The following is a 1,153,433-nucleotide window of genomic DNA, read 5'->3' as shown; positions in this document are numbered from 1 at the left end:
GCAATATTTTCCATGATATTGAAAATGTTGCAAAGCTTAAACAAATGACTAAAGAAGAGTTGATAAGATGTCCACATGGGACTCTAAATGCATTGCTTTTCTTTTTTTAATTTAAATACTTTATTGTTTAAAGTATTACATATGTCTTCCTTTTCTCCCATTGACCTCTCCCCTAGCACGTGCCCTCACCCACCTACTGTCTGTGTCCATTTGTTATATGTATGCATACAGGTCTTTTGGTTGATCTCTAACCACCTTCTACCCCCACCCCTGCCACACACACACACACACACACACCCTCCCCTGCCTTCCCTCTGAGGTTTGACGGTCTGTTCAATGCTTCTCTGTCTCTGGATCTATTTTTGTTCATCAGTTTATATTGTTCATTATATTCCATAAATGAGTGAGATCATGTGATATTTATCTTTCTCTGACTGGCTTATATCTTGCATTTCTTCTCAAGAGTTACTTGGGCTTATATTAAAACTAGAGGCCTGGTGCACAAAATTCGTGCAACCGGCGGGGGGGGGGGGGTTGTCTCTCAGCCCAGCCTTCACCCTCTCCAATCCAGGACCCCTAGGGGGATGTCCAACTGCTGGTTTAGGCCTGATCCCACAGGGATCACCTGCCTGCCTGCCTCATTGCCCCTAACTGTCTCTGCTTGCTGGCCTGATTGCCCCCTAACTGCCCACCTATTGGCCTGGTCAGCCCCTAACTGCCCCCCTGCAGGCATGATCTCCCCTTACCACCTCTACCTCTGCCCTCGTCATCGTGGCTTTGTCTAGAAGGATGTCCATCCAGAAGATGTCCGGTGTAATTAGCATATTACCCTTTTATTAGTATAGATCATAAAGTTCAATCTAACATGTGTGTATGTTTAAAGTCTTGTTCAAAGTGATTATTAGAATATTTATTTGTGAATCATTTGAGGATGAGAATGCCCAGTATTTAATTTCTACAGTTATGTAATTACTAGTGGCCTGGTGCATGAAATTTGTGCACTCAGGGGTTAGGGGGTCCCCTAGTCTGGCCTGTGCCCTGTCACAGTGCGGGAGCCCTGTGATCCATAACGACAAAGAGGTAGGCCCCGCCCACCTATCCAGGGCTCTTCAATCAATTGCCCCAAAGAGGTAGGCCAGAGCCGGGGGTCCCACCTCCACGCTATGTGGAGCCACAGGACCCCTAGGCCTCACCACGCAGAGCCAAGGGACCTCCAGGCCCTCCCTCTGGGCCGGTCCGTGCGGAGGCCTCCAGAACCCTGGCAGAGCTGTGCAGAGGCCTCCGCTGGGCCCCAGGCCTCCTGGTGATGGACTGTGACAGCATGACGCAAGTTCCCAATGCTGCAAGTCCCTGCCCACTCGCGCCTGCTGCGCACGCAGCCTCCTGCTGATCTGTCCTTACACATGAGGGCGTCCCGACAATTTGCATATTACCCTTTTATTAGTATAGATTCAAATAAGGGATTGCTATCCCAAGATTCATGGAGCATTAGAGGATTCATGGATAGCCTGGGAGTGAATGCAATAAATAAGTCCCCTGGATTTGTGGGTGTGTGTACATGTGCTATTTTGTGAGGAGAGGGACTATCACACTAGTCAAATTTAAAAAGTATAGCATTGGCCACAAAATTTTAAGATATGCATAAAGTGTAGCCAATTGGCTAAAAATCTAAATAATCAAAGGCCATTGAAGGAAAATTCCCTGACTTAGCCTAGTGCATAACAAGCTAACTTTCAAGATGTGGTCATTTATTCTATATCTGTATTAACTCATACTTTTCATAATGTGACATACTTTTGGAAATGAATTATTTGCAATTAAAATTTTATTTAAATTTGTTTACTTGATATATTCACATGATAAATGTCTTTTTAAAAAATAGTTGACACTATTACAGATGTCTCCCATTTTTCCCTCTTTGCCCCCTCTACGTGGCTCCACCTCCATCTTCACCACAATGTTGTCTGTGCCCATTTATTAAATAAAGAACATATATGTTGTTTGGCTAATCTTTTCTAGTACCCCCCACTCCCTCCCCTCTGAGATCTGTCAGTCTGTTCCACGTATCCATGCCTCTGTTTCTATTATATCTGTCAGTTTAAATGTCTTTTTTAAAATGCAAAAAGATTTAGAATGAAAAGGGTGGTATTCCCATCCAGTCACCAAGAAGGCAGTCACTGATTTGAGTTCCTGAGTGTCCTTTTCTCTTTCTCATTAAAATTATAACATATTATAGCCGAAACCGGTTTGGCTCAGTGGATAGAGCGTTGGCCTGCGGACTGAGGGGTCCCAGGTTTGATTCCGGTCAAGGGCATGAACCTGGGTTGCGGGCACATCCCCAGTGGGAGATGTGCAGGAGGTAGCTGATCGATGTTTCTCTCCCATCGATGTTTCTAACTCTCTATCTCTCTCCCTTCCTCTCTGGAAAAAATAAATAAAATATATTTTTTAAAAAATTATAACATATTATAGACACAAAAAAATGTGCCTTGCTTTTTAAATTTAGAAATAAGCTTTAAATCTCAGTCCACATCAGTACATATAGAACTAACCTCTCCCTTTTAAGGTCTGCAAGTAATCCATTGCAGGTGTGGAACATGGTTATTTAACCTATGCAGTATTAACAGTCACTTAGATTGCTTTCAACCATTTGCTGCTGCAAGGGATGATGCAAAGAATACATGTGAACATGGTAAACTTACAGATTCAATGCCTTGAAATGGCATTGCTGCTTTAAATGGTGCATACATATTTAATTTTCATATGTTAGAAGAATTATCCTCTATAGCAAATGTTAGCAAATTATCCTCTAGACAACACTAACTTACACTTCATATGAGTATAATAATGCAAACTTTTGGGACTCAGCACCATCTACCATTTACTTTGGTTTTGCCAAACAAACCCAGTTGTTTGTGTTACATGCAGCTGAAACTTCTAGTGAACTTCTTGGTGTAGTTGAAGAACTGAGGGCTTCTTGTTTCAGATCTCTGCAAGTCCCTTCAAATGCCTTATACTTTAGAAAATTCCGTGGTTGTTGTGCCAAATATTTCATTGAAATCGTATGATTGTTGGGTACAATACAATCTAATTCTTCTTAGCCTAATAGTTCTATTACTATTTTAATTGATTAATTACTAAAATGTCCATTGATGGCCCTGGCTGGTTTTGCTCAGTGGTTAGACTGTCAGCTCATGGACTGAAGGGTTGCAGGTTCATTCCTGGTCAAGGGCACATACCTTGGTTGCAGGCTTGATCCCCAGCCCCAGACTGTGGTCCTTGCAAGAGACAAGCAATCGATGTGTCTCTTTCACATTGATCTTCTTCTCTTTCCCTTCCTCCACCCTCCCCTCCACTGTCTCTAAAAACCAAATAGTTATTTAAACTATAAACTAAAAGGGAAACATCTCTAGACCTATTTAAAAAAATTTTAAAGATAATAGCCATTTGGAGTTTTAAAGTTAAGCTAAAAATATCTGAAATGAATAAGAACCAAATTGTGTATGAGAAAAGAATCAAATATTTTTATTGCTTCAGTGTGTTCTTTATTTGCCTATAAATAAAAGTGCCAAACTAATCCAGAAAATGTTGTGTTTTTGCAGAATTTCAACCCTGGACCTAATCAGGAAGCACTAATAATGCTCATGAAAATTATATTCCACAAATTAACTGAAATTCACACATGGTTAAATAAGTAATCTAACATGCCTAAGCAAACATTTTATATGGTTTTGCATTATCAAACCTTCCAGACAAATTCATTGAAGTAGTTTGTTATCACCCACTGAAGTTATAGTCCTTGGTAAACCACAAGAGAGGAGCTACCAGTGGACACTGAGCTCATAGACCTTTGCAATCAACATGTATAAATCAAATGTTTTCACAATATAAAAGAAATAGGTCTCTTTTGACAAGAATGCATAATTGCAAGATCAGCATCCATCTGTGTATATATTTTTTCTTTTAGCTTATGTTAATAGCTTTATTTGGCAACTTAATGTTTTCCTTTTTCCTCCTAACAGCAGGTGAAAGAATTCATAAATCTGCCATGAACAGTTGCCAATGAATATTCATATCTAGGATGTCTGATTGTAGCAGTTTGACATTTTTATTTTATTTCCATCAAGAAAAAGAAATGCTTTGTTTTTTAATACATAATGCATTCTAATTGGTTCCTGCACATTATACCACTGGTTAAGTCATTGTAATTGTCAATATCAAACAACTAACTTATAAAATAAGACTATTTGATATGATCCAGAAAAGTGACTAAAAATTAATCGCACAAACTCATCTGTGTGTGTGTTTCTTTTATAATTTATTTTTAAAAAAATCATCCATACTGAGTGCCTTCATTTGCTAATCCAGAATGCATGTTTCGCGGTAGTGCTGATATCGCCTACTGGATGAGCTGACCAGGTCTCTATTACATGGGAGCCCTATAAGCTAATAACATAAACTTAATGGTATATATGTCCTAAAAAAAATCATTGTCATGTGAATAAAAAGACATAATTGGTTCAACCAGAGCCAATATAGGTTTGATACAATTTTAGCAGATATTTGTGGTTATTTGCCAAAATCAAGACATTCACAGCAGCAAGATGACTTTTTTAATTAATTGAAATGTACCTTTAGATAGTTCTGTCTTTAGATTGATTCTTTACCCCAATCTTCCTTAAGTTAAGGTTACCCAAGAACTATCTGGAAAGCTTGCTAAAATATAGATTCCTAAGCCATATCCCTAGTGATTCTTATTCAGTATATTTGGGGTGTTGCCTAATAATTTTTATTTTAAAATATATTTTTATTGATTTCAGAGAGGAAGGGAGAGGGAGAGAGAGTTAGAAACATCAATGATGAGAGAGAATCATTGATCAGCTGCCTCTTTCATGCCCTTTACTGTGGATTTAGCCCACAACCTGGGCATGTGCCCTTGACTGGAATCGAACCATATAAATGATAATGGTTCGATTCCAGTCATGTGCTGGTGCTCTGCAGGCTGATGCCCTATCCACTGAACAAAAGTTTTAACAACTTTTTAGGCAGTTCTGACACTCCTCTACCACACTATTGTTAAGCATTTTATAGTGTTCGCTACCTATTGGTCATCTATAAAATATGCATATTCTTCCAGATGAAATCATTAAGAAGCCTGTACTGGCAGACAGATTGCAGGAATTGTATGGGGTGGAGGGGTCAGAACAACATACACATTCAATAAGCCAACAGAGCAAGTGTTCTCTCCAACCGTGGTTCTGCAGAGTTGGCATATGGTATACATTACATGCAAGGAGTTGAAAACTAAGCAAGAATTTATGCTTTTAATCCTCTTATGAAGTAGCATCTGCATTCCCCAGCTCTACTTTCCTGTTGAAAAACTAAGCATAATGTAACAGTAAGTTAATGCATAACTATTCTTAATTATCTTGAAATAAAATACAAGTGGAAAGTATATAACAGAGTAGAAGAGAAAACCATGGAAATTAGAGGGCATTTACCTAGTCTGCTATTGAACTCAAAGGATTTATTTTCACTTGCATTTTGTGAAATGCTGATCTCCGTGTTTTGTAAAGAGGGCACATATTTTATGAATTTTTTTTATTTTAATACATCTTCACTACCAAAAACAATTTTGTTGGCCGTTCGGGTTTCAGCCCTGAAAATGAACAAAAGTTTTAATTTTTTGTGTGGTGGTTTTTTAAAGCAGTAATTGTTTTCCCAAGACTTTGTGAAAGATCCCAATTCCTAACATGTTTTCTCTACTTCATTCCCATTCCCTTAAAGACATTTTCAACTTTGCTGCCAGGTCTCTTTTAAAACACAAATATGATCATGCAACTCGTTATCTTAATTAAAACCTTTTTACAGCTTCCCATTGCTTTCAGCATAAAATGAACATTCCTCAGCCCTGTTCACAAGGCCCCTCATAATCTGACCCAGCCCACCTCTTTAGTTTTATAATTTAACCTTCTATTCTAGGCATAAAAAATAACTTACAAATTCTTTAAAACACCATGTGTTCTTAATCTAATGATCCCTGTGCCTAAAACATCTTCATCCCTTATCTTTCCCACTTAATTCCTATTCAACTTTTTAAATAATTATTTTATTTTTCAATTACAGTTGATGTACAATATTATATTAGTTCAGGTGTACAGCCTTCTATTTGTCTTTTAACACTCAGTTCATTCTTCTACTCCTTTTGGAAGTTTTCATTTGTGGCCCGTTCTCTAAATTCTTGTTGTCAAGATCCCCATGATGTGCCTCATATACTTCTAGCGCAGCACTAGCTGCACTGTTCATCTGCCTCACTGTAGGTGTTAAGTTCCTGAAGAAAGGACTGTGCTATTCATATTAATGTTTATCATGGTGTCAACATAACAGCAATTCAATAAATGCATTTTTAATCATGAGTAATAAGAAGTAAGATTTGATATTTTAAGGCCAAATTATAGAGGGCCTTCTAAGAACTATTACAGTGTTTTGAATGGGAAATTGACACAGTACAAACAATGATTTAGAAAAATGAAGAGACTCTATTTAAGCTGTTTCAATAGTACAGATGTGGGATGAGAAAAATCCACATATGTGTTGTTAGGATTGATGAAGCAGTGAGATATGTTGAATGCAGGGTTTAATAATACCAAGATTTCTGTCTTGAAAGATAAATCATGATAGCAGTGTTATTGGAAATAATGAGAAGGAAAGCCATGTGTTTCATAGAAGATGATGCGATTTTTAGAAATATCATGCTTAGCTAGAGGTTAATAAAAAGTAAGGAAAATTTATAAGCAATGACAAATAAGAATCATTGATGTAAATGAGGTTCTGAGGCCACATTGTGAATATTGGTACCAGCTGCAAAACATTGGTGGGATTGACTCCATGAGCACTAAGCATCTATCTACTTTGTCAGACGGAGAGCAAAAGGAGAAGTCAGAGGGTGAAGGGCTGTGTTAGGGAATTGAAGGAGAAGAGATGTTGACCAAAAGGTGTATGACTTTCAAAAGAGGAAGTCCAATATTACCAAGACAGAATATCCAAAACTTTTATCTTTGTGTGCAATACATTTTTAGTCATGTATGTTAGAAATTTTAAATACATGCAAGTGTGAAATTTCATTGTGAATAGCTCTCATGTGTGTTCTTGGATGTGGGGGTTCTGAATGATTTTTCTACTGTACTGCTGTGGGTTTAACCCAGGTATCCTAGTCCAAGTAGAGTATGTGAAGCATCACCCTCTGATGCTTCTTACCTCTCTAGAACGCTTTTCTCCCTCCTATCTCAGCCTCTTCTGCTTGCTTCATATCTCTTCATTTTCCATCTCCATTGTGTCTGCCTTCCTGCCCTGGCATATTATTTTACTTGTCTCCAGAGTGTTCCACCATGGGGGTCCTTAAGGATGTTGTGAGACCACATGGGGAAATAAAAAATATACATATTTTTCAGAACTGAACTGAAACTTCCTCAGCCACAACCTCCAGCAATATCTTTTCCTTCCTGACAGTGGTGGCCATGCATCATCTTGATATTCTGCTGGGTAGCATATGACATATAACTGTACAGCAGAGGCATGATCCCCTAGAGCACTTCCTCTGTTCACAGTACTGCCTTGCAGTTTAAAATTAAATGTGACTCATCAGAAAACTAAGGAAACCAGATGTGACATTTGTGGTAATTCTACCTCTCACTACTCCTGAGATAGTTGAACATGATTGATATTCATTATTTCATAGGCTATTTTTATTTTCTATTACAAATGATATTTCATGATTCCCAAAAGAATTGCTTGCCCTTGTGTAGTGATATATATTATAAAGTCATTTCATATAAATTATTTACTCCAATCAATAAAGAAGTCTTTGAGCTAAGGATAATCATCCTCATTTTAAAAAGGAAGTGATCAAGTTTCAATGTTTGAATAATTTGCTTGAAGTGACACCCCGTAAGCGTGGCAGAGTGGACATGTGGTGTGGCTGGTGCTATTCCCAGTACACAACCTGACTGATGGCGTTCTCCAATAATGATAAATGCATGCAGCATATTCTTTCCTCAAAGGCTTTATTTTATTTTTATTTTTAAAAAGAACATGGTTTCAGTTCCATTTTACAAATCAGAAAATTAAGCTGACATAATTCTAAAGAAGATGAGTTCTTTCAATGAATTTGGGGTAGAGCTAATTCTAGAGAAAGGAGCCAGGCTTCATGATAATTATCCCCATACTCTTTTCATGGTGGGTGTTGTCTGCTGGGTCTTTTTTTTGGTTTTGTTTCTTTTCTTTGGTCTCAGAAGATACTTAAGAATGAATTACTTTCAGGCGTAAATTTCACGAGGAAATTTACATTCATCTGCTCAATACTAATTGTGTTACATGGCCTATTCATGTCATTGTCAGCCACCTTTTCTTGCAACTTGGCCTATTAGTTTTCCATCTTTCTCCTGCATTTTTAAGCAATCTGCTGACCTCTTCACTACACGTGATAAACTATATGTCAGTCTCTATGGTCTAACAACAAACTGAAAACTCCTTTGTCCCTAGTTTCTCCTCACATTCTCTCACCTTTAATTCACAAATGAATGATATGCCCTTCTCTCTATTTCCTTATCCATCCTTTAGTTTTTAAAAACTGCACTGTGTGTGTGTGTGTGTGTGTGTGTGTGTGTGTGTGTGTGTGTAAGATATAAGGAAGGCATGAGTTTTCTCTTTAGCCCATCCATATCAAACTTTGACCCACATTCCACAAAGGGGGCTCTCAGCAATGTCGTTGGTGATCTCTAAAATGTCAAATCTAATCACCTCTACTTGGCCCTCTTCTTCTAACTTCTCTGCAGTTAGTAATAACCAACAACTTCATCATTTTTAAATCCTCACATTTTCTATTTCATTATAACATTCTGAGTTTCTTCATAACCTTTTCAACGTCGCTATCTATTTTGAGGAAAAAGGGAGACATAGTGAAGAGCAAGGACACTGGAGCCAGACTATTGGGCACCACCACTAAAGGAGTAATATTGGGCAACTTACTTAACTTCTTTGTGCCTGTTTCCTTTAAAATGAGAATAATAATAATAATAGTCTCTATCTTATGAATTAGGTAATAACTTATAGGGCTGTTTTAAGGACTAAAAATGTTAATACTTCACGCACTTATGGCAATGCATGGCATATAGTAATTGCTTAGTAAATTATTCTATCACTACTTTTATTGCTACTGTCACCACCACGAACAACAGCACCACGACTTTTATTTCCTCTTGCTCCTCCTCTCTTCTTGCACCCACAGTTTGGATATTGATGATCCCTACAGTCCTTTTCTCAGCTCTCTTATCTTCTCTGAGTACTATCCTTGGGCCATCATATCTATTATCAAGTCTTCACATGTGCACATATATTTTTATACCTCTAAAATCTCTATATCCAAGTGCTTCAGACTAGTAAATATAACTACCTACTGGACCATATCTTTTTGATGTCACTCTATTATGTTAAAGTCAAAATATCTAAATGATAGTGTCTAGTGATAGTATTTTTTCTTAAAATTTTATTTAAAATTTTCTTTTTATTAAGGTCGGCAATCATCCAAACTAGAAATCTCAACTTGATTTTTCCCTTGCTTCCACTTCTAATTGCTGTATTGTTAGAAAGAGATTTTACTGTAAGTAGCAGAGACCTCAGGTAGAAATGGCTCAAATGTGATCATTTATTTTGTTTTATTTACATTCTCTGAGACTTGGTTCTTGTAATGCACTGCTCTTCATCTCGAAAATGGAGACTTCAAGAAAAGCAGATGGAGGTTCAGCAATCACACCTGTACTCTGGCAGCAATTAAAAGGAAGAAAAAATAATTATATTTTTTAAACGAACATCCTTCATGTTGTAGGTAGGAATTGTTTCCTAAAGTTGCTACATAGTATAATTTCTCTAACCTCCCATTACCCAGGAGTTAGTCACATGGTACATGTAACTGCATACAAAGCCGGGAAATGGCATCTTTATACTTGATGGCCAGTTCTCATCTAAAAATCAATATCTATATATATATGTATATATACATATATATACACATATACATACATATATATACACACATATATACATATATATAATAAAGAAGATAAAGAATTATATTTTAAAATTTTAGCTATGTTGAAGTATAATTGACATAAAAATTATATATTTTAAGTGTACATTATGTGGATTGATATATGTATACTAGAGGCCTGGTGCACGAATTCGTCCACCGGTGGGGTTCCTTGGAGTGACCTGCAGGGGATTAGGCCCCAGTTTGTGCCACCATGGCCTGGCACTGCCCACTCACCTTCTCCACCATCCCGCCTGCCAGGCAATTAATCAGGGCCAGGTCCCCCACCTGGCTCCCTCAGCACCTGGGAGACGGGTGGCAGCCCTGCCCCCTGTTGCCACCGCTGGTCCCCATTTGTGGGGTGATTAGACCCCGCTCACACCCACCTTGGCCTGGCGCCACCAGCTCACCTGCTCCATCACCCCACCGCGGTCCTGCTGTCATTGGGGCCCATTGGGGTTGGCAGTGCCTCCACTGCTGCCTGTTGCGGGCGCTGTGTCGCCAACACCCACCATGTTCTGCACATCATAGCAAGTGGTCAGCGCACATCATAGCAAGTGGTTGAACTCTTGGTAGAACAATTTGCATATTAGGCTTTTATTATATAGGATATTGTGAAAGGATTCCCCTCACCTAATTAATTAATTCATCACCTCAACTATTAATATTATCTGTGATTTAATAAGTGGTCTCTAATAACTGTTATCTTATAAGTAATAACTTTAATAATTTCTCATATTCTTTCTCTTCTCCATTGCTATTATTTAGTTTAATGTCATCATTCCAAAAATATAAATGCTATGAAGCTTGGTCTCTATGTTGCCAATGAAGTCAACTTTCTAGAACATACATATTATTAGTTCAAAATTATTTCTTAACTGTTTCATATTATAACATCTAATTTTTTGTTAGAAAAGGTAAAAATTATATTCTGTAATGCAGATTAACCTAATTACATAATCTTTGCTCCAAACATTCAGACACATCAAATTATTTGCAACCTCTTACTGTTCATTTATTTCTCTTTGTGGGTGTGTACATGCTGTTTCTTTTGTGTGAAACATTTCTCTTGCCTTTCAGTCTTGTGAATGTCAATGTGTCCTTCAAGATCAGTTCTGACATTACTCTCTTACGAAGTTTGTTTTTCTTAAATTAGGGTGAGTTGCCCACTTGTACTTTCACACCCTGATAGAACACTGTTAATTATATGCATCATACATTCTAGTAGACAACTTATTCTCTTGTATTGTAAGTAGAATCCTATATAATAAAAGGGTAATATGCAAATCAACCTAATGGCTGAACAATGGGTCATTATGACATGCACTGACCACCAGGGGGCAGACACTCAATGCAGGAGCTGCCCCTGGTGGTCAGTGCACTCCCACAGGGGGAGCACCACTCAGCCAGAAGCCCAGAAACCAGGCTCATGGTTGGCGAGTAGAGTGGCGGTGACAGGAGTCTCTCCAGCCTCCACAGCAGCACTAAGGATGTCCGACTGCCAGCTTAGGCCCCCTCTCCCAAAACTCACATCCTATTGCCCTTGAAGTCAGCTCCTGGAGCATATTATCTGTAAACCAAGAGCTGTTGCAGTAGAATTGCTGTTGCCCTCTGTGAATGATCCCCAGGAGGGGTGCTTGGGGTGAACCCCCACAGAAGTCAAGGGTCACCATTTTAGTGAAGGCAAAGAACACCCATCCCCAAACAGAGTGGTTGTACTGCCTCATGGAAGCCACAGAGGTTCAATACAGGGGAGGTCCCAGAGGAAAAAAAATATTGTGATTCACCACCATCTACTGGAATATAGTAGAAAGACCTCTTCAGAAATAAATGTGAAAACAGGAGGACAGCAAATACCATGAAGAATCACAGTAACAAAGATGACCAGAAAGAAAGTGAAAAATCCCCAAAAAGTAGGATGGAACACATAGAAATATGTGACATAATGACAGAGATTTCAAGATTACAGTTCTGAAACAACTCAGTGAGATGTGAGAAAATACTGACAGGCAATTCAGTACACTCAGAAAACAAATCAATGAACAAAATGAGTATTTCTCCAAGGAAATTAAAACTCTATAAAAGAATCAACCAGAAATTCTGGAAATGAAGCATGCAATTACTGGTAGAAAGAGTAAGAGTAAACTTCTGAGCATAGAAAACAGAACCAATCAGTTAGAAGAAAGAACTAGCGATATTGAATATCAGAATCAATAAATGATGCAGAGGGAAAAAGAGACTTGAGAATAAAGAAAAATGAAAGAACTCTACAAGACCTGACTCCATCAGAAAAAGCAATATTAGAATTATAAGCATTGTGGAAGAGAACGAGAGGGAGAGTCTATTAAAACAAATAGTGGGTGAGAATTTCCCAAATCTATGGGAAGCACTATATCCTCAAACTAAAAAAGCAAACACAGTATCTAGTTACCTCAACCCAAAGAAGCCTTCTCCAAGGCACTTGGTATTGAAGTTGTCAAAAATTAATGACAAAGAAAAAAATTCTCAAAGCTGCCAGGGAAAAGAAGGAAGTGACCTACAAAATAAAACCCATCAGGATTTCATTCAACTTCTCAGCAGAAACAACAAGCCAAAAGAGAGTGGAACCAAATATTCAATTGTCTGAAACAGAGAAATTACCAGCCACAAATAATATATCCAGCAAAATTATTCTTTAAATATGAAGGAGAAATAAAAATGTTCCCAGACATACAAAAGCTGAGGGGTTTTATCACCAGAAAACCTCCATTGTAGGAAATACTCAAGGGAGTTATTCTACTTGAAACAATGAACATAGGAACATCAAACAGACTGTCAAACATCAGAGGGAAGGCAAAGTAGGGTAGAGGAGGAGGGGGGGAAGAGATCAATCAATGAACTCATATGTGTATATGCATAACCCATAGATATAGACAATAAGGTGGTGAAGGCTTGGGTTGGGGGAGGGAGAAGATAATGGGGGGAAAAGGAGACAGATGTAACACTTTCAACAATAAATTTTTATTTTAAAAAAAAGAACATAAGGTCATAACACTACAAATATGACCACCAAAAAATTTACACATAAGCAGGGATAATTTGTGACAACAAAAATATACAAGGGGAGTATGGGGAAAGGTGTGAACTGGTAAAGGAAATTGAAGATGCACTCAAAAAGGAAAAATCATACAGCATAAATGCAACTTCGTTTTTTATAAACCTAATGGTAACCATACACAAAAATCTTCAAACAAGAATATATAGCTTCAAAAAAGAGAAAACAGAGAAAAAATGTATGGAACCACCAAACAAAAACAACAGACATAAACATAGAGGAAAAGAACCAATGGCAGCAGAGAGCTACCAGAAAACAAAAGATAAAATGGCTATAAGAAATCCTCATACATCAATAATCACCCTAAATGTAAAGGGTCTGAATTAACCAGTAAAGAGACAGAGTAGCAGAGTGGATCAAAAAACAAAACCCAGCCATATGCTGTCTACACAAGACACATCAAAGCTACAAAGACAAAGGTAGTAAAAGGGAAGAAATTTTTCTCCAAGCAAATAATATCCGCAAAAAAGCAGTTGTAGCCGTACTTATATCTGGCAAAATAGATTTCAAGATTGTAAGAGACAAAAATGGACACTTTATAAAGATAAAGGGAACACTACATCAAGAAAACATAACACTTCTTAATTTAAATGCACCCAACCAGGGAGCACCAAAATATTTAAAACAACTACTCACAAAACTAAAAGGAGGAACAGATCAAAACACAATAAAAAAGTTGGAACATTTAATACTCCATTGATAGGTCTAGACAGATCAAATAAACAAAAAATCAATGAAGAAATATCAGCCTTAGATGGAACACTAAATGAAATGGACACACTTGATCTATAATCATAAAAGTACAATATGCTAATTAGACTGGACAAGCTTCTGGATGAATCTGGGTCTGCAAGGGAAGCCCAGGTCCCGGGAACCTGCCGGTGGCTGGAGGGAAGCCCGGGTCCCTGGTGCCAGAGGGAAGCCAGTGCTGGCAACTGGGGAAAGGAAGGCCTACTCTTATACAAATTTCGTGCATCAGGCCTCTAGTATTTACATAACATTTCATCCCAGAACATCAGATTATACATACTTTTGTATGATACAATAAAAATGAATTACTAGAAAAATAAAATAAAAAGACAAAGTCATAGGAGTTAAATCTACCAATTCTTAAAACTATTATTAGTTTCAGCAGTATCAAGTAGCTGTCAAATTGCCATCAATGCTTATTCTTAAATTCTGTACTTGTATACAGACTGGGAACAGGTAGTTTGTGGACCAGGACTGACCTATGGACCACAATTGGAGTAGCACTGCCTTACCTAGAATACAAACTCTACAGCACACACTTACTCAGAGTTAGTTATTTATGTTCTAGCACAGTCTAGGGTACTTTAAGAGTGAGGATCCAATCTCAAAGACCATACTTAGATTTGTTACACTGATCTTACCATGTTATTCCAGATTAAAGGCCCAGTGCACGAATTTGGACACAGGTAGAGTTCCTAGGCCTGGCCCGCTATCAGGGCTGATCTGTGGGGTGACTGGCGAGGTGATCAGGGGCCCACACTCACAACCACCTTGGACTGGCATCACCTGCTCACCAGCCCCGACCTGCACTGCTGCCACCTCTGGTTAGAGCCTGTGGGCTGAGGCCAGCTCCTGCATTGAGCATCTGCCCCCTGGTGGTTAGTGCATGTCATAATGAGTGGTCATTCTGCTGTTCAGTCTATTTGCATATTAGAGTTTTATATAGATAGACTAGAGGCCCGGTGCACAAAAATTTGTGCACTCAGGAGGCAGGGGTTCCCTCAGCCCAGCCTGTGCCCTCTTGCAGTCTAGGACCCCTCAGGGGATGACCACCTGCTGGCTTAGGCCCACTCCCCAGGGGATTGGGCCTAAGCTGGCAGTCAGACATCCCTCTGGCAGCCCGGGAGCCCTCGGGGGATGTCCACTTGCCAGCAGGGAGCAGACCTAAACTGCAGTTGGACATCCTTAGCGCTGCTGAGGAGGCAGGAGAGGCTCCCACCACCACCGCTGTGCTGGCAGCCTTCAGCCTGGCTTGTGGCTGAGCAAAGCTCCTCCCATGTGAGAGTGCCCTGACCACCAGAGGGCAGCTCCAGCATTGAGCATCTGCCCCCTGATGGTCAGTGTGTGTCATAGTGACCCGTCATTCCCAGTCATTCTGCTGTTAGGGTCAGTTTGCATATTACCCTTTTACTATATAGGATAGAGGCTCGGTGCATAGGTGGGGGCTGGTGGTTTGCCCTGAAGGGTGTCCTGGATCAGGGTGGGGGTCCCGCTGGAGTGTCTGGCCAGCCTGGATTAGGGGATGATGGCTGTTTGCAGCTGGTCACACTCCCTTCAGGGTGGGGGTCCCCACTGGGGTGCCTGGCCAGTCTGGGTGAGGGGCTGAGGGCCGTTTTCAGGCTGGCGGGTGACTGAAGCTCCCAACCTCTCCTTTTTTTTCTTTTTTTTTTATTCTGGGATTTACTTACCTTCTATGACTGTCACTGGAACTGAGAGCTGGCTTTAGCTCTGAGGCTCGGCTCCAGCTCTCAGACCTCGACTGCTGAAAGCAGGTATCTGGGTTTGTTTTGCTTCTATAATTGAAACACTGTTGCAGCTCCAGCTCCGAGGCCAGCTGGCTGAAAGCAGGTTTCTGGGGTTTGTTTAGCTTCCATAATTGCAAGATTGTTTCTTAGACTGGAGCTCAGAGGCCAGCTGCGGCAGGCAGGGAACCTTGGCTTCCTCCATCCCTGGAGCAAGCAAGCCTCCTGTTCACTTCAGCTGCCTGGCTGCCAGCCACCATCTTGATTGGCAGTTAATTTGCATATGGCCCTGATTAGCCAATGGGAAGTGTGTCGGAGGTACGGTTAATTACCATGTTTGTCTATTATTAGATAGGATTACCAAATAAGAGTACCAATATTTTTGTTACTAATATTGGTTGGACTTGGCCCATCAGAGGGAAAGAAAATTTTGTTTAATTAAAGGGATTAAATGAAAAATTTTAAAACTATAAGGAATATCCTACTATACCCACAAGATTATTTCAAATGAGGCTGATCTAATTCATTCCTTGTAGAAATGCTATTTACATTTTTGAATTAAGAAGCATTTTTTTTATACTGTAGGTAAAATTTTTGGATTAATTAGAGATACCTTGTATTTTACTAGTTACTTCAGCATGATTATATTAATTTAAACATAAAAATCAGGCTACTTATGCAGGAGTTGAAGCATGAAAGATCTTCTCAATAGGCTCCTTATTTTAAGCCTTACCAGACAAATTACGGTGTGATTGCTTTTATTTGATCTTTTCCTATCTTAAGGATGCATGTTTCATGCCATTTAATTTGATCAAAGAAAGGAAAGTCCATGAGTTTCCAAAGAACTTTCAGATTCAAAGTGGTAAAGAATATTTTGCATAATTTTACTACTCCATATAGAAAAGTAATTTAAACTTTTGTTTAAGGAAGAAAGAAAAGAAACAAAATGGATGCACATATTACTTAGCTTTGCAATAAAGTTATATAACTTTACTAGAGGCCCAGTGCATGGATTCGTGCACTAGTGGAGGGCATGGCCTGCAGGGATCTGCCCACTGTGGGAGTGCTGCTCATCCTGGTCAGCCAAGCGGTTGTGAACCCACCCTCTGAGTGGCCGCTGAATGAGGAAATTAGTCTGAGCTGATATTCCGGGGTAATGTCTTGTGTAAAGGCATGTTCTGTGTCCTAGAGGAACCTGGTGGAGAGCTTTGCACCCCAAAGCCACTCGGTGAATGTCCTTGATGTGTGATGCCAGGTCAGTGACACCATCAGGGATGTTCAGGGCAGCCATGATCCAGGATCCTCAGCCATCAGGACAGCCTCCCCAGGGGTTCCACAGTCACATCCCCTCTTTCCATCCACCTATGCCAGCTCCCCATGCTCCTTTTAGAAAATACCTTAGAGGGCCTGAATCAGCTGGTGGGGTCAGGCCAGAGTCTGGATTGTCTCAGGTATTTGATAGGTGTAGAGACTTGGCCTCACCCTGGGCCTGCTAGTGGCTGCTCCCACTGTAGGAGCAGCGGCTCATCCCGGTCACCTGAGTGGCACTCCCACTGTGGAAGCACAGTGACCACCAGGGGGAAGGTCCTGTGTTGAGGGTCTGCCCCCTGGTGGTCAGTGTGCATCTTAGCAACTGGTAGACTGGTTGTTCTGGTCCTTCTGCCTTTCGGTCTCTGAGCTTTTATATATATATAGATATTTTGAACAAACACTAGTTTATTTTTACTATGTGTAATATTGTTATTATTATAAAACATAGTTGTCAAACTTTAATGACATGCTAAAAAGTTGGTTCTATTAATTTACATTAAGATAAAATTAAGCTATTTAGGAACTAATAATAATAAATTTAGCACCATCCAAAACTCCAAGTTGAAGAAATATTGATGAATCTGTTAGTTAATCATTTTAAGTATCTCACCTCTGTTTCTTCTTTGCATTTAATTCTAAAATTATTTTTAAGTGTTTAAAACCTCAAACCAGCATTTGTGCTATAAATCTTTTCTGCTATAAATCTGGCAGTTATTTTATTTTATTTAGTATTTTATTTTTGGCAAGTAAAAAACAAATGAAAAATGAGATAATTGTTTACACTTAATCAGATTGAATAAGAGAAAAGTAGGATAATTTTCACAATCCACACTAGTGATAAGTAGATGCACCTGCATATCTCAACAGCTCCTTCCCAGGACCCTGGGGTCTTCTCAAGGGTGTGATCTTACTCATTTAATGAGCCATATGTTAATAGTTGAGCCATTTCTAGTGACTTACCGGGTTGATGTCACCAAGTGACTGGGAATATATAGTAGACTGTCTCACAGCTAGATAGTGGCTACATTTTAACTGAAATTGGTGACTACACTTATTTTTAAGCAAGGAAAGGGGAAGGGCATTGGTTCAATTCAACAGACATTAAGTGTTCACAAATTGAAGAGGATTAACACTAGCCTAGATTATTGTTATTTTGTAAGACAGGGAGAAATGGAATATAATGGACTATCAGCTAGACCTTTGTTCTCCAGGGAAGTCTAACTCAGTGAAAAACTTGTAATTGGACTGTCATAAGGCTCCCACTTCTTATTTTAGTAAGGAACGTAGGTTAATCGGTCATCTACCCACTATATGCACGAGTCTCACTCTCGTGCTCTGAGGCATACATGCTCAGAGATCATCTTCCATAGGAAACCGTTTCCTAAGAAACTCATGTACAGTAGAATGTAGTGGATTATTTTTGCTTTCTTTCTTTTGATTTTAGCTTGGATTTAAGAAAAACTTAAACTGTAGAAATGTGAACTTTAAAAGGCCACACGAATATTCCTGAAGCTCAGTTGTGGAGGCACTTTTACTTAATGCTGCTCCCAGGATAGAAAAGCAACAGGGATAAACTTGAGCATCCATTTTCTTTATAATAGAATTCAGACTTGTTATAGAAAACTAAAAATACAGAAGAAACTGAAAACAGTGAAACTAAAAATTATTCAAAACTCTAACACTCAGAAAAAAGTTGGTCCTTTGCAGTTACTAGTTAAAACCCTTTTAATTTTCATTTTGGTCTTTAGAAATTAAGGAATTCCACATATTGGAAAGAGATATGTAAGCTAACCAAGACCAATACTTTTTAAATTCTTATAATATTTTCAAATTATTTATTGAATTCTAAGAAGATAATTCAATAGCCAAACTCTTTCTGTGTTTGTAAAAACTTGACATCAATAAGACCACAATCTGTGTAAGCTTTAGTGAGAAATAAATCCTATGACATTGGAAAACATTTTCCATATGTTTCCTATAAGTTTGAAATTAGAACTGAGGTCCTTTCTGGGTAGCTTTGTTGGAGCATCATCCTGATAAGCCATGGTTTCAGGTTGGATCTACATTCAGGGCACATACAAGAATCAATGAATGCATAAATAAGTAGCTCAACAAATTGATTTCTCTCTCTCTCTCTCTCTCTCTCTCTCTCTCTCTCTCTCTCTCTCTCTCTCTCATCAATAAAGAAAAATTAAAAGTGAAAAAAAATAATTAGAACCAAGTGCATCTTTAACACCAAGTTTGGTTATGTTAACAACATCCATATTTGTATATTTAAGGCAGAAGTTTTCAGTCTTTTCCATCTCATGGCATACATAAGCCTATTACTAAAATTCTTGGGCACACCAAAAAATAAATTATATTTTTTCCATCTGGCACAAAAATAAGTATACTTTTGATTAACTCACACCAAACAGCTATTGTGTTAGCTATTGTCATCTTTTTTTCTTATTTGACAATCTAAGGGTCAGTACCCCTAACTAAATAATCAGGTAGTGCATGTTTCAAAAATTCTTGTAGCACACCAGTAAAAAATCATTGATCTAAGTTTGGGAATATATTTCTGCTTTTATAAAATAAATAAATTTACTATTAAGTCTTTCTGCATGATTTCTTCTGTTACCTTCGTTTGCATCTGTCAAGTATTTTATGTATTTACTAGAGGCCCAGGGCACAGATTTGCGCACATTGAAAGTAAATTAATTAGAAGGTAGCCAGCAGGGAGGGACTGGGTAAGATGGCCCAGACATGCCCTGGAGCCAACCTCCAGTGGCCCGGGTCCCTCCGGGCCAGCAGCACCTGGGGCGGTGCCCAGGCTTGAAGGGTGTCTGGAGTGAGCAGGGTCCCTCCAGCAAATGGGGTCCCTCAGCCTGGCCTGCAGGGCTTGGCTCGAAACTGGCAGTCTGACATCCCCTGAGGGTTCCTATGGTGCAAGAAGGCACTCTGCAAAGCTGCTGTCTCTCTACAAGTCCTTCATTGAGTGTCTGCCCCCTAGTGGTCAGTGCGTGGTCTGCTGGTCGCTTAGATATATATATATATGTAGCCAGAGTCATCAATGTGGGCTGGGTTGCAAAATAATTCATTATATTAAAGTGAGCAATAGCAGTATGAAAGTCCTAAATATTCTTAGATGGTAACAATTTCAAGAATGTAATGTGTAAGCAGTGTTCTGCTCTGTCCATTCAAAGAATGAACATAAATTTTGATTTTTTTAAATATATTTTTATTGATTTCAGAGAGGAAGAGAGAGGGAGAGAGAGATAGAACCATCAATGATGAGAGAGAATCACTGATCAGCTGCCTCCTGCATGCCCCACACTGGGGATCGAGCCCGCACCCTGGGCATGTGCCATGACCGGGAATCGAACCGGTGACCTCTCGGTTCCTGGGTCGACACTCAACCACTGAGCTACACCCAGCTGGGCAAATTTTGATATATTTTACAAGATAAACAAGTCTTGTGTGTGTGTGTGTGTGTATATATATATATATATATATATATATATATATATATATATATTTGATTTTTTAAAGAGAGGAAGGGAGCGGGATAGAGTTAGAAACATCGATGAGAGAGGAACATTGATCAGCTGCCTCCTGCACACTCCCTACTGTGTATGTGCCCGCAACCAAGGTGCATGCCCTTGACTGGAATTGAACCTGGGACCCTTGAGTCCACAGGCTGACACTCTATCCACTGAGCCAAACCGGTTAGGGCAAGTCTTGTATTTTTAATTCTTACTTTACTAAAAAATACCCAGAATCTTTTTATTCTTCAGAAGAGTAATGTTAAACTGAGATTACTTTTATTGAACATTAAACATTACAAAGTTTAATAAATGACACATTACCATGAGTCAGTCAATAAACCTCTTCTAAGGCAAAGTTCATGTATTCTATGGCAAGGAAAAAAACTTCATACATATTTTAATTATTTCAGACCTGGAATAAGGGTGTATTGAATGGCTTGTGACCATACAAATTACTATTTTTCATGTAGTGTCTGGAGTTAATACTGACTCCTGAGGACATTCAGCATTTTAGAAACAGCAAATCATCTATAATCAGGAAACACAACTTTGTTACAAATTTATTTTATAAAATGTTCTTCGAATTAGGGGATAACTTGAACAATTTGCTTTCTGGAAACTTGTGGCATTTCTCTACTTCTGTAGATTGCCTTGTGCTAACGCAACAGTGGCAGCAGCAAACACTTTGAAAACACACTTTGTTCTGAAAGCTTTCTCACAGCATTTCTCATCTGGCGAAGAGCTGCCAATGCAAGAAGAGTTTATCTTTCCACTCCTTCTTTCCAATTGCTAGAGGCAGACAGGGTATTCTGAAGTTTACTACCCAGAAACACAAGGCTTAGGTCTCCTCCTAATTTGATTATTGACCCTGGTGGCCTTGAAATAGAGAATGGCACTAGTTAAGATAAATAGAATGGAGAAAGAACCAAACAGAAGCCTGACAGAAGTAAGCTAAAGAATGTCAATTTCCCTGAGACCCCAAATTAGAGAGGAGAGCAGGTTAGTGGTCCAGCCAAGGTTGATTGACTGAGGAGATAAGTCACCCTGGGAATTTGAGAAAAGGAATTTAAGTGCCATTAGGTTAAACAAAGGCTTTAAGTTAAACACTTCATGTAAAAGTTGGTTGTTGGTTTTCAGACCAATAAAAAAAAAAGTGTCTTTGACTTCCAAGAGACATTAACTCTGTTTTTGTTAGCTCATGCATACTTGAACCCATTATGAATCTTCAAAAGCCCAACTGGAAACAAGTCATTTCACCTTCAAGATGCCATCAAGTTTCTCAATGCATTTCCTCATTTAATTAATTATTCATTTAGTTTATTTAATGAATTAATTATTCCATTTTGATTTATTATTCTTGTCCAGAAATCTGCTCAAGAAATTCATAAGGTGCTCCTTATTTATTCTCAAACAGTTTGAGGATGGGTTGGTATGATTTTGTTTTCAATTAGATTTTCTAAGCCAGCAGGATCCTCATGATATGATTCTCAGCCAATGGAGAGGCCATGGTGCCTCCACTTCCACCACTGCCCATCACAGACGTTCATATCAAAGGCTCAGGGTGAGGAGAAAATGATGATTATTTGAAAAGACATCATTAAAGTGCTTATTTTATCCATAATTCAAGCAACTGAAATTAAAGTTCATTAAAATCTACATAGAAGATGAATGGGAAAATCCTTGAAAGGGTCATCAAATTAGTAAAGAAAATCTGACATGATGATGTTGTTTAATTTCTCCACATGCAAGAAGAGGCATGTGGTCCAGACAGGTGAAGAGACTTCCTAAAATAACCCAGTTAGTCAGTGACAGAGCTAAGATAAGAGCACTGATAACATAGCCCAGTGGAAATCCTTGATGGAGATGCTGCATATGTAAGAGAATTCAATCTCTCTGTGATTTGTTTAATGATTTAACATGAGAATCCTTTCCTTACTATGTGTAGTGTGATAGGTTCTGATTGCTGCTATAACAAATTATTAAAATGTTGGTGGTTTAAAACAACAGACATTTAGTGTATTACCATTATGGAGTTCCAAAGTCCAAAATGGGTTTTAAAGTGCTAAAATCAAGTTATCAGCAAAGCTGCATTCCTTCTAGAAACTCTAAGTAGAAGGTCCACTACTCGCTTTTCTTTCAGTGTCTAGACATTGCCCGCATTTTTGACTTATGGCCATCTCACTCTCAACTCCGCAAAAATAAATGCCCAAGTGTTCAATGGAATAAGACCCTAACCAGAATCATTTCTTGTAAGAAGTAAAATTCATGAAACGCTTGCTACTTCACTACAATTAGAAGCTGCTAACATTTGCTTTCAGAGCACTATATTTGGCAGCCAAAGTACAAATAGTTGCTGTTTTCATCCTAAAATGTAAATAAATGGATTTCTACCAGATACTATCCTTTTTAAAACATTCAAATTTAGAAAAAAAATCCAAATTCTATGAAGATATTCTATATTTTCCATAAAATTAAAAAACACTGAATATTTTCATGTTTTCCAAGACTATCAATTTTGGACATAAACATGTAATGTAACTTAGAATTACTTTTTCAGTTGAAGGTTAGAGTTTCTAACTTTTTTTAAAATTTAAATTATTTATTGTTGAAAGTATTACGTATGTCTCTTTTTCCTCCATTGAACTCTCCCCAGTCGCTCGCGCCCCCCAGCACATGCCCTCGCCCCCTAGTGTCTGTGTCCATTGATTATGCTTACATGAATGCATATATGTCCTTTGGTTAATCACTTATGCCCCCCCACCCCCCGCCCCCAATCCCACCCTCTCCTGCCTTCCCTCTGAGATTGGACATTCTGTTTGATGCTTCTCTGTCTCTGAATCTACTTATGTTCATCAGATTTTCTTGTTCATTATAATCCACAAATGAGTGAGATCATGTGATATTTATCTTTCTCTGACTGGCTTATTTCACTTAGCATAGTGCTCTCTAGGTCCTCCCATGCTGTTGCAAATGGTAAGAGTTCTTTCTTTTTTTACAGCAGCATAGTATTCCATTGTGTAAATGCACCACTGTTTTTAAATCCACATATCTGCTGATGGGCACTTAGGCTGTTTCCAAATTGTACCTATTGTAAACTGTGCTGCTATGAACATAAGTGTGCATATATTTTTTCTGATTAGCGTTTCTGATTTCTTGGGATATATTCCTAGAAGTGGGATTACTGGGTCAAATGGGAAGTCCATTTTTAATTTTTTGAGGAAAATCCATACTCTTTTCCACAGTGGCTACACCAGTCTGCATTAGCAGTGTCTGTGGGTATATTTTCCTCCACATCCTCTCTAGCACTTGTCACTTGTTGATGTTAGCCATTCTGACCAGTGTTGAGATGATACCTCTTTGTTGTTTTGATATGCATCTCTTGGATGATTAGTGACTTTGAGCATTTTTTCATATGCCTCTTGGCTTTCTGTATATATACACTTTTGAAAAGTGTCTATTTAAGTCCTTTGACTATTTTTATTTTATTGGATTGTTCATCTTCTTTTTGTTAAATTATAAAAGTTACCTATAAATTTTGGAGATTAAACCCTTATTCGATATCACATTGACAAATATGTTCTCCCATGCAGTGGGCTCTCTTGTTCTTTTATTGGTGGTTTCTTTTGCTGTGCAGAAGCTTTTTAATTTCATGTAGTCACATTTGTTTATTTTCTTCTTAGTTTCCATTGTCCTAGCAGAAGTATCAGTAAAGATATTGCTATGACATATGTCTGATATTATTCTGCCTATGGATTCTTCTAAGATTTTTATGGTTTCCCATCTTACATTTCAGTCTTTTATCCATTTTGAGTTTATTTTTGTTTATGGAGTAAGTTGGTGGTCTAGTATGATTTTTCACATGCATCTGTCCAATTTTCCCAACACTATTCACTGAAGAGACTATCTTGACTCCATTGTATGCTCTTGCCTCCTTTGTCAAGTATTAATTGAGCATAATGGCTTGGGTCGATTTCTGGGTTCTCTGTTCTGTTCCATTGATTTATATGTCTGTTCTTGAGCCATTACCAGGCATTTTTGAAAACAATGGCTTTGTAATACAGCTTGATATCTGATATTGAGATCCCTCCTACTTTGTTCTTCTTTCTCAGGATTGCTGCAGCTATTTGGGGTCTCTTTTTATTCCATATGAATTTTTTGGAGAGTTTGTTCTACGTCTGTGAAGCATGCCATTGGTATTTTAATGGGGAGTGCATTGAATCTATAGATTGCTTTGGGTAGTATGGACATCCTGATGGTGTTGATTCTACCAATCCATGAACATGGTGTGTTCTTCCATTTGTTTATGTCTTCCTCTATCTCTTTTTTTAGTGTCCTGTAGTTTTCTGAGTATAAGTCTTTTACCTCCTTAGTTAAGTTTATTCCTAGGTATGTTAATTTTTTTGGTGTGATGGTAAATGGGATTGTTTTTTTAGTCTCTCTTTCTGTAAGTTCACTATTGGTGTATAGAAATGACATAGATTTCTTGGTGTTAATTTTGTATCCTGTTACATTTCCAAATTCATTTATTAAGTCTAATAATTTTTTTTTATGGAGTCTTTATGATTTTCTATATACAGTATCATGTCATCTGCCAGTAATGACAGTTTTACAACTTCTTTTCCCATTTGGATACCTTTTATTTCTTCTTCTTGTCTAATTGCTAGGGCTAGCATTTCCAGAACTATGTCTAACAGGAATGGTGAAAGTGGGCATCCCTGTCTCTATCCTGTTCTTAGGTGAAATGATTTTAGTTTTTGAGTATGATGTTGGTGAAGGTTTGTCATATAAGACTTTTATTATGTTGAGGTATGATCACTCTATTCCCATTTTGCTGAGGGTTTTTATTAAGAAAGCATGTTGGAATTTGCTAAATGCTTTTTCTGCATCAATTGATATGATTATGTGATTTTTATCTCTCAATTTGTTTATGTGATATATCACATTTATTGATTTGCGGATATTTTACCATCATTGCATCCCTGGAATAAATCCTACTTGGTCATGCTATATCATCTTTCTGATGTAATGCTGGATCCAATTTGCTAGAATTTTTTGAGGATTTTGGCACTCATGTTCATGAGAATTATATTGGCCTATAATTCTCTTTCATTGTGTTGTCTTTATCTGGTTTTGGAATTAGGGTAATTCTGATTACATAGAATGAGCTTGGAAGTGTTCCTTCCTCTTGAATTTTTTGGAATAATCTGAGGAGGATAGGTTTAAGTTCTTCCTTGAATGTTTGGTAAAACTTCCCTGTGAAGTCATCTGGCCCTGGGCTTTTGTTTGCTGGAAGCTTTTTGATGACTGCTTCAATTTCTTCCATAGTTATTGGCCTATTGAGATTTTTAGATTCTTCCTGATTGAGTTTTGGAATGTTTTATTTTTCTAGGAGTATGTCCCATTTCCTCCAGATTGTCTAATTTGTTGGAATAGTATTTTTTAACAATTTTTTTGTTTGTTTCTGGAGGGTCTGTTCTTATTCTCCTCTTTCATTTCTGATTTTGTTTATTTGGGTCCTCTCTCTTTGCTTCTTGGTGAGCCTGGCTAGAGGTTCATCAATCTTGTTTATCCTTTCAAAGAACCAGTTCTTGGTTTCGTTGATCTTTTGTATTGTTTTGTTTTTGGTCTCTATGTTATTTATTTCTGCTCTGATCTTTATTATCTCCTTCCTTCTGCTCACTCTGGGCTTTTCTTGTTGCTCTCTTTCTAACTTTTTGAGTTGTAGAGTTAGATGATTTATCACAATTTTTTTTTTTTTTTTTTGAGGTAGGCCTGTAGTGCTACAAACTTCCCTCTCAGGACTGCTTTAATTGTGTCCCATAGATTTTGAATTGTTGTATTTTCATTATCATTCATTTCCAGGATATTTTTAATTTCTTCTTTTACCTCTTTGGTTACCCAATCATTGTTTAATAGCATGCTATTCAGCCTCCAAGTGTTTGAATTTTTTATTGTTTTTATTGTAGTTTATTTCTAATATTATGCCATTGTGGTCTGAGAAGATGTTTGATATGATTTCAATCTTCTTGAATTTGGAGAGACTTTGCCTGTGACTCAATATGTGATCTATCTTTAAAAATGTCCCTTGTGCTCTTGAGATGAACGTATATTCCATAGCTTTGGGGTGCAATATTTTGAAGATGTCAATTAAGTCAATCTAATGAGTCTTTTAGGATTGATGTTTCTTTGCTGATTTTTTTGTCTAGATGATTTATCCAGTGATGTCAGTGGGGCATTATAGTCCCTACTATGATTGTATTGTTGTCAGTCTCTCCCTTGGTATCTTCCAGAAGTTTTTTATGTATTTGGGTGCTCCTGCATTGGGTGCATATATGTTTATCAGGGTTATATCCTCTTGTTTTTTCGATCCCTTTAGTATTATGAAGTGGCCTTCCTTATCTCTTGTTATGGCCTTCACTTTGAGGTCTATTTTGTCAGATATAAGTATTGCTACTCCAGCTTTGTTTTTCATTTCCATTTGCCTAAAAGATATTTTTCCATCCCTTTACTTTCATTCTGCATGAGTACCTTATTCTGAGATGAGTCTCTTATAGACAGCATATACTGGTATATGGGTCTTGTTTTTTTATCCATTGAGCCACTCAATGTCTTTGATTGAAGTGTTTGGTCCATTTATGTTTAAAGTTATTATTGATAGGTACTTGTTTGTAGCCATTTTTATTCTTTATGCCTATGTTCCTTGTTCCCTTTCTATTTCTTCTTTTTATAGCAGTCTCTTTAGTATTTCTTGCATTGCTGGCTTAGTTGTATGCCAGAAGCCAGTCCACCCTTGCTGCTTGACACAGTCGCTGCAGGGAAGAAACATCTGCACAGCTTATGTTTCAAGGGACCTGGCATATATGGCATATGGTTTGCTCCCCCTCTTAGTGCTATGTGTTTTAAACAGGACCAGCTCCCCAAGAAAGGTTGTTTCCCCAGGTGGGGAATTTTCCCTGGAGTTAGGGAGGGAATAAAACCCCTTAATTAAGTGCCAGGCGGGTAAATAATCACTTTAACTACGAATAATCATGCTTAAGCTACATAATATTTACTTAGGATAATCTCCTTCAGTTACTTCCTTGTAGCTTAATAGAACAATAGAGTAACCTTGGAATGGAGATAAGAAACGCCCTAACCTTTGGAATAGAATGGATAGGATTAAAATCAACTGGTATAAATACAGATGTAACAGGACAATAAACACAGAACCTGGCTAGAGAACCTTGTTATGCTGATCAACTGAACATTATTTCTGTGTCCTTCATTCTTAGCCGACTCCGTCCACACCTTTGGGAACCCCTGGACCTGCTGGGGTTGGACCCCAACAGTTGTAATAAACTCCCTTAGCCTTTTTTTTGTCTGTAAATCTCCTTATTTCACCTTCAATTTGAATGATAGCCTTGCTGGATAGAGTATTCTTGGATTCAGCCTCTTGCTTTGAATCACTTTACATATTTTATTCCATTCCCTTCTGGTCTGATGTGTTTCTGATGAGAAATCAGTTGATAGTCTAATGGGAGATCCCTTGTAGATAACTTTCTGTCTCTCTCTGGCAGCCTTTAAGATTCTTACTTTGTCATTGATGTTTGCCAATTTAGTTACAATGTGTGTTGCTGTTGGTCTTTTGGGGTTTATCTTGTTTGGGAATCTGTGTGCTTCTGGACTTGTATCACCTTTTTCTTCCCCAAGTCAAGAAATTTTTCTCTCGTTATTTCTTTAAGCAAGTTTTCTATTCCTTGTCCAGTTTCCTCTCCTGGCACCCCTATAATGTGGATGTTGCTTCATTTCATGTTGTCCTAAAGTTCCCTTAGACTCTCCTCCTGCTTTTTCAGTTTTGTTTTGTTTTTTCCAGTTGCTTCTCTGCATGGGTATTTTTCTACTTTATCTTCTAACTATATGATTTAGTCTTCAGCTTCTTGTCTACTGTGGAAACCTTCCATTGTGTTTTTTATTGCACCTATGTCATTCTTCATTTCCTCCTGATTCTTACACATGTTGGTGAATTTCTTATTCTGCCTCTGACAGATTGCTTTCCTCCATTTCATTTCCTTTTCTGGTGATTCCTCCTTTTCTTTCATATGGGGGTTGTTTCTTTGTCTTCCCATTTTTGCTATTCCTTTGTGATTGTTTCTATGTATTAAAACACACTGCTATGTCATCCAGATTTTTTGAATTTGTCTTATGTAATAGATGTTTTCTGGGGTCCAGTGGTACATAATCTCAGGTATTCAAGGGATGCCCCCTACTTGAGTTATTGGGGTTCTCTTGATGTAGCTGTGTCTTGAATGTTATTGTCCCATTTTTGGATGGAGTTTCCTCTCAGGGTGTCTGGTTATATGGCTCGCTCTCTACCACATCATCCCAACTGTTGTTGAGGTGCTGACCAAACAGCACAAAATAAAACACAGCAAGACATGACACAAAAGAAACAGAACACGAATGTACACAAGACACTTATAACCCCAGTAAAAGTGACCACCAGAGAATAGAATTAGTAGAGAGAAAAGAGAGCAAAGAAATTATCAAGAAAAATGAAAAAGGAAAGAAGTAAAAAGAAAAATCAAAAGGAAAAGAAAATGAAAGAAAAAATATGGGAAGATAATACCACAAAACAAACAAATAAATCAAAAAGTGCAAAGAAAAAACACCCAGAAAAGGGGGTGGTGGTTAGAATCTGTAGAGGCTGAGCTTAAATACAGAAACTAAGGTTAAGGAATTATATGAGTAGGGGAAGGACCACAGTTTAGGGAAGAGGAGGTAGAAAGAGAATGAATGGATAAGAAGGGAAAAATCAAACAAACCGAAAATTTCAAAACTTATTTATTTATTTATTCATTTATTTATTTACTTTTTAAAAGAGAATAGATGTAAGATCAGATAGGCTTGAATTTAGGAAGTGAAATTAATTTAAAAATTAGGAGAAGAAATGAGCAAGAGAGGAAGGGGCAAAATAATTGACTAGCGAGAAACAAGAGCAGGAGACGGAGTGGCAGCAGGGAAGAGAAAATTAGATATATGAATAAGTCAACAGAGGCTACAATAATAATACATCAATATGGCAGATAAAGAAGATCAACTTTTAACAAGGGGTAAAAAGAAAATGAAGAAAAAAACGAAAGCAGGGACAGAAGAAAAAAAACAGGATGAAAAAGGGAGACACGAGGAGGAAAAATGTGAAAATAAGAAGAAAATAAGGTAAAATAAAAATAAAAATCTATATGTATATAAAGAGCCAGGGGCCATCACAACCGAAAGGACAACCAAAGAGGCTGAGTGGGGCGACAAGACTGGCAGGGGGGTTAGTGAGGGATGACCAAACAGCTAAGCAGCAGGCTGTGTGGGGTGACCAAGCCAGCGGGGGGGGGGGGGGGGGGGGGGTTAGTGAGGAACAACCAAACAACTGAACAAGCAGGCTGCTTGGGGTGACCAGGCCAGCAGGGGGGTTAGTGAGGGATGCCCAAATGATTAAATACCAGGCTGTGTAGGGCAACCAGGCCAGCATTGGGGTTAGTGAAGGACAACCAAACAACTGAACAGCAGGCTGCATGGGGTGACCAGACTGGCAGGGGGTTTAGTGAGGGATGACCAAACAATTGAACAGCAGCTGTGTGAGGCAAACAGGCCAGCAGAAGAAGTTAGTGAGGGACGACCAGGCCAGCAGGGGGCATAGTTGGAGACAACCAGGCTGGCAGAAGGGGGCTTTTGGGGGTGACCAGGCCTGCAGGGGGGGGGGCAGTAAGTGGTGACCATGCTGGTGCGGGGGGAAGTTAGGGGCAACCAGGCTGGCGGGGGGGGCAGCTGGGGGGCGACCATGTTGGCGGGGGGGGGGGCAGTTGGGGGATACCAAGCTGGCAGGCAGAGGTGGTTAGGGGTGATCAGGCTGGCAGGGGGCCAGTAGGGGCAATCAGGCAGGCAGGCAGGTGAGCAGTTAGGAGACAGCGGTCCTAGATTGTGAGAGGGATGTCCGACTGGAGTTGGACATCCCCCGAGGGGTCCAGGATTGGAGAGGGTGCAGGCTGGGCTGAGGGGACGCCCCCCCTCCCTCATGCACAAATTTCATGCACTGAGCCTCTAGTAAAAATAGAATAAAGAAAAAATAATACTATAATTTTAATAATTAAATAAATTAAAAAAGTGAAGTGCCATTTGCTTTAGCTGAGTTTTAATGCCACATGGGGACTGGTTTCATATCCCTCTCTTCTGTTCTGTCTGTCAATTCTGGGCTTCCTGTAGGTAGTTAGGTGCTAACCACTGTCAGGAACTGTCGTTGGTGGTTAGCAACAAATGATCCACTGCTCCTCTGTTTGTGTCTTTCTCTACAGGCCTTGGCTGCAAGCAGGCCGGACCAATCAGCCCACTTTGCCTATCAATCTTAATCATTTAAGTGTCTGTTTCCCACAGGACTTTAAGTGGGGGTGGTGCTGTTTTGCTTACAGGGAATCAGACAGATATTTCTTCCCTGATCCTGAGTTACTCTTCTGCCAGTGGCCCAAAATATTACTCTGTTCTTAATTGGTTAGAGATCCTTGTATTGAGACCAGTGGTGATGGCTGGCAACCTGGAGTTTTTAATCAGTCTGGGTCCCAGAATATTGGGGCTGAACTGGCTCCTCTTCCAACCAGTCACTTAGAGCTCTCTGGGGCTAGTCAGAGCCTTTGTTCCCTTTGTGTAGCTCAAAAGGGAGGCAGGGTGTGGCAGGCTGTATTACCTACCTTGAGGCTACTGGGAGGGGCTGGCTCTTCAGGAGAAAAATGGCTGCTTGGGTTTAGGAATGTCCCAATGCCAGATTCCTGGTCACATCTCCCTGCCCTGTTTCCCTCCACAGCCTCTCCGCAGGCTCCAGAAATCTGTGCCTCTACCTACACCACAGCCTCAGGTGATTGTTTGAAAAGTCCTACAAACAGAGTTTAGAGAATAAAAGCAAAGACAAAACAAAGGCAAAACAACCACGAAACTGCAGGTTTCTCTCCCACCAGCACCGTGCTGCTTGGGTCACTTTTCAGGCCACCTTTCTGGATACAGCCTTGCACAGCTGTAGTCTTAGATCTAGATTCCCCAGCTGCCAGCAGCCCTGTGACTTTTCCAAAGGAACGCAGCTTTGGTGCATGCAGGTTCCTCCTCACCCTCTTGGCCCAGTAGTTGTGTGTCCCTCTCCAGCCCAGATCCCCTCTCCTACTCTTCTTCAGGTGTCCTCTACCCTTCCTGGTTGTGAATTGTCTCCTCAGCTGTGTCTAATGTGTTAATTCTGAGTGGATGATCTCTGATTTAGTTGTTTTTCCAGTCTGGCCCAGGAGTAGGTGCATGACATATCTGTCTATTTTTTGTTTTCCTAAAGTTATAAGTTCTAATAGCAGTATCATTGAACAGGAAATGTGATAATAAACTTTCTCTGTACAAACCAGTTTAATGTTAGGTTAAAGGTGTCTTTTGAAATACTGTGGTTCTGGTCAAATGATGGTATTCTGAATCATATGCAAAGAATAGACACCTGAACTCAATTTTCTTTCAGTATAATAAGCTGTCAGGCCAGAAATCAAGCCTAATTAATTTTACATTCTGTGCTTTAAGATCGTGTAGTTCTGGAATACTAACCAGTCAAGGGGGAAATGAAAACCATGTTTTAGTACTGTGAGGTGGGGACGAAGGGGAGATGGTGGAGAAGGCTGACAAATAGAAACCTAGTATAGTTAATACACAATTCTATAGTGCATTTTTACTTATGATTTTCTTAATAACATTTTGTTTTCTATATCTTACTGTATGGTAAGACTGCAATATGTACAACATATAACATAAAAACGTGCCAGTCAACTGTTTATGTTATTGGTAAAGCTTCTGGTCTACAGTAGGGTATTAGCAGTTAACTATGAAGTAAGTTATGAGGCAGGTTTGTTTCCTGTTGTGTTTTTAACCACTTTTATCTACTTTGTATTCTTAAAAGTTCTATGACACAGTAGACATTCTATAAATATCATCTGCCTTAGTCAGCTCCAGCTGCCATAACAAAATACCATAAATTGTTTGGCTTAAACAACAAAATTTATTTCATTATGGTTCTGGAGGCTCAAATCTGAGATCAGAGTGTCAGCATGATAATGTTCTGGTGAGATCTCTCTTCCTGACTTCTCTCTCTCTTTCTCTCTCTCTCTTTCCCTTTCTCTCTTTCTTTCTCTTCTTAAAAGGACAACTAGACACCCGGTGCACAACAATTTGTGCACTCAGGAGGATCCCTCAGCCCCAGCCTGTGCCCTCTCACAGTATAGGACCCCTCGGGGGATGACCACCTGCTGGCTTAGGCCCACTCTCCTGGGGATTGGGCCTAAGCTGGCAGTCAGACATCCATCTGGCAGACCAGGAGCCCTCGGGGGATGTCCACTTACCAGCAGGGACCAGGCCTAAGCTGCAGTCAGACATCCTTAGTGCTGCTGAGGAGGCGGGAGAGGGTCTCACCACCACCGCTGTACTGGCAGTCATCAGCCTGGCTTGTGGCTGATCAGAGCTCCCCCTGTGGGAGCACACTGAATACCAGGGGGGCAGCTCCTACATTGAGCGTCTGCCCCCTGGTGGTCAGTGTGTGTCATAGTGACCAGTCATTCCCAGTTGTTCTGCTGTTAGGGTCAATTTGCATATTACCCTTTTATTATATAGAACTAGAGGCCCGGTGCACAAAAATTTGTGTACTGGCGGGGGGGTGTCCCTCAGCCCCACTTGTGCCCTCTCACAGTCTGGGACCCCTCAGGAGATAACGACCTGCTGGCTGAGGCCCGCTCCCGGGTGGCAGAGGAAAGGCCCAATCCCTAGGTACAACCCTTGGTTGGGCTCAGAGCAGGGCCGATAGGGGAGTTGGGGCACCATCCCCTGTCACACACAGAGCAGGGCCAATCAGGGGGTTGGGGAGCTCCCCCCTATCAGGCACAGAATAGGGCTGATCAGGGGGTTGTGGCCCCATCCCCTGTCACACACAGAGCCACAGGGTGATCAGGGGGTTTGGGCGCTGCCCCTGTCATGCTGCTCCAAGGGCCAGGAGGCCTCGCTGCTCCGCTGATCCCGGTGCTGGGAGGCATATTACCCTTTTACTATATAGGATAGAGGCCTGGTGCACGGGTGGGGGCCAGCTGGTTTGCCCTGAAGGGTGTTCTGGATCAGGGTGGGGGTCCCGCTTGGGTGCCTGGCCAGCCTGGGTGAGGGGATGATGGCTATTTGCAGCTGGTCACACCCCCTTCAGGGTGGGGCTCCCCACTGGGGTGCCTGGCCAGTCTGGGTGAGGGGCTGAGGGCTGTTTTCAGGCTGGCGGGTGACTGAAGCTCCCAACCTTTCCTTTTTTTCTTTTTTTTTTTTCTTATTCTGGGATTTATTTACCTTCTATGGCTGTCACTGGAACTGAGAGCTGGCTTTAGCTCTGAGACCTCAGCTGCTGATCTGGGTTTGTTTGGCTTCTATAATTGAAACACTGTTTCAGCTCCAGCTCGGAGACCACAGGCTGAAAGCAGGTTTCTGGGGTTTTTTTAGCTTCTATAATTGCAACATTGTTTCTTAGAGTGCAAGCTCAGAGGCTGGCAGCAGCAGGTAGGGAACCTTGGCTTCCTCTATTCCTGGATCAAGCAAGCCTCCTGTTCACTTCAGCTGCCTGGCTGCCGGCCGCCTTCTTGGTTGGCAGTTAATTTGCATATCTCGCTGATTAGCCAATGGGAAGGGTAGCAAAGTTATGGTTAATTACCATGCTTCTCTATTATTAGATAGGATAGGCTCTTCATCCATTGATAGCCCAATCATACTCTTGGTACTTTCTTCACAACATGCTTCCTCATTTTGTTGACAGAAAACATTACTGATAACATAAGCAGTCAATTAACACATTTTAATCTTATCTAATCTAATAAAAGACAAATAGGGTAATTAACCGTACCTCCGATACGCTTCCCATTGGCTAATCAGGATGATTTGCAAATTAACTGTCAACAAAGATGGCGGTTAACCGTCAACAAAGATGGCAGTTGATTTGCATACATAGGCGGCAAGAAATGGAGCGAAGCCGGCAAGCCCAGGGCAGGAGCAGCGAGCGAAGGCAGGCGAGTCGAGGTGAGCGAAGAGCAAAGAGGAGGGCCCACACACTGCAGGCTGGAGGGATTCTTAGTTAAGTGCCCTGGCCAGTAAGGCCCGCCCTCAGAAGCCTCAGCAGCGGGTCTTGCCTTGGGGCTGGGGAACTGCCCATCAGCGGGTCCAGGCTGCTGCAAGGCAAGGCCCGCCCCCAGAAGCCCCAGCTACTTTAAAAATAGAGGGATCTCCTTTTGAACCAATCTGTTTAGATTCATGATTAGTAAAACAGTATGGAACTAATGAAATACAGTGATAGGAATTAGGAAGTGTGACACTGATGGTTCTGGGCATGTGAAGGGTGAGGGACAGAAGGGTACACACGGTCTTCCCTTCAGTTCTGCTGGAGAGATGAGCTCTGAGGGCCAGAGCTGCTCCATGCCCAGAGGAGGTGGGTGTGGTCAGTGGCTCTGTTTCAGAACTTCTTGCCACGCAGAGACCTTACCCGACCCACAGGAACCTTTTTCCTCCAGAAAACAGAAACAGCCAGTTCCCAATGTGCATGGGAAAACCAGTGTCCCCTCCTGTGCACTGTGTCCTGATGGGGTGATGGGGGAGGTGGGCGAGGGGAGCAGTGCAGAGTTGTTAGGCAGCTGGAGTAGGAGTGGAAAGGCCAAGAAATGTCCACAGTCCTGGCTGTGCCCACGGCCTGGGCTGCTCCTCCAGGCCCTGGCTGAGGGATTAGGGCTGATTCTTTCGGGAAGGGAATATTCCATGGGTGAAAGATTTACAGGCTCAGGGTGGGCTGTGTGTTAGTTTGGGGCAAATCCCTCAACATTCCTGCTGCCAAGCCCTCAAAGGAATGAGGCAGAGGCACCCCTCACCCCCAAGACCCCTTCGTGGACATTTTAGCATCTACATGATTTTTAACCCCTTCAGGGAGACTTTCTATCCTGCAGTCCCATCCCACCCCACTGTTGCTGTTTGTCTGCCAGCTGGGTCAAGCATCAAGGGGAAGGGGGCTTAATACTCACTGAAAGACTACTGATCCTACCGGGAAACCAACCTGTTTACTGTACTGTTGTAAATATCATACCCTTTATATCCTGTATATTGGCTTCTTTTAAATAAATTGAAATGTCTTAGAAAAAAAGAAAAAAAAAAAAAGGCAAGGCAGGGCGGGACCCAGAAGACCCAGAAGCCGCCTGATATGGTAGTAACTCTCTCAGTAAGCACTCTGAAAGTCAGTGGCATAAATGCACCAATTAAAGGACAGATTATGAGGGTGAATCAAAAACAGAACCCACTTTAAATATAAAGACACATATAGATTAAAAGTAAATGAATTAAGCTGAAGCCTGTTTTGCTCAGTGGATAGAGCATTAGCCCGTGGACTGAAGGGTCCCAGGTTCAATTCCATTCAAGGGCATGTACCTCAGTTGCTGGCTTGATCCCCAGTCCCTATCAAAGCATGTGCAGGACGCAACCAATCAATGTGTCTCTCCCTTTCCCTTCACTCTCTCTAAAATTCAATGGAAAAATATCCTTGAGTGAAGATTAACAAAAGCAAAGTAAATGGATTAAGTAACATTAAAGAGATTATAAGAAAAATATATTCCAAATTCTGTTAGTTGTATAATGGTTATGTTTAAATTATTAACACCTAAAAAATTGGGTGAAGGGTACATATAATATGCTGTAGTATTTTATAGTTTTTTTAGATGTATGAGATTATTTCAAATTAAAATATTAAAATATAAAATATTAATTGAAATGTATCTGCATTACATAAAAAAATCTCCTAATTGTTTCTAGCATAATTTATTAAATTGCACTAAAATTTACAAGGGTTCAATTAAAAAATATCTTAATTCTAAATGATATAATAGAAAATATATAATAGTGCAGTTATAAGCACTTATCTGAAAATACAAATTTAAAGAAGTGAATTTAAAGAAAGGATTAGCCAAAGAAAATATATGCACAACCCATGGACACAGACAACAGTATGGTGATGGCCAGAGCGAAGTGGGGGGGCAAGAGCTGGGTAGAGGGGGCAACAGGGGGGAAATAGGGACATCCTATATAATAATAATAATAAAAGGCTAATATGCACATTGACTGAACGGCAGAATGACCAGTTGCTATGATGCACACTGGCCACTAGGGGGCAGACGCCCAATGCAGGAGCTGCCCCCTGGTGGTCAGTGCACTTCCATATGGGGAGTGCCACTCAGCCAGAAGCTGGCTCATGACTGGCCAGTGCAGAGGTGGTGGCAGGAGCCTCTCCCACCTCTGTGGCAGCACTAAGATTGTCCAACTAACGGTTTAGACCTGATCCCTTGGGGGCCTAAGCCTTTAGTCGGACATCCCCGAGGGCTCCCTGGCTGCTAGAAGGATGTCTGACTGCAAGCTTAAGCCTGATCCCCTGGGGAGCGGGCCTAAGTCGATGGGTGGACATTCACCAAGGGGTCCTGGACTGTGAATGGGTGCAGGCTGAGCTGAGGGACCACCCACCCCGCCCGAGTGCACAAATTTTTGTGCACCCGGCCTCTAGTCTATATATATATAAAACCCTAATATGCAAATATACCAAACAGCGGAACAATCAAACAACCAAACAACCTGTTGCTATGATGTGCGCTGACCACCAGAGGGCATGTGCAAAACATGGCAGGCATCAGCAGCAGGCAGCAGAGCAAAGAACATGGCAGGCATCAGCTGCAGCAGGATGGTGGAGCAGATGAGTGGGGCCACCAGACCAAAGGCAGGTTGCTGTCATCTGAGTGAGCCTCTGGTGGCTACTGAAAATTCTTCGCTCCCATGCACTGTGGCCCCGCTGGTGCTTGCACCTGCTGCTGGCACTGGCTGCGCTCGCACCTGCTGCCAGTACCAGAGCCACTGCTCACACCTTAGGGATCCTCCACCTCCCCCTGCTCCTGAGGGGCGATCAGGGCCAGCAGCTGCCTCTCGCACCCACCAGCCCCAATTGCTGCATGCTGTCAGCAGATGTGAGTGGGGCTGGCGCCATCAGCACGTGGGAGCAGTGGGGGTGGGATCGGGCTGCTGGCAGACAGGGGATCGGGGACTGCGATGGGAGGGGCTGGGTTGGGGCATGGAGGATGGGCTGAGACCTGCCCCTGTGCCCACCGCAGCCTCAGAGCCCACAGTTCCTACCAAGGTGCACGAATTGATGCACTGGGCCCTAGTATGTATTATATTTTATTTTTACTGTAAGGTAATTTATAGAAAATAAAATGTTATTAAGAAATACCTAAGGAAGAGAAATACATTTATAATATTTATTGAAAAAAATCCATGTATCAGTGGATTGGCACAGTTCAATCCTGTGTTGTTCAAGAGTCAACTATTCATTTTTAAACCAGCATCTATTTGGTGGTTTCTGCATTGCTTCTAAAACTTTAATGTGCATTTGGATCACCTGGGATCTTGTTCAAGTAAAACTTCTGATTCAGCAGTTCCAGGGTGGAAGTTTAAGACTCTGCATTTTTTTTTTCAATATGTATTTTATTGATTTTTTACAGAGAGGAAGGGAGAGAGATAGAGAGTTAGAAACATCGATGAGAGAGAAACATCGATCAGCTGCCTCCTGCACATCTTCCACTGGGGATGTGCCCGCAACCCTGGTACATGCCCTTGACCGGAATCGAACCCGGGACCTTTCAGTCCGCAGGCCGACACTCTATCCACTGAGCCAAACCGGTTTCGGCAAGACTCTGCATTTTTAACAAGCATATAGGTAAGGTCCATAGGCATCACTTTGAGTATAAGAGTGCTAGAAAACAAGTAACAGTGGGAAATCTGAACAAACCTAGTAAGCATAACATCTTTCACGGAAAAAGTAAGAAGAGGAAATATAATAAAATTTAAAGGACAATAGAAAGACATAGCAATAGCCTTAGTCAGTCTGGCTCAGTGGATAGAATGTTGGCCCGTGAACTGAGAAGTACTGGGTTCGATTCCCAGTCAAGGGCACATGCCTGTGTTCAGACTCGATCCCCAGTAGGGGGCATGCAGGAGGCAGCCAATCAATGAGCCTCTCTCATCATTGATGTTTCTATCTCTTTCTCCTCCCTTCCTCTCTGAGATCAATAAAATTATATTTTAAAAAAGACATATCAATGAAATAAAACTCAACAAAAAGAATGTATCTTTATAAGCTCTAAGGTTATTTCAACTCTAGAAGACCATGGCTAACAAATAAGATCAATAAGCCGGAGCTAGGATAACAGAACAAACCTAATAAAAGCTGTATCTGAAGTGAATTGTTCTGAAGCATTCATTTAATAATAATGATAATATGATAATAACAATAAAACCAATATTTTATTGCACCTTTTTTTGTCTTGGATTATAATTATCAAAAAATCTGAACTGTTCAACATATGTCCTTATGAACAAGGTATACTATTAAGAAGATGAAAGCAAAAATAAATTGGAAATAGGATATAATATATGTCATATTTGATCAAGTCAATTTTTATTTAGAATATAAATGCATTGGGATTCTGATGCAAATTATTCATTATAAGACAGAGAAAAATAATAGAAGTAGTTCTCAAAGTAATGATTTAGAGCTTGAATTTTACATGTTTACCAAGGGCCTTTATGACTATAAATAATTCATGAATCTGTATTTCTGTAATGTTTGAGATTTCCCCCACCATTAAAAGTGTCTTTTAATGATTAGGTCACATGGCCAGAGCAGTCCTTTAATGGCTCTCTTTTTCCTGGTTTATCATTTTTCCATTTTGCTTAGGAATACATTAGCCTTTGCTACATACCCTCAAAACATTTACTTTTGCAATCAGCTTGGAACAGAAAATGAGCAGTGGGACCTAATTGAATATTATGTATTTAAGATGGCTAAAATGGATATAATTTTGAAATGAAAAATGCATATACATACACACAATAAAGATTAAAAGATGATCAGCACAGAATAGCAGGTTGCATGCCAGCTGAACATATTTCAGTGTGTAGCCAAAAGGACCCATTGAGTATAAAAAATAATGCTGCCCTGAAATGACGGCAAGGTTTCTACATGAAAACCACAGCAGTTTCACTATATAATAATCAGAACATTTTCAGTTATAAATAGTTCATCAGGCATGCTAGAATGGTTTTATTAGGAAAAGTGGGGTTTGGAGGTCTTTTTTAAAAAATTCTAGAAATGTAGACATAAATATAATGTTGGTGATCTTTGTTTTACCTAGAAAATCATTACTTCTGGTTCCCATACAGCTACAAATTGTTTGATACTACTTGGGAAATAGAGAAAAACAATCCTTTCTGATTACAATGAATGAAAACATTTAGGAGTACAGTTAATTTTTAAAAATACGCTACAGAACAAACTAAATATGGGTATATTAATGCATTCTTAAGAGTTTGGACTCAGTCACACTTCATTAACACAGACTTTTAAAAATAGGACTTTTGAAAGAATCTTATTTAGTTTCTTGCTCAGCCTTTCCTCTACTGGGAGTTTTCCTCTATTAATTGCTTCTGTGCTCAGATGCTTCTAATTATTAACCTGCAGGTGTCTCTAATCACTGTGTCTTCCAGCAGAGTTTTATTGGAGGGCCATTAGATGTGATGCTTAATTGCAACACCCTGTACCTAGTTTTGTGTATGTTTGATCTTTCAGATGGCTTCCCAGACCTCGGAAAATAGTCATTGGCAATCACTTTCTACAATTAACCACATTTCCTGTATCTTTCTCTATTGTTAAATTGGATCAGAGTGTATAGAATTACACATGCGCTAAGCCTTAAAACTAGATATTGGTTCTAATGATGTTTAGATTCTAGAATATTCAAAGCAAAGAATGTAGATTTATTCCTATATTTTAAAATCTGAAATATGTATAAAAATATATAAAGTCACTGAATCTTAAAGCATGCAGGGTCCTGAGAAATGCATGAGTTATTGCATTTTAAAATGAGAGAAACATGGTTGCCATAGACTTCAGCATAAGACTTTATTTCTGAGTCTCATATGCTACGTTGCATTGTTTGACCAATTCATTTCCCACACCATTTTCAAAAGTTTCAGTTATATGTCAAGTCGGAATAATTCAAATAGTGTCAATATTAGGACATAGTCCTGTTGCAAAATTATTCTAGAACTACAAACTATGTATCTTCTGTTTCACATCAGAATAAATTACATGTTGAATAAAAATTGAACATGCAAATAAAGATGATCATAGGTCAATAGTTTCCTTCTACTCAGAGTACATATTTGGATCTCTGAATATGTCTTTTGACCCAGACATGTCATCTAAGTGGGGCACTGTGATTATGGCCCTGATTATAGCAACAAGCATGGAGGCAGAGCCTGATGTGTGATCAAACATAGCTCTGCCTAATGTTTCCATGTTCACCCTCATAATAACTGTTTGGTTGGACTCGGCAGGATCATCAGGGAAGTTTTTCATGGTATATTGGTTTTCTTTGTGGGTTTATGGTTGTTGTGTTTTGTTTTGTTTTCATTTTTGATTTGTTGGTTGTAGGTTTAAGTTTTATTGCTTTTATTATCGGAATTGTGATTTCAACAATACAAATTCTTATAGACGTAAAGCCAGTATGCTGTCAGTCTGTTATAGTCACATTCAAAATTAGAAATATTTAATATGTTACATGCTTAATTCACTAGCCTGGGTCTCACCTCTGGATATAAAGTGAATCTTCAGCATATTTGAAAATACAATGTCATCACTTCCCTCTATAAATAATTCAATTTTCCCTCTGCCCCATTTTTTCCTCTGAAATCTGGAATAATTTTAGAGCATCAAAATAGATTTTAAAAACACTTTGTATTTTTTTTTTTCATGAAAATAGCATTAGTATTTTTGGCACTTTCAGCATCTGTTACCTGTGGCATGCTAAGCAAAAAGTACTTCCATGTAACAAAAAATAAAATTAGCAAAACACACAGTTTTGATATAAATTAAAAAAAATTTAGAATATGATTATATTATTTTCAAAATCTATCAAGCTCTTTCTTGGAAAAGAAGGTAGTTATATTTATTTATTTATAGTTATTTTTTATATTTGTTTACTGTTCATTTTTTCTGCCCATGTATGAAATTGAAAGAAACTTATTCTTGTGCTTCTATTATACTGGAAACTCAAGATATTTATAGAAACTCTAAGCTGCTCTGTCTGTAATGAAGAATTTTGAGGATTAATAACTCTTAAACATGATACTTGAAATGGTGTTGGGTTCATAGTCTTAATTAGTTTCCATTATCAATTTGTTATGTCCCTGTTAGGAACACTCATATCTGCAAAAGGACATTAACCCGGCATTCTGCTCACAGGAAGGAGAATGGCCTTCTCTGCTTACATGATCCCAAACAAAAATATTATCATCATCCATTAGATTACTTATTTCATAAAGCATTTATCAGCCATATTAGAACTAGTTAAATGGAAACTTAATTGCTTTTCCTGAAATAATTGCCTAGAACCATGAAAGATTACCACACATATAATTTGCTCCGTAATACATGTAAGTATAAATGGCTGAATTAAAATCTTCATTAAAATTTCTTATATATTTTTCTTTTACTCTAGTTCCATAGTCTACCACATCAAATTTATTGCTTCATGAGCTCACAAGAGGAAAAGCATGTAAGAAATCTTAAAATATTATTGAAACATATTCCTATTCACTTAACACTACTATCATGTTCACAGTTTGTGACTTATATAAATGATTCTAAACTCTGCAGTCATTAGCAAAGCCATCTAATATGCTGGGAAAACAATCTACAGACCTGTTATCTCAGTTCTTTAGTCTAATCTTCCTGAATAATGAGGCGACTTCAGTATATTAATAGTGTCATTTTCTGGTTTTTATCCTCAACAGAGGCATATGATGGAAATCATTTATCTCAAACCAATTAAGCACCACACTGTGGAAGACAGTAAATGGAAGAAGTCTTGTAGCATGATTTATTTCATGCCATATGATCTAAGGTTGCTAACTATCCATTTTATCTGGTATACAATACAAGATTGCCTAATTAAGTTCTGATGTCCAAGGAGAAGCTGTTATTAAGCCAATGTTTTCCATAGATTGTTAAAAATAGTTAGTATAGAATTTGTGCTGGAACATGTTGTTCAACAATGTTCTCTTTCAAGATTTCATTAGAAAATTTTCATAAGAGAATCTTCAATTTAATTATTCAAGTTGAAGCTATATTGTGACTACAGAACAAGGCAATGAGAAAAATTCAATTCTTGAACTAGACACTGGCTGACTTTAAATGACCCATTATGTATTGTCTTTGTTATCTATAGCACATCCATAATAATTAATAAACATTTATCAAGGCTCTGTGTGAGCACACTAGGGGGTTTAATTATGTCTTCTTGCTTAGTATGAGTATAAACAATATTATGAATCATTTCAGTGGCACAACTTCACTGTTTTCATGAAAGACAAAAACCTTCTTATTAGAAATGAAGTTTAAATTCAGAATAATTCTGCTTTATAATATTACAAATATGAAATAAGCACAAATAATCCCGTTGCCAGTTAATGGAGTTTAATCTTACATATTTTGAAAGAATTGTAAGAATTGATAAGATTTCATGTAGAAACATGCATAACTTAAAAGTTGTTTGTCATCATTTCTTTAAACATTTATTGAGGGCTATTATCCACTAAATTGTGCTGGACATTGGATATGAAGATGAGAGAGACTCTGTTCCCATAGAGCTCACTCCCTAGTGTTGGGACCATAGAGAAACATGGCGAAGGAGCCTTTCGAGGATGGCCAGTTTGTCAAATCAGGTCTCACCACACAGGGCTCCCCTACCACCATGACCACCATTTAAGGTCTAGGAACAAACATTTGTCGGCAACTGAAAGGTCAAATCAAGGAAACAGACTTTTGCTTAGCAAATTACAAAAAAACAAAACAAAAAAAACCTCTTTCATTTATTTATTGTTTATTTCATGCCATTGTTCCTAATACCATACTATTAGATTATATTTTAATTTCTATTTTTAGTTATAATGCTTGTGCCTCTGTAAAGGGACAAAGCATATATCCAAATGGGAGACAGCTTTAGAGAATGCCTCAGTGTCACATCTCCCCAAACAGAAATGACAAATATGAAAAACTGCTTGACAATAGCATAAAGAGGGTGAAGTCAAAGGGCACAGGAGAGATGGTTAATCTTTTTTAGAAGCTCAGTCAAGGTGAGCCACATACCTAATTTAATGCTATTTATTAAAAAATAATAATTGCTCAACAAACAACAAGTGTTGGAGAGGATGTGGAGAAAAAGGAACCCTTCTGCACTGCTGGTGGGAATGCAGACTGGTGCAGCCACTGTGGAGAACAGTATGGAGTTTCCTCAGAAAACTAAAAATGGAACTCCCATTCGACCCAGTGATCCCACTTCTAGGAATATATCCCAAGAAGCCAGAAACACCAATCAGAAAGGATATATGCACCCCTATGTTCATAGCAGCACAATTCACTATAGCTAAGATTTGGAAACAGCCTATGTGCCCATCAGCAGATGAGTGGATTAAAAAAACTGTGGTACATCTACACAATGGAATACTATGCTGCGGTAAAAAAGAAGGAACTCTTGCCATTTGCAACAGCATGGATGGAACTGGAGAGCATTATGCTAAGTGAAATAAGCCAGTCAGAGAAAGATAAATATTACATGATCTCACTCATTTGCGGAATATAGAGAACAACATAGACTGATGAACAGGGACAGATCCAAAGACAGAGAAACAGTGATCAGACTATCAATCCCCAGAGGGAAAGTAGGGGAAGGTGAGGGTAAGGGGAAGAGATCAACTAAAGGACTTGTATGCATGCATATAAGCCAAACCAATGGACACGGACAACAGGGGGATAAGAGCCTGAGTGGGGCAGGTGGGGGAGGGGTGGGGATTAATGGGGGGATGAGGACACATTTGTAATACCTTAACCAATAAAGAAATTAAAGATTAAAAAAAAAAGAAAAAAAATTGCAAGTAAGCAAGAAAGTTAAAAGAAAAATTGACCAAATAAATGGGCAAATTATTTTAAGGCTTTCTTAAATTTGGAACCACATAGGAAATGCTGACAAGCCAAAAGTTAGAGGATTTTATATAGGTTTGTATAAACAAACTATGTATATGTAAAATTATTTCTAGTGGGTGATATAAATTAATTTCATAGGTAATTTTGACTGTCCTCAATGTTTGCCCTGCAAAGGGACTCAATAACTTAAACTTGAGTAAGAGGCAACTATGCAATACCGTTTTTTAAAGAAAGGGTGACTTTTGAATTGAGGCTTGAGGGTACATAAAATCTTGTTGAATGGAAAAGCAAAAGGACACTTCAGATTGATGGAATGCAAGTTATCTAACAAATATAAAAAAGAGTTCTTTAAAGAGTATAAGATTTCAAGAGCAAGCTGTCAAAAATAAAGTTTGTATTAAAATCATCATAATTCTTTAATACCATAGTTATTAGGTAAGTCAGAACAGTATTCATACTCAAACTATCACAGGATGTGGATTATCTAAAATATATCATTACTTGTACATTCACTATCCATAATTACCCCATTGCAAAAATAGAACTAAAATTACAGGCCATTTGTAAACCACCCTTGAGTGCTAAAGTCAGAGAAGACAGAAGGAAGTGGATGGTACTTGTGTACTATATCAGATGCCTGCTAGTGACATCTAAGAACCTCTTAGTGGTATCTCTCTCTCTGAGGCCATTGGACACTATCTCATTCCATATACTACCTCAACTATGGACTCGGTGTGGGTCAACTTGACTGCATCTCACTTTATACCAACATGTGCACTTTGCCTTCCTATTTAATATTTTCTTATTGTTTCTGAGACAGGAGATATCATGGACACATTAGGACTTGCTAGCTTGTAACCTGGAAGTGTGTGTGGTCTGTACCCTTTGCTTTCTCCATCTGTCTTCACACTTTAATCAAAGCAGTCAGGTTATTACACTGAGATTCCTACTGTTGCTTCATTAAAAAATGTTTTGCTACCAAAACTGCTAATTTTTTTTCTCTCTAAAGTCTTTTCTGAGATTCTCTAGTTCAGTGAAACCTGGATTGCAGCACCAGTAATCTCCAGTCATCACATTATTTGGGACTCAAGTTCATGTTTTCTATGATATACATTTATTTGTCAAACCTCAGGAGTCCATTTGAGGTACATAATTACAGGCTGAGAGTCCTGTCATAAACCCCCTTTGATTGCTATCTGCATAAAATGCAACTAGGGAATGGTTTGAAGGATAATATTTATTACCTAAGGGTAAGAACAAACCCTGAGTGTGGGGAATACTAATATATAACTACCTCTAAATATTTGTAACTAAAGATTTATCTTCATCTAACATTAAGGATTTGAAATATTTGGTGACTTTACTTATGTTTAAGTTAAAATAGCTTTGTTAATTGATACAAAATGAATTGAGTTAACTATTGTGGTTAGGTGCATCAGTAGAACCAGAGTTAATAATAATTTCCTAACAAGCATAATACAGATAATCAGAAAATGGGTATGAGAATCCAATTAAAATAATTATAACTATAAATTAGATAAATTGTATAACAACTTCAGCCAATTTAATAGGTGTTCTCCATCAGGAAAAATAATTAAAGCAATATATGGGAAGAATCGTGTTATCTAGGTTTTGTTTCCCATATGACACCATAGTCTTTACCACGTATAAATTACTATATACTCTAAAAACCACCTTTGATTATCTCAATGCACTGGAAGATTTTGGTTCTAGGTTGTAATCAGGGCCAGCAAGAAGTAAGGAAACTGCTTCATTGGCTCATTTTCTGGTGTGAATGTCCCCCCATGTATAATGTTTTACTAGTAAATCCTGAACTCTCCATGGAGCCTCTCTAGTTCAGGCTTTCTTCAGAAAATGTTATCTGGTGAGGACTAATAACTTTTAACATAAAGCCAATTTTTTCTGGATCTTGTAATTTTTCCAAAAGTTGACAGATCATTTTCGTCAGAATTTTGAAAAAAATTCATCATTTTTACTTATTTTCCATGCTATTTATACACCATAATGTCTCCTCTGTTGGGCCCAGGCCTACACAACTTTCTATGCTCTCCAAATCATAGCTGGGCCCTGAGGCTTGACTGATGATAGGTGTTGAGAATCTGGTACATACTCCCAGCGATAGAGACAAACCCTTTATCAAACCCAAATGCTGACTGAGATGGGCTGGCTCGCTTGCTCAGTGTAGGTACTGAGGCTGATTTTGTAGTCTAGGCATTTGAACCTCAGTAACTCATGGGAAAGAGATTTGAAATATAGGCATAGTTTAAAAACTATTTTGACTTGTTAAAGTATAGAATATTAAAGAAATGAATATCAAGAAATGCTAAGGGGAGATCTACTGGGATATTTAATAGTTCAGGGTAATCAAGGATCATCACATCTAGAAGGTAGTTTTTCTATGCTAGAAATTAAAAGGAGGAAAATATAAAGTCACCATAAAAATATGCCAATAAAACATGACATCTTTTAATATTTAAGAGTTGGAATATTAACAGATAGAAATAAATTCAATAGGCCCGTTTCTTAGTGGTAATATTTGGATAATAATTACAGTCATGCCACAAATATTCAGTGAATATATATGCTATTCCAGGTAGACACTGTCCTAAGTACTGGGAAGAGGACAGAGGAAAATGAATGAACATCCCTGTCCCAATTTAGATTAGCCTTTATTAAGAAAGGCAATAATAGATACTTATGTAAAATACTAGAGGCCCGGTGCACAAAATTTGTGCACTCGGGGTGGAGCGGGGTGCCATCAGTCCAGATTGCAAGAGGGCGCAGGCCAGGCCAAGGGACCCCACGGATGCATGATTGGGGCCGGGGAGGGATGTGGGAGGTTGGCCAGCTGGGGAGGGACTATGGGAGGACTCTAGGACATGTCCAGCCCGTCTTGCTCAGTCCCGATCTGCCATACCCCAGCAGCAAGCTAACCTACTGGTCAGAGCGTGTACCCCCTGGTGGTCAGTGCACGTCATAACAACTGGTCAACTGGTCGACTGTCCCCTGGTGGTCAGTGTACATTATAGTGAGCGGTTGAGTGGCCTTAGCATATCATTAGCATATTATGCTTTGATTGGTTGAATGGACGAGTGGACGACCAAACACTTAGCATATTAGGCCTTTATTATATAGGATCACGCCTATTACATAGTGCCACGACAAAACAATTTTTGAAGAAAATGGGAATTTAGAGTGCTCAGAGTAAGGATTTTGTAATTTGATTTTCAATTTTAGATCAGATAATCAATACAGGTTTTTGCAAAAAGATGACATTTGAACAAATAGAAGAAGGATGTAAGGTAGTGAATTTAGAGCAGAGAGCCACAAACAGAGGAACAAACTCAAGTTTCCTGAGAGAGAAGTAGGATGGAATAGAACAAGAGAGGAAGCACGGGACCAAATTGTAAAAGGTCATTTACCAGTGGTCGGCAAACTGCGGCTTGCAAGCCACATGCGGCTCTTTGGCCCCTTGAGTGTGGCTCTTCCACAAAATACCATGTGTGGGCATGCATGTACAGTGTGATTGAAACTTCGTGGCCCATGTGCAGAAGTCAGTATTTTGTGGAAGAGCCACACTCAAGGGGCCAAAGAGCCGCATGTGGCTCGCAAGCCGCAGTTTGCCGACCACTGATTTAGGCCATAGTAAGGGTTTTGCTTTCACTCTGCATGTAATAGGAAAGAACTGAAGGATTCTGAGTCAAATATTGTTTTCTGATTTAATTTTTAACGGGATCACTTTGCGTTAAGCAAAAAACTAAATAGAGCCAAGAGGAGCAATAGGGAGAACAGTTAGAAAGATGTTGTACTACTCTGTGAGAAATAAAAATGCTTCTGGAATTCTGAAAAATTACTTTGCACCAGAGGTTGCACTAAGAAATTTATTTGTCACATCTCACTCTATTCTAACAATAGTATAATACAGATAGATATTCTTATCATTATTTTTGTTAAGAATTGAGATTGTGTAACAGGACAGTGAAATTAATAAACCGCCTGGTATATTGTACAGTCAGGATTTGGACACAGTTCATGTTTCCAGAGTCCACGTGATTCACCACTATACCTCATTAGCTAAAATCAAGTGAAAGCCACTACTAGACAAAGTAGTTTTAAAGAGGGACTATCAAGGATGTTCTGCCTGAACCTCTAGTACCTCTACTTAAGGACTTGCCCTTACTCTGTTTAGACTAGCCTCTCCCAAGATTTTGATAGAGGGCTTAAAAATTTTTAGGTTGATTTATAAGTATTTCATATATTTTTTATTCCTAGGGTAAATTAAACATTTTCTCTAATATTTTATTTTATTGATCATTTATAATGTTACTGTTTCTATGTCGATCTTATAACTCTGCCACTTACTGACACTCCAGCCAGTTTTAATAAAATAATACTTGTATTTAATTATTTTTTCTTATCTAAGCAGGAACTATCATTAAATTATTCCTATTTTGTGTCTATTTTTTCCCATTAGTCACTCTTATTTATCCTTCTTGCCTGTTGCACTGTTAAGTCAGGGATAATGGAATCCCTATCTCATTGCTCACCTGAGTGGTATTGTTTCTAATACTTCACCATGATGTCTGTTGAAGGTTTCTGGGAGATGCTTTTTATCAAATCAAGAGAGCACTTTATTCTCCAAGCTTGCTAAACAATTTAAAAACTCTGGAATGTTTTTTGAATGTTATCAAATGCTTTTTCAATGTCAAAGTCTCATGTTTTATTCTTTCACTTTTTATTCAATATTATTGCTGACATTTATGTAATTCCTAATATTTAGCCACCTCTGTACATATTTTTTTATATTTTTGGAGCATATTTGCCTGTGTTGTTTAGAATTTTATACTTATAATTCACATGAATTATCTTCATGATATTGAATAATAGTTTTAATTCACACTATTATTATCCAGCTTGGGTATTAAAAATATACTACTGTAACAGATTTCTATATTTTTCTAACTCTGGATAGGTTTGACTAACTTTAGGAATTGTTAGTTTTGATTTTTGTTAAAAATCAATATAAAACCATTAAAACTTGATGACTTTTAGGAGTGGATATCTGACTACTTTTCCAGTGTTTTCTGTGGGTTTCTTGGTTCTCCCACCTCTTTTTTGGTTGATATGGATATTGAAATGCAGGAATTTTGACAGGAGTAGTGTTGGAGGGAAAGAGAGAGTTTGGGGGCAAGTGCCAGTTGATAATATTCCAAGACAAAAAAGAGAATGACAGAAAAGTCCCAGAATTTCCAAAACAAGAACTATTGGTAGATGGTTGGATTGAATGGCATAAGTTTCATAAAACTGAAAAAATTGGGGGAGAGAGAGGAAGAAGTAATGGTCTGAATCTCAGTGAGGAGGAAGGAAGACATCTAAACCACCTGAGCTCAAGGAAGAAGGTTGTAGGAGAAGAAAAATTTTCCGTTTAGCAAGAGATCAGCAGAAGCAATGTTTTCACCATAAAAAAAGTATTTTAGTTCCCTAACAGTCAGAGGAGAAGATGATGACCCTGGAGGATTTTGGTGATGGGGTGGCATGAGTTCCAGAGATTGCAGTAGAAGGATGTGGGGGTCAGGAGAGGAGAAAGATTAGGTGAATTTAGGGAGTGTGCATATAAGGATGAAAACTTCTGTGTTGACAGATGGCCTGGCAGTTGAGTTTCTGGTGGGGATTAATGTAATAAAGAAATATAGAACATTATGACATTGACTTGATGCAATTTTAGGAAGACTGTGACAGTACAACTATGAATATTAGCATTTTTCCAGAGATGGGAAGGTGGGAAATGAATTGCAGGACTAGGCAGCATTCTGTTGCAGTTTCTGGTTCAGTTCCCAGTCCCTGTGTGGCGACCTCACAAGAAAGGAGTATCACAAAAACCTGTACTCCTAAGCAACTTCATCATGAGCACTAAGGGTATTTTAAATCTCTGTGACTATGATATCCACCAGCACAATACATCCAGCACTGTAGCAGTCTGGTTTCCTGGGCTCTGACTCCAGTTATTTTTATCTTTCATCTCTTCTGCCCAGTCTTTTTAGGTAATCTCAAATCAAGCATTCCACTCTTACCTGTCATTTCCTATCTGTCCTGTTCATCTGATTAGGTGACCAGATGCCATCAAATTCAAACCTTTCAGATTTCTAATTCAGACTCATTGTCTGACACTCTCACAGGACCTTTAATTCTCTCCTTACTTGACTGAAATTTTCTGGTGTAACATAATAATCACTCCCTCAAATACATCCTGCCCTAGTTTGCAACATTTCATTTAATCTGTTCTACTCATGTGGCCAAAATGCAGCTCTTGTTAATTTCTTCACTTGCATATTGAAGAGAAACACACAACCAAACTGGCTTTATTCATTTTAAATTATGACCAATGCCCTCCAATGGAGCCAAGAACTCCTTCATTTTTTTAGTCAATTCATTTCTCTCTTCCCAAGATGAATATTTCACACCTTTTACACTCTTCTTGAATCTATAAGGTCCTCTCCACTCTGTTACTAAGCATATTACATTGCTTCTTATTTCATTAAGGAAATAGAAGCAAAGGAAATTTCTATATGATCCAACAGAGCTTTGACCTGTACTTCCCCCTTTACCTGTATTTTGTAATCAACCTCCTACCTCAAAAGATAAATAACTATTCTGGTTTCTGCCTGAGGCCAACTCCTTGATTCAAATACTGAATTCTATCCCATCCCCAGGTATATCTGACATTTTCTTAATTAAAATTGCAATGGTCTTTTTGAAAATAATAATAAACACTATTCTTTGAGTTATTTTTGCAATATTATTATCATCCCTTCTCCCTTGACAAGTTACTTGCATGCAGGAATTCATTTAATAATTTCTATATCATTTGAGAGGAGCAGGATAGTCAAGGTTAACCGTGGGGATGGGAAAGAAGAAATCCTTCAAAATCATAATATCTAATTGAACATACTGATTGTTTTCTCCCGACCTAGTTCATTTTTATTTTTTATAAAGAAAAATTAAATATTTATTCCAGTATATAAAGCCTACAAGTTGACAAAAAGTTCTAACTAATATAGAAGTTTCATTTTTTTATAGTGAGAATAAATACAGAATTAACTTGTGCAGTGCTATTTCTTTTAGAGATCTTGGGCTATATTTAAGCTTTTAGGTAGTGGTGCCCATTATCTCTAGGATGAAAAAAAATCTCTTTTTCTTGTTTCACTAAATCTATTACTATTACTTGCATAACAACTTGTTAATTCAATGCATTTTAGATTCCATGAGGTTTTTGTATGAAATTGTGACTTAGTGAATGTTTTGATCTTTCAAAATTTCATTTCTGTAGATCAAAAGTATGATAACTGAATTACCTATCTATTAATATTGCTGTGGATCAGGCTGTTGACTTCTAAAATTGGTAAATAAATGCCTATTTCTAATTCCTATGATTTTGTATATTTTACTATCTTGAATTGGTATGTCAAAATATGTAAGAATGACATTGCTTTGATGTATTTTTATAGGTAAAATATCTTCATTTATTATATTCCATTAAAGAATGATATAAGCATCTGAAAAACAGATCTATTTACTCTTGCCTGCCATTAGCAGTGTTGTCTTATGAAAGAGATCGCTGAGAACAAAATACCTTATGCCTTATGCTAAAGTAGTCATAGTAAATTATCTTGGTTCTCATTGAAATCGTTCTAGGCTTCTGAATTGCTTCGTAACTACAATGAACTTCTAGTCAATTTAATCTTGCTCAGACACATGAAAACATATTTTCTCTGTACATCAGAGTCCGAGTTCCTGGAGAACACGATTGTGTAACTCTAGTAATTTTATTTTTCTCTGAATCATTTCCCCAGTTTGACTTAGTTAAACTATATTAACTAAGAGAAACCCCCCTCCTTTTTTTATTTTTATTTTCTTAATTCAACTGAAACAAATGGAATTGTATTTATAGGGAAGAACTGGGATAGTTTTCTTTTAGATAACTTAGTTTTAGATTTTGCCCGTTAGAACTATATGAAAAATTACTGTGTTAATTCTTCCATAGACAGCATGTTAGTAAAAATTAAAACCCTAAAAGCAAAATATAGGATTTTAGCTTTGAGGTGCAGTGGTTCTGCCGTGGGAAAATATGTTTATGGTTTCTCCTTCTGCGCTTTTCTTCTGCTTCCTACTCTTTGTCATATGTGTTTTCCTTCTCTTTTCTACATTCTCTTCTTGAAGTATCTTGGCGAGCACTTAAACTTTCTAATGTTTTGATTCTAATGCTGTCTGTTTTGAAAAAGTAAACAACAAAATAAATTTACCAAATAATTATCTCAAGTCAAATAAATATGTGCTATTGGTAGTATGCAAAGAATCCATTTGATATTTTTCTGTACTCGAAATGTATTGTACCCAAATCATTATAATGTTTCAAGTAATTTAAAATTTACAGTAGTTCAAACAGAGGCCAGAGCATCACAGGTTTGGTGCCATAAACATATAATTCTATTTTACTTACAATTATAAAATTAAATTACCATATATTCTTTATTTATTAACATTTGTAACAATATATTTATAACACAGTGCTATATAATTTTTTAGTGACTCTTGGGTGAAATCTATCTAATTGGGACCAATTCCATGTTCTTATAATATTTTTTTTAATACCTTTGAGAATAGTAGTAGGAAACTCCACTTTGAATTCATTAGTAGGAGAGCTGAGTTCTTGGGCGTCTGTAATAGTAAGCTCAGAATAGCTAAATAACTTCAAAATATGGATACTTACATCTAAGAGCAACTAAAGAAAATGTTTCATGTGTCTGTTTAAGAAGTTTCATTTACTTGAGCTTGGTTATTTTATGGTTATTTTATTTTCTGATTTGGAATAAGACATTTTTAAGTAATTTCATTTTAGCATCTCAATTTCTCCCAACATTTCCTTAGGTATTGCTTCACTTTGGCCAAACCTCACTTCTTGTTTACTTCACCTTTTGCACTTGGGAAGGAGGGGAGCCTTTCCTTTTGCTTTGTGGACAACTTGGCATGCCTTCTAACCCGCCCTGACCGCTGAGGGGGGCTTCAGCACTGCTTGGAATCCTGTACCTGCCCTGCCCCAGGGGCTCAGTGTTTTAATTGCCGTGTCACTGCCAATTTGGTGTATTTAGATAGTGAACTGCCTCCTCTATCTCTAGTAGATAGAAAGCCCCATCCCTAACCTTTCCCTTCATACAAACTTCTTATTCCTACAATTAACATTACGTATACTATCGATATCTGAGGGTGAGACATCAAAATTTCTGTTTAGAGAATGAGATTATGTCCTTTAGTATTAAGTCAATCTTTAAATATAAAGAATTAAACTACTGTATCTCCTTGCAAAACTGAATAAACAATCTTTTCAGTCAAAATAGTAAAAGCAACCACAAACTTTGAGTTTTTTATTATACTACTTGATTTTAGAATTTTAGAACTTTTTGTTTATTGAAATTTTGAGGGTATATTAATCAACTGAATTTCACATTGCATGTAAAAATATACAAATATTCACAAAACAAAAATAATAAAAGGAGAATTTTTTTATTTTAAATAAATGCTATAGGTGAATAGATTTGATATAGATAATGATGCACCTTTATGTATTTAAATTTTTTTCTTTATATTAAATTTATTGGGATGACACTGGTTAACCAGCATTATACAGACTTCAGGAGCACAAATTCTACAACACATCATCTGTACACTGTATTGTGTGTTTGCCACCCCAAGTCAAGTCTCCATCCATCACCATTTATCCCCCCATACCTTCCTTCAACTCCATCCACCCTCCTGCCCCCCAGCAATCACCACACTGCTTTCAGTGTCCATGAGCTTTTTCTCTTTTGTTCAATCCCTCATCCCCCTCCTCACTCACCCACTAACAGATCAGTCTGCTCCCTATGAATGTGTCACTATTTTCTTTGTTCATTTTGTTCATTAGAGTCCACATATAAGTGAGATAATATGACACTTATCTTTCTCTGACTGGCTTATTTCACTAACCATATTATATAGGTTCATTCATGCTGTTGCAAAGGGTAAGATTTCCTTCTTTTTTTACAGCCACTTAGTATTCCATTGTGTAAATGTACCAGGGCTTTTTTATCCACTTATCTATTGATAGACACTTGGGCTGCTTCCAAATCTTTGCTATTATAAATAATACCACTATAAACATAGGGGTGCACCTATTCTTTTGAATTAGTGTTTTGAGTTTCTTCAGACAAATTTCCAGAAGTGGAATTGCTAGGTTCATGTATATAAATTTAAATACTTATATTTTCAATTTTTAAATCTTAGAATACCTCCTATTTAGTTGATAGAATTAGTAATTAGAATTTTATCAAGTCTATGAATTAAAATTATAATGTTGAAATTATGGCTTATATAACTTGATATAGTTTTTTTATTCTGATAATATTGTTGATAGGGACTTTTTCATATCTCCATTAAACCATCTTAACTGTTAAGATTTAAATTTTGGGGGGGCTTGAGCCCTATGATTTTGATGATAAATAATTGAGAACTTTCAGGAGAATTTTTAGACTTTTGGGGAATTTATGGGTACTTTAAAAATATGATTTTTAAGCTTTAAAATTTGGAATATACAGAAATCAAATCTTGACCACTTTTGCTGTAAATTCCTGTATCATTGGTGATTGAGGCAAGGGATGCTAAATTACACTTAGGATTTAGTCCACAGTGTAGAAAGCTGTCACTACTGTGTGTGATAAGTAAGCATTCTACCCCTACAATCCTTTCAGATCTTTTAGTTATAGATGGTTCTAAAAATATGATGGACTATGTGTCCGAATATGAATACCTAGTTTGCATATGGTACATAAGCAATATGCAAAGCTGTTTTTACTTCCATTTCATATTTATGATGGATCTATCAGTAGTTGGAATAGGATTGAAATTTAGATACACATTAAAAATGCTAATTATATTCTTGCGTAACTGCATAACATCAGAAAACAGCTGCCTTTGCAAAAAGTGCTGGCTTTAACTTACATTAAAGAGAGTTTCAGCAATTTTGTAAAACTTTGGAACATCTATCACATTTTTTGATGAGTTGTATGAGGCTTGGAAATTCTATACATGAAATTGTCTAAGACACAGGAGACACATCTTCTTAAAAAAGCAAAACAGAGGGTATGGTACTGACATCATTACCAAGCACACAGAAAAATCACACTCTGCTGTAAGTGCAGATGTCCATCTAAAGTGCAGACATGGTAAACCAACGTACATGACTTGAGTCTAAACAGACAAGTGCCAGGAAAATAAAGTTACCAGTTAGAGCCAGAGGACCTGAAGATCAAATCAATCTTGTGCACAGGTGTCCTAGTTTCCTGGTTACACTGAAAGGCCTTCAAGAACAGAGTAGTCACTCATTTTTCTTTTTATTTTTAAGAGTGAATTTGAAATAATGAGTTAAAATATTGTTGAGCAAATTTTTAATAAATAACATGGAACCTTTCACTTCAATTGATGTCCAATAGAAATATCCACTGTCGACAACAGGTTGTCATATTTTAACTACAGTTAAACAATGATGATAAACAACAAAAACTACTCATAACTGACTCACTATAAAATTTTCAGTATAGTTTTTATACCTTTGTAGTTATTTTATCTAGGCTTCTTTTCTGAGATGTCACATCAGCATGCTCCTGATAGTGAGATGACTACTTCACCATGAAGGAGTGAGTAGAATTGTGTGCATTGTCTCCCTAAAAGGACATGAGGGCTCATTCATCTCTCCCATGGAATAATGGCAGCAGGTATCACATATTGCTGGGTATTTTGATATACTTTAATATTTAATTTAAATTATTTTATCTCATGGAGAAAACACAGGATAAAACACCTATAAAATAAATATATATTATAAAAATTACATGTATGTCTTACTTATATAAAGGATATGTTTTAAAAGCATTATTTTATCATTTGAGCTGTTTTTGCACTTTTAGTAGAACTTTAACACCATTAAATCACATAAGTCATCCCAAATAATAAGACAAATGAACAATGCCAACAGGTCAAATTCAATAAATTAATATAAAAATAAATACTAAATTATAATTTTAAAGCACCTATACTTAAGAAGATACATAGAATTTATAGGTAAGGAACATAGTGAAAAATTTAATACACATAAAGTCTAATTCATTATATAAATGTCAATTGCTATGTTCTGAAAAAAATCATTGTGAAATAATAATGATTTACATGCTAAGACCCTATATTTAGTGATTTTGTGATTTTTACTAATGAACATTAACAATTTTACATTTAAGTTTAGAAAAAAATTATATCTGTTGATTTATATATATATACCCCCACATAATTTAGTTCTAGGGGGAGTTTTAGTTAGTCTTAATCAATTTAGTTATTCTCTTACATTTGTTTGAGAACAGCATGTTTTATTCCCGCTGTACATATGGTGGTGTGAAGAACCATTAATTTAAATTTCTCTGTATATTTAGGGTTACCTAAGTTCTTTAGTAATATAAATAATTCTTAGAAATATATACTTTACTATATACAGTTTAGAAAGGTAGAGAGTTTTTCTAGCTGGCATTGATTCTATTCCAATGATGGAGGGGTGGGGCAGATTCCATGCTAGGAGCAGCGGGCATTTAAGAACAGAGCCCTCTCTTCCATGTGTTTGAGAGAGAAGAATGGATTAACTGGCAACCCTATGATGTGGAAGAAGGGGAAGTGGACACCCATAATATGTGTTTCCAAAATCACCGATGCCAAATTCGAGATGAGTGCAACCATTCCTCTGATTTACTCAAAAGGAAAATCTTTTTTATAGTCAATCTAATGTAGCACTGTAAATGAAAACAGATTATTTTCAGGGCAGGAGTGGAGAACTTTTGATAGAGCTCTTGATCCATCATTTATAAGTCTGTACACAACTTTTTTCTTAATTGTTATCTGTTAAAAAAAATTAGGAGGCATGAAGAAAGCAACACCTAATCTAATTATTATGTCAAAAACATGTAAGCTCATATATGTGAAGATGCTTGTTGAGTAAATGAAGACAAACTCAAAGTATAATAACAACACCAATGTAAAATGATTTTCCATTTAAATACCTCCTGCTTAGGATCTGGAAATTAAATTATTTCTTAGACTTATGCCTTATTTCACAAGCATTTGATGATGCACTAAATTATGCTTTTTAAATTATTCAATTTCTTTGATAATTATTTTTTCCATAGAAAAGATGATCATTTAAATCACGAGGGCATGACCCTGACATCTACACAGATTTATTTGACTGGGCAGGTACTGGTTTTTGTTTTAGTCAAGCTTTTACCTCACACCTCTTGAGTGTGAGGCTTTGTTCAAAGTGAACTACTTGGAGAGCCGCCACCCTCGTCCAGCTTGCATTCTCTTCCTTTCTCTGGGGTGCGATTAATTTCACATCTTTTCATTTCATAGTTGTACATAATTATTTAGAATTGGATAAATGTTAATTATTATAATTACTGCTAAATTTTATGCAATAATACATATTTTTGAAGCGTAAGGGAAGATTTAATTCTCTGGAGCTAGATTAATAGCAGATTGTATGAATCTCTAAGTGGAAATGTTCCCTACGTCTGTCTGACTAACTTTCAGTTGATTAGTTGGAGGAGGTTCTTTTGTCATTTTTCACTAAAAGGTATATCACTTCAGATGGTGTCATAATGTGACAATGTGCATCATAAGGAAGTTGGGCCAAATCATTACAATTATTATCGATGTAAACAAATTCTGGATTGTCATAATTTTCTCAAGACTCTGGAAGATTATTTTTTTCATAGCCTTTGACAAGAGTTAGAGAGATAATTAACATTGGTAATTTTAAAATTCCCGTAGAGAAAGTGACCTGAGGCTAGGGCTGGAATTTGGACCAATACTGCTGGCCCATATGTAAAACAAAACAGCCCATGGCAAGAGATGCTGCTGCTGATTATTAGGAAATAAACATTCCTGTGGTTCATTTGAAGGCAAATCTGCGGTCGTCAGCAGAGGACACATGTGACTACATCTGAGGCCTGGAAATTTCCAGTTTCTGTGTGCACGGAGAAACGACCGCATGGCTATCAGATGGTGGTGCCGAGCTGTTGTTTCCCTTCCATCTGGTGTTTTACAGAAGCTACGCTCACATGTGCTCTTAAAGGGAAATAGAATGAAGAAAAATACATGTGCACTTTTGTGTTGCTTAGGCTGAATACTTTATGCCACATTATTGCTTAAGAATAAATTAATATTGAATCAAACAGGGTCCAAACATAAGTAAGATACACTCGAGGCAAACTTCTTACTGTATGAACTCCTGAGCTAATTTGACTTGCCCGGGAGCAACAAGCTAATGATACCAGTCTTAAGTATGAGCAGTAACATGCATTTTGCCTTTTTCACCCTGTATTAAATTGCAGTACCCCTAGTATTCACTACCACTTTCCCTAATTTATTTTTATCTGTAAAATGTATCCCTAGATAACATATTGTATGTTTAACTTTTTTATTTTTGTTTATATTCTTCTCTCTGGCACTGGAATATAAGCTTCACAAGGGCAAAGACTTTGAAATGCTTTCTTCCATTTTAAATCCTTGTATTATAGTAAACACTCAACATTTATCTGATAAAGTAATAAGAAATTAACTATCTCTATTTAAATATAACATAGGGGTTTGATACAATGTACAGTGCAAAAAAATTTTTATTCCAGATATAGTCTAGATAAAGAAGACACTTTCAAGGACTAAAAGTGGGTTGTTAATTATCCCTTTTTAAAATCCAAGTGCTTGAGATATGATTGTATCCTTTTAAGACACTTTTTAATGCAATTTGACTCCTTAATAAAATGTTCAGATATGTAACTTACATATTTGCATACATTTAATGGCATGTAAGTTTCTAGTACAGATTTTTTTTTCCTTTTTTCCTATTTCACTTGGTTCAACCCTAAACTTTTTCTTCCTGATCCCACCTAAGGACACCATAAATTTTATATTTTCTATAGAGAAGAATAATGTACTTTTTGTTATATTTTAAGCTTTTTTAAGGGTTAGCTTCCAAATGACCTTGCTGAAAAAACTTTATTTCGCTCTAAAAGATATATGCATAGTTATGCTAGGGTAAAGATATGATCCAGCCCTAGCCGGTTTGGCTCAGTGGATAGAACATCGGCCTGAGGACTGAAGGGTCCCAGGTTTGATTCTGGTCAATGGCACATGCCCGGGTTGCAGGCTGCACCTCCAGTTGGGGTCATGCAAGAGGCAGCTGATCAATGATTCTCTCTCATCATTGATGTTTCTATCTCTCTAAAATCAATAAAAAATATTTTAAAAAATATATATGATCTAATAATGAAATTAAAGAAATTTCTCATCACACAGAGACTGCAGCAAAATGTGTGGGCTATGAAAAACACTATTCTCCAAATTTGTTTCAATGCATTTTCTCATATTAATATTGCTAAATATAGCTATTAGATTTCTAGGTAAGCTGGCAAAATCTATTAACCAAGGTATAATTGAGATATTTTCTCATCTAATAATGTTTAATACTAAAAATCTAGCTAAAGGAATGACTCTATAAAATATCCCCCCCCCCCCAGTTATGGTTGGTACCTATCTTTTTAGTCATAGAACCTGACAATTCCAAGCTTTTCTCACTGCCTCCACCTGCTGGCAAAAGAGGTTGCAATTCTCCATCCCTTAGCTCATAGAGTCTAGGATTTAAGAACTGACTCTTGTAATCCATTTAGGCTAAGGATACATCTTAGTTTGGTCCTGAATCTTTGATCTGCCTGATCTTTTATCTGCATTTTCCCATAAGCATGAGCCTTCAAGGGCAGCAAAAATCTTATCTTTTGTATCACCAGAACATATTGTTGCTCGGTGTGTTTGTGACTGAATTTTTTATTGCCTTTCTGCTGCCACCAGCTGTTATTTCTGCCTCTTATTTCCCCTGCCCATGACTAGCCCTGGTAAAGGTGCCCTTATAACTTTTTATTTTTTTCTCCCAAGTAGATATTTCTTTAAGAGTTTTTAAATATGTCCTCTCTAAGTAAAGGAAAATATTTCTTTAGAAAACATACAAGCTACCTCCAAAGATTTTTTTGATTTTTTTTAAGAGAAATAAAAACTAAATATCAGAGTTTTACTTAATTTCAGCCTATCCTGGACAATAATTTACAAAGATTTGGGTACAATAAATGGAGTGAGAATGTATTGAAGAAATCAATGATGCAGCCAGCACTGTGTAGAAGACAATAGAGCAGGAAGCCATGATTTTCCGCTTTGTTCTTTAGTTGTTCCTACACACGGGAAAAAGAAGGCATTATAGTTGGGATGATGAGGGTAATGAGAAGAGAAAGGGCAAGGCAGCTATGTATTGGGGCACATGAAAGAGAGGGCATAGGAAAATGCCAGTTAAGACTGTATTCTCTCTCATCTCTCTATGGATATCTCTCAGTTTGACTGCAAGTGTATTAAATGATTAATTTTAGATTTTTAAGCCTATTTGGTTAAGATTCTGTTAGACTTCAGAGTAATTTTGATTTTATTAAAAAGTTAGTATTTAAGTTAATTCCATGCCTTTCCTACATGAAGACAATAGTTTCCCTCAATAAAACAAATATTTTAGATTGTTACTGTATAATAAATTTACATTTCTGAATTTTTTTACCTCTTTTATCTTTTGTCCTTCCTCTCTCTTTTTCAGTGTTTCATTTTGTAGCCAATAACAGATAAATTTAACCAAGGTAATGAGTGTAAGAGATGTAGTCTTCCACCATAGATAGACAATATAGACAAAATTAAAATTTTGATTTCTCAAAGATTCATTTAATACTTTAATAATATTATTGAATGGCTACTATGTGCTGAGAAATCTATTAGATACTGAAGCTAGAATAAGGAGCAGAAATTCACATAATTACCATTGTAATGGAGCAGTCTAATAGAGGACAACGTCGTTAATTAAATTGTTAAAGAAAATGACCCTCACAGATACATAGCCTTCACATTTTTTAAAAATATTTTTTATTGGTTTCAGAGAGGAAGGAAGACAGAAAGAGATATAGAAACATCAGTGATGAGAGAGAGTCATTGATTGGCTGCCTCCTGCATGCCCCACACTGGGAATCTGGCCTGTAACCCGGGCATGTGCCCTGACCTGGAATCAAACTGTGACCTCCTGGTTCATAGGCTGATGCTCAATCACTGAGCCATACCCAGTGGGGCTGACCTTCACATTTTAATACCATGTTTCAAATAATTTAAAAGTCATAGATAAGTTGTCAACCCTAAATTTTTAAAAATATGTCTCTAATATTTTCTTTTGTAACATTAATTTATTTCTTTGGGACAATGTTTTATGGGTAAAATTAGCATTGAAATTTTAATATGTAGCTACAACTTGGCAACCCAAACATTTTGGTACTATTCCAACTTTAATTCTTGACTAAAATTAAAGCAGCATTCTTAGCATATACCCAGATATATCAGTCATTGGTCTTACAGCATCTTATCGGAAAAGAACTAGATGATCAGTTTGACTAAATGTCAGAGTAGAATGATTACCAAAACCACAGACCTGACAAGTTTATCAACTTATACTCAAGTGGTGCATTAAGCAATTTACTTAGATTATGTTTTTATGTGTAGCTTCGACTCAAGAAGCACAGAGAAATCAATACTAGAGGTGAAAGATTAATTTTGGAAAAAGAATTAGATAAATTATAAATATATGTGAAAGGTATAATTAAACTTTCTTCTTAGGGACTTTAGTTATTCTACTCTTCCTGTTTCATATATACTTGTTTATGAGGAACCTGTTTACAAGGAAAGTTGAAGGGAGTCATACCTTTCAGCAGAGGAGTCAATGTTCAAATAAAGGATTTGGTAAATAAAATCAAGATAACTGATTTATCTCTTCCCCTGGGTAAAGTGAAATTATATCTTATTAATTTTCAAAATTGTATTACTTTTAGTCTTTAAATTATTAAAAGTCTTATTAATATTTAATTTTTTCTAGTTTAATTGAAATAATTTTTGAACTTATAACTTTTGAGTATTGACCTACTATAGCCCTATCTAAGCAAATAGAAAGGATTCCAACAAGATTTTTATTTATTGAAATACACACACACACAGTGACAATAATATGCTGGGACAATGGAAACGAGGATATAAAAATCAATGGAATGTGACCTCAACTAAATTCGGTCTCATTGTAATGCCCTTCCCTATTCAATAATTCCTTATACCTTTATGTAAATTGACATTTTTAAATTAACATCTTTTGAAACCCTTTTAATACTTGCGTCTTCTAGTTCAAAATTATAGTCTCATAAATCTAGATTATTAAACTCAAAATTTAAGGCAAATTTTACCTTACATAAAATGTTCATTTAGTCTTTGAAAGAGACAAGATGTAAAGATTCAAGGAGAAATAAAATGCATTTTTACACTTTCTTCTTATTGTCATACAATTTACCTGGAAGCTCTGGACTTAAAATTGTGTGTGTGTGTGGGGGGGGGGGGGGGAATTCCTAGATTTTTCTCTCAAGAGCTGTGTACACTTAAGCAATTTACTTAATTTCTCCAAGCTCTCTTTTCTTCCTACTATTTTTGTAAAGAGCTAAAATCATTATGGAATCAAGTTATTGAACACCAGTACAAAACTAATACATGAACATTAATAGTATAATATATGTAAGAATAAGTCCAAGTGGTCATAAACTTTCCTCATCGCATGTACTCATTGGTCACATTAGAAGGGCATTTTTCAGTGCCTTCTTCAAGGTGTTTTGATAATCTGGTTGGAACAATGTTCTAAAAGTCTGTAGTTCTTATTAACCCATTAGCTGCTATAAAAATCATTAAATGTAAAGAAACTGATACAATATGAACAACCTGTGGATGAGTCTGTTGAACATTAGTCAACATGAGTCTATTTCTTTTTTTTTTTAATATTTTTTTATTGATTAAAATATTACATATGTGTACCCTCTACCCCCTCCCCCCCCCCCCCCGCCCGCTCATCCCCTCACCCCCCCGTTGTCCGTGTCCATTGGTTAGGCCTATATGCTTGCATATAAGTCCTTTGGTTGATCCTTCCCCCTTGCCCCCACCCTCCCCTACCTTCCCTCCAAGGCCCGACAGTCCAATCAATGCCTCTCCGTCTCTGGATCAGTCCTTGTTCATCAGTTTATGTTGTTCATTATATTCCACAAATAAGTGAGATCTTGTGGTATTTATCCGCTCTCCAGTTCCATCGATGCTGTGGCAAATGGTAAGAGTTCCTTTTTCTTCTTCCTCTTCTTAAAGAATACCTTTCAGCATTTCATATAATGCTGGTTTGGTGGTGATGAACTCCTTTAGCTTTTTCTTATCCGTGAAGCTCTTTATCTGACCTTCCATTCTGAATGATAGCTTTGCTGGATAAAGTAATCTTGGTTGCAGGTTCTTGCTATTCATCTCTTTGAATATTTCTTGCCACTCTCTTCTGGCCTGCATGGTTTCTGTTGAGAAATCAGCTGACAGTCGGATGGGTACTCCCTTGTAGGTAACTGACTGTCTTTCTCTTGCTGCTTTTAAGATTCTCTCTTTGTCTTTTGCTCTTGGCATTTTAATTATGATGTGTCTTGGTGTGGTCCTCTTTGGATTCCTTTTGTTTGGGGTTCTCTGCACTTCCTGGACTTGTAAGTCCATTTCTTTCACCAGGTGGGGGAAGTTTTCTGTCATTATTTCTTCAAAAAGGTTTTCAATATCTTGCCCTCTCTCTCCTTCTGGTACCCCTATAATTCTGATGTTGGTACGCTTGAAGTTGTCCCAGAGGTTCCTTACACTATCTTCATATTTTTTGAATCTCTTTTCTTTTTTTCTTTTTCGGTTGGGTATTTTTTGTTTCTTTGTATTTCAAATCTTTGACTTGATTCTTGGGATCCTCTTGTCTGCTGTTGGATCTCTGTAAATTATTCTTTATTTCAGTCAGTGTATGCTTAATTTCTAGTTGGTCCTTTTTCATGTCCTCCATGGTCTCACTATACTCCTTGAGGGATTCATTAAATTTATCGGCGGTTTCCATAAAATTCTTGACAAACCTTATAAACGTGGCCTTGAACTCTATATCCAGTCGTCTGTCCTCCTCCGTTTCTGCCAATTGTGACCTGTTTCTTTGTCTCCGCATTTTGGCTGCTTCCCTGTGTTGATAGAGTGGCCCTGCATGCCAGGTGTCCTGTAGGGCCCAGTGGCTCAGCCTCCCCAGTTACCTGGGGTGGACACTCTTGGTGCACTCTTGGTGCCTTGGTTGTTGTAGGATCACTGGGAGGAATTGACCTCCAGGCCAATTGGCTGTGGGAAGCAGCTGACGTGGGAGAATGGTCCCCCTCTGACCACTGGGTACAGTGGCTCCTGGATCTAAGGAGGTGCTAATTCAGCCCCTGCCTGAGGCCACACAGCCGGAGCCGCCACTAAGAGGCTCAGCTGTGAAGCAATGCAAGCCGCTGTGGGGCCTTGGGCCTTCTCTTGGAAGTTCCGGGTCTGCTTGGCTAGGCTGTAGTTAGGTACATTCATATGCAAAAGCCTCTGCCGCAGCCTGGGTGGGGCGGGGTCTCAGGGAGTCAAAAGGGCGGAGAAAGAAGCTATGGCTGATTCTCCGCGCCCAGAGTCGCGCGTCTCAGTGTCCCGGTAATGGCTGCAAGCACCTCTGAGGGAAATCCGCCCTCAAGTTCGCCCGCTGCTGCCTGAGAGAGCAGCCTCTCCCCGTATGTGTCCTGGGTCCCCAGAGACTTCCCAGAACCGGAGATCAGAGCAGTCGGGAGCTTGTGATTCAAAAAGACAGCCGCGTCCTCAGGTGCCACCCCCTTTCCGCGCGGGCGAGCCACCGCCGTACCTCTGCACTCAGCCTCCGCAGCTCCTCTGGCTCTCAGCGTGCTTTTCTTTTCTTCTAGTTGTAGAAATTACACTCAGCCAGCCTTCCTGTTGTTCTGGGCAGTGTTTGCTCCGTCCTTTGGGATATTTCTCAATTGTTGTGGGAGGCGACTATTTCCCGGTGTTTATCTATGCCGCCATCTTAGTTTCTCCACGAGTCTATTTCTTCTTTATACACTTATGAAATGATGGAAAACAGAAAAACTTTGGTTTGAATCAAGGCTAAGAAAAAGGGAGCTTTTAGAAATCATACACATTGTTACAATAAATGAATATACATATCATAGATCATTTATAATTAAAAAATGTTTTCATAGCATTTCTTCTAAAGAAGGGACAAGAATCATGTACTTATTTCAAAAAGAGGTCCTTGGAGTACAAGTTTGTCATTGATGGTTATTGCTTCCTAGTCCTTTAAGTAGTATACTTAAATGTGCTTCACAAGATTGTCCCTTAAATGATTCCAAGAAAAATGCATGGTTTTAATAACGTGTGTGTGTTGGCAGGCATTTGGAAAGGACCTATAAATACCACCTGCACTCCTAAGATAAACAAGTAAGAGAAAGTAGTTTAGCAACTAAGATGGAATTTACTATAAGAAATGAAAATGTGTAGTGCTTGCTGGTAATTTCATTTTCTAGATCAAAAACACTGTTGTGACAGACAACAAGGTCCTTTCTGAGGAAATGGAAATTAATGTCAACAAGTAGTATACTATCTATTGCTAACACAAGTCATGTAAACTTCTCTTTTTATCTTGTAATAATGTGTTTGCATCTTTGTGAAATTCATTACCACTTTGTATTTGCAAGGAGTACTGAAAACTCTTTCCTGAATATATATTTTACTCCCTTTAGATCATAGGGAAAACATGGCCATGAATTTAAAATTTGAACCAAAACACACCAAAAAGTTAGAGTTGAATCTATTTAAAGAATAACAAATTGGTGAGAAGTAACTCAAGCAAACCTAACTATGATTAAGTGATGAAAACACAAGGTGAATCAGCCAGGTGAAGAAAACTGTTATCCTATATAATAAAGAAGTAATATGCAAATTAATCCTCATGCCCTCACAAGATGGCTGCCTACGACCAGGCTGGCAGGGGGATTAGTGAGGGACAACCAAACGACTGAGCAGCAGGCTGCGTGGGGCAACCAGGTCGGCAGGGGGCTTAGTGAGGAACGACCAGGCTAGCAGAGGGGGACAGTTGGGTGTGACCAGGCAAGCAGGCAGGTGAATGATTAGGAGCCAGTGGTCCAGGATTGTGAGAGGGATGTCGAACTGCCGGTTTAGGCCCAATCCTAAACCGGCAGTCGGACATCCCTCAAGGGGTCCCAGATTGGACAGGGTGCAGTCTGGGCTGAGGTATCCCCTCCTCCCCCCACATGCATGAATTTTGTGCACCAGGCCTCTAGTTTTATATAAGGGTTACTTTTTTTACATTTTGTAAAATAAAGCTTTACAATGAGTTGTACCCAATTATGCAACTCATTGGAGTCACCAGTGCCTTTCACTATAGATGTGTTTTTTGCTAAAAATGGTGGTTCATATCCTCAAATTATGTGCTATTACATTCTCCAAATTTGAAATTTTTTTAATTTTTTTCATGAATATTTAAATAGAAAATATTTTAACCAGGTACATATACAATGTATATATTAGAATATTGTAGAAGTTTTTCGTAAAGGCAATAAAGAACTAAACACTCTTCTAATTAATCTTTAAGAAGATTTCCCAAGCACAGATAAAATATCATGCAAAATTTCTGATTATTATACCACTAGTCAATTCTGAATGCATAGAGAATAAGACAGTGAAAACTAGACATAAGACTCATGCTTATTGAGTTATGAACTCTGTGACTTGACCGGATTACTTCTCTGTATTTTTTTTCTTCTCTGTGATGAGAAATAACAGAATTAGATGATCCCCCAAATTGCATCAATTATTAAAGAACTCCTATCCCAAAAATCATAACTGGAAGACTTTTAGTTCTGCTGATACAATAAGGCTTATATTTAGACATAAGAAAGATATAGACAGATAAGAAAACTATATTAATTTCCTTTCAGAAGTAATGATCCTCTTTCTTGTAAATTTAAAAAAATAATAAAAATCACTGGAAAAAACAACAACATAAGTTGCCCAAGAATATCTATCAAGAAACGTAAGTTGTTTAGAAGACTAAAATTTAATTTGGTAGATAAAATAATTATCAAACCTGTCTACTTTATCAGCACAAGAAAACAGTAGTCAATTAACTTCCTAGATGTTCTTGTAGTTCTCAATCAATAACATCCAATTGCTCTATTTTCCAATTAATGATTCTCCAATTAATTATCCAAATAAAACTTCAAAAATAAGTAGAAGTAAAATTATATTAAAAAACAACCTCATACTTATTTTATTAGAGGATACTTTATAGATAAAACTTATGTTTGACTGAACTAAAGTTCATTAGGCAGTCTGTATTTAACCTTAGGTAATAAAGCCTTTTAAACAAGAAGTGTATTTTTTCGGTTTTTGCTCTGAACTGGGAGGAGATTATTATGATGAATTACTTTCACTCTTTCCTCTGAGATTTCTCAGTGTAAGAGAGAAATACAATGATATAGTCCAGAATCCAGTCAGCAAAGGTTACATTCTTTGTACAGAGGGAGTTTAAAAAAATAGGTCCTATATGTCCAAAGGATACACAGATAAGTTCTGAGTAACTCAAATATAAACAGGAAAGAAATGTGATAGGAAACCTTGGTGGTGGTCCAGAGCAGATTCTAATTACTGCTGCTCCTTGTGCAGGATTTTGCATCAATAAGGTAGGAGTGCGAAGGGAAAGTGAAGCACGCGAGCCTTTCAACCTAAAATCTGAAACCTTGACCCTCTTTCAAAATGGGCCTCTCCTCATGAAACTGTCTGAGTTGATGTATGAATGAGTATTTTATGTGGTGGGAGAGGTCTTAAAGAGATATTCCTCTGATCATTTTACCTGTGTTGAAGAGCATCATTATATACACAGCCAGGCTCCCCCTACTCATGGAAAACATGCAGGGTTCTAAGGGCATAGCTTTCAATCACTCACAGGTGCTAATTTAAGTGAAAAATTATTTGTGTCTGTTTAGCATCAATTATATACATGTTTCTACCTACATTCTGTATATTGTATATACTTTATGTATGCAGATTTCTTAAAACATTATGTCTATGTATTTTCAGTGCTATAATATAGCCAAGAAATCTGTTATTAAACATTTTAAGATAATTTTTATTACAGAGACTAGAGGCCCAGTGCACGAAATTCATGCACGGGGGAGGGGGTGTCCCTCAGCCCAGCCTGCACTCTCTCCAATCTGGGACCCCTCGAGGGATGTCTGACTGTCTGTTTAGGCCTGGTCCTACCAGGATCGGGCCTAAACGGGCAGTCGGATATCCCTCTCACAGTCCAGGACTACTGGCTCTCAACCACTTGCCTGCCTGATTTCCCTTAACCACTCCCCTGCCAGCCTGATCAATGCCTAACTGCCCTCCCCTGCAGGCCTTGTCCCTCCCAACTGCCCTCTTCTGGTGTCCCGGTCACACCTAACTGCCCTCCCTTGCCAGCCTGGTTGCCCCTGACTGCCCTCCCCTGCCAGCCTGGTTGCCCCTAACTGCCCTCCCCTGCAGGCCTGATCACCCACAACTGCCCTCCCCTGCACATGGGGGCTGCCATCTTGTGTGCTGGAGTGATGGTCAATTTGCATATCACTCTTTTATTAGATAGGATAATTAAACTCTCTAATAAGATTTTTAAGCTATTCAATCTGGTGAATAAGCAAATCAATGCATTGTATACATTTAAAAGATTTACTTTATTCTGCCCAGAAATACTATGGCAATTATTTCAAATCAGTGATTCATTTCTTGGGCCACTACAACCTCCAGCTGGTGAATAGTTCCCCTTGAGATTAGTAAGTATAAAACAAATCGAAATTCAATTGGGTTCCTCATGTAATATTATGGACTAAAATAACTTAAACATCATAACTTTTACCAAAGCATTTTACGTTGGGAGTTGGTGACAATTACACTCAAATAGTACATATCAGCCAGCATCACACAGATTCCCCTGATAAGAGCCTCCTGAATTTACCATTAAGAGTAAAATCTTTCCACGTTGACTAACCTTTTGGAATTAAAATGCAAAGATAAGACATAATCTCAGAACTTCGCTGCTTACATATACATAAGAGAAAGTAGCAGAGAAAGAGGAAAACCTTGCCTCTGTTTAATATATTAACATTTATTAGTACTTTATCTTATTATTAATATTGTGAGTAACTGTTACTTATGTGTACTATGAATAAATGCTCATTCTTCTGAAGAACCACAAAGAGAAATAATTTTTAAATCTTGGTGCTAAGAAAACCTGTGACACTTCTCAATAGTTAATATAGGGTGTCACCCCTAAAAATGTATGCACACACTTTGAGTAATTATAAAGGCAATGTCTATTAAAATACATTTCATTTTCAAAATTGATCTATCAGCTGTTAAATTGTGTATACATTTTTGTGGGCCACCCTGTATGTTTGGTACTCAATTTTTGGTTAATATTGTGTCTTTCTCTTTTAGAGTTGCTAGGTTAAGGGCCTTAATTGGGGCAAGGTTATACAATGGTGCAGTGCATTTTGGTATATATTTCAGTATATACTAGTAAACTGATATTACATTGACCACATCAAGTTCAAGGAAAATAATATTGCATGTAGTTTAGTAAGCTTTCTCAATTTGGTTATAGGACAAGGTAAAAAGTGCATGTGTTGGAAACAAAGAAAGCAAAGAGTAAGAATTTCAACAAATGAAAAACAGGAGAGTTGTATTTCACAGTTTGCACTTCATTTTTGTTTATTTCTTGTTGGTCTCTCTCAACTACTGGGCAGTAGGGTCCATGACAGCAGGGATGATGCTTGCTTCACTCGCCACTTAATTCCCAGTGCTCAGCCATGTCTAGTAAGTAATTAGACATACTAGTATATGTGTTAAATACATGAATGCTGTGTCTTCTGTGTACTGAGAAACCCATTATGAAAACATAAGGACAGAATATGAAATCGTTCTAGTTGTAGTACTGTTATGGGCAAAGGCATTAAGAATGAAGAGAAGGCCCGGCCGGTGTGGCTTAGTTGGTTCGATTCCTGGTCAGGGCACATGCCATTGTTGCTGCTCAATCCCCAGTACGGGGTGTGCAGGAAGCAGCCAACCAATATTTCTATCTCTCGCCCTTCTCCCTTCCTCTCGCTCTGAAATCAATTAAGAAAACATTTTTAAAAAAGAAAGAAAAGAAAAACTCTGGAGGCAGCTCTGTGACTTCCTTGTCCTTTCCTGCTTACAGCTAAGGTACTACTGTCTTAGTCATTGTGGGCTGTTTTAGCAAAAGACGATACAATGGGTTGTTTAAACAACAGACATTTATTTCTGACAGTGCTAGAGGATGGAAAGTTTAAGATTAAGGTGCCAGTTAGCTTGTGCCTGGAAAGGATTCTCTTTCCAGCTCGCAGACAGCTATTGTCTCATATCCTCACGTGGCAGAGAACAAAGACAGAGAACAAACTCTCTCACGCCTTCATATCAGGGCACTAATCCCATTCATGAGAGTTCCATTCTCATGTCCTAATTACTACCCAATAGCTCCTAATACATCGAAGGTTAGAATTTTAACATATGCGTTTTGAGGGCACACAAACATTTAGTGCGTACCAGGTATGGAAAAGGTTGTAAAATGTAACAGCGGCTGGTAGTTCTTTTGAATAAAGACTGGGTTGCTTTAACAGAGTCATCTTGTATTTGACCTTTTGATATGAATTACACAGACACTTTCACCTGAATGAGGAATGTGTCTGCAACAATCTTTACTTTGGTGAACAAAATCTGATCAAAGCAAGTAAAATTATTAGAAAATGGAAATAAAAGAGACTTTATAGACAGATCCATTTTTGTACATTAATACAATTTTGTAAGATTGATTACATTAAAACATATATATGTGCAGTAGTAGAAGCCAGAATGATTTTTAGTAGACATTTGAAATTAAATAAAAATAGCAAATTATCTAGTATCATAACATTTCTTTCTAATGATGGTTCAAAAGGAAAATAAAGAAGAATAAACCCAAAGGAATTATGTGCGTTAACACAGGAGTGTGAGAGCAAGAGGTCTTGACTCTCACTGTTATTTTGAGCCACTATCTATGTAAATTATTTTAAATTAATAGGGGTTTATAATAAAAGCTAATATATTTGAAAAATAGAGAGATTCTAGATTTTTTTTATTAACTTTGTAGTTAATTGTCAGGTTATCCTTTTCCAAAAACAACATATTGGCTAGAAAAGCAGATATGAGTGATCTCAAAGAGGGACCTTTACATTTTAGTGGCTGGTAAAGACAGACATTCGTAATGATAGCTGACAAAGCAAGGCTGAGGTTCATGGACAATATGGTACCCATACCTAGAGGAAAAAACTCTGCAGCTTTGCATCAGTGCTGTAATGTTCCTGCTTCATTTTAATGTCCTGCCGATGGTAATCCAGAGTGCCATTAAAGTAAAGAATGAAGTCTGGTAGTCTGTTGCTTATTATACACTGGATCATTGCTATTTGTCTTTTCCATAATGGTGATTTCTTTGCTGTCAAGACTTGTAGACTTTTCCAAGGAAATTCTTACCTTGAGAGGATTCAAAAACTGCAGTAACTTCAGGCAACACTTAACATGGATACAAAAGAAATGAGGTTCTTACTGACAAGAAAAATGATTGATAAGTGTCTGCTGAGAAAACCGTGAAAACATTAGGAAACACAAGAAAACTATTCAGTGGAATCAGCTATATGTAAATGATATCAAAATTTGCATATTTCCTTTTCCTGCTTCATACATTAAGAGGCCCCAGGTGGTGCTGAAAGAGGAGTGCAGTTTGCTTTAGGATTCTGTAACAATTTCTTTTGCTCATTCACCAGCTGTGTCAAATATGGTGAATGATGGCTCATTAGGACCTTCTCAATGAGGGGGAAAAAAGAGTTATTTTTAAAATCTGCTCAGGACAGTCATATAAGTGCATAATATCTGGTGAGCTGGGAAACCATGACTTAGAGCTTAAACCTAGGGTTCTATTCTAAAAAAAAAAAAAAGAAAGAAAGAAATTGGCCCAGCCAGCTTGGCTCAGTAGTTGAATATCCACCTATGAACCAGGAGGTCAGGGCACATGCCCCTATTACGGGCTGATCTCCAATGGGGGATGTACAGAAGGAAGCCGATCAATGGTTCTCTCTGATTACTGATGTTTCTATCTCTCCCTTGCTTTCTAAAATATATATATTGAAATTGGCTCTCTTATCTCTGGAAAATAGTAGCAGGTATGAAGAAAGTTATATAATTAAGGGGAACAAAGGCAGTGGAAAAACAGAGAGAGATAGCACAATAAGGAAACAGCACTATATTATCCTTTCTAAATATTAAGATGAATACAAATGAAAACACCACACTTACCTGTTTATTTTAATTAAGAACACTGGGCGTAAAAGAATGATTTGGGGAAGGTTACATCATTTGTAGAATATGATGCAAAATGAGAATATGGAGAACCTTGTTCAAAAAGCAGGAGAAAAAAATACACTTAAAGGTACAAAGTTATGACTCAATTTTGAAAAATATCTTATCACTTATAAAACATGAAGGGGTAATATGCGTAAACTTAGAAATTGCAAAAAATGATACTTTGGTGTCATAATTTTATATGTTACAGTAACCCATTGTTAATATATCTTGATTCATCATGATTTTTTGGCTAATTTTTCTATTAATTTATTTGTCATCAACATTTATACTTTTAACAATTCCATTTTGAATCAACATTATTGAAAGTAATGTCAGTTACTCTAGGCAAATGTTTGATATAACTTTTTGATAATATTCATTTTAAAACTATCATTCTGAAGATACAATTGTTTAGAATATTTTATAGACTGACAGTATTGGGATAAGTTTCTGATACATTAGTTCAAAGTGAAAGTTTTGGTACATATGGAACTGTTGATTTTTATGGATAATTTTTTCTAAAAAGATTTATCTCTTCATACATCAAATTCACATTCATTGGAATTTAATTTTAAATGTAAATTTATACAATGCATTTTTTTCAAACTACTCTTTTATATATATATATATACTAGAGGCCCCGTGCACAAAAATTTGTGCACTCGGGGGGGAGGGAACAGAGTTGCTCAGCCCGGCCTGTGCCCTCTCGCAGTCTGGGACCCCTTGGGAGATAACGACCTGCTGGCTTAGGCCTGCTCCCGGGTGGCAGAGGGCAGGCCCAATCCCTAGGTGCAGACCCTGTTCGGGCTCAGAGCTGGGCCGACTGGGGAGTTGGGGCGCCGCCCCCTGTCATGCACAGAGTAGGGCGGATTGGGAGGTTGCGATGCCACCCTCAGTCATGCTCAGGGTAGGGCTGATTGGGGGGTTGGGGCACCACCCCCTGTCGCCCTCAAGGCAGGGTCGATGTGGAGGTTGCGGCGCCACCCCCTGTCACGCACAGAGCAGGGCCAATCAGGGTATTGGGGAGTTCCACCCTGTCACGCACAAAGCAGGGCCCATCAAGGGGTTGAGGAGCTCCCCCCTGTCACTCACAGAGTAGGGCCAATAGGGGAGTTGGGGCACCGCCCCCTGTCACACACAGAGCAGGGTGGATCAGGGGGTTGGGGCTCCGCCATCTATCACCCACAGAGCAGGGCCAATCAGGGGGTTGGGGCGCCGCCACTGTCAAACTCAGGGCAGGGCCCATGAGGAGGTTATGGCTCTACCCCGTCACACACAGAGCAGGGCCCGTGGGGGGTGGGGTTCGGGACCCGCACCCTGTCACACACAGAGCCGCAGGATATCAGGGGGTTGGGGAGCTCCCCCGTATCAGGCACAAGCAGGGCCGATCAGGGGGTTGGGAGCCTTCCCCTGTCAGGAACAGAGCAGGACCGATAGGGAGGTTCTGGCCCCGCCCCCGTCACACACAGAGCTGCAGGGCGATCAGGGGGTTTGGGCGCTGCCCCCTGTCACGTTGATCCCGGTGCCGGGAGGCCTCGCAGCTCCGCTTATCCCAGTGCTGGGAGGCATATTACCCTTTTGCTATATAGAATAGAGGCCTGGTGCACAGCTGGGAGCTGGCTGGTTTGCCCTGAAGGGTGTCCTGGCTCAGGGTGGTGGTCCCCACTGGGGTGCCTGGCCATCCTGGGTGAGGGGATGATGGCTGTTTGCAGCTGGTCACACACCCTTCAGGGTGGGGGTCCCCACTGAGAGCCTGGCCAGGGCCAGTCTGGGTGAGGGGCTGAGGGCTGTTTTCAGGCTGGGACTGAAGCTCCCAACTGCTCCTTTTTTTCTTTTTTTCTTTTTTTTTATTCTGGGCCAGCTTTAGCTCTGACTCCAGCTCTGAGGCCTCAATTGCTGAAAGCAGGTATCTGGTTTTTTTAGGTTCTGTGATTGAAACTCTGTATCAACTCCAGCTCTGAGATCCCGGCCGGCTGAAAGCTGGTTTCAGGGGTTTTGTTTAGCTTCTATGTTTGTTACAATGTTTCTTAAACTGCAAGCTCAGAGGCCCACAAGGCAGGCGGGGAACGTTGGAGTCCTCCGTCACTGAAGCAAGCAAGCCTCATGTTCAGTTTAAGCTGCCTGGCTGCCGCTGCCATCTTGGCTGGCAGTTAATTTGCATATCTCCCTGATTAGCCAATGGGAAGGGTAGCGGTCGTACGCCAATTACCATGTTTCTCTTTTATTAGATAGGATATAATGCATTTTTTAATGTTTCCTCTGACATTTTCTGTAACTTGTAGAGGTTATACAAGAAACCAAAAATGGATTCATGATTTGTATGTAATTCATAGTCTATCCACTATATCTCAAATTGCAAGGAAAACAAATTAATTATCATCTCCCTTAATAACTGTTCATTCAAAATTCATAGTGATAATACTGTTATTCTTTATAATTCTTAAATCTTTAAATTTAATCTATAGTTTTAAGCCTATGGCTATTCCCCTTGTATGGTTGCAGCAGTTTTCAGAACCAGAGATTCTAAAGTCTCTGAAGAATTCTAAATCGTGTACTCCAAGGCAGACTTCAGTGCAGTGTCACATGTGTACTTCTATTTTGTATTAATTTACTGGCAAAGTATACTTTCAAATATTAAGATGAATAAAAGATAACTTCCCATTAACCTGTTTTTTTTTTCTAATTAAGAAAACTGAACACACAGACTTTGATTAGAGAAGGCTACGTTATTCATTAAACCTAGAACAAAACAAAAATGTATTCAAAAAGCAGGATAAAATAGTGCAGAAATCCAAAATCCAGTAAATCCAGGGAACTCTTGCCAAGGAATCCATCATTTGGTTTTCAGTTATTTCATTTTTCCCCTGTGATTTAAGGATACTTTTTCTTCTTGAGAAGACATACAAGAGCTTAGCCAAAACTCTTAATATTATAATAGAAAATACAGATCTCCAGAATTTATCCATCTAGCATTAAAAAACAGCAAATTTATACTCATTGAGCAACAAATTCCAATTCCCTTTGTGCTATACCCCCTGGCAATCACCATTCTATTCAGTGTTTCTATGAGTTCTACTATTTTATTTATTTTTTTATTGAATTTCTTGATCTCGCTTATATGTGGAATCTAATGAACAACATAAGCTAACAAACAAAATAGAAACAGAGGTATGGTTACATGGAGTTCTTAGATACTTCATGCAAGTGAAATCATGCTTTGTTTATTGCACTGTGAGTGGATTATTTCATTTAACATAATGTCCTCTAGGTTCATCCATGTTGTCTCAAATGGCAGGATTTTTTTTCTTCTTTTTTTAACCCTTACTCAATGACATGTTTTTACTGATTTTAGAGAGAGAGGAAATGAGAGGGAGATAGAGATATGAGAAACATTGATCGGCAGCATCCCATATGGGTCCTGAACAGGAATCGAACCTGAAACCTACGTATGTGCCCTGACCAGGAATCAAACCCACAATCTTTTTGGTGCACAGGACTATGTTCCAACTGAGCCACATCAGCCAGTGCAGAATTTTCTTCTTTTTTAATGCTGAATAGTATTCCATTGTATGTATATGCCACATTTTCTTTACCCAACAATCTGATGATGGACATTGGGTTGTTTCCACATCTTGTCTGTGTATTAGTACCTATAGTATCTATAGTTAACAATACAGTAATATGCACTTTAAAATATATTAAAAGAATAGATCTCATGTTAAGTGTCTTTAAAACACACACACACACACACACACACACGCCAAAGAACACAGGACACAAGTACATTTGGGAGGTAATGGTATGGGGATGTTTAGTACTCTGATTGTGATTATGGTAACATCAATGCATGTATATGTCCAAACTTATCAAGATATATCTATATATATTAAATATGTGTAATTTTTATTATAAATTATACATCAATAAAGCATAAAATGAGAAAAATGATAACATTTATTAGAACGTGACATTTAGAGATATCAAAATTCACTTCTTTTAGCTTATTTATAAAACATCCTCAAATGGAGAGAGTTTAGAAGCAATATTATTAATAAGTATGCTACCATCAACTATATCATATTTGGAGGTAATTTTTCTACAATTTGTGGTCTATAGAAACAACAAAGTTTTTATTGTATACAGAAATGGAGTTTAAAAGTTCGCCTGTCCTAGTCTCAGTTTGAACTTTATTGTTTTTAATATTTTATAAACCAGAAAATCTTAGGTTCATAATATATAGTAACCTAAAAATTTGTTCATTTGGTGCTGTGGCTACTGAGTCAACCTAATAATTTTGAAACTTAAATCAGAGTCTAAAGTGCTTTTGTCAATTAAAGCTCTATCTTACTTACAAACATTGCAAGTTACAATAACATGATCTTTGACACCAATGTGAATTCTGTTTTTAAAGGTTACATATTACATATGTTCAACATCAGTATGTATTAATTAAACTACTTAAGTTCAAACCTTTTAAAAAGAAGAAACATTCTCATTAATTTTTGATTTAAAAAATGGGCAAATTTTTATAAAATAAATTTTAAATAAAAATGCAGTAGATGTTTGACAAAATCCAACACCCTTTCTTGATAAAAACCCTCAGCAAAGAGGGAATAGAGGGATCATACCTCAACATAATAAAAGCCTTATATAACAAACCTACAGCCAACATCATACTCAATGGGCAAAAACTAAAACCATTTTACCCAAGAACAGAATAAGACAGGGATGCCCACTTTCAACACTCCTGTTTGACATAGTACTAGAAGTACTAGAAGTACTAGCCATAGCAATTAGACAAGAAGAAATAAAAGGTATCCAAATTGGAAAAGAAGATGTAAAATTGTCATTATTTGCAGATGATATGATACTGTACAAAGAAAACCCTAAAGACTCCATAAAAAAATTATTAGACTTAATAGATGAATTTGGCAATGCAGCAGGACACAAAATACACACCCAGAAAATATGGCATTTTTATACACCAATAGTGAGCTTATAGAAAGAGATTTAAAAAACAATCTTATTTACCATTGCACCAAAAAAAAAAATTAATATACCTAGGAATAAACTTAACTAAAGAGGTAAAAGACCTGTACTCACAAAATGAGAGGACACTGAAAAAAGAGATAGAGGAAGACATAAACAGATGGAAGAACATACCATGTTCATGGATTGGTAGAATTAACATCATTAAAGTGTCCATACTACCCAAAGGAATCTATAGATTCAATGCACTCCCCATTAAAATACCAATGGCAGCCCTGACTGGTTTGGCTCAGTGGATAGAGTGTCAGCCTGTGGAATGGAGGGTCCCAGGTTCGATTCCTGTCAAGGGCATGTACTTTGGTTGCGGGCACATTCCCAGAAGGAGGTGTGCAGGAGGCAGCTGATTGATATTTATCTCTCATTGATGTTTCTAACTCTTTATCCCTCTCCCTTCCTCTCTGTAAAAAATCATAAAATATATTTTTAAAAAATAAAATATCAATGGCATACTCCACAGACCTAGAACGAACTCTCCAAAAATTTATCTGGAGTAAAAAAAGACCCCAAATAGCCACAGCAATGCTGAGAAAGAAGAACAAAGTAGGAGGGATCTCAAAACCAGATATCAAGCTGTATCACAAAGCCACTGTTCTCAAAAATGCCTGGTACTGGCACAAGAACGGACATTTAGACCAATGGAATAGAATAGAGAGAACCCAGAAATTGACCCAAACCAATATGCTCAATTAATACTTGACAAAAGAGGCAAGACCATACAATTGAGTCAAGATAGTCTCTTCAATAAATGGTGTTGGGAAAATTGGACAGATACATGCAAAAAAATGAAACTCAACAACCAAATTATACCATACACAAAAATAAACTCAAAATAGATGAAGGACTTAAACCTAAGAAAGGAAACCATAGAAATCTTAGAGGAATCCACAGACAGCAAAATCTCAGAAATATACCGAAGCAATATCTTCACTGACACATCTCCTAGGGCAATGGAAACTAAAGAGAATAAACAAATAGGACTACATCAAAGTAAAAAGCTTCTTCACAGCAAAATAAACCATCAACAAAACAACAAGAAAGCCCACTGCATGGGAGAACATATTTGTCAATGTTGTCTTTGATAAGGGTTTAATCTCCAACATTTACAAGGAACTCATGCAACTTAAAAAAAGGAAGATAAACAACCCAATCAAAAAATGGGCAACGGACCTAAACAGACACTTTTCGAAAGAGGGCGTACAGAAAGCCAAGAGACATATAAAAACATGCTCAAAATTACTAATCATCTGAGAGATGCAAAACAAAACGACAATGATGTACCATCTTACACCTGTCAGAATGGCTATCATCAACAAATCAAGAAATGACAAGTGTTGGTGAGTATGTGGAGAAAAAGGAACGCTCCTGCACTGCTGGTGGGAATGCAGACTGGTGCAGCCACTGTGGAGAACAGTATGGAGTTTCCTCAAAAAACTAAAAATGGAATTCCCATTTGACCCAGTGATTCCACTTCTAGGGATATATCCCAAGAAACTAGAAACACCAATCAGAAAAGATATATGCACCCCTATATTCATAGCAGCACAATTTACCATAACTAAGATTTGGAGACAACCTAAGTGCCCATCAGCAGATGAGTGGTTTAAAAAACTGTGGTACATCTACACAATGGAATACTACGATGCTGTAAAAAGGAAGGAATTCCTACCATTTACAACAGCGTGGATGGAACTGGAGAGCATTATGCTAAGCAAAATAAGTGAATCAGAGAAAGATAAATATCACATGATCTCACTCATTTGTGGAATATAATGAACAACATTATCTGATGAACAAAAACAGATCCAGAGACAGAGAAGCATTGATCAGACCATCAAACCTCAGAAGGAAGGTAGGGGAGGGTGAGGGTAAGGGGGAGAGATCAACCAAAGGACTTGTATGCATGCATATAAGCATAACCAATGGACACAGACACCAGGGGGGTGAGGGCATGAGTGAGGGGCCTGGGGGCAATGCGAGGATAAGGACACATATGTAATAACTTAATCAGTAAAGAAAAAAATTAATTAATTTTTAAAAATGCAGTAGGTGAAATGAAAGCTAAAACACAGCAATGGTTTTAATAAAGGCTCATTAAAAACTGTAATTCTTGGCAAGCATGAACTTTACTACGTTAAACTGTAAAATCTACATGTTCAGAGGGCAAACAGTATTCCCTTTGTTGAGCCAGAGAAAGGGGAAAAAACTATTTTAAGCTACGCTAATAAATTTTTAGTGAGTCTTTTCAGGTATGTTGCCAAAACATTAGACTGGTTTAGGGGAATGTTTGGCTGCAAATGGATCCATATAAATTGATTGATGTCATCACTTGAATATATGTTTCTATGGTTGGTGATTTAAGATATATTACAGTTGGATATGTATTTGACCTGTCAAGAATTTTTCTTGTGAATTTACTTAAAATACAAAGATAAATAAAGAAAATTATAAATGATAAATATCCATAATAAGAATACCCAATTTTGCTACATTCAATCTCAAATATTTGTAGTGATAATGTTTAATGTTTTTTTAGTTGATTTCAGAGAAAGAAAGGGAGAGGGAGAGAGAGAAACATCAATGATGAGATGTGTAGAATCTGCCTCCTACACATCCCCTAATGGGGATGGAGTCCACAACCCAGGCATGTGCCCTGACAGAGAATTGAACCATGACTTCCTGATTCATAGTTCGATGCTCAACCACTGAGCCACACTAACTGGGTTTGTAGGGATAATTTTTAAAGCATTGAGTGATGATTGTGTATCAAGCACCATTTGGGTCACTTGAAATACTCCAGTGAACAAAAATAGACCATAAGTCAATCCTGAGATAGTCATATTGTTGCTATAGTTCTAAAAGAAAATGAGAGTTATAATAGAATTATTACAATCATATCTCACTTTGGGGGATCATGTGAGTTTGGGTAAATATCCAGTTGTTTTTATTTTAAATTGTGTTGATATTTGAGCATACATGCTAGTTGAACCAGATAATCTTGTGGTTTCCTAAAAAACAGACTAAAATAAAGATCAAAATACTTTTATATGAACAAATAAAAATATAAATAGGACAGAGTCACAACAAATTATTTAACTATCAGAGGCCTGGTGCACAAAATTTGTGCATGGCGGAGGGGGGGGTGGTCCTTCAGCCCTGTTTGCACCCTCTCACAATCCAGGACGTTTGCCTGCCAGCCTTCCTGATTGCCCCTAACCACTCTGCCTGCCTGATTTCCCCAACTGCTCACCTGCCTGCCTGATCACCCCTAACTGCCTCTGCCTGCCTGATCACCCCTAACTGCCTCTGCCTGCCTGCCTGATCATTCCTAACGGCCTCTGCCTCTGCCCCACCACCACAGCTTCGTCTGGAAGGATGTTTGGAATGATGTCCAGAAGGTCGTTTGGCTATCCAGTCTAATTATCATATTACACTTTTATTATTATAGATAGTTGCCTTGCTCCAAGCTGTAAGGACCTGCTTGTCATAGAGATAGAAAAGCTTTAATTTTACTCTTGATTATGGCAATTAACTAACACAGATGGCCACCAGAAAGGTGACTTACCAGAGGGTGTAAAGCAAACGGTGCTGTTAAGTCCTCTTCCGCAAAAACGTGCGTGGTGTGCATTGTATCTGCCTGGCTACATAAAAGAGTGAAGTTTCTGTCTGTCTTGGCAATCATAGGAGCGAATTGTCTGAGACCCCAGCCCAGTCTGGTTTGGTGCTCACAGAATAATAGAGGTCTTTTTTTTTTCTTTGCTCCATTGGTGGAGATTTCCTAGAAGTTGCAGGATATCTTCCTTTTAATTTTTCCTCCACACTCTGACTTTACTTATGTCTCTCACCTTTGCTTTCCCTCCATCCCCCACCGGCAATAGTAACTTGCTCCAGGCTCACTTCGCTCCAGTGTCTGGGAGATCACACAATGCGTCTGCCACCAGAACTACAATTCCCAGCACCCCTAGTGCTCCCCACACTCTTGGTTTCCGCTTCCGGTCCAGGGGCTGCAGAAACCAAAAGACTGGGAACTCCAACCGCATTCTGTCCACTGGGTCTCTGTCCGCTGGGCTGGGGGTGAGCCCCAAGCAGCGCGACAGTGGCTCAGAGCATACCCCCAGCCCAGCAGCCCTGTGTTGTGTCTGCAGCCCTTCCCTTCCTCCGTGGGGGGGCACTATAGGCACCACCTTCTTTGTTGCTGAGTGATGGTTAATTTGCATATTGCCTTTTATTAGATTTGATTACAGAAATTGTGCCATGAAGTTATTTTGATGAAACTAGAAAATATAAAGCTGAAAGAGACACGCCTGCATTTAGGTAGTTGAAAACCCATTCCTCTATTAACCAAATGCCTGAAAAAGACAAGGAGATGATGATAATTGTAGCTTTAGGAACTAACTTGGCATAAATCGTAAAGCTCAGGCCTGGTCCACTGCATTCAACAGAAACAACTTCCCACCTTTGTTCTTGAAGTATGAGAAGAGTGAGGAGAAGGCATTTTTTTTGAGATGAGAGGTGCCATATTTAAGGGCATTGGGCCAGGAAAGCCCTCCTTGAAATGACAAGTAAAAACGTATGTTGTCTTTCTAGCTTGCTGGATCTGAAGGTTTCCTCTTGTCAGCATCACACAGACTTTGAGCGTTAGAAGCTAGAGGTTAGTCCTCATTACTTCCCTCGTCACCAGATTTCAATGGACAGGCTTTTGGACAGTAGCCTTCCAGAGACCCACGACTCAACACAGAGCTTTTGGTTCAGTTGCAGCCATGTTGAGTCGGCACTGCGCATTGAGCTGTTATTATTTCATCTGGTCACTGGCACTAGGCTTTCTAGATTTCCTGTCAGAGTGCAAAACTGACATGTCTTCAGCCTTCTCATAATCAGGAACTCATTTTTGTCCTCTCGATGAAAGAAAGCTTGTTCCTGAAAAACACAGTTATGGTGGGGATGTTTATATGTATTTCTTTTTCTGGCTGTTGCATGGTTGCTTCTGGATCACAGGGCAGATTATATAGGCTCCATTCCTTCTGGTGCCCCAGGATTTACATCTTCATCCAGATAGAACATGGTTGCCAAGACAGAGACAAAGCTTAACTCATTCAGAGCTATCAAAACTATGAATCACTGCTGGAAGCTCAGAGGGAGCTGCTCCCTGCCATTTAGTTTCTGAATGCCATTATTGTCCTTTCAGAAAATAGTGGATAATTTTACCTCATAAAATTCTATGTTGGAAAGTCAATCTTTCTGTTTTAAATTTTACATGATTTACTCTAAAAGGTATACATGTGTGCAAACAGACATGTATTGTAACTACAAGTATAGTATAGTTAAAATGGCATATGAATATATATATATATATATATATATATATATATATATATATATATTATGATGATGATTATTAGCAATAATATAGTCCCTATTTTATCAAATGGGCTCCATTCAAGCTCAGTGAACTGAAGGAAATGACCATACTGAGAAAAGTAAATGCTAATGGATTTTGCCCCTTTTTGGTTTTCAATCACAGTTCTTCTGGCTCATTGGCTGAACTCATTGGCCAGGAATGAGAAAAAAAAGAGCTAGTAACTACTGGTAATCATTCTGTCCCACCAAGTGTTATTGGTGCATCAGAAAGATTAATTGCAGAAACATTATGTCCTGCCTACTACTGTGCGGACAGCCTGAAACTAAGCAGTCATGCTACTGAATCACACTGGAAGGGTTTCTGGCAGCCTGACCTTTCCTCCTGTGCTTCTCCCAAGTTCAGAGCTAAAAGATGAATGAGAAAATACAATGGCATGAAGAACTGAAAAATGTGAACATGAGTTTGTATGACCTGGAAGTGGATCATTTCTTCTTAATATATTCTCCAGAAACCAAAACTGAGATAAACTAGAAACTAGAATATTATAGGTTACAGTTGTATTTTACTTTAGATAACCATTTATAGCTCTATTTTAGGTTCAATCTTCTTTTTCCATTTCTCAATGGACAAAACATTTAAGAAATTGTAAGAAGGTATTTAGGCTTTCAAGTTATAATTTCACCTAAACAAGATTTTATATAATCTACTAGAGGCCTGGTGCATGAAAATTCATGCACTCTTGGGGGGAGGGGGTGCTCAGCCCGGCCTGCACCCTCTCACAGTCTAGGGCCCCTCAGGGGATGTCCACCTGCCAGCTTAGGCCAGCTCCCTGGGGGATTGGGCCTAAGCTATCAGTCAGACATCCTTAGGGAGCAGGCCTAAGCCATCAGTTGGACATCCTTAGTGATGCTGAAGAGGTGGAAGAGGCTCCCGCCACCCCCACTGAGCTCACAGCCATCAGCCAGCTTGTGGCTGAGCAGATCTCTCCCTGTGGGAGTGCACTGACCACCAGGGGGCAGCTCCTGTGTTGAGCGTCTACCCTCTGGTGGTCAGTGTGCGTCATAGCTCCCGGTTGCTCCTGGTCATTCCACTGTTAGGGTCAATTTGTATATTACCCTTTTATTATATAGGAGGATAGATTTATATCTATTTTGTTTCATAACATTCTTCTTTGTATTGCTATATATTTATGTATACATCTACATTATCACTTTTATAAACTAAAGGCTAATTAAGCCAGATTCCACATTGGATTTATATATCCAGAATGCATACACTCCTGTGCTTTGCACAAACTTGGTACATAAGACTGAGGCATCATTGTAGTACTTACATTCAAGAAATTTACCTTTTAGAATGCCATATATTGGAATACCTTTGACAGTTGAGTCCCATCTGACACTTAGACTCTCAGAGCTTTGTTTCTTCACCTGAAAAATAGGGATGGTAAGTCAAACCCAGAATTATTAAAATTATGAAGTGAGTTTACATGTGTGAAATGTAAAATATAATGATACACACACATACACACAATTCTAGTTCACTTTTCGTCCAAGCATCAGTTAATACTTGTTGGTTAGATAAATAAATGAAAGACTATAAAGACCCTACAGATTCTGATTTGTCTTTTGGTTGCTTTTTATACTTGCCTAATAGTTATTCATGAATGTTGAAACTTTGGAAGACATTGTTCCAATTTTTACATTTGAATATATGAAAAGTTAAAAATATTTTAAAAATCAGTTTCACTAAAACACCAGTATTTAAATGTCTTCCATATAAAAATGTTAATCATACTAAAATATTAAAATTAGCTCACATGTATTTTTTGAAAAGATTCCTAAACAACATAGTAGACATCTCTTTAATTGACTAAAAGGCACAGAATCACATGCGCTATTAAATGCATAATTTGTGGGAGGGAACTAAGATGGTGAGGGAGGGGCCTTCTGGAAGTGCTACTTGAGCTAGAGCAAATCCAACCCCAGAATATTGAATCACCTAGGAAAGAGAACTAGCTGAAATGACAAAGATCTCATGACTGAGACATGTATCACCAAGTCATAGTGAATTCATTCATTTATCAAAAAGAAAATTTGAATAAGTGACAATTATGTTTCTTATGTAAAGGCAGATCAGAAAAAAAGAGAGTATAATCCTCTGATAAAGGAAAGATCAATTTGTCCTTCATAAGTGGGGTCAGTAGAATGACTGGTTTGTCTTAAATGGCTATACATTCCTCTTCTATAATGATTATCTTAAAAACTTCCATGCTGCCAACTGGTCTCTAGACAGTATCTTTTGATTTCTTTTTTAAGTAAATCTAGTTACTGAAGTTCTAAGTCAGAATTTCACATTTTCTAGTTTGATTCAAATTGATTTCCTTTCTCTAGAGATTCAAAGTCGCTGTCTCATAGAAGTGTGACAATGTCTAAATGATATGAAATTCACAATCAATTGTGGCTGCATTTCTTAGACTCCAGTTTTGAATTTCCTTTGGTTGTATTAACATTTTGGCTTCTTGTTGGGAATGAAGATATTTAACCCCTACAGTGCCAGGGATTGCGCTCCTCCTGTCTTTCGCCAAAAGTGCTGGGAGCGCTATCAAAGCTTCGAAATGGCGTCCAGTTCTAAGTCTGCTTTTATTAGTGATGATGATATTGCTAAATATGTCAATGTAGTAAAGGTTTCCTTAAGTTTTTGAATATGTAACTTCATTTACTTGCGATTCATATTTTTTTTCCTAAACTGCTGTAAAATCAGCAAAAATGCCTTGGCAATTTTAGCATAGTTCCTAGGATATTGGTTGGCACTCAAAGGGTTAAGCAAAGGAGTTAACACAAAGGGTGATGGAATTTCAATGCTGTGTGAAGAATCAGAGGAAACTTACTCTAGGAGCTAATTATGGAAATGTGTCTTCAGGATCCTTTACTGGACAGGAGCCACCGGACTCTTCTACAAATCTCTTTGGGTTTCCTTGGAGAATGTTTATCTTTGTGTTAATTTTTCTTTAGAAATGTCATTAGAATAATGCATTTGAAATATCTTAAAAGTATATTGTCACTAGCAGCTTCACTACGTATTTTATAGAGCTCAGTTTCTTCTTTCTCATATCCATAAATAAATCCCTTCACTGAAGTGGCTGTGTATGTAACAGTCCTAATGAGAGAGAATTAGAGTAGTTTCTTGAAGAAACAAGGTTAAATCCTGTACTTCAAAATAGTGGAAGTTTGATTAGTTTGAAATTGTCAACAGTATGAACTGAGCTAAATCTAGAAGGGAGTTAAATAACTAACTCATCAATAAAAACTACCACAAATAATCAATTGTTGAGGGCAGTCTAGTTCAAAGAAATGCTGTTAGCTAACTCATTTTTATTTAAACACTGAAGGAGATAAATCATTTTTGAAACATTTAAAATCCAGCTGAAAATAATTAAAACTATTATTCTATCCCAAATAATTTGCTATAGTAAAATTTGTTGACCTCTTCTTGCACTGAATCTTTGCAGACCTTAAATTACTGAGAATGCAGCAGCATTTTGGGGGGCATTGCTGGGCTCTGAGTTGTTATTTCTTTTTTATTTTTCTTATTCTTCTCCCATGGTACAGAACACTTAAGAGATGACCAAGAAATTATAATTGGATTTAAGTAGACAGAACTCATATCTTCACAGAATTACATTATTAAATGCATCTCTATAATGTTTGTTAGAAAACTGTCCTCTCCCAAACAACAACAATAAAAATATCCTTGGCCTAGATTTTTCCCAGTAAGTTCTTCCAAATTTCTAAACAATGTTTAAGATAACTTCCATAAAATACAAAGTATGTTAAATTATATATGGTTCTCTTCCAGTTTTTCATTATTACAGACAACACAGCAATGGACATATTTATATATAAACGAGGGGTCCAGTGCACAGATTTGTGCACCTTGAAAGGAACTGTGGGCCTCAAGGCTGCAGTAGTCACAGGGGTGGGTCTCAGCCCATCCTCCATGCCTCTGCTTGGCCCCTTCTGCTGCAGCCCATGTTCCCTGTCTGCCAGCAGCCTCATTCCCATTGCCCCTGCTCCTATGCGCTGATGGCGCTGGCCCCGCTTACATCCGCTGTCAACAGAGGGCGATTGGAGCTGGCGCCAGCAGTAGGTGTGAGCAGGGCTGGCATCATCAGTGGGTGCCAGCAGTGGCTGCTGCCCCAATCACCCCTCAGGATCAGGGGAAGGTTGAGAAGCCCTCAGGGGTGATCAGGGCTAGCAACCACCATTTGCCCCCACTGATGGCTCCAAGCAATTGGTACCAGCACCAGCTGTGGGTGTGAGCGGGGCACCAGCTGTGGGTGTGAGCAGGGCCAGGGCTGGCAGCAGGTGTGAGTGCTGAGTGGAACTGTGGTACGGAGCAAAGAATTTTCACTAACCACCATAGGCTCACCCTGATGATGGCGACTGGTGCCCCCCCCTTGGGTTGGCACCCCCACTCACCTGCTCCACCATCCCGCTGTGGCCAATGCCTACCATGTTAAATGCACGCCCCCTGGTGGTCAGCACACGTCATAGTGACTGGTTGTTCAGTTGTTCGGTTGTTCCACTATTTGATCTATTTGCATATTAGCCTTTTATTATATAGGATCGTTGATATCTCTATTATTTTCTATGAATAGATTCCTAAAAGTGGGATGATTAGGATAATGACTAAATAATATTTAATGTTTTTGCTACATATTAAGTTATTGTACAGAAGGGAAATACCATCCTATCTAATAAAAGAGAAACATGGTAATTAGTGTATGACCGCTACCCTTCCCATTGGCTAATCAGGGAGATATGCAAATTAACTGCCAGCCAAAATGGCGGCCGGCAGCCAGGCAGCTTGAAACTAACATGAGGCTTGCTTGCTTCAGTGACGGAGGACTCCAACGTTCCCCGCCTGCCTTGCCAGCCTCTGAGCCTGCAGTTTAAGAAACATTGTAACAAACATAGAAGCTAAACAAAAGCCCAGAAACCTGCTTTCAGCCAGCCAGGATCTCAGAGCTGGAGTTATACATTGTTTTGATTATAGAACCCAAACCCAGATACCTGCTTTCAGCAGCAGAAGCCTCAGAGCTGGAGCCAGAGCTAAACCTGGCCCAGAATAAGAAAAGAAAAAGAAAAAAAGGAGGAGTTGGGAGCTTCAGTCCCAGCCTGAAAACAGCCCTCAGCCCCTCACCCAGACTGGCCAGGCACTCCAATGGGGACCCCCACCCTGATCCAGGACACACTTCAGGGCAAACCAGCCAGCCCCACCCATGCACCAGGCCTCTATCCTATATAGTAAAAGGGTAATATGCCGCCCAGCACCGGAATCAGCGGAGCTGCGAGGCCTCCCGGCACCGGGATCAGCGTGACAGGGGGCAGCGCCCAAACCCCCTGATCGCCCTGCGGCTCTGTGTGTGACAGGGGGCGGGGCCACAACCTCCCTATCCACCCTGCTCTGTTCATGACAGGGGAAGGCGCCCCAACCTCCTGATCAGCCCTGCTCTGTGCCTGATAGGGGGGAGCTCCCCAACCCCCTGATCACCCTGCAGCTCTGTGTGTGACAGGGTGCGGCTCCCAAATCCCCCCCCCCAAAGGGCCCTGCTCTGTGTGTGACGGGGTAGAGCCATAACCTCCCCATCGGCCCTGCCCTGAGTGTGAGAGTGGCGGTGCCCCAACCCCCTGATCGGCCCTGCTCTGTGGGTGATAGAGGGCGGAGCCCGAACCCCCTGATCCGCTCTTCCCTGAGTGTGACAGGGGGCGGTGCCCCAACTCCCCTATTGGCCCTACTCTGTGAGTGACAGGGGGGAGCTCCTCAACCCCTTTATCGGCCCTGCTCTGTGCATGACAGGGGGGAGCTCCCCAACCCCCTGATTGACCCTGCTCTGTGCGTGACAGGGTACGGAGCCCCAACCCCCCTGATGGGCCCTGCTCTGTGCATGACAGGGTATGGAGCCCCAACCCCCCTGATGGGCCCTGCTCTGTGAGTGACAGGGGGCATCATTCCAACTCCCTGATTGGCCCTGCTCTGTGCATGACAGGGGGTGGCGCCACGACTTCCCCATTGACCCTGCCTTGATTGTGACAGGGGGCGGTGCCCCAACCCCTCAATCGGCCCTACCCTGAGTGTGACTGAGGGTGGCATCGCAACCTCCCAGTTGCCCTGCTCTGTGCATGACAGGGGGCAGCGCCCCAACTCCCCAATTGGCCCTGCTCTGAGCCCAACCAGGGGCTGCACCTAGGGATTGGGCCTGCCCTCTGCCACCCAGGAGCAGGCCTAAGCCAGCAGGTCGTTATCTCCCGAGGGGTCCCAGACTGCGAGAGGGCACAGGCCGGGCTGAGGCACCCCACCTCCTCCCCGAGTTCACAAATTTTTGTGCACTGGGCCTCTAGTCTATAATAATAAAAGCATAATATGCTATTTAGACTGGAAAACCTCCAGACGAAGCCAGGGCTGTGAGGGAAGCCTGGTCCTGGGTTCCCGAGGGATGCTGGTGCTGGCAGCTGGGGAAGGAAGGCCTATTCTTGCACGAATTTCATGCATTGGGCCTCTAGTATTATATATAATATGTTTAAAAATACTTTTTCATCTAAATATCTTTGACTTTGCCAATATAAAGGGCATAACTTGTTTTTTAAAATATACATTTTTTTCAAAAATAGAGAAAAGTAATAAAGCCAAAAAATGAAAAATTTGCAGTGATCATCTTTGCATTATGGAATTGCATAAACTTTATTTTTCTATTTTTGAATCTTTGAGGGGAGCAAACTCATTATATACTTCATCCTCGTCCTCCATAATCACTTCATTTCCCTCTAACAGCACCCGCATCTAAGCTCCTGTTTCCAAAATTGCTCCTTCCTCCTTCAAAACAACAGTCAAGATAACCCCTCAAAAATGAACTCACAATGTGAAGCACTGTTCAGAACACAGCAGCGGCTTCAGATCTCACATAGAGTAGAAGTTAAAATGCTTATAGTGGTCTCCATATGTTTGTGAGTTTACCTCTTACTGTTCTTTTTCTCACTTGCTATACACAGGCCTGTTTGTTGTTCTTTAAACATGTCAGACACATGTCAGAGAATATTTATGTCTGGACTACTCTTCACCCCTCCTTGTGCATGGTTTTCTCTCTCAATAACCTCAAACCTCTTCTCAAGTGTTGATTGTGAAGTTTTAGCTGACACCATATCCAAATGTACAACTACTGTTGCTCCAGACACTTCCTACCCACCCTCCTTGCAAATTATTTCATATCACTGTCTAACACCAGACATTTTACTTAATTATCAAGATATCATCTTATTTTTTTCCACTAAAATGTAAGCTCTGTGAGTGTTGGGATTTTTGTCAGTTTTCACTGTTGTATCCTTGGTCTTGCCAACAGCGCCTGGCAAAAAAGTAAGAGCTTAATGAATTAATGATTAAAAGCAGGGGCAAGGGCAACAAAGAGAGGAAAGCTTTCTATTAGTATCTTGCAAAGCTCAGAGATTTCTAGTTTTGAACCTGTATATGATCCTTTGTTTTATTTAAGGTTAAAATGATGTTTACAATTTAAACTCACTGATGTATTCATGGGTTGAAGGTTTAAAAAAACTGTAAGTCAATTAAGAAAAAAATTTGAGATTAGTGAAATAAATAAGCAAAACTTAATAAATTTGTATTTTATATTAAGAAATACATTGTCATTTTAGTTTTTATTTTATTTTACTTCAGGAAGCAAAATAGTGAAAGCTATTGGGTTTCATTTAATTTCCATTCAACATAAGTTTACTGCAGGTCAAGAAAACACATACAGCTTTTGATTCTTTTAAGTAATATAATTTACCTAAATATTTCTATTGCATTTAAAAATGTAATACCACCATGTCTTTGTATGCTTTATAAAAGAGACACACACATAAGAGCTTTTAGCATTAAGCTTATTATATTGTCAGTGTCATCAGCAATATTTTCAAATATATTTTATTAGCTAAGTACTGTATTTACAAGGATGTTAAACACATATTTTAAGCTACGTATAAATGCCAAGATCTCCATTGAGAATCATCATGCGAAAGCTTTAAAGTGGTTTATATGGTTGTAACAACTCTCAACATGCAGTTGTTTTTCAACCTTTCCCAGGACTTCTAAACATAGAACACAAATAAAAACTTTTTATTGCGTGTAAGAAATATGAAGTAAGGTAGCACTCTTGCTTTGGAATTAGTGTTCTACTAGAAGACATAAAAAGGAATATAAAATTTTAAGAAAATACAAAAAACTGAAAAAGATGTCATACATTCATTTAATACATTTAATAGCTCAGTATCTTCATATTAATTTAAAATAAACATTTAGTCTAGGCCATAAAAATTGCAAAAGTTAAATAGAAATAATATCCTATAACCACAAAGAGGAAATGATCCTATCTCCTATGTTTTTATGCACATGTTTAGAAACACAAACACATACCCTGAAAAGAAATGTAAATCACAAGTTCATGTTGCAACTGTAATTCCCAGTGTATCATGGAATATCTCTATTTTTCACTCTACATATGTTATACTTTTTTTTTCCTCTTCCCTTGCACTACAAAGAATCTTATGGCCAAAAAAACCTCCAGCAATTTATTTCTGATTATTGCCAAGAAGTGCACTAAAAAAATATCAATTTCAAAGAAAACAGTCCTTCATTCTAATATTTCATATTTGTTTAAGAAGACTGCCTAAGCAAAAATTGCTAAACTGTCAAGAAAGTCAGTACTTATATGTCATAGCGTGAAGAAGACATGGAAAAATTAATCTTTCACATTTCACTTTCAAAGTAAAATTGTAACCTAGGCATATCCCTGAAAGCAATTTTCCAAGTTCTCTAAGTTTTGAATCTTATCTACTCTCATGTTCACAGGAAGTGGGCACACAGGTAAAGGTAATGAGTTCACCTCCCTGAACGATCTATTACCTTCAGTATTCAAGGCTGAATTGAGGGATCCTAGACAAACAGATTTTGTGTTTCTAATTAAACTCATTTTGATAGGATGGGGATTTTCTTTTTTAAAGCTCTGCAACTGAAACTAGATTTGAGGAAGGGAATAGGAAATGAAACAAAATAATATTCATAAAAATGAAAAATGCTAAATAGTCAAAATAATGTCATGGTATTAACATAATCACCAAGTGTGTTATAATCCTTCAACTCTCATTAATTTTTCTATATTCATTTTCAATATAGCCCTCAAAAGTATTAACATAAAGTGGGAAATATTTAGTTCCACTTAACTCACTGCGTGTGTGTTTTTTATTTACTACCACAGCAAACCTACTACTTATCCTGTCATCCCGAGTAATGAGTTGTGTTTCTTAAATGAACTAGTTCCAATGACTTCAGCACATTGTTAGCATTTAATTGTTTGTCTTTTGGGAAAGCAATGCTCTATGAAAAATTTCAGTAACTTCATAGAGTTATCTATATAATTTGCTGGTGTCAATTGCTTTAATGATGAATATTAGAGTCTAAATATTAATGAAACATTTCCGTTCAAAATAAAAATATGAGCAACGCTGAAATTGATTGATAGTCATTTGTGATCATGGCTTGCTTTGGATTAAATTTCAGAAGTCAGCTTGTAGCAATGATTTCACACTTGGCTAAAAGGACTTCCCCCTCTAAGTTTGGATTGTTGAACTCATACATTATGTATTATCTTTAATGACCCACATAGCCAAGGGATGGCACTTTAAATTGATGAGGGTTGTATATTCATATGTAGAACAAATTAGGTTAGGGACAAATGAAGAATAGATGTGCAGTTGAGCTGGCATGAACTGTTACAATTACAGTGATTATTATAACCACAGTCTAATACCTTCCAGACATTAGCTATCATTACGTTGTCTCTATCATAAAGACACAATCCTATCTCTCCTAAAATCATATTACAGGAATAGTATTTATATAAAATAGTTTGACGCTACCAGTATTTCATGTCAATCCACTACTTTCAGGAGTTTAATATTCAGTAGCATAAAATTTGCTTTAAGGCATATTTAGGATGACAATTTATCCATTTAAAAGCTTTTGCTGTCCTGTGATTTAGAAACTTTGTTTTGAGAATGATTCTTAAACATAATAATTTCACTTTAGTCAACATAAATTACTACCTCACCACCATGTTTTCATATACTTAGCAATTGACTCATATATGACAAAAATGTCAGATATCTACTGCACATGTGCCAGATTTGTGGAACATAATTCTACATATTAACATAAATGTTATGAGAAAAGTTATGCAAGAAAGTGAAAACACCCCCCAAAAATCCCTAATCTGCCACCATAAAAATTTATTAAAGTCATATTAGAATATATACTTCTAGTTTTTAACTTTTTTAAAAAATCGTAGGTACAATCATAGTCTATTGTATTCTGTTCTTGACTTTGACTTATAAGTATATTTTCTTTTTCTTGCTTAGTTTATTATTCTGATTAGAAAATAATGCATGCTTCATTTGGACAATTTAAAAATAAAAAAGCCAGTGAAATAAAATAATAACCTCTAATTCCACCAAACAAAACCACCTTTACATATTTGATATCAAAATAAATATATGATTGTATATTTTTAGCCTTTATGTTAAACTCAATGCATGTATGCAAAATGAGTTTGTAATATTAAGTGTTGTTGCTGTAATAGTATTCATTCTGGCTTCAATTCTTCAATATTATGCATAAGGCTCCATGGCCAACTTTGTACATACTTTGTTGTCCTAACTACCCATGCATACACATTTGGGAATATTTAGTTAACACCATTTCTTGGTCTATTTGAAAAACTAAATTCAAACTAGCTCAAGTAAAAGTCAGGTGAAACTGGATGCTCTTGGTCAATAGGTGGATAAAGAAAATATTATGGATAAGCCAAACCAGTGGACACGGACAACAGGGGGATGGGAGCATGAGTGTGCGGGGCGGGGGGGGGGGGAGGTTAGGGGTTAATGGGGGGGGGATGAGGACACATTTCTAATACCTTAACTAATAATACTAATAATAAAAAAGAAAATATTATGGAACCTATAAGTGTTAAGCACAAACAGAACTCATACAATGGGAACCTGAAAACTAGTCAGCTATCAAGGTAGCTTTTTTACCTTGAGGCAACACACTATTTTCTTCACTGTATTTCTTTACTCTTTTAAGGATCTGCTTCCCTTCTTAATGGACTCTGCTTCTTTTCTTAGATTTTGAACCTAAATGGACTACCAGCCTTCACTAGGCTCCTCTCAGCTGATTCCTCATGTTTGAACTTTTACAGCTCTAGAAATTGGTAGATGGTCAGCTCATATGAATGAGGCCGTATGTACCACAGGTGGCTCACCAACTAATCCTCCATTCTTCCTGAGGACTGTTGGCCACACGGAAATCAATCAATAGTCATCCCTGAGCACACACAGACACAGCAACAACAACAGCAAACAGGCTTGTAAGGTATTTTTCTGAATAGAAAGCAATGTACAGAACTGTTTAAGTTCGAAGGAGAAGCGGCTAAGGCAGAAAACTGAAAGATGGGATCTGTGATTGATTTGGTATAATGAGTTAAAGGTGCATGACTCTGTTTTAGATATTTTATGATGATAAGTACATAGAAGAAGAGAAAAGAATTGCCCTATACTTAGCACTAATTAGGTTTTCAAAATATGTTTATTTTCCACTAACTTTTCTTAAGGTTTTAGAGATTTCTTGATAAATCTTCATGGTAACATATATGTGAAAATAGATATGTTTATTCTGTGATTTGGTGGAATGAATTTTCAAAATTCTAGTTTTTCTAATTTGGTAAAACTTAGAATGAGTAAAAACATCTAATAAATAAAGAACCAATACCAGTGATGAGCCATATGATTTCTTTCTTGTAATATATTTTCTCCAAAATCTAAACACTTAGGAACATATGGCAGAGTGTACAATAGCCCCATTTTCTCACCATTATGCATAATAAGTCACACCTCAACTAATTCTGTAGTTGACTAAATCTTTTATAGGGACTAATTTTAACACTGTAAGTTTCTAGACCAATTTGTGTATCAGCATTTTATTTTTATTTCATTTATTTATTTTATTTTTTTGCTTTCATAACTTTAATTTCTTTTTGAATATCAAATGACACTATACAAGTGAGTCTATTTCTGAGTTCCTCACTCCCTAGTTCCATTAGAGTATTTGTCAGTCTTTATGCCAATAACTCACTGTCTGTATAGTCTAGCTTTATAATAATTCTGAAAGTCAAATAGCCGAAGTCCTTCAACTTTGTTCTTCTGTTTTCAAAATTCTCTTAAATTTTCTAGGTTCTTTACCATTATATATAAATTATAGAATATACTTGTCAATTTCTACATAAAAAACCTGGTAGTATTATGATAGGGATTGTGTCAAATCTATACAGTTTGGGGAAAATTCACATCTAAACAATATTGGACCTTTTAATCCATGAATATGAGTCATTTCTCCATTCACTTATTTTTATTATTTATTTTTTCAGCATTTTATTTAGGGGGGGGTGGAAGATGAGGAATTCTGAAACTGCCAAATATAACTGCTGATTTTAAAGGGTTCTTTATTTAGCAAAATGGAAGATTGAATGGCTTTTATCAAGTTAATGTAAGTGTTGTTCTCAAACATTTTCTCAATACAGGTCCAACAATAATTTGGTCAAGTTAGGGAAGCTATTATAATTATCTATAAAACAAAACTTAATTTATCTGTTTGTTTCATGAATGTGTTATACTAAATCTTGCTTTTCTTTGATGGTATTCAGTTTAGTCGAATGACCCTTTCTGTGTCATTCACACTGACTCTACTTTAATTATCCCCGGATTAATACAATAGCCATCAATCTACAGAGTTCTTGCTACTCAGATTTGAAAGGAGATTGAATACCCTTAGTAACATTTAAACAAAATAGGCATCAATCTTAGATATAGCAGATCTCACTAACTAGGTTCTTATTTCCCTTTTCACTCTCTCCCAGGTGACCCCACCATTCCAATGGCTTTAAGTCCATTTACAGATTTCTTCCAAATCCCTTTTCTGAGTTTCAGAGTTGTATATCCAACCGCCTGCTTGTCCCTTAATTTCCCCCCAAAATATTTCCTATTCTTAATTTATTTTACTTTTCAGGAAATGATTCCTTCAACCATGCTTTTCCTGAAGGATAAAGCTTAGGAGTCACTCCAGTATGTTCTTCAGCCCCATCATTAAATGTTGTCAATTTAATTCTCCAAACTGTCTCAACTGAGTGCACTCTTCTTGATCTATTTTACCACCCTCTTTTCCAAGTCAAAATTACAGTATAATTTGGGTCCTTGGTTTCACTTTTACCTTCCTTTACTACTTTCTCTTCACAACTCATGAAGGGAGAATTTTAAAATAAGTCATTCTATGTAATTTTAAATCTTTATGTTACTGGTTTATTGTAAATATTTAGAATGTACCCAATTATAAGATTAATTCTTCGTAGACTAACAAGGTTATTTATAATCTGACCTTTGCCTTCCTTTCCAGGGCAATATTATGCAAGGATCTCCCTAACTCTCCAAGCTTCAAGTAGATGGCCATTTTTTAAAGCCTGGATTAAGCCGAATTCATGTAAAGCTGAGTCTCACACAGGCTGATCTCTCCACTTGGAAGCTTCCTCTTTTACTTGGCTAATTCTTGAATTGTGCTATAATCTGTAGTTATGTAAATAATAATCTCTTATATCCAGTAACCTTCCCCTTCATAGAACTTAACTCTTTGTGATTATCTCTCTTCCTCACTTGTCTATAATTTTTGAGAGGGCATTGCTAGAGCACTGGAGCTGATCTCTGCTGTACTATTGGAGCTTAACATGATGTTTGATCCATAATAATTGGCTAACAAACTTCTTTTGATTGACCAAGAAAATTTTAAAATACATGATACTTTAAAAATAGAGAATAGTATCTCGTCCACTTTAGGAAAGGGACTATCTTTCTTAGAATATAATCTGTAGGTTATTAATAAGTTTTAAATGAATGATATTATTACTAAAAGTTATCTAAAAGGAAACATATTTCCTTGACTTATTTATAACAATGTTGTGGTTCAATTTTGTAGAAAGATCCTGCTACCTACTTTATTTCTGAAAGTTATACTAAATCATTGTGGTATGAAAGAAACACATGCATATGAAGAATTATTTAAGTTATAATATAAAAAAATATAATTATTTAGAAATCAAAGATTTAAACGATTTAGTAGTTCCTACTTTAAACTTTTTCCTGTTGGAACTCAGTGATTTGTTTTCCTTCTCATCTTTCAACCCAGCAGCTCTAAATTTGACACTTTTATCACCCCAGTGGAATGCCTGGTTTTCATTTGCAAAGCACACCTCATTTTTACAAGTGAAACATTTCACTTTTACAAGTGAAACATCATGGCCTAAGAAGCACAAGCAAATCTAACAACCAGCTCTGCTTTATTGCTCTGCTCTCCGTTAACACAGACCCAAATTTCTCATAAGATAAGATTGTGTTACAGAAGCAAAATACTTTCCAATTTAGAAAAGGAAGGCTGTCCACTGAACTTGCTTCTGTATCTTTTCATGGGAAGCGCCACTGGTTTTAGAGTGGCCGCCTCACTTATCTCCATGCTGATGATAGCTGCTTGTGAAGTGCAGAAGCTCATGTGTGCCTCAGTATGTTTTCTACACTCAGTTTTATTGGCTATACAAACCCATTTCCCTGGCTCCAGGGGACAGACAAAATAGAAACACATCAATTGACTCAGAGAAAACACGGGCCACTGGGAGACCAGAAGTCTAGTTTAAGTTCTAATTCCAACTCCAATGGCCTCTTTGACACTGAGCAGTTCTGTTAATTCTCCATTTCAGTCTCTAATCTATAAAATATGGAATTGGCTGGATGGACTCAGTCTTTTAACTCTCACTTTCTGTTACTTTATTTTTCCATCTCTAAACTGAAAACACATTAACTTTATTGAAATACTAACCTTTATTTTCTTAATTTTTGTTGAACACCAAACTGTAGCAAGGTCATAGTCCTCTTCATTTAAACTCCTAAGATGCATACTTTTATTATCTTATACAGGGTGTCCCCCCAAAATGTATATGCACTTCAACAGCTGATAGCTCAATTTTGAAAATTAAATGCAGATTAATAAAAGTGCTTTTATAATTATTCAAAGGGTGTGTATGTGTTTTGGGGGGACACCCTGTATATCTTTGTGACATTATTTACTTTTTATCTATCAAAAATACTTTGAGGAGACTTAGACTTTAAGGCAATGCTCCTCTTTCAATGTCTGCCTAACCTCAGATGAGTATTTCAGCTGTGTGTGGAGAGGTGGAGGATGTATTTGAAAATAGTAACAAAATGTGCTTTCAAATTTATGTTACATTTCTTCAGCAGATTGGCTTTGAGTTTTTCCTTTCCCAGAAATCCATATCATGGCTTACTGAAGGGGCTACCTCAGAGGGCTGGCATTTGTGTTTGGGAAATTCCCTTCCATGTCCTCTGACCTCCTTTATCTGGAGCTTCACATACCACTCATTGCTCTTTGTTAGTAGCTTTGTTAGTCTGCAGACCTGGGAAGAACCCTTAATTATTGCTAATGTTGTCATTCAACTATTATGCTTTTTCTCCTATTTCCTTAGTGATGCCAAACTTGCCATGGGATGGAATTTTGAATTAGATCTTTAAGGAGGTCAGAAAAATGTATAGTAAGTTTCTGTAAAACATATTGGAGGATACCATGTAAAGTTACTGCTTCTTTATAGTTGAAGTCAATTACTAAACTAAAAGTAATGACCATATTTTATAACTTGGTTTTGCACAATGAATTTTGATAACTAAAATACATATTTACAGCTAAATACAGATATCACATCATTAAAAGGAGACAGAACATTTTTTGTTTCAGTTTTTTCTACTGGTTCCTTAAAATTTAGAAAAGTTTTCTAACATTTAGGTTACTTTTTCTTTCACGTATCTTTACAGAATTTATTGTCCTACCGTGTGCTGAATGACTTTAGTTTATGTCTATGCTGTGTCGTTTGATCCTCAGGGGAAACCAGGGGACGGATAGTGTAGTTCCCACTTTACAAACAAAGAGAAAACTAAACTATGATAACACAGCTATTGAACTGGGAGACAATAATTCAAACTGGGCTTAGTTGTCTAACTCAAAGTTGTTTATTTTTTGTTTTAAAATAGTAGTTTGACTAATTGAAGAAAAACTTTGGTAAATTTATAGAAAGTCAAAAGTATTTTTAAACTCTTAGTTTTAAAGTTTCAAATAAATACAATTAGAATGAACACAGCAGTTAAAGAACTTTCCCAATAAAAAGGTCTGTTTATGTTAAACTCCCATTTGTCTCATTATAAATACTTACTTCTACAGTCAGTGAGTCATTGAAAACATAATACTATTCTAGGCACTTTGTGTACATATTGCAGATTCCTATTTTACTTTATTGAGCAATTATATTTTATAGATGGTAAAAAGATAAATGCTAGAATTACCCTGAATAAATTACCACAAATTTTAAAAGTTAAAGTTAACAAAGTTAATTGCAACTTAATTATAGTTCAAACAAAATTAAATAAATTGTACTTTCTTTATCAACAAAGAGAAATATTTGGCATTTTAAAAAAATAAACTTTTCTTAAAAAATAGTGTGGGGGCCCAGGTCTTAAGAAATCATAAATTTCTTACATATTACAAGCATTAATTAAAATTGATTATTAATTTTTCTTAATGTTATTATTATCTACATCAAAATGAAGAGAAACTAAAGATTGAGCTTTTCATCTTTCTGATGCTTCTTATAAAATTAAAGCTGAAACCTGGAGCATGCTATTACAAATTATTGAATTTATTTGGCTGTGAATACATGCTTAGGGTACTTAGAGCTCCCTGGTTCTGTGAATTTTTAGTTTTCATCAAATTTGGGGAAAAAATTGGTAATTTTCCCTTTAAATATGTATTTTGCCCCACCCAAACATATCTCCTTTTTTTTTTTTTTTTTTTTTGAGAGAGACAATTACATGCAAATCAGCTATGGAAGTTCCTCCATAGCTCAAATGCTTTGTTAGTCATTCTTTAGTCTTTTCCCCTTCTGTGCTTCATTTTGAAGAATTTTTATTATCTTCAAAAGCATTAATCTTTTTTTCTAAAATGTCATATTGGCTATTATTCTAATATCACACATTTTATTTTCACCTCTACAAGTTAAATTTGATCTATTTATTTTATATCTTTTATATTTATAATTAATGTATTCAGTCTTTCCTCAGCCTTTGAACATGTGGAATACTATATAATAAAAGGGTAATATGCAAATTGACCCTAACAGCTGAATGACCAGGTACGACTGGCAACAACCAGTTGCTATGATGTGCACTGACCACCAGGGGGCAGATGCTCAACGCAGGAGTTGCCCACTGGTGGTGAGTGTGCTCCCACAAGGTGAGTTCCACTCAGCCACGAACTGAGCTGATGGCTGCGAGCGCAGGAGCCTCTCCCACCTCCTCGGCAGTGCTAAGGATGTCCGACTGCAGCTTAGGCCTGCTCCATAGGGGGAGTGGACCTAAGCCACTGTCGGATATCCCCCAAGGGGTTCTGGACTATGAAAGGACACAGGCCGGGCTGGGGGACCCCTCTGAGTGCTCAAATTTTTGTGTACCAGGCCTCTAGTCTATATAATAAAAGCCTAAGCAACCATTATGGTGGAATAACCAGAGCAACCTGTCACTATGATGCACACTGACCATCAGGGGCAGATGCACAATGCAGGAGCTGCCCCCTGGTGGTCAGTGCACTCCCACAGGCCAGATGCCAGGCTCACGGTTGGTGAGCACAGTGGAGGTGGCAGGAGCATCTCCCGCCTCTGCGGCAGCGCTAAGGAGCAGTGAGCCAAGCAGTAAGGAATGAGCTGAGGGGTAAGGAGTGAGCAGGCGGGCGATAAGGAGCAAGGGATCCTTGATTGCGAGAGGGATGTCCAACTGCTGGGGGGATCAGGCCTAAGCCAACAGTCGGACATCCCCAGAGGGGTCTTGGACTGTGAGAGGGCTCAGGCTGGGCTGAGGGACTCCCCTCCAGTGCACGAATTTTGTGCACCAGGCCTCCAGTAGTTATTATAACTGCTTTAATATCATTATCGACTAAGTCTAACATCAATATAATTTCCGAGTTGGTGTTAGTGGTTGATGTTTTTGTTTGTTTTATACATTATGAGTCATATTCTCTTTCTTCTTTGCATGCCTGGTAATTTTCTTATTGGATGTCAGATATTGAGAATTTTACCATTTTAGGTGCTAGGTATTTTTATATTCCTATAAATATTCTTTTTTTTCCCCAATGACATATGGGGAAGGGGGGACCTGTGTGATCTAGTCCCCATTACTCCTCTGACCACATCTCCTCCTCCTACTTCTTTTTTTTAGTAGGAAGAGTGGCATTTTATTCTTTTAATCTGTATTGTTGAAAATATTACACATATCCTCTATTTTCTTAATCTGTTCTGAAATGTGGCTAAGTCTCTTGATCCTATGTGGTCTTGGTTTTAAGCTTTGTTAGGCAGGACCAGAGCAGTGTTTAGTCTAGGGCTAATTATTTCTGTAGTGAAGTAAAACCTTCTGAGTACTCTACCAACTATCTTTTTATTTATAAGGTTTTCTACTCAGGCTGGCTGGATCAAAAACTATTCCTAACCCTTTGTGATCACCAAGAACTTTTTCCTCTAAATTTTTTGAGGGTTCTTTGTCTAATGGCGGGAATTTGATCATATACATACACTGATTACTATTCAACTGAGTGGTTGAAGAGGGCTCACTCCAGACCTCCCAAATTCTCTGTGCAGCTCTTTTTCTCTGGAACCTTTTCCTATGAACATTAGCCCCAAGCCTCCCTAAGCTCCCAGTCCATCTCCTCATCTTAGAAGACTGCTAGGTTCTAACCAGATTCCCCTTCCTGTACCTGCCTACGAATTCTCTCCAGTTGTAAACTGGGACAAATATAGAGATAATTTTTATTTTTTCCCCACTACTCAGAAATTAATGTCTTTATTTGCTTGATGTTAAATGTCTTGAAAAGAATTGTTTCATATCTTTAGTATGATGTTTTAATAGTTTCAGATGGAAAGATACATAAAGTTTCTATTATTCCATCTTGCTATGAAGTAGAATTTGAAAGCTATTATTCTCATCATTCAAAAATCACTGCATAATAACATTTTCTTTTTTTAAAAAAAATATATTTTATTAATTTTTTTACAGAGAGGAAGGGAGAGGGACAGAGAGTTAGAAACATAGATGAGAGAGAAACATCGATCAGCTGCCTCCTGCACACCTCCCCCTGGGGATGTGCCCACAACCAACGTACATGCCCTTGACCGGAATCGAACCTGGGACCCTTCAGTCCACAGGCCAATGCTCTACCCACTGAGCCAAACCAGTCAGGGCAACATTTTCTTATATTTTATAAGCTTATTGGTATATTTAACATCTTTATCATAAATCAAGAAAAAATAATATATTATAATCATTGACTCAGATAGTATTTTTCAGAAGAAATATTATGCTATACCTAACTTAGTAGCTAAATGCTTTTGATGAGAAAATATATAAACAGCCATCCAACCTACACATTATACCTGTAGAGGCCAGAAAATTATTTTTTAAGATGAAGTCCATTCTCTTTTAGAGTAATAGGCTTGATAGAACAAAATTTTTTCTTTACATTTTTTTTCTGAAATCTGTGCTTCGTTGTTCGTTGATCTACTCCTACTGGGATTTAAAATAAAATATAAGTGGTCTAGTACATGACAACATTTAAAATTACTTATAGTATATTTCATTTTCTCAAAGTTGTGTCTTTTCTTGGATAACAGGTTCAAGTTGCTTAAATTAATTGCATACGAAATTGCTTTTTGCTAAGTCATTATTCTCATCTATAAACAATACTTTTTACTTCAATTCATCTCATTGTGTTGTTTTACTAGGGTGTTTAACCAACTAAAATTAGAAAATATTGTATTGCTTCATAATCAATGCTGGTTTTTATTTTCCTACATGTTTTTTAATATCCATAATCATTATTACTGCATTTCATAGGATATTTTTATTTTGTTTTTGAGAAAAAATCATTAGAATTTCTTTTCTTCAAAGATTATGGATGGTCAATTCTCAGTGTAAAATTATCTGATAGCTCCTTTATCCATCATTCTCAAATGATTGTTTAACAAAACATAAAAATTTTAGTTGACACCTAACTTTATTCATGTTGAAAAGTGAATAAACAGTATAATTTTCATTCCTGATAGATAATCTAGTTTTTCTCTCGGCTTACAAAGCCGTTCTGCAGTTTGACTTTGTTGTTTGTAGGTTTAGATTTGTTTTTACTTTTCCTTCTTGTGATTTGTTTTGTTTCATAAATCAGAAGATTTATTACTTCCATCAACACTGGAATTTCTCTAATATAGTTTCCTTCATTAGTTTTTTCTGAAATTATAATAAAGTATATATTAAAACTTTTTCCCTATTTTTATCTTAGCTATTCATACGTTATAATCTTCATCTTTCACTGCTACATTCTGATCCTTTAAATCATCTAAATCATGATCTATCTTTCCATTTTTATTTTCCTATTATTTGAGCTCTTCATTGACAATTTTATGATTATAACTTCAATTTTTATTTCTCCATATTTACTTTTGACTTTATTGAGAGCATTTTTTTAGTTTTGTTTTTTTTAATTTTTATTGTTGAGATTATTACAGATGTCCCTCTTTTTTCCCCCCATAGCTCCCCTCCACCCAGTACCCACCCCAGGCCCTTGCCACCCTATTGTCTGTGTTCATAGGTACTGCATACATGCATATAAGATCTTTGTCTAATCTTTTCCCACACCCCACACACACCCTTCCCTCTGAGAATCGTCAGTCTGTTTCATTTCCATGCCCCTGATTCTATTCCATTCACCTGTTTATTCTGTTCATCAGATTTTTTATTCATTTGATTTTTAGATTCACTTGTTGATAGATAAGTATTTGTTGTCACTTTGTTGTTCATAATTTTTTATCTTTAGTTTTTTCTTCTTCTTCCTCGTCTTAGAGAATACCCTTCAGCATTTCATATAATTCTGGTTTGGTGGTGATGAACTCCTTTAGATTTTCTTGTCTGTGAAGCTCTTTATCTGACCTTCAATTCTAAATGATAGCTTTGCTGGGTAGAGTATTCTTGGTTGTAGGTTCTTGCTATTCATCACTTTGAATATTTCTTGCCACTCCCTTCTGGCTTGCATTATTTCTATTGAGAAATCAGCTGACAGTTGCGTGGGTACTTCCTTGTAGGTAACTGTTTTTGTTGTTGTTTTTTTCTTGCTGCTTTTAAGATTCTCTCTTTGTCTTTTGCCCTTGGCATTTTAATTATGATGTGTCTTGGTGTGGTCCTCTTTGGATTTCTCTTGTTTGGGGTTCTCTGTGCTTCCTGGACTTGTAAGTCTATTTCTTTCACCAGGTAGGGAAAGTTTTCTGTCATTATTTCTTCAAATAGGTTTTCAATATCTTGCTTTCTCTTTTCTTCTGGCACTCCCATAATTTGGATGTTGGTATGCTTGAAGTTGTCCCAGAGGCTCCTTACATTCTCTTCATATTTTTGGATTCTTTTTTCTTTTTGTTCTTCTGGTTGGGTGTTTTTTACTTCCTCATATTTCAAATCACTGATTTGATTCTTGGGATCCTCTAGTCTACTGTTGAGTCCCTGTATATTATTCTTTACTTCAGTCAGTGTATGCTTAATATCTGACTGGTCCTTTTCCATTTATTTATTTATTTATTTATTTATTTATTTATTTATTTATTTTTGGCATTCTCACTAAGATCCTTGAAGATCTCACTAAGTTTCTCAGAGATTTCTAGAAGATTCTTGAGTAACCTTATAACTGTGGTTTTGAACTCTATATCCAGTAATTTGCTTTCTTCCATTTCTTTCATTTGTGACATGCATCTTTGTCTCTGCATTTTGGCTGCTTCCTTGTGTTTGTTTCTATGTATTGGGTAGCTGCTAAGTCTCCGTGAGTTGATAGAGTAGTCTTATGTAGTAGGTGTCCTATAGGGCCCAGTGGCTCAGCCTCCCCAGTCACCTGAGATGGATGATCTTGGTGCACCCCTTTGTGGGCTGTGTGCACAGTCTTGTTATAGTTGAGCCTTGATTGCTGTTGGTATCACTGTGAGGAATTGACCTCCAGGCCAATTGGCTGTGGGGACCAGCTGTGACTACAGTGGAAAAGCTGCTGTGCAGGAGACACCCCTATGGGGCAGGACTTGATTCAGTGGGGCTTTGGTGCTCACTGAGTCTGCCCCTGGAGTGTATCACTTATGGATGTGAAGAATTTTAATCTGGTATGGTTTCACAATGACCACTGGGTACACTGGCCCTTGGATCTCCAAGGAATTGCAAAGTCAGCCACTCCCTTGGTCCATCCAGCAGGAGCTACAGTGAGATCTTCATATTCCTCCTCTTTGTATTGGGTTTGGAAGTGCCCAGACAAGGCCCAGCTGTGAAGCAAGGCAGGCTGGTGCTGGTGCCAGCTGTGGGCCTTTTATTGATAGGTTTGGGGCTCCCTGACCCAGGTTCAGCTTTTTCAACAGGTTTTAGGGTGAGAAAGGACAGGCCATTCATATGCAAAAGCTGCTGCGCTCAGCTTGGGTAGGGTTGTAAATTGGGTGGGGAAGTGTCTCAGGGACTCTCCAGGGCAGGGTGAACAGAAATGTCTGCCAGTCAGCCCTGCACTAGGAGATCCCGGCATGGGAACAATGACCACTGAGAGCACCTCTGTCTGTAAGAAATCCACCCCCCAGTTCCTACCCCAATGCCAGACAGTCCAGTTTCTCCTCGTATCTGTCGGGGTCCCCCAGTGCCTGACCCTGCACTGGAGCTCAGACTAAGCAGGAACTTGTAAATTCATTTCATGGTGCTGGCCTCTTAAGAGGAGCAGCTGAATCTATAGCAGCCTGTGTGTCACTCAGCCCCAATCCGCACTGGTTTTCACAGTCCATAGTTCTTACTGCCAGTAGATACTTTTTTCTGAAGCTATGGAACCCTGGGCTGGGGGGCTGGTGTGGGGCTGGGACTCCTTGCTCCTTCAGGTGGCCTCCAAAGAGGCGATCTCCCTCTCGATTAAAAAACGGCACACCCGGGTACCGGACCAGCCTGTTCCACGTCTCCGCACCTCCTACCAGTCTCAATGTGCTTTCTTCTTTACCTCTCTAGTTGTAGTACTTCCACTCAGCCAGCTTTCCTGCGGTTCTGGGTGATAGCTGTTCTGTATTTTAGTTGTAATCTTGTACAGGCTGTACAGGCGTTTACCTATGCCACCATCTTGGTTCTTCTTTCAAGAGCAATTTTTTCTTGATTCATATTTTAAAAACCTTCTGTATTCCTCTAAATACAGGTATCTCTTGCTTTCTGAAAGTTTGCATTCTGCCACTTTGCTTTTACAAAGTATCTACATCAGTTTGATAACATTTTTTTTTTTTGTAAAACCAATAATTCTGTTCAGATTTCTTTTAGGTAATGAAAACAGTACTAGTGTATGTCTTTCATAAAAGTGAAGTGACGAAATGTTAACTTTCAGAAAATGAGATACTCTTCACTTTATGCCATTTTGACTTATGAAAGTTCTCATAAGAATGCTCTACTCTCACATAGTGGGGGAAACTTGTATTATAAATAAACATAAGTTATGGTCCTATCAGATAATTTCAAAACCTAAAGTCCTTGAGGAACCATTCCTGCTTTTGATGTAGTTGCTTGTACTCATATTGGTTTTTGTCTCCTAATGAGTTTTGCAATATTGAATAAACCATGTTGTGTTTCATCAGAATCCTGCAAGTTCTACTTTGATAATGAGTTGTTCCAGAGAGAATTCAATTTGTTTTTCATCTAGCCCCACATTATCCCCTACTCAGTGTTAATAGTGAGTAACACTTTTAGATAATTTATTGATTCTAAGTTTTCTGGATGAAGCAGAAAGAATACATTTAAACTCCAAACTAAAGGAAAGGTAGGAATACAATTATGAATTCTCAGAAAGCCTTTTTTTTTTTTTTCCCATTCCAGAGGTTAGGTGGAGTCTGGCAGGCTTCCCATCTGTTTCTAATTCTTAGTAGATGGATATTGCTTTTGAGTACATTTACTTTTCACTGAGTGTATAGTCCTTCAAGGACCCTGAATTTAATGGAACCAGATTGTTTACCTTGTGGGGCCCAGCGTATTGCCTCTTGTCCTCAAGATGGTCCTTAAAATATGTCACATTAGGGTGTTGAGATTGTTAAACATTCACAGGGCAGCTGTAGTTCTCATGAAGAGATTTTTAATCAGCTTTTTTGCTGCTACTTTTTTTGACTATTGAGGATTCCCTTTATTATCTTACAAATATTTTAAAATCCTAATTATATTATTTTAGCAAATATTTCCAAGGTTTGAGAAAGTCTTTCAGGTTTACTATTCCAAATACTGCCTTATCTTTCACTAGAGGCCTGGTGCATGGATTCGTGTACAGTGGGGTCCCTCAGCCTGCCCTGTGCCCTCTCACAATTCGGGACTCCTCACGGGATGTTGGAGAGCCAGTTTAAGCCCCATCTCTGCAGGCCAGGCCGAGGGACCCCACCAGTGCACGAATTCATGCACCAGGCCTCTAGTATGCAAGATCTTTGGTTAATCTCTTCCCACCCTCCCCACTTTCCTCTGAGATTCATCAGTTTATTCCATGTGTCCATGCCTGTGCAATGAGCGTCTTCCCCCTGGTGGTCAGTGCATGTCATAGCTAACGATTGAAAGGTCATATATATATATATATATATATATCTGAAAGGTCAGATATATATATAATTTCTCCCAAGTCATTTGGAAACATGCTTACTGTGACAAAGGTAAACATGAAGAATTATACTGCATTTAATTGAGAACTTTGTGCTATCCTATTTAATAAAGAGGGAATACGCTAATTGACCCTCACACCATTGCAAAGATGGCAGCGCCCACAGCCAATAAGGAGGGAATATGCTAATTAACTGCGCCACCCTCAAACATGGCGGCACCCACAGCCACAACATGGCTGGCAGGGGAGGGCAGTTGGGGGCGACCAGGCCAGCAGGGGAAGACAGTTAGGGTCGCCTGGCCCGGCAGGAGAGGGAGGGCAGTTGGGGGCGATTGGGCCAGCAGGGAAGCAGTTAGGCGTCGATCAGGCTGGCAGGGGAGTTGTTAGGGTATGATCAGGCTGGCAGGCAGAAGCGGTTAGGGGCAATCAGGCAGGCAGGCACGCAGGCAAGCGGTTGGGAGCCAGCAGTCCCGGATTGTGAGAGGGATGTCCGACTGCCGGTTTAGGCACGATTCCACAGAGATCAGGCCTAAACCAGCAGTAGGACATCCCCGGAGGGGTCCCAGATTGGAGAGGGTTCAGGCTGGGCCGAGGGACACCCCTTCCCTCAGTGCACAGATTTCATGCTCCGGGCCTCTAGTTTAACAATAATTACAAAGCTTAATTATGGCCACTGTATTGTTTGTCTTTACATTAATTCCATATTTCTTTATCTTGTCCCCAAGTAAAAATAAATAGGCCACCAATGTTCAGATGTACTGGATATAGTCAGGATTCTTTCCCTTTTAATGATGGAATCTCAAATCAAAACTTCTTAAGCCAGAAATCAGACTTAATTGGGTAATACTTGACAAGTCCAATAGCTAAACTAGCTAATTTACCATGAGCTAATAATATCACCAAGATTTTCTTCATGTTTCAAATCTATTCTTCTAATATTGATTTTGTTCTTCCCTGAAAAGTGGTAGAATAGCAAGTAGCTTACTCTTACCAATTTGGCAAGCCCAGCAGAAGTAGATTTTTCTCTTTTCTAATAGTTCCCCCTAAAATCCCATGTATCACCCCTATTTGTTTGTATATAAAATATCAATCCTTGTATCAAGAGTATAAAGTTAGTTCCATTAAAGAACATGAATTAGAAGAGGAGGCAGGCCAGATTCCCAAAGAAAGAATAGAATCTGATACTACCACAGGGAAGACTATGCAAGGAAAATCACCAGATTCCACTGCATTGTGTTCTCTATTTTTGTGCTCTAGCTATCTAAATACATTGAAATGAAGAGAAGAGATTATTCTAAAGTCACTTCTTCTTAGTATATCATATTGGGACATAGTTAAGTATTGCTTTTCTCAATAAGTTAACAAACCATTTTAGTATGATTACCAAAACCTATTATCTCCCACTTTATAAAATCAGAATGACACATATATTTTTAGTATCCCTCTTTTGTCATGAATTCTCCAAAATCTCCCAAATTGGTTTGGTGGTCATCTTTTCAGTAATCTGGAATGCAATTCACGGAGGCTAGTTTTCCTTGGTTTTCTTCTTTCTCTAATAGAATCAAAATCACCTTTATATTGCTTAGTATTGTGTAAGTATCAATTCCTAAGTGAGTAACATATTTGCACATGAACCTCATTTTCTAGGCCAGTGATTCTCATTCTGAAGACATATGTGATGAAACAAGTTTTATTATTATTTTTCCAAACCTCATGGATTTTGTAAAACATATCAAAAGTGAATTATTAGAAAAATGATTACATGCTAGGAGATGACAACCTGAACTGTGCCATGAAGGTATCTAAACTGTTACTTATAATACCTGTACTCATCTGATGGCAGTAAAGTGAAATTTTCTTTTATTTCCATATCATTACTCTTGCCATTCCATATAGAACAGAAAGAATGTTCTATTTAATGGTTTTGTCTTCTTTGTACTTCCTTAGTTAATTAAAACTTTTCTTTGTAAACCCTGATGACCTGTTTAAAAACGTGTTCTTCTATCTCTACATGAGATTTGAACCATTCTTAGTCTAATATAAACCATAATTTTAAAAAATCTCCATTCTCACACTTTTGCATAGTTAACTTCTATACCTTCAGATCTTTTTCTCATTCCAAAGGCCCAAACAATGCATATAAATTGCCATTGATACCATGAAACTCTTGACCTCTCCAATTGTCACATTAAGTTTTCAGTGGCAGTCTTTCCCCAACTTTGTTCTGCAAAACATAAAATGCATTCTTTAGTACACATGGTCCATGATTACATAACTTTGGTAAATTGAATCTAGCAGTTTATTTTGGCAAGTAATGTATTCTTCTGAATCAGCATAAGTCAATAGGATGTGAGATTGATGACTTTCAGTTGGCCTTCCATCATATACATAGTCAATATATTCTGTGTGAACATAGCCCAGTGATGGCTAACCTATGACATGTGTGTCAGAGGTGACACGCGAACTCATTTTTTCGTTGATTTTTTTTTGTAAAATGGCATTTAAATATATAAAATAAATATCAAAAATATGTCTTTGTTTTACTATGGTTGCAAATATCAAAATATTTCTATATGTGACATGGCACCAGAGTTAAGTTAGGGTTTTTCAAAATGCTGACACACCAAGCTCAAAAGGTTTGCCATCACTGACATAGCTTATATTCTCATTGACTATATGTACTAATATTTTTTAAGTGACTGGTACTGTAGTTGATTGTTAACACACACATAAATAATTACTTCAACAGGGCATGGCAAAACAACTCTATTATAGGCTACTTTTATATCTCAACTGTGAAAAACATTTTTATAGAGTCATACAATTATCACATATGGCATTATTTCATCCTCAATATAATATATTAGTATATATCTTTAGGAGTTTATGTATGTATATACTAGATGCCCAGTGCACAAAATTAGTGCAAAGATAGGATCCTTAGGCCTGGCCAACAATCAGGGCCAATCTGTGGGGTGATCTGGGGGCCCCTCGCTGGCACCTGTCTTGGCTGGCCTGGGGCCTGCGGGCTGGGGACAGCTCTTGCATTGAGCATCTGCCCCCTGGTGGTGTCATAGCCACAAGTTGTTCCACAGGTTGTTCTGCCATTCAGTCAATTTGCATATTGGGCTTTTATTATATAGAATTTACATACAAAATATTCAATCATTATATTTGTAATAAGTAATACAATTTAAATCTTATCTTTTGCTACAGCATGGATGGACCTGGACAATATTACATGAAATGAAATAAGCCAGTCAGAGAAAGTACCATATAATTTCATTTATATGTGGAATTTAATGAACAAAATAAATTAACAAACAAAATAGAATCAGACTCATAGATACAGAGAACAGACTGACAGCTGTCAGAGGAGAAGGGGGTTAAGGACTGGGTGAAAAGGTAAAAAGATTAAGCAAAGAAAAAAACTCATAGACACAGGCAATATGGTGATTACGAGAGGAAAATGAGGGTGAGGGGAGAAGAGAGTAAAGGAGGAATAAATGGTAATGGAAAGAGACTTGCTTTGGGTGGTGAAAACACAACACAATATACAGATGATGTATTATAGAATTGTGCACCACAAACCTATATAATTTTATTAACCAATATCACCCCAATAGATTCAATTAAAAAAGTAATAATCCATTAAAAATAAGCTATATTTGCTTCTACCCTGGCATGTTCAGCAAGAAGAATTTTCATCAAATTACATTTTCAGATTCTATTTTAATTTGTACAGATGTCATTTTAAAAATATTTGTTGACTAAAATGTGCACACATCATACAAACTTCTGCCAAATGGCAGTTAGTAATGCTATCCTTTTAATGCAACCCCAAACCAGGGACATTTGACAATATTCACCACAAAATCAGTAGAAAATTTTTCCATCTGTTACCATTCTGACAAAAAATTAGGGCAAAATACTAATGTTAAAATTTTAATAATTTCTAGATAGAAAAATAAATACAAATCTTAGCCTTTTTAAAAAATGATTTGAATTAACTTCTCTTCATCCCTGAAAAAAATATATATACATATATATAAATAATCAGGCTAATATGCAAAGTGTTCCCTTGGGAGTTCCATTGCTCACTATGACGTGTGCTGACCACCAGGGGGTGGTGTGGAACAAAGGAAGGCCCTGGCTGGCAGCTGGAAGACCCCGTTCAGCCCTGATCACTGGCCAGGCCTAGGGACCCTACCCGTGCACGAATTTAGTGCACCAGACCTCTAGTCTTACTATAATAGACAACTTTGTAGAAGATGATGCTGCATATTTTGGCTGCCTGCTACTTGTGAAGGCCACCCATCTTGAGAGTCACAAAAAACTTTTGGTAGTTGAGAATTTTAGTTTAGTAACAAATAGATGATGGCTGTTACCAACTTGATGTAATTTAAATGATTACACTAAGCCAGATATATATGCAACAGCTCAATCAAGAGTTTCATGCTTAGTGATGGCAAGAATAGAACAGAGTGTGCAAATGCTATGGTAGCTTACCTAGGCAGCTTTAAGGTGCAAACAGGACTTGAGGACATTTAACTCAATTTTGTCCTGAATTACAAAGATCAGACCTAAAAAGCTGAAAATCTATTCTATATACTCAATGATACCAATGTCCTACTGGTATTAATTCAATTCAACATACTTTCAATTTAGCAAGCACTCTGCCCTGATAGAATGTTGAATTTCACTTTGGAGATTAACTTTTACAACAAAATGGTTCTTTCAACCTATATTTCTGATTAAGCACATACAGGATATATCAAGCATCATTTTTTAGTTATGTTCGGTAGGGAACCTGGTTAACTGTGAGGAGAGACTGTCCTAGATGTGTGCATGTGTACCTGTACTAGAGTGTGTGCACACTCGCGTCAGCGCACATGCACGCGTGTGCGCGCACACACACACACACACACACAACTCCCTTCCTCACTCCTTAATCTCAGTAGGTCAACATAAAAGACCGTATGCTCCTTTCTTAATATGTGATAGTATCTATGTATATTACCATTTCAGATTTAGAGGCTGGCAGCTTCTGTTCCACTAAAGTAAGTCTGTACTCAAGCGTGCCTTTGCTGCAGGGAATTTTTAAATGCCTATAGCTGTAGTCTTAACCTTGACTGTCTTTTATGCTCAAATATCTACTCAGTTCTATATGCTGAGCGACTTACAATGAAGTGAGGGGGAATTCAGTAACTTGACATTTACAGGTCCCAACTAGTTTGTTTGTTTATTCAACAGAGTAAATATTTAGGCACCAGAATTAAATTGGAAAATGTTTCTCAAATTTAAAACCACCTTTCTTTCAATTTATAAAACATAAACCCAGAGGCCGTGGCATAGGGAAATTTATCTACAAATGTGCCCTACAGAGAAAGACGCATTTAAATGACCCAATAGGTTTATATCAGCCACTAGCTTGTTTGGAAAACGTCCGCCATTATTTTAGGACAGTGCTATTGAAATCACACTTAATAAGACATAACTTACATACACTTATTAATCATTTAATACTATCTTTCAAAGCAAGAAGTCCTCTAAATGTATTTTCTCACTCTACTTCAGTCTAGTTAAGCTGTTACACCTGAAGGGCCTATTTTTCCTTCATCACATGTAACACCGTGTCTGTCTCTACACACTTAGGAGCAGATTAGCTCCAAAACCATGACCACAACCAGAAGGCAGACTCCTAAAAGCAGAGTCTCACCACAAAAGCAGAATGAAAATAAACAAAGTTTGGTGTTTCTGCTTCTAATTAAGTAGTATGGGTAAGCTAACTAAAGAATATTACCCAGAAAAATACAATTTCCAATGGTTTACTGTCATTAAGGCCATCCTATAATCATATTATGCAAATGATCTTTAAAATCTGTACATACAGTGATATTACATTATCGTGATGGACAAAATTACAAAACTAACTTTTGCATCAAAGTCAGAAAGATATCGCAGTTTCTATGGACATACTAAAAACTATATATATATATATATATATATACAAAATTTATCATCTTAATTTTTAACTGTATTATTCAATGGCATTAATAACATTCTCAATGTTGCACAATCATCATTACTCTGTTTCCAAACATTTTTCTTACCCCAAGCAGAAACTATACCCTTTAAGCAATAACTCCCTATACTCCAACCCCAGAACCATTGAAATAAAATGTCCAGGGGATCATGAAAAGAAATTACATTTTTACCAACATAACAAAAGAACCTTATGATTAGGCAAGTTTAGGAAATGGGAGGGGGGCATATTGTGAAGTGTTGTTCTAAGATAATCTCAACTAACAGTTACATGATTCCAAAGTCACAGATTTAAAAAACATGATTCCAACTGATAATCTATTGTGCCCTGAAAATAGAATCTAAACATTTGTATCAAATTCCATATTTAAGAATATGTATGTTTAATATCTGAATTTAAATATAACATCTGCTTACAAGATATCAATATTTTTGTGAAAAAACTATTGAAATGTTTTAGTCTGTTACTGGGGTTTTGTGTTTCCAGTAATAAAAATAAAAACATATCTCTACCAGATAAATGGTAGGAGAATCTATTTGTATTATGATTTTTATTTGCTAATTATTATTTTATTTATTATTTCCATTTTGCTTTCAATTTTCTCACGTTCAGAAAACCCAGTTTAAGTCCTTGTATAAACTTTTCCTGTCACTCATGTCAACATAAGAAACATTCAAACCTGTGAGGAATTTCTGTGAGTTTATTTGAGTCCAAACTGTCAACAATTGCTGGGAAGGAAACTCTCAACATATTGAGATAATGCTCTTGAGAATGGCAGTTTTTCACCTTATTTTATATGTTAAATCAGAAGAGGAGATATAAGTGGGCTACATGAAAACCTTTGGTGATGGATAAGGGAGGCAGGAGAAGCAAAACGGAGAAACCTCTGGGATTGGATAAAAAGTCAAATGATAGAGACAAGCTTCTTTTACATAGGAGTGTCCAGGATCATTAGCAGTCAACAATTAACTCAATGACAATGAGGGGATCTGTGGTCTCCCCAGAGCAGCTGCCTGTGCTTTGAGGGGTACAGAAAAAGGAAAGTTACTTTGACATTACAACAATACGTTATCCTACATGCAAAAAGATGATAGGCTCAGTTAAGCTAAAAATTGACCTTTGTCTGGAAAGATACCAGCCTAGGACATGACTACCCACTATAAACTACTTTCAGTTAAAAATGTTTTAATTTCAGACCATCCTTTGTTATTACTTTAGGTTTCTGAGTTTGTAAGGCCACTATGCAGGCATTCCCTGAATTTGTCAGGTTAGCATGTGGCCCCTTTCATCATACTCCCATTCTCAAAAGTGTGCTTTGCCACCATTTCATCAACATTATGTATCCAATAAATCCAATATTAATTACCTTAGATGTATTAGAATACATCTAAGGTATTTTACTGGACTTGGGATGTTTTTGTGATATTTGGATAAACATTATCTGTTTTTTCCAGCTAATTCATAAAAAATAAAAGTAGCTTTAATACATACAGGTATCTATTGCTTCTGATAAAATTAACCATTTTAGGTTAAAAAACACACACACTAAAATTTAACTCTGGATGAACTTGAATTGAACCTGAGTACATTATCTCAGAAACACAGATTAGAAAAAAATAGTGGGGGGGGGGGGGGGGGATTAAATGGTGGCCGCATAGACAGACATAACCCGAGCCTTGTCCAGAGCAGATAGGGTGAGCAGCTGAAACGAGTAACATCCAGCCTGAATTGGTGAAAGAGACTCAGCTGGGAGACGGTTTGCAGCTGGGAAGGGCCGAGGATCCATGGAGAAAGGTAAAACCAAGATTCTGGGCAGGAGAGTCTGCCAGATCTCTGAGCCCAGAGCATCAGAGGGAATCCGCACAGAATCAGCACCAAGCCATGTCCCTGGGGACAGGCACAGTGTCTGACTGTGGAAAGAAGGACCACAGAACTGCTGGATGGCATGGGGATTCTAGATCTGGGTCCACAGTCAGGAAAGGCTGAACACAGAGAGGGTGACCTGGAGGGCTGACCAGACCATGCAGTGCTGGCAGGAGAGGAGCGCACAGAGACGAAGAGGCCTTTCTTCACTGAGCCTAGGTCATAGGCCCTTTTGGATACAGACACTTACCTGTGGCTAAAGTCTGGGAGAAGGTGTGGACTTGTGGAATCTGGGGAGAGAGGGGAGTCCAGGAGAAGCAGCAGTGAGTCTGGTGCTGAGTCATGCCTGAGCCCAAGACCTGGGCAGCCATTTTTCCTGAAGAGATAGCTCTTCCCTGCAGTGTCCAGGCAACCAATACAGCCACACCCAGATTCTACCCTGAATAGTACAAAGGATTAAAAAAAAAAATCTAAATAGTCCCTGAGAGTCCAAAGGGACTGGCCTAAAGAGAGATCTTCAGTCCCAGCAACAAGAACCTGAGAAACAGTACAGTACAGAAGACTGGTATCTTAAGCCAGCCAAAGGAACACTTCACTTTTAAATTTTTATTTTTTAATTATTATTTTGTTATCTCTTTTTTCTTTGTTTTCCTCTTTTTGTCTGTTGCTTTATTTTCTATTTCTTTTCGCATTACTTTTCCACCACTCTATTTTATTTTATTTGCTATTTTTTATACCATTTTGAAAATCAATTTTTTTTGTAAATTTATTATTATTATTTTCTTCTCGTTCTCTTTCCTCTTATCCACCCATTCCATTTCTACTTCCTCTACACTGAACTGAGGTCCTCCCCATATTCATCTAATTCTTAACCTTATTTTCTGTATATAAGCTCAGCCTTTACAAATTCTGCCCCCACCCTCTTTGCTGCGGGTTCGGTGTTTGTATTTTTTTGTTTGTCTGTTTGTTTATCTATTGGTTCAGTGGTGTTTTCCATATATATATGGAAATATATATATATGGAAATATATATATATATATATATATATATATATATATATATACTCTCCCTTTTCTTCCTTTTTCTTTTCTCTCTTATCTTTTTCTCTACCTTCGATATCATTTATGCTCTCTTTTCTCTCCCCTAATTCTCTTTTCTCAGGTGGTCACATATAGTGGGGTTGTTGTTGTGAGTACATTCGTGCTTTGTTCCCTTTGTGTTGTGTCTTGTCGAGGAGAGTTTTATTCTGTCTGGACAGGTGCTAGAGAGCGAGCCTCATAACCAGACACCTAGAGAGGAAACTCCATCCACGAACGGGTCAATAACACCCCAGACCCAATCACTGAGACAGGAAGAAAGCAGCAGTGAGGGAGAGAGTGTGAGTGAGTAAGGGAGCAAAAGATGAGTGTGTGGTCATGTGGGGGGGGTGTGTGTATGTGAGTGAGGCACAGTTAGATCCCACAAGACCTTTGGGGGCAGGCTAACTGGGTTCGCCTAATTAGGCAGCCTGTGATACCATTGTAAACAGTACCAGGAGGCTAGCTCATCCTCAGAGGTCTAGCTAGTCTTTTGAAGGGAAAAGCTGCTGTAACTGGGAGCCCAGCCTCACCTCCAACCAGGGTGCCCTCAGATAACACCTGGGACTCTACAGCCACCCCTGTCAGGGACCTGCTACCTCAGCTATGGTCCCAGAGTCAACAAGCCTCCAGCCACACTGGGCACAGGTTCCTGTGAGTTCTGAAGCGTGCTCCCCTCTGACCAGCCCAATGCTTTAGCCCAGGGCACTGCAACCATGTGAGCAGCAGACACATGAGCAGCCTGCTCCTGTCCAAGGAGCAGCAACCCCGAGGGTAGCTTGCCTCAGGCCTAAGAATGGAAGCATTACGTAGCCTGCCCCTGTCCAAAGAGAAGCAGTTGTGTGAGCAGCCTGCCCCCCATCCAAGGAGCAGCAACTACGTGAGCAGTCCACCCTGTCAAGGAGCAGCAGCTGCATGAGCAGCCTGCCCATAATAGAGGAGCGGCAGCCCAGTGCAGCCCAGCCCTGTCCAAAGAGCAGCAGCTGCATGCTGCATGCAGCCCGCACCCTGTACCTGTCTGAGGAGCAGCAGCTGTGCGAGCAACCTGCCCCCATTTGAGGAGCAGCAGCTGTCTGAGGAGCCCACCCACGTACAAGAAACAGCAGCGCCTCGAACAGCCTGACCCATTTGAGGAGCAGCAGCCACATGAGCAGACTGTCCACGTCTGAGAAGCAGCAGCCCTACGTAATCCGCACTGGTCTGAGGAGCACCAGCCACACACAGCCTGCACCTGTCCAACAAGCAGCAACTGGGTGAACAGCTTGCCCCCGTCTGAGGCACAACAGCCACACATGCAGCTCACTCCTGCCCGAGGAGCAGCAGCTGCACAAGCATCCGACCCCGATCAGAGGAACAGGAGCTGCATGAGCAGCTGCATCCATACGAGGAGGAGTAGCCCTGTAAACAACCTGCCCCTGTTCAAGAAGTGGCAGCCTCACGAGCAGCCCGCCCCATCTGAGGAACAGCAGCAGTGTGTAGCCAGCCCTGATCCAAGGAGCAGCAGCCGTATGAGCAGTCTGGCCCTGTCAAGGAACAGAAGCCAAATGAACACCCCACCCTCGTCCAAGGAGCAGCAGCCGTGCTCAGTCTGCACCCATATGAGGAGCAGCAGCCTCGTTATCAGCCCACCCCTGTCCAAGGAACAGCAGCTGTGCAAGCAGCCTCTCCCACCAGCCAGGGGAGACACCACTGCTGCGAACAGCACCCACCAGAGGAGCTGCTACCAATTGAGGAACAGTCACTTCTGTGACCACCCGAGGAGTTACCACAGCCTGAGGAGCCACGGCCACCCAAGGAGCAGCCCCTGCACAATTCGACATCTAGATCAATTTGTGAGACCAAAAATGGGTAGACAAAGAAACCCCCAAAGGAAAGAAAAGGAGGACTCACCAGAAAAGCAGCTTAGTGAAACAGAGGCATGCAATATGTCAGAAAAAGAATTCAGAATAAGGATCCTAGAGTGCATAAACAGGAAGGAGGAAAATATCAACAACTTAAGCAAGAATCAAGAAGAAATGAACGAAAAAAATCAACAACTTATGTAAGAATCAAGAAGAAATGAAGAGTGATATAGCTGCAATAAAAAACACCATGGAAAGTTTCAAAAGTAGACTAGGAGAAGCGGAGGACCGAATTAGCGAATTAGAAGACAGGGAAGAAAAACACACCCAAAGTGAACTGCAGTTGGAGAAAAAAATTAAAAGACAGGAGGAGAGCCTAAAGGAGCTATGGGAAAACATGAAACGAAGCAACATATGAATAATAGAGGTAACAGAACAACAGGAAGAGGAACAAGGGTTAGAAAACCTATTTGAAGAAATAATATCAGAAAACTTCCCTGGGGTGAGGAAGAAAAAAGTCGCACAAGCACAGAGTCCCAAACAGGATGAACCCAAAAAGACCCACACCAAGACACATCATAATTATGATGGCAAATGTTCAGGTCAAAGAGAGAATCTTAAAGGCTGGCAGAGAGAGACAGAAAGTTACATACAAGGGATCTACCATTAGATTATCCAATGATTTCTCAACAGAAACACATCAGGCCATAAAAGAACGGAAGAATATTTACAAAGTGATGCCAAGCAAGGGACTGAATCCAAGAATACTCTATCCAGCAAGGCTATCATTCAAAATTGAAGGGGAAATAAGAAGCTTCACAGACAAAAAAAAAAAAAAAACTAAGGGAGTATATCACCAGCAAGCCAGCAATATAAAAAAATGCTAAAGGGACCAGTGTAAAGAGAAGAAATAAAAAGCTAAGAAAGAAAACAGGCACAAAAAATAAAAATGGCTACAAAGAAGTATCTTTCAATAATAACTTTAAACATAAATGGACTAAATGCTCCAATAAAAGGACATCAAGTGGCTGAATAGATAAGGAAACATGACCCATATATATGCTCTCTACAAGAGACCTACCTCAGAACAAGGAACCCACATATACTGAAAGTGAAGGGATGGAAAAATATCTTTCAGGCAAATGGAAATGAAAAAAAAAAGGTGGGGTACCAATACTTATATCTGACAAAATAGATCTCAAAGTGAAGGCCATAACAAGAGATAAGGAAGGCCACTTCATAATACTAAAGGGATCGATACAACAAGAGGATATAACCCTGATAAACATATATGCACCCAATGCAGGAGTACTCAAATACATTAAAAAAAAAAAAAAACTCCTGGAAGATAACAAGGGAGAGATTGACAATAATACAATCATAATAGGGGACTTTAATACACCACTGACATCATTGGATAAATCCTCTAGACAAAAAATCAGCAAAGAAACATCAATCCTAAATGACTCACTAGATAAAATGGACTTAATTGACATTTTCAGAACATTTCACCCCAGAGCCATGAAATATACATTCTTCTCAAGTGCACATGATACATTTTCAACAATAGACCACATATTGAGTCACAAGCAAAGTCTCCCCAAATTAAGAAGATTGAAATCATACCAAACATCTACTCAGACCACAATGGCATAATATTAGAAATAAACTACAATAAAAACAATTCAAAAAAAATCAAACATTTGGAAGGTGAAAAAGCATGCTATTAAACAATGATTGGGATACCAAAGAGATCAAAGAAGAAGTTGAAAACATCCTGGAAACTAATGATGATGAAAACACAACAATCTAAAATCTGTGGGACACAATGAAAGCAGTCCTTAGAGGGAAGTTTATAGCTCTACAAGCCTACCTCAAAAAATAAGAAAAAAATGGTAGTAAATCATCTAACTCTACAACTCAAAGAATTAGAAAGAGAGCAACAAGAAAAGCTCACAGTATCCAGAAGGAAGGAAATAATAAAGATCAGAGGAGAAATAAGTGACATAGAGACCAAAAAAAAAAAAAAAATACAGAAGATCAATGAAACCAAGAGCTGGTTCTTTGAAAAGATAAACAAGATTGATGAACCTTTGGCCAGGCTTACCCAGAAGTAAAGACAGAGGACCCAAATAAAGATAATCAGAAATGTAAGAGGCAAAATAACAACAGACCCCACAGAAATACAAAGGGTTGTTAAAAAATACTATGGACAACTCTATTCTAACAAATTAGACAACTTGGAGGAAATGGACATATTCCTAGAAAAATACGACCTTCCAAAACTCAATCAGATGTATTCTAAAAATTTCAATAGGCCAATAACTATGGAAGAAATTGAAGCAGTCATCAAAAAGCTTCCAACAAACAAAAGCCTGGGCCCAGATGGCTTCACAGGGGAGATTTACCAAACATTCAAGGAAGAACTAAAACCTATCCTCCTCAGACTATTTCAAAAACTTCAAGAGGAAGAAACACGTCCAAGCTCATTCTATGAAGCCAGCATCACCCTAATATCAAAACCAGATAAAGACAATACAATTTCTTCACTGATACTGCTCCTAGGGCAATGGAAACTAAAGAGAAAATAAACAAATGGGATTACATAAAAATAAAAAGCTTCTGCATAGCAAAAGAAACCATCAACAAAACAACAAGAAAGCCCACTGCATGGGAAAACATATTTGCAAATTTTATCACCGATAAGATTTTTATCTCCAACATTACAGGGGACTCATACAACTTAACAAGAGGAAGATAAACAACCCAATCAAAAGATGGTCAACGGACCTAAATAGATACTTTTTGAAAGAATATGGAAGAAAGGCCAAAAGAATTATGAAAACATGCTCAAAGTCACTAATCATCTGAGAGATGCAAATCACAATAATGCGGTACCATCTCACACCTATCAGAATGGCTATCATCAACAGATCAACAAAGGACAAGTGGTGGCAAGGATGTGGAGAAAAAGGAACCCTTTTGCACTGTTGGTGGGAATGCAGACTGGTGTAGCCACTGTGGAGAACAGTATGGAGTTTCCTCAAAAAACTAAAAACAGAACTTTCATTTGACCCAGTAATCCCACTTCTAATAATATGTTCCAAAAAACTGGAAACACTAATTAGAAAGGATATATGCACCCCTATGTTCATAGCAGCACAATTCACCACAGCTAAGATTTGGAAACAACCTAAGTGCCCATCAGTAGATGAATGGATTAGAAAACTGTGGTACATCTACACAATGGAATACTATGCTGCATTAAAAACGAAGGAGTTTTTACCATTTGCAACAGCATGAATGGAACTGGAGAGCATTATGCTAAATGAAATAAGCCAGTCAGCGAAAGATAAATATCATATGATCTCACTCATTTATGGAATATAATGAACAACATAAACTGATGAATAGAAACAGATCCAGAGACAGAGAAGCATCAATCAGACTGTCAAACCTCAGAGGGAAGGTAGGGGAAGTTGGGGATAAGGGGGAGAGATCAACCAAAGGATTTATATGCAAGCATATAGGCCTAACCAATGTACACAGACAACAGGGGCATGAGAGCATGAGTTGGGGAGATGGGGGATAATGTGGGAATAAGGACACATATGTAATAATTTAATCAATAAAGAAATTATTAAAAAATAAATATCTGTAAAAAAAAAAAAGTGGGGTCTTAGATGCCATGGCTCTGTGGTTAGCACATCAGCCACACACTGAAGGGTCACAGATTCCATTCCCTGTCAAGGGCACAAACCTGGGTTGCAGGTTTGATCCCCTACCCCAGAGGGTTGTGTGCAGGAGGCAACCAAGCCATGTGTCTCTCTCATCAACGTTTCTTTCTCTCCCTCTCTAAAAGTCAAATATCCTTGGGTGAGGATTAACTAGCAAAAAAGAAAAAATAACAAAAAGAAAACTAGCAGGGTTTTTCCACAGTGAAGTCCTCTGTGGGGCATCGAAACCCAAGTGAAGGAGTTCCCTCAGCTTTTCATATCTCCTCCTTCTCTCCTTTTTTTTTCTTTCTTCCTGAGAGTTTTCCTTCAAAAGTGGAATTGTGGGTGAAATGTTTCCCTTTTGAATATCCTGTATACTAAAGAGGTAATATGCAAATTGACCATCATGCCCTCGCACAAGATGGCCGCCCCCATGTGGTCACAAGATGGCCACCACAATATGGCCAGCAGTGGAGGGCAGTTGGGGGTGACCAGGCCTGCAGTGGATGGCAGTTGGAGGCAATCAGGCCAGCAGGGGAGCAGTTAGACTTTGATCAGGCTGGCAGGGGAGTGGTTAGGGGGTGATCAGGCTGGCAGGCAGAAGCAGTTAGGGGCAATCAGGCAGGCAGGCTGGCGAGCAGTTGGGAGCCAGCAGTCCCGGATTGTGAGAGGGATGTCTGAGATTGGAAAGGGTGCAGACTGGGCTGAGGGACAACCCCTCTGCCCCCATCAGTACATGAATTTCATGCACCAGGCCTCTAGTGAACATATTAAAGAATAAATATTAGTTTCTTCACTGTAGTAAATTAAATACTCTAGACCAGCCGTGGGCAAACTACGGCCCCCAGGCCGGATCCGGCCGGTTTGGAATGAATAAAACTAAAAAAAAAAGACCGTACCCTTTTATGTAATGATGTTTACTTTGAATTTATATTAGTTCACACAAACACTCCATCCATGCTTTTGTTCTGGCTCTCCGGTCCAGTTTAAGAACCCATTGTGGCCCTCGAGTCAAAAAGTTTGCCCACCCCTGCTCTAGACTAAGAGCTTTGTCCCAGCATTGCCACCATTGTATACTAAGAGTTTCCAATGAATAAATGAAGGTAACCTGAGGTTTTAAATTACCATCCGATTTCTAAGTATTTACCTCCCAACCCACAGTAAAACAAGGAATCTCTGCTGGGAATATAGTTTATGATTTTTTTCTATCTGCACTTTCTCTGTCAGTTCAAGTGTAGCATCAAATTGAACTGAGTATACACATTAGAAATCACAATTCAGCTCTGCTGTAGCAATTCAGTCTGGAATGCTGTGTTATCAAGCTTCCCACCCCCAGTTTTGTAGATTAACTTTGCTTGTGGAATCTCAACTGTCTCAGAATTTTAAGAAGGGCATATTTTACTACAGATTTCTGAAGTTGCATTTTATCACAGCCCTAACATGGACCCTGGAGCAATTGCCAAACTATAGCTTGTGCATTTAGAATGATTTTTAAAGCTATGTGTTGAATTTAGTGCCAGTTTGCATTACAATGAAGTGGTCAGGTTTTATCCATATAATCAGTTGATGCAGCTAAATATAAAGCCAATGCAAGAAGCTAAAACAACATCCATTTTGTGCCTGGTGTATTCACATATGTTTTCTGGAAGTGGTTGTGGGTAAGATGTTTACCTTTTCGCTACCATCTCAATTATTGACATAATTGATATTCTCCTTTTCTTCAATACAATTCCTTCCCCACCTCTTCTAGGTCAGACATACATTATCTCCATAGCAACATTCCCATATAATAGAAAGATACATCTTCTGAATGGCTAGCAATACAACATTAACTGTTAAAACGTAACATTTTTCATGTTGGAAACATCTGGAATTCACAACCAACCAAAATGTATAAAAATGTCTGTAGCTCTTTAACGGTCTCCCAAGGCTGAGTTTTCTTGCTTTATTAGAATTCATTTACAAACAACTCTTATTAACCAGCTATGTGGCATAATAAAACTAGGCTTTATTTCAACATCAAAAAAAAAGTTTAATTTACAAGTAAAGTTGCTTATAAAGACTCAAATTGCCCTTTGCGGAAAAGAGTTTACGATAGATTTGGGCTGTATTACCAACCTATTACTAGTGCACTAATACCTCTATTTACTGGCTGATTATGTCCTCTGGCAAAATTCGGAACTGTCTACTACTCTGGTGCAAACTAATCAGTTTTCAAAATTAGTTATTGATTTCAGACCCATTGTGGAGGACCAATTTACTGGCTGGTTCATTGAGTAGTGAAGTGACACTGTTTGTCTGAGTAAGAGAAAAGTCAGAGCACATACAGTGTTCAAAGACAGTGCTCAAAGGTGGTTTTCTATAGCAGAGAATTGACAAATACTTCAAGGATGTTAAATGTCTTTCATTAGAGATTAATGGTGCAGGTGCCTCCTTGCCAGTGAATGTATGTTTCTCATATGTACGTTTCTTAGTCACATCCGGAACTTAAGTAAGTAATTGGTGGTAAGTCATTTAAAAAATTCCTAAGGAAAATATTTCCTTCTGTTACTTCAAACTTAATTTTTTAATTTTAATTTATGTGAAAGTGACTAAAAGTAATGATTACTTTATAAGTGATTCTTTGCTGATAGCTTATGAAGGAAAATGCTAGAAAAAGAAAGCCAGAAACAATGAGTTTAAAATACATCAATGCATACATTCCACTTCATAATGTATATTCTTTTTGTTTTTCTGACTATTTTTCATATTTCTTTTAGAAATAATATCTTAATGATTTGCTTTCTATACTTTGTTTCAAGAAATATTGCAGAAACTTGAGATTCTACATAGTTTTCTGCCTATCTCAGAAAAACAAAATTATGAATTATATCACATGGCTGGTTACATAGATTAAATTACATATAAACTTGTTCTTGAGTGTTCTTATGAATTTGATGTTCCTGAAGATAGGTTAATCTTAGCAGTTAAGATGCAAAATTTACACACAAAACCTCAAATAAGAATGGCTTAGTTTTAGCTATAGTTATTTTCTTAAAATACGTTCCATGAGGGCATTATAAGAATGGACACCAACACAGTAACATAGATCAAATTGAGAAGTAACTTAGACATGGTTACAGCAGAAATATATTTTTATTTTTTATTAGTGTGGGTTGTTAATCATTTTCTAATTACTTAGACTTCCAGCAATACACAGAGAAATTAAATTAATCCCTTACTAGATGGCAAATATGTTCTCCCATTCAGTGTGTTCCCTTTTCATTTTGTTGATTTTTTTTTTTCCTGCAGAAGCTCTTTAGTTAGACATCTGGTATTGTGATTCTTTCCAATTTTGTTCTTCTTTCTTAAGATTGCTGAGGCTATGTGAGGTCTTTTTCATTCCAAATAATTTTTTGGAATATTTGTTCTAGTTTGCAAAATATGTCTTTGTTATTTTAATAGGAATTTCATTGAACCTATAGCCTGCTTTTGGTAATATGGACATTTTAATGTTAATTCTTCCAATCCGTGAACATGGCATATGCTTCCACTTACTAGTATCTTCCTCAATTTCTTTCTTCAGTATCCTATAATTTTCCAAGTACAGGTCGTTTACCTCCTTGGTAAAATTTATTCCTAGGTACTTGATTTGTTTTTGTTTTGCTACAATAGTAAATGGAATTATTTTCTTAATTTAATTTCTCTTTCTGATAGTTCATTGTTGGTGTATAAGAATGCAGCCAATGTCTGAATATTAATTTTGTATCCTTCTACTTTGCTGAATTCATTTATTAGACTTAGTAGATTTTTAGTGGAGTCTTTAGGGATTTCTACATACAATATCATACTATCTGTGAATGACAGTTTTACTTTCTCTTTTCCAGTTTGCATGCCTTTTATGTTTTCTTCTTTTCTAATTGCTATGACTAGGACTTCCAGTACTATGTTGAATAATAGTAGTGAAAGCAGACATCCTATCTTGTTCCTGATTTTAGGAGAAACACTTTTAGATTTTGCCCATTGAGTATGATGTTGGCTGTGGGTGTGTCAGATATGGCCTTTATTATGTTGAGGTATGATCCCTCTAGTCTCACTTTGCTGAGAGTTTTTTTATCATAAATGGGTGCTGAATTTTATCAAATATTTTTCTGCATCTATTGATATGATCCCTTGATTTTTACCCTTCATTGTGTTTATGTGATAGCCAAGCTTTGGAAACAGCCCGAGTGCCCATCAGTAGATAAGTGATAAAACAAATGAACAAGCAAACAAACAAAAACTGTGGTCCATTTACACAATGGAATACAGAATACTACTCTGCCATAAAAAAGGAAATAGTAACTATTGGAACAGTATGAATGGATCTGGAGATTATTATGCCAAGTGAAATAAGGCAGTTATAGAAAAACAAATAACACATGTTCTCACTTATATGTAGAATCTAACGAACAAAATAAACTGATGAACAAAATAGAAACAAAGGGGCATAGATACATGGAATAGACTGATAGCTGTCAGAGGGGAAGGCAGTTGAAGGACTGGATGAAAGTAGGTGAAGGGATTAAGCAATAAAGCATATATATATTCTATATAATAAAAGCCCAGAGGCATAAGACCAGAACAACCAGAGACTAGAACCACCATGCTGGCCCTGCCCCCACAGCAAGCAGGTAGGGGTGATCAGGCAGGCAGGCAGAGTGGTTAGGGGTGATCAGGTAGTCAGGTGAGTTGTTAGGGGCAATCAGGTAGGCAGGAGAATGGTTAGGGGCAATCAGGTAGGCAGATGACCCCTCACAGGGCTGGCCCTTCCCTCCAGCAAGTGGTTAGGTGCCATCAGGCAGGCAGACAAATGGTTAGGGGTGATGAGGCAGGCAGGCAGAGCCCCGCTATCAATTGCCTCAAAGAGGGAGACCCAGGCCACAGCCTGTGAGAGGAACACTCGGAGGCTGCCACGGGAGGCGCTGGCAGGAGTGGATGCTGCAGGGCGGGCTGGCGCTACTGCGGCTCCTGAGCGGGCATGGCGCCTGCAGCCTGGCCCAGGCCCCAGGGTCACAGCCTCCCCCTGTGGCTTCTGCAGGGCTGGACTGCCACTCCTCCTGCTATGATGCCTGGGCAGATCTCGGACCCTTCAGTGACTGCAGGCTCTCTGCCAGGGCTCAGTCCCCTGACCGGATTCCCCAGTTAGGCCCTGACTGCAGAGAAGCTGAAATATGCTGACATCTGCCACATTGGGGCCATGATCGCCCCTTTGCACTTCTTGGAGGTGAAACTTGGCAAGAGGCCTCAACCTGTGAAAAGTGAGCTAGATGAGAAAGAGGAGCAGAGGAAAAGGCACCTGGAACAGAACAAAGTGGTGGCTGTCCGATGCCGGAACAAGAAGGAGCGGACGGAGTTTCCGCAGCGAGAATCCGAGTGGCTGGAGCTCATGAATGCGGAGCCGAACACCCAGATGGAGGAGCTGAAGCAGGAGCGGCAGCAGCTCATCCTGATGCTCAGCCGGCATCGCCCCACCTGCATCGTCAGGAACGACAGCGTTAAGACCCCGACTCAGAAGGCAGCCCACTGCTGGAGCAGCTGGAGAAGTGATCATGGGCTGGGAGGAGGGAGAGGCGGAGGGGATGCAGAGAAGGTGGAGGAGGAGGGTCCCAGAGGGCTCTTCCTTGCTGCATGAAAAACTCTTCAATGAGGCTCAGCACAGCCAGCATCGGCCAGGCTTTTTTGTGAAACTCAGATTAGCCACACCAGGGGAAGAAACCCAGGCTGATGAAACCCAGGACCAAGCGCTGAGACCACAGTAGTCCTGAGGGAGGCCTGTTCTGCCTGGGGCCAGGCTTGCAGGAGGCAGGACAGAGTTCTGGGCCAGAGAGACGCCCAACCAAGCAGCTGTGGGCACTTCTCCGGCCTCTCCGCCAGGGCACCAACCGAAAGGACCTCCCAAAGGAGCAGCCGCCAGGAAAAGCCATGAGTTGCAACCAGAATTAGACTGAGTATGGAACTCAGAGTAAAACTACAATCTGCCTCTCCCAGCCTTAACCCTGACCCTGATCCTAATGCAAGGCTGGAGAAGGGCACGGTGCCAGGCCCTGATGTACCCACCCACCGTAGGCCAGCTCAGTCCTGCTCGGAGTGGCAGCCGGGTGCACCCTCACTGGCCCTGCTGGAGTTGCTGTGGGCCCGAGGCAGGGGCGCCCTTCCAAAGCACATACTCACTGAATGTTTACAGACTGGATGTCCTGGCAGGGCAGGGCCAGGGTGTGGTGCATTTCCATCCTGGTCAGCCCTTCGTAGTACTCAGTTCTGTATCTCTCAGTAAACATTTCGTACTTTAAAAAAAAAACAAAAAACAGGAGGCTCAGGCCACCAGCTGGCGACACTGTGGTGGGTGTGCAGCTGGCCAGCGATCACCCCACAGAGGGAGGCCCAGGCCAGCCAAGTCATCGCACACCATACCTGCCACCTTCAGAGGGAGGCAACCAGTGGCGGGGGGGGGGGGGGGGGCGGGCAGCGCTGCACAGATGGCAAGCAGTGACAGCAGTGGGGCAGGGCCAGCTGCCTGCAGCTGGGGGAAGGAAAGCCCTGATAGACCCTGATCTCAGGCCAGGCCTAGAGACCCCTACCCGAGGGGTCCAGGATTGTGAGAGGGTGCAGGCAGGCTGATGAACCCCCCTGAGTGCATGAATATATTCATATTCACATAGAGACAAGTGTGGTAATAGACTGAGGGAAAGGGTATAGCGGTTCTCAACCTGTGGGTCGCGACCATTGGAAAACACATATAGCATATCAGATATTTACATTACGATTCATAATAGTAGCAAAATTACAGTTATGAAGTAGCAATGAAAATAATTTTATGGTTGGGAGTCACCACAACATGAAGAACTGTATTAAGTGGTCACGGCATTAGGAAGGTTGAGAACCACTGGGTTAGATGGAGGTGTGCAAAATGAGGGGAGAATGGGGACAGAAAGAGACTTTGCTTGGTGCAGTGGGAGTGCAATGCAGGTATAAATGATGTTTTGTTGAGTTGTAAACTTGAAACCTGTACTCCACTAAGTTTAATCTATATAAATAAAAATGTAAATGTTTGTTCAAAATCTTAAATCTCAGTAAGTTCTTTCTGATTGCTTTGAAATTTTGACACAACATTGCATTCGAATACACATGTGTTTTTATATACCTATATTATATAGATGTCACACCTGTGACAGGTAAAAACATGCTTTTTTTGAAAAACAATGCCATCTGTTGGACATAAAAGCAACACACTCTATACTAAATATTTTACGATTCCATTTCAATGTTTCTGATTACGATCCATTTACAATTTCCAAATTTCCCATTTTACGATTCCATTTCAATGTTTCCGATTGCATTGTTAAATTGAATTTTCATAGATTTCGATTTATTTTCATTTTTATTTAATTATTTCATGTAACATTGCGTTGGAATTGAGCTGTGTCATTTATCATAGCGTTCATGCCATTTCAATTTAAGAGATTGCAATTCCCAATTCGATTGGCATTTGCAATCACCATCAACAAAGCTCAGGGCCAATCTTTAGAATTGTGCGGTTTAGATCTAGACACGGATTCCTTCTCACATGAACAATTATATGTTGCATAATCTAGAGTCGGCAAACCAGACAATCTCTATATCTGCATAGACAATGGAACAACAAAAAATATTGTATACCCACAAGCATTGTGAAATTAAACATATTAGAAAGATGCGCTTTCTCTTTTCTTTCTTTTACATTTAACCAGACTGAGCCATAGCAACGCATGGCCAGGTACAGCTAGTTAAAAATAAATAAGTAAATAATTAATCTATTTATATAAAAACCATGGGTGATGTTAGTCACATACAGACGAACAGCCATGACCGAGTGGAAGGAAGTCAGTCCTACAGGGGTTGTCTTGGCAACGGCTGCACCTTCCCCCAGGCTGTTTCCCCGGAGCTGTTTCCTGTAAGGCAGAGTTTGAGGCAGGAACCCACCCTGGGAGCTTGGAGGCAGATCTTTCTAAAGTGTACCACGCCAGCACGGGTGAACCTGAGTGGGGCGGCTGAAAGGCTTAGAAAAGACAGACAAGAGAATGAAAGCCGGGTCTCGTGGGACACTGCTTCTCTGAGAGACAGCGACCATTCCTGCAGCCATGCCTTTAGTTTATAGCAGATGCTACGAGGCAAAGTAAGGGCGTGACCAAGATGTTTACAAACATTCTCATGGGTTTCAATCCTACTCAACTACATGCACCTGAATTCTATCAAGCCCACATCACTCAGGCATGTGTTTGGACCATAGGTTCAAGCTTACAACTACAACTGTTGGCTATAATTGTGCTGGGAGGGCCCTGCCCTCCAAGCTGGGACTTTCACATGGCAATGAGAGGACTGTGCCCTCTCATCAGTCCAAAGCTTGAACCTGTCCAAAACACTGTAGCGGCTCCCCACAATAAAGTTTTAATTCTGTTTCTTTGTTACTGATGTGGCCCCACCCCATAACAAAGAAACAAAGAAAAATTTCCCCATCGAATTTCTGAATAGTATTACTCCTTCTAGAATGCCATGTCACAAATTAAAATTGAAAGTGGTTTCAATCATCATGCTATTGAGACATCTCAATAGTAAATGGGTTCTTTGTAATGGTACCAGATTTATTGTCAAAACATTATGACCTAACATTATCGAAGCTGAAGTATAAACAGGATCTGCAGAGGGAGAGGCTGTTCTGATTCCAAGAATTAATTTGTCCCCATCTGACACTGGCCTCCCATTTAAATTGATTCGATGACGGTTTTTCGTGATGTCAGCATTTGTGATGACTATTAATAAATCACAAGGACAAACTCTAGACAGAGTAGGCATGTTCCTACCTGAACCTGTTTTTGCACATGGTCAGTTATATGTTGCTTTCTCTCGAGTTTGAAGAGCATGTGATGTTACAGTTAAAGTTCTAAGTACTTCATCACAAGAGAAATTAGTCAAGCACTCTGAAAGTGTTTTCACTCTTAATGTGGTGTACAGGGAGATATTAGAATAAGTTTAATCACTTTATCAGTCATTGTTTGCATCACTGTTGTTTTTATATCATGTTTTTGTTGTTTTCATATCATGTTTTTGTCGTTTTTATATCATGCCTCTGTTGTTGTTATATCCTTTTGTTACTGTTTATTTATTAATAAATTTATATATTATTTTCATATACATTTTACTAATTTCCTTTCATCTCTCACATTTCTATTATAGAGAAAGGGCAAATAGCAATGTTAAAATATCTCTGCTAATTAATTCCCTTTTTTAAAAAAATATATTTTATTGATTTTTTACAGAGAGGAATGGAGAGGGATAGAGAGTTAGAAACATAGATGAGAGAGAAACATCGATCAGCTGCCTCCTGCACACTCCCCACTGGGGATGTGCCCGCAACCAAGGTACATGCCCTTGACCGGAATCGAACCTGGGACCCTTGAGTCTGCAGGCTGATGCTCTATCCACTGAGCCAAACTGGTTAGGGCAATTAATTCCCTTTTAATGTGCACGAATTTTGTGCACCGGGCTACTAGTATGTAAAATAAATGCAGAAATAGTTTTATATAAAAATTTCAGAAAGCACACAGAACCATAATTATGCACATAATTAAAAATACCTTTACCACAAAAGGAACTTAGCATTGATGAAACTCCAGGTGATTCTAATGAAGAAAAGTTCTTTAAAATATATATAAGTCTCTTCTGTGGACCTGTTGCTATTAAATATTTCACAGAAAATTTGACAAATGTGCTCATTGGACTTTTCATCTCCGCTCATATCAACACTACTTAAACTTATATAGACAATAAACAATAGATAGTATAATGATAGGCAACAAGAAAAATAATTGTCCAAATAACTTTTTCTGTTCATCTTTGTTTTCCTTTGTTTTTCCAAATAATCCTTAGAGCAAAAGTCCATGAAGCAAAAATACCTGAATTATCAAAGTGCTACAAAAAGCTACAGAGAGATATGAAGATTTAAAGTTTTAAGCATAAAGTCTATGAAGACCAGTCAAAGAAACAAAAAGTCACACCGAGTTTAAGATTCTGTATTTTATTCTCTCCTTGCCTCCAGGGCCAACTGAACTCAAGTCTAATTATAATACAGAGACAAAGGATGATATACTTCACTGAGAGCAGAAAAAAACACACAGAAAAAAAATATGGTTTAGAGTTCAACTTTAAGGGTGAATATCAGATTAGGGAAGTTTTCCATAAAATAAAAAGTTAAAAAGTGAACTATGACATTGTGAAGGTTATTAATGTTCTTTGGAAATGTTGAAAAAATGTATGTCACTGAAGTTGGCATTGGTTTTAATTTACATTTAGGTTTGAATGATTGATCAAATTATTTGATGACCTTTTGAATTTGATCCAGCTCTTAATATACTCCAAATATATCATCTTCATTGCTCTAGTTGTCATCTAAGTAAAATAATGTGGTTTGACTAGATGACTGATATAGGTTCTATCATATTCTATTTTTCCCTTTGCAATGATAGTAATTTTTGTTTTCTATACTGTGTAGTGGCACTGTTTCTAATATTTCCACTTTTTTGGGTGTTTTTGTTGTTGTTTCTGGTGCTCTAAGGCCGTGGTCAGCAAACTGCGGCTCTCGAGCCACATGCGGCTCTTTGGCCCCTTGGGTGTGGCTCTTCCTAAGCCTTAGGAGCACCCTAATTAAGTTAATAACAATGTACCTACCTATATAGTTTAATTTTTAAAAATTTGGCTCTCAAAAAAAATTTCAATCATTGTACTGTTGGTATTTGGCTCTGTTGACTAATGAGTTTGCCGACCACTGCTCTAAGGAACTGGGTATCACTTAAAATAATGGGCTTCAAGCACTTTAGACTTACTGTTGTGATTTGTAGTTATTATAACAACTAGAAACTAATAGTGGCTTACCTCTTTAATGACTGAAAAACATTTCCATGGGACACTTTGTAATTAATTATTATTAAGATGTCATCTCTACATGTCATTGATTAAGCTCCTTTCTTTTGGTATTTTCAAAAGTGCTTCTACTGTTCTGCATAGCACAAGTGCTGCAGGGGGGAAGGGATACAAGAGAAAGAAGTAGACATAAGCACTGAGTCAGCAAAAGGCTTGAGCCAACAGCGTGCTTTAATGAGAGCGGTGAAACAGGAATGCAAAGCAGGGTCTTCAGCTTATCAACCTGAGCTACCACTCATCTTCTGTGTTATAGTTGAGTTACTGCCAAGAGAACCCAGACAACTTGGGTATCAATGCCATGGGCAAAGGTGACCCGTGCTCTGGCAAGATGACCTCTGGAATTGAAATAGGACTATGGGTGTCTAAAGCTACATCTGGGAGGGTAGTAGCCTCAGCCTTCCCTAATCTCCTTGCCTTTTCATTTGCTTTGTTTTCATATTCAACTGCAAATGTTCCCATTACTGTTCCTCAGTCATTGCAAAGCTACATTGCAGAATTAGTTTCCCACCAAGGGGAAGTTGTGCATTCTTATTCTTGTGTGAGGAGAAAGATTAGAACAACAGGAAGATTATATGTCTCAAAATCCAAATTCTTTCTTTGACAACTAATAGTTGTATAAGCTTAGGCAATAAGTTAAAGTCTCTGAATTTGCTCTTTCACATCTATAAAAATGAAATGTGAAAAGTCTTACTTTGCTGGGTTATTGTACATTTACAGAATGGAATACTATCTATACCAGCCGTGGGCAAACTATGGCCCGCGGGCCGGATCTGGCCCGTTTGAAATGAATAAAACTAAAAAAAAAAAGACTGTACCCTTTTATGTAATGATGTTTACTTTGAATTTATATTAGTTCACACAAACACTCCATCCATGCTTTTGTTCCGGCCCTCCGGTCCAGTTTAAGAACCCATTGTGGCCCTTGAGTCAAAAAGTTTGCCCACCCCTGATCTACACTAATAAAAGAGAAACACGGTAATTGGCATACGACCGCTACCCTTTTCATTGGCTAATCAGCGAGATATGCAAATTAACTGTCAGCCAAGATGGCAGCCGGCAGACAGGCAGCTTGAAACTAACATGAGGCTTGCTTGCCTCAGTGACGGAGGAAACCAACGTTCCCCACCTGCGGCTGCAGGCCTCTGAGCGGGCAGTTTAAGAAACATTGTAACAAATACCGCCGGACTTCAGCCAGCAGATTCGCAACATTGTAAGCAAAGGCCAGAAACCTACTTTCAGCTACGGAGGCCTAAGAGCTGGAGCTAAGCCTCAAGGTAAAGCTGGCCCAGAATAAAAAAAAAAAAGGAAAAAAGGAGCGTTTGGGAGTTCAGGTACCACCAGCCTGAAAACAGCCCTCAGCCCCTCACCCAGACTGACCAGGCACCCGAGTGGGGACCCCCACCTTGAAGGGTGTGTGACCAGCTGCAAACAGCCATCATCTCCTCACCCAGGCTGGCCAGGCACCCCAGTAGGGACCCCCACCCTGATCCAGGACACCCTTCAGGGCAAACCAGCCAGCCCCACCCATGCACCAGGCCTCTACCCTATGTAGTAAAAGGGTAATATGCCTCCCAACACCGGGATCAGCATGACAGGGGGCAGCGCCCAAACCCCCTGATTGGCCCTGCTCTGTGTGTGACAGGGTGCTGCACCCCAACACCCGCCCCCCCCCCGGCCCTGCTCTGTGTGTGATGGGGTAGAGCCATAACCTCCCCATCGGCCCTGCCCTGAGTGTGAGAGTGGTGGTGCCCCAACCCCCTGATTGGCCCTGCTCTGTGGGTGATAGAGGGTGGCACCCCAACCCCCTCTCCGCCCCCCACGGGCCCTGTTCTGTGTGTGACGGGGTAGAGCCATAACTTCCCCATCAGCCCTGCCCTGAGTGTGAGAGTGGCGGAGCCCCAACCCCCTGATCGGCCCTGCTCTGTGGGTGATAGAGGGCAGGACCCCAACCCACTGATCTGCCCTGCTCTGTGTGTGACAGGGGACGGTGCCCCAACTCCCCTATCGGACCTACTCTGTGAGTGACAAGGGGGAGCTCCTCAACGCCCTGATGGGCCCTGCTCTGTGCATGACAGGGTATGGATCCCCAACCCCCCTGATGGGCCCTGCTCTGTGTGTGACGGGGGCAGTGCCCCAACCCCCAGATTGGCCCTGCTCTGTGCGTGAAAGGGGGTCGCGCCGCAACCTCTCCATCGACCCTGCCTTGAGTGTGACAGGGGGTGGTGCCCCAACCCCCCAATCAGCCCTGCTCTGAGCCCGACCAGGGGCTGTACCTCGGGATTGGGCCTGCCCTCTGCCACCCGGGAGCAGGCCTAAGCCAGCGGGTCGTTATCTCCCGAGGGGTCCCAGACTGCGAGAGGGCACAGGCCGGGCTGAGGGACTCCCCCTTCCCCCCGAGTGCACAAATTTTTGTGCACCGGGCCTCTAGTCTACACTAATAAAAGGGTAATATGCTAATTAGACCAGGTCAACCAGACATCTTCTGGTCATCTGGTCCTCTTTCCATACAAAACCACGGTGATGGGGGTCAAGGCAGAGGCGTTTAGGGGAGATCAGACTGGCATGGGAGCTGTTAGGGGTGATCAGGCTGGCAGGCAGAGGCAATTAAAGGCTATCAGGCAGGCAGGCAGGTAAGCAGTTAGAAGCCTGCAGTCCCAGGTTGCAAGAGGGATGTCTGACTCTCGGTTAAGGGATCAGATTTAAACTGGCAGTTGGCAATCCCCTTAGGGGTCCCAGATTGGAGAGGGTGCAGGCCAGGCTGAGGAATACCCCCCCTCCCCCATGCATGAATTTTTGTCACCTAGCCTCTAGTGCAGCTATAAAAAGAAGGATCTATTACCCTTTGAGACAGCATGGAGGGACCTGGAAATGAAAATGCTAAGTGAAATAAACCAGTCAGAGAAAGATAAATATCACATGATCTCACTTATATGTGGAATCAAGTAAACATAATAAACTGATGAATAAAATAGAGCCAGAAGCATGGAAATATGGAACAGACTGGCGAATCTCAGAGGGAAAGGCATCAAGAGAACTACCAAATAATTTATATGCATACTAGAGGCCCGGTGCACAAAAATTTGTGCACTCGGGGGGGAGGAGGGGTTCCCTCAGCCTGGCCTGTGCCCTCTCGCAGTCTGGGACCTCTCGGGAGATAACTACCTGCTGGCTTAGGCCTGCTCCCGGGTGGCAGAGGGCAGGCCTAATCCCGAGGTGCAGCCCCTGGTCGGGCTCAGAGCAGGGCCGATTGGGGAGTTGGGGTGCCGCCCCCTGTCACACTCAAGGCAGGGTCGATGGGGAGGTTGAGGCGCCACCCCCGTCACCCACAGAGCAGGGCCAATCAGGGGGTTGGGACGCTGCCCCCTGTCACGCACAGAGCAGGGCAGATCAGGGGGTTGGGGCACCGCCATTCTCACACTCAGGGCAGGGCCAATGGATGGGGAGGTTATGGCTCTACCCCGTCACACACAGAGCAGGGCCCGTGGGGCGGGGGGGGCGGTTGGGGTGCCGCACCCTGTCACACACAGAGCAGGGCCTATCAGGGGGTTGGGGTGCCGCACCTGTCACACAAAGAGCCGCAGGGTGATCAGGGGGTTGGGGAGCTCCCCTCTATCAGGCACAGAGCAGGGCTGATCAGGAGGTTGGGGGCGCCTTCCCCTGTCACGAACAGAGCAGGGCGGATAGGGAAGTTGTGGCCCCACCCCCTGTCACACACAGAGCCGCAGAGTGATCAGGGGGTTTTGGCGCTGCCCCCTGTCACACTGATCCCTGTGCCAGGAGGCATATTACCCTTTTACTATATAGGTTAGAGGCCTGTTGCATGGGTGGGGGCTGGCTGGTTTGCCCTGAAGTGTGTCCTGGATCAGGGTGGGGGTCCCCACTGGGGTGCCTGGCCAGCCTGGGTGAGGGGATGATGGCTGTTTTCAGCTGGTCATACACCTTTCATGGTGGGGGTCCCCACTGGGGTGCCTGGTCAGTCTGGGTGAGGGGCTGAGGGCTGTTTTCAGGCTGGTGGGTGACTGAAGCTCCCAACTGCTCCTTTTTTTCTTTCTTTTTTTTTTATTCTGGGCCAGCTTTAGCTCTGGCTCCAGCTCTGAGGCCTCTGCTCCTGAAAGCAGGTATCTGGTTTGTTTGGGTTCTACAATCGAAACATTGTATCAACTCCAGCTCTGAGATCCCGGCAGGCTGAAAGCAGGTTTCTGGGGTTTTGTTTAGCTTCTATATTTGTAACAATGTTTCAAACTGCAAGCGCAGAGGCCGGCAGCAGCAGGCGGGGAACGTTGGTTTCCTCCATCACTGAAGCAAGCGAGCCTCATGTTAGCTTCAAGCTGCCTGGCTGCTGGCTGCTATCTTGGCTGGCAGTTAATTTGCATATCTTGCTGATTAGCCAATGAGAAGGGTAGCGGATGTACGCTAATTACCATGTTTCTCTTTTATTAGATAGGATATTCATTACCTATGGACACAAACAATAGGATGGTGAACACTTTGGTTGGGGCAAAGGAGAAAAAGGGGGCACGTCAGTAGTACTCTCAACACTAAAAATTAAATGAATAAGTATGACTCTATCATCAAAGAAAATGAATAAAAAATATCTGTAAAAAAATGTCTGTAAAGAAACTTCCACAATGTCATTATGCAAAAGGTAATTGCTAAGTCAATACTTATTATTTTCATACTAATTTTTATTCTTTTTGTAGACACTAGTGTAGAACTATCTATAAGTTATTCCTACTTGAAATTTTTTACATATATTTAAGTAGGCAAGACTTTTAATTGACTCATAAAGATGGTTTAAAATGCTCAAACTAATGGTTTATTCACACAAAGCTATAAATGATACATAATGTAATATTTATTGAGCTCCTAACATGTGCTGGCCTTGTAATCACAGTTTTACCTGTGTTATTTCATTTTTCCCACTTTATAGTGAGAAATTGAGTCATAGTACAGTTAAGTAAAATTTTCCAAGATCTTAAGCTAATTAATGGCAAAGCCAGAGCTTAAGACCATGTATGCTTTAAATCTTTCTATTGTAATGCCTCTGTCTGTGTCTGATATTGGGGTCCTAATAACAAGTGTAAGGATGCAGGGAAGAGAGAAATGAATGAATACATAACTGATAAATGGGAGGATAAGAGGTGGAAGAGTTTATGGTTTAAAGGTAAGAGCTTAGTCACTGCTATTATTGTATGGATTTGAATACTAACTCTTCACTTGCCAGCTATGTGACTTTTTAATATTTTTCATCTACTTTTATTGATTTCAGAGAGGAAGGGAGAGGAAGAGAGAGATAGAAACATTAATGATGAGAATCATTGATCTGCTGCTTCCTGCATGCTTCCTACTAGGGATTGAGCCCACAAATGGGGCATATGCCCCGATCGGAAATCAAATGGTGACCTCCCTGTTCATAAGTCTATACTCAACCACTGAGCTACATTGGCGTGGCCCGCTGTCACGACTTTAAACTACTCCTCCAACTGCCCTCCAGTTTTTAGTATTTTCTTCTGTAATATGAGCTTAATGGTAATGCCTCTATCTTGGGATTCTTGTGAGGGTTAAATGAAATAAAATATCTGGTACACAGGAAACAATCAAACAGTATTGGTTATATTTACCATGGGTGCAAAAAGAGGATGTTTAAGTGGTAGAGGAAAATATTCATCTACACATCACAAATGTGTTTGAGACACCTTGGTAATGGGACTGCATTAAGTGCAAGGTCACCGCAACATCAATCAGCATGCACTCATATAGCAAGCACAGAGAATATGTAACATTGAATCTATTATTGATTAAGTGTTTATCACAGCCCAGACCTTTTGTTGGACACTTTGTAAAACACAAGCCCTCTAATCCTCACATTAGACTCGTCAGGTACCTACTATTGTGTTCATCTTACAGACAGAGACACTGATGAATGTAAAGGTAAAGGGACATACCAGAATTACACATACACACATATTTCATTAGCAAAACCTAGAAAAACATTGAATTTAGACTTATCTTACAATACCTTTTCCCACTTCTGAAGATTGCTTATTTCCACTTTAGATACTGACAAAGGTAAATGAGTCTCAAGGGTCTTACATTGTCAGTGGTGCTAGAAATGTGGCCAAGATTCTTCCATGTCTTGACTTTGGAAGTTTACATATTGTTGTCTTTTTGTTGTTGTTTGCTTTTTTTATATTTTTTCTTCTGATATTTGAAGTGAATTAAAAGGTGCTTGACAGAAGTTGAATATCTAAATTTCTCATTGCACTCAAACATTATGTGTTATTTAAAAATATTTATAGTAATTTTTAAATATTTCTAATACTCATTCAATAATTATTGAGAGAGAACTTATTAATGGCAAACTAGGCTAAGGTAAATTTCTCCAAACCACATATAAAGCATAGTGTTTTTTAGATTGGCCTTGTAGATGTGTCTTATATTTATGAAATTTCTAACATCATTATATGTAACTATGTGTTCCAGAAGCCATCTACATCATTGTAATTAAAGCAGAATGTATAGTAATAACATATATTATTAACATATAGGATGGGGAAAAAGTAGATTTTAACATCTTAGTATGAAAAATAATACAATTAATAAATAACAATATAAAAATAAACTGTGTTTCACATGTTCAGAACTGTAAACCTACTTTTGCCCCGCCCTGTATATAACATATTAATATGTTACAGAACTCTCACAATGATCTAATCTATATCCCCTTTCAGGGAATTTGTTTGAGTATAATATGCATAAAAGCAATAGTTAAATTATTGTTTCTCATTTTATAAGTCTTATATATATATGTTCATGTGAAATTAAAATAAAATATCTGATATTCTAGTTAAAAGTCAATGATTATGGCAATGATTCAAACATAATATTTTTTCTAGACATTTTTGATAAGTTGTTCTACTAGTTTCCAGTGAATAATACATTTTGAATATTTCATTTTTTAAAATTGAAGATGGTAAACTATTGTAATCAAGTTTTCATCAAGTTTGTATTGTGTGCCTTGAAACCATATAAATATTATAATTTCATCACTTCTTGATGGATACTGTCAGCTTAATATGTGACATTCTCTGGTGATCAGTAGGTTATTCTTTTTAGAGCAAGGTTTATATTTTAGAATGCTGTTTTGGTGATTTACATTGTTCAAGAGTTTATATTTCCAATTTAATCATTTTTAAAAGTTAATTTATAGACAGCTGCATAACTGCGTGATCAGTCTCTGTTTGATTCTGCCCAGCATGAAAAGTTTTTCATTAATTTATTTTTTAATCTAGGTAATGTGTGTCTTGATACTGTAGCATTTGGAAATTTATACATTTACTAAACAAAGACAAGAAGCAAGTTAAGGGCATTTCCTTCACTGTAAGGTGGAGCTATCAACTGGTTCAATGAGATTTGAAAATAAGTGAAAACAACAGAATTCACTAAGGTATTTAGGAAATTTGACCTTACCTATTGCAGATTTTTAGAATCAATACAAAAACATGTTAATATAGAAAAAAATGTTAAAGTATTCCTTCTGGAAAATAACGATGCTTTGAAATTTAATGATTAACTGAAATACCAGTCCTCTTTTGTGTGACTGTGGCTTCTCTCATTATACTAGCCAGAAATTGAACTAGACTGCAAGGCACAGATAGAGGGTCTTTGCGGGACCTGTCTTTTTGTAGGAGACTCTCCAAGCTCCAACAAATTGTTTCAATAGTTTAATCTTATTAGTTTAGAGAATGTGATGTTCTCTGTCTCTCAGTACCAAAAAGAAAAAAAACCAGCATATTTGCTGAATCATATATCAAGAAAATAGTTGTTAAAAATAATTCTTTTTTGAAGAATATATTCAGCTTCAATTGTATATCCTCAACTGGCCACATGCTGGTTTCCTCTCTGATTTCTACCCTTTTAGCTTGCCCTTTGTCTTCTTCCTAGTTATAAAGAGAGCATTGCAGCCTCACATAATAACTTACAAGCTTTATAATAAATTAATGGAAGCCTTGGAGATATAACAAAGAGGACTGTTTTTTCTTAAACTGTGATAGGACCAATCATATCAGAAAGACGGGTGTGTGTGTGTGTGTGTGTGTGTGTGTGTGTGTTTGCTAATTGTAGAATTTTTTGAAACAAGACGTTTTTTCTTTGAAAATCATTGCATCATTAATTTTTAAGAACAAAATTATAGCATGTATTATAAGAGTACCTTGCAAATCTCTCCAAAGGGACAAGATAAAGCCAACATAGTTCAAAAGTTCAGATTCGAAGCTTCAAAGTGTAAGCCTGGAAGAAAGGAAATTCCTCTGGGAACACTATCATTTTCTTACATTCCCACCAATGCTTTGCTGGTTTGTTCTGAAGAACCATTTTCTACAGACCCCTCATTACAATTTCTGCTGCGACTAGCCACAGTAGCTTAAAGCATAGTGTTAAAAGACAAGGTATTTATCCATGTTGTCATTTTGCTTCTCTGTGGCCAGGGGATTAATCACTTTCTCAAGGGGCCAACTCTACCATTTCCTTTACTTTCGGGAAGGGAGGTTTTAAGAAAATGCCACTGTATGACCACAACTTATTCTTTAAAAAGAATGTAATATATCCTTTAAAGAAAGAAAATTACCCAGAGATAATTTTAGCCAGAATTCAGTTATTTAATTCATATTTGAGAGGTGACCTCACTTCAGAGCCAAATCAGGACTAGCAGTACCCTTCTAAACATGATGAAACACTAATGTCTTCATACAAGTGAGCCTTGTGGCCTGGCTGGGTGACAAGCATTTGATTGGCTTCTGTTTTCACCAGCTTAAATCTACAAGCTGGAAAGTGACAGGAGAATCTTTTCAGGAAACAAAACTGGTTAGGATGCATGAGGACTCATGCTTTGGCTCAGGCAAGAAATCAATGTAGTAAACTCAATATTAGTATTTCAAATGTCCAAGTTAGAATGCTTAAACCAATAACATTGCACTAAAATATAGAAATACCAAATAAGTACTTAGGAACAGATAATTTCTAAAGAAGAAATTTATCACATATTAACACCTTCCATATTAGTTTCTTTAGATTAACTTATTTTTATTAAATCTCGCTAACCACACAATATCACATATATCACCTCATTATTTTTCAGAGAAAACTTATGAAATATATGTGGGTGTTATTTTTATGTTATGGACAAGAAAAACTGAGTCAAAATAGAATTAAGAAACATTGGCTGCTTTTATATATTTAATGAATTTATTACCCAGAATTAAGTTCAGATCTGTCTTATTCTCAATCCATATTTTTGTCATTACACCATGAAGTTTGTGTATTTGACATCTATATATAAATTAATGTATATTGATTTATTTGTATATACTTACCAATAGTAATAAATTACTCATGAAAAATTGCACTGAGAAATATTCTTTTATGCCTTTAAAAAAGGAAAATGTCCTTTATATTCTAAATTAATCTATTATTTATTGTCCACAATTTTCTCTTGATATCTTTACCTCTCAAACTATAATTGACATAGATGAGTTGCTTCCATTAATATGTAAATCATTGTAATAGGGTTAAAAATCCTTACATAGAAGAAAAAATATAGCAAATATTCCAGAATGTTGTTTTTTTTATATATATTGCTTTGATTACACAGAGGAAGAGATAGGTAGAAACATCAATGATGAGAAAGAATCATTGATCAACTCCCTTCTGCACACCTGCTACCAGAGATCCAGCCTTCAACCTGAGCATGTGCCCTGACCAGCAATTGAACTGTGACATCCTGGTTCATAGGTCAACGCTCAACTCCTGAGCCACACTGGCTGGCAGAATGCTTGGATCTAAATATATTGAATCTAAAAACAGCAGTTTGGATCGCCACCGCAGACACCATCCCAGAGTGGTCAGCAAGACAAAAGCCAGAGGGACTCCAAGCACGTGCAGATGACACCTGTGGGACCAGTTCTGTTGGGGAAAGGAGTACATCTCAGAACAGAGTCAACCAAGATGAGAGATTCAAGGCAGACCCAGCCTCTGGTCTAAGGAGTCCCTGGCCACTGAACAGTTGGCACAATGACATTGAGGTGTAGCCTCACTGGTAGCAAGTTGGAGGATAGATCCCTCCCACAAATAGGACTTAAACAATCAAATCTCAATTATAAATGGAGAGCCCAAATAATGCACACAAGGGGGCATTCCTAGAGCATCTAGCTCAGATGGATAAAGAGACTACACCACTGGGCCCCTCAAGACACTCTCTAAATTAGGTCAGCCTACAAATACTGTCAAGCATAGCAGTTCTAATATATAGAAGCAAATACAAGGAGACAGCTAAAATGAGGAGACAAAGAAACAACCCCCAAATGAGAGAAAAGAATCTCCAGGAAAAGAACTAAATGAAATGGAAGTAAGCAACCTATCAGACATAGAGTTCAAAGCAACAGTTATAAAGATATTTAAAGAACTTAGTGCAAATTACAACAGCATGTAAAGGGAAATAGAGAATATTAACAAGAACCAGACAGGAATGATGAAAAGTATATCTGACATGAAGAACACACTGGAAAGGATTAAAAGTTGATTGGATGAAGCAGAGGACAAAATCAGTGATTTGGAAGACCAGGTAGAAATAAATACCCATTTAGAGCAGCAAATGGAAAAAAATATAAAAAGCAGAAGATATCTTAAGGGAGGTCTGGGACAACATAAAATGTAATAACATCCACATTACAAGAATACCAGAATGGCAGAGGATGAGCAAGGAACAGAGAATCTATTTAAAGAAATAATGACCAAAAACTTCCTAAACTAGGTGAGGAAAAATGTCACACAAGTTCAGGAGGCACAGAGAGTCCCAATCAAAACAAAGAGACCCAAACTTAGACACATAATTAAAATGACAAACATTAAAGACAAAGAAAGAATCTTAAAAACAGCAAGAGAGAGAAAGAAAATTACATACAAAGTAGTGCCCGTTAGAATTAGAACTGACTTCTCAAGAGAAACACTTCAGGCCAGAAGGGTGTGGCATGAAGTACTTGAAGTCATGAAAAGCAAAGACCTAAATCCAAGACTACTATATCCAGTGAAATTTAAAATGAAGTGAAATAAAAAATATTCCAGGTAAAAAAAGGTTAAAGGAATACATTACCACCAAATCAGGAAAGCAAGAAATGTTAAAGGGACTGCTTTAAGAAAAAGAAAAGGACAGAGAGAAGATCATAGCCATAAAGAAAATAAAAATAGCAATAAGTAAATACCTATAAGTAATAACCTTAAATGTAAATGGCTTAAACGCTCCAATCAAAAGACACAGACTGACTGAATGAATAAGAAGACATGACCCATATATATGCTGTTTACAAGAGAACCACCTCAGAACATAAGATACATAGATTGAAAGTGATGGATACATAGATTGAGAAGGGATGGAAAAATATAGTCCATACAAATGGAAATATTTTTAAAAAGCTAGAGTACCAATACTCATATCATACAAAATAAACTTCAAAACAAAGGTGATAACAAGAGAAAAAAAAAGGCCACTTCATAATACTAAAGGGAATGATTCAATAAGAAAATATATGCACCCAATATAGGAGCACCCAAGTACATTAAAAAGTCTGGATGGACTTTAAGGGAGATATTGACAGCAATATAGTCATAGTGTAGGATTTTAACATCCAACTGACATAGCTGGATAGATCTTCCAGACAAAAAAATTAACAAGGATACAGAGAACTTTAAATGACACACTAGATAAGATGGATCTAACCGATATTTACAGAACATTTCACCCCAATGCAACAGAGTATACATTCTTCTAAAGTGCACATGGAACATTATCAAAGATAGACCACACTCTAGGGCACAAAACAAGTTTATACAAATTCAAGAAGATTGATATAATACCAACCATCTTCTCAGATCACAATGGCAATGAAGTTAGAAATCAACTACAATAAAAAAATTCAAATATATTCAAACACATGCAGGCTAAATAGGATGTTATTAAAAAATGAATGGGTTACCAAGAGATCAAGCGAGAAATTAAAAACTTCCTGGAAACAAATGAAATGAACACACAACCACCCAAAACCTAGAGGACACAACAAAAGCAGTCCTGATAAGAAAGTTCATAGCATTACAATCCTACCACAAGAAACATGAAAAAGGACTAATAAAATATCTAACCATACAATTAAATAAACTAGAAAGAGAAGAGCAAGAAAAGCCCAGATGAAGTAGAAGAAAGTAAATAATAAAGATCAGAGAGGAAATAAATGACATAGAATCTAAAAAAGCAGTACAAAATATCAATAAATTCAAGAGCTGGTTCTTCTAAAAGATAAAAAAGATTGATGAACCCCTAGCCAGACTCATCAAGAAATAAAAAGAGTGGACTCAAATCAGTAAAATCAGAAATGAAAGAGGCAATATACCAACAGACACGCAGGAATACAAAGGATTGTAAGCAAATGCTATGAACAAATATATGCCAACAAACTAGACAACCTGCATGAAATGGACAAATTCCTAGAAACATACAATCTTCCTAAACTCAATCAGGAAGAATCAGAAAACTGGAGTAGGCCAATAACAGTAGATGAAATTGAAGCAGTAATTTAAAAACTGCTTTTAAAAATATTTCCATTTGTATGTACAGTTTTTTCCATTTGTACTCCCAGCAAACAAAAGTCCTAGACTGGATGGATTTACAGGTGAATTTTACCAAGCATTCAAAGAACTAACACTTATCCTCCTCAAACTATTCCAAAAAATTCAAGAGGAAGGAACACTTCCAAGCTCTTTTTATGAGGCTAGTGTTATCCTAATTTCAAAATCACATAAAGATGCTACAAAGAAAGAAAATTACAGGCCAATATCCCCAATGAAAACATATACTGAAATACTCAACAAAATGTTAGTAAATCAGATCCAGAAATATATTAAAAAGATCATATACCATGATCTGGTGGGATTTATTCCAGGGATGCAGGCTGGTACAATACATGCAAATCAATGTGATACATCACATAAACAAATTGAAAAATAAAAACCACATGATCATATCAATAGATGAGAAAAAGCAATTGACAAAATTCAGCACCCTTTTTTGATAAAAACTCTCAGTAAAATGGGAATAGAGACATCATATTTCAACATAATAAAGGCCATATACAACAAACCTATAGCCAACATAATACTCAATGGGCAAAAACTAAAAGCATTTCCCTTATGAACAGGAACAAGACAAGGATGTCTGCTTTCACCACTCTTATTCAACATAGCACTGGAAGTCCTAGCCACAGCAATTAGACAAGAAGAAGAGATAAAAGGCATCCAAATAGGAAGGGAGGAAGTAAAACTGTCATTATTTACAGATTACATGATATTGTACATAAAACATCAAAAAGACTACTAGACTTAATGCATGAATTTGGCAAGGTAGCAGGATCAACATACACACATTGATGGCATTTTTATACACCAATAATGAACTCTCAGAAAGAGAAACTAAAAAAGCAATCCTATTCACCATTGCAACAACAACAAAAAATACAGGAGTAAATTTAACCAAGGAGGTAAAAGACCAATACTTGGAAAACTATAGGACATTGAAAAAAAATAGAGGAAGATAAAAACAAATGGAAGCATATACCATGTGCATAGATTGGAAGAATAAACATCATTAAAATGTCTATACTACCCAAAGCAATCTACAGATTCAATGCAATCCCTATTAAAATACTAATGACATATTCACAGAGCTAGAACAAATACTCCAAAAATTTATGTGGAACCATAAAAGACCCCAAATAGCTGCATCAATATTGAGAAAGAAGAATGAAGTAGGAGGGATCACAATACCAGATATCAAACTATACCACAAAGTCATTGTAACCAAAACATTTTGATACTGGCACAAGAACAGGCATATAACCAAAGAATCAGAACACAGAACACGTAACTTGACCCCACACCATATGGTCAGTTAATATTTGACAAAGGAGGCAAGAACATACAATGGAGTCAAGACAGTCTCTTCAATAAATGGTGCTGGGAAAACTGGACAGACACATGCAAAAAGATTAAACTAGACTACCAACTTACACCATACACAAGAATAAACTCAAAATGAATAAAAAAGTAAATGTAAGGCATGAAACCATAAAAATCTTATAAAGAACATTGGCAGTAAAATCTCAGACATCTCATGTAGTGATATGTTTACAGATACATCTCCTAAAGCAAAGGAAACTAAGGGAAAATTAAACAAATGGGACTACATCAAAATAAAACGCTTCTGTATAGTAAAAGAAACTACCATAAAATTTAAAAGGGAACTCTGAAAGGGAGAACATATTTGCCAATGATACATTTGATAAAGGGTTAATATCCAAAAAATATAAAGTACTCATACAACTCAACAAAAAGAAGACAAACAATTCAATTTTAAAAAATGGGCAGAAGACCTGAGTAGATATTTCTTCAAAGAAGACATACAAATGGCCACGAGACACAGGAAAAAATGTTCAGTCACTAATCATCAGAGAAATGCAAATTGAAACCACAATGAGATATCACCTCACATCTGTCAGTTATCACCAATAAATCAACAAACAGCAAGTGCTGGCAAGGATGTGGGGAAAAGGGAATACTAGTTCACTGCTGGTGGGAAAACAGACTGATGCAGCCATTATGGAAAACAGTATGGAGTTTCCTCAAAAAAAAATTAAAAATAGAACTTCCTGTTGACCTGGCGATCCCACTACTGGAAACATATCCTAAAAACCCTAATATACCAATCAGAAAGAATATATGCACCCCTATGTTCATAGCAGTGTTATACAATAGCTAAGATTTGGAAATAGCCCAAGTGCCCATCAGTAGATCAATGGATAAAAAAAGCTGTGGAACATTCACACTATGGAATACTACTCTGCTATAAAAAAGGGATCTCTTACTCTTTGGGACAGCATTGATTGACCTGGAAAAATATTATGCTATGTGAAATAAGCCAAACTGAGAAATACAAATATTACATGATCTCACTTATTTGTGGAATGTAATGAACAAAAAGAACTGGCCAACAAAATAAAACCCAAAGCAGGGAGGCATGGAACAGACTGAGATACCTCGATGTATGGTTGGGGGAACAAGAATAGATAAACCAAATAACTTATATACTTACTAGGGGCCCAGTGCACGAATTCGTGCACCTTGAAAGGAACTGTGGGCCGCAAGGCTGCAGTGGGCACAGGGACAGGTCTTGGCCCATCCTCCATGCCCCTGCCTGGCCCATCCCACTGTGGCTCCCATTCCCCTGTCTGCCAGCAGCCCTGCTCCCGCACCGCTGCTCCCATGTGCTGATAGCTCTGGCCCTGCTTGCACCCGCTGATGGCATGGAGTGATTTGGGCCAGCACCAGCAGTGGGGGTGAGCGGCGGCTCTAGAGCCAGCAGCAGTGCAAGCAAGACCAACATCGGCAGCAGGTGCAAGTGCCAGACGGGACTGCAGTGCGGAGGAGCAAAGAACTTTCAGTAACTACCAGAGGCTCGTCCTGATGACAGTGAGCAGCGCCCCACCTTTGTCTGGCACACCCACTCATCTACTCCACCATCCTACCACTGCTGACTCCCACCGTGTTCCGTGCTCTGCCTCCTGCTGCCAACACATGCCATGCTGCACACTGTGCTGCCTGCTGCCAATGCCCACCATGTTCTGCATGCACCCCCCTGGTGGTCAGCGTATGTCATAGCGATCAGTTGTTCGGTTGGTCCACCATTCAGTCTATTTGCATATTAGCCTTTTATTATATAGGGCAGGCATAGATCAGGGATATGGGCAACAGGGAGGTAAAAACCTGAGAGGGTGGATATGCCCTGGGAGGAGGGGAGGTAAGGGGGAGGAAATGGGAGCTATTTGTAATACTATCAACAATAAAAAATATATTTATAAAAATCTAAAAGATTTTACATTAAAAAAATAAAATAAATAAATAATAAATTTAACTTGAAAAGGTTCAAGTTGCCTAATGTCTATATAAACTGAATTTATATACCTAGGTTTAACTATCAATATGGGCACTATTGAATTAACATAAGTTAGATTTTATATGTAGGATACATTAAAACATAAAGGATAAACACATATTTGGCAGGAATAAATGTGTCCATTTTTTTCTTTAAAATGAGCAAAATAAAAAGGCCATACACTGTGACTGCATCAGGTGTGTGCTATATAGTTTAGGTTGATTGATACATGATAGTTCAGAAAGATGAAATGAAAATGATAACATTTACATTTTTGCATGTGGTTTATAATTCAAAAGATCTCTTTTGGGGGACAAATTATTGAGCAAAACTAAGAGATGACAGATTCAGTTAAGATCCTATTACCTTGATTCAACACAACATATGGTGGTGTACTAGGCTCTTAGCAATTGCTGAGTAAGGGAGCCTATGGCAGATAGTGCAGAGGTGAGCAGGACCTAACCTGGAAATTCAATCATAAGGCTGATTATCTGGTTTAACATATACACATTGGCCCTAGCTAGTTTGGCTCAGTGGATAGAGAATTGGCCTGTGGACTGAAGGGTCCCAGCTTCGATTTTGGTCAAGGCACATGCCCAGGTTGCGGGCTCAATCCCCAGCAGGGCATGCAGGAGGCAGCCAATCAATGACTCCTTATCATCACTGATGTTTCTCTCTCTCTCTCTCCCTCTCCCTTCCTCTTTGCAATAAAAATAAATAAATAAATAAATATATACACACATATATACTCAGTGAACTTTTTTTGACCATAGAGTGCATGTTCTGATAATTTCACCATTTAGTATCAGAGTTAGGTTTCCCAAATAACCTTAATTGAGATTATATTTTTCTTCTTTCCAACTTTAACTCAAATGACCCAGAAGAACTATGACTAATATATTAACAAATACTGTAAGAAAATTGCTGGAGAAACTCTTTTTTTTTTTTACCCAATGAGATGTAAAACAAAAACTTAATTAATTTTTTGTAGTCTTCACAGAAATATCAACTGCTTGGTTGGATCTCATTTTTTACAAAGCATATTGTGATTGGAAATGAACCATATTTCTCTACCTGCCATTCAAAAAGAATCTTTATCTGGTGATTTTCTTTATGAAAATCGGTTGTTGAAAAATATATTTTTAAAGTCTATTAACCTGGAAAGTACTCTGGTTTCTAAGTGTTTCTGATTTCCAAGTGGTTTTGAATATATAGAGAAGTGTTAATTATATTTTATTAGTAGTAAGGATCATGACTGAGGCTCTTTCTTTGTACACATTCATGAAAATATGTTCATATATGCACATGTTATGCACATAAATGTAAGTGATGCTTCTTACATTAAGAATGACTAAGAGCAAAATAGCATACTCAACTACTAACACGTCAGATAAGAAAACTTGCTATTTGTCGTTTTTGTTTTTGTTTTGTTTTTACTTTTTCTTATCCTTAAAGTTTTATTTAAAGCTCTTTAGTTGTGTAATAGGTTGTGTTTATAGTTCACAAGTTACAAAACAAATGTTCAGCAAACCTATCCTTGGCCTGTTGACCTGAGAGGCCTCTGGGAACAGAGTTTATTTGCCTCCTTTTACAAGAAGATAAGCTGAGACCCAAGTTCAACTTTGTCAAAGTCTAAATTTGTATTTCTTCAAGCTAGGGCTTTTTTCCTCCCTTTATTCTTCCATTCGTACCTAAACTCTTCCTATTCCCAATGACAAAAATCTTAGACCAATTCAGTGGGCAACATGGTTCAGTAGTCCACTGAAAATTATATCCATACTATTTTCTGCCTGGGGGTGGGGGGGAGAGGTATTTACACAATTTTTGCCTACATCTCACCACCAAGGATGAAAATAAGCATTAAAAAATCCTTTGGAAAAAAAGCATTGCAGAATTCAAATCAGTAAATGTAACATTACATTAATAAGAACACCACAAAAAGAATAATTATAATATTCATAGTATTATTTAATTTAATGATTAATGTACAGCCTATAGCTACAACTTCAGTAAAGAAAAAAAAAGTCTATCTTGTTTTCATATGCATTGGACACCATATTTCAGCATGCCCAATAATTAACACCTTGTCTATTAACTACAGTTATAAAATACATGACATGTCATTTTCTAAATAATAGATTTCAAAATTAAATGTAATAATAAACATTTACTGAGTTCTAACTATGATGAGACCTTTTGCTAGGAACACAATGAGTAAGATAATAAAATATGAATTTGACATTGCCTTACCCTACCCACCCCAGAGGTCTCCCAGTCTAGCTCAAGATTTAATAGACAATATTATCTTATAATGGGGCTTTCACTGAATTTGTTAAGAGTAGATTGGGGAAAATGGTATGGAAAAACCAAGAGAAAGCACATACTAAAACAATGAATTTAGGATGAGTAGTGGCAGTACAAGAAGTTTTAAGGCTCTCTTGAGAAGATAACAGACAAAATTCCATAACACTTTTATTTTTAAATTTTGATGATTGTGTTAATACATATCATAATTTCCCTTTCTAGAAAAGTCTTTCTTGCATGGATTATCCTTTTCATAATCATATAGCAAAAAAGTTTAAACAATTGGTAGCAATATTGAAAACACAAAAACTATAATAAACTGCCCCTTTTTGGATATATTAATACTGGTTGCAAAGATTTTGAAATTATTTTTAAGCCTTTCAAGATTGTTTTTGTTGTTGTTTTGTTTTGTTTTGTTTGTATTCTATTATTTGGGGTAGGTGGAATGTTTGGTGAACAGCTGACCAGAAACTATTATAATATTCTCACCAATTAACTAATTTGAACTTCACAAAATAGATATTGTATTTAACCTGGGATTGCAGATTAGAGACTTAACTTGCCCCTAGTTAAACAGAGGAGCCTGAAGGATTGTAATGCAGGTGATCTGTGACCGAGCTCATGTTTCTCAAAAGCCTTGTTGTTTATTTAATTTCCTCTGACAAGTCCTCTGTAGTGTTCCAGGGACCTCCTTGATATTGCATTTGCTTTTTATGGCTTTCATTTTAAGTTTCATTTTCTATATCCCTGCAAATCTGTTGCTTGAAATATACCTTTTTTATTTAGTCTTTGGAAATATCTATTCTTAGAAATGTTTTTGGCCTCTCTCCCCCAGCTATTGGAAGCCCTTCAAGAGCTTTGTGGGATGGTAATTGTTTACTACAGTTGGCTAAATAACACCATCCAGAAAACAAAAGTAGTGCATAGACTAAGGCAGCTAAGATATGTCTTCATCTTCCCATCTTTCAAAACAGTCTGTCCTCATTCTGTATGAGGATTTTTTAAATGAAAAATGAAATTAAATCCCCATGTTATAGTAATAGTACTTCATGGGAAAGAACAACAAAATGCTTGGAATGCAGAACATGATTTAATATGACTTTGTATCTTATGTAATGTAGAAGAAAAGCAGTGGTATGTACATGGAGATGACATTGTTCTTTAGTTGACAGTAACTGCTTGTTCTGCACATGTGTTCTTGGCTTTTTCAACAATTCTCATCACTCCTCCTAAGAGTGCCCAGATCACAGGCTGGGTATGGCTGGTGTGACCATTGTTATTTCATCTCTTTTTATTATCTAGTCTCAGTTTGACATTTCATATAACAGTGACAATGATGTCAAAATGGTTCTATTTTCTTTCTTTCCTAATTTACTTTTGCCAGAAACCATTACTCTTTGTCTTGAAAAGTATCTTCTGATTTATATTATTTTTAAATTATGCCCTTTAACCACAGTCATTTTATCACTCTGATTATAAAATTATCAATAATTTTTGAAATCCACATATATAGGGTGTCCGTCTAAAATGTATACACACTTTAAATAATTACAAAGGCAATGGTTATTAAAATACATATTGTTTTAAAAAATTGAGCTATAAGCTGTTAAAGTGTGTATACGTTTTTTGGACACCCTGTATTTTAAATCAATTTTCTTAATATTTAAAATAGAAAATTAATGTTTCCAAACAGTACCTCCAAAACTGTCTTTACAGGAATCCTTTAAATTATATACATATATTAATTATGCAAGTTAAGGCATGATTTAACTATGATATAGATGTAACTAAAATTCAAATATGCTAGATTAATGATTATGTAAAATACATTCCTAAAGTGGGCAGGTAAGAAATGGGCATATAAATGTCTCGTCTGCCACTGATTTAAAATTTTTGAAAAGAAACTTAACCTAGTTTGTTAAGTATGTTATTTTTTCATAATGTTTTGGTCAAAGTATATTATTTTTTCATACTATTTTGATGAGAAGTTCATAGAGAATACAAATGGCAATATGTCACCAATAACTAACCTAAAGGCTCACCTGATAAAATCTGAAAGAAAGGGGTAGAAATTTGAAAATGCAATTAGTCAACATGACAGCATGCAGAACAGACATTTTCCAGGCAAATGAAACACGGAACTATATTGAACTGGAGGACTATCTACATGCTATTTTAGAGGTTCTATTCCAATATCCCATACTGTTAGGTCATTATCCTATACAATAAAGAGGTAATATGCAAAGTGACCATCACTCCAACACACAAGATGGCTGTCCCCATATGAACACAAGATGGCCCATGGGGAGGGTAGTTGTAAGGGACCAGCCTGCAGGGAAGGGCAGTTGGGGGGACCAGGCCTGCAGGGGAGGGCAGTTAGGGTGACCAGGCCGGCAGGGCATGGCAGTTAGGGGCAATCGGGCCGGCAGGGGAGCAGTTAGGCATCAATCAGGCTGGCAGGGGAGTGGTTAGGGGGTGGTCACTGGCAGGCAGGCGAGCGGTTGGGAGCCAGCAGGATCAGGCCTAAATGGGCAGTTGGACATCCCTCGAGGGGTCCCAGATTGGAGAGGGTGCAGGCTGGGCTGAGGGACACACCTGCCTCGTGCATGAATATTGTGCACAGGGCCTCTAGTTTTACAATAATAAAAAGTATTCTTTATCAGACTGAATAACATTTTCACATAAGCACACAGATGTCCATTCCTATTAACATAAGTTTTGTTAGTTTGTTTTAATCCTGTGATGGGGAGTGTAGTACTTTTTCTAAATCATATAAAAATGACAGTATTTTATATTTAATATTTAGATTATATTTTTAGAATCTCACATTATACAGAATGGCTAGTAAGTGAGCCCATGTGACATGAATGGTGGCATTTTATAATAGTCAGTAACCTTGTCTATACAACAGAAAAACCCCACCTGCCTGCCATGGGCCCAGACAGGACATATGATGGCTCTCTATTGATTGCCATTGAATCACATGTACTTGCAAGCTGATTAAATGAATGATTTGTCTGAGAATATGGTGGGATGTTTAGTAAAGTTAATTCATGAAAACAAACATACTAGTAAACATTTTTACTTTGTTTTATAAATTTCATTGCTAAGAGGAATTTCATTTCAGGAAATGCAAAATACGTAAATGTCATGTTGAACCTGAGTGAAAGTGATTAGTGACTTTGCCTTATGATATTACTGCAAACCAAAGTCTAACAAATAATTGCATCAGAATATAAATTCAATGTTCACTTTAATAATACATGACTCTTTTTTGCTACTGAACATTTGCTTCTGAAAAACACAATTTATTTTCCAGACTTGTATATTTGGATGGCTTTGTCTGCTGTTCATGCTGGAAATGACATCTCTATGCAAATGCTTTCATGCAAATTTGAAACTGAAGCCAAATATCAGAGAGGGAGTAAGCAGTGAATGGATTAATAAGGGGTAAACTCTCCTGTGTAGCTCAACACTTTTGGCAGTTCACTATGTATATACTGTTTCCCCACCAGTGTCAAGTTCACTATTCATTATGGATTGCATTATAATCAACATTTTAAATAAAAAACTTTACAGAGGAAGGTGATTCAATAAGGAGTACAAGTCAACTTTGGTTATGATTTCTGAAAATCCTAATTGATCTTGTGGGAAGTTGATGGTATATTTTTTATAACATCTAAAAAGATTACTCAATGAATTGTAGAGAATTGGGGTATTTTTATATGTAAATTTAAATAAGAAAATTATTGTATCTAAGGCTATACTAAACCTGATGCTAATGCAAAGGAAAGTTTGTAATGGATTAAGCAGTATTCTTTGGGAGTATTTAAAAATGGAACTAGTGCTCACTAGGAGCAAGCTTTGATTTACTTGAGAAGTCAAAACAACTAGCACCATATATTCTTTTAATTCATTATCAAACTTCTAATAAGAGGAAAGCTATAATGTTCTGCTAAACACGACACTTTCTGCTTTGCTGAAAACTATAGTCAAATTGATTCATATCAAATGTATCTGTTTTAGACTGTCAAACTACAGCAGGAAGGCCGGGGAGGGGGGTGCTGGGGGGGGGGGGTAAGAGATCAACTGAAGGACTTGTACGCATGCATATAAGCATAACCAATGGACATAACACACTGGGGGGTAGGGGAGGCCAGAGGATTGTCAAGGGCTGGGGGAAAAAAAGGAGACATATGTAATACTCTTTGTAATACTTTAAGCAATAAAAAAAAATGTATCTGTTTTGATGTAGAGTATTTCACAGTCATGTAGAATTAGGATCAAATTTAGCACATGTTTAACAATAGTACTTTGTAAAGATAGGAAAATACTCTGTAAATTTCACATAATTATAATAATATAGCTACATCAAAAAATAAATATACATACAATAATGAATATGTTTAATATAAATCAGTTTATATTTACATTTTCCTAAGAGATTCTTTGGTGATATTCTAAAATATATGAATTTTTGTGCACCCATTCAGAACTCACATTCCAAACCTCAGCATTATTCCATTTAATTATGAGCTGTATGTGACCCAGAAACTGTTCTTTGTGATACCTATGGCTATTTTTTAAACTTTGTTAAAAATAAATGACTTTATAAAGTAATTAAAAATCCTAACCTAAATAAAGCAGGTAATCTAGCTGAAGATAGTGAGATTACATACATGTTTAAGACTCTGATCAGGTTTTCATTTTACATTATAAACCTATTTTTGTTGAGTAAGCCATAACTGCAATATATGAAAGATTAATTTATGCATCAGTCTTATGGTCAGTATCAGAATAAAAATACTCATGTAAAACAGAGCACTCTTTTCTACAATTTCTTGTCAAAATACATATTGACTTTTTTTATTTGAAAGAAAGAATATCAAGAGTTCTCTTAATAACTTGAGATCTATAGGAGTGTATTTGAGTATCTTTCAACAACGAATAAATGCTATGAAATCTTATAAATTGCCAAATTTACTTCTCTGTTGCCAGGTGGAAACTATATTGCTCACAAAATAACAATGAATAACCAGAGAAATCAATACTTCTTGGACTTAAATGAAAGACAGGATATTTTCAAGGTTCTTAAAAAAATGAGTTGTTTATGCCTCAGAAAAATAAAATAAGTAACCAGATGCTTGACTAGTTTTGAGAAGAGAAACTGCTGCCATATAATTAAAGGTGGGATTAAAGTATGTTATCACCCTGTTGAGGTTCCACACACAAACACACCAAATATGCACTCCTGGTTTTTAAAGGAAATTGTTCAAGCAAAGACTTGGAAGGGTATTTCAGAGTTCTGAGGGCTCTGTTTAGTTTCTGCCTTGTTTTCATTTTTCAATATGCTGGGAAAGGGAACAACTTCCTCCAATTGCTTTTCTTAGAGATGCACACACACACATATTTTAAAATCTTCATTTCCCCATGTATTTTGTATTATCTTCCTGGTGTTCTCTTTTATTCTGTGAAAACTCACTGCATGACAATTTGAGGAGTTTTTTGAAAACAAGGCTTTTCTTAAGGTCAAGGACTAAACAAGAAGCAATTATAGTCATGGACAAATAAAGAACTCCCTGCTCTGAACGCTGACCGAGAGACCCAGTGGACATTTTTTGCTGCTGAATTGCTGACTGAGTTCATAAAGGAAGTAAGTTTCGCAATATTTAGGGATTATGCCAGAAGGACACACATCTGGTCTCAAACTCCAAGAAATAACTCACTTTGATTCATGAGAAGGTGGTGAAGTTCAAGAAAGATGATACATAAAACTCAGCAAGAGGAGAGATGCTTTCCATGCTCATGGCTACCTTTTGGCTTTCAAAGTTGTTTTATATGAAGTATACATATCTTCCTCTCAAGGGCTTTCCTTGAACATTGGTGGCTAAATCACATTGTGCCTACGTAGGTATAAATAGCACTGCCTCACTCCTTAGCCTATTGAAGGCATGCTGGCTTCCTAAATCTATCAAAGCCGTCTAAATGTTGTCACTTAGAAAGCATCAGCTACTGTATGACATTAAGGGTATGCTAGAAACAAGGTAGCTGGAAGATGAACTTTCGTTCCTCTGCTTTCAGGCTGGAGATTCTAAGTAGAATAGCAAAGATCACATTAATGTGATAGTATAAAAAGCAACAACAAAAACAGTGTTTCTTATGAGTGGAAAAAAAATGCCTGTCTACCAAGATTTCAAACAGTTTCAACTAGCCATTTTTAGAAGCAGATTGAACATTATCATTAAAGTGTTTTTTATTTGGCACAACTTTGAGATATAATTTACATTTCACAAGATTCTCCCATTTAAAATGTACAGCACAATGCATTTTGTTTGTTTAGTATATCCACAGAGTTGTGAAAAAAAATCACCCCTATCAGTTTTAGACCATTTTCATCACACTCAAAAGAACCCCTCCAATCCCCATTCCCAATCCACTCTTCCTCCCCCAGGAGTAGGCAACCACTGATGTACTTTCTAAATACATATAGAATTTCCTATTCTCAGGCATTTTCTATAAAAGGATGTCTTCCTTTGTACTGTATTCTTCCACTCAGCCCAACTTTTCCAGAGTCATCCACACTGTAGTACTTATCAGTTCCTAACTAGTAACATCCAATTGCATATATAATTTGTCTATTTGCCAATTGGTGAACATTTAGGTTATTTCCACATTTTTTTTTTTGCTATTATAAATAATGACTAGTAGCCCGGTGCACAAAAATTTGTGCACTGGGGCGGGGGTGGGGGGGATCCCTCAGTTATTAAACATTTATCAGCACAACACTGACCACATTGGTAGTGGTGGTGGTCTTGTCAGAATGTTATATTATGCAGATGAAAATCTATTTAAACAAACTTGATATAGATATTTTCAAAGATGGAAGAATTGTCCCTGTCAACTATTTTAGTTGATTCATATCTTCAGTAATTGTCATCATTGCAAAGTTTTCAGTCCCCATATGGATTGCTGGATATAATAGGTCATGCGCTGTCCCTGTCCTTTGTAGCCTTTGTGACCTTAGGGAGGACTCTAGTTTTCCATTTATATGTTTAAATACCAACCTTACTGGCTTAAGAAAGTAAGCTTTTAATACTGCTTTCTCTGTTCCGTATCTTTCCAATGAAAAGTGGAGTTGGGTTGCAGCACAGGAGAGAAATTCAGAAGGGGAATATTGAAGTAATGACTGCAGTAGGAGAAGAGGGAACCTATTTCCCTGGCCACAGGCACTGGCGCCCTGGACAACAGGGCTGGCAGCTTCTCTGGGTGGCTGTAGCCTGGGACCTCAGGTGGGTGGCTTGTCCATCTCCTGGGCTGCAGCCAGCTGCAGGCGCTGGCGCCTGGACCAAAGGTGGGCGGCTTCCTCTTCTGGCAGCTTCTTCTTCTTCTGTGCTTCCAAGGAGGGCAGTCAGTTATGTGTATATGTGTGTGCATGCAAACATAGGTGTGTACACATGTGTGTATGTGGAAATCTGCTGGGCAAGTCAAAACCATAGAAGAGTTGCCCCTTATCTCTTGAATCTTCCAGAGATATCCCCCACTTTTTTATTCTATCACTATTGCAGACTCAGTATTTGCAGCCAGCAAGCCAGTAACTCTCTCAGTGTCTGTCTATGACTTCTTTTCCTGTCTGTCTTCCAACCCCTAATCATATTTCCACCTGGATGCATCATATTTACTCCCAATATGCTGTATAGAGAAGGAGTCAGGATGCTGTCTTCCCTTGAATAATACTCAGTAACAAACCAATTCCATTTAGAGTTGGGCAATGCCCCTACCCACCCTTCAAATCCCTTCACCATGCATTTCTGTTTCCCTTTTTGTTGATTGGATTTTTCTGCTGCTCCTTCTCCTCACCCCACCACCCTTGGATCATAATGTAAAATTCTTTTACATTGTCAAGAAATTATTAAAAATACAGGTACTTTGAAAAAAAAAAAATACTGGTACTTTTCCGATCACTGGCAGGGGTGGGAGGGGGGAGGCAGAGAAGAGGCGGCTGCTGGCCCCCCAAGATCTATGTGGCAGCACATAGAAGCCAGGACCCATTCTCATGGGTTTTACCCAAGCAGTTTGAAAGGTGCTCGCGATCTATGTGGCGGCCAGGACCCGGTCTCAGGGGCTTTGCAGTTTGAAAGGTGCTTGCAATGCAGGTGGTTGCCAGGACCCTGTCTTAGGGGGTTTTACCTGTGCAGTTTGAAAGGTGCTTGAGATCTACTTGGTGGTCAGGACCCGGTCTCATGGGGTTTGCAGTTTGCAAGGTGCTCGCGATCTACATGGTGGTCAGGACCCGGTCTCCAGGGGTTTTACCCGCTCAGTTTTAAAGGTGCTCGCAATCTACATGGCGGTCGGGACCCGGTCTCAGGGGGTTTGCAATTTTAAAGGTGCTACTGATCTACTTAGGTGTCAGTGCTGCCTCTTCCCTGCCCCGCATGACTTCTCCTATATGGCTGGGGGGCAGGGTAAAGGCCCCTGTTCTCAGATCACAGCTGAGGGTCGGGCCAAGTTCCCCGCTTCTCTGATCGCAGCTGGGGGTCGGGCAAAGGCCCCTGCTTCTCCGATCGCGGCTGGGGGTAGGGCAAAGGCCCCCGTTTCTGCGATCATGGCTGGGAGTCACTGGGAGGTAGGGCAAAGGCGGCCGTTTCTTCCCGGCCACCTGGGTTTCCGAACACCGACTGCTGCAGGCGCCTCCCAGCATCGCACCTACATATGCAAATTAACCGCCATCTTTTTGGTGGTTAATTTGCATATCACCCTGTTTAACCAATGGGAAGCATGTCAGAAGCACGGTTAATTACCATGTTTGTCTATTATTAGATAGGATGTTATGAACATTTATGTATAAAGTGTAAATGTTATTGGTGGAGAGATTTCCTCATCCCCACCACTTGCCAGGGGATGTGGACATCTTGTGATGTCACAAGAAAAATAATTTTCCGAGACTTGCATGGAAGAAAGAGCTATTGTAGAAAGCTTTATTTCTGTGAAATCAAACACCTGAGTTTCCAAGGCCCTATTTCCCTTTGTCCAGCCAAGGAGAAAGTCCAGCTATTCCTTGAGCATGGCTAGGATTCAAGTTTTTGCCCAGAGTTCCCACTCCATGTCTGCAGACTCCAGTCAAGCATTAGGCTGGATTAGTTTGTGGTCCCAGCTTTAGTCCATCAGTCCATTGTGTGTGTGTGTGTGTGGGGGGGTGGTCCACATGGCTATGGAGGGAACATGGGAGAATGCAAGAAAGCCACAGAGCCAAGAGAACCATGAGCACCAAGAGAGTGAGCTCTTTTTTGGGGGGGGGGGGTGTGAATTTCCAAATTTTTCTGGGCTTTCCTTGACTCTACCCTCTCTAGTCAATGATCTCTGTTTCCAGTTTTGACTGGCAGCAAGCACCCTACATCATCCTGACTCACTGCACATGCTCCCATCTTCCCCTTTGTCCAGCCCTTTACCCCATTGATTTGCAGGAAATAGATGGATGGTTTCCTGGGGAGTTTTTGAAATTTGAAGCTATCTAAATGGCCATGCTTATAATGTTTGGCCTTCCATTCACTCCCATCCTCTAATTAATAACTAGCTAATTACAAAGGGAAAGAATTGCTGGGTAAAATGGTAACTCTATGTTTCATCTTTTTAGGAACTGCCTAGCTGTTTTCCAAAGTGGCTGCACTACTTTACATTTCTAGTAGTAGCATATGAGGGTTCCATTATCTTCAAATTCTCAGTGACACTAGGTGTGAAGTGGTACGTCATTGAGGTTTTGATTTGTATTTCCCTAATGGCTATGATGCTGAAGATCTTTTCATGGGCTTATTGCTCATTTGTATATATTCTTTGAAGAAATATATATTCAGATCTGCCATTTTATAATTGGATGATTTGATTTTTTATTAATGATTTGTAATGATTTTATTCTCTTATATTCTAGATATAAGTCCCCTGGCCTATAAGACTTAAGATGTGTAAAAATTTTCTCCCAGCCTGTGGGTTGTCTCTTCACTTTCTTAAACATATCCTTTGAAGTATAGAAGTTTTTAATTTTGATAAAGTCTAATTTATCTATTTTAATTTTTGTTTTGATTTCATATTTTAAAAACTACTACCAAATTTAAGATTACTAATACTTACCTTTATATTTTCTTCTAAGTTTAGCTTTTACATGTTGGTCTTAATTCATTTTGAGTTAGTTTTTGTATATGCTATGAAAGAGGTACCCAAATTTGTGAAACACAGAAATCAAACTGAAATGCTTGGTTTTCCTCTGGGCAGGAGGCAAAGGTGATTTCCCAGCTTCTTGTCCAGGTGCATTTGAAGAATGAAGCCACAGACAAAAGGTGGTATAGGAAAAGGTGGACATTTACTGGGAAACAAGCACAGACTCCCACGTGGGCAGGGGTTCCAAAGGGGTAGCCCACTCAGTTCCTCTTTCCTAGGGTTTATAAAGGCTTTGTGTCCTGATATCCCCTCTGATTGGTCACTATAGCAGCTTCAGAGCTCCAACCCCACGTGGGATTCCCCTGTACCTCTCCCCCTCAGTGGTAGAACTCTCTATCCCTGTGAAAATATGTTTTCCTCTTTCTCCTGTTTGTTTTTTTACTCCCTGTGGCTTTCCCTGTCTTCTGTAAATGGGTGTCTTCCTTCCCCTTTAGGCTATGGTGCCTTTAGTTCGTTGTGAATATATGCCTTTTGGCAGCTCCTAGCCCCACAGTTTTGCAGTCCTCCCCAATGGACCCTCTTTATTTCTAAAACTCCCTAAACCTGCCTATTTTACCCCTAAAAACTCTTTCATTTGTTCTTTTGGATGTGGCTATCAGTTGTTCTAGCTTTATTTGTTTAAAAGTTACTCTTTTCCAATTAAGTATTATTACAATATTATTGAACATCAGTTGATGGTGGATATGAAGGTTTCTCTTTACTCTGAATTATAGTTCATTGATCCATATGGTCATCTTTATGTAAGTACTACATTGGTTATTATTCCCTTCATTTTTCCAGCTCTATTAAGATATAATTAACATATAACACTGTGTAAGTTTAAGGTATACAACATGATTAGATACACATATATATTAAATGATTACCACAATAAAGTTAGTTAACACATCCATCACCTCATATAATTACATTTTTGTAATGAGAAGATTTAAGATCTACTCTCTTAGCAACTTTCGAATATATAATACTGTTACAGAATTTACCAGGCGACCAAAAAATGGAGGTCCAGGATAAACCCATTTATTTTCAGATGTTTCACATACACTAGTACAGTGACTCAGGTGGCCAGTTCTCCAAACCCCTGAGTAAGCCAATATAGAGGAAGCTTTCTCTTTATACCCTTTGGTTTCTTTGTTTTTTATCTGTTTCTTAACTACCAGGCTTTTGTGGTGGGCTTCCACAGCCCCTCCTGAGTCAGTTAGAATGGGGAAGTTAGATTATATCTAAACTAGGGGTCCGGTACACGAAGATTTGTGCACTGGGGGGGTGGGGGTGGGGGTGGAAGGGGAGGTCCCTCAGCTCAACCTGCACCCTCTCCAATCTGGGAGCCCTCTCCAATCCGGGAGTTTCTGTCTGTCTTTGCAGTCATATGAACAAATTGTCTGAGACCCCCCCCCAACCCAGTTTGGTTTGTTGCTCACAGAATAATAGAGGCTTTTTTTTTTTTCTTTGCTCCATTGGTGGAGATTTCCTGGAAGTTTTAGGATATTTTCCCTTTAATTTTTCCTAGACACTCTGATTTTACTTATGTTTCTCACCTTTACTTTCCCTCCATCCCCAACCACAACAGTGCTCCAGGCTCACTTTGCTCAGTGTCTAGGAGAGCTGTCTGCCACCAGAACTATGATTCCCAGCATTCCTGGTGCTCCCCACTCCCGCTCGCTCTGGGCTTCCGCTTCCGGTCCTGGGGCTGCCACCAAAACTACTATTCCAAGAATTCCGGGTGCTCCCCATTCTCTGGGTTTTTTCAGACCGAGGGAGCCACGACCCTCCAAGCTACCAGCTCTCCCACTCTGCTCTGTGTATGCAAATTACAAATTACCCACCATCTTAGTCGGGTTAATTTGCATACCCACTCCTCATTGGCTAGTAGGCATGGCTTGGGCGTGGCTTGAGCATAATGGAAGGATGCTAATTAGCATGTTTCTCTTTTATTATATAGGACTAGAGGCCCGGTGCACAAAACTTTGTGCACTCGGTGGGGCGGGAGTTCGTCAGCCCAGCCTGTGCCCTCTTGCAGTCTGGGACCCCTCGGGGGATGACCACTTGCCGGCTTAGGCCTGCTCCCCGGGGGATTGGGCCTAAGATGGCAATCAGACATCCCTCTGGCAGCCCAGCAGCCCTCGGGGAATGTCCACTTGCCAGTGGGGAGCAGGCCTAAACTGCAGTCGGACATCTTTAGCGCTGCTGAGGAGGCAGGAGAGGCTCCCACCACCACCACTATACTGGCAACAATCAGCCTGGCTTGTGGCTGAACAGAGCTCCTCCCATGTGAGAGTGCCCTGACCACCAGAGGGCAGCTCCTCCATTGAGCGTCTGCCCGCTGGTGGTCAGTGTGTGTCGTAGTGACCAGTCATCCCCAGTCTTTCTGCTGTTAGGGTCAGTTTGCATATTACCCTTTTACTATATAGGATAGAGGCCTGGTGCATGGGTGGGGGCCGGCTGGTTTGCCCTGAAGGGTGTCCCAGATCAGGGTGGGGGTTCCGCTGGGGTGCCTGGCCAGCCTGGATGAGGGGATGATGGCTGTTTGCAGCTGGTCACACCCCCTCCAGGGTGGGGGTCCCCACTGGGGTGCCTCGCCAGTCTGGGTGAGGGCCTGAGGGCCATTTTCAGGCTGGCGGGCGACTGAAGCTCCCAACCTCTCCTTTTTTTCTTCTTTTTTTTTTTTATTCTTGGATGTATTTACCTTCTATGGCTGTCACTGGAGCTGAGAGCCGGCTTTAGCTCTGAGGCTCGGCTCCAGCTTGAAGCCTCCGCTGCTGAAAGCAGGTATCTGGGCTTGTTTGGCTTCTATAATTGAAACACTGTTGCAGCTCCAGCTCTGAGGCCAGGCTGGCTGAAAGCAGGTTTCTGGGGTTTGTTTAGCTTCTATAATTGCTTCATTGTTTCTTAGAGTGCAGCTCAGAGGCCAGCAGCGGCAGGTGGGGAACCTTGGCTTCCTCCATCACTGGAGCAAACAAGCCTCCTGTTCGCTTCAGCTGCCTGGCTGCCGGCCACCATCTTGGTTGGCAGTTAATTTGCATATCGCCCTGATTAGCCAATGAGAAGCATGTCAGAAGCATGGTTAATTACCATGTTTATCTATTATTAGATAGGATGCCTGGTCTGGGTGGTGTCAGTGACCTCCCCTGTAGCTAAGCTATTCCATTCTTTGTTTATGACCCCTTTATAAATTGGGAATAATTTGGAAAACAGGTCTTACTAAACCAGATTGTGGAGAAAGGGTCAGTGACTTAATTATAGGCTATCAAGAATGTACATTAGGTTACTGGCACAGATTCAGATTGCTAGCCCACCAAAAATGTCTTCTTTTCCCCATCAATACCATATAATTAACTATAGTAATTATGCTGTATTTTAAATCCCATAACTTATTTATTTCTTATCTGAGAATTTGTACATTTTCACCAATATTTCCTCATTTCTCCAACTCTGTAGCCTCTGGTAACTATCATTCTGCTCTCTTTTTTATGAGTTTGACTCTTATAGATTCTATATGTACACGATAGCATACACTATTTGTCTTTCTTGGTCTGACTTATTTCACTTAGCCTAATGCTCTCAGGGCCCATCTGTACTTTTGCAAATGGCAGCATTTCTTTCTTTCTCATTGGTAAATAATATTTTGTTAAACATACACCCTTTTTTATTTTTTCCAAGATTTATTGAGATATAATTGATATACAACATGATGTAAGTTCAAGGTATAGAATATAAATAATGATTTGATATACATGCATTATACTACATTTTCTTTATCCATTCATCCATCCATGAACATTTAGGTTGCTTCTATATCTTGGTCATTGTGAATAATGTTACAATGAATATAGAAATATGGATATCTTTTCTAGATAATGGTTTTATCTCCTAAACATATATAACCAGAAATGAGATTGCTAGATCATATAGTAGCTCTATTTTTAATTTTTTGAGGAACCTCCATACGGTTTTTCATAATAACTACACCAATTTCCATCCCTACCAACAGTGCACTAGGGTTTTTCTTTTTCTGCCCATTCTTGACCACACTTTTTATCTCTTGTCTTTTTGGCAATAGTCATTCTAACATGTATGGAATGGTATCTCATTGTGGTTTTAATTTGCATTCACCTGATAATTAGTGATTTTGAGCACCTTTTTGTACCTGACCATCTGTATGTCTTCTTTGGAAAAGCATCTCCTTAAGTCCTCTGACCATTTTTAATCTGATTATTTGGTTTCTCTGCTACTGAGTTGTATTGAGTATTGTATATTTTGGACATTAGCCCCTATGTGATACATGTTTTGAAATATTTTTGTCATTTCATAAGTCCCTCTTCATTCTGTTGCTTATTTCTTTGGCATTAAGAGTACATTATCTTAATTAGTGTAGATTTGTAGTACATTTTCTAGTTGGCAGTGACTCTTCAATTTTTGTTATTTTTCAATAATATTTTGGCTATTCTGGCCCCCTTAAATTTCCACATGAATTTTTAAGGCCAACATGTCAGTATTTGCAGAAGTACATTTTTATCACATGAAGATGTGTTGTGAAGCAAAATAAAATGAAACAAACTGTGAGGAAGGTGTATATCCTGTTAATTTATACCTATTGTTTGTCATTACATAAGAATAATCTCAAATATAATTTTCAGATATGACTATTCTGTGCAACATTAAATATATATTAAAATTATACTGAAAATTGATTTTTTATATTAGGAGCATTAATTTGCATTTGTTCTATTCTTAAAATACTTCATTAGGAGAATCTCTAAGAATCTATGCCCATTAGAATTATTTTTATTTATTCGCATTAAAAATTCATACCCAAGCAACACAATATTCAGGTTCAATAATTGTTAAATAACTTAAAAAAAATTTAACATTGCTATTTATCACAATTCCATGCTTAATTATGAAATGTACATATTTAATATTTAGAAGAAAGAATAAGGATCACTAGATTAGCAATTCACAAATTTTCTCAAGGATTTGAAAGGCATATGCTACATTTTTATAGAAAACACTAGAGTCCCGGTGCACAAAATTCATGCACTGGGGAGAGGGGTTGTCCCTCAGCCCAGCCTGCACCTTCTCCAATCTGGGACCCCTTGAGGGATATCTGACTGCCCGTTTAGGCCCGATCCCAAGGCATTCGGACATCCTTCTCACAATTCAGGACTACTGGCTCCCAAACCATTTGCCTGCCTGCCTACCTGATTGCCCCTAACTGCTTCTGCCTGCCAGCCTGATCACTCCCTAACCATTCTCCTGCCGGCCCGATCACACCCAACTGCCCTGCCCTGCCGGCCTGGTCGCCCCCAATGGCCCTCTCCTGCTGGCCCGGTCACCCCCAATGGCCCTCCCCTGCAGGCCTGGTCACCCCCAACTGTCCTCCCCTGCAGGCCATCTTGTGGCCACATGGGGGTGGCCATCTTTGAGCACATGGGGGCAGCCATCTTGTGTGTTGGAATGATGACCAATTTGCATATTACCTCTTTATTATATAGGATGATTTAATGAATACATTTATCTAAACCAAATATAAGTATAAATTCAAAAGATAAATTATACATATTAATAAAATTCATCCAGCCCAGTTGGTGTGGCTCAGTAGTTGATCCTCTACCTATGAACCAGGAGGTCACCATTAGATTCCCAGTCATGGTATATGCCCAGTTTGGGCTCCAACCCCCATTAGCAGGCATGCAAGAGGAAGCCTATCAATGATTCTTTCTTATCATTGATGCTTCAATCAAGTTCTCTCTCTCTCTCCCTTCTGAAATCAATAAAAATATATTTTAAAAAGAAAAAAAAATCATCCAGGATTTTGATGATGCCCATATTGATTTCTTTGATGCTTTCTTTTCACCAAATCTTAGAGTCTGATTTTATGTGAGAATAAATGTCCAAAGTACCTACTTAAACAATAATATTGATTTGGTTAAACAAATTTGATAGATCTTATTTAAAGATTTGTTTTGAAAATATTTATTGAGCTTCTATTTTGTAGTAGATAAAAGTGACTTCATGGTCACATTTAATTCACTCTGTAGAGATAATAATAATGTGTCCCCACTTTCTTAAAATTAGAAAAAATTTTCCCTACAAGTTTAAGTGACTTAACCAAGATCAGCTAAGTAACTGGTAGAGAGTGGATTAATGTTCATGTTACAAAACGCTAAATCTAATTTTCTTTAGACTTTGTTTGTCTCTCTTTTCTCCAAATTCTTTTTTTTTTTAACTTGAACTACTAACTTGGAACTTATACCAGCTACTCAGGCTCTCTCTTTATTGCAGCTCATTTTTTTTTCTGAAACCTAATATAATAGGAGATCAAACTGTTTAAGTATAGAGATATTAGGAGAGATTGGAAAAAATTCAAAAGAAGCAAAGTCAGGTCCATGACCCATGCTAAACCTACATTCCTCCAAGGACCCAACCACAAAGATATCTATTTTCTGTCAGACTCATGTGTGGTTTGGCTCCAGGGAAGATAGAATACTTTACCATTATCCAAAGAGGGTTTGGACCCTTTTACTTTAAATTAAACATTCTGCTAAAATAAGTTTGAAAAATGCATGGAGATGTTGTGGGAAATGCAGTACCTAAAAACAACAATGATATTCATAAAATATAAAAAGAAAGATAAAATTGACTTACATAGAATAGATTATATTTGGCTCCAGGTAGCATAGAAAGAATAAAAAAAGAAAATTGAGGGAGTGAAGTAATAGAGTAGTAGAATAAAGGGACAAGTATATATATATATATATATGAAAACTATTTTATGGTACTATAATTTAATACAAAATTTATTTAACAAAATTACATATATGCCCTAGCTGCTTTGGCTCGGTGGATAGAGCATCAGCCTTCAGACTGAAGAGTCCTGGGTTTGATTCATTCAGGGCACATGCCTGAGTGGCAGGCTCGATCCCTACGAGGGGGCGTGCAGGAGGTAGCCAATCAATGATTCTCTCTCATTATTGATCTTTCAAGCTCTCCCTCTCCCTTCCTCTCTGAAATCAATAAAAATATTTTTTAAAAATTACATATATTCTTTCATTTTTAATTTTTCAATTTCACACAAAAATATGTTATGTTGAAAACAGTTTACTGTAATAGAAACTAAATTTATAATTTATTTCCAAACTAAAATAATGCATTAAGAATTATTAATGTAAAATTAATGCAAGTTAAATAATACTATAATTATTAATCAACTAGAGGCCCAGCACATGATTAAAATATCACAAGGGGGCACCCCACCTCCTGCCGTGTGAGGCGGCAACCCGAGGGCCGTGGGAGTCAGGCCAGACCCACGCCGCAGGCAGCCGGGACCTGCGACTGACTCGCTAAGTGCTGGGGCTGCCATAGTAGTCTTAGTTTATGCTGAAGCATACTTTTCTCCTGCCCTGGTTTTATTTATCTTTTGTTCAAGTTCAGTCTCTTTCATAAGACCTAGTACACTGAATTACTGGGCTCAACATTTTAAATGTTAGACTTTTAACTAATGTTTGTAATTCATCTGAATTTTATTAAACATTAGAAATAATCTAAAATTGATATGTATTATATTGAATGACTTTAAAATACCTGTTTTAAGAAAAAGTTGGCTTGCAAAATTGTAAAAAGAAGATAATGTATATTTGCTTAGAAATTATAGCAGTTCATTTCTCTCTAAGGAGACATAATCAATTTGATAATTATTGCTAATAATAGCTAATATCCTTCAGAAATTTTTCCACTCAACTTTAACTCAGCAGGTGGGATATAACTCAAGCAACCGTAAAGGAACCATAAAGGAACAGAGGGCTATATCTATAGTTTTCACAGTTACATACAATGCCAGTATTTCCTGAGGATTAATGATCAACTGGAAGAGCCTGTGGTCCTAGGGCCATTAACTCCATGTGGCCATTAATTTTGTTGAAATATCTTATAATAAGGACATTTGTAACAATTACTTCCCTTCTTTTAATACAATTTTTGGGCAAGGAGTTTTAATCTTTTCATTTTTTGAAGATGCTCTTTTATTACCACTCTGAAAAAAATATCAGTGACTTTGTGATAGGCATTTAAACAGTTTCAAATTGTGCTATTTTATGTGTTGTGTATATATTGGCATTGTTTTCTTTCTTATAACACCACAAAGGCAAAGCCGTATTGTCTCTTCATTAATCTAATGGTTCCCTGCAATTTAAAGCCAATACACCTATATACACAGTTTGCTGTATAGTGTGGATTGGCTGATGATAAAATTTATAAAAATCCAAACTACAAAATGTAGAGTATCTTTAGGATTGCTTCCTATAGATTAAACTTCTGAGGAGTTGCCACTACTTTAAAGTTTTGCTACTGCTTTCAAGATGCAGGTCAAATTCAAGGTGAAGTTCTGGTACATTGCTTTATTTGGGTTCTATAAACCATAATTTCTACCAAAAATATATTTTTAATTTTTTAATAGCAGAAAACAGTGTGTTAATTTCCTGAAACTCATTGCCATATTGCCTATGAAAATACTAATGTTCTATAAACTAAACGTCTTAATTTTCAGAGATATAGAATAAATAATATTTAATTATCATTAAAACATGAAAATATCAGAAATTTTTTAAAGGCAGACTCTATCTAAATAACACTGTAAAATGACATGGATGTGTATGAAAATATTAATCAACACCACTAGAAAATATAATATTAAGACTACATATTTGCAGTTGGTTATGCTATTTGTATAATAGTATGGAATTCAGTATGTTACTAGAAATTTTTATATTACACATACGTAGGAAATAACCTACATCTTTACTTGATATATATTATTGAAACCAAGAGATAAAATAGTAAGAAAATCCGAAGATGAAACAAGCAATTGAAAAGACTATGTTAAATTAAGGCAAAGTAAATCATACAGTGCCTAAAATGAACACGATGTTATAAAAAACTGATGTCACGTCTTGTTGGCAATACCAGTGCCAAAAGCATGCATGTTATTTTAGAGCTAACCTAATTGGAGGATGTGTTTGAAGTACAGTAACAGAAGCAGGCGCTAATCTCTGTCATGATACGCTATGTCACCACTACTTCAAATTCCGTTGGGTAATATTAACTGAAGCAGAGATCTGAGTTACTAATAAATGAGGCAAATTTAGTCAATTACTAATTTCATGCTTTTATGATTAGGGATTTAGCTAGATAAAATCTGCAATTTAATACACTGCCCTCTAGAGATTTTGACCATTTACCAAGAGCATGTTTTCACAGACTTATTTGCACCCTTCACTTAAAGTTCCACATTCCATGGAGGGTCAGGGCCAGCCTAGGCCACAATGTTATTTTCTTTCTCAATGCTACAGTCCATGTGTGACTTCCCTTTGATGGAGATCTTCATCAGGGTTTATAGCTGAATTCCTGCCCTCTAGTAGTATTTACTTGGCTCTATTTCTCTTTTGGGAAAAGTCATAAAAGACAAAACAAAACCTATGTATTAATAAATTTCACGGTAATGCTGAAAGGATTTTATGCCATCAATAATTCATGCACTTTAAAAAAAATTAGTTTGATCTTTCACATTCTTATAAAGCCAATTATATTTTAAGTTCAAATCAGTAATTCTAAATTCCTTTCTTCTACATCTCACCCCAAAATAGTATACTAATTCTCATATATTTTTGTATCACTGCTGATTACCAGTTTAATTTGTGCATAAATAGGTATCCCCCTGGGAATAATTTAAAGTTCCCCCAAATATGTATCCCATTTAGAATTTTTTGCATAAAAAACATCTAACGAATTAAAAGTATACTTTAATATTTAAAAGATTTAACCCTGCCACCTATAGATAATACAGAAATAAAGCAGTATCATAATATCTATGAAAATCATTTGTCAGCATATAAGCTTTTATTTTTCAAAAGTATACATTTCTTACTTTAAGAATGCAAGTATATAGGCTATGCTTTATTTGATTGAATGGCAATAATAAGACAAACTAAAATTCATGCAACCTATTTACTGATATGATCATTACAGATGCTCATTTCATTTCCTATTAGAAAAGCAGAGTTTTGATTTAACCATATGAAGTATTCATCTGTACCGAATCTGAAGGTAGGACTGTAAGCCTATTTTTGCAATTTTCACCAAGGACCAAATAAAAATATAGTTTAAATCAAGTCTTTCCATCTGTGGTTAACCTGATTAGAAAGAGGTCAGTAGCAGAATGGATGGTTGCCAAAAATCCTCTTTGCCCAAGTCCCCACCCCCAAAGTGATGTAGTAAATTGAGAATTGAGTCAATTATGTGAATAAGTCATGCTAAAAAGCACTTCCACAGAACTCTATCAATAATTTACCTAAGTTGTGGTGTGGGAGTTTGGGCCATGATCAAGGTCAGAACCTAGAAGAGGAGAGAATATTTTTATTTTCCCTTTCCTTCCTTCCTTCCTTCCTTCCTTCCTTCCTTCCTTCCTTCCTTCCTTCCTTCCTTCCTTCCTTCTATATTTTTTTCTTTTTCCTTTCTTTCCTCCTTTCCACCATCTCTCCCTTCTTCCTTCCTGCCTGCCTTTCTTCCTTCCTGCCTTCCTGACTCCTGCCCTCCTGCATTTTTTTATTAAGTTATCTTAATAGGTCTTTATTTTCCACTTCACTCTGCTGGCATAGGCCTTACTTCTAATACCCTGTTATTCTCAGTGGAGTAATTTTCTATGTTATGTTAAACTGAGACTTGCATGCCTCAGATTCTTTGTTCTGACAACAAAGCCTAAAACAACTTCCCTCTGAACTGCAATTTGTGCTCTGTGATCAAGAAGTGAATAATATCAGCAAAACGGAGCCTCACCCTACATTTTACTCCCCATCTTGCCCTGGTGCTACACATCTAGAGACCCACTGTAATACGAAGCTTCAAATGTTCCGACTCTGCAATTTAGGAAATTTAAAGATATAGCATAAAATATGATGCCATAATTCAGGATTTGTAGAAGAGATGGCCGTCCCATCTCTTCCTATTTATTAACTCTCTACTATCCTTATTAATATGATGAATAAGCATTTGCTAAATATCAACACTTTTCCATTCTTCACTGACCAACAACAATAAAAAGGATAGTTTAACAATAAGAAAGTCATTTAATGTGAAATTGCTGAAATATTAGGAAAATTAATTCATAGAGTGAAAATATTTGGTAATATTAATTGAACACATTATACTTAACATAGTTTAAGTGTTTTACATGAAATGTTACATCCATTTTGTGGATCAGGAAACTGGGACACAAAAAGTTATGTAAACTGACCAATGAAACCAAATAGCTTTTGAATCTGTACAGACTGATTTCACTTTTCACCACTCTGCTATGGGCTAGTGAATATGAACATATGTTATGATAAGACAAAAAATACTATTTTTATTTCCCATTATCAAGTTAGTAGTTTGGGAGTCATTTAGTTTTAAAGTTGATCCATATTTTAGGCAACATTTGGAAGGTTTGTTATTAATGTCATTTTTAGGATAATATCTGAAACTAAAGATAATAACTGCATTGAGTGTTATGCTATTGAAATTGAGTAATACCAATTTAATTTTTAAATTATTCCTTGTTGGGAGAATGTTTCCTTCTGGGTTCCCTGATTTTTCACCTTACTGCAATCCCAATATTTCAGTAAGACTCAGCACTTGGTATTAGAACGCTGATACAAGACTGTGGAGAGAAATCTGGCAGGATATTTGAGACAAAGCATTATAAGGAGTTATAATGTAGATGAAAAAAGTTTCTTACATGGTGCATGTGTATTTCTGTACACATGCCCATAGGCATGTGGGCATGCGTGAACAAAAAGGACACACTTGTGTTTCTTTCCCACTTAAAAGACTTACTATTCATCTTTCTTCATCCTGAATCATATTATTAGCATTAAGCTTATGGATTTAAATTAATGAATGGTTTAAATTTATATTTTTTTAATCTTTTGAGATCTAATAAATATGAGAATGGTAAGACTATTTCATTCTTCCCAAACCCAGTAACTTATTTTATGAGACTAATTGAAAAATACTTTTATGTTAACTTCCCTCACTCTCCCTACTTATTTAAAAAAGTAAATAAAATGTAAAAAGGTAATAAGGAAGTTTAGGATACCTATTATCAACTGCATGTAGTTCATCTTGATTTATTTTATTTTTTATCTTTCTTAAAAGTATTGTTCTGAAAGCCTTCCCAAAGGCTTTCTTTCTTCAGCTTAACTAGGTAGCTTTTCTGTCCATATACTAGTATGGTCACACGAATATACCACATATGCAAAATTATTAACAATAGAAAAATGAAACATGTGAAGTAACAAAGGTATTTAATGTCCAAGTTTTTCATGACTTTAACAAATAGGAAATCAACATATTAAAGTTAATAAATGCTTGCTCTACCCAATATTGACAATTTTTTAAAAACCCTATAATTCAGCATATTACTCAAGGCTATTAACATTACCAAATAATAGATATTGAAACTTAAGGTTATTTTTTCCTATGGGAGATGATGGTTAAGAGTTCCTTCAAACCATGTGTACTATCATCTATTACAACATTATAAATAATATAAGTAATTAATCTAAATGCAATATCATCCCGTGGTATGTTTTGTTTTCTAGTTTTCACTTTCTGTGTGCAGTTTGAAGTTATCAATACCAATTGCAATGAAATGTAGCTCATATTTTAATAACCACTGTCAGCTAAAATCTCTATGTTTGTTCAAGAGGTTTATATAAATTATGGTTCCACAATGTTGTTTCTTTGTTTAATCATGGGGTTTATTGAGTTTTGAGAATTTTGACGAGAAAATAAATTGGCAATGCAAGAAAAAGAAATTTCTTTAACTATAGAAAATATAAAGCCTTAATGTTAGATTAACATACAATGCTTTTAGTATATTAATATGCAGAGCATAAATATCCTGACATTTATTGATTTGCAATAAGAATCCAAGTGAATAGATCATTAGTGGAAGTAGAAAGGCTTTAACTATCAGAGAAAATAGAGTATGGCAGAGTTCAAAAAGCTCTGAATTTGTGTTTTTCATTCCAGTAAGGCTATTGACCCCAGCCTGGAGACATATATCCTCAAAAGCAGGGTTATTTGAAAAGCTTTTAATCAGATATTCACCCTGCTCTACATAGGGAAAACTATATAAATTTAAAGGGGTTGCCCCTTATAAATTTCAATGGCCAAATAGAACTTCCAATCCTTCAAAACTGAGGCTTGTTTTTAGTATGAGTGTGAAATTTATGTCATGCAGAACATGGACCTTCTTGTTTTAAGAAAAAAAAAATATTTACTGTCCTACAGTGTAAGCAAAAAAAATCTTTAGAAATAGATTTACCCTCCCACAAAATTATTCATTCTATGCTAAAACATATAAGGACATATAAGACAGAGAAGGCATGGGAGCAGTGGAATTAATGGCTTTTCACTTCTAGGATAATGGTCTTCATATATTCTTGCATGCCCTGTCAACCATTCTAAAGAAGTGGTCTATATCCCCAAGTTAGTAAATGTATATTCAATTTAACATTAGTAAACAAATTTAAAACTCTGATCTCCTAAATTTAACTTCATTCATCGATCAGATCGTCAAACCTCAGAAGGAAGGTAGGGGAGGGTGGGGTGAAGGGGAGAGATCACCCAAAAGACTTGTATGCATGCATAAGCCTAACCAATGGACACAGACACCAAGGTGGTGAGGGCATGAGTATGGTGGTGGTGGTGGGGGGGAGGGCAATGGGCGATAAGAACACATATGTAATACCTTAATCAATAAAGAAAAAAATAAAATAAAATAAAAGCAGACCTTAGAAAGATAAAAAATAAATAAATTTAACTTTAGTGTTTTAGATTTAACTTTAGTAAAAATCATTTGTAAACAAGGAAAGCTTTGCTTCCCTAAATGACAGCTACATGTCACCATTGCTGAGACACATCAATGAGGAAGACAATAGAACTCTGGTAAAAATAGCAACTGGTATTTAAAATCATATATTCTGAGAAACTTGGTGAGAGAAAGCAATATGCTCGTACCAATTTTTTTTTATGAGAAACACGTTCATGAGAAAATAATTTTTTGCGAGAGAATTATATGAAATTTTGGCATTTTATATATCACATTTTTCCTTAAAAATATGGAAAATATTTTTTTATACACAGCCTGATGTGTCTGTCACAAAACCCCACCTTCCCCTGCCAGGAGTAATTCAGAGCCACAAAATATGAGATAAGCTATGTATGGGTTTAGTTTTCAGTTTTTTAGAGAAAAAAAATTACTGCCATTACCATTCAAAAAAAAAGAAGAATTAAAAGGTTATTTTGGCTACAAAAGCAAAGTTTTGAGAAAAATCAAAGCATTTCTTGATTTCAATGTGTTTGACTTCCAGGCAACATCCTGTTAATCAATTTCTGTTCTACCTATCTCCTAATAAGAGATACCAATATAATTTCACTGAGAAATATTATTTTTTCAAAACAAGTTCAGATAAAATGAATAATAACAACCTGGGCAACTGTCTTGAAAAATAAAGAAATAAAGAATTTCTGAAATTAGAAGATAGTGCAAAGGAAACAATACCCCAAGTCATTCAAAATAAAGCTTTATTATTCTAGCTAACCATTCCAAAATGTCTTCACTCACATCATCTTTATTTTTAACCTTACTTTGAAATAGTGCCTAAAATTATTTCAACTAAAGTTCAGTTTGGCTAATGATCTCCTTTAAAAATACAAATGCAAATATCTCTCTTGAACCTTGTTAAAAAACCTTCAGTTATTCCTACCTCAATGTGAATTGCTTTAATTAGCATGTTTCCTTCTTAATTGCTCTATTTAAACATGAAGAGGAAAGAAGGTAAGTTATATCTCATACTTTGATAGACAGAGCTCCTGAGACTTCTTGGGACCCTAAAGAAGGACAAATTTTTAAAAATTAAAAAAGCTGATAAGTGAGCCCAAAGACAATCCTATCTAATAAAGAGGGAATGTGCTAATTGACCCTCAAGCCATTGCAAAGTGGCAGCACTCACAGCCAATAAAGAGGGAATATGCTAATTGACTGCCACACCCTCAAAGATGATGGTGCCCACAGCCAAAGATGGTTGGCAGGGGAGGGTAGTTAGGAGTTACCAGGCCTACAGGGGAGGGCAGTTGGGGGCAACCAGGCCAGCAGGGAAGGCAGTTGGGGGGGACCAGGCCAGCAGGGAAGGGCAGTTGGGGGCAATCGGGCCAGCAGGGGAGCAGTTAGGCATTGATCAGGCTGGCAAGGGAGTGGTTAGGAGGTGATCAGGCTGGCAGGCAGAAGTGGTTAGGAGCAATAAGGCAAGCAGCCAGGCGAGCAGTCCCAGATTATGAGTGGGATGTCCGACTGCTGATTTAGGACCGATCTTACAGGGATCGGGCCTAAATGGGCAGTCGGACATCCCCTGAGAAGTCCCAGATTGTAGAGGGTGCAGGCTGGGCTGAGGGACATCCCTCCCCAGTGCACAAATTTCATGCACTGGGCCTCTAGTCATATATATATATCTACGCTAATAAACTACAAACATGCGAATTTACCATACTTTTTCTATGCCTTAAGCCATGCCCACCAGCCAATCAGAGTGACTATATGCAAATTAACCTAACCAAGATGGCGGCCGGCAGTCACAGAGCTGGAGCAAGCAGGAGGCTTGGTTACCCCAATGATGGAGGAAGCCAAGCTTCCCGCCTGCCGCAGTGGTTCTAAGCTCCACTCAAAGCAACAAAGTTTCAATTAGAGAAGATAAATAAACCCTAGAAATCTGTTTTCAGCCGGCCATGGTCACGGAGCTGGAGGGAGCAGCAGGCTTCCCTCCCTCCCGCCCTGGCTGGCTCTGAGCTCCTCTCAAGGCTATAAAGTTTCAATTATAGAAGGTAAATAAATCCCAGAATAAAAAAGAAAAAAAGGAGAGGCTGGGAGCTTCTGTCGCTGGGGGGGCTTGACCAGCCTGAAAATTGCCCTCAGCCCCTCACCCAGACTGGCCAGGCACCACAGTGGGGACCCCCACCCTGAAGGGGGTGTGACCAGCTGCAAACACCCATCAGTCCCTCAGCCAGGCTGGCTAGGCACCCCAGTGGGGACCCCCACTCTGATCCAGGACACCCTTCAGGGCAAACCAGCTGGCCCCCACCCATGCACCAGGCCTCTATCTTATATAATAAAAGGGTAATATGCAAACTGACCCTAACAGCAGAACGACTGGAAATGACTGGTCACTATGATATACACTGACCAGCAGGGGGCAGATGCTCAATGCAGGAGCTTCCCCGTGGTGGTCAGTGCGTTCCCACAGCGGGAGCTCTGCTCAGCCACAAGCCAGGCTGACAGCTGCCAGTACAGCAGTGGTGGTGGGAGTCTCTCCCACCTCCTCAGCAGCGCTAAGGATATCCGACTGCAGCTTAGGCCTGCTCCCCGCTGGCAAGTGGACATCCCCCAAGGGCTCCCGGGCTGCCAGAGGGATGTCTGACTGCCAGGTTTGGCCCCATCCCCCAGGGATCAGGCCTAAGCCAGCAGGTGGACATCCTCCAAGGGGTCCCAGACTGCAAGAGGACATAGGCCGGGCTGAGGGACTCCCCCGAATGCACAAATTTTTGTGCACTGGGCCTCTAGCATATATACTACCTTGGACAACCTTATTATAAAAAAAAAGAGAGAGAGAGAGAAAGTCTTGTTCTTGCTGTATTGTGTGTCCTGCAACTCTGTGAACTTGGAATTTAGACTTGTTCCATTAGTAATATAATTTAGCTATGTAATAATCAAGTAGGAATTTGTGTTCCGCACCAGCAATCTAATTATTTCAAATGTTTTTTTCTATGGTAAAGCACATATTGAGTTCCCAAATACGAACTTTAAACTTTTTAAAGTCATTGTGTAAGTTGGAAACTGCTTTTATTGGTCATCCTTCCTTTTCTAATTGTAAATGGTTGACACTAAAATAATAACAATGAGCAAACAGAATCTATACTTATAATAGGGTAATTCGCAAATTGGTCTGGGATGCCATCATGTAACGACCCAACAGCAGGAGGGTGGGGCAGTGAGCTACAAGCAGCAGAGAGCTATAGGAGGGTGGAACAGCGAGCTATGTGCAGTAGAGAGCTATACGCGGCGGTGGGCGGGGCAGCCAGCTCAGGCAAGTGACAGCGAGCTACTTGCGACAGATTTGTTCATAGGGCCACTAGTAAGTATAATAAAAGTATAGTAATAACAAAATGTTTGTCCTATAACTTCCCCTGAAATTTTATTCTAAAACCTCCTTAACGACTGATTCAAGATTGCTAGTAAGTTATTTATTCTATCTTTTAGCAAATATTATGTGCCAGATAGTGTGCATGGCTCTATAGTACCATGCTAAGAAACAGGTAACTTGACATCTTCCCATAGAAAGATTACACTTTTGTGAAATCATATCCTCAGTTTTCCTGAAGAAACCTATAATTATATTTTGTCCTCACCCTCCCATAAACCATAGAAATGTATAAAAAATTTCCACATTTTATCAACAACTAAACAAAGCATTATAGTGAACAGTATAATGAAAACATACCTAAGCCAGAAAAAAATTATTAATGAATGAGTCTCATTTTTTAAATTGAAAAAATATTACTAATAAATCTATCTCAAATATTAATATTGGGTAAAGTTCTTAGTAATTGAGAATTAGAAATAATTTAAGCCTAAAGCTGAAGTTTACATTTATACCAAATATAAATAAACTAGCAAAATAAGAAAAAATATATAAATTATTACAACAATTTTTGAAAGAGAACCCATTGATGCATTTGGCTACATTCTGCATTGTTGCATGCCCTTGAAATTAATCTCTTTGAAAACAATTTGTAATCAGCCATTGTTAATTCAGATTGATCTTCCTTCGATGTTCAGCAGACTTTTTAAGTATTTTTAGGTTGAAAGATAATAGATTCTCTAAGATAGTTTAACAAAATAAGCTAGTCCTTATTTTATTTTATTTTATTTTCTCTAATTCTTATTTTATTTCACTAATCTTGAATAATTATTACCTTTTGGTGGCTTCTTGGCCTGATGTTTGTGTATGGTTGAAAAAACTGACAGTTTCTATCATTATTACAATCAGACTAGATGCCTTGTGCACAAAATTTGTGCATGGGGGAGGGGGTCCTTCAACCCAGCCTGCACCCTCTCTAATCCGGGACCCCTTGGGGGATGTCCCTCTTGCAATCCGAGACCACTAGCTCCTAACTGCTCATCTGCCTGTCAGCCTGATCGCCCCTAACCACCTCTGCCTCACCCCTGCCATCGTGGTTTTGTTCAGAAGGACATCCAGAAGATGTCTGGTCTAATTAGCATATTACCCTTATTAGTATAGATATATAATCTAATATGTGACTGTCAGTGTGTCTGCCCAGTACTAATGATCTTCTTACTGTCTTCTATAAATTAAGACTTCATTGTTTTTAAGTAATTTTAGATTCACAGAAAAATTGAGGTGAAAGTAGAGAGATTTCTCATATATCCCCTGCCCCACACATGCATATCCTCATTATGCTTCTTGTCTTTTTTGTGAATAAATCAATAAGATGAGTAAAAACTAGTATGCAGATATAATTTATGTGTACAAGCTGTTTATGTGCATTATTTCATTCTGATTATTTGGACATAAACCATTTCAGCCTTTTAAAATTCCATACTTACATGCTAGTTCATTTTTCATAGAAAGTTTCATTTTGGTAGTATAAAATAGGAAAAATATTACTGTTTCTAAGTATGCATAAGAAACACAGACACACATTTTTCATATATATCTCTCACTTTAAAATGTGGATAATTTTAACACATGTGAATGAGCTTGATAAAGCATCTGTAACATTTAATTTGATTTGATAATATAATTGATTTGATAATAGAACTGATTTGATAATAGAATTTGATTTGATAATAGAATTGATAATCTTACACCTTCATAAAAGTTAATTTCTCCTAAATTTGTATTTTTGATACTGCTATAATTAGCTAGTTATTAAGAATAGAAAAGGAGCAAAGGGAAGGCCAGACATAATAGGCATGTCATTTGGGCAGCTTCATCAGTGTAATTTCACACTTCCCCATTCCCTACAGATTATTGGGGGGAAGGGACTGGACAAAGGGGAGATGGGCAAATGAGCAGTGAAGCTGGAGTGGCATAGGGGAAATGCCTGTAAGTCAAACCCAGGAACAGCGATCATTGGCAGAGTAGGCAGGGTCAAAGCAAGCCTGAAAAAATTTGGAAATAGCTAATCCCCCAAACCAAGGAGCTAGTTCTCTGGGTGCTCTTGGTTCTTGTGGTTCTCTTGTACTCACCCATGTTCCCTCCACAGCCATGTGACCCTGCAAACCCTACATGTAATGGACTGATGAATTACAGCTGGGAACATAAATTTAGCTAGCCTGCTGATGTATTAAACTGTGCACTCATGGAATAGAAGCTCTGGATACTGGCTTTGATTCTACTGAAGCCACAGCTACACTTCTTCCTTGGTGGAACAAAATGAATTGAGACCTTGGAAACTCGGGGATTTAATTCCATACAAATATAAATCACTTGCTCTCCCATGTGAGCCTCAGAAAATTATTTTGCTTGTGATATCACAAGGAGACCACCCCCAAAAGCAACAGGGGAACCCAATAACATTTTCAATTAAAGAATAGTATTTACTGAATAATGTAATATGTGAGTTCAATTAGGAGGAAAACTGGTGCTCTTTAATATTTATTAATGACTTGTCCATTCATTGAGAGCATGCTCACTCTAGATATCATCAAATCAAAAGGGTTTCCTAAATTATTTGAGCACATGTAGATAATTCAAAATGGTCTTCAAAGATCAGAGAACTGTTTCATGAAAACAATCTATACTAATAAAAGGGTAATATGCTAATTAGACAGGGTAGACTGGACATCTTCTGGTCATCTGGTCCTCCTCAGGACAAAGCCATGGTAGCAGGGGCCTAGGCAGAGGCAGTTAGGGGTGATCAGACTGGCAGGGCAGGGCAGTTAGGAAGATCAGGCCATTAGGGAAGGGTGGTTAGGGGTGATAAGGCCAGCAGGGGAGGGTGGTTAGGGGCAATCAGGCAGGGAGAGGCAGTTAGGGGCGTTCAGGCAGGCAGGCAGGCTATCACTTAGGAACCAGCGGTCCCAGGTTGTGAGAGGGTGCAGGACAGGCTGATGGATCCCACACACACATGAATTTCATGCACTGGGCCTCTAGTGTAATTATAATGGGACAAGTGAAAGGTATTCTGATAGTGTGAATAAAAACAGAATCAATAATGACATGTGAGCCTGGCTGGAGTGTCGCAATCATTGAGCATCAACCTTTGAACCAGATAATGATTCTATTCCCCTTCAGGGCACATGCCCAGATTGTGGGCTTGATCTCCACTAGGGGGAGTAAAGGAGGCAGCTAATTAATGATTCTCTCTCATCATTGATGTTTTTATCTCTCTCTCCCTCTTCCTTTCTCTATGAAGTAAATAAAAATATATTTTTTAAAAAGAAAAATGAATGACATGAAAGAGATTATATGAGTTGAACCTTTAATGCATTAGTTCTGTATTATTACCATTGGTAGGTGTATCAATTAGGTTTTTGCCTCATAGCTATTTTTGTTTATTTGTCCATAGTGTATTGATAATATTACAGCACAAAAAAAAAGATTTAAATGGCTCCACAAGGTGTTTTGAAATTCATCACAAATGTAGGCTGAGTGACATGCAGATTGGACAGACTGCCAAAGTCCAAGAGCTTCAGCATTTCCTTAGTGTCATGCCAGGGTTCTTGTCCCAGCATTAAGAAGGGTTCGGGAATCTGGAGAAGGCTGTGCATAGATTAAATAGGAGTCCAGAGATGAAATATAATTTTGAAAGGCATTTGGGGGTCAGAGGAGCTTAGTTTAAAGGAAATTAAGATCTAAATTCTAAGTTCTCCTCATCTCAGGACCCCATGCTTTTTATTAACACAACTTGTCCTGAGGCGAGGCAGAGATATACACTTCAAAGGGTATACACAAGCATTGTCAGAATGGGGGAATTAGCCTACAGCTGTTCAGGTGTTTGGCCAGTAAGAGGCAATAACATGTAGATTAAGATGCCCTGAGCTGTCTGGCAGCAACCAACCATCCCTTTTCAGGTTTGGGGAAATGCCCTCAGCCATTCCCAACAGGTGTGATCAACCCTGTTGAGTCCCCAAGTTCCATCAAACTTTTGAAGAAACTCTTGAAATTATGACATGCTGGAATTGGTCTCCGGCAGTGTCAGGATCAACTTCAATGATCTCCGGATACAGGGCTGAGACCTCGGGGACATAGTTATCTCTCCTCTCCCTCCCCTCTTCCTGCAGCTTTATGGAGATGTCGCTCATGGGGCCTCTCTGAATCTGCTTCATCAGATGTATGACATAGCCCGTGAACTTGTTGCTGAGGATAATGGGAATCTTCTTGCACACGCACTTGTTGGTGTGGAAGTCATTGCCCAGGCGCCTGTAGTACTTCTTGATGATGACCTGTGCCTCCTTCTTTGTGGTCTTAGTGCGCATGTGGCCCATGTCATAACTATTGACAATAAAACTTAGCCGCTCAAAACAATTGCCATTTTATTTTGTATACAAAAATTTAAGATTAGCTCAATTGGGTGGTTTTTCTGAACTCGATAGGGCTTTCTCATCCTCTGTAGGCAGCTGCATTATGAGCTGGAAAATTGCTTAAAATGACCTCCAGCTGGAGGGCTTATGTCTGCCCCAATGTGGTTTCTCATTATCCAGGGTGCTAGTCAGGGATTATTCATATTTTGGTGCAGGGTTCCAAGAGGAAGCACAAGAATGTAAGGCCTCTTGAGTCCAGGGCTCAAAATGGCTTCAATATCACTTCCATTGCATTCTATTGGTCAAAGCAAGTCACACAAGACCAGCTCAAACTCAAGGACAGAGCACCTCCATCTTTTTATAAGAGATTCCAAAAGATAAATGTGGTCAGTTTTACAATCTGGTAGAGAAAACTTAATCTATACTGGCCTAGATATCATGAAGTGTTGAGAGTTGCTTATTTTAGGACAAAAAAGAAATTGAGGGTACTTTTCAAGAAATCTGTACTGCAAATATAGACAAATTTTCCATTCTTGCATACTATTAACAATGCTTAGCATACACAAAATATTGTTTAGAGTCTCAGTACAAACTTTCACATATATGTTATGTGCACCTGAGAAAAATAATGTATATGTGATCCTCATAATAATCAGTAGGACAAATATTATATCTCAAAATTTATAGAATGGAAATTGAGGCTCATAATACACTGTGCATAGTGATTATTTTAAATATATTTTAGGGGAAAAGTTATACAGATAACTGAATACAAAAGCCTTTCACACCTTGTTATTCTCAAGTGAGTGTACAACTAGCGTATGACTAGTTTTCATGCATAGGTGGTGACTAATGAAGCCAACCTGCTGGCAGTTCTCTGGGAGGGTTGAATTGAGTTCCCTACTCACACACACTGTAAGATTTGTGAAGTATATTGAGAGTGTAAGCCTCGTTGTAGGAAACATTTTTATTTGCCTAAGAAAACAGGTTTTAAAATATCTTCATAAACTTACCTATTTATTGAAGCAGTTGCAGCAAGTTTTCAACTTGTAAGTATTTAATTAGCTCAAATTAATGTTTACATTAAAGATCAATGAAACAATATTAAAATTCATACTGACCTTTCTCCAAATTAGCCCAAATTTACAAGGTTTTCTGAGTTTCATAGTTAATCTTACTGCTCAGAGTGATGATGTTGCTTATATAGTACATTTTCAATTGCCTATTAATGAAAAGAAGAAAAATTTTTACTGCGAAACAGGCAACAATCTCAAACAACTGTTCTTTGTTATGATATATAATGTTTCTCCATTCAGACTCAGGATTAACACTGTTGCCTGCAGCCTAGGTGGCTCTCAATATGACCATGTGTGAGTATCAAAGTACACTCAGGGTTATCAAAAGAAAGGCAATTACCCTCCCTCTTTAGATAATTGGGAGTACCTAGAAGGCCCTTTCACCAGTTGACAGTGCCCTTTGACTAAAGGCAAAAAATGTCCACTGTGTCCACTGTTATTTACGTATATTTTGTAGCCTATGTCCTTACAATTCAACAGAGCCAAATGCTTTTGTTGAGTAACTCCTTGTTAAAATAACATTACATAATCTAAAACTGTCATTCTTGTTTTATCCCCTGGAGACATCATCTTCTAGTTAATGGTTCTCCACCTAGTAATTATTACAGGAATTCTATTTTTGACCCCAAACAGAAAAGACACGCATTTACCAAGAAATGTGTACCAAGACTGATAACATACATGAGAGGCCCCTTGAATTTGTATAAAAGATGTTTTTTAAGAGTTGTGTGCTTTCTGCCAGTGTTAAGGCTCCTAGTGTAGGCTTTAATTCATAGCTATGACCTTCAGTATTTAAGTATGTGCTTTCCCAATTCAGAATCAAACCATATGTCTTTGTGTTCTCTGTTTCATATTTTGTGTTCTTTATGAATCAATAAATTTGTAGATACAGATAAATTTCAGTGATTTTTCACTGTAGTAAACACAATGTAACTAATACACAATAGGTGTTCAACATATATTTCCTGGTAATTTCTGACTATATATTCCCTGTAACTCCCAACATTTCCAAACTTATCTCATTACTCCTTTATATTACACTTCTACCTGGGACAAGATGACCTAATTAGTATCCACTGAGAGAGAAAAAAAAAAAGATTCAATATTTGATTTTGGCTAACAATACTGCCCCAGATCTTTAAGAAACTTCCCATTAGAAATAGGCCACTGAGGAAGAATAACAGAAACTATGGTCAGATGTGAATGAAATCTCTGAACATCAGTGACTCACTTCATTGATACTAGGCATGACGTGATACAAACATGTTCCCGAAGGTCTTTGGGTCCTATAAGAATTGTTAAAACAGCACATATTAAATACCAAAAACCTATCATATACACACCCTACCTCTAGAGTTCACTCAGGCTCTCAATCTGAACACCTTTTCCTCTATTTATCTACTTATTCAAGATTCTGATTCTCCTGTTGCGTTCCACTTAAGCTAAGCCTTTGCTGCTCATTTCAGGCCAGAGTGATCATTTCCTCTCCTGAACCCTTTCTATATTTATTTTTGCAAACACTCTTTAGGAACATATTTATGGAAGGCTGCTATTTTTTCCCCTCTGCCTATGTATTCAAATATCTCAAAACTTCCTGAGGTGTTTGGGAAGTGAGAGGAGGAATGGGAGGAGCTAAATGGATTTTAAGAGCAGTTAAAATAGTCTGTATAATACTATCATGGAGAATTCATGTCATTATAAATTTGTCAAACCCATAGAATGTACAACACTAAGAGTAAATCCTAGTATAAACTATGAACTTTGGGTGACTGATAGAAAAGAAAAAACCCTCAAGCACAGGAATTATATCTTCTATCTTTGAAGTACACAATTCCTGAAACAACTTTTTTTTAAAAAAATTGCAGATAACTGCTAAACATTTGTTAATGATAATGCTAATCTATTGGAGGAGGTATCTTGAATGGGAGGAAGTAAAATGAGGGGAGGGAACTGCATATACAAAGTGATATTAAAATAAAGTAATAAAATATTATCATTTACATCTAAAATGCTCTTTAGTTTAAAAGTATATTTGAAGAAACCATCTGATTTGTTATATACATTTACAAAATATGGATAATGAATTGTTTTTCATACAGAGACACTCTCCAAAACCTGACATGCCATGCTAGGGATGTTAATCTATCCATTTTAGAACCATATATTGAAAAGAAAGGACAAGGTTTGACAAGTGTACTCAACAGACATGTTTTGGTGCCTGCTAAATTTCTGGAAATGAGCACAAAGTCCAAAACAGAGAATGCTGGCTTCGCCGAAGAACAAAGAAGCAACAGTGCAGCCCCATTTCTTTTTCCTCCTAAAGTTATGTTCCATAAATGAAATCCGATCCTACTTTGAGCAAAAGTAGGGCAAAAAGCGAGCTATAACTTTAGAACAGACTCATTTTCAAGCAGAAATCCAAATTGGAAAGTCAACTAATGCCAGTAGTAACAGAGTTTTGGCTACAAAACAACCAGTTTACACACTTATTAACAGTTCATAAAATGTATGGTATTGTTCTGGTTCTTGTCACTGGTGAACATATGCTCTCAATTTGCAACAGACTGAAGCACCATTCCATAAATTTTAAAATAGTTGTGAGCATCACAATGGAAATGTCTCAAACATTAGAAATATGATTCTTATTCTAAGAGCAGTAGATCCTTTCAGACATGATCAGTGATTAATAACACTGCAGGTACATGTAGAGGGAGTTTTGAGAGGGGAATTTGAATGAGGATATTTGAGGTCTTCTAAATGATGAAAATTGTAACTTCTCAATTTCATAAGTACATGATAAACCCTAGCCTGTTTCAAATTTCCAGTTCTTCTAGACCAGAGTTCTGAATCGGCTACTGGTGCCAAGATTCTTTATGTATGGGCAAAGTTGTCCTCAGAATATCAAACAATAATATCACTTAAGAACATCTTTCTAATCCTGAATGAGCTAACAGTTTTATTACTATGAAGTTACTCCTGTCTTTTTGCTGCAAAAACACTTGTAGTTAATACAAGTGTGTGACTCTCATCCTACATGTAACGAGCTACTGAATGTTAGAGATCCTGTCTTTTTTGTGTGCTCTCTTTCCGCCTGCTATCTCCACAATACATCAAAACTAATCAGTATTTGTGAATGATCAAAAGCATATTAAATCTATTATATTATTGGAGAGACTATTGGAAATATATTTGCGGATATATATATATATATATATATATATATATATATGAATCTTCTATTACTAATTATCATGCATGAATTTATCTTTTAAAATGAGCTTTACCTTTTAACCACACTAACATTATGATTTCTACATTTCTTAGTGTTCAAAGTAATGCTTTATTTTATATTTCCTTAGATTATCACTTTCAAATGACTTTTATATTCCATACTAGAAGCCTGGTGCACGAAATTCATGCACTGGGGGAGGGGAGGGTGTCCCTCAGCCTGGCCTGCACCCTCTCCAATCTGGGACACCTCAGAGGATGTCCACCTGTGGGATCAGGCCTAAACCTGCAGTCGGACATCCCTCTCACAATCTGGGACTGCTGGCTTCCAACCACTCGCCTGCCTGCCTGACTGATTGTCCCTAACCACTCCCCTGCCAGCCTGATCAAAGCCTAACTGCTCCCCTGCTGGCCTGATTGCCCCAACAGCTCTCCCCAGCAGGCCCAGTCACCCCCAACTGCCCTCCCCTGCTGGCCTGATCGCCCACAACTGCCCTCCCCTGCCAGCCATCTTGTGACCACATGGGGGTGGCCATCTTGGGTGAGGGAATGACAATCAATTTGCATATTACCTCTTTATTATATAGGATTATGGGATTGATGACAAATTAATTATTACTTTATTAATGTAATTAGTATTTCATAATTTATACATCAAATAAAATTGTGTTTTTTCTCTGAACATTTTATCCTAATGCTTATATATTTTCAAAATCTAAATCTTAAGGACCTTGGCTTTATTTAAAGGCATGAATTCTATTGATAATGTATTATTTTTATATCAAAATGTCATATTCTGGCATTGTCTATTTTATAATCATGGACAATTATTTAAGATTCTAAAATTGATGCTTTATTAAAGTAGCTCAAAACTTTTCAGATGTCCAAATAATACTAGAATAATAGGATAGTCATGATTCTACTTATAAATAACATATTGTTGAAAAGGGACATCTTTAGTTACTAAGAACACCTAACACACAAATATAAGAACACTTTCAGCTTTGAAGTCTGTAGTCTTGTTTAAACACTAGCAAAGGATTTCAATTTGGATTTCAGTTCTTGATGTCATTTTTTGTCTTAATCTCTAAATCCAACCCATAGATAATTATTAATTTAGTTGTGGTTTATGTTACCTTTTAATGTTTTTCTTTTTGATCTGGCACAGCCATGAAAGCCAGAGAAATATTACAATGATATTTACTTAGTGCATGTCCAGAATACATATTAAATAAGGATAGAAATACCTCCTCAAACATTCATGTATAATGACAAGATCAAAGCGCTCTGCAGGTTGACCATACATACAGAAATACATTATAATTAAGTGGAGGAACAGAAAAATCCCCTCAGAATCTTTATTGTATAACCACAAGGGAAAATAAAAGAAAGAAGTAAACTATCTTTTGAGTATATTGACTATCATTATCTATATTCATAGATTTTGTCTAATGTTTTTCTCTACAGATCTGTGAATATGATAGATGCTTAATAAGTGTTCTTTGTTGTGCAGCACTTGCATAATTTCTTAACAAGCAATAACCTCTATGATATAATAATCAGCACATCACTTCAATAGATTCAGAAGGACGTGGATCCCATGATAACTATTGTCTCTATAGCTGGAGAAATGTGGGGAGCAAGAGACATCCACATACAGGAGTAACCCAGGGGGACAATGTAACAATACATTTCTTTCAGGGGAACACTTTAATGATGTTACCTAACTCATAGGCTGTGAGGATAAGTGCAACAGTACTGGTTAATTATTTAAGTACATTGTACATAATAAATGCTCACAAAAAGAAAAATTATTATCACCATTAGTTTTTGTTCCTTTTCAAGCCACTTCTCTACCCAGTTCAACTAACTGCAGAACAGGCTTCCTAGAGATGGAGATCCTGTCATCAGATCATGTGGCTTCTTCCTGAGAAAGGTGTAAAATGCATCTTTTCTCTCTCAGCATGGAATTGATCTAGCTGGCTGGTTCAGTAGCTTCTCTTTATGAACTTGGCAGCCTCAGACTATATAGCTAAACTTAAAAAATGTGTTTTTACATAGAAATTTATGTTTACTTAATAATTGGTTAATTGAGTTCAGCGGATAAAACAGGGTTTTTTTAAAAGCCTTGAAAATTGCAATTTAAATTCTTATTTGAGTCAAAGATAATTTGTATTCTGTTTATAATAAGCTTCTATATAATTAACTCTGAGCACTTTTTAAAATTTGCACCAATAACAGAATTATTTTGTTTTCATATTAAACTTTTTAGAAATTTCAGGATTTAATGGCTATTGACATTAATACAATTTTCATAGTTATTTATTTTACTTTTTAAAATATATGTTTATTGATTTCATAGAAGGGGGAGAGAGAGAGAGAGAGAGAGAGAGAGAGAGAGAGAGAGAGAGAGAGAGAGAGAGAGAGAGACATCAATAATGAGAGAGAATCATTGATTGGCTGCCTCTTGCATGCCCCTAATGGGGATCAGAGCCCACGACCTGGGCTTGTGTCCTGACCTGGAATTGAACTGTGACCTCCTGGTTCATGGGAGCCACTGAGCCACACTGGCCAGGCCAGTCTCCATAGCTTTTTAGATTGGCTTTTCAAATACAGAAATAAGCTCTGTGGCTTGTAATTCTGCCAATGGTGTGAATAAAGACACAGAGAAAATCTATAGGCAACGATGGTTTCAGCTTTTAGATCTTTGTTCCTTGCTGGCAACTAGGTGAGTAATAGTTCAGGATTGAAAGCAGAGACGAGACTGTAATTGAGCTACACCTACTCCCACATTTTACTCCCTCTGAAAATAGGAACTGTGTTAAGTCAATCCCTTGCCTGGAGCTATACAACATCCGTGGTATTTCTAACTTATCCAGGGAAGCAATCTAAACCAAATGTCTACATTCATTTGAAAGCTGCTAATCATCAAAGTTGTCATTCATGCTTTGTGGACAAGAGTGGTTATTGAGAGAACAGAGTCAGAAGAAAGCCCCATTTTATAGACTTCGCCTTCAGTAAAATGTTTTGACACTGGTATTTGTTTCTTCAGATATTTTGCAGGTGATTATCTAAAGTAATATCATGGTGATGGTATAACCTTTTATTTTTATAAAGTTAGACTCTATATACCTTAACAGCTTTACCAGCATTCTCCCCAGGAAGTCCAAATCGTGCACATTTCAGAGTCAACAGGCCCTAAAACACCATGCCTTTCGCATAGGCTTTCCACATTGTTGTCCTCGACTTCCTTCTCACTGCCCAGATCTTGCAAACCTCTCTCCATTAAACGCCACCACCACTGGAAAGTCTTTCCTAACTCCCATGGCTAGTTGTTCTTCTTTGCTGCCTGGCACTGCCTTTTAAATATCTGAAAATAGTTTGCTCCCAACTTCTCTGGGAGCTTCTTAAGGCCAGAGCTCACATTTCCTTTACATTTTTAGCGACAGCAGGAAGCATAGTTTCTGGATCAGATTTAATGCACCTCACTATCCTGTTAACTGACAGGAGTTTATTATTTATTTGCCATATAATTTCTTATATTTGTTTTTCAACATATTTTAGAAGTAAAATTGACTTATGTTATAAAGGCAGGTATGATTCAGCACCGATGAACTAATTTCATTTGTGGTTCAAGTGGACTTACTATTTAATAATGTTGATGAGCTAGGTGGAAAGGAAAGGTGCTTTGTTGAAGGAATTTGTACACATTTGTATCCCTTGTGAGAATTAATAAAAATGTACTTAATAGAGTAAAAGAAACAAGCATGATATAAATGAGAGCAGAAGATTGAAAGGAGACTAGACTAGCAACTAATGAATTGGAAGACGGATGTTGATTCTGTCACGATAATGGATTATTTATGGTTTTTATACGTGACTCAGAGGAAAATTGAACAAGAATGTGAATTTGCTTTCTGTAAATGTCCTACTCTAATTTTAAAGAAGATTATTCCATGAAAAAATGATGGACTCATTTCTCTTCTAAGCAGATCCTTGTTTACACCAGAACTTGAATACTGCAAATATATTGTTTCTTTGTCTTTCAAAAAATTGATTGGTTTTCTGAATTTTTATTTTTTAATGAGTTGTTTATTAGACTACATGCTTTTATGGAGTGATAAATTTAGTGATAATCTTCTATTATATATTATGTAGAAAATCAGGATAGTTTCACTTGGGCTGTAAATATATTTGCTTGCAAACTTTTCTCAGATTCCTTTGACTATCAATTAATCCTTACCTCATAACAGGTGAGGATAATCACTTCTGTAGTAAGCCAGACATGGACAGGTTGTGAATAGTTATTACCAAAGATGAACCAAGAATATTTCTAGGTAATGAAGTTATAGTAATTAATAAAAAAGACAAAATATCTGTTCACGATCTTTAAGGATATAAACCATAAGAATGCCTATTCGGGAAAGTAAGGGCAACAGAAGATTTAAAATAACACAAACTGAAGAAAGCTGCACATGGCTTCAGAAAAGCAATAGTTGCAGCTCAGACACCATATAATGTCATGATTTAATTGGTCAGTATAAACCAGTGATGGCGAACCTTTTGAGCTCGGCATGTCAGCATTTTGAAAAACCCTAACTTAACTCTGGTGCTGTGTAACATATAGAAATTTTTTGATATTTGCAACCATAGTAAAACAAAGACTTATATTTTGATATTTATTTTATATATTTAAATGCCATTTAACAAAGAAAAATCAACCAAAAAAATGAGTTCGCTTGTCACCTCTGACACGTGTGTCATAGGTTCGCCATCACTGGTATAGACAGTTGGGTCCAGCCATGGTAAAGGAGCACATCAGCCTACTAGGAAAAGCATCATCAAAACTCCCAGATAACTACCACGCCCCTCCCACAAACAAAGGTGAACTAGAAAGACTACATAATCAGTCACAATGGGCCCCTCTCTGAAATACAGGAGGTAGCTCCTCTTAGATGAAAAGGAGGAGTGAGTTGGAGGGGAGACTGATGAAAGAATTAAGAGGTGAGTATAAAATGACTTTGTCCAGATATTTTCTCTTTTTGATGAAAACCACTTGCCATGAGGTGATGTATGGGTCTTAGGAGAACACACTAAGAAGAGTTCACATGTCCCAAGGCTAGAACATGGTTAGTGGTGATCAGCACCTGTCATGACTATTAGGTTGGTTAAGGATTCATGTTACTTTTAGGTTTCAAACATTATCCAACCAGGACCCTGTACAAAATTAATACAAGTATAAAAATCAAAGATAAATACATAAGATAAATATTTATTGGTCAAATGTCAGTGATGAAAATTAAAAATAGAATGTGTGTGTTGGTCCAGAAAGCTATATAGTTTAAACATTTCCCTGAAAAGTTCTGATGTGCATCCAAGTTTGAGGAAAATTAAAGGAAAGATAAAGAAAGTAGGAGGAATGCTACGACAAAGTAAGATTTTTGAAGTTATTTTAGAAAAATACCTGTGAAAGTGACAAAGGAAATCAGGAAGTAGCCATGTAGTGTGATGAGAAGAACAAGAGGATAAATGATTTAGGTTCAGATAATCTGAGGTTTACATTGACTGACAGTAATTAAGTACAACTCTCTTGATATCTCTTAGTTTCCTTTTTGTAAAATGTATGTAATAAGAGCAATTTGATAAAATTCGTAAAAGTGTTCCAAGGAAAAATGTCTAAGATTGTACCTTATAATGATAAAGCACTCTTAAAATATTTATAATCATTGCTTTATAGTGAGAGGGGAAAAATGAAATTTAGAGAAATGACTTTAGAGGTCTAAATTCTAGGCATAAGAGAATAAAAACTTTAAAGGAAGAATAAAGACGTTTCAACTAAGATCATAAAACTGATATAATGACAAAGGCATAACTGACAAAAATATGGAAAGAAAAATTATAAAAATAAGTTAAGTATTAATAAATATACCAGGAAGTACGGTAATTGCTTTATGATATTTGTTATTTTAAAAAACTTCCAAAAACAGTATAACTCACTTAGAAGCAATGAGGACAATATATAAAAGTTAAGTATAAGGGCAAAGGGAATCTGTACCTTAATTTATTAAAAGTTTAAAGCAGCCCTAGGCAGTTTTGTTCAGTGGGTAGAGTGTTGGCTCACAAAGGGTACCGGGTTCAGTTCCGACACAGCAAGGGCACGTACTTCGGCTGCAGGCTCAACTCCCAGCCCTGTTTGGGCACATGTAGGCAGCAGCCAATCTATGCGTCTCTCTCACATCGATGATGCTATCTTTCTCTCTGTCTCTGTCTTTCCCCTCCACTTTCTCTCCCTAAATAAACAAAAACAAAACAAAAAAATAAACACACACAAAAAACTTTAAAGCAATAGTCATAAGTAAGATAGATACGAATTAATTCAAGTTCCCAAAATAGAAACCATACTTTCTTTTTTTTAATTTTCTTTATTGATTAAGGTATTACATATGTGTCCTTATCCCCTCCCGCATTACCCCCCACACCCCCACTCATGCCCTCACCTCCCTGGTGTCCGTGTCCATTGGTTTGGCTTATATGCATGCATACAAGTTCTTTGGTTGATCTCTCTCCCTTACCCCCACCCTCCCCTACCTTCCCTCTGGGGTTTGACAGTCTGATCTGAACCATACTTTCTTAGTCAACCTGGAAGGCTTACACGAGGGGATAGAATATACAGCCAATGGCTACAAGAGCCACATTGATGAAAGTGGGGATTGCTTCCTTCCAACTAACACCTGAAAAGCTGGGGTGAGGAAAAGTGCTCCAAATCAAATCTACTCTTAAAGATGTGATTTTGTAACTGTTAACATTTTGTATGACCATGTTATGGCACATGAAGTTATTCAATTTAGGAGATAGTACTTATGAATTCATAAAAAACTCAATACATATTTCTGCATTATTTACTTTCATTATATACATTTCTTCTGCCTTTTCCACCAATTCTTCATTGTATAAAATATCAAAATTGTGAACATCCATCTTCATACCATCCACCATTCCAACTATATTTCTCCGAGATGGAGCCTCTGTGTCTATCATGTTCTCTGCATTTACTTAACACGCACATGCACAGACATATTTATATGTTTTATTTTATTAAACAAAATTAAGATTTTACTAAAGATATTCTATAACTTGCTTTTAAAAAGTTTTTGAAATGTTTTCATGCCATTCTATAGTATATATATATATATATATATATATATATATATATATATATATATCCCATGTTCAAAGGCTGTTAAATTGTGTTCTTTACCCATATCTTCAGAAAAAAATCACTTCTACTGTTGTGGTAAACAACCTGCTTCCCTATTTATAATGGTTTGGCCTTCTAGAAACTTCAGCACAAAATTATAGCTAATTTGCCTACAAACATCAGGTGGTCATAATAATCTGGCCACTCAATGTATATAAATCTACTACATTTTTAAGTAGTTGCATAGTATTCCATATCATGGATATATCATAAGTTACCCATTTCTGTAACTCTGGATTGTTAAGTTTGATCCAATTTTCTATATTGGAACAAATCCTGCAGCGCATTTGTATGTACATCTTTACACATATCTGTGGTATACATTTTGGTAGCATATATTCCTAGAGGGAAATCATTGAGTCTAAATACATAAACTATTTTTACAATGTTAGTCAGTACTAAAACTATTCTCCAAAACGACTTTACTAATTTACATTAGAATGTTAATGTTTACTAAGAATTATGTAAAACATCATTATTTTTTTTTATTATTTTTTTATTTTATTTTTTTTTTACACCAAGAAACTTACAGGGCTACTGCTTCAAAACATCATTATTTTTTAATATATTTTTATTGATTTCAGGGAGGACAGGAGAGGGAAAGAGAGATAGAAACATCGATGATGAGAGAGAATCTTTGATCAGACACCTCCTGCACACCCTCCACTTGGGATCTAGCCTGCAACCTGGGCATGTGCCCTAACTGGGAATTGAACCATGACCTTCTGGTTCATAGGTCAATGCTCACCCACTGAGCCATGACATCATTATTGCAAATGGATTTCAACACTGGCTGATTTATTCAATCTGATATATATTATTATCAGCATATATGGTTTATGCTAATATTATATATTTTTACATTTTTGTATATCATACAAAAAATTTATTTCCCATCAAGAAATTTCAGAAACTATCATAAAGCTTAAGGCCACATTCCTGGTACTTCAACACACTATTAAAATTATAGCTTAATTTTGTTCTAAGAAGAGCCACCAGAAAAAAAATAGTAGGAAAGTTTAGTTCCTTGAATTTGTAATCTAAAACAAACAAACCCAATCCAAATTTGATTAAATATGGTCTTTTCACAATCATTGTTACAAAAAATTCAACTGATATTGGCTATTGTAAATAATACTGTAATTGTGTCAACAATAAAAGTTAAGAAAAAATTCCTATGGACACAGACAATAGAGTGGTAAAGGGCTGGGATGGGGCAGGAACTGGGTGGAGGGGATCAATGGGAGAAAAAAGAGGACATTTAATATATATTTGTGTTAATTAAAATATAAATAAAGATTTAAAAATAAATAAATAACAAGAAAAAAATTTAATTGAGACCACTAATATGGGAAAGAGAGAGTAGTATCTTTTTATTTGAGAACAAGTGTTTGTTTATAGAAAGTGATTCTCAAAGTGAAATACATCATCTGTGTATGATTATTCTTATTGTATGTATGTGTGTGTGTGACAGATTTATAGATAAAGATGGTAAAATCTACAGTTTTTGACCAATTAGGTCAAGTGAGGGAAAAATATATGTGAATGCTAACTTCAACTTTTTTCCTTTGTGATTGAAAGAACAGTGATACTATTTGTTGAGACACATTTTAAAAAGGAGAGATAACATTTTATTGAGACTTTAGACACTTTGCATCTGAGAAGATGATGCATCATATATATAGATAACACAGAGGGTGTATAGAAACAGTCATAGCAGTTATTACCAAATATCAGTCAAGAACATTTCTAGAAACTGAAGTTATAGTAATGAATAAAACAGAAGAAATCTCTTTTCATGATCTCTAGGCATATAACCCACTGGAAAGCCAATTCTGAAAAGTAATCACAGAACAGCCTACAAAACATAAACCATAGAAAGTTATTCATGATTTCAGAAAAGCACTTGTTACTTTTAATTTTCAGGTCTGTCACATCTAGGCTTTGGATACAGAACTAGAAAACCTCAGTCCAGATATGAATATTAGGGCATTATTTCAGACTTTCATGAAATCAGCTGAAGGAAAATAGAATAGAAACTAAGCAGACAATTTAAAGGAGCTGATTGGGGAAGCTCCACAAAGGTTGAGGGTTTGGGTGGTGTTTTTTTTATTTATTTTTATTTATTTATTGTCTAAAGTTTTACATATGTATCCTTTTTCCCGATTGATACCACCCACCACAGCCATTCCCACCCTGGGCAAGCCCCCTCCTCCCCGCCCCAGTGTCTGTGTCCATTGGTTATGCTAATATGCATGCATGCAAGTCCTTTGATTGCTCTCTAACCCCCTCCCCCCTTCTGCCATTTGTTTCTGGATCTATTCTTGTTCATCAAATTATGTTGATCATTATATCCCACATATGAGTGAGATCATGTGATATTTATCTTTCCCTGACTGGCTTATTTAGCTTAGCATAATGCTCTCCAGTTCCATCTATGGGTGGTGTTTTTTTGGTCTTGTTTTCTTCATTGCTTTTTCCCTGGCATCAGAAAATATGTATCACACAAGACAGAAATGAAATAAAGATCTGCTGAGTAGGTGTATAAACTATTGTTAAGCCTTTGAAAAGTAATGATAAATGCATTACAATAAAATCAGCAATAGGGACACTTAAGCATACTGGCTGTGTGATCAATTTCTTCATCTGTCCATGAAGAGAAATTGACACATTTCAAAAAGAGGAAGATTAAACAAGATAATCTATTTAAAATACTTAGTCCAGTAATGATTTATAATAAGCACAATATTGGTAGCTTTTGATAGTATCATTAATGTTAAACCGTGGACGAAGAATTAAGAGTTTGTGAATACTTGTCCTCCCTCTACCAATAATTTAGTCAACCACTGAGAAAATTCATTGAGGGTTTCAATTGTTTTCCCTTTCAATAAATCACATTAACCAGACTAACTTATTTAAAAGTTAGGATAAATTTTTAACAATAAGTCAAACCAAATTTTCAAATAATTTAGAAAAAGAAAAAACTCTAATCCAATGTTGTTTATATTCTTAATAATTGGATCAGCCAAAAGAACCTCGGAGGGTAAAGGAACATTTTTTGCCCTTTAATCTCTCTACAACTTGATCTTTAAACAACATGGGAATTAGGGGCACTGACACCCCCTGCCCAATAAAAATCCATACGTAACTTTGTCTCCCTCAAAACTTGACTATTAATAGCCCACTGTTGACTGGAAGCCTTTCTAGTAACATAAGCAGTCAATTAACACTGGTATGCTATATAGACTATATCCTGTATTCTTACAATAAAGTCAGCTAGAGAGAAAAATCATAAGGAACAGAAAATACATTTTCAAAATTTATTTTAAAAAATCTATGCATAACTGGACCTGTGCAATTTAAAACCCTCTTGTTCAAGGGACAACTGTGTGACTGCATCTGTAGGTGTGTGTATATGAATGACTATATGAAGGAAATATGAATACATAAAATGTTTATTACATAATATATATTTGTGTTAATTAAAGTATAAATAAATAAATTTGTGTTAAAATATAAATAAATAAAATAAATTTGATACTTCAGGGACATGCACAGTTTATCCTGCAGTTTTCTAAACCCCTGGGCTACTACTGCATATCATAAAATTACTAATGGTCCATTTTGAGATTTATGACTTCAAAGCAAAGATACACCAAACAATGGACATTTGTAAGTTTGTGTTTTGAGATCTTACCTCTTTTATTAGCTTCCTGTTTCAAGATTTCATAATTACAAAAGTTGATTGACTATCAGAATTACCCAATCAACTTTAAAATACAGGTTTTCAGGACATGGTCCAGAAGTACCAAATTCAAATTGCTTCCAGAGAAATGGATTTCTCCATCACTAGTGTGAGTGGGGTTCTTATGATAGAATATGAATTTTCTAAGACTCGTATGAAAAAGTGAATTTTTTTAATATTGTTCAGATTATTACAGATGTTCCTCTTTTTTTCCCCCATAGCTACCCTCCACCCGGTTCCCACCCCACTCCAGGCCTTCCACCCCCACCCCACCCCCCACTGATCTCATCCATAGGTGTAAGCTTTGTCCAGTCTTTTCCTGCACCCCCCACACCCCTTTCCCCCTGAGAATTGTCAGTCTGCTCCCTTTCCATGCCCTTGATTCTATTACATTCACCAGTCTGTTCTGTTCATCAGGTTTTTTATTCATTTGATTTTTAGGTTCACTTGTTGATAGCTATGTATTTGTTGTCACTTTGTTGTTCATAAGTTTTTATCTTTACCTTTTTCTTCTTCTTCCTCTTCCTAGAGAATACCCTTCAGCATTTCATATAATACTGATTTGGTGGTGATGAACTCCTTTAGCTTTTTCTTGTCTGTGAAGCTCTTTATATGACCTTCCATTCTAAATGATAGCTTTGCTGGGTAGAGTAATCTTGGTTGTAGGTTCTTGCTATTCATCACTTTGTATATTTCTTGCCACTCCCTTCTGGCCTGCATAGTTCCTGTTGAGAAATCAACTGATAGTCATATGGGTACTCCCTTGTAGGTAACTAACTATTTTTCTCTTGCTGCTTTTAAGATTCTCTCTTTGTCTATTGCCCTTGGCATTTTAATTATGATATGTCTTGGTGTGGTCCTTTTTGGATTCCTCTTGTTTGGGGTTCTCTGTGCTTCCTGGACTTGTAAGTCTATTTCTTTCACCAGGTAGGGAAAGTTTTCTTTCATTATTTCTTCAAATAGGTTTTCAATATCTTGCTCTCTCTTCTTCTGGCACCCCCATAATTCAGATGTTGGTACGCTTGAAGTTGTCCCAGAGGCTCGTTACACTATCTTCATATTTTTGGATTCTTTTTTCTTTTTGCTTTTCCTGTTGGGTGTTTTTTGCTTCTTCATATTTCAAATCATTGACTTGATTCTTTTTTTTTTTTTTCTTTTTTTCCTTCTTTTTAATAGTCATATGCTTTTATTTCCAATAGTAAATAAAAACTGGCTTCTTTGCTTCCAGGTAGCAAGTTGATGTACTCATTCTTTTTTTTTTTTTTTAAATATTTTTTATTGATTAAGATATTACATATGTGTACCCTCTACCCCCCCTCTCCCCGCTCACCCCCTCACCCCCCCGTTGTCCGTGTCCATTGGTTAGGCCTATATGCTTGCATATAAGTCTTTTGGTTGATCTTTCCCCCTTGCCCCCACCCTCCCCTACCTTCCCTCCAAGGCCCGACAGTCCAATCAATGCCTCTCCATCTCTGGATCAGTCCTTGTTCATCACTTTATGTTGTTCATTATATTCCACAAATAAGTGAGATCTTGTGGTATTTATCTGCTCTCCAGTTCCATCCATGCTGTGGCAAATGGTAAGAGTTCCTTTTTCTTCTTCCTCTTCTTAAAGAATACCTTTCAGCATTTCATATAATACTGGTTTGGTGGTGATGAACTCCTTTAGCTTTTTCTTATCCGTGAAGCTCTTTATCTGACCTTCCATTCTGAATGATAGCTTTGCTGGATAAAGTAATCTTGGTTGCAGGTTCTTGCTATTCATCTCTTTGAATATTTCTTGCCACTCTCTTCTGGCCTGCATGGTTTCTGTTGAGAAATCAGCTGACAGTCGGATGGGTACTCCCTTGTAGGTAACTGACTGTCTTTCTCTTGCTGCTTTTAAGATTCTCTCTTTATCTTTTGCTCTTGGCATTTTAATTATGATGTGTCTTGGTGTGGTCCTCTTTGGATTCCTTTTGTTTGGGGTTCTCTGCGCTTCCTGGACTTGTAGGTCCATTTCTTTCACCAGGTGGGGGAAGTTTTCTGTCATTATTTCTTCAAAAAGGTTTTCAATATCTTGCCCTCTCTCTCCTTCTGGTACCCCTATAATTCTGATGTTGGTACGCTTGAAGTTGTCCCAGAGGTTCCTTACACTATCTTCATATTTTTTGAATCTCTTTTCTTTTTTCTTTTTCGGTTGGGTATTTTTTGTTTCTTTGCATTTCAAATCTTTGACTTGATTCTTGGGATCCTCTTGTCTGCTGTTGGATCTCTGTAAAGTATTCTTTATTTCAGTCAGTGTATGCATAATTTCTAATTGGTCCTTTTTCATGACCTCCATGGTCTCACCATACTCCTTGAGGGATTCATTAAATTTATCGGCGGTTTCCATAAAATTCTTGACAAACCTTATAAACGTGGCCTTGAACTCTATATCCAGTCGTCTGGCCTCCTCCGTTTCTGCCAATTGTGACCTGTTTCTTTGTCTCCGCATTTTGGCTGCTTCCCTGTGTTGATAGTGTGGCCCTGCGCGCCAGGTGTCCTGTAGGGCCCAGTGGCTCAGCCTCCCCAGTTACCTGGGGTGGACACTCTTGGTGCACTCTTGGTGCCTCGGTTGTTGTAGGATAGGAATTGACCTCCAGGCCAATTGGCTGTGGGAAGCAGCTGTGTCTGAAGTGGGAGAATGGTCCCCCTCTGACCACTGGGTACAGTGGCTCCTGGATCTAAGGAGGTGCTAATTCAGCCCCTGCCTGAGGCCACACAGCAGGAACTACGAAGAGGCTCAGCTGTGAAGCAATGCAAGCCGCTGCGGGGCCTTGGGCCTTCTCTTGGAAGTTCCGGGTCTGGCTGGCCAGGCTGCAGTTAGGTAATTATCAGGTTGCAAAGGGCCGGGGCATTCACATGCAAAAGCCTCTGCCGCAGCCTGGGTGGGGCGTGGTCTCAGGGAGTCAAAAGGCCGGAGAAAGAAGCAATGGCTGATTCTCCGCGCCCCGAGTCGCACGTCTCAGTGTCCCGGTAAGGGCTGCAAGCACCTCTGAGGGAAAGCGGCCCTCAAGTTCGCCCGCTGCCGCCTGAGAGAGCCGCCTCTCCCTGTATGTGTCCTAAGTCCCCAGAGACTTCCCAGGACCGGAGATCAGAGCAGTCGGGAGCTTGTGATTCAAAAAGCCAGCCGCGTCCTCAGGTGCCACCCCCGTTCCGCGCGCCCGCGCCGCCGCCGTACCTCTGCACTCAGCCTCCGCAGCTCCTCTGGCTCTCAGCGTGCTTTTCTTTTCTTCTAGTTGTAGAAATTACACTCAGCCAGCCTTCCTGTTGTTTTGGACGATGTTTGCTCCGTCCTTTGGGCTAATTTTCAATTGTTGTGGGAGGCGACTATTTCCCGGTGTTTATCTATGCCGCCATCTTAGTTTCTCCTCCATTGACTTGATTCTTGGGATCCTCTAGTCTGCTGTTGGATCTCTGTATATTATTCTTTATTTCAGTCAGTGTAAGCTTAATTTCTGATTGGTCCTTTTTCATATCCTTGAGGGTCTCACTAAATTTCTGAGGTTTCTAGAAGATTCTTGAGTAACTTTATAACCGTGGTTTTTGAACTCTATATCCAGTATTTTGTTTTCATTATTTTTCATTCATTTGTGATTTGTTTCTTTGTCTCCACATTTGGGCTGCTTCCCTGTGTTTGTTTCTATGTACTGGGTTGCTGCTAAGTCTCCTTGAGTTGATAGTGTGGCCTTGTGTGATAGGTGTCCTATAGGGCCTAGTGCAGGGGTGGGCAAACTTTTTGACTCGAGGGCCACAATGCGTTCTTAAATTGGACCGGAGGGCCAGAACAAAAGCATGGATGGAGTGTTTGTGTGAACTAATATAAATTCAAAGTAAACATCATTACATAAAAGGGTACGGTCTTTTTTTTTTTTTAGTTTTATTCATTTCAAACGGGCGGGATCCGGCCCACGGGCCGTAGTTTGCCCATGCCTGGCCTAGTGGCTTAGCTTCCCCCGTCACCTGAGATGGATGCTCTTGGTGCACCCCTTTGTGGGCTGTGTGCACAGTCTTGTTATAGTTGAGCCTTGATTGCTGTTGGTATCACTGGGAGGAAATGACCTCCAGGTCAACTGGCTGTGTCTACACTGGAAGATCTGTTGTGCAGGAAACACCCTTATGGGGCAGGACTTGATTCAGTGGGGCTTTGATTCTCACTGAGTCTGCCCCTTGAGTGTGTCTCTTAAGCATGTGAAGAGTTGTAATCCGGTTTGGTCTCACTCTTACCACTGGGTACACTGGCTCTTGGATCTCCAACAAGGTGCAAGGTCAGCCACTGTCTGGGGCCACCCAGGAGGAGCTACAGAGACATCTGCAGATTCCTCCTCTTTGATGGGGTTTGGAAGTGCCCAGACGAGGCCCAGCTGTGAAGCAAGGCAGGCTTCTGTTGGAAGCTCTGGGGCTCTCTGACCCAGCTGCAGTTTGACAGATTTTAGGTGGATAAAGGACAAGCCATTCACATGCAAAAGCCTATGCGCACAGCTTAGGTGGGGTTGTAAATTGGGTGGGGCAGGGTCTTTGGGAATCACCAGGCAGAGCAAACAGCAATGGCTGCCAGTCAGCCCTGCACCAGAGAGGTTCCTGGGTCTCTGCTTCCAGCGCCCCCGTGCCGGAACAATGATCGCTGCGAGCACCTCTGCGAGAAAGACGCCCTCGCATTCCAGCCTGATGCCAGACCATCCTGCCCCCCCCCCACACCCGTATGTGTCTGGGTCCCCCAGAGTCTTGCCCGGAACTGGAGTTCAGAGCAAGCAAGAGCTTGTATCTCCCTCCCGATTAAAAGAGCAGCACATCCAGGTGCCAGCACTTTCCGCGCCTCTGCACCTCTTACCAGTCTCAATGTGCTTTCTTCACCTCTCTAGCTGTGGAACTTCTACTCAGCCAACTTTCCCATGGTTCTGGGTTGTCATCGTTCTGCCTTTTAATTGTAATTTTAATGTAGTTGTGAGAGGCAGCAAGTATAGGTGTTTACCTATGCCGCCATCTTTGTTGGTTTTTATTGGTGTGGAATTATATTTCTCAGGTTGCAAAGTCCCATTGTCCTTAAACCAACCCTGGAAAATATGTAGCTGGGGCTCCAGTAGAGCCAAAGTAGGGTCATGGTGGAGTTCAGTCCAATGTACCATAAATAAAGTTCACTAGTCCATTGTGTGGGTCCCACATGGCCATGAGACAGGTGGGTGAATGCAGAGGAGGATGCCCCAGCAACAGGAGTCCCAGGAGTGGAAGCAAGCAGGAGAGGCAAGAGAGAGAACTCCCTTTGTTCAGGAATTTAAATATTCAATCTTCCCAAGTTTGCAATGGCCATGCCTATTCTGGCCACTGACTTGTTCCTAGGCATGACTGGCAGATAAGCACCTTCTCATGTCACCCTTACTGGGCATGCATCTATATTCATTCCTTTCCAGTTAAGTAATAACCCATTTTATTATAATGTTATCAAAATGTCTAGGAGTTGGTTTGGTAATCTTTATGGCAATAACCTTGGGTTCTCCTGATTATCAACTATTCAGGATTGCTTTCTGTGGAGTCTTCCTAAATTTGCTTCAGTTCTATATTCCTTTGCATGAGCAGCTTTCTATTAATTTCACTTTTGCATTTGCAGATTTCAGTTACTAATTACATTTTACTGCTTGATTTCAGTTTCTTTAATAGAATCACTTTTTTTAGAAAGAGAGAAAAAGTGTTTCTATTTTGATCTCAGATGCAAAAATAAGAATTAGAAAATATCCTTGACTGAAGATATATTCATTTAAGAAATTTAAGTTTATAGAAAAAGCCTTTTAACTTTAAGCATTAGCCCATATTAGTGTTTTAATACAATTTGCAATCACTAGACATCTTATCACTAATCTAATAGGATTGAAATATTTTTAAAGGAAAGTAGAAAAATAATGATAAAATAAATTCAATTATAGATGAACCTTAATTTATAAGATAAATGTGTTTCTTAAAGATTGTCTGTTGAGGTAATTTCTATTAATCAATTACATTTTCTCATTGACATGGGCTAATCATTGCAAAAGCATGATTCTCTCTAGCATCAAGAGAATGTAGTCTTGATGGTAAAAGAGAAAACAAGCATAACTTGGATGTAAAGTTATTTTTAAAATCATATATTTAAAGGTATATTAAAGATGTTGGTACAATAATAATACTTAAGCATGTCAAGAAATAGTGTACCTCAATTCCATGTATTTAAGATTTTAGGCTTACATGAATGATATTAAATCTATAAGGAGAAACAGACTCCATAAAGCAAATTGTTGCTTCTTTCCTGTTGGGTTAATGTAGTATCTCTGTATCTCTAGAAATGATGGCCTTCTTAAATATTCTAAACGTAAAACAAATTTTAATTGGCACTGATGTCTCAATTATTTTTTTTGCACTAAGAAATGTAAGACTGTGAAAATTAAGGAGCTGTAGTAGGAACAGTGTTTCTAAAAGCTGGTTTTTAAAAATGCGTTTCCAGTAACCTAGAACCTATTGTAATATCAGTTTCCCAGGTTTAGTATTTTGATAAGTATTAGTTTCTCAATGCTTACTTTCCTTTCAGTGAGGTCTGCCCAAATAATTCAAGATTTGGGTTGTGTGAAATCTCATTTTCTTTAGTTTTGAGCCTGAATTTTACAGTGCATAAACATTTGGTCTCACAGACTCTTAACTTTTAATGCATTAAAGTTATTTAATGGCTGCTAAAATCACCTTGCATCTGATTCCACATTTTTCACACAGACACCTAATGGATTGCTTTTTCATTTGGCATTCCTCTCTCCCAAGCAACTTAGGTAATTTGTTCACTGGAAGAGTTTGTAAAACTCTGTTTAAGCTCTGCTTAAGAATAGCAGACAGTGGGATCCAGTCCTTCCCCACCTAGAGCTGTGCATGAACAGGGAGCTGAGGAGACACAAGGTAAACTGCATGAGTGTGTGACGCCAGTGGGGCTGCAACCCTGAGATACAGATCACAGCAGTTTTCACACTTCCTAAAATGTGAAATCCCTGAGAACCGTGATATTGGGTTAAAAGTCCTCATCATCAGTCTCCTACATCTCTACTTAAATTGTGAAGTTGCCTGTTCAATTAAAATGTGAGGTGCTATAACAGAAAAAACACACAACTGGTTTTATTAAGGGAGTGAACAATCAGGGACAGCTGGAGACTGAGGGTGGTCAAAGACCACCTAAGTTTACCCTATTGTCACAGAGAAGCAAAGAAGTTGTGGGCTGATGGGCCACTGGAGGAAGAGAGAGAGAGAGAGACAGAGAGAGAAAGAGAGACAGAGAAAGAGAGAGAGAGAGAGAGAGAGACCGAGACCTAAATGAATGAGTATAGCCTCATTCAATATATTCGTTTCTGCTTTCTTAGACATTTGCTGAATAATGAATCTTTTATTCTATTATTTTTTCTGTATTAAATTTGTCATGTTTATATTATCAAAATCATAGTTTATAGTCATACATATATAATGATTCTAATGAACTTATTGTTAAAGATACTTTACTTTCTAAATTGTATCCTTTCTACATATTAAGTTCAGCCTTTAAAAAGTACCTTAAGAAAGGAAGTATTCATTTTGGAAAAGAAGGAAATATGTTTCTAGCCAGTATATCAGGAGAAATCTTGTAATTTCTCTCCCATGTAACTCATCACAAAAGCTCTAAGGAAATAGTGTTTAAAATCACTTAACCAAAAAGGCCAAAAATCAATTTAATAAGAGTTAGTTAATGTTTTACTAAAGTGAACTCTCTTTTCTTTAAACATGATTAATATCATTTAGAATTTGTTATTAGTGGTGTCCACTTCTAAAAAGTGTGACCAATTTGCAATGAAAGAACTTTTGTGTACACATACGGGATTTATGGTTAGCACAGAAATTTAACATGATATTAGTTATTACATCTTTTCCTTGCTTTTTATATTTTAAGAGAACACTCTATTTTTACTCTGTCTCCTTGGAATGACTAATGAAAGGTCACTGAAGGGTAAAAAATACTTAACTTACAAGTAGCTATGATTAAAAAAAACTCTATGCCCTAACCAGTTTGGCTCAGTGGACAGAGTGTAGGCCTGCGGACTGAAAGGTCCCAGGTTCGATTCTGGTCAAGGGCATGTACCTTGGTTGCAAGCACATCCCCAGTGGGAGGTGTGCAGGAGGCAGCTGATCGAAGTTTCTCTCTCATCAATGTTTCTAACTCTCTATCCCTCTCTCTTTCTCTCTGTAAAAAATCGATAAAATATATATTTTTTTAAAACTATGTAAATTATATTCTAGGATGACATTTAAGAATGTTAATAGTGGGTAAAAATCATAAAAATCAATGAATTTTAGAGTTAGAAGGGGCTAAGCAATATAGACCAGTAATTTTCAAACCATTTTTAACAGTTTGTTTCTTTTAAGAACCTCAAGATATGCAAATGTTTAACATGCACCTGCTATGACTGAGGAGGCCTGGTGTGTAAGCAGGGCCTACTGGGTTTCCCCATCATCATAGTCCCTCCCCCAGCCCAAACACACAATTGAAAACCAGACCTGTTCACTTATATGATCTCTTACTTTAGCATAGTAGCATAGTCATACATCTGAAATGTAACTTGATCCATGTCTGGTGTTAATACTATTATTTATTTATGCACTTATTTATTTATTTATTTTGCTTCTCACTATCCACATGCTAATATGTTTTTTTCACCTACAGAGTTGCACTTTATATTAATTTGCTTTGCCAGATCATGGTGCTATTGTGAATAAGATCCACACATAAAACTATGTCTGTTCTTAAAAGAGAGAGAGAGAGAGAGAGAGAGAGAGAGAGAGAGAGAGAGAGAGAGAGAAAATGTTTTACTGTTGGTTGTGGCTAAAACTCTTTCTTTTTTAAAAAAAAAATTTTTTATTGATTTCAAAGAGGAAGGGAGAGGTAGAGAGAGATAGAAACATCAATGATGAGAGAGAATCACTGATGGGCTGCCTCCTGCACACCACCCACCGGGGGCTGAGCCCACAACCCAGGCATGTGCCCTTGACTGGAATAAAAACTGGGATGCTTTAGTCTGCAGGCCAACACTCTATCCACTGAGCCAAACCAGCTAGGGCACACTTTCTTTATGTTTATATGCATAGAAGTTTCCCAGCCACCAAAAACTGTATCATGTTTATGTTTGCAAGTCCAATTCCTGGGAATAGTAATGTTAATACCAATAGTTACGGAACTGAGATAGTTCCTTCATATACATTAGATTGAATCATTTGAAGTAGGCAGTATTTAAAGTTTTTAATCTGCAGAAACATGTTCCTGTGACAACCTAATACCAATTAATGACAGCTTGGTAATCCTTTCTCTCTTAGTAAGGAAAATGGGTTTACAGAGAAGAGTTTGCCCAAGGCCAAACTGCTGGGATTATTAAAGTGGGGATTTGGCTAAACACATCTGTCTAAGTCTCATGACTTTTCTCATGCACCGAGCTGCCCTATATATTCAGATCATTTGATTGTATAGGGAGCAAGTTTATTAGAAGTAGAACATAATTCCAGGAATGCGTGAGAATAGGAAACATTAATCTCAGAATATATTTGTGTATGAACTAAGCTAATTTTCATATATTAAAAATAAATTACTAAAATTGTGATTAGATATCAGTGGTATAAATTGTCTGATACTTTTTAGGCTATCTCTTAAGCCATTATCAGCTGTCAATCTTCCTTATATGTACAATAATCTTACCCCATGTTATCAAACCAGGAGATCTTTACTTTGTCTAGAATTTTGAACTAAAATAAAAACATATCAAGCTAAACACAACGAAAGAGGACAATTAAAATGTGAGAATGTTTCCTTAGAAATTGTATCTAATTTCAGAAACTGTTAGGTGGAAAAATATCAGACTTTGTATCAATGTCCAATTATCTTTTATTTTATTTTTTTATTTATTTATTTTTTAATTTGGAAATGTCAGGGAGCCAGGCGGGCAAGTCCAACTCAAGGAGAGAGAGACTTCCCCCCGATGCTCTGGCTGCTCCAACCTTTTATTTGGTCTGGGGTAGCCCTAGGGTAAGGATGTTTGTCTGGGGTAGCCCTAGGGTACGGAGGTTTCAATGACACACAGATTAGGTCATAACATGACCCTTAGGCAATTTACATGATTAAAGGTAGGGAGGTTGCTTCAGCTACAGTTATCTAGATTAACTGGGTGGTATATAGATTAACTGGGTGGTACACAGCCCTGACCTTTGCTAGGGCTTCAAGGTTACTAACTTTTGGGGTCTCTGTCTATACTCAGCTAATAAAGACAGTAAATGGTTTCCAGCATCTCCCCCTTATTTTTTCTTTAAAAAATCTAGAAATAAGAACAAGTCCCAATTTCAATGTCCAACAGTTCTGAGTCCAAGTTTCAATGTCTGACAGTTCCTGTGTACATGCCAGCAATGAGATGCTGGTTCTGGATGGTGGACAAACAGTGGTAATGCAGGTCCGGTCCTTTCTGGTCTGGTCCTGGGCACCCTGCAGCGACGAACAGCTGCTGACTGCTAGCATGGCAAGGCGTCTTCACCATCTCCATCTCTGAACTGTCTCTCCTGTCTTTGTGGCTGGAGCAATTCCCTCTGGGATTCGTTGTCGCAGGAATCCACATGGTCTTGAAGCTGTTCTCTAAAAGTATACAAACGTATTCTCGACCAAAGGTTAATAAAGGAAACCTTACTAGGGGTTCTTTCTTTAAAATGATCTTCCCTGGCTTACCCTGGCATCATGTGTGTTCTTCCTGGGTGTCTCGCTATTAGCATTATAAACGAAAACATTTTATTTAAATGTAATTTAGTTATAGGATCTATTTCCTTACATGACATTTTATTTTTGTGCAAAAAAGTTATCTAGACTGCATTATAAATTCTCCAAAAAGTCTCCTAATTAAATTTAAAAATAAAAAAAGTGGGGGGGGGGGCAATTATCTTTTAAATTAAAAGAAAAAGAGCTTAAAACAAAATAAACACAACAGAAAACTTTCTACTATAAAATGAAGATAAAATAAATAGATGGGGGACATAATACTGACTTATGAAGAGATTATTTTACCCCATCAGCAATAACATCAAATGGCTCTCAGGACCCAAGAAAGTTTTATTTTTATTTTATTTTATTTTTTTAATATATATATTTTATTTACTTTTTTTATTGATTTTTTACAGAGAGGAAGGGAGAGGGATAGAGAGAGTCAGAAACATCGATGAGAGAGAAACATTGATCAGCTGCCTCCTGCACACCCCCCACTGGGGATGTGCCTGCAACCAAGGTACATGCCCTTGACCGGAATCGAACCTGAGACCCTTGAGTCCGCAAGGCAACGCTCTATCCACTGAGCCAAACCGGTCAGGGCGCCAAGAAAGTTTTAAATATTCATTCCATGGTATTAATTCAATGAAAGTATACAATAGCTGTTTAAGCTGAAACAAAATAAGAAAAATTTAACATTTTATTACATTTGGTTCTATCCTTAGAAAAAAGACTTTTAGGCATCATACGTAAACCATTTTTACATTTTTTAAAGGCAACATAAAAAATGAGATACCAGAAAGAAGCATAAATCCATGAAGATTCTCATAGCACTTATTATACATTTTGCATGCTTTTATTTATTTAATTAATTTTGTTTGGATATGTATCTGAGATGCAGACAGATTTGGATTTAAACCACAACTCTACCATTTCTAACTGGTAGATTTGGTGATAGAGATTAATGTTAATGGGAAGTGGTATAGAGAATGCAAAGGACCTTCATCAAGTTCATGTATGTAAAATGTTTAGCACAGCAATCATAAAGCACAATCATTAATTCTGGTCATTATGCTTTTCAAAATATTGTTAGAATTCTTAAAAAGGACTTTGCTATTTTTACACAGTAGAAAAAGGAATGATTATAAATAAATGAAAATTAAATAGGTTTTTTAAAATAAAATTTAGATGTTTACCTCACTCCAAATTCACAGAGAACACATGTTGATTTTTTCTAGCTACATATAAAAATAAAACCAGAAAAAAATGCAGTACACCTGAGAACTGAATAATGTAACCAATATCTGGATGGAGAAAGTTTTCTATATTTAAAAGCAGTTAAATACACAGTCCTATTCATGGCTTGTGAGAGTGTAAATGTTTTCTGTTTTCTCAGAAATATTTTTGCAGTGCATACTAAAAACCTTAAAAATATCCATGCCCTTTGAGTCAGTAAAGCAGTCCATTTAAGCAAACACTTAAATTCTAATGAAGAAATAACAAATGTGGACAAGGTTTATAGAAAAAATGTGATCAAATTAGTGTTGTTCCTAAAAGGAGACAAAGAATAATCCTGAAAATAGCCTAACTGTCCAATAATAAAGTAATATTAAATAAATGTGGTATTCCATACTATACAATATCACAAGCCATAGAAAATAGTGTTTATAAGTTTAATGACATAGGAAAGTTTTATTTTTCAACATTAAATGGAAGAAAAGCAGCTTCTCATAAATATTAAGCTTTCAACTATAAAGAATATGCAGAGAACAATGCAAATACATGGAAATATTAAGTGTTTTTTCCCCCCTGAATGATGAGATTATGAATTGTATGAATGTTTTTCTTTATACTTCTCAGTATTTAAATGTTTCCTATAATTAACAGCTACTTACCAAAGATAACTTTTAAGTTAATATTTTTAATTGTGGTAAAGTACACCATAAAATAAAATTAAATCATTGTAGCTTAACATAAAATTTACCACTTTAAACATTTTAAACGATATACGCCAGTGTATTTAGTACATTCACATTGTTGTGCAACAATCATCACCATTCATCACCAGAACTTTTTTGTATCCAAACGGAAACTCTGCACCCATTCTCTCCTCCCTTCTGCCCCTGGCAACCACCAACAGAAAACTTTCTACTATAAAAGGAAGATAAACTAAATAGATGGGGGACATAATACTGATTTATGAAGAGATTATTTGACCCCATCAGCAATAACATCAAATGGCTCTCAGGACCCAATAAATGTTTAAATAATCATTCCATGGTATTAGTTCAATAAAAGTATACAATAGCTGTTTAAGTTGAAACAAAATGAGAAAAATTTAACATTTTATTACATTCTACTTACTGTCTTTATGAATTTGCTACTGTAGGAACCTGATAGAGGGGAATTATACCATGTTTGTCCTTTTATGACTATCTGGAGAATTAATATTTTTGTAAATCCTTGTTTGTTTTGTTTTATTTTCCTCTCCAGGAATGTAATAGAAGTAAACCAAATGGTGAATAAGGAAATAAAATCATAAAAGGTTAAATAGGCTCTAAAAGATTTTAAAAAAATAGTAATATATAATAATTTTAATAACCATTTATATGTCAAAGGTTTTAGTATTTTTGAATTCAAGGAATTCAGACACTGTTGAAAGGATACAGCCTCTTATAGTGACAAGCATGAAAAGGAACCTAATTACCCTCTTATCAACAAAGAATCATTTTAAAACACTTCTTTCAAACATAAAACTAGACAGAAACAAAAAAAATCTGCCTTGCCCTGACTGGTTTGGCTCAGTGAATAGAGCATCGGCCTGGGGACTAAAAGGTCCCAGGTTCGATTCCAGTCAAGGACGTGTACCTTGGTTGTGGGCACATCTCCAGTAGGGGGTGTGCAGGAGGAAGCTGATCAATGTTTCTCTCTCATTGATGTTTCTGACTCTCTATCCCTCTCTCTTCCTCTCTGTAAGAAATCAATAAAATATATTTTTTTAAAAATCTGCCTATACTAGTGAAACTTCCTTGACAAAAACTGCCTTCTCAGTTTAATGAGTCTCTTCGTCTAAGATATCTACAGCCAAAACCATTTTTAGAAACATTCTGATTGTACTTAGATTACAAAATATATATAAAATAATTCAATACAAGAATTATATCTATGTTTGAAAGTTAAGAGTTTCTATAGTATGTTTTATAGTTAGCCACTTAATTCGGCTGCTTGAAGCACAAAAATGTGATATTTAATATGATATTCTCTTCAACTCTAAAAATTCAAATTCTCTGTCATGTACACTTATTAAAAATACTAGAGGCCCAATGCACAAAATTCGTGCAAGAGTAGACCTTCCTTCCCTTAGCTGCTGGCACTGGCTTCCCTCTGGTACCCAGGACCCAGGCTTCCCTTGGGCCACCCGCAGGTGCCCGGGACCTGGGCTGGCTTCCCTCCAGCCCCAGCTTCGTCAGGAAGGACATCCAGTCTAATTAGCATATTACCCCTTTATTATTATAGATAATAATAATTAAATGTCAGTTTTACATAGAGGGAACATGCAGCTGACATGGATTCATGTGGTTGTCATAAGTTCTCAACATGGATTCATGTGGTTGTCATAAGTTCTCAACATTGATCCCAAAGTACTGCTTTATAGTTTGGCTTAGTTAGTGTGCCTCTACCCAGTTAAACTTTTGACTTTAAGGTAGGCAGAAAATTGTGTCAACACTTCAGCATAGATTGATTTATTATCTCAGAAATCCTTAAGAGGGGATCAGATGAAAGAAGACACAAGAAGGGTAAGTTTGAGTCTCGGGGATATCAGCTGGAAAGACCTTAAGCCCTCTATGTTTATTGTTTTGAATATTAGTTTCACTGCAGAAACTGGTCTAGCATTGAGTGAAATAACAATGCAAAGTGATGCAATGAAGCAGGTACCTTGATGGAGAGGGACAAGGACCAGCAAAATAGAAAGAGATAAAGAAATTGTTAGTGCATCCATTTACAGAATCGTATATAGTACTATGACTCACTGTATAGAGAAAATGGTATACTTAGAGTAAAAGTTCAAGTTGGATTTGTAGACTCTAACTATACTAAGGGATGGGATGAAACTGAAATATGGGTGTCTGAGTCTGAGTTTGTAGTCTCGTGAAATTGAAGAATGAAGTAGCGGACAAAAATAGTGGAACCAAAGTTTACTGAGAGCATCCATGCGAACGAAAGTAAATCCATGTGTAGAGTCCCATATGGCCATAAGCCACGTGGGCCCAGTGATGTGCTCCCCCGCCACAGGGTCAGGAACCCATTGCGTGCTAGGAAGAAGGGAGAGTGAGAGGAAGTGCGTACTTTTTAACTTAGGGGTTGGAGAGAGCCTTGCTAGCTCCTAATTGGTCTTTTCAAAGAATCCTGCCTTAATAACATTCTTGGGATTGGTTATATACACCTCACTGCCTTGTGATTGGTTATCTGCAAGCTGCCTGGCTTAGCAACATTCATACATTTTATCTTTATTTTTTTAATATATTTTTATTTATTTCAGAGAGGAAGGGAGAGGGAGAGATGAAAACATCATTGATGAGAGAGAATCATTGATGGGCTGCCTCCTGAACACTCCCCACTGGGGATTGAGCCCACAACCCTGACATGTGCCCTGACTGGAATTGAATCCGGGACCCTTTAGTCTGCAGGCTGACACTCTAACCACTGACCCAAACCAGCTAGGGCAACATTCATACATTTTAAAGCTCACGCCTCTCAGGGGTGCCCTTCCTTCCTCATCCAGTTGGGGTGTCTTAGTGACTCAACCTAGCTAGGTTCCTGGTTTTACTTCCTCCTTCCCACCCCTCCTCCTGCCCGCTCCGGCCCCCCACCACGGTCCCAGTCCCTGTCTGCCTAACTTCATTCTGTCTGCTCTTTAATTCTGAACTCCTTACTTAGAGAAATAACTAACAGTTGTGGAAACTCTGTCCCTACCAGTTATTATGAATTGCATTTTAAATAATAATGAAGCAAAAAAAGAAAAAGTAAGAAATTTGAAATTTACTTTTATAACCTGAATCTTAGTGCCACCATTTTGGAACATTTTCATATAACTAACTATTGCTCAAAAAATTCACACCTTTCTTTTGGACTGGTGACTTAATACCATGCTGGGAGAGGGGAAGACATGATTTGGAATCCATGAATACCTTAAAGTGAAGACATTGAAACATTAACGAAGTGACCACTGGTTTGAATTTTTTCTGTTTTTTTTTGTTTTGTTTTTCCTCTTGGACTTTTTTGAAAAGACAGGAGGTCTATCCTCTGGCAGTATATTAATTTAGTGTGCTTTCTTTAAAAGGCAGGAGACAGGGTGGCTAGCTGGTCTCTTGAGAATGTTTGAGTGATGTTGAAAAGAAGTGGCCATAAACCTCTATCACAAAACAATTTACTCTAATGAAAACAATTCTTTCAATTTTTGTTATTAGATGTATTTAGGTCCATTAATGTCATCTTTATTCCAACTTTTAGTTATTATTTTGGGCTTGTCTTTACTAATGACTGCTTAAATCTGCCATCAGCTCATAAGACTGCTCCAAAATTGTTCTTTTTTATTTAAAGTTCTGTTATGATGTTGCACCTTAAAAACAAAATATAATCAAATGTGTCCAAAATAGCATCACTAATTAAATTTGTAAAAGTTTTCCATTCACTTGGGGTAAAAAATTCAAATATAGATTTATTTCTAAGGTCAAAACTAAATTAATGTCCTGCAGGGACTTGGAAATTTAGTTAACATGATAACTAACAAAAGTTTCTGAAAGAATAGACAAATTGCTCCCAACTGAACATAAAAGGGGATGACATACGGTTAGACAAAAGATTCATGATTTAAGTGAATTTCTTTTGAAATGCAAACAGCCTCAAGAATCTTTACAGCTGTCTTAGAGGAAATCTCCTGGGTGGTATCATTTGTGCTGAGGGGTCTTAGAATGGGCGAGTGGCGTGCTAATGGCAAGCACTGTGCTCTCAGAGTTTAGGGATTGGTACCGAGGAATCCCCAGAGCGTTTACTGAAGATGCCCTCATACATCTCTGCATCCCTCCTTGAGAAGCATTTTCTGTGTTGTTGCTTTTAGCTTGATGTTTCACTAAGTTTTATTTTTTAAGAGACACCTGATAAGTAAATAGCCTCAACAGTATCTACATGCAGGCACAATCCTGCTATTAGCACCTCAGTGTTTCAATTTATTCATTTAAAAAATTGGCTTCATCATGATTGCCAGAACCACTGTCGACTCAACAGTGAAAATAAACATTCATCGTAAAGAGATAACTCTAGCAACAGAAATACATATGCTCATACTTAGATTTAAGTCTCTGTTCCTTGTTTTATCATGAGATTCTAATGAGTCTCCTTCAGTCATATTGATATATAACACAACTCTGTGGAATCCCTTAATATCCAGGGATAAATTCCGACCTTTATGATATCCAAATCTATGTTATTATAAGCTGTGCTATATCAGAGATGCTAGAATCCCATTTTATTTTATCCACCGAGCCAAACCAGTTAGGATTTAGAATGTTTTGATATTAGAAGAAGTCAGGTACATTAGTCACTTGTAATGGAACAGATGAACCAGCTACCAGGAATGACCACAAATTTTCAGTCTACACTTGGCCCTGAAGAAAATCAATAACACGTGCCAGTGAAAGACCAGCAAAATAAACACCACATCATATCACATCTTTCAAAGGAACCTTATTTCACAGAACCTCAAACGTAAAGTAATGATTCTTTATCTGCAAAGGGCTCAGACCCGATTATTGATGCAAGAGCTTAAGTCCTTGGGCATGACAGAATGTCTGTTCTTAGAGGGACTAGTCTTTAGAAGTCACTCATCCAGCTCTTTCATTTTACAGATGAAGGAACTAAAATCCAGAGAGGCAATGTGTGTTTAGGAGGCAGATGTTATTCCTGCGGTAGCCGGGCATATAACAGCACTCAATAAAAGTTTGTTGAGTGAATTGAACAAATGAATCACGGTGCTTGCCATTAGCACACCCCCAATCTTTATTCCAACCACTGAAGTTTTTTATGCCTAAGAGACCTCTCCAGAAATAGGTGCAGGTGTTTTGACAGACAATATATCCAGTGTTAGTCTTTGGCACAAAAGCTACTGTTATAAAGCATCTTTTTAGGGAAGAGGCTAATGGACTTGTAACTAAGAGAATACAGTCCTACTGCTACTTAGCAAACATTCAGATACGAAACTAAATCACATCAGCAGTGAAAAGTCATGGAGCTCAAACATCAATCCTAATTTAAAAGCATTTCTGGAGACAAGGCAAAATAGAATTCTATTCTCCGGTTGAGAATTTCCCATTTCAAGGGAAATTAATATAGAAGCCTGACAAACAATAATGTTAACAATCCCCTTATATGTCTTTCTGATGACAATAGTGATGACAGCATCTTATTACAAAAGGAAATCTCAGTCTGAGGGAACAAGTCGGAAGAATCTCCCTGAAGCTCCCAGTGCAGTTAGGCCAATTGTCAGGCTGATGGTCTGAACACTCAGAAAGTGACATCTCCAGTGGGACTGACACTGTGTATGCGAGAGAGGCCGATACTGAATTGTTGAATGAACTATTGCTTCCAAAGTTCAAACAAAAATGCACAGACATTACCAACTTGATATTCAAGAAGGCATATAGTGCAGCAAAATAAATTGGACAATAAATGTAAAATGGAATTCTGAGTAGGAAATGGTACATGGCACTCATTAAGTTGCTTTTACTCTTAATATTGTATGATAGGAACTGTTAAAAAATTCTTTGCCACATTTATATCACAAGGTAATTTACTTAACTACAACAGTTAGTGCAGCCCTCCAGGAACTGAGCACCATGGAGGGTCAATCTCAGAGTTCTGGTAGGGGTATTAGCCAAGTACTCCTCTCTGACCCACTCAGCATATTTAATTAAGTGGGGGTGGGAGGAAATAACAGCCAAATTGGCTCAAGAGTCGTAGTGTCAACAAATGAGGCCACGTCTCAGCTTTCTTACAAGACAAGAGTGAAATGGGTAGAAAAATAAAAACAATCAGGAAGAATACTTGATAAGAGCTACAAAGAGAAATGAGAAGCCCAAAGCATATGGAAGCCCCTCTTTATCTCCAGCTTTTGTTTCCGTGAAACCGAACTGATCTAGCTCTTCTGTGCTTCCCCACTCCCTTGCTTCCTGTCCTCCCACCTCTGTTTTCCTTCTCTTCCCTTTCATTTCCTCATTCCTTTTCACGTCTGATTGAGGCAAAATAGACAAAGCTGCGCCTGAAACCCTCTAGTTCGTTAACTGCCAATGATTTTTCTCAAGTTAAAATGTTCCACACACCCTCTCCACAGCCAGAAAACAATGATTAACATTTAAATTAGTGAACAGGGTTTTGTGGAAATAAAATGGATTCTGATGTCAATCGGGTCTCAGCACTCATTTATTTTTGTCCTCTTTTGTTAAAGCAACTTTACTTCTTAGAATCTCAATGTTTTATCGTTCATAATAGATATTTCTTCTTCTCTAATCTGTTTTAAGTCCTCTGAAAGCTGTATTCCGCTATCTGACACCCTGCTCCACTTTTTCCCCCGGTTCTGTGCATCCGAGGCTTCTCACTTTCTTCCACCTTTGGCTCCGTGCTACTGTGGACGAAAGGGGCCACATGCTAACCTGACAGGCTCAGGGGTGGCCTGCATGCCAATCTTGCAAACTTCGAGACCTAAAGTAACCACAAAGGATGGTCTGAAATTAAGCTTTAACTAAAAGCAGTTATGGTGGGTAGTTACATCCTAGGCCGGTATCTTCACTGACAAGGTCAACCTTTACCTTAACTGAGCCTGTCTGTCTTTTTGCATCTATAATAACATACCCATGAAATGTCTGGGTAACTTGTAACTTCCCTTTTTCTCGACCCCTTGGGGCACAACCTAATGTGCTGGGCGCCAGGACAGATGCCACAGATTCCTTCATTATCATGTTAATTGTTCCTGTGCCCACCTAAGTATGTGTCCATCATTTTACTTTTTATCCAATCCCAGGGGTTTCCCCCAATCCCTCCGCTTTGCTTTCTCCTGCCTCTCTAATCTATCACCAGTGGATTTCATGTAACCCACTTATGTCCCTTTCCTTTTATTGCAATGCATAAATACAGATGTAACCCGCCATTATCTCAATACATTGAGGTTCTGCTTCTTGGCATATGTCGACAGTTTGGCTCAAATAAACTCAAAAATTCTTTACAGGTTTCAATGGTTTTTTTTACGTTAACACTACTATAGACAGGGCTGAATGTTTGTGAATGTGATCTGGCCTTTCAAAATGTTCTAACATCTGACTGCTATGTTTTCTTGCTTTGGTGAGCATAAGACAACCCATCCTTTCTTTCTTCTTTCCAGCGCCTCCCTTTCACACCAAGGTTTTGGTGCAACACAAAGCACTGAGTTCTGTGGGAAGTACGGCACCTCTGATTACCATAGCTATTTAAGAATGTGGCTCAAGTCGCTGGTCTTGATTTCCTGTATGTTTCTCTGTATAAATATAGCTTCTGATACATTTAAATCGTCATTACAGATGTTGCTTTAGTTTGAAAGTAATATACTGATGGGATTATGCATTTTTTAACTTGATGTAAGAGGCCCAGCATTGTGTGTGTGCATGCATGCATGTGTTTGTGTGTGTGTTGCTACTTGTTAATGATTATGATTAGGGCTAATGTACATGTGAACGAGTTGTCAAGGTAGGTCAAATGTTCAGTAATTTGGGGAGATTCTACTTTTAGAGTGTATTTTGTTTTTTAGATTTTTAATTGAATGAAGAAATGTGGAAAATGGGCTTATTAATAACATAGAAATTGAAATTTGGCTAATTCTATTCTTTACTTTTAAAATAGGGAAGCTGGCCTTAACCAGTTTGGCTCAGTGGATAGAACATCAGCCTGCAGACTGAAAGGTCCCAGGTTCGATTCAGGTCAAGGGCATGTACCTTTATTGTGGGCACATCCCCAGTGGGAGGTGTGCAAGAGGCAGCTGATCGATGTTTCTCTCTCATTGATGTTTCTAACTCTCTAGCCCTCTCCCTTCCTCTCTGTAAAAAATCAATAAAATATATTTAAAAAATAAAATAAAATAGGAAAGCTGTTGTAAAAATGAGTGTTAAGCCTTTTGATCTCTACATTAAATAAATCAACAGAGAAAACAACTTGAGACTTCTATTTACTGTCATCAGCAATTGTGTAAAACTGGTTCTGTGATAACCCTTACTACATTTTGCAAGAGGCATTTTGTAAAAAACATCAAAAAACCCCAAGTGTGAATATCCTATATAATAAAAAGGCTAATATGCAAATTTTCCCCTTGGGAGTTCGACTGAGCAGGAGTTTGAGCGCTTGCTATGACCTATGGTGACCACCAGGGGGCAGCACAAAACAAAGGAAGGCCCTGGTCAGCAGCTGGCAGCAGGGGAAAGGACGGTCCCAATAGGCCTTGATCACCAGCCAGGCGTGGGACCCACCTATGCACAAATTTCATGCACCAGGCCTCTAGTTTATTTAATATTTATTTGTTTTTATTTTATGATTATTTTTTTAAATATATTTTATTGACTTTTTACAGAGAGTAAGGGAGAGGGATAGAGAGTTAGAAACATCGATGAGAGAGAAACATCCATCAGCTGCCTCCTGCACACTCCCCACTGGGGATGTGCCCGCAAACAAGGTACATGCCCTCGACCAGAATCGAACCTGGGACCCTTGAGTCCTCAGGCTGATGTTCTATCCATTGAGCCAAACCAGTTAGGGCTTATTTAATATTTATTAATATGTAATATAGCATAGTATTATTTAGTATTTCTTCTAATATTTTCATTTTTACAAATTTGATTTTAGAGAGAGGAAGGGGGAGAAACATCAATATGTGAGAGAAACATTGGTTGCCTCCCGCACATGCCTTGATGGGTATCAAATCCAAAACCTGGATATATGCCCTGACCTGGAATCAAACATACCACCTTTTGGTGTTCAGTACCACACTCCAACCAACTGAGACACACCAGCCAGCTCTCTAGTATTTTCATAGTATAGAGTTACTTTTATATATTTATATGATTCAAATTATGTAAAGAATTTTAAATGTGCTAATATGTATATAATTTTAATAAGAAACCACTGGCAGTAGCAATAACAATGAAAGGCAATATCTAAATTCTAAAATTGCCTAGGTGAAATTAATATAAATTTTAAAAGACTAATTCATGATAAGGTAAAGTATCTATTATTAATTTAAAATTACCTCCTATCTTTGAGCTATACAATCCTATATAATAAAAGCCTAATATGCAAATTGTCCCCTCAACCGGGAGTTCAGCTGGAATTTCGACCACTTGACCAGTTGCTATGATGTGCACTGACCACCAGGGGGCAGACACTCCAACCAATAGGTTAGCTTGCTGCAGGCGCTGGTGAGCTGGACTGGAAAGTGAGGTGTGAGGTGAGAGCCATCAGGAAGCTCCTGGGGTTTGGCCCAAGCCCCAGGCAGAGGCAGGCAGGGGCGGGAGCCAGGAGAGAGCCGGTGGTGCAGGAGGCTGCTACATGTGATCCGAGAGCCGGGGACTGTGCAGCCCTACACAGCCTGTGGCGTTCTCAGTGTGCAATTTATAATCTTCAGAGCTGCTTCTTTTTATTTGTTAAGCTTCACTAACTACTCCAAGAGAGTGGGTAGCACCAGAGCCAGACTTGCCTGCCTGAGGCCAAGGGGTGGCCTCAGGCTCCCGTGGACACAGCAGAGAGGGGCGGGGCTGAGTCAGAGAAACAGTATAAAACTTGAAAGGAAGAGGGAGGTAGCGAGGGGCGGTGGGCGACAACTGCGCAGAGGCCTAGCAAAGCTGCTGGGTGGGGGCAGCCGAGGAGCCCAGTGCCTCTCCCATGGGACAGGCTCCGTGTCCCTCCCTCCTCCTCCCCATGACCCACCATCATCACCACAGCTCTGTTTAGAGGCCCTGCCTGGGCTGCCCAGCACAGCTCTGCACCGCTGCACAGTCCCACCCCGCTCCACACAGAACCGCCCCACACAGCCTTTGGGGAGCTCCAGCCCCGGGAGAGAAAGGGGGAGGCTGCAGACAGGAGGTCGCAGGAGGAGGGTCAGAGTAGGGCCCACCAAGTTAGGTGGAGAGGAGGGCGGGAGGGAGAGACCCCACAGGACTGAGGACAGAAATGGGTGGGGAAGGAGGGCCCAGTGGAAGCATCGCCCTTGGCTGAAGTAGAAATCCTGACCCCATTTTACAGACCCCAGCAGACTGTTGTGTGTGTCGGGGGGTTGAAGACAAAAGAGGGCGTGAGGGGACTGGGTGGATGGAGAGCAGCGATGTTTGATTCATGGCTTATTTATTTTTATTTTTGTTAATATATTTTTATTGATTTCAGAGAGGAAGGCAGAGGGAGAGAGAGATAGAAACATCAATGATGAGAGAGAATGGATCTGCTGCCACCCGCATACCTCCTACTGGGGATTGAGCCCACAACCCAGGAATGTGCCCTTGACCGAAATTGAACCCAGGACCCTTCAGTCCGCAGCCACAGCCGTGGCTCTATCCACGGAGCCAAACCATCTAGGGCAGGGGTTCTCAACCTGTGGGTCACGACCCCTTTGGGGGTTGAACGACCCTTTCACCCTTTCACAAGGGTCACCTAAGACCATCAGAAAACACATATATAATTACATATTGTTTTTGTGATTAATCACTATGCTTTAATTATGTTCAATTTGCAACAATGAAAATACATCCTGCATATCAGATATTTACATTACGATTCATAACAGTAGCAAAATTACAGTTATGAAGTAGCAACGAAAATAACTTTATGGTTGGGGGTCACCACAGCATGAGGAACTGTATTAAAGGGTCACGGCATTAGGAAGGTTGAGAACCACTGATCTAGGGCGAGCCATGGCCTATTTAAAACCACTGCAGTAGGCTGAGTCAGGGTCTTACCACGATGGTGTGACCTGATAATGAGGGTGTCTCTCCTTGTGTTGGGGTAATCAGAACTGCAGTGAAGTAAAGACACACCCATGGAGCCTGCAAAGGGTTTCCAGGCACAGGATGCAATTTACTTCGTGTGGCAGCTGAAGAGGGTGAGCAGAGCCTTGGAAGGACATGAGGTCTCCAAGACCAAGGGCTGGAGGGAAAGTGCATGCCAAGCATCCTCACCATGAGTTACAATATATATAAAGGCCTAATATGCTAAGTGTTTGACCCAGGGGTTGATGGACTGGTCACTATAATGTGCACTGACCACCAGGGAATAGACGCTCCAACCAGTAGGTTAGCTTGCTGCTGGGGTTTGGCCGATCGGGACTGAGCAAGATGGGGCTGGACCTGCCCTAGAGCCCTCCTGTGGCCCCTCCCGGGGTCCCTCCCTGGCCACTGGCCTCTAACAGCCCCGATCGGGACTGGGCGAGATGGCCCTGATAGGCCCCCATCGCTGGCTAGGCGAAGGGACCCTACCAATAAACGAATTTCGTGCACTGGGCCTCTAGTTAGATTATAATAGATGATCTTGATACCATTCCACTCTGAAATTTTGAAATACTAGATCTTTTAAAGTAAACTTTTTAAATTTAAATTTTTCCTGTTTTATTTTGTTTGTTTGTTTTCTCTGTATTTAGATATGCTTGTGTCTATTTGTGTGTGTGCACATGTATGATAAACTTTTTATTTAAATGGATTTAAAATGTGTATTACCATTTTTTCCCAAGGCTTTTACTAGTTTATCATTCATCTACTTGGCTTTTAATAAATAAAAAAGTTATTTTTCCATTGTTATTTAAAACAGGTGATGACTACATTAATTTTCTAGGGCTGCCATGACAAACTACCGCAAACTTAATGGCTTAAAACAGCAGAAATATATTCCCTCACCATGCTAGAGACTAGAAGGTCAAGGTGTTGACAGGGCTGTGCTCCTCCTGAAGGCTCTCGGGAAGAACTTTTTCAGGTCTGGTGGTCCCAGGTATTCCTTGGATCTTGCAGCAGGACTCCAATTTCTACTATTGTCTTCACATAGCTGTCTTTTCCTATTGGCTTCAGTGTCTGTGTCCATACTTCATTCTTCTTACAAAGACACTAGTCATTAGATTAGGGCCCAACCCAATCCAGTATGAACTCACTGTAACTTAATTATATTTGCAAAAAGCCCAATTCCAAATCAGGTCACATTCTGAGGTTCTTGGTAGACATGAGTTTGAGGGGAACTACTCACCCAGTATAGGAACATATAATAATCAGATTTTCTCTTCAGCCTAAAATAACCCATATTGCCATGACACATTTGAATAATTCCTTACAAAAGAAGATAATTTCACAGGAAGTGAATATGTGGGATAGTAAATACGGCTGGTCAATAATATTTCCAGCTTTCTCCCATCCATGAAGAGGTAGTGGGATGGGCTTGTGTCTTGTTTTGGTGATTAAATATAAGAAATAGTTTAACTTGTTTCCAGCCAAAGGATGTTGCTGCCATAATCTGCTTTTTAATTTTTTCAGAAAATGAGTGCATCGTCAACATTAGTTGATGATGCAGAGCAGGGTGCCCAGGAGACTCACAGTATAATAAGAACAACCTTTTTTGCTTGATATTTTGGACTTGTTTGTATTTGTGGAATATGCATCCTCAATTGGATATTGGGGGCAAAAATAAATTTTAATATCTGTGGTGTTAAAATTACTTGGGGAGGTGATTAGGACAAAAATGTTCAAAAATGTTCCTAAAGGAGCAAAAATAAAAATAAAAATCTCTGAGAAATGCTGCAGTAGAATAATCTAGCCTATCCTGGGTGATAGCATAAGCTTTGCTGACATAGGATATGAATCTCGGCTTCAATAATGACACTTTCAAAGTTTTGTCATCAATTTGAGTTTTTATGGACTATCCTGAATTATGGGGCTAAAAATAATACTTCCCTCATATGCCTTCTGATAATTAAATAGACCACTAATGTAAAAGTTTTACTGCAATGCTTTCCACATAGTAATTGCTTTTAAAAGTTAGGTATTATTATAATATTAATCATGATTTAATATCCTGTAAAGAAATAACATTTCCATTCAAACCTTAGGCAATATTCAAAGTAACTGATTATATTTGTCAGGACAGGCTAAGTACTAAAACAAAGAATACTAAGCATTTGAGAGAGAGTGAGATAATCTGCTTTACACATTCCTGCTGGGACTCATTTATTCCATCCAGCAGCTTGGTGCTTTCTGCTGGAGTTGGCATTCCAATGAATGACAAAACAGTCAGAGCACTGGGATGATGTGGGAGGCACCTGAGAGACTAACCTAAGTGCCTGCATTTCACTGACCAGATTCCAACATAGTCTATTCTAATACTACAAGGGAGGCTAGGAAGTTTTGCCAAGCTCTTTGTGGAAGAAAAAAAATGATTCTAGGTTAACATATAGTTTGTCACTGTCATCATGCTGTACACTGTCATCATTAGTACACTCCAATGACCCAAGCATTGGAAACCATTAAAATGTACAGTGTGCCAAGTTCTTTAAACAAATCATCCAAAAAACCCTTCTGAGTAGGCACTGTTACCTTTGTTTTATGGTGGTTAAGGCAGTTGTTCCGATCACACTGTAAGTAGCAGAACCAAGATTAGAATCCAGATCTACTTGATGCAGAGCTCTAGCTCTTCGTTAGTAGGCTCTATGATGTCCCCATCTAGTCACTCATTTATTTTCCCTTCTTTGGGCAGAGATAATGAAGTGAAATGCTATTCCTAGTTAGATTGGAAAAGACCAAAAATTTCCTGATGCCAAGTAAACGGTTTACTTAAGAATGTCAGATAGTCCCTAGAAATCTTTAAAATAAGTTTTCATCTTTTTAAATATAATTTAAACATGATTTAGAATGAAGGCTGAAAAATAGGACTATAGCTTTGAGTTATAATGTCTTTTTAATGTGTGTGTTTGGTGAGGAGAAGGGAGAAACAAAATAATAGGTAAGTAATTACCTGGATTTAAGCCAACTGTAGAGACAAGATTAAATAACACATACACACACACACACACACACACACACACACACACACCCCAAAATAACAAAACAAAACAAAACAAAAAACCCTCAATGCTCATCATGTCACATAATTTTAATTGACTGTGTTTATAGCAATCAGTACTTCAAATAATCATGTTTGCCAAACTGCTGCTGCTTAGGAAAAAGAGAAATTAAAATATAGAGATTTGGTGAAACTTTTCTCTCATTGCTAAAAACCATAATTTAATTTAGATCCTCAATATATTGTTTATTAGATGCTATGTAAATGTATTTACATTTCATATTCCTACTGCATATAAGGAACTAGTCATTAAAATAAAGAAAGTATATTAAACATAAAAACAAGCCAAAATGTAATAGGGAGTCTGTACAATTTGTATCATATTGTCAAAAACTGCACCAGCATTTTTCAGTCTTAACCATTTGGTCTCTATTTTTTTACATTAGTACTAGTACCCAGAGAACAAAGATGACTTATTCCTATATTCCTTTTTGTTAATTAGTAGAAACTATTTTGATACGAAGTGTTTTATATGTTATATTATCCCTTTATTTGCAGTTTGTCTATTAACTTGGATTATAATGATTTCTTCCACATATTTAATTTTATCACTTAAAGTAGGAAATGTGTATTTACATTTCTCATTTTTTAAACAAAATTGTATTATTTAGATGCCCTCCTGGTATGTAACAACTAAAAAATTAGTATTTGTTGTACAAAGAATTTCAAGTACTCCACAGGCAGTCAAAAGTAATTTATCAGGCAGAAATAAGATCATTTGGATATTGGAAAAGAATCAGAATCTGTGCCCAAACACATTAGTTCTTCTGTATGATAGAACCATAGGCAGTTCAATCGGATTACATGTGCCCTTGGATTAATTCCACAGTATTACTGTTAGGAGGAATAAGCAACTTCTTTTTAATTTGAAGAATCCATTATTAACTATATCTAAAACGAGTCAGTGAGCAGATAAATTTCAAAATCTGGGACCTATTGATATGATGAGCCTTTCCCTGAAACTTGAACATTCCTATTTTTTAAGAACAACAAAAGTTCTGTTTTGGATTTTAAAGAATAAATCTTCCTATAAGGATTATAGTTATGTGTTGCTAAAATTCAATTATACAAAGCCCAGATTAGAGCAGACAGACTTGGGATAGTTTGGAAAAGAATCAAAAGGACTTTCTTGGGTTTATGAAACTGTGTTGTAAAAATAGCAAAAAGTATATTACTTAACATCATTGAAATTAGGCTATATACTAAAATAAGAACAAGAAAAGCTTTAAATAGAGATGACAAAATAATGAGCAGAAAAAAAACATTGGCACATATGAGGCCTAGCCTGTTTTGATTCAAGACCACACGGATAGAGTTGCACTTGTAGAATATCTGTGTTTTTGTGAGGTTGACAACTTTGCTTATTTTTAAAAACACTTTCCCAAACTGGATGAGAGATTATCTTCCCTACCAAAGACCTACTTTTTAACTATGTGAGAGGTTGAGGTCTCTTTCATTAAGATGGAGGGAGGGGGGAATGGACTTTCTCAGAATGAGGAGTACTGATGAAGAGAAAAATCTCATCAATGAATTCTGAGCTACCTTTATGTGTTTTTAAAAATTTCAAGTTTTAATGTATATGCACTTGAAAAAATTATGCCTAGATATTATGACTTATTATACTTTGTTATTTCTTCAAAAGCTGTGTTAACTTTGAAAGCACCGCTGAACTTCTCAATCAAGTTAGAAATTTTAAGAAAAAAATCTGAATTTGATTATGTAGTCAGATTTGAATTCAAACTAATTTTAAGAAAAAAAAAATCCTTTTGACCACAAGTGATGGAATTTGGCCAAAAATACTTTATTTTTGTGAAATATTGCTACATTTTAGTCAACTTAAATCTCAGATCTCTACAAATAAAATATTTTAATAACTCCAGGTAATGTACCAAAGGTACTAATCATAGATAGGTACATTTATAGGCACTCTTATTACACAGAGAAAAGTATTAAATGAATACTTGGAAATGAGTTGATTGAAATCAGATATTTAGAACATATTTCAAAAGAACAATATGCAGTTTATCTTGGCTCACTCAAATAATTTTTGGAACAAGGTGGAGTGTAATTAAAAAAAATAAAAAAATACCTAGGAGGGAATGACTCATCCTCCTCTGATCTGAATTTTTAATGCTTCACTTACTTTTATTGTCCTGTGTCCTTTGTAGATAATGACCCATACATTTCATCTAAATATGTTGTTATTATGGTGTTTCTATGTAGTACCGTAAGGCAATCTTACTGGAAAATTCAAACTGAACAGATAATAGGTGATGATTTGGGGGCTTTAAAAGATTCTTCAGCCGAAACCGGTTTGGCTCAGTGGATAGAGCGTCAGCCTGGGGACTGAAGGGTCCCAGGTTCGATTCCGGTCAAGGGCATGTACCTGGGTTGCAGGCACATCCCCGGTGGGGGATGTGCAGGAGGCGGCTGATCGATGTTTCTCTCCCATCGATGTTTCTGACTCTCTGTCTCTCTCCCTTCCTCTCTGTAAAAAATCAATAAAATATTTTAAAAAAAAAAAAGATTCTTCAATTTTGAAAACAAAAACTGATCACATATTTCTGTATGTTTTGTTTTTTCAGGAGTTTCCTTAAATTGATCAATCAAAGTGATTCATTAGAGTGTTACAATACTTTTACAATGTGGAAGATAGCCTGACATTTAGGAACATGGATTATGTGGTCAGATTTGGATTCAAAGGAAGATTGCATATTTTATTAACTTGGGTTAGATATCTAACCTCCAGTTTTCTCATCTGTACAATAGGAATGATATCAATCACATAAGGCTCTTACAGGAATCAAATGATATAATGAATTTTTTTTAAAACCAAAACAACCCCTGAAATATAGTAAGTGGTAGTAGATATTAAATTATCATGGATCAAACCTTTGATTTGCATATATATATATATATATATATATATATATATATATGATATGTATATAGGTGATATATATAGGTGATATATATATCACCTTCAGTTAAGAGAGCATGTTAGAAAGAACAAAAATGGTGGACTGGGTTGCTTGATTTATACTATATCCTTGGGGAATATGGTATGGAAAATAAATATCCAATATTGTGAAGATTGTCTTCAGATGATATTTTTTGGTTCTCCAGGAATGCCAATTCAGAAGTATTATCATAAAGAAGGCCATTTAACCACCTTCCCAAATTAGGGTTAACTATAGTCTCTTACACACAGTCACCTTCAGATGAATTAAAATATACATTTATCTGGTAGGCACATTTTGAGCACATAATACCATTGCAAGTTTTACGTAAAAGAAACTTAGATTTCCATGTACATTTCCCTATTTGGTGACTTGTTTAAAGAAGGAAACATAATTTATATTATGGAAAATACTGAGGCCAACGCCCACTTGGTTTTCTCTTTCTTAAACCATGTGATTAGGCCATGGCGGGCTTCACTGCTCTGAGCCATTTCTGGCCTTTTGTCTTCCTGAAAACCTCAACAAAATGTTTACGCTAAAGCACTGCTGAGATGGAATTTTGAACTTGTACTACAATGTTCAGATTTTAAGGATTTTTAAACAGAAAAACTTAGAGTGAGACATTCATTTCTTCCATAAACAATGCTCAAAAAAGTTTGTTCAATTTAGTTAAAAAATACATATTTCTCTATACACATCTATGAATCTCCCAGAAATTGTTTCCCTTGGACTTAATGTCCATATCGCATCTGTTGACTCTTCCTAGTACTGTTATTGTTGCTGACTTAGTGTTAGAGTTTGGTCAGAATCTTAAACTATCACTGAGTATGAGATTCTTATAAAATCATAAGTTTTCCTTGAACTGATATGACATTTCATATCAATTGAGACACCAATTATTTTTTGTTTATTTATTTATTTGTTTTGTTAATTCTCACCCAATGACATTCTTCCCATTGCTTTTTTAAAGAGAGTGGAAGGGAGGGTGGGAGGGGGAGAAAGAGAGAAACATCCATGTGAAAGAGGCACATGGATCAGAGGCCTTCAGCATGCACCCCGCTGGGCTGGGAATGGAACCTGCAACCCAGGTACATGCCCTTGACTGGGAATTGAACCTGAGACCCTCCAGGGTGTGGTCTGATGCTCTAACTACTTAGAAATACCATCCAGGGTCAAAGTATTTTTAAACTTATTTTCAAGAAAAGCATAGAACATAAACTCCAAATTATCTTTGCTATAGATATCCTCTGTAATAAAAGCATAATATGCAGATCAACTGAACGGTGGAACAACTGATATCCACCAGGGGGCACACACTCAATGCAGGAGCTGCCCACTGCCTGCAGGCCCCAGATCAGCTAAGGCGGGTACCAGCGGGGGCCCCCAGATCGCCCCGCCAGTCGCCCTACAGATTGGCCATGATCGTCAGCCAGGCCTAGGGACCCTACCTGTGCATGAATTTTGTGCACCGGGCCTCTGGTTGTTACATAATGTAGGTAATACATGGAGAAAAGGTGGCACCAGATTGAAATCAGTGGTGACCTTTGTTACTTTTAGTAGGTAAAGCAGGAAACTGATGATGCTTGGCCCCAAATACCAAATAAATAGTATAACCAGAGATGCCTCTTAAATAAGCTTTTTTGGGGGGTCACTTGCCATACTCTACATAAGAACAACTGTAGTATATGAGACAGCATTTTTATGCCCTAGGGCAACATTTGGTAGGTCATTCTCCTCCAACCTAGTGCCCCTACTTCCCACACATAACACTTTCTGTCTCTAAGTGATTTTATAGTCAATGATTTGTTAATTTCTGCATTACTTTATTTTTTAAAAAAATATATTTTATTGATATTTTACAGAGAGGAAGGGAGAGGGAGAGTTAGAAACATCGATGAGAGAGAAACATTGACCAGCTGCCTCCTGCACACCCCCCACTGGGGATGTGCCCACAACCAAGGTACATGCCCTTGACTGGAATCGAACCTGGGACCCTTGAGTCCGCAGGCTGACGCTCTATCCACTGAGCCAAACCGGTTAGGGCTGCATTACTTTATTAAGAAGACTATTTTCAGAATATTTTTAATGCACACTTCTAAGGAAATTTGACAGATAGAGATTGGGGTGTGGTGGTACATTATTTAAAGGAATAAGGTAGACTTTGTTATCCCTGGACCTAATCAGAATGTTTAAAATGAACATTTTAACGAATTATCAGTTATTTTCCAGTATTACAGATAGATAAGAAAAATTTTAATCCAATGAATTTGGGTGTTTTTTGTTTTTTTTTTGAGACCATGGCATTAACTTAAACTTGGTCCTTTGAAGAAAAAATTAAGCATATGAACTTTAGTTGTTTTTTCATAGTGACAAAACAATACATTCAGGAATATTGCTGTGGAAATTCAAGTGATTTAATTTCATTCAGCACACTAATGCACGGTTTTTTGTTTTTGTTTTCCATAACTGAATAATCAAAAGTGTGGTGAAATTACTCTTAATGCTTCACAGGAAGAATGGCTTGTTTGATTCTTTTGCAGGACTGTTTCATTGCTGTAATTTTCAAGAATGCTGAGGTGCCATAAGAACTCTCCTGATGGCTCCAAGGTAGCTGGCCATTTTTTTTTAATACACAATATCAGGTACACAATAGGCAAGGGAGAGCTAAATTAAGTGGCAACACCAAAATGTATCCACCAAACAAAAGGTTCTTCCTCCAAGAACCTCAAAGGGCCTCATCAAAGAGAAAGTCTTTCCTAATATTGTCCAGTAGGGGGAACTAAAGACTCACCTTCTAGCATTTGGCTCAGCTCTGGGAACGCATGAGTTCTTATAACCCGCCTTCTAATCACCAGAACCGGCATCAAACAACTACCAGGGAGCCTGTGATCACACGTGGGCCCGGCCGCACTGGCCACACCGGCGGCACCGCAGACTCTGGCATCCCTTTGATCCAACGTGTCTTTCCTCAATCATCCCCGTTCCTGAATGGCATACGCTGGGTGGGTGGTGGTGGTGGTGGTGGTGGTGGGGGGGGGGGGGCGGGGGGGGGGTTGCCTTAATTTTCAGGGTTTTGTCATCTTTGGGCTGGAATCCGGTCTTTTTGAGCTTCTATTAGCTCGGCTGGGTTTTCAGCTTTCCCCATCCTTCGTTTTCGGATTTTTCTTTCAAGAGGTACCCTCCTTACTCTGGAGGGTAAGGGGTTCGGGTACCACCACCCTCTCCCCCCACCCCCTACCGCCAAGCTCTCTGATTCCTGCTCCCATCTTAAGCGTCTTCGGTGCAACTCCCTTGCATCCCACAATCAGCATCAAACTCACCTTTCAGGGGTCAGAAGGCAACCGAGTGATAGAAGAGGAGATGCCATCCCTTCCTCCGGCGCTCCCTCCCCCCGGGGTTCCTCGAGGGGCCATAGATCTTGGCTAGAACAAGCCGGTAGAGGCTAGAGATTTCTGTACACCACCCTCCCTTTTTCTTGTACCTTTTTAATGACATAGGAAGCACCCACACACAACCTTTCCGCTCCAAAAGGTGGTTATATTTTGTTTCCGTTCCTCTTTGCCCTGTAGCTTCCTCATTTTGCTAAAAGGTGAAGTGTACTTGTGCGATTTTAACCGGTAATGAGGCTGTGCCCTGGGTCCTGGAGGATGGAATTTTTCCAGAAAGCGCGTGCATCTCTGGCAGGAGGAGAGCTGAATAATTAGGAAGGGCTTCCATGAAATCACTCACCGAGAAAATTACCTGCCCATTACGCGGGCCGCCGAGGAGCGGGGGCTGGAGCCCACCTATCCCTCCCGAGGCGGGAAGGAGGGGACGAGGAGGCCCAGACAAGAGGAAGGAGTTGACCAGTGTCCGCGGCTCCGAATTAGTGGATGTCCGTCCCCCTCGGGCCCCGGGCTCCCGCGCTGGCCCCTTCCTCGGCACCGCGCGGCCGCTGGCGCCCCTGCACCGGAGGGTGGCGGAGTGTGGAGGCGGAGGGCTCACCGCACCCCTCACCCCCCCCCCCCCCCCACCCCGGAGGCCGACTCCTAGCAGCTTTCATTCCTTCCCTCTCCTCCCGCCTCCTCGCTTCCCCGCCTCTAAGTCTTTCCACCGCCCGCAGCTGTAGGAGGAGGCAGACGCTGTGCTGCGGGTGGCGGGCGCGGCGGCGGCTGGAGCGGGGACTGGCGGCGGCTGGACCGCGCGCTCCCTTCCTCCCCGGCTCCGCCCGCGGCTCCCGGGCTCACTCTCCGGCTCCGCGCCTCCCGCAGCCGCCGGCGTTCCCCGCCGCTCAGGGGCGGCCCGCGGGGTGGCCGCGGCCTCAGCCCTGCCCCTCCCTCCCTCCCTCCCTCCCTGCCGCCCTGCCGCCCTACCACGTAGGAGTTCACCTTCGCCACCGAGGCGTCTAGATTTCCTTTGCTTCTCTGGAAACGACAGAGGTGGAGGGAGGCGACGCGGCTGCCAAGGAGAGGCTCGCCAAGGCGGCCCGGCCCGCCTGCAAAGTGTTGCTTTGACACCTCCTGGCTGTGGAAGTTGAGGGGAAAAACTCCGGACGCGGAGCTGCTGCCCAGACGGAGACCGGGGAAGGAAACCAGTAGGCAGGCCAATGGTTTTCCGGCAGCGCGCTGGCAAGTTTGTGGAACACTTTCTAGGAATTAGATCTTCGTCCTCTCCCTTCCTCGTCCTGACTTCTGAAGAAAGAACTTGGTTTTGGATTGCAGTGGAGCCCGAGGAGTGAGGGTTAGACACACTAATAGTCCCTCCGACGGGGCTGCATTTGTGGGAATTTAGGAAGCCCGAGTGGAAATACAGCAGCCTTTGGTGCACCCTCTGTTCATTTGGATGAATCTAAATGTGCCCCATCCAGGACCGCTCCACTAAGCCCTCTCATCTTGCGATTTGCTCTCCTTGACTTTAATTAGCATCTAGGAAAGTCTGAACTTTGGACCTACCTCTTCTTTTGATACTTATTTTTGTACTTTTGCTCTCTGGGATTGGTTTCTTAAAACAATCTGGATCCTTTTTAATATGTCAAAATGAGTCGGCTGATGTTTACACAACTACTGCTCTGTGGATTTTTATATGTTCCCGTTGATGGTAAGTTAAAAATGCTTTTATCCTCCCCCACCAAAAAAATACACTTTTCTTTCTGAGGGGGATGTGGGCTCTAAATAAAATGACTTTGTATGTGTAAGTCCCTTTTGGCCAGGTGTGGGTCTTTAGGGGGCAGTGATTTTAAGTCTTTTGTTTCTAAACAGCTGCAAGTGGAACACATTAGTAGTCGCCTACTGTTGTTTCTTTAATTAATTGAGGAGTTGGACAATAAATGATGGGATCTTAGTTTTGTTAGAAGAGAATTATTAAAGGAAATCTCTCGAAAGAGTCTAATACTGTGGTACTGCTCTGTTTGGTGTTTGTTCTTGTATCTGAACTTTGACTTAGACATTCAAGTGAAGAAAATTAGTAATGGATGTTGTACTGAAGGTTCATTGAGTTAGGAATGTGGGACGAGGTCTCTCAGGGAAAAAAGTGTGTATCACCTTCATGCTGGCCAGTGCCCTCCTAGTGTGAAATCAGAATGAAGAGTTTAGATCATAGGGAGGAAACTGTCAAAAGGGGACTGACTGGGCCAGACTCCAACAAGGGGAAACATAAGCTCCGGGCCTGCTGGGGGCAGCTCTGTCCCCTGTGGCAGACACAATGCGATCGGAAACAGGTGCTGGCTGTGTCTCCCTCTAGGCTGAGTCAGTGTGTCAAGCAGCCAGCATTCTGCCTCTGATTCTCCTGTCTTTTGTTCAGATTTGGTTTCCTGGTACATTTTCTTTGGATGTCAGTTTCTTGTGAGAGAATTGCAAAATCCTTTTTAGGAGCCGTTTTGAATGACAAGTGGAAGTAATCATTAATATCTTTTATTGTGTGTTCAAAGAAGGAAATCCAGAGGATATTTGGTATTAACCTTCTAGGGACTTTAATTTTTACATCAATGGAAAGAATTGGTCTAAGGAGAAGACTGTAGCTTGCCACCTCCCCCTCCCGAAAATGGGGATTATAGTACTTTAGTTTTTTAAATGCTGTACTTGTAAAGAATTGGAGGTGTGTTGGTCCAAACATTTGAGCCATCATGGTTGTTTGTTGCTACATAAACTTTCCTCCAGCATATGCATTGTGGGCAAATCCATTACTTGGGACACTGCGCATTTTTGCCCGCCTATAGGAGCTAACTTTGTCCTTGGCAGCTGCGATGCACAGAACCCAACATATTGGACTCAGAGAGGAAGCCTTTCTATAAACATGAGGCAATACAGATTAATTTACCTACTGTCAAGTGGCGGTTTTCAATCCTGGACTACATAAGTACCTTTGCCTCACAGCGTTAGTAGGCAAGGCATTCATGTGGGCACACTGCTTCTCTCTTCCCCCTTCCAAGTAGTAGATGTTTAGGAATTAATCACTGTGAATTATAGCGTGGCAATATCTATAGTCATATCTAATAATTCACCATGCATTTTCTTTAATACATTTCCCTCTACAATACATTTACATTTCCATTACAAAAAGTTTTACATATTTTTTCCCAAATGTGTTTGAGTATGAGGATGAGAAGACTTGGATATAAGTTTTTGGGTAATATGTTCTCATAAGACATGAATTTACATTTTTCAATACCAGAAATACATGTAAAAGCTATATATTAGCCTACAGGATTATTGCCAAGTTTTGTTGTTGTTGTTTTATTTTTTGTTTTGAATCAGTGTGTAGCTAGGAGGAATACAATTAAATTGCTCAGTGGAAGTGACAGAGGGAATCAGAAGAGCTTGGTGTTACAGAATGTAATTAATGTACCACAGTGTTTGGAGGTATATGAAACAAATGCAATTAACCAGCTCGCTGGAACAGCAGTAGCAAGACATCATTTCTTTCCTGTCCTCCCTCCCTCCTGTCCTGCCTCCCTCACTTCTTTCCCTCTCTCCCTTCTTTCCTTCTCCCCCACCCCCACCTCCCGCCTTCCCTAGGGACACATGTAGGACTTTCATTCTGATATAATTTTATAGGATAAGGGCGGGGGGATTTGTGTCTGACCCACAATTATGCAGCCAAATTCATAGTAATGTAGCAAAAAAATGCCTAGGGTAGAGTAATTGAAAAGGTAACATTCATTTTTTTCTGTGTTAAACTAATTTTTGTATTTAGTATCTAATATGTCAAAAGCAAATAAAACTGTGGACACTTAGTGAGTTCCTATGTAAATCATACTGTTGACATTGGATTGCCTTTGGTTTACTCCAGAACGATGACAGCCTCTCCATGGGGACTGCTGGAAATTTGGGATGTAGACAACACTGCCCTCTAGGCTATTTCAACACGGGGACTGAGTGTTCACATGTATAATGAGGGAGTGGGCTGCTCGGCTCTTTAAGCTTTCTTACTCTTCCAGGATTCCAGGATTTCTATTTGCTTATTATCCTTCTTATAAGTGTGTGCTCATTCTCCCCATGAATTTCAAATTTAGAGAGGCTTGTACCGTTTCAAAGATATACTGACTATCCATGTGCTAGACACAAAAATTAATTTTATTCAGTGACAAATGATACATAGATTTGCATTGAAATTTGCTTGGTGGGTTATTTATATGTGCATTTTTATGGCATGTGAAGAATGTTAGCGTTTTGCCTTCTCGTAGAAGGTATATGCTAATATTTACGATTGTTCAGTATCATGTGTCTGTAGGAATCCATAGAAAATAAATATTAAGTTAGTTGATAACTACATGCAAACTTTTCTATTTGGGATGTCCATGCAGATTTTCTCATTTGATAGAGATTAATCAAATGCAGATTTTCCTTTACTATTAATAGGAGATTATGTAATGAACTTAGCCTTTGTTCTCCAGATTTTCTTTATTTTTAAATAAGGATATGGTTTCCCAGTCATTTACAGGGAACTGATATAAACCATCACAAGACTTTTAATTATATTTATATACCATACATTCTGTCAATTCAATAATTTTATGATACTTTAATACTTGTAAAAGGATACTTTTAAAATGAGAATAGTTTTCTTATCTAAGCCTTAACTAGTTTTTTTTCCACTGTTGTTTCTTTTAATGAACCCCATCTCCCTGAAGGTGATGCGGGTAGCTAGGTGGTGGCAAGAGGTGTTCACTTCAAGATTCTGCCCTGATTGAAGGCTTTGCCCGCACGCAGCCTTAACTATTCCTAAATGGAAATGACACACATGGTATTTGGGGAGATAAAGATGATGTGTGTGCACAGTGCAGATATATAATCTCATACAGGTTTATACATTTTGCTAAAGTGCTTCTTTTAATAATGGGCTCATTATTGTAGCCATATGTAGTCCATTTCAGAACTTAAATTGCATATAAGTAACCTGAAATTTGTTCTTGGGACTCTGCAGTAATATGAGGTTTGAATTGGCTTTGTTTGAATAACCTTTGTGTCTAGGCAACATGTGGACCATAAACCAAAAGGATTTCTTAGAACATCAAAAAGACTATCTTAAAGGGGGGGGGAAAGTCATGGTTATACAAAGAACAATTCTGGCCATCTCATCCCTGAGCAGCCTGTGTAAAATAGCATTTTGATAATAAAAATATGGATATGTAAGCACATTGAATACATTTGGATGCTTTTATAATAATGAAGGGAGCTCATGTATGTGGGATGAGTGTCCAGTGAAATCTGCTTCAGTAGTTCCTGCATTCTGTAGGAGATACGTTTACTTCCTATGTGCAATTTGGTTTTGAAGAGTATTTGGAAGAAAAATTTTTCTTTTACTTATTTCTTCTCCTAGTCTTCCTCTTCTCCTCCTTCTTTTTTGAACCTGATGTAAGGAATTATAAAAGTATTTGAAGAGTAAAGAAAATAGGTGAGGTTGTTTCTTAAATAATAATTTAGAACATCTACATTTAAAGGAGATATGTTAATCATGTTTTACTTTTGGGTATATCCAATTGGGTCCTCAACTTTATCATTTTTATTTTCTAATACTATATAGCTTTATGGAAACTTATTTTGTATAGATCCTATCTTTTTTTCAGTTTAGACAGACAGAAGTCTACAGATTGGAGTTCAAGCAGACAATGGAAACTTATAGAGTATCATTTTATTGATTAATTTTTAAAGAAAATATTGTTATGTTTCTTATAGCATCTCCATGTATGGACCTATCAACCTAAATCAATACATTAATATTGATTTTTTTTCTTCTTTTTAATTATTGACTAAAACATAGTCAATATGTTTTCCCCCTTTTAGGGGAAATTCCCATATACTTTTTAAAATGTATCAACAGTGAGATATATTATAATAGAGATCTCATATAGCATTTAAAGTGTGTTAGTCTCAAAATAAATAAAGTGTAGCAATCTCACCCAAAATACATATCCGTAACTCAAAACAGCATTACTCCTAGAGAGAGGAGTAATCTAGGGCTCAAACCTTAGTGTTTTCTTCTGCATTTGCATCTAATACTTAAGATCGTTCATCCCGTTGCTGATACTTCTTACATTGCCCAGTCACTGTGTGGAAGAATCTAAGGTCCATGAGTTTGGCTCTTATACCATTGTAGTTCCAGTGCCTGGAGCAGTGCTGGACACATCTGGCTGGCTGTTTGACACCTTTGCATGATAGCTAATAAGAATATATCAAACTGAAGCCTGGGATAGAATCTGCTCCTTTTTCTTGTCATCTCCAGCTCAGTAAATGGCATCACTATTCCCAGAGTTTTTCGTGATCCCAAACTAGGGATCATTCTTGGCTGGTACTCACAGCCCATATTCAAATTGTTAGTGAACTCTGTTGACTATAAACAAACTCAGCCAGATACTTCTTCAGCAAAATGGGTTTATTTGAGAGCAACTAGAAATTTCAATCTGCTACATGCAACCACAGTGAGGCTTGTGAAAGTTCGCTAAAACAAAGAAGGGGAAATCTTTGATAGAGGGTAAAAAGGAGTTAGAAAGGTCTATTACAAACAGTTTCCCTTGTTTTGCCTCATGATTGAGTTAGGGTGGGAGAGCTTCCCATTCTGGCCTCCCTACTTCACTTTAAATGAGGTTTCTGTTATTAATTTTTACAACCTTTTGAAATATATTCTGGTACCAACAATTTTATTTGTGTGTTTGTGATTTTCAAATATATAGCAACATTGAAATAATTGTACAATGAACACTTAGGTTTTCCCACTTGCCCAGCTGGTGTGGCTTAGTAGTTGAGTGTCACAGTTCGATTCCAAGCCTGGGTTGCAGGCTTGATCCTCTGTGTGGTGTGTGCAGGGGGCAGCCAATCAATGATTTTCTCTCATCATTGATGTTTCTATCTCTCTCTCTCTTCTCTTCCTCTCTGAAATCAATAAAAATATATAGTACATATATTTTTAGAAAAAAGATATCCTCACCTAGATTCTACCATTATTTGACTTTTCTTAATTGCCATCTATTTATCCATTTATCCACCCACTCTTTTATTGTTTTGATGCATTTTCAGATAATTAGATACCAAATGTTTCTTACTCAACCACTACAATCCTGGGCAAAACCTGGACTATTACATTAGCCTGATAAATGATCATTTGTTTAATTCCTGCTTGTCCTATCCCTGCATCTTACCCCATCCCAGTTTCTTCTCTACACAGTAGCCAGAAGGACCTTGTAAAAGCATGTAAGATCATGACAGCTCTTTGCTCTCAACTTTCTAATGGCTTCTATGCAGAACCCTTCATAACAGTCTACAAGGCAGTTCAAGTTCAAGCCCCTCTCTTCTTACCTAACCTCATCTCTTCACACTCCCTACCTAGAGCCTAGATTTAGAACATTCTTTTTGATGTTCTGTTTCTGACTCAGGGCTTTTGCATTTGTTCTTTCATCTACTTGAAATGCGCTTCCCCAGATCTCTGCATGGGTATGTCCTTTAATTGATTTAATAAGTCCCTACCCCAAAATCATCTCTTCAGAAATATGGGCCATCCTATCTAAAATTGCTCCCCTTACAACACTATTGGGCTGCCCCTATTACCTGTCTTAATTTTTTATAGCACTTGCCACCTCCTAGAAGTGTTAGAGTACCTGTGTGTATGTGTGTGTGTGTTGTGTGTACATCAACAACTGTGAAGGGATTGACATCTTATCCTACTTGCAAGCTAAGAAGTTAGACTGCCACAACTGGATGAGTGCTGGCAGGAGACATGAGATTCCTGGGTGAGAGATGATGGACTTCATTAGTCATGCCACAGCAAGCAGCATGACTTTATGTGTGTATCGATTTACCTTGACCCTGAAGTCCATTGGGGGCAATATACTGGGTCCCAAGTAGTCATAGTGGGTTAGCCTCACAGCTGAGGAACCAACCATGAGTGTGGGAACCTAGATATTTTATAATGGGAAATGAAGAAACTTGCCTAATCTTTACCCTGGGGGAAAACATTATCTTGACTATATTCGACAGTAAAAAGTCTGCCTTCTGCTCTCAAAGGAGACTACCTCTGTTACACAAGACTGCTTGCTATATACATAGCTTTGAAAAGGTAGTTTGGAATGAAAGAGTAGTTAGTTCTTCTGCTAGCAAATCATGCAGAAACATGAGCATCCCATGGAGAATTTCACTCAGGTATAGACAGAGATGTTTGTTGACTGTCTGACTCTAATACTGAGCTTCTATAGCAGGGACTTAGCTTTGTTTGCCATGTTTACCAATGTTCTAACAGTGCCTGGAGCACACGATGACACATAATAGATATTCAAATATTTGTTAAGTGTATGAAAACGTGCTTATGGAGTACTTTTGAGATGTTTGTTTTCATGCCCTACCCCAACACAGGAAACATTGTTCATTTGAACTAGGTTAATTTATAATTTGGGGTATGTGCGTATATAAGTAGACAGGCAGAAAGTCAGACAGATAGAGAGGGTTATCAAACATGCATATTTTGACACAAAGGACATCATGATTCCTGGTGATTTAATATTCTGCCTTTCACCTGTCAGGAGGTATAGAATTGTTGATACACTTTAATATGCCTCTCTTTTTCTAACCAAGAATATTTTCTATAATTGTGGTTTTCATGGCCACTCTGCCCCGGTACCCACAAACACTGCTGTGCTGTGCTTTTTATCACACTGTTGTTGGGGTGTATATTTTGACAGGGCGCTCCTTCAGATGATGCTGATGTACCATGACAGGACCACTGCACTAAGGAATGTTGACTTATATGATGATATCCAGTCCAGAAACTAATACTTTTTCTACATTTAAGGCAGCTTTCCCTTTCAGCTTTAGCAACAGGTAAAACTGATTATTCTGGTACCAAGACAGAATTAAATTGCTTACTTCTAAAATTAATCTCCAAATGTATGGATCTCTAATAATTGACAACTAAGAGGAGGATTGAAAGTAGTAATTTTGCAAATCCTACCTGCTGTTGCAAACATCATGGCCAGGCCCTGTTTACTATCACTGACAATAAACTGAGATAAACTCAGGAATTTGGCAGGTAGGACCATCTTTATACACCTACTTTTGATTTTAAGAAAATATCTTAAAGCAGTGGTTGGCAAACTGCGCCCCTGTGAGTGTGGTTCTTCCACAAAATACCACGTGCAGGCGCACACATACAGTGCGATTGAAACTTCGTGGCCACACTCAAGGGGCCAAAGAGGCGCGTGTGGTTCATGAGCCGCAGTTTGCCGACCACTGGCTTAAAGGAATCAACTAAAAATATATCTATATTTTTAAAAACATTGAGATAAAGGTCAACATATACATTCTCTAAATTTTGCTACTTAAATATTTTCTCCCACTTTATTGAGATATAATTCACATATCATACAATTTGCCCATGTGAAATTTACAAAGAAGTTTTTTCCGTTGTTGTTAATCCTCTCCAGAGGATATTTTTCCATTGATTTGCAGAGAATGGAAGGAAGGTGGAGAGACAAAGAGAGAGAAACATCATTGATTGGTTGCCTCCTGCACTGTCCCAACCACGGCTGGGGAATCAAATCTGCAACCAAGGTAGTGCCCTTGACCGGAATTGAACCTGGGACCCTTCAGTCCTCTAGTCAATGCTCCATCCACTGAACCAAACCTACTACGGTACAAAGCAGTGGTTTAATTCATGGAGTTATGCAGCCATCACTAGAATCTAATTTTAGAACTTTTTCATATCAAAATAAATAAATAAATAAATAAATAAAAAAATACCTGTATCATGTATTGAAACTTAGTGGCCACACTCAAGGGGCCAAAGAGCCGCATGTGACTCTTATCTACTACCCCTTCCCAGCCCTAAAAAAACACTAGTCTATTTTCTATCTCTATAGATTTGTTTATTCTGGACATCTTATATAATAAAACCCTAATATGCAAATCCACCGAATGGTGGAACAACTGGCAGAACCACCAGTCGCTATGATGCACACTGACTACCAGGGGGCAGATGCTAAATGCAGGAGCTGCCCCCTGGTGGTCAGTGCACTCCCATAGGGGGAGCACTGCTCAGCCAGAGGTCGGGCTCACTGCTGGCAAGTACAGCAGGGGTGGTGGTGGGAGCCTTTCCTGCCTCCACTGCAGGCAGGGGGTAAGGAGCTAGGAGTCCTGCACTGTGAGAGAGCACAGGCCAGGCTGAGGGACCTCCTCCCAGTTCATGAATTTCATGCACCAGGCTTCTAGTTTCATATAAAGAGAATCATACAATTTTTGGTCTTTTTGACTAGTTTTTTTCCCCTTAGTCTAATGTTTTTAAGGGTCATCCATATTCTACCATGTATCAGTGCTTCATTCCTTTTCGTTGCTGAATAGTATTCCATATCACTTATCCCTTGAATGATCAGTTTGTGGGTAGTTAGGTTGTTCTTACTTTTGGTTATTATAAATATTTCTGCTATGAACATTCATGTATTAATCTTTGTGTGCACATATGTTTTTATTTCTCTTGAGTGGAATTGCTAGGTCATTTGGTAATACTATGTTTAACCTTTTGTGGAACTGCAAAACTGTGTTCCAAAGTAGATGAATCATTTTACATTTCCACTTGCCAGGTATGTGGTAAATTTATTCTTTTAAATCAACTTGAAAAGAAAACATTGAATAACCTTTATGAGTTCAATGTGTTTTGTAGTGAAGTCATTTTATATAATAACTAGAGGCCTGGTGCACAAAATTTGTGCAGTGGGGGGGTGTCCCTCAGCCCAGCCTGCACCCTCTCCAATCTGGGACCCCTCGGGGGATGTCCAACTGCTGGGTTAGGCCTGATCCCTGTGGCAGTCGGACATGCCTCTCACAATCTGGGACTGCTGGCTCCCAACTGCTTGTCTGCCTGCCTGCCTGATTGCCCCTAACTGCTTCTGCCTGCCAGCTTGATCATCCCCTAACCCAGGGGTGGGCACACTTTTTGACTCGAGGGCCACAATGGGTTCTTAAACTGGACCGGAGGGCCGGAACAAAAGCATGGATGGAGTGTTTGTGTGAACTAATATAAATTCAAAGTAAACATCATTACATAAAAGGGTACGGTCTTTTTTTTTTTTTTTTTAGTTTTATTCATTTCAAACAGGCCGGATCTGGCCCGCGGGCCGTAGTTTGCCCACGGCTGCCCTAACCACTCCCCTGCCAGCCTGATCGATGCCTAACTGCTCCCCTGCCAGCCCAATCGCCCCCAACTGCCCTCCCCTGCAGGTCTGGTCGCCCCCAACTGCCCTCCCCTGCTGGCCTGGTCACTCCCAACTGCCTTCCCCTGCTGGCCTGATCACCCCTAACTGCCCTCCCCTGCCAGCCATCTTGTGAAGGCCATCTTGTGACCACATGGGGGCAGCCATCTTGTGACGAGAAGGAATTGATGTATTTCCAGATGGCGCAAACTGGGAAGGGTCAATTCTAAATGGGTCACTTAACCTGGGCCTTCAAAGATGAATGGAGTTTTATTAGCGAGGGAGAGTGGAAATTAGCTTTCAGGAATAACAGGATAAATGGCATGGAGATGACAGGTATGCTAGGGGAAAGGCAAGAAGGCTAGTTTAATAGTAACATAGTTTGTTCACAGGGGAAGAAGTGTGAGATGATTATTGAAAGGCAATCAGTCAATGAACATTGCTGAACAAGTTTGAGCAAATAATTTAATGTTTCCATGCCTCAGTGTCCTTATTTGTAAAGTGGGCATGGTAACATTGTCTATCTCATACAGTTGCTACAAGGGATACATTAATATATAAATGAAAAATATATGTATATATGTATTACACATATATAGAAATATATGCTTATATGTAATATATATATATTCTATATGTAAATTATATATAAAATACTCTGAATAGTACCAGGTACTTAATAAGCACCACTGAAATATTATTTGTCTCTATATTAATTATTAGTAGTAATTTTACTATTATTTCCTTCAGAGTATAGAAGTAAAGTTTAGAGGAATTTGGAAATCAGGTCACTTATGTATTACATGATCATTTAATTATAATTTTCATATAATCTTTCAAGCATGAGACTTCAGGTGATTGATTAAGAACTTTTGCCTCACCCTAGCTGGTTTTGCTCAGTGGATAGAGCATCGGCCTGTGGACTGAAGGGTCCCAGGTTTGATTCCAGTCAAGGGCACATGCCCGGGTTGCAGGCTCAATCCCCAGTAGGGGGCGTGCAGGAGGCAGCTAATTAATGATTCTCATCACTGATGTTTCTCTCTCTCTCTCCCTCTCCCTTCCTCTCTGAAATCAATAAAAATATATTTTAAAAAAGAACTTTTGCCTTTTAAGGGGACTCATCTGTGGTCACACCTATGTAATTGCGACAAAAGTTCTATCACATGTGTGTTTCCATTGCATCATGTGCTGGTTACAGAACAAATGGGAGTCCCAAGTGAGTGGTATTATGAATTCAAAGAGTAAAAAGAGAGGCATACTACAAATAGTAATTTGTTAACAAATAAAACAGGCTTTTTAAGTCTGCATTCTGGTTCATGTTGATTGATTTACATTTTATCATTTTATCATTTAAAATATATATTATATATTTTATTTGGTGCTCTTGATATAAAGTGCCATGAAGATAAATCTTGTATAAGACAAACTTAATGGATTCTAAGTAAACATTCCTAATTTTCTAAAAATTGTATAAGACTCCACTCACATTTTTTCTAGATAGTCCACTTTACTTTTTTTTCATTCAATATAGAAATTGAGTTTAATAATTTTTGTAATTACCCATTAATAAGATTTTCATGAATGGTTGTGTATATCAGAAAAGATAACCCAAATACAACGATATCATTGTTACTGTAGAAGGAATACCCATTAGGTGGTCAGAAGCTCTGGACTCCAATTTTAGCTTTTCTTTTTAATTAATTATATAATTTTAATCCTTATAAAAACAAACACACACAAAAACAAAAAAAGCATAAAACACTAAAATGTAAGATTTGACTGTAATCTCCAATGTCTCATTCAGCCTTAAATTCTATTGTTGTAAGTTATTTAATTAAATGTCCTATCATTGATTATTATGTTTGAGTACAGTTGAGGGAGAAACTTTAACCTGGAAAAAATTATAGAAAACCCTAAATGTCCATCTCTGAACACAATCATTCTTCATTGTCCAATCTGCATGGGTTATATTTCTGTATTTTCTGTGGGCTTAATGACGTGAATATGACTGACAGGCAACATTCACTAAGTCTCATGATTCACATCCACTTTCATTCATTAATGACCAATGGTGCTTATTGTTACTTTATGAATAAATGGAATTTTTAAAAAATAATACTAAGAAAACACTAGTCTTAAGCCAATATGCTTAGTTTATGGCCACTGTAACTAGAACCATATGCAACATAGCAATTTTAGCTCAGGAGAGGGGGGTTAATAGCCACTTTTTAATTTCTGTTGTAAAGATTGATGTGGGATCCTTTCCCCTGGTTCTTGGTCCCATGCCTTTTTGGACATGAGCCGGAGGACATGGAATATAACTCAACTGTTCCATTACACTGCTTTTCGAGTTTAAACAAGAAACACCCAGTTGAAATCATTTGGAATTTAAAGGATTTGTCCAAAGCCTGTGTGGCAGTTATAACCAACTAACATATTCATAAGATCAAAAAGGGGAGAACTTTTGACTTGTGTTTTCTTTATAAAGAAAAGGTTGTAAATCAAGGTTATAGCAGACTTTGAAAGCTTTACAATATTTATTTCCAAATATTAGCAAATGCTATAATATAGTTAATTTGTTTAGGTATATCTGATAATTATGGAATGTAGTTTACGGGGTTATATTAAATTAAGGGAAATTCAGGATGAACCTAGCCAAAGACATTCTAATTTGTGTTTTATATCTTAAAACTAACTTTAATGTATTGACAAATAACAGTGTAGTTATTGAAAGCGAAGTCCATTGTTGATTTGTTAAACTAGAGAAGGCATTTTACCTTCCCCTTCTAAAATGAGCAACAGCTGTCTGTTCTAACATACCTTTGCATAGCAACAACTTCAGGAAGAAGCCATCACCCAAATAGCAATTATGTGAACCCCTACGCACTGTGCCACTGACTGTAGGAGAAACTGAGTAAGAAGAAAATGCCTGCTAACTTAACACCCCTCAGCTTCCCCGCCCCCATGCAAAATGGACAGTGAGGAGTTATAGCAGCAATTTTTAATCTTTTTAATTTCATGGCACACTTAAACTAATTACTAAAACTCTGAGGCACACTAAAAAAAAAAACATATTTTTTGTTGATCTGACAAAAAATTGGTATAATTTTAATTCATTCACACTAAATGGTTATTGTTATGTTGGCTGTTGTCTTTTTTTTTTTTTTTTTGACAATCCTGACTAAATAGTCAGGTATTGCATGAGTTAAAAATTCTTGTGGCACACTAGCTGATAATCACTGAGTTAAAACATTGAATTTGATGGTGTCAGAACTACTTTTTTCACTGCAGTGATAATGTCAAGAGTTAAAAACTAATACCAAGCTGTCATTTAGTTGAGATTTATAGCCTCTTTTCTTCTCACAAATGCTGTTTAATAACTTCACCATAAAAGAAGTGCTAACACATTTAACTGGCCAGTTCCTCACTGGCTATCATGAAAACATGTAGGTGATTTTGTGACTAAGTATGTTTTTAAGTGTTTCAATCCGCCTTTGTGATTGAGAGCCTGGATCATGTCAACTTGTAATACAAAATGAAAGAAAAAAGAACGGGAAAATATGTACAACATGTAGATACAAATTTGGGGCAAAGCTATGTCTTACCCCCCACACCATACACACATGGCTGTAAGGTATACATAAACTTCTGAGTTGTTTGATGCCTGCCCTCCACTCACAATCCAACTGACAACTTTTATTTTAAGAAGAACATTTTCCAGGCTATGAATTATTGTACTTTTATGTTAAACTGTAACACCTGTGATGTTCATCAGCTGGGTCTTATGAAATGCTCTCCAGATTTTTGAAACACTCAGTAAATGTGTGTCATCGTGTTAAATTTAAATTCTGAGTTCGTTCAACTTTTCAGAGAGCGTTTTTATCTCTCTAAGCAGCAGCAAAATATGGCATGCAAATAAGACAGCTAGAGGATTGCTTTTATAGTCTTAGAATGCAATTCTAAGCTTTTCAACATGGATGCTATAGGAGTTTATGCATAATCTTTGCATTCAAAATAGTCCAGGAGGTGTAAAGTTCTGCCTGGGAGGGACACTCTCTATGAACAATGAGCAGGGTGATGTTGGAAAAGTGAAAAACTGAATGTTTGAATGAAATGAATTGGACCAGCATTTTAAATTACTATATATACCAAGTAGACAAGCTAATATTTAGTTCTATGGATTGTTAACATTCACATAAAGCAGAATGATTTAGCATTTACTGAATCCTTTCAGTCCTAATCAATTTGGGATCAAATGCAAAAGAACATGTGTCTGGCTTTGTATGACCCCAAATTCTTCCATTTTCCTTTGAGCAGATGACATGCCTTTTTTGCTGACTGATATTGGTTGCTAGGAGAAGTGCACTGGTCTGGTCTCCTCTTGTCCAGCAGTAAAACTAAAGAGTGTATTGAGTAAGAGAAAGAGAGGCAGAACACAGTACAGGCCATGAATCATGACTTGTCTCCAGTATGTCCACCTTCCTCCCATTGCTTTTCCCTTTAAAAACTTTTGTTTTTACCAATGATGCTTTCTTTCAGCTGCTATCTATAATCCTTTTGAAGCCTGAGGGGATGAGGGTTGCTAAAGGGAGGCTGTGCTGCTAAGAGTCCACTCAGAGCAATAATAAAAGCCTTGAGAGTTATTCATGGAGCCACATTAGTGAGAAGGCCCTACCCAGTGAATAGCATCAGTCAGCTGCTTTTGAAATCGGGTGATTAATACCTTCTGTTTTTAATGGGGGGAAAAGGCAGACAAGAAAGGTCTTCATACTACTTTGGCTCTTTTGCAAATTAGCTCTTATACATTGTCAAAGCTTTTGACGAAGAACTCGCTAAATTTTCAATACCTGCAGAAGTCTTTTTTTTTTTTTTTTAAAATAGTGTTTCATGAACTGTTCACTGTGGTTACTGTCAAGATAAAATTGAAATGGTAAAAAATATCCCAAATGAACATATAAAATATTACTTAGCCATTCTTATATTTTGGCAATGTTTGTGATGACTAGGAAGCTAAAAACATGATGTTAGCAAATATATTCAAAACGTGTCTAAGCTGATCTATTTCACAGCATCCAAATCACATTTTTGTGTGTGTTTTTTAATAAAGAAACCAATTACAATACTCTTGAGATTTTAGAAAAGCATCTAATGAGAAAGTGTTAAGGGTGGCAGGTGTTTATTTCCCATGAGCACTTCGATGTAAGGGACAGTCTGTAATTTACAAATAAGGTGTCATATATATACAGGTTTATATCTATAGTCTAGTTTAGCATAAGGAGTTAGAGATACTACCTTTATAATCCCCATTACCTCTTGTCATATCTTTTTTTTCTTGTTGTTAATTTTCACCCGAGGATATTTTTCCATTGATTTTTACAGAGAGTGGGAGAGAGAGGGAAAGACAGAGAAACATCAATGTGAGAGAAACACATCCATTGGTTGCCTCCTGCCGGAGACCCGATCAGGGCCCAGGCCAAGGAGGAGCCTGCAACCAAGGTATGGGCCCTTGACCAGAATCGAATCCGCGACCCTTTGGTCCTCAGGCCAACACTCTATCCACTGAGCCAAACCGTCTACGGCTCCTTATATCTCTTGATTACATTAGGTACTTGTCATAGTTCAAAGAAAATTTCTTAAGGTTTCAGAACCTTGTCAATCATCTGAGATGCACAGATAGGAAAACTTCCTGTTTGAAAGTTTCAAAAAATACAAGATGATGCTTTTCCATACAGCTTGTCAACATGATTCTAATGTCATGCAGGCATATTTAGATGGTAAATTAAGCTAAAACTTGGTGTTCTTTAAAATTATTCTTATTCTGCAGTTCATTTTACAGTTATTTTTTATATAGCTGCCTAGTTGTCCCTCTGTCTAGACCAGTGATGGCGAACCTTTCGAGCTCGGCGTGTCAGCATTTTGAAAAATCCTAACTTAACTCTGGTGCCATGTCACATATAGAAATTTTTTGATATTTGCAACCATAGTAAAACAAAGACTTATATTTTTGATATTTATTTTATATATTTAAATGCCATTTAACAAAGAAAAATCAACCAAAAAATGAGTTTGCATGTCACCTCTAACATGCGTGTCATAGGTGCGCCATCACTGGTCCATGTTCACTGAAAAGGCTTTACTGTAGTCAGAATATGAGAGCAAACATTTAAAGGACTCTGCATGAAGCTTCCTAGAACCTGTTTTTCACTATGTGGAAGTGAAATATCTTGTTAAGAGGTGGTAATACCCAAGGGCAATCAGAGATGAAAATGTAACGATTTGGTGGGTGATGTCTAGAGATCAGCTTCAAGTGAGGTCTGATTTAACATCTTTATTAGTGATATAGCAAAGGGAACAAAATGATGAAGAAATCATGTATCCCAAACTTAGAAATCTATCAAATTTTTTTTTTTCCTTTATACACCCGCCCCACCTCCCGTGAACATAGACATAATTTATAAAAAAAATTAGGCAGCAAAAAATCTTAGCAGAGTAAGAACAAATGCTATATCTGGTATATAAATGTTAACTAATTCTTCAGGGAAATAATCTGAAATCTAGATATCTAACTAGAGGGAGAAGACAGCAAAGCAATAAAACTGAAAGGGCCCAAGGGATAAAGGTGTGAGCGGGGCAAAGAGAGAACGTGATTCAGATTAGGAGTGTTATGTCCAGTTTAAAGGTCAGGAGATTTTAGCACTCATTTAGGGAGTATTGCACCAGTGACTAGAGACACCCTCTTCCAGTGAACATGGCTTAAGCACAATTGATTTTGCACTTCCTTGTCAGAACATGAGAGTGGGGGCAAGATTTTGGCAGAATAGAAGCAGGAGCGAGTACAGAAATTCATTTGGAAGATACTTGTCAATTTAAAGCTAGGGAAGGGTGCACTTACTGTCTCTGTATACCTTGGCCTATACAGATGAGAAACAATATTAAGATGTACCCTATTAAACCTTTCTAAATATTAAAGGAAACAATTGACAAAAATGCAACCATGTTTAAAATATTTCACCAGCCAGTTTTCATGACCGAGTCAGAAAAACTTGAAGCAATGAATTGTGTTTAGGTGTTCTTATTTTAAAAGAATTGTTGCCTTAAATTATAGGAGCTGCTTAATATAAAGTTGCATTATATTTCAAAGGAAAGGTAGTAAACAATATGAGTCTGCTAGGTAAGTAGACAAGAATTATAACAGACTCAATGGCTGAACAGGGTGCAGAACATATTTCTCTTACTACTTTCAACATTAGTGTGGTCTTACTAGACATGCTTCTTTTGGGGCTATACAACTTAAGGGAAATGTGAAAAATTTGATAGTCTTTGTTCTGTAGAGAGCTCTAAAATCATAACAGGAGTAGAAAATAATACCTAAAACTGACTACATTAGTTTGAGTACTTTTTGGTGTGTTTTTCTTCTAATTTTATTATTTGAAATAAATTATTTGTAGAGGGCAGAACAATATCCTATCATTAGATTAAAAAAATCACACTTCTTGATTTAAAACATTTTCAATTGTTTGATAGGCATTGCATGCAACTGAGAATCTGAAATTTGGTGATTATTTTATTTCCTTAATAACAAGCCCACGAAAACAGAAAGAATGCAGAACTGCTTGCCAAGGTTCATCAATGCCATCATCATTTTGCAGGCTCCTGGGACCTCTCCGTTAGTTAGTGAAGGGAGTGCAATACTATAGACTGGGTGTCCCAAAACTTTAAGGGCCAGATAGTAACTATTGCTGGCTTTACTGCCCATAGGCCTCCTGCTTCACAATGACTCCACTTGGCTTTTGTAGAAGAAAGTGGCCATAAACAATATGTAAATAAATGAGCAGAGCTGCGTTTCAATAATATTTTATTTATGTACACAGAAATTTTTATTTTTATAATTTTTGTCATAAAATAGTTTTTTTTTGAACATTTTTTCTATGATTTAAAAGTGAAAAAATAGTCTCATCCATAGGTTATAAAAAGCAAGGGGTGGGCCAGATTTGGCCTGAGGGTTATAGTTGCTATAGAACATAAAATATTGCCTTTTTATTAGAGGAGCAGAAGAAAGAATGTGCTAGGAGGGGCAAGCAACAGATGGAGCAGAAGATAGATATTCTACACCTACACTACCCCCAAATATTATTTCTCTATCAGTCTTCATCTATTCATTCAGTATACATTTAGAGTGCATCTACTATGTGCAGTTAATTGAGCTCTTTATATAAGGTCATGTAGATAAGGTCATTGTCCTCAGTGCCGCTACCATGGAGGTATTTGTGTACAGTTTGTTGAGAACATGAAAGGGTCTCTAGGTAGAGCCTTGTCAGAAAACTTTATACCTGGCAGGTAACTTGAGCAGAGTCTTAAGTAGAGAAGGAATATTGTGACTGCCATTTGGACAAGTGGTTGTCGTGCTAGGCATAAGATAAATAGGGTATTTAAGGCATGAATTTAATAGATACGGTGTTTCTGGTTGAAGTACAGGAGCAGGGAGGAGATTCCTCTCTGGGAAATGGGGTTAGTGTTTCTTGAGAAAGATTCGGTCACAGAAGGAAGGCAATACAAACCCATCTAGAGGTTTTAAAGTGGGTTAATGTTATTAAAAATACAATATGTGGCATCTCTGAAGGTATCATTAAAGGCAAAATGACCGCCGAAACCGGTTTGGCTCAGTTGATAGAGCGTCGGCTTGCAGACTGAAAGGTCCCAGGTTCGATTCCGGTCAGGGGCATGTACCTGGGTTGCGGGCACATCCCCAGTAGGAGATGTGCAGGAGGCAGCTGATCGATGTTTCTCTCTCATCGATGTTTCTAACTCTCTATCTCTCTCCCTTCCTCTCTGTAAAAAATCAATAAAATTTATTAAAAAAAAAAAAGGCAAAATGACCAAAGGCAGAGAGAGGCAGTTTCGGGATAAAATGGTGAGGGTATAAACAAGGGAATTGTCAGTAGATGTGAAGAGAAATAGACTAATTAAAAAACTGTAATGGAGGTAGATTTGACAGAATTGGACTTGAATTGGGAATTTCAGTTGAGTCCAGTTAAATTACTGTCAAATGTATTTGTCATAATAATTTTTCAGACTGTCCAAGGGAAGATTTTTCTTCATGTCCTTCCTTTCTGTGTCTCTAAAGTTAAAGAAATTGGCAGTTCTTTTGCCATGTGTGATTTCTTGTTTGGTGGGTATATATTTGAACTCAGCTCAAGATTTGTAGGTAATTTTGAAGTATGATATCAGTTTCTAAATACATGTTTTCCTTTGAAAAGTTCAAACAGTACCATTTGTATGGAGAATACAGCATCTTCAACATCAAAACCAAATTCACAGAGCTTTCCAAGAGAAATCTCTACCTGTCAGTATTCAGCAAGGCCCATCTTTATATCTTGGTCACTTTATACCTGCTAAAAGAAAATGTATGGCTCAATTAATGTTGGATGAATTAAACTTACCCTTTATAGACAGTTTCTTAAATTTAGAAGCCAACACAATTTTTGTTATCTGACCCCAAATATGTTGAAGAGTAAAACCTCTTGTTGAAATTAGGTATCTTGTTTCCTTCAGTAAAAGAAGAAATTGTTGAATGAAGGGAGGAAGCCTGAACAATGACTCCTTAAAGTAAACGTGTCCTCTGCAGCGACTCGGTGGGGAATAAGCCACTTGGCCTGAGGATTAAGCTGCAGGGGAGACTGTACAAGTGAGATCCTCTGCTTTCTGTACAAATATGTGCTTACTCCATTCCCTTGTCCTTGGACTTCTCATGTGAGAGAGTGATAGACAGAAATAGAGCCAGTATCTCAGTAATATGAAAGTAAAGAATAAGTTAAGATAGACAGTGAGGTGATAGAGGCCAGTTCCTAGAGTTTCTAATTGGTTCTATTTGTTAATCTTTTGTTTCTGTCATGCTTTAGGGGCACATGATTGCTAATATTTGAAAGCATATGGGCACTGTGCCATAACTCACTGCAACTGGAGACTAAGTAGTCTAACTCTGCAAAATTTGGTCAAAAATCTCTATCTCTATAAAAAGCCAGTGACTGGAACGCCTTAACGATTGGAAGGACCAGTCGCTATGACACCTACTGCAGCCAGCGAACCTGGAAGGACCAGTAGCTATGATACCCACTGCAGCCAGCGAACCAGCCCTATCAGGGGGTGGGGCTGGCTGGCCAACCTCCTGCAGCCCCTCCCCCTGGCTGGACCCACCCCCTATGGGACCCCACCACCCCAATCAGTCCACAGCCCCTCCCCCCAGTCAGCTCCACCCGGGATCTGCCCCCCCACTCCAATCAGGGGCAGGGCCAGCAGGCCAACCACCCATGGCCTCTCCCCCAGGCCGCTGGCCCCCAATCGGCTCCCCACCCCCTTTGGGGGCGGAGCCAGCTGGACCACCACCCACAGCCCCTCCCCATGGCAGGCCCCACCCCCGATCAGCCCCATGGCCCCTCCTCCCAGCCAGCTCTGCCCTTGATTGGCCCTCCCCATACCAATTGGGGGTGGGGCTTTCCAGCCAACTTTCCATGGCCTCTTCCTCCTGCCACTGACCCCAAATCGGCCCCCTTATCCCAATCGGGGGTGGGCTTGCTGGCCAATCACCCTCAGCTTCTCCCCTCAGCCAGCCTGACCCTGATTGGTCCCCAATCAGGGCGGGCTGGCTGGCAGACCTCCCGCCATCTCCTCCTCCCGACAGGCCCAGCCCTGATCTTTCCTGAGTGGGGCCAGGCCAGCTGGATCCCACCCATGTATGAATTTGTGCACTGGGCCTCTACTACATATATAGTATATATATGTAGTAATAATAATAAAAGCATAATATGCAAATGGGCCAAACTGCTGAACAGCAGAATGACCATCTGGACGACCACTATGACACGCACTGGCACCAGGCCAGCCAAGGCAGGTACAATGCGATTGGTCAGGGGGCCCACCATCGCCCCACAATTGCCCCACAGAGGGAGGCTCAGTTTGTTGGCTGGTGGGGCAATTGATTGGGGGGTTCTGTGATTGCCCCAAAGAGGGAGACCTAGGCTACCTTCTGCAGAGTGATCAATTGGGGGGCTCCACGATTGGTCACCCTAAAGAGGGAGGGCCAGGCCACCTATCGATGGGCTGTGGTGGGTGGGCGGGGTCTGCCTCTGCAGGGTGAGCAATCACGGGGCTCCTGGACTGCGAGTGGGTACAGACTGGGCTGAGGGTCCCCTCCCCTGAGTGCATGAATTTTGTGCACTGGGCCTCTAGTCCTATATAATAAAAGGGTAATATGCAAATTGACTCTAATAGAGGAACAACCAGAATGACTGGTCACTGTGACGCGCACTGACCACCAGGGGAAGACGCTCAATGAAGAAGCTGCCCCCTGGTGGACAGTGTGCTTCTATAGGGGGAGCACTGCTCAGCCAGAAGCCAGCTCATGGCTGGCTAGCACAGCAGCAGTGGCGAGAGCCTCTCCTACCTCCACTGCAGTGCTAAGGATGTCAACTAACGGCTTAGGGGAGTGGGCCTAAACCATTAGTTGGACATCCCCTGAGGGATCCCAGGTTGCCAGAGGGATGTCTGACTGCTAGCTTATGCCCAATCCCCTAGGGAGTAGGCCTAAGCTGGCAGGTGGACATCCCCTGAGGGGTCTTGAACTGTGAGAGGGTTCAGGCCGGGCTGAGGTTACTCCCTCCCCCCACACCCTATGTTCATAACTTTTTTTGCACCAGGCCTCCAGTATACATATATTTGCTTAAAGTATACTAGTAATATATTGGTAATGAGATAAGTGTTCTAATAATTGAGTGCCTACACATTAAGTTAGAAGTTATGGAGCAGAAATAACTAGATAGGCATTTGTTCTCTTTCAGAAATAACGTATGTAAGATTATTCACCTGGAATTCACCCTTCTATAACTTTAATACACTACTGTTATAGTTACTTTTCTTTTTTTTAGATTTTCTCTTTTATTCAACTTCCACTGCTTCTTTTCACTAATATTAAACCCTTTTGCATGTAGTAACACAGAGCCCATAATATTGAAAGGGATGGCCCTGAAATGAGGAGTCTTTGCATAAAGTTAATTATCCAGGTTTTGTTATTGGGTCAATAAATCATGCATAATATTAAGGAAGGAGCTTTCAATCTTATAATAGTCTTTAAACTCATGAAGGACTACTTTGCTATTTAAATGAAAGAACTAGAGGCATATATAAATCACTAGAAATATAGAAAAATCTCAAAATGAATCTAGAATAAAAATATAGATAAATACAAAAGAAAATACAAAAGCCACAGAAAATATGGTAGAGTTATTCTACATTTTTCCCCTCTGCATCATGATTTCCTAACATGCTATCCTAGTGTGATATTTTGAGTACCTTTAATTTCATGTGAAGTTATAGTGAGTTGAAGAAAAAGTATATTTTGAGGAGTTATTTAAAAACAATATGTCTATGTATAAACTGATAAAAAGTAGGATTGGACTGTAACATGTATGATATAAATATAAGTAAACTACATTTTTGTACTCTTAAAGATCTTGTCAAAACCAGTAGGTAACTTCATTGCACACAATCCCAATCAGTTTATTTCTGTAAATTTGTATAACTGCCAGATCATTTTATACTTTTCCCTCTGTAATTTCAAGTTTTAAATTAATCAAAATAATGTTTATAACATGAACTTCATTTGGCAAAATGGTGACTGTTATAAAACACAACTTTTAAGACGCATGAATGCATTAAATTAAAAAGGTAAATAGAGCAGTTGAACTGTCTTTATAACTGAGAAAATGTCACTAATAATGCCTTTAGGGAGAGGATTAGGACATGTTTTGTAGGCATTAATCTCACACAAAGAGGAAAGTTTCCTTCTGTGGGAAAGCATTAGATCACAGGAAGGCCTTAAATATGTGGGTAACAACTTTGGGAAGCCACACTCAGTCTAAACAAGTTCCAACAAGACAGAGTCCTAGAAGGAGGAAAAAGGATGATAGCCACAAAGACCTACCACTTTGTTTCCCAGTATTTTCTGTAATGTAACTGAGATGGTCTTTGATTAAATCGTCCTTTCTAGATCCATCTAAGCAAAAACTTATTCTCCCTCTCTCCTTTTTTCAAGGGAGGTGGTATTTAGCAAAGTTGATAGAGCTTATAAAGACTCAATTTTGTTTGATGAGATTCATTAGGATTAGGCAACAAAAATGAAGATGTATATTTGTAAATAAAAGTTCTTACTGTGTATTATTAATAGGTTAATTGATGATGTGCTTTTATTCATAAGATGTGAATGCCATATAACATTTTAGTTAGAAGTAGGAGACACTAGTAGTCTCCCATTTCTTGAAATTAATGGGCAACTTAAAAAATTAAGGACCGGAAAATACTGGGAACGGAACATGGAAAAAAATATGGTATATTTAGAGAAATTTTCACAGCTCTAAATGTACAGGTAACTCAAAACTTAAAAGACACAATATCTTTGACAATTGTATTTTGTTGTAGACATGATAACATAAAAATAACTAGTTATTTTTTTCAAATATATTTCTTAATATCCTAACTTGAAACATAAAATAGTTGAGTTGAGGTCATAATTGTAATCAATAATATATGCAACATGTTTTGTAGATTAAGGAATATACATGTACCCTATGTTGATAATATATGTATATAGACATATAAATGTGTGTATAAAAGCACACATAGATACACTTAAATGCATGTATGCACACATACACATAAATGCTTATAATTTAGTTAAAAATGTACACAACCGAATTAAAAGGTTTTGGCACTTCTATCCTTTTGTTTTAATATTTCTATGAGTTAGTTAATAGCCTGCAAGCCATCCTTTTTTGCTTTGTATTTTATAATTTTTTTTAAAGTTATGTACTTGGATTAGGATTATAATTGAATTTTGTCATTAGATTTGTCTGTGCGTGTGTGTCTGTCTGTGTGTGTTGTTTTTACCATCAGAAAAATCAACTTACATTTCTTCCTAACTTGATATTAAGAAAATTCTATTACAAAATCAGGAACAAGGAATATCTTCAATATCTTTTATTAAACTTTCAAATATCACCTAAATAGAATATGTGTATAAAAAACTTTGGGTATAGATGATTTTAGCTTTATAGTATATCTTGATTCATTTCCTTGAGGCAAAACTCATACGGAAATTAAAGCTACAATGCTCTAATGTTTATTTACCTGGGAAATTCCTACTGAATGTAAGCAGTACTCACAATAGATTTGTTATTGTGATTTAAAATATATATTGTATTTATCTTATATAGCCTGCTCCATAACATCCCCAAGGATAAGTTTACAACTCTTCTCAGGGTTAGTGAAGACCTCAAGATACATAGTTAGTACTCTTGAAAAAGTAAAGGAAAAAGTGAATCTGTGGAATATGGCACTAACGGATAAATTGCTGTAGTTTTTCTTTAAATTCATCTTATTTTGCTATTTCCAAGTTTATGACTTATGAGTAGTTCAAATTGTAGCACAGATGCACATTTATTCATTAATTCCTCCAAAAATATTTGCTGAACATCCGTCTTGTGCTTGTAATAGTGTGGTGAACTTTCAGTTTAGTGGGAAAGATCTTTATATATAAAAGACTAATATGCAAAGTGTCCCCTTGGGAGTTTGACCGGGAGACTGGGAGTTTGATGGCTTGCAATGACATGCCCTGACCATGAGGGGGCAGTGCGGAATGAAGGAAGGCCCCAGCTGGCAGCCAGCAGATGGCAGCCAGGGAAGGCCCTGGCCAGCAGCCAGAAGGCCCCAATTGGCCCCTAATTGCCAGCCAGGCCTAGGGACCCTACCTGTGCATGAATTTAGTGCTCATAACTGAATTTCAGTCTTATAAAGCAAAAGTATTGAATGTCATGAATAGATTTAAAGATCTACAAAATTTAGATTGTTGGACCTGGAGGCCTGCAGGGGAAGTAATATCTAAGCTGAGGCCTGTGAGATTAGAGATAATCATCTAAGGGGGGAGGGGGATCTTGGAAGAACATCTCTGGCTGAGAGAAGGTCCTAGAAAGAGTGAGTAGGGGAGAACCTGGGGATATCTTGGGCTGAGTCCAGAGTAACCACAGAACAGTTACATTGAAACAGCTGGGAGTTGATGCTGGGTGTGTGTGTTATGATGTGGTTTTGATGTGCATGCAGGGTGATAGTGAGAATTTAAGGAATTAATACAGGAAGAAGGGCCCAAGGAATTGGAAGTCAGTTGGTGAGACTGGAGCAAAGTGGGCCAAGACAGGATGAGTTAGAGATATACCTAGGAGTTTGGCAAAAATTAATGAATGAATGATAAACATGTTTCAAATATATGCTGCAGTTAGGGAAACGAATGAAAGCTATCTTTAAACACTTCTATTTCATTAAATCCCATAATTGTTTCTTCCTCTTCCTGGATTATATTTTACTTTAATTGAATTGCAATAATTTATGTATGTGCTTTATGAATCACACTTATGCGAGGCTACTTTATGTCAGAAGCAGTTTCCTCCTTCCTTGTTATTTCTTGTTGTGGACGGCAGAGAACCTCACACATAAAAAGTGTTCAGTAACTAAATTCAATGGGCCACTTAATTCGGCTCTTCTTTACTTTTTGTGGACTCAGCAAAATCTGCTTTTTATCCTCCTTGGTTTATCTGAATTTATCAATAATGTGGGCAGATTCAAAATGATATATTCATCACTTCTGGAATATATATAATTTATATAATACATACTGAATTTGATTGGATTAACTCTTATCTCTATGTGATTAAATCTAAGTTCTCAGGAATATTCATAATATACACTTTGTATTGTAATTGTAAATTTGCTTACCTAAATAGAAGTGCACACCTATTTTTATGTTAACGTTAAAGCCTGCAGAAAAATTTATATGCTTACATTACTATTATTAAGCTTTCTATTATGTAATGTCATAAAGGAAAGTGCCTGAGTTCACTGTTTTCATTTATTATCATTTTTTTTAAAATAAACAGTTTATTTTATTTAAAAAATTACCTTAAAAAAAGAATGTATTAAACTATGTCAGTTTACTTCTTTCAAAAAAAGGAATTAAGGTAAAAAGATTAGTTTATATAGTTCATAGGTTAGTTTATAAAGAGTTGACTATATTTTAAATATTACCTTTAATGACAATATATTAGAACTTCATCTAAGAAAGAAGGTTAAAGTATAAAGATTAGCTTATAAGAGTTGGTAAAATAAGAGTCAAGTATATGAAACATTAGTAGTAAAATACATTTTATATAAAATTCAATTTCATATTAACATAGTTTAATCAATTAAATAGTTGAATGCTAATGATATTTCAAAATATAATAAAATATACTTTATTCCACAATAAAAGTACATTTGTAACAATTTAAAAATTTGTGACATAAGGACTTGAATCAGAAGCCAATTTATATAATAACTAGAGGCCTGGTGCACAAAAATTTGTGCACTCGGGGGGAGGGGCGGTCCCTCAGCCCAGCCTGTGCCCTCTCGCAGTCTGGGACCCCTCAGGAGATAACGACCTGCTGGCTTAGGCCTTCTCCCAGGTGGCAGAGGGCAGGCCCAATCCCTAGGTGCAGCCTCTGGTTGGGCTCAGAGCAGGGCTGATTGGGGGGTTGGGGCATTGCCCCCTGTCACACTTAAGGCAGGGTCGATGGAGAGGTTGCGGTGCCACCCCCTGTCATGCACAGAGCAGGGCAAATCTGGGGGTTGGGTGCTGACCCCTGTCACTCACAGAGCAGGGCCCTACAGGGGGGTTGGGGCTCCGTACCCTGTCATGCACAGAGCAGGGTCGATCAGGGGGTGGAGGAGCTCCCCCCTGTCATGCACAGAGCAGGGCCCATCAGGGGGTTGAGGAGCTCCCCCTGTCACTCACAGAGTAGGGCCAATAGGGGAGTTGGGGCACTGCCCCCTGTCACACACAGAGCAGGGCGGATCAGGGGGTTGGGGCGCCGCACCCTGTCACACTCAGGGCAGGGCTGATGGGAAGCTTATGGCTCTACCCCGTCACACACAGAGCAGGGCCCGTGGGGGGGGGGGGGCGCGGTTGGGGCGCCGCCCTCTATCACCCACAGAGCAGGGCGGATAGGGAGGTTGTGGCCTCGCCCCCTGTCACTCACAGAGTAGGGCCAATAGGGGAGTTGGGGCACTGCCCCCTGTCACACACAGAGCAGGGCGGATCAGGGGGTTGGGGCGCCGCACCCTGTCACACTCAGGGCAGGGCTGATGGGGAGGTTATGGCTCTACCCTGTCACACACAGAGCAGGGCCCGTGGGCGGGGGTGGGGGGGGGGGGTTGGGCGCCACACCCTTTCACGAACAGAGCAGGGCTGTGTTATGGGTTGGCTCAACGAGATAGACCACTGACTCAGAATTTAAATTTAAGAGCCTTTTATTAAGCTGGCCAGCTGACCACAGCACCTATCTCCCCCTCTGGGAGATTCGGAGCATGTGGCAGAGATCAAGGGTGCAGTATGATCCTTTATAGCAAAACAGTGTTAGAAAAAAAATACAAAGCATTTCATTAGCTGTTCCTTAGAAGTTCACAGAAAGTTCATAAGCACAAAGGGGGGGGGGGTAAACAGAGTCACACCTGGCTGGGGTGTATCATACACATTGTTTTTCTAAGACAATCTAGCAATTTTTCTTCTATGGTTCCTAACCCTGACACAATCCTCCATACGTCAGTCCCCCCTCCCAGCACATTCAATTTCTCATGTCCCATTTCCTCCCCTTAGCATATTCTGTAACATTCTGTAACCCTTCTATGCCGCAGTCCCTCACCCTAGCACATTCCCTACTGGTCTTATGCCCGAATCAAATCTTTGATTCAGTGCCCTCCTCTATGATATGAAATTGAGGAGGCATTTGGCAATGTAGGGTCGAGCCACCGGGGAAGCGTCTGGCATTTGATGGTGAAGAATTGGCTCGGCCGCTGACATAGAGTCTTAGTTCCCATGTCTTTCTTCTTCCCATTGGTCAGTTCACCAGGTGAGAGGCATGAGGAGGATGGGGTTACAATTTCCAGTGCCTCTTTCCTGCGACTTTGATGGCAGTTGGAGTGCTCAGCACCACCTGGTAGGGTCCATCCCATCTAGGTTCCAGGCTGTGAGGGTCGTGGCGCTGCACCCAGACGAGATCACCCAGAGAGAAGGCAGGCTGTGTTGGACTGGATCTCAGCACGTCCTCCTCCCGTATGGCTCTCACCACCCGTTGTGCTGACGTGGCGCTGCTCTGCAAAGCCTGTAAGGACTTAAGCAAATTTTGGGTAGGCAGCCGGGCAATTTTTTCCTCCCTTAGGTGGGGAAGAAGAGGTGGCGGCCTGCCAAACATAATTTCAAAAGGGGTGAGTCCTTTTATATACGGAGTACACCTAGCTCTGAGGAGGGCAAAAGGAAGGAGACTTACCCAGTTTTCACCAGTCTCTAATTTTAACTTAGTTAATGTTTTCTTTAAGATCCAATTTATCCTCTACCTGTCCAGAACTCTGTGGTCTATAAACACAATGCAATTTCTAAGTAACTTGCAGGGCCTTAACTATGGATTGTAACTTTGGCGATAAACGCCGGGCCATCGTCGGACCCCATATATAGTGGTAGGCTAAACCGGGGGACAATTTTAGTGAGGAGTTTTCTAACTACTACCTGTGCTGTCTCTGCCTTGGTTGGGTATGCCTCAGGCCAGCCAGAGAAGGTATTAATGAAAACCAGCAAGTATTTATACCCTCTTTGTCCTCCTGGTATCTCGGTGAAGTCCACCTCCCAGTGTTCTCCGGGGTTCTGACCTCGGAATCGCTGTCTCGGTGCGGCCACAACAGGGGGCCCTTGATTCACCCGGGAACACACTTGACACCTTCTAGCCAAGTCTTGGGATATTTTCTGGAGCCCTGGGATGTAAAATTCTCTTCCTAGTAGTTCTGATAGCTTCGTTCCCCCCAGGTGGGTGCTTTGGTGGGTCTGGGAAACGATGGTCCGCCCTAGGGCTTCTGTCACTATAGGCCTCCCGTCTGGCAGAATTAGCCATCCAGCCTCTCCTTCCCGGGCCCTTAGTTTCTCAGCTAGCCTCTGCTCCCCCATCACATAAGTAGACTTCTCTGGGAGCCTTTGTGCTGGCAGGGCTACGAGAACTTCTAGGGGCCCTACTGGTCTTTTAGCCACTTCCTTGGTCTCCTGTAAGGGCATTGTGAGGAGATATATCCTTGCAGTCCCTGGTAAGTCTGACAGAGCCAGTGCCAGGGTGCTCACCAGGGCTTCTTAGATCTCCCCTGGCTCCTCCTCATGTCACTACTGCCGCCCCGCATACCGCATACCGGGTACCTTCCTCTACGAAGCTGCTCCCGTAGGTGTAGAGGGTCTCATCCAGATTCTGCAGGGGCTGGTCCACAAGGTCCTCGCGGAGGGAAGTGAGGGTAGTCAGTGTCTCCTCGAAGTCATGCAAAGGGGCCTCTGCCTTCTCGTCAGAGAGGAGTGTGGCCGGGTTCAAGGCAGCTGTTTTTAGGAAGCTACATTTTTTCCCTTTGCCCATCAGAGGGCCTGAGTGAGTGCTATGAGTTCCACAAGGAAGTCCACCTTTTGGCCCCCCACTGTCAGGGTCATTCTGGGCTCCTGGGGGCCAGCTGAGCCCCGACAACCCCAATCCACCTCCTCCACCAGCATGGGAGGGAGTCGGTTCCCCTGTACGTTCAGGGCACTCCCTTTTCCAATGTCCTTCCTTTCTGCAAAATGCACATTGATTTTCCCCAAGCTTGGGTTGGACTCCTTTTCTTCTGCAAGGCTTTTCTTTGCCCTTGTTGTCTCTCCGGCCCCTTGGGCCTCCCTCCTCGCTCAGGGCCAGGAGGACCTTGGCCATCCGGGTGTTTAAACCTGCCATCGGGTCCTTCTGATTGTCAAAAACCTTCTGGGCCACCTCAACCAACTTAGAGATTGATTTCCCCTCAAAGCCTTCTAACTTCTGTCATTTTTTTCTAATATTTGGGGCCGACTGGGAAACAAATGCAACATTGACAGCCCTCCGACTTTCCGGGGCATCAGGATTAGGCCCCTGGACTGTCTCTGTCACCTTAGAGAGGTTTGTGGGTCTCCAAGCAGCAGCTCGGATGCCCTCTAATAGAGTCTGGCGATACCGATCGAGAGCCTCCTTTCCCCTGTCACTATAGGGGTTCCAGTTGGGTTGCCTGGAGGGAAACACAGCCTTTAATCTGTACTAAAGGAGCTTTATTTCCTTATAGGGTCTTACATGTCACAGGACCTCACAGGGTCTGTAATTCCTGTAACAGAGGGCTAGTATTCATCACTTTATTAACCCCCTCTGTTCTAGACAGGCCTTTCCCAGTTTCCTACAGTTGAGGTTTTGTGCCACCCCTGACATGGGCATGGTCGCACAGGCCTGTAAGACAGTATACAGGTTGCTAACTGTCAACTGTCTCTCAATAGAGACCAAAATTTAATGGGTATTCTTTGCCCACCTGGGCAACTGCCCTCTCAGCAGCTAGACACCTTTTACCTTTTGGGTTCACCCTACATAGCCTTCTTCCAGGACAGTTTACACATAGGCCAGTTCTTCTTTCTAGCCACAAATACAGTTTGTCCAATTTCCTTAAGATGTATTCTGGCACAGGAGAAAGTTGTTTTGCTGTACATAGGTAGCTTAACCCCTATACAACTGGGCTCGGAACTCTGCCTAGCATATTGCAGTCTACAAGTTCAATATGCAGTCTCCGGTCCTCCTAACCCAATGAGGTTTCGGCCAGTCTCTGAGTCAGACTTCTCCTCTCTTGGAGAATTTCAAAGTCCTGATGGCTCCCAGGTCCAGGGAGAGTGCCCTTTTCTTAACTCTGTTTATTAGTTACAGGGCCCTGCTTTCCTTGTCTTCCCACCAGTCCCCTTTATGGCAGAGCAGAGACCAGGCCTCTTTGAAGGGAGTGCACTGGAAGGGGATATCAGCCCCTCCTCTTCCAGCAGCAACAGGTACTAAACCCTTTCAGTACACTTGTAAGCAGGGAGCTTTTACTTGCTCTATCTGCAGTTTTCATAGATCTCAGGCTTGCTACTCTATTTCTGGGGCTGTAGGAAGGCTAGTACCAGTCACTGGCTTATGGCTTAACTGCTGTAGCCTGCAAGCCAAAGGCCCAAGTACTTTCTCGCTGTTGCTGCTGCTTCTCTTTTTAGGGCCACTGCAGGCAGCTCAGGCATCCAGCCCCCCTTCTTTGATCATTTACTCCCCAATTTGGTCTGGAGCTGGGAATAGCGCCTCGGTCTGCCTTGCTTCCCCAGAGGGCTGCCTGTCTAGCCCCAGATCTAGAGGGCCGGCCTGCCGTAGTGGCCACATAGGAACTGCAGGACTGGCGGATGTCGCAAGGTCCTGCAGGTTCTCCCCCTCTCTCCCTGAAGGACCGGGGGAGCCTTTCCCTTCTGGGGCCCAGCCAAAAGAATTGTCTGTCTCTATCCCAATTTTCTCCTCGGGAGGCAAGCCCTCATCCACCGGGGTTTCTTGGACAATATGTCAACCCAAACCTGAATATAAGGAATTTGATTAGGGTGCCCTGGGCGGCCGTATATGACATAATGGACCCGGTAGGCAGCGGTCAGATCAAAAGACCCTGCATCCGGCCACCCCTCCTGGAAAGTGGGCCACTCCCATTCACAGAATCGCTGTAAATCAAAAGCATTAACATTATAACTTTTAAATCTACCCCAGAACTTCAGTTTAATACAGTAAATTACAACCCAGGTAAGAGCAACTGATTGACAGAAATCTTTATTAACTAAGTAGGCTGATTCCCCTTTAACAGTGAGCAAAAGACTCTGAGAAAAAATAATTCTCGCAGCTGCAAGAGGCTTTGAAGACTCTTAAAGGGGGCAGCCCAAACGTTCAGCCAAGCGTATCAACAGAAAGCAGAATAAATCAAAGTAGCTTTTACTTTACACAGACCAGTAATGATTTACACTTTCTTAGTAGACCAGCCCAGGCTGGAGCTGTATCTAGTCCTTCTTCTCTGTAGTAATTTAGCTAGTCCCACACAAACAAACTTTGTCCCGACCCCATGATGATCGGTGGCGAGAGACAGACAAGGGAGGGGGTGACCTGTTTTCACAGATCCTCACGCAGATGCCCGCCTGGCCGCGTCCCTTGGGAGCTTAGATTCGTCGTAGCTAAGGTGCACCCGTATAAACCCCGGGCCTGGTCACCTCCGCATGGGGGTGAGTCACCGTTATGCCATATGACGAATCGCGGAACCGCAGGTTGGGGCCCACTCGGACTCCGTAACCGAAGTCGTGGAGCCACACAAAGGAGAGGAGAGGGCAGGCCCCCTCCCTCCACACTCACACACTTTCACCAGACATTCACTCAGAGTTTAAACAATCCACCCAATTCCTAACAATTTCCCAATTCCTGAGGGAGCTCTATAGCTTCCCGGGAGGTGATCAAGCTCCCCTTCCACTCACCTGGAGTGGGCCTGACTGATAGGGGGTCGATGAAGATGACTGACCCTATCCCATTTGACAAAGACAAAGACAACAAAGAACAAAGACAAAATAAATCAGCCAAATGCAACCCAAGGTTGCCCGGAACCTGCAGCTTGCTCCCTGAAGTCCTGAAAATTTTCAAAAAACATTGCAGCAGGGTGTACACAGAAGCAGACAACTTTTTGACAATAAACACCAAGACAAACAAATACCAGACAGACAAACCCAGTGCAGCCTACAGCCACACAAACCAGGGACCCCGGCCACCATCGTGGCCGCGGGTCAGGACCAGGAGTACCACTGCGTCCAGCCCTCCATATAGGTCCTTCCGTGGGACGTCCCAATTCCTGTTTAACGACCGGTCTCTTACCTTTCTCGAGAGTCCAGGTGGCTCAGTTTCCAAATAGAAAGTTTTTGGGTGGACTGGAGGCCTCCTTGGTAGTCGTTCTCCACAGGTGTGGGGTATCTCGCTGAGTGCCCGGCGACAAGTGGGGGAGAGCCTCCTGCCTTGAATAGGGGGTCCCTCTCACCACTGCTGGGGGAGAGCCTCCTGCCCTAATCAAGGGGTCCCTCTCACCCCTGCTGGGGGAGAGCCTCCTGCCTTGAATAGGGGGTCCCTCTCCTCCCCGCCAGGGGAGAGCCTCCAGCCCTAAACAAGTGGTCCCTCTCCTCCCTGCCGGGTATCTCGCTGCGGGCCGCCAAATGTTATGGGTTGGCTCAACGAGATAGACCACTGACTCAGAATTTAAATTTAAGAGCCTTTTATTAAGCTGGCCAGCTGACCACAGCACCTATCTCCCCCTCTGGGAGATTCGGAGCATGTGGCAGAGATCAAGGGTGCAGTATGATCCTTTATAGCAAAACAGTGTTAGAAAAAAAATACAAAGCATTTCATTAGCTGTTCCTTAGAAGTTCACAGAAAGTTCATAAGCACAAAGGGGGGGGGGGGTAAACAGAGTCACACCTGGCTGGGGTGTATCATACACATTGTTTTTCTAAGACAATCTAGCAATTTTTCTTCTATGGTTCCTAACCCTGACACAATCCTCCATACGTCAGTCCCCCCTCCCAGCACATTCAATTTCTCATGTCCCATTTCCTCCCCTTAGCATATTCTGTAACATTCTGTAACCCTTCCATGCCGCAGTCCCTCACCCTAGCACAGCGGATAGGGAGGTTGTGGCCTCGCCCCATGTCACACACAGAGCCACAGGGTGATCAGGGGGTTGGGGTGCTCCCCCTGTCACGCTGATCCCGGTGCCGGGAGGCATATTACCCTTTTACTATATAGGATAGAGGCCTGGCGCACAGGTGGGGGCCGGCTGGTTTGCCCTGAAGGGTGTCCTGGATCAGGGTGGGGGTCCCCACTGGGGTGCCTGGCCAGCCTGGATGAGGGGATGATGGCTGTTTGTAGCTGGTCACACACCCTTCAGGATGGGGGTCTCCACTGGGGTGCCTGGTCAGTCTGGGTGAGGGGCTGAGGGCTGTTTTCAGGCTGGTGGGTGAATGAAGCTCCCAACCTCTCCTTTTTTTCTTTTTATTCTGGGCCAGCTTTAGCTCTGAGGCTTGGCTCCAGCTCTTAGGCCTCCGCTGCTGAAAGCAGGTATCTGGTTTGTTTGGGTTCTATAATCGAAACACTGTTTCAACTCCAGCTCTGAGATCCCGGCTGGCTGAAAGCAGGTTTCTGGGGTTTTGTTTAACTTGTATATTTGTAACAATGTTTCAAACTGCAAGCTCAGAGGCCGGCAGCGGCAGGCGGGGAACGTTGGAGTCCTCTGTCACTGAAGCAAGCAAGCCTCATGTTAGCTTCAAGCTGCCTGGCTGCCGGCTTCCATCTTGGCTGGCAGTTAATTTGCATATCACCCTGATTAGCCAATGGGAAGGGTAGCAGATGTATGGCTAATTACCATGTTTGTCTTTTATTAGATAGGACTAGGGGCCCGGTGCACGAAATTCGTGCACTGGGTGTGTGGGGGGGGTGTCCCTCAGCCCAGCCTGCCCCCTCTCACATACTGGGAGCCCTCAGGCGTTGACCCCCATCACCCTCCAATTGCAGGATCGGCCCCTTGCCCAGGCCGGACGCCTCTGGCTGAGGCGTCCGGCCCGGGCAGCGGAGACCCGCAGCTGCAGCTGCCCCGCAATCGTGGGCTCCGCTTTAGGCCCAGGCAAGGGACCCCTAGCTCCTGGGACTGCCAGCTTTGACCGTGCTCAGCTCCCATCGCTGGCTCCACCCCTACTTCCTGCTATCACTGGCCATGGCGGAAAAGGCACCTGATTCTCTGATCATGGCTGGGGGGCAGGGCAAAGGGGGCCCCAGGACCGCCTTTGCCCTGCCCCCCAGCTCTTAGCTCCCCCCTGGGTTTCCGATCAATGTCAGTGGCAGGGGGCTTTTTCCTGCTTTCCCTTTCGCCTCCCTGCATTGTGCCTACATGTGCAAATTAAACCGCCATCTTGTTGGCAGTTAACTGCCAATCTTAGTTGGCAGTTAATTTGCATATAGCCCTGATTAGCCAATGAAAAGGGTAGCGTCGTACACCAATTACCATTTTTCTCTTTTATTAGTGTAGATAATTTGTGATTTCTCAAACAAATATTTTAATTTTTTTCCTGAGGAAAAAGGAGGGTGAATTACTTTCTCTGATCAAATATTTGCAATAATGATTCGCCAATGTTTTCATTTTCCATTTTTCCACAAGGTCGAAGACCACTGGACAGATATGGAGGTCCTGATAGCATTAATACTCAGCTGAAGGAAAGGAATGGGTTTTCTGGGAAGTGACCAGAATTGTGTGTTTTCCCATTGGGGTGCAGGGTTGCTTACAATGTATTTTTTTTTAGTGATTTAAATGCAAGGTGGATCTGTCTTAATCAAAGTCATCAAATTCGTTTAGGAAAGTAACATTCAAAGTAACTATATGTAAAAGAATAATTATCACAATAATGTTTATTATATTATCCCACTCTTTCCCTAAGGAATTTGCAGTGCTTGGCAATCATCTCATTAATTCTCCCAAGCTCTCTGGGAAGTAGTGGAGCAGTAAGTCGCATGTTGAAGAGAGCTATTTAAAATAGGTTTATGTAGGAATAGTTGCATTCTTAATACATATAGGTTGGTCAACAAAGCTTGCAACTCATTTGTATAGAATAAACATAATTTTTGATTATAAGAATGAAAGCCCAACCAAAAACTTTCAAAAGTAATTGTAAAAAAAAAAAAAGCTCATAGTTTCCCTATGTATTTTCATTTAAACCTAATTAGCTATCATTCCTATGACCTATTTTCAAAATTCCATTAAAGTCAGCAAGTAACAAGACTCTTAGCAATCTTTAGTCAGGTGTCATTTGACTATCGGTGATCTAGATTGAGAGCAACTTAAATGAGGAGCTTCAATCAATGGCCATCAACCATACTATTGATTAAACACTTTCTTACCTTAGCAATGGCCTAAATTTTAAACATTTATTAGAATTTGTTAATCTTAAGGCACAAGTAAAATAGTAAAATAATATCACTGTTTGCAAAATTAATTGAAAAATTAATGAATGTGAAGGTAAATATATGTTTCTCTTTGAAAATAGTGCCTTATGGTATTATTGCATATACAGATGACCTTTCTACTCTGAGGTCAGAGTTCAAATTAAGCCTTAGGTCCTAAGTAAATTGAGATGAATGGTTTGGCCTTTGTCCCTGATGGAAAATAGTCCATATCACAGAATCTTCATACATCTGTTTTTGCAAAATTGGCATAATTGGCATTCTCTTGGGATTTTGTTGGCATTGAAGTTGAAGCTATTTCCTACTACATAGAAAGATTCTTGTTCAGGTCATGGGCTTTTTTAAATGTCTATAAAAAGTGGCCTAGAATTTGACCATTCACTTTTGAAAAGGGAAAATTATGTCTTATTATAATCTATTTGGTAATTGATAACAGTAACAATCCAGTAAGCTAAGAACACCTCTGGGAAATGACAAGATAAAAAGTTGGATAATTTTGAAGAGGCTACCTTTTTGATCTTTTTAGCAGTTTTATAACTACTTTCACTCAATTATACTGAGAAAAATAAATATTACCTTTATATTTTAATAAATATTGTATTTATTATCAAATATAAATGCATAGGTATGATTTTATATGCCAAAAGATACTGGACAATAATATAAAAATACAAACTGACAATATTAATTGCAGGAGGGGATAATGCTGGTTTCAAAATCAACTTTTTGTTCCATAGGTTGCTGTGTTAATAATAAATAATCTGTATAATTTCTCAAAAGTTTTATTATGCACATTAACATATACCGATTTAGAAAAGTTCCTTAGCCAGAAAAACTCTGTGTCAGTAAGTGTTTGTATATAGTGTCACACTGTAAATCATACAACAATGTGTAAACAATAAATTAAAGGACTAAGAACAGGAAAAATAAGCAAATGTATAGAGATGTATACATAAATGTTAAAGAAACTCATGTTTCCATTACATAGTCGAATTAATTGTGTTAATCTAGATTTTTTGGGGGGAATGGTTGTTTTATTTTTGTTTTTAAACAGTTTTTGATGGTACAAGCGGACAATCTAATTTGTGAGGAATGATTGCTTAGTGGTACATATTGAAAAGTTATAATAAAACATACAACAGTTACCCCCATTATCCATCCATTTACTCAAAATAAAACAAACAAATTATTAGTATCCTTTCAGTAATTTAAGATATTAACACTCATGTTTGGGTTAGCAAATTTTTTAAAATTTTATTTTAAAAAATATTTTTATTGTTGATAGTGTTACAGATATCTCTCATTTTCTCTCCAGCCTCTACTCCCCTCAAGGTTAGCATTATAAATGCTTCATTTTCTTTAGGTTTCTATATCATTTTTAAGAAAAAGAATCTCTTCCTTTCCCCCTCACAACATACACAAACACACACACACACACCCCAAAGCAAAATCACAAAACAGCTTGCATTTCTTGCATGCAAAGATTTCAGGTATCATCTCTGCTTTCTTATTAATGACTACCAAGGTTGTAGTATTAGATTAATCAAGCATCATTCCCTTTGCAAATCATACTGACTAAAGTCAGGATCCTTCTAAACATATATAAATAATAGGAGAATTTCTAGCATGGTGGGCACTAGTTCTCTCATAAGTTGAATTATATACTCACTAAAAGTTTTGTTTATTCTCAAACTTTTTATTTTTATTTTTAATCAATATTTTATCAACCTTTTGAAACAAAGTAAAGCCAATGAAAAACTGTGAGTAAAGAAAGGAAAAGTTTTATCCATATATACTAAATTTAAAATAATTGATATATGAATCTCTAAATAAGCTACTTTTGAGCTGGATAGGAGTTATAGGCTACAAAGATATGAGATGTCATGGGATTTTTGTGAGAACATTAACCAAGGTAACACATGACAAGTAGAAGGATGTTTGGTATAGACTCAGTGCTGAATTGAATATTTGTTTCTTCTTTTCATAAATTATTTGAGGAAGGTCATCTGTTATTTATTGAGATAGTATCTTTAACCCAAGTATATAAACCTTTAGAAAGTAGGTAGAAAAAATGAGACTTCTGTTAATATGAAATTTCTGGGAATTAATCCTACATGTCATGTTTTCATTCACAATTGCAAGATTATCTCAATTTTAATGAGATAGAGTTGCTTTAAAACTTTTTTTCATTTTATTGACAATGACTTCACATATTGATTTAAGTTATCGTTACTAACTTCTTACAAAGAACACCTGTTGAAGAGATATTCTTCAACTCTATAACCAAATCTAAATCTTTGATTTACTTGTGTTTCTCTTTGTGTTAATTTTCATTATGTCTTTTCTTGACACGTTTAGTTCTCACAGTAATGATGTGTGCATTTGCTAAATTTTCCGCAGAGACACCGTTAGCTTCATTGTTGATGTTATGGTGTCATAGCTAGAGAGACAAGGTGGTCCTGTATTGGAGTTCTATTTTTTTTTCTCAGCCTTGGAAATACACAGGCTTCTTGGTTAGTATTTATATTAAGAGTGTGAACTTGATTTATATGAGAAAACATATTTTTATAATGAAAGAAAGCTGTCAGTCTTATGTGTTGGAAGCAAAGCGTCAAATTAAGACAGCATTGGCAAAGATGTTTCCTTCTGTTGTGCCATTATTTCCCAAGGGAAGGATAGAAGCCATTTGGTTTTTCCTTTTACAATGAGAATGAACAAATCACCCTATTGAGGGTAACCTTTATTTATATGAACATTGTATAGAATAAAACATAATTGTTTCTTCCATTGCTAATTTCTGAAACCTGTTACCATCCATCACTTAATAGTCAAGTTTAATATTCACTCTAAAAAGAAATATATGCTGAAAATACGATTTAAGTACATTGTTCATTTGTGAGAGAGAGTGAAAGGCATCAAAACAGCATGAGAGAAGGTAGAATTGGAAGTCAACTATGCAAATAAAGGCTTTATGTTTTTTTGAACATTAAATTCAATATAATTCCACAGTATGATACACAACTCATTTCTACAAGCTTTTGTGTTCCTCGGTTTATCGACCACATTATTTGATGTATAAGTGGGCACATTGCCGCCTAGTCAAAGCCAAAAATATTCACTGTCTAGCTCTTTAAAAACACTTTGCTGACCTCTGATTTAAAATAAAGGAGGTGATACTTGTGCTCTAGTGTGTACTGTTAGACTATATACAAAAATGATGAATTTTAAGACAGTAATGAACAAAATGTAATTTATTTAAGGAGATTGCTTAGGCGAGAGGAGGAGGGCTAAAATGGGTTTTAAACATGGCATGCACAATGATTGAAGAATGATGACACCTTGTCAGAAAAAGAAGCTGATTCATATAACAGTAATCTTCAAATATCCACTATCATGTGGGGCAGTTATTAGACTTACTGTATTTAATGCAAAGGTATAAAGTTGGAGTCAGAGATCACCATAACCAGTATGACCATATCTCCATCCATACCTTAATTATTTCTGCAAAGACTTTCTTTTTCCAAATAAGGTCACATTGGGGATTCTGGGTGGCCATGAATTTTTTTGTGTGGGGAGGGACACTAGTCCATCCGTAGAGAGCTGATATACCCATAGAGTTGCCAGCAAGGGGATGGGGTGATACAAAAAGAAGGCAGAGAAAGCAAGGGATGGCATAGACAGGGTATTATAGATTCTGGTGAGAAGTTTAGAATATATAGCAAATCCCTTGGAGGGTTTTAAGCACACAAATAGCATGGTTAGATCTACATTTTAAAGGGGTATCTCTGGATAGTGTGTAGAGGATGGGCTGCAATGGGACAAGAGTAGAAATAAGCAGAAGCTTGTTTGGCCTGTGGATAGGAGTGCCAAGGTGCTCAGCACTAATGGGATGTGGGGCCTATTTTGGAAGACATGTTGACGGATTGGATATAAATCAAGATATTCATGAGAGGTGTATTACAGAGAGAGGAGAAATCATGGGTGGTTGCCTTATTGTTTGTTTGCTTATTTGTTTACTAGGGGCCCTGTGCATGAATTCATGCACCTTAAAAGAAACTGTGGGCCATGAGGCTGCAGTGGGCACAGGGGCAGGTCTCAGCCTATCCTCCATGTGCCTGCCTGGCCCCTCCCGCCATGATCCCTGGTCCCCTCTCTACTGTCAGCCCCACTCTTGCCACCACCTTTGAAGGTGCTGGCCTCGCTTGCACCAGCTGACAGCGCAGAGTGATTGGGGCTGGCGCCGTCAACCTGTATGAGCAGCGGCTGCTGCCCTGATCACGCCTCAGGAGCAGTGGGAGGTGGAGAAGCCCTCAGGGGTGATCAGGGCCGGCAGCCGCCGCTTGCACCAGCTGACGGCACTGAGTGATCAGGACCAGCACTAGGCGCTGGCAGTGGGTGCAAGCAGTAGCTCTGGCACTGGCAGCAGGTGTGAGTAGGGTTGTCACCAGCAGCGGTTGGGAGGGGTGGCTGCTGGCCCTTATTGCCCCTCAGGAGTGGGGGTTGGGTAGAGAAGCCCTGAAGGATGATTGGGACCAGCAGCCACCACTCACACCCACTGATGGTGCCGGCTGTTGGCAGTGGGTGCGAGCGCCAGGCGGTACTGCAGCATGTGCAGGAGCAAAGAGTTTTCAGTAACCACCAAAGGCTCGCCCCAATGATGACAACCAGGGCTCCACCTTGGTCTGGTGCCCCCACTCACCTGCTCCACCACCCCGCTGCTGCCAATGCCTACCATGTTCCACGCACACCCTCTGGTGGTCAGTGCGCATCATAGCGACTGGTTGTTCGGTTGTTTCGCCATTTGTTGTATTTGCATATTAGTGTTTTATATATAGATTAGAGGCCCAGTGCACAAAAATTTGTGTACTCGGGGGGGGGATGGGGGTCCCTCAGCCTGGCCTGTGCCCTCTCACAGTCTGGGACCCCTCAGGGGATGACCACCTGCTGGCTTAGGCCCGCTCGCCAGGGGATTGGGCTCAAGATGGCAATCAGACATCCCTCTGGCAGCCCGGCAGCCCTTGGGGGATGTCCACTTGCCAGCGGGGAGCAGGCCTAAACTGCAGTTGGACACTCTTAGCGCTGCTGAGGAGGCAGGAGAGGCTCCCACCACCACCACCGTACTGGCAGCCATCAGCCTGGCTTGTGGCTGAGCAGAGCTCCTCCCATGTGAGAGCTCCTTGACCACCAGAGGGCAGCTTCTGCATTGAGCGTCTGCCCCCTGGGAGTCAGTATGTGTCATAGTGATCAATCATTCCCAGTCCTTCTGCTGTTAGGGTCAGTTTCCATATTACCCATTTACTATATAGGATAGAGGCCTGGTGCACGTGTGGGGGCCGACTGGTTTGCCCTGAAGGGTGTCCCGGATCAGGGTGGGGGTCCTTCTTGGGTGCCTGGCTAGGCTGGATGATGGGATGATGACTGTTTGCAGCTGGTCACACCCCCTTCACGGTGGGGGTCCCACTTGGGTGCCTGGCCAGCCTGGATGAGGGGATGATGGCTGTTTGCAGCTGGTCACACCCCCTTCAGGGTGGGGTTCCCCACTGGGGTGCTTGGCCAGTCTGGGTGAGGGACTGAGGGCTGTTTTTAGGCTGGTGGGTGACTGAAGCTCTCAGCCTCTCCTTTTTTTCTTTTTTCTTTTTATTCTGGGATTAAATTACCTTCTATAGCTGTCACTGGAGCTGAGAGCAGGCTCCAGCTCTGAGGCCGTTGCTAGCTGAAAGCAGGTACCTGGGTTTGTTTAGATTCTATAATTGAAACTCTGTTGCCATCACTGGCCTCTCTAAGCTCTGAGGCTGCGCTGGCTGAAAGCAGGTTTCTGGGGTTTGTTTAGGTTCTATAATTGCAACATTGTTTCATCTGGAGCTCAGAGCTGAGCTGCGGCAGGTGGGGAACGTTGACTTCCTCCATCACTGGAGTAAGCAAGCCTCATGTTCATGTTTGCTTCAGCTGCCTGGCTGCCGGCCGCCATCTTGGCTGGCAGTTAATTTGCATATCTCGCTGATTAGCCAATGGGAAGGGTAGCAAAGTTATGGTTAATTACCATGTTTCTCTATTATTAGATAGGACTAGAGGCCCAGTGCACAAAAATTTGTGCACTCTGTGGGGGGGTCCCTCAGCCCGGCCTATGCCCTCTTGCAGTCTGGAACCCCTTGGAGGATGTCCACCTGCTGGTTTAGGCCTGCTCCCTGGGGAAACGGACCCAGGCTGGCAGTCAGACATCCCTCTGGCAGCCCGGCAGCCCTCGGGGGATGTCCACTTGCCAGCGGGGAGCAGGCCTAAGCTGCAGTCGGACATCCTTAGCGCTGCTGAGGAGGCAGGAGAGGCTCCCACCACCACCACCGTACTGGCAGCCATCAGCCTGGCTTGTCGCTGAGCAGAGCTCCCCCTGTGGGAGCGCACTGACCACCAGGGGACATCTCCTGCATTGAGCGTCTGCTCCCTGGTGGTCAGTGTGTGTCATAGTGACCAGTCATGCCCAGTCTTTCTGCTGTTAGGGTCAGTTTGCTTATTACCCTTTTATTATATAGGATAGAGGCCTGGTGCATGGGTGGGGGCCAGTTGGTTTGCCCTGAAGGGTGTCCTGGATCAGGGTGGGGGTCCCACTGTGGTGCCTGGCCATGCTGGGTGAGGGGCTGATGGCTGTTTGCAGGCTGATCGGGCCCCCCAGTGGGGACCCTCACCCCATAGAGGTTTGGCCAGCCTGGGTGAGGGGCTGATGACTGTTTTTAGGCTGGCCACACCCCCTTTAGTGTGTGGGGGGTTCCCCACTGGGGTGCCTGACCAGTCTGGGTGAGGGGCTGAGGGCTGTTTTCAGGCTGGCCAAGCCCCCCGGCAATGGAAGCTCCCAGCCTCTCCTGTTTTTCTTTTTTCTTTTTTATTCTGGGATTTATTTACCTTCTATAATTGAAACTTTGTAGCCTTGAAAGGAGCTCAGAGCTGGCCAGGGTGGGCTCCAGCTCAGTGGCCACGGCCAGCTGAAAGCAGGTACCTGGGGTTTATTTACCTTCCATAATTGAAACTTCGTTGCTTTGAGTGGAGCTCAGAGCCCGCCATGGCAAGCGGTAAGGTTGGCTTCCTCCATCATTGGGGCAGCCAAGCCTCCTGCTTGCTCCATCTCCGTGGCTGTCGTCCGCCATATTGGTTGGGTTAATTTGCATATAGCCTCTCTGATTGGCTAGTGGGCGTGGCTTAAGGTATAGCGAAGGTATGGTCAATTTGCATGTTTGTCTTTTATTAGATTAGATCAGCCGTGGGCAAACTACGGCCCGTGGGCTGGATCCGGCCCGTTTGAAATGAATAAAACTAAAAAAAAAAAAAAAAAAGACCGTACCCTTTTATGTAATGATGTTTACTTTGAATTTACATTAGTTCACACAAACACTCCATCCATGCTTTTGTTCCGACCCTCTGGTCCAGTTTAAGAACCCATTGTGGCCCTCGAGTCAAAAAGTTTGCCCACCCATGGATTAGATAATAGTACTAGCAGACTGTAGATTGGAAGCTACAGAAGGTTATACTGAGAAGAAACACTCCCACCCCACCCTGGATCCCAGTCTCTACTCTAGGAAAAAAAACACTGTTAGCAGTTTTATCTACATCCTCTGAGGACGTATTTCTATGCATTTTCCTTCTAAAATGACATGCATTGCCTACTAAACTATAGCTATTCCTTTTCCATAAAACCCAGTTAGTGATTAGCTTTCCAGGCCAGAAAACATATTCTGGAAAGTGCACTTTCCAGAATCACCTGTTCATTCAGTTACTATATGTCAGTATACACTAAAATAGGATGCAATTTGCCCTCGCTGGTTTTGCTCAGTTTATAGAGCATCAGCCTGTGGACTGAAGGGTCCTGGGTTTGATTCCAGTCAAGGGCCCATGCCCAAGTTGTGGACTTGATTCTCAGTAGGGGGCATGCAGGAGGCAGCCAATCAAGATTCTTTCACATCATTGATGTTTCTATCTCTCTCTCCCTCTCCCTTCTTCTCTGAAATCAATAAAAAATATACATATTAAAAGCATAGGATTCAATTAAAATGAAGCCAGTAGTTTTTGTATGAAGATCCTTTGTATTTTTGCATAATGAACATATGTGAAGTTGCCTAAAACTTCATAGCCTAGGCTTTCCCCCAGAAATAAGAACACCTCCTCCCTCACTTGCTAAACTCGTAAATGAAAAATGAAATGGACTTTCTGATCCAGTGTTCCTCCTCTCACTTTGAAATGAGTGATGGTGTTTTGGGAAGCATGGCCATTAAGCAGCTTGCCCAAGGGACAAAATGAGGCCCCAGCAGAGTCCATCTGAGGTGACGGCGAGGGTCGGTGGTGTGTGTAGATGCTCCCTCCTGAGAGCTACTGTTGTCTTTGTGCCCGTTTCAGGGTCTTTCCAGGCCATTTAAAAAATAATTAGGAAATCATTGGCTTCCTGTGGCAAAGGGATTGAAAATAAAATTTCTTTCCTAACATGAAACTGAGATCTTTGAAAATGTGAACCAGATTATGTTAGTTTCCATAGATGTTTAAAATGCTTCAATGGTTTTTCTTAAATTTATGATAAACTTCTAATAATAAATATGGCCTTATACATTCCTGCATGGTCATGGCCCTTCTTACCTACTTTTAAAACATTCATTTATTCTTTTTGTTGCCCTAACCCTACCTAGGTTGATATTATTTCAGGTTTTAGAACTGTCAACCAGTGGTTGTTGGCACCAATTCAACACCAACAGGAATCCCCAATTCAGGGTGCAGTGAAGGAAACAATTAGGGCAAATCACTAGATTTTGATACAGCAGAGCTGTGAGGAGTCCCTGGGGTAAGCTCCCTCTCCAGCTAGACAGCTCTGGTCTGCTCTGGTCTGTCTGGTCTTCTCCCCTCCGCTTTGTGCCCATCTGCTCCTGCTCTGCCTTGCTCTGCTCCACCTGCTTTTCTCTGCTCTGGACCAGTGAGACATCTTTGGTGTTTCAGCTCCAGCCAGGGAAACAACCTTCTCTGAAAGGGTAAGTGCTTCCTGAGCCAGAGAGGAGCTGACTTACTTAGAGAGAAGTCCCTGTCCCTGGTCTATAATTGGTTGGTCCTCATGCTTCTTGATTGGTCCAAAAGGCACCCTGATTGGTTGGTGAAGATGCTAATGAGGATATAGCTGCTCAGCTTCAATTGAATGGAGAAAGTCTCAGTTCTATTGGTTGAAATACAATTCCAGGAACTCCTTTATAAGGACTGGCTCAGATTTCAGTTAGTGATTAGAACAGTGCAGGAAGGCAGCTCAGTTCAGGCTCTTCTCTAAAGTATGGCTTGTATGAGAGCAGAACCCCTGTTTAGAAACAGCTACATACCAAGGCCTTTCCCATTTAAGAGAATGCCTATGTTGGATATTCTGCCAGGAATGTTCTTTCCCAGTTCTTACTTTGGTGAGTTCCATTCATTTTTCAGGACTCTGCTTAAGAGTTATTTACTTAGAGAAGATTTTCTTGCCAATACTCCAAATTAGGTATTCCTGTTACATTCTTCTCTATGGCATTTACATAATTGTAAACATATTTGTATATACTACATACATTTTATACCACCAATGAGATGGTGATTTCCAATGTCTCTGATTTGTTCACCAGTACATACCCAGTGCCAATCTGTTAGTAAGTGCTCAAAGCATATATTTGTGAACAAATATATTTGATGCTAAATGTGTACTAGAGATTGTAAACATTAATAGTCCTTAAAGTTTGTGTACTTTGAGGCTGTGTCCCACATGAATCTGTTATTATTTAAGTTCAGGATTGAATTTATATTTATTTGCTGTAAATAAAACACAGTGAAGTTGTTTTTATTTTATTTTATTTTCATGGAAGAGCTGTTAGGCCATCATGATTTAATTAAATACAATGATTACCAGAAGTCAAAAGGGAAATCATTTTTAAAAACATGATCAGGAAATGAATCTGCTAAGCTTTATTATGTTTGTAATATTGTAGCTTTTGAGTGGTTTTGTAGATAGGTTTTGAGAAAAATGCTTAATAGATATGAAAACAATTGCCCTTTAAAATTACTTGAACAATATTTAATCCAATGGGGGTTAATAAATTGCTCAAGGGAAAAGGGTTGTAATTATATTTAATGACTATCATTAAAGATAGTCTTTAATAGGTTGGATGCTTTTAACTCAGCATTCTGAATACCAGGTAAGCATCGACCATTATTTTTCTAATGTTTACTTTGTCATGAAAAAATGAGCAGAGTGAGAGGAACACATTTTTATTTGCTAAGAGAAAAAAAAAGGATGCTGTTTCTGAAATCGCCTATAGGGTGAAGTAAATAGGAGAGGATATATTCTTTATAATTGTTTAAAATTCATTGAAAAGATTGCTTTTCTATACAAAAGTGGGGGAAAGGTTTTAAGAGTCACATTACAGAAAACAAAGATCAATGGGACAATATGATTAATTTGAAGTTAAAGTAAGGAAGGTCTCTCATTTGTCAGCCAGTGCCACTTTGCAGTAGACCTTAGCATTTCATCAAAGGCTTGCTGCTGAACTACTTTACAGCAGTCAGCTTTCCTGGAACTGGGACCTAGGGCCTTCCTGAGTCCTCTTTGAGAGCAGAGGCCCATGATTAATCTTCTCTTCTGTCAACATGAATATTAAGTGATTTCCTCCCTAATGCATTATTAAGTTGTCTTATTTAATGTTACTTTCTGAGGACTATACCGCTTGACCCCCACACTGAGGGTGAACAGATAGGTTGTCCTGTGGGCATGGTGTTCTTTTCTTTAAATGTGAAATTATGCAGTCATGCACCTTATGCCTATTTGGAGATGATGGCTTGAAAACATATACAGAGAAAGGGAGAAAATGAAGTTTGTTAACTAGCTCATACATTTTAACTTATTTAAAACGAGTTATTTTGATAACCATTTTTGATATACTGTATATTGCTTAATGCAAATGTAAGTGTATAACATTACATAACAAATTAAAATCCTGTGTAGTACAAATGAATATATTCTCATTAGATAGGTAATGTTAATGTTTCATTTTTTCACTAGCACTATGAACTTTTATGAAATTGTAAATACAGATTTAAGTGTATCTATAGCATAAAATTCACGTATGCTCTTTTTTTCTACAAATATTATTTTGAATGTAAAAAATTACATGTTCTGTTCTCCACAACTGTGAGGACTACTTTTAAAATGTTACAGTATCATCCTAACTTACATTCTTTCATTTTTCTTTTCTTTCATGATCATTTTTAAAATAGGTCCCACCCACCTATAACTGCTATAACTGTAGGATATATTAGAATTAGTTAGGAACACATGAGTTTTATTTTATTTTTTAATGTATCTTGTTTCCTTGCAAATGTCTACTAAAGCAATTAGTTCCATTCCTGAGAGGGTTTTTGTATCTATTATATATGGAACAAATCAAGCCATACTCTTTTCTAACACATTAAGGTGTTTATTAGTTCAGCTGCTTCACTGACAGATGTTTCTTTTAGGATGAAAGAAGAACTAATAGAGCTAGTTCAATAAAGAACACCAAAACGAAGTTATACCCTGGGCAAGTTGATGCCTTTGTCTTACTCTCTAATTTTTAGAGTAATCCTTCTTAGAGAAAGCATCACTTTTATTGTTTTTGTTCCTTCTGTGATGTGTATTAGTCACTGGAACATTACCTAGGAGTAAATATAGGATAAATGAATGAATAAATACAATCCTTTGAAGAAATAATGTTATTTTGGCACAGGATAAATGTCCCCAAGGACAGGATGAGATGATGGTGTAGCAAGCTTAACTCCAAAAAAAGTACTCCTTCTGAGTATTTAAACTGCTTTATTTTTCTTTACTCGATCTTAAGAAGAAACACCTAAAAATGTCAAAATTTGTATTTTCATCGTTTTCAAATAAAGGTTGCTGTTATGTTTCCATTATACCACTTAAATTTTCATAATTGGAAAGTTGGATACATGAAAGTCTGGCGTATGGAAAACAAGCCAGAGTAGAAGGGAGAAGTCATTTTGCCTGTGGTCAGTGAAAAGTACACAGGCATACAAGTAAAAATGCATTTCTTTATATGGTAGCATTATAATTTATATATTAGCATTCTATATTAGCATTGTAGAATGACCAGCCAGGCTTATTAGCGGTCTTTTCTTTCCTTTATAATTTCACCTGAGATTTTTTTCTGGTGGGGGTTCATGAAGGTACAGTAAATGGAGTGCTGTGTAGAAACAGGAACACCCAGATGAGTATACTGATGCATTTCAGAAATAAAGGAAACTGGGAACATCAGTAATACTTTAAAGTTGAGGGTATTGCTTTCCCTCTCTCATCAAGGCTGGCACTACCTGCTGAGATAATTTGAGATTCCTACTCATGTGTTAGGAGACTTTGACCTGGAGGTGAGTGGGAGGGGTGCTCTGAGATGGTCACTGTGTCAGGGTTGGGACTTATTCTCTGTGTTTGTTGTTTTTTTTTTAAATATATATATTTTTTATTTCAGAGAGGAAAGGAGAGGGAGAGAGAGATAGAAACATCAATGATGAGAGAGAATCATTGATTGGTCGCCTCCTGCACATCCCCCACTGGGGATCGAGCCTGCAACCCAGGCATGTGCCCTTGACTGGAATTGAACCTGGGACCCTTTAGTCAGCAGGCCAACACTTTATCCATTGAGCCAAACCAGCTAGGGCTGTTTCTTTTTCTTTCTTTCTTTCTTTTTTATTTTTTTATCAGAACCCCCTTATGAGAATAACTAACAGAAAAAGTAACTTCCTTTTGCATTGCTATGGTAAAATATGTACCATATATTTTCTATAAGAGGAATGCTTTATTTATGTACTACTGTTTTTTTCTGGAAAGCTAATAGAATTTAAAATTACTTTTCTTTGTGGAGGTTAGAAAATGGCAGTGGTTTGACAGCAGTTTGAAAACTCAAGCAGATTTTGTTATTTTGCAGTTTTATTTATGAGCTCACTTTATTTTTATAATTTCTTTTCTGACTGTATCATAAGATATAATATATAAATTCTATATTACTTTTCTTATACTATGGTTATTGTACCCATTTTATTGTGTTTTCTTCTGAATCCTGCTTTGTTTTATGAATGTTATAATTTTAGAGATTAAATTAGACCTAAATATATCATAGCATATTTTAAGTTCCTAAATATTTAATATTTATTTGGGGGAATGGACATATAGTAAAAAAGTACCTAACAATAAGTTGTGTGTGTTTTTGCTTAAAGTTTGCTTTTCTAGCCCTAGCTGGTTTGCCTCAGTGGATAGAGTGTTGGCCTGCAGACTGGGTTCAGTTCTGGTCAAGGGCACATGCCTGGGTTGCGGGCTGGATCCCTAGTAGGGGGCTTGCAGGAGGCAGCCAATCAATGATTCTTTCTCATCACTGATGTTTCTATCTCTCTTTCCCTCTCCCTTCTTCTCTGAAATCAATAAAAATGTATTTTTAAAGTTTGCTTTTCTAAGTGATAAGAGATTTAAACCGTAAAGAAAACAAGTACAACTAGAGGGACCACCTATATTTTTTTCAAAATGTAGCTATTTAAAATCTTTACAAATGATTGCCTTAAAAACTAAACTTCAAAAATTAGTTATTATTTCTATTATAAATAATGTAGCAGTTTGAATCACGTATACCTCACTATCATTTACAAATAAATCTACATGAAGCATTAATAATTTACCTTAATTAAAGCTATAGGTTTGGCATTTATAGTGAATTTTGAGTTTTGAATACATTTGTTCTCTGAAAAAGAATTCAAAATTCTGAGCTTTTAATATTGGCTTAAAGATTTTTGCAAACTCATAGTTATCAATACAAATTTTGTGTTGACTATCTAGGAGAGAAAAATATTTTTCTCTCCCTTCCATCTACCCTTCCTAATTCTTGGCTGGGCCTCCTTTAGCAAAAGGTCAGTTGAAACAGGCTCTAAAGGAAAGGGTGGGGAAATTCAGGCAGTTAGCATGAAAGTGGAGATAAGTTCTTCCGGAATATGGAGGCAGCAAAGCAGTTCTAGACAACAAGGATTATTTCTTATTTAGAGATGGTGACATTCTTGGAAAGTAGGCTGAAATAAATCACCACTGAAATGGCATCTTATGAAGCTGCCCATTCCACTGAAGTTCTGCAACATTCCATGGTGTAAATAATACAATGTCTCTCTTTTATAATAAACCAATGACACCAAAGTAGTGACACTCAGTGTCTCTTTTTTTCTTTCTTTTCTTTTCTTTTTCCCCCATCACCATTTATCTTCCCTATGCCCTCTTCAACCTCCCCCCCACCCCCTCAATCACCACCCTATTGTCCGTGTCCATGAGTTCTTTCTATTTCTTTTTCTTTTTCTTTTTTTTAACCAACCCCGCCCCACTACACTCTTCCACCAGAGCTGTCTGCCTGCTCTCTCTGAGTCTGTCTCTATTTTGCTTTTTAGTTTGTTCATTAGATTCCATATGAGTGAAATCGTATTATACTATCTCTGACTGTCTTATTTCACTTAGGATAATGTTCTCCAGGTCTATCCATGTTGTAGTAGAGGGTAAAATTTTCTTCCTTTTTACAGCTGAGTAGTATTCTATTGTTTAAATGTACCATAGCTTTTTTATCCATTCATCTACTGATTAGAGTGGTTCTAAATCTTGACTATTGTAAATAATGCTGCGATGAACACAGGGGTGCCTATATTCACTAAAGAAAGAAACTGAAGAAGATACAAATATAAGTGTAAACATATACCATGTTCAAGGATAGGAATAAATAACATCATTAAAATATCCATACTACCCAAAGCAATCTACAGATTCAATATGATTATTATCAAGATGCCAATGGCATATTTCACAGAACTAGAACAAATATTCCAAAAATGTATATGGAATTACACAAGTCCCTGAATAGCAACAGTGATCTTGAGAAAGAAGAACAGATTTGGAGGTATGACGATACCTGATATCAAACTATACCACAAGGCCATAGTGAGCAAAACAACATGGTTCTGACATAAAAACAGACATATAGATCAGAACATTGGAACAGAATAGAGAGCCCATAAAAAACCCATGCCTTTATAGCCAATTAATACTTGACAAAGGAGGTAAAAACATACCATGAGTTAAGATAGTCTATTCAATAAATGGTATTGAAAAAATTGGACAGATACCAAAAAAAAAAAAAAGAAAGAAAGAAAGAAAAGAAACTAGATGATCTTCTTACACCACACACAAGAATAAACTCAAAATGGATTGAATGCTAGACTTGAAACCATAAAAATCCAAGAAGGAAACATAGGCAGTAAAAGCTCAGACATTTCTTGTAGCAATATTTTTTTCTGATATATCTCCTCATGCAAGGAAAACAAAAGATAAAAATGAACAAATTGTACAACATCAAACTAAAATGTTTTTGCACATAAAAAAAATCATCAGCAAAATATAAAGACAACTCACTGAATAGGAGAACAAATTTGCCAATAAAAAGAACTTATAAAACTCAACACCAAAAACAAACAGACAATCCTATTAAACAATGGGCAAAGACTTGAATAGATACTCTTCCAAGAGGACATACAGATGGTCAGTAGACATATGAAAAGATGCTCAACTTACTAATTATCAGAGAGATGCAAATTAGAACCACAATGAGAGATCACCTCACACCTGTCAGAATGGTTATCATAAAAAAAATCAACAAGCAGCAAGCGCTGGGAAGATGTGGAGGAAAGGAAACCCTGTGCACTGCTGATGGGAACGCAGATTGGGGCAGCCCCTGTGGAAAGCAGTATGAAGTTACCTCAGTAATTGAAAGTGGAACTGCCTTATGACTCATTCAGTTTATCGTAAAATTTAGTTTCATTGTACTGATACAAACATTTTCAAGTACAAATATATGTTAAAAATCAAGAGAAAAACATAAAAATTTATTTAATATAGTTTTATGTGACATGGGGCACTTCATAAGGAAATGAAGACCCAAAAAATCAGCTCAGCTGCAGTATTTCCATGCTAGACATGATGAAGAGTGGAAAGTCACAGGGCAAAGGGTATGAAGTAGGTGTAAGAAACTAGAAAGCTTGGCAAGGCCTGTTTGCCCAGATTCCTCTCTCTTTGTCCCTTAGTTGGGATAAGGATGCTCCCTTCCTCTAGGAGGGCCTCTCCCACATGAGGGTTTTGTGACCTGCTTCAGGGGAGAAGGGAAAGGTGAGAAAGTCCTTCCTTGCCTACCATTTCTAAAATTTCTTCAGCTTGAAATAGTCGATATGCCAAAGTGTGCCTATTTTCAGAATATCCTGACCCCCATCAAACATTTAGAGTTGTCAGTGCTCAGGTTTTTAAGGAAGGAACTTAATAGTGGGGCGCTTCAAAGATGATCCTGCAGTAGCTCACTTAGGGTTCTCTACTGACAAATATATGTCTCCAAAGCAAAAATCTTCAGCAAAAATGCCACACACACAATGATCACACAGCACATGTGAAGCATATATTCCTGCTCTTTGAAAAACAGGGTACAGAAATTTTCTATTATGTTTGATCACTTTGAGTACTGTGGATATGGATTATATACAAGCTATGAAATTCTTACATTCCAAAAATATAACAGGAGTTATACTGAGGATGAAATGAAATCATTTTTGTAAAGCACCCAGTGCCTACAAATCAACAAAATATAGCTATAGTGCTCATTTCTGTTATTATTAAATGTTGTTTTATTGAAAATGAGTTAATGTTTCTTAGACATGCATACATACCAGGGTACTATTCTAGACACCAAAAATACTTAAATATTGCAATAGAAACAAGACCTATAGAGAGGTAACCAAAATTCCAGAAAATAATTGATAAAATACCTCTTTTACTCATATATACAAATTACCAGCAAGTCTGGTCAATTCTGGTTTCAATTAGGGCAGATGATTGCTTAGGGTAGGGCTTGGCACCAAGATGTCACTGGTAAAATGTTAGAAATGATTGCATCAGCTGGGACTTTGATAACAAGAAAGCTGGGCCTATGGTTTTTCTTCAAGTAGACCCTCCAATCTTATCTAGATTGTCAAAGATTTTAGTCTTCAGAGGAGCAGATGGTCCTTTAGTTATTATTATGTATTATATGATTATAATATAGACAGGGGTGGGCAAAGTCGATTTATAGTTCACATGGAAATAAGTCAAATAAATAACTCAATAATAAGTAATAATACAGGAATAAAATCTTTCACATGCTCATGACTCCAATCTACTTTTTCCCACCCTGTATTATGCTGTTACATATTTGAGGCCAGTATATATCAGGGGCCATGTACTATATGCTGTATATTAGGGGCCATCATATATGAAGGGCCATTATTCACTGTAGTAGAGATGTCGCACAGACAGGGTTTACAGGTGGCCAGCCAAGTGTAGAATTATTCCTATATGTTCGAGGATCTCTGCCAGTTTCTCTAACTTTCTCCTTGAAGCCACGATTAGGAGAGTGGGCTTTTGATCAATACTTTTACAATTCTGAGGCAGTTATATGAGTCTCCTCGGTAGTGAAGAAAGCACATGACTTGTCTGCTTCGGAAATGTTACTGTCCAGAAAGGAATAGCTGTTTAATCAAAGTGCCAGGGCACGAGACTCTGAACTCCTGGTGGTGGGGACTCCCTCCCTCTAATACAGTGCCTGGCACATGGTACACAGGTGTGTATTTCAGTAGTTACTGATATGATTAGGTCACTGTGTTTTCATATGAGAGCCAATTAAAAGTACTTTATAAACCATATTTTCTTTCAACTCTATAGATAGATCTTATTGCAGCACTTGAAATAATTATATTACTACTTAGTTTACCTTTTTTATTTTTATATTTGTTTATTTATTTATTATTTTTATTTTTTAAAATTAAGAGAATTTATTGTCAACAGTCCTGCACTATAAGAAATGTGAAAGGAAATTATTCAAGTAGAAATTTGAATCTATACCAAAAAAATTAAGTAAATAAGAACACTGGAAATGTATAGATGAAAGTAAGTATAAAATCATTTCTTCTTATTTTTAATTATTCTAAACATAACTGACTGAAGCAAAGATAGTGCAATTCATTCTATGTTTATACCATTTGTAAAAGTAAATATGTATGACCACATCAGCACAAACAATGGGAGAAAGGCATTGGGAGTATACTTTTACTGTAGGGTCCTTACTTTACAAATAACTGATATAATATTATTTGAGGGCAGAATATGATTAGTTAAATATGTATACTATAAATGCTATAGTATCCATTAAATTTTTAAAAGAGTACTTTATATATTTTGGATATTAACCCTTTATCAGATGTATCCTTTTTTTTTTTTTAATGAACACCATTGAGATATATTTGAGAACTTACAATACAAAGGCAGCTTCGTTAACTTTTATCTTTTAGCTGACACATGTTTTCAGGGCACACTTTATCCTAGCAATACATGTAAGCATATCATATAGAGTAACTCATTTTCTTCTTGTAACATAGGGTAGGAGATACCACCCTTTTACACTGACATACTGAGAGGGTTAGTAATTTGCCCATGGTTATCCAACTCCTAAGTCCAGATCTCAAATAGAATTCATGTGTTGTTTTTTTTAAAAAATATATTTTATTGATTTTTTTTACAGAGAGGAAAGGAAAGGGATAGAGAGTTAGAAACATCGATGAGAGAGAAACATCGATCAGCTGCCTCCTGCACATCCCCTATTGGGGATGTGCCTGCAACCAAGGTACATGCCCTTGACCAGAATCGAACCTGGGACCCTTCTGTCCGCAGGCCGACGCTCTATCCACTGAGCCAAACCGGTCAGGGCATAGAGTTCATGTTTTTAATGGCCCTGCTGCACTGCCTGATATTTACATGGGGCCCTAGAATTTGAAAAGGTGGTTTACATGTATGATATGTTTCATCCTTAACACAGTGTGTAGAAGCAGATGTAATTTTCAATGCACTTCACAGAGGAAATAACTGAGGCTCAGAGCATCAAATGTGACTGAGTTAAGTTCGTAGATGGTTGGCTTTATCCAGGGGGCAGTTGTGTGTCACTGCCTCTCACCCTGTAGAGATGGCGAGATAGAGCAGTGTCTCCAGCCACTCCTGGGTTCACCAGTTCTACCAGTTTCCCAGGAGGCCCAGTGGCATTGCCCTCTGACTTCCACTGGTTTTCTCTGTCTAATTTAGATACCCAGAGCCTCATCTTATATATCTTTACTCAGAATTATAGAAATAGAGTCTACATTCAGATATTTAATCTGTTTACACTGTATAGTATGCTTTATGGAGGCATTTTGACATGTTCCTGGTTCATAATGTTAGTAAGAGTTACTTATTAAGCTTTCTTCATACCAGATAGACCATGTTCTAGAAGAAATGTTTTTCTAGGCTAATTTTTTCCAGTTTTCCTAATAGCAAAAGTCTTCCTGAGGCCAATTCCTTATGTGGCAACACTGAACACTTTAATATTTCTATTTATAATGCCTTGAAATTTGGAAAAATATTTAAATATATTATCAAGACACACTGTGTAAGAAGTATGACTATAAATTAATAAAAACCAATTTCACATGACAATCAACTTCATCTCAAAGGAGTTCTATATAGTGTTTGTCTATTTGTCCTCGTCCTTTATTTATTTACATTCTTGCTAACTACTGTGTCCAGTCTGCTCATAGGGGAATATGTAAATCGTGACATTAATTGGGGATCACAGTGGAACTTCTACAGGAGTGAGTGTCAGTGCAGGCCAGAGGTTGTGCTGTTTATAGCACAAATTATGCTCCAGTGGATACATCAGAGCATAGTTCCCGAATTCAAAAGGTTATTTTAGGAGTATATTTGTTAACCAAAGTTTGGTCTCAGTATCATTTTAATGATTATACAAAAGGGTTCTAATCCCCTAGCATTCAGAAGGTAGCTTTTTAGAACAAACAATATTAAATAATATTCTCACCCTATGTTTGTTAACCTAAACAGGAGACAGATGGAATAGTAAGCCCCTTTGACAAATGAGCACATTTTATTCTCTTCCTGTAGTTTTCTTCTCTAGGCTTCTGGGTCCAGTGTTCCTTCCCAAGCAGTGTTATGCAAATGAACCAATTAGTGATAGATAAAATGGTCTTCCTCCCTGGCTGAGTTTGTAACTGGAAGGGCAACACCCTGAGTCACGTACCTATTCAGCAGATCCTGTAGGCCACTGCGAGGTCTGATTAGCTTGACTGGGGAAGACAATCACAGAGGCATCTGCTCTGTTAATTCTGAGAGAAAATTTACCAGATGGAGGCTGAAGATTTAAGTGATTAGAAGGTAGTAGATTGGAATACAAATTGGATTAAAAGAAATTAGATTGATATAAATCGAATTGAGTCACAACAGTTTGTGTTGTTCGTACCAAGGGGCAGTGGATTATGGGAGAAGCAGATGCTCCAATGAGATAGGAATTAATGTGGCTTTGACAGTCCATCTGCGAAGGTCTGAATATCGAGTACATCACTAATCTCTCTCTCCATTTATCAATGCCATGATGTTAATTAGTACTTCATTCATTAAGTTACTTACAGAAGAAAAAATTCTCACCCCCATTCCCTCTCTGCTTGAGAATTTGTTGTTCTGCCAAGAACTGGGAAGCTCCCTTTAGCTGACTAGCTGCAGTTGACTGTGAGGGTAGACCTGGGTCCCTTTCCTCATGCGCCCAACTGCCTATGACACAAGTGCGGTAAGCTTGAAAATCTGCTCATATACTTCTCTTCATAAATATATAGCTATTGGAAGTCTTGCATTACTGACTCAGCACAGTTCCAGTAAAATGAGTGACTATATTAATCCAACAATTATGGTTTTTAAAAGATATTTACTGGAGTTATATGCTTTGCTTAATGACTCAAATATTTGGCATTAATGTAGAGTGGTAGATTTCTCCTTAAAGAGAAAAATGTGAAATATTTTTGTACTTACAATTCTGTGACTGTGTTTGTCCCTGTGTGTGTGTGTGTATGTGTGTGTGTCTGTGTGTGTTTGGGGGGAGGGGTTGGGGTATGTGTACTAGTTCATGAAAAATTGCAGATTACTGACTCTATGGTCCATTCTGTTGGTATATAGTGTTTGGACCTGAGTGTTAAAGAAAAAAGTTGAATAAAACAAAATTAAGAGAAACCCATCTTTTTAAATGCTTGAGCTTAGAGTGGGAATAAGACCCTTTGAAATCCAAGGGGTATTGCTTCGGGAACCTTATTATTACAGCCTTGGCCACACCAGTGAAATCCAGCATAAGGCAGCTCTGTCTTGGACCTCACCCAAGGGAACTGAGCCAGCGGAGATCCAAAGGTGATCTCACCTCCAAGGCAGCCCACGGTGTGGACTCTGAGCACAGCCATGCAGGAATGCCCCTGTGTATTAGTAATAATCAGGCAAATGCAACTCCTGGAGACTAAATGATGAGGTAGGCAAAAATGGAACATCGAATCCTGTGATGCAAGAAGCATATCGTTAAAGGTTGTGCCAAGTCATTCAGAAATAATCATAGTACAGGAAAACGTGGGCTGCCTGCCAGTATGCAAGCAGGAAGAATTTCTCTTTTTATTATGTGGTAGAAGGCAGTGGCTTGTGCAAAAGTGTATTAAGTGTTTTAAAAAGTTTGTTTTATCAATAAAAATTCTATGGACAATGAGTTGTTTAGGCACTGTTCTTAATATAGGAATACAATATCCTATCTAATAAAAGCCTAATATGCAAATTGCTCCCTTGGGTGGGAGTTTGATCAACTGGAAGTTCGACCGTTTGCTATGATGTGTGCTGACCACCAGGGGTTGGCATGGAATATGGCAGGCGTCAGGGATGAGGCACTGGCAGCTGGCAGCAGTGGAGGCCCTGCCGGCCCTGATGGGTCCCAACAAGAGTGGGACTGTGGCAGGATGGTGGAGCAGGTGAGTGGGTGGTGCCAGGCCAAGGTGGGTGTGAGCAGGGGCCTGGCTGTCCCACCAATGGCCCCGCAGATGGAAACAAGCAGTGGCGGTGAGAGGTGGTGTGAGCAGGCAGTGTCAGGGCAAGGCGGGGTGCAAGACGAGCTGTGGGGCTGCGAGGCTGGGGGCGTGAGCTAGGGCCCGATCTCCACAGGCCACCCTGAGGGACCCCCCATGCACAACTTTCGTGCACCGGGCCTCTAGTATATCTTATATCTTATACTAGAGGCCCAGTGCACGAAAGTTGTGCATGGGGGGTGATGTCCCTCAGACTGCCTGCACTCCTTGCAATCTGGGACCCCTAGGCTAGGGTCCCTAGGCCTGGCTGGTGATCAGGGCCTATCAGGGCTTTCCTTCCCCCAGCTGCCAGCAGCTGGCCCTGCCTCCACTGCTGCCACTGCTTGCTATCTGTGCGGTGCTCTTCCCCACCCCACCACCAGTTGCCTTGCTCTGCAGGTGACAGGTGTGGGGTGTGATTGCTTGGCTGGCCTGAGCCTCCCTCTGCTGGGTGATCGATAGCCTGCCTCACACAGAGTCACTGGCCAGTGGTCTGGGCCTCCCTCTGTGGGGTGATCAATCACGGAGCCCCCAGATCGATCGCCCCACAGAGGAAGGCCCTGCACACTTGCCGCAGTGCCGCCAGATGGGTGACCTGGGCCTCCCTCTATGGGGCGATCGATCACGGAGCCCCCTCTTCGATCTGCCCGCAGAGGTTGGCCTGGGCCTCCCTCTGTGGGGTGATCATGAGGCAATGGTGGGAACCCCCCCTCCCCCAATCAATTGCATCACACCTGCCTTGTCTGGTCTGGAGCCAGTGTGTGTCATAGTGTGTTCTTCCGGAAGGTCATCCAGATGGTCATTCTGCTGTTTGGTCATTTGGTCGATTTACATATAGTGCTTTTATTATTTAAATACTAGAGGCCTGGTGCACAAAAATTTGTGCACTTGGGGGGGTCCCTCAGCCCGACCTGTGCCCTCGCGCAGTTGGGACCCCTCAGGGGATGTCCAACTTCTGGCTTAGGCCTGCTCCCTGAGGGATCAGGCCTAAGCTGGCAATCAGACATCCTTCTGGCAGCCCAGGAGATGTCCACTTGCCAGTGGGGACCAGGCCTAAGCTGCCGTCAGACATCCTTAGCACTGCTGAGGAGGCGGGAGAGGTTCCCGCCATCACTGCTGTGCTGGCAGCCGTCAACCTGGCTTGTGGCTGAGCAGAGCTCCCCCTGTGGGAGCACACTGACCACCAGGGGACATCTCCTGCATTGAGCGTCTGCCCCCTGGTGGTCAGTGTGTGTCATAGTGACCAGTCATTCCCAGTTGTTCTGCTGTTAGGGTCAGTTTGCATGTTACCCTTTTATTACATAGGATAGAGGCCTGGTGCATGGGTGGGGGCTGGCTGGTTTGCCCTGAAGGGTGTCCCAGATCAGGGTGGGGGTCCCGCTTGGGTGCCTGGCCAGCCTGGGTGAGGGGCTGAGGGCCGTTTTTAGACTGGCCACACCCCCTTTAGGGTGGGGGTCCCTGCTGGAGTGCCTGGCCAGCCTGGGTGAGGAGCTGAGGACCGTTTTCAGTCTGGCCACACCCCATCAGGGAGGGGGCTCCTGCTGGGGTGCCTGGCCAGCCTGGGTGAGGGGCTGAGGGCTATTTGCAGGCTGGTCACACCCTCCAGCAGGGACCCTCACTCCTTGAGGATGTGGCCAGCCTGGGTGAGGGGCTGATGGTTGTTTGCAGGCTGGCCATGGCCCCCAGCCACCCAAGCTCCCAGTGGAGGCTGGCTGGAGGAAGGTATCTGGAATTTATTTATCTTCTATAATTGAAACTTTGTTACCTTTAGTGGAGGCCACAACCATCCAGGACAGGTGGAAAGCTTGGCTTCCTCCATCACCAGGGCAACCAAGGCTCCTGCTTGCTCCAGCTCCGTGGCTGCCATCTTGTTTGGGTTAATTTGCATATAGTCGCTCTGATTGGCTGGTGGTCATGGGTTGGGATGTAGCGAAGTTATGGTCAATTTGCATGTTTATATATATATATATATATATATATATATATATATATATATATATATATCCTGTATATGGTATATTTATATAAATGGCCATTCTATCCCCAGGTTGACTGACCCGGGGTTCTTCTACATCCTCTCCAGACTCCAATTCTAGGATTATTTTTGTAGTCCCCCCTAATACTGGCTGAAGAATCTGATTCCCATATCTTCTACTGCAGACATAACCTGCCCTCTAGGAGCCAGGATTGAAACTGAGGTCTGTCTGAATCCAGAATCTATGAACTATCTGCTTAGGTCCTATAACACTATGTGTGGCCTACCGTATATCTCTAGTATGCACTCTTCAATACAAGTTGACCATAATGAGAGAGTATATCAAGCTATATTCCATTCAAATTTAGAAGTGGAAAAAAAGCTAAGATGTAAGCCTGGGACATGAAGTGTAAAGCAGAATTTCTCATTTCAGTAAAGAGCAATCATTTGCCTTTTGCTCTTGTAAGAGTGGTTAAATGCCACCTAAAAATAATTTAGTATTCAGGGGTCAGTCTCTTGTTCCTGTTTTGACAATTCAGTTTTCAACATAATTGTCAGTTGTCTAATTGGTGGCTGTTGTCTTCATTAAGAGCCATCAGTACATCAAGGTGGTACTTATTGAGCCTGCCAAAGTCAGACACTCTGCTCTTATTCATGCCTTTGTTTCTGTGACTTAATATCTTGTTGAGCCCCGAGGAGGATAATTAAAGAAATCACTAGGTTGTAAACTAATGACAGCAGATATACAAACACCTTATTTCTTGGTTGTTGATAGGCTTTAGACAATGGACATAATTTTGCTGCCAATTGTGTTTACGTCTTTTTGTGCATTTGAGTTCAAATTGCACATATTAGACATATAAACACTGAGGTAGGTGAATGTGTTTTAACTACATCAATGCTACCACACTTTTTTTTGGCTAATCATCTCACAAGGAATGTTCAGATATTTATTGGAGACCCCTATTTACTAGATAATATTTCTTTATTTTACTTTTAAAGGCACTGATAAGCCAAATAGAAAAAAATCAGCAAGATTTTATCAATGCTCGCATCATCATTTCAGGATTCATACAAGGCAGTTGTTGCACAGGTCTGTTTTCAATGTGGGCACTTTAGATAAATATATCAGGTATAAGCTACCTCAATAAAAGGGAGCATTCTGCATGTCATTTATCCCCATGCTGTCAACATATTTTTTTTCACATTTTCAGTGAACTCAGAAAATGGAAAAATAGGGCCAATTTTGAATGTAGGAAGTTATGTTCTGGCACCTTTGACTGTAAATAAGTGTTTCCAAGACGTCACAGCAGCGTGAGTAAATGAGGTCTAAGTAAAGGCTGAGACTTGGCGTGATGGGTCTGGGTTTTCTGCTTCAACATAAGACTCACGAGGCAATTTGCTTAATCCTGGCTACGTAAGCTGGATGTATAAAGGCACAATTTGTAATTCAGCCGGCTGAATAAACGGATTTCTCCTGCCCAAGGGCGTGAGAAGAAGTTAGAACACTCCATGACAGTTTGAAAAAATGTATTACTTCTTTGTTTGTTTAAAGAAAAGTTGCACTTTGCTCTCTAACATCCGAGTATATTTTTTCCTAGGTATGGAGTGATGAGGGAAAGGAATTTAAACTATATTTCGAACAGAGAAACTGAAACTTTTCACATAATGATAGTGTGAAATTGAGTCTAGGGAGGGATGGAACTGACACAGACATAAAGTGAAAGAAAAAAGAATCCATAGGAATCTGTTCTAAAGGGATATGCAAGAAATCAAAGAGTTAAACTGTACAACTGCGATTTTTAGTGCTAGGGACCTGAAGAAAGATGGAATTATGTTGGGAAGGAGAGAGGGATGAGGTATGGAACAAAGAGAAAGGTGAAGGATCTATTTTGAGATCTATTTTGAGGTTATGACTGAACATTCAAGTGGGCACCTGATCAGGTCTAGAGCTTTCCATAACTGGAGACACTAAACTAGAGATTTGGCTCTTGTTGTCATAGAAATAACTGGTGCACACGAGGGGATGCGTTTCCTGTGGATAGCACTCAGGAGAGCAGCAGAAGTCTAAAAGCAGACTCCTTATGGAGTCAGACATTGTTAGTTCAATAGTTTACATATAACTCAGATATTTTTTCTTTCATGTGTTATTGAAACTTATAACAAAAATAGCAATGATTTTTATTTTTTCATGTTAACAGCAATTTTATACTGCTTAAAAACAAAACACCGTTATTGTCTCCTTTGAAAGTTGTATACCTACACTGAATATTAAGCACACATCATTATACTTTTCAAAATTCATATATTTTTTATTTTCTTCCTTATTTTTAGTTGTAGCTTCTGTATAAAACCCAGCTTGTCAATTTCATGTTTTATGTACTTGACTGTAAAATCAACTTCCTACTTTAAAAAAATACCACCCTATCATTAAGCTATCATTATGCTTGTCTATTAGGATTGCTCTAATTCTATACATTGGAATTTCCCCACTTGTCAGTGTTTTCTTTCCCTTCGGCGTCATCAGAATAATTCTGTTAGTTCCACTCTTTTTGCTTGGTGACAAGAAAGCACTGCATTTTGAGAGTGGCTGGCTGGAAGTTAATTCCATGTCACATGGTAGGAACCTGGGAAAACCCTGGGATGACTGGTTCATTTGATCCCTCATCTGATAAGACTTCCAAGTAAATGAACTGAGTGGAAAATAAGTTTTATAAGTTTTTTTTTAAAAAACCTTCAGTTTTTTTTGAGAGACCTGAGGAATTGAGTCTTTGGCATATTTTAGTGAAATGTAATTCAAGCAGAAAAAGATCATTTAAAAACATTTATAGCACTTCCATTTGCTGCTTTTCTCCATTCAGCAGAAAGAAGGCTCTTTTTTTTCTCTTTGCACACAGAATCTTTTAACTGAAAACTACACTCAGTATTTGTTGCAGAAGTGATGTTATCTGGGGGTCATTTTGCTCTGAAACAGAAGACATTCCTTGAAAGCAAACTTAAAGTTGTATTAAATCATTCACGTTTTAAAGGTAATAGTAGAGCCAGATAGCATAAGTAGACAGAAATGAACGCAAAATAGATCCCCAAATGAAAAGTATCCTGATAATTAATGTAACTCATGTTCTTTATTCACTAGACTAAAGCAACTCTGATTTTCAGTCTAAATTTAGCCAACCATTTGCAGAACCTGAGGGCAGATGTCATATCACAATCATTATGATTTATCAAATAAAACTGGATGAAATGTATTTATTAAAGATATTAAATTATCAATTTTATTTTTATTTTAATGCCTTGCATAAAGTGAGGGCAAAATGTTAAAATCGAAATTTTTCTACAGTATCCTAAAAATTTTTAAACATTTAATTCCAAGTTTAAGAGCTATTTGCAGCTGATTAAATGTGGCCTCTTTTTCAACCTATTCTGGATAAAAATCTTGTCTAAGGTGCATTTAGTGGAGTAAATATTTTAAAAATACATTTAGGTGTATATCCTGCAAAGACCTCCACACAAATGTGATGCTGTCACTTCCGTTCAGTTTGGTCAACTGTGAAAGCCCATTCATTCTGAGCATGAAAATCAAAGACAAAGCAACAAGTACAAGTTGGACTCAGCTACTTTATAAACCTCCTTTACTCTCCAAGGTACAGGGTTGAGAAAAAGAATTCCAACATATCATTGTACAATATAGAGAAAACTAAATACAATATGGCCATCCCACTATTCAAGAGAAAATCTTGTTTTTCATCTTTGGGATCCCTATACTCATCTTTGACTTGGGTCTTTATTGTAAGAAATTTAGCCTTATTTAATTTTTTCCCAAGTAATAGCCGTTTTAATATATTTACTTTGCAATTTATTCTTACCTATATCCTGCCAAACCCAAACAAAAATAAATTGGAGGAATATAAAGAACATATAATTTTACAACTTGCTTTTGTACTTAATAAAATTATGACCATGTTTCATATAAATAAGTGCTTTTTACACTATAAATCCATAATTTAGAAACTTCAAAGAAAAGCGTGTTGCTTTAAAAGGGAAAAAATGATTTTGTTATCACTGAGTCCTTAAACTATTAGTAAAAGTTAATCGCAGACAGTGTTCTGATAATGCTCTTGTTCCTGTCATGTCATTTAACTTGTTAGGATAATATGCCCTCACAATACCTCTTCTTATATTCCTTAACCCTTTTTCAACTAATAATGGAAAAGCAACAAAAAAACTGAAGCTTCCAATGTATTCATTATACATTGGTTTCAGGATTTTTAAAAGAAAAATCATCACTATTAGTATAACCTATTTCAATAAAATATGTAGGTGGACAGAAAGAGTTTTTAAGCATCAATATTTGATTAAGTTCCAGTGAATATAATTTATGAATAATTTCTTATGCATGCATAGAGTAGTGTCTGGTATTAAAGTCCCACACATTCAATTTGTCATGAAGCACAGTAGACTCAGTCTTTAGCTGTTATAGGGTGTGTGTGTGTTTTATAATGTGTGTTTTTAATAAAAAGGTTAGCTACCTATCACTCTATCAACAGAATCACAAAAGTGTATATATTCATGAATTTTTATATAATATATTGGTTGAGCACCTAGTATTGTCATCTTTGGAACTTAGAGTATGTGGCAAATCTGACTAAGTTGCAGAGTTGTTGAAAACATGAAACCTTCAGAGAAATGTAAGGTATATCGTACAGAATGACTTTTACTTTGCTAGGTAGGAGCAGGCAGTAATAGAATATCACAGTAAGAGATCAACTAAAGGACTTGTATGCATGCATATAAGCATAACCAGTGGACGTAAGACATTGGGGGATAGGGGAGGCTAGGGGACTGTCTAGGGCGGGGGGATAAAATGGACACATATGTAATACCCTTTGTAATACTTTAAGCAATAAAAAAAAAAGAATATCACAGTAGAGAAATAGGCAGAAGCTGTATTTTGAATGGCCTACTATCGCATAAAAAGACTATCTTACAGAGGGTAGGCAGTCCTTTATCCTTATAGGGTCAGAGTTCCTGTGAATATAGTAGTAGAGGTTACACAATTAAAGAATTGCACATTATAAAGCACTAGTAGAAGTGAATATTTACTGCATGCTCAGTACATGGAAAAATCTCATTCAGTCATCACAGCAATATTATTGGCTTAATACTGCTATGTTTTATAGATAAGTAAACCAAGATGTGAAGCGGGTAAGAAATTTGCCAGCATTTGGATAATACCAATTTCAATTCACAGGGTTCTTGTTCACAAAGAATCTATTAATGGACAATGATGTAACTTATCATTTCTTAAAAAGCCCCATGCACACATGGCCACAAAATATAACATTTAATTTCTGAGGTGTTATTACTCACTTCCATTCCACATAAGCCAATCCATGGTTTAAGGATCACATTTAAAAAAAGATGAAGTACTGCAATGAGATTCATATGTTAGGTCAACTTCTTAAGTAGCTGAATGTTGATTGTAAACAAGCCTAAAATCAGTCATTGCGTGTATTACTACTTAGACATGATTGAGCTAATGTATTTGGTTCGTGGCAGTTACGATTTTTTAGGTGATGTTTTAGCCCATATTCTCTTTAAAAACACTGGATTGTACTAACATTTTCAATTCTTTTAAAAAAATCATATAATATATATATATATATATATATATATATATATATATATATATATATAGTAAAAAAAAGTTTGACTACAATTTTAACTAGGATCATTGAATCTCAATTTAACTTTATAAACAAACTAGAGGCCCGGTGCATGGATTCGTGCACTAGTGGGGTCCCTCAGCCTGGCCTGCAGCCTCTCACAATTTGGGACCCCCTCTGGGGATGTCAGACTGCCGGTTTCAGCCCGAATCTGTGCACTGGGTCTCTAGTATGCATATAAGATTTTTGGTTACTCTCTTCCCACCCTCCCCCCTTCCCTCTGAGATTCATCAGTCTGTCCCATGTTTCCATCTGCCCCCTGGTGGTCATTGTGTGTCATAGCTACTGGTTGAATGGGTGAATGGTCGCTTAGGCATATATATATATATATATATATATATTTTCAGGTTAGAGGAAAATATATCAAGAGTTCTAAGAAAATTTATCAAAAGCTAAATGTTTAGCAAAGCTTAGCACACGTGTAAAATCCTAGTGCTGGTAGGAATGGTGTTTTGACACTGACTGGAACCTTTGACCTCTGCAATTACTAAGATTAATGCTACTACAGTATTTTCAGAATATATTCTTTCATAAATAGAAGGTCAATATGTTTCCACTCCATTAGGAGTTTACATAAGTAGAATGCCATTTTTTAGAAATCCATTCATAATCTCTACCCAATGAATGTGGATGGTTTTTAGAAAATTAAACATTGTAAAACAATTAAATGAGTTTTAAGATTGTTTTGTTTAATCATCTTTTGTAAAGCCAAATGCAGTATATCAATATATTATAAATATGGCAATAAGAAGCTCAATTTCAAAGATATCTTCCTGGAAAAGAGAGTGCTTTTGTCATTATAAGGCAGATCTGCATAACCAATGTAAACTTCTGATTTGGTGGCAAATCACTCTTTAAAGAATGATTTCAACCAAGGTAAGGTGTAGCAAATTGATTTGAAACAGTATTGGATGAATGTCCAGGTTAATACATCGGTTCCTCACTGAAGTGTTGAAAAATGAATTTATAAAGTGGCAAGTTAATTACTTATTCAAGAGGAAAAGCAACTAAAAATTTACTGGAAACCTTTCAGATTTGCAGTTTCAAAATCTCTCTTAGATGTTATGTAGCTACTAGAGGCCCGGTGCACAAAATTTGTGCACTGGGAGGGGGGGGGGTTCAGCCTGGCTGGCCTGCACCCTCTAGCAGTCCGGGAGCCTTGGGAGGATGCCCTACTGATGGATTAGTGGGCCTAAGCCATTAGTTGGACATCCTTAGCATTGCTATAGAGGCGGGAGAGGCTCCCACCATTGTCGCTGTGCTCACCAGCCGTGAGCCTGGCTTCTGGCTGAGCGGCACTCCCCCTGTGGGAGCACACTGACCACCAGGGGGCAGCTCCTGCGTTGAGTGTCTGCCCCCTGGTGGTCAGGACGCATCATAGTGACCGGTCATTCCACCATTGGGTCATATGTATATTAGCCTTTTATTATGTAGGATACGCTGTAGATGAGGCCCCCTAGAACCATAAGAAATGCAAAAAAATTCACTGTTAACTCATTCTCGAATTACCCCATTTAAAATCAAATTGCCCCCCCACCCCACCCCGTGGGGCGTGTGCTGCACCTTGGGAACCACTGGGCTTGACACTCTTCCTCTCTGAGCTTCATTTCTGAATACATACGCATATACCATGGGAATTGTAATCTCTTCTCTGCCTACCTCACTGGGCTGTCATGAGGAGATTCTGAGCTAATAACCCTAGAAATGTTTCATCAAGTAAGTGATGTCTAAACAGGAAGGGATTGTTATTTTTAAGCCCACGGGTACCCTCACAGGTAGCAGGTGCTGATTAGGGGAGGAGGGCATGATTGTTTCCTGGGACTGTAGCTATGGAAGCTTTGCAGCGGGTTCAGCAGGCCCAGGAGGGGTGGGCTCTAGCCAGCAGCCCTGTAGCAGTGGTGGTCCCTGGAGGCACTGGTCGGGGGCAGGGAGTTGGGGGGGGGCTCTAGGGGGGCGGCAAGGCCAAAGGGGGAGTAACTTTCAAACCTTCCCGCTTGGCGCCATTCTTTAAATTGTTCGAGGCTGTTTTGCAGCTGTACCTGCTCAGGGCAGGGCTCCAATCTCCTGGAGCGGTGTGGGGGCCGGGCCAGGGCAGAGCCAGACAGGCTAGGAGGGCGGGTTTAGCCGAGCCCCCAGTGAGGTTCAGTGCACTCCCTCTATGGAGACAGCGCTGCTGCTGGGGGGGGGGGGGGAGGAGGAGGTTCTGACCCTGGGGGGTTGCTCAGGACTGCCTCCACCTGGGTCTGGAGTTGTAGGGAGGAGAGGCGTGCCTGGCCCCAGCAGAGGGGGCCCAGCAGCGGCAGGCCACAGGCCTTGGGTACCTCGGGGGCGCTGAGAGGTTGTCACAGGCGTGCTATTGTTGTGGGTGCCCCTGGAGGGGGGTGGTGGGGAAGAGATTGGGAGTTGGAGGTGCGAGCTGCATCTACCCCCAAGGCTGGGTCTTCTCCCCATCCCGTCCCCCCAGGGGTGCACGGGCTTGGGTAGGGTGTCCATCCGTCCCCCTGGGAGTACGGGGGCTGGGATAGGGTGTCCGTGCAGGGGGATTGGAAGAGCTCCCCGTGGCCACTTCCTCTTTCTTCTTTGCAGTCCCGGCTCCTGTCAGGTGCTCTCCTCAGACCCCCAGGAACTTTGCTCCAGCCGCCCGCCCCCTGCTGCATATGTATCAATATGCAAAGTGGTCATTACAGGGACACAGGGGACACCGTAACGGCAATTAGCATATTACCTCTTTATATGTATAGAGTTCCATGTGTCCATCCCTGATTTTGATTGCTTTTGGTTACTGGTTCTAACCTACCTAAAGCAGTACTGCCCTCCTGGTGGATGCTGGTATTGTCTCCTGGGCACACCTGTTCAGGTAAGGTCAGTGTCCCAGTGAATTTGATGTAGGCATCCACAAAATGAAGTATTATAAATAGTAATTAAAACTTAGTTAATTAAGGTACTGAATAAAATAGGGGGGAAAAAGAGGGAAAGTGTGTTCAACTTTTAACATTTTCAGCAACTTCTGTTAGGCTACAAAAATAAAGGTCTGAAGTACAATTGTAAAATTCTGAGAAAAAAACTTTTATGAATCTGTTTTAATTACCTTCTCCTGAAGTAGTAACCTGCTCACTCTGGAAAAGGAACATTTAAATATCTTGACTAATGTTATATAATAGATAAAATATTTACTTTTAAGATCAATATGTATGCATTGCTAGTTGACTGTAAAAATATTTTTATTGACTTTTAGAGAGAGAATAAGGGAGAGGGAGAGAAAGTGAGAAAGGTCATTGTGAGAGCATAACATCGATCAGCTTCCTCCTGCACTCCACCTACCAGGGATCAAGCCCACAACCCAGGCATGTGCCCTGACCCGGAATCAAATCAATTACCTTTTGATACATGGGATGATGCTTAATCAACTGATCCGCACCAGCCAGGGCTACCAGTTGGACTTTGGTTTAAGTGATTTATAGAACTGTGTACTTTTTGGCAATGTGAATGAATTATATAGAAAAGTAAGCATAAATTCCAAGTATTACATGAGCTATTTTTTAAACAAAAGCTTTTAAGTGTTAACTTTTGGAGGGTTCTCCAAGAAGGCATTTTGATAACCTTTGCTTTTGATAGTAGACACAAGACCTACCAAGGGCAAACACTTGTAGTGAACATTAATAGAAAATACGTATCTTCCAAAAATTTGCTCTTTTAAGCGAAATAAGTTAGACAGAAAAAGACAAATACTGTATTACCTCATGTATATCTGCAATAGTATAAAAAACACTCATAGAAAAATGATCAGACCACTTGTGGTTATCAGCTTTGGGGATGGTGGGGGCAGAAGGGGTTGGGGAGGGGGAATTGGAGGAGGAAGGTGGTCAAAGGTACATCCAGTTATAAGATCAGTAAGTTCTTTGGTTCTCTATTTGTTTTTTTTTCTCTTTATCTGTAAAATGGGGGTTTGGAACAAGAGGATTTCTGGTAGCACAACCTTCTGTCTATTGTGCCCGGAAGACTGGGCGATAGGGGTGCTGCTAGATGCATGTTACACAACTGGAACTTTTGGAAGCAAAGCTGCCTGTTGGATAAGACACATTTTTTATATTTGTCAATTGCCTTTCATAGCATTGACCCTTTAGTTTTTTTACATTAAAAAGCCATGTAGAAAATTGTAATAAGTAAGTAGTAATTCTTGGCCTCAATTTTGATGTCATTTCTAATTTAAACTTATTTTTAACATGGCACTGCCATGCTTCCAGAAGGAATGAGAATCTTATAAACTTTCTAAGCCATTGTCAAATTAGATAGTCTGCTGAGAGAGTTTCACTAAGGCTCACATGAATGAAATAGTCTTTATGCTTTCCAAACTATGGCTTTCTCACTATATCTGATCATATAATGGGACCTCTAGAGGGGAAAAATTTTGTCTCACAGCCGTTTTCTATTCCCGCTCCCTCAAAAGGAAAGTACACTAGAATTTAGTCAGCATGAAAAAGTCAAGAATGGAAAAGTTGTAAGGACAGACTTGATGGAGTGATTGATTAGTTTCATTTTATCACAAATTATGTTAGCTCAATCATTGGTAGCAGCACTGAGAAAAAAAATTTCATGCAGAGCATTTTGAGTAGGGTTGATTTTGGTAAAATAAAAACTGGTAACAACTTTCAAACGTAAGGGGAAAATTTTGGAAAGTATGTTTGTGATTGTTTGTAGGAGGGAAAAATAAGATATACTGAATGTTTACTACATGTATATATGGTGATCTGTGTATATGATTCCTTTTCATCATCTAAAACAACTGATGAGACATTGGTGTTAAGATTTGTACCTGATAAAAGTGAGGCATAATATTTGTTAATGAATAACCCATATCCATTATTCCTACGAGACTGCCCTCTTCTTATTCTGACGGGTCAAGCAGCTTACATTTTTCATATTGCTCTGTGTGCCTCTCACCGTGGGGAGGTGGGGGAGTGATAACTTTGGGAGCTGTCTGGTCACATTTAGAATTAGTGTCATAGATAATCTTCCTGGCTTAATTTTTCTAGGAGATTTTTTTGGAAAGTTTTTTGTTAAAATATACATAGTTATGATAAACTAGTTCACAGTATTTATATACATTTTTGGAAAAAGAAAAACTGACACCACATAGATATTTTGCTGGGGTGGGGGAGGGAGGGGGCATTGTATTGCACAGTCTCTAATTAATTGGCCAAGAATTTCTTCTGCCCTTGAAAAAATTCAGAAAAGTGTGAAGTGTGTTGCTTAACTTAACCAGATATGGTTATCTAGTATGTGAATCAAAAGTAAATCTTAGTTGAAAGAAATACTACATTCTACTGAATAATGAGACAGGAAGAGTTTACTTTGAAATGAATTATAACATTAAAAGTGTTCTTCTAGGTCAGTGGTTCTCAACCTTCTGGCCCTTTAAATACAGTTCCTCATGTTGTGACCCAACCATAAAATTATTTTCGTTGCTACTTCATAACTGTAATGTTGCTACTGTTATGAATCGTAATGTAAATATCTGATATGCAGGATGGTCTTAGGCGACCCCTGTGAAAGGGTCGTTCGACTGCCAAAGGGGTCGTGACCCACAGGTTGAGAATCACTGTTCTAGGCGCTTTATCGTCCTTAATTTTATTACTAGAGGCCCAGTGCACAAAATTTGTGCACAGGTAGGGTCCCTAGCGGCTGCCAGCTGCCAGGGGGCGTGGATCCCTTCCCCAGGTTGTCTGCTGCTGCTGCTGGCCAGGATGGTTGGCCGGACAGCCCTGCCCCCTGGTTGTACTCCTACTCAAACACCCAGTCGAGGGGACAGTTTGCATATTAGGCTTTTATTATATAGGACTAGAGGCCCAGTGCACAAAATTCATGCACGGCGCTTGGCCCTCACAGTTGCAGCAGCTTGCCTCGGCCCTTGCAGCCCCGGCTTCACCAGGAAGGTCGTCTGGAAGGATGTCTGGAAGGTCGTTCAGCTGTACAATCTAATCAGCATATTATGCTTTTATTATTAAAGAGATGTAATTGAAATGACTTTCTGAACACAAGTTTCTGTACCACTCACTGCTGATGGAAGGTTATAGCTTAATACAACTACATTTTAATACATTCACAAATTATGATTTTAAACTTCACCTCCAAATCTCTAAAATTTGAAGAGCTAGCATACTACTCAATTTGCTTTCTTATTAAATATTTTACCAAAAATCATTACAAAATCATTGTTTGGGAGCCTCTGAGAAGCAGAAGTAATCCATTATGTAAATTTGGGTACTTAGAACATTAGTGGAAGATGCATCTGCATGCAGCTGAGGAATTTCATATTTCTGTGGGATGCTTTCATCTCACCAGTCTAAGTGCATGACATGCTCAAGGTGCAGCTTCTTAGACCCTTCCCCTTGTAACTTCCAATGCATCTGGTTGGTTTTAGAGACCAAGAATCTGAATTTAAAGTAATATTCCAAGTGATTCTAAGACATGTAGTCTGAGGGTCATATTTTGACAAAGAAGGAAGATATTTTCTGGCTACATTATGACAGGAGGCATTCATTTGACTCATTTTATGGAAATCAACTTAGAAGAGGGTTTAGGAATTAGCATAATGGTAATGTGCATTCTTTCTTACTCTTCCATCCATTTTTTTAAAATGCCTGCCACATTTTGGATTAAAGGTCTTGAGTTCTAATTCTGCTTCAACTAGCTATTCAGTTATGAACAAGTAACTTTACTATTTTATAGCTTACTTTCTTGGACAGTAAAAATAAACATTTGGATGCTCATCTTTAGAACTGTGTGACTGATTTCCATTGTCTTTTTATAAAATAGCTAAGGGCACTTAAATAAAAACAGGGCAGTTTAAAATTAAAACTAGACTATCTGATGGCCCAGTTAATAATTGAGATATAAAAAGAGGTTTACACTGTCAGCCGGGAGAAAGGATATAATTGCAGATAGTAATTTGGATACCTTGCTTAGCCTATGTGTTCATATAAGAATCCTGAACATTTATTACACAAACAATATTAAGATTTCTGTCAAAGTTTTTTTTTTTTGTATTTTTGTTTTTTTGTGTTTTTTTTTTCTTTTTCATCTGGAATCTGGAGAAAACAGTTTTGTAGTCTTATAAGAGGGATATAAATTTAAAAACTGAAGTTATTAATGTAAAGTGATAAACAGGTACTCTACAGCAAGACTGGCAAACTTTTTCTCTAAATGATCAGATAGCAGATATTACAAGCATTTTATTTTTTAAATTTTGTTTTATTGCTTAAACTATTACAAAGAGTATTACATATGTCTCCTTTTTATTTTTTTCCCCCGTGACCTTCCTCCGGCCTCACCTACCCCCCAGTGTCTTGTGTCCATTGGTTATGCTTATATGCATGCATACAAGTCCTTCGGTTGATCTCTTACCCACCCCGCTCACCCCCCCAACCCTCCCCAGCTTTCCCGCTGTAGTTTGACAGTCTGTTAGATGCTGCTCTGCTTCTGTCTCTATTTTTGTTCATCAGTTTATAATGGTCTTTAGTATCCATAAATGAGTGAGATCATGTGGTATTTTTCTTTCATTGACTGACTCATTTCACTTAGCATAATGCTCTCCAGTTACATCCATGCTGTTGCAAATGGTAAGAATTCCTTCTTTTTTACAGTAGCATAATATTCCAAAAATTGGACAGATACATGCAAAAAAATGAAACTAGATCACCAACTTACACCATACACAAAAATGAACTCAAAATTGATAAAGGACTTAAATGTTAGATGGGAAACCATAAAAATGCTAAAGGAATCCAAAGGCAACAAAATCTCAGACATATGCCAAAGCAATTTCTTCACTGATACAGCTCTTAGGGCATTGGAAACTAAAGAGAAAATAAACAAATGGGACTACATCAAAATAAAAAGCTTCTGCACAGCAAAAGAAACCATCAACAAAACAACAAGAAAGCCCACTGCATGGGAGAACATATTTGCCAATGTTACCACTGATAAGGGTTTAATCTCCAACATTTATAGGGAACTCATACAACTTAACAAAAGGAAGATAAACAATCCAATCAAAAAATGAGCAAAGGACCTACATAGACACTTTTCAAAAGAGGACATTCAGAAAGCCAAGAGACATATGAAAACATGCTCAAAGTCACTATTACAAGCATTTTAGAGCACATGGGGTCTCTTTATTTTTCCCTTTTCTTCCTCCTTTTCTTGTTCCTCAGTCTTCTAACATTTAAAAAATGTGAAAACATCCTTAGCTCAGGGCAAAACAGAAAGTGGTTAGAGCATTGCTTCTCAGACTATAACAAGCACATGCCTTCTTCAGGGGAATCTTGTCAAAATGCTGATTCTGATTCGGCAGCTCTCCTGCTGGCCCGGCATCCTGTATTTCAAAATATGCCTCTGGGTATCCAAGCTCTTGAAGTTAAGTTGTTTGAGGGCACTTCATGTGATGGACAGCCCCCTCTACTGTTGGGATTTGAATTCCCAATGAGTTTGGTTGAAAGTTTAGCTTTTTTGTTTGTTTGTTTAACCAAATGATGGTGTTGTTTTGGTCCAATACCATAGTAGTTTAATAATTTAGTGGTCCTTCATAATTTTATGGCCCAGAACCTCTTTGGAAATTTGATGAAAGCTACGGTGCCCCTCACCACTTCTTCATCTGGCTCACACATGAATACACATTTTTATACATAATTGCAAAGAATTCAAGGATCTACCTAAGGCCTATCCATTCTAAGGGTCACTGCTTTGCTATAGTTGTGTAATGTCTAATTTTCCTATTTTATTCTATTTATCTTTATTGCTGAAAGTAGTACAAATGTACTCTTTTTTCCCCCATTGACTCCTTCTAGCTTGCCCCCCTCCTCCACCCCAGGCCTCTCCCACACTATTGCTGTGTTCATGGGTTATGCAAATATTCATTCAAGTTCTTTGGTTAATCTCTTCCCACCCACCCACCTTCCCTCTGAGATGTCTGATTTTAAAGGAGCTCAGAATTAATCTCCTCACTTTGAATAACATCAAAACGTTTAGATTATAGCTTTATTTTGCTCATCTGTCATCTATCTATCATCTATCATCTATCTATCTATCATCTATCTATCTATCTATCTATCTATCTATCTATCTATCTATCATCTATCTATCTATTATCTATCTATCTATCACCTATCTGTCAATCTATCATCTATCTATCTATCTATCTATCTATCTATCTATCTATCTATCATCTATCTATCTATCTATTATCTATCTATCTATCACCTATCTATCAATCTATCATCTATCTATCTATCTATCTATCTATCTATCTATCTATCTATCTCTATCAACAATCATCTGGCTAGTAAGACCTTCCAACTTTAGTTTATGCTCTATGAGTAGCTATTGCTGGCCTGAAGATTAAATCGAAAACCTAAAATTATAAATGAGGCAAATAACCTAACTGTTGGTTAGAGTAAACACAGATTGTTACAACGCCTTATATTAAATTTGTTCACAGTGCTTCGACTCATAACTTTTCAAAGACTTCTTTATAGAAATATGATTCATATACCATACAGTCCACCCATTTAAAGTGTACAATATAATACTTTTTAACTTCATAGCACTGTGCAACCAACATAATCTATTTTAGAATGTTTTCATCACCCTGAGAGATTCCCAGTCTCCCTTCATCCCTGACCCCATCATCCACAGTAGAAAACCAATAATTTACTTTCTGCTCTAAGGATTTTCGTTCTCTGGACATTTCATAAGAATGGAATCATATACTATGTGATCTTTTGTGACTAGCTTCTTTGACTTAACATGTTTTCTAGGTTCATCTATGTTGTAGTGTTTATCAGTACTTCATTCCCATTTATTGCTGAATAATATCCCATTATGTAGATATGCATCATTTATCTACTCATAAGTTGATGGACATTTTTTTCGACTTTTTTGTTATTATCAATAATGCTGTTATGAACATTATATTGTATTCATGTACAAGTTTTTGTGTGGACATAAGTAAGGTTCTTTGTCTTGGATGTATACCCAGCAGTGGAATTTCTGGGTTATACATTAATTCTAAAACACTTTGAGGAACTCCAGATTATTTTCAAAAGTGGCTGCAAATATTTTATATTCCCAGTAGCAATGTATGAGACTTTCAATTTTTCCACATCCCTGACAATATTTATTTTACATTTTTTCATGATTGCCACCCTAAAGTTTTAAAGTATATCTCATTGTGGTTTTTGATTTGCATTTCTCTTATAGCTAATAATGTTGAGCATCTTTTGATGTGCTTATTGGCCATTGGGTTAGCTTTCTAGGATAAATGTCTATTTACATCATTTGTCCAATTCTACATTTGGTTACTTCTATTTTTATTTAATTATATGATATTTTAAAATATAATCTAGCTATAACTCTCCTATCAGATATATGATTTATAAATATTTTTCTTGATTCTGTGGGTTGCCTTTTCATATTTCATGTGTTTTTTTCAAGCACAAACATACTTAAATTTAATGAAGTCCAGTTTATCTATTCCTTTGTTTGCCACTTGTAATCTTGGTGTAATAACTACGGAAGTTTTCTCTAACTTGAGGTCATGAAAATTTACTCCTACAATTTCTTCTAATTGTTTCATAGTTTTACCTCTTACATTTAGGTTGTAGATGTTCTTTTGAAATTTTTATAATAGTAGAAATAAAGTTAATAAAAATTATCTAAATGTAACAATACTAAAATAGTTTATATATCTATAATAATAAAAGGGCAATATGCTAATTAGACCAGACGTCATTCTGGACATCCTTCCTGATGAAGCTGGGGCCTAGGGAAGCCAGCTCGGGTCCCGGGTGCCTGCAGGCAGCTGGAGGAGGAGAGCAGCCCGGGTCCTGGGTGCCAGAGGGAAGCCAGTGCTGGCAGCCGGGGGAAGGAAGGCCTATTTTTGCACAAATTTTCATGCATTGGGCCTCTAGTATTATAGATAAATGAGTAAAATTCTCTGAGTTGAATGTACTGATTCAGTTTGTCTATTTTGCCTCTTTTTCTCTTATAAGTATACTAGAGGCCCGGTGCACAAAAATTTGTGCACCCGGGGGGGGGGAGGGGGCTCCCTCAGCCCAGCCTGTGCCCTCTCGCAGTCTGGGACCCCTCGGGAGATAACAACCTGCTGGCTTAGGCCTGCTCCCGGGTGGCAGAGGGCAGGCCCAATGCCTAGGTGCAGCCCCTGGTCGGGCTCAGAGAGGGCCGATTGGGGAGTTGGGGTGCCGCCCTGTCATGCACAGAGCAGGGAAGATTGGGAGGTTGTGATGCCACCCTCAGTCACGCTCAGGGTAGGGCCAATTGGGGGGTTGGGGCACCGCCCCCTGTCACACTCAAGGCAGGGTTGATGGGGAGGTTGCGGCGCCACCCCCTGTCACGCACAGAGCAGGGCCAATCAGGGGGTTGGGGCACCGCCCTCTATCACCCACAGAGCAGGGCCGATCAGGGGGTTGGGGCGCCGCCACTCTCACACTCAGGGCAGGGCCGATGGGGAGATTATGGCTCTACCCCATCACACACAGACCAGGGCCTGTGGGGGGGGGCTTGGGGAGCTCCCCCCTCTCAGGCACAGAGCAGGGCTGCTCAGGGGGTTGGGTCCCCGCCCCCTGTCACACACAGAGTCGCAGGGCGATCAGGGGGTTTGGGCGCTGCCCCCTGTAAGGCTGATCCTGGTGCCGGGAGGCATATTACCCTTTTACTATATAGGGTAGAGGCCTGGTGCATGGGTGGGGCCGGCTGGTTTGCCCTGAAGGGTGTCCTGGATCAGGGTGGGGGTCCCCACTGGGGTGCCTGGCCAGTCTGGGTGAGGGGCTGAGGGCTGTTTTCAGGCTGGGAGTGACTGAAGTTCCCAACCACTCCTTTATTTCTTTTTTTTTTTATTCTGGGCCAGCTTTACCTTGAAGCTTGGCTCCAGCTCTTAGGCCTCCATGGCTGGAAGTAGGTTTCTGGCCTTTGCTTACAATATTGCGAATCTGCTGGCTGAAGCCCGGCGGTATTTGTTACAATGTTTCTTAAACTGCCCGGTCAGAGGCCTGCAGCCGCAGGCGGGGAACGTTGGTTTCCTCAGTCACTGAGGCAACCAAGCCTCATGTTAGTTTCAAGCTGCCTGGCTGCCGGCCGCCATCTTGGCTGACAGTTAATTTGCATATCTCGCTGATTAGCCAATAAAAAGAGTAGCGGTCGTATGCCAATTACCATGTTTCTCTTTTATTAGTGTAGACTAGAGGCCCAGTGCATGAATTCATGCACAGGTGGAGTCCCTCGGCCTAGCTGGCTATTGGAGTCGATTGGGGCCATCTCACCCATTCCAGCGGGAGGGACTGCAGGAGGTTGCCTGTGGGAGAGCACTAACCACCATGGGCCAGCTTCTGCGTTTAGCGTCTGCCCCCAGTGGTCAGTGTGTATCATACCGACTGGTCGAGTAGTTATAATGTTCGCTTAGGCTTTTATATATATACTAGAGGCCCGGTGCACAAAAATTTGTGCACTTGGGGGGAAGGGGGGTCCCTCAGCCCGGCCTGTGCCCTCTCCCAGTCTGGGACCCCTTGGGAGATAACGCCCTGCTGGCTTAGGCCTGCTCCCGGGTGGCAGAGGGCAGGCCCAATCCCTAGGTGCAGCCCCTGGTTGGGCTCAGAGCAGGGCCGATTGGGGAGTTGGGGCACCGCCCCCTGTCATGTACAGAGCAGGGCGGATTGGGAGGTTGCGATGCCACCCTCAGTCACACACAGGGTAGGGCCGATTGGGGGGTTGGGGCACCGCCCCCTGTCACACTCAAGGCAGGGTTGATGGGGAGGTTGTGGCGCCACCCCCTGTCACGCACAGAGCAGGGCCAATCAGGGGGTTGGGACGCTGCCCCCTGTCATGCACAGAGCAGGGCCCATCAGGGGGTTGAGGAGCTCCCCTCTGTCACTCAGAGAGTAGGGCCGATAGGGGAGTTGGGGCACTGCCCCCTGTCACACGCAGAGCAGGGCGGGTCAGGGGGTTGGGGCGCCACCCTCTATCACCCACAGAGCAGGGCCGATCAGGGAGTTGGGGCACCACCACTTTCACACTCAGGGCAGGGCCGATGGGGAGATTATGGCTCTACCCTGTCACACACAGAGCAGGGTCCATGGGGGTGGGGGGGTTGGGGCACCGCACCCTGTCACACACAGAGCAGGGCCGATCAGGGGGTTAGGGCGCCGAACCCTGTCACACACAGAGCTGCAGGGCGATCAGGGGGTTTGGACGCTGCCCCCTGTCACTCTGATCCCGGTGTGGGAGGCCTTGCGGCTCCACTGATCCCGGTGCTGGGAGGCATATTACCCTTTTACTATATAGGATAGAGGCCTGGTGCATGGGTGGGGCTGGCTGGTTTGCCCTGAAGGGTGTTCTGGATCAGGGTGGGGTTCCCCACTGGGGTGCCTGGCCAGCCTGGGTGAGGGGCTGAGGGCTGTTTTCTGGCTGGGGGGTGACGGAAGCTCCCAACCGCTCCTTTTTTTCTTTTTTTTTAAAATTCTGGGCCAGCTTTAGCTCTGAGGCTCCAGCTCTTAGGCCTCCGCTGCTAAAAGTAGGTAATCGAAACAATGTATAACTCCAGCTCTGACTCCAGCTCTGAGATTCCAGCTCGCTGAAAGCTGGTTTCTGGGTTTTTTTTTAGCTTCTATATTTGTTAAAATGTTTCAAACTGCAGGCTCAGAGGCCGGCAAGGCAGGCGGGGAACGTTAGAATCCTCCGTCACTGAAGCAAGCAAGCCTCATGTTAGTTTCAAGCTGCCTGGCTGCCGGCCGCCATCTTGGCTGACAGTTAATTTGCATATATCCCTGATTAGCCAATGGGAAGGGTAGCGGTCGTACGCCAATTACCATGTTTCTCTTTTATTTGATTAGACTAGAGGCCTGGTGCATGAAATTCATGCACGGGGGTGTGTGTCCCTCAGCCCAGCCTGCACCCTTTCCAATCTGTGACATCCCTCTCACAATGCAGAATTACTGGTTCCCAAATGCTCACCTGCCTGCCTGCCTGATTGCCCCTAACCACTTCTGCCTGCCAGCCTGGTCACCCGCTAACCACTCCCCTGCCAATCTGATAGATGCCTAACTGCTCCCCTGCTGGCCCAATTGACCCTAACTGCCCTCTTCTGCCAGCCTGGTCACCCCTAACTGCCCTTCCCCGCAGGCCTGGTCACCCCTAACTGCCCTCCCTTGCAAGCCTGGTCCCCCCCAACTACCCTTCCCTACCAACCTTGTCCTTCCCAACTGCCTTCCCCTGCAGGTCTGCCCCCCCACCCCCCGCAACTGCCCCAGGCCTGGTCACCCCTAACTTCCCTCCCCTGCAGGCCTAGTCGCCCCTAACTGCTCTCCCTTCCAGGCCTGGTCCCTCCCAACTGCCCTCCCCTGCTGGCCATCTTTGACCACATGGGGGTGGCCATCTTGTATGTTGGAGTGATGGTCAATTTGCATATTACCTCTTTATTCGACAGAATATTATTTAAATGTTATTTGATTAAGTATTAATAAGCAGGGGGGCAAATGTAGATTTACAGTTGTGAGTATGCTAAACTCTAAGTTTATTCTTGTATTTTTATAATTGTTGTACTATTTTTTTCATATAAACAACTGAACGTACTTTTTCCAACCCTGTACTTAAGGTCTTACCCAGGCCTTACCCAGGCCAAGTGCTTAATAAGGTAGGGAACTACTTGATATAGTAAATAACAGTCTTATAACATGGACGATTGACTTTCTTAGTTTTAATAATAGAACATCTTTGACAGGAGAATGTAGATGATGGCATATGGGAGGTTAGAGAACAAGGAGGCTATCTAAACAAGATGATTGCAGCCTACCATATGTCTATTACATGAAAAGCAAAATACAACTCTTGATGCATTTCAGGATTAGAGTCTATGGCTGTGTGTCCAGACATTTACATTTGGGAATATGCTACTATTTGCAAACTATGATTAGCCCTTTATATTTAAACTAGAGGCCCAGTGCATGAAATTTGTGCACTGTTAGGGTTCCTAGCATCTGCCAGCTGCCAGCCAGCTACTCCCTCTCTTCCTCTGGCTGCCTGCTACCACCAGGACCTCCCTCCCTTTCCCTACCCGCTCCCTCCCCCCACCCCCGGTCAAACTCTGGATAACTTTCGGTTGAAGGGACAATTTGCATAGAGTACTATGCTTTTATTATATAGGATACTTTGAGATATTTCTTGATTATTGCTTTTTAAAATAATTCTTATTTTTTACAGACAGCAAATTCCTCATGTGCTTTAGGACCTCAGTACTTAAATATGTGTCTTCCTATATTACTGTGATATATGATGTACCTGTCCATATTTAAATGCTTTGGGGTTCTTTAGTACTTTTTTGTTTTTTAATTCTCACCTGTGTACTGTGAATTACTCTTTTGCTGTAGGTACCTAGCACATTCAATGTGTAAGTTCCTTCTTGGATCTGATGAGATTACAAATGGTAATCAGCAACCTTTAAATGTTAAATCTTTTCAGAAAAGAAAATGTTTATTTACTACCAAATTAAATTCCCTCTGTAAAAGTAAAATATTAAATTTTAATTAATATTGAATATAAATAAACACTACTGAGAAATAAATATTACTTCTGTGTATTGGGCAGAGATGTGCTAATATTAGGTGATTGGCTGGAAAATTTTAAGAACAAACTTTTAAAATCTCATATGTACATTATCATTGTCCTCAGATGTCGTTATTTCTTCCAGCATCTCCTTTGGATTTATTTTGCAGTTGCTGGTAGTGGCCATTGGCACTTTATAAATTAAAAATATTCAAAACAATATGTTATGTAAATGGTTCATTTAAAAATACCAACAGGACTTTCTCTTGGTATGTCTTATTTTCCTTAGTAGCCTTACTTTCATCACAGTCACAAGGAAATTGTTGGTACCTATCACTCTTCCTTGCTATATGGTGATATACCAAATTCTATCAAGCATCTATAGCAGTGATGGTGAACCTTTTGAGCTCGGCGTGTCAGCATTTTGAAAAACCCTAACTCTGGTGCAGTGTCACATATAGAAATTTTTTGATATTTGCAACCATAGTAAAACAAAGACTTATATTTTTGATATTTATTTTATATTTTTAAATGCCATTTAACAAAGAAAAATCAACCAAAAAAATGAGTTTGTGTGTCACATTTGACACGCGTGTCATAGGTTCGCCATCACTGATCTATACTAATAAAAGGGTAATAGGCTAATTAGACCAGATGTCTTCCTGACATCCTTCCAGACAAAGCCGCAGCAGCTTCAAGGTCCGAGGGCCAGTGGTGCGGGAGAGGTGACAGTGTGGGCCAGTCCAGCACCAGGGCCCCTTCGGCAGAGGCAGCGGGAGAGGGGGCTGCACAGTCCCAGTCCCAGTGCTGACTCTTCTGCAGAGGCAGCCGCAGAGGCAGCGGCTCGGGCTTGGTCCTGGCGTCACGCCTCCACAGAGGCTGGACAGGGTGCTACTTGCTGTGCCCCAACCTCCCACAGCCCCTCCCCCACCTGACCTGGTCTCAGATCGCCCCCCCACCCACCAGTGGATGGGGGGCAGGGCCGGTGCTAAGAAGCGAGGGCTGAGTGCTGGCAGCTGCGGCAGCCAGCATTGGCAGCAGCAGTTGGGTGATGGGGGTGACGCCTTCCCCTGATTATCCCTGTCACATCACGCAGAGGGAGGCCATCAGGGACATCCCCTGAGGGCCCCCAAACTGTGAGAGAGGGAAGGCCGGGCTGAAGGATCCCCACCCCCAGTGCACGAATTTTCATGTACCCGGCCTCTAGTTGTTTTATAATATGCCTTATATCTTTCTCTTTTTTATACTTCAGCATTATTTCTCAAGGTCAGGTTTTTTGTCCTTTTGTTTGTTTTGATTGTTCTCTGGGGTATTTCAACAACTCTTAACTGTCTTTTTGCCTTCATTGCTACCAATCTTTTACACTACAGACCCTGAGTGTCTTTCTAATACACAGGTAGTCAAGGTACTGTTCCTTCAAAATCTCTCAGCTTATAGACTAAAATTCACACTCCTTAGCATGGTATTTAAAGCCCTTTTGTCTCAGGCTCCAAGACTACCTTTTATACTCACCTACCACATCAACTTTTTCCCTGATTATGAAATGTACTGTAAATGTGGTCTAATTTCTCTCTTCTTTTGCTTATGTTGTTTCTTCAATCTGAATGCCTTTCTCCCATATTGACATATTTTTATTCTTTACAGCTCAAGTTAAATGCCACTGTTTTTGGGAAGAGACTTCTTAATATGTTCTAGTTAGAGTTAATATTTTGCTTCTAATTTTCTTTCAATAATGCATTTCTTTTTCCTTTATGCAATACTTATTTCATTTTAACATAGTGATTTATGCTTGAGGTCCTCAGTCAGACATATCTGGATGTAAATACTGTCTCTGCTGCTTATTTCCTCTACATTCTTGGGCAATCAATTTAATTTCCTAAGCTTCTTTCTTATCTGTTAAATTGAGCTAATATTTGCACTTAATGTGGGTCTCTTTTTATGTTAAGTCTGATAACAGCACATCAGCATGATAAACGGTATCTATATATGTGTTCTAGGTACTTGGGCACTTGGCTTTCTCCCCCAGAGATAGTAAGCACTTCGAGGATGGGAAATTGTTTTACTTGTTACCAGTCCAGCCTGCTCTCTTGGTTTTGTTGGTCATGATTCATGAGACATTGACTATAACTTATTAGAATTAACATTAAGTTATTGTTATATTGTCTCATTACACAAAGGAATGGGGATGACTTATGAGATATATAAAGAACAAAAGAGTGAAACAAATAAAATAGTAATAAGTGCATTTTGAATAAAGAGTTTCATTTCACCAATGTCAACCTAGATCAAACAAAAGCTATCACTAAGAAAATATCAAAGCTTGTCTTTATTCTGTCATGTTTTTAGGATCTCGTCTTCGTCAGGAAGACTTTCCCCCACGGATTGTGGAGCACCCCTCAGATGTCATTGTTTCCAAGGGAGAGCCCACCACATTGAACTGTAAGGCAGAGGGCCGGCCAACACCCACCATTGAGTGGTATAAAGATGGTGAGCGGGTGGAGACTGACAAGGATGATCCGCGCTCCCACAGGATGCTGCTGCCCAGCGGGTCCTTGTTCTTCTTGCGCATTGTGCACGGTCGCAGAAGTAAGCCTGATGAAGGAAGCTACGTTTGCGTTGCAAGAAACTACCTTGGTGAAGCAGTGAGTCGGAATGCATCTCTGGAAGTGGCATGTAAGTGAACACAATGAACCTCATAAATGGCATGCGCATTTACTTTGATTTATTTGTAGTAAGCTTTGTTCCCATGGATGCTTAATACCCAAAGAATAAAACAATTAAAATGCTCTGCATAATTTTACTTTGTCTTCTCTAGAGAAAGCTAGTCAAAATAATGCCAAGCCAGGGTGTTGCAGTAAATTTATTTAGATTACAGCACCATGATGATTGTTACTATATTACAGCAAGGAGGCGATGCTACTCATATTTAAAATTTGAGTTATTACTGAGAGATATAATCAAGTATTAAAGTTGGCAGTGTTAAATGAAAAGTTTGTGTCTACCATGTCAGCAAATACAAGGAATGCATTCAATATTATACCAATTTCTATTACCTATTTATAACTAATATACTGTATATATGTATAAATCTAAATTTTATCAGACAATTTCTGATAAAGGAATCATTACTCTAGGCATGCCTGGAAGAACACGCCAACAATAATTCCAACTATACTTTCTTTGTTTAATAGAAAATTCATCATAGAAGATATCTTAATTCTGTAGAGACAGAATGTTCACACATCAGAGGGTCTATGTTTTGGGAATCAGCAGTAGCTAAGGATTTGCCCTGACTTTGACATTGAAAAAATATATTTATTAAGCAGATAACCCAAATAACACTAGTAAATCATGATATCAATGCTTTGTAGCAATTTTTACATTAATTCCAAAACTTCATGAATTATTTTCCAGAACAAAATAAAAAATATGATAGATTTTTTTTTTTCTGGTTTACAGCGAGGATTTGGTATGGTAATTTAAACAGCATGATACATTTTTTTATATTATTTATTTTGAGGAAATGTTTTATCTATAATTAATTGTGAAAAAGACGGAAAAAGATGGATCTTTAAAAAGTTTGTACTTTTCAATTTTCTGCTTATACCATAGGGTCTCAAGATAAGAGAATTTAGGCATGAGTTTTATTTATATGTCTTGAAGGGTTGTGCTAAATAATAGCTCATGGTCTCATGTCTGTAATTAATGTTGATATTTTTACTTACATTCTAAATTTATTATACCAGATTATAAAACTTGTGTATTTGTGTTCTAAAATTCTTAACAATATATCACTACCTGTTATCATTACTTTTAGACATGAAAACATCTTTTAGTAAACAAAATCATACTATTTCTTATTCAGCTACCCCAATGACAGTTTTTGTTATCAAGTGTCCAGTCTTTTTCTTTTAATTTAAAAAAGAATATATTTCTTTATTGATTTCAGAGAGGAAGGGAGAAGGAGAGAGAGATAGAAACATCAATGATGAGAGAGAATCATGATCGGCTGCCTCCTGCACACCCCTTACTGGGGATTGAACCTGCAACCCAGGCACGTGCCCTTGGCCAGAATCGAGCCTGGGACCCTTCAGTCCACAGGCTGACGCTCTATCCACTGAGCCAAGCCGGCCAGGGCAAGTGTCCAGTCTTTTGATTTATAGTTCATACCAGGAAATCTGGAACCCACAGATGCTTGAAATGTGTATGTCCAATAGGAACAGATTAGAAGAATCCTAAACCCGAATTTGTTTTGTGAAAGACCTCAATATATGAGCATTAGAACCTTAGCTAGCAATGCCATTTTGCCTGAACACCAGGTGATTTACTTTTCATAAATTATTTTAAAAAGCAGTTAAATTAATTTTAGTGAGATTTGAAACATACACATAACCTTAAGAATGCAAATATTCCTAACTTCCATTTTTTATTTTGAAATATTTTATTTCTGAAACTTTTCAAAAATATTGAAATAATTCAATGTCAAATTCTATTGATCTTTTTTCTACCAGGTCCCTTTATAGTAAATATAATAGGCATTATTTTCCCTTTTATAGATAAAATGATATCTTAGTTAACAAACTGATATTGAAACAAGTTAATGGGGAATTCAAGATCATATCTGGGTTCTTTTAATTTTCAGTTAGAAAATTGTGCCATATTTGGTACAACTAAAATAAAATCTGGACTATTTTATACAAATAAAAATTACAAATTTTGAGTTTTTTAATTTTTTCTTTTATCTACTTAACAGCAAATAACTATTTTTATTGATGTTTAGAGAGAGAGAAAGGGAGAGGGAAAGAGAAAGAAATATTGATGTGTGAGCAAAACATTAATCAGCTGCCACCTACACTCCCCTACCAGGGATTGAACCCCTCAACCCAGACCTGTGCCTTGACTGCAAATCAAACCGGCAACCTTTCAATGCCCGGTAGAATGCTCAACCAACTGAGTCACACCAGCCCAGGCAGCAATTAACTATTTTTAACCTTAACTAACCTTTCTTCTCAATATTACAATTTATCAAAATTGGCCAGTCATTTTATTGTTGGGCGATATAAGGTTATAATTTCTTTTACAAAGCCTTAGTTTTGTTAAAATTGCTCTCAATAAACATGCATCTTGTATTTTTATTTAGTAACCTGAAGGATTGCTTTCTTTCCTAATTCCATCATTAATAATGAATCAAACTGTTTTAAGCGGAAGATTTTAAATAATGACTTTTTTCCTGTAATATGACAGTAGCTTTTAAAAAAATTTTAAATCAATGAGCTTTGAGAAATGCTAAAAATATTTCTGACCTAGAGAGGAAAACACAAGTCTTCAAAATTGAATTTAGCTAGTGAATAAAATTCTTTCTTCTAATGCCATGTCAACAGTTCATGCCATTCAAGGCAACACAAGATCAAATAGTATTCATTTATATGCATCTTTTTCGCATTAGCTCATAAGTATTCTGTCTTTCCTTGTGTTTCATAAAAAGTATTAATATGGAAATTAGGGTCAAAACATTGAGATTTTTCAATAATATTGTAACCAATGTATTTTTATAAAATGGTATAAATTATATGTGTTCCTCTACCAGATTATAAAAATTCTTGATCTTCATATTTTTGAATGCCTAACATAAAGGCTCAATTTTAGAACATCATTTTTAAAAAAAAAACACATTAAAGGAACGAGTGGAAACCAAAACACATTGTGTATTTGGAGAAATTCAGGTGGTTTGATATGAGGTTGGTGGGCAGCATAAGTTTGAAAGGTAGGCAAATGCTGATTCATAAAATCTAGTCATTTTTGTTCTGTAAAATGAGAGACTTTGAAATGAAAGAGAAATAAAGATTGGTTTAAAGGAATGATGATTGAAATCAGAGAGGAATTATGAAGCTGCCAAATAACTCAGAAGAGGGTATATGTTAGATTTTAAACTTAAAGTAGCAGTGAAGATTAAAAAGAAGCAAATAGTTTGAATCACATTAAGAAATTATAAATCATATCACTTTATGGTCAATTTGTGAGATAATATATATGTTTGGCAGATTGACTGAATATATTGCTGGCATCTCTAGGAATGGCAGCTACAGGACAAATAACTAGTAGGAACCGGAAGCTGAACTTACTTTGGCTGTGTTATTTGCCAGAACAATGAGATAAGAAGGTGAAACTACCTCATGTTCCATTTTTTAAAAAAGCTTCTGGAATTGAGAAGAAAGGTCTTTCCCAGATAGAGGTCGAAGCCATGGGAGTAAATAGAAGTAGACATGATTGCCCAGGCAGGCTGTGTGCCGGTAGTTAATAAGGGCCAAGACCACTTCCACTGCCTCGAACCCCAATATTTAATGAGCAAAGGAAAGACGTGTCGGTGCAGGAGGCTCAGAAGAGGTTTCAGAGTTTATGGGGTATCAACAGTGAAGCGACAAGAAAAGGAAGGCAATAATTTCAGAATGAAAAGTCATTGGCAATGTAAATGCCACATGATGGTCAAGTAAAAGGTGTCTCTGGGCTCTAGGAAAATGAGTAGGTGTTGGGGTTGGAGTGCTAACTGCTACCTGTTCTTCCAAGAAATTAGCTCTGAAGTGTGTGAGGGAACTGGAGCAGGTAATTTCTTTGTTGTGGAGATTTGTGCTGTGCATTGTAGGATATTTAGCAGCATCTCTGGTGTTTGCTGAGGACCCTCCAACCCCACTATGACAACCAAAAATGTCTCCAGACACTCCCAAATTCCCTGGGGCAGGAGGGTAAAGGGACTTGAATTCAGTTAAGAATTAGAGATTTAAGTGCATCTGGCTTGTCAAAAATATATAGATAAGTAGGAAATAAACTTGTTATGACTTTAATTGTGAAATGATTAATTATAAAATTATGATTTTTTTTACACTCTTTGCTTCACCTTGGTTTTCATTTTTAATTTAAATCTTAGTTTCTGCTGTCTTGGCTGGTTGTATAGAAGTCCCCCGGTTCCTCAAAAAATTAAAAATGGAACTCCCATTTGACCCAATAATCCCACTTTTAGGAATATATCCCAAGAAATCAGAATCACCAATCTGAAAGGATATATGCACCCCTATGTTCATAGCAGCACAATTAACAATAGCTAAGATTTGGAAACAGCCTAAGTGCCCATCAGGAGATGAGTGGATTAAAAAAACTGTGGTACATCTACACAATGGAATACTATGCTGCTGTAAAAAAGAACGGATTCTTACCATTTGCAACAGCATGGATGGACCTGGAGAGCTTTATGCTAAATGAAATAAGCCAGTCAGAGAAAGATAAATATCACATGATCTCACTCATTTGTGGAATATAATGAACAACATAAACTGATGAACAAAAATAGATCCAGGGACATAAAAGCATCGAATAGACGGTCCAACCTCAGAGGGAAGGCGATGGGGGGAGGGCGGTAAGAGATCAACCAAAGGACTTATATGCATGCATTGAAGCATAACCCATGGACACAGACAGTAGCGGGGGTAAGGGTATGTGCTGAAGGGTGGGAGTGGCTGGATAGAGGCCAATGGGGGAAAAAAGGAGACATATGTAATACTTTTAAACAATACGGAATTAAAAAAAAAAAAAGAAGTCCCCCTTTTCTTTACCATACTGTATTCTCATCTTTGTTTTTCTTTAGTACATACTTCAATTTTGTGTAAGGGAACAAGATAGTGGGGTAAAAAAATATACAGACCCAATCATTGTAATGTAGATTTGAATCACTTACCTCATATCTGCTTTCCCACTTTGGTTTTTCTTTGGTGGGGGGAGAGGTTAGGGGCGGCAGGAAGCAATCCAGAAAGTACTTTCCAATAAGTTGAACTGAAGGAAGGTCTCTGGCAAAAGTTTTACATATTTAAAAACAGAATCACAGGGTCCATAGTAAGGCTTGAGGCACTGAAGAAGTTAATGCAGTTTTCCAGTGGGATCACCAATGGGCCCACGCTCGGCCAGTGCAGATAGGATTTCAGTTTGAACACCGGTGCGCCTGTGTTTGGAGCAGAGGGAGCAGGGGGCCCGCACACAGATTGTGGCCGCCTGTGATGCAGCCTGAGTCAGCGGCAGCCCCCAGAGATAGCAGCTGTAGCCCCAGGTGGTAAATATATGACAGCAGCTTGATCTATCGACCAGGGTGAAAGGGAGTTCTGGCCTAAATGAAAATTCATGAAAAATTGATGAAGTCCCAGATTATTTTTTCCGTTTTCTTTCCTCAGCACTCTTCAGAGAGAAGAGATTAAGGTGCTGCCTGCTTAGTGGCAAGGAGGTTTTGGTGTTGTGGTTCAAAGTTCAGGGGTCACATAGAAACTGATCTTTGTTTTTTCTGCTTTCCTTACTTCTAAAGCAAAATACAAGAGCTTTTCATAATAGCTATGATTTACCTTTGCTTTGATAAAAATAAAATAAAATAAAAAGATAAAAATAAAATGGCTAAATATCTAAAAGTTGGCTTTTGATGCAACTACTAAAGAGAGGATAGATGGGATTCACAATGTAATTGGGAGCCAGAAATATATTAAATTCCGTGACTGCAGGGTGGTTTCTTTTTTTTCTTTTCTTTTTGGTTTCCATGTATCAAGACTCATGTTGCAAGAAAGTCATTTAGAGAAGGAAAAGGTCTTGCATTATTTATAGGTCACAGATTGCTAGAATAGCAAAGCTATGGGACACCCTACAAACATAATGATCGTGTTTGCTTTAAATCCCAAACTAAATTGATGTTTTATCTATATCAGGAAGGGAGGTTACAAAAGTAGACTGACTTCAGTAAACAGAGGTTACAGGTGGCATTAAAAATGAACACAAAGGAAATAGTTTCTTTCATATTTCAACTTAATAAATATGTATTTTTCCTTTCTAAAACATATTTTTAGCTATAAATGAGTGTTATACAGGGAAAAATACCTTTATGTTTCATAAAAATAAAAGGTAAATTAAGTTGAAAAACAGACTGAGAGCCATGGAGAGCTTTTAAAAAATGCTTTATTGACATATAATTCATATGCCATATAATTTACCCATTTAAAGTATACAATTCAGTGTTTTACAGTATATTCACAGAGTTGTTCAACTAACGCCACAATCTAATTTAGGACATTTTCTCTACTCCTAAAAAAATTCTATACTCATTATCATTCAATTCCCATTCCCTTGGAAACTGTCCCAGTCCTAGGCAAACACTAATCTACTTTCTGTCCTTATACATTTGCCTCTTTCAGACTTCTTTACAAATGGAATCATATAATATATAGTCCTCTTTGACTACTTCCTTTTCCTTAGTATAATGTTTCCACAGATCATCCTTGTAGCATGTATCAGTACTTCATTTCTTCATATTGCCGAATAATATTGCATTGTATATATATACCACATCTTATTCATGCATTCCTCAGTTAATATGTATTTGGGTTGTTTCTACTTTTTTTCTACTATGAATGATGCTGCTATCAAAATTCCTAAACAAATTTTGTGTAACTATGGTTTAATTTGCAACTTCTCTTGGTTATAAATTTAGGAGTAGCTTTTTTTTAAATATATTTTTTATTGATTAAGATATTACATATGTGTCCTTATCCCCACGTTACCCCCTACCCCTCCCCACCCCCCGCTCATGCCCTCACCCCCCCGTTGTCCATGTCCATTGGTTAGGCCTATATGCTTGCATATAAGTCCTTTGGTTGATCTTTCCCCCTTACCCCCACCCTCCCCTACCTTCCCTCCAAGGCCCGACAGTCCAATCAATGCCTCTCCATCTCTGGATCAGTCCTTGTTCATCAGTTTATGTTGTTCAGTATATTCCACAAATGAGTGAGATCATGTGGTATTTATCCACTCTCCAGTTCCATCCATGCTGTGGCAAATGGTAAGAGTTCCTTTTTCTTCTTCCTCTTCTTAAAGAATACCTTTCAGCATTTCATATAATGCTGGTTTGGTGGTGATGAACTCCTTTAGCTTTTTCTTATCCGTGAAGCTCTTTATCTGACCTTCTATTCTGAATGATAGCTTTGCTGGATAAAGTAATCTTGGTTGCAGGTTCTTGGTATTCATCACTTTGAATATTTCTTGCCACTCCCTTCTGGCCTGCATGGTTTCTGTTGAGAAATCAGCTGGCAGTCGTATGGGTACTCTCTTGTAGGTAACTGACTGTCTTTCTCTTGCTGCTTTTAAGATTCTCTCTTTGTCTTTTGCTCTTGGCATTTTAATTATGATGTGTCTTGGTGTGGTCCTCTTTGGGTTCCTTTTGTTTGGGGTTCTCTGCGCTTCCTGGACTTGTAAGTCTATTTCTTTCACCAGGTAGGGGAAGTTTTCTGTCATTATTTCTTCAAATAGGTTTTCAATATCTTGCCCTCTGTCTTCTTCTGGTACCCCTATAATTCTGATGTTGGTACGCTTGAAGTTATCCCAGAGGCTCCTCACACTATCTTTATATTTTTGGAATCTTTTTTCTTTTTTCTTTTTCAGTTGGGTATTTTTTGTTTCTTTGTATTTCAAATCTTTGACTTGATTCTTGGGATCCTCTTGTCTGCCGTTGGATCTCTGTATATTATTCTTTATTTTAGTCAGTGTATGCTTAATTTCTAGTTGGTCTTTTTTCATATCCTCCAGGGTCTCACTAAATTTATCGGCGGTTTCCATAAAATTCTTGAAAAACCTTATAAACGTGGTTTTGAACTCTATATCCAGTCGTTTGCTTTCCTCCATTTCTGTCATTTGTGACCTGTTTCTTTGTCTCCGCATTTTTTGTGCTTCCCTGTGTTGGTAGAGTGGTTTTGTGTGCTAGGTGTCTTGTAGGGCCCAGTGGCTCAGCCTCCCCAGTTACCTGAGGTGGACACTCTTGGTGCACCCCCTTGTGGGCTTTGTGCACAGTCTTGTTGTAGTTATGCCTTGATTGTTGTAGGATCACTGGGAGGAATTGACCTCCAGCCAATTGGCAGTGAGAATCAGCTGTGTCTGCAGTGGGAGGACTTCTGTGCTGAAGACACCCTTCTGGGGCAAGACTTGTTTCAGTGGGGCTTTGGTGCTCACTGAGTCTGCGCCCTGAGTGTGTCCCTTATGGATCTGAGGAGTTGTCATCTGGATTGTCTCCCTCTGACCACTGGGTACACTGGCTCTTGGATCTAAGGAAGTGCTAATTTAGCCTCGGCCTGAGGTTACCCGGCAGGAGCTACGAAAAGAACTACAGATTCCTCTTCCTTTTTTGGAGTTTGGAGGTGCCCTGATGAGGCCCAGCTGTGAAGCAATGCAAGCTGCTGTGGGGCCTTGGGCCTTCTCTTGGAAGTTCTGGGTCTGTCTGGCCCAGCTTCAATTTTTTAGGTAATTTTCAGGTTGCAAAGGGCCGGGGATTCATATGCAAAAGCCTCTCCTGCAGCCTGGGTGGGGCAGGGTCTCAGGGAATCAAAGGGCGGAGAAAGCAGCTATGGAAGATCTTCAGCCCTGCCCTAAGGGGCTGCGTCTCAGTGTCCCGGTAATTGCTGCAAGCACCTCTGAGAGAAAGCCACCCTCAAGTTCAGAGTTCTGCCTGCTGCCAGACAGTCCAGTTTCTCCCCATATGAGTCCTGGGTCCCCAGAGACTTCCCGGAACCAGAGTTCAGAGCAGTCGGGAGCTTGTGACTCCCTCCCGATTCAAAAAGACACCTGCGTCCTCAGGTGCCAGTCCCTTCCCGCACGCGCGCGAGCCTCCGTACCTTTGCACTTTACTTCCGCAGCTCCTCTGGCTCTCAGTGTGCTTTTCTTTCCTTCTAGTTGTAGAATCTCCACTCAGACAGCCTTCCTGTAGTTCTGGATGATGTCTGTTTTGTCTTTTCATTGTATTTTTGAAGTTGTTGTGGGAGGCAGCAATTTCCCGGTATTTACCTATGCCGCCATCTTAGTTTCTCCTCTGAAAAAACCAGGAGTAGCTTTTTTGTCATAACATAATTCTATTTAACTTTTTGAGGAATTTATATGTAATTTTAAGTATAGAATAAACAGTATTTATTATTGCCATTGAATTAACTGTATCTAACTTCCCTGTCAGTAAAAAGCACAGCTAAGAAACATTGACAGTGTTTGATAAATATTATATGTTACACTACCTGTGTCATATGTCCATATCCTATATAATGAAAGGCTAATATGAAAATTGACCGAACGGCAGAACGACCGGTCGCTATGACTGCACTGACCACCAGGGGGAAGATGCTCAATGCAGGAGCTGCCCCCTGATGGTCAGTGTGATCTCACAGGGGGTCGCCGCTCACCCAGAAGCTGGGCTCACGGCTGGCCAGTGCAGCAGTGGTGGTGGGAGCCTCTCCCACCTCCGTAGCAACACTAAGTATGTCCAACTGCAAGGAGCGGCCTAAGCCGTCAGTTGGACATCCCACGAGGGCTTCCAGACTGTGAGAGGGCGCAAGCCCAGCTGAGGCACCCCCTTGAGTGCACGAATTTCATGCACTGGGCCTCTAGTTTAAAAATAAGGTTAAATTGCTAAAATATAAAATAATTAACTATATGAAAATATAGAATTACCACAAAGTCTCTATTTTTTAGACCCAGTTATTTAATTCAAGTAGGTATGATTTGATGGAATAAATTCTGAAATTACTTCTACTAGAACATGCTGACTTTGGCCCCATTTAAGTTGAATAATCTTGCTGTTTGAGTCTTTACTCCATAGCATATTTTTATGTAACAAGTTTGTTTTCTACTTATCTATATACTTCTGTCATATTTGTATTTGTCCTAAGAGGAGGCAATGTTCTGACATCTCAGGAGATGATAATACCTTTCCCTAGAATAACTAACATCACCTTTTCCTTCACAGTTGCTTATCCTTCCAAATGTCTTAGTTGTTTTTGTTTTGTTTTCTTCTTCACTTGTAATGTTTACAATAAGAAATTAATGACAAATTATAATAGAAGTTGAGTTAAGTAATTTCAGGACTGGGGAAACAGACATGTCATGACTTTCCTAAAACACATAAACATGCAAACAAATCTGCCCATTGAAATGCATACAAGACCATGAGTTGAACTGGAACTCATGGTCATAGATTTTGACCATAAAGAACATAGAAGTAACTGGCTTTTTTCATGATTCCTGTAGTTGTATTTCTAAAAATTTTAAGAGAAAAATTCAGAGTTTTTGTTAGGATGAGTCAGATATACAAACAATTGAAAAACACTTATAACTCAAGGTACTTAGGCCACATTATGGGCTGAGTTCTGCCCCCTGTGAATTTCATACGCTGAAGCCCTAATCCCTACTACATCAGAATGGGACTGGACTTGGACATAGGTCCAAATGGTAAAATTAAAATGGTGCAATTCCAAATTTAGGTTTTAGTGTGGGCCATGATTTAACCTGACCCGTGTTCTTATAAGAGAAAGTTTGGACATATAAAGAAACAACAAGGATGCATATGCATAAAGGAAAGACACAGGGAGAAGATGGCCATCTGCAAGCCTGGGAGAGAGGTATCAGAAAAAACTAAACCTGCCAACTTTAAACATGGACTTCCAGCCTCTAGAGCTGAGAGAAAATAAGTATCTTGTTTAAGCCACCTAGTCTGTGATACTTCGTTATGGCAGCCCTAGCAAGCTAGTGCAGGCTATTAATTTTCCAATGTGAGTAACACAAAGTCATAGTTTGTGTTAAGAGGGAAGTAGGTGATGAGTATCATATATTGCTTGCACTCATCAGATTTTGTACTTCCCTGAATCCACAATGTTGGTCTGAGGCTCTTTTAAATAAAATCTGTAAACTCAATTGAAAGCATTATAAGCCATGAATCTGTCAGCATCAAGGAATCAATCTAAAACATATTTACCTGTAAACAAAAGACCAAGTGGAAAACATTTTGGTATTAGAAAACAGATAATCTTAGAAGATATGTATGTATTCTCATGCATACATCTGTGTTATTTGGGTTGTTTTGTGTGTATACCTTTTAATTTTGTGATACTTCATCACATTCTTTTAAATACAGGCTTCTATTTTAGTCTTTACAACTGAAGATGCAAAGTTGCAATGCCTGGGGAACATGTTTGAACTTATGATCTATCCTATATAATAAAAGCCTAATATGCAAATCAACCGAATGGGGAATGACTGATGGAAAGACCAGTCGCTATGATGCACACTGACCACCAGGGGGCAGACATTCAATGCAGGAGCTGCCCCCAGCCTGCAGGCCCCAGGCCAGCCAAGGCGAGTGCCAGCAGGGGCCTCCCGGTCGCCCCACCGGTTGTCCCACAGATCAGCCCTGATTACCGGCCAGGCCTAGGGACCCTACCCATGCATGATTTTGTGCATTGGGCCTCTATTTTAAATATATATTAGGCTGAATTTTTATATCAGATTTCTGTTGATTGAATTAACTGTGTCCAATCCTTCTTAGCAGAAGTCTCAAGTTACTATTCACTCAGATTAGCCTGAACTAAGTCTGATTCCAAAGAAAATACATAATGAAGTGAAATCTTGATGTTCTCTACTTTTCAAAAGATTGTTTCCAAAGACAGTATTATCCTGATCTCTGCAGACATATAAATTCTATCCATGGAATGATAGACAAAAATATTCATAGTGTTACGAGGTGTATCAATACAAGAGATTTTGAAGTTAGCTCTTGTTTTCAACTCCAGAAATCTTTTTTAGATAAAGTTAAGAATATTCAAGGTTTTGGAGGGTTTCTCATCTACAAACCTTCAATTCTATTTTAATTGGTGTATAAATAGAAATTGATTTTACTGAAAATGTATACAAGTTGACATTATTATTAGGAATTGTAATTTTGTGCTGCAATGTGTATGTTTTTCTCAAAATTTGTGTTTCAGCAAAATGACAGGTCTCCTATTTTAGTTCTTTAGTTTGAATTTCTTTCTGATAATTATAATAAACATCTTTCAATTTTTCTTGCAACCCCCATAAGGTTTCTATAATTATATGACGGAGTTTGTCATTATTTCATGCATGAATCTGTGTATTTGGTAAGCTCTTTGCAGGAATGTAGAAGTGAAAAAAAAGTAGGTGAAATTTTGTACAATTCTGGAAATTTCTTTTTGTATAGAAGTTGCTAACAGCCTGTTGCTTAACTGTTGAAGGGTGAGGCTCAATTTTCTTTCCAATCTATATCATTGAAATTGTTTCTTTATTTCACTTAGGAGATGTTAAAAAGCAAAACAACACTTCCAACCACCCATTTTTTCAAATTAGAAGATAGGCATACATTTCTGTCAATGGGATACACATTTAAAAAGAAAGAATCTGGGAAAGCAATATTGGGAACCTGCTTCGGGTCATTTCTGTAAACTCACTGAAGTTCTCTAGTAGTACCCTCCTGGGGCTGCTCAGACATCAATAGTTTGGTGTCTCTGGCCTTTGGAAAGAAGTCAAGCAAGGATTGTAAGAGAGGCAGGTGTTTTCATGATGTGACAGATATATAGCCCCAGAACTGGTGAATGCCAACAGGATTTTTGTATGTATATTTTCTTTTGATTTTTTGTTTTTGCTGAAAGTCTACCACTCAAAATAGCCATTTCTTCGTTGGTTGGTCTAATCCTGTTATTCAATTGATCCTCAAAACGCCAGCAAACAAGGCTGTCAGGCTGGGTTATAGGCAGCAAAAAGAGTCTGATTGGCTGATGCCATTGGTCCATTGATTAACATAGCAAGTAGAGCCTGGAAATTGAGCTTAAATTGACATCTAAGAAGACACGTACTTTTTTTAAATCACCTATATGTTTGTTTGTTTTTTTCTGAGCATCAAGGTATTTCCCAGTTATAAAAGTACTTCTTAGTATTTAGAAAGGCAATTATTAAATTTTTTAAGTTGTCATCTAACATTGAAATCTGTACCAAAAACATTTAGGACAGACTTTACACCGTGTGTGTGTGTAAACATAATGTGACTATTTCCAAATATAAGTCACATTTAATATAGTTATTTTATATATATCAAACTGCCTCATTTTCCTCCTTATTTTCTTCTTCTTGGCTTATTTACATTGAATGAGGACATTCAATGTTTTGTTCTTTAAATCAATTTAAAGTCTATATTGGGTTTCCTAGTTATTAGGAATAAAAAGTGGCTTAAGAGATTATGCCTTCAAAGTTGCTTGTGTTATGAGTGGAAAACCCTGCAGCTTCATCAGGCGACAGCTAACCTTCTACTGTGCTGTGTGGCAAGGGTCTCAGATAGGACCTGCAGCAGGAGTTAAAAAGAGTGGCACCGAGTGCTTGTGGATGAATATGATTGAAAAGTGGCCGTAGGAAACTGGAAATGAACATAAAAGCAACAGCCTGAGACTGTGTTTGGTCAGTTTCAGGGTACATGATTATATTCATTGAATGGAGACTGTAAGTAAGGGGGTAGAGATTGGAAATGACTAGGTAGTCTAAGGAGCTTGCATGGTATCCTAGAAGACTGAAGAAAACCCTTCAGTGTTTTTTTATTTGGGAATGTTACTTATAAGGTATGAAAGGATACACGATAAACACAGTGTGAGGTGTATTGGAGCATGGAAGAATGTGGAAGTAAAAGATCTATTACAAATTAAAGTATAGTAAGATGAGGGTTGAGTTAATTTGATGAGTTCATCTGATATCAGAAAAAGAGGAGATGGCATGAAAAATGAAATTTATAGGAATTTAAGAAATGAATTTGTGGTTCAAGAGATGATATAAATGTAGTTTGCTATATTGTTGTACAGTACCTTCTAACTGCAAGGTACTGAACTTCAGCTAGATGCTGAGGATATCGATACTTAGAACAAGAGTTGTTTAATGATACAGGGTTTCAGTTCTGCAGCATGAAAAAGTCCTTGAGATCTGTTGTACAACATTGTGAATATACTAAATACTATCTAACCACACACTAAAATGTTAAGATGGTATATTTTGTTATTTTTTTTTACCTCAATTAAAAACAAACAAACAAAAAAATCCACCCATAAAACAGAGTAAGGCATGACTCATAACATCAAATAGTGTTCAACAAAATGGAAAAAATGTGGTAAGTTCTAAGGCAAGGAACAACTTACATGTAGTAGAAATTCAGAGGAATAAGAGGTTGATTCTGCCAAGGATATTGTGAAACAAGTAACATGATTTCCGTAGATAGGAAATGAGTAATAATAATCACGGTGTTTACTAAATGCCAGGCTTTTTATGTGTTTTCTACATATGGCTTATTAATTTTTTTAAACAACCCTATTACTTTCTCTGTATTGCATCTGAGGCCCAAAGAGCAATTTTTACACAGCAAGGAGAGTTAAGATTTGAACCTGGTCAGCCTTCTTCTAGAGTAGAACCTGCTTTCTTAACCACTATGCTAAGAGTCCTCATAGGTTCCTTTAAGTAAATGAGAAAAATCATTTCACCCTTAGAAGAAATTATTAACATTTCTTCTAGGTATTTTACCAAGAAGTAGTTATCCAATTGTATATACACAGTGAGGATGCTGGACTAGAGGAAACCTAATGCTTTGTTGCGGTGCTAAAATTCTGTGATTCATGGGGTATTAAAGAAAAGAAACAACAGAATTGTCTTTTTATTTTTTTATTTAGTTATATATTGACATTTGAGAGCTCATTAGTTTATTCAAGTAATTTGATTTTCTCTGTACAGTTCCTAGTTGTCAAATATCAGTATCAGAAAAATCCATCACTTTCGGTTCTTATTGACATGTTTCTAGGCCAAAGCAGCTTGGAGATTAAGAATCCAATTTATAGGACAAGTCATCTGTCATCTAATAGCTAAAGATAACTTGACTAAGTTTCATGGACAGGAGTATGATAATATCAATGATACCTTTATAATAAGTTCAAGAGTTTATTAATTAACATATTTATGTGCATTATTTCATAGTATATGTATTTGTAGACATTTGCTGACTTTGATAGTTTATTTCAAAGTTCAGTACATGGTATACTTAACATTGATCAATTTGGCTTTGAAATAAGAATTTATTTTTAATTTATACATGAATTAAAAGAGGAAGAATAGTCTTTCAACAAATGATACTGGGGCAATTGGATATCCATAGGCAAAATAAGTAAATAAATAAACTTTGACTTAGACCTCACACATTATACAAATATGAATTCAAAATGGGTACAGAGAGTGTTTCTCTCTCTCTCTCTCCCTCCCTCTCCTTCTCCCTCCCCCTCCTCTCCCTCTCCCTCCCTCACTCCCTTCCACTCTCTTGAAAAGCAATGAAAAAAATATCCTCTGGTGAGGATTAACCAAATGAGTACAGATTTAAATGTAAAGCATAAAACTATACAATTTTAGAAGACAGGTGAAATCATCGATGCCTAGGGTTTGATGAAGAGTTCTCAGACATGATGCCAGAACACAAACCAAAAAAACCAAAATAATAGATTTAAATTCATCAAAAAGAGAAACTTTTATTCTCTTAAGGGCACATGAAGAGATGTCAAACATCAGTCATTGTGGGAGAATACCCACTAAGACTGTGATGAGCTATCACTACATATCTTTAGAATGGCCAGAATAAAAAAAAAAAAAAAAGTGACATTACCAAATGCTGGTGAGGATGTGGAGAAACTGGAACTCTCATATATTACCTATGGGACTGTACAACTGTACAGCCACTCTGGAAAAATATTGAGAGTTTCTTAAAATGCTAACTATACACTTAACATACAGTTTCATTCCTGGCAACTTATTTCAGAGAAAGGATAACTTATTTCTGCACAAAAACTTGTGTATAATTTTTAGCAGCAGTTTTATTTGTAATAGGAAAAAAATGGAAATAACTACTAAGATGTCCCTTAGTTGGTGAATAGCTAAACAAACTATGCTACATCCATACTTGAAATAGTACTCCACAATAAAAATGAATGAGTTCCTGACACACACAATGACTTGAATGAACCTCAAAGACATTATTCTGAGTGAAATAAAAACTATTTCAAATGGTCACACATTGTATAATTCCATTTATATAATCTTCTCAACATGACAGAATTATAGCGATGGAAAACAGATTTGTGGTTGCTGAGGGTTAAAGGTGCTGGGAGAGAGAGGCGTGGTTGTGACGACAAAGGGAGAGCACAGGGGTGAACTTTGTAGTGATGAAGTAGGTGTGTGTCTTTATTGTGATGGCGGTTACACAAATGTGCACATGTGATAAAATGACATAGAACTACATACACACCTTGTATCAATGTCAATTTCCTGGTTTTTGAATCGTACTATAATTACATAAGATTGGGGGAAACCTGAGTAAAGGGTACATAAGACATCTCTATATTAGCTTTACAACTTCCTATAAATCTATAATTATTTCAAAATAAAAGTTCAAACTAGTGAGCTGTCTAACTATGTTAAGTAGACATTAAAATATAAATTAAAATGTCTTATTAGGAACTGAAAAATTATTTTATACCTTCTTAATATATGTGTTTTGCTTAAATGTTGATGAATTCATATCTTATTAAATGTCCATGATTTGTTAACATTCACTTGTTCAGATTCACAAATGCATTGTTTGAAATTTATAAGTTCAACTTAGGTGCATTCTACATGCAGTTCTATAGATTTACCTTTTTAACTTTTGCCTCATCATTGTTTTTGAGTTTAATAATAGGCTTCTTTTTCTAAGGCAAAGGAGAGGTTAAAGTATAAGGGGAGTGGTTGTTCATGGGAGTAAAGTCTGAGTTCTCAATACATGACCTAATGAATAGGGTCCATTATATAACTCTAAAAATTACCTTACTAAATTGCAATAATAGTTCAAATTAAGAAATTAATCCAGTTTGGTTCTTTGCTGATAAAACTATGTGTGGAATATCAGTAGTTCTGAGTATCTGTTTAATTATACCATTATACTGGAATACCACCGTAAGAGAAAGATCAAAGATTTAAGGCTGTCACAGGTAGGAAAGTGGAAGAAATTGGTATTATTGAGCTAAGAGTGATTGAAGACATTGGTATTTCTTGCCAAACATATCAAGAGCAGTCATGCCAAAGAGAAAACATTTTTGTTTCATGTGACCTTAGAGAAAACGAAAAGACCACTGGATAGAAGTTAGAGATTTTGTCTCAGCAGCTGGACAGTTATCATGGTGTATGTGTTCTTTCTTGGGATTTTAAGAAATTACAGGCAAATCAAAACTAAGATGATGATGTAATCAGAAAGGAACCTTAGAAGTTACATACAACAATATGTTTAAGTATAGATTTGTGTTATGTTTTTCCCTTAAAGGAAAAATCAGTCCCCATGCTTAATGTAATAGGTAACAAAACTTAGTACTGGTGACTTAGTCAGTTGCAAAAATAATTCTCATCACTTTCCTATTCATAAGGAATTACATAAATTGGAAACGATTTTCTTAAATTTAGTATTGTGTTTCATAAAAAGTCCTTGGAAAAACCCCATTTGTGTATATGTCTTACACGTCTTATGTTAAAATCCCTTGAGATTATAAGCAATTAAATTAATTTCATTTTGTAGTCTATCCCCTCATTTATAACATGTAATTCCCCAGGACCCATACGTCCATATTCAAGAACAGCTTGATAGAAAGGCTGATTTATTTTTGTTTTCTTCCTGGATCTGCTTTGAATATTCTTTAAAGAGGGAGAAAAATGCTGTGTTTAATATTCATATAGGATTTTATTTTAAAAGCAGCTTCTCTCAAAAGCCTATTTTTAAACAGGACTATTTAGAAAGGGGTCAACTTGCAAAATCCTTCCTAAGTACTTGTTTGGTTCTTTTGGATTGATGGATAAGCTGATAGAATCTAATCTTCAAATGTGTGTGTCATTAATAGAGATGTAAGAATCTCAATTTACTTTGTCTTTTTCTTTTCTATCACATCATAAGGAAAATCTTTACTAATGAAGTGCCCAATGGTAATAACCCATTATATGCTAGAATCTCTCTTTATATCAGATGACATGCAAATGAACTATTCTATTTCTATGGAGATAGAGAGACAAGGAGTGGTCTAGTTAATCATACTTGAGGGCTGCCATCCTTGTCTTCTGGGAAATATTATCATTATTCATTCTTATTTAAGGGTCCTTATCCTGTGCATAAGAAAATCTCTCATTCATTCCATTTGGGTTTGATGTTAATTACAGGGGCATTAATGGAAGCTTTCTCATAAGAAATGAATGCAGGATTAAGTAAGCGGGGGGAGCAAGGTTTGGCTGAATCAGGTCATCATAAAACTGTGCCTGTGGAAGCTGGCAGGTGGGAGGAACGTGAGAGACCCTCGGACCCCTTGTTGTTCAGATGTAGAAACTGAGGCTCTGAGACTTGAATTTACTTAATCAAAGCCTCCAGTTGATAAGAGGGAGTTTGGCATGAGGAATGAAGGAGCCAATTTCATCAGACAGCAATGTAGGGAAAGATAATCCTAGGAATCTCCTTTACCTGAAAGGACCAAGGTCTGGACCTTCTCTACTGTTTAAACAGTTCTGTGATTTTGGGAAAACCTTTAAACTCCGTGGGTCTGTTTTCTTGAATTTAAAGTAAGAGGAATAGACTAGATCACTTGTCTTTCAGAAAAGTGGGTCTCTAATTGAGCTAAAATAGAGGGTCAGTGTGCAATTAGTTGATGAAGTGCATTTCAATAAATATATTCCCAACATATATATTTGACATCTAGAATCTGAAATATTTCTCACCAAAATATTTTCAGCTAACCTTGGATACCAAGTAAATTTAGTGGCAGTTTTTTTAACTGGCCTTTCCTCAGTCTGTAAATAATGCACCTGTTTTGTTTCTTTCAATTTTTAAATATGAATTCTCGGTGACAATGGTAATTGATAATATTGCTGGTAAAATTAGGTTTTTCCTTAATATTCTATGTTTTTTAAGGAATTAACTGATCAAATATCCATTTCTATGAAGTCCCTCATCACCTACTCACCATGTAATTAATTTTTTTTTTTATTTCAAGGGGATATTCCCGTCGAAGGAAATGTTTTTTTGTTTGTTTTAAATTAGGTACATTTTAGGTCAGGATTCTGTATCTTGAAGTTTATTGTAAACAAGTATAAATTTCTAGTCTGTAAGATGTATCTCCTTTTATTTCTCTAAAACATGCATGAAGTAAATAAGCTAACTTTTGACATATATTTGACTTAGTGTGCGTTTTATTAGGAAAAATGTATGCCTGCTACTTATCAAAGTAAATTCATTCAAATTTTATAATTATGCACATAAGCAGTCATATATTAGACCAACATTACATTCTCTTTTCTTTGGATTTAAACTACCATAATGACTACTGTATATGTCTTTTTGTTTATTGTTTTACTTTTTAAATTTTATCTTTTATTTCTATATAGTTTTTGTTATATGTTATATATTATTATTTTAAGAATGTTTAAAGCTGTAGAAGAGCAGAAAAGAAAAATTACTACCAGAAATAAACATCACTACTCTGTGTGTTTTTTTTAATTGTCAGCAGTATCACTTCAATAATTGAAAATCTGTAAAGTGGATTCAGTTTTGTTTAGAAATTAAATAAAATAAAAGATCAAAATACTACATATGCAAATAAATAGTTCTATAATTTTGTCAAATTGGATAAGCTCTAACATAATTTAAGTTTTTATTTCTTCAAAGAACATTCAGAAATCTCATAATAATGGCTTGCACATTACTCAGGAAATAGAAATAACCTATATTGCAAACATGATTATTAAGTCCTTCCAAATTCTAACATTGTGGTTTCTTGAAAGTTTTTCTATAATAGTCTTAGTGCAAAATATTTTATATTATCTCTGTAAAATAAGTTAAAATCATTAATTTTTCTGCCTCAAAAATCTTGTCTTTCAGCTTCCTATTCAGTGATGCGTTTGTGAATACTAACTAGCCCTTCTTCCACCATTTTAACCAACTAACATATGTACAATAGGCCAGAGTTTCCATGGTAAAAATCAGTAAAGTGAATGTTAATTTATGGATTAACTAGACTATTATGGCCCCTTTTAAAATGTTTATTTTTTTGCTTGAATGTTTAGAGATAGTTTAGTCTTTATTTCTTAAAACTATCTATTTGAATACATAGATGTATTTGGGATTAGAGAGCAAAATTACAATAGTTTTGTATTTATATGTGATGTCAGTTCTGAGAAAAATCAGTTTATTTCATCCAACTAGTTTTCCTTTACCTACACCAGAGTCCTCAGTTGCAGTGACCTTTGGAGTGACTGGTGTCTTGAGTGATGTAGTTAATTAGATCTAGTGACATCATGACCCTGACCCCTTCATGGCCTGGCTCCTCTCATTCATCTTCTTAACCCCACAGGCTGAGTCAGTGTGTAGAATCAAGATTAAATAAGTGTGAATAAACAAGTTCAAGAGTATTCTGTCATGGCTGCCAGCCACATGGCAGTGGCAAATTTAGACATAGAGAACTTAATACTGTACCTACATGAGTCCTATTGGAGAAATCACTACTGTTTGTGATCAGTGCAGTAGTGTGGTCTAATCTTCTCAGTTTGCTCTATCCCTGGACAGTGATGGCAGTTGGCCTTTAAAATCACATAGCTGTTGGCACATTTAATGGAAGGATGGCTGATCTATCACTTACCCAATGTCACACGTTACTAAAGCTTTTATCTCATTAACAATGATTAATGTTTGTATGGAATGGGTTTGTCATGTAACTTCATATTCAGCAATTTTGAATCCCTTAGCTTAGTGGAATGCTGAAGGGTATTTCTCTTTTCAGAGGAGAGCCTTATCTGAGGGACCGAGAGAGGCCTTATTCACAAATCACTATTGCCACATGGCTTTCCACGTTACTGGCATTTAGTGTGTTCTCTGTCATTTAGCTTGGGATCTTTATATAACTGCATTTTAATTGAAGCACATGAAGAGTTTGGCTTACATAGAAAATAATAGAAGGAATGCAGTAAAACTTTAAGGACTCATTTGTCTAGTACTTCTTAGCATTAGCCTAAAAGTGCTTTTCTAATCTGATTGCCACTTACGTCTGTTTTCTCAAAGTGAGATATTAAAGGGTAGACGTAAAAGATGCAGTTACTCTTTTGCCCAGGGCTGTGGTTCTTGCTTTATCTGTTCTACATTTGACAAGTTCTTCACCTTAGCCCAGGGCAGCATTTGATAAGTTGGCCAGTCAGTGATTAAACATATTTATTTAGTTCAGTGGGTCAGAGCTATTGCGACAGATAGAAAATTACTGATGGATTATCAATTTTTAGCACCTCTGACATCTGGCCTCAGTGTAGTCCATCATCTGAGGATTCATAACACACTTGCTTGAACAGTAATATGCTCAGTTACCTGTGTGACCACAAACTGGATATTGGAAATATTTTGTCCAGAATTAATAACACAGAAGTTGCTAAAATTAGAAAAGTTCTATACCCACACTTGAAAACTTAAAACACCCAGTAGTTTACACTGTTTCAGGCTGGGATAAGATTTGACTTGTATTTTAAATATGCTTTGCTGAGTTTGGTGGTGTTTTTGTAATTTCCTTAACAAGCACATTTTAAAACTGATGAAATAGGTATATGAAAATACTTTGGAAATAGTATTACAGGTAAAAAGATTACTTATGTCAAAACACACTATTTAAAAATTGTAATGAATTAAAATAATGGCCCTAAATTTGTGATCTACTGAAGTTATGAAATTACCAAACTAATACCCCAATTCAATTACCTAATTTTCTACCAAGTTCTTTTGTAATTATAAATAAGATTTAAATAGGATTTGTAAAAACCTTTTTTTCTGTGTATTGTTACTGTCAAGTGGTTCTTTTATCCTAAGTGAATTCTAATAGTAAAGAATAAGGGCCTTGGAACAAATGTTAATCTAACATGGAAATGTATTCTACTCCTCTGTCCATTCGACTAAAATTATTCCAATACAATTTTCTTCACTTGTTTCAAACTTTTACATGAAACGTAATAATAACCTTGTGATTAGTTTTTAAAATAAACATGAATTAGGTGAGCAGTTTGTTTTATGTTCATACTAATGGCGCAGTGCACAAATTCATGCACCGATGGGGTCCCTCGGCTTGGCTGGTGATCTGCGCTGATCAGACAGATCGGGGCCTGCTAGCCAGGGGGCGGGACCGCTGGAGGTTGGCCAGCCGCAGGAGGTTGGCTGTGGGAGCGCAGTGACCACCAGGGGGCAGGTCCTGAATTAAGTGTCTGCCCCCTGATGGTCAGTGTATTGTCAACCAGTTGAGCAGTAGATTGGTTGTAAAGGTCACTTAGGCTTTTATATATATAGATATTTAAAAAACTGGCCACATTTGTTGAAAAATTAGTAGATCATCACATATATTAAACTTTAACTTTTATTTTGCCTTTACTTTAATTGGCAAATATTTCATGTGATTATCCTTATATCTTTATATCCCATGTGCCTAATGCCCTACTTTATAGTGATCTCACATTTCATATTTATGTGTGCTGTCATAAAAATATTCATGAAGCTGAAAATTGTTCTGAATCTTCAAAGAGCTCATTTTTCACATTAGAAATGTACTCTCTCCTCACAAAATAAAGATTGAGCTCCTTGACATCATAGTTTATATTTATTTGTTATATCCATACCAGAGCTATTTGACATAAAACTGACAGGCCCTTTGGAATGTCCAGCACTTTTATAATGTGAGATAACTTGGCAAAATTACAGGTAATAATAGGTCATTTTTATAGCTAAAGACTTCCTGATTTGTCTTAGAATTAAGTGACATTTCTTCTATAAATCCTGGGAAACCCCTATGTAGTTGACCGTAGCATTTAATTAACCCATCTTTCCTTAGACAACTCCGAGTTGGCTTGGAAATTTCTTGGATGAATCGTTATGGCAGGATTCTATCTGGAATGTATATGCGTGAATCAGAAAAACTGTCATGGATATTCAGTTAAGGCACAATTGGGACATCTGAATGTGATCTGAAGAATTGTTTTGAGCAGCTACAGGGAACCCATTTTTAACATTTCCTTAAAGAACATCCCTTCTAAGTACCAGAACACTCCACATCTGTCATTTGCTTTAATCCTTACATATGATGCCTAGCACTTAATGCTTCTTCAGACATATTACACTGTGCCTTTTAAAATTGGGTGTATTCACTATGTGCTCTATATTTTTATTAACTTAAATGACTGTTTGTCTTTCTCTTTTATTCTACATCACCTACTTCTCTCTGAAATAACATAAAATTTTTAAGTTGTAATTTCTGGCATATAAACTGTATATAAGTTGCCTGGAGCACATCAACGTATATTTCCTAATAAAACAAGAAAGCGATAATGGAACAGTGATTTTTGGATTGAAGATCACATGGATCAATCAAAATTTGTAATTCTGTCTAAATGAAATGAATCAGTTTAGATGAAGATATTCATTGATATGAGGTGTGTGTTAAAGTTTCTTTGGATAAAGGACCATTTGTATGTTAGATTGCCAGGTGTGTTCAACTGTTACCTCACAGCAAGACTAAGACATTTAGCCAAGAAATGCATGTGAATATGCCTTATAAACTATAAAGAGATCTAATAATGTGAAATATGTTATTTTAATGTTGGGTGCGTTTGTTGGAGCAGAGATAGTAAGTACACAATGATCCATTCTTAGATGCTTCTTTGACAACAGTCTAAGACTTATGGCCATACAGAATTCATATTGACATGTAATGATTTTTCATGTAAGGACATTAACATTGGCCAATTTTATGTACTAACATGTAATTCAAAAAGATGCTCAGGATCACAGTTTTAATAATACTGCCTCCTACATCGATCTTGTAATCATTTGAATTAGTAATTTGGAATGACTTTCATCCTGGACCATTATCCCCCATAAATACTTTTAAGAATCAGTAATATTTTTCACTGTTTTACATTGTTGGATTAGTACCTTGCATCAACAATCTTGTTTTCTGCATTTAAATTCCATTATTAAAGCATGGTGATGAAAAACAAAGGTAACACGTGGATGAAAGAATGATTTATTTGAACTTGTGACATGCATTGGCACTTATTCTAATGAATCTAGCATGTGCATTTCTTGTAAAAATGTGAAAGATATTTTGGGAAAATATGGAAAAGAACTGAGTCTATGATGTTGATACAGTGATCTAATAACTGTACTTTGGTGATTTAAAAGGATGTGGACACTGGGGAAATTTGGCAAAGAATAAATCTTCTAAAATGTATGCTGAAGGGATTCAAGCTAAATCACATTATATCCCTGATTTGTATAAATTCATAGTTAATTATACTATGAGTTTAATATTAACATACTAAATTGATAGTTGAAGGTTGATAGTAAAATTTTATATGTGGAGTAGCTACATGAAATATGGAAGGAAAGTTTGCCTTTATTCTGTGATTTTAAGTTTAGCCAGGTATGATTATGATTTCTAGCAGTTATAAAGATAGAATTCGATGGAATAACTGGAATTACAGTGACAACATTGACTTTGAAAAAAAGCTAACTTTGCCAGCTAAATATATTGCCCTCCTCTGCATTCAGAATATTATACAGTCTAGCTAAACTTGAATACAGACTTAAAAAAATACCTAAGAAAAAGCAATTAAGCAATTTTTATACTGAGTTGAACAGACAGTTTAAAACTTAGAATCTGATAGCCATCATTGCTTGGCACATTCCTTATTCTTAGGAACCCCAAAGACTTCTTATTAATCAGTGCTTGGGCAAATTAATAGGGGAGATGTTGCAGATTTTAGCATTATTATGCCAGCATGGATATATGCTCAGGTTTTGATATTTTCCAGAGTTTTTTGATATTCTGTTAGCAGAAAATTTGACCAATGTCAATTTCACTGTCAATCCATATAAGCCCTTCATTTGTTGAAATTGAGTGAAAAATGGGACATTCTGCTTTAAGTATTTTCTAGTTTACTCAGTTAAACCCCATTTCTTTGATTTGTTTTAGCCATAATATTCTGTTAAAAATCATTTTTAAGTTTTATGTTATGTATTTGTTGGAATTTTGGGGGTAATTAAAGTCTTATCAGCATAGTAATAGTGACCATTAGTTCTCATATTATAAAACCTCAAAAATACTGTGGTAGTACAGTGAAAATTTCAGCCTTCACATAAATTGAACACTAAATATATTTTGGAAACTTTTTATATACCCTGTCATATTCACTTTAGGCCACTGATGTTTAGGATATCATTTTCTTTTTCTCTTTGTGAGGAAATTAAATGGCAGAAATCCTTCTTTTTTACAACTGCATGGTATTCCAAGGTGTAGGAGGGGGTCAATGGGGAACGAAAGGATGTCTGTAATATTTACAACAATAAAGATAAATTTAAAAATATAAATGACAAGTTAAATAAAAACCTTGCTCAAAGCCAGACAGCTAGCCAGAGGAGGTTTTTAAATTCCTGTGTGTCAGTTCAATGATCTGGATTACTTTTCACTTAAAACAATAGTTAGAGTGTTTGACTAAGGGCAAATTCTTAGGATTGATCTCTTTGTGAATATGACCTGCAAGGAGCAATTCAGATTTGGTGAGAGTTTGAGGATCACAGTTTATTGAGGTGTAATTCTTTCTATGTAGATGAAGGATTAACTGTTCCCAATGCTGGAGTGTTTGTGAGTGTATGTGTGTGTTTGTGTGTCTGTGTATGTATGTGTGTATATGTGGGAAGCAAAAGCAAAAGTGTATTCAATTATAACCTTCTCCCCAGGGCTATTTGCTTTGTAGTTACAAATATGGACACTTTTTGTTTGTTTTGAAATTTCAGACTAGTGCCCCTTGCTACGTAATGCTACAGATATAAACTTAGTGGCTGACCATACGGATATATAAATGAATAAGCATTAGCCCTGGCCCAGTAGCTCAATTAGTTAGAGCAGGGTCCTCAAACTTTTTAAACAGGGGGCCAGTTCACTGTCCCTCAGACCGTTGGAGGGCCGGACTATAGTTTAAAAAAAAAACTATGAACAAATTCCTATGCACACTGCACATATCTTATTTTGAAGTACAAAAACAAAATGGGAACAAATACAATATTTGTATTTGCATGTGGCCCGCGGGCCGTAGTTTGAGGACCCCTGAGTTAGAGCATCATCCGGATATGCCAAAATTGTGGGTTCGATCTCCAGTCAGGGCACATTTGAGAATTAACTAATGAACGCAGAAGTAAGTGGAACAACAAATCAATGTTTCTCTCTAAATTATTTTAAAAATGAATAAGCATTACCTAGGCAAGAAGTTGAAGTTATAATTTAATTGTCACTGGCCCTTTCCTTTGGTGTGGACTAAAATAGCAAGCACCATATACATTTTTTATAGCTTTTGTATTCAAAGAATATTTAGAAATCCACCAAGTTTGCTAATTTAAACTCAGGTTATTGCTACACCAGTGCTAACCTCACAGAGAATGACCACTTGTGAAGGTGAAGTCCAGTCAGATATCTTTTTTACAGTGATGACAACATAAAAAATGAACCTATGATGCTTTCCTCACAGCTTCCTCCTCAGAACTATTCCACATGTGATGTTGTGGTAATATTGTGAGCAGTGAAGTATTAAAACAGTTTTGTCTTGTGTTTTTTCATTCTGACAGGCCAATGACATAATGTTGACAAGCCATGTCTGATAGATTCAGAATTAAAAGTGCATGCCCCGTCTCTTTTCCTAGCTCGTGCCTAATGGCCTTTGAGGCAATGTGCCATTTCATTGCATCTAACATGCAGTCTTCCATAGCAAGTTTGGGAGTAGCATGTGAGGGCCTTTTCTCGGGCTGCGAAGGATGGTATGATCTAAGCCATAATACTTTGTTATTAAAAAAGAAGAATGGAGAGGAAACAGCAACAAAAACAAGGCTAGTTCAGGATATGAACTCTGAAAAGTGCTTGGTTGATGAAGCTATAATCTATCTATATACAGTTTAATACTTTAGTAAAACATAAATAATGCTGTAGGGCAGTAGGGGTTGTTTCTTTCTTGAATCTTCAGAGTTCAAATGGGTAGAAACCATTTTCATAGGATACCATGGGGGCCTGAACTAAATGTGGGCTATCAGCTAGAGAAGTTGAAGCCTTCTTTATTAGAGCAATATTTTTGAACTAAAAAAAAAAAAAAAATCAAAAAATTGAAGAAGGGAACATGGGGCACAGCAGAAAGGAAGAACCTTGTGATGGCAGAAACCTGGAGTCAGGAAGAAATAGTAGTCTTTGAGGGGCTGTAAGAAGACCAGTCTTGCAGAAGCAGAGTTTATTACATTGATTTATGAGGTCCTAGGTCAGGTGGAGCCAAGTTAACAGGAGCCAGAAATCTTAGGCAGAGAGTTTTTGGTCTATCCAGGAGGTAATATGAGTATTTTTAGAACCTTTGAAAATAGCCATGACACAATATGAGTATGTTTTAGAACCTTTGAAAATAGCCATGACACAATGAAATCAGTTCATTGTCTATGTTCTATGATGTAACATTTGGTGGAGTTGTAGGAATGGATTATTGTGTAAAATGAAATTGAAATAGAAGAAACTGGAGGTGCTTGTTTGATTCTTGTGTTCACTGTTGGTAAAAGGAATACGGACTCTTGGATTAGTAGTGAAGTTACCTTTTTGTTTTGCACTGTATGTTAGTCATAAAATAAGTGTATACCTGGCATATGTCATATTTAAGCTACAGTCTTCATGCCCAGTTAACAGTACCAAGTTGATTATTCATTATGGATACTTACAGCTAAGGACTTACCTTTCTCCTTCCTTCCCGTCCTTGATCTTTTCTCTCTTTTTATATTCTACTAGAGGCCCGGTACACAAAATTCATGCACTCAAGAGGGGGCGGGTCCCTCAGCCTGGCCTGTGCCTTCTGACAGTCCAGGAGCCCTCTGGAGGCTGCCGCCACCCCCGTTGCACTTGCCAGTCATGAGCCTGGCTCTGGGCTTCTGGCTGAGCAGCACTCCCCCTGTGGGAGCACACTGACCACAAGGGGACAGCCCTGGTAGTCAATGAGCATCATAGCGACTGGTCCTTCTGCTGTTTGCTCAATTTACATATTAGCCTTTTATTATATAGGATAATTATTCTCCATTTTGCTCTGATTTCCTCCTTTCTTTTCCTTCTTTTCTTCTTTCTGTATCTCTGCCATACAGGATATTGGCATTTTAATTATTATATTATAAATATTAAACTTATATGATAAGATATCCTCATGATACAGGAATATCAGTGTTGAAAAAGGGAAAATCCAGACACTTTTCAAATTTTTAATTTAAAGAAGGACAGGTCTCTGCTTTTATTCCTTTTCTATTCAGTGGTTAAATGCCACCTTCATTTGTTATGAAACCTGGGATTACAATAAAATTGAGGCCAAATATCCACACTTAGTGGGAAAGCATCTTAGCTGTAACAGCTATGGTCTGTCTGCAAAATGTCACAATTATGGTCACATGAGTTTTTCTGGTTTACTAGCTCTCATGGGGCTGGTTAGGTAGATCCAGGTGATTATGTTGAAGGAATAGATGTGCCTTTGAAATGTAAATTACTACTATTTTGACATTTCCAGGAACTTAGATAATCTATTGGTGTTGGTTTCATTAATTACTTTGCATTTCATTCAGAAATTATGCTATTGTTTTAATATGTTAATACTAGAGGATCTCAGCCTGGCCTGTGCCCTCTTGCAATCAGGGACCCCTTGGGGGATGTAGGACTGCCAGTTTTGGCCTGATCCCCAGTCGGGCCGAAATCGGCAGTCTTACATCCCCCGAGGGATGTAGTAGTGTGCAAAGCTTCAGGTGGCCGGAGAGGTGCCCAGACACAGCACCTGCTGCTGCCACTAGGTAACAATGCTGCCACAGAGGCGGGATAGGCTTAGGTGGGAGAGGCTCCTGCCACTGCAGCTGTGCTCGCCAGCCAGCCTTGAGCCCAGTGTCTGGAGCCCTTGGGTCAGCTGAGCAGTGATCCCGCTGTGGGAGCACACTGACCACCAGGGCACAGCTCCTGCGTTGAGCCCCTGCCCCCTGGTGGTCAGTGTGTGTCATAGCAATCAGTAGACCTTTCAGTCACTTAAGCTTTTATATATATAGATGAATGCTGATTTTGGAGCTCTAGGTCTCTGTCCCTCGCTTTATTGATATGCATTTACTTCTCTCTTTAACAGACAAAATATTGAGAAGGGAAAGAAAACAGATACTGTTCAAGCTGCATTTGTGTGCTTATGTCAAGGTGTGATGTGAATAAATCTAAACTTCATTACAAGGATATATGAAAGAATATTTTGGATATAGAAAGAGTTTCCTTTGCCAAAATTATAATTTTAATAACTGAATTTACCAGTTATTTTGTATATAATAATTTTTATGAAGTTTTTCTTATGTGTAAAACGGTTAGCAACTGATTTTACAGAGTGAAATTGTTAGAAACTGACATCACAGTATAAAATGTATACACTTGTCATAACAATATGCTTACATTTAGTTCATTACTACTTCTGAAGTACTACTAGTCGTTTGGCTTTCATAAGTAAAGGAAAACAGGTTAGCAAAATCTATAGCCTACAAATTCAAAACAGGCTATTATTATTTATTCAGCTCCCAGCGATTGCACACATTTGACCCTAAATGACAAAGTAAATGAAAGCTCTTTTTCAAAGTAATACAATCAGTTCAAAAAATATTGTGCTAATAAAGTTATATATTCTAATGGAAAGATTGATGGCAATCCATTTAGTTGTTACTAGGTTATTTGTGACAGACAGATGCAGAGTAACCTCATTACAGTCAGAATTGTGATGACTTGTAGCTGAAGAGAGGAATAAAGCTTTGAACCACTGTCACAGTCCATTTCCAAAATGTAGTCAGAAGGTGATTTAAAAGAAAATATTCCATCATTAAATATAAGTTTGAATTAGTTACCTAGCAGTATTATTACAGAAGGAATGAAGTAATCATCTGTTTGATCTGTAATTGGCCTACTTAAAATTCACAAATCAGATTTACAAATTGAAATTTATGTAAGAGAAATGCAGAAACAAACACTGGATTAAAAATATTATCCCTTGTGGCTTGATATTCCCAGTTTATATTTTTAGTTGTTTTGTTCTTGATCATTAAGTCTCTATCAGTTTATTTTAGACATTTCTGTCCACAATTAACAGTTAATGATAAATATCTCATCATTTTAAAAAATACTATTTTTATTGATTTCAGAGAGGTAGGGAGTAGGAGAGAGCAATAGAAATATCAATGATGAGAGAGAATCATTGATCAGCTGCCTCTTGCACACTCCCTACTGGGCATCGAGCCCACAACCTGAGCATGTGCCCTGAATAGGAATCATACCATGACCTACTGGTTCATAGGTTGGCTCTCAACCACTTGAGCCATGCTGGCTGGGCTATTAAGCACTTTTCATTTGTATGTTACCCAGTAGTTTAATGTCAGCCTTTCAGCACAAGTACTCCAGGGAATTCTTATCAACATTTTAAAGTTGCGTGGTGTGGGAACCATGCCAGAGTTGCCAGACAGCCAAGGCCACTCAGAGTGTGAAAGGCCCTGTTGATAGTATGCTGAATGGCCAAGTCCACTCTGAACACAGCTGCAAGCCACAGCGATCTCATGGTGTGCTGTGCCCTTCTATAGCCCAATATAATTGATGTGACTATTGTCAGGACGCCTTTGTCTAAGGAGTAATATACAGGTTACTGACCAGCTAGTCTGCTAGAGTGTGAAGTATGCTGGAGAGAGTAGCTGAGATCTGGTACTGCTACAATGTAAGTTTAAGAGCTCATAGAGACCTCAGATATAGCCACCATGTTAACCAGCTAGAAAGTGCTGGGCAGGAGAGACAGGAGAAGCTGCTCAGCCAGAGAGCTCAGATACCGCTATAGTGTAAGGCAGTGAGTTTAGAGGCAGCGTGTGGATGCTCAGATAATAGCTGTGGGTACAGAGATTAATGCTGCTTTTGTAAGAAAGATATGTATTTACCAGCTTGTGTACAGCTGCCAGTATGGACTTTGTTGTAAGAACTGTTTTGTCTGATGGCTGTATGGCCACTGACTTCTGAATAAACACTCATTCTTATATACCCACAACTTCTTATGGCTTCTCTGTCTAAAACCCGGTGTCCAAGAAGGTCCAGTTCCTAGGCAAAAGGGCTCAGACTCAATACCTGTAACTAGTGAGCAAAGAATAAAGGAGGAACTTGGACTAAGTTCCCAACAGTTAATACGGTGGGCAGGGTTCGAGAAGGAACCTGCCCTGAGGTAGTTGGAATAAATTTAGAAGAATACATAATCTCAGAGCAACTCGGAGCAGCAGTGCTGTGCTGTGCTCGGGCAGAGCTGGAGCTGTCTCTGACACCTGGTTGAGAGAAAGATGGGATATAGATGCATGATATTTTTTTTTTCTTGTGCAAGATGTTTAAATCTTTGTGGGTATATTTACTGTATATTTGATTTTGAAACTTCTTTTTCTTGATTAATTAATAATAATGTGGCAATTTTAACCTTAGGAAAGTGCTGTCTTCCTTCTGTAATATTAGCACAAACCCCCAGAATGCCTTGTATTTAGAAGTGTCCTCACAGACAGGTTTTTCCGTTAAGTGCAGTAGGCTGGCGCTATGTCTCACACATAAACCCATTTTATTTTACCACGTTACGATATCATGCACAGTTGTCCTTGCTTCTCTTACATCTCAGCATTTGCACTTTCTCTTGTTCTTCTGCATCCGAAACTTTCCCTTGGGCTGCTTATAATCAATGTCATGTCTTTGTCACAGCTTATATTTCATTATTAATTTTAAAATTCTCTTATATTGACAGAGATACTCTTGGAAAAACTGCATTTAGAAAAGTAATATTTTTTATTGTTTAGATAAATTAAGTATGTGTTGGGTATCTCTTATCTGCTAATATATTTAATATGATATTCTATATAAAATAGTGTCTCTACATAAAGTTGACATTTTACCTGTCCTAAATAAATTCAAGGAAGCTTAGGACAGTGCTCCTTCTTAGGTCGTGTCATCAGTTTAGGCTAAAGTTTTGACTTGCCCAAACAAGTGAATTTAAATATAAATATAAATATAAATATAAATATAAATATAAATATAAATATAAATATAAATATAAATATAAATATAAATATAAATATAAATATATAAATATAAATATAAATATAAATATATATATATATATATATATATATATATATATATATAATAAAATAATAACCAGCAGAACACCAGTTAGTTGATATTGTGTTGCTCAGGTGATATGCTAACGGTGAAGTGAAAATAAAGATCCTTCCTTACAATCCTAGGTATAGATCACTTACATTGATTACCTATTAGCTATGTAATCTCAGTCAAATTATTTAACTTCTGAGTCAGTTTTTGTTTTTGTTTTTTACCTGTTGTAGTTATACATATAAAGTTATAGGTATATAAGATTGATCCATGTGTGACTCATAAAAATTGGAAATGCTTTAAAATTATACACATTTTTAATTCATTTAAGCAAATGATTATAGAGTACCGAATGTGTAGCAGGTTCAGGGCCAGGTGTCATTGAATAAACCAGAAAAAAGTTATGGCTTCACAGAGGTTACTAGTATATTCTCAGTGTTTTCATATTCAGTACAGAAGCTTGAAAAATTTATGAATGTGAATATACAAACATCAAATACCCAGAAGTTCACTGTTATTGATTTGTAGAAAACTATACTTTTTGAATATTTGTATGTATACATGTGTTTTGCAATTTTTTTTCAGATTACCATTGTAGCCTTGTCTTCTAGCATATTTTTATCTCATAAATATTTTCCCATAATTCATTGCCATTTTTTCTTGTTTTTTGAGGTAGGCCTGTAGAGATATGAACTTCTCTCTCAAGACTGCTTTCACTGTGCCCCATAGATTTTGGATTGTTGTGTTCTCATTGTCATTTGTTGCCATGATGCTTGCACATTGTATTTCTAGTGAGGTTGAACCTATTGCTATGTGTATATTAGCTTATTTCCCTCTTTTTGTAAGTTGCCTGTTCATGTTGTTTATGTGTTTTTCTTATTAGAGTATTATTTTTATTGACACTTGAGAGCTTGTTATGAAGTGCATCACCCTCTTTTCATGTTCCTGTGTGTATGTTTATGAGGGTTTTCCATTTTTATGTCGAAAAACTCTTAGTGTAACCTTCGTGATTTTTTAGTGATTGCTTCAAAATCTACACATTAATTGTTTTTCATTATCCTTTTACTAATATCACTTGTAGGTAAACTTCTTATGTTAACTGGTTCTATAAGAAGACATTTTTATTATTAAATTACTGTTATTTCTTATTTCTTTTGATGCATATTATTGGAGAAGTTTTAGACCAGGGGTGGGCAAACTTGTTGACTCGAGGGCCACAACAGGTTCTTAAACTGGACTGGAGGGCCGGAGCAAAAGCATGGATGGAGTGTTTGTGTGAACTAATATAAATTCAAAGTAAACATCATTACATAAAAGGGTACGGTCTTTTTTTTTTTTTTTTTTTTTTAGTTTTATTCATTTCAAACAGGCCGGATGAGGCCCGCGGGCCGTAGTTTGCCCACGGCTGTTTTAGACACTGCTAGCAAAAAGAGCAGATGATATTAAAAGGGCTGAGAGGTGCAGATGCAATACATTCTTTACATGGGTATCATTTCTACCTTTCTAATTCTATTGGCTTGGTGGAATGCTAGACCTACACTGAGTTTTTGTTTTTTTAAAACACATTTGTATTGATTTCAGAGAGGTAGGGAGGGGGAGATAGAAACACCAATGGTAAGAATCATTGATCTTCTGCCTTTTGCACATCCCCTACTGGGGATCAAGCCTGCAACCCAGGCATGTGCCCTAACCAGGAATCTAACTATGACCTCTTCTTTCATAGGTCGACACTCAACCACTGAGCAACACTGGCTGGTCTACACTGAGTCTTTGGATGAAAAACATATCCTCCCAACACACACATACACACACACACACACACACACACACACCTTTCCCCCTGAGATAGGTTAGACATATCTAAACTCTCTGTCTTATTTTTTGTATTTTAGAACAGGTGGTCAATGGCTAAATATAGACAAGGTCTGTTAGCCCTCACAGTGTTTTGCTATTGTGTTATAATTGCATTTATGCTTTTAGATGAGTCTTCTTCACTCCAGATCTCCACGTGTTCTACAGCTGAAATTTATCCACACCTTTAATGCTTTACTTATGTAGATTACTTTGTTGAAAACAGTTTGCATGTAAGTTTAAGAAAACTGCATTCATGATTATAGACAGGTAAAAACAACAACCAAAGTCAGTGGCTAAAAGATTTAAAGTCTGATGCTATTAAAACCATCAATAACAAGGGGAGCCCTAGCGGGTTTGGCTCAGTGGATAGAGTGTTGCTTGCAGACTAAACAGTCCTGGGCTCGATTCTGGTCAAGGGCACATGCCCGGGTTGCAAACTTGGTCCCTAGTAGGGGGCATGCAGGAAGCAGCCCATCAGTGATTCTCTCTCATCATTTATGTTTCTATCTTTCTCTCCCTCTACCTTTCTCTCTAAAATCAATAGAAATATTAAAAAAACAAGGGGAAATATGTAATCTTCAGAATCAATAATTATGAAAAGTGATTTATTGATAAGCTCTAAATTCAATAAGGGCAGAGCTATATATTTCTGTAGCTTTTTTATCTATAAAAGTCCCTAAAACGCCGAAACCGGTTTGGCTCAGTGGATAGAGCGTCGGCCTGCGGACTGAACGGTCCCAGGTTCGATTCCGGTCAAGGGCATGTACCTCGGTTGCAGGCACATCCCCAGTGGGAGATGTGCAGGAGGCAGCTGATCGATGTTTCTCTCTCATCAATGTTTCTGACTCTCTATCTCTCTCCCTTCCTCTCTGTAAAAAATCAATAAAATATATTTTAAAAAAAGTCCCTAAAAGAACTGTAATGATCATTAAAATTTGTTGAATGAATATAATATAGTTCCCACACTATTATCATTTATTCTGAGACTAAGGAATTTAGGAGCAATTCTTCAATTTCCTAAGTTTCTATCAGATTTGACCATTTAGTAAAGGGAATGTTAAGTTAATTAGAAAATAGTTATTACCACTTTTTGGTAAAATATTTGTATATTTTTGTATGTGACTGTTTTTTAAAAGAATAATATTCTAACAACTGGTCAGTAAAGATAGAGAAAACATTAAAGTATTAGATTATCAGATTATTCCCTTTGAAATCAGTTATTTAAAATAGATAATTTGCCGAAACCGGTTTGGCTCAGTGGATAGAGCGTTGGCCTGCGGACTGAAAGGTCCCAGGTTCAATTCCGGTCAACGGCATGTTCCTGGGTTGCGGGCACATCTCTAGTGGGAGATGTGCAGGAGGCAGCTGATCGATGTTTCTCTCCCATCGATGTTTCTAACTATCTATCTCTCTCCCTTCCTCTCTGTAAAAAATCAATAAAATATATTTTTTAAAAAATAAAATAGATAATTTGACTGCATATTTTCCTTTAGAATAGACCTTATATTTCCATGGCTCATTCATAAAGTTATGACAATAACGATAAGTATATTTTAATTGTCACTTACAAAATACATATGATTTATTATAGGGTTGTGATTTTTATCCAATGTCCAAGTATTGAATGATGGTGTTTAATAATACTGGAATACTTTATGTCAGAAGATTTATTGTAGTTTTAATTTCTCTGCACCAGGAGATAGAGTACTTTAATGTGTTTGGTGATTATTGACTGATAAGCAATAAAATGATCTTACGTAGAATTCAGTAGCAAATGTTTTTCCAACTCAACTCCCTTTGATTAAGATGGTCTTTTTGGTGTAATGTGTCAATTTTATCAGATTCGAATTTATTATTAAACTAGCTGTAGTACTTTTAGCTCTTGAAAAGGGCTATTTCTCCCAAACTATCATCATATTCACAAAGTAAATTGTGTATACCTCAGTGAAAGTTCTTATGACAAAATATGTCTTGATAAGTTCCTGAGTAGTCAAAGCTATCTTTCTAAACATTAGGTGAAATAAATGAGCTATGAATCTGTGGATTTTGAAATTTTTAATTATTCTTAATAGGCTAATGGAAGTTTCCTTCCAGTCATTAAATCTCTTGACCACTAATTTTTTAAGCACAGCAATCTTTGTCCTCTTGAGTATGAAAATGGCTCTAATAATTAGAAGTGCTGGAAAAATGAGGAGTACTAGCAGAAATGAAAATTCTAAACAGAGAAAATAATTCATGTAAACCATGTTAGATATGTTTATAGTATAACTGAGTTTAATTCAGAAAATACCTTTGAGCATCTTTTACTAGTATATATTAGGCTGTGTGCTAGCTTGCAGGGTTACAAAATTGTATATGTGCTAGGAGAGATGAATGGATAGGAGATGTTTATTAATCCTTTATAGAACAGTCAAGAATGAAAGGTTGAAAGTCATGTGAAATCACAAAAAATGGAAGTATATAAGTCATGTAACTTTCTATTTTATTTTTTCTTGCAATGTACCATTGTATTTATGGCGTTATTTGGTAAAATGCATAATTGGGACTTTGTGTGGCGATTATGGTTTGTATGTGCAACTTCAAAATTTTCTGAGTCACTGAGGCAACAAATTCATTTAAATGAAAGTTGAAAGGTAAAGGAAGATTATAAATTTTCCATTTTTGTCATGCAATTTTTGAGAACACCATGATGAATCCACTTGAGAGAAAGAATTAAGAATGCATGTGTGATTTTCTATGTAACAAAGGATTATGGAATCCAAAATGTCATATTTCTAAGCATTGTATCATTCCTTTGTTAAAATCCTAGTACTAGCAATGAAATTTCATAGGAAATCAAATAGCAACTCTAAGATCTTTGAAACCATAAAAATAAATATTGCCTTTATATTTATCAAATATTTGAAATGTAATATGTATGAGCACAATTGTGTGATTAGTAAAGGAATTGTGTACATCTACTGGATTGCGAGTTTTGCAAAAGCCAAAGATAAAAGCATTTTTAGTGCTCTGCTAAACTAAACAATATTGTGTCTTGGGATTTCTTTAGTTTTTATGCTTGCTCCTAACAAATATTCAACCAGATATTTTACTTGGCATATTTAAACACAATTACGAAGAAAAAGTGTACATATCCAGTTGCACATATGAACAATTTCTAAAATGGAACTATTTTCAAAGGATAATAATTTACTACTCAGCCATACTTGACTGTTATATATGTTAGAAGAGATATCATTCTTTTATTCCTTTATTTTATTCTGAATGAAATTACTGTAAAATTCCAACCAGAGCTGTTCAGAAAAATGGAAAACAACTGAAATTTATTCAATTTTCTTTCCCCAAAGTTGCATCAGAAACACATAAAGGGGAGAAATGGTAGTTCTTGTGAGAACATGCTTTAGTTATTCCACAGTATCTTCTTCACTTTTTGTCCTTTGGAAAACCTAGAGAGTTAAAAATATAGCACACATTTAACTTTTCATCTTTCTACTACTGATTTTGGTTAAAGCATTCTTTAAAGATGAAAACATATGTGTAACTTTTAACCTACTGATCTGTTTCTCTCAGACGGCATAACAAGGTGTCTTGCTCTCCAGGTGTCTGAGATTGTGGTCTCAGAACAGGACAGGGAAACTAAAGGATGAAGGTTAATTTATGATGGAGTTCTTTCAGGAGGGTCCATTGTTGGCCCTGGCATATGCTCTATCTACACCCTTTCGATTAAAAAGCAACAGCTCTGCAGTGAGATATTATGAATGTTCACATCTTTCCCTGTCAACACTTCTGAAACCTTTTCAGCACCCCATTTCTCAGTCTCTTTTTGATCAAAGCATGACCTATTCACTAAGGCTTTCATAGGATAATAATTAAATAACAAACTCGGAGGCAGAAGACAAAGGAAAAGGCCGTGTAGGAGGCCACTGCTAATTTTCCTCCCAACATAATCAAATCAGTACAGCTATCCAGCCAGGACTCATAACCCTTAATAAGTCACTCTACTCGATTAAGAGAAATTGATTTTCCTCTACCGTGGATCATAGTGATTATGATAAATATGGTATCTGCCACTGCCTGCGCTCCCCCTTTGGCTGCCAGTGTCGATATGTTTGCAGGGCGGCAGGTAAACGAGCTGGAGGATGACGCGGTGTCATTAACTGCAGTTGGTATCAGCGCTTTGACAGCTGTGGAATTGAGCGGTTCCATAGATCAGCTCAAAGCCCCGCGCGGCAATTGCACACTCCGGACAACACTACCAGCAGCCCTCAGCGTGCAGCACTCCTGGGTCATGAGTCTTAATTGGAACCGTGAGAACAACACGGAATTTCTTGCAATGATGGAGTTTAGTATGAAAGCTTATGTGGGAGCCAGTCAGCATCCTGGCACTTCGCCAAGAGCCTACCTTGATCCTCAGGTTATTTGAAGTCTTTGCGGGTGTATCTTAGTTTTTGTGTCTCTGATCAACTCTAGATATTTTGATAAAGCAGCATCTTAATGGTGGCAGAACGTGTGGCTTATCCACCCTCTGCCCTTTCCTGTTACTCACAGGGAGAATCTTGTACTGGTGGTTGTGTTTTAAATTTCCGTCTCTTTCCTTCATGTGATAACTCTTGGTGCTCCATTTTAATATCAGTGGAGGAAAGGAAAGGACAACATTCTCTCAGAGCAGACTTATTATAACTGCTGGGAGTTTTCAATATAAACTTTCTATGGTACATAGCATGTAGATTGTTTCTGTAGTTAAAAATCCATGAAGTTCTTAAGTTGGTACCCAAAATGTAGTTTATATAACACAATACATCGATATTAGCAACAATAATGATGTGCTTCTTACTACCTTTCCTCTTTTTCAAATATGTTGGGTTTGGAACTTTGTGTACATCATTGACTTCCAACAGCTACCTCCTATTTCTGTGTCTTACACAGGCCATGGTATTACAGAGTGAGAAATAACAGAAAGATGTGAAAAATTAGTCTTACTTATAGATACATTTAACTGCAAGAGACATTGAAAAGAGACCTCAGAGTTCTTTCCATAAAACAGATTTATTTCATTTGAATAAAGTTTTATCTTGACTTGAATTAGAGTTAAGGGTTTTTTAAAAATTAGCTTCTTTTTAAAAAAATCTTTAATTCTTCATCATTAAACATCATTAAACAGTACTATTTTTCATTAGGCTACACTAAATTGTTGCTTCTTAATTACTGTTTCTTTTTAGAATAATATATTCTAATTCTATTAAGGAAAATTAGTTTGTTTAATTCATATCTTGATAAATTTTACCATTTTATATAACCAATAAAGGGCAGGAAAATATGTTTTTTTTCTAGTTTTAAAAGTTCACTAGTGCCCTGACTGGTTTGGCTCAGTGGGTAGAGAGTCAGCCCATGGACTCAAGGGTCCCTGGTTCCATTTTGGTTAAGGGCACGTACCTTCGTTGTGGGCTCGATCCACAGTTGGGGTCGTGCCGAAGGCAGCTGATCAGTGTTCCTCTCTCATCGATGTTTCTAATTCCCTCTCCCTCTCCCTTCCTCTCTGTAAAAAATCAGTATCAGTAAAAATATATTTAAAACTGCACTGGTGAGTTTCACTTTATTCTGGACACCGTTGCTACAGAGTCTACTGCTCTTTAAAGTAACTTGACAATTATATTACTTCTTAGCATTTCCCAAGAAAAGAAAGCCATGACAATGGGATTTAATAATAGGGTCTTGTTAGGTCTGATCAAATAATTGAATTGATATCCCTCCCCTGGGAACTGACCTTTAGGCCACTTCACAACAGACATTCCCTTTCGCTTAGACCACATTCCACCTTCTAAGACCATTATCTCTCCCCTCCGGACCTGCCCCAGGATCCGGACCTGCACAGTGAGTTCTCTGCCCAGATAAAACCTGCCTAGAGTCCTTTAAAACTTCTGACTCCTAGCCCCGGGGGCCGGTGCCATTTTGGGGCTCAGCCCATCTGGTTTTCCAGATGACCAAATAAATTCATAATTCTTTACCGCTTTTGGCCTTGTGTGTCCTCCTTCATCGACCCTAACAGGTATATGTAATATTGAAACTAATTTAATGTTGCTTTTAAGCTTTTTGTTAATGAGAAATAACAAAATAATAATTAAAGTTGTTAAAACTCTGACTCTATTCCCACCAATTTTGAGGGGAATTCTCCTCCTGTTATCCAGGGAATCCTAACTGTACAGTCCAGTGACCACAAACAAGTCTGTGCCTGATAGCAACTTTCCAAATGGCCGTCTTTCCATAGAGTCAACGAACTAGTGAGGAAATATGGAGGAGATGGACTTTGCTCAGGAATATCTGCCTCAGTTGGAAATTTAATAAATGAATTGCAACCAATATATTCAGATTAATTTATCTTAGGCAATCCATATACCTACAGTGATCCTGTTAGAGAAGGTCCCTGCGCAGCACTTCCAAGCAAAAGCAATTGAATTTAACAAAAGTTGTTTAACATTCACAATATTCAGACACTGTAGAGAACTTGGAATACAAAGATGACTTAGATGCCCATTTGAATCTGACATACCATCATAAGCTTTCCTTATTATCACCCTCAAATTTTCCCTTGTAATGTATAGTTTCTTAGCATTTATAGCAATGATAGATTATTGAAAGATATTATCCAGTTCTTCAAACCAGTGCTATAGGCAGTTCTAGTTTCTGAAATATACAGAATCTATTAAACTATCATAACCTCTTTTCATTGTGATTCTGCTTTGTGAAAATACCATTAATTACTCATACTATCAATGATATAGTACAGTGTATTTTATCCTAGTGTCTACTGCATACTCTGAATTCACCAAACTACTCAATTCTGGTTTATATAATTTCTCCTCAATAATAATTTAGATACCATGATATTTTCAAGATGATGAGGGAATCATGAATGGAGAATTTCTTTCTGAAAAAAAAAAAAGCAACTGCCTCAGAATCCCTTGTGTATCTAAATTAGAATATTCAAGAACATATGTTCATATTAGAGATACAGCATGCACTATGATTAGCAGGAGACAGACCCATCATTATATAAAGCAACAGATAAAAATCTGTTTTAAAGCTTTTAAATGAACTATGTGGAGTTAGTTTTTAAGCTCTTTTCATTGATTACCCCTTGAAGTTCTGTTTTAGTTTTGAGTCAAGAGTAGAACTTATAAGATAGATGAAAAGACTTGGGATGATTTTCTCTATGTTCTGCTTTAGGACAGAAACTGTCCAGAAGCAAGCAAGCAGAATGTGAAATAGCAGGAGGGACTTGGAGCCTACAGAGGCTTAGGCCAATCACAGGTTTCCACACTTAGTGAGGAGAAAAGCATAGGCATATCTAGCTAGACCATGAGGTAGCAAGTGAACTGTGCTTAAAATATTTGTCATATGAGACTTTATTTTTTTTTTAATATTTTTTATTGATTAAGATATTACATATGTGTACCCTCTACACCCCCTCTCCCCGCTCACCCCCTCACCCCCCTGTTGTTCGTTTCCATTGGTTAGGCCTATATGCTTGCATATAAGTCCTTTGGTTGATCTTTCCCCCTTGCCCCCACCCTCCCCTACCTTCCCTCCAAGGCCCGACAGTCCAATCAATGCCTCTCTGTCTCTGGATCAGTCCTTGTTCATCAGTTTATGTTGTTCATTATATTCCACAAATAAGTGAGATCTTGTGGTATTTATCCGCTCTCCAGTTCCATCCATGCTGTGGCAAATGGTAAGAGTTCCTTTATCTTCTTCCTCTTCTTAAAGAATACCTTTCAGCTTTTCATATAATGCTGGTTTGGTGGTGATGAACTCCTTTAGCTTATTCTTATCCGTGAAGCTCTTTATCTGACCTTCCATTCTGAATGATAGCTTTGCTGGATAAAGTAATCTTGGTTGCAGGTTCTTGCTATTCATCTCTTTGAATATTTCTTGCCACTCTCTTCTGGCCTGCATGGTTTCTGTTGAGAAATCAGCTGACAGTCGGATGGGTACTCCCTTGTAGGTAACTGACTGTCTTTCTCTTGCTGCTTTTAAGATTCTCTCTTTATCTTTTGCTCTTGGCATTTTAATTATGATGTGTCTTGGTGTGGTCCTCTTTGGATTCCTTTTGTTTGGGGTTCTCTGCGCTTCCTGGACTTGTAAGTCCATTTCTTTCACCAGGTGGGGGAAGTTTTCTGTCATTATTTCTTCAAAAAGGTTTTCAATATCTTGCCCTCTCTCTCCTTCTGGTACCCCTATAATTCTGATGTTGGTACGCTTGAAGTTGTCCCAGAGGTTCCTTACACTATCTTCATATTTTTTGAATCTCTTTTCTTTTTTCTTTTTCGGTTGGGTATTTTTTGTTTCTTTGCATTTCAAATCTTTGACTTGATTCTTGGGATCCTCTTGTCTGCTGTTGGAGCTCTGTAAAGTATTCTTTATTTCAGTCAGTGTATGCTTAATTTCTAATTGGTCCTTTTTCATGACCTCCATGGTCTCACCGTACTCCTTGAGGGATTCATTAAATTTATCGGCGGTTTCCATAAAATTCTTGACAAACCTTATAAACGTGTCCTTGAACTCTATATCCAGTCGTCTGGCATCTTCCGTTTCTGCCAATTGTGACCTGTTTCTTTGTCTCCGCATTTTGGCTGCTTCCCTGTGTTGATAGAGTGGCCTGCGCGCCAGGTGTCCTGTAGGGCCCAGTGGCTCAGCCTCCCCAGTTACCTGGGGTGGACACTCTTGGTGCACTCTTGGTGCCTTGGTTGATGTAGGATCACTGGGAGGAATTGACCTCCAGGCCAATTGGCTGTGGGAAGCAGCTGTGTCTGAAGTGGGAGAATGGTCCCCCTCTGACCACTGGGTACAGTGGCTCCTGGATCTAAGGAGGTGCTAATTCAGCCCCTGCCTGAGGCCACACAGCCGGAGCCGCCAAGAGGAGGCTCAGCTGTGAAGCAATGCAAGCCGCTGCAGGGCCTTGGGCCTTCTCTTGGAAGTTCCGGGTCTGGCTGGCCTGGCTGCAGTTAGGTAATTATCAGGTTGCAAAGTTCTGGGGCATTCACATGCAAAAGCCTCTGCCGCAGCCCGGGTGGGGCGGGGTCTCAGGGAGGCAAAAGGGCGGAGAAAGAAGCTATGGCTGATTCTCCGGGCCCGGAGTCGCGCGTCTCAGTGTCCCGGCAATGGCTGCAAGCACCTCCGAGGGAAATCTGCCCCCAAGTTCGCCGCTGCCGCCTGAGAGACCAGCCTCTCCCCGTATGAGACCTGGGTCCCCAGAGACTTCCCGGAACCGGAGATCAGAGCAGTCGGGAGCTTGTGATTCAAAAAGACAGCCGCGTCCTCAGGTGCCACCCCCTTTCCGCGCGCGCGAGCCGCTGCGTACCTCTGCACTCAGCCTCCGCAGCTCCTCTGGCTCTCAGCGTGCTTTTCTTTTCTTCTAGTTGTAGAAATTACACTCAGCCAGCCTTCCTGTTGTTTTGGACGATGTTTGCTCCGTCCTTTGGGCTAATTTTCAATTGTTGTGGGAGGCGACTATTTCCCGGTGTTTATCTATGCCGCCATCCAAGACTTTATTTTATTAAAGGAAAAATGCCTGGATCCTCTGAGCAGTTCTAATTTCTCAATCTATAAGAAAATATGATTGTGAGTAGAGAATAGGCAAAAAGAGCAATAGAGGAAAATGTTAAAAGTCCACATTTAAAATATTATTGGGAGTTAATCTGAAAATTCTCAGGAGTATGGATTGGGGACGATTTGTTTCCCATTGTCCCAATACAACACACACACATTACATAGATCTATATATAAATAAAATTTTCATATGAATAATTTCCTGATGTTGAAAACTAGGTTTAGACCAGAAAGTCTTCTGAATATTTAATAAAATAAAAAATCTCCTTCCCTGAATTATATTTCATTAAAAATTTTATTCACATTTAAAAATTATTGAATTTTAAATCCACTAATGGATTGTACTTGGAACTGTATTAAAAACCAAAACTTACCTACAGTACATTAATACTAAGCAGTCTTGCAAAAACATGTACCAACCGTTTAGGAGTTTAACAATGAAAATATGATTTACTGCCTAAAGTTTATTTTTGAATTCTGCATTACTTGAGTGATTTGGAAGTGTGTTTTATAACACAGATATGGAACCAGCTCAATAACTAGCAGTTCCTGGTTATGAAGATCAACATCCTTGTGGAACACTGCTTCCCAGTACATCAGTGTTAGTGCCACTGGGCACTTTCCAATAAAGCTTTGTGTTTTGTGTGGGCTGTGTCTTCTGCACTCAGTCTAAAATGACCTCTCCGGTACTCACTGTCTCTGAAGTTTGACAGCAGCTCAAGTAGCAATACCTCCTCGTCACTTTCCCCCTCCCCCTTGTTTTGATAATTATGAGCAAAGGTCAGTCACTTTCCCATCAAGGCAAACCCTAACAACCCCACATGTCAGCGCTTAAGTTATAGATGACATGCTTGTCAACTGCAAAAAAGCACACACACACAAAAAACACGGGAGTGTATCTTGACTTCCTTGTGACCAGCTGAAAATCAAAACCCTACTGAAACCGGAGGTGGGAGGGGGCTGAGGAAGGGTGGCTGTATGGCCTGCCTTTATCAATAGAGGACAATTTTAAAAAATGTAAGCTCCACAAATGGACTATTACATTCCGCTTGTTAAACATGAACTATGAGCACCCTGCCAGAATGCAAAAGCTTATCCTAACAGCATGACCTGCAGTGCTTTAGATATAGAGGCCTTTTTTGTTGTTGTTGTGGCATTTCTTTGAAAAACCACTTTTATATTTTAGATGATGAAATGATTTAAAGCAAGGCATGAAAGGGTCAAATAATGCTCTTTTTATAACCAGATTCTGGATGAAGTAAAAATTCTGAGACCATTATACAGATAAAGACATGGCTCAGTTTGTAAACACTGAAGGGGTAAGGAGGGAGATATGTCTTTATATTATGAAGTTTGACATTAAATTTCCACTGCTCAGATTGTCAGAGATTCACTTACATTTAATTATACAATATCTCTCAGGCTTTGTGGAATCAATATGCATAGAAATATGCATTATTGAGTCTTTTGGTAATGGTTCCTGAATTCGTAAACAAAGCAAATCATAGAACATCAGCAATTGAGAGCTTGTGCTTGAGTGGCCTTTGGGTATTAGAGTTCTTGCCAACATGTTAAGATTGCACGCTTTTAATAGTCCCAGCACTTTAACTTAAGAGAATATAGTGTGAAGTTAAAATTTCACCCAAGGTCCCAATTTAGTACCTACTCATGGTGTGCATTCCTTTATAAATCTAACATTTTTCTAAAATTATGTAGATCCTTTTATTTAAATACTTTAAGGGCTTTCTGTTTGAAGGAAACCTGTAGAAACTCCTCTTTTTCTTCTTAGTAGGACATAAATCCTTCTGTACAGTAAATCATTATTATCAAGTCATTATGCTACGCACCTTAGATGTATAGGGCTGTGTCAGTTATATCTCAGTAAAATTGAAAATGAATCATTACCTTCTCGCTTCTCACTTGTTTAAATCAAAATTTTATTTACTGCATTCCACTAGTTATGTAGTGAGTTAGCTACAGGTATGCTATGAGAGATTGTTAATGGCACTTTCATTCTCAGAATGAATGAAACTCACATTCCAAGAAAGCTATGACCCAAAGTGGTAATTTAGGATTTTAAAAGAAGTGATTTAAGTATTTTCTGAAATGAACAAATCTAATCTAATTTTACAGCAAGTAATATCCCAGATTCTTAAGAACTGAAGTTTCTGTACAAATATAATGAGTTGTGGATATATGATTCTGTGTTCTAAACAAATAGCACTTGCTCTTTTCTTTATACACTAAGGTGCAATATATAAGCTTGTTTTATCATCAGTTATTGTCCTTAGACATATATGTCTTCAGACACAATGATATGTTTTTGGTGATACTCTTGAAGATCCTTGATTTTATTTTCTTTCTTTTCCATTGCCTGGTAGTCTAGATTCCAGTTGTTCACCATCCATGATGCCCCCAGGAGGGGGTCAAAGACTGGCAAGTACATAGGTGTTTGGTTACCTTTTTTACCCCCTCCTCAGTTATTCATTATGGTAATGGCACTTTGTGATGTGCAATTTCTGGATTTATGACCCATTCTCGATAAGTGTGAATCCAGACTGCGTGTGCATCTTTGATAAGGTTCTAATTGAATAGTGGTGACCTTTCTGATTGTAATTCAGGGAGGAAGATTAAAAAGCAGTCCAGGAACTGACAGGTTTGGGACAATAACATATGAATTCGGCTCTGCTGGCAGGCAAGAGATGTAAGCCCTGATAAATTAGAGGCAGACCAAACACGCTTACTGAATGATTTTTCATTTTTGCTACATCCTTGGGTAAAATGCTATTGCAGAAATTGTGTTAACACTACTATCTACCCCCTACTTTTGTGTTGTACTACTTGTTTACTCATTGCAGAATCTAGCCAATCATTCAGGTAATGTAGTATCAAAATAATTGAAGACCACATACTCAATTAAAAATACAAGTCTCCTGTTAACACCCAGGTGAATTCTTATAAATCGAAGTTGGTGAGTATTTGAGAGAGCTACCAAAACTCAGGGGGAAAAAAACTGTCTTTCTCTATCCTTCCATCTTTCCCTTTTCACATAGGAATGTATTGTGTATCGAACATATCTATGTGTATAAACACACTCAGATCCTGAGAACAGCTCTATCCAATTTTAAAGATTTAAATCAAAATTTAAAATTAAACTTAAAGATGGATTCTAGAAGAGATTCAGTTTAATCAGGATACACAATTAATATTCTTGTATTTGATAAAGCCTTAAACTCTCCATGTATCTTCTACTTTGAATAGTGGAAATATACTTGCATAAACAAGTATATTTAATTATATATTTAAAGGATAAGAAGACATATCTTCACATGCAAACATATATATATGTCTTCAGAGAAAGAGAAACTGAGATTTTTTCCTACAAAGTAAGAATCTCTTATCCTTTTGAGACAACACTGATGGACCTGGAGAATATTATGCTAAGTGAAGTAAGTCAGTCAGAGAAAGACAAGTATCACATGATCTCACTTATATATGGAATATAATGAGCAAAATAAACTGGTGAACAAAATAGACCCAGAGACATGGAAGCGTGGAACAGACTGACAAATCTCAGAGGGAAGGGGCGAGGGTGGTAGAGATTAACCAAAGAACTTGTGTGCATACATGTATAACCCATGGACACAGACACTAGTGTGGTGAATGCCTAGGAGTGGCGGTGTGGGTAGAAGGGATCAATGGGGACATCTATAATACTTTCAACAATAAAGATAAATTTTAAAGTAATGCTTCTCCTGAGGTACGCTAATATATGATAAACAAATCTTAAGTTTATTACTTAAGTTTATAATAAACATGTTAATAAAATAGAATTAACTTTTTGAAAATGAAAAATTGTAAAGGGTACCATGTAGCTTCATTATGTGATTGTACAAAGTCTACCTTCTTTGTTATTGGAGGCTGCTGCTTATACACATGGAATGCAAAACACATTGTCCAAGCAGCAGGCAAGTCAGTTCTTGGGCCTCCCTACCGGGATTAATGGAAGAGGAGCTCCACATATGGCTGCCTTCAAGGAGCTCAGGGCCTATCAGTTCTGCACTTGCCTTTAAAAGGAGTCCTCTGGGTTACCACAGGAAGAAGGGGAGACAACTACCTTTCTGAGGGCCTGATGTCGCTTGAATTCCAAGTTAAGCTTATGTATATGAAGAATTGTGCTCTGACCTCACCATAACTCAGGTGTTGCTATTAGCACTGTTTACACAGGTGAGACACGTGTTTCCCAACACTTCACACAGGGCTTGGCCCCAGCAGTCACTATGTAAGTGGAAAACAAGCTGAGTAAGTCCAGGAGAAATGAAGTAACTAATCTAATGTTACACTAATTGAAGCTTGGCAAAACAGATTTGAATTTGGGCTCTGAGTATCTTAACACAAGCAAGCAAACAGGCAACAGCAAACTTCTAGCTGTATTGCTTTATGACAATTTTGCAACTCACCTCCCAGACTCTATATTTTAAACAACAACCTTTTGAAATAAACTTCATATCCCATGCAATTCATTCAAAGTGTCAGATAGCACTTTATATTTTATGCCTATTATAAAATTAGCACAACACAGTGCCTCTTCTTCAGCTATGGACTGAAGACTTATTTGATTTTAACTTAAGGAAAATAGGAGGTAAAGCATATTTTCCCCTCTTCAATTGATTAGTGAATATTTGTGATAAATTCCCCATACATAAATATTGGTATTCTTCCAGGATTTCATTAACATTCAACATTTCCTGTCATATGTGTGTGTTTGTGTATATATATATATACACAAATATAATATAAAAATATATATATATATATATATATATATATATTTTTTTTTTTTTCACTGTCCTGGTGCCCTCCTATGAGAAACATTTAGGCTATTCTTAAAAGCACTTACTTGCATTCCTTCTATACATCTTGCAACTCCATTTAACTCTCTATACTTACTGACAATTAAATATTTCTAAAAATTTTACTTTCTCCATGACACTTTGCTGTCCTAAAAGCATGCTGGCTGTCAGATTAAGTTAAAAAGAGGGACCAGCCTTTAGTGATTGACTTTCAATGCCTTTCATGATCTGAACTCGCATTACTTATATAATCCTTACATTTCATAATTGCTATCAGGAAATACCTTCTCTAAGGAGACCAAACTGTTTAATCCCTTACTTATGTTAATGTTTATTTATGACTCCGTGGCTTTTCTTACTTGTTCCACCACTTTACCTTTGTTACCGGAAAGGGGACCTGGCCCTTGGCGGGTCTGCCTAGGGCCAGCCGGTAGTGTTGGGTTCTTGACTTCATGCATGAAAAATTTCACAACACAAGTCCAGGTGACTATGAGGGAACATTTATTAAAGCTGGGGATGCAAAACAAGAAAGGTCTTAGCATAGAAGAATCAACAGGAGAGGCCGAGGCTGGGCTGCCATAGTAAAGGGGGCCTTGGGACCAGGTTCAGGGGTTAGCTTTGGATGAGCTGCTGCTGCCCGTTGCTGCCCTGGTTGCAAGCCTCATGGGGTCCTTTAGGGTTTAGGATAGGCATGCCTGGCGGGGGGGAGGGGGGGTGGGGGGGCAGGGGGTGGGAGGGGGGTGGAAAGAAGCGGCCTAAGGGAATGGATGGGGTTGATCCCCAGAGGGAGAGCACATACTGGGCCCTTTGTCTTGAGGCTTTATCTCTTTCTCACAGGCTGGAATCTTAGGGGAAGTCTCAGGGGAGAGTTTCAGCAGAATATTTGTCAGTTTTCTAGATGTGCCCCTCAGGGCTATGGTCTCCACCAACTGGTCAGTGTCAGGGCAGGGGCTAGTGAGCCATTGTAGCTGGTCCTGGTGTCACCCGCCTGGTTTTGCAGCTTTTCTGGGTCTGGAGCTGAAATACAATTGAGGCCTAGACGTTGTTTCTAGGGAGGGGCCTTCTGTATCTGCTATGAATTGCTCTGCAGTTTGCTCAGCTCTCGGTCTCAGTTTTCCTATTTTGCTTGTCCTGGTTTACTGGCCTGTCTTCCCTCCTTTTCCCTGACTTCATAAATATGACAGAAGATGAAAATTAAATTGTAATTCCTTTATCTAGCCATTCTGTCCCACAGATCCAGATCATGTTCATCCTTTACTCCCTTGAAATCCCATTAAATTTAGTTTTTCCCACATAATTTAACTCTTGATAATCAATGGTCCCATACATTTTTCTTTTTTTTAATATATTTTTTATTGATTAAGATATTACATATGTGTACCCTCTACCCCCCCCCCACCCCCACCCCCCCGCTCATCCCCTCAACCCCCCCCGGTGTCCGTGTCCATTGGTTAGGCCTATATGCTTGCATATAAGTCCTTTGGTTGATCTTTCCCCCTTGCCCCCACCCTCCCCTACCTTCCCTCCAAGGCCCGACAGTCCAATCAAAGCCTCTCCGTCTCTGGATCAGTCCTTGTTCATCAGTTTATGTTGTTCATTATATTCCACAAATAAGTGAGATCTTGTGGTATTTATCCGCTCTCCAGTTCCATCCATGCTGTGGCAAATGGTAAGAGTTCCTTTATCTTCTTCCTCTTCTTAAAGAATACCTTTCAGCTTTTCATATAATGCTGGTTTGGTGGTGATGAACTCCTTTAGCTTATTCTTATCCGTGAAGCTCTTTATCTGACCTTCCATTCTGAATGATAGCTTTGCTGGATAAAGTAATCTTGGTTGCAGGTTCTTGCTATTCATCTCTTTGAATATTTCTTGCCACTCTCTTCTGGCCTGCATGGTTTCTGTTGAGAAATCAGCTGACAGTCGGATGGGTACTCCCTTGTAGGTAACTGACTGTCTTTCTCTTGCTGCTTTTAAGATTCTCTCTTTATCTTTTGCTTTTGGCATTTTAATTATGATGTGTCTTGGTGTGGTCCTCTTTGGATTCCTTTTGTTTGGGGTTCTCTGCGCTTCCTGGACTTGTAGGTCTATTTCTTTCACCAGGTGGGGGAAGTTTTCTGTCATTATTTCTTCAAAAAGGTTTTCAATATCTTGCCCTCTCTCTCCTTCTGGTACCCCTATAATTCTGATGTTGGTACGCTTGAAGTTGTCCCAGAGGTTCCTTACACTATCTTCATATTTTTTGAATCTCTTTTCTTTTTTCTTTTTCAGTTGGGTATTTCTTATTTCTTTGTATTTCAAATCTTTGACTTGATTCTTGGGATCCTCTTGTCTGTTGTTGGATCTCTGTAAATTATTCTTTATTTCAGTCAGTGTATGCTTAATTTCTAGTTGGTCCTTTTTCATGTCCTCCATGGTCTCACTATACTCCTTGAGGGATTCATTAAATTTATCGGCGGTTTCCATAAAATTCTTGACAAACCTTATAAACGTGTCCTTGAACTCTATATCCAGTCGTCTGCCCTCCTCCGTCTCTGCCAATTGTGACCTGTTTCTTTGTCTCCGCATTTTGGCTGCTTCCCTGTGTTGATAGAGTGGCCCTGCGCGCCAGGTGTCCTGTAGGGCCCAGTGGCTCAGCCTCCCCAGTTACCTGGGGTGGACACTCTTGGTGTACTCTTGGTGCCTTGGTTGATGTAGGATCACTGGGAGGAATTGACCTCCAGGCCAATTGGCTGTGGGAAGCAGCTGTGTCTGAAGTGGGAGAATGGTCCCCCTCTGACCACTGGGTACAGTGGCTCCTGGATCTAAGGAGGTGCTAATTCAGCGCCTGCCTGAGGCCACACAGCAGGAGCTAAGAAGAGGCTCAGCTGTGAAGCAATGCAAGCCGCTGCGGGGCCTTGGGCCTTCTCTTGGAAGTTCCGGGTCTGCCTAGCTGGGCTGTAGTTAGGTACATTGACATGCAAAAGCCTCTGCTGCAGCCTGGGTGGGGCGTGGTCTCAGGGAGTCAAAAGGTGGAGAAAGAAGCTATGGCTGATTCTCCGCGCCCGGAGTCGCGTGTCTCAGTGTCCCGGTAACGGCTGCAAGCACCTCTGAGGGAAATCCGCCCTCAAGTTCGCCCACTGCCGCCTGACAGACCAGCCTCTCCCCGTATGAGACCTGGGTCCCCAGAGACTTCCCGGGACGAGAGTTCAGAGCAGTCGGGAGCTTGTGATTCAAAAAGACAGCCGCGTCCTCAGGTGCCACCCCCTTTCCGCGCACGCGCGGGAGCCGCCGCCGTACCTCTGCGCTCAGCCTCCGCAGCTCCTCTGGCTCTCAGCGTGCTTTTCTTTTCTTCTAGTTGTAGAAATTACACTCAGCCAGCCTTCCTGTTGTTCTGGACGATGTTTGCTCCGTCCTTTGGGATATTGTTCAATTGTTGTGTGAGGCGACTATTTCCCGGTGTTTATCTATGCCGCCATCTTAGTTTCTTCCCAGAGAGTTCCCATACATTTTTCTTATAAGTATTTCATATGTGGAAATCTTATCTTTCTAAATTTTTTTTAGATTTCTTAAGAAGATGTTTAATATATTATTTCTCTTATGGCAGTTTTATCTCCAGCATGTTCTGCTTAAAATAATACATTTTAATTTTCTCTAATATATATAAATATCCATGTACATATACACAACATCTTGTTTATAAAGCAAAAGAGTTTTAAAATAATTTATTTAAACTGTAAATTTTGAATAAAATTTTTTTATTATTTTGATAACTGATAAATTTTTAAATAATTTTTTTCTTTATTGATTAAGGTATTACATATGTGTCCTTATCCTCCCATGTCCCCCTCCCCCCCCCCCCCCCGCCCACTCATGCCCTCACCCCCCTGGTGTCTGTATCCATTGGTTAGGCTCATATGCATGCATACAAGTCCTTTGGTTGATCTCTCCCCCTTACCCACACCCTCCCCTACCTTCCCTCTGAGGTTTGACGGTCTGATCAATGCTTCTCTGTCTCTGGATCTGTTCCTGTTCATCACTTTATGTTGTTTATTATATTCCATAAATGAGTGAGATCACATGATATTTATCTTTCTCTGACTGGCTTATTTTGTTTAGCATAATGATCTCCACGTCCATCCATGCTGCTGCAAATGATAAGAATTCCTTTTTTACAGCAGCATAGTATTCCATCGTGTAGATGTACCACAGTTTTTTAATCCACTCATCTGCTGATGGGCACTTAGGCTGTTTCCAAATCTTAGCTATGGTAAATTGTGCTGCTATGAACCTAGGGGTGCATATATCCTTTCTGATTGGTGTTTCTAGCTTCTTGGGATATATTCCTAGAAGTGGGATCACTGGGTCAAATGGGAGTTCCATTTTTAGTTTTTTGAAGAAACACCATACTTTTCTCCACAGTGGCTGCACCTGTCTGCCTTCCCACCAACAGTGCACAAGGGTTCTTTTTTCTCCACATCCTCACCAGCCCTTGTCATTTCTTGATTTGTTGATGATAGCCATTCTGACAGATGTGAGATGATACCGCATTGTTCTTTTGATTTGCAACTCTTGGATAATTAGTGACTTTGAGCATGTTTTCATATGTCTCTTGGCCTTCCTTATATTTTCTTTAGAAAAGTATCTATTTAGGTCCATTGCCCATTTTTTGATTGGGTTGTTTATCTTCCTTTTGTTAAGTTGTATGAGTTCCCTGTAAATGTTGGAGATTAAACCCAAGAACATACAATGGAATCAAAACAGTCCTTTCAATAAATGGTATTGGGAAAATTGGACAGATAAATGCAAAAAAAAAATGAAACTAGACCATCAGCTTACACCATACACAAAAATAAACTCAAAATGGATAAAGGACTTAAATATAAGATGGGAAACCATAAAAATATTAGAGGAATCCACAGGCAGCAAAATCTCAGACATAAGCTGAAGCAATTTCTTCACTGATACAGCTCCTAGGACAATGGAAACTAAAGAGAAAAGAAACAAATGGGACTACATCAAAGTAAAAAGCTTCTGCACAGCAAAAGAAACCATCAACAAAACAACAAGAAAGCCCACTGCATGGGAGAACATGCTTGCCAATGTTTTCACTGAAAGAAATGTTTAATTAAATTTATATTTGAGTGGACTGTACCGATGAAAAACATGGCAAGATATGTGGCACTGGCTTCCTAATATGAAGTTGTATTACTCATTTTTAGGAAGTATAAAAAGCTAACTTGTGGAAGTAAGTAGAATTTTCATTAATTCCAATATGCATGCTTTTATGATAAACGTAGATGTAATTTGGTTCTCATTAGGGTCAGGCTTCAAATACCAGAGATAGTGTAAGCCTTTGGAGAAATTATTTATTAAGGCCTTGCTCAATGAGGCATGATGATAAAAATGGCAGTAGAGACTTCTCTGAGAACTTGTTTTGTCTTATTTTAATCTCTCTCAATGTAAATGTGTGGACAATGATAGGAAGCAGTCCGTCGCTCTGGTACATTATCTTTTGCATTTTGCTTTTAAATATTAAATGGTGATGTAAGGAGACTTGACTTGGTGTGGTGAACAGACAATACTATATACAAATGACTATTGATAGATAAATTCTCTCATAAAAAGAATAAATATTAATATCATATGTAATGAAGGTAGTTTGATTCAAACTGAATGAATAGGGGAAGTTTGTCTAGTAGAGTTCATAATCTTCACTATACTTATCTGCAGAGCAGTCTGGGGAACATGTGCTACTTGGATAATGTAGAGTCTTCATTTCTCTAGGGGCTGTGGAATTCAAACAAAGCAGTTCTAAGTGAAAGAGATTCATGATCTCAACATCTAGTGAAAGAAAATAACATGAATACTCACTCTGGGGAGACATGTTTGAAAATTGAACATTTTGGCTCTAACAATTATAGATGTTTGAGTTTTGAAGGATATTACTATGATTCTTGTAGCTAATTTTCTAAACTTGAGGTACTGTGTTATAGTATATATACATTTATGTAACATAGAAATTAAAAACTCTAAATCGCTTTTATGCTAAAATAGTGAGACACTATTTTAAAATGTTTATAAGCCATTGCTTAAATTTTATGTTTCAAAATATTCCCACATGCTCCCAAACCAGGCAAGTTATAGAACCATGATGAATTTTTAAAATTAAATATAACAAGATGATACTTTACATGGTTTAACTCCTGAAGGAAGTTAATTTTCCTTCTTTTTTCATCCATCAACTGAATTAGATAATTGATGAGGAGACTTGAAATAAATATGACATCGAGTTGTGTAAGCTTGAGTTTTGATAGAAAAGCTGACTTCTACCTGTACAGCAATTGACCTGACAACATTCTTAATTTCTAATTCATACTCTTTCACTGTAAATATTTAAAAATCTAGTAGCATGCTTATCCATTTGTTTATGTGTACAGTGTGGCATTTTTGTTTGTTTTATGAACATTCTAAGAAAGGACAGTGGTTTGAGACTTCGGGTATCTTGAGTTTCTAAGGTAACACTTTTATGCATTTATCTGTTAACAATAGTGATTAGAAAGGCCAGACTACTGCTCTTCAGGTCATCTAACAATGTGATTCCTGCTACTTACATGTTACAGGGTAGAGAACACTAGCTCTTCTCCAGGCTGCGAAGGCCCAGCCTGCGCCGATGTCAGGAAGCCAGAGAATCAAAGGGCCACCGACTGGCCCTCCCTATTGTCTGGGCTTGTCCTCTTCTGTCAGCAGCGTGCCACCATCAGCAAGATACACATGTACCTCCTGCTGGCTCTGGGTTTGGCAGCTCCCTGATCCCTGCACCTGTTTGCTTATACATGAGCTGTGCATGTTTGAATTTTAAACAGGTGCAGGGTGGGTGGAGCAAAGGGAAAGGGAGGGCCATGGCTGTGTCAGAAGCAGTTCATTAATGTACGCAGTAGAGCCCAAACCAGCTTGTAAGGAATTGGGGAGGCATGATCAGACAGTATTGACTGACTAAAGATGAGTTTTCTCTGTGGAAATAATTTTTCTTTTCCTTCAGGAGTTAAATCGGGGGGAGGGGTCCAGCTAAAACAAGATTAATTCTCATTTTGATTATCATCAATAAGTGATATCTTCAACTACTTAGAGAATTAGAAATACTATTATGAATTGGGATACCTGGATCTTTTTTAACATTACTTTTCTCTAAAAACATCAAATGATGTTATTGCAAAAAAGTATATATTAGGATTTATTAGACTAATATATCCAAGAAAGAACACAAAAATCAGGCATGCATACAGGTTAAATACTTAACTCATATCTATGCTTATTCAATATGTACCTGTTTATAGTAGGATGCTATTTACCCGTCAAGGAACTTGCTGTTGGCTTTCTTTTTCACTGTTTGCTGAAAGGGGCTTATTTAGAATTTATTTTACTCTTGTTCACTAGCTGAGGCATCCTGCGTCTTTTGTTTTTCGAATCAGAAGGACCAAAGCTAGCGGCTGCCTTTGGTGTTTCTTAGTTCTGTGACCCTTGGGTGGGTTATTTAGTCTGTACTTTCATCTGGAAATAGGAAGTTCTGGTGCCCACTTGAGAGAGCTCCAAATGGTAGAAATGTGTTAATATTATAATCGTGTGGGTTTTTTTAAGCCATAATACATTAAATAACTTGCGTTAGGTAGTATTACTGTTACTATTGATGTTGTATGTATAAGATCAGTCACGGTCTCCATAAGAGAAAATGCTCAGTTCCATGACTAAATAAACTGTTTTTATAAGGACAAACTACTTTCAAAAACAAAGTTGTCACCATAATACTAAAAGTTTCATGGACATATTTTCTGTGTAAAGCACAGTTTTGTATTTTAAAATACTTCTGTGAAATACTTTCCTATCATATATAATTGACAAAATAATGCCAGATAATAGAACTAAAATGGAAATTTAATATAATACAATTGTTGATATCACACTTCATTCTAATTTTATTATGCCAAGAATTAGTGCAAAAGTTATAGAGACCGATGTTCCTTTTCTCTATGTGTTTTCAGCATTTAGTGTAACAAAAAAAAAGTTGAAATAACTTAGGGAGAGTAGTTAACATTTATAAATACACAGTCCTTCCCCCTGCACACTTGCCTGCCTAAAAGTTATGAAAGATGTTGAATTGGGGGGGTTCCTTGAAAGACTTAAAGCTGTCAGCATTTTCTACCCCGTGTGGTTTGAGCAAATGAGCAGCCTTGAACTTGGCCTGCAGAGTCCCAGGGCCTGGGCAGAAGGCAGTGCATCTGTGGGTCTCCGCATGACTAATTTCCTGTCAGCAAGTGATTTTATTATCATTTAAATAAGAATTTATAATAATAGCAGCAAACTTGCCAGATGGCTGAATTGGTAAATTTTAAAGAATATATATAGGTCTAAAGCACTTCTGTGCTTCCTCCTTTAATACCTTCTCTCACTTCTCACCCCATTTGGGTTACTACTTTGGATTTGACCACTTTTATCATTGGTGTTGATTAAAAGAATTTTAATAAGTTTTTGCCTTTTTTAGCAGAGGACATACTGTGATTCATTGCTAGCTGTTCACACTGGATTGGGGAAAGCCAATATTTCCCTGTGTTTTCTGATAATCTCTGCATAAAAATCTTGTTTCTATCTCTGCTTATTAATCATTTAACAGAAAAGAAAAACTACTTAGTTTTTATTCCTTGTACAAAGTTAAAATAATACATGAAAAGAACTCCTGTGTATTATTTTCTCATATTCTCTGTCCTCATTGAACTTATTTTTAATGCAACAAAAAGTGAGGATAATTTTAAGAAGTGGTTATGGATATTTCAGATTGCACAACTTTTGCTCGAGAGTGCAGACACAAAAATAATTCATATCAAATGAGATCTTAAAAAATTAAAGATCATATGTCAAACAAATTCCACTAAATATGAAACAAATGTTGACTGTTTCATAATATAGTTTGTCGTTAAATAAATTTAATATGGAATTTTAAACTACTGATTTAGCTTAATTAAAAGGGACAATTTCCTCAATCCTGATTAAATAAAAGTGAAAGCATGTGTTGCCTCCTCTCTCTCTAAGATTTTTTAAAGATGGAGTATTTGAGAAAGTTCAGTGCTGGAGTTAATAGTTACACAACAGTGTTTCTACTGAATCCTTTTGATTTAAGGTATTAAGAGCACTGCTAACCAAAGTACATTAATTAAAAACTTGGAGACACAATATATTCTATTGATATTTTGCAAATATTGTGTAATAGTATCTAATGTAGATTAGTAACAGTGCCTGGGGGATTAGTTCCTGCCTGCTCTCACTAAGCCATCCTGATAGCTGTCTCCTGCTCAGAAAACTCAACCTGCAACCTGGAAGAGCTCAGTACTTGTCGCAGAAGGTTATACCACAGGTACTGGCACAGGCTGGTTTATAGATGTCTGTTGGCATCACTCAGCTTCAAACATCCCTCTCATCCAACTCGCAACTTAAACTTCCTTGTCTACCAATATCTGTGTTGGGTGCCACAAAAGCAAACTATAGAATGATCACTCTAAGGAGAATAGATTATTGACGGTTCCATTCACTCTTGTCCCAGATGTGATCTATATTAAATGTTTTGGAAATTATGCCTTATTCTTATATTGCTTTCTTTTTTATTTTGTGATCCCACTGTCAATTAGTTCTCTGATTCTCACTTTCTTTTTCTTTAAATTCTGCATATTTGATTCTTAATTGTGAAATAAAAGGAAAAGTGTCCAAAAAAAGCAAAGCAAAGTGTTTCCTCAGGAAAATGTCACAACTGAATAATTGTTTCATTTCATTTTTTTCTGTTCAGTAGATACATAATTATATATTTTTTCAGCAGTATGAAATGAGAATTATACGTGGAGGTAAACTCTAAATAGGGACCATAATAGTCTTTTAAAATGAAGAATTTAACAAAACCACTCTAAACTCCCCTGCTGGGCTCAGGCAAGCTGAAATTAATTCAAGAAGGCAGATAAAATTTTTAACCAGGCCAAGTGGAGATGACGGATATGACAGCTCTCAGTTAAAATGTCTTTTAGTGGCAAATGCATGCATATTAGTCAAGAGATGTGACACAACTCTCCAGTGTGAGAGAAAATGAACCAATGACCATTTGCATTGAGAACAAAAGAAAAATTCTCTATAGTAAAATGTGGAGGACAGATGAGTAACTCCAGTTTGAGATCATGTTTTTAATCTTTAGAAAACAAACCCATTGAAAGTTAACAGGGATATTTTATCTCAAGTGGTAGCCCTTTTCTTTCTTTTCTATGTATCTAATAAAACAGAAGATTTTTTATAGAATGTGTATGGCAAAGAAAGGCAGGTTGTCCTTTCATTTCCCATTTCTGCATAGAACAACAGAAAACTGTCTGTACATAATCATACTTCAAAGACAGGCTGGAGAAACCTTATAAATTATAAACCCAGATTTATCTATAGAAATGAAATTCTGAAATGAGACACATTTTTTTTCTTTTCCACTTCCCAAGGATAGTTTATTATGAAGTGATGCAAACAAACCAAAAATGGATGTGTTTCTATTGCAGAGTATTAAAGGGAATGAACATTATTTGGAAGCTAAGGTTGGGAGGATTTGACCATGTGAAATTCAAGTTTAATTAACTTTAGGAACCGATGCTTCAAGACATAGTGAAAGCTGCAAGTATAATTAAGTTTGGAATAGTATACATTTTATATACCCAATTAAAATCAAATTGCATTATTATAACTTTGTTATTAGAAGATAAGACGATCTGTGCTTTAAAAGAGACACTCAAATGTGAACCTAGAACTTACCATCCTTTTATCAAAATGAAAGAATCAACCTAGATGTGCATTAAGTCTCAAAACAGAAAAATAATTTGCAGTTTAGAAGTTAGTTGTTATTTCCTTTGATAATATATTATCCTCAAAAGAGTATATAAGAACATAAAATGTTATTACAATGCTTTATGAGCCAAAGTAGAATTATGCATACAAAATATTCAGTGAAGCTGAATGTGTTAAGAACAAATCAAAGGTATAAAGTAACAATTTATCTGGGCCTTTGGGAATAAGTGGGAATTCCCCAACAAAAGATTTCAAGATTGCTCTTGTATACCAGGTTATTAAAATTTTGGATTTCTTAAGGATCAGTCCTTTCTCCTCACAGCCCATACATGCTCCCTAAGCTATTTCATCCCTACAGATGGCTTTAATGGTAACCTGAGTGCCAATTACTACCAAATGTATGTGTCTGAGGCAGACTGTTCTGTGAAGTATTTCACAAGTGTTCTTAAATGTGTCAGGGGCACTTCAAGCTCAAAATGTCCAAAATCTTACTAATGAGAGCTCTCAACACCCAATAGGATCCTCTTGAGGTACTGCTAGCCCCGGGAATGACATTTAGTATGCCTTCTTCATTCTTCCTTCTGTTAACCCCCACATCCAATCCAGAACCAAGTTCTATTGATTTTTACCTTTCAAAAACATCTTTTCTAATTCCATTCTCATTTCCATCACACAGCTATCATATCTCACATAGACCACTACAATTTCTAATTTTTGTTTCCCATTATTACAATCTCAATTTACCAAAATGAAATCCGGCCATTTTCTGGATGAAATACCTCCAGTGGCTTCTCATTATTTAAAATAACTTACACATTGGCTGATTTCTACCTATTTTCTCATTAATATTTCATCTCCCCTTCTCTCTATGGTTTAGCCTTATATTTTATGTTCTGGAAATTGATCAAGCTTTCTCCTACCAACAGCCTTTGCACATCTGTATATTTTGCTTGTAATATTTTTCAATTTCATCCACACCTATGTAACTCCTCGTTTTTCAGATGTCAACTAAAAGTCACACCAGGGAAGCTGCCCACCTTGTCACCCCATGTAAATTAAGTCACATATTATATACACTCACGGCAGCATACTTCTTCCTCACATTATCAGTTCTCATAGTGGAGAACTGATATGTTTTCACATATTACTGTCATTGGTTCCATAATGACTAACTGCTTATTAAAATAATTTTTCCAAGTATATCAGTATAGCATAATACACCAGTGATTTGAAGGGCCATTCTTTTTGTAATAAAATTGATTAGTGAATATGCCCTATACATGTTAATCATTGAATTAAAGTGCACACAAACTTACAAGTCATTGTTTTCAGTTTGGCACTGAAAGTTATGAGGTGCTGGCTTTAGCAGTAGCAACATTTTATTTTATGTGTTTAGGTATAGTATCACTTGGTTCATTGTGTTCTCTTCAAAATGGTCTTAAGTCTCAGAGAAAATGAAAGAGAGAGAGAGAGAGAGAGAGAGAGAGAGAGAGAGAGAGAGAGAGAGATGAATTAAAGTTCTAATTAACTTTGCCTGGTTTTCCACTTTTTTTCCTGGCCCATTTTGACATTCACAAAAGTGTGATCAGTCACAGCCTCAGCTTGCATTCATTCCCTTTGCCAGATGAATCCTTTGTGAACCTTTTTTTTTTTTTAACATAATTTTATGTGGACAGCTACCTACCAACATACACTATTTTTAAACTACAACTTTTAATTGCTGTTCAGGTTGTTTTTGACTAAATATTTCTATTTTATGCTTATTTACTAATATAAGTAAATGTTTTATGCTTATTTACTAGTATAAGTAAATGAGAGAAAAAGACTCATTTACTTTATTTTCCATTCCCAGCTGAGCACCAAAAAATGCTGTTTTTCTCTGTCATGTATTGAAAGTTGCATTCTTAAATGACATGTTTAGATGACTTTGAAGGAATTAAGCAATAGCGATTGTACTTTTTCATAGTGCATATATGTAAAATTTCTCCTTTGACATGAATCTATTCTTGGTTACCATGGAACCTCTCCCACTTAAGTTCTATTTTTTTTTAGTAATCCAGTATGCACTCTATGCTAGTGTAACATCAATACAACCCTCAGTTATATCACATTATTTAAAAATGTGCATTTTTAACAATTTCCTTCTGTTATTCTGCTTTTGATAACACTTCATAAGATCACTATACAACAATATTTTAGGTATATTCCTGTTACCACTGTATATATTCAGGAGACTGCATTTGTGCTGCAATTATGGCCTGTTTTCAGTGGATGGCAATTAAGAACCTTTGAAGCTAATTATGGCTTGTCCTTTGTAGTCCAGCAACAGGGTTTGCTGGTGATACTGAGAAAATGCACCAGAATAGCAATGTCTCAGAAATGTAATGTAAGCAACCTAAGTAATTTAATGTTTTCTAGGATCCATATTTAAAAAAGGTAAAAAGAAATAGGTTACATTAATTTAATATTATGTGTAAAACTATATTCAAAAATTTATATTACTATAAATGCTAGTGAGATATTTAATTCCTGTTTTTCATGCTAAGTCTTTGAAATCTAGTGCATACCCTACACTTGCAACATGTTTAATCAAACTAGCCACATTTCAATGATCAATAGCTACATGTGGCTGATGGCAATTACATAGCACATCGCTGCCTCCAGGAATTTGCTACTGAAAGTGTGCTTTTTTTTTTCTCTTTCTTTTTTTGCACTTATCTAAATTCCTTTTCCTCTTTAATATTTTTATTTTTTAATTACAGTTGATGTACAATAGTATATTTGTTTCAGGTGTACAACCTAGTTATTAGACATTTATATCTTATCAAGTGATCACCCAATAAATCTGGTACTCATCTGATACCAGATGAGTTATTACAATATTATTGGCTATGTTCCTTATACTGTACTTTACATACCCCATGACTGTTAAAAGTGTGCCTCTTTAACAAAGAGAACCCACATGACCTCTATGAGCATATTAGAGGTCTAGAATATCATGCTCCACCTCAGACATCCTTGATCAGAATCTTCATTTTAACAAGATGCCCAGGTAATTTTATGCATATTAAAGATTGAAAATCATTGTCTTAAATTGTAACATTTCTAGTTTCCCAAATGTATAGGAAATTAATATAGGTATTACTTTGTGCTGTGGAATATTTTTTATAACAGCTTTATTAAGATATAATTCACATACAAAACATTGACCCTTTTAAAAGTTCTATTTTTTTTATTTTTTAGTGTTTTTTGGCATATTCAAAGTTGTGCAACCATTATGACTATCTAATTGTATAATATTTTTCTCATCCTAGAATGAATAGTTATACCTATTAGCAATCACTTCCCATTCCCTTCTGGCCTAGCGCTGGCAACCACTAATCTACTTTCTGTGTGTATGGATTTATCTATTCTGGACATTTTATGTAAATGGGATCATACAATATAAGGCTTTTTTTTTTTTTTTTTTTGGTCTGGCATCTTTTACTTAACAAAATTTTTTTAAGGTTCATTCAGGTTGTACCATGTAAGAGTATTTTATTCCTTTTTATGGCCAAATAGTATTCCCTTGCATGGGTATACCACCTTTGTTTATCCATTTATCAGTTAATGGGAATTTGAGTGTTTTACCTCTTGTCTATTGTAAATTATTCTCTATTAACATTCATGTACAGGTTTTGTTTGGACATATACTTTCAATTCTGTTAGGTAAATATCTAGGAGTTGAATTACTGAGTCATATAATAATTTAATGTTTAATTTTTGAAAAAACATGTCAAACTGTTTTAAAAAGTGGTTGCACACTTTTACAAACCCACAATTTATGAGGGTTTCAATTTCTCCATATCTTTGCCAATGCATATCGCTGTCATTCTTTTTTATTCTCTCCATTATACTGGGTGCATTTGGTTTTTATTTGCATTTCCTAAGTACTAATGATATTGAACATATTTTCATGTGCTTGTTGATCAATTGTTAATCCTTTTTGGAGAAATGTTCATTCAAATCCTTTGCCAAGTGTGTAGTTGAATTATTTGTCTTCTTATTGTTGAGTTCAAAGAGTTCTTCATAAATTCTCTATACAAATTTCGTATTAGATATATGATTTGTAATTTTTTTAGCTGTGCATTGTCTTTTGATGGAATTATTCAAAGAAGAAAGTTTTAAATTAGAAATCTATTATCTATATACCTATCATCTGTCTATCTATTTTGGCTCTTACATTTAGGCTGCAATAAATTTTGAGTTAATTTTTGTATATACTGTGAAGTAGGGGCCCAACAACACTCTTACACATGTGGCTATTCAGTTGTGCTGGCACTATTTGTTGATAAACAATTCTGTTTCCCATTAAATTATCTTTGTACCATTGTCTAACATCAAATCAACATTGATCAAAGTATTTATTTCTGTACGCTTTGTTATATTTCATTGATCTACATGTCTGTTCTTATGCCAGGCCACTGACTTGAATAGCATACCCTTGTAATAAATTCTGAAATTAGGAAATCTGAGTTCTCCTACTTAGTTTTTCCTTTTCAAGATTGCTTTCACTATTCTGGGTCCATTGCATTTCCATATGAATTTTCAGATTAGCTTGCCAATTTCTGTAAATAAGGCAGCTGGAATTTTACAGGAATTGTGTTATATCTACTAGTATAGGTCAATTTGGAGAGTATTGCCATTTTAAAATATTGTTTTCCAGTATTCTATGAATACGGAATATTTTTCCATTTATTGAAATTTTTAAAAATTTATTTCAGTGATGTTTTTAATTTTCATTGTACAAGTCTTAGATTTCTTTTGTTGAATTTACACCTATATATTTTATTATTTCTGATGCAATTGTAAATGTAACTCTCTTAACATTACTGATTATTCCATTTAATTTGCATCCTTATTTAACTTGTTTGTTGTTACTTCTAATAGCTTCTTTTGAGTGTGTATGCTTTCCTTAAAAATTTCTATCTATAGGATAATGTTATCAGAGAGTAGGGATAACTTCACTTCTTTCTTTCAGTTTCTATTCATTTTCCTAATATCTCTCTATACAGAAAGCTAATATGCAAAGTGTCCCCTTGGGAGTTCGACAGGGAGAACAGGAGTTCGATCACTTTCTATAATGTGTGCTGAACACCAGAGGGCGATGTGGAGCATGGCGTGAGACCAGTGGTGGTGGTAGGGTGCTGAGGGAGTGGGGGAAGGAAAAGGCGGGGAGGAACTGCATGGTGGCAGCGCACAGGTTGCAAGGGAAGGAGTAGGCAGGAGGGCAGGGAACCTGATCGGCCCTGATCGCTGGCCCCGCCTATGGACCCACCCGTGCACGAATTTTGTGCACTAAGCCTCTAGTTCTTTTATAATTGCCCAGGTAGAACCTCCAATACAAGGTTAAATAGAACATATGAGACCAGACATTCTTGTCTTGATCCTGATCATAAGGAAAAGATACTCAGTTTTTTTTTTTTTACTATTAAGTATGATATTGGCTGAGGAATTTTCCTACATGACCTTTATCAGGTTAGTAATTTCCTTATTTATTGAATGTTTTTAGTTTGAAGAGGTGTTGGAATTTGTAATTTTTTTTTTTTTTGCATTTGTTACAATGATCACATGATTATTATTTTTGTTATTTATTTTTTATTTTATTTTGCAAATAATGTTTCACAATATTATATTAGTTTCGGGTATGCAACATAGTGATTATATATATATATATATATATATATATATATATATATATATGTAAAACTTATGAAGTGATGACTCCAATAAATCTAGTACCCATGCATCATATATAGGTATTACAATATTATTAATTGTATACCATGTGATACACTTTACATCCCCATGACTATTTTGTAACTATTAATTTGTGCTTCTTAATTTCTTCTTTTTTTGTCACCCATTTCCTCAAATCCACTCCCATCTGGCAACAATCAAACTGTTCTTTGTGTCTATGAATTCATTTCTATTTTTTTAGTTTGTTTATTTTGTTTTTTAATTACACACATAAGTGAGATTATGTGGTATTGTCTTCCTTTGTCTGAGTTATTTCACTTAGCATAATACCCTCTAGATCCACCCATGTTGTTGCAGGTAGTTAGGTTTCACTCTTTTAATGGCTGAATAATATTTTATTGTATATTTGCTCTACTTCTCTTTTATTCATTCACCTTTTAATGAACAAACAGTTGGCTATTGTAAATACTAGTAATGCTGCAATGAACATGTTTACAGTTGAATTGATAATGATACCATGTAAAAAAGCTAGTTATTAATAATAAGAAAGGAGCAAAGGGAAGGCAGACATTTTAGGCGTGTCATTTAGGCAGCTTCACTAGGAAGCTGCAATTCCATACTACCCAGGGAGGGGGAAGGAATTCAACAAAGATAGGTGCATGCACAGTAAAGATAGGTGACATAAGAAAGGTACTTGTCTGTCAATCACATCTAGGGACAGAGATGGTTGGCAGGAATGGGCATGGCCACTGCAAAGGTGCAAACATTTGGGAATACATAATCCCCTAAAAAATAAGTTTGCTCTCTTGGGCTCTTAGGACTCTTGCTGTTCATGGGATTCTTGCTCCTACTCTCTTGCATTTGCACATATGGCCCATGGCTATGCAGACCACACACACAGTGGACTGATGTACTGCAGTGGGAAAATACAAGCTAAGCTAGCCTGATGCTGACCTGGACCCTGCTCCAACATGGAAAGGAACCTCTGGACACTAGCTCTGATTTTAGCTCTACTGAAGCCACAACTACACTTCTTCTATGACTGGACTAAGGGAAATGGGACTTTGGAAACCCAGGGGTGTAATTCCATGGAAATAATGCTTTCTACTGTATCTCACCCTCCCCTGGGGTCCTCCAGAAATGTTTATTCCAGTGTTACTCTAAGAACCCCACTTCCAAGAACAACCGAGGGAAACAAACCCTTCTCCTGCTCTATAACAATGTCAATTTTATTTATGACAATTGGTATCAATTGAAAATTTAATTGATCCCCAAATATTAGCTGGCTTTGTATTCCCTTTCTGGTTGAGTTGTTACATTGGAAATCCATTATTAGTTAAATCAATTTTCACAGATACCAACAATTAGAAATTCAGTGGAAAGAAGGTTTTCCTATCTGTTACAGTTTGATGTGATATATTCTAACAATTGTTTCAAAAACTTTATCAATGCTTGTGCAATAAATTCTTAACATTATTAAATTCCTATAATGTTGCAGGTATTTTATTTGATAGCACCTCATTTAATCTTCACACATTAGTGCTGGTGTTCAGTATCCATTTTTATTGAGTCATTAGAATTTAGAAGTATTAAGCTAACTAGTAAATAAAACCTCTAGGATTTGCATAGAGTTGTTCTGTTCTTCAATAATAATGGTTCCAAAAGTGTTGTGATTCCTACACCAGCAGTATCACTTGGGAAATTGTTAGAAATGTGAATTCTTGGACCCCACACCAGACGTCCTGAATCAGAAACTCTGGGATGGAGCTCAGCAAAAGATGTTTTAATAAGCTCTCCCAGATTATTCTGACGCACATTAAATACTGAAAACCCTGCTATTATTCCTCTTCTAATTGATAGGTATAACAGGCTCTTAATATTTTTCTTATTCTTCTTTAACTCACTAATTTTTGGCCACTGAGGCAATGTTTTATTTTAACTCACAAAGCAAGAGACAACAGACTTAATAATTAGTGCCCCCAGTTATATGTATAATAGCATATACTTAAAAGGTTCAAATGTCTAAAAGTTAATTGAATGTTTTCATTGTAAAGTATATTTAGCTTCAATGTCCTGTGCTAAAAGTTTTACTTTATTTATGATGGAAGCCTAATGACTGTCCAATTCCCAAGTTGAATTGCCAAGGAGAGAAACTTACAACAAGTTTCCACTTGGAGGAGAATTGCTTTGTTTTCTGTGTGGGAACAGAGCAGTTCTCTTCAGACAGCTGCTCTACTTTTGCTGGAAAGGTAAAGGTAACCCTTAAGGCTGTTGGAGTGCATGTAGTGGGAACTTGTTAGCAATTAGTAATGGGTGAAGAGGCTGTGCATCCCTGGTCTTTGGCAGGATGATTATGAATTGTTTTGAACATCTTTACTGCACTACATTTTAGGTAAAAAGGAATTATTGCTTATGAAGATATGCATTCTATGTTCTGAAACCACAGAATGAGTTTTGGGATACAGTTTGTTTCTACATTAGACATTAACTGTATTTGATTCTGGAGGAATAAACACTGCTACTTAAATATTAAATTTCAGTGAGGATATACCTATGAAAACTCTTATGTGAGTTGTGGGAGTCAGGTGATGACAGTACACAAAGGAAATCCTGAAATGTAGCTCTGATTGCCCTTTTCATAATTCAGTTGTTTGATGTAAAAAAAAAAAAAGTGTAGGAGAGAAACATATGAATTACAATAGAAAGTTATCCTATGGAATTAAGCTGATTCAAGTTACCTAGCCCCTAAATGCAGTCACTGAAAGTGTAGTTCTCCTGCAGGCTGATCCAAGGGTAAAAAAATAATAATAATAAATGTTAGCAATGAAAATTTCGAAGGAGATGTAAGTTGACAATGTGTGATGTATGAGTTGTACACTTGCCAGGACCCAGTAAATGCCCAGTTCCAACGTTAGTAGAGCTTATTGCTAACCAATAGTGCTTAGTAGAACCTTTTTCAGTGAGTATTGGTCTATCCAGCTTACATGGCAATGGTCCCAGCTCTTGAAGTGTGAAGGCTATTACTTGCCCTTAAATAGCTATGATTTAGAGAGCTACCACTCAGACACTAATGTAGTTCAGTGTGTAAAAAACAGATGGCTCACCATCCTATATAATAAAAGCCTAATATGCTAAGTGTCCCATCATCCGTTCAAACAATCAAAGCGTAATATGCTAATGATATGCTAAGGCTGCTCAACCACTTGCTATGATGTGCACTGACCAGCAGGGGGCAGATGCTCTGACTGGTAGGTTAGCTTGCTGCTAAAGTCCGGCTGATTGGGACTGAGCGAGGACCAGACATAGCCCTGGAGCTCTCCTGCGGTCACTCCTCAGCTGGTGGATTGTGCACCGGTGGGGTCCCTTGGCCTTGCCTGCACCCTCTAGCAATCCAGAACCCCCTCAGGGGATGTCAGAGAGTCTATTTCAGCCCAATCCCTCAGGCCCGGCCAAGGGACCCCACTGGTGCACAAATTCGTGCACCAGGCCTCTAGTATGAGATAAATTAATGTATGTAATTGGGAATACTGCAAGTTGAATTCTTTGTTGGAAAATGGTTTACAAATTGAATACATTAATAATGAACATCATTACTAGTTTACTCTATTTTTTTACTAGTTTACTCACAGGAGGATATGTTTTTAAATTATTCTTTTGAGAGAGAGAGACACACACAGAGACAGAGACAGGAAGAGAGACATCCATGAGAGAGATAAACATTGATTGGTTGCCTTCCATATGCACCATGACCAGGGATCTAAGCTGCAACATATGCATGTGCCCTGACAGGGAATCAAACCCACAACCTTTTTGGTGTCTGAGATGGTGCTCCAACCAACTGATCCACCCAGCAGGGCACTTGTTTACTCTTGATATAAAGAATAGGGTTGAGGGATAAAAATGCATCTGTGGTTTTTGCAACCCAAGAGAGGTTTTCACATCTTAGATAATAAATACTTCTAGCAGGTATTAGCTTGTAACTAGAAGTATGTGCTCAGAGACTCTCCCAGAATAGTTTGTCTTCTGACATGCTGCATTGCCCTGGGGGGGGTGGTGGCTTAATAAAATAATGTACGTGTTCAGTGTGGAGCTGTTAAGTTATTTATTCCTCTTCTGATACTGCATGCATGAACTGCCACCGCTTGATGAATTGCTGAAGAGAATGGGAACTGACAAACAACTCTTCCTTTAGCGGTTGGTCACACTGACAGCATCAATAGAAAAACACATCATGGGTTCTAAAATGCCACATTTTCACCATTTACCCTGAATAAGACATGAAGCCCTTTACAGAAAGCTGTAGTATGTTATCATTAAGGGCCAGATGACAGAGAGAAGAGTGTGCTTTGAACTCTCTCAAGTCATCATTCTTAATTTCCATGCTCCTTAGATGGAAAGCCCACCCACATGGGCTCTGAGCAAGGCAGGGACTATTGCACCTTTTAAAACTGCATTGATAGATTGGCTTCATCAACACCCATCCTGGCTTTTGCCCATTGGGAAAGGCTCCTGTTCTCATTAGGGTCCTGTAATGTCTGTGGCTGACATTGTTCTAATGCAAATAGAATGACAAAGAAGATAAGTGCCATGAAAATTCAATCCTCCATCCCCCACACCACCATCATTCCCCTTTTCCTTTTAGTTATTCCCACTTCAATCTGCAGGAGGTAATGTGTGCAATCTATTGGTACTTTTGCAAGATGATTACTACATTTTAGAAATGAATTTCCCAGCTATTGCACTAGGGGGGTTTTAACAGGGTCCCTGGTTTTCCTGCGAACTTGGCAGCAATCTTTGCCCAGGTCTTCCACAGTGGATTTTCACTGTGGGGAATTCCCGGTTAATCGAACTTGTCCATTACTTTCCATTTCAGTGACCAACAACACCTGTGAAGTAGAGCTGGTGATTTGTTTAATGTTGTCTGGAAAATAAAAATAATGTGTGTTAACTGTCCAAATCAAAGGGGATAAAAACTACTATTAAAAAATGAATAATAATGTTTCTCTGTAGTCTATGACCAAACTTGGACTTTTTTTTTTTTAACCCTCACCAGAGGATATTTTTCCATTTATCTTTAGAAAGAGAGTGGAAGGGAGGGAAGGGGAGAGAGAAAGAGAAAGAGAGAGACATCAATGTGAGAGAGACACATCACCTGGTTTCCTCCCGTATGTGCCCCTACCTGGGGCCAGGGATTGAACATGCAGTGAAGGTATGTGCTCTTGACCAGGAAACGAACCTGAGACTGTTTGGTCCATGGGATGACACTCTAACCACTGAGCCAAACCAACCAGGGCAAACTTGGACAATTTAATAAAAATGTAAATTTAGAGTAGCTAATATAAATATATTGAAAATATAAAACGATATGTTAAATAAACCATATTTTAGAGCTTTGGAGAATTCCTATTTGGACTCAGCTGAAAAGAAAGAGCCAATAGAGTATATTTCACGTTTTCGTGTTTAACCCTATGTTTTATACATATTTTAAGTGTCTTTAAAAGTGGATTAGATATAGACATATTTTATCACCAGTGATATGTTGTAGTAATTTTTATGTCTTCTAAAATTATCCCCCATCTTTAACCAAGAGTTATTGGTAAGAAAAAAAGAAAAGAGAGACACCATAGAGATTAAAAAGAAAAATGTAGATACCAGAGATGACAGATTTGTGAGTGTGTCTTTCACTTCGAATATATATGTGGATTATACTTTCTCTGGTGATTATTCTAATAGTAATTGTGAAATACATGTATTTCAATGTCTTTTATAGAAAATGCATTTCCTAAATAAATAGAAATGTGCTTTCTCAGTGATTAGAAAAAGCCTTTCACTAATGGTAGCATTTTATATATGAAGGGGACTAAAAGTTTTCAGAATTTTTAACACTTGTTTGAGAAAACATTGGCATGGTTATTGTCTATAAAGCTTATCTTGGCACATTTCTTTTCTTACACACTATGAAGCTATTGAGTGAATACATTTATCCTATTATATTTACACTAGAGGCCCAGTGCATGAATTTGTGCACCAGTGGGGTCCCTCGGCCTGGACTGTGGGATCAGGTCGAAACCAGCTCTCTGACATCCCCCAAGGAATCCTAGATTGCAAGAGGGCACAGGCCAGGCCTAGGGACCCCAACAGTGCATGATCCACGATCGATGCTGGGGAGGGACACGGGAGGTTGGCCCGCTGGGGAGGGACTGCGGAAGAGCTCCAGGGCTTGTCTGGCCTATCTCGCTCAGTCCCAATCAGCCAGACCTCAGCAGCAAGCTAACTAACCAGTCGGAACATCTTCCCCCTGGTGGTCAATGCACATCATAGTGACTGGTTGACCGGTCAACTGTCTGCTCCCTGGGGGTCAGTGCACGTCATAGCGAGTGGTTGAGTGGCCTTAGCATATCATTAGCATAGTACACTTTGATTGGTTGAAAGGACTACTGGACGACCGGACATTTAGCATATTAGGCTGTTATTATATAGGATGCTCATGAGATATTTTTATTGGATTGATTGATTAGATGCTAGACATTTCTTTTATTAATGAAACACATTCATTTCTTAAATATGTCTCAAAAAGCTGAAGATGGTGTTACAATGAAAATAAAAGAGACATCAAGTTATTTCTTTACCTTAGCTATCTCATTGTATAAACTGATATATGTAATATAGTTCAGTAATTAGAATAAAACTGTTCAGCATATCTTTGGGCCATGCTATGCAGTTTAGATGTGGAGAGTTTCCAACACATGGCACAGAAAATTATATATGAACTACAGTTTTAGTACTCCTACTTCAAGCTGGTTGCTGAGCATATAATTACTGCATTCTTGGCATGTAATTTTACAGGAGTTACTGTTTATGTTAACCTTGAAAAATACTGATACTGTAATTTTAAGCTAAAATGCAGAACTTGAATGTGAAATTATATGTCGATTTTGAATGACTTAAAATGTGAGTTTGGTCTTCTAAAGAATAACTTGTTACTGTGATAACTTCCCCAATTTCCTATGGAATTAAAATATGTAAAGTGTTGTTAAAACATCCTGTATGACTGAATAGTTTACTGTCTACATAGATATGTAAAAGGAGGGGTATCAGTGAGTTAGAAGAAGCTGTTAATTACAACCCTCTCTCCCTGTAAGTTTCATGGCCTGCAATTCCCAGACAGATACAGACAATGGAGCATGACTGCACAGGACACCTCTGTCCCAGCAGCTCTCAGTTGTTTGTTTAAGTGTGAGGAAAACACATTATGACCCTAATAATAATTATGTATTTGGAATTAGATTTTTGCATTTGCAATACAAAGTTCCATCTTCCATAAAATGCAGCCTCAGCACCATTTGTATTTTGCTTCATTTGCATATGGCACCAGGACTACTCAAATATAGGTTTCATTTGAAGATGTTGATACTGTTTTTATTTGTATTTATTTTATTATTATTTTCTTATCCTCACACAAGGATATATTTACTGATTTTAGAGTGACAGGAAGGGAAAGAAAGAGAGAGAAACATTGATTGGTTGCCTCCCTTTCATGCAACCTAGGTATGTGCCCTGACTGGGAATTAAACCTGCAACCTTTTGATGTACAGGATGACACTCCAAACTACCGAACCACCCAACCAGGGTAGTGACACTATTTTTAATTTAATATAGTATTATATGTTTCCAGTGACCACTCTTCAGGCAATGTTTTAATTCTTTATTAAGGACAAAGGTATATATACAGTGTTTAGTTGATATTAAAAGTAAGGCTAAAATATTATAAATTATTTTCTATTTTAGAATAGTATATCATCTTCATTTACTTTTGCATGACATGACAATAGTAATGAAACTGAACTTTTAAAATTTAGATAATGATTTTGTAGCAGTTAGTTTTTGTTTTTGGAAATATATCCCAAAGATTCTATTTTTTACTCCCCTTAAGAAATCAGATTTAGAAATTAAAAATTCAATTAGAAAATTTAATAAGTTGGCTTTCATTTACTTCCATGTGTTTTCTGAAAATATATCTTCTTCTCTTTGTCTCTCTATGGTGATCAGGGATCTTTGTTTCCCTTATGCTGTTCTTCTTCCTTTCTCTTCTCTCTTGTTCTATTCTCTGTACAAGAGAATGTTTCTTTACTGAAACATGCAGTGAGTTTTCTTTCTGGACAAGAGGTTTCCATATAATTATCAAGTTAGTAACTTCATCCAAATTACATGCAAGGTCATGGTCTGAAAATAATGCAGAGACAGAACTTGTCTATTGAAAACTTGATGGCACCAATAATGTGTCTAAAAAGGAATCTTTTTTTCTAAAAAAGATATATATATATAATTCAATCCTCCTTGAATTCAGTGTGTAAAAATTTGATAGTTAGGCTCACCAAATTTTAGCTTGGGACATTTATAAACTTTCTTAAGTCATAGCTCTTTAGTATTATAAAAAATAGGACATATAGCAGAAATGAAATCTCTATAAAACATGACAGCTAAAAAAAGAAAGAAAAACAGCTTGAAATAAATTTTATGTCCGTACCAGTAATGACGACATGATATATATTTACACTATGCTTTACTTTCACCCTGTAAGTTTCAAAATAGTTGGGAGCTTAAACATATATAATTCCAATAAGAAAATGTATATTAAAATAACACATGGCTTAACAATTATTGACCTTCACATTTAAAAGTCCTCCATGCAGTGAATGAATGTAAAAGAATTGTGTTAGGGAAAAAGCCACCATTGTCTTCTGCACTTAATTAAAATAACTTTCAAATAGATAAACAACAGTGTTTCCATAGGCAGGATCCAAGAAGTTCCATCTTATAGATGCCAAGTTTAGTGTCTAATGAATTCTTGAAATATTGCTAATGGAAACAGTATACAATTGCCTGTGTCACTTTCTCCCTGATGAAAAGCCATATGGTATAGAACATTAAAACCAATCTTTTACCTATGTGAACTACATAACTTTTACTTTATAAACAGCATGCATTACCCCATTCCTCTATTAAGCCTACAAAGGATTTAAAGCATTAGGCTAGAAGGTGTGTGTGTGTGTGTGTGTGTGTGTGTGTGTGTGTGTGTGTGTGTGTTGGCACTAGCGGTGGGAGACACTCACAATCCTTCGAGTCAGGATTTAAGAGCATTACCTGGGAGGTTTCAGTAAAGTTGGTGTTACAAAGTTTGTTTCTTTTGAATCTATGCAACAGTTTTACATTTCCCTATGTCAATCATCTCCATTAGCTTTGAAAAGTACATAATTTAGATATTCTTTTTGTCATGTAAACATGATATGGGAATAAAGAACCCCTAGATAAATTTTAAAAAATGTTACTTTACATTATATGAATCACTCACACATTTCTGTGAATGAGTGTTCATCGCTGCTGTAAGATAAGCACCTGGCTGATTCTGCCAGTGGCCCTGCTAATTATTTTCATTATCCTGTGGTTTGCATTGTGTTCTAGGCCACTCATTTCACAACGCTGTATGTTTTAAATCTCCGTAATCATGGCAATCAAATGTACTTGCTGGCATTGTTTAGGGTTCGTTTGCTATTTTCTTTTATAGTACTCTGCCACTTCATGTTATAGCACTTACTATATTTTGAAATCTTACCTGTGTGTTCATTTGCTTATTGTCTGTTTTCTCAACTTGACTGAAAATTTTGTTTTTTTTTCCACCAACTTACATCTAATACTTAGACATGGTCAGGACACATAGTAAGAGCTCAAGAAACTTGTGTTGAATTTGCATGGTTTATAATAGTTTAACTGTATACTTGCTGTTATTTAAAATAAATCATGTATCTTTTAAACTTACTGGTATTTCTGGCATAGCCCCAAATGGTTTCTTTTGAAGGATGGACAGATAGCTAGATAAATATATCCATATGTACACAGAGTTCTCTTCTCAGGATGTAACATATTTGAATCAACCAGATACTTTGTCAATTCCACATTGTACAGAAAAAGTCTGAGAAAAAGAATCCACTGTAATGCAGAAACATATATAGGTAAAATGGCATGTGGATGCCAGTATCCTGGTTGCAATATTGTACTATACTTCAGCAAATTGTAATCATTGGTAGAAACTAGGTAAAATGTACATGGCATCTTTATATAAAGCAGGTGACCTGGACTTCTTAAAATCTTCTGTGCTTTAAAAGATAAAAAAAAAAATGTTGAAAAACTTTTAAATTAAAAAAGGAAGGTTAAACGGACACAATAATTAAAAGCAATGCATGGTACTGAATTGGATCTTCTGACAAAATAAAATTATAATGAATACGGATTGAATTTATACTATAAAAATTCTATACAGCTTGTCTAATTTAAAATTCCAAGCTATTAAAGCTCTTTTTGAAGAGCTAGATGTCCTCACTGCCAAGCAAACTCTTTGTCATACTCTTCACAGCCTAGTTGGGAACTTTTCTTTTTTGCCCTAAATTCCAATCTGAGGAAGGGCTATTGGAGTGGCGGTTAAATCTATATATGCATTATTTTCCTCTGTGTTTAGTTTCATAAATATATAAATATTTTGCTGTACTCTTCAAAAGTCATATAAGTTTCTGTGTAATATTAGGCCTTAGGAAAGTATAATAGAATAGATAATATTAAAAATACACATTTTCTCTTGTGAAGTACATTATCATTGTTACAATAGCGGATACTTAAAAAAACACACGACATATTTGCCCTTGGAACTTGGAACTTCAGAAATGTGTCATATTTTACAGAAGGCCCTATGCCACTTGCATCAGAATTATTGGAATATGGAGCATTCTCTCTAATTGTCTGCCAGTAGGGACGACATAATATTTCTCTGCATTAACTTAATTGTTCCCTGTAAAACATTAACATGGCAAAACTCTGAGCTTGTAAATGTGGGACTTGTCTTCATCTTGATCAGAGAAATGAATTTTTAATTCAAATGAGAAAAGGTAATGAGATTAAAACAGAGTCTGGAAAAGTGTAAGGTGCCAATTTGGTTCTCATAAAGTTAATTACAAACATCCCCACTAAGGTATTGATTGCGTCTGTTTAGTGAAGCTGAGGGTGCAGCAAACCTCCTATGGCTGGCACCCCATCATTATAACAGGGTCACCCCAACAACCAACCTTCCGGCATTTTACTTAACATACCTTCTGCCCCCACTACGCAATGAATTTACTAGCCGTGGCAGAATGGCCTTGTAACAAGAATGGTTTTGGTTTGTCTTGTTAGTCTTGGTCTTAATAAATCTTACTATAAAGGAGAACATCATGGCTGTGTACAGGTAAAAGAGATGTCTCTATGTAATCTTTTTTTAATGGGGTTCTCGGATGTCCATGGGAAGTATGCATCTAGTTAATTACATTTGTACAGTTACAAACTTTAAAAACTAGCAGGAAGAATAGGAAATATTAAGTGTGATTTTAAATTTTCTCAGTTTTTTCATATATTTTCCTCTGGAAACCCCAACAATGGAGCTATTGGACTGGCTACATCCTTCCCACTTATGCCCATAGTAATATAATCATGTTACATTATATTATTTAATTTTACTTGTTTGTCCTCTAATTAGAATGTTACATCTTTATAGCAGATACCATCAGTTTTATTTTTTGTCCAAGCACCTTGTAAGTGTATAACCCATGGTAGGGAATATAAAATAGACAACATGTCCGCTCAATCAGGTAATGACTTAATGTTTGAATGAACAAATCAGTGTCATTTCCCACTTGCAGAGTTCCCCTTTGCTTCCTGCCCCATGGAGTACACTTGACACCACAGGAAAGGACCATATTAGTCCTGGACAGGACAAACTTGCTTGTCTTCACCTGCTCTCATCTATGGGGATGTTTCCTGACAAGTTTAGGTCACTGCGTTTTTGTGCCGTGGTTGTTTGTCTTTAAGTGCCAACAGGAAAATGGGGAGTGACAGTGCTTCCATTTCCAGTGTTCACAGGAGAAAGCTGAGCATAGAAAAAAAGATTTTCTTCCTCCATTTGTACAAAAATTTGTTTGTGTCTATGCATATGCAAATGGAAAACATTTAGCTTCCAGCTTTTAAGAAACGTGAATATATAAAATATATGTTTGCTGAGCTTATGAATGATTCTTTAGGCTATGTTACAGGTAAAGTTTATTTAACATTTTGTTAGTTTAAAAACTACACTTGGCTTTTTTTAAATGTTCCTAATGTGTTGTTTCAAACACCTGTGATTAAAGTAGCCCTCTGTTTCATCTTTTTCTTCAGATTTGTCAAGCTTTAACAAACCTTTATCATTAAGTACCATACTCTAAGTTAAAATAAATTAAAACAAGATAATAAGACTCTGACTTGCCAACTTCATATAAATTAATTTTACTAAGTGCAGAACTAGATTTAAACTACCCAAAAGAATGTTTCCATCAATGTTAATAAACATGTCATATGATAAATAGAATTCAAGTATGTAGAATTGGAATTTTGTGAATATTTTATTTGTAAAAACTTTGCTCTTTGTAAGTCAATCCTACTTAATTGTATTATTTCAGTGAAAAACTTTCCTCTGTATCTATGACTAAGTGCTTGAACTAGAAACTTGCTTTAGTAATAGCTGCCTTGATGTTCGTCCTTTTTATTTATTTTAAAGATAAAGGTCACTCTAGGAAGGTGGTTCAGGAGTTAACTGTGTTCCAAAAGGTTAGAGACCAAAGTGGAAACAGACAAGGTTCCCTGCAAAAGGAGAGGAGTTGAGCGGGAGCCTTTCACCCGAGGTCCTCCTGGAGGCTCTGGGGGTAGGATGGGGCCTGACAGTGATGGGCTTCCCCTGACCTGTTTCTTCCTTTGTACCTAACTCCGGCCCAGAAATAGAGCAGCACAACATGCTCCCAGGCTGACACCAGGAAGCGTCATAAATCAGCAAGCGAGTGTTCCAGAATGGCCCTGCAGCCACTGCCTTCCCTCCAGAGCTGACACCTGTCACCTTTTAAAGAGTGTACATTCTCTGTCACTGTAGCTGAATCCTGCTGTGTCTTTATCCACGCTCACATTTTGCCTACTAGGTATTTTCGGAGTGGCTGCTTATATATTAATAAATCACTTGTCATTATAAACTAGATCATTTTTTATGTATACCTAAAAACTTGGAATTTACATGAGTAACTTGGAATTTACATTGGGTAACAACAAAAACAATCTGTGTGTTTCTTTTGTAAAAGAAGGTAAGCATGTAAATGTATGAACACAGACCAAATTACATGTATTTGTAATCACTGATAAAATATTGCACTTAATGGTCTTATATTATAGCTAATACTTTAGAACATTTTCCATGATAAGAATCCTTAAGAATCTGTGAGTTAGGAAAATGGGCTTTGAACATAGCCAGTGACCATTGCCATTAACTAAGTAACCATTAGTTGTTTTTCTTCTTTTAAAAATATGTTTTCTCTGTGATACACATATCACTTTAGTAGGAAGGCATGACTGAACAACCTGTATGTTAACTGGTGTTATTTTGTTCTAATATGATTGATATACAAGTACGATTGTAGAATCCCTTAGCTTTTAGAGAGGAGTTATGGAAAAATGTTTGTAAAAATTATCCAATCAAAAGGTTGTTCATCAGTGCATCATTTGGATTGATTTATGACCAAAAGAGGGAAGTGTGGATAAAAAAAGGGGCCACATACTAAACCTGGCAACTCAGGGAAGGCCTGCACAGTGGGCCTTACGAACTTAGAGACCTAAAGTAACCACAAAGGATGGAAATTAAAACTTTCTAACTAGACTGAGTCAGGGGCATAGCCATGTCCTAGGCTAAAATCTTCCTTGACAAATGTCAATCTTTACCTTAACTGAGCCTGTCTATTCTCTTTTTGCATCTACAATAACATGGAATATCAGGGTTATTTTATTTTTCCAAACCCCTCAGGGCACAAACACTGGGCCAGAACCCCTCATTGTTGCTGTTATTTTGTTAATTGTTGACTGTTAACTATCCTATACCCACCTATGCAAAAGAAGTAATTGTTTATTCCTTTTACTTTTTATCCAATCCCAGAGCTTTCCCCACTTTGCTTTCTCCCATCTCCCTAATGTATCACCAGTGGATTTCATGTAACCATTTTAGGTCTCCTCCTTTGATTGTAATGTATAAAATAAAGTGCAAAACTGCCATTCTCTGGAGCAGTTTCTCAATCTATTGAGATTTTGCTTCCTAGCAATTGTCGTCAGTTTGGCTCAGATAAACTCATAAAATTAATTTTAAAAAATGGCAAGACACAAATCTACATGAGCTGAAATTTATGTCTCTTCAATGTTTGCTTATTGATGACACTAAAAATAAAATATCCAATACACAATGGGGATTTTTCTATTCCCTCTCAAATGAATGTTTTAAATCTTATTTTGAATTCTAGTGAAGCAAACAAGGACCACAAGATGTCTGTAATTGGAGGTATTAAGTGTGAATTATAAGTGGAGGGTGGTTAAAAGGGACAGAAAAAGTCACTTTCCTATTGATTGGGCTGTGGTGGGATAAATGTGTGGCTTCTGCCCTTAATGGAAGCTGATTGTTCGGGGATGTGCCAGCGAGACTGGTCGATTCTTGAGCTGTTGTTTACTGGGAAGGACAATATCAATTTTCCAGAGGCGTGATTGGTGGGATGTCAAGGCTGTCAGCCTTTTCTCCTCCTCATCACTGACAGACAGCCCAGTGACAACTGCCAGTGATGGAACATTGCCTACTTTGGCATATACACTAGAGGATATAACTGGCAAAAAAAAAAAAAAAAAAAGGAAAGCATTCTGTAAAAAAGATATAATCAGCAGTTGTCAGGACTGGTGTATGATGTCTGAATAGTGGCCGCAGTGCACTGCCTTTACTGGTGATCTAATGTGGAACCTGGACTTTCGTGCTTAGAAAATTCATCTTGGGATAATTTTAGGGGGTAACTTTTATTGTTGGCATTTCTTTTCTACTGGAGATTTAATATCAGAACAAAAATATTTTATCTCACTTATTTTGTTCTAATTAAAATAGACTTTGGAGAATTCAAATGGGCTTGAAAGTAGTATATATATATTTTTTTAATAGAAATGATCTCACTTGTAGTAAGTTTCCTCATGAGCTAAGATAACTTTTGTGAATGTTACTTCCTGGGCTCATATTACTGGCCAAAGTCCAAGTACACAAGTAATGAACTGCATCGAATATCTTTCAGAATGAGACTAATTCCTTCATTTTGACAGAAATGCATCATTTAAATTGTGATATATGTTCTGCACAGGGTTTGTAGTACTTGTACATATCTACCAGATTTTATATGAAGGCTTATCTTCCAATCTCATGGTTTCCATTCTTTCTATTCTATTGTTTAATAATTTCAAATAAGTTTAGTGAAAAGGAGCAGAATTTCCAATGCTGACTTTCCGTTATAGAGAAACTAATGCCTAAATTAGTCAGAGACCAACTGGAGTCTCAGAATTGTCAGTTAGCTGAATTTCTTTCTCAGCAAGATACTTTTCTTTATGTAAATTCATAAATGTCATTTTAAAATTAATTACACTCAGCTTAATCATTTCATAGATTCACTATATAACATCCTGCTGGGATTTTATTGGAAAACTCCATAGTGGATATAGTTTTACATAGTCAAACTTAACATGTATTTGTTTTGTAGAAATTAGATATCTTTCTTTCCTTCAGGTTTTCTTAACCTCTAAGTGAAATATATATGTGCATGCATAGATAAAAAGATTTTTGTCTGATTCTAAACAAGGATAGACTGGGAATGCATTCTATGCTTGTACTCAATTATTTCATGATGGTTGCTGTCCACAGATTTGGTCACTCTAGAGATGAAAATAATTGGTATATGATATTTGGTTTTCTACATCTATGTTCCATTCGTGACTTACATCAAATGTACTTTTTTGCAATAAATATTTCCTTAAATGCCATTTATAAAGGAATAGATTATTTCAAAGGAATGTAATTTATTAAAGAATTTGACAAACATTAAAAATTGAAAATAATGAAATAAAAATCACCTATTATTTAGAGGAAAACGGTAACATTTTCATGTCTGTTTGTTTGAGCTTTTGTCTTAAGATTTTAAGTCTTTGTGTTCTTTTACATGTTTTCAATGAGGCTGTTTTTGAGTTTGTTAAATATATAAGCAAGTCTATGATTTTGGTGGTGTCCTTTTAATTTAAATCCATAAGTTATTATACTGCCAAATGATTACATATGGAGGTTATTTCTGACCGGGCTTGTTAAGATGGCATAGGAAAGTTATCATCAATTTCCTACCATGAACTGCTAGCTAATTGATTTTCCATTGCACTCATTAAAAATAGATACTTAGCTTTTCAGAAGGTAGTTTCAGAAAACCAAGGCAGGTCCAGGTCCTCTGGGATGCCATCCACTGACCATTCCATCAGGCCTAGAATAGTGTCCCTCCTACTTGTCAGACCTGAAGTATTTATCCCAGTTCCCAGCAGATAAACATTTGCAAAGCAAATAATAAATTAGCTATTAATCAGAAGAAAGTTTGTATTGATGAACTCTGAATAGAGTGGAGATGTCAGGTAGATAGACAAGGCAAGTCAACAAGGCAGAATCAATCCTTAGGAAGAGCCACCTAATTTAGAAAATATTGGTCCATGCATTTAAAAATGTTAGAAGTTAGAAAAAGATATAGGTAGATTTTAAAAATAGATAGCATATTAACAATTTCTATATATTTAAGCCTCCAGTGTAATGATACATCATTTGGAAGTTTGATTTTAAAAATGACTGTTTGATATTTATCTTGCAAAGCAATATGTACCCTAACATTTTTATAACCCCAGGAGAGTACTCATGTTTTATAAAAAGTTCCTATGCCTTATTCTCTTTTTCAGATTAACAATTTGGCAAGAAGTGACCTTGGTATTTAGTGTTCTCCCCTCCTTTACCCCTGAATTATTTGCCCTTTCACATGCACACATGTGGTATAAAGACTCAGATTTGGAGTCTGAGAAACTTTGGCCACATAATAATCATATGATCTTGGGTAAGTTACTTAACCTTTTATGATCTTCCATTTCCTTATTTGTAAAATAGGGATAATAATGCCCATTCCAAAGAGTCTTCTTAAGCAATGAAATAATGAAACACACACACATATACTTCTATAATCTATGTATTGAACCTAACATAAGCTTAGCACTGTTATTTTTTTATGTAGAAGACATGTGTATGTTATATACATTTATTTTAAAGCATTATTTATATTTAATAATTGAAAACTTGTATTTGGTTATCAATACATAGTTTATTTCTGAAGTTACTATATCTAAAGGGATTAAAAGGCCCCAAAGAGGTAATATTATCTCCCCTAATTCTCTTGAGGTTAGAAACTATAATTTTTGTTTTCTTAGAATTGACCATAAGGGAAATTGCTCTTGATTTCAAACACCTACCATATGGCCCAGTGTCTTCCCACTGTGATACCAATGCCTTAGGCATCCTAAAAGTTAACATATGTGGTATATCTTGGACTTTCCACATGTTTATCTGTTCAAGTAAAAGAAAAAAAAAGAGACTAAATGGAATAACTATAATCCTCAGCACTGCTTTTCTAACTCTTCATTTCACAGGTTGCTCACTTTTTTTTATGTATAGAAATCTGTCCCCAAGTTAGGTTTCCTAGACTCGGCAGTTTATAAAGTAGCAACACCCTTCAACAAGGTATTAACTGGGTCATGGGTGTCCCATACCAATGGCTTAGTTTGACCAAGAAAATCCTAATCATAATTTTAAATCATAATTTAAAATCATAAGACTTGTATTATTGATTAGCATTGCCTCAAATATAGGGAACGATTAAAATGTTTTAAGGAAAAATATTTCTTTATACAATCCTGAAACTTTTAAGTTAACCCCCACTAATAGATTTAAATTGTAAAGCATTGAAGCCATCACATTTTAACTTGACTTTCAATATTATTTCCTAGGGGTTTTCATTTTATATTTTTTAATTTACTCTTGTGGATCTTCCCGCCTCCCATTCCACCTTTATCTTTCAGTCTTGGAGAAAAAATGTTAACCTGAATTTCATAAAGAAATATGAAGCTATCATATATTAATTATTTCTGTTTCCCTGTTTAATTCAAGATTGCTCCAAATTTTTCTTCATCCTTTTTTCTTTGGTTTCTGTTTTGATGCTCATTCTAAGACCATCATATCAAGTTATGTTTTTATTAACTCCCATTCTGTATTTGACAAATATCCATTCCTTTTGCTTCATTTTTATAGAATCTTTTAAAATAGAAACATACTCACTCTCCTCCATTCCAAACACAGTACAGTAGAGATAAGTATAAAAATCTTACAGAATTTCATAAAGAAAAGATATTCATTAAGTTTTTGGAATTAAGAAGGCTTCATAAGGACAGTGGCATATCAATATATCCTTAAATAGTAGTATTTTAAAGCCTATCATAACATAGATAATCTGTCATTATGAAGTCATTTTTCATTAATACACTGCCATTATAAAGTCATTTTTAAAGTAAAACTCACTTTTAATAGCTGAATTAAAATGAGTCACATAATTTTCTTGATTTGAATTTATAATATATTTTTTCATAACAACCCTGTGAGCTAAATTCTATTACTATTCCCATTCTAGAGGTATGACAACTGAGCCAATGAAAGATTAAATAACTTGCCTGAGGTCACACACCTAGTAATAATTGTTAAAGACATTAGTTAGTTAGAGCCAACTAACTAATAATTGTTAGTTGTCCCTAGAGTCTGTTCCTGACTACTGTACTTACTGCCCCTCCACATAGTACTGATGCCTGATGGCACCTTGGAAGGCCAAGGGAGACCTCAACCCCATCCAGGTTCTTGTCATGGCCAAAAAAGTAATTTGAGAGTGTGACAGAAAGATTGAGCAAAGTACAATACATTTATTAAAGTGAAAGTATGCACTGGGGAAGTGAAAGCAGGCAACCTCAGAGAAGAAGATGCACGGATGTGGTCTGACCGAAAGTTTTTGTTAAATGTGGGCAAGGGTGGGGGGAAAAGGGTGGTCCTTAGCTTCTGATACTGGTGGGGTGACTGCCTTCCCAGCTGGTTCTTGTCCTTTCTCTCCAGATAGCGATTTTTTTGACCTCTCAATTATAGGAAATTGGGGAAGAGTTAGTGAGGGGAGCAGGTGGTCGGTGAGGATCATTTCTTAGATGCTCCAGCCAAGACAGAAAAGGGGAGGTTAGAGCTTGAAGTCTTTGTTCCCTATTCTAACTTTCCTGCCTCAGTACTTGAAAATATTATTAACTCTAAAGGTGTTAGCTTTGTAAGACTTTCAGAATTAGTTGTTTCTTTGTGGAGCATCTGAAGGGAAGTAACATGAGATAGGAACAGAAATGTAGATTGTAAATATATTGAAGAAGTTCTTAAATTTATAGACTGAAGAGTTCTGACTTTCTTTAATTAATGTGCGCTGAGTAGTGATCAGAGGTTTTTAACATGAAGTGACAATATTGGATCTACATGTTAGCAAACATGATAGATTGAAGTAGAAAACATTGATTAAATTGATCATTTGGAGCTATTGCAGCAATGTGGGTGAGAAACCCTGAGACCTAGAGAAGGAGGATGACTGTGGTATGGACAAAAGATAAATTTGTGAGAGTTATTAAGTAGAGTTTATAGAATTTGCAAGATGGAAGAGTCATAGACCTTAGAATTAAGGACAAAAGGAGAGAGATGACACCAAGATTTTAAATCCATGACTGAAAAGTTAGAGCAACCATTAATGAAAAATGGAAAAACAGGAGGAAATTCTGATTTGGTTTATATTTGACTTGGTTCATATTAAGTTTGACATTTTAATGGAAAATGCAGAGAAAGTTTTGGAAATGTCATTCTAAAAGTAGGAAGAAAACTCAGAGGCAGACATATAATCTTCAGCTAGCTAAAGGATGTTGAAAGCATTTAAGTAGGTGGAATCATTAATGAATGAAATACAGAAAAAATAAGAGAGAAGCAGACTGAAGGATTAGGCTGGTGGCACATACATTAAGATAACAAGTAGCAGGAACAGGAGGAGGAACTAGGACATGAGAACTCCAAAAAGTTGAATGAGACCTAGAATTTGGGGAATCAAACAACAACAAAAAAGTTTCAAAATGCAGGAAGTGGTCAAATTTCATTCACTTGAGAGCTAACTGAGAAAAAGGGTTTTTACTTCAATCAAGGTTTGTAAATAAAGCTTTCTGGTGGTGATCACTAGACCTAGAACAATGGCAGACATAGATTCCTTATTTAAATATGGATTAGCCAGTAAAAATACCCAATTAAATACCCATTTGGATGAATTGTTCATTTGGGTACTTTCAGGTTTATGTGGAAGACAAAATGATTTTTAGACTATTTGTTCATAAACACATAATCTCTAAAATAAATTTTAGGGTTCTTAATTGATATTTTGAGTAAATTTTCAAATGTATTTAAAATTATCATGGAAGTCTACAGGTAAACATGACTTGGCATACAATATTTACATTTTCTACTCACTCCAGAAGCATATATTATTATAAAGAAAGACTCAAATGCACTTTTATTTTCATTTTATGAACTTCTTCTTTATCACTACTGTCAAAAATGTGTTTACACATTTAAATTTAAAATAAATTTTAGATTAATAAAAATAAGTGGTTATATATCTACACACACATATATATATATACATATGTGTATATATATATATTTTTTAAAATACATATTTAGATTGATTTCACACAAGAAGGGAGAGGGAGTGAGAAGTAGAAACATCAAGGATAAGTGAGAATCATTGATCAGCTGCCTCCTGCACGCCCCACACTGGGGATTGAGCCGGCAACCCGAGCATGTGCCCCCACCGGGAATCAACCCATGACCTCCTGGTTCTGAGGCTGATGCTCAACCACTGAGGCACGCCTGCCAGGGAGTGGTTTTATATTTTTTAGGGATAACTTGCATTATTTTAAAAATATATCCCTCAGGTCTGCTCTATAAGTCAGACAGAATTTTGGTCCAGACATTATATGACATCTAATTTATTTTACTGTTGTTTTATTTTATTGTGTAAAACTTCTGAGTTCGAGAATGAGAGGCTAACCAAAGCCTTGAAGAAAAATTGCAAATTTTTTATGCTCCATGTATAGGACAAAACCAAGAAAAATGTTAGACTCCTTATTCACAAAATATAGCTTTAGAAATTTCTTTCAATAATCTACAGATAATTTGTTTTGTGAATTCATTAAGGTTTTGGCTAAACAAATATAGAAAATACTAAAAAGTAACCCAACAGATGTCAAAAGGGATCTTAATTTGAGCCACTGCATATTTGTTTACCTGTCCTTCATTTTGTATTAAGATTTGGGGTATATCTCATTAACTAGAATAAAAAAATATAAAAATGCAGCCAAAATACTTTTAATTTTTTATTTTAACGTTTCAAGTAAAACAATTCTGAAGATTTTGTTTTATTTTGTTAATCTGGACAGATAAGTATGAAATGTATTCTTCACCTTGTCCTTTGGTTCTAAGAATCTATTGGTATAAACACCAAACTATATTTTTATATTTCATATTATCTTTTTATAAATAATTCATATTATCTTACTATTGATGGTAGTTTTCATTTTAGCTTTTTATTTTTCTGATTAATCACTTATGTTAAAAATTCTATTTATAGTCAGTAGAAGAAAGAAATGTTTCATACCTTACAAAGACCATGGGTAAAATAGTAAATATCTTTTTTCTTTATGTTTCCAATTACACAAATGGCTTCTCCACTCATAACTATGTATGTATATGTGCAAAAGCAGATTGTTTCCACCTCACACTTCTGGCAGGCTCTTCTTTGGTGTTTTCTAATTCATTTATTTACCTTGTTTATATTGGGTATCTATAATGTACTTAGTGCTTTAGGCTTTGGGTAAGAAGTAGATAATAGGGAGAAAGTTTTATCTTCATGGAGTTTCCATGTAAAATAGGTAGACATACTATAAACCTATAAATCACATAAGATTTAACATTAGGTAGGGGGTAGATTTAGAAGATAGAAAATGCTGTTGAGGTCAGGGCAGTATATAAGGTTGGCTCCACAGAGACAGCAGTGAGGGAAGGCTAGCCTTGAGATATGTGCTGCTTCCCCTTGCAGTAATGTATAATCCATTTTTATCTTTTCTCTCCATTGATCATTTTGTCTTGTAGAGCTGGAGTTCCCAGCATACAGATTAGGATGTGATTGCAGAAAACCTCAGAGCTCTGCCATGTAGAAATATATGTTGATACCTACACAGTTGGTTTTGATTTTTTTTGGAGAAAAAGTTGCTTTTCAATAAGTTTTCCCTCAAGTCATGCTCATTAGCATTGATCTAAAAACTACAGTCAACATGACACAAAATGCATACTCACAAACTGATTTCAGTGCTTTAGGTTCATTTAAAGCAGGGGTCCTCAAACTACGGCCCGCGGGCCACATGCAAATACAAATATTGTATTTGTTCCCATTTTGTTTTTTTACTTCAAAATAAGATATGTGCAGTGTGCATAGGAACTTGTTCATAGTATTTTTTTAATTTTTTTAAAAATATATTTTATTGATTTTTTACAGAGAGGAAGGGAGAGGGATAGAGAGTTAGAAACATCGATGAGAGAGAAACATCTATCAGCTGCCTCTTGCACACCCTACACTGGGGATGTGCCCGCAACCAAGGTACATGCCCTTGACTGGAATTGAACCTGGGACCTTTCAGTCCACAGGCTGATGCTCTATCCACTGAGCCAAACCGGTTAGGACCATAGTTTTTTTTTTTAAAACTATAGTCCAGCCCTCCAACGGTCTGAGGGACAGTGAACTGGCCCCCTGTTTAAAAAGTTTGAGGACCCCTGATTTAAAGGCACCCCACTTTATTAAACCATGGAGGGTGTATGCTCCAAAGAGCCAGTAGAGAGAAAATTTAAAATATCTAAGGCACAAACAGTAGTTCTCAACCTTCTGGCCCTTTAAATACAGTTCCTCATGTTGTGACCCAACCATAAAATTATTTTCGTTGCTACTTCATAACTGTAATGTTGCTATGGTTATGAATCATAATGTAAATATCTGATATGCAGGATGGTCTTAGGTGACCCCTGTGAAAGGGTCATTCGACCTCCAAAGGGGTCACGACCCACAGGTTGAGAACCGCTGCAGTAATTTCAAATAAGTATTATTTTTATTCTTTGAAAAAATCTTATAACCTCCTTACATTTATTTGTGGCCATCTATACTAATAAAAGCCTAGGTGGTCCTAGTGCCCTTGAGCGACACCCTCACGTCATCACAAGATGGCTGCCACAATATGGCTGGCAGGGGAGGGCAGCTTGGGGCTATTGGGCCAGCAAGGGAGGGCAGTTGGGGGTGATCGGGCCAGCAGGGGAGCAGTTAAGCATCAATCAGGCCAGCAGGGGAGTGGTTAGGGGGCGATCAGGCTGGCAGGCAGAAGCAGTTAGGGGCAATCAGGCAGACAGGAAGGCAGGTGAGTGGTTAGGAGCCAACAGTCCTGGATTGTTAGAGGGACATCCCCTAAGGGGTCCCGGATTTGTGAAGGTCTAGGCCAGGCTGAGGGACACGCCCCATGCACGAATTTTGTGCACTGGGCCTCTAGTATATATATATATATATATATATATATATATATATATATATATCCAGTTTACATAGGATTTTTTTAAATTCATGATTGTATTTAACTGTTTTCTTTGATATACTTTTTAATACACAGCTATCTATTCTCTTTTATTTAGTACTTTGAGGCTATTTAGAATAACAGCAAATTTAATCCTTTTTTAAAATGTCAAGTTTGAATTTATATAGAATTACTTTTGTTCTCTCTATTCCTACTCTTGTTTAGACACCGCACTAATGCTAGGCCTGCTTGAATGCTGATATCAATGCAGATGACTTGGATATCTACCAGTACTTCCGAAATAATTCATTATGATGCACTTACTACTAGTGTACTTTAGGTACATATTGACATATCACATTGTAACATATCACAATGGCTACTTACTAGATGTACTTCTTTTATTCTTAAATTAGTTATCATTATTACTAGCTACACAATATTCCTTAGAAATACTGAACATGACAGTCTTTATTTATTTATTTTTTTAGAGAGAGTGGAAGGAGGCAGGAGAGAGAGAGAGAGAGAGAGAGAGAGAGAGAGAGAGAGAGAGAGACCTAACAGTGTGAGAGAGACACATTGATTGGTTGCCTCTCACATGCCCCCGATCAGGGCTGGGGATTGAACCTACAATCCAGATATTTTTCCTTGACCGGGAATCGAACCCAAGAATACCAGACCCTTCTGTGTGGGCAGACATTCTAACTATTGAGCCACGCAGGCCAGATTGAAAGACTTTTTTTTTTTTTAACTATCTTTTGCATAATGAAACTTCAGAGAGCTTTAATATCTAGTGACAGCCTTTGGGTGCAGTTTGTCAGTGTTCTTTCTGTCCTTCACATTAGGTTTCAAAACTCCAGATTACTTGCTAATAAATTTTCACTTCTCAGGAGATTGAAGTCCCATAGGCAAGTTTATTTAATTATTGTGCAAAGAAAAAAATTAAATTTAGTTGAAGATTCATATATGTATTTCCTTTTCAGTTATTTTTTTCTACATTGCCATGCAAATATTTTGTTCTTTCACATAATGTTTGGATGTGTGTAAATACATACATATATGTGTTTAACAAGATTATGTTTGGGAAAATATAATGTGCTAGATTTTGAAAATTATAAATATTTTATGTGAAGATATTAGGAACGAGGGCAATATCTAATCAAATGTAGAGATCAGGAAAAAAGTCACACTTACATTTGTGCAGTATCAAGATAAAAATAGAAAAGAATAGCATTAAAAAGAATAGGTTGTCATTCTTTTCTGTTGCTATCCATACCCAGTCTATTTTTATCCTGTACATAAATATATAATCTTAAATCTCCCATAAGCTAAGTTCATGTGGCTTTCCATAAAAACATAAATGAGCAAAAGTAAACAAAACTGAAAAAAATGATTGCAGTTAATAAGGAAATATGTATGTATGTGACTATGAGAAAATGTCTTAACCACTAAGTTGGTTAAATTGTCTCTTAACAAGTTGCTGTGCTGGGTGGACTCTGTTAAGGAGATACTTTCCGTGAACTGGAGCCCGTTAGTAATTAGATAAGGGAAACTGACAGTCACTGTGAGTTAGTGCTCCCCTGGAATGACAGGTATTGACAGAACACTGGGCTGTGTCTGAGCTGGTGAGGGAGTCGATAAGAGCATCAGAGCTTGTTTGGAGGACCACTGCCAGCAGTGCTTTAATTTGCAGCCTGGAAAAGAGCCACAGACATTCTTCCTTCATGTTTAGTGTTGATGAGATCTAACACTTATATTTAATCTTGTTTGCCACTAAAGACACTTGTAAGTGGTAGATGCACAACAGAGAGGAAATAAAACAGGGAAGCATATTTTGTATGAACTCCATGGTGCAGCCCAAGTTTAGAAAAGTAAAATTCATTTGAATCAATAATCCAAGTGTGGAAGGAAAAATTAGCAAATAAAAATAAAAATCAATTGAGGACAAAAGTTTTCAATGATTTTTGGGAAGAGATAAAAAGTAGAATATGTCGCCAAAACCGGTTTGGCTCAGTGGCTAGACGCAGGGGTGGGCAAACTTTTTGACTCGAGGGCCACAATGGGTTCTTAAACTGGACCGGAGGGCCGGAACAAAAGCATGGATGGAGTGTTTGTGTGAACTAATATAAATTCAAAGTAAAAATCATTACATAAAAGGGTACGGTCTTTTTTTTTTTAGTTTTATTCATTTCAAACGGGCCGGATACGGCCCGCGGGCCGTAGTTTGCCCACCCCTGGCTAGAGTGTCGGCCTGAGGACTGAAAGTTCCCAGGTTCGATTCTGGTCAAGGGCATGTACCTGGGTTGTGGGCACATCCCCAGTGGGAGATGCGCAGGAGGCAGCTGATCGATGTTTCACTCTCATCGATGTTTCTAACTCTCTATCTCTCTCCCTTCCCCTCTGTAAAAATTCAATAAAATATATATATTTTTTTAAAAAGTAGAATGTCTCTAAATTATCTACAGGAATCCTTCATACATTTTGTCATATACCATCTCAGTTGATTAAAAGAAAATGTATTTTAAAAGAAATGCTATGAAATTTATGAACACATAGGGATGTATTATCTCTATGTAATTAGAGATCTCATTTCATGTTTCAGTATAAAAGCAAATTCTTCAATGATTTCCAGTATTTTTGAAGCTTGTTAGAAAAAATATTATATGAATATATTATGAAGAGATAAAGAGAAATTTTAAGATAAAATATTAATGTATACTTTTATATGTAGTATCTATTTTGACCTGTAATATCTACATGTAAAATTTCCAGAAACAGTCTGGCTGGTGTGACTCAGTAGTTGAGAAGCGACCTGTGAACCAGGAGGTCACTGTTCAGTTCCCAGTCCAAGCAGGTGACCAGGTTCAGGCTAGAGCCCCAGTAGAGGCTGTGTAGGAGGCAATTGATGGATTAATGATTCCCTCTCATCATTACCATTTCTATCTCTCTCTCCCTCTCCCTTCCTCTCTGATATCAATAAAAATATTTTTAAAACATTCACACAAACACCTATATTTTGAAACTGACCTTTATAGAGCCCTCAAGTAAAATGATCATTGAAAATGTGTCTCTTCTGGCTCAGATGCTACTGACTTGCATTTAACTTGCCACCAGAACTCAATAGACACCATTATAAAATTTACACATAGTGGCTCTGGCAGGGTAGCTCAGCTGGCTGGAGCATCCTCCCGATACTCCAGGGTTAAAGGTTCATTCCTCTGTCAGGGCATATACAAGAATCAACCAAAGAATACATAAATAAGTGGAAAATGGATCTCTCTCTCTCTCTCTCTCTCTCTCTCTCTCTCTCTCTCTCTCTCTCTCTTCATCCCTTTCTTTCTCTAAAATCAATCAATAAACTTTTTTAAATTTGCACATAATTATTACTACAAATTCAAATAATCCCCTGCATGTTACCTTCAGTGTCTAATTAAATAAGGGTAGCATTTAAAAATACTAGATTGTTTAAATCTTACTTGGTTGCCACCTTTGATGTTGCTCACTTGTGATAGAGGAAATGTCAGAGATAAGCTGAAGTGCCTTTTGGTTGTTCCAGGAAGTTTTAACAGCTTGGGCTTTTGTAATAAATCCACATGAACTTTTGTTAGGCTGGATTTGATGACCTACCAAGATTACACGACATGCTGTGGAGATAACAACTGTTTAGGGACTGAGATAGAGTCCATGATCCAGGAGAAGCACACAAGGGGACTCTCTCCTAATTTCCATGTCTATCTGTTCAAGGCTGTGTGCCCCTTCAGGGAATAAATCCACCATGATTGAGAGGGTAGGTATGAATTTATTAAAATAGGACTTATTCTGACTCATTAAGCATTTTATCTCAGCATATATTTTTAAATATATGAAATTTTTTAAAAATAAAAAATAAAGTAATATTTTCTCACATATGCCTGAGATCCCTAAGTTGTGTAAAGTGGATTCCACTTTCTAAAGTCTTTTCAGAAATTAATGAGGAAAAGGAATATGATTTAACCTGATCACTTATAACATACAATGTGTAGGTTGAAAATGCATTTCTGAGTACTGTCATTGATAAGAAGAATAATGTACAAACGTGCTGGCTTATTATTTTTTCAGAATGTATTAATAATGTTTTTCTCAACAGTTTAGTATATATAAATTGTGAAATATTTAACTATACTGAAAACATTTTAAAATGCAAAGCCCCGTGTATATTGAATAACAGTGTTTTAGTAAGCTCAATGAAGTTGATTAAATAGAATATTTCTTAAATAGAAACAATTATTAACATCCTCTTTTTGGTACAATGACTTTTAAGAGACCCTTGAGTATTTCATGAACCACAACAATCAGTGTAGCGTTAGTCATATGTATCTGACTATTCTGAAAATTTTCAGTCACCTTCTGACCTTTATAGATGGTTATTTAATCCATAGAGGTTTATTACATTTCTCTAAAATGACAATTCATATTTGGCAACTTTTGTACCTATCCTTTCTTTACAAGACTAATTAAGATTAAAGTTCTGCCTATTAAGAAATTTTCAACAGCTGGGACAGAATATGTGGGCAATTAATATTGGTATCTTATACAGTACTAACAATTTATATTCATGATGGTGGAAAAGCCAGATCAATAATTCATTCATTCATTCATTCATTCATTCATTCAACAAAGAATGTTTGAGGGTTGACAAAGGATGTTTGAATGTGCTTGGGGTTGGGACAACAAAGATATACACAGTCCCCATTTAACGTAGACCCTGGTCCAGGAGGGGAGAAAGGCATGCAAATAAATGATTGTGGTACAGTAGAGTACAGTGTGATCAACACAGTAATAGAGGTGTATACAAGCCAGAACAGGAATTCTGAAGGAGGATGTGATTAATTCTGTTTGAGGCTGGATATAGGATGGATTGAAACCAAGCCCATTCATTTGAATAAAACATGAGGAGCAATAGTCCATCTTTCTAAACTGAGTAGTTTAGCCAAAGAGAACTGCCAAAGTATCAACCAACTGATGAGCCAAGAGAACCTACTAATAGACTGGGCAGGCCTAAATTAATAGTGAGCTGACAGAAGCAGGGCTTGGTGCCATTTGTACTTTTCTCCCTGAAATTGTAGTGGGTAGGTTTGCTTCACAGTCTCTCCATAAAGATGAGGTGGCCTCTAGGCTGAAGGAACTTCAAAAATGGCTGCTAGTGAAGAATGTCTAGAGATGTGCATAACTAAGCTGTGGATGACACTATCTGAAATCTACCAAATACAGCACTTTTTATAAAGTATGTCACCAAATTCACCAAATCTGCCCTTGAATAAAAATGTTACCTAAGCATTTATAAATGTTCTGTAAGATACTCTTTCTATTCTAGGAGGTAGACAAGATAAATAAAATAAAACAAAAAGTTAAAAACACAACACAGTTTTTCTTGATCCTGCTTCCTCCCCAAGTCATTATCATCTACCGCATCAGATTTCTGTAACTCCGTGAGCCATCAATACCAACTCATTTCTTTTCCATACTAACCTATTAAGTGTTCTCAAGACCAAAAAGCAAATGAAAAACTAAAAACCTTATTTATTCTATCTAACCTCCAAAGTTGGAATGTTCTTTTCTTTATTTACTTCCCTATCACCTTTAAAAAACTCCTGGAGATTAAGGGTCCCTTTTCACCTTCTTTACCATAGAGATTATTTCTTCAGCTGATCACATAACCAGGTAGTATATATTGTTATGGAATGCATTGTCTTCACTAAAATTCATATGTAAAGGACTAACCGCAAGTACCTCAGAATGGAACTGTATTTGGAGACAGAGTATTTACAAAGGTAATTGATAAGGCCATTAGGTTGGGCTCAATCTGATATAAGTGATATCTGTTTAAAAAGAAGTGATTAGAACATTGGCATGTAGAGAGGGAAGACCACATGAGGAGAGAGAGAGAAGACACACATCCTCAAGTCAAGAAGAGACACCTAAGAAGGAACCAATTCTGCCCTCACCTTGATCTCAGACTTCTAGCCTCCAGAATTGTGAGATAATACATTTATGTTGTGTAAGCCCCCAAAATATGATATTTTGTTATGACAGTCCTACAAACCAACTCAATAGTAATGAAAGGTATTGTTTGTGTATGTTGTCACTTCAATTGCCTTAATATTTCATACAGACTAGATCTTTTTGATCACTGCTAAAACATGATGTAGATCGCCGTTCACACCATGAACACTTAAGTCATTGTTGAATTGATTAACTTTTTTTATTTTCAAGTGATATGCCATGATTCATAAAATGTTCTGTTGTTATTGCTGATTTTTATTTTGCTTTTTTTCACATTAGCACACAGTGTTAAATTTTTCTCTTTTCTTCACTTATCATATATATCTCAGTAGGTTGCATTTGAGATTTGCTCTCTATTCCCTTATGACCCTGGACATCATTAGATCCCATTAAACTCCAGCCAAACTTACAGGATAAAAATATTTATAGATATGGTTACTGAATGATGAAGAGCATGTTTATAAGATCGGGATAATGACTGAAGGCTCTGGAGATTTTCTCACTGCTGGACAACACAACCTGAGTATCCAGAGATGCTTTTGTCTAATTATGAAGTGTATGTGTTTTATTTTTATAGGTCTTGCATCAGCTTCATTTTTAAATTTTGAGATTCATGAAATGTTTTATCTTTTAAACAGAAATTCAGAACTCAAAATTCAGCCATTCCATTGACAAAACTAAGAAGCATTGTCTATGTATCAAGCACCATGGGAGACAGGAAGATGGATTAAATGTAGACTTTTCCGTTAATGATCTTGCTTTCTAATAAAGAGGACATCATGTGAACATAAGGCGCTACTATAGGGTGGGGAAATATGTTATCTAGAAGTGATATAAATAAAATATTAAGAGTTCAAAGGATCACTTCTCTCTGTGGGAACCAAATAGTGATTGATGAGAAAGTTGGCGCTTGTAGGGTGTGTTGAAAGGATGTGGGGTTTGGGTTTGCAAATGAAGAAGTTGAAAGGGAGAGGACATTTCAAGCCAGTAACATAATGTGAATGAAAACACAGGTATAAAAATACATGTACTTTCTTAGATACATTTCTTGGAAAAAAAGAAAATGTTGAAATAAGTTTCCTGAACATTAGGTAACACTTTAATGTCAACATAAAGAAATTAACAAATATTCATTTTATCTATACTAGTACAATGAACTTGGAGAGAGAAGCTTTAAAGGGTATTTCAAGCTCTGTAAATAGGCAAATAAGACTGAGATAATACAGTGTTCATTTTTACATCCTTAGATTCTAGTATAATGCCTGGAACTTAGTAATTTACATAACTTACTGATTAATTAATTGTAGTCATAACTATAGTTAATTGAAGTAGACATGGAAAGAGACTATATTGAGGGGAGGAGAAATGTGAGAACATACCATGCAAAACATGACAAGTTTTTTGGTGAGTTCAAGACTGCCATGGATATAGATCTCATAAAAAAGAATGCGGGCAGGGATAAGTCCATGTAGAAGAGAAGATGTTTATTTGGGGACCTACCCTTGGAAAAATACAGTAGGCACCTGCGGTTTAGATGTAGATAAAATGGAATAGGTATCTGTTAAGAACGGTGATGACAGATTACTAAAGAGAAAATTATAAGGAGACTATTTACTATAGTAAATTATAGTAAAAGCAATTCTGTAATATTTTAAGTTCTAAATTGATTGTTTCAAAAATAAAAAGTAAACTATGTTATGTTTATATTAATTTATACATTTGTAACTGATATATATGTGTATATATATATTCTCTTTCAAAAATAAAAAGTAAACTATGTTATGTTTATATTAATTTATACATTTGTAACTGATATATATGTATATATATATATATTCTCTTTTATCATGAAACATAGATTTACATATGGTTTGACTTCTTCATTTTAAAACCTAGTAAAGGATGAAGTCAGTGAATTATTAAAATGTTAAATGTATTTTCTCTGATCCAACTATAAGAGTACTGATCACGTCACAGGAATGGTATAAATAAAGTGACTTCCAACTTCTATATTACCATAAAATTGAGGAATAATATGTTCAAATGGGGTAAATGAGTAAGAGCAGAATTTTTACAGTGTTATGGATGAGAAGTTTCAGGTCTACTGTGCCTTGCTTAGATATAAATTCTCTTTGACATTATGTGAATTCTTCCTTTGAATTATCAGTGTTGTGAGAGAGAGAGACAGAGAAGACAAAGATTGATTAAAGGCTTATTCACTGATATATGATTTACTCTGAAGGGGAAAAGCCACCTGAGTGGGCTTGCAAACATGGGAAATTAGTGTATATGGTATTTTTCCAACAAAAAGGTTAAATAATATGAAGGGAAACACGAATATTTGTAAAAAAGAGTTACCTTTGCCCTAGAGGATTTTAAAAGCCCTTTTGCATTTTATATGCAAAATGTCCTGTCTGGATTATTAAAAACAGTCTGACACCTGCCTTTTCATCAGTGCCCTAAAATGAAGATGAAGAACTGGGTTTCTGGACATATGATTACATTGCTTATGGGGCTTGTCAAGAATATATATGTTTTATGTGGTATTGTCATACTTATCTAGGAATCCTTCATTAGTTGAAGACATAAAAAGGACTACTAAAAATATAATGCGTAGAACTCAAACAAAGTATACTTTCTTTAGAATAAAACTGGAAATAGCATTTTGTTATGTTGTAAGAGAACATTTTTATTATGTATTTTTTTAGTCCAAAATACCTTTATTTGTAATTTATATTCATAAAATTAAAAAAAAATACATGTTCTGACATTGCAAAAATGCTTTTAGGTCTATCGTCTTAATGGAGCCAAAAAGCAATCTAGAAGAAAATTATTATTTTCATCTATTTTAGGCAGTGCTTAAGTGATAGAATTTCTAGTTTAAGTACAAATATTTAAAACTTGAAGCCAAAATACTTGTGTAATCGTTGTGCTTATGTGTTTGTATGTGTGTGCGTGAGAGAGAGAGAGAGAGAGAGAGAGAGAAAGAGAGAGAGAGAGAGAGAGAGGAAGAAGAAGAAGAAGAAGAAGAAGAAGAAGAAGAAGAAGAAGAAGAAGAAGAAGAAGAAGAAGGGAAGAGAGGCACTAGCTTTCTGGTTCAAAATACAGACATTTTCCTTATATAAAACACAATTTTAAAGTAAACATTCTATCAGACACTTTTTCAAAGTGACTTGTGTTATTCTAGCTGAATTATAATATTTTCATGGATCCTCACATTCATTTGATCTCATGATATTTCTGCGAATATCATTTTCCTGGCGTGACAAATTTTGAAAATGCTTCCTCCACTGGTTGACTTTGATTTGATATTGTGAACTCTTGTAAGTAGTTATAATAGGGTTAAAATGTGGAACATCTTGAAGATTATATGGAAACTGAAGAAGCTACAGTTTGATGAAACAAGAACACTGAAGATAAGATTGGTAACAAACCATCTGAGATGTGACCATGAGGAATGATAAATGATATTTACTCATGTGTCATGATAACTGTTTTTTTCAAGATATCAGTGCCTTCTTTTACTGAGGGGATGGGAAAATGTATCACTTACAAGCACTCCATCACTATGACATAAATAAATACCAAACCTTGAATATGTCAAAACAGTTGCCTGTCCATCCTGCTTTTTTTCTTGAATACTGTATTTATTTTCTACATCATATCTCCAAATAAGCAGTCTTTAAAATAGATGCTTATTTTATAGTAAGATTTTAAAAACCTATTAATGTATATGTGAATATATATAATATATAACAATATGATATAAAAATAAGCTTTAGATTAAAAAAGATTTGGATAGGACAGCAATATCTGTAGTTGTATCATAAGCAGAACATACAGGCACTCATTTAAAACAAGCTAGCTGAGTTTTGTGGTATTGAAATCAGCTTGAGTTATTGATGTTATCATTCTTGTACATGTTCATTATGACTCCATGAAAAAGAGGGAGTAGTTTAGGCTGATTTAGCATTTAATTTGAAACTATATATCTGATCTTCTGTGATCATGAAGTATTTTATATTTTACTATGGAAAATTTGACCTTATTTTTCTGGAAATTTTTGCAAATAAGGTTCATATCTCCATTAAATATTAATTATATTCCAAATGTTTATGAAAGACTAAAATACAATTAAACTGGAAAATTAACTAAAACTTACTGGAAAATTCTAGCTTTGTTAGAAAATACTCTTAGTTTGTAGTCATTTGCAATTTTTTTCAGGGTGGCATAATGTATGTGTAAAAATAGTAATCATGAATTCTGCTCTGCTGATGTTTCTCAAAATAACAAATATTGTTTCTAAGAGCTAAGTAAATATATCCTGACCTAAATGCCTCCTTTAGCATTTCTTCCAATTTATCAGATAAAAAGGACTATGTTTTTTGTTTTTTTCCCCCAGACAATACATATATAACTTATTTATAAAGAAAATAGTAAAGTACTGCTATAATCTGTGAAACACAAACAGGATCTTGGCTGGAAGCATCCACCAAGGAAGTATTATGTTTTGCCTGAATAAGCTTTGCACTTTTTCTTGTCTAAAGCCTTTGGAAAAAAAAAAAAAAAAGCCTTGAAATAAAATTTGGTGCTGCTGTTCTATAATAGATCTTGAAAAGACGAGATTTATTCAGTGGTTAGACTCTTGGACCATAAGGAATGTGAAGTCTGTACACAAAATCATTTTAGTGATGTAACTTTAAGAAACATCTGAAATGGTAATAAGTCTGTTTTTTATATAATTTATAGTGGTGTACAAAAAGGCTAAGTTAGCCCATCTTAAAGGTGAATGGCCCCATTGGCAAGAAACGTACACACAACCCTCAGAAAAATGTTTATATCTCAGAAGTACCTTTGGTATAGTTGCCTCTGGAAATATTTTAAACATAAACATTTTTAAAATACAAGCAAAAATCAAACAGCCCGGTCCAGTGTGGCTCAGTGGTTGAGCTTCAACCTATGAACCGGAGGTTATGGTTCATATTCGGGTAAGGGCACATGCCTGGGTTGCCGGTCTTTCCCCAGTAGGGGGCATGCAGGGGGCAATGGATTGATGATTCTGTCTCATCATTGATGTTTCTATCTCTCGCTCTCCCTCTCTGAAATCAATAAAATATATTTTTAAAAATACCAAAACAAAGACAACTTCAGGATGACAAAAATAAATTAACAACCTTGCCTTTCAAATATAGACTGTTACTAGAGGCTGTACTATCACATTATACATGTCTTGGATATGTATGGTCAGTTAATAGTAATATGAAGTTAAAAAAGGTAATGAAAAGTACTGTAATATGAGATGCCATGTACTAATGACTACTGGCTGACAGGTATTGTGTGTTGAGTATATTATTTCACTTAGTCCTGAAACAACCCTAACAGGCCTTGTAAAACTACTGTGAGAACAAGTCAGTGTGAGGACCTGGATTTCTGGACCTGCTGTGCCACCAGCTAGACCAGTTGAGAGCCATAAATCGAGCACAGAGCCTTAAATGTTCAGGGACTCTGCAATAGGGCTAAATACTCCTGAGGGATTTCTGTGGATCATTCAACTCTTTATAAGTGTGACCTAAGACAGATAGGAACCACGATCTCCAGAGCTATGAGGTTAATGCATTAAAAGTGCACACTATCCTGCTTTTGGTATTTACCATTTGCCCTTGCTTTTCCTTTTTACCTAATAAAAATCAAGGCAGCAGGATTTTTTAACCCAAATATTCTTGAAAGCTTAATCCAATTGGGCACAGACTACAATTTATGATTTGGTTGTTAATTAGACTTAAAGAACACAGCTAATGCCGTTCCATTTAGTGAGAAAGGCCTCCGAGGACAGGAGAACTGACCAGTATTGCTCTCCTGCTGGGAAAACACTGTGCATAAACAAGTCCCCAGGGCTTCATTATGGAGCCTTTTAGACAAACACAAAATGCTTCTTAGTTTATTTGGAAATCCTTACAATGAAGCTTTATTGTATAATAAATTTTTTGCACTGACATGTGAAAAACTTATAAAACTATGCTGGAAAGAACAATAAACATTAAAAATAGCACATTTCCTTTAAATGTAAGATGATTGTAGATAGTGCACGGAATGGTCATAAAGGGAGTATGATTCTATTTGGGGAAGCAATTTTGGGAATGAGTGGTAATATCTGAATGGAGTGGTAAACTATGCATTGAAAATGTAAGCAACTTAACATTATTTTAAAAAATTGGGTATCTAGTTTTTGATGTTAGCATAGAAGATGTGTCACTTAGGTGTGTCATTTCCTTATTCTTTTTTTAAAGATAGCTTGAAAATAAAATTTAAATGCTAGTACATCCTCAATGTAGTTATGCAGTTATTCTATCTTTAAAAGTTTATAAAAAGTATTCTGCTTTGTAAGTATATTTTAATATATTGTCCATGCTTTTTAAAAAGAGAAAGTGTATTGTCCTAAAAATTTAAAATGAAAATCCTCCAGTTTGTAAAGTTGGTGGGTTCACTGATTTCTCTACTTTGCTGAGTTATCTTTATATATTTATTGGAACCAATTTCTATATAGAATAACTAGGACTTTAAATTTTGACTGCAGCTATTTATGTTTAATTGCAATTGTAATGTTAGCTATATAATTTATCTTCCCATCAATTTGAATCACTGGGTAACTTTCTTAGTTAATAATTTTTTCAAGTATTTCTACTGGTCATATAGATAACTAACGTGGCACTCTAAAGCCAATTGTTTCTCAGTACATTTGAAGGATCTCTTCCTTCTTGATTTCCATTGTGAGTACTGCCTGGTCTGTTCATGGGAGGCCAACCTTAAAAGGGAAGCATTCTTTTAATAAAGTTTTGAATTTTCACTTCGGTAATCAAAGCTAGAAGGAGCAGAAAATGGCTCTCAGAACAAAATTTGTGATGTTATCATTACTTCTTGACTTCAGAGAAGATGCCAGTTCCCAAGACAGAGTCCCACCAAGCTCTATGAGAAAATTTCACAGAAATGATACTTCATGGCCCTAGCTGGTTTGGCTCAGTGGATAGAACATTAGCCTGTGGACTGAAGTGTCCCGGGTTCAGTTCAGGTCAAGAGCACATGCCCAGGTTGCTGGCTCAATCCCCAGAGCAGGAGGCAGCCAATCAACGAGTCTCTCTCATCATTGATGTTTCTATCTCTCTCTTCCTCTCCCTACCTCTCAGAAATCAGTAAAAAAATAAAAAATAAAAAAATAAAAAAATAATACTTCATGGTGTGATGGAGGGCTTATGAAGATTACCAATAGGGAAGTTTTGATAAATGTGTGGACCTTTTGATCTCAATGTATGTAAGCCAACAAAATAATTTAATAAACTAATTTCATTCATTTTGATAATTGGATCATGACCTTGGGGTAGCAGAAGGTGAAAGCAGGTCATGACCTCAACAAGGGTACATAAAATTATATTATCACCCTGCTAGTCATCCTAGAAGCCTACCCTTTGAAAGATATCTTGTTTTAAGTGATTCATAACCATATATATATATATATATATATATATATATATATTTATAAAAATATATAGGGCTGGAAAAATACAAGAATAAAAGTAAAGCTCACCTGCCCACTTTTTTAAAAAGTTCTAGTTTTTAGTACAACTGTGCTCCGATTTATTTATTTGACAAATGTTTATGTGTCTGTTTTTGTTGTTGTTTTAATGTGGACATTGGGAACCTACATTTTCAGACATTCGTTTAGTTTTGTATTGTGTGTGTGTGTGTGTGTGTGTGTGTGTGTGTGTGTCCCCAAACAGTTGACCAAAGCCAAAGCAAAAAAAAAAAAAAAAAAAGCAAAGACTAACTTAAGTTATGTGAGATGAAGTCTTATAACAAATCAGTGGGCATGGAATACTGATTCTATTGCTTCACATCCAATCCAGAAAAAACCATAACTGTCATAGCTAGTTCTTATAGTTATAATTGATAGTAAGATTAGTGGTGGCTCAATCCAGTAGATCAGTTTACAGCCTTCTTCCAGATTCTCTGGGTAGATTCTCCATTTAAGATCTTTTCTTGTCATTGGCCCCATTCCATGCTTACATCTAATTGTGCTGTGTGGTTGGACTTGGGACTCTTCATGTAAGTTCACTTGTGCCAAACTTAACATGGTAATTAGTTAACTTTAGTAATTCCCTTTTTCAGGATTTTATTTAATCTCTCGTATTCTCTGATTGCTCCCCCCTCTAGACTCCTTCATACATTAACATTTTCTGATTGGATGTCTTAGGGTCATATTTAAAATTTCTTTTACTGACTACAGAAAATTGAGTTAATTTATTTAACTAAATAAGGTTTTACTGAGAACTTGTTAATTGCTAAGATTATATGCTCAGAGGATAAATCATCTTTACCTTTCTTTTTTTTTTTTTTACTAATCTGAAAAAAACATTCCCCCAATTTTTGGAACCAACATTAGGTTAACTTACAGTATCTCTGACTTGAGTTACTTAGAAGTTCCTATAAAATGACAGTTTTTTGAATTTTATACCAAAATTGAAAAAAGTAAGATAGGATTATTGAGTTATTAGAAACATGGCGTGGAAAAAAGGAGTAATTATAGTGTGAAGCTTGATTTGTAACGTTTGATTTACATGAGAAACTCATTTTTATAGTAGTATTGTAATTTCTTAGAAGTTGAATATCACTTGACTCTTAGAAGATAGAATTTCAGAATAAAGTGACAACATTTTTAGATTTTTCATGTTGGAAATGACATTAAAATCCTTCACCATCTCCCCCTTCCTAAATCTTAACCTATGGCATAAATGTGTGGTTTATTTCAATGACAATGTATTTAAGTAAGTTTTTTTTCACTGCATTAAATTCAGATAAACTAGGTACTATGAAAATTATCTAGGGCATGTCTTTTTTCCCCTGTTACTTTTGCCAAATTAGCAATTTGCCCTTGTAACTTTTTATGTTATACATATTTGACTTGTTCACATAACAGAATAATTTCTTATTTTAATTTCCACAAGTTCATTACTTTGGTGAGTTGGAGACATACAGGAAGTTGATCAATGAAATGTTAAGTAAGCATGCACGAATGCAGAATGAAAGTAAACTTTTTAAAAAGGACTTAAAGTTGGCTCCAGACAGTTTTTTCTATCTTCCAAATGAAAGGGAAGGAAAGGATGATCAAATTCAAGAAAAAATATACTCTGACAATAATGTTATAAAGAAAAAGGAGTAAGTAGATAAGATAAAATCATTTTAAAGATTATATCCACTTCCTTTTGAGAATTAATAAGGGAGGCATTTAAGGTTTTTGGAAACAATATAGTTAAGAGTAACTATTTTAAATGTCACATCTATATTAAGAAATTATTCTAGGCTTATTTTATAAGACAGCATTTTGGAATGAAACAGCAGCAATTACAAACTTCCAGATACAGCTTTTAATAATTGGAGATATTTGCCTTGCAAATTTCCAAAACAAACACACTTGTTATAGAAGTGCTGAAATGGATACAACCTGAATCTGTCAAGTTAACTGTCTCCCTTGACTCTCTCCCCACCTACCAGGCCTCATTAAATTAATCTGAAAATAACACTATCTCTTTAAGGCTGGGGAAGTATTGTACTGATGAGCCAGGGGCGGCCCATCAATTGGCAGACCCATTGGGTGATAAATGTCCAAGGACCTCTAGGCTGACGACACATTTTTCATCATTAATCCAGCCCACTATTACCAGGGCCACTCACATCGATTTGAACTAGGGGGTATCATCTGCTGTTAAGAGGGTGATGACTCGCTAAAAATGAAGGCCTGAACTAATCAAATATATTTAGGGCCTTCCCGGCACCTTGTTGGAGAGCCGCAGTAGCGAGCTAATAGGGAACAAAGGACAGGTAGTGCCATGATCTGCTTGTTTTTTATGGGAATGGGAGAAATCCATTGGAAAGTCTGTTATGTACTTTCAGCTGCTATACCTTGTGGCACAAATGTGTGTGTGGATTTATTCAATGCTATCTGTACTTAAGTGTTTCATTAAAAATGTAATCATGAAACTTCAGGCTATCTGGAAAAACTGAGAAACTTAATTACATATAATCAGAATTCTCAAACACACGTATCTTTGGGATTGTTAAATAGTTTTTATATTTTTGTAAGTTGGTAATAGATTGGTTGAGAAGAAGGGTAGTATTTATTTGACTGAATTAGCAAAACTTGGTGAGGAAAAGAGTGCCTCTTTTTCCCCTTGCAGAATATAATACATTTGTTTAAATTTGGATCTCTTACATTTTTATTATTTTTACCTAATCAATTAATTTAGTATGCCTTGTGATAGTTCAAGAGTGTACATGCATGTTATAGGCATTTTACTATTTATATGTGCATCATATTCATTTTAGGTCAATCTTTTAAGATTTTAATTTATATTGATGAAAATGGCTTTCACTAAGTCATAGCAAGATATTCAAAAGGCAATGGTTAAGCAAACTTATGTGCCTCAGACAAACATAGAAAAATGTGGTTTTTATTTTCTGCTTGTACCTGATAGAGCTAAATCAGGAGCAAGTAGGAAATAATTTATATGATTAAATTTATTCATTGAAAATTTTAAATTATATACTGAGACTAATAACTATATATCTATAATAATAAAAGCATAATATGCTAAATAGACTGGAAGTCCTTCCAGATGACCTTCTGGACGAAGCTGGGGCTGCCAGGGAAGCCTGGGTACAGGGTGCTTGCCGGTGGCCAGAGGGAAGCCGGTGCTAGCAGCTGGGGGAAGGAAGGCCTACTCTTGCACGAATTTCGTGGATCGGGCCTCTAGTAATAGAATAAAAAGATGAAGGGCAAAATTTGGAAAGAATTTGTATCAATTGAAAAAGAAGCAATAGCCCTGGCCAGTTTGACTCAGTGGTTGAACTGTCAGCCCTTGAACTGAAGGGTGGAGGGTTTGACTCCAGTCAAGGGCATATACCTTGGTTGCAGGCTTGACCCTGGCCCCAGTCGGGGTGTGTTCAGCAGGCAACCAATTAATATGTCTCTCTCACATTGATGTTTCTCTCTCTCTCTATCTCTCCGTCTATCTTTCATTCTCTCTAAAAATCAATGGAAAGAATATTCTTGGGTGAGGATTAACAACACCAACAACAAAAAGAAACAATAGAGATCTAATAAAATTCCTTGTTATAAAGAAGAAAATAGGTGACAAGAAAGGAAAAAGACAGAGGAAAATTAATAACTCAAAATATCCAACTGTTCAAATAGTTCCGGTTTTCACCTACATGAAACCATTGGCTATCTCTTAAAATATTTTATGGTATGAAAAAAAAAAACAAAAAATGTAGGACAGGAAAACTTCTACATGATTTCTCTGGAGGAAGGTCATCAACTCTATTTAAAAATTATATTTCCTCCACGTCCCCAAACTGAAATTTCACACTTCTCATGTTTGCCAGTTTTCATGAGGACTATATATGTAGTTATCAACAGCTTCTAGTGTTTTTGGCTGAACTTAGGTAGAAAGCTTCATTACTGAGCAACAGATGACCTGACTTTTTCTACTTTGTGATGAATAGGCTGAAGTTCCTCTTAACTGGGTCTGTATGACATAGTGCCTAAAAGCAGCTGGCTATCGAAGGAACATAAAGAGGCTGGTTAAATATTTATGTTCTTTAAAAACCAGGTTTCACTGTGAGCTTGTTGGTTCCAGTAAAGACAAGATGAACCCAGTGAAGACAAGTTGGAAGCTAATTAGAAAATTTGCCTGGAAAAAAGGACAATTGATTTGAACACTGATTTCTGCCATCAGAAAGAGATTGAGAGTAAATCAAACATCCAAACATCCAAATGCAAAGGAACATGAGAAGTCATTCATTTAGTTGTTTTCTAGTATGCAAAATAATGGATCTCCAAAGAGAACATTTCCCTACAGTACTCAGAGGAGATGTGGCTATGGAAGGTGGGTCAGAGAGATGCAACATTACTAGCTTTGAAGATGGAGAAAAAGGCCACCAGCCGAGTATCTCAGTTTGTTTATATTCCAGCTTCCTGGCTAGAATGCAAGATTCCCAGGGGCCAGAAGCTTGTCCTGTTCAGAGTTGTATTCCTGGCACCCAGCACAGTGCCTGCCATATAGCAAGTAGTCAATAAATATTTGAATGAATGAATGAACTAGTGAACAAATGCATCAATGCTATAGAACATGTTTTTTTTTTAACTTTTTTTAAATATATTTTATTGATTTTTTACAGAGAGGAAAGGAGAGAGAGTTAGAAACATCGATGAGAGAAACGTCGATCAGCTGCCTCCTGCACACCCCCCACTGGGGATGTGCCTGCAACCAAGGTACATGCCCTTGACCAGAATCGAACCCGGGACCTTTCAGTCCTCAGGCCGACGCTCTATCCACTGAGCCAAACCGGTCCCGGCTTTTTTTTTAAATTTTGATAACCCATAAATGTAAAAGAAATCTCATGATCCCCTAGTTACATCAATTATTTAGAAATAATGTATATTCATTGTACATTAAAACAAAGGAGAAAAGCCATTGATTTTTAGACCATATAAGCTTTCCACAAGCTAGTCAAGAAGTACCTCTTGACTTTGACCTGCAAGGGTCTGCCATTTGTTGCATTCAGAAGTCCAGCTGAGAGGGGAAGTGACATATAGAAAGATGTACATTGTGCGCCTGTAGAGTTAGTATTCTACCCTTAGTTTGAGTTAAGGCCTCAATGTTGGATGTATCTCCTATCATCCACTAAGGTTCATTTGATCATGAAGCTATCATTCTACTAGGGGAGATATAGAACAAGTGCAATCCATCTTCAAAAGAATTAAAGGTTTGAGCAAGTACTGGGAAGAAATTAACAGTGTGCTGCCATAGAAAATAGCAGGGAGGCCTAGTTGGTGCGACCAGCCCTGGGGAGCAAACATGTAAACTAAAACTTGAGGATGAGATAAGGAATCATTGTCATGAAAAACCAAGGAAGAAAATTCTAGGGAGAGGGAACCACCCGCCCAATGATCCTGTGCTGAAAATGCAGCTTGGCTGATTGGTGAAAGGAAAGACCAGTGAACAAATGCTAGTTATCAAATGGGAGGGTAGAAAGGCTGGCTATGTGGACTTTTGAGGATCAAGGTGAAAAGTTTTTAGATTGCTCATGACTTCTTTTGCTCAGGTCCCCAAATGTTTCTTAGAAAGGCATTTCATTCTAAGTATTTCATTAAAATGCACTCTATGTTCAAGTGCTTCCTCTTCAATGACTAACTTTAAATGGTCCCTACCCTCCAAAAACCCAGACTCCTGGGAGATAGATGTGTAAACAGATCATCACAATGCAGTTGTATACATGAAAATGACTTAGTAATCAATAGTAATGATTCCCAGAAGAATGATATTTGCTGGTGGATAAAGTGAAGTGTGAGCTCTTCTGGTGAAAGATACCTTGTAATCTCTTACAGGATTCTTTCCTAGGTTTTCCCTCCTTGTGGTAGTACTTATTCCTTGACTCTTTCTTTAATGCATTGCTTTTCCTCTTATTTGTGTTATGTATGCGAGTTTTTTATTCTTTGGTGGCTTGAATCATAAGCTGTTTGCCTATCTCTCTTAGAAACTGAGGTAGAGAATCAGTTGATCACTAGTTGGGATCCAGTGACAGCCTTTGAACTAGCTGAAGGTTTGAGTAGGTGCAGTAAATCACTAATCTCTAAATGGTGGTGTCCAGGGAGCAAACACAAGGGTATTCAGAAAAAAATCACAAAGGCTAATTCAGCTGTTTTCATTATAGGTTAAAAGTCAGTGATTTCTTAGTCAAAACGGTTGACCTCTTGTTCCTCAGCTGATTCATCTCCTCGCAGTGAGCTGTCAGTGATGCTATTCTTATTCTGATGGCCTCAGTCATTCTTTACATCACATATAAATAGTGCACTTATAGACATATATGAACTGAATGGAATATTCCATTACCTATTTTTGATTATAAAAAGTGGAAAAAGAACATGATTTAATTTATATAAATTTATATAAATTTTTAAATTTCTATATATTTACATGTATGTGTATGTGTAAGAAATGATATGGAAAGATTCACATAAAGCTACCTACTCTCAGAAAGGGAATTTCATTTAAGTGTTATAGATTGATTTCATTTGAACAACATTATTTCAGTGATTTACAAGAGATAGTAGTAATGAAACATATACCAATAATTTGGTATATTTATGTGTGTCTGTATGACCTATGTAATATATTATAAACTAGAGGCCCAGTGCATGAAATTTGTGCATGTGGGGGGTGGGTACCTCAGTCCGGCCTGCACCCTCTCCAATCCAGGACCCCTTGCGGGTTATCCAACTGCCGGTTTAGGCGTGATCACACAGGGATTGGGCCTAAACCGGCAGTCGGACATCCATTTCACAATCTGGGACTGCTGGCTCCTAACCACTCACCTGCCTGCCTGCCTGATTGCCCCTAACCCCTCTGCCTGCCAGCCTGATTGCCCCTACCTTGCCCCCCTGCCAGCCTGTTCACCCCTAACTTGCTCCCCTGCCAGCCTGATCACCCCTAACCACCTGTGCCTCAGCCCTCAGCCTAAGCTGCAGTCTGGCCTCCCTCTGCGGGAGGCGACTGGGCAGATCAGGGGAAGGCGTCTCCCCTATCACCCCTGTGCTGCTGGCCATGGCAGCTGCGAGGCCTGAGCCCAGGGCCTCACAGCCGCCGGGGCTTATGGCTGCCTGAGTCCATGGCTGCCTGAGCCCCAGGCCTTGCAGCCACTGTGGCTTGTCCAGACGGACGTCCTGAAGACATCCACCCTAATTAGCATATTACCCTTTTATTAGTATAGATAATCTATTGCTGTAAGTTAAGGGCATAAAATGGAAAACATTTCAAAGATTCCAAACATGGTTACTTTGGCAGATGTCCTTAGTATTAGATCAATTTCAGAGTCACAAGATCAATACAATAATTGCAACTTAAAAAGGAAAGATTAAATCAGTATGATTCCCTCATTGGTCATATGAAAGTTTTTGAAAATGGTGATTATATTGTGCTGTGTTCCCACTAAATTGTCTGCTTGTGTGGTGTGAAGATGCTCCCAGTCTACATGCAGACTAGCTGTTCCTTCAATTGAAGATTTTATAGAAGAGCTATAGTCTGCTCCTTTCTTAGTTGCAAACTGACCATGGCTTAAGAAAACACACACAATCACAATCACAATGAGAGCCTTCTTAAAAGCAAAAATCCCTGAAAGCCAGTTAATATCCTAAAAATGTATATGGTATGTTTGACATATAGAGAAGGGAAAATTTTTTCTCTTCCCATCTTAGGATCTTGTCTGGGCCACTGTAACAAAAGACAAATTAGCAAGAGAAAGGCATACAGACTTAATGCTTTACAAGACATGGGATCCTTCATAGGAAATGAAGGCCCAAAGATGTGGTAAAACCTAAGTGCTTATATGTGAAGTTAAACAAAGAGAGGAAATTATAGAAAAGTAATTCAACATATGGGGAGACCAAAACATGATAAAAGTTATTTTAACAAGGTCTGTTTGTACAGAATTCTCTTGGCCGGGACTCTCTGTCTCTGGTGATTAAGAATGTTTGTTTCCTCCTGATCATCTTTCATATGGAAGTTTTATCTACAGCTTTCAGGACAAAAAGGGAGGTCAGAGTACCCTTCTTGTACCTGCTGTTTTTCAAGTGCCTTTAGCTAAAAATAATCCCTATGCCAAACTGGCATATTTTGGGGTGACATATTTTGAGGGCCCATATGATTGAAGCATATTGTCTCTAAATAATATGTCAAATGGCAAATGAGGGCCATCCCAGTTTCTACAGGCTGAGTTCTCCCTTCCTCCACCGAGACCTCAAATGCCAGGCAATCCATAATTGCAGTTACAACTCTCTCTTTGCTGTAATGAGTATGTATAATATGAATGCAGTTATTACACATGCAGCTTTTGTCATTGCTCCTGTTCTCCTTGTTATCTTTTCTCAAGCACCTACTAGGCGCTTGTCATAACAAATGTTATGTCACTTGCCTAATTATTTTTATAATAATCTTGAAGGTTATAGTAGTATTATCCTCATTATGCAAACTGTGGGATAGCAAAGCTATAAAGATTTTAAGTAACTTACTCAAACACTTCTCATAAAATGGAACGACCTGGAGTTGAGCCCAGGTCTTTCTGGATTCTGTGCTCTTTCTATTACTTCATATTCTCTTCCTTTGTTTGGCAAGGTAATACCTCACCATTTTACCATTAGAAGTTTTATGAACATCTGCGCTTAACTTGAAATTTGATCAATGACAATTACAATTAAATTTTTCTTGTTTTTAAATTATATTTATTTTATTGCTCTTTGTGCTTCTGACATTGATTTAAATTTAACAATAAGACCTCTGAAATTTGAATAGACCAAGAAACAGGATATTAAAAATATTTTGGAAAGTCATTTTTTTAAATAGCTGAGGCTATAATCCCAATTTTTCCATCCTTAAATTCTACTTAAAAATAGGTTGGTTTACTTTGTTTCACCTGTAAATGGCATCAGACAGAGTATTTATTTCTGCATATATCGGATTGTTCATATTGAAATGAGCTCATGAACATCCACTGCATTTTTTATATCTATACTAATAAAAGGGTAATATGCTAATTAGACTGGATAGACTGGACATCTTCCAGACATCCTTCCAGACAAAGCCATGGGGTTGGGGGCCGAGGCAGAGGCAGTTAGGGGCAATCAGGCAGGCAGGCAGAGGAGTTAGGAGCAATCAGGCAGGCAAGCAGGCAAGTGGTTCGGAGCCAGCAGTCCTGGATGCGAGAGAGATGTCTGATTGCCGGTTTAGGGATGTCTAAACTGGCAGTCAGACATCCCCCGAGGGGTCCCGGATTAGAGAGGGTGCAGGCCAGGCTGAGGTACCCTCCCGCAATCCCATGCACAAATTTTGTGCACTGGGCCTCTAGTAGAATTTATATAATTGCTGGATCTTGTTTTTGAAGTCATATGTATTATTTTCATGAAAAATCTTACTGTATTCTAAAATCTACAGTAAGAAAGAATGTGCTGTAACTTCCAACAGACTAAATATTGTTTATTTTACAAATATACCTTGATCTTTAAGAACATACAAATTATGGATGGCCTAAGGGGTTTACTAACTTAAACTTGTATATCTAGATTACTCTCAATTCTTAGGATTTAAACAAATTACATATGCAAGCTATGTATAGCTAATTGAGGAATGTGTCTGATTCCCCACTTAAATTCCATTTTAATTAAAGGAATAGCCTTGATTTTGGCATGCCCAGATAGGTATGCACATATTTGGAAGTCAAAGAGAGAATCAAGAATATCAAAGATTAGCGAGAAGCTAGCTGACTATGAAATTACTGGTCGCTGGGGCTTTTTCTCTGAGTTTGAACCATACATTCTAATGGCTTTAGACATGTTTTCTACAGTGTAGATGACTTCTGCCTTGTGGCACTTTATTCTCATTTGCTCCGTTCCAATTATATATCTACCTTCTGGAATAGAGGAATGTTGTCTGACTTGAAGGAAAACAAATTAGTGCTATTTTGGGAGGAATGACAGAGTCAGCAACTACTGATGTTTTAAAGTATGCCTATCATGTTGTCTTATCATTAAAACTCAGGGAAATGACTTGGGTGTTGGGGTTGCTCTGAAATATAGTTATTCCTGTCCTTCTGACTCCATTACTACTTTAAAAATTATTCTCCATAGGCAATTTGGTTTTTCTTAGTATGAGTAATGGAATCAATCATTATGTAAGAAAGCCCTCAACTTATTTCTTGACTTCCTTTCTCCCTCACTTCCTCCCTTTTTCCCTTCCTTTCTTCCCTCTCTCCTTGGCTTCCTTTCCTTCTCTACCCTCCCTCAAATCTCCTTGTCCACTCCTTCTCTCTTTCTGTTTATCTCACTCTTTCTTCCTTCCTTTTATTCATTCATCAAACATTTATTTGGTCTTCTATCAGGTATTTCCTTGGGTGATTGTAGCAGCCATATGAAGTCAAATTACTCACTTTCTCAGGTTCCTATGACTGAATTTAAGTACAAGGCCTCATGGCAGGCAATTCTCAGGATGGTTTCTAGTAGAACTCCCATTCAGAGTTTCTGCAAGGCAAGAGTGATGCCTTCATCCACCATGCCTTTTAGCATGTAGGAAAATAGAATCCCAGCCCCTCATAGGCATGCAGCTGTGTTAGCTGGCAGAGGAGGGTTGTGAATGCCCAGTCATGCTGCGAAGCCAGTGGGATTTGAAAGAAGACGCATCTTCCTTTCTTGGCATTGCATAATGTAGGGTTGTGTCCTACTGTGTCTGAAGAATCAAATGAAGCAAGTAATTTGTTTCTCTGGTTCCACATGTGCTGACAGACAGAGCATTGCACAGAGAGGTGCTGCCCTAGCTGTATGAAGGGTTTATGCAATTTGTAGAATAATTTTACTAGAAGGTCACCTCACCCACTTTCTGATTGTGTTGATTAACAAGGTTAAGCAATCCTTAGTGCAAATATGTCATGGGAATGATAAATCACGCGCAATTCTTGGCGGTGGGATACAAACTGTTTATGGCATTCTGAGAGTTTGCACATACTTTAGGTTAAGAATTTATTTTTCCTAGAATGCTTATAATATAAAAATAAATCAGATTTCACATTTCCTTGGGAGGGAGAAGGAAGGTAAATAAGATTGATGTGTCACTGAGTCATCAGAAGGCAATGATAGTGCTGACACTTAAAATGTCAGCTTCAGAGTGTTTGAACATACTTGCTGTGTAAAAGTTACAGAATCAAACGTGTCTACATTTTTTTAAAATGTCAAATGACAATTTATTATTTGTATATATTTAATTTTTCTCTCTTATTGCTTTATGTTTTTATTGGAAGAGGCTTTGTGACTTGTTTATGAGATATTTTGGTGATGATTGTGTTGATAGTGACAGCTGAACCTGACACTTGGCATTGATTTCCCAGCATTTTTTCATTCTCTCCCTACTGTAGCTCTGTGAGACCGGAGCTCTAATCAGCCCTATTTTGTAGATGAGCAAACTAAAGTACAGATAAATTAACAAATCCTTCAAGGCCATATAGCTAATAGGTGAAAGAGCAGGTCCAAGCCCTGTTCTTAACCATAATTCCCAACTACTTCTGCATGAAAAAGGCAACTTCAATAAGAGAAAGGTCTCTCTCTTTCAGCTACCATCTCTCTGAGGACAAAATATGACCCCCAATTTAACCTAGCCTTTACCTTACCCTCAAAAAGTAAATAGGAGGTGAATCTCCATTACAGTAGAAAGTAAGAATAACTAACTATATTATTTAAAAAATATTGAGGGTCTTTGATTCAGAGCACCCAGATTAATTCTCCAGATCTCAGTAGAGCACCTACAGATGTAGGAACAGAAACCAAGCTCAGTGATTACTCTGGTGGTTACCAATCAGTTACTCTGTACTCTACCTCTGCACCTGCTTCATAACCATTAAAAAATAATGAACAGCATTTTCTTACAGCCACACTGATCTTCCCATTACATTCAGTGCATATAATTTAAGATATCATACTTTTTAGTATAATATTTATGTACATTATCCAAATTGTAAGAATCTTTTACTTCAGATAAATGATCTTTGAGGAAAACTACAAGATAGATTAGAAAAAGGAGCAATTTTCTCCCAAACAAATATATGCAATATTTTTTAGAAGGTATTCATAGTAATATCTTTGTACATTTAAGTACCATGTTTTCCCCTATGGAATTTATAATTTTAAAAGATACATATATTTAATCTGTATTTTAAAACATTTTAGACTACTAGACTTCCCTTCAATTCTAATAAAAGTGGGAAAATGTTTATATTTTCCTGGGTATGCAATTTTACTTTAAAAAATCTTATTGCTAATTCAATGGTCTACCTGATAGCATTTTTTTATAATTTAGTATTTTCTCCCCTCTGTAAATATGTAAATAAAAACTAAAATAATCTCCAAGGCAGATTATATTTTTCTTCAAGAAAAATTTCTAGTATCAACCTGTCTAAATAGATCTTAGGTAGGGAAGTAGGAATGTGTCAAAATTCATACCAGTAGTTCAGTTGCATGTAGCCTTAAAATACCTTCATATGATGTGCTATTGGAGGTATTATTATACTTTTTTAATGTATAAGCAAAATAATTACTATGATTTTACTTCAAAGATGGGTTTTAAGGAATAATAGCCTCGAATTGACTGATGAGAAGGAAAGTATTAAAATCCTATATAATAAGGAGCTAATATGCTAATTAGATCAGGGGGCAGAACGACCTTCCAGAATGACCTTCTGGATGGCCTTCCAGAATGACCAGTGGGTGGAGGCACAGGGACGCGAGGCAGCTGGGGTGTGAGGGCTGAGCCCCTTGCACTAATTTCGTGCATTGGGCCTCTGGTAAACTATATACAGAAGTTCTTCTTGGATCAGGGCTATGAAGAACAAGAGTAGGGCTACAATAACAAATTACTGAAAACTGCTTGGCTTAAAACAATAGACTTTTTTTTTTAACCTCTTCCATTTTGTAAACTAAGAGATATACAATCCAAGACCTGCTCTGTCTGAATCTTCTAGGAGAGGATTTTCCTTGTCTCTTCTAGTTTCTGGTATCTCCAAGCATTCCTTGATTTCTGGCTGCAACACTCCAACCTCTCCCTGTGCCTTCATATGACTATCTTCTCTCAGTGTCTGTACCTTCACATGGTATTCTCTGCCTATGTATCTCTCTGAGCCTTCTTTTTATAAGAACACCAGTCATGTTGCATTGAAGGTCCACCCTACTCCCCTAGGACCTCATTTTACCTTGATTACTTCTTCAAAGACCATATTCCATATAAGGTCACATTTACAGATTACTGGGGTTTAGAACTTACTTCAACACATCTTTTAGCAGAACATAATCTAACACAATGATGAGAATATAGATTTTTTTTCTTAAATCTTGATATTATTTCCTTTTTGGAATAAAGTAATTCTGATGCTGGGCCTGCTTTAATAAAAAGTAGTTTCTGTAGCAGATACTCACTTATAAGAAAACTAGAGGCCCAGTGCACAAAAATATTGCACGGGGGGAAAGTCCCTCAGCCCAGCCTGTGCCCTCTCACAATTCAGGACCCCTCAAGGGATGTTCGACTGCTGGTTTAGAGGATTGGGCCTAAATTGGCAGTCAGACATCCCTCTCGCCATCCGGGACACTGCATGCACCAGTGACCATACTTTTCATAGTAGTGAGAGGCATCTTGCTGTTGTATGGACAGCTACATTTGTTTTGCCCTGATTATAAAAAGTGGTGCATAACATAATCCTTCTGCGGCAATACCATTTCCCCCATCTTATGGGTGGAAAAACTGAAGCAGAGAGAAGTTAAGTAATTGGCTTTGTCACACAGTTATAGTGTCAGGATCAGGGCTGACCACAAAATGTGCAAGCCAGAGTCCATTCATGTCATTGCTGCATCATCCTGATTTTTCAGTGTTAGAGTAGCCTTGCCAGGTTTTAATTTTTAAATCTAAGAGACTGTTCCCAATATATAGGAATGCATGCTCATCCCCATGTAGAATAAACAGGATGTGGACAGTTTGCAGATTCTTCTGATGAATGAGGTTTAAGCAGCCACAGATCTCTTTCTCAAATACTGCAGATGCCGCCTTCCTTGTTTAACTATGTAGCAGTTAATAAGCTATGACATAGTCACTTGCACTCCCGGACCCCTCAGGATGTCCGGCTGCCAGACATCCCTCTTCCAATCCAGGACCCCTCTGGGGATGTAGCTGTGTGCCAAGCAGCAGGCGGCCAAGGAGATGCTGCTCATCCCGGCCGCTGCGCCTGCTGATGCAGATTGGTAGTGCTGCTGAGGAGTCAGGAGAGGCTCCCGCTGCCGCAGCTGTGCTTGCCAGCCATAAGCCTGGCTTGTGGCTGAGAGGCACTCCCCCTGTGGGAGTGCACTGACCATGAGGGGGCAGCTCCTGCATTGAGCGTCTGCCCCCTGGTGGTCAGTACACATCATAGTGACTGGTCAACTGGTTGTTCTGGTTATTCTGCCATAATGGTCACTGGGCTTTCATATATATAGATATTTAAATCATTTTTATAGCATTTTTTTGACATGGGCAATCCAAATACACAACAATATTCTTTAATTGTTACATGATTGTGCATTATTCACTAATTGGTCCCACATAAAGTATAGCGATTGTTTGGGCTATTGTTTCTTTTTTCTCCTTTCATTAATGGATTAGTAATTTGAGGTACTCTAGCTTTTACATAACAGACTATATACTATAAACATAGAATATAGTGTAAATAATTTTATTTAAATATGGACATTATATTAAGTTACTTGATTTAGTAATACAAATTATAGTTATAGAGAACATAAGGAATGCCATTATCACTGTGTGATTCTTGTCATTAGTTAAGTCCTGGTTCTCCAATCAGAAGTTTAAGATTTAGAATGAATATAGGGCATGAAAGGATTTAATGTGAGAGTTATTACTTTATTTCACTTTATTTAATCAGAGTCATTCTAAAATATAAACTTTATAAGATATATAAAATCCATTCAGCAGTCACACTTCACATTAAGAATCAGTTTTCACCCCAATTTCATATTAAATAAGTCAGAATTATAGTTTTTATATATTTAGAATTTTATATATGTTTATATATTATGAATTTTATTTTAGGTATTTATTTTTGAATAACATATTTTTATTTTACTTTATTTTTATTGTTAAAGTATTACAGGCATCCCCTTTTTTATACTTAGGTTAAATACAACACCCTTTCATTAGTTTTGAGTTTTGCTATGGTTTACCCCTTTATTTCACCGTGGCTATCATTTTATTTTTAAAGGATTCTTAGAAATATGCCTTAGCACAGTGTAATCTAAACATTATTTTTAGATAAAGGTAAAGTTAAAAAATGAGAGTATTATTCATATTTGATATTTTTTTATGTTGTGCCCATATGAAATCTCAAATTATTTTCACTGTCCAGTGAGGAGCATGTATAGCTCCCAAAATGGAAATAGAGATAAAAGTTCCAGTGATCACAAATGGACTGCTGTTCACTTTTAGTCTGCAGCCGTTTTAAAGTGTACCCTTGGTTAACATGAGGCAATCGCAGTCATTGGCCATGTGTTTAAACCTCTGAATACTTTGAGTGAAGTCTATTAATGATGTGCCTTACATGCAGCTGGCATGTTAAGATCTGTGCTGCTTTTTAAAAAGTTTGGGCACTAAAGATGTCTTCTCACTTCTGAGAGTTGATTTCATACACAACAGGAGCTTATGATGGATTCTCTCCCACTGTGGGAATTGTCTGAATATCTGAGGGCAGCAATTGGCTCAGATGAAGAATCTTTCATGAGCTCTCTCCTGTGAAGAATAAGAATTGTATATTAGAACTAGATGATGCTGAGTTTAATTCCTGGTTTCCTTTGTGATTCTAAACTATTTGACAAGGGTCTACCTAAGGTGAACAGACTGCTTAGGGAATGTATTCAACCTTGACTTTGTCCACTCATTTCTATGTCTTAAAAAATGTATCTCACCTGGAACACTAAGCTCACTAAGAATTCAGAAGTTGTGACTATATTGCTCTCTTAACCTATAGAACTACATTTGCTTTTGATTTTGTTTTGATATGAGTGATCAAGCTCTACATTTTATCACAGATACATTCATCAATTGCAATCGTAAATTTATATTTTCTTTTGTTTTAATGAGCATAGAGACTGAACACCACCAACAAATACAGTTTCATAAGCTGGCCTGACAGAGAGCATGTTGATAGCTGATAATGAACAGTGTTAGAATTGTCTATGTGTTTTCATTGATTTCTGACTTTTTAAAATTTAGCTCCTTGGAATCTATTAGGATGAACAAAGCTAATAAAAATAAGCAGAAACACTATTATTATACAGCCATGAATGAGAAATCAGACTCATATTTGTTTGAAGATGGACAATGGCTTTTGGCCATGTGACTTATGACAAAAGGATTCGCTGATTTAGTTACTTGTGTAATCTAAAATTCGAGTTTATTGTAAGAAAACCATTCTCGCTATCACAAGTTAAAATAAACACTTTCACATAATCAAAAATCTATTTAAAAATAAAATGTTGTCTACAATACTTTTCCCAATCTCTAATCTTACATATTCATTCATTCATTCTTACAACACCTATTTATGGAAAACAAACTGTGAACAAGAAAAATATAACCTCTACTCTCCTACAGTTATATTCTGGGGGCAAGATAAATAAAAGAAACAAATAAGTAAACAAATACACAAACAAGAAAGTAAGGCAAAAAACACTAGATAATCACAACTGTTGTAGAGAATTGAAATCTGCTACAATCGATGTTCATTAATGGCCATTTTAGACATACCTGTCAGGCGAGGTCTCTCTACAGAGGAGGTATTTCCTTGAGAGAACCATGCTGATCTCTAGGGGAAGAGCACTGTACTCCAGAGGACAATGCTAGTTTCTGGAATCACACATGTAGAAGAGTTTGGCAGACTCAGAGAAGAGAAAGAAGGGCGGCGTGGTTGGTTATAGTAAGTGGAGAGAAAAATTACAGAAAACCACTTTAGAGAGAAAGCCATGTTCAGATGGCATTGGGATGTGTAAGCTATAATTAGGAAATGCAACAAGAAGCCATATAATTTTGAGAGCCTATTTTGACTCATATATTGTTATAAAAAATTCAAATCCATTTTTGGTAAAATTTATTAGATAGGATATATATATAATAAAAGAGAAACATGGTAATTAGCATACATCCGCTGCCCTTCCCATTGGCTAATCAGGGCGATATGCAAATTAACTGCCAGGCAAGATGGCGGCCGACAGCCAGGCAGCTTGAAGCTAACATGAGGCTTGCTTGCTTCAGTGACAGAGGAAACCAACGTTCCCCACCTGTCTTGCCGACCTCTGAGCTTGCAGTTTGAAACATTGTTACAAATATAGAAGCTAAACAAACCCTCAGAAACCTGCTTTCAGCCGGCCGGGATCTCAGAGCTGGAGTTGATACAGAGTTTTGATTATAGAACCCAAACAAACCAGATACCTGCTTTCAGCAGCAGAGGCCTCAGAGCTGGAGCCAGAGCTAAAGGTGGCCCAGAATAAAAAAAGGAGCAGTTGGGAGCTTCAGTCACCCCCAGCCTGAAAACAGCCCTCAGCCCCTCACCCAGACTGGCCAGGCACCCCAGTGGGGACCCCCACCCTGAAGGGTGTGTGACCAGCTGCAAACAGCCATCATCCCCTCACGCAGGCTGGCCAGGCACCCCATTGGGGAACCCCATCCTGATCCAGGACACCCTTCAGGGCAAAACAGCCGGCCCCCACCCATGCACCAGGCCTCTATCCTATATAGTAAAAGGGTTATAGGCCTCCCAACACCAGGATCAGCGGAGCCGCGAGGCCTCTCTGCACTGGGATCAGCGTGACAGGGGGCAGGGTCCAAACCCCCTGATCGGCCCTGCTCTGTGTGTGACAGGGTGCGGCGCCCCAACCCTCCCCCACGGGCCCTGCTCTGTGTGTGATGGGGTAGAGCCATAACCTCCCCAATGGCCCTGCCCTGAGTGTGACAGTGGCAGCGCCCCAACTGCCTGATCGGCCCTGCTCTGTGGGTGATGGAGGGTGGTGCCCCAACCCCCTGATCTTCCCTGCTCTGTGTGTGACAGGGGGTGGTGCCCCAATTCCCCTATCGGCCCTACTCTGTGAATGACAGGGGGGAGCTCCTCAACCCCCTGATTGGCCCTGCTCTGTGCGTGACAGGGGGCAGCGCCCCAACCCCCTGATGGGCTGTGCTCTGTGCATGACAGGGGGTGGCGCCGCACCCTCCTCATCGACCCTGCCTTGAATGTGACAGGGGGTGGCTCCCAACCCCCCTATTGGCCCTACTCTGAGCGTGACTGAGGGTGGCATCACAACCTCCCAATCCGCCCTGCTCTGTGCATGACAGGGGGCGGCGCCCCAATTCCCCAATAAGCCCTGCTCTGAGCCCGACCAGGGGCTGCACCTAGGGATTGGGCCTGCCCTCTGCCACTCAGGAGCAGGCCTAAGCCAGCAGGTCATTATCTCCCGAGGGGTCCCAGACTGCGAGGGCACAGGCCAGGCTCAGGGCACCCCCCCCATCGAGTGCACAAATTTTTGTGCACCGGGCCTCTAGTATATCTATATCTATATCTATATCTATATCTATATCTATATCTATATCTATAATCTATCGATATTCTAAGAAATTGATTTCACATCTTATATATATGTGTGTTTTTTATATTTTTATTGATTTCAGAGAGGGAGAGAGAGATAGAAACATAAATGATAAGAGATAACCATTTATAGGCTGCCTCCTGTGTGCCTCGTACTGGGGATGGAGCCTGCAACCCGGGCATGTACCCCCAACTGGGAATCGAACTATGACCTCTCTGGCTCATAGTTCCATTGTCAACCACTGAGCACACTGGCTGGGTTCACATCTTTTTTTTGAGAGGTAGGATGGTATTATAAAGTTACTAAAGATTTGCATGAAGATATATTAATCCATTATTTATAAACAACTTTTTGAAAAACATAATTTGGTATGTTAGTTTTATGCAGCAAATATGAGTAGTGGTAATGAAAAAAAGAACTTTATATTTTTATTTTATGTTCAATAAATGTAAAACCAGATAATATATAGAAAGCATAATTATATATTAATTTGCCTTGGACAGTTTAAAAAACATTCTCTGTAGCTCATTATCAGAATGTTCATATTTTAGTGGTTGCTGCTGCATAAAAACATATTAACTGAAGGCAAGATAGTGTAAGAGTCTCTTACTTTGGTTGTTTCATCTAATTTTCAAAAAGTTCAAGGTTTAAATAAGCAATATGATTAAAATAGCAAAAAATAAGCTTCATAAGGCATGCACTTTACTTTGTGAGATTATTACATAATCCATTTATTCTCTGATTGATCTTTTAATAGTAGATTTTGTGGGCTGATTATGCCATATTGACAACAATTGAAGCAAATTAATATAGTGGAGAGATCACTGGTGTGAGATTTAGAGGTCTCTCTATCTGCTGATGACTAGAGAGTTGGACAAACAACATGTTTTTGGAGTCAGTTTCCTAATCTACAAAATTAGAGGATTAGAATAGGCAGTTACATTCAAAATGTTGGTCCAAGGACAAACGGCAGCCTGGCCACATGAAAATCATTAAGGAAACATTTAAATACCACTAATTCCCAGATTCCAAATTTAGAAATGATTATTATATCTAGATTTATTATACATTTATTATTTATTATATAATAATGTTATTGTTATTATATCAGGATTTTTACATAGCATCTCCGGTGATTCAGATGTTTTAGAACAGCTGCTATACATGTTTACCCATGTTTTCGAACAGTTGGAATATATGACTCCTAAAAGATCTTCCTTTTAAAAAATAAAATATTTAAATTCTAAGTTTCTCAAAGCTATTTCCAAGAGTCTTTACAATATAAATTAGGCAGCATTTATGGATTTGATGCTCAGACCCTCAGGACTTTTTGCTTTGTAAATAAGTCATTCTCTGTTTCACCTTCCCCCCGCTGCAATTTAGAAAATGGCCTCAACTTTCACAGTGCTTTAACAGCAATTTTGACATAGGAATTGATCTTAAATTATGTTCAAATGTTTATGTACATGGATATTCTTCACAGGATATTTAACATAAATTATTTTAAAATACCACAGATATTCTAAAACAATAAATTGCTCAAAATGATTTTGGTATAACAAGATAATATTAGACTGTATAGAGATTAAAAATTCAGTTTCAGAACTCTATGTTATTGACATGGGAAAATCATGATGTATTATTTAGTGAAAACTACCAAGTGTCATGTTTTTATGTTTGGAAGTAAACCAAAGATCAAATATAAAATTTTACATATGCAAGGAAAAAAAGTCTATAATGTAAAATACCCAAATATTGAGTTGCTATTTCTATCATAATGAAATGGAATTATTAAATATTATTTTTGTATTGTTTAAGAACATCATATTTTTTCTCCAAATATATTTTTTTACTCTATTATTTTTAAAATTCCTCATGACAAGTGGGAAGACCAGTAGCAACAAATCTAAAGGTTCGCTTGAGACACTATGTAACTGATATCAGGCCTTCAAAGACATTATTGTGTCAAGGGAAAACTAGCGTTTGTAAAGCTCAGAATCAAAAGTAAACATCTGCACAGGCCCCTTTCTTTTTCTACTGTCAGTTTGAAGATAAGCACATGTAATGGACGGTTTGAACCAGAGTAAGCCATGCACCACTGCATGGTGAGGCTTTCTGGTGCCTCCTCATCTTTTGTCAATAATTCCTTATTTTGCCCCAATTTCATGATTCGATTTTAATGGAATTATACTTGAATAGTTCAAAGTTAAATGCTTAATTATGTTCAGCTTCAATTATAGGTATTAATTGATCCAAGCTTATTAGCATGACACGTGAAGGGAACCAATTACATAAAAACTATAGGAGATAGTGCTTTGGATATTACACTCACATGAGCTAGCAATCTTGATAAATTTTCTTTTATTAATTGGATTAAGTTTCACAACTTTTGGGTTCATATTGGAAACCCAGGGTTTAGGCCTAACCCTACTTTGTAAAGAAGGACAGAAGACAAAAAGTAAATTAATGTTACTGGCAAGAGTAGTTTCCCATCAAAATGAGTTAATATCTCATTATTTTGCAATTAATTATCTTGTCCATTTTGGATACATTGTCAGTTCCTGATTATCAATGCTAATCATAGTTTTGAGTTGCAAAAAATATCTTTTGCAAAAAAACATATACTTTCCAGATCCCAAGAAAATTATGAGTCAGACTTAAAAGTGTAGATATCTCTGGTTAAATTGATTTGTAAGGTGAATCATTATTATGAATGCATATATTCCCCTTGTCCTTAATCGTCTGCCACTGGACTGGGCATTAAAAAGTAAGTTCTTTAAACAAGGCCCTTCATGATCCATACCTCTACCATCCTCTTCCATACTTTCTTTTTTTTTTTTACTTTTTAAAAAATTGTTGACACTATTATAAATTTCCCCATTTTCCTTGTTTTTGCCCACCTCCATCCAGCCCCTGGGCCACCTCCCCTTGGCATCACCACACTGTTATCTGTGTCTGTGAGTTATGCATGTATGGTTTTTGGCTAATCCCTTCACCTCCTTTCATCCAGTCCTCCCTTACCCGTTCCCCTCTGACTGTTCCATGTGTACTTGCTTTTTTTTAACATGCCACACTCCTTCTAACACAAAAATATTTTATATGCACTTTCATTTTGCTTGAAATTTTCTCATCCCTAGTCTTTTCTTTTCTAATTTCTATTTATCTTTTAGATCTCAGCTGAACCTTTACATCTCTACAAACATTCTCCCAATTATCATACTACCCTATTCTTGTCCTTTATAATTTCCCTGCAACTTGTAGTGAAACATTTATTTGGGTTTGATTAATATCTGACCTCCTCCATAGATTATAAGCTCTATGACATCAAGATCAATAAATTTTTACTTAATACTCCAGCACAGGCTATGGCACATTGAAAGTATTTTTTAAAAATTGTTCTATTTAAAATTTTTGAAAGCAAGTGCTTATGAATGAACTAAGTTTCACCTTCGCCATATCGTTAGTATTACATACAACTTCTTTTTGTACCAGGTATATAGGGCCCATTATTATTGATTTTCATTTATCTTGCAGCTTTTCTTTTCTTTTCTTCCCCCAATTTGGTTAAATAATTATAAGCAAACTCACTAGTCTCTATTTTATAAGTAAAATTTTTTTGAGAACCATATTGCCTATCTAAGCATACAGGGTAGGGCAAAAGTAGGTTTACAGTTGTTATATGGAAAATGATATAATAAATAATAATACAAGAATAAACTCTATGTTTCCTGTACTCACAACTGTAAATCTACTTTTGTCCAACCATAATTAAATATATATATATATATATATATATATATATATATATATATATATTTTTTTTTTTTTTTTCACAGTGGGTGCTCTCATTTAGGCGTAACAAATTTGGATAAAACCAGTTTTGAATTGTGGTCCTGCAATTGACCATTGATCATGGACTTTGAGGACGTCATTTAGCTACTGTTATCAGTTTGCAGATTTATAAAATAGTTAAATAGTAACACTTGCCCTCATGTAATCACAGAGCTATTATAAAAATCAAATTAGTGTAACATTCTAAAATTCCTTATAAATGTTAAAGAACTTTACTAGTTTCAATTCAAATTAAAAGTCCAAATTGTGTAGGAATTGTTTAGATCTTTAAAACTTACTTTAAAATATTTGTGAAATGTTAAGGAGTTTTAGGTTTCCATTACTTTGAGACAAATCCTTTAGTAGTATGAGAACAATGATATATCTGATCAGAAGTATAGATGGCAATTGAAAATATTCAGAACATGGCTGCAGAATGTGCTTGTATTTCTTCACAAACTGACAAATTCTCCACAAACACCAAGAATGAACTTCAAACCTCAACTGAAAACATATAGTTTCTCCTAGAAATTTTACAATGAAAGAGTTTGCCATAATGCTATTATTTAATTCATATTATTCATTTTAACTCAGTGTTTTATGTACATTAAAATGTGTTCATTTATATGTGTCATTTCTCAATAAACCTAAAATATTGGAATAGTATCATCTCTACTATTGTAATGTAGTGCAATTAGTTACTTTATAGAAATTATAAATGATTCTTTAAAAAAAAAAGGCACAGATCTGTCAAGATGATTAAAGAGACATTTTCCCTAATGTTCCAGTTGGACCATGGAATCTTGCAGTGATGTATACTTAAAGTCATGTAAATTCTGAACACACTTTCATGGTAGGTGTAACTAACCTCACCTGACTAATGAAGAAAGATTAGTATCTCTTTTATCATTTAGACATTAATGAACTTTGATTCTTACACAACACAGTTACCCATTCATCTTTTTGAAAAAGATTAATTATTGTTTAACTTGCATCCTAAGTATTATTATGTAATATAATAGGAGAAATCACACACTTTATATTACAAAAATAAATAGGTGAAGTAGTTTCATAGGAAATATAATCCAAGAGGTAGAGTCAAAAGATAGCATTTACCATTAAGTACAATTTTATTAGCCTTTATGTAGGCAATGATAATGCTTTCCTATGCAGCTTGGATTTTATGTGATCTAAACATTTTGTCGAGAAAAACATCAATTACATGAAACTGCATACTCAGCTATGTCTTCCCATGGCTCAGGTTCCCACCTTTGAGCACACTGGTTCTGCACTTGCTCACTCTGCCAGTGTGGCACATGCTCCCCAGTGCTCCGCAGGGCACCACTGTATGGCTCCGTAAACTGGAATACAGGTACTTGGACCAGCATCAAGGTAGATAGAAGGTGTTTACTCTTTTGAAGTGATTGCTATAGGGTCATTGTATGACTTGGTAGTCTTTTGCTGTATTGCCAGTAGCTTGTTACTGACCCAATGCACTGGGAGGAAGCTGAGCCTAACATCGGGATTCAGACCCTGTACATCTTTTTGTGTGTCTGTCATATCTACCTCCAGTGTCTGTCTGTCTGTCTCTCCCTGTCTTCCTCCAGACTGATCTTCTTACTCATCTTCTTATAATTCATCCTACAGAATGACCCTATAATAGAAATGAAGACTGCCTAATCCATTCACCAAAACACTCAGACATGTAAAAATATGGATGTTTGGACATAAATTATAGACTAAGAGTTACCAAAAGAAGGCTATTCCTGTAAAGACAGACAATATTTGTCCAACACACTCATTTTTAAAAAAAAGAATAGTATTCAAAATATGAATACGCTCTTACTTTAACCTCCTGTTGTAAACTTTAAGTGGAAAAAGTTATATTAATTTAAATATATCTATCTATCTACATGTAGAAAGATATATTTAAGTCATTTAAAATACATACATATCCTATGTAATAATAGACAATCATGGTAATTGACCATGCCTTCCATTGGCTAATCAGCATGATATGCAAATTAACCACCAACAAAGGTGGTGCCTAATTTGCATATTGCAGGCAGGGCGGAACAGCGCAGCCGCCACTGTGTGAGCCACCATCCAGGCCCCCGTATCTGACCCCAGAAGCCTCCGGCCTGCCACCAGTGATCTGATCTGATCCCGGCAGCAGGCTGGCCACAGAAGCCCCAGAAGCTGCCCAAAAGCTGCCCAGAAGCCGGTGATCAGGGGCAGATGGGGGTCACCTGCCCAGGCCTGACGCCTCTGGCAGAGGTGTCAGGCCTGGGCAAGGGGCCAATCCGGCAATCGGAGGGTGATGGGGGTCGACGCCTCTGGCCAAGGTGTCAGGTCTGGGTGAGGGCAGAGCCGGTGATTGGGGGGAGATGGGGGTCCCCTGCCCAGGCCTGAAGCCTGGGCCAGAGGTGTCAGGCCTGGGCCAGGGGGGCCAAGCTGGCAATTGGTGTGAACTACAGAGGAAACACCTTTTCTGTTCGCTCATTGGCTGAGTTCCCTGTATGCCACTGCTAATATTCTTAGTAACTGGGGTAATAAGAATCCAAAAAGATGATCTAGGGTTTTTCACCACAGTCCTGGTGAAGAAAACGAAGGTCCGCTGCTGGAGTGCTAAGAAATGTCATATCCTGCCCTAGCCGGTTGACTCAGTGGATAATGCCTTGGCCTGCCGATGGCAGGGTCTGGGTTCAATTCTGACCAAGGGCATGTACCTAGGTTGCAGGCTCCTCCCTGGCCGGGGCCCAGGTCAGGGCTCATGCAGGCGGCAACCAATCAAAGTGTTCCTCTCACTTTGATGTTTCTCTCTGTCTTTCCCTTTCTCTTCCACATTCTCTAAAATTCAATGGAAACATATCCTCAGGTGAGGCTAAAAAAAAATAACAGAGAAATTATTAGTATATGAAAGACACATCTTGAAAATGCCTAAAGAAAGTTGTCATTTTTTTCATGGTGAAGGGACTGGAGTCCGTGTTGATGAAAATTCCTTGGTGGCTGCGGTGACTGGCAGTGGCTGCAGCAGTGGGGTGATGGGGCTGGTGCCTTCCCCTGATCAGCCCGGTCACCTCCCACAAAGGGAGGCCAGACTGCGAATTAGGCTCGCTCCCCAAGGGGAGCAGGGAGCAGACCTAAGCCATCACTAGGACATCCCCTGAGGGCTCCCAATATGTGAGAGGGTGCAGGCTGGGCTGAGGAACACTCCACACCCCCCAGTGCACAAATTTCTTGCACTGGGCCCCTAATATATATATATCTGGTAAAGAAATATTCTCAATATGAACATACTGTCAGAATTTGAACATTACAGATGATTTTCAAAGTGGGAAGCACTGGGTAAGAAAGAGATGAAAGATTTTTCTAATGGGTTTTCAAATTTTTTTAAACATTTTTCAATATAAAGGAATAAGAATTTTCAAGTAAAAGTCAATTAGTTTGCACAGTAGATTTTATTTTTCTTTCAGGTGATCTTTATTAGTTTATTCTTCTCAAATTTTGTAAGGTCTTTGAAAACAGCTACTTTCAGAAACTTTAATTTTTATATTTGTGATTTACAAGTTAATATTCTTCTATTTTATTTATGAGTAATTTTCCCACTTAAATATATATATATATTTTTTTTTTCTTTATTTTAAACTGATGATGAGACAGCATGGTGAGAGTTCCATTTGCTCCATGCAATATGCACATTTATTCTATGGGAAAATGTGGTCTACTCCTAATTCATTTTCATCTCCCAAATAAGAAGATCCATTAAAACAGCAGACATCTGGTGTCGAAAGCACTTAAAGCTGTAGTTCCCAAGGAGTGCTTCTCTTCCTCTTTAAATATGTATGAACTGTTGTTGTGGTAATACACTTCGCCCTGTCAAAATAGAATCAAATAGAGTGTATGTGTGACCTCTTCCCCTTCTATCCTGGGAAAATGATTTCCAAGATCACTGAGGTATACAATACACAGGGCCTTCTGTTTTATTCACCATCAAAGCTTTCACCTTTGCACAGGCTGAAAGTGTAGGTGAATCTACTTCACTGATAGCTATACTGTTTCACTTACAAAGATGATTCTGTGACCTTTAATAGTTGAACTATAAAGAATTAATTTTTATTGATTTCAGAGAGAAGAAGGGAGAGGGAGAGAGAGAAAGAAACATCAAAGATGAGAGAGAGTCATTGATCAGCTGCCTCCTGAATGCTCCCTCCTGGGGACTGAGCCCACTACCTATGCATGTGCCCAGACGAGGACTCAAACTGTGATCCTGGTTCCTGGGTTGATGCTCAACCACTGAGCCACACCAGCCAGGCATTAATTTGCTTCTTTTAGGTTTAGACCCACTTTCTTCAAAATTGAGTCCTGTAGAATACTAGTGTCCATACCTGCCTATTCTGTTCTCTGTTTCTTGATGAAAGGGCTACTGGGATAAATGTTACTGCCTCTGCCTTCTCTAAATTCATGATGGAAATTTGCTTGTTACACTCTCTGCAAAGCTTATAGGAAGGATATCTGTGCTGTCTTGTTTCAACAGAGTTGCACAGTACGTTTCACCCTTGTACATTTAAAAGAATCACTTTGGGAAACTGAGGTTTAGAATTTGTTTATATGCAGACTATATTAGGAGTCAGTACAGTATTTCATTAAAGCCACAAAAGAGAAAAACCTCATTCTGTCTTCCTTCTAAGTTTGTTTGCTTATTTGTTTACTTCTATGTGTTTATATCAAACTGATTTGGTTAGCTTGGAATTTTATTTTGTTATTTTATGAATGGCTGCATTTCCCATAACAGTCCATATATGTCATGTTTATATGTGGCATCCTCACTGCTGTTCAAGTATTTTAAAGGAGATAAATGTATGCATTTGCTACTGGAATTGATTACAAGTGCGTCCTTCTAAATTTGTATAAATGAGGCTGTGCCGCTTCTATGTTTGAAGATGGTCTATTATATTTTGAGTACTTCTAACCTGTGATCTACAAAGTAGCTGCACTCTGCTTGACTACTAATTGTAAACCATATCCTCTAACACTGGTTGTTAATGTGTTTTCAACCAAAGTGGTGCCTGTAAGAAAACAGCTCCTTCACAGGAAGGAAGTTAAAGGAGTTTTGATTCTGACACAAATTTCTGAATTTCCTTCCCATACAGTCCAAATCCAAAGACAGTCGACATGGTTTTCCACACACCACAGAAGTTTGAAAATCAGAACTGGAAGACTGGAAGATAGCCTAATTAAGTAAAATATAGATTTTATAGGATACTTGGGGAAAAGATACTTGGGTGATTTAAGACTATGATGAATGGAGTTCTAGGCTTACCCATTTGCTAAGAAATCTTCATTGCTTTAGAAAATACACTAAAATATAGAAAAAATATTTGATATTCTTTGGATGGTAGCCTTGTAATGCTTCAATAGTATCACTATGGATAGTAATGATCATTGCGCCTACTCTGACATATATATATACATATATATATATTGACATATATATATACATACATACGTATATATATAATATATATAATATATATAATATATATAATATATATAAAATATATATAATATATATAAAATATATTATATATAAAATATATAAATATTATATATATACATATATATATATATATATATATATATATATATATATATATATATATTAGGGGCCTGGTGCATGAAATTCGTGCACTGAGTGTGTGTGTCGGGGGGAGTGTCCCTCAGCCCAGCCTGCCCCCTCTCACATACTGGGAGCCCTCAGGCGTTGACCCCCATCACCCTCCGATCACCTGATCGGCTCCTTGCCCAGGCCTGACGCCTCCGCCAGAGGTGTCAGGCTTGGACAGGGGACCCCCAGCTCCCCCGATCACTGGCTCTGACCCCCGCCCAGGCCTGAGGCCTCTGGCCCAGGAATCATGCCTGGGCAGGGGACCCCCATCTCCCTCTGATCGCTTGCTCCACCCCCCGCCCAAGCCTGACGCCTCTGACCCAGGCTTCAGGCCTGGGCAAGGGGACCATCATATCCCCCCAATCCCCGGCTCCGCCCCCCACCCAGGCCTGATGCCTCAGCCAGAGGAGTTGACCCTCATCACCCTCCGATCATCAATCACCGGATCGGCCCCTTGACCAGGCCTGAGGCCTCTGGCAGAGGTGTCAGGCCTGGGCAGGGGACCCCCAGCTCCCCGCAGTTGCAGGCTCCGCCCCTGCCCAGGCCTAACGCCTCTGGCCTAGGCGTCCGGCCCGTGCAGCGGGGACCTGCAGTGGCAGCGGGGGGCGCCGCGATTGTGGGCTTCGCTTTAGACCCAGGCAAGGGACCCCTAGCTCCTGGGACTGCCAGCTTCGACCGTGCCCAGCTCCCATCGCTGGCTCCATCCACCCCTACTTCCTGCTATCACTGGCCAGGGCGGCAAAGGCGCCTGATTGTTCGATCATGGCTGGGGGGCAGGGCAAAGGCGGCCCCAGGGCCGCCTTTGCCCTGCCCCCAGCTCTTAGCTCCCCCCTGGGTTTGCGATCACTGTCAGTGGCAGGGGGCTTCTTCCTGCTTTCCCTTTCGCCTCCCTGCATTGTGCCTACATAGGCAAATTAACCGCCATCTTGTTGGCAGTTAACTGCCAATCTTAGTTGGCAGTTAATTTGCCTATAGCCCTGATTTGCCAATGAAAAGGGTAGCGCCGTACGCCAATTACCGTTTTTCTCTTTTATTAGTGTAGATATATTTCAGAGAGGAACACAGAGTTATAGAGAGATAGAAACATCAAGGGTGAGAGAGAATCATTGATTCGCTGCCTCCTGCATGCCCCTCCTGGGGATCGAGCCTGAAACCCGGGCATATGCCCTTGACTGGAATCGAACGCAGGATCTTTCAGTCTGCAGGCTGATGCTCTATCTGCTGAACCAAACCAGCTAGGGTCATTGCACCTACTCTGTTGTTGACTTAGATATGTGTTACTTCTAAAGTTTATTCTAAATTTTCTTTTATCATTTGACTGATTTTTGTGGAAAGTATTTTACAAACCTAAACTCCATATGAGTTTATTTACTCATTTTAGGTGTTCTCCTACTAAAATAATGTAAAGGATCGTAGTTCATGAAACTGTAGGAGAATCCATTTGAAATTCTTGACCATCTGGATTCTAGAGAACATACACTTTATATGATTAGACACTTATTTTTCCCTAGGGAAGATTCCTATGATAGTGGCCTGCAAGATTAATAAATAGCATTTGGTTACTCAAGTTTCCATAAATATAGAAAAGGTTAAAATTTATGTACAGATTTAACATAAGTAGCTTAATTCATCATTAAAGTGTCTTTTTCTTGCTTTTTATTATGATAATTTTTAAATATATACAAAATTAGAGAAAATAGCATAATGATATGACATATAACTATGGCCTAGATTTTACTGTAAATAATAATTTGCTATAATTTTTATTTATTCCTCTTTTATTCACTTTGAATTATATTAAAGCATTTCATTTCAGTACTGGAGATTTCAGTAGGCATCTGACAAAATGTATATAGTCTTTTATTTACAAAATTAATGAATTTTACTGTTGGCATGTTATTTATTTTAATGGAAGGTATAGAATTATTGGGGCTAGTAGGCCCATATTATTTTATTCTATTAAAAACAAAGAATGGATTTTTTCAAGAATATTTCCCAAATTTTGCTTTCATTAATGTATTCTAATTCAGTCAATTTTGCATAATATATAATCCTTACATGGCCTTATTCTATTTTTTTTGACAGCTTTTGGATTCTTTTGCTCAGAGGAAACTCATCTCAGTATTTGCTCTGGCTATGTGAATTCTTCCTAGTTTCTTTTTCCTTTTTTGTTCTTCAAAGTGCAATTTCATTAGTATATGTGCATCCATGGCAACTATTTTTTTATAAATTCTATAATAACTTAAATAAAGCTCTGTGTGGGTCATTTTTTATTAGCCTGTTTTTTTTAAAAAAAAAAATTGATTTACTAAAAATAAAGAGAGTCAGGAATATTATGTGCCTCTAAATCAATTGTGAGCATGTTCACCATCAGATGATTGTGTGTAATCGTGTATTAAAATGCACTTATTGGTATAAAATATTACTTATTAAAACAAAATTAACAGTTATATGCTTATAATAATATTTAGAAAACTATAAACATTTCAAACATTCCTTCACTTTCAACAAGAGTATAATGTCTGTATGTGGTTTTATGCTAGGAAAATTTCTTCATCAGATGTTCATGATATTTAATTTAGGCCAGCATTTCTTGGGAGGTTCAGATTTTATGGATAATCATTTTATTAGAGTAGAGTAATGCATTATAAGACTCTGTTAAGCAGGTGAAACCACACATTATTTTCTTTATCGCCTGGAAAATTACTGAAATGAAAATTTGGAGACACAATTCTATTTCATTACTTGAAAGAAATAACATAATATGAATTCTTTTAAAATGCAGTGTTATACTCATGAAAACATTGATATATGTCTAAATAAATTGCAAATTCAATTAAGATGATTTTGACTGGGATAACCATTTGTTTTTATTAACAAATAAACAAATAGGAAGTAATTACTATTCTAGTAAAACAGAGTGACTCTAACAGAGTGATTTTCAGCCCATGTGTGCCACAATAGTTTTAAAAACATGCAATATCTGGTTATTTAGTCAAGGGACTGACCTCTTTTCCTTAGATTGCCAAATAAAAAATGACAACAGCCAACACAACAAGCCGTCTGGTGTCAACGAATCAAAATTATACCTTTTTTTTTTTTTCAAATTGGCAAAAATACAATGTACTTTTGCTGTGCTGCATAATTTTAGTAATTAGTTTATGTGTGCCATGAGATGAACAAGGTTGAAAATCATGCCCTATCAGGACTGTTCTAATGAGCATTTTCTTCCTCCTGGTCATTGTCCTCCTCCACCTCCTCCTCTTTTTTTAAATTAGTTTCATGATTTTTCTTTATTTTCTCATGAGCACACAGTGTTGCTTTTCTTTTGATAGCAGTGTTTTTCACTCCCCCTATTTTCTCCTCCTGCTGCTCCTCACTTTGTCTTTCTCACACACAGCTCAGAGCTGCTGTGGACTCTGGTGCCTGCACTAAAATGTCCACCAGAGGAACAGTGTAAGGGTTGGCTGAAGTAAATCTGCCTCCACACATGCTCTTTTGTATCCTGTACTGCCTTGATTGACACGGACAAGATTACTCACTTAAAAATGAGTGGTGCTGACCAAGTTGATTTTTCTTAAACAGCCTGAATTGTGATGCCAGTGTAATTTTATTCAACAAACTCTTAAGTATTTTATGCAATGAAAAAATTTTTACCTTAAAAAAACAAATTTATTTTCTATTAAAAAACTTTAGCCTTATAATTTTCTTCTTGTAGTAATGGAAACCATAGGTTCCAGGTTTCTTTTTATCTTTTGTAGCGAACAAAGGTAACCTCTTAATCAAAGTACTTTCTTATCAGTTATGTTTATTTTATTTTTAAATTTTTTTTGAAAATCAATTTTGTTTGGGTAACATTGGTTAATACAAGTCAGTGTTGGGTCTACAATTTTGTAATAATCAACGTAGTTTAATTAAACATAATAAACTTAAAGTAAAAATATTGACTAAAATAACAACATTTTATATATTTAAGGTAGTCATAATCCTCAGTTAAAAATTTCTTTAAAATATTCATATAAGATTCAGACATACAACTTTGTCTGTGTGCCTTATATCTCTGATTCTATTTAGGAAAGCCAAGAAAAATTATGCTAAGCAAAATAAGCCTGTCAGAGAAAGACAAGTATCACATGATCTCACTCATATGTGGAATCTAATGAAAAAAATAAACTGATGGACAAAATAGATCCAGAGACATAGAAGCATGGAACAGACTGTTGAATCTCAGAGGGAAGGCAGGGTGGGTGGGAAGAGATCAACCAAAGACCTTGTGTGCATATATGCAAGACCTGTGACACAGACAATAAGGCCTGGGGTGGGCTAGAAGGGGCCAATGGGGGAGGGGGGAGAAAGGGAGCACATGTACTTTCAACAATAAAGATTGTTTTTAAAAAAAAGAAACAAAAAAAAAATTGCTTCCAGTAAGCAATCATTCTAAGTAATCATTCTGTTTATGGCTAATCCTTTTGAATTGTGTGATCTCCGTATTGAGACCTGGCAATATTAAATGACCTCCATACATATATAAATAAGTTAGAAAAAAAAGCCCAGCTGGGATGGCTCAGTGGTTGAGTGTTGACCTATGAACCAGGAGGTCACAGTTCAATTCCTGGTAAGGGCGCATGTCTCGGTTGCAGGCTGTATCCCCAGTATGGGCTTGCAGAAGGCAACCGATCAGTGAGTCTCTCTTATCATTGATGTTTCTATCTCTCTCTCCCTCTCCCTTCCTCTCTGAAATCAATAAAAATATATTTTAAAAAGTAAGTTAAAAAACAAAACAAAAATACTTTCAAATAGATTTCACTGGCATAAATGAGTGGGAACATGATTTTCAAAAAGGTAGTTATTGAAAAACTTTATTGTGTATATATTTGAACTTTTAAAATAAGATTCATGTAAAATAATTAGATATTCGATCCCCTTCTGGAGCTAATGGACAGTCCAGCACAGCACATTGCTAAAGAAAGGGTAAGTTAAAGATACTATGTAACAAAGAGTTGAAGATTTGTGATAATGGTACTCTTCTTTTAAAAAAAATGGCGCTCAATAATTCTGCCACAGCTAAAGTCTACATGTACAAACTAGTTTGAATATGATGTGTTTGACTGACAGGTTGGATCAAGTTGAGGTGGCATATAGGGGTAGAAGTGGGAGAGGAAACAGGTTATACTATCCACTCAAGTCAATCAAATAACCTGATTGTTCTTTCAACTTCCTCACCCTGACATTGACTGTCAAGTCAGTCAAAATAGTGAAACTAGTTTTGCATGTATGCAGAGCTTTTTTTATGAGCTATATTACCTCACTCTTGCAAACACAGACATAACAAATATGTTATATCACACGTTGAGAACTGTACACAAATGTTAATGGGTGTGTGTAGGAGAGAAACCAGACTGAAGTTAAATCCAACACTATTTTGAATACTTGACAATTTATTTGACAAAGACTGAAATAATTGGTAAAGCATACAACTAAAATGCTTCTTTGCAGAAACATCCAGCAATATTTTCTCTGTGTTGTAGGATTTCAAGTAGCAATAATTCCAAGATTTTATTGATAGTTTGCATTAAATAACTGGAGAGCAGATACTGTAATTCACCAACATTTATTTATTTTTTTAATTTTAAAATTTTACTTGCAAGATAAAAAATAAAATCTGAATAAAATACAGAGAGGAAAAAAATGACTTGAACCAATAATAGACTTTGTGGGTGGGAGCCATCCCACACCTAAGGCAGGAAGATGGTAGCCACAAAAAAGATGAAAAAGTTGCTGGAGTTGATCAACTTTAGGCTTGAACTGTAGAAAGTACATGCCAGGGCACAGGCAGTCTGAAGATGATCAGACAAGGCAAGACAAGCTGGTTATCCTCATCAACAACTGGCCAGCCTTGAGGAGATCTGAAATAGAGTACTGCGTCCTGTTCACCAAGACTGGTGCCCATTACTACAGTGGCAATAATACCGAATGTGTGTGGCGTGTGGAAAACACTATGGGGCATGCACATGGGCTATCATTAATCAGGTGATTCTGGTATGAGGACACATATGTAATACCTTAATCAATCAATCAATCAATCAATCAATCAATAAAAGCATGCCAGAGCAGAATGGTGAAAAGTAAATTATGTAAAAAAATCTTTAATAAAACTGGTTAGAGCTTGTTTAAAAATAAAACAAAACAAAAAGACCTAATTATCTCTGTTCTCTTGAACAGGTGACTTTGTTGACATTCTGAGGTGCAGGTTAAACTCATCAATCCAACACTAGCTGATGGGAAATAAATTTTAAAATAGTTGGACTTCTCATTTTTACGCTTCATGCAATTTGTCCAGCTGATTTAATATAAATTGTATGGGCTAGGTTCATCTAGCATGCTTTGTTGATAAGCTATATGCTAAAACGATAAAATTAATCTAAGAAGTTGTTTTCACATTTGAGAACTGATTGTACTAAGTATTCATCATGATTTCTGTAATATATTACTCTTAAATGACACATAACAATGCAAACACACCTATCAGTTAATATAATATGTGAGTGTGCATGTGTGTGTTATGATATTAATCCATATTATGTAACTGTGTATTGTCTGGGATTGTTTTATGAACATTATCAAATTGCTTTTCAGAAGCATCCCAGAGAAAAGCATCATATGTATCATTAAAACTATTGAATGAATAAATAAACTGAGTCTTGGGAACACTAAATGAATTGGCCAAGTTGGAGAGTTAGTACATGAGTAATTAGGTGGTGGAGTCCAGTGCTTGCCGTCCGGGGCACTCCCATCCTTACCTAGTGCTGTATATCTTAATGTCTTTCAAGTGGTGTATATTTCAAACAATTAAAATCAGGAGGTTACTATCTTTCCTAATAATTTGTACTGATAATTTCCTGTGTGATAAAAATTAGATTTTCTTTTTGCTTCAGAGCTATTGTACAATAATAAAGACATTTAATTCTGGTCTTAGTTTTAGTGGTGAAAGTATAATATATTTTATGTAATAGTAACATTATTGAGTTACCTGGTGAATAAAAATCTTGAACTTTATTAAGTGATTCCCCCCTGGTGGGAATGTTATACTTGGCCATGTCAGAGAACTCTAAAGTTAACTGGAGTTGTCCATGTATGACTGCTTTTTAAAATATAACAACAATATAAACAGAAATTATTCTATAAATGTAATGTTAACTTGGAATTCTTGGAGGCCAAAAGTGAATGCAATAAGGCCCACAAAAGGCAATGGGGAAAATAAAATTAAACTGATATTAATACTAGAATTGGATATGTCAAATGGAGTATTTATTAGAGTACATTAATTTTTACATTCGTTTGCTTTTCTATTAAAACTCTTCAAGCAACTCTTAAAGTACTTATCTAAAAACTGTTTTCTTTTAAAAATTCTGCTAATGAAACAACTGAAAGGTTGGCTGCCACATAAACAATAAAGAAACTAGTCTCTCTGAAGCACAAGCCTTTTTAAATCAAGAAAAAACATTGACCAGTTGATTGGTAAAAAGTAGTTTAGACAACAAGTTCTGTTTTTTCTTAATATTAGGCTTTTTTGAAATTAAAATCATTCTTTTCTTTTCTTTTTGATGAAAATCATTACCTTAGGTGGAGATAATGAGTAAAATATCTTTCCAAAAGTTGTCTCTGAAATATAATAGAGATATGAAACTTCTTAAAAATGGGGATATTATGGCACACTTGTAAGCAAAAGAGAATGATTCAGGACTGAGGAGACACTGATGATGTGGGAGGGTGGTAACTGTAGCAGAAAATGCCTGCAATATAGATGTTCTTGGCTCCTTGCTCTCTCTGAGGTGCATGCTTGTCATTCTTCTACAGCCTCTAGTTAACTCCCTCTTGCCTGGTTTCTAAAGAGCCTGCCTTCCCTCCCAAGCATTTTGCATCCTGTGGATTCTATTTCATATTAGGGACATAACCATTCTCTCTTTTCTTCATGATCCAAGTTCTATAAGGATATTTGGCTATTCCCTTTCAGTCAAGATCTCTTTCCATTGTTACCTACAATTACTCAGTAATCAAGGCTTTTGTCATTGATGTCACATCTGTCTCCTTTTCCTATTAGAACTGAAACTTCCTTGGTTGAGGCTTTCATTACCTTTGTCTGCCTTGCTCTGATAGTCATTTCTCCAATCCATTTATATACTCATGCCAGATACTTTAATTAAAAGACTTCGCCAACTTCAAGTTAGCTGGAAACTCCAGCATAGACTTCCTAGCATGGCAATTAACATCCTCCATGTTCTTCCCATGCGCACCCCAGGTACCAGTGAGCCACTCCTTCTCCCTTGTACCATTATTTTGTTTTTGTTTGTTTGTTTGTTTGTTTGTTTTACTTCTGGGCTTTTCAAGCTATTTTTAACTACTCTCACTCTTATCCTCCCAAGTGCTGGCCCCTCCTAGTTGAAAGAATTTCATTATTTTAATCTTATAGAGTATTATTTCACTACACATTATATTCTTCCTTGCATTTTAGATAATTATTTATAGATATTTTCTTTCCCATTCATTCCTTGAGGATAGAGCCTAGGTAATATTTATCATTATACCACCCTAAATAGTAAGCACAATGACTAAATTAAGTATTTGTTGATTGACTAGACCATTTTAATCATGCTCTTTACCTCCAGTGTCTATACCATGGAACTCTTTATAAATATGTAAATTTTCAATTGGCTATTCCCACATACATATACTGCAACTATTTAATCAGCAGGTAAAGACTCCATGTATGATTTTTGACACACCCAATCCTACCTTTCCTGACTATTCCTTGTAAAGTTATCACTGTAATTAGTGGCATTGCCATCTCTCCACAGCCTAAACTAGAACATTCAGAGACACTTCAATTGATTCAATTGCTATTTGCTTGATTTTTTGCAAGTTTCTGGAATCTGCTCCCTTCTTTGTCTTCTCTCTATTATTGCCAAGTTCAGGACTCACAGAACAGTAAGGGTTTCATCATCTGGCAGCCACAGCTATCTGCAAGTTTTTTTATTAATTACCTTTTGTGGACCTGGAGAAGAAAGATTCATTTGATATGAATTCCAAGAAGGAATCTGTCTGCTGAGATGGACACCCATGGTCAACTGAAGGCCAACACTTTATGAATAATAAGAGTCTAGTGGCCATTTGCTGAGAAGGGCTCCTCTCATACTCTATTCTGGGAAGAACTTCAGAACTCTTGGCTTTCCACACAGTGATGGATTGTTTATGGTATAAACTTTATACCATCTGAGTCAATCATTGCAGGTAAATCCTGGTTACCTCTTTGTAACAGTGGACTGAGACCTGCCCCATCAAATTTAAATTGCACAATTTGGATACATCATTTGTATAAAATGCACCTAATTGAGAACCTGGATGGGTACTTTCACTATAAAAGTGGCCTCCCCTTTTACTTGGGGGGAACACAATTTAGGTTGATACTTGAATCCGTGTCTCCCAACTGCAGCTCCTTTTACTCAAAAAATGCTTTATACTCTTTATGACAATCTAAAATTAATTTTGATTTGCACTTTATAGCCTGGTCTCTGTATTTCTCTTTTTCAGCAGTAAGTGTAGTCATATAGTGCCCCTACATTACCTCCAGAGTTTTCATATCTGTACTTGTCTGTCTCACTGTCTTTGTGTTTATTCTCTACTTTTTTTCCCCTCATAAAAAGCCTTCTTCAACAATCATATTGATAATGAGATTTATTTAGTCCTTCTTGACTTTGGAAGGGTTTTTTTGTGTTTTGTTTTTTTTGTAAATAATATGTATGTAGATGACATTCAATAGATTATAAACTCAAAGTATTTCTTACCATTCTTTGTTTGACTTATGTTTGTTGATTTGAATGGCCTTATAATTTTCAATATACTTTTGGATTTATGCTAGAATAATATGTAATTTTTAAATTGCATATTATTTCTTTTAATTTAAACAATACCTTTTTATTTGCCAGCTCTGATTGCATCTGTCACCTTCCAAACCTTAGTCATTGTGTTTGAGACCGGTGCTCGTAATATAAAGAAATAGAATGTATTTCCTCTACTTTTATAGAAAAATTAAAAAATAAAAATATGTACTTCAAGGTCATATAATAGCTTTTACCTATCTTGATCTCTGCATAGCTAATCTGATAGATTGCTACCTCATCAATTAATATGTCTGAAAATTCCAAGTCAATAATACCAGGTACAGTTCAGTAATATCAATGAGGTGAAGCCTATTTGTATTATACTTGGGATGTGATTTAAATAGCGTGAAAAAAATCCTTGTATTTTTTGTCTTAGGCAGTTCTGTGGGTTACAGGTACTACATCTGAAATAGTTCTGCATTGGTAAAGGCAGTGTGATTTACAAAAGTGCACTAGTAGGCCCTTGTCTCAGAGGACAAAGGTGAAATCTGCTTCATAAGCTTTCTGTGTTACATAAGGTAAGAAACCCTGCCTGTCATTATATGCAAAAGAACATTTTCCAGTGCATGGAATGACCATATTAAGGTCTAGAAGTTAATGGGGATTTACGTATTTCAATTTTAATATAATACTAGAATAATATTTTTGAATCACTATCCCATGTCAAGTATGTATGTGCATCACTATTTTTAATAATATTTAAGAATTAAAACCAAGTCTTAAACAAGTGTTTATATGAATTTTTGTTTTAAATTATTATAAATGACCAGGTGTTTACATTATTATAGAAAATTTGAGCAATTAGTTCTTACTACTTAACTGTTTTTTCAAGAAAAACAATACTTAAATGAAACTATAATTCATTTGCCTCTTAATATCTATATAGAAGACAAGATATATCTTAGTGAATCCTCAGCACATAAACAGATATATAAGTTAACATTTGATTGGTTTAAAAATATGCATACTATACTTGTGTTTCTGTTTTAAAAAATAATTTTAAAAAGCACCTTGGAATTTATAAATATTCCTGAAGAAATTCCTTGTATTTTATAGTCAAATTAGTTTGGAGTTTGTCATTTACTCCTTACAGCCTAACCGGCGAGAGGGCCATTAGCTTTCCTGGAGCTTTGGGACCTTGGGCTTTGCCTTTGGAAATTAAATATTTAATATTGCTTTGTCTGGGCCAGCTTTGAACAGGATCCTGCCTTTATTCCAGTGCAATGTCAAAATTCACAGCAGAGCAACAACTCATATTGTCTATTGAAATCAAACTTGACTCCTGTCCTGCCCTTGTCTCACTTCTGCCCTTGGGAATGTGGCATTACCATCACAGCACCCCTGTGGTTGTTGTTCATGTTAAAATGAAGTGGGATTCAGGTTCCAGAAGAGAGAAGTCAAATATTTGAGTACTAATCATACCTAAATATCTGTTATTAGTTTCCAGGCAGTGGAATTCTTTTAGTTTCAATATTATACCTGAGTCATTTAATGTGAATGGGTACAGAAAAGAATATAATTAGATGAATCACAGAGACAATCTGCTTTTTAGAGCATTCTTTTAAAGGAAAGACACATCTATTTAAAGGTTATCTGGCCTATGAAAGGAACACTTATCCTCCAAGGAGAGAAGGGAACTTAAAAGGAATAAGATTTTTATTAATATTCTTCAATTAAATGTTACAATCTCTTTATTCTTTTTCTTTTTGTAATTTTCATGTTGACCTATGTAAGTCCTTTGTCTGTGTAATGTTCACTCTTTCTGGGCATGTCATCAGATGGGACAAGTTTATTGAAAAAGAAACAGAATTAAAAATTCAATGACAAAGGTTCAAATAGTGTCTATTTAGAGCTTATCTTCTTAATGTCAGGGCTTTCATGGTTATTGGTTAGGGACTTTTGGGATTGGTTCCCTGATGCTTAGGTGGTGGATGATGTCAGCTTCAAGGGAAGAGGTGACCTTACTTTAATTCTGGGGTTTTTTGGTGATAGCATGTATTTAAGCATTGTAGATATTTTTTTTTTCACTGAAACATTCAAAAGTGCTGCATTTTTGTGATCCAAGTGTTTTAATTAAAAAACAGAATAGCTCAATCAAATAAAGCAGAAGAGGCCGTTATTATGTCTTCTACCACCACCCCCCAAAAAATAACCAAAGGAAAAAAAAGACTGTATCATATTTGGATAGATTATGCAATCTATTATAGTAAATAATGTTTAAATAAGCTTTATTAAAAAATACAACATATCAAGGAGAAAAATATCTTACATAAAATGATGACTAGACATGAAAAAGAGAATAGTATAATTACTAATTTTTTAATCTCTAAAACTGAAGAGAGATTATATTATCTGTAAGTCCAGCTTTAAACTCTTATAAATTCAATAATAGAATTATTAGAAAAAGACATTCATGATGTGTGTAGAATTTACCTCAATATTAAATATGAACTTGAACCAATGATACTTTAAAATATTTTAATGTAGTACCAAAAACTTGTGATATTTTATACCAGCAAAAGAATCAATTCAATATATATGAAAGAGCACATCTCAGAGACTTAAGAATATTTATTTTTAAATATTTGTATCATGCTTTCTGCCAAAAATAAAATGTAATTCAGAAACATTCATTTGCATAATTAAACTTTTTTCTGCTAGAATAATCTGGTATTAGCATTCTGTCTTTCTGATAACATTTGCTCTGAAAACAAAGTCCATTTCACTATTACTGCTTCCCTTTTTTGCTATTTTAATTAAGAATAATTATGGCTTAAAATTTTCTTAGTAATTTTCTTGTAAAATTAATACATATTTTATATAAAATTAATAAATTATATATAAAATTAATATATATTTAATATGAAATTAATAAATTATATATATAATTAATATATATTTTTAATGAAAAATATTCAAGTGAAAACATTTACTGTGTTTCTAAATATTTGTTTTTAATTTTAATGTTAGCCATATTTTCTAATTTTCTTTTTTAGAGATATATTTCATTCAGTAGACTAGGCTACTTTTCTATCACTCATTATAATCATAATTTCTATTTCTTTCTAAAGAAAATTTGTTTTGTTTTGGTGCTTTTCAGGTAAACAGGTCACCTTTGTCAGCAACAGGTACTTTCTACCTGTGTTCAGTATCCACTATGTGTGATGCAGAAGTATCCCAGTGACACAGACTTCTACACTAGAATAATCCAATTTTCCCTTCTCCCTGCAGATAGAGGAGGTTGTTGATAATCTGAGAAGGTCAATAACTTGCCTAGTGTCTCTAAAAATATATACTTTTAAATTAAATTTTTATATTTCTGTATTGACTTTAATATGTCTATGTGTCTATAGAAGATGGGCTACTAATCTCTACCCAGATAGAACAGGGAAAATGAGAGCTGAATGGATATGTTTAGGGAGACTGTAGACTATAACTTTACACAGCTGCCCAGGCCTCAAATGAAATTGTAAGCAAACAAACACAACCAAAAATTATCACCAGACTATAATTTTAAATTTCACCTGTGTCACTATTTACAAATGCTCTTTGAGTTTTCTTGTGTCTGATTATTAGCAGAGTGGTCAGAGATATTGACAGGTCCAAAAATCAAATGAAAATATTTCACAAACTCAATGTAAGCATATCTTGATAGTTTTAATAAGTAAATAAAGTGCTTTAATTTTATACATAAATATCTGTACTTTATACATATTTGATCATTTGTGTATCAACCAACATTTTATAGACAGATGCATTCACCAAGGTCTTTACTGGTTGTCACAGATAGTAACAATACAATGTCAAAGGCTCAATGAGGTGAATTACTCAAAAAGTCCTGTGTACTTATAACTCATATTTTAACCGTGCAACTCCTTCTAAGTCTGGTGAAATAACAGCACTGTGAAAAGTTTTCTTCTTTTTAAATGGTACTAGCAAAGTAACGATCTTATTTTTCTAATTTTGACTCAAACCATAATGCACAAATCAAAACATATAATAATTAAAATAAGAAAATTTTATTTTGATTTTCTTGTTCCATTCAAATTCAGTTTTTGCTGCTTATTGATAACACTGCTTTCATTAAAATATGCATTTTATGTGCCTTTATATAGTGTGTTGGCAGAAATGGTACTAATAAGCAAAAGCAATAAGCACTATCCATTTGACTTTCACCAGAGTAGAGGTAAATCATTACAGGTCCCAATTTACAGAGGAGAAAATTGGGGTACAGACTAGTTAAGTCAGGTGGCAGGCTCACACAGGAAATAAATAGTGGTTAAGCCAGTATAAAAACATCAATCTTCTGACCTCCAATTCAGGGCATTCCACAATTGCAGTATGATTAATCAATACCAGGAAACAAACTAAGTATCAAGAAAAGATCAGCCATTTGTATCAGTCTTTCCTGCATGTAGTTGGAATCCAGAATACCAAGTGCATAAGGAGCCAGTCTGTAGCTTGGCCTAGTTTAGTAGCTATTGAACAGTCTTTTCTTTATTATTATCAGGAGATTTGATGATAAACACAGATATTTACCAAGCCCAAAATGGTGAACTACTTTGTAGATATTTTGCTAGCAGGCGGAAAATAAGCACTTTCTTTCATCAGCTTATTTTTATTTCCCTTCATTTTGAAACTAAGAGAGTCCTCAGATCCATGCTGAAATATATATTGCCTTATGGATTGCAGTTGGCAGGCCCTGTTAGTGTTTAAGATTCACACATTTCAAGCAAGATTGGATACATTTATATTTGTGTCAGAAAAAAAAATCTAAGAATTAAAATGTAACCAAAAGACAAAATCATGGCATTTGATCGAAGAGATAGCAGCGACCTTCCAGGTCAAGGTTCCTTTTTGCTAAAGCTTAATTTTCTAACCAAAATTTTGGCAAACAAAAGTAAAAATCATGGGATATATTCTATTTTAAAATCTTTGAAAAAGAAAGATACTCATGTGGATAAAGCAGTTTGGGTCTCAGGTATGGGAAGGTATTTAGTAGAGGAGGGAACATCCCCTTGTTGTTATTAATGAGGCTATCTTCTCTTCGGCAGTTTACTGAAATAATTTCTCCAGTGAGTGGGAATTTCCTTTGCATCAGCTTTGCTGTGGATATGGCATCTTATCAACAGTGATGTGGCTTGTTTATGGGAGGGTGGCATAAACAACAAATGTTCTTTTCTGAACCTGCTTTCTTGTTGAACTTTAACAGAAAAGGGAGAATAAATGTAGAAGGAAGAATAGAAGAAAGTGTTTAACATGCAGCGTAACATCTAAGGCAGAGGAGAGAGTAGCTGATGGGATCTTTGCTTTTAAAAATTATTAAGTTTATTACCTTTTTCCCCCATAAGTAATGAAGTACCTTCAAATTGCATGTGATCTTCAATATGGAAGGATATATAGGGCTTATTATAGTATGCCTTAACATTTCTAGATGTTAAGTGTTTTGAAATAATTTAATGGAATAAAGATCATCATATGAGAAGAGAGAAAGACAGAGAATGAATGAGAACCTACTCCAACCTGTCTTAAGATATTTTTGATCAACAAACACTGAAAGAATTCTAGTTATAACAAAGCCCCTCCCATCTTTTTTATTTGTGTTAATCTTATTTCTATTTACATATAATGATGGTTTGTATAACACATTTCAGATTACATCTGACCATATGCAAAATATTAATTCATTTCTAACATGAGAAATATTATTTAGAACAATAGAATCATGTTAAAGTAAAACAAGCTAAGTTTTCACCCTTTAAGTCATTATTTGGGTTATGATAGTTAGCTGTACCCTGGTGCTGATTAAAGACCTATAGCAGGACCATTATTCCTAAGACGTGGGAAGCCTTAGGAGCATCTGTCAGCACACCTGGTCTGGGAGAAGGGAGCCCCGCCAGAACTCCCTGGAGCTGGGCATGGAGAGTGGTGGTCCAGCTCCTCAGACATTAGTGCATGAAAGAAAGTCACCTGGCTAAATAGAGTCAATGTTCTGGATACAGTATCATGCCTTTGCCAGTCAGTCTCTTCAGATTCCTTGGGTGATGCATTTGTGCTTTGTGAAATTGTGCTTTGTGAAATTGTGGAGTAACTGGAGGTGCACAATTCATGGTTTTTATCATTAACATACTTGAGCTCAAACCCCACGTTATCACTATTGTCAAGTTTGCAGTCTTGAACAACTGAGGTAACTTCTCTGAATATTTGTTTTCTATTCTATAAAACTAGCGCTAGTATTGCTTCTCTTATAGGAATATTTTAATATTAAATGATGCAGTAAAAGTTCAGGATATCCCCCAAAATGTATACATACTTTAACAACTGATAGCTGTTAAATAAAAATTAAATATACTTTAATAAACACTGTTTTATAACTATTCAAAGTGTGTGTATATATTTTTGAGATACCCTATATGTTATTAACACCAAGGTATATCTCAGTTATCATTGTCATGTGGAATGGGTCATGGAGGTTTTCCCAGCATTTTCCTCAAAGCCTATTTCCTACACTACAGGTGAAAGCTCCTTGAAGTAAAGAACCAGATTCTGAAATTCTGCTGTGTGTGTTTCTTTTTTTTAAGTACAGAATATACTTATATCAGGTATTAAAATTTGGATTGCTGCTTGTTATCAAGTCTCTAAATTACTTGGAACCATAGTAGTAAAACATTGAAGAAACAATAGTGATTGAATCATTATGAAATATATAATTGGTCATGTCTTCTTTGTTTTTAATATTTTATTGAGTCCATAATATGTACTAGATACTATAAGTTATGTAAGGATAAATAAGGGCTTCTTTTCTTCATAAAGGCAACCTGGTAGAATAAAAATGTTTCTAGTTGAGGAAATTAATTAACAGATGAGGCAGAATTTTTTTAAAAATGAAGTGTTAAATAGATAACAAGACACATATTGTAAGAAATTGGAAAGAGGAGTGATAACTTGTGATGGTATGTGGAAGCGGGTCAATATCAGGAAACAATAGTAAAAATAAAACCGTTGGACCCGTGTAGGATTGTAATAATTGGAGAGACAAAGACTTGAATATGAAAATGTATAGCATTCACAAAGGCAGGGATCCATAAATGTCACTGGGTTTGCCTAAGGAACTGCCAGTAGATGGATGGGGATGTTAAAATATAGAGTGAGAAACCTTCCATGAATTTTTTCCTTAATCTTATTATCAGATATTGATGGAGATGTTTTTGAAAATCTTAACTTACATACATGAGAACAAATGAATACCTAGTTTTTAATCAAAGAAAGAAAGGACCATTGGACTAATTTTACTTAATTTATGGAACACGTATTATGTTTCCATTTTTTATATAAAATGAGGAGGATGGTGGCTAACAATAAAATGAGCCAAGTTTTATGCATGTTACATTTTAACAAGTTGGATGTCTCATTGGAATGCACTTCCTTTTTGCTCCACATTTATTTTTGGAATTTAATAAGGCGCCTGTCATATCTGCCTCAAGGCTAAAAAACATTATGGGGGAGAAATCCAAAGTACTGTCATGTCTGAGTGACATGGAGCCAATTTTATTTTATTTCCTTTTCATGGGAGGTGGCTGAAATTAGCTGGCCTCACTTCTGAAAAGGCGTAGCTATCCCATCTGTTCTAAAGGCCTAGTGCTGGTTAACTGGTAATGACATTGCCCAGTGACATTTGTCAGGTATACTTGACTGAGGAAACCGGTGGAGGATTTTCATTAAAAAATTAATTCTGTGCATTTCACTGCAAAGCTCATTCTCATGATAGATTCTGGTAGAGAGCCGCACATCTCCAGAAGTGGGTCTCATTACCTGGGAAACTTGGGAAGGTAATAACTTCTTTATTTCTTCTTTGTGCTCCCAGAGCACATAATTAACATACTGACTTATTTAGCTCAACTCTCAGAGGATGAGGCTGTGTCAATACTATGGAGATACCAGAGAAACTGTGAAACAAGTATGGTTTCTAATTTTCATGCAGTGTGAAGGAAAAACTGTCATTTGCTATTTCTTTCTTGTAAGCTGATACTCAGTACAATGTAACTTTTAAAAATAGAACCATAATACGATAGGATATAAGTGGAACCATAATATTTTTAAAATTTACGTTAGACCTGGTATCAGAGAATTATCCTATTGCTAAGTTATTTATTAAATTGCAAATCATGCTTTAGCTGAAGGACCTGTCTGAAGCATAAAAATAAATAGTATACCATTGAATAGTATGTTGTAATAAATAAAATCAGCACTGTGGATTTTTTGCTAATTAAATCAAAGTTAAGGCCCATGTTCTAGTAGTAACTATGGGTAGAAAGTTAACATGAACTTAAAACATGTAGCTATAGCAATGATATGTCAAACGCTATGGATAGTGAACAAAGTCACTGATTTCTAGCTAGACAGCTCTTCCCTCCTTTCATTATTTGGAATTTCCTGCCTCTTTGGTAAACAGAGAAGGAGTGGTGACTCGCCATGTTTTAAGAAGTGTGTGCCTTCTTGGGCACAAAGAGAGACCCCTGAGCTTGTCCCTGAACCCTAGAAGACACCTGAGGAAAGATTGTGAATTGAGTTTGGTTTCCAACTACCAAGTGTATATAGGTGGATGTTGGGTCTCTAAGAAAGGGAGGAGAGAGCCACTGCAGAAAAATTTAACCCTGAGATTCTGTGGCTACACTTACTCTAACCCCAACTATATGGGCTGGGTCAATCCTCAGTTGTACAGAAGATAATTCAGTGGTAAGGCCAGTACAAGCCATTAGCTGTTGAGCCAAAATGTAAGAAATAAATATGAAATATGAAATAGAATTATGAGCTCTACCCCCAAGTCAAAGATGCTCCACACTTTGGCATTTTCAATGAAATGTGAATCATGAGAGGTCAACTGTCTTTTGCCATGTTGGCACCCAACATTATATTTTATTTTCTGATGAAATACCAACACAATAGTGTGTAGATTTTCAACATATCCTAAAAGCTATCATGAAAGCCATTTAGCAATTTTTTAGTAAATGATGAATTTATTTAAATAGATGGCATTTTTTTGGAGAGAACATACCTCTTGATTATAGCTGGACTTTATCTTATTTTACACAAGTATCCCTTGGGGGCATATTTTTTCAGTCAAAGACACAGGAAGATTTATTGGCTGTTTGAAGTAGATGTTTAATTGGTTCCCCAACACTTTATTGCGTAACTGGTCATTGACAAATGTGTTGAAAGTCGAAAGAGGGCGGGGTGAACTATGTTCAATTTCATGAAATATTTACAGGAAACTCTCCTGAAGAAAAGAAAAATGGGGCAACTTTTAAAAATTTTACTTTTAGTAAACAATTGCATTTATTATTTTAGCGGTTATCTACCAAGACACGAATCATTCTAAGCAGATTGAAGGCTTTAGTCCTTGTTTCCAGTTAAAGAGTCCATGCTTAGAACTGCTTTATTTAACTAAAATGTACCACTAACTATATTGCTGTGGAAATGTGTAATGCTATTCCCAAGAGCAGCTTAGAATAGCTCCCCAGCTTTGAGTCTAGCCTTTATTCCTGGAGCTAGCAAGAATAGGTTGTCATGGAGCTAAGGAAGAAATCAGGAGACTTTTTATGTTTTAGGTGAGAGGGCACTGTCTTTCTTTTGTAAAATTTTTCAATCGGGCTGTGTTACTAGGCTGAGTGTTTAACAGACAGAAAATACTCTGTATTGGGGGGGATGGGGGGCTGGGTTAGGTTTGTTGAGAGTGATTGAGTCATTGCATATTCATGTCCTGAATATGAGGCCAGTTATCACCTTCAATTATTGTCTCACAAATGCAAGGGCTTATCTTTGTCTCTTTGGTAAGAGTAATTTTACTACTTATAGAATATTAGCGATCCAGTGCGTGAATTCATGCACCTTGAAAGGAACTGTGGGCCACGAGGCTGCGGTGGGCACAGGGGTGGGTCTCGGCCTGTCCTCTGTGCCCCTGTCCAGCCCCTCCCACCATGGCTTCCGGTCCCCTGTCTGCCTGCAGCCCTGTTCCTGCTGCCAGTCGCCACTCCCACCCACTCACAGTGATTGGGGCCAGCGCCACCAGCAGGTGAGAGTGGCAGCTGCTTCCCTGATCTCCCCTCAAGAGCAGGCGGAGGTGGAGAAGCCCTCATGGGTGATGGTGGCCGGCAGCTGCCACTCATACCCGCTTACAGCACCAAGCGATCGGTACCAGCAGCGGGTGTGAACGCCAGGCAGGACTACGGTGTGTGGGAGCAAAGAATTTTCATGCCCTGACCTGTTTGGCTCAGTGGATAGAGCGTCGGCCTGTGGACTGAAGGGTCCCAGGTTCAATTCCAGTCAAGGGCATGTACCTTGGTTGCGGGCACATCCCCAGTGGGGAGTGTGCAGGAGGCAGCTGATCGATGTTTCTTTCTCACCAATGTTTCTAACTCTCTATCCCTCTTCCTTCCTCTCTGTAAAAAATCAATAAAATATATTTTAAAGAATAAGAATTTTCAGTAACTACCAGAGGCTTGCCCCGATGACAGTGACTGGCACCCTGCCTTGGTCTGGTGTCCGCACTCACCTGCTCCACCATCCCACAATGGCCGAGGCCAGCCATATTCTGCACATGCACCTAGTGGTCAGCACACGTCATAGCAACTGGTTGGTTGGTTGGTGTGCCATTTGATCTATTTGCATATTAGGGTTTTATACTAGTACTAGAGGCCAGGTTCACAAAAATTTGTGCACTCAGTGGGGAAGGGGGGGTCCCTCAGCCCAGCCTGTGCCCTCTCACAGTCTGGGACCCCTCGGGAGATAACGCCCTGCTGGCTTAGGCCTGCTCCCGGGTGGCAGAGGGCAGGCCCAATCCCTAGGTGCAGCCCCTGGTTGGGCTCAGAGCAGGGCCAATTGGGGAGTTGGGGTGCCGCCCCTTGTCATACTCAAGGCAGGGTCGATTGGGAGGTTGCGGTGCCACCCCCTGTCACGCACACAGCAGGGCCAATCAGGGGGTTGGGGCGCTGCCCCCTGTCACTCACAGAGCAGGGACCATCAGGGGGGTTGGGGCTACATACCCTGTCATGCACAGAGCAAGACCCATCAGGGGTTTGGGAAGCTCCACCCTGTCATGCACAGAGCAGGGCCCATCAGGGGGTTGTGGAGCTCCCCTCTGTCATGCACAGAGTAGGGCTGATAGGGGAGTTGGGGCACTGCCCCTGTCACCCACAGAGCAAGGCCGATCAGGGGGTTGAGGTGCCGCCCTCTATCACCCACAGAGCAGGGCCGATCAGGGGGTTGGGGCGCCGCCACTGTCACACTCAGGGCAGGGCCAATTGGGAGGTTATGGCTCTACCCTGTCACACACAGAGCGGGGCCCATGGGGGGGGGGCGCCGCACCCTGTCACACACAGAGCAGGGCCGATCAGGGGGTTTGGGCCTTGCCCCCTGTCACACTGATCCAGTGCAGGGGGCCTTGCGGCTCCGCTGATCCCGGTGTTGGGAGGCATGTTACCCTTTTACTATATAGGATAGAGGCCTGGTGCATGGGTGGGGGCCGGCTGGTTTGCCCTGAAGGGTGTCCTGGATCAGGGTGGGGGTCTCCATTGGCGTGCCTGGCCAGCCTGGGTGAGGGGATGATGGCTGTTTGCAGCTGGTCACACACCCTTCAGGGTGGGGGTCCCCACTGGGGTGCCTGGCCAGTCTGGGTGAGGGACTGAGGGCTGTTTTCAGGCTGGCGGGTGACTGAAGCTCCCAACCGCTCCTTTTTTTCTTTTTTATTCTGGGCCAGCTTTAGCTGTTGCTCCAGCTCTGAGGCCTCTGCTGCTGAAAGCAGCTATCTGGTTTGTTTGTGTTCTATAATCAAAACTCTGTATCAACTCCAGCTCTAAGATCCCGGCTCGCTGAAAGCAGGTTTCTGGGGTTTTGTTTAGCTTCTATATTTGTTACAATGTTTCAAACTGCAAGCTCAGAGGCCGGCAAGGCAGGCAGGGAACGTTGGAGTCCGCTGTCACTGAAGCAAGCAAGCCTCATTCATGTTTGCTTTAAGCTGCCTGGCTGCCGACCGCCATCCTGGCTGGCAGTTAATTTGCATATCTCGCTGATTAGCCAATGGGAAGTGTAGCGGACGTACGCTAATTACCATGTTTTTCTTTTATTAGATAGGATATATAAATTTGCCCTACAACCAGGAATTCTAAGTAATAGACTCATCTTCTGGGACAAAAGGCACTAGGCTGACTTAGCAAATGTTTTGTGCTCACTCTTTTTCCTTTGCATTGGATTTTTTTCACCATTTTTCTTAATGTTTTAAAGTATCCAACTGATCTTGATTTGAATCAAGATCTGTTACTTATTGACTATTTGATGTAAAGCAAGTAAAATTATGTTGTTAAATTACTAATAAAACTTCCTCAAATTCCTGTGAAAGAAAAATTACTCAATAAAGTGAGTTTGGAAAATCATTTAAATATAAGTTTTTCTGGAAGGTAAATCCCTTAATTTTATTCTCATAAGTATAAATGTTCCTTTTTACATTTTATTCTCATAAGGGTAAAAATGTTAAAGGTTTTTTAAATTTGGATTTTTATTTTATTGAGAACTGAAAAAAAAAGTGCTTTTGCGGGGTTCCCTCAAAATCAGTAATGGTGAAGTAGTCTGCTGTGACTTCTCTGTCCTTTTTTACAATTGATACACGGAGGAATGGCAAGCTCTGGGAATCTGATTGTGGGTTCTTGTCCTATGATGTTTGAAGAATAAAACTCGTGGATTAAAAGATGTTAAGCAAAGTGTAGAAGTTTATTGCAAGCATGTACAAACCCCACCCTGTGGAGGGATCCCCAAAGGGGAACATCCCCTGGAAAGGGGTCCCCAACCCTGCTCTTTCTCTAAAATGGGAAAAAAAACTTGTCCTCCGGGACTCTTTATCTATGGGTTTATGAATGCTGGCAGCTCTTTGTATGTACGTACACTCTCTAATTGGACTCTTCCTTATTTTATGTCCCCCGTGCTTTCCTAATTGGTCACTTCCCCCCTTATTCCTTACATGGCATTAGTTTCAAAGTTTCAAACTCACCCGGGGCCCCCTCTGCTTGATTCCCTTATCTTCTAACATTCCTCTGTTCTCTGTGTATGTGAGGTAAACATTCTGGGGGCTTGTAGCTGTCTCTGCCCCTCACATATGTCTTCATCTCCCATGGACTCCTCCTTCCCTAAAATTGTCTTTCCTAGTTCTAATCTCCTTTCACAATTGCTTTTGTTTCAGATGATATTTCTTTAATGTTTCTTATCTAGAGAAGAATAAGCAAAGTTTTTGCAAGTTTTTACTAGAACAGGATGCTTGGTCTCCACATGGTATCTGACAATGAGCATCATATTCAAATTAGAAGTGATATTTAGTTTCACCTGAATAATGTCATCTATCACATAAAAGTGAGGTTGTTAATCTAAATGTTAGAAATCTCATTGTTATATACTTTAAAACTTTATAGTTGCTCATGAACATAAACATATGAAACCTAATTTTATACTTATTAATTCATAGCTACTTAAGTAATATAAAACAAAAAATCCTATATAATAAAAGGCTAATATGCAAATCGACTAAACAGCAGAATGACTGGTCACTATGATGTGCACTGACCACCAGGGGACAGACACTCAACACAGGAGCTGCCCCCTGGTAGTCAGTGTGCTCCCACAGGGGGAGTGCTGCTTAGCCAGAAGCCGGGCTCACAGCTGGAGAGTGCAGCAGTGGTGGCGGGAGCCTCTCCCGCCCCCATGGCAGTGCTAAGGATGTGTGGGGAGCGGGCCTAAGCCATCAGTCAGACATCTCCTGAGTGCTCCTGGACTACGAGAGGGCACAGGCAGGGCTGAGGGACCCCCCTGAATGCAAGAATTTTGTGCACCAGGCCTCTAGTTATTAATATTAGGAGTTAGAGAATGTACTTTTTTAATTTTATACTAATAAGATTTCACAATAGATAATATAGATGTTGATGATGATGATGATGACAGTGATGATAGTGATGATGGTGACACCTAGAACCTATTTTCACAACATATAACTAAGAGCTGTCTGTAAAGTTTCTAAGTGCTAGATTTACTGTTTTTTTGTTTGTTTGTTTGTTTGTTTTTCCCCCTGGTTTTCTATGTGTAAGTTTTACTTGAGGAAACCTGCCTTTATGGAAGCATTTCAAATAATTTGTATAAAAAAAGAGGGAAAAAAACAGTGTTATATCATAGCACACTAATATTATACATACAGGAAGTCAGATTATAAACCTTAAATATTGCTATTTTATTTTAAAAAGTCATAAGTAAAATGACTAGTCCACTTCAAAATCACTATAATATAGAATACCATATTGATTTTAGATTAGAAAGGACTAGAACTGAATTCTGTCTTGTCTTTTGGTTGCTTTACTTTGTAATCTGGGTCAAATTATATTATGTGTCATTTTAAGTCTCCTCATCTGTATAACAGAGGCCTTCACACTAGTGTAGAAGATCATTCTGAGGATTTTGTCTGGTAATTGTCAAAGATGCCTGGACTGGACTGTCCCATATTAGGCTTTCAATACAATTGCAGTCTCTTCCTATTCTGTATCTTTCTACAGGTGGAAATGCCTCCTCTTTTCCCCTTCAGTATCTGGTCCTCCTTACAGCTCCTGCAGGAGGCATGGTGGAACTGGGTGCTATATGCCTAAAAGCAGTGCAGCTGAGAAAAATCTATCATGGTTTAGAGGATTGTTGATTTTAATCTTTAGGTTTAAGCCTTTTAAAAAATCTTTTGTTAAAAGTCAAACTAATCATAGCACAGTTTTGGACAATATTACTGAGCTATGCACATAAAATAGTAGCTGAGGCAGACACAAGTATTTTCTTCAGAATCAAACATTAAAGTAATAACTGACTAGATCAGCCACTCTCTTTGATATAATCCATTGTGTAATCAATAGATGATTGGATAGAGATGTGATACATATATTTAGTGGATATTACTCAGCTGTAAAAGGAATTCAATCTTGTCATTTGCAACAACTTGGAAAGACTTAGAAAATATTATGCTAAATGAAATAAGTCAGAGAAGGACAAATATATGATTTCACTTATAAATGGATTATAAAAAACAAAGTAAATGAACAAATGAACTAAACAAACTATTTATGGTTTGTGTATACCGGGTGCCTTCTATGTACCAAGCTATGTTTATAGCAGTCTGTTTTAAGTTGATGGTTGCTTCAGTTTGAACACATTCTAAAATCACTTTTTACCCACTCTCCCAATATTTATGTTTTTGACATTATTTTCTTTACTTTTGTGTGTGTGTTTGTGTGTATTCCTTAATTTATTGTTGTAATTATACATGATCTTCATTCTTTTACCTTTTAACCTTTGTACTAGTTTTATAGTTGGTTGTGTTTCTTTTTGTCACTGAGAATTTTTTATTATATTTATATATTATTATATATATGTGTGTATATATATATTTTAATATGTTCTTATTGATTTTAGAGAGAGAGGAAGGGAGAGGAAGAGAGAGGTAGACACATAGATGAGAGAGAAACGTCATTGATTGGCTGCCTCCTGCATGCCCCTGCTGGGGATCAAGCCCGCAACCCATGCACATGCCCTGACCAGGAATCAAACTGGTGACCTTCTGGTGCATGGGTCAGTGCTGCTCAACCACTGAGCCACAAGGGCTGAGCATATATTTTTTTATTCATGTGTTTTTTCTTTCCTTTTCTTCTTAAATAATTTCTTTTAATATTTCTCGTAATACTGGTTTAGTGGTAAACTTTTTAAACTTTTTCTTATCTGGGAAACTCTTGATCTCTTCTTTGATTCTAAAAGTAATCTTAGTTGTAGGTCCTTGTTTTTTACCACGTTGTATATTTTGTGCTAATCCATTATGGCCTGCAGTTTCTGTTAAGAAATCAGCAGACAGTTTATAGGAAGTCGCTTGTAGGTAACTAACTGCTTTTTTTCTTGCTCTTATTAAGATTCTCTCCTTGTCTTTAATTTTTCACATTTTATTTATTTATTTATGTATGTATTTATTTATTTTATTGATTTTAGAGAGAGGAAGGGGGAGAGAGAAACATCAATTTGTTGTTCCACTTATTCATGCATTCATTGGTTGATTCCATATACACCCTGACCAGTTATCAAACCCTCAACCTTGGTATGTCGAGACTATGTTCTAACTAACCAAGCTACCTAGCCAGGGCAACCTTTGGCATTTTAATTATGATGTGTCTTGGTTTGGTCCCATAATGTGTCTTGGTTTGGGCCTCTTTTGGTTCATCTTGTTTAGGACTCTCTACCATTCCTTGCTTCCAGGTAAGGCAAGTTTTCTGACATTATTACTTCAAATAGTTTTCAATTCTTTGCTCTCTCTCTTCTCCTTCTGGCACCCCTATGGTATGTTTCATGTGGTATGTTTCATGTTGCCCCAGAGAAGCCTTATACTATTCTCATTTTTAAAAATTCTTCTTTCTTTTTACTCTCCTATTGTATTTCCCTCCAACTTATCTTTTAAATCACTAATTGGATCATTTGCTTTCATCTAATCGACTATTTTCTCAAATGTATTCTAGATTTTAGTTATTGTATTTTTCACTTCTGACCTGTTCATTTTTATGTTTTTTATTTTTTATGTTTTGTATCTCTCTGTTGAAATTCTCACTGAGTTTATGAATTCTGCCTTCAAGTTCATTGAACAGCCCTATAACCAGTGCTTTAGCTTCATATTGTAGATTGCTTATCATAATTTTGTGTAGTCCTTTTCCTGGAGTTTTGTTGTGTTTTTTTTTTTTTTTTCATTTGGGGCAAATTTCTTTGTCTCCTCATACTGGCTGCCTCACTGTGTTTGTTTCTATGTATTAGGTATATCTGCTGTGTCTCCTGGTTTTGACAGAGTGGTCTTATGTAATAGTTGTTCTGTGAGGCCCAATGATGCAATCTCTTTGGGCCAGGTGGCACAGGAGTTTCCCTTATGTGACTTGTGTGTGACCTCTCATTATAGTTGGGTCTTGATTGCTATTGGCACATCACTGGGTGGGACTGACTCTTTAGCTGATTGGCTGTGAGGAATGACTGTAACTATAGCAGACTAGAGGCCCAGTGCACGAATTCGTGTACAAGTGGGGTCTGGCCGGCCTGCCCCAATTGGGGGGTGGGGGGCGATTGGGTGTGGGGCTGGCCATGGGGACAGGCTGTGGGTCATGGGCTGGCTGGCCCCACCCCTGAATGGAGTGGGGGTCTATCGGGGGTCAGTGGCTGGGGGAGGGGTCGTGGGAGATTGGCTTGCCAGCCCCACCCCTGACTGTTGTGTGGGGGGCGATCAGGGGCAGAGTTGGCTGGGGGGAGGGGCCGCAGGCTGATCAGGGTGGTGGGGGCTGATTGGGGGTGGGGCTGGCCATGGGGAGGGGCTGTGGGTGGTGAGCCAGTTGGCCTCACCCCCAAATGGGGTGGGGGGGAAGATCAGTGGCCAGCAGCTTGGGGGAGGGGCCATGGATTGTTGGCTGGCTGGCCCTGCCTCTAATTGGGGTGGGGGTCCAATCTGGGTTGGGACCAGGTGGGAAGAGGGGCTGCAGAAGGTTGGCTGGCTCACCCTACCCACTATTGAGGTGGGAGGAGCCAATCTAGGGTGGGGCCAGACAGGGAGAGGGCCTGTAGGAAGTTGGCTGGCCAACCCTGCCCACTATTGAAGTTGGAGGGCTATCAGGGGCAGGACTGGCCAGAGGGAGGGGCTGCAGGCCTATCAGATTGGTGAGGGCCCATCGGGTGCATGGCCAGCCAGGGGGAGGGGCTGCAGGAAGTTGGCTGACCAGCCCTGACCCATATTGGGGTAGGGGGTGTGATTAGGGGTGAGGAAGCCAGGGGAGGGGCTGTAGAAGGTTGGCTGCCCAGCCCCACCCCCTATTGGGGTGGGGGGTGAGATCAGGGGCAGGCTGGCAGGGGAGGGGCTGCGGGCCTATCGTGGTGGGGCGGGCTCATGGGGGCGGGGGGAGGCAAGGGGCGTTTGGCCGGCTCTTGATGAGGGTTGGAGAGACCGATCAGGGACAGGTCCGCAAGGGGGAGGGGCCTCGAGGTTGGTCGGCTGGCCCCACCCCCTGATCGGCTGGTTCGCTGGCCACAGTGGGCGTCATAGCGTCCAGTCATTATGGTCATTATGTCTATTTTGGTCGCTGGCTTTTTATATATATAGATGAGTTTTTAGCAGAAGCTGACCCTATGGAGTGGGATTTGCTTTAGCAGGCCTTTGTGCCTGCCAAGTTCACCCTTTGGATATGTCACTTGTGGAGCTGGTTGGGTGGTAATCTGCTGTGTTCTGATGCCTGCCCCATGTGTGTGTAGGTTCTGGGGCCTCATGGGAGGGGCTCCTGGGCAGGCCAAATTCAGCTGTTGCCAGTGCCCAACTTTGAGGCCACCTGGTGGAAACTACAAAATGATCTGCTGTTAGTTGCCAGCAATGCTGGGCTTGGAGGCACCTGGGAGAGTCTAGGCTGCAAACTGAGGCTGGCTGCCACCAGTGCCTGGTTTGGGCTGCTTAGCATTGCTATGGGACACACTGAGGCCAGCCAGTAATTGTTGGGAGTTTATGGACCTTTCAGAGATTTTAGGAAAGCCCACACTGTCAGCTGCAACAGGTCTTTTTCACCAAAAGCTACTGGAAGAGGTTCTGACAAAATGCCTGAGTTAGGGTGGGTCGTTGTCTCCGGAAATCTGCATGGCAGGGTGAATGGTGTTAGCTGAGTTAATGGAGAGCTCAGATTAGCTGCTTGCCTGTGCCTGACAACTGGGTGGGAGAAGGCTCAACAAAGAAACCATGGTGTCTGCCAGTACTATTGTCCCTGGAGAGAGCTGCCCTTTAACAGTCCCTCCAGCCCTTTCCCTGAAGCTAGTCAGTTCAATCCTCCCATATGTCTCTTGTGGTTTTTGAGCCACTACCCTAGCATTGGAGCTCAGAGAGAATTAGTTTGTGAGCAAATGAGTTTGTGTGTGGTCTCTTTTAAACTTAAAGAGCCTGGGTCTTCAGCAGGCCTTGGTTTCACTTATCCACTATCCCTGCTCGTTTTCACAGCCAGATGTTAATGGTGCTTTTGTTTCCTGGCACTGGAACACAGGACTGGGGGGCTGGTGTGGTTCTGAGATCCTTCCCTCATCTCTGCACTGTGGGTATGGGACCTGCCTATTCTTTGTCCCTGCCCCTCCTGCCCGTTTTGATGGTCAGCTAGTTTTCAGCTAATCTTCAGGTGGCTCTCATGATGGTTGTTCAAAAATTTATTTGTAATTTTGATGTGGAGGAAGTGAGCACACCATTTATATACTTTACTATCTTAAGTGGAAGTCTTCAACTTTTTACTTTAATGAGAATATTAGGCAGATAATTGTGGTTCTTAGGAGATATTTTTAAAAAACGTATTTAGAAATTAACAGTGGAAGTTCATATAAGCAAAGAAAGTATTATAAGTTAAATCAAGTACTTAAATCTATTTGTGTGGGAATAGTATTTTAAAACAAATTGAGTAGAGAAAAATGATTTATCTAAAAGTCATTCATATAAATAGCTACATAAGATAAACTACAGATATGTTTAATATTCATTGTATAACTCTATTAAAAAATTTCCTTAAGTTTTATTTTTTTAAAAAACTAAAATCTAGTATCAAGGTATTGTGATATGTGTGTTCTGAAATGAAACAAAGATTTCCCTGAGTAGGTAGAATCAAAATCCAGTTGGGCAATGAAAATCATATATTGCAATCAGTAGGTCTGGATGAGCTTAAAATGATAGAATATTGAATGTTTTTTTTCTTTTTTTTCTACTGATAAATAGTAACATATGAGAAGCAGGCCAATGGAATATTCTTCCATTCTAAATATTTGGGTTTTAAGAAGATTATAATTTTTTATACATACAGATGTGGATTCTAAGCTCTAGATGCTGATATGTTAAAGCAGAAATAATGGTAATGAAATAACCTAGAACCATGAATATAAGTTGACATTTAAAAGAATCCTTATCTGCAATAGTTGAAATGTATTTTTAAAATAAAAAAGGACATATAAAAGGCATAATTCTTTTTAGAATATGGGTTTTATTTATTTATTTATGTATTTATTTATTTTTGTTTTATCATTATATTTAAGGAGAATGTAGCTAAGTAGTTACTTTTGATTTTGTTTGAGAGATAATGAAATATTGCTTTGTTTTTTTCTTTAAAGACAATATTCTGCTAGTCTAATGAATAGTGATTGCTATATTACATGAATGTATTTATGTTTTAATTGGATCAATACAGAGGTTAATTTGTGTAATGTGATAGGTGTTTTCCAGGTAGTAAAAAGAAGATCAAACCTTTGAAGTATTTTTACAATGTAGTAAGTAATTAAAGCATTTCCTTTTTGCATTTTTCAGAGAATGGTGATTTGGACCCCTTTCTCTAATTTGGGAACCTAAAATCTGAAAACTAAACTATCAAAGATTCTTATAATCTTACTAGGGGCCCAGTGCACAAATTTGTTCACCTTGAAAGGAACCTTGAGGCTGTGGTAGGCACAGGGGCAGGTCTCAGTCCATCCTCCATGCCCCCACCCAGCCTCTCCAGCTGTGGCCCCCAGTCCTGTGTCTGCTGGCTGCCCCGCTCCCACCACCACCGCTTGCATCCACTGATGGCGCCGAACTATCAGGGCCAGTGCTGGGTGCCAGCAGCAGGTGTGAGCAGCGGTCATGGCACCGGCAGTGGGTGCAAAGAATTTTAAGTAATTACCAGAGCCTTGTCTGATGACAGAGACTGGTACCCCGCCTTGGTCTGGTGCCCTAACTCACATGCTCCACCATCCTGCTGCTGCCAATGCCCACCATGTTCCCTGCTCTGCCACCTCCTACTGACACCAGCCATGTCCTGTGCCTTCCCCCTGGTGGTCAGTGCATGTCATAGTGACTGGTTGTTCTGTTGTTCTGTTGTTCGGTCTATTTGCATATGAGGGTTTTATATATATAGAATAGAGGCTCGGTGCACAAAATTTGTGCAGGGGGGGGGGGAGGGTGGTGAGGGAGGTCCCTCAGCCTGACCTCCACCCTCTCCAATTCGGGAGCCCTTAGGGGATGTGCTACTGATGGCTTGGTCCCACTCCCCATGGTTCTCTGCTCTCGGCAGGGCCTGCCTGCTCCACACCATGGGGATGGGCAAGCAGGCCCTGCTGGGTGCTGCCTACAGGCCCTGCTTGCCTCCTGGGCTCACGTTGCCGGGGTGATGCCGCCAGCATCCTGCCCAGCCTCTATGGGTGCTGCAATCTTTGTCATGGAGTGACAGTTAATTTTCATATTACTCTTTTATTAGATAGGATACTAGAGGCCTGGTGCAAAAAATTTGTGCACTCGGGAGGGCAGGAGGGGGTCCCTCAGCCTGGCCTGTGCCCTCTCACAGTCTGGGACCCCTCGGGAGATAACAACCTGCTGGCTTAGGCCTGCTCCTGGGTGGCAGAGGGCAGGCCCAATCCCTAGGTGCAGCCCCTGGTCGGGCTCAGAGCAGGGCTGATTGGGGAGTTGTGGCGCCGCCCCCTGTCATGCACAGAGTAGGGCGGATTGGGAGGTTGCGATGCCACCCTCAGTCACGCTCAGCGTAGGGCCGACTAGGGGGTTGGGGCACTGACCCCTGTCACACACAGAGCAGGGCGGATCAGGGGGTTGGGGCGCCGCCCTCCATCACCCACAGAGCAGGGCCTATCAGGAGGTCGGAGCACCACCACTGTCACACTCAGGGCAGGGCCAATGGGGAGGTTATGGCTCTACCCCGTCACACACAGAGCAGGGCCGATCAGGGGGTTGGGGCGCCACACCCTGTCACACACAGAGCAGGGCCGATCAGGGGGTTGGGGCACCGCACCCTGCCACACACAGAGCCGCAGGGCGATCATGGGGTTGGGGAGCTCCCTGTATCAGACACAGAGCAGGACAGATCAGGGGGTTGGGCGCCTTCCCCTGTCACGAACAGAGCAGGGGGATAGGGAGGTTATGTCCCCGCCCCCTGTCACACACAGAGCCGCAGGGCGATCTGAGGGTTGGGGACTCCCCTCTGTCACACTGATCCCAGTGCCGGGAGGCCTCTCGGCTCTGCTGATCCCGGTGCTGGGAGGCATATTACCCTTTTACTATATAGGATGGAGGCCTGGTGCACGGTGAGGGATGGCTGGTTTGCCCTGAAGGGTGTCCTGGATCAGGGTGGGGGTCCCCACTGGGGTGCCTGGCCAGCCTGGGTGAGAGGATGATGAGTGTTTGCAGCTGGTCACACACCCTTCAGGGTGGGGGTCCCCACTGGGGTGCCTGGCCAGTCTGGGTGAGGGGCTGAGGGCTGTTTTCAGGCTGTCGGGTGACTGAAGCTCCCAACTGCTCCTTTTTTCTTTTCTTTTTCTTTTTTTTTTTATTTTTTTTATTCTGGGCCAGCTTTAGCTTTGAGGCTTGGCTCCAGCTCTTAGACCTCCGCTGCTGAAAGCAGGTTTCTGGCCTTTGTTTACCTTCTGTATTTGAAACAATGTTGCGATCCTGCCGGCTGAATCTCGATGGACTAAAGCAGTTTTCTGGGGTTTTGTTTAGCTTCTATATTTGTTACAATGTTTCTTAGCAGCTCAGAGCTCAGCAGCAGCAGGCGGGGAACATTGGAGTCCTCCGTCACTGAAGCAAGCAAGCCTCATGTTCGCTTCCAGCTGCCTGGCTGCCGTCCACCATTTGGTTGGCAGTTAATTTGCATATTGCCTTGATTAGCCAATGGGAAGGATAGTGGTCATACACTAATTACCATGTTTCTCTTTTGTTAGATAGGATGATGTTAAGGTTCAACACTTTCCAGAACTCTTAGAAAACAGAAATTTCCTTTATTTTTTAAAGTTTGCTTTTATTAGTAATCTTTTTGTTGGTTGTTAAATTAGAGAGAAAAATTAAAGCAGTTCTGGAATAATATTCCTTAAAGTTCTAGTCTGTTTTAGGCACTATTTCCATTTGCTTTTATTTAACTCTTATTTTTTTATTGAACCACCATGTCCACTTTACAGAAAAGGAAACCTAGGGTCATAGGGGTTAAGTGTCATATTCAAAGTTACCCAGCAACAAAGTGCCAAAATAAGAACAAGGTCCCAGATCTTCTGACCCGAGATCGAATGGCCTTTCCATTAAGCTTCAATTGCCAATTTTGTGTGCCTAAGGAAAGGCTATGATATCTTTTCCTAGCGAGAGAAATATATTGAAATGTAAACTTTATACTGTACTGTTAAAGCTTGAACTAGAGAAGGTTAAGAGTTTTCACTAAGATCCAAACTATGTAGGGAGGGAGAATTTAGATGAACACTGGGGAGATTAGACTTTATTTTAGTAAAAGAAACATACAAATGTGACATTACCCAGTGGCATATGAATTTGGGAAACCAAAATCTTTTTAGAGGTTTTCAATTCAAATTAATTTATAAAAAAATATATTTGATTCTGAAATGATCAACTCTTGAAGCTCAATATGTGAGAGCTAATGTGTCTATATCATTAACCCAAGGAGGCCACCTGATTGTCAACAGTTGACCTATATTTTATTTGTGTTTAAATAATTTGTCTTTTGGTGCCAATGACCAATACTCTTGTTTAAGTGCACCACCAGAAATGGGAAATAGTAGAGATGATAATAAAAGACAAATGTAAAATTCTTTCTATTTTGAAATCCTAGAAATATTAAAAACTTCAATACTTAAGAGTCTAAAAGTAAAAAAAAAAAAAAAAAAAAAAAAAAAGCCTTTCTTAAAGGCACATGTAAATTAAAGAAAAGTGTTGGAAAATTTGTAAGAATTAATTAAACAAGTCCAGTGTGAAGCATTCCATGTTTTAAAAACAATCAACTGGTAGATGTAGTATAGACAATGAATATGGTTAAACCTTATTCTTTGGAATTCCTAACCATGTGACCACAAATCTATACTGCCACCATGTGGTTGTATGCATATTGCAGATGTAGGCTCCAGTGGTAAACTCTGAAGTACTAAGAAGTAATAAATTATCAGCGGTAGCTAAACTCTTAATTTCTGAATCAGGAATCTAATAGTTTGGGAGAGTACAGTATACTTCTAGATTCCCCAAACTCTTACTAAAGCAAATCAGGAACCCTATAGATTTGAAGAGCAAAGCTATTTAACAGACATCACAGGATATAAACCAGGACTAAGAGTAGGAACTAAATTTCATTTCAGATTCTTTTGTGTTCATGGTCAAACAAGCCATTCTGTTTTTAACCAGATCTTAAACACCAACACAATTTTTATCTGGAAAATACATTTAATCAATTCTGTAGAAAGCAATGAGAAAACAGGCTTGCCAAAGGAAATCCAGTGGGTATGTGAGAATGGAAGTCTTCCACTTCTTCACATTTAACCAAATTCATAAAACTGACCAGCAGTGTTTCTGTCTGGAGATTGATTACTTACTGCAGGTTGCAAGCCCAGTGTTGTCAGTCTTGAGGATGATTTTAAATTGTCACATAAAAATATATTTGATTCTGAAATGATCCACTTTTGAAGCTCAATATATGAGAGCTAATGTGTCTATATCATTAACACAAGGAGACTACCTGATTGTCAACAGTTGATCTAAATTTTATTTGTATTTAGATAATTTGTCTTTTGGTGCCAATGATCGATACTCCTGTTTGAGGTGCACCACCAGAAATGGGAAATAGTAGAGATGACAATAAAAGAAAAATGCAAAATTCTTTCTATTTTAAAATCCTAGAAATATTAAAAACTTCTAAGTATTACCTACTTAGATTATATAATTTTATAATGTTTAAGAATGTGTAATATATCTTTGCACTAAAAGCAAGTCTGTACTAATTATAAGGTATGTAATTTGGGAAAATTATATAATATCTTTTCATATGTGCATAATGAGGATGATATCAGCATCATAAAAAATTCACAGAGATTATAGGATTAAAATGATAGTGTGTTGCTCAATAAGAATGGTTTGTGTGTGTGTGTGTGTGTGTGTGTGTGTGCGTATGCATGTGTATGTCTTTGTGTTAAAACTATAAGCAACTATTTTATTCAGCATAAACTTCTTTATATCTCATATTTTTTAACTTAATGGTGAGAGGCGTCAATGTTAGTTAAAAAACCTGTTGTCAAGTACTTTATTTGTGGAGAATACTTATGGAGAATAAAGAAGAGTAAGCTAGTCCCATGAGAGCCTTTTGCTAAGAGCAGGGTATGAAACCAGGACTCTCAAGGAACACCAAAACAAACAAGTCTGAGCGAGCCAGCCAGCTCTGCCTCAGTAATTTTCATTGTGCACCAGTGATTTCTCATGCAATTTTTTGAAAGTGGTCCCCAAATTATGTACTAATATGGCACTGCTAATGAAAGCCCTCTTAGAATATAGCCTCATTAGATCTCACTATTTTTTTTTGTTTGTTTTGTTTTGTTTTTTGGGTTTTTTATTTGTTGTTTTGTTTTTTTGCTAATCCACACATTCTGTCTTTCTTGCTGGACACCTGGTGGTCCCCCTCCCCTTCCTATATCTCAGCAGAGAACGTAATTGCCAAGGGGTGGCACAAGGTTTCATATTACCTAGATGTGTGGCTTATGCAAACTCTTCCACTAGACTGTCATTAGTAATTAGGAGCTATCAAAACACTTAGCTCATTTACACTTGATAATCTGAAATGAGGGTCCCTGTGATCCCCAGCTTCTGTTTTTTTAGTTAAATGCACAGAATGCCCAAAGTAGACTGGGCCCTAAGCAATATCATATCAGGCAAAAGATTGGCTTTTCGTTGAACAGGATGTAGCCCAAAGGTTATGACAAGGCAGAAGAAACAGCCCAGTGAATGGTCTTTATTGCTGAGGAGCTTGAAAGAGCATGTAGGATTTTAGGAGCTCTTGAATACTAAGATGACTGGACCAAGCAAAATTAATTGGCAAGCTGTTGTGGCCAAATGCAGAGACCATGAAAATGAGTGTGCATTTTGGAGTTCATTAGGGGAAAAAAGTGTTTCAAACTGAATGATTGTTAGAAATAATAGCAAATTGTTATATATTGCTTTAAATAAATAAAAAGTGTTAACTTTTAGAAAAGCAAACTCAGTAAAATTAAGGCCAATTAAAACTGTGTAAACAGTGAAAAACACTTGGTAAAACATGGTTGAACTTATGTTTTGGTTTGTTTTTTTTTTCTTTATTGATTAAGGTATTACATATGTGTCCTGATCCCCCCATTGCCCCCCAACGCCCCACTTGTGTCCTCACCACCCTGGTGTCTGTGTCCATTGGTTAGGCTTATATGCATACATACAAGTCCTTTGGTTGATCTTTCCCCCTCCCCCTCTCTTTCTCTTACCTTCCCTCTGAAGTTTGACGGTCTGATTGATGCTTCTCTGTCTCTGGATCTGTTTTTGTTCATCAGTTTATGTTGTTCATTATATTCCACAAATGAGTGAGATTATGTGATATTTATCTTTCTCTGATTGACTTATTTCACTTAGCATAATGCTCTCCAGTTCTATCCATACTGTTGCAAATGGTAGGAGTTCCTTCCTTTTTACAGCAGCATAGTATTCCATTGTGTAGATGTAGCACAGTTTCTAATCCACTCATCTGTTGATGGGCACTTGGGATGTTTCCAAATCTTAGCTATTGTAAATTGTGCTGCTATGAACATATGGGTGCATATATCCTTTCTGATTGCTGTTTCTTGTCTCTTGGTATATACTCAAAGAAGTGGGATCACTGGGACAAATGGGAGTTCCATTTTTAGTTTTTTGTGGAAACTCTATACTGTTCTCCCCAGCAGCAATTCTGAGACAGAAGAACAAAGTAGGAGGGATCTCACTACCAGATATCAAGCTGTATTACAAAGCCAATGTTCTCAAAACTGCCTGGTACTGGCACGAGGACAGACATATAGACCAATGGAATAGGATAGAGAATCCAGAAATCATCCAAACCACTATGTTCATTAATATTTGACAAAGGAGGCAAGAGCATACAATGGAGTCAAGATAGTCTCTTCAATAAATGGTGTTGGGAAAATTGAACAGATACATGCAAAGGAAAAATGAAACTAGACCACCAACATACACAAAAATAAACTCAAAATGGATAAAGGACTTAAACGTTAAGATGGGAAACCATAAAAATACTAGAGGAATCCACAGGCAGCAAAATCTCAGACATATGTCATAGCAACATCTTCACCAATTCAGCTCCTAGGGCATTGGAAACTAAAGAGAAAATAAACAAATGGGACTACATCAAAATAAAGAGCTTCTGCACAGCAAAAGAAACCATCAACAAAACAACAAGAGAGCCCACTGAATGGGAGAACATATTTGCCAATGTTATCACCGATAAGGGTTTAATCTCCAACATTTACTGGGAACTCATACAACTTAACAAAAGGAAGATAAACAATCCAATCCAAAAATGGGCAAAGGACCTAAATAGATACTTTTTGAAGAGACATACAGAAGGCCAAGGGACATATGAAAACATGCTCAAAGTCACTAATCATCCGAGAGATGCAAATGAAAATGACAATGAGCTACCATCTCACACCTGTCAGAATGGCCATCATCAACAAATCAACAAAAATCAAGTGCTAGCGAAGATGCGGAGAAATGAACTTGTGCTTTCAGCAGCGTGAGCTTACCCTAGGATTGACTACATGACTACTGTGACTATTTGGACAGAATTCTTGGATTTTAAGATTTTATAATTCTAATTTTGGACATGAAAAATCAGTAGTATAATTGAAGATATTACTAGTACTTGCAGATTATATTATTGGTTAAGACACAATGGCACATCTTGAGAATAAATCAAGTATAATAAGGAACAATGCCATAATAATCGTTTGATAATAATATGTCAGGATAGATTATGTGAATCTTTTTTACAATAAAATGCTTTGTTATAATGCCATTTAAGCATTTCTTTAGCTGGAATGTCTTGAGATGAATCTGAGGCAAATAACTTCTATTAAGCTCTTTATAGTAAGTTTATGACAAATGTCAGAAATTTTACAACTTATTGATGAGACACATTCCATAAGTTTGAAATAATGTGCTAGCACGTCAGAGGGGGCATTATGCCCTGATAAGTATGTATGAGAGGTACCAAGGGCAGATCTCATTCAAATTCACTGTACAGATTTCTGGTGAAAATAATGCTGGAAATTTTAGGTTAACTCTTAAGTTAGAAGCAGAATCACAGTTCTTTTAAGTTATAACCTAACTAATTAGAAAATATACTTAATAACACAATGGGAGAACATGGCTACTAATGATGTTTCAGTCTGTTACATTTTACCTAATCATATATTCTTCCTCAATTTTCTTAACTTTAGAAGTTGAAAAGTATACTGATTTTCCTAAGAGGAGCAGATCATTTTTAAAAAAACAAGTAAAAGGCCGAAACCGGTTTGGCTCAGTGGATAGAGCGTTGGCCTGCGGACTGAAAGGTCCCTGGTTCGATTTCGGTCAAGGGCATGTACCTGGGTTGCGGGCATATCCCCAGTAGGAGATGTGCAGGAGGCAGCTGATCGATGTTTCTCTCTCATCGATGTTTCTAACTCTCTATCTCTCTCCCTTCCTCTCTGTAAAAAATCAATAAAATATATTAAAAAAAAACAAAACAAAACAAAACAAAAAAACACCAAGTAAAAGTTTCCATTATTTCAATATTCTCCTTGCTGAATTGCCCATGATCCTCTTCTCTAAAATTCTACCTCTGCATCAATGTCTAGCATAAATGCCTCCTCAATGACCTTCTGGCTGTAAATACGCTAGATTTCACTTTTCAACTTCCTAAATGTCATTCTTTGGGAATTTTCCCTTTTATCCATATGCAGATATTTATGTATCTAGAGATTCCCCATTCAGGTTGCCTTGAGGACAAAATGTCTTTCAGTTCATGGGTATTTTGCAAAAGCCCTTCATGACTGGCCCTTGCTGCCCACTCCACCTTTACCTCTTCCATATTCTCCCATTTTATATACCAGTTCTTTAAACAACTGGCTGAGCACTACCAGTTCACACTCCATTTTCCTTTCTTGGGTTGTTTTTTCTCTGCCTATTCGCTTGGCTAATTCCTTCTAAGCCTTCAGTTCCCAGGGGAGGTCTCCTATGCTTTGTGGAGACCTCCAGATACTCTTCTCATATTCATGTCCAATTGAATCACCCTTCTCTGTGTTCTCAGGACATGGTCTTCTGCTGTTATAGTTAGCATTTCACACACTTGTTATTACCTGTTTCTTGTCTGTCTCTTTGAACAGAATTTCCTCTTTCCTGGAGATGAGAATCACAGGGCATATGTCAATGTTCCATAAATAGTAGGGAATAAACATATAAATTAGCTTTAGTGGAATGTAGCCACCATGAGAGTTAGGAGTTTGTTTTGTATATTCTTTTTTTTAAATTTATCTTTATTGTTGAAAGTATCACAATACTTTTTTTTCCCCCCCAATGACCCTTTCTAGCCTGCACCCACCCCCACACAAGGCCTTCACCATACTAATTTTGTATATTTTCATATCTCTTATGCTTGGAACAGTGCCCGACCCATAGTAAATCATCAATAAAATAGCTGCTACATGAAGAAACTAATAAATGAATGAAAATATTATACATTTTAAAAAGAAAACAATTGGTTGCTAAGAGGTTGTCTCATATGCGATAATTATAGCTGAAGGGAAGTACTAAGAATTTAAATGACAAACAGATTGGTGAGAGTAAGGAGAGCTTAATATTTGGAAGGAGGAAAAATAAAGAGCAGGAACAAAAAAGGATGATTGCATATGAGCTGTCATCCTTTGACAAATACACCCTTATTCGCCGAAATTTCACCTTAGCATTTCAGCAGCTGACAATAATAAAAGGAGTAAGATATATGAAAAATCACATGCCATTTCACAATCACTTCCGTGCTTTGTCTGTTTGCTCCATTGTGATGGTTCAGATGGCTCCATTTGACCCTAACCCCTAGCTGTTCCAGCCTCAGAACCAATATTTATTGCCACATATGGGCTGTGCATGGCAGCTGCAAACTCCAGATGCCAAGCTTTGGAATGTATTTTTATGGCGGCACCATCTGGGGCTCTGGCCAGCCTTCTCTATTGTCTCTTGCATGGTTATACTAATAGCTTTGCTGGGCCCTGGTGCTACCTGTGGGACATGCTGAGGGCCAGGCCATTTATGAGATTTTCTTGTCATTCTGGTTAGAATTTCCCTTTGAATGACTCTCACATACGATCAACGTATTCCTTTTTAATGTATCTGCAATGTCTTACAGAAGTAATAAAACAGGTGGCCACTGAGACTGGGAAAGAAGGAAACTATTGCCACAACACTGAGTTAGGATGTTCCTTACAGATCCACAGCAGCCCATGTGTGGATTTGGGGAAAATATGAATACGAATATGTAATTTATTACATATATTTATTTAACACAGTTATCATTGAAATGAAATACATACCTTTATCCAACCTATTGAAATACCATATTGATCTCTATTGACGTAAAAATGGTCCACAGCACAACTAACTACCATTTTAATTTCTGTGTAATTGGGAAAAAAAGTGTTATTTCTCAGCATTCACTAGACTGAGTGGTTTGAAGATTCACCTGCAAGTCAGGACCATTTGTAATCCTCAAAGCTGTGATTAAAGAAATTTCTCAAAGAGGAAACAGATTGATTCACTGTTTTAAATTGCAGTAAATCCATCATTTTAAATTTAGCAATATAGCACAAAGAAGATTCAGCTCAAACAGTAAGCTAATGTGTTATATCCAGCAAAACGAATTGGATCTGGGAGTTTAACGACTTACCCAAGGTCACACAGGCCTTAGAGACAGAGTGGAAGCGAAGATGAGGTTGGTACAATTATTTGAAGACAGCATGACTGTCAGTAGGATCAATCACAATAATCGAGTCTCTGAAATGATGCAATGACCTAATAATTGTGCGATGTCCCCTCCACTTTCACTGCACTGACATTTGTGCTGCCCCATTGGGTAACCTCACCTTGGGTGGTGGCTTTGCGGGTAGGGACTATGGAGCAAGCCCGCAGAGCATGGCTGCAGACAGGCGGGGACGCGAGGAAACTGCATCTGTTTGACCTCTGAAACCTTGTTCTGCTATCTGGGCTTCCTGGGAATGTCGCTGACAGGCTGCCACCCAGATGAATGAGTCCCAAGGTTCTAACTGGCCTGTTACATATCTGAGGAGATATTTCAGGGTGAAGAGCGTGTATGGGAAAGTAATGGATTTGGGGCTCCGCCTCTGCTCTCTGTGTCTGGGATTGAAACGGGTGCTTCATTTTCAATAAGGCCAGGTAGGGGAAAGAGACAGAACTTTCTTACGTGCCAGGGCCAAAGAGGCAAATGTGTGCTTGCTGAACGCACAGGAGGTCCGCAGGGTAGAATTACAAGTTATGTAACCACTTAAGAAAATGGCTACAATTAGATACAAGGGAAGGCTGATATTGTCTCCAAAGACACTTTAAATAGAAATGAGTTTGTATAGCTTTTCTCTACACTGAGAAGAGACCTTTTCAAATGATGTTTAGTCTTGGAAAGAACAAGACATACACTGTGTTGTCAATTCTCTGAGGAAATAGCAGAAAAGGGAGCTTTTATTGTGGCTTAATATTTTGTTCTGGGGAATATGTTTTTATCTACAAAGATATATTTTAATAAAAAAACATAACACTATTACTATTTATATATAGGCAGTGAAATGCTAAGATAACAGACAAATGTGGCCATAGGTGTCTGTGTGTGTGTGTGTGTGTGTGTGTGTTTGTAAAAAATTGGTTTATTGCCTCAAATGGAAGAAAGTTAGTGCAACTATGGCAAAACTTCTGAATGCTTTGTTACCTAAGGAGGACATTTCAAATTTTCATGTTTGGTGTGAATGATATGGGAAAAAAGTTATACTACTCTGAAATATCCTTGTACTGATTGACACATTCTAGATCCCCTGAAGAACAGTGTCTTAAAGCACCCACCTAGTACACCACTTCACTTTTGTACATTCTTTTTCTTGTTGGAAAGTAAATAGTTTACAAAACTATTCTGGTTGGAAACAAACATATCACCAACTACATCATTTCATTTAGTAGCTAGAGAATATCTTTGAAGTGAAGCTCAAACAGATATTCCCAAGTGAAGCAATAGGTTATCCGTAGTAGATGATGTTTAGTGAACTAAAAGCACAGCAGTGGCTGCCAACAGTTTTGTTTTGAAATCTGTGTTTTGAAAATTGAAAAATGGCAACATTGTATTATTTATATTTCTAAAGATCAACAAGAGGTGAAAAAAGTAGTGTCCAAATCATCAATTGGAACCTGGTTTTTACTGCACAAAGTACTCACTAAAGGGAACTGATAGGTGTACTGAGTGTACATTCACAACGACAAAGCTTTCTCTCCATAAAAGTCTTCAGGTGGACCTTGGTTAGACATTTTTGTAAGTAACAGATTACTGGAGGGACAAGCTTCAAGTTGAACCTGGAAATAAGCTTACTTCACTTACACACACACACACAAACACACACACACACACACACACACACAAATCCAAAATACATATAACAAAACCTCCCTAGATAATGTAATTAAAAAAATCCTGAAAGTCTCTAGGAGGTCATGAATTTGTTAGCATTGTTATTTTGCATTATAAATCAGTGTTGGAATATTATAAAATAGGCAAGTGATTACAGTAAATCTTTGAGAGAGCCAGTGAGGTTGTAGATTATGATGATGATGATGATGAAGAATGTGATGAATGTGATGATGATAGCTAACTTTTCTATGAGCTAAGTGCTACTCTAAATATTTTAGTTATTGCTGCATTTAATCATCACAACAATTCTAGGTTATCTTCATTTTACACATAAACACACGAGACTCAGTGCTGAAATATAGTATCCAAGGCCACACAGTTGCTGAATGGAAGATGCTGTCTCTTGTGTTGGAGTAGATCTCAGTGGAACCAGTTGCAAAATGATTTGTAGGGCCATCTAATCAGGTATAGGAATGTAAAATAATGAATTATGATAGAAGTTAAATAAAAGGCCCATTCCAAACAGAGGCATGGCTTAAAGGCCAAGTTTTAAGCCATTTACCTGCCATTATAGATTTAGAATTTCTATGGAAACTATAATCATAGTTTTTTTCTAAAATATTTTTACTGAAATTATATAAGTGGTTATAATAACAGGGGATATGTGTTTACTTATTTATGGATCCTGGTATGGGTCTAAATTGAAAATTAAAAGGTTCAGGAGCAAATTTCACTTTGTGGCTTTATTCTTTGGATCACTAACATTGACTCTTTGATTGTTCATTGTTGGTCAGATTTATTATCAGCTTCTTTTCACACCAAACTGATTTTGTAGTAACTGCCATGTCACATGCATTTCTAGATTATTTTTTCTCTCTGCATTTGGACACTTGGAGAAAGGTTGTAATTTCTATCCTGATTTATTCTGCTTTACTCAGATTTATTCTCAGCCACCAGAGGAATGTTAACTTTCATTTTTATGATTTCCCCCCTCCATTTTGAAAAAGGCCTATGTAGTCTGGGAAGAATATGCTTTATTTTCTCAACTACTTCCTGCTAGAGGATCCCATGCTTTTTTTTTCTGCCCTGATTGTTCATCACCATTCACATTCTCCCAGAATCATAGTTCTACACTCTGGCTATTTCTAGAAGATAGTAAGAAGAAGGCTTTTCTCTCTTTGTCCCTTTAATATTCTCCATTTATTTTATAGTTTTATTAGTCACTGTAATATTTCTGACAAGGCTGAATAGAAAGCTGTTATATAAATTGATATTGTCGTTAAGATATTATATTTTAGTATTCAAAAATTTAAATGGCAGATAAGACAGACTAATACTACTTCAGGTATACCACTACATAAAATTCTCTTATTCCTTTTCCTTAAGAAATACCTGAAGAATTATAAAGTTGTCTGGGTTGACACTTGCCTATTAAATAATGAATGTGGTCACTTAATATGATGGAATAAGGTATCAGTTAATAATTGTTACATCTACACAATGGAATATTATGTTGCGGTAAAAAAGAAGGAATTGTTACCATTTGCAACAGCATGGATGGAACTGGAGAGCATTATGCTAAGCGAAATAAGTCAGTCAGAGAAAGATAAATATAACATCATCTCACTCATTTGTGGAATATAATGAACAACATAAACTGATGAACAAAAACAGATCCAGAGACAGAGAAGCATCAGTCAGATCATCAAACCTCAGAGGGGATGGAGGGGAGGGTGGGGGCAAGGGGGAGAGATCAACCAAAGGACTTGTATGCACGCACATAAGCCTAACCAATGGACACAGATAACAGGGGGGTGAGGGCATGAGTGGGAGGGGGCAATGGGGGGATAAGAACACATAAGTAATACCTTAATCAGTAAAGAAAAAAATAAAATAAATTAAAAAAATAATAATTGTTTTAACTCAAAAACTAATGTTTTCTAAAGTGCTCCAAAAGCTTCATTTATATTATCTGATGTTTACATACCTATGACATAAAAGAAGGGTAGGCATCAAGTTATCTTCATTTTCCAATTGCAGATTCAGACAGAAGGAAATAGAGCCACTTGCCTACAGTTACAGAGTATAGCAGAGGCATGAGTAGCAAAAGATGCTATGTTTGCTCACTGCCAATCCACTGTTTTTCCATTAGTCCCAATCCTCCTTATTCCTTAAGGTATAGGCCATTAGGAAATTGTTCTTGTAGGGGGAAAACATCTGTTTTAAAATTGGATGCATTTTACAAGTTTATGTGCTTTGATATAATTTTAATAAGTGTATCAATGCCTGCTTTTCTTTATGAGAGATGATGTAAAGTGAAAAAATACACTTACAGAAATGAAATGAAAATAATAAATAAAGCTCTCTTCCATTTCCATTATTCTAAGTCATGCTCCTTGAAACTTCAATCTCAATATGATGTTAATAGAACCATTAGATATGATTCATACCATACATAAGACACTTCTATTGACAATTCCATCTTGACCAGGGGTCAATGGATCCATTACAATGCAAATCTTACTACATACTTTCCATCTAAATCAAAAGAATTTGGTCTTGTGTCCACTCTGATACGTTTCATGAACTAGATTCTAATCTCAGATGTGAAGTTCCACATCTGTGTTTCTCATACTAAATCATGCCTGTGTTTATTTGCTCTCAATTTAAAAGGTAATTAATTAACTTTTACATTGATAGACTACTTTGGAGTATTTGAAGAAATACATAGGGCTTATGGGAATCCAAATTTGACTTTTTAGTGCATATAAAAGAAAATATTCTTTCATGGATATGTATTTCAAATTTTTTTGTATATATAACAGTATTTTCCATATTATATAAGATATACAGAATCAGGAGATATTCCAAAAAGATACACAGAGCCAACCTTGTAAAGCAGGGGTGGGCAAACTTTTTGACTCAAGGGCCACAATGGCTTCTTAAACTGGACCGGAGGGCCTGAACTAAAGCATGGGTGGAGTGTTTGTGTGAACTAATATAAATTCAAAGTAAACATCATTACATAAAAGGGTACGGTCTTTTTTTTTTTTTTTTTTTTTTTTTTTTAGTTTTATTCATTTCAAACGGGCCGAATCCGGCCCGCAGGCCGTAGTTTGCCCAGGGCTGTAAAGTATAAGAACAAACTGAGGTTTCAACTAGTTTTTCAGATAAGCTAGATAATAACTCCAGCCCAGCCTGTGTGGCTCAATGGTTGAGCTTTGACCTATGAACCAGGAGGTCATGGTTCAATTCCTGGGCAGGGCACACACCTGGGTTGTGGGTGTGCAGGAGGAAGTCAATCGATGTTTCTCTCTAGGAGATGTTTCTATCTCGCCATCTTCCTTCCTCTCTCTAAAATTAATAAAAATATAATGAAAGAAAAAAGAATAATTATGGCACAGGATTTCTTTAAAATTCCTCTTTTTCCTCATGCTATTTATTCTAAGCTGCTCTATCTTTGTCTCTTTTTCCTATTGACCTTGGACATCTCTCGGTGCTCCAGAAAGCGAGTGGACCCTTTTCTTGGTCTGCATAATCGCCACGCCTGTTTCTGGCTGTATCTCAGCTGCAGAGCTGGGCTGATTTCCAGGTCACCCTTCTCCTTTCCTTTTTAAAAATGTATTTGTTTATTATTTTTCATTGATGCATAATATAATATTACCTTTGTGACAGGTATACTGCATAACAGTTTGATATTTGTATTTATTGGTAAATGATCACAATAAGTTTAGTTAACATCTGTCACCATACATAGTTGCAATTTTTTTTCTTATGATGACAACTTTTCAGATCTATACTCTTAGCAGCTTTTAAATATACAACACAGTATTGTTAACTGTAGTCACCATGCTGTCCATTACATCCCAGGACTTATTTATCTTATACCTGGAAGTTCGTACTTTTGACCTTCACCCATTTTACTAACCTTCCTCTCCACCCATCTGCATTGATAACCATCATTCTGTTTTCTGTCTCTATAAATTTGTTTAATTTTAGTTTTACTTGTAAGTAAGGATATATGGTAATTGTCTTTATCTGCCTGACTTATTGCACATAGCATAACGACCTCAAAGTTCAACCATGTTATCATAAATGGCAAGATTTCCTTTTTTCTTGTGTCTGAATAGTTTTTTTTAATCTATCCATCCATTGATAGAAACTTAGGTTGTTTCCATGTCTTGGCTTTTGTACATAATGCTTCAATGAATATGGGGTGGGGTGGAGATATATCTATTTTAGTTAGTGTTCCTTGTCTTCAGATAAGTACCCAGAAGTGGAATTGCTGGATCGCATAGTAATTTTAATTTTTTTGAGGAAAGTCCATACTGTTTTCCATGGTGGCTGCACCCATTTACATCCAACAATGCATTTCTTTTCTCATCGATTACTTTTCTTCTTGAACTCAACTACCGTTTCCCCCCATTTCTGCCACCTGTGAGGGCTTTTGTGCTGAGATTACAGTAGCAGAGAAGTGGTTGAAGAAGATCCTGCATAGGGCTCTCTTTCTCCTAGGTCCATGACTACACAGTCCCACTATGGAAATCCCAGCTCCTCTCCATCTTCGTTTCTCCTTTTTTGGAAGATTGTGTGTGTGTGTGTGTGGGGGGGGGGGGCGGGGGACGTGACTTTTGGACCAGGCTGAGCTGTCTATAAATCCCCGTCCTGCCTCTTCTCACTGTGTGATCATGGGCAAATCCCTTAACATTGCCTAGTCCTCATTTTGTCACCTATAAAATAGTGATAATAATTACTCACATCAGAGGGTTTTGCAAGGATGAAATGAAGTGATTTATGTAACACAACGCCTGGCTCAAATTAGGCGCTTCTTTCTCTTTGCCTTCTTTTCTTTACATCCCTCCTCCCCAAAATACCTTGCTTATGTGAAAAAGTTTGGCTTTTTAAGTGTACCATCAGCCAATCACCTGGCTACAAATGGTTGAACTTTTCAAACACTGATTCTTTTTCAGAAGTGTTCACTTTTTTGGGGTGCCAAATACCAAATATATATTGTTTTTTCACATATAAAAGGTATTCTCAAATGTACAACACTTTAATTTTTGTGCAAAATCACTGAAACATAAAAATATGCATTAAAACTAACAACTGAATTTACAGAAAATGAATCATAATTGAGATCTATTTTACATACCAGCATCAAAAGTTCTCTCTACATGTAAGTGGTAGTAAAACACACACACACACACACACACACACACACACACACACACACACCTAGTTGCTTTAGTGCCTACAGTCTTATTTGTAAATGGACCATGTCTAAAAATGCAAAGTATTTATTACAGAAAGTTGTCATTAGCAAGCAGCTATTGGGCATCACAGGGAAACTGAACAGAAAAATAAATAAGATAAATGAGTCTCTTGAAATGTTTCATCTTCACAGGTTGTTTCTCGTGGGCATTCAAACCTGCTTTCCCTGCACCTTAGTTACGCTGTGGGACATGTCCCATCACTCTGGAAAAGACAAATGCATATTGTAAAGAATTAGGGCATTTATTAGTTGGTTGGCTTGATTATGGGAGGAAATTCTAGTGTTGAAATGATAGGTCGCAGTATGGCACTAAAATGAACAAGAATAAATAAAACAGTTTATTTGTAAGTGGGGCTGATCCCTCTTGCTCATGCATTAGTGCCTGGCTACAGAAGAGTAGTAATTTATTGATGCAGATGGCTATGTAAAGTGCATGCAATTTGTGAGGGGGCTTGACCCTTGACTGATGGGCCATATGTTGTAAAGCCCTAGGGATGTCATTTGCCTCAGCTTTCTTCCTCTCTCTCTGTCTCTGCACCTATGGTCCTTGTTCAATCACCACATATTGAACTATAGACTTACTAACTCCCCCAACAAATCTCCAATGAATGGCTCACAAAGGACATACTTTAACCCTTTCTATACAACAAAGCACATTATTTTGCATCATGATCACATTCGGTGAAACGAAAGATAAATATTATATAACCTGCATAGAATAAGAAAGCAAGTTGTAAAATGCCATTCTCTTCTGGGTATTCACTGTATTTGGATGCAGAAGAATTGCTTTGAGCTTGCTGAAATATATTATTATTCTACATACTATAATTTCAGCTTACTGTTATAATTTTTTTATTTTCTTTTTTTTTAAAAAAATAGTTCATTGATTTATAGAGAGAAAGGAAGCGAGAGGTTGAGAGAGAAACAGTTATGTGGGAGTGAAACACTGATCAGCTGCCTCTTGTACGCCCTTTCTGGAGCTTAAGCCCCCAATCCAGGCATGTGCCCTAACCAGGAATCGAATCAGCAACGCTTAGGAGCATAAGATAACATCCATCCAATTGAGCCACACTGGGCAGGGCCATAATTCTTAAATACTATTAATATACCACACTGTAGAAACATTTAGTTTATTTTAACTTATTCTTTTGTCGGCATCTTCTTCTAATAAAATATGGAACCCTATAATCAATAAAAATGCATATATATTAATTCCCACAGAGAAACAAGTTTAAAATAGATTAGAGCATTTATATGGAATCATGGGGAGGAGGGTACACTGAATGTTTTAAATACTTAGTGTACTCCAGTTTTTCATTAGAATCAATTCCAGCAGAAAGACTTCATACAACAAAATTATTGATTCTCAACCTCAGCCCTGGGAACTTATAATGCAGGCTTCCTAAAGTCTATACTCTACCCGGAAAAATGATAACACTAAGACTAGAAAAAGATTCTGCTTACAAATTAATTTATTTTCCCCATAAAACAGAGACAGAAACAAAGAAATATTAATGATGATGCTTTATCAGTACAATTTTCCTAATTTTATGGTAGGAAAGCCAGTCAGTTGACCCATGCTCATGCCCCTCACTTGGATAAAGAAGGAGAAAATGTTTTCTTTAGAATTCTGGGAGATTGTAATTTCAGGCAACAAGGACGCATCTTCTGCTAATGCAGAGCCATACATCCTTGGCGAGACCTCTGGATATCCCCAGGCATCACCTGTCCATACAAATAGTAGTAAGGGAAGAGTGTATCTGGTTATATTCTGTGCTTGTAATAGTAGATTCCCCATATAACAATTCATCTTCTAGATAACTTGCCATTACAGAGTTCATGATGTGTGCAAAATGTATTTTATATAATAGTTCTATCCTAAATTAGGTAGGCATATAATATTTTCATTTTCACCATATTTGTTTTCCCTTTTGTATACGTATGAAAAGAATATTTTCATAATTTTTTCTTCTAATGGATATTTTTCTCACACAACAGTGAAAATCTAGATCTTAGAGTCAACTAAAAGACAGATGAGAGGAAAGTTGCCTTATACATACAATACATGAATATTTTTTTTATTTTTGAGTCACTGATGTATCAACATGGACAAGTGATGTAGAAAAATATTAAAATATACAGAAAAGAAGTCATTGTGTTCTGTCCTAAACCCAGTAGACTTACAGTATATAGTGCAGCCAGAAAGCAAATCAGCATAAATAAGCCATGCATCCACAATTGAGTTTCAATAATTTAAACCTAAATCCTTTAGGCTTTGATACATCCTTGTTCCACATGGGCTTTCTTTTGGATGTTTATACTCCTGGCATTCACTTAGGATTCATTTGCAAGTCTCTAGTATATAGGAGGCCTAGAAACCTCTAATAAACAATCCCGTTTCAGGTTATTGTACCGTAATTTAAGGAATTCTAATGAAACATGGTTGGCAAGGGATTTTCCAAGATAGGGGCATCAATTTATCTGCCTGTAAAAGGGACCAACATTTTAAAGCATAAATCGCCAACTTTCCTACATGTGGCAATGCACAAGGGACGATCATCTGTACTATATATGAAATTAATAACAAGCAAGGATGAAGCACTGCTATTCTGGTTCTCATGCATTAAAAATGTCAATAGTTTTCAGAAAATGTCTTGGCAAAATAGCTTTTTGCTGGCCTGTGTGATTTTTCCTCAATTAAAATTTGGCAGCTAGAATTCATCTGTGTGTTTTAAAATAATCAAAAGTTACATTGCAAATTATATATATTTTTTTTGTTTCTAAAAGCCATCTCATTAAAATTTAAACATAACAACAAATGGCACATGAAACATTTCAAAATGTAAAATTATGATTTAGCTGAATGTCAGGCTTTAGGAAGTTGAAGTACCAACTATAGAGTGGATACAAATAAAGATTGAGATCGTAGTTATTTTCATTTATTCCATGTTTTATATCACCTTTCTTCTCCCAGATCCTTACTTAGTTAAATAATGTAGCTGTAATAAGTTTGTACTTGCTAGAAAAAAAGCAACAGGATACAGAAATCAATACCATTTTCTAAATTAAACTTTTTGGCTCAGATTAAAAAGACCTGTGACAGTTGACTTTTCATTATGCTGGCCCATGAAATACCAAGTAATCTTGCTATCACCAGAGCAACACCAACCATATTCTGGTGTCATCATAGTCAGTAAGACAATGGAGTCAATTCTTCCTGTGTTTATACATTCAGCTAGAGTTTGTTTCTTAGAATTGTATAATTATTTGATGTTTATGAAGTTGTAGCATTGAGCATATTAGTGTAAATACCTCAATATCGAACTCAATGGTTCAAAGTATTTGGCTAATACATATAAATAAGAATCCCTAATTATTGATGTTTGAAAATTGCTGCTGTCTATCAGGACAAAAACTGCATAAAAGATATAAGGATAGTTACTTATGATTGAAATGACATGCAAATTTTTAAAGAAACATTTAGGTTTTATTTTCTTTTTAAAAATAGAGCTTCTATAGCATAGTTATGATAAAATTATTATGTTTTACCTTTTATATAAGAAATATTATTTTATTAAGGCACATATAGGATACATTTTTACACTTTCACATCCAGAATTTCACAATCTTTGTATAAAAAATTAGCATTATGACAATTATTTAATACTAGAGGCCCGATGCATGAAATTTGTGCAAGAGTAGGCCTTCCTTCCCCCAGCTGCTGGCACCAGCTTTCCTCTGGCACCTGGGACCTGGGCTTCCCTCCGTCACCCGGGACCCAGACTTCCCTTGCAGCCCTGGCTTTGTCTGGAAGGTGGTCCAGAAGGATGTTTGGAAGAACATCTGGTCTAATTAGCATATTATGCTTTTATTGTTATAGATCTTCTATTTAATATACACAATGACTCAACAAATATTTATTGAAGGTTTACTCTGCACTAGGGGTTGGGAGATACTGTTTATTAAGATTTCCTCCTCTATCTATAAAAACTTGCAATGGAAACTACAATGATACTTACCTGAATAATTTCAACATTTATTTGTTATTTACTAACAATAACAAGTTTCTATAGTTGGAGGGTTTCCATAAGCAGAGGGAAATGTACTGGTAAAATTATAGTAAGGTATATGTATTTTGGAGGGTGAAATAATTAACTTGTTTTGTTTGCTTCATGTTATGTTTTAAAAACATGGCATCATCCATGACAGAAGTGAATGTGTCAAACATTAACCTAAAGTGTATTTAAAAATAACAGCTGAAGTATGGAGGAAACATCGACACTGGGTGAGGAAGTAAGCGTAAGCTGTGATTAGAGCCTTTGTGGCATTCTATTCCTAGCCAGTCTTTAGCTACAAAAGCACATCAGTACTTTTTATAACATTTTTATTGTTCCTGTATAAGAGATAATAAGTAGAAGAAAATAGAATCAGAAGTGAAACAAATCCAAGTACCACTCTGTTCTCTGACTGCTGGTATTGAGCGCCCTATATTACATATTAACAACTGCCTTGCAGCAAATTTAGATACCCCCATGAGTCCTGACTTTGCCTTTGTCATGTTGTTTCATCATGTCAAGCTTTTTTTCCTTATGGCTAACCAACAGCAGCGAGAGGGTTTAGTGCTATTCCCGAGCCTGCCTGCTGCTGTGAATGGTGCAGAGCAGCTCCTTTGCCTGCTGTATGTCACACTGCCCTGCAGAGCATGGAAGGAAGTACTTAATTTTGAGCTTTTCATTTGGGTTAGTAGCGCTGCAAACATAGCACAGGTGGCTATCATTTTACACCATCTGAGTGAAAACATTCATTTTCTTTTCCCATCAACCTGCTTGTTTGGCTGTCTCAAACTCATAGATGGGGCATTAGAGCAGTTGATATTTTAAATTGATGAACTAATTTGAAAGACTCTTTGAAAAGGAATTCAAACTCTCTAATCAAAATGGAATATTTTGGGAGGTTCTTTCTCTTTATGGCTCCTATTCTTGTCCAGACTTTTAGCTTCTCATCTAATTTTTTTTTTTACTGTCAATTTACTCTTATTTATCTTGTTTCAAATGTTTAAATCTTTTAAAGCCTGAATTTCTATTTATTTGGTATGGCTGCTCTTTTTGAATCTTCAACGTGGCCATATTGGGTACTTTCTCTTATGCATTATATTTGTTTTCTTCCTAAATATGCAGAGGGATAATGGAAATTTTAAAGACATGCTTGATAAGAAGCAAAATAAATCACATTTTATAAAAATAATAATAATGACCACAAGTTATGAGATATACTGCTTAAATATTGAGAAAGAATAATTTTAAATGACTGTTAGAACATAAAACTAGTGAATAAAATGATCAAATTATTTAATGTACACAAGATATAATACCATTAGTTCTATATTAAAATTAATTTCACCAGCTATGATGGATTAATGGTTCAAATTTATCCTGTCACCATAGACAACCAGACAAAATAAAGGAAGTGGTGGTTTTCAAGTATTGAATAACAGTCATTTCAAGGCAGTGATGTCTGAGATAGGGGAAGCAAACAGGTGAGCCTCACATTTGTTCTAACTCTTCTTAGAGGCACCTTCTAGGCTAATATTAGAGGAAGTGGAGCCCAAACAGAGCCTGGTGGTCTCACTGAGATGACATATCTAGAATTTGCAGGGCAAAGTACTGGAGGAGAAGGAGAAGGAAGAGAGGGAGGAGGAAAAGAGGGAGGAGGAGGAGCAGGAGGAGGAGGAGGAGGAAGAAGAGAGAGAGAGAGAGAGAGAGAGAGAGAGAGAGAGAGAGAGAGAGAGAGAGAGAGAAGAGTGCATGAGCACTAGAGAATTGCAGAGATGACCCCTCACATCTTTGGCTGTTGATCAGTTTATAAATGAAAGGAAAGGACTCAGTACCAGAAATCTTGGCACTCACACAGAGCAGGAAGGGTTTATGTTCTGCCAATGGTAGGGCCTCAGAAGAGTATCACGTTATTAGTGGGGATAAATTAGCCTTACACTAATTTTATCTGAACTCTGAATTTTTCCAAACAAAGCTTAGAAACAAAATCAGAAGGGTTCAACTGACTCACTGTAACTTAGCTGCACACCACATCAAAATCTAACATTTTAAAGGAATACAACAAAAATTTAGCAAGGATTAATATAAAATTTAGAATGTTTATTATTCACTAAAAAAAATTCCTGGCATGCAAAAAAGCAGGAAAATATGACCCATATTTAGGATAAATATCAATCATTAGAAGCAATCCTAGATATAGCAGAGATGGTAGAACTAGCAGACAGTGAAGTTAAAACAGTTATAAACAAATTCCATATGTTCTGCAAAGTAGACAAAATATGAGCATAAGGACAGACGTGGAAGGTATAACAAATATCTGTCTTTTAGAGAAAAAAATATGACTAAAATGGAAAATACACAGAATGGGATTAGAATGTATTAGACAAAGCAAAAGTAAAGGTCATCAAACTTGAAGACTTTTAAATGAAAACATTAAGCACAGAAAGAAACCAAAAATGGGGCAGAAATGAATAGAGCATCATTTTATAGGGGGACAGCCTAAACTAAGCAGCCTAGTCTATGTGTAATTAGGGTCCCAGAAGCAGCAAAGGGAAAGAATGATTGAACAAATATTTGAGAAAATAATAGCTACAAAATTTTCTAATTGACAAATTGCAGGTAGCTCAACAAAGCTAAAGAAGAATAACCATAAAGAAAACCTTGCAAAGGCACATCATAATCAAATAATTTGCAACCAGTGATCAAGAATAATCTAAATAATCTATATTGGACAATTTTATGATTTTTTCCATAAATTAAAGCTTTACTAAGAGTGTATTAATGAAGTTATTTATGACATGATTTATAGCCCTAATATATTCCTACCTATATATTAAAATATATCTCTAGTTTCTATATCAGTGTTTGAATAGAATAAATTGAGGTATAAAATTTTAACCCAAATTAAACACTTTTTCCAAGAAGCATTTATCACACAAGTGCATATAAAATACATGCATTTCATATTCAAATTTGCATATAAAGTGTTGTGGGAAAATTAGGAAGCATATGGTCTTTTTTTATTGTCTAAGAAGCACTAAAGCCAAATAACTTGGCATGATTCTTCTAGTTTCACTCTTTAAATGGCTTTACTGTCAGGCAGATGGGGAGTGCTAGCCACTTATTAAAATTACACTGGTATGTATTGTTAGAATGTTTTATATTTATTCATGAAAATAAAAATTTTAGAACTGGCATTTGAAAGTAGGAAAACCTATCTGTCATAGGGTTGAATAACAACTGTACCTGTCATTCTCAACCACTTTGAAATATGTTGCAGTATGGATGGATGCCTAATGAATATTCTGCGATCCAGATTCATTTTAATGATGTTTTCAAAAGCCCTCTATGTTGGAACAAAAAAGAATATTAAAAACTAGGAATTGGAAAAGATGGAGAGTATGAATTTCAAGACATAACATCTCTTCCAAATTGTTTGGGGAAAATAGTGGTGGGAAAACATTATCATTATCTTCTTAATAGATACTTTCCCCCTCTCTATAAAACATTTAAAAATTAGTACTCAAAATGGAGAGACCACAAGAATCATTTTGTACAGGGATTTTCAAACTTTTTCATTCCATGACACATATAAACTAATTACTAAAGTTTTGCAGCACACCAAATATATATTTTTGCTGAACTGAGAAAAAAATAGGTATAATTTTGATGAATTCACACCAGATATCTATTGTTGTGTTGGCTGTTCTCATTTTTCTTGACAATCTAAGGGAAAAGAGACCAGTCCCCTGACTAAATAGTCAGGTATTGTGTGTATTAAAAATTCTTGCAGCACACCAGTGCGCCTTTAGTGGCATACCAGTGTGCTTTGGTACACCAGTTGAAAATCGCTGATTTCGTGGATTAATAAACTGAGTTAGCTAGATGATATTAAAGTCACATGTGACACAATCCATAAACAGTAGAGAGTTCAAATATTCTTCTGTTTAGATTAGAACAAAAAGAGAGGATTGATTTAAAATTCCAGTTGGATATCTGTATTCATCCATAAGGATTTGGACTTAAAGGTATGAATTTGAAGAAGTGATGGTTAATATTATTTTATATAATTACTAATATATTGCATTGAGACAAATGTTTTTTCAATTAATTATCTAAATTACTATACTTCTCTTAGAGTCATACTGCAGTTAGAGATGTTACAAAATCATTTGAGAAAGAACATTTTTTAAATGTAGAATTTCCTATTTGACACATGAAAATATACCTCATAATTCAATAAATACATGCCTATAACATACATAGAATAATATACATACATATCAGCCAACTCATATGTAATTGACTTTGAAAACTTGATTTGTTTTAAAGACAAAACTTTTTGACAGTTTTGAGGAGACATTATATATGATGAGGCAAATTTGATAAATGAAGTAGAAATTAAACTTTCATTCAAAAACATCATACATCAATGCCTTTTTAGATAAAACTTTAGATACAGTGTTAACATCTCATAATATCAGGAGCTTGAGTGTATGCAGAGAACTTACCAAAATATAATGAATACATTGACTCCATAATCACTACTTTTGTGGCTAATGATATTCCTCTCCTACTTATCTCTCCAGTAGAGTAGCTCTGAATCTAGAGTTTATCTTTGCAATGTGTACAGCTAGTGAAGAAATAGCAAGCTTGAAAATGATTGAAATATCTTTATAATTTTATGCATCTCTTTTTTGTTATCGTTAATTCTTGTATTAAATAACAGGTTTTCTCCCCATACTTGCAGTATTGGCATTATAATTTTTATTCACATATCATCAAATAAAGTTTTATAGTATCACCCCTCCCCCTAAAATGGTGCAAGATGTTGCCAAGTCCAGAGATTGGTATATGGTACTGTACAAAATATGTCCTAAATTTTACTTTCTCTTACTTGGGTTGTTGATGAAACACCAGAAATGATGTGGTGTTTGGGAGGGCTGTGTTAAAATCACATTTGTTTTGGGGGAATTTTGACTTTGTCTACATAATTCTGTTCAAGCAAACTGAAGCATTAATTCCCTAAATGGTAGCACCCAATGATTTGCCTCTTATATATGGTGCTAGGAAATACTCTACGAGTTGTGCACACATACTACCTAATGATTTACTTTTTAATTTGGATGGATTTCACAACTGATTGAGAGATCACAAAAATTCTTAAACATGCCACATAAAAGTTATGAATGCTCTCCTCCATTCTTTCTGTATGTTAAACAATACATACTTTTCTAGGTATGTCCTCTCATATTAATAGTTAATAGATTATTTAAAAAACAAAACACTGTGATATATATATATATATATATATATATATATATATATATATATAGCATAGAGTTTCTCTCTCTTTTCCATTATTGCCCCTTAAAGAAATTTTTAAACATTTTTTCTTAATTACTATCTAATGAACTTTTATGCTACAGATAAACTCCATATCTGTTTGCACTTTTATACATAAAAAGACTTTGATTTTTGTCCACTCCCCAAGAATCTGTTTTCCTATGTTTGTCCCTAGGGATTGATTTTACCCATGCTCAGAATTCATGCTGTGTCAATATTAGGTTATCAGCTAGACTTAGGACACATTCTCACCAATGGGGATTTTTTTGGCTTTTCTTTATGTCCTTTTCTGACCTCCACCTGGAAATGCTTCAATAATTTCATCATTCAGAGGAATGCAATTTCTTTGTTTCATGAAGGATGGGAAGAAATTAGAATAAGTTAGCCTATTCCCCACTAAACAAAGGACTTAGATTTTGATTCTCATAAATGGCATGCTTAGAATTAATATTTATTCCATGAGTGAAATACCATGTGAATCTAATGAAAAGGACATGGTAGTGGACTGAGGTCGCCTGTCGTTATCAATTTCACTAGCTCATGTAGACTCCCACTCTGTTAATGATGATGTTCGTTTGCTACATACAACCTTAACTCTAGCCTCCTAATACTGTAACTGATATCTTTCCAAGCCCTGTAAATTGTTGTGAGTTCAGGGATTATATTCTGAGCTGAGGGACAGTTTTATTAAGAAATACGTATGATGAAAAGATACACATACCAATTTTATAGATTAGGCCAATTTATGCAAGATATTGATACATGGATGATTAGAATTTATGAATTATTATTATATATGTTGAGTTCTTACTAGAAGTCAGGTACATTGATTTTCTAATTTTATCCTCTCAGAAACCTATAAGATAAATACTTGTATCATCCTTATCTATAATAATAAAAGAGTAATATGTTAATTATACAGGATGCCCTTCTGGATGAAGCCAGGGCTCTGAGGGAAGCCTGGGTCCTGGGTGCCAGAGGGAGGTTGGTGCCAGCAGCCAGGGGATGGAAGGACTACTCTTGGACAAATATCGTGGATCGGGCCTCTAGTTTCATATATAAGTAAAACTAGAGGGAGGCCCAATGCACAAAATTTGTGCACTGGTAGGTGCCTAAGGGCTGCTGGCTGTCAGCTGTCAGCGGAGTACTCCCTCCCTTCCCCCACCTGCCTGCCAGCACTAGGGCCTCCTTCCCTTCCCCCAACCAGCCCACCCCCTGGTCAAACTCCCAGGAGAACTCCAGTTGAGGAGACAATTTGCATATTATGCTTTTATTATATAGGACTAGAGGCCCAGTGAACAAAATTTGTGCACTCGGAGGGTGTCCCTCAGCCCGGCCTGCACCCTCTCCAATCTGGGTCCCCTCAGGGGTTGTCCAACTGCCGGTTTAGGCTCATTCCCTGTGAGATCAAGCCTAAACCAGCAGTCAGACATCCCTCTCACAATCTAGGACCACTGGCTCCCAACCGCTCGCCTGTCTGCCTGCCTAATTGCCCCTAACAGCTTCGACCTTTCAGCCTGATCACACTCTAACCACTCCCCTGCCAGCCTGATTGACGCCTAACTGCTCCCCTGACAGCCTGATCAATGCCTAATTGCCCGCACCCCCGCTGGCCTGATCGCCCCCAACTGCCCTCCCCTGTTGGCCCGGTTGCCCCTAACTGCCCACTCCTGCAGGCCTGGTCCCTCCCAACTTCCCTCCCTTGCTGGCCCAGTTGCCCCTAACTGCCCTCCCTCCCCTGCAGGCCCAGTTGCACCCAACTGCCCTCACCTGCCAGCCTGGCCACTCCTAACTGCTCTTCCCTGCTGGCCATCTTGTGATCACATAGGCATGGCCTTCTTGTGACCACAAGGAGGTGGCCATCTTGTGACCACGTGGAGATGGCCATCTTGTGCAAGGGTGTGATAGTCAATTTGCATATTACCTCTTTATTATATAGGACTTGTGGCCCGGTGCACAAAATTTGAACATGGGGGGGAGGGGTCCTTCAGCCCAGCCTGAACCCTCTCCAATCGAGGACATCCCTCTCGCAATCTAATACCATTGGCTCCTAACCGCTCACCTGCCTGCCTGCCTAATTACCCTTAACTGCCTCTGCCTGATTGCCCCTAACCCAGGGGTGGGCAAACTTTTTGACTCAAGGGCCACAATGGGTTCTTAAACTGGACCAGAGGGCCGAAACAAAAGCATGGATGGAGTGTTTGTGTGAACTAATATAAATTCAAAGTAAACATCATTACATAAAATGGTACGGTCTTTTTTTTTTTAGTTTTATTCATTTCAAACAGGCCGGATCAGGCCCGCGGGCCATAGTTTGCCCACGGCTGCCCTAACCTCTCTGCCTGCCTGCCTGATTACACCTAACTGTTCTCCCCTGCTGGCCTGATCTCGCCCCCAACCTCCCTTCCCTGCCGGCCTGATCTCACCCAATCTCTGTCTCTCTTTGTTTTTCTCAGCAGTCCTCCAGGACTTCCTGCCTCCCTGTCTCCCTCTTCCTCTTTCCTGGCTTGGAGGGGGCAGGGCCAGTGCTCGCTGGGCAGGTGCTAACTCTATTGGTGGGATTCTCCCAGGCCCTCAGCACACAGGGAGCCAGGCTGCCCGCCGCAATGCCAGTGGTGCCACCCGCTTCCTCAGGAGCCAGGCATGCTCGGAAGGCAGGATCTTCACAGAGGCCTTGCCGGAAACAGGTTGGGGAGGGCGCCTCAGGGCCAGTGGGATGGAGGGAAGTTCAGCAGAGAGGTGGGGGGAATGTGCACGGGCCATGGTCTGGGACTGTTGTGGGCAGGCATGGGTGACAGCGCACTGGGGAACATTCACACATGAGGGTGGGGAAGAGGATGCACTCAGTAGACGCCTGTGCAGATCTGCAAAACCACGTGGCGTGGCCAGGAGGACATCAATGTGGCCCATCATTGTGGCTGTCCCTGCAATCATGCACCTTGTGGGCCAGGAGGCTGCACCTGGGATCAGCCAGCAGTGAGGGTGAGGGCAAGAGTGAGGGTGGCGGCTTAGAGGGGGCCACTGCCACTGCAACTGCCTCCTTGCCTGGCTATGCTACCTTTGTCGGTGGGGTCATCCCAGGCCCTCAGCACACAGGGAGCCGGGCTGCCCGCCGCGATGCCTGTGGTGTCGCCCGCTTCTTCCGGAGCCAGGTGCACTCAGAGGGCGGGATCTTCACAGAGTCCTTGCAGGAAACAGGTCGGGGAGGACATCTCAGGGTCAGTGGGACTGAGGGAAGTGTGGCGAGCCAGCAAGCGGGACCCGCAGAAAGCAAAGAGCAGGGCCTGCTTGTGGGTCATCGCAGCGACCAGGCAAGCAGGCAAGTGGGTCCTGCTGTCTGCTCTCTGCAGGGCCCCTGAGAGGACTGCTAACAGGAGGGGCTGACAACACCAGGGACTCCAGTGGGGCTGAGGAAACTAGGCGCTGCCATCTTGTGTCTAAGGGCACTGCCATCTTTGTGACTGAGTGACGGAGTGATGGTTAATTTGCATATTACCCTTTTATTAGGATAACTAGAGGCCCGGTGCACAAAAATTTGTGCACTCGGGGTGGGGGAAGGGGGAGTCCCTCAGCCCGGCCTGTGCCCTATCGCAGTCTGGGACCCCACGGGAGATAATGACCTGCTGGCTTACGCCTGCTCCTGGGTGGGAGAGGGCAGGCCCAATCCCTAGGTGCAGCCCCTGGTCCGGCTCAGAGCAGGGCCGATTGGGGAGTTAGGGCACCGCCCCCTGTCATGCACAGAGGAGGGCAGATTGGGAGGTTGCGATGCCACCCTCAGTCACGCTCAGGGTAGGGCCAATTGGGGGGTTGGGGCACCACTCCCTGTCACACTCAAGGCAGGGTCAATGGGGAGGTTGTGGCTCCACACCCTGTCACACACAGAGCTGGGCCCATCAGGGGGTTGGAGCGCTGCCCCCTGTCATGCACAGAGCAGGGCCCATCAGGGGGGTTGGGGAGCTCCCCCTTGTTACTCACAGAGTAGGGCCGATAGGGGAGTTGGGGCACCTCCCCCTGTCACACTCAGGGCAGGTTGGATCAGGGGGTTGGGGTGCTGCCCTCTATCACCCACAGAGCAGGGCCGATCAGGGGGTTGGGGCGCCGCCACTGTCACACTCAGGGCAGGGCCGATGGGGAGGTTATGGCTCTACCCCATCACACACAGAGCAGGGCCCGTGGCGGAGGCGTTGGGGCGCTGCCCTCTATCACCCACAGAGCAGGGCCAATCAGGGGGTTGGGGTGCTGTCACTCTCACACTCAGGGCAGGGCCGATGGGGAGGTTATGGCTCTACCCTGTCACACACAGAGCAGGGCTGATCAGGGGGTTGAGGCGCCGCACCCTGTCACATACAGAGCCACAGGGCAATCGGGGTTGGGGAGCTCCCCCATATCAGGCACAGAGCAGGGCTGATCAGGGGGTTGGGGCGCCTTCCCCTGTCACGAACAGAGCAGGGCGGATAGGGAGGTTGTGGCCCCGCCCCCTGTCACACACAGAGCCGCAGGGCAATCAGGGGGTTTGGGCGCTGCCCCCTGTCACACTGATCCCAGTGCTGGGAGGCCTCTTGGCTCCGCTGATCCCGGTGCTGGGAGGCATATTACCCTTTTACTATATAGGATAGAGGCCTGGTGCATGGGTGGGAGCGGGCTGGTTTGCCCTGAAGGGTGTCCTGGATCAGGGTGGGGGTCCCCACTGGGGTGCCTGGCCAGCCTGGGTGAGGGGATGATGACTGTTTGCAGCTGGTCACACGCCCTTCAGGGTGGGGGTCCCCACTGGGGTGCCTGGCCAGTCTGGGTGAGGGGCTAAGGGCTGTTTTCAGGCTGGGACTGAAGCTCCCAACTGCTCCTTTTTTTCTTTATTTTTTTTCTTTTTTATTCTGGGCCAGCTTTAGCTCTGGCTTCAGCTCTGAGATCCTGGACTCACTGAAAGCAGGTTTCTGGGGTTTTGTTTAGCTTCTATATTTGTTACAATGTTTCTTAAACTGCAAGCTCAGAGGCCAGCAAGGCAGGCGGGGAACGTTGGAGTCCTCCATCACTGAAGCAAGCAAGCCTCATGTTAGTTTCAAGCTGCCTGGCTGCCGCTCGCCATCTTGGCTGGCAGTTAATTTGCACATTGTGCTGATTAGCCAATGGGAAGGGTAGTGGTCGTGCGCCAATTACCATGTTTCTCTTTTATTAGGTAGGATATCTGAACTGCATTTTAAACACCAGTTTTGTAACCAGACAGCAATGGGTCCAGGGTGCCTGTCACTACTTGAGCCAATTAAGCAGAGACAGGGTTGAATCATATAGTAGTGTTTATTCCAATAACGCTGGCCGTATGAGAGAGCAGCAGGTCATCCACAAAAATCTGCTTTGTCTCTCCCCATAAGCCAGCTCCTGATATTGGGTGGAATGATAAAGATTACATGGGGAAGTAGGCATATAGTCATGGGAATAGGTAAGGTGTGAGGGTGCGTCTGAGAGGGGGGCTTGGGACAGGACTTCATTATTTTGTGAACAAAATGGGCCACATGCTAACCTGACAAACTCAGGGGAGGCCTGCATGGTGGTCTTGCAAACTCAGAGCCTAAAGTAACCACAAAGGATGGTCTGAAATTAAACTTTAACTAAAAGCAGTTATGGTGGGCAGTTACATCCTAGGCTGGTATCTTCACTGACAAGGCCAATCTTTCCCTTAACTGAGCCTATCTGTCCTTTTGCATCTATAATAACATACCCTTGAAATGTCTGAGTAACTTATAACTTCCCTTTTTCTGGACCCCTTGGGACACAACCTCATGTGCCTGGGCACCAAAACAGATACCACAAATCCCTTCATTGTTATCATGTTAATTGTTCCTGCACCCACCTAAGTATGTGTCTATCATTTTACCTTTTATTCAATCCCAGGGGTTTCACTGCTTTGTTTTCTCCCACCTCACTAGTCTATCACCAATGGATTTCATGTAACCCACCTACATTCCTTCCTTTGATTGCAATGTATAAAAATAGATGAGAAACCGCCATTCTCTGGAGCATTATCCCAATCTGTCGAGATATTGCTTCCTGGCAATTGTCTACAGTTTGGCTCAAATAAACTAAAAAAATATTCTTCTTTACAGAATTTTTTATAATAGAAGTGTCAACCAACTTCACAATTGACAATGACAGATTGAAATACACATGTGCAGTTAGCGCTAAGAGCTTTATATGTATCGCACATGCGTGAGTCAATTTAGCCTTTTATAGATATAGAATAAACTTGCTTAATTAGGCTTTCTTTCTGATGTAGTTAAACTTTTTCCTGCCCAGTAAAGCACCCCAACTTCTCTTTCAGGTTAATTGTCAGCAACACAGTAGTATCAATACAAAGCAGATTATTATTGTAGATCACACAGGGAGAAAAAAGGGTAAAATATTTAACTGCAGCAGTGTTTGACTATATTCTGCGCAGTGAGAAAACCTGAATTCATTTTCAAGGTCCACTATTTCTTACTTCTTTTCAGTCGGGTCAAGTTTCTAAGCTTTCTAAATCTCCATTTTCTGACTCATGAAAAGAAAATAGGATTCCACCGAGTCTCCTATCTACCTACTCCAGGACTCTGTGAGGATCAAATGAGATGAGGCACAGGAAAACACTTCACAGATATTTGTTTAAAGTGTAAAATGTTTCCACCTGGCTATAAAGCAAGTCGTGTTCCTGGGCTGAAGAAACTGCAAGGAGGCTAGTCGTCACTAGGGAGAGGAAGCCGGGCATTGCTACATGGCGTCATTACCCAGCACCCACAGCCACTGTTTCCGGGCTGGGCTGGGCTTGGCTGTGGGCTCCATTTTGTGCCATGGGGTTTTGGCAGCATTGGCTGTGATTTGGTGAGGTATTGTCTCGGGTGGTGGTGGGGCCTCTATCCCACTTTGGGGAAGCCTAGTGTTGCTCTGTGGGCACCAGGTCCATGGTGCCATTTCTCTGTAAATGGCCAGTGCATGTCATAGCAGCTACTGTATTGAGCTTCTTCCCCCTGCTGGTCAGTGCATGTCATAGCAACTGGTCGGACAGTTGGACACTTAGCATATTGGACACTTTATATATATATATATATATATATATATATATATATATATATATATATATATATTAGCCAGTTCCCAATATTCTATTTCTGCACCTAACTATTTTAGCAGCTAATTTTATTGACAGTTAAAATGGAGGTTATAAAATAAAAGTTGAGTAATTTATGTTGTACTTCCTATATGGTGCTCATTTACCTTCCCAGTTTTGGAGATGCTAGCAATACATAAAAACAAAATAAACACCAGTACTATAAAAGACAAACAAGGAACCTGACAAACTCAAACTCAGTGCTTCAGAACTGGCTGACTTGGAATTAATAACTGTCATAGTCATAAAGATGATAACAGCTGGCATTAGTTAACTACTTACTAAATCATCATTACCCTCACAGCAGCACTTCTATTTTACTAAGGCACAGACAAAAGGTTAGAGATGCTAATCATATTTCTTAGTGGAGTCTAGAGTGACCCCATTATTTTATTCTAGTGATGCTCTTGTTAACATAAGAAAACATTAAAACTTGTAAAGACTTTTTGTGAGTTTATTTGAGCCAAATTGTGGACAGTTACTGGAAGCAGAATCTCAACATATTGGGATAATGCTTGGGAGAATGGCAGCTTTTTGCCTTGTTTTATATATACAGTCAAAGGAGAAGCTTTAAGTGTGTTACATGAACTCCATTAGTGATAGATTAGGGAGGCGGGAGGAAGTAAAGTGGGGAAACCTCTTAGATTGGAGAAAAAGTAAAATGATACATAGTTCTTTTACTAGTACATAGGTGGGCACAGGATAGTTACCAGTCAACAATTAATTAAGATAACAATAACAATGGGACTCTGATGCATTGGTTGTGCCCAGAGGGGTCTGGAAAGAGGAAAGTTGCAGTTACCCTGACATTCCACAGGTATGTTATCTTAGATGCAAGACAATAGGCTCAGTAAAGATGGAAGTTGATCTTTGTGAGGGAAGATACTGGTCTAGGACATGACTACTCGCTATAAACTGCTTTTTAATTAAAAGGCTTTAATTTCAGACCATCCTTTGTGGTAACTTTAGGTCTCTGATTTTGCAAGACTGCCAAGCAGGTCTTCCCTGAGTTAGTCAGGTTAATATGTGGCCCCTTTTCATCCACACTCTGGATTGTTTGTTGGTGTGAGTTGTGAAGGATAAATAAATAATACTCTGTGAAAACTGAACACATCTTACATACCTTTTCGTTTAAAAATTTTCAGCAACTTGATGGCATTGCTTGCACAGGAGACATTATGCAAATGGTTTCAATGAAGTCTATGAGTTTAGTTAAGCTTGATAAAAAGTTTGTAATTAACAAATTAGCTTTTGAAAAAGACATTTTGAATATGCATAGTAGAAAACTCTACTTAACTTGGGGAATGTGTTCATAATGATTATTTCAGAATTCATGCATATGCATTTTTTAACATGCAAATAGTTGAAATTTTAGTAGACTAGTCCAGAGCTGGCTAGTTGTTTTTCTTTTTCTTTTTCTTTTTCAATTAAATAACCAACATTATAAGTAAGCCATCAGAAATACACATTCTAAAATTTGGAGTCTTCTTTACTTATATTTTTATGTAGCATTTTCTTAAATATTAAGAACACAAAATTAAATACTTTTTTTTATTTATTATGACTTCAATGTGTATGAAAATAACATTAAGAAAAAAATCTTGGCATCTGCCTTTTCCCACCAAATATTGCTATGCTCTAGAACTGTGGTTATGGCTTAATTTATTTTGTATGTTGAATTGTGCTTAGGGGGATTGTTTAGATTTTCATGTGTCACACACAGACATTCGATTACTAATGGAGAGTGAAAGAATATCCTGTATATTTGCCTCAGTGTAAAATATATTTTCTTAAGTACTTCTTTATGTAGGTCATGACCTTCCTCTGTTTAAGAGACTACTAATTCTTGATCAACTCTTACGTATGATCTCAAATTTTTAGTATTGAGGACTTTTCTCCAGTGTAACACAGCTCTCTTACTGCTCTCCAGATGTTCTGTTCTCATTTGGTTTCTAAACTATTTCAAATGCTTTCCATAAATGCATGATCATTAAACTACTTTTGCCACCACTCAAATGCTTGGATGAACAAACAGTCTACCATAAAACCTTACCCAAATTTTTTAGTCCACAATGGTATTTTCCATTGCTGAATTCATATAATATTTATGATTATTTCATTATATTTACTACAAAATGGCTATATAATCAGCTATAACCAATTTAAATCTATAGCTGGTAAATATGTGAATATTTTGTCTTTGCAGCTAGAGGAGAAAAATTATGTCTTCTATTTATTTGGTCAACCCCATAAAATCTAGTACACAGCTAAGTGCAAATTTGGCTTGACTTGGCTTACTAAAAGGATTAATTTACAGGACCATTACCATTTGTAATCAAAAGGAACAGTCAGATCTATAGACTCATAAAATGAGTGAAATATATTTTTTTCTACACTAGTATGATCATAACCCTAAACTAGAAAATAAAATAATTAAGCCATCTTATGAAAGCTTCCCAATAATGATTCCATGTATTTTAGGTTCTTTTATTTGCTTTATAAGTTTGTTTTGATGACTCTTCTTTTTTAGTTTATTGATAATCTACCTAGTCCTAGGCACTCTTTTGGGCACTGATGACATAAAACCAATCAAAATCTATCTTGGAAAAACAGAGTCATTAAGAATCAAACAAAGGAGTGCCTAACACTAGCTCCAAGGACTAGGCAGGTGACACCTGGACATAGAAGGAAGATAACCATGAGAAGTACTGTAGGCATAAGAAGCAACATGCAGAGGCATAAAACAGTAAATGTCTCTGGGGAAGTCAAGTGATTGTACAGCTGCCTAGATCATCAGGTGGCAGGTTAGCAAGGGCATCGTGGTTTGTGCTTACCCTTTCCAGTGTGCCCACCACAGAAGCAGCCACTCAGTGGTGGCATACTCAACCTCACTTGATGCAGGTTTTCATTTTTCTACAAGCATGACCTCATTGGACAGTGGCTGACTTCCAAACCTTTACTTTGTAACTTCAATTGCCCAAATTAGATTGGCTGTTTAGTTTTATTTCCTGAGAAAATTTCAATTTCCCTTTCTTCTGTTAAATCCTATACTTTGACTTTTTTAAAAAAATTATATTTTCACAAAAAAAAAAGAGCAAAAGGTTTTCTTATAGACAGTTTAGTACATTTTTTTCTGACTTCAATATAACAAATTTCCAGTTGGATAATACTTCTTCTATATCTCTGTACCAGGATTGCACTTTGCTTAAATATATTTTTAAAATAAAAAAAAAAATTACTAGAAATATTTTTAGATGTGCATGTATTTTATGAACTGTTAAAATCAACTATTGGAGTCCTCATATTTCTATTGTTTCCCCCCTTTTTTATGGCTGAATTTATTTTTAAGTAACTGAATTAAAACATAAGATATTATTTTCATATAATGTATAAGCATGCATAGTCTGGAATATAGTTATTAGTTGATAACTGGCTGGCATTATAGATGAAATTTGACTGAGTGGTCAGAACGACATGACTTACTCCATGAGCTGCTTCCTTTAGAGCAGCGGTTCTCAACCTATGGGTCGCGACCCCTTTGGGGGTCGAACAACCCTTTCACAGGGGTTGCCTAAGACCATTGGAAAACACATATATAATTACATATTGTTTTTGTGATTAATCACTATGCTTTAATTATGTTCAATTTGTAACAATGAAAATACATCCTGCATATCAGATATTTATATTATGATTCATAACAGTAGCAAAATTACAGTTATGAAGCAGCAACGAAAATAATTTTATGGTTGGGGGTCACCACAACATGAGGAACTGTATTAAAGGGTCGCGGCATTAGGAAGGTTGAGAACCACTGCCTTAGAGACTGTACTCTTAGTCCTTTAATACATACCGTGCTTTAGTAACTATTACTATAAGTAGGGAATAGATCTAAATGAAGAGCGCAGATTTCTCTATAAAGTAGATATACACACTCTGTAGTAAAGGTTAAGAAAAAGAAATATGGTATTCACAAAGTTATCTACAACCATTCATCCCTTATAAAATGTAAGTTTACTATCAGATAATTGAATTATTGAAGCACTTAGTAAAATACTGTAAGTATATCTACACAGATAAGGTCATAAGTTAAATGAACTCTAGTATGTTTTATTATAATCATAATTTGATCTGAATCATTGTTAGGTTCAAATCATATTATGATAAAAATTTGGGGTCTAATCAATTTATAAATCTGCAATAAAATTAATTTTTAACTAGAGCGTATGCTTTACTAGCATATGAAAAACAGTCTTTCATATATAAAATGTTTCATACATGAAATAAATATCTAATTATTTGGATGTTTTTCATTAAATTATTGATGGCAGTGTAAAAAGCTGTCTGCTTAAAATTAATTGTTGTGAAGTTGAGAATCTAAATGACAATTATGGTAAATCGAAATATTTCCTTTATAATATTTGTAAAAACATTATCAATGCAACTTATGTAACTTAATATTTCCATCTATCCTGCAAATCATTGGTGAGATTATTTTGGTCTGCATCTAGTACAACCAGAAAAAAAAACATATATAATATATGTATCTAAAAGAGAAATGAAAATATATAATTGTGTATACTGTTAAGCTGGAGAATTAAACATAATAACTCCTTTTTACCATTTAGCAGAGCATGAAAGAGCAAAAGAGATTCTAAACTTCATTAATTGCTCTCAGACATCATTACAGGCCACCTGCACTTGGAAGAATTTACATTGGAGCAGATGGATACTAAATTACATATCAAAGATTTTCAGAATGTTTGTTTTAAAAATAAACTGGACTCTAAGACAAGGACAAGCAAAGCATACAATTTATAAAGATGATAGAGCTTTTATTATTGGGACATTTTAAATATGAATAAGGGCACATTATTATCTCTAAAATAAAAATATACACACAAATCTCTTTAAAATGAAGAAACTTACGTTATTTAAATTTATAGATGACTAGAGGCCCAATGCATAAAGATTCGTGCAAGAATAGGCCTTCCTTCCCCTGGTTGCTGGCACTGCCTTTGCTCTGGCCCAGAGCCGCCTTTCTATCTTCGCTCCAGACTAGAGCCGCCTTCCACCTTCCCGCTCTGCCTAGAGGCCTGGAGCTGCTGGGACTGGGCGCTTGGCGCCTGCACGTGTGCACTGCCCACAGGCCTGTGATCTTTGTTGGGTTAATTTGCATAGTCACTCCTGATTGGCTATGGGCATCGCAGAGGGATGGTCAATTTACATATGTGTCTATTATTAGTATAGGTAATACATTCGTGCATTTTAATTTTGCTGTGTTTATTTGGGGCTTTCAACCTCCTTGACTGGTTTTCTTAACTAATGCCTAGATCAATGAAATCCTTTGCCCAATATAACAATTTTCACAACTCTGTTTATTGGAGCCCTTGAATTAATATTGTTCCATAATGTCAAATAAGTGGGGAAAGGTTAAGGTTAACATTTTGTTGAGAAAACTCATTTTCACTTGTCATTTGATTCTGGCTTACACGCTGCAATTGCATTGATAGGTCAAGTCACCTCCTGTGAAATAAGTGAAGATGGCATAAAGCTAATTACTGCTTCTGCATTCAGATAAATTATGCATTACTTTTAAAACATATTTTCTTTATTATTGCAAGTGTTTCTAAGTTCCACTGAGAATTTGCATTATGGCCCTAGCTGGTTTGGCTAAATGGATAGAATGTTGCCTGCAGACCAAGGGTCCTGGGTTTGATTCCAGTCAAGGGCACATATCGTGGTTGCAGGCTCCTCACTGGTCTGGGCCCTGGTCAGGGATTGTGCAGGAGGCAACCAATTGCTGTGCTCTCTCACATAGATATTTCTCTCTGTCTTTCCCTCTCTCTTCCACTCTCTCTATAAAAACAATGGAAAAATATCCTTGGGTGAGGATTAAATAAAACAAAGAATTAGCATTACGGTTTCAACTATTGTATGAATATTCATAGGCTAAGAGTCAGCAAATTATAGCTACTGGGCAGAATCTGATCTATGTCTGTTTTTGGAAACACATTTTATTGTAATACAGCCATGTCCAATAATTTCCTTGAAGTCTATGGATATTTTTGTGCTATGATGGTAGAGCCATGGAGTCACAACAGAGATCATATGGCCAAGCCAAAAATATGTACTATCTGCCCTTTATGAGAGAAATTTACCAACCCACTTATGCTAGCACATGGTGTGACATTGCGCATTCTTTCTTAACCTATCTGGGAATTAGTTTTTCTCACCTGAAAAACAGGGATAATGATGGTACCTACTTCATATGCCTTTCATGGTGATATAAGCTTTTAGGGAAAGGCTGGGCGCATAGTAAACATAATATAAATACTACCCACCATCAGCATCAGCATCACATTTTCTAAGGAGTAATGCTAGGCCAGACAAGATGAAAAATAGATGTTAAACTATATCATTGTGGTGTTTACATTTCCTCTCTTCAAATAATAATGTAGATAATCTGGTTTTGTACAATGATCATGGATTTGAAGGTGGATGCCCTGAGTGTGAATGACAATTAACTCCTTACTTGATGTTTAGATAAGGCCTTCAGTAAGAAATAAAAACTCTCAAATTCTCACTTTCTTATCTGTAAAGTAAATGATAGTAATAATAATATTCACATCTACTTATATCCTATCCTATCTAATAAAAGAGAAACATGGTAATTGGTGTACGACCGCTACCCTTCCCATTGGCTAATCAGGGCAATATGCAAATTAACTGCCAGCCAAGATGGCGGCAGCAGACAGGAAGCTTGAAACTAACATGAGGCTTCCTTGCTTCAGTGACAGAGGAAACCAATGCTCCCCTCCTGCTTTGCTGGCCTCTGAGCCTGCAATTTAAGAAACATTGTAACGAATATAGAAGCTAAACAAAACCCCAGAAACCTGCTTTCAGCGAGGCTGGGATCTTAGAGCTGGAGTTATACAGTGTTTCGATTATAGAACCGAAACAAACCAGATACCTTCTTTCAGCAGCAGAAGCCTCAGAGCTGGATCCAGAGCTAAAGCTGGCCCAGAATAAAAAAAAAAGAAAGAAAAAAAGGAGCAGTTGGGAGCTTCAGTCGGCCTGAAAACAGCCCTCAGCCCCTCACCCAGACTGGCCAGGCACCCTAGTGGGGACCCCCACCCTGAAGGGTGTGTGACCAGCTGCAAACAGCCATCATCCCCTCATCCAGGCTGGCCAGGCACCCCAGTGGGGACCCCCACCCTGATCCAGGACACCCTTCAGGGCAAACCAGCCAGCCCCACCCATGCACCAGGCCTCTATCCTATATAGCAAAAGGGTAATATGTCTCCCAGCACCAGAATCAGCGGAGCCGAGAGGCCTCCCAGCACCGGAATCAGCAGAGCCGAGAGGCCTCCCGGCACCGGGATCAGTGTGACAGGGGGCAGCGCCCAAACCCCCTGATCACCCTTCGGCTCTGTGTGTGACAGGGGGCAGGGCCACAACCCCCTATCCGCCCTGCTCTCTTCGTGACAGGGGAAGGCGCCCCAACCCCTTGATCAGCCCTGCTCTGTGCCTGATACGGGGGAGCTCCCCAACCCCCTGATCGCCCTGCAGCTCTGTATGTGACAGGGTGTGGCGCCTCAACCCCCTGATCAGCCCTGCTCTGTGTGTGACAGGGTGCGGCGCCCCAACCCTCCCCCCCCCCCACGGACCCTGCTCTGTGTGTGACGGGTTAGAGCCATAACCTCCCCATCGGCCCTGCCCTGAGTGTGAGAGTGGTGGCGCCCCAACCACCTGATCGGCCCTGCTCTGTGGGTGATAGAGGATGGTGCCCCAACCCCCTGATCCGCCCTGCCCTGAGTGTGACAGGGGGCGGTGCCTCAACCCCCTGATTGGCCCTGCTCTGTGCATGTCAGGGTACAGAGCCCCAACCCCCCTGATGGACCCTGCTCTGTCCGTGACGGGGTGGCGCTGCAACCTCCCCATCGACCCTGCCTTGAGTGTGACAGGGGGCGGTGCCCCAACCCCCCTATCGGCCCTACCCTGAGCATGACTGAGGGTGGCATCGCAACCTCCCAATCTACTCTGCTCTGTGCATGACAGGGGAAGGCGCCCCAACTCCCCAATCGGCCCTGCTCTGAGCCCGACCAGGGGCTGCACCTAAGGATTGGTCCTGCCCTCTGCCACCCAGGAGCAGGCCTAAGCCAGCAGGTCGTTATCTCCCGAGGGGTTCCAGACTGCGAGAGGGCACAGGCCGGGCTGAGGTACCCCCCTCCCCCCCGAGTGCACAAATTTTTGTGCACCGAGCCTCTAGTATTATTATAAAGCACAATGAAAAAAGGAACATATAGCAAGATAAATTGCAAGGTGCAATACAAATCAAAGGTCTTCATGCCTAATTGACCTTCCCTCACTTCCATGCTTTGCACGTAGGGGTAATGAGTATGTGGAATTGTTTAGTAAAGGCGATTCAAGATTAACTCCTTGTGTTACATGTTGCCACATGTGTGAACATGAATGAACTACATAAATGTAAGGAGTTAAAGAAACCAAATCCAAAAGAGCACATACATCATGATCTCCTTTATAAAAGTTTCTTAAATATAAAAACTAATCTTTGGTGATGGAAAAGACTATTGATTATTTGTATATGTGCGTGGGGTTTGTGGAGGGTTTGAATGATAAAGATATTGTGGGGCTGGTAGTGTTATACACTTTATCTAGCTACAAATTTCGTGGGTATGTCCACTTTGTACATCTTCACTGACACAAATAGCACTTCACTGTAGATACATTCATAACTTAAATTTAAAAATGGTTACCTGAAGAATAAATGAGAGAGAGAGAGAGAGAGAGAGAGAGAGAGAGAGAGAGAGAGAGAGAACCAAATAAGTATAACCACTTCTCCTGCTTTGAGAATCATAAAAAGAAACTCTTCTGTCATCTGATGTAGTCACCTCATTCTGACACTTACACACTTACATCCACCTTTGTCTTTAGAGACCCATGCAGTACACACATGCACACACACACACACATGCACACACACTTCTACAATCACTCTGCTTTGGCCAACCTGTCTTCTTATGCTGCTTTGAATATGTGATTTTGACAGAACTGGCCTTTCATTCTCCTCTCTATACAAGCCTTGTAACTAAACCTTTTGTGAACTGTTGAAGGCACTGTGACCTTTATGGGACTCGCAGAAAATGTTCCCTCTATATCAGTCACTTTTTGTTGTGCTATTTTCCTAACTTTTGTTTTAATTTTATTTTATTTGTGTACATATAACTCGTTTTTCCAAGCTATATGCATGCATGTTCCATAAAGACAAGACCAAAAAATGTCTTAATCAAAAGCTAGGTTTATAGTGAAAATTAAATATATTTTTAATAACAAAGGACTTGTATGCATGCATATAAGCCAAACCAATGGACATGGAAAACAGGGGGATGAAAGCATGAGTGAGGGGGGGGCTTACGGGGGGGGGATAAGATCACATTTATATTACCTTAACTAATAAAGAATTTAAAAAAATAAATTTTAGTTTTAAAGGATACTGATTTTTTAATACAAAATCAAAAAGTATAATAACTATGAAGAGAAAATGAAGTCTCTTTCTATCCCTAACTCCTAAGCATGCCGTTCCCTTCTCAGAAGTAATGAATGTTGCTGCTTTCCTTGTTCAGACCTGCAACTTAATTCCTCTCAATCTGCTTCATAGGTTGAGAGGAATTAAGACAACTTGGAATTCTAAATTATTAATATCTGTGACCCCTATGCACATAGTTTTGTGTTTCACAAAAAAGGTAGCTTGCTGTAGATATAGTCTTATACCATGTTTTATCAAGTGAGTCATACTGAAGCCAAAATGTGGTGGTTGGAGCTGGGGTTCGTTGTCTCACAAAATCGACAAATGAATTATTGGACAAAAATGGTTAGTGGAAGCAAAATTTATGGAGAGAAGCCAGTTCTAGAAAAGGTGCAGCTGGGGTTCCAAAAGCAGGCCAATGTCCAGAGCTTCCGTTCTACATTGCAAATGTGTGTAGTTCAGCATCCAAGACAATTAAAGTCCATTAGTCCATGTATGGAGGCCCACATGGTCACAGGCCACGTGGGCAAAGGGGAACGAATCCCCTGACACAGGAGAGCCAGGAACCCAGTGAGAGAGAGAGAGAGAGAGAGAGAGAGAGAGAGAGAGAGAGAGAGAGAGAGAAGAAGGTGCGCTTCTTTGACTAGGGGTAGATACATGCTTCACTGGCTCCTGATGGGTCGTTCAAAGAATCCTGCCTTAGCAACATCCTTGGGATTGGTTATAAGCCTCACTGCCTTGTGATTGGTTATCTGTAAGCTGCCTGTCTTAGCAACATCCATATATTTTAAAGCTCTCAAATCTCCCATGGGTCCTTCTGTCCCCACCCAGCTGGGTTGGCTTAGCAACTCCACCTAGCTGGGTTCAGTTCTAGGTCCTTTTGTTTGTCTCTGTGGTACAGTCTGCAAGCTACATTCTGTCCACCTCTGCAATGCTCCACTCCACCCCTAACCCCCCGCCACCAGGGTCCTGTCCTGGACTGCCTAGCCCTTCTTTCTCCTCAGTACATCTTGAAGATCTTTCATATTGACAAATAAAGTGAATTTAAAATATCAGTAAAGTTATAGAAGCACAGAAACATGAACTGATGGGACAAAGTATTTTTTTAACTAAACAACTTTGCAGCACTATAAATTGCTTTCTTGATATAATCAGTGTAGTCTATTCTGATAATCATTTTTGTAACTTTGAAAATAACTTTAAATATATTTTTTATTGATTTCAGAGAGGAAGGAGAGGGAGCGAGAGAGAGAAATATCAATGATGAGAGAGAATCATTGATTGGCTCCACATTGAAGAGTGAGCCTGCAACCTGGGCATGTGCCCTGACCAGAATTGAACCGTGACCTCCTGGTTCATAGGTTGAGAGGAATTAAAACACACACACACACACACACACACACACACACAACACAAAAAAAAAACACACACACCAAACAAACAAACAAAAAAACAAACAAAAAAAACCAGACAATGTTTACATACTGAACTATGCTGAATATTATTTTTCCACTTTGTCCATGTGGTTTTCTTTTATCCTTCATATAAGTGTACTGAATAAATATTTAGTGTATTGTTCTAAAAGTCTACTTTGAAAAATATGTGAAAAATTCCTATTATTTTTCTTATTTGTTTGTTGCATTCTAGCCAGGAATTTGTTTAAATTATATTTCAGAACTTTGGACCTTAGCAGATGTTGAGTAATATGCTGCTAAGACATAAGAGCAAATGGTTTCACTCTTGATTCCTTTGTACCAGTGAGAGACAAGTTGGAATTCTAAACAAATTAAAAATAGAGGTTGCTGTTTATTTGGGCTCTCTCAGAAAAGAAGACTCTCTTTGACAAATCCCTCTGCTTATTAGACAAAGTGCAAAAGAATTACATCTGGAGTTCATATGCCATTGTTTTATAGAATTGATTCATCATGTAAACCCTCTACTCTTGAAATAAACCCACAAGACTTTGTTAAGTAAGATGCTATATGCACACTTACACACACATTCCCTCGTATACATAAACACCCACAAATCCCTCTATGCACACATGCTTCCTTTGGAGACTTGTGCCCTAATATATATATATGAAATTGCAATATGCTTTTCCAACTGGCAGAGAATGTTTTAACATTATATTTTAATGGATTTCTGAATCCAGCTGCAGGAATTATTCTTATTCATGCAAACTGATAACTCTTTATTTTTAAAATTCAAAATACTGTTATGATACATATTCTTTTGATGAGAAAAAATTAAAGCTGGAACTATTTTTGAATCACACTATTGCCAGATACTGCAGACTTTATTTACCTTCATCAGATCTTGAAGCACATGTTATTTTTTTCACATCTTTAGACTGTCAGATTTTAAATTGTTCAATCTGTGAGAGTAAAATTTAAGGAAGCATTTAGCACATGACTGTATATGTGGGACATGGCTTTTTGTAGGGTCTTAGCTAATTGAGAAAAGCTGCTCATACTCTGCTGCCTTTAAAATTGCTTAAGATGCCATTCTAAAAGTTGACTGCAATTCAGATCCTGAAGTGCTTTGATGTCGTGTTTCTTCTTTTGTAGATTGTAATCCACATGTTCAGGAGGCCTCTCCCTAGAGTATAATTTAATGTAATTGACAGTCATTGTTCCTTGAAAAGTTTGAATTAAATTAACATAAGTATGAATGAAACTGGTCAAATAACTACAGGACAGACTTTATTATTATTTTTTCCTTTAGTCAGTGCCAATATTATGTACAAAATTGGTATTTGGCTATTAGATCCTCATTGAATCATTTCAAATTTGATTAAAAGTGAATATCTTGGTGTATAATAATTTAGGTTCAAGAAGAACTCTTAGGCTTCTCATATAGTTCTTGGGTTTATTGAAGAACAGGGTATTTTATGTGTGTAGTGATGAATTTTGTTCTTTCTCTTTTTATACTAGGATCAAATATAGACTGCAAAACTGATCAAGCATGTAATTGTTTTTCCAAATTGTGGGAGCTAGTTTAGATGGAAAGAATCAAATAAACAGTTGTTAGTAAAATTGTGTGTGTGGAAAGGATGCTGGTAATGGATAGGTAAGGATAAAAGTAGAGAGTTATTAGTGCAGAACAAAAACATTCAAGTGGGAAACATCTCAGTAGAGTATTTGTGTGTTAAACCAGCATCCTTAAAAGCATACAAGTTTTTGGAAAAAACATAATTGACATTGTTCTGAAATTTTCTTCCTGGGAGACTGGTATGAGTTTTGGGTCTTATGGTAACAACCACCACAAGGCAATTAGACTTCATTAAAGCTGTGCTTATGCAATACTCATTAACATGCCTGTTGTGCTGTTTTTTTATTTGACCATGTGACAGCTCACAGGTCTGACACCCTCTGTGAACCAACAGCTGAAGAAATTTTCACGTGACAGCTTTTTTACAAAATACACCCAAACAAAAATGTAATCACACTTTTCTTGAACAACTGCATTAACAGACTGTGTTACAGCAGGTCTACAATTAGTGGATTGCATTCATTTGTGCTGGGGAAGAACTAAAGAGGAGTCGACACTAGTGAAGCCCATGCAGACACATGGTTATGCTTTGGGTCCATAATTGAAAAGTGTAATAACACTGTATTTTAATGTCGTGGAGAATATCATTTTACCAATAAAATCAGATCTAGTGAAGTTATTATTAAAAGTTAGAGGCAAAGTTGTCAATTTATTTATAGCATTATTATGAATCTCTGATAATCAGCTGAATTATTAAATGTGTGCACATTAAGAATTCTAGATATTGGCAAATTTTGTTCTTGTTCTTTGTTTTTGTTGTGGGACGAGTGATACTCTCATTAAGAAAATCATATAAATCACTGGCTACACAGATTGTACAGGATGGAGACTCTAACTTCAACTAATAAATATAAAATTAGTTATGCTAAGAGGGAAGCTACTTGATGCTGTGAGACAATAAATAGAGGGATCTGGCCAGATTGTGAATATAGAAAAGTATTCCTTGGGAAGTGAAAATTAGCAGAGAACTTAAGTCCAATGGGAGTTTAAGCAGATGGGCTGAGAAGGTTAGAGCAGTGGGTTGCCCAATTTGCTGCACATCCGAAGCACCTGAGAAGTTTTGGTTTTGTTTGAAATTACTGATGCTGGAGTCCCATTTCTGGAAAATCTTCTTTAATTGCAAGGGGTTTGGCCAGGGCGTTGAGAGTTTTAGAATACTGTCAGATGATTTTAATGTGCAGCAGAGTTTGAGAACCACTGGGGAGACATTCCAGGCAGACGGAAGAGGCCTGTGGTAAGGTGAAACCTGCCAAAGCCTTAGCGAGGCTGGGAATGTTACTGCTCCTGGAGGGCAGAGAGAAGGGGGTCAGGAAGGGGCTTGTGCAACATGAGGTTAAAGAGCTGAGGAATAAGCAACCAAGCTGCACAGGGCTTTGTAGGCGCTGATACAGAGTTAAGTCTCCACTGAATAGTAATAAGAAGCCATTCAAGTCTTTTAGCAGACATGTTACCCACCCACTTTTAGCTGTTTTTCCCAGAAAAGTCATGAATAAGGTCAACTTTGGTTTTCTCACATATTTTGACTTGTTAACCTGTCTGAACCTTTAAATGAGCAGGAGCATGTTTTTGGGTCAATGATCAATGAAAAAACTGAAAGTTTTGTTTTCTAGTCTTAAATTGTCACAAAGCTAGAAAATGTAAAAAACATCAAGATGGTTTTGAAATAGTCATTTGTAAACCTCTAACCCTTCTTCTCTCCCAGCCAACCAAGGTGAATCTGACTGGTGCTGGACTGAGGGCTGTGGCACAGATGTAGGGAAATTCTCAGAATGAATGGAACAACTTTCATGGAAAGTTAGAGCTTAGAATGAGTATTAAAACCTTAAAAAGTAGCACCAGAGAAAACGGGGGGACTTAAATAACCCTTAGTAGTTCAAGCATGCAAAATGATTTTCCAAAGGTCAGAGTTTGTAGATTATGCCTTTCTCTTCTACGAAATTTCAGAGCTGCGAAGGACCTCCCAAAATATCCTGTCCAAACCCCTCATCTACCAAATGAGAAAACACAGGCTAAGGGATTTGCCAAACGAAGAAACTTTTGTGAGTTAGGCCCAGAATCCAGGCTGCCTCCCTCACAGACTTTTCATCTTCTCACTCTGTCATGCTGCCTTCAGACCAGGGCAAAATATACCCAAAATGAGTTGCAGTGGGATAATGTTTACATTAGGCATGAAAAATTCTAATGAGGGTTGTTTGATACTGTGAAAATGCAGTGCTGAAATAGGTGTATTGTAACATTCACAGCTGAATAATAAGCCAGCATCAGCAGAGGATTGAATGGAACACCTTGTTTGGGATTCAGTAGACTTGAGTTCACATGGTTTTCTGTTACAAACAAATATATTATTCATTCATTCCTTCCTTCATTCATTCAGTGAGTCAGTCATTCATCTGTGCCTCCTATGTGTATGACAGTGTGCTTGGTACTGTAGATAGTGCAATACATGATTACATTTATTATTCAGTAGGAAAATCACATTTTTTGTTATTGCTCTTATTCAAGCTATGGACTCTTCTTAGAGTTTATTTGCAAAGCTTCCTTTCATATTCCAAAATGTATTCTAAGAAAAAGTTATTTAGAGAATTAATTTTGTCTATAGAACAGCTACTCAAAATTGAAGAAAATCAATAGTAGTTTAAGATTCAGGCTCTAACTAGATATTTAGGCAGAGACTCAGAGATGGTTATCTATTCTAACTTAATCAGTACAACGTGGGGAGCATGAATGTAGCAGCCCAACACATCTGTTCTTTTTCTAATTTTAAAGAGGTTATTTTTACATTCGTTTTTTGAATTTTGAATTTTCTTTCTACTATGGTAGAAAAAATACCGACGCTAACAGGCCAAAAGAAAAAAAAATGTTAATAAGAGGAACTAGAAATTGTGGTACTTTAAGACTAGCTATTTTCCCATGGATGGCATTCATTAATTTTCAAGTTAACCAAATAACCTTTTATTTTTCTCTTTCTCTCTTCCTCATTTGTTTTCATTAAAATCTCAACATTTTGGATAATGGGTACTTCAAAAAATTTTTATTGCAGAGTTCGACCATTGTGGGTAATATAATCAATTAAATTGGCAAAATGCAATTTATGAAATGATACTCAATAACGGCTCTTGTGTATTTGTATATAGTCCACATTCAGTCTTCTGTATGTACATTTGCACATATTGCTTCAAATGATAGGATAATATAAGTATATTTTGCACAGAGGTTCATGTATTTATTTATCAATTTATTCACTCATCAAATACTTAATGAGTCCCTACCACACATACAGATTTGCATATCTAAATTTACATGTGAACAAAACAAAACTGAAGTTTAGTAGACTAGTCATTTGCAAAATAAGCATAAATAGTAAACTGAAAATTTATTTTTTGTAGCCCTTCTTGTTCTCAAAGTAATAATTAAAACTATTTCTTTTAGTTTAGAAGCCAACCTTCAAGTACTAGAACTCTCTTCCTAGAAACAAAGTTAATGTACTGGTTAAACATGACTCTGGAGCTACACTGCTCTATGTCACATATAGCTGTATTCTGTATGCTCCTCAGACAAGTTACTTGACCTCTCGGAGCCTCAATTTTCGCATTAGTAAAATGAGGGTTTTAACAGTACCTAACTCAGGGTGGTTGTAAAGATTGATTGAACTAATACATGCAAATTACTTAGGACAGTGCCTCGTCCATAGTGAACACTTAAGTTTTAATTATTATTATTCGGATTAAACCCTACCTCTCTTTATTAGGCATACATAGGTATTAGGTTCAACTTTCCCACTTTCCACAGTCACTTCTAAATAATTGTGAGTTGTACTAGGTAAGAAAATAAAACCAATAATTGCATCTGTGTATTTGTATATATTTAACTTGCATTCTTGGACTAGAGATTCTTAAAAATTATGGTGATATAGACACCAAATCTAGGTGATAATACTATATTCCTAAATCTCTTCTTCACCATGCCCCGCCCACTGTATTATTTTGAAAGTTTAAAAATTAACTGTAATTTCAAATTCCTCTTAGAAAACATATTAACTATCCTGTAAATGTTAGAAATAGAAGAATGCATTAATATAGCTAAAATATATACTTGAAGGCAGCAATAGTAGCTAGCTCTGACCTTTTTTATTGAGAACATGACCCAGAAAATGGCCCAGGAAATTCCATTTGTTTCCCACCTCTGAACAGAAGTCTCAGATGCCTGTAAATTGCCATCCAATAAAGTAGACTTTATATTGTGCATAAAATCCAAATTGAGTAAGGGAATAGTTTATCTTTTCTCTTAAGACTTTTTTTTCACCAGATCTAATAGAAAACAGCAGTAATATTTATTTTTTATAATGAATAAAAATCCTTTAATTGTAATCCCTCCATGGCTGAGATTCATGGGACTTAATATGCTACCAAATTTAAAGACAGATCCTGCTAATTCCCTCAGACTATATTTGTTTTAGGCATAAATGGGCAACAGTACCTCCATGCCATGTTTTTCATGTTGCTACAAAGCAGAATAGGTTAAATTGCATGTACAGAGTGTCATGTCAATTTGAAATTTTGAGCCCTAGAATATGTTTGAATTCAGATTGCACAGAGTGAGTGCTCAGTGAATGAACTGTCAAATGCATAACAAAAGAGAAGACAAATGAAGCTTTTTGATAAACTGTGAAGGCAAATTAACCAATCCATATGTTTGATTTCAGGATAAAGTAGAAAGATTGTTTTAACATCATAGTTATTCTTATGGGAAATGTAAATATTCCATATTTATAACAGAGAAAAATATATACATTTATTCACACAATTAATATTAGAAAGCACCTACTGTGTGGACGGATGAAATAATCCACATTTCTTGCCTTCACAATGCTTACAGTTGAATAGGAATGATTAATATGAAGGCAATTTAAATATAGGGGTAAGAGCTAGGGATAACCTGAGGTTTCCCTGAGGGCAGTGAAGGTGGCATTTTAAGATCTTCAAATGTTTTGAGAAGAATTAAATCTCAACTCCACCATTGTCAGGAGATGTAGTGCTGAGTTTTCTTTCCCAATGAAATGATGAGTGAGAGAAAATTGATGGGGATCTCTTCAGTGGAAGAGCTTTCCTTCTCAACACCGAGTAACATGTCTTCTAGGTGCCCTTAACGTTGAAACCTATAAATATCCTACCTCATTAAGCACAAGGACCTGTCATGGACATATGCTACTAGTGTCCACTTTCCTTCAGAGATTTAGGGTGATGAGAAGATAAAGGGTCTGCCTACCAGATGGAGCTTGTCAGATTAGCAATTGGAGCAGAGTAAATATCACTGTCATATTGTTTTGTGAAGGACAAAGAACCCCATTTGTAAAATGCATGTGCATATTTAATAGTTTAAAACAAAACAGCTCAGCAGAAGGTTGGCTGGTGGTTGTACCTCTAGCTGAATGGCCATTGCCTGAAGGCACATTTCTACTTTCCTCATAATAAGGATTAGCAACCAGTGGTTCAAGGAAGGCTGAGTCAAATAAATCTCCTAGGGCCCAGTCGGCTATGTGAAGAGAGAGTCTTTAGACAGAGCAATGAGATGACTGCTCCAGAAAGGGTTTACCATGTATATTACCCCATGGGCTTTACAAGGCTGCCAGCTCTCTCAACTTACAAAAGTCAAACATGATTTAAAAGGTTATGATACTATGAAGAGGAAAGGAGGAGGATTTTCCATCCTGGAAATTTCTATTTCATTTTGTTGCACAGACTGCATCTCACAAAGTCCAATATTGTTAAATAACCGGCTTTTATCTTTAATAAGTGTTTTATGGACTTTAAATTGGAAGAACCATTTGCACTTTATTTCTATTAGAAGACTCGATCTTTTCTGGTCCAATGGGGTGATAAATTTAGTATGTGTGTCTGTGTATTGTGCTTAGAAGATTATTCTTACAAAGGGGAATAAATTTGTTTATCATGTGCTAGGGAGAGGATAGTAGGCAAAATTATAGTTTTTGCGAATGCTTTTAAGTGTACAGCATTTCACACTGCAATGATCCGATGCAGTTCTCTATATTGTGTTATATGTTTCTCTTTGGGTTTTATTAAAACTGGTCCTCAAAGAGTTTACTTTCCCAGCTTTTTGTGTCTTTGGGGGATATTTATTTACTCCATAAGAACTCTATTGGTTGCCCTCAATGAGTTAATTTAAGCATAGTTATATTTAAACGTTGCTCAATAAAAGTAAATGGCTGTTTTTCTTTGATTTTAAGGAGATTTATATCTCTTGTTTTACAAGATTTGAAAAATAACTTTCAAATGCAGCTATTCAAATATACAACATCAAATTGTCAATGTGGAATTTTTAAGCATTACATTTATAAAAGAGGAAAAACAAAGGATTTTAGCTGCCCTTGCGGAAGCATTCTTAACTTAATTTCATAGGAAATCACCCTGCCTTCTTTTTTCTGAGTATGAGGCCATAAAACTGTAGTTTGCCTGCACACATATCCAGTCCCAGAATGTTCAGGCACAGCAATACGTCAGCATTATAAGCTGACACAGTTGGAGATGGTATTCTCAGGTGCGTTATAAAACGGATAGAAGAACATAGTCTGGCGTTGAGTTTATGTCAGTTTCTCCCTTTATCTTTAACTCGGAAACAGGAATTTAAAACCTTTGAATACACTCATGGTCACATGGACATTGTCAACATCAAATTACAGCCTATGGCACTCTGAGCCTCAAGGATCACCCCTTTGTTCTAAGCACAGCACCTGTTTAAAAATGATCACTTGCCATAAGTGCAAAAAAGGGTCACAAAAAAGGAAAGGTTAAGAAAATACTTTGAGTTTTGAATAAAATTACTGTATTTCATATAAAAATAATCAAAAATTGAAAATTTCCAAATTCTTCCACATGAAATATGAAATTATCTTTATAATTTGGATGAGATGAACCTTAATATATAATTAAGTATTCATATATATATATATATATATATATAGCCTTTATTCTTCATCAGAAACCAAAAAAATTGAAGATTTTATGTAGTATATTTTTATTTCAAGTAAAATCTTTGTTATAAAATAAATCAATAAGATATGGAAATATTTCAGGTTTAGGAAATATTGAGAACATCTCATTTTCCCCTTTTCTTTTACATAGTAACAATAGAAATCCAAGAATCATTGCCATCTTATATAATAAAAGCATAATATGCAAATAGACCAAACGGCCAAACACCAGAGCAACCATCCGGACGACCATCCGGACGACTATCTGGGACCATGCTATGACACCCACTGGACACCTACTGGTGCAAGGCCAGCCAAGGCAGGTGTGATGTGATTGGTTGGGGGCCCAACCATTGCCCCATGATCGCCCAGCAGAGGGAGGCCCAGGCCACTGATCAGTGGGTTGTGGCAGGTGGGCGGGGCCTCCCTCTGAGAGGGAAGCCTGGTCCCTGGTGCTGGTAGGAAACCTGTGCTGGCATCTGGGGAAAGGAAGGCCTACACTTGCACAAATTTCATGCATCAGGCCTCTAGTTGTAAGTAAGATTCTTTCATCAAATCATAAGTTCTTGAGAAGCCAAAGAAAAACATTTCAGGTACTCACGCATAGGATAGTTTGACATATCTTGACATGATTCATTCAGGAAAAAACAAAGCAAGGGCTTAGGTGCACTGACTTATCTACCATGAGGTGGCTCAGTTCCATCTTACAGTGAAAGAAGTCCAGCCTTTGGAGCTGCAGGCCTGCACTCAGGACCATCAGGCCAGGAAGGCCAGGACCCAGAGATGCAGAACTTTTTAGTGTCTTATTTCCCCATCTGCACTTCTGTTGTCAAGGCTTGATGGCACCTGGACCACTACTGGTGTCCTGCCCTTGGGCCAGAGTTTCCCCTTTACTATTTTATCTTCCTCTCCGAACCCCACTTCTCCACCTCCATCAGGTAGTCTATGAGAAGGGGCTGATTGTTCCCGTGGGCAATTGGAAAGCCAGTCATTTTTCCCTGTTGGTTTGGGGGGTAGGAAGGGAGGGGGGATGTCAATCCTCTTAGTGGGGAAATACCACTATCCCCTGGGGTGCCGGTGAAGCTACCCCTTCCTAGTTAATCAGGCTTAATGTTTAATTTCATTTGCTTCCTTCCTTTGTTAATAACTAACTACCTACCTACACTAAGAATCACTTAAATAATAATTGAAAATAAATGTTTTTTTCATTTCAATTTTGAAGTTTGCTCAAATAGATTTACTACAACATTGCATTCATATATCAGTGGCCAATGGTATATTTATGTTAATATTGGATTTTAAAAGGCTCCTGTTTAAAAATTTCAAACATTCTTATATTCTAATTGGATAAAAACTTACAAATCTCTCACATGATTTGTTTTTATTTTATATATGGAATATAAATTTATTAATACAATATATATATATACATCCATATACACCTTTTATATTGATTGATTTTAGAGAGAGAGAAGAAGGGAGCGAGAAAAGAGAGCAACAGGGAGAGAAACATTGATTTGTTGTTCCTCTTATTCATGCAGTCATTGGATGCTTCTTGTATGTGTCTGCAGCCTTGGCTTATGGGGAGGACGTTCTACCCAACCAGGGCCCATATACACCTTTTCAAATCATTCAATGATTGGGGTAAAGCTAAGTATATGTGTAAATTCGAAGTTATAAAGTGTGATTATTAATTTGATGAAAAGTATCTCACATTAAAGGATAAAATGCAATGAAATTGTTCCTGTTCGAGTAGAGTATATGGGCGTTATCCAAGGCGTCCCTTGAGATAAACTTATCTATGCAGGTGTTCGGACATTAAGTAGTTGCTAGCGAAGAGACTGCTCTAAGCAAGCAGGACGGAGGGTGGGCATTATCATCTGACCGATATTAATATAGCTAAGCCTGCCGGAGGCATTGTGCCACACAGAATATGCAGATGCAAATCACACAGCACACTTTAGAAATCACGATGTTCCTGGTGCCACAGGCTCAGACTTAATGGGGTCTCTGGGGGAGAGTGACGTCCTCTGCGGGCAGCGGCAGATCCGTCTTTGGGTGGCTGGCCGTCTGGTTGGGACGAATCAGTGGGAGGAGGGCAACCAAAGTCTCACGATTGGAGGTTCGGCTGTTCTTCTGCCATCTGGCGTGGAGCAAGGCAGCGTGGAGCGTGGATCAAGAGAGGATGATCCATGCCTTAAGTCGGGGACCCGTTTTTAAGCCTGTTCTGATCCATGGCAGTCCAGGTGGCTATCAGTAACATACGTCACCACACAAGTGTTAATCAGAATACAAGCTGATTATCAATCACAGTGTCACTCAGAAGGTGTCTATCAGGTTTACCTACGTCATTCCTAAGGGTAGCATTCAGCTATGGTCTTATCTATATGGTGCAGCTAGGGCTTGGCCAGAGTGGTCATTCCCTGTGCTCTTTAATATTTCACACAACTATTTCACAAAAAATATTTTTTTACATTTTCTATAACACGCTTTAATTATTTTCTATTGCTATAACATTATAAAACTCTCTACTTATTTGCTATCATTATCACTATTACTATGACAGTTCCTTTAATAGAAAAATCTTAGCTTCTGCTTCTGTTAAAAAGAAATACATTTGCCTTGGCCAGGTGGCTCAGTTAGTCAGAGCATCATCCCATACCCCAAAAAGTTTGTGGATTCGATCCGCAGTTAGACAGGTACAGGAGGCAACCAATTGATGGTTTTCTCTCACATCTCTCTCCCTTCCTCTCCCTCTAAAATTAATTTAAAAAAAATACATTTTAGAAGTGCAAGGTGACACAATGGGAGGAGGTAAGTTCACTAATAGACCAATGAACTATTTATGAAAGCCAAATTGAGTTTTTAACATAATTCATTATTTTAAGAAGATGGAAACAGAAACCAAAATTTTCAAATACCATTGCAATAGTTATTTAGAAACCTTTCCTTGAAAATCAAACATCATATTGATGTTGACTTGCTTCTATCAGGAGCAAAGACATCTTGTGTGAAAGACATTATGTCTGCTTTTGATGATATAGAATGTAACTTTCCATTCTAGTAATTCTCAAAAAATGCTTAATAATGCATCCTTGCCATCTCTTCTCCAACCTCAAAATGGATACTTATCACCTTAAAATGTAACCTAACACTAGTATTATTCCTTAATATTAGAAAATTATAGGTTAGAAAATAATGTCTGGAATTTAAGCCAACTATTTCAAAATAGTTTATTTTTCTGGCTAATGGGTAGGAAACTCAAAAGCTTACATAGACATTCCTAATAGACCGAACTGAAGAGCACCTGCCTGGGAAGAGAAACAGAGAAGCCTGAATAACTGGAGTATCTGCTTGGGAGTTTAAATAGTGCTACTCCTGGCCATTCTTATGATAGCAGAACTTTATGGAGTATGAGAGACTAATAAAGATGATCAATGCCTGCCAACTTGGGTGACATGGGTGGAACTAGGGAATTATATAATTTTTATAATATTTAAAATGCATATATTTGGATTCAAATGCATTATTTTATTCCACCCTATTCAAAATTTGTAGGTAATTTGGAAATACTGTATTCTTCTCAGAGTAAGAAACTCATACCTGGGAAGTGAAAATAGCTGACCACATGGCCACACAGACAGCAAGTGGATGATTTGGAATGGGATCCAAGGTCTTTTAGTTCAGTACTTTTCCACCATAAATCAGGAGGATAAGTAAACACTGGATCCTAAAAATGACTCTATTAATGCAACCCAGAGACATACCTCAAAGGTTGGCAGGCATTATTTTCTGCAATAGTTGTGCTAGTTGTGCTTAATCTTCATTGCAGGTTAGAATTGCCTGGGGAGCTTTTTTTAAAAAAATCAGAGTCTCTGAGGCCGGGAACAGGCCTTCACTTTTTTTTTTTTTTTTAATCTCAATTTCTAGAGGGGATTAAAAACCACTGGGTTAACAATTTGAAAATCAAAATTTGTTTCCTTCTATTTTATTTTTATTTATGTTCTAATATATGTTGGTGGCTTTTAAGCCATATCCTATATATTGACAAAATGTAAATATATGCATGCATCATTCATATAAATACAGTTTCTGTGTTAATTATCTTTGCTAAATACAGATTTATGAAAAATGCAAAATATAAAACCAATTAAAAGGAAAAGTAGGTAAGATGCTTCTTCTGTGTTTTTTTTTCTTCAATTTTGTTTTATTTATTTACTAGAGGCCCATTGCATGAGAATTCATGCACTGGAGGGGGGGGGGGTCCCTCAACCCGGCCTGCCCCCTCTCACAATCTGGGAGCCCTCAGGGGCGGGAGGTGACCGGGCGATCAGGGGAAGGCGACGTCCTACCACACCTCTGCTGCTGCCACTGCCGGCAGCGCAAGCCTCAGCCAGCCCTGGTTACCTGAGCCTTGGGCAGCCACCATCCAAGGCTTGCCTGCACCACAGGCCCACCCTGGGTGACTGGGGACCTGAGGGTGGGTCCGGCTGCACCACACACCTGCCACCCCCACCCAGGTGGAGCTGAAAGTACTGGGGGACTCCGGTGGGCTGAGGGGACTGGTCGCCGCTATCTTGTGGCTATGGGCACCGCCATCTTTGTGATGGTGTGACAGTCAATTTGCATATTGCCTCTTTATTAGATAGGATTTTTTTGCTAGACTCCAGTGTTTGAATCTAGAGGGAGAGAGAAAAAAGCTTCTGTTGATTGTCTACAATGTGCCTAGTGCTTTGTGCTCATTTAGGGCGATTCCTGCATCCAACTCCCCTGGAAGAAGCCACTGTATGAAAGACTCAAAATTAGGATTGCCAGATTTGGCAAATGAAAACTCAGAATGGGACAAAAGGAGGTTGGCAGTTGTTCATAAGGAAAACAATATAATACAACAATGAATAAATAATAATACAAGAATAAACTCTAGCCCTGGCAGGTTTGGCTCACTGGATAGAGCATCAGCCTGCTGATTCAAGGATCCCAGGTTCAATTCTGGTCAACCGCATGTACCTTGGTTGCAGGCACATCCCCAATAGTGGGTGTGCAGGAGGCAGCTGATTGATGCTTCTCTCTCATCGATGTTTCTAACTCTCTATCCCTCTCCCTTCCTCTCTGTAAAAAATCAATAAAATATATTTTTTTTAAAAAGAATTAACTCTGTTTTGCATACTCACAACTGTAAACTAACTTTTGTCCCACTCTGTATTTGTATTACATGCAAATATGCTGAAAACAACTGGCAACCCTACTCTTAAGAGCATGGCTATCAAATTAGTCTCTAGACCAGGAGTTTTAGCTTCCTTCCCAGGTGAGTGAAGGCAATTTCCGTGTCTGCAAAAGACGAACTGTCATCCTTTTCATCTCCAGAGACAGAATAGTGTCTTCCCCCTGGACAATCTAGGAAGAATCAAACATTGATATCAGCAAGAACATGTGTGTCTGTAGTTCTATTGAACGGTCCATAGAGAGATGATTCTGACATTTAAAGCAGTGATACTTGAAAAATATCAAGAGTCAGGCTTAAAAGTTAAAGCTAAAAGTGATTTCCCTCATTCCTTAATGCAAACTCTTCCACTAGACAACTCATAGTAAATGAAAACAGGAAAAGGTGGCATCATATATTAATTAGCTCTTCATCCCATTAAAAAGTTCGAGGAAATGTTTGTTTTCTATGTACTATCTATAATGGCCAATAGCTGGTTCGTCATTCAGAGTAAGCTGGTTTGTCCTGTGATTTTGATGACTAAGAGAAAAAGAATATTTCAAAGTTCTTTAATGTATCACATACCAATTTTTAAAGCACATAAGTCCTTCATGGCAAAATTAACTTCTCTTTGTAGGAAGCTAAATCTAAACATTAATAAAATTCAGTCCCCATTTAAAGCCTGGTAATCTCTGAAAAAAGTTTTAGGTTAAGTTATATTCTCTGCATCTCTAAATAGGGCATTGCAGACAGTTGAAAACCTATGAGAAATTTAATTGAGAAAGATATTGTTGGAGACCCTTTACAAGAGAAATGGATTTCTTTTTTGTATTTTGAAAACACTAAAGCACATAGGAGAACAAGACAAAAGATCTAGATCTGTTTGGAGTATACATCTCTGCAGTTGAGGATATATTTTGTGTGTGTGGGGGGGGAGGGGAGATTGGTCACTGGCTATTCATTGTGCTGTTCAGTTCAAATTCCATTCTATAGAAAGGAAAAATATGAATTTCCAGACTAAGCCATGGTGTTTTTCAGAAGAAAAGAACACTACATCCCTTTCCATTTGAGATGTCTCTAAGTTAAATGGTATTGCAAAAGTTTATATAATCTTGTTTCACCTGAAACTCATGCTCTGTTATCAGAACAATATTCAATATCCTGAAAGATAAAATAATTTAGAACAATGCCGTATTATATGAGCAAGATTTACTGTTTTAATGTCTTAGCATTTAAATATAGAATTCAATGTGGATAGTACTGATGAGCTTTAATGGGTAGGGGGAAAAAGGCCCATAATGGATTAGGTCTGATACAGCCTTTTTGTCATGAGTGAAGAGGCTAATGTAATATAAGCACTCATGAGTAATCAGATGTCTTCTGATGACTGAATTGAAATGTCATAGCAGAAGTAATCCACCATACATTTTATTATGAATTTTTGTGGGTAGATTTAAATTCATTTTCTGACTCATTTAATTTATTTAATCAAAACAAAATCTAAGATGCATGCAAAAATCAATTTTAGTAATATGAGATTTACCCCAATGTATGTATTCATTTCTAATTTTTTTCTTTCTGTCATCAGTTGACTGAGCTGTAATTTGTGCAATTATTCTTTGCAGCTTTGTTTCTGTTCTTTTGCCAAAGGTCACACAACTATAGACAGCAAACATTTCAAACAATATTGTATAATTTGTGTGCCTAGAAATGTCCTAGTGTTTTCAATAACCCTGATCAAATGTATCATTGACATGAATTCTCAGATTCCACAGATGAGCCATATTTTTGCACAACTGGATTTTACTAGATACAATTAGAAATACACGTGTCTATTTAATTGGCTTCTGTTTTCCTCTTTTCTCATCTAGTCAAGGTCATCATTATCTTTGGTGAGAATGTAATTGCAGGCAATATTTGGAATCAGTAGGTCAATGACTAACAACAAAAAGGAAAACTTGTTTAATGAAAGTCCTCATATGGGGGTCATCGTGTCCATCATTGCTCCCCACAGGATACTGGAATTTAACTGGCTTCTTTTGAATAAAATCAAACTCCTTAACTTCTCAAGGTTCTTGTTTTATATTAGGTGATAGGATATACTTTAATTTAGATTACAATTCTTTTCCATTTAATTGTTCTCTAAAACTATCTCACTTTCTCATCTCTCAAAACAAATGATTCAGAATATGTTTATAGCTTTCAAATTTTACCTACCTTTAGCAGTTCAACTGTATGAAAACCAGCTGAAATCCAGATATTTTTTGGATTATTTTATAACATTTGACACTATATAAATAAAACCAGGTGCAGAAATGCTATATTTATTGAATATATATGTAGGCTTTTTTTTTCAATTTTTAAATCTATTTTTATTGAGGTATAATTGACATATAATATTATATTTAGTTTCAAGAGTGCAACATAATGATTTCCTATTTGTATACACTGAGAAATGATAAGTCTAGTTCACATCAGCCATCACACATAGTTATAAAACTTTCTTTTTCCTTGTGATTAGGACTTTTAATATCTACTTTCTTAGCAACTTTCAAACATGCAGTAGTCACTATGCAGTAAAATACATGCCAGTGAATTATTTATTTTATAGCTGGAAGTTTGTACCTTTTGATCCCTTTGAACTATTTTGCCTTCACCCCATGCTTAGGTCATTTTTAAAACAACTTGATAGTGGCTTCAGTTATGCTTTGATCCCCATTGTGTATCATAGCATTCATGTATTATTTGCAAATGGTAAGACTTCATCTGCATTATCTGGAAGCATTTTATGAAGCCAAATTTATAAATGCCTTTGGAGAAATAGAAAAACTCACATTCCTGTATCTAACTCAAAACTCAAGAGAAGGTGGATTCGCTATTTTTTGTCTTACTGTTCAATTTAAACATAAACCATTATGGAATACGTAAAATATAAAACTGTGCTTCTTTTAAAATTTTGAGTGAGTGTGCCTAGAAAAGTCAGATAATTCATTATTTTTGTTCTCCAGCCATAAAGTAGAAGATATGTTTTTCTCACAAGCTGAAGAGTTTGATGACTATGTTTTTTTTTATGTTAAACTATAATCGTCTTAAGTGAAAAGTACACAATTTTTGTATTATTTGTGAGTGAAAATGTCCACAGCGAGCAAAGAGAGGAAACAACCCTTTCTCTATCATAAGAGTAAAATAGAAAACTACACTTCAGAATTCAATGTCAACGACTCATGGAAATGAGTCAGCACACACAATTTTAAAATTCAGAAATCTTCATTACCACCAAATTTGAAGTCTACGACCTTGATTCATCTTGCCTGATGGCTTTTAGAGTCGTGCTTAATTTCACAGCTGACAGTACAAAGCGTATCTTCATTTTTAAAAAATGTCTAATTGGAACCTAGCATTCTGTTTTCAATAAAAGAAAATGCCTTTTATGGGAAAATGGAATAGCCTACTCCACACACATCAAGGAAGATTAAAGGAACAAGATAAAGCATAAGATCTGTGCATTACTTCAAGTACCAGTTTTTATTGTATCAGTCAGGATGGGTTAGCAATTCTGTAGTAACAAGCAGTCCGAACCTTTCAGTGATTTTAAAAGCAAAATAAGATTTATCACTCCTTTGGGCTACATGCCTATTGCAGGTTGTCTGGGGCCTTGCTCTGGCATAGCTATTAACTTTCCTCCACCACCCAGAGTGAAGAAATATTGACACTGTGGTGACAGTGGCATAGGCTGTTGCATCAGCATAAATGTTCTGCCTAGTAACACATGTCATATTCTCTCACAGCTCATATGCTCCAACAGGTCACTTGGCCACACAAAACTACAAAGAAGTCAGTAGATAACCACTCACATAACTGGATGGAGGGGACAGCCAGAAACATTTGGCAAACAGTGATACTGATTATACAGATATTAACTATGTCTCCAACCACAGTAGCTACCCACTGATACCAGCTGTATTTAGTCTAGATGCTGATTAGACTTCATATTTGAAGGATTGACCTTTTAAAAGCTGCATTTTGTATTGCCTCTTTTTCTTTACCAGGGTTCTCATCTATGTATTATTGATGTGGTGGTTTTTTTAAGGTGTTTTGTTTTGTCTCAGGTCAAAACAAACACCAGTGAGTATGACATTAGAAACTAAACCCAACTATTACAGCATTGATTCAACAGGATTGATTTAGATTTATACATGAGAGTCAGCTATCAAAAAGCTCAGGAGTCCCAGCAATGAAAACAACAACAACAACAACAAAATCACAGACATTCCAGAAAACTGGGAACTTAAGCCAGCCAAAGGAATGACATTTCAATTTTTCATTTTTATTATTTTATTATTATTTTGTTGGGGTTTATTGTTTTCTTTTTTTTTGCCTTTTTTTTTTTTGGTTTGTTCCTTTATTTCCTACTTCTTTTCACATTATTTTTTCAACCACGTGAGCAGCAGACACGTGAGCAGCACGCTCTTGTCCAGGGAGCATCAGCCCCGTGAGCAGCCTGCCTCGAGCCTAAGAGCAGCAGCCTCATGTGGCCTGCCCCTGTCCAAGGAGCAGCAGCTGTGTGAGCGGCCCACTTCCCTGTCTGAGGAGGAGCAACCATGCGAGCAGTCCGACCTGTCCGAGGAGCAGCAGCCGCACGAGCAGGCTACCTATGTCTGAGGAGCGGCAGCCCTGCGCAGCCCGCCCCCATCTGAAGAGCAGCAGCTGCTCACAGCCTGCACCCTGCACTAGTCCGAGGAGCAGCAGCTGCACAAGCATCTTGCCCTCATCCAAGCAGCAGCAGCTGCGTGAGCAGCCTGCTGAATCCGAGGAGCAGCAGGTCTGTGAGCGGCCCACCCCCATTTGAGGAGCAGCAGTCACATGAGCAGACCGCCCACGTCCAAGGAGTGGCAGCCCTGCACAGCACGCACTGGTCCGAGGAGCATAGCCACAACAACCTGCACCTGTCTGACGAGCAGCAGCCAGGTGAGTGGCACGTCCCTGTCCGAGGAGGAGCAGCCACACATGCAGCTCACTCCTGTCCAAAGAGCAGCAGCCTCGCAAGCAGCCCACCCCCGTCTGAGGAGCAACAGACTCGCAATCAAACTGTCCAAGTCCTAGGAGCAGTAGCCCCACAAGCAGCCCACCACATCAGAGGAACAACAGCAGCGTGCAGCCAGCCCCCATCCAAGGATCAGCAGCCATGTGAGCATTCCTCCCAGTTCAAGAAGTAGCAGCTGCGTGTGTAACCTGCCCCCATCCAAGGAACAGCAGCCTCATGATCAGCACATCCTCTGTCTGAGGAACAGCAGCTGTGTGTGAAGCCTCCCCCCACCAGCCAGAGGAGCCACCACAGCTGTGAGCAGCACCCACCAGAGGAGCTGCTGCCAACTGAGGAGCAGCTGCTACCACAACCACCAGAGGAGCAACCACAGCCCGAGAAGCCACTGCCACCCAAGGAGCAGCCCCTGAATGACTCAACATCTAGATATGTCAGTGAGATCAAACATGGGTAGACAAAGAAACCCCCAATGGAAAGAAAAGGAGGACTCGCCAGAAAAGCAGCTAAGTGAAACAGAAGCATTCAGCACGACAGAAAAAGAATTCAGATTAAGGGTCCTAGAATGCATAAACTGGATAGAGGAAAAAAATCAACAACTTATGTAAGAATCAAAAAGAAACAGATGAAAAAATCAACAAATTATGTAAGAACCAAGAAGAAGTGAAGAGTGATATAGCTGTAATAAAAAACACCATTGAAAGTTTCAACAGTTGACTAGGAGAAGCAGAGGACCGAATTAGCGAATTAGAAGACAGGGAAGCAAAACACACCCAAACTGAACTGCAATTGGAGAAAAAAATTAAAAGACAGGAGGAGAGCCTAAGGGAGCTATGGGACAACATGAAACGAAACAACATACGGATAATAGGGGTGCCAGAACAACAGAAAGAGGAACAAGGGTTAGAAAACCTATTTGAAGAAATAATATCAGAAAACTTCCCTGAGGTGGGGAAGAAAAAAGTCACACAAGCACAGAGAGTCCCAAACAAGGTGAACCCGAAAAGACTCACACCAAGACACATCATAATTACCATGGCAAATGTTCAGGACAAAGAGAGAATCTTAAAGGCTGCAAGAGAGAGACGGAAAGTTACATACAAGGGATCTCCCATTATATTATCAAATGATTTATCAACAGAATCAAATCAGGCCAGAAAAGAATGGATGGAAATTTACAAAGTGATGCAAAGCAAAGGACTGAATCCAAGAATACTCTATCCAGCAAGGTTATCATTCAAAATTGAAGGGGAAATAAGAAGCTTCATAGACAAAAAAAGGCTAAGGGTTTCTCACCACTAAGCCAGCAATGCAAGAAATGCTAAAGGGACTGGTGTAAAAAGAAGAAATAAAAAGCTAAGAAAGAAAACAGACACAAAAAATAGAAATGGCTACAAGCAAGTACCTTTCAATAATAACTTTAAACGTAAATGGACTAAATGCTCCAATCAAAAGACATCGAGTAGCTGAATGGATAAAAAAACATGACCCATATATTTGCTGTCTACAAGAGACCCACCTCGGAATAAGGGACTCACACAGACTGAAAGTGAAGGGATGGAAAAATATCTTTCAGGAAAATGGAAATGAAAAGAAAGCTGGGGTAGCAATACTTATATCGGACAAAATAGACCTCAAAGTGATGGCCATAACAAGAGATAATGATGGCCACTTCTTAATACTAAAGGGATCAATACAACAAGAGGATATAACCCTGATAAACATATATGCACCCAATGCAGGAGGACCCAAATACATAAAAAAACTCCTGGAAGATATCAAGGGAGAGATCAATAACAATACAATAGTACTAGGGGACTTTAATACACCACTGACATCACCGGATAAATCGTCTAGACAAAGAATCAGCAAAGAAACAGCAATCTTAAATGACTCACTAGATCAGATGGACTTAATTGACATCTTCAGAACATTTCACCCCAAAGCTACAGAATATACGTTCTTCTCAAGTGCTCATGGGACATTTTCAAAAATAGACCACATATTGGGTCACAAACAAAGTCTCCCCAAATTCAAGAAGATTGAAATCATACCAAGCATCTTCTCAGACCACAATGGCATAATATTAGAAATTAACTACAATAAAAACAACCCAAAATACTAAAAAAAAAAAAAAAAAAAAAAAGCTCAGGGTTATTTTCTTACTATTTCCTGAGATTTAACAGTTTTTGTGTTTCAAATGTCATTTTACAAATATTAGAGAGAATGGACTGTGAATCATAGAATCCTAGCATCATAGGGCTGAAAGGGAATTGTTAAAAATATATAATCTATTTCTTATATTCCAACAAGATTACACAGAAAGCATCATATGATGAAACCACTTAGGATGGGAGGGCAGAAGAGAAACTATCTTGAAGTTGTTTTATTTAATTCATTGGACAATAAGGCTATCACATGACATTGCTGTAAGGAATTTGGCTGTATGTTGTTTTGCTAAAAATAAACTTATCTTTTAATTTTTTTGGCTATATTTTAGTAGCATATTTTTCTCTCAGAATATTTTTCAGATCAATCTACTTGGAAATTATATATTTATTTGCTTAGCTCAATCATTACATTATTTTTAAAGCTCATATATATATCCTGAAAATTAATAATAATAATCCTATATAATAAAAGTCTAATATGCTAAGTGTCCGGTCATCCAGTCGTCCATTCAATCAATCAAAATGTAATGTGCTAATGATATGCTAAGGAGGTTCAGCTGCTTGCTAATACGTGAAATGACCAACAGGGGACAGACAGTCAACTGATCAACCAGTCACTATGATGTGCACTGACCACCAGGGAGCAGATGTTCCAACCAGTAGGTTAGCTTGCTGCTGGGGTCCAGCCAATGGGGACTGAGCAAGATGAGCCAGACATGCCATGGAGGCCTCCTGCAATCCCTCCCCAGCTGGTCAAACTCCCAAGTCCCTCCCCGACCCCGATCGTGCACCAGTAGGGTCCCTTGGCCTGGCCTGTGCCCTCTCGTAATCCGGGACTCCTCAGTGGATGTTAGAGAGCCAGTTTATGCCTGATCCTGCTCAACACTAGAGCTTCCACCTGGTGGTCAGCGCGCTCCCACAGGGGAGCACCGCTCAGCCAGAAACTGGACTCATAGCTGGTGAGTGCAACGGTGGCGGCAGGAGCCTCTCTCGCCCCCATGGCAGAGCACAGGATGTCTGATTGAGAGCTTAGGCTCCCTGTGGGGAGCAGGCCTAAGCCAGCAGTCAGATATCCCTTGAGGGCTCCCAGACTGCGAGAGGGTGCAGGCCAGGTTGAGGGACCCCCCCAAGTGCACAATTTTTGTGCACCAGGCATCTGGTAATCTATACTAATAAAAGCCTAGGTGGTCCTCGTGCCCTCATGTGACACCCTCACATCATCAGAAGATGGCCCCCCTCACATCATCACAAGATGGCCACCACAAGATGACTAGCAGGGGTGGGCAGTTGTGGGCGATCAGGCTGTCAAGGGAGGGCAGTTGGGGGCAACCAGGCCTGCAGGGGAGGGCAGTTAGGGGCAACCAGGCTTGCAGGGGAGGGTAGTAGAGGTCCACCAGACCTGCAGGGGCGGGAAGTTAGGCATCAATCAAGCCTGTAGGGGAGCGGATAGGGGGTGATCAGGCTGGCAGGCAGAAGCGATTAGGGGCAATCAGGCAGGAGAGTGGTTAGGAGCCGGTAGTCCCGGATTGTGAGACGGATGTCTGACTGCTGGTTTAGGCCTGGGGGATTGGGTCTAAACTGGCAGTCAGACATCCCCTGAGGGTTCCCGGATTGGAGAGGGTGCAGGCCAGGTTGAGGGTCACCGCCCCCCCCCCCCCATGCATGAATTTTGTGCACCAGGTCTCTAGTAATAATAATAACAATGAAGAATGTGATACAGGGAGAAAAGTGCTAGCCCACATTATTGTGACTCATAAAGGTTACTGAGTGTCTCCAAAGCCTCAGTTTCCTTTTTTTGTAAAATGGATAAAGCAATATGGATCTTTTACAAAGTAATACTATGAAATTTGAATTACACAAAGGTCTTATTTGCAGAACAGTCTTAGCATAACTGTATAAATAAAAGCATTATAAGTGTGATTCTATATAAACAAGCATGCAATTTTAAATGAAAATTAAATTTCATTATTCAGACCACATTGATTTTTTTCTGATCAAATTGCCCTCACATATTTCATTTGCAAGCTCTGAGGGCAAATGGCATTTTGTGATGAATTCTAACAAGCGTGTGCTTTCCTTAATCAAATTCTGCAGTGTTGTGCCAAACAGTAAATGCTTATGAAGTTGACTTGTTTCTCTCACCTTATCTTTGGGATGTTTAATCTAATAAAATTGTAAAATGTAAGAACTAGAAGTGAGTTTGAGTTTATGTCCTTTAATCCCTTCAGTTACATTTAAGGAAAAAGTAACAAGTTCAAACCAGGGCCCTACCAGTTGCACAAGTTACTTAATATCTTAAAACCTCAGTTTTCTGTAAAATAAGATGACACCTATTTCACAAAGTTTAGTCCTAAGTTAGGTAATACATGTTAAGTTCAATGCTTAAACACAATGCCCGGGATATAGTAATCATTCTGTAAGAAGTTGCTGCTGCCACCACTAGCTAATATTCTTTTCTACATTTTATGACCGAGAAATTAATTATTGATGTTTTATTGAAATCAATGTCAAGGTAATAATAGTTATCAAATTATTGTACTTCTGATTATCAGAATTACTTTTTGTGCACTTTGGGTTCTTCTGTAAATGACAGTGGTTATTATTCATTTATCAATCTCTATCTTTTTCTATTTATAACTATGATCCATCTTCTACAGACAGGAAGAAGTTGATGATTCTGATTAGCCTGTGCTTCTTATCCAATATTATAATTAATGGAAAGTAATTAGATTTCTATTTTTCATTTTACTCTGGTCTTACCACATTGACAATGTGGGCATTGGCCAAGATCATTGTGAGCTTAATTGTTCATGTGCTAGGCATTCGAAAGTCCATCCTTTGAATCTAAAGAAAGCAAAAGATGAAGCCGCAGGACTTCAACATTTTATACAAACATTTCCTAACTATGGATAGATTAATAACTGTTATTTTATATTCTACTAGTAGCCTGGTGAACAAATTCATGCACATTGAAAGGAAATTAGAAGACATATTTTAATATTGCTATTTGCCCTTTCTCTATAATATAAGCGTCAACCAAATTCATGATCGACAATGACAGATCAAAACACATCTATGCGATTGGCACCAGCAAGAGCTTTAGATCACGCAGGGAGAACAAAGGGTAAAATATTTAACTGCAGCAGTGTTTGACTATATTCTGTTCAGTGAGAAAACCTGAATTCTTTTTCAAGGTCCACCATTTCTTATGTCTTTTCATTTGGGTCAGGTTTCTAAGCTTTCTAAATCTCCAGTTTCCAGCTCATGAAAAGAAAATCGGATTCCACCAAGTCCTCTATCTACCTACTCCAGGCCTTCTATGAGGATCAAATGAGATGAGGCCTGGGAAAACACTTCACAGACAGTTGGTTTAAGTGTGAGATGTTTGCACCTGGCTATAAAGCAAGTCGTGTTCCTGGGCTGAAGAAACTGTAAGGATGCTAGTTGCTAGGGAGAGGAGGCAGGTGTTACTATGCGACATCATTACCAAGCACCCACAGCCACTGTTTCTGGGCTGGGCTGGGCTGGGCTGTGGGCTGCATTTTGCATCATGGGGTCCCAGCAGCATAGGCTGCGATTTGGTGGGGTGTTGCTCCAGGGTGGTGGTGGGGCCTGTGTTCACTTGAGGGAGGCCGAGTGTTGCTTTGTGGGCAGCAGGTCCACAGTGCCATTTCTCTGTAAAAGGCCAGTGTGAGTCATGGCAGCTCCTGCATTGAGTTTCTGCCCCCAAGTGGTCAGTGTGCATCATAGTGACTGGTCGGATGATCAGACACTTAGCATATTAGCCTTTATTATATAGTATAGATATTTTAAACTTCTATGCCTGGAAATATGGATTTTTGTTTGAATCACTTCAGTCATTGATTGGATGTACCTACAGAAATTTCCTAATTTAAGTAAGAGAAAGATTTATCTTTGGACCTGCATAAAATTGCTGTAAAGCGATAACCTAATTACCCAGGCCTAGTGATAGCACAAGCATCGAATCTCTATGTTGTCTAGGTCTTCAGTCATTGGGATTTATCCAATTGAGGTCTGTTCATTGGCTGGCAAGTTGGTACTACAACTGATTATTCTGTCAGTAAGACAGCTTTAATTTAAGCCGTTAAAGTGTAAAGGAAAACAGGGAGGAAAAAGACTGTCTCGCATCTTTACCCACTATCAGTAATGCCTGGGGTTGACAGTTGTAGTGATGGCAATAGTGAACATGTCTTTTCTTTTATGTGAAGTTTCAATATGAAATTATTCATATAATACTCTAGCTATGACATACTGTCTGCATTCTCCAGGTATATATGACACAGATTCAAATGGAAGTTTAGTGGCTTTTATTCACCCACTCAGATTTTCACAAGCCCTTAGAAAATTGTTGAGAATGTTGCTTCTCCTCCCCTTCCTGTTGCTACTTAGTCTACCCCCACTGGTGGAGAACCTAAGAACTTGAAATCATAAAAAACTTGGTCAATCTATGACTGATGGTTGCAATTGTGTGCCGGGTTGATTTTTGTTGGAAATAACAGCTGAACAATTTGAAATTTATTTTACATGTAATATGATTTTACCTGCTCAAATCATAATAATTGATAAAAGTGTGGTTATACATTTCATTCAATGCACTGAGTAAATAAGCTTCAAGGCATACAGCTCTGCTTTATGAAATATATTTCTAAAGGTTTTATTTTGGGATCATGCTCTCCTACTTCCTTCCCTACCTGTTTTTAAACCCCTCTTTCCTCTAGGGGCTTATACTGGAAGATATTTTTCATTTTGATTTTTAGCCGTTGCTAGCTGGTAATATTGGGTTTTAACATTCAATATGATTCAGAACTCTTACCTTTTTCTTAGGAGCTCTCTCTTGTCTCATTTTAAAACATGGCCTTTGGGGACTGACAGTGATTGTGACAGATGGTAAAGGAATAATTCACTTTGGTGCTGTTTCTGTCTTTGCCTCTTGATCTCTCTACACCTTCTCAAGGCACATTATAGATTTCCTTTTGCCTCTAGAGAGATGCAAATAGCAATTGCCAATTATATGGTTCTTTGTTTCTAGCTCTTAGAATAAAAGGGATCTTATTTAATGAGACATTGTTATCACATTTACTGTTAATGAAGGATACTGATTAATATTTTGACCAACTACCTGACTAGACAGAAAGGTGACTTGTTGAATCACAGGGAAAAAAATATTTTTCTTTGGTGAGTTTGAAGGTATATTCCCTCTAGTGGCCAAAAATGGTATATTGCATATAGTCTATTATCTAAACATTTTTTGAAAATGTCCCTTCATTATTAATTTTTAAATGTTACCTCATAGGTACTCTCCCTCCTGGGAACAAGCCCATGCCTTCCCTGTTTATTCTCCCTCCCCAGGCACTTTACCATTACCTTCCTCACTCCCAAGCTCTCAGGACCCTTCCTTTACCTTCATAACTTGTTTCCTAAGACCATTTCTTCTAGGAATTACTTCTTCTACCAAAGAAAGAAAGAAAAGGAGAGAAAGAAAGAAAGAAAGAAAGAAAGAAAGAAAGAAAGAAAGAAAGAAAGAAAGAAAGAAAGGGAAAGAAAAAAGAAAGAAATTACCTCATATGTGTAATTTATATATTTTATATATTAATGAATGTAGCTTGCAACTAAAATTGAGCTTCCAAAAAGAACATAGGAATCTTTTCAATTATTAAAATCATGATTTTAAGTAGACAAAGGTAATTTTTTATAACTTATATATGTGTTTGAAGGAATTAAAAAGTATAAGTATAAAGTTGGGTGATAAGTATATTTGGTATTCAGGTATATTTGAAATATCTCATAGTGAGAAAATTTTAGAGAGAGGTAGTATAATTGTAGATAGTCAAATTTTAAGCATTAGAATTTTTTAAAATTTATTTTTCAATTACAGCTTACATTTAATACCATTTTGTATTACCTTCAGATATACAGCACAGTGGTTAAACTAGCATATACTTTACAAAGCATTTCCCCCCAATATTTTGAGTACCCACCTACCATACATAATTATTACAATAAGCATTTTAATATAAATGGCGCTAGAGGTAACTTGAGGGTTGTAGTTATAGCGAGGTTATTTGTTTGTATTCATTTAGCCACTTGGAAAGTATTTATGCAGTACCAAGAATGGGCTACACTCCAGAGGATGTGGAGAAAATACAAAAACAAACAAGATATGAAAGATGCCAGTGAACAGATTACTAAGCAATGAGGTAGTGCTAGTAGAACTATGAATAAAGAACTATGGGAGTATGCTAAGGACAGAGTAGTCACTGTTCTGAGAGCTGGGCAGGACAATTAAACACAAGTGGATGAAATGAGTAAGATATTGGGCACAGTACAACCCTGGCCCCTGTGGCTCAATTGGTTGAGCAGCACTGTCTGGTGTACTGGAAGGACGTCGGTTCAATTCCCAGAGTGGGCACATGGTTAGGTTGCGGATTCGACCACCTTTTGGAGATGTATGATCTATGTATCTCTCTCACATCGATTTTGTCCTTCCTCCATCTCTAAAAAAAAATCAATAAAAAGTTTTTGGTGGCAAAGTTCACACTGATTTGAAGGCACATGAAACTCTAAGGATAAGATCAGAAGAAAATCTAGCAAATTGATGGCCAAGTTCTAGGCAGACATAAAAGTAAGAAAATGGGGAGGTCAGGAGATATATGAACAGTTATTTCAATAATATTTTAATTGGTTTATTAGCTATATTTTGTGCATATTCTATAGATATTTTCAAGCTTGAATATTATAGCATCTCTAATATCTTTATTATGAAACTGGTGTAATTGCAGCTATAAAATAAAATATGTATTATATAGTGTATATATATGTATATATATATATATATGCACTTATAAATTATATAAATGAAGTATATATTTTATTTTCTCTTTATTGATTAAGGTATTACATATGTGTCCTTATCCTCCTATTGCCCCCTACCCCCCTACTCATGCCCTCACCCCCCTGTTGTCTGTGTCCATTGGTTAGGCTTATATGCATGCATACGAGTCCTTTGGTTGATCTCTCCCCCTTACCCACACCCTCTCCTACCTTCCCTCTGAGTTTTGACAGTCTGATCGATGCTTCTCTGTCTCTGGATCTGTTTTTGTTCATCACTTTATGTTGATCATTATAATCCACAAATGAGTGAGATCATGTGATATTTATCTTTCTCTGACTGGCTTATTTCACTTAGCATAATGCTCTCCAGGTCCATCCATGCTATTGCAAATGGTAAGAATTCCTTCTTTTTTTTTTTTTTACCACAGCGTAGTATTCCATTGTGTAGATGTACCACTGTGTTGTTGGGTTTTTTTTTGTTGTTGTTTGTTTTTTTGTTTTTTGTGTGTGTGTGTGTGTTTTACTGTTGATTAATTTATTGTGGCCAGGAATAGATGTTGACAATGAGCATAAGTAAGTCACCTTGGATATCACTTATCAAATATATATTGAGAACTTAGTGTCCAAATCTTTAGCCAAGTGCTAGGGATACAAAGGTGAATATGACCAAGCTCCTCTTCTTAGAACTCACAATAGAGTACTTTAAGACACGCATAAATTTGAATAATAACATAGCATAGTATTTTAAGTTCCATGTTTTTCACAGTAACAACCAGAGGCTGGGTGACTGTAGTAAAGAGAATGAGAATAATGATACACATAAGATGTTTTCGTTTCCCAAAGGAAACCTATAGAACATTTCATTTTAGTATGTTCCTGGACTGTCTCCCACATTTATTTATTTATTTATTTATTTATTTATTTATTTATTTTTCTTTATTGATTGATTGATTAAGGTATTACATATATGTCCTTATCCTCCCTTTACCCCCCACACCCCACTCATGTTCATGCCTTCACCCCCTGTTGTCTGTGTCCATTGGTTAGGCTTATATGCATGCATACAAGTCCTTTGGTTGATCTCTCCCCCTTACCCCCACCCTCCCTACCTTCCCTGTGAGGTTTGAGCATCTAATCGATGCTTCTCTGTCTCTGGATCTGTTTTGGTTCATCAGTTTATGTTGTTCATTATAATCCACAAATGAGTGAGATTATGTGATATTCATCTTTCTCTGACTGACTTATTTCACTTAGCATAATGCTATCCATTTCTATCCATGCTGTTGCAAATGGTAGGAGTTCCTTCCTTTTTACAGCTGTGTAGTATTTCATTGTGTAGATGTACCACAGTTTTTTAAACCACTCATGTATTGAAGGGCACTTAGGCTGTTTCCAAATCTTAGCTATGGTAAATCGTGCTGCTATGCACATAGGGTTGCATATATCCTTTCTGATTGGTGTTTCTAGTTTCTTGGGATATATTCCTAGAAGTGGGATCACTGGGTCAAATGGGAGTTCCACTTTTAGTTTTTTGAGGAAATTCCATATTGTTCTCCACAGTAGCTGCAACAGTCTGCATTCCCACCAGTAGTGCATGAGGGTTCTTTTTTCTCCACATCCTTGCCAGCACTTGTCATTTGTTGATTTGCTGATGATAGCCATTCTGACAGGTGTGAGATGATACTGCATTGTCATTTTGATTTGCATCTCCCGGATGATTAGTGACTTTGAACATGTTTTCATATGCCTCTTGGACTTCTGTATGTCTGTATGTGTCTTCAAAAAGTATCTATTTAGATCCATTGCCCATTTTTTTGATTGTGTTGTTTATTTTTCTTTTGTTAAGTTGTTTGAGTTCCTTGTAAATGTTGGAGATTAAACCCTTATCGGTGATAACATTGGCAAATATGTTCTCCCTTGCAGTGGGTTTTCTTATTGTTTTGATTATGGTTTCTTTTGCTGTACAGAAGCTTTTTATTTTGATGGGGTCCCCTTTGTTTATTTTCTCTAGTTTCCATTGCTCTAGGAGTTGTATCAGTCAAGATATTTCTATGACATATGTCTGAGATTTTGCTGTCTGTGGATTCCTCTAATATTTTTATGGTTTCCCATCTTATGTTTAAGTTCTTTATCGATTTTGAGTTTATTTTTGTGTATAGTGTAAGTTGGAGGTTGAGTTTCATTTTTTTGCATGTATCTGTTCAGTTTCCCCAACACCATTTATTGAAGAGACTGTCTTGACTCCATTGTATGTTCTTCCATCCTTTGTCAAATATTAATTGAGCATAATGGCTTGGGTCGATTTCTGGATTCTCTGTTCTGTTCCATTGATTTATATGTCTGTTCCTATGCCAGTACCAGTGAGTTTTGAGAACAGTGACTTTTTAATACCGCTTGATATCTGATATTGAGATCCCTCCTACTTTATTCTTCTTTCTCACGATTGCTGCAGCTATTTGGAGTCTTTTTAAATTCCAGATGAATTTTTGGAGAGTTCCTTCTTGGTCTGTGAAATATGCCATTGGTACTTTAATGGGGAGTGCAATGAATCTGTGAGTAGTATGGATATTTTAATGATGTTGAGTCTACCAATCCATGAACATGGTATGTTCTTCCATCTGTTTATGTCTTCCTCTTTCTCTTTTTTTCAGTGTCTTGTAGTTTTCTGAGTACAGGTCTTTTACCTCTTTATTTAAATTTATTCCTAGGTATCTTAATTTTGGTAAATGGGATTTCTTTTGCAATCTCTCTTTCTGTAAGTTCTCTATTGGTGTATAAATATGCCATAGATTTCTTGGCATTAAATTTATATCCTGCTATATTGCCAAATTCATTTCTTAAGTCTAATAATTTTTTTATCAAGTCTCTAGGGTTGTCTATGTACAATATCATATCATCTGCAAATAATGACAGTTTTACATCTTCTTTTCCAATTTGGATACCTTTTATTTCTTCTTCTTGTCTGATTGCTATGGCTAGCACTTCCAGTACTATGTCAAACAGGAGTGGTGAAAGTGGGCATCCCTGTCTCATTCATGTTCTTATATGAAATGGTTTTAGTTTTTGCCCATTGCATATAATGTTAGCTGTAGGTTTGTCATATATGGCTTTTATTATGTTGAAGTATGATCCCTCTATTCCCATTTTACTGAGGGTTTTTATCAAGAAAGTATGTTGGATTTTGTCAAATGCTTTTTCTGCATTAATTGATATGACTATGTGATTTTTATCCCTCAATTTATTTATGTGATGTATCTCATTTACTGATTTGCAGATATTGTACCATCCTTGCATCCACGGGATAAATCTTACTTGGTCATGGTGTATGATCTTTCTGATGTAATGATGGATCTGATTTGCTAGACTTTTGTTGAGGATTTTGGCACCTATTTTCATGAAGGATATTGGCCTGTAATTCTCTTTCATTGTGTTATCTTTATCTGGTTTTTGTATTAGGGTAATGCTGGCCTCATAGAATGAGCTTGGAAGTTTTCCTTCCTCTTGAATTTTTTCGAATAGTCTGAAGAGGTTAGGTTTTAGTTTTCTTTTGAATGTTTGGTAAAACTCCCCTGTGAAGCCAGCTGGCCCCAGGCTTTTGTTTCCTGGAAGTTTTTTTGACTGGTTCAATTTGCTCCAAAGTTATCAGCCTATTGAGATTTTTAGATTCTTCCTGATTGAGTTTTGGAAGGTTGTATTTTTCTATAAATATGTCCATTTCCTCTAGATTGTCTAATTTGTTGGAATAGAGTTGTTCATAGTATTTTTACCAATCCTTTGTATTTCACTGGGGTCTTTTGTTATTTCACCTCTTTCATTTCTGATTTTGTTTATTTTGGTCCACTCTTTTTGCTTCTTGGTGAGCTTGGACAGAGGTTCATTAATCTTGTTTATTCTTTCAAAGAATCAGGTCTTGGTTTCATTGATCTTTTGTATATATTTTTTTTTGGTCTCTATGTCATTTATTTCTGCTCTGATCTTTATTATTTCCTTCTTTCTGCTCACTCTGGGCTTTTCTTGTTGCTCTCTTTCTAATTCTTTAAGTAGAGTTAGATGATTTACTACCATTTTTTATCTTTTTTTTTGAGGTAGGCCTGTAGAACTATAAACTTCCCTCTCAGGACTGCTTTCATTGTGTCCCATAGGTTTTGGATTGTTGTGTTTTTATTATCATTAGTTTCCAGGATGTATTTAATGTCTTCTTTGATCTCTTTGGTAACCCAATCATTGTTTTAAAGCATGTTATTTTTTTTATCCATTCAGCCCCTCGATGTCTTTTGATTGGAGCATTTAGTCCTTTTACATTTAAAGTTATTATTGATATGTACTTGTTTGTAGCCATTTTTATTTTTTGTGCCTGTGTTCCTTCTTTCCTTTTTATTTCTTCTTTTTACATCAGTCCCTTAGAATTTCTTGCATTGCTGGTTTGGCAGTTATTAGCTCTCTTAGCCTTTTTTTTTTTTTTTTTTTTTTGTCTGTAAAGCTCCTGATTTCCCCTTCAATTTTGAATGACAACCTTGCTGGATAAAAGAAAGTATTCTTGGATTCAGTCCCTTGCTTTGCATCACTTTGAAAGTTTCCTTCCATTTCTTTGTGGCCTGATATGTTTCTGTTGAAATATCATTTGATAATTTATCAGGAGATCCCTTGCACGTAACTTCCTGTCTCTCTCTTGCAGCCCTTAAGATTCTCTCTTTGTCCTGAATGTTTGCCATTGTAATTAAGATGTGTATTGATGTGGGATTTTCAGGTTCATCTTGTTTGGGACTCTGTGCTTTTCTTCCCCACATCAAGGAAGTTTTCTGACATTATTTCTTCAAATAGGTTTTCTAACCCTTGTTCCTCTTCCTGTCATTCTGGCACCCCTATTATTAGTATGTTGCTTCATTTTATGTTGTCCCAAAGCTCCCTTCGGCTCTCCTCCTCTCTTTTAATTTTTTTTCTCCAATTGCAGTTCAGTTTGGTTGTGTTTTGCTTTCCTGTGTTGTAATTTGTTAATTCGGTCCTCCACTTAACCTAGTCTATTGTTGAAACTTTACAGGATGTTTTTTATTGCAGCTATGTCATTCTTTATTTCTTCTTGATTCTTTCATACATTGTTGATTTTTTCATCCATCCAGGTTATGAACTGTATGACCCTTATTCTGAATTTTTTCTGACATATTGCATGTCTCTATTTCACTTAGTTGCTTTTCTGGTGATTCCTCCTTTTCTTTCCTTTGGGAATTTCTTTGTCTCACCATTTTTGCTCTCACTGAAGGATCTAGATGTTGAGTAATGCAGGGGCTCTTCCTTGGGTTGCAGCAGCTCCTCAGGTGGCAGCTGCTTCTCAGTCACAGCAGTGGCTGTTTTTCAGTTGGCAGTGGCTCCTCTGGTGGGCGCTGCTTGCAGTAGTGGTGGTGGCTCCTCTGGTTGGCAGGGTCAGGCTGCTCACACAGCTGCTTCTCCTCAGATGGGGACGGGCTGCTTGCATGGCTGCTGCTCCTTGGATGGGGGCAGGCTGCTGGCAGGGCTGCTGCTCTTTGGACAGGGGTGCGCTGCTGGAAGGGCTGCTGCTCCTCAGACAGGGGGCTGCTCACGTGGCTGCTGCTCCTCTAATGGGGGTGGGTTGCTTGCGGGGCTGCTGCTCCTTGGATGGGGGTGGGCTGCTCATGTGGCTCCTCCGCCACTCTTTGAAATGTCAGAGTAATCTTTTCCAGGTCCCTCAGGACACAATCGCATCTCTGCGCGGCCCGTGGCTTCCCTGCACCTTCTGCCATTTTCCCCAATGTATTTATTTTATATGTATGCATGTTTGTATGTATACAATAATTACAGGTATAATTACTTGCATCAAATAAAACTTCAATCCAATGTCCATAAACATATTCCCTATTCTGGAAACCACACATGCTTACCACCATATTCACATATCCAAGATCTCCATCTTCCCAGGACCATCGCCTTCATGCCCCAAACACTTCAACCCTTCCTTACAAGGTCCTCATGCTCTTGACTTTTCTTACCTGCTCTTCTGAGTTTAAACTTAATTGTTTCTTACAACTGTTATCTCAAGCTCTGATATCAAGTATCTGATGAGATCAAATATGTAATCTGAGGAGCTACGCCATGGTAAATGAGTAACACATTTGCATTTTAATCTGTGCCTTCTCACCAAATTAACTGAAAGGAATAGCTTTTCTGTAGAAAATGTACCATTCAGTTGAGAAAATATCAAATACTAGTAACTTTAGGATCGCTTAATCACACCAAGTGCATACTATTGAACTCTACTTGTTTATAGAACTAAACCTGTATTTGATAAATATTTGAAATACTGATAACACATTTTTTAGATAATTGAGCCATGCTATACTTTAGTATGTTTTTATAGATGAAATTCCTGAAAATGGTTAAAAGCCTATTGTTTGTTTCATCACACACACACACACACACACACACACACACACACACACTTTCGTTCTTTGTAAGACTCATATGTTAGAAAAAGGATGTTGTGAGAAGACTTGGAAGTCACTTGGTATTTTTAAGATTTGCCAAACAGCTTGAGATATTTTAAGATATTTTTGTTCCATCAAACCCCAAACATGTTTTTCCAAGTACTTTTTTTAGGTCAATTTTTATAACCATGTGTAATTTCAAGGAAATTTAACCCATATGTTTGTTTCTGTTACTATATATTCAAATTGATTTATAGCACACATGTAAGTATTTCTTCTGACACTGGTGTATGAAGAGGGTGAAAGAGACTTGAGATTTGCTGTGCAGCAAAGTGCACAGTGAGACTTTAGATTAATGACCATAGGCTGTAACCCAGTTCTAACCCCAACACTCTCTTCATGATAAAAGTCACAGGGGACTGTCTTAAGTGTCAGCAAAGGATGAGATGCAGGTACTGCAGCATGTTGATGAATGTGTGTTCCTGGCATGGACTCGAAAGATGGAACTCTGAGCGGTGATTGTGTAGCACTATGGGATTGAAGCCCTTAGGTCTTCACCAACTGTGATGAAAAACTGGATCTATGAGCAGTCATATTTATTGGCAAAATAAGACTGGGAAAAGCCAGCACATTTTATTATTTTTTGTGGGCTAGCGACTAGAAATGAGCTTGTTGATGGGAAGTTGAAACACTAAGTGCTACCATACTTTACAAGAATAGCAAAAAATTGAATCTTTTGAACCAGCATATGTATTACCTGTAAACTATTCTTAAAATTAAATAGAAATAGAAAATCTCTAATAAGACCTTTGGATTCAACCAATGGGCCACCTTAAAAATAAAATATATTTGCCACAGCAAAGATGCTGAGAGTGAGAATGGTTAATAGCAGACATCAGAGTCAGTGCCAAGGGGATGAAAATTACAGTGCAGTTACAATGTATGAGGACAGACATAACTATTTTTAAAAACCAAAGTGTTTAAGAAGTAAAAAGTGGTTCATAAGCATTGAAAAGCATAAGTCAGTTATTACATGTATACTGATGTCTAGCTCTATACAAATTCTTATAAACATTTGCAGGGGGCTATGCTCTCTGATTCTAATGTTGGGCCTACAAATAGAGAGAAAATGTCCCTGTCTCCTGAAGGGAGGATTCCCAGTGATTGAAAAGATAAACAACTTCTTGAACTCTGAGAGCTACCTTGGCTATTCTGCTTCAGGGTTGTTGGCAACATAACAGCATCTTTATGAATGTTACCTTATAGAAGGTTAGTTACACCAGGGCAGACACAATCAGGGATTTGACAACTCCAGCACGCTTTGACTGGACTGACATTTCCTTAGCAGTAACAAGCTGCCACTGTCTGGTGCCATGGGGCCCTTGGGCTTGATTTAAGAGTGCTGACATTGACTGCTTGTTATTTCATATCTTAGAGCTGTCAGGAGACAACTGATGTCAGCATAAAATTATTTGATACCTCTATGTCTTGGGCAAAATGTGAACCTATTGATGTCTATAAAGTAGCCATCAAAGTCTTGGGATTGTGATTGATGATAATTGAAGATACAAATTCACCTGGTTGATTATTGCACAATTCTTATTTTTAAATTTGGTTTCCATAAATACCAGTTGTAATCCTCTATGGGGTCCATAGTGCTTGCATTCATTAACTATGTGCTTATGTAATCCTCACACAATTTCACAAAATAAAGAGCTCCTCATTTGACAGGACAGATTACACTCCTTGAAGGCAGTGGAACCAGGAACCAAATGCAGACAGTCTGGTTCTAAGGTCCATTCTTTTACCTTGGGTGGTATTACTTTTCCCATGGAACTGAAGTCTCCAGATTGATGGAGTTCTTTCATTGAGCCCCGAGTGGTTTTTCTTCATTGGTTTTAAGACAAAAAAATAATAGTTCATTTTATCAAAGAAAAATAACAATTGATAATCAGTGTCGCCTGATAAATACTCAATGAAAGTTAGGTAATTTTATCATCCTCATAGCTTTTCCGGAGTAGCATGTATCTAATGGAATGATTCTAATCATAAATAGAATTGGTCAATGACAATATATAGATTCATATGTTATTTTTTTCCTTTTTTTTTTTTGAGAATACTAAAAACTTCTAGAGTAGTAAATAATTGTGTGGAAAATTTTGTGGTTGACCCAGAATCTTAATAATGGACAAAGTAAATAATACATAATTATCTCATTTATTAATGGTAGCTCAGTTTGCCATTGTTTTTCAGATCACTTATTTTTAACCATAGTGATCTTCAAATTTACCTATTTTCTAAGGAATGTGTTTGCTTGCTTCTGGAAATCACCTCTACACTCTAAAGCATTTGCATGCATAATATTTTATATGTTAATTGATCTTGTTTTATGTTGTTTAAAAATATAACCATTTTATATTTTCTGATTAACCTGAACAATGACAGATGAGAATTCAGTTTCTAGAATGTGTGTGTGTGTGTGTGTGTGTGTGTGTGTGTGTGTTTCTTTTTCAACCAAGTTGCAGAGCTCTGGGGGAATTCTGATCCTCTAATTCTAGCTCAGTATATAGCAATTCAAAGCATTTAGTTGTGATTAAAACAGATTGAAGGAGATAATCCCTCTGAGAAAGCAGCTTCAAAGAGTTTAGCAGAGATAAGAACACAACGCAAGCTAATTCCTGCTCCTTGTTGGTGCTGGAGACATACCCCTCGTTTGCTGTTTTTCTTTCTTATTGGGTTCCATTCAAATTCCTCCTTAACATGAATTCTGCTTTGAAGACTAACTTATTCTGTTTTCTAAGAGCCAACAATTAGCCTTTTGCTTTAATTGAGACAGTGAGATATACTTGACATCATACAGGAACAGAGTATACAAGTTTCCAATTTACAATTGAATCATATTTTAAAAGTCATGGGTAAGTTATAGACAATTTGGAAGTTAGGATGTCAAGTACCATAGAAGCATTGTTTTATAGGAAGATTACATTTCTTGGTCAGCTCTCCAAAGTGGGGTCTATTTAACCCATAATGTAGCTGAATATACTTATATCGAGTACTGTAAAAGTCTAATGTCTTTATATAATAACTAGAGGCCCGGTGCACAAAAATTTGTGCACTCGGGGGTTGGGGGGGTCCCTCAGCCCGGCCTGATGACCACCTGCTGGCTTAGGCCTGCTCCCCAGGGGATTCGGCCTAAGCTGGCAGTCAGACATCCTTCTGGCAGCCCAGGAGCCCTCAGGGGATGTCCACTTGCCAGCGGGGAGCAGGCCTAAGCTGCAGTCGGACATCCTTAACGCTGATGAGGAGGCTGGAGAGGCACCCAACCACCACTGCTGTACTGGAAGCCATCAGCCTGGCTTGTATCTGAGCAGAGCTCGCCCTGTGGGAGCACACTGACCACCAGGGGGCAGCTCCTGCATTGAGCGTCTGCCCCCAGGTGGTCAGTGTGTGTCATAGTGACCAGTCATTCCCAGTCGTTCTGCTGTTAGGGTCAATTTGCATATTACCCTTTTATTATATATGATAGATGCCTGGTGCATGGGTCGGGGCTGGCCTGTTTGCCCTGAAGTGTGCCCTGGATCAGGGTGGGGGTCCTGCTGGGCTGCCTGGCCAGCCTGGGTGAGGGGCTGAGAGCCATTTTCAGATTGGCCACACCCTGTTCAGGGTGGGGGTCCCTGCTGGAGTTCCTGGCCAGCCTCTGTAAGGGGCTGACGGCCATTTTCAGGCTGGCCACAGCCTCTTCAGGGTTGGAGGTTTTGCTGGGGTGCCTAGCTAGTCTGGGTGAGGGGCTGATGGCTGTTTTCAGGCTGGCCAAGCCCCCCAGTGGGGACCCTCACCCCATGAGAGTGTGGCCACCCTGGGTGAGGGGCTGATGGCTGTTTGCAGGCTGGCCATGGCCCCCAGCCATCCAAGATCCCAGTTGAGGCTGGCTGGAAGCAGGTATCTGGGATTTATTTATCTTCTATAATTGAAACTTTGTTGCCTTGAGTGGTGGCCTCAGCCAGCCAGGGCAGGCGGGAAGCTTGGCTTCCTCCATCAGTGGGGCAACCAAGCTTCCTGCTTGCTCCAGCTCCATGGCTACTGGCTGCCATCTTGGTTTGGTTAATTTGCATATAGTCACTCTGATTGGCTGGTGGGTGTGGCTTGGACATAGCAGAGGTGAGGTCAATTTGCATGTTTCTCTTTTATTAGATTAGACAGTTCAATGAGAGTACTTGTTGTAGATCCACTATTGGAGGGAAAGGCACCTTCTTTATTTGGGAGGGCTCTCAGATTAATTTCAGTCACAATGTGTTATTCTTAAGATCAGAGAAGCAGACAGATTTGTGCCTTGTGAGTGGTATGCTGGAGATAGGAGAAAGAGAGAAGTGGTTTGGGGATGATTTGTAGATTGAAGTTTTCCCATTGCTGTAACCTCATTCTGCAAATTAAGAGCACCCCCTTGAGAGTAAGAGTGATGCCTCAGGAAGGGAAGAGTCGGGGTTTGTTCCTGGACCTTGGCTGCACATGGCTCAATATTTCTGAAACTGCTGAGTAGCTACCCTTATACTTTGTATTAAAATGTAAAAAAATCAAAAACGTTCCCGTTATTCCCACCTCTTTCTGCTTCCCTTCCTCCTTCTCTACACATCCCTTACTCCCACACCTCCCCTCCCCAAAGGCCAAAACTGACATAAGCCTTTCCTCTCTGGTGTACCCATAATGCCATGGTGATGAGACACATAAAAGGCCACTATAAGGACTCATTGAATTGAGTACTTAACTACATGCTTCCATTGATTTTATTAATAAAGTTTTGGCCACATTTTGAAGGGAGAATTAATCTTTTAAAACACGGAACACAGTTTGCTGTGTACATTTTATAAGCTGTAGCAACAATGTATCAGCTCCTGTCCTCTAGGGCCACACTATTAAGCTGGAGTGTATTGATAGACAGCACTTAACCATATCTAAAGTTTTAATCTAACTTTTCTTATGAATCGCCTGCCAGCATGTCATCATTTTTCTGTATACCCTTTGCTATGCTATTATATGGCAGTTGATCTGCTGTTTAATTTACAGTAATGATGATGGTCTGCCATTAATAATAATGGCATATGTTAAAAATGTAATGGGGCACCTCAATGCAATAAAAGTGATAGATATATAGTTTAAAACCTTTTAACACTGCCTTGCCCCTCCTAATGTTTCACAACACTTTATATTCTGGGGGGAAATGGCATAAAAATAGCATGTAAAGTGTTATTCCCACATGCTGTTCTTGGTCTTTGGCATGCCTGTTTTCTCTGTGTCTTCCAAAAATGACAAGAATGCATCCCATTTGATACATCCTGTGAAAAATTTAAGAGCATATTTGAAAACACAGAATACTGTTTTCATAAACTGCTGAAATCTGTGATAGTTTGGCAGTCATCTCAGGAACAATGCCGGAACTCAGTTCTTTATTTTTCCTTTCCCTTGAATTCTTCTGTCAAACCCACTGAATTCCTGTCTGCTGTATTGCTTTCTGATGTGTTGATCCGAATCTCCCTAAAACCATGTGTGTTAGTGCTAAACAATGTTTGGCAGTTGGATTTTCCTCATTAATTAATGATCTAATGTTGATATTGATGCAGTCTTTCTTTTAAGAATAAAAATAGTCTGAAGCTAATTCAGCATTGAGTAAATTAGAAACAGAGCTTTTAAGAAAAAAAAGAATGACGGAATGGTTAATACCAGATGTAAGACTTTCAGACTGACGCATGTGCATGAAATTCTGTTGAGAGAACAGGCAGAACTCTGGGAACTTCTGTTCCTATTTTTATTCTCCTACTCCTGGAGAATTCACTCCTTGCTGCATGGCAAAACAGAACAAATGTTTAGGTTCTGACTAATAGAATAACGTATTAACTTTTGTTTGTGTTAAGAGTGATCCCATATCATTATGAAATATAGGGTGTCCCAAAAATGTATGCACACTTTGAATAATTATTAATCCCAGTGGGTTAAATCTGAAAATAAACACCAATTGTGCCATCAGAAAAAAAAAAAAAAAGCGTGTATACATTTTTTGGGACTCCCTGCATAAAATCTGACCAGGCTGCATTTTTTGCCAACAAACAATTCCAAAAGGCAGTTTCACAGTCTGGTGAAAGTCATGTTACAGTGAGTTGTGGGGTTTTGTTTGTTTGCTTGTTTGTTTTTTAGCTATTTTCTCCAGGTATTTAACCTTACTTCAGATTTTCTATTGCCCCGTGCCTTTTAGTGGATCTACACTTTTCACAGTGCTTAACAGATGTGCATTCATCCATTTTTTACACTCAATTTAAGGAGTCAAGGAGACCCCTAATTTGTCCCTATACACTGACTGTGTTAACCGGATTATAAAATACCTATACTGTTAGTGTCACGTGAGGGGAAGCACAATGACATAGCAATGGCAGCTAATAATTACATACTTTTTACTGTGTTTGAATGTATTATCCCATTTAAGTCTCATAGCTCTGGACTTTGAGTTATAAAGGAAGATTCATAGAGATGATGGAAGTTCAGTTAGGCTAAAGTACATGAAATTTAGCATCAAACAAACAAAATGAATCTATTTTTTCAACACTTAGTAATTTTGCAATTTCTGTTTCCTTCTCTTAACATAATTTAAACCACTGGTCCCTCTACTTCATCTCCAAGTCAAAGTGTAAGGCACGTTAAAGCTACCACTTATTTGAATTTTCAGTGCCTATACTGTGTCAGGGAATGACCTAGAACTGGGCTTGTTTTATGTCTAATAATTACTCAGCACACTGTTAAGGATCGTATTTAGAATTGAGTGGCAGTCAGTTATAATTGAGCTCAGGATTTGCAGTAATAAGCACATATACACAAATGAATAAAAGTGGAATGTGTTTAGGGGGTTATTGGAGCATCAGTTTGAAGTACAGGAATGAAAATGGAAAATTTGGTGGGAGGTCTTAGAAAGCCTTAGAAGACCAAAGAAATTTGGGCTTTGATCTGTTCATGTAAACTTGCTGAATTTTTATTAAGATATATTTACTGAATACTGTCTCATTCCTCTTCAGTAATATTTTTTGTTTATTTTATAAAGTATTAATGTTTTTTGTGTTAATGATTCTAAATTCTGTCATGAAATAAGTAGCTATATGACATTGTTTCTCAATATTTGATTGACTTAATCCATTTAAAAAAGATAAATTGTATGGTATTCTATATGATGTGAACTCTATCACTCAGGCTGAAAACGTTAGCTGTGTCTCTGTCATCGGAGTGTGTGCAGTTGAATCTGACAAAGGCCCCAGGACATCCGGAATACACTTTCATCTAAATTTCAAAGTGTGTGGTCGATCTTTGGGGTCTGACAGAAAAAATATTAAGCCTGTTAATATGGTGATTGTCTAGAGTGTTTCTTTGCTTCCCTGTACACTGCACTGATTGCCACATAAACAGGATTTGAAGTAGAAACTTTTGAGTTTAGTGAAAGTGCCAATGTCTGTGTCTGAATTCATAAACACCGTCTTAGGAACCAGGCAATTTCTGTGTACAGCCCAGTGCCTTAGGGAGGCTGCTTAATGAGGAGATGTGAAGCCTCTTGCAGTTTATTGTTGCTGACATTTTGAGGACACTTGCAGTTGCAGCTGGGTAGACTGAAAACCAATAAAACTGGTCATTTCCTTAGATGTGGTTTATGTGCCCCAGAGGTTTATATCATATTTTACCTGTAATCAAATTTCTACTTGATAGCGATAAAAATTCCTTTAGCAACTAAATTTCCAATATTTTAGGCAAAGGAAAAAAACACACACACTATTGCAAACCTGACATCTAGATTTTCTGAGATTCAAAGGATCCCAATGCTACTAGTTATTCAGCTGAATTGAAGGTTACTACCAGCTTTTACAAGCTTGAAATGGCTGCTTTTCTGAATAGATATGGTATTGTTATAGCTGTTGATATTTTTGTACTGTGTTTAAAAGCACAAATTGCTTGAGACATTCCTACAGTACAAATTGCTATTCAGAGAACAACTCTGGAGTTGAATGAACCTCTTTATTTTGCATTCATAGACATAGAATAATGTATATTCACATTTGTTGCCTCATACTTTTAACAAATAAGGTAATATATTTGTTGTTGCTTTTGCTTCCATTTGAAGTTTTTGTGAGCAACTTGTGTTTGTTAAAATGATGGACTATCACACAAAGGTATGGTGGAAGTTGAGCCGGTGAGTCTGTCCAGGCGGGAAGTGGAGATGTGGCTTCATTCATTCATCATCTAGCCTGTTCCTCAGCTATGAGGGTGGCTGTTTCAGGGATGGTGTGATATGATGAAGTGTGCAGCTAAAAGTTCTGGAATTGAACTCTGTGGCCTTGAATCATGATCCCATCAGTTTCTTACTATGTATCCTTGACCTGGTTTTGTGCCCTTATTGGCCTTAACTATAAAATAAGGAGGTCCTCCCTACTCATACCTTCTTGGGTTATTGTAATGATAAAAAGAAATAATATATGATTGAACCAAAAAATCTAAGGCTATAACTCTTCTAAGCTAAGGGTATTTGCAATGCGAATACCTTAGCTCTCAAGTACAGTGCAAAACTAATCATCAGTATTAGGGGCTATAATTGATATTGGCATTAGTATAGTTTCATCATCAGAAATGTGCTGTGGAATGCTAAATCAAAACAGAGGGAGAGTCTTAATGCAAATTTTCCCAGACCATGAACAACTTCCTTGTTTTAATCAGGAAATGTGTCTGATGCTTTGCTCTTCCCCATTTCTATGTGGTGTTCAGTGAAACCTACTAAATTTGTTCTCTTAGGCTCCTCATTTCCAACTGTGTATAGACTCTCTTTCCAAAAAGATAATTATTTGTCAGGATACAAAGCGTGTGATTATAGTTTTGCTAGCTTAAGCCAGTTTATTAGAATTTATTCAGTTGAATCTTATATTCTATTATATTCTAGCACCAGCCATTTTATTAGCCATGAAGAGGATATAGCTTTAGGTTGGTTGATTCAATCATGCATTCTCAGATGGCATTTTGGACACCTTAATTAAACTTGGTGGTTCCTAAATCTGCTCAGACACTTCTTCCACTGAATTCCTAACTTTAGTCTGAGAAGGGAAGCTGTCTGCTTCCATACTATTGAAAAGGTAAAAACCCTAGCTGCTACTTTTATTACATTGATTACTATGACAGAATCCAAGGATACAAGTGTTTAAGTGAAAAGATCAACATGAGAAAAATGTATACCTATATTTTATTATAAATTGATGATTTGAAATTTAGTGCACCTTTTCATAAAAATAATTATATTTGTTATTATAATAAACAGTGACAAACTATTGCCCACATGGGTCTTGAAAATAAACCTGGCCAGAGCTTTATCTCACATGTTCAAGTCCCATCACCACAGATGCCTAAAATGTTATGAATTTGCGTCCACTAGGTTGTTATTACCATCTGCAATCAAATATCTTATGTAAATCAAAGATTAATTTGTATAATGATTTCCTTAGCTTCAATAATGAAAACTATCATATTATGTTTGTTTTAGAGTAATTACCTGTAATTTGGGATGAGGTGGACACTTTTCAGAAGTGTATACATTGGGGACAATTTCTTCTAAAGTATATATGGAAAGCATATTAATCCAGCATTGGCAATGGGAACCAGCAGGCCTCTGTCCCTTTCTACTGATGAATTCATTAAGAGTTTGCAATCTCTTAAAAAAAAACACAAAAAAACAACTCAATCTAACATTCATTTTCCTGCCCACACCTACACCTTAGGGTGAATGATCTTGGGTAAAAACTAAACTGCTTTTCTCCTAATACCTAGATGAACTCAGTTACCCTAGAAGAATAAAAGTTTTGACTGATAGGAAGAAAGTGATAATCTCAGGACTTTTTATTGTACTTAGATTCAACCGACAGCAAAAGAGAAAAATAAGAATATTAGAATCAAAGTGTGAAAGAATTATGACTGAAGAAGACCCAAGGACAGAGGTAGAACAGACAGTGTGAGGAGGCCAAAGGAACACCTCAGTTCTGCAACTCTGCCTCAGGTGCTGTTGACCCACATGAAGCCGAACATCATCTCCAGTGACATCTTTGGTGAACCTGGCCCGGATTGCCAGTGCTTAGCTTCGGGCACTAACTTTCTTTCCTCATACAATACAATCCATTAAATGTCTGCTCTCATTTTTCAGGCCTGAAGAGGGATTTTGTGAGTTTTTGTTGTTGCTGTTGTTTTGTTTTTAATTTGACCCAAACCCAGGATAAGATGAAGCATTAATTACCCCATTCATTCAAACATCACAAACACGCTTCCCTCCCACCCCCACTTCTGCATTTCCTAGCACATACAGGGCACTGCTAAAACTTCACGTCTTCCTTCGTGTAGGACAGGATTCCTGGCAGAAGAGGCAGTAGCTCCTTGGTAGTGCTTGGAGTGACAGATACTTTTAAGCCCAGTGGGGAAAATTGATAAAAGTGATTTTTCAGGAATTGCTTTTTGATCATGTATGTCTTAGTGAGACACAAACCTGCAGCACAGGTGGCAATTATGAAGTCCTATAAATCACATTTACTTGTGGTCCTGGAAACTCTACACATCCCATAAGAGGATTTCCTGTAGGATAGTATGGGCAAGACACATATCTATTTTGTAAAGCTATCTCTGTCATTACATTTGACATTTTCAAGTCTATGACAGTAGGTGAGAAAGATGGACTTTTGCAAAGATACTGATCACACACAAAAACGGTGTTAAAACTTAAAGAAACAATACAATATTCTCTTCATAGGTTGTTTAACTACACATACGATTAAAATTAACTTGCCTTATGCTTTTAGTTGCTCATATTTTTCATGAAAAAAATTATAAAATAGAGGCCAAAATACCTATTCTTTCATCTCTCTCTATTTCGACCTATGCTCTTTAATTTAGTTGCAAAACAAACATGATGGTATTTAGTTTTATACTGGGGTATAAAGATTTTTTACCTCTTTTTATTTGCTTAGATTAGCTTCTGTACTCCACATCCCAATCCCACTTATAACTCACCTGCCTCCTCACTCGGTCTACACTTACTGAGTTATTGTTACATATAAACGCACTAAGTACTAGGCCATTGTCTGTTTTAGAAAAGACTGAGGTGAAGGAAGAAACAAAGAAAAGGTTTCACAATCACTTCTTCAGTGGTAACTGAGCCTCACTGTATGCCTGATAAGGCAACATTGGCTTTAAAGTACAGTCACTATAAGAGAGAAGAGATACATACACCAAAGATAGACCATGAAACATCTTAAGTGCTAAAATTCAGTTAATTAAAACTCATGCTTTAACGGGGAAAATGGCCTCAAAAATTGTGGAAACTGTTTTAATTGAGCAGTGTGCAAGACACTGTGGAATCACAAAGCAGAAGCTCTGTTAATAGTCTGTCAAGAATATGATTGAATATAAAGAATGGGGGTTCTGATGACTCATTCAGAAAGACAAGAAAGGCCTCATGGTAACGGCATTTAAGATGGGTTAATGAATGAATAGGAATATGCCTGGTGAAAAAGAAGAGAGCCTGGCCGGTGTGTCTCAGTGGTTGAGCATCAACATATGACCCAGGAGGTCAGGGTTCAATTCAAGGTTAGGGCACAAGCCCAGGTTGCGGGCTCAATCCCCAGTGAGGGACATGCAGGAGGCAGCAGATCAATGATTCTCTCTCATTATTGATGTATCTATCTCTCTCTCTCTTTTCCCCTTCCTCTCTCTGAACTCAATAAAAATATATTTTTAAAAAAGAAGAAAAAAAGAGAGGAAGGTAGACAGATCCTCAAATGCAGAACTCTCTGAAGGGTCCCAGTGGGTTCTGTAGGTGAACAGAGAACCAGTCTGTCAGGAACATGGTATGCAGAGTGTGATACTGATGAAAGGGCAAAGGACCTTTTAGGTTAAGCAAATACTTGTGGGTTTTACTCTATGAGCAACAGGAGGTCAAGAGAGAATTACTGCCAACTATTTTTCTCTGTATCACCTTTCTTCTCTTTCAAACTTCCTTATTCCCTTTCTTATTTCTTTTTTCTCCTCCTCATACTTTTCCTCTGTTTTTTTCTTTTGTTTTTAATTCAAGACGAATTCGCCTAGTAGCAGTATGGTGGATGGACTAGGATTGAGAAGACAATCCTAATTTGTGAAACAATTAGAAAAATGAGCAGTAGTTCACCAGGAGACTAATAAGGGCTTTCCATCAGAATGTAGCTGATAGGGGACACGGGGCATTTATTTTGCAAACTTGGCTAACAAAAAACTTGATTTCCATCCCTAAACCTGATATATAACAGCACTGCCTTACACAATATGGGCAGTCTGTGAGGTTTATTGCTGGCAAAAAATAATAGTGTATAAAAGCATACTTTCCATTTTGTGATAATGAATGAATTGGTGGTACCTTTTAACAAGGTCAGACAAAAGGTGTGGAAAATGCTTATGAGGGGTAAAGGACAGACAAGTTTCACTTTTGTTTTGCTAAGTGTATGTAGCATGTCTCCAGGGCAAGATTATGTCTTTGTCCAACACATACTTGAAAATACAAGTTCTAGAAAAAGGGAAATGGTTCCCAAGAGATGAAGTTTCATCATAAGTTTATAAGGGACAAATAATTTAAAAGGGTCGATTTTATGTCTGGGAGAAAATTTTCACCTTCGGAATGAACATCAGTAGTTTCTAGCTGCTAGAATGTCAAACGCTATTTCTAAAGAGGCACTGTAACAGAAATAAATTTGAGAGCCTTACATGTCTCTTTTTATTTATTTCAAACATGAGCAGTTTACCTTTTGCATCCATAGGGCAGGCACAGTTATCATAAGGTACATCACTTTATTTCTCGGAAGGAAAAACTTTGCTAAGAGAAAAATGATATCCCTTCCCCAGGAGTAGCCCCCAAAATATTAAGCTAGGAACAGGAGCCAACTCTGTTCATGCTTATGACCAAAAGGGAAATTAGAACACTTTAAAATTATATATATATATATATATATATATATATATATATATATTATTCATGTTCAAATGTTTGTGAGTTTGAACGACAAAATTCATTTCTATGCTGAAATATATTGTTACCTGAACTTGAGTTCACAGTACTTTTTATTTTATTTTATTTATTTTTTAAAATATATTTTTATTGATTTCAGAGAGGAAGGGAGATGGAGAGAGAGCTAGAAACATCAATGATGAGAGATAATCATTGATCGGCTGCCTCCTTCATGCCCCGCATTGCGCATCGAGCCCGCAATGTGCCCTGACTGGGAATCGAACCCTGACTTCCTGGTTTATAGGTCGATGCTCAACCACTGAGCCACGCCGGCAGGCCACAGTACTTTTTAAAAAGACTATAACAAAAAATACCTTACTTGAGATGTATTGTGCATTAATTATGTTTCCTGTGTTGTTACTTTATTTTATTCGAACTTAACAATTAACTTGTAAAATTGCATAACCTTACAAATAAGCTACCCCTTTAAGATCCACACAAAATATTACATAAGAAAGAAAATTAAGCAAATTTTTTCTGAGATCACATAAGCATTTACTAATCTTGTTGCTAAATTCATTTTGTATTGAACATGTTGCAAAAATTAGGGGAAAACAATCTGTATAACTTTCCAGTATGAAATAACAGAATCTTTTATGTGAATGCATAATCAGTAAAAGGTGTTTATCCCAAATGATTTTATTAGTTAAGTTTCCATTCCCTTGCCAGAAAAACCTTCTAATGTGACCCCACAAACCAATGTAATAAAATTTGTTTTACTAAAAGATAAAGCTATAAGTTTTGTTTGAGATTTAATTTCAGCGTCCTTGAAACATTCCACTGAACTTTCAGAATGCCAACAAACAATTATGGTCAGTACTATTATTCTTGGATAAAACAAATAAACTGTGGTTATTTACAATTCTTAAGCTAAGTGTTAGAGAACAGGCATCAGAGATGGAGGAGAACCTATTTGTCATGTTCAAACAAGCTAGAGCTCATAATTTATTTTGATCAGGAGGATTAAGAAAAATGTTTGGAGGAAGTATTTAACTTCAGCATTCCCACATTTGGTTTCTTCTAGTTCTCATTGTTGGGGATATTTTTATGGAAATACGCTTTGCTTTTTATCCGCCATCTGCTCCTCCCTTGTTTTGGTCAGACCCCCACATCTGGTTGTTCTGGAATTGTTCATGAGATCTCAGACAGGATCATCATGACCTCACTAGAGTGGTTGAAAAAAGAGCAGATGAACATCAAGAAGATTAAGCTCATGTTGTTCAGATAAATGACTCTAAAGATAAACTGCAGAAAGCAAAACACATGAACATGGTTGATACAAAGCAGTGAGGCAATGTTGTGGTGATTATTTTTAAATAATTTATTATACTTTATAAAATGAAAAGAGGGGGAAAAAGCAGGTGAAGATTTGAAAGAATCACAGAACACAACTATTGAATTAAAATATTGATTTGAACATGCTTAAAATACCAAGTATCTGCAATTATAAGTATTCAGTATTTTTTAAGTACTAATATATGAAATTATAGATTAAGAAAATTAGTACGATTAGGTGTTTGACGCTAGCAAAACAATGCTGTTTTCTCTAAATTGTTGATTTTCTATTTTAAATTATTGAAATAATTGTTTGATTCCATATTTCACTGGTATGAGAGGTTAGAATAATGAAACTAGGGTATTGAAAGGATTTAATTTGAAATTGCTTATCTAATAGATACAGCTCTAGAAGTGAGTCCTAGTACCGTCACAAAACATGCCTATAATTTTGCATTTTAGAAGAGTACCTGGTAGAAAGAATACCAGGTTACTTAATTATTTATAATGTATTTACTTAATCATTTATTAGTTACTTCATCATTTATAACATATTTACTTTTTCCTGAGGGGGATGAAGACACAGAGACAGTTTTTCTTTCCTTTGTTTTTCTGGCAAATGATTGGGGGACGGGGAGCACTAACAAACAAAAATGAAAAATGTAATGCCATTTAAAACCATTCTTTATTTTAAACATGAGTGTGGTTCATATTGTTAAAGTAGACATACCCAGAATCAGGTTAGGGTTAAAAGACAATCTACAGTTTACCTGGTAAATGTTGACTATGATTCAAAGAGCACAGGAAATTTGAATGTGAGTGCATAATCCAGATAACTTTGTCTCCATAGCTCATTTTAGTTCAAAAGATGTTGAAATGTTCAGATAATGAAGAAAAATGTGGTGAACTTGAAAATTCCAGATATGTTTCCCTGTCCTCCTCATGTGGAAACAACATTAAGTACTTGATCTCAAAATTATCAGAAATAGACCTTTGGAACAGTGATAATGTTTGGAATAGGAATTGTTATTGAAAACTACATTTGTGGATAACATCAGAGTGCCTCAAAGTGCAAAAAATAGTCTTGGTCAGTCTAGCATTAAATGAAATGAAAGAAAAAGAAACACTTGAGTTTTCTTGTATGTTTAGCTAGTTTTTTAACATCGGTGTAATTTTTAGGTCTGCAAAAAGAAACTGTGTGTGTGTGTGTGTGTGTGTGTGTGTGTGTCTTATTCCTGCATTTCTGGCTTTAAGCATTATATTATATATTAAAGAAAGAATTGGAGAGGCAAGCAAGCAACATGCAAACATTTTCTAGGTTTATTTTTTTCTATCCTCTTCCATGCATTTATTTGAAAACTGCTTATTTGCCTGAATTTGCCTTGCTGGCAAAAATTTTATACTAGATAGCTACTTTTTATTCTTGTTGCACATCATGAATAACAGCTTTATTTGATGGCAAATGAGGTACCCCAACTTGCAAGCTTTCCATAAACATATCTGAATTGTTCAATTTCCTTCTCATTGTATAATTTCCACCCTGTCCCTTTGCCTGCTGATACTCAGATAAAGATTTCATTCAAGTCATTTTCAAGACTGTCCTTGTCCTATGTTGCTTGCTACATAAGTGTTAAGATTGCTCAATTTCTTATTTTATTTACAAGGGCTGTACAGCTTTTAATCAGATATTTCAAAAATCATTTATTTGTAATGAGTGGTAATGAGAACAATAAAAGAATGCCTTTAGTTGTTTTTCCAAACAGTGGTATTTTATTAGCAATAGACTTAGTAATATGATGTCTGGAAGTTACTTTTCTGAAGAAAATATCTTAATGAATTATTCTGTTTCCTTTTTTTTTTCATGTCTTCTATCATGGATTTGGAAACTATGATTGCTGATTGATTCCAAATGACTTGGCTCTTTGTTTCCCAATTAGGTAAGTGAATTTAATCATTTGATACTAATAGTAGTCCAGGGTTGTATTTTTAAATCACTGTTTGTTGCCAATAGGGACTATTGAGTTCTCTGGCACAATGAAGTAAAAAGTGGACATAAAAAGACAAAGCACCATTTTCAGAAATGTGTTTTAAGGTCTATTTCATTCACTGGCATAGGATACAAACTAATAAGAGTCTGTTGGGATTGTTCTTGTTCACAGGGACCATATGTTCAAATCCATTTACATCATTTTTTAGCTACCTTTTTTAAAAAACAAGCTATCATGTCTTTCCCAGAAAGTTCCAGATCATACCAGACTAGTTATTAATCATAATACTAGTTACCTGACTATAAGAATGCATTCTATATGCTAGGTAGTGACAGTTTGACATAAAATCAGTGGCTAAGTGTTTTGTTTTTCTAAAGGAATCTAGGCTTTAAAAAAATCAGCTTTAGACTCTGAGTTATTATCCCTATTCAGTGCTAGAGCTAGGATCAGCAAACTACAGACTGTTGGCCAAATTTGGCCAACCATGAGTTAAGAATGTTCTTTACATTTTTTAATGGATGACAAAAAATATTAAAAAAGGATAATATTTAGTAAAATATAAAAATGATATGAAATTTAAATTTTGGTGTCCAAAAATAAAGGTGTGTTGAAATACAGTGACACTACTTTACATATTGTTTATGGTTGCTTTCTCATGCTACAACCATGTGGCCCCCAAATCCTAAAATATATACTATCTGATGCTTAACAGAAAGTTTGCTGACTTTATTGCTTAAGTATCAGCATAGAAGTGGTAAATTCTCAAAACCTCTCATTTTGAAGATATTTATAAGAACAGAATTTATGACATATCTGGCCTTTCCTTCAGTCACAAGGGAATCTACCATATCTAAAATGACCAGATCAGAACAAATGGGAGAACAAATTTTGACTGTAGATTTATATTTTTCTGAAACAGCCCTTTACATAGTTATATTTCTTGTACCTTTTAAGCCCTAAAACATTCAACACATTAAGTCTAATTTCTTTTTACTGCCTGTGGTCATTCAAAGCCCAGTGGCTGATGGGAACTTGGGAAGTGGCCTTTTGTGGCTGATGAAGCAACAGCACTTCATATAATGAAAAATAATTTCTTCAAACTTTCAAATATTTCTCAAGGACCTGATTCACCTAAGAGAGAACTAAAATGTTATACGTTATGAATTACATATGACAGTGTTGGAAAAGTATAATATTGATCATTACAATCTAGCTTAGCACCTAAAACAATACAAGTAAGCATGAGTGTGACATGTGAAAAACATTTAGCAGAATTTTTCAGATGCAATGTGGAATATAAGTGGTTATATGCTTATGCTGATTAAGACAATCTTAAAATAACTGTAAACATATTTCTAGTTCTTTTCAGTGTTGTATTTATCAGAAACGGATGCATTTGTAGTTTGAGATAAAAAAATAAAAGAGAACAAAGAGAATATTCTTGGAATATTTCAAGAGAGCTCACTGTAGAAATTGCTGAATATTAAGAATATGCATTATCTTCTAGGTTAGGCCACTGGGAAATAAAGCTTCTGTGCATGTATTTGATATATAAAGACAGGTGCAGAGAAAAAAGCAAATGCACTATGGGTATTCTGGTATGATACAATTATACAGGGTTTTCTAACCCTTTTCATGAAAATTTGACATTACTACACCTCAGCTAGGCGCAGCAGGAATCACCAGGGAAAGAACAGCTGGGTACTTTATTAGGTTTTATGTTGTACATAAGGAGACCATGTTTTCCATTGTCAGTGTGTAAAAGGAAATGAAAGCTCTGGGCATCATTAAAGTCTCGAAAGCGTGGGCTGTGTCAGTTCTATGCGCTCAACACCTGGATTGAAAGCGCAGTGTGAGGTCACTGGAAAACAACAGCAGACCCTCAGCTCTCGTTGGAGATTTTAGAGTTCATTTAAAAAATAAAATAGTGCATAAGTTTTAGAGGGAATTATATCTTTGTAACTGGGCAGTTACATGTATGAGAGGGAGTTTATGTATCTGCTCGATTGTGTCTTCTATATTATTGCACCTGAATTCCTCTTTGCTGCACCTGAGGACGCTCGTTGGACTCTCCATTTGCTGCTTCTAATGCTTCTAATGGGGTCACACTCTTAATGAACGTTTCTCCCTGATTCAACATTTGGCCCCTTTTGTTGGATCATAATTGTTGACAACCACCCCCAAACACACTTTATTCTTGTTATGTAGTCATTGCATCTTTCTTGGTAAGTGCCTTTATGTTGGGGCACTTTATCATATATCTGTTCCAGAAAGCCCATCACTGTGTTCCTCAGACAGTGGTTAAAGCGTTAGTCTGCTCAGGCTTCCAAAACAGTTACCTTAGACTGGGCGGGCTAAACAACAGACATGTGCTGTCTCACAGTTCTGGAGGCTGGAAGTCTGAGATCAGGGTCGGATTTTGGTGACAGCTCTCTTTGTAGCTTGCAAATGGCACCTTCTCCCTGTGTCCACACACAGTCATGTCCGAGGAGGACTCTACCCCATGATCTTATTTTAAATTAACTCCTTAAAGACCTTCTATCCAGATGCAGTCATATTGGGGGTTATTCCTTCAACAAATGGATTTGGAAGGAATACAATTCAGTCCATAACAAGTGCCTTTGACACACATTGACTTATGTAAGCAAAAGGGAGGACCGGCATTTTCTTTTCACATGAAGCTCTAAGAGATGTTTGTCTGTATACCTTGGCCACGTGTATCTCATCCACCAGTTGGAGTATTTCTAAATCTTCATCATATGCTCATATCAAACCTAGTAAATTACAAAATGTGTTTTAAATGTTAAAGGATGTTGTTATTTTATCATCTTAAAAACATATAACAGATTGAATCCTGATTTTATTCATCATTCATGAGTCCGCTGGTTTACATATTTACCATTACATAAGTGCCAACCATCTGCAGGGTACCAACCAAGGGACAGAGGATTTAAGAATAGCCTGGCAATGCTCTGCTATTTAGGAGCTCATAGTTGGCAAGAAAGATGTTTTAGAAGCAACATTTTAGTGCTTATCATAATTGGCTATCAAAATAAAAATAAAACAGTGCCTAGAATCCTTGGTAAATTAGATACTTTCAATGGAAATAAAATCTGATCATGAGGATGAATTTGCAGTTGAAGAGAAAAGGAGTAGACCCCAGGCAAAGAGGATAGCAAGGACAAAGCAAATATATGAGTAAATAAGAGCATTACCACAGTCTGAATACCAATGTGCTGAATGAGAAGAGGACAATGAAATGGTCCTAAGTTATTTTTTTATTGAGCTTCTACTAGGTTTTCATGTTCCGGGTTATGTAGTTTTGTGTGGGGTGGCAAATAAGAGTAAAATCTGTTCTTGAGGGGAATGAAACAGTTAAGTGTATAAGTGATCCAGAGTTGTAAATGCAAAGAATATAAAAGTGACTGTGATGGAGGGATATAATGAGTCTCCCAGGGTGGTCAGAGAGGTGCTTCTGAGAGCACACTGAGAAAGTGATGGTTCATTTAACATTGGAATGACAAGACAGAGTCCACCATGTAAAGATCCAAGCAAACAGAACTGTTCCTTCATACATTAAAAATGTTCTTTCTTAAAAATAACATGACATGGGGGCCTTGCTTTAAAATACTAAAGAAAAAGAGATGGAGTAAAAGAAACAAGATTAGTAAGTGTGACTGGGGAGATGTGGTACTAGGTCAGAAAGAAATTGGATGAGTGCTAAAGATGAGTGCTAGAAACCCCTTATATGATGCTGTCTAATTTCATGTACATTTGAAAATGTTCCCATTAAGAGATTTTTAAGTACTTTACTAATATTGTGCTTAATATTATTTCTTACTCACTAAACTTACATGAAGAAATTATGATCATTTATTCTTGAGTGGGGATGCATTTGTTATTGATTGCATCTTGACAAATAACCCCAAGCTTAGAAAAAAACATCAATAATCAAACATTCTTTGTCCTTAACAGTTTGTATGGATCAACAATTTGGGGTTTTAACTTGGGACACCCTCCCAAATAAACAAACAAAAAACATTGTGAGGCCCTGGCCATTGTGGCTCAGTTGGTTGGAGTGTTGTCCCATGCACAGAAAGGTTGCAGGTTTGATTCTTAGTCAGGGAACACACCCGGTGGGGACATGTACAGGAGGCAACCAATCTATGTTTCTCTCATACATGGATGTTTCTCTCTCTCTCTCTCTCTCTCTCTCTCTCTCTCTCTCTCTCTCTCTCATCTCTTCTCTCTAGAATCTCTAGAATCAGTTAAAACATATCCTTAGGTGAGGATTTAAAAATTATAAGGTTTTACTCCAGATATCATCCAGGGCTGTGGTCATCTAAATTGGCTTGGCTGGGTGGAGGGTCAGTGTCCAAAGTGGTTTACTACGTGACTGGCAAGGTGATCTGGCTGTTGACAGGAGGCCTCGGTTTTTCCCTTGGGGGCCTCTTCATAGGGTGTTCCTTACAACATTGAATCTGGCTTCACCTGAGGTAACCCCAAATAAAGTGAAAACAACCATGTCATTTATAAGTTAGCATTGGAAGTCATATACCCTCACTTCTATCTTATCTATTGGTCATTCAGGTCAGCAGATTTAATTTGGGAGGTGATATATAAGGATATGAATACCAAGATACAAAGATAATTGGTGCCCATCTTGGAGGCTGACTACCACAAGGATAAAGTATTTTTAGTACTTAAACAAATAATCTTGATATTGTACTGACAAAATTGACCGCCCCCCCCCGCCCCCCTAAAAAAGTCCTTGTGGTTTTTAATCTGTAACTGACATGATTATCTTTAAACTGCAATATTTATTTTGGCTTCTAGAGTACACACTTATATAATCATGGCTTCTGATCAGGAACTTAAATTAGTTTTATTTAGTGAAATAATGACATTAAGTGACTTTATAAATCAAAAGGTCCAAATGTATGCCAAGAATAAATTATCAGTACTTTGTCCAATATAATTGATGGTGATTATTTTCCAGTGTACTCATCAATTCATTACTATAATAATCTTTTCAATGAGTTAAGAGTAAATTTGGTCTGTTATGTTAAAATGTTAGCCACATTATTTGCCTGTTAATGTAGGTTAAATGTTAATTATGCTGTTCTATAGTGGCTAACTTGGTACACCCTGAAAATGCACATACTATTGGTTTGTTCTTTGGTTGTCTTGTATTAATGTGCCTCATTATTATTGTGCTAATTTTAATACCAATCACATCATATTCTGTGTCATTGTCTCAAAATCAGCATTCTTATAGGGCTTTCTACCAAACATGAAATAATTTCATGAAATACTTTCATGTTTAGGAGTATTTTACATGACTAAACAATTAATGATCTTCTTTAAATCTTAGCTTTCATTTGATATATTTAAAGTGTATTGTCAACGTATTTTAACTATTTATAGGTCAAAGTGAAACCTCTTTTACAACAAAGGCAAGTCATAATTTTAAGGTAAATGTTCATTTTAGCTTTGTACTATAATTATAGACAAGATTATGATTATTCCTTCAATTGTTCTAATAATGGAATGAAAAATCAAGTTACTTCTTACATCTGGTTTCATTAGCTCTTATTTCACTTTTACATCAGCTATTTTTAAATGCCACTGAACAACATTTGGAAACTGTAGCTGCATAACACATTAACATAAACTTAAAACAACATCTATTTATTACTTCACAGTTCTGGAGGCCAGAAGTCCAGGCTCAGGTGGTTCTCTTCTCTGGTTTCACGTGGCTGAAATCAAGGTGCTGACAAGACTGCATTTCTTTTTGGAGGCTCTAGGAATGAATCTACATTTAGCTCATTCAGGGTTCTAGTAGAAATCAAATTCAGTTTCTTGCAGTTTGATGACTGAGCTTCTCATTTCCTTGGTGGTGGTTATTGACTAGTGTTGGGAATAAGAGGGTGGTTTAGAGGCTGCCAGCATTCATTGCCTTGTGGCCCACTTCCCCCATTTTCAGAGCCAGCAACAAGGGTCTTAGTCCCTTTAAAATTTAAAATCTATTTGAATCCCCTTCTACTTCTTCTTTTCTGCCTTCAGGCAGAGAAAAGTCTCTCCTTTTAAAAGCTCTGTGATTATATTGGAGCCACATGTGCAATCCAGGGTAACTGCCCTATTCTTAAGATCAGTTGATAAATAACCTTAACCACCTGCAGAGTCCCTCCACAGCACTGCCAGATTCATTAGCCAGTAGAATGAAATCTTTAAGGGCTACCCTTAGAATTCTGCCAGTACATAGTCATTAGTTGGTTAGAAGCTTTGAGTGATACAAGGTGAATGAGCCCCTCAGGAAAAGTTACGTTTCGGTTGAATCCTCAGCAACAGAAAGAGTCAAGGAAGATATGGAGAAAAGATCCAAGAAAAGATTGCCTTAATTCCAAGTGCACCACACAACCCTAAGTTTCATATTGAACTTATCTTATGCCTGTCAAGAACAACAGACATGGGCAGAAGACCTGAATAGACATTTCTCCAAAGAAGACATACAAATGGCCAAGAGACATATGGAAACATGCTCAAAGTCACTAATCACCTGAGAGATGCACATTAAAACTACAAATAGATATCTCCTGACACCTGTCAGAATGGCTATCATTAAAAAATCAACAAACAACAAGAGCTGCCAAAGATGTGGAGAAAAGGGAACCCTAGTACACTGCTGGTGGGGATGCAGACTGCTGCAGCCACTATGGAAAACAGTATGTAGTTTCCTCAAAAAATTAAAAATGGAACTTCCATTTGATCCAGCTATCCCACTTCTGGGAATATATCCTAAAAACCCCAAAACCCCAATCAGAAAGAATATATGCACCCCTATGTTCATAGTAGCATTATTTGCAATAGCTAAGATTTGAAAACAGCCCAAGTGCCCATCAGTCGATGAATGGATAAAAAAAGTTGTGAGATACTATGCAGCTGTAAAAAGGAGGACTATCTTACCCTTTGGGACAGCGTGGGTGGACCTGGAAAATACGCTAAGTGAAATAAGCCAAACTGAAAAATACAAATATCATATGCTCCCACTTATTTGTGGAATCTAATAAACAAAATGAATTGACCAACAAAATAATACCTGAAGCATGGAGGCATGGAACAGACTAACATGCATCGAGGTGGGGTTGGGAGGACAAGAAGAGATAAACTAAATAACTTATATACTTATATTCACAGCCCATGGACACGGGCAATAAGGTAGTGAAGATCTGCGGGGGGTTGAGTAGGGTCTGGGAGGAGGAAGGTACAGGGAAGGAAAGTAGGAGATATCTGTAATATTATTAACAATAAAAATATATTTAAAAAAAGAACAGCAGACACAAACTGCAACAATTGCAATATAAATATTTTATATTTCAGAACTTTTATTAATAAGGAAACAAACATAATTTCCCCTTCCTTGCTCTTACAAGCATTGTTGTAGCAAAACTGTTCCCATCAGCACATGATTGTGGTTATTTTTCTTATTTAAAACACACACACAAAAGAACCTCTGCTTTATCGATTTCCCATTGTCTCTCCTTATCTGTCTTTCTGTCTGAAATTAATTTCTAAATTTTTCTTGAACCCACTCTAAAATCAAGAATTTCTTCTCTAGTCTTGCCACCCAAAATACCCTATTATGAACCATGGTGACTTCCACATTACTAGTCTCATGGCCATGTCTAAGCATTCACCATTTTAGACCCATAATCTATATTTGATCCAAATGATTCTATCCTGCATCCTCCATACTCACACTTTCTTGATGGCTTCCAGGAAATCATCCTTACGTTGTTTTTCTCCTGTCTGTCCAGCTATGCCTTCTTTGATACCTCCGCTGGTTCCACCTTCTTGCCTAATCCCTATATTTTGTAGTGAACTTTCTCATGTCCTGGATCTCCTCATATTCTATCCAGATGTACTCCCTAAATGATCTGAACAGTTCTAATGGCCTAACTACCCACTCTCTATGCTGATAATCACCACAGTGATTGCTGAAACCTAGACTTCTTCCCTGAACTTCCAAACTATCAACTCAGTAATTTATTTGAGATTCCAACAGGAATCTCAAAATGAACATGCTTCAAACTGAACTCCTAATACAGTTGACTCTTAACCAACATAAGTGTTATAGGTGCCAATCCCTCTGTGCAGACAAAAATTTGCCTATAGCCTGGCTGGAGTGTCTCAGTGGTTCAGCATCAACCTATAAACCAGGAGGTCATGGTTTGATTCCTGGTTAGGGCACATACTCAGTTATGGGCTCAATCCCCAGTGTGGAGCATGCAGGAGGCAGCCATTGATTCATCATTGATGTTTCTATCCTTCTCCCTGTTTCCCTTCCTCTCTGAAATCAATAAAAAAGGCTGCATATAATTTTGATTCTCAAAAAACTTAATTAGAAATAACCTATTGTTCACCTGAAGCCTTACCCATAATATAGTCTATTAACACATATTTTGTATGTTATATGTATTATGTACTGCATTCTTATAATAAAGTAAGCCAGGGAAAAAATGTTGTAAAGAAAATCATAAGGAAGAATATGCATTTACAATATTTATTGAAAGACATCTACATATAAGTGGACTCCTGCAGTTCAACTCTGTGTTGTTCAAGAGTCAACTGTATTTCTATTTCCCTTCCTAAAACCTGTTCTATCTACAATTTTCTACTTAGGCCCAAGATTTTTTTTATTAATTTTTTATATATTTCTCTAATTTCTTATCCAACCCATGGTGAAATCTTGTTTTTTCTATTTTCAGAATATATCCAGACTATATTCATCTCCTTTACCACTTCCCAAGGTCAAGCAACCACTCTCACCTGAATTATGGCAAAACCCTCCTGACAAGTCTCTCTGTTCTGCCCTTGCCTTCATTTGGTATATTCTCACATCAGCATCAGCACCCACCACAACTCTGGCCTCTCTCCTAATAGTTTTTCCCTTGCCAAGTCATCACACAGTTTCTTAATTTTTCTTGCAGGTGATTCTGGCTTTTTCCCCAGAGTCTATGCACTAGCTAATGGCTCTGCCTCATTAGCTTTCCAATGGATATCCATTTGGCAGCTGCCCCTTTCACCAAACTTTTCTTCAAACAGCTTCTTCTCATGGAGACCTTCCAGTGTTCCTCTAAATTTAAGTTGCCCCATCCCCACTTGACATATCATGTTCCTTTTTCCTGTGTTTTTCTCCTCCTCCTCCTCCTCCTCCTCCTCCTCCTCCTCCTCCTCCTCCTCCTCCTCCTTATCACTTAGCTGTCATCAACCTAGATTATAAACTCTATGTGGACAGTTATTCTTGTCTGGATTTTCCCCACTACTTCAGTGCCTAGAGAAGGCCTTGGAATATAGAAGGTAGCCAGTAAGTGTTTAATGGTGTGGAAGAAAAGATTAGATATGAAATCCCATTGATATATAATATACTTTTGTGCTGGCTACAACCATTTGAAGTAGATAGAATAGGTCTTATTTTCTTTATTTTCCAAATGAAAGCAATTACATGTCTTGCCCAAGGTCACAAAACTAGTTAAGTGTCACAGATTAAACCATGACTTAACTCTCTTGACTCCTAACCTGGTTTTCTTCCCACTACAATAGGTGCTAAAAATATAGCATTGTCTGTTCTTGGGAGCTACAGTACAGTGTCCCACAAGAACCTGAAAATAAAGAAATAAGATTGTCTTCTGAGAGTCACACTATGAAATCAACATATAATGAATTAGTTATCTTAAAGAGCTAGAATTGCTTTTAAACCAAAGGGACCCTTCTTGATTAAATGGCTTGACATCTCTAAAGAAAGAAAGTTTTAATAAGAAAAGCCAGACTCAGAAGCACTTCAAAAGAATACTCAAAAGCAAATGTTAGTAAAATGCATCCAAGGGGAGGGAGCCTCATTCAGTCAGTGAACTATAATCCTGGGCCTCTGTTTCCATGGATGAGTCAGACTCTCTTAGCTGATGCCAGTGAGCATTGATCCATCTCACTAGCTTGTTTTTGTATCTGATTCTATAATTCTCAAACAACCTCATGATTAATAATTGATTTTCCTTGCGGCTCTGCCCTCCTACAGAAGAAAGACCCTGGCAAAATGTGCTCCCTGCAAACTTGTGTCGATGTTAACTATTACTTTTTGAAAGTTAAAAGTTTGACCTTTTGGTTATGAGTTGACTTCTGTGAAGTTTGCTTTTGGGAGAAAAACATGCTGATTCTACTGATACACACATTCTGATTTATCTGCCAATTATATTCTAAGCATTTTTTTAAAAAAGCAGATCGTGATTTCATATCTCAGTTGCCTTAACCTGATTGGAGTTGCTATTAACCTCTCAGCTGTGAAAAAAAATCAACCAGAGATTCCTTAGCCACCCTCTGCTTGAAATGCTGGGCAAGAGAAGACTCTGAAAGAGGGTCCTAATTTGAGGAGGATGGCCTTTTTTGTAGGCCTTTAGCAGAAAGTGTCAGCTGCAATTCAGCTACTTCAGGACTAAGAAGTGAAGGAGCTCTCTCTAGTTCCCCAGAGGGAAGAATTCCTCTTGCGGATTTAGCAGCCATTGTCTTGGCAATTTGGATGTTTATCTAAAGAGTAAGGAAGGACAATTTGTGGCTAAGATTACCTGCAAAATGGAGTGCGGAGGAAGAGCTGCAGGAAACTGGACACAATCAAGGTCCGATTAAAAATTCTGTCTTTCTGTGCTTCTAACACAAGAGAGCCAGGTTTCTTGGTCAGGTTTAAGCTAAACTCACACTTGTCGATTTTCTGATTTACCAGCACCATTGGACACACATCGTTTTTTTTTGTTGTTGTTGTTGTTTGTTTGTTTGTTTTTAAATATATTTCTTTATTGGTTTCAGAGAGGAAAGGAGAAGGAGAGAGAGATAGAAACATCAATGACAAGAGAGAATCATTGATCGGGTGCCTCCTGCATTCCCCCCACTGGGGACCGTGCCCGCAACCCAGGCATGCGCCCCTGGCCAGAATCGAACCCGGGACCCTTCAGTCCGGAGGCTGACGCTCTATCCACTGAGCCAAGCCGGCCAGGTCTCACACATCGTTTTTAATTATCACATTTATACATTTTTATATGTTTCAATAAGTTAAACTTTGGATGCTTTTCCCATTGAAGTATTAAATAATAGTTAACAAAACATTCAGGCAAAAGATTTTATTTTTAACGAGAAAGTTTACTTTCTTTTATTTGTTTGTTATGCTCCTTACTTGCCTTTTTAGTTTATTTTATTGTAGAAGATAAATATTTGGGAAGCTTATTGTGACAGCTTCACATTTCTATTATACCATAGTCAGATCTAGAATAAATAATTAATTTTAGGGAACAAAGAGCAGCATGAACATATCAAAACATACTGGCATTGTGATTCAGTAAGAGCACCTGAATTTTAGTCTTAGAGCTAAAAATATCTCTTTAAAGTAGAGGCACCATTCAGTTATCACAAAAGTAAAAATGAGTGGTGGAAAGTGAGGAGGAAAAGTGACATGACTTTGATGGAGGGGGCATGGAATGAATTCTGATAGCAGGTGAAGGGATTAATGATGTGGAGGAGGAAGGTTATCTCCAGGCCCAAGAACTAAGGCTAGAGAGAATGGGGGTGGGGTGAGTTGAGGATGAATGCAGTTGAGAATGTTAAGGCACTTCATAGTTATCATGGCTATTTTCCTCAAAAAAGCTGTAGAGTCATCTGTGTTTGAAATACAAGGAGATGGAATACATAGGCATCAGGAATGTTGCATTTATCTGATGTAAAAAGGAGGATCACTCTAATAACCATTTTTCATTATTAGTCTAAAGTCGTTAAGATTGAATAAGGAAGGATATGTTATGTCAATATTATAAGTAAAGAGCACAACATAATCTGAGGTCTCCAGCAGCAAAAATTGCAGGTATTAGCATTTCACACTAGTTTTTAGGGGAGCTTGTTTTAAACTAAGGCCAGAATACAGCCAGGCTTCATAATGAAAGACCTAGGCTTTTTCAAGTATTGATTTGAACCTATGGGCAAGCATGATTATAGACACATTTGACAAGGGCTTCATTATAATTTTTGCATCATTCTGTATTGTAGAAGTTATTCTCAAATGGGCTGTTTGACATTTTAGGTCTATACACAGCTATGTCACCAAAATGAGAAACATCAATTACAGGAAACAGTGCTATTTTCCCCCAGAATCTAAAGTGAATGACATCCTGATGGTAGAAATTGTAAGGCTATAAAGTGCTTTGTTCATTCATTTAGTAAGCCTTTAAGGATATAGGACATTATTTTTTTAACTGAAGAAAATTATGGTATGGATTAAATAATACAGAAAAATTTAAAACTCTTCTTTTTTTAATGGACAAAATATTGGCTTTTATGCTTACCTTATTTTTTGTGGGTTTAACATCAGTAGCATCAATGTGGAAACCAAGAAGTCATTAGTGGGAATGAAGTTATTTTGTTGAGTTGATTGTAGTATAGATATTGGCTGTTGTAAGTTATTTCTTTTCATGACAAGATGGCTACATTGGGAGGTCAGGAAATGAGGATGCAGAGTATCTGAATTTAGACTGCTCATTGCATATGTTCCATCACAAATCCTTGTAAATAAAATAAATTGTGTTTTTTCTCATCATACCTATTATTCTTTTGAGTCTTACATTACCTGTATTTGATTAGACCTCCTTGTTTATAGGTTACCAACTGAATTCTTTTCAGAACTTCCCCTTTGAATTCTGTGATGAAGGGAAAAAAAATTTTATTGGTTCAGGCTTTTTCACTGATCATTATTAATGTTTATTTTTATTTAAAATAAAAAGACTAGCTTCTAAAATCCCATTTGTGAACTCCAGGCTCGAGTGCATATTGTAGCTTTGTAGTCTCCTCTCTAAGAAATTCCTTTGACAAGGTGATACAGTTCTGAAATGTGGGACACAGACACTTTTGGGGTTCTGTTAATGACATGAAATGCTTGAACAATGACAACTGATTCAGATAATGTGGCTTTATCGCAAGTCCTCATTTTAGGTAAAGCTTGATGGGAAGAGACCATATTTCTGGACACAGTAAAGAACCAGAAAGAGTATGGTACACTTCTGCTCAAGTTCTTCTGTTTTATTTGATGTGGGTGAGGGCAAAGAAGGCAAAGGAGAAAAATATTTGGTGATAGAAGTGTTAATGGGGTGCCCTCTGTGTCCCTTATGTTAGCAGTGGAAGTGGAGTTCTTGCTATGTCTCAAGGAAGTGAATTTCCCGATACTCACATGGGAGGATGAGTGATCTTTATTTGCATGGAATTAAACACCTAAGTTTCCAATGTCTTATTTCCCTTAGTCCCATCATGGAAAAAGTCCAATTCAGCAGGGCTGGAATTGAGGCCACTGCCCAGAGTGTCTGCTCCATATTAAAGCACAGTCCAGTCCAGTACCTGGCTAGCTTAGCTTATATCCCCATATGGAGTCCATTGTGTGTGGGGTCTGCATAGCCATGGGCCAAGCAGCTTCTAAGGCCACATGGCTAAGGAGAGAGAGAGGGTGAGCGGACCAGTGCAGATCATGCAGCAAGAGCGCCAGAGACCAAGAGCAGAAAAAGGGCGAGAACACTCTTTGGGGATTAAGTATTCCCAAATGTTTGTGGGTTTATGCTGGGGTCCACCCCGAACCCCATTGTTCCCAGGCTAGACTGACAGGCAAGCGACTTCCCTACATCATCCCAACTTCACAGCACATTTGTCCATTTCCCCCTTTGTTTGATCCCTTTCCCTAGTGATCTGCAGGGATGGACTGGTGGTTCTCTAGGGAGTGTGAAGTGGCAGGTTCCTGGTGAAGTTGTCCAGATGACTATGCTCATAATGTCTAGCCTCCTCTTTGCTTTCTATCTATCTATATAAAAGGCTAAGTGACTGATGGTTCATCCGTCTGACCATCTGACCGACCATCTGACCAGTACATATGACCTGCACTGGCAATTTAAAAATAAACATTGACTCGTGCATGTGTGATACATATGAAGCTCTCACTGGCACCAATCACATATATGCGTTTTGACCTGTCATTGTTGATAATGAATTTGGTTTTTTTTGTTGATATTCAATGTGAATCACATCACGATTTATTCAACTGTCCAACTGACCGACTGGCCAGTACATATGACACACCCTGGCAATTTAAAAATAAGTGTTGACTCACACATACATGACATATATAAAGCTTTCAGTGGTGCCAATCACACACATGTTTTAATTTCATAATACTATATTATATATAATATTTTGACATGTAATTTTTTGCAGTAACATAATTACCACACGGATCTTTCTTCTAATAAATGTCCTTTCCATGGAATCTGTGTACCAGGCCACTGGTATATATAAAAGGCTAATTGACCAACTATACATACGCCTGACTGACCGACCGGCTGGTACATATGCTGTGCACTGGCAATCCTATATAATAAAAGGGTAATATGCAAATCAACTGAATGGCAGAATGACCAGAACACCCATGGCCCCTCTTCCCCACCAGCCCTGCCCCCCAGTGAGCACCCCCACCCTAATCAGGGGCAGGCCAGGCCAGCAAACTGCCTGTGGCCCCTTGCTCAGGCCAACCCTGCCCCCAACCGGCCCCCGCCCCAGCCAACCCTCTCCCAATGGTCCCCATTGGAGGTGGGCCAGCTGGACACCACCAGTGCATTCATGCACTGGGCCTCTAGTTTAAAAATAAATGTTGACTCACACATGCACGATACATATAAAGCTCTCACTGGTGCCAATTGCATGTGTGTGTTTTGATCTGTCATTGTTGATCATGAATTTGGTTGTTTTTGTTGATTTGCCCCCTTCTGACATAGGCCTCCCATTTACATTAATTCAAAGACAGTTTCCTGTGATGCTAGCATTTGCGATGACTATTAATAAATCACAAGGACAAACTCTAGATAGAGTAGGAATATTCTTACCTGAACCAATTTTTGGTCAGGTATATGTTGCTTTCTCTTGAGTTTGAAGAATGTGTGATATTATTGTTAAAGTGGTAAATACTTCATCACAAGGGAAATTAGTCAAGCACTTTGAAAGTGTTTTTATTCTTAATGGGGTATACAGGAAGATATTACAATAAGTTTAATCCATTTATCAGTCATTGTTTTTATCAATGTTTTTATATCATGTCTTTGTTGTTGTTATATCATGTTGTTTATTAATCAATTTATATATATTATTTTCATATACATTTTACTAATTTTCTTTTATCTCTGACACTTCTATTATAGAGAAAGGGTGAATAGTGATATTAAAATATTTCTTCTAATTAATTTCCTTTTGATATGCATGAAACCATGCACCAGGCCACTAGTTATTAATATTAATAACTAGGTAATAATGACAATAACAGAAGGAGACAACACTTTGGGTGGTGAGCAAACAATGGGATATACAGGTGTTGTAAAGTTTTACAACTGAAATTTATATAATGTAATTGATCAACGAATGTTACCCCAATACATTTAATTTAAAAAAAATGATTGCTCCCTACCCGGTTTGGCTCAGTGTATAGAGTGTCGTCCTATGGAACAAATGGTCCCAGGTTTGATTCTGGTCAAGGGCATGAACCTTGGTGCCAGCTCCTCCCTGGCCTGGGCCCTGGTGAGGCACCTGCAGGAGGCAACCAATCAATGTTCTTTCTGTTTTACCATCTCTCTTCCATTCTTTCTAAAAAAAATCAATGGAAAATATCCTCAAGTAAGGATTAACAACAACAACAACAAACACACAAAACAAAACAAAAAAAGGATTGGCAGCATTGAAGCAAAAATAGGGAAAGTGTTTGGCATCAAATTCTTTAGTAAGCTTCAAAGTCACTATTTTATGTCTAGGATAATTTATCATGCAAGCTTAAAAAAAATCAGTAACTGTTAACAGATTGATGAGAACATACATTGGAAAATATTGCTTTAGATCAGTTTTTCTCAAGATTCCTAATGCCGTGACTCTTTAATACAGTTCCTCATGTTGTGGTGACTCTCAACCATAAAATTATTTTCGTTGCTACTTCATAACTATAATTTTGCTACTGTTATGAATCATAATGTAAATATCTGCTATGCAGGATGTATTTTCATTGTTACAAATTGGACATAATTAAAGCATAGTGATTAATCACAAAAACAATATGTAATTATATATGTGTTTTTCGATGGTCTTAGGCAACCCCTGTGAAAGGGTCGTTCGACCCCCAAAGGGGTTGCGACCCACAGGTTGAGAACCGCTGCTTTAGATAACCTGAAATCTCTTCTTAGATTAAACTGTAAGCACAGAAAAATGTGTAGATGAATTGCATTCACTGTTTGTTATACTGTGTCTCTCCTGCAACTTCATGCCTGACTTGTTTTTACCGAATTATATTTTGGAATTATGCCCTTGGGCCACATTGAGGATCATTAGAAGAAACAGCCCTGAGAAACTCATTACATTATTTACTGTAAGAATTTTTTTGAAGATGTTGTTTTCAGCATTGCCCAGTGGATACCTTGGGCAAACCCCCAGGAGAAATATATCTTCAGGATCAGTACCAAGAATAGTTTTCTTATTCCTGAGCAAGTGGTTATTTACCTCATGGACACTGAGGGTTACAAAAATGATTGTTTTCCCATTTATTGGGGACTAGAGAAATTAAGGGCACTAATACAGAATATCACTGCTTTTTTGTTCTGGTCTCATGGCAGGATTTTTCTTATTTTTCTGTGTTAATTTTCCTTCACCAAAATGCATCCATCTACTTAGTTCTGTTGGATTTGTAAACCATCTAAAATCCTCTTTAGAAAAAGGCAGAGTATAAATAAGCCAACGACCTTTATAATCTGAGTGAGACCAAGATGTGTCTGAGAAACCAAAGGCCTGGTCTTAAAGGAGGAACTTGGTTGTCACTTAAAATAGCCATATCTCCAGGGAGTCTCTTAGTGTTGAATGAAGGTGTTGTTTGAATCAGAATCCTTTGGGCCAATGCTTCAGCAGAGGTATTTTTTTAGAAGCTAGCAATTTTAACATGTATAATCACAAAGAAAGGTATTTCTCCATAGACAAAAGCATGTTCAATGTCCTTAAAAGGGAACAAGCTTGGCATGATTCCAAGAAAGTAAAATGCTATGCATGCTTGGGTCAGAATGTGTTGAAAGGAAGGTGTGGAAAATGAAATTGAGAAGGAGACAGGTTTGATTTCAGGCAGAGCCTTATAAACTACTAGAGGCTCAGTGCACAAAATTCATGCATGGGTAGGGTCCCTAAGCCTGGCTGGTGATGAGGGCCAATTGGGGCCTTCTGGCTGCCATCCAGGGCCTTTCTTTTGAATGCCGGCCAGGGCCACCCTTCCTCGGCTGCCAGCTGCCAGCCGCCAGCCAGGGTGTTCCTTCATTTTGTGCCGCCCCCCTGGTGGTCAGTGCACGTAATAGTGAGCAATCAAACTTCTGGTCTCTTGGTTGAACTCCTGAGGGGAATCTTTGCATAGTAGCCATATATATATATATATATATATATATATATATATATATATATATATATATATAAAATGAGAAGTTACATTTAATTTTAATTATAATAGAGCATCACCAGAGGGTGCCTTGTTTAGTTAAGTTTATTTTGATGTAATTTACATATGGTAAAATTCACTCTATTTAGTGTATAACTCTATGAGGATTTTTATGCCAATAACATTTTTATTGAGAAACATAGCACATACACAAAAACCAACATATTTCTAAACATCACACAAGCCAAGTAATAGAACATTGACCACACTCCAGATGACTCTCTCATGTCCCTTCCCAAACGCTACTATCTCCTTTATCCTGAAAGGTACTACCATCCTGACTTCTAACTCCATAGATAATACATTAGCTGTGTTTTTACTTTCTATGAATGAAATCATACAGTGTACATGCCTTTGTGGTTGGCTTTTTTGCTCAACATTGTCTGTGAAATTTAGCTATACTCTTGCATAGAGCTGTAGTTTCAATACATTTCCTTACTGTATTGTGTTCCCTTTTTTGGCTAAACTACATTTATTTATGCATTTTCTTACTGATGGACACTGGATGTTTTTCAGTAAATACTATCCAATATAATAAAGAGCCAATATGCTAATTAGACCAAACAGCATGATGACCATCCAGATGACCTTCCAGACAAAGCTGATGCTGAGAGGCCCGAGCCTCTTGCACAAATTTTTTGCATCGGGCCTCTAGTCCTATCTAATAAAAGAGAAACATGGTAATTAGCCGTACCTCCGCTACTCTTCCCATTGGCTAATCAGGGTGATATGCAAATTAACTGCCAGCCAAGATGGCGGCCAGCAGCCAGGCAGCTTGAAGCGAACATGAGGCTTGCTTGCTTCAGTGACAGAGGAAGCCAACGTTCCCCGCCTGCTGCTGCTGGCCTCTGAGCTTGCAGTTTAAGAAACATTGTTACAAATATAGAAGCTAAACAAAACCCCAGAAACCTGCTTTCATTCGGCCGGGATCTCAGAGCTGGAGTTGAAACAGTGTTTCCATTATAGAATCCAAACAAACCAGATACCTGCTTTCAGCAGCCGAGGCCTCAGAGCTGGAGCCAAGCCTCAGAGCTAAAGCTAGCCCAGAATTAAAAAAAAAAGAAAGAAAAAAAGGAGCAGTTGGGAGCTTCAGTCACCCGCCAGCCTGAAAACAGCCATCAGCATCTCACCCAGACTGGCCAGTCACCCCAGTGGGGACCCCCACCCTGAAGGGGGTGTGACCAGCTGCAAACAGCCATCAGCCCCTCAACCAGGCTGGCCAGGCACCCAAGCGGGACCCCCACCCTGATCCGGGACTCCCTTCAGGGTAAACCAACCGGCCCCCACCCATGCACCAGGCCTCTATCCTATATAGTAAAAGAGTAATATGCCTCCCAGCACCAGGATCAGCATGACAGGGGGCAGCGCCCAAACCCCCTGAACGCCCTGAGTCTCTGTGTGTGACAGGGGGCAGGACCACAACCTCCCTATCCGCCCTGATCCTTGCGTGATGGGGGGAGCTCCCCACCCCCCTGATTGGCCCTGCTCTGTGCGTGACAGGGGGCAGTGCCCCAACCTCCTGATTGGCCCTGCTCTGTGCGTGACAGGGGGCAGTGCCCCAACCTCCTGATTGGCCCTGCTCTGTGCGTGACAGGGGGTGGGGCCACAACCTCCACATCAACCCTGCCTTGAGTGTGACAGGGGGCGGTGCCCCAATCCCCCAATTGGCCCTACCCTGAGCGTGACTGAGGGTGGCATCGCAACCTCCCGATCTGCCCTGCTCTGTGCATGACAGGGGGCGGTGCCCCAACTCCCCAATCGGCCCTGCTCTGAGCCCGACCAGGGGCTGCACCTAGGGATTGGACCTGCCCTCTGCCACCCGGGAGCAGGCCTAAGCCAGCAGGTTATTATCTCCTTAGTGGTCCCAGACTGCGAGAGGGCACAGGCCGGGCTGAGGGACCTCCCCCTCCCCCCCAAGTGCACAAATTTTTGTGCACCAGGCCTCTAGTCTATATATAAAAGGCTAATATGCTGAGTGTCCCTTCAACCACCCAAACCACCAATATGATGCACACTGACCATCAGGGGGCAGACAATCAATGCAGGAGCTGCCATTATGCACAGTGGCCATTTACAGCGAAATAGCACCGCAGATCTGGCACCTACAAAGCAACACTCGGCTTCCCCCAAGTGAGATACAGGCCCCTCCACCACCCTGGAGCAATTCCCCACCAAATTGCAGCCAACGCTTTTGAGACCCCGTAGTGCAAAATGCGGCCCAGAGCTCAGCCCAGTCCTGAAACAGTTGCTGTGGGCGCTGGGTAATGGCGTCATGTAGCAATGCCCGGCTTCCTCTCCCTAGTGAGGACTAGCCTCCTTGCAGTTTCTTCAGCCCAGGAACACTACTTGCTTTATAGCAAGGAGCAAACATTGCACACTTTAACCAAATGTCTATGAAGTGTTTTTCCATGCCTCATCTCATTTGATCCTCACAGAAGTCCTGGAGCAGGTAGATAGGAGATTCGGCAGAATTCTATTTTCTTTTCATGAGCTGGAAAATTGAGATTTAGAAAGCTTAGAAACTTGACCCAACTGAAAAGAAGTAAAAAATGGTGGTAAAAGTGAAAAACTTGAAAATGACTTTAGGTTTTCTCACTGCGCAGAATACAGTCAAACACCATTGCAGTTAAATATTTTACCCTTTGTTCTCCCTGCGTGATCTACAATAATAATCTGCTTTGTGTTTATATTTACTGCTGTGTTGCTGACAATTACCTGAAAGAGAAGAACTTGGGTTGCTTCACTGGGATGGAAAAAGTTTAGCTACATCAAAAAAGCAGGCCTAATTAAGCAAGTTTATTATATATATATATATATATATATATATATATATATATATATATATATAATATATAATATATATAATATATATAATATATATAATATATAATATATATAATATATATAATATTATATATATTTTATTAATATAAAATAATATATTATAATATAATATATAATATAATATTATATATATTTTATTAATATAAAATAATATTTATATATATATATATATATATATATATATATGGCTAAGTTGACTTGCTCATGCACGATACATATGAAGCTCTCACTGGCGCCATTCGCACCCATGTGTTTTGATGTGTCATTGTCAATCATGAATTTGGTTGACACTTCTATTATAGAGAGAGGGAGAATAGTGATATTAAATTATTTCTTCTAATTAATTTCCTTTCAATGTGCATGAATTCATGCACTGGGCCACTAGTTACAAATTATATGATATATATTTCTATGAGTTTTGATAAACACATAGAATTATGTAATCGTCTTCATCATCCAAAGAAAATTTCTGTCACTTCAAAAATTTCATCATGTCTCTTTGGAGCCGTCCCTTTCTCCCACTCCTAATTCCTGGCACCCTTGACTGTGCTTTCTGTCCCTATAGTTTTATCTTTTTCAGAATATATTTTAAATGAGGTCATACCATATGTAACCTGTAAAGTCTGACTTCTTCATTTGCTATTCATTCATACGGCTGCATGTATTGAGGGCTTTCAGCATAGAAGTGATATTAACTGCTTTATATTTTATAGAAATAACTCAATTACTGGGATGAGAATCATAGTACCATGGTTGTTAAGAGGTAATTGTAGCAGGTTAGGCAAAGGGGAATATGGCGTTAGTGGGTGGCAGCAGCAGTAGAGGCCTTGAGAAATGGTTGATTTGGAAAATATTTTGAAGGTTGAACTGACAAGAGATCTAGTGGTTTGTATATGAATAGGAAGGAGAATTATCTACTTGGAAAAAAATAAATTAATTAAAAATTTAAATATAAAAAACAAAGAAAGTACTAAAATAATTCTTAGGAGACTTATTTAATATTAGTGGCATAATGCACGAAATTTATGCACTTGGGAGGCGTCCCTCAGCCCAGCTTGCACCCTCTCACAGTCCGGGAGCCCTCAGGGGTGTCCAATTGCGACAGAGGTGGGAGTGTCTCCCACCACCACCACCACTGCACTCGCCAGCTGTGAGTCTGACTTCTGGCTGAGCAGCCCTCCCCCTGTGGGACCGCACTGACCTCCAGGGGAAAGGTCCTGCATTGAGTGTCTGCCCCCTGCTGGTCAGTGTGCATAATAGCAAACAGTTGTTCCACCATTTGGTCGATTTGCATATTAGCCTTCTATTACATAGGATATCTTAGAATGAAAAATAACTTCTTAAGCATAACATAAAATAACAAAACTTAGGGAAATTTTTCAATTTAAAAAGTAGAAATTTGTATAAGTTGAAAGACACAAAGTTGTAAAACTAATGCCTGTCAGAAACTTTTATAGCATGTATAACTAAGTATTGATATGCATGATACATCTATACATATAAAAGCCCAGCGACCAGAATGGTGGAACGGCCAGAACAACCACTGGCTATGACGTGCACTGTGGCAGCCAACCAGCCTGATCTGGGCCCCGGTTGGGGCCCTGGCCAGCCCAGCCAGCCAAGCACCTGCAGCCCCTCCCCCCGCAGGATGGCCCTGCGCAATGGGCCCCCATAAGGGTGGGCCGGCTGGACCCCACCTGTGTACAAATTTGTGCACTGAACTTCTCTCTCTCTCTCTCTCTCTCTCGAGAGAGAGAGAGAGAGAGAGAGAGAGAGAGAGCAGCTATCAATCTCTGAGACAAACAACCCAAAAGAAAAATGGTCAAAGAAGAAAAATAAATAACTAAAAAATACAGTGTGTAATATACATATAAAAAGATGTTTACTCTCATTACTTTTTGATTCAGCAATTCTACATTTGGGACTCCATTATATAGTACTACTTATGTATATGGACATAAATTGTTTTTTCGTTAATGGGGAAATAAATTTATAAATTTTGGCTCATTGGCACAATAAAATATTATGCAGCCATTAAAAAGAATGAGCTAAATCTCTGGTGTCATGGAAATCCTATGTTAAATGAAGAACTTGCAAAACAGTTTGTTCAACGTGATTCTATTGATAGCTGACTAATGAAATTTTTGCAATTGTGTGTGTGAGAGAAATATAGATAGATAGAAAAAGGGAGGGAGGGGAGACACAGAGAGTGAGAGAGACAGAGAGAGAGAGAGAGAATATGAAAAAGAACAAACAGATGCACACCAAACTGTTAACAGCAGTTCAGTTCCACAGGAGATGTGGGGTTGGGTATGATTATTAAAAAAGTCTTCCACTTCTTTCTTTATCTTGACTACTTTCAAGATTTAAAATAATGCTCTTACAAACACTGTTGCAATTATTATTCTAATTTATTTATACTTGCAAATATGCATCAAGAATTTATCTCAGATATTTATCTGAAAGTGAAATTGTAGAATTTCAGATATATGTTTGTTCTCATTTACTAGATATTAACAGTGAAGAAATGCATAAGCAGTTGGAATAATCATACAATGAGATTCTTTATAGCTGTTAACATAAACTAGAGGCACGTATCAATGTAGAGAAAAAATCATAAAAACATATTGAGTGAGAAAAGTCAAGCAGTCTCATAGTATATTGTTTATGAAGATTTTAAAGAAAACATAAATAATTTCATATAATATTTTGGAAAAATACATATTAATAAATTGTTATAATTTGCAAGAAACAATAGCATTTGACCTCAACTGTGTGACTAATTCTGGAGGAGATGGTTATAGTTGAAGCTTTGTCTCGATAATATTTCATTCCTTGATAAATATAAAGAATATATGACATTATGTTTAATGTGTGCTAAGTCTGGATGCAATAAATGTGGTGACCTGTTACATCATTCTCTATTTTCTGAAAGTTTAAAAGTCTTCACTATTAAAGACAAAGATAGTCTGATCCATGCTTCTCTGTCTCTGGATCTGTTTCTGTTCATCAGTTTATATTGTTCATTATCTTCCACAAATGAGTGAGATCATGTGATATTTATCTGCAATGGGGGGATAAGGACACATATGTAATATCTTAATCAATAAAGAGAGAAAAAATCCCCCAAAAGAGACAAAGATGATTTTTTGTTTGTTATTTCTTAATTGAGATAAAGTTCACATATAACATGATATTAACTTTAGGTATGCAACATAATGATTCAATATTTATATGTCTTGTGCAATTCTCACCACAATAAATCTTATAAACATCCATAACCATACATACTGACAAAATTTGTTATTTGTAATAAGAATTTTTAAGATCTACTCACTTAGCAACTTTCACATACACAATACAATATTAAGTAAGTAACCATACTGTGCATTACATTCCCAGGACCTATATATTTTGTCACTGGAAGTGTATACCTTTTAACCATCTTCATCTATTTTGCTCACCCCCACCGGTGACAGCCATCAATCTAAATTCTGTACCTATGAGCTTGGTTGTTTTGTTTTGTTTACTTTTTGATTTTTGTGTGTGGTTTTTTTGGTGTTTTTTTTTTTTTAGATTTACCTATAAGTTGGGATCATATTTGTCTTTCTTTGTCTCACTTATTTCACTCAGCATAATGCCCTGCAGTTGTTGCAAATGGCAGGATTTCCTTCTGTTTTGTGGTTTAATAATATGTATACATATACATGTATGAATGCCACATCATCTTTAAATTTTGCTTAGATGGGGTCTAAAGAAATTGGGAATTAGTTTGAGGAAATATGATAAAGACATTGTTGAAAACTGGAGGTGATTAGAGACATGTTTAGTGTGGAATGAGGTGATACTATTATGGAGGAGGACGAGTCTGCAAATAGACTGGTGTGTGGTGGCAAAAGCATTTCAGGGACACTCGAGAAGGAAGATTTGAGCAATAGTGGCAAGATTTATCAGTGTGCAAAAGAACAGCCTGAGAGAGGAATGGACATACAAAGTACAGATGCCCCTTGTAAAGGATTCCATGCTCAATGAGGTGCTTCCCTGGTTGGTCCAACAGCAAAAGCTGGTCATCATTGTCACTCTGCCCCCAGATACACCACACCCAATGTCTCGTCCATGACCATGTAATTCAGTTCTGTCTTGATGCAGAAGTCTAGCTTTTGGGGCTGCAGGTCTTAACCTGTGCCCACCAAGCCTAGGAGGACCAGGGCCCAGAACTACAGTGTCATCACTCCTGGCACCAATGGCTCCAGTAGTGCAGCTCAGTCTCTACTCCCAGCTGGCATCACAGTTCTTAGGTGTGTGACCATGGGAAAGGCACTGGACGTCTCCCTGCCTCATTTCCCTAGCTGAATGTCCGCTGCTCTGGCCATGTGGCTGCCACCTGGAAACAGCCTTCCTTGGGTTTGGGGAGAGAGCAGGCTTTCTTTCAAACTACCCAATCTCTTTCCTGGTTTTTCCTGGTTACCTTAGTTCCCTCTTCTATCTCATCCCTTTCCTGGTTTTCCTGGGGTTTCATGACCTTATCCTATCTAGTCCTTTCCCCGTTCTTCCCAGGGCAGTCTGTTCCCCTTCTGGTCTCCATTTTGGCTCCTACTTAATAGCTCTGCTTAGTCATTTGACATCTACTGCGCATGTGCTTAGTAAAAGGGCTTCCCCCTGTACCATTTCTCCCTTTCCCTAATCATGATCCTGGGAGGCTGTCTCTCCAGGATGACTGTAAAGCTGCCTCTTTCTACTTAATCAGGTTGCTTTCATTTGCTCCCTTCCTTTTGTTAATAACTAATCCCCACTGTAACAATACCATTGTGATTCCTCTTGCACTATCATTACAAACCATAAATCACATTGATTGAGATATACTGTATACTAAACACTTTGCAAAATGTCTCATGTGTATTTTATTATTTACATACTCACAACTCTATGAATCACAGATGTAGAAACAGACCTAGATGGGTTTAGAAACTTATTTATTATCACCTAGTAATCAAGTGATGGAACCAAGATTTTAACCCACAGTATTCTGATTCCTTCCATAGCCCCAACTCTTAACCTCCACGTACTACCACAGATGCAATTATTTTTTAAATATATTTTATTGATTTTTTACAGACAGGAAGGGAGAGGGATAGAGAGTTAGAAACACTGATGAGCGAGAAACCTCTATCAGCTGCCTCCTGCACACTCCCTACTGAGGATGTGCCCACAACCAAGGTACATGCCCTCAACCGGAATCGAACCTGGGATCCTTGAGTCTGCAATCCGACGCTCTATCCACTGAGCCAAACTGGTTAGGGCACAAGTGCAATTTTTCTGCTGGCTGAGGAAATGTGGAGAAGGCTGGTGCTTGCCCTAAATCAGATGAGCTATTATGAGATGAGATTGGAACATGAAAAGCAAGAGAAAAGTAGAGAGGAGGTCTAAATGAAAAACTACCTTTCCTTATGAAAAGAAAATCACCATTGAATTAAACCTCTGGAAGGTGTAAAACACTTGTATTTCCACTTTTGAACTTCTAATTCAAGCATAAGAAAGAAACTGTATGCTCAAAAAGACCCCATTTCAGGTGTTATCCCCACTGGAAATTTTGAAGAATGAACAGGAGTATTTGTTTTAAAAGGCTGTCATAACAAAGTGCAACAAAATGGTTGGTTTAAAATAGAAATTAATTTTCTTAAAGAATTCTGGAGTCTAGAAGTCTGAAATCAAAGTTTTAGCATGGCTATGCTTCCTCTAAGACTTCCTCGTAGAATCCTTCCTTGCCTCTTTCTGGATTCTGGTGGCAGCTTTCAATGCTGGGGTCCTTGGTTCACAGCTGTTTACCTCCCATCCCTGCTTCCATCTTCACCTGGCAATCTTTCCTTGTATCTTCAAATCTTTTTATGACACTGACCGTATTAGATTAAAAGTCCACTCTACTCCACTATGACCTCATCATAGTAACTACCTCTGCTACAAACCTATTTCCATATAAGGTCACATTCTGAAGCACTTGGATTTAGGGCACAATTCAACCCACAGCAACATGAAAAGAAAATAAGTCAATATTTGTAAGTCTCAGGTTTCATATTTAATCTTCATAGAAAGCAGCATTAAAATATTAAAATAATGTTAAAATATAAGTAATTAAGGGTATATATCCACATGTATCTATATACGCTATGCTTTAAATCTGAGCCAAACACCATTTAAATCATTAGAATTTATTATACAGTGGGGCCTTGACTTACGAGTGTCCCGACTAATGAGTTTTTCGAGATACGAGCCCTCTCTCGGCCGATTTTTTGCATTGAGTTGGGAGCTAAAATTTGGGTTACGAGCCAGCTTTAGATACCCCACCACTAGTTGGCGCAGCGAACATCACAATGAAAGCCACAACATCAGCCCAGCATCACCTGTCTCACTCGTTCACTTTAAGATTTGACATATGAGTAATTTGAGTTATGAACTCCGTCACGGAACGAATTAAACTCGTAAGTCAAGGACCCACTGTATACTGAAATTTTACATCTAGATAGCAATCTCTTTAGAAAAGGGGAGCTTTAAAATTTCACCCTAATGAAACAAAACTGTATTACTGTCCTTCATATTCTTTGTTCACAATAGCTTGTAGTATTCAAGTCAAACAACTTACTGCATAAATAATCTTTTGGTGAAGTAAATTCTTATAGTAAGCTCACAAGACATGCAAAATCATTGCAGGAAAAACTGTTGCTGTCTATGTTTTGTGTTTCTTTTTATTTAGTTGTTCCATTTGTTTTATTTTTTGTTTGTTTTCTTTTCTAGCTGAAAGACATATGGAAACAAATTGTTTTTCTCATGTTAAATGATTTGGTGGTCTTTCTCACCCTGACTTTCTGCCCCATCTTCTATAGGAAAGCAATATACAAATATCTAAATAGGAATCAAATGTTTTTGAGAAAATATGCTAAAGAAACAAGAGGACAATTGGATTTTATTCTCTATTCAGGGTCAAGTTCATTGAACTGCAAAAGCTGAAGCACCTGGGAAAAACTGCCTAGGCAGGCCAGTAGTCAGGGCTGTGAACACAATAAAAATGCATGTTTGTATCAGCTTAGAGGGCTGGGAGCTATTACACACTGGTTGGAGTGTGATCAAGTGAAATTCAAAATAGAGAGATTATTGTAGAACCTTCTAGCATAACAATATAATGCAGAAAACAGATGAATCCCTGTGTCTGTCCTTTCTGGCAGAAAGCTTCTCTTTCAGAAAAACATAATTTACCTGTGCTGATTTAGAGACCTCAAATGTGCCTTTTCAGAGGACTCTGCAGTCATCACTGTCCAGTGAGCCTTTAGAAATCAAGGATTGTTAAAGAATACCATTACCTGTGAGAGCTTGCCTGTGTCGTGGGTTGCCATCAGAACCGAGAATATGGAAAAGACTACTAAAACTACTCAGAAAAATAAAATGTTTTAAATACAGCTTTCTTAATTCAGTCCTTTATTCAGAAATAAGAGGACAGATAGGTGCTAAGTGTAGGAATTGCTGCATTTGCAGCAGTGTTAGGGATGGAATGACCCAGTTTCTATATGAGGACTTAGGTAATATTCACTAGAATCCAATGGCCAGACCAACTCTTCCTTAGTCATCAACTGTAGGGAATGAGGTGTAGTGAAGGGAAAGTGGATCAGATATTCCATTGCAAATATATTAATTTGCAAGAAATAAGAAGTAAATAAATGCTACCTAAATTTAGAAGACCTGGAAGTATTTATTTTACCCTTAAATAGCCATGACTTTGACACCTGAAAAGTAGTAGTTTGGGTAAAACAAAAATTTATTGATCACACATTTTGAATTTTTTTTAAATGAAGGGTAGAGAGTGAGGCAGTGAGTAGATAAAAATATATCCATCTAGGTAATTAAAATCAATAAACTTTGTCAGAATGTATTATTATTAAAGGCTAAATATGTTGCCTTGGCTTATACAGATAATGACAAGTGTCTATATTTTGTCAGTAAATTCTTTTGTGATGAATTTAGTGAAAGCTTATATAATAAGCATTGAGAATACTAGGAGCCTTTTGCGTGTGTTTTTCAAGTCACAGACAGACAGAAAACTCTGACCTGTGATCTATTAGCTTTCATTTTAAACTAAACATACGTGTTAAGTGATGTTTATAATCACCGAGCTTCAGGACCTCCTCCCCTAATCTGTTGCCTTATCTGTCTCCCATCTTTACTTCTCAACTTAATTCTTTGCACTTTTATTTTGCCACCTTTTATATTTTCAGAAGGATCCAAATTATAGGGACTCAGTGCTAGTGGCTAAAATATTTTTACCTGGTCCTGGCTGGTGTTTTCCAGTTGGTTAGTGTCATCTGTGCACCTAAGGGTTTCAGGTTCAATTCCAGGTCATGGCACATACCCAAGTTTCAGGTTCCATCCCCAGTTGGGGCACCTATGGGAGGCAACCAATCAGTGTTTCTCTCTCAGATCTCTCTCTTTCTCTCTCTCTCTCTCCCCCCCCCCCCCTTTCCTTTCTCTCTAAAATCGATGAGAAACATGTCCTTGAGTATGGATTAAAAAAAACATAATAATAACAAATATATTTATTTTTATCTCCATGTTGCTTGGCTTATATTTTTTCTGATTAAATTAGGTTATTAGTGGATTTTTTTTTCTAATTCTGGTGACTCTGTTATTTCTAAAATGGTGACCATTTAAATTCCATAAGAAAGCATTAATTTAAAATGCTGTATCCATTCATCTCAGGCATGTTCTTCTGATAATTTTATAATCTGTTTAACTTGTAGTTGAAACATCAATAGCCAAATTAAGATTATTTTTCACTAGAGACCTCTTTAAAGTAGGACTTCCAAAGTAAATGCTGGATTCCCAGGTAATCTTGAATTTCAGATAAACAACAAATAGTATGCTGTTAGCATTGAGATACATTTTTTTCCCAACATTAATTTAAAGGAAAGAAGTATTGGAAAGGTTATTAGTTTTAAAATGTTACACATAAAATAATCTTTAAAATGAGTATAACTGACCCAATTATCTGTAATGGTTGAGAGTAGAGGTAAACAGAAATTTAGGATCTTGTTAATGTTCATTCATTCATTCATTTTATAAATGTCCACTGAGTAGCTAAAATGTCAGGCCCCAAGGGATGAACTAAACAAACATTCCTTGCCTTCAGGAAATTTATAGCTTAATGAAGAACATTAGTCAAATAACCTAACACATATATAGTAAACTGTAATAAGTATGTGAAGGAGGAGGATAGCCTTCCTTCATAGGATAATGCCCAACTAATGTGTTGGAGAGGGAGGGTCAGGTCAGATTTCCCTGGAGAATGAAATTTGAGCTAAAACTAAAGCCTAAATGGGATTAATTTGGGCAAAGAGCAGGTGAGGGAAGGAAGTGGATTTCCATGTAGGTGGGAGCATCAGGGACAAAGAAGTGAAAGCTGGCACCTGTGGTTGAGATCCAGTGAGAAGTAAAAGAGCCTCTACCAAGGCTGCAGAGGAAGTCTTGCAGCAAGACCCAAGCAGGCCTTTCAATCTTATTCTAAACTAGAGGCCTAATGCATGAAATTCATGCAAGAGTAGGCCTTCCTTCTCCCGGTTGCCTGTACCGGCTTTCTTCTGGCACCTGGGACCCCGGCTTCCCTCTCAGCCCTAGCTTTGTCTGAAAGGTTGTCTGAAAGGATGTCCGGTCTAATTAGCATATTATGCTTTTATTATTATAGATAACAGTGAGAAGACTTTCAAAGCTCTAAGAGAGTAATAAGACTTATATTTAAAGATGAATCTAGCTGATTGAAGGAGAGATGATTAGAGTGGACTAGGTTTGTAAACCATTTTCTACGTGGCTACGAATTTAGTTCCTGCGAAAAGATTATGATAGTCTATAACAGAGGTTGGTGGTTTTTTGTGTGTAGGGCTATATAGTAAATATTTTAGGATTTATGGCACATACAGTCTCTGTTACAACTACTCAACACTTCCATTGTAGTGAAAAAGTAGTCATAGATGATATGTAAGTGAAGAAACATAGCTGTGTTCCAATAAAACCTGATTTATTAATACCAGTATTGGAATTTCACATAATGTTCATGTGTCCTGGTATAATAAATAGTCTTTTGATATTTTAAAGTCATATCAAGATGGAAAAAACCCCAAGACATCATTGGCTTTCAGACAATACAAAACAGCACTCGTCCATGTTTTAGCTGCTGTAGGTGTTTTTGGGGAGAGTAACCTGGTTTTGAGGGCTATTCTGCAAGGAAAATTAAGAAAATGTTAATGGCTTAAGTATTGAGGTTGAGAAAGAGGTAGATGTCCAAAGGTCTTGAGTTTCTGATCTGTATAGTTAGGTAGATAAATGGTAGTGCCATTCCCTGAAATAGGCAAAGAAGTTTGAAGTCGGAGGAATCATAAATCAGGAGACATCTTGTTTGGGCTTTTTTCATGGTTTTGAAACATCCAGATGGAGATATGAAAATACATGAGAAAATATTTTAGCTAGCACTAAAAATGATAATCACCAGATAATACTAGGCAAGAGAAGCCTACAGGGACTGATTTCTTTTCTATAATACTTAAATCCTAAAGTCTTTTTAATATCTCTTTATTCTGGATAGGTCCTGAATTTTTTTCACCTCTCTTTTCAGGTATCCTAGTCTCATCTTTTTAATATATACATATTAAAAAGGGGTTATTCCGGTGTTTGTTTGTTTTTCTTTTTTTTTTTTTTTTTGCTACAAACTGGGCTTCGTTATTTTATTTTTATTGAGCTTATTGGGATGAAATCCTATATAATAAAAGCATAATATGCAAATCAACTGAGCAGTGAAATGACCGGTGGGTGGGGGAGCGGGGCCAGCAAGCAGGTGGCGCCAAGCCAGCCAAGGAGCATGCCAGAGGGCAGAGGGATGGGACGGTGATGGAGGGTGGTGGCAACCAGCAGCGGCAGAGGGGTGATTGGGGGGTGGGAGGCAGGACCAACTCTGTCCTCTGATCAGCTTGCCTGGTCGCCTCCCACAGAGGGAGGCCAGACCTCGGCTTAGGCCTGCTACCTGCAGGGAGAAGGCCTAAGCCATCAGTTGGACATCCCCTGAGGAGTTCTAGACTGCAAGAGGGCACAGGCCGAGCTGAGGGACCGCCCTGAGTGCACAAATTTTTGTGCACCGGGCCTCTAGTTGGTTAATACAATTGTATAGGTTTCAGGTGTACAATTTTATAATGCATCATCTATATATTGTATTGTGTGTTTACCACCCAAAGTCAAGTCTCCTGTCACCATTTATCCCCCCTTTACCCTCTTCTACCTCCTCCCAACCTCCTTTCCCTCTGATAATCACCCTACTGTTGTTCATATCTATGTTTTTTGTTTATTTGTTCTTACTTAATCCCTTCACCTTTTTCACCCAGCCCCCAACCACCCTCCCTTCTAGCAGCTGCCATTCTGTTTTCTGTATGTGTATAAGTCTGTTTCTGTTTTGGTCTTACTGCTACTATCCAGGTTCATTCATGCTTTCACAAAAGGAAAGATTTCCTTTTTATTTTTTATTTTATTGTTTTGGATTTCTTTGGCTATATTCTCAAAAGTGGAATCACTGGGTCATAAGGCAATCCCATTTATAATTTTCTAAGGAAACTATACTGTTTTCCACAGTGGCTGCAACAATCTGCATTCCCACCAAGAGTGCACAGGGTTCCCTTTTCTCCACATCATTGCTAGCACTTATTTGTTGATTTATTGATGATAGCCATTCAGACAAGTGTAAGGTGATATCTCATTGTAGTTTTTAATTTTTTTAAAAAAAATTTGTATTGATTTTAAAGAGGAAGGGAGAGGGAGAGAGAGATAGAAACATCAATGATGAGAGAGAATCATTGATCAGCTGCCTCCTGCGCACCCTCTACTGAAGATCGAGCCCATAACCCAGGCATGTGCCCTTGACCAGAATCGAACCTGGGACCTTTCTGTCCACAGGCCAACACTCTATCCACTGGGCCAAACCAGCTAGGGCTATCTCATTGTAGTTTTAATTTACATTTCTCTGATGTTTAGTGACTTGAGCATCTTTTCATATGTCTATTAGCATATGTATGTTCACTTTGGAGAAGTGTCTATTCAGGACCTTTGTCCATTGTTTAATTGGATTGTTTCTTTTTTTGGTGTTGAGTATTATAAGTCCTTTGTAATTTTTGCATATTCACCCTTTATCAGATGTATCATTGGTGAATATGTTCTCCCATTCAGTGGTTGTCTTCATTTTGTGGATTTCCTTTCCTGTGCAAAAACTTTTTAGTTTGATGTAGTCCTCTTTGTTTACTTTTTCTTTTGTTTCCCTTGCCTGAGAAGACATAACAGAAAAAAGTATTGCTATAAGAAATTTCCAAGATTTTACTGCTTATAATTTTTCTAGGATTTTTTTTTTTTTGGTTTAGGTCTTACAAATTTATTTTTGTGTATGGTGTAAGAAGGTGATCTAGCTTTGGTTTTTACATATATTTATTCAAATTTCCCAGCACCGTTTATTGAATAGACTATCTTCCCCCCCCCATTGTATGTCCTTGCCTCCTTTGTCAAATATTAATTGACCATGAAGGTGTGCTTATTGCTGGGCTCTCTATTCTGGTCCATTGAGCTATATCTCTGTTTTTATGCTAATACCATGCTATTTTGTTTACTATGTTTTGCAGTATAATTTGATGTCAGGTAGAGTGATTTCTCCAAATTTATTCTTCTTTTTTAGGATTGCTGAGACTAGCTCTGGCCTGTGTGGTTCAGTTGGTTGAGCATTGTCTAGTGTACCAAAAGGTCTCCAGTTCAATTCCTGGTCAAGACATATACCAGATTGCGAGTTTGACCCCTGGTTGGGATGTGTATCAGACGCCACCAATTAATCTCTCTTTCTCTCTCATCTCTCAAATCAATAAAAACATATTTTAAAAAGTGATTGATGAGGCTATTCAAGTTTTTTCTGTGGTTCCAAATTTTTAGAATATTTGTTCTAGTTTTGTGAGATACACTATAGTATCTTGATAGCAATTTTGCTGAATCTGTAGATTGCTTTGGGTTGTATGGACATTTTAATGATGTTAATTATGTCTATGTATGAACACGGTATATACTTCCACTTATTTGTATCTTCTTCAGTTTCTTTCTTCAGTGGCATATAGTTTTTTGAGTACAGGCAGATCTTTTACATCCTTGGTTAAATTTATTCCTAGGATTTGTTTGTGTTTTTGTTTGTTTTGTTTTTGAAGCATTTGTGAATGGAATTGTTTTCCTAGTTTCCCTTTCTGATAGTCCATTATAGGTGTTTAAATGTGTAATCTGTATATTCCCATTTTCTGATTCTTCCTGATTCAGTTTTGGAAGATTGAATGTTTCTACCAATTTATCCATTTTATCCAGATTGTCCAATTTGTTGGCATACTATTTTCTTACAATCCCTTGCATTTCTGTAGAGTCCGTTGTGACTTCCCCCCTTTCATTTCTGATTATATTTATTTGGGTCCTGTCTATTTTTTTCTAGATGAGTTTGGTTAAAGGTTTGTCAATCTTGTTTATATTTTCAAAGAAATATCTCTTGGTTTCATTGATCTTTTGTGTTTATTTTTAGATTCTATTTTACTTACTTCTGCTCTGTTTACTGTTTCCTTTCTTCTACTCATTTTGAGCTTTGTTGTTCATTTTCAAGTTCTTTTAGGTGTAATGTTAGATTGGTTACTTGAGATTTTTCTTGCTTCTTGAGGTAGCCTGCAATGCTATAAATTTCCCTATTAGGACTGCTTTTGCTCTGTCCCATAGATTTTGGGCTATTGTATTCTCATTTCCATTTGCTTCAAGGTATCTTTTTATTTCTTCCTTGATCTCACTGTTAACTCAATCTTTGTTTAGTAATATGTTATTTACTGCCATGTCCTTGTGTTGTTTAGTTTTCTTCTTGTGATTGATTTCTAGTTTGATACCATTGTGGTCAGCGAAGATGCTTGATATGATTCCAGGATTCTTAAATTTATTGAGATTTGTTTTGTGGCCTTAAATATGGTCTATCCTAGAAAATGTTCCAGGTGCAATTGAAAAGCATGTATAATCTGCTGCTTTGGGGTGAAATGTTCTTAAGATATCAATCCAATCCATCTATTCTAGTTTGTCATTTAAGGCCACTGTTTCAGTGGTGATTTTCTGTCTGGAAGTTCTACCTGTAAATGTCAATGTGGTGTGAAAATCCCCTCCTATTGCTGTATTATTATCTATCTCTCCCTTTATGTCCATCAAGATTTGCTTTACATATTTAGGTGCTTCCATGTTGGGTGCATAAATGTTTACAAGGATTATATTCTTTTGTTGTGTTGTTCCCTTTGTCACTATGCAGGGTATTTTTTGTTTCTGACTCTACCCTTTGTTTTGAAGTCTGTTTTGTCAAATATATGTATTGCTACATTAGCGTTTTATTTTCTTTTCCATTTACATGAAATACCTTTTTTCATTCCTTTACTTTGAGTCTGTGTTTTGTTCTGTGGTGGTATCTTGTAGATAGCATATATATTAGTTCTGTGTTTTTATCTGTTCACCTACTATATGTCTTTTTTTATTATTGATTTCAGAGAGAGAAAGGAAGAGGGAGAGACAGATAGAAACATCAATGATGAGGGAGAATCATCAATTGGCTGTCTCTTGCATGGTGCCTACTGGGGATTGAGCCCACATCCTGGGCCTGTGCCCTGACAGGGAATTGAACCTTGACCTCCTAGTTCATGGATCAGTGCTCAACCACTGAGCCACAGCAGCCAGGCCTATGTCTTTTAAAAAAATACATATATACTTTTTATTGAATTTTTAGAAAGGGATAGGAAGAGAAAGGGAAACATAGATGAGAGAGGAACATCAATCAACTGCCTCCTGCACACCCCTACTGGGGATTGAGCCCAGAAGCTGGGCATATGCCCTGACCGGTAATTGAACCAGCAACCTCTTGGTGCATGGGACAACACTCAACCAATTGAGCCACACTGTCCAGGATATACCCTATGTCTTTTGATTAGAGCTTTTAAGGCATTTACATTGAAATTGATTATTATAGGTATGCATTTATTGCCATTTGATTCACTTGACTCTGTCCCTCTTTTCTCCCTCCTCTTCCTCCTCCTTCCTCTCCTTCTCATCTTTCTCTTCTCTTTTCTCTTTCTTCTCCTTCTCCTTCTCCTTCTCCTTCTCCTTCTCCTTCTCCTTCTCCTTCTCCTTCTCCTTCTCCTTCTTCTTCTCCTTCTCCTTCTTCCTCAAGCACGCCCTTTAACATTCATTGAAATACTGGTTTGGTGGTAACAGACTTCTTTATATTTTTCTTGTCTAGGGAGGTCTTTTATTTATCTCTCAATTATAAGTGATAGCCTTGCTGGGTACAGTAGTCTTGTCTGTAGTTCCTTGCTTTTTATCACTTTGAATATTTCATGCTAATCCCTTCTGGCCTGAAATTTTTCTGTTGAGAAATGAGCTGACAGACTTATGAGAACTCCCCGTAGGTACCTAAGTGTCTTTCTCTTGGTTTTTAAGAATCTCTCTTGTCTTCAATACTTGCCATTTTAATTATGATGTGTCTTGGTGTGGGCCTCTTTGGCCCATCTTATCTGGGACTCTGCATTTCATGGACTTGTGTGTCTTTTTCTTTCACCAGGTTATGGAAAGTTAAGGTAATTATTTCTTCAAGTAGGTCATCGATCCCTTATTCTCTCTCTTCTCCTTCTGTTAACCTTATGGTGTAGATGTGTTTACTCTTCATGTTGTCCCAAAGGTCCCTTAAACTATCCTGATTTTTTAAATTCTTTTTTTTTTATTGAATTGCTCTGATTGAGTGTTTGCTGTTACCTTTTCTACCGAATTGCTGATTCAATTATCTGCTTCATCCAATCTACTGTTTATTTCTCCTAGTGTATTCTTCATTTCAGATATTTTTATTCTTCATATCTGACAGGTTCTTTTTTACAGCTTCTATGTTATTTTTAATGCTTGCTATCTCTTTGTTGAAGTTTCTTGAGTTCTAAGCACTGTTCCCCAGCACTATTATTTGAAGTATGTGCTCTATGATTCTTAATATTAGCTAGTCTGGTGCTTCCTTTATAGTTTGCTGATCTCATAGGTGAGTTACATGTTATGTTAAACAGGTGATGCCAGGACAAAGGTTTGGTCAGGTTTTGGTCAGACTGGCCCCAGTCATCACATATAGCTACTAGTGGCATTTTTATTTCCCTTGGAATGGGCATTACCAATATATTATCACTTTCTATATGTGCTTTAAGTTGTTAAAGTTTGGAAAGTACTGATAAACAGTAAATGATAAAGTCATTAAGAATCATATCAGCCGAGACCGGTCTGGCTCAGTGGATAGAGCGTCGGCCTGAGGACTGAAAGGTCCCAGGTTCGATTCCGGTCAAGGGCATGTACCTGGGTTGCGGGCACATCCCCAGTGGGAGATGTGCAGGAGGCGGCTGATCGATGTTTCTCTCTCATCGATGTTTCTAACTCTCTATCTCTCTCCCTTCCTCTCTGTAAAAAATCAATAAAATATATTAAAAAAAAAAGAATCATATCAGAAACTCTGTGGATAAGGTAGTAGATATTGGAAAGAGAATCATTTTGGTGTCAGAATACTGGTTCTGCCATGTACCAGCGCATATAACCTTGGGCTAACAGTTTCTCTAACATTCAAGAAGGGAAAAATGATGTTAAAAATAATAATTTGTTTATATTGAGATTAATGATATCCCCTTTAATTCTTTGCATAGTTTTAGGGGAAAAAAATCTTTTCCTCCAACAACTTAGGTCAGAGAGGACATGGACCTGCAAATTAACTGACAAATGATTATCAGGAGAAACATTTTAGTTCACACATTGCTGAGCAGCCATTTTATATACCAGAATACCCAGGGGTAACAGTTTATGTACCAGCTTGACAAAAATGATTTTGGGCTTCAGTATGGGAGGCGTTATTGGGCATTTTCATCCTGAGGCTAATGGGCAGTCTCCTTACTGGCTCAAAGCTTCCACGGAGGGGTGAATTCATACTGCCCAGTGCTAAGAGTCAATTTTCTTTCAAGTGGGGGACTCCCTTGGAGAGGAGTTAATGGCAGCTGTATTTTCAGAAGGCTTTGATTAAGTGTAAGTAGGTTTCGTTTGTTTGTTTTCTGTAGCTGTGGTATGGTCAGATGTATTCAGTTTAAATAATCTTTATACTATTCTGATGGGTAGTTATTCCCTTCAGTGGCTACACTAAACCTTTGTCTATGTAGTTGTCTCATCCCTGCAACTAGACTGAAAGGATTGTCCTTTCTTCTTAGACTGATCCATTGCTTTGTGGAACATTCACTTTATGTAATACCTATGAGGTTCAGCGGAAAAGTTAGGCATGGAAAGGTATTCCAGACTTACTGGCTACTTGAAAAACATTCACCTGAGCACAAACAATATTCATAGTGAATTGTGAATCCACTTTTGCATTTTTGTGCTAATCTGAGGATGTTCTCATGCTATAGGCTGGACTCAGTTAAAATGCTTTCAGTGAATTATTTTAATCAATCCAAGGACATGGATATTTGGGTAGAAGCTATGGACCAAATATTAGACACTATATTTCATTAGGGAGGAGAGAAATTAACAAAATTATAAGTATTTGAAATCTAAGGGAGTTGTAAGAACTAGAAAACTATTCTGAGTGAGGAAAAAAATATTGTTTATTTCATTTAAAATAACAGTTCAGCCTGACACAGTCAGATAATGCAACAGTCCATATGATTATATTCTGCTATTGTTATGATACCCAAAATGAGAGTACATCAAATATGATTTGTTTCTCTTGAACTTGTGGAAATAAACATATAATAATTTTCTTCATCCACCCATGGAACTTTAGAAATAGTTTCAGGAAACTTGTAAATTTTCTAGAATATGCAATTCATCTGGGAATTGTGTGGGAATTTCTGCTCAGGGTCCTTCCTCATCTTGAAACCCTAGGACTTTTCTGATTAAAATTGAGTTGCCAGCTGTTGATTCTGTGCACACATTGCTCTTTGCAGTTCAAGGAATACTAGGGTGCTATATGATCACGTTTCTGTGAGGATATGTTCCTTACAACCGACAAGCAAGAAATCTGCACACAGTACTTATTGAAATGGTGATTAAACAAAGTGAAAATTAATGATTCACATGTCCATTTTCTAAGAAGATGACTGGTGTATTTCTTTTTATCTGTATCCTTGGAGTGTAGCTTTCCTTACGCTGATTTCTTCCCCCACTTCCTACTTAATAAGTGGTGGTTGGTTTCTAATATGCACTCTGAGAATCATCTCCCAACTTGAAAATATTCATAACTCTTCATACTTTCCTTAGATGAGTAATAAAAAAAGACATTCAACATAAAATTTAAAGGTGTTGTGAAGATGCCAAGAGACATTTTCTTCATTTTACCATGGAATTATCAGGAGGAGATGAAGTCTCAACCTTTACATACAGCAATAATAATTTTCCGTGGTTCTATGAGACACACTGTGCTTAGCGATGAAACTATGTAATAAACTCGATGGTTGAAATATTACCTCCAGATTGCAGAACTTTATTCTGTTTATCTTTTCAAAGGGATTCTGCTCTCATGTTAACTCTTAAAGTGCTAAGATTTGGCAATATGTAACACTTTCCAGTATATCACTTGTGTTTTTTATGTGAATATTTGACTAGTGAGCTTCATACTTTTATAAAAGTCTTTTGTAGAAGTTGAAAATGAGTTTCATAATATAGTTTCATTTAAATTTAATATTTTTCCAATTAAGAATATCCTAAAAGCATAGTATGCAAATTGTCCCCTCGACCAGAGTTCTTCTGGGAGTTCGACCAGGGGGTGGGAGCAGAGCTGGCCGAGGGAAGGGAGGGAGGCCCTGGCCAGCAGGCGGAAGCTGATAGGGACCCTACCAGTGCAAGAATTTCATGCACTGGGCCTCTAGTTAACCTATGAAATTACAAGATACAAAAAGTGTACATTTTATGAAAAGCTTGGAGTTTCAGTGTAATCTGCCTTATCTGATAGTTCTTTTAGGGCATTCTTGATACATGTATTATGTATCATGTATCAGGAATCAACAGATTCTTTATTATGTTTTGCTCATATTCATACTAAATTTCCACCATTATTTTTTTAAGAGCAACCCTTTCTCTGTGAAATAAATTTTGTTCTTTATCATTTTAAAAAAGAATACCAAAATTAACATGTAGGAGCACACATAAAAATTTATTATTCATTGAGATATGTTTATATGTGAATGTACATGTAAGTGCTCATGTATTTGAAAACTTTGTTTGCATAATGAAGGGCTTTGGAAATCTGAAGTGAGTTTGTCCCTGACATCAGGTTGAAACAAAATGAACAAAACATAGCATTGAATCTACTCATCAGTGGCCAGCAGCTACATGGAATTCCAGGGATTGTTTGCCTATTAGCGAATACTCTGGATATACTAGATTCACTCTTATACTTTGCCAAATAGATTGATGTTCAATAAAAGGATTACATCTAAATACTAGATAATATGCCCACTTGAGGTACAAACACATTTTTACTTATGCCTGTGCATACATTCATATTTATGTATGCATTTTATGCTTTATTTATGTGTTATGTCCTGTAACTTATGTGATAATACATTCACCTACTTATATTTAAAATCTGAAGATCCTCCTTTCCTTCTTGAACTGACCATTTGATATCACAAAAGGTTTTCAGTGCTTACTAGTGATATTAAAGACAGGTCTTTATCTTATAGTAAACAATATTCATTTTTGTGGATATATGTAATCAATCTCAGTGTTCAGTGTCACAGAACACTCATGAAATCACCTTAATTTTTTTTTATTAATTCAAAAACGATGTATTTAATACTTACAGGGTATTAAAATTTTATCTTATATTGGGTTTATAGATTCTGGCTACAAGTTTCCAAGACACTGGTGACATTATGGTTTAATACATAAAAGATACAGCATATTGTTCACTCAAGAAATGCAATTAGAGCAATGTTTTCTATGGTTGCTATTTGAGAATGACCATGGCAGGGCTGTGACCAGAGTGAGGCAATTGTAGTACCTGGGATGCTGTTTTAAGGAGTCATATAAGTACCAACAGTATTGTATTCCTGGACAGTTCTGAGAGTGAGCGCCTTCTTAAAGTGAAGTACCTATGGTGCAAAATATAATGAAAGGCTCACTCTCGCAGTCTCTAGAAGACCCTAGAATGAGTGGCTCTTTAAATTTTGCACACTAAGTCCTTCGTCCAGGTCCTGGACTGCAGCAGGTTTTCACAAAATGTGTTCCCAGGGAGATGCTGCCACACCCTGAGTCACTGGGCTCCCTCAGAGGTAGTTCTGGGAAATAAAAAGGAACCTTGAAAATCAAGAGATAGTAACGTAAAATCTTAAGTGAGTCTAGTAGAATATGTGGATATAGGCCATAACTGTGGAAGTTGCATATTGTCCTGAAAGTGTGGTCTCTTTTCTGTTACCTTTCAAGGGAAAACTATGAACTATTTATGGATAGAAACAAAAGATTTTGCCGGAAGACACAGGGGAATAAAGCATCACAGTACTAATAACTGACATGAGGCAGTCACTTTTACAAGGCCATGTTCATCACTATTGGATCCCATAGAGCTGTGCTCACCTGTGGGAATTAAGGGGTAATATGAATGCCCAATCCAATTTGTTAGGAATTTTGATATTTATTCCTTGCAAGAAGATGCTAGGCTGATTAGGTTTCCATAGATAGCCTTAAGCCAAATGAAGTATGAAATCATCTAGCTAGCAAATAGTGTAGGGTTTTCTTCAGCCAAAAAAATTGTTCACTGACCTATTTATGTAGATGAAAAGATGGGCAACTGTAGCTTATAATTTGGGGTGAATGTTAGATGACACTAACATTTGAAAAAGGTCACCCACACATGGTGAAACCATTAATAATAGGCATTTAATGAATGAATTCAGGCATTTGCAGAACGACCTAAAATTCTCTGTTTGAATTGTTTTTGCATATCCAGAAAATAGTAAGGGTTTTGATAGTTCTAGATAATTGTTTTGTATTCTCTAGACAGTTTCAACCTTTGTATAAGGAAGGAAATATTCATCCTGCATCACTCAGAAAACTGAGTTCACATTTTTGGTATATCTCACATTATAATAGAGTCTCTCCAGTGGTATGAATGGAGCCTGATCACCTTTCAGCACACTGATGAAAGGAATTGCTGTGTATGCAAAAATTAAGTTCTGAATTTGACCCACAAAGATATTGAAACACTTTTTTTTAAGCACTTAAACATTTTTCCATTGATTTATTTTTTTTAGGGAGAGAGAAAAGGGGGAGGGAGAAAGAGAAACATCCATGTGAGAGTGAAATATCAGTTGCCACCCTCTTCCTTATTTTGTTCCTGTTTCTGAAGCTTTTATGTTGCTGCCTTCCTCTTATGGCTCATTGATGTTGGATTCCTTATAGTTTGATGTATTGGACTGTACAGTAGGCACATTCCAACTGGGTTCCTATGGAAGTCTGTGACTTAGAAATGCCAAGTCCAGCTCACTGCCATTTTTTTTTTTGCATGACCTATGAGTTAAAAATAGTTTTTACATGGTTGAGTGAATTAAAATAAGAATACCATTTTGGAACACATACAGATTTTATGGAAGTCAAGAGTCAGTGTTTATAAAGTTTTTTTAAATATATTTTTATTGATTTCAGAGAGGAAAGGCAAGGGAGAGAGAGATAAAAACATCAATGATGAGAAAGAATCATTGATCGGCTGCCTCTTGCATACCCCCCACTGAGGATCGAGCCTGCAACCTGGGCATGTGCCCTTGACTGGAATCAAACCTGGGACCCTTTAATCCGCAGGCCGATGCTCTATCCAATAAGCCAAACCAGCTAGGGACATAAAGTTTTATTGGAGCACAGACACACTCATTTATTTCTGACTTTTTTTTTTCTACAACAGCAGAGTTGAGCAGAGACAAAATTGGTAACAGATTTTATGGCCTACAAATCCTAAAATACTTGCTATCTAGGCTTTTAGAGGAAAATTTTGTGGATCTCTGCCTTAATCAGTTCAGGGAAATGGGCTGGGACTGTCCTGAAAAGTTACAGCACATTTGTAGCTGCAGTGCAATTTCAACCAGGAGGGCATTGACATGGTGTGGCAGCAACTCCTTCTATATGAGCAGACGTCCTGAGGAAGTAAAGGGGAAAAGGAGCACATAGTGTTTTGTTTTGTTTTTGTTTTTTGGGGTTTTTTTTTTTTTGCTTTATATTTATAATGGTAAACTAATCAAGAATTAAACTTCAGAATTCAAATTAATTTAACAGCTCTTAAAGGCAGTTTATGTTCCATGTTTTAAGCTTGGTGATTTCACATGCATGATGCCATATGAGGTTGATATTGATGATATTGACATTGATAGCACAAAGCCATTCATAAAAGTCAGCTAAAAAGAGAACCATGTACTTTTCCAAATGATTATTTAACCATTTCAATGGATGTCTTCTCTACAACTGCTTTCTTAGGCCTTATAGGATAAAGCCTACGTTCTTAATCCAAGTCCGTCCTCTCAGTCTCCTCTTTTCTCTTCCTGTCTCTGTCTTTCTCTTCCCTAATGTGAAAAAAAATTAAAACATAAACTTTAAGAACATAGACATTGGAATCAGATGTTCTCGGTCTTTGATCCTGGCTTTCCTCATACTAAGTGTGTAAGATTGAGCCGATTACTTAACAACTGTGCAACTTTATCCATAGTTTCCCTTTTCACAGTTTCACTTATACTCTAGTTCAACCATGATCCAAAAATACCAAATTAAAATTCTCAAAAGAAAACAACAACAATTCATAAGTTTTTAACTGTGCTCCATTCTGACAGCATGACAAAATCTTGAGCTGTCCAATTCTGTCCCACCCTTGACATGAATAATCCCTTTGTTCAGCATATCCATCCTGTATACACTACCCTCTGTTAGTCCCTCAGTAGCCATCTTGGTTATCATATTGCAGTGCTTGTGTCCAAGTAACCCTTATCATCAGAAGGTAAATAGTAGCCTAAGGCTACTTCATAGTGCCAAATTCAAACACTTCACTTCATCTCATCATGTAGGCATTGTATCATCTCACGTCATCACAAGAAGGGTGAGTACAATACAGTAACATATTTGGAGAGAGATAACACAATCACCTGAGGGAAGGAGGAAATAAGAAAGAAAAGGAGCATTATTAAAAACTGTCGATTTATGATAGTCAATTGCAACATGAGGAAGAAGATATTAAACAGCAAAGAAATGCACAAATCAGTATTGAACTTACTAAAAGAAGCCTCTTTCCAACTCTGAGTGTGATAAGATTCCTCCCCAAATATTACATTTTAACTACATTTCTATGTCCTTTATAGTTTGTAGGCAAGAAGGAATTAAGTGGTAGAGCCCCATTCTAAAGCTGAAAAGTATTAATCTCTCGGACAACAGAAAATATTCTCATTGTGCATAAAATATAACCATCAGTAGCAAATTTATAAAGCTAAATTGCTCACAACTATAGAATAATGGCTTCCTACAAGTTTACAAAGGAACGGTATATTATTCCTACACAAAATGTAAGCTAAAGTTGAATTTTTATCTGCCTTGAATGGAAACATGCAATTCTCTCTCAATAGAGGGAATCAGTGGATCCTTATAGGAAAATCTTGCTGGTTGCTTGTAGTTTGGGTGAAAATTGTTATCATTGGATTTGAATTAAATGCAGTTCCTTCTTCTTAAAATAGGATGATTGGCAGGGATTAAGACTTTATTACTAAAGGACTTCTGAACCAAGATTTTCATGAATAATATCTACTCCCTCGTTTATTAATGGTGTTTTTGAAGTGCATGTGCCAGTGCATTAACTATTGAAGTTCTCAGTTTAGACGAAGTGGACTTAGCATATACTTTTCCTGCTGAGCCAAACACTTATGTTAAAATCATGGGTAAGAAATGAATTTGTTGTAATAAAGTCATAATTAAAATAAGGCAACTCATAATTTTAGATTATTTTAAATTTGGAATGGACAGGGCAGTATTCATTAGAGGAAAAATTTGCAGAGATTATTCAAACCATATTTAATTATACCTTTCTCAGTATTAGTCCATCTTAGTGATTTATGTATGTATTAATGATGAATCAACTAGATGAAAATAATATGGCTTCTACAGGCCATTTTAACTTCCATTGAACTTAAATGGTTCTATGTTAATCTGTGTCCATATATCTTTCTATCTATTCATTTTTTAAAAAATTTTAAATGCATTTTTTTATTAATAGTATTACAAGTAATACTTTCTATCTATTTAATCTGCTTACTTTTACTTATCAAGAAAAAGCCTTGGCCTTTATTTTCTGTTTATTAATGCTGTATATTCATTGTAGTTGTTTCCTAGAATAGATAGAAATTATACTCCTTAGAATAATAGTATTATTAACAAAATAAAAAATGGGTAATGGAGCATCATGTCACGTGAATGACTTCTGTCCAGAACAACTACCTCCTGGAGAAACTGGAAACTGAAAGAAATGTATGTTTTGATTGTATGTATCAGAGAAATTATGACCGCCAGCAGCCCTTAATCCAGGGAGAAAATTCATAATGTGGGTTTATCGAAAAGAAGAAGAAAGAATCACTTCCTCTATCTTGCTCTTGTCTGGGCCTGCACTTGGCATTCTCATTCTCTCTCTCAAGAATGGTTATATCAGACTTAGCACCAAAAGTGAGAAAAAGTTGGACTGAAAAAACAAACAATTTGAATGCCTTCTTCAATATTATGAGGCCACTTCTGTGTTCAATTGTTAGTTCTCTAGATGTTTTTTGTATTGATTTGTTTTTCTTGGCTGACCTTGGGGGCCAAATATATTTTTTTAATTGTTTAAGTATTACATATAGTATTAAATGTCTCCTTTTTCCCTCATTGACCTCCCCGCATCCACTCCCACCCCCCAGCACATGCCCTCACTCTCCCAGTGTCTGTGCCCATTGGTTATGCTTATATGCATGCATACAAGTCCTTTGGTTGATCTCTTACACCTTCCCCCCACCTTCCCACTGAAGTTTGACAGTCTGTTTGATGCTTCTCTGTCTCTATTTTTGTTTATCAGTTTTTTATATTCCACAAATGTTTTTGAAAAAAATAAGACTAGAAATTTGGGTTTGAATTAATCGATACTCATAAAAGGATAATATGCTAATTAGACCAGGTCAACTAGCCATCTTCAGGATGTCTGACTTCCTTCCAGACAAAGTCATGGTGATGGGGGCTGAGGCAGAGGTAGAGGCAGTTAGGGACGAGATCAGGCTGACAGGGGAGAGCAGTTAGGGGCGAGATCAGGCCTGCAGGGGAGGACAGTTGGGGGTGACCAGGCTGGCGGTAGAGAGCAGTTGGGGGAATTAGGCAGGCAGGTGAGTGGTTAGGAGCCAGTGGTCCTGGATTGTGAGAGGTATGTCTGACTGCCCCTGAGGGGTCCCAGATTAGAGAGGGTGCAGGCTGGGCTGAGGGACACCCTCTCCCTGTGCTTGAATTTCATGCACCAGGCCTCTAGTAAGGAAATAATAAGTTAGAATGACTAAAATTATTTATACAAAAGAAAGAAACTGATAGATTTTTTTTAGGAAATATTGTTCTTCAAAAAGAAATAGTTATTAAAATTTGAGTGATGTGATTGTAATGTTAGAGATTCATTTTTAATTAAGGGTCTGTTGATCTTTTTGGAGCCTTAAATAATTGTGTTGAATGGAAAATATTATCATTTAAACCATCCTATTGATTCCTGCTACATTCTCTATACACCACTTGTTTCCCTAAAGTTTCTCTGAGTTTATTTTCTGGAAGTTTTCTGTATGGCCTGATTCTCAATTTAGTGACTGCTCTTTTCTGTTGCTATAATAGATTTTACTCTATTGGTTTAAATGTACTTTGCTGCCAGTTTACTAATATAGTAGCTGAGATGTACTGGCAATTAGTATTAACTTTATTACTTTTTTCTATAAATGTTACTTATATCCTAATGACAGAATCTTTTAATCCAAAAATAATTCAGCAAGACTTGATTCAGTAACCTTTTGTCTTCTTCTTTTAATTTTTATATTTCATTATAAAAGAATATTTCAAAATATTTTTTAAATAACCTTTGCTTTCAATATATTAAGGTTTATGGATGGAAATAAATAAAATGTCTTCGTGGAGCTTCTTATCATTGAATAATATATATATATATATATATATATATACATATATATTTGTATATATATATATATATATATATATATATATATATATATATATATATCTCCTGCTTTCTGTTCCCAATAACAATAGGATGTCTTTCTTCTTTTCTCACATTAATTTTCCTTTTTGTCATATCAAGCAGCTGTCATATAAATAAGGGCAAAACATGAAAAGGATGCACTTTTTAAAAATTCTAAATGGTTATAATTTTAGCAAAGAGTAGAATTTTACCTTTAGTTCTTTCCCAGATGACGATCATGCTGATTTAAGCTTTTCTCTTCATGCTGATGACTTTACTTGTGATGACTAGCAATGTTTGGTTTAACCCTTTAATCTCTAGACCTTTGGTATGAAGCTGTTTAAACTAGCAATATGCTTGGGTTTAAGCTATGCTAATTATAATGAAGAGTCATCAGGTATTAAATATGCAAAACATAGGTTCTTAACTGTTTTCTTTTTTTTCTTTAGGAACACACATTTATATGACAGCAATTCCAGTGCATTTATCTAGAAACATGGACTGTACTGTGGTCACACCCTTTTCTTCAACTGCTCACACTTCCTCACCCCTCAGCACACAGGAATAATCACACTGCAGTGCTCTGAGGTAGCACTCAGTGAAAACAGCTGTTATTACAGTACTATCTTCTAGCCTGGGAAGCCAATTTAGACTCAAGTAGGCTATCTTGTTTCTGAAGATCCCAAGGCTCTTTGACACCCATTTTGAAGGATTTAGCCACAGTCCAGGAAATACTTCCTTAGAGTTATTACCTTATGGACACTGGTAGTGGATCCTGCTATAAATAGATACTACTATAGAAAGCACATAGGCATTAAATAGGGATTATTTGTTTCATTTTATAACATTTATGTACACAAACTGCAATTCCTTCTGATTTTGTATCAAGGTTAAAATATCACAAGAAGAAGGGTCTGTGAAAAAGCCTAGGTGTGTGGTTCCTGAAGGCCACTCTAAAGTCCCTTTTCCAGAAAGTCTTTCCCTTGTCTCCCTAGGCTGGTTGCATATCCTTGCTATGTGTACCCAGAACACTCAACATTTAACTTGCCTTAATCTTGCTGAATTTTAATTACCTGCATATTTATGCACCTCTTACTACCTTTCAGCTGCTCCACCCACTTTAGACTGTGCTAGTAAATGCCTTGTAGACACATTCAGTGCTATCATAGAGCTGGGCATAGAGCTGAATTGCTATAAACACATACTGAGTTTGGCTATCATAATATCCAAAGACCTCTCACTTGACAGTTCTACCATTCGATTAGTATGAAAATAACTAATAACATCCTCCTGAAAATAACCTTACTCTATGCATGAGAAAGTGTCACCCCAAGTTAATCCCTTATTCTCATTAAGCTGGGATTCCTAAACTCAGTTTACTCATTTATAAATCTAATATATTTAGAATAAAAGTTCTTGTTTACTAAAATCATAATTTTATGTAGTTATTTATGAGCTTGACCAGAAGCTGAGTTTTGTATCTTATTTTTAATTAATTATATCTTAAATCTGTAGCCCTTTTATTTTTGAATATAAAATAAGTTGATGTGACTCAAAATTCCAAAGTATAAAACAGTAAAAATTATCTTGTGAGCCCATTTAGTTCTTGTTTCCAGAATTCCTGGTTATTCCTCCTAAAATACTTGTGAATATATAAATAAATACATATAAAAAAATAAGTTAGTTTCTCCCCTTTGTTATACAAAAATCAATATACGATATGTGTGTTGTTTTTTTACCCTTGAAATTTTTACTTAATTTATTATGGTGAACCTTCTATATCTGTATGAGAGTATCCTCACTCATTTCTACAACTAGATAAGCGTTATATGGTGCATACAAACTGAGTTTTGTTTGTTGCATTTTATTTATGGAATACAAATCTGGTAGGCATTTCCACATGTCACTTATTCCCCACAGCCATATGAGAGATATGAGATTATGATCCATGGCAAGTGAGTCTGGCCATTGTACCATGTTGTTAAAGTGACTGACGGTTATTGACTTACCGTAATTGAAGTCAGATATCTGATTTAGTTCTGTATATCCATTTCAAAAAGAAAACCCAAGATTTTGGTGTTTAATTCTTTGTGTACCTTGCCTTAACCCTTTGCCATTAGGTTGAATGGAAACAATACTTAATATCAGTGACTAATGGCAGTAGTTCTTCAGCCTGGTGGCAAAGCAAAGCAGTTCAGAACTAATGAGATACAATCAGGTATATGCCAGGGGTGAGGGATACTTTTTATTTTCTTTACTCTGGCTCTCTGGAGTTTTCCCTTTGCAACACTTTAGGTGGTGTCTACATTTCCTGGAAGAAAGCTTTATCTGTTGCATTCTTTAAATGGTGGCGCCAACTAAATCTCCTTATTAACAAAGGACTTCAGGAAGATGAATGCATCTTATGCTTTCTTTTTATGACATACATAATACGTCTTTCCTTATTGGAAGTTAGAAGGGAAATAATAGTTTTGAAAATTACCTATCTTATTTCAAATTAATAGGTATTGAGAATTTTCTCTTTACTATGTGTTATTATAAGAGCCCTAAATATACTAACTCTTTGAGCCCCTTTGAGGTAGATAACATTATGATATTAATTTTACAGAACAAGAGAACAGGGGAGCATAGAACTTAAGAACTTGCTCCAGAAAATAGCAGAACTAGAATACAGTAGAGCCAAAATTAGAATAATAACAACAAAAAACAGGAACTGTAGCTCCAGTGAAAATACTCTTTTAACACTGAACTTATGTAGCCTCTCCAATAAGGAACCTATTCCAAAAAGCTCAGTCATGTATCTACTAAGTGGAAGACTAGGGTCAGAACCCAAGTCTTCCACTGAAATCTATACTGAGTGGCCAGATAATTACGACCACCTGACGTTGGTAGGCAAATTAGCTATAATTTCACGCTGAAATTGCTAGAGGGCCAGACCATTATAAATAGGGAAGCAGGTTGTTTACCACGACAGTAGAAGTGATGTTTTTCTGAAGATATGGGTAAACAACTCACTCGATATAACAGCCTTTGAATGTGGTGTGTGTGTGTGTGTGTGTGTGTGTGTGTATTCATGGAACAGATACGGATAAATACAGGTGTACATCTGTACTAATAATAGAGGAATGTGCAAATCATCCTGGAGGCCATCACAGTAACGGCCAAACAGCCGGTTGCGTGGGGTGACCAGGCTGGCAGAGGGGTTAGTGAGGGATGACCAAAGCACTGAACAGCAGCAGGCTATGTGGGGTAACCAGGCTGGCGGGGGGGGGGGGGGGTAGAAGTTTGGAGCATCCTGGCCGGTAGAGGGGCAGTTGGGGGTGACCAGGCTGGTGGGGTGGGGGGGGAAGTTGGGGGTAACCAGTCGGCAGAGGGGGGCAGTTAGGGGCTACCAGGTCAGCAGAGGGGGCCAGTAAGGGGTGACCAGGCTGGTGGGGGGGCAGTTGGGCATAACCAGTCTGGCAGGGGGGGGGCAGTAAGGGGTGACCAGGCCAGCAAGGGTGGCAGTTAGGGGTGACCAGGCCAGCGGGGGGCAGTTAGGGGTGATTGGGCAGGCAGGTGAGCAGTTAGGAGCCAGCAGTCTCGGATTGTGAGAGGGATGTCCGACTGGGCTGAGGGGAGCCCCCCACCCCCTGCATGAATTTCATGCACCAGGCCTCTAGTATAATGATATATATAGATATGGGTAAAGACAGTTGAAATAGGTTGTGTGTTATTGATGTGAATTAATTTTATTTTTGTCTCCATGGAACCTATCCTAGATTTTTGAACTGTTTTATTATAATCCCATATCATGCTCAACTATGCAGTTGCTTCTGCATAGGTTCCTGTAAAATCTCTACCTAAGATTAGTTCGATTATTGTTTCTTCTCTGAAGCCTTTCCTGGTCATACCTCTCCCAACCCAGCATACAGAAAGAACCAGTCAAGGTTATTCTCTCCTTGTTGTCACTTATGTGTCCTTTTTTTGTTGCTTAGTTAGTGTATTTACCAAACCTTTATCATTTTTATGTGATTGCACATGTGCATCTTTTGAGTAATCTGTGGTACCTTTAAGTATAGCATAGAGACTTGATTCTGTATCTAAAATATGTAGCATGTTGTCTGGCCCCTGGTATGCCAGTCAATAAAAGAACTTAAAAGTTGATGACTCTTATGCTGTCTTAAATGTCTCACTAAATATTTGCTTAACTGTAATGAACTTGAGGCATATAAATAACTTGAGCAAAGGTGATATTGTTAAAAAAATAAAATATGTAATATCTTTGTACATTCTAGATTTGGATAAAAGTTTAAAAATACCTTAGCTGGCTGCGATCGCTCAGTGGTTAAGTGTCTACCTATGAACCAGGAGTTCATGGTTTGATTGCCGGTTAGGGCACCTGCCTGGGTTGCAGGCTCCATCCCCAGTAGGGGACATGCAGGAGGCAGCTGATCAATGATTCTCTCAAAGCACTGATGTTTCTATCTCTCTCCCTCTCCCTTCCTCTCTGAAATCAATAAATATATATATTTTTAAAAATAAAAATTATACCTTAAATGATTTTTATCTTTCATAACTATAGGTGTATAAAGCCCATTATGCCTCTAAACTCTGGTAACTGAAACCTCCACTTGACCCACTACCTCTTTTCAATGTGTTTCTTCATTCCGGTGGAGCCTGTGCTTTGCTACATCAGGATCTCTCCCTGTCCTACCCAACAGCCCCTCTCTGGCCTCGCTGCTCTCCAATCATCCCCTAAATGAGTCAGCTCCAGGTTCCCACTCGCTTTTCTAGGTCCCCGGAGAAGACCCCAATCTCGTGTTAACTCAGTTGTTAGCTTTCACCACCACCCCTGCCCCCCCTCCCCAAACACACACATACCTCTCAGCCAGGCAGATAGATCCTCTGTCTCTTTATCCCCAGGGAGAAGCAGAGTTATTTGGATTGCCCTAAAACACTCAGGAAGGGCTTAATGGATAGTCTCTGGGAACACACGGTTTCTGTTCTAGCAGAAAACGTGTTTGAGCATGTGTGTGGTAGAAAAGTGAGGTTACTAATATTCAATGCACTAAACAGGAAACATTAATCCAAATAAATGCCATCAGGGAACCACATGAATTTGAACTGTTTTTCCTATAATCAAGAGCAAGCCCCCAAATCATACTTTTTAAAATAAATAATCAAATTAATGCAAATTTACTTCAGAAGCTGGAAATCTAGCAAAGTGTTTAAATAAATGTATTTTTCTTAATTACTTTCCTATTGGAAGTATGGCAGCGACTTCATGGGATGCAGGCCAATTTCCTTTCCTCTCTGTCCATGATAGGTAAGGAGGGGAATGGAGAGATTGAGGAAAAGGTTAAAAGACAGAGGACCAAAATGAGGTATCTTGTTAAATGTAGCATCTTCATGAAATTTTTCAAATTTATGAAGAAAAATTAATACAAAAGGAGAAAAATGGAAATAATAGTGATAATAAAGATAAATTGCAGATAGTAACTTTTTCAAATTTAATAATTAATAGGAGTGCTTTATTTTCTTATAAACACTTTCTTTGAATCTTAGGCTAAAACACCTTATATCATCCCAATTAACAAAAATAAATAAATAAAATGCCCCTTTTCTTTTTCTCTCTCTTTTCCTCTCTGTTTTTTCTCATTCCCTTCTTTTCTTCCTCCCTCCCTTCCTTCCTCTTTCTTTCTTCCTTCCTTCCTTCCTTCCTTCCTTCCTTCCTTCCTTCCTTCCTTCCTTCCTTCCTTCCTTCCTTCCTTTCTTTCTTTCTTTCTTCTTTCTTTCTTTCTTTCTTTCTTTCTTTCTTTCTTTCTTTCTTTCTTTCTTTCTTTCTTTCTTTCTCTCTCTCTCTCTCTCTCTCTCTCTCTCTCTCTCTCTCTCTCTCTCTCTCTTTCTTTCTTTCTTTCTTTCTTTCTTCTTTCTTCTCTTTCTTTCCTCCATCAGAGCTCTGGGTACTACAGAGATTATTTCAGTGATTAATCTGTGTGAAAATATATGTTTCTCTCATTCTCTCCACTGATTAATACAATTTCAAATGGAAAGTGTGATAAGCCCCAATCTTTTGGTGCAATTCCTGTATCCCTGCTCCAGCCCCAATTTCAAAGAGAGTAAGATCAGAGTGTTCCTTTTCCTTTTTCCCTTGAAAAAGAAACTGGCATTTCTTCCCATTTCCTCTTACAGCTGACATTTAGGATAATTAAGACAGAGTTCTTACATTTCCTGTTTCCGTGGAATCTGTAGGTGTAAAGTTTCCAGGATGCTCTGTTAGTCCTTAAAACCATCATCAGATTTCTAGTCTCTTGATCTTAACTTAGATCTTCAGAAATATAATGCAGGGGTCCTTTCAACAGAGAAAGTTTGCATGAAGGGCCTTTTAAATGATTGCTTCTCAACTTTTGGCATGCCTTTCATGATTTCACACTCTGACTATTTTTTGCATCTTACTGACATTTTCAGTTCCCTTGAGGCATGTATTACAGTACACACACTACTCCTGGTTAGATAATCACAAGTTTAGATATTTGTGAATGTTTAGGTTCTAAAGAAGGAAAGTGCCTTCAAGCAAACATATTTGTCAACATAATCATAGAAAATCTCAGAAAAGTTCATTTGGGTATGAAATTTTATATATATATCTCCCTCATATGATCCTTTATATTATTTATTTTTGCTATTGTTACTTTGTTTGGCTTGGGATGTCTATATATATATATTTATATCATATATATATATAAATATATATATCTTATATATATAAGATATATATATATCTCACATATATATTATATATATATGTATATATAGAAATGATATATATACCTCATATATATATCTCCCTCATATGATTCTTTATATTATTTATTTTTGCTATTGTTTGGCTTGGGATGTCCCTTTCTGTTGATTTATTTTTAAACTAGAGTTAATATATCAGGGAAATTTTCTGACTTGTTGGAGTGAGGAAGGTGTAGAGATTATATGAAACTAGATGCCATTTTGATATTAAATTTATTTATTTATTTCTAGAGATAAATTCTATGTATTAAGAGATTTTACTTTTAATTTTGTTTCCCCTTGGTTAATATGCATTAAATGACCAAGTTAATTGTGTTCTTAATGCTTTGCCAAGAACTTAGAATTCCTGGTGGAGTCAGGTGCTTAGGGAGATACCAACAAATGAACTCATATTAAAGTAAAGATATTTTAGTTCTTTATCTTATTTTCTAAGGGGAGGAGTAAATGGCAAGGATGCTGATTGAATAGAAAGTTACATGTGATAAGATTTAACTTGGAAATGGATATAAAAATTAGAATTTTAGGTTAAACAGATTAGACATTTCTAACATTCCCAGTTTACATTCTGATATAAATCTAAGATTGTTTTTATTAACCTTCACTTGTGGTCTTCTTTATTTAATCTTACACCGAACTTTATTGCATTTCAAGGCCCATTATTAGGACAGCTTAAAATTGGGCCGAAAGTTAACTAGTTTTTTGTTTAGGTTTCTAAAGGTAGTTATATTGATTTTGATCTAGAAGCTTTTAACTCAGGAACTCTTTTCTATATTCTGCCATGAAGGAAAGGATGATGCACTATCTATGTATGCTAACTTTAAGATTTGAGATACTTTCTTTCCCTTATCATTCACCCATGCTTCTTTTCATGTATTTTAGAATCTTAAATATATCATAGATGTTTATCATTTTAGTTCTTATAAAATTTCATAGACAAGCTCAAATAAAATCATTGAAAACTTTTATCTGTATGTGCTTAGGGAGGGAAGAGCTTATATTTAGAACTCTTACCTAAAAACATTCTATCACAAATTTGAGAGGTATTCTAGAAAGAATTGGTCAATTGGCAAAAATAAAATACTTTCTTCTCAGTGTTTTCAGATGTAAAATGGCTGGAAAAAAATCAGAATTGGTACTACTTTTTCATATATCCTCTTTATGCATGCTGTTATGACAAATCTCTGTGCCATTTGAGTGGAGATTAGTGCTACATTATTTCCCAGAGTACTAAAACCTAAATATATATCAAGTGAAATTCTTTAAGTAAGGTATTTTTATGCCAAACAGAAATGTATTAATTAATATCTCCTGGACACTCTGATAATACTCGGTCCTCAATTACTATGTAATGGCATGCACTGAGTTATTAACCTAAGAATCTTTTTAGCAAATTCATCTCTCTTCTGATGTCCCAATCTGTGGAGCTTTCACTATTGTTTTATAAAAATATTGCCCAAGGCTATATAAAATACTCCTGAGGTCCATTTTCCAGATAGATAAATTGATCTATTTAAACAAGAAAATAAATATCTCTCTTCAACTGTAGTTACCAATTACTCAAAAGATTATAAATGTCTTAAAAGCAAAAGTAGTATATTATTTGTCTACTAGAGGCCCAGTGCATGAAAATTAATGCACTAGAGTGGGAGGGTCCCTCAGCCTGGCAGGCTCACAGTCCGAGAGCCCTCAGGGGTGGGAGGTGACCCGGCCATCAGGGGAAGGCAATGCCCCCATCACACCTCTGCTGCTGCCACTGTTGGCAGCGCAAGCCTCAGCCAGTCCTGGTTACCTGAGCCTCGGGTGGCCCTGGTTGGCTGGGCAGCCGCCATCCATCCGAGGCTTGCCAGTGCCTCAGTCTGGCCCTGGGTGGCTGGGGGGCTAAGGACAGGTCTGGCCACACCATGGGCCTGCCACCCCTGGCAGGGCTGAAAGGACTGGGGGACTACGGCGGGGCTGAGGGTACTGGGTGCCACCATCTTGTGGCTATGGGCGCTGTCATCTTTATAATGGTGTGATGGTCAATTTGCATATTCCATCTTTATTAGATAGGATATGGCCTTCTACCCAGTACTTTACCTGAAGCAAGTGATAATAAGTGACATTTTAATACATAAACTAATGAATTAACAAATATAGAACTTATAAAAATCCACAGCATAATTTGCATGTTCCTTTCAGAATCATGAACTATAGATAAGATACAATTAAAATTTGAGTCATGAGAATTTGAGATATTGAGATGTAGAATATGATTATAGATTCCATTTATGGACATAACTTAAATAGTATAAAACTTCCTTTATCTACCTTTATCTCTCAGAACTTCCAACAGTTTCAAAGATGTTGGGCTTATTGAATTGCTAACCCTTTCTAAGAGGTAACTTCCATTCTCTCATAAATAGAAGTGCCTACTATGTTTTGTTAGACGCTGGCTCTATGGTTTCAAATATCAATTTTTTAATTTGTTTGTTTTAACGTTTATCAGATCACCTCAGTGATTTTATTAGTACTGTGTTTTAACATTCACAATTATTATAATTTTAGATCTTTAGACTAGCCATTACAATGTCATCCATGTGACCTTTTAGTGATAGTGTAGTTCTAGAAAATGCCTTTGCAGACAAGTAACAGCAAATTTTAGCAATAATTAAAGACTAGGTAAAACCTAACTATCCACCTTGGTATATCTGAGGAAGTCCCTCCTCCAGATATCTTTTACATTCATTACATTCTATTCTTCTATGAAAATTGAGTTATGAAAGCTTTCCATTCCAGGAGATCTTTTGGATGAATCCTCAAATGAAATAGGGCACCTCTATTCACAATCCTGTGAATCAGCATATGAAGTTCTTGCGATGTAAGAGGACTTTGCTGTGTTCTCCTGTCTCAAGTAACTGTGAGGACACTGCTGCAGAGTTGACAAGATTCACTCCCAACCACCCAAAAGTGACTAATAGAGCCTAGAACACAGGGATCCTCATTCTCAGCCCAGGGATTTCCTACCAATCTTTCTAATCCTAAACCTAAAAGTAAAATCTAACAGCAGCAGCAACAACAACAACATGTGAAAAAGATAAACAAAAACATAAAATCCTGTCCTATAAAGTACATTTGCAACGCCATTTATATTTATTATTTTAAGTGCTTTCTAACAACAAGCAGCATGTACTGTGCTAAACACTTTACTTGCATTTTATGATTTTATCTTTACAGACACTCAAAAATGGACATTAACATTATCCTCATTTTATGAATGGAAAAATGACTTAGAATAGTTAAATAACTTTCCCATCTTTGCACAACCAGTAGGTATCCTAACTGGAATTTATTCAAATTTTATCTGAATTCAGAGCTTGGTTTCATAGCTGAAACAATAGTGAATGTTTACCAAAGAGCTCTCTCTTCTTAGAAAGAAAGAAAGGAAGAAAGAAAGGAAAAAAGAAAGAAAGAAAGAAAGAAAGAAAGAAAGGAAGGAAGGAAGGAAGGAAGAAAGAAAGAAAGAAAGAAAGAAAGAAAGAAAGAAAGAAAGAAAGAAAGAAAGAAAAAAGAAAGAAGGAAAGAAAGAAAGAAAAGTATACCATGGAAGGCTTAATTTGCTGAAGCACAAATGGGATACTTTAATATATTCAATTATAATTTATACAACAAAAAGTCTGTTATACAACTATTGGAGCAAAATTTCTTTTAGTGTTATGTCAGGTACTTTTCTAGTAGTATTCGAGGGTCACAAGATGTTTTCTATAATATGGTTTCTTAACTGTTAAAACACACACACACACACACACACACACAGTCCCACACACATACACTTTTCCTGTAATGGTGCCATTCTACTGAAATGTAAAAAGATTTGGGGTTACATTCTCAATTTATGTTGAACAAATGAAAATGTTTTTGAGTTCCCTTACACTACCATCCTCCACCTCCTCCACTTGCCTTTTCTCCTCCTCCTCTTCTTCCTCGGACAATTAATACCAAGTTCTAGTTTGGTCTGGGAAAAACTGATATGTCTTGTGTGCTTTATGACACACTTCAATTTGTGGTCTTTTACTGTCATAGTTAATAGATTGTGAATCAGGGAGGAACTTTAAAACACCAATAAAATCTATAAATTTGTCTTCAAGAACAATGTTCTCTAAAAGCAATTATTAAATGGAAAGAGGATTTGGGATTTTTAAGTATATAATGTAGAGCAAACTCAATTTGTAGCTGAGATCTTTTGTTTTTCTAAATTTATTTACCCACCTATCCTGGGATACAGGCTACCAGTTCAATAGCCACTATCTCCAGCTGCCTATTTACATGCAAAATATTTAAATTTAAATAAAATTGAAAATTCAGATCCTTATTTGAACTAGCCACGTTTTAACTGTTCAGTAGCCACATGTGGCTGGTGGCTATGTCTAGACAGCACAGATCACAGAAAGTTCTGTTGGACCACACTGCTCAGAATATTTGGAAATTTAACAAATCAAGAAAGTCAGAGAGAATTAGAGCAATCATTCCAATATGAGAATATTCTTTTTTCTTCCTTTACTTTTTTCCTTTTTAATTTCTCTATTTGAATAATTTTAATCGTGACTTAAACCATTAACATTTTTTGATATTTCAGCAAGACCACATTGGCTTAGCCACTTTATATCCACTTCAGTGTGTGTTTATGATATCACTTGTAGAGATATGCTCCTCCAAGCCATAGAAGCACTGGGTTGTACTATTGCCTTGTACTTCACAATGTCTAACTCTAGAAAGGAATAAGGAGAGGATTATAAAGTTAGAATGTTACCTGATAGTGTATACTAAATGCAATTATCTATATCTAGGACAGAGGAAGTGGGCTTGCCCAACTATCTGCCTTGGGGTTGGGCCACCTGTAGGGTAGTGATGGTCAGCGGGATGATGAAGAGTCAGGTCCTCAGACCAGCCTCTGCACCCCTTCTTTCACACCAATTATGTAGCTCAGAATGCATCCCAGGTTTTCTATTTTACCTTATCTATAGGTAATTTGTAACTGGTCAATATCCTTCTAGAAACTCTAAAATTATTGTTAAAAAAATTTTTCCAGTTAAGTACTTTGTTTTTTTTTTTTCTTGGTTTATGGCATCTATATTAAATTGTATTGTTGAAACAGTAAAATACTTTACCTGTAAGTAACACTTGAACCATTTACATTTAAAGACACATGGCAATCCAGACTATGCATTATTCCTGCAATCATTACATTTAAGGTACACAGTGTCTAAAACATTCTTACGGGGTAATTGTCCTGGTGTTTTCAGCATCCCAGCCATTCAGGCGGCCTCTCTAGTCTCAGTCTCCTGTTAGGACCTTCTCCAGTTTGCAAATAAGTCTCCTCCATTCCCAACACTTTCTGCATGGGTTCTAGTGCCTTTGGATTCCAAGGCTGCCTTCAATTAGACACTATCCTGAGTTCTTTGTCTCAGAGTTTCAAGTCCACTGTATTTCCCCAGAAGATATCCATGCCACCTTCCAGGATGGTCCTTTTGGAGCCAAAAAGGAAGTGTCTGTGCTATTAGAGGAGAATATTATTCTTTTCTTCTTTATTCAGAGTACCAGGTATTATACTAGCAGTTGAGGAAGAAGAAGGTATAAGACAAAACATCTTACTAGCAAATTGCTCATAACCTCAACTACGTGTTCAAATCTGAATTTCCATTATAATTCCCTGTATTTGTATTACTATATGATATATAAATGTCAAAATGAAACACATTCCTTTTTATAAGGTGAAATGTATCTACACCTCAGTGTGTTTGGACCACCTCTATCCCTTCTAAGATCTATTGCCCATATCTTTTTTAATCCTTTGAGATTTATTATTTCAGAAAACTTAACTTTAGCTAGGTCATGCATAATTAACATTTTTATCTATGGAAGAAATTACAATGTAAAATAAGAACTGTCAAAACAGTGAAAGCTAAAGAAACTTTGATGTCAAGTTGAAGGTTGGCACTTAGCTTAGAAGTATATCAATCTACTCTTTTATTCATAAACTATATATAAAAATTAGTGGTTTCTTTACTGTGGATTCTGGAAATGAGGTATTGCTAGAGTGGTGTAACGTATACACTGAGTGACCAGATTATTATGACCACCTGACGTTTGTAGGCAAATATGCTATAATTTCGCGCTGAAGTTGCTAGAGGGCCAGACCATTATAAATAGAGAAGCAGTTTGTTTACCACGACAGTAGAAGTGATTTTTTTCTGAAGATATGGGTAAACAACATGATTTAACAGCCTTTGAAAGCAGGAGACATATATATACACCCACACATACATACTGAGTGACCAGATTATTTTTTTTATTTTGTTTTATTGCTTAAAGTATTACAAAGAGTATTATATATGTCTCCTTTCCGCCCCCCCCTTGACATTCCCCTAGCCTCCCCGACCCCCCAGTGTCTTATGTCCATTGGTTATGTTTATATGCATGCATACAAGTCCTTCGGTTGATCTCTTACCTTCCCTCCCACCCCCCAACCCTCCCCAGCCTTCCTGCTGTAGTTTGACAGTCTGTTCGATGCTGTGACCAGATTATTATGACCACCCCATCAGTACTTTGTTGGGCCACCTTTTGCCTTCAATACTGTGCCAATTCTTCTTGGCATTGACTCCACGAGATGTTGAAATGAGATGCGAGGAATCTGACACCATGCCTGATGAATAGCACTGTCCAGTCTGTGAGATTTGATGGTTGTGGAACCAGCTGCCTGATGGCTCTTTTAACTTCGTCCCACAAATGCTCAATTGGATTGAGATCTGGTGATTGTGGGGGCCACCTAAGCAAGGTAAAGTCTCTCTCATGTTCTTGAAACCACTCCTGCACAATATGAGCACTGTGGCATGGCGCATTGTCTTGTTGGAAGAAACCATCTCCATTGGGATACGCCATCAACATGATAGGATAAACTTGATCAGCAATGATACTTAGGTATGTAGTGCTATTCAGATGTTGTTCCACATGAATTAAAGGGCCCAAATCATGCCAAGAAAATATGCCCCAAACCATAACACTGCCCCCAGCAGCTTGAAGGGTTGTACTCATGCTTGCGGGGTGCATGCTTTCATGCTGTTTCCGCCAAATTCTCACTCTGCCATCTGCATGATACAACTGGAAACATGATTCATCGGACCACATGACTTTTTTCCAATGCTCAACTCTCCAATCCTTGTGTTCCTGTGTGAATTGGAGACGTTTTATCTTGGTAACTGCAGACAGCAAAGGTATTAGAACAGGCCTTCGATTGTTTTGCTGATACTTGCTCCATGGCTCTGAGCACCAACAATCATCCCACGTTCAAAGGCTGTTAAATTTCATTGTTTACCCATATCTTCAGAAAAACATCACTTCTACTGTCATGGTAAACAACCTGCTTCTCTATTTATAATGGTCTGGCCCTCTAACTACTTCAATGCGAAATTATAGCTAATTTGCCTACAAACGTCAGGTCGTCATAATAATCTGGCCACTCAGTGTATGTTCAATAGCTATTGTTTTTGAATTACAAAAATTTCCACTCCTGTAATATATATGAAAAAATCTAATATGCACGCCTATGTTCACTGTACCATTATTTACAATAGCCAAGGCTTTTTGGAAGCAGCAGCCCAAGTGCCCATTAGTAGATTGATGGGTAAAAGAAGCTGTGGTACATTTACACAGTGAAATACTACTCAGTTATATATATTTTTAAAAAAAGAGAGAGAGGAAAGGAAATATTACCTCTTGCAACAGAATAGATAGGCCTGGAGAGTATTATGCCAAGTGAAATGAGCCAGTCAGAGAAAGATAAGTACCATACAATGTCACTTATGTGTGGAATGTAATGAACAAAATGAACTGGCAAACAAAATAGAAACAGAGGCATGTACACAGTGAACAGACTGGCAACTGTCAGAGAGGGTAGGGGTTGGGGGGCTGGGTGAAAAAAAGGTGATGGGAGTAGGCAAAAAAAAAAAATGCAAGGAAAAAATAAACCTCATAGACACAGACAACAGTATGGTGATTACCAGAGGGAAAGGAGTGTTGGGGGAGGTAGAAGAAGGTAAAATGGGATAAATGGTGATGGAAGGAGACTTGACTTTGGGTGGTGAACACACAATACAATATATGGATGATATATTATAGACTTGTACATCTGAAACCCATATAATTTTATTAACCAATGTCACCCCAATAAATTCAATTAAAATAAATAAATAAACAAAAATAAAAGTAAAATAAAATGCAACATACCTGACTGTCAGATGAGCTTTAAAGTCCTTCACTGTGCAAACTTTGTTTCTGTGACCCTGAGAAATTTTAATAGGGATCAATTTAACTACTGGTGACAGAATAAACTGTAGCTGTAATCCAGTATGTGTTGTGGATTCAAATTAGTTATGGGTTGTGCTTTTCCCTCTATAGACAGAAACTTTGCTCCGTATACAGTGGACACAGAATACTTGCCTCTTTTGTCTGTCACTTGTTCATATTTAGCATTACCTCTCGCTTTCTTGTGTGGCCCAATTTGAAATTACATATTATGGAGGTATTTGAAATTGTAGTAATAAATATGTGTTCTACACATTTTTAATCACTTCCCAGTCTACATTAGCCTTTTAATTATTAATAAAGTGAGATCTATTGATTTCCTCCAGTTGTTCTAACATGAATCTGACCTAATCCTGCCTCAGGCTTGAGGGATTCTGAGATGAACGGCAAATCCTTGAGCTAAACATTAATTTTGCGGGATTTAAACATAGTACGATATTTTTATTCCTAAAGGAGGCTACTCCTTTGTCTTCTCGCTTCTGAATTTGCAGAAGTATTAAGAACTTCGTCTATTTCATATTATATATACAAAGTAAATCTTGGACAAAACACGTTTGTGATACCACTAAAATTTGACCTTTCTTATTGTTTTGTGCTGATACTAGTAATTTTACCAAGGATGCCCATAAGACAGGGGGTGCAGAAGACTTTAATACCATTTTTAATTTAAATTGAAGCCCATTTATTAGCAGAGCTTTTTTTTTTCTGTGTTAAGTAGAGCACTATTTTTTCTAGTTATATTTCAAAACTTGTTCAGTAACACATGTGGGTTTATTGCAAATGTTCTTTATGAAATTTCATTTTCAGTTTTCCTCTTTTCATTGACATAATATCAGTTAACATTTTTATTTTGTCTACCTGTATAATTTGAGTGATATTTAAATTTTTCATATTAATATCTTACTTGTAAGAGTGTGTTTAACCAGGCTGGCAAGACTTGCTTTTAATTAGAAAGGTATATTTGGTCTGTTTGTCTATTAAAAAAAACACACACCACAGTTCAGAGCTTTAAAGCTGTTGCATAGCAAGAACTAAAACTTCTAGAGGACAGAGAATAAGTACAAATAATCTATCTTATTTTATATGCTCAAATTTCATTTCTCAAGGATAGAAGAAAAATTGCCTCTCACTAGAGTATCACACAATGACTTGCATGTAAATATATTTACAAATACATGAACTAATTTGTGAATGAATTAACTATTATATTCAATGGCAAATTTCTCAAACAATGATGTTTGATGTTGACAGGTCTTTAGCCAAAACAGTTTCACATAGTTCAGAATATTACTATTTTAAGAAAATTTATTATAGCTCATACTGATCAAAATGTCATAATATTATGATTAAATATATAATCATTAATTTACTATCCTACATAATAAAAGCCTAATATGCTAAGTGTCCGACCATTCATTTGACCATTCAACCAGTCTCTATGACTTGCACTGACCACCAGGGGGCAGACACTCCAACCTATAAGTTAGCTTGCTGCTGATCGGGACTGGGCGAGATGGGCCAGACATGCCCTAGAGCCCTCCTGCGATCCCTCCCTGGCCCTAATCGTGCACTGGTGGGGTCCCTTGGCCTGGCCTGCACCCTCTCACAACCCACGACCCCTTGCGTGATGTTGCAGAGCCGGTTTTGGCCCAATCCCCTCAGGGCAGGCCGAGGACCAGGCCTCTAGTTTATATTTACATATAAGCTGCTAAACATTTAAATTGATCGCTTTGGTTGTTCATTGCAATCAAATTTAGAGTTTTTATCTTTATTTTTTCAAATATATTTTTATTGATTTCAGAGAAGAAAGGAGAGGGAGAGAGAAAGAAACATCAATGATGAGAGAGAATCATTGATCAACTGCCTGCTGAATGCCCCACACTGGGGATCAAGCCTACAACCTGGGCATATGCCCTGACCAGGAATTGAACCATGACCTCATGGTTTATAGATTAATGCTCAACCATTGAGTCATGAAGGCCAGGCATGGAGTTTTTATATTAATACTAGAGGCCAGGTGCACAAAATTCATTCATGGGGGTGGGGTGGGGGTCCCTCAGCCCGGCCTGCACCCTTTTGCAATCAGGGACCCCTTGGGGGATGTCCTACTGCTGGTTTAGGCCCAATCCCACAGGCAATCAGACATACCTCTAGCAATCCAGGATCACTGACTCCAAACCGCTCACCTGCCTGCTTGCCTGATCTCCCCTAACCACTCTGCATCCCTGCCTCACCGCCCCTAACCACTTGTCTGCCTGCCTCATTGTCCCTAACCACTCTGCATACTTCCCTGATTTCCCCTAACTGTTCACCTGCCTGCCTAATCATCCCTAACCACTCGCCTGCCCACCTCATCACCCTTAACCACTCCGCCTGCCTGCCTGATAGCCCCTAACCACTTGCCTGCCTGCCTCATCACACCTAACTACTCTGTCTGCCTGCCTAATCGCCCCTAATCACTCGCCTGCCAACCTGATTGCTCCTAACTGCTCTCCTGCTTGCCTGATTGCCCCTAACTGCCTCTGCCTTGGTCCCTGCCACCACGGCTTCATCCGGAAGGACATCTGGAATGACGTCTAGAAGGTCGTTCTGCTGTCTGGTCTAATTAGCATGTTACACTTTTATTATTATAGATAGTAAGCCAATAGGATATAATTTTATGTTTATATTATATAGAATATAATTATATATAAACTAAAGGCCCGGTGCACAAAATTCATGCACTGGGGGGTCCCTTAGCCTCGCCTGCCCCTTCTCACAGTCTGGGAGTCCTCAAGGGATGTCCTACTGATGGCTAAGCTGCAGTCTGGCCTCCCTCTGCAAGAGGCGACCGGCCGATTAAGGGAAGGCCCCACCCTATACGCCCCTTGCTGCTCCCGCCTCTGGCCTCCCTCTGCGGAAGGCAACCCTGTGATCAAGAGAAGGTGATGTCCCCATCACGCCTCTGCTGCTGCAACCGCCTGGCTGTGAGGCTGCCTGAGCCGCGGCCATCGCAGCCACTGCAGCTTGCCTGAGCCTCGCCCTGGCCCTCATTGCCTGAGCGTCTGGCCCTCGCAGCAGCAGTGGCCATGGGCGGCCTTCCCGAACCTGGGGCTGGCCCTGGGCAAGTGGCAGCGGCCATCGGGAGTGCTCACAGCTGCTGCCGCCGTGTGGGGAGTACAGGCCTCCCTCTGTGGGGCCCCGCCTCCCTGCCCACCCGAGCCTGCTGTGCATGCAGCCTGCTGATCGGTCATTACGTGACAGCGTCCTGACCGATTTGCATATTGCCCTATTATTAGATAGATTATTCTGCTTATTTATTAAATCTACAGTAGAATTTACTAAACTCAGAGTTAATTTGAGTATTTACAATTAAAAACTGAGAAATGGAAGGTTACGTTTATTTGACTCAAGTGGCAAAAAAATAACAAAATGTTTTGATGTGTGCAGTCTTCCCCTATATAGTGAGCCCTATAACTGCTTCTGATCCCAAATCTCAGGAAATTTGTTTTGAAGAACATAATAGTTTTTCAAAAGCAACCATGATTATAGTAACTTCAAAGAAGCAAGCATCTGTACTTTAAGATAGGCCAATGGATGCTAGCATCCGTCTTCCATGAAAAAGCAATTGTGCTTTTCCCTGCTGCCACTTAGAGGGGCTTCCTCGGGGACCTTGTTAGATGCTTTCATGTGAAGGCCATTTGACCCACTTCTGATTAGTGTGCAAGTCTTCACGGCAATGGCTGCTGGGAGGGAGATGCCTTTGGCTGGTCACCTCTCTTCTCTTGAAGTGAAAGAAAAGCCTCAATGGAATATATTAAGGATAATAAAGGAAAGAAAAGACACCAGTTAAAAGTCGGTAGAAATATTGAACTACTAATAAAAAATTCTAACATAAACATATTTCCATACCAACTGTTATGAGGATATAACAGGTTTCTATTTTGTGTTCAGAAGGGTTTTACTTCTGCATTTCTTTTTCTTGCAATATTTTAGAAATGTGTGTTTTAAGAATGCAAAGAGTCAGTGCCTCGCTAGCTCATTTTACCTTGGGTCAGTCAGTTTTCCTTTTTCTGACTGAATACTCATGCCTACATTTGAATAACACTAAAATATTAAAGTGTTTTTAAAAGTAACCATGGAAATACCAAGAATGTTTGGATTGTTAAAATTTCTAATAATTATCAGTATAGTTTTTATAGCCTTAGATAAACTTTTCACGCAACCAAATTATCTGTTTGCATGAATATCAGCAACAGTTTTGACATCAAGAGATCAACAAGATCATAACTATATTATACCATCTTTAAAATTAAATGCCAATTTTTTAGTAATAACTATTATTCATTTTAAAACTTAAGGCACTGCTTACATAAATAGACCCAATATTTCTTTATTTCTTGTGTTAATAGGATGCTTACATGTACAAAAGCAAACTTTGGAGAAACTAATTAATGATTTCTCTTGGTATTTTAATTCATTCGTATATATAGTTTACCATATAATCCAACATTTTCTCTCTTTACACTTACTCAATCATATAAGATTGACATAGTCTAATTTTTCATTAGGATATGTTAATTTTAATGTAATTTAATACATATCACAGCACTTTCCACACATATTGTTGAAGTACTCTTCTTTTTTATTTCTACTGCTTTATCCCTTTAAAAACCACAGCTGTTACTAGGTTCACAAAAGTGATGTTGAATAACTGCTTACTTTTTCATTTTCCCGGAGGGGTGGGAGAACAGCAGGTACCATAGTCTTATCCCAAAAAAAACAGATGTTACTTTATTAAAAATTGAATGTTTTGGAAGGAGTAGAAGGAGATTTATGCTTTAGGAGAGCAGCAAAATTAGGATAACAATATGAGATTGTCTAATTCAGATATGCAAGCTTTGCTTATATTTTATTATCATATTTGATTTTAATCATATTTTAGATATGTGTGGACTAACAAAATGTCCAAAGTGTAATCTGATATTAATTGTTATCATAGTTTATCAACCAACAAGTTTTTCTGGAGTCTTACCATAAAATGGCATCAATATAAGTTCTGTAAAGAATCCAACTGTAACAGAATTTACATAATACAACACAGTTCTTCCCTTATGAGAGTTTGTTAATAACAAGTCACTAAATTATTTAATAAGTAGAATTTTCAAAGGAATTTTAAGGGTGTTTTATGATATACTAATCTACCATTTAAGTTTGTTTCACTGTTATTTTGTAGGATTATATTTTTATATAGATTGATTTAACTTCTTTAAAGTATGAACTCTTTTTCTCTTCAATTCATTTTGGAAGCTTGCTGAAAATTTCAACTACTAGGAAATCATTCTGCAATGTCTTAGCCTTTGGACATCTAAATAAATTTAAAAATTGTGTATTTTCAAATCTAGCAATAAGGTTTAAAAATTACATCAGAAGCTTTTAAAGAAAACGTTCTCCCATCTTTAATTTCATTCATCTATTCCCAAGTTAAAATTCTGAAGATTTTTGTCAGGTCTACTTTATGGGTTAGTGTTTACATTTTACATCCTAAAGTATCATGATAGGTAGTGCTTTCTCAAATACCATTCAACCATAAAAGATTAATATTTGTAGGAAAATAATAGAGGAATGGATTAAAATTCTAAAGTGAGGTAGTATGTTATTTACTTTAGATAATATTTATTTCTTGCTATGTTTCTGAGTTTTATTTTTATCTTTGAAATAATCAAATTACTAAGAGCAACCTGGCTGGTGTGGCTCAGTGGTTGAGCATGACTTTTGGACCAGGAGTTCTCAGTTTGTTTCCTGGTCAGAGTATATGCCCAGATTGCATGCTGGATCCCAGTAGGGGACATGCAGGAGGCAGCCAATCAATAATTCTTTCATCATTGTTGTTTCTATCTCTCTCTTTTTCCCTCTCCCTTCCTCTCTGACATCAATACAAAATATAAACAAAAATTACTAAGCCTACTGATCACATTCCAATGACAATGTAGTGACAAGAGTAACTACATTAAACACTTTGACTTTTAATATCATTATGTATTACTAGAGACTAATTGAGAATGATTATGCAGAATTATTGATTTTTAATTTATTTTTAAGCACTTGTATCTACTTGCAGGTGTTGATATCTATTCAGTGCTTTTCCCTCTACAATGCAAAATATCTTCTGAACACCATTCTTTTAGACTGCCATGATTAGATTGCTGCTGTTGAGTTTCTAGTTACAAAAGTATGTCAACTGCCAATGAGGATAGATAGTTTAAATCTTGCAATTGGTCAGTCAGCAAAAGTACACCATGCCATTTGTCTTAATATTGTCAATTTCACTTTATATCATTAGGCAAACAAAGGAAAGGAGCACACTTGTCTGGTCAAGTTATTCCATAATACTGTGGACCTACCAGTAGAACAATGTTTAGGAATCTTTGAGGTTTATAGTGAAAATGAATTCATTGAGAAAGTTGTGGCAAATTTAGATTAAATATAAACATAAGTTAAAATTTCCTGGTTACAAATATTCAAAAGGCATTTAAAGGTAAGACATATCTGAATTTCAGAAAAGATATGACTGGGTGAATACTCCCCATATTATTATAGTATCTGATTTATCAAAGGAAATATGCATAGTGTTACTATAGATATAAATCATGTATCTGAAAAAAAAATTATTGGCATCTTCATCCAAAAGAGAATCTATCAATGCACAGTGGGGAACTTGTATGTGACCAAAAGGCTTATTTGTGAGACTGATCATGACCTGTTTATCTGTTGCACCCTATCTATCAAGAGATTCTGTGAATATTTAATCTAAATGCATAAATATTTACACAATGAAAACTCTCTTGTGAAATGCATTGAAACAAGTAATATCTGAGAGTAATAATCAAAGAGTTTAGTTTTTATTGAGGAGTGGAAATACGTTCTCTATACCCATCCATCTTCAGGAGTTTCATCTCAGTATCTATTTTTATCTAGAAGTTTCTGTCCATCTTCTGGCTGATAGCCCATGTTATAGGTGAGAATACAATCAGTAACTTTGTTTGTTGTTTTAATTTATTTTTATTGAATTTATTGGTAAACAGTCAGTGAGTCTGACTAAAAAAATCCCGAATAAGAAATCTCTTCATGTAACCCTGTGAATTTAGTAGCGACACCATTTGGCAAATATGTATGTGTTCCTTTAAGCAATGCATATATGCATCATATTTATCTATTCATGAATGGCTATGAGTCATTCTATATTATTTTTAAAATGTTTATTAGCAATAAGTTGTGGTTTTAAATTGCATTTGTTTTTAAGACTTTTTTAACTTAATGCAAAATATAAAATTGTAGGGCTCTAAATTATCTTGGAGAAAACTGTTTCACTTTTCTAATATAATCTCTTTGTCACTTTCATGTGTTTCTAAATATATTTTCCATTCTGTCGCTTACCTTTTCAGTCTTTTAAGATGTCTTTTGATTCATAGAAGTTTTAATTTTAAGTTTAATAACCTCTTGTTTTATGATTCCAACTTTCTAAATTTTGTTTAAAAAGTCTTTCCCTACTCTTTCCCTATCATCTGTGTCCATGAGTTAAGCATCTATACATATAAGTTCTTTGGTTAATATCTTCCCACCCACCCACCCAACCCCATCTTCCCTCTCCTTAACATTTCTTTTCTGTTCATGGTGTTCTTGTTTATTTTTCTAGTCCTTTATGGCTTTAAAATATACTTCGTCTATTATTTTCAAGGAATTGGGGTAGAAATTATGATGTAATGTGTACCCTTAATTTCTAATTTTGATCCAACCTTCTTGTTTATAATAAAAACTTGTGGCCCAGTGCACGAATTTGTGCACATTGAAAAGACATTAATTAGAAGAAATATATTAATATCATTATTCACCCTTTCTCTATAATAGAAGTGTCAACCAAATTCATGATCAACAATGACAGATCAAAACATGTGTGCAATTGGCACCAGCGAGAGCTTTATATACGTAGATAAACTTGCTTAATTAGACCTGTTTTCTGATTTAGCTAAACTTTTTCCAGCCCAGTGAAGCACCCCAACTTCTCTTTCAGGTAATTGTCAGCAACACAGCAGTAAATATCAACATGAAGCAGATTATTATTATAGATCACACAGGGAGAACAAAGGGTAAAATATTTAACTGCAGCAGTGTTTGACTATATTCTGCTCAGTGAGGAAACCTGAAGTCATTTTCAAGGTCCACCATTTCTTACTTCTTTTCAATTGGGTCAAGCTTTCTAAATCTCCATTTTCTGGCTAATGAAAAGAAAATAGGATTCCATCGAGTCTCCTATCTACCCACTTCAGGACTGAGAAGTTAAAGTCACAGTGACAGGGGGTTAGCCTGGGATGAGCTGCTACTGTCCTGGTTGCAAGTCTCCTGGGGACCCTTAGATTGTAGGAGAAAAAGAGCAGAGATACCAGGTGTAAGAGCTTTTTCTAGCTGTGTGTTGGGTTCTCAATTTACCTGAAAAACCCTTTAATTACTTAATTTCATTAATATATGCTATTTTAGAAAATTTAGGCAATTAGAACAAACAACAAGAGAAAAAACATACAGACATAGAGAGAGAGAGAGAGAGAGAGAGAGAGAGAGAGAGAGAGAGAGAGAAAGAGGGAGAGAGAGAGAGATTTTAAAACATTTTAAAATCCTAGTACCAAAAGAATGTTTTTAACATTCTATATAATAAAAGGCTAATATGCAAATTGTCCCCTCTGGAGTTCAACCGCTCACTATGATACACCCTGCCCACCAGCGGGTGGCACAGAATGAAGGCAGCCAGGGGAAGGAAAGCCTCTATCAGCCCTGATTGCCAGTGAGGCCTGGGGACCCTATCTGTGCACCAGGCCTCTAGTTTAGGTTACTAGCTATCATTATATTTTCTAAGCATGTAGAATTATATAGTACATTATAAGTATTTCATTTATATATGTAATATATTTTATATATAAACTAGAGGGAAGGTGCATGAAATTCTTGCACGGATAGGGTCCCTAATCCTGGCTAGTGATCATGGCTGATCTGTAGGGTGATTGGTGGGGTGATCAGGGACCCCTGTTGGAACCAGCCTTGGCCAGCCTGATGCCGCCCACTTGCCAGCCCTGCCCCCCACTGCTGCAGCTGGTCACCTCCCTCTGTGGGGCAACCAGCAGGGTGATTGGGGGCTCCCACTGGCACCTGCCTTGGCTGGCCTGGGGCCTGTGGGCTTGGGGCAGCTCCTGCGTTGAGCATCTGCCCCCTGGTGGTCAGTGCACATCATAGCAAGTGGTTAACCAGTTGAAAGTTTGCCCCCTGGTTGTCAGTGCATGTCATAGTGAGCAGTTCAGCGGCCTTAGCATATCATTAGCATATTATGCTTTGATTGGTTGAATGGATGACCAGATGATGGACACTTAGCATATTAGACTTTTATTATATACTAGAGCAGCCGTGGGCAAACTACGGCCCACGGGTCGGATCCGGCCCATTTGAAATGAATAAAAGTAAAAAAAAAAAAAAAAAGACTGTACCGTTTTATGTAATGATGTTTACTTTGAATTTATATTAGTTCACACAAACACTCTATCCATGCTTTTGTTCCAGCCCTCCGGTCCAGTTTAAGAACCCATTGTGGCCCTCGAGTCAAAAGTTTGCCCACCCCTGTACTAGAGGCTCGATTCACAAAACTTGTGCAAGGGGCTCAGCCATCGCAGCCACTGTGGCTTGCATTGGCCCTCGCAGCTGCAGAGGCTTGCCTCGGCCCTCGCAGCTTCATCTTCATCCAGAAGGTCATCCGGAAGGACATCTGGAAAGGCGTCGGAGGGTCATTTGGCTGTCTGGTCTAATTATCATATTACACTTTTATTATTATAGAGAAGGATTATATACATTAATATTTATTTCAATAATTGGATGACAATTCATTTTTAAGTCAATTATATGACCTTCCCTTCACACTTAAGTGGGATTTAGACATATAAGCAATCTCTTTCAACTTGGGGAAATAAAAATACAGGATTTTCAGAGAAGATGCAGGAATATATAGTTTGTTTGGGATGTAGGCAGGGAGACTAAAAAGATTGGTGTGGGAGGTTTTGATAGCAAGTTGAAGAGCTTATCTTTAATTTTTTAAATTTTTTCAGTGATATTTTTCAGTTTTTGAAATTTTAAGAGATTAATTAAGTCTAGCTGTCTATACTTTGTTTGTATTTTGTACAATGTAAGATTATCTATGTAAAAAAATTCTTTATTTTGGTAAAGAACTTTTTCTGGGTCAACTTTATAGACAACAAGGATTTTTATTTGGCCTCTTTCTAATGACTTTATTAAATCCAAATCTTGTGAAATATCCTAGAGTTAACAGTGATTTTTTTTTTCTTTCTGAAATTAATAAGACTCATGCTCCTGTTTCAGAAACTATTAAAGACTGGATATCACATCTTAGTAGTTTGCTGTTATCAGGTGCCCTTGAGGGTGTTTGTCAAAAGACTAGTTAAATTGTTAGATTTGTTTATTTTTCATATTTCCCTTCTTCTAGTTCTCATTAGATGTAGATTTCAAGAAACTACTTAAATGAACAGTAATGCATGATTTTAGGCAGGCACTTAAGCTGTCAATTGCTAGAATAACCTAGTTAAATACTTTGAATGAATGATAAAGACAGTCAAGTTCATTTGGCACATTTATTCCCTTGATATCTAGAGGTCCAAAGAAAAGCTCAACAGACAGGATGCCCTCATGAAAACATGCTTTGGTGAAAAGATATATTTTTATTTTGGCTTTGTAATCAGGATATGTGTTATAGAAATCTCTTAGTGGTTTCTTCACAATGTGTGGCTTGACAAACTAGTGTTTATTTTTCCATTGAAAATCAATAATTTAGTTGATGAATCAGGAATCTGGAACCCATGCTGTTTGGCATAAATTTCAACTTATTCCTTTTAAAGCCAAACTAAATCCCTATGCTCCTAAATTCACCAAGGATTAAACCATATCTTAATGAGGATTTGATCATTGCTGGGGACTGAACATTTGTGCCCCCTAAAATCATATGTTGAAATCCTAACCCCACAGTGGGATGATATTTGGATGTGGGACTTTTTGGAGGCCAGTAGGTAGTGAAAGTGGAGCCATCATGATGGGATTAGTGCCCTTATAAAAATAGAAAGGATTGCCTGGCCCGTGTGGCTCAGTGGTTGAGCATGGACCCAAGAATCAAGAAGTCCCCAGCTCAATTTCTGGTCAGGGTTGTAGGTTTGATCCCCAGCAGGGGGCGTGCAGGAGCCTGGTGATGGATGTTTCTCTTTCATCTATGTTTCCATCTCTCTATCCCCTCTCCTTCTCTCTCTCTCTCTCTCTCTCTCTCTCTCTCTCTCTCTCTCTCAAAAACAAAACAAAACAAAACAACAAAAAACAAAAAACACACACACACACAAAAAAAAAAAACCGGGGGAATTTTTTTTTTCCTCTGTGTGAAGTTACAGCAAGAAGATGCTCATTGGCATTGCCAGGAAGCTGGCACCCACCAGTAGATCTGCTATTACCTTCATTATGGACTCCCCAGAATTTATTCAGAACTGTGAAAAATGAATATTTGTTTTTTAAGCCACCCAATAATTTGTTTAGCAGCCCAAACTGATGAAACAATCATATGCATATGTTCAAAAATAAACTCAGTTACTGGCCATGACAATGATTTACACTTATATGGTATTTAATGGTACTAAATATAGTTTATGCTTTTATGGTTATGAATACATATGATGTGTGTATGCATATCCATATCTATCCATGTATCCTTCAAATTCTTTACATCTGTCAAAAGTAGAAACAAGTATTTTTTCCAGAAAACTGAGTCCTAAATAACCTGCCAAAATCACATAACTCTAGGAATTAAGGTGATAAAAATGACACCTAAGCAGCCTGACATCCGTATAGTGTACTTCCTAGGGCTGGTTTTTCCTGGGCTGGGTGGTATCAGATGGGAAAGAGAGGTAGTAGGGTAAGTGTGTGGAGAGACATGACAAGGAAAATGGTTAATCTGTTTGAGAAAGGGATAGAATTAGAAACAGACACATTAAAATTAATTTTTATTTATTTACTAGAGGCCCGGTGCATGAAATTCATGCACTGTGGGGGTGGGGGATTCCCTCAGCCCGGCCTGCACCCTCTTGCAGTCCTGGACCCCTCAGGGGATGTCTGCCTAAGCCAGCAGTCAGACATCCCTCTACAGTCCGAGATCCCTCATTCTTTATCACCCGCCTACTTGCTGCTCCTTAGTGCTGCTGTGGAGGCGTGAGAGGCTCCCACCACTGCCACTGCGCTATCCAGCTGTGACCCTGGCATCTGGCTGAGCGGCACTACCCCTGTGGGAGCACACTGACTACCAGGGGTCAGTTCCCTCGTTGAGCGTCTGACCCCTGGTGGTCAGTGTGCATCATAGCAACTGGTCGTTCCACCAGTTGTTCTGCCATTTGGTCGATTTGCATATTAGGGTTTTATTATATAGGATTTTTTATTGTCTTTTAAATTTATTTTAATATATTTTTATTGATTTCAGAGAGGAAGGGAGAGATAGTAACATTGATGATGAGAAAGAATCATTGATTGGCTGCCTCCTGCATACCCACCACAGGGATCTAGCCTGCAACGCGGGCATGTGCCCTGACCAGTAATTGAGCCGGTGACTTCTTGGCTCCTGGGAGATGCTGAAACCCTGAGCCACACCTGGCTGAGTGAAAATGATTTTTAAATGTGACTTCTTACAATTGTCATTTTGTGATTACTCTCACCACGTAGCTTGACTTTTGTATAAAGATTCTTTGTTTCTGGCTCAGGGTGTTATTATACATTCAAAAGGGCAGGCCTTCAAAGTGAGAGTCTAAGCTAAAAGGGGAATGTATGGGTGATGCAAATCATCAGATTCTTGGTAATTCTGATCAGTCAGAGCTATTAAAATATTTAAGAATATCTTGAATAATTACCGATAGTTAATATTTCTGAGCTGCACTTGGTTTCTTTCCTGCAGCTTTTATTAAGGATTGATACTGTGAAATGGACCAGGGATTAGAGTCACTTTATAGGTCTTGTTCAGAAAATTCAACATCAGGCAGCAGAACCCTACAATACCATTTCATTTTTCACTTTAGATATTAAAAATTACCCAGGGCATTTTGTTCTTGTATACATATCACTTTACAAGTAATCGTTTTAAAGATTTAATTTGCATATCTGTTTTAAGTGAGAAAGATCGTGTTCAACTTTTTTCTTTCTGATGAACATGCCTTTGATAAAATGTTCCTGTTCTGCTTTACTATTGGTTCAAGATGCTTTTATACTGGCTAGTAGATGGCTCACTATACTTTCAAGAGTGAGATAAATGTGGATATATTTAATTCTTACAACAGCACTATGAGGTCCATATAAAGATCTCCTTTTCCACAGATAAGGTAAAATGAGGTAGAGCCCAATTAAGTACATTTTCGAACTTCATACCTAGTGAGTGGCAAATTTCTAATTACAATTCAACATTTTTCTAAAATTTCTGTTGCTAATTCCTGTGTCTTATTCTGTCTGAAATAAGTTTTAACTCATATGAACAATTTTTATGATCTTTCTTGCCATCTCTGGGAGGATTCTTGCAAGAGTAAAATATAGAACTCTGTAAGGTTTTCTGATTGTTGTTTGGATTCTTGGTTATTTCCTCCATAAAATCTGTGGGCATCATGGATATAAAATCAGCATAAAAGAAATTAGAATATGTCCAGAAATGTTGTGCATTTGGTTAGATTAAATCTTCATAAGCCCCTGCAGTTCATTGAAAATCCAGCTTTGGGTAGATGGATTCTGAGTTTATAGTTCATGTCATTTCTACTGGCCATATACTATTTCAGAGTTGTTTAAACTATTATTTTTTTAACTTAAGAAGGGAGATTCCAATCTTTTAAAGACAAGAGGACTTTGTTTATATTTTTATAATGCCATACTTACTTATCCAGTGTTATGGAGCTTTTTATGAATCAAGTATCCTCTTCACAGCTAAGTTTTAAACTTCTTCAGGGCAAGAACAGCATATCAATCTAAGAGAACAGTGGAGTTTGAATCAGACCAAAGGAACAAGCTTTTGCAGTTGGCACTGGGATAGCAGACCTCAATTGCCTGGAGCAGTTCAGTGTTCCCATTTGGCACTATGCTTAAAAATGGTTGGCTTTTCACTTTGACAATTGCTAGAATAAACAACATGAGCAAGTGGGTTCATCCAGCTGAAGATGCCCAAGTACCCGTCTCTTTACAATTATGAAGAAAGAATTGGAGGATATTAACTTCTATGTACATTGAGACTGAAAAGATTTCACGTGACAGTCTCTATATACAATATCATTACTCATGGGTCTTTGCTTTTAAAATAAGCGTTGGGCATGGGGAAATCATTAACAGCGAGCAAAGCCTTATGAAATACAATAGCTGATGTGTAAGTGTATGCACATAGCACCTCTATATAAACATTAACTCTGTGTATATATATATATATGAGGTACAGAGTCAAAACAGATTTTCAGTTGTGTTTATACAAAACAGATAATTTCATGATTACATCTCTTATTCTGTGTGTCACTTATAATATTTTTTCTTGCAGTTGTTGGACAACAAGGTTTGACATTTTAAGAGTCTACAGATGTCATAATTAAATTTAGTAATCAGTCTAGAAGTAAACACATAAATAACAAGTGATCATAAAGGTCAGCAATATGGCATGACATAAACATGGATTCCCTTTGCTTACTCCTAACATAAAAAAGAAATTCTGCAGTTCAAAGCATGTCATTTCTGCACATGTCCGAATGAAATATGAAAGAAGAAAAACTTTCTCTAAATGATTAATGTAACATTTTACAAGGACATAAGGATGTCCTTAGAATTTAGTGGGGGAAGGGGAACTTACCTGGAAGCAATTATGGGAAATTTGGCAAAATATAAGTAAAATATTTTTTCACTCTTCTTGTTACAATTACTTGACATATGTTATAAGAATTTTTTTTAAAGTCCCCAAAAATAAGATGAGGGTAATTTCAGGCAATGGGAATTAATTTCATTCAAAAATAGCATGACAAAAAATATCCTCTGTTCTTGGAACCGATTTTGAAGGGCAGATTTAAATGTGTGCTGAGTAAAGCTTAAGCATGGGCATTGTTTCTGCCCTGCCATTTTCTCAGACCCACACCAAGCAATGTTGTTTCTCACAGGTCTTGTGTTTCTTTAATCCCCACACATTCACATTCCTCTCTGAGAGCCAAATTTACAGAATTGTTTGTTGACCCATCTATTCCACCAGACTGAGAGTTTCTTGAAGCAATGTCCTTTGTTATAATATATCTCTGCATCCACAGTTATTTCTGACATCTCAGGTAATTCCTATTTCTTATACTGGTAGGTCAGGACTGAGAGAACACAGAAAGCGATGGATAAGATCTATAATTTAATTTAAAAAAATAAATGAACCAATGAATATGCTAGTGCATAAATGTTGCACAGATATTTACTTATTTTCATTTAAGACTTTCCATTTTAATCACTAGAAAATGTGGACATTGTACATTTAATAGGAATAAAATAATATTTTAAAACATTTTTGTAAAGGAATGTAATTTATTACCATATTACAGATGGAGTTAACAAAAAATTGAGATTGCTATAATACCTTTAATATCCTCATATTATCCATACAATTAAACTTTGAATGAAAGTTAAGCCTTTAGAGTAAGTGTGTGGGAGTGTTCTGTCCTAACTAAAAGTTAAAATTGCAGGTAAAATTAGGCAATGGTTAGGAATATGCAGAAACCAGCTAGAGGATTAGAGATTTGTAGGAGTTTAAGAATTAGGAGGAAAGAGGGGAAAAACACAAATGTCTTGGAACGCAACAAATACAATTTAATGGTGCTGAGGTCAGCAAAAAGGTCCCTAAGGCCAAATCCAGCTACATCTAAAGCTGAAAATATTTGCAGGAAAAGTTTTTCTAATGGCAAAAATTAAAGGTCTCTATACTTGTTATTCAATATACTGACTTTTACCTTTGAAATTAAAGTGAGAGTTAAAATGAGAGTCAAAATTTAATGAATCAGTTATTTTTCTTGGTTCCTATAGAAGAGGTATGAGGCAACAGGTTTATTTTGTTATAAACGTGGACTTATATTATTTCTACTATAATATAATTTTGTATGAATAGGATGTTGACTGGAAAACTTATGAATAGTAACAATTAATTTGATGCTAAGCATAGGTCTTGTCCTATTTCATTTATTTTCCAGGATTTTAGAATAATATTTATGTACGAGTTGAAGAGAAAAAGTATGATCGCAAGCAGTTTACACGTTTTAAGTCCTAGGGTTCAATGTCACCCCTTGTCCCTACTCCATGCTTTTCCATTTGTAAAACCAAATCACAATTTGTAATTATTTTTTTTCTCTGGGTTATTTTATGCTTTGCAGCAGGTTGGGATCTCTGAGGGAAATGCACAGTACTGCATTTCTCAAAGTTGAAATTTCAAACTTAGCAAATATTGGAAACTTATTTCAAGTGTATGTTGCAAGGCGATGAGTTCTCAGTGATGCTGCATCCTTATGAGGAAGCAGAGTAGAAACGGCTTTGTTGCTTTTAATACCTCCAAGGCCTTTTATCAACCCTGAGTGATGAAGGACCAGGAAAGGTACATATCTCTGTGGCACAGCTAAGCACAGTGCAGTGCGTGTCCACTAGTTGATCTTTGGGAGGGATTAGAGGAAATTCAAAAGGAAGACTATCATGTGCCAACAATGAGAGCTTAGATATCTTGCCATTGGCCTAAGGTCTCTCCATCATTCCTGCAGCGTTTACATTTTGTAGGAGAAGTTAATTAAGGTGAAACATGAGGTAATTAAGGCTAATCCTCCTGGCCTCCTGCTGGCCTCTTGTCTCCGAGGTTATAGCCTAAACCAAACTATTTTAAGAGGGAAAAGCAGATTTTTGAAAAGTGATGCTCATGTTATTTTTACACATGAAACTTAATCTTTCAGGCTATTATTATTTTTTAATAAGACTTTTGCTTGGAAAAGGTGTAAAAATAATCATGCTCCTATTAAATTTTGATTTTAAATAAAAAACAAGACTATTATATTCTTACATACCTGGTCACTGACAGGATTAGGGAGTTACATTTGTTCACTTTACATGTTACAAACAGATTAAATGAATTTGTACTAGTTTAAATCCTTCGTCTTGATTATGCTGAAAGTTATGCCCTTCTTCCCAAAATTTTATTTCATATACAGATTTGCCAATGAATTATGCATTTATAAATGTACTAGAGGCCTGGTGCATGAAATTTGTGCACTGGGGTGGGGGGGGAATGTCCCTCAGCCCAGCCTGCACCCTCTCCAATCTGGGACCCCTCAGGGAATGATCGACTGCCGGTTTAGTCAGACATCCCCTGGCAGTCGGACATCCCTCTCACAATCTGAGACTGCTGGCTCCTAACCACTCACCTGCCTGCCTGACTGATTGCCCCTAACCGCTACTTCCTGCCAGCCTGATCACCCCCTAACTGCTCCCCTGTAGGCCTGATTGACACCTAACTGCTCCCTTGTGGCCCGATTGCTTCCAACTGCCCTCCCCTGCAGGCCTGGTTGCCCCAACTGCCCTCCCCTGCTGGCCATCTTGTGGCTGCCATCTTGTGATGACGTGGAGGCGGCCATCTTATGATGACCTGGGGGTGGCCATCTTGTAACAATATGGGGATGGCCATCTTGTGATGATGTGAGGGCACAAGGGCCACCTAGGCTTTTATTAGTATAGATAAAAGTATTTGGGTAGGGGAGGGAGCGAAATGGGGGAAAAAAGCAAATATCTTCTCTGAACAGCCTGCAGGTGTTTTATCCTTGAACATTTACCCCTTGTTATGCAATAAATAAATCTGCTAGGTAGTAACTTACACTCCTTAGAATAAGTGCACCTCTGTGTGTTTTAATATGTTAGTTTCATAATAAATTCTTGTACAAGTGTGTGTGTTGTTTTTATATTTACTTTTTCAATAAAGGAAAAAATAAAAAGATTTAACACACTTGTTAAAACTCTCTAAGATGAAAGTCTGCAGCACTTTATAGATACCCTAGCTTTCTAATTTAGCACCCAGAATAGAGTCTGTACTCTTGCCAGAAGGCGTTTTATTAGGATGTTAAGAGTTTAGAATTGACAGAGCCCTATATTAATTAAACAGCAAATTGCTAGTAAGCAGTCATGACATTTCTGAAGGAGGGCACTTATAGAAGGACTAAAATCTCTTTTGTCATATTTTGTCATATCCTCTCAGGTCCCAGACTAAAACACATTCTAAAAAACTGTTATTGCCAATTTTTTGTTTGTTTTTCCAATTGCTATCAGAGTTTAAGCTTCTATTTCAACTACACTGATTTCTCCTTTTCTATGTTTTTATGTGTGCTTTAGAAGAATTGTTTGTGCTATTGTCTTGAATAGATATATATGTTCTTTACTGAAATTAAAGCCACTCCTATGGAGTGGACCAGTAAGGATTGCAGAGCAGCTGTACTGCAATAAGGTGCTAATTCATATCGTCTGGTTGAGACTCTGCATCAGTTAATATTTATATTTCCAGATATGTGACCAAATCATAAACTCTTACTTAGTAGTCAATTTTAAAAACTACAATTGTCTGAATATTACTCTTTTTTAAATGAAGGAAAAGCATCATTTTTATCCTACAGGCTTTAAGATTACCCAAAGCTCAGGGTAAGATTGTGTTTATTTAGTGAATTTTATGTCAGTCCCTTAAAGTGGAAGTGGGTTTTTTCTTCTGCAAAATTGCAAAGAGAGCATTCACACCGTGGCATTTAAGAATATATCAGATGAGATTTTCTATTGATCCCAGTGGCGAGGATGAGTGCCCGGAGAGAATAAATGAGCTGCCTTTATGAGGCTCCTTGTCATCAAGGATTTAGCTGTTTCATTTGCAGATTCCTGTAAATGTTCACCAGATTCATGACCAGTAATTTTCAGTGGAGAAGGACTGGACTGTGGGTAAGCAAATGACTCTTCATCATTAATGGTTTCGAATAGCATTAAAAATGTCTGGCAGCTCAATTGATTCTGATGAAGCTGTGGTGCCCAATTGCAATGTGTCTCTAGCTAATATTTCCAATCATCAGGCCAAGTAAAGGACATACAAACAAATTCTGATCACATAGTTTTTCAGTATGAAGATTTAAATTGAAATCTACAGATGTTCAGTTCTAGAGAATAGCACACAAAAAATTACATGTAAACTGAAATGATTCCTTATGTAATTACATTTATATCTGTTAATTTTCACTTCCTTAATTAGGTTATATTCTAAGTGATCAGTAAATTGCATGCATTAGCTAATTTACATGCCCTGTTAGAAACGGTAGCTGCCTGATGATTTTAAGTATAAGTTCCTCCTAGTGTACCAAAATTGGTTTTGAATTAACATGGAAAGCATAAATCTTCAAAAACTCTTGAAACATGGATTAGTGGATTAATGCATCTGTCTGGAATCTGTTTGTCTGTATCAAAGTTTTTAGTATATGTGCTAATATTTAAATTATCTACCCTCATGCAAGGTTTCCATTTCTAAAATTAGTATTATTAGTCTTAAATTTCCATTTAGAAGTGCATTAGAAAAATGCATAGTTCATTTTCTTGGCCTGTATTTGTTCTGGTATGGGTTGACTCACAAAGATGAGTGTGCTACATACAATATACTAAAGTGTTCAGTAATGTGTAGTTTCTCATAAGCACAGAGCAGAAGCAAAAATAGTTAGCACCACTCCTAGGGTTCTTCTAACTCCTGTTGCCCTTTTATGGCTGTCTTCCCAGGAAAGAAATACCCTCAGGGTATTTTCATACTTGTCCAAACTCACTCCAGAGGAGTGTAAATTAATAAAAATGTTATTGAAGACAATTTAGCAACATGAGTTAAAATTATAAAATGCCTGTAGTCTTAGACCCAGTAAAATATTCCATTTGTGTAAATGGGTATTTCAGATAAATTTGTGTCTGTGTCCAAAATAGAATTATACATTTACATTTATGCATTATAGCCTTGTTTTAAACAGCAAAAAATAGTCATCAACTGAAATTGGATCAAGTCAATAGGAGACTTGCTAAATAAGTATGGCATATCCTATTTTGAGCCATAAAAAAGAATAAGGAAGACTTCTATGCATTGATACAACAGGCTTCCAAGATAGTTTATTAAACAAGAAAAATAAATGTGCTGAATTGCACTTTGCCACTTTAAACTATTGTTTAAAAATGGGAAAAATGAATGCATAGGTTTACAAATATGCATATCTATGCATATTAGCTCACATCTGCATAAACTGTATCTGGAAGGACACACAAGAAATTAACAATGATTGCTTATGGGGATGAGAACTGGGTGAAGCTGAAGAATAAGGCTAGGAATAAGACATTCTAAAAACATCCTATCTAATAAAAGAGAAACATGGTAATTAGCGTATGTCTGCTACCCTTCCCATTGGCTAATCAGTGAGATATGCAAATTAACTGCCAGCCAAGATGGCGCCGGCAGCCAGGCAGCTTGAAACTAACATGAGGCTTGCTTGCTTCACTGACGGAGGACTGCAACGTTCCCCGCCTGCCTTGCTGGCCTCTGAGCTTGCAGTTTGAAACATTCTTACAAATATAGAAGTTAAACAAAACCCCAGAAACCTGCTTTCAGTGAGCCGGGATCTCAGAGCTGGAGTTGATACAGTGTTACGATAATAGAACCCAAACAAACCAGATACCTGCTTTCAGCAGCAGAGGCCTCAGAGCTGGAGCAACAGCTAAAGCTGGCCCAGAATAAAATAAAAAAAGAAAATAAGGAGCAGTTGGGAGCTTCAGTCTCCCACCAGCCTGAAAACAGCCCTCAGCCCCTCACTCAGACTGGCCAGGCACCCCAGTGGGGACCCCCACCCTGAAGGGTGTGTGACCAGCTGCAAACAGCCATCATCCCCTCACCCAGACTGGCCAGGCACCCCAGTGGGGACCCCCACCCTGATCCAGGACACCCTTCAGGGAAAACCAGCCCGCTCCCACCCATGCACCAGGCCTCTATCCTATATAGTAAAAGGGTAATATGCCTCCCAGCACCGGGATCAGCGGAGCCAAGTGGCCTCCCAGCACTGGGATCAGTGTGACAGGGGGTAGCGCCCAAACCCCCTGATCTCCCTGCGGCTCTGTGTGTGACAGGGTGTGGTGCCCCAACCTGCCCCCCACCCCACGGGCCCTGCTCTGTGTGTGACAGGGTAGAGCCATAACCTCCCCATTGGCCCTGCCCTGAGTGTGAGAGTGGCAGTGCCCTAACCCCCCGATCGGCCCTGCTATGTGGGTGATAGAGGGCAGCGCCCCAACCCCCTCCCCATGGGTCCTGCTCTGTGTGTGATGGGGTAGAGCCATAACCTCCCCATCAGCCCTGCCCTGAGTGTGAGAGTGGCAGTGCCCCAACCCCCTGATCGGCCCTGCTATGTGGGTGATAGAGGGCGGTGCCCCAACCCCCTGATCTGCCCTGCTCTGTGTGTGACAGGGGGTGGTGCCCCAACTCCCCTATTGGCCCTACTCTGTGAGTTACAGGGGGGAGCTCCTCAACCCCCTTATCGGCCCTGCTCTGTGCGTGACAGGGGGTGGGGCCACAACCTCCCCATCGACCCTGCCTTGAGTGTGACAGGGGACAGTGCCCCAACCCCCCAATCTGCTCTACCCTGAGCGTGACTGAGGGTGGCATGGCAACCTCCTGATCTGCCCTTTTCTGTGCATGACAGGGGGCGGCACCCCAACTCCCCAATCGGCCCTGATCTGAGCCCAACCAGGGGCTGCACCTAGGGATTGGGCCTGCCCTCTGCCACCCGGGAGCACACCTAAGCCAGCAGGTCGTTATCTCCTGAGGGGGCCCAGGCTGCAAGAGGGCACAGGCCGGGCTGAGAGACCCCCTCCCTCCCTGCCGAGTGCACAAATTTTTGTGCACCGGGCCTCTAGTCTATAATAATAAAAGTATAGTATGCTAATTAGACCGGACAGCCAAACGACCTTCTAGATGTCATTCTGGATGAAGCCTCGGTGGCAGGGGCCAAAGCAAAAGTGGTTAGGGGCAATCAGGTAGGCAGGCAGAGGTGTATACGAGTGATCAGGCAGGCAGTCGAGTGGTTAAGGGTAATGAGGCAGGCAGGCAGAGTGGTTAGGGGAGATTAGGCAGGCAGGTGAGTGGTTAAGGGCAATAAGGCTGGCAGGCAGTGTGGTGAGGGGCGATCAGGTGGGTAGGCAGGCGAGCAGTTAGGAGCCAGTGGTCCTGGATTGTGAGAGGGATGTCTGACTGATTCCGCTTAAATTGGCAGTCGGACATCCCTAGAGGGGTCCCGGATTATGAGAGGTGGTGCAGGCCGGGCTGAAGGACCCCCTCCCCCATGCAGGACTTTCATGCACCGGACCTCTAGTGTTTTATAAAGATGTGGTACATATACACAATGGAATACTAGTAAGCCATAAGGAAAGAAATTATTGTCATTTGTGACAATATAGATGGACCTTGAGAATATCATACTAGGTGAAATAAGTTAGTCAGAAAAAGTTAAGAATCACATAATTTCACAATATATATGGGATATAGAACTGAAAGCAACTAATGAACAAACAAGAAAATCAAACAAACAAAAACTCAGACACAGACAACAGTATGATGGTTACCAAAAGGAAGGGGAATGGAGGGATAGTAAAGGTAAAGGAGCTCAGGGACATGGTAACCGAACATGAGTTAACTTTGGGTGGTGGGCACACAATGCAATATATAGATGATGTATCATAAAAATGTACATTTGAAGCCGATATAATCTTATTAATCAATGTCACCCCAATAAATTAGAAAAAATAAAATTAACCACAAATTTATTGTTTCCTTCACAACCTACATATCAAGTTTGAATATTCAAATTATGTTTTCTTCCTCCCCACTTTAGTGATGTCAATTTCGATTGGCTATTAGAGAAATAATTCAGATGTATATTAATATGTCGTTTACTGACAGCCTCAGACCTCCTTCTGATTTTGAAGAGGAGACTCATCAACTCACATGTTTAAGTTTCAGTCAGTTCTAAAAGGACTTTCCAAGCAGTATGTACATGATCATTTGATTAAAGTGAACGCAGCAAGCCAAAGACAGATGTAGGTGCTTTAATCTACTTCCCTGACAAAAGGAGGAAGTGGCCACACCAGTCACAGTAAGCTTCTACATGGGATTGTTGCTCGCAGAACTCTCTGGGAACTGCATGTTGGAAAAATGAAAAGGGACAATTCCAAGTACGGAAGGGAATGAGCTTTAAGCCAAAGTAGCTTAAACTGTGGTTGTGACACATGTTATAAAGACACACAATTTATGACATTTGATTTATGCTGGGATGATTGTTCAAAATGAAGGCTCTAGCCCTGACCCGTTTGGCTCAGTGGATTGAGTGTCGGCCTGTGAACTGAAGGGTCTCATGTTTGATTCTGGTCAAGGGCATATACCTTGGTTGTGGGCACATCCCCAGTAGAGGGTGTGCAGGAGGCAGCTGATCAATGTTTCTCTCCCATCGATGTTTCTAACTCTCTATTCCTCTCCCTTCCTCTCTGTAAAAAATCAATAACATACATTAAGAAAAAAATAAAATAAAGGCTCTAGAGTCCCTCTCTCCTCAAAATCCACAGAATCAAACTTTGTACAAAAGAACCCACGTTTCAGCACAGCTTTTCCATGAATAAATCTTCTGATCTACTGCTTCCCTGATTCCTGTTAACTGGTGAGAGTGGTTTCTCAAACCAGAAATGTCAGTTCCTGAAACACCCAAGCCCCAGGGAATCTTTCAGCAGCCAAACCCAGGGTTCTCTGTTAAATGTCTGAAAATCTTTGAAAGAACATAAAAGCCCCATCCTAAGGACTGATCCCAGGAATGCTTTCTTAATCTATTACCTGGGGGCTTGTCCCAGGCCCAGCTCCATACTCCTGCTTTATACCTAGCTAGCATCTGCCCTGGAGCCCTGGCTGGTGAAATGTGTTCCTTTCCCCTGCTGGCTAAGGCCCTTTGGCTTTTGGGGCTGAGTCAATACATGTGATTACTAAAGTTTATTCATATATATATACTAGTAAATCTACATGACTTTGAACCCAGCACTTCTAAGGATATTGAGAATTCAGAAGGGAACAAAGAGACAAGAATATATCCAATGGAGCTTCCTTTCTAGAAGTGGATACAGGCAATAGACAAAGCAAATAAAGAAAATATATCCTTCAGATTATCAAGTTGCATAACAGGAAAGTGGAAACAATATGTTTGTGTGTGTGCGGGGGCGGGGGGGCGGTAAGGTGGTAGGGGGTAGATGAGGGGGTTACCATTTCAGGTGAAGTGGCCATTTCCCAGAGAGGTGAATTTTTAGTGAAGCCCCAAAAAGGAATTAAAAACAAACAACAGCAAAAACTATCTTTGTGGGAATGAGGGATAGGGGTGGAAAGGAAATTGTTCTAGGAACAGAAAAGAGCAAGTACAAAGGCATCAAGTTAGGAAGTAGCAGGAGGTTAATATGGATAGAGCAGCAAGAGCAAGGATAAGGTAGGCTAAGAAGGGTGAGTTGACTGTCAGTGGTGAGCAAAGAACAGGCCCTGAAGTCCCTGTGGGGACTTTGGCTTTTATGCTAAATGAGACCCTTAAAAGGTTTTTCAAAAACAGAAGAGACAAGATCTGTCTTACATTTGAAAAAGGATCACTTTTGCATTTAGTTGAAAATTTTCCAAATGGGGCAAAAACTGAAACAGGATGTTACAATGATCCAGGTGAGAGCTAAGGAGGGGGTGGCAGTGGAGGTGGTGAGAGAAGGATAAGAGTCAAGAATGACTCAACTTTTATTGGCCTAACTGGAAGAATGGAATTATTTACTGAGATGGAAAGGCTGAGGGGGGTGAAAGGTTTATGGGCAGGTCATATTTTACATGACTAACATCTGAAAATGGATACTTCAAGTAGGTAGTTGAGTATGTGAGTTCAAGGAAGAGGTCAGGCTTGAACTTATACTTTTGAAATATGCTAATGCATGTAGTAATTAAAGTCATGAGATTGGATAAACTAGAAATGGAGTATGTGGGGCCAAAAGCAATCCCAAGTCTGAGCTTTGAGTCACTTTATTTTTAAAGGATGAGAAGATGAGGAAGACCTTTGTTTTGTTTTGGGGGACAATATTATGTTCAGAGACTGAATTTGTATTTGCCAGAAATTTATTTTACATGGGTTCACTCCAGGAATTTCACAAGCCAATAGCATACAAGATAATATCTTTTAATCCTATATAATAAAAGGCTAATATGCAAATCAATGGAATGGTGGAACAACTGGTCACTATGACACACACTGACCACCAAGGGGCAGATGCTCAATGCACGAGCTGCCCCCTGGTGGTCAATGTGCTCCCATAGGGGGAGCACCACTTAGCCAGAAGTCAGGCTCATGGCTGGCAAGCACAAGGCTCCTGAACTGTGAGAGGGCGCAGGTCAGCTGAGTGACCCCCCCCCCAAAGCACAAATTTCGTGCACCTGGCCTCTAGTAAACTAATAACGATATAACATATCCCAAAGAAATGATAGATTAATTAAACTGTTACTCCAGACAAGGAGAGATAAAAAGAATAAAGTCCAAATTTAGCAGAGGTGTACACTTTCTGTGAGGTTGGTTCTCAGGAGAGTCATCTTCACCAACCGGGAATTGACTTCTAGCTGCCAGTGGAAAAACAGAAGTCTCTTCTTGCTAGGGCACATAGCTACACAATGAGGGCATTGGCCTTAGTGGGCAAGCTGATTTCCTTTCAGGGGCAACTATAACATGTACCACCCCCATTATCCCATAAGGGTATTCTTTACCCTGCCAGAAGCTAATGCCTCAAAGGTCTTTGGAGGGTTATCTAGATCAGCAGAAACTTTTCCAAGATTGAAACTCTAAAGTAGTCTTTACAAACTTAGGGTTTGCAGTCCAAGTGTCCCTTTGCCCTAGATGCTTCACCAGATGTTTTTCTATTGATAAGATCCTTCTGGCATCCCCAACTGCTGAGTGCTTTTCAACCACAGCACATGAAATGATGACATCCTGACACATCTTACTTTGTTCTTATATCAAAATAACTTTACTCTTAAAAACAACTTCATTTTGTGTCATAAACTAGTAGATTTGGAATCATCTCAAACTAATATGCAACAACCAGCCAAGGAGAAAACTGAGAAACGCTGTTAGATAATAGGCAGAAAATTGAATGTATATGTTATCCTAATATTTAAACATGGAGAAAATGTTCAACTGTGTCAGATGCTACTAAAGGGTCAAGGAAGAAGAACAAGAACTGACCATTGGATATGGCAATGGGGAGGTTATCATCAGTGACCACTGTAGGAGAAATTTTGCTGGAGTAGTAGTGTCAGAGGGAGTCTTTAGTCTTTATTGAAAGGTTTAAGAGAGAGTGGGAGAAGATAAATTAGAGATAGCAAGTAAGGGTGGAACTCCCAGAGTCCTGTAGTACAGAGAAGAGAGAAATGGAGAGTATCTAGAGAGAGTTTTTATTTGTCTGTTTGCTTGTTTGTTAAATGGGATTTAAAAAACATGTCTGCATCCTCTGGGAATCCTCTAGTAAAGAGAGAAAAATTGATAATACACAAGGGAGAGGGAAATTGCAGAAGCAGTGTTCTTGAATAGGCAAGAAGAGATAGGAGATAGGCACAAGAGAAGTTGCTCTAATCTAGACACATAGCTCATGCCTTGTCATGAGAGAAGGTAAATAATGGGCCCAGATGCAGTCATATGGGTAAAGGAGGTAGATAATTATATATATTTGATTTTCATTGAGTGTAATTCATGATGCAAGATCATTTTTTCACTTGTAGAGGAACAGTGCATTGTGTTGAAAGAGAATAGATTTCCAGACAGTGTTGAATTTCAGGGAATCTATTACATATGGTTCCTTTTATAGTCAACTGGTATAAATAGATAATTCCTTTTTCAGTTTGGTTTAATTAAACAATGATTACTAAGACCCCACCCCTACCTTCAGGGAGCTGCCTATCTGGTAGGACAAGCCACAAGGTATGATTACAATATTTTCTAAATAAAAATCAGGACTGGTCACCCCACCCATGGGCTGACAAAAGGGAAAATATTTAACATGAGGGCCATCCAGAAATATTCAGGGCATATGTTAACTATTATTGTAATTAGTATCAGATGTTTACAACCGCTGAACCAGAGAAAAATAACACTATTACAGGAAAACAGAAGAGTAAGTGCTCAACTTTGCCAGGGAAGTGTTAGGGTTTTGAAAAGTACTAAAACAAAGGGAGAAGCAGGAGTTATTCCTGGAAAAGGAATCTCATGTTGTAGGGAATGAATCTTATCCTAAGGAGTGTGGATATTATTCTATAAACATCAACAGTGACAAAATCATGTCTGAAATACAGAAAGCTAAATCGTATAGCTCTGTGGAGCAGGGATTGGCCAAGACTGGAGGTCATAAAACATAGGTATCTTCTGCAACAATTCAAGAAAACATATTAAGAATGTGACAAGGAAATGGTAATAGAGATTGAGAGGAGGTGGTAGATTCTAATATGTTTTCTTAGGGAAAGAAAAAACAGAACTTTGAGACTTACTTGGAAAGTAACAGAATGACTATGATATTCTGTTTTGGATAAAATTTATAAGTTGATGTTGCTTGTCAAGATAGGAGATGCCGAGGACAAGTGGTTTTGGTAAGGAAGTGGGAAAACGTGAGTTCACTATGTGCATGTTGCGTGGCAGATAATTTCAAGCAGCTGGAAAGCATGGAATTTTTTTCTATGACATCTTTTTGTTTAGTGGACCTTGGATTTATCAATGGTGAAGAACAAGTTCATTATTTAATAAGCAAAATCAAAGATTCCCAATATTTTTAGTGTAGGGTAACCACATTTTCTTGATCAAAGTATTTTCTTAAGTTATAAAATTTTCCAGAAATATTTTACTTTTTTTCTTACTACATATATTCACATTTAATCAATCCATTGATTTTTTTAAAAAGCTGGAAAGATGGTTAAAAAGGAAGTGAGGGAGTAATTTATCATAAAGAAAAGAAATAATCTACTTGAAGATAACATTTCCTTCTTAGGTTATGTGTCCAGTGAAAAATGCTTTGGAGTATAGTTTTAAGATTTCCAAGAACTTAATTAAAACATACATAATAAATGCATCAAGTTCCCTATTGCATTGACCAGGTAATTAATTATACACAAAGACCTTTTAATGACAGAATAAAATGCTTATTTGACCAGTCTACAAAGACCGCATTGATTCTTTCTAGTCTCTGGATTTGATATGTTGTAAAACTTTAAAAGTTAGTGCATTCATTCTAACTAAAAAAATGCCATGATATGCCACGTTTTTTGTTTGTTTGTTTGTTTGTAGTTGTTTTTCTGTTTTCTAAGTCTACTGTTACTAGAGGCCCGGTGCACAAAATTCGTGCACTGGATGGGGAGGGTCCCTCAGCTCAACCTGCGCCCTCTCACAGTCTGGGACCCCTAGAGGGATGTCCACCTGCTGGCTTAGGCACCCCTGGGGATTGGGATTAAGCCATCAGGCGGACATCCCTCTCACAGTCCAGGGCTCTTGCAGTCCAGGATTCCTCGCTCCTTACCACCCACCTACAGCAAAGGTGGGAGAGGGTCCCACCACTGCCTCTGCACTTGCCAGCTGTGAACCCAGTTTCTGGCTGAGCGGCACTCCCCCTGTGGGAGTGCATTGACCACCAGGGGGCAGCTCCTGAGTTGAGAATCTGTTTCCTGGTGGTCAGTGTGCATCATAGCGACTGGTCGTTCTGCCATTTGGTCAATTTGCATATTAGGGTTTTATTGTATAGGATACTATTCTCATACTCAGAAAATAGTACCAAAAGCAGGTAGATTATAACATGAATTTATTATGATTAATTTTCATTGTGAAATAATACATACTCAATGCAACCCAACCCCCTTCTTACCCCTCAGAAACTTAGAGCTAAATTTAGTGTGTAATCATGGTAAATACACTAATTGCCTTTACTGTTAGTGTATTTAATTTTTTTCACTTCACATTCTCTTATAAAATTATTCCTTTATTTAGTTTTAATATTTTAAACAAATAGATAACCAATATTTGTTTAAAGTGGAATTTTTTTTTAGCAGGATAAAAGAAAGATTGAATGTACAAATTGAACTAACAAGTAATCCCTGTTGCTACCTCAAGTTTTTTTTTAAAAAAAATTATAATCTTGCCTTGAACAATGTTAGTAGTCCACTAAAATGAAAATTCTTATCTGCATTTCTCACCTGTGTAGAGGTGTACGAAAAGTCACAGCAGTCTTTTGACAACTCAAGTGTCTCTGAAACAATGCCACCTTGGTTTAGCATGGAATGGGTGTAGTATTGAACAGTTTTGTTGATACTTTTTGAGTCAACATCTCATTTTGGGATCTATATTCTTATCATGACACCATGCCTTTACAACTTATTAGTTATGTCCATATCCCAAAGCAAGTGGGATATAAATATCCCAAAGCAAGTGCAGATATAAATAGTTACCTTTTAAATTATAACGCCCAGGTAGTTAGCTCAGTGGTTGAGCATTGACCTATGAACCAGGAGGTCATGGTTTGATTCCTGGTCAGGGCACATACCCAGGTTTTGGGCTCAATCCCTAGTGTGGAGCTTGCAGGAGGCAGCCAGTCAATGATTCTCTCTCATCATTGATGTTTCTGTCTCTCTCTCCCTTCCTCTCTGAAATCAATAAAAAATATATTTAAAAAGGAAATTTATTTTCTCTCAGTTCAGAGGGTCAAAAAGTCCAAGATTAAGATTTGATTCCTTCTTGTGGCTCTAGAAGGAATGAAATTGTTCTGTGCCTCCTCTTGAGAAATGATAATTTCTCACTATTTATTGTTTTTATTTATTTCTGAAAGGAAAGAGGTAGAGACTGTAAAAGTCTTCTAAGGCAACATAAACTCCTATGTGTGTTTTCAGTAATATCCTATCATCAAAGACCTTAAATCACACTTTGTCAGCTTACAGAGTTACACTGACCTATCTAATAGAATAATATTAAATATTATTAACAATAGCTCTCATGTATTGAACACAAATAGGTATTTTATGTATATTATCTCATTTAATCCTCACCTTAATGGTAATACTAGCATGATCTTAGTAGAGATAAGAAAATTGAGACATAAAAAAATGATGGTATCTGCAAACATGTACATGTGATAAGCAGAATAATAATAAAATAAATTGAACATAAGAACATATATTACTATGAAAATTTTAAAAGAAACAAATAATGCATGGGTATTAATACTGTAATGATAGTGTGGTATGTGATAGAAGAAATAAAACTCTGTATTATAAGCAACATTTTTTTTTTTTACTTTCTTCTGCCTTCTGCAACAATACCCATTACACAATATAAAAATGTTATGTGGCCATTTACTATGATAATAAAAGTAAAAGCTGTAGTATACATATCTTTGAAATCCTACTGTTTGACATTGAAAGCTTTATTTGGTAATGTAGAGTTTAATATGAAATACCATTATACATAAATTAATATTTGTTAAAAGGGAAATACAATCAGTATTCCTCTAAAATAACTTTATTTCCATGCTAGGATTAAAGTTGTTATGTTGCCTTGTCAGGCTGGTATTTCTTAAGCCTGATCTCCATAGGGTCTTCCTAAAAATGGTGGTTGGAGGAACAGTATAAATGTAAATAAGGTCACTGTGCCCAGCCCCACATCTTCTGAATCTAAGTCTCAGGGAACAGTCTGAGGCAACCTTTATTTTAAACAAATATCCAGGAAAATTCTTTAACACTAAACACCTAAGAACTATTGATCTAAGTTAAATATGGGTATTTAAAATATCACTCTGCCTTAAAAAACATACACACAAAACAAAGTAAAGAGTGATCCCAGTCTGCAGTGGCTTAATAAATTTGCAGTCTAAAGAATTGTATTAAGTAAATATTTAAGGTAATTATTTTATAGCCTACTTCTTGTTAACTGAATCAATATGTTTGAAGAGTCCTTGTTTTAAAATGCTTTTTAATAAGTTTAAATATGTAAATGTATATGGTTTTATCATGTGTCTCTCAAAATTAAATCAAATGGAAAGATAGAACTTGGTCTGTCTCTTGCTATTCAGAAAGAAGCCTTCACATTTAAAGGGACTGGATCTACCAACAGGGCCAAATTTCCTGGGCATATATCTTTCTAGGAGTGTCTGCTCTCGTTGCTTCCCATTTAGCAGCTGTATAGCTGGGAAACATCCAACAGAATGAAAGCCACCTGCTCCTCTAATGATGTCAGCCAAATGGGCGGGATTGAAGCTTTACCAAATGTGTTGTCTGTCACTCTGATTCCATCTTTAAAAAGAAATTAAACTGGTCAGATATGCATATAGAAAATATGTGCCATTAGTTAACTCCTGCTGTGCTTGAGGATCCTTTTAAGCTACCACATTCCACTGCTTTGAAGATGCCCTTCTAAAATGAAGAGTGGAGATAGTTTAGAGAGAGAAGTTTGAAATGGAGGCATCCTAGATGATTTTCCTTGTTGCAGGACACATTGCTGTACTCTAAGGCTACATGGCTTCCTTAGCCTACTCCAAGGAGATTTAGGTACATTTCCCCCCATTGGCAATTTACCTTTAATGTGTGATTATATGGTCCCCAGTCAAACTAAATGTCAAACTCCTGTTAGAGTTTCCAACTCAGCCCTTTTCCACCCCAGTCTCTATAATTCTTTTAAATAGTCTATAAGACAAGACAGTATAATATAGAAAGAAAAAAAATGACAGGCTTCTAATTACATAGATGTAAGGTGGAAGATGGCCTCCTCCATCATTTGCCCTGTGGGTATGCCCTTTATCCCGCTGGTGCCTTAGTTTTGTCATCTGTAATATAGAGTTATTTTGTGGATTAGATATGTCTTGGAATATTATGGGGTATTTGTAAATATTTAGTATTATTTGCTTTTTAAATGTATGTTATTTTTATATATTTGTGTTTTACATGATTAGCCATCACATTGATATATACATTATGACAAACACAGAGAAGTTTCATTTTAAGTTTTCACCTAAAGCTGACCATATATAGCATCTTTATTTTCTGTCACCATTTTCAACATTATGCTGAAATATTATTTGACAGAGAATAATGCAACACCAGTATCAATGTATATGTAAGAATATTTCCATATTAATGTTTTATAAGGATTAAATCATATAATATCATAAGAATAAATGGGCAAAAAATCCACAAAATTTTGCTTAATAGTTTCAAGGAAATGCTCTGTGTATGCACTTTTCTTATTGGGACTTAGGTTTTACTCTTCAAAGTGACAGAAAATTACTAGACTTCTTGTGGTGAGCACAAAATACAGTATACAGATGTCATTTTACACAGTTGTGCACCTGAAATGTATATAATGTTATTAACCAATGTTACCCAAATCAATTTAAATAATAAAAAAATGAAATAATAAACAAAGCATTGAACTAGTAAGCACCTTCAGTGAGCATAATACTGTTAAAAACTATCCTTTATAATAAAAGCCTAGGTGGGGTTGCATGACACCCTCGCACGATGCCCTCACACGACGGCCTCCACAAGATGGCCACCACAACATAGCTGGCAGGGGAGGGCATTTGGGGGCAAATAGGCCAGCAGGGGAGGGCAGTTGAGGGCGATCGGCCAGGAGGGGATGATAGTTGGGGGCAATCAGGCTGGCAGGGGAGGGCAGTTGGGGCAACCAGGCTGGCAGGGGAGGACAGTTGGGGGTGACCAGGCCTGCAAGGGAGCAGTTAGGCATAAACCAGCCTGGCAGGGGAGCAGTTAGGGGGCGATCAGGCTGGCAGGCAGAAGCGGTTAGGGGCAATCAGGCAGGCATGCGAGTGGTTAGGAGCTAGCTATCCCAGATTGTGAGAGGGTCCCAGATTGGAGATGGTGCAGGCCCGGCTGAGGGAACACGTGCCCCTCTGCCCCCCATGCATAAAATTCTTGCACTGAGCCTCTAATATAGAAATAGGTTAATTGAAGTAGAAATAAAAGAGAAAAATGACAAGTAGAAATCTGTAATAATAAAAAAGTAATATGGTAATTAGACTGGATATCCTTGCAGACGACCTTCTGGATGAAGCCAGGGCTGCAAGGGAAGCCCAGGTCCCAGAAGGAAGCCAGTGCCAGCAGCCAGGGGAAGGAAGGCCTACTCTTGCATGAATTTTGTGCATCGGGCCTCTAGTAGAAAAATGAAAGTGGATCAGTAGGGTTTAACAATAATTCATTGGTTGTCTTATTTTCAATAGTTTAAGTAAAATTTTTATTATAATGAGCAAATATAGTATATAAACTTTAAATAGTTTTAAATTAGGAAAAGAATATTTCCTGATAAAAATATTATCTTCTTTATATTTAATTAGAGGCCTGGTGTACAAATTTGTGCACCAGCGGTGCCCTTCAGCCTGGCCTGTGGGATCGGGCTGAAACTGGTTCTCTGACATCCCCTGAGGGGTCCCAGATTGCAAGAGGGTGTAGGCCAGGCTGAGGGACCCCATCATTGCATGATTAGGGCCGAGGAGGGACGTGGGAGGTTGGCCAACCGGGGAGGGACCGGGGGAGGGCTCCAGGGCATGTCCAGCCCATCTCGCTCAGTCCTTATTGGCCAGATCCCAGCAGCAAGCTAACCTAATGGTTGACTGTCTGCCCCCTGGTGGTCAGTGCACATCATAGTGAGCGGTTGAGCAGCCTTAGCATATCATTAGCATATTACACTTAGATTGGTTGAATGGCTGACAGGACGACCAGACACCTAGCATATTAGGCTTTTATTATATAGGATGACATCAATATAGACATCTCTAATTTGGAGTTCATTAATTCATTTGAATGGGTTAGAAATAGTATTGTGAAAGATTAGATCAATGTGCTGATTTGTATTCTTGCATTCAATGGGCACTTTGCTTTATATTCTTCTGGGAATTTTAAATGCTGAGACAATACCATGGAAAGTACCAACATTGGCTGACTAGTAGCAAAAGTCAAGGAGCCATTTACCTAATTGCAGCGTCAGTCTTAACCACACAGTAACTGCGGTTTCATGGTATTTGTTTGAAAGTGAAATCAAACTGGTGTAGAATGAATAAAGGATTAGAAGGTGCTTATATTTGACATTTTGCACCTTTTACTTCCCCACTATAACTGTTAGTGTCAAGACAACCTTTCTCAGAAATAGACATGAAGGCTAAGGAAGCATAACTAGATAATACATACCTTTCTGCTATATAAGGTGCTATGTAGGTAGTGGTTAAACTGTTTCTGGCATAAATTGTTGCATATGGTGGGCATTCAGCACACATTTTTTTACACGTTTTTGCCATGTCCTCCTAAGATAGAAGTGTGACTCTGGAATCAATCAGTTCCCAAACTGCTGTGTCAAAAATTACAGTCAGCTCAATGATATTGAACCATAGTATTATCTAAGTAGAACTGCATTTCAAGCATGGATTTAAAAATGATTATCTTAATATTTTCCTGCAACCATAGCTAATATGTTTCTTTACATTTATCTGACCTCCTCTCATTGAATTACTCCATATTTATTGCTGAAGCATGCAGCACGCTTGGCCACTCACAGTGATTTGGACCTATTTTTCATGGATGTGTCAGCCTATGATTATATAATTATATGACTTTTTATAGAGGTGTAGAAAGCTTAGGAAATAATGTGCCCTCATTTTATGAATACTCAAGTACCCTTTGAATAAAACACTTTGTTCGCTTTTAGAGATCTGATATACCACTGGAAGGCAATCATTGGGTCTTTTATGTAAATTACTATTTTTCATTATTTACCAATTCCCAGTTGCACTATATATAGTGTAATTATATTCTCTGTGGCAGTCAGAATTTTACAGTCTGGAAGTTCAGTGATTAAAAAAGCATATTTCCTGGGATTAGTTGCAATATAATACTGTGCTGATGTAAATAACTTTTTTTTTCTATTACTTATGAGGCAAAAATCATCAAAATGTATGGTAATTCAGAAATGAGAACCTAGCCTTTTTAACCAGTTTATAAAACAAGGTTTTTTAACCTTACTGGTGTAGTTTCTATAATGCTATTTAGATAAATTCTTTTAAAGTCTAAATCAGTTAGCATATAATTAATTATATATTTATTGAGTAGGTATTATATCCATTTCAATGACCTTATTATATAAGAAATGGACCTTTCTTGCTACAATCTTTCAAAGTAATTGAAGACATAAATGTGATATACAGAACAACAAATACTGTTAGTAAAATTTTAAATAAATGCTAAGTTGCTACCAGTTTGAAATATATGAAATTGCCCATTTTAAACTGTTATTAACTTAATATAACTACAGATATAATTTTACTTAATATCCAACGCTTCCTCTGTGCCTCTCGCCTTGTTTGTCCCTCTTCATGGAAACTCCTCCCTGACTTTCTCTGAAGAGAATACCTGTTTTTCATCTGTATAGTCTCAGATAGAGCACTATATGCTCTGTGTATCATCCTTGAAATTCACAGGGTGAGTTAGACACTGCAGTATTAACTACACACCATTTAAAATTTAAAATACTTCAAGGTATGGATACTTCCTATAGTATGTGATTTCATATACCCTTGCCCTACCTTGCTCTTCCCTGAAATGTAATTCCTCCAGAGTAGTATTATAACATATAATGGCTTATATGTTATATAAGCCAACATATATGGCTTGAGAGTTGATGCCATAACATACGTGCATCTATAGAATTAATTGACATGATTGCCGTCTAACAAGAACTAAGCAAGTGTTGAATGAGTGGGTGTGTGAATCTGTTAATAATTCAGTAACAACATGTTTTGAACTGGAGTAGATCTTGTGGATTTCCTACTTAAGCTCTTCATTTTACAGATGAGAAAACTGAGGCTCATAAGAATAGCTTGCTAGCATTCTTTAAGAGTTGGCTTAGAGCTGGATAGTATAAGCAAAATATTAATCATCATCTAAAATTAGGCAGATATACTGTAGTTCTTTGCTTCCATATCTGTGCCCCCGAATCTCCTATCTTATTCTATACCAACTTGATTTCCCCATCATCCCTCCTTATCCTTGAAGAATATATTTCAAGACTCTCAGTGAAAGCCTCAACCCTCAACCCTAGGAGATATATATATATATATAATGAAGTTTAATTAGGCACAGTAAGAGATAAACAATAACTGATAATAAAAAGAAACAATTATAGAACAATTATAACAATACACTGTAATTAAAGTTAAAAAGTTTTATGAATGTAGTCTCTCTCTATATATTTCTCTTTCTCTTTGATAACCAAGTTAATAGCCATAGGCCACTGACTAATGGGCAAGGAGCATATACAGTATGGATATGTTGGACAAAGGGATGATTCATGTCTGAGGAGTGATGGAGTGCGATGGTGTGAGATTTCATTTTGTTACTCAGAAAGGCATGGAATTTAAAACTTATTAATTGTTTATTTCTAGAATTTTCCATTTAATGTTTTTGGAAATTATCATTTAACTGTAGGTAACTGAAACCACAAAAAGACAAACCACAGATAAGGGGGGACTAATGTAGTAACTCTGGGGTAACTCTAGGCAGTGATAATCAGTAGATTTTGTAGAACTGGGATTTAAACTGAATCTTGAAGGATGGGGAAGACTTCAGATAGGCAGAGGAAATGGGAGAATGCATGTGGAATGGTATGAGCAGAACATTGAGGATATATGCCTAAAATACGTGGAGAAGAGTGAGCAAAGAGAATATTAAGTTAGTCAATGGTTGTTCTCATGTCCTTAAAAAGTATATGGTTTTAGCCATCTGATGTGTATTTCATGGCTTTCTGATTTTGAATATGTATATATACACACACATATATACATACTAGAGGCTCAGTGCACAAAAATTAGTGCACTTGGGGGGATCCCTCAGCCAAGCCTGTGCCCTCACCCAGTCTGGGACCCCTCAGGTGATAACCACCTGCTGGCTTAGGCCCGCTCCCTGGGGGATTGGGCCTAAGCTGACAGTCAGACATCCCTCTGGCAGCCCGGGACCCCTCAGGGAATGTCCACTTGCCAGCGGTGACCAGGGCTAAGCTGCAGTCAGGCATCCTTAGCACTGCTGAGGAGGCGGGAAAGGCTCCCACCACTGGGCAGTACTGGCAGCCGTCAGCCTGGCTTGTGGCTGAGCAGAGTTCCCCCTGTGGGAGCGCACTGACCACCATGGGGCAGCTCCTACATTGAGCATCTGCCCCCTGGTGGTCAGTGTGTGTCATAGTGACCAGTCATTCACAATCATTCTGCTGTTAGGGTCAATTTGCATATTACCCTTTTATTATATAGGAGTGCCTGGCCAGCCTGTGTGAGGGGCTGATGGCTGTTTGTAGGCTGGCCACAGCCCCTTCAAGGTGGGGTCCCCCCTGGGGTGCCTGGCCAGCCTAGGTGTGGGGTTGATGGCTGTTTGCAGGCTGGCCACAGCACCTTCAGTGTGGGGGTACCCACTGGGGTGCCTGGCCAGCATGGGTGAGGGGCTGAGAGATATTTTCAGTCTGGCCACACCCCCTTCAGGGTGGGGGAGTCCTGCTGGGGTGCCTGGCCAGTCTGGGTGAGTGGCTGATGGCAGTTTGCAGGCTTACCAATCCCCCCAGTGGGGACCCTTACCCCATGAGGGTGTGGCCAGCCTGGGTGAGTGGCTGATGGCTGTTTGCAGGCTGGCCATAGCCCCTTCAGGGTAGGGGGTCCTGCTGGGGTGCCTGGCCAGTCTGGGTGAGGGGCTGATGGCAGTTTGCAGGCTGACCAATACCCCCAGTGGGGACCCTCACCCCATGAGGGTGTGTCCAGCCTGGGTGAGTGGCTGAGGGCCGTTTGCAGGCTGGCCACAGCCCCTTCAGGGTAAGGGGTCCTACTGGGGTGCCTGGCCAGCCTGGGTGAGTGGTTGATGGCTATATATATATATATATATATATATATATATATATAATCTTAGAGACTTTCCCATCTCAGTTGAAAAACAAATATCAATTTATAAAACTTCATTAAAAGTAAGTACAGGGTAGAAAATTAATTGTAATCTCAGATTTAGTTTACACATAAATACATTCCTAGTCTTACTAAAACAACTGGCCTTGCACACTTGGTAATATAAAGGCCATTATTCTTCTTTTTCTTTTAATTCCTACTGTATTATTTCCATCAACTTTAGAGAATATTGAGGAGGTTTAGAGAGCTTAGTTCTCCTGTATATTTCTTAGAGATGAATATGAACACTATGCATGTATGTGCTTTTGTGTGTATGATGTCATTGGAAGGGGTCTTGTGGGGGAGTTGGTAGAAAGGAACATCCTGTTGACAGTGTAGTTTCAGGTTTGTGAGCTCTTCCCATGTGCTCAGCTTTGTGCACAGCATGACATTCATAGCTAATAGAAGCTTAGAGCCATGGCTATAACATTCTTCTAAGAAAAGTCACCAACAGATATCCTTCAAATTACATATATATACCTATCTATTAAACTCATATGCATGGTTAATAGGCTAATATTTGAGTGAAGGGCAAGTTGGTAAATGATTCGCTAATGAATCATTTTTAATTCACTTAACCATTTATTGAGTTATTGAGTGCTCACCACATGTAAGGCAACATGCTAGCTGTCAGGGTTGTGATGACAAGAAAAAATAAATAAAACACAGGCATGGTCTTTGATCTTATGGAGCTTTGAATTAGGGGGGAGATAGATACAAATAATTATATAATAAATGAATCCATACATTAAAATTTGTTGAACTAATTTTTAGAAAACTAAACAGATGTAATACAGCATTGTTTATATTGTGGAGAAGCTGGGTAGAGATGTTCTGTCTGCATGGGTGACATATAAACTGAGACCAAGGTGAAAGATGAAGACACCCATACAAATAACCGGGTGAAAATGCTAGTCAGGGAGGTAGGATTATATATGTAGTGGTCCTGGGTGAGGACTTTGTAAGCTAAAAGAACTTGTGGTGGGACAGTGAGAGGAACTCATGAGTGATGGATGAGGGAAGAGATTGATGTGAGGAAGATGGGGTAGACAGGTCATGCAGACGTATGAAGACCATGCTATGGATTAAAATGTTGGGCTTTTTTTGGATAAAAAAATAAACAAACATGAAAGAGTTTTACCCAGGGGAATGCATGAGTAGGTTTATATTTTTCAAAAAATATCTATGATTATCATACTGAGAATGGATTGGAGGGAAGGAAGAAAGGAGTAGGAATGGCAGTTAGGAGGCTATTTAGTTGTCCAGACAAAAAATAATGGTGCATTGGTGTAATGACAGTGGAAATGAAATGAGAAGATTCTAGAAAGAGATGGAAGAAAGAGCCTTATCAAGTGCTGGCTTTGTGATGTAAGGGAAAGGGATTGATCCAAGCTTATAGGTTTCTAACTTTAGCAACAGAGGAGCCATCAGCAGATATGGGGATGATTATGGTGAGCAGTTTGGGGGAGTAGAAGGAGACTCAGCTATGTATGCTTTATTTGAGGTACCTAATCATCAGTTGTGTTGACACTTCATACTGTTTAGAAATCAGGAGTGAAATGTAGATGGCATATATAGATTTGAACAATGGGAATGTATAGACAAGTTAAGTTATAAAACCCCTCTCCTTTTATTGATCGTAAAAAGAAAAAACAAACATTTAAATGTGTATATAATGTAATAAAAATGTGTATATATATAAAATGTAAGTGTATGCACACACACACATATGCACATACTAATAGAGGATAAAAGAATAATTGATACTATTTGGATAGGAAAAAGGAAGGGAGGAAAAAAAAGGAGAGAGGAAAATTTTGCTTTCCTGAAGAAAGCTGCATTCAGACCAACTTTAAAAATTCAAATAATTCACTAAATTAATATATCCCCCCCCAAACAAAGCTGTGTATGAATGTAAAAAGAAACTAAAAAATAAGAATATGAATAACTCAGCTTCCAAAGTTCATATAAGGTAAGGGTTTGAATTGAAATTATGACAAACATATTTGAACTCTGCTCTCTTAAGAGTCCTATTCCTTTCATTATTTAATAACAAACTTCACATTTTAACTTAAACCTGACCTAAAACCTTTAGAAATATCATTGGTACAAAGAAAGTGCATGGGATTACTGGACAGGTCATACACAATGTGTGGAGTATGTAGGACCAATTTGAAGGTGTGTGGAGGCATTGGAAAAGTAACAAAATTAATCCTAAAAATTTCTGGATTTGGTATTAGTTAGAGTGGCTAACTCCTGCCATTGTTCATGAATGTGTATCTAATAGAAAAATTGTCAGACTACGGACTATTTCCTACTCAAAATACAGGGCCAAATTAATAATAAAAATACCTACTTCTAGTCAAGATGGTGATAATAATAAAAATGCCTACTTCCAGCCAAGAAGGTGGTGATAGGTAAATGTGGTACTGGAACCCTCCCACAACCACATCAAAATTGCAGCTAAACTACAGAACAACCATCATTCAGAACTGCCTAAAATCTAGCTGAACAGAAGTTCTACGCCTATGGACATAAAGAAGAGGCCACATGGAGATTGGTAGGAGTGGTGGAGACACAGAGCAGGCTGCTCCCACACCCACCTGTGGCAGATAGAAATCAATCTTGGCTGCAGAGATCCCCCTTGAGGAGCAAGGGTGTCCCAGACCCACAGCAGAACCTCTGCCCAGGGTTGTAGTGCCAGGAAGAGAAGTTCCCATAACTTCTGGATATAAAAAGGTTGTAAAAACCAGTAGGTATTGAGGCTGAGGAAGACAGGGCTTCTGGAGTCCCAGATGTTCCCCTTACGGGGTCCACACAGGACTTACTCAGATTCCCTCCCTCTGGAGTCCAGTGCTCAAAATGCATCAAGGACCTTCAAGGAAGAACTGAACTCTCTGGCACCAGGGTGAGACTGGTGGGGGAGGGGGCAGCTTTGTCCCAGACAGAAGTGCTGACAGAGGTCATTGTTCCTTATTTCAGCCTTCCCAGACAGAGCTAGCAGGCAGATACCCTATGAGTCTCCATTAACCTGGTTCACACTCTTTACCCTGCCCTAGTAGTTCCAACCCACCCAACTTTTGGGCCAATCCAAGATGATTTCTGTGTCTTTTTTATATGAACAACTTGTCTTGGCTCATGCTTCATACTTACCTAAAATCTCTTAAACAAGCAGTATTCCTGTTCCTCTCACTAAGTGGTCCCAGGACTGACACTAGCAGCAGCTGGCTTTGGTTTACAGCTTGGCCTCTCCTAGGCACCTCCAAGGCCAGCACAAGTAGCAGCCATCTACAGATTACTTTGTAGCTCATCCTGGGTGGCCCCCAGTAGAAGAACACAGTGGCAGCTGACCTTGTCCTGAACCTCCTAAGAGGCCCCAGAGGCCCCACAAGGGGGTGGAGAGGCTAAAGGAGTTCATCATCATCAAACCAGTATTACATGAAATGTTAAAGGGTCTTCTTTAAGAAGAAGAAAAACAAAAACTAAAAAACATGAACACTGAACAATAAAATTGCAATAGATACATATCTGTGAATTGAAATTAAAATATAAAATAAACAAACAAGCAGAACAGAAACAGACTCATAGATACAGAGAACATTTTGATGGTTGCCAGATGGGAAGGGGGTTGAGAGGATGGGCGAAAAAAGTGAAGGAATTAAAAAGTTCAAATGAGTAGTTACAGAATAGTCATGGGAATGGAAAGTACAGCATAGGGAATATAGTCAATAATATTCTAATAACTATGTGTGGTGTCAGATGCATATGAGATTTAATGGGATGATCACTTAGTAAGTTTATAATGTCTAGTCACTAGGGTGTACTACTGGAACTAATATAATAATGTACAGTGACCATGATTGAAAAATAAATTTTAAAAATATAAAAGAATGTATTGACTAGAAAAACAATCTAGTACATATGTATTTATCATGTGCTAGGTAGTGTTGTAAGTACTTGATGTGTTATCTCTTAATCCTCACAATATCCCTGAGATGGGTGTAATTATCTCTGTGTTATCCATAAAGAAATTCAGGTGAGCTTAAACAATTTACTTAAATTCACATAGTTTGTATGTGGTAGAGCTGCAGTTTTAACTCCTGTGTGCATGAATAAGTGTTTGTTGATTGAGATGAGTGTGTGAGGGGAAAATATTTTGTCTCAGAAGAAAGAAAGGCTGGAGTGGATGGCCTGCTGGCTCCCAATGGCAAAAAAATGGAAAGAGAAGGAAATAACAGCAAGTTGTTAATTCATAAACCATAATTTTCCCAACTGCAAGGCTTGCAGTTTCTGCACCTGGTACATTGCTGACTCATCTCACCTGAATCATTTAGTCAGCTTCATTGTGTTTGCAAGGGTTGCTAATTACCTCACTGGAATAATTTCAACTATCAATAGAGAATGCAATAAATCATTAAAGATAATGGTTAATAAGGAGAAATAATTTCGACTATTCAGCTTGCATTGATCCTTGATATAAAAAGATTAATTTTATATTCTATTTTTAACCTTACAGGCAGCCATTAGCCAGTTCTTTTGGCAGTGTTGAGCTGAGCTGGTTTTTCATTAAAAATCTTGGCATTTATCTTATCATTGAATTCTTGCTGTGATGTCTCATTCCAGGAATAGAAAAATATTGTGACTTACCAAGAAAGCACAACAAGACAAATGTTACCTTTTTAATAAAAACAATCACAGCATAGCTTTGAAGCACATGCAGTTTTAATGCTATTATTGGGTTTTAATTTTTTTAATCTAACCGGGTACATATACTCCTTATTAATTTAGATCAATCTATTTTCCTCCGTAGGAAGTGTGTAAAATATAATGGGAATACAGTATCAAAATTATCTGATGTGTAATACATAACATTAGAAATGTTTTATGTTTCAGGCATTCACATCACAGCTTAGATGATATTTTAGTGGTAATGTCCATTTGAATATTCTCACAAAGCACTCAGTTTTCAAGCTTTTAATTAAGTTGTATGTTTTTGTTATGGCTGATTAAAGTTGTATAACAAGAAATACTTAGGCTTTCTAGTCATGTTAGACCACTTTACACCAGGATTATATTGTATCAAGCATAGATGCATGAAATCAAAAAATTTTAATGCAAAAATTTTCATATTAACAGTATAATAAGAACAATGCATTTTGTGTCAAAATGCATATCTGTGGAAGAGAAAATTAGAATCATACTATAGAATTGTGACTTATTTTAAGACTAGAGGCCGGTGCATGAAATTCATGCATGAGTAGGGTCCTTAGGCCTGGCCAGCGATCAGGACTGACCAGGTTCCCCACCTTCCTACCTTCTCTCCTCCTCCTTCCCTCACTCCCTCAGTGCCCTGCCAATGCAGCTGGTCGCCCGCCATGTCCCGCCCCACCCCCTGGTGGTCAGTGCACATCATAGCAAGAGATAGAACTGTTCTGGTTGAACTCCCGAGGGAACACTTTGCATATTAGCCTTTTATATATAGAGATTGAAGCCAAATGAATAATAAATACTAATCTAAAGTTATATCAGCTAAACAAATTTTATCTATGATAATATTTTGATAATCTGAAAACATTAGAAACCTATATGACAAAACAACAAAGTAAATTTTTGAGTCCTATTCTATCATGAAGGAAATGGGTTATTTAAACCCAAAGTATAAATTTAAAAGTATTCTCTACTACTCTTGAGTTTGAGACAATGGAAAGTACAATGCAATCTCTCTTATGTTTTATTTCTTCATTCACTGATTCTGGGAATAGGCCAGGAGCTACATGTATCACCACTTCATAAATGAACCTGACTTGCTTCACCAGGCTTTCCCACATAATTTTTAGCTGTCACTGTGGTTCCACCTCCTACCGAAGTGGTCAGAAAGCATAGAATGGAAATGGAGAGTAGTGAACTGGTATTTCTCCCCTCTCTCAAAATTGATGGGAAATTCTTTCTATATTTAATCAAGCAATCAATAAAATTCTACTCTGCTGGAGTCTGAGGGGAATCAAATGAAGTACAGAGAACCAAATACATTGCTGTTTGTTTCTGTCCATGTATCTTTTGGTCTCAAATAATAAAAATAATTTTAAAAATCTCAAATTATTTATAGAAGAAACTGGTTTATTGCAAAGTCACTCCCATTATTTCATGAAATTCAAGGACAGAAAGTAGCAAAGTTGAAAAACAAGGTTGTCTGTCTTCTCTAAGAAATAGTGTTCTCTTTGCACCTTGTTTTCTTTGCATCTTGGTGCCTCTTTCCTCTCTCTGTGTATACATCTTACCTGTGGTTTGAAATGGCCCCACCAAGTCATAAATGGATGGCCTCTTACCCTACAGTGCCCACTAATAACTGCTAAGTTCCCACAGTTTCTGGGGAGGGAGGAAAGGAGGAAAGGGGAGAGAGAGAGAGAGAGAGAGAGAGAGAGAGAGAGAGAGAGAGAGAGAGAGAAACACACATCTGGACTAGCATAGCAGAGCCCATAAGTGAGAGCCTTCCATGGACCATTTTGCTGTGACAATGGGCTAGATCATGTATCCAGTGAGTCTTTTAGTGGAATAGACAGTGGTAGTCATATTTCATATAATCCCACCATCTATGCATGTAAGCATAACATGGGCACTAAATTATAGCCAGATATCCAAGCTAGGGTTGATTAATAGTTCTGAATTAATTCTGAGAGAAAGAAGGACTTGAAGCAATTCTTGAAGGATGAGTAGAAAGTGACACATGGGGAAGAGGACAGATTAATTCAGACCAGGGAGTGTCAAGAGCAAAGGCTGTAAGGGAACTGTGTTGAATGGTGACTAAAAGAGAAAGGGAGTGGAAGGTCTATATGAAGATATTGTGGGAACTTGGAAAGGAAGGTTCTGTGGAAAGCCTTGGATGATAAACTATGAAGTGTTGATTATTTATGAGGGCATCTTTGAAATTTTGTTTTTTATTGCCTGTGCATATCAGCCAGGAGTGACTATTAGTCAGAAGTGTGCTGCAAAGGATATGAAACACATGATTTACAAATAATCATAATACCATGTATAATACTCTGCACTGGAAATCTCATATCTTGGAATGTTTTCATTGATTTTTGCCATGGAACTGTATCTTTAGCCATGGTTACAATTCAACCATGATATGCCACATGGAGCTGCATTCCACAATGCTAATTATTTCCCCCCAAAATTTGTTGTCATTAAATCTATGATATACTGTTAAACTATTTTTTACTCTCATACCAATTACATTCTCCAAACTGAAACTTTTTTAGCTTCAGTACCCATTATAAACGTATATAATTTATTAACAGACTCACAGAATACCTGAACATCTACCAGTCCGTTCTCATGACCCAGGATGAGCTGGCATTCAGCAAATAGCTGCTTAGTCTATGAGTGGTGATGGTGATCTCAATGTCAATGGAAATTTGCATGTGGGAAATATGCAAATGAATCAATGGAATTTGATTGGACATGCAAGCAAGATGGAGCTAAAGGCAATTTCAAAAATCTATGCTTAGCTGAAGGAATTATGATGATGCCATGACAGAAAAGGGATGTAAAAATATATCCATGGAGCTCCAATTGTGTAACCAATTAGCATGTGGTACTTTTATCAAAATCCATTTATTCAACAAATATCTATGGAAGAAGTAAATGCTAATGGGGGAAAAGCTAAACAGTCTACAAACTCTACAGGCTAATTTTCTAATATATTGTTGTAAGTCAACTACAGTTCAAATATAGATGTAAATAATTATTGATTCCTACTGAATTAAGCTTCTCTTCTCAGCTTTTAGTGATGACCTTACTTGTACATTCCTCCTGAAATGGCACCCTTTCTGGACACTGAGCCATCCCGAAGAGGAATCTGTTTTGCTTTCATCCTGTGTTCCCAGCATCTAGCTCAGTATTTGGCTCACACTGTTCAATAAATGTGGGTTGCATTAAGGAATAAAGAATCTATAATTGGCTCCATAAAAGAGAAAGGTGATGAAAAGGGGCAGACTAGTTGACTTCAAGCCTTAGCCTGGCCAAGAGAAGATGGTGACCAGTGCTAAATCTAGAGAGCAATTATTATTCCTGTTAAATCGGAGGAAAGTCTGCCTGTCTATAAGGAAGTCTATAGGGAAACTTCAACAATAAAATTATGTGGTTTGGCACTGATGTTTCACTGTTCTCCCAAGTGAAAACTCCAGCAGCCATTGGATATAGAGATACCCTGAAATTCCAAACCCTGGAATTAAGAGACTTGTGTTGGACATTGATATAGCTATAAATATTTAGCTTAAACTAGGCAGAACAATTCCCTCTGCAGCATATGATATACACACAATATGCTTCCTACTTTTTAAAAAACAATTTGGAATTAAATATTTGGAATTTGTTTCAACTCTTCTGTTTTTATTCATAAATAAAGTCAGAAAAAGAACAAAGGGAATTATAAATATTCACTAGAGCAGTGGCATTTACAGAATTTTATAAGAAATGTAAGGAATGTAATTTTATATACAGGATATTTTTCATTTAAGCAAGTATAAAGTAAACTCTATATGAGGAATTCAAGATGTTGTGTTCCCAACATTCATTTGTCAATAATCTTTTGCATATAAATAATATTAGATGTAGTTTTTACTACTCCACACCTGTCTGCAGAACCTGGTTTCCCTCAGTACCTGAGTCTATGAAGGTAATTATAGATATTATACCCCAGGGCATGACTCACTATGGCCTGTGTGCCAAGTCCAGTCCACCTCTCTGAATTTTGTAAATATAATTTTATTGGAACACAGCCATGCTCAGTCATTAGCGCCTTCTCTATGGCTGTTTTAGGGCCACAGTGGCAAAACTAAATAGTTGCAGCAGAGATCTTTTGGCCTGAAAAGCTTATCTTTTCAGAGAAATTGTTTGCCTATCCTTGGATAGCCCTTAATGAGTCCTTAACACTACAGGGAAGTTTGTGGGGAATTTCATTCAGAGTTTTGACTCTGAAGATCAGGAATGGATCTTCCTCTACCAGAGCAGTTTTCTGGCTTATTGTGGCTTATAGCTCCCTCTTGTATTTTCCTCCTTCTGGTCTGCGATTGGTACAACTTCATGGGGCAGAAATTGATTCACAAGGTGTAAGGAGTGGACTCTAGCATTACATAGAGACTTAAGAGAGTCAGGCAGTGTTACATCTTCTGTTATTTCAAGTCCATTTGAGAAGTGAGGACATGTGGCTACATTTGGGAACATTGACTTCCATTGAGGGCTAGTGATAAAGAGTAACTTACAGGACTGAATGTCCTTTGTGTCCTTTCTTCCCTCTCCTCCTCCCACTGTTAGCCTCTCTGCATCTCAGATCCTGCTCATGACAGCTCTTCTGGTGAAGCCCCATGGAGCCAGTAGAGCAAAAATAGGAGAGAGGCGGAGGATATTATAAGCAACTGTGAGGAGGAGGGAGTTCCTGAACCACTAGGGCAGCAGTTCTCAACCTGTGGGTCGCGACCCCTTTGGCGGTCGAACGACCCTTTCACAGGGGTCACCTAAGACCATCCTGCATATCAGATATTTACATTACGATTCGTAACAGTAGCAACATTACAGTTATGAAGTAGCAACGAAAATAATTTTATGGTTGGGTCACAACATGAGGAAATGTATTTAAAGGGCCAAAAGGTTGAGAACCACTGCTCTAGACAATTACATCTACCTCATGACTTCAACTGCCTTCTATTAACTCATAACTCAATGTATAAGTCTTTGGACCTATCTTCTAAGCTTCAGACCTAGATATCCAACTGCCTACAGGAAAACATTTCCATTGGTCAACTCTTGTTCTTGTTTTTGTTTTTTATGCTACTCTTCCATCATAACCTTAGTGAATATGCCCATCATGATGAAATTTCTCAGTCCAGGAAATCCTGTGGCAATCTTGACCCTTTCCTATCCCTTATTCGCTGTATCTAATCATGGAATCCAGTAGATTTCCTCTCCTAAATATCATTGTAAATCCATCTACATCTTTCTATTTACACTGCAACCATCCTAGTAAAAGTAGTGGCATTTCTCACCAAGAAAATACAACAGCTTATCACTTGGTCCACCTGAAGCCACTTTTAGCTCTAATAAGCTAGTTCTACTTGAAACTTTTTTTTTTAATTCTTCAATATTTAATTATGAAAAAAATTAAACACAGAAAGTTGAAAGAGATGAACAATAAGGTCACATATGCCAACCATCGAGATTCAAAAATTATAATTTTATAATTAATGTTTTTTAATCATACATCTCCCTATCGCTCATTCCTCTAGTCAAACATATTATTTTTAATTGAATTTTTGGGTGACATTGGTTAATAAAATTTTATAGGTTTCAGGTATAAGATTCTACAACACATCATCTGTGTATTATATTGTGTGTTTCCACCCAAGTCAAGTCTCCTTCCATTTTCATTCATCCCCTCTTTATCCTTTTTACCTCCTCCAACCTCACTTCCCTCTGGCAATCACCATACTGTTCTTTGTGTCCATAACTCATGTTTTGTTTTGTTTTTTTCCTTTGCTTAATTCCTTCAAACTTTTCAATGACCTCATTTTGAGGGGCAAGGAGGTGAGTCCAATATCATTAATGTTACTTACAAGGACCTACCTGATCCTTTTTCACATCCTCAAACATATTGTTCTTCTATCTTTGCTTATGTTGTTTCTTCTACAAAGAAGGCTCTCATTCCCTTATCCTTGGCCTAGATAATCTCCAGACACTTTTCTTTGTAGAAATGAAGTCGTATCTCCAATGTGAATGTTTTGAGAATGATTAGACTTGGTGAGGTATCCAAAACTTTTTATATGCAGCTGTAATCACAATTGTAATGAAGTAAATTAGTACATATTTCTGTAAAAAGCTGTCAGCTGCACTGAAATGTAATTGCTAGGAGGACAAGGGCTATCTACTCTTGAATTAGGGCTATGTATAATTTTATGTCCTAACACAACAACTCTATAAATATCTACTGACAGACTGAATGAATAAGCTCATTTAATACATACAATCTATAATAATAAAAGTGTAATATGCTAATTAGACCAAACGTTCTTTTGGACGTCCTTCCAGAAGACCTTCTGCATGAAGCTGGAGCTGCAAGGGAAACCCGGGTCCTGGTTGCCTACTGGCAGCCAGAGGGAAGCCCAGGTCCCCGGTGCCAGCAGGAAGCCAGTGCCGGCAGCTAGGGGAAGGAATGCCTACTCTTGCATGAATTTTGTGCATCAAACCTCTAGTCGTATATAAGATAGTTATTAATATCACCATTTATGGTAACTAAGGGAACCTGAGTTTTAAATCTAAGCTACTAGACCAGTAGTTTCCAACCTGGTCCACATGCCCCACAGGGGGGCAATTTGATTTTTAAGGGGGGCAATTTGAGAATGAATTATTAACAGTGATTTTTTTTGCTTTTCTTATGGTTCTAGGGGCTTCATATACAGAATATAAATATATATTGTGACATATTTATGCATTTTAGTTCTCTGTTACATGTTTTGAAGCTTTATTTGCTATTTTTTCACATCACATCATATTATTATTATTATTATTTAACAATTTCTTAGTGATTTCTTCCTCAGTACTTAGACTCTCCTTTTGTTCTTTGATTTTTCTGTTCATTGGATGCCATGTTTTTTGGAAACTTGTTTAGACCAAGTTAATGGCCTTTCAGGTTTCCTCCACATGAATAGGAGTTCATTTTTTGAATAATAAGAATTATATGTCACAGGGGGCATCAACATTTTAGAGATGCTTAGGTGGGGCATGGACAAAAAAAGGTTGGGAACCACTGTACAAGACCTTCAAGCCATGCACTGCAATACACTTCAAAGAAGGATTAGAGTTCATTTGTTCTTCTCCTTGTTTCCCATTGCCATGTATAAGGAACACTTGATGAAGTCCAGCTACTGGGTCCAAGGTAAAGGAAGAACAAATCAATATGTAACAGTTTTTTGGGTGTTAAGGGTCAAATTGAATAAATTGTGTACCTTATTAACCTTAATAGGTAATGGCTTCACTGGATATTCTTTTACTTTAAGGCCACTTCACAGGATATTATTATTTTTAATGCACTCACACATACAATAAAGAAATGGCCTAATAATGAATACTTGATCTCCAAATCATGAAATCAATTTTAATATGCTTGGAAGATTTAATATTTTCTTAGTGCAGTGAGATTGATGAAGTCCTGCTAATGAATGTATTGATGAGATTGAAGGAAAATGGCCTCAATTGTCTTTTGTCACCAGTAAGATGAACCCTGCAATACAAACTGCAAAGTAGGTTAAAAAGTTAACACTTTTTTTCTAAAAAAATAAGAAATGTGCATTTTTACATAGATAATAAAAAGTTATTTTTCTCAGAAAATTTAAAATTAACTTCTAACTATCTCAAAAATACTCTATGAATCTGTTTATATTTTTCTAAATCAAATGTTATAGACAAAAATGAACTCCTTTCCCTGATATATCAATGAGAAATATTTTATTTCAAATAATTTATTAGAAAGCTGACTAAAATGTCTTTTTAAACCAAGTAAATACTTAAAAATGTTAAAAATAGCTGTTTTTTTAAAGAAATTAATTTTTATAAAAACGTTCATATTTAGAGGCAATTTTAAATACAGGTGTAATAGCTTCAAAAGATGTTTTCCTCCTAAAGTCTACCTATAAAGCTGTATCCCCATGTTAACTAGCTTGAAGACAGATATTAACAGTATGCTCAATCTGTAATGCATCCGTTTAGCACTATTGATCTGCTAAAAAATGAAGGTAAACTAAGCAAAAGCCAGTTTCGATATCAAATGAATGATGTATTGATTCCATCTGACAATGCTTTGTCCACAGATCAATGTAGATGTGCAGCACAGAACAGTTAAGAATGAAACAGGGTGGGCAAAGGTCATGGAAGCAATGGGGCATCCCAGATTACTAGAGACCATAAAATGAACATATCTTTAAGTTCATCTTAGAGGCGTTTATAAAGGAATTCATTAGGTTTAGAGAGCAAAAAATGCACAGCCTAAGTTAATGACTGAAACACCATACCGGATTCATAGGAGCCACTTATAAGAAGTCAAGACTCACTTCTTAATTAAGAATGACTTTGTAGTGAGTTTGTGAGATAAAGGGATTATATGAACTCAGTCTTGCTCTCATTCCACCATATCTTTTCTGTTAAAAACCTTTTTCCAATTCCACTTGTCATTTTCAAATGTCCTCAAGTATATAATCCTCTGGGAACCAAAGGGCTTGTATATTTTTTGGTCGCCTTCAAGTTATATTAGACTAGTCATACATTCTTTCAAACTGACAAGAAAATTTAATGTGGAACATGTAATGGCCTATTAATACATCTCTTGCCTTTTGTGATATTGGCTACCATCAGGTTGACTCCCTTCCAAGAAGAACCATTTACTAGTACTTATAATCCAATTAGTTCTATATAGATCTTGAACTTTTAAGTCGTTATTTATTTATTTATTTATTTAGTTAGTTAGTTAGTTAGTTAAATATATATGATAGAAATATTGATTGGTTGCCTCCTGCAAATGCCCCTATCAGGGCCCGGGCTGGGAAGGAGCCTGCAACCAAGGTGTGTGCCCTTGATCAGAATCAAACCCTAAACTATATAGTCCCCAGGCCAACATTCTAATCACTGAGCAAAACAGGCTCGGGCTTAATTCTTTCTTTAAAATGTTTTTTCTTTATTACTTTGAGCGTATGCCTGTATTATGACTTTGGATTTAATTCTTCAATTAATGTGTATCCTACAGCTGTGCTTGGTTTTAGAGAGCCAAATGTGATTCATAATATAGTTGCTTCTTAAGTTTGCAAATCCATGTTTTTATATATTACCTTCAGATTTTCTTAAGTTTCAGGTTTTAAAAAATCAAACATATCATGCTGGGTTGATGAAAAGTTGAGAGATGGAAGAAATACTTCCTAGCATAATCATAAAATAGTAATTCATCAGAATGCCAACTCTTCCCCCTGTGGAATAAAATTTAATATGCTGTAGTGAAATATATAAATGTGAAAAAATTTTTATTACATAGACTTAAATACTACATTATAGAACCAAAGAAGGCTATCTGCAGCATTATAGCTTTGGAAAAAATACATACCACAAACTTTCTTTCTGCCCCTTCCCTAGATTTTATTTTCAAGAACCTGTTACATTTCAAGAGCAAAACTAGGTGTCAGCCAGTATCAATATTGCTACTTTAGAAATAAAACCACTATATTTTATAAATTATTCAAATAAGCATGTCTTTGGGGTGTTTTAAAGTTTCTAATATGATCACATGTGATCTTCTGAGGTGATTCAAAAAGAACATGAAAACTAATGTATTGTAGAAATCCTGGATTTTAGAATAAAATCCTATATACTAAAACCCTAATATGCAAACTGACCTATTAGCTGAACAACCTGCAGAATGACCGGTGGATGATGTGCACTGACCATTGGGGGCAGATGGTCAATGCAAGAGCTGCCCCAGGTTGGGAGGTGACTGGCAGCAGTAGACATCCCCCGAGGGCTCCCAGGCTGCCAGAGGGATGTCTGACTGCCAGCTTAGGCCCAATCCCCCGGGGAGTGGGCCTAAGCCGGCAGGTGGACATCCCCCAAGGGGTCCTTGACTGTGAGAGGGCACAGGCCGGGCTGAAGGACCCCCCCTGAGTGCACAAATTTTTGTGCACTGGGCCACTAGTGTGGTCAATAAAAAGCCTAATTTTTCATAATGATGGCTGTAATATACCTGTTAAACCATGGCTTTGTCCCTCTGATTACTTTTATATGTCATTTTACATTTTTCTTTGTATTGAATACCAAAATTCATTGAAATAGTCTAGATCTAAATAAAAGTTAGATACCAGCACTGCCTATTGACTATTCTTCAAATAAATATGACAATTTTGCATTTACAGTAATAAAGATTTCTTTTTATAATGAGCTTAGCATGATAAAGGGAAGCTTTTTATTCTATTAGAAGTAAGATAAATGATAAAAGGATAAACTCACTGAGCTATAGTAACATAAACATTTGGCTGTTTCCTGTGTTTTGTAATTGGATAAAACATCTTAAAATTTTCCTAAACCTCATTGCCTATGTGAAATCCCAATTTTATTTACTATTTATTCTTTCCAGAGGAAGAAGGAAAGTTTCAGCCTAGTGTACAATCTGATTCTGGTCAGTTTCTTCTGGATCCATTTTTTTATTTCCACTATTGTGAATTCTCCAGGAAACTCCCTCTTGAGAAATATTTGAGGTAGTGGGAGCAGTTGGGAGGGGAGGCCCTTGAATTGAGGTCTCAGATCTAGGAAGAGCCCTAAATTTACCTTCTTTTCTTCCCATTTTCCCCTTTTCTTGCCATAAATCTTTTTATGTTTTTCAAAATCTGTGTGATTCTTTTTGGCAAAGATTTTTTATGGAGTGTGGAAAATCAGGGTTTAATGGAGAAGATGACAGTGAGAACTGTGGAGAGGTAGATAGAGGATTATTTGGTGTGTCATCCTATCTGTGTACATGTTCTCTTTCATTCTGGGGCATGACCCATGTGACTTTCATTGTTCAACTAGTTTGATAATAGAGAAGCTCTTTCCATTTTTTCTTTGGCCTGAGAATTGCATCCTTAAATTTAATTCCAAAAAACATGTTTTGACTTCTGCTGTGCAAATCATAATGTTTTCAAGAGTGACAGGAACGTGGGTGCATATGTGTGTGTATATGCCTTCATGTGGCATAAAGTAATATATAGGATAAAGTAAAAATAGGATTACAATTGTACTAAAGAATACCAATACTTTTCATTTAACACTGTTGTAAGGCAGACCTTAAAAGCATTTTGGAGGGATTAAAAATAAGAGATACTAAAAATATGTATATTTTTATGTATGAGTTTAAATAAGGAATTCCTATATAAAATGAGTTGCACTGCATAAGAAATCAGTATTCCAAGACATCTGTGTGAGCAAGGCCTTTGGGATCAAACTGAAGAAAAATGATTACCAGGAGTAAAAGTTTTAAGATTAATGTCTTTGGTAGAGGTTTTCAAAGTGACATTATTTTTTACTCTTGCAGAAAACTAACTTATAGTTTCTAAACTTAAAACATCAATTTTGGTGAATAAGATGAAACATACTAAAAGAATGCTACTTTATCCTACTGTTTATCAATTAAAAGAAAACACATTTTAGAATGATAATTTTTACTGATGCTTATGAATATTTGTTTATGGGTTAAGAAAAGCTTTAAAATATTTTAAATTTGAGTTTTTATTAAAGTTTGAACACAAAACATTTTATAATTGATTTATAACTATTAGTTAAAATATGAGAATAATATAAAATTTATAATCATGTACTGCTGCATTCTTTTTTTTTCCAGTTCAAATATAGAGTATGGCCATTATGCAAGACCATCCCATAATATAAGAGATAACACTAATTTTTAAACATTTTTCAACTAATGAAAACTTTTTCAAAAGCAGAACTCAAACATATCAAATATAGTTCAACAGTATTTTAAACCATATGATTACAAATGTATGATAGTAAGAATCCAAAATGAATGGCTATCCAAATAGTCTACAGTACAACTTCATGTTGATATGAATGTTCTTTCATTTGGTTTTGGTAAAATAACTCTAGCACTGTGATGTGTTATTATCCCATGTAGCACATATTCCTAATCGTAAACTGACCTTACCAGAGTTTAGATGGTAGCATTCTCATTTGTACCATTATACAAATGAATAAAGTTCACGTTTTCTGGTTTTGTTTTGTTTTTATAAGCGAACACGCTTAAACAAACAAACTAAAGATCATAAAGGTAAATTACAAGCCCCTGATTCAAGATTCATGATAATATAATGTGTATGAACGTCCTGTATCCAGTGTCTGAAGTAGTTTTGCTAACTTTACAATACTATACAAATATAGCACTACTAAGCACTTCAATTTTACATTCAATTCTTGGGAAGAGTTTGAGACTAAGCTCTGATGGAGGTCAGTTAAAGGAGCAGTACATAGAGTGATTTTCCAATTGGGGTTTAGGGCTGTATCTCAGTGCATAATATTTTAATATACTTAAAAAGTTAAAAACAAATTTAAAATAAAATTCAAATCTAATATTGTTCAAATTGTTAGATACTTCTGTGGAATGCTAGAGTTTGAGTTGATAAAGTCAGAAGAAAAATAAATGTAAATTCAAAGGTCTCATTTTTGCTTTAATAATATTTTTATAGCTCAGAACTGTTTATAGAACCATTTTCATACATTATGTTTTATAATCTTCCAAAATATTTATCAGATATATAAGATAGGGTGGTTATTATCATTATTTTTGTCAGAAGAGGAAACAGTTTCAAAAGAAAAATTAATTCAGCTTGTCTTGGATTTTTCCTCCTTTGAAATCTAAGATTTTCAAAATTTCGTTCTATAAGGTACATCATTTGCATATTTTGGCCCATGAAGTAGTCTAAGTTCACTGTTAATGTGAAAGCAGTACAGTTCCACTCAATTTTGCAATGATCAAGCACGCTCTCCGAATAGTGTTGGAGGGTAAATGTCTGTTCTTTTGGAGTCCCTTTGTTCTTTTGGAACGCCAAAAGAACAGACATTTGAATTTTATGAAATAAAAGGTCATTTTAAGAAAAAATACCATTATTCTCTTCATTTTTCCTCCAAAACATTTTACAATGTTCTTGTAAGACACTAATATAAATAATTTATAATTTAACACCTTATTAATTTTTCATATTAAAAGAATTTAGCTCCTCTGACTTTATTTGGAGAATCCCTCTCTCTTTTGTCCATGCAGTTGTAGCCATATCCCTGGCAGACAAACATAGCATTAAGATAGCATGTTGGACAAAAGGAGGAATGAAGGTAATGCCATGAGTTATTTAATACAGAGCTCCCCTCTCACACCAAATCTTAATTTCTTTCTTTAGTCCTATGTCACTGTTACCAACTTCTCAGACTTCTAAAATATTCTGTGTATAGAATCCCAGGCTGTATACTTCTGAAATCAAAGATAATATTCCTTATTATTTTCAGCACTTTTCTCCTGATTATTTCTGTATTTATTTTTAGTTATTATTGTCTACACCTTCATCTTTGATTTTAGGTCTTCTATGTACTCAACATTTCCCTCTAAACTTGACATAAATTCAAGAATACAGCTGAGTAGAATTTTAATATTCCTATTTCCCCTTCCTATACATGTATTTGCATAAATTAGTTTAGGTTCATGCATTTATATACTTTATTAGAAAAACTAACCTCCTAATTAATACAGAAGATGAGTTTTTTAAGAGATTATGGGCTTTTTATGGAGCTTGATAGATCTGAGTATGTAATTATTCACTTGCTCTGATTAGGTGGATATGTGAGCGTAAAACTTTCATGTTTTCATGGATGTTCTGTATACATTAACTCATGTCTCCATGCAAGCATCCTTAATAACTCATGAGTGTTATACAACTTTCTGTCTGTTGGTGTCTATTAGTCTCCCCTTTGACAGAAAAATTATATTTTGTTATGTTCAGTTAATTGAAACTAACACTTTGATACCCAGAGAAGTTTTAAGGAGGAAGAAAAAGGTGCGACTATTCACGGGAATTTTTATTTAGCAGCATTTTCTTTCCAAAAACATTTGCTACTTGTATAGTAAAGACTCTGAGTGAATCAAATATAAAATCCCATTTTGGAAAGGGGTGGCTGTTATTCTTGAAAAGAGCACATCTCTTTATCTTGAGCTCTGGGAGTGAAGTAAGAGCTTTATTTAAGTTGTATAATGTACAGAGGAAGCACCTGCATTTCATATCTGATTCGCTAGTATCTCTAGTGAGGAATTGCCAGCTGAACCACCACCTATGTCTGCTGTGTCAGGAGATCCTTACTAAGTGCTGTGACTGAATCAGGACAGGCCCTGTCTGCTGTGCAGTGCTTTTTAGTCCCCAAAACTAAGCTGCTTTGGCATTCTCATGCTTTCACTGGCATATTGCCCTTTTTTTGGCAAATAAAAATCAGTAAGTGATTGATGTGCCACACCAGCCTGATGACACCTCCTGCTGTACCGCTGGCATATTTTGCTTCTTCCTTAGATACAGCCTTTTCAAGGACTCAAATAATTGAGTGTCTTAAGAGGACTGATGTGAAAGCAAGAAGATGGGCACCTGGCTTCTGGCATCATTAGTCACTCTGCATTGGTAGTGAAAAGATGCATTTTCAAAATTATAATCCTTTTTATTTAAGAAAAATATTTTAAAATTAAAACTATTTCAAGACCACTAGAAACCAGTTGAATGACCATAATATTCAGTATTTATTTGGTTTAATGTGGGCATGTTAACTGCCCACAAAAGATTCCCCTCCCCCCAATAATTATATGTGTTGTTTCATACTCTCAACCTTAAGTGTTCGTACAAAAATGTTCATAGATGCTACCTAAATGTGATCTTTAACCAAAACTCATAAAAGAAAAAGAAGACTCTTGTAATTGTAAATAATTTTGTAAAACAGGATTAGGTACTTCATAAGTTTGTCCGGGAAGTCTCTCAGTAAGATGAATACACAATTTAAGTACACACATAAACTTAACTTGGTAACTGGGAAGCTAGTGTTTCCATGGTAAGTTTCTTAGAAAAAAATAAAGTCATGTTTTTGTTTAATTAATTGCACTAGAACAGAAAGGTGACAGTTGCTTTTCAACAATTTAAAAGCATGCTTTTGCAAATTTTAAAATATCAAAACTAGCTTTTCTTTGAAATATAAGCCATAGGAACACGTGAGACTATGGCTAATATACTGCACAGATAAAATAATTACTGAGGATGACATGTAGTAATTGGGTCTGTAACTCCAATTACCCCGAGGCATTGACTCATGTAGACTTATGCCTTTATTCATCAGGTAAGCTTTTCTGCAGAAATAAATCCAGGGTATCTTCCCTTGAATTCAAGGATTCCACAAACTCTCCCCTCTAGAGAACCAGCAAGAAATCAGTAGGTTATTTGCTAATTCCGAGCAAAATTTGTATTGATTTTTTTCTGTCTCTCTAGTTGATGTTAATAGCATCATACTTCAGGCCACTAAATACTTTTAGCTCCATCTAATTGTCAAAGAATCACTTACTAAGACAAAATTGTGGACATCAAAGTCACACACACACACACACACACACACACACACGTGCAAACATACACAAAGAAAATGGTGGCACAGGCAATTAATATTCTGTTTCTTCTCCATCTCCTATAGTAATATTTTCCCATGTGTATTATAGAATTAGAAACCAATAATAATTCTAAATGGTATTTATACCACTATATCACTATCTTGCCTTGTCTGATTTAATTGCTGGGCAAATATTAATTTCTCATTTCACCCCAATGTCACTGTCACAAAAAAGCATAACAAAAAACAAATGCATGTGCAAATCAGTTCATTATGTTGTAACATCTTTTGAAGTATAATGTAAGGAGCATAATTTTTGTGGTTTTTTTGGTTGTTTAAAACAGAATGTAAAAACAGGCATTGCATATTTTTTCATGTGGTTTTTAGTAAAACAAAACTATTTCCATATATTTTCTACTATTCATTAGCAGAGTATTTTAAATTAAAGATGCATGTCAGTTCTCTGCACTGATACACACAACCATTGCTCAATAAATTTGACTAAATTCAGTGCAGTATCGCTGTGGAGGAAACAGAAAACAGTTTTTTGGATTCTCGTGATAGGCTCTTACATGGGAAAGCTAATCCTCTCATGGCCCCTAAATAGTTGTTAAAACCAATGTACCTCATCTTTGACATCTGTTTAAGCAGAATTAATCCATTTTAAATTCCAAATCATTTTCCCTGTGACAGAATGTACTAAATGAAGCAAAATGGTTCGGGGAAATGAGGAAGTGTAAACAAGCCAATTAGATGCCCTTTAAATTCATGGAGATGAAGCGTTTTCTCGAAGAAAAGTGAGATCCAACTTTGAAAAAGGAAAACCTGCTCATCCATTGCTGTTTGAAGGAATTTCCTCTAAAGTACATGGAGATTTAAATTGACACTATGCCCAGACATCTTCCATAACAACAAAATGGTCACTTTGCAGTATAGTCAGACAGCCGATGAGTAGTATCTGTCCTTGTATATAATGGATGAAGGCGCCATTAATATGTTTGATGAAGCTTGTGGTGCTGAGAAACATGGTGTTCTGATTGCCAAGTGCTGGAATAGTCTACATTTGTGCTTTTGTTTCTGCCCATTAATAATGATGAGGTTCTTAAGTATTATCGTTGGATTGTTAACATCTGTTAAATTCTGGGAACATAGAAAAATAAATTTTTAAAACAATGTTTTTATACACTAAACTCAAGTTTAACATGATAGACTTCACTTAGTTCTATTACTCTGCCATATAAACCAATATAGTCTGCTTATGGAATATCTGGAGAGACCAGTAGATCCCAAATGGACCTTGTAAATTATATTTTTAAAAATTGGCATCACACCTTGCTTGGGAAGGAGTTTGTATCATGGGTAGTATTCCTTTGAACTAATGATCAGTTTTCTAAAATTAAAAGTAAAATTGAGATCTGCTGGTTCCAAGATTAAATTTCATTAATTGAGAAGTTCTAGTGAGCAACAACACAATAAAGAAAGAGAGAATCCATGTTGTTAAACCTTTATGTTTTGGTTGTCTTATTTTTAATTATTTTTTAGTTTTTTCTATGGAAAATTGTAAGAGATAGAGAAAAGTGCCTGCAATGTTGAACTATTTAAATCGAGTATGAGAGAAATATCCTGTTGAACATAAACTCTTGCTTATTGTACATAAATATTACAAAGTGACATATTAATTTTTTAAGTATGGTGGAGGGTTTGCGAAGATGGGTATAATAATCCTTCATCCCTATATTTATACTCCTTACAAGGTGACTTTGTCACTTCTATCAAGAGGAGGAATTCATTTATCTTGAATATGGGCTGGTCTTGTGACTTATTTTGACCGATAGAATGCACTAGAATTGACATGCTGAACCAACACCTCTTGGGGGCCCTGCTGTTTCAACATTTGACTTTTTGGAACATTGATGCTACCATGTGAAGTAGCTTGGCCTACAACAGCAATTTTAAACGGGTGTGCCACAAGAATTTTAGAACATTCACTACTTGACTGTTTACTAGTAGACAGGGACACTGACCTCTAGTTTGTAAAAAAAAAAAAAAAAAAAAAATATGACAACAGCCAAACACTGCAAAAAGCTGCCCCATGTGAAAAAATGTAAATGATAGCTTTTGGTGTGTCAGGTTCAAAAAAAGATATTTTTCGGTGTGCCACAGAATTTTAGTCATTAGTTTCTGTGTGCCATGAGATGGAAAAGGTTGAAAATCACTGGCCTAGGCCCCTTGAGGTAAAGAGGCCAAGTGGGGACCGTTACCCAATCATACAGCTACACAGCCGTCCAGTGACCACAGCCAGCACCAACTGCCTAGAATGTAGGTGAGACCATCTTTGACCACCCAGCCCTATTAAAGCCCTAAGCAAAGACCAGAAGCACCACTTAGTGAAGTCCAGCCCTCATTGTTGACCTCACAACTATAAGCCAATGAAATAGTTGTTGTAAACTATTAAGTCAGCTTTTTTTAAGTCATTCAATTTTGAGATGGTGAGGCAGCAATATTTAAATGATGCATATACCTCTTAAGGAAAAGGGCAGCTATTGGTAATGTTTATGTGCCTTGCACCCAGTAGAGTAAGACAATCCAGTGAAATAAAATTAGTTGAAACTTTGGTTCAAAAGAATGGCAACTTCAGTGGGCAATTGGGCAACAATTAAAACTTCATCACTTACTGAACTTTAAGTCACTTCTGTCCTCTGACTGAATTCTGGGCTTAAGACCAGCATTAAGTTTTTCTTCATAAAATTACTTATAACTGACAAGGTTTTTACCTGTTTATACGCAGATATATGTGAAAATAAATCATCTGAGGAAATGTGAATAAAATTCATCTATATTTCATTTAATATGGTTATATTGTTTTATTTAAAGTACCAAATCATTTATGACTATTTAAAGATATCTATAAAATGTTTATAAGTATCTTAGCTCTATAAAGTAAGTTTTGTGGTTTTATTTGTCATCAAATTAAATGTAAATATTTCTAAGAATATTGGGCATTCAATCACATATGTCAGTTGATTTAATAATAAAGATATAATAATAAACATACTAAGTGCTGTTTTATGATTGTTTTAGAATTAACATTGATTAAATACTCTATTCTGTATCTCAAAATTTATTAAAATGTATAAAAGAAAATTTGAGCTTGAAGTTCATAGCTTGTAATCACTTTTAGTGACAAGCAAATAGTTAAGATTATAAAAACAAAATAGAGGTAAGAAGGAAGAAAGGGTATATGTTTTTAATTTTCATCTTTGAATTAAAAAATAAAGGTGAATGAATTTTTATGTTGTTGGGTACAGAATTAGATTGTCAAATATATTTTTAGAGAGGTGAAGAGATAATATGTGTGCTGTAAAGTTTATAAGTATTTGAAATATGTTGAAAGGGGCTTTTTCTTTATTTACCAAAAAAGTGTTAATTTTAATCATAGAAAGGACAGTTTTCATTGTTTTATTCAAAAAAGAAAGAAAGAAATCTGCATTTTTCATTAAAATTTCCATCAGCCACATTTCCATTAGAGTTCACTGAAAAATGACTCATGAAACCAACAATTTTATGCATCAGGTGACAGGTTTTGACAGAAACAGCACTGCAGTTTTTGTGATATGCTACATTCTGAATGCTTAAACTGTGTGATTAGGTGTGCTTTATATGACTTCCACGTGCTTAGCTAGCAAAATCTGAGTTTATTTGTACAAAATTATTCAAGTGAAAAGAATGGTGTTTTCATGTAAGGAAAGTCAGACCTCAGAGAGTCCCGAGGGGATTGCTGGCCTTCTGTGAGCAGGTGAGCCGTTCTAGCTCTGCTCACGGCAAGGCACACACCTTCTTGGTAAGCACAACAGGCTTTTTATTTTCAGCAGGCACGAAAATAAAAATAATGAATCCCACCGTTTGACTGAGTAATTTTGTTTGTTTGTTTCAGCTTCTTTTAGTTCAGCTCTAGTGAAAGAAAAATCTTCAAGTCTCCTGTGACTATATTTAAAAAAATGTTCTAAATTAGTGATGTGTGTGTCAGAGCTTTTGTTTCCACATATGAGAAATGTCTGGTTGCTAATTCTAGACACTTTTCTCTGGGCATATTTTAGAATAATGGTATTGAAGAGTAAGCTAGTTTTTATTTAGAATTGAGAATCCAGTGTTAACGTGTTCAAATCGACTTTTCACACTTTGTTGTTGAATGAGACAACCCACTCCTTTTTGTGAACATGGGATATTAATCCTGTAACTTAAACTAAAATAAACCATTTTCTTATAAGGGAAGTGAAAAGAGTACTTGCTTTAGAGAGAAAGAGCTCTTGATTTCCAACTCTAAGCTTCATGACATTAGAAAAGTCAGTTTCTGAAACTCAGAAACATTAGTCTTTGAATTGGAGATAATCTCTTGAAAAGTGATGTGGGTTTTAGAGGTTAAATACCCAGTATGGTGCTTATTGGATAATAAATATCCCCCAAATTATTATTATTTTAGAACTGGTATGTGTAATAAATTTTAATTTCTTTGATCTCAGCAACTAACATGAAAACTTTAAATATTATTTGCGGATACTTACATATGTGATTTTTAGTTTTTCAGTATCAAAGATAACAGATTATGTATAATAAGTCTAAAGGCTTTATCTTTTAGAGGGGTTGGAGATTTCCTCGTGCTATTCATATACTGAAGCAAGGAACAGGTGAATATGCTGGAAGGAAAATACCTTTGTATTTTTACATATTTAGAATCTCTTTTGCAATAATAGATGGCATTCAACCTGAGTAACTAGAGAATCTATTTTTGATTCTTGTTAATTAAAACTGGGAGTATTGGGAAACATGTTGAATTCACATTTGAAATTCTACAGTTAAAGAGGATGTTCCAAGCCCCATAGTTGCTTTTTTTAAATAAAATTATTACATTCAGCATTGAGTTCCAACAGTTATATTATTTAGTGTAATTTTTTTTTCAAAAATTCTAAAATATTTGACAACAGTTCTGGGTCTCAGAGGACATTAGAACAGATGCCATGGAAGTGGATTTCTATATGTTCTAATTCCCAGTTATATCAACATTTTCTTCAATGGCTTGAAATTCAGTGTAGAAAACTTTTACTTAGCAACATTTATAATTTCTGATTCTCTCTGTTGAGTTCCTTTGACTTTTGAAGTTTTGAAAAGATCCCTAGCTATAAAAATTTAAATTTTCAACTGCTATGTTAAAATGATCCTCCAAAGTTCACACACACACACACACACACACACACACACACATAATCTATCACTTCTGTTCCTACTTCTGTCCTAAATTATGATCTCATCATGCTTTTCTCTGAACTCCTGTTTTTCACTCTCTAGGTCACATACTCTTGGCCTAATGTCCTCATGACAAGAGAGTATAGCTGTTCCAATGAAAGTCAACAGGGTCCATGTATGTTTTGGCTCAACATTGCATTCCCCAATACTAGCACAGTGCTTGCACACAGTTGGGTTTTATTTACTACTTGTTAAATGGATAAATGAGAAGATCATCATAAGATCTCACTCTTTGAAATTTGAGAATTCCCTGATTATCAGTCAAGATGTGCTAAGTCTATTTGATTTCTTTCTTCCCTTCCCCCTTATTTTGTGTCTTTCTTCCATGCTCCCTCTTTCCTCCTCCTTCTTCCTGCCTTCCATAATTCCCCCTAGAAAAACAACAACAGCTTACTAAATTATATTTTATGTGAAAACTTTTTAAAAGTTAATTCATAGGCAAAACAGTGAAGAAACCATCCTTGAATATCCTTCAAATCATCCATAAAGTATCATACTGATTAACACAATCAGAATAGTGAGATATTCACATTACATGTAGAAATGGAGACTCAGAGAATAGATTTCTAAACCCCATTTCATAGGAATAGTGTTGAAACTGACTGAATTGTGGAAATACAGTAGAGTCTCTCTTTCTCTCTTTCTAAGTATATATAGTTAAGTTCAGATAATTTAAATGTGTTTGTATTTTAATCTTATATAGTGAATATAAAGAGCACGTCTTTGGGTAAAACAGATACCTTTGCTAACATGGAAAAAGTGAGCAAATATTTAGCAAGTATATATTTGTATGGCTAGATAGTCCCATTTGCAAGGTGACAATTTAACAATATGTATCTTTAGGACTGTTTTTTTAGATTAAAACAAATAATGCCTGCAAAGTATTTAAAACAGTAACCAGTATATATAGTAAGTGCTTAATAAATGTTAGCTATTATTACTAGATCCAGCGTATAGATGATAACATTAGTTTTTAAATGATTAATATGATAAATGTAATTTTCTGTACCCTAATACTGTTACTGGGAAATCCCCGGTGGGCTCAGGCTGCCTGTCGCTGTGTCCAATAACGAAGGCAGGGTGGAATCATTTAAAGCATTTATTGAGAAGGCCAGCCAACCAAGAAGACAGGGTACTTACAAGCATTCAAATTCTGTCTTACAGCAAGGTGCAGGGGACAGGTTTATAAAGGGGGAGGGGCTAGTATGAGGCTCAGAACGAAATGCAACTATGTGCAGCCCTGGAGGTCCACAAACTTTAACTGTTGTCCTTAATCATCAGGAAATAAGATGATGTTGATGAGATGATGTTTTGACTCCTATTGGGTCGGTCTGACCATGCTTATCGGTTCTGCTTACTGGATTCACAGTTGAGTCACTTCCTTAATCACTTTGCATAGGCCTTGAAAAGGAAACTTAAGAAAAACTTAACCCCCTATTCACATAAGTATATGTGTACTAAGATTTAAAATAATATGATTATTTTTCAGATTAATCAGGTGCTCTATCAGATTATAAGTCCCCCTATCAATACCAAAGCATGTTTTTCTATAAAAACATAAATTAATTGCAAAAATCAATTCAAACATGTAGTCAGTTTGCAGAAATAGGTTTGAATATCAAGAGCACACATACAAGTCAATGTTAATTAAATTGCAGTATTCTATATTTTCCACTTCTTCAGCTTGCTCTGTGAAGTTGGTATTTCCTGAGCTCTCTCCCAGGGCCTCTTTGATATCGTTGAGAAATGCCTTTTACTCTCATGTGGTTAGTTAATACATGGGTGCTGTCATTTCCCAAGTGTTTATGTATAACCTAGCTACACAGATCTGCATATCCAAACTTACTTATATCTGACGGCTGACAGACACCTCATTCTGTGATCTCATTTGTCCCAAACTACATGTACCAGCTAATTTATTCAATTCCTTCCTTCAAAATTTTGGAAAATACTTATTAAACAAATTAAAATATTACATTTGCTTCATAAATTATCTCCTATGTCATCTTTTTAATTCAGTAACCATTATAGAGCAGCCCCCCTAAACATTATATTAGAGTTTGGAAGTGCAGACTTTAATAAAGGATCATTTCTCCCCAAACACTCATCTATGTGATTGACTCTGATAAATTATAATTGTAAAGCCTGGCTCTTCTTCTTATATTAAATCTAAATTTCTACTCATATCCGTTCATTGGAACTTATAATTTTACATTTGCTGACAATACTTGATTTTTATTACAGTTTTATTTATGTTATTGGATGTTAGGGCTAAAAGGAATTGGGGATAATCTAATTTGTAAAAATGGAGGGCTTTCCTCCCTTGTCAAACAGCTGTGTAACAAGGCATGTAAAAGTTCATATTCCTGATTATTTTTGAAAATTATTAAATTTTGTAACTACAGTTTTCATTAGACTCCAAGATCGTTGAGGAGAGAAACTGTATCTTATTAACTGCTATTTTCCAGGCCTCATTTGAGCACATGGCATGGAGTTATAATTTAACAAATATTTTATTAATTTACATCAATTAACTTTCTTAAAAAAAAAGGCAAATAACCAGTTGATCTTTTTAACATGAGCTTCTGGGAAGAAAGAGAAGAGCAGTCACTGGGAAATGGGAAGATTTGTGATTCATATCAGGCTTCATAATTAGGCACCTTTTTATTTAGTGGTTACTTACAGACAGGAGGATGGAAATGTTTATCTTCTGTGCAGCAATTTATGCTATGACATCACTTTTTGTCTGTATTGGCATTACCTGTAGAGAAAATTATTAAATTCATAGTGTATCTGAGCTATAATATTTCACAACATGACATGTTGGAAGGTTGTCCTTTGAATATTTCCTTGACATTCTTCTAAGTTCATAAGACATTCCTTGACATTCTTCTAATTTTCATATACCCTTGAAAATTGTATTTGTTTATTCTACTTTTTTTCTACACTAAGTACTTATGCTATTTATAATTATTTGTTTATATCCATTCATTTATGATAGAAGTTGACATACTGCTAATTCAGTTTGTTGGGACAAGTTATGAATCATCATGATTTGGAAAAGTTAGTTTTGCCTTGTATTATAAACATTTCTATACTCAGGCTATACTTGTAATTTAGTCTACCATTTTCTAAGTGTGTAAAAGTGACTTAATCCTAGGAGATGGCAAGAGAATTTGCTTGAGTAGTTTACTGTGGCTAATATAAAGAAGATTTTTTATTTTATTTTATGACTTATTGCTTAAAAAGATAAAATTATCATGGGACAACAAAGAGCAGAATGAAACTAATGCTGACCACTTGAAAACAACCAATTTAACTACCTTTAAAGTGAATTGATCTTCTATTGTAATTATCAAAACTTACATATCATTTGATTAAGGATAATATCTTTTACACCTTTGAGAATATCACTAAATAAAATTTGAAAAAAATTTTGCGTAGTTACAATCGTTAATGAAAAACTTTTTAAAGTTATATTAACTAGGGGAAAGAATGTATAGAACATTCAAAAATATGATATAAAAAGATTCTTATAGTAGTTGACATTAATTAAGACAAAAATGGTGACTATAAATGTAAGGGAGAGTAAAAAGTCCTTTTTTCTTTTAACAAAAATGTTGGTGATAATAGCCTATATGCCCTTTTTATTCATCTATTAACAAATATCAAATGCCATGATCATGTACATGATCTCATTAACAAAGCTATTTTCACACAATATTTCACTTTAATAGAAGGTCCTTTGAGGTAAATGGTAATGAAGGAACTTGGTCAATAAAGTGTCTTTAAATGTAGAAGGAATCGGCAAAGTAAATGCAAATGTTTATTTTCTTTCCACTTATAAAAAAGATAATATCAAGGCTGTTCATGTGTTATAGTAGAGTGACAGAGGAATTGTTCATAAAATATTATTAGTATTTCCATATCACCTCTAATTCTGAACATAGTCTTCAGTATCCTGCTTTAAATATATGGCATGATATCAGATTGTATTCTATATAGAACTACAAATAAGTAGAATTCAATTGCAATTGCATGACAACCAGAAAACAAACAATAATGTCAAAGCTATTTTGTATTACTCGTACAGTGAACTTTCTCAGTTAGACACAGTAAGCAAATTAGTCATTGAAGATCCAAAACTAAAAGTGAACCGGAGTTGCTCTCTGAGAACATGACATGTAATTACACATGTTTCGTGGTGACAGGAGAAATCTCAAGGCTTGGCCCTGCTTCAAAGGCAAGAATCTTAGCTTGGTAGAGAGGGGGTAGGGGACAGTCTGGGCTGATGGGCAGACATTCACGTAAAAATATGATGTTTTAATAAAAGCTAAAAGAGACACAACATGCTGAGTTTTGTTACAAAACTTTCATTCTGTTCCGATTAAATATCAAGTTCTAATGTACAGAAGTGAGAAATTCAGTGGCAAAACAGAAAGAAAACAAACTTTTTTATCCGGATGCCAGGCACCCAGGCAGCAATCCAGGCAGTGGATCTTAGGCACCATATGTGCCGTACTGCCCTCCCTGTGGGCACGGTGTCTTCAACTTCACTGAAATCACTGAGTTTGTCTGAATTTTGCCAGATCCTGTTGCTTCATCTCAACATAAAATGGCTCTTCCCAAAAACACATGTTCTCAGAAGACTCAACATCAATTGTCAAAAGGAAGGCTCAGTGTCCAGTCTTTTTCTGTCATTTAGTTCCCATCAAAACTAAAAACGCCAGGTCACAATCTAACTGTGGTGATGTGAAGTACCTTTAGGAAGTCTGCATTTAGGCACCAATTTCCCTGGCTCCCCATTGCATCTTCCTTCTGTCTTGAGAGTGCCGAAGCATTATTTGTTGCTTTTTAGATAACCCTTGATTCTTGCTCCCACTTGGAGCGGAGCTTATGCTCTCTCCCTCCAGCCCTTTAGAGTCCAGCACACCCAGATTTGCCGCATGTGAGCAGTCCGCAGGCACGATTAGCCCCACTTGAGTAGCTCTTGATAACACCCTCTAGGAAGTCAATTAAAGATGTCAGGGGGTGGGCTGGACTGCTTTTCTTTTACTAACAGGCATTCAGAGAGTGGAAGATGGAGCTGTCAGCAATAGGTGACTTTTAGTTCTCCAAAAACTAAGAGGCCCCTGATTTCCCTTGTTTTCTTCCTCTGGCTATTTCAACTTTTTTTTTTTTTTTTTGGTTTGTTTTCTTTATGTGATCTGGAAATAAATGACCTAGTCTCATCATTAATATTAGCAATTGCTACATAATGTTGAAAATCAGGTACTCAATCTAGTAAATGATGAAAATATTTGTTCAACAACTAAAGAAAATGTAAAGAAAGAAAAAATATCTTACAAGCTTGAGCCTAGTGAACTTCTGATTTGAGGTGCTAATGCTTGTGTTTTAATATCTGCAGTTAAGCTAAAATTAATGATTATTCATTAAGAATTAGGCATAAAATTGCTTGGCATTATAGTAGCCATTCTTTGCTCCTGCTTGCTAAACATTGTGATTCATTTGCTAAAAATCTTGACCCACTTTTTGTCTGTGTTTTTACTGTGAAAAACTACCCCAAAAGTAAATAATTTTTAATTAATATAAAACAAAATTAAAGTATTGCAACATTTTGTCCAAATTAATTAATGTAAATATTTAAACAGGATACTGTCACATTAAATTTTATTTTCCTTAAGCAAAATATTATCCTATGTAATTAAATATTACAATATTAGATTACCAAAATGATAGAGAAATTCCTACTTTATTGTTTTTTTCTGTGATTTTGTTATATATGTGCTTAATCAGGAGAATTATCATTGTAGGGAAGTATCCTATCTAATAAAAGAGAAACATGGTAATTAGCCATACCTCTGCTACCCTTCCCATTGGCTAATCAGGGCGATATGCAAATTAACTGCCAACCAAGATGGCGGCCGGCAGCCAGGCAGCTTGAAGCGAACATGAGGCTTGCTTGTTTCAGTGACGGAGGACTCCAACGTTCCCCGCCTGCCGCTGCGGGCCTCTGAGCTTGAAGTTTGAAACATTGTTGCAAATATAGAAGCTAAATAAAACCCCAGAAACCTGCTTTCAGCCAGCCAGGATCTCAGAGCTGGAGTTGAAACAGTGTTTCGATTATAGAACACAAACAAACCAGATACCTGCTTTCAGCAGCCAAGGCCTAAAAGCTGGAGCCAGCCTCAGAGCTAAAGCTGGCCCAGAATAAAAAAAGAAAAAAGAAAAAAAGGAGTGGTTGGGAGCTTCAGTCACCCACCATCCTGAAAACAGCCCTCAGCCCCTACCAAGACTGTCCAGGCACCCCATTGAGGACCCCCACCCTGAAGGGTGTGTGACCAGCTGCAAACAGCCATCATCCCCTCACCCAGGCTGACCAGGCACCCCAGTGGGGACCCCCACCCTGATCCAGGACACACTTCAGGGCAAACCAGCTGCCCCCCAACCCATACACCAGGCCTCTATCCTATATAGTAAAAGGGTAATATCCCTCCCAGCACTGGGTTCAGTGGAGCCGCGAGGCCTCCTGGCACCGGGATCAGCGTGAGAGGGGGAAGCGCCCAAACCCCCTGATCACCCTGCAGCTCTATGTGTGACAGGAGGTGGGGCCACAACCTCCCTATCCGCCCTTCTCTGTTCATGATAGGGGAAGGCACCCCAAACCCCTGATCAGCCCTGCTCTGTGACTGATAGGGGGGAGCTCCCCAACACCCTGATCAGCTCTTCTCTGTTCATGACAGGGTGCGGCACCCCAACCCTGCCTACACGGGCCCTGCTCTGTGTGTGACAGGGTAGAGCCATAACCTCCCCATCGGCCCTGCCCTGAGTGTGACAGTGTGTGGCACCCCACCCCCTGATCCGCCCTGCTCTGTGTGTGACAGGGGGTGGTTCCCCAACTCCCCTATCGGCCCTACTCTGTGAGTGACAGGGGGGAGCTCCCCAAGCCCCTGATGGGCCCTGCTCTGTGCGTGACAGGGGGCAGCGCCCCAACCTCCTGATCGGCCCTGCTCTGTGGGTGATAGAGGGCGGCGCCCCAACCCCCTGATGGGCCCTGCTCTGTGCATGACAGGGGGCAGTGCCCCAACCCCCTGATTGTTCCTGCTCTGTGCGTGACAGGGTACAGAACCCCAACCCCCCTGATGGGCCCTGCTCTGTGAGTGACAGGGGGCAGTGCCCCAACCCCCTGATTGGCCCTGCTCTGTGTGTGACAGGGGGTGGCACCGCAACCTCCCCATCGACCCTGCCTTGAGTGTGACAGGGGACGGTGCCCCAAATCCCCAATCGGCCCTACACTGAGCGTGACTGAGGGTGGCATCACAACCTCCCAATCTGCCCTGCTCTGTGCATGTCAGGGGGCGGTGCCCCAACTCCCGAATCGGCCCTGCTCTGAGCCTGACCAGGGGCTGCACCTAGGGATTGGGCCTGCCCTCTGCCACCCGGGAGCAGGACTAAGCCAGCAGGTCGTTATCTCCCAAGGGGTCCCAGACTGCGAGAGGGCACAGGCCGGGCTGAAGGACCCCCCCCCCCCACTCCGAGTGCACATATTTTTGTGCACCGGGCCTCTAGTATACTTTATAAGGGAGAATAGATAACTTGAAACATCACTGTCTATTTGATTATGCATAACCATGATAGTAACTGCTTCATTGTTGTCTTGTATGTGCTAAATGTTGAATTTGTTTTTATTGCATCCTCATTGCTACCTGGATAATAAGTACCATTATCCCATTTTGGAGGTGAAGAAGCAGAAGCTTGGAGAGATTAGATAACTTGGCCTGAACCCATAGCTAATAAGCAGTGATGTCAGGAGTTAAATTAGTCTTTCATTCACCAGAACCTGTTAGCCTAACCTGCAGAGGGCAAAAAATAGCTGAGGATGCAAGGTTCTCTCTGTATTTGTAATTACAAAAATATATCCTCATAATAATTATCCCTCTCTTAGAAATAACCCATTGCCAGAATGATTATATACTATATATATATATATATATATATATATATATATATATATATATAGAAAACCAACCGTTGAACCAAGAGGTTACCAGTTCAATTCCCAGTCAGGGCATATGCTCAGATTGAGGGCTCAAATCCAATATGAGGCATGCAAGATACAGCCAATCAAAGATGTTTTTTTTTTCGCCGAAACCTGTTTGGCTCAGTGGATAGAGCGTCAGAGTGCGGACTGAAGGGTCCCGGGTTCGATTCCGGTCAGGGGCATGTACCTGGGTTGTGGGCATATCCCCAGTGGGAGATGTGCAGGAGGCAGCTGATCGATGTTTCTAGCTCTCTATCTCTCTCCCTTCCTCTCTGTAAAATCAATGAAATATATTAAAAAAAAAAAAAAGTTTTTTTCTCACCGATGTTTGTATCTCTCTACCCCATCCCTTCCTGTCTCTCTCTAAAAAGCAATAAAAAAATATCTTACCTAATAATAGACAAACATATAAATTGACTGCCCCTCCACTATGCTTACCAGCCAATCAGAAGAGTATGCAAATTAACCCAACAAAGATGGCGGCTAATTTGCATATGTAGGCGGGAAGCAGCAGAGCGAAGACTGAAGGCTCCGGCAGGAGCAAAGGCCTGGGTCCCAGGTGCTGGAGGAAAACCGGCCAGCAGCCAGGGGAAGGGAAGTCCTATTGCACAAATCTCTTCATGCAACGGGCCTCTAGTCTAACCTAATAATAGACAAACATGGTAATTGACTGTACCTTCGCTACACCTCCCATTGGCTAATCAGCGCAATATGCAAATTAGCCGCCAACAAAGTTGGCGGCTAATTTGCATACAGTAGGCGGGGCCAGCAGCAGCGCGCCATCGACACTGCCCACGGGGCCCGGGCCCCAGCCCCCTGACCCAGCGAGGCAGCCCGTCCCCGGAAGACCCAGAAGCCGGGCAACGTGAGCTCAGCATCCAACTTGGCTGTGTGGAGGGAGGGAAGGGGAGGGGCCTTGGGCTGGAGTCTGCAGCAAGGGACCCTAGGCTCACAGTGACATGAGCCTAGCGTCAGCGCCAAAGGAGGGGAGGGGAAGGGCCTCGGGCCAGAGACTGCGCCCTGGCTGGGCTGAGGGAGGGAAAAGGAGGGGCCTCCGACTGGAGTCCACAGTGAGGAACCCTGGGCTTGCAGCAACACGAACCCAACATCTGCTCACCGACCGGGTGGAGGAAAGGAAGGGCAGGGGTCTTGGGCCAGAGTCCACAGGGAGGAAAGCTGGGCTCACGGAGCCCGCCTCCAGGGATGTCCAGCATCCATGCCCCAACTGGGTGAAGGGAGGGGAGAGAAGGGGCCTTGGGCTGGAATCTGTGGCGAGGGACACTGGGCTCCCAGAGTCCGCCTCCAGGGATGTTCAGGGTCCGTGCCTGGGCCGGATGGAGGGAGTGGAGGCGGGGGGGGCCTCAGGCTGGAATCTGCAGCAAGGAAAGCTCTCTGGGTTTGCAGAGTCTGCCTCCAGGGATGCCCAGGGTCCATGCCCCAGCTGGTGGAGGGAGGGAAGGGGAGGAGCCTTGGGCTGGAGTCTGCGGGAAGGAACGCTGGGCTTATAGCGAAGTGAGCCCATTGTTTGCACTCTGGCCGGGTGGAGGAAAGGGAGGGCTTTGGGCCAGAGTCCACAGCGAGGAACGCTGTGCTCACTGTGACATAAGGCAGCATCCATGCCAAAGGAAAGGAGGGGAGGGGCCTTGGGCCAGAGTCCCTGGTGAAGGATGCTGGCATCATTGCAGGCACGGCTATGGGCCCTCCCCATGCACGAATTTCATGCATCGGGCCTCTAGTCTATATATAAAAGCCTAAGCAACCGAATGACCAGTCACTATGATGCACACTGACCACCCGGGGGCAGGAGCTGCCCCCGGGTGGTCAGTGTGTTCCTATAGCAGGAGTGCTGCTCAGCTGACTGGTGAGTGCCAGACTCTGGGCTCACGGCTGGCGAGCACAGATGCAGTGGCAGTGAGCCTCTCCTGCCTCCACTGCAGAGCTACCAGATGGCAGGAGCAGAGGGGCCAGGATGAGTGGGAGTGGTGTGGCGCCCCACCCAGGCTCTGGCTCCTACCCGGCTGCCTGCTGCTTCATGCACTACTACATCCCTTGGAGGATGTCGGACTGCCAGTCTTGGTCCGATCCCGGGATCAGGCCAAAACCAGCATTCCAACATCCCCCAAGGGGTCCCAGATTGTTAGAGGGCTCAGGCCAGGCTGAGGGACTCCACTGGTGCACGAATCCGTGCACTAGGCCTCTAGTATTTAATATAAATAAGAATAAAAGAAACCAATGAGGAGAATTTTCCCAACCTTCTAAATATGTCTTGCCACCTTTCTTATTACCATCTTGCCCCAGTCACTGCCATCTGGAGCCTGAACTAAAACACTAGTCTTCATGCTTTTGCCCTTTACTCCTTTGGTGGTCTTTTGCCCACCAACCTAATTCTGTTAAAATATAAGTCAAATCATGTTCCTCCTTCTCAGAATGACTTCCCTCCTCACCATGAATACAATCCATAGTCCTTATCATGGCCCTCACCACCCTGTGTCGTCTGGCCCCTGAAGCCTCTCAGAGTATATCTCCTCACCCTGAACTTTCCTTTCCAGTCCAGCACTAGCACTGGTGGCCTCCTTATGGTTTGTCATATGTGCCAGGTGGGCTCCTGCCTTAGGGCCTTTGCACGTGCTTATTGACTATAAGAAGTGCATGAACAAAAGTAAGATTAAGACTCGGCTGTAAAATTCCATGAGAAATGATAGTAAGTGTTACCAAGTGACAGGAATGAAGAAGGTAAAGAAAAATAGACAATAGGTTCTGGATAAGTTTACAGTGATTGGACCTTACTTATAGACATCACACGTGTGTGTGTGTGTGTGTGTGTGTGTGTGTGTGTCCATGGGTAATAGAAATGGAGTAAAAATAATAACTCCTTGAGCAAGTTGTATACAATGGTTCCACATAAAAAGACAAAGAAGATTGAGGAGGTAAAGATTTGTGTGAAAAAGTTAATAATTCAGTTTCGGCCATATTAAGTTTAAGCTATTCTTAAACATTCAAGTGTTGATGTCATACCTTCAGGTAGATGATAGTCTGAAGTTCCAGGAACTTCAAATCTGTAGACATTCATTTTAGAGTCATCAGCTTAGAGGCAGGACTGGCAGAGATTACATATGAAGAATGTGTCTGAGGCACTCCATTTTTAAGTGGTGTTGACTATGTTTTAAGAACAGGAGTTTCTGGCAAAGTACTTTCAAGTGTAATGGCTAATGAGAGAAAAATTAGGAGAGTATCCTGAGCCCAAGATAAGACATACACATTTCAATGACATATAGTTCAAGCAATGTTTTAATGGTAATTGTTTCATGTAGGATTTGGGGGAGAATATAAAAAAAGAACTATAGAAATTTACCGCATCTTAATTCTCAGCAATATTACTAAGCACTTACCATGGCTAAGCTACTAAGGGAGAGAAACATGAAATAATTATATCTTCATTGGCAATACAGCTAATTCCCTATACAATTTCCACCAGACTCTGTTCAAGGCACTGATATAATATCTTCATACAAAGTCCTAATACATTATCTAGTGAAGACAATTAACTGTGATTTGATTAAGCCATCTTCTGTTGTATGGAAATATTATTAAAAAGAAACCTTATAAATATTGAAAGAGAAATAAAGATTAAGTTAGTAAATTTTAGTATTATTTCAAATGATCTTCTAAGGCTACCTTTTAAACTATAAAAACAAGAACAACCAGGTTTCTACAGTAACAAAATTATTTTTTATAAAATGTGTTTTTAATTATTGATTTGCTTAATTTTTGAGGGCTATTGAAAATATACAGTGACCCTTTCATTGTGCAAATATATTCAGTTTTGAAAACAATTGAATGATAAACGTTCTCTTTTTCTTTATATCATATTACAGTAATGAAACTATTACCTCTCAGTATTCATTTTAATGAGTTTTAACTAACATTGTAATGAGCTGACATTATCATGAATCAAAGGATTAAATAAAATTTAATTTACTGGTTTAGAGAAAGGATGGTTCCTTAAGACTTAATTATAATGTTTAAGATGGAGTATAATTAATTTAAGGATATACCACCAATGATTATTTTATAAGAAAAAGTATATAAACAGATTGAATAACATCAATGCTTTTTCCTGTACATACATGCATCATTTTTCCTCACTTTTACAATAATAAAAATAGCTAATGATGTTTTATATATTCAAATCATCCTAATATATAAAAATCCAGTGTCCATAACATCCAAAACGACCAAAGGCTTGACCTACTGGAAGGCAACCCAGCACTGATTGCTGCCGCTGAGGGTGCCCTGACCCAGTACTAACTGCCAAGGGGTCTGCGTATCAGGCCCAAAGAAAGGCCTTCAGAGAGGGCCTGATCCGTAGCCTCGGTGGCAGCCGTTGATCAGCAGTTGCCTCTCTCTTTCGCTCCGGGCCTGGCCAGTAGCCATGCCTCTCATTCTCTCAGGCCTCCGTTGGGGCTGCTGCTCAGCCCTGCCTCTCTGATCAGACCGGTTGATAGGCCCAGAGACGCTGACTGGCATAGAAACTGACCAATCAGAACCAAATCTGGGTGAAGTGTGAAGAGCCAATGGCTGCCTAGGAGGTGAAGCTTTTGACGCTGACTGGCATAGAAACCGACCAATCAGAACCTAATCTGGGTGAACTGTGAAGGCAGAACCTAAGGTAGGGGCTGAGGAGGGGTTTTAAGGGCAATAGCTCTTTGGTCTAAGGTGTAAGAAAGCGGTTCCATTTTTTCATGACCAGTTTGTCAGTATAGTGCATATGGCTGGCTATCAGTCGAGATATAGGGATTATGTGTTTTTGTCTGCCAAGAACATCTTCTTCTGATGAAAAAGTCTCCCCCCACCCCCTTAAGCAATCCTATCCTACATAATTTATCTATACTACTAAAAGGGTAGTATACTAATTAGACCGGGTTGACCAGCCATCTTCCAGACATCCAACTTCCTTCTGGACAAAGCCATAGTGGTGGGGGTCAAGGCAGAGGCCATTAGGGGTGATCAGGCCAGCAGGGCAGGGTAGTTGGGGGCAACCAGGTTGGCCAGAGAGGGCAGTTAGGGGTGAGATCAGGCTGGCAGGGGAGGGCAATTGGGGGCGAGATCAGGCAGGCAGGCAGACAGAGGCAATTAGGGGCTATCAGGCAGGCAGGCAGAGAGGTTAAGGGTGATCAGGCAGGCAGGTAGGTGAGCAGTTAGGAGCCAGCGGTCCCAGATTGCGAGAGGGATGTCCGATTGGAGAGGGTGCAGGCTGGGCTGAGGGAAACCCCTGTGCACGAATTCCTTGTACCAGACCACTAGTGTGTAATATAAAAGTCATAGATACATCACAGAAAATAACCCCAAATTTTTATAAAGTTATATAAGGGTTTTTTTTAGATTTGAAAACTCGATGAAGAAAACCTTTCAAATGGAGATAATGTTTTTTGGAGTTTTTTGGAGAAATAATCTATAATTCTCTTTGTTAACATATTTAAAGTTTGTCTATAGACTCACAGTTTATAATGTGGGCGAGATGAAGAACTTTTAAAAGTAAGTGACATTTGGACTATGTATTGACAGTAAATACATATGATGGTTTAAGCCTCTGTCAACCAGAGAACAGTCACCACTGCTTGCTCTTTTCTCTGTAACTGAGGGTCCTCACTCTTTACCCAGACATCTGCTGAGCAGCATACAAGGCCCAGTCCAGATTACAAGGTTGTCATCTTACTCACCCTAATATCTCTTCCAACCAAGCACATAGCAGGCCTTCAATTTATCTTAAGTGAAGAGACCTTCTCAACACTAACGTGTTCCAGATTTTTTAGTCTATCTTAGAAAGTAACTAGTTAATCAAGTTATATATTTTAATCTCTAAGGTTATCACCATCCTACAGATATGTTGTTGACATATTTCAAAGCACCATTCACCTATAAGCTTGCAGTCTGTGTCACTGAGGGACTGACTCTGGTGAGAACACCGGTTTCCACACCCTCCTCTAACTCTATGTTGAATTCAGTTGGGATAGACAATATAATCTGAAAACATGCTTAGCCAATATTATTTTATTGGTACATTGATAATTATGCATATTAATAAGTAATTAATGCCTTTATAGGGTTTGAATATCAAGTAGTATAAAGTGGATATAGTGAAGTCTCCCTCTCCCATTGCTTAGTTCCCAGTTTTGTTTTTTTCGCAAAGGCATCTGTTATTATTAGTTTCTTGTGTGTTTCTCCAGAGGTTGTTTTATGTGCATGCAAGCACATTCCAGCATGATCCTTTTCTTCTTGACATTAATTACAGCATGCAATGCATATGCCACACCCAGCTCTTGAAGCTGGCTCCCCTAAAAAGCCTTCTGTGTTGAAAAGGGCGTTTCCCTATTTTGTACCTTAGAGCATTGTCAATGGACCACTCTATGCAGTTGTCTGATACGACATATTCTTTTACTTTCAGGTTGTGGCTTTTGAATTATATCTGCTAGCCTTACTAAATTTCTTTAGCACCCTGAGGGCAAGATTTCTGCTTGCAATATCTTGTACTCCTGAGTGTATTACATAGTACCTTGCACCAACAAAAGGGGCAGTACATACTTGTTAAATAAAAAAGTAAATATTTTTAAAACCCTTCTGTTACTCAACCTCCAAAAATAGTTGTAGAACTGATTGAAAAGAGAAAAACATTCTATTTATGTGGTATCACTTAAACAAAATGAAATTAAATGTCATGTTAAGATTACCTTTTAAATATGAACTGGGGAAAAGCAGGCAAACACATTTTTGATTGGGAAGAACCAATGATATTTTATTGTCCTATTAATATTTTATAACATAAATAATAACATTGAAATGTATTTCACTTTAGGATAATACTATAGATAAAAATCCCAACTCCTATAGCACTCACTTATAGTAATTATTACCATCCAGAAGCAATTGTATAGTGTTTGACTGTCTAGCTCTTAAGATGTTAAAGAAATAAATATTTTATGCACAAGATAGATTTCTTGAAGGTTATTAACTATTTGGCAGTCAAAGGAATTAAAACTTAACCACAATTAAACTCATCCTATCTAATAAAAGAGAAACATGGTAATTGGCGTACGACCGCTACCCTTCCCATTGGCTAATCAGGGCAATATGCAAATTAACTGCCAGCCAAGATGGCGGCCGGCAGCCAGGCAGCTTGAAACTAACATGAGGCTTGCTTGCTTCAGTGACGGAGGACTCCAACGTTCCCCACCTGCTGCTGCAGGCCTCTGAGCTGCAACTCTAAGCAACTATGTAACAAATATAGAAGCTAAACAAAACCCCAGAAACCTGCATTAGTCCGCCGGGCTTCAGCCAGCAGGATTGCAACATTGTAAGCAAAGGCCAGAAACCTACTTTCAGCAGTGGAGGCCTAAGAGCTGGAGCCAAGCCTCAAAGCTAAAGCTGGCCCAGAATAAAAAAAAAAAGAAAAAAAGGAGCAGTTGGGAGCTTCAGTCACCCCCAGCCTGAAAACAGCCCTCATCCCCTCACCCAGGCTGGCCAGCCACCCCAGTGTGGACCCCCACCCTGAAGGATGTGTGACCAGCTGCAAACAGCCATCATCCCCTCACCCAGGCTGACCAGGCACCCCAGTGGGGACCCCCACCCTGGTCCAGGACACCCTTCAGGGCAAACCAGCTGGCAACCACCCGTGCACCAGGCCTCTACCCTATATAGTAAAAGGGTAATATGCCTCCCAGCACCAGGATCAGCAGAGCCGCAAGGCCTACCGGCACCGGGATCAGCGTGACAGAGGGCAGTGCCCAAACCCCCTTTTCACCCTGCGACTCTGTGTGTGACAGTGGGCGGGGCCACAACCTTCCTATCCACCCTGCTCTGTTCGTGACAGAGGAAGGCGCCCCAACCCCCTGACCAGCACTGCTCTGTGCCTGATAGGGGGGAGCTCCCCAATCCCCTGATCGCCCTGCGGCTCTGTGTGTGACAGGGTGCGACGCCCCAACCCCCTGATCGGCCCTGCTCTGTGTATGATGGTGCAGCACCCCAACCCCTCCCCCCACGGGCCCTGCTCTGCGTGTGATGGGGTAGAGCCATAACCTCCCCATCGGCCCTGCCCTGAGTGTGAGAGTGGTGGCGCCCCAACAGTCCAGGAGCCCTCAATGGATGTGCACCTCTCACAGTCCAGGAGCCCTCAATGGATGTCCTACTGATGGCCACAGTCTGGCAGCAGAGGCTTGGAGCAGTTGCCGTGTGTGTGTGTGTGTATGTGTGTGTGTGTGTGTCCCCACTGGGGGCCTGCCCTGCGGCTCTGTGCGTGACAAGGGGGCAGTGCCCCAACCCCCTGATTGGTCCTGCTCTGTGCGTGACAGGGTACAGAGCCCCAACCCCCCTGATGGGCCCTGCTCTGTGAGTGACAGGGGGCAGTGCCCCAACCCCCTGATTGGCCCTGCTCTGTGTGTGACAGGGGGTGGCACCGCAACTTCCCCATCGACCCTGCCTTGAGTGTGACAGCGGACGGTGCCCCAAATCCCCAATCGGCCCTACCCTGAGCGTGACTGAGGGTGGCATCACAACCTCCCGATCTGCCCCGCTCTGTGCATGACAGGGGGCGGTGCCCCAACTCCCCAATCGGCCCTGCTCTGAGCCTGACTAGGGGCTGCACCTAGGGATTGGGCCTGCCCTCTGCCACCCGGGAGCAGGCCTAAGCCAGAAGGTCGTTATCTCCCAAGGGGTCCCAGACTGTGAGAGGGCACAGGCCGGGCTGAGGGACCCCCCTCCCTCCTGAGTGCACAAATTTTTGTGCACCGGGCCTCTAGTTTAAAATAAAATACTAAAAGAGAATAAGATCTTTCTTGTTTACTAGTATTCCTTATTCCTAACAATAACCATTCTCATTTATGAAGTGCTGTTTTGCTTGCCACTGCTTTACAAAGATCACTTTGTTTATCCTATCTAATAATAGACAAAGATGGTAATTGACCGTACCTTCCCTACACCTCCCATTGGCTAATCAGTGTGATATGCAAATTAACCACCAACAAATATGGCTGATAATTTGCATACTGCAGGCAGGGCGGGACAGTGCGAGCCTCCATCCAGGCCCATGTGTGGACCTGGGGTGTGCTGCCTAAGCCCTGTGCCCCCTAAGCCCCACCCCCAGCTGGGACCCCCATGTGCTGCCTAAGCCCCACTAAGCCCCACTGCCAGCCAGGAACCCATGGTGATCCACTAGCAGCCCTCAGGTGGGCATGCTCCTGGGTCACCATGGCGATCCCAGAGCAGGAAAGTGTGGAGGGCAGGCAGCCCCCAGGTGGGCCTGCTCCTGGGTCAATCCCAGAGCAGAAAAGCACAGCCTGCAGGCAGCCCCCAGGTGGGCAAGCTCCTGGGTTGCCATGGCGATCCCAGAGCAAGAAAGTGTGGCCTGTAGGAAGCACCCCACCCTGGCCACAGCTCAAGGGAGAGAACAACATGCAGTGGAGGCCAGGAGCCTGAGAGATCAACACAGAGGGCCGCCTGCTCCAAGCCTCCACAGTGTGGCTGGGGGCAGGCCCCCAGCAGACACACACACACACACACACACACACACACACAGAGCGACTGATCTGAACCTTCTACGCAGGTTGGGGCAGGCCCCCAGTGGGGACACACACACACACACACACACACACACACACGGCAACTGCTCCAAGCCTCTTCTGCCAGACTGTGGCCATCAGTAGGACATCCATTGAGGGCTCCTGGACTGTGAGAGGTGCAGGCTGGGCTGAGCGAACCCCACCCCCCAGTGCACAAATTTTGTGCACTGAGCCTCTAGTTATTTATGACAATCCAAAGACATATGCTTTATTATTCCCATTTTATGGGGAAGATACTAAGGCTCAAAATGTGACTGGCATGAAACCATTCAGTTCATAAAGTAGCAGAGCTGAGACCCACACTCAGGCCTTTGACTGAGCCTGTTAGCTTAACCACCTTGTCATATTGCTCTCCGCAAAACAGTAATACTTCCAGGAACATTTATTAAATGGAAGTTCCAGGTCCCATCAAAGGAACGGGGTAACTGGTGGAGAGGGATTACAGTGCATTTCAGGAATAGAAAACAGACTGTGTGAAGGCTGTAAGATGGCAAACAGCTGGCTCTGTTCCAGGACGTGAGGAAGGGCTCATGCAGGAACAGTATCTTGACTGCAGGACAAAGATGAGGCAGTTGAAATTTTAGAAGACAGATTACCTAGAAGGCTTTTTAGAGAAGCCAGAATTAAATAGGGGGTAGGGCAACATTCCCTCTGGATTTCCTGGAATTGTCCTGGCATAATTATGAAGAGTTCTTCCTTTTGTAGCCCAAAGTGTATAATATGCAGGATAAAATATGTGGTATCCAATTTATACATAAGGTTGAACATTTTTGATTTTAAGAAGAGTGAATAAATCCCCCCTACACACTACTTGGGATATTACAAGAGAAATTGGAAGGCTTTTAGTCCCACTACATACCCCAAACTCTTATCAAATGACAATATCCACAGGGATTTATTGAAGCCACCTTGCATAGAAGTTCACTGAAGCAAGATCTTCCTTTTAAGTAAATTTGGAAAACACATGTCAAAGGCCACATTAGCCACATGCTTTAGGCACTATTGATAAATGTATGTAGCATTTGGTTATTTGGAACCTACTAATTTATTTTGAAAATTATCCAGTTTGTCAACTTCAGGTTTTCCTTTTGTTGTCCACATTTTAGACATTTCCTCCTATATTCAGTACAGTTATAATTTGACTGTTCATTGCCAGTATTGAGAAAACCAAGTTTCTAATTTTAACATTTGTAGACAGTTTCGGGGAAGAGTGGGGTGATGAGGTTGATGAAAATGGCCAACATTAGGAATTAGAGTAATCAGTGATTTTAATAATCTGGTATCACAAATGTCCTTGACTAGGACAAAATAATGAAGATTTGGTAGACTTTCTGATAAATACTACAAGTTTTGGTACTCTCCCAGGTAGAGAAGCTAAGACAAATACATGACGCTAAGTAGCTATCTCTATGTATGGAGCTGTTGCTCTCCAAGCAAGAAGGAAGTGGCTATGTTTGTTCATTTTTGTTTCTGACTGTTTGGGAGTAAAAACATACTGAGTCCTTGTCCTAGGAATGGCAGTTGAACACAGAAAATAAAAATATAACCAGACACTCAGAAGGCAATTTGATTTATTCCCTCATTACTGAACATATACCCTGTGGATAGCCATGGGTGACTCCAGGGTATGCCAGATAAAGAGAATGCTTTTCTTAAACATTTATGTTTAAGATGACTTCTTTCTAGTTTTATACAAAACATGAAGGTCTTATTAAATATATATGAATTTCAAAATATTAAATACTTTTGGGAAAACACGCCAATGTAAATTTTCATTCTGAAAACTCAATATTTCTTAGACCTAAACAAGATATTTGCCCTGGCTGGTGTGGCTCATTTGGTTGTGTGTTGACCCGTGTACCAGGAGGTTGCTGGTTCAATTCCTGGTCAAGGGCACATGCTCAGGTTGTAGGCTGGATACCTGGTAGGGGTGTGAGGGAGGCAGCTGATTGATGTTGCACTCTCACATCTACTTTCTTCTCTCTCTCCTTTCCTCTCTCTCTTTAAGAATCATTAAACTATATAAAAAATTATCATTTGTTCTTTGGCATTAATTTGTTTTCATAGAGTAGATAGCAAAATTGGCTGGGTGGAGTAGGGGAGTTCAGATTTAACATCAAGAATAAAGAAATTGTGCTTCTTGTGATAACCAGGTGATAACCCAAAATTGTCAAACACACTGTTTTTCAGTTGTCAATAGTGCAATGTGAGTTTTCTGAAATAATTTAACTGTTGTGTTTAGCGCATTTGCATTCACAAAAAGTGCTTGGATATGCTCCCTGTTTCTTCTTCTCTGGCTTAGCTGTCAAAACCTGGTGATGCTTTTGAAGATTTATGGTAGATGGGTAATGAGATTGCTGAATGTTAACTGCAGCATTCAGAATTGATTTGGTGGGGGAAAAAAAGAAGAGAGAAGGTTACTGGGTCTTTGGGATAGAGTAGAGAATTGATAGAGATTTTTAAAAATCCACCAATTTAAAAATAAATATGCTATATTCTGGATTAGGAGAATTAAGCTATATTTCAAGCTTCCTGTCATGTGGCAATCAAATAGAACACTTACTGAAGAATATAGGATGTCAGATTACATCCATTTCAACAAAATTTGTGACAGCTCAGAGTAATGTCCATATTTTGTGGTGTGAACATATGCAAATCTTAGTACTGGATGGGAAAGACCAAAGAGTCCACAGGCATGTTGGACACTTTTTTTTTTTTTAAAAAAAAAAAAAAAGGTTTGTTGTTCCATTAAAAATCTAAATAAAGTTTATGGAGTTAGGCTTTGATCTATGTTCCTGGATACAAGATAAAAAGGAACAGTATCCTTGCAAAGTGATCATTTGTTTAAACCTTATTTATTTCTTAGTTTGACTGTTGATATAATTAGTTGAAGCATGGACATTTATATATCTAGAAATAAAGAAGGTTATAGAAAGATTTCTCCCAAATATCCTGGCTTCTTTTTTTAAAAATTTTAAATATTTTTTTTAATTTTTGATTTCTTTACTAAGGTATTACATATGTGTCCTTATCCTCCCATTGCCCCCACACACACAGAGACACACCCATCCCCGCTCATGCCCTCACCCCCCTGGTATCTGTGTCCATTGGTTATGCTTATACGCCTGCATACAAGTCCTTTGGTTGATCTCTCTCCCTTCCCCCAACCCTCCCCTACCTTCCCTCTGAGGTTTGTTGGTCTGATTGATCATGGATTAGAGTGGATTCAACGTTACCCTCTTAAATTGGACCTCTAGTGATTATGGTTAAGAAATATATTGTTAAAATAGGTCAAATGATGGAAATTGTCAAATCAGCAGGATTAATGTGAAAACCTATAGATGCCTTATAATGTATATTCCCATTATTCATGGATTTGTTGAGTTTCAGGTAAAGGGGAAAAAAAAAGGATAAGGCACCAGTAGTTTCCAAGTAACGGGCATTCTTGACAAGGAAAGTTGACCTTGACCTTCTTCGCCTTCCAACCATCATTTCATCAGCAGGGGTGAGATTACTTTGAGACCCTGCCAATAGATAATAAATAACACATAAATTCCAGGACACCCTTGCACTACAGGGTGCCCTAATGTGTAATAATCCTTAGACTATTGAGTTTATAACTCATGACATCTGGCAGTTACTTGGCATTGTAATTCATGTTGATCATGCACATCAGAGTACACCATGGGCGAGAAATATCAGAGCAATAGCCTGGTGATACTTGGGAAGGGTAACATGACACGAAGATGCTGCTGAGACTGTGTACCTCTGTAAACTGTGCAGTGTTATAATGCTGTAAAAACCAGTGTCTCCAGGTAAGGACTAACAAGGCAAGGGGATAGGGTAGTCTATTGGGGCCCAGAATAAAGCAGCACATTAATATTTACTTGATAGCACTCTTTATTCTTTATTCAAATTGACAGATGTAACTATAGGCAGTAATGAATTCTGAAGTTTGAATTTAAATATATACTCAGGTATATTTTAAATTTAAGTGTGCACTTAAATACATTGAATTAAAATGTTTACAAACATGTATAAATGATATTTGATCCTCTCCCATTTTTATTATCTTTTGTGCAATAATGAGGCCTAAATGAGGAAGAAGAGAAAGGGAGGGGGTGGGAGAAAAATGGGAAAGTGGGCAAAAAGGCTCTCTGAACAGCACCTGTAACAAGCCTTCCTGATAACGCACAGGCTCACTGTGTTGGCTGAAGACTTGAGGCTCATGGGAAATGAACCAGATTGAAAAGCTAGAAGCAGACAGATGGCTATTTTGTAATCATCCTGTTAATGTAAATCTTAGAAGAAGTTGTGATTATTTGTGTGTTTGTTTATTTATTTATAGCCAAACCCATACCTAGAGAAAGGAGGGGATAGTGTTACAAGCTTGAAATCATTGGTGTTTTCCCTTTGTAAACATTTTGAGAAACATTTAATTTTTTTAAATGCCAGCTTGTGCAATTCTGAATTTCAAATCCAATCTATCATTTCTTTTAATATCCAGGGTAATCGGCACCTCTGTGACCAAGATTTGCAATTAGCTCTGAACTTTCAGGTGCTACAAGGCTGTTTGAGAGCAGAGTGGAGGGTTTGGAGGTTGTGGAGAATAGCTTTCTCCTCTACAGGAGAGGATGGCATTGCCTTGATGTTTAGGCTAAAACCCGAATCCTAGCCACCACCCTCCTCACATACTGTGTTTGGGCACAACCTCTGAGTTGTCCTCATTTCCTCGGGCTCTCTGTGATTCTGGGCTCATCAATTCCACATGAACAATTTTGTGGGCAATGGCACTTTAAGAAAGAAAAAAAAAAGAGGAACTGATTAAACATTAATTAGCCTCAATCCCCAACTTCCTCCTAAACTAATGGAATAGGGTATGCAGATCCCTGTCAAATATCAGATGCTAGGCTTTGCCTAAAATAGGACTTCCAAGGGTTGAAGGTATGCCAACTGCTGGCTCCTTAACATAAACCAAAGGAAATGATTGCCAGAGAAAGGCCTGGCGTCTGCTTGGTCAGATGTCACCAGTTTGCCGTGCCACATGTGATCCAAGAGTTTATGAATGATCTCAACACTTGCTCCCCAAGGACAACATATGCATTACAGAGGTTATGGATATGAATTACAGAGAGCTTGGATGTTTCCATGCGATTTCTAAGAACCCTTCAGCAAGTTTTAAACAGTAATGGAAAACATTAAGCAAGACTTGGCACTCTTCGCAGGACTTCACATTATACTGTGGGTGAGGACAGAGCAGGGCTCAAAAAAGGATTCCAGCATAAAGGCTTGGCTAAGACTTGGAGCTGGCCGTTCCTCTTGCATGAATTGTGTGTTTGTGTCGTTTATTCCCCGCAGAAAACCAGGCTTCACAAAACGCTGTGACTTTAAAAAGAACAAGTCACAGGGCATCCTTGTTTATTCAACATGCTCTAATGTGTACCACTGCTTTATCGGGATCATTTGCTGGGTGAATTTGCGTGCACAGGGAGTCTTAGTGGAGACGGTGAGAGCTTCTCAGCGTTGGAATTGTCAGCACCAGGCAGAGGTGCCGGCGTGTCAGCTTGCACAGCAGCAGCAGGATGACTCCCTGCTGAGTTGTATCTTCCCCATTCCCCTTCTGCGCTGGAGAAACCGCTTAGGATGTGTTCCCTAAATATCGGATTTCATTGTCTGTGTAGCTGGTGTCTGTCCTGCCCATTCTGACATCGTTTCTTGGATGTACCAAAGATAATGCTCTGTTGTGAATGATGATTCCTCTTTGGATTCACTGGTCTTTCCAACCATTGAAACTGCAGGAAAAATACAGCTCATCAGTGGGAGATCTCAGTTGAAAGGGGAAGCTCATTTTAAACTGGCCTAATTGGGAAATAAAATGTATTTAGATCACATAACTAGAAAGCCAGTTCAGCATAGTCTTCAGGGTTGATTTGTCCAGTTATGTCATCAGGAACTCAGATTTTTTTCCTGGTGCTCATCTCAGTTTCATCCTGAAGCTGCAGCTCCCCCTGGGGTCACAGCAGGGCTGCTGACAGCCACTTCGTGCAGCGGAAGACATGGCTCTTCTCAGCAGCAGAGTGGGGATCTGCACTTCAGCTGGTGGGGATTGTACCTGTTCACTCTCCAGGATGGTAGCTGGTGATGGTGTTGGTGGTGACAGGGTTAAGGAAAGAGCATGGAGCAGTTATAGGAATGACTGTCCCTTTTTCTAGTCCATTGTAATATTTACTATGATACACTATAATTTGTGCTAATAGTTTTAATGGTTGCACATAAATTTGTTTCTTTGAAGGATTGATTCCTGAATTCTTGAACGGTCTGGCTTTTACTTTAGAGATCTATGAAGTTGTAGGTAGGCAAGTCAAATACACTGTCTCTTAAATCCAACCAAATTTTTTACAAATGGCATTTTAAAGTCGAATTCAAACATTGTAGCCTATTTTATATCATAGAAACACTGTAACACACCTCTTGAAAAGGACTTCGTCAATTCATCATCACCCCATTAAGAACACTTGATGAACGTTTCTAATGCCCTTCAAGATAGGCGTGCTGTGGTGGGAGGGGGAGTCACTGAGTATAAGTGCATAGGAAAAACTTTCCACATGAGTGAGTCCGAAGGTGACACCAAAGGAGCAGTAGGTGTCTGATGGAAGGAATAGAAAAAAGTAAGGGAAGAGCCCAGCCAGTGTGATTTGGTTAAGCCTCATCCCATGAACCAGGAGGTCATAGTTTGATTCCCCATCAGGGCACATGCCAGGGTTGCAGGCTTAATCCCCAGTAGGGAGCGTGCAACAGACAGTAGATCAATGTTTCTCTCTCATTGATGTTACTATCTGTCTCTTCCTCTCTGAACTCAATAAAAACATTTTTTTTTTAAAGTAAGGGCATAAAGGGGTACCTAGTAGAGATTTTCAAGCAGAAATGTACATTGATAATTAGATGTTCCTGTGTGTGTCTAGAGCAGGATGGCTGCGGAAATGTCACTGACAACCCTGGAAATATCAGCAGGGACCTGATTGGGAACATTTGAAATCAGATTTAAAAGAGAATTTCACCTGAAGAGCCATTTAAAAAGTTTTTAAGAATGAATTGACAAGATCAAATTTATATTTTAGCAAACTTGTAATAGCTATAGTTGTGTTTAAAAGAGAAATAAGAGAAAATGTTCAAATAGGACATTCTTTCAGTAATTCAAGGAAGAGATAAGGACATTTTGAACCAGGACAGTGCAGACAAAGTAAATGGAAGCACGTGATATTACAAGTCAGTGTAGCATAATGACTATGCAGAGTCTAGTATCAGACACACAGAGATCAAACTTCACATTTCAAATGATCTGTTACAGATCCATGGTGCCAATTTTCCACATAGTGTGTACTCATTAAATATTAGCTTTTATTGTAGGGCAGTTACTTTTCAAAATAGGAATATCCAACATCTCTTTGGGTGTACCTGCTAACCACCCAAAAAAGCATTGAAAAATCTTATTGTAAGTCAGAGTGGAATCTCATATATTCTCTACATGCATGACTAAAAGCTTCTGAGTATTCCTCTCAGCATCAAGTGTTCCTCAAATGTTGTATTTAGAAACAAAAATGTGCACCATATAAGCATCACTTCGGACTAGCGATCAGTTTTCTGCTGAGAAGTCCCATGCTTCACAGCTCTGTCAACTCAGGGCACATACAGAGAGAGGGTTTGTCATCACAAAAGTCTTCTGCTCAGAGTTCCTTTGAGTTGCCATCGCTACTCTTGCTTTTAATTACAATTCCTTTTTAGATACCTTCTCATGATCAGTTTAGTTTGCTATGGATGGTTTTCTTTATCCAATAGTATATGTGGACATTTGTCCCAATAATAGTGTTAGGCTCTACATTTTTATTATTATTACTAGAGGCCTGGTGCACAAAAATTTGTGCACTGGCGGGGGGGAGGGGGGGTGTCCCTCAGCCCCACTGGTGCCCTCTCACAGTCTGGGACAGCTCGGGAGAGAATGACCTGCTGGCTTAGGCCTGCTCCTGGGTGGCAGAGGGCAGGTCCAATCACTAGGTTCCTCTTCCGCAGCCTCTGGTTGGGCTCAGAGCAGGGCCGATTGGGGGGTTGGGGCGCCACCCCCTGTCACACTCAAGGCAGGGTCGATGGGGAGGTTCCGGCGCCACCCCCTGTCATGCACAGAGCAGGGCCGATCAGGGGGTTGGGGCACTCCCCCCTGTCATACTCAGGGCAGGGCCGATGGGGAGGTTGTGGCTCCACCCAGTCATACACAGAGCAGGGCCGATAGGGAGTTTGTGGCCTCGCCCCCTGTCACATACAGAGCCACAGGGCGATCAGGGGGTATGGGCGCTGCCCCCTGTCATGCTGCTCCTGGGGCCAGGAGGCCTCGCGACTTCGCTGATCCCGGTGCTGGGAGGCAAATTACCCTTTCACTATATAGGATAGAGGCCTGGTGCATGGGTGGGGGCCCTCTGGTTTGCCCTGAAGGATATCCTGGATTAGGGTGGGGGTCACGCTTTGGTGCCTGGCCAGCCTGGATGAGGGGATGATGGCTGTTTGCAGCTGGTCACACCCCCTTCAGGGTGGGGGCCCCTACTGGGGTGCCTGGCCAGTCTGGGTGAGGGGATGAGGGCCGTTTTCAGGCTGGCGGGTTACTGAAGCTCCCAACCTCTCCTTTTTTTCTTTTTTTTTTTTATTCTGGGATTTATTTACCTTCTATGGCTGTCACTGGAACTGAGAGCTGGCTTTAGCTCTGAGGCTTGGCTCCAGCTCTGAGATCTTGGCTGCTGAAAGCAGGAATCTGGGCTTTGTTTAGCTTCTATAATTGAAACACTGTTGCAACTCCAGCTGGGCTGGCTGGCTGAAAGCATAGGGTTTTGTTTAGCTTCTATAATTGCAACATAGTTGCTTAGAGTGCAAGCTCAGAGGCCGGCAGTGGCAGGCGGGGAACCTTGGCTTCCTCCTTCACTGGAGCAATCAAGCCTCCTGTTCAATTCAGCTGCCTGGCTGCCGGCCGCCATCTTGGTTGGCAGTTAATTTGCATATTGCCCTGATTAGCCAATGGGAAGTGTGTCGGATGTACGGTTAATTACCATGTTTGTCTATTATTAGATAGGATTTTTTATTGTTTAAAGTATTACATATGACTCCTTTTTCCCCAATTGACTCCTCCCCAGCCACTCCCACCCCCCAGGACAAGCCCCACCACCCAGTGTTCCTGTCCATTGGTTATGCTAATATACTTGTATACAAGTCCTTTGTTTGATCTCTTACCCACAGCCCCTCCCCCCCCCCACACACACATATACACACCCTCCCCTACCTTCCCTCGAAGGTCAGAATGTCTGGTCAGTGTTTCCTTGTCTCTGGATCTATTTTTTTTTTCATCAGTTTATGTTCATTATATCCCACATATGAGTGAAATCATGTGATATTTACCTTTCTCTGACTTTTATTTTGCTTAGCATAATGCTTTCCAGGTCCATCCATGCTATTGCAAATGGTAAAAGTTCCTTCTTTTTTTATACCAGCGTAGTATACCATTATGTAGATGTACCACAGCATTTTAATCCACTCATCTGCTGATGGGCACTTAGGCTGTTTCTAAAACTTAGCTGTTGTAAATTGTGCTGCTATGAACATATGGGTGCATATATCCTTTCTGATTGGTGTTTCTGTTTTCTTGGGACATATTCCTAGAAGTGGGATGATCACTGGGTCAAATGGGAGTTCCATTTTTAAATGTTTGAGGAAACTCCATACAATTTCCCCAGTGGCTGCACCAGCCTGCATTCCCACCAGCAGAGCACGAGGGTTCCCTTTTCTCCACATCCTCTCCAGCACTTTTCATTTGTTGTTTTGTTGCTGATAGTCATTCTGGCAGGAGTGAGATGGTACCTCATTGTTGATTTGCATCTCTCAGATGATTAGTGCCTTTGAGCATATTTTCATATGTCTCTGGGCCTTTTGTATGTCCTCTTTCAAAAGGGATCTATTCAGTGGTTCTCAACCTTCTGGCCCTTTAAATACAGTTTCTCATGTTGTGACCCAACCATAAAATTATTTTCATTGCTACTTCATAAGTGTAATGTTGCTACTGTTATGAATTGAAATGTAAATATCTGATATGCAGGATGGTCTTAGGCGACCCTTGTGAAAGGGTTGTTCGACCACCAAAGGGGTCACGACCCACAGGTTGAGAACCGCTGATTAGGTACTTTGCCCATTTTTTGATTGGGTTGTTTATCTTCCTTTTGTTAAGTTGTATGCGTTCCCTATAAGTTTTGGAGATTAAACCCTTATCAGATGTATCATAGCCAAATATGTTCTCCCATGCAGTGGGCTTTCTCATTGTTTTGTTGATGGTTTCTTTTGCTGTGCAGAAGCTTTTTATTTTGATGTAGTCCCATTTGTTTATTGTCTCCTTGGTTTCCATTGCCTTAGGAACTGTACCAAGTAAAGCTATTGCTACGAGATATGTCTGATATTTTGCTGCCTATGGAGTCTTCTAAGATATTATGGTTTCCTGTCTTATGTTTAAGTCCTTTGCCAATTTTGAGTTTATTTTTGTGTATGGTATAAGTTGGTGATCTATTTTCATTTTTTTGCATGTATCTGACTAATTTTCCCAACACCATTTATTGATGACACTGTCTCGACTCCATTGTATGCTCTTGTCTCCTTTGTCAAATATTAATTGAGCTTAATGTCTTGGGTCAATTTCTGGGTTCTCTGTTCTGTTCCATTGGTCTATATGTCTGTTCTTGTGCCAGGACCAGGCAGTTTTGAGAACAGTGGCTTTGTAATATAACTTGATATCTGGTTTTGTGATCGCTCCAACTTTGTTCTTCTTCCTCAGGATTGCTGTGGCTATTTGGGATTTTTTTTATTCCATATGAATTTTTGGAGTATTTGTTCTAGGTCTGTGAAATATGCCATTGGTATTTTAATGGGGATTGCATTGAATCTGTAGATTGCTTTGGGTAGTATGGACATTTTAATGATGTTGATTCTACCAATCCGTGAACACGGTATGTTCTTCCATTTGTTTATATCTTCCTCTATCTCTTTTTTCAATGTCCTGTAGTTTTCCAAGTACAGGTCTTTTACCTCCTTAGTTAAATATACTCCTAGATATCTTGATTTTTGTTTGTTGTTGTTGTTGCAGTGGTAAGTGAGATTGTGTTTTTAGTTTCTCTTTCTGTGAGTTCATTATATATATATACATATATATATAACCATTATGAATGAACAACCAGAACAACCAGAATGACGGGTCACTATGACAGGCACTAACCACCAGGGGACAGACACTCAATACAGGAGCTGCCCCCTGGTGGTCAGTGCACTCCCATAGGGGGAGCACCACTCACCTGACACATCCATCCTGGCAACCAACCAGCACTCCTTCAGTAGTCCTGTAAGTCCAATCTCTAGAGAACAGGCCAGGCACCGATGTGTCGTCGGCAGGATCCCCACAGCACCACCAGCCTCCTGGGAGTTGGCATCAGGCACCATGGTCACTTCCCCTCCCTAGATGCTCCACAAGGAAGAAAGGATATAAAACTGGTCATGGGTGGCTCCTGACAACCGGCTCAAATGTCAACAGGACAGATCCGGATCCCAGGCTGGCAAAGGCATCCCACTACCCAACCAGAGGATCAATTGCATCCTGGCCCCCACAACACCCCTGGGGACCCCACCCATGCACAAATTCGTGCACTGGGCCTCTAGTTGGTGTGTAAAAAATCCATAGATTTCTGGATGTTAATTTTGTATACTGCTACATTGCCTAATCATTTATTAATTCTAGTAGTTTTTTGATGGAGTCTTTTGGGTTTTCTATGTACAATATCATGTCATCTGTGAATAATGACAGTTTTACTTCTTATTTTCCAATTTGGATGCTTTTTATTTCTTCTTCTTGTCAGATCGCTATGGCTAGCACTTCCAGTACTATATCGAGCAGGGGTGGTGAAAGTGGGCATCCCTGTCTTGTTCCTGTTCTTAGGGGAACTGTTTTCAGTTTTTGCCCATTGAGTATGATGTTGGCTGTAGGTTTGTCATATAAAGCTTTTATTGTGTTGAAGTATGATCCCTCTCTTCCCAATTTGCTGAATGTTTTTATCAAGAAAGGGTGTTGGATTTTATAAAATGCTTTTCTGCATCAATTGATATGACCAGGATTTTTATCTCTCAGTTTGTTTATGTGGTGTATCACATTTATTGATTTGTGGATAGTGTACCAACCTTGCATCTCTGGAATAAATCCCACTTGGTCATGGTGTATGATCTTTCTTGCTGGATCTGATTTGCTAGAATTTTGTTGAGGATTTTTTCATCTATGTTCATCAGGGATATTGGCCTGTAGTTCTCTTTAAATGTGGTGTCTTCCTCTGGTTTTGGAATTAGAGTAATACTTGCTTCATAGAAAGAGCTTAGAAGTGTGCCATCCTCTTGAATTTTTTGAAATAGTCTGAGGAGGAAGGTTTTATTTCTTCATTGAATGTTTGGTAGAACTCCCCTGTATAGCCATCTGGATCAGGGCATTTGTTTGCTGGAAGATTTTAATTACTGCTTCAATTTCATCAGTAGTTTTCAGTCTATTCAGATTTTTTTATTCTTCCTGATTGAATTTTGGAAGCTTGTATTTTTCTAAGACTATGTCCATTTCATTTAGGTTGTCCAGTTTTTTGGAATAGAGTTGTTCATAGTATTCTTGTATAGTCCCTTGTATTTCTGTGGGTTCTGTTGTTACTTCATCTTTTTCATCTCTGATTTTGTTTATTTAGGTCTCCTGTCTTTGTTTCTTGTTGAGTGTGGCTAGAGGTTCATCAGTCTTGTTTATCCTTTCAAAGAATCAGCTCTTGGCTTTATTGATCTTTTGTAATTTTGGGGGGTCTCTATGTCATTTATTTCCACTCTGATCTTTATTATTTCCTTCCTTCTATTTACTCTGGGATTTTCTTGTTGCTCTCTTTCTAATTCTTTAAGGTATAGGGTTAGATAATTTATTACTATTTTTTTAAATTTTTTTTTTAGGTAGGCCTGTAGAGCTATGAACCTCCCTCTCAGGACTGCTTTCACTGTGTCCCATAGATTTTGGATTGTAGTATTTCATTGTCATTTGTTACCAGGATTCTTTTAATTTTTTCTTTGATCTCTTTGGTAACCCTATCATTGTTTAATAGCATGCTATTTAGCCTCCAAGTGTTTGATTTTTTTCATTGTTTTTATTGTAGATTTCTATAGATTGCTTTGGATAGTATGGATTTTGTGATCTTTGGGTAGTATGGACTTTATGCCATTTTCATCTGGGAAGATGCTTGATATTATTTCTATCTTCTTGAATTTGAAGAGGCTTTGCCTGTGTCCCAATATGTGGTCTATCTTTGAAAATGTCCCATGTGCACTGGAGAAGAATGTATAATCTGTAGCTTTGTGGTGAAATGTTTTAAAGATGTAAATTAATTCCATCTGATCTGGTGAGTTGTTTAGGATTGATGTTACTTTGCTGATTTGTTTAGAAGATCTATCTAGTTGTGTCAACGGGGTATTAAAGTCCCCTACTATGATTGTATTGCTCTCAATATTTCCCTTAATATCGTCCAGAGTTTTGTGGGTTTTGTTTTTTTTAATGTATTTGGGTGCTCCTGTATTGGGTGCATATATGTTTATCAGAGTCAAATCCTCTTGTTGAATTGCTCCCTTTAGTTTTATGAAGTGGACCTCCTTATCTCTTATTATGGTCTTCACTTTGAGGTCTAATTTGTCAGATATAAGTACTGCTACTCCAGCTTTTTTTCATTTCCATTCACCTAAAAATATATATTTTTTTCAATTTCTTCACTATCAGTCTGTGTGAGTCCTTTGTTCTGAGGTGGGTCTCTTGTAGACAGCAGATATATGGGTCATGTTTTCTTATCCATTCAGCCTACCCTATGTCTTGTACCTGGAGCATTTAAGCCATTTACTTTTAAGATTATTATTGATAAGTACTTGTTTGTCGCCATTTTTATTCTTTATGCCTATGTTCCTTCTTCCCTTCCTATTTCTTCTTTTCTATAGCAGTCCCTTTAGCATTTCTTGTATTGCTTGTTTGGTCATAATAAACTCCCTTAGCCCTTTTTTGTCTGTGAAGCTTCTGATTTCACCTTCAGTTTTGAATGACAGCCTTGCTGGGTATAGTATTCTTGGATTCAGTCCCTTGCTTTGCATCATTTTGTATATTTCATTCCATACCCTTCGGGCCTGATGTGTTTCTGTTGAGAAGTCAGTTGATACTCTAATGGGAAATCCCTTATAAGTAACTTTCTGTCTCTCTCTGGGAGCCTTTAAGATTCTTACTTTGTCATTGGTGTTTGCCAGTTCAATTATGATGTGTCTTGATATGGACCTTTTTGGATTCATCTTCTTTGGGACTCTGTGTGCTTCTTAGACTTGTGTGAATTTTTTCTTTACAATATCAGGAAAGTTTTCTATGATTATTTCTCCAAACTGTTTTTCTATTCCTTGCTCTGTTTCTTCTCTTTCTGGCACCCTTATTATGTGGATGTTGTTTTGTTTTGTGTTGTCCTTAGGCTCTCCTCCTGCTTTTTAAGGTTTTTTTGTTTGTTTGTTTGTTTGTTTGTTTGTTTTGTTGTTTTTTTTCCCCAGTTGCTGCTTTGCTTGGGTATTTTTTCCTAACTTGTCTTCTAGCTCGCTGATGCAGTCCTCAGCTTCTTTTAGTCTACTGTTAATATTTTCCATTGTGTTCTTTATTGAAGATATGTCATTCTTCATTTCCTCCTGGTTCTTCATTTCCTCTTAATTCTTACAGATGTTGTTGAATTGCACTTCTATCCTTTTCAGCATCCTTATGATCATTGCTCTGAATCATTTTTCTGACAAATTTCTTACCTCTATTTCCTTTGCTTCCTTTTCTGGTGATCCCTCCTTTTCTTTCATTAGGTGGCTATTATTTGACTCCCCATTTTTGCTGTTCCTCTGTGGTTTTTTCTATATATTAGATCAAACTTCTATGTCACCCAGATTTTTTTGAGTTTGTGTTACAGAGGAGATGTTTTGTGGAACCCAGTGTTGCAATCTCTCAGGTCTTCTGGTCTGGGTATTCTCGGGATGCCCCTTCCTTGGGATATTTGAATTCTCTTGGTGTAGTTGGGTCTTGATTGTTATTATCTTGTCTGTGGATGGAGTCTCTTCTCAGGGTGTCTTCTGCTAATGTGGCTCACTCTCTACCACATTTACCAAAAAGCACAAAATACAATTCAACAAACCCAACACAGAAGGAACAAAACATGAACGTATTCACAACACCAACAACCCCAATAAAAATTACCACCAGAGCAAAGAGCATTAGGAGAGAGAAAGGAGAGCAAAAATGATGGTGAGAAAAGAAAAAAAGGTAAAAGAGAAAAAAAGAAGAAGAAAAAAGAAGGGGAAAAATATACATATATGTGGAGACAACTCCACAAAACAAATAAATAAAAAAATGCAAGCAACAAATATCCAGAAAAAAGGGGGGGGGGGGGACAGAATCTGTGGAGTCAGAACCTATGTCCAGTAAGTAAGGTAAAGGAATTGAATGAATAGGGGAATGGCCATAGTTCAATATAGAGGAAGTAGGAAGATAATGACTGGGTAAGAATAAAAGTAAAAGAAAAAAAATCAATAAATTAAAAGCCAAAAAAAGAAAAAAAATATATTTTTTCCTTTAATCTACCTATTTATATATTCATCTGTTTTTGTAAAAGGAGAACAGAGGAGAGAGCAGATAGGCTTGAGTTTAGTGAATGAAACTAATTTAGCAACTAGGAGAACAGAGTAAGAGAGAAGAGAAAAAACAAAAGCATAAAACATTGGCTAGCAAAGAAAGAGAAAAGAGAAGAGTGCATGGACATGGAGCAGGGGAAGAGAACTTAGATATATGAGAAAACCAACAGAGACTACAATAATAATAATGCATCAATAGAGCAGATAAAGAAGATCAATTTTTTACAAGGAGTAAAAAGAAAGGAGAGAGAAAAACTAAAGTAGGAACAGGAGAAGAGAAACAGGATGAAAAAAAGGGAGAAATGAGGAAGAAAAGGGTTGCAAAAAAGAAAAAAAAATAACGTAAAGGAAAAAAATTATAAAAAAATAAAAATAGAACGAAGAAAAATAATCCAGAAAAAGAAAGATTAAAAAAAATAAACAATTTTTGTTTGTTTCTTAAATAAAAGATAAAAAAAAAAAAGTGAAGTGTCATTCGCTTCAACCAAGTTTTATTGTCCCATGGTGGCTGGTTTAAGACCCCTCTCTAGTGTTCTGTCTGCCACTTCTCAGCTTCCTGTTAGGCAGTCAGCACTGTGTTTAAGTTCCCAGAGATTCACCACTCCTCTGTGTCTGTCTCCACAACCTTGGTTGCAGGCAGGCGGGGCCCATCTGCCAGCTTTGTTTGTCTGCCTGCTTTCAGTTTTATTTACAGAAGCATCTATTTCTGACATGGGCTTTAGGTGGGGGTGTTGCTGTATTAATTTCCAGGACCAAACAGCCCCTCAACCTAGTCCCTGAGGGCTCCCTGAGGCTATTCAGATTCTTCGTTTCCTCTGCAAAGCTCGATGCTGGGTGTAATTGCCCATGGATGCTGGGATGGGCTGGCTCTTCAGGAGAAAAATGGCTGTGCAGGTTTGGAGGGTCCAGAATGTCCCAGTGCCAGATTCCTGGTCACCTCTCCCTGCCCTGCTCCTCTCCACAGCCTCTCCCCAGCCTCACAAAACTGCACCTCCACTAGCATTGCAGCCTCGGTGAGTGTTTCTAATTGAAAGGCCTTTGAACTGGGTTTAGCAAGTAAAAATAAGGAAAATGTAAAGACAGAACAGCTGTGCCACTGAACTTTTCTCTCCCCCTGGTACTGTGTGGCTAGGGCAGTTCTTCAGGCTGCCTTTTTGGGTGCAGCCTCTCATGGCTCTGGACTTAGGTCTAGATTCCCCAGCTGCCAGCAGCCCTGTGGACCCCCTTCCACAGTCTAGTGTTAGGTGTGCCCCCAATGGATGCGGACTTGGTGCAGCACAGGTTCCTCCGACCCTTTCGTTCTGGTAGGCAGGCATCTCTCTCTCCAGCCCAGATGCCCGATCCTGCTGTTCTCCAGGTGTCCTCTGTCCTTTCTGGCCACAGATTGTCTCACCGGCTGTGTCTAATTCGCCAATTCTGGGTGGATGTTATTCGATGTAGTTGTTTCTTCTATCTGCTCCGTGAAAAGGTGCAGGACACGTCCACCTATTTGGCCACCATTTTGTCTCATTAGGCTATGCATTTTTGCAAGCATGTGTATCTTATAATTTATAAACATATCTCTCAGAAACCTATTAATTATGCATTCTCTTCTCATGGTTATTGCTAATTTTTTAAAATAAATTAAAATGGATAAGTCTGAGTAATGCTTTACCTTGCCTTTATTTATCGACATAAGAAAATTCTGAGAAGTACTGATTTAGAACAAAAGACTTGGTGAGAAGACATGAAAGAATGTGGGACTGTGAGGGAGCAGGGATTAAAGATGTGAGCTCTAAAGGCACAATTACACATACAGCTTGTTGAGGGCACTGATTAGTTACCTATCGCTGTGTACCCAATTACCATAAACCTAGGGGTCTAAAACAACACACATTTATTCTCTCACTGTCTGTGGTCAGGAACGCAGATACAAGTTAGCTTGGTCCTGTGCTATGGGATCTCTCACAAAATGGCAATAACGGTGAGGGTTAGGGCTGTGGTCATCTCAGGTAAAGGCCCAGCTGGGGAGTTCCTGCTCCCAAGCATGCATATGTGATTGTTGTCAAGATTTGGTTTCGGAGGGGGACTGAGGGCTTCACTTCCTTGCTTGCTGTTGACTGGAAGCTTCCTTCAGATCATTGTCAAATAGGTCTCCAATGAGCATCTTATGTGAACAGAGGAAGCACATTTGTGGAAGGACACAGAGAGACAGACAGAAAGAGAGAGACAAATAGATGAAAGTTGCAATTTTTTATAAGTTAATATTGGAAGTGACCTTTCATCACTTTGTAATATTCTCTTCATTAAAGGCAAGTCCCCAGTTCCAGCCCACAGTAAAAGGGAGGGAATTATACAGGGAGGGAGGAACCATTGAGGGGCATTATCAAAAAAGATAGCCCTGGCAACATCATGTTACTCTTGTTTGATATTCCTTAACCATTTTATGACAGTGCCAAGCACATTGTAGTGTCCAATATGTGTCTGCAGGATTGAATTAGTTATAAATCTTTATGCCATAAACATGAAGTATATTTTATCAAATATACTTTAGTCATTAAGAAATTTCTGATCTTCTAGAATAACTTCCTAAGTCACAGTGCATGTCAATGTAAAAAGAATCTCATCTAATCCAGGTTATGACTAGCTGAGTGAACTCTCATTTACTATTTTTAGCTTATATACAGAAATAAATATCCAGGTTCTAGCCAATTAGACTTTTTTTCCCCCCATGGAGATATGAGCTCTTGTATTCTAAACTTAGATCTGCAAGCAAATACTATATCAGTAGTATACCTAGTATATATTTTACCTCTTTTTTTAAATCCTCACCCACGGATATTTTCCCCCATTGATTTCAGGGAGTGTGAGTGGAAAAAGTGGCAAGGCGAGAGAGAGAGAGAGAGAGAGAGAGAGAGAGAGAGAGAGAGAGAGAGAGATTGAGGTGTGAAAGAGAAACATCAATTTGCTGCCTCCTGCATGCACCCCAAACAGGGCCAGGGATTAAACCTGCAACCCAGGTACATGACCTGACTAGAACTCAAACTGCTGACCTTTCAGTGCATGGGGAAGATGTGCTAGCCCACTGAGCCACTCCTACCAGGCATTTTGTTTGTTTGTTTTTTTAAACTATAACTTACTGATACCCTCCCAGCTGTTAATCATATTGTTTTTCAGTTCATCGGGTTTATTCTTCTTCACCTTATTCAAAAACCTGTTTGGAACTTTAGGTAATACCTATACCACTGTATGCTCTTGCATTAGCTTACTTGTCAAGCCATATTAAAAATGAAACCATAGCCTGGCCAGCATGGCTCAATGGTTGAACGAAGAGCCAGGAGGTCATTGTTCGACTCTCAGTTGGGGTACATGCCTGTTTTACAGGCTAGATCAGCGGTGGGTAAACTACGGCCCGCGGGCCAGATCCGGCCCGTTTGAAATGAATAAAACTATTGAAAAAAAAGACCGTACCCTTTTATGTAATGATGTTTACTTTGAATTTATATTAGTTCACACAAACACTCCATCCATGCTTTTGTTCCGGCCCTCCGGTCCAGTTTAAGAGCCCAATGTGGCCCTCGAGTCAAAAAGTTTGCCCACCCCTGGGCTAGATCCCCAGTAGGGGCATGCAGAAGACAGCTGATCAATGATTTTCTCTCATCATTGATGTTTCTACCTCTCTCTCCCTTTCCAGTACTCTCTCTGAAATCAATTTTTAAAAAAATTTAAAAGCCAAAAAAAAAAAAAAAAAGAAACTATAGGCAGCAATATCTCAAACATCTCTCCTAACAATATGTTTATGGATACATCTCCTAGGGCAAAGGGAACTGAGGATAAAATAAATAAATGGGACTACATTAAAATAAAAAGCTTCTGCACAGCAAAAGAAACTATCAACAAAATGAAAAGGGAGCCCACTGCATGGGAGAACATATTTGATACATCTGGCAAAGGTTTAGTATCCAAAATATATAAGGAACTTATACAACTTAACAAAAGGAAGATAAACAATCCAATTTAAAAATGGGCAAAGGACATAAATAGGCACTGCTCCAAAGCTGACATACAGAAGGTCAAGAAACATAAGAAAAAGGTTCAAAGTCACTGATCATCAGAGAGATGCAAATTAAAATGACCATGAGGTATCACCTCACACCTGCCGGAATGGCTACCATCAACAGATCAACAAATGACAAGTGCTGGTGAGGATGTGGAGAAAAATGAACCCTAGTACACTGCTGGTGGGAATGCAAACTGGTGCAGCCACTATGGAAAACACTATGGTGTTTCCTCAAAATATTAAATATGAAACTGACATTTGACCCAGTGATCCCACTTCTAAGAATATATCCTAAGAAACCCGAAACACCAATCAGAAAGAATGTATGCACCCTTATGTTCATAGCAACACAATTTACAGTAGCTAAGATCTGGAAAGAGCCCAAGTACCCATCAGTAGATGAGTGGATAAAAAAGCTGTGGTACATGTATACCACGGAATACTATGCAGCAGTAAAAAAGAAGGCTCTCTTACCCTTTCAGACAGCATGGAGAGACCTGAAGCATATTATGCTAAGCAAAATAAGCCAGTCAGAGAAAGACAAGTATTGCATGATATTACTAGTAAATGGAATCCAATGAACAAAATAAACTGATGAACGAAATAGATTCAAAGATATAAAAGCATGGAATAAACTGTGGAATTTCAGAGGCAGGTGCGGGAGGGTGGGTGGGAAGAGATCAACCAGTGAACTTGTATTCATATATGCATAACCTAAGGACACAGCCAATAGGGTGGTGAAGTCTTGGGGTGTGGAGAGGGGTTAGAAGAGGTCAGTGAGGAAAAAGGGGAAACATATGAAATACTTTCAATAGTAAAAATTTTTAAAAATGTAGCTTTAAGTTCTTTCTATAATAAGAGCTTAAAGAGAAACAAATAAACATAATTTAGACTTGTTCCCTACATTTACAAGACCATTTTAGTTCCTTTCATACATATAATCCTTTACTATGGAGAACACCTTCTATTTCTTATCACTTGCAACTAACTAAGCACAGGGCAAAATCCAGGACAGAAATGAATAATTAACTCAAAATTTGAAAACAATAAATATTATTTCATTTTACTTTGCTTACATTTATGAATGGATATACAAACCTCAGAAACATATAAACAAATATCAGAACACATATGTTCTTCATAAAAATTTGAGGAGAGTAAAAATGACTTTACTTTTTCCTAAGAGCAAGTTCTCTGTTTGCCATGACGGACCCTGATGAAAAGGATGTTTTCTCTTCAATGTTTTATTTGCAAGAAAGAGAGAAGTAACATTTTATTATCCCAAAGATTTAGAGTAAAAAAATTATATCAGTAAGCAAAAATCAATTAACTGAGTACTATGCAAACCCCAAAGAGCATTTTACAAGCGGGTACAGCACCAATTATCTTATTATCTCACCCTATTCTCTGGATGAATAGTCTAAAAGCCTAAAATTACAGTTGATATTTGATTTCTTGGCTTCATTTGCAAAATGGAGTCATTTTCTTTTTTGTGAATGCCATAAACGCACGTTATATTGTTTAAGAGGAACAGACTTTTTTTTTTAAATATATTTTATTGATTTTTTACAGAGAGGAAGGGAGAGAGATAGAGAGTTAGAAACATCAATGAGAGAGAAACATCGATCAACTGCCTCCTGCACATCTCCTACTGGGGATATGCCCACAACCCAGGTACATGCCCTTGACTGGAATCAAACCTGGGACCTTTCAGTCCGCAGGCTGACGCTCTATCCACTGAGCCAAACCAGTTTCGGCAAGAGGAACAGACTTTATTTTGTTATGGTATTTTTCTCTTTTTGTCCCCCAGGTCAAAGGACCTTTTTTTTCTTAGTTAGTTTTGTTGCAAATTGATGTAGCACACCCTGTTTCTGAATGATTTGCTATGGTCCTAAGTACCATTTGAGTAGAAGCTTTTTGGCATGTCATTTGTTAAGAGACCAGTTCTGGAGAAGGTCCTTCAACTGACCAGATGTGTCATATTGAAACAGATTGAGGGCCTGCCAAAACACCATTTGCTGCCAGCACTGTATATTGTAGGGGTGCTCACCACCCTGTTACCATATTTTTGCATGTCTTAACATTGCATAAATAGGCAGCTGTTCTGTATTTAGAATAGAAATGAGTCAACAGCTTGCTCTCCCTGGAGGATTTACCTGGAAGAGGGAACCACAAACCTCTTCTCATCCCCCTGCCAGAATGTCACATTGAAATGCACACTTCTCAGCTCATTCAAAAGCAAATCCTTAAGCAAATAAATCACACCTTCCCTGCCAGTAAGACAAGAGAACCTTGCTAAAATGGAACACATTTCCTTAGCAGTGAAAGCTGCAAATTAATCAGCTTATAAACTGAGAGCGAGCCATTTGTGCTGAACACTTTCTTACTGCCCCTGCAACGGGAGACAAGGTTCTCTAATCTCCTAGAGAGTCCTGACTTCATTAAGATGGAAAACCCTGTTAAAGGAGGTTTTGCAAGAGACAAGAAAAGCCCTAAAGTCACTCAGTTGTCTCTCTGCAGTTATTCTCAGGACAGGGGATTTCTATTTATTTGGAGAGTGACAATGAGCCTGGATACATGGCCCAAGCAAGAAGCAGAGTGATGCCCAGCTGGACTTGCTCAGTGCTTGAGCATTGACCTATGAATAGGGAGGTCATAGTTCAATTCTAGTCAGAGCACTTGCCTGAGTTGTAGGCTCCATCCCCAGTAGGGGCCATGCAGGAAGCAGCAGATCAATGATTCTCTCTCATCATTGATGTTTTTATCTCTGTCTCTCTCTCTCTCTCTCTCCCTTCCTCTCTGAAGGAAGATTCGTGCAATAGGCCTTCCTTCCCCTGGCTGCCGGCACTGGTTTTCCTCCGGCACCCAGGACCCAGGCCTTTGGTCCGGCCGCAGCAGCGAGGCTTGGCTTCTCTGCTCCAGCTGCTCCCAGACCTTCCTTTTTTTTCCTTCAGCTTCTCCAGCCTGGTCACCCCAGGTGACCCAGGCTCTCAGCCACTCCTTGAACAGAGCCCAGGGCTGACTGGAAGCTTGGCTTCCTCTGTCGCCGGGAGCAACCCAAGCCTCCTGCTCGCTCCAGCTCCGTGGCCACCACCATCTCCAGTCGTCTTCAGTCTTCCCTCTGAACCGGCATATGCAAATTAACCACCATCTTTGTTGGGTTAATTTGCATAGTCGCTCTGATTGGCTGTTGGGTGTAGCGGAGTGGTGGAGTAATGATTAATTTGCATGTTTCTCTTTTATTAGTGTAGATATATATAGCAAATTGCTGAAGTGGGCCTCATTACAGGACACCAAAGCTGGTTGGTCTAATCCACATTTACAGCAGGTGATTTACATAACAAGCTAGCACAAGGCGACTAATTTTTATTTCAAATAGCTTGGCCAATATATAAGTATACACATACATGTGCATACCTATATGCATGTGTGTGTATAATATATATATATATATATATATATATATATATAGCCGAAACCAGTTTGGCTCAGTGGATAGAGCGTCGGCCTGCGGACTGGAAGGTCCCAGGTTCGATTCCGGTCAAGGGCATATACCTGGGTTGCGGGCACATCCCCAGTGGGAGATGTGCAGGAGGCGGCTGATGGATGTTTCTCTCCCATCGATGTTTCTAACTCTCTATCTCTCTCCCTTCCTCTCTGTAAAAAATCAATAAAATATATTAAATATATATATATATATATGTGTGTGTGTGTGTGTGTGTATGTGTGTATATATATATATATATATATGCGATCTATACTAATAAAAGGGAAATAAGCTAATTAGACCAGACATCTTATGGATGTCCTTCCAGACAAAGCTGAAGCTGAGTCTCAGGTAAGCCGCAGATGGCGGCTGCTGCTGCAAGGGCTGGACTGAGGCTCCGGCAACCACAGCAGCTGGCAGTGGCAGCATCAGTGGTGTGATGGGGGTGTCGCCTTTCCCTGATCGGCCTGGTCACCTCCCACAGAGGAGCTGTCAGTAAGACATCCCCTGAGGGCTCCCAGACTGTGAGAGGGGGCAGGACAGGCTGAGCCCCCCCCCCCCCCCAGTGCACAAATTTCCATGCACTGGGCCTCTAGTATATACATAAGCACACATCTATATTTGTGTGAGTATATGTATTTGTTTTATCCATAGACACACTTAGGAAGCACACTTGTCAGTGTTGGAATATCAAAGAATAAAAAAGTCAAGGCAGTTAGGGAAAAGAGAGGCAGTTGAGGTATGTGGTATATTAACTGTTATCAACTATTTTTGTGAATGTTTGTCCTTATTTGCTAAATAAACTCAGCATCCTGCAATCTGATAGGAGCAAGTTATTTCTCCAGGCTTTTCAGGTTGCCAGCAGAAGGAAAGTGTGCACAGATAGATAGGTGACATTTGGAGAGCCAGGCATGCCAGATTTTCAGAGGTTACAGCGGAGGTCCAACCTGCTGTTCTCCTAATGAAAGGAGGGAAATTCAGGCTGGCAAAACTGCTATAAGGGATATCTCTGCTCCTAATGCCACGCTGCCCAGATGTCGCTCGGCAGGTGGAGATGCGGAGAGAATGAAAACATCGCCCTGTGTGTGTGGGTGCTAGTGTGTTGCAAGGGTGAACAATGAGTCTATCTTCTGAAGTGTAATGAAAGCAATGTGGATCATGTCCATATTCATGTCAGGAGAAAGATTTCTCACTCACTTCCCCTCCCAGACAGATACGCCTTCATGTTCACAGACCATGTGCACACAGCTTGTTCAAGGTTCCAAGTATAATTTGACCATTTATTTTAATATATGTATATACTCATATGTATATGTGCTTTTTAAATAGAAGATAGGATCATACTACATAAAGTTTTGTACTTTGAGTTTATTATAAATAGTGTAATTATTTATGAACTATATCATGAACATTTCTCACCCTATTTTCCTTAGACTTACCTTATTTTTAAGTCAGATTTTATAGCAAAGGTGCGTTGTCAGTTATTCATTTTCCTGTTGATGAACACTTAGGTTGACTCTAGGCTTTGTAAGTTGGGCATGCTTAAGTAGTCACCCTGGCAACTTTTTTAGGACCAAGTAAATGAGTCTGTAAGTTACCTTTGTAAGAGATGTGACTGTCATTGAATTTTCTTTCACTACAATTGTTTTCCTTCAGTGTTACGAGATGACTTCCGGCAGAATCCCACAGATGTTGTGGTGGCAGCTGGAGAGCCTGCCATCCTGGAGTGCCAGCCCCCCCGAGGCCACCCTGAACCCACCATCTACTGGAAGAAAGACAAAGTTCGAATTGATGACAAGGAAGAAAGAATAAGTGTGAGTGAAATTAAAATGAATGCCTAGAGAAACTGAATCTCAAGTCTTAAAATTGATATATTTTATTTTATTCTGTGAACAAAATTGTTGAACTGCATTTGAATACTAACTACCTTTTTCACTGTATTAAAAGGGCTGAAAAAGGGAAACCCAAAACAATAACTTTAGAATAAGGTTTCAAATACAAAAATTATATAAATCAAGTGTACATAATAGATCCAGAGACATAGAAGCATGTAACAGACTGTGGAACCTCAGAGGAAAGGCTTGGGAGGGTAGGTGGGTGAGTGGGAAGAGATCAACCAAAGAATTTGTATGCATATATGCATAACCCATGGTCACTGACAATAGGCTGGTAAAGTCTTGGGGGGGTGGGGCTAGAAGGGTCAATGGGGGGGAAGAAGGGGATATATGTAATACTTTCAACAATAAAGATTAAAAATAAAGTAATAAAAAATGAACAAAACAGTAAAAATAGAATTGCACCAACTTGAATATGTAAATAGATATTTGCAGCTCAATATTGCAGTCTCTGCTCTTTTTAAGATCTTCAAATGCATCCGTTGCTCATGCAGCATGTGATTGTTAAAGTATAAATGATGGCCATAAACCATATTAATTAGGGTATTTCTTTTTGCATTATTTTAAAAATTATAAAATGAAATAATTTGAGGTGCTAAATATTTCAAGCACTTTTCCAGTTTTTCCAATTTAATGATATTTATAACTCAACTTTCATACATGAATTCATTTAAAAGTTTAGTGATATAAAGTAAAATCAAAATAAAAATGACTGGTTCTGCAGTTTAGCCCTTGTAGAAAAATAGTATATTTTTAAGGGAAACTAGTGATTAGTTTATGAATATTCAAAATAAAACACCCAGAAAATGGTAAAGTGGTAGATAAGTAGCATACAATTACTTTATTTTTTCAGAGGGTCTACTCAAGATTTGTACATGAATTGTGTGAAAGCCAGTCCACTGAAATAATAGATAATGCCTCAACCTTCTGACATTATTTTTAGTGTAATTTTTGAGAATTATACTGAGTATAATAATTGAGAATGGATATTTTAAAAATAATATCTCATTTAACTGAAAAAAAAGTTACATTTCTGTCAAAAGTCCCTGTAGTCTGGGTGTCTATTATCTTTAAAAATATCTAATAAATGCTTCTTTTCTTATGTGTACATTGCGATTACATCATGAACAGAACTGGATAGGCCATGTAGGAGATCAAAACATGTGTTTATGTTATTCTGGCTTGAACTCTGAGGATCTACATTGCCCTGGAGAACTGGTTTGCTAATGGTCTCTGCTAGGGTACCAAGTTATGAAAATGTGCTCCTGGTGATGGACTAAAATCAATGTTCAAGGGTTTCTAGCTCATGTTTGTGTCATTTAGCTTTAGCTTTGTAACAAACCACCTCAAACGCAGTAGCTTATAGTAACCATTTTATTTAGACTATGATTCTGCGGATAAACTGATAGCTCTTCACTCTGGCCCAGCGTAGTTGATGTTTGCTAGGCTTCCTCATGCTTCCGTGGCTTGTTTAAAGATGTGTTGACAGCTGGATGATCTGGAATAACACACACTTCTGGCAATTGACAGACTCTCAGCTGGGCACCTTCATCCTCTCATGGCTTCTAATTGTGCGTCAGGCTAACTCAGGCTGGTCCCCACGGTAGTCCCGGGGTTTCAGCTGCAGCAAGAGAAGGGGAGTCGCAATACCCAAGCACTTTCTTCTGGTGAAAAATTGCTTTAGTTCCATTGATCGAATCAGGTCATATTGCCAAACGCAGCTTCAGGGGGAGAAGAAATTGCCTCCATCATCATTTCGATGACTTAGACTTCATTACGCTCTACTGTATATAATTGAGAACATGTTGAAAGTCTTCCCAGGTAAAAAGAAAACAAAGTAGGGAATTCTTTCCTATGACATGACAGGTTTTAAAGCCAGAAATATCTCTAATGAGAACGTACCTATATTAGTGTTGTTTGCCTATGAATTTAAAAATCAACAAAGGAAAAGACCATGTTCTTATCTCATATCTCTTTAAAAACACTCATTGTCAAGTGAAGATTGTTGGATTAGGGAAATACCAAAAAGAAAAAAGAAAAAAATCCCCAAAATTGGAAAAGAAACTATGAGTTAATGATACACTTACTGAAAACCTACTTCTCCTTTAGCATCCTCTTTAACAAACACACATTTAAACAAGATTACATATGTTTATTCAGCCAATAAATGCTTCTGACTTAAGACATCTAAAGAGTAGCTGTTTAAAAACAATGATTTGTAACAACTCATTGTCATCATTCCAAAATTTTGAATTGTTTTTATCCATACCACTCTATTCTTCAAAAATTATCTCATAATTAAAATTAAGATGAGGCCGAAATCGGTTTGGCTCAGTGAATAGAGCATCGGCCTGCGGACTGAAAGGTCCCAGGTTCGATTCCGGTCAAGGGCATGTACCTGGGTTGCGGGCACATCCCCAGTGGGAGATGTGCAGGAGGCAGCTGATCGATGTTTCTCTCTCATCGATGTTTCTGACTCTCTATCTCTCTCCCTTCCTCTCTGTAAAAAATCAATAAAATATATTAAAAAAAATTAAGATGAGACAAAGATAATACACACAATTTAAAAGTAAGCTCCAGGAAGGCAGGCATTTTTATATTTGGAGTATTACTGAATCCCAAGTGCCTAGAAAACTGCCCAGCCTGTGGAGTTAGGTATTCCATAAACACTTGTGGAATCCCTCTGAGTCCATTGGATTTATTTTATTATCCAAAGCAAATATCTAGTGCTCCTTTCTGATGACAAATGTCAATAGCAGTTCACCCAACCAAATCACAGACTGAAGACCAAACATCGGATTGGATGGGGGCAGTCACAATTCACAAAAGAGGACTAGGCAGGAGTTGAAGACTGCCTTAAAGAAGCATTCTATGGAAAGGGAATTGGGAGCTTATTTTGGAGGAGAATTTAAGAGGAAAAAAGGGCACATGCAGATGTCAAAATAGTGGGAGAGTTTTGAGTGCTAGTTCCAGAGCTGTTTCCTTTAGGAAAAACAAATGTGCTTAATTATTCAAAATTATTTATTAGTGACTTTTCCTTTCCATTCTTTCTCTCTCTTTTTTTTTCTTCCTTTTTTTTTTAAAAAAAATTACAGATCCGTGGTGGAAAACTGATGATCTCCAATACCAGGAAAAGTGATGCAGGGATGTATACCTGTGTTGGCACCAATATGGTGGGAGAAAGAGACAGTGATCCAGCAGAGCTGACTGTTTTTGGTAAACCTCTCTTTTACTTACAACTTGCTATTTGTATCATTTTTCCCTTTTTTTAAGTGTTTTTTATTAATACTGAACATCAGGCCATATAGAGATAGTTTTTATGGCTTATGGTAAGCAGTGGCAGGCTGGAATTGTCCATTTTTTTTTGTTTTATTTCTGTCTCCAAGATGAAATCTTTATGGGAAGAAAAAGAAGACATTTGAAATGTTAATCCACCTACTCTATTCACTTATTTATACAGGTTTGCCTTTCATCATTATATAAATAATTGTTCTCTTTCAAAATCTATTTGAGATATTATATCCTAAAGTTTATCACTTATTCTACTATGATGCATTTAACAAGTATCTATTATGTGCAAGACAAAGGGTGTTTTTCTTTTAAGTTAGAGATTGTAATACAAAGAGTTTTCACTTTTTTCCTACTTTAAAAATTTCAAATTGAGGTATTTGGAATTTTAGCTGATTATTGAAAGATTAGCTAGCCATATATATGCACACAATCAAAATAAGAAAGAAAAAAATCAATTTTGTTATATTTATGTTTCTTCAACTTTAAGCACCAAAGGACTCTTTAGCTGAAGTTTTAATTAGTCAGTTAAAACCTGATAGATATGTATCACAGAAATAGTGGAGAAAACATTAAGAAGGAGAAAGTTGTAGATAATAAAGATGGCCAAGTAAACAAAAGTAAGAGATATACTACAGGGCAGCTGTGGAATATTGTAAGAGAAAATGATGGAAAACTGGGGAAAACAAGGATTCTAAAGATACTAGAAAATGAAACATTCCTTTATAAGACAACAAAATCCCATTCAAATCTCTGTATGGAGATATATATTATGAATATACACACTCACAAATGCACACAAGCACACACATAGGTATATGCACACATGTACCTAAGCATATTTATGTGTATGAATATCTGTATCTTAATAAAAATTCACTATTGCAAATATATGTGATTTTCTTTTCAACATACAAGAGATAATTGTGATTTTTAAAGTACTTTTTGTGTGCCAGTAAAAGAGACTCCTGGTTCTATGCAGAATATGATAAGATTTTTTTTTTTTTGGCCATTATTCCAGAACACCCCTGAGGGTAGCAACAGAATCCTGAATAAGTCCCGAAAGAAACTTCTTTTTAGTTTGGGAAGTGCCACCCCATGGTGTAAAGGAGTGCCATAATGCAAAAACGGACCATGTTATGATTGCAATTCCATTTTTAGCGTCAGGGTGTGCTTTATGAATATGCACCAGAGTGCAAGCCCCTCTCTTCAATCACTCTGAGTACAAGTAATCTCTGGTAATACTCGGTGCAGATACTAAGCAGCTTGAAGTCCCAAAAGACAAAACCAGGAGAAATCTCATCATCCATGAAAGGAATTGAAGAGTAAAATAAAATTATTCAAAGTGTGCATGTAAATTGCTATCCTGAGGAGCGCAGACAAGCATCAGTTTTTCGTTAAATTTCATGCAGTCACCTATGAGTCCCAAAACGTGTTCCACTCTTTAATGAATAAAATACAGTTTTTCTGGCAATATATAAAATTAGTGGTCACTGAACATGAGCATTGAAAACCTACAAGAAACACTCGTCCTATTTTTCCATAACTACCCGGCGTTGGTTCACAAAAATGTTGCATTACAGCAGTATTTACTGCCTTCAGAAAGAATTTGAAAGTGTTTAATCTCATTACCTGAGCAATTAGACTTACCAAACTGTGATTGTGTTATAAAATATTTACCTAAAGATGTGATGAGAAGTACAGGAGATCCCTAAACATGTCAGGAGTTACAGGGTAACTTCTAAATTATTTTTAAAATAGCTATAAAGCAAAGAGATTGAATTTGTCTAGAGGCAGTTCCTTTGGAAGAATTGATTTAGGAAGCTGAGAAACATTTATCTGATGGTGTAAACTAGTCAGAACTGACCTAAGGGACTACAAGTACAATATTAAGTTGTGGGGAAAAACTAAAATTCCATTATTGATAAGAAAACAACATCCAAACCAAGAAATAAAAGATAAAAACAGTAGTGATGGTCTAACCAAGGATGTGACAAATACTGCCTGAGATTCCCCAATTCTTAGAGAAAATAAAATAACTAGTGTGCTCTGTATAAGGAGGCCTTCTTTATTTTACTTTGGTGCTTTTGCATCCAGGACAGGTTTACCTTTAAACCTCTTTATAGTTCATCATTGTTAGAATTACCATCTCTGACCTAAGTTTAGAAAAGCAAAACTGGTTACATTCTCTCCCTCCTCTCTCAATTTTATTTCCATGTATTATAAATTCTTCTTTTTAAAAAATCTGGCTATTGTCCTGGCTGGTGTTCTCAGTGGTTAGAGCATTGACCTGGTCCAGGGCATGTACCTGGCTTGCAGGTTTGATCCCAGGCCCAGTCGGGGTGCATGCGGGAAACATTCAATCGATGTGTCTCTCACATCAATGTTTCTTTCTTTCTTCCTCTCTTTCTCCCTTCCATTCTCTCTCCTTAAAAAGAAAAAAAATTCAATGGAAAAAATATTCTCGGGGGAGGATTAGCAAGAACAACCAAAAATCTGGCTACTATAACCACTGTATTATAGGAAGTTTTTAAATGTCCTTTGCAACCCCATATTTACTTTAAGATGCGTAGTACAGAGAAAGTAACTGATAATATTTAATTGTTCCAAAATATGATTCACTTATAAATGGCAATAAAAAACAATGAAAAGAATAAAGAGTCTTTGCCAATATAATACGCATCTGCAAGTATTTTGATTCTCTATTAAGTGGTCTTGGACTTAGACCTTTTGTATCTTGAAAATTGCAACTAATATTTTAAAGATCTGCACTTTAGACAAAGTTATGATCAATGTAATGTAATGTTCAATATGTTATATTCCATACTCCACGAATCATTTACTCTGTTTGTTCTTCTTTAATGTAAAATAGCATCCTAGTTAAGTAGGAAGTACAAAGTCTAAAAATTATAAATAGGCATCATAGTGTAAATGCTAAAATCGATGGGAGGCTTTAGATATATTTTTTTATAAAGAACACTCCCCCCAGGTCCGGTGTGGCTCATTTCGTACACCAAAAGGTGGTGGGTTCAATTTCTGGTCAGGGCACATACTTAGGTTGTGGGTTCCATCCCCCATAAGGGCACCTACAGGAGGCAAGAGATAGATGTCTCTCTCTCTCTCTCTCTTTCCCTTCATCTAAAATGAATTTAAGAAATAGAATACTACTTAGAAATCTAGCAATTTATATATGTCAATTAAATTCCCAAGATCCTGACCCTGCCAGTGTGGCTCAGTGGTTGAGCATCGACCCATGAATAAGGAGGTCATGGTTCATTTCCCCAGTCAGGGCACATGCTTGTGGTGCAGGCTCAATCCCCAGTAGGGGGAGTGCAGGAGGCCTTTGATGGATGATTCTCTGTCATCATTGATGCTTCTATCTCTCTATCCCTATCTGAAATCAATTGAAAAACACACAAAAACATAAATTCTCAAGATCCTGAAGACAGAGAAACTAGAGTTAAATTATATAATTAAGTTTAAAGCAATGGTTAGGTTTGGGATATCTGTTATCCAAAATTTAACCGGTATTAAAAACAACCAAAATTTGTTTCCATATGATTTTTAAATGTTTATCAATGTAATACATGAAAAAATATTTTATATGTCACATTTCTAGTAGACCCAAAAGTATTATAAACTAATAATGAAATAAAGAAAAATTTTGCCCCACCTTACTTTCCAACACACACACACACACACACACACACACACACACACACACACACACCTCATCTTTAAACATTCTTGCAAGCCTCATCTTTAAACATTTCTTCTGGGATTTATTTCCTTACTTCTAAATATGTATTTATTCCATGACTGTATACATTATTTTGATTTCCTATTTTGGAAGATGATGATTTGCCCCACTTCTATCCCTTGCCCCACCATCTCTCCTCCACTTTCCCTTCTGTTGGTCCTTCCAGTATAATGACTTCAGAAACATTGGTTATATTAATATTCAGTGTTTGAATTATTATAACCATGCAAATATGGACTGTGGGCTGTGTTATGTTATGATGGCATTTTTTTTTCTGGTACAATATTTGTTCTCTGAATTAGTAATAATTTTTCTTTTACTTATGTTTGTCTACATCTATCATGAATTATTTTTGCAATTTCTAACAGAATGTTTAAATTCCTCCAAATTTTTATTTAGGTATGAAGTCCACCCTGGCTACAGCCTTCCTGGAGGCTTCAGGCTGCTGGCCCAGTCCGACTGGGCTGGGTGCTCCCTAGGCCTCTCCACAAACGCCGTCCTCCTATCTCTCTTCCCTTTGCTTTGATAATGGATGCCCATCTTTCTGCATCCTGTGTGTTTTTCTTTGGTAACTTCTATATTCAGAAATGTTTCTCTTTCTCTCTACATAACGTGAACCTAGAGCTCATTCCAGACCAATGCCTTTATTCCATCCAAAATTTAATTGATACTTTGGCTGCTGACAGAATTATAGTTTAAAAACAGATATTTTTACTCATAACATTAAAGTGCATCTCCAATATTATTCAGCTTCCACTGCTGCTACTGAGAGAACTACTGTGCTTCTGATCCCCTGTTACCAGTGTTCCTTTTTTTCTTTTAGTACTGTCTTCTTACCCCAGCGTTCTAAAATGCTTCAATACTGTGCCTTGCTCTGGCACTTTCTTAATTTTAGTGGATAGACACCTGGTAAGCAATCTCAATCACAAAACTCTTTATCCAAATAACTCAAGGTAATATCCTATCCATTTTTCTATTCCAATTCTCTGTCAAATATGTATTTACTAATTAGATGATAAACCTTCTAGGCCTTTCTTTCCTCTAATTCTTTCCGATTTATGTCATCTGGTTCTTGTTTCATGGATGTTTTAACCTCTCTTATTTCTCAGGATTTTAAAAACACGATTTTTTAAAAATAAAATTTACTTGTGATGCTTTCCTGCTTTTATTTCTTCTGGGTTTCTTCTCCCTGTCCCACCCTGCATTGTTCAGTCTTTCACACTGGAGTCTTTCTTCAAATATCAAATTATCTACTGTTCATTTGTATTTCATTGCTGTTCACTAAGAACACTTGGGAATTTTGTCAACCGATGACTATCAAGGTAGGATGATCATATTGGGAACTAGCCAAATTATTGGGGCTAAGGACACAGGTTTGGGCTGGTAGTGTTGATTTTCAGTTATTGGATGAGAAATAATAGTTGATGGCCTAAGTATAGTTGAGCTACCCAGAGATATATCTATGAGGGGAGATATCTTACAGCCAACCCTTAGGAAATATCTAAGTTTTATTAATAAACTATGGCCTTCATTTAAGAATTCTAAACATAGGCTATTAAAACCCAGGTGATTGTTAGGAACACTATAGTTTGAACAAATAGTGTTTACTTGCAACCTTTAAAACAGCAAAACATTTTCTATCTAGTCACTTATTTAACAAATATCTCATGAGCACCTACTATGTGTCGAGCCCTGCTGCAGGGTGATGAGATAAATAGACATGTGTGTACTCTGCTGTCAGTGGACTTCTCATATCATGTTATCAGCAATAACATAAAACTTTGCCTATAAAACAAGCTGAGAGAAGCATATATTTTTCTCTTGAGAACATTTACTTATGTTTACTTCTACTTCATAGGAAGATTTCTCTTATAAAAAAAAATTATTGGCAAGAAAATAAATTACTGCAGCCAGGACTTAGTTAATCACATTCAGATAGACTGATAATTATCATTCAGTCTGTTCTAGAAGGGCTCATAATTTCACACTAAATAGCTCTCATAACACATGTTCTTTTATATATGCCCAGTTAAATAAAAGGAGACATATTTGGGCAGACCATCTGACTTCCCAAGTTACTAGACATTGCAGAGTGGCAGTTCCTTCTGGGTCAGCTGAAGTTAAAACAATGTTTACAAGCAGTGGCCAGTTCTAATGTATTTTTATTGCATATCATTGGTCTTATAGGACTTAAAGGACTCTACCTATGTAATTACTTCCATAATACTACTTTATAATGATGAGCAAAGTTTATTTTAAAATTGTGAAGGTTATTCTAGTACAGTTGTCACAGCACTGACATTGACAATTTTACAGCCATATTCAATGACTGAATATGCATAAAAGAGAAATCTGTCCACTGAGCACTTAATTTTTTCATTGTAGCATGTAAGTAAGAAACTTAAGAAATTATGCGACCACATTTTAGATTCATAGTATTATGTATTATATTGAATACTAGAGGCCCGGTGCATGAAATCTGTGCACTGGCGGGAGGTTGTTCCTCAGCTCAGCCTGCACCCTCTCCAATCTGGGACCCCTCAGGGGATGTCCAGCAGTCAGACATCCCTCTCACAATCTGGGACTGCTGGCTCCTAACTGCTTGCCTGCCTGCCTGCCTGATCACTTCCTAACCACTCCCCTGCCAGCCTGGTCACCCCCAACTGCCCTCCCCTGCCAGCTTGGTCACCCCTAACTGCCCTCCCCTGTTGGCCTGATTTCACAGAACTGCCCTCCCCTGCTGGCCATCTTGTGGCTGTGGGCACCGCCATCTTTGAGGGCATGGCATTCAATTGGCATATTCCCTCTTTATTGGCTGTGGGTGCCGCCAACTTTGAGGGCATGACAATCAATTAGCATATTCCCTCCTTATTGGCTGTGGGCACCACCATCTTCACAGCCTGATGCTTAGTCATTTGGTTGTCCCTCACTAACCCCCCTGCCAGCCTGGTCGCCCCACGCAGTCTGTTCAGTTGTCCATTCAGTTGTGATGGTCGCTTAGGCTTTTATATGTATAGACTAGAGGCCCAGTGCTTGAAATCTGTGCACTGGGAAGGGGTTGTCCCTCAGCTCAGCCTGCACCCTCTCCAGTCTGGGACCCCTCGGGGGATGTTCGGCAGTCGGACATCCCTCTTACAATCCGGGACTGCTGGCTCCTAACTACTGGCCTGCCTTCCAGCCTGATCACTTCCTAACCATTCCCCTGACAGCCCTATCGCCCCCAACTGCCCTCCCCTGCTGGTCTGATCGCCCCTAACTGCCCTCACCTGCTGGCCCGGTCACCCCCAAGAGCCCTTTCCTGACAGCCTGGTCACTCCCAACTGCCCTCCCATGCAGGCCTGATCACCCACAACTGCCCTCCCCTGCCGGCCATCTTGTGGCTTTGGGCGCCAACATCTTTGAGGGTGTGGCAGTCAATTAGCATATTCCCTCCTTATTGGCTGTGGGCACTGCCAACTTTGAGGTCATGACAGTCAATTAGCATATCCCTTCCTTATTGGCTGTGGGCACCGCCATCTTTGCAGCCTGCTGCTCAGTCATTTGGTCATCCCTCACTAACCCCCTGCCAGCCTGGTCTCCCCACGCAGTCTGTTCATTCGTCCATTCAGTTGTAATGGTCGCTTAGACTTTTATATGTATAGATTTTTCTTTCTATTATTTACATAATTACGATGAAACTTAGTATTTGATTTTAAAACAGCCACATACAAAGTTGGATTTTCCAGAATACCAATTTGGAACTAAATTGACCTGACTACTTGAGAGCTGTGCTTTACATAGTACCACACTGCAAACACTACTGTCTCTAGGGAGATTAACCTTGTAAGCAAGTTATGCAGGTGATTCAAAGCCAGTTAATCTCACATAAAAATGTTAATTGCATTGGCAAAGACATTGCCTCTGATCACTCCATGGCTATATAATTAGGGACCTGGCCATTCAAAGGGACTTTAATCTAATTGATAAGCAGTCAGCAAACAGCCTTTGAGATTTCTAGCCCTGTTTTTCAATGTGATCAGACATAAGGTGATAACATGGAAAAATCAGTGACCTTATTTTGACATGCTTTAAAATGGTCTGTTCATTATATAGTAGTTCAAGATGTTTCATATATATGTATTTTAATTGTGCAGAGCTTCCTGGGATACAAACTCCATTGGGCATTAATGGGTATTAAATGTGATCATTTATCAATTTACTATATGATTCTCATAGGAACTTAAATTTTTAATCCTTCTAAATTTACATTTGTTTGCAGATGATTTTTATACAAAGCAGTAAACCCGAAGACATTTCCTTGTAATTTTTATAAAGTGTCTGAAAGGGGCGTGGCTTGTGTTTTGTTTATGGTAATAGTAGCCACTACAAAGACAAAGCACTTAAAATACATTTCTGCCTGTACAGCTTTTTAAATATTTAATATTTTTGTTCCTGATTCTCACATTTTCTGGAAATAAAATCTAGTCAAAGAAACTGGAAAATATTTTTTACAGAAAAACTGTTTTAATTTAAATAAATAATAGACAAAGAGTTTTTAACAAATAGTTATGTAGGCAGTTAAAATTGCAAAGTAGGTAAACTTAGTATAATTATCAGAAAACAATTGGAATAATAAGTAGTATGATTTAGAGATAGCTGTTGTAATGGGTGCTATGGAAATTCTCAGACTAACACTTCAAAAGTTGTGACCAAAATCCAATGTGTTAGTGAATGTCAATGTTACTTTGTTGGAAGGCACAACCTAATATATTCAGGTATAAAACCCATCTGAATGTACCGTGCATATGCAAATCACTTTCATCTAGGTTATTCTTTGCATTGTCTTTTTTGAATTAATTGAATTACATTTTTACCATGAGCCAATGTTAGGCTTCCAAAAATTCTATACCACAAACTCTCCTGTGGTTTTCCAGTTGCTAGGCAACCAGACTCTGCTTGAGGGCAGAAGAGAATAGAGCAGGTTCCTTGCAATGTCCTCCATCCCTGATGAGTTCATCAGAACAGCAGCAGGGATGCTATATCTTGCTTCTTCTTGAAATAAAAAATTAGGTGCTTCCATGTGTCTCCCTATAAAACAGTGTGACTTAGAACATGTATGATAACTAAATGCCCTCAAGGATCCTGATGGTGTCCCCTGGAAGAAGAGTCGAGTTTAGGTTTGTGACAAGTCTAATGTGAAATTTGCCCTTCTGATTATACTCAACTGTTGCCATTTTGTGACTGAGAGCATGTTAAAGGAAACATACAAAATCTTTGAATGAAAGTATGCATGTGTGTTTTAATGGAATCAGTCTCACGTACCATTATGCAACTTATTTTATAGTCAGCATTATGCCATGAAAATTTTCCATGATGACATGATAAAGAGATAAATAGATAGTTTAAACATTACAATGACTTACTAGTTTTTTAATGTTTGAATTTGCCACAATGTATCCTAAAATTTTCCATTTTCCAAGACTTTTATAATGATTATATGTAGTTCTTATTTTTTGTTGCATTTATCAATTATCAAGTTATTGTTCTGTATTTGTAGTGTCGGCAAGAGATTATTTTGATTTTTCTCCAATATGCATACTTTCCTTCTTTTTTCTTATTAATTAGCAATGTCTATCTTGTTTCAGATTTTCATTGTCATAACTATAATATATTGCTTTAAAAATAACTTTTGCATTTAATTTCTGATAAAATATCTTCATCATGCATAAAAAGTTTCTTTAGATTTTATCTTTATTTAGATTTTTTAACCCAAGAGTTTTACTATACCTACAAAAATGGTATTTTTCTTTCCCCGTGTATTATATGTCTTCTTTGTCTTATTAATTAAGACTGCATTTGATGTCAAGTACAGGAACCTGACTAATAATGGTTTATTTTTTGTCTTATCTAACCATTTCTGCAATGAAAGGATCTGCATACATATACACGCACATGCACATATACACATACCATATCCATACTTTACCTGAAAATTTGTGCCAGGTGCTAAATAGAAACTTGAGAATTTTTCTAGACCTTACTTCTTCAGCATCTACTTCTGATTAATTACTCAGTTCTGATATTTCTTTATTCTGTCTCCTTTTCCACATTCTTAGAAACACTGTATCAATTTAAACTGAAACAAGTCTTAAAATGATAGTTTGACCTAATTCACTGCTTCATGTTTCACTTCTAATTCATCTTTCTCAGATCTGTCAACATGACCCCTTTTCATAGGTTTATTAAAAGCTAGAGGCCTGGTACACGAAATTCGTGCACGGGATGGGGGGTGTCCCTCAACCCGGCCTGTAGCCTCTCACAATCCAGGACCACTGGCTCCTAACTGCTCACCTGCCTGCCTGCCTCATTGCCCCTAACCACTCGCCTGCCTGCCTGATCACACCTAACCCTCTAGGGAAAACTCATTTTTCTTGACATGGCATACAAGGTTCTTCATGGCCTTGACTAACTTTATCCCCTACCACTTTTTTTTCTTTATTACACCAAAATGTTGGCCATTCACCAGCTACCAAACTTGAAGCCTGGCATAGGAGAAGCTGTATTAATATGATCTGAATAAATGAGTAGATGAGGGAAAGACCTCCTAACTCACTCAGCCATATGCCAGATTGTAATAAAATATCCCCATTTAAAACAACAGTGGCTTAGCTCTCTTTTAACTTGGATTATTGCAGCTTTTAGATGAATTGGATGGACATACCAAGTGATGGGTAAGAAAAAGTCAATTCCACATTTTATGCTAATGATTTATTTTTATTATTAACATTCCAAGCACTCCTAGGGAGATACTGATCTTATGCCTATTTACTTCCAGAAACAATAGCTCAATATCAACTATGCCAGCATGAAAATAGTTGTTAGGAGCACACAGTGTCCAAAGTTCAAAAGTATAACACTAAATCCTTTCAACCAGCATGCAGATTTGTTCTGTTATGAAGGGGGCACACTTAGCTGCTAATTGATTCTTCTACCTAAAATCATTAGAAGCAATCTTTGTTTCCCATTTTTGTATGGATTATTTCTAAATTATGCATTAAAAAAAAAACCTGTTTGTGATAAAATCCTATTTACCTTGTTTTATGACTTGGGGTTTTGGGTATTGAAGAACACATAACTGAGCATATGTAGGTTTGTGTTTAAAAAAAAATTTGTCCCAACTGTCACCTTCATGGTGGAGCAATATAGTTGCCTTCCTTCTGAATACCAATGATGGTTGAGTTTATTGCAATAAAATATGATCATGCCCTGGCCAGTGGATCAGTTTGTTGGGTGTTGTCCCATGCACTGAGGGATGCCTGGGTTGTGTGCTTGATCCCTGGTAGTAGATAGATGTTCCCTTCTCACATTGATGTTTCTTCCTCTCTTCTTCACTCTAGAAATCAATTTTAAAATGTTTTAAAAATATTGTCTTGTAATTATACATTTGTTTTATGAATATGGATCTTTAGTCAATAAAATCATGTATTCTCACTCTATTCTCTTAACATGTAATTTGAAGTGATTTATTTTCTTTAAAGTTTTCTTGCTAAGTATGTTTAAGTTTTTTGGCACTATAGTCACATTTTTAAATTGCATTTGAAACTAAAGTCCCAATTGACTAAATGTGGCCATATGACCAGATAAATTGTGTCAACTTCCTGTGGATTTCATCTTTCTTTTCTTTGACTTCTCTTTCTACTTCAACAAGTAGCACTATTTTGGACTTTTCTATTATTTGGAGACATGTGCTAATAAAATTTAAATGGTAATTTAAATGATCATAATTTGAACATAATAAAAAAAGAAATTAGACAAGGAATTGAAATGTGTAGAGAAGTGTAAAACTGCTTTTTGTTTTATATTTCTCTTACATGGTAAGATTCTATGGACAGCTATTATTTTTTCCTAGCTTTATGATGAAGAGTGATAGAATGCAGATTAACAGAGCTAAGTACAGATTAAAAACCAAGGAATAAAGGACAGAAACACTAAAACAGAATGCTAGAGAAATAAACATTAAAGTTAAGAGAAAATGGGCAAACTTTGGGAACACTTAAGAGAAAATAATAAGTGGCCTTAAAAATATATATGACAGTAAATAGTGTAAAATAATTAAAAAGAGTATTTTAAAAAATCAGATTTACAGCATTTTTATTTAAAGAAAAACAGAAATCAGGCATTCAGCTATCCATACATGAATTGAAAACATTCATGGACATATTGATTAAATGATAGCCTGAGTGGGGAAATTGAGACAGCACTTACTTTCAAAAGCACAACTTCTGTTGTTTTCTCTGGCATTCCTGGTGGGATATTAATACATGTTTGTTTGTTTTTTACATTAGTTTCAACTTTCAGTCGTCCCATCTGAGCCATCCTAACAGATTAAGAGATACATTTTTATCTCTTTCCTCATTTATGTGGAATTCCATGTCCAAATTTTTTATGACAGGATCTACATGTTGTAGCTCAGGAATTCACTGAAGAATCAATGCAATATCTTTTCCAAAAGGCTCTATGCTTTTATATCCAAGCATAGCTCTTTCTGCATTTCAAAATATTTTATTTTATTCATTTACATTGTATTTGTAAGTATCAAGATATAGCTGAAATACAGTTAAGTACCTATGTACCAAAAACAAACCATAATTTTTCTATGTTTTTTCCAGAATATACTTAAAGCATGCAGTATATTTATTTTATTTTTTTTTCTCCTAAGAACGACCCACATTTCTCAGGAGACCAATTAACCAAGTGGTGCTGGAGGAAGAATCAGTCGAATTTCGTTGTCAGGTCCAGGGAGATCCTCAACCAACTGTGCGGTGGAAGAAGGATGATGCAGACTTGTCAAGAGGAAGGTAAAAACATCACATACATAGACAATTGTTAGATAATCAGTGAGTAATTAGAAAGAAAAAACACCCCTATTGCACCACCAAACACTCTTATATTTTGGTGTATTATTTTCACATACCTAATTTTCACACATGCAAGCCACATAGCTGCTCTTTTATACATTGAAGTCGTCCAGGCTGATCCCCCACTTCATCTATTACTCCTGAATACCAAGGATTCCTGAGATGTTTTCTTCTTCATGATCCCTGGTAGTTCTGCCATTCTATCGCTGCCCAATTCTTGACTACCATTCCAGTTGCCTCCTGCAGCTACTGCTCTGTTGCCCTGATGCTGCAGCCCACACTGGACACTGTGTGCCTTCCTTTGTTGCCCAGAGCATCGCTAACAAAAGGCTACTGATTATAGCTGACTGTAAGGTTTGGAGTAAAGGAGATACCTTGTTTGACACAGTTCTGAAGGGGCAGCAAGTAGTTGATATCACTGTCCACATAAGGAATTTCTCACCTAGGGACTCTGTGTCACTTTCTCACTTGCCATATCTTCATGGAGAATTTCTTCTCCATCTCTTCTCTCTTATTCTTATTATTAAATCCCAAAACCCAATCTTTCAGCACTCTAGGTTAAGTTAAAAATGCTTGTCATCCTATATAATAAAAGGCTAATATGCAAATCGACCAAACGGCAGAACAACTGGTCACTGTGACGTGCACTGACCACAAGGGGGCAAAATCTCAATTCAGGAGCTGCCCCCTGGTGGTCAGTACGCTCCCACAGGGGGAGCGCCACTCATCCAGAAAACGGGCTCACAGCTGGCAAGCACAGTGGTTGTGGCGGAAGCCTCTCCTGCCTCCACTGCAGCACTAAGGATGTCCTACTGCTGACCTAGGGGAGTGGGCCTAAGTTGTCAGTCAGACATCCCCCAAGGACTCCTGGAGTGCTAGAGAGTGCAGGCTGGGCTGAACCCTCCCCCCCCCCCCGGGTGCACAAATTTTATGCATCTGGCCTCTAGTATTCTATTAAATATTTTTGTCTAAATATTTCCAAGACTTTGCCTTTTATGATCAAGCTAGAGGCCTGGTGAATGGATTCATGTACTGCTGGGGTCCCTCAGCCTGGCCTGCAGGGATTGTCCCAAAACCAGCCCTCTAACATTCCCCGAGGGGTCCCGGATTACAAAAGGGCGGTTCTCGGGTGAAGCATCCTGGAATCGGGCTCCCTCCTCTCTGGTTCTGGGTGTGTCACATGAGAACCACAGCTGCCAGGTCACTGCAGCTTAGCAGCTGCTGTGTTGAGCATCTGCCCCCTGGTGGTCAGTGTACCTCATAGCTACCAGTCAGACAGTCAGTCGGCTGGTCGGCCGGTTGCTTAGGCTTTTATATACATAGATAAATCATTTAAGTGTTTTTTTTTTCTATATAATGAGCAAGTCTAGCTTTAAGATTTGTTTTGCTTTCCTCTTAGTTCTACCTTCTGAAATTACAGCCATCACATCTTCTATAAGCATAAAATTTCACTCCCTGCTTTTTTTTTCTACTTTTTTCCTAAAACAAGAAATTCATTTTCATTCAATTAAATTAAACATGATTTCATGGAAGTCATTTGCCTTCTATGTATTTTCACTGGCATTGCTATCAATACTTTTCTGAATTTATATACTCATTTCAGTATCTCAATGTTATATATCCCGAGGTCTATAATGTTATACTTTCTAAAGTCATATCATTAATAGCACTAGCTTCAGATCGACCAAACATTTTAAATAACAAGAGGTTCTTTGGAAACTATGGGAATAAGACAAGTGAAAAATTTAAATCAGTTAATTTTTCAGCTAAATTGTAGGGAAAGTTGCTTCTATGTTTCTTTTGTCACTTTGTTGTCAGATATCTTGTTTTAAAGAATTGTTATCAGGTGAAGTCTGTGAATATGAGGCTCCTCAAGCCTTATCAGTGGAAGAGCAGGTTAAAAAGGATTAAGCATTTGTGGAGTTTAGTTGTTTGTGTTCGTCTGCCATGTGTAATCAGTACTTTTCCTCAAATTTGAGAGCACTTAATGTATAATTTTAAAATGTTGATGTGATATAAGATTTAGGATAAGAGATTAATTACATAACAAAATTTAACCTATTCTAAACGAAAGTTAATTTTTATTTACTGAAAGTAAATAGCCTTGATCAAAATGACTTAATAAGTAACAATAAAAACACTTTCACTTTGGAATAATTTTAGTTTTGTAGAAAAGTTACAAAGATAGAACAGAGAATTCCCATATACCCTATACCTAGTTTTCCCTATTGTTAACATTTTTAATTACAACGAAACTCTTCCGACTCCTACTTAACAAATGCTAATACATATTATGTATTTTTTTTACATTATTTTGATTTCAGCAGTTTTTCATTAATGTCTTCCTCTGTTCCAGGATTAAGTCCAGGGTTTTGTTCAGTTGGATGTCGTAGGCTACTACAGCATTTAATGGGCATGTTTCCCCACTGTCCTCTGGTCTGTGACAGGCTCTCAGTATTTCCTTGTTTTTATGCCCTTTACTGACTTAAGGTGTACTGGCCAAGGATTCTGTAGAACATTCCAGAAACTTAGATTTCCCTAGTGTTTTCTCATGATTAAACTGGGTTTGTGGAATTTTAGGAAAAAAATCAGAGAATGTCATCACTTGATATCAGGTTTATGTGATATAAAGGGTGACATAATATCAACATGGTGATCCTGCCATTTTTAATTCTTAAACATTATCTAGTTAACAAAAGTTTTAAAAATAGAAAGTTGTAATAGTGTATAGCATTTTAATGGGCATATGTCTTTGCATTTTAATGGCTATATGTCTTTTCATTAAAATTTAAGACCAGTTTGATTTGTTCCCAGATCAATATAGGTCAGCAATTTTCAACCCATATGCCCCAAGGATTTTTAAAACATGCAATACCTGACTGTTTAGTCAGGGCCACTGACCTCTTTTCCCTTAGATTGTCAAACAAAAAATGACAACAGCCAACACAACAATAGCTGGCTATATGAAAAATTCAAAATTATACCGATTTTTTGTCATAGAGGCAAAAATATAATATCTACTTTAGTGTGCCACAGAATTTTAGTGATTAGTTTGCATGCCATGAAATGGAAAAGGTTGAAAACCACTGCTCTAGATGTAAGGTCATAAATCTGACAACTTTAGTTGCCATTATATTTTCAAAACCTTGCCAAGTTCATTTGCTACAAAGTTCAAATAATGCATACAAATCAACAACAGTATTAAAACTATATCTAGAATGTGTGATATATAGCCCTCTAAAGATAAGGTTGAAACTTTGAGAAATCTTACCTCTACTACTCCCTTTAAAAAGTTTTCATAGGTTCAGCCTCTTGAATCTTGTGTTACTGGTATGAGAGTATTACAGAGTTTTGTGTGACCAGATAAATATTTTTGAAGTAATAAGCAAATGGTAATGCTGTGTAAGCTTCAAATTGTACTTTAGAAGGGCTTAAAGCAAGGATCAGTGAGATATAGAAATTAAGGTTAGTATTTTTATCATGCTAGATGGCATGTACTTTTCCTTGAATTCTCAATCTTTAAATGTTATGTCAAAGAAGCGTATTCTTTCTTACATTTGGATGCATTAGCATAAGCTTCACTGATGCATAAGGAAGGGAAAGAGACCTCTTTACTGGTGAGGAATAACAGTAATGACTTTTAACCAACCATAGCCTAAATGAGCAACATTGATTCTATTACATTATTTAGGTTTCAGACTAGAAAGATGGCCATTGTTCCTGTGTAAGCAATTGTAGTGGATGGTGTGGAGGCTGACATTTCTTTGGCATAACATTTAAAGCAATTTGAATAAGGTTTGTGTAGTAGTTCATGCTTCACACATTTATAGTAAAGCTTTGTAGGGCAGCTGCATAGCCTGTAATTACTATGTAAGTAATATGTGACTATTTTTCTTTTGGAGACAAGAAAAGCTTTTCAATTCAAGTTTAAATATATGAAATGCTGTGATAGCTATTTAAACCTTCAATACAGAAGTTATTTGTGCCAACCTTTCAGTAACCAGAGATGAATTAAGGGAGTATTTTTTTTTTCCTTTTCCACAAAAATATTTTTTTAAGTAGTACCCATGTGCCTCTTTGATTTAGCCTTAAGCTCTTAACCTTTCTCATTAACTATCTTTAATGAAATTATAACATACCTTAGATGAATACTATTAAAGACAGTTTTTTGACCAGATGAATATTTCAGTGAAGTGGGAAAAGTATTAGTTACCAAGACTAATAATAATCCTGATGACCTACCAGAAAAATTTATTATTTATTTGGACATTTTCTATATGACAAAGGGACAAAATAATAAGGAGCCTCCATTTCATATATGCTATCATTAAAATATTAAATACTTGCAGAAACTTTTAAAGGTATTACTATTTCACAGTTGAAGATTTCAGAAAGAAAAAAATATTTCTTTTTATGATTGTGTCAAGTATCAGTATCTTTTTTCCAGAGGGTTTCTATATATGTGTCCTCAAAAAAATAAACACAGACTCATCTTAGTGACAAGCATTTTATAAACCAATATGAAAATAAAGTGGGTGTGGTGAACAAAATGAGGAGATAAGGGGATTTACATTTTAGAGTTCATAATTCTTATGCTTTTTAGAAGCATATTAACTTTCTTAAAACAGAGTTCAGATTGCAGAAGATGCATTTTTGCATTTACTTACATTCATTACTATGTTTGTAATGTTCATTGCTCAACTGTAAAAAAGTCATTCCAAATAAAGTAAATATGCTGTTAATAATTAGATTTTTACTAGAGGCCCGGTGCACAAAAATTTGTGCACTCTGGGGGGGGGGGGTACCTCAGCCCGGCCTGTGCCCTCTCGCAGTCTGGGACCCCTCGGGAGATAACCACCTGCTGGCTTAGGCCTGCTCCTGGGTGACAGAGGGCAGGCCCAATCCCTAAGTGCAGCCCCTGATCGGGCTCAGAGCAGGGCCAATTGGGGAGTTGGGGTGCCGCCCCCTGTCATGCACAGAGCAGGGCGATCAGGAGGTCGTGATGCCACCGTCAGTCACACTCAGGGTAGGGCCGATTGGGGGGTTGGGGCACCACCCCATGTCACACTCAAGGCAGGGTCGAAGGGGAGGTTGTGGCGCCACCCCCTGCCACTCACAGAGCAGGGCCAATCAGGGGGTTGGGGCGCTGTCCCCTGTCACGCACAGAGCAGGGCCGATCAGGGGGTTGGGAGCTCCCTGCTGTCATGCACAGAGCAGGGCCCATCAGGAGGTTGGGGCACCGCCACTGTCACACTCAGGGCATGGCCGATGGGGATGTTATGGCTCTACCCCGTCACACACAGAGCAGGGCCCATCGGGTGGGGGGGTTGGGGCGCCGCACCCTGTCACACACAGAGCCGCAGGGCGATCAGGGGGTTTGGGCGCTGCCCCCTGTCACGCTGCTCCAGGGGCCAGGAGGCCTCTTGGCTCCGCTGATCCCGGTGCTGGGAGGCAGATTACCCTTTTACTATATAAGATAGAGGCCTGGTGCATGGGTGGGGGCCAGCTGGTTTGCCCTGAAGGGTGTCCTGGATCGGGGGGGGTCCCCACTGGGGTGCCTGGCCAGCCTGGATGAGGGGATGATGGCTGTTTGTAGCTGGTCACACACCCTTCCGGGTGGGGGTCCTCACTGGGGTGCCTGGCCATTCTGGGTGAGGGGCTGAGGGCTGTTTTCAGGCTGGGACTGAAGCTCTCAATTGCTCCTTTTTTTCTTTTTTTTCTTTTTTTTTATTCTGGGCCAGCTTTAGCTCTGAGGCTTGGCTCCAGCTCTGAGGCCTTAGCTGCTGAAAACAGGTATCTGGTTTGTTTAGGTTCTATAATCGATACTCTGTATCAACTCCAGCTCTGGGATCCCAGTCAGCTGAAAGCTGGTTTCTGGGGGTTTGTTTAGCTTCTATTCTATATTTGTTACAATGTTTTTTAAACTGCAAGCTCAGAGGCCGGCAAGGCAGGCGGGGAACATTGCAGTCCTCCGTCACTGAAGCAAGCAAGCCTCATGTTTAGTTTAAGCTGCCTGGCTGCTGGCCACCATCTTGGCTGGCAGTTAATTTGCATATCTCGTTGATTAGCCAATGGGAAGGGTAGCGGTCATACGCCAATTACCATGTGTCTCTTTTATTAGATAGGATTATATGTTAATCAGATTGGGTGATGTAGAAAAAATATTTGCATACTGAATACATTAAAGAAGTCAAAACCAAAGTAATCCTAGTTTCTTCCTTGGGTGCCACGTCTCTTTTTCAAGCAAACTTAGTGCTTTTTGCTAATTAATACTTTTAGGATGATCAAGTGCCTTCAGCACTTCTTTTCATATAGTGTTTCATTTAAGAGAAGTTGCCAGAATTTATAAAAACTGGCTCAAATTACCATCTTATGCCAAGTCCCATGATAGCATGGGGATCGTGTATAGTATTGTTATACCAAAATAAAAAATACATACTTATACATATGCACGGATATCCTGAAGCTGTATGTAAAATATCATATTATATTGACATAAAGGAAACAAAATGCAATAAATTTACAACCAAAGAAATAAAATTGAAATATAGCAACCCTACAATATTCTGTTCAATCTATTAGGAAAGAGAATAATAATTTCCCTTCTCAGAATATAGGTAGAAAGTAGTGTGATGAATCTAATTGCAATTTCTTATTTGAGCTTGTCAGTGCAGTTTGCATTTTAGTTAATTATTAGCAGTCTTTTAAAAGCCTTTAAACAGGAAATTTAACAATCTTCATTAATCATGTGATTTTCAGTATATCATGACTAGTTAGTTCCTTGATATTCCTTATATCATTTTTATTTAAGTTCTAAACTAATTCTAAAGTGATACCCACTTCCTTAGTAAGGATTTTGAGTACAGAAAGAAATGTTCATAATAGCTTGTCAGAGAAAAAAGGAAATAAAATATGCCATTTACATTCCTACATATGCCTGCAAATTCTAAATGCAGTAGATGGCTTACACACAGTGAATATAATTCATGAATATTTCATAAACATATAAAAGAAACTGGAGAATAAGAGTTTCAAGATATATAGTGTAAAATTCTATCAATTTTCCCTGAACCAGCTGATAATTCCTTTTTCTAAAGTGCAAGTCTATTTTAAGAGAGACTTTTTAGAGTTCTTAGTTGAATGAAATGTGAGATTCACCTAAATATATGATCCTTAAGAAAAGGAACTGAATAGAACCACTTATAATTCCCCTTTTTTACACTAAGTGGCTCTTTCCACTTTGCCCTGGAGAATGTTCTTGTGTTAATTGACTGGAAGCTCCATTGTTTAGAGCATGTGCTTCTGGGATGCAGAAATGCTGAACAGGTGCTCAGCCACCCTGCCGAGGAGATCAGCTTCTTCACACACAGTGTGGGCTTCAAGGATATGTGGTAATTTGGGCTCCTGATAAATAACCATGCTGATTAGGTTGGCTGGTTGAGACCGGTCAATTAAAGTGGGTTTTGAAAAAGAAGGGAGAAAAAAACTGAGAGCAAGTGAAAAGCAATATATATAAAACAGTATATGTGACACCTGAAAAGTAAATTAGTCCTTAAGATTCAAAAATATAAAGAAAAGAGTTATTGAATATTCCATGAATTTTCCGTCATACCGATGTCTTAGCCATTTCTGTCTGAAAAAATACAGAACTGCCTGGACAATTGCTGTGAGATGTGTACATACAACTATCACTAACATAAAGACTATTTAGGCCATTGCCAGGAATATTAGACTTTAACCTTGTTTTGACACTTTTTGATCATTTATCCTTTTAGTTACACTCCCATGTTCTGGAAATGATGTTTGACAGATTTCTCTACAGTTCTCTAGGAGTGAAACCTTGAAGAAGCTATTTAAGCCCTTCATGTTTTACATCCCGTTGATATGGACCAGCGATGCGACAGGACTGGTGATTAACCTATGTCCTGACACATTTGCACAGGGTGAATAATGATGCCGTCTATTCTAGCTCAAAGGGTTATTAAAATGATATAACTAATTCAAAGCACTGTAAACACTTTGAGATGGATGCACATAGCAGGTGTTCCAGTCATATATATACATATATATATATATATATATATATATATATATATATATGGCTGAAAAATATAGAGTACACAATTTTTATGGATATTCTCTTTTGCCAATTGATTTCCAAAGAAATGCATATAATATTATTGATTTAATAAATATTGCTTTTTCTTTTAAATCACCTAGATTTATTTATAAATTTTATGAGACAGTTTGCCAAGCCTGGGAGTTAACACCTATTTTCCTATCTCTGGGAGATTGTCCATGATCCAGATATTGTATCCCAGCCCCAGTGCAAGAAGACGTCTGGGCTGGGACCCTCAAATTTCACACATTATAATGTATTGTTTGTCTGCTGGTAATAAGCAAACCACTGCTTTTATAAGAAGATTATATAATGATAAAAGCAAGCAATTTTTGCAGGATTTAGTTTGCCATCCACTCTTCTAAATGCTTTTTGCATACATTAATTACATTAGTTTAAAGAATAGTGTTCCAGCATAATATTAGTCTCATTTAAGGCATATGGAAACAGAAGCTTACAGAAGTTCTCATAGTCGCACATTAATACATTCTGGGTCAGGGCTTGATTTAGAACCTGTCCAATATGAAACCTGCATTTGAAACTAATGGGCTTCCTAATTGCATGGTTATGACTTATGGACTTGAGCCACTTAGAAATTTTATATTTTATATAATCAGCCCTGGCCGGGTGGCTGGTTGGTTGGAATGTCGAACCATGCCCCAAAAGGTTGTGAGTTCGATTCGCCCCCAGGGTACATACCAGGTTGTGGGTTTGATTCCTAGTCAGGGCACACTTTCAGGAAGCAACTGAATAATGCCTCTCTCTCTCTCTCTCTCTCTCTCTTCCCCTCCCTGCCCCCTCTCTCCCTTTCCCTTCCTCTCTCTAAACATCAATACTAGTAAAAACATTTACTAGTCCTCAGATGAGGATTAAAAAATTAGATAATCAGTTATGAATGAATAACTTTATAGGCATATTATTATAGCATTACTGTTAAGAGTAATTTTTAGACCAATTTCATAAACCACACATAAACTGGTTTGGCATTTTGAAAATCTAAACTTGAATCAGGTCAAAGTTACTGTGTTGGAGGCAGAAGTTATAGATTTTGTTTACAAACAGGATTAATTAGCAACTTTTAGAAAGATGTCAAAGTGGTGCTTTTTTCTATGTTTTCATCAAATAGGTGCTAATAGTTGCTGTTAACACAAAACTAATTGCCACCTACCATGGGGAGTGCAAGTTGCCTTGTCCTGTGACTACACTGGCCCATCTGTTGAGAATCTCAGCTCAGAAGCAATACAGGAATTGGCATCCAATTTGGTCTCTGGCCAGTGGTCAGCTAACAAGCTGGGACACACTTGGAATAGGAAATACCTTGAAGTCAAAGATGCTTTCCTGCCCACTAACTGGCAGCTCTTGTGTTGTGTGAGAGCAGAACCAAGACCAGGTGCCAGTTTGCAGAGCAAAAGGATCTGCCTAAGTGCCACCTGTCATTGGCATATGGGTATTGTCCCACATACCAGCTATGGTGTGTGACATGTTACATGTGAGAAGTTGGAACCTGGCCATGTTACATGTTAGAGCATTCAGCTAGGTTGAAGTTGGTCTAGGGTAGCATTTTCCTTAAACCAAACTGTAGGAAAAGCCAAAGGCTTAAAAGGAGATAGTCACATGTCACACCATATCCCACAGGTGGCTATACTATACATTTACCACTGAAGACATTCTCCTACCTAGATTTTTACCTTTCCTATAAACAAATTTTAAAAAGGAAAAAGTTTTTTAATTGAACTTTATTAACACCAATCCTTGTCTTCACAAGAGAATTTGTGGTTAGAATCACTTAGATAATTTTTAATCACCCTTAAGATATATTTCTGATTGGTTTTGTTGTTATTCAGATTAAGTTGAACTGTAATGTGGGAATGCAAGGTAAAATGGAATTTAGGAGATCAGCATTCTTATCCCAACTCTGCCAAAATTTGCCATGTTATTTTAAGCAATTTTCATGTTTGAGTACCAGAGTCCATATCTGCAGAATGTGTGAGTTCAGTTGGATGGCTTCTATGATGACTTAAAATTCTATGATTCTATGAAGGGTATCAACTCATAAGTATGATAACACATTTTATAGGAGTATAAAAACCACAGCAAATTGAAACAGGTGGACCTAAAAGGGAAAGTAAAATTACACATAAGCTCATTACTAATGAAAATTACTTTTTATGTTTTGTATACAGCTCGTCAGATATACAGAGAAATATTTTTTAATTCAAAAAAAATTGACCCTAACTGTTTATTTAGGTTTTTATAGAAAAAAATCTAGTACTGATTCAAGAGTTGTTTTTATTGTATTTTCTTTTTTACAAACATACTAGAGGCCCAGTGAATGAAATTTCGTGCTCTGGTTGTGTCCCTAACCACTGCCAGCTGTCAGTTGGGGCCTCACTCTCTTCCCCAGGCTGGTCTGCGCCCTGATCGAACTCCTGGTCGAGGGGACAATTTGCATACTACGCTTTTATTATATAAGACTAGAGGCCTGCTGCATGAATTCATGCATGGGTGGGGTCCGGCCACCCACCTGTCACAATGGGGGCCAATCGGGGCCAGGCTGGTGGGGGGGAAGGGGCTGCAAGTGGTTGGCCAGCTGGCCCTGCCCCTGATCGGGGTGAGGGGGGCCAATCAGGGGCCATGCCAGCCAGGGGGAGGGTTTGTGGGAGGTTGGGTGGCCAATCAGGGCCCCCATCAGGCTGGTTGGCCACCACAGTGAGTGTCATAGTGAGCGGTCATTCCAGTCGTTCTGTTGTTTTCTGTTGTTCCAGTGGCTTGGCTTTCATATATATATATTACATAGCACTTAGTCTACACCAGATACACTCTAGGCAATTTATAGTAATGTATTTATCCATAGGAAAACTTTATTATGTAAATGTTATTATTCTCCTTGTATTATAAATGAGAAAAATAGAATACAAAGAGAGTAAGTATGGCAAAATCCGTACTTTTAAACACTACTGATGGCACCGGGTAGGGACAGTTCTTTTCCATTCTTCAGTTGGGATTGAAGTTTAGGAAAGAACAGCTTAGTAAATGCTTGCCTGGATCAGTTATGTCTATTAGAGAGTCATAAAATACAGCTGTGTAATAAGGTATACATTAAAGATTTTATAATATTTATCATAATGGCACTTATCATGTATAAATTTATTATAGCATATAAATCAGTTTGCATGTTTTAAAAGGTTAGTATCATTTTCCACTGCCTATTAAAACAAAGTTCAAAACAATTCTATATTGATTCTTATAGAATATTTTAACTTGATATGTGTATGTGCTTTTCTTCTTAACATTGAATCTGAAAATAAAAATATTTCAGAAGCTAAAGAGATGCTTCCTGAGAGAATTTAATAGTATTAATAATAGTGTATAAATCTAGAACTATGAACTCTTTTAAGGCATGATAATTTAATTCCTCTTTTTTTATCTTTGTTGCCTAACAGTGCTCATAGCACAGTTGAATTTACTGAGAGTACTATTTTACATTTTCTTGATAGTGTTTGATAACAATTGTATGGACACTTACAAACTGGTAGGCAGGACTGAGTTCCAAGCTTCATATTTTCTACCAATATGGTGGTATTATTATTATTTATTTTTGCAAAGTTGCTGTTCAGCCCAGCTAGTCTAGTCAACTGTTATGAAAAAAACAACACAGAGAATAATTTGAGACTCAGTATTACAATGGCATGATGGATGAGGGTTATATATTACTTAATGTGTGAAGAAGATACAATTGTCAAAGATAAGAGAAAAGAGAACAGGTACTTTCAAAGTATTGTAAGAATGTACCACTCTCCATACAGTAGAATTAATTATTGGTGAACTCTACTTCATTTGTTACATAATATTAACTCATTGGTGCTTCATTCTAAAAGGCCATAGTTAGAGGTGGGGGTTGCCCTAGGGGCACTTATCAAAAAATTAAAGTACTAGAAGTCCCTTCTGAAAAGGTGAATCATCATGTGACAAGAACTCAATGTAGAAATTTTGCTGATCATTCTTATTAGCAAGACTGTTACAATCACAAAAGTTACCATAATAGCTTTTCAAACCACAATTACTGCATAATTTGTAGTAAGATGTCAATTATCTCAATTTAATATTATATTTCAATAATTACTTCAAATAATTAGACATATTTACTGGGCATTTCTATGTATTGATATTGCAGCACATAAAAAAAGATGAGTTTGTTCTGGAGTAGAGGGTAAGATAGTAAAGGTTATGAAATACATACTCCCTTAATTATTAAATAATGAAAACTACATTGAAACTATGACATATAAGACTTTTTAGGGTTTTAGAAAACAAAAGCAACTTTTAGTCCCATGTGACCTGGAGATGGGTCTGGGAAGGAAAATGGAATTCCTGTAAGTGGAACTGCAGAGAAGACGGTTTAAAGAGACAGAGATGGAAGCAAGAGGAAAACGCTTTAGTGATGGAATACGTAAGCCAGTGATTAGTGGATTAGTTTGCCTTCACCGTAGTGGAGTGGCACTTAAGGACAGCAAAGTTAGCTGAGGCTTTATTATGAAAGCCTCTAATTCCAAGTAATTTGCTCACACTGAACACACTATGAAATGGGAATTCAAGAAGACATTGAATAGAAATGTATCTTTGCCTCTATGTTTAGAAAATTGAATTTCATATTTACATACAGGGTAGCTTGGAGTAGAGAAAGTTTGGAGGTAGACATACATACTAGAAAGTTATTTAAAAGGTTGTTAGGGAATGACATTGGGATATTTCCTGTGAATATGCAATCATGCTTAATAACTAAGTGGCAGTACAATGGAAAGCTTTATTTTATAGTGGAAATTGATTGCATATCAGGGTTTATGTGAAAAAAGAGGTTAAAAGTAATACTGAAGTTTATCATTTGATTGACTGGATGAAAGGTGTTGTATGTAATAAAGAGAGAAATACAAGATTTGTTTAGGTTAATTATTTTTAAACATATAATAATATCATGTCACTGAATCCAATTTAGAATTCTTTGTGAGATCCTACGTATATTTTCTCATAGTTAAGAGGAAAAAAATGGCAAATCAACTGTGATATGCCCTCTATGAAGAATGATTTCTAATTTCAGATATTTTGAAATACGAACAATGTGTATCTTAAAATTGATTAACTATGGCAGAAATAGCTAATACCTATAAGTTCTTCACATGCAAGCTGATTTAATCTTCACAACTGCTTTATGAAAGTTTCTCTTACAATCCTTATTTTACAAATGAAGAATCTAAGGGGCAAATTTAAGTGGTAAAGAGAGATTTGAATCCAAGCATTTTAGCCCTGAAGTCCACTCTCTTAACTATTAGTACACTGAAATAATTAATTTTAAAGTACATAATATTAAAATAATAACAAAACTTTAATTTTCTTGAGGACCCACTAGTTTCATGTTAGGCATTTACATGGTTTATAACAAGCTTGAAGTATGAATCCATTCTATAACAGAGGAGGAATTAAAGCTTAGAAACAATGAGCATCATGCTTAAGGCCACAGGATCTGTGGTTAGCAGAGCTGGATTCAAACGCCAGGTCTTTCTGGCATGAAGATGGTCTTCATTGCCCGTTTTGAACCTGGCAACCCTACATTCCCTCTATAGCCATTGCTATTTTATTTTTTCTATGTCCGTGTAGTAGAGAAAATAGTGCTAAAATTATCATAGTTGAATAACTTATTTTTGTCTCCTCAACATTTTTTGCCATATTTATCTTTAATCTCAAATATCCAGCACTCCATCTGGAAGGTAGTGCTCACCAGACTTACATTTAGGGCAGTGGTTCTGGTCTGGAGCTAATTTTGCTACTCCCACCCCCAGAGAGACTTATAGCAATAACTGTTACCACATTTGGGGATCAAGTGCTACTGTCATCCACTGGGGAGAGACGGAGTATGCACAGGACAACTTCCGTAGCAAATAATAATCTGTTCCCAAATGTCAGCAGTACTGAGGTCGAGAATCCCTTATCTAGGGGAAGAGATAAGCCTGGGCATCACTCACCTGAAATAATCAAATATAGTTAAAAAATCAGACTTTGAAGATAATAGTCTTTTTTATTGCCTTATCTAGAAAGGGATATCAGTGAGATGGACAAATAACATCCTGATTGGATGTGGCATAACTATGTCATCATTGAACACAAGAAGAAGACCCCTGTTTTTATTAATGACTAGAGTTGAACGTATACTTTTTTGCATATTTCTAGAATACACAAGGCTGGGATTTTTAAAAATATTCCTTGCCATTTAAATAGTTGCTGAGTTGATAAAACTAGTTCAGAGTCACTAAATTAGAGAAGTGCCTGAAACTACATTTTCAAATAGACCGACCAACCCACAAGTTATGTGGTACACCTAATGATGACATTTCCCCTGTGGAGCTGTGTTGAATTTCTAAATTATTTCATAAGCACATTTCGTGAGGAGGTTTCTGTGGGCAGAAGGAAAGGGAGAGAGCCTTTCGAGTCTTCCCTGGCATGGTCCAGACTGAACATCTCTCTGATAATGCAGAATCCACCCCAACCCCAATAACTCAGTGAGTGCTTGCTTTCAATGCCAACGAACGCGACTTCTAAAAGTTTGTCTAGCAAAGAACTCAAGTCCACTAAGTAGCTGGCACGTTCAAAAATCCATTTTACTCCAAACTTGCAGTCCTTTCATTCAGAGTTCATTCCCAATTCAGACAGTGCAAGAAGAATGGAAGCCGCCTATCAAATAAATGTGTGATCTAAATTGTGTATTCTGTGGAATCTCATGCATTTAATTCCTAAAGTCCTTTTCTAAAAGGATTTAAGTTAAGATTAATTGCTAGCCCTAGCTGGTTTGGCTCAGTGGATAGAGCATTGGCCTGTGGACTGAAGGGTCCTGGGTTCGATTCTGGTCAAGGACACATGACCGGGTTGCCAGCTTGATCCGCAGTGTGAGGCATGCAAGAGACAGCCGATCAATGATTCTCTCTCATCTCTCTCTCTTCCTCTCCCTTCCTCTCTGAAATCAATAAAAATATATTTTAAAAAAGATTAATTTCCAACTAAACACACTACTGTGAAATATATCCACATTTCCAAAAGTAATATTGCAATTCTAACTCCTATTGTAAACTAAATTGTCTTAAACTAATTTAAGCCAATAAAATAATTATTCCTAAATTGAAGAAAATGTAAACGGTGTTCACCACTTTATTCTAAAATGTTCTTCTTAATTGTGAAATAATTGTATTTTTGACATAAATTTTTATGCTGTAATTAGGTAAAAAACTTGTTGGAAATAATATATGTAATATTCCAAAAGTATAAGTAATACATCTAAGTGACTGCAGATATTTTATTTGAATAATCTATTAAATGTTAGTGAAAAATTTATTACAAAGAGGGTTGCATAATAAGGACAACAATGAAAATTATTAAATATTCCTTTCTGATATTATGAACTCAAGGAAAATCCTAGTATCTCAACAATGGTTTGAATTTGATCTTATGTCATTGTGGAAGGAATAAGGACTTCACATACAAGCACACATGCACACAAGCACACATACACACATATACACATACACACGACTATTTAATCTTTAAACTTTTAAGAGATTTAAATTTAGTAGAAATCAGAGTAATTATGGGGGGTATTGAAAGTCCTTTGAAGTTCTGAAAGCAGTAATGTAATTTTCAGTGTCGGGTTTTTACCCTATCTGCATATAATACAAAAAAATAATAAAAATACAGTCTAATCTAAAGCAAACAAACAAACAAAAAAACTCTTTGCCAGGCAAATAGTGAATATTATATCAATGATAAAAATTATAAATTGTGCTTTATGTATCATTAAAATCATGTGAATGAGATGGCAGCAGAGTAAGTGGCTGCTGCATGGACATGCTCCCAGGAACAAACTGAAATTACAACTAAAATACAGAAACACTTCCTGAATAATCAATGGAAGACTCACAGGAGAGAACCTGATACTCAGGGTCTGAAAGTGGAGACTGCAAAGAGACTGGTTGGAGGGGCGGAGGCTAGAAAGGGCTTGCCAGGAGCCCACAGACAGCAACAGAAGTTCCAGAGGTATATCTCAGCTGTGTGGGGTTGCTACTGAGCACTATGGGGTCTAAGCCTCAAGATGGGCCCCCCAGCAGACAGCACCAGAACTGAGAAGGGTACCCACATAACATCTGGCAGTGAAGAGCAACTGGGTTGCTATTGGCCAGGGAGTAACACCTGAAAATCCAGGTACCCTCTTAAAGGGCCAATGCACAAAATTCCCTGTGGAGGCACCCACATTGTGGTCTGACAGAGGGAGAAGGGAGTGGACTGGAGCGGTGTGAGCAGAAGCCAGGATTAGGGACTTGAGTGTTAGAGCTCAGAAGGCAAACCTCCCCGCCTGCCCCAGAGTTTGCTGAGTCATTCCCTAACCCAGTGGAGGACATCTTTCCCACATGGACATTTGCCTTGCCTTGGGGGAAGACTATTGGAAAACACCTTGCCCTGAGGCCACTTAAGAGACTAAAAATAACAATTAGCTTCCAGGCAGAAGCAAGGGCCCCACCTTGTTGAAAAAACTCTCGCCACACCTGAGGACAACTGGCTGGGGACAATTCAAGACAGAATCCTTTCAGTCTGGAGGCAGAGGTGGTCTCTGGAACCTTTGGATCTTTGCCTGATCTACTTAGTCAGAAACTGAGTTTGACACTGTTCTGCACTAGAGATTGAGAGGCATAGAGGATCTACCTAATACATAGTCACAAACCAAAACAGAGTGCCAAAATGAGGACACAAAGAAACAACCCCCAAATGAAAGAACAAGAGAATTCTCCAGAAGAAGAGATAAATGAAGCAAAGATAAGAAATTTATCTGAAACAGAGTTCAGAGTAATGATGGTAAAGATGCTCAACAGCATGAAAAAAGCTATAGTAACTATGAAAAAAGAACAGTCAGAAATAAAGACTGATAAAACACAAATAAAGAATACATTGGGAGGAATACACTGTAGATTAGGGGAAGCTGTGGATAGAATCAGTAAATTAGAAGACAGGGTTGAAAAAAATCACTCAATCAGAGATACAAGAGAAAAACAATTAAAAAACAGGAGGACAGCTTAAGGGAGCTGTGGGACAATGTGAAACATAACAATATTAGCATAGCAGGTGTGCCAGAAGAGACAGAAAGGGAGAAAAGGATAGAGAATGTGTTAGAGGAAATAATGGCAAAAAACTTCCCAAACATGGTAAAGAAAAAAGTCACACAAGTTCAGGAGGCACAGAGAACCCCAAACAAGAAGAATCCAAACAGATCCATGTCCACACACATCATAATTAAAATGCCAAAAGACAAAGAGAGAATCTTAAAGGCAGCAAGAGAAAAGAAATCTGTTAACTACAAAGCAGTTCCCATAAGGCTGACACCAGATTTCTCATCAGAAACTCTAAGGGCCAGAAGGGAATGGCATGAAGTTCAAAGTAATGAAAAGCAAGTATCTGAAACCAAGATTACTATATCCAGCAAGGCTATCATTCAAAATAGAAGGTCAAATAAAGAGCTTCACAGACAAAATAAATAAAATAAAGGGCTAAAGGAGTACATCACCACCAAGCCAGCATTGCACAAAAATGCTAAAGGGAATGCTGTTGATGTTTTAATAGGGATTTCATTGAATCTGTAGATTGCCTTGGGTAGTATGGACATTTTAATGGGGTTTTGCTAGCCAAATACTACAGAAAAGCAATGGCAAGTGACTTATGGATCATAGAATTTAAGTAGAATAGAGAAATAAGTAATGATGTAAGGTTGATAGAAATGGTGGAAGAATTCTGTTTGTAAACTGTTGTAAATGTTTCCCTCCACATCCTGCGTGGTTCAGGGTTCAGGATCTGGAAGAAGAGCTGCACACAAATGAAAGAGAAAAGACACGAGATAATTTGGGAATATTGGGGGCCAGGCAAGTAAGTCCAATTCAGGAGGAAGGACTTCCACTGGTGCTCAGGCCGCACCAACCTTTTATAGTTAGAGATAAACAAGGTAGTGCTTACCATAGTTACACAGTTCTTGTGAATTTCACTTGTTTTGACCATAGTTACACTTCCTGCACTTCCCTCAGCCCATTAGCTTCCCAGATAAGATCTAGGGAGTGTTATAAGGTCAAGCCTAATTATGCTAAGAGGACTGTGCCCTCTAAGCTGGGACTTGTTTGTGACTTTGCCAACAGGTCAGTCCAAGGCTTAACCCTATATCGGTTCCCCACATTGTAAACAAATAAAAACAGTAGGAAACATTCACGGTTATGGTAGGATCAGACATTCAAAATTCAGATTTTAAAGGTAGAGCCATTCCAGTTGAGTATAAAGTCTAAGATCCTGCTATGAGACAATGGCCAAAGGGAGATGGAGACAATATCACTGGAGGACGGAAAATAATTGAAGTGAGGTGCAATTATGGAAAATTTCAGTTGGTATTTATTAGGTATTTATTATATGCCAGGTTCAAGTCTCAACACTTTAAAATTATTAACTCATTTAATGCTTTAAAAAGCCCTATGATGAAGGTCCTATTAGTTATTATATTTTCTAAAGAAAAATAAATTATAAAGAATCTATTTAAAACTAGATGGCATGATAGGAACTTAATTGAGACTTTGTTTCATTTTGCTGTTTTATTTTTTGTGAGAGAAGATAAATAACTTACTTAAAATATGTATTTGCTATGTCTCAGGCACTGAATAATTGTTTGTAATAGCTGGGAGTTTTCTTTCACCTCCCCTTTACCCCCACCCTTACCTAACCCTCAGAAAAGAGCCAGATTTCCATTAAGGAATGGAGGTGAGGTTAAAAATCTGAGAAGAGAGGATGGGGGAAGGTTTACAAATCAGTGAGCAGATAGTTCAAAAGGCAGAGTGAATAGTTTCGTAGAAGTGACTACAAAAATTTTGTGAGCAATTATATGAGAGGTGATGAAGCTCACTGCAGAAAAGGTGAAAAATGAAAGAAGATGACAGAAGATGAAAACAGGTAGTGACTAAGAACAACAGGCTGTGAAGTTCACAGTTGTCCACAAATTTGCCAAGAGAATGAATCCCTGGAGTCTATTGCCTGTCATAGTTGTAGAAGATGGGAGAGACAGTGACACACAAAAGATAGCCACAGCCTACACTGATTAAAACTCACAGGCACTTTTAGTTTCTGGGTGAGCAGGATGCTTTGGCCTTTCTGGGAGGCTCAGCTACAATTTGGTTTAATTTCTCAAACTCCAAAGACAGGCTCTGGTTGCGAGGTGGTGGGTGTCCTGCTGTCTGGTTGTTGTCATTTGGCCTAACTACCTGGTGATCTGAAATCTGCACTTCATTATGTCAATTATTGTTATCCTATTGTGGATGTCTTAAAGCATCTTTTTCGCTTACTTGTTTTCTCTTAGCTTTTTAGTTGGAAAATGTCCTGCTCTCTCAGTTGTGCTAAAGGGAGATAAAGTAGAGGAGTTTTCCATCTATGAGTCAGGCTGGCAAGGGTTGGAGGTAGCAGGATAGCATTTAAGGAAAGATATGAGAGTTAAAGGAAAGAAAAAGAGGGATCACCAGAAAAAGGGATCAAATGTAATGGAGGCAAGTAATTTGTCAGAGAAAGAATTCAGAGTAATGGTTATAAGGATGTGTAAGTGACTAGACGACAAATGCACACAACTCAATGAGAATTATGAGGAGTAGTTTGGTTATTTAAGGCAGAGTCAGAGTATCATCAAGGTTCACTTTGGCTTACAGTAGAGGCTTCCAGAACAGAACAGCAAGTTCTCTTCAGAGAACACCTAGCCTCTTGTTATTTCCATACAAATCTCTCCCAAGATTTTTACCTTTTTTCCCCAATGAATATTACATTAATTGTCATTTTAAAGGAATATCTGTATTTTTATATTGCTCTTAGTTGCCTTGCCCAGAAATGCTTGTGACCCAACTGAAAGAATAGGTAAAGATTTCTTTACCCAAATGGTAAACGCTAACCTGCATTATAACCGTAGATTAAAAAATATATATATATATATATGACCTAGGTTGGCTAGAATGTATAGCAAACTTGACTCAGTATCCCTTTGCCATCAAAATACTAATGGCTGGTTTTGGCTATTTGAAGATCCCAGACCTCAATTGTAATTTAAGAGCTTAACTTTAGGATATACCTTAAATATTAAAGATTAAGAAAATATCGCTTGATATATAGGTTGCCAAGAAGCACTTACATGAGTTTTGGTAACAAGTATTGTCTGTGGAAAGATTTTGATTGAAAAACTGTGAGCAGAAAAATTGTTTCAGGAGAATTGACAACTTTTTCCTATTTTCAGCTGTCAAGACTGAAAGAGGCAAAAGATTTAAATTTCTCCGAGAACGTTTATGTTATGTAGAAGAGTACCTTGATTCAAAGTTGTGAATTATTCAAATGGACTTTTTTGACTAATAGAAATACATCATCACTGACTTCTAAATGGCTGCATCTCCACATCTACTATAATCCACACCATGGCCTCTATTAGTTTAAGGGTGTGTCTATAATAATCAATGAATGATATTTTATAAGATTAATATATGATTTTTATTCTAAAATTATTCTGTTTAAAATAGGCAATAAACATTGTGGCCTTTTCATGTAAAGCTCCATAGTTAACACTTTATTGAATTATGAAACTATGTAATGCCTATAACTGCAGGCATTTATTGTCTGAAAGAGTGTAAAAGGTAGAAGGTGATCTTCAGCTCTTTGGATTGACTACAAGTCTTTTGAAAATTGAAAACAAACTTCTCAAGTCTCCCTAAAAAAAATAGACACATTTACTTGCATAGACATTAAATATTTCCTGGTTAAATTCATACTTTTTCCTATTGGCCAACTTATTAATAGGAGTCAGGAAACTTATAGCAAGAAGTAGTAGGTAATTTCAAAAACTAAAAATGTTGAGAAAATAAATTTACTTCCATGAAAAACAAAGGTGCTTTTGAGATGAAAATGGTTATTCAGGGAGATTTAATAGTGTAGAGATCTCATGGAATCCAAACAAGGCAATGAGATACACAGGCTTGAACTGAGCATGGTAAAATTCCACTTTGTAGTAGAATTTGTAGTGTATTTGTTATTCTTTTTTCCTCCCAAATTTTAAAGCCACTGTGGAAAACTTGGAGGGAGAAGTCCCTAAGTTATATCCACAACACCAGGAAATCATAGGTTTCTACCCTAGAAGTTGAATGTGCATTGAGGATTGCAAAGTGAGAGAAATGTATGAAATGTGGTTATGTTATAAAATTTTGCCATTTTTCAAATCTTGTTTGATATTTTCAAAGTAAATTTAGATTTCTAAGAAACATTCCCAAAAGACAAAGTTTCTTTAGGAGGAAGAATTACAATAGATTATTTCATTTCAATTTGGAAGTGATTTTAAAATGTAGTACTCTGTTTCTTTAAAAAATGAATAATATTTTCTCTTTTGAAACACTTTTAAGAAGATCACACACAAATAGAAACTTGCATACAAAGTGTTGTTTTACGTATTAAAATAAATGTATTTTGACTTATTTTGTTTTGTTTATTATTTAGCTGAACAGATGGTAATGGTTTTGACACAATTCAGTTTTCGTTTTCTTTTTCGCATGGGGCGGGGGGTGGGGGTGGGGGGGGAGGGACACACAACACAAAACCAGAGCTTCTTTTCTCACTTTGTCACAGCTGGTTACCAATCAATCTCCATTCACGGTACAGTGATGATGGCACATGTTGTCCAGCGGCCAAATCTGATTGGGCTGCATTTTTCAGCAGTGTTTCATATCAGGAAAAAAGGTATCTTTATGGTGGGGACTGTCAGCACATGATTGTACAACTGTCATTAATCAAACCTGGCAACAATGACTGCATTTATACAAGTCTGAGACTGGCAGATTTCACAATCAAAATCACTCCGTTTCTATTAGTTTCCTCACAAGTAATGTTTTTTTCATTTATTTCTTTTTTTCCCTATTTTTAATTAAAGTCAGATGATACTTCCTACATGTTGAACATATATAACATTATACCATGTATCGAAAGTAGCTGTTTTCTACCAAAGCATAATCCAATTATTTAAAATTCATTCTCAATTATGTAAAAACAGTATAAGAGCAAATCAGGGCAAAGATTTTAAGTACATTAGGTTGTTCAATAACATAATAATTTTAAAGTGTGTCTGTGTTAGTAAACACATTATGAACCTCTAAGGATTACATTTGGTTTTCGATTCATATTGAGAAAAATATTGATACAGCGTTTTCTGGAGTTTTTGAAACTCCGAACACAAAATAGAGAAATGCACACCTGCTCAGTGCACAGGCAATTAGAACAGTAAACACACACCTCAGCTGGGAGGGGTGCGTTGCTCTGTGTTAGCAAAATAAATGTCCTTGTCACAGAAATACTGTCACAGTTTTTTTTGCAACTCAAGACAATCTTGCCATCTTCTATAAAATGGCGTTTGGGAGTAGGCATTATCTCTAAGTCATTTATTTTTGTGAAATCGTCTATTAAATTCTGTTGTGAAATGTAAAGAACTCTTGAAATGTAAGAAACTATTAGTCAAATTTATCATACTACTCAGTCAATATTTGCTCTCTGGGGAAAATGCACATTTCTCCAAATACCCAGAGCAATAGTGTAAAGCATCAATGAGATTACAATTGAGCATATCCCAATTTATCCAGAAAGATACAGGAAAAAGGCCACATTTACTGGACCTGTGGAGATATTTAACATCTAATTGCTTGTGAAATATGTAGTTTTAAGGAAAAAGTAATTGTTTCAGAGGAATTATTATCCATTGGAGAAAGAGCATGTGCGTTTTCAGGATCACTCCAGACATGTTGATATTTTAAGAGTTAATGTTGATGATTTAATAAAAGTTCTTAATTCTTTCAACCAATGCTTATTTTGTCAGTTTGCCAACAAATGAGAAAATAAATTTCCCCTTTAAATATTTGAGCTATCTTATACTCAGGATACCTAAAAACATAAACCATACATTTGAAAGCAGTGTAACCTATAAAATGATAGGATATAACTCACCAAGAAACTCAAATATGAACTACTTGTCTAAGAGTAACCAAAAATAGTGCTGGTAGTGCATTTGATAATTTGTTGTTGTTATTTAACATTTAACATAAATTTTATTTCTCCTTATTAATTAAACATTTAATATTTTTGTGGATTTTTTCTTTTTAAAAAATTTATTGGGATGCCATTGGTTAAAAGGATCGTATAGGTTTCAAGTGCATATTTCTATAGATCTGTATATTGCATTGTGTGCCCACCACCCAAAGTCAAATCATCTTTCATCACCGTGTATTTTGCGCCCTTAACCCTTTACTGTCGCCCATTCCCTTCTGTCTGGTAACCGCATACTGTTGTCTATGTCTATGAGTTTCAGTTTTATACCTCACCTAGGAGTGAAATCATTTGGTTTTTAGGTTTTCCTGACTAACTTATTTTCCTTAACATAATATTCTCAAGGTCCATCCATGTTGTTGCAAATGGCAGTATTTTATCTTTTATTATGGCTGAATGGTCTTCCATAATATATATGGACCGCATCTATTTATCCATCCTCTACTGAAGGACACTTTAGTTGTCTCCATGTCTTGGCCACTGTGAATAATGCTTCAATGAACTTATGGGTGCATTTATCTTTGTGAAGGAATGTTTTTGAGGTGTTTTTTTTTTTAACACATTTGATAATTAGGATGTGGCAAGGGTTGTGTATATATATAAAAATAGGTAATTAATAATCAAGCACCTGGCAATCAGATATGAAATTAATGATCATATTAGCAATACCTTTAATCTAAGCATTACACTATATGGCTGAATGGTGTGTGTGTGTGTGTGTGTGTGTGTGTGTGTGTGTGTGTTATTTTGTTTCAGGCAAAACAGAGTAGAAAAATGAACTGTTATTTAAATATAACCAAACCTATTTAATAAAACCAATTTATATTCTACACAGATATGACATCAAAGATGACTACACACTGAGAATTAAAAAGGCTTTGAGTGTAGATGAAGGCACTTACATGTGTATTGCCGAGAATCGGGTTGGAAAAGTGGAAGCCTCTGCCACCCTGACTGTTCGAGGTAAGAGACCGAAGATGTGTAACATGATTGGACCAACAGGCTAATATTTAGTTACATGGGTGAGTGAACCCACCATCAAAATAATAGCTTACCCTGTTTTATTATTATATTAAAAGGCATAGATTTTATATACAACTGTATTATTAATTGAGGTAAAATTACTTTCAAATTTGTGTTCAAAAGGATGATTATTTGAGGTACTTAATTTTTAAAAATAAATAATAGCTAACATGATTTTAAAATGAATCTTAAAAATAGGTGTTTATATTTCCATTGCTTTGAACTATTTGTTGCTTTTAAATGTCGCTAATTTCAAAAGTACTTTGTGTTTCAGTGTAGTAGTTTGTCACTTTATACTTGCAGAGTGCTGTTTTGAAATTATTATTTTTATTTCAGCATTCAAAAAGCAATCTGGGGAAAAAAACACACACAAAAAAAAACCCTAACACTGCTTCAAAAGGTGAAAAATGAATACAAAGGAGCTCCCACGTTGAGAAAATCTGATTTAGAGAGTGATTTGTGAAGTTCACTGGCCTTAAATAATTGAAATAGCCAGCGCTCCTCCTGTAATAACTTTCACTTTCTGGGTGTCATGCACTTTCTCAGTCATGGGATAATGTTCGTTTATAGACTCCCTGGAATTGCTTATAAGTGAAGGAAAGCATTACTTAACCCTACGGTGAACTAGAATGAATTAACTCTCTTCCTGGTGGTGCACACTGATCCATATGAGTAAATTACATAGCCCAAGGTACCAAGTAGTACCAAGCAGACAGCCACACCAACTCTGGCCAAATAGACATTATCTGTGGTATTGTTTACTCTCAGCGAACTTTAGACAGAAACAGGCAAATGCATCCCCTGCTCATTCTTTTAATCTTTCTTCCACTCCCCTGACACTTTCTCCTCTCAGCCTTTCGGATGAGGAGGCTGGCTGCACACTCTCATGCAGGTCTCAGCTACTGCTCCCCCTGTTTAGTCATACCTCTTACTCTTGTGCAGCTTTGCTCCCAGAGCTTTTCAGAAGATTAGGAGAAAGGTTTAGAGGAACTTGGGTTGGTTGTTCTCAATTTTTTTTTGTCAGATCTATAATTTGGGCATCAAATCATAAAGAAAACCCTCACCTTCCTTCAGATAATTACTAGGAGACATACACACTCTGGATACCTGGAAAACATTGGTAATTTCTATAATTTCCAATTGGTCCATTTCTATTCCATCTACTTTAATTTTTCCACCAGTTTGATGTGGACTGATATAAAAAACACATTAGGCAAAATTGGCAAGCTAGTTGCTTAAAAATATTTTCATGTCTCATTAGGCAACACATCATAAAAAGTTATGATTATATATCAATTGAATATACATACTGATTACATATGATCAAAACATGAGCCTTTATAAGGCTCTTTACTCTATTTAACCTGAATTCTCTATAGCTGATTTTATAATTTATACATATTTTTGTTTTTCTCTAGGCAGTCCTTTGCAAAAATAATTCACTCGACCAAATTCCCTCCAAAGTTTGTTTGTTTGTTTTTTTCTGAAGTGAATGGGGGAAAAATAAACAAGCAACAAAGAAATGTTCCATTCAAAAACTATTTGCTGACTAAACAAATGGTGATAAAATGTGAGGAGCTGTTTGTTTGTAGAAGCAGCAGGGTTCCTTTATACTTGAATGCCTGGGTGAATGAGACTTGAAGTGTTCTGTTTGCTTTAAGATCTTTCCAAGCTAATTGCTTTCATAATTTGTTGAAAGTTTCAGGTTTAACATTTCATTTAACAAAGCATGCTCCTCCTGCATGGACCTTTACATTTAAAGCTAACTTACAAAACTAATAGAAAGAGTTATTTATTTTTAATAGAATTTTTTTTAAAATCAGCAGACCTTGTGGATGGAATAGAAAGTTTAATCTGTGTGGTGTATATTTATAACTCATCCAACACTGAATCCTCAAACCGGCCACAGGAAAAAAAAATCTCCATAATACAATAGAAAGTAGAATAAAATATTGTTTAAATATTTTAATCATTAAAAAAAGCAGTTGGGATTACTCATGCTAACAGGTTAACAGGAAAAAAAATAGTATCTATGATATTTTTTCTGTGCTCATTTTTCTATGCACATAAATGAAATGTTCAGTCCTTCCTTTGCTTGTTTTATTAGAACACGGTCAACTCTGACCCAATAGGCCACATCTATTTCATCAATTTAATGCAGGGACACAGTTTATTTTAATTTGCTGATTTTGACAACATTCACCTATTGGGGTTTTGTTTTGTTTTGTTTGTTTTGTTTTTCTGGGATTAAATGCTGATATGTAACAAAGACAAGAGATTTTATTGTGATGTTTCTGCTAAAATTTTATCACAATCTTCATTTTAGCCAAATGGAGAAAAGGAAAATAAATTTTATATTCAAAATCTGAAAGAGTGACTTAGTAGTTGGTTTTCCATTTCAAAAATATGGTGAAAATAGTCTATACAATTTAACTTGACAGCAAGCAGCTTCTTTTGCTGACTTGACAAACATAAAATTTGAAAGAAATGATGGTGGACAACAAACCTCCTAGCATTTATATTCTAATCAAATAATTCATGATCTAACAGAGCTTTTAAGATTACCTTCAAAATGTGTTCACTCAAATTGCATATTTGTAAACACAATGTTTCTCTATTTTTTAATTGCTCAAATTGGCTTTGCATAAATTAAGACTTCATTGGAATAACCATCTTGCTTGTAGGGCAATAATTCCTTAATTTTTTTTGAAACTTACTTAGACTAAGTAGAAAACAAACTTTTTTTTTTCTTAAAAAAATGATTTCTCACCATGGTTTCTTCTTTATCACTGTTTAATAGCATAGAATCAAAATGCTGCTTTTTTTCTATGTATAGGAAACTTATGTTTAAGATTCAGCTTAGGATGGCACATGAAAATGCAAATTTAAAAATGAAAGACAGTTATTTTTCTATTGGACATTGGCAAAATTAATCGAAATCTTGTCAGTGAGAATAAGCCACAACTTTATGATGTTAGTCTGTTGTTTTATTCTTGGTTATTATTTTCATATGTCCCCTACAACAACAAAAAACAAAAATTAAATTGTTGTACATTGGGCAAATTCTTCTATTCCTGTTACTATAGTAAACCCATCATAGACTATGGAGCACGCTAGAGTTTTCATACCTGCTACTATAATTACTTTATTTTTCTTTGAATTGTCTTAACCTCCCCTTTCAATTGTGAATATTACAAAACCATGGATCTCACATAAAAGCAACTCTAGTATTGTTCAGAGATTGCACAATATTTTTATTATGATGTGTGTATTGAGTGAATGAGTATCTATAAACATGGTTTGAAAGGCCATATGTATCTCATCATTCCTCATGAAACATCATCAGGATGAAACTAGCCATCAGTTCTAGAGTCTCATTTCATATACATTAGAGCTTCATTCGCTAGGATATGGGTGAAATGCTTGTCTAATAAATTTATATTTTTAATGTATGATTTTGTAAAAGTTTAAATGCTACTACTTGTATTTCTTCTTCATTTAAAAAATGGGACCATGTGTTCTATATTTGCCTATTGCTTTTTATATAAAGTGGTTTACTATCTAAGTTGATTTAGCATTATTCATTTTTTAAAAAATGTTATTAAGCTCATGTGTGTCTTATAATTTCTGTGCATTAATAATAGAGGCAACTTATTACTACTTATTTTAGTACTTGAAAGTTAGAGTAAAATAAAAATAACAATTTATTGAAGCACCAGTTTGAAAGCCATTTTCAGTGTGAACAGGAATCAACTTGTCAGTCATTGTTTCCTGCCCTCTGCCAAAATAAGAAAAAGCTTAACAGTAGTTAGGGAGCTACTCAGCTGAAATCTCTAAAGATGTTCCAACCTATTTGTTATATTTTCATCCGCCCTGTCCAGGGATGAAAAGTGATGTGATCTTAACTTATTACTGGCTGAAAAGCAGTGTCCTGGGCTTTTCTGTAGTCCTATAATGGTTCTGACTAACCATGCTTAAAAACCAATTGCTATTTAAATCAGACAGTGAGGCCTTCTTTTATTGACATGACATTTGCTAGTCTGTGACTTGAATAGTTACAGTAATCAGATTCTTAACTTTACAGTACCATAAGGCTTTTTAACTCTAAAAACACCATTGAAATTATAACTATAGTTAAGTGATGAAGATATGACTTTACATAAAATTTCTCTAATTGCTTATAGTTAATCCTGGCATGCAAAAATAATTACTTTCTTAGAATTACATTATAACGTTCAGTTTTATCAAACTCAGACATTCTGTTCATACTTGAACTATGACTAGAAATCATTCTACTGTCCATACTTAAATGTAACATTACACATCATGCATTCTGATAATTTTCTTTTCTTTTAATTTCTTTTTTATGTTCTCACCACACCATTGTAATGTCTACAGCTCGCCCTGTTGGTAAGTAGCCATCCTTCTATCCATTTAGCATGGCTTTGTACAGTTCTTCATAACTCATGCATAGTAGAAATTGACAGAATGAAATATATTCATCCCTGTTAAAATATTGCTTGAGGGACTGTCTTCTGTGAAAGTTGTTTCTGATCTTTTCATCACTTTGATAAACAATTTTGTAGTGACTTCTACTATTTTAACAATGAATAGGTAACAATTTTCTTCTAAAAGAATATATGAATGGTTAATATTATAAACTGCAAACTTTTCTTGAGAAAAATATAATACTCCCTTTTTCTGGTATGTATAAAATAATCAATTGTTAGTTATGTTTGATATTCAAAAATTAGTTATGTATGAATAAATTAAGAAGTTCTATCATTTTGTGTACTTCCCTTATTTTAAGCTGCTTGGAGTCTTTGCTTTTTAAGAGCATTTTAACTGCTGCATACTTCTTATCTGCATACCTATTTAAATAAATTTAGTAGAATGCTTCAAATTATTATAAATAGTTATTTAAACTAAGAGGAAAAGAAAGTAATGAGCTATGTTCTTTGGCATGAAAAGTTTGTGGTTTCAATATATTTCATCCTTCATTTGGCTTTGCAAAATTGAACAGCTTTTGCTTGAAGTAATGTAAGTGGTTATTATTGGTAAATATTTGGAAGATAAATTATTTTTAAATTCATTGATTTAATAACCTAGCTGTATTTTTTTAAAGTTTAGCTTAACCAACCAATAAGTGTGTTTAGGTAAAAGAAACCTTGGTAATCCTATATAATAAAAGTATAGTATGCAAATTGACCAACTAGTCGCTATGACATGCACTGACCACCAGGAGGCAGATGCTCACTGCCGGAGCTGCCTTCTGTTGGTCAGGCGCTCACCCAGAAGCCGGACTCACTGCTGGTGAATGCAGTGGCAGTGGCAGAAGCCTCTCCTGCCTTAGCTGCAGGCAGGCCGTAAGGAGCAAGGGGTCCTGGACTGTGAGAGCCCCAGACTGCAAGAGGGATGTCTGACTGCCAGCTTAGGCCCAATCTCTATGGGGATTGGGCCTAAGCCGGCAGGCGGACATCCCCTGAGGGGTCCCAGACTGTGAGAGGGCACAGGCCTGGTTGAGGGACCTCCCCCCCGCCCTTCAGTGCATGAATCTCGTGCACTGGGCCTCTAGTTGTGTTATAAGTAAATGAATAGCTATATGCATAAATGGATGGATGGTTGAATGAATGAACGAATCTAATACACTGCTTCTTTATTACACCAAGATATCTCAGTAATTTACTCAATTCAACATAGCTCTATAAATGTTCCATCTTACTTTAAAAGCTTGTCATTATTTGATGCATATTGGTCCAAATTTATAATCTTCTTTCCCATTTGTTGAAACATGACAAACTTTATTATTATATTAAATTCATGCCCTGGGGGAGTCTCTCAGCCCAGTCTGCACAATCTCTCAATCCAGGATGCCTCGGGTGGGGTCCAGTCCCATTGCAGCATGGCTCTGCTTCCCCAGGCCTGTGGGCCGGGTGGAAGGGACTAAGAGGCCAGTCTAATCACAGCATAGCTCTGGTTCCCCAGAGCCTGTGGGTCGGGGGAGGGACCAAGATTTCCAGATCACAGCATGGCTCTGGTTCCTCAGAGCCTGCAGGTGGGGAGACGGACCAAGAGGCCAGTCCAATGGCAGCATGGTTCCTTTCCCACAGCTCCCTCTGGCCGCCACGCTGCAGGCCAGGACTGACTCCCGCCGTAGGCGGCCAGGACCCAGGACTGATTCCTGCCATGTGAGGCCAGGACCCAGGACTGATTCCTGCCATGTGAGGCCAGGACCCAGGACTGACTCCTGTTGTGGGCAGCCGAGACCCAGGACTGACTTCCACTGAGCCGGCCGGGCCCCTAGCCTGGTGTTCGGTCATCCATCCAGACGTTTAGGTCGTGACGGACCCTGCCTCTTTATATATTAGAATAGTATATACTTACATGAATAGAAAGTATAATAAAATCAAACTTTGATTTCTCAATCTGAATTTTTGCTCTAGTATTTCTGAGCAGTAATTTCTTTGTCAGTTATTTAATATCCTTGATTCTCAGATTCTTTTTCTATAACACGGGGAGAGTAATACTGACTTATAAAGCTGCTGTAGGAATTAATTAAGTTCAAGATTGATAATTTATGTGAATTTTTTATGCCAACATTGGTTAACATATTCCTAGTTTCTGAGAAACATTTTTTCACATTTTAATATTTTTGAAATACAGTTATGGCTTACAGTTAATTGAACATAAATGGCAGACTTTCTTTAAACACAATTATTAAATTGGTCATGCTTTTTACTATTGATGTTGTTAGAAAACTGAGGAATAGATTATAGTTTTAAGCTTCATTTTTTGTATTTATAAGAATTCATACTACTGTGATAACTTTGTACATTATGATATGGCATCAAAAATCAAGAAGTGGCCCTAACCGGTTTGGCTCACTGGATAGAGCGTCGGCCTGGGGACTGATGGGTCCCAGGTTCAATTCTGGTCAAGGGCATGTACCTTGGCTGTGGGCACATCTCCAGTAGGGGGTGTGCAGGAGGCAGCTGATCGATGTTTCTCATCGATGTTTCTAGCTCTCTATCCCTCTCCTTTCCTCTCTGTAAATAATCAATAAAATATATTTTAAAAAATCAAGAAATGAATAGGAAATAATAAAATAACTATAAATTAGCAGGAAAAATCACATTTAATTTATAGATCTTTATATAGAGTAACCATTTGCCAATGAACCATGACCACTTGATTTATATTATTTCTAAAGTCCCCCCCCAAATAGAACAATTTGTTAATAATTTCAAATATATTTTAAACTCATAAATACAAAATATATGGTTTAGAACTTATTATGCACATAGAGTAGTATTAAGATGCATTTGTCATGTCCAAAGCACTTTAAAAGTTATTTCTGTTTTTTATTCTGTTTCAAATGATTTCTTAGATTCCCATTGGACTGGAACTAAAGAATAGCTTCTTGACACATTATACTTTATTCTGGGAAAGCCTGTCATTTAATAAATCTATTTCAAATGACGTATGACAATGTTCAAAAATATGAAGAACTATACTTTAAACTTGACAACTACTATTAATTTTGAAAACTGAATGATGGATATGCTGTTATTGGATCACCAAAGGAGAAACTGATAATGAAGAAATTAGCCTGCTTTTTCTTTACATCAACTTTGTACATCAATTTTAATTCAGGAACTCTAGATATGTCACCTTTTATTGAAAGGTCCAAAGATACAAATCAAATAAAATCTAATTAAATATTTAAATAATAGAAAACTACATTAATGTTAATATTTGTTAGTGGACTATGTAAGTTTTTCAACTTTGAATCTCTTACCAATCTCCAGTTAATCTCCAGTTTTAAAGGTAAAAACTGGAGAAAAGGGAGAAAAACAGTTGAAGATATAGGTACCAAGTACATAAAATTTATAAAAACTTCAGTGAGTTGTTCCTATCTAAAGCTTTCAAATGAAAATGAGAAATAATGCAGATTCCAGAATACTAATAGATTCAGGAACCAATGCCTACATTGTATGCCAGATGCAACTTGGTAGTCTGTGTGGAAAGTACATTTAGAAATCATTATAAACTTCTAAATCGGGACTTTTGTCCAAATGCATGACTCCTGTGAGCTGTATCTGAGTTAAAGAATTGGCAAATCTACGTATGTACTTTACAACTGGAATAAATTCGTCTGGCCTGTGCTTTTGAGAGTGTAAGAATAAATCTTGATGTAGTAGAGGATCCTCAGTGTGGAAAATTTTACTGAAAGCAGACAATCACACGCTTGCCAATGGAGGATAGCATTCTCCAGATTTCACTTACTCGTCTTCTGTGTGTTCTACATTTCAAAATGAGCCCTTTAATCCAAGTCCTTATTCACTGGTTACCACAAAACCTAGACAAATGCCATTTAGGTCACTAAAAATTCACCAGCCCTTCCTATGACTTTTTGCTGTCCCAGAGGCACTCTTTCTATGAAGAGCAACAGTACATCCTAGGACACAGGTAACTGTAAATGCTGAAATATTCATTTATTTAACAAACATTTCTGATTAGGTAATTGGTAGAAGAAAATGATCTAAATAGGGACAAATATCTCTCTTCCTATACCCATCTGTCTTATTTTCATTTGGAAGTCTTTCCCAAGCTTAAAAATAAAAAAAGAACATCTATTTTGGAGATGGGCAACACATTTTTTCCAGCAGCAACTCAAAACATGATGAGTAATTTGGAAAAGAACCGGCAAACCTACCAGCTGCCTTGCTTGTGAAGCCGAGTCCTGCTTCGTTCAGCATCTCAAGCTCCATATGCTAGGTGCTGATTGCCTCCAGTGTGGAAACTAAAAGCTCCGCTTGTTTCAAATATCAAAAGCAAACTGACAACACATAACTTTAGAGAAACTTCCAAGTATTTCCTAATATAGTGACTCAAAAGTATGTTTCCTTTGGATAGAAGAATATAATTGTCCACACATACTTATAAACATAGTTTATAAGTATTGAGAAAAATGTTTCCTTTGGATATAAGAATATAAATATCCACACATGCTTATAAACAAGAGTTTATAAATATTGAGAAAAATATGTTTTGGGCAAAATCCTCATATTTTATTATTATTATTTTAAAGAAGCAGCCACTATTCTAAAGAGAAATCTACAAGAACATATATTTTTTTCAAGTCCTTTAACTGCTCAAATACAAAAATTAAATATATATTAATTTTTGAAAGTTCTATTTGAAGTGCAGTTTTGTTTTAATATGCTCTGAAGCATTTTATTGAGGCCACCAAGAAGTTCAATGGAAAAAGAGTGATTAAAATACTCATTTAGGGAAAATTATAAAACAGACATTACTCTAAGTCTTAGAGTAATGCAACTGATATTTTCGACACCACTGCACTGCACCCCGCCTTGAAAACTAAAAAAACTGGGAAACCTGTAGGTATCTTGTAAGAACCCTTTCATGCCGAGATCTACTTTTCTGCAAAAGACATCCTGAGTCTTAGGTGGAAACCTATGTTTTTACTCCCTGCAGACGTTCTTCTTTGGACAAGCTGTTACCCCATGACCTGAGGTAATCATCTCCCTCCTACAAGTACTAATGTTTCCTGCATCTGGCACTAATTAGCTACTTTATGCAGAGTCCCATTTAATTATTTTAAGCATCACGTTTTTCATTGCTCCTTATGTTTTGATTAAATAGCAGTTTAAAATGACAAGAACATTCTGTTTTGTCTTGTATATTCCAACAGAGTTTCCATAATGTGAAACATTCAACATATCTTAAGTTAATATTCATTTTTGGAGAAAAAACAAGTACTGGTTACTTCACGTGCTTAGCTGGTTTTAGTCACTGACGTGATTCTCTTGGAAGGGCCTTGTGTGTTTAACAATGTCTGCTCATTGCCTCTAAATTAAAGGATAGGTATGACATTATTGAGTCAGACTTTCTTTTCCTCACACTTTAGTGAAAATGTTTCATTGTCTTGGTATTGACTGGTACTATAACGAAGTCTGGGGCTTAAAGAATATTTTTATCCTTGTCTGGGATGCTCTTTACTAAATAAATACCAACGTAGTTCCTTCTTCCACAACTTTGTTGGGTTAGATCTTGGTCCTGGTCATCCTGGATGCAACAAGACATTTGAATCTGCAGGGCCATGTTTTAACTTACTCTCTTTTAAGAATATTTTCTCCTGTTTGTTTCTGAATATGTTTGTTGTCTTTCTTCTTCTTTTCAAATACATGAGTTAAATTGACTTTCCTTGGTCTAAATTCCATATTTATTAACTTTTCTATAATAATTTTAATAATTTTGAATTTCATTTTTATTTTATTTATATATGATGTCTTGATGCCTATTTATCAGCTCCCCAACTTTTTAAAGGGCAACTATCATTTCTTCATGTTTCTAAAGTAGAGTTCGCTTCTTTAATTTTATCTTATCTTTTGTTCATTTCCTAGTTAAATTTGAATACAACATTCTTAATCTCCTCTTGTGTTTTAGTCTCTTTATCCTTTTTTTAGTTCTTCGTTTCTCATTTTTGAGAGATCCTGTTTTATGTAATTTCATTTAGATTATGAACAACGGGGGGAGGGCACCTTAAAATTTTGTAGCAGGCTTGTCTTTTTTTTTCCTTGAATAACTTCTCCCCTGACTTTTAAATTTCAACTGTTAAACTATAAAGCTGTGTCTCAGATTTACCAAATCTCTCTCTTGATTCCTGATGCTTCTTTCTCATCAAAAGATTGTGGAATGGTCTCTCACAATGTAGACAGACAATTCTTGTAAAATCCGTATTGATAGAGGATTGTGTTTTGAGACTAGTTGGAGGTCACAGTGCTTTCTCATTTTCCTCCAGACTTGACTATGTTTGGAAGGGGTACGTCACAATTTGGGTTTGGAGATTTGGGCTATGGTAGTTTTCCCATTTTATTCACTTATTTTATTATATTCAATAGAAGAAAGTTGAGCTATAAGTCTTTACCCCATTATCTTAACCTAAATATATAAAAAGTTAAATATTCATTAATTTTGGAGTCTATTCAAGTCAATTAAAATAAACATAAAGCATGTTAGCTTAGTAGTTAAAAATCAAAGTTTTATAGCTCTGCCTTGGCGGCTCAGTCATTTGAAGCATCATCCCATACACCAAAAGGTTGCAGGTTTAATTTCCATAAGAGCACATACCTAGGTTGTTGGTTCAGTCACCGGTTGGGACACATATGGGAGGCAACTAGTCAATATTTCTCCCTCGCATTGATGTCTCTCTCCCTTCCTCTCTCTGTAAAATCAATAAACATTTCTCAGGTGGGGATAAAAATTTTAAATTAAAATATTATAAACAGCAAATATTAGAAAAATGTAAATTATCTGGCCAGAAACAATATGATGAAATTAGTTTTATCAGGTTTTACTACCTATTTCCAAAAAGAAATAGCATTAACATCACACTTGTAACAAAGTAAAAGGTTTTACTTTTATGAGTAATTTGTAAACAGAAAGAACTATCATTATATATATTATAATATAATTTTATAGTATGTGTGTCTGTGTATATATATATTACATATAAAAATGCAAATTATATCGATATATATTATGTATACACTAGGCATATACATTATGTATATATGTACAGATATACATACTGTAAAATATGATGTGCATTACACCTGAGTATTATATCATGTCATTTAAATTACTACATTACTTATTTAAACATATAAGTGTTACTCAAGAGAATAGTACGTAATTATATTTATTAGAAAATATTAACCAAATTAAATTAAAATTTGAGTAAAATATATCTTAATGCCGTTTTAAATCTCTCTCATAACATTGCTTCTCAGATTTATTCGCGATGTTATTTTCATCTGCCCTATAAAACTATTAGCACTTTGTCAATAAGTACATTATTATATTTATCTTTCTGCTGCCTCTAGGTCTAGCATAACGCTATATATGGTAGGGGCACTTCAAATGTTGGTGCAGTTAATTGATACACACATATGCATACATAGGTAATACTTGCCTAGAAAATGTTTATGCAAGCAGCTTTAAATAGGGCTATAAAAAGATTAAGCAACGTTAATGGTAACAGGCCAATCACATAGTCCTCATTCTGCTAGTAAGAGATAAAATACAACAAAAAGAAGGCACTAATGAGTTAGGATGGTGCCTTACTAAGCGTGTAATTAATGTTATTAAGAAACATTGCAGTTGCATATTAAAATTCTGTTAACTAAGCAGCCCTCAGCATCAGTACATTTGTTTCTTGGTTGCAAGTTTTTTCCCCCTCTTTTTTATGATTGGCATCTTCATGCAATCTTTTTCTAAAAATATGAGATAATGGGATGTGATCAGCCCTTGTGGTTTCCCTGGATGCTGACATGACAGTTCTGGCAAGTTGACAGGTTAAGTTAGTGAAAATGGATGTCATCTCTCACCATTTACTTGAAAAGCCATTGTTAAGCTATAGATTTTTTCTCCTCACCTCCACACTTACATCCTCTTCTACCATCATATGAGAAGTTTTCCCAATTAAGGATCAAAACATAATTTTTTTTACTACCCTTTGAACTATTCTGCTGGTAAAAAAAAAGATTTTTTTAAAAGAATAATAAAAATATCACTTTATTTAATAATTTACTAGATTTTAAGCTAATACTATTTTTCTTTAGAATCAATACTTCCTTAAAGAAAACAAAATTTTATTATTTTATAAATTGTACTTCTTCTTATTATAGTATCTCAGTCAGAAAAGTAAGTAGAAAAGTAAAGCTACTATTAGTAAAAGACAGAATAACCTGGAAAATAATGAGATTTGCAACTCAACTCAGAATCTGTTTAAAATTCTGACAGATTTTCTAAGAAGTCCTCAACTTATAAATTTTGTATAATTCAAAATTTCTATGAAATTTGCATGTTGCCTCTCAAACTGGTTTCCTATATTTACATGATTTTTTGTATTTGCCTATAATTAAAGTGAAATCTATTTTAGTAATTTGAAATATAATGCATTTCAAAATTATATATATATATATATACATATATATATATATATATATATAATGTACTTTATGAGTTAACTTTCACATTTATTGCAATTTAACCTTTAATGCTTAAATTGGACTTGATAAAGCCAGGAAAGACCATTTTACATAAAAAAATACATGGTTTCACTAACATAACCTTATATGGTTTCACTAACGTGATCCTTCAGTTGCAGAAACTTCAATTGGACTGACAAAGAGCAGTGAAGCCAGGTGAGGGTAAGGGTACCCTGGTGCACTGGAAGCCTCCTCTTTCTAACATAACATACAGGGTTCCTCTGTGAAGAATAGCTTCCCACCCTTCCCTCCTTACCAAGTCAATGTCTAGCTCGCTTGTTCTCTTTCTCAGTGCCTTCCTGACAGTTGGAGATAGACTGAGTCCGGTTACTCTCATAATGGTGGACATCCTGAATTTCAACACTTAGCATGTTCACCCTGTTATGTCATGTTTGATTGTTTTTATGTGAGTTTCCTCTGGTTGGCAGTGAGTTCCAAAAGTCAGAGATCTAAGTACCATCAGAACCGGACACAAAATGAAATCAATAAATTTCTGCATAAAATAATTGATTAGTTATGATTTTAAGTACCAACCAATATCTGAATTTATTTCTACCACAGTTTTATTACCAAAAGTTAGGGCCAAGTATAAAATAGCTCTGTGTGTATAGCTATTTACTCTAACAGTGATTTTATATGCTTGCCTATGAGATCCAAAAGTGCAAGATATTTTGAACCTCATTTGACTTTACTCTTTTCAAAGGCATTCTGTCTGCTCTCTAGATCTCAATAGAATCATTTCATTTTGGTATTCTCACTGTACTTTTCAGAGAAGAGCATATTATATGTAAGTATAAATCAAAGAAAATGATTTAACTGCTATCACAAAATGCTTGCAGATTGTTTTGTGTGTGTCACACGTACCACCAAAATTCAGTACGTGTGACCCCTCCTTAAAATTGTTTTCACAGTTACTATACACGTCAATGCAGAAGGCCACTTATAGTATTTTACAGTACACTGTGTGATATATTTGACTAGTCTGATGGCTCACTTTAGTCATCAGATTTTGAATAACCAGGAATACTTTTAGTTTAGCTATTATATAAACCCTCAAATTAGTCTTCCCACAATCAATAAATTTCATTAAAAGTGATTTAAAAATGTAGAGTAACAGCTGCATAATTGCAAAACATCTCCACTTACACAAGGATTGAGTGCAATTTATATATGTGAGACTTCTCATGGTGAAGAGTAGAATGGGAAGTTCAAACAGGTTGAAGACTCCAAGGGCTATGATTCGCTGTAGTCATTTACTTCCTTTGACCACTTATTTGATTTCCCATATTTATGAAAGCAGTAAACCATTCAGTACTTTTCTTTTTTCATTTCAACATCAAAAAAAAAAAAAACAATTGTTGAGAGAAAGTGAAAGATATAGATTTTTTTTATTATAGAACAATAAGGTTTTAATATTAGCTAAATATAAGGTTCTGGCTAAGATAGAAACATATCACTCATTTAGAAGAGCTATTGCTATGAACCCAGTAAGAAAATGGTTAACTGGAAAGATAGGAATTTTAGCAATTTAATCATTTGTATTCATCAAATAGTGACAAGTGAATAAAATGTGATTAAATTGGCTTTATAAAAATAATCATTTTAAATCCTATATTCCTAAATTATATTTTCCATTATAAATATATTGCTTCCTGTGAAGTGAATTATATGTTAATAAGTTTCAAATAAAATATTTTATGAAATTATGCATTTCCAATATTAACAGAAATACTTTTGAAATCAAGTGAAGTGTTAAATAGTAAAAACTAAATAGAATTAAAGAAGTTGAAGAAACAAATAATCATTTATCAATTAGAAGCCACACTGTTCTGATTATAAACTGAGTATATATTCATCTCTCGCTCTGGATCTATATTGCATTTTAATGAAATGACTTTTTGTTAGCCATTTCTTTTCCATGGGATATGCCTATAACTAATTTTGGTAGGACTTCCTAGACTGTTGTTACACAATGTCTATATTTTTCTATATAATTTTTGTCACTCTGGAATGATGACTACTCACTTATAGTCTTTGTGGCATAAATTTTAAGTTTGGGGTGGGAGAAACTCTCTACAGATGGATATATCAGAATCAGTTAGAAAATTTTTTTCAAACATATTTTCTTTGAAATCCCCCCACCCAAATTATTATAATAGTGAGTCACTATCACTGGTGGGAATGTGTCATATCTTTCGAATGATGAGATAGGAAATAAAAACAAACCCACAAACATTGAATATTTGCTTTAGATCAATAATTATTTTTTAAAAACTCCTGTTCCAAGGCATTCGTTTAATGTTCACTGTTTGGGGCTTTGTGCAGGCCAAATGAAGGCACAATTCAATGCAGAATGGTAGACAGCATCCCAAACCAGTAAGTGCTTACAACTTGAACTGAGGAAGTACAACACATACGGGGAGGGAGGTGGGAATAGAGAAACAAGGCAATGCAAAGCAAGGACAAGTACCTTTAAGTAGGAAGAACACAAGGAAGTACAAGACAAGAGTGTGTTAAGGTTAATCATTGTGGACAAGGTGGATCAAAGGATAATGGATATCAAGATGGGTTAATAGCAAGAGCAAGCAAATACATATGTGAGCGATTGGAAGTAGACTGGCCTGCTGAAACACTGGAGTTAGTTTGGGGACAAGTGAGTGCCAGGATGGTAAAATCTTGGGTCAGTTGATGGGAAGCCAATATGCTACACTGAGGAAAATAATTTGCAAACATTTCAATGACAAGCAATAGAAAAAGGACTGTCAGCTTTTGAATCAAGAATTACTGGTAATAAATATACTTAAGGAAGGTTGTACTTACAAGTATTACAGAGGGAGTAAGATAATAGGTTTTATGCTTTAGTAATGAAAGCAATTTCAGGAAAAATATGTTGTTATGATTTTAACAATATTATACCATATTAAAAATCATACTATATAATTTTCATCCTTCTTTTCAGAACTAGACACAACAAATTCTCAGTCAGATCATGGTTTGAAATGAACAAAATTAATGTAGTAGTTCAGTGTTTAGGAGTTCCAACTATGGCATCAGATGGACCTGAAATCAAACCTGACTTCCAACCTATTGCTTTAATCTTTAAAAACACTGTGCACCCTTTATAAGACTCAGTTTACTAGTCTTCACAACACAATGGTAGCAGTTAAGACACGGGGCTCTTTGAATATTAAATAAAATCATGTCTGGGGATGTTTTAGCACACTCGCTGGCACTTAATAAACACTCAATTAATCTTAATTATTGTTATTGTATTAAGCAATTTGTGACTCAGCAAATCTTTCACACAAGCAAATGATGGAAGAGTGTACTTTCTAATTTTCCTTATAGAATGTAGCAGAATTTAACAATAAAAATATTAAATAGCACAAGAAGTTATTTTCTACTTGAGTTTAAGATACAAAGTACAAAATGTTTATTATTATAAAATAAGCCATTCACTCAGGCACATTATAGTCAAAGAAAGAGAGCCTCTGAGTGTGTCCGCAACCCTCCTGTCACACATTAATGCATGCAACTGTGCATGACTGGCTCCGTGTTCATGCTTGCCACAGAAAGTCATATTTCCCATAAAGAACAACTCTGAACATGATGTGATTAACCTTTAGGGCCCTCCATCCCTCATCTCCAAGCCCCACCTCATGCTTGGCCTATGCTTTCTACTCATGTTCAGCCAACTGATTTCCATATCACCCACTCACTCTCACCAGTGGGAATTAGCATAACAGAGCTGTAGCGTGACTTTGATTGAAGCCAGCTTGGGCTGAATGCAGTATCAAAGCATAATTTAGCAGAAATCAAATCTAATTTACTGTGCATTGTATTTAAATCTCAAAAACCATTTCAAGGAAATGATACCAGACCTCTGATCTTAATCGACCTTTCCAAATTTGGGTCTACTTCTCTGGAAATCACACAGCATGCTTTTAATATAGCTATTGTTCTTAATTGTGGTGATTGAACACTAAACTGTGCTCTTCTGTTTTCTTCATCTCATTTCTTGTTGTGGCTGCAGCAATAAGATCTAATCATTTAACAGATGAAGCAAGTAGGTTATTATATCATCATTACAAAAGATTCTTCTCATGTTTGGGGGCTTTAAAGAGGATATAAATATGCATTTTATAGTCTTTTGTCTTAGATGTACATAAGAGAATTGCCATTTCTGTAACTGGCATACTCTTCTGGAGCTATAACTCAACCTCTGTAATTCACATTGGGTCTAAATGTGTGTTTTGAATTGTCACCATGAGGACCTAATCGTGTTTCCTTACAGTCAAGGAGAGCCGTCTCAGAAACTCCATTTAATGTACAGCACACTTTGTGTCCTTGAGCTGTGTTGACAAAATGCCACCTCTCTGCCTATTCCCTCCCACTGGTGCTATCAGCCAAGTACTGCCTTTCAAACCATTTTCGTGCCACCTGGCAGAAATACTGGAACTGTGAAGTGTTATCAAAAGAATTATTGACGCAGTTTTCATTTCAAAACCTCAAAACTAAATTCCTGCAGCTGATATCCCATCACAGAAGATTGCAGAGAGAGTCTATAGAAGTAAAAGTGATTGATGCGATCTTTTTTGATGGTTGCCTTTGGAAGACAATAGGAAAGAATGGACATTTTCTGAGGTTGAATACTCTGTAAATCTTTTGCTAAGTTAAATTATTTAATATCTTAATTTTTTAAATGATTTGGAAAGCATTTGTTCTTGAAAAGCTATTCAAATTTTAGGTGAGAACAGCAGGGATATGTGATCTTCTTGCCCCACGTGGTTGGTAAGAATTTGAGTTTTGCCAGTGCTGGGAGGGCTGTACAACCAGAGGCTTTGCTGCTGGAGGATTCGCTCAGTTCAGATGGTGCTTGAAGGGTGGAATGGGTAGCAAAAGCTCACGGTTTTTCCACCTAAAAGTGGTGAACAGGGAAAAGCCAGCAGCTAGTCAGCCCCAGATTGCAGTCTTAGATGTCCTGGGTAAGAGCTGAAATAAACTTCCCCCACACACCTCAATGGCTACAGATCTAGAGACTTGTGCAAGGGAGATCCCTGGAGATAAACCAAAGGAGATGGGAGAACTGGCTGCAAGTCCAAATGACTTCCCGACCCACACGCAGGTCTACCAGTGCAGGCGAGCCTGCCACTGTCTAGCACAAGCTCTGCACAAATCCCCGGCTGACCACTCATCTCTGCAGGCAGAGGGATGATCCTTAGGCAGCCAGGATAAAAGTTAAAATAAAAAATAATTAGGCCGATAACCTTAGTGACTACACATCTTAGGAGAAACCATTTCTCCATGTACCCACCATTCAAGTCATCAGCCTATTTAGAAAATACAGTGCTAGTGGAAATGAAAAAGGGTTACGATCATTTTATAAACTATTTGGCAGTTTCTTCAAAATTTGAACACAGAATTAAATGTAGTCAGCATTTCCACTCTGGAATATCTATCAAAAAGACATCAAAATATATATTGACCCAAAAATTTATACACAAATGTTCATAGCAACATTATTCACAATAGTTAAAAGCTGGGAACAATACAAATGGTGAGTGAGTGAGTAAGTAAAATGTGGTATATCCACACAATGGAATACTATTCAGCAACAAAAAAGGAAAACTCTATGGGATTGGGAGGTGAAATTAGACAAGAGGAAATTTTTGGAGGTGATGAAAGTGTCCCCAAGTTGGATTGTAGCAATGTTTCTCTAGTCATAAATTTACTAAAACACATCAATCTGTATATTTACAATAAATAGATTTTGTGGTATACAAATTATACTTCAATATAGCTTTTTAAAAAATCATTCAAATAAAAAGTCAATTTACAGATTAGGAGAAGATAATTAAAATTTATACAATCATAGAAAAATTATAATACAGAATATATATGTCCATAAGTAAATATATGTGCATGTGTATGTGTGTGTGTGAACTCTTATAAATCAACTATAAATAGAAAACAAAATTTTAAAAAAGGGGAAGTGGCAAAAATTATGAACAAGCAATTCACAAAGAAAACCTGAACAGACAAAAATAAACATCTAAAAGATAACATATCTCATCATAATTAAGAAAATATAAATGAAAACCGCAATAAAGGAGCAAATGCTGGCAAGGATATGGAGCAACAAGAATTCTTATCCACTGCTGAGGAGATCATAAGAAAGTACACTCCTTAGAGAGCAGTTTGACAATGTTGAAGATGCACATTCCTCATCACCAAGTTATTCCATTTCTGGACACCATGTAAATTCTCACACATATTTTAAAATACCTTAATTTTTTTAATTTTAAAATTATACAGTGATTCCAGTTCCAGGAAGCTTAATGTGGCTTCAGTTCTGGTGACAAGAAAACCATATGGTATATTAGAAATATAGTGTATTTATAATGACTTTGAATAAAAGTACAATATAAATAAACATCACATGAAAGGCTAAAAATTCAAGAAACTATAATTTCCTGGTGTTTTTAGATTATATAATTAGTGGTAAATATTACAGTATGATATTGCAGAATTTCTTTGTCCTTTAGAAGTTCTGATGAAATGTCATTATGAATGGTAATTTTCAATTGAATATTTTGCCCATCTTAATAAGGTTTTCTAACCTGTACTCCTTTAAATAGCATTTTTTCTAAAACATGTATTTCTATATCTTTCTTGCATAAACATCTTTGAACAAATCTCCTTACTTTTAAAGACAAAATTGAAGGTCCTTTAACAGAAATTATCTGTTCCTACTTATATCACTTCTGCACCCCTGATTTTATTCTTACACCCCCCCAACGCATCCAGATCCACTGGCCTTATGTCTATTTCTCTTTATCCCAAGCAGTCTTACTTCTGTTCATCTAGTGAACTTTCGAAAGTGAATCAAAACACAACTCAAGCATGGCCATCTCTCGACATCCTTCCTCTTCTTTCCTCATCACCTGTTCTAGTTTGCTGCTCTTCTGCGCTTTCCTCCCCAATGCCCTCTGCATTTTTCTATTATATAAATCATACTCTACTGTATTTGTTTTTACTTATTTGTTTACTTAGAAGTCTCTGCCATTGGCCAGAACATTATATGTTTTTAATTGGCTTTTACCACCTGTATCAAGCAGAATTTCTCATAATTTGAGTCAATTAATCCATTTTGAATGAATAAATGGATGAATCATATTCTTTAAAATAAGTAGATGCATAGATGTGATCTTTCCCAGTTCATATTTTGGGGGATGTGTTTTAAGGGCTGTGTTAAAATTGTAGGATCTAAATTCCAAAAGCATTTTGCAAAATCACTCATCTACCATAAAATTTTTGCAAACTTCAAAAATAAAATTTAAGGAAGACTGTAGTTATATTTATAGTACAGATGGTAATTTTACTATGATAGATGCAGAGTAAGCATGGCATACTTAAAACTATAAAATAGCTCTAGCTGGTTTGGCTCAGTGGATAGAGCATCAGCCTGCGGACTGAAGGGTCCCAAGTTCGATTTCATTCAAGGGCACATGGCCAAGTTGCAGGCTCCATCCCCAGTAGAGGGCGTGCAGGTGGCAGCTGATCAATGATTCTCTCTCAACATTGATGTCCTATCTCTCTCTCCTGATTCCTTCCTGTCTGAAATAAATAAAAATGTATTTTATAAAACTATAATATACGTTTGCATTGTTTTAATTTTGTTTCGTTTGATTATTTCAATGTGTATTACATTTTAAAACTTAAATAAAAAGGACTTTATAACTCCTCTGGGCTCTAAGATTTTAATGAGTCATAGGAGACAATTTAAATTGTTTCTGATTCAGAGCAGTATAGATGAACTAATAATCTGAATATGTGACTGTTATTAAAGACTGTGAACTGATTTTAACTATACTGACTTTTTAATTTTTTATAATGAGATGTAAGACATATTAATCAATACTTCATGCTGTCTTTATTGTCACTTAACTTGTTTCCCATAAGATTACTAAGAAGTAAATAACTATACATTAACTTTCAACTATTTTTATCCTCATCTGAGGATATGTGGTTTGTTTAAATTGATTTTAGAGAGAAAGAGGAGAGAGAGAGGAGAGAGAAACATTGATGTAAGAGAGAAGTCGATCAGTTTGCTTCCCGTAAGCACCCCAACCCAGAACCAGCCTATAGGTATACGGGACGACACTCACAACGCCAGAGCCTCCCCCGACAGGCTTAACTTTTTCTTTATAGATGTAATTTTGTTGGACATTATAGATGATAGAGACCCATCTTAAGTCTTTTTTGGTATAAATATCTGGTGGCTTCACACCTCTACTGAAAAACGGGTCCTGTAGTGTTTAAGAGTTATTCTTAACGTAGTTTTGTAACACTGATTTAAGCTAACATTCTTGTTAGAAAGGATAGAATAACAACAAGAAAATGTATCTGCTGATTCAGTGGAATTATGTGGAAATAACAAGAAGATTGTAAGAAGCAAGCAATTTTCTGAGAATACAAGACAACGTAAACCACATGTTCAAATAGACCCTAAATCTGAGTTCTTCATCCTATTAAGCAGGCTTCTGTTATCCGTATTGTAGAAAATTTCACTTAGCAGATGGATCCCTTTGTCCCTGGGATATGTTGAATGTGGTGAATTAGGAGCCAGTATATTTTTTGGTGGTTATAAATAAATACTAAAAAATAAGTTACCACAGCTCTCAGTGACTTTTCTGAAAAAATGCTTAGCGTTCTTCTCCGAATGAGTAATCGGCTGTGTGTTTGAGGCTGCCCTACATTTACTCTGTTCTTGGACCTGCACATATGTGCTCCTGAAGGACTGAAAGAATTCTGAGTAAAGGCCTTTACTGAATGAATGTCAATTATTGTTAGACTTTTTTGGAGTTCAGATTTCAGAATTGTTGCCATGTACACCAGGTTCTAAAAACTAGAATTGATTTTAAAGTGTTTTCTTGGTCTTCAGTTTTCAAACATAAGCAAAGAGTTAAAGTGGAAACAGATGATTAGAAAAAAACATGGGATGAGCATGCTGTTTTTTCTGCAATAGGAGTGGTTTTGGTGTGAAGAAGATGTCCTCATGGAAACTTCCAGTTTTACTGTCTACTTTACAATTAGCCCCCAATTTAAACCTGAATTTTCTTGGCATTTTTACCCCCACCCCCGTATTTTCTTTTCTATTGAAGTTACCTGTGTCTAGGTCTTCTTATTTTCACCTACACCATTTTACTAGTCTTCCTACTTTATTGACAGATGTATTTCCCTCAAAAGCCATCCTATATTTATTAGAGGGTTAAAGCTCCCAAAAGTTTTGCTTTGCATTTGTTACTCCTCAGTTTAGAAAGAGTCAAAAGCTAGTTTGGCTTCTCAGGACATTCTTAGGCTGGGTCCAGGTCTGACTTGTGTAGCCCCTGAGGTTTGCATGTCTGGGCCACGCGCTCCGGCTGTATACTACGTGTATTTTTTATTGCACTTTGCTCAGGAAGCTCTTAGCTTGGAACGTGTTCATTTCTACACTTACCTAAAGGCAACCCTTTCCTCAAAACCCCCGCCAGGCTTACTTCCCACATAAAGCTTTTCACAGCCACCAGAACAAATACGGCTCCCTCCCTCCTGAAGCCCTGTCACGTGTATTGTGTTCTGTAATGTAAGTGCTCCTCTGCTGTCCTCTGAGAGCACCTCTGCCCTAGAATTTACCGTGGTCTTACATAATTGTTGTTTCAGGGTTACGGTTGTTGTTCACATTACGTTTTATATTTTGTTTTATATTTTTCATTAAACTATGAGTTCCTTGATGGCTGCGTTACCAGTGCGTTTTCTCTGTGCATCTTTAGTGCAGAGAAGGGGAACATAGTAATTATCTGACTGATGCTTACTAGAAATGAATTAAGTAGAATCAACCACTTGTATACATTTTTTTGTAACATTTTTATCTTTGTATGTAACCTTCATCTCATCAAATTTTCAATGTCTTCGACACTTCAGTTCTGTAATATAAACACTTGGAGGATAAATCTCATAGTTAATCCCTCTGGCATCCCTGTGCCTAGTACCATGTCTTGAAAATATTACAAAAAAAGGAATGTTTGTCAATAGACTGGCTTCACAGAAAGGAGATATCTGAGTAATGGAGTGATTCGTTTCTATCTCTATTCAAAACACAAAACCAAATTGGGAAATCATATTTTTCCCTAAAACAAATTTTGAAAAAAGTAAGACCATCATAAAAATCTATTTTCCATGCAACCTCATGGCCTATGAGTTTATAATGCACAATATCTCAAATGTGCTTACTGATACGTTCACTTCTCTCTGCACATGTGATAGAGTGCTCTCTTCCTCTCCCCAATGTTTATGAGAAATGCTTAAAAATAAATCAAAAACTGTAGCCTCTGTCTGGCACTGAGCCATCCACCTAGTACCAGATTGTCCCTTTGGTTACAATTTTCTTTCTCAACAGTTTATATTTACACACTTTCTTTCCATTTAAATTATAGCTCCTCCACAGTTTGTGGTTAGGCCAAGAGATCAGATTGTTGCACAAGGTCGAACAGTGACATTTCCCTGTGAGACTAAAGGAAATCCGCAGCCAGCTGTGTTTTGGCAGAAAGAAGGCAGCCAGGTGAGTGTGAGCATTGCTGCTTCTGTGAACCCCCCTGTCTTTGGTGAGCCTCAAATTTGCTGTGTCTTTCTTGTTATCAATGTTGAATTTACTTTGTTTCTAAGAATGGAACCGATTCATTTTAATATAAGTGGGAATTAGATGTTCCAGTGTTGGTTTTCTAAAATTCTGTATCTTATATAGAATAAATACAATTCCATGTAACCAACGATCTTTAATTCTAACCAAAACCTGTCACTATTTAAACTTTCTGAACAGAAAAGTCATTTCGTTTTCTTGCACTGAACTACCCTGAAATGGTGAGACAACATACAGCACTTAGAACATCCTGTCAATATACATTTCCGTTATTAAATCGCCAGGAAACAAATTTCAGTTACCTTTCCTAGGTAAATAGTGTAAATAACTTTTTCTTTATTATTAAGTTAACCATGCTTCCATTTAAGTGTGGGAAAAAATATTTTGTTCCATCAATCTTTCTAGATTCCTTCACAGTAGGGGTTGGACAGACAAGAATACATTACAAACTGGAAGCAACTAACACTTTGGTCTTTGCTGTGGGCTGGTTTATCCTCTCTGAGCAGCAGGTTTCTCAGATTCTCTGCTAAAATTCAATTGGATGAACAATTTTTCTCATTTAAGACTTGGTCCAAACTGTGATGAACACTCAGCCTCGAGGTGCTGAGGTTATGTTTGGAATTTCTGGCTTCAACCAGATCAAAAATTGGCTTCTTTGTCTAAGAACTTATCTGTACATTCCTGAAGGACCTAGAGATATTTTTTCTAGATGTTCCAAGACCATCGCCACGGAGACATGTAGTTCTCAGGAAGAAGCCTGTAGTGCTCCTCCTCAGCACCTTCTGCTATTTGGCCAAGTCCTGGAAGAATTTTCTGAGGAACAATGGAAACCACGATTATCAAGAAATCTAAAAACGTTGATTTTAGATATGTATGGGGAATCGCCACAGCCTTTATTAAGAGAACCTGTTGCTCAGAACTCAGGCAGGATCGTGTGGGTAGCGAGGCATCAGGAGTTCCCTCAGTGGTCTTTTTAATTCTTTGGGCTCCTGTATGTTCCCGGTACACCCCGAACCAGCCGTTTTATAAAACTTGACCTGGATGGACAAATGTCTCTCCTCCCTTCCTAATGCAGTCACTCCCCTGTGGTCTGAGGGGTGTAAAAGTAGTGAGGGGAAGATAATATAGAGTGCTGACCACTGCCTATCTAACATTGGAACTGTCCCAGGCCTTGTTTCCTATCTTTTTTAAAATCACTTTGTAACTATAAAATTGATATCTACACATAGAGTTCCTCAATTCTTCACTTAAAAATTGATTTTGGATAAAAGCATCACACACTCTAAACTCAGTGTTAAACAACATGACCTTAGCTATAACACACACACACACACACACACACACACACACACACGGGAAAAGGAAAGAATTCTAAGCCATTTTCCCTTTTGTGAATGTACAATCTTTGCAGCACTATTCATCTTTACTGAAATTTTCTTAACCTAAAATATGAGGATAATACATATTACTTCACATAAGTTATGGAGATGTCATAATTTAGTTAGTTGATATAGAAAAGTGCCTTACATATTATGAAGGTCAACAAGATATTATTTCTAACATCTGGTTAGAAATGGGAAAATGCAGAATGCACCCGCTCCCCACTGAGTCCTGGCTACGGGGCAAGTTCATGCTTCTGCTCAGGTGAAGGCTGCAGGACCTGAGGTCTTCCTCCGCCTGGACACTGTTGTCCAAGACCAAGGAGAGGCTCAGCACTGCTCCGGTCCCCTCTGCTCCCAGACCCACACAGGCCTGGGAAGGCTGAGGCCGGGAGAGAAATAAATATTATTTATTTATAAACGATGCAGGTAACATGATGTAAAACAATTTGATTGTGGCAAATCTACACTGTAAGTCCATGTATTGCGTCAAACACTATTGTAGCATATTTTGTTATTATATAGATACAGCTATATCATGTGTGAATCCCATGCCCTGAAATAGCTCCTGGTTATAAAAATATTGCATAAAATGTGCTTTGTTCCCATGGCCAAATAAACATGATATTTTAATATGCTACATGGTGTTTTAATGGTGCTGAAAAAGTAATGATTAAATAACTTCAGCGCATTTCTTCTTCTGTTATTTGACAAATCATTATGTAATTCCATAGACGTTAAATTTTCCAGTTAGATGATCTGATTTGCTTATAATCTTAGGTCTGTTTTTTTTTTCCTTCTCTACCTGTCTTCCTCACATCAGAGAGAGAGAAAGAGAAGAGAAGTGCTGGAGCAGATTGTAAAATTTTAAATCATGAATTGGGGTATCAGGAAAAATAAATTGGTTTTACTATCTCCAGTATCCAATTTTTGCAGTGATCTATGACAATCCCTCAGAAGAGAGAGTTAAGAGCCTGGACTTAATCGTCCGTATTCCTCAATATGTGCTGATAATGCCAATTAACACTAATAGGATACCCGGGCACTTCAAAGCAAGAAGAGCTCTGTAAAATTCTGGGTTTTGCTTGTAATCCATTATCTTTTGCCTAAGTCATACAAGCAGGGAATAAAAGATGATGGGTTAACCTCAATCATATGTCATTTTCCATGTCAACGAATCATTTAGAAGGTGGACTAAAATTACATTGTAGAGGAAGAGATCCCAGAGAGAATTAAACCCATCTAATGTATTAGTGCTATGTAAATCAGTATTCTAATAGCTAATTGTAGGAAAGTGCACACTTTGAGTTATTGTATCATTTTCAAGTGGCTTTAAAATTTAGACCCTTCTCTTTCCGATGGTTTATTTCAGTAATATATCTGGATTCCATGGGAGAATTAGCTTGTTCGCAAATGATGTTTCATATGATAAAAATGTCTATCCTTGTATAGTAATACAAATTTTATAACAGGGCAATGGCATTTTGAAATTATGCTCCTGACATGCTAGCAAACATCACTTCTTTTAAAAAGGGTTTAACATCATGGTAATGTTTATGTAAAGTGGGCTTATGGTGTCACACTTGAATCTAATAAAGTGGACATCCATCATGTTGCAATAAAGAGAAGAGCTTCTAATTAAAGTAGGACATCATTCTCAGGATTAAAGTCATTTAGCGTAATTGAAAAGTGTTAATACCCTATTTTATCCTCTTCCATTGGTATTACTTCAAGGGTAAAAAACATTTTAAGGTGAAATGTGTCTTATGCCTTTAATTGAATGTTGTTATCTTCTTATTTTAAAGTATTGAAACTGTTTAATTACAAACCTGGAAAATTAATTACTATATTGAGAAACAGATCGCATAGGGTTATAATGTCTGTTTTGTAAATAAATACAACATAAAATTGATATGTTCTTATTTATAATCCATCTTGGAAATATATCTCAATATAATTTATTACACCCAAATGTTTTTCTTAATTGAGTAACAGTAAAGCAACATAGGTCATGGCAGTTAATATTCCTGCTCTCATATGAAAACATTTTAAAGATTGTGATTAGTCTGCTTATATTTAATATGAGATAAATAGTAAACTAACTTTAAAAAAATATTATTATGAATTTTTTTTAAGATTGCACACATACTTCAGAAACAGTCTTTATCTTCTCTTTATTTTCTTTGATTTGCTGCAGCATTTGTTCATAGCTCACTTTGAGGCTCTTATGATACATAGAAAACTTACAGCACAAGTAGATTGGGCTCTGTGTCAGTCTCAGTAACACATTTTTTGTAACATCGTTAGGAGAAATTTTGATAATATCAAATATTAAAAATGATCAGCAGAAAATATATTTTGCATTCTTTAGTAATGTGCAGCATATAAAATGTATGCATAGTTGATGTTTCATTACATATCTTCACTTTCTTATGAGTTGAGTCAGATAAGCATTATTATGCCCATTTTACAGATCAGCAAACCATGTTTCAAATATATGAAGTAATTATCAGAAAGTTAGGAAAAGATGAAATTGCTAAGATACTTATTTTTTAAAGATGATTGTGCCTTCAACTAGAGCATGCTGGCTTTTTAGAGCATATTATTTTTCCATCATTTGCAAAAAGTTTCTCAGTGAAACAATGTGCCATTAAATTATTTCAATACTATGTGTGTTTTTTTTTTTATTAAACCTATGTATTTTCTTTTCCAACCATATTCCCATAACTGCAATAGCTATTGTTAGTGTAATTTTCCTTCCAAGTGGGAAACGAATATTGATGAGATTGTGTTTGCTTCCACAGAACCTGCTTTTCCCAAACCAACCACAGCAGCCCAATAGTAGATGTTCTGTGTCACCAACTGGAGACCTCACGATTACCAACATTCAACGTTCAGATGCGGGTTACTATATTTGCCAGGCCCTAACTGTGGCAGGAAGCATTTTAGCAAAAGCTCAACTGGAAGTTACTGATGGTGCAGTATTATTAGATTTGTCTTATGGAAATAATGGTTTTTAAAAAATGGTTATTCTTTGATTTTTAGAAAGAGAGAGTAGGGACAGGGAGAGGGAGCGATCAATTTGTTGTTCCACTTATTTATGCATTTATTGGTTTATTTCTATATGTGCCCCGACTGGGGAATGAACCTGCAACCTTGGCATATTGGGATGATATTGTAACCTGACCAGGGCATACTTTTTAGTGCAAGATTCACATTAACATGTGAAATGTTCTGATTTGTTAGTTAAATTATTTTAATAAATTCTTATCATTTTAGTTTGGATCTAGATAAAATAACATTTTTAATAGTTTATAATTCTCCTTGATTTAATACCATTTATTTTCCCAGAGAACTTCCAAGATAATCTATTTATTGTTAAAAACATAGTGATGCATTATTTTAAAGAAATGATACCACAGTCAAAATGTATAGACATGTTCTCTGTATATTTTAATTAGTCTTGTGAAGACATGCTTGCTTCTAATAGACAATAATATTATTTTACTGGAGGAGAAATATAGCATCTTTAATATTCAGTGGAAATAGAGATGGGTTTTTAGTTAGCTAGTGACATCCTATGACTTTTTAATTATCATTCACTGTGTTAAATTAATTAAACACCTCAAAACTGCTTTTAGAAGCTAAAATTATTATTTCTTTATTTGAACAGATGTACTAGGAATCTTAAACGAAGCACCTATACTCATAGCAAAAGTTGGAAAAGAGACAAGAGCTTTAACTGATTTTTCCCCAACAGCTTGTCACAAATGACAATGAGGGAGTTTTCTATACTTTTTTTAACTTATGCGCATGAATTTAAGCTCTATTTTTTTGATGCCTTAAAGTTTTTTCTGCGCTCCTATATTTGTGAATTTGTGGGTAGTTTTTGTTTGTTTGTTTGTTTTTCTTGACACTATGATTCTGAGACACAGAGCTTCTCTGTGTGACCTCTCTGATTCTCTTCTGGTGGAATGTGCTTTCATACAATTCACATTGACATGTAGATTAAAAGGTCATTTAAAATTAATAGGAAGGCAATGCTTTTTAATGTTTGTGCTATTGCCTGATTCAGCACACTGGCAGGAATGAAAATAATGTAAATAGAACAGACAAACGTTGTGGGGTCCTGGGTCGTGAATGGTTGCACTTGCTGCTGCTGCTGCTGCAGAGATTCGCTGCTGCCAAACGGAAAGAAGCCAGGTTCAGGAAGGACCGGTGCTGAGCTCTTCCTGTAGCTGGACATGACCTTTTACTCTTCATGCGTCCATATTTCCTTAAACTAAATATAACTGTTAATCTTTGTTAACATTTTAAGTTTTCTCCTATGAACAAACATGTCCAGGTGCATATACTTGGAAACTCTGATATTCTGGCCAAAGCCAAGTTTTAGTCTACACTTTACAAAACATTTGAAACAACACTTAAGATCTCTATTGCAATCCTTTGAAGATCTTAGGTTATATTATTTTACAAAAGACAGACTCTAAAATATTATTAAATGAAGAAATTTTTATGGAAAAACATATTTGTAGAAAATAAAATTGAGGTATTAGAAAAATTGATTTATGGTATGACTGTGGTTCATGAAACAGGTGGATATTCAGAATTATGATTAATATAATGGAACAGAAAATTTTTGTTTTGAGAATTTATGTTAGTTGATGACATGATCACACAAAACGCAGTAGTTATTCTAACTGCGTTTCTAAGGTCAGAATTAAGGCAGTGATAAACAGTTTTAAATCTGGTGAACAAAATGGCTCTGTACATTTTCCTACAACTGGCTTGAACATTAATTACTACATTGATTTTTACTTAGGTAAGCAATCTCAAAATCAAGATCCTTTTTCAAAAACATTGAATGAAGGTTATAGAGTTATTGATTTTTAGAGTAAAGAAACCTAACTTCAAGGCTTGCACACAGGTATTATTATTGTAACAACTGTCTCCAAATTTTAACTTGCCACATTGGTTGATGACTTCAGCTTTAGTGTTTTGGATGTTTTAATTTGGTTAGTAATTTAAAAATATGTGATCCATTATTTTTATTTTCAACATTTTTTGTGTGCATGATTCAGGGCCATTTAGAGCCAATTGAAATTCCAATGAAGAATGAAAGCATATGCCATGTTCTGAGAAACAAGCAAAATATCTATAGCAATGCTTCTGTTATGTTTTTACACTTAAACTTCTTTCTCAGAAATATTTTTAGCTCAAGTGTTCAAATAAGATGAGATTGCTAAAGGTGATGAAAGGAACTTTTAAATGATAATTTTACTGATTATAGATTGAGATAAGATGTTTCAATATACTTGAGTTTTAAAATATCCTATTAAAATACCTCATTAATTCATTCCTACTGTTCTTCATTTCTTCTTCTACATCTTGTCTTTGAGAAAATTAAAATATTGTAATGAGAATTCTATGAATAGAGTCAATAGAATCTAAAAGGACTGATGGGAAGACATGTACTTATATCTTATATTGACAAAAATGTTCATCACAATCTTATATGACTGATTTATTGGTGATTTATAATGCATAGTCAGAGAAAACCATGGCGTTGTTCACAGATCACTGCAAACCCTAAGTGTTCATTTAACCATTGTCCTTAATGTGATGGAAACCTGTGATCATTTTTCACCCATAACACAATTGAACTGAAAATTCCTTCTGGCCAGGAGAGTTTTAATTACTTTATTGATCAAATTCATTTAAAATAGGATGAGTGAAATATTTGGGAAGTAAAAAATAAATAAATAAATAAATTAGATGCATTTTGGCTATATCTAATGATTTCAAGAAAATGAAAATAAAACTAGGTTATAAGAAGTTCCCTGAATTCTATGTAGATATTTAATTTGAAACAGTTATTTAAAACTCACTAAATACAGTGGGGCCTTGACTTACGAGTGTCCCGACTAACGAATTTTTTGAGATACCAGCTGTCTCTAGGCCGATTTTTTGCATTGAGTTGACAGAGTAATTTGAGCTAAGGAGCTCCTTAACGAGCTCGGTCTTGGAACGAATTAAACTCGTTAGTCAAGGCCCCACTGTAGTATCTACTCTGCTACTACAGAACTATTTTTCTTGCTGAATTTAAAAATTATATTTTGTGAATTGCCTTTCCTGTTTTGGTCCATGAAGTAAATAAATTCTATGGAACTTCCTATTTGAATATCTAATTGCCCAATTATCGCCAGAAGTGGCATAATTGATATGATATTGTAAGCTCACATTCTCTGATGATTATTTTATTTACTTTTAAAGTAAATAATTTGATTAAGGAAAGCAGTAAAATAATAGGTTTAATTTGTTTTGTAAAGAATACATGAGCAGTATTTTATTATTTTTCTTGAGTTTTTATAAGATTTTCTACATACATACACACATACATACATGCCTGCACACAGATTTTAATGTATATTTTGATGTAGTAGGTTTAGGTTGGTTGAAAATCTACTACATCTTTCCAGACAAGGGACCAATATAATAACTTGCATCTTTAATTTAAATTGATTGGTTTTCTCATGATAGGCTCTAAAAAGGCTGCTTACTGTATTGCTTTTTTCTCAGGACTGTAAAGAATAGAAAAAAAGATGATGCATATAAATTGAGAAATAATCATATACTGGCATTTATAGAAACTGATAGACAAAATGATTAGAAGATTGATAAGCAATAAGACTATTTTATTATGAACATTGTAATATAACATGATCTTGAGAAAAACTCTCTTCACAATTGCTTAGTGGAAATAGAATCCACTATAATTTTATATGTAAACTAAATAATAGTTCTCATAGTTCAAGGGTCAACAGTGTATGTGTGTATTTTGAAGAAATGGCCAAAATTATATAAGATCAGCCTGGAGCATCTTCTAGTATCAGAAAGAAAGGAAGTACTCAGCAAAACAAAAACAAAAACCCACACATTGTTGAGGGTTGGAGGTAGATGTCAAAGGAGCACAGGAGCCAAATGAATGAGCACCCAAAGGCCAATGTAGAAATTTGAGCAGCAAAACATATAAAGTGGTATTGGAGTATAAGTCAAAATATAAAATAAATATGCATGAGTATATATTGCTAAAAATATGGTTAAATAAATTAATAAGTGGAGAAGAGACAAATCTTCTGTGTACGATATTTCCAAATATTTTTGTAAATAGTCTGCCCTCAAGGAAGTGGAGCATAACTCCCCACTCTTTACGTGTGGACTACTCAGAGGCATTTCTCCCTGAGGGCACAGCTATGAAAAGGGGTAAATTTAACTTTATGGTGGAGTAACCTAACAAACACCCCTCAGCCTGGTGATCACAGTGAACATCAACAGTGGTATGTCTTTTTTATAAATTTACAAAATATGTCCCCCTCACCCATCTGCCCCATACCCAAGCGCTTCTCTGCCTCTGGCAACTATCATCCTCTGTATCTATGATCTTTTTTGTGTGTTTGCTTGCTTGTTTGTTCTAAATTCAGGTACAATTTAAAAATTGATACCTATTTTTTCAATTTTAAAACATTTAATTTATTATATATATTTTTAAAACATTTAAAAATACACACAACACACACACACACACACACACAGTTGACTCTTGAACAATGTGTAGGTTAGGGGTACTGACCTTCTTTGCAGTTGAAGATCCATGTATAGCTCTTGACTCCCCAAAATTTTAACTAATAACCTATTGTTGACTGACAGCCTTACTGATAAAATAAATAGTTGATTAACATATGTTTTCTATGCTGTATTATATATTGTATTCTTACAATGAAGTAATCTAGAAAAAAGAAACTATTATTAAGAAAGTAATATATGTGCATGAAATAAAAAAAACATATCTTGGATAATTAACCAAAATCTTTGTTTAAGTTTATAGAACTTTCTCTTAATTCTAAGAATGTTTCCTTTGACCTGGACATGCAAGCTTGCCTACATTTGACTCCATATTTTCATTACCCATTTAAATAATACTGTATATTCTGATATATTCCCTAAATCATTACAAAATACTTCTAAAGACACTGAAGATAAAATTTAATTAAAAACACATCGAAATAAAAGTTGAAATTATGGAAAATTTATCCAACAAATACAAGAATTGATAGATATATAAAGACTATTGAAAACCCAATGTTTGTCATACCATAAATAAAGTCTAATTAGATTGCTTATCTTTGCTTAATTGTAAGGATCAATTAAGTTATATCATCCAAATTGTGTTACTATAATTTAAAGACTCAATAACAATGTTGGATATAATTTATTTATAATCAAATACTTTGACATCAACAGAAATATTATAGCCTATATACATAAAGCATGTAACGAGTGATAGCAAGAGTGAAATTATGTATTATGCATATATTTATAATAAAATAAAAGTGAAAATTGATTCTACTCATGTATCCTCCACTGTCTTTCTTAAATATGCATATGAGAGATAAAACAGACATTTTATGATGGCTGTAATAAGCTGTCCATATTTTCATTTTAATATGATTGAGCCTTTCAATAACAGTAAGCCTTTCTAAAATGTTAGAATTTTATGCCATTAGCATCTTAATCATAGGTAATTCAAAGTTGTAAATAATAATATGGCCTCAGTATAGTGTGTACAGATGATAAATATTTGATGGATACAGAATAAGTTATAAGTAATATTGATTTGGGGGCTTTAAGGTTACTTTCTATATCAAGACTACTGAACTTTATAGCAGTTAAAATGTTCTGAAAATATCTTTGTCCTTTAGTTTTAACAGATAGACCGCCACCCATAATTCTACAAGGCCCAGCCAACCAAACACTAGCAGTAGATGGCACAGCATTACTGAAATGCAAAGCAACTGGTGATCCTCTTCCTGTAATTAGCTGGTTAAAGGAGGGATTCACGTTTCTGGGTAGAGATCCAAGAGCAACTATACAAGACAAAGGAACATTGCAGATTAAAAACTTACGGGTAAGTAATGGTCAACTTGTATGTATTTTTATCTCAACTTATGTATTGACCTAGAGAAAACTGTGTGTGAACTTAAAACCTCATATCCCTGCACATTGCTCTACATTTTATTATGGTCCATGTTAGTTCTTATTGTACAAATGATGAATTCCAATTAGAGGGAATATCATTGTCCTTATGTTACTCATAATTTTTAAACAGACTTAGAAAGTTTTTACTCCTTCATCCAAACCCATCCTATATAATAAAGAGCTAATATGCAAATAGTCATCACACCCTCACACAATCATGCCTTAATGGCTCAGACACTCAACACTAGGGAAAGAGGAATGGTGACCAACCAGGAACAAATGAGCTTGTGAGAGAGGAATGGGAAGCAGCCAGGCTGTGGCTCGGGAGAGGAACAAGCTGCCTGCCCCAGTGCCTGTGGCTGTGGCCCAAGAGAGGGACGAGCTGCCTGCCCTGTGGTCCCGGGTGCCTGCAGCTGCAGCACGGGCAAAGCCGCCTGCCCAAAGTCCCCTGCAGCTACGGCCGGCTTGGGCAAAGCCGGCCCAGGTCCTGGGTGCCTGCAGCCAGCCAGAGGGAGGGAAGACCAGGTCCTGAGTGCAGAGGTGATTAGGGGGGATCAGGCCAGCAGGGTAGCAGTTAGAGGAGATCAGGCAGGCAGATGTGGTTAGGGCGATCAGACAGGCAGTCAGAGGGGTTAGGGTCAATCAGCAAGGCAGGCAGGCAAGCGGTCAGGAGCCAGAGGTCCAGGATTGCTAGAGGCAGTGGGACATCCCCCGAGAAGTCCCACTTTGGAGAGGGTGCAGGCTGGGCTGAGGGACCCCTTCCCGTGCACGAATTTCGTGCACCAGGCGTCTATATAATAAAAGCCTAAGTGACCGTTATGGCAGAACAACCAGTCACTATGATGCACACTGACCACCAGGGAGAGATGCTCAACAGAGGAGCTGCCCCCTGGTGGTCAGTGAACTCCCACAGGGGTAGCGCTGCTCAGCCAGAAGCTGGGCTTAAGGCTGGTGAGTGCAGCAGTGGTTGTGGGAGCCTCTCCTGCCTCTGCAGCAGCACTAAGGAGCAGTGAGCCCAGCAGTAAGGAGCAATCAGGCAGGTGGTAAGGAGCGAGGGGTCCTGGACTGCAAGAGGGATATCTAACTGCCAGCTTAGGCCCCATCCCCATTTTTCCAAGGGGTCCCATGCTGTGAGAGGAAACAGGCCAGACTGAGGGACCCCTCAGTATGTACATAATCCATGAAATTAAAAATCTTAATTACATAAAGTTAATGATAGGAATAGAATATTTAAATAATTTTAAAATGACAAATACATCTGATTTGAACTCATGAACAAAGGACATTTATAAGGAAATGGGGATAAATTGGCTTGACCAAACAGCTGTGTGGAAAACATAAAGAGATGAGACTGAATAATAGGAGGCAGGTTTACCTAGTTCATAGAATATCTTACATTTTAGGTTAAGTTGCTATAGAGTTTAAATGTAAGCCTGTGGACAAGAATAAGCCTTGTTGGTCTTTTAACAGAGGATGACTGTTCCTGCCAACTTAAATAAGTTACACCTGCTTCAGGACCAACTCAATCAAAATAAATGTTTAGTTCTGAGTATTGCATTAGCTATATACTACTGTGTAACAAATCAGCAAAAACATAGAGGCTTAAAGCAATACACATTTACCACCTCACAATATCTGTGGGTTAGAAGCCTGGGCATGACTTAGTTAGGTTTTCTGCTTTAGGGTCCAAAAGTCTATAATCAGGCGGGTCATCTCATCTGAAGATTGACTTGAGATAGATTTGATTCCAAGCAACATGATAGCAGCAGCACTCAATTACTTGTGACTGATGACTTTAGCATCTTTCTTGCTGTTGACTGCCTTTAGTTCCTTGCTGTATGGATATTCCCAATGTGATTGCTTGCTTCTTCAAAGTCAACAAAAAAGAGAGTCTCCTAGCAAGAGAGGCATTGCTGTTCTAGCAGCATGATCAGAAATATGACATCCTGACACCCTTGCTTAATTCTGTTGGCAAGAAGTAAATCAACAGGCCTTCCACAGTCAAGCTGAGGGATTATACAAGGTGTAACTACCAAGAGGATATATCATGGGGGTGACCTGCCCTTCAAAAATATATTCAATTCATTCAACCAAATATAGAGAGCCTCCCTTTATGCAGCAAGCACTATGCCAACACTTGAATGTATATTATAGTAATCAAAAGTTTGGGATTGAGAGCCAGCACCATCTTAGTGTAAGATGGTTGACGTAATAGTGCACAAATAAAAAATCAACTGAAAATGATTCAATGGAAGAAGAGTTAGTAGAATCTGGTCTTTGGGAGAAATTAGGAACCAAGATGAAGAAAAAACAAAGCAAAAAAAAAACAAAACCCAAAATGTTGAATTTTCCCTTTTACAATGCTCATAATGTTCACTTACAATGCCAAATTATTTGCAATCATACACTTAGTTTGTATTTATCAGTATATCATACAGATACATATACAACAAGGAAAATTTTCTCTATTTTTATATTGTGTGTGCACACACAGACACACAAATGTTCAATATATTAAATGCATTTTTACTTTGAGGCACAAGCATTAATTATTGCTCAAAATAGGAAAAAATGCTTTTTAATTCAGTTAAAAGAAAAATAAATTAATATAGATTTTAGCCTGTCTTTTTATTGATTGTAAATTAATTGTTAACCTTCTATGAACAAAATGGGAGTTATTAAGAAATTAATGCCAACTCCCCTTGAGTAAACATTTTAACCTCTCTCTCTGTGGGCTAAAGGCAGACTTGGGCCATGGAGGTTAATGCAGTTTCACTGTACTACTGAATTAGAGGTTGTGCTTGAATGGTCAGGATCCCAAGTAATGTTTGAAAAAAGCAATTAAAGGTGGGTGCTTGATGATGTCAAACTCTGAGCCCTCTGACAGACTCCTGAGTAGTCTGTCTGAGATGCAGGCTCCTGGGGTCTTGTCTGCAGCCAACTGCACAAGGAGTACAGTAGGCGATGGAGGCTGACAGCACATGAATCTCTTTTTAAAGCACTTGCTTAAGGATAAAAGGAAAAGAGTGGGAAAGCCTTGAAATGCCTGTGATCAGAAAAGACATTATTTAAAGTTGAAGGAATAAAAATGACTGTGATGATGATGATGACATAGGAGTGACTTTTAGCAATGAGATTTAGGCTTTTGATAGCACTTTTGCTAAACTCAAAAAAATGATTCTCTTTCTGTAATATGACTGTCTTTAAAGGGAGATAAAAATGGGTTTTGCAGTACTTCACTCATATCAAAAGACTTTCTGTAGGTTATATTCCTTTGTGTCTCACTATTTCTTTTTTGATACTTAATGCAAGGGGGGAAATAGAATGATGAATATTGTGTTCCTATAGTTCAGCTAATTGGTAGCTGAATCTGTATCTTATGAGAAGTAGAAAATTTGAACACTCATTAAAACATATCTACCACAGCTAATGTCAGACTTGTATCTCCCCACAATGACAAGGAGATCTGTTAAGAAGCTTTACCTACATACCCTTCTTTTAGCATTTGCACGTAATAACAAGTGCTACATTTTAGTTCAACAGCTATAATAAAATGCAAATTCTTCACTCTTTCAGAGACCATATTCAAATGAACATCCCATTAAAATCCAACTCAGCTCATTATATTTAGTTTGTGAGTGATGCTTCTTAAATGAAAAGATTTCTAATGACTAATGTGCTCAGCCACATCTGAAAGAAGAGCTTTTCCCACAAAGGCTCTCCCCCATCATCACTTCCATAATGGAAGATAGTTGTATGGAGATAATATTGCAAAGAATGATGTTCCAGAGAAATTTGAACCTTAGGTTAAAATACATAATGACATGTAAAATAAATTAAAATGGAATCACAGTAACATCCACGAACTAAAGATTTACTTGAGAATCAATTGTGAAAAGTTCAGTCACCCATACCCTCACAGCAGGTAGTATATTCTATGAACTCCCATATTTCATCAACAATCAGACTCATGTTCACTGCAGAATTTTGATTCTATATTTAACTTGCCTTATTCTGTGTGGTCATCAGTTTCTCTTCCCAGTCTCACTCTTCCTTCAGCCCTAAACTGATACCAATTAATGTTTGCAGTGTAAGCCCACAGGGTTCAACCACACATCTTATTTTATCTTGGGGCTTTTGTCAATGCACGATCATAGAGTATTCTTCATTTTACATTTGTAAAATAGAACTTTTGATTATATTATTAATTATTCCTAAAAGTCTTTTGTTATTCTTCAATAAATAACAGAGATATTTTAAGTGATTAATAAAATGGTTACTTTTATGTATACTTATAAAATGAGTCATGTATTAGATTATTTCTGTGGTCTCTTTCAGCTCTAAAATTGCAATTTTCCATTGGCATGATTTGTTTATTTTTTAATGATATAATTATATTCCATTCACTGTTATACTGCTACAATTTAAATATAGCTGGATACTGATCTCTTTAAAGGGAAATATTTAGTATTTTAAATTTTTTAATATTTTCAACAAATTATTTTAAACACTTTAATTCTCTCCCCACCTTGCTCACTAGATTTCTGATACTGGAACTTATACTTGTGTGGCTACAAGTTCAAGTGGGGAGACTTCCTGGAGTGCTGTGCTGGATGTCACAGGTGAATTCTTTGTGAATTATCTTCCCAGAATTTATCTTCTCAAGAAATCTTGCATGCATTTTAGTGATTACCTCATTATCAAATACCAAGTTAAGAAGAGATCAGTATTTTAAATTCTTTAAATGTAAAAATTATCATGCCACTTTTTAATTCCTGCACCTCTTACACATAGCATCGCATATATGCAATTTGATACATTTTTTCTTGACAACCTTATTTTATTTTCTCAATCTAAAAAGAAAGCAATCCTAACGATCATGTGGGAAAGCAAACATTTAGTAACATGTAGGAAAAGAGAATGTTCGCTTATATACTTTTGTTCACTGACTAGGTCACTTACTTAATATACGATTTTTCTTTTTTTAACCATAGTCGTCAGCATATGCATTCAGGAATGAAGCTTTTTCTGTTTGTCCTCTACAGAATCTGGAGCAACAATCAGTAAAAATTATGATTTAAATGACCTGCCAGGGCCACCATCCAAACCACAGGTCACTGACGTTACTAAGAACAGTGTCACCTTGTCCTGGCAACCAGGTACCCCTGGGACCCTCCCGGCAAGTTCATATATCATTGAGGCATTCAGGTATGGGATAGTTCCTATTTTCTCCATTGGGTTTTGCTTTAGTTCATATGTTCTCAAATCTCCTGCTTTTTTATTTTAAAGACGTGATCAATCAGTACATTTTAAGAATTTATTTTAAATCCGACTTTATTCAAGAATAGACTTAAGTGTGTTTCTTTTTCATTTTAACCTTAATTATAAGATTAAATATGTATTATCCTTGCCTAAGTTTATAGGAATCTAATTATTACATAATCACTTAGCTCCTTTGTTTACCCTGTCCATTATAAGGATTTAAGAAGAGAATTTCGGCATTAGAAGTAAGCAGAAAATAATTTAATTAGGCACAAGGACCTTTTAAGTTATGCAATGTTTATTGAGGCACAGAACCCTGGAATTTTGCTTCCTAATACTTACAGCAGAACTTAAAATAATTCCATTGTTTTATGCTAAATATTTGAATACATCTATTGGTTAAGCTTAAGAGAAAATTAAAAACTACAACTAAAAATTATTGTATCTACCTCTGGTTGCTGAAAATAAAAGATATGTTTAGTTGTTACTTGAAATAATTGTCATCAGTTTAAGGATATAAACTATAAGTTAGCAAATGTCATTATAAAAAATGTCTTATGGGAATTTGATAAAATACTTACAAATAAGAAAATGTAGTTTTGTATTCAGTTTCAATGTGTTTTTATTTGCCATTATAAAGATAGAGATGGCCGCTGTCCTTTACAAGCATTAAGACAAATGCTTTAAAATGCTTTCATTTTAGTTTCTTATAGTCCATTTAATGGAATGATGAGCACCTAGTTTTCAAATTTCAAAATACATTTTTCTTTAATTTCCATGCTTTGATGCAAAGAACTCACTTCTGAAAAATTAATGGAAGGTGCTGAAAATTGCATTTTTCTCTTCATTTTAAACAAAAGGAATACTTGGTCTCAGACAAAGTGCTCTAAACGGGCATGCTGTCTGTAATTGGCTGTAAGGGGTTCAGAGATAGGTCCTCATTCCAAGAGGACCTGTCATGTATGATTTTATTAAAAATGTGACCAGAGGAAAATACTCATCCCATGCTTCCTTCCTTCTTTTACAGATATATAGTTTTAGAAGGCTTTATTATAATATTTCATGTGGAAATGATCAAAAGAAAACACACCTTGTAACAGGAAAATGTATTGGCATAATTTACTCTGTAGTCCATTTATTCTTTCTACAGGTTAATTCTTTTCAAGGTATATATATATACATACATTTACGAGGACCATATTTATTGTATAAACTTGATGTTGTGATCTTGGCCTCTGTTCCTTTTACAGGTATTCATTTAGTGGGCTGCTGTGCATTAGCAAAGGGCTGTTACATCTCCTGGGCTGAGTTTAATTTTGTTGTGCATGGCACTTTCGTTAGGTGGGCTTGGCTTTGTTGTTGTATAAACTGAAATCATCCAAATGTTTCATTTATTGGGCTGAATACTCCAAGTGTTTTTTTGTGTGTGTATGTGTGTGTGTTTAATTTTCAGCCATTAACCTTTGTCATTGATACCCAATTCCATTTCCAGTGCCTTTATGACTGCACCTTAAATGAAATGTCTGTTCTTGTTTCAGCCAATCAGTGAGCAATAGCTGGCAGACAGTGGCAAACCATGTAAAGACCACCCTCTATACAGTGAGAGGACTGCGCCCCAATACAATCTACTTATTCATGGTCAGAGCGATCAACCCCCAAGGTCTCAGTGACCCAAGCCCTATGTCAGATCCTGTGCGCACACAAGGTAATTTCAAGAGCTGTAAATATGACTGGCTCTAGAAGGAGGCATTAGCACACCTGTAAGAACAAAGGGATTGCACCAGGAAGATACATGTGTCTGTATTACTTGTTATAATGATTCACTAGAACTGACCCAGTCTGCAGGGAGCATGCTGTGCACCTTGGTGAGTGTATCCTCTTTCTTGAGGTGTCAGGGTCTATTTAGTACCAAATAAACCAAATAATTGAATATATTCACATAGTAAGAGTGAATAAACTAATTTAAGGCTTTACTATATTTCAAAGGGAGGAAAAATATTTCTTTTTTGAAATTAATTATACAGTGATCTGGAATGGATAAGATGTCCAGATAAAGACATCATTACTCCTTACTGTTTAGAAATTCTGCTTCTATAGTGCAGTGGGTCTCAAGGTGTGGCTTCCATGGAAGCAACTTCTCATCACCTGAGACCACGTTAGAAATGCAGGTGCTCAGTCCCCTTCTCAGATGCTCTGGGAGTGGGGCCCAGTAGTCTGTGTTCAGGTGCCTGGCAGATGTTACTGATGTTTTTGACAATTTTGACAACCATTGCTACAGTGTATTTTATTAAACCAGAGATTTAAAGGAGCAATTTGTTTCAGAAAGGAGTAAATCAAGTTTTCTTCCAGAGGTATGTAATTCTTTTGACTAATTAAAAACAAAACAAAAAACCTACCCAGAACATTATAACAAGATGAAATGGAAGATATCTCATTTCATTTTTAGTAGCCTGTCTCTTCAAAATGAAAAGTCACTGGAGTCTAAGGATTAATATAAAATGTGGCATTCTAATTTCTCTTCCTACTAGTAGACAAAGAGAATTAATAAAATAGAAAGGGTTGCTTTATTATTTGTTAAAATCTATTCCCTACAGAGTTCTTGAGAAAGGGTTAATCATTTCTTATTTGTTAAAGGCTTTGAACAAGATATAATTCAAAGTAGTATTTTTATACTATGAAAAACACCATACAGCCATAAAATATTATTATAATTATAATGTAGTTCAGCAATAGTTACTAGCATGCTATTATAACAGAGAAGGGCACCTTAAAGGAATCAAGTAAAATAAAGTTACCACGTGATTTTTGTAATGTTGCTGACATGATGACAGTCAAGGGAGGGGGAATGCCACTTGCTATTGTTCTGGAAGCAGTAGTGTGACTAATTTTCCATAATGATAAAGGAACTGTAGGTAAAGAACCTGTCTCAAGAGAGAGAAAAAGCACAACAAGGAATTTGAAGACCTGAAACTGGTTATATTTTACCTTGCCTGGATCCAATTGCTCTTAGTGTGTCTAAATTTAGTGAGTAAACTAAATTAAATTATTGAACTTAAAGAGGAAAAGGTGTATGGTTTAAATTCAGAAAATAATAATACCTAGATCACTTCGCTTGTGTAGGTGAAAACAGGCAGTTTCTGTGTGAAGTGGTGAGGGAAGGTGGAGAGATAACAGAATGTGGAAGCTTGTGGTGTGATTAAACCCGCAAACCTGCATCATTCAATATCTGTGCCAGTCACTAATTCTCAACTCATGAAATAATTTCTTGGTGAAAAGTAAAACAAAACAAAACATTAATGAAAACTTGTTTGTGCTCTGACTTGTTCTAGCTGAGAGATTATATGAAGAAAAAATGCTTATATTCTCTTAATAGGTGTTTAATAGGAAAACACATGTTTTGGGCCTGCAGATCAGGATCATTTTTGATGCCACTTTCAGCAGCATTACTATTTGAAAAGCTCTTCTTTTCAAAGACTGCTTTGCTGTATGCACTTTTATTTTTAAAAGATATTAAATACCATAGAAGTAAATAAATAAATGCCATAGAATTTAGAATTATTTTAGTAAGGCAGCGAACACCTGTACCATCAACAGCACAAGGGTAGACCATAGGTATATCCATAAAGGTTCACATTATTGACTTAATATTAATATTTTTTTAAATAAAACCTGCAATGCTGTTTATGTTAAGGATGAAAAAAATGGAACTGGAAAAATGTCACCAAAGTTCAGCTTCCAATTATTGCTGCCCCAATTTAAGTTAGTGCATCCCATTTAAGTTATGACTGAGATATGTACTTAAAAATATTTTTTCAAGAATGTGGCATTGTGGCCTGAGAAAATAAAAGAAAAGAAGATTAAGAAAATAAATCAATTAAAATTGTATTTTCTTTCTTAAATAAGGTAGCTGGGGGGGGGGGGAAATCAATATTATAGTGTACCAGTTAAAGAAGCTGATTTGAGTATGTGTAAAATTCAGTGTTTGATATCAATTTGATGGACTTGAATGTCTATCATTTATATATTTTAATGGACATACACTATAAACCATTATATATATGGGACAATAGAAGAGTATTTAAGTGAATGCTAAGTAAGGGGCCAGAACAATGTATGGCTAAAGATATATCATTCTAAACATCGGAAATCTGTTTTTTCTTCTTTCTTCCCCTGGGCCCTATCCCCTGCAATAGTTTCAAAAACCTTTTGTTGGATATTGGAGCACTGCTCAAACTTTATTACTTTAGAACATTTATCAGTATTTTAATTGTTTTGGTCAAAAGAATTGTTGTGAATACTGGGGGCTTCTTCCCCTTTTCCCCTCACTTTGTTTACCTTTAATAATATACTTCAAGTTTCCAGTCCCTCTGATTACTTTTCTTCCCTAGTCTGAAGTAGGTCAAGTAGTAAAACACACAATTTATTAATTGGAACAAAATATTAAATAAATTCCCAAACAGCAGTTTTCAGATATTACCCATTAACTACTCAAGAAAATGTTTTAACATCTATATAAAACTGATGTTTCCAGAGAAGTCTTACAGCACATTCTTTATTCTTTAATAAGAAAATAATGAGACTTTCCACAACAATGTATTTGAATAGGGTGAGGGATTGCATGCACACTTTTATTAATATTATTTTAGTGAAGATAAATATAATCCTTTAAATTATATTTTAGCATGGTGATAGTATATAAATATTCTTTAATGTTTTTGTCACAAAGATTTTTCAAAAATTTTCCCCTGTAATGGCATATTATTAGCTTATTTAATATACATTGGAATCTTACTATGAATTTTTAAAATTTGGGAATGATTGTCTACCTGTAGATATCAGCCCTCCAGCACAAGGAGTGGATCACAGACAAGTACAGAAGGAACTAGGAGATGTCATTGTTCGTCTTCATACTCCGGTTGTATTGACACCCACGACTGTACAAGTCACATGGACAGTAAGTTCTGAAAGGCGATGTTAATAATAGTCTTTTTTTTTTCCTTTAAGAAAACAAACCAAAGAAGAAAAAATATGTCAACAACCAAAAAAAATCGTAATAAAACTCTTACCATTTAAAAATCAATGTGTAACCAATCACACAAAAAAGAAAAGCATTCAATAGATGAAAGAATAAATATAGGAAGGAAAGATTGATTGCAGTATAAATGAAATATGTTCAGTCTTCTGAACTTTAACAGATTTATTGAGATAGAATTTATATACCAAATTTAAAATGTACAACTTAATGGTTTTTAGTATACTTACAGAGTCATACAATCATCACCAAAATCTGATTTTAGAACATTTCATCATCCCAAAATTAAATCTTGCGCCCATTAACAGTCCCTTCTCCATTCCCTTCACTTGAGCTTTTTGCAACCACTAATCTACTCTCTGTCTCTATAGATTTGCCTATTGCTTTCGTAGGAATGAAATGCAATATGTGATCTTTTGAGCCTGGCTTCTTTCACTCAGCATAATGTTTTTGAGGTCCATTCATGTTATAGTATGTATCAGTATTTTGTTCCTTTTATTTCTTAATAGCATTCCTTAATAGCATACAGATACCAGCATATGCATCTGTTTGTCCATTCATCAGCTGATACACATTTGAGTTGTTTCTACTTAGGCTATCATTAATAATGGTGTCATGAACATTTGTGTACGAGTAAACATAAATTTTTATTTCTCTTGATATTTACCTAGAAGTTATTGAGTAATACGATAATGCTATGTTTAACATTGGATGAACTGCTGACATGTTTTATAAAGTGGTTATACCATTTATGTTCCCACTAGCAATATTTTAGGATTCCAGTTTTTTCCACATCCTTGCTAATTTCTCTCATATTCTCACCAACACTTCTTATCTTCTGTCTTTTTATTATAGCTATTCTAGTGAATGATGAATGGTATATCATTGTGGCTTTCATTTGCATTTGTTTCATGACTACTAATGTTTTGAATCTTTTCATGTGTTTACTGAGCAATTATATATCTTCCTTAAAGAAATCTCTGTTTAATGATTTGCCCATTTTTAAATTGGGTTGTTTGTCTTCTTATTACAGTCGTGTAATAATTCTTTATCTATAGAATACAAATTGTTTATCAGATATATAATTTGTAAGCATTTTCTCCTGATCTATAGTTTGTTTCTTACTTTCTTAATGGTATTATTGAAACACAAAATATTTAAATTTTGATGAATGCCATAACCGGTTTGGCTCAGTGGATAGAGCATCGGCCTGTGGACTGAAAGGTCCCAGGTTCGATTCCGGTCAAGGGCATGTACCTTGGTTGAGGGCACATCCCCAGTAGGGGGTGTGCAGGAGGCAGCTGATCGATGATTCTCTCTCATCGATGTTTCTAGCTCTCTATCTCTCTCCTTCCTTCCTGTAAAAAATTAATAAAAAAATATATTTTTTAAAAAAATTTTGATGAAGACTTCTTGTAAATTTAAATCAAACATCTTTATATTCTTTTAGCTGAACATCATCCAGCAGCACCAAACATGTACATATATAATTTTAATAAGTTGACATTTAAGTTTAAAAATTAATGGGTTTTAAGAAATAAATTAATATTTTAATATCTGCTAAAGTGTTCAATTTCATCCTATATAATAAAAGACTAATATGCAAATCGACCAAACCACGGAACAACTGGTTGCCATGATGCTCACTGATCACAAGGGAGCAGACACTCAATGCAGGAGCTGCCCCCTGGTGGTCAGTGCGCTCCCACGGGGGCCGGAGGAGGGGGGGCACCGCTCAGCCAGAAGCCAGGCTTATGGCTGGTGAGCTCAGCCCCGGCTGGCGAGCGCAGTGATGGTGGCGGGAACCTCTCCTACCTCCTTGGCAGTGCTAAGGATGTCTTGGGGACTGGCAGGTGGACACTCCCCAAGGGGTCCCGGACTGCAAGAGGACACAGGCCAGGCTGAGGGACCCCCCCCCCGCTTAGTGCATAAATGTCGTGCACCAGGCCTCTAGTGCAGTAATAAATATTAACCTGCCCCTGTCATTTCAAAATACAAAATGTTTTGATCCACATAGTAGCCACTTCAGTGGAAACAACAAATACTATAAAAATAGCCATTAATCACATTAGAAAATGCTAACACTTGTGCATGTGCTTGAGTCTACATGTGTGTCTGTTTTGTGAAGAGAGAGGTAATCTTCCCTGAGCCTAATACAGTTAGTGCCAACTTCTCCTTTCTGTCAAAGATCTCTCTGTTACAATTTCTAAAAATCCATAAAGGCATATATCAGGATAATAGAAGGGCATGCATTCTTTCAGTCTTCTGTGTTTGTGATAGACTTTGTATGTTATATAAGTAAAGGATATTTTAGTTAGACATTCCTAGAAGAGTTTTCACTTTAATTATAATCTTAATTAGAAAGTATTTATAATTATGACTCTATTGTTTTTTTATTATTATTGTAGGAGAATGACTGTAAGTAAAATAAATAAATAAATAAAAAAGACCAAAAAACCTGAACTACCTTTCCTTCAAGTTTCTTTGGGGAAATAACTGTCTCACCCATTCTCATTAATTTCATCAACAAAGAAAATTCAGGGGAAAAATGATTATTTTCATCAATCTTAATTTATTATATTTGAAATATAGAATACAATGAATAGCAGTCTTCCAGTGTCCTCTCAATAATAAATTCATTGAACAAATCCAATCCAACAGCCTTTTTTGAGAACCAATTTTGTGCCCAATGTGTGTGTGTGTGTGTGTGCGGGGGCTATAAAAAGAGACAAAAATAATACAAATTCTTTTTTTAATATTTTTATTGATTTCAGAGAGGAAGGGAGAGGGAGAGAGAGATAAAAACATCAATGATGAGAAAGAATCACCGATCAGCTGCCTTCTACATGCAAATTCTTAATGACAGTACACAGGAATAAGTGCCATAACAGTATATATGCTCCCTATAGACAGGTTTCAATCAAAGAGGAAGTGAATAATTCCATCCTCAAAAACCAGAAAAGATATTACCTCTCATGTACTTTTCTTTGAGAAAATATGAAGGTCTTACTTATTAGAACGGCTGAAACTTAGAGACATTAAGGCTTTTTACACTAATTTCATAATTTTATGAAAGGAAACCAATACAGACAGATTGAAAAATGTTCTAAATCCCATGTATATTTATAGATAAGAATAGCATTAGAATTTCCTTACTTCAAATCTGTTTGCAGTGTCTTCACTGTAAAGAAAAACTGTAGACAAATACATAGTGGAATATTTAATGGTGGATTTCAGCATATAATCCCGAATGGGGCATTTTGTTGCTTCTTAAACCACACCATCTGATTGATCAGTCATAGTTTTGGCCCCTAAGTACAAAATTGAGTAATACTTTAACAAAAATAAAACTAAGTTTATAACATTTGAAGAGTAATTATGACTAGGATTGCATTGTTTCTAATTTCATTTTTATATAATTTCACATAGACGTTCTATTTTCTGCATAGAGTGGTTTCTATTCTTCTCTTCCTATGAAGGAAACATAATGGCCTCATCCTTTTCCCACTGGCACAGTAGTGTGATTGTCTGCCATGCCTCATCCACTTTCTGTAGCTGTGACCAGATACAAAACTGACAGGCCAAGGATATAGTTGTATTTTTAATAGCAGATTTTTACTCATTATCAATTGAAAAAGTCTTATCTGCTCTATTGGGAGTATTGAAGGGGCTTTTTAAAGCTTCTTCTAAATGTGGAAATGATTTGGATAAGAATAAAGGTCACTATGTTCATGAAGTCAATCACTTTAAAAGTCATTGAGTTACAAAGAATACATCAAATCAGATCAAAACTACAGGTCAGTAGTCTGGGAGTTCGTTCAGGAAAGGGACCTTATCATAGTCATCTTTATATCCCAACAAGATTGTCATTTCTGGTTTTCATATCTCACTCCTTCATGAGCTTGACTTCTGAGAGTCTGGCTATGTTTTTAATTTCTGTTTTTTTCAGAGCAAAGCATCATTTATGAAATACCCTTTCAGTAACTGTCTGTTACATGATCAACTCAAGTGTTTCATACATGTTTTTATTTTAAAAAAGAAAATGTTTAATATATCACAGAGTATTGCTCCCCATGAGATATGCATGTAGTTGAGAGGTAAATGTAGCAAAATAAAGCCCAACTGGGGGTGAGGTTGGTTATCAAAGGAATTACGACCAACTATTTCATTTCAATGTCCCATTTTCAACTTCCTAAATGTGCATGTCTTTTTAAAATTATTACATTGTTTGAGTTACTTATGTGTTGGGCTTCAGGGGGCAACTATATTCCCCAGCCCATGTGTTCAGATTTGGAACCAAATGAGAAGGTATCTATAATAGGTGGCAGGATTCATTTACCAAACATACATGACATTTGTACTAAATACAAACAAACAAAAAACACATGCCCCAAAGGCTAATCTTGAAACAGCAATAGTTAGCAAATGCTACATTCTAAAAATGACTATTTTTATAATGAGGGTAGGCATAAATGATAAGAAAATGGCTGTTTCACAAAGAAATGGCAATAATTATTACATTTAAAAATATTTATTCTGGTGTGTGTGTGTGTGTGTGTGTGTGTGTGTGTGTGTGTGTTGGTTCAAGGACATAAAGAATCACAGGCTCATTGTCCTTAAATATTACAGCTACAGGAGGTGAAGGAGTGCCCTGGAGAACCAGGCTCAGAATTCAGCTAAGTCCAGACCAGTCACTAAGCAGACCAAGCCCATCTAATAAAATTTGTTTTGACTTTTGAGTTTAAGTGGATTTTTTTATATTGAAAAGATAGATATTAAGCATCTTACTTGAACATTTTAATGCAAGTGATGATATGAGGGACACATGTGGACACCTGTTTTTTAGTATATTGTTTACTTAACAATGATGCTTTATCATTGTGCATCTTTAAAACTTGCAAGTGTTTTAACTTATAGTAGTCCTTTAATTGTGTCTGTGCCCTTGTAACATGGGTATTATTTGAACAAATTAAGTAACCTGAGACTCAGAAAGTTTGAGGCTAAGCTATAACTCAACTGAGACTGAACCTCTCTTCATCATTTCACTTTTTCCTTATGACAACTCTTCTTTCACTCATATTTCAGAAAATACCAAATTTTAAAATTTTATAAACCCATGGAATTGTGTCCAGACTCATAATCAGAATGGTAATAAAATTAGTAGCAAGCATATGATTTAACTTGAAAATGACCACCTGTCAAAATGTGCTTCAGGAGTCAATAGCGTAGAATGCATAGCCAATAAAAATCCCACCTAGTTTTTTTAAAGTGTTCAGCATTTTCATTTTTGCTTCCACCTGTAACAACAATTTTTTCCAGAAAAGAATGTATTGCAACTGCACATAATCCAGTTAGACTATTTAGTTATTAAGTGGGTCATTAGAAAATGCTGGTTGAAGGCATGTACACTGAAGTGAGGAAGGCAATGTTGTATAGTAAACATTAACTTCATAAACTCCCTAAAACACTTAATTAATGAAAACCAAACATGGATAAAACCAATTTTCCCTGATTTACAGGCTCCCTTCATCTGGAAACAGCTGCTTAATGTGCTTCTTAAAAACACAGCTTGCTTCTTTCAGTATTAACAAGCTATTATTGTGAGTTATGTCTTTCTTTCAGTATATAAATTCACTTAAAGTGAATGCAGAGAATTTTATAAAATGCAAGTTTAATGTTGTTTTAACATATGCTGTGGTGATATTTTGGAACACTGACAGTTTTGATGAAGGGTATCTCTCTGTGGCTCTCATAAATTTAACTTTTGGCTTTTTAGTTGCCTTGTTTTTTAATGTCAGAACAACTTCTGCTTTTCAAAAATATATGCCCATTGGTGTAAACACAAACTCGTGGCATGGATGAGGATTCAAAGACTATGGCTTTGGCATCAGAACTGGGCTGACTTTTTCATAACATAACCTCACACAAGAGTAGCACTAATATCAGAAAATCATTGAGGGTTAGAAAGCTATCGGGTGGAAAAAGGAATTCTTATTCGATTAGACTCATCTGTGAAACTGGAGTTAGCTATACATAGTAACACACATGCTTACTTTCACCAACTTCATGTGTTTTTCTAACGTGGACATTTTAAATACAGAAAAAACTGTTCCTTTGTTCTATGGTATTTTAACTGTGATTCTGTAAATTTTTTTGAATGCTGCAACTCAAGAGGTTAGATTTTAATACATGAAAGAATAACATTTGTTTATAACATGTTCACAGTTGAATAAAGAAATTTTAACAAGCTGAAATAACCATTTTTATCATTACATATTCTATTTCCTTTCTCCTCAAACTTCATAAAATGAGGTCTTCCACCTCTTCTCCATTAAATTTTACACTTCCTTTGACTGTGAAATATGTCAAGTGAAAGGACTTTTAGAATAAGACTAGCAAACTATAATATATGAAATGTTAATTGGAGAAGGTGCTATGGTATTTATATTTGTCAAGCATTTCTAGAAGCATGGTAAGACATTAAAAAAAGCTAAAAGTCTTCTTCTCCCTGAAAATGAAAAAAAAAAGGTAATATTCCAGTAAAGATTGTTTCATAAATGTATAAAGATAATATGTTTCATTTTTAGCTTACATTTTTATGTCTTTGGTTTTATGTAATTATTATGAGTGAACTTATTTTTTAAATTTCTATTTGATGTCAGTTTTGAGATTCAAAATCTCAGATTTTCAAGAATAGCTGTTTATCCTCATTTAAGAATGAAAAGATCAAGAAAGTTGTCAAATTGTGTCAGTAGTGGGACTATTGGTAAATTAATAAAAGTCTTTAATATCTGTTGAGGGCTATAAACTGTCTTATCCATTTAGAACAGATGCTCTAGCAACACAACTTTTGGGCTCTCGCATGCTTCGCCCATCAACAGGAATTGGACAAGTGCCGATCCTGCTCTTCCACTGGATAGATCCCCCTGTCCTTGTAGATCTCAGCACACCTTCAGGGAAACTTCACCTTCTCTTCCTGATCCAGCCAAATTCTTCTCCACTCCAGGCTTTCTTAGCTCCTTGTACATCTCAATCATAGCATGTGTTTATGTCGATTTGTTATTACTATGACTGGACATTGTTTGGGTGATCATTAGACAATTCCCATCTTCCACTTGGGCTCTAAGCACTATGAAGTCAGGGACTGGTTCCTTTCATTCTCTTTTTATCCCTACATTTTCATATGCTTTTCTTTTATTGATTAAGATATTACATATGTGTTTTTACCCCCCACCCCCTCTCATGACCCCTTGTGTCTGTGTCCATTGATTAGGCTTATATGCATGCATACAAGTCCCTACATTTTAGAAAAATTCCTGGTGCTTATTAGTAGGAACTCAAAAACTGTTCTTGATTAAGTGAAGATGTTAGTGAATGGACAGATATGAGAATGGAAATCTCTATCAAACTATATATGCAACCACAAAGACAGGAATTCTTGAATATAGAAAAAGGACAAACAGATAAGAAATGGAGCTAGAAAAATTGGCAGGACTTTGTGTTAATCCAAAGAATTTGAATTACACAGTACATTGGATACCATGAAGTATTTTAAATAGGATAGAGAGTTGTTCCACTCTTCATTTTTGAAATAATAACTTAGGAACAATGTGAAGTCAGATTTAGAAGAGGGTATAAGATGCTGGGATGTGAGTTAGAATGCTGTGGCATCGTCTGATGATAGCTGATGAGGACAGAAACAGGGACAAGAGAAATGAGGATGGAGCCACTGTGGTACCTAAATTACTTCCCTTTGGTTTCAAAAGCTTTTTGCTTTGTTTTTCAGGTGGATCGGCAGCCCCAGTTTATTCAAGGCTACCGTGTGATGTATCGCCAGACCTCGGGCCTGCAGGCCACAACAACATGGCAGAATTTAGATGCTAAAGTCGCAAATGAGCGAAATGCTGTCCTAGTCAATCTGAAAAAGGGGGTAACTTACGAAATTAAAGTTCGACCTTACTTTAATGAGTTCCAAGGAATGGATAGTGAATCCAAAACAGTTCGTACTACCGAAGAAGGTCAGTATTCAGATCCCTAACATGAACCTATCTTAGACCATAATGAAACCAATGTCTGTTGAAGTTGTAGTTTATCATCTTTCTTAGAGGAGTAGCCAGAGAGATGATAAAAGTGAATCCAGGATGGAGTTTTTTCTCTTTTTGTTCTGAGAATTCCATAAAATCTGACAACTCAAAAAAAAAAGACATTCAAATAATTTGTAAACATTTGTCCCAAATCTTCTTTGTCAGTACATTGGAACTTGATTATAATATCTCTCCATATTTTTTTCCATGGATTAGGCTCACTTGGCTTCATCAAAACAGGCTACTGGAAACTCAAGAGCACAGGCTGTTCATTGTCACGCCTCTTAGAATGACATTTTCTTCTTGAAGTCTTCTTCCCTGTGGCCTCTGCTGATCTGACTCATAATTTCTAATTTAGAATGCCACACGGCATTCATGTTTGCAATAGTTTTCTTCTTACAGTTGTTTTCTCCCTTCCCCATTTTGGAACTTTTCTTGACTGAACTTTAAAGTTAACCTATGAGAGACATAAATAAATGTAGGTCTCAACCAGTCCATTTACTAGTGTCTTCTTTATTTAACTACATGCTTATAATAAATTCTATCATAAAACTAAAAAAAGTCAGATGCCAAGTAAAATAAATTTCCTACCTTTTCTGTTTTGTACTAATTTTATGTATATGCTCAAATTTTTTTTAAACATACTTTATATAAATTAATATACTAAACTCAAGAAAATGTATATGGTTTGTTCACACTAACATGTAAATGCTCATTTGTCTAAAGAGCTTTTCAAGTATGCATGACTTATAATAAGCAACACAATGAAAAGGTTATCTTGACATTGGTTTGCAGTGCGATACACTGACAGGCATAAGTGCAGGCTTTTAAAGGCATCACTAATATATGTTTAGGATATGTAAAGAAAAAAAGTACTAAAAATTAATAATAGAGTCATCACCATTACATTTTACTTAGGTTGAATAGGTATGGTACTAACAAGTGGGATAACTCAATCCAGAATCCCATGTTGAAGTATACTTCCAAAATCAATTCCCCTGCACTTAGACTTCTCCCCTGGATTAGACATTTGTCACCATCGCAGTATGTTCATCTCCGATTTCAGAGACCTTGTGAAGGTAACAAATGGAACTCAGCTAGCCTGTGCGTGGGAATGATGAGTGGTGATTTGGGTTCTTTCACATCCTTAGAGAGAAGCTGGGCACAGGAATCATTGACCTGTAAGGAAGCAGGCGTGGTGTTCTCTCCACGTCAGCAGAAAGGCCAACGAAAAACTAGCTCTCAGAAGTTATTTTTCAATACAGTCTACTTAATAATGACAAAACTGGTAGACGGTGGTGGGATTTATGTCATCGTGCCACATTTTAGAGCATTATTGTCACGCAGAGGAATAATAACGGGTGGTATTGTAGTATGTGTGTGTCCTGCTTCTGAATGTAAATATGACCAGACTTACCAAACATGGGAGACTTTATATAGACAGGCTTTAGAATGTATTTTACAACTCAACTGTATATATTTTCAAAGGGCTAAACCATGTAGAGTTATGAAAGCTTTGACCCTTTACATAATAACCCTTTGAATTTTGTTTTAACTGTAAGGATTTTTATATTGATTTTTCTTTCTTTGGTTTAAACTCAGAGATTCACTGAGAATTCATGCTTTCCATCAGAATTAGTATTTGTTACCTCTCAGATACACTGTATGGGACACTGCAGTATAAAATCAGAAATTCTTTTCACTCACCTTTTCTCAGTGGGGTTACAGAGAAACCATAAAGGAAGCAAATGGAAGAAGTTAAAATGTGTCCATGAGACATCTGACCCAACATGAACTGTTTCCATTTCTATCTTCAGAGTTCCTTGCCCATCAATATAAAATAAGTCTGAAATCTTAAATTATGAGTCAATTTAGAGCAGTAAATTATTTTTCCCAATATGAAAAAACAAGTATTTTCCATTTGTTGGTATAATTTATAACTGTATCTCTGTTTTTGTTATTAAAATCAAACTAAAATAAATAGGTTGTCAATAATGCCATCACTCAGAGATAATGATTAATAAAATTTTAGATCAAAGTTTTAAAATTAGACATACCTGTGTTCAAATTCTACCCTGTTGCTTTTACCTTCTGAGGTTATTGTGAGAATTAAATCTGACACTTAGCTCTGTGCTGGGTATATAGAAAATACTCATCAGAATGTTAGCTGTTAAATTTATTGTTCAGTACATAGTACTACAGCTATTGCATTTGCTTTAAATCCATCCATTATATTTAAAATATATTTTATAAAAACTGTCACTCTTGAATACTATATGCACAGTTAGAATACTGGAAACCAGAATCTCCTGCTTCTTGTCTTCAGATTTGTATTCTGCAAGCACCATTAATGCACACCAAAACTTACAGTTTGTGTTTATTCTAATTGCTTCTTCTACAGCCCCAAGTGCTCCTCCACAATCTGTCACTGTGCTGACAGTTGGAAGCCACAACAACACAAGTATTAGTGTTTCCTGGGATCCTCCTCCTCCAGATCATCAGAATGGAATCATTCAAGAATACAAGGTAGGGCCTGCATGAGGGAAGGTTCACAGAGCAGGCTCCCAGGGGAGTCTCAAGAGCACAAGAATGAGGCACATCTTCAGTGTCTCTCTTTTTGAACTTGAATGTAAATTAATATTTACATACTAGAAGCCAGGTGCACAAAATTCGTGCATGGTGGGGAGTCCCCTCAGCCCAGCCTGGACCCTCTCCAATCCTGGACCCCCTAGGGGATGCCCGACTGCCAGTTTAGGCCCGATCCCTGAGATCGGGCCTAAACCGGCAGTCGGACATCCCTCTCACAATCCGGGACTGCTGGCTCCTAACTGGTCACCTGCCTGCCTGCCTGGTTGCCCCTTACTGCCCCCCATGCTTTCCTGGTCGCCCCCAACTATACCCCCTGCCAGCCTGGTCACCCCTAACTGCCCTCCTCTGCCGGCCTGGTTCCCCCCAACTGCCCCCCCTGCTAGCCTGGTCACCCCACACAGCCTGCTGTTCAGTAGTTTGGTCGTCCCTCACTAACCCCCCTGTTGGCCTGGTAGCCCCACACAACCTGCTGTTTGGTCATCCATCTGGTTGTTTCGGTCATGGCAGCCCCTGGCTTTTTATAATTAGGATTTGAGTGACAGGTAAAACAGTGGTTCTCAACCTTCCTAATGCCGCGACCCTTTAATACAGTTCCTCATGTTGTGGTGACCCCCAACCATAAAATTATTTTCGTTGCTACTTCATAACTGTAATTTTGCTACTGTTATGAATTGTAATGTAAATATCTGATATGCAGGATGTATTTTCATTGTTACAAATTAAGCATAATTAAAGCATAGTGATTAATCACAAAAACAATATGTAATTATATATGTGTTTTCCGATGGTCTTAGGCGACCCTTGTGTAAAGGTTGTTTGACCCCCAAAGGGGTTGCGACCCACAGGTTGAGAACCGCTGAGATAAAACAACAAATGGATAGGGGATTAGAACCTAAACCTAAAGTCACAGATAACACAAACTCAGTTGCACAAGTAAACCATAATGGTGGAGCAGGGTTTTTTTCTGATTAGATTGTTGTATAACATACCTTATAGCAGAATTTTTAAATCGTGTTCTCAGAAAAAGATGCTCCCGGGGTTTAGAGTCGTGGGGTATAAATAGGAGGGTGGGCAGCACCAACTCCCACTCTGCTTTTATCTGCTTTTGTTAATGTACTGAAATCTTGCAAAATATATCATTCAAAAATGAAAGCCAATACATTTTGCAAAAACCATGTTATGAACAAATGGCTGATTATCTTATTTTTCAGCTGAGCTTTTTGCTATTTAGAAACAGTATATATCTATTGTTTCTTCATCATCATTTGGTGTTTAAGAGACACAAGATATATAACTGAGAAATAAGATTCTGATTAGGTAATGTAATTAGACCACATTAAAACTTGCAAAAATTTTAAAGCTATACGTTTTGTTATTAGTAAATATTTACATAATTCTGACAACAATAACTAGACAGTTCTATTAGAATGAAAAAGTAGACACCCTGTTTGACCCCAGAAATTAATATATGGTATGTGAAATTAAGCTGAATTATTTCACACAAAACATTGCAGATTGAATTGTTATTTCTAAGAAAAAATGATAAACTTAAAATATAACTTTTTAAATTAATGGTTAACTTACTGAAACAAATGGGAAGAATGTTCATAAGCACTTAAAATTATTCCCATTCCATTATAAAAACACAGGCATAAGAAAATTGGGAATAATGTTCATTCAAATAGGAAAATTATACAGATTTTAAAGGTTTTTAAGTGTTAGGACACATTGTTTTAAGACCAACAAAAATCTACTATAGTGTGTGTGTGTGTGTGTGTGTGTGTGTGTGTGACTTTTAATAAGGTTAGAATTTTACTATTGTATAATCTGAGACTAAATATCCTAAAGTTCCATCTACTTAAAAACTGATTTTTTTACAACATGAAAAATTGTGTCACAAATTATAAGCTTTCTCAATTATATGAGATTGCAATATTTTGGTGACAATGTATACGTAGGTCAGGACTAAATATTCCTCCAAAGTAACACAGGTATCATAGTGTAAATCAAAAAAATATATACAATTCACAAATATTGTTTTAAAGAATTAGCTTCAGGAAATTTACCTATGTCAGAAACAAACCTTTTATGTTCTTTTTGTATCTAGATTGTAAAATATTATATAATAAGAATACAAATATATAGAGAGAGCACATTTCTATTTATAACACTTTGCACAGTAACAGATTTCCATATCCAAGAAGAATGTATGCCTTAAAATTTTATTATTACTAGAAGTAAAAGTCCAGCATTCATCACATTAGTATTTAAAGACTTCCCAACACTTTGTTCTCATGCATATGTACTTGTGTGTGAATATATTGATCAATATTAAGATTTATTACTGTCAATGTAAATATTCACTTTAATTTCATCTCAGTCAATACCTATAACTTAAGTCAATTAATCTTGTTAGCTACTTCTGTGTAAGTTAATATTTTCTTAAATGAAATATAAATTACTTAGATGTGCACCTACGTACTTTGAATATTACAACTCACAATCATCATATTTTAATAGATTATATGTATAATAAATCTTGAAAAGTAAATTAAGAAGAGGAATTTATGTTTTAATCCCTATGCAAATGCTCAACCAGGGACCACTGTCTACAGGCATTAAGGAAATTATTGTGTTATGAGAATTCAATGTTGATTATTGGTTATAAAGGAACATGGCAGAGTTTCAGCTTTCCTTATTGTTCTTTCCTTAATACACACATACACACAAAAACACACACTGTATAAATTAGGCTTTAAAAATGTCAATAACGAATTCTATATAATAAAGAGCTAATATCCAAATGGTTGTCACACCCTCACACTATAATGCTGTAATGGCTCAGACATTCAACACTGGGAAGAGAGGAATGGAGACTAGTCAGGCACATATGAGCTCATGAGAGAGGAATGGGGACCAGCCAGGCTGTGGCCCGAGAGAGAGCCTAGCTGCCTGCCCTGTGGTCCTGGGCCCCAGCAGCTGGGGCTGCAGCCTGGGAGAGGGACAAGCCACCCACCCCACAGTCCTGAGGGTCAGCGCCTGCGGCTGCAGCCCAGGCAAAGCCACTCACCCATGGTCCCCTGCGGCTGCAGCTGCCCCAGGCGAAGCTGGCCCGGGTCCTGGGTGCCTGTGGCCGGCCAGGAGGAGTGAAGCCCAGGTCCCAGGTGCCTGCGACCAGCTGGTGGAGGGAATCCTGGGTCCCAAGTGTGGGGCAAGGCAGAAGTGCTTAGGGATGAACAGGCCAGCAGGGGGGGGGGCCGTTAGGGGTGATCAGGCTGATAGGGGAGAAATCAGGATTGATCAGGCAGGCAGGCGAAGGTGGTTAGGAATGATCAGGCCGGCAGACAGGTGAGTGGTTAGGATCCAGCGGTCCCGGATTGCGAGAGGCAGTTGGACATCCCCTGAGGGGTCTTGGATTGGAGAGGGTGCAGGCTGGGCTGAGGGGACCCCCACCCCCGTGTACCAATTTTGTGCACTGGGCTTCTAGTACTTCTATAAGCCTAGGAAGCAGTTGATCACTACTAAATATATTTGTTCTACTATATTGATCTAATTATGAGAAAGGATAAGTCTATCTTCTTTTGTTATTCACTTTACATTTCTGTAGATCTGGTGTCTGGGAAATGAAACACGATTTCATATCAACAAAAGTGTGGATGCAGCCATTCGATCTGTAATAATTGGAGGATTATTCCCAGGTATTCAATACCGGGTAGAGGTTGCAGCAAGTACCAGTGCAGGGGTTGGAGTGAAAAGTGAACCACAACCAATAATAATCGGTGAGTACCAACCTATGTAGTCTGTGTATAATTAGTTAGCTGGTGGAACGTAGATTATTTTTTGAATCTCCTTCCTGAGAGTGGATATGCAGTAATGAATGAGAGGCTACACACATCATACAGGCAAATGGGTTAGCTGACTAGAGTTTCTTACAAAAATGATTAGCCATTGCTCATACTGTTAAGACTCCCAAAAACTTCTTAAAATTATAATTACTGAGTTTAACTGGTGAAAGGTTGTTTAAAAATTATTTTTAATCAATAGTTTCATTAGTAATGTTGATACCAATCTATACATATATAAACCCTAAGTGACTGGTCGACTGGTCGCTATGACAAGCACTGACCACCAGGGGGCAGATGCTCAATGCAGGAGTTGCTCCCTAGTGGTCAGTGCACTCCCACAGCAAGAGCGCCACTCACCTGACCAATCGACGGTGCCAGATGCCGGGCTAATGGCTGATGAGCGCAGGTGGCATGAGCCTCTCCCACCTCCATGGCAGTGCTACTGAGCGGCAGCAGGAGGCAGCAGTAGGCACAGCAGGGCCGAGATGAGTGGAAACGGCTCGGTGCCCAGCCCAGGCTCATGCTCCTACCTGGCTGCCTGCCGCTTCACACTCTACTATATCCCCTGAGAGGTCCCAGATTGTGAGAGGGTATAGGCCAGGCTAAGGGACCCCATCGGTGCATGAATCTGTGCACTGAGCCTCTAGTGAAATATAATAAGAAATGAGGCACATATGGAAGAAAGTGCTTTCCCTTAGCCAAAAAAAAAGGTCAAATTTAACAAGAGACAGGCCAAAATAAACTTTGTAATCTATATATACTATCCTGAAGAAGAAATCCCTATTAAATCTATTATCATTATTACAGAAAATTGTTACCAATAACTATGGATATCTTTGCCTGTTCTTAAAATATATATAAATGGAATGGTACAGAACATAATATTTTACATCTGGCTTCTTTCACTAAACATAATGTCATATATATATATATATATATATATATATATATATATATAGCAATTACTATGTTTTAATTCTGAGCAGTATTAATTTGTGTGAATATATCATATATTATTTGTTTTCTCTTCATAAAATGAACATTCTTGTGTAAGCCATGTTGAGAACATTTTTTTTTCTTTGAGAGAAATAACTAAAGTGGAATGTCTGGATAACAGGATTGGAATACTTTGATTTTATAAAAGACTTTACACAATTTTTTTCCAAATTGCATACTTTTATAGAATCACTAGCAAAGAATATTATTTCCAATATTTCCATATTGTACCAACATGTGATGTTGCCAGTCTGTAATTTTAGCCATTCTTGTGAGTATAAAAAGTACTCACTTCAGTTTTCTTTGATGACTAAAAATGGTGAGCAAGTTCACATGTGCATATTAGACATTCACATTTTTTTTGTAAAATGTCTAAATCTTTAACTTTTTAAAAGTATGTTGTTTGTCTCCTGCTACTGATTAGAAGGAATTATATAACCACTCTGTATACAAATTCTTTGTCATGTATTTGTATTGCAAATACTTTTTTGTTTATGACTTCTCTATTCATTTTTTAAATAATCTTTTGATGAGCAAGTTTTAAATTTTAGTGAATTACAGTTGATCAAACTAATTTTTTACGTTTAGTGCTTCCTAGGAAATTGTGTCCTGCCTCTAGATAGTGAAGATATTTTCTTATGTTTTCTTCTACAAGCTTTATAATTTTAACTTTTATGCTTAAGTATATAATTTCTCTTCAAGTAATTACATGTGGTGTGAGGGTTGAGGCTTATTTATTTCCAAGTATATATCAAATTGCATTGGCATCATTTATTAACTTGCCTTTCGCCAGTTAACCATATATGTATGGACCCATTCCTGGATTCCCTGTGCTGTTCCATGTCTTTATTATATATCTGTCCATCTGCCAAACCACTGTTTTGATTACTGTAGCTTATAGAAAGTCATGAGATCCGGTAATGTGAACGCTCCATTATTTTCTCCTGCAAAATTGTTTTGGCAGAAGAACTGTTTCAAAGCATCTTGTCAGTTTCTACACAATATTGTTGGAATTGTTTCTTGAAAACACGTTGAATCTATACATTAAATTAGGGAGATTAAACTTTTTTTATTGTTGAGAGATTAAGTATTTAAACAGTGAGTCATTCTCTCCAAAAATATGATGTATCTCTTTATCATTTACCTTTAATTTCTCTCAACAATATTTTGTCATTTTCAGAGTATGGTTGTGTTAAACTTTTTTTCTGAGTATTTGATTATTTTTACACTAATTGGGTTCATAAAATTTTCTCAACTATTCTATATTATATATAAATTTAATTTAATATGTTGTTCTGTTATCACTTTATTAACTTCACTTATTTACTTTAATAGTTATGAACAACTTCTTATGCATATATTTGAAAAATCATCTGTTTTCTTTCTCCTTATTTGTGTTAATATGGTCAATTCTATTGACTGGTTTCAAAGATAAACTTTGCTTTGCAAATCCCAATCGGTCAGGATATATTATGCTTTTTACATATATTACTTAATCTGATTTGCTAATATTTTATAAAGAACTAGAGAGCCTATGCATGAAATTTGTGCACTGGGGGGTGGGGCTGGGGGAGGGTCCCTTAGCCTGGCCTGTGCCCTCTCACAGTCCCGGATCCCTCTCACAGTCTGGGACCCCTCGCTCCTTACCACCTGCCTACTCACTGTTCCTTATCTCTTGGCTCACTGCTCCTTAGCGCTACCACAGAGGCTCCTGCCACTGCCGCTGCCCTAGCCAGCTGTGAGCCCGGCTCCTGGCTGAGCAACGCTTCCCCTGTGGGAGCGCACTGACCACAGGGACCTCTCTCCTGTTGAGCGTCTGCCCCTTGGTGGTATGTGCACGTCATAGCAACCAGTCCTTCCGCTGGTCCTTCTGCAGTTTGGTTGATTTGCATATTAGGTTTTTAATATATAGGATTTGTGTGAGCTCTTATATGTTAAAGATACTAAGTATTTATCAAATATTTGCAGCAAATACATTTTTCCCAGTCTGTCTTTTAAAATCTAGACTCATTAGCATTTTCCCCTGTAGCTACATGGATTCCTTTAGATGCCTGTTTTCTTCCTCATTGGAATTCTATGTTATTTTTATTGCTATAATTTCTTTTTTTTAAGAGTCTCTTATTCTTATTGAGTTATATTTTCTTCTAGTTTGCAGCCATGGGACCATAATGGCTTCACCTCTAACTTTATTTTTTACAATGTTTTTTTCATTTATTTGAGAGAGAGAGAGGAAGAAAGTGAGAAAGAGAGAAACATTGAGCCCACAATCTGGGCATGTGCCCAGACAGGGAACCTAACCAGCAACCTACTGGTATACAGGACAGACATCCAGGCCTGGGCCTCAGGCTTTTTACTGGTTGTTGTTAATGCTTATTGGAGTCAAAGGTCCTTCACGGGTGGTTTCTTATGCTAATGAGCTCCCAGTTTCTGAAGGAGGCTGACGATTCTCCTTCAGGGTTTTCACAGGACAGGGGCACCTCGCAGAACCCCTACTCCTAGAAGACTCGCCTTTCAACAGTAATAACAGAACAGCTGACACTGAATGGCCACTTAACACAGGCCCCAGCACTCTTCTAAGTGCTTCACCTGATGACCTGGCCTGATCAACAACCCGAGGAGGCTGGCACTATTATTCCCAGCTGTCAGATGAGAAAATAAAGGCACGAGTTGTTAAGTGATTTGCCCAAGTGCAGGGCAGAGCTGGGAGGCACGCGGAGTGGGGGCTGCTGGGGAACAGATGTGCACACAGATGACGCAGGGATTCCCATCATGAGAGACAACTGAGGCAGGACAGGACAGTGCTGGGAAGAGAGGGAAGGCAGCGGTATTGCCCCAGAGACCCAGGGAGCACATGCTGGGACCCGGCTGGACTCCTGACCCTCAGGGGTTTCATATTGCAGAGCCATCTTGCCCGGGAATCCAGAATCCGAGTTCTCCCAGGGACCCCAGGACACGGAGCAGGCAATTTCCACACCTGCCTACATTGCCAGTTAAACACGGGTTCGTAAGCCCAGTGAGGCAGGGGGCAGATAATCACAGTGGCAAAGTGAGGCTTAGCACCTGTCAAGCACCGGGCTGAGAGCCTTATGTGCACATTCTCATGCACACCTGTAACATTCCACTGAGGCTGGTACTGTTACCATACCCATTTTATAGATGAAGAAACCGAGGCTCAGAGAGGTTACACAGGTCTAACTGGCGGAGGCTGTGTGACTCCAAAGTCACCATGCCCCTCTGCTACCCCCAACCCTTAGGTGAGTGGCGTTGCTAAGTCCAGCTTTCCTCTCCCTCTTGCTCTGGGACACCCGATGATCAGCAGGGCTGAGCAGAGGAGGAGAGACAGGGCTCCGAGGGACCCAGCAGGGGACCTGGCCATTATTTCTCTAGAGCCCAGTGATAAAGAATCAATAAGGAAAAAGACTTGCCGTTTCCAGGCTGTTCTATTGTATCTTCTTCCCACTAGTGGAAATTGGTATGCCATGGGCGATGAGAGCCTGTGGGCCGGGGAAAGGGACCAAGAGGTTGGCCATTCTCCCCCTCGCTGGCCTTGCCCTTGGCGCTGGTTGACCTCTGTGTGTGGGGTGATTGGGGACGGGGCCTTGGCCTGGCACCTTTGCATGCCCCGCCCCCCCAGGGTTCCCCCAGTTCTCCATTGGCCATTAGGGATGGGAGCCTGAAGGCCAGGGGGAGGGACTGAGAGGTCAGAGAGGTCCGCCTTTCCCACACTCTGGGGGTGGGGGGCTTGCAGGGCAGAGGCCTTGGCCTGGCATGGCCCGTGTCCCCTGCCACCCACCCCTGGCTCCCCATTCTCCATTGGGGGATGCGAGCTGCCGGCTAGGGAAGGGACCAAGAGGGGGAGTGGTCGTTCTCGCTGCCACACCCCAGTGTCCCAGCGCCCACTGTTAGGTCGTCCAAATGGTCCTGACACCCCTAGGCTATTATTAGTATAGATTTTGTATCTAGTCATGAGGGGTATTGATTGGTGGTTTTCTTTGTAAGGATTTGGAATCAGGGTTGCTAGCTTTATGAAATAGGTTGAGATTTATTCCTTCCTCTTCTATATTTTGTAAGAGTTTTTCAGGCCTTGTATTATTTCTTCCTTAAACACTTCTTAGAATTCAGCAATTATATCTGTCCCTGGAGTTTTCTTTATTTTTAGAAATTTAAACTTAATTTGAGTTTTTATTTCTTCTACGTTGGTTGTGGTAAATAGATTTTTGGTATTTGCTCACTAATAAATCTGTCTTATCCATCTAAGTTTTGAAATTTATTAGCATACTAGTGGCCCGGTGCATGAAATTCGTGCATGGGGGAGGGGTTTTTCTTCAGCCCAGCCTGCACCCTCTCCAATCTGGGACCCCTCGAAGGATGTCTTACTGCCAGTTTACAGCTATTGGGCCTAAACCAGCAGTCAGACATCCCTCTCAGAATCCGTGACTGCTGGCTCCTAACCACTCACCTGCCTGTCTGCCTGATTGCTCCTAACCACTCTGCCTGCCAGCCTGCTCTCCCTCAACTGCGCCCCACCACCGGCCTGCTTGCCCCCAAATGCCCCCCCACCAGCCTGATTACCCCCAACTTCCCACCCTGCTGGCCTGCTCACCCCTACCTTTCCTCCCCTCCCACTGGCCTGTTCACCCCCAACTGCCCCCCACGGTCCTGATCACCTCCAACTGACCCTGACTGATGGCTTGCTTGCCCCCAACTGCCCCCCCTGCTGGTCTACTTACCCCCAATGGCCCCGCCCCCCCACCAGCCTGATCACCCACAGCTGCCCTCCCCTCTTGGCCTCTAACCACCTCTACCTTGGCCTTGCCACCATGGTTTTGTCCAGAAGAACATCCGGAAGGTCTCCTGGAAGGTCTCCAAGTCTAATTAGCATATTACCCTTTTATTAGTATAGATAGAGGCCTGGTGCATGGGTGGAGGCTGGTTGGTTTGTCCTAAAGAGTGTCCCGGATCAGGGTGCAGGTTCCCTTGGGGCATGGGGCGGCCTGGGCAAGGGGCCTGTGGTGGTTTGAAGACTGGCCACGCCCCCATGGGGTGAGGGTCCCCTCTGGGGGGCGTGGCCAGCCTTGGTGAGGGGATGAGGGCTGTTTGCAGGCTGGCCATGGCCTTGGGCAACCCAGGCTCCCAGACCCTCCTTGAGCAGAGGACACAAGAGCTGGAAGCAGGTATCTGGGATTTATTTAGCTTCTATAATTGAAACTTTGTTGCCTTGAGCAGAGCTCAGGGCTGGCCAGGACGGGCAGGAAGCTTGGCTTCCTCCATCACCAGGGGAAACCCAAACCTTCTGTATGCTCCAGCTTTGTGGCCACAGCCATCTTGGTTTGATTTATTTGCATACTCGGTCCAGAATGGCTGGTGGGCGTTGCTGGTGGGCATGGCTTGTGAGTGTAGTGGAAGTACAGTCAATTTGCATGTTTCTCTTTTATTAGACATTAGAGGCCTGGTGCACAAAAATTTGTGCACTCGGGGGGGAGGGGGAGTCTCTCAGCCCGGCCTGTGCCCTCTCGCAGTCTGGGACCCCTCAGGAGATAATGACCTGCTGGCTTAGGCCTGCTCCCAGGTGGCAGAGGGCAGGCCCAATCCCTAGGTGCAGCCCCTGGTCGGGCTCAGAGCAGGGCCGATTGGGGAGTTGGGGCGCCGCCCCCTGTCATGCACAGAGCAGGGCGGATTTGGAGGTTGAGATGCCACCCTCAGTCATGCTCAGGGTAGGGCCAATTGGGGGGTTGGGGTACCGCCCCCTGTCACACTCAAGGCAGGGTCGATGGGGAGGTTGCGGCGCCACCCCCTGTTATGCACAGAGCACGGCCCATCAGGGGGGTTGGGGCTCCGTACCCTGTCATGCACAGATCAGGGTCGATCAGGGGATGGAGGAGCTCCCTCCTTTCACGCACAGAGCAGGGCCCATCAGGGGGTTGAGGAGCTCCCCCATGTCATGCACAGAGCAGGGCTGATCAGGGGGTTGAGGAGCTCCCCACTAAAACTCACAGAGTAGGGCCAATAGGGGAGTTGGGGCACCGCCCCCTGTCACACACAGAGCAGGGCCAATCCGGGGGTTGGGGCACCGCAGCCTGTCACACACAGAGCCGCAGCGTGATCAGGAGGTTGGGGAGCTCCCACCTATCAGGCACAGAGCAGGGCTGATCGGGGGTTGGGGTGCCTTCCCCTGTCATGAACAGAGCAGGGCGGATAGGGAAGTTGTAGCCCCGCCTCCTGTCACACACAGAGCCACAGGGCAATCAGGGGATTTGGGCGCTGCCCCCTGTCATGCTGATCCCGGTGCCGGGAGGCCTCCCGGCTCCGCTGATCCCAGTGCTGGGAGGCATATTACCCTTTTACTATATAGGATAGAGGCCGGCTGCACAGGTGGGGCTGGCTGGTTTGCCCTGAAGGGTGTCCTGGATGAGCGTGGGGGTCCCCACTGGGGTGCCTGGCCAGCCTGGATGAGGGGATGATGCTGTTTGCAGCTGGTCACACACCCTTCAGGGTGGGGGTCCCCACTGGGGTGCCTGGCCAGCCTGGATGAGGGGATGATGCTGTTTGCAGCTGGTCACACACCCTTCAGGGTGGGAGTCCCCACTGGGGTGCCTGGCAAGTCTGGGTAAGGGGCTGAGGGCTGTTTTCAGGCTGGCGGGTGACTGAAGCTCCCAACTGCTCCTTTTTTTCTTTTTTTCTTTTTTTATTCTGGGCCAGCTTTAGCTCTGAGGCTTGGCTCCAGCTCTTAGGCCTTGGCTGCTGAAAGCAGGTATCTGGTTTGTTTGGGTTCTATAATCGAAACACTGTTTCAACTCCAGCTCTGAGATCCCGGCTGGCTGAAAGCAGGTTTCTGGGGTTTTGTTTAGCTTCTATATTTGTAACAATGTTTCAAACTGCAAGCTCAGAGGCCAGCAGCAGCAGGCGGGGAATGTTGGAGTCCTCCATCACTGAAGCAAGCAAGCCTCATGTTCGCTTCAAGCTTACTGGCTGCCGGCCGCCATCTTGGCTGGCAGTTAATTTGCATATCACCCTGATTAGCCAATGGGAAGTGTAGCAGAGGTACGGCTAATTACCATGTTTCTCTTTTATTAGATAGGAAGATGCTTATTTTCAACTTGAGGCCTGGTGCACAAATCCATGGGGTCCCTTGGCCTGGACTGCAGGATCAGCCAATACCACCAGTCCAACATTGCCTGAGGGATGTAGTAGTGTCCGAAGCAGCAGGTGGCCTGGGAGGAGCTGGAGCTCCGGTCAGGCGCCCCACCACTCCCACTCATGCTGTCCCTGCTGAGCCTGCTGCCAGCACTGCTGGGTAGGCTCCTTGCCACAGCTGTGCTCACCAGGTGTGAACTTGGCATCTGGCGCCCGTCGGTCAGCTGAATAGTGCTCCCGCTGTGGGAGTGCACTGACCACCAGGGGGCAGATCCTGCTTTAAGCGTCTGCCCCCTGGTGGTCAGTGTTCATCATAGTGACAGGTTGATCAGTCAACTGACTGGTCGCTTAGGCTTTTATATATATGTAGATATCTCCTTATTTGTAATTATTTATTGTAATGTTTGCAAGATGTAATAATACCTCCACTTTTATTCTTATACTAAAGGCTCAATGCACGAAATTTATTCACTGGTAGGTTCCCTAGTAGCTGCAGGCTGCAGGCTACTGGCCGGGGACTCCCTCACTTCCCCTGGTAGCCTGCTGCTGTCACTGCAATCCCTGCCACTCAGAGCCTCCCTACCTTCCCCTGGCCAGCCCTGCCCCCTGGTCGAACTCCCAGATGAACTGCTGGTCAAGGGGACAATTTGCATATTATGCTTTTATTACATAGGATACTGGAGATTTCTATTTTCTCTCATCTCCTTTTTTATTGTCCCCATCCTTCCTTTCTCTCTCCTATTTTAACCATCCTGGGCAAGGTTTCATTAGTTTTGTTATTCAAAGTATAAACTTTTAACTTTTTTAGTTTTATTTATTTGTTTTCTAGTTGATAATTTCTGCTTTTTTGTCTTCTCCTTACTTTTATGTTGCTTCTTAAGATAGAAACTAATACCAATTATTTGGCATTACTTCTTTCTAATATGAAGATTTAAAGTGATAAATTTCCCAAAAAAGTGATAAATTTCTCTATAAGCACTTCTTCAGCTGAATCTTTTAATTTAATATTTTATGTTACTTAATAATTTTTAACATAACTTTTGATATTTAGTATAGAGTTGAAAAAATGCTTTCCACTTCTAAGGATTTCTGTTTTTTTACAGAGGTTATTTAGAAGTTCATTGTTGAATTTCCTAATGTTTTGGGATTTTCCAGATAGCTTTTAATTACTGATTTCAAATTCAATTCCACCAAGGTCAGAGCATGTACATTGTAAGAATATGGCCTTTTAAATATGGAGATTTGTTTTAATGGACCAGCATTTGTTCTTAATGAATGTTTCTTATGCACTTGAAAATTATGTGGATTTTTCTCTTTTAGAGTAAGATGTTAAATAAATGTCAGGTCAAATTAGTTGGTAGTATTATTCAGGTCCTTAATGTTTTTCTGTCTATTCTTTTAATTAATAAAAAAGAGACTAGCAATTTATTATAATTATAAGCTTGTTTATTTCTTCTTTCTGTATTTTGTTACTCTGTTTTAAGTGAATGCATTTTAAGATTGTTATATCTTATTAATGAACTTATCCTTTATCATTATGAAATCTCTTACCTATCTACTAGTAAGATTTTTGTCTGTAATCTACTTTATCTGATATTAGATAGCCACATCATATTATAAGTGTTTACTTGGTTTGTGTTTTTTCAATCCTTTTATTTTAACTTCTGTTTCTCTGTATTTAAGGTTTATTTCTATTTTAAAAATATATTGTTAGCTCTTTCTTTTTTTACCCAATATGACAATCATTGCCTCTTAATTGACTTATTTAGACTATTATCTTCAATGGAATTCATTTGATGCATTGGGGCTTAATATTACAATATCACTATTTATTTTCTAAGTTTATCGTATTTACCTAATTTCCTGATTTCTTTTGGATAAATTAAAATCCTTTCTATACTATATTTTATGTCTAGTATACCTCTTTTTAAAAATATATATATTTTGATTGATTCCAGAGAAGAGGGAGAAGGAGAGAGAAATGGAAACATCAGTGATGAAAGAGAATCATTGATGGAATCATTGGTGGGCTGCCTCCTGCACACCTCCTATTGGGGATTGAGCCCACAACCCAGGCATGTGCTCTAACAGGGATTTGAACCATGACCTTCTGGTTCATAGGTCAACGCTCAACCATTGAGCTGTGCTATACCTCTTTTTTAATGGTTACTCTAAGATTTGCTTATAGGATAAGGATCTAAAAATATATAATTCCATTTTCCTTCCTCTCTTTCTGCTATTGTTATGCCTTTTGCTTGTATACTAGAGGCCTGGTTCACAAATTCTTGCACGGGTGGGGTCCCTTTGGGTGGCCTGCAGGGATCGGGCCAAAACCCGCAGCCCAACGACGCCTGCAGCTCCTACCTACTGCTCCTGCTCATCCTGGCCCCACTGTGCCTGCTGTGGGCTCTTGCCCAATTAGTCCCAATCCAGAGAGGCTCATGCTGCCACAGCAGTGCTTGCCAGCCATGAGCCCTGCATCTGGTGTCCTCCCAAGGCGAGTGACCTGTGGGATCAAGCTGAAACTGGTTCTCCAACATCCCCCAAGGGGTCCTGGATTGTGAGAGGGCACAGGCCAGGCTGAGGGACCCCTCAGGTGCACGATTGGGCTGGGGAGGGATCAAGGGAGGGCTCCAGGGCATGTCCAGCCCATCTTGCTCAGTCCTGATGAACTGGACCCCAGCAGCAAGCTAACCTAATGATAAAAGCATCTGTCCCCTGGTGGTCAGTGCACATCATAGCGACTGGTCAACCAGTTGACTGTCTGCCCTCTGGTGGTCTGTGCACGTCATAGCAAGTGGTTGAGCACCTTAGCATATCATTAGCATATTGCTTTGATTGGTTGTTCAGTTCTGCTGTTTGGTCTATTTGCATATTACCCTTTTATTATATAGGATATGTAACAAATGCCAATATGCAAGTGTTATTATTGATTGTGTTTTAAGTTGTCTATAGATAGAAAGCTATGAAAATGGTAAGATCAACCTTGTTTATTTCCCTTTTTTTACAATCTTGCCCTTTGTTTCACATATTTTGTCGAGTATTCTACTTGTTTATGGTGGGTTTGCATGTCCATAGCTGTTATTTCTTCATGGCAAGAAATACAAGTATCCAGTGAATTATTTATTTCATATAGTACACTCTTGTGTTTTAGAATTTCCATTTGTAATCTTTTATATTTTCCACTTCCTCTGAAATTTCCCCTTTTGTTTATTGATTATAACTCTATTAAGTTCATGAACATATTGTAATAGCTACTTTGAAGTACTTGCCCCCTAGTTTCAACATTTGTATCACCTAATGGTATATGTCTACTGATTTATTTTCTCTTGATCTTGGGTCTCCTTTTTCTAGTATTTTGTTAATATTTTGCTTGTTTTTCTATACCAGCTAATTTTTTTTTACGGTACACTGGACATTGCAGGTAACATGCTATAAAATTTTGTTATCTTCTGAACAGTGGTGATTTTGTTCTAGACACAGTTGCATTACTGGCTGAACATCTTGATCCTGGGTTGGCTTGCTTTTTTTACATTTTGTTAGTATTCTAATTGTTTATGGATTTGCATGCCTGTAGCTATTATTTCTTCATGGCCAGAAATGGAAGTAGCCAGTTAATATGGAGCTGTTGATCTTTTGGCTTTATTCTTAAGTTAAAACTTCAGTTTGATTTTTACTTCTAAGGCATGGTACACTTGAAGTTTCAGTGAAATGTTTAATATGTTTATCTAGTTCCCTTAAGTTGATTAAATTAAAAGTTCAAACACAATTTTCTCAGCAGTGGACAGATGCAGGAAAAGTCTGTTCAGCCTTTTCAGTCTTCTAGCTTTTGGTTCTCACTAAACCCTTCATTCTCACCATACGTCTTCTTTCTGCATGCACAGAGTTCACTCCAGGACAGAGGGGGATATATCTACAGGTTTTGGAACACCACTCTCCGGTGGCCTCCTCTTTCACGTGGTTTCTCTTTTAATTCTCAGTCACTCTGAAGCTTTGAACGCTATCTTCTTCCACATCACATCAATAAGATTAAGGTTTTCAGCTTATGTTCTAACTGACTAGCCCTGCATAGATTGAGGTCTCCCAGGGAGAAAAAGTACCTCATAAGTTTAGATTTTCCCTATTGTGGTCCTTTCTTTCAAGAGGCAATATCTCCAGTTCTCCCTGCTTTTATTTGCTTGTCATAATCTTTAACTTTTAAAAAATATCCTACCAAGAATTTATATATTTTAAAAACACTGTCTAGTGTTTGATGTAAGCCAATTTGCCATTCCATTGTCTTCTGATTATTTTTTGAAATGATGCACAGAGAGCATACTGCTCATTTCTGGAAATCATTTCTTATTACAAAGTATTTATTGTATCTGAAGAGATTTAGCATTCCTTTGTAGTGGTAAATTTTTTTTAGATTCTCCATTGTAGTGGTGACTTTTTTTTTTTTTTAAGATTCTCCAAGTTTCCCTTCTTATATATAAAAAGGAATTGAAGAGAAAAAGTTATAATACTAACTTTCCTCTAAATTGCCTTTCCTTTCTTAATTAGTCATACAGACTGAATTAATTTCTTAACCTGAGGGAAACCTACAATCTTGCCTTTCTGAGATTTTTTTTTTTTTAATAAATTGGACTCAGAAAGAAATACAGGTACACCCAAAAGAATTTAATTGACATATATATTCCATTTATAGTAGTTAGAAATAAGTTAATTCTTAACTTAATTTAGATATGAGACACATTTAAAAGATGTAGTTTTCTATGAGAGCTCCTAGAAGACTAAACAAACCTTGTTTTCATTTTTGTACTATCTCTCTAGCACATATATGAAATGGATTGAATATAATTGTTTAACTAAAGATCAGGAAGATTGAATATCTATATTTTCCTTTTTATTTTTCTATAATCTTTAGTTATAAATATAATTTTCAAGCATGGCAATGTTTTGTTATTGTTTTATAGTGACTACCTGTTTGCTCCCCAATATTTTGGGGATTTATAACACTGTGAGGCAAGTAAATAATTGCAAGCATATCAGTTTACCATGTTCATGTCATGACAGTTAAGAAATTAATGAATGTATAGGAATTGAAAACGATAAAGTGAATATACAATTATGTTAAATCAAAAGAAAAGTTTCACTTAACTCATTATTTTAAGAAAACTAAGTCTTTAAATGCAAAATATGTATCTTTTAATTTATAGTTTCATGTATCATACAAAGATGTTAGAATATTTCTATGAAATAAAAGTAGCTTCCTTAATGATAGTTTTATCTCTCATTCAATAGGTAGAATATGCAATATTCCAATTGTAATCACAGAAAATGGAATATTTTTTCACTTGAAATGAAAACACATGCACACACCCATATTCACACACATACAGCAAGCAAAATTCAACCCAGAAAAGGCTATTTGTCCCCAATAGACTTATTTCTTTTTAATAAATACTGTTGTACTAAAGAAGCCCTTAATTGTTTCTTTAATTACCGCTGCATATCTACCTTAACATCTTGTCTGATAATCTTGTCTACACAACTGTTATTCCTTGGCTGAAAGTGATTGTGATGTTTAACTTCCTGTTCTGTTTCAATTTATGCTTCTCCTATTGTCTGTGTAGCACTGGAAACAGCACTTAAAGTGACTCAAGCTCTACCTCATTTTCCCTCTACTTTAATTAAGTCATGTATTGACATTTGATGTAATTCATAGCTGATAAATTCAGATTTGTCTTATGCCAGACCATGTACTGTTTCATCTATTCCTTCTCAGTTTAGTTTTCATTCCAGAAAATTCCATTAAGAGGCCATTAATTAAAATGTTGTGTAAACATAATAAACAGTCTTACACAGGCTTAAAAGTAAAATTGGTCTTTTGTATGTAGCTTTCACTGGTAAGATGACTTTTACATCAATGTGTCCATAGTTCTATATATTGGTGCACTCACAAACACACAAATGCTACCAAATGCATTTATATACATAAGCATCCGACAGTATGCCTTATAACAATGTGACATTGACTTAAAATGTTTAGTAATTGTGCTTTATAATATAGCCAGTATTTCTTTAATCATTTGGTCATTTCACACTTATCTTACATAGTTGGTAATAATACATGGAACAGGTGCAAACTTTCACAATAATAGGTAGTCTTGAATCTGATGTGTCTAATTAATTTTTAGTGAAACAAATTAGTTTTGTTCTTCATTACTCTCCAATAGAAGGAAGACATTATATTTCACTATAATTTTTTTGTCTGCAAGAACAATGGAGCATTACAGGTCACACACAACAATCTTCTCTATGCTATAATTAGTGCAACTGACAACATTGTTTCAAAAATAGCAGCATAAGGATGAGTAATACACCTATGGTAACAAATATATTGCACTATATTAAATATGATATTTTATTAACCTTTTACACAAATGAAGAAATGTTCTTTTCTCTTTGTTCTGTGAGGTATTATTTTCTCTTTAGTAGCTAAAATAAATCACCAGATATACCTATGTCTCATATTGAAAATATGAGCTCATTTTAAATACATTTTGACTATATTTATATATAAAATAATTAAGGGCAGATAAATTGGGAACATGAACCAGGTTTACTAACTATATAAATGAACTGTATTTTGTCTTAAATTAAACACAAAAGACATTTTAGAAATGAAATAAAAGTACATATAAAAAAGGCTAGCTGCTATAACAGAGAAGCCTGGATTCTGATTGGCTTAACAAATGACAAGTTTCTTTCTTATTTATAGCCCAGTCTAAAATGGGGTAGCATATTTTATACAGTTATTCAGGATATTTCAGTCTTTCCAGTTAATGGCTCTCCCATCTCTTAGGGAGGCGATATCCCCTAAGTATTGTCACAACATACAGGTCAAGTCTGAAGGTAGTACCTAATATGCATCACTTGTGCCCATGTACCATTGGCCAATACTCATTCACTTTGTTACACTCAACTATAAGGCAGTCTGGGTATTGTGGGCTGATTTTCTTATCTGGAATAAAAGAGAAACTGCAATAAACAAGTCACCTGTGGTTTGCAGGACTCTCACATCTAGACAGTTTACAACTTACATCCTTGAAGTTACCTGAGTGGCTCTTAAAATAAACTTTAACCTTAAGTAGGCCATAATTTTGAGTCACAAACTACTGTGTTTCTATTAACCTCTTTACATGAAACATCTAAACAACCCTCATAAATAGAAGGCGCTGTTGCCAATGAACAAAAACTGGTTCTCAAATAGTTTAAGTTCCCTGCAGAAGCTCACTGCTTACTTAGCTAGTAAGTGGCAGAGATGGTATTCAAATACAGAACCTCAAAGTCCATGATCTTTCTAATATATTTCAGTGCCATGATAACTAATAAAAATTATACATTCCTTTGATAAGATATGCTAAAATTTGCCATTTATATTTGGATTATAATTTACTTATAAATAGGATTTGATTAGTCACTAATAAGGTATAATATTGACATTGGAATCAGTTCCAGTGGTCTGCAAACTCATTAGTCAACAGAGCCAAATATCAACGGTACAACTATTGAAATTTCTTTTGAGAGCCAAATTTTTTAAACTTAAACTATATAGGTAGGTACATTGTTATTAACTTAATTAGGGTACTACTAAGTCTTAGGAAGAGCCACACTCAAGGGGCCAAAGAGCCGCATGTGGCTCGCGAGCCGCAGTTTGCCAACCACGGGTTTAGGCTATCACAAACAAAGCTTTTACAAACATTCATGTATTAGTCTTTATATGAACATTTGATTCCAAGTTGTAGTATTTACATACCACAAGTGAAATACCTCTTAGTAATAAAATAGAATAAACTACACACAGCAACATAGATGAATCTCAAAATAATTGTGCTGAGTGAAAGCCAGATAAAACAGAGTACATACTGTATAATTCCATGTGTATAAAAATCTAGGAAAAAAAGATAATCTACAATGACAGATCAGTGTTTGCCTGGGAGTTAGCATGGAGAGGTTGAAAGGAGGGATAATAAATGGGCAGGAGGAAACTTTGGGGACCAAAGGATATATTCATTATCTTGATAATAGTAATGGTTTCAGGCCTGTATGCATATGTCAAAACAATTAAATTACTACTTTATATATGTCAGTTTATTATATGTTTATTATGCATCAATAAAGCTATTAAAATAAAGCCTTAAAGAAGAAAAATCACTTAATTCTCAGTGTTTAAATTTCTTAATCTGTTAAACACCTACATCTTTGTTCTTCAGTGATATTATGATTATGCCTATTTAAAAATGTGGATTAAGACTTTGAAAATTACCTCTGAGAGGTCTCGATTATCAAAAACGTGACTACTACTTCTAGAATAATCTTAGTCCAGGTTTAAATGTATGCTTTAATTATGTAGACCTTAGAATTATATTTCAAGTTGTCCTTTGAGCTCAACTTTTAAGTGGATTTTCAAGTTAGTTTCATATAATTTATGGTAATATACAAGTTTTATCTTTTCATGACATTTTAATTATAAATACTAATCTTTATGAAAGGATGTTTACATAATCGTCCTTGTTTTATGCATTGATTTTAATACATTCTAGAAAATTACGTGGTTTGACCAAAGTAAGTTCCTTGGTATGATATTAAAGACAGTATTAAGTCCCATATTTTTGAATCATGAACATTTGAATTTGGACCATGCTGTAAAGGAAAGAGAATTTGCAAAGACCCTGTGCTGAATGTGGCAGTTGCATTTTTTTATTGTATGAAACTACATTAAAGGACTCTTTACCTAACTGAAGAAAAGTTGCCATTATTTCAACCCCTAGTAATTGTTTTAGTACTCATTTATAAGGTGGTAAACCGAGAAGCAGTTCTGAATTATTCATAATAGTAAACCAATCATAAGAGAGCAATGTGAGGATTTTGTTTAATTTAATTTATTTTCTTTACTGATTAGCAATGTTTTAAATCACATTTCAAACTCATGATTTAATTATTCTTCTGTAACTTATAAAATATTCTTATCAATAATTGTGACAGGTTCAGGACACAACCACTATTACTTGCTTTCAAAGGAATTTTCTATTTTTTGTGTGTGTGTGTGTGGCTTTAGAGCACCATGTGTATTGTTGTGTTTGTTTTTGTATTAATATTTACTAAAACTATTGTTTCTTCCATAGGCGGACGTAATGAAGTTGTCATTACTGAAAACAATAACAGCATAACTGAGCAAATCACTGATGTTGTGAAGCAACCAGCCTTTATAGCTGGTATTGGTGGTGCCTGCTGGGTAATTTTGATGGGTTTTAGCATCTGGTTGTATTGGCGAAGAAAGAAGAGAAAGGGACTCAGTAATTATGCTGGTAAGAGACTGTTTCCAGCCAAGAAAACCTCTTATTTTTAGGAATGTGTTGAAATGAAAAAGAATGAAATGGAATGGGATGGAATACTAGAAGAGTGAATGAATGAAAGAATCTTTTTGGCTTGTTTTAAACATCTGTTCTGCAAAATGCAATTATAAACGACATGCTTTAATGCATTGCTATTCAGTATATCACATTATGACCATAAGGCAATCTTTTTGCTTGAATTTTCAATGAAGCATAACAAGAGTGCACAATGATAAATGCTTAACCATTTTTTTTCAACCAGTTCTTCAAAACACAGAAATACACAGACTTTGTATGCTATGAAGCTGTTCCTTGAGATTGTATTTAGGCAAGAGGATTACTAAAATGCTCAGGAAAAAAGTCTTGACGGAATTAATAAGACTGGTGATGCATGAATTAAGGATTCACTAGTCACTTAAATAGATGTCTGGTTCAAGGTGATGAATCAGCATTTTAGAAAGGAGAAGGAAAAGAAGCAGCAGAAGAAAAAGAAGGTCCTATGTGTTCTACCTGCCTGAAAAGATGTTTTGTTTTAGAATCCAAAACAGAATTTCAAGGTTTTCAAAATTGTGGACTTTAAAATATTTCCAAGATAGAGAGAGAGAGAGAGAGAGAGAGAGAGAGAGAGAGAGAGAGAGAGAGAATTATTGTCAGTGACTAAAAGAATGAACTCAGTAATGAAACTTAATAACAATTTTGACTGCAATTCATTTTAAATGTTTTATCTAACAACAATCAAAGAAATTGTCTCACTGTATTTTACACTTTTAGAATTTATAAGCTAACAATTTTGATTTAACATTATTCTACAAACACTTTAGAATTTTTTGAGAAATTTTATTCAATCTATACTAATAAAGAGCTAATATGCTAATGGTTGATACACCATAACGGGTAATGACTGGGTCATTAGCATATTAGCTGGGGTGTTTCTCTGGAGATGGGCAGAAGTGGGGAGGAGCCCCTCCCAGAGGAGGCAGGACCATCTCGTGCTGGGGAGGGCAGGGGTGAGAGCGCATAGCGTCCCCCTCACCAGTCCTTCACCACCCACCGCTCACACTCTGAGTGCCCTGCGGCCCACCTGCCAGGGAGATGGGGCAGAAGTGGGGAGGCAGCCAGAGAAGGCAGGATGAGCCTGAGGCCACTCAAGGGACTGAATGTGGGGCTTGAGGTGGCCAGAGAAGTCCAGAGGGTTTGTGGGCTGGGCCAGGTGTGCTGGAGCTCTGCGTGGACAGGTTTGGGTGTGAAGGCAGGGCTGCAGGTGGGTGGGCTGCGCTGGGCTCCTAGTCTTCTATAACCTTGGTAAGAAGCATAAATACCTTAATAACTGATTTTGACAAGAGTTTCATTGCTTATTAAGCTTATAAGCTGCTGTAGTTTGTAGACTTCTAAACTGCTGAGAATGTCTAAATAATGACAATGAAAAATCACAGCACCCACTTGTTGTCTGGCCAGTTATTGTACAGCATTTAAATATGATCATTTGATTATAACATTGTGGCTCATGTTCATATCTTATGAAAATAAGGTTATTACTTACTGGATAGAATAATCCCCAGCACTAGAGAAAGTATTGTAGTGTCTCCATTGGAAAGGGGCTTCCACGCTTTGTGATCTGCTATCTTTGTTATTGATTGCTTACTCAGTCTTGCTTATGCTTTGAGAGCCGACCCACCACACCAGTGAGGGATTCTTGGCAGAAAGGGATGGCAGGCAGTAACTGCTGAGTGTCAGTCTTGAACCTTGATGATCCTTTAATGCACCTTCTTGATTTGCAGTGCAGTGCTCCACCGTCATTCCTGGAAGGTACTATCAACCCATGTGTTTAATCACTTACAATGTTACATTTTATCTCTGTGACACCTTCATATGCTAGTAAGTCTCATAAAGCATATGGAAGAACAGATTTCATTCAAGGACTACGTTGTGGTTATCCCTTTGCTTGGCTTTGGTGGAAACATTAAAGTATTGACTGCACTGGTCACTTCAGTGCAGTGTGGCAGGTTTACTCTCTACACTTCTTCATTCACTCATGCCTCATACATAACAAAGCTCTCATAATTAGTAGGCTTGTGCTTTAGTAAAATTATGTCAGATATTTTTTCCTTCTTTTTCTTTTTTTAACAGCAGGTTGTGTTTTTTGTTGTTGTTTTTTGCAAAATCTATGTATTTGATTTGAAAATTTCTGTTGGTCTTTGAGCTTGACAAGAATAGTCCATTTACTATTAGCATTTCTCACAGTGATTGATATCCATCTGCTTGTAGAAGAACTGCTAACTCAGAAGGTGTATGCCCTTCATATATTTTGGAATAAGGCCAAACCAGAAAGCAGTCTTTCAAAACCTTTATACTTAATTGATAGATGGCTGTCTCTCAGAATGGATTCACCTTCAACTAGTAATTTGCCTTCCAGCAACTGCTGTTCCTTTCTTGTATGTGAGAAGCAAATGAAAATTGAAACCACAGGTACCTAGCATTGCATATCTGACTTGCTGATATTTTCTACACATTTCCCTCCAGAAATAGCCTATCCTCTACCTGTTAAAGTGTTCATTCTTGCCCTTATACTATGTAAAGAATATGGGGATTTTAAATAGGAATGATTAATGGAATATATATTTTTCATGGGTTTAAATTCTGATATTTCATGCATGAGCTAATGATCTATTTTAAAAGCACAGAGATTTCACACAGGGCTATTTTTCTCTGAAGTGTGTTATAAAATTATATTGAATAAGTTCTGTACTGGTTCTGTTTATATTTTTATTTTCATAAACATTTCTCTGGGGATCATAAATTTCACAAGAAAATGAGATTTTACTTGCAAGATGAAAAGCCTAACATTTCTACTTTTTCACTACATTGTAATGTCTGTATAATCTCAGAACTTTATTGTTGACATGATAGCAAAATAATTTTTCCAAATAAAATTCTGGATACTTATTTAAATTAATTTGCATTATAAGATACTTCCTTTATTTCAAGCCCTAAGTGTGACATAATATTATACTTAAATATCTGAAACCTTACACATATTAAGAAACATGTATTTTAATGAAGCTGGACCGATCTGAGTAGAATTGCACTGTAGGTAGAATTTGACTTCAGCACTCCCCTTTTCCTGCTCCTTTCCAAGTCTCTTCATCTCCACTAGAGGTATAATAGGGGGGATTTTAACTAGTGGGGAGACATGTAAATACCTTTCAGGTTGGAAATTCTTACTCTTGCAGGATGTCTCCCACTCATTCTTTTTAGGCAAAAACTTATTCAGGGACTGTTATTGCTGCTCTTCTTTGACTCTCCATCATGTGAAAAACTGTATTTGAATGCTTAGAAGGAAAGGAAAGAAAACCTGCCCCTCAGTATTGATATTTTTCTTATATGTCAGGTTTAACATATTTATCAGAGAACACTCGCAGTTTAACACTTTAGATTATAAAGACAACTATCAAGAATCAAATGCAAACTTGTACCTTTAAATGACCTGAGAGAATTTCGCTGAACATGTTTTGCTTCTTTACATAGTAGAAATTAGAGTTTTCCCCAGGGCAATGTAACACACTAACTTTCTATTCATTTTTTCCTCTTTATCCTTTATTTAAATTCTTCAAAAACAAATATGCACAACAGGTTTCCATGTGGTGCAAAGAAGGGCATCTACATTTGAAAAAGCATGCTCAGATCTCATATTCTCCATGAAGTCATTTTAGATTTTTCCAGGGCAACATGCAATGTTATTTATCTTAATCTTCATTTGAGCACTAAGAGTCTTCTTGTCACTGCACCTGAAATCCCTGACTGCTATAATAATTTACCAACCTAGTTGTTAAAGGGTGAAATGAGATTTTAAAGAGATTTTGGCAGAAAATATTAGGTTATTTTTGAAACTAGAGTAAATGTTTGATCATATGTAAAACAGTGTTCATAAATAGAAAAATGAACAGCATAAATTTAAATAAAATCCATGTAGCATTCATGAGGATTCTATATAATATATATATACATATATGTATATATATATTATATGAAACATATATGTTCATGTATTTTATATATCTGTATTATAATCCACATGAAGTTTACATGATTCCTTTCAAATTTATGTTGCTCATTTTCTTATTCATAATTTTAAAGCATCAAATTTTTAATGTAATAAATATATTTTTACTTTTAAAAAGGTGATTTTATTTTATGACTATTACCTCTGTAGACAACAGATTTTATGAAACTCAATAAATATTAACAATTGAGTGAGCAAATTATGAAACATTAAACAATTCAAGCATAGCGTTTAAAACTGTTTCTAAGATATACATTATTTGACAAAAATATCCAAGTACCACTAAAATATTGGATGGAATTTTTATACTCTGATTATCTGGGCTGAGTTAATGCTTATGAAAAAGAGGATTAATCTACATTCATATTTGAGAAATAGCTTATCAGGAAAGGGACCAAGGCTTGGCTGGCAACATTAAAGTTTCCATTTGGAGTAGGAAAACGTGGCCTACTGGAGATAGGCACTCTGAAAGCTTCCTTACCTCCAAATGGCAATTCACTGCATAGCCATGCTTTCCTTCCCCCTCACTCCTAGCAGGATGAGATTAGGGCTAATCCTGTCAGATAATAGTTCAGGTTCTTTGTGTATGATATAAACTTGCAGAATCTTTCTACCATAAATCCTTTGTAAATATTGTAATATATTCAAAATATTTAATGGCATTCTAAAACATTTAAGATTGTGATTTCTGTAGAATTTTTTAGAAACCTTTGCATTATTTAGTTAGTTTTAGCTAAAAACGTCCGTACATGGCTTGCTGAAAGTTCTCAGTTTAATATGTTAGCAGAAACTCCTGATAAAGATTCATACCTATTTCAAATTTATGTCTGATAAGCACAAAATTACTACACTGGGAGTATCAAAATCATGACTAGCATGAGATTGTCCAATCACCTATGCTCTCCCCATCCTCTTTGCTTTCAGCTTCAAAGTGGTTCAACATCACTGAAATGATAGCTACCTCAGAACAGCTTTCAATTTGCTGTGGAATTTATTTTTATGTTTCTTTCTCTTTGAACACACACAAAAAATATTGATCAAAATACCAAATGACTTTCTTTTTTAGGAGTTTTAATTGTTCATTCTTATATCTAGTCTGCATTTAATCCCATGCTCTAATAGAATTCAGTTAACTTTTCATTGCTATTCAAAGTAGAATAAAAGTTTTGGAGCACCTTTTCAAGGTGTCCTCTTATTTCCCTTGCTTTAAAAAGACAAGTAATTTTATTAAGATAAGGGTTTTTCTTTTTCTTTTTTTTTGATACACATATACAAAATAGAAAATTCTCATTATACTAAACTAGTAGCCCGGTGCACAAAATTCATGCACATTGAAAGGGAATTAATTAGGGGAACGTAATTTATACTCACTATCTAATATCAATAATATGTGAGTGTGAGGCAGTCCACGTTTCTGAAATTCAATGACATGAAATTTAGCTATTACTTTGCCAAATAAATGGAATTTACAGATATCATTTAAAAGAGCATTCAGCTTAATATTAAAAACTCTGGCTACCAAGTCAGTTCTGTTTTCAACTTTTTGCCAGTGTTGTAAATTGTTTGCAATATCTGCCCATTTGCATGTCATGGTTATGAATAAATTGGGCTTGCCATACTTTGTTACAATTGCCATAGCATCCTGATATCGCTGCTGCATATTTCTGGGACTACCTGCAGGAGATGATGGAAGTATTATCATTTTACCAATTGGCACAGTGTCATTTTCAGATCTAGATTTGAGATAATCCATCAAACCACTATATTTTTCAACTCTCAACTTAGATTGGTTTGCTTTGATGAAATTTATCTGATTGACCTCCATTTTTGAATATGAATCCACGATAAACTGTTGAGTTAATTTTCCTGCATTTAAAATAGGATTGAAAGTGTCCCGCACAGAGAGATGAAATCCATAATACTGCATTTGTGTGACTCGTGTCCTTACATTTTGTCTAGTGTTATTGTCGATTACAATATTGTTTCTGAGTCTTATTGCAATATCTGTTCCCCAGCCTTTTTCACCATGTGGAAAAAGAATAGGATATGTCATTGCATCTAATGTAGGAAACAGGATATTGATTTGTTTCATTTTAGTGGCATTTGGATTATTGGGATCTGGTTTACAATGAATGAGCAAGTCCCTTTCAAAAGGAGGTTCTCCATCTGTGTTTCTGAATATGACAGCAACCTTGGATACATGGGAAGAATTATATCTACCTGGGTCACTGTTATGATCATATTTAATCGTCACTGTTACTTCTGTGGGAGCAATACCTTTTGTTGCTGCTTCATATTGGGCTTCCTTTTCTACCTAATGTAGCATCTTGTACGATTTTTTTTAATTCATTTATTTCATGCATGAGGTTGTTGATGTTGATCATGAGTCTTTCTGAGCAGCCCTGATTTTCTGGCATTGCTAATCTTTTACTTGTGGCTTCAGCTGTATCCGAAATATAGAGTTGAGCAAACTTCTGAGAAATACCATCCTAAGGATGTAAAGTTCCAGTATGGTGATAAACTTGTCCATGTATTCTAAAACAGTATGGCCCATATCCTGATGGCGATGCAATATTTGCACCCATGAAGCAAAAGCAAAAGAACTATTTATGGAACGAATATTTTCCATGAATTTTTTACTGTCAGAATCTTCATTTGTCGTTAATCTTTTTAAATATGCCGGGTAATCTGGAAAATGAATATCATTTGGACAGACTTTCCCTTTGCTACAACACTGAGTAAATTTTCCATCGGATGGTTTTTCATCAGAGAAATTTAGTGATAGGAAAAATTCACATTGAACAGTCATTCCACCACAACTATGTTCGAGAATTGCATCCTCATGTACTCCATTTTTGCTGAGAAGGCAGTTCCTACCGGTATTGGTAGTACTTGTTGATGACTGTTCTCTAGACATATTCTGTCTTCACCAATGTCTTCTTTCAACTTCAAAGGCACGTTTGTCCTTAGATGTTCCCTGTTGATAATGCCTGTGTTTTTTGGCATCAGAGCGACATTTTTCCAGTAGCTGGTGGTCAGATACATCCTTTCGCAGGCGCCGCCTTCTTTCAAGATCAGATTCACACTGCTCTGCAGACATTTTCTGTCGATAATGCCAGCATCTTTTGGCTGCAGAGCTACATTGTATCAACAGTTGTTCTTAAACATATTCCCACCTCTCTACTGTCACAGTCTGAGATGCAGGTGAATGAGAGTCCTGGCTTTCAGGCCGCTGAGAGCTGTCTGACCAACGGGTGATTCTGGCTGATTCTGTGGGGGTGGGACTTCCTCCTTCCTGCTGTCAGTTTCCACAGCTGTGATGAGGAAGCGGGGGTGACAGAGGGAGCCGCGCCCTCCAAGCCGCCCTCTCTCTTTCTCTATGTCCAGCGGTCTCTTGCTCTGTCAAGGCCTCCAAACCTCCCACTCTAGGCCAGCAAGGTCCCAGGAGCCTGTGGGCGTGGCTAGGCACAGGCGGCCTCACCTCCCGGGGCCAGCAAAGGTCCTGGGAGCCCACGGCCACGGGCATTGTTGCCTCCTGGGGCGCCTGACACCTGAGTATGCAAATTAGCTTCCACCTTTGTCAGGTTAATTTGCATAGTCACTCTGATTGGGTTGTGGGCGTGGCTTGTGGGTATGGCTTGAGCATAGCAGAGGGATGGCTAATTTGCATGTTTCTCTTTTATTATATAGGATTAGAGGCCCGGTGCACAAAAATTTGTGCACTCAGGGGTGGAGGAGGGGGCCCCTCAGCCCAGCCTGTGCCTTCTCTCAGTCTGGGACCCCTCGGGAGATAATGACCTGCTGGCTTAGGCCTGCTCCCGGGTGGCAGAGGGCAGGACCAATCCCTAGGTGCAGCCCCTGGTCGGGCTCAGAGCAGGGCCGAATGGGGAGTTGGGGGGCCACCCCTGTCATGCACAGAGCAGGGAGGATCAGGAGGTTGTGATGCCACCCTCAGTCACGCTCAGGATAGGGCTGATTGGGGATTTGGGGCACCGCCCCCTGTCACACTCAAGGCAGGGTCGATGGGGAGGTTGCGGTGCCACCCCCTGTCACGCACAGAGCAGGGACAATCAGGGTGTTGGGGCGCTGCCCCCTGTCATGCACAGAGCAGGGCACATCAGGGGGGTTGGGGAGCTCCCCCTGTCACACACAGAGCAGGGACGATCAGGGGGTTGGGGAGCTCCCCCCTGTCACTTACAGAGTAGGGCAGATAGGAGAGTTGGGGCACCGCCCCCTGTCACACACAGAGCAGGGCGGATCAGGGGGTTGGGGTGCCGCACCCTGTCACACTCAGGGCAGGGCTGATGGGGAGGTTATGGCTCTACCCCATCACACACAGAGCAGGGCCCGTGGGGGGCAGTTGGGGCGTCGCCCTCTATCACCCACAGAGCAGGGCCGATCATGGGGTTGGGGCACCGCCACTCTCACACTCAGGGCAGGGCCGATGGGGAGGTTATGGCTCTACCCCGTCACACACAGAGCAGGGCCCGTGGAAGGGGTGTTGGGGCACCGCACCCTGTCACACACAGAGCAGGGCCAATCAGTAGGTTGGGGTGCCACACCCTGTCACACACAGAGCCGCAGGGTGAACAGGGGTTTGGGGAACTCCCCCCTATCAGGCACAGAGCAGGGCTGATCCAGAGGTTGGGCTGCCTTTCCCTGTCACGAACAGAGCAGGGCTGATAGGGAGGTTGTAGCCCCACCTCCTGTCACACACAGAGCCGCAGGGCGATCAGGGGGTTTGGGCACTGCCCCCTGTCACGCTGATCCCGGTGCCGGGAGGCGTATTACCGTTTTACTATATAGGATAGAGGCCTGGTGCACCTGTGGGGGCCAGCTGGTCTGCCCTGATGGGTGTCCTGGATCAGGATGGGGGTCCCCACTGGGTTGCCTGGGCAGCCTGGATGAGGGGATGATGGCTGTTTGCAGCTGGTCACACACCCTTCAGGGTAGGGGTCCCCACTGGGGTGCCTGGCCAGCCTGGGTGAGGGGATGATGGCTGTTAGCAGCTGGTCACACACCCTTCAGGGTAGGTGTCCCCATTGGGGTGTCTGGCCAGTCTGGGTGAGGGGCTGAGGGCTGTTTTCAGGCTGGCAGGTGACGGAGGCTCCCAACTGCTCCTTTTTTTCTTTTTTTTTCTTTTTATTCTGGGCCAATTTAGCTCTGAGGCTCCAGCTCTTAGACCTCCACTCCTGAAAGCAGGTATCTGGTTTGTTTCTGTTCTATAATCGAAACTCTGTATCAACTCCAGCTCTGAGATCCCAGCTCGCTGAAAGCAGGTTTCTGGGGTTTTGTTTAGCTTCTATATTTGTTACAATGTTTCTTAAACTGCAGGCTCAGAGGCCGGCAAGGCAGGTGGGGAACGTTGCAGTCCTCCATCACTGAAGCAAGCAAGCCTCATGTTCAGTTTAAGCTGCCTGGCTGCCGGCTGCCATCTTGGCTGGCAGTTACTTTGCATATCGCCCTGATTAGCCAATGGGAAGGGTAGCGGTCGTACGCCAATTACCATGTTTCTCTTTTATTAGATAGGATGGTGTGTATAGGCCACTTCGAGTAAGTTATGTACTTACACAATGTACTATGTATTTTTGCTTTTGTGTAGTGGGTATGCAGAGGTGCATGTTATGAAGAATTCACCATTGGTTAGTATGTGCAAGTTGACTGCAACTCAATTCTGTGCCTCATCAGTTGTCCTCTTCTCTAATGTCATTTATTTTTCTGTCACCAACAGAGACTTCAGGTAGGGAAAAAAGAGAATCTAAATTAGGGAGAAATACTTAGCTTCTCCCTATATACCTCCTAACAGGTATTTTAAGGTGTAGCCCATTGGTGCCTGCTTACTTCCATATTAACAATGATATTCACGACACTTTCTTAACTCTATTTTAGCAGAGTAAAACAGTCACTTAGAAATGATGTAACTAGAAAGTCACATCAGATGGAGAGCTAATTAGCTGTGCAGTTTTCACAGTTTGTTGGGGTTATTTCCCTTATCAGGCTTCTATTTAATACCTCTCGTGCTCAGTTTTTTTCATTAAATGTTTCAGATTAATTCTTCTTTTCTATTGTTAAATGTAGTTATTAGAGGTACCCAATGAGTGGTGGACACACTGCCCATTCCTGATTCCCAGAACTTAAGTGAGCCACTAGAAAACAGAGTAGCAGTATTCCTCAATCAATGCAAAGATTATGTTACGATTGTTTTATAATGCATCTGAGATGTTACCTCAAAAATTCGTAAGGTGGTATACTCCAGGTGCCAGCCGGCATCCCTGAAAGCACTGCTTCACGCTATAGTGCCTCAGGAAGGTTCTGATGGATCTTTGGGAATATGACCGAATCACCTTAATGTCATGAGACAGATGCCATTAGAAGAACTTAAGGAAAGGACTGGTGAACTGTTTATGGAAATTTTAAAAAATGTATAGCGTGATCATATTTGATAGTGGAAATTTGGGGGACAGATGAATTACAGAGAGATTGTACAAAAGTATTTAGTATGTGTATACTTTGAGTAACAATAGGTTCCTCAGTTTACTTAAAATATGAATCAATTCATATATTTTCATTTATTTTTATTTTTACTCACTAAGTTAAAAACACACATTGTAAATAAAATCAATGTCTTCCAAAAATAAGATGTTGGGTTTTCATACCTGAAATGCTATTTTCCCTTCATTCCAGTGACTGGTTTAGCTGATCCATACTAATTTGAGGCATAATTTTAATTTTGACATCCATAAGTTTCTAAATACCAAATATTTTGCATGATTTTCAGGTTAAGTCATTTCATCCTAAGTAATGTGAAATTATTTGCAGACTTTATCCTACTAATCATAAATATTCACATTTCCCTGCAAAATTATTAAGTATTGTTGACTATAATTTGTTGTCTAGACCCTCTCCATACAATGCAACTTAATACCTTTCTCAGATTTGATATATTTTGGATTTCAAATATATTTGACTACAAAGGTTTTGAACAGGCAGTGATGGACCTGAACTGATATTGATATTCTTTGGTTCATCCCATGAAGCCCACTTTCATGCTGTTAGTTGTTGAATGGAATCTGGTGACTGGAGGGCGTGGCTTCTCCAGCTGTGATTCTATTGGATGCTTGTTGGTGTTGCTAATAAGTTCCATAGTTTTATAAAGAACTTGGGTTTGTAATCATTGCATACAATTGGAATATATTCCGGATTAATTATTTGAAAACATTTTTGTGAGTGTTGGATGATGAAACAAAGCACTGAGTACATCATTCTCTATTAAATACAGTTCATATGTATTGTAACTATAGCTGTTCAACTCACAGTGCTTATCAGTGCTCCTAAAAAGATATGTGATGGTGAAGAATATGTCCTCAACCTGGGTCACCTATATCATTGGACTATCTTGTTTCACTTTCCATTTTTTGCATTCTATTCATTCCTTCTAAATAAGATGCTCATATATTAATAATAAAAGTCATGATTTCATAATTCTCCAGTATAACTTGTCAGTTTTTAATGCTCCTAAATATATACACCAACTGTAACATCTGTAACATTTTTTAAAAAATATATTTTATTGATTTTTTACAGAGAGGAAGGGAGAGAGATAGAGAGTTAGAAACATCGATGAGAGAGAAACATCAATCAGCTGCCTCCTGCACATCTCCTACTGGGGATATGCCCGCAACCCAGGTACATGCCCTTGACCGGAATCGAACCTGGGACCTTTCAGTCCGCAGGCCAATGCTCTATCCACTGAGCCAAACCGGTTTCGGCACATCTGTAACATTTGACATCCAAATACAACTTGTCCCTTGGACTTAATGATACATTTGGCTTAAAGAATTTTTAAATGTCTTTTTAAAGTTGGAGCAAGTGATTGCTTTGCCCTGAGCCAAATCATTCCTTTCTACTCTCTGTACAATTACGTTAATTATATTTTATTAAAATTCCCAGAGGCCTCAGCTCTAAACTAAAGGCCAATATGTACTTTTTATTAGTTGTAATTAATATTGACTATGTGTGTGTGTATGTGTCTTTTTTTTTTACAGTTACATTTCAAAGAGGAGATGGAGGACTAATGAGCAATGGAAGGTATGCTAAGGAGATTCTTTTTTTATTATTATTATTATTCCCATTTGTAATCAGGACGAGGGAAACTGTAGTAAGAGGTTTTATTGTAATAAATGATCACTTACAAGTCTGAGAATTCTAGGAGGAATTAAATGGCTTACCACAGGTTTAATGATCTATCTGTTGTGCACTTTAGAGAAATCAAGTCCAGATGTTTCATATCTCCCAGATGTCCCTGAAGAAATTAGTAGTAAATATCACAAGGAATGTGTTCATTTGTTAGCAGGATTTTTATTGCATTAATTAGACATTAGCAAATGAAGTTGCTGTTGTTTAAGACTCCTTATTGGCTCTCACTAAATTGCAGTGAGTGAACAATTACACATAATCGATCACAAAGTAAATGATTCATATATGATGAATAGGCTGTAGATTGATAGGACTGGATTCCACAACTTTAGATACTCAATTGAAATTGATAAAATCTGATAACAAACTCATATATCCTCATCTGTTTTCCCTTTGCCAATATGAAGATTGTAATTAGGCTCTGGTAATAACTTCCAATCTCCCATTTAATCAATATTTTTGCAAAAAGAGATTAGGTCTAATGAGAACTACTGTATGTAGCAAGAAAGCAGTTGGATCTTCTTATTGCAGTTTCCATAGAAACTCATGTTTTTCTTAGGGATTATACCAGAATTTCTATACAAAAAAAAAAAGTACAATGGTTATAAATGTTGCTATTTATTTGTAAATAATTTAATAATCTATACAAGAATTAGAATCCCCAACTTTAATATTAAATATGTGAATTCTTTATTAGCTATGATGCGAAGAAAGTTTTCTTCATGGACTTTATGCACATGCCAGATGAGATCACACTAGATCTTTTATTACCTTAGAAGAAAACTGTAAAATATACCCCTCATATTTTGCAATTTAGAAAACCTGGAAATGTGCTATTGATGGAACAGTATAAATACTATTCATTAATTTTCCTAAAGTCCTTTGCCCTAAATCAAGCATGAGGCTCATAACAGGGGTTACAGCATTCAGGGGACAGATAAATATGGAGCTTGCAGGAATCAAGGCAGCAATAGCCCCAAGTCCTGGAAATGGCTGATACTGAGCAGTCACTCTGAGCAATTGTTCCCTTGAGGTGCCAATTCATCATCAAACCTCATTTGGGGATCCTGCTATGTTACTGATTCCCACCAGTTTCAGGGCAGATGACAGGATTCACTTGGATATCAGCAGAATCCCAGGCAGGACCCTCTGCTTCCACTGACATCTATATATAACCTAATGAACTGCTAAAGTTTCTTCATTTTAGAAAGCGTACACATTTTAATTTGAAGTAAATTAAAATCTTAAATTAATTTCAGTGCATGAGACTGGTGTCTGCATCTCCCACTGAGCTCACGCGTTGATTTCTTTTTAATTTCTGTTTTAGCCGTCCAGGTCTTCTAAATGCTGGGGACCCCAATTATCCGTGGCTTGCTGATTCGTGGCCAGCCACAAGCTTGCCAGTCAACAATAGCAATAGTGGCCCAAATGAGATTGGGAATTTTGGGCGTGGAGGTAAGTAATGTTTTTCAAAATTTTGCTATTTGTTTTCTTGGATTTTCTAGATTTTTTAAAGATATACCAAAGAGTTTTTGATAATTAAAATTAGTGAAGCACATATACTAATAGCATAATACATTTGTGGAATATTTTATTATAAAACTATTTTGCTATATTACCTTGAGTAAAACTAAGTTTTTAAGGAAGTCATTACTAACCAAGAAGATAAATATTCATAATATATTTTGTTTTTAAGACTATTAATACAAGATTACTAAAATCAGAAACTATGCTGCTAAACAGGGCTTATAATTTTGGTCTAGTTATTTCACTTCTCCCATTCATTCATCATATATTTATTGAACATGCCCTTTGTACCTGGCATTATGGCAGACAGTAAAAATATAATATCAATATTAAGAGAAACGGTCTTTATGCTCATCTATCTAATAATAAGGTAATATGCAAATTGGTTGGGACGCTGTCATGTAATGACCAATCAGCAGGCTGTGTGAGCAGCAGGTGTGGGCAGGGATTTGCAGCATCGGGGATGCTGGTGGGAGAGGCAGGCCTGGCAGAGGGCGGCCTGCACTCCCCACATGGCAGTGGCAACTGTAAGTGCTCCCGATGGCCGCTGCCACTTGCCCAGGGCTGGCCTGGGGTTCTGGCAAGCCGCCGATGGCCTCTGCTGCTTCAAGGGCCAGAGACTCAGTCAATGAGGGCTGAGCAAGACTCAGCCAAACCTTAGTGGCAGTGATGGCTGAGGCTCAGGCAGCCTCGTGGCCGGCAGTGGCAGCAGCAGAGGCATGATTAGGGGCATCACCTTCCCCTGATTGGCCGGTCACCTCCCACAGAGGGAGGCCAGACTGTGGCTTAGGTCCACTCCCCACAGGCTCCTGGACTGTGAGAAGGGCAGGCTGGGCTGAGGGACCGCCCCAAGTGCATGCTTTCACAATCCGGGACCCCTCAGGTAGGGTCCAGTCCCATCACAGCATGGCTCTGGTTCCCCAGGCCTGCAGGCCAGGGGGGCAGGGACTAAGAGGCCAGTCTGATCGCAGCATGGCTCCAGTTCCCCAGAGCCTGTGGGCGCAGGGAGGGAACCAGAGGCCAGTCTGATGGCAGCATGGCTCCGTCCCCACAGCTCCCTCCTGCCACCATGCCACAGGTGGCCAGCTGGGGCCCACAGCTCCCTCCTGCTGCCGCGCTGCATGCAGCGGGACCCAGGACTGACTCTCACCACAGGTGGCCAAACCCAGGACTCTCTCCCACCGTGGGCAGCCGGGACCCAGGACTGACTCCTGCCGTGCCGGCCGGGACCCTAGTCTGGTGTTTGGTCGTCCATCTGGATGTTTAGGTCATGACGGACCCTGGCTCTTTATATATTAGTATAATGAGTATACACTTAAAGATAACATGTTGAGTGAGAACTCCCCTGTAGTTCTGCAATTGATATCTGGCACCCCAAATAAAAGACAAAAAGGTGCTAAGTAGCTGACATGCTGAAGTGTCCAAAATTTGGTGCCAGGGTTCTTTCCATAGGTCTTTATAGGGAGACAGGATTGGACCCACTATAAATATTCACCACTCTTCCCCCTCCATCTTTTCATCCAGTCAATAAGAGATCAGTGGGTTTAGAGAAAGACTTGATTAGAGAAGTCTCTGGTCCCAGTGTTTAATTTGGCACATATATATGAGTTTTCCATTGGCAAAAATTTGTGCAGACAGAAAATGGACTTGAGCTGTGCTGCCAATACCCCACATGAAAGCTGCCCATTGGAAGTAAGACAGTTCTACGAATGGAGTGTTACTTAAGTCAATATCTGAAGCAGAGTTAAGAATTAATCAAAAAAGTGACAAAAGATGTGTGGAGAATAAACTATCATAATTTAAGGTACAGATATAAGGTAGATATTGACCTACTGGAGAAATTAATTATCTAGTGACTTGAATATAAAGTGCAAGACAGCAGAAGTGGTAAAAAATCACAGAGTGCCTTCTAAGCCACACAGGGACTTTAAACTTTCTTCAAAGCATGACCAGAAGCCACTCATAGATTTCTAAGAGGAGAATTCTAGGTTCCAAATACTGCTTTAAGTCATCCAGCTCATTGCTGGGTAGAGAATGCAGTTACAGTGAAAAAATGAGGTGATTAATTAAGAAGGTAGTGCTGTAATTCAAGAAAGTTTGAATAAATCCACTGGAAGATTTCTATATTTCTAGATAGATTAACTGCAGGAAACCCAGGACTAGATTCAACTATTCTGAGTCTATTAGCCTTAACGGTGGATTTCACATGTATGAGTATATAAATATATTGACTTAAAAGAATAATCATGGATGCTGGCTTTTTCTCTTTAAAAATAGAATACTACCCAGCCGATGTGGCTTAATGGTTGAGTGTCGACCCATGAACCAGGAAGTAAAGGGTCCATTTCCAGTCAGGACAAATGCCTGTGTTACTGGCTCAATCTCCAGTAGTGGGTGTGCAGGAGGCAGCTGATTAATAATTATTTGCCATCATTGATGTTTCTATCCATTCCTCTCCCTTCCTCTCTGAAATCAATAAAATAAATAAAATTATTTTTTAAAAAAACAATGGAATACCAATGCCAGTTTGAATATCATTAAAACAGTATTTCAAATAATAGTTATTAAGTATTGTATAAGTATGCATTCTGTTAATACCAACTATGAGAATGCGAACTCCCTCCTATTCTCCAAATAAAATACAGAAAATAATCAATCTTAGCTCTTAGGTGTGTAATGAGAATTAAATGGATGATACACACACACACACACACACACACAGGTTTAGCACAAACCTTACCATACAATCAGTGGTCAACATGCATCATTAGAGTAAATAAGAGAATAGAAAGTAAGTTTTCAGACCATTCCACTTCTAGTTTACTTTCTATAATTTAGCACACCCTGTTCAGGATTCCTACATGGCCAATGCCTCAAAGTGGCTGCCTTCTCTGTTCGACCAAACTCTGAGCCTGCACGGTAGGCTATCACTCCACTATGGGTACGTTCTGTACTTGGGTATCTCCTCACCAGGTAGGCAGAACATGCCCCCTTGACCTACCCAGGCTGTCTGTGTCAAAATAAATTCTGTTCCTAAAGCTCTTTTTAAAATTTACCTTTATTGTTGAAAGTATTAAACATGTCCAAATTTTTCACCTCTTGACCTCTTCCACCCACTTCCACCCCCTCTCCACGCCTTCCCCACACAATTGTCTGTCCATGGGCTATGCATATATAAGTTCATTGGTTAATTGCTTTCCACCCACCCCATTCCCTGTGAAATACATCCATTTGTTCCATGTTTCTATGTCTATGGATCTATTTTGTTCATCAGTTCATTTTGATCATTAGATTCCACATATAAATGAGACCATATGATACTTGTCTTTCTCTGACTGGCTTAGTTAGCATAGTATTCTCCAGGTCCCTTCATGCTGTTTCAAAGGGTAAGAGATCCTTTTTACAGCTGCATAGTATTCCATTTAGCAAATGTACCACATTTTTTAATCCATCCATCTATTGATGGGCACTTGAGATATTTCATGATCTTAACTATTGTAAATAATGCTACTATGAACATAGGGGTACATATATACTTTCTGATTGGTGTTTCTGGTTTCTTAGGTTATATTCCTAGAAGTGGGATCACTGAGTCAAATGGAAGTTACATTTTTAGTTTTCTGAGGAAACTCCACACTGTTTTCCAATACGGTTATATCAGTCTGCATTCCTACCAGCAGTGTACTGGCATACCTTTTTCTCCAAATCCTAGCCAGCACTTGTTGGTTGTTGGTTTATTGATGCTAGCCATTCTAACAGGTGTGAGGTGGTAACTCATTGTAATTTTAATTTGCTGTGCTAAAGCTTTTTCTTTTGATGTGGTCCCATTTGTTTATTTTTACTTTTGTTTCCCTTGCCCTAGGTCAGCGGTTCTAAACCTGTCGGTCGCGACCCCTTTGGGGATCGAACCACCCTTTCACAGGGGTCGCCTAAGACCATCGGAAAACACATATATAATTACATATTGTTTTTGTGATTAATCACTATGCTTTAATTATGTTCAATTTGTACCAATGAAATTGAGGGTCACCACAACATGAGGAACTGAATTAAAGAGTCGCGGCATCAGGAAGGTTGAGAACCACTGCCCTAGGCAATGTGTCAGTGAAGATTCTGCTAAGTGAGATGTCTGATATTTTGCTGCCTATATTTTCTTCTGGAAGTTTTATTGTTTCGTGGCTTACTTTTAAGTCTTTTATCCATTTTCAGTTTATTCTTGTGTACAGTGTAAATTGGTCTAGTTTCATTCTTTGAATGTACCTGTCCAATTTTACCAACACCATTTATTGAAGATACTGTCTTGACTCCATTGTATGCTCTTGCCTCCTTTGTCAATTATTAATTGAGCATAATGGCTGGGGTTGATTTCTGGGTTTTCTGTTCTGTTCTATTGATCAGTATGCTTGTTCTTGTGCCAGTACCAGGCTGTTTTGATCATATTGGCTTTGTAGTATAGCTTGATTCCTTCAACGTTGTTCTTTCTAAAGCTTGCTGTGGCTATTCGAGGTATTTTTTTGGTTCCATATAAATTTTTGGAGTATTTGTCTGGATCTGTGAAATATGCCATTGGTATTTTGATAGGATTTTTAATCAGTCAAGGAATAGTTTCCTCTTTTACATTTTGTGTTTGTATTGGAATAATACACCATTCAAGTTTTATATAAAGGAATAAATACCTAATGATGGAGGAAAATAATTATTTTTCAATTTCTAGCAGGCTACATTAACACTGAAATTTTCTCCATCTAATTTAGCCAAAGGTTTCATTTGTGGGTTTTCAAGGTTTTGCTGATATTTCTACCTCATTTCCATGACATGAAATATATTACAGATGAACATCAAGGCCAAGCCAATGTTTTTGCAGGGTCTACGGAATCTATTTTCAGTAGTAGACATTTTAGATATTTACTATGTACCAGAAATAGTTTTGGGAAGTTTTGTACTTTTTTTTTCATTTTCTTTGCACAATAAATATTTGAGATAGATAAACATATTTCATTTTTAAATGTAAAAAAAAAACACCAAACACTAAGGTTTTCAAAATGATTAATTTGGCATCGAGATTTAGAATGCAAGTCTGACAGATTCAAGAGCCTAGGTCCTAAAGACAGGGCTCACAGCTAGGATTGTAGTACAGCCATATTCATTGAGAAGAATTATCATATACACTGACATTTCCCTTTAAAAATGGAACACCAATACATTTGGAATGATAAAGTTTCTCATTGTTGCATGAGTCTTCATTTTGGCAATCTAAATTATTAAAAATATATTTAACCATTAAGTGAGTGCTTATGCTCTGTAAAATACTATATGAGGAAAATATGAGAATACAGATATAAATCTTTTATGTTTCTGTCCTCAAGTAACTATGATACAGTAATGGATACAGGCATTTATACAATTAATTATGCCAGGAAAAAAAAATAAATTCATTTTTAACCAAGATATTAGAAAACTACAGAATGATTCATGAGTGATTCCAACTGGATGAAAGGTTTTCTGTCATTCATAGGTTTCAAACTCAAATGTTAACAAGTGCCAGTCAGCCAACCTGAAGTGCTAAGGATGGTAGATGTGAACTGTGCAAAATGGAAAATAGGAAGTCTGTCTAAAGATGGCAGCACCTATTCTGGTGCAAGCTTTTGTGGGGAAGGCTGGCCAGGTTCCAAAGCACATGATGTTAGAGGATTTCCCCCACACCCTGTATTATGCATATGCTTCCAATTTTTCAATGGTAGGATAGAATACAAGTTATTTTTTAAAAATGTAAGAATGATCAAATAACATTTGAAGGTAATATGCAGCCCCCCAAAAATCAATATCGAAGCACTTGGACTTGAAGGCTGACTAATGTCGTCCAACAGAGAGAGAGATTTTGTTTTAGAGCCACAGCCTTAGCTTTTGCAGAATAACATTGAACACACAACCACTTCCAAAGCTTGTTGTTGGAGTGAGTCACAATTTAAATCTTAAAACTTTGGAGAAGCTCAAGTTCAAGGTACTGGGAAGTCGGGTCCCATACTAGTTAATATTTATCAGTGAACGACTTTGTGGAAGTGGTAGAAACTGATAACTCCCCCAGAGTGAAGGATTTATTTCCACAATCAATTTTTATATATTATTAAATATTAAAAGTTTTGATAATAAAAATGGAAGTGGAACTTGAGAATGAAATATGCTGCTTCATCATCAAATTTTAAATCAGCCCTAACCAGGTTAGCTCAGAGGATAGAGCGTCAGCCTGTGGACTCAAGGGTCCCAGGTCTGATTCCGGTCAAGGGCATGTACCTTGGTTGTGGGCACATACCCAGTGGGGAGTGTGCAAGAGGCAGCTGATCGATGTTTCTCTCTCATTGATGTTTCTAACTCTCTATCCCTCTCCCTCTCTGTTAAAAAATCAATAAAATATATATTTTAAAAAAATTTAAATCAGTTTATAACTAAAAGCAAGAAAGCAAGAAAGTAGTTGTGAAATTCTGAAATTACAAAACAATTTTATTTGCTTATACACCTTGATGAAATGTTTAAATTTGAATATGTTTAACAATCTGATATTCATTTAAAATATTTACTTCAATAAAGTATATATCCACTCAAACGTAAAACAGGTTGGAATTTCAGGCTTCAAAGTCTTCAGAAATACCTAAATTATACAGTGTACAGAATCTCTCTATATAAAAGCCCAGCAACCGTATGGCAGAATAACCAGAACGACATGCCAACCAGTCTCTATGACATGCACTGACCATCAGGGGGCAGATACTCAACACAGGAGCTGCCCCCTGGTGGTCAGTGCACTCCCACAGTGGGAGCGCTGCTCAGCTGATGGGATGAGCAGCTGCTCCCACAGCGGGCTGATTCCCACAGGCCACGCCCCCCACCAATGCACAAATCTGTGCACCAGGCCTCTAATACATTATAAATGTCTTGTTACTGTTGTAAAGAAGACAAATTTTAGCTTTTTTAAATATGAAAACAAAATAAATATTTTTATATTTCAAATATTGTTAGCTACCATTGAAAACTTTGAGGATATTTTGACTAAGTTCTTACTTAAACTTCCTCCTTGTGATGATAAATTGGTTTTTGGTACTAACATGATTTGGTTTATTATTTAATGTTACAATACTATAACTAGTTGAAAATTTCCTATAATGAAAAACTAAAGTTGGTTGATGTCCTCAAGTTCTATGAACTGTGGCTTTTAGAATATAGATTATTAAAAAACATATTATAATTAGATTCACTTTTAACTCTCCATGATTAAAAAATGGTGTTATTTAGTGATTTATTTATTTTTATTGTTTTAGATTTCAGGAGAGAGATGGTAGTTCTGAATTATAAAGCATGACGTAAAGCTAGTTTTGCACACCAAAATAGTAAATAATAAGTGGACTGTTTGATATTCAGTATAGTTCCTAAAGTTTAATTTTACTCTTGTTGTATTACAACTTGAAACTAATTCTCCACTTCTAAGAGGTGGAAGCATAAATTAAACTCTGACTACTCAGATTGCTTTTTATGGAGTTAAATCCTGCTGCATTGTGAAAATGACATATTCATGAAAATTTTCTTTTGTTATCCAAGAAAAAGAAATTGCTACCATAACTTACACTCCATTTCTGAAGCTGTGAAATCAAATCAGATAAACAGCAAATTGAAACTTCAGAAAAATGTACCTTATAGTTCCATCTTATAATTTTGGAATTTTTTGCATCTATTCAGCAGTTGTACTTTATGTCCTTTGGAAAAATATATTTTCATCCATTGTTTGTATATTCACACTTATCATTGCTTCTGAAAAGAGGCAATACTTTTATTGGTTCTAAAACAGAGTGAACAACTGAGAGCATTTTTTTGTAGTGGAATATCCCAAAATTCTCATTCGTAGTTGAAGAAAATGGAGAAAGATGTGTGGTAAGCAGCGAGACATGAAGGACGAGCGGTAGGCCTGCCTGTCACCAGGCTGACAGCTTGGCGAAGGTTGTACATCATCTATCCTTCATTGGCTCATGAAACCCATTTCAGCTGAAATGCAAACATGCAGGATGACACATATATTTTTCATCTTCAGTCCTGATAGTTCTGGGCTTCCTGTGCATCATTAAATTGTTTCATTTTCCTATGTTCACCACAGATGTGCTGCCACCAGTTCCAGGCCAAGGGGATAAAACAGCAACGATGCTCTCAGATGGAGCCATTTATAGCAGCATTGACTTCACAACCAAAACCACTTACAACAGCTCTAGCCAAATAACACAGGCTACCCCATATGCCACGACACAGATCCTGCATTCCAACAGCATTCATGAATTGGCTGTTGATCTGCCTGATCCACAATGGAAAAGCTCAATTCAGCAAAAAACAGATCTGATGGGATTTGGTTATTCTCTACCTGATCAGAATAAAGGTAACAATGGTGAGTCAGGTTCTTATTTCTTGAGGTTTTCTTTTTACATCATTTGTGCATGAGATAGAAATTAGTATTTGTTGTTCAGTTCAGTGATTCATTAACAGGTTCACTAAACTAAAAGCATATATCAGCATGTATTCAGTACCTTGCACAATTCCTACCACCACCACTACTACCAACCCACCACCACTGTCACCACCGTCACCGTTGCTACTACCAAACACCGACACCGATCATTTTCATCCTTTTAGCTCTTTATCAATAGTGATCAGTAATCCATCTCAACTTCCATTAGGCAGGAGAGGCCAAACATTTCTCCACTGTCCTCCAACATCTGCTTCTGAGTTGCTAACTGCATGTTCTGCATGGGCTTGTGCTGTGAACTAATCACATGATGCCACTGTGACCTCTGCCCTTTAACCCTTAGCCTTACTTTACATCCCTGACTACCGATTGGCTGAGGGATTGTCTAATAGAATGCCACACAACCAGTCACAGGATTTCAGCACCACCAGCTCTCACAACAGCTCAGAGCGGAGTGGCAGCCTCTCAGGTTGGTCTCGTCGCAGTAAGGAGAAATATTTGTTTGTCACCAGCATATGACCTCTGTTCCCAACAACCACGAGGAAAACTGAATCACAGTCATGATCAGGCATTTATCTTTCATGACAATAGCAGTTTATCCTCATGAAACCATGCTTGCCTGTAGGGGTAAAAATCACTGTCACCCCTTATGTACTAAGTGTACGAGGATATATTTACTGAAAAGTAGTGCCGTTTTACTGGATATCGTTCATTAAAGAGTGAATGTATTTGATCTGCCTAGAACCCTACGTAAGCCTCAAGAGAACTTTACAGTAAAATGATCACACGGGAAAGTCAACTACATAGTGTGGACACTAAAAAATGAGCTCAACTGAAACGCAAATAATTTTGGAGATTTTCAGATTAGGATTTCAGTGATATTTTTGGACAATCTTTACAAAATGTTATGTAATACATTTTTTTTTGTCTATTAAATGACATTATTTAAAGTAAGGTGCTAACACCATACTAAATAAGAATGATAATATGGGACATTCCTTTCACATTTAATTTCCCCCCAAATATATAGTCTCTCATACTGATAATTTTTTCTATACTGTAAATTTTAATATATATTTGAGATGTATTAGCCTAACTACAACTATAATGTAGGTATTGTATAGGGGAAAATATATTTTACTGGACAGGAATATATACCTGTTATAAGTAATATCAGTGATATCCTCCAGGCCAAAGGATCCTCACATCTAAAATTCAGAGGTTGTAGTAGGCACACTCTAACTTCCAACCATAACATGTACGTTGTATGACTGATGACTTTATTTGCACATTTCTAATTAATTCCATGACCTTACTTGCTTAATTTTTCATATTCATGATATCCCATATTTTACAAAGGTGTTTTTTTTAAAAACTACAAGCTTTTTAGTAAAGGAATATAGTGTATTAAATGTTACACAACTACCAGGCATCAAGACCATAAAGAGTTAATTCTTTACATCATTAGGGTAACATTTACTAAATGACTTTTCCTCAGGAGAGAGAACCCTTTCAATTTGAAAATGTTAATGCTCTTTTTTTCCCCTCTACAATGGGCCATTTGCTCTTCTTACCTCTTGGTAGAATTAAATACATTATAGAATCCAGAAAATTTTAAATATCTGTTATGAAGTGAAACTGGCTTAATATAATAGAAGACTTTTCTGAATATCTTTATATGTCATTTATACTGTCACTTATTTATAATGAGTTTCACAATAGCCCTGAATAATTAAAAAGTAATTTATAGTAGGCTTATTTATTGAAGATATGTAGTCTCAAGCAATATAGATATAAAAGCTATCCATATGCTGTAACCCATGGAATACATAAGACCTTCTGTGAATTCTTCATAAAAATATTCTGTATATGTTGATTGCCACTGAGTTTTAGAAATTATCTTTTGAGTAATTGTAAGCTGAACATAATTCACAATAGTGCTTATTTCTTTTTGAATACATTAATTTCCTGAGTGACATTTACATATGTCTATGCATAGTAGTAACTACTTCATCTACATTTGAATGTAAAGTCACTTAAATCAGTGATAGAAAGCATTCTTTAGGAGGTGGAAGTGAATTTAATATTCCCTTTTAGTTCAGTTCAATTGAGTTTAATGTAGACTTTGTTTTATTCTTATAATAATGAGTATGTTTCCCAAGGCTCAAGTTTAGGATCAAACTGCCCTATGGATATCTAATCATATCATATTATAAGATTTTCTTAATTTGTGCATAGTCATGAAACCAATTTAAAGTAATTGCAGTAATAAAGAAAATTGGACATTTCAGAATTATTTGAGTGAATTTCTCATCCTCTTTGAAACTTTTATAATTTATTCAAACATAAGTTATGAACACTTCTGTAAACAATCCAACCATTAAAAAAAATATAAAAGAAAACTCAGATCTTTCAAAATAGCATCTGTATCATAATTTTATATATGTAGGGTATCCCAAAAATGTATACACACACTTTGAATTATAAAGGCAGTGTTAATTAAAATACATTTTATTTTTAATATTGAAATATCAGTTGTTAAAGTGTATATACATTTTTGAGGCTTTGCCCTGTATACATGTGTATATGTAGTTCAATATCAGCATCAATAACTAAATTTTTTATACAGCAGTATTTTAAAAATAGACTATAAGTTTAATTTGAAAATTAACTGTATTTGTAGTTTTCTCTGAATAAAAGGCATTTGTTTAGCATACATAAATGTAAATCCAAATATTTACATTTTGCATTGAAGAGAAATTGGTCAAATATATTTACAAAATATGTTTTCCTAAAGTGTAACGCAGGCAGTTCTTCACTTTGAAATGCTTGAGGACCTTTCTTTGCAATTAACAGCAACAAACTATGGCTCACTTAGTTCACGTTTTAGATCTCAGAAAGAGAATTTGATTTCCTTAGTTTATGCCATATGCCCACCACAAAGAACACACCTGTCCCGGCTCCTTGCTATAAGAAGACAAAGCGTGTTGATTGATAGTGCTATGAAGACTGTCCACAATAAGAGTACAGAAATTTCCCCAAAGAGGGGAATGTGATATGGGTGGAAAGTCCTTATAACTTCCCTTATTGAATCTGTTTCCACAATTCATTTTTAAGTCTGTTGTTTGGATAATGGCTTTCTTGACCTTGGGTAAGGACTTCAACAGATTTGGGTTAAGAAATACTAAGTTCCACAAAAGCTGCTGCTTTTTTTTTTTTTTTTTTTCCTTTTACTGTGTGAATATGGGCCATACAACACTCAGAAAGCAACTATACCAGTGGTTCTCAACCTTGGCTGCATATTAGAATCACCTGGGAATCTTTTTAAACTCCGATTTCAGGGCCTCATCCTCAGGAAATTCTGTTTCTTTGTTATGGGGTGGGGCCACAACATTAGTAACAAAGAAACAGAATTTCCAGAGGATGAGGCCCAGAAATCAGGATTTTAAAAAGATTCCCAGGTGATTCTAATGTGCAGCCAAGGTTGAGAAACACTGACCTATACCTTCTCATTTATGAAATGGAGCTGTAAGAACATGCCTATCTGTGTCACTCACTTCTGGTGGTGAGCATGTTGCATTTCTAAAAGTGCTATGAAAAGTGAAAAAGCATTGTACACACATAAATATAAAGAATAAAGGAGGCACGACTAGGGGAAAAGCTATGGGCCTTGTGTCCCAGCCCATTCCTTTTCTAAGTGAGATATTGTTCTTATACTACAGAAAAATGTACAGTCCCTGTTTGTGTGGGTTATCAGGAAACAGAGGGTTAAGGCTCACAATCTTAAATAAAAATAGCAGAGATGTGAATTCAAGTAGGTTTTTTATTCTTATCTGAAAATTAGGCTATTTGGGGAATACTCTTTGGCTTAGAGGAGTTGGGTGTGGCAAAGGCAATCAGAAAATAGTAGGAATGATTGACATTTACTGGGCATTCTTTACATTCTGAGTCCTCTACATGCATTATCTCTTGAAACCCTAAAAATGCCTAAAGAAGTAGCAACTGTATATGTTTTACATGTATGGAAATCAAGGTGGTATTTATTAAGAAACTTACTGAGTAATTGAGAAACTAGTCTTCAAACCCAGAGATCAAGCTCTTATCCTTGAACCTGAAGATCGCTGCTCTCTTTGCTCCAAATATCTCTCATTCTGCCAAAGATAAAAGTGAAAGGGAAGGTGAAAGCACTTTATTTGCAGGAATGCTTTTTTACATATGTGTGTTTTATACACACTACCTAGAAAGCAGAGTAGTTTCAGCACTTTTTGGCACTCAAATAAATTATTAAATTACATAATTTTTTGATTTGGTGATGCAGATTAGTAATGGAAAGAAAGCAATATCCCTTGCTAGATAACCAGGCTGCAAATATTTGATTCTTACAACTTTTAGTTCCAGAAAGATAAAATCCAAGGAGTCAGTATCTTTTTTTTTTCTGCATAACTACAGACTGTTGTGGGAGTGATAAAAGTTTCTTAGCTTCCCCTTAATCATTCTTTGTCATTCTGCTCAAGAAGTATTCATTCTAGCATCTACCCATAGTTCATTTAGGAAGAAACTTCATTTACTTAATTTTGAAAGAGTGAAAAGTCTGGCACTATAGAAATGATAAATTTTCTTTTATATTTTATTAACCTCCTATAATTCCACATATGGCCTATATGCCGCAATGTTACTTTCTGCTCATGTTTTGTGCATGACTTCATTTGTATTACAATAGTAGTGAAACTGATTACTGTATTTCCATTCATCTGGGAACTATGTTAACTATATGCAAAAAAAAATTTGTGTTGTTCATTAGTTAAAAATTTCTATAAAACATATTATTGTGAAAAATTTACAACTTATCCTCTGGTACAGTTGATTGATTTTAAAACTATTATTCTCCTGGATTAATTAAATTGAGTAAATTCTAATGTAAAAGTTTAGCTTGTATCCTTAGGCACTGCATTTTCCACTGAGAGAGGTTACGCAAAAGAGCATTATAAACGCACTGAAATCTGACATTTGAAAAAAGTTGTTATGGCCCATTGTTTCCTCTAACAATGAAAATGTGGAGGCAGCACACATGCATAAATCAATAAATGTGCTTTGCCTACTACAGCAGCCATATTTTTGTTTACTCAACTCTGTAGTTAATGCGATGGGAAAGAGACAATACCATTTTGAGTGATTTATAAAAATGTTTTCAGGTTATATAATGTCATTGTTTATAGCTTTTAAACACTGAGCTATACCTATTCTGGTGTTTTGAAAACATGAATACATATGCCCATCTGATGTCTTTGTTTCTTCTGATATTTGTTATGTCTGAATAAGTGCATTGTTACTTTTAGGTGGGAAAGGTGGAAAAAAGAAGAAAAATAAAAACTCATCTAAACCGCAGAAAAACAATGGATCGACTTGGGCCAATGTTCCTCTACCTCCTCCCCCTGCCCAGCCCCTTCCTGGTTCAGAGCTGGAACACTACGCAGTGGAACAGCAAGAAAATGGGTAAAAATGTTTTATAGACTGAGAGAATGCCCCGGCTTCGCTCCCTTCCTGTTGTGCGTGTTTGTCTTTATCGTGTGTGCCCTTATTGTTTTCTCTGCCCCTTCCCCGCCTGTTCACTGCCTCTCCCCTCTTTTATTGTTTGCACCATCTACATATTTTTAGCTGATAAATACAACATAGCACATACTGAGGACCTAGAATCCTTGGCCTTAAAGTGCCTTAGATTGTCTGCAATCATGATAATGCAACCTCCATTTATAATATTGCTTGTTAGTTTGAAAGCAAGTACCCACAGCTCTGTGAACTAAAGAGCCACTCTTGAGAAGAGCTGAAAAGGGAATTAAAATAACCTTCTTCATCATTCCTCACAGTTCTCTAATGACTTAATGTCTGGCCATAGCAGGGCGCCCACTGTTGAGCTTCCTCACAATGGGCTAATTGCAGAGACCTGGCCAGTGGGTAGAACTTTAATCATCAGCTTCGATGGGATCTTAGGGGCCTGAACAAGAAAAGAGGTTCAAGCCAATACACACTCTGTAACAAAACCTTTTTAAGGTAGAAAATGTCCTTTGAGGGCCTTTATATGTGGCCAGTTTCCTTATTTTCCCCTAAACATCTCACGAGAATTAGATTGTTTTCTTCTGTTACTTGCGTTAATAGATTTTAAAGCAGGAGACATCAATACACTTTATTCACTAATCTGGAAACAAATAGCAAGGCAGAAAAAAACATACTCAGTCTGGTTTTCTTTCTTAATAATGGTAACTGCTCTGTCATCTTCACAGTTTCTAAGGTCACCATTGCTTTTGAATAGAACTGAAAAATACAGAATAACGGCAGTTTTCCTTTTTCTAAGTTTTTCTTTATTTAGAAGTTTTTAGATGTAAAAATACTAAAAGTAAATATTTAATTACAGTTATTTTAATAATGTCTATTTTCTGTCTTGTTTCACATAAAGATCACATGTACATGCTTATACATTGTTTCTCCATATTGTTTTTACATACCTGCTTTCTTTGAAGTCTCCAGATTAATTTTTTCTGTCACAATGTTTGTATCCAAAAAAAAGACCTATTTGTCTTTTCTTCCAGTTATGTAATATGCATATTTCTGCACTTTTCTCAATATCTTTCTTTCCATCCAAAGGGCTTCATTTGCTTCTATGGAATTATAGTCCCATACATATACATATCATTATTATTTTACTTTTTAAAAATGGGTTCACATTTGAAAAAAGAAATTAAGAGCATACCCCTTTTCTCTGACTTAAATAAATAAAACTTGCATATGATATGCAATTCATATTGGTAATATAAATGTGTCAATGTTACATGGATCCTGGGCAAAGAAAAAGCAGAGATGCATTATTCCATGAGAAAAGATTACTATGGGGCTTAGAAATCTTCCTTTTAAAGGATGTACTCATGAAATGGGGAAATTGAACATGTAAACTGAGAAAAGAGTGCTGTTAAACATTTATAAGCATGAAGTTCTGAATCATGAACTCAGATCACATGAAGCCTGTAGGTAATTTGGAGTCTTTGTTTTGTTTTTTTTTCACATTAAATCTACTCTGAAAATGCATACACTATAAAAATACCTATTACAAATTGAGTAAAAATGAATTCATTACAAATAAATGATAAACTTTTCACGTTATTTTGTTGCCAAGCAATAGAATTAGAACTATCCATTTGGTGAATGAAATAATTCACATTCGTGGAGATTTTATTTTGTAATACAAATTATTTTAAGAATATTATGATATAAAATATAAATTTATTTTACTACTTTGGGATTTTAAATTATTTTAATATTTAACCAGAATGCATTATATTAGAAAAAATTTTTTCTAAAGATTGCTAAAAATATTTGATATTTTTTAAATTAATTAATTTTATTTTTTAGCTACCCAGCCCAGGCCAGGCAAGTTCATTTATTTTATTTTTTCTTTTCTTTTTTAATTTTTATTGATGAAAGTATTACACATGGCCCCCGTCTTTCCCCATTAACCCCTTCTAGCCTACCCCCAGTCCTCTGTCCCAGGCCTTCACCACCCTATTGTTTGTGTCCACAGGTTATGCATTTGTTTGATCTCTTCCCACCCACACAACCACCACTGCCTTTAGATAGGTACATAAATATATTTATTGATTATATATATTCAAAGTATTTGTGGCATGCATGTAGTTTAGTTCTAAATTACCTTTGAGTTGTTTGCCATAAATACCTTATATTTCCTGAAAAAAAAAACTTATTACTCTTAACAAAAATAGTAGTTAAGTTTTAACCTTTCAGTAAACTGACAGCAAAACTCAATTTCCTTGTTTTTTGGACTCAGTTTTGTTTGTTTTTTTAAAGGAATACTTGAAAGTTCTTATTTCAATTGTTTGTAATGAGAATGCATTTAAAGTCAATATGTAAAGAATATATCAAAATGGGTATATTTGGGAAGACTTTGTCTATTTCCTGTTATACTCATTATACTTTTTTTTTTCTAATGTGAAAATTATGATACTGAAAGGGAAAGATGTTTGAACACTTCCTAGTTTATTTATACTCTGGAATTCATGATGTTAACATTGACTATTTTGCAGAAGAGATCTATAAAATTGTTTAAATGCCTTGATTTAAAACCTATGCAGATTTAAGGTGTTCTTGAAATTCAAACAAAAACCTTAGAACTAATCTTTTTTGTTTTTAATAGTTTTTATTTTTAACAATCAAGGATTCTGTAATTATACTTCTTATGGTGATATATTGTTTTTGTTGTTTTAAACATATCATTATACAGAACTTGTTCAACATATTTTTTTTCAAGTACATAAAATTTGCTTGGCACTGTGTTAGAAAGAAAAGCCACAGTGATGAAAGAAACTAGAAAATTAATAAGGAAGATCTTATCCCTGATCAAGGGAGCTCACAGGACTTGGGGGAGATAGAAACCAGAAACCACACACACTCCAGCACATCATATTGTATGACAAGCCTTAGATGAGTGATGTGTATCTATATATATAAAACCCTAATAAGCAAATAGACCAAATGGCAGAACAACTGAACAACTGGTCGCTATGACGTGTGCTGACCACCAGGGGGCGCATGTGGAACATGGCAGGCATTGGCAGCAGGCGGCAGAGGGTAGAACATGGCGAGCCTCAGCCATGGTGGGATGGTAAAGCAGGTGAGTGGGGATGCCAGACCAAGGTGGGGCGCTGGTCGCTGTCATCAGGGTGAGCCTCTGGTGGTTACTGAAAATTCTTTGCTCCTACACGCCACAGTCCCACCCGGAGTTTGCACCTGCTGCCAGCGCTGGCCTTGCTCACACTTACTGCCAGAGCCAGAGCCGCCACTTGCACCCATGCTGGCACCTGGCATTGGCCCCAATTATTCCTGAGGGCTTCTCCACCTCCCCCTGCTCCTGAGGGGCAATTGGGGCAGCAGCTGCCACTTGCACCCACTGCTGGTGCCAGCCCCAGTTGCCCCACGTTGACAGCAGGTGCCCACTGCAGCGTCGCAGCCCACAGTTCCTTTCAAGGTGAACAAATTTGTGCACTGGGCCCCTAGTGCAATAATAATTTGCATGCAGAAAGTGATAGTCAAGCTTGCCAGGTAGGGCTGTTGCAATCCTATAAAAGTTGAGTTTTGAACTGATTCTTGAATTTTTTATTTACAAATAATAGTGCCCAGAATTGGGTGATTGTTGCATGCCAGACTCTAAGTCAGAAGCAAATAGACAAAAGTGGTGAGAAATAGTCCCTAACATAAAGTAACCTGTGTGCCAGGATAGCTTGTTAACCAATGACTACAACAAGATGTTACTAATGTTGCCATTTGCTGTGTAGATGAAAAGAAAATTTTCTAGCCAAAGGCAAACATAGATATAAAATTAAAGAGGAGGAATAAATAAAAAAAGGAATAGCACATTAGTCTTCCTTTGGTACTTTCCACTCTTCCCTTGGAAACCTCACCCTATTATAGTTAAAGTTACTTGCCTTTCCTTTATTTTTCATTATTCTTTAAGCTTACTTTCCTACTGTAGTACTTATCACATTTCATTCTAATTGCTTGTGTGTAACCTTCCACAATTGGTAGCTACTCTATGAGGTTTGTTGAATTTGAAACATGTGTAGTGTAGGAAATATCTGAGAAGGTGTCTTGAGGACAATTCTGAAACCTTGCATGTCATGTAAGTATTCTGACTTTGGATACAGATGATGCATTGGAGGACATGAGGCTGGGGAATAATAAATTGTATATTGCAGCAGAATGGCCACTATCAATAAAGCAATGGCAGTGGGATGGAGGGACAGGGATAGATTTTGGAGATATACCTAGCTGAGAATAATCACAATCTTGAAAAGAGAGTCTCCTGTTTTATATTACAATTTTTAATATTGTTGCTAAAAATTTAGATATTATCAATTTTTCCAAGCCTTTCTTGGTCTGATCCCCTCACTATACTAAATATCAAAAGTATCAAATCATTGTCCAAGTAGAAAATGTACTTAATTGTTAATTTAGTGCCATAGCAACAATGGTAAATGTTCTTTCTCATCGATATGCCTCTCTCAACTTGACAAAAATGTTTCCAATATATCCTTTTTTTTTGCTATAAATATAATATATTTTAATATAATCATATGATGCTAGGCAGAATTTAGTAGTAGTTCAATAGAAAGCATGCTCAGCTTTATTACTGCAGTTAGAGATTGGCAAGCTTCTGTGGGTGTTGAACTTTATTGTATTTTTATTAGTAATATGATATTTGGATTTGGCCTTTAACAAGTTAGTTCACAGGCAACATTGATTTGTTGTCCTCCTTCTTATTTGTGAGCAAGACAGTAGTGTTTCCTCCCACTTCACAGCCAATGTCAAAGAACAAACACCTCTTCAGGAAAAGTTGCCCAAAAGAAATTTGGTTGGTGGTATAAGCGTTTTCACAGTTTTTCTGATGTTGCTGTTGAAATTTCAGCACTCAAATAGGATATATCTGTAAATGTGAAGGAAACTCTAAAAACAGAGCTTTTCATAACATTTATAGAGACATCTGTTACTTTCTTGCCCTTCCTCAGAAACTGCATGAAACTTAAGTGTCCATTGTTCTATAATGGATTAATACAGGAATACCTAGAAATGATGAACAATGGTTAGTTATCCCCATCATACGATATGCACCATGTCCCATATTTCTTTCATCTAGCCTTTTATGTTCTTACCCTAGTCTTTCACTTATTCTTTATATCTCTATTTTCCACTTCCTGCACAAACCATTGACTGACATGAATCCATAGACTTTCCTCAGCTCTGCTTATGTTCTGCAGTGGACATTGTTTTCTCACTCCTATTCTAGATTACCTTTGAAGAAAAGACTTGGAACAATTGATAAAAAAACACCCATTTTAGTTCAATGAAATAGCTATTGAAAGGCTTTTCAGTCATGGAATACATTGTGCATTGTGTGTGTGTGTGTGCAGAGACAGAGGAGAGTCAACATCAAAGAACAATATATATACATATATACATATATATATATATATATATATATATATATATATCCTATCTAATAAAAGAGAAACATGGTAATTGGCATACGACTGCTACCCTTCCCATTGGCTAATCAGTGAGATATGCAAATTAACTGCCAGCCAAGATGGTGGCCGGCAGCCAGGCAGCTTAAAACTAACATGAGGCTTGCTTGCTTCAGTGATGGCGGACTGCAACATTCCCCGCCTGCCTTGCCGGCCTCTGAGCCTGCAGTTTAAGAAACATTGTAACAAATATAGAAGCTAAACAAAACCCCAGAAACCTGCTTTCAGCCAGCCGGGATCTCAGAGCTGGAGTTGATACATTGTTTCGATTATAGAACTGAAACAAACCAGACACCTTCTTTCAGCATCAGAGGCCTCAGAGCTGGAGCCAGAGCTAAAGCTAGCCCAGAATAAAAAAGAAAAAAAAGAAAAAAAGGAGCAGTTGGGAGCTTCAGTCAGCCTGAAAACAGCCCTCAGCCCCTCACCCAGAATGGCCAAGCACCCAGTGGGGACCCCCACCCTGAAGGGTGTGTGACCAGCTGCAAACAGCCATCATCCCCTCATCCAGGCTGGCCAGGCACCCCAGTGGAGACCCCCACCGTGATCCAGGACACCCTTCAGGGCAAACCAGCCAGCTCCCACCCATGCACCAGGCCTTTATCCTATATAGTAAAAGGGTAATATGCCTCCCAGCACCAGGATCAGCGGAGCCGTGAGGCCTTCCGGCACTGGGATCAGCGTGACAGGGGGCAGCGCCCAAACCCCCTGATCGCCCTGCAGCTGTGTGTGTGACAGGGGGCGGGGCCACAACCTCCCTATCGGCCCTGCTCTGTTTGTGACAGGGGAAGGCGCCCCAACCCCCTGATCAGCCCTGCTCTGTGCCTGATAGGGGGGAGCTCCCCAACCCCCTGATCACCCTGCAGCTCTGTGTGTGACAGGGTGCGGCGCCTCAACCCCCTGATGGGCCCTGCTCTGTGCATGACAGGGTACGGAGCCCCAACCCCCCTGATGGGCCCTGCTCTGTGCATGACAGGGGGTGGCGCCACAAGGGGGTGGTGCCGCAACCTCCCCATTGACCCTGCCTTGAGTGTGACAGGGGGCGGTGCACCAACCCCCCAATCGGCCCTACCCTGAGCGTGACTGAGGGTGGCATCACAAACTCCCAATCTGCCCTGCTCTGTGCATGACAGGGGAAGGTGTCCCAACTCCCCAATCAGCCCTGCTCTGAGCCCAACCAACAGCTGCACCTAGGGATTGGGCCTGCCCTCTGCCACCCGGGAGCAGTCCTAAGCCAGCAGGTCGTTATCTCCCGAGGGGTCCCAGACTGTGAGAGGGTACAGTCTGGGCTGAGGGAGCCCCCCTCCCCCCCGAGTGTACAAATTTTTGTGCACCGGGCCTCTAGTATATATATATATATATATATATATATATATATATATATATATATATATATAAATGTATATATAAAACTAATATTTATACAGATAGGTCCTATGCCTTATGGTATTTGAATACTAAAAATGAGGACAACTAATTACACTCAATGCATATGACACTCCTTGTCCCTTCTCTTATATTTTTTATGCATTTTTATTCCACATGTATGTTCCCTTTAGATTATTGAAAATAAAGATAGTTTGCTACTTATAAAGTAGGGAAATTTTAAGAGGTAATTGACTTCCTCCATTTGAAAGATTAAATATTCTATAAACATCTTCAAACATGTTCTTTCTTTATTCAAATGTAGGATACCCCTAGAAATAAACTAATGTAAGCAAACAAAGTACAGAAACTAAGTTTATGGGAAAATTGTGCTATTCTGTAAAACAGAATGAAGTAAATTTTATTATAACTAGTCATGAAGTATAACAGCACACACATTCCATACTGAAAAGGGGTAGCTTCAGTTAAAATTAGATTTACTACAGATATTTCTGTTTGACTTACTAATATAGCATTTAAAGTCAAATAAATAAGTTAAGAGAAGAGTGTTAACCAGCCCTGGCCAGGTGACTCAGTTGGTTGGAGAGTCGTCCAGTACATCAAAGGTTTTGGGTTCCATTCCCAGTCAGGTCTCATATGGGTGGCAATAGATCAATTGATGTTTCTCTTTCACATCAATATTTCCCTCTGTCTCTCACTTCCTCTCTTTAAACATATCCTTGGGCACCAGAAGTGAGAAAGGTGCCCACATAACATCTGTATGTGAAAAGAAGCAGGGTAGCTCTCTGCCAACCAGAGACAGCTGGAAATGCAAGCATCCTCTTAAAGGGCCAATGCAAAAAAATCCATGTGCATACAATCACATTGGGCTCCAGCAGAGGGAGGACATAGTAGACTGTAGATGTATGAGCAGAAGCCAGGGTTGGGGGCTCTGGGGTTAGAATTCAGAAGGCAGACACCCCAGTTTCATGTGTCTAGTCATTCCCTCCTGCTTGCAGAGGTCACCTTTCTCACTCAGACAATGCTATACAGGTGGCTTTGCCTGTGGGGGAAAGACAGTTGACCCAACCTATTGAAAAGCACCTTGCCCCACTGTGTGGCGTTTCTAAGGCCCATTAAGAGATTAAGAATAACAATTAGCCTCCAGGCAGAAGCAATTGCCAAACCCTGTTGGAAAAACTCTCCCTACACCTATGGATGATTGCCTGAGGGCTACTCAAGACTGAGTCCAATCAGCCTGCAGGCGAGAGATGGTCTCTGGAGGCTTTGAGTTTTGCCTGCTCTAATTAGTCAGAAATAGAGTTTGACACTAGAGATTAGAGAGGCACTGCAGATCTCATAATACATACTCATAAACCCAAACAGGCAGCCAAAATGAGGAGAAAAAGAAACCCACAAATGAAAGAACAAGAAAATTCTCCAGAAGAAGAAATGAATGAAATGGAGATAAGAAATTTATCTGATATAGAGTTCAGAATAATGATGGTAAAGATGCTCAACAGCATGAGAAAACATATGGTAACTATGAAAAAAGAACATTCAGAAATAAAGAATGACATAGCTCTAATAAAGAACACTTTGGAAGGAATACACAGAAGATTAGAGGAAGCTGAGGATTGGATCAGTGAATTAAAAGAAAGGTAGAAAAAAAAGCACTAAATCAGAAAACCAGAAAGAAAAAAAACAATTAAAGACAGGAGGACAGCTTTAGGGAGCTGCAGGACAACAGGAAATGTAACAATATTCACATAGTAGGTACACCAGAAGGAGAAGAAAGGGAGCAAGGGATAGAGAACATGACTGAAGAAATAATGGCAGAAACTTCCCTAACCTGGTAAAGGAAAAAGTCACACAAGCTCAGGAGGCACAGAGAAATGCAAGCAAGAAGAACCCAAATAGGCCCACACCCAGACACATCATAATTAAAATGCCAAAAATTAGAGACAAAGAGAGAATCTAAAAGGTGGCAATAGAAAAACAAATTGTTATCTATAAAGGAGCTCCTGTAAAGCTGTCATCTGATTTCTCATCAGAAACTCTATAGACCAGAAGGGAATGGCATGAAGTACTCAAGATAATGTAAAGCAAGGATATGAAACCAATATTACTCTGTCCAATGAGGCTATCATTCAAAATAGATGGTAAAATAAAGAGCTTTCCAGACAAAAAAGGATAAAGGAGTTCATCACCACCATTCAGCATTACAAAAGATGCTAAATGGACTTACATAATGAGAAGAAGAAATATAGAGAAAAACCTAGCCATACAGAATTAAAATGGCAAAAAATAAGTACCTATCAATAATAACCTTAAATGTAAATGGATTAAATGCTCTAATCAAAAGATATATAGTAGCTGAATGGATATAAAAACATGACCAAACTATATGCTGTCTATAAGAGACCCACCTCAGAACCAAAGACTCACCCAGGGTGAGAGTGAAAGGATAGAGAAAAATGTTCCATGCAAATGGAACCGAAAAGAAAGCTGGGGTATCAATACTCATATCTGATAAAATAGACTTCAAAATGAAGGCCATCACAAGAGAAAAAAAAGGTCACTACATAATACTAAAAAGGTTGATCCAACAAAAGAATATAACTCTCATAAACATACATGCACTCATTATAGGAGCACCTAAATATATATTTTAAAAAGTTCTAGAGGACTTTAGGGGAGAGATTAACAACAATACAGTCATAATAGTGGACTTTAACATCCCATTGACTTCACTATATAGATCTTCCAGACAAAAACTTAACAAGGAAACAGTTACTCTAAAAGGCACACCGTATCAGATGAATTTAATTGACATTTATAAAAATTTTCACTCCAAAGCTGCAGAATATACATTCTTCTCAAGTGCATATGGGTTATTCACAAAGATAGACCACATGTTAGGAAACAAAACAAGTCTCCGCAAGTTCAAGAAGACTGAAATCATATCAAGCATCTTGTGCAATCAGCGTGGAATGAAATTAGAAATCAACTGCAGTAAATACACCCAAAACATTTAAACATATAGAGGCTATATAGCATGTTATTAAACAATGAATGGGTTACCAATAAGATCAATAAATAAACCAAAAACTCCCTGGAAACAAATGAAACTGAACACAAAACAACCAAAAATCTACTGGACACAACAAAAGCAGTCCTGAGAGGGATGTTCAAAGTACTATAGGCCTACTTCCCAAAACAAGAAAAATTAATAATAATTTCTATAACCTACAAGTTAAAGAATTAGCCAGACTCATTAGGAAACAAAGAGAGAGGACACAAAAAATAAAATCAGAAATGAAAGTGAAGTCACCACTGATACTATAAAAATACAAATTATTTAAGAAAATACTATGAACAACTATATGCCAATAAAATGGACAATGTGGATGAAATGAACAAACTCCTGGAAAAATACAACCTCTCCAAACTGAATCAGAAAGAATCAGAAAACATGTACAGGCCAAAAAGTCCAAGAGGAAGGAACACTTCCAATCTTTTTTTACAAGGCCAGCATTATCCTAATTCCAAAACCAGATAAATATATGACAAAGAAAGAGAATTACAAGCCAATATCCCTGATGAACAAAGATGCTAAAATCCCCAACAAAATGTTAGCAAATCAGATATAGCAATATATGAACAAGTAGGATTTATTCCAGGGATGCAAGAATGATACAAAATTTGCAAGTCAATAAACGTGATATATCACATAAATAAAGTCACATGATCATATCAATAGACACAGAGAAAGCATTTGACAAAATCCAATATAGATTTTTGATAAAAACTCTCAGCAAAGTAGGAAGAGAAGAAGCATATCTCAACATGATAAAAGCCATATATGACAAACCTACAGCAAACATCATACTCAATGGGCAAAAACTATCACCATTTCCCCTAAGAACAGAAACAAGATAGGGATGTCTGCTTTCACCGCTCTGATTCAGCATAGTACTGAAAGTCCTAGCCACAGCTGTCAGATAAGAAGAAGAAATAAAAGGCATCCAAATTGGAAAGGAGGAAGTAAAATTGTCATTATTTGAAGATGACATAATATTGTACATAGAAAACCTTAAAGACTACACCAAAAAATTACTAGATTTAATAAATGAATTTGGCAATGTAGCAGGATACAAATCAACATCTGAAAATCGATGGCATTTTTATACACCAATAATGAATTATAGGAAAAAGAAACTAAACAAACAATCCCATTTACCATTGTAAATAAATTAAGATATTTAGGAATAAATTTAACAAAGGAAGTAAAATACTTTTACTCAGAAAACTACAGGATGTTGAAAAAAGAGACAGAGGAAGATATAAACAAATGGAAAAATATGTCATGCTCATGGATTGGTAGAATAATATCTTTAAAATGCCCATACTCCCTAAGGCAATCTACAGATTCAATGCACTCCCTATTAAGACACAAACAGCATATTTCACAGATCTAGAATAAATACTCAAAAAATGTATATGGAACCAAAAAAGACCCAGAAGAGCTGCAGAAATCTTGAGAAAGAAGAACAAAGTCAGAAGAATCAAAATTCCAGATATCAAGTTATTCTACAAAGCCACCATATTCAATACAGCCTGGTACTGGCACAAGAACATTCATAGAGATCAATGGAACAGAACAGAGACTCCAAAAATAGACCCAAACCATTATGCTCAATTAATATTTGACAAAGGAGGCAAGAGCATACAATAGAGTCAAGACAGTGTCTTCAATAAATGGTGTTGGGAAAATTGGACAGATACATTAAAAAAAAGAACAGAAAAGAAAAGCGAAAAAAAACCAGACCACCAACTTCACCATACACAGAATAAACTCAAATTGGATAAAAGACTTAAGTGTAAGTTATGAAACCATAAAAATCCTAAAAGAAACCATAGATAGCAAATCTCAGACATCTCTCATAGCAATATGTTTATGGATACATCTCCTAGGGCAGAGGAAACTAAAGAGAAAATAAACAAATGGGACTACATCAAAATGAAAAACTTTGCACAACAAAAGAAACCATCAACAAAATGAAAAGGGAGCCCACTGTATGGGAGAACACATTTGGCAATGATACATCTGATAAAGGGTTAATATCCAAAATATATAAAGAACTCCTACAAATTAACACAAGAAAGACAAGCAATCCAATTAAAAATGGGCAAAAGACCTAAATAGACACTTCTCCAAAGTGGACATACAGATGGCCATGAGACATGAAAAAATGCTCAAAGTCACTGATCATCAGAGAGATGCAAACTAAAATGACAATGTGGTATCACCTCACTTCTGTCAGAATAGCTAGCATCAACAAATCAACAAATGGCAAGTGCTGGCGAGGATGTGGAGAAAAGGGAACTCTAGTACACTGCTGGTGGGAATGCAGACTGGTGCAGCCATTATGGAAAACAGTATGCAGTTTCCTCAAAATATCAAATATGGAACTGCCATTTGACCCAATGATCACACTTCTAGACATATATACTAAGAAACCTGGAACACCAATCAGAAAGAACGTATGCACCCCTATGTTCATAGCAGCACAATTTACAATAGCTAAGATCTGGAAATAGCCCAAGTGCCCATCAGCTGATGAGTGAATAAAAAAAGCTGTGGAACATTTACACCATGGAATACTCTGCAGCAGTAAAAAAGAAAAAAATTTCTTACCTTTTGAGACAGCATGGAGAAACCTAGAGAGTACCACGCCAAGTGAAATAAATCAGTCAGAGAAAGACAAGTATCACATAATCTCACTTGTATGTGGGATCTAATTAACAAAATGAACTGATGAACAGAGTGGATCCAGAGACATGGAAACATGGAACAGAATGCAGAATCTCGGAGGGAAGTTGGGGGAGTATGGGTGTGTGCAAAGTGATCAACCAAAGACCTTGTATGCATATATGCATAACCTGTGGACACAGACAATAGGGTGGTGAAGGCCTGGGGCATGGGGTAGAGGCAGGCTAGAGGAGGTCAATGGGGGAAATTGGGGACATATGTAATACTTTCAATAATAAAGATTTAAAAGAATAATAATAATAAACATATCCTTAGGTGGAGATTAAGAAAAACTGAAGAAAATAAAATAAACCTAAGCATTTTTATTTTTTTTATTTTTTACTACATTTTTAATTCTCACCCGAGGATATGTTTTTATTGATTATATATATAGAGAGAAACATCAATGAAAGAGAGTATCATTCATTGGTTGCCTTCTATACACACCACTACCAGGATCATACCTGCCGCCCAGGCACATTCCCTGAGAAAGAATTGAACAAATAACCTTTTTGGTGTTCAGGATGATGCTCCAACCAACTGAGCTACCCACCCAGGGTCTAAGCATTTTTATTAATGCTTTTTAAATTAATTTTTTAAATTAATAAATATGCTTATCACCTACTATTAACATGTGAAAGGTTAAATAAAAAAATATGTTAGACAATTAAAGAATCCAAATTTCAAAAGGGGCCCTCGTGGTTTGGCTCAGTGGATAGAGTGTGGGCCTGGGAACTGAATGGTCCTGGATTGAATTTTGGTCAATGGCATGTACCTTCATTGCAGGCTCCTGGCCCTGGTCTGTGACTTGTGGGAAGCAACCTGTCTCTCTCTCTCCCTTCTACTCTTTGTAAAAATCAATGGGGAAAAAAATATCCTCGCGTGAGGAATAAAAATAAATAATGATGGAATAAGACACTATATAATCAATTTCCAGGGAAATGTGCAAAAATATCATTGCAAGTTTAAAAGAGTAATGTATCAGTGCTTGTTGGCCACATGAAGGCAATATTTATAAAATATACAGGATTTAACCTATAGCTTAAAGGATTTTTAAGATTAAGATATGTGAAATAGGAAGAGTGCAGTTTATTTGAAATAAGATGAATTCTTTAAACACTGCACCAGAATGGAAAAGTACAAAAAAAAAGAAAGAAAAACAAACAAACAAATTCATTTTAAGCAGATTTCTGCTGAGAAACTTAAAAAAATATCGTCTGAAAGGTAGTTTGAGACTTAGACATTTAACAGACAGAAGGGTGAACAGTATCAAATATTTTATTCAAACAATTCTAATGTTTTCATAGACCAATTTTTTAAATAGAGTACAGGATTGATTAAAGATTGAAAAAAAATACAAGCAAGAAATCCAAATGAACAGTGGGTTAGAGACTTTTTACTCAACAGAATATTTTCTTCAAATGAAATCTGATTTCCAACATGTAAAACAGGAGAAATGACATTGTTTTAGAGCAATAGACTTCCTCAATCAGGTTGGTATTTATGTAGACAATTAATGGCAATACAACTTTAACCAGTGGTATTTCCTAGTATATGAAAAAGTTTTAGTAACATATGAAAGTGTGCTTGTTTATACTAAATTATAGATATTTCTAAACAGATATTCTAATCAGGGCTTCTGAAACAAGGTCTTCAGGTTGCAACACATTGAGATAAAAGATTATTTAAGTAGCTTTAACAAGAGAGGAAAATTGAACAGCCAAAGATAATATCATTCCCTGTATAAGACCTCTCAGTAACTATCCATCACCCACAGGCAGAATTCCAAACTCCTTGTCAGAGCTGATGAGGCCCTCTGTGATCTGGCATGTCCTTCCTCCCTTCTCCTGCTCTTCTGGGGCCAACCTTCATTTGCCAGCTCTTTCCAGCCAGAGAACTATTTGAGTTCTCCAAATATTTTATCTTTTCTCTTTCTCCAGACATGTAGTACTTAGAATACCCTCTTTCCATTAGTCAGCAGATCACTGCCAAGCTTAGGACTAGTTGTAGCCTCCCTGCTCTCTGTTCCTACAGTATTTGATATTGTTGATTATTTGCTTAATATTGGTCTTCCCATTGGGTTCATGCTCTGTGAAAAAATACTGTCACCTGACACATGATTGTTGAATGAAAGGATGATAAATTCAGGTGTTGCTGTTTTTCAATAGACTTGATTTTGTTAGATCGGTTTTAGGTTAACAGTAAAATTGAATGAAAAACACAGATTTTCTGCCCTGACTCCCATGCATAGCCTCTGCTGCCATCACATCTCCCACTAAAGTGGAATCTTTTTTGAAGTGATGAACCTACCTTGACACATCATAATCATCCAAAGTCCATGGCTCTTGGTGTTGCTTATTCTGTGGTTTTGAACAAATGTATAATGACATCTATTCATTATTATGGTATCATACAGAGTAGTTTCACTGTCCTAAAATTCCTGTGCTCTGCTGTTCATCTCTTCTTCCCCTTAACTTCTGGCTGTCACTGAACTTCTTGCTGTTTCCACAGTACTGTTTTTTCCAGAATGTGTGCTATAGTTGGAATCATAGTATGTAGCCTGTTCAGAATTGCTTCTTTCACTTAGTAATATACATGACTTGATGAATAAGGCTGCTATAAAAACCTATATGCAGGTGTGTGTGTGTGTGTGTGTGTGTGTGTGTGAGTGTGTGTGTGTGTGTCATGAATTCACTTTTAAACAGGATAAGTGAAAAGACACTCACGTAAAAATATTCAAAAATCTTCTGGACATTTTCAAGTTAGCATTTGTAAGAGAGATAAAAACTAGATATATACATTTGTAGTATTCATCCTTTTTTCAAGTTCTTTAATGAAAACTGTCCATATGCTATTTATTGTACTTAGTGCTGGAAATTCAGAGTTCAGAATTACTGAGTTCTTTAGTTTAAGGATCTCACAGAATCTTGGGAAAAAAAGAGACATGATACAAAATAAGTATGAGGGAGTTATGATCCACTCCATTGATGGAGCAGAGAAAGCTTCACAAAACTAACAGCACTTGAATTGAACCTTGAAGAAGCACCTGGAGGTTACAGGCAGATGATTTGAGCATAGTCATATACAAATTTATACTTCAGAAAGGTGCAGTGTAGGCTGGTGTTGTGGAAATAAACTGTAAAGATAGGTTGATCAGCTGGAGAATTGTTTTTATGTCCTGCTAATGAGTTTGAACTTTTTTCGCATATTAGCCATAATCACTGAGTGATTGAAGCATAGGTGTGATGTGAATGAAGATTTTAGAAATATAATTTGTTTGCCTGTATGGAGGACAGTACAGAACACATAAATATGACACCCCAAGAGACTAGGAAAGCCAATGGGACAGTTCACATATAAAGGAGACTGATCTGAGATGTGGAAGTAGTAGTCAAGTGTGAGAGGAAGATTTGGAAAGTATTTAAAAAGTTGAATTCATAGGAAAATTACACCTAGTATTTTGCTTAGCTTATGCTTATACCTCTTTTTAAAAGTTCATTAAGATCTATTTGATTTATGAAAATAATGGTACTACAAAGGAAGTGTAAATAGATTTACTACTGATTTTGTGTAACAAGGAAAACTTTTAGAATTAATTTTCTATATTCCCTAACCAGAGTCCTCAAAAAATGCTGTTTCAAAAAAATGTTATTTTTCTTTTTTAATGTACATTTGATAGGACGAGGTTTCTGTTTTATAGTTTTTAGATGTCAAATATAAGGAGACATGCATTTCTGCAAAAAAAAAAAAAATGAGACTCAAAAGAATCAAAGGGCTATTGAATAGTTTTGTAGCATAATGTCCTAATGATTAACATGTGATATGTAATCAAAGGTTGGGATAGATCTAGAATAAAAGTAAATAAATTTCTCAAGCACTTCTCAGATGATCAATATTGGTGTATTCTCTTGGAACATGAGGATGTACAGAAGTGGTTAAATCTACAAGCATTAACTAATTAATTGTCTTTAATTAGCAATTTGGTTTTTCCACATGAGTAACTTTGTTGGAAAGTCATTGCCTTTTGTAACTGCAGGGTAACAATTTGGTAATAAGATCCTTTAAGAATAAATTGAGATATGGAGGTAATAGTTGTAATTATGATTAGAAATTAAGACAACAGCCAGGTGATTTACTATGGTAGCATAGATAACCTGAAAGCAGGCGGAAATAAACTGAGAGAACAGTTCAGATACTATTGTTGCCATTGTGGTTGTTGCTTATTGCCAGAATCATTGTGTGTGTGCGCCCGCGCGTGCGTGTATATGCAAATGTGTTCTTTTTCTCTTTTCATTTCAGCTATGACAGTGATAGCTGGTGCCCACCATTACCAGTACAAACATACTTGCATCAAGGCATGGAAGATGAACTGGAAGAAGACGATGACCGTGTCCCGACACCTCCTGTCCGAGGAGTGGCTTCGTCTCCTGCTATTTCCTTTGGCCAGCAATCCACCGCAACGCTCACTCCATCCCCACGGGAAGAGATGCAACCCATGCTGCAAGCTCACCTGGACGAGCTGACACGGGCCTATCAGTTTGATATAGCAAAGCAAGCATGGTAAATATCATCAGCAGGTCAGGGGGACCTGGCTTTCAAAACATGGAGAGAGGAAATGTGATTTCCTATTAAATTCACAAGAGGTTTTCATGGAACTATACTGCTGAGGCTAGAAATGCTTTTGTACAACTTTTCAATCATCTAGATAAGGAAATTGACTGAGGAAACATTAGGTAATTTGACCAAAGTTTCATAACTAGTTAGAATGAATCGGAGCAAGAAGTTAGATCTGTTGAATTTCAGGTGAAGGTGCTTTTGGCTACACCAGAGTCTTTTCTAATTTATAGTTTAAATTTAATTAGCTTATCCTTAAACTCACTTCCAATACTATAATAAAAGACTCCTTTCTAGATTATTTAAGGTGCCTATAATTAATTCTTATATGGTTGTGAATATATAAATGTAAGCTTCTGCAAATCACATATGGTCAGTGTCAGTTATTTAAGACCTTCTTTGGGGTGAATTAAATGAGACAGGAAAAATTACAATATTAGTAACAGTAAGTGAATTAAAACAAAACAAAACAAAAACAGAATAATTACAACTCCAAAATTGTTTTCTTTCTAATCAATCTATAAACTTGCATAAGGTATAAATGGAAATCTACTTAGATGCCCTGTGAAAATATGACAGGAATACAAGTGGACCAATCCTCGTTATTTTGTGCAGTTATTGTTCTTATTTGCCCTCTCTTCTCGGCTTTCAAAATGATATCTTAATAATATACCTTTGATTATCTTCTGTTAATTTATACCATGTGCTTGAAATTAGAGTAAATTTTTATGACAGATTATTTGCTTCTTTTTCCTAGTTCTGGCTACTGAAATAAGTTGATAATAAGATAAATCTTATTCACAGTGTTAATGAACTTGTTTTTAAATACAACTAAATACACAAAGATACACTAAAACCAGGAATATCACTTAAAGCTTATTATAAACATAAGGTCTTTTCTTAGAAATAGAGGTTTTTGAACTTTCACAATTATCAGATTTTTTTCAAATTTTAAAACAATCTACTTTTAAACAGTGTTATATTACATCAGACTGCTTTATAAAATAACACTTTTTCAGGTGAAGTCAGAAAATTTCCTTCAAGTGAACTTATGAAGCTGTGCAGTTTAGTTACTTAGCACAGATTCCAGCTCAGGGTTCTCAAATATGCCTAAATTTGAGAATCACCTGGACAGCCTTAAACTGTGTTGATACCCAGGCCCTGCTCGGAGAGTCTAAGGGCTTGATGTGGTGTTTGGCTGAGGGTAGCCAGGTTGGGGCCACCACCACTCATGAGCTGTGTGACACTGTGCTTCAGTTCACTAGAAACCCCACAAAACTCACAGGAAGCTGTTACACTCAGTTCAGTGAATTATTGTGAAAAGATACAGATTAAAGTCAGCCAGGAAAAGAGATGCATGAGGCAGAATCCAGACAGCTCCAAAGACACACTCCCGGTTGTCCTCTCCCAGCGGCCCTGGGAGCGTTGCCCACCAGGGAAGCTCACCTGAGCCCTGAGGTTCAGAGTCTTCATCGGGGCTGTCACACAGACATGGTGGACTACCTGCATGGCTGACCTCCATCTCCAGCCCTTCCAGAAGGCAAGCTGATACCTTGTGACTCAAGGGTCCCACCATAAGTCTCAATGCTAGACTTTCTGGAGGAGCTGAAGGCCTCCAAAAACACACATAACAACAACCAAAGACATTTTTATCAGACAGAACATTCTAGAGCTTAGAGATTACCTTCCTGGAGCGCAGGGCAAAGGCCTGGCGTCTCCTTAGGCAAGGAGAAGCTTATTACTATGCATCATAGCTTTGTAGGAATTAAATGAGTTTGCACTTGGGTGGTTCTGGTAAAGAAACTAGCTTTATGACAGCTGATATTATTCAAATGGGCTTGGGTTTCCACCTGAATTGTTCACTGCTATCTTCTACGCTTAGAGGAGGGCCCACTTAGTGCATGCTCCACAGACATTTCCTAAACGAGTTCACCTCACCTCCAAGTGCCCATAGAGCTGACCCCGCTTTCCCAGTACGTTTCTCTTCTGTCCAGCAATCCCAGAATGTCCTTGCTGACTCCCATGCAGGGATATGAGACACAAGGACATAAGACCTTGCCCTTCTGGAATGGAAATGCCTCTCGTCCGGGCTGCACATCAACATCACAGGAAAAACATGTACAAAATAGTCACTCCCAGGCTTAAACTCCAGGGATTCTGTTCACATTGACCCTGAACTGCTCAGCATAGTGCCTGCCACGAGGAGATATTTATAACGTGTGTACCCTCTTTCTGCATTTCAGTATATCTCTGAATTCTGCCAAACTCAAAGTACAATTTCATCCCTTAATGTAGCTCTGGCCCATCAAGAGGTTTCAGCAGTGATGTAGGACGAGTGTGTTGGACTGTCTGGTCCTCCCCAGGAGCCAAGTGTCCACCCTTAAGGAGAATGAATTGTGCATATAAATGGCATCTTATATGCACTTGCTCCTGACTGGGCTCACTTCTTCCTTGATTCACAAACAGGATTCGAGGCCACATTTCCAGGAAGGTGTAATTGTCCACACTCAAGGCTTATTGTAGAAATAGTTAGGGAACCACCTGACTTTTCAAAGAAGGCTTTGTTATGAATTTCAAACAACAATGTGGGACCTCACAGTCCTGGTCTGTTAAATTAAAGATGTGGGCCTCATGATATACAGGTGGCTACCAGAGCTAACATATTAGGTTTGCTTTTTAAATTGAAAGATCTAGATTCTAGAATCTTGTTAACATTGGAGTTGGCTACAAATTTAAGAATGCAGTTTCAAAAGGAATAGTAAGCAATGAAATATTTCCCTCAAAATGCAAATATTAAATAAAATGATCTTACATCTTTAAATAAAAAAAAACTGACAGCAAAAATGCATAGCACTTGTTTTATATCTCTTTATATAGCAGATGTCTTTTAAATACTTTATATAAAAAAAGACAATGTGCCCAAGCATGCAGTATATGCACTCTTTAATGACAATAACAAATGCAGTGTAATTTCATTTAGCATTTCATGGTTTACAGGGTTAGGGAACCCTTTTCCTGACAAGAGCCATTTGGAATTTTATAATGCCATTAGCGGGCCATACAAAATTATCAACTTAAAAATTAGCCTACTATATTTGGTCAATCATTTAATTAACTCACCCCTAATGCTTTGGCAGGGCCAGACCCAATGATTTCAAGGGCCTTGTACAACCCAATGGGCTGGACATTCCCCACCCCTGATTTAGAAGAAACTCTTAAATACTCAAAAAGTAAACCAATTGGACCCCAGCATCCAGCTCTACATTTTACCAACCATGTGATTTGAAAAAATCATTTAATTGGACTTCACTTTAATAATGTTGAAAAGAGCATTCTATCTGCTTCACAAGGTTGAGATGAAAGGTATTCATTCATTCAAAGGGTTTACTTACTGAGCACACCTGAGGGCCTAAACTCAGTGCTGAGAGGAGTCTCTTCTGCTTTCAGGTGCTTAGACTTCGGTGGTTGGGGCCGATGTACCAATAAGTAGCTAGAACACAAGGTGGTCATTCCTCCTCTAAACTGGTTTAAAGTGAAAACACCTGTCAGCCTTATTCAGGGATGGTGCAGGAAGAAAGTCTGTAGGGCAGGGACTGTGCTCAGGGTTGGGGACAGGGGCGTTGGTATTAGGCCTTTATGTGACATCTCTTCTTCCTAAGGGCTAGCAGGTCACATAGGTTACACAGGTTGAGGAGAACTCTGACACTAAGCTGGGAACAAAATTATCATATTCTTTTTGGACCAAAATACAGTCAACTTTATTTTTTTAAGATATATTTTTATTGATTTCAGAGAGGAAGAGAGAGAAACATCAATGATGAGAGGGAATCATTGATTGGCTGCCTTCTGCACGCCCCCTACTGGGGACCAAGCCCGCAACCTGGGCATGTGCCCTTGACTGGAATCGAACCTGGAACCCTAGAGTCTGAAGGCCGATGTTCTATCCACTGAGCTGAACCTAGAGCTACAGTCATCTTTAAATAGTTATTTGTGACAAATATTCCTATTCTCCTTTGGAAGATTTTTTATACTAAATAGTGCTGAATCTGTATTCTTTTTCTCTGAGGATCATCCTATAAATACCAATTGAAGGGTATTAAAATCTAAATTGTTGTTGTTGTATTGGCAAGTTACGTATATGTAGCCCATTGCCTCCGCTGAAATGTAAGAAAGGAGTGTGAGCTTCAAAATTAGTCAAAGGAAAACAAGAAGAGAAAATTAGTTACCATAGCATGCTGTTTAATTCTAATTACAATTTTGTGGAATGCTAACAAATTTATTTCATCCCCATTTAAATTCTAGGCACATTCAAAGCAATAATCAACCTCCACAGCCCCCGGTTCCACCATTAGGTTACATGTCCGGAGCCTTGATTTCTGATTTGGAAACAGATGTTCCAGATGATGATGCTGATGATGAAGAGGAGGCTTTAGAAATCCCCAGGCCCTTGAGAGTGCTAGAGCAGACGCCCGGATCCAGTGTGGACAATCTGGATAGCTCTGTGACAGGTAACAGAACGAATTTATTAGGAATAACTGATCTATTTGTAACATTAAATGCATCAAAAATCAAATTCTTTTTATGTAAGATTTATTCCACTCCATTTATCTCAGTAACATTTTAAATAGGCCAGTATTAAACACAGAACTCAAAAAGGATTTGAAAGTATTTTTGCTTTGCTGCAAAAATGATAAGAAAATTTCATGAATTTTAAAAAGCTTTAAATACATGAAAGAAAACTCAATTATACCCAGGGTTTTCATGAAAAGTTCACTCTACTGGAGAACCAAATCTTTTATATAAAAACCTTGACTTTTGGAAATGATATATTTTATGTAACAGGAACGACATACAAAGTGAATGCAATCTTAATATGATTTTTGATATTTTACACTGTAAAATCATTCATTGATGAAAAAAAGCAAGTGTTCAGAATAAGTATTTCTAAGGTTGCAGGGGTATTATTTTTAGAGTGAAGAAACTGTATAGAGAGATAAACCACACATTTATGCATTTCATATTGTTGGATCCAATAACTGCTTCTCTCCTAAGAAATGTATTGCTGTTTACTCCTCTGGCTTCCTCTTGCCTTGTTCACCGAGGGGAAGGCTGCAGGTGGTACTCTAGTAGGATGCTCTCAGTACTGAAGCCTATTTCTGAGGATTAAAATTTATCAAATTTCGTCAGAAAAAATTAAATTCTAATATATGCACAATGAATATGGAGAAAAGTAAAAACGTCTTTCTATTCAAGTAGGTACCATTTTTTACACACACACACTCACACACGTCTCTTGCATGAACATAAAGATGTAACTGCTAAAAATGTAAGTTTGTCTTTGCATGCCATTGGGTCTTCTCAAGCAATCACACAGTCATGTACAGTGGGGCCTTGACTTACGAGTGTCCCGACTAACGTGTTTGTTGAGATACCAGCTGTCTCTTGGCCGATTTTTTGCATTGAGTTGATAGAGTAATTTGAGTTAACAAGCACCACTCGTTAAGTCAAGGCCCCACTGTACATGCACATGGTAATGACCCTCAGGTAAATGTATGTAAGAACCAAAAATTATAGAAATCAGCATGCTAATGAATATTATTCTAACATTTTTATGTTTCCTTCAAACACATGGCTAGTTTAAGGGTGCTAAGTTATGTGGGCAATATGTTTTTAGTAGAGGATACTGATCTTACCAAAAATTACTGTGAGTTCTAAATTTGTGTGTGGTGTGAGCAAATTAGTCATTACTTTCACCTGAATTCTCTGTTAGAGATTTTCATTTTCATGAAATTAATGACCATTTTTACTAAATAGAAATAACAGTGATATTCCCTTCCCTGAAATTTTAAAGTCAACCAAAATGATATTCCGATTATACCATAGAGGTGGGCTTCTAAGACTGTACATAAAATTATTCAGCCCTAACTGGTTTGGCTAAGTGGATAGAGTGTCGGCCTGAGGACTGAAGGGTCCCAGGTTTGATTCCGGTCAAGGGCATGTACCTTGGTTGCAGGCACATCCCCAGTAGGGGGTGTGCAGGAGGCAGCTGATCGATGTTTCTCTCTCATCGATGTTTCTAACTCTCTATCCCTCTCCCTTCCTCTCTGTAAAAAATCAATAAAAATATATATTTAAAATTATTCAGGATTGTGGATATATTATATTCCAACATCTACTATGTTAAAGAATACCAGCAGTTAACAAGATATAGAGCCCATATTTATAAATAAATAAGTATATTAATTTCAAATATTTTCATAGCAACTAAGACATTTCTGAGGAATTTCTTAAATTTTGACATAAAGTTTCATAAATGGAAAAAGCAAAGAAAAATGGAAAATATCAGTAGTTCCATATTTCATGAACTCGGTGTCTTAGTCTGGTCAGGCCGCTATAACAAAATACCATAGACTGATTGGCTTAAACAGCAAACATTAATTTCTCACCATTCTGGAGGCTGGAAAGCCCAAGATCAAAGTGACAGCAGATTTAGCTCCTAGTGAGAACTCTCTTCATGATTCGCAGACCGCTCTCTTCTCTCCTCTCTCCGTACCCTCACATGGCAGTTAGAGAGAGAGCATGCTCTCTGGTCTCTTTTTAAGGTCACTAATCCCATCAGGAGGACCTCACACTTGTGACTTCCTCTAACCCTAATTACCTCTAAAGGCCTCTCCTCCAATTGCCATCACATTAAGGGTTAGGGCCTGAACATACACATTTTAAGGGATACCAACATTCAGTCTGTAAAATTCAGTAATGGAAAAATGTATTTGCCAAATTGTTATATCATTTAGAAAGTCTCACAGCAAACACTTACTAAATGCCTAATTCTTCCAACCACTCAGCTAAGAATTGAGATTTAATAATGATATAATAATAATAACAACTTGCACATATATAACCCTTAGTAAGTGAAAGGCACTTTTCTAAACAGTGGCCTGTGTTTTTGTGTGGGCCTTAGTGAGCTAACAATATGTCTTACATTTTTAAATGGTTATACGAAAATAAGAGCCCTAACCTGTTTGGCTCAGTGGATAGAGCGTCGGCCTGCGGACTGAAGGGTCCCAGGTTCGACTCTAGTCAAGGGCATGTACCTTGGCTGTGGGCACATCCCCAGTGGGGTTTGTGTAGGAGGCAGCCAAACGATGTTTCTCTCTCATCGATGTTTCTAACTCTCTATCCCTCTCCCTTCCTCTCTGTAAAAAAAATCAATAAAATGTATTTTAAAAAAAGGAAAATAAGAAACAATCAACAACAAAGACTATATGGCAGAGAAGGCAAAACCTAAAATATTTAGTGCCTGTTACTTTATATAAAAAGTTTGCTGACCCTTGTTCTAAACTTTTAATATATATTAACTCATTTAATCATCACTTTATTTTTTATTTTCAGAATTGATAAACTACATACATATATTTATTGAATTTATTGAGGCTACAACAGTTAATAATATAGGCTTCAGGTGTACAATTCTATAACACATCATCTGCATATTGTATTGTGAGTTCACTACCAAAGTCTAGTCTCCTTCCATCACCATTTATCCTCCTTTTACCCTCTTTGACTTGTCCTCAACCTCCCTTCCCTGTTTATTCTCTTTTTATAGTAAAGGAATTGAGTCACAGATGGGTTTAAAGTCCTTTTCAATGTCACACACTTGGTAAGTTGTAGAAGAAGATTCAAAATCAGTCAGTCTTATGCTAAAGATAAGTTATCATAATCCCTGCTCTGGAAATGCCCAACTTTTTCTAATGTCTGGCTGTAGCATATTTAAGAGGAAAATTATTTTCCAGTCTATTACTTAACATCTCTCTCTCTCTCTCTCTCTCTCTCTCTCTCTCTCTCTGTCTCTCTCTCTCTCTCTCCCTCTCTCCTCTCTCTTCCTCCCTCTCTTCTCTCTCTGAAAAACATTAGTTCTTACCTTTATACACTAAATCAAGATCAAAAATAGTAACTTTTAGAAAAAAACTTATTTTTCTCATATTTATTTCTATATTCAAGAATAGTTACTCATTCTAACAAAATTCAACTCTATGAGCACTCTTTTGAAGAAATCACATTTTTACAATTTTAATTTATACTTAGAGTTTAAACCTGTTTGGTTGTAGAAAGTATAAAGATGTGTTGATCACAGCACAGCGCACTCTGGGGCTGGAAAGTGAGCATGCAGGACTGTGTTAGTCTTCAGGAATATGCTTGAAATATTTCTTCGTAAACGCCAAACCCACATTTGGGTAACAGGATGGGAAGCCTTCACTACTTCTTTCTGTAACGTTTATGGTGGGAGTCCAGTGTAAGTGTTTCCTGAATTTAATGGCTCCACCACAGGCCAAAAGAAACAGAAGGCAATGGGAGAGGAGGCAGGAGGAAAATGTCCTAAACCTGGAGCCAAGATCGGAACTGCCACGTTGATCACAGAAAGTAGCACTGAGAACGAGTGCTGGGAAGGGAAATGGGGAAAAAAAGTTTCCTTCTCTGCTGGACCCCACAGAAATACCGCAGCTGAAAGGAAATTGTGACTCTAGATTTTCTGTATTTTATGTCTTTTGAGGTTTTACTTTAACTCCCAAACCAGATAATTTTGAAATCAATAAAACCTGGCAGCCTCAACATCTTATTGGACCACACAGCTTTTAGAAAATTGGCCACTTAAATGTGAGACCTGGCTCCTTGCTTTTGTTGCAAAAAATGTAAGAAAAATATTTCAATATTAGGGACATTTCAGAAATATTGCTAACAATAATTGTTGTTTTCTTAGACTACTTCCACAGCTTTGCTGTATTATAAAAGAAATTAAATACAAACTTCAAAATGTAACAGATAAAAGGGGAACATCATCTATTCAATTTTTATCTGAATGGAACAAGTTAGCAGGTGTGAAATGTCCAAAGGAAGATATTTTATAATTACTTATTTTACTTTCTGTATGTATTACAGATATTTTTCTCTCTGAGAAATGTAGGTGGAATTGTTGCATGTTCAATTTTTTTTTTTTTTTTTGAGTGGAAGAGGGACCCCTAGAGATTAGACATGTTTTCCTACATCTTGGTAGAGATCAATATTTGGATTCATTTGTCCAAAGACAATTATAACTGAAGATTTTATTTAATAGACTAGATGCCTGGTGCACAAATTTGTGCACAAGTGGGATCTGGCCGGCCCGCCCAGATGGGGGCCAATTGGGCTGTGCCAGTGGGGGGGAGGGGCCACGGGCAGTTGGCCAGCTGGCCCTGCCCCCAATCGGGGTGTTGGGGGCCAATTGGTGGCCAGGCCAGGGCAAGGGACCTGATCAGGCTCCAGATCAGGCTGGTTGACTGCCGCAGTTCACGTCATAGCCATAGGTTATTCTGGTTATTCTGGTTTTTCTGGTCGTTCTGCCATTCTGGGTACTGGGCTTTTATACATAGAGATAGTTAGACAGATTGTACTTAATAAGAAGTTTTTCTGGATTAAATATTGACTGAAAAAAATGGAGGATAGCCAGTTTTTGTATCTCATAATAATGGTAATGCAACAATTAGCAGGGTGATATTATAAAGCACAGACTACTCTAGCATATTGGATCTAAGGATAAGCATTTATCAGCAAGCAAGGATTTAGCATAAAACGACATGTAAATGAATTGATGACTGATCATAAATTAATTTTAGTGCTGAGCTGTAATAGAGACACAGCAAGATACCACTTTATCATGGTATTTTACTGCTCAGTGACATTTGAGCAACAACTTAATGTCCTGTATGCAGTTCTTTAACAGCTGGAGTAAATATGAGGGGTTATTTTCTGATTTTTGTTTCTTTTTTACCTTTCAGCAATTTTGAACCTGAGGTATTTGGAAAGATTGACAATGTAAACACAGATAAATTTGGCTATGTGGCATAAATTAATTTTTCATTAAAGTTTAAATATGTATTATGTTTGGGGCTATAACATGTCAAGTTGCTATGGATTGGTTGTAATTTGTAAACATTCTCCACCTGAGTTGTTTCACTTAGAATCATCTTAATTTTTATATTTACATTAACATTTATAAAGAAAACCAATTATGCTTGCTTTCTAATTCATGAATCAATGTTTTTATTTTCTTCCAATAGTTGTCTCTCTTTTTTTTTTTTTTTTTTGCTAGTTCATATAAATCTTCAGGCCATTTTTGATGTTTAAATCTAAAGAATGGAAAGAATGGTAACCACAGGGAGGTGAAATTGCCCACCATGGCCAAATCCCTGTGGCTCACATCTCTTCAATTCTGAAATTATCTACTTCATTTCTTTGCTCTTACAGAGAATAAGAAGGAAAGAATAGTTGGTGTTCTTTCTATTTTCACTAACACTCAAACCCATGTCTTCCATGCTACTCTCTCTTCCCAAAGAAGGGAACAAAGTCAGGGAAAACTTCATGAGTAACTGGAATTTCTGAGCATGTGGCAAGGAGTATTAACATTGAGATAAATTCAGAGCAAGAACACAGAGGCAGGAAAGTAGTTGCTTTGTTTAGGGTTTGGCAAATTTGTACATGGAAATCCTCATATAGAGAGACTCACTGTCGTGGGGAGATGAACAGGGGTTTATTGAAAAAGACAAACTAAAATTTCTGTTAAGAGATCTCAGAAGGTGGCATTTTTTAGTGACACTGCTCTGGTGACGGATTTTTCCTAAGTTTTACATGTTCAGAGACTAAATTTGTCAAAATGCTAAAACTTTGGAGTAGAACCACACTGCAAGCCAACTTGAACAACAAAAAACACCAACCAACCAACCAACAAAAACAGACCCAACTATAGTGGAGAAAGAAAAATTTTTAAAAAGAGGGGAGAGGGCTTTGTACATTAAGATGAGTGAGTATGGATAGAAAAGTCAGAAGGAAATGTAAATTGCTACTTAATGTAACATTGTTGTCTTAATTTGAATAAGATACTGGTAAATATCAATATTCAAGTTATCAAATCATAGTCAAGATATATATATATATTAGGGGTCCAATGCACAAATTCATTCACCTTAAAAGGAACTGTGGACTGTGAGGCTGCAGAGGGCATAGGAGCAGGTCTCAGACCACCCTCTGCACCCCCGCCTGGCCCCTCCCGCTACAGCCCCTGGTCCCCTGTCTGCCAGCAGCCCCAATCCCGCTGCCACCGCTCCCACATGCTGCTGGGCACCAGCCTGTTGGGGTCCAGCCCCAGCAGGTCCAGGGGTTCCCAAAGGTGTGGACGGAGTCAGCAAAGAAGGAATGACACGAAGGCAGTGTTCAGTTGACCAGCATGGTTGGGCTCTCTCGCCTGATTCTACCCAGGATCTCCAGCCAGGTTCTGAATTTTATTGTCTTGTTACATCTGTATTTATACCAGTTGATTTTAATCCTGTCAATTTCTATTCCAAAGGTTAGGGCATTTCTTATCTCCATTCCAGGGAGTAAAGATTATGTAGCTTAAGAGTGATTGTTCATAGTTAAAGTGATTAACTACCCACCTGGCATTTAGTTAAGGGGTTTTATTCCCTCCCTAACATCAGGGAAAATCCCTAACTAGGGAAACAACCTTTCTCGGAGAGGTGACCTTGGTTAAAACACATAGCGCCAAGAAGGTGAGCAAACATATTAAGAACAGTATGCCATATACGCCAGGTCCCTTGAAACATATGCTGTGCAGATGTTTCTTCCCTGCAGCGACTGTGTCAAGCAGCAAGGATGGACCGGCTTCCGGCACCAGCCCCATTTGCACCCACTGACAGCGCAGAGTGATTGAGTCCAGCGCCAGCAGCGGGTCCAGTGGGGCTGGCACCGTCAGCAAGTGTGAGTGGTGGCTGCTGCCCTGATCACCCCTCAGGAGCAGGGGGAGGTAGAGAAGCCCTGAGGGAGGGCTGGCAGCCACCATGTGCACCCACTGATGGCACCCAGTGATTGGGGCCAATGCTGGGTGCCGGCAGGGGTGCAAGTGGGGCTGGCACCGGCGGCAGGTGTGAACACTGGGCAGAACCGCAGTGCACAAGAGCAAAGAATTTTCAGTAACCACCAGAGGCTTGCCCCAATGACAGCAACAGTGCCCTACCTTGGTCTGGCATCCGTGCTCACCTGCTCCACCATCTTGCCACAGCTGACACCTGCCATGTTCAGTACTCTGCCACCTGCTGCCAACACCCGCCATGTTCTGCATGTGCCCCCTGGTACTCAGTGCACATCATGATAACTGGTTGTTCTACAATTTGGTCTATTTACATATTAGCCTATGATTATATAGGACAGTGATGGTGAACCTTTTGAGCTTGGCGTGTCAGCATTTTGAAAAACCCTAACTTAACTCTGGTTCCGTGTCACATATAGAATTTTTTTTTTTTATATTTGCAACCATAGTAAAACAAAGACATATTTTTTATATTTATTTTATATATTTAAATGCCATTTAACAAAGAAAAATCAACCAAAACAATGAGTTCGCGTGTCACCTCTGACACGTGTGTCATAGCTTCGCCATCACTGATATAGGATGTTTTTTTGTCTTTTAGGTAATTACAACACTGCTTTTTCCATTGTCCAAGTAATTGACAAGAGTTGACTACATTGTATTTCTTATTTAATGTTTTCTAGTAGTTCTTATAAGCACATTCTTTCTGTAACTAAAATAAGGTAATTGCTAGGAAATTACACATGGAATAGAATCAGAAATAGAATTTATGGTGAATAATGAAAATCTTGAAGATACTTAATTTAATATTCTTGATGTTTATTGAAATGTCTACTGTGCAATGTTCCTGTATAAGATATATAAAAATGAATGAGACATTGTCTAGAAGAGGAAACATATATGCAACAAACTGTAGTTTGTAGAGACTGGTGTGTTACTGTGTGAATACTGTTTAAAAAACACAGGAGGCAGAGAGATTGATTCTCCTTTACACAGGGTTGAAGGAGAGGTGGAATCAGGATGAGAAAAGAGATGGTACTGATTTGGACTTTAAAGTTTCACAGTGGTTAATAGAGTTAGTCACAATCCAGAGATGTGTGAGTAATCTTATATGGGTGAGGCTGTAAGAGGAAATGGGGCTGGAGAGGTAGGCTGGGCTCGATACTGAAGAATCTCAAATACCTAGTTTGGTGTTTGGATGTGGTATTGGCAAACTAGGTAAGCCATTGCGTGTGATAAATGTTTCAGAAAATTAATTCAGGGACAATGAGGAACATAGAGAGACTAGAAGAAAGTCAGTTAGGAATGAAATTGAAGATGTACAAAAGGAGATGCTTGTTTGGAGAGTGAGTTTCAGATAGCTGACACAGATGTGTTCACAGATGTGGAGTAGACATTTAGAAACATGGAAAACAGAACATAGAAGGGACTGGCCTGAGCTTTCTCGGGTTTCAAAACTATCCTCGGTTCTAGGGTTTCAAATTCTTTTGTGACCACTGACTGAATCACTTTGATATGTTTCTTATCTACTGTAACATTATATTGCAAAGCCTATTGCATCATTTCTCCTTTCATTTTGGACTGTTGGTCCTTGACTTGTGATTATTAACTCAGAAATGGTTCTCTTGGAGGAGGCTCAGTTGCTGGTGTTATCTCGGCTTCCTTTCAGTGGCCTGTGTCAAGGGAATTTGTTTTGAAAGTAAAAAGTGTATCTCTGTGCTTTTGGCAAATAGAATCAAAACTCTATCTTTTTCTGCTACACTTAACACCCTTTTAACTTCTCAAATCTGTCTAACCTCTTCGGTTTCTGTTCTCTCTGTCTCGAAAGTGCATGAACCCGTGTGATTGTATCCTGGCACCTTTACTAAAAAAAGTACAAATGCTTCATCATGGCAACACTCCTAACTATACTTTTGTCTCTTGAATATTGGAGAAAAGCAGAAAAATATATGGCACTTGACTTTAATGTCTTGTATATAAATATGTGTTTGGTTTACTTAGAAACCTTAAGTTAGTGTTCCATAAATATTTAGTTCTTCCTTTTTAAAAAATTTTGAATAAGCAACATTTGGTACTTTATTGTGTTATAAATTAATGGTATATCAACTGAAATAAAAATTATAATATTAATTGTATTATGTAATAGATTCATGTTTTGATGTGTTTAGTCTAAGAAAAATATATAAAATTGTAAATGACTTGATAAAAACTAAGAATAAAGGTTATTTCTCAGTATCTTCATATCTTTGCAGCTCTTTACACATAAAGCTGAATTTTTTCCTCTATTGCCATGTTGCATTTTGCAGAATGCCAGTGATATTCTTCATAATAGTTAACTTTCTAAAATAAAAATTAGTACTAAAGAGAAAACTAAAGTTCTTAATTAAAAAGCAGAAAAGCATACTGAGTTTTGAAATTAATAGGACTTTCCAAAGATACATATTTCTTATTTTCTAAGTCTATTTGCTCTGGTATTATTTATAAATGTCTTTGTTTATGAATGTTCACTATTTTTTATGCATAATTAAGTTTTTACCTTAAAATCTTGAAATAATTCTAACCCTTCTAAGTGTACAAGTGTAGATTTCAGGCAAATTATCATTAGAGGTTGCATTAAATTAAAAATATATTCACACTATTTCTTTAACTGAGTCCTTGATATGTTTACTTTAAACACACTATAATTTAGTTCATCAAAAGTGGTCTTCTCTGAATTGTAGACTTAAAGTATGCATGGCAATTCTTTCCTGGAAAATGATCATGTGTAATCATTTTAACAATGTAGGAATGGAACCATGTGGAACATGTTTTTTCATGTGCTGCAAACAGATACAGGTTTTAAATGAGCCTCATTCTTCTGCAGTGGGAATACTTAGAAAATGGATGATGCTTGCATGTGCCTAAAGAAGTCAGATGATACCAGATTTATGTCCAGGGAGACAGGAGTTGAGGAAGCCAGCTTGTTTGTTATAGTGTGTGTGCAGATGAGCTCTCCAGTATCTACAACTCACTAGACAACATTTGTTTTTAGGTTCAATGGTAAATGGATGGGGCTCTGCATCTGATGAGGATCGTAACTTTTCTAGTCATAGATCTAGCGTAGGTAGCTCCTCAGATGGCTCCATCTTTGCCAGCGGCAGTTTTGCACAAGCTCTGGTGGCAGCAGCAGATAAAGCTGGCTTTAGGCTGGATGGAACCAGCCTTACAAGAACAGGTTGGTAGACTCAGACTCTGGGTCAACACTCTGCATGACAGAATCTTGTCCTTTGGACACTGAGCTCTTCTTCCGTCCTTTCTCCTCAGTGAGTCTGGTTGAAGGGATTTCTTTAGTATGCATGACCGCAGTTTGGATGCTTAATTACCAGAACTCTCTTCTGATGCTAGTTTTGCAGAGCCAAGAATAGGCTCCTACTCATCACTTTCCAACCTTTATTTCCCTTTCCTTTCACGGTTCTGCTGATTAATTGGGATATGCTTCCTTTTTATATTACAGCAAAGCTGCAACTAAGATTGCCATTAAATTTTCAATAACTCACACTTTGCAAAATTCTCACAGAATCAATAATGTACCCAGTGATTAAAATTATTCAGCTTTTATCTTCATTACTTTCCTTTTCCCCATTTCTTTCTGCAAATGCCTTTTCTGGGAAGGCTTTCTCAGCATGGGGTGAATTGGTCTAAGGCTGTCAGTCTAACAATTCAAATGGCTGGTGGTATTATTACTTATTTGGCTGTTAAAATGTTAATCCAATAGCATTGTTGTTGTTTTTAAGGATGCTAATAAAAGATACATCCACTGCATTTGCAAGTTGAAAAAAATTATGACTGTATGTGTGTTGGTTTTTAATATAATCTACTTTTGGTTTCTGAAAATAATAAGTAATAATATAAAAGACCAATTATATAACCTTTCATATAGCTGATCATCCCCCCAGATAACTGTGGGATTCACTCTAATAATAGGTCAGTAAATTGTCATTTGTTTTACTGAAACAAAATAACTTTGGCATGATGCATGTTATTACATGACTATCTATATTACTTAAATGAATATATAATAAGGTCCTAATATATAAATTAAACTTAGCTACCTTACAAAAACTAATAAAATTCTAAATCCATTTTTCAAATCTTAATAGTACCCAAATAATAAAGTAAAAATGATTTTGACCTTGCACTAAATTCGCAGGTTATAAAAATGAGTCTTAGAAATTGTCTTTGAAATATATCAAGACTATTTCCTTTTGAGTATGCATTAGGTATCTTTGAATGAAATAAAAAGATTATCCAAGCATTGCAGAGGTTTATTTTTTATATAGCATCTGTACTAAAATATGTTGTAATGTAATGGTTATTTGAATTTTCTTGCTTTATAAGGCATTAAATCAGAAACTTTATGTTGCCTGCGTGATTTTTGTGGCAGAGCTATAAGCAGAGCAGTGAGGAAGTACAAGGAAACTAATAATTAGAAGGCTAAGTGCATTTCTTGCATGTAAGCTAATAGCTAATAAAACATTAAGCAGTATTACCTCACACTGACTTAAAAAATATAACTACATTAACTAAATTTTATGCAACAATTTTGTATAAAGTGAAATATGCACAAGAGAATATATATATGCACATAAGCCAACCCTATCTTACCATAATATTAAAATTAAAAGATGTTAAAAATGGATAGCTAACCTTTTCCCAGAGTAAATTTCCCTACACATGTACACTAAGCCACAATAAAAGGGCATAGCACATTTCATTTACCAATGAGAATTTGGAGTCTGCTCAGGTACAATATTATCCATTAAAAACACCCATTTTACTGTGGATATACAAGGTAGTTTTAACCTGCTCTCTATCCTGTACTATACACTAACGTTATTGAGTTTCTGCTCAAAGAAGTACAATTCATCATGTATGTGTATGGGAAGTAAGGTCAATTTAATATATGTGTCTGAGCAGATCTTTCATGTGAAATTTTAGATGTGATTACAATAGGACATTTTTCTGTACTCAAAGAGATTTTGTGGGACTCAAGGGTGAAATTTGATTAAGCAAATAAGACAGCACAAATTTATTTCAGCTTCTCTAATTTTAAGAAATAAAAGCTGCATGAATTTGCAAATACCTATGAAAATATTGCTAAGATTATCAAGGTTAAATAAAAATACAATCACATAAGATCATGTGGATTTGTGTTATATTTACTTGTTTTAATTTTTCAGGGGTAGAATGTTGGTTATTAAATATTGGTCAAGACAAATGCAGCAAGGCACACATTTTCCTATGGAGATGCACCAGTATCTGAAATCTCCAAATAGTATCTCCAGGCAGGTTTACAAGTTAGAAAGAGCAAAAAATACAAGACAGACAGAATCAGTGTCTCAAAATAACATTCTCCATATCTCCTTCCCTTTGTTTTTTGTTTGTTTGTTTTTTTGTTTTTAGGCAAAGCCTTTACCTCCTCTCAAAGGCCTCGACCAACTAGCCCATTTTCTACTGACAGTAACACCAGCGCGGCCCTGAGTCAGAGTCAGAGGCCTCGGCCGACTAAAAAACATAAGGGAGGGCGAATGGACCAACAGCCATCACTGCCTCATCGAAGGGAAGGAACGACAGATGGTAGGTTTGATTCCTTCTCTCCTGTCTCCTCACTGAAGAGCTAGCTATGCCCTGTTCCATCGCTGACTGAGGTTAAAGTAGCTGTGGTAGATTAGGCGCCCCTCATTATATACCAAGGCCGAAAACCTGGAAATGTGGCCTTGTTTAAATAAAACACCCTCTTTTTTTTTTTTTTTTAACAATCTGGAATTATTTCTATATTACCAAGCCCAAAGAAGTAGATGCCATACTACTTTTCAATGTTGATTTTTCTACCATTCTGGCATTACCCATTAATGCTTTATAGTGAATATTCCCTTATAAGCTTAGGGGGAAACATCAGTAGCATGTGCATTTGCCAGGTTGTTGGAACATTTCTATATTAAGGTAAGCTATTTTAGATTATTTTACTTCTGAAAAAGACTATTACTTGCAATTTAGGAGTTTTTTTAGTTTTGTGAATTTTAGGACTTAAAGCATGCTGCAGATTATCCAGTTGATGGGTCAGCAAACTTTTTCTGAAAAGTCCAGCTAATATATATATTTTTGGCTTTACCAGGCCATATAGTCTTCTGTTACAACTGCTCACCCCGACATCGATGCCCTGTTGCAGCCAAAGAAAAAAGTTACTGAATGGATGTGACTAATTTTCAATAAACTTTACTGACAAAAGAGGAAGTGGCTGAATTTGTACAATGGCCCATAGTTTGCATCCATTTTTGAGTATTTATTTAAGCACTGCTAGTGTCAAGAAACACAATGGAAAATGTCCTTGTTCTTTAATGAGTTATGCATGAGGTCTGCAAAGCAGGAAGTATTTCCCATATATTCAACTTAATTCTCATATATTTAAAATAGGAATAAAAATATTCATTTTATTATTTATTTATTTATTTGTTTGTTTTATTGATTTTTTTACAGAGAGGAAGGGAGAGGGATTGAGAGTTAGAAACATTGATGAGAGAGAAACATCGATCAGCTGCCTCCTGCACACCCCCTACTGGGGATGTGCCTGCAACCAAGGTACATGCCCTTGGCCAGAATCGAACCTGGGACCATTCAGTCTGCAAGCCGACGCTCTATCCACTGAGCCAAACTGGTTAGGGCTAAAATAGGAATAAAAATATTCATTTTAAAGTTTTATTCTCAGGAATTTGTATGATTTATTATACTTAGTATAATGTTGAACCCAAAGGTAAATTTCTTCCTTCTTCTCAACACTACTCCCTAAAAGCACATAAACTTTGTCATGAGATAGTTTTACTAAACACAAAAAAGGATAACTCTAGCGAGGCTGCACATCAGACCATCTGGGGAGCTCTTAAAATATATCCCAGAGGTTTTGATTTAATTGTTCTGGGATGAAAAGCAGCTATGAGTATTTTTAAAGCTCCACAGGTGAATCCAATATGCAGTAGGCTTTGAGAAGCTATGACCAAGTCCTTAGCATTAATTATAGGACTGAATAAGGCTTAGTTGGAAAAGAAGTACAGTGGGGCCTTGACTTACGAGTGTCCCAACTAACAAGTTTTTTGAGATACCAGCTGTCTCTCCACCCATTTTTTGCATTGAGTAGACAGAGTAATTTGAGTTAACGAGCTCCTTAAAGAGCTCGGTCTCGGAACGAATTAAACTCGTAAGTCAAGGCCCCACTGTACTTGTTCTTTATTAGTTTTGGTGGGGGAAGGGGTGTCTGACAGCAATTTTTGTGCTTTCTATTGTCATCTTATAATGTTAATATTTTAAAGCTAAACATAACTCGTTTTAAGAGCTTTCAGGTTTACTTATCTATCCTGCTTACTTTGATTTCATTGGAAAATATTTCTATGGAATCTGAGGGTAGCGGTACAGTTGAGACTTTGGTTCTCTATAAATGGATATCCTGTGGTGAGGAACAATGTTCACTGACTGCCTTTCTACCTCAGTGTTCTGAAGATTAGTTGAGTGCTCAAAGCAGCCTATAGTGTTGATCTCATTCCCTCTGAATAAGAAGGATTACTCTCACTGACATGCTAGTTATAAATCTCAGAATTTGTTTCATTTTTCTGCTATGAATGTTATGGAAATAGAAAAAAACCCAAGTATATGTTTTTTTCTGTGACTTTTTCAAATTGTTTGAAGACCACATCCAGAATATGTGGAAGATACAATATAAATCAAGAAAATAGAGATCTCTCTTCTTTCTTCCTAGAATACTTTTCTTGTAAGCTTTTTTAGAATGTCTGGTTAAAGAAAACTATCTCCTAGTTAAAGCATGCTCAATATATGGCTTAGCTTTTTAAGAAACACATAGCTCCCTAAATTTTCAAATTTGTCAGCATTCCAAAAAGGGGTTATTGATTATGTGTTCTTAGTGAATACTTTTTAGAAGTAGTGATATTGAAAAGGAAATATTGGCTCACATGTATTCCCAAGTGTTTGACCCAATGACATTTTAGTTACAATACAAGGACATTTATTTTGTATGGCACTCCACAGATTATCCTGAAGAATATTGGTATTTTACAACTAATGTATATATATAATAGCATTTATATACTATGAATCCATGTATCGTAATAATTTCATAATATCTAATCTAATAAAAGAGAAACATGCAAATTGACCATACCTCCACTACACCCACAAGCCAGGCCCACAAGCCAATCAGGAGCAAATGTGCAAATTAACCCAACTAAGATGGCGGCAGCCATGGAAGTGGAGCGTTGCCCCCGGCAATGGAGGAAGCCAAGCTTCCCTCCTGCCTTGCTGGCCCTGAGTTCCGCTCAAGGCTACAAAGTTTCAATTATAGAAGATCAATAAATCCCAGATACCTGCTTCCAGCCCGCGGCCATGGCCAGCCTGAAAATTGCCATCAGCCCCTCACTCAGGCTGGCCAGGCACCCCAGTAGGGCCACCCACCCTGAAGGTGCTATGGCCAGCCTGAAAACAGCCCTCAGCCCCTCACCTAGGCTGGCCAAACCCCCATGGGGTGAGGGTCCTCACTGGGGGGCTTGACCAGCCTGAAAACGGCCCTCAGCCCCTCACCCAGGTTGGCCAGGCACCCCAGCGGGACCCCCACCCTGATCTGGGACACCCTTCAGAGCAAACCAGCCAGCCCCCTCCCGTGCAACAGGCCTCTATCCTATATAATAAAAGGATAATATGCAAATTGAACCTAACAGCAGAGCAACTGGAAATGACTGATCACTATGACACACACTGACCACCAGAGGGCAGATGCTCAATGCAGGAGCTGCCCCCTGGTGGTCAGTGCACTCCCACAGTGGGAGCTCTGCTCAGGCACAAGCCAGGCTGATGGCTGCCAGTACAGCAGTGGTGGTGGGAGCCTCTCCCGCCTCCTCAGCAGCACTAAAGATGTCTGACTGCAGCTTAGGCCTGTTCTACGCTAGCAAGTGGACATCCCCTGAGGGCTCCTGGGCTGCCAGAGGGATGTCTGACTGCCAGCTTATACCTGATCCCCCAAGGAGCATGGCTAAACCAGCAGGTGGACATCCCCCGAGGGGTCCCAGACTGCGAGAGGGCACAGGCCGGGCTGAGGGACCCCCCGAGTGCACAAATTTTTGTGCACCAGGCCTCTAGTTTGTATATAAAACCCAACTGTCCTTTTTGGAAAGGTTAGTATTTAGTACAGTGTTGGTGAGCCTTTTGAGCTCGGCCTGCCAGCATTTTGAAAAACCCTAACTTAATTCTGGTGCCCTGTCACATATAGAAATTTTTTGATATTTGAAACCATAGTAAAACAAAGACTTATATTTTTGATATTTATTTTATATATTTAAATGCCGTTTAACAAAGAAAAATCAACCAAAAAAATGAGTTCGTGTGTCACCTCTGACACATGTGTCATAGGTTCGCCATCACTGATTTAGTAGCACTTAGCATATAGATATTTTACACTAAAATGTTTGCATTATTTACAATAATGTTTTACGAGAATATTCATCGGAGTAATTATTGCTACCTGCTATGCCAAACAACTATATTCTTCAGTGGCTTGGCACAGTAAAAGTTTGTTTCTCCCAGACACAATGATTTTATAAAGGTCACATGGCTCTCCTCTAAATAGTAATGTAAGGATAAATGCTTCTTCAATGTTGGGAGACCATTATTTTTAAGATGGGACCTTTATGGTTTCTGAGTGAGAAGAAGACAGAACATGGGTTATTCACTTGGGAGGTTCCATGGTCAGGCCAGCAAGTGGCACATATAACTTCTCTTATTTCTTGGGCAAGGACTTTGTCACATGGCATCAAACTAACTACTAGAGTGGTGAAGCAATATTTCTTTGTGTTCAGAAAGTGTAATTGGGAATGGTGGGAAATGTCAGTGTCCATTCCAAAGGCTATGCAAACACCCACACACATATTGAGTGTTCTTCTCCCTTGAATAAAGTCTATCCTAAACTGACATTGTTCAATTCAAATGTTCTATTTCATTTGCATAAGCCCGAGAATACCCTTTAAAGCCAATACCTGGACCACTGCTGAATAAAAAAGGTAGAGAAGGTAGCTCTCTCTTCATCAACCTTTCTTCCTAGATCATCTCCTTCCAGCCTGTTCACCACTCATTCCAAATACCCCATTCAGATAAGGGGCTCTTTCACAGACTAGCTTTGACAATTGAGAAAATTTCTTTATTTATTAAACTACTCATTCAAATATTTATTAAGTTTATACCAAATGATAGGCAATGGGAACCAAACAAAGAAAATGCCCTGCCCTCCTGGAACTTGTATTCTGATGGGAGAAGATAGATAATTTCAACATAAATGCCCTCTAGGTGAAAGTAAAAATTTAAAAGTGTATGTAAAATGGCAGTAAATGTCATCGAGAAAAAATATACAAAGATAGGGGGGCAACTTTTAAGTAGAGGGCTCAGAAAAGATCTTACCAAGATGACATTTGAGAAAACATTGGAAGATTATAAGGGAAAGAGCAATGCTTATATGGGGTGGGGGGAGTCATTTCAGAAAATGAAAACAGTAAGTGAAAGCCTGATGCTTATTTGATTAAAAGCAGAGAGAGCAAAAAAATAGAATACAAAGTCAGACAAGTCAACTAGGACCAGAATTTGTAGGACCCTTAAGCTTCTATAAGGACCTTGGCTCTAACTTTGAATGGGAAAACCCTGGAGGTGCATGCAAGTGGGTGTGTGTGTATGTGGATATGCATATTAAGGCAAGCGGAGTGACATGATCTTACTTTTGTCTTTATAAAATAGTCACTCTGGCTGTTTTGTTGAGGTAGGCTGAATGTGCTTCTATGTGGAAATGCAGAAACCACATAGGAGGTTATAGGAGTTATATAGTGAGTAGATGATAGTGATTCACACAATGGTAGAATCAGTGGAAGCAATGATAAAGGTTGAATTCTGGATATAGTCTGCAGATAGAGTCCACAGAATTTGTGAATAAATTAACATAGGCTGTTAAGCAGGGAGGTCAAAGATTATACCAAAGTTTTGGTAAACTTATAGAATGGAATAGCTACTAATTGAGATGAGGAACACTGCAGAGGGAGCATGAATTGTAGAGGGAGATCTAGAGCTCAGGTTGGGTATATGAAATTTGAGACGCCTTCTAAACATATAAGTCTAACTATTCAGTGTGGACTTGGTTATCTGAGTTGTGAGTTCCTGGGAGGAGAGATCCAGGCAGTAGATATGTAATTTTTCCATGTCTCCTTTTTTTTCTGAGAGAGAGAGAGAGAGAGAGAGAGAGAGAGAGAGAGAGAGAGAGAGAGAAATACTGGCATATATATCATTGGTCTGCTGTACTGCTATGTGCCAAACAATAGCAAATCTTTAGTAGGCCAGTAAGAGACTCTTTAGCAAATTGATTCTGTTAAAATGAATCAACATAGACATGAATAATAAAATTAATTTAAGTACATATATTTGATTACATACTTCTATTTTTTTCCACAGCCATTCTCACTTCTATCTTTTTTCCACTTTTTTTTTTTATTTAAATGTGTATGAAATGCTCTTCCTTTTTAGGATTATACAAACTCCAAGGGTTTTAATGATGTAGCTGTATAATTTCAGGTTAAATTAAATAGTGATCAGAATTTTAGCTAACATAAGCAGATTCCATTTTGGCCATTTAAAAAATTAAACTGCTCTGATAGAGAATAAAAATCAATGACAAAATATGTTGTTTTGGAAGAAATTACAATAATTTCTCTCCCACTGGCAGTCTTAAATCCAATAACTCAAAGGATATAATGAATTAGAATTTATAATAATACATACTGAAGGAAGTCAGCTTTGAAATAAAAAGAAACACCAAACTCTTTGGTGGATTATTTAACAAACAGATATCTCAATATTAGATTAGCTCTTCCTTTTTGGAAGCAAGATTCCAAATGCAACTTGATTCTCCCAGACAGAAACTCTGTCCCCTTCAATAATTAGTATTCATCATCTAACAAGAGGAAATGCATGAGAAATAAAAGCTCTGCTCCAACGTGGGAACTTCCTGAGCAGATGCTGAGGAGACCATTGCTATCAGTTCAACAGAGGACAATATCACTTTCCTCAAAGAAAGTATAATGTTTCTTAAGAAAATCTTTACAAGGAGCAGCTTAGATTTCCTTAAGGAAGTTACCTATGTCCAAAAAAATTATACCTTTCCCTTTTAATTTTACAAATAATACTATTAGAAACAAGAGCACAATTACAAAATTGTATGGGTATTAATTACCTATATTATATACATTATCCTCTATAATAAAATAAATATGTATATTATTTATGATATTTGGTCTTTATGGGCAAATAATATTATTGGCATTCTAAGGATGAAAAAAATTTTAATGAGATGCCAGAAGAAAATAATCCATAGAATATTAAAAATGTTTAGATTTCAATTACTTCAATGATGTAATTTCAGCACTAGTGTGACGAGTATAACAGAACTAGTACAGTACTTAAAGAAATATGAAAGAAGGTTTATGATGTCACAACTGAAGACATTAAAAATATAAAAGTAATGACAATCGAAAGAGCTAATAAAAAAGACAATAAAAAATTAGCCAAGTCTTTGAACTTTTAATTTTTTCATATCTAATATGTAATTTAAAGAACTTTTCTGAAAAATTATCTATGCCACTATATCTCAGATTTTCATGAGACAGTGTCTACTCTAGTACCATGAAGCATATTCTATCTGTGCCTTTAACACTGGTTATTACTTATTAAAATTAATACATTGGAAGTGTATAACATATTAGTTGTAACTCATTAGTTAACTCATGAAATGAATAGCTAGCATTGGTTGTCAGGCAGAATGTTAATTGCATTTCATAAGTGTTAGCTTAAACCTTTTGTTGCTAAATGTACCACATACATGAGTAAAGGCAGTCATATGTTGCATATGATACCGCATAGAGTTCTTAATTTCCCAAGGGCAAAATTTCCTATGGAGATTGGCAGGACAACATTTATTCTTCCCAGAGCCTTTGATTAACACAGCTGCTAGAATTTCTAGTCATTTTGTGTCATGGTATTTCTACTCTGGGAAGTGGGAGTGAACAATGGATTAAATATGGAGAAATCATAAACTGCCCTTTGCACCTTAAATGATAGCCTCAATGTGCAATGGAAAACATTTTCCACATATAATAGTTGAATAAAGTCAGTTGATTTTATTTCAAAGACACTGTGATCAAAAGATAGCAATGAGATCAAGAATATGCATTTGGATATAAACAATTTGCCTTTCCCCCCAAAAAAAAAAAATTTTTTTTGCATGGGTGATACTTTTAACAGGGCAGGGTTTTTTTTTTTTTTTTCCTCTTCATCTTGAACTAAAACCTGTATTTTTTTTTTTCATTAAATTTTAGTCCATTCTAAACATTATTCAAAATTTTTAGATCTTCCACCACCACCAGACCCCCCTCCAGGTCAGGGTATAAGGCAACAAATAGGCCCGAGCCAGCATGTTGGTAACGTGGAAAACTCAACAGAGAGAAAAGGAAGCTCTCTGGAGAGACAACAAGCATCCAACTTAGAAGATACAAAGAGCTCATTGGATTGTCCAGCTAGAACGTCCCTAGAGTGGCAGCGACAAACCCAGGAATGGATTAACTCCACAGAACGCCAAGAAGACATACGGAAAGCCCTACACAAACAAGGTGTTGGACCAGGTGTGTTCTGCACAGTCCCAACAAAGTGTGGACTTTTACCATTTTTTTCCTACCAGGTATTTTAGAAATGGCAGTTGTTTAAGGCTTCTGAAATGCATTTGCCTTGAATCACTAATTGAATTTGGAATTCCGAAGCAGAGCTCACCGGCACATCCCTGAAGGCTGATCCCAATAGGGATTGTTCCTCAAGTTAACCTCTGCTAGGGTCCTTGAGCCTAGAGACTTCCAACCTCCATCTATAGTGCTCATAACACAATTTGAGGTTTTCTTTTTCTTTTTAATGTTTATATTGAGTACTTTTAAGACCACAACATTTCACCTTTAATGTCATTTTAAACTCTGCCTCCAACCAATTTGTTCATTTTGACTGAAGTAACTAGTCATTTTGAAAGAAGAACTCACTTCAGTCAAATTGCTGAGGTGAAATAATCAATAAAGTTATGAATCAATGCCCAATCACAGAATCCTCATGTTAGAAAATTTTAAACTGGGTCTATACTTTCTCCAGCTGATTAAATTTAGTTAATTGTTAACAATTTAATGGGGGAATGTTCTTGCTTATATATCAAGTTTCCTGGAAATATCACAAAATAAATTTAATGGTTCATAGTTGGATTTTTTTGGTGGGGGTGGGGGTGAGGGAGGTTGGTGGTGACCCTGTTCCAGAAATGCATTTTCTGGATTACCTCTTCTTATGTCAGGATTCCTTGGTTATTAAAATACACACACACACACACACACACACACACACAACATTTGAAAGAGTTTCCTTGTACATTCATTTATTCATTTGGACTGAATCTGTTCTAGATATGTCATCTTCACATGCATTTTTAATATTATATTTTGTCACAACTTCGTGCTCAAGGTTTTAGAAATATAGTTTATGCAGTGGCTAAAAAATGACAATATTAACATCTAGGTTTAGTGAAACATTTAAGAAGGTTAAGCATTAAGACTATGAGAGAAGAATCATGTGATCCTTGTCGTTAAGATTATCTAAAGAAATAAATACTAAATTTAGTCAGCAATTTTTTTAGTCATATAACCATAGTAATAATGATCAATACCTAGAAAAAGAAAAAAAAAAGTAGTGGAGAGAGAAGAAAGGAGAAGAAAGGAAGAAAGAAAGAAGCAAGAGCCCAGCCCAGTGTGGCTCAGTGGTTGAACACCAACGCAGGAACCAAGAGGTTTCGGGTTCGATTCCCACAGGGCACATGCCCCAGTTGTGGGCTCAGTCCCTAGTAGGGAACATGAAGGAGGCAGCCAATCAATGATTCTCTCTCATCATTGATGTTTCTATCCCTCTCTCCCTTTCCTTCTCTCTCCAAATGACAATAAAAACATATTAAAAAAAAAAAGAAGAAGAAAGAAGGAATGAAGAAGAGAAGGAAAGAGGGAAGTGAGGGAGAGAAAAAAGGAAGAAAGGAAGAAAAAGCATTTCAAAGTATTAAATATCTAGTTATGTACATTATTTGTAGAAAGATGATGCATAAAAAGAACAGACATGTTATTTATTAAAATGTATGAGTGTCTCTTTTTCTGTTAAGGGAGAATACAGGCTTTCAAATAATGTATTTCTTTTTCAAGAAACAATAGAAATTTAAGAAGCTTATTTTTAATAGCTGATATATAGTTCTTTATATAATTTGAGAAAAAAATGTTTTCATAATTTAAAGTCAAAACCATGTTCTTTCAATCTTAATAGAAATATTAAATTGGAGCCTCCACTAAACTACAGAACTTATTCTCAGAAATGTTTTAGTTAAATAATATGGTTCATTGTATGCAGGTCTCTTATAATACCTTTAAATTTTGCAAATGATACGTAACATTGTATACGTATTCCAATACATATTTTAATTTAATTCTGCTTTAGTTCCTATTATAGGAAGTGTTTGTTGTACATGGAAATTTCTTTTAGTTTTCAAGCCTTATTAAATCTCATATTTTTAATTTTCCTAAAATTCAAAATGGTAAAACAGTTCATCTTGAGCTAAATAAATATTTAAAATTAAATTTGTTTGTCAACATGCTGCTGTTTAACTTATCACATTATGTTTCTTTTTTTTTCCAGAGGAGACCTTGGTGCCCTACAGCAAGCCCAACTTTCCGTCTCCAGGAGGTCACAGCTCATCAGGAACAGCGTCTTCTAAAGGATCCACTGGACCTAGGAAAGCTGAGGTGCTGAAGGGGGGCCACCAGCGCAATGTCAGCGACCTTCTTGACATAGGCTATATGGGCTCAAATAGTCAAGGACAGTTTACCAGTGAATTATGTAAGTGCTGTAGGAGATTGAGAAGGCTACAGTGATCTAGAGAGAATATCTGCTAATAACGTAGGGGAGGAAAACGTTTCCCTCAACCCTCTTAGGTTCCCTGGCTGTATCTGAAATTTAAACTGACAAAGATTAACAGGAAAAAAAAATACATTTTATTAATTTTTTCCATATTCATGGGAACCTTCTCAAGAGGATGAAGGTCTAAAACACTGACAAGAGGCAGAAACTTTTCTACCTTTTAGACAAAGAAACAATATGTATGTAAAGAACTGACCACATAGAAGGGTTTGTGCTAAGGGTAGTGAATGGTGAAGAAGTAACTAGGATGATAAGGGTTAGTTTTACAAGGTTTATACAGATTTCTCAGCCCCAACTCCTGTGATAAGAATGTCCTCCTTCCCCCTGGCACTGGGGGCAGGGTAACTGACACAGGGCAGTTTTATAACCTGTTTGAGGAAACAAGGGTGAACGGGGAGGCCAGAGTGACCTTCCTGCTTCTGCTGTGTCCTCAAACTCCTTCACTTCAGATATAAAATAAAGCATGGTGCTGTATTTTGGGGTAGCATGTCCTGAACCCCATCAATAACATTGCCACAATAAACAAATTTCACATAGTAGAAAACTTGCTCTAATATGGGATCAATTATAATTTTGAGCAGGTTTGTTTATAACTTAGACCATTGCTATTTACAGTAGTCAATTTAATAAATATGTCCTTTCTTTCAAATTTGATTTATATTATACAAAAATTATCTTAACATAGGCAATTAATTTTAATACTTGTAAGTTAATTAAATATGGTCCACTCTGTAGTTTTATTTGCCTTTATAACTGAGTATTAGCTTTTTGGTAGTTTTAAAAAACTTACTTAGGAATTCTTTTTTTTTTTTTTAATTTGGTGACTCAACCTTGAAATGTTGATCTTTGATTTTAGTTAACTTGAAATACTTTGACTATTACAACATAACTTAGAAATAAATTTCTATTTTTGAATAGGGAACCAACATTGGTGCCTATTACAACTAATCTGTTTTCTAAATATAAAGTGCTAGGAAATAGAGAAATTTAGAATGTTACTAAGCATTGAACTCTTGTTAATTTCATCAGGAAAGTTATCAGTTTTGCTATTCTATTTCAGAATAATAGTTGCTGAATATGTTCAACTGCTTCTTTCAATACAGTTTAAAAACACTGCTAAGGAGCAGTCCTGGGTTCCAATCTCAACTGCTTACTGGTTATGTGAAAAGAGAAACTAAACTGCCTTCCTAATCTTTTTTTTTTTTAATATATTTTATTGATCTTTTACAGAGAGGAAGAGAGAGGGATAGAGAGTTAGAAACATCGATGAGAGAGAAGAAACATCAATCAGCTGCCTCTTGCACACCTCCCACTGGGGATGTGCCTGCAACCAAGGTACATGCCCTTGGCCGGAATCGAACCTGGGACCTTTCAGTCTGCAGGCTGACACTCTATCCACTGAGCCAAACTGGTTAGGGCCTAATCTTTTTTTCTTATCTAAAAATTTACTTGCTATTATGCTCACCTGGCAGACTGGGGATGACATGAAATAATGAAAACTAAAAATACTTTCAAAACTTTAAATTATTTAGTGATATGAGTTATTGTTTCATATTACTAACCTGATTATTACTAAGCTATGTTTATAATTTTTATTTTGATTCATGAGTACTTGGATTTTTCTTTAACTTTTATTTTGGAATAATTATGGATTCACAAAGGTGCAAAATAGCTCCAGTTGAATTTTAAATATCTGAATTCCACAGGGTTTCTTCCCCCCCCCCCCCCCCCACCTCATTTCAGTAAAACTTCTTAAATTCACAAACTCACCGAGTCTATTTGATGATGTTACTTTCACTTATTATCTGTCCCTCTGGTTTATGGTATGCTGGATAAAGTATAATGCACTTAAATGAAAATTTACTTCTGATTTGTTTTTCTCTTTATAGAGTAACTGAGATGAGACATGCAAAGCTGCTCTGAAGGACCACCAGGTCTGAACTCATGGAAGTGATGACACTTAAACAGTGCAATGAACAATTTCTTTATTTATGTACTATTAAAAGAACTGTAAATGCAATGTAAAGACACACAGCCACACATATCCCACAGATATTTTCCTTGTGTTCTTCTGTTACGTACACCACCCACCTTAACTCTTTCTTGTCAGGAGTAAACAAAAAAGAAAGAAAACAAAGCTCGCCCTCCAGGAAGCAAAGGCTTTCCTCTGTATATAATTTCTTTTGTGCATTGCTATGCAAGCTCACTCTTTTTAGCTCTGTTCACATTATTGTCTGTTCTTATTGGTCTGTTGTACTATATGTGAATTAATAGGCTGTGGTGCCATATATTAACTTTTAATTGTGTAACTTTTATGTTTAAATTTTGCACTGCAATTTTATTTGGTGATAAGCACAAATCTCTACTCCTCGTGACATGAAGAAAAAGACTGAATGTGAAGGGAGTTGCTGTACTGTAAGCTAGGTTGGATAACGATGATTGTAACCAATCACGTTGGGTGGTTTTTGGTTGGGGTATAGAAATAGGAAGATGTGAAGGACAGTGGTGTTAGTGAAGTCTTCTTTGAACATCAGGGACCAAGTCAATAAAAAATAAAAAAAATAAAAAGCAGAATGGTGGCTTTTACTGTTGATAAAAGTGTGAGTCAAAAGAAGGAAGTTTAAGACTTAAGACTGAATAGGCATTAAACTATACAAGTAGCGAAGATAATACTAAACTTGCTTTAAGACATAATAAGAAAATTGAAGCTATATTTCGAATCAGCTTTACCTCTTGTTGTAATTGACCCATCTGAGAATTGCAACAAGCAAAAGGAAATTAAGGTGTTTCACAAGAGCTGTATTTATATTACAGTTGTTTTTTTTTAAAAAAAGCATTTTCTGAATTAACATAATTAATCTCTCCAACTCATTAAGTCAGAATATAATATGATGTTCCCCAAGGAAACAAACCAAATGAACTCTAGAATATCCAGCAAATAGTTAAAGAGGCAATTTATTGTTAGGACATACTCGGGCTGCTTCGAAATACAAAAACTCTATTGCAATATCTTGTTTCATCTTTCTAATACATGTACAGTACACACTAGAGGATAGAGCTGCATCACTTCAATTCATGACTTTTAAAATAATAATGCAGTCTATATGCAACTTTGTGTTTCATTTGATGAAAAAGTGAAGTTTATGCCACCAAATGTACAGCCAACTTGTAAGTGCTTAAAAAGCAGTGCTCAGAGTATGTTCAGTTCACAGTAAGTAGACTTATTGGAATAAATATTTTATGGTACACTTTCAGAAATGGGCTACCAACTAAAATATGTTTGACCCATTTGAATGAGAAAATTGAAAAGAAAAATTGAAAAGGAGAAAAATGCATGTTTATACACTTTTTAAATAAAACCGAACCTGGTAAATGGACATTAATAACAGTGTCCTGCCTCATTTGTTTTCACGACATTGAGAACAAGCATTTCCTGAATATCAGTCATGTATGGTCAAAATGAATATGACTTTGAAATATATGTTAGCTACTGTACATGTATAGTCAGTCAAGTAGAAGAGAACTTTCCACTTGTGACATTTTCCCGTGTGCTGCCTACACAACTGTAAATTCTCTCTCTAGTTATACTTTCTCATGTTTTTCCTATGATGTGTTCAGTAGTTGATACTTTAAAGTATATTCGATATAATGATAAGTAGGGATTAATTCTAAAATATGGGACCCATTGGAATGACAAATCATTGGTAACTGAGCATTTTTGGCTCAGTCATCAAATGTATGTCACATTATTACAGTAATGGCAAAATTAAATGTTTGCATCTTTTATGTCACCTGAGGCTGCATTGACACAGGAACTCAGTGTCCTTTATGGGCCCCAACTCCTGTCATGCACTTCATTTCTTCATGGAGGAGGAAATTCTGAGACACACATATTAAATACGTCATCAACTTTCTCCCATAAGTGTCTGAATTTTAATGCAGTTTGACTTCTTTGGGACAAAGAGACTGGGGAGGATGAGAAATTTCTTCTCAGAATGAGCGCATACTTAGTCACAACTGTAGAATGCGAGGAATTTAAATTTTTAGTTATTCAGTTCCTTACTTCATCTCTTTCTATTTAAAAGCAAAGTTTTGTTCATTTGTATTTCCTTTTACATTCCTCTACAACCCAATGTAATCTAAAACCTTAGTTCGTTACACATATTACACATAGCCTTTTGCCCCTGGTAACTGGCAGGTGTATGTGACTAATAAACCATGACTTCAAAAACAGAGTATCTGCACACAGGTGACTTCTGGAATAAGATTGAGCATGCATCATACCTAATTGTCTCCAGTACATAAAACTCACTGTTATGGTTATATTATGTCAGGGTGGACCTTATGGTGTCTTGGAATATTCTTTTAGAATAGTCTACCTTGCCTATTAAATCTAGTTTTAAATAAATTGGTTGGTCAAATATTGCACATAAAATACCATCCTCAAGTAGATACAGAGCACAATAAATAGCTGTGGCTATCCACATGAGTTCAGGAGCACTGCCAAAACATCAAGGCTTTGTCAGCTTGCCATAGGTAAAAAGCTTTTAATTCTTATAGGTCAAAATATCATTAAAAATGCAAGTATGAGAAGTATCATGAATTTTCATTTTGTAGCCAATTGAATGACTGGTTAGAAATTCACTGAGCTCACTCTTCTGCAGATCTAAACAGAGACAGGCCCACATACGCTATTAGTTAGAAGGAACTCTGGGTGGGAGAGGATGTAATCTTACCTGCACAAAAACAACACTGGTATGCAGTCGTACCCCACAGCACAGCTCCATTCATAACAGGCAAAGTCTCCATTGGGGACATAGTAGAATCAGTGCCCAGCTCAGGTATTCCTCAGTGTATGCAGGCAGAGTAAACAACCCCTTCTCCAAAAATTTTCCATGCCATATTTAATGTAAGGTGGGAGAGTACAGGGACATGGAAACAATTGATTCCTTCAAGGATTAGAATCCAGCTCAAGAGAGAATATAGGAAAATCAAGATCAACATGTATGCAACCAAAGGAAGAAAAAACATCGCAAGTTTACTTGCTTTAGGTAACAAAACAGATTAAGTGGTTTTCTATGCCATGGTTTAATGCTCTGGGTATTTAGATATAGTTTCAATGGGGTTTGAGTTGAAAATTTGTAAAAGCTTGATAGAACACCTCCAAATTTCTATTGAACTAATTTGTGTAATTGTCCACTGACAACATAATGATAATAATACCAATGAACTCTAAACTGGTTTATTTTCTCCACTAGAAAGTGATTGTGTGTCAGTATTAAAAAATGCAAACCATGACATTCACTAATTTGTTCATCTGCTTCTGTATATTGTATTTATAGAATTACATGACAAGAATTGGTGTAATGCAACATGTCTTTCCACATTACCTTAGAGGTGAAATTACCTTTATTTTACTTCTCTTTAATGTGTACTGCAAATGAAACACCATACATTTTAAATGAAATTCCATTTACTAAGTTTTCTTATCTCATAATTTTTAAAAGCATTTATTGTGACTTTAAAGTGTTGCAAGATAAGGGATTTTGTGGCCGTGGGTAGACTTTTTATATTTTGTTTTATAGATGGATTCTTTTTTAAATGTACTTTGTTTACGTCACCAAACAGCATTCAAGATCTTAATGTTTCATTTGATGTTGTTAGATCAGAAAAGAAATTGGCGTAACATTGATTAATAGTATTGTCAAAGAATTGTGTATTGTGTACTCACTGGGAAAAATAAAATATATTCACATTTCAAATTTGTTAAAAAGCCATTTATGTAAAACAAACTTGCTTATAGACAAATTATGAACAGACAATACTATCACTTTTAGAACTTTGTATTAATATTTTGTGCCCAAAAGCATAATCTTCTTTTCTCATTTGCTATGGGTTGGGCAATGATAACTAAAAATTGGCATTGATATAAAGTAGTGACTAAAGGACATCAATGAAGAATGTAAAAAGCATTTGAAATTAAAGTTTTCATTCTATTTACCACTAATTTCCAGATCTGACCTTCCTCACCCCAAAAGACCTTCATGTAGAGCTGGGGAGGCCACAGAGATGTAGAAAGAACAAAAACTTCTTATCTACAAATTACTTAATAATTTAAATATATATATTTAAACTAAGTGTGAGAATTGGACAAAAGTGGATATTAGCTCTAGAATAGCTAGCAATAGCTTTTTTAAAAAAAATGATGTTTCTGTTGAAAAGTTATAGGGACTGGGTAGAAAACATTTCCTATTTTGTATTTCATAAATATTTCATTATTTTTTACTTTTAAGTACAATTATATGACCATTGTCTCTAAAATAATTTATGTGTTCTTTAAAATAGTAATCATAGTAATAGTATAAATAAAAAAGAAAACTAAATTTGAAGCATTCATTTAAACTATCTTAAAAACACATGGTAAAAAGGCAATACAGCTTTATTTAATTTAGATTAACAATATGAAAAGAAAATAGTATTAGAATAACCACAAATAATGTTGCATTAATAAAATACAATGGTAATACATATATATGGTTAAAGACAATATATTAATTACCAATATGATAAATGGTAGAGAAATTTAAAATTAATCATCGTTTTATAGAAATTAAGTATATTATTAGAAACACAAATGGAAAAAGTGAAAAATTATCAGAAGCTTTATTAAAACAAGAATACACTATCTCTCTTGATTATTCTATCTTAGCTAGAAAAAGCATGCATCAATGTTGTAAGAGAGCTTTTAAACAACAAATAATAATTAATGTCCTCAATTTGTGAAAATAGAATTTATCTCTTCCAAAGAAGAGTTTTGTAAAGTTCATGCTAAATTTCATTCATGGTAGAGATATGAGTAGAGACTGTAATAACAGAAAGCCAATTTGTAAGATTTCAAAAGAAAAGATGAGTAGAAATGCTAGCTAGAAGGGGAAGACACTATGCTATCTCCAAAAGGTTTCAAGAACTCTTTCACCTTGATGAATTTGGTGGTCTTGGTTTTGGTCTTCAACCTCAGAAGGGATTTTCTCAGGCCCAGAGAAGGTGCATAAGAGTGTTAATAAATTGTCAAGAAACCCAGAGACAGAGGCAAGAAATTTGCATGGTTGTGTGTTTAATTTATAAAGGATTACAAATTTGACCTGCTTTTGCATCGTTTAGTCAACACATTTTCTCTTTGCAGTAGTCGTTGTAAGAAATATATATATATTCGGAAGTCTTAGTAACTATCCAAGAAAGGTATGTCTGTGATTCAAATACAATGACCATGGGATCCAGGCCAATGTCAAGGACAGGGAATTTGTAAGCCACTCTAACTTCCCTAGATCATAGCACCCTAGGATCCTTTCCTGTAAAATGCTTTGACAATGAATACAAGCTCTAGGTCATAGACATTTTGCTTGACAACATTAAGTGTTCTTCTAGACATTTGTGAATAATGTTTCTGACCAACTGGATTTGGGGTTTTATTTGTTTGTTTGTTTATTTATTTACTTATTCCTTTTGCAAGCAGGTATTGAAACAGTATGCTAAGAATTCAATTTTCAGAATAGTTAAAACAAAAATAGCTTTTCCTTAATAAATTTATTAGTATCTTCTGTTTAATCTGGCCTGGATCTCTAGTAACATATCTTTTTGATGAATGTTTGTAAGCTAAGAGGAAAGAGGCAATGAGCAAACAAGTGTTTCAAAAACACTTACCTGCCGAAACCGGTTTGGCTCAGTGGATAGAGCGTCAGCCTGTGGAATGAAAGGTCCCAAGTTCGATTCCAGTCAAGGGCATGTACCTGGGTTGCGGGCACATCCCCAGTGGGAGATGGGCAGGAGGCAGCTGATCGATGTTTCTAACTCTCTATCTCTCTCCCTTCCTCTCTGTAAAAAATCAATAAAATATATTTAAAAAAAAAAAAAAAAAAACACTTACAAACAATACAATCTGCATTAGCTTCATTTATACCCCAACCATCAATTATCATATTCTAGCATTTCTCAAAACAGTCTATGGAATTTTTTAATAAAATTTTAACCCTCCCCCAAGGATATGTTTTTATTAATTTGAGGAGAGAGAGAGAGAGAGAGAGAGAGAGAGAGAGAGAGAGAGAAACATCTATCATCAAAGGCACCCAGACTAGGAATCAAACCTGAAACCTGGGTATGTGCCCTGGCAGGGAATTACAGTAAACTCATGACCTTACAGTGTATGGGATGACACTCCAACCAACTGAGACACACCGGCCCATAAAATTTTAATAGGTATTTTAAAAATAAAGGAAAATATAGATGAGTGGAAGTTCCAGGGTTGGTTAAGAATGTAAGGAGATTTCTTTACTACTTGACTCCTTTTCAGCTCTGTTCAAATCTCATATGGCATTATACCTTTGGTGCTGGGCCTCTTGGGAGACTAGCACCATGTGAAACCCACCTTGAGGAATACTCTCATGGAAACTGTCCTCCCTCATTCTGGCCCGAGGCCCTACATTAGTGGTTCCAGAGGCATTTCTGCCAGGCCTTCCTTGCTGAGGTTTTTTAAAGTCAATATTAAGTCATGAGGAAGAAACATGTGAATCTCAAGTGTTCTGATTAGATGATGGAGAGAAAATGTTTTGTGAGGTAAAATTATATGCATTCTCCCCATTTCTGAGAGTTTCAAATGGTTATGATCATGATCAGCACTTTAGCAACAGGTAAGATTGCATTTTATTTTTTAGGTTTTAAACAATTTTTTTTTGTTAAAACTCCAAATCCTTAGTCATAAAATATACTCCTTATCTCCCCCACCCAGTTCCCAGCTTTCACAAAATTCATTTTTAAAAAGTACTGTCTGATTATTACTAGGTTTTACTTCAAGTGGAGCAGTGCTGAAAGTAATAGTCGATATCACAGAATATACAGAACCATGTTCCTTTGGGGTGGGAAATATAGCTAATTAGTAATAATGAAAATCAGTGTTCTCAAAAAGGAGTAAATATAAAAGTACAAAAGGGAAATGGGGAATTACCATTACATGAACTTTCACTGCATTAAGTGTAAAAGAAGATGATAATGTTAAGAGGAAATTAAAGTGAAATGAGGGAAATAGGGATTTAGATTTACTTGATTAATTTTGAATGATGGTAGATAAATGCAATCAATAACTTAAATGCCCCATCATAGCTGATTTGAGAGTAGTTACCTTTGGGTAACAGTTACTCTAATATAAAAGATGAAAAAGACAAATGGAAGCAGCCTGAAAAAACAAAAGGACACATGAGGAGAGTAAGCCTTCAGCTTAAGAAAAGGGATTAGAACATTTTTAATAAATATGCAAGTATTTCTTAGGCAAGTAATTATCCACCAAAGATTAAACCCCTGTTTCCATAATGTCAGTGATGCTAGTTTTTTCTAGCATTTCACTGGTGTTTTAAGTATATTACAATTATATCTAAAATGTATGGCTCCAACATATATACATATGACAATAAAGCATAAATTTAAAAGAATACATGTTAAATGCTAAATATCATCTATTTTATTAACTGTTTTTATCATGAAATTGTAATTGGAAAGATCTTTTGGGTCTATTCTAATAACATTCCAAATAAAAGCAATTATTATACTTAAAATGTATTATGTAGCCAAGAGATATTTTAGGAGATGCACACATACTCACACACACATATGCATACAAACATCTATAAATATAAAAGCCTATGTGGTCACTATGATGACACACTGACCACCAGGGGGCAGATGCTCAATGCAGGAGCTGCCCCCTGGTGGTCAGTGTGCTCCCACAGCCAATCTCCCATGGTTCCTTCCCCCGGCCAGCCAGTCCAAGCTGGTCCTGTTCGGCCCCGAAAGGCCCCAATCGCCAGCCAGGCCATGAGATCCCACCCATGCACGAATTAGTGCACTGCGCCTCTAGTTCTATCTAATAAAGAGGGAATATGCTAATTGACCCTTATGCCATCATAAAGATGGTGGCACCCACAGCCAATAAGGAGGGAATATGCTAATTGACTGCCATGCCCTCAAAGATGACGGCGCCCACAGCCACAAGATGGCTGTCAGGAGAGGGCAGTTGTGGGCGATCAGGCCAGCAGGGGAGGGCAGTTAGGGGTGACCAGGCCCGCAAGGGAGGGCAGCTGGGGGTGATTGGGCTGGCAGGGGAGCAGTTAGGCGTCGATCGGGCTGACAGGGGAGTGGTTAGGGAGTGATCAAGCTGGCAGGCAGAAGCAGTTAGGGCCAATCAGGCAGGCAGGCAGGTGAGTGGTTGGGAGCCAGCAGCCCCAGATTGTAAGGGGGATGTCCGACTGCCGGTTTAGGCCCGATCCCAGGGATCGGGCCTAAACCGGCAGTCGGACATCTCCTAAGGGGTCCCAGATTGGAGATGGTGAAGGCTGGGTTTAGGAACACCCCCTCCCCAGTGCACGAATTTTGTGCACCAGGCCTCTAGTATATAAATAATTTTCAATTCGGTAGAATCCAAGAAGTGATGAATATGCTTATGAAGTATAGGAAAAGGGCACTAAGCAAATATTATGAGGACCAAGATAAGTATCTCAGACCAAATAATGCTTCATAAAATCTCTATTTCTCTTTTAAAAATTATAAAAATATAATTAAATATAAATAAATGCATTTATATTTATATGCATGAATCTACACACATGCACATTTGTTTATGTGTGTTGTGTGAACACACTCATTGTTATATGTATTTATATTTATATATATGTATGTATATACTTATATATAAATATACATCATGTACATCACATACATAATACTCATATGTATACATGAAGGAATGGATATATTCTTGCTTGAATACTAAATATTATTTTTAAATGAACAAATGTATACATAGTATTGTGCTTGGCACAATGTAGTGTCAGGCAGGTGATGATAAATAATAGGATCTCATTATAAACTAGTCGGAGGTGTTATACGGCATAGAACAAGCATTAGACCAGAAGTAGAAAGTGAAGCAAACCACATAAGACTGTTAATTTTACAGAAGTCAATTTTAGGAGTGAACAGGTGGGAGGGAACATTAAGGGTTTGTACGGGCAGGCGAGATTTAGTGATAAAAGGGATTGAATTTGGTTTTGAATGGGAAGAAGTGATAGAAGATAACCGGGAGGAGAGGGCGTCGGTAAGATACAGTCCACAGCCTACAGGAAGCAGCAGTCTACTGAGAGAGCCAGTCAACTGAACCAATATTCCCAACTGGTACAATCCATGATATGATAAACACACTCAGCAAAGTATAGTGGAGAATCGAAAGTGTGTACCTAACTCAGATTCTAGAATTCAAGTTAGGAATCCCCGTCTGAATAATGCCTCTGAGGGTTTGTATTCCTCCTTGACAAAGGATTTAAATGAGGGCTTCCTGTTCCCTATGCAAAAGCACTGAGCCTTGAGATAACGGCATAGTAAATTCAGAAGAGTGAACGGAATACTCAATGAACAGAATGTTTGGAAAACAATAAAAGAATAAACATATAGTGGAGAAAGAGTGAATGGAATAAAAAGTGTTAGACTGGGAATGCCTAGACTGATTGAAGATGGAAAGGAACACAGATGAAGAGTCATATGCTGGCTTCACATGCTTCTTTTTCCATTTTGGAGATGCAGGGACATCATGTCCTCAAAGGGGATTTGTGCTTTTGTAAACAGGAAAATCCAATTCTTCCTTCAAGTTCTATCAAAACTTACCAGGCATGTGGTAAGTTTCCACATAAGAATTGTTATAAAAGTCTAAATCTGTAACCTAAATAAATATCATAGTATAGTAGAGTGGAATATGCCCACTTAGAAAGTGTGCATTTTCATGTAAACAACAGAAATACCAGAAAGGAGCAGAATGAAATCAATTGTTGTGAACACAATCCCAAATGGGGCGGAGAGACTTTCCCCCACAGGCAGTTGAATGCAAAAGAGCCAAACAAGACCCCAGGGCTCAAATAAGAACTTCATTAGTGAAAATTAAAAATCATACACAATGCTGATAAATCTTGCTACAATATTCTGCTTGAGGAACAACTACAAAAAGAGCACAAACAAAACTATATTCTGCAAAAACAGATGAATGAAAACAAACGTAATGATGTGTAACAAAACTTAGTAGAGAAAAATGAAATTGAAAGCAAATTTTGGTCTTCCCTCACCCACCTCCCATTCTACCTTCCCCCAGGATCCTAATGAGTTGTTGATTATCTCTTACTAAAGACCAACAGCAGAAAAGCTTAGAAACACAAAAAATAAGTAGAGCATAAGACTAAGTGTGGATAATTATGAAATGGCAATATATAATTAATCATCCATTCCCTGAAAATGTCTCTTTTAAAGTGACTCCATAGTTTTAAAATGCATAAGAACTTCAATTTTGTAATACACACACACACACACACACACACACACACACACGGCACACAAAGCAATTTGTGACTAAATAGACTTGCTATGAGACTTAGGAGCAATATTGAAAATATTTTTGAAATGTGTTTGCTAGATTAGCTCCCCACACATAAACTATACCTCTTCAATACTTTATTTGATATATTTCTCTGGTCATAGCCTATCCTCGGGATTTTAAGTTTTTCGTGTTCGATTTGAGTGCTATTAAATTTTTTCCCTTGAAAACATGTATATTTTTTCCCAATTATTTAAGATTTGAGAGAAATTTTCTAAATAAAGATTGTGAATTATTTCTAAATGAGCAAGACTAAAACCCCATGTCTTATATTCCCTTTGCAACTGCCAATTCTGACACAACAGTGAATTGAAGGGCTGCCTGAATATTGAATTGATTTGAATATCCTGGCACCCACTGAATTACTTCACAACATTAAGTCAAATGGCTTTGTGACTGTTCTTGTACAAGCATTCATTCCATTTGGCTAAATACCCTATCTAAAAGCAAACATTGTAAACATATTGCAAAATAAGCTAATTAGTAGTAGAAGCCAAATAGAGAGCAGCAAAAATGTATTTACAAGCCGTTAACCACTTGGTTGTTGAACAGTAAGTTTGGGGGTTAAACCCATCTAAGAAGAGGAAAACATAATAAGGCATCATTTTGCCTTTTCATTTCAAAGCAAATAATATGAAATTCCTCTGAAGAGAGAAACATCTCAGGCAAGCAAAATTTTACTAGAAAATATTTTGTATGAACAGTGGGTAAGCCAGTAGCACTATCTTCAACTGCAGCTTTGCAAAAGTCATGGCACTATTTTTCAAAAAGATCATTTTTAATGTAAACCTTTTATAAAAGCTGAGGATTGAAGTCACAGTAAATATTACCTCATTCAAGGAAATTTTATTGGTGGTTTTAAAGTCTAGGCAGTAGACTAATATTTTTTACCTGGAGAGGTCAATCCAGTTAAGCAACATGTACTTACAGAGCAAATAAAGTCAATATTTTCCTATGAAAAGAACCTTGCAATATCTTTATATTTATTACTAGAGGCCTGGTACACGAAACTCATACACGTGGCTGGGGGCGGGGGGCCTTCAGCCCAGCCTGCACCCTCTCCAATCTGGGACCCTCAGGGGATGTCCAACTGCCTCTTGCAGTCTGGGAATGCTGGCTCCTAACCACTCACCTGCCTGCCTGCCTGATCGCCCCTAACTGCTCCCTTGCTGGCCTGATCACCCCTAACTACCTCTGCTTCACCCTGCACCCAGGACCCAGGATTCCCTCCTCCGGCCAGTCTCAGGCACCGAGGACCTGGGCTTCCCTCACTCTGGCCAGCTGCAGGCATCCAAGACCCAGGCCAGATTCACCCAGGCCACCCACAGACGCAGGGGACCATGGTTGGTTGGGCAGCTTTGCCCAGGCCGCAGCCGCAGGAGCCCGGGGATCGCGGGGAGGGCAGCTTGTCCCTCTCCCAGGCCACAGGTGCAGGAGCAGCAGCTGGTGCCCAGGACCACGAGGCGGGCGGCTTGTCCCTCTCCCAGGCCCCAGCCTGGCTGGTCCCCATTCCTCTCTTGTAAGCTCATTTGTGCCTGATTGATCCTCATTCCTCTCTTGCAAGCCCATTTGTGCCTGGCTGGTTCCCATTCCTCTCTCACAAGCTCACTTGTGCCTGGCTGGTTCCCATTCCTCTCTCCCCAGCGTTGAGTGTCTGAGCCTTTGCAGCATGATGGTGTGACGGTGTGACTACCATTTGCATATTAGCTCTTTATTATATAGGATCTTTATATTATATTTAACCAGTACCTGAGCATTGTGTTATATGGGCGAAATCGCCCTAGCACTAAAAATGATTTCTGCATGTGCTCCCACACAAGAATTTATCTCTAAGGAAATTCAGCTATGCTGTGGAGCATGTGCTTCAATCTGTTAAGCCCAACAGAAGGCACCCAGTATAGTCTTATAGAACAAACACCTCATCAATTAAATGAGTGCATATAGGTACTCCACACAGGTGTTGATGAATTTGCAATATAAACACTGGTTTACGTGTACTATTGGTGGGAATACAGATTTCTGGGCCAATTTGGAAAGCAGTATGGGGGTTTCTCAAAAAATTAAAAATAGAGCTACCTTATGACCCAGTAATTCCACTTTTGGTATTTATCCAAATTAACTCAAAACACTAATTAAAAAAGATATATGCACCTTTGTATTTATTACATCATTATTTACAATAGCCAAGATATATAAGCAACCTAAGTGTCCATCAATGGACATTTGGATAAAAAGAGGTGGTACATATATATCTTGGAATATGTACATATATACATTGGAATATTACTTGGCCATAAAAAATGAAATCTTACCATTTGCAACATGGATGGATCTAGAGAGTGTTATACTAAGTAAAATAAGTCAGGCAGAAAATAGCAAATACCACATAGTTTTACTTATATCTGGAATCTAAAGGACTAAATAAATGAACAAATCAAACAGGAACAGACTCATAGATACAAAGAACAGGTTTCACTCATTAACATTTTGATTTTATTGTTTACTGTATAAGATAATATAAATTCATTTGTTTTTTTTCTAATTTTGATCCTAATTATTAAGGTTTGTATTAAAAACAAGGGGTAAATTATATATATATATATATATATATATATATATATATATATATATATATATACACTAGGGGCCCCGTGCACGAAATTCATGCACTGGGTGTGTGTGGGGGGGGGAGAGTGTCTCTCAGCCCAGCCTGCCCCCTCTCACATACTGGGAGCCCTCAGGCGTTGACCCCCATCACCCTCAGATCGCCTGATCGGCCCCTTGCCCAGGCCTGATGCCTCCGCCAGAGGTGTCAGGCTTGGACAGGGGACCCCCATCTCCCCCCGATCACTGGCTCTGGCTCCCGCCCAGGCCTGAGGCCTCTGGCCCAGGAATCATGCCTGGGCAGGGGACTCCCATCTCCCTCTGATCGCTTGCTCCACCCCCTGCCCAAGCCTGACGCCTCTGACCCAGGCTTCAGGCCTGGGCAAGGGGACCATCATATCCCCCCAATCCCCGGCTCCGCCCCCCACCCAGGCCTGATGCCTCAGCCAGAGGAGTTGACCCTCATCACCCTCCGATCACCAATCACCGGATCGGCCCCTTGACCAGGCCTGAGGCCTCTGGCAGAGGTGTCAGGCCTGGGTAGGGGACCCCAAGCTCCCCGCGGTTGCAGGCTCCGCCCCTGCCCAGGCCTAATGCCTCTGGCCTAGGCCTCCGGCCCAGGCAGTTGGGACCTGCAGTGGCAGCGGGGGGCGCCGCGATTGTGGGCTTCGCTTTGGGCCCAGGCAAGGGACCCCTAGCTCCCGGGACTGCCAGCTTTGACCGTGCCCAGCTCCCATTGCTGGCTCCACCCCTACTTCCTGCTATCACTGGCCAGGGCGGCAAAGGCGCCTGATTCTCTGATCATGGCTGGGGGGCAGGGCAAAGGCGGCCCCAGGGCCGCCTTTGCCCTGCCCCCCAGCTCTTAGCTCCCCCCTGGGTTTCAGATCACTGTCAGTGGCAGGGGGCTTCTTCCTGCTTTCCCTTTCGCCTCCCTGCATTGTGCCTACATATGCAAATTAGCCGCCATCTTGTTGGCAGTTAACTGCCAATCTTAGTTGGCAGTTAACTGCCAATCTTCGTTGGCAGTTAATTTGCATATAGCCCTGATTAGCCAATGAAAAAGGTATCGCCGTACGCCAATTACCATTTTTCTCTTTTATTAGTGTAGATATATATATATATATATATATGTATATATATATATATATATATATATGATTTTTATTAAAAACTTGGCTATCATCAACAAATCAAGAAACAACAAGTGCTGGGAAGGATGTAGAGAAAAAGGAACCCTCATGCACTGCTGGTGGGAATGCAGACTGGTGCAGCCATTGTGGAAAACAGTATGAAGTTTCCTCAAAAAATTAATAATGGAACTTCCATTGGACACAATAATCCCACTTCTAGGAATATATCCCAAGATATCAGAAACACCAATCAGAAAGGACATATGCACCCCTATGTTTATAGCAGCATAATTTACAATAGCTAAGATTTGGAAACAGCCTAAGTGCCCATCAGCAGATTAGTGGACTAAAAACCTGTGGTACATCTACACAATGGAATACTATGCTGCTATAAAAAAAAGATGGAACGTTTACCATTCGCAACAGCATGAATGGACATGGAGAGCATTATGCTAAGCAAAATAAGCCAGTCAGAGAAAGATAAATATCACATAATCTCACTCATTTGTGGAATATAATGAGTGACATAAACTGATGAACAAAAATAGACCCAGAGACAGAGAAGCATTGAACAGACAGTCAAACTTCAGAGGGAGGGCAGAGGAGGGGAGCGGGATATAAGAGATCAACCAAAGAACTTGTACGCATGCATATAAGCATAACCAATGGACACAGACACTAGGGGGCTGAGGGCATGTGCTGGGTTGGACGTGGATGGGGAGAGGTCAATGGGGGGGAAAGGAGACATATGCAAAACTATATGTAATACTTTAAACAATAAAAAATTTTAAAAAAACTTGTCATTACAATGCAATCTCTATATCTGTTAATGCTTAGGGATGCAAGAAAAAGAATATGGTTTAAAAGAAAATGGTTTAAAAATACTGACAATATAATTCAGTAAGCTGCCAATGAGTAGAGTTCCAGAGTGGTTGCAGTGAATGAGTTGGCAACAAAATAAACATAATTAGTTGTGGAAGTATTTCGCCCTAATCCCATCTATTCTTTCTAATTAAATTTGTTCAAGAAAAAATAGTATAGAGTTTTAAAATTATTATTTTAAATATGTTCAAAATTATTATTGTTTTCATTTAGAGATATTGTTGAACAGAGAAGACTTAACTGTGATATTAATTATTTTTCAAGAAATAGTGCTTTTATGTATTTTTTGAAAACTTCTGATGGACATAGATATCTTGAGATCTTTCCAGTTTATGTGACTCATTGGACATTTTAAAAAATATGGAGTTAGTGGGCTCCCAGATTGGACAGGTAGGGAATAATAACAATAAAATAAAGTGCATAACATGGATAAGCTAGTGGTTCTCAAACTATCTTCCAGTCCTTTAGGTATCTTTAAGACACTTTCAGATAAATTGTAAAGTCAAGACTATTTTCATTAATAATGTCAATAATTTAATAGTAATGGATGTAACTTGTCTTTTTCACTGGGTTGATATTTGAAATGATAGTGTAAAAAATAAAGGTGAGTCAAACTGCTGCTCCTTCAGTACAATTCATGAGAACAGCACCAAACCATACTAGTAGTCATTGTATTTTTTATTGTACTCATTGTATCAGTTTGCTGGGACTACCATATAAAGTTGTTATAGTAATAAGTTTAGTTAGTATAAGATAGCATAATCAAATTTCATTTTTTATTAGAGTGAATTTTAAACTTTACTTAGAAGAGGAACTTAATTTGTGTGTGACCCTGATAAGTAACTTATAACTCCTTGCGTGTAAACAACTTGTAACGCCCTGCGTGTTAACTCCTGATAAATAACTTGTAACTCCTGACAAACAGCTTGTAACGCCCTGCGCGTGCATCCTGATAAGCCCAGGAGGCCACCGGAGCGCACTGATAGGAGACACTGAAGAAGCCCACCCACGGGGTATAAAAGAAGGGCTCTCACAGTGGCAGTCAGACGCCTGTCTGACCTCCACAGACAAGACGTTCTCCTTGCCCCTTGGAAACTGCCATTCCTGCTCTGCCTTTGAGCCCAGACTGTTAGAGGCCTCTCCTCGAATCAAGAGACCGAGCTCCTTGCCGCGGCGTATTTGACGACCTCCGTGTGTCTCTGTCAGCGAGTGTCTCCGGGTGGCCTGCCAAGGACTGCAACCCATCAGCTCTCTGGTAATTAAACCTGTGTGATTTCTCGCATTGTTTGTTCCCTGTGTCTTCTCTCTTCTTAGTTTTTGGTTAAGCTCGGCCATATTGATTAATAGTAAGTACACTTTGACGTCTGATTTGGTATATCCAAATGAGGCGCTTGGGTCACCTGTGCGTAAGTTCCCAAGAAGTGGAACAAAAGTACCACAAATTGGGTGGCTTAAAAATAAGAAATTTATTTCCTCACAGTTCTGGAGCCTACTGGTCCAAGATCAAAGTGTCACTACGGTTAGCTTCTTTTGGGACTTCTCATCTTGGCTTGGAAAAGCTATCTTCTTCTTGTGCAGATTCATGGTCTTCCTTGTATCCTAATATCCTCTTCTTATAATGACACCAGGCATATTGAATTAAAGCTTATCCCAATGTCCTCATTTTAACTTAGTTACCTCTTTAAAGATTCTATCTACAAATTCAGTCACATCCTGAGGAACCAGAGTTGGGAATTCAACATAAAAATTTTAGGAGTACAAAATTACATTCATATCATTCACCATCAAACACTCCCCCCTCCTTTTTTTTTTTTTTTTTTTACAGACATTCTGATGAAGTAGTAAAAATATTGACTTTTAAAAATCTCAACTACTGAGTGCATGTATTTTTAATGTTCTGTGTAAAGAAGTGAATAGGAAATTCCCATAAAGCACTTCTGCTCCATCCCAACATGTGAATGGGAATCCTAAGAAAAAACATGTGTGGGATAGAACTAACCACAATTTTTTTTTTAAAATATATTTTATTGATTTTTTACAGAGAGGAAGGGAGAGAGATAGAGAGTTAGAAACATTGATGAGAGATAAACATCGATCAGCTGCCTCCTGCACATCTCCTACTGGGGAGGTGCCCGCAACCAAGGTACATGCCCCCGACCGGAATCGAACCTGAGACCTTTCAGTCCGCAAGCCGACGCTCTATCCACCGAGCCAAACCGGTTTCGGCATAACTAACCACAATTTTTAAAAGAACATATATACTTAGAATAACTACTAACAGACAAATGATAGTTATTCAGATTTGGGCACTTGACAGATTTTTTCCTAAATGAAAAGAGTTGACACTTCAAACAAAATACCTGAGTAAATTATTAATGATAAAATTTGAGCTTTTAAGCAAAAGTTAGAATTTTAAATACATGTGTCATCATGAGCTTGACAACTTCCTAATATGTAAAGGCTTTTTTCTGCTACGACTGATGATGATATTGGCATATGTGATTTTTTTATATTATATAGCAAAAGGAGCCAACAATGGAAAACTCTGCATAACTCAGTGAATCAATATTTCCCAAATGGCCAATGCATTATCTTTAAAATACTGCATAGACAATGGATCTATTCAAAGTGCATGATTGGCTAATGGATTTTAAAGTACAGAGTTTTAAAAGTTTACTGATATAGTTTCCAATTTCACATTTGCAACTTCATTTTAGAAAATTACACTTAAGTTTTACATAATATCTATATCTATATCTATCTATCTATCTATCTATCTATCTATCTATCTATCTATTTATTTATCTATTCACCAGTATCTTAAAAGGCTAGTAAAATTTTCCTTTTCCCAACTACATATCTGATTAAGGCAGGATATACTTCAACCAAAATAACATATCTCAAGAGATAAAAGTAAAAGTATATATGAAAATCTAGTAGTCTTTCTTTAAGTTAGATGAAGATATGTAAAGTGTTTATTTGCTACTGTTATTTTAAAACAGGTGAATGTTATTTTAATTCCTTAGGTCAATTTCTAACACAGTATCTATAGTTTTAACCTGCATACACAAAGCTTTTTGGCTTCTCTAAGGGTATATGGCAGCTATTTCTACTTTCTGTAATGGTGAAAATGTTCTATATCTTCTGTGTCCAATGTAGTAGTTGCTAGTCACAGGTAACTATTAAGCTCTTGAATTGTGTTAGTGTGATTGCAAGGCTAATTTTTTCAATTCTATTTAATTTTTATGTAAACAGCACATGTGGCTAGTGATTATCTACTGACTAGTAGGGTGGAGAGCACTCAGAGCAGTAAGGTAAATGATTGAAATAAACCATTACAGGAGTTTCTAGTTCATTCATTAATTCCATTAAATTTGTTGTAAAGTCATGATGGTTGGTTTTAAGTGACCACTTGACTGGGCAAAGGGATGCCCAGATAGCTGCTAAAACATTATTTCTGGGTGTGTCTGTGAGGGTGTTTCTGAATGAGATTAGCATTTGAATCAGTAGACTGAGTAAGGAAAATCACCTTCACTAGTGTCACTAAGTATCATCCAATCTGTCAGGGACCTTAATAAAGCGTAAAGGTGGGAGGAGGCAGATCTGCTCTCTCTGCTGGAGCTGAATCATCTCCTCCTGTCCTTGGATATTGGCTTTGGGTCCTCAGGCCGTGGGATGCAGACTGAGTCTGCACGGTGGGCATGCACACTCTCAGCCTTCTGATTCCAATGAAATTCATCGCTGCGTTTCTGTTTCTGTTGCAGATGGCAGACCCTGGTGCTTTATGGCTTTCATATCTGTGTGAGCCAATCCCCATCATTAACATATGACCAGTATTTAAACAGAATAGCTGAATCTTTATATCTACCTCCATCTGAAGATATGTGTCCTATGGGTTCTGTTCTTCTAGAGAACCCTGACTAATAGAGCAACATTATTTTTCAGACCCTGACTGAGGTGCTCAAGGCAAAAATAGACTCTGTAGTTGCTCTTATGCTTCAAAATATCCACTTCAAAACAATGACGAAGGAAAATAATATGGTGTTTGGAAGTTTCTGATTGGGAAATTTGATATAATCATGGGGTGTGAGAGAGATAGTCATGTTCATTAAACATCCACCAGCCTCCTCAGTTTCCCATATGCCTAACAGTTTAGATGGGTTATCTGATAAATTCCAATGACTAGGAAATTACATTTATTATGTCCACACCAAAGCAGAAAAAAGCATGTGTGCCTGACTCTTGGAGGAGTCTCCCCCTTTGGAGGCAATAGAGGAAGCATGTGTTTCTGGGGGAGTAGTTACAAGATTCTGGTGGTTCCATAGGCCTGAATTTCTTCTTAAAAAATATTTTTATTGCCAAAGCCGTTTTGGCTCAGCGGATAGAGCGTCGGCCTGCAGACTGAAAGGTCCCAGGTTCGATTCCGGTCAAGGGTATGTACCCGGGTTGCAGGCACTTCCCCAGTGGGGGATGTGCAGGAGGCAGCTGATCTATGTTTCTCTCTCATCAATGTTTCTAACTCTCTCTCTCTCTCCCTTCCTCTCTGTAAAAAATCAATAAAATATATTTTAAAAAATATATTTTTTTATTGATTTTTAGAGAGAGAGAAAGAGGGAGAGAGAGAGAAATATGTATGTGAGAGCGAAGTATCTACCGGCTTCCTCCTGCATGCACCCCTTAGAGGGGATTAAGCTCCAAACCCAGGCATATGCCCTCACCAGGAATTGAACTAGCAACCTTTTGGTGCACGGGACAATACCCAACCCATCGAGCAACACTGGCCAGGGCAGGCCTGTTTTTCCGAGTAAGTGGAGAATGAATAAATTCCTATGAGGGACGTGTGCCATTAGTGAACAGGACGGGCTGCACAATTTGCAGGCTTAATGAGAATATGAGTGTATTGAATACCATTGAATATTCACTTTAAAATGGCAATATTCATGTTAAGTATAGTTACCAAAACTTTAAAAAAAATTACTAATTTGCTTAAAATTAGGCAGAGGCTTAAACCAAATGCTGGCCCTTTGAAGCCTAGGTCTCTCTGTGACTATGCAAGTTGCATACCCATGAAGCTGGCTTGTCAGTAAGAGTAAACCATTGCTGTATTAAGCTTGGTGTTTTGGTATTAATTATTTCACAGCATAACCTGACATATCCTAACTAATACAGAGCTGAAGAAGGCTTAAATAAAGAAGTGATTTTCTAAGCTAATATCCAACGACTAAATAGAAATTAGCAAAGTGAATAAAAGAGAAGGATTGCTCAAGGAGAAGGAAGGGCATATGCTAACACCCTTTGTCAGAAGAGACCATTACAAACACAGTATAGCAATACCCTACCCTATTTACTGATTATTTCTTATTGCCCTTCCAAAATATGTTTCACAACCCAGATTCTCACTCCAGGAGCTGACCTATATCGGATACTGTTGAGTGTTTCCTTCCACGTCCCGCGTGGAGTAGGGTTCGGTATCTGAAAGAGGAGCCGCACAACAATGAGAGAAAAAGACACGAGATAATTTTGCAATATTGGGGGACCAGGCGGCCAAGTCCCGAAGGACTTCCTTAGTGCTCAGGTCTCACCGAGCTTTTATTGATTCTGGGATGCACCCATAGCATAGCCCTTAGGCAGGTGACCACCTAGTAACAGGCAGACTAGCCCATCAGCAAGGATTTACATAACAATAAATGGGGGAGTAGTTTCAGCCACCACTGTCTGGACAAACAGAGGTGGCGCCTAGCCCTGAGCTTTGCTAGGGCTTCAAAGGCACCCAGCCTTGGGGGGGGGGGGGGGGGGTTCTCTATCTATGTTTATGAGATAGTGAAGGCAATAAACTGTTTCCCACAGGCTACAACACTGGACTCCCTTCACTCTGCCTCAAAGATGGAATTGGTTACAAGGAAGCCCTTAAAAAACAACAAACAAACAAACAAAAAACCCTGAAGGGACAATAAGAAGTCAGGATATTTATGTATTTATTTCCCTGGGCCTCCCTGTGGTGTTGCCTCAGGTAATATCCTTTCAGTAAAAGGCACTGTTTCTTTCAGGTCCCCTCCAAAGGGATCTCTCTTTCCAGGATCCAGAACCACCCTCATCCTTCATCCCACGATCCCTTTGGTCCTAAGGGTGATAGCACTTTTTGGTTGTGGTTTCATTCTGTCTTACATCTTTATGAATAGTTTCGTTATTGAGTTCTCAATGAATTATCTTCATCCTATTTGGGTCTAGTCTGATGCAAGGATCAGAAAGCAGAAGAGTAAGTATGGGAAGTGGTTAGAGAACAATGTAGATACAGACAGTCCAGGTTCATGTGGATATGTTAAGCAGTTTGTCCATCATTTTTAAAAAGAAGCCACTGAAGTACATGCAGAAGATTATTAACATGATCAGATTTGTATTCCAAAAAAGAAGACTATCACTATACAGTGGAGAATTAATGGGAATAGACAAAAATAAAAAAAAGAGTACAGATTGGGAGAACATTACAGTGTGATAATGCTATCTCAAAGTAATTTCTATTCATCTATAAGATACTAACTTTTAAAATAACTTTCCTATTTAAGACTTTTTCTGCTCTTTATTAGTCAAGATATAAGGATATATCAATGATATATTACGGACATGCTTTGACACTAACACCAAAATCTCTGTGGTTTAACACAACAAAGGTTAATTTCTCATAAGTCATTAAATAATGGTGGCTTCAAATAAATTATTAGGAAGTTAGATTTTTTTTTTTTTTTTAAGTGAAGTCATCAAGGATAACTGCTAGGTTTTCATCTTGCACCACATAATAAAAGACTAGAAGATGGCACAGGCTAATTGGGCCAGCAAATTGGTATGTAGAATAAGTAAGTTTGTGATTATTAGTACTTTAGAGAGTGTTCTGAAACACAATGAATATTTTGGATTGTGAGTCACCCGTATCTGGGAGATGATTGAAGTCAAGGACCTTATCTACATAGAATTTGCTTTTTCATGGAATTGCCGTATGCTTAGAAGAAATTTAAGGAAGATGCTCTTTTTATCAATCCTGTTAACGTAAAAAACCATTGAAGCCTATAAAGAATTTTTGTGAGTTTATTTGAGCCAAACTGTTGACATATGCCAGGAAGCAGAACCTCAAAGAATTGAGATAGTGCTCCAGAGAATGGCGGGGTTACATTTGTATTTATACATTTGCAATCAAAGGAGGGACGTAGGTGGGTTACATGAAATTCATTGGTGATAGATTAAGGAGGAGGGATAAAGCAAAGCAGGGAAACCCCTGGGATTGGATAAAAAGTAAAATGATGGACACATACTTAGGTGGGTGCAGGATCAATTAACATGATAATGAAGGAATTTGTAGTATCTGTCCTGGCACCCAGAACATTTGAATGTGCCCCAGGGGCTCCAGAAAAAGGGAAGTTACAAGTTACCCAGACATTTCAAGGGTATGTTATCTTAGAGGCAAAAAGGCAAATGGGCTCAGTAAGGATCAAAGTTGATCTTGTCAGTGAAGATGCTGGCCTAGGACATAACTGCCCACCATCACTGCTTTTAGTTAAAGTTTAATTTCAGACCATCCTTGTGGTTACTTTAGGTCTCTGAGTCTGCTAGGCTGCCACGCAGGCCTCCCCTGAGCTTGTCAGGTCAGCGTGTGGCCCTTTCATCCACAATCCCCATATTCTTACTATCCTTTACATGAATAATCATATCTCTTTCTTTCTAAAGAGAGATATAAAATGCCGTACAAACTACCACAGATTGGGTGGCTTATGCAAACAAAAAAATTTTTTTTTTCTTCTCAAAGATCTGGTGGCTAAAAGCCTGAGCTCAGGCTTTGATGGGTTTTAGTGAAGGCTCTCTTCCTGGCTTGTAGACTGCCACCTTATGGTTGTGTCTTTCCGTGGCATGTGTGTGCGGAGAGAGGCTACCAATTCTATGAAATTAGGACCCCACCCTTATGAATTTATGACTTAATTTTACTCTAATTACCTTCTAAAAGCCATATATCCAAATATAGTCACATTATGAGTGAAAGCTTCAACATATGAATTTGATGGGAAGGGAGGGAGCAGAAACAGTTCAGTCCATGTCATAAGGAGAAAATACTCCTGCAACTAACAACGTGGCCATGGTAAATATCAGTGGGTCCATGCTGCCTGGCACTACTTGAGCCAATTGAGCAGAGACAGGGTTGAATCAGATATGAGCATTTATTCCAATACTTCCAGAGAACAGCAGATCATTTACAAAAATCTGCTCTGCAGCCCCCCATAAACCAGCTGCTTATCTAGGGTAGGAGAAGGATAACATGGGGAAGTAGGGATTACAGGCATGGGGAAGTAGGAGGCTGGGGTGGGACTCCATTGTTTGGTCAACAAGGCTGTTAATCTTTTCATGATAACAGGCAGTTCTTGAATGAGAATGGACTGCATTCAAAGGTTGACTCCCAGGTCCTGGGGGCACACAACTCCCAGCCAGCTCACAACTCCCAGTGTCCTTTTTTGACCAACACAAGGCAATCATGGTTAACAGAGCATGATTAATATTTCCCATAACTTTAGCTAGTTCCCAATATTCTATTTTCCCCCCTAAGAATACTTCGTATTAAGGCACATATCAATTATGCCTCTGGATACAAATGTGTGTGAACACTAAGGGAAGCTAGACTTGAGAAGAATTTGGATGAAGTCAGAAGCAAATCCTATTTCTAGATAGAAGTGGTGAGTTTGGGGTACAGAAAATTTGATGAATGGAAAAGACAAGGATTCAGGTGAGAGAAGTCTCAAAGGTTTTGAGGCAAAGGGGGAAAAGTTTCTCCTTGTAGAGATATTCAGAATTGGCATGTTAAAGGAAAGAAATAGAAACGATGAGTTTAAATTGAATATGAGCAACTTGGCTTGATTATAAATTCCCTCAGGCTAGAGCTCCTGATGCTTCTTCAGTCAGTGTCTGCTGGCCTTATAACAAGGGTAGGAGAGGCATGCCACAGAGGAAAGACCCCATGAGGAAGCAGCAGGAAGGAGGCTGCTACAAGCCAGGAAGAGACGCTCACTAGCGCAGTGATGGCGAACCTTTCGAGCTCGGCGTGTCCGCATTTTGAAAAACCCTAACTTAACTCTGGTGCCGTGTCACATATAGCAATTTTTTGATATTTGCAACCATAGTAAAACAAAGACTTATATTTTTGATATTTATTTTATATATTTAAATGCCATTTAACAAAGAAAAATCAACCAAAAAAATGAGTTCGCGTGTCACTGCTGACATGCGTGTCATAGGTTCGCCACCACTGCACTAGTAGATGACCCTTCTGGCAAATTACCAGGGACTTCCAGCTTCCAGAATTGTGAAAAAATAAATTTCTATAGTTTAAGCTATGGTTATGGTAGTTCTAGCAAAGGAATGAAGATCTTGGTATGAGAAGTGGGAGCTGCTATAACAAACAACTGAAAATGGAATTGAATGATGGGTGGAAGCTGGAAGAGTTTTGAGATGCTAGATAAAGCCATGGTTTCAGTGTAGGGATTATTGGTAGAAAGATGAGCGTTAAAAGGATTATTTTAAAATATCAGAAAGAAAAGAGGAGAGCTGATATAAAGCTACTATCTTCTTAGAGAATACATAAATAAGCATGAACAGAATGTTGGTGGAAACATAGATGTTAAAGCCCATTCTGGTGATGTCTCACACAGAATAAGGAAAAGATTATTAGAAACTGGAGAAAAGGCCATCCTTGTTATAAAATTGTAAAGAATAGGCGAGATTGGGTGCATGTTCTGGTACTTTGTGGAAAGAACTTGTGAATGTGGAGTTTCAGAACAAGCACCCTAACATGTGTCTCAGTGGTATGGGGAGTATTTTGAGTTGAAGGCAGTTTTAGCTTTAAGCTCAAGAGAAACTTCTGCCCCTCTCTTTAACTACCTCGAAGAACTCAAATTAGGGTCCTTGCCCATAAGAGATCATCATTAATTAATCTCTTTTGGACCACCTATATGCAAGGCAAACTTTTACTTACTGAATATTAGTTTTTCACATCATCCTTTGAAGCCACCAAGGTGCATTGTCATCCCTAAATCAGACTGCTTTTTATCTTATTTATTTTTGTTGGAATTATTGGAGAGACATTAGTTAATAAAATAATATGTTTCAAGTGTATAATTCTATAATACATCATCTGTACATTGTATTGTGTGTTCATCACCCAACATCAAGTCTCCTGTCACTATTTATCCCCCCTTCGCCCTCTTCTACCTGACCCCAGTGCCCTTTCCCTCTGGTAATCACCATACTGCCTGTGAGTCTTTGTCTGTGTCTGTGAGTTTTTGATATGTGTGTGTATGTTGGGGGCCAGATGTAAGCTGGCAGGGTCCTTGCACCTGCAGGGGCTAGCAAGGCTGGGACCCTTACCCACACAGTTTTCCCAGACTTGTGTGGATGGCGATTATCAGTAGAATGGGAGTAACATTTGTAGAATGAGAACAGCCTTTCATAGCTTGCCAAGAAGTCTATAACTATTTACTGAGATATGCTGTACTGAGAACTTGTCCTTCTGCTGTATCTCTCCCTCAGAGATTAAGAGGAACAAAGAATACATTCCTCTTGACAGACCTCCGATTCAGTGTGTTGTGTATAAATAGGATTGTATAGCTAATAAACTCGCTTCAGTTCATCAAGAGAACTGGGGTCCTCCCGACCCCGCTTTCCTGTCTTTCTTTCTTTTCTCAATTCCCACCTCCCTGCCTCAGCCCGGCTCAACCCTGTCAGGCTGGCCCTGACAGATCTGGCGCCCGAGCTAGGGACTGAGGAACTGGGAAAAAGAAGGTGAGGAACTCCGTCGGGCTTGGAGAGACGACGTGAGGATCTCCTCCGGATAAAGAGTGCACTCGTTAAGGTAACGGAGGAGCAATTTTTTGATAATCGGGAGTAAAGCATGGGGCAATTAGAATTTAGAGAAAATGCCCTTTATGGGCAAATGTTAAAGTTTATGTTCAATAGTAGAGGAACTAAGGTTAATGACAAGCAAGTAGAAAATTTTTTAAAATTCATTCAGGAGGTCTGCATTTCCTTATCGAATTTAATACGGGATTATTTAGATCCCACGCATGACCATAATCAACCGTCTCTTAAGCCAGAACAAAAGGAGAAGCAGTGTGATAGCACAAAACAGGGGTCTAAAAAAGACAGTATATTAAAAAGAAATAATGTAACTTTTAAAGACAATTTAACTCCTCAAGATGAGGAGGATTTTGAGGAAGCTGCTGCTCTTTCTCATGATGATAATACAGGTGTTGTTCAGGCAAGAGAGGAGGAAGAATATTTTTCTGCTGGAACTGAAGAGGGCAGTGATATAGAGGATGTGTTGGAATCCTTTTTAGAATTATTAAAGCTTCTTGGCAAGAAAAAGAGAAGCCGCGGGGGCCGTTCCCGCCGCTCTCCGCTGCCTTGTGCAGCACCAGTTCCAAGGAAAAGTCAAACACACAAGTGTTACACTTGTGGAGGAACAGGACACATGGCAAAACAGTGTCCCTCTAATAAAGGGGTTAATAAAGGAAATGGCAGAGGTCCCAAACAACCTGGACTATGCCCTAAATGTAAAAAAGGAAAACTTTGGGCAAATGAGTGTAAATCTAAGACAGATATCCAGGGAAATTCTTTGCCTCAACACCAGTCGGGAAACTACCAAAAGGGGCCAGCCCAGACACAGCAAATAACAGGGGCATTGTCTATTTACCCTCCTGTCCCTGTGCCGTCTCAAGGCCAGCAGGCTGCACAGCACCCAGCCCGCCCCAGAGAGCAAAATAGATACAAGAGCTATTCCGAGCAACCCCCGGAAGTGCCAGGCTGGACCTTGGATCCATAGGAATAAGACATTCTGTCTGCCCTGGGTGCTGCCCTTGCCTACTGAAATAAACAAAATATCATAAGATTTAAAACCTCCCACATAGAGAAGAAATGATGATTTCCTTGCATTTCTGATACAGCTACAGCAAATGCCACCAGATCTGAAATTTAAAGATGCGTCTGGGATTTCTGTACACGTGTAAAGAGAAAACTGGCTTGAAACTAAGGCGCGCATTGTCCGATTTTGGACATTTAGATAGAGTTTCAAGCTAAAATCTCTTTACAAATATACAAAATAAAACCCAAGACTGATTATTTCCTAAGAAAGATGGCAAAATTTAACCCAAAGAAAAAAGATGCTGGCTAGATTCTAGCAGCAGGATTGGCATTTCCATGATAAAGAACAGTTTTTAAATACTAATTAAGAATATTAAAAAGTTAATTTCAAGGCCGAAAAGGAAATTCAGTAAAATTATCTCTGTTACAAAAATTTGCTAAAGAATATGCCTTAAAATAATAAATTGAATTTAAATCTCAAGAATTATTAAAATATATTAATTATAAAAATCTAAGTAGCCCAGGTAAAAGACAGCTACGCCCTTTAATTAAGGCTGGCTTCCTAAAGCAATTTCTAATAGAGGAAGGGCTGGCCTCCCTTCCCCAAACAGAGCAGGTAGGCCAAAAATTTCCTGCCAGTGACAACTTTTAAAGAGAGGCTTGCTTCCCAGTTTCCCATCCTTGGTAGAAAGAATGTAACTAATTTGCATTTTAATGGTTACCTGTTTTCAGTGAATAGCACCCCAAGGCTTAGGAGTTTACTAAATTAAATTAGATATTCTGAAATAACAAAATGCTAAAATATTAATCTAAATGTCCCTCATGAAAAATCTAGAGGACAGAATTAAATCTATTGATTATGTCATGTATTTTTGAAGTTTATTCTTAAAAATGTTACTGATTAAGAAATACTAAATATTTAACTTGCCAGCTAAGAGTATAAAGTTCTGGTTACATAAATTGGGAGAAATCATATAATTATAATAAAATTTCAACATTTATCTAATTGAAAAAAGAGGATAAATTCTATAATCCCAACCAAAATTTTTAAATACAAAGATCAGTTTTAATTTAATTTATATCTCTTAATAATTATAAAAGGTATATAATCTTTAAATTATATATACACATATATATTTAATAGTTTTTTAAGTTAGATTTCAAAACTATAATCAAGGAATGACTTTAGGACATTTCATGGGCCCTGAAATGTTTTCAAAAGTTTATTCTCTTTTCTTAAATGATTTTTTAATAAAGCCAATTTAATATACTTGAAATCACATAGAAAGCTTTATAAAATAAATATTAATAAATATATATTTTAAGTTTTTGCCTCTAAGAAAGGGCAAAACAAGTTATTTTATTTAATATTTCTTAAAATACAGCAGTAGAATTTTAAGATATAATTTAAAATAACAAAAGCTCATTAATAATTTTTAATATTTTACAACAGCATATTAACATTTATTCCAAACAAGCTTACAAACTACTTGTTTGGAAGGAATTTAATAAAAACATAAAAGGATTTTATCCCTTCCACTGTGTGGAAGGCCCCCTGGGAAGGCACTTAAGCATTCTATATTGACCTCTCTTGACCCTTTTTGCCAAGGGGGTCCCTCTTCCAATTGCCTACAACTGTTACCTAAGCTCTCTGTTCATACTGAGGTTGAAGCCTCATGGTGGCTGGTACCATGGATCTGTCTCCTGCCCAATGGCATAAGCTGGGCCCTCTCTAGAGAAGAAATCTGGGTTCCCCATGATCAATGCCGGGGCCCCGCCAGCAGGCGAGGGGATCCAAAGGCAGTTACTGGGCATGGAGGCCACAGGGGCATACGCTACCAAGGAGACAAAACTAAACCTCACATCACCCTGCTTCGCCCCGGAGGATGGCTGGTTAGTCAACGACGGGTAAGACCCCTCTGGGAGGGGCGACCTAAGACAGGCACAGTCGCAGGGGGCCTCAGGGGAGAACTTGGGGGTCAACAGAGGTGGGGCAGAGATCCTCACCACCCCAACTATGCAGGGGCTTGAACACTTGCCCCTTCTGAGGGAGGTCTCCTGCCCCCATGGCTGCTGCACTTCCCATGCCCAGCTCAGATCGGGACCCAGATAACAGAAAGAGACTTAAACCAGCCGAAATCGGTACCCAGATAACAGAGACTTGGCTAACAGCAACTACCCTATATATAAATCTAGCTTAACACCAGGAATGCTCGGGGCCTTCTCAGGGATGCAAACTAGTCCTTTTCATTAATATTTACAGTGTAAATTAATATTGTTGTTTGGAGTACTAAATCTAACAGTAATATAGTAATCAAGTTTTTAGATTTATTGAATTTTGCTAACTAATATAAGTAATTATTCAAAAAGTATTAACCAAAATTTTCATTTCATGGATAAATTGCTTAACATACTATAAACCTAAAGCAGTCAGATTTTTTATACAAAAAATTAAAATTAAAAGTTATCAAGACTACACTAAAAAATTTCCTAAAACCCCCTAATATTAAAAAATAAAAAAGGAGGGATAGTGGAATAATAACCTGTTAAGTAAATGATAACCTGTTAAGTAAATGCCTTAATTGCTTTAATATTTTTACTTGAAAATTAATTTTTTCATTTATAATGCTAATAGCAAGACACCCATGAAAAACATACGTGGTGCCAAAATAAGCCAAAGGAAAATCGTTTGGACAAAAATTAAAAGAATCCCAAGACTAAATTATAGATATGATTCCTTTATTAACCTTTGGTCGAGAATACCTTTGTATATTTTCAGAAAACAACTCCAAGACCATATGGATTCCTGCAACAGAGAGGAATTTTCAGGACTGCTCCAGCCACAGAATAGCAGTGGCCCCATGAGACAACGAGAAGAGAAGCAGTCCAGAAATAAAGATGGTGAAGACGCCTTATCATGCTAGCAGTCAGCAGCTGTGCATCGCTGCAGGTTGCCCAGGACCAAACCAGAGACAGTCGAACCTACATTGCCACCATTTGTCCACCATCCAGAACTGAAATATTACTGCTGACATGTACTCATAAAAAACTGTCGGACACTGAAACATGAACTTCGCCTAAAAAACAAAGAAGGGGGATATGTTGGGGGCCAGATGTAAGCTGGCAGGGTCCTTGCACCTGCAGGGGCTAGCAAGGCTGGGACCCTTACCCACACAGTTTTCCCAGACTTGTGTGGATGGCGATTATCAGTAGAATGGGAGTAACATTTGTAGAATGAGAACAGCCTTTCATAGCTTGCCAAGAAGTCTATAACTATTTACTGAGATATGCTGTACTGAGAACTTGTCCTTCTGCTGTATCTCTCCCTCAGAGATTAAGAGGAACAAAGAATACATTCCTCTTGACAGACCTCTGATTCAGTGTGTTGTGTATAAATAGGATTGTATAGCTAATAAACTCGCTTCAGTTCATCAAGAGAACTGGGGTCCTCCCGACCCCGCTTTCCTGTCTTTCTTTCTTTTCTCAATTCCCACCTCCCTGCCTCAGCCCGGCTCAACCCTGTCAGGCTGGCCCTGGCATGTGTATGTGTGTGTGTGTGTGTGTGTGTGTGTGTGTGTGTGTTTCTTAATCCCTTCACCTATTTTACCTAGCCCCCCAAACCACTCCACTCTGATATCTGTCAGTCTGTTCTCTGTATCCATGGGTCTGTTTTCATTTTGTTAGTTCATTTTGTTCATTAGATACTACATTTAAGTGAAATTTTATGGTATTTACCTTTCTCTAACTGGTTTATTTTATTTAGCATTTTACTCTTCAAGTCCATCCATGGTGTCACAAAAGTGAGATTCCCTTTTTTTATGACTTAGTAGTATTCCACTGTGTAAATGTACCACAGCTTTTTTAGCCCCTTATCTACTGATGGCACTTGGGTTGCTTACAAATCTTGGTTATTGTAAATAGCCCTGTAGTGAACATAGGGGTGCATATATTCTTCCAAATCAGTGTTTTGTGTTCCTTTGGATATATTTACAGAAGTGGAATAGGGTCATAGGCAGTTTCTTTTTAATTTTAACAAAACTCCATACTGTTTTCCAAAGTGACTGTGACAATCTGCATTCTCACCAACAGTGCATGAGGGTTTCCTTTTTTCCCTATCTTTGTCAACACTTGATGTTTGTTAATTTATTGATGACTAGAGGCCCACTGCACGAAATTTATGCACTGGGGGGGGGGGTGGTTCCTCAGCCCAGCCTGCCCCCTCTCACAGTCTGGGAGCCCTCAGTGATGTCCTACTGACAGCTTAGGCCCACTCCACATGGGGAGCGGGCCTAAGCTAGTCTGGCAGCAGAGGCTCAGAGCAGGCACCCCGTGTGTGTGTCTGTGTGTGTGTGTGTGTGTGTCCACTGGGGGCCTGCCCCCAGCCACACCTCGGAGGCTTGGAGCAGGCGCCCCTCTGTGTTGATCTCTCAGGGTCCTGGCTGCACCTTCATGTTGTTCTCTCCCATGATTGGTGGCCAGGGCAGGCGGAAAGCTTGGCTTCCTCCATTGCCAGGGGCAACCCAAGCCTCTTGCTCCGTGACCGCTGCTCAAGTAGTGGCTGGGGGCCTGGGTCGCTGGGGGCGACCCAGGCTTCCAGCCCAACCTGGCTGCCACTCAAGGGAGAGAACAACACACAATAGGCCTTCCTTTCCTTGGCTTCTGGCACGGGTTTTCCTCTGGCACCCGGGACCCAGACCTTTGGTCCAGCCACAGCGGAGAAGCCAACCCTCTTCAGTCTTCAGTCTTCAGTCTTCAGTCTTCACTCTGGCCGGAGCCTTTAGTCTTTGCTCCACGTCTGCATATGCAAATTAACTGCCATCTTTGTTGGGTTAATTTGCATAGTCACTCTGATTGGCTGGTGGGCATAGCGGAATTACACCAATTTGCATGTTTCTCTTTTATTAGTGCAGATAGACACTCAAACAGGTGTGAGATGATATCTTGTGCTTTCAATTTGCATTATTCTGATGATTAGTAACCTTGAACATCTTTTCTTATGTCTTTTGGCCATGTGTAGGTCCTCTTTGGAGAAGTGTCTATTCAGGTCTTTTGCCCAATTTTTAGTTGGATTGCTTGTGTGTTTTTGTTTTTTATTTTTTTTGGTGTTGAATTATATAAGTTATTTATCTATTTTGAATATTAACCTCTGATCATATATATCATTGGCAAATGTGTTCTCTCATTTGGTGGACTGCATTTTCATTTTCTTGATGGTTTCCTTTGCTTTGCAAAATCTTTTTGGTTTGATGTAGTTCCATTTGTTTATTTTATTATTTTGTTTCCCTTGTCTGAGGAGATATATTTAAAAAAATATTGCCATGAGAGATGTCTGTAACTTAGATTGCTTTATATATATCTGAACCCCCCTTTCTGTCTCTGAGCCTCTCCTGCATCAGTTTCTGCCGGGAGCCGGTCCATCCTTGCTGTTTCAAGGGACCTGGCATATATGGCATACTGTTCTTAATATGTTTGCTCCCCTTAGCGCTGTGTGTTTTAACCAAGGTCACCTCTCCGAGAAAGGTTGTTTCCCCTGGTAGGGATTTTTCCCTGAAGTCAGGGAGGGGATGAAACTCCTTAACTAAGTGCCAGGCGGGTAGTTAATCACTTTAACTACAAACAATCACACTTAAGTTACATAATCTTTACTCCCTGGAATGGAGATAAGAAATGCCCTAACCTTTGTAATAGAAATTGACAGGATTAAAATCAACTGGTATAAATACGGATGTAACAAGACAATAAACAGCAGAACCTCTCTGGAGATCCAGACAAGAACTTGGCTGGAGATCCTGGCTGGAGATCCTGGCTAGGCTGCTGATCAACTGAACACTGTCTCCGTGTCCTTCTTCTTCGCCAACTCCGTGGACGCCTTTGGGAACCCCTGGACCTGCTGGGGTTGGACCCCGGCAAATGGCCAGTCCCAGGAAGTCTGGGAGCTCCAAACTGATGCAGAGGGTGTGGCCTTGCTGCACTGGCTGAGGTCCGACCAGGAGGGGCCAGACTACAGTCTGATTTCCAGTGGCCTTCCCTTCCACACCATGGGCAGGACCCAGGCCGGGGTCTCGGGTTTGCGTAGGACGTGGCCCAGGGTCCTTCCTTGTTGCATTTGAAACATGGGCCTGGAGGAGGCTCACCCCTGACTTATCCTTGTTTGGAGAACCAGCAATGTAATCCATTGCAAGTAACAGAAAAACCAAGTGACATTCATTTAAACAAAGAAGAGTTTGGTTTTATCATATAAGAACACTCACAATAGATAATTGCTGGATATTTTTCAGGGAATCAATTATGTCTTTCCTTCCTTGTTGCAATGTGGCTGCTGTAGCTCCATATATCACACATACTTTAGTCAGGAAGAAGAAAAAATGCAAAATGTCCATGCCAGCCATCCAATTTTCCCTCGAAAGATAGACCTTTGCCAGAACCCTTCCTCCCATCCCCGATGACTTAAGCTAGATCTCAGCCTGGATGGTATCACATGGCCCCCTTTTACCACCGCTCCCCGCCACCCCCCCCCCCCCATCAGCAACAAGGCAGTTTGAAAGAAAATATTTAGCTGAGAACATTGCTGTACTAAAACAAAACAAAACAACAACAAATAATTCTGTTAGAAAGAATAAAATAATGAACCAACCAGGAATAGGGAAAAAATAACATATGACTAGAACATATAGTCTTTGGGATGGAAGGTGAGAGGGGGAGTGTCAAAATGGAGGAGGTTTTGCAATTGAGTTCTGGGCAATAAAAGTGAAGTTGTGGTCTGGTTTTAAAGGTCCTTTTGACTATATTTATGTCTTCGCCTTTTGTTCCCTGAAACATGGAATAAATTAATTTCCTTTCTGCTTTAAGATTCTGTAAGATCCCTTTAAAATAATTCCTAACATTCTCTGGAAAGTCTTTGTTTGAATATTAGCAATTTTCTCTTAGTCATAACCTTCCTACTTGTCTTAGTTTCCCTAAAGCCCAATGGATGTAGCACATAAACCCTTCTTCCAACTCTTCCTCCCTCATCACCATCAAGGCAGGGACTTAGGCCACGTAGAGATCAATGCAACCAAAAGTAGCCTCTGTTTAAGAGATCAGCATCTGTGAAATAGCCGCATTAAAGAGGAGCAATAGGACTGCAAAGGACCCAGAGGCGGGAAATTGTGTTCAAGTCCTGACTGTCACAGATGAGTTGTGGGCTTTGTGTGCTCAGTCTCTGGACTGGTTTCATGGCGAAAAAGCTAAAATAAAAGAATTTAACTAGTAAATTTCTAGAGTCCCTACTGGTTCTCTGATTATTTGTTGATTTATTTTCTTTAGCTCCATTGTACATGCACTATGGCTATGTATTTTTTTTTTTTTTAAGGATTGATAGAGTGACATTTAATGGGGGGGAAATCAAGGCAAATTATTTCTTTATTAGGAGATATATGACTCTCTAGCTTAGCTAGATTTACAATCTTTGTGCAGCCAACTATTTTGCTATAAAAGAACCTATTAAACAATATCCCATTAGTTTGGGGTCCCATATTTCTATGAATTCACTGTCTCTTATTTCGCTGTCAGAAGTTTTAAAGTCTTGGGGTTTCGGGTAATTCTCTGGTTTCCTTCGGAGCACATTTCTGACCATTAAGCTTAGTGCTGCAGCTTCATGTTCCTAGAAAGTCACAAATATCTTTAAATGTCTTTCAGGCATGACTGTGCTTATAAAAAACAGGGAGGTTTTGCAATTGGGTTCAGGGGAATAATGACCTCTCTGTCATTTATCATCAATAACCCTTGACAATGGCACATGCAGTCACTCTGTTGGACACAGATGCCAAGCCGGGCCACTCGACAGCACCCGGCTCTGTTGTTTATTTCTCTTCTTGCATCATTTCCTTTATTTAATTTGGGCAAGTTACTGGAGTAAAAGAAGATGTCTGCTGCTGTTAGTGCTGAGATCAGCCCACCTGTCAAACGAACTGATGTTGAGATTTTAAGAGAAACTTCTTAGTGCCAGAGACCAAAGACAACAATGTTCACTGATGGAGAAATCTTCATTACTGTGAGCACAGAGCATGCTGCTGTTACAGGAGAGTGGTGACATTTTTCTAACTGGATTGCATCTGTACTTTTAAAAGACAGACAACTAGGGTATCACTGGAGATAATAGGATCTGGGACTGGAAAGCCTTCATATTTTATTAGGGCTACATTGATCCCATTTCTTTAAGTCACTGGAGTGTTATTTCATATTCTAGTGTCTGCATAACTGCCTTCCTTTTGTTTCTTAGTTCCATTTAAAATTCCCTGACATATCAAGGCTAGTGAATGTCAGTGAAGATAACTATCAACATGTAATAACTTCCAACTACAGGAACGTGTAGCTTGAAAACACTTAAATGAGCAAGACTTTCTGTAGTAAGTGGGAGCCAAGGGAGGACAAATGAACTCCAACTACTCTGTGCATATGTCAGATTTCATTTGAGTTTGACTGTGCATAGGCACAGACATTCATCACAGATGGCCAAGGAGCTGGAGTGTGTTCCAGTGAGTAATAAGGCTACATAAACCAAATGAGAGACTAATGGTGTACATCACAGAGAACCTTTATATCAACCAGCTTCAAAAGCTGCAGGAACTAGGAAAAATATATAACTCAAATTGCAAGCATAGGAAATCCTGCAGTGAGAACTTAATTTAGTAACTTGCTTAGGATTATGTTTTGGTTTTCTATTGCTTCATAACAAACTGTGACAAACTTACTGGTTTATTATTTCCTCTACTGGTTTTGTGAGTCTCCCATGAGAGTGCAGTCAACTGTTGGAAGGGTCTGGACTCTTTGAAGGCTCATCTAGCTGGAACAACAAGATACCTTTTTCAATCACAGGTGGTATCATCTGTCTGAGATGGGAGAACAGGGCTTCCCAGGCACCTTGCTCTCCATGCCACCTCCTCACATAGCTACTTTGGGTGCCCACGGAGAATGGGAGTCTCAGGGAGTTGGTTTTCTCTGGAGCAAGTGTCCCAAGAGAGCAAGATAGAAATTAGCAGTTTTTATGACCTAGCTTCAGAAGTCAGACAGTGTTATGTTTGACACATGTTTTTTGTTACAGGTGAATCACGAGTCAACTCAGATTCAAGGTAAGGGAACTAATAGACAATGGCATGAAAATGGGAGGGCTGTTCCTCTGAGGTCCATCTTTAGACAATAGCCACCAGAATTTTATTAGTTTACTAGTTAAATGAATTGTTGTAACACTATGTGCCAACACTAGGGTAAGTATTTTTAAATGGGTTTTTCTCTTTTAATTTTTGTAATAATCCATTAAGTTACTAGTAGGTGGTATTATCTTCATTTCATAGACAGAATTCTAAAATGACTTTCCTGATGTCTGTCCCTTGGGGTTACTCTCTTGACTATGTTATGATACCAGGCAAAGGGGATTTTGCATATTTAATTTAGTTTCCTAATCAGACCTTATTAGTATAAGGAGATATTAACCCTAACTATGCTGTGTGTATATTATATCAATTTGAGTTTTGACTGTTCATGGCCATAGAAATTCATCACAGATGGTCAAGGAATGGGAGTGGGTTCCAATGAATAATAAGTCTATGGAAACCAAATGAGAGATGGATACAGAGAGCCTTTCTATTAACCAGCCTCAAAATCACATAGGAACTAGAGTTAATTCCTGTATAACATGAATGGGTGAGCCTAACCTAATCACACAGGCCTTTTAAAAGCAGAGAATTTTCTCTGGGTGGTAGCAGGAGGGAAAGTCAGTGATATAAAACAAATCAAAGATTCAAAGAGTCATTGCTGGCCTTAAAGATAGAGAAGGTCACATACAGAGGCCATACAGCACCTTTAGGAGCTGTGAGTGACCCCAGGCCAATAGCCAACAGAAAACAGGAACTTCATTTCTGCAGAAAGACTGTATGCTGCCGAGGACCAGAAAGGCCTTCGAAGCAGGTTCTTCTCACAGAGTCTCCAGAGGAGAGCTCAGCTTGGTTGACACTTTGATTTTGGCCTTACGAGCCCCTAAGCAGAGAACTCAGTTGATCCTGCCAGGACTTCTCACCTACAGAACTGAGGTAATAAATGGATGTTATTTTAAGTTACTAAGTTGTGCTAATTTGCTATGTAACAATAGAAAGCTAATTTGGTACCTGTGGGAATTTTCTTAATATTACACCCTTGCTTGACCTCCATATTTTCCAAATTTAATTTTTCCATGTCTGTACATATTTTTTTTTTCAGTGAATTCATTCTAATTGATTCATTTCACATAACCCTTGTTTCAGAATATGATTCTGGGGAATCTAAAGTGTTGGGGGCCAGATGTAAGCTGGCAAGGTCCTTGCACCTGAAGGGGCTAGCAAGGCTGGGACCCTTACCCACACAGTTTTCCCAGACTTGTTTGGATGGCGATTATCAGTAGAATGGGAGTAACATTTGTAGAATGAGAACAGCCTTTCATAGCTTGCCAAGAAGTCTATAACTATTTACTGAGATATGCTGTACCGAGAACTTGTCCTTCTGCTGTGTCTCTCCCTTAGAGATTAAGAGGAACAAAGAATACATTCCTCTTGACAGACCTCCGATTCAGTGTGTTGTGTATAAATAGGATTGTATAGCTAATAAACTCGCTTCAGTTCATCAAGAGAACTGGGGTCCTCCCGACCCCGCTTTCCTGTCTTTCTTTCTTTTCTCAATTCCCACCTCCCTGCCTCAGCCCGGCTCAACCCTGTCAGGCTGGCCCTGACACTAAAGAGTTGTTAACAACGATGGTTTAGGAAATACATTGTCAAAATCAAATTCTGGAGTGGGGTCACTTAGCCAGATGGCCACAGGGATGCAGTTATTGGTAGAAATTGGATGGATTGTCACTTCTGGCACAATAATGCCTTACAGTTGTGAAGACCTTCCTCTCTGGTAAATTGGGAAGGGATACAGTTAGAAGAGCAAGTCTTGGCATATGCAATCTCTAGCATTCAAATAATGTAGGAGAAATGGTTACTTTTTAGCATTGTAGAGGTGATTGTTTCTTGTGTTACTAATGAGCTAAAAAAAATGGCAAACTCAGGTCAGTTGATCTCCAATGACAGTAAAAATCCTCCATGAAGGCACCAACAGACTCACATCACTTGTAACTAGAGAGGGGGCTGTGCTGAGGATCAGGCCCAGAATGCAAGGGTAAGTATAGTGGAACTACAAAGAATGATGAGTTCTGCCCTAACCGGTTTGGCTCAGGTTTGATTCCGGTCAAGGGCATGTACCTTGGTTGCAGGCACATCCCCAGTGGGGAGTGTGCAGGAGACAGCTGAATCGATGTTTCTCTCTCATGGATGTTTCTAACTCTCTATCCCTCTCCCTTCCTCTCTGTAAAAAATCAATAAAATATATTTTTTAAAAAAGAATGATGCGTTCATAGCTTTGGCAAATGTCTAATGTTAGGAAGGGAGTGGGATCCTATGACCTGTGATGAAGATATCTGAGGGAATGTGTTATAATACATTGAACCTAGGATTACCTTGAATCCTCTGTGTCTGCAGGCGTGGCTAGTTACTATTGCTTGAGGATAGCAATGTCTCCTTTCCTAAAGACCAGCCAAAGGCATCTCTTTGCCTGAGACCATGCTGAAATATTTCCCTGAGGAGTACACTTCCTGGCCAGAATAGCAATAACTAGGGTCAGGTCTTAAAATGGCCCAACCAGGAAGTACTGACTCTAATGAAAAAGAAATAGGGCTTATTCAACAAAGGGAAAATAGGACCTGCATAGTATGTAGCAGCTAAAGTAAAAAAAAAAAAAAATTAGCTGTGAGTGGACTTTAGGGTACTGGACAAAGTGAGTTTTATATAATATGGATTGGGTAGATTGAATACTATGGGGACTCTCTCCCATGATTCTGATACAACAAACTAAGGGCTTGATCTTAATACATTGTTGGGGTGGCTCCTGAAAAGATGAAAATTGTGATGGGCCACATTAAAGTACCTCAAGATGACAAAACTACATTTGGCAGAATGTTGAGGAAGGAACAAAAATACTCAGAGAGTTAAATATGCAAGAATAGATCTATTGTGTTAGTCCAAACAACCCACCTAATAGCTATGTTTCCTGGGAGTGCTTTTACTAAAACAGCACTTAGTAAAAGAGGAATCAGCAATATGAAAGCTTGGTGATGGAATGATGGTTATCCATAGGAGACCAATATTAATAATAGGAAACACTGTTGTGAAACTGCACTCCATTATGGGGATGATAGGATTACAGAATAGCAGAGGCCAGGTGGTAGCATTTAACTATAAAACATAACATGAGTGTATTTACCATTATGGTATGTAAGGTTATAATGGAAACCAGGGGGCTCTGACCATGCTCCATAGGGATCTATGGTGATGGCTAATACACCATGGTATTTTTATGAACCAGATAAATGGGCAATCCACAAGGTGTAGCTTGATATACTAGGTGTATCGGTTAATAATGGCGGATTTTGTAATCAAAGAAAACACTATAATTTCAAGAGAAACATCAAAAGTGTTTTATTCAAAGTAATATCTATCACTAGCTACACATTTCCTCCATTTTTCAGGTAATTTGTGGATTCCGTTTCAATAGAACTTTTCTTGTTTTGAGGCAAACCATTCAAAGACCCAATTTTCTACTTCTTCGTACGTTTTGAAGTGCTGCTCAGAAAGTGCGTGTGCCATTGATTGGAACAAGTGGTAATCTGAAGGAGCAAGGTCTGGTGAATACAGCAGGTAGGTTAATACTCCCCAAGCAAGATCGTTTAATGTGTCTTTAACTGGTTTTGAAGTGTGTGATGGTGTGTCATCATGAAGCAAAATTACTCTGCCGTGTCTTCTGGAATATTCTGGTCCTTTCACGATCAAAGCATGGTTCAGATTGATTATTTGTTGTCCATAGTGATCAGTATTAACGGTTTCACCTGGTTTTAGAAGCTTATCATACACCACACCTTCCTGATCTCACCAAACGCAGAGCATTGTCTTCTTTCTGAAGCGATTTGGCCTCACAGTCGATGTTGATGATTGACCTGGATCAACCCATGATTTTGTGCATTTGGGATTCTCAAAATAAATCCACTTTTCATCACCAGTCACAGTTTGATGCAAAAAAGACTTTCTTTTGTGCCATTGAAGCAGCATTTTAGTGATGACTTTTCGATTTTCCATTTGTTTTTCGTTCAGTTCATGTGGCACCCATTTTCCTTCCTTTAATATCTTTCCAGTTGTTTGTAAATGACCGGAAATTGTTTGCTGAGCAATGTTTAATCTTTCTGCAAGTTGTTTTTGAGTTTGACACGCATCTTCATCCAATAATGCTTGTAATTGTTAGTCTTCAAACTTTTTTGGTTGACCTGGATGTTCTTTGTCTTTCACATCGAAATCATCACTTTTAAAGAGTTTAAACCAGCGTTCACACGTATCTTGAGATGGAACATGTTCACCATAAGCTTCCCCAAAGTATATGATAACTTTCAGTAGCATTTTTCTTCAAATAAAGTAATGAATGAAAACCTCCCACAAATGCTCTTTTTTTGGCATGAAATTCAACATTTTTAAATATAAAAATGTCTATGATGTTAACACCTTCAGAAAATTTGACATATGAAATTTTGAAGCTTGCTGTCAATACAGCAAAATAGCATACATATCAAATCACATATATATCAACATATGTGTAACTCCATCTATTGAAAAAAATTTGCATTATTAACTGGTTCACCTAGTATATTATCAAAAAAGACTGAAAACATAGTGAACTGATATTATAACAACCACTGTGGAAAATCATTGTTTCTCATTCAGTTTCCAGACCTGAGCTTGATTGAAGAAGGTGCAAGTGCCTTTGAGAAATGAACCTGTAATGCTATAGCAATTCAATATTTTCCCCTTGGAATCTCTGTACATTGGACTATGGGGAATATCCAAAAATTTTCAAAGAAGTTTTTGGTTAAAGGTTCAAGCTAGTATAATATGTGACCCCCACCTGCTAGTGGGCAGGTGGAGGGTCACCCATCATAGTGGAATGCTAGGTGATAAATGGAGGCCTTGTTCAATTCCAGAAGAAACATAGACTCATGTTGTGATCATTTCTCAGCCCCTGAGTTTTTAACTAGAATGGAGATACTACAGATACATTTCAGTCTTGACCAGGGCAATTTTAACTCTCTTGCTCTATGTCGTGATATAGTCCAAGGCGATTTCGATGGTCTGGAAATTCTTGCCACATCACATCCCTCTGCATAAGAGGTCCTCAAAGATTGTGGCAATAAAAAAAAAATACTTTCAGTGGGCAGCGCTTCTGTAGTGCTGAATTCTTCTATCTCAATGGGGAAATAAGTTGTCTGTAATAAGAACATACTCAGATTTCTGGATAGTGGCACATGGTTTGGCTGGTTGATTAATGGCTTGGAAAGAGCAATATTGGGAGAGAAAGTCTAGAGGAAAGGCATATGGGCGGGCTTATAGCAATAGAAAGAATGTGTGCAGACCTTTGTAGATCACATTAATGCCAATAAGAGAAAATGCATTGCATAGAGACACTAAACAAGTAGGTGGACAGGAAGACTTACCTAGTATATGTCAGCTACCCTCTGTGCCTGTGCTCACAGAGTGGACACAAAAATGGACTAGCCCTGGTAAAGAGATGATGGTTATACATGAGTCTACTAGCATGGGCTTATTCTAGGAGTCTGATATAGCTACTATCATTCCTAAATATCCGAATTGTTAGCAACAGAATTTGATGCTGGGTCCTTGATGAACTGTTATTGATTCTCAGGACTGATCTCAACCACTTGGTGGCAAGTTGATTACTCCAGACCACGCACATTCAGGAATGCACAGTACTTGACAAAAATATTGGTATTGTTTTCCTTCCTGCCCTTAATATCTTGTTCCATATTTAAAGGCCTACAGTGTATGTGATTTACTGACATTTTGTCCTGTATAACATTTCTTCATACCAAAAGACACATTTTGCAGAAAAGGTATAACATTTGGCATGACCCAAGAGATCCCTGTCCCTACTATTTTCCATGCCACTCAGAGCCTGCCAGCCTGATATAATGCTGTGGCCACTGACAGACATGGATAAAGGTCCTCACTTGCAATGAACACATTGCTAATTTGAAGAATTGTTTTCAGATATGGTATACACCCTTATCCAATGGTAATTTTGCCTTAAGTCCATGATAATTAGAATATTTAAGTCCAGAAATGATGGGATGGAAGCATAAATGACCCCTCTCACTACCACTCCCAGTGACACATTTAGAAAATTGTGCTTCTTGCTTGCAATTTTAAATTTGGCTTGTCTGGAGTTCTAAAATTATGTCTCCCTCCTGGCCATTTTGAGCTCCTTATGCCAGCAGACCAGCAGAAAAGAATGCTATCATATTGGCAGTGGTATTTGGCTTTGATCACTCTGACAGGATAGAATGGATTCTATACAACGGAGCAGAAATAATATGTCTAAACCTCTGGAGAAATATTATTGCATCCTTGGTGATCTCAAGCCTTGTATTGACTGCAGACAGACCATAGCCAAACAAGGGCTCAGTCTCTTCAGGTATAAAGAGCTGGGTCACCCCACCATTTAATTAAAGAGCATCAGAAGTGTTGGCCATGAGTGAGGAAAAGGAAGCTGATGATGAATACCATGTAAGCCTCAGGACAAACTACAGCAGTGAAGGCTGTAGCTTAACCTGCTGCTCCTTCTTTCGAGTCTTTTTTCCCCCGTAGAAATGTTACCAGACAGCATCCTAAAGAATCAGTAGAGAGGATGTAATGTGAGGGTTGGATTGATTTCACAACTGAAATGAGTGGATTATAGCCAACTTTGAGCTTCACACGCATTCTCTGAATTACCAATTCTATTTATTCTGATTCAAACAGCTAATACACATAAGTTTTGTTCATGGAGCTGTCCTCAGCATGTTGAGCTTATTCTACTCACACAGTAGAATGGAATTTCTCAGAACTTATTTCCTTCCAAGCACAGCCCTTAACTAGTAATTATGGTATAAAGATATGAATTCTCAACTTTTTTACATCTTGATCAAGACAACGGCAGGTCTGATATACTGTCTATCAAGTAGCTCTTGAGGTTGAGCTAAGATTACAGTCTGTAGGACTTTGCTTACCACATACATGCAAGCTTGACCTCCTCCCATTATCTGTGCACCTTTTCCTATTTTAGAGGTACTTAGCCCTGCCCCAGTTAGGTAGAGCAATTCTATCTTCTCATGATGTTCAGGGTAAATAGCTTAGCCAGGATTGTTCTGCTGAAACCCCACTATAATAAGTATTTAAGACTTTATTCTAAGTGAGACAGAATGACATTGCAGAGCTTTAAGCAGAAAATTGATATGATTTTACTTTACTGGATATTTTGTAGAATAAAATCCTACAGGACAAGAATGGAATCAAGGACACTAACAAGAAGACTATTGCAGGTAAGAGACAATGACAGTTTCGGTGAGAATGACAGCATTGGAGGTTGCTAAACTGTGGTCAAACGCTGGATACATTTTAAAAGTAGAGCTCATATTTGTTAATTAATTGAATGTGTACAAGAAGGAAAAAAAAAAAGATGTCAAGGATAACCCCCAAATTTTGGCACAGATAATTGGAAAAAAGAATTTGCCAGTTGATGAGAAGACAGTAGAAACTGAGTTTTTGTGTTGTTGCTGTTGTTTTAGTGCATTGTAGTAATGAAACTGGCACTAAGCTAAAAGCAGGTCAGTGAAAGGATCTAAGATGTTCCTTTTCTCTTTTCCTCTCTCATTTAGAGGAAAATCAGAACTAGAACATGTAGCTTCTGTGCTTCCCCATACCTTTGCAGCCCATTCTTACTCTCCTTCAAACCAAAAATTCAAGCCTTTTTTAGGAAAGATCCCACCTCCATACTCAGCCTTCCTTGGGCTATCTTGTTTAGAGTGGCAGACTCTGGAGTTAGACTGGGTTAAAAATTAGGCTCTATCATTCATTTGCTTGGGTCAGTCCCCAAAACTCTAAAGCAACTCATCTGTAAAAACAGATAATAATGTTACTGACGTCATGGGATCAAGTACCAAATAAAAAATAATATCTTATGTTTAAGTGGTTTAGGCTGTGGTATTCTAGTAAGTGTTTAACCATCAGATGTCAAAGTTTAAATAAAAAGGACCTGCTTTGTAGTGTGGTACAGTCACTGAAAGAAGAGTTCAAAGGGTATGTGCCAGGTTTCCTCATGTGTGCAGATAAGAGCCAGCTCCGGTACATCGCTGCATTTGGCACAATGCTTCACATAGAATGTGCTCATAAATATTAGCTGTTAGTGTCACTATCTGTACATATAGAACACTTAGGACCCTGTAGTACATTGCATGCTTACCTGTCCGTCTTTCTTCATACATCATGCACTTCTAGAGGACAGGGATCATGATGACATGGCTTGAAAACCCTAACAGGATACTCTGACCTTTATCTTTTGGTCCTTCTCACCCTGTTTCAGAATTAAACATCCATATATTTATTATTATGTTGGGATATAATCACCCTGTTTTCTCCATATCTTCCAGGGATGAGCTAAGTTATCTTTGCTATGCCATTTGCCCCCTTTCTTCTTACTGACCTAAGCCTCCTTTTGAAAAAATATTAACTGAATTAACTAAATAAATGAATTGTCGAACTAATGAGCAATGGTGGGGGATATGAAAATGATGTTAATCCTGAGAACTGGTGAATGCATCACAACATTAGTGTGGGTGATACAGAGGCACCCATCATTAGGCCCTGAAAGACAATGCCTGAAAATAATTAATAATAACAATTATAGGAAGAAGACAAGTAATAAGTATAGATATCACTAAGAAAAATAATAAATATAGATTACTATAAGTGTAATTTGCTTAAGCATTTTCTCTTCATTAAAAAAATCAATTATCACAGTGGCCCCCTGGGGTATACAACATTATTTATATTATACAGAAATTATCAGCAAGGGACACTTGGGAGAGAAATAATGCCTGGACCCTTAATGATAAGTACAAAAACATAACAATTCAAAGTCCCATTAGATTAGGTTGGAATTAAGGAGAGAGTGGTATGGCTGCTTTGGGAATATATTCTGGCTCAATTGGGATTAATTCAAGAAACTTGGGTATGCTGATTCTGTATATGGAAAGTCAGTGGCTCTATCTATGAATAGTTAAAGAATATAGAGGAGAGGAGGTAACAGACAATGGTGCATATAAAGATTCTAAATCAACACAAATATAAAGAATGAGACTGGGATGGAGAAAAACTTCACCTACGCTTAACATACAGTTAATGTAGTACTTTCTCTTTCCAAGACAATTTCCTGAATCTGAATTCCTTTTATATTCACAATATAAGTGATAAGTAGGTATTCTCCTCTCATCTCTCTCTGTGTTGTATGAATTTTAGTACACTTTATTCCACTAAACTATGAGTTCCATCTTCAGTGCTTGCTCCATGATAGCTGCTATATCATGGAATCTGAACAAAAAGCAGGGCAAAATACCATAGAAATTGCTCTGCAAAGAGAGAATTCAATTTTTCCCATTTTTAATTTGCCATTTTTATTTTACTTAGTTCTCACCCAACTAGCTATGTACTAATTTTATATAGAAAATCTACAAAGAATAATGAGTAATCTACACTAATAAAAGAGAAACATGCAAATTGACCATCCCTCCGCTATGCCTATCAGCCAATCAGAGTGAGATGCAAATTAACCCAACAGAGATGGTGGTTAATTTGCATGCACAGGCACGGAGAGAAGACTGAAGACAGCTAGAAGGAAGCCAAGAGTTGCAGAAGGGAGCGAAGCAGCGGAGAAGGGAATTGAGCTGAGGCAGTGGAGATGGGAGGGAGCGAAGCATCGGACACAGGAGAGAGCAAGGTGGCAGAGACAGGAGAGGGAGAAGCAGCAGAGATGGGAGGGAGCTGAGGCAGCAGAGAAGGCAGGGAGCTGAGGCGGTGGAGAAGGAAGGGAGCTGAGGCAGCGGAGAAGAAAAGGAGCCAAGGCAGCAGAGACGGGAGGGAGCCAAGGCAGCAGAGATGCGGGGGAGTGAGGTGGCGGAGAAGCCTGCCTCGCTCCCTTCTCTGCTTCACTCCGGCCTCAGGAAACCCCATTCTTGCAAGAATAAGCCCGAGGAAGCCCTATTCTTGCAGGAATCTTCCTGCAATAAGCCTCTGGTTATTTAATAAATTATATCTGACATAATTACATTATGAAAGGATTAAAATTGTGTTTGAGCCTGGCCAATGTGGCTCGGTGGTTGAGCACCAACCTATGAACCAGGAGGTCATGGTTCTATTCCCAGCCAGGGCACTTGCCTTGGTTGTGTGCTTGATCTCCAGTGGGGAGCATGCAGGGGGCAGCCAGTCAATGATTCTCTCTCATCATTGATGTTTTTCTCTCTCTTTCTCTCTGAAATTAATAAAAATATATTTTGAAAAATATTGTGTTTGATAATTTGTGTCACACTAACTATTAAAAGATTTTTAGCATTATTGAATTCTTGAAATATAGTTTATGTAAATGATTTGATTAAGAAAAAATAAATTTTGGACCTGGTCAGTGTGGCTCAGTGGTTGAGTGTCAACCCATGAACCAAGAGGTCACTGTTTTCATTCCCAGTCAGAGCACATGCCCTGGTTGCAGCCTCAATCCCAAGTAGGGCTGTGCAGGAGGTAGCTGATTGATGATGTTTCTCTGTCATCAATGTTTCTATCTCTCCATCCCTCTCCATTTCTTTCTGAAAATCAATTTTAAAAAAAGAAAAAGAAATTTGGGTCCTTTCTAGACACAAATCTAGTACCATAAGTTTTTATATACAACATAGTTAATACATTTCAATCCTTTCCAGGAAATCTAAAAATCATGGACTTTGGAAATTATATTAGTGAGGACTCCTATTTGCAAGTGACAAAATCCCAAGTTGAATGAATTAGACAAAACAAGTAATAGTTTAGCTCAAGAAATATAAGGTATAGATGAATGTCCAATACATAAGAAAGTCAGGGGTACAACTGAGACTTTGAAACTCTTAGAAATAGGGCTTGAGAGAGTCTACATATTTACTGAGCTGCTATTTATCTATTTATATAATTTTCTCATTAATATGGTTCAAAATGGACCTTGGGTGCCAATTCTCAGGCTGCAGTAGGTTCTTTTTACAGGTCAAATCTATGAGGCCAAGCCAATTGTTATTCCTTCTCACAAAAGGAGCACTCTTAGTATTCACAGCACTTGATAAATAAAATCATTTATTTACTCAACACCAAAGGCAGTGTTAGATACTAATTAACCCTTATTGTTGCTATAGAAAAATAATAACAACAATAGTTCTTCATTCTTTCATTACTGAGGTTGTAATTTAGCAGTAGTTCCATTCGCGATGACTCTTTCTTTAATAGGCACTGACCTTTGACAAATATCTAAAAACAACATTAATATTTTCTTCTCAATCTTTGCTCTCTTCACCCATTGTCTTCACTCTGTCTTTCAAATCACAGTGGGTCATACAGAGGACACAGACTAGATGTTCAGATTCCAGATTTACAAGCTTCACAGACAATTTGAATTTGCATAAAATCAGACTCTTTTTTTCACACATTAGACACACATACCAGCACTCAACCATCCAAGTGTTCATTTCACCATCTTACAGTAGCCCTTGCTGAAAAGTGAAACATAAATCTCCACAGTGTAAAGGTAGTATCCCATAATCACTCAGCTAATAAATAAGATGTTATGTTATTCTATGAGTCACATCAGTGATGAGGTACTTGCTAGACAAGTTAGGATTTGGAAACAAAGATGATAAAATCTTATTCAATATTTGAACCAGGTAACTTGAAAGATAAAAGTAGAACACGGGGGAAAAAAAATATAGATCTTCCATATTGGCAGGAAGTGCTATACCAGCAATACTGTCAAGGCACCTGGGTCCAGGTGTGGCAGCAGAATAAAAATGCTTGAATGAGAGGAGAGTAACCTGTATGTTGTAAAATGAGCAGATACGAAGACACACTCCATACATAATGTGTTTACATTTTAAGGCCCATTCTGTGATTTGCTGAACCAACTAATGTGTTACTTCATATTTGAAAATTCATGCTAAGCCTTTTTTTCCCAATATCCCCTTGTGAGCCAGAAGTTATTGATGCTGATTGAACTCAGTGGCTCAATAAACAACTTTGCTATCTCAAAAAGTACACCCTTTTTGCCAGCAAGATGTTTGGATTCATTCCAAGACAAAGAAAAAAAAAAATTTCTGATCAACAGAAAAAAGGGACCACATTGGAACATATGCATTCCTATTTTTACTGTGGTCATTAATCATTATCCAAACTGGCATTGATTAATTGGTCTTCTTCAAATCCTCCAGAATTTTTATGAAAATCCGGGATAAAGGACAATGACAATATTAGCAGCAGACAGAAAGGAATACATTTCAAAACATCTGGAGCTGACAGTGCATCGCCAAAAACGTGCCACATTTGAAGCAGCTTTTGGCTATTTACATTTTTTTAGGTGATTTAGTTTCTTTTATTAAAGTCTTTATTCACCCCTTTTCTTTATCTCAGATCTTTAACCAAAACTGAGAAAGGTGAGGATGACATGCTAACGATCAAGTTATGCATTAATAATTTAAGATTATAAATGGGATAAAACAGTTTTCTGAATGTCACATATGGTCGGTATCACAGAGATTAGAATTGTTATTCTAACAGGAGTTCACTTTGAAAATTAATAAGCATTTCATTGGAGGACTAATGTTTGCTGTTTTCTGCTTTCTGATTATCCACTTTCTTCTTGCCCTACTTCATTCCTTGGTGACTGAATTTCTTTCACTCGTGTGTTTTTAAACAGGCCACTTGTTACTCTCTATAGCTTGGTGGTTACCATCCTAGGTGACACATATTGCGCAGTAAACAATGGCTATTCCTATAAATTTATAAAACTGAAAAGTATGGTAAGGCACAGGAAAAGAAAAAGAAATAGACAAATGAATCACAATCAAGAACCCAAATATTGACCCACATACATATGGGCTCTTGATATATGTCAAAGATATGGATTCTTTTGTATATGGATGGCTTTAAAGGTGGCATTGGGAAAATTGGCCATATATTAAGCAATCCATCTATCCCAGCTCACCAATGTAGCCTTGTGGCAAAAATCCTTACATCTTTCTATGATTATAATATACTAGAGGCCGGTGCACAAAAATTTGTGCACCTGGAGGGGAAGGGGGTCCCTCAGCCCAGCCTGTGCCCTCTCGCAATCTGGGATCCCTCAGGAGATAATGACCTGCTGGCTTAGGCCTGCTCCTGGGTGGCAAAGGGCAGGCCCAATCCCTGGGTGCAGCCTCTGGTCAGGCTCAGAGCAGGGCCTATTGGGGGGTTGGGGCACCGCCCCCTGTCACACTCAAGGCAGGGTTGATGGGGAGGTTGTGGCGCCACCCCCTGTCACTCACAGAGCAGGGCCCATGGCGGGGGGGGGGGGGGGGGCTCCGTTCCCTGTCACACACACAGCAGGGTCGATCAGGGGGTTGGGGAGCTCCCCCATGTCACTCACAGAGTAAGGCCGATAGGGGAGTTGGGGCACCGCCCCCTGTCACACACAGAGCAGGGCGGATCAGGGGGTTGGGGCGCCGCACCCTGTCACACTCAGGGCAGGGCCAATAGGGAGGTTATGGCTCTACCCTGCCACACACAGAGCAGGGCCCATGGCGGGGTGGGGGGGGGGGGCTCCGTTCCCTGTCACACACACAGCAGGGTCGATCAGGGGGTTGGGGAGCTCCCCCATGTCACTCACAGAGTAAGGCTGATAGGGGAGTTGGGGCACCGCCCCCTGTCACACACAGAGCAGGGCCCGTGGGGGGCGGTTGGGGCGCCGCACCCTGTCACACTCAGGGCAGGGCCAATAGGGAGGTTATGGCTCTACCCTGCCACACACAGAGCAGGGCCCATGGGGGGCGGTTGGGGAGCCACCCTCTATCACTCACAGAGCAGGGCCAATCAGGGGGTTGGGGCGCCGCCACTCTCACACTCAGGGCAGGACTGATGGGGAGGTTATGGCTCTACCCTGTCACACACAGAGCAGGGCCCGTGGGGGGCGGTTGGGGTGCCTCATCCTGTCACACACAGAGCAGGGCCGATCAGGGGGTTGGGGCGCCGCACCCTGTCACACACAGAGCTGCAGGGGGTTGGGAGCTCCCCCCTATCAGTCACAGAGCTGGGCTGATCAGGGGGTTGGGTCGCCTTCCCCTGTCACGAACAAAGCAGGGCAGATAGGGAGGTTGTGACCCCACCCCCTGTCACACACAGAGCCGCAGGGTGATCAGAGGGTTTGGGCGCTGCCCCCTGTCATACTGATCCCGGTGCCTGGAGGCCTCGCGGCTCCGCTGATCCCAGTGCTGGGAGGCATATTACCCTTTTACTATATAGGGTAGAGGCCTGGTGCACAGGTGGGGGCCAGCTGGTTTGCCCTGAAGGGTGTCCTGGATCAGGGTGGGGGTCCTGCTTGGGTGCCTGGCAAGCCTGGGTGAGGGGCTGATGGCTGTTTTTTTTTTTTGTTTGTTTTTTTGTTTTTTTTTTTGCTCCCTTTGCCATTTTTACTTTTTTTTTTTTTTTTATTGCTTAAAGTATTACAAAGGGTATTACATATGTGTCCATTTTATCCCCCAGCCCTAGACAGTCCCCTAGCCTCCCCTATCCCCCAGTGTCTTATGTCCATTGGTTATGCTTATATGCATGCATACAAGTCCTTTAGTTGATCTCTTACCCCCCTACCTCCTGCCCCCCAACCCTCCCTGGCCTTCCCGCTGCAGTTTGACAATCTGTTTGAGGCAGCTCTGCCTCTGTATCTATTATTGTTCAAAACTTTATAATGGTCTCTATTATCCATGAATGAGTGAGATCATGTGCTATTTTTCCTTCATTGACTGGCTTATTTCACTTAGCATAATGCTCTCCAGTTCCATCCATGACGTTGCAAATGGTAAGAGTTCCTTCCTTTTTACAGCAGCATAGTATTCCATCGTGTAGATGTACCACAGTTTTCTAATCCATTCATCTGCTGATGGGCACTTAGGCTGTTTCCAGATCTTAGCTATGGTGAATTGTGCTGCTATGAACATAGGGGTGCATATATCCTTTCTGATTGGTGTTTCTGGTTTCTTGGGATATATTCCTAGAAGCGGGATCACAGGGTCAAATGGGAGTTCCATTTTCAGTTTTTTAAGGAAACTCCATACTGTCTTCCATAGTGGCTGCACCAGTCTGCATTCCCACCAGCAGTGCACAAGTGTTCCTTTTTCTCCACATCCTCTCCAGCACTTGTCGTTTGCTGATTTGCTGATGATAGCCAGTCTGACAGGTGTGAGATGGTACCTCATTGTTGTTTTGATTTGCATCTCTTGGATAATTAGTGACTTTGAGCATGTTTTCATATGTCTCTTGGCTTTCTGAATGTCCTCTTTTGAAAGGTGTCTATTTAGGTCCTTTGCCCATTTTTTGATTGGATTGTTTATCTTCCTTTTGTTAAGTTGTATGAGTTCCCTATAAATTTTGGAGATTAGGCCCTTATCAGATATGACATTGGCAAATATGTTTTCCCACACAGTGGGTTTTCTCGTTGTTTTGTTGATGGTTTCTTTTGCTGTACAGAAGCTTTTTATTTTGATGTTGTCCCATTTGTTCATTTTCTCTTTAGTTTCAAGTGCCCTAGGAGCTGTATCAGTGAAGAAATTGCTTCGGCATATGTCTGAGATTTTGTTGCCTTTGGATTCTTCTAGAATTTTTATGGTTTCCTGTCGTACATTTAAGTCCTTTATCCATTTTGAGTTTATTTTTGTGTATGGTGTAAGTTGGTGGTCTAGTTTCATTTTCTTGCATATATCTGTCCAATTTTCCCAACACCATTTATTGAGGAGACTATCTTGGCTCCATTGTATGTTCTTGCCTCCTTTGTCAAATATTAATTGAGCATATTGGTTCGGGCCGATTTCTGGGCTCTCTATTCTATTCCATTGATCTATATGCCTATTCTTGTGCCAGTACCAGGCAGTTTTGAGAACAGTGGCTTTGTAATAAAACTTAATATCTGGTATTGCGATCCCACCTACTTTGGTCTTTTTCAGGATTGCTGGAGCTATTCGGGGTCTTTTTTTATTCCAGATGAATTTTTGGAGAGTTCGTTCTAGATCTCTGAAGTATGCCATTGGTATTTTAATGGGAAGTGCGTTGAATTTATAGATTGCTTTGGGTAGTATGGACATTTTAATGATGTTGATTCTACCAATCCATGAACACGGTATGTTCTTCCATCTGTTTATGTCTTCCTCTATATCTTTTTTCAACGTCCTGTAGTTTTCTGAGTAGAGGTCTTTTACCTCTTTAGTTAAGTTTATTCCTAGGTAGCTTAATTTTTTTGGTGCGATGGTAAACGGGATTGTTTTTATAATCTCTCTTTCTGAAAGTTCACTATTGGTGTATAGAAATGCCTCAGGATTCTTGGGGTTAATTTTGTATCCTGCTACATTGCCAAATTTATGTATTAAGTCTAGTAGCTTTTTGATGGAGTCTCTAGGGTTTTGTATGTATAATATCATGTCGTCTGCAAATAAGGACAGTTTTACTTCCTCTTTTCCAATTTGGATGCCTTTTATTTCTTCTTCTTGCCGAATTGCAATGGCTAACACTTCCAGTACTATGTTGAACAGGAGTGGTGAGAGGGGGCATCCCTGTCTTGTTCCTGTTCTTAGGGGAAATGGTGTTAGTTTTTGTCCATTGAGTATGATGTTGGCTGTGGGCCTGTCATATATGGCTTTTATTATGTTGAGGTATGATCCTTCTACTCCCACCTTGCTGAGAGTTTTTATCAAAAATGGGTGTTGAATTTTGTCAAATGCTTTTTCTGCATCAATTGATATGACCATGTGGTTTTTTTCTTTCAATTTGTTTATGTGATGTATCACGTTTATTGATTTGCGGATATTGTACCATCCTTGCATCCCTGGGATAAATCCTACTTGGTCATGGTGTATGATCTTTCTGATGTACTGCTGGATCCGATTTGCTAAGATTTTGTTGAGGACTGATGGCTGTTTGAAGCTGGTCACACCCCCTTCAGGGTGGGGGTCCCGCTTGGGTGCCTGGCCAGCCTGGGTGAGGGACTGAGGGCTGTTTTCAGGCTGGCGGGTGACTGAAGCTCCCAATCGCTCCTTTTTTTCTTTTTTTTCTTTTATTCTGGGCCAGCTTTAGCTCTGAGGCTTGGCTCCATCTCTGAGGCCTCGGCTCGCTGAAAGCAGGTATCTGGTTTGTTTGGGTTCTCTAATCGAAACACTGTTTCAACTCTAGCGCTGAGATCCCGGCTGGCTGAAAGCAGGTTTCTGGAGTTTGTTTAGATTCTATATTTGTAACAATGTTTCAAACTGCAAGCTCAGAGGCCGGCAGTGGCAGGCGGGGAACGTTTGAATCCTCCGTCACTGAAGCAAGCAAGCCTCATGTTCGCTTCAAGCTGCCTGGCTGCCGGTCGCCATCTTGGCTGGCAGTTAATTTGCATATCGCCCTGATTAGCCAATGGGAAAGGTAGCGGGGATATGGCTAATTACCATATTTCTCTTTTATTAGGTAGGATTTCCATTTCTACTTCTTTCAATATTTCTGATTAATTAATTTATAATTTCATAAAAATAGAAAAATAATTGTTACCTTCTTCAAACATGTAAAATTAGCATAAAGGAAAATAAATATAAAAATTAAATAGGATGAAAATAGAATTGGAAGAATTTTCTTGGATGAGATGAAGCATATAAGGGCTCTTAAGAAATATCAGAAGAATGAATCAATGGGAACATAAATGTATGCTGCTGATCTCAGTAGCTCAGATAAACAATTAAGAACTGAAATAATATAATACTTAAAATTATAAATATATGTATAAATTAGCAGTCTTGGAAGCAAGAACCACAGAGAAGTATAAATGGTATGCTATAGGAAAGACCATTATTTATCATAAGTCAAATACATACCCTTTTCAATTCATGGAATCATAACATAATGTTGTTGGAAAGATCTTTGTAGATCATCTAGTCAAAAGACCCATCCAACCTTATACTCCCTGATACTACACTCCTGACAAGTAGGAAGTCATGCTCTTTAAAGAGCTCTGGAGGTAAGGGAAGGAAGACTTCCCAATGAAATGGAGTAGTGGAAACTGAAGTTGACTAAGAGTCAGGCTTCCTTGATTCTAGTTCTAGGTGAGTAATTAAGGATAAGCAAATCTTTTAACCTTTCTGAGTCCACATTTCCTCATCTGGAAAAAAAAAGAATTGAACATTATAACTTAAGGTATGATTTTATCAATAATAAATATGCTCATTCTATGAGTATAGTTTTATATAGATTTTCATCCTTAAAGATTTTAATATAATCCACCAAACATACTAGTATAGTGATAACCCTTTAAGAAACAATTGCTTTTCATTCCAAATATTTCTTGCTTTGTACCAAATCACCACAAAACTCACTGGATTAAAATATCAACATGCCCAGATGGTGTGACTGAGTGGTTGAGCACCAACCTATAAACCAGGAGGTCATGGTTTGATTCCTGATCAGGACACATGCCCTGGTTGTGGGCTCAATCCCCAGTAGGGGGCATGCAGGAGGCAGCTGATGGATGATTTGTTCTCATCATTGATGCTTCTATCTCTCCCTCTCCCTTCCTCTCTCTGAAATTAATAAAAATATATTTTTAAAAAATCAACATACTTTTTGATCATAGATTTGCATGTTGGTTATCAGAATGTCTCTACTCAGCTTTAGCTGAGACAGTCCAACTGGTTGCTAAAGTATTGTCCACTCAGATAACTGGTGGTTGAAGCTGCCTCTAAGCTTGAGCTTTTTTAGCCTGTACTCGTGGCCAGAACATTTATACGTTGCCTTTGCATGAGACCTGAGCTTCTTTCCTCACATAATGGTGGTTAGGTCTTAAAATGATTGTCAAGAAAGAAGATCAGGCAAAATCTATCATCTTGTATGACTTAGCTGTGGAAGTCATTCAGTGTCGCTTCTTCATCAATCTATTTATGAGTAGTAACAAGTCACTAAGTTTCCACTGAATTCAAGAGGAGAGGAATCAAACTCCGCCTTTGAATGAGAGATGTGTCTTTCATGTTAAGCCCTTTACATATTTGATTATTAATATCACATTTCCTTAAATTTTCTTTTTTCTTTGTAAATGTATTTATTCATTTTCTTTAAATTTTTCTCAGACTGCATTTTGGATTTCTTACATCATCTTTCTTATTTTACTTTTTAAAATCCCTTTTATTGGTTGTGTTAACTAAAATCACTCATCTAAACATTGTAAAATAGTAGTTCTCAAAATATAGTTCTGAGATCCCTGGGAGATGTCTCCAAGACCTTTTAAGGGGCTTGCAAGGCTAAAACTATTTCTTAATGATACTATGGCATTATATTGGTTTTTCATGCTTAGTTTTTCAAGAGATACAGTGAAGTTCTCTAGTCCTTCATAACAAGTGATTTCACTATCAAAAGATTTTTTTTTTTTAAATGGTAAAATCATGACCCCCCTTTGGATATAAAATGATCATGTGTTTACACTTTGACTCAACTAATTAACTGAGAGGAACAGGCATATGAGGAAAGTGGCTTAAAACAAAAGTAAAAAAAGCCCAAAATAAATTGAAGTAAAGGATGTTGAAATGAATTGCAAATGGAGAGAAAGTTTATTTTTTTCACAGGGTTCAAGAAAAGATATGTGAACCTCTACCAGAAAAAATAAAAAAGCATTTGTGCAACTTTCAGCTACTTACAACTACCTACAGAGTGCTCAGTAGTTCCCATAAAATCAGAACCCGAGAAGGTAGACATATATTATAGACAATGTACAGTGTTCTGTTGAAGGACATTTTCCCTCAAGTCACAAAAGATTAAGTGCACAAGCAGGTATGAGAATCTGGTTATCTTCCATGCAGTCAAACATCACAGTAATGTGAAAACATGTAAAAAAAGACTCCTCACTATTTTTTTTTACATATGAGTTTCTTATTATTTCAAGTTTTAATTTCTAATACAGTAAATATTGAAAAATATAACCCACATGAAAAAAAGTCTATTTATCCTCAATTGATACTAATAAAATAAAAGATCCTGAGACAAAAGATTTTGAGAATAACTGCCTTAAGATTTGTGGTTAAGAAGGAGATCAGAATATGTAACCTCAAAATATGCCACTTTGGCATAAGGATTATTTTGAGCTGCAAGTAGCTGAGATACAGAAACAGAATCTTAAAAGTGGACCAGGGCATGCATTGCCCTTTTGAAAATGTTCCTCCCATTTTCATTCTTAACCAGGAAGAGGACAATCAACTCCATGACAAGATTTCTTAAAGAGACCTCCCTAAATTAACCCTTATCTTCCATTAGTCCCCCCATATATTTCTCAGTCAATTACCCACAGTCCATTGTCCCTTGAGGTCCAAATCCCTTTTCCTTTGTTAAAATGGTATACAGACTTCCAAGTCTAGCTACTATTTTGAGTTTCAGTTCTTTATTTTTGTAGGGTGAGACAATGTATGTATGTATGTATGTATGTATGTATACGTACATGTATGTATTTATTTATTATTTAATTTTTTATTGTTTAAAGTATTACATATGTCCTCCTTTTTGTTAAACTCCCATGTCTGCAAAACATTAATACAACTTTATGGCTTTTCTCTTGTTAATCTTTCTTTCATTATTTTAATTCACAGGGCCTATAGCCACTGAACCTAAAGAAAGTAGAGGAAAATGTTTTCTTCCCTGACAGTTAACTGTTTCCTTTATTCTTTTTCATAATAAATCCATGAACAATTGAACTCCTGATACATTGTATGTCCAGCTTTCCATGGTTATGTAAAATTTACCAATTTAATAATTCTACCAAAATAAAATATATAGTCTGAGTTGTTCTTAGGAAATGAATATAGGTTTTCAATGAGTACCATGCTTTTCATTAACTTTTTAGACATCCTTTATTCAAGATTCCTTTTAATAATCTCTCTTGAGATTTACATCAAGCTTCACTGCTCTATACCTGAAAGAATCCATTTTGGGGGAGGGTATTTTTTGTCATTTTTGCTCTTTAAAGAAAAATGGGACTTCATCTTTTTTTTTAAAATATATTTTATTGATTTTTTACAGAGAGGAAGGGAGAGGGATAGAGAGTTAGAAACATCAAGGAGAGAGAAACATTGATCAGCTGCCTCCTGCACACCCCCTACTAGGGATGTGCCCACAACCAAGGTACATGCCCTTGACCAGAATTGAACCTGGGACCCTTGAGTCCGCAGGCTGACGCTCTATCCACTGAGACAAACCGGTTAGGGTTTCTTTTTCTTTTTTTGTTGATTTTAGAAAGATAGGAAGGGAAACAGAAAAAGAAAGAAACATTGATGTGAGAGAGAAATATCAAACAATTGCCTCTGTCATGTACTCCAACTAGGAATGGAACCCACTACCTGGGTATGTGCCCTGACTTGGAATCAAACCAGTGACCTTTCAGTGTACACGATGATGCCCCAACCAACTGAGATACAATGCACCAGGGCAGGACTTCATTTTTTCATCTTCTAACTTCACTTATTTCATTTTCTGCTCCTTTATCATGTTACCAATTGTGGTTCAACCATCTTCCCTGATATCAGTAGTTTTTGTATTTCTTTTAAATTTCATTCACTCCATTATAGAATACTAGAGGCCCAGTGCACAAAATTCATGCACTTGAGGGGTGGGGGTGTCCCTCAGCCTGGATTGTGAGAGGGCACAGGCCAGGCCAAGGGACCCCACCAGTGCATGATCAGGGCCAGGAGGGAAGCAGGAGGTTGGCCAGCTGGGAAGGGACTGCTGGAGGTCTCCAGGGCATGTTCAGCCTGTCTAGCTCAGTCCCAATCAGCTGGGCCCCAGCAGCAAGCTAACCTACTGGTCAGAGCATCTGCCCCCTGGTGGCCATTGCATGTCATAGGGACTGGTCAACCGGTTGACTGTCTGCCCCCTGGTGGTCAGTGCACATCATAGTAAGCAGTTGAGCAGCCTTAGCATATCATTAGCATATTACACTTTGATTGGTTGAACAGATGACCGGAAGACCAGACACTTAGCATATTAGGCTTTTATTATATAGGATTATCATCAACTATTTATAGATTTATTAAATAATTTTGCTTATTTTAGGCATATTTCTTTTATTTAATTAAATTTATCAGGATAACATTGGTTAATAACATAATATAAATTTCAGGTATACAAGTCTATAGCATTACAGTATAGGAGAGGGGCCCATCTCCCCCAGTTACTCGTGAGGGGTTTTCTTGGGGCACAGCTGGAATAAGAATTTATGGAAGCCCCCACAGGAGGATGAGGCATAATTGAAAGCTTTATTTCTATGGAATTAAATTTTGAGTTTGGAAGTCCCATTTCCTTTAGTTCAGTCATAGAAGTGTAGCTAGCGCTTTAGCAGAGCTAAAATCAAAGTCAGTGAGCAGAGTTTCCTTTCTATGTTGGAGCCGAGTCCCATCCAGCATCAAGCTAGTTTAGATTGCTGGCTTCTGTTTCCTGCTGCAGTCCATTAGTCCACTGCATGTTGGGTCTGCATGACCATGGGCCACATGGGCTGATGCCAGGAAGCAAGAGCAAAAGGGCACCATGAACCAAGGGTCAAACACAACATGAGAATGAGAGCTCCTTTGTTTTAAGAGATTATGTATACACCAATTTTTGAGGACTTGCAATGGTCACACCCATCTGTCCAATGATCTCTCTTTCCAGGTGTGACTGGTGGGCAAGTACCTTCCCTATGTCACTCCAGCATTACTGGGCATGTGTCTATCTTCCCTATGTGATTCCCTGGGGAATGCAAAGTGGCAGCTTCCTGGTGAAGCTTCCCAAATAACATGCTTATAGTGTCAGGCCTTCTCCCTTTGCTCCTTTCCTATTATTAATAACTAGCTAATTACAACCGTATCAATACGCCATCCATATAAGTACTGAAGTTGCCATTCCCATCTTCCAGATGATTTTAGATCTTGACCCTCACATTTTCTATCACCTCCTGCCTCTCATTTTTTTAAGGACTATTCCTTGGCCCCCAGAATGGTGGTTTTTGAAGTGTAATTCAAATTCCATTGATATCAGAATTCCTGTGTTGCTTGCTAAAATAAATGCACATTTTTAGACAACAATCTACTCCTACTTTGTCAGTGGATTGAGTTCAATTTCTGTCATTTGAAATAAAAAGATTTTTTAACTGACATTTAAAAAATAGTAAACTTTTTAAGAGTTTTAACTAATGTTAATGTAAAAACCATTGAAACCTGTAAAGAATTTTTGTGAGTTTATTTGAGCCAAACTGTCCACATATGCCAGGAAGCAGAACCTCAACGAATTGAGGTAATGCTCTGGAGAATGGCGGGTTACATCTGTATTTGTACACTGCAATCAAAGGAAAGGGACCTAGGTGGGTTACATGAAATCCATTGGTGATAGACTAGAGAGGCAGGAGAAAGCAAAGCGGGAAACCCCTGGGATTGGATAAGAAGTAAAATGACACATACTTAGGTGGGTGCAGGAACAATTAACATGATAATAATGAAGGAATCTGTGGTATCTGTCCTGATGCCCAGCACATTAGGTTGTGCCCCAAGGGGTCCAGAAAAAGGGAAGTTATAAGTTACCCAGACATTTCAAGGGTATGTTATCATAGATGCAAAAAGACAGATAGGCTCAGTTAAGGTAAAGGTTGACCTTGTCAGTGAAGATACTGGCCTAGGACGTAACTGCCCGCCATGACTGCTTTTAGTTAAAGTTTAATTTCAGACCATCCTTTGTGGTTACTTTAGGTCTCTGAATTTGAAAGACTGCCATGCAGGCCTTACCTAAGCTTGCCAGGTTAGCATGTGGCCCCTTTTAGCCACACTAACCTATTCATTTATTTAGTCCTCATAAAACCTTATTTTATGGTTAAGGACACTGAAGAACTAGCACAAGGTCACAAAACTAGTAATTGTTAGAGCTGTGAATCGAATCAAAGCCTTATTTATTTTCTCCCTTCTAATAACTCATAGAGAGATTAAACACCTGAGAGTTACTGGGAAGGGCTTGGACACACACACACACACACACCTCATTGGCTCTGCCTCAGACTCTGAAATCCTCAGCATTCTCCAAGTCGTTCAGTTAAAGGCAGCTGTTTAAATGCAAATTGTATCTGGGAAAGTTGTCACATTAACAGCTACTACCAGCTATTAACTCCTAAACACAAATCAATGTTGTTGTTCTCTGGACTAGATAGAACTCTGAAGGAATATACTGTTTGAAGAAAATTCCTGAGAATGAGGAAAATGAGAAAGGATAGGAACATAAAGATGCTGTCACCATGAGGGCCATGGACAAGTGAGCATGAGACCAGGACACATGCTAAAAGGACTGTTAGAAGGGGTGATAAAAAAACAAAAACACAAAGATCACTTGTCTTACGTTTGTGCACAGAAAGATTCCAAATTCCGGCATCCATTTTGTTCATGCTTTAATCTTTATGAAAAAATATAGCAAATCACACCCCCCCCCCCCCCCACACACACACACAATGTGTGGTATGCTAAATATGAAGAATGAATCCAAGACTGCCAAATCTGATCACACCAGGTCTCAGCATGAGCTCACATTTTATGATCATTTACATCCATAAAGTGTTCTTCAATTTCTTAGAATATAGGAAAATTGGGCTTTTTTCTTTGTGTCATATATACACACAATGTAAAATATGACATTAAAAGGATGAAATCATGTGATGAACAATACCATGTTGCTTTGTTGTCAGAATCATAACTAATGGAATGATGTTAGAAAGATATTGCAGGAAAAGCTCTAGATTTATATATTTCCCCATAAATTACTCATAAAACCTCTCCCAAACAGGATGAAATTATCCTAAGGCTGTGTAAATTCCTAAATCACTCGACAAGTTGAAAAAATAAGTGACAGTGCCATTTGTGCCACAGCGGCTAATGTCTGTGACTAATACATTTGTTACAAAATGTTACAGGTTTTTTTAAAGCGATCATCACCTAGACTTGGATTAACAATAAAAAAGCAGGAGCTTTTCCTAAAGCTGTAGGTGAACAATAGCACTAGAAAATGAAGCACTGGCAAGTTGCCCATCTCCTATGGGAAAAGGAGGAAGGAGTCTGCATCCTCCTAAGCAATCACACTAGAGAAGGCAGGCTTCTTCCTGGGGCATTAACAACATCTCAACAGGACTCAGAGGTTTTTGTCAAGAGCAACAATTTACACAATAATTACACCCATTGGAGCAAATACTGATCTCAAATTGCTTCCTATTTCTTGTCCTTTCCCTAAATCAAATGTTTTGTTCATGTGCTGGAGTTATTTTGAAGGATTAGTTTATTCATATGTTCATTTAACGAATATTAGCTTTTGTGTGTGTTTTATTTTCTAAGCAATCGATTCATAAAGTAAACAGCATTTTCCTTTCTATCAATGTACTGAAAGAATATATATGTATTCATATACATATATATATATATATATATATATATATATATATATATATGTTTGAAAGTTTCTGATAGACCAAGCATTGACTCTTCCCCCCTTTTTTTTTAAGTTTGGCTAAGCGTGCTAATCATAATTTATTAAGAAACACAACCCAGCCAACGACATGGCTCAGTGATTGAGTATTAACCTATGAACCAGAAAATCACAATTTGATTTCCAGTTTGCAGGCCCGATCCCCATTATGGGGCATTCAAGAGGCAGCTGATCAATGATTCTCTCTCATCATTGATGTTTCTATCTCTCTCCCTCTCCCTTCCTCTCTGAAATCAATAAAAGTATAAAAAAAGAAAAAGAAACTAAACCAAAGGTAGTAAAAGACAACCCAGATTTAGTGGAAATGGCAAAGATTATATTGTGCATTTTACAAGACAAAGGTATTTTTTCCAGATTATTAGTTGCTGGTTTTTCAAGGACAGATGCAAAGCTATCATTTTCCAGATGAATAGGATGAGGCAGAAATGTACACTTGCTGTGGCCTATGCTCCTGTGGTTACCATTGGTCACAAAATGTGCACCTATGTCTGTCTTGACAACATGGGACTTCAATGAACAGATGATCAGACTCTGCCTTCATGGTGCCATGAAAGAGAAGGGTAATTTTAGTCGACTACAGCTCAAACTATTGATGTCCAAGCTCATTATGCATTATTAACTTCTTTATGGTGTTGAGACACCAAAGGGAGATCCTGTTAAGAAGCAAAACAAGATCAGTGGGATATTGTAATCAGGTGGAGGAGCTGCTAAAGTGCCTGGGAAAAGCTCTCCAGATGGTGATGAAAAAAAGATGACCTCCAGTGGGTCATCACAAAGTCCTGCAGGGGAGTCTCAGGGCCTCAAGCTGGGAAGGGAACATAAAGAAGAAGAAAGAGCAGCCAATTTTTCCTTCTAGGTAGAGATCAGGGCAAAAGCCTCCTTGGGGATAAAGTGCAAACCCTTTGAGCAAAAGAAGTTTGTTGATGATCTTTAAATTTCCACCACTTATACACACTCCCTGAATCCGGCCAGTGAGAATTCGGTGTTTCCTATATGCATGAAAATATCCTTGCTTATCGAGTTTATGAGTGTTGATATCTTTCTCTGATATTCCTGGGCTCTGCTGTTTTTTCAAAGCTCTAAAGAAGCAAACCTAGTTTACATTGCAGAGTTCTCATTCTGAGGTAAAGTGAATGTTTTTACATGAGAGGTGTTTTCATTTCTGCTACTGAAAGAAGCAGGACAATCCATCTATTGACTTTTTTTTCTATCCACAAAATTGTGAGAATGAAATAAATTAACATTTTAATTATTTAATTAATCATTTACTAACTGAAACTCTAATGTGACCAATCCTATCCAATTACAAATACATAATTACATGCAATTGTATAAATACAAACAAATTTAGATATAAGTACATTTAAACAAGAGAAAAATGTCAAGTGACAAAACAAAAACAATTTAGTAAGGGCTATGATGTCTTTTATTCAAGGTAAAACACTGGCCTGCGGGAGCACAGCACTTTACAAGCAGTGGATTCCAGAGGGATTTGGGGCAAGAGAGTCTTTTACAAAGCACTGGAGGGGCAGTGTGAGGAACAGAGCGTGATGGGCCAGGAAGTCGGGGATTTCCTTGCAAGGCCAGCAGGTACTATATTCTAAGGTGAGGTAACTGGCTAAAGTTGATTTGGAAGATTGTGATTGGTATATGTTAGGTTTCCTTGACAGTTAGGCATTAATAGATCTGATCAATCAAATGATATCCCCTCCCCTGAGAAACTGTCCTTTAGATCATTTTGCAACTGACATTCCCTTTCACTTAGACCATATTCCATTTGCTAAACTAGCAACTTTCCCTCTGTATTTGCCCAAAATCAAACTGCCCAGAAAATTCCCAGCTAAAAAGGCCCACCTAGAGTCCTTTAAAATCTGACTCCCCATCCCTGGGTGCTGGTGCATTTTAGGGCTCAGCCCATCTGATTTCCAGATGATCTAATAAATGTATAATTCGTTACCACTTTTGGCCTCGTGTGTTCCTCCTTCAATGACCCTAACACTTGGTGCTGAAACATGGAGGGCTGCACAGAGAGGGAGGCGCCATCGCCTCCGCTCGGTCACCCTGAGCTGGCTACTCAGAGAGCAGTCGGCAACGGCACTCCTCCTGGGCTCCCCTCTGAATCCCACTCAGGGGACAAGATCGCTGCCTCCATTAGGCCTCCCTCTCTCATGGGCCCTCCCAAACCAGCCCAGGAGGGTGCCAGATCGGGAGCCTCTCCTTCCCATTGCTGACTCCGCACTCCACACCAGCTCATTTCATCCCCGGTAAGTAACAACTGGATCACCTCTCCAGATTTCTGATTTGCTGTTTTCCATCTCAAAGACCTAGCAATAGGCCCAAAACCCTGTAAGTGAGGCTGACTTAGGTTTCCACTTGTGACGTTGGCTGGGCAGGCCATGGGGACAGTCTCCATTGTGGGTCCTGATATACGAATTACCTTTGTCTCAAGTTACAGGCATGTTGCAGAACCAAATTAAAATTGAGTCACTTATGTCAAGGACAAAACTGGGACAGTCATTGCAGGTGCATAAAAGAAACTTATCCTAACCTTACAGGAATTTACAACTCTTCTTAGAAATCAGCCGAGGACACCAGCTAATCCCCAAATGCCAAGTCTGTTCACTCCATCTCTGGACTCCCTTGTTCTCCTGACTCTTCTACCCTGACCCAAATAAGAAAGAAGACCACCAGACAACCAATCAGCTGAAAAAGCCAAATAACTTCTGCACTTACTTCGTCAAAATCCCTCAGTCTGTGAGCAACTTGTAATATAATTTATTGTGCCTGTAGCCTTGAGTTCCTGACTTGCAGGTCAGAAGCTTTGCACTAAACTCATCTTTCTGCTTTGTTTTATTCAGTATGCAGTTTGGCTTTGACAATAAAAGGTGTGCTTGAATGATTACATTACTTACTAAAAAAACCCAGAATGAAGCATGAGGTAAAAAATTAAACTAGACTAGTCTTTATTGTTCTAACACTGTACAGGTTGAGATGAGATGAGAGAGACAGAAAGAGAGAGAGAGAGAGAGAGAGAGAGAGAGAGAGAGAGAGAGAGAATGTGTGTGTCTAGTGGTGTGTTTCTAGAGGTAGGGAAACAGTGGAGGGATGGTTAGTAGGAGTAATTTTGTCCATTATATCATGTAATATCATTGGTCAAATTGAAACAAGTAACGGATGGGAGGAGTGAAACACCATGTTATGTTTGGGAGAGCAGAACAACTCAGATTATGCCAGACCATTAGCTGTGAGGTATCATGAGAATGCAGGAGAGGAGGAAAGGGTACTTTATTTAATCAATTATCCTATTGGAGAAGCAGGCAGCGGCATTTCATCACTCTGCAAGCAGATCTTACCTTTCCATCTTCACAGTATCTCTTTTAATATTAATTATGTTACCAATGAACAGTTGCAACTATTGCGTTGTTTTTTGAGACCAGACATTTTCTTATTCATCTCTAATCTTGGTCCTACGAGGTACCTGGAAAACCCTGGCACTCCGTGAATATGGGAAATAACAGGGGAGAGAGGAGGGAAGGAATCACAAACTCTGAGACCAGCTTTTGACCTGCCTTGAGAATTTGACTCCTTCTAACAGGATCCATGCTAAAGGCATTTCTCCATCTCCACCTTCAAGGCAGTGGCTCTTTGGCAAAAGAGGAAGGCATCTAGAGATGCATCATGGGACCAAGCACAGGATTGGCTGTTTTCAGGTATGGCTGCTTAACACAATTAACAGAAAACACACGGCACCTGAAAAATAAGGTGAGGTGGTGACTGACCAAATGGTTTCAAATTTCTAACCTCCTGCCATCTCTAACATTCCAAGACTTTATCCAATTGTATATTGGTTAGGTGCAGACAACACTATTAATGCACAATGATTTCATTAACAACAGAATTCTCATTAGAGCAAGGTGCTAAAAAATGAAATGCACTACTCCTTAATAACCAGTAAAAGAATCTGAAATGGGCTTAATTTAATTTAGAGCTAAGGAACTGTAGGGCTCTGTAGCCAGATCTGAATAATCTGTTTTAGGTTACTGGAGAAAGTGTTGTGTATTCAGGTAGGGGAGAGCGATCTTTTCAGTCCTTTCAGTGGGTATAGATTAGTGTGGTCATTAGCACGACTTTATAAATCCACCAGCTTGGAATTAGAGAAGGCGAGAAGGTCATAGGCTGACATTTCTCAGAGCACAGCCCATTACAGACATTTCAAAAACAGTTTTGCAATTTCTCCTTGAACTCCTGTGCTTTCTGCATTAGACTGTTTACATTTTGACACCCATCATGTCAGTCAAGTAAGAGAAGATAGACGTCAAGTGCTCCGGGGCCCTAACATACCACTTAGGAGGGAGCCACCAGCTGTGGCAATGAAAACGGGAGGGAAGAATACAAGGTTTTGCAACCCTTTAAAACATAAAAGAAAAATTACAGTGTGCCTTGCTGCTTGATTGTCTCCTGTACAAAGGCAAGTGACACTGACTGGAATCTGTGGCCTTGCAGCCCACGTGCCTTCCAGATGATCTAAATTACTCAGGCTTGAAATGAGAAAACTTGAGGCCTCGTCTTGTATGTAGACTGATGCAGGCATTTGGTTGTTTTCAATCAAACTTCAATATGAAGTATCTCTCAGTCCCCCCTCCCCTACTCTCCTAATACAAAAACAAAATCAAAACCTGACATGAAAAATGTGGTCTATTGATTCTTGTTGAGCACTGTCAGTTGAAAACTATGTCATGACTTTTATAAATAAATGAGTACTAGTATGTTCCTGATGATCATAATAACATTGATATTGAGCCTCAACAGTGCCATTTCTAAGTTGATGAGTGGAACATGCCTTCCTTTTTAAGGATGTCACCAATTCTGAATTTGGAGCTGGATATAATCAAGTATTGCGAACTGAGTATTCCTTGAGGATTTGAATGTTCTGAGAATCTGTGTACAGCTTTTAGATGGAGAGAAATACATCTACCCGCACACTGTTTAATGCTAGTAGCCAGCTTCTTGGAAGAAGGAAGATGTAACAGTTGAGTTTGACTCAGAGCACATCATTTATAGAATGATACTTCATTTATTACCAAATCCTACATTTCATATATTGCTTCACTGACTAAATAGATTAGCCCAGATAAGCCTCACATGTTACTTTTTTTTCTGCCAGAGGCTTAGTACCAATATCTGAATTAGAGATACTTTGCACATTTTAATGGAAATGTATGGGACACAGGTAATCAGCATTTATTGAGTGCCCATATAGTGATCCAGGCATCACACTGTTGGGAGTGCTCTCAACATTTTGTGTGCATCAGATCCCCTGGTGTGTTGTTTGTTAAGAATGCATGTGAGTTCTTCATTCCATATCTGCAGACTCAGCCTCAGAAGGTGGGCCTGAAGATGCATGTGCAGAGTGTCACACCATGCAGATGGACCTGGTATTCATATTTTGAAAATATTGGTTTATGATCTAGATAGAATTTACCAGTAGGTAACAGTGAAAACTCTGCCCTCTTTAGAAGCACATTGCCTTAGTTTCTTGGTTTGTTGTATTTTTACTCATTAAGTTAGCATTTATAAGCCTTAGTATTTCCTATCAATAAATTCAAGGAGCACCATTTTCATCCTAAAGGTTCCATCTAACAGTATAACCCAACTCATTTTTAAATACTGTGCTTTTTAAAAAATTTAGTTTTTAAGTATTTTTTTTAACTGGTCTTAAGGAAAAGAAATCTAGACTAGGATAGTATTGAGAACATTTTCAATAAAATAATAATGTTCATCTTATAATGTTCTTTGAAAAATTGTAATTCTAAAGTAGAGATACATGAAAATGAGCTCCAGTTTTACTTAGACAGATTTTTGTAGTTCAACAAAATCAATATGGTACGAGGCCAAGAATGGGTTCTGGTACTAGTGAAACAAACAAACAAACCAAAGAAAATGAAACAACTTAGGCCTGTTAACCTAAAAATAAAAGGCCAATGTGAGAGGCAAAAATATTTATTTGATATTAAAAAAATATAGCTATTTGAGAAGTAATGATTCAGGCAGAAATCCAAATAGTGTTCTGATTAGAAGGCAAAGGCAAGGCATGTTTATGAGAGAGGGGAGGGGAACAATTGCATCAATGAAGAAAGACATTTTTTCAAGTGCAGAAAAGCTAACATAGCAATGCTAATTCTAAAAAATGTTTTCAATTTTCAGGCCAGTAGTTATAATATCTGTTTTCTTCCTTTCCAAAATTATACTCTTTAAACTTTTCCAAAGTAATACTAACTCTGGAGTCAATAGCTTATTTCTCCCCTTACTATGAATAAAATATTATTATGTATTTAGCCATTATAGTTGTTGCTGGGTGATATTCATGCATACTGCATGAGAAATTAAGCTTCTGAAAACACCCCTATTACTTAAAAAAAAAAGGAAAGAAAAAAGAATATCCTTCCCTGGCCCATGTCACTCAGTTGGTTGGAGTGTCATCTTGTACACCTGAAGGTCGCAGGTTTGATTCCTGGTCAGGGCACATACCTAGGTTGCAGTTTCAATCACTGGTCTGGAAGCCACCAATGACATTGTCTTTAGAACCAGAGGAGTACAAGACTAGGCATTTGGCATTTCATCTGTGGATTCTTTTGCACCTGCACAATTCCTTTCTGAGTTATGAACTTCAAAGCCTAATGCCATGCCTCAAGGGTAGACCAAGGTAAGCCCTGGCAGCAACTGTCTAAGTAAATTTCCCAGCACCTGCAAATATTGTTAGTAGAATTTAGACAGCTGAAGTAGGTAAGGCCTGCCCCCCACCTTTTTTCATGTGGTTCCAATCACAATTACGAATAACTAAATGGTGTTTGACATTAATAAATGCAAATGCACTTCTAGGTCAAGTTAGTTTCTACTATATTGAAGAGAGGAAATGATATTCTCTTTAGTGACTAATACTAAGATTTATTATAACTATCAAAGAGTAAAAATTACTGGGTTAAACATGAATGATGATACAGTGTGTAAGAAGGAATTAAATACTAAAACTCATATGTAAATCTCTGTCTAACACTAGTAAGACTTTCAAGTCAGGGAGGAGATTGAGGTGAGGAGGCCAGAAGCGAATTCTGCAAGAAGAAGACTAGAAACATGATGTTTGCTTCGCTGGCTTGAATAGTCCCTAGGTGCCTGCCAAAGTCAGTAGACTGTTTAAGGAGCTGGAGACCATACCTGCACCAATGCTATTTTTAAAAAATCTCTTATACTCAGTACAGTGATTATTACAAAATTGAAACCCCATAAAAATATGTTAAGTGAATGAATAAGTCAATAAAGTATTGATCACATTTCTTTTCTGAGGATGATACAGTACCTGAAGGTATGAAGATGTGAAAGATCCTCCACCACACTAGAAGCATCTGAAAATATTCTTCAACTTCAGGGCGGCAGGTACATTTTATTGCCAAATTCATATATAACAAGTATTTTTGAAAATTAGTTTTCAACATAGGAATGAGGAGAGGAAACATAGATTTTCTGGAAACTACACTAGACATGCTTTGTACACTCTCATGAGTTAGAGATTGTAATTCCCATTTTTCAGATTGTGAAACTGAGGCTTGAAGAAATGGACTAGCTGGTCAACTGGCACCCTGAAGTTAAATGATAAAAATGATTTAATGACCTTTAGATATAGGACACCTAAAAGGCTGAAAAACAAACAAACAAACAAACAAAAAACCCCACTGTTTTAGAGTGGCTTTTTTATATATTCCATGGTAAGCTATTGTTTAATAAACACATATTCTGTTTTTACTCCTGACAATATATTAAATCAGTGTTCAAAATAAAATATAAATGCACATGTATATATAGACATAAATGAAATGAAGATGCAAATAGGTTTGTAAGCAAACCCTATACATTTCATTCAGAAACATTCACTGAAATAGCTATCTGGAGTCCCAAATGAGCAAGACTCAATGTTGGACTTAAGTGAGGAAGAGGAATAATTGGGACAAATTACTTGGTTATGTTGTAAGGACTGTCATGGAGGTATATCAATGGTCCACATAAGCAGGAATAATGGACAACCTTTCCCTTAAGGGGGAATGTGAGTGGAAAAGCATTTTTCAGCCTGGAACACACATAGACACATACTCAAAATTTTGTTTGTTTAGGGAAATTTATTACTTCCTAACTGTGCTCAAACCCATTAGAAATGTAAAACAACATTGCTTTGTTATAAAGATGGCAAATGGAACCCTTTTATAAGACTATGATAAATAAAAGTTAGGGTAAACCTGGCAAATAGTTAATATTTTACAATACTAAATCACAAAATAATTTACATAAAGGCTTTTATAAAAAGACAATTTGATCAAAAGATAATTCTCTTATCACTGTGAAGAATGATCTGGAAAGGAATGCAATGCATCCTAGATCTGTGGCAATGAGCAACGGTGCCAGTAAGAGAAGATGCGGGTCTCCTTGGACCAGACAGGAGGGGAGAGTATGGTAAGGATGAGTCGTGAATTACAGCACAGTTTTACATGGGTCGGAAGAAAAAAAGTCACTCTAAGGGACAATGCAAAATGTTCCAAGACTACACACAAAGCCTTCGGACTATAGCACCAGATCACTTTATTTTGCCAACTCTCACTTAAAGAATCTTAAAGGAATAAAGTTTGAAGATATAGTGTTGGAAAATAGGACATTGCCACTGTGTAGAAATATTTTCAAACTTTGTACATGCATGATGCATGTCTTCTCCCCCCACTCCTGCTCTGCTTTGTGCTCCATGAGGCTGACCTTTGTGGGTAGTCCGGCCCTCTGCACCAGGCCCAGGTTATGGGCCCTACATCTGCCCCATCGCCTAGCTTTTTCTCTGTTGCAGCTCAAGCAAAGGTGAACGTGGTTCCAAAATTTCCTTCTACTTCAGGCCAAGAAAACTTCTGTCTTGGTGACTCATTGTCCTTCAGACTGGTCATAGGCATGACCCACAGAAGTTTGGTTCATGCTTCATACCTCTTGCTCACACCCGGTAGCTTTCTCATTGCTGCTGTGTGGGAGGCACCACAAAACCATTCAGTGTCCATACTTAACAAAATCCAGATCAGAGGAGTTGACACTCTGAGGGCTATTAACAGCCAATGGGACCCTCAGACTCTCCAGAGACAACACAACTTTAAACCCCTTCTCTGGAGATGTTTTGTGAAACTGAGCAATCTGCTGGCTGTGGAGATGGGGCCAGCTCAGTAAATCACTTTTTTCCCCCAATTACAGTTAATATTCAATGTTATTTTATATTAGTTTTCAGTGTACAGCACAGTGGTTAGACATTATGAACTGATCACCACAATATTCTAGTACTCACCTGGCACCATACAGTTATTACAATACTAGAGGCCCAGTGCATGAATTCATGTACCAGTTGGGTCCCTCGGCCTGGCCTGTGGGATTGGGCCAAAACCAGGTCTCTGACATCCTCTGAGGGGTCCTGGATTGTGAGAGGGTGCAGGCCAGGCTGAGGGACCCCACTGGTGCATGATCGGGGCCGGGGAGGGACGAGGGAGGTTGGCCAGCTGGGGAGGACTGCAGGAGGGCTCCAGGGCATGTCCAGCCCTTCTTGCTCAGTCCTGATCAGCCAAACCCCAGCAGCAAGCTAACCTACTGGTTAGACCGTCTGCCCTCTGGTGGTCAGTGCACATCAGAGTGGCTGAGCAGCCTTAGCATATCATTAGCATATTACATTTTGATTGGTTGGCCAGATGACTGGGCACTTAGCATATTAGGCTTCTATTATATAGGATTATTAACTATATTCCCTAAGCTGTATTTTACATCCCTGTGACTATTTTTGTAATTACCAATTTGTCCCTCTTAATCCCTTCACCTTTTTCACCCATTCCCCCAACCCACCTCCCATCTGGCAACCATTAGTCTGTTTTCTGAATCTATAAATCTGTTTCTGTTTATTTTGTATTTAAGATTCTACATATAAGTGAAATCAAATAGTATTTGCTTGTCTGACTCATTTCACTTAGCATAATGCCACTTGGGTCTAACCATGTTGTAGCAAATAATAAAATTTCATTCTTTTTTATGGCCAAGTAATATTCCATTGTACATATGTACCACCTCTTATTTATGCAGACATCTATTGATTGACACTTAGGTTACTTCGATATCTTGGCTATTGTAAATAATGCTGCAATGAACATAGGAGGGCATATATCTTTTCAAATTCATTTTCTTTATTTCTTCAGATAAGGACCCAGAATGAAATTGCTTGATAATTCTATCTTTAATTTTTTGAGGAACATCTGTACTGTTTTCTATAGTGGCTGCACCAGTTTGCAATCCCAGCAACAGTGCATGAGGCTTCCCTTTTCTCCACATCCTTGCCAACACCTATTGTTTGCTGATTTATTAATGACTAGGGGCCCGGTGCACTAAATTCGTGCACTGGGTGTGTGGGGGGGGGAGTGTCCCTCAGCCCAGCCTGCCCGCTCTCACATACTGGGAGCCCTCAGGGGTTGACCCCCATCACCCTCTGATCGCCTGATCGGCCCCTTGCCCAGGCCTGACGCCTCCGCCAGAGGTGTCAGGCTTGGACAGGGGACCCCCATCTCCCCCCGATCACTGGCTCTGGCCCCCGCCCAGGTCTGAGGCCTCTGGCCCAGGAATCATGCCTGGGCAGGGGACCCCCATCTCCCTCTGATCACTTGCTCCACCCCCGCCCAAGCCTGACGCCTCTGACCCAGGCTTCAGGCCTGGGCAAGGGGACCATCATATCCCCCCAATCCCCGCCTCCGCCCCCCACCCAGGCCTGATGCCTCGGCCAGAGGAGTTGACCCTCATCACCCTCCGATCACCAATCACCGGATCGGCCCCTTGACCAGGCCTGAGGCCTCCTGGGCAGGGGACCCCCAGCTCCCTGTGGTTGCAGGCCCCGCCCCTGCCCAGGCCTAACGCCTCTGGCCTAGGCATCCGGCCCAAGCAGCAGGGACCTGCAGTGGCAGTGGGGGGCGCCGCGATCGTGGGCTTCGCTTTAGGCCCAGGCAAGTGACCCCTAGCTCCTGGGACTGCCAGCTTCGACCGTGCCCAGCTCCCATCGCTGGCTCCACCCCTACTTCCTGCTATCACTGGCCAGGGCGGCAAAGGCGCCTGATTCTCTGATCATGGCTGGGGGGCAGGGCAAAGGCGGCCCCAGGGCTGCCTTTGCCCTGCCCCCCAGCTCTTAGCTCCCCCATGGGTTTTTGATCACTGTCAGTGGCAGGGGGCTTCTTCCTGCTTTCCCTTTCACCTCCCTGCATTGTGCCTACATATGCAAATTAGCCGCCATCTTGTTGGCAGTTAACTGTCAATCTTAGTTGGCAGTTAACTGCCAATCTTAGTTGGCAGTTAACTGCCAATCTTAGTTGGCAGTTAACTGCCAATCTTAGTTGGCAGTTAACTGCCAATCTTAGTTGGCAGTTAATTTGCATATAGCCCTGATTAGCCAATGAAAAAGGTATCGCCGTACGCCAATTACCATTTTTCTCTTTTATTAGTGTAGATAGTCATTCTGACAGGTGTGAGGTGATATCTCATTATGGTTTTAATTTGCATTTTTCTGATGATTCATGAAATTGAGCATTATTTTCATGTCTATTGGTTATCTGTATGTTCTCTTTGGAATAATGTGTATTCAACTTCTTTATCCATATTTTAATTGGATTATTTATGTGTTTTTTATGTTAAGTTGTAATCAAAACAGTATGATACTGGCATAATATAGACACATAAGTCAATGGAACAGAATAGAGAGCCCAGAAATAAACCCATGCCTATATAGTCAATTAATATTTGACAAAGGAGGCAAGAATATACAATGGGGTAAAGACAGTCTCTTTAATAAATGGTGTTGGGAAAATTGAACAGATACATGCAAAAAGAGAAAAAAGAAACTAAGCCACCTTATTACACCATATACAAGAATAAACTCAAAATTGATTGAAGATTTAAATATAAGACCTGAAACCATAAAACTCCTAAAAGAAAACAGACAGTAAATTCTCTGACATTGCTGAGAGGTTTTTTGGTTTGTTTGTTTTAGGGGGAGTGATATATATTTTTTCTGACATAACTCCTTGGGAAAGGAAAACAAAAGGAAAAATAAACAAATAGGACTACATCAAACTAAAGTTTTCATGCAGCAAAGAAAACCTTCAACAAAACGAAAAGCCATCCTACTGGATGGGAGAAGACATTTGCCAATGATACATCCAATTAGGGGATTAAGGGTTAATAGCCGAAATTTATAAAGATCACATAGAACTTAGCACTTTTTAAACATTTGCACTCCCTTTGTTGACTCATTCACCTTCATTCACTTTTATTTCACTGGAATTGTACTCCTAAACAATGTGTTAGCATAGACTCTGCTTAAGAAAACACTGGGCTGAGAAACTTGGTACAATGGGAGGTATGCCATAACATTGGTAATCCAGAAGAAAGTGGGCTTTGGTTCCCTTCTCTTCATCGTTGCAAATTCCACCCTAGCTCTCTCATAGAGCTAGTTTCTTTGGGTTTTAATATCAGCTCCTTCCCCTGGCTCCTCAGGCCTAGGATACTTAAAGACTCTAAGATACTGCATCATCTTTATTGCTTTCTCTTAAGCTTGTCCGCACCTTAAGGTTAGTGTTAGTGTTAGTGATGTGTTAGTTCATTTATAACACATCCCCAATTACTTTGATCATTTATTCGACATTTTACTTGGCAAAATTATAATAGATGCAGAGAATATGCCTCATAAGTAAAGTTGAAAAGTGACATGTTGATAACCTTAGAATAGGAACAATAGAGAAAGTGTACTAAGTTTATAGAAGGTGTAAGTAAAAGAGAATTTGGCCTACTCCTATTGGTATAGGAGTTGAACGACATTATCACAGATACTTTCCAGGTCTAACCTTCTGTGATCCTACCTCAAGAACCAGCACAATTCTTAATGTCAATAATATATATTGAATGAAATAATAGAGGGGAACATTTTAGTATTTTTTCTTATTTTGAATTGGGTTGGTAAGTGATATAAAGCAAGCAGAAAAGGTGCTACGATAGACTAAAGTAAACAAACAAAAAAACACACACACTTGACTCAGAATCAGAATAAATGAGATAGAGCTATCGCAGATGATGGCCTATTAGCTATATGACAATGAACTCTTGAAATTCCACACGAACTCTTGAAAATTGCATATAGCTGAATTCAACATAATAAGTAAATATCTGGGTTTTCATTTTCTTACCCTGAGTCTTAGTGTCCTAATATGTAAAATAGTGATTGAAATACCATGCCATATGGCTCACATCCTGTATAATAAAAGCCTAGGTGGTGTCACATAACACCTTTGCACAACGTCGTCACAAGATGGCCACTGTGACATCATCACAGATGGCCACCACAAGATGCCTGCCCTCACATCATCACACGATGGCCACCATAAGATGGCCACCACAAGATGGTCACCACAAGATGGCCAGCAGGGGAGGGCAGTTAGGGGCGACCAGGCCAGCAGAGGAGGCAGTTGGGGGTGATCAGGCCTGCAGGGCAGGGTAGTTGGGGGAAATTGGGCCTGCAGGGGAGGGCACTTGGGGGTGATCGGGCTGGCAGGGGAGGGCACTTGGGGGTAATCAGGCTGGCAGGGGAGCAGTTAGGGGGTGATCAGGCTGGCAGGCAGAAGCAGTTAGAGGAGCAATCAGGCAGCAGGCAGGCAAGCAGGCAGGCAAGCAGTTAGTAGCTAACAGTCCCGGATTGTGAAAGGGATGTCCAACTGCTGGTTTAGGGCCTGATCCCTGTGGGCAGTCGGACATCCCCCAAGGGGTCCCAGATTGGAGAGTGTTCAGGCCAGGATGAGGGATACCACCCCCTCCCCCCGCCATGCACGAATTTCATGCACCGGGTCTCTAGGGGTGCTTATAAAGAATAAAGAAGTGCCCTAGCTGGTTTGGCTCACTGGATAGAGCATCAGCCTGGGGACTGAAGAGTCCCAGGTTTGATTCTGGTCAAGGGCATGTACCTTGGTTGCAGGCACATCCCAGTAGGGGCTGTGCAGTAGGCAACTGATCAATGTTTCTCTCTCATCGATGTCTCTAACTCTTTATCCCTCTCCCTTCCTCTCTGTAAAAAATCAATAAAATGTATTTTAAAAAAAGAATAAAGAAGAGCCTGGCCAGTATGGCTCAGTGGTTGAGCATCTACCTATGAGCCAAGAAGTCCCCAGCTTGATTCCCAGTCAGGGCACATGCCCCAGTTGCAGACTCCATCTCCAGTAGGGTGCAAGCAGGAGGCAACCGATCAATGTTTCTCTCTCTCTATCCCTCCTTACTTCCTCTCTCTCTAAAAATCAATAAAACATATTTTAAATAACACACAAACATAGTGCATAATGTAAAGGCAGGGGAAAGATTCATTTCACATTTTTCCAATAAAAATTTTAATTTTTCTGACTATTATTTTACAAAGATGTTTTTCCAGTCAATACAACTTAATTTTTTTTTTTTTCCTGGAACTCTTCCAGTTATCCAGTGTATTGGAAAAAATGTCATTTTCCCAAAGAAAATATTTGCCTTCTAGGAAGATAGCCACAAGCATAGACCAAACTGCAAGCAAAGTCTGCTCCAGAGGTAAGGCTGAGAGCCAATTCCTCTGGCTCCACAATGCTTTGTCTCATTCTGGGATAACCCCGAGCAGCTCTGAACCGCTACCCATGGCTTCCATGCACACACTCTGCTTGAAGCCACAGCATATGTTACCACAGGCATCTGATTCACTCTTATTCCTGAGACTGATTCAGAAAGGGCATTTATCAACTGTTCCTGCTTTCTTTGGTTCGTATGCTGAGGTTTTGCTGACATCCACTGTAGAACTGAAATCAGATTCAATGCCCCATCAGTTTTCAGCATAGAAAAGCAAGCGCATTTCAGCTGTGCCACTGCATCAGCAGTAAACGTATTTAATAATGTCAATTACTGACTTCAACACTTCCATGATCTGGAAAAACATACAGCCTCATAGAGATAGAGTCTTTTGCAACTAAGAGAATAATGCATTCATTATAGCGTACAGTGCAAACATTTTCAGTGGGAATTGACTATGCAGCAATAGGGATAGCATAATCTTTTGTAGTTCTTTATTTGGGGGAATAGAAAACTAGGCCAAGTGCTACATAAATCATCTAACTCCTCCAGATATGGTTCTTTAAGAAATCATTGAATTCCTTTAGAGGAGTTATAGTTAAATATTCCAGAGGAAAAAATCTATTTGAAATTCCACACGGACTCTTGAAAATTGCATGTAGTTGAATTCCACGTAGTAATAAATATCTGGGTTTTCATTGTTTATCAGGATGATCATCATACTCTTTTAGTTACTTTCTATGTTTACTCACTTTATTAAATCAATAATTATATTAAATCAAAATTAGTATAGCCAATTTATAAAAGAAGAAATAAAGACTCAGAGATGGTAAATAATTTAGGGCCAGCAGCTAATAAATAAAGGGACAGATTTTAAACCATTTTTTGCTAATTTAAGACTAACTTCTTCCAACTATGTTCTGCTGCTATTTGTTCCACTCAAGAAGTCACTAGGGATTTATTTCTATTAAGTATTGATTTCTAATACTATCAGCAATATTCTTTCCTAGAAGTAAAAATGCTCACATCCCTCTCTTTGTGACCTTGCTTATAATTCTACTCAATTGAAGAAACTCTTTGTCATATTTTCCTGTAGATTGTAAGGGGGGGAAATGCCTAGTTCCACAGTCCTTTCTAGGATCTAATATTCTTAGCTAAGGATCATACTGTGAATGGTTCACCTTATAGAGGCAATACCAGAATATGAGGGTTCAAAAACTTAAGAAAGATTTTTTTTTTTAAATATGACTTTTCAGAAGAATGAGAGTGGGCACTACACTCACAGAAATGGCATCCAGGCTTAGCCAAGAGTGATCCATCTTGTGAAGTGTCAGTTAAGTATCCCCGAATAATGGAACTGTAAAACTACTCTTTGAGGTCCACAGAACTGAAATAGAACCTGGTTGGTTCAATTTCAGCTGGAAAAATGGTATTATCAAAAGCAAAGCCTCTATCTACTAGTGTCAGTAAGACAAGAAAAGCAATAAGGGATTCTGGCACAATGGAGAGGTGGGAGGTCAGAAGCCAGGCTCCTGGGTTCTTGGAACCTATTAAAGTCCATCATGGGAGAAGAACCTATCCGCCTGGTGAGGAAAATGAGGCTAGTGGTAAAAGAATGAGCCAGTTCTTTGGCTTGACATGACAGAAAAAGCTGCATCAACCCTCTAGGGCAGATTCCTTGCGGATGGCCACAGCAATGCAGCCTTGGGAAGAGGTTTCTTTGGGAGACCAGACTTCTTTCTAATGGAAGGGACCTGGGATCCATGACACTGGGACAGAGGACTTGCACCAGAGCAGAGGAAAGCTGGTGTATCTGATTCCCGTGAGTCTCCAGAGTTGCTCATTAACCTTTTATGGCAGGATGTCCTCAGTTCTCCTTACCCTTCTGCTTTTCATTTTCTCCTTACTCTTTCCACACACTGTGCATTAATTTCATCTTCAGCCAATGTTATGAGGAAAGTAAAGACATCAACTACTGTCAGAGCAGAGCTGTCTGGCTCCAGAACCCGCGAGTTTGACCATTTTGCCATACTACCTGACTTTTCCCAGGGCTGCTGGGACAATTTTGTGTAAAGAAACTTCCCAGCCCTAGCCGGTTTGGCTCAGTGGATAGAGCGTCAGCCTGTGGACTGCAGGGTTCCGGGTTTGGTTTCAGTCAAGAGCATTTACCTTGGTTTCGGGCACATCCCCAGTAGGAGGTGTGCAGGAGGCAGTTGACCCATGTTTCTGTCGCATCGATGTTTCTAACTATTCCTCTCCCTTCCACTCTGTAAAATAATCAATAAAATATATTTTTTAAAAAAGAAAAGAAACTTCCCAGGATAGTGTGGGGGTGCCGGTGCTGAAGTACCCTGCTAGAGAAAGAGGTGTGCTACAACTCTCCATTCTGGAGAATCCCAAGAACTGCAGCCTGTGAACACCAATAAGGGCTTATGGCCACCTTTCCAGCCTGGAGCCAAGGAAGATCCAGAAAGGTACAGGGAGTCCATAAGTCACTTTAACATTTAAACATTTAATTACTGTTTTGGCACTTAACATTTTTTGTTTGTTTGTTTAGATCTTGAAAATGTGTTCCATGGAAATTTATTATGGAAAAATTCACGATGGAGCAGGGCATAAAAATCAATGAATTTTATACCGAAAATCAGCGCTCCATTGTTCTAATACAGAGCATACACACGCTACTTCCAGGTCAGGAATCGCCTGCAAAACCAGCAGTAGGTCGCTTGGTTCAACGTTTCCAGCGCCAGAAGAATGTTGGTGATTTGCCATGGTGTGTGTGTGTGGGGGGGGGGGGGGCAGGGGGGGACCGGGGTGAGGAGCAGGTTTGGTGCCCGCGCAGGAAAACACTGAGCGTGCGCCTCAGCGCTTTCAGGGAGACCTGGGACGTCCAGGCCACGATGTTCTGCAGAGCTTGGAAACTCATGACTTCCTGGCAGCGCATGCAAGCAGATTTACACAGGGACCCCGTCAAGGTGCAGCTGGTGCGTGGATTCAAGACCAGGACTGTTCAGCAGCTTAAAGGCAACGTTCAGGAAGAAATTCAAGCGCTGGAAACAGACATGTTAAGAGCCGTCATGGAAAATGCCATAGAAAGAGCCCGTGCTTGCAAACCAGAAAATAGTCATTTTTGTTGCATCATTTTTCATAAAAGTACAAAAAATGGGTCACCCTGTAGAGAAGACCTAGAGAAATGTAGTCAGAAAGAAGAGGAGGAGAGAACAGCCAGGGAGGGAAGAGACACCTCAGGGCCATCTGAAAAGGACTCTAGAGGGAGCTTTTTCTGATGAGGAGAAGCAAGAAAGGTTTTCTGTCATATCCTTGACTTTGTTTTGACTCACAAAAGGTTAACAATAAGATTGATTTCTTTCCATTAAGGGGCATTTTCTTCTGCTTTTCCAGCCAGTTCAGCCACAACTAAAGAATCACATATATTAATTATTGTAAAGTATTTGCTTATGCATCAGTCTCCCTCCATGGACTATGAGTTCCTGCCCTCAACCCCACCCATATTGGTATCATTCCTGTCCCCTGCACCTGGCTCAGTGCTGTTCAATGAATGAAAGAAAGAAAATGCTATGTTGGTGCCATTACTCATCGTGGCTCTTTACACTCTCCACCAGGCAATTCTCTGGCTCTGGGATAATTTCACACCACCAAAGAAGTTACCCGTGGCCATCTTCTCTGCTAGGACTTTGAAAATAATAGCTATTGGAACATCCTTCTGTGTACTGCAATCTCTTAGGACATAATCTAGTCACTATCAGTGCTGGTGGGAGATTTTTAAAGTCCACAGAAACAAAGGTGGACCCAATTTTACTTCAAAATGAATGGGAACATTGGTGAATGTCAGCAAACACAAGGAAAGACACAAAACTCCGCGACAGAGCTTTATATGACTCCTGCATCTACTCTGGGCCACTAAACTGTTTATACATTTAGACGTCAAATAATTACCATGATTTTTTTTAACTTTTATAAACAAAACTTATCACTTAAATTTTAAATATACTGTGATTCCTCAAAATATAAACTGCTATAGTTTATCAGATTTTATTTTGAGAATAATGTACAAAACTTGAGGTAAAAAAAATGACTTTTGTATATTTATTTAAAATTCAAACTAGTTAATGGTTTGTGTGTGTATCATATATTATGAAGGTAAAAAGAAAAAGTCACTTGAAAAATTGTCAGCCAAAGGACCAACTAGAAAAGCATTTTAAAGCTAAATTATCTACTGTCAGAAGTAGCTTAATTTATTTTATTATTTGCTTAAAAGGGGCAAAGATAATAGAGGCCATTCAATGTAGTTATTTGGATGCTGTATTTTTCCCAAATTGACCAAATAATCAACATCACAACACATTACTTTGTTAAGTTTTTATTTTTATTTTGTTTTGTATATGTGCACATGTATATGTGGGGTGGGTGAGAATGTAAGTAGAGCTGGGTGAAACAGGCTCTTCTCCTATTATAAAGGCATGCCTGCTACATGGGTTGTATTCAGAGAGTTAAGGCACTTGTCTAATTTAATTCCAAATTAGTTATTTAATTAACTGGGCAACTTTGCCATTTTTAAATTTAGAACTATGAGATCTCTCTACCTAAGTGCAAGCCCCACTTATTAACTATTTCTTTCCTCCTCTGACTACCTATGTACTTTCTCCCATTATCTTCCTTTAGCCCGGTTACTGTGCCATGTGGTAGGTGGTATTCTGCTGACAACTAATCGCCTTATAGTTCAGTGCCTCCACTTGATTTGCTTCTGGACATTGCCTTCAATCTGGTTCTCCGTCCAGGATTATTTTCGTGGTCCTCCTTTACATGGGCTTCTTATTCTTCCCTGTCGTACATATTGATAGGACCTAAGGATGAGATGGCATTGTCCTATCTCACAATAGCAATTGTAGTCATTATACACCTACCATCCCGGTTTTCCACCCCGACTCCTACCATCATCTTGGAGAATTTCAACTTCCTGCAGAGGATTCGCTAACATCCTAGTTTCTTATGTAGGTAGGGGACATTCATTAGATCTGGTCATAATCTTGAAAGTATTCACTTTTGGAAAATTAAATATCACTATTTCTGAATATTATATTCTGTGCTTCTAAACTTTCATTTTGTTATTTCCACTAAATAGCTTTGCTTATTTTCATGTGATAACAAATATCTTGATTTCTCTTTATTTCCCAAATATATTAGTCCTTGACTCAACTAATGCATGGGAATCTTTAGCTTGATGTCTCACACATTAAAAATATTTAGGGAAAACTACCTTATTGTTAGTGTTGTTGTTATTATTTTTATAATTAATGTAATTTTGTATAAAAGGACCCCATTGTTTGTCTTTTGGCCATTTCCTTATTAGCTCTTTTAGTTCTCTGACCTTGTTCTTCCTTCACTATCCCCACTGGGTGAGTTCCTGCATTGTTTAACCTAACCAATTGCTTTTCTGTTTCACTCCCAATGTCCCATTCCCTTTAACAAAGTGTTCCTTGTGTCTATTCTCCAATGCCCTTTACAACAAATTTATCCCAATCTTAAACTTGTTTCTAGTTCCTGTTAGGAAAAAAAGATATAAATTCTGACCATGAAATAATATTCAGCAATTAGAAGCAATTGACTAGCTATGCACGCATCAACACAGCTAGATCCTGGAAACATATTGCTGAGTTGAAACAAAAAAAGAAAAAAAAAAAGAAAAGGAGGTATACAGCACAATAATAACATTTGTGCTAATTAAAAATACCTCAATATAGAATGACACTAAATAATTTATAAGAAACTAAGCTTCTTCGATCATATTTACTCTGGTTTGCTGTACTACTCTATTGACTGGTCTCCCAGGTTTAGCCCTTAGCTCTTTACAGTCAATTTACTAAAGTTCTTCTAAGGCTTCTCAAAACCTCAAAGCAAAAGCTGAAATCACAGGGGCCAACAAAACCCAGCATGATTTGCCTACTGTCCTGCTTTCCTCTCTAAGTTTGTCTATTCCAACTACAGTGGCCCTTTCATTGTTTGCTGAATAAACCAGGAACACTTTCCTCCAGTCCACTCCCCTTGCACATGTCCCATGTGCCTTCCAAATATCCCATGGTTTGCTACCTGGGCTCTTATATTTTCGAAATATTTTTTCAAAGCCCACTTTTCTAGGTACTGCAGGAAGGAAGTGGGTGGTCAGTGAATACATCTATAATAATAAAAGCATAATATGATAATTAGACAGGACAGCGGAACAACCTTCCAGACATCATTCCGAATGTCCTTCCAGATGAAGCCGTCAGAGCAGGGACTAAGGCAGAGGCTGTTTGGGGCGATCAGGCAGGCAGACAGAGGAAGTTAGGGGTGATCAGGCAGGCAGGCAAGCAGTTAGGGGTGATCAAGCAGGCAGGCAGAGTGGTTAGGGGTGATAGGGCAGGCAGGTGAGCAGTTAGGGGTGATCAGGCAGGCAGGCAGAGTGGTTAGGGGTGATAAGGCAGGCAGGCAAGCAGTTAGGGGCTATCAGGCAGGCAGAGTGGTTAGGGGCAATTAGTCAGGCAGGCAGGTGAGCAGTTAGAAGCCAGCAGTCCTGGATTGCAAGAGGGATGTCCGACTTCCAGTTTAGGCCCGATCCCAAACTGGTAGTTAGACATCCTCTGAGAGGTCCTGGATTGCGAGAGGCTACAGGCTAAGCTGAGGGACCCTCCCCCCTGCTGTGCATGAATTTCATGCACCAGGCCTCTTGTTTGTTAATAAAAGAGAAAAGAAATACTCCTCTCTCTCTCCCCAAGACTTACCTTCTAATGTGTGGGCCTGTGGGTGTGTGAGGGGGAGGGAGTGAGGAGGGAAGTAAAGAGGAAACAATAATATGCAAAAAGAGCAATTTGTATAGCATACTAGAAAGTGACAACACTTTATGGAGTACAGCTAGGCTGGGAAGAAAGATTGTAGGCATGAGGGTAGAGGATATGTTAACATTGCATTTATTTATTTATTTATTAATTATTTATTTATTATTTATTATTTATTTATTTATTTATTTATTTATTTATTTATTTATTTATTTATTTTTGGATGCTCCAGTGGCTTTAGTAACTCCCTCTTCCTGGAGGTAGCAGGACTTTATGGCTGGAGCTCTGGAAAGGAAGCTGCTGTGATCTCAGAATGCGTCATTAAAGGGGTACAGAGGATGGCCTGCATCTCTTGGGACCCTCTCCCCATACACTGTAAGAATACGCTTGATGTATCACCAACTTCATTCCGGATATCTCACTGTTTCACTTTAAATGCATGCTCAGAAAGGCCTTATTGGGAATGTGACAATTACACAAAGATTAGGAAGAAGTAAGGAGGTGAGCTGTTTGGATATTTGGAGGAATTGATTTTAGTTGAAAAAAATGAGTACATAGGCTGGTGTGTTCTAAGCTGCACAGAGTCTATTGCTTCTAGGTGATGTGGGAAGGTCTTTGAAAGTTTTTTGTAGGGAAAAAAGGATCTGGCTTCATGTACTTTCTGAGTGAGACTGACTACCCCAATCAGAACCCTACCCTAACCTTTCCTGGACATGCCTTATTATCCCCTGATTTCTATTTTCTTGATACCACTTATGAGCATCTTGGCCAAATGCTTTACCTATTTATTTCATCTGTTCTTCTTCCGGCTTCTCCTAATATTAGAATGGAAAATCCACAAGAGGACTCCTCTCCCACCCCCCACCCCCTCCCATTTTGTTCACTGGTGCATTTCCGAACACCATTTACACACGCATGTGGTAAGAATAATGCAGCTGGAGAGATTAAAGATCACAGGTAAAAGACATATGAATAAGTGCCTACAAGAAAAGAGTCAATGTATGACAGTAGAAAAATGGAAAAAATTGATGAATAAATGAAACAAAAAAGAGAAATACATGAATTGCTTTTGATAATGTATTACAAAATATTGCGTAAAGTAAAAATGCATGTCTAAATAGAGAGGAGCTCTCCGGTATACATTTCTTTAAACTACTAACCTGTGATAAATTTTACCTCCTCTCTTTCCATTTTCACATCCACCTGCCCTCAATTTAAAGACAGAAGCCGTTCTCTTAGGTAAAGTGAATCCTTTTATGTTTGCTCAAAATTATATTCCACTTATCTTTCTTGGGAACATTGCTTCATAACTTATACCCTATCTTTTGAGATTTTTAACTTTTTACTCTCCATAAAGCTATTTCCTTCACTATATTAACATACTTATGTTTTTTCCCAATATTGAAAAACTAAAATGAAATCAAGCAATTAAGAGAACTCCCGACTCTGCATACCAAATTACCACAACTTGGTAGCTGAAAATATCCACCATTTCTTCTTTTACAGTTCTGGAAGATGAAGTCTGAGTTCAGTGTGTAAGAAGAAGCAGGACTGTTGTCCCCTCAGAGACTCTAGAGGAGAAGTTGTTCTTTGCCTTTTCGTATCCAATGGCTTTTGACATTTCTTTTGTTTTGTTTGTTTTTAAATATATTTTTAGTGATTTCAGAGAAGAAGGGAGAAGGCCAGAGAGACAGAAGCATCAATAATGAGAGAGAATCATTGATGGGCTGTCTAATGCACACCCCACACTGGGGATTGAGCCCGCAACCTGGGTATATACCCTGACAGGGAATCGAACCATGACCTCCTGGTTCAGAGGTCAACACTCAACCACTGAGCAACACTGGCTGGGCGCTTTTGGCATTTCTTAACTTTTAGCCTCATCATTCGAATCTCTGCTTCCATGTCACAGTACTTCGTTTTCTGTCTCAAATTTCCTTCTGCATCTCTCTTAGAAGAACACTTATTGGATTTAGAGCCCAAATGAATAATCCAGGATGATCTTTCACCTCAAGAGCCTGAATTATATTTGCAAAGATTGTTTTTGCTAAATAAGGTAAGATTTACAGGTTCTAGACATTAGAAAGTGTATATAGCCTGGGATGGAGGTGGGGGTGGAAAGTAAAACCCATGTTCATTAACCTTTCTACTTTGCAGGGTCCCTCCTGTAGGAGGAGATGGAGTTGGAGGCAAAGCATCTCTTTGATTTTTTTTTTTTTTTTTGCGGGGGGGGGGGTAGTGTAGTAGGGTTCAACAGAAAAACAGAACAAACAGGATGTGTGTATGTGTTATGTATGTGTTGTGTGTGTGTGTGTGTGTGTGTGTGTGTGTGTGTGTGTGTATAGATAGAGATATATAGGGTGTCCATGAAAAATGAATTCACACTTTAACAGCTGATAACTCACTTAATTTTCACTCCTTCTCAGGTTTAACTAACTTGAAATAATGGATGAGTCTTTTTTTTCTTCTTTTTTTTTAAATTTCTTTATTGATTAAGGTATTACATATGTGTCTTTATCTCCCCATAGCCCCCCACCCAACCCCCACCTCCCACTCATGCCCTCACCACCCTGGTGTCTGTGTCCATTGGTTAGGCTATATGCATGCATACAAGTCCTTTGGTTGATCTCTCCCCCGTACCCCCACCCTCCCCTACCTTCCCTCTGAGGTTTGATGGTCTGATTGATGCTTCTCTGTCTCTGGATCTGTTTTTGTTCATCAGTTTATGTTGTTCATTATATTCCATAAATGAGTGAGATCAATGGTTGAGTCTTTGAACAAAGAAACTTTATCCTAAAGTGTCACTAAACCTTTTTTAATGGGGATACATAAAAGATAAAGTTTATGTTTTTTGTTTTTTTAAAGGCAATGGTTGATGAATTGAGGGTGCACAAACACCAAACAAAATGATTCTTTATGTTTGTGATCCCATTACTTTTATGTTATTAGCAGTGCCTGGATCAGAATAGTCATTAGTTTGAAAATCGGAATTGACCAAAAAAAATTATTTATTTCCATAGATTCTTTTAAATTTTGAAAATGAACTGTATGTTAATAATCCCTGACTTTATAATTATTCAATACATTTTTGGACAGCCTGTATATCTCTATATTTATTAATCTGTCATATTTATTTTAAGGAATTGGTTCATTAGATTGCAGAAGTTCACATCCAAAATCTTCTGGATAGGCCAGCAGGACGGAAACGTAGGGAAGACTTACAGTCTGAATCCAAAGGCAGCCTGTTGGCAGAATTCCTACTTACTTGGGGGAGAGTCATTTTTCTGTTCTCTTAATACCTTCAACATATTGGATGAGACTCACCCATATTATGGAGGGGAATATCTTAACAAAAAGTACACTGATTTAAATCTTAATTTCATTCAAAAACACCTCACCAGAATGATTCTTGATGTTTGACCAAATATCTGGGCACTTTGGTCCAGCCAAGTTAACACATAAAATTAATCATTAAAGATAAGGTGATTCTAAAATAAAGGTATATTGCTTAGAAATTTCTGAAGTCAAGGATTCCTTGAGGTATACTTTCTAGAATGGCTTGGGGACATGTGTTTTGTTTAGGTAGGAGAGCCTCGAAGACACACTCCTTCACTCCTCTTTCCCACCAGTTGTTTTTGGATATCCGTGTGAACAGAATATAGCCTAGTGGGCACCTGTGAACCTGAGCGGAGCCTGAGTCTGAAGTCACTTAGCCAAGTGATGAGGTGCAAGACTTTCTGATGATCCAGCACGTGGTGCTGACGAAAGTCAGAAAGAGAGGAACTGAGAATGTTCATAAAGGAGCAGCTAAATCAATGGCATTAGGTCCAATGAAATCTAGAATTGAGATAATTTCTTTCCAATTTTCAGTGCTAAGTTGAAGATGAAGCAATCATGGACTCTACCAGCACCAGGGACCAGATTGGGGGAGAATACAGGTAGCAGAAAGGAGTTGGCTGTGGAAAACCTTCCACCCTACACCATGCTCCTTACACCCACCATGCATAACTTTGCCCTAATACACAGACCCCCCAAAAATCTCCAGTATGATAAAAATTTCATCCAAAGTAGATCCAGTTTCCTTTAATTATGAGATTAAGATTTGCACTATCACTGAAAGCTGAGGTATCCATGTTAGGTTAAGGTTAATTGTTAAGATGTGTTATAATCAATGGAGTGGCAAAGCCACATTAATTTTGTTAGAAGTATATTTCATCATATCAACAGTATTTATTAAATAAAAACTTCAAGTTGTAAAATAGTAGATATGTTAGGATATCGTTTTTATTAAAATAATACAATATGTAAAACTATTATGAAAGGCTGGAAAGACATATTACAAAGGGCTATACACCTGATTTTTATGTTCCATTATCTGTTCATCTATATTGTCTAGATTTTCTATATGAACAACTTCTACGTTGGTAATGAGAGAAAATAAATTCTTTGCCTGCCACATGCCAGGGTCCAATTAGTACTTTAACATTCAACTTTACTTTGATATTCCCCTTTTGAGTTTGTTAGTTGTAAATGTCTTTGAATCTGATCACTACTTGTGAAATGATAAACATCAATTCTCTAGAAGTGAAAATTATTTTCTGAAGTGTTTACTGGTAATAAATAAACTGAAGCACCTGCACTTCATAGGAGAAAATACCAACCAGAAAAAGCAATTTTCGAAATCTATTTTGAAGGCTGAGTTGTACATATCTCAGTGACCACAGGCTTTGCATTGGATGGATTTGCTTTTAGAAGACTGCTGAAATGAAATTTTTTAAAAAGGTTTTTTGCTAAGTCTAAAATTACTCCCCATTTTTAACAGCGCTATTCTAGGATGTTCAAATCTATGATTTAGTGTATCTTCTTGTAAGTTTTATTTTCATAGCTGTTTCCTATATTAATGGCTATTGCATTTTTTTCTTTTTCATTTTATCTTAAGCTGCTGTTAAGGATGGAGCTGTATGATCTATTATTCCTAGGAATGACTTTAAATTTTCTCATTACTGCGAGACATTAAGTTGCCAAGATATGATTTACTTTAGTAACTGCCTTTTATGTAATCTATGTTGAAGAGTTTTTGTAACTATCATTTAAATTTCATTTCCCTGCCAATCTGTCTCAGTGTTAAAAAACAAAGGAGAGCCTAGAGGTTGGAATCCACTAAGATACCTAAAACATTAAATAACTGCTCCTGCCTCATTAGGCAGACACCACCACGACAGACCACACACCACAGGAAACTGGAGCAGCCGCCTGGAAAAGACGGAGGAGAGGGCGCTCCTTGGCACTGCCTTCTCAAACGTGTTCCTCGCAACTGCACACATTTCTGAATATGCTGGAGCAAAGAGGAGACCACAGAAGTGGAAAATTGGAAGGCAGAAAAAATCCCCTCAGGCAAAGATTTAAAGTTAATTTTCAAGAATGTTTAGGTGGAGAATGCTTGCTGGAGTTCGATAAAGGTACAGAGGACAATAGAAGGCTTCTGTTTGGAGGCTGAGGGACTGTGTTGAATTGGCTGATAAGAAAATGAAATTGTGTAAACACATTTAAGGTGATGATGAAGGAGTTCAGTCATGCTGAGGATTTGCTAAGCAGGGCTCGGAAAACTGTCACTGTATCCGTGTGAGAAAGTGATGTTTTACATGCTTGGACTCAGTGCAATATTTGGAGTAAAAAAAAGGGGGGGGGGTGATAGAAATAGTCTATTTTAAACCACCCCTCCATTGGATAGCAACATATTTAAATATTTTTATAGAATGTCTTAAGCAAGAGTAAATAATTTGAAATATCAGGTTAAAACAAATGTTTAGGAAAAGCAAACACAATAACACTATGTAGTTCTCTTAAACATATATGTTAGTTTAAAAGTTACTGGGATAATTTGGTACTTATATTTTATTTACTGGTAATATCTATTGCAATTATTATTATTCCTTTGATTTATAATGTACACTTACCTCTAAGGCCTCCAGGCACATATAAAATACAAAACTGTAAATTATTTAAACAATGGTGTAACTAACAATGACACTTAAGAATTGTATGCACACCAAAATATCACTGTTACTCATCTCAACAGACCTTAGGTATATTATCTCAGAGGTTACATTGTTGAAATTGTTCCCATTCTTGCCATCATATATATTACTGTTTGATGGTATTACCTTAAAAACCATTTAATTGTTAAGAGTAAAACTTTTAAGAAATATTCTTAATAATAATTTTATAGCTGGTGCCAGTTATTTTTTCCTCCAATGACCCTATCATCAGAATTTATCTTCATTAATAAAAATAACAATGACAAGGTAGTATGTGCCATATTATGCACTTTATATGCCCAGTCTTATTAGATAAGACTACCATTGTATCTGTTTTTACAGAGGAAGGAAATCAAAGCACAAAGAGCTTAAATAATTTTTTCTACAGTATCATATTCTAATAACACTGCAAAGCTCAAACCTAAGCTCTTTGGCTCAGTTTTGAAACAAAGAAACGCATCCCCTTTCCTCACTGATTATTTCAGGTTTATTTAATGGAATTTGTTCTGATTTTTTAGAGCAAGTAATATAACTATAAAATATTTATTGGTGTTATCCATGGCATGAGTTATCAATTGCCAAACATAAATATTTGGAAACATTTGTATTTTGGACCAAATTTTTTAACCTGCTGTTTCTGTGTTTCTTCTTTTCTGTTGGACTCCAATTGGTAGTTGCCAAAAGAGATTCAACAGAACAAAAATGATGAGTCAGAAAATCAGGAAAAGTTCCTGAAACAGGCAATGGAGGAAGTTATGGCATCTAAAATACCCTGAAGTCATAATAACACAGATGTCCTGGCAGAAGACACAGTTTGGCAACAGAGTCCCATAAAGCCATTAACATAAGGAAGATATGTTTAAAACTATTGCAATCCCAGACAAATGGTATTCAGAAGCATGTCTTTGGAAATGAAACAGGATAATAGTGCAATTGATAGAAAACCAAAGCAAATAGGAGAATGGGATCCAATGAATAAGAACCTGGAATTTGAAACACAGACATCTTTGGAGCAGGAACAACATGTGAAAGTGAATATTAATCCAGCTGATAGGACTACGGTATTCCTAAAGGAACATCAACCATTTTTCAATGGATGAAGATCAAGGCTAACAAAAAACAGCGTTTCTAACAGAATCATACCCAAGGCCACCACAGCTACAAAATTACTGATGATCAGTTCTTCAGAGTGATTGTTACTTTCTTAACAATAACATCCGCAGACATTTTTCATTTTCCCACTTCTTGAACAAAAATTATTGAAACTACCAATTGCAGAACTGTTCCACTTCTTGAATGGGACCACCTCATAATGGGCCCCCACTTCTGTGAATCAGCTTTGAATCAACCAGTAGAAGCCAAAACTCTGTAAGACATTCTCTTATGTCTCATTCCCTTTTCCAAATTGCCTGCACAATAGGTTTAGTGTATGTTCTCCTTTGCTTCAGGAAACTACTAAATCTCATTTTGTTTCACTACATCTGTTTTCTTGGATATCTTTAGTCAATGGGCTTTGGCAAAAAAAGACACCAGTTCTTAGAATAAACATGCTTGGACATTAAACTGGCATATGGCAAACCTAAGGAGAATCAGACTTTGGTTCAGAACCTGAGAGAAGCTAATTCATGAAATTAAGGGGCCCTAACTACAAATTTCAGAAAGATTAAGGGATAGGAAGTCAAGAAGGGAACTATAGCTAAAGATTAGTTATACCATACATCCCTAATTTATTTTTTACCCTAGAATTTTAGAGATTTGAGATTAAGGTAGTCTTTTAGGTATATAGTATAGGAGTCACTCTATTTTATTTGAAAGCTTATCTTAATTTCCATTTTGTTGTATACATATTAAAAAAGATATAAAACTATATAAATGGGATTTTAAAATTTGTCTTTGTTTCCTTCTATAACAAAAGTGCAGAGTTTATAACCATTATCTGAAAGATTCTATCTTTGACCCATGGGCATTTAGGTTTGATATAAATTCCCTTAGGCTTTCATGGACTGTAATTTAGGGTTGTCATGAAAACGGTATGAGCAGAAGAGATGCATGGCTTTACCTCCCGCCCCCCACCCCCCCAAAAAAAATCTTATTAAGAAATATAAATGTTCTACAACATATAAAACACAGAATGCAATCCACTATAAAGTGTAGGCTTGAAGATGTTTCCAGGCCTCCCTGTTTATTTACCCAACACCTCCCAAAAAAAGTGAAAAGAAAAATGGTACCTAAAGCTCATTATAAATTCCTGACTATGCAGGAAAGGTACAGCTGCTAGCTATTCATCACCTAAACTTTGCTTTGTTTCCACTGACAGATAATTTTAATAACCACAATTCTCTAGTTGATGTAAAAGAGTCCACATGTCTATGCTCTAACAATTTATTTTCTAACTGGCTAAAATAGGAAATTTTATTTCTGCACTTCTCCCTGGTGAGGTGCAAAATTTTTCTTCTTCCAAGTACATTTATTTTTCTCATAAAAATGCACCTGAATGAATAACAATGTTTGCCTTCTCAAAAAAAAAAATGTAGTCTGACAGTTTAGCCAGACTTGCTAGATAATGTAAAATTATTTAAATAGAAAGCACTCAGTGTCATGTGACCTACTGTATTTGAGACTGTTTCCTTTGTTGGTTCACCCAACTATTGATCTTTGCTGTCTGAGTTTATAGAAGGTTTGAGTTACGTTTTTTTTTTTTTTTTTTTAAAGTGGAAAAACTAATATATATCAGAGACAATGTTCAGTGTTGTCTAGAATAGAAAAAAAGACTGATGACGGATGTGTGTTCACTGCCTAATATCTAGTTGCTTACTGACATTCCCAAGCCTTCCATACCTTCTGCTTAGTCAAAGATGGGAAACTAATTTGTTTTTATTATGATTGGTCTAAGAATCAATACTACAATGACATTATTTTGAACAGTAAAGCACATCTCCCAAAATCATTAACTTAGTATTTTAGTTAGAGTTTTACTCTAAGTTACTGATTTTGTTATCAGAGAATTTTGTGGATGGAATTTCTCCTTTGCTAGTGGGAGTAGGGTTCTTGGGGCACAATTGGAATAATACTTTCTATAGGCCCTCATGGGAGGATAAGATGTGGTAAAAAGCTTTATTTGCATGGATGTACATCCCTTGGTTTCCAAAGTCCTATTTCACTTTAGACCAGTATGGAAAAGGTACAGCTGGGGATCCAGCAGAACTAAAAGCAAAGCCAGTGTCCAGTTTCTGTTCCATAGTGGAGCTGGGTCCAGCACAGCATCAGACTAATTCCAGTCTGTTAGTCCATGGTGTTTGGGGTCCACATGTCTGGGAGCCACGTGGGTGAGAGCAGAGCATTAGAGCCCTGCAAGCCAGGAGTCAGAAGGGAATAGCAGAAGCAAGAGAAGGGGGTGTGTTCCTTCATTCAGGAGCTTATGTATCTTAGATTTCCAGCCCTTGTAGTGGCCACACCTATTCTGGCCAATGCCCTGTTCCCAGGTATGACTGACAGGCAAACACCCTCTTTACATCACCTAGACTTTACTGGCTATGCATCTATTTTTTTTTAAATTATATGTATTGATTTCAGAGAGAAGAAGGGAGAGGGGAAGATAGAAACATCAATGATGGGAGAGATTCATTGATCAACTGTCTACTGCAAGCCCTATTGGGGATTGATCCCACAGCCAGGACGTGTGCCCTGACCGGGAATTGAATCATGACTTTCTCGTTCATAGGTCAACACTCAACCATTGAGCCACACTGGCTGAGTCCTCCAGTCCCTTTCCTCAGGATCTTCTGGGAACAGACCTAGAGAGGGTTAAGCTGCAGATTCCTGGCACAAATGCTACCGAGTCTTCCCTTTGCTCCTTTCCTATTAATTAATAACTGAGTTAATTACAACCGTATCAATGTAACAAGAAAATACACTTCTGTTTTGTTTATGACAACAAGCGAAGCTTGGCTTGTCAACTTGTGTACTTTAAGTATTAAACTAGAAGCTGAAACACTTACACAATGTTTTCCAGAGATGAACTTCATCATGTCTCTTGTATGCCATCAAACTATCTGAGTACAAACTGGTTTGAGAACAACCTCATAAAGTATATATTTTTAGTCTAAGGAAAAAGTAAATGATAGCTCAAAAGACTATTTCATAACCCTTGATAATTTTGTCCTTTATTGCATTTCCTTATTTCTTGCTAAAGCTATTTTGCCAAAGGCTACAAGACACTGAGAATTAGAGCTAGTGGAGTGGAAGTAAGTCAGCTTTGAAGCTAAGTGGCTAGATGGCCTTCCTCCAGCGAAAATGTTTCTTATGATAAAGCAGAATTCCTTTATAATGACCCTTGTGAACTGCTAAGTGTCTGGCCCTGTGTAGAATGTGCTTAATGCCATTTTGAAAGAAGAAAATACCATGTTTGTTCAAGTAAGTCTTAAAACTAACACTCTAACCTTACTTACCTTTCCCTCCTGCAGGCAAGACAGGATGAAGCTAGGGAGAAGAAAAAAACAACACTATAACCAGCATAGGGGAAAGGGTTCTTGACCATACATCTTTGCAATTTAATAGAGTTTGGAGAAAAGAACCCAAATAACTAATATATCTGGCTTTACAAACTTCAGGCTCTAATAAGGTTATGTGCCCTTTTTGCAGTGAAATCACTATGGCTTTGAGCCTGCTCTGTGAATTAAAAAATCTTATTCTCCTCAGCTTCTCTCCCTGAGGTATTCTTGCAAGCCAACTAGATTTACTTTGTTTAAAATTAAAAGTATTTTTTTTTATTGATTTCAGAGAGGATGGGAGAGAGAGAGAGAGAGAGAGAGAGAGAGAGAGAGAGAGAAGAGAGAGAAACATCAATGATGAGAGAGTCATTGATCGGCTGCCTCCTACATGTCCCCTACTGGGGATCAAGCCCTTAACTTGGGAATGTGCCCTGACCAGGAATCAAACTGAGACCTGGTTCATAGTCTGTGCTCAACCACTGAGCCATGCCAGCTGGGCTGAATCTGGAATTTTTTAAAGAAATATTTTAATTAATATAGTCAGCTCATGAAAACATATTTATGTTTTTTTTAATCATTTCAATTAGAAAAGTATCTCCTTGATTATAAAGTTCTTCACCATGTATTAAAAGGTAATTACATAATTTCTAGCTGTTTATGGTGCTATTTGATGGGTGTTTAAGGCCTATATTTTTAATCTGTTTGATTCCAACTAACTTACCAGGTCTGATTAAATTTTTTCTCTCTAAACAGACAACCAAATGGGAATGAAGGTTGCTCCGACCTTATCCTACCTTAACATCAAGACATGGAGAGTGAAACCAGGGGGTGACATTTTTAGCTGCATTGTAAGCTGGGTTAGGAACACTCATGTTAGTTCTATTTTCTTTTCCACTCTGAGTGGAATATGCAGTGTTTAGCATATTTAAATAGAGTTTCATTAAACCTTCCAAGTTTTCAGTCCTGTGAAGAATAAGGCGTTACCTTGACTTTTTTATTCTTGTCATTAAAACACTTCTTCATAGTGAACAGCTCTCAAAATGTCTCTCTTGCTCAGAATTCAGATGGAATAGGATATTCATAAAATGAGAAAAAAATCATTTTTTATATCACTCACGAGTGGACACTTTCTAATTGTAGTGGAATGTACTGTGGCTATTAAAGTGTCCTTCTGGGTGACACAAGTCTGTGAAATTTTGTTTCAGCATGCTCAAGCAAACAAACAAACAAACAAGCAAACAAACAAACAGTGGGGTGGGTGAGTACCTAACCAGGGTCTGTTACAATGCTCTGAACAATAGCCACTTTCTGCTTCATTTTGGTAAAGTTTGTGAAGCTCTTTATAACCAACGAGGGTGAGCAGAAATCCTAATGTGATTGCTGCCCTCATCACAAATCCTGTATAACTCACTTTCCAGCCCTAAAGACATTGCGGGGTTTCAGCAAATATGATAGGCCAGTTATTGAAACTTTACCTGGATTGCCAAACTTCTCACTGATTGGGCCTGGGCCTGGAGATGCTGGGTATCTATTCAGTGAGCAGCAGCCTGAACTGGCAGAATTTATGTGAGGGGCATTAATTGGCTTGAGCTTGAGACTCTGACCTTTTCATGAACAGTCATAGGACTTGTGACGATTCCCCAGCACTAAGAAGCAATTCCTTGAGAGGGTATGTTTTCTATGACATGTTTACCCAAATCACTTCAAAAATAAGATGAGGCTATCATACTGAGTTTTTGTAACTCTGGATATTTTCGGTTCTTATCTCTGTCACTTGAAGTAACCTCATGTGCTACTGAGAAGTAAATGGGAATTTCAGACACATCATATACTCTGAGGTTGACTATTAGCTCTTGGATATAACAATCTCCTTTCAAAAATTACCCAAGCAATGCCTATTCCCATGCTGCTCTTGTCTTCAGTGACTCATAGAAAATATATAAGAAGCATGTTAACTATTTTTTCCCAAGTGGTTAAAAATTGGAATTTTCTTCACTTGCTCTCGCTCTTTTTCAAAACCGCTCACTTTAAACAATAGATAGGTTAGGAGGGTGAGGCCACTACAAGCGTGCAAAATCTTGGAAGGGCAAAAACCCCAAAGAGTTTCCTCTCTCTTGCCTCTGGTTCCTTCTTACTCTCTCTTGCTGCAAGACCCACACTGATGATGAGATCACTGTTCTGTCTCCATGGCCATGTGGCCTTAAGCAGCCACAAGGCCCATGGCCATGTGGACCCCACACACAATGGACTGCAGCTGGGAACAAGCTAAGCTAGCCTGGTGCTGGACTGGACTGGACTTTAATATGGAGTGGAAACTCTGGGCAGTGGCTTTAATCCTGGCCCTGCTGAAGATAAGATTGGACTCTTTTATGGAGGGAAGGATGGAGATGGATATTGGAGGGGAACTCCTTTAATTATAGATCATCAATAAGCCTTTCCATGAAACCCCTTTCTCCCTATTGGGGCCTCAGGGATTATTTTTCCTGCAGCACCCCAAGAGCTCCACTTCCATCTATAACAGTTACATCCAAAATAGACCACCCTGCCTGGCCTAACACTAGCCCCAAACCATTGGACTAATAGCCACAAGTGAATTTATGCCTGCTAGGTTTGTTTACTAATATTTTGCATGAATCAATTTTCTGGTGCTCAAAGTGATAGAAGTTTCCTTCAAAATTGATACAGATATAGCCTTACATGCCCCTTTACAGAACATGTCTTTTGGCATTTTCAAGAAGGTCTCTCTTGGGAATTACACTTAGTAAATTTATGTAAGGCATGGTTCTATCTTTGTGGTAGTATTCTCGTTCTGTGCTTTGGAGGCCACATTCTATTTTCTCTCTGTCTCTTTTTCTCTGCAAGGGCATTGTGACAATTAGTGGGCTCTCTATAAATATTTATTAGATAAATTCATGCCAAATACTCAGTACACTTTTTTATACCTTATATTGATATTTTACTTGTCATAGTGGTGATTTGTCAACCTGGGTCCTATGGCATAATTTGGTTAAGGCACAGCCAAATATTTTGTCAGGGTATAAGAATATCAGACAGTGCCTCCTCTAAATTATTAAACTTGTAGATAGTGTTGTTTCACTAAATGCAGGCATAGAAAATTTAATTATTTTATAGGCATAAATATTCCAACCCAATCACCAAGTTGCTTTAAAGCAGAGGTTAATGCCCTAACTGGTTTGGCTCAGTGGATAGAGTGTCGGCCTGTGGACTCAGGGGTCCCAGGTTCAATTCCGGTCAAGGGCATGTACCTTGGCTGCCGGCACATCCCCAGTGGGGGGCGTGCAGGAGGCAGCTGATCTATGTTTCTCGCTCATCAATATTTCTAACTCTCTATCCCTCTCCCTTCCTCTCTGTAAAAAATCAATAAAATATATTAAAGTAAATAAATAAATAAAATAAATAAAGCAGAGGTTAAGTTCATTTGTAAGGGCATGGAATTAAAATAGGCATAAAACACAGGAGGTCAAATTTAAAGTAAAGATAATAAGGTAAAAAATAAATAAAGCGTGTCTGAAAATAGTGATAATTATTTGACTTGAAATTTATTTGGGGGAATAGTGAGAAATTACATTGAAACATGGGTGGGTGAATTTGCAGAAAATTCACTTACAATACGATTTATTGAAAAAAAACACATTTATGAAATTAAAGAAGCAAAACACAGTTTACTGGCTATGTGACTATGGGCAGACTTTTAATGTTACCTTGATTAGAAATATCGTGTATGTAACCTAGTTAGTAAAATGAGTTGGTAATTTCTGTTATTTTAACAACTACAATCCCATTCCCTTTTTTTGTTTCTTATCCTGCATAAAATTTATTCAAGATAATTTCAGGTAATAAGTGTACAGCCCCTTTTCCTAGTATTCCAAATCTAGTCCAGTATCATATCAAAACTTCTACCTTCACCAATTAATATTTCTTCATTCAGCCAGCTGGGCCTATTTTGGGCAGGGAAACTTACCATGGGAAGAGTCATTGACTCTCTTTAAATTTTTAATGGGTGAATCAGAGGCTAGCTAGACCCTTTGTCTATCAATATCCAGATAACAGCCTGGCCAGTGTGGCTCAGTGGTTGAGTATTATGATTCGATTTCCAGGAGGTTATGGTTTGATTTCCAGTCAGGGCACATGCCCAGGTTAGATCCTCAGTAGGGGTATGCAGGAGGCAGCGATTGATCATGATTCTCTCTCATCATTGATGTTTCTCTCACTCCCCCTCTCCCTTCCTCTCTGAAATGAATAAAAACATTTAAAAATATATCCAGGCAACATACACTATGCTCTCCAGCAGTCATCATGAAGCCATTCTCACTTTGCTTGAGGGAAGGGAAGTCCCTGCACCATGGAAGGGAACAAAGAACACTGACCACTCTGTCCAGATTAATCCTCATCACCATTGCCCTTAACTCCTTGTCACCTTTGCCTCCCCTGTGGAGAGGCTGGAGGTAGGTGATGGGTTAATGCTGGCAGAAGCAAGCATGCAGATTCTGCAAAGATGATCTTCTATAATAATAAAAGCACAATATGCTAATTAGACCAGAGTCCTTCTGGATGTCCTTCCTGACAATCTTCTGGACAAAGCCGGGACTGCAAGGGAAGCCCGGGTCCCCAGTGCTGGAGGGAAGCCCAGGTCCCAGGTGCCAGAGAGAAGCCGGTGCCAGCAGCTGGGGAAAGGAAGGCTTACTCTTGCATGAATTTCATGCATCGGGCCTCCAGTATAGAAATAAATTTAAAACTGAAAGGGTACTGGCACCTACTATATTTTTTTCTAACCTTAGAGATATTGGCTAGAAATTCTGAGGTTATCAGCAATATCATAATATTGGTTATATTTTAAGGTGTAAGTACCATATCTGGCACATAATTGGCATCTAGGAAATGCTAGTTCAATTATTTCTCATTTATCCCTCCCTGTCTCTCTCTCTATCCTTCCTTGAACTACATTGCTTTCTAGTCCATAATTTTAATACTATAAATGTCCTCTTGTGCAAATACATCACATTACTGAATTATGTTCATTTTTATCAAGCCATCTTCTTTCCATAGCATGGAAAAGAAAAAAATAATTGGATTTATAAGTAAATATCATTAAAGAATGCTAAAGTATTGAGTATATGGAGACTTGAAAATTATATTTCAAGTGCTTAAAACAGTGAATAACAAAACAAAATAAATATTAAATATTTCCAGATATTTCTATTTGTCCCTCAGTTTCCTCAACCATAATGTAAGTTTAAGACTAGATAATGTTATCCTATATAATAAAAGCCTAGGTGGCATCATGCGTTACGTCATCACAAGATGGCCACCACAAGATGGCTGGCAGGGGAGGGCAGTTGGGGGCTATCAGGCCAGCAGGGGAGCAGTTATGAGGCGATCAGGCTGGCAGGCAGAAGTGGTTAGGGCAGTGGTTCTCAACCTTCTGGCCCTTTAAATACAGTTCCTCATGTTGTGACCCCCAACCATAAAATTATTTTCATTGCTACTTCATAACTGTAATTTTGCTACTGTCATGAATCATAATGTAAATATCTGATACGCAGGATGGTCTTAGGAGACCGCTGTGAAAGGGTCGTTTGACCCCCAAAGGGTTTGCGACCCACAGGTTGAGAACCGCTGGGTTAGGGGCAATCAGGCAGGCAGGCAGGAGAGTGGTTAGGATCCAGCAGTCCTGGATTGTGTGAGGGGTCCCAGATTGGAGAGGGTGCAGGCCGGGCTGAGGAACACCCCCCCCCCCATATGAATTTTGTTCACTGGGCCTCTAGTTAATTTATAAATGAGAGTAAAACGATGTCACACTGGTTGGAAATATGTTTTATCTCATCAGTCCTCCATCTCTGCCCACTTAGGGGTTTTCCATAGGAGGGTTTCTAACATATTTACAAGTAATATTTGTCTTCTTTCAATGGTTAAATATTCCCACAGACTTTAATAATTTTATGTATTCCCAAAAATGTAATGGCTTTAATATAAAATTTATTGATCTTATTTATGGTCCTACAGTCTACCATTTACAGGGCAGCTTCACTGTTGCATAGAGAAATGCTTCTCGTGTTGTTTTTGTTTGTTTGTTTGTTTGTTTGTTGTTGTTTTAAATAAAGTCACTGCTTCAAGGTCCAGGAAGTTTCCTCTAACAAACATAAATCACTCACCAGCAAGAGCTAAGGTGACCTGGAGGAATGCCAGAAGCTGATAAGCTGAGGTGTCTGAGCAGTTGTCAGTCAGAGATCAGATAAGCAGAAGATATCAGGACAATATCCATATCAGTGACCAGAGGAGTAAAGAGTGTGCAAAATCCAGTTAAATAATCTGAAACTACTGGCAGCCAGTGAAAATAATTGAAGAGAGCCCCCTTTGGAAGGGTGATGAGGAAAGGTGATTGGGGATGGAGAGTGCTGCAAAGAAAAAAATTGACAAAGAGCCAATGCACTGTCTTGGCCTCCACTGTCTTTATATTCCTATCACTGGGTGGAGATTCAGTGCTGACTGAACCTGGCTTGGAAGGAAACTGTTGATAAATACAAACAGCTGCCTGCCTGAGTAGCAGACACTCATTCTGCATTTGCTGGGGCAGAGAACAGACATATTTCTCCAGCATAGGCAGTTCCCCGACATTAATATCAGTGAACATGCTCTCAGTGCCTCGCACGATTTTATAAGCTTTGATCACAGTTGCTTCACCTTTCATGTTTGCAGGCAGAATGAGCCTGTAGCCCTTCCACACGTGGCAGCGCCTCTGAGCCCCCCTCCCCCCAACCCACCTACCCGATGATCTGAGCTTATCATCCTCCGGACTTTCTTCAACTCCATTATTTCTTAGTGGATCAAGGAAATTTTCCAGGTGCGGATTCTCCATTGTTTAAACAAGGACAGACAATAATTTCTGTTTTATTCCTAAAAACTTTTTTTCTCATGTCTCAACACACTTTGAGCTCTAAATGTTCCTTGAACAGCTGTATTTGTGGAAAAATACGGTACTTCTTCAATATCAATGTGTGCAGACACCAGCTGGCGTCTTGTTAAAATATAGATGCTAATTAAATAGGTCTGAGGTGGGGTCGAATTCTGCATTTTTAGAAAGTTCCTAGGTGATGTTGCTAATGTGTAGACCGTACTCTGAGTAGTGATGTATTATTACAACAACCACAGAGACGTTTTGTATGGCAGAAGAAAAAGTTTTAAAAGGAATGTGGATTATTTCCCTCATTCCACTTCCCACTCCCAAATCATGACTATATTCTTCCAAATTGGCATATAGTTATTGATTTTTCCCATGAAAACAAATACATAGTATATCACTGCAATTTATTTATATAAATTTAACATTATAAAATTCAGAAAGGTTTAATATTTGTCCGATACACTTCAGTGTAGTTATGTGCTTTTTATGACATCATGAAACTTATCATCAAGGTATATACATATGTAATGAGACATGTTGGCAAAGAAAAACTGGGATGATGCCAAATTGGAACTGACATAAGGCTATGTTACATAAGTTTATTCAAAATGACATAAATGGTAGGCAAGAGATTTGACTACCATTTTTTTTTTCATCAACTGATTAACAGATAAATCAACAGTAGTTTATTTATATAATAAGTTAATTATACTTCAATACAGCTGTTTAGAAAAGATTTTGTTTTAATTTTATAAGCAATGGGAAACCACTTAAGATTTATAAATGAAGAAAAACTATTGAAAAAACTGCCAGTAAAGAATTATTCAGATTAAAATATAAAACTAGACTGAATGTCTTTGAGCATCTCCAGGAAGGCCTGCGAGGATGGTGCCTCCACATTCTGGAAGGTGTCCTGGACTCTGCCGTACCAGAAGAAGTATTTCTCCTCCAGCCAGATGAACCCGAAGTGGTCCTCATCGAACAGGATGAAGACTCCAGGGCAGCAGTGCCTGGGGTAGGCAAAGGGATCAATGTCCACGCCGTAGAAACACATCCTGCAGGTTCGGGGGTAGTTCTGGTCACTTGAGCGCATGCCCACAGGCAGCACGAACGGGACAGGCTGCTCCTCCCAAGCTGCAGCCCCGGACTCCCCGACGCTGGGCTGGGCAGGGCTCTGCCAGCCATGGCCCTGGCTTTCCTCAGTCCCGTCTTCTTGCTGCTGCTGCTGCTCCCGGGTCACCTGCTCGCCAATCTCCTGGACCACGCGGGAGAGCTCATTGAAGTTGCGGAAGATCTCGCCATCTGGCAGCTGGATGCGGCGCATGAGGGAGGTGGATCTCCAACGCCTTGGTGCCTATTCCCATGAGCCTGTGACCCTGGCGCACTTACCGTGGAAGCTGGGCATGACAGTCGTTGGGCCGAAGGCCTTGTATTTGCGGTGGAAGAGGCCTGGCCCCATGAGGTCGTCCGGGTGGCGTGGCGGGAGGTAGAGGCGGCGGTAGGTCAGGCAGTCATACTGCTGTCCGTCCTCCCGCCCCCGCCCCCGCCCCCCTTCTCCCCTGAGCCGCGTTGGTGAACCCTTTCGGTGGTCTGTCCTCTTGCACTGGATGGTGAGCCTGTCCTTCTGGATCTGCATGTGGCCGCTGTGGGGCCTGCCGAGGAGGCCTGCCATGCACTCCACCGCGGCTGATTTCCTCTCGGTCAGGCGAATTCTGAACGAGGGCTTGAAATGTATTGGGCCACCCACATGGTGTTGAGGGAAGGCCTGTACGTCCCGCCAGCAATGCATAAGCCGTCCACCACGACATTCAGCAGTGTTCTACAGCTATAATGTAGCTGCCACAACCCCAAAATGTGTCTGTATGGGAACAGCTTCGCATAGAATTCTCGGTAAGGCATACCGATCATCTCCAGGTTCTGCAGGTTTTCACGAACGCCAAACTCCTCGCGGCAGCGCCGTCTCCAGATGCTGTCGGTGCGCAGGATGTGGTGGAATTTGGTGCAGGCCTGGGCCAGGCTGGGCAGATCGGTGCCGGGGAGCGAGGCGAAGATCTCCACCAGCATCTCCACCGGCAGGTCCTGCAGGGAGCAGGGCGGGGGCGGCGGGGGCGGGGGCGGCCTGGGGCTAGTGATTCCTCCCCTCCCCGCACAGCACCGCGCTGCCGCGTCCACCTCGACGTGCTTTTCTGCAGGGGACGGCTTGCTGTGGGCCGCTGCCATCTCAGCCGGGCGCTGGCACTCCTGAGGACACCGCTTGGCGGCCGCTGCCTCTCAGCTGGGCACTGGCGCTTCTGATGACACGGATGTCCCTGCGAAGAGCCCACACCTCAGAGGCCAGCGCACTCCTCCATGCCTCCACCAGTAACCGCCACCACAGCCTGGGCCTCTGCCCCTCAGCCTGGCTTTAAACTGGCTTGATCCGCCCCAGAGTCCAGCCACGCCCCCAGAGCCTAACCACGCCCCCTGAGAGAGGAGCCAATTGTAGGACTTTATTGTTGTTGTTTTTTTAAAGAAAATGTAATGAAATACTCAAACATAAACTTAATTTAGGTTTTATAAACTTTCACTCTACAATCCTTCAGAGCCTTGAGCAAGTCTGTTTCTTCTGGGCCTGCGTCATGTTACTATGAGTCATAGATTGGGAAGAATTAGTCACTCAGGAGCCATCTGCTCTAAGGATGTGATGTTCTTGAGGCCCAGGACAATGGGACTTTGGGGGAAATTGACCCACGAGCATTGGGGCAGGGACCCTTGATGTCAGGGCTGCCCCTGCGAACCCACATTTTTTTTTTTTTTTTTTTTTAGTGACATTGAGCTTTATTTATTTATTTTTATTTTTACAAACTACTTTATGTTTTTTGAACTTTTTTTTTTATTGCTTAAAATATTACAAAGGGTATTACATATGTGTCCTTTTTTTTCCCCCCGCCCTTGACAATCCCCTGGCCTCCCCTACCCCCCCCCCCCCAGAGTCTTATGTCCATTGGTTATGCTTATATGCATGCATACAAGTCCTTCGGTTGATCTCTTACCCCCCTCCCTCCTGCCCCCCAACCCTCCTCGGGCTTCCCGCTGCAGTTTGACAATCAGTTTGAGGCAGCTCTGCCTCTGTATCTATTATTGTTCAAAAGTTTATAATGGTCTCTATTATCCATGAATGAGTGAGATCATGTGGTATTTTTCCTTCATTGACTGGCTTATTTCACTTAGCATAATGCTCTCCAGTTCCATCCATGCCATTGCAAATGGTAAGAGTTCCTTCTTTTTTACAGCAGCCTAGTATTCCATTGTGTAGATGTACCACAGTTTTCTAATCCATTCATCTACTAAAGGGCACTTAGGCTGTTTCCAGATCTTAGCTATGGTGAATTGTGCTGCTATGAACATATGGGTGCATATATGCTTTCTGACTGGTGTTTCTGGTTTTTTGGGATGTATTCCTAGAAGTGGGATCACAGGGTCAAATAGGAGTTCCATTTTTAACTTTTTGAGGAAACTCCATACTGTCTTCCATAGTGGCTGCACCGGTCTGCATTCCCACCAGCAGTGCACAAGTATTCCTTTTTCTCCACATCCTCTCCACCACTTGTCGTTTGTTGATTTGTTGATGATAGCCAGTCTGACAGGTGTGAGATGGTACCTCATTGTTGTTTTGATTTGCATCTCTCGGATGATTAGTGACTTTGAGCATGTTTTCATATGTCTTTTGGCTTTCTGAATGTCCTCTTTTGAAAGGTGTCTATTTAGGCCCTTTGCCCATTTTTTTTTTAACCCTCAGAGAAAACACTTTATTTATGAAAATCTGAAGCAGTACAAAACTCAGAAGTTCCACTTAGGTGCAACAAAAATGGATATGATACTAAGAAACTCTAGTTTTTTTCCATAAGTTGAATAAAATTTAAGTTTGACAGCTCAGTAATCCTTAAAGCAACAATCCTGAAATTTCAACATGGCCTTGTATATTGTTAAATAAGCAAGGCTAGAATGAGCTATAGAGTTTTTGTTTTTAAGAATATATTGAGTGAGATGACAATTACAAGAAGTGAGTTGAACAAAAGGTGTGTAAGCTTGAAAAAAACTACATGGGTAAAATTTTGATGCCATAACCAATCCATATGGCCCCTTGTTTTATTAAGATGACTATTTTCTCTGGAGGATAAAAAGGGGACTTCTCCCAGCTTACCCTATCCATAAGTTAGTACTGTTCAATTTCTACTAAAGCTTGTGCTATAATAAGCTACCTTTAGGTAAATGCTCTTGCCTAGAAGAGGATTGAAATTCTGTTAATATTAGAGCCAGGAGGGGGAAATTGACATTAAAAATCTAGGTCAAGAATCTATAGGATGGGAAAAAAAAGTATAGGATAGATCTCATTAAAATACTGAGTTGTACAGGGACATAGGAACAAAGTTAAGAGCAGAAAAAGATCTTTTGACTAAAGTAGGAAGGACAGTATAAAAATATTTACAAAAAAGGTTCAGAATAAAGGAATATTTATAGAATGTTAAACAATTAATCTGCAGCCATAATAAGGCCCCTTCGAGTTCCCAACACCTCGCTTTGCCCATTTTTTGATTGGATTGTTTATCTTCCTTTTGTTAAGTTGTATGAGTCCCCTATAAATTTTAGAGATTAGGCCCTTATCAGATATGACATTGGCAAATATGTTTTCCCACGCAGTGGGTTTTCTTGTTTTGTTGATGGTTTCTTTTGCTGTGCAGAAGCTTTTTATTTTGATGTAGTCCCATTTGTTCATTTTCTCTTTAGTTTCCAATGCCCTAGGAGCTGTATTAGTGAAGAAATTGCTTCAGCATATGTCTGAGATTTTGTTGCCTTTGGATTCTTCTAGAATTTTTATGGTTTCCCATCTTACATTTAAGTCCTTTATCCATTTTGAGTTTATTTTTGTGTATGGTGTAAGTTGGTGGCCTAGTTCCATTTTCTTGCATGTATCTGTCCAATTTTCCCAACACCATTTATTGAAGAGACTATCTTGGCTCCATTGTATGTTCTTGCCTCCTTTGTCAAATATTAATTGTGCATATTGGTTAGGGCCGATTTCTGGGCTCTCTATTCTATTCCATTGATCTATATGTCTGTTCTTGTGCCAGTACCAGGCAGTTTTGAGAACACTGGCTTTGTAATACAGCTTGATATCTGGTATTGAGATCCCACCTATTTTGTTCTTTCTCAGGATTGCTGCAGCTATTTGGAGTCATTTTTTATTCCAGATGAATTTTTGGAGAGCTCGTTCTAGGTCTGTGAAGTATGCCGTTGGTATTTTAATGGGAAGTGCTTTGAATTTATAGATTGCTTTGGGTAGTATGGACATTTTAATGATGTTGGATCTACCAATCCATGAACACGGTATGTTCTTCCATCTGTTTATGTCTTCCTCTATCTCTTTTTTCAACGTCCTGTAATTTTCTGAATAGAGGTCTTTTACCTCTTTAGTTAAGTTTATTCCTAGGTAGCTTAACTTTTTGGTGCGATGGTAAATGGGATTGCTTTGTTAGTCTCTCTTTCTGACAGTTCACTATTGGTGTATAGAAATTCCTCAAATTTCTTGGGGTTAAATTTGTATCCTGCTACATTGCCAAATTCATGTATTAACCTAGTAGTTTTTTGATGGAGTCTCTAGGGCTTTGTATGTATATCATGTTGTCTGCAAATCAGGACACTTTTGCTTCCTCTTTTCCAATTTGGGTGCCTTTTATTTCTTCTTCTTGACTAATTGCAATGGCTAATACTTCCAGGACTATGTTGAACAGGAGTGGTGAGAGTGGGCATCCATGTTTTGTTCCTGGTTTTACAGGAAATGGATTTAGTTTTTGCCCATTGAGTATGATGTTGGCTGTGGGTTTGTGATATATGGCTTTTATTATGTTGAAGTATGATCCTTCTATTCCCACCTTACTGAGAGTTTTACCAAAAAAGGGTATTGGATTTTGTCAAATGCTTTTTCTGCATCAATTGATATGACTATATGGTGTTTTTTTCTCTCAATTTGTTTATGTGATGTATCACGTTTATTGATTTGCAGATATTGTACCATCCTTGCATCCCTGGGATAAATCCTACTTGGTCATGTTGTATGATCTTTCTGATGTACTGCTGGATCCAATTTGCTAAGATTTTGTTGAGGATTTTGGCATCTATGTTCATGAGGGATAATGGCCTGTAATTCTCTTTTTGTGTTATCTTTACCTGGTTTTGGTATTAGGGTGATACTGGCTTCATAGAATGAGCTTGGAAGTGTTCCTTCCACTTGGAGTTTTTGTAGTAGTCTGAGGAGGATAGGTTTTAGTTCTTCCTTGAATGTTTGGTAAAACTCCCCTGTGAAGCTGTCTGGCCCCTGGCTTTTGTTTGCTGGAAGCTTTTTGATGACTGCTTTAATTTCTTCCATAGTTATTGGCCTATTGAAATTTTTGGATTCTTCCTGATTGAGTTTTGGAATGTTGTATTTTTCTAGGAATTTGTCCATTTCCTCCAGGTTGTCTAGTTTGTTGGAGTAGAGCTGTCCATAGTATTTTTTAACAATCATTTGTATTTCTGTGGGGTCTGTTGTTATTTCGCCTCTATCGTTTCTGATTTTGTTTATTTGGGTCCTCTCTCTTTGCTTCTTGGTGAGTCTGGCTAGAGGTTTGTCAATCTTGTTTATCCTTTCAAAGAACCAGCTCTTGGTTTCATTGATTTTATGTATTGTTTTTTTGGTCTCTATGTAGTTAATTTCTGCTCTAATCTTTATTATCTCCTTCCTTCTGCTCACTCTGGGCTTTTCTTGTTGCTCTCTTTTTAATTCTTTGAGTTGTAGAGTTAGATGATTTATTACCATTTTTTCTTGGTTTTTGAGATAGGCCTGTAGAGCTATAAACTTCCCTCTCAGGACTGCTTTCATTGTGTCCCAAAGGTTTTGGATTGTTGTGTTTTCATTGTCATTAGTTTCAAGGATGATTTTAATTTCTTCTTTGATCTCATTGGTAACCCAATCAATATTTAATAGCATGCTATTCAGCTTCCAAGTGTTTGAGTATTTTGGGTTGTTTTTATTGTAGTTTATTTCTAATATTATGCCATTGTGGTCTGAGAAGATGCTTGGTATGATTTCAATCTTCTTGAATTTGGGGAGGCTTTGTTCGTGACCCAATACGTGGTCTATTTTTGAATCTGTCCCATGAGCCCTTGAGTAGAATGTATATTCCGTGGCTTTGGGGTGAAGTGTTCTGAAGATGTCAATTAAGTCCATCTGATATAGTGAGTCATTTAGGATTGCTGTTTCTTTGCTGATTGTTTGTCTAGAGGATTTATCCAGTGATGTCAGTGGTGTATTAAAGTCCCCTACTATGAATATATTGTTGTCGATCTCTCCCTTGATATCTTCCAGGAGTTTTATTTTTTTATGTATCTGGGTGCTCCTGCATTGGCTGCATATATTTTTATCAGGGTTATATCCTATTGTTGTATCAATCCCTTTAGTATGATGAAGTGGCCTTCCTTATCAATTGTTATAGCCTTCACTTTGAGGTCTATTTTGTCCAATATAAGTATTGCTACCCCAGCTTTTTTTTTTAATTTCCATTTGCCTGAAAGATATTTTTCCATCCCTTTACTTTCAATCCGTGTGAGTCCCTTATTCTGAGGTGGGTCTCTTGTAGACAACATATATATATATATATATATATATATATATATATATATATATATATCATGTTTTTTTATCCATTCAGCCACTCGATGTATTTTGATTGGAGCATTTAGTCCATTTAGGTTTAAAGTTATTATTGAAAGGCACTTGTTTGTAGCCATTTCTTTTTTTGTGTGGCTGTTTTCTTTCTGAGCTTTTTATTTCTTCTTTTTACACCAGTCCCTTTAGCATTTCTTGCATTGCTGGCTTGGTGGTGATAAACTCTCTTAGCCTTTTTTTGTCTGTGAAGCTTCTTATTTCCCCTTCAAGTTTGAATGATAGCCTTGCTGGATAGAGTATTCTTGGGTTCAGTCCTTTGCTTTGCATCACTTTGTAAATTTCCGTCCATTCTTTTCTGGCCTGATGTGTTTTTGTTGAGAAATCATTTGATAATCTTTTGGGAGATCCCTTGTATGTAAATTTCCGTCTCTCTCTTGTAGCCTGTAAGATTCTCTCTTTGTCCTGAACATTTTCCATGGTAATTATGATGTGTCTTGGTGTGGGTCTTTTCAGGTTCATCTTGTTTGGGACTCTCTGGGCTTGTGTGACTTTTTTCTTCCCCACCTCAGGGAAGTTTTCTGATATTATTTCTTTGAATAGGTTTTCTAATCCTTGTTCATTTTTCTGTTGTTCTGGCACCCCTATTATTCGTATGTTGTTTTGTTTCATGTTGTCCCATATCTCCCTTAGGCTCTCCTCCTGTCTTTTATTTTTTTTCTCCAATTGCAATACAGTTTGGGTGTGTTTTGCTTCCTTGTCTTCTAATTCACTAATTTGGTCCTCCGCTTCTCCTAGTCTACTGTTGATACTTTCAATGGTGTTTTTTATTGCAGCTATATCGCTCTTCATTTCTTCTTGGTTCTTACATAATTTATTGATTTTTTCATCTGTTTCTTCTTGCATCTTGCATAAGTTATTGATTTTTTCATCTGTTTCTTCTTGCTTAAGTTGTTGATTTTTTTCATCTGTTTATTCTAGCTTCTTCCATATGTTATTGATTTTTTCATCTGTTTCTTCTTGCTTCTTGCATAGGTAGTTGACTTTTTCATCTGTTTCTTCTAGCTTCTTGTAGAGGTTGTTGATTTTTTCCTCCATCTGGTTTATGCACTCTAGGACCCTTATTCTGAATTCTTTTTCTGTCATGTTGCATGCCTCTGTATTACTTAGCTGCTTTTCTGGAGAGTCCTCCTTCTCTTTCCTTTGGGGGTTTCTTTGTCTACCCATGTTTGATCTCACTGACATATCTAGATGTTGAGTCATTGAGTGGCTGCTCCCTGGGTGGCAGTGGCTCCTTGGGCTGTGGTTGCTCCTCGGGCGGTTGCGGTAGCAGCTGTTCCTCAGTTAGCAGCAGCTCCTCTGGTGGGTGCTGTTCACAGCTGTGATGGCTCTTCTGGCTGGTGGGGGGAGGCTTCACGTACAGCTGCTGTTCCTCAGACAGAGGGTGTGGTGCTCACGAGGCTGCTGTTGCTTGCATCTGCTTTCCCGGGGAGTTCTGCCCTTCCCGGCTGCAAACCGTTTCCCCTTGACTACCATTTAATAGTGGTGTCGGGTGCCAAAAATATGTGCTACCCCATTATATGGATGAAGAAATGAGGAATTTGATTCATCGTTAAAATTTCATTCCAGGGTAGGGGATTGTGATTGGGGCATAAGACTAATTATTACCTTAGAAACTCAAAACTAGGAACAATGGTAAATAAACTCCCCTTCCCAGGGCAGGAGAGAGGAACACAACTCACTTAAAGCTAGTTCTCAGTAGGTAACATTAAGCCTCATCAATAAGCTGCACACACCAGAGGGGCAAGAGGTTGTGGGGAGGGGGGTGAAAAAGAAGAAGGGTTTGAGAAGTACAGTTTTTTAGTTACAAAATTGTTATGGGGCTATAAAATATGGCATAGGAAATATAGTCAATAATATTGTAATAATAATAATATGGTGTTAGGTCGGTATCGGCAATTTTGGGGGAAACACTTTGTAGGGTATGTATATGATTGTCTAACCACTATGCTGTACACCTAAACTTATATAAAATAATATTGAATTTAAATTGTAATTGAACAGCAATAAAAATTAAAAAATAAAATAAGCTGCACATTTTCTTCTTCATATCTATTTAAAAGATTGCAGAAAAATCAGGTATCACACACCTTTATATGTTATTTTTAAAATAGGTCAATGAGGACTGCAGGTCCAGCAAAAATACCATATTTTTGTGTATAAGAAGCTATTATTTTCTAAAATCATTAGACTGAAAATCAAGGGGCGTCTTATACATCAAAGTTAGCTGAGGAGGGAGTTGCGCGGGTGCATAGCTGCCCATACCTTGTCAATCAGGCTTCCTCCAATCACGAGTCTTATTGTTACTGATATCAGCTGATGCAGTAATTGGAGGTGGAGGTGGATAGTATGCAGATGCAATGGGGGCCGGAGCATTCTGACCCTATGAAGATGTAAAAAAAATAAAAAGATAAACACTGGTAAGTGATTATCTTACTCTGCAAAATTCTAACTGAATATAATCAGCTATGAAAAAGAGCATGGAAATAGAGCTGCAGAGAGACAATTTGGACCTCCTCCCACTGAATGTATGATCAGGCAGTGGAGAAAACAGGAAGAACAACTCCTAAAGATGCCAAAAAAGGAGACGGCTTTAGAAGGAAAACCGCAAAGTGGGCAAACTTGGAGCAGAGACTTAAGACTTGGATTATGGAGCAGCACCAGAGTGGCTTATATGTGTCAACCAAGCTTATTCAATGTTAAGCAAGAATGCTTGCAAGTGAAACGAACATTGTTGATTTTACAGGAAAGGCAAAATGGTGCTTCAATTTCATGAGGAGAGAAGGGTTGGCCATGAGAACACGAACAAAGTTAGCTCAGAAAATGCCACCAGTTTATGAGGATGATAGCACATTTATAGACAGTGATTCAGAAGACAGCAGTGATACAATAGAAGTTGAAGAAATTGATATGTCTGGAACTAATAGTGATGAAGAAGACAGCAGTGATGCAACAGAGGCTGAATAAAGTGATACGCTGCATAATATCATAGTACTGGTATGTAGCATTACTTGTGGTAATTACTAAATAAAAATGTGTTGTTTTATGTTTAAAATATTGATTTCTTAATTTTGGGTTGGAAAAATGGGGGGTGTCTTATACTTGCGGGCATCTTATACACGGAAAAACATGGTAGGATGCCACTCTGTCTCATTTGAATAAAATATTTAACTGTATTCTAGGACTTCTATATTCTTTCATTAGCATTATTTTTTGCTTACTTTTGTGGCAAATGTTGACATTATGAATTTTTGAAAGCCTTCTTGAAAATCTAAGTAGCATTCACTTATTTTGTCTATATGCTTATTTAACACCTATTTTAGGGAGAAGAAACATTTCTTCTCCACGCCTATAGTTTGTTTCTTCCATGGGGGAACTCCACTAGTTAACAGTCCTCTCGCCACCTCCTCACTCATCTAATTGTCCATATTGGAATAAGCTAGTGTGGGAAATAACCTCTTTCTTGTTCCTTCTATGTGGGATCTGCTTGCCTACAGAAGTCAGCTGCTATTAGTTATGGAATCAGTTTTAAGCAAAGGTTCTGCCCCATGGAAAGGTTCTTAGTGGTCCAGGGCTGTGGGTGACTGGGAAGTTATATTTCTGATTTTCTGGGGTCATTAGTAGGAAGCCCATCATTGTCATTTATCCAAACCAAATTCTCCAGTGTTAACTTTAGTAGCAACAAAGCTAATATTTTGCTTCATATCTGTATAATCTTTTGTCTTACTTCTCAGTTGTTTCAGACTTTGATATAGAAGGGATGTAATATTTACTTGGCATATCTTTGAACCCAAACATTATTCATTATTATCACTCCTTCAGAGAATTCCAGGAGGCTAATTCCAACCAAAATATTGTTTCCTGCTTATGCCTAGTGCATATGGCTTCTAATATTTACTAGTACCTATGCAAATATGAAGATTTGGGGAAGTTGGCCTCAGAAATTTTGAATTCAAGCTTCATTGTTTACTTTACCATAATTGAATAAAATTTGGAACTCAGCCTCTTTGAATCTCAGTTATATAATCTATAAAATGGAGATCAAAATGTCTTCTTTTTACCTTGGAGAAATGCATGTGAAAACGTATTGACAAGCATAAAGTACAACACAAATGTGCCATATTGTAAGAACTCTCTATATAGGTGTATAGAGGTGAACACACATTGAAATGTATATGACATTGCTTTTGATTATATTCAAATTGATTACCTTTATAGAAAGCTGGGATTTGAAATTTTTTCTGTATATACTATTAACCCTTATTTATTGGGTCAAATTCTTATTGCATACCATAATATACACTTTGCTCTAGAGTTACTTTTTGATACATACATGGATAAAAAAAGCTGTGATACAATGGAATACTACACAGTTATAAAAAAGAAGGAATTCTTACCATTTGCAGCAATATGGATACACCTGGAGAGTATCAGGCTAAGGAAAATAAGCCAGTCAGAGAAAGTTAAGTATCACATGATCTCACTCATATGTGGAATCTAATGAATAAAATAAACTGATGAACAAAATAGATCCAGAGACATAGAAGCATGGAACAGACTGAGGAATTTCATAGGGAAGGCAGGGGTTGGGCTGGGTGGGAAATGATTAACTAGGGAAATTATATGCATAGTCTATGGACACAGACAATAGTGTGGTGAAGGCCTGGGAGGGGCAGGTGAAGGGGGTCAATGGGGAAAAAACAAAGGGAACATCTATAATACTTTGAACAATAAAGATAAATTTAAAAAATAAAGATTAAAAAATTAAAAGAAAGAAAATTATATATCCATTAAATCATACTTATTAATGTTAAAATACAATGGATAATTTTTATATCTAAGCACTGTGCTTGAAAGTATTTCCTTGTGATGCAAAGGTGTTTAAAAGTTAGTTATGTTTATAGTACTCAGGTAGTGTTTTTAAATTATGTAAATATTACCTTGTCTTATTGTTTCACATTTTTAGATGTATTATTTTTAGTTATATGAAGTGTCAAATAACATTTGTTAGCCTATTTCAGTACAGGCACCTTTAATTTGTCAACCAAACAGATGTTCTACTATAAACATGAATAAAAATGAGGGCATAGTAAGACTAAATATAGGATATTTTACTGTTAAAATTACTTAAGATTCAACAGTGATTAAATTACACATAATTAATGAAGATGACAAGTAAAATTCACAAGTTTAAATTCTTTTAAAAATATGTTTGTTTATTTTTATTGATTTCAGAGAGAGGAAGGGAGAGTGAGAGAGAAATAGAAACATTAATGATTGTAGGCATGTGCCCTGACCAGGAATCAAACCGATGATCTCCTGGAGCATATGACAATGCCCAACCAACTAAGCCACACTAGCTGGGTGCAGTTTACAATTCTTCATAACTATGTGCTTTTTGTTTATTTTTCAAGATTAAGAAGTGATTTAATAATGTTTAATAGCAATATTATTAGAATAAAGTAAGACTTATTCCAGTTATTTTTTATTTCTGATTCTGATACTAATGTATGTCTGATTCTGATTTTCTGATCTGATTTCTGATTAATTTTAATTCTAATTTTAATAGTGCTCAATCTACTAACATAACTTTTTCCACTTTATTGTCAGAAATAAAATATCAATGTTGATAACTTTTTTGACAAATTTCCATTGCAACAGAGGTCTTCTACTTTAATTGTTTGGAGAGATTATCAAACACAAACTCTAAAATTTATGTCTATTAGTTTCTTATTGCTATGGTAAAATTTAACAAAGTTAGTAGCTTAAAACAAAACATATTTTTTCTCTTGTAGTTCTGAAGGTCATAGATCCACAATAGTCCATAAAGGTCCATAGATGGAAAAGATTTTTGCCTCAGGATGAAATATATCTGGAATCTTTCTTATTCTAATTTAGATATTTTAGATGGTGGTATTTGGGAATTTCTAGCTGATGAGATTTTGAACTTGAACTGATGTACTAGTTTGATATTTGGAAGAACTTGGTTGGGTGAGGTGAATGTACTTTGCATGTGGGATGAACATGACACTTTGGAGGTTATAAGGTGCCTTTTACTTAGATGGCTGAGGGGATCCATAGGTCACATGCCTAAACTCTTCAATGCCCTCTGTATGAATGAACAGTTTAACTTTGGATTCTTCAGATGCACTAACAAAAGTTTGTCAACCACACACTTGGCTTTCTCTCCAGAGCATATTTCCTGACAGTTACTATCCCATGTAGCAATTATTAGAATCTGGATTGGCTAAGAATTCCCCCAATTAGCAAGCACTAGTTGTTGTTGTTGCTCTTCTTCTCCTCCTCCTCCTCCTCCTCCTCCTCCTCCTCCTCCTCCTCCTCCTTCTTCTTCTTCTTCTTCTTCTTCTTCTTCTTCTTCTTCTTCTTCTTCTCCTCCTTATTGTTGAAAATATTACATAGGTCCTCCTTTCTTCCCTATAAACCTCTTCCAGCCCACTCCCACCCCCACCCCAGGCCCTCACCATCCCATTGTCTGTGTCCATGGGTTATGCATATATGCATATAAGTTCATTGGTTGATCTCTTCCCACCCACCCTCCCCTGCCTTCCCTCTGAGATTCAACTAGTTCTTTATTTTGCTTATCAGTTATTACCTCAATCTCTCTTTTCCGCTTGCATTTTGCTATAAGTAGCAAGAATAAATTAGTCTGCACCTCCATCGCATTCCTTGGAAATTTCCTCAGCTTATTTCCAAGTTCATCATTTACAAATTAGGTTTTCTATATAACTGTAGAACACAATTCAGTAAAAGTATTTTGCCACTATATAATAAAAATACCTTCTTCCAGTTTTTAATAATCTGTTTTTCTTTTCCTTATGAGATCTCATAGCAGAAACTTTACCCTCTATATTTCTATCATAAATCAAAGTTTGTTTCTGACAATTTAGGTATACTCTAGATCCGTGGTCAGCAAACCACGGCTCGCGAGCCACATGCGGCTCTTTGGCCCCTTCAGTGTGGCTCTTCCACAAAATACCACGTGAGGGCACCCACGTATAGTGTGATTGAAACTTCGTGGCCCATGCGCAGAAGTCGGTATTTTGTGGAAGAGTCACACTGAAGGGGCCAAAGAGCCGCATGTGGCTTGCGAGCCGCGGTTTGCTGAGCCGCAGTTTGCCGACCACTGCTCTAGATGACCTAGGTTTGTTTTTGGTTTTTTAAATCCTCACCTGAGGATATATTTATTGATTTGAGAAAGAGAAGGAAAGAGAGAGAGATGAGAGAGAGAGAGAGAGAGAGAGAGAGAGAGAGAGAGAGAGAGAGAGAGAGAAAGAGAGACATACATCAATGTGAGAGAGGAACATTGATCAGTTGCCTCCCATACATGCCCCGACTGGGGAATGGACAGCTACTTATGTATGTGCCTTCACCAGATTGAACCTGTAACTTTTTGGTGTAAGGGACAATGCTCCAACCAACTGAGCCACCCAACCAGGGCTAGTTTTTTTAAAAAATATGATTCTTACTTCCTTTTGAGTTTTCATTAGCAGAGGCATTAACATCCACATTTCTAATAATAGTTTCTTCAAGGCAATTTACATTTTTTCTTATATGCTCTTAATAATTTTCCCAGGCTTTTCTCATTACCCAATTCTAAAGTAACTTCTGATCTGAAGGTTAGAAGCCCAAAATGCGTCTTTATGGGCTAAAATTAAGGAGTGAGCAGGGCTGGTTCCATTGGGAGACTCTACAAACAAACAAATAAAAAAAGTCTATGTTTTTCTTGCTTCTTCCAACTTCTACAGACGATCAGCACCATCTCCCACCTCCCTTCCTTCTCTTGTCACATCACCTCCTGCTCTTTAGTCAGATCTCTCTCTGCCTCCCACTTATAATAAGGACACTTGTGATTGCACTGGGCACATTCATATAATCCAGAATAATCTCCCCATCTCTAAGCCTCTTACTTAATCATATTTGCAAAGTTTATTTTACTAAATAAAGGAACATATTTATAAGCTAAGGATTCAAATGGTGACATTTGGGTGGGGTGGGGGCTTTGTTCAACATACCACAGCTTGCTATCACCTGCATTGATTTTTGTCTTATTATTTTAGTCAACTTTTTTTTTATATATTTTATTGATTTTTTACAGAGAGGAAGGGAGAGAGATAGAGAGTTAGAAACATCGATGACAGAGAAACATCGATCAGCTGCCTCCTACACATCTCCTACTGGGGATGTGCCCGCAACCCAGGTACATGCCCTTGACCGGAATCAAACCTGGGACCTTTCAGTCTGCAAGCCGACGCTCTATCCACTGAGTCAAACCGGATTCGGCTATTTTAGTCAACTTTGAAAAGTAATTATATTTTAGATTTTCCAGAAACTTAATATTATAAGTTTATTAATAAAAATTTATTCAAACTTTCTCTTATTTTTAGTGATGTAATAATGTTCTTATATAAGAGTATTTTGTACAATACAAATTACTTGGAGTTACAAGAAGTTGTGACATTGTATGGACAAAGCTGACTACATCTTAAAAAACTGACTCCATTCTAATGCTAATCTGCCAGCTTTACTTCAGAGTGAATGAGCCCAGACTTCTGACCTCCTCCATTTCCTCCAGACAGACTCTGGAATGTGTACAGAGGTTTTGGGCTAGTCTTGACTTTTCCATTACTCCTTCTTCTGGGGAGAGGAGCCCTAGATATTATCTATCTCTTAGCTCTCCCTGGCACCAGGGCTTGATTTTGTTCTCCCCCTTACTTCTTACACATTCCTTTTCTATCTGAAGGGGGATCTAAAAGGTGAAAATTGCAGAGATCTGAATGTCCTATGACCACCCATCCCCATTACTGGATGCAAGTTCTCTGTTAGACCCATCACCCAACAAGCTCGTCGTCCTTTGGTCTCTTGGCCCCTTTGACATTTGGAGGCCACTTTGCATACATGGCCTTTTCACAGAACAGATACTTAGATTGTGCAGAAAATGTTTCTGATAGTCAAGATGTGAAATCAGCATGGTAAAGATGATTCATTATGTTGCTTTTCCAAGTAAAACTTGTCAGAGTGCCTCATATTTTGTTAGATAAGGGAAAATAAAGATGTGGCCAAAAAGCTTTTGTTAGAGATGAGTTACTTGCTTCACTGTTGACCACTGACCTTCATTAAGAAAGATAAGGCCATTGTGTAAGCCAGCTTCACTTTTTATAAATGTGGAGCTCACACTCTGTATATATGCTTATGTTGAGAGAAGACATACTACATACCTACAAAGGAGAAGTTTGAAGACCTTTTTCCCCCCAGATTTTTAGGAAATCTAAAGTAAGTTTTAAAAAATACCCTCAAAGCCAAATAGTTTTCTCATATATGTAGTACAACCACAAAGTTATGAGTCTGGTTCTAAAAACTACAAAGGAATATTAGTTTCATTTCTTTTTCGATGCCAGAAAAAGTTAATGCTTTAATTATGTAGGTGATTAAGTGGTATAAAAATACAGCCAGCTTTTAAATCAGCATCCTCAGAGTCAAACTCTGATCCCCACTTATTATATCCAATTGCCTACCAACTTTTGTCCCATCCCGTCCGTATCCACTTCCACTAACCTTATTCAGTTCAGGAAACTGTCCCCAGTACGTATTCAATAGCATCCCATTTAGCCTTCCTCCTCAGTTTTTCTCAGCTTCAATCCATACTCTACATAGGGAGTCAAGTAATATTTTCATGAAATGCTAATTTAATTATTACACCTTTATCCTCAGAAATTTACATGATAACTTCAAGTCCAAACTTCTTAATTTAGTATACCCTTGGTGGCACTTAACAAGGCATGGATTAAATTGCACATTTAGGAAAGGAAATTTACCCAAAGATATCATATAACATTTTCTTGGTCAACAGAGTTGGGATGTGAACATGAACACATTAAACTCTTTCTTAGGCTTTCTGCTCTACTATTGTCCCTGAATCACCCCAAAACTTTGCTTCTATCTATTGCAGAACTTAGCATACTTCTTAGCTTCCTCCCAACAAGATATTGGCTTTTTAGGGAAAGAATCATGTTTCCAAAGTATATAATATTGTGTCTAGCACAGAGTTAGGTCTTCACTTAATGTATGTTGGATAAATAAAGACTTTCCGAATTTGTTTTTTCCTCTAATACAGTGTAACCAGACAGCAGTGATTTGTATGCTAAGAATAAGAAGGCAAGTGAATAAAAGGATCAAAATTAACAAGGAGAATCTAAGTGCTAAACCCATCAATTACAAAATTTAGGTTTAGGAGTCAAGTTTTATAGTGGCTTACAATTTTTTCCTAGATTATGTGTTTTAAAATTATTTAAGGAATTGTGCCTTAAATGGGTAGTCTGATTTAATTTAGGAATTGATAACTGAAAAAGTTTATAATAACATATTTTCAGCCAACTGTGTGCGTGTGCATATTGTGTAATAAAGAACATAAGATAACCTCCGACCCAAGGAGCAGCAGCCATGCAAGCAGCCTGTCCCCCATCTGAGGAGCAGCAGCTGTGCAAGCAGGCTACACCCGTACGAGGAGCAGTATCCCTGTAAGCAACCTGCCCCTGTCCAAAGAGGGACAGCCTCACAAGTATCCCACCCCATCTGAGGAACAGCAGCAGCGTGCAGCCAGCCACAATCCAGGGAGCAGCAGCCATGTGAACAGCCTGCTCCTGTCCAAGGTGAAGCAGCCACGCTCAGCCAGCCCCCACCTGAGGAGCAGCAGCCTCGTGATCAGCCCACCACTGTCCAAGGAACAGCAGCTGTGCAAGCAGCCTCTCCTACCAGCCAGAGGAGACATCATTGCTGAGAACAGCACCCACCAGAGGAGCCACTGCCAAATGAGGAGCAGCCACCACCATGACCACCTGAGGAGCAACTGATGCCTGAGGAGCCACTGCCACCCAAGGAGCATCCCCTGCATGACTCGAAATCTAGATCAATCAGTGATACCAAAAATGGGTAGACAAAGAAACCCCAAAGGAAAGAAAAGACTTGCCAGAAAAGCAACTAAGTGAAACAGAGGCATGCAATATGTCAGAAAAATAATTCAGGATAAGGGTCCTGGAGTGCATAAAGCGAATGGAGGAAAAAATCAACAACTTATGTAAAAATCAAGAAGAAATGGATGAAAAAAATCAATAACTTATGTAAGAATCAAGAATAAATGAAGAGTGATATAGCTGCAATAAAAAACACCATTGAAAGTTTCAACAGTAGACTAGGAGAAGCAGAGGACCAAATTAGTGAATTAGAAGACAGGGAAGCAAAACACACCCAAACTGAACTGCAATTGGAGAAAAAAATTAAAAGACAGGAGGAGAGCCTAAGGGAGATATGGGACAACATGAAACGAAGCAACATATGAATAATAGGGGTGCCAGAACAACAGGAAGAGGAAGAGGATTAGAAAACCTATTCAAAGAAATAATATCAGAAAACTTCCCTGAGGTGGGCAAGAAAAAAGTCACAGAAGCACAGAGAGTCCCAAACAAGATGAACCCGAAAAGACCCACAACAAGACATGTCATAATTACCATGACAAATGTTCAGGACAAAGAGAGAATCTTAAAGGCTACAAGAGAGAGGGAAAGTTACATACAAGGGATCTCCCATTAGATTATCAAATGATTTCTCAACAGAAACACATCAGGCCAGAAAAGAATGGATGGAAATTTACAAAGTGATGTAAAGAAAGGGACTGAATCCAAGAATACTCTATCCAGAAAGGCTATCATTCAAAATTGAAGGGGAAATAAGAAACTTCACAGACAAAGAAAAAAGGCTAAGGGAGTTTATCACCACCAAGCCAGCAATGCAAAAAATGCTAAAGGGACTGGTGTAAAAAGAAGCATAAAAAGCTCAGAAAGAAAACAAGCACAAAAAATAAAAATGGCTACAAACAAGTACCTTTCAATAATAACTTTAAACGTAAATGGACTAAATGTTCCAATCAAAATACATTGAGTGGCTGAATGGATAAAAAAACATGACCCATATATATGTGCTGTCTACAAGAGTCCCACCTCAGAATAAGGGACTCACACAGACTGAAAGTAAAGGGATGGAAAAATATCTTTCAGGCAAGTGGAAATAAAAAAAGCTGGGGTAGCAATACTTATATTGGACAAAATAGGCCTCAAAGTGAAGGCTATAACAATTGATAAGGAAGGCCACTTCATTATACTAAAGGGGTCGATACAACAATAGGATATAACCCTGATAAGAATATATGTAGCCAATGCAGGAGCACTCAGATACATAAAACAACTCCTGGAAGATATCAAGGGAGAGATCGACAACAATATATTCATAGTAGGGGACTTTAATACACCACTGACATCACTGGATAAATCCTCTAGATAAAAAATCAGCAAAAAAACAGCAATCCTAAATGACTCACTAGATCAGATGGACTTAATTGACATCTTCAGAACATTTCACCCCAAAGCCACAGAATATATGTTCTTCTCAAGTGCACATGGGACATTTTCTAAAATAGATGACATATTGGGTCGCAAGCAAAAAGTCTCCCCAAATTCAAGAAGATTGAAATCATACCAAGCATCTTCTCATACCACAATGGCATAATATTGGAAATAAACTACAATAAAAACAACCCAAAATAGTCAAACACTTAAAAGCTGAATAGCATGTTATTAAATATTGATTGGGTTACCAATGAGATCAAAGAAGAAATTAAAAACATCCTTGAAACTAATGACAATGAAAACACAACAATCCAAAACCTATGGAATACAATGAAAGCAATCCTGAGAGGGAAGTTTATAGCTCTACAGGCCTACCTCAAAAAACGAGAAAAAATGGTAGTAAATCATCTATCTCTACAACTCAAAGAATTAGAAAGAGAGCAACAAGAAAAGCCCAGAGTGAGCAGAAGGAAGGAGATAATAAAGATTAGAGCAGAAATTAACTACATAGAGACCAAAAAGAAAAAAATGAAACCAAGAGCTGGTTCTTTGAAAGGATAAACAAGATCGATGAACGTCTTGTCAGGCTCACCAAGAACATCATTAGATGAGAGGACCCAAATAAACAAAATCAGAAACGATAGAGGCAAAATAACAACTGACCCCACAGAAATACAAATGATTGTTAAAAAATACTATGAAAAACACTACTCCAACAAACTACACAACCTGGAGGAAATGGACATATTCCTTGAAAAATACAACATTCCAAAACTCAATCAGGAAGAATCCAAAAATCTCAATAGGCCAATAACTATGGAAGAAATTAAAGCAGTCATCAAAAAGCTTCCAGCAAACAAAAGCCAGGGGCCAGACAGCTTCACAGGGGAGTTTTACCAGACATTCAAGGAAGAACTAAAACCTATCCTCCTCAGACTATTCCAAAAATTAAAGAGGAAAGAACACTTCCAAGCTCATTCTATGAAGCCAGTATCACCCTAATACCAAAACCAGATAAAGACACCACAAAAACAGAATTACAGGCCAATATCCCTCATGAACATAGATGCCAAAATCCTCAACAAAATCCTAGCAAATCAGATCCAGCAGTACATCAGAAAGATCATACAACATGACCAAGTAGGGTTTATCCCAGGGATGCAAGGATGGTACAATATCCGCAAATCAATAAACGTGATACATCACATAAACAAATTGAGAGAAAAAAACCCATATAGTCATATCAATTGATGCAGAAAAAGCATTTGACAAAATCCAATACCCATTTTTGGTAAAAACTCTCAGTAAGAAGGGAATAGAAGGATCATACCTCAACATAATAAAAGCCATATATCACAAACCCACAGCCAACATCATACTCAATGGGCAAAAACTAAATCCATTTCCTGTAAAACCAGGAACAAAACAGGGATGCCCACTCTCACCACTCCTGTTCAACATAGTCCTGGAAGTATTAGCCATTGCAATTAGTCAAGAAGAAGAAATAAAAAGCATCCAAATTGGAAAAGAAGAAGTAAAACTGTCAGTATTCGCAGATGACATGATATTGTACATAAAAAACCCTAAAGACTCCATCAAAAAAACTATTAGACTTAATAAATGAATTTGGCAATGTAGCAGGATACAAAATTAATACCCAGAAATCCAAGGCATTTCTATACACCAATAGTGAACTTACAGAAAGAAAGACTGAAAAAGCAATCCCACCAAAAAATTAAGATACCTAGGAATAAACTTAACTAAAGAGGTAAAAGACCTCTACTCAGAAATCTACAGGACATTGAAAAGAGAGATAAAGGAAGACATAAACAGATGGAAGAACATACCATGTTCATGGATTGGTAGAATCAACGTCATTGAAATGTCCATACTACCCAAAGCAATCTATAAATTCAATGCACTCCCCCATTAAAATACCAATGGCATATTTCACAAACCTAGAAAGAATTCTCCAAAAATGCATCTGGAATGACAAAAACACCCTGAATAGCTGCAGCGATCCTGAGAAAGATGAACAAAGTAGGTGGGATCTCAATACCAGATATCAAGCTGTATTACATAGCCACTATTCTCAAAACTGCCTGGTGCTGGCACAAGAACAAATATAGAGATCAATGGAATAGAATAGAGAACCCAGAAATCAACCTGAACCAATATGCTCAATTAATATTTGACAAAGGAGGGAAGAACATACAATGGAGTCAAGACAGTATCTTCAATAAATAGTGTTGGGAAAATTGGATAGATACATGCAAAAAAAATGAAACTAGACCACCAACTTGCACCATACACAAAAATAAACTCAAAATGGATAAAGGACTTAAATGTAAGATGGGAAACCATAAAAATACTAGAGGAATCCAAAGGGAACAAAATCTTAGACATATGCCAAAGCAATTTCTTCACCGATACAGCTCCTAGGGCAGTGATGGCGTACCTAGGACACACGTGTCAGAGGTGACACGCGAACTCATTTTTTTGGTTGATTTTTCTTTGTAAAATGGCATTTAAATATATAAAATAAATATCAAAAATATAAGTCTTTGTTTTACTATGGTTGCAAATATTAAAAAATTTCTATATGTGACACGGCACCAGAGTTAACTTAGGGTTTTTCAAAATGCTGATACGCCGAGCTCCAAAGGTTCACCATCACTGTCCTAGGGCATTAGAAACTAAAGAGAAAATAAAGAAATGGGACTACATCAAAATAAAAAGCTTCTGCACAGCAAAAGAAACCATCAACAAAACAACAAGAAAACCCACTGCATGGGAGAACATATTTGCAAATGTTATCACCGATAAGGTTTAATCTTCAACATTTATAGGGAACTCATACAACTTAACAAAAGGAAGATAAACAATTCAATAAAAATATGGGCAAAGGACCTAAATAGACACTTTTTGAAAGAGGACATTCAGAAAGCCAAGAGACATATGAAAACATGCTCCAAGTCACTAATCATCCAAGAGATGCAAATCAAAACAACAATGAGGTACCATCTCACACCTGTCAGAATGGCTATCATCAACAAATACACAAACAACAAGTGCTGGAGCGGATGCAGAGAAAAATGAACACTCATGCACTGCTGGTGGGAATGCAGACGGGTGCAGCCACTATGGAAGACAGTATGGAGTTTCCTCAAAAAGTTAAATATGGAACTCCTATTTGACCCAGTGATCCCACTTCTAGGAATATATACCAAGAAAACAAAAACACCAATCAGAAAGGATATATGCATCCCTATGTTCATAGCAGCACAATTTACCATAGCTAAGATTTGGAAACAGCCTAGGTGCCCATCAGCAGATGAGTGGATTAGAAAACTGTGGTACATCTACACAATGGAATACTACGCTGCTGTAAAAAAGAAGGAATTCTTACCATTTGCAACAGCATGGATGGAACTGGAGAGCATTATGCTAAGTGAAATAAGCCAGTCAATGAAAGAAAAATACCACATGGTCTCACTCATTTATGGATAATAAAGACCATTATAAAATGATGAACAAAAATAGATACAGAGGCACAGAAGCATTGAACAGACTGTCAAACTACAGGTGGAAGGCCAAGGATGGTTGGGGGTGGGGGAAGATCAACTAAAGGACTTGTATGCATGCATATAAGCATAACCAATGTACACAAGACACTGTGGGGTAGGGTAGGCCAGGGGAAGGTCAAGGGGGAAAAAAAAGGAGCTACATGTAATACTCTTTCTAATACTTTAACCAATAAAAAAAATTTAAAAAAAGAACATAAGTTAAAAATTCAACAAACAATATGTGTAGAGCTAATTTAATTTGATTTGAAATATTAAAAACAATATAAAAATACCAACACTATAGATTTTATTGATTGATTATAAGAGAAAAAATATACTTTGAAAGTTAGTAAGTATAAAATAGGTAGTCAATGCAGCCAGGAGAAAAGTGTGTAAGACTCCAAGAATTTGTGGGGAAACAGACAAATTATGAAAGAACTATGATATGCCTTAATTTTTTTTAACTGAACCTGTGAAGTTATTCAAGATTACAATGGGAGTTTGTCTAATGGGGTTAAAGTTTTAGCAAGGGTTACATGACCCACATAATCCTCATGATTTATTGATGCAGGAGCAGTGCTTTATAGAAAATGTATTATATTATAATGAGAACAACTAAAAGAAATCAAGTAATAGTAACTAATAGTTAAGCCATTTAGCTAGTTCAACCTTTGTTGAATATCTGAGAGAATTTGGGAAGGGCTTTTTGCTATAGGCTAGAATTCATTATATATAAAAGTTTCTTTTGAACCCACATGCTTGAGTTTCTAGGTAGAGCACATACCCATTTTTTTTCTCCCAATAAATTTGCTAAAATTAAGCATTGAAAATTTTTTCATATAGTTACCTAACATATATTATGTGTCCTATCCTGCTGGTGACCACCTCTGTGAAGATGAATTTGGGAGTGGGAAAGTGGCCGCGGCTCATTCTCCTGGGCATTGTGCAAGCAGGCCTGTGATGGGAAAAACTATAGAAGCCAATGCTTATTATTACTCAGGAAATTAGGAGCCATGTAGAGAGGGCAATGGGTCTAACGCAGGGAGCCAACAAAGACCTATTACATATTATGATCAGTTTGTCATTGTTCAAGATAATCCCAGTTTACTTTCTATGCCTAAATTAGAACCAGGTCTTAGAGCCAGCAACCATCCAGATGGTAGTAGTTCTTTGGGACTTGACATTATTTTAAAAGGTCACCACAGGCAAATTATAACTGGCACCTCATTCTTATCACAAACAAAACATCTGTGATCTTGCTCCAATTTTGAATCATTGATGAAGCAGTTTCCCAAGACAACTTCTTGCCGATTTTCTAGATGAACTATGTGAACTATTATCTTTCCTATTAAATACTCTCATATGTATTATATATACAGGCCCATAATGCTTCTAAAATATTGTCACTTAAATTTGAGGGAAAAGCTCTTTTTAGAAACATGCCATAGATTCACTTAGATTAAAATCATTCAAGAAATATTTTCTATGTAAGATGTATTTTCTTCCTTGAAGTGTCACTGCATCTCTGCAAGCTTACAACATTTACTCTGGTGCCTCAAAAGTATTTTATGTCAAATAAATAAATAAATAAGTGTAATATATATAATGTTTAAATTATGTTTCAGAAGTTGCTTTCTTTTTTCAATACTACAGAGTAAAAAGTTTATTAAAAGTGTGAATTAGTGACACACTCTGTCATTGTATCCCCCATGTACTTTCATACACAATATATATATACATATGCAAATATATATACAAATATATTTGCATATATTACACGTGTACATAATGAAAATACTTTGTACTGACATACGTTACATGTATATGTTGTGGGAAGAGACAGGTTGGAAAATGAAAGTGTATCTTTTATTTCACCATCTTAAGATATTTGCTACTATTTTGCCAAGCCAGTAATAACTGATGTTAATACTGAAGATTTAAAGGCCATTTATTATTAATTAAAAGTTAAATTATACCCAGTGTAGGTTTGTGACTTCCTCGTTCACAGGTTGATGCTAAACCATTGATTCACACTACACTGGCTGGGCTAGGCTTAAATTTAGTGAATTTTATTCATTTATTTAATTGCTTCTTTCTATGTATCTATTTGAGTAATTATAAAACTCCCTGATTAGTGGTAAGTTTTGTTCTGAATCCTAACCCTATAGCTAAAGTCTGGCTTCTTTGTTTTAGTTGTGCTAATAAACTTTTCCACCACTTCCAAAGAGATGCTGGGAGTTTATATTGTTTCCTGGTAACATATTTTCTTGATAGGAAAAACTCATCCACTTGGCTGCTGAGTATAGCTCCTACAGTAAAGATCATTCTCTGTACCTCTTTGATGAATGTCATTGTAGTTTATTTTATATTAAAATTACCAGAGGCAACCCAATGTCTGTCTATAGCAAAAACTGCAATTTTAGGAGTCATCTGGATGTGTGGTAAAAAAAAAACATGGATGTCTGAAGTGGAACCTGGGAACCATTTTCATTTATGCAGTCTAAAGTGTAGCCTCATTTGACAGCCACTAAGTGCTTCTAGAATATAAGCTCCCTAAAGGACACATGAATTTAACCTCCAGGTGGAACTCAATTTCCCATTTCATAACTCCAACCTCAAGAACATAAACAGGCCATAGTAAAGGGCTACAGATTTTTTGGACAAGAGAAATGAGGAAGCCTTCCATATCAAGTGCCATTTTTTTGTTTGGTAAAATTCTTTCATTACTTTTCTGTCTTGGAACTCTTGAAAATGTAGACAGCATCATCTTCCACTTTGAAGGTGATCTTCAAGGCATAATTGGAATTGAGACCTATCAAAATTATAGTATATCCAGATGGATTGAGACAGACAGTAGATTGGTTAGATTAGATCTACTTTGAATTTTGTGGGAAAATGTTTTCTTTTCTTTATTTGTGACTGATTCTACTACTCATTCAAATGGTAAGATTTTGAGGATTAAAATTATTTTGGAGACTGAGGATGTAAGTCTCTTGCTGAGTGTCAATCTGATCTCACAAATGGTTAAGCCCAGAGTGTTAGAGTAAGAGAACACAAAGAGATTTAGGACAAAACCTGGTCAATAATCAAGTTTTCCCTGAAGTGTCTTCCACATAAAGATACCCAATGGGAACTAACTTTGCAGTTGCATGATGATTTTAAGAATCTGGGATTTAATCATCTTTGTCTCTCATAGACATTCAGCTAATCCTTAACATACTGCCTTGTACTTATGCATATGCTTTAAGGAATACTTTTTGAATGAATGAAAAAAATCATTTTCTTTATTGACTCTTTATGTGTAATGTTTCTGACCTCTTTAAAAATTACTTCATTTATTGAAAAAGTTTGAAATCATAATTTCCTCCCTAATTGGGCTCATCTGTAATTTGCAGGCAAATAAGTTTCCACATATGCATTGTGACAGTTATGAAAATAGTAAATCTTTTAGTGTTTGGCATTTGCCCAACTTGATTTTCAAATCTGATTAAAAATAAAACAAAGCACAGATAGCTGGATAGCTACATAGAGGCCAACCTCCTTAGCCTAGTCATAAAAACAGATATTTGAGAACATTTTGGCCAAGAGTTCAGATTCTTGATTAAAAACAGACATATTTTCTGTTTATGCATTAGTAATTTTTGTTGTTCACAGGGGGAAAAAAATGACTCACCATGATATTTAATTGGTAAACAGATGGAGAAGACTTTTATGCACTCCTTTGTTTTCTTTTTAAAGAAGTAAAAGAACATTTTCTTCTCCAACTTAAAGTGATTGAGAGCAATATAATAGATGTGGTTAATTTCATCTTTTGGAATGATATTGTTTGAAATAAAAAGAAGTGAAGCAAGAATATTTGGGCATATATTTCACATAGTCTCTCTCTCTCTCTCTCTCTCTCTCTCTCTCTCTCTATATATATATATATATATATATATATATATATATATTCAAAAGCTGTTAAATAGCATTGTTTACCCATATCTTCAAAAAAATCACTTCTACTGTCATGGTAAACAACCTGCTTCCCTATTTATAATGGTCTGGCCCTCTAGCAACTTCAGCGTGAAATTATAGCTAATTTGCCTACAAACATCAGGCGGTCATAATAATCTGGCCACTCAGTGTATATACTAGAGGCCCAGTGCACAAAATTTGTGCATGGGGGTGTGTGTTCTTCAGCCTGGCCTGCACCCTCTCCAATCTGGGACCCCTCAGGGGATGTTGGACTGCAGGTTTAAGCCCAATCCCCACTAAACTGGCAGTTGGACAACCCTCTCACAATACAGGACTGCTAGCTCACCTGCCTTCCTGCCTGATTATCCCTAACCACTTCTGGCTACCAACCCAATTGCCCCAACTGCCCTACCCTGATGGCCTGATCACCCCCAACTGCCCTCCCCTACCAGCCTGATTGCCCCCAACTGCCCTCCCCTACTGGCCTGATCACCCCCAACTGCCTTCCCCTGCTGGCATTATCTCACCCCAGACTGCCCTCCCCTACCAGCCTAATGGCCCCCAAATGTCCCTCCTTGCTGGCCTGATCTTGCCCCCAGCTGCCCCCCTGCGGGCCTGGTCACCCATGTAGCCTGCTGTTTAGTCGTTTGGTTGCCCCTCACTAACAGCCCCCTGCCGGCCTTGTTGCCTCATGCAGCTTTCTGTTTGGTCATTACTGTTACTGTGATGGTGCCCCAGACAATTTGCATATTCCTCTACTATTGTATCGATATAATGGCCAGAACATAAACTAAGACAAATTTCAAAAATCTCCAAAACAATAATTTGAATATTTAGGATCCTGATCTCATTAATATATAGTAAATCAGAATTTCACAATGTGTATTCTCTGGAAATGTCATTTTTTAAAAGTAGCAACAGGTATTATTTAAGACAGAAGCTCTGTGGTCAAATATATTTGGGAGAAACTAGTTTAAACAAGTCAGACAAATTTCTTTGTTGCAGTACTCCTCAGAACATTATAAATGTAATTTGGATGGTGCTATACAGATAACATATTGTCATACAGTATACATATATACCAGATTTCAAGTGCATCTATTTTATTGTTAGCAAGCAAGGTTCTGTAGACCATGCTAAGGAAATATTTGTCAATTCACACATTAAGTCCTCAAGATTGCACTGCGCATTGGTATTCACTAATAAGTAGTATAAATAGTATTTAACTGGTCTGGAAATGTTAAACAATCTCAACAAATGAATCATGTACTAGTTTCTATTTAAATTCTGGTTCACCTTTCTATTTTGTCTAAACTGTAGAAGAAGGTTATCATTAAAATGTGTTTTAACTTTAACCTAGAAAACTTTGTCAGCAGGAGAGAGAAATAAAGAGCTTCATTTTCACCTTGAAATTATACTAGGGTATAACTCTGGTTAATAAAATACTTAGATCCTTGATGAAAGAAATCATTGTAACAACAATATCCATCATCATTATTATTTCTTCAGAAAGAGAATTAGCCTCTGGGTATTCTTAGACTAATCCCATCTGCCACCACAAAATTTGGTCTTTGAAGCAAATGCATTAGGTATTTCCTGGTTCACATCCCCAGATAATAAAGAGCTTCATTAAATATAGAAATCTCTCTATACCCTCTGCCTCACAGTGGTTTAATATATAAAAGCTTGCTATAGACACAGAAATTATATTTACATTATCAAATCCACATTGCTGTATAATCAGTTGTGTGAGAAAAACTTAAGGTCAATCTCTACCCAACAGCTGACAAGGGATAGTGTTTGAATTTGACTCCCTTCTTTGCTTGATTTTATTTAAAAAGAAACAATATCAACAACAAAAATGACACAAAACATTTCAAAGCCAATTTTCAAGTAATAATAGCTTGCATTTCTGCAAGAGCAAAGATGTTCCAGCTAAAAGCTATGCTCACATCAGCTCTTATGATCTTTCCTATCCCTGCAAGGCAGACAAAATCACCTATCTAACAAGGCACACACTGGAAAATGAACTAGATACCTGGGTAAGCTGACAGGGAACATTATCAGACTGCATAATAGTAGTAATACATAATTAGGATTAATGTGAGAAAGTTAGTTCAGGCAAAATGCTATTCTGGCTGTCTGCAAGTCTAGTCTTGTTCCAAGGCTCTGGCACTTAAGATCAAGGGAAGATGTAGATGCCTACAAAGGCATCATGCCTCACAATAGTATTTCACTGTGCATTCTTAAATGGGAACTCTAATATTGCTTTTAAAAATTTCTAATAACCCATAAAACAGATAAAATCTATTGTGGGAATTTTAATTATCTATTTTTTTTAAAAGCATTTCTCATGACCTATGTAAAAAGTATAAACTTTGACAAGGTTTTGTCAAAGAATCTGAACAATTGGACTATATATATATATATATATATATATATATATATATATATATATATCAAAACATGATGTGAAATTGTTGATTTTAGTTTTATATTGCTTAAGGTAATAAAAAATGGAAACTAAATGTTATAGTGAATTACTACTACAAACTGAAATTTCATCTTTTCTTTTCATCTAATTTTTCATCTCTCATTTTCTGTATCTTATTGCACTCCACTAAAAGAAGTGGAATCACTTATCAGCACTCATCTCAGAAATCACCCTACTGACAAAACAACACATCACCTGGTTATCTTTTAATGAAAGAGAAAGAGTGTTTTCTTAAGACAACAAAATAATGGACATGCTTTGATAAATTTTACTACATTAAATTAAAGTCATCTCTATATCAAGGCAATCATGATCAAAGTTGTAAGACATGTGATTGACATTGAGAAAAATTTTTCAACTTGTAGACTAGGCAATATGGCAACATATCTATATATACTAGTATAAAAGGCTAAAATGCAATGTGTCCCCTCAGGAGATCCACTGGGAGACTGGGAATTCAACTGCTCGCCATGATGTGCGCTGACCACCAGGGGACAGCATGGTATGAAGGAAAGCCCCGGCTGGCAGCTGGCAGCTGGGGAAGGAAGGCCCCAGCCGGCAGCTGGAAGGTTCTGATCGGCCCTGATTGCCGGCTAGGCCTAGGGACCCTACCCCTGCATAAATTTTGTGCACCAGGCCTCTAGGCCATATATATAAAAGCTTAAGTGAATAGAATGACCAGAACAACCAGAATGATAGATTACTATGATGCACACTGACCACCAGGGGACGGACACTCAATAATGCAGGAGCTGCCACCTGGTAGTCAGTGTGCTCCCACAGCGGGAGTGCCACACAACTGGCAATTCTGTCCTGGTGGCCCACCAGCCTGGTGGCAGCCACTCACTCCCTTAGTAGTCTTGCAGGTTCAATCTCTGGAGAAGGGGCCAGGCAACAATAGACCAGCTCTGCTGGAATGATCCTGACAGCACCGCCAACCTCCTGGAAGTTGACTTTGGGCTCTGTGGCCACTTCCCCTCTTCAGATACTCTGCAAGGAAGAAACAATATAAAAGTGGGCACCAGGTGGCTCCTGACAACTGGCAAGAATGTCAGTGGGACAGATCTAGATTCCAGGCCAACAGGGGTGTCTCACCTCCTGTCTGGAGGACCAATTACGTTCCCCCCCTTCCCCCCCCACACCCCCCCCCACACACACACCCCTCAGGACTCCAGTCATGCACAAATTTGTGTATCAGGCCTCTAGTTATTAAATAAAATGTACAAAAAACTACAAGTTAATAAGTAAACCTAACAACTTGATAGAAAAATGGACAAAGGATAAGAAAATTAAGTCACAAAATAATAAATACTAATGTTCAATTCCATAGTTGCCATAACAAATTACTACAAACTCAGAGCCTTAAAACAACACATTTATCATGTTACTAGAGGCCCAATGCACAAACTCATGCAAGAGTAGGCCTTCCTTGCCCTGGCTGCTGGCACCAGCTTCCCTCTGGCACCCGGGATCTGGGCTTCCCTCCAGCTGCCAGCAGGCACCCGGAACCTGGGCTTCCCTCTGGCCACCAGCAGGTACCCCGGACCCAAGCTTCCCTTGCAGCCCTGGCTTCATCCAGAAGGTCGTCCATAAGGATGTGTGGTCTAATTAGCATATTACACTTTTATTATTACAGATAGTTCTGAGGGTTAGAAATCTGACACAGTCTCAATGCACATCGTCAGCAAACTGTATTCCTTTCTGGAGGTTCTATGGAATTATTTGTCTCCTGTACACTGAGTTGTTGGAATAGTTAAGATTCTTGATGTTGCAGCACTGAGGGCTTCATTTTCTTGCAAGCTGTAAACTGAGAGTCAGTCCCAGCTTCTGGAGGATGCCACATTCCTGGACTCATGGCCCAGTAGCCTCCACTTTTAAGGTCAGCAATTATAGGTAAAGTCCTTCTCACATTGCATTTCTTCGACTCTTCTTCCATCTTTTATGCCTTCAGGAGTTTAGGACATTGGGTTAGAAGAACCCAGATAATTCAGGAGGACCTTCCCATCTCAGTCTTTAATCTGCAAAGTCCCTTTCTCTGTGTAAAGTAAAGGTAACATATTCTTAGGTTCTGAGGATTAGGATAGGAATATTAGTGGGCATCTTTTGGCATACTACAACCAATAAAAAGGATAATTAGTTTAAATTCATTTGTAATCAGAAAATGTAGATTTAAAAAATGAGATGTGATTGAATTAAATTGCATTCAATTGTCAAAGATTAAAAATTAAATTTTATGTCATCCATTAAATTGGCACAAATTAAAAAAACATGACAATATCAAGGGTTCCCTAAGATGTGGGGTTACATAGACATGATACACATTGGTGTAGGTAAAAAACAAATGACAGATGGCCATTTTGACATATATAAATAAAATCTATATATTTTATGGATATATTCTTGATAAGTTTATATTATAGAAATATTTTTAAAATCCAAAAAAATATATCCATCAAAATTATCACAATGATTGCCTCAAGAAGAGAGAATGTAAAGAGAATGTGATTGATTGGTAATCAACATGAGCTTTATTTTATCTGTAATTTATATTTCTTCTTTATTTTCTAAAGTCTAGAAGCCTAATATGTAAAATAATAAAGTAATACTTCTTTATTGTGGGAAGTGGGATGAAAGATTAGTTTTTATTTATCTATCTATGCATTTGGATTTTTTTTTACTTGTAAAATAAGTATATTTTAAGACAAGAAATATTTAAGACACAAAATAAGATATCTCTTTACACTATACACACATACTCACTTATATATCTTCTAATAATTGTTTAAACCAGGGTTGGCAAACTGGAGCTTTTGGGCCAAATCATGCCTAATGTCTGTTTATGTCAATAATATATATTGGAAAATAGCCATTGTTAATGTATTTTCTATGGCTGCATTCCTGGTACAATGACAGTGTTGGGTCATTGCAACAGAGACTAAATATTTTAGGCCTACTAAGCCTAAAATATTTACTATCTGGCCTTTTTAACCTCTTTGCTCATAAGTGATGCCTCATTAGAGCTGGCCAGGGATTGTAGATGACTAGAGCTCATTGTCTAATCATGGGTAGATGGTTACAGAATTATTCATCATCAAGTAAATCAACTAGCTTCTTAAAAGCTGAGAGATCACAGTGTCTGGTTAAGAAAAGTGCTAATAGAATTATTAAATGTATAAATCACATCTTTGTTTTCAGCCACAAGACTATTATACTTAAAGTCATCTACTGAAGGGCAGACTTTTATTTGCTTCTTGATTTGAGACAGCTAGTCAATCAAATAATTATGCCCCACTGTGTTTATATAGAGCTCTCTATCCAAGGTGTTTTTTGTTTTCTTTTTAATAAATATTGTCTCGTTTAATCATTTCACCATGTACCTCAATGATAGTACTAATATTCTCATTTTATAAAAGAAACTGATTTTCTGAGAAATTAGATGAAATTATTTGTTTAGTTTATTATATAGATGACTAGACCCCTCACTTCTTGCTGCCTGGTGTGAATTTGTTTCAATGTTTTCTTCTCTCTTGAATGAATCTATAAGTAAGATATATATTTTATGTCTTACATTGCTGTTTCTTAAAAAGATACAGAATCCTATATAAGAATATGACTTAGTTCCAGGGAAATGAAAAAAAAAAAAAACACCTGGAAATAATGTACATACACTTGGTAAAACCAAATTTCTCCAGGCCATTTTAGCCTGTGGGTGCAGTTTAAGTCATATTTATGTTATCACTACAGTTCCTCTAGCTTCAAGCTCCTAGTTGTTTATATATATATATATATATATATATATATATATATATATATATATATATATATATATTCCTATCACAATTCCCCACTAGTATTGCTGGTATGCTTCACATTGATCATGAATCTGTCAAGGTTTCCACTTACACGGTTTTCTAGGCACAAATCTTTCTCTGGCCCTTTGGGCACCAGTTCAGGCATTAATTGCTCTATTGTCCTCCTTTATTCAGAGTCCCGCTAATGCTTCTAGCTTCCATTTTCCCCTTCCAATTCCAACGCAGCATGGCAGTCTCTTGAAAAGGGAAAACAGTTTATCCTGCTCTCTTTTGATGTTCTTTCAGTAGGGTTTCTAAAGTACCAACATAAAAGCTTTTTCTGTGCACTTACCTAGGCCTTTTTCTCTTCAGGGCTTGTGCAGGCCATCAGCTGGTCAGGCTGCAATATATTACTGTGTTCACCACTTCATTGCACGTGAGTCCACCATGCTTGTAAGTGCCCAGGCCTTGTAGGTGAGATAGTTGATAGAAGTTCTTATTTCTTTGTTGATTAATTTCTCCTGGGGCCCATTCTAGTTTTTCTTGAAATGGTTTCTGTTATCTCACTTGAATCTAATAGTAATAACATGTAAATCCTAACAGAAAATATGAATAAGAACTAACTTTCTATCCTCTCATCAGAGCTAATTAAAAATTACCTTTCCACTACCTCTGAACTGAGTGAGCCTCAGTTGAATTACAAATTAGTGAATATAAAAAGATATTATTTTGGGAGAAATATTACTCATCATGCTCCTTGCTCAAAAAATGATGGTTAAGCCCTGGCTGGCATGGCTCACATGGGTTGGAGCACAGTCCCAGGCTCATACAGCAACAGGTATCAGGTTTGATTTCCAGTCAGGACACACACCCAAATTGTGGGTTCAGTCCCCGGTAAGGGTGCATTCAGGAGGCAACCAATCAATGCCTCTTTCTCTCTCCTTCTTCTTCTCTCTAAAATAAATATTTTTAAAAGTGGTTAATGGCTAGGGCATGGTACCCAAGCATATGGTTAAATACTATTCTAGGTGCTTCTGTGAGGGTGTTTTTGGATGAGATTTACATTTAAATTGTTGCACTTCAAGTAAAGCATATTGCTTGATTTAATGTGTGTGGGTCTGATTTAATCAGTGGAAGGTGTGAATAGAACAAAAAGACTTACTTCCCCCAATAGGGGGAATTCTACAGAAGACAGCCTTCAGGTCTTGAACTAAAACACTAATGTCTTCTGTTTACTCAGTCTCTAGCTGGATGGCCTTTGGTCTTGATCTGCAGCATTGGCTCTTCTCTGGGTCTTCAGCCAGCTGGCCCATCTTGCAAACTCTTAACTTGCCAGCTTCTGTAATTATGTGAGTCAATTTCTTAAACATCCCCCTCTCTCTTTCTCTATACAGACACAGACGCACATCTTATCAGTTATGTTTCTCTGCAGGACCCCGTCTGACACATATGACTCAGAAAATATGTAGCTAATTAAATATATTTACATTTAAATTACATTTAATTATGTTTACATTTAAAAATTCATATTGCGATAAAAGCACTTAATACATTATTGGGATACAACCTTTAAAAAGAAACACATGATAAATATTATCTTGTGTTCTTTCAATCATAATAGTAGTTACACTCCAATATTCATCCCACTGATCCCAGTTTCTGAATGGTATTCATGTATTTGTGTAGTTTCTTCAAAATTGTACCAGGGTAGGTGTATATGACCCATAGAACTCAGAAAAAGCAATAGTATGTTACTTCTGTCTTACAGTGAACCTTACATCTCGATTGCTTTTTGTGTCTCCCTCAGATTATTTTCTCTGAGAGTTGTAAGCAGACCTTTAGGGATACCCATGTGGTAAGGAACTAAGGCCTCTGTCTAATAGACAGTATTAAACTTAGGATTCCTATCAACAGCAATGATAGAAAGCTTGGTGGTATACCCCTTAGCCCCATTCAAGGCTTCAGATGCCTGCATTTTAGGTGAAATTCTTGGTTGCAATTTCATGAGAATCCCTAAGCCAGGAACATCCAGTTCAGTTATTTCTGGATTATTGACCTTCTAAAAATTTGTGTGATAATAAATACTTTGGCTTTAAGCTGCTGAGTTTGTAGGTAGGTTTTTACACAATAATAGATAACAGGTTTTATTATAAGCTCTGTGTTGTTATAACAAATACATAAAAATGTGGGTGACTTTGGAAAATGAGAAGTGGACAGAAGTTGGTAGGATTTTGAACAGACCATTATTGGAAACTAATGCGTCATGGCCTTTGAAAAGGCTGCCAGCGATGGCCTACAGGAGGCACACATGTTTTTACTGGACACTAGTAGAAAAGATATCCTTATTAGGCAGTGGCAACACTGATGCTTTCTAGTACAGATGGTTCTCTACTTAGGATTTTTTCAACTTTATGACGGTGTGAAAGGGATGTACATTCAGTAGAAACCATACTTTTGATTTTTTCCCCCCAGGCTAGCAATACGTGGTATGGTACTTTCTCATGATCCATGTGATCATAAAGGCAAACAGCTGATCACTCCTACACCATACTTTATTGCCAACATTTTTTGGATATTGTGTTTTGTATTCTCATATTCCATATGTCTTCCAAAAGGCTCATCTATTTCTCGTGCTTCTGGTGAGAAAAAGAGGGAAGCAATTGCTCTTGAGATAAAACTTAACATAATTGCCCATCGTCAGTGTTCTAAGTACATTTAAGGTAATTAGGCTAGGCTCTATTGTTAGTAGGTTAGGCGTATTAAATGCATTTTTGACATTATATTCTTATATCATTGTAACTTGAGAAGCACCTGTAAAGCATAAAGCAGACAGTGACCTATGGAACTGTGTAGTTTAGAAAAGGAGAGCTGCAGCCTGAGTGTTAAAGATGCTGCCTGATATGTTCTTGAACTTATAATAAAATGCAAAAAGAAAATAATAAGCCAAAGAAAGTATCGGGATAAATTTCAGAACTGCTGTGGCACAATGTCCTCCTATTTTCCCCTTTTGAATGGGAATGTCTATAAAAGTTTTCCTATGCTTGTGTTGATTGCATGTTTGTGTGGATGGGGGAAGATCACAGGATACCAGAATAAGAGGATCTGGACTCAAGGAACTTGTCTTAGAGAATTAAACACAGACTTCCCCACATCTAGACCTGATTAGATGATGAAATTCTAGATATCATACTGTGAAGCTGGAATGGAATGAGACTTCAAGGTCCTTGGGAGAGGGTGAGAGCATTTTGCATGAAGGACATATATGAATTATTGGTGGAGAAGGCAGACAGTCTCTAAGCAGCCCCCATGTCCTGGAATTCAGACTCTATCATAGTCCTTTCCCATATTGTAATAGGGTTTCACTCTGTGACAAAAATATTAAACATAATGATATTTCATATCTAACATAGATTACTGGCAATGTAAGAAAAGTCCAAATCTGTAGAAAAATTTTATAAGTTTCTTTGAGCCAAACTGGTGACAATTTCTGCGAAGCAAATTCTCAACAATTTAACAAAATGCTCCAGGGAATGAGAGTTTTGCAGTGGATTTTATACACTACAATAAAAGTAGCAGGCATAAGGAGGTTACATGAAATTTATTGGTTGTAGATTAGGTAAGCAGGAGAAAGCAAAGTGAGGAAATCTCTGAGATTAGATAAAGAGTAAATAGAGAGACAAATATTTCTCTTCTTTTACACTGGTGGGTAAAGTATAGTTAACAATTAATATTTACAACACATAGAGTTGGTATGTGGTTTGAACAAGATAACAATGAGGGATCCTGTGGTCTTATTTTCTGGTGGGAGATTATGCCCTCAGAGGTCTGGAAGAAGGGGATGCTCTGATATTCCAAAGATATGTTTTTTTAGATGCAAAAATACAACAGGCAGGCTCAGTTAAGGTAAAGCTTGACCTTTGACAAGAAAGATAGTGGCCTAGTACATGACTACACATGATTTTCTTTTAGTTAAAAAGTTTTAATTTCAGATCATCCTATCTGGTTACTTCAGGTCTCTGAGTGGGTAAGGCCTGAACATGTCAGGTTCAGTATGTGGCCTCTTTTTTGTTCACATTACAAAAGTTACTGTGCCTTGTTTTCTGGTTGTCTTTTCCTCTCTCTCCCTTCTTCACTCAGAGTAATTGTTCTTGGAAAGTCAGCTGTCATTGTCATGTCATGAGCAACAGAACAGAAAGACCCACATATTGAGAAACTGTGGTCTCTGGTCAACTTCCAGTAAGAAACTGAGGGTTACTATCAACAGCCACAGGAGTGCACTTGGAAATTGGTCATCAAGTCTTGGTCAAGCTTCCAGCAGACTTTAGACTAAACTTTGACTGTAACCTTCTGAGAGACGCTGAGTCAGAACCATCCAGTTAAACCACTCTCTGATTTCTGATCATCAGGAACTGTATGATAAGATAAATGTTTCTTGTTTCAAGCTGCCAAGTTTTGGAATAATTTGCTATACAGCAAAAAATAACTAATATAATAATCCAAGTGTTTATTGATATCTTACCAGCTCCCCTACTTTATATAAGGACCTGTAAAAGAAAATGATGATGCACAATAGTATCTGATCTCTATCAGTCAGGACTCATGCTGAACAAAGCTTATTTTTGTAATAATGGAATCAAAACAAGGAATTATTTTTCAGGAATTATTAACTAGAAGAGTTTTAATAGAGGGAAATAGATGCTTAGAAAAACTTTGGAAAGCTTCAAGTGAATGGTTAAGGCAGGGCCTTTAGGAGCGACTGATTTTGAAAACATTACTGATTGCAGGAGTTCAAAAACACACCCCTATAGCTGCATGGGGCATATGGGGTAAAAACAAAACAAACAACAATAAAAACGACCACCATAGCTACTGCTGCTGTTATGAATGCATGTGTGTCTAGTATGCTGGAGAATGGACACAAGGATATTATTGCAGAAAAACAGCACCATGGCTACAACATTGCTTATCAGCATAATCAATAAGGTATAAGAAAATGGCTCTGCCTCAATCCCAACCTTTCATGTCTTCTCAAAGTAAATTTAGCTAGTGGAAATGGATTCTCTTCTAGAAATGTAGGGGCCAGGAAGTCTAGGAATATTTTTAGCTTCCTAATTTCTTCAACTTGAAAGGAGATAGAATAGAGGTTGAGAAAGCTAATTCTCACTCTTCACCATAGTGTATACTTACAAGGGATTTACAAGCTTAATAGGATGACAAGATTAACATAATGTGACAAGACTAGAGATGGGGCATGTGCTAAAAGGCGTGTTACAGCTTAAATTCAATAGAAGATCAGAGAAAAAAGAGATTAGTGTAGGATGGAGAATTCAGAGAAAGTTTCATGGAAGATTTAGCTTCCATTTGGTGCTTAAAATGAAGGTAGACATTGAACAAATATAGAGGAAGTAAGAGTATTTATTGCAGGTGGACAGCAATAGTAAAGACCTAGATTAATGCAGGTGACAGCAGGCAGTTACCCTGACTCTTGTAAAGAATAAGCAATGGAAGGTAGTAAAAATAATAATTCCTTAAAATATAAAGGAATAATAATAATTCCTTAAAATATAAAGGAATTTAAAAATTGAAGTAAAAGTTCAAATATATTGAATGTGGACACACATGTACTAAATATCTAAACCCACCTTTATATAATTATGTATAATTGTGGATGTTATTGTCACTCAGTAAATCTGCTCTTTGTCAGATGATGATGGATCTACTGAACTACAAAAATATACATGCCCACAGATATTTCTGTATTTCCTTCCCTCCAACCCTGGTCATACTTGTGTAGTCACTGTGACAGTCTTTTTTTTTTTTTATTATTAGTTAAGGTATTACAAATGTGTCCTCATCCCCCCCTTTACACTGTGACAGTCTTCAGCCTTGTTTTGATTCCATTATTACAAAAATAAGCTTTTTCAGAAACCCCTAACTATTCCTACTTTCTATCCTGTTGAAGGGATATTTTTGTGCTCATAATTTCCTAGCTATTGCCTGTGTCCTGTTTCTCAATGGACACTTTTTTCTTACATAAAACTGTCTAGTTTTGATTACTGTACATATCTAGAAATTGCCTGCTACTGTGACTTCTCAATTAGATTGTCATCCATTTTGAATCACTAAAATTAACAATAATTATCACTTATTGAGCATGTGTTAGAGAGGTACTAGAATATTTTCAAATGTTTTTTTTCAAATTCAAATGATTTTTCTCCACTTCATACATGAAGGAACAAATGAGGTTTATGTATTTATTTATTTAATTAAATCCTCAACAAGGAGGTATATATATTAGAGAGGGAGAAACATCAATGTGAGAGAGAAAAACATTGATCAGTTGCCCCCCATATGAGCCACAACCAGGAATTGAACCCATAACCTAGGTATGTGCCCTGCCTAGGAATCAAACCTGCAACCTTCTGGTGTACAGGACAATGCTCCACCAACTGAGCACCCATCCAGGACTGAGATTTATTTAACTTGAGAGTCTTTCCACTATATCACAAATATCAAAACATAAAATATTTCCTTTATATTATAGTATCTCTGATATCACAGTCTATAAAGTGTTACTGTTGTTCATTTAATCCTCAAAATAAGCCTGAGTGATGAGAAAGTTAGAGAATTACTCTTCCCTTCTTATTTTTAAAATATATTTTTATTGATTTCAGAGAGGAAGGAAGAGGGAGGAAGAGATAGAAACATCAATGATGAGAGAGAATCATTGAATGGCTGCCTCCTGCATGCCCCCACTGGGGTTTGAGCCTGTAACCTGGGCATGTGCCCTTGATCAGAATGGGACTTGGGACCCTTCAGTATACAGGCCGAAGCTCTATACAAGAGTCCCCTAAACCAGCTAGGGGACTCTTCCCTTCTTACAGACTAGAAGCCCGGTGCATGAAATTCATGCACTGAGGGGCATGTCCCTCATGCCAACCTGTACCCTCTCCAATCTGGGATTCCTGTGGGATCGGGCCTAAACTGGCAGTCGGACATCCCTCTCACAATCCAGGACTGCTGGCTCCCAACCACTCGCCTGCCTGCCTGCCTGATTGGCCCTAACCATTTCAGCCTGCCAGTCTGATCATAACAACTCCCATAACAACTCCCCTGCCGGCCTGATCAACGCCTAACTGCTCCCCTGCCAGCCCAATCGCCCCCAACTTCCCTCCCCTGCTGGCCTAGTTGCCCCCAACTGCCCTCCCCTGCAGGCCTGATCGCCCCCAACTGCCCTCCTCTGCTGGCCTGGTTGCCCCTAACTGCCCTCCCCTGCTGGCTATCTTCTGGTGGCAATCTTGTGCCCACATTGGGGCAGCCATCTTGTGCGAGGGTGTAATGGTCAATTTGCATATTACTGCTTTATTATATAGGATTACAGAAACAGTGAATTTCTAAGTCTTTTGCTCTAGCAAGTTGAGTGTCCAATAACCACTATTATATATTCTTCAAGTCTTGGATGAAGGAAAACTTTCTTCAATATATACTAGATAGACACATACACTCATACCTGATAGATGACAAATAGATAGATTCACTTAAGGTTTTGAAGCTTGGAGAATTGAAATTTCTAACACCACAAGGTATATATACTCTGTTATAGTATAAATTAATAAAATATAGTTATGATAAACCTTTTATATACATACTAGAGACCCAATGCACAAAATTCGTGCAAGTGGCTTGGCCCTTATGGCCCCACTCCCCTCCCCCACCCACTGGTCATTCCAGAGTGTAGTTCTGGAAAGTCAGAAGGTCATCCTGGAAAGTCGTTCTGGGAGGTTGTTCTGCTGTCCAGTCTAATTAACATATTAGCTCTTTATTATATAGGCTATGTATATATATTTAATTCCATTTTTTTTTAATCCTCACATGAGGATACTTTTTCCATTGGTTTTCAGAGAGAGTGGAAGGGAGGAAAGAAGGGGGAGAGAGAATAACACACACAAACATTGGTTGCCTCCCACATGTACCACAATCAGGGTTAGGGAGTGAACCACAAAGCCGAGGTATGTGCCCTTGACCGGGAATCAAATCCACAACACTTCAGGTGTACAGGCTGATACTCTAACCACTGGGAAACACCAGCCTGGACTATTCAATTCCATCTTGATTCAGATATTCATTATCCCTACCTGTACCTGAATGAAACATATCACATTTTGGACAAAGAAAAAGAAATTAAATATCAGTCATATTTCTGAGCCTAATTAATCTCTAATGTCTTTTGTTAACTCCTTACTTTCAATAGCAGAAGTGTCAAAAGGACATTGTTGATTTTTCTTTTGTCTTTTTTCTGTTCAGCTCCTTATTGCTACAGACCTCAGAAAGGTGTGCTTCAGCCTACTCATACATGTATGTTTACATTATGTTGGAAGATGAGTTTTCTATTGATGTTCACTATATATGGAGATGGTTGTTTTTGAAAGTGTTAATGGATGAGGTAACCTCAGAAAATAAAGTTTAACCTCCATTTTTAAAAACTGGAAAATTAGTTATTTGTCAGGATCTGAGAAAGAATTATAACTTCAGAATGACCTTTAATTCTCAAATTCCATCTTTCATCAATTAGACTCCACAACCAGCCTCCTTTTTCCAATCAAGAAACAAAAATTTATGTCTATGCAGCATCAAAAATTCCTTGGTTATAATCAAGAGGAACATAAAGGTGAACATTTTCATTAGTGCATGTCATGAACATTGTAGAAAAAAGAATTATAATACACCCCAGTCCAATCCATCTTCCCTGAGAAGCCATTTAAAGGGAAAAAAAAATAACCTCTTTGGTGGTTTAGTTACTCTAACTCCTTGAAATAAGTTTTAAAGCTGCACAGGAAAGTTTCAAGGAAGGATGCTTCATCTCACCTGGAGCTATGTGGAAAAAAAATCCCTAAGTTAGAAACTAATGACTTTACAATCAGGAATAATAGTGCTTTTTATTCTAAAATTAGTATTATTGATTTAAATGCAAGAGATAGAGGTAAATATTAAGCCTTTAGAAAGAGAGGCTTAATATTTTTATACATTTAATACATTTTTCCAAGTTTTTAATCAATCATAGTCATTATAGAACAAATAATTAAAGATAATACATCATTTGTCTAGGCTTTATTAAACATTTTAGAATTACATCAAACTTATATGAAAATTCAAATATTCTTCTTTCATATCACAGGGAATAAATTTTGTAGTTAAACCCTAAAAATGTTTAGGGAAAAAATCAGTTGTTGCCTGTATAGCATATTATTAATTCTGTAATGACACAGAATTACTTTCTAAAATAATAGATATACAAGTTATTAATAGATATACAAGTTATTATCATGTATATCATGTATTATAAAGTGTATGACATTTTCAAGTTGTCAAACTCCAAACTAAGCATGTTGAAGAAAATCAGATTTTCTTAACTTGTGAACTAACTTAATATAAATCTCACTGTGCATGGGGCAAAGCATTCCAGATCACTATTTGCTTATGCATATTGATATCTATAATTCTTATTACACTAAAATAATTTACAAAAGCTGACAAGTAATACATTTTAGAGCTCAATGTTTTGTAGAATAATACAAGTTATTGATCAACTTTGTGTTAGACATTTCACACATTTCGCATTATCTCATTTAATCCTCATAATCAAGAAAATGACCTTATTTGATAAGCATTGCCTTCCCTGCTTGTAGTTGGTGGAACTGAACTCAAGATTACATAGCTGGAATTAGGCTGGGCTGCTAGTTATACCCAGTTTTGCTAATTCACAGTCTTTGCATATCTAACTCAAGATCTTCATATCTTCTGAACCCACTCCTTTTGTAGTGTCTCTTACTATTGTTTGGTGACCTGCCTTTATACATTTGATTTGTTTTGATCATTGGAATTTCAGCAATAACAGGACTTGATTTTTTGTGCCTCTATCTGTGTTCATGAAAAGATGATATAGATAGATAGGTAGATAGATAGATAGATAGATAGATAGATAGATAGATAGATAGATAGATAAATAGATAGATGATAGATAGATTGATAGATAAAAAATGGATTAAATACCAGATTAGCTTATCCTAGACCAGTGGTCCGCAAACTGCAGCTGGCGAGCCACATGTGGCTCTTTGGCCCCTTGACTGTGGCTCTTCCACAAAATACCATGTGCGGGCGCACACATACAGTGCGATTGAAACTTTGTGGCCCATGTGCAAAAGTTGGTATTTTGTGGAAGAGACACACTCAAGGGGCCAAAGAGCCACATGTGGCTCGTGAGCTGCAGTTTTCTGACCACTGTCCTAGAACAACTATGTCAGTTGTTTACAGATGTGTAAGCTGAAAGGGTACACAATTGTTTTGAGTGGTAAAGTGGTTTGTTATACTATAGTGTATAACCTACACAAAATTGTATGCTCTTTCTTTTCATTTTATAGATGTAAAATAAAACACAATATCTGATAGAATAAACTTACAGAAGTGTTGAAGTGTCTTTGCCAACCTTGGGTAAAAAAGTTTAACACTAACGTTAAGAGGCAGGAGGGGAGGGACTAAGATCGTGACATAGGAGGCTTCTAAACTTCCAACTTTTATAAACATTATACAGCTACACTTGGAGCAATTTTCTCTGAAACAAATCCAAAACTAGCTGAGTGACTTCTATATATCAAGAGAATGAGAAAAATACCCAGATCAAAACAAGAAGGAAAGGCTGAGATAAATTTTCACCATAACCACCCCCGACTCCCAACACAGTGTCATGCAATCAGAAGGAAACCTCCAAATTCACAGCTTCTCCTTAAGAAGTAAATGATTTGGACTGTACATATAGCACCTAACTTTGAACACTCTTACCTGGCTGATGTGGCTCAGCATTTGAGTATTGACCTATGAACCAGTAAGTAATGGTTTGATTTCTGGTCGGGACTGCAGGCTTGATCCCCAATAGGGGGTCTGCAGGAGGAAGCCAATTGATGATTTTTCTCTCTCATTGGTGCTTCTATCTCTCTATCCTTCTCCCTTTCTCTCGCTCTAAAAATAAATACATTTTTAAAAGGCTATCTTTCAAGGAATAAACCCCCCAAACATAACTCTGAAAGCCAATGGTTGTATTTATGAGACTCACAAGACTATAGCAAACAAAGAAGTGGTTCTTATTACCCCTCAACAGATATACACATGGGCTTAGTGAAAAGGGAGCAGACAAAAATGTACATCTCACAGTTTTATTTTGGAAAATACTTAAATACATAATTTTTAAGCTGTTGCCTATATCTAGCTACTGACTGAGATCCTTTAATTTGGGACACTGATGGGTTTGGGGACATACAATTATTGGGAAGCACTAAGAGCTAAAACAGTAGCTCAGATAATTACAAAGTTTTGGGAGACAATGAGGAGCTCAGGTCAGGCTAACAGACAAAGTTCAAAAGTTCATATCTTAAATAAGACAAGTCTGTCAAGATAAAAGCTGGCTCTTTTATCTAATGTGCAGAAAGCAACATAGAAAATCAAGGAAAATTAAAACACAAGGGAATGTGCTACAAACAATAGAAAAATATAAAGCTCCAGTAACTAATCTTAATGAAATAGAGATTCATGATTTACCTGATAGGAAGTTCAAAATAACAGTCATAAAGATGCTTACTGAGGTCAGTAGCGCAAAGAAGTAACAAAGTGAAAATTTCAACAAAGAGAGAAAATGTAAAAAAGTATCAAGCAGAAATAAGAGATTAAGGATGCAATAACTGACTAAAAAAATCAATAAAGGGTTTTAATATCACACTAGATCAAGCAGAAGAAAGAATTAGCAAACTGGAAGACAAAGGGGTGGGATTCATCAAATCAGAGGAGCAAAAAAGGGAAAAAAAAAGAGTGAAGATAGCTTAAGGAAGGTTTAAGACAGTATCAAATCATCCCATATGTACATTATAGGGATCCCAGAAAGAGAAAACGGGGCAGAATAATTATTCAATGAAATAATGGCCTGAAATTTTCCTAACCGCTGAAACCGGTTTGGCTCAGTGGATAGAGCGTCGGCCTGCGGACTGAAAGGTCCCAGGTTCGATTCCGGTCAAGGACATGTACCTGGGCAGCTGATCGATGTTTCTCACTCATCAATGTTTCTAACTCTCTATCTCTCTCCCTTCCTCTCTGTAAAAAATCAATAAAATATATTAAAAAAAAAAGTTTCCTAACCTGTGGAAATAAACATACATCCAGATCCAAAGAAACAATTCCAGCAAAGATAAATCTAAAGAGACCTACATTGGAAAACACATTATAATTAAGTTGTAATATCTTGACAGTAAAGAGAAAATCTTAAAAGCATGGAGAAAAAAACAACTTGTTACTTAGAAGAGAATGCCCATAAGATAATCAGCAGATTTTTCAACAGAAGCTTTTTGGGATAAAAGGAATGGTATATTCAAAGTGCTGAAAGAAAAAAAGATCTGACAAGCAACTTGCTCTCTAAGTTGTTCTTCAGAATTGAAGTTTTTCAGTCCAACAGGACCTGAAGGAATTCATCACCACTAGACTGGCCTTACAAGAAAAGTTTTAAAAACAGTTCTTCAAACTGAAATAAAAGGAGATGCTAATCCTATCTCATAATAGACAAACATGGTAATTGACTATACCTTTGCTACACCTCCCATTGGCTAATCAGCATGATATGCAAATTAACCGCCAACAAAGATTGCAGCTAATTTGCATATACCAGCTGGGAGAGAAGACTGAAGACACTGTAGAAGGAAGCCAAGCAACGGAGCCGAGGTAGCGGAGATGGGCAGGGTAGGAGCTGCAGAGGAGGGCGAAGTAGGAGCCGCTGAGAAGGGTGGGGTAGGAGCCGTGGAGACAGGAGCAAAGCCCCATTCTTGCAGGAATCCTCCTGCAATGGGCCTCTAGTTAATAACATAAAAACACATAAATGTATAAAGGTAAAGGATAAATATATAGTTTAATTCAGAATGCTCTAACATTGTGATGATAATGGGTAAATCACATAACTTTAGCATAAAGATCAAAAGACAAAAATATTAAAAATAATTGTAACTATAATAATTTTTTTACATATATACAATATAAAAGTATGTTAATTGTGACATCAAAAACATAGAATGTGGGGAGGTATAAAAATGGAGTTTTCGTATGTGCTTAAAGTTGTTATTTTAGCTCAATATAAACTGTTATAATTTTGTTTTATATAAGCCTCACAGTAACCACAAAGCAAAAACTAATGGTAGATACACAAAATACAAAGAGAAAAAATATCTAAACATGCCACCAGAGAAAAATTATCAAATTACAAAGGAAGAGAGCAAGAGAGAAAAAACAAAGGACTTACAAAGTAGTCAGGACACAATTAACAAAATTGCAATAGTAAATTTATATCCGCCATCAACTGCTTGAAATAGAAATGGAAAAAATATCCAGTTAAAATACAGAGTGGTTAAATGGATAAGAAAGCAAGAACCAATTATATGCTGTGTATAAGACTCACTTCAGCTTTAACAGCACACCTAGCCTGAAAGTGATGGGATGGAAAAAGCTATTTCATATAAATGAAAATTTAAAAAAAAGCAGGGAGCTATTCTTATGTCAGACAAAAATGTACATTAGATAAAAATCTAAAAAGGGACAATTCATCAAGAGCTTATACTAATTGTAAATACTTATGAACCCAACATAGAAATACCTAAATATTCAAAGCAAATACAATACAATAATAGTATGGGACTTTGATATTCTACTTTGAAAAAATAGTTAAATCAACCAGAGAGAAAATCAATATGGAAACATTAGACATAAACTACATGTTAGACCAAATGAACTAGCAGATATATAGATTATTCCATTCAACAAAAGTAGAATATACATTTTCCTCAAAAGCACATGAAACATTCTCCATGATAGATATATGTTAGGCCAAAAATTAAATCTTATTAAATTTAAGATTATTGAAATCATATCACATAGCACAGAATCTTATTTGACCACAATGGTATAAAACAAAAAATCAATTAAGAAGAAAACTGCAAAATCCATAAATATGTGGAGATTAACAATATATTCCTGAATACCCAATGAGTGAAGAAAAAAAAAAAGTCTTGAGACGAATTAAAATGTAAACACAACACACCAAAACTAATGGGATACAAGGATGGACCTGGAGAGCATTATGCTAACAGAAATAAGCCAGTTGGAGAAAGATAAATATCACATGATCTCACTCATTTGCAGAATATAATGAACAACATAAACTGATTAACAAAAATAGATCCAGAGACATAGAAGCTTCCAACAGACGGTCAAAACTCAGAGGGAAGGCAGGGGAGGGTAGGAGGGAGTGGGAGTAAGAGATCAACCAAAGGACTTATATATATGTGTATAAGCATAACCAATGGACACAGACAGTTGGGGGGGACATGAGGGCATGTGTTCGGGGGTGGGAGCAGCCTGGGAGAGGTCAATGGGGGAAAAAGGAAACATATGTGATACTTTAAACAATAAAGAATTTAAATTAAAAAAAAAAAGAAAACCTGATAGAATAATGCTAAAACAATTCTAAGAGCAAAGTTTATAGTGATAAATATCTACAATAAGAAAAAAAAAAGATTGAAATAAACAACCTAATTTTATACATCAACAACTAAAATAGAAAAAAAAAATCCAGTCTAAAGATAGCAGAAGGAAGGCAATAAGAGTCTATAAGTGAGTACTATAAAAAATTTTACAACCACAAATTGGAAAACCTTAAAAAAAAAAGAGGATAAATTCCTAGACACATATTACCTATTAAGACAGGATCATCAAGACCAATTTCTATTACAAAGATTGAATAAGTAATCAAAAATCCCCCAGCAAAGAAAAATCCAGGACCAGATTACCTCCCGGTGAATTCTACCAAATATTTAAAGAAGAATAAATGCCAATTAATCTCAAACACTTCTAAAAAATGGAGGAAGAGGGAACACTTTCTGAGAGGAAAGCCAGACAAGGACAATACAAAAAAAGAAAATGACAAACCAACATCTCAGATTACACAGATGCAAAAAACTTCAACAAAATATTAGCAAATAAAATCCAACATTACATTGGATAGATCACACATCATGATCAAATGAGATTTATCCATGGTATGAAAAGATGATTCAACATACCCAAATCAATCAGTGTGCTAAATCACATTTTAAAAAATGAAGAATAAAAATAATAGAATTATTTTAATAGATATAGAACTAGGATTTGGCAAAATTCAATATATTTTAATGATTAAAAACTCCTCAACAAGAGGGGTATAGAAAGAATGTTTCTCAACATAATAAGTGCCATATATAACAAGCCTATTGCTAACATCATACTCATTATAGAAAAACTAAATGCTTTTATCAAAGATCAGAAACAAGATAATAATTTCAATTCTTGCTATTTCTATTCAACATGGTACTAGAAGTCATAGAGCAATTAGAAAATAAAAAGAAATAGAAGGCATCCAGATTGGAAAGGAAAAAGTTAAACAATCTGTATTTCTAGTTGGCATGATATTATACATAAAAACCTAAAGACTTCATCAAAAAACTGGATGAACTAAAAAAATCAAATTCAGTAAAGTTGCAGAATACAAAATAAATATGCAAAGCTAGTTGTTTTTCTACGCATTAGCAATGACCTATTAGAAAGATAAATTAAGAAAAATATACATGTACAATAGCATAAAAAATACTTAGGGATACCAAAATGGCGGCCAAGTAAGTAGAAGCTACAAGGACATGCTCCCAGGACCAAATTGGAATTACAACTAAAATAGAGAAGCACTACCCTGAAAAATCAACTGAAGACTAGCTAGAGAGAACATTGATGACCAAGGACAGAAAGTGGAAACAACATAGAGACTGGTAGGAAGTGCAAAGGCATGAAAGTGCTGGCTGGGTTCCCACAGACAGAAACTGAAGTTCCAGAGGGATATCTCAGCTGTGGGAGGTTCCCCTTGAGAACGCTGAGGTCTTAAACCCCAAGACCAGAACACCAAAATTGAGAAAGGTGCCCACATAATATCTGGCAGTGAAAAGCAGCAGGGTTGCTATCTGCCAGCAAGAGATAGCTGGGAATGCAGGCACCCTCTTAAAGGTCCAAAGCCACTCACCTTGGGCTCCAGCAGAGGGAGGGCAGAGTGGACTGGAGCTGTGTGAGAAGTGTACAGGATTGGAGGCTCTGGGGTTGGAGCTCAGAGGGAGTCATTCCCTCACATTGCAAAGGAAATCTTTCTCCCACTGCAGAACTTTGCTATCCAGGCAGTTTATACCTAGGGAGAAGGCAGTTGTCCCACCCTGATGGAAGACCTCTTGTCCAACCTGTGGTCCATAGACTGAGGCTAAAAGAATCTGAGTGTAAATGGAACTGCAGGCAGAGGTGGGTCTCTGGAGGCTTTGAACCTCTGTCTAATCTATGCCTGGCCTGGGACTAGGAAAAGCAGACCTGGTGTAAAATCTTGGTCCTTTCCAAAGGCACCCAACCCCAACAGAACAAGCCACATACTGTGAATTCCTGAGAGCTCCAAACAGGTTACTCTGGGCCAATCACAAACAGCATCTGAAATTGGCCTGCACTTGAAATTGGGAGTCATAGCAAATCTATCTAATACACAGACACAAACTCAAACAGGCGGCAAAAATTTGGAAACAATAAAACAAGTCCGAAACGAAAAAACAACAACAACAACAACAACAAAAAACCAAGAGAATTCTCCAGAAGGATAGCTAAATGAAATGGAGATAAGAAATTTATCAGCTACAGAATTCAGAATAAGGATGGCAAAGATGCTCAACAGCATGAGAAATATGAAGAATGACACAGACCTAATAAAGAACACAGGGAAGGAACACACAGCAGATTAGAGGAAGCCAAGGATTATATCACAGAATTAAAAGACAGGGTAGAAAAAAAATCACCCAGATAACTAAAAAGAAAAAAAATAAAAAAACAGGGTACAGCTTAAGGGAACTGTGGGACAGCATGAAACTTAACAATATTTAAATAATAGGTGAGCCAGAAAGGGAAAAAAAGTAAGAGATAGAGAATGTGTTTGAAAATATAATGACAGAAATTTCCCTAACTTGGTGAAAAAAAATAGTCTCACAGAGAGTCCCAATCAAGAACAACACAAAAGTTAAATAACAAACTTTAAAGACAAAGAGAGAATCTTAAAGGCAATAATATAAAAGCAATCTGTTACCAATAAAGGACATCCCATAAGGCTGTCTTCAGATTTCTCATCAGAAACTCTATAGGCCGGAAGGGATTGGCATGAAGTATTCAAGATAATGAAAAGCAAGGACATGAAACCAAGAATACTATATTGGGAAAGCTATCATTCAAAATGAATATTGAAATAAAAAGCTTCCCAGACCAAAAAAAAAAAAAAAGGTAAAGGAGTTTATCAGCACTAAACCACCACTGCAAGAAATGCTAAAAGAACTGCTATAATGAAAAGATATAGTAAGAGAGAGAAACATAGGCATAAAGAATTGAATTGGCAATAAGTACCTATAAATAATAACCTTAAATGAATATGGATTAAATGCTCAAATCAAAAATGTAAGGAAGCTAAATGGACATGAAAACATGAGCCATACAAGATGAGAGTGAAGGGATGGAAAAAATGTTTCATGCAAATTTAAATGAAAAAGAGCTGTCAATATTCATATCTGACAAAATGGACTTCAAAATGAAGGTCACCATAAGAGACAATAAATGTCACTACATAATATTAAAGGTATCAATCTAGCAAGACGATATAACCATGGTAAACATATATGCACCCAATATAGGAGCACCTAAATAAATAAAAACCTTCTGAAGGACTTTAAGGGAGAGATCGATAGTAATACAGTCCTAGTAGGTGACTTTAACACCCAGTTGACTTCACCGGATAGATCTTTCAGACAAAAAATTAACAAGGAAGTGGAGATTCTAAATGACACACTGAATCAGAGGGGTTTAATTGACATTTATAGAACATTTACCCCAAAGCAACAGAATATACATTCTTCTCAAGTGCACATAGGTTATTCTCAAAGATAGACAGAATGTTAGAACACAAAACAATTTTATAGAAGTTCAAGAAGATTGAAATCATATCAAGCATCTTCTCAGATCACAAAAGAATGAAATTAAAAATTAACTACAGTAAAAGCACTCCAAAATATTCAGACACACAGAGGCTAAATAGCATGTTATTAAATGAATGTGTTACCAACATAATCAAGAAAGAAAAAAAAAACTTCCTGTAAACAAATAAAAATGAACACACAACAACCCAAAATCTCTGGGACACAGCAAAAGCCATCCTGAGAGGGAAGTTCATAGTACTACAGGACTACATAAAAATAATAAATAAATAAATAAATAAATAAATAAATAAATAAATAAATTAATTAATAATTAACCTTAAAACTTAAAGAATTATAAAGAGAACAACAAGAAAAGCCCAGAGTAAGTAAAAGGAAGAAAGTAATAATGATTAGAACATATATAAATGACATAGAGGCTAAAAACAAACAAACAAACAAAAAAACAATCAATGAAACTAAGAGCTAGTACTTTGCAAAGATAAACAAGTTTGATGAACTGTTAGCCAGACTCATCCAGAATCAATAAAATCAGAAATAAAAGTGCTGAAGTAAAAACCAACACCACAGAAATACAAAGGATTCTAAGAAAATACTATGAGCAACTCTATCCCAAAAAGCTGGCCAATATGGATGAAATGGATTAATTCTAAAAAAATAAAGCCTTACTTACAAAACTGAATAAGGAAGGATTAGAAAACCTGCATTGGCCAGTAACAACTGATGAAATAGAAGCAATAATAACAATCCTATAATAATAAAGAGGTAATATGCAAATTGACTGTCATGCCCTCACACAAAATGGTCAGACCAGTAGGGGAGCAGTTAGGTGTTGATCAGGCTGGCAGGAGGAGTGGTTAGGTGGTCATCAGGCTGGCAGGCTGAAGTGGTTAGGGCCAATCAGGCAGGCAGGCAGGTGAGCAGTTGGGAGCCAGCAGTCCCGGATTGTGAAAGGGATGTCTGACTGCCCATTTAGGCCCAATCCCTGTGGCAGTTGGACAAATCCCCGCCCCCACCCCGCCCGGGGCATGAATTCCATGCACTGAGCCTCTAATAATCCTATCTAATAAAAGAGAAACATGGTAATTGGCGTACAACTGCTACCCTTCCCATTGGCTAATCAGGGCAATATGCAAATTAACTGCCAGCCAAGATGGCGGCCGGCAGCCAGGCAGCTTGAAACTGACATGAGGCTTGCTTGCTTCAGTGACGGAGGACTCCAACATTCCCCTCCTGACTTGCCGTCCTCTCAGCTGCAACTCTAAGCAACTATGCTGCAAATATAGAAGCTAAACAAAACCCCAGAAACCTGCTTTACTCAGCCAGGCTTCAGCCAGCCGGACCGCAACATTGTATCAAATACAGATGGTAAACAAAGGCCAGAAACCTGTTTTCAGCAGCCGAGGCCTCAGAGCTAAAGCTGGCCCAGAATAAAGAAAAAAACAAAGAATAAAAGGAGCGGTTGGGAGCTTCAGTCACCCGTCAGCCTGAAAACGGCCCTCAGCCCCTCAGCCAGACTGGCCAGACACCCCAGTGGGGACCCCCACCCTGATCTAGGTCACCATTCAGGGCAAACCAGCCAGCCCCCACCCGTGCACCAGGCCTCTATTCTATATAGTAAAAGGGTAATATGCCTCCCGGCACCGGGATCAGCGTGACAGGGGGCAGCGCCCAAACCCCCTGATAGCCCTGCGGCTCTGTGTGTGACAGGGTGCAGCGCCCTAACCCCCTGATCGGCCCTGCTCTGTGTGTGACAGGGTGCAGCGCCCCAACCCCCTGATCAGCCCTGCTCTGTGGGTGATAGAGGGCAGCGCCCCAACACCCCCCCCCCCCCCCCGCCCAAGGGCCCTGCTCTGTGTGTGACAGGGGGCGGTGCCCCAACTCTCCTATTGGCCCTACTCTGTGCGTGACAGGGGGGAGCTCCTGAACCCCCTGATGGGCCCTGCTCTGTGCATGACAGAGGGCGGCGCCCCAACTCCCCAATCAGCCCTGCTCTGAGCCCGACCTGGGGCTGCACCTAGGGACTGGGACTGCCCTCTGCCACCTGGGAGCAGGCCTAAGCCAGCAGGTCGTTATCTCCTGAGGGGTCCCAGACTGCGAGAGGGCACAGGCCGGGCTGAGGGACCCCTTCTCCCCCCCCGAGTGCACAAATTTTTGTGCACTGGGCCTCTAGTAATAATAATAATAATAATAATAATAATAATAATAATAATAAATACCACCAAACAAAGGCCCTGGTCTGGAGGGCTTCACAGGGGAGTTTTACCAACTCTTCAAAGCAGAACTAACACTTATTCTCCTCAAAATATTCCAAAAATTTAAGAAGAAACACTTCTAAACTTTTGATGAGGCCAGCATTATTCTAATTCCAAACCCTGATAAAAATACTATAAAGAAAGAGAATTACAGGACAATATCCCTGATGAACATAGATGCTAAAATCCTCAACAAAATATTAGTAAAGTCAAATTCAGCAATATACTTAAAAGAACATGCAACATGACCAAGTGGGATTTATTCCAGGGATAGAAGGCTGGTACAATTTTTGCAAATCAAAAAATGTGATACATCACATAAACAGATTGAAAGACAAAAATCAGATGATCTTATCAATAGGTACAGAAAAAGCATTTTACAAAATCGAACACCCATTTTTGATAAAAACCTCTCAGCAAAATGGGAATAGAGGGAGCATACCTCAACACAAAAAGGTCACATATTGCAAACATACAGCCAACATCATTCTCAGTGGGAAAAACTAAAACCATTTCCCGAGAACCCTCTTAAAAGATAGACCCAGATATATATTTAAAATATCGTGTGTGTGTGTGTGTGTGCGTGTGTGTGTGTGTGTGTGTGTGTGTTTAAAGGTATTTCTCAAACATTATCCAAATAAAACCTATGTTTGGATCCAAGTTAAAGTGCATAGTTTATTACAAGGCATATGCTGTCTGACCATATTTAAGGGGACCATGAGTTGTTTATTTCTTACATGCAACCTTCAGCCCTGACAAATCTTTAAGCACCAAATGCTTTTGTCTACCTCAAAGTTCCTCTGAGTTCTTACTGTTCAAATTGCAGTGGTAGCTAAATTCTCTCTTTCCATTTGCTTATCCTTTGTCTGTTTCACATCCTACTGGCTGTGTAATCACTCATTCTCTCTCATTTATCACAGCCTTTTCTGGTCCTGACTACACTATCTCCCCATTTTTGTCATGGTGCACTGGTACATTACAAATACAATTAAACCTTTTATGATACTACGGCTTTTGGCCAACACATCCCAGCTTCAAGGTTGAAAGAATTCTGATATTACCTCTGATATCTCTTCTTCCCCATTTATCGGCAGTGTCCAACTAATGCAGTAGTGCTGCATTAATTAAAGGAAGCATCTAGTAATACTGCTGTTTTTGCTAGTCTGACACTGAATCGGGAGCCTGATGCCTGCTCATGTTTTAAGAATCATTTATCACCCATGTCATCCCAAAGCAGCCAGCTGTCTGAGCCAAGCTTCATTTGCATTTCATCAACCACGGGCTCTATTTCTCCATCTCACTCTCATCTTTGTATAGCAGCTCCATTTTTTTTTAAATCAAATTTTTCAAAGAAGGAGCTTAGCTAAAATTAGTATGCTACAGAGAAAGATGATTTGAATACCAAACACAAGTCTCCATACCAATTGTGGCAAAAATAAATACCAGAAACAGCATTGGGTTTGCTCTTCCTCTTGGTGGGATAGGGGTGGGGGGAGTTGTAACTGCTACCCTACTCCCAACATCACAACATGAATTTCATCAGTATTCATACTCAATAGTAAGGATATTCAATTTAATTTCTGATTATGAAAACAGTTTTTACAGCTACAAATGAAGTATATTAAAATACACCCTTCATCTTGCACTCCTCCCTGTGTTCTTCCCACTCTCTCCACTCCCACATTATATAACCCTCTCCCTTTTAAAGACATATCAGGAGAGTGGCTCCAGCTAGAAGAAAATCATCTCACAAAACTGTGCTGTTTGAAATTATCTGATAATTAGTTTTTCACTTAACGTCATCATTTCAAAACCTGTGTAATTAATACACACATTTTCCTTTTTCATATGTAAGTCTTTGATATATTACTTTTTTTCTATTTATCCAAATCTTAACACCTCTTGAGAAAATTTAGCTTTTACCTACCTAATGTAAAGTAATAATTCTCCACTTCCCTGAATCATCTTGATAATAAATACCTTCTCATAAAACTTATGAAGTGTGTGTGTGTGTGTGTGTGTGTGTGTGTGTGTGTGTAGAAAGAGGGAGAGAGAGAAAATGTTAACTTTTGCTGTGGACATGTCCACCCTCAATATTTTGCCTAAACTAAATTTCAGAAGATCATTTTTAGGAGTAATCATACTCTTTTATGTTCTTGCTTCTTAATCCAGATAGTCAACAACAGTGGACACCTGTCTCTCACTGAGACCATATGATAAAGGTCATTTAACAGCTTTCGCTGATAATGACCTTTAGTCCCTATGGATTTGATTTCAGATTCTATTCAGTGACCTAGAGACTTGAAAGCTCTGTACCCATAACTAATCTTTTGAGACCTGTAGCCCTCAATAAGCAATTAGTTCAACAAGTTTCTGTCTGAAAAGAAAGTGGTCTTTTGGAATTCCCATTAAATTATATAGGAAAATAATATATAATTAAATATATATATGTATTAAATTTAGTTTACCTCCAAAGTACTTTTTAAGATCAATAGAATTTAAAATGTAGGTAGACACGTACCATTTACTGCAAAAGAACAAACACTTTTTAATAAACTATAAAATAAGTTTTAAAATATTAGGATAAGTGTAGTTTATTGGTATATATTTGATAGTCTTTCTAATCTGTCCTCAAAACTCCTTATATTTTTAGAGCAGAAAAATATTTCAGTAGAAAAAGTTATAGAATCTCTTTTAACTTAATCAGGATACTAAAAATTATTGCATAAATAATATGATTTATGTTTCGTTGACTTGAAAATGCTATGTTGATATCTCTGCTCACATTCATTCTTCAAACAGTAAACTGGTTTTCTGTAGTTTGTATGTTGCCATACATTCACAAAGAGTCATGAAAGAGACATTTATTATTTCATGTTTTTTCATATCTTCCTCTGATGCTTTTATTTTCTACCCATTTCCCTTCAGATTTATGAAGTAAGACCTTAATACTTATAGCTAAAACTTTTCCCCTTGGTGTTCATACATATAAATCTCTTTTTATATTACAACCTTTTTCTGCCATATCCAAGGTTATTAAAATATATTCACAATTGTGTAGATGAATGGTTCCATTAATAATATTTTGTAAACGTTTTCCCTTTGGCTACTTTAATTTGCTTTCATATTTTGATGATCCATGCAATATCATGGATTTTAAGAGTTATAATAAAGGCTTCTGGCATTTAGAAGAATGGATTTAATGAAAGCAGCTTTTTTTGTTTCTTAGTTTATTATTATGTCCCACTCTAGCAAAAATAAAATCAAATTGCAATGGAAGATTTCTGTTGGTAGTAGGATTGTTTTAAACACTGGGTGTATATGAAGCCATTGTTTTAGATAAAATTTAGATTTATAGAAAGTTGTGAATATAGCACAGATAATTTTCCTATACCTCACACCCAGTTTCCTCTCTTATTAATATCTAACATTGGTAAGGGTATGTTTGTCACACTAAGAAACAATAATGATACATTATGTTACCTGAAGTGCATACTTTATTCAAATATATTTTCTAGTTTTTACCAAATGTCATAGAACTATTTTGATCATAGAAAAAATTATGTTTTTTATTTATAGGTTGACTATCTCCAAAAAAGATGGGGAACAGGGTGACGAGAGACCTTTCTGTCTCAGGTATAACTTTGAAGTTCATAGTTTTCCTAACCTAAATTCTTTAGCTATATGACCTTAGTAAAGTTATTTGCCTCTCTAAGTCTTAATCCTTTTATGAATAAAAGTGATTTTAACCCTTGTGCCCAAGCAGGCACACTGGTATGCTTCAAGAATTTTTAAAACATGCAATACCTGAACTTTTCGTCAAATAAAATAATAACAATAGCCAACACAACAATAGCCTTCCACTGTGAATGAATCAAACTTATATCTATTTTGTTGTCAGATCAGCAAAACATATATTTTTGGGTGTGCTACAAAATTTTAGTCATTAATGTCTGCCATGAGATGAAAAGGTTGAAAATCACTTATGTATATGTAGATAAAACAATAATGCCTCTCTCATAGAATGGTGGTAAGAAATTAATTAAATGTTGGAGATGAAGTTCTCAGTGCAGTGTCTGTAGTAAATTCTCAATAAATGTATTTGATAAATGTTGCCTATTATTCACTACTAGAGGACTGGTGCATGACATTTGTGCACTGGGGGTGTGTGGGGATCCCTCAGCCCGATCTGCATCCTCTCCAATCTGGGAGTCCTCAGAGGAGGACTCCTCTCCAATCTTGGAATTTCTGTCTGTCTTTGCAATCATATGAGTGAATTGTCTGAGACCCCAACTCAGTTTGGTTAGTTGCTCAGAGAATAATAGAAGCATTTTTTTTCTTTGCTTCATTGGTGGAGATTTTCTGGAAGTTTTAGGATATCTTCCCTTTAATTTTTCCTAGACCAGTGGTTCTCAACCTGTGGGTCGTGACCCCTTTGGGGGTCGAACAACCCTTTCACAGGGGTCAACTAAGACCATAAGAAAACACATATATAATTACATATTGTTTTTGTGATTAATCACTATGCTTTAATTATGTTCAATTTGTAACAATGAAAATACATCCTACATATCAGATATTTACATTAGGATTCATAACAGTAGCAAAATTACAGTTATGAAGTAGCAACGAAAATAATTTTATGGTTGGGGGTCACCACAACATGAGGAACTGTATTGAAGGGTCGCGGCATTAGGAAGGTTGAGAACCACTGTCCTAGACACTCTGATTTTACTTATGTCTCTCACCTTTGCTTTCCCTCCATCCCCACTGCAACAGTAACTTGCTCCAGGCTCACTCTGCTCTAGTGTCTAGGAGATCCATCTGCCACCAGAACTATGATTCCCAGCATTCCTGGTGCTCCCTGCACTCTGGGCTTCCGCTTCTGGTCCTGGGGCTGCCACCAAAAACTACTATTCCCAGAATTCCTGGTGCTCCCCGCTATCTTGGTTTTCCCTTCCTGTTGTGTCTCCATCCCATGGCCTCTCACTCTGCCAAGCTATCCCTCTCTGCTCTTCATTTTGTGGCTTGGGGAGCCAATTTCCCCAAGCAGCTCCACTCTCTGCTGGCTCTCCCACTTTGCATACTCACTCCTGATTGGCTGGTGAGCATAGTGGATGGATGGTTAATTTACATGTTTCTCTTTAATTACATAGGACTAGAGGCCCATTGCAGGAAGATTCCTGCAAGAATAGGGCTTCCTCAGGCCTATTCCTGCAAGAATAGGGCTTCCTGCGGCTGGAGCAAAGCCTGCCTCAGGGGGCTTCACTCCCTTCTCCACTGCCTGGCTCCACTCCCATGTCCGCTGCCTTGGCTCCCTCCCTTCTCCGCCACTTCACTCCCTTCTGCAGCACTTGGCTTCCTTCTACACTGTCTTCAGTCTTTGCTCTGCGCCTGCATATGCAAATTAACCACCATCTTTGTTGGGTTAATTTGCATACTCATCGTGATTGGCTGGTGGGCATAGCGGAGTGACACCAATTTGCATATTTCTCTTTATTAGTGTAGATTATTTCCAATAGTAAGATTTTTCAAATTGTACATTGGAAATGAAGATTTATAAATTAAGAATTCCAATGTGCAGCCCAACCTAGGATAAATGCTGCTCTGATTGAGCATGACTTTGGGCTTTTTCAATAACAAAGGGTGATAGAAATAATAAGAGCATGAAGCACTGCAGTGATGATACTAGCAAGAGCAAAAGAAAGAAAATTACTTTTAACTAAAATCTAATGTATCAAAACACCTAATGGGCTAATTCATATTTAGATTGTATAACTATACACTTATAGCTATAAAAGAAGTATATACTAGTATGTCATTTAAACTTCTGCAATTAAAAATCATTTGTTATTACAAGTTGGAATCTCTCTAGTCTGTAAATTGATTTCATATAAGTTGATTTTTTATAGCACTGAATAGACTTTTTGTAAACAGAAGTGAAGGTACTCTGATTTAACTGCAGTATGAGATCCATCCTTTCTTTACATGTGTATCTTTTCTGTCCTTCCTTATAAAATTATTTCTCACAAATCAACACAAATCTTCTCCACAAACACTCCTCAGAATACCACCCATCCAATCAATGACCACAAACCTCAGATACAGAATATTAAATTACTACTATCATTTGAAAACCCATATAAGTTATTCAATCAGAAAGAATTTCAGGAACAGTGAGCACCACATGGACCTAATTATTAGGACTAGGGCATTAAAAATTATCAGTAGTTTATCCTATATAATAAAAGCCTAATATGCAAATTGACCAAACAGCAGAACGACTGGTGGAACAACCAGTTGCTATGATGTGCACTGACCACCAGGGAGCAGACATTCAATGCAGGAGCTGCCCTCAGCCTGCAGGGCCCAAGCCAGCCAAGGCGGGTGCAGTGGGGGCCTCCTGATCACGCCCCCAGGTCACCTCCAAAGAGGGTGCCAGTGGGGGTTCCCTGATCGCCCCACCAGTTGCCCCACAGATCAGTCCTGATCTCCAGCCAGGCCTCGAGACCCTACCCATGCATGAATTTTGTGCACCTGGCTTCTAGTATAATTTATAAATTTATAAATATTTTGTTAATGAATGTGAGCAACTTAAAGTATCACTTTGATTTATATATCTTTGGGAGAACAAAAAAATACAATGATACAATAGTAACAAGCATATGGTCACCTTTTATTCATACTTGTCAATTTTGAAAGCACCTATCTGTTCATTGTGTCATGTGCGTAGGTGATAGCAAGTCCTCAGGACTTCAGATGTCACATAGAGAGGAGCTTCTTTTCTATACTGCTTACTTTTACCTTACTTTAACTATATTTAACTTTTTATTTCACATTCTCGTCTCTCAGTACTTAGAAATCCCAATCCTGGATTCTAAATCACAGAGACTTTTATTCATGTGTAGTTGCACCTGAAAACAAACTGTATGCCATAAATCTGTCTGTTGAATGTGTGGAGGGATAGACTTAAAACCATTAACATTGATTACCTTAGTGCAGGTGGGATTGGAAAGGCAGAGATGAGGGAAAGGAGATTACTTTTTTCTTTATATAACTTTACCTTATTTGGGCTGGTATAGGGCATATGCATTATTTCTTATTAAACACCAAAATGTACTAAAAATCTGATGTGTTTAATGTACTGTAAAGGAAGTATAAAAACATAAAGGCAAACATTTATTCAATTCCTTAGATTATTGATCCTGATAAAAGTCAAGCCATTCAGAACTTGAATAGAGATATTTAAATAGAAAAGATAAAAATTAAATGTATTTTTCTTTATTACTTAACTACAGGCCTGGTGCACAAATTCATACACAGGTGGGGTCCCTCGGCACGGCCTGTGGGGATTGGGCTAATACTGGCAGTTCAACACCACCTGCCGCTCCTGCCTGTTGCTCCCGCTCATCCTGGACCCGCTGTGCCTGCTGTGGGCTTGCATCCAGTCAGTCCTGATCAGAAGAGGCTTGCGCTGCCACAAGGTACTCGCCAGCTGTGAGCCCTGTGTTGGGCATCTGTCCCAAGGAGGGGGGAATGGCTGGGATGCAATCGGCTCTCCAGGTGGGAGGTGGGATACCCTTGCTGGCCTGGCATCTGGATCCATACCACTGACATTTGTGCTGGTTGTCGGGAGCCACCTGGCGGCCGCTTTTATATTGTCACTTCCTTGCAGAGTGTCTAGGTAGGGGAAGGGGCCACGGTGCCCGAGGCTGACTTCCAGGAGGCTGGTGGTACTGTCGGGATCATGCTGGCGTCGGCGATGGTCGGTTGGTGCCTGGCGCCTTCTCCAGAGATTGGACCTGCAGGACTATTGAGGAATGAGTGGTTGCTGCTGGGCTGGTGGGCTGCCAGAACTGATCAGTCAGCTGAGCGACACTCCCGCTGTGGGAGCGCACTGACCACTAGGGGGCAGCTCCTGCGTTGAGTGTCTGCCCCTGGTGGTCAGTGCACATCATAGCAACCGGTCAACCAGTTGTTTGGTCATTTAGTTGTTCTGTTGCTTAGGCTTTTATATATATAGATCATTGTTGATAGATAGAAAGCAACTGATTTATAGTCTTTGAATTAAATCTGTCCTTTTTTGGAGAGCAGTGAGGAGTGGTCAGGGTAGCTAGAGAACAGAGTGTGTCTTGAAAGATATACATTTAGAGAAGCTTAATTTAAAAGGTCTTTGTGTGTCAAACAGTTAGTAAACATAATTGTAATATTTTAACATAAATGAATCTGAACTAGCATATGGACTAAGTTTTTTTTAAGTTGCACATGGGTTTAAAATGTAGGGGGAAAAGATCAGTTGGCAAATATGTTTTAGTTTTGAAAAACTTCCAAATGTTTTAAAAAGTCGTTTTCAAATCAATCATATCCATATGCATCTAGATTTTCTCATCCTCACTATTGAAGGATGAAACAGACTAGAATTGGGGCAAAATGGTTTAAGATCTAATACATATGCTGTAAAACTTCAAGTCAGTTAATACTCTAAGGAATTGGCTAAAAATCTAAATTTGGTCCTTCTGGCAACTTTACCAAAAGAATCTAGCACTTTTATTCTTAGCGATTTAAGATCATGGATGAGATTAATCTGTCAAAAAATGATCTTATGACCATTTCCAGAAATGGCAAAATGTAGAAATAAAAAATGTGTATGTTACTGCTATTTTATTTTGTTTCAATACTTGTTACAATCTATGAAAAGCAGTGTTGCAAGGGAATGGATATTTAGATGAATTATTATATGAAATATCATTTCAATTCTGTGTGCATAATAAATTGATAATAACTGAACAGTTTGGGCCTATGGCTTCCATACACACTGAAGTTTCCCTCATAACATCTAAAAATTAAATATATGTATAAGCATACCTTTTAAAAATATAAAAACATTAAACTTTGTCAAACAGTTATTTTAAAAATAAAAAGTTACACTTTAATTAAAAATCTAAAATAAGCTCTATTTGGGCACTTAGTTACCACTTGTTTTTTCAAATAATGGAAAAAACATATTTTGTTTTTATTTCTTAGATGAATTTATGTGTATAGATGCAAAATAAATCAAGTAGTGCTACAAACAAAATATAGGTAGTGTCAATAATTCCTAAATATTAAATAGCATTCCATGCAATTTCACACATGCATTTGGTGGGCCATTATTAGGTTAAGAAATAAATGCCCCATTTTCCTATCCTTTTAGTTTTTGTTGGTTTCTTCCATTTTCACTACCTACACCAAGCAATCCTATCTAATAAAGAGGGAATATGCAAATTGACCATCACACCATCACTAAGATGGCGGTGCCCACAGCAGAGGCAGGGTTTCTGTAACACAAGATGACTGCAGCCATAGTAGAGGCCAGTTCCTTTAACAAGCCTTAATGAGCAATCAGCAGGTACCTGAGGCTCCATGGCGCTGGGCTGGGGCAGGGGACCTGAAGCTGTGCCCCCCTGCCTGGTGGGGCTTGACAGGGGACTTCAGGCAGCACCCCCCCTCCCAGGCACCTGGCCAGGGACCTCAGGCCATGCCCCCGGCCCTGGAACCAGGCCAAGGAACCTCAGGCCATGCCCGCCACCCTGGCACCAGGTTGGGGGACCTGAGTCTGTGACCTCCACCCAGTGGGGCTTGATGGAGGACTTGAGGCTGCACCCCTTGCTCAGCACCAGGCCAGGGGACCTGGGCTGTACCGCCTGCCTGGTGGGGCTTGACAAGGGTGGGGCCTACCGGGTCTGGATCTCACCCAATGGGTGAGGGGCCAGCTGGGTCTGAGTCTTGGGTTGATCTTGAGGTGCCACGGGTGGGCAGGGACTTGACTCTGGGTCCTGTGGTGTGCCTCAGACTCTGACAGGAGGAAGATTTTCATATACATCTTACTAATTTTCTTTCATCTCTGACACTTCTATTACAGAGAAAGGGCAAATAGCAATATTAAAATATTCCCTCTAATTAATCCCCTTTTAATGTGCATGAATTTCATGCACCAGGTCACTAGTAGATGATAATGACCAAATACATTTGGTTTGTTTTCCAATTTTTTTCAGCAAATTTCTTTTTTTTTGGTCATTTTAATTATATAGACATTTTAAAGGCTAGTGCATATAGATCATATAGCAATACTCATAGGTATATTTAGGAAATACAAAATTGTTATCCTTTACTTGTCCAGCATCAAATGTGTTGTCAGGTAAGTTTGATGAAGAAAGTAGTATTTTAGTTCAAGAATGAGATTTTATAAAAATATATTTTATATTTTCAGGTATCTGGCCTCTGTGCACTCATATTTTGATTATTGCTATACTTTTTTTGTATTTACCTTTTGGGAAAGTGTAAATAAAAGATTCATCCTCACATTTATTAATTGCATATTTTCTTTCAGAACCTGCTACAAATACATTTTCTAGAATATATTAAGGAAACTAAAACCAAATAATCAATACACAAAAACAAAATACACATAAGTGACTAGGTGGGTGAGAAATTAAATGTAGTGCAGGTTAAATTGAATACCGTACAAGTGGCCCAAAGTAATGCTTTTAAATAAACTTGCTTTGGATAAAGAGAGTGTCCAGTGATGTATTTTTTAATCTTTTGGGTTTTTGTTTGTTTGTTTGTTTGTTTGTTTGTTTGTTTTTTTAAGGAACACATACATGGATCTATCTTTGGGAGAAAGGCATGAAGTACAGTAGGCTCTCTAGCTTAGATTTCTTTTGGGGTTTGGGGAAAGTGGATTTATCTAAATTAAAGCATAACTTTTCTAAAAGATATCTTGGTTTCTGTCACATTTATTTATATGTTTAAATTTTATTTATCCCACAAATAGATATTGAGCACCTCTATGTACTAGATAGTATTCTGTGAAATTGGATATATGTATTAATAAAACATATAAAATCTGCCTTTGTAGAGATGTGAGAGTATCACTCAAACCTAATTTTTCTCTTCCATCTCATTATCTCTTCCATTACTCTTTTTCTGTTCTTCTTGGGTTTCCTAAATAGTAAATCTACTTTCAGTGTTGCCTTTCCAATTGAACCCAACTACCAACATTACCTTCACTGTCCAAAAGCATGACTCTGCTAAAAAACAAATAAACCTTCAGAAGTTTACATTTTCAAGTAAAATTTTAAAATATATATTCTTATACTAAATTTTAAGACCCCCTTCATTCACTAACAAACTTACATCTTTCAACTAATGTTCTACCACATCTTAGTCTCTTCCACACCTGAAGCCCAGGTTCAGCCACACTGCACAGGGCTGTGAGCTCCATGAGCAAAGGACACACCTGTCAGTTTCTCTCCTACGTAAGGTGGGCTTGGTAGAGTTCTAGTATGTAGACGGTTGTTCTATTATCTATTGATCTTGCAGAATGTTACCCCAAAACTTAGGAGTTTACAACCAAATCAATACTTTATTTTGCTTGTTAATCTGTATTCAGGAGCAGATAGGAATTGGTGGGTCTGGCTCATCTCTGCTCCATTGGCATCAGCTGGTGCAGTGGACTGGGGTTGGAGTGCACACGTCAAAGACAGCTCACTCAAGCAGCTTTAAGTGGGCTCTGGCCATCAGCTTGAAGCCAAGCTGCAGTTGTTGACCCTCGATTCCATTAGGATGTCCTCACATTGTTACCCGGGCTTCCTTACAGCCCCGGAGCTGGGTTCCAAGAGCAAATATTACAAGAGACGGGAAATCAAAGCTTCCAGTCTCTTAAGGCCCAGGCCCAGAAACGAGCACAAAATAATGTTTGCTATATTCTATTAGTCAAAGGAGAAATTCTTACTGGTAAATTCAAGGGAAAGAGTATCCAAGATTTTGTACCCATCCTTATTCTGTGATAACGGTGCTTACGATTATTGAGTTAGTGATTATTTAATGCACCCTAACAGTTTTGCATTTCCCTATTTCTCCCTTAAGGGATGACTACATATTTATTTCTCTTTCAATCCTTCAAGGAATTTCCTTCTAACATCTTTACATGCTGATGTCTTAACATATTACCACCATGGAAATGGTTTCCTTTCCTTTATTTTCTTTGTATGTGTATTTGATTGCTTTAATATCATTAATCATTATGCTTTGCTAAATTATTGAGTATGTGGCTGTTTCTCTCGTTAGACTTGAGACTTTCTGAGATTAGAAACTATGTTTCATTCTGTAGATATTAAATAAATGGAAAGATGGAGCTTTTTCAAACAGAATTAGAGAAACAGAGTGAGTCTGTATACAATATGTACAATTGTATGAGCAGTTGAAAGTAGAATTCCTACTCTGTTTAAAAGAGGTAACTAGGTCAGGCAAATTCTGAAGACTCTTCTATTCTTTGTGGTTAAAAATGAGATACAAACAAGCTTTTCAAAAGTTATTTAATGACTTTAAATACTTTCAACCAAAATCTTAATGTATTATAATTCTTTGAAATGAAGGTAAATATGGAGACTTTGAAGAATAACTTGTGCTTACTTCATCTCTATTGTTGTAATGTTTAAAAAATTACCTTTTGAGAATGGACTTTCCCAAGCCATGGACTCACGTGCTTGCCTAGAACAGTTGATCAAATCCAATTTTTCACAGGTGAATGAAGATCCATCACATGGTAAATGGACAAGGTGACTCTTAACCTATAAGGCAGCAAATTCCAAGAGTTATGTGTCACAATCAGCCATTTGTAGACAGTCAGTCTGTGACTTTATTACACAAGTTACTGGAACGGGAGAATCTAAATCTTGTGACTGAGAGGGGCTAAGGATGAGGGCCAAAGACAAACAACTATTTTATTCCTATCTTAAATTTGAAGCAAGGTGTTTTAATTATAGAGTTGAGGTGAGATCCTCACTGAAAATGAAATACAGGCAGTCCTCAGGTTACATTGGACTCAAGATACATCGTTTCGTGGTTACGTCACCATCTCCTATTTACAGTATTTATTAAAAAAAGTTCCATCATTTCGACGCATGTACATATGTGCTTTATGTTTTTTATTATTTATTTACCACAAGTAAAGGTCAGGAATTGTTATCTTTCTTTTAATTTTTTTTTTACTGTTTCACTTCATCACTGCTGTGTATGTGCTCCATGTGAGTGACGCAGGTGCTTATGTAGGTGGGTTCCGACTTATGGCGAAAATTGCGTTACGTCGCGCCGTAGGAACAGATCTCTGAGGTAACCCGAGGATGTACTGTAATATTATTTGTAGGTAAAATAAATCAATAACGATATTTAAAAACTGGCAGCCATCCCTTTCAATCCTATCTATTTACCTATCTATCCATCTATATATCATCTATCATCTATCTATCTATATCTATCATCTATCAATCATCTATCTATCTATCTATCTGTATCTCTCCACCATCTTCCACCATTTATTTATGTCTACATTTACCTTAAAAATAGAAAATAAAATGAAAATAAGAGGATTGTTGTTCATTTCTTAAACTCTGCTGACTTAGTGGAAATACTGCGACAAATGGTCTATGAAATGAGAGCCCGTGCACAATCCAGTGAGTTTGTAAGCACTGACATTGACATTCCTCTCTGCAATTCTGCACTTTACTATGTGAGGAGTCTGTGTTTCATAATAACAAGAAAAATCCAATTGTGTTCTTTCCATTTCTAATTTTTCAGTCTATATTGTAGAAAAAGCATGTGCTTCTTTAATTTGTCCCTGAACTTCCTCTGGATGTTTGGATACAGTACAAACAATGTTTACAAACACATGGGCCGAGCATAGCAAATGAAACCATTAGATAATTGGTTAATTGCAGGTGAAATTGGCCACTCACCTCTTTTACTGAAAGAACAAGTGACTGCATCTGTGAATGCTCTAAGAGAACAAATTGCTATTCAATTATGGAGTAACATAGGCTTGGTGGGCGTGCAGAGGCTAGGTGGGAAAGAAAAGAAAAGTCATAATATTAATACACATGCTGACTAGCTCTGTCCACTGAGAGCACCAGGAAACAATAATAACCCAATGAGAATGATGGAAGTGTGGAAATGATACCAGGGCAGGGAGGCAAAGTACACGATGAACCTGGAGTATGCTATAATGCCAGAAAGCAATGACATAATCAAAGAATGATAGGGACATCAAAGTAACACAAAAGCCAACTCCAAGGGCTCCCCCTGGACAAATAGGGGACACATGGAGTGTCAAAATAAATGACATCATAGATATGGCCCAATGAATACATTAGGATCTAATATCTCCATACTGATAGGTTAAATAAGTAAACTAAGAAGTGGACGCCCCCATGACTTCAATGATAGCAAATCCCTTCTCTGGAAAATCCCTGACATGACCACTCTCAGGAGCCAGGAGGAAGGCTACAATATGGCCAGACAAGGTCAGCTGTTTGTTTCTAAATAAAATCTCTTCTTAAGTGGTGGCTGAAAATTCTCACACACAGTTTGTCTGATGTGTTTCAGTTGAGATCTCTTTGAGAGGCCAGGTGCATTGAGGGTTAATGTCCTAATGGTGAGCATGGGCTTCTTGTTGAAACAGGGTGCTGACTACGATTTCCTAATTATTTTCAAAATGATTTCAAATTTATATGTTTAGAAAGAAATTATTTATTCCAAGATATTTCTCTTCTCTCTCAGAAATATTAGTGCTATAAAATATATGGTCTTTTTGGATAGCAAACCAGAATATATTAAACGGATTTAAACTGTGTTTTCTAAAGATGACTCCGCTATCTCTCATTTTACTCCCACATCAAGCTTTGGAACCCATTTTCCCTCCCTTTGAATCTACCCTAGTACATTGATGTTGGCCAAGAGAATTCAGCGGAAATGATGTCGTGTAAATTTTTTGGCCAAGCCTTATCTGCAGCTGCCAATTCCTTTCTATTTGAGCCCTTAGCTGTCAGGCAAAGTAGTTCAGCAACCCTACTTGAGGGACAACGTGGAGAGAGAAAGGGAGAAGGCCAGGCAGCACCCAGCTGTTTCAGCCATTCAAAATAAGACACCATTCAGGTGAGTAAATTCCTCTTGGACATTCCAGTGCCTGCGGGCCCACTGCCCCAACCGAACCTAATCTCTAGCTGGTAATCCTGCTGAATGCAGCCAAATGAGTAGCCCCAGGATATGGCATTAGAAACAGAATCAATGCCGTTGGCACATCCACTGCCCAAATTCCTGGCCTACAGAATCTTAAGCAAATAAAACAGTACTAATTTTTAGCCACTAAGTGTTAAGGTAGTTTGTTGAACAACAATAAATGACAAGACAAGCTTTACCCTAATTAAATTTCATAATGATCAATGATTCTACTACCTACATTTTAGATGACTATACACAGCTTATTATCAACTAACTGCTCTGTGGTAAAAAATATTCTGAAGTCTGTAATGTTCATACAATATGTCTTTCTTTTTTAAAACAGTCAATTCTCTTTAGGCAATATTTCTTCCTGGTTAATATGATTAATGCAGAATGCAATACAGCTAACAATGAAGAAACATAACATTTTAAATGATCTATAATAAACTTACCATGAATTATGTTTTTTATAAGAATTAGGCATTTGATTATAATGCCAATAAAAATGCAATTACACTGTTCTGTGGAATGTGGTGTTCATTCTCTAAATAAATATTATTTAAATAATAGTGAATTAGAAAAATATAAAATTTTATTTAATTCACATGTTATTGAGAGAATTTTTCTTAATGTGGGGGTAAAGTCACACTAAGTAAAACTTTATTTATAATGGCTTAATATATCAGATTTTTATTTTAATTATAACTTATTTGAGGTTGGTCTAATGTTTTTGATGCTCGCCATGCCCAAAAGAAAAAAGGGAGTAGCCACTTAGATGGTAACACAAATTAATATTAATAAATTAGTTCATTCAAATAAGAATCCAAATTTACTGCCAAAAACACACCTTTATATGCAGCATCATGCAGTTTAGAAGGCACACTGATAAGTGCCTGAATTCAAATCCACTGCTGTGCCCTTTGTGTTCTTATCTTCCTAGGGCCAGCAGACAATCCTGCTTTTCACTAACCTTTGGCACTCCCCCATCAGCAATAAACTGCGCTCCTTCAGAATCCCTGAGCTTCCTTAATGAGCATCACCTGTGGTACGCTCCATTTGGCGCTGCCCCATCAGTGGCATACACCTGCTTTGGTGCCGGCAGGTAGAACAAGGCTCAGTGTCTCAGGGCTCTGGGGAGTCCATCTGTGTGCCCTAAAGCAATAACAAAATACCTAGCATCTTCAGCAAGCTTACTGCAGCCTCTAATCCTGGTAATGGTGCCTCAATTATGTAGAACTAAAGTGATAAACAAGAACCTGAGCAGATCCACAGTACAGTGTCTCAACAAATTAGGTAAAACATTTCTTCTCCATTCCCTAACCAAAAAACATGTCTTTCTCCAGCAAATTAAATCAGATAATTTTCTACTCATTTCAAGAGGAAATATGTTTGTTTTTACATTTATATTTGATCTAAACCTTCCCTCATGAGCCATGGAAATTGCAAATATTTCCTTTTTTTTGGCATAATGTATTTTTTAATCACAGATTTTGAAGTACAATATCAAAAACATTCAAGGTCATATTTTTTCTTAAAATGGAATGTCAAGTACAAAGAGTTTCACATGTATGTTTGAAGGGTAAAACTGACACACTTAAAACACTTAAAATAAAAAATATATACAGCAATGAGTTATAAAAATGAGACTGCACCAAAATAAAAAGCATTTGTACAACAACAACAAAAAAATGTATCAACAAAATGAAAAGACAACACATTGAATGGGAGGATATATTTACTAATGATACATCTGATGAGGAGTTAATTTCCAAAATTTATAAAGAATTTATGCAACTCAACACCAAAAAAAGCCCAAATAATCCAATTACAAATGGGCAAAAGTCCTGAATAAAAACTTTTTTAAAGAAGACAAACAGATGATCAATAGACATATAAAAAGATGTTCAAGATGCCTAATCATCAGAGAGATGCAAATTAAAACTACAATGAGAGCACTAGCTGGTTTGGCTCAGAGGATAGAGTGTCGGCCTGCGGACCAAAAGGTCCCTGTTTGATTCAGCCAAGGGCATGTGCCATGGTTGCAGGCTTCCCCCCAGCAGGCTTTTCTACAATGGCTGCACCAATAAGCATTCCCACCTAAAATGCCAGAAGGTTCCTTTTTCTCCACATTCTCTAGACAATACTTGTTTGTGATTTATTGATGATAGCCATTCTGGCAGGTGTGAGGTAATAGCTCATTGTATATTTTTGTTTGTTTGTTTGTTTGTTTTTTAATTCTCACCCGAGGATGTCTTTCTATTGATATCTATTTTTAATTTTTTTCCTCAAAAAATTAAAAATGGGCCCTAACCGGTTTGGCTCAGTGGATAGAGCATTGGCCTGCGGACTCAAGGGTCCCAGGTTCGATTCTGGTCAAGGGCATGTACCTTGGTTGCGTGCACATCCCCAGTGGGAGATGTGCAGGAGGCAGCTGAATCGATGTTTCTCTCTCAACGATGTTTCTGACTCTCTATCTCTCTCCCTTCCTCTCTGTAAAAAAAAATCAATAAAATATATTAAAAAAAAAGAAGAAAAATTAAAAATGGAATTGCTTAGCCCAGCTGGTGTGGATCAGTGGTAGATCACTGACCCATGAACCAAGAGGTTGCTGGTTCTATTCAGGTCAGGGCACAAGCATAGGTTGCAGGCTTTGATCCCCAGTAGGGGGTGTGCAGGAGGCAGCCAATCGATGTTTCTCTCTCATACCTGTTTTTATCTCTCTATCCCTCTTCCTCTTTATCTAAAAAAATCAATAAAAAATATATTTTTTTAAATGGAATTGCCTTTTGAACCAGTGATTCCACTTCTAGGAATATATCCAAAGAAACCGAAACACTAATTTGAAAGAATATATGCATCCCTATGTTCATTGCAGCATTATTTACAACTAGAGGCCTGATGCACAAAATCCGTGCAAGGGCTTTGGCCCCGGCCTCCACCCATCGCTACCGCTGCCAGGGACCTCTGCCGCCTCTGCTGCGGCCCCCCAAAACTGCGGCTTTGTCAAGAAGGAAGGGCTTCCAGAAGGATGTCTTGTCTAATTAGCATATTACTCTTTTATTATTATAGACTAGAGGCCCAGTGCATGAAATTCATGTATTGGGAGGGGTTCCCTCAGCCCAGCCTGTACCCTCTCGCAGTCCAGGACCTCTCAGGGGATGTCCGCCAGGGGAAAGGGACCTAAGCCAGTGGTCAGCAAACTGCGGCCCCTTAAGTGTGGCTCTTCCACAAAATACCACGTGTGGGCGTGCACGTACAGTGCAATTGAAACTTCGTGGCCATACTCAAGGGGCCAAAGAGCTGCATATGGCTTGTGAGCCGCAGTTTGCCGACCACTGGCCTAAGCTGACAGTTGGAAATCCCTCTTATCTCTCCTTACCGCCCACCTGCTCACTGCTCCTTACCACTCAACTCACTGCTCCTTAGTGGTGCCATGGAGGCAGGAGAGGCTCCAGCCACTGCCACTGTGCTCACCAGCTGTGAACCCTATCTTTCTGTGTAGTTGTCTGTGGGCTAACTGCTCTCTTCCTTCTCACTAAGGGCGAGCAGCACGTGAGGGTAGAGTGCACTGTCCTGGAATGCAGAGGGCTGCCCGAAGCTGAGGGGAGTGGCCAGGCCCACAGGGTGAGAGGTGGACACAGTGGACAGTATCTCACCCAATTGTGTGGTGGGCTGGCTGGCCTTCATCTGTCTGACCCTACCCAGGGAGGGACTGAGCAGGGTGTCCACTTCTCATTCTCCATTCTTCCATCTATGACACTTGTCACCCTTGCTAGGCCTCCCCCAAAGTGAAATCAGCTCAATCCCTGAATATAAAAAGGCCCATGGAGGGGGCCTCCACTCCAGTGTCCCCCGATTTCCAGCAACAGAACCTGGTCAACAGGACCTGGTCTCAGATCGGTGGCCACAGGTGCAGAACATATATCTGTTTCAAGAAAAGTTGGGAATGCAGACTTTCGTATGAGCCCCTATTCCAAAAGGTGGCAGTTTATTCACATTGTGGCAAAGACACCTTATAGAGCAACGTAAGTGGGTAAAGTCAGGGCCATTTTCTCATCCAATCTCTCTGAGGCGCATGGACAGAACCAAGTCTCAGCTCTTTGCAGGACACTTCTGGAGTTTTTTTAAGCCTAAAGGATAGTTGTCTGTCTCCATTCTTGTTCTTTGGGATTTTTTTCATCATCGGATAAAAGGATACATACATTGGGGCAATCCTCTCAAGATACAATATTCCAGTTGCACCCATGTGACAACGACAGCACCCCTCAGAGGGAGGGAGCCAACAGATGGGGAGCAGGGAATTCTGAAAACCAAAGCGATGATAGAGATGCCTTTGTTTCACGTGTCTGACACCCCTCTTCAGGCAGGCTGGGCATCTGCTGGACCTTTACCACTTGATGTCCTGGCAGGCTGCCCTGGGCCCTGCTAGGCTGTGTGCAGGGCTGCCTGGGCCCGGGGAGAGTCACCCCTCACCCCCCCGTGCCCCACCTACTCCTGGTACAGCTCCTGCATATGGGCTCTGGTCTCAGGGGCCACACTGGGATGGCAGTGTAGATATGTTCCATCTGATGCAGCAGTGCCCTGTCTGCATACCCATCCTCTGCCTGGGCCTGGCCCCTGCCACTTAAGCATGCCCAGTGCAGGCCAGGACCTCCACAAAGTGGCAGGGGAACTTGCCCCTCTACAGCTTCAGGACCACTTCTGGATGTTCTGAAAGCCATAAGCAGCCTCAAAGCATAGCAGAACCTCTCTGTCCCTTTCAAGGGTGACTTCCTGGAAGTCTTTGTTCCTCAGGGTGCAGTAGGCGAGCACTCTCATGTCCCCGTTGAGCAGCTCCTTGGCCATGTGCCTGAAGATGTGCACCAGGTACCCGTCGGAGCTGGCACCCTTGTGGAGCCTCACCTCGTTCTCCTTCATGTCTCCAAACGGTGTCCACGGTGTCGTCATTCGAGGCGAGGTCATTTTGCTCCATTATCTGGACAGTTTCACCTGAGATTAACATGCAGTCAGAACCCTAGGAACTGTGTGAAGCTATGAGAACATCTTCTCAAAGGGCCTCCAGTTTCTTGTCATAACCCGGGGCCACAATGATGTGGAAAATCTTGTCTGGGCACAGGTTCTGCCGTCTGGTGAAGTAATCCTTCACCAGAGAGCCCATGATCTGCTGGGGAGACTTGGCCATGCAGAGGTGGGGGTGATGGGGTGACCCAGCACATGCTCTGCATATTGGTCCCAGCCAGGGCAGGCGGAGGTCAGCATGGGTAGCCGGGGATCTTCCTCACGGTGCTGGCAGTACCAATGCACAAATTCCTTTTGACTCTCCAGGAGGCTGCAGTCTGTAGCTATCTTCATGTCAAAGACAGTGCGCCCCAAGGCTTTCGAGGAAGCCGCCGAGCCTTCTGGATGCATCAGTGACACTGAGGCTGAATTTAGCAACAAAATAAGGCAGAGACGAAGGACAAACGGACACTGCCAGCACTTTGAGCTGTGAGGTATCACATTTCTTATTAAGGTTCAGAACATGGAAGATGTCCTTGGTGTTCTGCTGAGAAACTTGGACTCCTTCCTCTGCGGTCACACAACTGTCACACGCAGGCAGTGACTCAGAAATATCTTGGCATCAGCCAACTTATGGAATTCTCCCACCTCCCCATTCTCCTGAGCCGGACTCCAGATGTTGACTGTAGCATTCTCTTGGTCATCGATTTTTGTTTTTTTACTACATTCCTTCCGTGTGCAGTGATCACACTTCATCTGGAGCGGGGCAGGCAGGGACCAGCTCGAGTGACCTGGAGGAAGCACAGGGAGAGCAGTCAGTCATTGCTGGTCGCCCCTGGCGCTGCTGGCAGTATCCTTTCTTCCTTGTGGAGCATCTAGGGAGGGGAAGCAGCCGCAGTGCCTAAGGCCAAGTTCCAGGAGGCCGGCAGCGCTGTCGTGATCATTGCCGAAGGCACTGGTCCGTTGGTGCCTGGCCTGTCCTGTGGAGATTGAACCTACAGGGCTACTAAGGAAGTCAGTCCCCAGTTCCGCCCCACATCCACCACCGATTGATTGGAGTCTGAGGGCCAGGAGGAGGGACCAAGAGGCCTGCCTTCCAATTGCTCGCCAGTCCCTGGGCCACTCACTCTGGTTCCCGGTTAACCATCCCCTGACCAATGGGAGCCTGTGGGCTGGGGGAGGGACAAAGCAGTCTGCCTTCCACCTGTTCACCAGTCACTGCTGCCATGGATTCATTGGAGCCTGAGGGACCCCAGTTCCCCATTAGTCTTCCCCTGATCAATGGAGCCTGAGGGCCGGCGGATGGACCAGTCATCCATTCAGTCATTACGGACCCTGGGTTTTTATATATTAGGATAGCCAAGATATGAAAGCAGTGCAAGTGCCCATCAGTAGATGAGTGGATTAAAAATGTGGTACATTTATACAGTGGAATTCTACTAGTTGTAAACAAGAAGGAAATCTTGCCTTTTGTGACAGCAAGAATGGACCTGCAGTTTATTATGCTAAGTGATATAAGCCAGTTAGAGAAAGACAAACACCATATGATTTCACTTACATGTGGAATTGAATGAACAAAATAAGCTAACAACCAAAATAGAAACAGACTCATAGATACATAAAACAGACTGATAGCTGTCAGAGCTGGGGAAGGTGTTTTGAAGGCTGGGATTAAGAAAAAACAAAACAGATGCAGAAAACAGCATGGTGATTGCCAGAGGGAAAGGAGGGGAAGGGAAGGTGGACAAGGGCAATGGAGGGGATAAATGTGGTGAAAAGAGACTTGTCTTTGGGCGGTGAGTGCATGATGCGATGTGCAGATGATATGTTATGGAATTGTACACTTGAAACCTGTATAGTTTTATCAACCAATGTCACCTCAATAAATTCAATAAAAAATTTAATGAATGTCTTTTACTGAACAATGGGCTGAATGTAGGTTTTAAACCAAAGGCATTTTAAAAGGCTTAATTTGTGTTCTCATGATCTCACACATCTTCTTTTTAGGCTTTTTTTTTTTTTTTCCATGACCCTTAATGGGTAAATTTTGTTGAAGCTAAGTTCTTTCAATGTCAAGTCATTATATCTTCTACATACAGAAGAAAAATGGTGCTAAAATTTCCAACAAGCAGGTACATATTCTTCTTGAAACAGAAAGGCACTAAGAAAGCTTTGTGTTGGTAGATTGATGTGTTGAAAGATATGCAACTCAATTCTGAATCTATTAGACTAAAGACTCCTTCTGAGAAAAAACCTATAGATTAATACTCATTCATCTCCTTGCTTAATTTGTAATAATGCATACTTTACCTATAATCATTTGACTACAAGAAAGGGCAGTTTTGCCTTAATGATATAAGGTTTTACTAAACAGGCTTGGAATATCATAGCCTATTTCTAATTATATATTTTTAAGTAAAAGTAAAAAAATACAATAATAGCGTATAATGATTTCCATTTATAATGGCTAAAGTGTATAAGAAAGGAATAGCTACCATAATTTAATACTTATTAAGATTTGATTTCCCATTCCTTTTTCAGAATGAGAAACTGAGACCCTGAAGGTAAATTGCCTGTGGTTATACTATTATTAGTGATTAAACTCTGGTCCCTGATTCTCCATCTAGTCCTATTTACACTATAATATGCCACCTTCCTTCACTGCCTTTGAGTCTCTGAATGTCAACAGCAAAGAAGCAAGTAGATTTTAATAACTATCAGCTAAATTAAAGCTAAAAACTGCATATACTTTTACAATTTGTAATGGGTGATCTTTTAGAAACTGGACAGGAAATGATGCTGAGTTCTAGATTACAAAGCTTATTCCACACAGGTGTAATTATTAAGGAGTTGTTAGTTCCTTTAACATATGTCATTTTAGTCACTGATGGTTATAATTTATTTAGAAGTTTTTCAGATAAATAAGTAGACAATATAGACAAGGTTCTAACTCTATAGAGCAGCAGAAGGAAATGAAAGTAGAACCTGTAAACAGAGAGAAGTTTGTATAGGTTGTAGCATTGCACTGTATCAGAATATCAACAATAATTATTAAAATACATGAAATAAATATAAAATCAAAGATTTTTTAGTCGTGCAACATTGAAGCATCATTTTTTTTCAAAGCATGCTTGGCATCATGTGAGTTCTTCAGAATATTAATAGGTTTTAAGTAAAAACAAAAGTTTTCAAATTCATATACACTTGGGAATAACTGAATACAATACACCTTTCTTGATATTTACAATGCATGCAAGCAAATGAAAGGCCCTGCGATGGTTTATAATAAAAATGTCTACTTACCCTTATTTTACCAAGTATTTCCAAAACTTGTTTGACCATAGAACCATTTTTAAAGAAAAATTAAATGTGGCTACTTCAATAGGTAAAGATGAACCCCTACATCTTAGTTTCATTTGCTTATAAAGGTCATTGCTTCTATCTAGAGGATCAATCACTTTAAATAAGATTATAGATTAACCCCCATCCCTAACACACACACACACAAGCATATGCACACACGCACACAACACACAGTCCGCTTTACGGCTATATAAATTAAATGTGGCAGGACATTTACTTTATTTTTGACCCTGTCTCTCTCAGTATGGGAATAGAAGAGTAGGTTTCCTGCACAAAAGGTAAAAACAAGCAAACAAATCTCAAAACAGAGCCTGCTATGGAACAGAAGTTTTCAAATGCAAAAGAACGTGGTAAATTGGATGTTGATTGGTCATAGGAGCTGGTCATGGAGTTGTTCTTACTAGTTGCTAGCAACTCAGAGGAATTGCCAATAATCATTCTTATTATTTGTTGCTGTGAGGCCCATGAGGACACAGCATTTTATCTTATTCCGTACAGAGCAGATTTCTGTTAGATGATGTGAGGATGTGTAAAATATGGCTAGCAAACTGCACAGAACAAGACTGCAAATGAATATATGTGTCTGTGTCCTCTGGAAGTTCAAGGCTTCTCTTTGTTAACCAATGGCAGAATGGAAAGAAGAGCTAATATTTGCTGGGTATTGCTTTATATCCTAATGTTTCACTTCAAATGTAATGTTCACTTATAAGATTTATGGGCTGATACTAGAAATGTGATTTAAGAAACATTACCAAATAATTTAGCATTGCTTTATTATTGAATAAACTTTTACAGTAAACAAAGTCTTAAAGATAAAACCATAAATAGTTTCCCTCTGTCCTCAAATATATATATATATTTGCATTTTCAACATTTCACGGGCAGGGAGCTATAGCCCAGTTTAATGCAAAATCTGGCCCTGTGGAAATTATGGGCACTGAAGCGGAAAATATTTTTGCATTCTTCTATGCCAGTGTTGCCCTTTTCTGTCAAGTTGCACATGCATGAGTCCACAATGAGAGCAATATTTACAAGCTGTATTTTACATAATTCCAGGGAATGACTAGCTGCTCTTCCCCTGAAGAGAATTCCCTTGGCACCGCTGCTTGCCATTCCATCCTGCTGGTCCGTTTGTTCTATTGTATATCCTGCAGAGTGATACATTGCAGCATCTTTGCAAGTTGTAGCTGAAGTGGAATCATCCATCATCCCAATCACTGGAACTGAGGACCTTATGGACTGGGAGTAAATTATGAAGCTATGAGGAAGGTGATCATTTTTGCAGAAACAGCTATTTTATGTTACGATTCTCTATGCCATCCGTCCTTTCTTATTTGGAAAAATGAAAGAGTAAAAGCCACAGGACCAGTTTTTGTTCTTTGGATTGGTGTTGAAGGAAGAAAACACAATCAATGAAAATGCACTTAACACACCCAAGATTGACTGGTCTTTTTCTTGTTTATTTTGAATTTCAGATGTGATTTTCTGTTGACCTGTTAATGCCATGTAGCTGTGGGTTTCCCAGATATAAATGCATTATAAATGGATAAATTTCACCATGTGGGATGATTTAAGCTAACTGATTTGAGGTCCCATCTGGGTACAACAAAGGGAAGGTTGTCAATTATCATAGCAAATTTCAGTCATGTAGAGTGAAACTAGGTAAGTTATTCCTCTACCACCTTCTCATCCCTCTCCTTCTCCCAAAAGTGCAAGCATCAAGTAGTGGCTGAAAACTTGCCCTTTTGCTTCAGGTAACTTACTTAAGTCTTTATTTTATCCTAATAAATTTAGAATAATTTTAACATTCAAAATAAAGGAAAATATGAGTAGGTAATTTCAATAAAAAGTGACTTATTTCTCAAATATTACCCAGGGACACAGAAATTGAAGGTAATTTATTAAACCTTAAAATTGAAATAGTTCTAATATATGACCAATTTGACTGAATATTCATCCTCCAGTTTTTCTACAGTTATAGTTTGATCTAGTAAAACCTGCTAGTTCTGATTGCTTTAATTTACCTTGACTACATACACATTGACTATCTATCTTCTAATAGAAAAGTGCTATATAATGTTATCATGGACATTTCCTATTCTTTAATTACACTTTTAATTCTAAGAAGGGATTACTTTATTTGCCAGGGGAAGGTAAACAGCCCCACTTTGAAAACTGATTTTCTTTAATATAAACAACTAGAGGCTGGGTGCACAAAATCCGTGGACGGGTAGGGTCCTTAGGACTGACCAGCAATCAGGGCTGATTGGGGCCTTCCTTCCCTGGCTGCCGGCAGCCGGCCAAGGCCTTCCTTCATTTCGCACCATCCCCCTGGTGGTCAGCACACCTCATAGTGAGCAGTTGAACTCCCAGTTGGTTTAACTCCCGAGGGGATAATTTGCATATTAGCCTTTTATTATATAGGATGTGATAACACTTTACTGCCATTGCTTTGAAATGGCTTCACTGATGAAACATATCACATATAAATCAACAGCACAGTCAATGTAATCAAATTAATATTTTAAATTTAGAAAGTTCATTTTTTGTGGAAAATAAGACATTGAAGTATTCCAATTAAAAATCAAAGCTGGGAGGAAACTAAACCTATGTTACATCTAGTTGTTGTACATGAGAGATAAATACTATATTGCACAGATTAAACTAATATTTTTGAAACAAATATTTACCTTTAATTTAGAATGACCACACACATACCTTTGTACTATAGCTACTTAACGTTCATGTAAAATGCCAACAGACACAGTAGTAATAAAGTCTAATGAAAATAAAAGTTGGAAAATAAATTTCCTTTGTACAGGGAGAACGTGTTTTTTACATGCGGTATAGCAAAGCAAGCTAATCTTACCATGTTTTAATGCAGATTTTCTTGAGACAAATCCAAGGCCATGAAAGGTAGGCATAGTAGTTTCCTTTTATTTTAAACCACTTTATTGGCTCCAGCCGCTGTTTCTGGATGAAGCCAGTCTCTCATACTTCATCAACGATGGCCTATGCCCGGCCAGTCTTGCACTAAAGAAGAGAAGGTTCATTAACCTGAAGAAGCCTTCCATCACCTTTTCTTGCCAAGTTACTAAAATAATGAAAAAAGACCTTGTAAAAATTATGTTTACATATTTTTAGCTAAAACATTGAAAATTTGAGTGTTTTACAGGAATGATAGAAGCACTAATTAAACACAGATTATTCCTGAAGCACTCTTCAATGTTGCACCCATCATTTTCAGTTGGGTGGAGAAGGCTATTCAACCCAGGGTAGTCTGGATGGGGCTCTTAAAATTTGCACAATGAGCCAAATTCATGGTGAGATCAACAGACAAGGTTCTAAAATTTCACACATCCTTGTAATAAAATATTGTGACTCTAATTTCAAAGATAGATTTATGGGCTTGGATGTAACCTAGGTTGCTCAAATTTCACATGACTATCCAACACCAGATTAAATTCATATGGTTTTCTGTATGGGATAAAAAAACAAGTTTGGATGTACCACCTTCTTGTGTCTGCTTTTACTAAAAGCTAAATCGCATAATCCATAGCTAGTGGCCTCTGATGCTTAGGGAGTGCTTTTACTGTTCTTTGTGAGACAGTTTTTCAGGCCTATAGTATAATTTAAAAACAATTTATGTGATTGACAGAGCAAGTGATTCCCATGTCATATATTAAGCAGTCATTTGGCTGAGAAGCACTCTAACAAGACTAAACTCTTCCAGTAGTGCATTACTTAACTGCATAGAGAATTACTAAAATGCCTTATTGAACTAGTTGGAACTAGTGAGGCAAGTTAGTCTAATTCTTGGCATACATAAACTTCAAATACACAATATTACAAAGTATTACATCCTCATCAGATGATGTAATAACTTTAACTATTACTAGTTTTGAGCCCTATCATTCACTTAGAAAGTACTTTTTACATCTAAACTAGAAGAGCAAATTTAAAAATTATAGAAATATGACAAAAATATGATGTTCACATCAAAAGCAAACAAACAAAAAATACTGTTGCTCAGTATTGTCTGACTTATTATTGCCTCCTCAAAATTTAGATGGTTCACTTGAAAATATCCTTACAAAAAGAGCCTTTAACTGTTACAAAACTTGATTTTATGTTCCCAAGAGGAACCTCATTTTCTATCTGAAGAACATCAGAATTATTATTGCATAGAAAGGCAATCATTATGGTGCCTTTAGCACCTGTGACTGATTTTCTCTATTTACATGTGCCTACACATCGTTAATCCTTCCCTTGTGTACTGAAAAGCCATATGGCATTAGTCAGCAGTAAATTAAAGATCTTCCGTTTGCTTCAAAGATAACTTAAAAAGCCCTATATTCATAATGTAGAAAATGCATGATTATTCATTTTTAAAACTTGTTGTGTAATTTACCTAAGGTTATTTTTCAAAATTAAAAAATTAAAATACATAAAACCTGAGATAGGAAATAATATTAACTCTTGTGCAGCTGTACAAGAACAAAGAATTTCTATCTTATTTGAAATGATGCTCAATATAACATAACTTAGGTAAGAATTGGTACATTTTATCAGACATGCAGCCTTTCCAGCCCATTTTTACATTTGATATAGTCACCAAAAATATAATAAAAAATAAACTAGAAAGACATTTGTGCTGGAAACCTGGACCACATTAACATAGAAAAATAATGTCAGAAGCCTAGGAATATTTTGGGGACATCTCAAAACGGCCAAGAAGTTTCTGAATACCATGTGCCCAACAGCATGCAAAAGAAGGCCTTGTTTTAATCAAGATAAGTCACAGTGCTTAGAATCCCAAACTAAACTTTCCTCTTGATATTTCTTATGCTTTTTGTGTGGTCTCCTACTTCTAGCACTTCATAGCCACAACTTTCGTGAGAAGTAGAAATAATCCGTTTCATGTATCAGGCAAATAGCTCCAAGCACTTCTTTCATTTTTATTTCTCTTCAGTGACTTTTACAACTTATAGAGCTTAAGCCAACGTCAAGGCTAGGTCAGCTGTTCCCATCGGTTTGTAGCAGACAGGGCTGCAAGGTACTGAGTACTGCCAAAGCATTTTAGAGTTCAGGTCAGAAAATCAGATCCGCTACTATGAAGAAATCAAGACACCAGCAATATCCTGAGTCAAGATATGATTCAAGCAATCACTAGAATTCAAGTTCTATACAAGCAGGGATTTTTGTCTGTGCTGTTCACTGCCAGAGTAGAACACAGTAAGCACCCAAAAGACATTTATTTAATAAATCAGTGAATCAATAATATGTAAAACACAAGAGCAAACAAAAACAGAGAAGATAGTAATAAAGAAGATGAGGTAAAAGAAGAGGCACTAGATATCAAACTAATCAATGAAATAAAAATCAAGCAGTCATATTGATGGCAATCAGGAAAATCCCAAATATGATTGCAAGGCAGCAATAAAGACCTTTATAACAAAGTTGACTTTTTCTTTTTGAGTACTTACTGTACTCCAGGTATTGCTTTAAGTTTTAACTCTCTTTGTTCCTTGTGGTTTTCTATTATCATCATGTTGTAGACAGGAAAACAAGGCACAAGAGGGTTTCATCTTGTTCAAGGTGTTGATTTTAGAAAATGGTAAAATTTCTCCAGAACCTAGGGTTTCTGTCCCTGGACACTTTTCTATATTGCCTCTCTTTGAGTTCCTTGGAGATAATAAATATTAATGGGGTCCAACACAGCAAGGAGAGCAGTTAATGCACAAAATTAGGAAGAGAACTTGATTTTGAGCCAAACATGTAGGCCAGCCAGGAAAATTAATAAGTCAGATTGCTCTTTGGGCAGACATCAACCCTGAAGCTTAGCTGACAGAGGACTTCATGTTGGAATGACGTGTTGGAAGCACCTGGAAGGATATGGGCATGTTATATAGCTGGTGTTTGCCTTTTATGGCATGCCTTATCCATTTTAATTTTCCTAGTCAAATAATTTGCAATATATTTTAACAACAAAACATTTTATGGACTACCAAAGATTAGTATTTATATTTTAGCACCTGATCTGCTGGTTGGTGATACATATATATCTCAAAACACCTCTAAAAATATAGTAATGCTTTTCAATGTATTTTCACCTTAGACTTTATAAGAGCATCTAAATAATTTGAAAAATAGAAAGCCCAACATTAAAAACATTCTTTACTGAGTAAGTAAGCATGCTGTTGTTGACCCACTGGATAAAATAAAATAGTTATAGAAATTTAATATGAAGAGTAGATTTTTAAGTTATATTATGATCACTACCATTTTATTAAATTTATATTTGTTATTTGTTTATATTAATTAGTGCAGGTTTTCTCAAACCTTGACACTACTGATATTTTGGGTAAGAGAGTTATTTGCTGTAGGGGACTGCATTATAGGATGTTTAGCAGGATAACTGGCTTTTATCTATAAGATGCCAATAGCAAATCCCTCTTGAGTGAGGTGCTTAGGGTGTAGAATTCAATGTTCTCTCAGGTCACACCTCATCTTACTGGTCCCAGCTGACATATATTTTCAAATGCCCCCTCAATGGGAAAAATACTACTCAGTGAAATGCTGAGAGGAATACTAACAGTTATCACAAGTACATTACAAAATGTATAAATGGGCTCAATAATATAGAAGTTTATTTCTGATTCAAATACATAGAAATTGTCTTCAAGAGGCTTTTTCAACATGACCATTCAGGAACTGCTAGAGAAGGTCATAGAGAAGATATGACCACAGGTTTACCCATGTGCTGGACCCAGGCAATCAGAGAGGCCCCTCACCCCTTCCCCTGTCCTTGGAATGTATGTTTTGGTCATCATTTCTATACTAGGAAATGTTTCAAGGATATAGTCTTGAGAAAGTAATGTGTCTATGTGACCATCTGGACTGAATAGGTGACTAAACCCAGTTAAGGCCTCTATATAAATGATTAAGGATCTGGTGGGTAGATGCAGAGATCTACTCATCTTATGGTTGTCCAAGACAAGTAACATATATAAGTTCCCTTGATTATTAAAACTACCACCTACCAGTTTGGAGTGGTCTGCTTTTTTCTTCTGTCTCTCCTTGTCCTCCATGTATGAGACAGAATTTTGAATTTCACCCAGGGAACTCCAAATGTTGGAAATCAACCTGGACTTGGGTTCTTTCCATATTGAGCTTCCACCATCTTCTAAAGCCTCTTATTTTCTGTGACTCATTGACAGAAGGGAAAAGAGAGAATGGAAAAAGCAAATGCACTTCTTAAAAACTGTATGCCAGATGCAAAATACTTTGACTCATATTCCATTGGCCAGAACTCAGTCACATACCCATGTCAAAGCAATCTGGGAAATGTAGGCTAGCTGTGTGCCCAGCATAAAAAGAAAAATATATCTGATGAACAGTCTGGACATCTACCTGAGGAACTTAGAAGTAATGTTTGTAAGGATAAAAAAAAAGAGAGTGAGAAAAAGAAAGCCATATATCCCCCAAATTAGAAATAATTCAAAATTACATCAACAGGAAAATGAATCAATAAATTGGGATACATTTACACAATTGATTACAAAACAGCAATAAAAAGAAATGAACTACAGATAATATAGCAACAGGGATATATCTTGGCAAATATATCATAGCAAAATAACAAGGCCTGGAAGACAACATAAATATTATACACTAGAGGCCTGAAGCATTAAATTTGTGCAAGGGACTTGGTCCTCACAATCACAACCCTTGCAGCCCCGGCTTCATCTGGAAGGTTGTCCGGAAGGACATCTGGAAGGTCGTTCAGCTGTGTGGTCTAATTAGCATATTATGCTCTTATTATTATAGACTAGAGGCCCGGTGCACGAAATTTGTGCACTGGGGGGGGGGGTTCCCCTCAGCCCAGCCTGCATCCTCTCCAATCCGGGACCCCTTGGGGGATATCTGAGTGCTGGTTTAGGCCAGATCCTAGGGGTTGGACATCCCTCTCACAATCCTGGACTGCTGGCTCCTAATCACGTTGCCCCTAAGTGCCCCCCCCGCCCGCCAACCTGATCACCCCTCACTGCCTCTGTGTGCTGGCCTGACCACCCCTAACTCCCCCCCCCCCCGCTGGCCTGGTTGCCCCTAACTGCCCCCCACTGCCAGCCAGTTTGCCCCCAACTTCCCCCCTCCCAGCCTGGTCACCCCTTACTGCTGCCCATGCTGACCTGGCCTCCCCCAACTGCCCCCCTCTGCTGGCCTTGTCACCCCCAACTGTCCCCCCTGCCAGCCTAATCACCCCCAACTGCCCCCCCCCCCCTGCTGTCCTGGTCACCCCACATAGCCTGCTTGTTCAGTTGTTTGGTCGTCCATCACTAACCTCCCTGCCAGCCTGATCATAGGCAGCCATCTTGTGAGGACATGATGGTTAACTTGCATATTACCTCTTCATTATATAGAATTTAAAAACAAACAAAATCCAAAAATACATTCTTTAGGCACAAGATAAAACTAGAAAGTCTATGCCGTGATGAACACAGAATGTTGTATAATGATTATCGCTAAAGGTTACACAATTTGGGTGGGATAGGAGACTGGCACAAAGGCAGATGCAAGTTACTGAAAACGGTGTAGCTTGGGGATTGGGTGGTGGATTCAATGTTATTCTTTATATTATTATTCTTTATAACTTACATATAATATTGTTTATGCATTAAATAATGCATTACAAAATTAAAGGTTGGAGCAAAAAGACCAAAATAGAATAATCACACTAGTATTTGTTTATTACTGAATCTTATGTGTTTACTGAGCATTTGTGAGTGGCAAATTTAAGCAAATGTTATGGCTTTAGGACCTGTACTACTAGTAATTTTGGATATCTTCTTAAAGCAGGACAAAGCAGCTAATTATACTTCTGTAAATTTATGGTACTATGTTACATTTTGCTTTAATTACTGTTATTTTGTTATTTATTTTTATTAGTTTAACATTAAAATTTGTAAGTACCCTATTTTGAATAACTTAGGGGAAATTGTGTTTTACTCTATTATCTATTGGAAAATGTAATTTTATTATTTCATGGCCAAGTTAGTATTTTTAATATTTTAAATTTCTAATGGGATCCAAGAGCAAAGAAGAAGAAAATACAGAAATATGTGTTATATTAAACTCTATTAGCATAATATATTTCATTAAATGAAGAATATTTTTGAAAATTAAATAGTCTTTTTGGAGCTTGCTGTTAAAATAGCCTGGTTATGCACTGGAGAGTTAATTCATATTGGAATGAAAAACCTAGATAAATGCAGAGAAATTACATAAATACAGAGAAATGACAACAATTTACCAAAATCAGTGTTGCATAGTCTGTGGGCCAATTAGTTAACGGATCTTTATTATATTCGAATACTCTCCTCTGTCAAATTGGATTCACAAATCAGAAGGTAGACTTGGAAGGTTTCTAAACTTAAAACAACTGCTACTGCCTGAGATCCCTGCTCTATGTATTTTTAAGCCTTCATTGTGGTCTCTCTAGATCAGCGGTTCTCAACCTGTGTGTTGCGACCCCTTTGGGGGTCAAACGACCCTTTCACAGGGGTCGCCTAAGACCATCGGAAAACACATATATAATTACATATTGTTTTTGTGATTAATCACTATGCTTTAATTATGTTCAATTTGTAACAATGAAAATACATCCTGCATATCAGATATTACATTACGATTCATAACAGTAGCAAAATTACAGTTATGAAGTAGCAATGAAAATAATTTTATGGTTGGGGGTCACCACAACATGAGGAACTGTATTAAAGGGTCGCGGCATTAGTAAGGTTGAGTACCACTGATCTAGACGATGATCACAGAAACTGAAAAAATGCAGGGCCCTGGCAAGAAGAAAAGAAATGTAAAAAATTTACTTAATCTTCCTTTTCTCTGTTCTCTCCAAATATCTTAGGGTTGCTTGTAGGTATCCACTTAAGGTGTAACAGCAGAGAAATATATCATTATGTAATTAGCAATGTATAATTGGTGAGATTATACTGAGAAATTAATGCACTTCTAAAGTATTTTTAAAAAGATTTAGTATGGAAGATGGGAAAGGTAAATACCTATTCTCGCTGCCTCCCACAACCGCATCAAAATTACAGTTAAAATACAGAACAACCATCATTCAGAACTGCCTGAAAGCTGGCTAAATGAAAGTCCTATAACTAGAGAAGTAAAGAAGAAAGCACACTGAGACTGGTAGAAGGAGGGGAAGCATGAAACCGGCTGGTCTAACACCCATTGTTTTTAATCGGAAGGGAGTCCTTCCCTAAGGAGGCCACCCATGAGGAGCAAGGGCCCACAGCCCTACACCTGACCCCAAGTCCTGCTTTCCAGAGCTTGTATGCAAAGTCCCCATAACTATAGGCTGAAAAAAACAGTGGGATTGTGACTGGGGGATACAGAAGCTGCTAGAGAACTAGGTGTTACCTTTTAAAGGGCCAGCACAGGAACTTGGACTCCATCCCTCTGAGCTCCAGCACTGGGTGGCTTTGCGGAACCCAGACACATACGGGGAGTAACTAGATTGTCTGGCAGGCTTTCTCCCAGACAGAGGTGCTGGCAGGGATTATTGTTTCTGTGCTGTGACCTTTCCTATCTCAGCCGTATCTAAGTCTATATCAGTCTTGAGCACACTGTTTGCTCCACCCTGGGGATTCCCTGAGACCCTGCCCCATCCAATTTGCAGCTCCACACAAGCTGTTTGCAGCAGATTTTCTAAATGAATGGCCTATCCCAGCTCAGGCTTCATAGTTTCCTAAAATCTCTCAAACAAGCTGCAGCTGGTGACAGCATGCCCCAAACCTATCAATAAAAGACCCAAGACCCTGCACTAGCACCAGACTGCCTTGCTTAATAGCTGGGCCTCACCTGGGGACTTTTAAGCCCAATACAAATAGCAGCTCTTTGCAGATCCTTCTGTAGTTCCTGCCAGGTGGCCCCAGGCTGTGACTGAATTTGCACCTTCCCAGAGGACCTAACCAGTGTGCCCGGTAGACACCTTCAGACCAACGAAGATTACAACTCCATACATCCACAAGTGACACACTCAAGAAGCAGACTCAGTGAGCACCAAAGCCCCACTGAAGCAAGTCCTGTCCCATAGGGTTATTTCCTGCACAGCAGCTCTCCCACTGTAGTCACAGCTGGTCCTCACAGCCAATTGGCCTGGAAGTCAATTCCTCCCAGTGATGCCAATAGCCATCAAGGGTCAACTATAAGAGTCTGCACACAGCCCACACAGGGGCACATCTAGAGTGCCCAGCTCAGGTGACTGGGGAGGCTGAGCCACTGGACCCTACAGGATACCTACTACACATGCCACTCTACCAATTCCAGGAGACATAGCAGCTCTCCCTGATATATATAAACAAACACACGGAAGCAGCCAAAATGCATAGACAAAGAAACATGTCAAAAATGAAAGAAATGGAAGTAAGCAAACTACTGAATACAGAGTTCAAAACTATTGTTATAAGGTTACTCAAGGATCTTCATGAGAGCTTCAAGGATCTTAGTGAGAACGTCAACGACATGAAAAAGTACCAATGTGAAACTAAGCATACACTAACTGAAATAAAGAATTTTCAGGATTCAACAGTAGAGTAGAGAATTCTGATAATCAAATCAATAATTTAGAATATGAGGAAACAAAAACACCCAATCAGAAGAGCAAAAAGAAAAAAGAATTATAAAATATGAAGATAGTGTAAGGAGCCTCTGGGATAACTTCAAGCATAACAACATTTGCATTATAGGGGTGCCATAAGGAGAAGAGAGAGAGCAGTATATTGAAAAACCTGGTTGAAGAAATAATGACAGAACATTTCCCCTACTGGTGAAAGAAAAACTTTAAAAGTCAAGAAGCCCAGAAAGTCCTAAGCCAGAGGAATCCAAAGAGACCCACACCAAGACACATTGTAATTAAACTGCCAAGGTTAAAGACAAAGAGAGATTTTTAAAAGCAGCAAGAGAAAAACAATTAGTTACCTACAAGGGAGTGCCCATATCACTGTCAGCTGATTTCTCAACAGAAACTGTATAGGCCACAAGGGAGTGGCAAAGCATATTCAAAGTGATGAACAGCAAGGATCTACAACCAAGATTACTCTACCAAGCAAAGCTATCATTTAGAATTAAAGGTCAGATAAAGAGCTTCACAGACAAGTAAAACCTAAATGAATTTACAACCACCAAACCAGTATTACATGAAATGTTGAAGGTTATTCTTTAAGAAGAGGAAGAAGAAGAAGAAGAAGAAGAAGAAGAAGAAGAAGAAGAAGAAGAAGAAGAAGAAGAGATAAAAAATATCAATAATAAAATGGCAATAAATACATACTTATCAACAATTGAATCTAAAAATAAATGAGTAAGAAATCTAATGAACAAAATAAACTGATGAATAAAATAGTCAGAGACATGGAAACACGGAACAGACTGATAAATCTTAGAGGAAGGGAGGAGAGGGAGGCGGGAAGAGATTAACCAAAGATTTACCTATGGAAACAGACAGTATGGTGGTGAATGAAGCCCTGTGGTGTGGTAGAAACCAGGTGGACTGGGACAATCAGGAGAAAAAGGGAGACATCTGTAATATTCTCAACAATAAAGTTTTTTTAAAAATGTAGTATGAAGCCAAAAATGGTTATTTTTTTCTTTTTTTAATATTTGAACATTCTTAGGTATGCATATTGTTTAAACATCTTATTTTGGCAAAGGTACAAAATCTAAAGCAAATAAATTTGCCTGGGGGATAGTCATGATATTTTGACAAATTTAGAGTGGCTAAATTTAAAACTGATGCAGAAACTATGATGCGTGAGAGACATTGGTGTTTGCTTCATTATAGTCATAGAAATTTTGTATAAAAATAAATTTGACAAGCTTTGTTATGTTGGATGAAATCGGAAAAGTTGTTTGTGTAATTTCTTTGATGATTAACTAACTGGAGTTTTAATGATGCCATTGAAGAGAAAAACAAGGAAATATCATTCCTAGCTACTGGTACCCAGCAGCATAGAAAATGATTCACTTTTGGCAAATTTACCTTAAATACAGCTATTAGATGAACATTGCATTTGAGTGGTTGGAAGAAAATTGCGATATGGAGCCTGGCATTTTTACTGAATTATCAAAGTGAGTAATTTTCAAAAAAATGTTTTGAGGTCACTTCATACTGCTTTCCACAACGGCTGCACCAATTTGCATTCCCACCAACAATGCACTAGGGTCCCCCTTTCTCCATATCCTCACCAGCACTTGTTGTTTCTTGGTTTATTGATTTAAGTGTGGATTAAGGAAACTAAAAATCTTTTCTCAAATCTCCAAAAATATGTCCAGGCAATAAATAAGTTATACAAAGGAAAAAGATAATTCTTGGAAAATAGAACTCCCAGGATGGTACATCATTTTTAGGAGTGCTTCAAGGCTTATCTGGATCTAATAAGCCAGGATAGATTACTTTCAGTAAATCTCTAGTATTCAAAACCAGTTATTAGGGGGAGTCTGAAATGTCTTTAAGATTGTGATTTTGGGATGTCTGAGGCCAGATTGTAATAATTAGATACAAATATCACCCACCTGGCCAGCTATGTGTGTCTAGGAGTGTAAATATATGTATAAAACCATAATTCTAGAAAAATGTATACATATTTATTTCTTTAGAGTAAAAGGCAAATGATAAGAAAATAAATTTCTGTAAGGGATTAAGTTCAATAATACACAGTTATCTTCTGATATTTAAATATATATTCTGGATTTAATACAAACCTTGAGCAATCGCTTAAAGTGTCTACATTTATATCTATATTTCTAAATAGTAAAAATTAGTGTTTGCTTGAGTGAAAAATTGTGAACTAATTAAATATGTATTTTCTTTACTATATTTCACCGAGAAAATATGTCAAGTTCTAAAAATTTTAATAACATGGATGAAAAACGTAAGCCTGACTGAGTAGCTGTGGTCACAGAACCATAGCATTCCCAGAATGTAATAATCAAAACTTTTCTCTCCTCTTTTATGACAACAAAATGGTTACAAAATTTATTTTGGAATTTTTATATGCAATATGCCATTTTAGTCCCTAATTTACATACTTGGGAAGAAAAATTTAGTTTATCTTTGCATTGGTTATAATGACTATTAGTTTTAAATAACAGGTACATGCACTGGCTTAGCCAATGTGGGGTATTGCTATAATAATGCAAAAATAACTTGTAGAACTGAAGAGTAAGTGTAAATTTAGTTCTCAGAATCTGTCTGGAAAAAAGGAGTTGGAAGGTATTACGCTCCTCTTTGTGCCTGCTTCAATTTTCTCTCTGAAACATAAGCTTGTCTTTATTTCCCTATCCATTTATAGTATAACAGTAAGGAACACACACAAAAGCTCACTAACAACAACAAACCAATCAACAAAAACTAAACCCAAACCAAAATACTCCTGATGACCCCTGAGTTGAAATGTGTGGCAGCAGATTTTTCTTTCTCATTTCCCAAATTTAAATTCCCAGGGCGCCTTTGGGGAACGGAATCCCAGGGCCCTGCCTGGACTGCTGAGAAGACAAGGTCATGTTGTACAGAAGAGCTGCCTGACTGATCCCTGACATCCTGTGGGGGAAAAGGGAAAGAAGTGCCAAATAAGGGTGGAGAGACGGGGGCAAAGACTGCTCTCGAGGAATCCATTATCAACATAAATACCCTATTTTGAAACTCCAAAATCATTTAGTAGAGAAGCCACTGAGTTGATAAAGCTCTTGCTTTGCCCTAACATGCATTCTTTACTAGAATGCGTAACCCTTTACACTGACACCTTCAAGAAGCTTCAGAATACCACCCATGTCTGTATTGGTCTTCTCATGTTTTGTTCCTTTTGCTGGCTACACCGTTAGCAACAAAGGATTACTGCCTCGCAGTCAGTGTGGTGACTAAGGGAAGAGCCCCGCCTATGAGGAACGTCCTACGCTGGATTGTGGAGTCTAACCTTCAAGATACACTTTTTTAGGTAAGTTTGAATTCAAATTGCTTGCTCTGATGTGAGAGTCGGTTTAGGTGCAATAGGCTCAGCAGGAGCAGCTGGGTGTTGCATAGGCAGAAACATTTCCCTAGGGCCCAGGCAATACCTGTGTCTGCAGAAATCACCAGTAGAGGTGTTTCTGAGTCAGCACAGCTGTCAGCAGACCAACAGAAGAACAGTAAGGAAACATATTTTAGGTCTGGAGTGGTTTCTAAGACCATTTCCTATTTCCCCAAACTTCCCTATATATTGTAAATGTCAACCCTGATCAACTGAGGTTGAGTGAGTGTGATTCTGTGCTGTGGAACTGAAAAGAGCCAAATTAAACACTTTTAGGATACAATTAGAGATACTGACAGTAAGTGAGACCCGAACGATGCTTAGATTAACAGTGAATAATTTTGAAGGTTGTTTTATTAGCAGTACTAATTTAAAAAGTGGTAGTAAAGATGACAATAATACTAGCTATTTCTATTGAGTGCAATGTTCGAGAGGACAGCACTTTACAGTATTATCTTAATTTAAACCAGAAATTTTCAACCTTGTTTTTATCTCATGGCACACATAAACTAATTACTAAAATTATGCAGCATACCTAAAAATATATCTTTTGCCAATGTGGCAAAAAAAGGTATAATTTTGATTCATTCACACCAGATGGCTATTGTTGTATTGGCCATTGTCATTTTTTTGTTTGTTTCATTGTTTGACAATCTAAGGGAAAAGAGGTCAGTGTCCCTGACCTCTTTTAAATAGTCAGATATTGAATGTTTTACAAATAGTCAAGTATTGCATGTTTTACAAATTCTTGCAGCACACCACTGTGCTGTAAAACACCGGTTGAAAATTGCTGATCTAAACAACCCAATTGATATCATTCTCATTTTACAAATGGTGAATCTGAGGTTCAGATAGTTAAGTTTCAGAAGATCCCATAGCTAGAAAATGATGAAGCCAATGTGGCTACAGAGTCTGAGTTCTCTGCCACTTTGCTAAACTGCCTCTCCTATGGAATTTATATATATATTATTGAGAACAGATTGCAATTCCATTTTGAGAAACCAAGTAAAGTGCAATATAAAGACACTCTCTTAGAAGACTCCCAGTAGCAAATGTGTGGTTACCTTTCCACATATTTTCTGAGATATTTGTCTTTAGATACTAATCCTGAGTTATTTCAACATCTGGTTCAAATTATGCATTTTGCTTTATCTATAAAACTGCAAAACATTATATCATTAGCACTAAGCAAACATGTGTTCTTCATTATGTTTTATTCTATTCATATTGAAATAGTTATTAAAATAGCACCACAGCTTCTCTGTTCTCTTTATTTGTACTATTTTAGTAGCAAATAAAATGTTTTATTGTTAGCATAAAGAACCACATGAAAATTTGAGGGTTCTTATTCTTTATTTTGTTTTTGCAAATTATCAACTGTGATAAAATATTAAAATGCTGTAACTCAGAGTTTTTTAAAAATAACTCCCACTCTAATAAAAATATATCTCCACATGTTTAAGAGAAATTGGAAAGCTTCTTTAAAAATAGCTTGTCTCCTTCACCATTTTAAGAACTTAAGACATGGGTTCACCCCCTTTTTTCTGAAGAGCATTTTTCCTTTTTGATTTATGTGATGTTTCACTAGGTTTGTCTACCTCTCTGGCTGCTCCCTTCACTTACTCTACCTTGACACATTTGTTTGGCAAAGCATAGTCTGTTATACTAGAGTGTTTATTTATTTATTTTTAAAATCTTTATTCTTGAGAGTATTATAGATGTCCCTCTTTCCCCACCTCATTGCCCCCATGTACCTAGTTCCTGTCCTGCCCCAGGCCTTAACACCCTATTGTCTGTGTCCATAGGTAATAATATATGTATATAAGATCTTTGGTTAATCTCTTTCCCTCACCCCCTTACCTCTGAGATTCATCAGTCTGTTCCATGTTTCCATGCCTCTGGCTCTCTTTTACTCGTCAGTTTATTTTGTTCATTAGATTTCTTATTCATTTATTTTTAGATTCAATTGTTGATAAATATATATTTATTATCATTTTATTGTTTATATTTTTAATCTTATTTTTCCCGGCTTCTTTTTTTCTCTCTCTTCTTAAAGAATAACCTTCAACATTTTATGCAGTACTGGTTTGGTGGTTGTAAATTCATTTAGGTTTTACTTGTCTGTGAAGCTCTTTTTCTGACCTTCAATTCTAAATGATAGCTTTGCTGGGTACAGTAATCTTGGTTGTAGGTCCTTGCTATTCATCACTTTGAATATGTCTTGCCACTCCCTTCTGGCCTGCAAATTTTCTGTTTAGAAATCAGCTGACAGTCATAGGACCACCCCCTGGTAGGTAACTAACTGTTTTCCTCTTGCTGCTTTTAAGATTCTTTCTTGTTTTTAACCCTTGGCATTTTAATTATGATATGTCTTGATGTGGGTCTCTTTGGGGGATGTCTTAGCACAGGAAGAATGACCCTATGAGCACCTCTGTCTGGGAGAAGCCTCACCCAAGTTCCTGTCCAGATGCCAGACAATTCAATTCCTCCCCATTTGTCCCTGGTTCCCCTAAAGCTGCCACTCACTGCTGGAACTCAGAGGGAGCAGGACTCTGTAATTTCATGTGTCAACACTTTAAGTGGAACTGCCTGGGATTCCAGCAGTTTCCTTGTCACAAAGCTATAATCCTCACTAGTTTTTACAGCCTGAAGTTACAGGGACCTCTCTTTCCCAGTTCTGGAACCCTGGGCTGGTAGTCTGGTGTGAGATTGGGACCTCTTGCTCCTCACAGGAGGCCTGCACAATGGAGATGTCCTTCCCTATTAAGAAATGGGAGTTGGAATAGCCGTTCTGCGCCTCAGCCCCTTTTACCTGTCTTGGTGTGCTTTCTTCTTTGATTCTCTAGTTGTAGGACTTGTATACTAAAGTTTTTGATATTTTATTCCTCCAGAAAAACAAAAGGTGTCATTTGTAGTGGTTTCAATGATTCTGTGTAGTTGCAAGGAGCATAGACTCAGACATCCAGGATTCACATCTCTGTCCACTTATAAGATGCGTGACTTGGGTGGGAAACTGAAGTCTTCACATTTTCATTTCTTTATCAGAAAATTTTGGAAAATCGTAATGCTTTTCCCTTAGGGATACTGAGAGGATTAAAATGACATAATATGAGTAAAAGTCAGAAGGTAACCTAAGCACCTAATTAACATAGGCTGATTATTTTAACCATAACCTTTCAACCACATTCCAATTCCATATTTCCCTTCCTCAATCTCCAGATTTGGTATTTAGTAGTTTTTAATAAAGACTCAGTGATTGAGTCCATGTATTTTAAGGTGAATAGTGAAATGAAAGGATATTTTGGGCCTGAAGGAAGGAATACCTGAAAGATGGCTTCTGTGGTTATTCAGGCATAAAACAGGGGGTCTTAGCTAAGAAAATGGTAATGGGCATGGATAGAATGACCCTTTGGAAATGGAGCTGTATGACCTCAAGACTGACTGTATGTGTAGGACACAGGGAGAATTAACAAGTAGTATAATTTTTGGTGATTGGAATACTAAATGAATTGACAACTTATTAATATAGAGAATTGAGATTGTTGACAGTGGCAATGAAGGTAACAGTGAAAGGGGGTGAACAGCTTAGTGTTGGATGGTCTATGGGTTAACTTCCTATAAGAAATTCAGTTAGGTCTGCTCATTACATATACATATATTGGTCATTCACATATATGGTCATATTACACATACATATATATGTGCTCTAAAACTCATGTATGGGTATAGATATACATTTGTAAGTTATTAGCACGCAAATGTGCATAAGATCACTTAGGTGAGTTTGAAGAGCGTGAGAAGAAAATTGAACCAAAAAAGGGATGCTATGCAACACCAACTATAAATAAGACATGAAAGAAGAAGAGACCAGCACAGTAATTGAGAAAGAATGTCCAGAAATATAAAAGAACAATCTTGAGATACTGTTTCATGAGACACAAGTTTCATGGGAGCCAAGAATAAAGCATTTTAAGAAGAGGACTATAATGCAATCTAACAGCAGTATATCACATCTAGAGGGGACGGTCCCAACTTAAAAGAATCCTTGAGATTTGGGAACTTAGACATACCTAAAAGTTTCTAAGAGCATTTCCACTTGAATAGTTGAATTGGAGGCATGCACCCTTCAATGGATTGGGAAAAAAAGGGAATTGGAATGTGAAACAGGAAAATAAAAATACTATGTTTAGAACCTTGGTTGTGAAGAAGAAAGATGGTGTAACTATGGTAGGCTACAAGTAAATAAAGGTCAAGTAAAAGGAGGGTTGGGGGGGGCAGGAGGGAGGGGGGTCAGAGATCAACCAAAGGACTTGTATGCATGCATATAAGCATAACCAATGGACATAAGACACTGGGGGGTAGGAGAGGCCAGGGGATTGTCAAGGGCGGGGGAAAAAAAGGGACACATATGTAATACCCTTTGTAATACTTTAAGCAATAAAACAATAAAAAAATAAAATAAATGGATAATCATTTAAAAAAAAGCTGTTTGTGTTTATTTTTGGAGATGATGGAAATATTTACTTTATGAGAGGAAAGAAACAATGGAGTGAGAAATTTGGAGTCACAGATGAGATAGAGGATGACCCATGAGGCAATCCATGATAATGGAGGAGTTGTAAAAAGATCCTCTCACCAAAAATGTTAAGTATTATATTTGGCCCATCCCTGCAAGTGAAAGACCAGAAGGTAATGATCAGTCCAAATACAGTAAATGTATAGCTGAGACGGAGAATGTGAGAGGTGAAGACCTCTCTTCTGCTATATCCCTGCTATTTCTACTACTAATCTCCTGCTCTTCTCTTTTTCCTTCGTGATTTTGTTCTTGCTCTTCTTGGCCTCCTCCCTCACCTTATTCTTTTTCTCCTGTTGAGTAAAAGGAGTGAAAAAGCTTGAGAGCTACTAGCATAAATAAAACCACGTTTCTCATATTGTTCCAGTAGAAAAAATATATAATACTTATCATCTAAGCACAAACAACACACTTCTGGAAACACGAAGATATTGTATTTTATATTTCTAGATTGAAAAATAATATAATGTTATAATTTATGAGATGTCAAGAGAGAAAATATAATGGATTAAAAACTGGGTTGAAGAAACCTTTGGCAGAAAAACAAAACAAAACAGAAAGCATATATTTTCTTGGTTTCATAATATTTTTTCAATTATATTAAGGTAAATAAGCAATTAAACAAACAAAACTTACTGGATTGACTTAACAATAAAAGCTTACACCCTAGTGCCGTGGTTGGCAAACTGCAGCTCTCGAGCCACATGCGGCTCTTTGGCCCCTTCAGTGTGGCTCTTCCACAAAATACCACATGTGGACACATGTACGGTGTGATTGAAACTTTGTGGCCCATGCACAGAAGTCGGTTTTTGGCCTGGGCGAGTCTATTTTGAAGAAGTACTGTTGATATTTGGTTCTGCTGACTAACAAGTTTGCGGACCACTGTCCTAGTGCATTATCCCCTTCACCGGGGACCTGAGACCTGCCCTCTTGAGTGAAATAGGTGTCAGTAGCTACTCATTCTTTCTATCAGACTGTACTTTAAATATTCATTTTTTTAGTAAGAATTGGAAACTTTAGTTGGTGTTAATAAATTAGCAACTATGTCTATTTTTTTGTTAGAGCCGCTGTTTTGGGGTTTATTCTGACATAAAAGGACTTGGCACATTTTCAGTTTAGTTTGAGTAGAGAAATAAAAAACAAACACCATGGTGAATATGTTCTTTGAAAACCTAAGCCACTTAATTTTTTTCCCCTGTGCTTTTGAGGACTGTAGGAAAAAGACTGATGAAAAAATGGCAACATTTTGTCAACCATGGGAAAAAGTAAATCAGTCACTTTTGTTTTATCTGAATGTTTCAGGCCAAGTCCCTTTAGTTAATATAATTAACTTAATTATACATTAAAGAGATTTAAACCGAATTTTCTCATGTTTGTGGCCTCTTCTTCACTTTTTGTTAACACTATTCTAAGTGGTAACTCCCACATCTGAACATGTCTAGAAAGAACATAATTGAAGGGAAACAAACATTATGTTTCTTTTAAGACACTTTTCCTAGGAGAAGTATGAATTGTTCAAATAGCCTTTGTACTCCATGTTAATCCACTAGTTAGGCAATTGTTAGCAGGACAAATGAAATATATTTAAATACTAGAGGCCTGATGTATGAAATTTGTGCCCTGGGGTGGGGGGGTGGTCCCTCAGCCCAGCCTGCACCCTCTCTAATCTGGGAACACGTGGGGGATGTCCGGCAGTCAGACATCCCTCTCACAATCCAGAACTGCTGGCTCCCAACTGCTCGCCTATCTGCCTGCCTGATTGCCCCTAACTGCTTCTGCCTGCCAGCCTGATCACCCCCTAACCCAGTGATGGCGAACCTATGACACGAGTGTCAGAGTGACACGTGAACTCATTTTTTTGGTTGATTTTTCTTTGTTAAATGGCATTTAAATATATAAAATAAATATCAAAAATATAAGTCTTTGTTTTACTATGGTTGCAAATATCAAAAAATTTCTATATGTGACACGGCACCAGAGTTAACTTAGGGTTTTTCAAAATGCTGACACGCCGAGCTCAAAAGGTTTGCCATCACTGCCCTAACCACTCCCCTGACAGCCTGATTGATGCCTAACTGCTCCCTTGTCAGCTTGATCGCCCCCAACTGCCCTCCCCTGCAGGCCTGGTTGCTCCCAACTTCCCTCCCCTGCAGGCCTGGTCACCCCAAACTGCCCTCCTCTGCTGGCCTGATCTCCCACAGCTGCCCTTCCCTGCCGACAATCTTGTGGCTGTGGACGCCACCATCTTTGTGATGGCGTGAGGGTCAATTAGCATATTCCCGCTTTCTTAGATAGGATTCTGAATAATGCTAGATTTAACCAATTCAAGTATGTTTATAAAGTTTTTTATATTGAATGTATCTAAAGGTAATATATATATATATATATATATATATATATATATATATATATATAATCTTATATAAAAAGAGGTAATATGGAAATTAATCCTCACATCCTCACAAGATGGCTGCCTACAACCAGGCTGGCAGAGGGTTTAGTGAGGGACGACCAAACAACTGAACAGCAGGCTGCGTGGGGCGACCAGGCCAGCAGGGGTGTTAGTGAGGGATGACCAAATAACTGAACAAGCAGGCTACGTGAGGTGACCAGGCTTGCAGGGGGCCATGAGGGGTAACCAATCTGGAAAAGTGGGGCAATTGGGGGCGACCAGGCAGGCAGTGGGTGGAGGGGGCAGTTAGGGGCAACCAGGACCTCAGGTGGGGTACAGTTGGGGGCAACCAGTCTGGAAGGGGGTCAGTGAGGGCCAACTAGGCTGGTGGGGGCAATTAGGCTGGCAGGGGGGGAAGTGAGGGGTGACCAGGCCAGCGGGGGGGCAATTAGGAGCAACCAGGCTGGCAGGGAGGGAGCAGTTGGGGGCAATCTGGCCAGCAGCAAGGGGCAGTTAGGAGCGACCAGGCTGGCAGGGCAGGCAATGAGGAGCAATCAGGCTGGTAGGGGCAATCAGGCCGGCATACAGAGGCAGTGAGGGGCAATCAGGCTGGTTAGGGGAAACCAGGCAGGCAGGCAGGTGAGCAATTAGGAGCTAGTAGTCCAGGATTGTGAGAGGGATATCTGACTGCCGGTTTAGGCCCAATCCCTGGGATCGGACCTAAACCAACAGTCGGATATCCCCCAGGGTGTCCCGGACTGGGGAAGGTGCAGACTGGGCCGAGGGAATCCCCCTCCCCATACACAAATTTCATGCACCAAGCCTCTAGTACAGGGGTCCTCAAACTGCGGCCTGCTGAAAACATTTGCTGCCGCTGCCTGTCCTGCTTAGCAGCCGACTCGTCCTGGGCCCCAGTGCGCATGTGTGGAATGTCTGAGGGACAGTGAACTGGCCCCCTGTTTAAAAAGTTTGAGGACCTCTGCTCTAATATATATAAAATTAGATGTCTTCTAGACACATTGGATTGTATGCCTAATGTTCCTTTGTAAATGTTATGATTCATCAAATTGTTTTTGTTTGTTTGTGGGGTTTTTTTTTAGTTTTGGAAATAATTTTAAACTTTCTTCAGATAATTTTTTCCTAAGTTTCCTAGGATTAAATACCTTAAAACAAATTTAAATGAGATGTTTTGAGAGTGCTGTGAGCTGAGTCAACATTCATTAGAACCCCTTTATAATTAAATTTCCTACAATAAAAACGCTGATGAACTAAAAAAAAAAAAAAAAAGATAAATGGATGATAGGTAGATAGATGATGATAGATAGATAAATATAGATAGATTAGATAGATAGATAGATAGATAGATAGATAGATAGATAGATGATAGATAGATGATAGTTAGAAGATAGATAATATTTTCAAATTCCTTTTCAGGTGTATTTTCATGAAACTATGATCCTTCTAAGCATGTGCAATTACATAGTTTCAGAAGGAAGAAGTGAACAGTGAGTAGAAAAAATACTCAGGGATTTGGCTCATTTTGAAAGCATGGGGACAGAGGTTTAATAGGATGATGCCTTGTGTTCAGTCTAGCAGAAGTTCTCATATACAGTTTCTAACATTCTAAGTGCCTAATGCTATGATGAGTAGCATTGGAGCTTTTATTAAAAGAGACAAATATTATTGAGCATTTCCTACATTTTATTGTTGCTAGACGTCTTGAAGATTCTTTTAGCTCTCTAAATAATTGCTTTCTACTCCACCTTGCTAGGGGAAGATAAGCAAACACAGCAGCCAATAATTAAAGAGAAAATTATAGGTTAAAAGCTACATGTGGGTAAAAGGATTCTCCAAATTGATCACCAGGGACATGGTCAGGCAGAGGAAGACCAGAGTCTGGAAGGAAGAGGGGGTGAAAGAAGAAGAAAAGGCTGAGAGAAGCAATGGAAAGAGCATGAATTACAATAGTCTCAGAAAGGTCATTGAAAACTTTCCAAATACTTAACAATAACAGGCTGGTGGTAAAAGCATGCTGGCTTTAAATTCAGTGCCACACATTATTAGTAGACTTTACAAGATCCAGATACCAACCAGATCACTTGTATTCTCCATTACCACCTACAGTGGCAAATACTTAGGTACCTTACCCAGCTCACTAGTATCCTGCCAGTGTCCCAGGACTCGCCAGGAATGCTCACTCTCATTTCAACAAGAGCAGTTCAGGTGTATAAAAATACCCACCTGGAATGGACTAGTTTTATTTATTTTATACTAGAGGCCTGGTGCATGAATTTGTGCACAGGTGAGGTCCCGAGGGGGCTGGGGAGGGGTTGGGACATGATCAGCCCTCTGGGCGGGCAGTGTGATGCCTTTGCTGGCCCGGGATCTGGATCTGTCCCACTGACATTTATGCGGTTGTCAGGAGCCACCTGGCTGCCACGTTTATATCCTTTCTTCTTTGCAGAATGTCTAGGGAGGGGAAGTGGGCACAATGCCTGAGGCCAACTTCCAGGAGGCTAATGGTGGTGTTGGGATTGTGCTGGTGGTGCTGGTCCATCAGTGCCTGGACTGTTCTCTGGAGATTGGACCTGCAGGACTACTGAGGGAGAGAGAGGCTGCTGCCAGGCTGGTGGTCTGCCAGGATGGGTCTCTCAGCTGAGTGGCACTCCCACTGTGGGAGCGCACTGACAACCAGGAGGCAGCTCCTGTGTTGAGTGCCTGCTCCCTGGTGATCAGTGTGCATCAAAGTGACTGGTCAACCAGTTGTTCCAGTCATTTTGTCATAAAGGTCACTTAGGCTTTTATATATAGAGATTTATTTTCTCAGCAGACACCTATGAGACTAATTCATAGGTTCATATTTCATCATGCTTTTTCCCCCTTTAGGGTAACAGTCTTCATTACCTAGCATATTCTATAGTAGCCTTTTTCTGTCTTTTTATCAAGTCTTCCTCCTTTGCTCTGCAATTTTAAATGTCTTTCTTTCCCAGGACCACCTCTTTATATCCTCCAGGAACCCTTTCAAGATTGCTCCAGCAGAGGCTCTGCACATTCATTCAATTGTATTGCAGCACCTGTTGCCTCATCTACTTTTTAAAGAGATACAAATATAGGCTGATGGCTGATTTTAAAAAGTCTTTATTTTTGACAGTATTACATATGTCCTCCTTTTTCCCCATGTGGGGAAGCATGGAACTTGTTTGGAAAAGCCTGTAAGGAAGATTCTCTGAAAGGTCAGAGGCCTCTGGGGGACCTTGCAGAAGGTGGCCGCCCCTGCCCTGAATTTTCTAAACAAGTCTGAGCTCCTAGGTGTTTTACTAGAATCTTTATGTTTAGACTTCAAAACGTCCTTGTTTGAAAGATACTACAGATGCAGGTGCTTTCTCAATGATGCTTACCCTGCTGATTGTATCTAGAGGTTAATTTTAGTTCATGCTGTTGTTACAATAAAAGCTAATGAGGCAAGCAATCAAGGCTATTTGCCCCTAAAGAAAGATAGCCCCTTAGCCTCTCTTTCACATAAATGTATGTCAGAGTAATCTGTTCATCCATCAATCTGTTCATTGACCCCCTGAAGTACTCACCTGCCTCCCCACCTCAGGCCTTCAGCACCCTATTGTCTGTGTCCATGGGTTACATATATATGCATACAAGATCTTTGGTTGTTCTCTTCCCACCACCCACCCTCCCCCGCCTTCCCTCTGATATTCTGCACTCTGTTCCATGTTTCCATGTCTCTGGATCCACTCTGTTCATCAGTTTATTGGTTGCTTATATTCCACATATGAGTGAGATTATGTGATACTTGTCTTTGACTGATTTATTTCACTTAGCATACTTTCCAGGTCCCTCCATGCTGTCTCAAAGGGCAAAATATTCTTCTTTTTTACTGTTGCACAGTATTCCATGGTATAAATGTACCACAGCTTTTTATCCACTCATCTACTGATGGGCACTTGGGCTGTTTCCAGATTTTAACTATTGTAAATTGTGCTGCTATAAACGAAGGGTTGCAGACATTATTTCTAATTGTTGTTCCAGTTTTCTTAAGATATATTCCTAGAAGTGGGATCACTGGGTCAAAAGGCAGTTCCATATTTAATTTTTTTGAGGAAACTCCATACTGTTTTCCATAATAGTTGCACCAGTCTAAATTCTCACCAGCAATATACTAGGGTTACATTTTCTCCACATCCTTGCCAGCACTTATCATTTGTTGATTTATTGATGGTAGCTGTTCTTACAGGTGTGAGGTGATGCCACATTAGTCATTTTAATTTGCATCTCTCTGATCAGTGATTTTGAGCATTTTTTCATATGTCTCTTGGCCAGCTGTTTGTCCTCTTTGGAGAATAGGTCCTTTGCCCATTTTTTAATTGAATTGTTTGCCTTCATTTTGTTGAATTGTATGAGTTCCATATATTTTGGATATTAACCCTTTATCAGATGTATCATTGCCAAATATGTTCTCCCATACAGTGGGCTCCCTTTTTGTTTTGTTGATTTTTTTTTTTTTTTTTGCAGCGCAGCAACTTTTTATTTTTCTGTAGACCCATTTGTTTACTTTCTTCTTAGTTTCCTTTGCCTTGGGAGATGTATCTGTAAACATATTGCTACAAGAGATGTCTGACTTTTTGCTGCCTATGGCTTTCCTGGGATTTTTATGGTTTCACAACTTACATTTAGTCTTTTATCCATTTTGAGTTTTTACTTGTGTATGATGTACTAGTAAGTTGGTGGTCTAGTTTCATTTTTTGTATGTATCAGTCCAATTTTCCCAACATCATTTATTGAATAGACTCTTTTATCTCCATTGCATGCTCTTGTCTCCATTGCCAAATATTAATTGAGTATAATGGCTTGGGTCAATTTCTGTGGTCTCTGTTGTTCTGTTCCATTGATATTGTTCTGTTCTTGTGCCATTACCAGGCTGTTTTGATTACAGTGGCTTTGTAGTGTAACTTGAAATCTGATATTGTGATTCCTCCAACTTTGTTCTTCTTTCTAAAGATTACTGCAGCTATTTGGAGTCTTTTTGGATTACATATAAATTTTTGGAGTATTTTTTCTAGCTCTCTGAAATATGCCATTGGTATATTAATAGAGATTGTATTGAATCTGTAGATTGCCTTGGCTAGTATGAACATTTTAATTATGTTGATTCTACCAATTCTTGAACATGTATATTCTTTCACTTGTTTATATCTTCTTCTATTTTTTCAACATTCTGTAGTTTTCCTAGTACAGGTCTGTTGCCTCCTTGATTAAGTTTATTCCTAAGTATCTTAATTTGTTTGTTGCAATGGTAAATGGGATTGTTTTTTAAGTTTCTCTCTCTGAGAGTTCATTATTGGTGTATAAAAAAGCCAATTTGATTTTTGGGTGCTGAATTTATATCCTGCTACATTGCCAAATTCATTTATTAAATCTAGTAGTTTTTTGGTGGAGTCTTTAGGGTTTTCTATGTACAATATCATGTCATCTGTGAATAATGAAAGTTTTCCTTCATCCTTTTCTAATTGGATGCCTTTTAATTCTTCTTCTTATCTGATATCTGTGCCTAGGACTTCCAATACTATGTTGAATAAGATTGGTGAAAGCAGACATCTATGTCTTGTTCCTGTTCTTAGGGGAAATGATATTAGTTTTTGCCCATTGAGTATGATGTGTTCTGTAGGTTTGTCATATATGGCCTTTATCATGTTAAGATATGCTCCCGCTATTCCCACTTTACTGAGAGTTTTTATCAAAACTAAATGCTGGATTTTGTCAAATGCTTTTTCTGTATCTATTGATATGATCATGTGATATTTGTCTTTCAATTTGTTTATGTGATGTATCACATTTATTGATTTGTTAATATTGTACCAGTCTTGCATTCCTGGGATAAATCCCACTTGGTCATGGTATATGTTGTTTTTAATATATTGCTGGACCCCATTTGCTAGAATTGTTTGAGGATTTTAGCATCTATATTCATCAGGGATATTGGCCTTTAATTCTCTTTCTTAGTTGTGTCTTTATCTGGTTTTCAGTTTATGATAGTGCTGGCTTCATAAAAAGAGCTTAGAAATGTTCCTTCCTCTTGGATTTCTTGTAATAGTCTGAGGAGTATAGGTGTTAGTTCTTCCTTGAATGTTTGGTAAAACTCTCCTGTGAAGCTGTCCTGACCCAGACTTTTCTTTGTTGGGAGGTTTATTATTATTATTACTATTATTATTATTATTACTGCTTCTATTTCATCTTAACTGATGATAAAATGAATGCTCATGATACTTCATTTCCTCAGTGTAAAAATAAATATAAAATGTTCTTTGAATAAGGTTTTTTTTTTTTTATTAATAGTAATCACTGAGTTGAAAATTAAAGAAATATTTGAATTTTCTAGAAAGTATTCCATTAGTACAATCTCCAGGACTCACCACTGCTTGCTTTAAGCTGTGAGAACAGAAGAAAGAGGTCAGGAGTTACTCTATTGGGAATCTTGAAAAGCTCAAATTTTCAATTTTGCTTTATGAACGAAGGTTGGCTAATGTGGATTTTAGGTTAAAAGGAATAAAAAATAATGTATATATAATTCTGAATGAAAGCTTAGCCAGTATTATCTGTTTGCTCTTTTTTCTCTCACCCTTTCTCGTCCTTTCTTTCTCATGACATACCTTATAAGTCCGAGGTTCTGCTTTATTCAGAGAACGTTGATAACTACAGTGATGACTTACCTTAAATTTTCTCAGTAATATCATTGGACTTCAAGGTAACTAGCAAATGAGGGCTCCAATTGATCATCTAAATCCTGCTCCTTTTTCCTTAAACTTTGCTTTAGGAGGAAGATTACTTTGAGTATTAGCTCAAATGATGTCAGAAGTAAATTGAGAAACAAAGAGATTTATGGATTTAACATTTCCCGGGTGAGTTATCTTAATAGGATACTCAGAGATTGCAAGCTACTTTAAATAATTGTTCAATAAAAAGTTTATAAATAAGTGCATTGATTAAAAGAATTATACCTTGGTTGTTACACCTGATAATAGCAATTAATAATATATAGCCATATAAATATATTATTTTTATTTTTAATATTTCTTATAATATAAATTTCTACTCTTAAATATATCTTTTAAATGTTTATGGTATTTTTCTTTCTAAAAAAAATTTCTGATTTTGATTATCTTTTCTAATTCTCTTCAGCATAATCAAGTTTGATTTTAGAGAAGTGGCAAGAAAATGTTAGAAAAGTAAAAACAGTAGCTTTAATTATCAATCAGGTGAATATTATGCATAAAGTACACATTCTGTCTATTAGCTTCTATTTTAAAGCTCTACTGTGATGCAATGGAAAACATATGGCCTATAAGTCTCAGGAATATTTTCTTATTGCACCTAAAGTCTAAAACCATAAAAACTTCCTGTGTCTAAATGTATGAAAATCCCAAATATACAAACTAATATACTATAAAGAAACAAATAAGGAGAGCATAGCACATAAAAAGTGCTAAATTAATATGTTTAAATAAGTGATCAGGTGATTAAGACATTTTTCTTATTATTATGTATTATAGAAAAGTACTTTCAAACTAGTTACTAACCCAGGGCTAATATGAGCAACCAGAATATAGTTTATTGAACTGCAGAAATGCACTCAGTTTTTCACATTGCTGCAAAGGTTGAGGATCTTGAATTTATGATAATTTTACCTTTCAAAAGAGGACATTCAGAAAGCCAAGAGACATATGAAAACATGCTCAAAGTCACTAATTATCCGAGAGATGCAAATCAAAACAACAATGAGGTACCATCTCACACCTGTCAGACTGGCTATCATCAACAAATCAACAAACAACAAGTGCTGGAGAGGATGTGGAGAAAAAGGAACACTTGTGCACTGCTGGTGGGAATGCAGACTGGTGCAGCCACTATGGAAGACAGTATGGAGTTTCCTTAAAAAACTGAAAATGGAACTCCCATTTGACCCTGTGATCCCACTTCTAGGAATATATCCCAAGAAACCAGAAACACCAATCAGAAAGGATATATGCACCCCTATGTTCATAGCAGCACAATTCACCATAGCTAAGATCTGGAAACAGCCTAAGTGCCCATCAGCAGATGAATGGATTAGAAAACTGTGGTACATCTACACGATGGAATACTATGCTGCTGTAAAAAGGAAGGAACTCTTACCATTTGCAACGTCATGGATGGAACTGGAGAGCATTATGCTAAGTGAAATAAGCCAGTCAATGAAGGAAAAATACCACATGATCTCACTCATTCATGGATAATAGAGACCATTATAAACTTTTGAACAATAATAGATACAGAGGCAGAGCTGCCTCAAACAGATTGTCAAACTGCAGCGGGAAGGCTGGGGAGGGTTGGGGGGTAGGGGGTAGGGGAGTAAGAGATCAACTAAAGGACTTGTATGCATGCATACAAGCATAACCAGTGGACATAAGACATTGGGGGATAGGGGAGGCTAGGGGACTGTCTAGGGCGGGGGGATAAAATGGACAAGTATGTAATACCCTTTGTAATACTTTAAGCAATAAATTAAAAAAAATAAAAAATAAATAAATAAAATAAAATAAAATTATGGAAATGCCTCTGAATTAGTAGCAAATAATTATATTGCCTTCCAAATATCTTTCTGAATTTTTATTCAATTGATGATACAATTTTATATTCACTCATTCTTTCCCTCTAAATAAATATGCTTAATTTAATCAAGATCTAAAAGATAGTTTAAACATGTTTCAACAACTTATCTGTATTTGAACTACCTCTGCTCAATCATAACATTAAAGAAAGTTCCATGCAGAATGTATGCCTTTCTTTGTGGAGCACTCAATACAAATAAAAAAGGAATGGCATAATATGAAGTACATAATATGGCTTTAGCCTTGAAATGGTCCAGTTCCTCAAAAGATGTTAAGACCAAACTGTACTGTCATGATGATGTATTTTGTAAAATATACTGAAGGCACTGCATTTGGAAAAGCTAATTCATGTGACAAAAATTGTGACAAGAACAGAGTTTGGCACAAAAATCAATACATTCATGGGACAGGCATTACAATTAATAATAGAAATAAAAAACTGGGTGAATGTGTCCCAATTTTAGTATAAAGTGAGATTAATATCCTGTGTTGTTGGCTAAAAGTAGAATGCCTAGAAATTGCAGAAAATTACAAACTGTACTTTATTTTTTAGTAAATACCTTTGTTCTTTTTTAATCCTTACTGTTGAAAGTATTACATATGCCTCTCTTTCCCCCCATTGAACTCTCCCAGCCTGAGCCAGCCCCAACCCCAGGCTTTCAGGTCCCTGTTGTCTGTGTCCATGGGTTATGCTTAAAGCAAACAAGTTCCTCGGTTGATTTCTTCCCACCCGCCCACTCTCCCCTGCCTTCTCTCTGAGGTTTGACAGTCTGTTGGATGCTTCTGTCTCTGGGTCTGTTTTTGTTCATCAGTTTACAAACTGTACTTTAGATAACTTTAGTGCTTAATCATTCTCAAAAATGACAATTGAAATATGTGTCTGATCTTCACTTTTATATGTGAGGTATGATACCTGAATGCATCTATAAATGGGCTTGGTTTTACATAACTTGAACATGAGTGGGCCGTAATGTACATAATGAGAATCACTTCGCATGCACATCACACTTGATCGTGTAAACCCAGCAATGGCTCTGCCCCAAGGGACCAGCTTTATTTTCATATCACATTTCATAAAAAAAGAAACTGAGACATAAAACGATTAACCTATTTGGCATAGAACACAAGAAATATCTGTGGCAGATATCAAATTAGGACTCTTATTTGCTGGAAGCAGGATTCAAAACCACTTAGTCTTTAATCTGCTGAATTTTTCATTTCTTGGGTCATGTCACCATGGGTATAATTGCTGATGTACAGTGGCTAAGGGATTTTCTGTCAGGGTAAATTTCCCTATTACTCTGAGGTTTGCAGCTATGAAAAACTAGTTTCAGCTCCAAGAATAGCATTGGAGACATATGGGTATGTACACAAATATATAGATGTGCATTTTTCAAAGTTAAAAACAGTTAAGTGTGTGAAAGAGGAAGCTCACATAAATCTAATTCAGTAGACTTTTTTTGTGTGGGGATATGCAGTCACTACAAACTTATACATCGTCATCCTTGACACTGGAACATCTAACCAACCATAGGCATGACTACTGTATATTCTAAATTGTCTAGAACAGTCTTAATATAACATAGTTGCATTATTTTTAAAAGATAGCTTATTGTATATATAAATGTATGCAATTTATTAAAACTTAAATGCCTTTCTGAGATTTTCCATTTGCATAAATTCATAAATATTAACATATATTTGACAAACAAGATGTCTAAATGTTAAGTTTATTATCAGCATCAAGAAATGAAGCCAGGGAAATTATATATGCATGATCCACACTCCCCAATATAGCAACATGAAAGGCAATTTAAAGGGATGTGGGTGGAAGGGAGAAAAGATTGCCTTTATGATACTTTTGCAAGATAATGTGATAATTTTATTTAGCAGCTGCTATCTCTTTAAATATGTTATGATGTCAGAAATAATGAGTTACATGTATTCCAGGATCAGAATATTCACTGCAATATGTTACCAAAGTTGGTTCTGTCCTGAATTTGACAGTCTTCCTTATTACTAAAAATACATTAAAATTCTGAAAAATATTCATATGTTTATAGAATTTATATATGAACATGATTTTTTCCTAGGAAAAGCTATACATAGATGAGTGTGGATAAATATAATCAACAATATACACATTTAAATATCTTTGCATATTAAAACATACGAAATCTTATTTCTAGTTCACATACACTGCATAGTAATTACTCTGAAGTTTTTATCTTTTAGGTGCATTTAACAAAATTCAATCGTGATGATGTTGATATGTGCTACTTGAACTGACTTAAGCATATGGGGAGAGAAAGAAATAAAAACATTAATAAGAAAGGCTCTATGTTTTCTAACAATGAGTAAATGTGAAGTCTTAACTGTTTTTAGGATTCAGCAACAGATGTAGTGTGCTAACAGCAAACTTACTTATTTTGTGATTTACTAGTTGAAGGTTGAATTATTTATTTATCTATTTACTCAGACTTTAATTAAAGAAAGTGCTTTATTTATTACTTGGTCAATTACAGTTCCTTACTCCCTGGTTCCTAATGAGGCTGTGTGAAAAGCCATTCAACACCAACCATTGACTTAGTTATACCCATCCTCTGCTCCATCCAACAAAGGCACCTCCCTTCCCACTCAGTTTTACTAATAAGAAGAAAACACTGTCAAAATGAAATGGACACACAGTCCCCTCCCATTCTCTATATTCTCCTCTATTGTTTCTCCTTCACCTCCCTTTATCCTTTTCTTCAGTGATCCCCTGAGGCCCAAGAAAATCCAAGAGGCTGGAAAGAGAAGCCATATTATTAAGTGATAATGTGGCCTGGGAGGAAGCAGGCCAGATGCTCATGTAGTGCACAAAATTAAAGCGAGAGTCTCCTGTTTCATAGCAACATCTGCATCCCTGCCCCTGTTCCATACACTTGGGCTGTGCAGCACCTCTTTGCCTACAATTCCTCTTTAAAGGCCATGGTGTTTCTTTTAATCAAATTTCACTATTGTAAGCACATACACTTTTATATTTCCTTGAGATTTTGTCCTCAGTAAAAATCTACTTCCTTCCCACCCATATCTCTCTCTCTTATCCTCTCTCTCTTTTCCTGTCTCTGTTTGTTTGTTTGTTTGTTTTTAGTTTTGTTTTTGTTTTTTTCAATCTCTCACCTTTCAGATTTGGGAGTAACCATCCTCTTTAAACCATAATCACTCCACAACTTCTGAAATCCATGAATATTGGGCCTAGATAAAAGTGCATTACTTTGTACTAGTTAATAATTTTTTCTATTTTACTTTGTCAGATGAAAACATTAACTTCTATTAAAGTATCACACAATACTGAATAGTAGACATTACTGTTGAAAAAACATTGCATAGTGTTATAATCCTGTTACTTTTAGAAAATAAAAAATACGCAAAATTATGATTAAGAAAGTATTTGAATTTTATTACAATTCACTGGGGATGTGCCCTTGGCCAGAATTGAACATGGGACCCTTCAGCCGGTGGACCAATGGTCTATCCACTGAGCCAAACTGGATAGGGCTATACAACTATATTTTAATTAAGATATAATTGACATTCTTTTGTCAATGTCTTACAGGTTTTTTTAAAGTACTCATTTTATTTTATTTTTAATATATTTTATTGATTTTTTATAGAGTGGAAGGGAGAGCGATAGAGAGTTAGAAACATTGATGAGCAAGAAACATTGATCAGCTGCCTCCTGCACACCCCCTAATAGGGATGTGCCCACAACCAAGATATATGCCCTTGACCAGAATCGAACCTGGGACCCTTCAGTCCTCAGGCCAATGCTATATCCACTGAGCCAAACCAGTTAGGGCAACAACAGGTTCTTTTTTATTGTTTTAAATATTACATATGTCTCCTTTTTCCCCTACTGACACCCCCACCACTCCCACCCCGAGGGCAAGCCCCCATTGCCCCAGTGTCTGTGTCCATTGGTTATGCTAATATGCATGCATAGAAGTCCTTTGGTTGATCTCTAACCCCCCTCCCTTCCCCTGCCTTCTCTCTGAGGTTGGATGGTCTGTTCAGTGCTTCCGTGTCTCTGGATCTATTTTTGTTCATCAGTTTATGTTGATCATTATATCCCATATATGAGTAAGAACATGTGATATTTATTTTTCTCTGACTGGCTTATTTCACTTAGCATAATGCTTTCCACTCCATCCATACTGTTTCAAATGGTAAAAGTTCCATCTTCTTTATAGCAGCGTAGTATTCTATTATGTAGATGTACCACTGTTTTTTAATACACTCATCTGCTGATGGGCACTTAGGCTGTTTCCAGATCTTAGCTTTGTAAATTATGCTGTAATGAACATAGGGGTGCATATGTCTTCTCTGACTGGTGTTTCTGATATTTTGGGATAAATTCCTAGAAGTGGGATTACTGAGTTAAATGGCAGTTCCATTTTTAATTTTTGAGGAAACTCCATACTATTTTCCACAGCGGCGCACCAGTCTGCATTCCCACCAGCAGTGCATAAGGGTTCCTTTCTCTCCATATTCTCGCCAGCACATGTTGTTTGTTGATTTGTTGATGATAGTCATTCTGACAGGTGTGAGATGGTACCTCATTGTTGTTTTGATTTGTATCTCTCAGATAATTAATGAGTTTGAGCATGTTTTCATATGTCTCTCGGCCTTTTGTATGTCCTCTTTCAAAAAGTGTCTATTTAGGTCCTTTGCCCATTTTTTGATTGGATTGTTTTCTTCCTTTTGTTGAGTTGTATGAGTTCCCTGTAAATTTTGGACTTTAAACCCTTATCTGAAATAGCATTGACAAATATGTTCTCCCATGCAGTGGGCTTTCTTGTTGTTTTGTTGATGGTTTCTTTTGCTGTGCAGAAGCTTTTTATTTTGATGTAGTCCCATTTGTTTATTTTCTCCTTGGTTTCCATTGCCCTAGGAGCTTTATCAGTAAAGATATTACTATGACATATGTCTGATATTTTGTTGCCTATAGAGTTTTCTAAGATATTTATGGGTTTCCATCTTACATTTAAGTCCTTTAACCATTTAGAGTTTAATTTTCTGTATGGTGTAAGTTGGTGATCTAGTTTTATTTTTTTTCATGTATCTGACCAAATTTCCCAGCACCAAATTTCCTTTATTAATGAGACTGTCTTGACTCCATTGTATGCTCTTGCCTCCTTTGTCAAATATTAATTGAGCATAATGGCTTGGGTCAATTTCTGCATTCTCTGTTCTGTCCTATTGGTATATATGTCTGTTCTTGTGCCAGTACCAGTGTCAATATATTACCAGTGGCTTAGTAATATCGCTTCGATATCTGGTATCGTGATCCCTCCAACTTTGTTCTTCTTTCTCAGGATTGCTGTGGCTATTCATGGTCTTTTTTTATTCCAGATAAATTTTTGAGAATTCGTTCTAGGTCTGTGAAATATGCTGTTGGTATTTTAATAGGTATTGCATTGAATCTGTAGATTGCTTTGGGTAGTATGAATATTTTAATGATGTTGATTCTACCAATCCGTGAACATGGTATGTTCTTCCACTTGTTTATGTCTTCCTCTATCTCCATTTTCAATATCCTGTAGTTTTCCAAGTACAGGTCTTTTACGTCCTTAGTTAAGTTTATTCCTAGGTATCTTAATTTTTTTGATGCAATGGTAAATGGGGTGTTTTTCTTAGTTTCTCTTTTTGTGAGTTCATTATTGGTGTATAAAAAGCCATAGATTTCTGGGTGTTAATTTTGTATCCTGCTACATTGCCAAATTCATTTATTAAGTCTAGTAGTGTTTTGATGGAGTCTTCGGGGTTTTTTATGTATAATATATGTCATCTGTGAATAAGGACAGTTTTACTTCTTCTTTTCCCATTTGGATGCCTTTTATTTCTTTTTCTTGTCTGATTGCTAAGGCTAGCACTTCCAGTACTATATCAAACAGGAGTGGTGAAAGTGGGCATCCTTGTCTTGTTCCTGTTCTTAGGGGAGATTGATTTAGTTATTGCCAATTGAGTATGATGTTGGCTGTGGGTTTGTCATATAAGACTTTCATTATGTTGAGTTTTTTTTTTTTTGCATTTATTGAAAGTATTATAATATATTTATTCTTGATTTTGTTAGTGTGGTGTATTAAATTAATTGATTTCTCTATGTTGAACCATCCTTGCATCCCTGGAATAAATCTAACTATATCATGGTGTATAATCCCTTAAATATGCTTCTGTGTTTGATTTACTAATATTTTGTAGATAATTTTTGCATCTATGTTTATTAGGGATATTTACCTGCAATTTTATTTTCTTATAGTTTTCTTGCCTGGTTTTGGTATCAAGGATAATGCTGACTTCATAAAATGAGTTGGGAAGTATTCCTTTATCTTTAATTTTTGGGATGAGTTTAAGAAGAATTGGTGTTAAGTGTTCTGTAATAAATATTGGTAAAATGCACCAATGCAGCCATCTTGTTCTGGGCTTTTCTTGTTCAGGAGATATTTGTTTACTGCTTCAATCTCCTTTCCAGTTTTAGGACTATTTAGCTTTCCTATTTCTTCATGATTTAGTGTTGGTATATAATTGTTTTTAGAAACCTCATGATTATCTGTATTTCAGTGGTATCAGTTGTAATATCTCCACTTTCATTTCAGACTTGTGTGTGTGCGTGTTTGTAGTCTAGCTAAAGATTTGTTGGTTTTGTTTATATTTTCAAACAATCAGCTCTTAATTTCATTGTCTATTGTTTTTCTGATCAATATTTTATTTATTTTTGTTCTTGTCTTTCCTTTCCTTCTGATAACTTATTTTCTTTTTCTAGTTCCTTAATGTGTAAAGTTAGGTTGTAACTTTAAAATCTTTCTTTTTTTCTTAATGTAGACATTTGTTATTATAAACTTCTTAGAACAAATTTGCAGCATCCTAGACATTTTGGTATGTTGTGTTTCCATTTTCATTTGTTTCATTATTTTTTAAATTTCCCTTGTGACTTCTTCTTTTACCTTTTGATTGCTCAGAAGTTTGCTAATTTCTAGAATTAAAAAAAAAATTCCAGCTTATCTCTTGTTGTTAGCTTTTGTTTTTATACCATTGTAGTTGGAAAGTGATTGTGATACTCTCTATTGCATTTTTCATTTTATTTATGTTCATCACCTCCAGAATTTCTGTTTGGATTTGTCTTATAACTTCTTTCTCTTAAACTTCTCATTTGTTCAGGCACCTTTCTTTCTTTCTTTTTTTCTTTCTTTCTTTCTTTCTTTCTTTCTTTCTTCTTTCTCTCTTTCAATTTTGGTGAGTTGTCTATCTGTATTCTTTTGTATATTGCTGGGATTCCTTAAAACAATATCTTGAAATCTTTGTACAACAAGTTTTAGATCTCCATTTCTTTGGGGTTGGTTACTGGAAATTATTTTGTTTTTATGATGGAGTGCTATTTCTTTAATTTTTGTGTTTCTTGTAGTCTCGTGTTGATGTCTGCACATTTGATTAAACAGTTACCTCTTCCAGATTTTACAGGCTCGTTTTGTGAGGAAAAACCATGGCAGGGTGCTGGCTGGAACAAGTGCCAGTTCCAGCTCCAGGGAACGCCCAGACACACAATCGCATGCTGCCTTCTCAGCCCAGGTCAGCCAGCCTACGTCAGGAATCCTCAATGGCCTAGGCTGAGGGAGTTTGCAGTAGCACTTAGGGTGGTTGCGGTCCACTTGATCTCCTTTTTTCCCCACGAGAAATGTCATGGCTGAGGTGATCTCTGTTGGTGCTGGGTCCTGCTTGTGGGCACTCATACTTGCAAAGTGACCCTGGCTCCTCATTCTGGGGCACTGGCTAGCCCATGGCAGTGATGATGTGTGAGATGTAGGTACACATCAAACAGCCATGAATCTGGGGTCTGGAATGGCAGTGGTTCTGGGGTCCAGGATTCTGGTTATACTGTAGCAGTATGATACTGATACCTGAGATGCAGTTGTGCATGAAGAAGCTAGATGGCTGTGTCTGGAGTGTGGGTGCCAGAAGAGAACTGGGATCTGGAGGCCAGGTGGAAATATGCTATTATTTAAGTAGGATCCGAAGTATGAGCCTGGAGCAGCTACAACAATGGGTCCTGGGAGCATGTGTAGGTTGGAAAGCTATTAATAGCCCTGGTTCCTGGACAGCACAACAGCAACTTCTTTTGGGAGGGCAAGCACAGCAGTGTCTCCCATCATAGGATGTCAATAGTATTGCTGGCTGTTGATTACCAATATGGTAAATTCTTCCAGTGCCCTACAGATGAAGCCTCTGTGGGCCAGGCTACTAAACACTGTGGGGCCCTCAGTTATAAAAGCTACTAGTGACCCAATGCACGGATTCGTGCACATTGAAAGGAAATTAATTAGAAGGTGGCCAGCAGGGTAGGAGTGGGTGAGAGGGGCTAGACACGCCCTGGAGCCAACCCCCCACAGTCCCTCCCCGGCCGGCCACACCTGACACCTGGGGTGGTGCTGTGGCTCGAAGGGCATCTGGGAATGAGCAGGTCCATCCAACAGGTGGGGTCCTTGGCCTGGCTTGTGGGAATCAGGACGAAACTGGCTCTCTGATATCCCCCGAGGGCCCCAGAGTGCGGGAGGGCACTCTGCAAAGTTGCTGTCATACAGGATGTGGAACACAAATGCAAGTGTGCAGTAAACCAGATTCAGGGCCAACAGTGGCCCAGCAACAACATAACCCATGGCCAAAGGTGGAATCGCATGGTCCCCTGAGGAATCAGACTCCCTCCTCTCTGGTTCCAAGGTATGTCACTTGAGAACTGCTGCTGCCAAGTCACCGCAGCTTGGCAGCTCCTGCATTGAGTGTCTGTCCCTGGTGGTCAGTGCACATCATACCTACCAGCCGGTCAGACAGTTAGATGATCGCTTAGCCTTTTATATATAAAAATGAGGAGTCCACAGCTGTCAAGGGAGCTGTGGAGGCTGTCAGCAGAAAAGGCTGCTGGCACCCTCCACAGAGCAGATCCCTGGGAACAGTGATGGCACCCATCATGTGGCTGATACAGTTAGCTGTACCTTTCTCCTTTGCTTCTAACCATCTCCAGATGTTTTGGCTAACCTATTTCCCTTGTGATCCTTTCTGTGAACTTATTCTATATTTTTTACTCCATGATTTTGCTGTAGGTTCTTAATCTAACCTGTGAGCTCTCCCAGCACTATTTTCATTTGTGAATAAAATGTCTTATTATTATCTTTTATAGGGGACAGAAGCTGGCATCCTTTACTCTGCCATCTTGCTGACATCCCAAATATATATACATATTTTAATTACTTTTTAAATAACCTTTAGGAATAAATATCAGT

General features: G+C 38.1%; 2 protein-coding genes and 3 pseudogenes across 5 annotated transcripts; 2 read left to right on the top strand and 3 right to left on the bottom strand.

Annotated features, from left to right (window-relative positions):
- The first annotated feature begins 128,129 nt into the window (after window positions 1-128,129).
- On the top strand, window positions 128,130-128,614 carry LOC308516457 (jun dimerization protein 2-like; annotated as a pseudogene). The gene has a single exon. The product of its transcript is annotated as a jun dimerization protein 2-like (transcript).
- A 54,668-nt stretch (window positions 128,615-183,282) lies between these two features.
- Window positions 183,283-186,358, bottom strand: LOC308516458 (small ribosomal subunit protein eS17-like; the record flags this gene model as incomplete). Its single annotated transcript, XM_081087411.1, has 2 exons — window positions 183,853-186,358; window positions 183,283-183,381 (listed from the first exon to the last, which is right to left on the bottom strand). The coding sequence occupies exons 1-2, from the start codon at window positions 184,165-184,167 to the stop codon at window positions 183,283-183,285; spliced, it is 414 nt and encodes a 137-aa protein (XP_080943537.1). The 5' UTR covers window positions 184,168-186,358.
- A 47,158-nt stretch (window positions 186,359-233,516) lies between these two features.
- ROBO2 (roundabout guidance receptor 2) lies at window positions 233,517-936,444 on the top strand. Its single transcript, XM_081087410.1, has 28 exons — window positions 233,517-234,487; window positions 317,699-318,025; window positions 742,921-743,078; window positions 746,255-746,375; window positions 758,906-759,044; window positions 783,227-783,354; window positions 806,966-807,090; window positions 811,352-811,523; window positions 817,307-817,512; window positions 822,124-822,205; window positions 822,629-822,791; window positions 824,384-824,550; window positions 827,678-827,799; window positions 835,664-835,895; window positions 838,363-838,487; window positions 842,158-842,329; window positions 859,696-859,878; window positions 872,011-872,053; window positions 873,489-873,616; window positions 881,829-882,110; window positions 887,525-887,681; window positions 904,749-905,009; window positions 909,366-909,571; window positions 919,991-920,173; window positions 922,402-922,575; window positions 930,432-930,704; window positions 932,782-932,982; window positions 934,953-936,444. Coding segments are annotated over exons 1-28 (4,593 nt in total). The 5' UTR covers window positions 233,517-234,426; the 3' UTR covers window positions 934,955-936,444.
- A 100,066-nt stretch (window positions 936,445-1,036,510) lies between these two features.
- LOC308515423 (F-box only protein 31-like) lies at window positions 1,036,511-1,052,340 on the bottom strand (annotated as a pseudogene). Its single transcript has 3 exons — window positions 1,052,276-1,052,340; window positions 1,045,688-1,045,805; window positions 1,036,511-1,037,990 (listed from the first exon to the last, which is right to left on the bottom strand). The product of its transcript is annotated as an F-box only protein 31-like (transcript).
- Window positions 1,052,341-1,109,406: 57,066 nt separating this feature from the next.
- LOC308515422 (nuclear prelamin A recognition factor-like) lies at window positions 1,109,407-1,110,801 on the bottom strand (annotated as a pseudogene). The gene has a single exon. The product of its transcript is annotated as a nuclear prelamin A recognition factor-like (transcript).
- Window positions 1,110,802-1,153,433: the final 42,632 nt, after the last annotated feature.

The sequence above is a fragment of the Myotis nattereri genome (genome assembly GCF_964212035.1).
Source record: "Myotis nattereri genome assembly, chromosome: 3".
NCBI classification, from domain to species: Eukaryota; Metazoa; Chordata; class Mammalia; order Chiroptera; family Vespertilionidae; genus Myotis; species Myotis nattereri.
Note: the sequence above shows the minus strand (reverse complement) of the source record. Positions and strands in the feature narration are given on the sequence as shown.

What these genes read in the sequence shown, in the direction of transcription:
- ROBO2 (XM_081087410.1), top strand. Translation starts at nt 234,427, where the DNA reads ATGAGTCGGCTGATGTTTACACAACTACTGCTCTGTGGATTTTTATAT. An exon ending in AACCAGCCTTACAAGAACAG is followed by an intron (nt 920,174 to 922,401) that starts GTTGGTAGACTC and finishes TTTTGTTTTTAG; the next exon opens with GCAAAGCCTTTACCTCCTCT. An exon ending in CAAACAAGGTGTTGGACCAG is followed by an intron (nt 930,705 to 932,781) that starts GTGTGTTCTGCA and finishes TTTTTTTTCCAG; the next exon opens with AGGAGACCTTGGTGCCCTAC.